The sequence below is a fragment of the Pleurodeles waltl genome, chromosome 4_1, assembly GCF_031143425.1.
Source record: "Pleurodeles waltl isolate 20211129_DDA chromosome 4_1, aPleWal1.hap1.20221129, whole genome shotgun sequence".
NCBI lineage: Eukaryota > Metazoa > Chordata > Amphibia > Caudata > Salamandridae > Pleurodeles > Pleurodeles waltl.
Window position 1 is genome coordinate 521,097,098 of NC_090442.1, and position 1,153,433 is coordinate 522,250,530.

At 44.6% G+C, this 1,153,433-nt stretch overlaps 3 protein-coding genes across 13 annotated transcripts; 2 read left to right on the forward strand and 1 right to left on the reverse strand.

Moving 5' to 3' along the window:
• The first annotated feature begins 41,041 nt into the window (after positions 1-41,041).
• On the forward strand, positions 41,042-158,649 carry PRICKLE1 (prickle planar cell polarity protein 1). Of its 3 annotated transcripts, none has more exons than XM_069228837.1 (8): positions 41,042-41,354; positions 147,313-147,491; positions 151,736-151,849; positions 152,273-152,410; positions 153,503-153,706; positions 154,132-154,318; positions 155,131-156,006; positions 156,719-158,649. In XM_069228837.1, exons 2-8 carry the CDS (start codon positions 147,360-147,362, stop codon positions 157,585-157,587), a joined length of 2,520 nt encoding a protein of 839 aa, XP_069084938.1. In that variant the 5' UTR covers positions 41,042-41,354; positions 147,313-147,359; the 3' UTR covers positions 157,588-158,649. The 3 variants fall into 3 exon arrangements, with proteins under 3 accessions (XP_069084938.1, XP_069084937.1, XP_069084936.1); XM_069228836.1 differs by lacking the exon at positions 41,042-41,354 and adding an exon at positions 136,239-136,377; XM_069228835.1 differs by lacking the exon at positions 41,042-41,354 and adding an exon at positions 136,420-136,543.
• A 103,840-nt stretch (positions 158,650-262,489) lies between these two features.
• On the reverse strand, positions 262,490-689,558 carry PPHLN1 (periphilin 1). Of its 7 annotated transcripts, XM_069228839.1 has the most exons (12): positions 689,428-689,550; positions 667,210-667,293; positions 667,026-667,123; positions 643,844-643,946; positions 588,987-589,081; positions 578,470-578,637; positions 519,710-519,771; positions 460,745-460,953; positions 382,127-382,206; positions 357,748-357,876; positions 354,156-354,296; positions 262,490-263,342 (listed from the first exon to the last, which is right to left on the reverse strand). In XM_069228839.1, the coding sequence occupies exons 4-12, from the start codon at positions 643,902-643,904 to the stop codon at positions 263,148-263,150; spliced, it is 1,140 nt and encodes a 379-aa protein (XP_069084940.1). In that variant the 5' UTR covers positions 643,905-643,946; positions 667,026-667,123; positions 667,210-667,293; positions 689,428-689,550; the 3' UTR covers positions 262,490-263,147. The 7 variants fall into 7 exon arrangements, with proteins under 7 accessions (XP_069084940.1, XP_069084939.1, XP_069084942.1 ...); XM_069228838.1 differs by lacking the exon at positions 667,210-667,293 and having other exon boundaries at positions 689,428-689,558; XM_069228841.1 differs by lacking the exon at positions 643,844-643,946.
• A 251-nt stretch (positions 689,559-689,809) lies between these two features.
• Positions 689,810-805,060, forward strand: ZCRB1 (zinc finger CCHC-type and RNA binding motif containing 1). Of its 3 annotated transcripts, none has more exons than XM_069228846.1 (9): positions 689,810-689,960; positions 704,184-704,302; positions 729,955-730,045; positions 731,110-731,138; positions 750,867-750,978; positions 751,067-751,174; positions 786,204-786,313; positions 794,929-795,004; positions 804,611-805,060. In XM_069228846.1, the coding sequence occupies exons 3-9, from the start codon at positions 729,962-729,964 to the stop codon at positions 804,740-804,742; spliced, it is 651 nt and encodes a 216-aa protein (XP_069084947.1). In that variant the 5' UTR covers positions 689,810-689,960; positions 704,184-704,302; positions 729,955-729,961; the 3' UTR covers positions 804,743-805,060. The 3 variants fall into 3 exon arrangements, with proteins under 3 accessions (XP_069084947.1, XP_069084948.1, XP_069084949.1); XM_069228847.1 differs by having other exon boundaries at positions 689,818-689,960; positions 704,184-704,314; XM_069228848.1 differs by lacking the exon at positions 704,184-704,302 and having other exon boundaries at positions 689,826-689,960; positions 804,611-804,882.
• Positions 805,061-1,153,433: the final 348,373 nt, after the last annotated feature.

Genomic DNA, 1,153,433 nt, shown 5'->3' on the forward strand with positions numbered 1-1,153,433 from the left:
AGATAAATGCACAGACAAGATTTATACAAAGAGGTTGGGACAATCAATGAGTATACATTTCACTTTGGTTCATGTTTGATACATTTGAAATTTCCATTGGATCAATCAGTAACAGGGATAGATTTAATTCATAGGGTCCTGCACGCCTATCAACGCCCCCTCATTTGAGCCTTGGACTTTCTTTCACCATTCATATAAGCATGATGCGTACTATAAATCAGTTGGGCCACCTGCAGGAAAACCTTGCTCTCCGTCCAAAAATGTTTTAGTCTCCATTTATTGTGATGGGAGAACCCTCCAAAATGACTCAGTCCCATCTTCCATGAAAACTTAAAATGATGAGACGTACTGGTTTTATCTATAGATTGTGATACAATGCCCTAAGCTGATAACTCAAGTTTAAGACCTGAAGTAACCACATTATCAGTGTAAAAAATACCAGTATTTAAAGTTAAGATGTGTGACTAATCTATAAAAAGGTAACATGGGGAATTTTTATAATATGGTCATTGTAGCCTGAGAACAGTCAAAAACTTGGGACCTCAAGTTTCCTGCAAAAATTTGTGTGCTTCAGTCACCTATGGCAGGAGTGATAGAAAACAAAACATACACAATTCCAAGTTAGTCAACACCAGTACATGGAACCCTGTAATCCTCAAAAAATATCTTAGCCATACCCTCCACCTGTATAAACATACATTTAATAAGGAATCATAAATGATTAACGTAACCCCAAATAAGGCTCTATAGATAAAGTGCATTGGTGGCATCAGTTTCCTAAATCTTGGTTGGCACTACCTGATAAGTGAAGAGTGAATAACTTGTTAGATATGCGCATACATCGATAATATGTATTAGCCAGACTATGCCCAGTGTAATGGAAATTCAACAAAGTGTGTAATCCTGCAGTGTTGTTATAAAGTGTCTCAGGTTACAATAAATGAAGACATAGGGCCTCATTACGAGTCTGGCGGTCTTCAGACCGCCAGACTCGTGGTGGCGGTCAGACCACCGCACTCCTGGGGGTTCGACCGCCACATTACGACCCTGGCGGTCAGACCATCAAAGAACCGCCACCAGCAACATGGTTTCTGATGGGTGGGCAGCGGTCAGAGTTGTGGTCAGCCACGGCAGCAATGAGTTCAGTGCCGCTGTGCTAATCACAAGTCCCTTTTCTGCCAGGCTTTTCATGGTGGGATTCTGCCCTGAAAAGGCAGTTAGAAATTAAGTGCTATGGGCCACAGGGGTCCCCTGCACTGCCCATGACCATGTCATAGGTAGTGCAGGGGTCCCCGTGCCCAGCACCCACGGAATGCACACTATCTGCTACAGCAGATAGTGCACGTTCCCAAGGTGGGGGGGCTCCCTCTGTGTGACAGCATTGGCCTCGGGTCCATGTGGAGCCGAGGCCAATGCCACTGCATGGTTTCCACTGTGCTGACCAGCAGAAACCTCAGATTTCTGAGGTTTCTGCCAGTCTGCCCAGCGAAACCCTCGTAATAGGGCCGTGGGTGAGCCTGCCAGCCTCGCAGCGGTTTCCTCCCCACAGGTTTGGCAGTCCAAGTTTCAGACCACCAGACACATAATAAGGCCAAAAGTTCCTGTACTCCATACCCCAATAATGAAACAGCCCCAGCCATCTGTGACTATAAATAGGATACTGACATCAACCCTGCCCATGCCCGGCTTCAATACCCAAATTATGGGAACACTCCACAACTAAAATTCAGATGTAGTATTGGAGGAAATTAAGAGTAGGGAACCACCCTGTAAATAAAAAATCAATTTCACCCAGTTTAATGTGATAAAAGGAGATATGTACCTCTTTGCTCACCAAGACCAGGAGTGAGCATGCCCAAAAGTTCCAAAAAGCAACATTGTTCCACCAGGGACTTTTGCATTTCAGTATCACAACTTTGATGTTAATCTCTTGTGAAGTGTTTAGTCAAACTTGAGAAAACTAAAAGAAAATAAATTCTCCCTCACTGGGAAAGTGACCCAGGACCCATAGCGCTTCTGTTGCTTAAAGTAAAACAGTGAAATCAGCACCCACCATCACACTTTGTCAAGACAGGCTGAGCGAAGATAATTTAGAAAGACCTGTAAACAAATCTGCCCTCGATAACAGTACTGCAAACATAACCCTTGCTTTTCTACATCACACAATGCACACATGAAAAGCAGGCACTCAAGTGACTGGCAGGCAAATTGAGCATTCAGACTTTGCAACCAACAGCCATTTTGAAGTAGGAAGTGTCAGGCTAATCTGCTCAACTCCCTGCCTACTGGAGGAAAACATAGATACCTAATGCAGCTGCAGTAAAACACACATTAACCACAAAAGTACAAAAAATAAGTAAAAAGTTCTCATTTACTTGCTTCTGATAGATAGCCAACTGGATTATAGGTCTACACCCAAAAAGATGAATAGTCCAAAACAACATGCTAGATGGTGCATTTGTCATTAGGAGGAGTAAGGAGTAAGGGCCTCATTATGAGTACGCCAGTCCTAAGACTGCCATACTTGCGGTGGCGGTCCGACCACCGCAATCTTGGTGGTTCAACCACCATATTACGATGCTGGTGGTCAGACCACCAAAAGATCACCAGCACGGCCAGGATCATGGATCCTGACAGGATGAAAGCGGTGCAAGTCGTGGTCAAGCACGGCGCCACCGATGTCGGCACTGCCGTGCTGATCACAACTTACCTTTCTGCCAGCCTTTTCATGGCGGGATCACCACCATGAAACGGCTAGCAGAAAGGGAGAGACAGAGCCACAGGGGTTACTGCACTGCCCATAACCAGTTTGTGGGTAATTCAGGCGCCCCCTGTCAACACACTGGGAGTGCGCACTGTCTGCCATAGTAGAGAGTGCACATTCCAAGTATGCTGCCAGCACCGACAGTGCAGCGGCACTGGCCTCAGGTTTCCCTGAGAGCCAAGGCCAATGCCACCACGCTGTCGTGCCGGTGGGGAAATCATATTATGGCAGTATAGAGGCTGCCAGCTTGGCAGTGGCCTCTTGACCTTCATACTGGCGGTCCGACTGTCTGGCCACCACAGTCCTAATCAGACCCTAAGTATCTTGCCTGGTACTTTAGTGGTGTTTTACCAAAATACAGAGTTAGCACTATTGTAGCATTTACATTGTTATAGCAAAAATAAAATTGTTTACAATATCACAGGGAAGAATCTTGGGCCATATGTACGAAAGCATTTTCCCCTAGGCTCAGAATGGGTAAAACCCTTTGATACACCTGGCTAAATGTATCTCAATGTTTGTATTTAATATCAGTGTTTAAAATGATGTAGTATATAATATAGCTGTGTGTACTATTGTTTTTTCAATATCACTGTAGTATTTAAAGTTTATATTTCTTGTATGCATTCTTTGTTTAACCTGTTAAATGTTTTAGGAGCTGGATGATGTTTTTAAAAGGATATGGGTGACGTACTGATATAACTTTTTCCTTTTTTTTTTATAAATGTTTATGTTTTGAAATTGACTTTTTCTAGCTTTATTGTTAAATTATTTAGTTATATTATTTCAGTTTTTTTTTTGTGATTTGTTAGTGTGTGAATTTAGTGTTTTTTAAGTAGTGTTTGATTTTTCATTGTTGGATGTAGGATTTATAGGGGGAAAGGGTGGGAAGTGTTCCATACTTTTCAATGCTTTAACTGTTTTTAGAGCAGTATTTTTAGATAATGTTATTTTCAATATATTTAAATGTATTAATATTTTTAATAATTTTTTGGGTGTTTATTTATATGTTTACAAAGAGTGTTCTAAAAAATAGATTAGTTTGCATTTTCATTTTAAAATATTGGATTTTTTTTAATTATGTGGCTCAATATTTTTTTTAATATTTGGTACATTTATAATGTTTGAGTCTTTTTTATTTTTTGTAAATCTAGGCTTTCTAATAAGTATATAATTACTTATTTTTTGTTTATGTAAATAACTTTAGTTGTAATGTTGATGTTATGTTTATATTGAAACATTTTAAAAAGCATGTTTTAATGCAAAATTTAATTTTACATTTTCTAAATAAATGTAATTGTTTACAAAATGTACTCAAAGTTTTTTAAGTAATTAATGTTTATTCATTTATAAATTATAATTAGATGTATTTAGATTCATAAGTACATAAATACATACATAAGGAAAGTTTTGTCACTATGTGCTATACTTTTTCAGGGATATTTTTATCTTAGACTTTTATTTGTAACAGCAGGAGTTTCACTTCTTAGTTGTTGCTTTTCTAGTTCTGGCTAAGAGTCTCTTCAGTTTGGGATGTCTGGGAGTCTGCTGTAGGAAAGTCATGAACTTTTGGTATTATATTATTTGAAACTGCTCCTGTAGGTTTGTGTGAACTAATGCTAGCTTCCCTGAGGTACATTTCTGACTTTCATTTCTATAATGTATGGGGGTGATTATACTCCTTAATGTTTTCAACAATTTTGTTTTTAATTGTAGCCCTCCATAATATGTATTTGGTTAGTATTTTGCACATTTTGAGAGGGTAGTAGTAAGAATTTTATTGTATAATTAATCAAAATCTTTACAAAAAGATATCATCCCTGATAAAGGAAAATTTATAATAATCATAAATATCTAATTAACTAGAGATAGCACCTAAATTCAGTACACTTAGGCAAAATATAGTTTTAAAACTAAAAAGATAAAAAGCAGAACAGGAGTAACAGTGCAAATCGTCAGCATATGATTGTTTTTCTAATAAAGGAAAAAAACAAGTGAAAACGGAGGAAATCAAGGGAGCAAAATTACTTACGTTAAAATAACATGTGCAAAAAATCCTTATCATGGCCACTATACAACAGTTGCTTAACTGCCCAAGGGAGACCATTAAAAAGACAAAGGGCCCGATTACAAGTGTAGCGGTCAATAGCCACCAGTGCTGCAGTCCGACTGCCACATTACAACCCTGGCAATCGGACCACCAGGGAACCGCTAGCTCCACCCGGATCTCAGATCCCGGCGCTCTGGAGGATGCTGGTGGTTATAATTCACCAGGGCAGCGCTGGGGACTGTTCTCCGTCAGTGGTTTCATGCTGGTACCACCACAATAAAAAGGCTGGTGGAGAACGGGTGCAGGATTCACCAGGAGGGCCCCTGCACTGCCCATGCACTTGGCATGGGCAGTGCACTTGGCATGGGCAGTGCAGGGGCCCCCCTGGCCAGCACCATCGCAATATTCAGTGAAGACTGCAAGGATGCTGGTGCAACCTTCAGGCTACAGAATTGCCGTTGGCTCGATTACAAGCTGGAGACAATGCTGTAGCCTGTTTCCTGCTAGGGCAGCGGGCGGAAACTCAGGCTTCCACACACAGACCTCAGAGAAAACTCTTAATAACTTCGGTGGGGAGTTTGCCATGTAGGTGGTGGCCATCCTGTTGGGAGTCTGGGGGATGGGCTTTCCCATCTGTCAAACTCGTAATAGGGCCCAAAGTATATTTCTAAAACACGAGAAATAAAATACTAAACCAGATTAATGGTAGCAATCGTCAGCATATGGTTATTATCCTAATAAAGAAAAAAACAAATGCAAGCAAGGCAGATCAAAACTATCAAAAGGGCAGTAAAAATAAGGGCTATCCAACATCTAGCAAGTCTTAATGCTATTGTTCAACGGTTTTCGCAATTGATGAGTGAACTTTCCAAATTTGGCTAAGTTAGGCAGTTCTTTCAATGTAAAGACCACGTTCCTGGCTTGGGCACAGGTTTTTATACAGTGTCTTAAAAAAAGAGCTTTCAACAAAGTGTGACATGCATTCCTCAAAGCCAGGTAGCAGCAGAGTGGATAGTCAAACGATTCGGTTTTGTAACCACATAGCCTGCAGTTGGTGATCATGGAAAGGTAGCACCATTTTGGGTTCATCTCTTTAATCTTAAGGGCTTCAACCTTGCAGCCATGATTTCTGACAAGCAGGCTTTCCCGATCGCAGACTTTAGATACGGTTGCTCATACAGCATATAGAGGTCTATGCCATAAGATGATGCCACTACCACTGGTGCGCTCTTCAATTTGCCCAAATCTGTTGTCATTGAGAGGAATCTGATCTGCTTTTTCAGAACTGCTTTGAAAGCAGTTTGTGAAATGACCAGCATATCTAAAACTGTCTGATCAATTTTCTAGAGACTGAAGTGCTGTGATTGGAAAGTGCAACAAAGGATTCTGTTTTAGACTAAAAATAGGGCAACTTACTGATTTCAGCGTATTAGGCAGTGCTTTGGCTACTCTTTAGTAATATTTTAAGAAGGCGTCCATGTGGGCCCACTTCTGGCATTCTAGACCAATTTCTAGTCTTATCAGGCAGTCTCTGATGCATTGGGGTAGCATGAACACTCTCTTAAGCTTTGACTTGAAATTGTTCCACAAGTTTAATTATCCTGCCCTGGGAAGGCTTTGTGGCCATAATTTAGCGCTGGAAGGAGAATAGCTCTGAGCACCTGTCGAATGGAAACTGAGGAGGAGCTCTCTATCATGTTGTTAAGCTGGCATACTCTTGTAGTTAACGATACAGCCTTGGCTTTGAGATGGCAGAGGTGAACTTTGGTGCTCCCGGTCACTGTAAGCGCACACCTAAGTATTTCTAACATTTGGCCCCAGTGATCTTTAGTGGTCCCATATTCCAATAATGGCTTGATCTTTTTGGCGTCTTCCAAAAGGATACTGCTGTTGTCTTCAAGATATTCACCTTCATCTTATTTACCTAGTTGTAGTTGTGGAGAGCAGATCATGATTTTTGGAGTCCAATTCTGGAGTGATCTAACTGGACAATATTGTCTGCGTACTGAAACAGTGTAATTTTAAAGTTTCCGATTTGGGGAGAATCAAATTGGCACATTTTAAGGCTAAGGACATTTCTTCTGTATACAAATTAAAAAGAAGTGGAGCAAGGACACAGCCTTGCTTCAGGCTGTTGTCCATAATGATCTTCCTATTTAATGCTGTTGCATTTTATAATTATATAGCAATTATTTACTCAACTATTTATTTTAAATAAATATATTTTTAAGTAACATTATTAATTACAACATTATTTATACTTTTTAATTTATACTCGTGCTTGATTTTGTTCTGCTGAGAAAATTGTATTTGTTAGTGTTATTTCTATTTTGTGGCATTATTTTATTTTCTCTTATTTTACATTAATTTATATGTTTGCTTTCTTTTTAAATTATGCTTGTCGACTTTGGCCTTTGGAAATGATGGAATATTGTTTTCATTTTTGTAGTAATTTTTGGTTTTGTTCTGATTCTGTTTACTATAATAAGGAAATGTAAATAGAAAGGATTACAGTATTTATTTAAGTTACAGTGTTAGGTTTGAATGTTGGTGTTGTTAAGGGTTTCATTATGAGTGTGGTGGTCCGAAGACCGCCACACTCACGTTGACAGTCGGACTGTCACACTCCAGGTAGTCTGACCACCCAGTTACACCCCTGGGGGGCGTCCCTGCTAAGGGACCACTGTCCCCACCGGTAACATGGTTCGTGATGCATGATGGTGGTCAGAGTTGTGCTCAGCCAGGGCAGTGCTGAATTCACTGCCGCCTGGCTGATTACAAATCTCTTCACTGCCAGTCTTTCCACGGTAGTCTGACCAACATGGAAAGGCTGGCCGTGAGGTTGCGCTGGGGGCCCCCCCTGCCTAGCACCATCATAATGCGCACTGTCTGCTTTGCTGGTCAGCCCCCTCTGTGCTGCAAGATAACACTCGGCTCCTTTAACGCGAGAATGCTCTATTGCAATGTTCCTGCCACACAAATTCGGCAGTCCTGTAGTGGGACTGCCAAACTCCTAATGAAGACCTAGTTATTACTAACTTAATTTATATTACCTACTTTTTTAAAGTCTTTTTCTGTTTTTTGGAGGTGGATTGTCATTTCTTCTGTCTAGAATCTGGCATTGTATCACTTTTTTGAAATGTCAGGCATAGTTATGATGATTCTGTACTTGCCTAAAATCACTGAGATTGATACAGATCAGCTCATATGCATGCAATTTGTATGAAGCACAATTTAAAATAAAAAAAATATAAAATAAAATATGAAGTACTAGAGGATAAAAGATAATAATTAGATTACATTTTTGTAATGATCTAACATGTCCAGCGCCAACAAGAAAACTAGGAATAGCCAGATAATTGTGTCCATCCCATAACATTTGAAAATAAATAGGAGCTGGGCTTACCTGACTAAAATACATTTTTTCAATAGAGAAATAAGATAATTCTAATGAAGCTAATTAAAACTTCTACAATCCATAACAAATTGCATTTTATTTTGAGTTGATAAAGAATCACAAGTATAGGGAGGCAACTCCCTGTCAGATAACCAACCTTTGGCGAAGCTCAAGGGAAGATAAACAACATTCAGTTTACATCGGGTCAATAAAAAACAATGCTTGCCTTTAACCACTAAAGACAGATATGGTTGAAAAGGTGGCACTGTTTTGACAAAGCATAAGAACTGACAGAAGATTTTGATAATAATTTCTGTTTTTTAAGTACACCCCTGAATGCCAGACGGGTATTTTGACCCACTGTAAATCTGATTTAACTATTGAAGGGGCCTTAGTAAGCTAGTCTGGATACAGGTCAAAAACTGACTTTTTGTTTAAAGTTTAAACAAGGGATTATCATGGCCCTATCCAAAGCAATCCTTGATGACCAAGTGATTGATCTCAGTATCTGGCTTAGCCAAACAGAAAGCTATAGACTCACTGGTCAAATTTAGTAGTATACTTAATGTATCCCTGAAACAGCTCATTGTGACAAATGAGAGACAGCCGTGGAGTAGGAGCAGTAGGACTACACCTCCTGGAATGGATCCTAACAGAAAACCTACTATTAGGAGACATGGACATAAATAACAAAGGCAATCATAATCATCCCTAAAGCTAGGAGAGACCAAAACCACAACAGAAAGATAAAGTCTAGGGGTTATATTTGACTCAAATCTCTCCTTCAACCCTCAAATCAAATATGGCATAGAGAAATCGTATTTCCGGTTAAATGTAAGGTGGTTGTTTCATCTCTCTGAGCTGACCATCAGGTGGAAACTACTATGGAACTGATGTTGTATAAATTACATTACTGCAAAGGTGTCAAAAATACCACTTAAAAATTAGAAAACTGCAGAAACTTCAAAATGAAGGATCCTGACTCTGCGTTAATCTGAAGATAACGTAACACATAACCATATTGCTGATATCAATCAATTAGCCATTAGTGGAGCAAAAAATCAATTTTAAGATGGTTTGCATATGAAAGAATGCATGAGCATAGATGCAGAGTACCTACAAGATCTCAAACTAAGGTGATCATATTTTTAGAATCAAAAACCAGAAGGATCATAGAACCAGGACTAGCCATTGGCACCAACAAAGAATACTGAAGGACTCCAACACAGCACCCATCAAAATAAAAAAATAACTACACCTCTACATCTCACAAAACTATTAACAATGTTACAAATAAAAAAACACACAAAAGAAAAGGATTTCAGGGGCTGTGAACTTATTTCCATTTTGAAAATCTTTAACTAGCAAAGGAAGGAAGGTTTTCTAACACCACACATGAACAACACGCACAGTTCAGTTTTATTTGCATTCTGAGGATGGTAGCCCTGGATTTATTACGATAAAACAATACAAGTACCAGAAAGCAAATGAAAAAAGGAATGGATAGGCATCAATGTGTGTTTTTACGAGGAGGCCCACTGGAGAGATGCCTATGATTGTTTTATTGGTGTTATGTGCATTTCAGAACAGAGCCCTTTTCTTAGTTGGCCTTTAGAATCCTGCAGACCTCTGAAACCCATCAGATAAGAACGCTCCCTCTCCCATGCTGTGATGAGCCTCATGTGCAGGAATGACCTTGGCAGCTATGCTATGTTATCTTGTGGTGTTATGCAGAATTGTAGAGAGCACTATCACCCAGGAGTGCAACCTGGCGTTGAGCAGGTGTGAGTCTTGCCACCCTTAGGGCCTAGTGAGACTACTTGAAAAGCCAGGTCTTCAGTGTCTTGAAGAATTCAAGAAGTTGGAATGGGGCTCTTAGGTGTAGCTGCAGGTCATTCCACGCTTTAGGAACAATGTAGGAGAAAGCTCGACCACCAGATCTCGTTTTCCGTATGTGAGAGATGTGTGCAATTAGGAGTCCACACGAACAGAGCTGTCAAGGAACATTTGTTAAAGCAGATGCAATTGTTGAGGTGTGCTGGGGTGATGTTGTGTAGTGCCTTGAAAGTATGGGTGAGAAGTTTGAATTGTGCTCATTTATGAACTAGGAGCCAGTAATGCTCCCTCAGGTCAGGTGTGATATGAGTGCGGTGTGGCAATTTGAAGGTGATTCTGGCTGCCATGTTCTTAGTGATCTGCAACCTTCTGGTGCGTTTTTCTCTGATTATGGCGTAGACGGAGTTCCCACAGTGCTGTTTGCTTGTGACTAGGGAGTGCATGATGGTTTTCTGGGTGCCAATTAGGAGCCACTTGAAAATATTCTTCAGTGTGTGGAAGCATGACGCAGTGACGACATTGACTTGGGTGATCATGTTGAGTTTGCTATCAGTGATCATCCCAAGGTTCTTGGTGGGTGCTAGTCCTAGCTCTGTTGGCCACCTGGTGCAATCCCATGGTGATATACACTTCCTGAAGATCATGATTTTGGTCTTGTCGATGTTCAGCTTAAGGAAGATGGTTTTCATCCAGTAGGCGATTTCAGTCATGCAGGCATTGAACTTGAACCAGCTACTGGAGGGAGAGAGAGAATGATTTTTGTGTTGTTGGCATAGGAGAGGACATCGATGTGCAAATGGATGATGCTGCCCAGTGGGTTCGCATTGAGCAGGGTCGGGATTCAGGAGGATCCTTGCAGAACTCCACAGATGAGGTCACAGGCGTCTGAGGAATGCAGTGCCAGGCTGACTGACTGCACCCTCCCAGTCAGGAAGGAGTACACACATTTGAATGCATGTCCTTGGATTCCGATGTTGTGTAAGTGTTGGATGGGGTGGGAGACTGTGTCAAATGCTGCAGGGATGTCTACGTGGATGGCAGACGGCATGTCTCCTCCATCCATCCTGAGCCCTGCAAATGCCATCTGTGGCATCTATAAGGGCAATTTCAGTGCTCTGGTTGTGTCTGAAACCAGACTGAACAGTATTGAGGAGATAGTGGTCAATGAGGTATTTGGTGAGGTGTTTGTTGATAATTTTCTCTTCAGACTCCAGCAACACTGGTTAAACCCTTGTTAAAACCTGCTGCACTGTGAATGCAGCAAGGCAGCACAGCAGGCAAGTCTTAAAGAAGTGAGCTTCTGTCCATGGTGTGAGGAGAGGGCGGGTGAAAACAAGAGCATGCACTACATTGTAGGTAATGCTTTCCCTCATATGATACTCTCTCAAAAAACGGGCTATGCATTTATTAAAGATAAAAGTGTCAGGATGCCGGGACAGAATGAGAAACACCAGAATTTTCCTGGAACTCTGTGCACCCTAGCCCAAATCATGTACATCCCTTCTTATGCTCCAACCTAGCACCACCAGAACGATCCTTAAAACTGAATGTAGTTTTACAAAGATGGAGACTAATTAGTCAAGGTAAAAGACAGTAGAGCGCATTACAAGTTTGCCAGTCCCAACGCGGGACTGCCAAATTCGCTGGGAGGATGCCAATACCATGGTAGTGGGGTTCCCACCCCCCCAGCCTATTGCAAGGTTTCCGCTGGCCTGACCTGGCTGACCGATGTAAACCTTGAAATAGAGCATTCCCGTCAGTCTGACCAGCCGGGAACAGTGCTACGAGATAGCACAGAGGGAGCCGTCCAGCACCCTCAGAAAAGGGTGCAAAGCAGACAGTGAGCATTCCGATGGTGCTATGTATGGCATGGGCAGCGCAGGGGGCCACCTGTGGCCCCCTGCGTTTGTTCTCCAACAGGCTTTTCATGGTGGTGAAACTGCCATGAAAAGGCTGGAGGAGAACAAGGTTGTAATCAGCAGGGCGGTGCTGAGTTAAGCGCCGCCCTTGCCGATTGCAACCAAGACTGCAGTTATCCCATCAGGATCTAGGATCCTGGCAGAGACTGTGGTCAGATGGTGGTCTGATCACCAAACTTATAACGTGGCAATTGGACTGCCACAGCCCTGGCGGTCTGATATCCATTGCGAGGCTGGCGGTCTTGTGACCGCCAGCTTTGTAACGAGGTCCAGTGCCTGGATTACACCTAGAAAGAGCTATAAGTCTACGTGCCAAACATCCTTTATAACATATCACAAAACTGGTATGGCAGGAGTTATTTCCCTGTATTTTATCAGGGATGAAAGAACACTTCTGAGCACGACAGAGCATGAAGATATTGGTCAGAAGACCCTCACTCATTCTTTTGTAGCATTCTTCATCATCAGCCAGTCTGACCCACCATGTTAGGATAATACAAACATGGTGGCCTCAACCTCATTGGGGAGGAGATCACTATTCTGGTCATCACCAGGATTCATTTAGTCTTAAAACAACCTAAATGTAGACCAAAGGATTTCGTTTATTATATAGTTCACTTAGCTGGGTTAAAAATGTAGGGATACTAGTGAGAGCTTATGTCTAGAGCATCACATCAGAGTATGATTGGCAACACGTTTCGGTCACATTTGGATCCCTAAAGGATGGGTCTCAGTCCTTCGTCAGTGCTGTCCAGGTACCACTAAAGTCAGTCATTCATGCATCTCTCAAGTGCATGCTAGGTAAGAGTAGGTCTTATCTGTCAGTCTATCATCTTCACCTAGGTATAAAAACAGTATGAGAATTGTGGTATGCAGTTGATACACGGTATTCTTACCATGTTGAATGAATGCTGAGCAGTATCAATGCTATAAACATGCTCTACTCTATGAACGTGTCAGAAAATGTAAGCACCTATAGTGATGTACATGTGATATCACAGCATGCTCAAATGTATGTATAAAAACAAAGCAGTGAATCATGCACAGTACGTCCAGTCACTTACCCAACATTATTTGGTTGTTATGCCATACAGACACACCAGGGAGGATCCTCTCCTGTACTCACACACTTGTGTGAGAGAAGAAATACCACAATCTAGGTGGAGATGAATATCGACATGCTAACTGTGACCATCTCGCTGGCTGGCCCTTGACTTGGGACAATGCACATTTAAGAAGGACACTTACTAGAATTTCTTTACAATTTTTTTCTTGAAAAGAATTGTAGCTTTTTTTCAATGAGGACAAGAATATTCCTACTAGGTGCTTTTGGCACACAAAGGTACTTCACAGGAGCATAGATGCAGGCAATATTCACCCTTCTGTGAAGTATGGTATTGTGGAAAAACACATTTCCCAGAAATCCAGTGGACCACTCTAAGAAACACTGCGGTCCACGGTATGTTTGTAAGATGATGCAGGTCCAATTGGGACTACGCGTGAGTGGATTCAGACTGCATTTCCTAGAGGTACTGGGGACTGCACTGAGTGATGATACGATCCCCCTCCGGGGCACACTAACAGCTGCCACCTTAAAGATCCGCTGGGTGCACAGACCAGCAAGGTAGAGCACTGGCAGCCGTCTTAGGTTCATAGTAGGAACATGAACCTTGACAAAGTAAGGAGGGGTTCGGGTGGTTGGGGCCTAACAACAACAACCCTCTGAGTTTCTTTATTCTGTGCATAACACAGAGTATTGGTGCACCAGGAGATGCTGTGTTTATTGTGATTGAATAATTATGGTTGGGGCCTTATAATTACAATCTTTCCTGCCATACTCTATCTGACAAAAAGCAGAGCATTGGTGCATTCAGAGATGCTATGTTCAATGTGATTATCGATTATAATATACGGTGTGTATTAGTCAGTATGATTATCATGTGTTGCTGAGTGTATGAAACATTCCCCTTTTAGGGGGAGAGGTCTGTTTAAATGGCCATGAAGATTGGCAAGCATAAAACACCCATAACTTTATTTCATTATTAATGAATGACGTTATGTCTATGGTGGAAGCACTCCCTTCTGTGGAATATTGGTTCAGCTGTAGCACAAGCGAGAACCTACACAATGATTTAGAGGACAGGGCTGAGAACCACAGTGAAATGTCCCTGCACTAACAGATGACAAGAGAGGCATGTTACACTTTACATAGGGGTCCTTCAAAACACTAAGAGTATGCAATCAATCATATAACACACACCCGTAATCAATCTTTAACATAGAAGGAGCTCAGCATAACGTAAGATGGTGACAATTAAATAGGGTGTGTGTCTCTGAAAATAAATGAACACTTACATCATACTGAGTAGTTATATAGAAGATGACATCATGGGTATGGACCAAAATAAGGTTATGTCCCAAGATGTTTTGTATACTTTGACTATGAGGGATTATAACTTATACCTTTTCTCTCACACAAGTGTGTGACTATAGGATAGGTTTCTCCCCTGAATGTCCGCGTGGCATAACACCCACATAATGTAGGATAAGTGACTAGATATACCATGCATGATTCACTGCTTTTTTTTACACATAGATTTGAGCATGCTATGCTATCATGTGTAAATCACAATAGGTGCTTGCATGTGCAATACCATTTACAGTTTCTTACATGTTGACAGAGTAGAGCATGTTTACAGCATAGATACTGTTCAACATTCATCCAAGGTTGGTGAGAATATTATGTATCAACTGCATACCACGATTCTCATACTGTTTTTATCCGTAGATGAAGATGATATACTGACAGGTAAGACCCACTCTTGCCTAGCATGCACTTGAGAGGTGCATTAATGACTGACTTGAGGGGAACCTAGACAGCTCTGATGAAGACCCAAGACACTCCCTTGAAGTATCCAAATGTGGCCAAAACATGTTGCCAATTACACTCTGATGTGATGCTCCAGACATAGGGGGTCATTCTGACCCTGGCGGTAGGCTACCGCCAGGCCAACAACCATTGATGCACCGCCAACAGGCTGGTGGTGCATCCATGGGCATTCTGACCGCGGCGGTACCGCCGCGGTCAGAAACGGAAAACCGGCAGTGTCCTGCCGGTTTCCCGCTGCCCTGGGGAATCCTCCATGGCGGCGCTGCAGGCAGCACCGCCATGGGGATTCCGACCCCCTTACCGCCAGCCTGGCTCTGGCGGTTTTGACCGCCAGAACCTGGCTGGCGGTAACGGGTGTCGCGGAGCCCCTGGGGGCCCCTGCAGAGCCCATGCCACTGGCATGGGCACTGCAGGGGCCCCCTAACAGGGCCCCACCAAGATTTTCAGTGTCTGCCAAGCAGACACTGAAAATCGCGACGGGTGCAACTGAACCCGTCGCACCCCTTCCACTCCGCCGGCTCCATTCGGAGCCGGCATCCTCATGGAAGGGGGTTTCCCGTTGGGCTGGCGGGCGGCCTTCTGGCAGTCGCCCACCAGCCCAGCGGGAAACTCAGAATTACTGCGGCGGTCTTTTGACCGCGCAGCGGTATTCTGACGGCAGTACTTTGGCAGGCGGCCTCCACCGCCCGCCAAAGTCAGAATGAGGCCCATAAGCTCTCACCATCATCCCCACATTTTTAATCCAGCCAAGTGTACGCTACAATAAAGGAAATCCTATGGTTTACAAGTAGGTTGATTTAAGACTGACTGGACCCCAGTGATGAACAGAACATAATCTTCAGATCTCCCTCTTTAGTGTTGGTATCATCCTAACACAGTGGATCGGACTGGCCAGTGATGAACCATGCCACAAAAGAGTGGGTGAGGCCTTTCCGACCAATATCTTCATTCTCTGTCATAGAACCTGTCTTGTAGCACAGATGTGTTTTTTATCCCTGATACAATACGGGGAAATAACTCCACCATACAAGTTGTGTGTTATATAAAAGACAGTGTTCAACAGAACTCTGTAGAACCTGAGCTGAGAGCACTTCCGATATTGTGGATTCCTAAAAAGAAAAGTCGTATAGCCCTCAAACAGCCCACTTTGTGAAATATCCGCATATAAACAAATCTCCAACCTAGCCTCAACAAGCAACAGAACCTCATCTGGATAAATCTTCCTGACAAGCATACTTTTGTCACCAGGGCACAGACCATATAGCTCTGTGGAGCTCCTCTGATTCACCATCAAACCTCCCGCTGAGGCTTGAAGGACATCACATGTTCCCCGAATAAAGCCATCTCAACTAATGTACACTATCAACTATTAACCATTTAAACGTTAATACTGTTAGAAGCAAATTTTCAGTAGTTTGCAGGAGTTTATGTAATATTACGTCATGAGGTAGCTCTATTAGATAAAGTAGCATCTTATTCATAATGGATTAACTTTAATTCATTTGTTAAATCGGCATGATATTCAAAAACAACTTGATCTGATATCAGGACTGATTTATAAAGGCCATTCAAGGTTTAATAGGTCCAATAGTAGTGACTCCAGCTCTCTTGTATGAAGTCATATAATGGAAAGGTGTTCTCTTTTGAGCCATATGACCTCAGAGCTTTAGTGATCATTGACATATGGGATTTTAAAATGATATGATAAATATGAGCTCATGATTACATCTTCAGGCTGGCATTACTTTATTTTTAGAAGGCTTTACAATCTAAAGTTACATAATTTGCCCAGACTCCAAATGTATCATATGTTTGGCATTATAAAGTAAGGATAATCTAACATCGGCTCAATCTTCTGTGATTCTGGGTAAATCACTTAGGGCCTGGTTACGAGTTTGGCAGTGTGAAAACCCGACTGCCAGACCCATGGTGCGGAGACCACCATCGAGGTGGTGGTCTTCCCACCAGTCCTATTACAAATTTCCCACTGGGCTGACAGGGTGACCAAGGTTTACACCCATCAGTCCAGTGGGAAAGGTGCAGCAGCATTTTTCCCAAGCTCATAATCGAGCCGGCAGCAATGCTGTTGCACGCCTGGTGCACCAGCACTTTTGAAATGCATATTGTCTGCATTGCAGACAGTGCACATTTCAAGGGTGCTGGGAAGAGGGACCCCTACACTTTCCATGGTCCCCTGTGGCCCCCTGCACTTGTTCTCTGCCAGCCTTTTCATGGTGGCTGGCGGAGGTGAAAGTTGCAATCAGCAAAGTGGCTCTGAGTTCAGCGCCACCTGGCTGATTACAATCTGGACCGCAGTCAGCCCATCCTGATCACTGATCCTGGCGGGGACGGCGGTAGATTGGCGGGTCTGCCTGCCAAACTCATATTGTGGCAGTCATACTACCACTGCAGAGGGGCGGAGCCAAGCGCTGTGGAAGATTGCGGCTCTTCCTTATAGCCGAGCAGAATGGAGACGGGGAATCGAGCCAAAAGTTACTTCTCCGACATCAAAACCTTCAGAAAAGGGGAAAATACTCCATCAGAAACGTAACGGATACTTCTAAAACTATAAGTCGCGACCCACTTGCCCTGCAACTCCTTTAGAAACGATATAGAGGAGAGTGAGCCGAATGCCGTGGAATTTGACGACGCTCCCTTAAAAAGCTGGATAAGACAGAGACAGGGAATCGAGCCAAAAGTTACTTCCATGACAGTAAAGTCTTCAAAAAAACAGAAAATACTTTATCGGAAACCTAATGGATGTTACTGGTCTTAAAGTCCATAACCCATTCACTCTGCATCTCCTTTAGAAGCGATGTAAGTGGACTAACGTAGTCGAATTTGGCGGCTCTACCTTGAGAGCCGAATGAAACGAAGACGAAGAATCGAGTCAAAAGTTACTCCAACAACAGCAAAATCCTAAAAAAAAAACCTAGAAATTACTTCATCTGTAACCTAACGGATGTTACTGGACCTGGAATCCGCAATCCTTTCGCTCCGTTTTAGAAGCGAGTAGAGCCAAACGCTGTGGAATCTGACGACGCTCCCTTAAAACTGGATAGAACGGAGAGGGGGAATCGAGCCAAAAGTTATTTCCATGAGAGCAAAATCCTCGAAAAGCTAGACAATACTTAATCGGAAACCTAATGGATGTTACTAGTCTTGGAACCCGCAATACACTCGCTCTGCACCTCCTTTAGAAGCGTTGTAAATGAACCAACGTCACAGAGTATGACGAATCTTCCTTAAAAGCCGAATGAAACAGAGATGAAGAATCGAGCCAAAAGTTATTTAAAAAATAGCAAAATCTTCAAAAAAAATAAATGGGTAAAAACTAGAAAATACTTCATCGGAAACTTAACGGATGCTACTGGATCTATAATCTGCAATCCATCCGCTCTGCATCTCCATTAGAAGCGCGTAGAGCTAAACACCGGGGAATTTGAAGACGCTCCCTTAAAATTGAATGGAACGGAGAGGGGGAATCGAACCACATGTTACTTCCATGACAGTAAAGCCTTCAAAAAGCTAGAAAATACTTCATCAGAAATCTAATGGATGTTTCTGGATCTATAATCCGCAATACACTCGCTCTGCATCTCCTTTAGAAACGGTGTAAGTGAATCAATGTCGCGGAATTCGACGACTCCCCCTAAAAAGCTGAATGAAACGGAGTTGAAGAATCAAGCCAAAAGTTATTTCTCCGACCACATAGCCTTCATAAAACTAGAAAAAAACTTCATCGGAAACCTAACAGATGCTGTTGAACTTATAATCCATGTTCCAATTGCTCTACAATTCCTGGAGAAATGACATGAAGTAACAACGGAGCTAAAAACCGTGGAGTTTTACGATTCTCCCTTTTAGACAAATAGAACGAAACTGGGTAATTGAATCAAAAACTAACTTTCTGACAACAACTAAAAAAAAAAAAAATCTACCGGACAATAATGGATAAATAATCAACGATTCATTTGCTTTGTAACCATTTTAAAAATAATGTAGATGAGAACAGAGCCAAATGCAGTGGAATTTGACTACTTTCCCCTAAAATCGAATGGAACGAAGATAGGAAAACAAACAAAAAATCTCCTATGTCAGATCCTAAAGTTATAAGACAACTGTCATATAGTGCAGCTTTGCAATCTATACCAGTAATCACTGAAACCAAACACATAATGGCTTACCCTACTGAACCACCTCTAACTGCTATGGATACTATCTTAAAAGAACTATTAGCCATAAAATCTTCCATTAGTTCTTTGGAAAATACAGTGTCTACTAATACTACGGAGGTTCAAGGCTTGAGAAACAAAGTGGTCAAGTTTCAATCTTGTATGCAATCAATGGACAATTGATTGACAGATATCGAAATCTGCATAGATAAGACACCTGATAATAGTCAAGATATTTTGTATCTTCAGCAAAAAATGACCGATTTAGAGACCGGAGTAAAAGGAATAATCTTAGAATTATAGGTCTTCCAGAGCAAATAGAGAAAGACAATATCCTAGACTTTTTGACTAATTTTCTCCCAACTCTGACGAATGTTACTTTTACAGTACCATTAGAATTTCAGAGAGCTCATGTGGAATAATCCAATCCACAAGACCTAGACATATTTTAGCTTGCTGTTTACACCATCAACAAGCCCGTCAGATTATCATGGCTGCCAAAAAACATGGTCCATATGAATATGAAACATCTCAGATAATAATCACAGCAGATTATTCAGCACCTACAAATCTCAAAAGGAAACAATTCTTAAATCTACGCAATAGATTAAAGAAAAGAGATATAAAATATGGTCTTTTAGATCCTGCTATTATGATTGTGATTTTTCAAGGGAAAACCAAAGAATATTCAGAACCACATGACTTGGAATCCTTTTTGAATGACTTAGATGACAAAGATTCTGAGATGGAGCATAAGACTTCTTCACCCTCAGCAAGTAAAGAATTCTCATCTCCTACCACTCCAGAGGACATAGATCAAGGAGAATGGGAGACTGTTCAACAACAATGGACACATGGTGGTAAATTTAAAGCATAGAAAAAATATCAACCAAGAGATAAATCTAGATCTCCTTTAAAAACTTGAATAGAGTGGAACTATTATTATTCTATCTACTCTCTATTCAATTTACTTCTCATTACAAGATCATATTTATTTATGATGTAGGATATTTCATATTGTATATTTGAAATGGCTTTATTTTCTCCCTTCTCTATTCTCCTCTTCATGACTCTTTGGTTTATATCCCCAGATAAAAGTTTAGGTGTTAAGTGTACAAAATTGTCTTATCACTTGTGTTGGACAATTTATTTGATATTTGACAATTTTAACAAGTAATACTTTCCTTTCACTAAATTAATATAAAAGTCATACTGATTTAAAAACTCATCTATAATATAATGACACATTTGAAACTTTATAACTACTATTATATTTCTTCTTTCTCTATTCCTCTTCTTTATTATTCATTTTCTTATTAATCTATTTATATTCCTTCTCTTTCTCCCTCTTTATTATTAGAAATTGGATTGATATTACTTTGTTAGTTTTCACATGCCCATTAACAAGTTAAAACCTTTAAATGTTATTTCTTTGAATGTTAATGGTTTGACACATTTTATCAAGAGAAAGAAGATAGTTAATTTTCTTGGCCAACAAAAACCAGATATAGCTTTAATACAAGAAACACATCTTAATGAATCAGAAAGTGAAAAATTGAAAAGAGACTGGGTTGATCAAGTTATACATGCTAGATTTAATAATCTATATACCTCTCAAGCTGAAAAATGTTTATTCCTAATTTGACAACGTCACTATGAAAGAGGCGAGAAAGCGGGACGTCTTTTAGCCTATCAATTACGCCAACAGGAATCATCCAGAGCGATACCTATTATTAAAAATTCTTCAAATTACTTATTTACCTTACCAACAGACATTATTACACAATTCCAAACTTATTATGAAACACTTTATACATCATTGAACTGCGAAGATACAAAGGAGGAAGATGATTTTTTCACTAATCTAAATATTCCAAGACTAACTCAAGAACAAAAATTAAGACTAGAAGGACCCATATCAACAGAAGAGATAGCAAAAGCTATTGATTGTTTAGCTACAAATAAAGCCCCTGGAGAAGACAGCTTTCCCATCGAATTTTATAACATCACAAAAGCCAAAATTATCCCATTGTTACAATCCTTCCTTAATGAAGCTTTAAAAAAGGGTCACTTTCCCCCAGAATTTCTACGAGCACGTATTACAGTAATTCTCAAACCGGATAAAGATCCACTGGAATGTTCCAGTTATGAACTCATTTCTTTAATAAACTCTGATGTTAATATTTTGCCTTAAATACTTGCGATAAGATTAAATTCAGTCATCACAACACTTATTCATCCCTTTCAAGTAGGTTTTGTTCCATCTCAATCCTCCTCAAATCATCTTCGAACAATTCTACATTTATTATGGCAACAACGTAATAAAATAGAAGAAAACTTAGATGCTGAAAAGGCTTTTGACAGAGTAGAATGGGGATATTTATTTCGAACTATGAATAGAATTTGTATTGGTTCTGACTTCATTACATTAACTAAGGGAATGTATCATCTTCCTACAGCCGCGATCACATGTAATGCTTTTACATCTCCTTATTTTAAAATTTCACGAGGTACCAGACAAGGATGTCCACTATACCCTTTGTTATTTCTTATTGCATTAGAACCCTTAGCCATAGCAATTAGACAGAATGCTAACATACAAGGTATTGCTACTTCAACAGGTGAGGTTAAAGCTTTTTACTATGCAGACGATATTTTACTTACATTATCTAACCCAAACTCCTCAGTCAAAAACCTGATTCATTTATTAAATCAATTCTCGACATTTTCTGGTTATAAGATTAATTGGTCTAAATGTGAAGCTTTGCCAATGAACAATAATACTACTCCATCCGTATTAAACGATTTCTCTTTTAAATGGAAATCATCACATCTGAAATATCTTGGGATTCTACTTAAGGCAGGGTTAAATAATATTATGATGGATAATTTGAACCCCATAGTAGATAGGCTTAAAAGAGATTTCATTAGATGGTCTCAATTGAACTATCATTATGGGGAAGAATACAGATTATTAAAATGAATACAATTACAAAATTTAATTACATCTTCGGTATGTTATCACTTCCTATTACTTCTACATTTTTCATAAATACAACATCATTGATAACTCGCTTTATTTGGGGAGGAAAAAAGCCCCGTATAAGTGGTTCAAAATTGCATTCATCTTCTTTAAAAGGAGGCCGTAGACTTCCGCACTTAGAAAACTATTGCATAGCACAACAACTATCACACTCAACTTATATGATATCCATGAACGAAAACACACCCATATGGGTGAAAGTGGAACAATTCTTACTGAAAACCACTACCCCCATGGCTATCTATTACACTAAGGGGGTCATTACAACATTGGCGGTAAAAGCCACTTACCGCCGTGCAGAAGACCGCCAATACACCGCCGCGGACGTGGAATTCCGCCACAGCTATTATGACCCACTGCTCAGAATCCGCCGAAATTCAGACACCCACACAAGTCCGCCACACCAAAGTTCAGTGATAACCCGGCGATAACAAATCCTCCACCGTCACGCCAACAGAAGCACGCCCATGCTATTACGACCCACGAATCCGCGCTCAAAATACACACACATCTCCAAAGCACCGCCACATTGGACAATTCAAAATACACACACCTGATACACATACAAACACCACTCCCACACACCCAATTCAATATAAAACACACACCCACATCACCCACAAACCCCTACGACCCAAAATTAGAGACGAAGGTGACAGAGAGAGAGCACAGCAATAGACAACCCCACCACACAGAGGCACAAAACACCATCACCCACACAACATCCACGCACAAAACACCACACACCACTACACATCACCACACTCATCACCACATACACCACCCCACACATCACCTACACCACCCCATGGCACACCAAAGACACCCCAGGTTTTCGGAGGAGGAGCTCAGGGTTATGGTGGAGGAAATCGTACGGGTAGAGCCACAGCTATTTGGATCACAGGTGCAGCACACCTCTATAGCTAGGAAGATGGAGCTATGGCGAAGAATCGTGGACAGGGTCAACGCAGTGGGACAGCACCCAAGAAATCGGGAGGACATCAGGAAGAGGTGGAACAACCTACGGGGGAAGGTGCGTTCCGTGGTCTCCAGGCACAACATCGCGGTTCAGCGGACTGGCGGCAGACCCCCACCTCCTCCCCCACAACTAACAACATGGGAGGAGCAGGTCTTGACCATTATGCATCCTGAGGGCCTCGAAGGAGTCAGTGGAGAAATGGACACTGGTAAGTCAAATCTCAACAATCATATCCCCCACCCTACCTGCATGCTATCACACACCCCCACCCTCACCCCCTCCCCTATCACTCCAACTCCTCACTAATGTACTAATAACACAAACCACCCATCCCAACACCAAGTCCTGCATGACACAACAAAGCATGGACACACCTCACTAAAGCATGCCTACTGCACATACCCATAACACCCCCGAACCATCATCACACAAGCCCCCACACAGGAATGCTTGCACTGGGGTACACGCACACCCACCCATTGCACACCATGACACACACAGATGCAATAATCATGTTTTTATACCCCTGCAGGACCACTACGTAACGTCACCAGACAGGAGGGTCCAGACATCTCTACCCCACCCACAGAAGAGGCCCACAGTGATGACAGCAGCTCTGGCCAACTGGATCCAGATGACCAGCCCGGACCATCGTGGGCCTCGGGACAGTCGGTTCCCCTCGCACAGGCACAGTCCAACACTGACCTTCCACCCTCTGGTAACACCAGCACAGCACCCACCTAGCGGGCCCATACCTCCGTCCCCAGGACACGTCAATCAGCTGTGTGTCCACCACTACAGGGAACCCAGGATAACCCACCACCCCAACAACAACAGGGACCTGGGGGCAGTGGTAGTGGGCACACGGTCCAGGGGACGGAGGCACAGGAACACAGGGGAACTGGGAGGGCTGCTGTGCGACAGGGGGCGGACAGGCCAAGGGAACCCACTCTCCACAAGGCCCTCTCCTCCATCATGGGAGCATACCACCACTCCCAGGAGACGATGGCTACGGTCCTGGCCAAGTTTCAGGAGACCCAGCGCATGCAGGAGGAACAGTATTTGGGGTTCAGGGAGGAGCTCAGAACCATCAGCTTCGCCCTGGGCTCCATCGTAGCGGTGCTGAAGGACCTACAAAATACCATGAGGGACACTGTGGCACTCCAAGGGGCCCCTGACACTAGCCTGGACGATGAACTGCCCACCACCTCCGCCGGCGCTAGTGGACAGGACGCCCCGCCACAGGACCACCACACCAGCACCCCACCCCCTGCAGATGGAGAACCACCCCGCAAGCGGTCCCTGAGCTCCAGGACCAGGACAGAGCTAGATGGCAAGACCCCCGCCAGGAAATGAGACCACCCTGATTGTCCTCCCACTGTCCCACTTTGTTACCCTGTCCAGCTTGGAACTGCCCCAGCTCCACTTCCTATGCCCATATGGGCAATACACCTGTGAGACTAATAGACTGGACTCTGCCATGGACATTCCTCCACCATCACCCATCATCATTTTGCCACCCTCTCCAATAATTACCACTTCAATAAACACCCTTGAACCACAAAGCAATCTGGAGTCAGTCTGTGATTTTGAAAATGTGTATTATTTATGACAATGACAAAAACCGTTCAAAAATGTAATGTCAACATACCTATGTTACACATCACAAGCCCATGAAGGATGCAAGCAGATGACACACGTTGGTAACCACGCCTGTGAAACCGTAATGGAAATGTATCACTCAGTTAGCAAATACTACTTCAAATTGACAGACAGGATAGAAGTGTGAAAGTAAATGTAATAGTAAAAAAATTGTTCTCACCTGTGTGTCACTGGAAATATTGCTGTATGACAGAGTCCCTGTTGTCAATGTCTTCTTCCTCTGCTTCCTCCTCATCACTGCCCACAGGCTCCACAGCTGCCACAGCACCGTCATCTGGACCATCCTCCTGCAGAAAAGGCACCTGGCGTCGCAAAGCAAGATTGTGAAGCATCGAGCAGGCGATGATCATCTGGCACACCTTCCTTGGTGAGTAGAATAGGGAACCACCTGTCATATGGAGGCACCTGAATCTGGCCTTCAGGAGGCCGAAGATGCGATCGATCACCCTCCTAGTCCGCCCGTGGGCCTCATTGTAACGTTCCTCTGCCCTGGTCCTGGGATTCCTCACTGGGGTCAATAGCCATGACAGGTTGGGGTAACCAGAGTCCCCTAATAGCCACACACGGTGCCTTTGGAGTTGACCCATCACATACGGGATGCTGCTATTCCGCAGGATGTAGGCGTCATGCACTGAGCCAGGGAACATAGCATTTACCTGCGAGATGTACTGGTCTGCCAAACATACCATCTGTACATTCATCTAATGATAACTCTTCCGGTTCCTGTACACCTGTTCACTCCTGTGGGGGGGGACCAAAGCCACATGGGTCCCATAAATGGCACCTATGATGTTAGGGATATGTCCAAGGGCATAGAAGTCACCTTTAACTGTAGCCAAATCCTCCACCTGAGGGAAAACGATGTAGCTCCTCACGTGTTTCAGTAGGGCAGACAACACTCTGGACAACACGTTGGAAAACATAGGCTGGGACATCCCTGATGCCATGGCCACTGTTGTTTGAAATGACCCACTTGCATGGAAATGGAGCACTGATAGCACCTGCACTTGAGGGGGGATTCCTGTGGGATGGCGGATTGGTGACATCAGGTCTGGCTCCAACTGGGTACACAGTTCCTGGATTGTGGCACGGTCAAACCTGTAGGTGATGATTAAATGTTGCTCCTCCATTGTTGACAGGTCCACCAGCGGTCGGTACACCGGAGGATTCCGCCATCTCCTCACATGTCCCAGCTGACGGTGCCTAGGAAGGACAACAGCAACCACAGAGTCAACCAATTCTGAGGTATGTACCCACAGCTACACAGAACACGACACTAAATACAAAATTCTTCCTGTATGTGTGTTGAGTCTAGGCCCAGGTATGTGTGACGCAGTTGTAAATGAAGCCATGTGGGCCCATGAAATGGCGGCTGCCTGACCTCTAAAGTGGGGCAATGGGATGTGAGGTAACTGCGCTGGCGTTGTACACCGTCGCGGTAGGCGGTCGCAGACCGCGGCGCAATGCTGCATTGGTTAACATTGGACCCTATGGGTCCCAGGAGCCAATGACGAAGTGCGCCGGCGGTGATGATACGCACCGCCGCGGACGTGACCGCCATTTTCTATCTGTTCAATCACTCGATACCTGATCTTCGACAGGAGAGGACCTACACTGCAAGTGCTGCTGTGACCTTGGTCTGGAAGAGACAATGGCTGGTGCGTCTGGGGAAAGGCCCCCTGCCTTCACTGCACAGGAGTTGGGGAAGCTCGTGGACGGGGTCCTCCCCCAGTACACGCTACTCTACGGTCCTCCAGACCAACAGGTAAGTACACAGGGAGCACGTTGTATGGGCTATGCCTGGGTGGAGAGGGCTGGATGTCAGTAGGAAGGGGGCAGAGTTCTGCGAGCATGAAGAAGTGTGATTGCATGTGCCACATGGCAAGGGCAGGGATGTGGGCCACTCACTTCGACGGTGCTGTTGCTAATGACTTCTCTTCTTCCCCTGTACATGTCATGTAGGTCAGCGCCCACCAGAAGAAGGATATTTGGCGTGCCATCGCCAAGGACGTCCGGACCCTGGGGGTCCACCAGAGACGGAGCACCCACTGCCGGAAAAGATGGGAGGACATTCGCCGCTGGAGCAAGAAGACGGCGGAGGCTTAGCTGGGGATGGCCTCCCAATGTGGGAGGGACGTGGGAGAGGTGCCCGTCGCACCATGACCCCCCTGATGTTCCGGATCCTGGCGGTGGCCTACCCTGACTTGGATGGGCGCATGAGGGCATCACAGCAGACACAAGGGGGAGAGTACACTCACATTCTCATGACTTTGCGCGCAGTGGAGGGGTCTGGGTGGGGGAGGAGGGCTGTGGGTTTCCCTAGACCAGGGCGAGTTCCGTAGGCTAGGCCACTCCGGAATGCAGGCCATGTGCCACTCCACCCCACCTCTTGTAGGAGGCTGGACTGGCTTGTAGTGAGTACCAAGGGGTACTTGCACCTTGCACCAGGCCCAGTTATCCCTTATTAGTGTATAGGGTGTCTAGCAGCATAGGCTGATAGATAATGGTAGCTTAGCAGAGCAGCTTAGGCTGAACTAGGAGACGTGTGAAGCTACTACAGTACCACTTAGTGTCATATGCACAATATCATAAGAAAACACAATACACAGCTATACTAAAAATAAAGGTACTTTATTTTTATGACAATATGCCAAAGTATCTTAGAGTGTACCCTCAGTGAGAGGATAGGAAATATACACAAGATATATATACACAATAGCAAAAATATGCAGTATAGTCTTAGAAAACAGTGCAAACAATGTATAGTTACAATAGGATGCAATGGGGAAACATAGGGATAGGGGCAACACACACCATATACTCCAAAAGTGGAATGTGAACCACAAATGGACCCCAAACCTATGTGACCTTGTAGAGGGTCGCTGGGACTATTAGAAAATAGTGAGAGTTAGAAAAATAACCCTCCCCAAGACCCTGAAAAGTGAGTACAAAGTGCACTAAAGTTCCCCTAAGGACAAAGAAGTCGTGTTAGAGGAATAATGCAGGAAAGACACAAACCAGCAATGCAACAACTGTGGATTTCCAATCTAGAGTACCTGTGGAACAAGGGGACCAAGTCCAAAAGTCACAAGCAAGTCGGAGATGGGCAGATGCCCAGGAAATGCCAGCTGCGGGTGCAAAGAAGCTTCTACTGGACAGAAGAAGCTGAGGTTTCTGCAGGAACGAAAGGGACTAGAGACTTCCCCTTTGGTGGACGGATCCCTCTTGCCGTGGAGAGTCGTGCAGAAGTGTTTTCCCGCCGAAAGAACGCCAACAAGCCTTGCTAGCTGTAAATCGTGCAGTTAGCGTTTTTGGACGCTGCTGTGGCCCTGGAGGGACCAGGAGGTCGCAAATTGGACCAAGAGAGAGAGGGGACGTCGAGCAAGACAAGGAGCCCTCTCTGAAGCAGGTAGCACCCGGAGAAGTGCCAGAAACAAGCACTATGAGGATGCGTGAAACGGTGCTCGCCGAAGTTGCACAAAGGAGTCCCACGTCGCCGGAGACCAACTTAGAAAGTCGTGCAATGCAGGTTAGAGTGCCGTGGACCCAGGCTTGGCTGTGCACACAGGATTTCCGCCGGAAGTGCACAGGGGCCGGAGTAGCTGCAAAAGTCGCGGTTCCCAGCAATGCAGCCCAGCGAGGTGAGGCAAGGACTTACCTCCACCAAACTTGGACTGAAGAGTCACTGGACTGTGGGGGTCACTTGGACAGAGTCGCTGGATTCGAGGGACCTCGCTCGTCGTGCTGAGAGGAGACCCAAGGGACCGGTAATGCAGCTTTTTGGTGCCTGCGGTTGCAGGGGGAAGATTCCGTCGACCCACGGGAGATTTCTTCGGAGCTTCTGATGCAGAGAGGAGGCAGGCTACCCCCACAGCATGCACAAGCAGGAAAACAGTCGAGAAGGCGGCAGGATCAGCGTTACAGAGTTGCAGTAGTCGTCTTTGCTACAATGTTGCAGGTTTGCAGGCTTCCAGCGCGGTCAGCAGTCGATTCCTTATCAGAAGGTGAAGAGAGAGATGCAGAGGAACTCGGCTGAGCTCATGCATTCGTTATCTGAAGTTTCCCCAGAGACAGAGACCCTAAATAGCCAGAAAAGAGGGTTTGGCTACCTAGGAGAGAGGATAGGCTAGCAACACCTGAAGGAGCCTATCACAAGGAGTCTCTGACGTCACCTGGTGGCACTGGCCACTCAGAGCAGTCCAGTGTGCCAGCAGCACCTCTGTTTCCAAGATGGCAGAGGTCTGGAGCACACTGGAGGAGCTCTGGACACCTCCCAGGGGAGGTGCAGGTCAGGGGAGTGGTCACTCCCCTTTCCTTTGTCCAGTTTCGCGCCAGAGCAGGGGCTAAGGGGTCCCTGAACCGGTGTAGACTGGCTTATGCAGAATTGGGCACATCTGTGCCCAACAAAGCATTTCCAGAGGCTGGGGGAGGCTACTCCTCCCCTGCCTTCACACCATTTTCCAAAGGGAGAGGGAGTCACATCCTCTCTCAGAGGAAGTTCTTTGTTCTGCCATCCTGGGCCAGGCCTGGCTGGACCCCAGGAGGGCAGATGCCTGTCTGAGGGGTTGGCAGCAGCAGCAGCTGCAGTGAAACCCCAGGAAGGGCAGTTTGGCAGTACCAGGGTCTGTGCTACAGACCACTGGGATCATGGAATTGTGCCAACAATGCCAGGATGGCCTAGAGAGGGCAATTCCATGATCTTAGACATGTTACATGGCCATATTCGGAGTTACCATTGTGAAGCTACATATAGGTAGTGACCCATATGTAGTGCACGCGTGTAATGGTGTCCCCGCACTCACAAAGTTCAGGGAATTGGCTCTGAACAATGTGGGGGCACCTTGGCTAGTGCCAGGGTGCCCTCACACTAAGTAACTTTGCACCTAACCTTTACCAGGTAAAGGTTAGACATATAGGTGACTTATAAGTTACTTAAGTGCAGTGTAAAATGGCTGTGAAATAACGTGCACGTTATTTCACTCAGGCTGCAGTGGCAGGCCTGTGTAAGAATTGTCAGAGCTCCCTATGGGTGGCAAAAGAAATGCTGCAGCCCATAGGGATCTCCTGGAACCCCAATACCCTGGGTACCTCAGTACCATATACTAGGGAATTATAAGGGTGTTCCAGTAAGCCAATGTAAATTGGTAAAAATAGTCACTAGCCTGTTAGTGACAATTTGGAAAGAAATGAGAGAGCATAACCACTGAGGTTCTGATTAGCAGAGCCTCAGTGAGACAGTTAGGCACCACACAGGGAACACATACATATAGGCCACAAACTTATGAGCACTGGGGTCCTGACTAGCAGGGTCCCAGTGACACATAACAAACATACTGAAAACATAGGGTTTTCACTATGAGCACTGGGCCCTGGCTAGCAGGATCCCAGTGAGACAGTGAAAACACCCTGAGATACACTCACAAACAGGCCAAAAGTGGGGGTAACAAGGCTAGAAAGAGGCTACTTTCTCACACCTCTGTAGAGTGCCAAGTACAGGTATACATGCCCCTGTGTCATCTATGTGGGCAGATGACACTCATAGCCATGTAGGCCATATCCCAGGAACTGCATCTGTAGAGGCCAAGAGCACGGCGTAGTGCAGTGGGCTGCTGTGTCTGTATTGTCCGCCAACGGTAGCGGTAAGCCATGCACTCAACCTGTCTTTCTTCTGTTTCCCCACCCCTTTTTGTGCTCTCCCTGTTCTTTTGTGCATCAGCATCATCAGGCGGAGGTACAGTGGCACCGGAGCACGAGAGGGCTGCATCCCACATGGCCATGGAGGGCCACACCACGGACTCAGAATACACCAGTGGGACGGAGGGCGAGGGGAGCTTCACGTCGGTCACCGGATCAGCAAACAGCGACACGGACTCGTCCTCCAATGGGAGCTCCCTTGTGGTGGCGGCACCATCTGTGCCCCCCACTTCTACAGGTACAGCCGCCAACCCCCCCCCCTACCAGCACCGCCCTCCCAGAAGCCCCTCAGCCTTCGCTCCGTGCCCGCTCATCCAGGAGGGTGGGCATCACCTTCGCCCCAGGCACCTCAGCCCCTGCCCCTGTCACCCCTGCTGCCCTCAGTGAGGAGGCCATTGACCTCCTCAGGTCACTCCCTGTTGGGCAGTCTACCATTGTGAATGCCATCCAGGGTGTAGAAAGGGAGTTGCAACACACTAATGCATTCCTGGAGGGCATTCATTCTGGTCAGGCTGCCCATCATCGAACCCTGCAATCTCTGGCCTCAGCACTGATGGCAGCCATTGTCCCTGTGTCTAGCCTCCCCCCTCCAACTTCCTCCACCCAGACCCAATCCCCTGTACCCCAGCCTATCCCAAGCACACCATCAGACCAGCCTGCACACACCTCAACACACAAGGGCAGCTCAGGCAAACATAGGCACCACACATCCCACAGGCACTCACACAAGCATCACCCACATACAGACACAGCAACATCCACTGCCTCCACTGTGTCCCCCTCCTCGTCATCTCCCTCCCAGTGTCGTCTACACTCTCACCTGCATGCACTACCACTACAGCCACCAGGACTCGCACCAGAACACCCACCACCACACCCCACTCACCTGCACTCACCACCCCCACTACCATTTACACGTCCCCTGTGTCCTCTCCCAGTGTGTCTGTGACGCCCCCTCCCAAAGTACACAAACGCGGGCACCCACACACCCAACATCCATCCACCTCACGACAGCCTCCAGAACATGCACCTGCACCAAAATCATCTAAAGTTACACCCCCTACAACCACCTCCTCTTCCTCCACTCCCAGACCCCCTCCAGCTACCCGTCCCAGTGTTCGTCATAAACCTTTCCTGAGCAACCTTGACCTCTGTCCCACCACCCCCCCCTCCAATTCATAGGTCCCGTACTAGCACCTCAGCCAAAAAAAGTCCGGTACCAGTGGTGCGTGTTAGAGGTATGTGGAGTGCACCGGGCACCAAGGCAGCCAGTGTGACACAGAGCCAACCCACTGCCAGTCCACCCCCGTAAAGCACCAGAAGTTGGACAGTGCCCAACGGGAGAGGGGGAAGACTCCTGCCGGCAAAGCCGCTCACAAGGGTCCCGAGGGGTGTGTTGAGTCAGCTGTGACTCCTCCCAAGGTGGTGAAGGGGCAGAAGAAGTCTCCAAAGTCTGGTAAGAGCAGCACGGCGGAGAAGGCCGCCATCCTCCCCGCTGGCCAGGACGCCACCGCCAGCCCCATCGTCACTGGTCCGGAGACCACTGCCAGAGTCAGTGCCCTGGAGGGCAGCACTATCGTCACTGGTCCGGAGACCACCGCCAGAGTCAGTGCCCTGGAGGGCAGCACTATCGTCACTGGTCCGGAGACCACCGCCAGCGTCAGTGCCCTGGAGGGCCCCGGCAGCCACAGCCCCACTGGGCACTGAGGGACCGTCATGCCACACACCGCTGCACAGGTCAGTGACAGCAAAGTCAAGCACCGCTGAACAGGGCAAGCACAGAACAGGGCAAAGACTGCCATGGCAAGCACCGCTGAACAGGGCAAAGACCGCCATGGCAAGCACCGCTGAACAGGGCAAGCACCGCCAACTCAAGCATCGTTAGCCCATGTGCGGCTGGGACAGTGACGGAACTGGGACCGTCACGGGGAGCGTGATGCACTCTGGGCACCAGTCCCCCTCCAGAACCAGTGGAGAACTGCATCCACTACCTGAATCCTTCACAGGATGAAGCACTCTGGGCACCAGTCCCCCTCCAGAACCAGTGGAGACTGTTATCCACTTGAGATTATGTGGCTTTGCACTCCCCAGGAACAATCAGTGGGCAACCCATCCACTGGAGAGACTTGAGAGACTGTGGCTTTGCACTCCCCAGGATGGTACAGTGGGCAACCCACCCACTGGAGAGACTTGAGAGACTGTGGCTTTGCACTCCCCAGGATAAAGCAGTGGGCAACCCACCCACTGGAGAGACTTGAGAGACTGTGGCTTTGCACTCCCCAGGATAAAGCAGTGGGCAATCCACCCACTGTAGAGACTTGAGAGACTGTGGCTTTGCACTCCCCAGGATACAGCAGTGGGCAACCCACCCACTGGAGAGACTTGAGAGACTGTGGCTTTGCACTCCCCAGGATAAAGCAGTGGGCAAACCACCCACTGGAGAGACTTGAGAGACTGTGGCTTTGCACTCCCCAGGATACAGCAGTGGGCAACCCACCCACTGGAGAGACTTGAGAGACTGTGGCTTTGCACTCCCCAGGATAAAGCAGTGGGCAAACCACCCACTGGAGAGACTTGAGAGACTGTGGCTTTGCACTCCCCAGGATACATCAATGGGCATGGAGCCCCGTCGTGGATCTGGCGTGGTGCTGTCATCCGGCTGAGGTGCCCCCATTTCCCTTCCCCCTGAGGTGCCTGTTGTATTTCTATCTGATGCCCCTGCAGTGTTCTCTCCGTTTCTGGACAGGTATCGTGTGTGGGCCTCGCCCATGCATTGTGGGCCCAGTGGTCCACGGACATTGAATTGTGCATACCTGCACTACTAATCGTGATGTATATATTTGGAGTGTGTATATATTTCTGTATATATGAGCTTACTGTTTTTTGATACATTACAATGGTTGTACTGATTTCCTTTTGTCTTTGCATTCTTACGGGGGGTTGGGGGTTGTTACTGTGATGTTTGGAAATGCATTGGTGTGTGTGTTGTAGTGTGCGAGGGTCGGGTTGGGGGTGGGGGTGTTGCGTATGTGTCCCCCTGACTTTTGCCTCCCCCCACCCCTATGTCGTAGGTGCAGTACTCACCGTTGTCTTCGGCGCCACCGTTGCTGATGTTCATAGAGGAGCAGGAAGACAAGCGCAGGGAGTATTTGTAGTTGCGGCTCCATGGTGCCCTCCTTCCTCGTGGAGTGTGTTAAGGTGAGCGTTTTCCCATTGCAAAAGCTGTTTCCGCCGTGTTTTTATCCACAGTGAATCCGCCCCAGAAAAGGTGGCGGATTGGCCTGTTGTAATACTGTGGTCGGTACATTGTCTTCCGCCTGGCTGTTGGCAGTGACCGCCGCGCTGCTTGTCTGTACCGCCGTGGCGGTCGCAGTGTTAAAGTGGCTGTCTATGTTGGCGGTTTCTGCCACGGTCATAATTCCCTTTTTTTTCCGCCGGCCTGTTTGCGGTATTACTGCAGCTTTAACACCATCCGCCAGGTTTGTAATGACCCCCTAAGTGTCCAAAATTCTCACAATTCTCCAATCCAATCATTTACTCCTCCCAAGTGGCTTGTCAAAAAGCACATAAAATTATAAACTGTAATAGTCATATACATTTAAATGCTCCAATATGGAATAACTCAGCAATTATGTACAAAGGTAAAGAAATGAATTGGTTTGTCTGGAGAAGTCATAAAATTAATAGTCTAACAGAGCTATACACACGGAATAATTCATTGAAACCATTCTCACAACTTCAAGATACGTATAAACTACTGCAATCACAATTTAATAATTATGTAGTATTAATGTCAATTCTTAATCCTATAACAAACCTGAATACAGATTCTATGATACACTCATCCATTGCCCGTTATATCTACATGTGGAAAAACTTCAAAGGTATGGTATCTGGCTTATATTCATTATTAATTGATAAATCTTTTCCAGATGATACATCTAAACATTTAAAATGATGGTGGTCTACAAGACTTAATATTACTTACTCAGACAAAGAATGGTCTAAAGTACTGGAAAATTACAATCAGGGCCTTTGTGATACTAGGCTGAAATTTAACTATTTTAAAATTCTACATCGATGGCACTGGTCACCTTCTAAATTATGCTCTGCCAAACTCAGTAATAACTCTGATTGCTGGAGATGCTACCAATCCAACTGCGATATCATACATATCTTATGGGAATGTACTGAAATACAACAATTTTGGTTACAAATATTACAATATCTGAGGAAAAATGTCCCTAATATTACATCTCAGTCATCTCGCTTAATCTTACTACATGACACTCATGGCCTAGGAAAGATCTCCTCACAGATGTTTAGATGGTTGTCTACAGCGATCGGTGTAGCAAAAATTAACATACTACGTTTTTGGAAATCAAATGCTTTGCCAACTGTCCAAACTTGGTTAAAAGACATGTTTGAGATTGCACAATTCGAAAGAATTATATATAAACTAAATGATATCCTACAACAGTTCGAACACATATGGAATACTTTTTTAAATAATTGAATTCCTCCGCCTCCTTTTCATTTTATACAAAGATCAATGGGAAAAATTATTTTTCTTAAATATACTCTCTTCAATCCCGATACTTGTTTACAATCGTTTAATCAATTATCGATCCCTGTTTATCTCATTGTTTTGATGTGTTATAGGATTGTGTAATGCAATGACGATTTGCCTAAATATTTTGTAATAATATATTTCTTGTCCATTGATACTTTTATTAGTTTCATATAGAACATATCTAATATAGAATTGTTATGGAAGGTACTTACCTGTTTGTCCTTTTTTTTGTTTTTTTTACTTTTTATAAAAAGTACACTGGATTTTCTTTTTTTTCTCTTCTCTTTTCTTTTATTTTCTCTTTTATTCTTTTCAATATACTTATTGTATAATTTTATATTGTTAAAGAACATTTTGTACTTATTTTTGTATCTATAAAAATTTAATAAAGAATTGAAACACAGACTGCCACAGCAGGGGCCGCCCAACCGCCAATGCAAGGCTGTTGGACTTCAGGCCACCAGCCTCGTAATAAGGCCCTTAATCTCCCCGTGCCTACCAAAACTGAGTGTGTCCTTGTGTAATGTATCTGGTGCTCATGAAAAGCTCTTCAATACCTTCTGGTCAAATTTGCGCTACCTAAAACTCCAAAAAAAATCTTCATTACATAGGTCAACATAGGCATCATCGACCAATAAAGACCAATACTTGGTTAACTATCTTGCTCATACACTAAGGTCATTGCAGTTCCACCACCACTGGTTTTTCGTGAATACAGAAATGAGAGCCTTTCTAAAGGCAGGGGTTTCTGTTTTGTCATCTTTATTGCAGTGTCTTGGGAAGTTGGGGTGGTGTTAATCTCCATGATGAGGAACTGGGATCTGGATAGGTTAGGCCAGTGGTCATGTACTGAAGAGGATGTTGTTTAGGAGACACAGCAGAATGCTGTCTAAAAGAACAGCTAAATATATGACAAGGGACACACTCCATCTCATTAAGTGCAAAGAGAAAGATCTGAAAGAGCCCACACTAATACTAATCTCACTATTCTAGCCTTTGAAAACATTGCCTTAATTATTAGTTTCATAATAGGCTGATATCTTCCCAAGCAGTCTAACACAAACGCATTACCACGCCTACATGTGTGAAAGGCTTAAAAGTAATCGAAGCTAGATAAATCTTTTTTTTTCAAAAATCAGCATGCTTTTCTTGGTCAGCTTCTAACTGAGCCAGCCTAATACAATGCTCTCCAATCCGGCTCAACTGTAATCTACTAATGGACAAAACATCTAAAGATAAACGCTTACATGGAAGCTTCGACTTACTATTCCTAACGCCACATCTACGTACCTTAAAGATATATATCTTGTCAAGGTGCATCTACGTGGAGTTAGCTAGAGAAAACTTACTTACCTGTCGATATTTTATTTTTGATATTGTGTCCTCAGTATTGTGTGCCATCGATATTCTGTTGTCAATATTCAGGGTGCAGACTGGCTCAGTAGAGCAAGCAGCACATATGACATAGGGATGCAAGATGAATGAATCTTAAACATGACACCCTACTCATCATGCTAATTCACAGGGAGAGAGCTAGAACAGTACCAGAACTGGCTACTCTGGTATCACCAGGTCAGCACTTCATGAGGCTGAGAACAATGTGGGATATGAATATAGGCAGAAAATTGACAAACACAGAATATGCATCAACACTAGAATACACAGCTAGGGCCTCATAAAACTCACGATTTAAGTACTTACAATTCAACTTTCTGCACAAAAATTGTTTGACCCCAAAACATATTGGCAGGATGTTTCATGGCTGAAAATCCAATTCCTCGGGTGTGATGTGAGTGAAGCAGACAGACGGCAAATGGGCTTGGACTTCGTGCAGATACGGGAATACTGGAAAAATAAAATCTCAAAGGTGGCCAAATTAACAGGCAACGTCAGTGTTTTCATGCTTGAACCATATCTCCTAATTAGGTTATCTAGGTCATAGAAAAACAAAGCCATTAGCAAGTTTTTTTACCTGACTTTTGTTTTGCCATAGGATGAATGGGTAAGTCTTGAAAATCAGCTGCAGCTTTGCAACTGTTAGTTTGATTAAAGGATCTGATAAGGTGAGGAAATTATCAAAATCTTCAACTGTAGAAAAAGCAAGCTTGCATAATATAACACATGATTATTAAACCTTTTGCCTGCAGGTCCAATAATGAACCACTGTGAACAGGGACACAAGTGGCTCTCATAAGGTTTATAATCAACTGGGTAAACAAGAGCACATGACTACTAATATCCACTCTTTTGCTTTAAATCTACACTTATAGGTTTCTGTATGCGGGGGGCACTTGCATTCAAAGGACATAATTGGGGATATAACACACACTATTTTAGCGGGAACACATATTTATCAATGTTTACCACTCAAATGTGATGATGAAAAGATCGGTCTAGTGTTACTCCACCTTTAAGGCCTATCAAACCAGATCTATGTGCAACTGTGTAATGACCACTGTGACACACCACGTTAATGTGGATTATGTTGATTATGTATTACATTTTGTTTTACTGGTTGGCAATAAGATTAGCTAGTATTGTGACAGTAGCGGAAGAAAACTTCATCAAGCAAAATGTGTGTGTGACTGTGCTGCTCTGTACCTGTGTGAAACAATCAGGATCCATTTTTTTAAAAGAACTCTCCAGTCTTTTGTTTTTGTTAATGGACTTAAGTGTAGGTTGTCAGGGTTTGCTTGTTTAAGCATGGCACACACAACACATATTTCAGCCCATGGCCTGAGACTATTTCAAGGAAAAGGTATAGTTATTTCAGGTCAGGAGTAACAGTCCTGTTAGAGAAGGATCTAGTAGGAGTCTATTAGGCATTCTTCTTCAAACCGGGATTCCATTCATAAGCAGCAGTCGCAGCCGAGAGTCTGGTGTCCTCTCAAACTATGACACCTACTGATGCAGGTTGGGTTGCGTTAGCAAGGCCCTTGTATTACTAGGATAAGACAGTTTGACCTGTCTACTGGCCTGTGAGCAGCTAAATGTTCTGTAGATGATGCATTGTTCAAATATGGACTGTCCTGCCATTCTGAACGCGGGCTTACGCTTGCATCCCTTAACGCCTATTTTTCCAGCATCACAACATCAACCTCTCTTATAGTTTGAGTGACTACCACTACATATCAGTAGGAACCCAGAGCAACTTTGTGAATGTGAGTGTGAAAGCCCATTCCAGACCATTATAAGAAACAAAAGACAGCAAGACACCGTGCAATTTGTTTTTAATACTTTGATGATATCCTCTTATTAATGTGTGCTGGCTCCCCCCCCCATATGAATGTTTATGCAGAGAGGCCAGTGGTTTGCACTCAAAAGTACATGTGCGGAGTGACGCACCATCAAATTTTGGCAATTACAGTAACTGACTCCTGTGAGGCTATGTGTTGGCTAAATTGCTGACGCACATCTCAGTTTGATTTGTTTCTTCAAGACTGACAATCTGCTAGACATCAACTACTTGGCATTTGGTCCAACTTGAAGCATGCAGTTTGTTTTTATATCTAGCTTTATTGGTCCTTATATCCTACTCAATCTAACAGCATTGGTACTTTTATCCTGCCTGGACTCTCTGTTGTATTTAATATGGTGAACCACTCCTACTTTGTCGTCTGTCTTTGCATCTCTGAAATTGGGGATAGCATTCATTAAGGGAATGACTCTTTCCTCTCAAACTTGAGTCAATTATTTAACCTCCTCCTCATCCATTTATGAGTCAATCTCTGCTCTGTGGTGTTGTGAATCCTTTTCACTATCTTCTCTTTTTTTAGCATCTGTCTCTATCCTCTAACCTTAGTAATCCATCTCTTCCATTTCCTCTTCCACTTCTGGGCGGCCAGTAGCCCAAACCTCCAGAGATGCAAGGGCATCGTTGTCTAACAATTGATTTGCTCGCTGGTGGAGATGGATCACCTCAAGTTCAGTGACGACAAGGCAGAATTTGCAGTCCTAAGCCACCAATTAGAGTTTTGGAGTTCTTCGTCCTGTAGCCACAGTCTTCCTTTTTTTCGTCCCTTTTCCTCTGCGGTAAAAAACTTAAGCTAATGTCTTGATAAGAACCTTGCCTATGCACCTCAGAAGAATGACACTGTTTACACGGGTGCCCCTCTCTTCTTCCTTCAAAGGGCAATCCTACTCTAACTGTCTGTTTCTACTATCCTAATGTAGCCGAATCCTTTGTGTCCACTCCTGGCCTTTTGGGAGAAGTTTAAGACCTCGTTGTTCACATTACATTTTTGAAACACCACAGGCCCTGTCATAATGTAAGCAATTTATTGCAATTTTCCTTCCTTTTGTTCCATGGCATCTTGTTCTTTGCGTCAAGAAAGCATCTGTGAAGGTGAAGCCTGCACTATGCAAGATTTCAAAATAAATTAAAATATGGCATGAGATGAGCACAAACCATTTTTGAAAATATGAGAATAAGCAAACTAAAATGAGCAAAATTAAAAAAGCTCCTGTTAGTGTATGCACTATGAGTGTACTCACCGTTTTCCATCTCAAAGTGAAATAACGTTCTTATTAGATTTTTTGAAAAAACAAATTGTCAATAACTGCTTTGTGTTAGGGCAGTGGTTCCCAACCTGTGGTCGGCGGACCCTGAAGGTTTTGTGACACATTCCCAGGGGGTCTGCTGGCCAGGGCCGGAAGGAAGGAAGGCACTTCCAAACATGTGCGTGTGTTTATATTCATTACTTCCTTTGTGCAACATAAACAGCATTGCAAAGTTCCTTGTACATCCAGCAGCTTTATAGCAAAAATAAAAGTGTCAAGATAACTCTAGTGATTAATGTTCCTTCTGGAAAGAGATGGAAGCTTTCTCTAGTGGCAGTTCTGACTCAAGGGTAGCGTATATGGCTAATATGCCTGCTGCAAAGAAAGTTTATTATGTAAAGAACAGTATGTTATGTGCATAGCACAGTGCCTTAATGTGTTTTTCACAGATTATTTTGTTACTGTGCAGTTCATAAGTGACAATCGTAATCTAGCATAGTGCGTTATGAACTGCCATTAAAGAGCTGTATGCAAACTGTATGGCACAAATTAGAAAGTTGTGTTTTTTTTCCCTCTTTCATTATCCTTATGCTGCTAAAAAGGTTTGCTTGCGCACAAATACATTCTTATTATTAAAGTCAATGCTATCCACTGTGTAGTGTTCTGAATCCTGAGCTTGTGTTTCTCTAGACCAAGTACTCTTTAAGTATGCCTACCACTGTGAATGACATGTGAATGACACACCTTGTAGTCCCTGATAAAGTGGTACCTTGCACTGGCGTGTGAGGTGCTATAAAACAAATGAACCACATATGAGAGGCTAAGGAGAGATGAGAGGCCCTTATGGTTTGACTTCATTTCCCCATCACATATTTGTGAAAAAGCTTTCTCTCATCTTATGTACCTAAAAAACATAAAAACAGAAATTGCTTGGGAAATGTTGAATCTGAGGTGAGGTTTCAGCTTTCCTAAATAAAACGAAACATTGAAAAGTTAGTAGCCAAGATGCAATGCCAACATTCCCATTAAAATCAATTACTTTTACATATTTTTTTCATATAAAATAATTAAATCTTTAGTAACTCGAGTATTTATTTGGTAGTTGCTTGTGTATTTTTTGCGAACTACTGTTTCAGTGTTTGAAGTATAAATAGTACAAATTCCTCGCCTTCCACTAATTATTCAGTGGGGTCCTCAGGAGTCAAAAGGTTGGGAACCACTATGTTGGGGAAACAAACTCATAAAACATTTAAACGTGTATCCCTTTGAGGACTTTCACTTTCTGCATCACTGAGCGTCAAATGCCAGATAACATTCCGCCTGCTCATTTTCCTCAATACATTGTTATCTGATTGCACAGGGCATGCACACTAGAATCACACAGGAATCACGCAAAGCACGCAGTCTGTAAAAATCTAACCGAGACCCCGAGCTCTCCCTCCCTGGACCGCCTGCAGCCCTGGAGCCAATCCCACTTTTCAGCGCCCACTCCAGGTTTTGCGAGGAGGATGGGAACGCCAGCCCTTCTCCCTAATGGGCCAATCAGCCCCGGAGAACGCACGTATCATTTTACTGCCTTGAAACTAGTCCGAAGCACAGCGGTGCGGGGGGGAGACTGAGAGGCCAGACCAGACCCTGGGTGCGTCGCTGCTGGAGGCGGCTTCTTAAATGTAGGCGGACAGGACTGCCCCAGCCCCGCTCCTCACGCCCAGCCAGAAGGCGGAAAATGTGCACATGCTCCGGGCAGCAGTGAGGGGGACCTCGAGAGGAACGGAGCCCGCGTCTGCCTGCGGGACCTTTCACGCCCGTGCCTTCAATGCGCTTTCTGTAACGGGGGTTGTGTGCTGCGTCTTTCCCTGCGCTGACTGTAAGGTAAGTGGTTGGTTTGTGTGACTGTACGTGTCTGTGTGCGCGCGCGGAAGTATATGTGTGTGTGTGTATATACACACACACATACATGTATATATAATTTGGTGATGGAGTGGGAAAGCGATCCGCTTGGTCTGCGGGTGGATGTGTTGCGGAATGCAGGGCTCCATGTGAAGAAAGTCTCCTGAGACCTAATTAGTTTAACGGGGGCCAGGAGGCGACGTGTAAATTAACCAGGGAGAGGAGGGGGTGTGGGGTCTGACTTACAGCCCTGCAGGCTCGGGTTTGACGAACTCCCAAAAGGTCAGACAACATTGCCACAACTTTGAGTTGTATCAACAGCAGCTCAGAGCAACGGAGCTGGACCGTTTGACTGTGGGTGCCGCTTTAATTCTGGCGAATCTTTCTAGGGGGCTTCCTGAACCAACTGGCACCTATCCTTTTTATTTTTGGACCCACATTTCACCAAGTGTTTTTTTAATTTGTTTTGAGGACCCGAGGGAGAGGTGGGGGTCACAAGAAGTGGGAGCGGCTCAGTTCCCTGCTGCAGTCGGGCTTTGCACATAAACATGCTTTTTAATGAGCACCTTCTGCTCGAAGCTCAGCAACAATATAATTCGCGACAGCAAGATAAATATAACTTGTTGCAGCCGCCTCCTAATTCCAGGACTGTCCAGGTCCCGCACAGAAGTTCTGCGCGGATGGTTTAGACATACGGGAATTTGCCTGTGTGAATGCCTCGAGTGGAGTTGTGGTGCTAATCTTCGACACTTGCACGGAATCCCGGCTGCGGCACCTGACCACAACTCGTGTGATTCTGGGGAAATCACAAGCCTAAGAAAATGTAAATATGCGCCATTTAATCTGTAAAGCATGTCTGTGAATGCCTTGGAACATACGCGAATATGCATGTAAATGTCTGGAACATACAATCACTGCTAACTCGTCCCGCACTTTCTTGGGTCATCGCGCTGCATTTTCTTTATGTAAATAAATGAGGCTTCAGAGCAAGGGGTGGAAGACGGGGGGTGGGTGAACTAAGAGACTGGTGAGAGTTTCAGAATGTTTGCCCCATCGGCCTCCAGATGTGTGGGCTCAGCTGTTGCCTGTCACTTGGGTGACAACTGGTCTTTCCTCGGTGAGCCTGTGCTTTCTTCATTATCCTCGTCTACGTGTCTGTGTTTCTCTTTCCCCCTATTATCCCGAGCGTGCCTGGGTCCCGTGGGAGAGGGCAGCCGTGTTTGGCCAGCCTCACACTTCCACTCTCTGCAGACTTTACTTTTGTAGCAACTGCGCCCTGAAGGCCCCGCTGGGAGGGGCTCCGCGCTGAAAGGGCCACGCGGTATTTGCATAGCCTTTCTGTCAAACAATATTCCTGCCGCCCGGTGTGCTAAGCAGTGAGCCGAGGATTGAAACGTTTAACAGCCGAGCCTCGGTTTTCGGCGTCCCTGGTGGGAGGTGCGGGGCCTGGCCCAAGCCCGGAATCTGCTGCTGAGCCCCTGCTGGGGACTGGCTGAAGGAAAACAAGGTGTGCCGTGGGACCAGAGTAGTTCTGAGAGTCACAGATTGGGCGGGTGGGGGGGAGCCGTGAAGCGAGAGGGGGGAGACTCTATGTAGGGAATGGGCAAAGTGGGCTCTGGTGCAGGGCCCCGCACCTTTCTATGGGCAGCATCATTAAGCTTTCAGGAAAGTCCCAGACAGTGGCGCAACTCAAACATGAGGGGGACACCTGCACAATATGAAAAGGGGCTCCCAGATCTCAAATATCTCATACATATTCGATTTTGCACTGAATGGGGGCACCCTGAAAGACATGGTCTCCTTAAAGGTTTGGGGGCGACAAGGAGGACTTTCAGTGATTAGACCATAGTTGCTGAGGGTGTCAATGACCTGAAAAAGATAATAAATCCAGAGTTTTTCCGGGGGGAAGGGGGTTTATGTTTGCTCGGGTCCCAAAATCCTTAAGATGTTCCTGGTTCTATGCCTTCCACAAGCACACAGAGGGTTCAGCTTCGAGGCGCTGAGTCTGCCGAGCATGGAGATACGTCCATCTTCCCTGAGCAAAACGTTTACTGCGTGGGCAGACCAAGATGTAAATACATAGAAGGTGCAAGCACAGGGAGGCGTGGGGGCCAGGATGGGGGCATACTAGTGCACCTACACCCCTCCCCTTTAAAGTAAGGGGTAGTACTCCAGAGCCCCCCGCTGCGTACTGCCTGGGCCAGGCCTGATTTATGGGATCGGTCACTGAGCCCTAGCTGGGGGTAGCTGAAAGCAAAATCCGGTGCACGAGGGCACCAGGACACTCGTGAGTGTCAGAAACACATGGGGGTGCACAAGGGGACCGGCCCTGTTTGCCCAGAGGATTTCCAGCGGTTGCGGCCGTGCGTACTCACAGTGCTTTAAATGGGCCGATACTGTCCGGTACTGAGTACCGGCACTTTTTTATTTTGAGAGGGAGAGTACCGGCACATCTCAAGAAAAACATAATACTTTTAATTGGAGAGTACCGGCACTTCTCAGAAACAAGCAGGTACTCTGGCACAGAGTACCTGCACTTCTATTTTTCCATTTAAAGCACTGGATTAAATAGAGGGTGCGGAGGCTGACTGGACGCTCCCCGTCAGCCCTGGGTACCAGGGGCACGAGAGAGGGTTGAATCTAGAATGTGTTGAGGATTACACTTGTTTCGGTTATCTGGAAGGCCGCTTGTGCCCCCTCAGTATTTCGGCTCCAGCATTGACAGCCGCCGGGGGTAAATCAATTGCTTTCTTCGCTCTAAGGCGGACGGCAATTCATTCGGCCGGTGACAGATCCAATCAGTTCTGCCAGCAAAAGCCAAGGCTGCGAGAGCGGTTTATCATGTTTTATATTCGAGGGCCCTGGAGCACCGCTGCTCTGACCCGCGGAGGGGGCTGGATTAGCGCTGCTGGGGTCGCCCGCATGAAATGCAGTGTCCTCTGAGTGGAGGGAGGAGGACAGGGTTAATAGCTCAACTATTAAAACGAGAGTCAAAGGCGATGGGGGGCATTTTTATTCAAAAATAACCGGAGGTGGGGTGAACTGAAGGAGGCGGCAGGGCTATTTGTAAAAGATGGGGGACAAGGGGTGTGTGTGATTTATGACTTTAAACGCATGAAATAGCATTGCCATTTACTCTTTCTTCTTCCATCGACCCTCGGAAAAAACGTCATTTTTTTGTTTTGTACGTTAAAAATTGTGTTTGCTTAGCATGCAGTCAGTGACACAGGAACCTTACTAGTGTGTCGGTGGTACCTCGAAAGTTTATGGATTGTACCCTCTTGTTTCTATATTTTCAATTATTCTAATAATTCCTGCCCGATTTTGGTTGGCCACGTGCGTTTTTTTTTTTTTTTGTTAAATACATTTTTACTGCCTCTGCTGCTGTAGTTGGCGTTTCACCTTCAGGCTATGTGTGTCCAGCAGCAAAAAGAGAGCATGTTGGCATGAGACCGTGCTTCCGGTCTCGGGACCACAACTCCCAGAAGACACTGACTGCTGAAGGGAAGACTCGCGACTGCAATCTTGGTGTCTTCGCGGTACGGACCAATCCGGTAACAGTGTTTAGATGACAGGGACCTGCCCTGCAATTCAACTGTAATTCCCTCCAGCGCAGCCGGCAGATGTTCAAAAACAAATGAGACGGCAGTTGGAGCCATTTTTAACCTGGGCAAACAGTCATAACCCTGTCTTTTAATTAGTTTCTAAGTCAAAACCCGAGGCTTTGTAAGAGCAATAATATCGCAGCGAGTGTCTGCATTCCACGCAGGCTGCTTATCAGGCGTCTGCCCTGGAGACTGCGAGGCCCTTTTCTCGCAGAAGGACGGAGATTGTATTGATCCCAATTAATAAAGCCTGATCCCTTTTAGTGGCCCTCAGAGCTTGTGCTTTTAAAGCCTTGGCGAGCTCGAGTCTGTTTACTGCAGGGTTATCCAGGCTACTCCTCGGTAATGTGTAACCAATAAAGGCCATTAACAATAACTAACTTCGTTCTGAGGTAACGAGGGGCGGGAGGTGGCGGGGCAGCTCCTTCCTTTGTGCATGGTTGCTTTTCCCGATGTTTGTGTGACACTGTGTGTTTACACCCCTGTTGTGCAAAGCTGCTCACCTTCTTGCTTTAATCCATCGAAGTGTCATTGGCTTTATTGCCTTGTTCGGTCGAGTATGCAGGATTTGTCTCGGGGTGGGTTGGCGATTGAAATGTTTCGTTTCCCATTTTCCGTGCATTCCAGCTCTGAGCTCGGAGTCCCCTGGGGAGCGGCCTGTGACCTCTAAGTATCACCAGACGCGGAGCAAATGCTGCAGAGCCAGGTCAGGGCAACCCACGGAAGGCCCAGCGTTCATGTAAAGCCGGAAATGCGTACGGCGCGCATATTGGGACATCACAGCTCTCATCTGAAAGGCCGAGATACATTTGTGGCTCGCGGGCCCTTCCTGCACCAAATCGTAGTAATGGGCACTGGTAACAAACATGCGCACGCGTTGGCTCTTTCAGGGTGTGTACCACAGTTCTTGTGTGTTACTATAGTATCACCCTAATTTTAAGTTTGATCCAGGATGCTTTTTTGCCCCAAACCACAGGGGCCGTTCTTTAATTTATCTAATTTACACCGTTTATTGAGATCTACTTGTAGGCTGTGCGAATGTGTGGTGTGAAGTGTTAAGCTGTTGTGACAGAATGCTGTTTTTAAACCACTTTGTGCTGCAAAAGATATTTAGCAAAATATAAAGTTCTGTCCGAATTACAGGTAGTAAATAATGACGGTGTGTGTCAAGGTCGTGTCATGAGCGCATGCTGTAAGCATGGGTGTTTTTAAATGTGTTTTCTCCTAGGGCTTGGAAAATGCTTCTGGTCCCCTGAGCTGGCGAATGTAATGTGACATTACTTAATGCAGCATCTGTGTGCAGTATGGAGGCAGTGACTATACATGGTCTTGTCTTGGCACAGTTTCCTTTGTTAAAAACCATGCCTCCCTGTGAGATTGTCACTTGTGCCATGTGTCTGGGTACTCTCTGTACATCAAAGCAGGTATTCCTTCAGGCTGACATCTGATGAGTCCAGTTGCTTTTTGTTTTCCTCACCCAAGGAGACTACCACCACTTTCGACCAACATTCTGATCCTTCCACTTGGGTTCACTTAAGATAAGTGACCATAGGTGAAAGCATTCTTTCACATAGCTGTAAGTAGGACTCGCTTTGAATCCGCCTATTCACAATAGTGTTTCCCATAGAAATGTGCAACGGAAATCAAACTTAACCCAGTGTGTGTCTTTTAGACCCAGGTTCTTGGCATGTTCTTCAATGACTCACTATCTCAGTATCAGTCTTATTTCACTCGGAGGAATAATGTTCACTTATGGATGTAGATGATTGATCCACAGTCATAATAACACTCCTGGAGAAATGTTCATTTCTGTAGCTTTTATAAATCAATTCTTCATTTTGATTTGACACATCTGGTTAGAACTACGCGACTCCATGTGATTATCTGGAATTTAGATGGGTATCAAATAAGCATTAGTTTAGGGTGTAAAGCACAAAGGTGACTACACATACCTGGATGGTGGCTGCTCCCAATAGCTCTCTCTGTTGGCACAGAAAAGTTCGCTGGTGTTATCAGCCTCTGTGCCTGGGTGGTGACACGGCAGCCTCTGGAACAGGCTGATGTCTAGTCTGGCCGAAGTTAAATGGGCTAGAGAAGCAGACATGCCTTTCACTGGACATCAGCCGTAAGCTCAGTGACAGTTGAGTCCAGCGCACTAACTCCTGGGGGCAGGGACCTGGAAACCTTATACAAGGTGCAGCGTCCTGCCAGCTTGAAAACCTTGCTGCACTTATTGTGCAGTTTTTTTTTTTTTTTTTTTTTTTTTTTCTTTTCCCCCATACAAAAAGTGTACTTCCAACACCCCCGCCCCTCCCATTTTGTAGGTATGAAGTTTTTAAGAAACTGAAAATAAATCCCGACTTCATCATGTTCTGCTCAAGTGATAAACTGACAAAAACACAGACGCCATTAGATCCTCCAGCATCTGGCTTGGGCCAGTCCGCTACCCTACTTGTGTCCTGGGTGAGTTACAGACCAGCCTTGGGGCCAGAGGGTTGGGCACAACAGGTAGCCCTTCCTTTTCTCAGTTTCCTTGTAGGTGGAGAGTGAACTTCTACGCAGTGGCCAACTGGCCTGCAGCGCCTCACCCCTGAGACGGTTCTCATTTTCCCTGATGAGGACCGCCAGAGCATAGAATGCTGGTGGTGGGTGTTTCTAGTGAGGCTGAAAAAGTAGCACACTTGGAGATGCAGCAATAGCACACTCTCATGATCCAATACCACGCTTTCATAATCCGATACTACTTGCCTGACGCAGAGCCATTATCATGATCCAATACCACGCTTCCATAATCCGATACTACTTGCGTGACGCAGAGCCATTATCATGAGCCAATACCACGCTTCCATAATCCGATACTACTTGCGTGACGCAGAGCCGTTATCATGATCCAATACCACGCTTTCATAATCCGATACTACTTGCGTGACGCAGAGCCATTATCATGATCCAATACCACGCTTCCATAATCCGATACTACTTGCGTGATGCAGAGCCATTATCATGATCCAATACCACGCTTTCATAATCCAACACTACTTGTGTGACGCAGAGCCATTATCATGATCCAATACCACCCTTTCATAATCCGACACTACTTGTGTGACGCAGAGCCATTATCATGATCCAATACCACCCTTTCATAATCCGATACTACTTGTGTGGCGCAGAGCCATTATCATGATCCAATACCACTTGGTGCAGGGCCATTAGGGCAGAGGAAGGATATGTCTTTATCCCTCAGAGTGGTGTGAAATCTTCTGTCTTGCAGAAAGCATTGGTGAGCTTCGTCCTCCAGCTGCAGATTTCTACATTGAGACTGAAACTAGCAACCAGTGTCTGTACCCTTCCTCCCCTGAAATATAGCAGTGTTTGGCGCACTGGCATGCTGCTTTTCTATCCCTGGACTGGGATACCCAAGGTGAAGCCGCTCTGTATTGGTTGAAGAGGATATCACGGGGAGGGATACTGTTCATGGGAAGACTTGTAATGTGCACAGACCACGCCTAGGACCAACAGCCCTTTTCTGCTATGCAAACACAGCTTGTACTAGTCGTGGTCCTGCTCAGATGAGCGAGAGTTAAGCCCTGTGGATGTCATTCCACCCAGAGGGGTGGAAATGCATTACTCTACATGTGAAATAACTCAAGTACTTAACTGGGACACACACCTGTATTGTATGCCTCAAATCACGTGATGCAAATAGTGCAGAATTTAAAGCCTGTCTCCCTGGCTGCACTGAGCCCTCTAATCAAACTGTTTTATAGAAATCCAAGTCTGTTCACTTTGTTCGTGTTTTTTGCTGTTAAAATGCGAGCTGTGCTTGTAAAGCAGGACTCACTTATCTTTCTTTGTTTTTTTGGTTCTTGCCTCAGTTGTACTTCCCAAGTCAAAATCTGATGTCTAGTTCTGTGAATGAACAACATTCTGTAGAGACACAGCTTTCAAACATACCCACTGCTAAGAATGTTTTTAGATTGGGCTTTGGATCCTCCCCTTTCAACCATTGGCTTTCATCGATCAGCCTCTTCCAGCTACTGGCTTGAGATTTTGTCAATCAAGTCCTGGCTCAGCCAAGTGCAGTAGTCATCTCTCACCTAATGCTATCAGCTATTTGAGTATATCGTTCCACCTCAACTTGAATGCTTGCATTGAACGTCATGAGGGACTACTTTACAACTCTAGTCTTTCCTGTCCAGTCCTGCTGGCTCCTCCTTGCGATTCTTGGTCCAATAAAATAATGCTCTGTGCTTTAGCTCATTAAACCCAGACCTATTGGGCTTCCCAATACTTGTCTCACATCTTCATGTTTTTTCTGGCGAGCTATAAGAGTATGAGATCCTGTCTGGACCTATATGAGGACATTTTTTCCTCGTCTTATTCCAACTGGTTATTTACCCCAGCACCACACTGCAATACATCATTTATCTAGGAGAACAAGAATTAATTATGTTTTGCCAGTATCTAGTAGCTGTCCAGTTCCATGTAGATGTGGCTCCGTAGAATGCCCCCAGCATCTCTTCATGTTACTTTTATATTTACTTTGAAAAAGCACAAACCTATTATAATAATAATTTTATTGGTCATCATATAACTTTGCAGACCTGTTTTTCTCTTTATTTATCTTGACTGCATACTTTAATTTGGTATTGACTTCCACATAATTTGGTCGGCATAAATCCTTTCAGCTAGAGCACTTTTCATAAATGTTCCTTGCACAATTATTTATAGCCCAATTCAAATAAATGTAGAATTTAGTTCCATTTCTTTTTACCTTACAATAAATGAATGGCCATCTTTGCTGGTATTTGACAATGTATTTAATTGCATGTTCTAGTGCTGAATGTCACCTTTTTAATCTGAACTGCACAGTGTTCTGAAGTATCAAGGTCCAGGATAGTGGAGTGGCAGGAGTCTAGTTGTCGGCAGGGCTTCTATCAGAAATGTCTTACTTGTTCTTATCTAGTCAAGCCTATTTTGAATAGATGAGTTATAAGCGTTCCCTGAAGCATAAATTGTTGGCTTCTACCCTTGTGTTCAGGTTCAGAGCCTTCCATAGCCTTGGGCCTTGAGCCTATAGTGGTCTTCCTCTGTACTTGGGTGGTGTGATGTTATGAGTCTGACCAGGGATTCTTGTTTCTTGTTTTTTGTGTAGTTTAGAAGAGGAAGAGTGGAGCTGGGTGGACCCTGGCATTTCCTCCAGTATGCTATGGGTTCCACACAGAGCATTTCACAGCTGATTGTCTCTTGAACTGGCAGCCAGTGAAGTGTAATAACTATTACATAGGACACAGACTCCATTTTCTTAAGAACCGTGTGTGGATCATGTGTCAACAGCATTATACAAGAAAGCAATAATAGCCTCCTTCACTGGTTGCATATGTAGTTTAAGCGCCATCCCAGGAGGGGAATCCTTGTTTTTGTGCACATAATGCCCTTTGCATGACCACTTTGCATTTAATGTTGAGTCAATTCACAGTGATCAGAGAGCTCTTAAGAAGAAATAGTTGAAACAACATTTTTAACAAGTTATATTTCATTGTGGTGATGTCATGGCAATCCTTCCCATCCCCCCACCCCCCCCCAGACCCCGACTCTTTAAAAAAAAAAAAATAAAAAAAAAAAAAACAATCTGTTCACTTTAGCCCTTGCCAGCACTACACGGTTTCCCAGAAACTATTTTTTCAGTTGGTCCACAGTCAAAGGAAACTTATTGAGCATGAAAAACACAGAACCATTCCTCCAAGGGTGCCTGATATTCAGTACTATGCTTTTTGTGCCGGCCTTTTGGAGTGTATTAAAATCACTTATCGCTGGCCTCTCTTGGGCTGTCCAGTGATCCCTCAAATAGATTGGCATATCTGTTTTTCCTAGTGTTATTTTCTTTGTGGATAGGAGGGGTTTTGGAAGCCCTGTAGGCGCATTCGCAATGTCAGGAGACGGCTGTCCAAGCCAAGAAACACACTGGAGTACTCTCAAGTATCTGTAAGCGAGAAAGCGGTGGTCATGTTCTTGTTGGCACGAATTCTATAGTTAAGAGTTTGGGTGAAGGGAACAGTTCTAGATGAAATAAGACTCCAACAAGGAGTTTTTAATAATGGGAATTGCCGTATCAAACTTACTAGTTTTTCTAGTATGAGACAGGACCAATAATGAGTAAAAGTGTCCTTGAGTGACAACCCCCAGAGTAAGGCATAACTGTGAGTACCTACGCCTTCTCTACGTAAACTGCTAGTCTGTCCAAATGCCCCCGCATTCCAAGGTGGGACCCCTCGCGCCACGTCTGGGCGGGCTGGAGCAACAGCGCGAGGCAAGCTCGAGAAACGCACGAGGACAGACTGACACCACACGGGCAACACGAGCCGGTGCAGTTGTTTGTTTGTGGTTATAATGAATGCCACGCTGTCCTGTCTTAGAGGGTCCCGCGAATTAGTGATTTGTGGTCCTCCACCATCCGATATGCCGTATTTGCACCATGCATCCTTCTTGGGGAGGATTGGGTCCTCCACCAACCAATATGCCGTATCTGCGCCATGTCTCCTTCCTGGGGAGGATTGGGTCGGTGGTATTTTTCCGTTGAAGGCCGTCTTCAAGATGTTTTTTGGAGAGGAGATGCAGCATTTCAAATCGCAGACAGGCCCTGGCGCACACTGCGTGCTTCCAGCCGCCATTTCCTTATCTGGGGCACGCATCCCACAGCTCACAATTAGGGGCCTCTGACTCCAGCAGCAGTTCTCTTTGAACCCGGTCCAATCGAGCAAACCATTGGCTGCGTAAAAGAGTTGCTTGCCAAAAAGCATTTCCAAGGGCATTACAAGAATCTGTCTTGTGTTCGCTTTTTTTATTTCAGTAAAGGCTGCTTGGGTCCCAGTGGTGTCTTTTTATCACTGGTGCCATGTTATTATTATTTTTATTTTTTTGCAAGTTGGTCCCCGGTTATGAATGAGCTATAGAACCCAGTCCTATCATTTTCAGGCCATGTTTCGCATCCCTCATGTGTATCGATGTAAATAACGACGCTAATGTGCCCAGGGGAACGCGCCACGACTTTAATGCCAGCTTCTCAAAACGAGTAAAAACACAACATTGGTTTGAAGTACATCTGCAGCGCGCTTTCCCTGCCTGAAAGCTGAATGTCGAATCCCATGCTGCTGGTCTTTCGTTTTCGGCCACACTGTAGAATAAACTGGTTTTAGGAAGGGCGTGCTAAACCATTTTCTTAGGTAAAACCTAAATCCAGAGAAAATTACAGCGACCGCAGTCAAAATACATCAGTCTTCAAAGAAGCAGTGTGCGGGTGAATGAGCTGCACGGGTCTCCTCCCAGTCGTAAGGCTCTGCACCTGCATGCTGCTAGGGCTGACATCTGCCCTAAAGCTTCGTGAGTAGAAGCCTCCTGCCAGATTTTGCGCACTGTACAAATAATGTATTTGTTCTGCACCTGAAAAATGACGTACAAATGCAAATCTTGAGGGGCTTGCATGCATCTGCCGCTGATCTATTTCTGTAAGTTATGCTACGCGTCTAAAAATGCCTCTTGTCTGCATAGCGCGCTTGGTGTTTCTCTGCAGCCTCGATGGAGAGGGCTCTCGGAAGAAGTGAGCCTTCAGGCAGTGATGCTGGTTTTTGCATGGCTGCACGGGTGTGCTGCTCGTTGGAGGCTGAGGTTAGTTGCTGTGGGGAATGCTGCTGGTTGTTGCGTGGCTGTGTGCGCAACGGATGCTGCTGGTTGTTGCATGATTCTGCGAGGTTGTTGCTTGGCTGTGTGCGATGGGAGCTGCTGCTGAATGTTGCACGCCTGAGGTGGATTCTCTTTGTTGTGCGAGGGTCTGGCCCGCCTGCTAGGGATTAAGGCAGCCTTGCCTCAGTGTGGTTCCACCAGCTGAGCACACCATGCCAGCACCTGCTCTCATTCCTTGCCCCTTTGGTAAGCACAAGGCTATTGCGTCTGGAGCTGCGAAACCTTTACGCAAGGCTGCGAGCCTACTCATGAGCTGCGTCACTCACGGGGATAGGGAGGGCCGGATTACAACCCAGAGTAGCATTCTGCCCAGCGTCAGGTGTCTCTACGGGCATCTGCAGTTCTTTTCATCGGACAGTGACCATCTTGTTGATCCGAGCATTCTGTTATGTTAAAAATAGGGGAAGTCAAACGTGGCAGTAGCATTTTTGTGATAAGTGTCACCCTCTGCCTTGTAAGCCCTACTGGGTATGCCCTTTGATCTGATTTAGTGTCCATTGGGTGTAGAGGCCTGGAGTTCTGTAATCCTTTTTAAGGCAGAGCTTTGAGAGATGCACAAAGTGTGGGGGGTGTCTCTAAAGAGGGCGCGTCTCTTTCAGTGAAGGGCGTGGCTGAAACAGGGAAACTGGATTTCTGTGATTCCTTACAGTGTACCATAGGACCGGTATCTTGGCCACTGATATGGATTACCTTAATGTTTTTACATGAATTGTTCAGAACACGTTTGGTGCTATGTGTCAGTAAAATTAAGGACATGAAAATGGGACCTGATCGGGACCTGTTTCATTCTCTGTTTTAATTACTACGGTTCTGAGACCCCAGGTACCTGCCTAAAGCCCAGGGTAGAGGGCAGTAGTGCAGCTGCACATTAGGGGCAAAGGACTAGGCTACCGTATCTGGCTGTGGCAGAAGACCAGGGTATTACAACTGGCCCGGAAATAGGGGGCTTCAATGGCCCTGGGGTAGAGGACTGGATTACTGCAACCGGAGTGGAGTACAGTCCAGGAGTACTTCAAGTGCCGTGGGGTAGAAGACTACGGTACTGCACCCAGCTTGAGTAGAGCTGTAGGGTGTTGCACCAAGCCTAGGGAAGAGGATGAATCGAACTGCACACAGGCTGAGGTAGAGAACTGTGGTACGCCAACCAGCCTCAGCTCTCCGCTGCCTTTTGGCTAGGCTTACACTATAGAATTACCATACACACACTTTGCAGTTGTTACATAAATGCAGCTCTATTAGGGCCAGATGTAGCAAAGGTTTTTCCCCATTCTGTGTCTATGGGAAAAAGTGTTTGTACATATGGCCCTTAGTTCCTAAAAGAGACATTGGTCACTGTAGGCACCTTAGCAATTAGACAAGTGTTTGATCATCTTTTGTAAATGCGAATCATACATGTTTCATGGAAAGAGAGTCTAATGAGTGGCAACCATCCTATTTTCAAACCTTTTCTTCGTAGTGGGCCTGTTGAAAAGTCCCTAGCCCTGCAGGCGGTAACCGGTTCCCTCCCTGAAGGGAATAACATTGGAGACCCATAACTACAAACTTGGATATGACGAAGTGTTTCAAGTCTGCGTGCCTGGAGGTGAACTGCTGCAAGTAGATGTTTATGTTGAATTATATACAAATCCTTAAGCTCCTTCTATAGAGCTGAACAGCTTGCCAGGCCACCGGCCAACAAAGTGTCCTCGAAGTCTGCCAGAGTCTCACATTCACCAGACATTCTACCACACTGTATTGGAAACAAAACTGGGCCTTCTGCTGCTAAAACAGACTTGTAAATCTAAAGCTAAATCTAAAGCTTTATCTCTGCCCTGGACCGGCCAGCCTCCCTGAGCCTCAAGCCCATATGAAAAGTGTCTGTGTCTGGGCAGAACACAAGGGTGTCCTTAGGACTCCATATGTGCGACATGAGAGGAAGATAACGGTTAGAAAGTTGTATTTACTGATTTGGACGTCCTTTGCAGAGGCCTAATCGTGCTTTCTCTGTAATCTTCTGTAGCCTGGCTGCAACAACCTCTATGCAGCCAGCAAGGATGTGGCAAGGTGCGTGTGTAACGAAGTTTAGCTGGCTTGGGCTGTTGGGTGTGGTGTGCAGTGATTGGTTGGTAGATACTCCTAGTTTCCGTCAGCAGTGACCTCACCCTGTCTGACCTCCCATCTTCCTAGAGAGTGCCAGCTCAGGAATCCTTCTGTGGATTCCTTTGTAATGTATGGCCGCAACATCTGCCTTACCCTACACGCCAGGGCCAGAAGGCTTGCGGCACTAGGTGGTCACTCTCGAGTTTGAACTACAATGCGCCTTTGAAAGGCAGAAACAGCTGCACCGCTACATGCCACTTTTATGATGCTTCTAATTACCATCTTGTGCGGGGGTGAATGTAATTCCAGAACCTCTTAATATGGCAAAAACATACGTCTGAAAATGAAGTCATTGAGATATTATTAACTCGCAATTATAAATATGTCTGAAAAGAAACCTTGCACTGTTGAACCAGAGCTAATTCAAAGGAATCAACGTAGTTTCCCATTGGTTTTGACACACAGTAGAAGCCGGCCTACAGCTGGCCTGCGCTGCAAGAAGCTGAGAGTTGAGGGAGCGGACCATTGCTTGTGACCGTTCCTTCCTGCGCTTTAGTTATGTTAGAGATTTCTATAGTGCTGCACTGCCATCAGTAGGTCTTTGCAGTGCTTTGAAGTCCAGTCTCTAGCATTGAGGATTCTGTCACAGATGGAGTCTGTTTTCTGATTGATTGCTGGTGGCTCATCAGTAGTCTGTGTGTGGCCTATAAACGTTTTTGTGTATGTTTGGTCACTTGTAGAAAATCACAGCGGAAATGATTAGTGTAACCAGGAGTCTTTCCTCCGGTATGGGGCATGGAGTAGTGTTAGGATCCACAGTAGGCCTTCACACAAGACTAGCAGTGGGGTATGTTTGTTTTAGTGTATTACGTCTTGTTTTGTGAAGGTTGGAGTGCTGTGAGGAGCCCTGTAAATTCACCTACGTGGTGCCTTTTACTTGTGTTGAATATATAATTTATGCTTACTAATGCATTCTGTTTGGCTTTGTGATGGTGTGGTTGCTTTTTATTGTGGTTGGTAATGTTATGGGCTCAGTAGTACCAGGGGTGTGGAATGTATTAAAATATCTACTTGTCCAGGGGACAGGTTGCTTCTCAAATCTACTTGTCCTGTAAAAAGATCTACTTGTCCCTTTGGTGCATGTAGTGTGGCGACAAATTATGGCAGCAATTAATAGCCTCTCTGATTATGCCAGGGCTACTAACATAGTAGGGCTTGAATACTTGGAGTTTCAATCCCTACTGTAGCAATTTCCTTATTTTGCCACCTTTCTGCAGATCTGCATACTGGGGCTGGAGGAAGCAGTAAGCAATAGTTCCAGGGCTGGAATGCCTTTGAGTCTGCAAACCTACTAACCTGCATGTTTTAAAGATTTTTACCAGCTTCTCTCTGATATTTTCCCATAACGAGAAAGGTTGGACATTTACTCCTGACAATGGCAGAATTAGAACTTCTTCCAGGGTTGGGAAGAAAGTGGCTGGAGGGAAAATGAACTTGCAAATGCTCAATAGATTTTCACATGAGCAAATCTACACATCGTATTTACCCATGCTAAAATACAGTTCACAAATATTTTATAGGGGTACGACATATACCATGGGTGCACTTTTGTGACTTTCTTTAAGAATTTGGGGCCACAAGTAAGTAGGTTCAGATTTGTGACCTGCAAATTGCGAGTCGCAAATCCGAATGTAGGATGGTGTCCTTGACACAATCTGTGATTCGCAAGGGCTTCGCAAATGCCCACATCATGAATAATCATGAGGTGGGTCGCAATTTGCAACCCCCTCACGAATGGTGGCCTGCTGGAGACAGCAGACCACCATGTCTTTGACAGCTTTTCAATAAAGCATTTTTTTTGGTTTTTTTTGTAAAGCAGCCCGTTTTCCTTAAAGGAAAACGAGATGCATAACAAAAACGAAAAATGAAACATTTTCGTTTCATTTTTTCAGAGCAGGCAGTGGTCCGCAGGACCACTGCCTCCTCTGAAAAAATGTTTACAGTGACATTCACAATGGGGAAGGGGTCCCATGGGGATCCCTTCCCTTTTGCGAAAGTGTTAGCACCCATTTGAAATGGGTGCAAACTGCAATTGGTTTGCGCCCGCGGTCACAAAACAATCCTACATTGCACTGCGAGTTGCAATTAGGAAGGGAACACCCCTTACTAATTGCGAGTCGCAAACCCGTTTTGTGGTTCGGTAACCAGGTTACTGAATCGCAAAACTGGGTTTGTGCATCGCAATGTGCTTTTTGCACGTCACAAACAGCGAAAGTCGCTGTTTGCGACATGCAAAAAGCTACCTACATGTGGGTCTTGGTCCCTAATTAGGTCTGGTGTTAACAAAGACATTTTGTTTTTATTAAACTTCTATTTCTCTCTCTTTCGGCTGGCTTTACTGTGAGTGATCGCATTCTGCTCTTCCACAAGGAGCATATTGCCACACAAAGTAGTTTTGTTCAGTGTCAGGAACTACAGTGGCAATCAGTGACGTAACAAAACTGGAGGGTGCCCCTTTGCAAAGAACATGGAGGAGCCCCCTCTCCAGACTCACTCAGGGCAGGTGCTGTTCTGACGGGGCCCCCTGGAGGGCGGCTGCGGGGCCTTTGTTATGCCGCTGGTGGCAACGTGTGCTTTAAGAGTTCAAAAACTTTTTGGGGGGGTTTTGCCAATGTTTGTTACAATGTTGATGGCCTGGTAGCTCCCACAAGAATAAAGTGTTACAAAAGCCATGTCAAAACAAGACATGCATTGATGAAACTAAAAGACTTCTAAAAATATGTCAGATCAGTTGGCTTTGTCAGTGTTTATTTTCATGCTTCCCATAATCGTGTTGAAAATGGTTACACTGATTTTCCATTAGAAATATTTTTGGGAAATACTAGCATGCATCAACACATTTTATTAAATGACACTTCATTTGCATATAATCAGAGAGCATTCTGGGAGCATTATACTTAGTCTCTTACCCTAAACTTTTCAAACATGTGTGTACACGTTTTTTTTTTTTTGTACTGGAACCAACGTCAGTAGTGAAGTGTGACCTTAAAACATTTATTTACAGCACGCACCCTAATAATGAAGTCTTTCAAATAATGAACCATAAATACAAGTTCAAACAGCATTATCTTTTGGGAACACATTACCTCAACTGCAGAGGTAATGTAAACAGGCAGCCAAAGGGTTTGTGCTGCAGGGGGTTGGGCCTACTTGTCCCAAGGACAAAGTAAACATAAAAACTTGTTGCCCTTGACCCCAAACAAGATGTCCCGGATACTGCACGTCGGTGATTTACACCCATACAGGCCCTAAAGACTTTTCAGGGACATCCTACTTTGCAGCAGCCCTGCTTGGCATATACGGTTTGTGCTTTATTTTTTTTTTTTTCCTTACTTTGAAAAAATATATAATTTCGGGACCCATGGTGGGATGCAATTGACTATGGTAGAAATACCAGACAGGAGCCCAATATAAACCCTCCCTCAAGTCTCTGCAGTCTCTTGGTGCGCCTCTTATCCGTGAGAACATCCAAAAGACCTCCACTGCCTTCTACAGGAAACCATTACCTACCTCCCTCAGTTCTCTCATCCCCTGTGAGGGAACTGAGGGACTGCAACTCCTCTGCATCAGTCTTTGCACCCTTGCTTTAGAGGGGAGGCCCCAGCAGGCAGGCTGTACAGCCTCTCAACATAAAATCCCTATCACCAGTCCCTAGCCGGGTGTGTCTAGTCCCTTATGGGAAACCCAGCCACGCAACATAATCACAGGCAGCTGGAAATGCCAGGTGGCTGTTCACTCTGCAGGTTTGCCATCTTTTTCCCAGAGAGCTGGGTGCAATTTTCAGACCATTAGCAGAATGTAGATTTTTTTTTTATGTTTAAACTGGTAGGATGGCACAGAAAAGCCACTTTAGGGCACAGCAATTTAGTTCAGCTGCACTCGTGTTGCTGTAGTGCCCACGGAATATGGTGCAATTGACCAAAGACAGATTAGTAATGAGCTCGTTGAGACTTCACAAGTGCGTGGGGATGGAGTGACGATTTGCTCGCCTTCCTGACCTTCAGCTCTTGACATGAGGGTGTGCAAGGCCTCTGCTCCAATTACTTAATCAATCTACCTTCCTGATGTTGTCCATGTTACCCAGTAATAATTTTATTAGCATTTTTTTTTCCTTTGCTGTAACTGTTCGCAGGCATTAGCGGGGTTTGAGCCTCGGTAGCCTTCAGGAATTAGCCGCAGAGCGTAATTTCACTTGAAACTATCGGACTGTTTTTTAAATGCTGTTTTATTATAGTCTGTTTTCATAGGACTGAGTTAATTGCACAGTCACGATTGGTTGTTGTGTATTTTTGTTTCTGCAAACCTGCTAAAGGGAATTACAAATGTCTAGTGCTTAAGTCTAAGTTTTCCAAATAGGCACCTTGGGTTCAGGGGTGCCAAAGTGTAGGACCTTCTTCTGTTTATATTTTCGAAAGACTCTCCAGTTGTTAATCTGAGGCTGCTGAAGAATACTTCAAAGTTACAGAAACTGTTTATTGGGTATGTAGTGCTGCTTTGGTGGGGAAAGCAGAAGGAATTGCTTAGAGCCGGTTGTTTATGAGAATAATCAGGTTAGATTGGGCACAGGAAGCATTCATTCTTCGGCCTGATGGACTTTCTGCGATCTTTCTTTGATAGTGGAGGTGTCCAGTTACCATTATCCACTGCTGGTAGATCTGGGCATCTGCAGACTTCTACCTTGCAGTCTGAAAGCTCATGTTGTCATTCATCTACACCCCTAACAGGAGGAATGTCAACAGTCTGTACTTGCCTTGCAGTGGTGTGATGAAGGTCAGTAGCTATTTCTGCGAGCATATTAAAAATCCATTTTAGTGACAAAATAGTGTGTTTGGGGGTGGATGGGGTATTTATTATCAGGGCCACTTAGATTGTGTGATGCTATGGCGTTTTTCTCATCGTCATGGAAGCCAGTGGTCTTTACAGGAAAGGAGAGGGTGAGCTGGGCTAGTTAGGCTCCTATAGCTCATTTTCTGATATTTCTTTGCATAGCAGTGTCTCGTAGGTAACATGCTTAAGAAGGTGCCAAAGGATCACAGTAGCTCACTGAGAAAACTCAGCAGTAATGCACCACAACAAGTGAGTAAACTTTGTGGCCTACGTCAGTGACATTGGGAACTCCGCCACAGGACACACTGCGATTTTGGCTCAATATGAGAGGCTATCATCTGCCTATCCCCTAACATTCTCCTCCTGTCACTGAATTAACTATCTACCTGACCCGTTTGTTAATAGAACCCAGATACCTGCAGTAGGCCCCCACCCCAACACCCGCCAAACTTAAACCGACAAAGTCTGATTGTTTTTGGCATAGGAATAATTTTACTTACAAATGTCAATTAATTAAAATCATAAAAAACATATCCTGTAAGTCAAAATTCAATCCTGTCATAAATCTCATAAATCATAATAATGACACAACCAAGGATCCTCCCACGTCCCAAACACCGTTGGACCACACAGGTGAACCGTACTTCATCTGTATCCTTGGTGGGTGGGGGTGGTTCCCAACACCTCACTGTCAGCTATCCTCGTGCTCCGGGTTCCACCCCAACACTAAGTTGCCATGGGGGTGCAACGGGGTGGCCAGGAGCGGGAGCCCTGTGCCCACACCAGCGATCTGGGCACCCTAACCCCGCAAGTTGGTGTGAACATCCGCCGGTTGATTCAGGACTGCAGGATCCTACCTTCGGTGTTATCCAGGGTACCCTGCCTTGGGTACCCCTCTGTTGCTTCGGGTGAATTTATTATCTCATCTCATGCCTAGTATTCGTCCTCACACGTTCTCCTCAATCTCATGTCTAAAGGGATAGGAGGGTGGGTAACGATGATCACTGGTCACGCCACCCACGCCGCATCCACGGAAAAGGCTGAGGCCTGATCTGAATGGATGCAACGGCGCAAGCAGTGGCCGAAAGTGTCACGCGGGCGACCGCCCTCTTAATTCTTGCTCTTCCGCTCTCTCGCCTTACGAGAGGGCGGAAGCACCTGGCCAGCAAACGTAGGACCAGCGTACAGGGCTCGGGCAACGGGTCCTAAACGCCGTGCCCACCCAATTGGGGAGGAAAGGCTGGCTACTTCCTTTGAGAAACTTGGTGACTAATTCAAAAGAGCCCAAGAATTTTAAATCTTTATATTCTGTAGTGTTTTCTTGCATTTGCGAGCACTGCTTATAAACGTTTTGGCCTCTAAAATACACCTGGGCAGAAACAGTCTACCTTAATTCACATGATCTGCATATTACGTGTTAAATCACATTATTTCTAGTATTCCTCTTTTTAAAACCGAAGCTGCTGTTGTATGTGGTCGTCACTGCTTGGCATTTCCTTGGTGTTTCTCTTTTGAGGGGCAGCTGTATTATCTTAATTCCATGCTGCTCGTAGGCACCCTCGTATGAAAGGGAATACCAGTTTGGTAGTCCAGCCTCTAAGAGTACTATCTATCAATGGGGCATTTTGTCTCAGGAAAACAAACCTCATCTGCACTAAGTGTAACTACTGCAATCCATTGGCTTATTTTAAGAGCAACCAAACTTCCCATTAGGGATGGAGGAGATCTTCAAAATGTATTTTCTTGCATCTCCATTAGTAGTGTTCTCAGGACGGTTTGATCTCCAATCCCTGCGCATAGAATGTCATGCAAGTGTCCAATTTTATGTTTGGCCAATCGCCAACTCTGTGAATGTGCTACTACAAATGAGTCACTTCAGCTACCCAACTGCAGCATAACAATTACTGTGCTCTGCTTCCACACTAATGCGGGACAATCATGCACAACATGACTAGAAGGACAACCCAACTAGAGGCACAAAACTATAACAGTTCACTAAAACAACTCTCCAACACTGCCGCATGAGCTATTTATATCACTCTTTAATCACTACACCGCCTTAACAACTGATGATACTCTACAACCACTGCATCAAGGATACAGAAGGACAACCTGTGCACCCGACTGCCAGAGTGATGCTGTGCCTGGTGTCCAGTTGCCCTCCTAGGCCTGAAATACGCTTCACAGTAGAACGGTGCCCGGTAAGAAACGACACGTATTGCATTTGTCTTGAGCCCCTTTCAAGGAGCTCTTAATACCAGCAGTAAGCCTGTTTCCAAGCACCCCTGGTTTGGGATGATGCAGAAACAGGCGCGAGATGGAGCCACTTTACCCAGGGTCACACAGTGCTGTCTAGCAGGGAGGCAATGACAAGAGGTTGTGGATCCTAGAGGCCTAGTCTCTAATTTAGCCTGTACCCCCATCAGATCCAGGAAAAGCGAATGTAGACACGCTCGGTAGAAAACTGCAGACCAAAAAAGGAAATCTCTGTGCAGGCACGCAGCATCTTGAGCGGGTGAGACAGACTTGCTCTCTGCCCACATGCATTCACTAGCACGTGATATTTATACATTTTACTTTGCACATGCGTGAGACAATGTTGTCGAACACGTATGTTGGAAAAGGCCTCGACAAAGAGCGATTGACAAGTGTTTACCGAATGCCATGCTTGCAGCTAGGTCCCACATGCTAGCTAGCCTCAGCCCAGAAGCGTCCTGGTTGGTGTGACACTGAGAGCTGGCGCGTGACGCGCCCTGTCCACGGAGGGCTGCCTCGCACCGCTACAGCGGGACATCTGCTGCAGCGCTTCGGACTTCACGTGAACAGGGGCGATCCCTCACGCGCGGTCTGGACTTCGCATTCTGAGGAGAAGTCTGCGGCATAAAGCAGACTAGAAACAACTGATTTTCGCTTAACCTTTCCCCGGTTAGAATTCCTGGTTTGCAGAAGTGAAATGTTCGTCTCGGGGGGAAACTGGGTCCAGCCCTGTCTGACTGGTCCCATAACCCCCCCCCCACCCCGCCCCCATATGCATATGTCGTAGAAATGATTCAGCTCACAGCATGTTTGTGTCTGTTTATAACATAGTGTAAGGAACCCGCCAAGAGAAGGTGGGGGAGAGGGAGGTAACTGGAGTTCTCTGGGACAAAAATATAACACAATTAGAGTTAAATAATTATTTTAATAGCAAAAGAGCAGGTTGTGCCTTTATCCGTGCGTTTGGGACACTTCGTTAGAGACATGTTTTATTTAATGAGATATGTTTTTCTTTAAATTATTTCACTGTTCTTACTGTATGATAACCATATCGTACTTGATAAAACTATACCCTACTTTACCTTACCCATGCCTTACTGAAGAACAGACTCGTGATGCAGAGCTGCAGTAGAGTATTGGGGCGCGGTGAAGTGGGGGCTCAAGTCAGCCCTCATAGTTGGGGCGGGGAGAGGCCTTGTGCAATCTAACCCTGTAGTGGGGACCTGCAAACCCCAGGATAATCTGTCCTGCGAAATGTGATATTAGAACGTTTAACTAGGCTCAAGCATGGATGAACAGATTTATTTATATAGTGCTGTAAGCCTCGAGGACACAGGTGCAGAGACCGCAGTACAGGCGAGGTCCCCAAAGGATTCGTAAAGCGGGGGAAATGAAGAGGTCACAATTCAGAAACTGAAAAAGCAAATAAGGGCTCTAAGGGACTCAGAAGAATTATCCTGTTACTAACTACTATAGGAAGAAATGATAAATGGAAAAACATTAATAAATAATGCCTTCAGGCCACAAGAGACGACATTTCATAGTGAAATAACTTTGTGTACTATTCAGAGTAAGGAAGTTAAATCCCATAAATTGAGGACTAAAGGTAAGTATTTCTTAAAGCTGGAGTGGTGATAACCTCATCAAAATGTCAGTAGGGGTGGGGGCGGTAAGTGGTTTCTTTCTCAAGAGTACAAGGTGGAGTGTAGAAGGGGTGACCTTTCATAATGCAGTCAGATAGACCTCCCGGGCCAGGGGAGGTCCCACAACGGCCTCTCTGTTGTCAGTCCGGACATGGTTGTCTACTCCAGCATACACGAGTCACGAGACACGAAGACTAGTTGACCAGTTCGGTAGTACGCATTCATCGTGGAGGTATTGTGCTGAGGGGGGAGATGTTGGAGCACTCTTGAATGCATTGCTCATCATGGCACACATTTCTTCCCATCTGACCTCAATTTAGATTTAAGGTTTCATGACTACCTTTTGTTCCCTTCTTATTTCATTAAATGAGGGAAATGCCCACAGTTAAACCTTCTACCGCCCCTTGACAATCAAAAAGGTGGCAACATGGAAATTCGGAGACCGTGTTTGTTCTGAGGTTACAAGCTCTCTAGAAATGTACCTGAAGCATTTGTATGTGCCAGTGATATCAGTATTTGGAAAGAGTTACTTATCCTCCTTTCCTCACAAGGTTTGCACATTGTCTGCCCTTCTCCAGGAGTCAGCTAAGGGGCAGAACACGGTCAGCCTGCTTTCTACCCAAATCTACTGCTAAGTTCTGGGTAATCATTGTGCTGTCACCTGCATGTGCAGGTTGTCATTTGCAAAATTGCCCCAAAACTACTTGATAAGCCATTTTGTTTCTTCAGTCACTACTTTAAGCTTGTCGCATTCCTCCAAATGCTGTGATTTTTAATTTCACCATCCCTTTCAGAGGCTCTACATGGTGAATCTCTGCAGACTCAAAGGTAAACCCGAGTGAGTGCTAAGACGTTTCAATAAGCTCTTCCCCATGGTCTCACTATACATTGGTGGATGAATGTTGACAGAATGATTAACTACACATTTAAGCTACTGCAATGACATTTGACCTCTGTAAGGGATGAAGTGTCACCCAAAAGTGCTGTGGCACTATGATGCTGTGCCCCCTTGAAAGCAAGCCCTTCCCTGTTTCTACAGTCTGCAATGGCACCTGGCAGTCTCTTGCAGCACCTAGGCCTCGTGCTCTAGGGCATCACCACTTTTTACTGATTTAAGTGTCATTGGCTTTAACAAGTTTTAAAATCTGGAATCCAGTACTTAATGGGCATGCTCGAGAAGAAGTGTTCTGTTGTTGCTATCGTGAAAAAGGTGAAATGTTCTGGTGAGTTTTTCTTAGCTCCACCTCTGTTAGAGTCTGAGTCCACATTTGCTTCACTGTGTTGTGTACAAAAGCAATGTGCCATTTAGGAATAATGGTGTGCAAGGTATGACCTCAGTACACCACACACTGCTCAATTGGTTTCTTGGTGTTCAAGCATCATTTCCTTGTTTTGATATACTAATCTTACTCCACTATAGGCCTGGTCTTCGGTGTAGCAATGGTTTTCGCCAGACATAAAGTGGGTCAAACCTTTAGCTGAACATGACCCTTGCCCTAGCTCTGGCACATCAGCTGATTATAGTATTGCTGCCACTTCTTTGGGGTTACTAATTGCCCTTTTACTTGAGAGGGTGGGTGTGCAGAGGCTTAGCTACCAATGTCAATGTTAGTAAAACTATGTTGCACCCTTAACAATAACTGAAAAAAACAAGTATGGTTGTTTTAAGCTATACAAGTTCTGGCTATGTACTTGCCATTGGCTGTAGGTGGCAATAGTGTGCACCCTGCAGGGCACTAGAAGAGGCAATACTGCACTGGAAGTAGAGTGGGCCTGCTGTAGTTTTGGATTCTGCCTGTTGGTCTCTGCTTGAGAACACAAGGAGAAGCTGACAGGTGACGGAGTTGTTACTTATGGGCGGTTATGGCTAATAAACTAATGTATGAGGTGTGGAACTCAAAAGGCAAATGAACTGGTGCTCTCAACTGCAAGGTCAGCCCATGAATGGAAGCATGGAGTCTGAATGTGTGATTCTCAGGCCTGCAGCCGTACGCACGCCCCAGGCTAACAGTGCATGTTCTGACACTTTGTTGGACACTAGTGACTTAATGTGGCTAAAGCCACCAATAAGGATCCCACCTTGCCCTCGTCACCAACAGTAGGCATGCACAACACCACCCCTAGGAGTGGAGTGCATGAAGGAGAATGAAAGATCTCGCAGACTTTGTACACTGAGGAGGCCTAGACATCCAGGGTCAAAGCCCTGTTGGTAAAACAGGAGAGAACCACTTCCCGCCTTTGTGTGGAGGTTAGAAGCAGCTGGCTGTGCCTTGCTTCATTAGTAATGTTGTGACCCTGGATGGCTTCTCCCCGTAAGTGCTGGTCCATTGGTCTTTTTTACTTCCATTGATTGGCTCTGCTCTGAAATGAACCAGTGTATTGACACTGTTGTCAGTAGTCACACTGTGTTCCCGCTGCGGGCATGCAGGTCGTCACAAAGTTTCATTGTAGCCCAAAGTGGGGTCACTCAGGGACTTTCATATCCCAAGGACAGGGACCTGCGTTCCTTACTTTGATGCTGAACAGATACTTGCTTAGCAGTCGGACAGCTGTCAATTTACACTTGATGCGCTGTGTTCTCCAGTACCCTAGGTGCTGGCCCTTCATTGACCACTGTGGCTGGATGTGCCTCGGATGACAGTGCTCTTCAGGCATTGAAGGAGCAGGGAGCGTGCTCTGGGTGGATCTTCCAAGGGCTTTCCTGGACGTGGATGGACCCGACTGCGTTCTGCCCCATGTTCACTCTTCTCGCTACCGCAGTTCCCAGTGCTTCGCATAGACACACAGGTACTCCAGAGCACTCTTCCCGACCCATCCGACAGGAGTGTTCAAAGCCCCTTACACCTGGAGAAGTTGGTGCCACATGGGGCTGACCGTGTCCTATTCAGATCACTTGTTGAGCCTGTGTTTGTGTTTGACTTTTTTCACATCAAGAGGCTGATCGCTAGAATACATTGGCATGTGGCAAGGAGCCTCAAACTGTGAGGCTAATAGCCGGTACATGGTGGTTCATAGCCAGCTGGCCTGTCACTCGAACCCGGCACCACCGATATCAGTCAGCAGTCAGTCGGCAGAGTTATTTGCAATGAGCTCTAGATTAGCAGAGCAATTTCTTAAGTGCTCAACAATGGGTAATTTTAATTGAGGCACTTGGGGATAAATGGCTTTTTGTCTCACATCACAGAGCTTCCCCGGCTCCACCCCAACGCCTTAAGTGACGCAACTTCACCCACTGGCACATGGGAAGGAATTGGCTTATTTCTGTGTTCACGGCAGGGGAAGAGTGGCACGAGAGGATTTTTACAATTAAATACAGTGGCATCCGTGTGCCCTTAGGTCGAATCTGAGACATTTTAAACTATCCATCTGTGCAGTTCAAAAAGATTGTGGAATCGGAGTACTTTGTTACCAGCTTATTTTTTTCAATTAATTATTTCATTAGCATCCTAAACAAAACTACCACATAAAGCTGGATATGGCTATTTTATGGCTGGAATGCTAGCACGGCTCTATGGCGCATGTGTGTATGCAGAACTGGTGTCAAAATTACTCGTGCTTTTATGTTTTTCTTGTTTGCTTTCTTTAACAGGAGATCTATATCTGACCGATGTGTCTCCATTCACTGTTACACTGTGTTTTCCAATGGAAATAGTTAGCACTGTCATTGACAATCACACTAGGCCATTGATGAACTCTTCTACAAAGCTGCTTGAATGTTCGAATAATGAAAGTATGCATCCTATCCTAACCCTCGGCGCGAGGTTGAGTCAGGAATGACAACGCGAATTTGGCCGTGGATGACTCCTGAGGGTATCCAGGGAGTGGGAGGTGTACCATTTGCCATCCTTGACTTGCTCCTGTACCCAGTGTACCCTCGGGCATCATGGAGGTGGCAGCAGGAAGAGGACGTAAAGCAGGATTTGCACCTTGTTTACTTCCTGTAGTTTTCGCTGCTCCTTTCCCTCCCCTTGGCACCACAACAGCGCTTTGTGGGATAATTGAGGGGCTAACCATAGGAAAAGAGGTCGGCCCTGTGATGTCACAGGGTGCGTGATGTCGCCTCGCTTCCCCCAGCCTCGCCAATTTTGGTTATATGGTATCCATGAATCAGATGGTAGAACATAACTTAAACCTGTATAGGACCAATCTAGATCAAAACGTGTGTTCTAGATGGATGCGTAGACTGGCTTCAGCCTGTGCCCCCCAAACCCCCTTTTTAATGACTAGAACGGATTCAAGGTATCGGCCTTGCTAGGCAGGTGACCCATTCCTCTCTCAGCACCCTGTAAAGCTGCAAGCATCAGTCTCTTAACTCGTGTGATCATAAGTGAGGACATGGTGACGCTGATTCACCATGGAAGACACTCGCTGCAGGTGATGCAGCAGACAAAAAAGTACCAATTTGGTTAGAAAAACGATCGTATTTGTTTTTAATTATCAGCCCGTCTTCATGGATTTTATATAATCAATATTTGTACCCAGGTGTCATCCTGGGACTTAAGGTATTTTAGACATCGATTTTCGAGATGTATTAATTTTGTGAGATGTGCATCTTTTGTTCATTTTTGTAAACGGTAATCGGCGACATCTCTAAAGCAGACGTGCAGGTGAGCACTCCTTCTCCTGTGGATCCTCCAAAGTTAGCTCGGGGGGTTAGTTTGCCGTATGTGGAGCTCTAATCCTAACTGTGGGGCATAGGAAAGAATCTTAATTGGGGGGTGACGGGGGGGGGCTTCCTTTGATGCACAACAAAGTTGTCCTAGCATAAATCTACTTCCTGCGGAACTGCTGACCTATTTCCTCGGAGGAACACGTTGTTGTGCACCAGGGTTCTACGTCCAAGGGACAACCTATGGTCATTTATGTGGATAAAAGGTGGTCGGCGATCCACGCTAGGTTCTTTGTTGCGGAGTTCTGAAAGACATGGACTTTATTGTTACGTTTCATATTTTACTTAATGAATAGACACATACTCCAGCTTGACATTACTGATTTGAGAAAGTGTGTGGCAAGACACCCTGGGAAAGAGTTCCAGGCTGATCACTGCAGCAAAAAGTGCAAGCTTCTGTCTTTTGTGCAAATTGACCATTAACTATTGGGACCGTGCTCTAACCAATGTTTGTCCCAAAGTAGATTATACATTTTTCATGGGGTTTCATGAAAACAACACCTTATTCTACTAAAGCCAACCTGAAAACTACAGATTGCAATTAGATTGTTTGTGATCAAAAACTTTAGAAAGGTATACATATAGAATGCGCGGAATACTACCGTGTATACGTATAACACGAGAGGCTGCATAGCTCACTGAACAAGAACTTTAGCGCCTAAAGGTAAACTTGCTGTACAGGGGTTACATTTCAGTGCACGCGCAGTGCAGGGAGCTGGGTGGAGGAATGTAAAAGCCACAGAAAGGGCGCTAGGCATCCATGGGTGGGTGGGTGGTTGTGGATTGTGGACCCTGGAGTAAGGCCAGAGGGAAGAGTTTCACAGACTCCTCGGCTCTGGCGTTCTTCTTCAGTGACATTCTGCATTCCCCTCAGGCTTGAGGTATCGCTGCCACGGAGGGCGACGTAGCACCCCGTGGATCCCACCTGCAGCGCCACCACGCACTGGGTCCCGTCAGGGCCTGGAATCCGCCGAGTATCGGAGGTTTTAAATCGGGCACAGCTCGCATTTGTCCGTACCCTCCGCAGGAAGGAGGAATGTCCTCAGTGGTGGTCTGCTGGCACACACAGGGAGCAGGAGGTGTGTGTTTATATGTGTGGATCGAGATATATGTATCACCGGTCTCACCAAACTTTGCATTTCCAATTGTTCCAATGTAGGCAAATTATGAAGGGCCGACCTCAAAACGTGTGAAGTACTCGTGGTTCACGTGGGTATAACACAGCACTAGAATGGCGTCCTTTTCATAACTGTACCCCAGTGGTAATTGTATTGCGTTTGTTTAGAAAAGGGATATGCGTTTGCTTTCTGATTCAGGGGTAAAGTGCAGGGAGCCCGTACTAAGGGGGTCATTAAACTGCCCCTGCTTGAGCTGCAGCTTAACCCGGCCTTCATCCACTTCTTCTCTACTCCCCCCACCGCCTCCCCTCCCCCTAACCTCCTTGAAGACGGTACATGCCTTGTACTCCGCATGGGGCTGCAATTTTTTTAAGAGGGAAGGGGGCCTGGAATTTAATTAAGTAGTTTACCAGATGAAAGATAACTTGGGGCTTTCTCCATTAATAAACGTCAAGCCTGATGTTCGGCTTTCACTCCGATGACTGCTCTGAGCAGAGCTTTCTGTCCCCTGGTCTGTGATCGATGGCTGGAGAACAGCCATAGCTTGTTACGCGCAAAGCAGGCGCTCTCTGCCCCCAAGTGGCCTTCTCTTCTCAAAGCTAACACAGAGGCGGCGAACACGACAACACTAGATGGCGCCATACCCTAAGTAGACAGCTGCGTTCTTACTTTTTAAATGCTTTCTGCTATAGAGTTTGTCACAAAAGCCCTGTAAAAACGTAACCTAACATAAAATGCTTTACATCCAGGTGTAGGAACAACCTAATGTTGCTGTCCATATCGAATAAAGCACGCTGAAATACTAATATGACCAACATTTGGTAAAATGGTGTTTGACATTTTATTACCATCGGTTTGGAGTAGTCAGGGAAAATTGACTTAGTGATCATAGGGCTAAATCACCTTTGTATTACTTATGTGTCTTTAATTTCTTTGGAGTCGAGAAAGTGCCAGCTTAAATTGTTGAAAGAGGAGTGTGGCCTGTATCGACCAGCCGACTTTTGGTGTGTAGATAACGTGGCCCAGTGGGTGGCGGTAGTGTACGCGCAAATCTCGTGTTAAAGTTTATTGGTGCAGAGGCATTCGTACAAGTGAAAACATTGTTTAATAGGCAGTCAACCCTTTGCCTTTCCTCGGTGTGAACGAGACTCTTATGTCTTGTTCCAATGAATGAAAGAGTGGGGGGAGGGGCCATGGCAAAAGAGGTGCACGTTTGAGACGGATCCGACCACCTGTGGTCAGCAAGCAAGCCACGGAAGGAGCCACTTGTACTGCCCAGAGGCCCTTCGTTGTTAAGGTTAAACGACGGAATTGCGTGATACTGAGATGCTGAACTTTGTAGGATGGTGCAGTGATGTGACGTCACACTGGTTATACATGATTACTTTGTGTGTTCCCTTGAAATTCAGTTGAAGGGACATTATGATTAAGATCTTAGACGGGAGTGAACTTTTCCCAGCTACGGGTAGCTACGGGTCTATAACTCCCATCACCCCAGGCCCTGTCCTTGGCCACAGAGATGGCTCAGATTACATCACCAACGACACCACTGTCTGAGCAAGCACACTTGCCCTACACAGAAACCGAGGATGGGTGCTGCACTTTTGTTTGTTTGTTTGTTTTTTATCCATAAACCATGCTCTGAAAAATGTTAAAGGAAGAAGTAAGGCCGCAGTACCACTGTCCACTTCTTGACGAGGAAACAGGAAACTGTATTTTACTTGCAAGTCCTAAATATCATCGTAGGCATTCAAAGCAGATGTATGGCTGAAGCACCATTATCACCATGTAGATGTTGAATCTCCAATGTGTGGCCATGAAAGGCTGGTGGAGTTCCAATTCACGTGAGGCACCTCTTCCTATACACAATGCAGCGGAAGGGCTGCACTCCCATTGACACCCAGATGCTCTGGGATGACGTAAGTGGATATAAGTGGGTGCCCTACTTCTGTTCTTAATTCATATACACGAAGGGCAGTTGTTGGCCCACATGTACGGCCTGCATGGAAATGGTAGAGGATGCTGCAGTTACACTGACAAGCAATATCTAAATCTCATTGGAGTCACTGCATGTAGGAAATAAATATTCCTCTCTTATTATATCTGTGAAATGGCATTGTTTGGGATTCTGTGGCGTCATAGGTGAGGACGAAGGTGGTCATTTCATTGGTTTGTGAGTTGAGCTTTGTACTTGGAGATTTTAGTAGTCTTTGATTCTAACCATAATTTTATTTTTAGTGCTGTTAAGGGACTTCCTTTATCTGATTTGGTTACGGACCGATCTTAGTAGACTACCTTTAGACTTTTTTATGCCTTGGGTGAGTTATGATTGACTTCATTGCCCTCTCGGCAGACCCTGCGGTTATGCAGAGTAGGCTCTGGCCCTGCACTAGTTTCCCATAATCTCAGCTCCCGGGCCTGAGTTTATTGGGTCCTGCTTTTGACTGTGTCCATAGGCTTTAGATGAAGGGCATAAACCCAGAGGGCATGACCTTTGGCCAAGCTATGCAGGCTCTGGGCAGGGGGTGTATCCTACAGTCATGTCTTGCACCCTCTCCTCTTGTCCCCATGGATTCTCTCCCCAGCGGGCAGTCTTCAGCTGTGCCCTCCAGGCTTCATGTAGTAGGTATGGCCTACATCACACCAAGTAAGAAGTGTGTGGTGGACCAACATGGACGTCATTTAGGGGTCGCAGTTGCGACCCCTGCGTTCCCCTTGCTACCCCTGGCACTGCCTTTGCGACCCCTGGCCTCCAACATGGCTAAATTATTGCCTGTAACTCAGTGGCAGCTTGTCCTTATGGATGTTGTTTGAGTCTCCAGTTGCCTTGTTTTCTGGCAACTTTTTATTACACTAATAGTAAATAATATTATATTATTCACTATTAGTGTAATACGGAATTAAGTGCAATTAGTTGAAACATGGCTTCCCCTGCAGGGAAGGTAACTAAGACGTGCTTTTAAATGTATGTTGTGTGCATTATTTTGGGTGAGAATAGGTTTATGTGAGAGAGTGTGTGTATGTGTGAGTGTGTGCGTATGTGTAAGCTTGTGTGTGAGTGAAAGTAAAGGTCAAATGGTGTGTGATGTCACTTCCGCTACCCCTAACATTTTGATCAATTGACGTTCATGCGGCCCAATCTTTACATCAGTTTATATTTAAGGTAAAAATTATCCATCCATCAGTTTTTACGACGTGTGAGAGACCAACAGTTCCTATGGAAATCTGAATTGGTACCAAGGCACAAGTGAGCACCGCGGTAGCATAAAACAAATCGGTCATCATTTCAAACAACAATGCCAACTTGAAACGTATGCAGTGAACTCCTTACTTTCCTGGCCTACAACAAACATTTGTGTTGACTAATGAAATAAGCATTGGCAAATCCAGTAGTTATTGTAGCTCTGCTTTGCTAATGCAGATTTGTTGGCTTTATCAATACCTTTTGAAATGCTGTTGAGCACGGGCAAAAAGAAACCATGGGATTCTTGCCAGTCCCACAAACAATATGCTGGTGACTAGGATGTGGCCCGAGAAATTACTTTTGTTTCAGATTAATTCAGGCATTCTTTCTGTCACTTTTTTGTATTTTTCGTCAGTGCTTAGTACATTAGCAAAAACGTGTGAAGGTCTGTATACTGGTGAGTCATAGTGCGTGCACATGTATATATAATGCAGTGGCATAACAAAATTTGAAGGGGCCCCATGTAAAGTAGGTGGAGGGGGCCCTCTACTCCCCCCCCCCCCCCCCCAAACCCAGTCGGGGGCCTGCTGCCCATGCACAGTGCTGAGGGGCCCACTGGAGCTTGCCCCCCTCCCCCAACCTCTGCACCGCGGGGGCTGCGTGGGCCTTTGATACACCACTGACATGATTCTAGAGGTGCCCCAATGTGAAGCTGTGTATACATCTGTTCGCCACTATGCATATGCGCACATGCTTGGTGAACTGGTCATCTTTTTATTTGTGTTTTTTTTTTTTTTTTTTTTTTAAACATATATACAGTTTCAAGATGCCGGATGCCAATCTTGGAGTGGTAAATTAAAAGTAAAAAATATATAAAATGTGGGCAAAGACACATTTTTAGAACTGAGTAGCATGATAGCAAATTGCATATATTTTGCACTTCATAAATGTGGCGATTTTGTGTGGTGGTCTGAAGGGGGAAGTAGCACCCTGAGGTGAGAGCAAAAAAACACATGCACTCACACAGTGCCAAAAGCAAAAAAAAAAAAAAAAAAAAGTAGTTCCCTGATTGTATGCAGTGGAAGGATACACTTATCCACTGAAAATGATGGTAAAGAGACAATGCAAGACCAAGAAAAGGTGAAGTAAAGCCATTGAATAATTATGGTAATAAGGCCGTTAAGAAAGTAATCCAATGAAAAGCAGTGGGCTGATCCAAGGCGCACTGTAACTATTGGAATTGCCCCATAAAGCTTTCTGCAAGCGAGACCTAAAAGCGACGGCTGGGAGAGCAGTCCGTGTATGTGCTGCCTTCACGAGGTACCATGCCCACTGGTTGTGGTGGTAATTGTTAGATCTGAGAGTCACAAAACGAAACCCCCACCCCGTGGTTTCCTGTTATGGAAATATGAAGGAATTTTGGATTGGAGCTCATGTTAGCGGAACCTTTGTCTTTGATCAGGAGTTCTTTTTGTTTGTGCAAAAAGAGAACTCTGCCTACTTTTGGACTTTATTGGAGTAATAGGCTGGTTATCCCTATCCCTCTTGCGATTTATGTTTACTTATAGAGGCGATGCTGTTTTTCAGTTTACTGATTTAATATAGATGCATTAGACCCCAAAGAGTGGCCGAACACCCTAGCGCAAAGTTTAAAAGGATAAGATCCTGTGCAACCTTGCAAGTGAAAGATAAGTGACATAAATACACCAGTAAACCAAGTAAGAGCCATATACATTCGGGGATGCCTTCCATATAATCCTATGGAATTTAAGATGTATACAGGAAAGTACTGCTGTTCTCTGTACATATGTCTAGTCACTGCCCAGTAAGAAAGGATACATCTTTTAAAATTAAGGTTGCCATGAAGCAACAATGTCTTGGAAGGTGACTCTCTTGGATTGCCGTGGCTGGCACACAGGGGGCATGCACAGCTGTCTCTGCGGGATTCTGTTGTTGTGCCACACACAGCCGAGGGAACATATGCTTCTTTCCCCCTGCAGTGTTCAGAGGAAGTGCTCCACACGGGCGCTACTTGGGAGTGCGCTGAAGCGCTTTTGAAGGGTGTTCCTTTTCTTTCTGGTACTGAAATATGACGTGTGAGGAAAATGTGATTTTCCTTTGCGGCATGAAACATAAGGCATTGTTTCTCTTTTGTCATTTGCCAGCAGGAAAAAAATGGCTCTGGAACGAACCCCTTACCTTAAACTAAAATAAAACAAAACAAAAAAAAACTTCAGAGAGAAGGGAGGCCTGGGAAGAGCTGGACATGTGGTGCCAGAGATGCACGAGCTGGAATGTCCCCCTGCAGCTCCCCTCCTGTTTAAAGTGATGACATTAGCAGGGCTCGACAGAACCCTGCCTGCCACCGCCTTCCACGGAGCCAGAAACTGGGAGAGGCCCCTGGGGGTGGAAATGAATGTGACTAGTGCAACAGGCCTAAAATACTAAAGTGCTTCTTCCCCACAACTGTGCCTTGTGGAGAGCCTTTGGGCCCGATGTGATTATTATATGTCTTAACCCTTTGTTTATGGGGAAATCTGTGCAAACATAAGGGGCTTTGCTGCCCTCCCCTTTCACAAAATAAGTGTGTGTGAAACACATCCACTCTCCCTTTCTCTTCTGTAGACGAAATACGAGCAGTAGTGTTAGATTTTTTTTTAATGCATAAGAGTTGTTGAGACTTGGGTTGCAGGGGAAGGAGTTTTAAGGAACTTTCAAAACGTACCAACTCACTGTTTGTTTTTCCTCGAACTGTCCTATATTATGGGTTAACACCAAGCGATTTCCTTCAGGGGCCTTGTTTGCTGGAGCCGCAGATAATGTCGTTCTGGGTCTAGGCGCTGAATGCAAACAGCCCACGCCATCCATCCCCTTAACTGTGGCGGTTGTCATCTCGCCGTCGTGATAGGCACGCAAACCATGTTGCTTTGATAAGCAGTCCCTCTCCAGTCACTCCCCTTACACACTCTGTTAAGCTCTTCAAAAGGCTGTGGCTGCTTATCCCGTCCTAATCTTGTCTGGCAGCAGAACACATGCCTGGGGGATAGGCCCAGGACGTACTGCATTGCAGCACTGTGAACTGCCCGAGAGGTCTGGGCGCTGGGCAGTTGGTTTAGGATGTGACAGATCTCCTCTTGCAGACTAGCAAACTCATTAGGAGGAAGCGATACCACCAGGCGGGTTCTGGTGACCCTGCCGGGTCCCCACGCCCGTGATGTCATCGATGCCCTCGCGCGCTTTCTGCTTCGTCACAAGTTTCCCTTCAAAACCCTGACGGGCCTCTGCCGGGTGGTAGGCCCTGGAGTGTTTTTTACAGAGAACACGTGGGCCACGCGCTCGCCATTTCTAACTTGAAAGGAAAGCCGAATCTTATCTGTCGTTAGCTCCGAAGTCCCTCCTCGCCAGTGGCGTAACAAAGGTCCCCGCGGACCGGGGGAGGGAGGGACCCCCAAGGTACTTAGGGGCGGGTATTACGCCACTGCTCCTCGCTAGCACGGGTTGCTCACAGGGGACCCAAGAGTGATTTCCCAGGGTGCTGGCACTGCGGCCCTTATGCCTTGGCTTACTCATCCAGACACCTTTGAATGGGCGAGAGAAAGGTTCTCCTAAAAGTGCACAAAACCATGCAACGGTTGCAAAAAGAGAGACATCAAAGTAACCATATCCTCGCTGGTCTGTTCAAGAGCTCCCGTTTCGTATGTTGTACATATCGGGTCCCGCTAGGTGATAATGGAAAGAGCATAAAATATGGCAGCCAGGCTCTCCATTGCTTAATGCAACATTATAGTTGTCATTTGTGCGCCTCTGTCACTTCCCCTACTTGCCTACTCTACTCTCGTTTCCATCCCTGTCTTCTGGCCAAAGTTGTCCCACAACACTGGCCTCTGTCGAAGGGGGACAGCCTGCACATCTAATTGCTGTTTACCAAACACCATTTGTCCATGGTAGTGGTATTTCAATCTAATGCAACAGTAACTAGCATACACTGAGGGCACAAAATGCCTAAAGGCCTGTTCTGGTCTTGCAGAGCTCCATAGCTTCTTGTCAACCTAGAACTCTTCTTCTACCTTCTAGTTTTGTGTCATTGCCAAGGCCTCTTCTTCACTTTGCAGTTATTTCCACCTAACTCTTTTGAGGCGTCTTTGCTGCTTGATGGTGTTTGGCAACACAATCCGCAACTTCGCCTTCTGCTCTGCACCCAGACCCGCTCTCAGACACCAGCCAGAAGACTGCGTAGAGAAGTAGTCGAGTGTATCCAAGAGCACCTATCCTTGACTTCCTTGGTGTAGAGCACCAACTGCTTTTGTGCAAACAGTGTAGAGGCCCCTAAAACAGGAAACATGAAGCAAAGAAGAAACCATCACATTATGGGGAGTGGGCCTATGCATGCCGTATAGCACGGTACTCTTAACACCCCCCTACCCTCCCACGAAAGACTGTGATTATGGCACATTTATTGGCCACAGCAAGAATTAAGCTGCACGTCCTGTAATCACACTACCCCTCTCTTCTGACCTCAAGGTGATGCCAATACTCGTATGCGTAGTCTACTAATGGGTGATCTCAGACGTTTTATTATTTGTTTCTACTCAAAGCTGAAGAGCACATCCCTGGCAGATCTGCTCAAGTGCTGCCGGCACCTGTGGAAGTTGGACCCATTCAGCCTACCTTACAGCTATCTCCTCTGCCGCCAGAGACCTAGCCTTTCACTCATGAATTCCATACCTTCCTCCTTAAGGGCAGTTTTACCAGTCATCAAGGTTAAGTTCTTTCTTTCTAGAATATCCCTGTACTCAGAACTCTTTTGTTTAAGCGTACACTCTTCTCGCGTTACTATAAGATAAGCTGCCACCACCATCCATTGGCTAGAGAAGGGTTCTCTTTATGTATCTCCCCACTCACCTCAAACGGATGTTCGTGGTACAGCCTTGTTTATTTCCAAGGATCCGAGTCCGCGTGCCACAGGTATAAGGCTATACCAATACATTACTTTGTTCTCCTTTTCAGTCAGCAGTCGATTCACTGGGACAGTGCTTCAGAGCCAAGGGGAATAAAGCCATAACATAAGTGGTCACCAGGTTTCAATCCGAATTGATTGCTAAAATCAATTGCTATGTATGCACTTTGGGAAGCAAATCCCATCAAGGGCGCTGTGCAGACAGAAGAAGGTAGCAAAAATAACCATCTTTCTAGGTCTTTTTTTGTGGCTGACTCTAATCATTAAGTTAAAACAGTGTAACGCACTGAAACCCATAGATACATCAAATCGAGTGGCTCTTGGCACAAGTAATCTGTGGAAAAGAGAGGTTTACTGCACTTTCCACAAGTTGTGTCGGAATGTACCTCTAAGGCTATTTAACATGTGGGTTTCTTTCTTTCTTCTGTGGCTAAGCTTACCGCTTCAATAAAGTGGCTATAAATCCTTGTGCATGTTTGTTGTAATTGCCATTTCTGTTACAAGCGGTACTAGGATCGACAATTGTGTATTTTTATTAGGGAGGAAAAACACTGCAGAAATGGCAGGCATACTAAGATGTCTTTTGTTGATTCTTGTTTGGTATCATGCAGGCTGAAGTGAACACACAACATTGTTTACAACACAAGAGGGCCATTGTACCCGCGATTGGTTCCTGCTACAAAGAGACCATTGATTTGCTAGACCTATCAGCATTTTATCTGCATTGCTACTGTTTTTGAAAGTTAACTGCTTCTAAATGCAAGTTCTCCCCTTGCGGCTGTGGTCATGGAAATATAATAAACCTGCAAGTGGAAAGACCTCAGAATACTTTGTTTAATTTTTTTTTTCTCAAGAGCAAATGTCTTACTCGGGCCTGGGATGCTGTTGTATCAATACACGAAAACGCCGTATCCAGTAACTATAGTTTATTTAAGTTGTAGATACACGCCAACACCTCCAAGACCTCTGTCTGCCACCCCAGTAATCTCCAACTGCCTCCCTTCCAACCCTTCATATTCTATTCCAACCCAACATTCTTTTAATCCATAACATTCTACATAACTCTATATTCCTACAAGTAAAACACATTACATAACACATCTTCCCCCCTTAGAAGAAAATCCAAAAAAATATATATAAAGATGAACAACAAAATTACAAATAAGAAACATCTAATCTACGATATAGTCCTTTAAATGCAATGGTTTCTTAATATTTCTACCCAGTTTGCTTCTATAAGTTCCATTCTTTTCATGGTGATCCAAATAGTTGTCAGAAACTTCCACTTCCTGTGTAGGATCGTCATCCACTTCCCGTGTAGGATTGTCATTCTTAACAAAGGTATCTTCTGACGCAGAATCTGCTCCCATAATGTTTGCTGCTCCAGAAGGGAAGTCATTATAAACAGTTTCTAACCACGAATAATTCTTTATAGCTTCAGTCGAAGAATTCTCATTCACGTCAGAAAAATCTTTTACTAACTTTGCACAACGACTCATATGCCATACCCGCCCATCACTTAATTTAGCAGAATTTTTGTATACTTCAAGAACCGTTTTAGGTTGCGAAAACCTTGTATCACCTTTTTTAACTTTACCTGGTAGTTTGACACGAACAACATCCCCTTTTTCCAATCTAATATCCTTAGCACCTTTCTTACAATCAACATAGGTTTTATAAAGATCTTGTGCCTTTAGAATATTTGCCTTAATTTCAGTAGGTGACCATTCCTTCAATCTAGAATTACGTAACCAACCCTGGTTATCTTTCATGAATGGAATTCTTCCTCTCATGACAGTAAAAGGAGTGTGGCCTGTTACAGTCGGGGTGGTTCTGTACATCCAAATCATTTTCTTAACACTGGTTTTCCAATCAATATTCTTATACTTAGCTAACTGCAAAGAATCTTTAATAACTCGATTAAACCTCTCGACTTCTCCATTTCCACTCGGGTGATAAACAGAAACCAACTTGTGTTCAATGCCATTTCTCTCTAAAAATTCCTTAATATCCTCACTCTTAAATTGAACACCATTATCAGTTATGATTTTCCTAGGTAATCCTTCCCTTTGGAAAAGTTCATCTAAAAATATGAGAACATTCCTCGAACTTGCACTCAAAACAATTTTAATCTCTGGCCACTTTGAGAAGTAATCTACCACTACTATAATGTACCATTGTACATTTTCCTCAATAATGGGTCCCATTATATCCAAGCCCACAACTTCCCAAGCCATCTCAGGGCAAGGTACAGGATGTAACATTGGTTTTAGGGTTACCAGATATTTGTCAGCATTCATGCATAGATCACAACTCCTAACAATCCTCTCGATATTATCATCCATACCAGGCCACCAATAGTTCTCTTTAATTTTCTTCTTAGTCTTGACTATACCTAAATGTCCCTCATGATTTATTTTAATAATGGAGTCCCTTAATTTCTCAGGTGGAACTATTCTGGTATCCCTCCAAACCTTACCATGGTCTACTGATAATTCATCACGCACCTCAAAAAAAATTCTGAGCTCAGCTGAAATCTTTTTTTTTTTCCGGCCAACCTTCATGAATATATTTCTTTAACGTGGTTAACATAGTCATTTGAGTTTGTTTCATCCCAAACCTCCGAACTAATGGCCGTCCAATCATAATTTCCCGACCAAGCAACCATGAGCTCTTCGTCATCATTCACCACTTCTTGGAGAGGTAGAGGCAATCTGCTTAAACAATCCGCCACCTTATTCTTAACTCCTGGGACATATACTAATCTGTACTTGAAGTCTAACAATCTTATGGACATCCTAGCTAATCTTGTAGTGGCCTTTATCAATCCCTCAGTAGTTAAAACTTTGATTAGGGGTTTATGGTCACACCTAATTTCAATGTCAAAACCCCAAAGAAAATTCCTGAAATGCTCTAGACCCCAAACAACAGCAAGGGTCTCTCTCTCAATAACAGAATACCTTTCCTCTGTTGGAGAAAGTGCTCTTGAAGCAAATGCTATAGTGACCTCCGCACCATTAACATCTTTCTGGCTTAACACAGCACCAATACCCCTATTAGATGCATCCGTGGTGAGAATTGAAGCCAGATCAGGATCAAATCCTGCCAACGCCTTACCCTCACAAATCTCTTGTTTAATACATTCAAAGTCTTGCTGTAAAGCACTTGTCCATGCAAATTTACACCTTTCCTTCAACAATTGTCTTAAATTAAAAGTTTTCTCTGAAAAGTTTCTAACAAACCTCGCATAAAATTCTGCTAAACCCAGAAAAGATCTTAATTCGTCCTTATTATTAGGAGCTGGGGCACCTCTAATGGCAGACAACAACTCCTTTTTGGGTCTAATCCCACTCATAATGATTTCATGACCCAAATAGTTCAAATGTTGAACTCCAAATGTACACTTTGAAAATTCAGCTGTTAGACCTTTCTCTCTTAAGATACCTAAAACGCAGTTAACTCTCTTATCATGTTGCATCCTGTTCTTTCCCCTGATTAAAATGTCATCTTGGAATACAATCACACCTTCTACATCCTTGAATAGTTTATGCATTAATTTTTGAAAAACTGCTGCAGCTGAAGCCAATCCGAAAGGCATGCGAACATAACGGAAACAACCCTGTGGAGTCATGAACGCAGTTACATTTTTACTATCCTCATGTAATCTGACCTGATGGTAAGCGGACGATAAATCAATGGAGGTGAACCACTCCATGTTCTTTGTCAAGGCAATCATTTCAGATATCCTTGGCAAAGGAAATCGCTCCACCACAATGTTGTCATTTAAGTACCTCAAGTCGATGCATAAACTAATCTTCCCATTGGCCTTACGTACTGCCACCAATGGGGAAATCCATTCAGAGGCATCCACTTCCTCAATTACACCCCTTTGTAAGAGAGACTCCAATTCCTTATTCACTTCATCTCTTATCACCCAAGGAATATTCCGAGATTTGTGAACCCTCGGTACCGCATTGACCTTCAAAACAATTCTATGCGTGAAGTCTTTAAGTGCACCAATTTTTCCAGAAAAGAGTTCTGGAAATTTGTCCCTCAAAGTGATGCTATAATCTCTGTTATCATTCACTATCTTAACTTGTTGCACACCATTCGGATCTAACACAATGTTCAAAGCTCTTTGATCTAACCAACCTAATACTGATGGGCCCTCTTTAGCAACATATAATTTACCTACAGCTTTCCTTCCCTTGAACTCAAAAACTACCTCTCTAAATCCGATCATAGGGATTGATTCACCAGTGAAACTCTCAGGAGACACATCAGATGTAATTAATGTAGGTCCAAGAACCCTTTCGAATTTATTCTTCCATAGTCTCTTGTTAATAATTGTATACGGGGAACCAGAATCAGCCACTATTAATACATGCACTCCCCCCAAAATAATCTCACAAACTGGTTTGTTTCTTGATTGCACACATAGGTGTGAAACACCAGAATTTTCAGTGTGGTTTACTTCCTCCTGATCTCCTACAACCGGGTGATCAGACTCACTGTTTATTCCTAGGACACACTCATGAGACTTACAGTCTATGCTAGAATCGGAATTGCATTCTGAATCAGACATACCGACAACAGCTGCAACCTTCCTACCTTTCCTGCATACCTTGGCAAAATGGCCCTTAATACCGCACTTAGCACATGTCTGGTCACGTGCAGGGCATTTCCTGTAAAATGCTAGATGTTCCTTACTACCACATCGAAAACACTTCCTCTCATTGGACTTTATTTCAGGTTGTTTCCTTAGTGTTTCTTGACTATTCTTTTTAAATTTAACCTTGTTAACTATTTCATTTTGTACCTCTTTTTTCTCAAGAGAAATAGCCCTTGCACATTTATTTGAAATTTCGGCTTTTTTGACTAGGGTCACCACTTCCTCCAAAGGTGACTCGCCATGCACCCACAACCTCTCTTGGATATGTGAATTGTTTACATGCATAATTACCTGATCTCTGATCAGCTCATTGTGTAACCCACCAAACCTACAGGTAAGTGCTAATTTTTTTAACTCAGAAACATAATCTTCAATAGATTCTGTTTTCTCTTGTCTTCGACTAAAGAAATTATATCTGTCAATAGCAATGCAAACAGAGGTCGAATAATATCTATCTAAGTCTTCTAAGGCATGAGCGAAAACATCAGAGTCTCCAACTTGTTGAACCTTCTTTTCCAGCGAATTGTACACTTTAAGGCCCATGGGACCCAAGCAATGTAATAAAATTTTCTTCTTTTTAACTGGAGATAAGTCTTCGTCATCAATGGTGTCTAAATAATTCAAAAAATATTCCTTCCACTCCAGCCATTTAACATGTTGATCACCTGTAGAGTTCAGAAAAGGCTGTGGAGGAGTGAGGGTAAAAGTTTGTGCAGCACTCATTTTACCCTGAGTAGTACACCAAAGATGGCCACCGAAAGAACAAAAACACCACCAGAAATGCTAGTCTTTCACCAGGAGTAGAACTTGACCTTTGAACTCTAGATAGAGAGTGCAGAGTGAAAGATTGAAGTGTTGAAGTCGGACAGCCAGAGCAGAAAGTCTCTGTATAACGTACGGCGTAAAATCAGGTAAATAAATATATCAAGTTAATGCAGTATGTATCCAGGGAATGGCAACGGTGAAGCGAGTATGGTTGATACCTTGCGCCCCTTCAAATTCCGTGTGCGCGAGTATTACGTCGATGGAGCAAACTGCGCGCGGCGCCTCGCGCTCTTCTTATCATCCGTGGGCGCGAGGGTTACATCAATGGGTGCGTGCGGCAGTCGCTGCCTCGCGCCCTTCTAAGAATCCGTCGGCACGAGTGAAACCGTTCATGCCTCGCGCCTCTCACGGCCCACCGACAAACAACAAGTAAACATCTTGGAAAAAACAATAAATTCAGGGCTAAGGTGGGCTCGCGAGGGACACCAAAAAATGAATTCAATTCTGGAAATAGGAAGCGGGAGGTGTTGGCATTACTCACTTCACGTAGCTGAAGTAAGGAGTCGAATCATCGTGATTCCTTTGCTGCGTAAGTCCTTTGCTGATAAAATACAGCTCTCGTCGCCAAAATTCTTGTTGTATTAATACATGAAAACGCCGTATCCAGTAACTATAGTTTATTTAAGTTATAGATACACGCCAACACCTCCAAGACCTCTGTCTGCCACCCCGGTAATCTCCAACTGCCTCCCTTCCAACCCTTCACATTCTATTCCAACCCAACATTCTTTTAATCCATAACATTCTACATAACTCTATATTCCTACAAGTAAAACACATTACATAACAGATGCCCTTCTAGACCTATCTGCTGGTTGCTGCATTGGCGTGGGAGCCACACTTCTAGTTCAGGAAATAGTTATGTGAATGGATAGGAGCATTTCGGAAGTAGATGGGAAAACCTCTGGTTATGTAGGAGTCCTTCATTTCCTTGTGTTTCGGTTCATCGATTCCACTATGATCCTTTAAAGCAGGTCCTCAGCCTGAACCTCGTTCTCCGCCTGGATAGAGTGCTGGACAAAAATGTGCTTTATTGCAGCCTGAGCAAACTACTATTTGGACCCACAGTTAGTGCCAAGAAGCTGTCCTCCATGGAAAGTGGGGCTTGTTGCAGATTACAGCTCTGCAGATCTACTCAATGGGCGTTCTCTCGTGGAACACACAACGCTGCCTTCCTCTCTTAATAGGGCCGCAGATGCCTAAAGATATAGGTGCCTCTGCCAATCTATGACAATATTCACAGCGGGATAAACCTGAGCAGGTGATTCTAGGGAGGGAAGCTTTGGATCCATGTTTCTGGCTCGACATGGTGACCACATCTAAAAACATGTTTTTCATTCAGTGTTCCCCCCACAAGCTTAGTAATAAAACAGTATTCACAATGTGCTGGCTTAATTTAAGATCCAACAACGCCTAAAACTTTTGAACTAGGCCTGAATGCCCACTGCTTCCAGAGATGCGGTAGCCCAAAAAAACAGATCTGTCAATGATTTGTCCTTCAGTCTTGCTTAGGAAAATGAACAGTGAACTCCTTGATCATCCCTTAGTGGGTTTTGGCTAAAGGTACAGTGGGAGAATCCGACATTGTATCATTAGCCAATGAATGAATAAGTCCATAGTAGCGCTTGGGTAGCCTAACATCCTAATCACCTGCGTGCGATTAAATATGACTTAGGGCTATTTGCACATGGACTGAAGGGCTCCTTTCGCTTACTGGGTGTTTAGGTGATGTCTCTTGTAATGCTGCCTTCGTGGGATCCTGACTTTGGTTTTCAGTGCTGATGCTTTGGGTGACGTGAAAGAAAAAGCTCTTGGAAGTGATTAGTATACGAAGAGACAAATGGTATCATCGCTGTGCACTGGGCAGACTTCACAGGGAAATACCAAAGTGGAAACATCAGATTGTATTCTTTAGTATTGAACTGTGAGTTCCCCAGTCGTTATGTTACATTATTCTTTACAACTAGCACTATAGAGGACCCTCTATGAATATGGATCTCGGCAACATAGCAGAATGCCTAAAAACCGTGGTGTCTGTTTTATCAATGGCTATTTTTCCTTCAGTCCAAGTCCCTTGTATACCTCTCTTTGGCTGCTGGAAGAGAGTCCCGGTAAGGCAGTAACCGCATCAGAGCAACATGTCTGCCACTTTGGTCTGTGTGACTCTTTCCAACAGCTGAAAGGGAGTGACAAGGGAAATACGTCCATTGATTGGAGGAATACCTCCTATGCAACAATGGATTGTGAACATTTTGCAAGCACTGTCATGGATGTATTTATGTATACCACTTCGTTTTGAAAAGATGTAAATTTTTTCTGAGGGTTATATAGTGCAAACCAGGCCCACCAGGGCAGCACATCACTTTACACAGGATTAAGAAGTACAGTGCAATCTAAGTATACCAGCCGCAAGACAAAATATAAATTTCTCTAAAGTATCCGGTTTGTACACGAATAGTATTGCCCTTAAATTGGAATTTTCCATCTAAGAGTAATCAGGATATTGGTGATGTGCTCTGATCTCCTGGAGCAGGAGACTCTGACCACAGACTTGAGGACTTCCTTCATTGGAGCCAGGTGAACTCTGGGAATGACAGTCGAGAGAGTTGCCATTGTAGAGTAACCAAAGGACTAGTGATTGGAGCACTATTTTGAAGGCATCTGCTGAGATAAGACCCTTGGGGCCAGATGCAGCAAAGATTTTTCCCCATTCTGTGTCTATGGGAAAAAGTGTTCGTACATATGGCCCTTGATTCCTCTAGAGAGTATAATTTGGTATTGCGCTGTCCCCTTTATCACCGTAAAGTAGACATGGTGATTAGGATTTTGACCAAAGTAAATCCTAAAGATTTGGCACTTTTCAAAATAAATGACCTGAAGCCGAGCAGCATTGAAGTGTCCAGTCAGCCTTGTAATGGCACTGATAGAGCAGAAGGAAATCCCTGTTTTTGGGGCTCCGTTTCGATGGCAGGCATGCTATCCACAATTGGAGGTCGCTAGGGGTCTCTTCGAGATTTCTGTCATGAAGAGCTTTAGGTATAGCTGCATGTTATCCACTTATAGATGAATATAGATGAAAGAAGATGTTGGCATTTCTCAGGAGAGAGATGCGGGTTCTAAGTGTACATTGAAATGTGTCTGTGAGGGGATGGATGGAACCTTGCAGTACTCATTGGGGAGTACCAGAGAGACTTGAGAGAGAGTTTGACAGTTAATTGCTTTGAGCAATTTGTGAGATGGGACTCCAGCCATCTAAGTACTGTTCCATCCATCCCCATTGTTTGAAGATTTTTAAAAGTGAGGTGTAATCTGCTTTGACTTAAGCCCTAGAAAATTATGTGGATAGGGAAGCAGCTGGTGTTAGCAGCTGGAAGATTGACGGATATTTATAGCATCGGTATCCTGTTTTGGTAAAGAATCTCCGCCAACTTCGCAATGAGACGGAGGAAGCTTGGGATCTCTCCGCAATCCTACATGCAGTGCACAAGAACCTCCTTTGCTTCCTTCTTAGCCCTTGCAGGTTTTGTGATCTAGATCTAGTCATAAGCGTTAAGAGAACATTGTGGTTTAACTGCCTCCCGGTTGCCAAAATCTTTGCCACTAACTTGGTGTGATTAGAATATCTTCTATTGCCAATTTTGTTGTAAAAACGAAGATTGGCATATTACTACTATCTTAAATCTCCTGATCCCAGCAATGAATATTGTTTCAGCGAAAAGTAAATGCTCGCCAGTGTTAAGCCCCGCTAAGAACTCGTCAAGCCTGAACGTTAAAATCTTAGGTAGGCTGCAAGTGCTGCCGTGGTAGGCACCTGCTCCTTAGAGCAAGTGGTGGTGCTCTCCTAAAACTTGCCCACTTCTCTGCTCACATTTCTTTTTCTCCCAGTCTTGGTGTGAATTGTCGCCAGTTTAAACATAATGGAAGAATATTGCCCTTACAGAGCACTGGCCATCGGTTGGTGTTACTTTGTTTTTTTTGGTGGGGGGAGGGGGCGTTTTCTAGATTGCTTTTTCTTTTTTGGGGGCTAGGGGGGTATGCATGGGGCGCTTTCTCTGATCACCAGTGTTTACCTTCCCTGTGCTTCCTGCTTACTCTTTCCTCAATGTGATTCCGCTCCTTGACCTCACCACACAACCTCCACCCACAACTTGGTAACCGAGTCACAGCTTTGCATGGCAGCCACTCACAATCACCTGTGGTGGTGCCAAAAGACATTAAAGTTAAGCGTGCTCAATGTTAATTATTTAATTTGTAAGTCTTTCTTTGAGCCTTTTCCAGCTCACGAACATCTTTTTTTCGGGAAGGGTGCTCATTTTTTGTCCAAAATTATGGTTTCTGAAAATGTTATGTGTAAATGTGTGCATCTAACAAATAGGGAATAAAATATTTAGACATTGTATTTTTGAGAATTCTGAAAGCAAGTGAAAGCAGCGTGTGTGCATGCAACAAACACATTTGTCAGCTCTGACATTAATATGACCCCTAGTACGGATTTTTTGTTTACGTTCTTGTATTCAAAATAATAATAAACTAAGTTGTACCTGAAATAAGAAACAGAACATTTTTCAAAAGAAGTTGAGAGAAAAGAAAGCTGTTTTTCAGTGTCGCGATTCTCTTCTGCTTACAGTTATGTTCTATCCCTCAGTCTGATTAGTTGTAAAACATGCTGAAAGTATGAAAATGAGGGCTGTACAGGTACATATTAAATAGAAAAGCAATCGTAAATCATAAATAACGTGTATAAACAACAGCTGATCAAAACAGCCCGTTTAAAATAATGAATGCTGTTGGATCTGGTTAATATATTTTTTTGTCTGACATGCTTCCTTCCACGGTCATTCTGTTATGTAGCGTATCGTGTTCGTCCCCCGGATAATTATAGAGCCTGGTTTCATCATTAAGCAGATGGTTTCTATTAATTCTGAATGAAAGTAAATGATTGCAATTAACTGGATGCCTGGGCCAAAGTTAAACCATTTATTGCTATCAGAGTGGAATTCATCTATTGGCTGTATGTAAAAATATTCACGCGGTGTGTGTCCCCGAGCGGCGCCGCGAGGACACCCCGACGACTGACGGATGATAGCAGCACTCCAACCTCGAAGGACTCGGACGACGGCCTGTAGTGGCGGTGGCCCCTTCCTCCGTATATTTCCAGTTCTCAAACCTATATTCACACTTAAAAAGAAGAAATTATGCCATGTTAATGGTATGCATGTTTAAGTGCATATTTTGTACATCCTGTGGTTTTTTTAAGATCGGTACATGGCATGCGTTGTTTCAAAACTAAGTGCGACACTGGAGTACATTCGAAAAATGCTGGCACCGCCCTCTGAGAGATCCCAAAGAGAGTTCGGTGATTGGTCTAGAGGAATCCCGAAGTGGAAAACGTGGTGGGACGCCAAGACTCGCTGTTTATCCTGCCAGGCTTCCTGCCAACAATCTGTCGTTTCGCTCTAGAAGTGAGGAGGCAAGCTCCAGGGCCTGTGATAGTCTGAGGCTGTTTCAATATTGTCTCCTGTTCTCTCACAACTATGACAAGCACCCTCCTCCCCCGCCCCAACATTTTACTGGACCTTCAGGCTTTCTCAAGCAGACAAACGAGGACTGGTTTATCAAAAATGTTTATCTTTTGGTGAGCGGATTAATATTCAGACATATAATTTATAGATGTATGTACGTTAAGGTGGTGTAGATAACGGCATGCAGTAGAGTATTTTTAATTTATATCTACTTAGCCTGTAGATGTAGTTTACATCAATATGTTCTCAATTAATGTTTTCAATTTTAAATTCAATGCGGTTTGGAATATACGTTAGCTATGAAAAGAGTAGAAAAATGGTGCTTTACGCTTACACTGCAGAAGTATTTGAATTTCTAGATCTACTTGTTTGGTTTGCTGCAAGCTTGCATGTTTGATTTAGTGACCGAATATTGCCCATCTATCTGGCTGGAAATCTCCTAAAAATGGGGGGGAAAAAATCTTTACTATGCAAAGATCAATTTTTTCACCTTTTGTACAGTTGTGGAGGAGATGCATGTGGCTGTTTCTGATCCTTCGGAAAGCTGCATTCTGCTATTTGTTTAGCCAGAGAGGAGATGGACTTACTTTTTTTTTGGTGATCCAATGGAGGATATACATTTTGCGTTTTTGATCCCACGTAGGAGATGAAACCTGCTTTTTGTAGTCCCAGAGAAGCGATGCACTCAGCTTTTTGTGCTGCTATACAGGAGGCGCATTCTGCAAAATGCGGTCCACCAGAAGCGATGCATTCAACTTTTTGTGGTCCCACTGAAGAGATGCATTCATACTTTTTCGGGGGATGGGAAGGAGTAGAGGGAGAGAGAATCTCCCACGTAGAAGATGCAACCTGTTTTTGTAGTCCCACAGACGAGATGCATTCTGCTTTTGTGGTCCCACTGAAGAGAACCATTCAGTTTTTTTGTGGTCCCACGGATGAGACGTGTTCTCATTTTTTGGTCCTATGTACAAGATGTATTCTGCCTTTTGGAGTCCCACTGAAGAGATGCTTTCATCTTTATCTGGTCTCATGGGGGGAGATGCGTTCAGTTTTTTTTGTGGTTACTCAGAGGAGATGCTTTTTTTGTGGTCCTACATAGAAGATGCGACCTCTATTTTGTAGTCCCACAGAAGAGATTAACTCGGCTTTTTGTGGTCCCACGGAGGAGTTGCATTCTGCTTGTTATGGTCCCATGGAAGGGATGCATACTTCTTTTTGTGCTTCCTTGGAGAAAATGCATGCTCTTTTGAAGTTCTTTGTTAACAGGCACTAGTGGTCATCATCTCTTCCTCGGATTTTCCTTGTTAGACATTTAGTTCCAACTTGGCATGTCTAGAGTAGTCTGTGTTCTTACTTCTTTTTGTGCTTTTACATAGACTGCATCAGATTCCTGTCGGTATCCATTTATGGAATGCCTTGATTTACAGAATTCCACACACCATTTTCCAAGATGGGTTCCAATGTCCTTGTTATGGATGTCAGAGGACTTATGTGTCTATCTCAGTCTGCTGTTGTTCAGTCACCCATTGCATGGCCATAGTAATTATAGCCAAATATGTGACTTTGACACCATATTAAGTGCATGTATAATGTTTAAACAATCTGGTTTAAACATATATATTCTGAAAATTGCGAAGTACTGTTGAGTTGGCAATGTTTTGCCTACTTGGACCTTCGTACATCATGTGAGCATGAGGATGCCACAGATATGCTCAACATATTCTCTGAGTTTAAGGAGACAATAAATATATCTGGGCAAGACTGAATTATGTGTTTTGTTGGATGGTTTTGTTGATGGTAGTTGGGTAATTGCTAGCTGTAGGACATGTTAGAACTTTATTGATGTAAAATGTGTCTGTGTGAACTGGTAGTATTTCTTGCATGATGTGTTTGGAGCATCGTGACAGGAACCTATAAGGCATACTTGAGCCCTGTTGGATGCTTTGCTTAATGATAGATATCCATGGGTATAATTATGGTGCACATTTAATGCTGACTGTGTAAATTAAGTTTGAACAATATGTAAAAAGTGAATTCATAGTTTATAACCTGTGTAAAGCAGAATAATTCACTTAACTATTAAAAAATAACTTGAATGTTACTCTGAAGGTGTTTCTGTCCAAAATTCTCCTTTGGAGGTAGATAATGGGCCCTGCAGGTGGGAGAATGACCTTTGCATCAGTGGTATATCCTAAATCCAAATTGTGATGCTTGTAGTAAAACATTTTAAATTCCAAGTGCATATCCAAGTTCATCCCTTCACACACCTGGCATACCACGGGTGGTGAAGGCCAGCATTGAAGTCCTACTCCTGGTTGTAGAAGGAAGTGTGAACCCACGTACTGAATTATGTCATTGATTGTAGCAATAATCTCAATGATAGCTATCTGCATGTTTTGAAAAGTATAGGCATTTTAGTTTAAGGTAGGGTAGTGAGAATAAGAAACACCACAAGAATCGAAATGTCTTTGCATCTCCGGGGCTGACCTAAGACCTCCTTCCCCAACCATTTTATTGCATTAAAGCATAAGATGCAAAAGTTCAAATGGCATGGAAAGGGGTTTGCTTGTGGAAAAAGATTTGATGTGCTTGGGCAACTTTACAAATCCTTCAGGGGATAAGTACATTACAAAGACATTGTTTACCATTTTTAATCAATGGAGTACAGGTGACAGTGAAGAAATGTTTTATGTTTGCTATGCTATGTTTGTTCTTTTCCATGTTTTTGCAGAAGATCGGGTGCATAGTATAAGTGTGGTTGGTTAAGAATCTGCCAAGGTTTCCCAAAATGAGCAAGGAATCACTTCGAAGTCAAAAGGGTGGCTTAAGGGTGCCAATGGATTAATTATTGTTAGTTGATGGAGAGGCCATTAGGGCTTTTGTAGTCTCTCTTCAGGGGCACAGAGTGGGGCCATATACGCCGCCACTCAGCTTCTCCAGCTAGTCTCAGGAATCAAAGTTCCAGAGGAGCACTAATAGTGTTTACCCACTTGGGGGCACCAACCTATGTTGTCCATATTTCAATGCTGACTGGTTACAATAAGAGTTTTACTTTATAGAACATGCACAAGATATGTGGCCTGGATGGTTTTCCCACCCTTGTAAGTGGGTATTTAGGATCAATGTAGTGCCCTAGGTTCTAGCTGCAATATTTTTGGAACAGTAAGGATTACAGAGATGGTTCATTCAGTCTCAGAACTGGGGAGACCAAAAGCACTCCCGTGGACACTACCTTAGAGATCACATTTTAGCTCTGTTGGGCCGAGCTCTTGTGCTCCTGGCATTGGCCTCCTTTCTCCAGACATCAGGCAGTTAAGGTTCTTTTTCTGCCACGACCCAGATCTTCCCCTAATCCAAAGGCTTGTACCTAACCTCAGGGGAAATGGTGACCAGCACAGTCCTGTTGCTGTTCAAAGCCTTCCTGTCTGCAGGATAAGCTCTGCCTGACCAGCACAATGCGCAAATCATTGACTCAAGAGCGGGGAGGCGCTGTTTTTATTGTACTTTGGGGTCAATGGACATTCCAAGCATTGTTTAAATTTTAAAATTCCAGGAAACTTCAGCTAAGTGTTTACTTTCAGCAATAATTCCCATACCTTTTGCAGGACATGGAAGGGCCAGGCATCAAATGGTCAGTTTTTGTTCCAAGGAGAGGTTGCAGAGACATAGTAAAGAGTCTCCACCGCTAGGACATGACCCACACAACCCTTAGTAACAGTGTTGCAACATCTGTACTTCATGCCTTAATCACAGCACACAGTATATAACTTAGGCGAGGGAAGGATCCCAGTTACGGATAGGGCTGTGATTTTACATTGGTGGGCTGGTTGACAACCATCAGCAGGATTAAAATTTTAAAAACCTACCCACTTGAACTCATCTGCCACCGTTTTATTGTCTCATTGAAGGTATGAAGATACAGAAGCCAACAAAGGCTGCGGATAGGAGCATAACTTGAGGGCCAGCAGAGACTCTACCTCTATTGAGAGGGATTGCGAAAACTTGAAACCTAGATTGTCAATGCCTCTGGGACGAACCACAGCACAGGAACCACATTTTGCTTCATCAGCTTCTTTGCGGCACCACGCAGCCTGGCGTCACAGCCGAGCCTCCACGGTCAGCCAGTCAGAGGCCAACAGTACCAGTCTCAGCAGTTTTGACTGTGTCAATGCAAGCAGGGCCTACGTTGTTTGGATTCTCTCCTGTATGTTGCTGCTTCTCTTCCTCCATACTTCAGTGTGTTTTTCAATCACACCGTGCCGTGATTTACACCGCCGTGCTGCTTATGGTGTGTGCGTTCCAGAGATGTTAAGCAAACGTGGCGGTTCTGCAGCGTGTATTTCATGCCCGTGACCAGAATGTCTTGAGGTCTGAGTTTATATGGGGCTGAAGTTATTAAAATGACATTAAATATAAGGGGTAATGGGACTGCTGATTATCAGTTAGTGATACGTGAAGGAAATTATTCCTATAAAATGAAGGCTGTCGCTAAAAGGAGCAAATGATTTTACAACCATCTATATGCAAGCGATCTTGGCGCATCTGGCCTTTCTTGCTTATTTTGTTGTTGACAGGAGCTCTCGCGATTCTTTACCGGATGCTATACAACTCCCCTAAAGGCAAAAACAACATTTGAAAATAATTTCTCCCCACAAATCATTTGTCTGGTTAAAATGTTACCAAGCGGTTCAAATGAGAAGGCGTGTTGGGCAGAACCAAAGGATGTGAGTTTTAACTGCTGCGATGCTCTTGTCAGAATAGAGGGCTGCATCTGGCAACTTCCTGGAATCTAATAAACCGCTAGGCCAGACCGACCTTCCTGCGGTCTGCTCCTGCAGCGAAATGGCTGCAGACTACTGTGGCTCTTTCATAGATTCCGAACTGAAAGGCTGCTGTGAAGGTTAGTCAGAAAGTCCCCATCTCGGCACACTGCCCCCGAGCTTCCGCGGCACAAGTATGGGCTTCAGGGATGCTGTTGAGTCTCCGACATAGTCCTACGAATACTGTGAACTGAATGCCTTTATTCCAGTACAGCGCCTCGAAGCACTTACCTAAACAAGAGCTGAAAACTTCGGTTACTTTTTATCCCACAGAATATTGTTTTTTGTTTTCCACCTTCCAAGAGTCGTGCGAGGCAGGTGACTGGTGGCTTTCTTTAACTGATTCATTTTTAGTTCGTAATATTCTCCTAATAAAAAAAGATTTTTACTTCTCACCCTTACATTTCTCTAAGGCAAACCAACCACATTTCTTTAAAACGTGTCGTCAGTAATACAGTGAGCAATAGAACAATGCAAAATATCTGATCTAGATATTGTAACCAATGCTAGCATGCAGTTTTTATGCACACCGTCATGGCTCCATCCTCGAGAGAAATAAACAGGAAGTTTTCCTAGGGCGAGAAGTAGAATAAATAAACTCTTTCACAAATTGGTCTATGTGGTGAAGTTGGAAAATGGGAAATGTATTTTTAAAATACTTGCTCACTCCTCTGAAATCTCAACAAAGAAGAGTAAGGTGACACGTTAATCACATGAATCCTTCAATTTCAACAAAAATAGGTGTCCCTCCACTCTAACCTCTTCTTTCCACATCTCTTTCAAAGAGCAAATGCCCTGTGTGAATCCTTCTTTGTTTCCCTTTGTGGTAGATCTTTAGACTGGAAAAGCTCATATGAAGCAGTTTAGTTTGACCCCAGCACCTACGTGGCTTCTCTAGATGCGAAGTGCATGTGTAACCAGACGTTTCAAGACTCAGAGGGCTCAATCTAGGAGGTCTGCTAATAACTCTTCAGCTTCTCTATGGGCCTTTTTACCCCTTCACGCCACTCATACTTATGCCAAGTTTGGGCACATTATCTGCATTTTAGTGAGCTCCCAGGCTTTATGTACTAGTCTTGTGTTACCCTTTCAGCTTAGCCAAAGCCTTTGCAGGCTTTAAAAATGAGCATTTGCAATGCAATGGGTCTTGCCATTGCTGAAGTTAGAGCTATTAGTGTTGTAAATTCTTAACTGGACTGTTCTTGCCATATAAATTGAAAACGAAAAGTAAAACAGTTGACATAAGCAAGCCGATTCAAAGTGCCATGGCTACCATGAGCATGAGGGCGAAGGAGAGAGACAAAAGGAAAAAATAAATTTGCTCGCAGTCAAACATATCGTCAGACGTGCAATTATCCATGTAACGGGATCGATGGCCAAGGCAGTAACCAAAATGCTCCAAGGAGGGACAAACATAAAGCACTTACCAACCTTTTTGAAAGGCAAGCCCATGAACGAGTTCTAGTGATGGGCGTGTGGTGGGCGTGGTTAAAAGCCCCCCGATAGATTACAACAGGCCAGAGCGCTTGCTCATGTGACCTAAAAAGTAAACGCAGGTTGTAAATGAGGATCTGCACTCTCTAGTGTTCTAGATTATTCTTCCCTCTTGCTATCCTACCCAAATACCATCTCAAACTTTAGACACCAAGCATTTAGTTCAAAGCCAGTCAATGGGAACTAAATAAGCCTCATTCTGTTGTATCAGCTTAGTACCACTGCCTCCTAATGTCTGATTATTATATAGGCCATTGATACTCAAAGTTCGGCCCAGGGCCCGCATGTGGCTCTCCTGACCTTTACATGAGGCCCTCTGGTGAACATAGATGCCAACAATAAAAATATGTTAACTAAAACAGGCAAGTATTTATTTAAAGGTTAATTGGTGTTAAATAAAGGAAGTAACCATTGAGTCCTGCACCGCTTAACTTTAGGAGCACCTTTATTTTTAAAGACATATTATAGCAAAAGTGTAAAAATATGATAACGTTTCTTTAAAATTGAAAACGTGTATTTAATATGCACTACCTTTTCAGTTTAGTACATCAAATTATGTCCGTGCATTGAGAAGTATTATTTTAAAAGTAATAGTTTTCAAACGTGAATTTAGAAACATTAGTTCTTCCATCCACCCTGACAAAACACCAATAGTGAGTTATAGAAGCAAGTTAGCTGTTATGTGCCCTCTTTGGGTGATCTGGGTTGCTATTACACATGAAAAACATTGTTTATTAAATCAAACACAGGAGAGGGTTTTGTGCAACGCACATACTGAAGTCATGTATTTCAAGGTCCCCATATGTGATAATGAAGAAAAGGGAAAGTGAAATTAAACAATTGTCTAGGCTCTCACAATGAAAGTGGGGAGGCCAGGATTAATCACGTTTTCTGGTTTTACATTGTGTAATTCAGCAAGTAGATGTTTATGCTTTGCTTCCATACACCCACCCTACTGCCAAGCTCTTCCTGGCCTGGCCGCACACTGCTGGCATCAATGCAGCCCTCGGTCCCATCACAGACCAAACATTTTGGCCCCTGGAAAAATATTTGCAAGTACTCATGATAGGCCCGCATGTTAACATGGAAGCTACCTCCCAAGACCATAGCTGTTCTAACTCTTCAGCCTCCCACCTCTCACTTCGTCACCTCCTTGGACGACTCCACTGTTCAACTGTCAATAGCAAATAAGTTGTTGCAAGCCACAAGTTATAGTTCCGTCAACTCTCCCTTGAGTCTGTCTTCATCATCTACTGTAAATTTCCTGATTTTGACAAATCGTGCCTCTGTCAATTGGGCTCTGCCTTTCTGTTACAAGGCAAAAGTAGAAATGACCAAAAGCATGTAGGCAAGAGGTTTGAAGCTCACATGCTGTTGGGCATCAACCACAGTTAACCCCCAACCCTCATGGCCTTTGCTTCCATATTCCCTTGTTGCCATTGTTTTCACAGCATTCTCTAGTGGGGAACTGTTTGGATTTGTTTTAAAAGCACAATATTGGTGATAGTGAGGCGGCAACTGCAGTGTACTCAAAGCTTTTCTGAGCTTTGTGGAAAACTAGTGTCTTAAATGTGTATGATTAAAATCTACTTTAAATAGTGATAATGACCAGGTCCTGTCTTGGATAAAGTGCTGCCTGATTAGAAAGTGTTAGCAGCACCTTACCCTTTAGTCAGGATTCCCAAAAATGTGATTTGATACTTACTTAAAAGTGATTAAACGGTAAGCTTCATTGATTGCCACAAAGATGATGATGGCATAGGTGGAAATGTGTGTGAATTTTTTTTAATTGCTTAGAGCAAGATTTGGCATTGTTGCTTCAATGTTCTGTTGAAAAAACACAAGCAATGGAAAGCATATTGTGGAGTGTGAATCGCGATGGAATGAATAAAATACAACCCTTATCATGCATACCATTCTCAAGCAGAAGAGCACTAATTAAAGGAAATACCTGCCAAGAAATGGCAGCTCTGCCTGTTGGAAGGGCAAAACTGGGGAGATTTGGCACCCCAAATCACATAGCACAATCTGTTGGTGCGTGAAAAAACAAGTTATGAGGTACGGAAGCACAGCATGATCCGGTTCTGAATAAATCAGGTAAAGGATACGAAGGATAGTGTTTTGCTGGAATCTCCAAGCTGTCTCTCTAGTAGATCTGTTTCTTGCCAGAGTACTGTACAAAGTGATCTAGAATGAGCGGCTACTTCGCAATGGCGAAGGAGAGTTGCCCCCCTGACTAAGCCAGCAGCTGAAAAATAAAACAATAGTTTACTATAATTTTATTTTTCAGCTGCTGGCTCAGCTAGCAGCATGTGCAGGGATGGACAGGCTGCGTCATGGGAGTGGGGAGTAGGGAGGGAGAGTCGAGTGCACTCAAGTGCACATGTGTGTTTTGCTGCCGTCTTAGGCTGACCAAACACACATGCGCACTTGGGTTTCTCCAACCTGGCTGTGTTACACAGCCAGATTGGAGAAACTGCACAGACTCTCTCTGATGCAGTGTCTGAGTGGCAGACCAAGCCACTCCGACCAATCCTGGTGCTGCTCTCATGCCAGGCCGTCCATCATTTGTGTTTGTTTTTGTCGCCTTAAGTGCACCGGTTATGCCCACACGTGGGTCCTGGGCTCACTATGCCACTGGATTCAAGGTAGCCTGGCTGATGAAGGGGACTGAAACCGGTTCCCGGATGCATGTTTCTGGTTCAGGGAGGACCAGGCCTGGCAGTTCGGGCTGGACTGATCCAATGGGGAACAGGGCCATGACTGATTTGCGTATGGCTGGGTCCAAACTGGGGTGGTATGGTGAGCAAAAGAATTGATGGATTAAACCCAGATCTGTGACTGGGGGGTGAATGTTTGATTGGTTCTGCATTCCGTCCATCATTTATGATTGTTTGCTTTTGTTGCCCTAAGTGTGCCCGGTATGCCCCGATGTGGGTCCTAGGCTCACTATGCCGCTGGATTCAAGCTAGCCTGGCTGATGAAGGGCGATACCCCGAAAATGGTCCCAGGATGCTTGTTTCCGGTCCAGGGAGGACTTGGCCTGGCAGTTCGGGCTGGACTGTTCCCATGGGGAACAGGGTGAAGACTGATTTGCATTTGGCCGGGTCCAAACTGGGGTGGCATGGTGAGCAGAAGAATTAATGTATTAAACCCAGATCTGTGACTGGGGGTGAATGTTTGATTGGTCCTGCATTCCGTCTATAATTTGTGTTTGTTTGCTCATGTTAGGTTCTGATCTAGTGAAAGGTTTGTTTTTAGAATTCATCGCAATCCTCTGTGAGGAGGATGGAAAAGTTACTTACCTTTGTCTATTTATCTGCATGAAGGGATGAGTGAGAAACTGGGCTACCAAGTGGGCAATGTGTTTTCTGAAACCCCTGCCCACAAAGGTTGTGCATTGGAATAATACAGAAAATGTACAATTATCACAGCCTTCCAATAGCACTCCAGAAATCTTTAGTGAATCCCTGAAGTACGCCCAAAATGTAGGTGCAGTCCTATTGTAGCCGTTTTCTGACTTTGAATCCTGAAGCTTTGTGAATTGGGCCCTCTGTGTTGCCGTTGGGTGGTCAGACACAGTAGTAAAGTCCCGTAGGATAAACCTACAACTGAACGAGGACATCTTGGCAGGACTTTGCCATTGCTTTGATTTGGATAATTGGTGGTTGTGCTTCAAACCGTAAACTTTCTCCATCGGTCGCTTTGGAAGGCTGCATCAGACAGGAGCCCAAGTCAGCACATTTAATGGAGCCATTAAAGAAATAGTAAATGTTATCTGTGGAACAACTCCATGACAAAACGTATGATGTATCTTGTTTCGAGGGTCCCAGGTTGTTGAATGTTTTCCTGTACTTTGGTCCTTGGGTGTTCTTTTTGCTGTAATATTTTGAGTGCTACCACCTGAGCTCCTTGACACCCCTTCCCACCTTAGGATCCCCTTACAAGAAATTAATTTTGCAGATGGATTTCTGCACAATGGAGTCATGCAACTTTAAGCCATGGAGAAGAGGCACCTTGAGTGTCACAGCAGTTGGCATGGCCAGGTGAAAGAGATTTGATTCCATGGGCATTGGCTTTTTAATTCTTTAGCGAGCAGTCTCGTAAAACGTCTTGCTGCAATGCCGCCCTCTGGTGGCTGGGATCATAAGTGGTTATCTCCTTGCCTTAGTGATGAGCCAGCCATGGTAAAACCGGCAGGTCATTTTGGACTCGGTAAATAAAACACCTCAGCAAGTGAAGTGTTTGCTAAAGGGACGTGCATTCTGCAAACCACAGGATCCATACTGGGCTTAAGACCACGCCGCCCTATATACTTTTTAGCTAACGACTGTGCCATTGGTACATAATAATTACAGCTATGCGAAATGGCAAAGTTGTAGTAGTGTGTCCTATATATTAAAACAAAAAATACAGCTCCACTTGGTTCATGCTACATGTTTGACATTTACACACATTTGTGTAAAAGTCGAATTTGACTCGACAGCAGTACAGTTTAAATTACAAACCAGGAACAGAATCTGGTGGCACAGTGGACTAACGCATCCTCTCACTTCACCCATGTTTGGCCTCGTGGTCACAACTTCAAATTCCAGTGGGTCCACTCGGCAGTTCATCCTTCTAAAGTTTATTTTATGTGGCCAGTCTTCAGATTATGGTGGCGCACGTGGTACTTACGCCTGGACTGACAAGACGCAACCGTAACTGAGAAATAACACTCAGTCAAACCAGCCATCAGACAGGCCCACAAGTAAACCTTGCCAGAGAATTAATAATGTACCAAGCCCCACTTCAGCTAGAGCAGCAGTGTGCTAAGCCAGCATGGTTGAGGTGCTAGAAACAAAGGCAGCACAAGCCTTTTTTGGCACAGTCTCAGAATCAGTAGTAGATTCGCATGTGCATCCTTACAAATGGAATGCTTTCTTTCCTATTCAGAAATGTGTGTTGTGGCTTTACTCCAACAAACCAGCATTAATAAAGCCAAAGTACACACTTGAGAATCCCTAATCACAGCTCCGTTTTGGGTCTCCCTTTGGACTGGAATAACCTTCAAGTATTGTTTTGAAGCAAAATATGAGGAAATGTTACCATGTGTATAACTACAATGATCAGAGATTTGCCTTGACAGAGAATATTGAATCGAGAATTTAGATGATCAAGCTGAGGATTAGATCCAATTGTTATGCAGCAAATTAAGTGCAAACTTTTATAAAAGGCCTTCTATACATCAAGGATGAAAAGCAAGCCTCGCTGAGCAAACGTTTTAATTTTTTTTTCTCATAAAAACAGCAATGGTTGTGATTGATTCAATAAAGCGGAGCCACCTGTAGCAACCTGTGCCGCATGGAACTTAAGTGAACTCACGGGAAAGTCAGTCGTATGAGAGTATTATTACATCTAAGGGAGTGCCAATGACATTGAGGATTTCTGTTCTCAGGACAGTCACGGTGGGCAGTTTTGTAAACTATTGTAAGGGCTCTAGGTCAATTTGCTGTGCAATGGCCGACAATATAGCTTGAAAAACAGGGTTATGTGCCAGTTTCACAGCGTGTACGCACCTGCTCTCGTTGTAATTCCGTCTCTTCTGGAGCCCACCAATATGTTTTTGTTTTGTTTGTTTGCAAAGAAGTAACAGAAAGAGAAGGTGGTCTACTAAGGATCATATACATATCTTAAAATCATTTAAGCTATCCTTTGCCCACTATGTATGCTTTGCAGCATTTTCACACATCCTTGCCCAAAAGGCTCTGTACAGTTTGAAGCACAGAAGTAAATTTGGACGAGCTTTTTCAGGTTATATTCAATTTGTCCTAGCATGGTCTTCAGAATCTTGCATTTCCTTATAAATGTAACTGTTTGTACTAATGGGGGATGGGGCGGTGTATGTGGAAGTAACCCATGCTTGCTCAGACTACATCACGGGGTGGATGGTGCATTGCGCCCTGAGCCGTGAGTCTTGGGTGGAAAGCTCTACATTGCTTTGCATTGCCTGGAATGGTTCTGCCATTTCCGCAGATGACGACAGCGGCAATGTTCTCAGCCATGATAGTTTCATAACGTAAGAGTACATTGTATATCCATCCAACCTCTGCAGAGTGGTGCAGGCAAAACCAGAGCTGTGTGCAGGTCAATTTTTAACAGGCATAAATTTGTAGTCTGGGTCCCTGAATAAACATGCTACAATTAAATGTCACAACAGGTTTATGTTTACATGTTTGTAGATTGCTTGAAGTATCAATGAGGTTTGATTCACAATATCCTGCTCTGAATAACCTGCAATGTCTTAGCAAGACCTGCCCCTTGTCCATCCTGTTTGAAGCGGTCAGCGTCCACCGAGATCATTCCTCTCCAGGAACTCCGCCACCTGCATTAAAAGGGAGGGGTCCTGCAAGTTCTACCTCTCACGGAGCCTAAACCACTGCGTGATTATTTGCACTTCATAAAATAATTTGCTTTAGCCTTGATTGATCTCTCTGAATCCACGAAAATGTCCTCACATTCTTTTTGTTGGTCCTGGTGTTCCCATTCTTTCATTGAGCGCCACACATTTTTTTGAGGCTTTTTATGATTAAAAAAAAAAAGTAATTTCTACGGTATAGTATCCATTTTATGCACTTTTTTCAGATTCCTCATGCAAAAACCTCTGCTGGTTTGCACACTGAAGGCAGCTGGGTGGTTTGAATCGGGATGTGCCCGAGCATGTCCTTCGAGCCCCCCCATTTTGCCAGATAAAGTACAACCAGAGAGTGGCCAAAGAATGAGCTACTCACAGCAGCCTTTTGAAATGATTCAGACCAGCAAGGATGCTGGGATAGTGCAGGTACTGTGCGCTTCACACAGCAAAGCACACAACCACAAGCCAGTCCGGAGATGGGCACGCGGCTGGATCAAAAAAGTTGGACGTCTGCCTGGCCAAACACAATTATTTTCATATTCCGCTTTATAGTGGTGTGCTTTGTCTCTGGGCTTGGCGACTGACAATATTTGTTTGGGTTTGGCTGAGTAACCTCAGCGATCCCATGCATCTGTATGTGTCATCCTATTAAAAGTGATTGTGTTTTTTAACTAGAGGCTGACCTATATCTCGAGATCTCGGCACGAGTTTTCATGATAACGTAATGTGTCCTATTAGTAATCCTATTTAGATCGTGGGAAGGAAAATGGCAGGAAACCTAAGATGAGTGTTTAAAAAGCTCCAGGTTGTCTATCTCTGCTTGTCAGTTTCAGTGTATGGCACATATATGTCAAAAGGTAACTGATTCCAAAGCACAGGTAAGCCCTTTAGTGAGTTAGCACTCGTGAAAGTGTTGCTTTTGCCTACATATTCAATTCAGTGTGAACAACGCCCAGTGTCGCAGTGCCAACAGATAGCTCTTTGCGTGGTGTGCTCTGCATAGTTGTATGTAATGCACAGAGTTATGCAGGATCTGGAATCTTGATCTACAGCTGTCCCACAATGTGGCTGCTAATGGTCCACCACAGTTGAAGGTCGCCCATTGCTTACCCTGTGTTAGCTTTATAATCAACCTAATTTGCTTGCATCTTATTGTATGGTCTTCCTTCCTCTTCTTGTGTTGGTCCCTCCCCGGAAGCATAGCTTCTTTACCATCCTTTTGATTGAATTACGTGTATCTTTCCATAGCTCCATTCTAGTAGTCCATAGGAGTGTACTTAAAAAAAAAAAAACCTCCTCTATGCTTTCCTCCCGCATCCCCGGTTCCTTGCTCTGTGTTGCCCTGCCTTCCCTTAAAGCTTATAATGTGCTTCTCCCACCCCTTAGAGTCAAGCTCATAACTGTTTTATTTAACAAACCCTTCTAAACCGCGTTCCTCTTTTACCCCCTGCTACTTACACCACCCTGTCCACCGTTGCCCAGCTGCCTCCTTCCTCAATGCATTATTTTTTTGTTTTTGTTCTCTTTCTATTTTGGAAGCCCTGTCAGCTGCAATTTGCTGCTGGGCCGTCCCTTCCTTTAAAAAATGCACTTTGGCACACTTGGACATCCGCTATCATAGAATGCTAACTTAAATATAATCTAAATGACTGCTGTCATGAAGCATGTGCATGCTTGGCATGCCCTATATGATGATGCTGGGGGCCACCGCAACATCGAGACACATAATAGCTTATGCAAAAATGATTGGCAAAGCCAGTAAGTCGGTGATGCCATTGAAAGCAGCAACCAACGTGTTGACTTTTAATAAATAACCATTGGCAATCAAGGCTCATTAACATGCTACAGCTTCAAGATTCAAATACAGATTGCTTAAAGCTGTTTGATGGTGCATCCTGGGCTTAAAGGGCATAGGATGTCACTTCCTGTAGATACAGCTGGAATAAACTCGTGACACGTTTACCCCTTTGATTATAGTGAAATGAGGACACAGGCCATAGTTCCAAGGTATTTTAAAAAGATAATTTAAATTACTTTGCCAATTACTGCATTACAGTTTGTAATATTTGTTGCAGTCTTTCTAGTTCTCCACAATTCATTCTGTTTTTGGTTTTTTTTGTTGTATCATTTTTATATGGTAAGTATGGTAAAAAGTGGTCTGCTTCTAACTTGCCACTGGCCCAGGAGCCTATTGCAGGGATGTCCTGTCCACCTCTAGTAATGGTTTGTGAACACCAGATTTCACTTTCCCTGCCATAAGGGCCTTCATTCTGCGGTTTCATCTTGACTCTATATACAGAGGAGGCTGCAGATGCTCCGAGATCATGCAATCAATGGATGCTGTTGTTTGTGATTTCTTTCAAAGCCAAAGGAGCTCTACCAATATGTTGGCCTACGCTTGTGATGATGTAGGGGACGATGATTAGGATAGCTGATTCATTCTGCATCTGCTAAATAAAACCTCTACCTATGTTCATGGGGACGTTTAGTTCTGCTGGGGGTTAAATTGAAGATCGGCACCATACCTGTGCCTCTGTCAACAGAGATCAAGTGTCCCTTTTGTAAATATGTTGTAACCCTGTCTGCCTCAGCAAACCCCATCCGTTAAGATATCCACTTTTTTAAGCTAGGACAGGGGACTCCAAAGTACCACTTAGAATACATGAAGGGATTACCCACGCTCCTCATGGAAATCCCATCATTAAGCGGCCAGAGTAGACTTCTTTAGTCCAGCAGCAAACAGCTAAACTTGGGTTAAGCAAACAGCACAAAAACAGAGTTAGACTCAAATCCCAGCTTTCAGACACTTATGTGAACTTCGTGAAAGCCATGTAGATTTAACCAAAGACGTTTGGGTTGTGGCAGTCCCTAAAACCACAACCCTGGGATAGCTCTCCCAAACCACAGAAAAGTGTAGGCTTTGCTGCTTGGTTGAAAACTGAAGTGGTACGTTCTGTTTGGACACAATTTGTTCTGGTGCAATGTTGTCTAACCGTAATTGCTGCTGTTGTTTTGTCTGTTAAGGACATGTGGTCCACAAACCATCAAATGTATTGATGTTATGTCTTTGTCTGTTGTTGCAGTTCTGTAACTTCTTTAGAAATGGAATGTGTGACATTCAGAATGTAACAATATTGTGACCATGGTCGTCGTTTAATTGTAGCACAGACTTCTTCATGCTGCACATCCTTCCGAATTAATTGGGTCAGGCCAGAATTTATGCAACATATCGTCGTTGTTTGACATTAGTTATTTTTGCAACGAACCCTGAGTGTTATTTTTTTACTTTGAGAACTGAAACTAACATTGACACAGTATGTACCATATTCATGGGAACTAGTGCTGTGGGAGATGGTTGGGAGTCAGCAAAGAGAAAGGCATCACCTTCACAAGTACTGAAGTCAACTTTACCTGGATTATTTCACGGAAAATGAGCAGTGTGCTGTAACCGGAGGTTCCACCTGCAAGTTGGGGCGTTCTAGAGGGCCCCGCTATGTTCCAACAATGCATCCCAACATCAAATCAGGTCCCTAGTCCACTCCAAGTGACACACCCTGTACAGCAAACCCCTTGTTAGTACAAATTCAAGTTCTTTTAAGGGGGGGAAAATATACATGATTGGATGGACGACCTTCCGCAGCGCAGCTTTCTCTCTTATTTTGCTGCCCGGTGACCATGTACATCTTTTATAGCTATATGTATACTTGCAGGCCTACTTACCAATATGTGATGCTTCCAAATGTACATAACGTACATTTATTTTACCGGAAAGCATAGTATATAGAATGTGTTGTTACAGACATTACTGGATTTTGTGTTTTTCATCATATCACCAGCTCCCTCTTCTTGAGCAGCTGCACTCCACAGTCTCTTATCATTTACTCACATTTGCCTCTTGTTAATTGTTTTTAGTTTAGAGTATTCCAACATTTGTATATTATATATGAGAGTAGGTGTTTCGATTGGTGTCTGCGGGATGGTTCCAGCCCTGGTGTCACACATGTTTCTTCCATCCCATGCACTTTGTGCCTCTGAAGACACACCTGGTAGGTTTGAAACCATGGTCACTTGGTCTAATGGTCTTGCTCTTTTCCGTTCTTTGCCTACCCCGCCCCTCCAATATCGTCACTCTTAGATATGTTAAATTGTTTCCGTAACATTCCTTCTCTTAGTATAGAGCATAGCTTAGTTGTGCACTGACTTCTTAATTCTCTATCCGTTCCCTTCTCCATACAGAAGCGGCCTGGCCTGCCTCTGCCATGCAGCTGAGGGAGTGCGCTAAGCATTAGGAATTGCCTGCATCATCTTGAACGTTTGATTTCTTTTGGTTGTCTTGTATGATCATTGGTGGTTGGCTTCAGCAGTAGCTTGCAAAGTATCTCGTGATCTTCTTTACACTTAAATATTTTGATTCTAGGTTGGCAATTTAACACACATACTTTTTGACCAAGAGCTATCACAGCTTTTGCAGCACTTACTAAATAATTATTTATCAGATGCAACTTGTTTGATATGCATTGTTGACTGGGTAAAGATGTTGTTCTGAAATATGGTACAACAATTATGCTGAATAGAACACACAAAGATCAGCTCACTTCAATGACTCCTTAATGTTACCGGCATCAGACCATCAAGACCCCCTGTTGTGTTGTGGTGTTTCACAGAATAAATATGAATTGTATTTTGAAATCTTAACAACACCTTCGACACATTTTAAATTTGAGCTCATTTTTGTGGTTTATAGAAGAAGTGACATTCTTTATTATTGATGGCACAATTTGACCCAAATAGTATTCTATGAAATGTGGTCTTTAAATTTGAAACAGTATAAAATGCCTTCTAGCTGATCTGGAAAACCTGCAATGACACACATTGCTAACTTCAAACTTTACATATCGTGCTCATTTTGAAATGTCACTTTATTGGATGAAAGTGCTTCGCAATACAATGAATGGAATAGAAACCATTAATTGTGTCCCAGAACCCAATTGTCATATTGTGTATTGATGTTATTGATGGTACACTGTGTATAAGGTAGGCATAGGGATATAGCCACAACAAAAAGGAGCCTTGTTAATCATAACTCACCTGTTTTTACAGAGTTGCTGCGTCTCGTGGACTTTTGTGGACAATGTTGTTCATGCATCTTCAAAAATTAAGTTACTGAAGTGATCCTCTATATCCCCGGTGTTACCATAAATCCTTAACTTACTTCCCTTCTAGTATGGATGCAAGAGTAGAGTCCCATGTTTTTACTTCCATTTACGTCACAACAGGTTAGCTTTATATATTTGCTTTATATATTCCGGGCGGAAAAGTGAATCGCATCCAAGGTCAAAAATGATTATTTGATCTGATGATACTGACGTTGCTGTGACGTAATCTTCAGCATCTCTGAGACCCAATCTGATTAAGTTTTAAAAATATTGTTTTGGCCGTAGGGCCGATAGGGTTTTAAAAATATTGTTTTGGCTGTAGAGCCTTTTCTCTTCTGTACCTTTTCATATTGTAAAAAAATGCATTTTCTGTGGCATTAAAGTAACTACCAGTCCTCAAGTGTCACTGCTGTACCCTTACACGGCTCGATCACAGCTAGGTATGACCCCTTTTCATGTTTGTGCAAGGCAGCCAGATGAGCGGTAACTTTGCCGTTCTTCAAGCAAAGCAACCCAAACTGAGCCACTGTGCCTCCTGCCTCACATGGGGCACTGGAACTAGAGGCGTGGCAGGTGCTGCTGCTCCCCTGCCCTGGACACGGTACCGAAAGATGATGGAAAGCATTGAGGCCTTTCAATCATTTTTTTCCACCCAGCATATGTTGTTTATTCAAATGCAGTGAGATATTAGTGGCAATTGAGGAGAGCCAAGAGAGCAGCTTTTAAGAAGACACTGCACCTTCCTTAGCCACGTAAATCTAAGTTTACATAATGTGGCTTCAAAAATATGGCATTTGGTAACAAACTTGTGTCACTCTTCTGTTCTGGCCCTGTGGAGGCATGTGAAATGCATCACTAAAAAAACTCCTTTTTAAAATTCACAAATATTAAAAATGAAACTCATTTGCGAATTTTAATTGTGGAATGAGGTGAGACGCAGGTTTTGAAGCAGGAGAAGAAAACAAGCCATTACACCTGTTGTTCTTGCTTGTGGCACGCATGGCTAAAAAACACTGTGATTTATTAGTGGTGTGTTTTAAATAACTTTTTTTACATAAAAATTGGCAATTTGTACGTATATTTCAGAATATTGTCATAATTCACCTTTACACAATATTTTCGAGAAATGTCTGACTACCATCTTGTCTGCATCCTTCCCACAAAATCTTTTGCTGATTTGCCGTAATCACTCTCTCAGGAACACCCAGATGTTTTGGAACCCTTCTAATTTGAGTGACCGATGCCTTTAGCCAACATCCCTACTCAAAACATTGTACCAGCACCACTGTGTCTCGCGTCTTTCCCGCTAATACCATGGCCCACTTATTCAGTCACGAATGAGCCCAGAGTCCAACCAATGCCATTTTGGCTCTGCATCAGACCAGTCTCCAGGCACCAGCTCCACTGCAGTCTTTTCAGACACTCAAGAGCTAAAGTTGTACATTTTGCACCCCCGCAAAATATTAAGAAAATTATATGTTCTTACTCCCAGTAGTGTTCAGTACAGCTACAGTTGTACTTTCCTTCACTTGTTTTCTGTTGTGATTATTGATCTCTGCTTAGAGTTCTGTTGTGGGGTCTGTTGTATGGACTCTAAATAAAATGCATAATTAAATAGTGTGGTGTGCCTTCTCCAACATGTTCATATTCTCCAACAGAAATTGTCATGCAGTGAGCTTTAAAGATGAGTGGGACAGGGCCCTGGCGGGCGGTGGAGTGGATTGCCTCTTTTAATCCGTACACACCGGTTCAGGACCTCCTGCTCAAGCATATGTGTGTCTGTCTGTGGTATTTTCATAGCACTAATCTAGCCGAAAAGGCAGAAGAGTACTGTACAGAGTCCACAGCAAAGTCCTAATCGAGGTGTGATGGGAGAGGTTGCTGGGTTGTGGACTGTTTCCCTGCATCGCGATGTGCCATCCTTTATGTAGCCCAAAGATCTGCTCAGAAGCATGCAGCTGCTGCAATTTAAGGTTAGCGCACTGAATACCAGACTGCAGAATCCTAAATTCACCCCAGGCGTCTTTAATCCACTACCAGACACTAACTGCCCATTTGTCCCATTCTTGCATGTTCCTGCCCTTAGTGATGGTTTTTCGGATTTTCTCTTCTTTCAACATTCTGCTTTTTGTGGCTTCCTTTTTGTTTTAGGTAAACGGTTGATATGGAAAAATAAGTGCGGTCCCAAAAATTAGTGTCCATGGCCCCTCTCCTGCAAACATTGGCTTGCACTGCAAGTCGCAGGCATACAGGTTAAAAAAAAAAAAAAAAAAGGCCTGTAGCCTTGTGTTTTTTTTTTTTTTTTTTTTTTTTCTTTCTTTTTTTGCACTTCATTTTCTACAAGGACTCCATATCCTTTCCCAGTTTCACATATCAAGTTTTGGAGAAGAGTAGTCACCTCTGTAAATGTGTTACGGACAACATATCCACACAGAAAGGTTACAGCGCTGATGTTCTTGTCTTGGTTTACTTTAGCGTTAAACTAGCGAATCCTGTTTAAAGACTGGTTTCAAAACCACATCATAGGCTCATGAAAGCCCCTCATCCATCAGCATAATCTAGAAGTGTGGCTTTATTTAACATACATTTCACTGTCTTCCAAAGTGAAGGAATGTTCCATTACAAAGCCTGGGCTTACTTTGAACTGGGGGGCTACAAAAATCATCTTAGAGAAAACAAACAAGAAAAAACTGATGTTTCAACAAAATCACACTCGCTTTATTTTCTTTTTCTTCTATGCCAGGAAATGGGTAAGTGTAAATAACAACTAGCGCATGTCCAGTTGTGCCATGACAGGAACTTGGGGCAGTAACACATAAGAAACAACAATGGTTCACTGTAGGCTTATTTTAGTTAAATACTTTAAACAAATCTTGTGAATTCAAAAGATCTCCGCAGTGTCACTCAATGGTGAGGGCTGCATTCTTCCACTGAGATGACCACGCCGCAGCAGCTCATGGGTGGACCGTGGACGGCACCAACACCATCATCTGGCCGTGAGTGAATAACTGATGGGTAGGCTACCAATTCCATGAATGTGGCTGCTGAGGTCTACCTACAAATCCAAATCATGGTGCCAGTCTTCTGGTATGGGCAGCAGAGGACACGTCCTGATAACTCCTTAACATAAACTGGCTCAAAAAAAGTGACCTCCCTTTGACCAGAAGAAGAATTGTGTTGAAATCTACCAGTGACTGTCTTGGCAGTGCTTAGTGTACCTGCTTCTGCTATTGGCCGACTTAATGCTACACTGATACCTGCACAGGTGACGCGTCCGCCCAATCAGCTGTTTCATCATCTTGCAGATAATTGAGGGGTGTGCTCCTTCCTCCACCTCTGACCCAGATACCACTTCCTGTAAGTAGACCCGGAGAGAGTTCGGCTGTTTTTACTGGGGTCACTGTAACCCGCGAGGGGAAACAAGTCCGGGCATGGCAGGAGCCAGAAGAATGGTGTGTTTGAATGTGTGATAGTGCCCCTATCTCTTGCACGGCGGATGCCCGGGCCTATTGTTATTCCAGAGTAACACCTCGCAGCTCCTGGTCAACACAGGGCTGATAAGCGCAGGTGTGACCTCCAGCCATTCTGATGCGGAGGAGGGCCTGGGTCACCAATAACTTGGAAAAAATGTCACACTTTCTGAACCCTCTTCCTGCAATGCAATACAAGCGCCGCTCCGGACCTCCATTTAACGCCAATGGTAGCTTTTGATGTCTGGAAGATGAGGCAATGCTTGAGTGCTGCAGCTTGCATTTGTGTCCCCTTGTTTCCAAATACCCGCATTTTTTTATTTACAAGATGCGTTCGTAGATTAGGACGACGGCAGTGTATGGCTTGATATGCAGACGATGTGGATAACATAGCGTGGAGTGGGTGGCTTTGCTTTGAATGTTTGCGGTGGATGTAGAGAATAAGGATATCAAGACGAGCTGCATGTCATAGTTTCACAAATCACCTGTTTACAATGTGACATAGTATGTGCCCTTTTTCACATATGGCTGATATTGCGCCTCGCCCCGTCTCTTAAGGAACAACATGTAACCAGGGAGAGCTCCTCCCTCTCATAGTCCTTTGCAGTGTGCGGTTGTGTATGTAAACTAGGTAATAGTTAATCAGCATTCGTGGCATAATGTATAGCTAGTGCTGTCCAACAGTCCTTGCGGGTGTTTGTTCCATAGTCTGTGCTGAGATGAGCGAAGCGTCCTGATTGCAAGTGGCGCGCATGCGCAGTCCCGGCAGTGAGCCAGCGTGCCTGAGATCAGGCTTTCCTTCTAGGCGCCGTATGCAGACGCAGCAGGAGTATTGTGCTGTGACACACGTCATTTTCTTTTCGGTTTTCTCTCGCACATTCCTATACTTTTCACAAGTACTAAAGTCACTGCACTAATTACAATTGTGCTTTGAAGTTTTCCGTTCGGTGTATGCTGCAGAAAATATATCATCTTCAGAAAATGATAGACTTTTCCAGTTACCAAACATGCCATCACCCACGGGTGTCTTGGACCTTTGATCACGTGTTCACTGCATAGAGTCTGCAGACGTGTTCACCTGGCGCCGACACTACAGATGAAGCTGCAGAAAGACCCGAGTGCACCTCTGCTGCCTGCTGGAATGGAGCTTTAAGAGGAATTTAAGAAATCTGATTACTATTGTTTAAAAAGATGATCGTTTATACAGGCTATGCCACAAATTGAATTGTCTTATGTCAGTTAACCAAAAACCTAGATGGAATCCTGCTCGATAGTGCCCCGGCTGTCTCTCCCGGGGCCGGCTTTGTTTGTAGATCTGTCCTCGACCCCCATAGCCGTGTGTCCCGCACATACGGCCACGCAGCCACGTGCTGGGCGCTGCAGGTGCACGTCCCGGAGGTTTGAGGGCTGGTGGTGGCAGACGTGCCGTTTCTGGGCCCCTTTATATAAAAGTATCGCAAGGTATAAAAGACCGTTGCTGTTTCACAGCTGCCGTCTGGGCCACGCAGAGAAGATTACACCTCGTGTGCCTGTAGATACTGTTTCCAGTCATCTCCTTCCAGCAATGCCAGAGAATATTTCCGAAGGATGTGTTTTGTCCTTGCTCGGTGTCATCCATGGAGACCTTGAAGCCCCCGAATATTCCAGAAGGGAAGGGGTGCGGTTTGGCCTCACTTCACATAGTAGGCGAGGACCTTGGAATTCCAAACTGAAAATCCCCCTTGGCCATTGTGAGCCTCTCTTCCGCCATTTTGTTCCTTTTCAGGCGTCCCACGCCATACCTTTATCATACAAGGAGAGCTCAGTTATTACGCTGAACTATCGAAAAATAGACAGTGGCTCCCCGCCCTTCAATCCTTCGGAGAGGTACCAGCCTGCCTGGAAACCTACGATTTCCCTTGATTGGCATCTGCATCACAGACCCTTTCTTTCTGGGGTCTGAGGCGCAGGGGCAGTGAGCGGAGGCCCACACAGCTGCGCTCACCTCACGTGGGCGCCATGTGTGGTGACGTGTGTTCTGTAAGCATTCACGGGGTGTAGGTCTACTCCAGTGGAGGAGAAGGGAGCTGTCGAAGCAGAGGTGCAGTCTCTCGCATTCCCCCAAACATGGGTCGCCGGCCCTGGAGTGCTGCACGTTTCCTATGCTTCGCTTAGAAAGAGTGGAGCTTTCTCCCGCCCCCAGTGATCAACCGATGAGTTCATCTTCCTTCTCCCTTTGATCACGGCTTTGGCCGCTCCTGGTTTTGCTTACCACATTTCTTTCTGAGAAAGAATACACTTCAAAGCGTGTTTTTATTGTGAAACATATTAAAGCAAGATTGCCTGTTTTTAATGCTCCTTCCTGCGTCAGCAGTTCAGAATCTGCGCGTGCAGCTGCTCTGCAGTGCATTGGTTTGGCTTCGTTTGCGCTTTTCCCCTTTGCACAGGCAGCACTTGGTCGTCGGATGCCCTTGGCACTCTTAGAAATGTGGCTTCTGAACTTACACACGGGAACACTGAAGTTGTCCTTTTGGCTGTGTACCGTGTTGTACTGAATGTTGCCTTTTGTAGAACACGAATGTCCTGCATAATCCGAAGCTCACTGGTTCCAGAAGGCTCCTAATGCCCTTAAGCACTGCCTTGTAGTGAGCGGTGGGTGAGCAATCCCTCCAAAAATGGAGGTACGTGTTAAGACTGAGACCCTGGTCATCCTCTGGAGACCCGAGTTATTGTAGAGTGGGCCATCCAATGCCTGCCTGCGTCTCAGCCGTTCCTAAATGAGCCTGAACTGAGAGGACATAACCACAGAAGCTTCACTCGACCTCTGTTGACTGCTCAATGAAGCTGCCATGTTTGAAGGAGGTGCTTCCCCTCTGAATTACTGGCAGAGCCCATGTATCTGACAGCAGGGCTAAACTCTCGCTTCAGACATGCAAGGAAATGCCCATAAGTGCTGTCTGCCTCCGCTAAGAAGCCAGTGGGCCAGCGGTGCATTGGAAGGTCACGCTGTCCTCTGCTACAGCTAGTGACTCAACAACGGCAGAAAGAGCCAAGCCTCTGACCGTAATTAGCAATTCACCAAGGAGGGAGGCAAAGCGATCTTTGATTTTTAAAAGGTGAGTCCCACAGAGAGGGTCAGAAAACGATGTTGGAAGATTCAAAAAGCAGGTTTAGCCCTAGCTGGAGATGTTATAAAGTCACGACAGGTGGGCATTCTCAGAGAAGCATAACCACACATTGCATGCTGCCTTCTCTGATACAGCTGCACACAATGTGTGGATCTTACACGATACAGTAATGTACTGTGCAGGTATGGTTGTATTCTAGCCAAGCAGGCCAAACATGATGTCATCCTATCAATCCCAGGACAATGTTATTGGATGATGACCTCACCATATTAGCCTTTATGGCCCCAGCTGAAAGCCTCGTGCTGTGCTGCTATGGTGCAACACCAAGCTTCCATTCATGCGTGCCGTCCGAGCCGCTGGACTTCAGCAGCCAGGAATAACACGGCCCTCTCACTTTGTTCAAGTGGTATAAATGATATAAACAGTAATTAAAATAGTTCTGTAACTGGGCTCAGCAAAGTGTCAGACCCAAGTGCTAAGGATCCAGATGTTGAGCCTTGAGCCTGCAAGGGACCAACGAATGCTGGATAGTTGGAAAGCAGAAATAGCTGTGATTTAAGCTCTGGGGATGTGTTGGGGGAAAAAACAGTAGTTCTCATCTTTGGGGCCTATTGGCTTTGCCAGTGCCTTCTGAAGATGCTGTGCAGCATGACCAAAAGATGAAAAACCAAAAAAGGGTGTGATGCCACAGTGGCTGTATGCATTTTGCTTTATGCATAACATGGGTGCCATTTTTTTTCTTAGATGTACCAATTTGAGATGAATCGATTAAATAAAAAAAAGAATAAAAAAAAAGAAAGTAGCATGAAAGGCGGTTTGCTGCCTTATCTCCCATCCCAAGAAAAAGAGACCATGGGCGTGAAGGGCAATAGAGAAGCCACTGGGACGAAGCAATGGGGAGAGGACAAGGGAAGGAAAAAAGCAGTACATGAAAGAAATATGTGTGGTGGAGGGCAAATCATATGAGCCAGAAGCAACATGCTGCATGGGGGAACGAGGGAGTGGGCTATGAGAGAAGCACACAAGAGGGCTTGCAACGCAATGGACATGAAGCACTGGGACAGGGGAAGAACGCATGTACAGTGGACAAGCTGGGACAAGTAGAGTCTTCGAATAAGAAGCAAGCAAAGAGAGTGATGATAAAACCAACCAATAGTAATCAGTGAGTGGGCTGCAAGCCAACAACAAGTTTTTTGCAACTGGGCAGCTTGCTCTGTCTGGTAGACTCTACCTAAATGGTTGCCTAAATAAGAACACAACCATGCATTTGAAAAGCCAAAAGGTCCTTATTTAATGTGCTAATGCATGCAGTGTTATCAAGTCAGACCAAGACACGTGAGAGAGGAAGGAGGAGTGGACAGGGAAGGCTATAGCTGCAAAGTCCTTCCTGCAATTCATTGTAAGCACTGGTGTGGGGACAACAGGATACGCCTGAACAGCCATCTGCATTAGGTGAAAGGAATACTGCACTGGGCTGAGGCAAAATGTGACAAACTCTCAAGCTGAAAGAGAGTGGGTAAATGTAAATTAGCACTTGTATAGCGCACTACTCACCCGTTAGGGTCTCAAGGCGCTGTACTCATACCGCTATGGAACCCCTCCTGAGCACCCCCAGGGTGAAGCCAGGCATCCAAGCGCTGTTGGGGCCGTTGTGGAGATTAAGCAAGCTATTGCCCAGAGTTGCAGAGTGGGACTCATGAATTAGATTAGGCACCGAGGCGAGAATTATCTGGTCAAGGGGAATTGAGCCCAAGACCTGCCGAAGCGGGACTTGAACCCTGGTCTTGAGCCAGATCTCTGCTTCAGGGTCTGCCGCTCTAACCATTGAGCCACACTTCTCCACTGAAGGCAGCGGACAGTTAAGAGGTGAACCAAAACCCCACTCTTATGGATGTTGTTAGCAAAAGGTTGGTTACGGAGCTACACTGAAATCCAGATCTAAAAAGGGGCATGGATGGTGGGCAATTAACCTCGCAGGAGTCCCTAACTCTTGCCTCACATCCCTGAAAACCTTCCTGAACTCAGTGGCAAGACTAATTTCAAACCCAAAGGACAGTCCATATCTCACCGGTTCTTGCATCACTAACCTAGCTAGTACTTGAGAGACAGTTCATACTGAGAGCTGCACTTGCCTCACATTGTAACGCTCCTGCATAGCTAGCAACCAAGTTACAACTACTAGGAAAAGACTGAAATTAAAAGAACAAAGAAGTATTCCCTCTAGAGATCCCAGTAAATTAAAAAAGCACTCTGCCAAACAATCTCTGGAGGTGCACCATGAATCTAACAGCACTCCTCAAAAACTCAGAAGAATGCCTCCTTACACTTCCTACAACAGAGATATAAAAGAATTCCTATTAACAGCCACTGACTCAAGCAGGGACAAAAGCTAAGAAGAAAAACTCCCCTCTAAGGGGAAGTTGATATCAAACAATCTGACTTTCTTTCAAACTATCTTAAGTGTGAGCGTGTTTTTAATGTGTCCTTTTAATGCAATGTGTAAAAAGCTGTGATACATACAATGAAACAGCCCACGCTATGTAAAACCTCAAATGAACAAACACTGGAACTTGCGATTGTATTTTGGCTTGATGTCTCTTATATCCCTTCTAAGTGGTTTTCCATGCCCAAACTTCAAGCTTATGTTAGTCAGTGGGCTAAGGAACTCAAAATCCTTTGTGCTTCACCCAACGAGGGGACCAAATTATTTTTCATTTTTATGAGCTCATCGAAAATAGGACAACTCGGCAAACCTGCGTCGGATAAACCTCATTTCTGTTCTCTGAAAGAAACTTTCAGTGCCTACCACTTGTCTGAATATGGAACTTGGTTTATCTTGCTCTGACAAACTCATAGACCACAATAAAATGCTGATTGTATTTAAAAATTCCCTTTTTCAAGTAATTAGGGACATTTAAAAATGTTTGTGAAGGCTCACGTAGAACATCTACATGCTTCAACATAACATTTTTAGGGCAATCCACAATGATGTATATAAGATCTGTATGTAGAAGATGACTTTGTATGCACCACAAAATAATTACAAGAAAGATGACTGGCCTAGCCGTGGAACTCGGTTTTAGCATTATATGCCCGCAGGAATCCTGCCAGGATGGCAACCAATTTCATGTCCATACTTGTGCACCTTTATTTATCCAACAATAGCCTGATACATGGCAAACAATGGCTGCGCTCCCACCTCTGGATTATGTCTTTCTAGGGACCAGTCTAGCCAGTCTACAAGCCTGAAAAACCGCCAAGCTCTTCTTGTTCTCTGAATAACTGATAATCCACAATTTCCAATTGTGTGTCTGCAATTTACAGGGGAGAGCCTGTAGAATGGAAAGGGGAATCTTTTTCAGAGGTGGAAGCAAAAAAAAAAACGCAAGTTAGCTTCTTGGACCAAAAGCCAGCCTGGGGAGGCGTGGCTGGATCATGAAATTGTGAGGGATCTTGGTGAGCATGAGTTGATCAGAAGAACAGAGAGGGTAAATGGATGAAACGTTGTGAATGAAGAATACCATATTTTGCTACATTTGATCTACTGAAAGTTAGTTTTTGTGGAAGGTAGTTATTGTTTTGATCATATAAAGTAATCTTATGTTTCAATGAAGTCAGAATTCTGAGCTGAAATATTTGTCAACTGTGGTGCCATAGAAATTATATGGAATTATTTGAGAAAGGCCACTTGCACCTACCTTGCCAATCTGAGTAATGCCATACGAAAAATTACAAATATTGATACTAATATCCAAAAAGTCAGTCATGTCATAAATATGCAACTTTTCTGTTCCAATGTATCACCAGATTCGGTTGTTGAATGAAATAGATCTATTCTGTGTATTAAGTGCATATGGTTAATGCATAATTTCAAATTGCGCAAACTGTTTCATAATGCCCTGTGGCCTGCAGGTTGGCTGTCAAATGTTTGAGTTAATTCTCTGTTCTTGGTCACATTGTGATGACAGCGCCATTTCAGTAGCTTTTGTACTTACCTCCTCTTGCTCAGCTGCGCCATGTCCGTCTCAACACATTGTGTCGGGGCAAGAGTTCAGAAATGCTGCTTTACCTCTACAAGAGTATACCTCCTGCTTAATATTCATGTCAGGCACTGCCACGCCAACAGCATGACGCTTGACATCCACCGCCCTTCCTTGTGTGCTGCACCACTAATGAATGGAGCGCAGTCGGACGGCGCAGGTGCTTTGCAGTCTACATGTCTGATTTTTCACCCTCACAGCAGGAAAGCACTTAGTTAAAATTAATGGAAGTGGTCCTGACCTTCGAACCCAGCATGCAAATGAGAGAGGTGATTAGCATGCAGTGCATATTTGCTGGATTGGCCTCCATCGTGTAGTATAGTCTGTGCTGGCTGCTCCAATAACTAAATACTTCTGCTTGATTTAATTAAAACTCGCTATGTTTGTAGAAGATACAACCATTCAGATTCCTACAAGTTCATTTTACCCAAAAAATGACATCAGAACTTTTTGTGCTTAGGCACAAATACATTGGTTTAAAAAAAAAAAAAATAACACTATACACACGTATATCTCAGAGAGCAAGTCTAAGTAACGGATGTGCAGGTAGTTACATGAAGATGAAACTATGGGCCCTGTTTAAAACTGATTTGTATCCGCATGAATACAAATGGCAAACTCCTCTGCCATTTTGTTTGTCTATGTGTGTGCATTTGTGTCAGAAACCTGGTGGGAGTTGCCATTCAATTCCCTTTTTTTTGGCTCTTACCAAGGATGCAGTGTTGGTTTGCATGGAAGTTGGTTTGACCAGCATTGAAACATAACCAGTTCATGGATAGCAGAAGAGGTGTTTCCAGTCAGGCAATGCTCCATCTAGCACAGTCTCCCAATCCCTATTGATTCTTGCATATGACCAGAAAAAGGGCAGAAGGGGAGCAGCATTGCCAGCTTGCGAGAATACAAGGACTGCAGGCCCATCTAGTTTACCAAGTTTCATGTTGGCAGTAACAGCTTAACGTTGACTACCTGGCCAGCTCTTACTCTGCTTGTACGTCACAGCTAAATAGATATTCGTGGCATTTAAGGACGCCCATGCTCGTATAAACTTCTCTTAACTCTGTACCCTATATATAGTTGGCTCGATCTTAAGAGTTCTGCCAGGTGCCAGCAGATTGCACTGACCAGCAGTGCTAACTATATTCAAAAACCCAACGCCCCCCTCCCCATCCTCAAACACAGCCCCTTGTGTTCATCCCACCAACAGCCATCTTGCATTCCTTTCACTAGATGGGTATTTTGACACTTGTTCGCAGATGTTAAATCCGGGGCTTTATATACAGTAGAAAGTTTATCGCAAGATCCGCTTCGCGTCCACAGCATTAACTCATCCATCCTAAATGGCTGAATTTGCGCTACGTTGAGACTTGTTCGGTGCAGGTGGGAGAAGCCCGAGTGAAAAGGCGGCGGCAGCAGGTGTGGAGTGTTGTAAAGGGCCAGCTGAACAGTCCTAAAGCCTTTGAGCAGTTCTGCTGGATTGATGATGAGACGGAGATTGTGAGGTTAATGTTTAAAGAGAACGTCCCTTTGTGGCTCTTAGCATATTGCTCTCGGTGTGTCAGCTCACCTGTATAAGCAGCCTGCGATCGGACTAGCAGGGCCTCGGTCTGCTTTTATCATTGCATACCGCCCCATTACCTTGAAAGTGCACTGAAACTTACCTGTCGTCAACTCTGGGATGATGACGGAACACAGGTGGGCGTTTTAGCACTAGAATAGCATGAGCACCTACTAGACATGGGCACCCTTGACTTGCTTAGATGTTAACTTTACTTTAACTTACTTTTCTTCAATTTTAGATTTTGCAGTGTGTGAAAATTGTGCTTGCCAGTTCAAGTATCAGTCGGAATTTTAAGGCATTGTGAAAGGCATATGGCATCAAATCCCTCTTACTGTAGTCTGTATGCATGTATACAATACTCAGAACTCAACAAAGTTGATTGTTGACTTTTACACAACTGAGGAACCACACATCTGCTGCCCAGGGCAGAATAGTGTATTTCCTGGTCAAATATAGGTGCTTTTGCATTGCGTTGCTAATTCGCTTCTTGGAGCTATGTGGCCGGATAAACATCCTCACACATCAAAGGGGGGGCCTATGTACAACCTGCAGTTCAGGTGCAAAACCTAAGGGGGCTGCATAGCCTTTCATCCTTCCAAAGAGTTACTGGGGTTGTCAAGCCTAACATGGGGTTCCTTGCCACCTGTGTACTCTGGGACAACCATTAGCTTTTTGTAACACATTTTCGGGCCAATAATTGAGTAACAGGTGACTCTAGTTTTCATAAGGCTACAGATGTATTGTTTGTTTTACGTGGGTAAAGTCATTTGCTGGTAAGAACACCGCATTTGACAAAGGTTCGGTTGTTTGATGCAGACTTGTGTTTTATTATTTTTATAAACTGGAGCAGAAGTTCTCTTTGTAGTGTTGGTGAGCATCTGCTTAAAAAAAGCTTTGTGTGCGGTGATTGACGGGAATGCCCACTCAGTAAATTCCTGTTCCAAAGACCAAGGGTATTTTGTAAAATGAAGATGCTCTCTCTTACTATAGACGACTATAGCAAAATCATGTCACATTTATAATCGTAAATACAGCTGTCAAAGAAAGATGTGACAATGTTTGTTTAGTGTTTTAAAACGTAAGGGAAATAGCTGTTGGGGGGGAGGGGGGTGTACGAAATCTTACAAATTACATTTTTTGGACAACGACCATCCCAATGTTCTTTTCTTTAAACGGAAAGTAATTGTAGAGCCTTAGCGAGCTTTATCAAGCCTTAGGTATGTTTTGATAGTAACATTGATGATGTGTAGAGTCATTGCGCTAGTGTTCGTTTCCATATGTTCTTATTGCAAGGAAGGTATAGGTTTATTTAACTACTTTTGACCGGTTTTCCCCTTAGCAGTTATCTATGGCACAACAAAACTCCTTAAAGGGCATGTTAACCTTGGATCTCTGCCCCTTTGACCACCACCGTATGTGACCCATGCATTTACCTCCCACATGTCGCTTTCCAGCCAGTGTGCAGCACTATGTGAAATATAAAATATGTCCACATTCACTCAACAGTATTTTCTCTAGACCCCCACACAATTATGCATGGCGCAGATGTTTCGCTTGACCCAAACAGGTTTTTTTTCATATCGGCTGTAAACAGTGACTTTAGTGTACGTTCCTGTGATCCATGTGCTGAAGATGTATGTACAGAAACCTAAGACTTGGAAAAAGTGTGGAAGGATCTTAGCCAAAACTCACAGCTTTACCTGCCATGTAAACAGACCTAGCAAAATGCAAGAGCTCTTTCTGGCATCCAAAGCGGCAAAAAGAAGGCCGCTTGTAATAAGATGTCTTGTGCTTCTCCGCCAGGAAGTGGACTGTCTTTGCGGCACCAGGTGACTGTAAAATATGAGAAGCCAATGGTCGCGTTGCCATTGATCTTGCTGCATGCCTGGGCTTCAGCTGGTCTTCTGGTTATGATGTACCTATATAAAAGAAACACGTCTTGGAGGGTTTCACTTGATCATCGCTACGGTGTCCAACTGGCTTGCAAGCAACCTGGCAGGGAATTTAGCAGAATTTCGAAGTTAAATGTGTTTGTATAACGCTTTGGCTCCACTTGCAAATCATAACAACGTTTTTATGTCTGGTCATTTCCTCACTGGTTTGATGAGTAAACGTTGGGACATGATACTACAGGTTATTCTGGATCCACAGGAAATAACCTTGATCAGTTGACAAGGTGAAAATGAGTTGACATTTCTGTACAACTCCCCCAGCCATGATCTACAGTAGACACCTGTGCTGTGAAGAGCCTAACATTATTCACTCTTGTGTCACTGCACTCTAGCTGCATGTCTCTCAGCTTTGCCTACGCTCTACATTTGCAGAGGATCTGTGTCTAATAAACTTGCTGGGCAAAAAAGAACCACATTGACTTCATCATAGCTATATACTGTAACTGGGACGAAAATGTATGTGTCCAGTCAAAGTGCTTCCTTCTGGGATGAGGACACCAGACGGATGCACAGAAGTTGGAAAAGATTCATATGAAAATTGTTTTATAGGAGACAAATCGGAAAGCATTATGACTGTAAGTTCTGGGAAATAGTTATGGTGTTTGGAAATTGTGTGTTGTGCACAGAGATTGTAGTACTAAGGTCTGAAAGCTGAAAGTTTGTTTCCTTAAGAGCCAACCCATGTTAAGAAACATTGCTGAGACCCATTTTTCCCACACAGTGTTGCCCCCTTTGAATGTTTCTTTGATATAAACTTCCCAGTCCTTGAGGTGCACACTAAGGGCATGTCCTCAGGACTACAGCAGCCTTGAGAATGAGTTGGGAAGGTTGGCGCCATTAGGATTTGCTTTAAAGCCTCTAGAATAGCTTTTGCAGTTTGGAAGATAACATGAAGGCAAATTGAAACACTGTGTTGATGAAGCTCTCTCAATTGGACAGAAAACTCTAGGCACTAAGTTGTAATCTTGAAAGAGTGGTTGTCCTGGAGAACTTCAGACACATTGATCAGGAAAGCCATTTTTGTTCATAAGAAGTGATCACCATGAACTTTGAAGTCCTACAAATGCTTTTTAATTTTTTTAAAATAACAAGGTTTATATAAGAGATTTCACAGCATTGAAAGGTAGGGAATTCACACGCTGTGGAATGGAGAAACCCAACATGAATTTCATAGAGTAGCGATTGAAATGCCTACGTTTTTTAATTAATCATAATTAAAGTGTAACCAACATAGAATATAGCTCCGTAGCCGCTGCCAAGGGCTTTACCGGTTGCTAAAGTCCCTGAACCAGAGATATACGCCAAAGCCGCAGGGGAGCACCTCAAACGAGGGACAGGGCCTTTAACAACTAGTTTAGCCTGAGGCAGATCTGGCTATAAGTCTATTAGAACATTCCACCCACAGAGGAACCCTCATTGGAATGTTGGAGCAGAAGGCTTATACCAGCCATTATAAGCTCGGAGCTACTCCATTTTATTCAATGAAGCTCTCAAAATTCCTATGTTCTAATTAATATTCTTATTGAACAATGGTTGGATATCTGAAATTCACCTTTAATATTTAATGCATCATTTATTGTGTTGGATGTTCACCATGTCATCAGGTATACAAGAACCACACATATACTGTTGCAAAATATGGTATTGCAAACGTAAAGGGACAGTGGAGAGGATACAAGGGTCTGTGTGGCTATGTCAGTAGTTCTCATCAGATGCTACCTACTTGTCCACTGTCAAGCCACTGCACTCACCACACTTCACTATTTCTCCACAGCAGCCATCTGTGTCTTCCCCATAGGCACCCCATATATTTCTTTCTTGCTTGTGGGGTAACCTGAAGGTAACAGTGACTTGACTTATTCAGGGATGTGCAAGATGTTCTGGGCTTAGAAAGTAGGCCATGGTGATGTGGCCAGAGTTTCTATTGGTAGGGTGAATCTAAAAGTTTTATTTTTAATATGGATAGAGAAGAATTATTTAACTACTCATTAAAATAGTCTTGGTGGAGAGGTTTCCTTGGGTACAGAGACCTTTCTTTGTGGTCTGAGCAGTGGCGGGCAGCAGCTTTAGGAGGGAGTGGGTGGGCGGGAAACACACACACTCTATTCTTTCACACACACACACATCCATTAACAACACTCATAACATTCAAACATGCACACACGCACCAAACATTCATTTTAAAAGATCACACACACACACGCTTACCTTCAGACTCAGAGGTCCCAGGAGGGTTGGGACTACTGCCTTCAAAGGCAGCAGTCCCAGCCTCGTCACAGAGTGGGATGGGTCAGTGAGACTGCTGACCCCACCCCTCTCTGTGACGAAGTGTCACTGATTGACACTTGACCTGGGCGCTTCAGGGCTTGAACCTGAAGCACCCAGGTCGAAGTCAATGGGTGACGCTTTCCTCGTCGCCCAGGAGAGGGCCTTGCAGCACTTTGCTGAGCCGAGGAGGCCACGCCCATGGGAGCTGTGGCCTCCTCAGCCCAGCAAAGTTCAGCTCAGGCAGCCAGGAGTCTGCCCAAATCACGCATGTCTGCTCCTGGCTGCCTGACTTGAACATGAAGAGTGCCTGTCAGGCTGACCTTTGTTCAGCCTGACAGACACTCTTCATGAGGGGCAAAAGTTGGGGGGGGGGGGGGGGGCTGGCCCCTCTGCCCTAAAGGACGGGCCACGCCTGGGTCTGAGGATCTTTATATGCGTAGGATGTGGCTCAAACAAAGCCCCATGGTGGGTAAAATGTAGTGGGCTACCTTGCCATGATTTTCTCGACCACAGACCACCATGTTTTGAATTGTCAGCAAACACATGATTTGATTTAATAAAATGGGTCACTGTAGTCGACTAAACCAGGCATCCTGTAGACATCCCAAATATAATCTTGAGTTTTGGGTGTTTTTATCCTTTGTCATCGCTTTACAGTTCTAGCACTATGTGGAAATGTGAGACTGCTTCTATGGATACCTGACACGCCTGTAACCTTTGGTCAAGTGGACTTCAAACTTAACATGTACACAGCTTTTATTCAACATGTATCACTGTATAATACATGTCAGCAATGTCACCACACTCACACAATTGGTTTTAGGCAACTAAATACATTAAAACAGGGGAAAGTTGTCCATGTGAACCTTAGTAGTGAATGAATAAAGAAAGGAAGTGACCCCAGTGTGTGAGCAAAGGCTGAGTTTTAGACCATGCAGAGCATGCATGGTGTCATTACAGACCAGGTGGTCTGGGCCTTCTTTAAGTGTTTTTACTTGTAAGTCAAAGGTTACCAGCATCTGGTCAATGAGGAACGCAATTAGACATCTTTAAACCCAGTTAGGGCTGTCAAATGGGAAGTAAAGCAAATGTCTGCTGTTCCTCTGCATAGCATGACCTGGGCAGGGACAGCAGGCCCAAGCACTGCTGCTCAGAAGGGAACGGTGCTTGCCCACGCCCTGATTTCCAAAGATATTATTCTGTTGTTCAAATCTGACACGGCGCCACAACAAGCAGACTTCTGCCAAGCCCATCAAATGATTCTTTGTGAAGAGATTCCTTGCTAGGTACCCTTTCATAGTTCAACAGCAATAACACAATTACAGTACGGTAGACACTAGCGACGAGGGTAGGGAACAACTGCCAAGTTCCGTATTGTGATGATCTGGACCAGTGATGCCAAAATCCCTGAATAGCAACTGTTAAAGGTGTGTTTTTTTTTTTTTTTTTTTTGTATACAATTACGTCCTGATAGGGCATTGATTCCTCTTAGCAGCAGTGTGTACTTTGGACAGTGTTGTGCAACGCGTTTCGGGTCAACATCTCCCACCTTGTTGCACTGAAATGTTTGTTTCCCACCACATACTTCTTCCCTTGGAAAATCTCCTGATGTTCATGCAACCTACGCACAGTAGTTCTTGTTGAAATGTCCAGGAGCACCGACTAAATGCAAATAGCTGCTTCTGTGATTTGGAAAGGTCACTCCATTTTATTTATTTTTTCGTCATTTTACAGCTGACTCTGCTTAAATGTTTAAGCCTCAGACCTACCCAGGTGCTACAGATGGTACCTTTTATCATGTCCACTATCTCGCCAGCCTTTTAGGAAAAAGCTAATATTTAGCAGAGATTAGGGTTGGAAGGAGCCCTTGCAATGATTGACTGTTGCTATTGGGGAGGCTAGAAGGAGGCTCGAAATTCAATGACCACAAAGACTGGCAGAGTTTGCTTTCTCATTGTAGGAAGCCATTGCCAGATAACAAATAACACACTGAGGCATTTCTGGGGTAACCCTGTGTGCCCTAAAAAGGTCTTGCATGTAAGCATTAGTGTCCATGTGCACGACATCATGATGTGCGTTCCCTTTGCATCATAGTAATCATCACTGCATTTATACAATGTGGTCCTGAGGTGATAGCACCTCATCCTCTGTGAGAATGTGGTCTTGAGGCGATAGTACCTCGTCCTTCGTGGGAACATGGTCCTTAGGCAATAGTACTTTGTCCTCTGTGGGAACATGGTCCTGAGGAGACAGTACCTCGCCCTCTGTGGGAACGTGGTCCTGAGGCGATAGTACCTCGCCCTCTGTGGGAACGTAGTCTTGAGGCAATAGTACCCTGCCCTCTGTGGAAACATAGTCTTGAGGTGATAGTACCTCACACTCTGTGGGAACATGGCCTTGAGGCAATAGTATCTTGCCATCTGTGAAAACATGGTGTTCAGACGATGGTACCTCACCCTCTGTGGGAATATGGTCTTGAAGCAATAGTACCTCACACTCTGTGGAAACATGGTCTTGAGGTGATAGTACCTAGCCCTCTGTGGGAACGTGGTCCTGAAGTGATAGTACCTCGCCCTCTTTTGGATGAAGAAGCATGCATCTGTGGTTAAGAAGGCTGTTGTTTAGTGTATCCTGTTTGTAATTGTGTGGTGCACGTAGAGTACTGCAGGGGCAGTCCGCTTACATTGTCGAGGGAGTGTAGAAGCATAGCCCAACAACTCCTGTAATGGGAATCATGCAGTGAGGCGGTGCACTTGTGATCATCCATTAGCAATGAGGCCGGTGATGCATGTGCTTGGCATTGAGAGGTAGACTCTGTGTATCGGTCTGTGTAAAGTGGTGTACGTGAGGATGAGAGGTGTGGTTCAGTCCTTGTTTATTTGTGGGATAAGGGCAGCTAAGCCAAGGAGGATCATAGGAGGTAGTCCACTACATCACATACCCTGCCGGGGTCTACCTTAGTGTTTGCAGCATTGGACAAAAACTTAAGCAACGAATGCAGAAATAACTATGGGGCCTAGCGGACAGTTGTGGCCCAATAATACATTATCCAGAACAAATGTGATAAAGCACAGTCATATATCTAATACTACAGCACAAAGGTCAAATTCCATATTGTTACCACAATAACGGGCATGAGAAAACAAAGCTAGTAACCACAAGACATAATCACTGTGAATTTACCTTGATGCAAGGTTTTAATCCATGTGTTCTGGTTAAACACGCCCTTACATGTGATAAAAGTGCATGATATAAACCACAGATGCAGATCTGTATTGAATAATGTGCTATTTATTACCATCATTATGGGAAGGGTGAGTCATTGCCCCTCCCCACTTAACAATAGTAATAAATGGTATATTCTTCATGCAATTATGCATATACTATATATGTCTTTCATTATGTGCATGTATGTAAGCCTAATATGGCTTACATCCTTCCTTCTCTATAGAAGACTGCAACTATTGCTCCACCCACAACCTTGATCTGTAATATGATGCTTGCAACGTCCTCCAGTAGACTATTACATCACAGTAAACCAGTTACCAAGTGTTGCGCATAGACGCACTTTCGAAATATAGATGTGCACATCTGAAGCATATATTTGTTTTTCGATGTGCTGTGTGGTGCAGCTCTTTTTCCCCGATGTCTGTCCGTTAGATACCAAGTACCGTGTGATCAACCTCGTTTCATGTTTCATGATGGTTCTGCCCAGGGCGAAAAAGCCAATTTGAATTACTATTATTAAAAAGCGATTATCTTGCTGTCTGTTCATTTATTGTTGCAAAGGTGAGACCTGTCTCTATGACAGGACGGGTAACGTGCGCAGAACGTGCTCAGTGACTCGTTCACTTGTCAAGCACAGAAAGCGTGCTCCCCCCTGCCATTATGTGTATCCTCTACCCGCCATCCCCCGCCCCTTCTCGCCTGGGATCGCTCTCCCACAGAAAAGAGATTATGAAATTAGTTCCAGAGTGGAGGATCACTTTGTTCCTTATGAAAAGTGATTGACTGGCCAGCACTTAGAGCTCCCCTTCAGAGGATTTCACTATACCACAGGGTTGTAATGTAGCCTGACGTGATGAGCTGTGGAGACAAAAGGAAACCATATCTAGAGGTACCACCCCCAGTAAAGCTGGTTCTCCAAATGATCGACATTCCCCATTGACCCAAGCTCGTGAATGTGCACCGTTTGGCAGCTGAATCCAGAAACCCTTTAAAAATACTTTATGATCCCTAACAACAGCGCCTACAGTGTAGGGTCCAAAGAGTGGTGCATGGTTAGGTGGCCCCCCACCCAGAAGAACTGGTTGTACATCAATGTGAAACCTACTGCGATGGTGAACCGCCCTGGTCAAGCAGGGCTTGAAATCCCCAAAATAAAGTGACCATCTGAAATAGTTTTCTTTTACAGCAGTGTTTGGTTCCATCTGGTACAGAAATAGATCTTATATCCCCCTCAGTATGTTCCAGAAAAGGGCCTTGCTGTGGCGGAGGGGGGCTGGTGGATACCCTGCTACTTACTGTAGAACCTGAGCTCCAGTCTTAGGCAAATTCCCTCGGCCACCTGTTCCTCAGTGCCCTAATGCGCTTAAATCAACAGGAAAAATCCCAGTTACAAGAGTTGTATTTAAAAGACCTGGGTTAAGTCTCCCTCCTTATTGACCAAAATGTAGGACTTTAGCTGTCCCGTTGGTGAGCATACAGACAACACAACTGTAGTTTCAGGAAGCTTGGCTGCCCTGGGCGCCTACAGCCATCAGACTGCATAGGAGCGAAGGAGGCTTGCAAGTGGTGGAAAGGACCAATGATTCTTCGGATCCCTCTCTATGAAGGTGCACAAGACGCCCAGAGATGACACATAATCCCACGTCGGCACCATCCAAAGCAAGGGTTTTGAGGTAGACTTCTGGGATGTTGTCACCTTCTTTCATTTCTTGGCAGTGTCTTCTTTTTCCCAGGAGAATATATGAAAGTATTATGGTACTTGCACTTCTGCAGCACACAATGATGTGGCCGTTTAGTCTTGTGCGCTGTGTATAATACGCTTTACCACGCAACCCTGGCTATCGGAAGTGGGGGTGCTGGTGCTTTATGGCTCTTGGATACCTGCTTGCTGGAGTCTGGACTGCATTTCTAGGTTCATGATTGAGGGTGGGTTAAGTTGGATGCTGGAAGCTTGTTTACTCACCCCTGCCACGTGTAGGTTCACATAGGACTCTACACAGTGCTCTGGAAATCAGGGGCCAGCTGCAAGTCATGTTCCCTGAAATTCCTGGTTTGTAGAGACCACTTCTTCGTTGCTGCCCTTAGATCTGTAGTCACATAGCTCCAAGGCGTGTGCGCCAGTACTGACTCCACTAAGGCACGAAGAGTCGGACTACAAGCTAGTGCTACTTGTACGAAATAAAGTCACAAGAGCGCCTTCGTGCATCCGAGGAAGACACACTGAGGCTGCTATGCATTGTTCTGCAATATTTGTAGTTCTAGAAGGGCATGGCATTGATTGGGTTAAAGCACTTGCTGAATATATGTCTGCCAACCACAAGCCTCCGCTTTGGAGCCTTGTTCGGTTATTCTTTGGCCTGGGTTTGGTGCGGTTGCTAGTTAGGCCTTTGAGAAACTGTGACTGCAGTGTTAGCGCCACAGTGTGTAATGAATGGGTTACAGCGCCTCGCATGCCGCCTCATCAGAGCAGAAACATTCCTCCCACTAAATAACACTGCACCTTCTTCGCCTCCGACACCCTCGTCAGTCGGTGGAAGTGTGCGGTGTAAACAATAAGTGCCCTTGCCACGTGACGTCCCCACCCTCCCTCGAGCAGGGGAAGCACCCACGCCTGCGTGGTCGCCATCCTTCAGTTACCTAGCCGGCGCCACAAACCGAGCTGGTGTTCGGCATCACAAAACACGTGCTTTACTACACAATATGGCGTTATTTCACCGGCTGCTTAAGGTTGAGTCTGCCCGGTCAGAATTCGAACCTATGACCGTAGGTTACACGGGGATCTCAGCTGCAGGCACGCAGCCTTCCCAGCTAACTCGGCACAAACTCCATTGGATATCGTTGGTAAGAACAGTAGGCGCGTTTGGATGCCTCCATTTCTCTCAGCCATTGGGACTCTGACCCACTGGAACTCGGGGCCTTGGGGGCGCTCTGGCCTTACTGGGGAACTGTAATTGTATTTATATAGCGTTTACTATCCCTGACGAGGCGTTGAAGCGCTTTTCGGCGAGTAGTGATGCCACCGAGAAGGCGAGGGGGATGTTGGGGTGCCCCTTGCTTCCCCAAATGCCTTTGGAGAACTCTCAGCTGCTCCCTGGTGACCCGTGTGGTAGATTTACCAATAGGCAGATGCGTTTACAGGGCTGGGAAACCTCAGCGTGTGTGAGGAAACCGCTTTCCTGACATGAGAGTAAGCGCCTCTGAAACACAACTTCAATACCCGAGAGGTCTGTTTGCATCTGGGCTCCCGGGGTTTTCCTGGTCGAACACCCTCTGCCCTGGCCCTAACAGCGGGACGTCACACTTTGAACAAAGGACATTCAGGCACAATGGAGCACCCCGGGATCAGAGGGGAGACACAGCAGCCCCCTCGGTAATCCACACTGCGGCCAGGAAGCGGTCTGGAAGGATGCCGCTTAATACACAACCCTCCGGGTCACCCTGCACCACGCGCTGGTTCTCACTGCGACATCTGCATTTACAAAGTCCACAAAACCAATAACACATGCACTATTTACCTCTTTTTTTTTTTTTAACAACATTGAGCAACGAAAAGCTTTGGATATTTCTCAAATGGGAGTCTGCACGTGGGAGTGCGGGATTTGCACAGCCCAGGGGGAGGGGATGAAAACATGTCAGCCTACGCCCTACGGGATGGAGTCTTCCGTGATAGAGGCCTGGGGCATCCAATGAATCTGAGCGGAGGGAGGCAGATTGCTTCCATCTGTTCAGACACTGGTGTGCCCGCCCATCCCTCGCACAGCTTCAGAGGCGGCACCATTGTTAGGAGTTTTGAGTGGCCACTCTTGCCCTGATGTCTGTTGGCGCTAAGATCACTGTAAGCAACTGGGACCTAAAAGAAACTAAAAACGAAATGTTTTCAGTTAATTGTGAGAACATACGTAGAATGAGCCGTCCCTAAGCTATGCAGGTAAGTCAGCGCCCAGGAAATGCCTTTGGTCCAATTCTCCAAGTGGCACTTGCAGCAGCAGAAAATCATGTTTGTTTTGAAAAATAATCCAACGCATCCTGCATACTGTTCTACAAAGCCACTGGACTAGTTCACACGTGATATATAAAAAAAAAAAGGGCTACTGGCAACGCGAGTACGCCTAGTTTCATGTGGTAATGGGTGCATATAGTAGCAAGCCTTGTAAGGTGGGGGGATACGCTACTGGGCTTAGCCAAGGGGTGGTGCACAGTCTCAAGCCCATGGTTGAAGAGAGAGAGTGGTTGAAAGGGGTACCCCCAAAGCCCATTCTAAGTATATTGTAATTAATCTAGATGTTTGACAGTTCTACTTTCAACTCAGACCTAAGCAAGCACTGGCGAAGCCAATAGTTTAGCTTGCATTTTGAGTCCTGATTACAACATTTATAAAGCCTGCTGCAGTGAAAAGAAACAGAAAGCGATTATAGTCTTTATCTGTGAAATTGAGAATTTTTAATATGTGACGATTTAGTGTGCTTGTGAGATGTAAAATAGTCCCTTCTGCATTTCCTGTAAGCACCCTAGAGGAGGTGGGCTGATATGCCACACACACAAGCTCACAGAGCAATACTGCTCAGGCCGCAGAAGGGAGTCCAATCTGTGTACATTAAAAGACACTTTTAAACTCGGTAACGATAGGTAAAGTGCATCTGCCTTGTCTAGCCACACCTAACAGGGCATTACACCAACTTTCACAGAAAAGCGACCTGTTCCGCCCCTGGGGCGGGAGTGGAGTTAAAATTATGTGATTGGGTGAGATAACCAATGTCTCTCCCTAGGGCACTAAGGACCTCCTGGGGCTGGACTGCCTTGTGAGTGTGGGATGGCCAATGCAACAACATTAACAAAATAAAAAAAACTCAAGATTTTTTGTCAGGAAATCTGCCTTTAGTGTTCAATTTCGATGCACCGGGTGTTAATCCTGTTAGTAGCGACCGGCAATACCGTGTATCTGGGACAAGTGTAAATACAAGTATCATAGGTCTGGCTGGAAGCCCTCCTGCACGAATTGGTCACTGTTTTATGCTTTGGAGCCGCCTGCTCCCGCTGAACTACCGGCGTCACCCGGCTATCCCTTTAAACGCACGTGCTTGGGACTTTTCACCTCACGGTTTATTTTACTACATTTATTTGTAGCGATGGTTTTACGCATACAAGGGAGGGGCGTAAGGTCTTTTGTTATTGACTTGTTGACTGTGGATGTAATCTGCATTCTAATCCCGGCTTCCCCACTTGTCACGAGTGTGTGAATCTGGGCAAATGACGGGCTTCCTGCACCTCAGCTTCCGTGGTCTCATAGCCGTAATCGGCGTTGAACATCGCCGAGGTGACGCAGTCAGGTGCATACCACCCAACATTACCATGCTAAAGTGCGAAAGAGGGCAGAGTGCAAGCTGGTTTAAGAAAACTGGGTTCTCAGCTGAACAAAAAATGAAAAGCATCCCACAAGTCCACCGAGGGCTGTTGCACCCCCGAAGGTGCGCGTGGTTTGTCCCAGGCCCCTGCTGAGCAGCAGTCTCCAGGCTGTCTCACCTGACGGGCACAGAGGTGAGCGCGAGGAGGAGCCAGGCCTCGAGGACTTGTCTAGGCCTGCTCTCACCCTTAACCATGGGATGCCGTCGGTGCTGACCCGTCCGGGCACCCTGGGGATAAATCCTGTATTCTTCCAAAAGCCAGTGTGAAGTGCCCGCGAAAGGCGCCCTCACTTTCCCCAGACAGTGAGGCTCACCTGATGCACTGCTAAGCCCTTTGCAAGTAATGGCATTAAGCCATGAATGACTTCGAGTCACCGAGGGAGGCAGACTGGCCTAGAGCGAAAAGGCCTCTAAGTCCTTGACCAGGCAGACCTGGTCACGTGTCAGGCGCAGGCTGACGCACGTCAGACTCTGCCCGCGAGCTTCCACCTGCAGAACAGTTCTGAATAAAAAATAAATTCATTGAAAATGCCACTGAAGTGCGCGACTATCGATGAGCCTATCGTGGAGGTCTTCAGACAGGGTCTTTAACAGTGTCGCCCCAAAAGAGGGTGGTTAAGGGTCGGTATCTAAGTCCAGCAGACATTATGTTTCTCATCAGTTATGTGACCCGCTTAGGAAACTAGGCCTTATCCCCCGGAAAGGGAGACCAGCCCAGTCCTAATGGGATGCAAGCGCGCGTTCGGCCCAGAGATACAAAGTGCATGAGTTATCTTCGGTCGTGGCTTCCCCTGGGAAGTCCTAGTGTATCTGGGATAGGAAAAGGGAAACCTGACCTAGGTGTTCACAGCTAAACTCACAGTACAGGGGAGGAAACTGCAGGCCGCCCTTTCAGACCCAACAAAAGCCCCACTCTTAGTCGAGAGGAAAGGCTACACCTTTTAAAGCTGCCTAGGAAGTCAGAGCGACAAAAATGTCACTGTTGCCTCCCATTTTGAAAGTTTATTGTCACGGATGGAATCCACTCTGGCGGCTAGCCAAGCAGGCCTAAATGAGAATTGCGGTAAATAGCGCACACTGCTCAACGTGGGACGCAATACGGCTCCGCAGCGCCTCTCACCGCCCCAATAAATACCGACTAAAACGGCGTACCTTCGTCGCCAGCTACGTGTGACTGGGACAAGCAAGCAGAGCATAGTTTCTTTAGCAAACTGTTTACCTTGGGCAACTATTTGCAGCAGCGTGTTTGTAAATTCATGATTAGAATGGGAGCCATTGTTTGGTGCGTAGGACCACCTGACGCGCATTGGAGAATTGCCCTAGCGCCAGCCTGAGACTCAAATAAGCATATTTTAAAGGACATTCAATAAGAAAAAATATATATGTGTGTGTGTGTGTGTGTGTATATATAATATATATATACGTATGCATACATACTAACGTGCAGAGGGTAATGTGCCATTTTCATGCCTAACTTGTGTTTCTAGGGGTATTTAATCAAGACCAGGAGCTGGGGTGGGGGAGGTTAAATTTCTGCAATAAGGTTAACATTTCATTGATGAGGCCTTGTGTTTATTAGCAGGACTGTTTTGTGTGTAAACTAATAGCAACATAATCTGTAAGGAGGTAAACAGTGTAATGTTTAGTTCACTCTGATGGGTATTAAACTGGAACTGGTCCTTTGCATTGTACTAGTAAATGTGGGTAATTTGCTCTAAATAGAGTGCTGCTGGGCCACATTTATTTGTTGTGTTCATCTACCAGACAGGGCAAGCTGTCTTGCAGGAAAGAAAAATCTATTGCTAGATTACTAACAGCTTATAACAGGCTTTTAGTACCCATTGCTTATCACTGGTTGGCTTTGTCAGTCTCATTTGCTTCTTATTTGATAGGTTTCGTTGTGCACTTTGCGTTTGTGCCTCATCTGAAGCCTGTCCACAACTAACCATTTGATTTGGCTGACGTGTGTCCTTTCACTGCTCCCCTTTAGGGAACTGGTGGTACAGGTATCACTAAATGTAACCATTCTTTGTGAGCTTGACATAGGCACGTATGTGGCAAGCACCATTGTGATCAATACAGCACAATAGCTTTCCACAGTTAGTTGCATTGTGCCTTTGACTGTACATATTGGCTGTGTGGTGAGGAAAAGTAGTTCCTTACTGCACACGCACCCACCACACATCTGTCGGCAGCAGAAGCAACTTCTTCTTAGCTAGCATGGTCCTAACGCTGGAGGCATGCAGTCCCATTAGCTAAACTAACCAAGCCCTCTCCTCTGTAGACAGCTGTACCCTGGTACCCTGGTCACTCTCCGTTGAGTTCTTCACACAGGTAAAGGCAGATCTTTGGTTTCCCAATGTTTGGTATTCCAAAGTTTCTCAAACTGCTGAATGGATTTGCACCCAAAAACTATCCAAGAAACTGTGCTGGATGAGGCCTTCTTTACTCAAAGCGTTGTGTAATTCCCTCCAACTGTTTCTAGTGCTTTTCAGAAAATATTCAGCCTTTTACCTATTTACTGAACAACCTAGCATTAAAGGTCATTTAGGTTATTATGCAAAAGAAAAATCTTTAAAATTGGCCAGCTATAGGCACCACCTCCACCATACACCCTCGTCCTCAAACATGCTTCTTTCCTCGGGAATTTAGCTTTGGGGGCAGCATGGTTTCACTGATTACCATGAATGGGCAATTTCAAAAGTTTTTAGATTTTAAACAAGCTACTGTTGTTTTCCCAGTTTGACAGTGCAGTAAAATAAAGTGTGTAAGTGTTTTTCTAAATTAAGAAGCAACATAACCTGCAAAAAAGTTTCACTGTCTAAACTGCTTTTTATAAAGGGGTAACTACGAAAACAGTCTGAAAACAATTACCAAGATAGCACAAGGTCACAAGAGAAATCTCTACAGAGGAGCAAGGCTTTGAAACTCCATAGCTGGAAGAGACAACTGTGTCACAGGGTTACTTCTAGGTGCTCGTGCTTCTGAGGTCCACAGCCCAGAACTGACTGTTCCTCATTAGTACATTTACTACCATCTCAGAAGTTAGTCATGCTAAAGTCATGAATAAGACACAACTACTCACAGAAAAAAAGCTTTCTTTGGGTCCGGCCAGTTGGATGTAATGCCTCACTACGTCCCATGTCCAGCAGGCTTCCGGTGACACTGTAGGGGACACGTGAGCCATAGCCAAGCATCCAAGCTACATGCCCTTCCTCCGCTGCAGACTGCAAGGGAAGTCCACGCTGCTCCGAACCACAAAGCTACCTTGCCTGTAAATATCTTTATCCAGTCTCTTCATTTATTTAAGACTACAGAATGGTGTAAAATAACCTTCTCTAGCTACTCTGGTGCACACATTGATTTACATTATAACATTGTATTGCTCATTTAGAGAGGGTTAGGGGTGTAAATAGTCATCATAAAGAGATTACCACATATTTAAAACTGATTTTGCAGATCACAAATTGGTTTTACCGCAGTACAAATAAAGGCCACTTGGCTGCAACATAACATTCACCCTTGGGTCTCTTGGTGCCAAAATATCAAAGGTTTGTTATTTAACTCGGTGGTACTCGATAACACCTTCAGAAGGATGAAAAGGACCTCCCCAATTTATCAGCCAATTCTAGGCGAGCCAGTCAAGACCAGTAGGGATTCAAACCTGTTACCATGAGGTCAACCACAGATGCCTAGACATGCACTAGTCCAGCAGCCACCACATAGGTAACCTTTTTCAATGTCAATAGTTGGATCATAATACTAAAGGAATAACGATTCCTAATAACATATCTGCAAACATACAGACCTCTATTTCTTTGCTGGAGCAATAGCACGCGTGTGGTCTAATGTGCTTACAAAACTCATACAGATGACATGTTACATCATTTGGAGTATTTGTTACGTTTAAAGAATATTAGAGTACTCCTGCACCCAAAGGTTTCTTGACGCTAAGTAAAGCAACACTCTAAAACCTGGCACCCTTCGTTTTCTGTAACAATTCGCCAACCCAGGACTAGTAAATAATGTACCCACTGGAATACCGTGTTAACAGTACCCCACTCTATAAGGGGTGGGCTGGCAGTTTTTTTTCTAATTTGAGACTACGTTACTTCGCCAGTGAAAACGTGACCCAGTGCCTTCACAACAAATGTGATCTGCGTGTTTCTAATCAAGAACAGTGGCGCATGATTTCTTCTGGTTTTAGTGTCATCATCAGTACATAGCATTTTTTTATCCGGGTGACCGAATCCACCTCTAAATGTCTATTCCCTTGAATTCCCAGAAGCATTGGGTACTGACTCTCGCAAGCTTCCTGCCTGTTCTGAAGACTGGTCAGATTGGGGCGGCTCACGTGTGACCGAAAGCCAAGGCACATACATCTTTTACAAGTCCAGTTTGAGATCAGGTGTGGAGAATGCACTTTACATATCCCTCTTGTACGTCTCTCACATGTGTATCTGTTGTGGCCCCCTCCACTGGCGAGTGTTATTTCTCCGAGTTGATTGAGAATGCAGAACATTATTGTGTAAATGTCCTTGACACGGCCCCAGACGCACAGGGAGCCTTACCTGCTCTGTTGATTTCCTGCCTGGATTGTAGACTGGGACGTGGGAGGAAGGGGCGGGGCGTGCCGGTGCGCCGGAGGCGGGCCCTTACTGGCCCGCCTAGAATTAGGTGATGAATTGGGGGAGGACCCGCATGTTAATAGCTTCCCCGGAGTGCCTGGGACGTGCTAAGTTATGCAGGCCGCGCGGTACCCACTGGCTGACATCATTGTTATGGGCGAGTGAGAGGTGATTTTAAGGGGCCGCCCGTGCATTCTCTCACAGTGTGCCGCAGAGGCGGGGAGGGGCGCTTCGCACATGCTACTGCTGGCGATGTGGACGGGGACACGGGCAGCTTGTATCCAGAGGAATCCCGGGCAGCTGATGGTGTGATGTGTGTTGAGCACAGAAGGTAAGCGTTCTGTCTGCGGTGGCTGGCACCTTCTGGGTAGGGCAGGACGCTTGGGCGCTTCTTGGAGAAATGATTAGAACTTTCCCCAGGAACGAAGCAGATATTTCTACCTCCAGCCGGGTGGCTTCCAACAGGCTACGGGGAGTTGGTAAAGTACAGCAAACTGGTGAGCACGAGGGAAAACTCATTTCATTTTCTTTCCGTAATTTCATCCCGTCGTTTCTGATGCTACTAATTGGATTCATCATATTTTTTAAGCTTTTGGATGTATTGGGGAACTCCGCTTCCAAGGTTGTTTGTTAATGTTTTAAGCTGGCTTCTAAATCTTTGAGGTAATTTGCCCCCCTGAAGGTGTGCCTACTGTGGTACTTGGTGATGCCCCGGTTGTGGCCAGAAGAGCCGAGGTTCCCGTCTGCCCGGGACCCGTTCCATGGGGATGTTGCTTGCTTGCAGCGGGGCGCCTCTTCCCCTGTCTGTGCACATGTGCGTAGGTTCAGGCAGAGGAGCTGGGGTTGTCATCGATTCCGCGCAGCCCGGTATTACGGGGGTGGGGGCGGGTGCTACCGGCTTGGAGGCTCCCGCGCAGCGTGCCAGAAGAACTTGGCGCTCTTCTGTCGATGATGGGGACACAGCCGTCCAGTGAGGGGGCCTCCACGCTGACTCCATTACAGAGAAGGTAGCTAAGTGTCCCTTAGGGCCCCGCTCCTCGGAGACGCAGCAATCCGTGATGGTTGTTCAGAGTATATTTCTGTGTGAAGAAGCAGTACGGTATCCCATGCGCGCTCTGCACAGTTTAACCCCCTGTTGGTGGTGTCGGGGCGCTATAAAGCCAGGTCAAGTCTGCTCAATGTGCCGTGCCAAAGAACGGCACGGATGCATCTTTGGTACGCGGTGGATGGATGTAGAAATGAACCTGCATAAAACATGTTGTTTTGAGTCTGTTGTAGAGCTGTCACTCTACACACAGTAAGACAGCTCAGTGGGTTGAGCGCCAGCCGTTGTCATACTTGTTTAACCTGCAGGTCCCAGATCCGAAAGCCTGCTGAGTTTGCATCTTCATTTGTACTGTAACTGTTGTGCTGTTTATTGGAAGATATACTTTGCATTTTTAACATCCACTCCTGTGTTTAGAGTATTTATAATATGCCACCTAGCATAACGTTAAGTCGTCATTGGACCTACTGCCGGGTCACTTTGGGACGTTCCGTACGCTTCCTCTGGTTGGCACATCTTGGCTGAGGGTTGTGTCATAGAGTAACCCAGCAGGGGTCTAGTAACGACTTAATATAGTTTGCTATGTGGTACTTTAAAGCGCGACATCTGACAATGTCTTGACCTCTAGGCGCTGATGTTTCATGTAATAGGGAATCCGAGACGAGGATGGGTATCCATGTTCTTGCAGCGTTGTTTAGAGTGTTACCTCGCTTTAGTCTGTATAAGATAAATATTAATTCTATCTAAGATCACGGGTCCAAGTCGCAGGCAGGAAGTAAGACAGTTGTCATCAGCAATACGACTGTATTTCAGAAAGAAGTGTGGTCAGAAATGGTTCCTAAATGCCCCTACTTTAATATTTATTCTCAAAGCTGTCAGACAGTCAAGCCAAAAGTTATTTGCCATTAACTGTTGGAAAAAGAAACGGTCTCCAAAAAGGCACAACCCAGAAGTGTCAACTTAATGGCAAGATCTGGCCAGCTTGCATTTCTTTTATCCGAGGTATTCTCTGTTGGTCCATGTACGACTCGGAACACGATAACCCGAAGGCCTAAAACTAATGACAGGTTGGCATTGCACACTATTGTCACCAACTTTCCACTGCTCCCCGTTGCTTAATCCTAAATCCGGGGTTAATTGGACGTCGGCGGCCCGGTGCTGCTGCCAGCTATGAAAGCCAGTCTGTTCCCGAGCTGGGAATGCGCAATAGTGGGCCTCTGTTCGGCCTGACACGCGAGAGGGCGTCGCACGTGATCCCCTGGGCCCAGCCAACCTGCAGCATTGGTGGGCCCCGCATGCGGCCTGTGTTGTCGGACACTGGGCCGGCCGACGTGCAGGTGGTCCCTGTAACATTAGCCCGAGCTTTGGAGTTTGCTCCCACTGTGGTTTGGCCTTGGGACAAAGGTCCTGAGAGGTTGGCTGTTGGTGGGCCTCGCTGCCTCGAGACATCTACATACAAGGCGAGGCCAGCGACAGCCAAACCCTTTCCAAGCCCTTCTGCCAAGGATAAACTACTCTGGGGCAGGCGTTGCCTCTGCATTGTTTGGGCCCATTGTTTCCACGGGACTTTTCCTTGTCTGTGCTTTTCATAAGCCTGGAAAATCGTTTCCTCTGGGACTGGAACTACTGAAACTAGTATTTCACGAATTACTGTACCGTAAGACTACTTAAGGCTGATCTATTTTCCCTCAAAAGTCTTCCTTTATCAGGCGCGTACCTTCCAGGATTCAATCAGCGCAGTGTTGTCCCACAAGCAGCGAGCTGGCCTTTAGGTACACGCCGCTGCGGCTTTTGCATTGATCGGAGGCCATCGTACCCGGGTTATGTGTGGAATTTTGTTTTTACAGCCCAGGTCTTGCGACGTCTCAAAACACGTTGGCGAGAAGTGTTTTTTCTGGAAAGCGTGTTTCAAATGAGCACTGTGGGCCTTTAACAAAGAGGTGTGCTGTTCAGGAGCCAACAGGTGACAGGGTGAAATCTGAGTGTGTGTGCTCGAGCGAGCCCCGGAATAAAGGCTAGCCACTGTTGCCTACAGGCCCAGAAATGGAAAAAGTCAACAGGGGGTTGTAAGAAATGTACCAATTTATTTAACATGTGCACTCAGTTTCATTAAGAAGTAGCAAGAGCTCCCGACAGCAGGACTTCCTTAAATTAATAGATTGCAGGATTCCCCAAATGAAGGCATTTTACTCTATTTGAGAGGATGGGGAATTTGCAGAAGGTCAGTGCCTGGAAAGTGGCAGGTCAGGCCAGACCTATATAGGAGACTGACGCTTCCGCCGTTGTACCAGCCTCCCAGGGCCCAGGCCTGCTAACCCCTCCTTCTCTACACAGCTTGCTAGGGTTTCCTTCCTGTTAAATTATCCCTTTCCATTGGCGCACCTGCCTGTGTTACACATCATAAATTGTGCCTGGAAACAATGTTCCCTTCTGCTCTAACTGCCCAAAACTCACAAGTAGCTCTGGAGAAGCGGAAAGGGCTTAGATGAAAGCTGACAGTGAACACGACAGTAGGGCAGATGTTGTCAAAAGGGCAGCATCTTACCAGGATCGTGAAGGGTGTGTGTAGCCGTGAACTGGCTGTGCAGAATGATCATCTAGCTGTAAGAGACATGAGGGTTATTGCACCTGCTGTCGTAATGCACTTTTGGTACATGGATCTGTTTGAAATATGCAAGTGAGCTCGTAGAAGCCTCAGCTTAGCCCTCATCCATGTAAGGTTGATTAAATGAGTGATGTCTGTGTGTTAGGAGCTATCTGTGAAGTCTGCAGACCCCTGAAGAAGCGATGTATATTTGTAATACTCTCAGAATGTGCAAGTGGTCCTTATTTGAAGAGCTGTCTTTATGGCTGTGATAATAGCTTCCTAGATCAGAAGTGGCTGTCATTCCAATATTTTCATTCAGCTGAGCAGTTGACAAGTGGACACTGCAAGCCCCCTGCGCGCGCACCCATGCATGCGTTTCTCTATCATTTTAGAAGGGAATCCTATTAAATACTCCCGCCAAAGTCAACGTCCGCAGACGGCTACAGTAACGAAAGTCCCAGAACTCTGAAGGGAACAATTATTGCAAAACAAACCTTATGGACATACGAATGGTAGAGGTGTGCTGCACAAATACACACAAAAATAGCATTTGAGGTTCAACTTGCCTGATTGTGATTGGCTTCCTGATTCAGCTGGGGCCCGACCAATGATAACGTGCTAAAATCGTCTCTATTTTTGCCTCCAATTCAACCTCTCCTGAAACTTCCTCTCAGCTCCCCAGCCCAGTGTAGCAATTCACGGCGTGTGCGCGTGACGTCGGTTCGTGCGGCCCACGTGCCCTGCTACCCGGACGTGTGTAAATGAGAAGTTAACCATCTGCCCTGCAGGTGAAGTTTAAAGGGCGGGCATGGATGAGGAAATTGATATAGTCATATTGACCTGCACCAGCCGGTCACGTGCGACCAGGGGATTTCCAGCTCACTAGGCTCTCGAAGATAAGTCACAACCTTGCTGAGGTGCATGTTTTTTTCACTCTGGATTTCTGCTCCCTAGAAATGGAGAGACAGCTGTGGACTATTTTCGTATGCAACCACAGCATCCTTTGGAAAGGAAGTACATCGGCGAGAGGGACCGATGTTTTCTCTTTCCGGGCCCGAGGGAATGTTATTGGCTGCTGTCTCTCTTTAGCAGAGGTGACGGAGAAAGCACTTGGGGAGTGTGGAGCGATCTTTTCCCCCCCGTATTGCCTGTTAAAAAAAATAGAAATACATCTTGAATGCGTCTCGCACCTTGAGGCAGATCTGGCAGTTGTGAAACTGCAGCTCAGAAGCGTGTTCTTCGGTTTTGTACATCTGAGAGGGGCGAGAACCCGTTCCATGTGTCCCAGCAGTTTACTTCACGTTTTGGCAGCAGTGTTGCGTAATGCCTTGATCAACATATGTCGGATGTCTAGGCGCCCTAAAAGGGATTTTTTTTTTGCGGCAAGAACCCAGCCCACCGCTCTCTGCTGCCCCTGTCATCTTTCTGGCAGCCATGGTTGAAGCAGCTGTACCAGCCAGCATGGGTTATTGGTATGGCCCCACCCTTATGTTACTGAGAAAGCCAATACTATAAACATCTTCAACTTTTGTTTTTGTTTGGAATTGGCCTGGTGGTGATTGACTTTTTAGTTTGTCTGATAAAGGTTTTTAGAATTTAAGATTGTCCGTAGTTACTTGGGGCCATATGTACGAACACTTTTTCCCATAGACACAGAATGGGTAAAAACCTTTGCTACATCTGGCCCTTAGTCCGCAGTGAACCTCCATGGCTTCTGGCGAGCAGAAAAGGCCAGTAGAAACACGACAGAGTCAAAGCAGAGACTATGTAGAGACTCGCCATCCAGACTATATAACGACACAAAATAAGATGTATGGAATACTTGTGCAAAATAACAATGAACTGGGTTGCAGCCCGAGTAATTACAAGAGACTGAGATTAATTCAAGCATTCTATCCACCACTTTTTTAATACTTCGGAGTGTCGCCCTAAGTGGTACGAGTGTGCCCAGAAATGGGTCTAGTGACACTGTTACTAGAACGAAGATCTACTTTGCTGATGAGCCCATAACTAGTGTTCCACCTTATGGAGGACATGGCCTGGCAGTTTGGGCTGGACTGTTCTTTTGGAGCAGGGTTTAGGCTAATTGCATATGCCTGGGCCAAAACTGAGGTGGCATGGTGTGGTAAATAAGGGTGGACTGGGATGAGCCCCAAGTAATTACTAGTGGCTGATATTAATTTAGACATGCACTCCATCACATTGTGTATACTTCATTGCATCCAGACTACGAGGCAGACTGAAGGGGTATTGTGGTCCCTGCTTATGTGGCAGGCAGGTCTCCAGAGCCTGAACTGGTCACCCCAACTTTTTGCTCATTAGGAAAGGGCTCTAAAATGTAATGTAGGTTAGGCTACCGAACCCATTATTGGGTTTCTAGCTCCATTCATTCATTTATAGTTTATCCCTTCTGAGTGGGCGTGGAGAAACTGGAACCTGCCACCAAAGCCTCCATTTTATTCTACTGTCGTGGTCTTATCTCGTGCAGCCAGTTAACACCTGAAGGGAGGCTCCAGCCACCAGTTTACATAATGTGATATTAAATTGATTTTTACTGCCCGATAAGTTTTGTGCAACTTTTGAAAACCCGTCTTCTATTCAATGCAGTCCTGACATTTTGGCAAGAGGGCATTTAGATTCAGACGCTAAAATAACCTTCGCTTGTAAGCTGTCGCCTGTCATAAAGCTGGGTAATGGTTAATACCGAGACTCCTAATAAACATGGCACAGAATCTTTGTTGCTCTCGAGGGCAATTGTTCTCCGAGGGCCGTGTCCTCCGAAACCAAGCGGCTCTCCCAGCCGCTCTGAAAGGAGTCCTTGTAAAGGCCAGTATGCGAGCAATCCACGCCATTGTGTTTATGTATGTAATCATTTGTATACTGTAGGGTGGGGGCTGCTTTAGTGCCCTGTTAGGTGACATGTAGCCCAGGGCTGCATTTAACCCCGAGACTTTGGACGGTTTCGAGTGCAAATGACTAGCTGGGGGTGTGACACTATTTTCTGCCTCTAAAAATCAGAGTAGAGATTCCGCAAGCCTAAATATTGTGTTCCTATTTATTCGGAGAGTTTGTGGCTTTAATCAGCTGGAAGTGTTGGTGCTGGAATCGTTGGCACAGTTTGCCCGAGTCGAATCCCAGTGAGCTGGTTCAAACGTTCATCCTTATTAGGATGCTAAAATGGGTGCCTTTCGGTTGAGCGAAGAGTACACATCTGGGAGTACGCAAGACTCCTGCATTTTTTTTTTCGCCCCCTTCCTTGCTCCTCTCACCACGTATCAGGAGTTATTGAACTACCAGTAAGTAATCTAAAGATTACCCTATTCTGTAGCAGATCTGGTCTCTTGAACGCAGAGTCGTGCCACCTTTTGAGATGCCGAGTGGAAGGGATGGGAGATTGGCCGGCACATGTGCCGTGTCTGTGCCGCTGTCGAAGTAGGCCGTCTGCGTTGTGTACCCCAGCAGGCCTGCTGATCTCCACATGAATCGAACACCGCAGTTTGAGCCATATAAACAGTGCCGCGGCCGTGCCTTCGTCGGCAGTAGCTGTTAGCATATGGCCCATAAAGGCACACTTCATGGCTGCTTTTTCCCACAGACACAACCCGGCCGTTACCCTGCCGAGTGAATGGCTCCCTTCACAGCCCCGGTCACCGCCCCCCTGTTGGAATTCCTTGGCTGCAGGTCATGTGGGCTATTTTCTTTGGTTGTTGGACCGAAGATGGCATGCAGTTACCACTCTTTTAGCATGCCGTGGCATCCCTCGATTATTTTCACATCATTGTAATTCGGCAGATCTGCATGGCTACTGTCCAGGTGCGGGATACGGAGACCGGTGCCAGTTTGAACCTTGTGGCTTTGAACGAGGGCGGCGAGAGTTAGCTCTCTTGTGCCCGACATACTACAGTGCCCTGTAAGCTCCTGTGCACGGACAGCTTTTGGACTATTCCTCAGTTAGTGCCATCCTGTGCCTTCTAGGGCTCCAGTGGGCTCTGGTCTCCTAAAGCAGACACTGAAAACATCCTGTTACCCTTCTGTGCACTGCCCAAAATGTCTCTCGTTGCTGTCACTGCTCAGTGAACACAACACCATATTACATAGGACCTGCTCCTGTCACGAGTACTGGACACTGCCCTTCTTCCAACTGAACTTCTTACCCAGTCCCTGGACTCCACAAATTATATTTTAACAGCCCTTTTTATACGAGTAACCCACTCGGTCTTTCTGGATGTTTGCCACCTAGTTCCCCCTGAGCTGGCATCAGACACCTGTAAGAGGCTCAATGTTGATCTTTTATGTACTACAGTATGCTTATGGCCGCATGACGCTTTTTTATGTCGTGATTGCAATGATTTTTTGTGCAAATATAAGTATACATTCAGACATATGACCTGATGAAAGCCAGCTCGCCTGTATTCACGTTAGTGTCAGAAGTAAAGGGACAGATCTGTGTTTGTCGTTTTCAAAAGGTCTAGTTAGCTCCGCGGATTGAGCACCTGCTGCTGAAGCCTTAGTACAACAAAGATTTGCAGGTTTAAATCACTGGCCAGTTCATCCTTAATCCTCAAGAGGTCAGTAAGACTTGGAGTGGTACACTCGTTGATTGCAGCGATTAAAGATGCAGGCCTGTGCTCAGTATTATGCTAGTTTGGCATTATGGCATCACTCACTTTTCTCTGACACAGACCATAGCATTCAGGCGGGGCATAAATTAGGGGTCATTGGCCTAACTGAGCAGCAGCTGGACGTAGGATCCCAGAAGAAACGAGCATTTGCAATGCAATGGGTCATTCGTTTGCTCAAGTTAGAGCTATTAGCATTGTAAATTCCTAACTGGACTCTTCTTGTCACACAAACAAAGTAAAATAGTTGACATAAGCGAGCCGATTCAAAGCGCCACCGCCACCGTGAGCGCCAAGGAGAGAGACAAAAGGCTAAAGAAGTTCGCTCACAGTCAAAGTTATTGCAAAAGTGCAGTTATCCATGTAACAGGATAGATGGCCAAGGCAGTAACAAAACCGCCCCAAGGAGGGACAAACGTAAAGCATTTACCAACGGAAACAAAGGATTTTTGAAAGGCAAGCCCATGAACGAATGATAGTGATGGGAGTGAGGTGGGCGTGATTAAAAGCCCAGATACATACCAATAAGGACCTAAAGAGTAAAAAAAAAAAAAAAACACCATTACATGCACTTGGTGGTGATCAGGGTATGGTTTGACTTGGTTAAATTGCCATGCTTCCCTTGATGAGGCAGGTGCAGTGGCACCGGTGCCTAGATGCCCTAGGAACTAAGGACCATGATACACTGGTGAGCTCCCTCGGTTCGCAGGATTGCTGCGCCGCCCTGTTTGTTTTGCAAAGGTGTAAGGCGCTGCAGGCCGCCATGGACGGGACCCTTTCATGTGCAGTCAATGAAGGCACCATGGCTCGCCCGGCCCTTGATTCAAGCTCCAAAGACATCAATAAGTTGCACCTGTTCGGAATGAGGGGCTGTTTAAAAAGGTCGCAACCTTCAAACAGTGCGCGAGGAAATGAGGTCAGCTTGACTTTTTGTTCGGGGTGAAGTGAAGTCAAATGCCTCTGCTGGGAGGCACGGGGGAGGGGGGTCTGCTTTCTTCTGAGCAGACCAGTACTGTAGCCCGCTCCTGTACAGGGCCACTACATACATGACGGGCTGTGCGTTCTGCCAGATTCTCAAGTGCGACACTGGACAAGAGGCGCCCTTTTACGTGTCCCCATCACATGGTGCTTTCCATGGTTTCTTTCACGGCTCCGTATACTTCCCGCCTGTGGTAAAGCAGCGTTCGTGGTCCATCTTGTGCTCTGCCTATCTGCGTCACTGTTGGTTGACGTGACCCATACAAGGACCTCATGGCTGCGGAGCCCCAACCGCCAGTGCACCCCCACCGCATGGGCTTGCACAGGATGTAACTAAGGCTTGTCTTCAGCCATCCCGTGTCGACATAGGTACCCGGCTAATGCCTCCCTGGCTTTAGGAATCCGATGTGACTTAAAGGCTTAAGTGCACGTCTAGTGCGGAGTTTCCCCGTCTCCCCTTGGACATTAGTACAGGTTGTTCTCTTAGTGGAAGGAGCAGTGGGCTACCCGCTGCGCTCAGCCTTCTACAAATGCCTGTGTCCGTGTCCTTGAGTTTGGGATGAGGAGGCAACTTTGTAACAAGTTTAGTTACGTATGTTCGACCTAAACTGTCGTGTATTGACTCTGAAAGTACGCAGCGACACCGAATTGTACTAAAGACCTCCAAAAGCAGTCCGAAAAAGCACCAAATGAACATGAACTCTCCTGATGCCTAATAAACTCCGAATCAGTTTGTTTTTCCTACTTTTTTATTCTATTCTTCTAACCCCAACCTTGAACATGCCTGTGCAGCCAACCCCCTCCCTTTTCCTCTCCCCTGAGCCTAGAAACTAGATAGCTCTGGCATGTTACACATAACGAACACATTAATGCAAATGCTGCAGTATAAAACCATTAACTGCAAATAACTGTCTACAGGTGTGTATGCTTGTGCCTCTTTGACCGCTGCTTACTTGTATGGGGTGGTCTGCTGCACAAGTATGCCCCCTTCTGCAGCCCTGGAAGCTCTTATTTGAGGTGCTCCTGAGAGGTAGGCCCATCTTCCTTGCCATTTCTTAAGAGTTCTGTTACGTTTGTGGTTACCATCACCTGGGACATCAAGTTTCAGTTATTGCTTATTACATATCTTGTTACCTGCTACTTTAGTCTGAGTGGCCCCAATGACCGTCCACAGAATGTTCTTGCATGAAAGTCCAGGTCTGCAAATCGGAGGTTACTGTGCTACAGTCATTTTGTAACCCTATTAATGTAGCTCGAAAGCCTTCATAGGAACCTCCACACAGATTCCACCTAATCGGACTCCCGAGTAAATTATCGAGACCGTGCAAGGTCTATCCCAGCAGGGAAAAACGATCTGGGAAGTGGCATACAGGGTAGCTCTGCAGCCCTGGCACTGAAAGATGTGGGCTGGTTAGATCCAGATCGGCAGGTTCCAAGATGCTCCCTGTGATGGGGAACGGACATGGAACTGCTGATGGTATATTGACACTGGCTGCGTGTAGCTGCTGTCTGTCTGTACTGCACCACAAAGGATAGAGACTATCCTTTGAGAGATATTGGCCTGTTCTGTATATAATTGTTCACTTGTTCCCCAAGAAGAACTTATGGAACGGTTCTCAAATTAAGAATGTTGGGTCACATTTGAGTTTAGAGTGCCAGTTTTTTAAATAGTTTGAAGATGAATAAAATTCGTGTTGGAACTACATTTGAACGCCTTTGTACCCTTACAACATGCATTTGATGGTTAATTGGTTGTTTAAGTCATGACAGTTGCTTGTTAAATGGACAGAATTAGAAGAATCTTAAATTGGCAGACAGTGTCTTAGGTCCTGATGTTGACGCCTTCTCTCCCTGTGAAGAATTGTACTGCCAAAGGTCCCTGATGTAAATACATAGCAAAGAGTATGCAGTAACACTGGAAGGTCAAGAGATGTATTTCTAAGAGATCATGCTGTAATACACATTTTGAGATGATCCTCATTGGCCATTTTCTAACCTTGGTCTCTGTTCTAAAGTGGATGCTTGGTGTCTTTGCAGGCTCATTGCTTGATGACCTCGGAGTGCGGGCTTTTCTGTGTCTAGCTATGCCTTTGGAAATGGAGCAGAAGATCAACAAACTTGCCTTCGGGTGTCAAAGAAGCTCAACCTCTGATGATGATTCTGGATGTGCACTGGAAGAGTACACGTGGGTTCCGCCCGGCCTACGGCCAGAGCAGGTACGTGATGCTGTCGCCGCACCATGCAGGGTACAGATAAGTGGTGTCCGCGGTCTCGCTTGAAGCCGTATTTAATAATTGTAAAAAGGTGGCAGGATGTTAATGGGCGCCCTATTAAGAACAAATCAAGGAACAAAAATGTTTTTCTCAATCTTCCAAACAGTGCACATTCAACATGAATATAAGACAATCTGCTCCCAGTGCAGTCGTGCTGAGCAAAGAGTCTATTGGTTATTCCACATCAAGGCATTTAAGCACATAGCCCCTGGGTATAATTTGAACTAGAGTAAGGTGCCTCAGGTGAAAGACTAGCACTCTGGGGTGAAGAAAGATTGGCGAAAGAGAGCACAGCGGAACATATAACACATGGCCGTGTGGGCTGTAGAGCTTTGGCACTAGGCGAAGCAAGGACTCGATTACATGTATGTATGACGTTTTCGACACAGGCATTGCTGTACCCCGCTTTTTCCCTCTGTCTCTACGGTATTTGCAAATGTGTTTCAATAGCTTTTCATGCACAGTGAACATTTGAATGTTTGCTGGTTGTGCACAGTGCCCTTGGACCCGGACACTGTGGTTGGGAATGCTCGTGTGTCAGACCAGGCCTTCCACAGGTAGCCTGTTCACTCCATACACCTACCCACAGGTTCAGCCGTAACCAGATCAGTTGGAATTAACTGCTAGCTACCACTCTGCTGAGCAGCATATGATTTCAATAATAAATGCCTGTAGTATGTGGGATCCTGTCAGTTACACCTTCAGCCATAACTGCATTTAGCAGCAGGAACCTGTTTCAGAATTGCTGAACGTTATAGTAGGATAGGACTAACTCGCCATTGACTGTATGTAGAGAGAAGAAAAATGCCCACAAAGATTAGTTGACTTCCGATTTTTTGCTGTTTGCTATATATTAAAATGAGGTACAAATGAATGATGTGTTAATCTTGAAAGCCATGTGGCACTTCCTGCCTTGAACAAGGAGTGAGCGTGGGCTGCATAGCGGCCAGTAGCTTGTAAGATGTATGTGCAGTCATTCCCACCACAGCACCCGTAGCAAGGGCTTACAAATCTTAAAATATATAAATACAGCGAAGGGACGAACTACAGATCATGCATCCTCCAGTGTCCCCCGGGGTATTTTAACTGCTTCTAAAAAAAAAACAAGAGGGATTGTCTTGCTTGATCACTGTAGATAAGAAGCATAGACGAATCTTCTTTCGGTCTCGCGAAACAAAGTTCTTTTTGAAAGATACTACTCTTCTTTGGTTAGGCATTGTTACTCACTTTTAATTTGAGGCGCTACAGAAAGTTGGTAAGAGCCTCCGAGGTCTGAATATCTGAGTAAAACAAGGGGTGATTGTCCCTGTTGTAGGAAGTTAAGCCGAAGGTTGGTGCTTGTTGGAGAACCTTCCAAAATCTGTGGTGGTTTTGTTTGGATTTGGGGTTAAAGGTGATCTGCCAGTGACTTCCTTTTGCTTGGTTCCACAATGTGGGGGCGAGAGGTTGCGCCTACAGCCTGATTGTCCATTCCCGCACCCTGCCCCAGTACAGGAAGGAGTAAAAGGTAACAAACAGCAAAAACAGCTTCTTCCTTAAAGCATCTTGAGGCCACCTGTGCCCAAAGGGGAGCACACTGTCCCTATGCACGTCTGTCCGTACCGTCAGTGGTTCAAACAATAGCCCAATAGAGGTCTGACTGTAGGCGGAAAAGGCTCAGTCCCGCCATGTGCACACAAACCCTGGGATTGGGACGTAGAAGATGATGAGCTTTACAGATACACATTTGTTAACATTGTTTGGAGATCTTGAATAGCTTATCCTGGCTTCCCATTCTACAAGTCTGTGATTCCATGCAAAACACTCCAGCTTCCTTGATTGAAAAAGAGGAATGGGGAGCCCTTAAAGTACCAAGAAATATCTAGTTGTGCCAGGCTTATCAGTCGCTATTTTACCTAAGAGCTCCTCCTTAATAAAACCACACATGCCCACCCATTCCTTGGGACTTTGGCTTCTTTTAAGTCTCATGTTCGATGAGGCATAATTTCCCTCAAACTTATATTGGCTGTTCTCCACCACTTTGACATACTCTTCCTTCTTAAACTGAGCCCAGTAAAGTTTCAATACTGCAGACACCTATTTCATGCTTGATCCGAGACCAGCTTAAGAGTTCAGTGGGTTGAAAGTCTGCTGAAATATGTTAAGCTGCTAATCACCGGTTTGACCATCTAGTTCCAGGTTTTGGTATTGCTTACATGACCCTCCTTGCCATTTCAAATTGCCTTGTAGGGACAGAACTTTGAAGGCAAAATTGGCTTTGTCTATGAGGCCTATTTGCTCATGTAATCTGGCACAATGTTGTCTATTTGGGTGAAATTATGACTTGTTACGAATGATAAGGACTCCAAATCACATGATTGCATTGATTCATCCTACTCACATTTTTACCAAGGTAGTCAACTACTTGACTCATTTAGGCAGCTTGACTCATTTCTTTTTTCAAAGATGATAAACGTACGTGGATGGACCTGCCCTCATTTCTCCCCTGATCAGAGTTTCACTTCACCAGTGGTGCCCATGGGATCTGGTGCATGCCACATTTGCAGAGCCACAGCTAATTTTGTAACAATTTATAGCTGGTGCATGTACATATGCACCTTCTGTGTATTTCTGTGTGTGGCATAAACGCAACCGTTCAGAACCTCCACCTCCTAAAAAGCATAATCTGTTCAGGTCTTCTCGTCCTTACATTAGTAGATAAAGCAGTTCGCAAGTTGCCTATTTCAGCTCCTTTTCCATGCCCAACTTTGCCTCATCAGAGCTTGTTGGCAGGTGCCATCACTGGGAGGATGTTCTTTTCATACCCTGCCTTGTAGCCATCCCATGTCACAAGGTACAACTGGCACATTTGCTTGAAAATACATTTTTCCTGGTGTTAGACAGTCGCAATGTGGTGTTCCATGTATTATCCCTCACTGGCCATGAGCCCGCATAGTCCCTCCAGGAGTGCCCTGTATCCTCGCAGGATGCAAAAACAAATTTTAAGGTTCATGTGTGAATTAGAACAGCAGGAATCGCCCACACTGCTTGCTTGCACTTAAAACGTAACCTTTTCCAAAAGCGTTACCTTGCAAGGGTTTTCAAAATCATAGGCAAATCATTTTCCGCGCTCCGCAAGCAATGTTAGGCCTGGTTGAGGCCTTCATGTGTCAGTCACCCATCCGAGGTTCCTTTGACAAACCGGTATGTGGCCGCTGCTCTTACGATGCAGAGGACAGGATCCTTTTGAAACTGAACACATACGGCATCACGTTCCCCGTTGCCGATATTCGCAGGCAGTCTCAGTAAGGAGACCTGCAGGCACATCGAGGTTGAAGTGCATATTTGTAAGAACCATTGAAATGCACTTCTAATGTTGCAGCTATCTGTGAACCTGCAGACCCGCCCCCAAAGAACCGAGATGATCGAGTCCATATGAGAACATGAAAAGTACACCTTGGTTGCCCCGGGGAGAGGGAGTTATCTTTTTTGTTTTAATTCCCAATAAAAACTTGTAGGAACTTGTTCTCTTTTCTTCAAAGTGAACTTGCATCTGGTTGAAATGTGTCCCCGGCTCCCTGCCTCCCAGAGGAGGACCAGAGCCCCGGCCTCTAGGGCAAAGCTCAGATGGAAGCAATGAAAGCTGATGCTCGGTGTGAACCTGAACAGCAGGAGCCCACGGACCGAGCACAAAACTAGCTTTAGTCTCACCAACGTGTAAAACGCGAGAGCAAATTAAATCTCTCTACAGAGGCCCTTCTGAATAGCTCCGCACGTTATGTGTGGCAATTGTGGAGGGAGACTGGCATTTCAACAGACTTGTTGACTGGGCCTGGAAAGGGGGCGGGTGGAATGGCAGCGTTAAATGTGCATAATTTATGGCACCCCCTAATTGACACTGCAAATTGCATTCCAGTAGAGCAATTCAGCATCTGCGTGTTACTTCTACCAGAGGTGCCCAGTTTTGCTGAGTTAGCTCATGGGGTTGGGCAATAAGGGAAGACAGTAAATCCTGACACAGGTCTTCTCTGGCAGCCTGAGCTCTTCTCAGTAAATCTTAGTCATGGGGGGAGGGGCGTGTGGTGTGCTAACTGTCGCGCCGGCTGTCTTTGCCCGAGTTCTTTGATTCGTTGTTCGGAGTATTTTGGGTTATTTTGTGGGTTTCTGGGTGTCTGCTGGATTATTAACCATGTCTCCTCGTAACCCAGGTACAGCTCTACTTCGCCTGCCTGCCCGAGGAGAAGGTCCCCTACGTCAACAGCCTTGGAGAGAAGAGCCGCAGCAAGCAGTTGCTGTACCAGCTCCCGCCGCACGATAATGAGGTACATCATCCGGGGGGGCCGGTGGTCGAACTCCTCGGGGGAGCCCTGTGAGGCGTGTGGGGCAGACATGGCATTTTTGTCAGTAAGTCGTAAACTGGGCTGCGCACTGTTGAATTGGCAGTGTTTGCTCGTCCGTTTTTGGCCCCGTTGTCTGGGAGGGTTTGCCTTGTTGGAGAAGCTGGAGTTGGTGCAATAAACGGATGGTACTTGCAGTGTTTTGTTCGCACCCCATTCTGGACTAGGTTTGCTTTCCTTGGCAGTAGAAATAATGTATTCTTTTGTTTGGCCAAGCATCCTAAAATGGGATTGCGCTGTACCAGGCAGACATGGGCAGATGGTGGGCACATGCGCTAGTCCTTGATACAAGAAACACTTGAGGACGGTGGGAGCGACTGAATAACTGCTGCTTTCTTCCCTTTGAAGGTGAGGTACTGCCAGTCTTTGAGCGAAGAGGAGAAGAAGGAGCTGCAGATGTTCAGCACTCAGCGCAAGAAGGAGGCGCTGGGGAGGGGTTCCATCCGACTGCTCTCCAGGGCAGCCATGCATGCCATTTGTGAGCAGGTAATTATTGCGTCACATAACAGCTAACTTCCGGTTCTGCAACAGTGCTTCCTGTAGAATGGGATGAACTATAAATCCAGAGTCCCACACTTCGTAACTAGTGCCAGCTTTTGGGGTGCACCACTATGAATGTGTTTTGAGCACCTACACAGATGCCGTTCATCATTCGTGAACCAATACAGTTATTTCTTAAGATGGCCTTCCAGGGTGGTGGTTCTAAATAGCGTGCTAATATTGTTCTGTTAGGACAGAACCAACATTATACCAGAAAATCTTTGAGTGTGGTACAAATATGTTTGTCAAATCTTATTTCTTCATACACAACAGCCATATGGAAACTCCTTGAATCCCATGATCGATTTAGTCCTCGGGCAGACTCCTTCTGCATATCCAGCCTGCCTCGAAAGTCTTTTCCCTCTGTGCAGCTAGTCAGGCTGACAAACATGATATCCGTGGTATTCTCCTAATGTCCCACTCTGCGACCCTCTGCAGGGTCTTCAGGTGTTCTGACTCACTGCCTCCATCTGGAGCTCCCGCGAGCTCCGGGATTTGGTGCTTTAGGCACAGTATGAAAAAGCCTGTTCTGAATCTTGTATTGCCCTGCCCCCTCCGACTCTCCTCCGAGAGTTCCCATCCTGGTATACCAGGGGAGAGTGGGGGTGCCCCAGGAGAGTGCCGGCCAATCCTGGCTCATTTAGCAGTAATCCTCGCTGTACCACATTATCCTTGCAGGCTGTGGTTTAGCAGTGACGTCTTAAGCAAATGCCTTACATTCATTCGCTGAACGGATGTATGAAAACCCTAAAACGTTTTCTACATAGGAAATGTGTCCAATCACGGCCAGATGGCTGTAATCATCGAACCACTTCTCGCTAATGAAAGCCAGGCTAAAGCGAGCCCTTTAAAAAGTAAATAATGCACATCAGTCATGTCCGCCTTGGTGAGGATCGGTTTATGGGTGAGCATTGTTAGAATGTTTTACGTGTGACGTTTGCATGCGGGGGTATTTTGTCTCGAGTGTAACTGGTAACATATGGGACAATCCTCGTGTAATACGAGTCCAGCTTTAATTTCATTCTTTTTCTTTTGTAGTGTGGAAAAAAGATAATCGGCGGTGAGGTGGCCGTGTTCGCGTCGCGCGCTGGGCCCGGCGTGTGCTGGCACCCTTCCTGCTTCTCGTGCGCCACTTGCAACGAGCTTCTCGTCGACCTCATCTACTTTTACCAAGATGGGAAAATCCACTGCGGCCGGCACCACGCGGAGCTGCTGAAGCCACGCTGCTCGGCGTGTGACGAGGTACAGCGCCGCCTTCAGGCGTGTCCCCAGGCCCTCCGAGTCTGAGTAGAGCAAGCCAGCAATGCCAGGGCTCTGCTTCTTCCCAAGACTGTGGCCAGAAAGTGCATGTTTCACATCTGTTCAAATTGCCAACTCTTTCATACTGTCCTCTGTGTGTAGACCACATTTTCAATTCTGCCTATGAACATTTTTATCCACCCTAAGGTGGAAAGTCGACCACTGAAATTGGTGTTGTAAAACTAGTAACCTTCCCATTGAGAACACCTGCATGTGTTTAGTTGCCTGTCAGCAGTTTTGCCTTCTAAAAGCTCATATGTTTGCCAAGTTTTGTCCAGCTGATTCACACTGTCTGGTCTGCCAAAGACACACACCCACCAAAATGGCTGTTTGTTCACACAAATCTGTGGTTTGCCTTGATTTTGCAGATCATTTTTGCAGACGAGTGCACGGAGGCTGAAGGCCGCCACTGGCACATGAAGCATTTTAGCTGCTTTGAGTGTGAGACTGTCCTCGGAGGGCAGAGATACATCATGAAGGATGGACGGCCCTTCTGCTGTGGGTGCTTCGAGTCTCTCTATGCCGAGTACTGTGAATCCTGTGGCGAACATATTGGTAAGCAAACCTAGATCCTGCTGGGGAATGGTCCCACCCTGCCTCAGGAAGAGAGCTCTGTGGACCCCCACAGTTAACGCCTGACAGAGCTCCGTCCAGTGGCACTCCTCTGTGAGAAGGAGGGGTCTGAATTCAAAGGGCCTGGTGAAATTATTCTGCAGCCCCCTCCTTATCTTGCAGGGCTCGTTGTGTAACCACTTTTTGTGTAATGTGGTTTTGGCCAATTTAGTTAAAGTTAACATGCTTTTAATTATGTCAGTGCATGCACTGCTTACCTTTTATACCGTGCTATTTATATTTGTGTTGCTTGTTGCAGTCTCTTTAGTCCTTCCATGTTTTAATACCAGTGATGTGAGTGTTTTTGGAATAATCAACTACAGGGTTCCTTAAAGTGTTGGGCGTGGACCCCAGTCAAAATGTAGTTGTTTGACTTTATAGGGATAATTAGATTAAAACCTGCAAACCTACCTGATATATTCTATGGCTAGTGCAACATTTGTTTGCGTTGACCTGCGCCATCTTAGGCTGCGAGCAAAATTTGGAAGTGCTTCTAGTCACTAAAATATATCCTTTTTTTGATAAACCTGTTTTCCTAGAAGATAGTATTGTTATATTTAGCTTCAGCCGTTGACTGAGTTGGTGCCTAGTACACACATTGTTACATCTGATGGGTCGAACCTCAATCACTCACAGTATGTGCTTGAAAAATATATGGCTCCATTTTGTATCTTGATGTGGTACTCACGTTGCATTACGTTGTGTCCTTTCCATAATTACTGAAAACATAACCTTTCAATTTTCTCCTGTTTCAGGTGTGGATCATGCTCAGATGACCTATGACGGGCAGCACTGGCATGCTACAGAGACTTGCTTTGCTTGTGCCCAGTGCAAATCATCCCTTCTGGGGTGCCCCTTTCTCCCTAAACAAGGACGGATTTACTGCTCCAAAACATGCAGTTTGGGGGAAGACATTCATGCCTCCGACTCGTCTGATTCCGCGTTCCAGTCGGCGCGGTCACGAGAGTCGAGGAGAAGTGTGCGCATGGGCAAAAGCAGCCGGTCTGCTGACCAGTGTAGACAGTCCCTCTTGCTGTCACCTGCACTGAATTACAAGTTTCCAGGTCTTTCCATTTCTGGCAATGCAGATGACACAATCTCACGTAAACTCGATGACCTGAGCCTTCAACGGCAAAGAGGAAGCTTTGACAGCGATTCTTTCTGGAAAGGAAGAGGCGAGCAAGATTCACCAGAAGATCACGAAGAATGGGCTGAGCATGAAGACTATATGACACAGCTGTTGCTAAAATTTGGTGACCAGGGTATTTTCCAACAACCCATTGAAGAACATCGATCCAATGAGCACTGGATCACTGACAACCTAGTCAAATCCAGGCTAGATATGAAAAAGACTGATAAGAACCAAGGCCTGGCAAGTAAAAAGTATGAGTCTGATATGTACTGGGCTCAGTCTCAAGATGGACTTGGTGATTCGGCTTACGGTAGCCATCCAGGCCCTGCCAGCAGCAGAAAAATTCAAGAACTGGACATTGAACGTGGAGGTGTTGGTTACAAGCATAAGGAGTCCGCGTGGTACGAGGGTTCGCTGGAATGTTTGTCTGAGGATCTAAAGCAACAAGAGCAAAGTGTCCGAGACTCCATGGACTCCCTGGCCTTGTCCAATATCACAGGTACTTGAAATTTGTTTTCTTATGCCGTCAGCAAAATATTTAGTCATTCGTTAAAATAATGCATCAAGATTGTAGGTTTGTAAAGCATTTGTGTAGACTGATAGGGTTACATCCTTAACTGAGACGCAGAAAACTTAGCTACATATTTGAGGTTTGAATAACTGTGTGCTTAAATCTACTTCCTGCCCTTGTCTGTTATCCCCAAATAGGGGGACAGTGGAAAATGTTACTGCCCAACAAATTGAATAAATGTGGAGGCAATAACAATGTTCATTATGCTTTACTGGCACAACTTACAGCGATTGTCAGAAAATGTATACAAATTATACTACCTATTGGAAAATGCGCTAGAATAGAAGGGGCGGGGTGGCTACAGAAAGTCGTAAAGGGCATTACAATTATTCTCTGCCACCTTTGCACTGCAAGCAGAATTCACAGGGTAAACACTGCCCTCCGTTAGTGCATCGGTGTGTGATGCTTACAATATACATTTTATTTTACCTAATGTATAACTTTGCTGATGAGGAAAGAGCACAGGCCTAATATTTGAATACTTGTTCGGGACTCATCATAATTGTTAACATGTCAGATTCGTTATGAACATGGTGCTTTAGAACAGTTTTCATTCTACTTTTGGTTTTAGATCCTACCATCTAACTTAAAATGAGAGTTAGAAGGCATAGTTGTGTAATTGTTCTCTCTCTCTTTTTAGGGGCTTCGGGAGATGTAGAAGGCAAGCAAAGGCCATCTCTGTATTCTTTGCAAAGTTTCCACGACATGGAGACCGAAGACTGTGAGAAAATGAGCATCATGGGAACGATGAACTCGTCCATGCTTCACAGGAGTACGGAATCTTTGAAAAGTTTAAGCTCCGAGTTATGTCAAGAAAAGCCTTTGCCAGAAGAAAAACCAATGCATGTGTCTGTCCTGAGGAGATCCAAATCCCAGACGAGACCACAGCAGGTCAAGTTTTCTGACGATGTCATTGACAATGGGAGTTCTGAGCACATTCGCCATCCTCCAATGAGTGAACGGACTCGTCGGCGCGTTTACAATATTGATGAGCGTGGCCACAGGCACAGTCACCATCACAGTCGCCACCGGAGGAGCAGGAAGTCCCGTTCTGACAATGCCCTTAACCTGGTCTCAGAGCGAAAGTCCCCTCCAAAAGAAAGACTTCGTCATTACACTCCTGATGACTATGATAGGCTTTTTCACAATAAAGCGCCTCATGAAATTCAGGCCTACATTCAGAATTCGGAGCGTTTTGGACAATATGCGCATGCCTCTTCCAGCTGTGGACTACAAAACCAGAACCAAATGGCGGGTAAATTGATGGCACTGTACGGTGAGGATGATGACTCTTGGTGTTCAACTTGCTCATCATCCTCTTCAGATTCTGAAGAGGAAGGCTACTTTCTGGGACAGCGTATTCCCCAGCCGCGGCCACAAAGATATCAGTACTACACAGACGACCTTTCTTGTCCAAAAACTGTCCACCCAATTTCTCAGATGGGCCAAAGAACCACCAAATCTAAGAAAAAGAAGGGGCACAAAGGAAAAAACTGTATAATTTCCTAGTTTTTGGAGCGCCTTTTTTATATTGACTCGTTAGACTTTGCAGCTACAATCAAAACTACAGTTTATGTATTTATGCAAGTTGCTAAGTTAATTTTGAGTGCTTTATTAGTGTAACGGATATTCCAAATGGTGTTTGCAATTTAAAATTAAGGATGTTTCCTTTTCACAGCATTTTCTATGCAGTTGGCGGTTTACTTTCTACGTGTGGTTCCCCAGTGCACTGCATTTGCGTTTAATACGCGTTTCCAACGTCTTGGCATTTTGAGTCTGAAGACAGTGCTAAAGAAACATGTCCATTAATTCAGTGTAACATAAGGTTCACAATCAACCTGAATGAACAAGAATCCCATTGATCTGATTGAAGGAAAAACAGTTCTCATTAAGGAGGGAACTTGGGCGGTTCTGAATGTTTATAGGTTTGCTTTATTGGGGGCATACACATTATTACTCATTTACAATGCATTATATAGTGCTTTAGTTTTCCCCGAAATGGCAAGTCATCTTGGAAACAAAGCAGACTCTTGTCTTCTGATACCCATTAGCCAACTTTTACAGCATAAGAGTATTTCATACCCTCCAGTTAAAAAAATGCAAATGTTTATATTTATAATGTAACATTTTAGTAGAATAAGTGTATTCATAATTTAATAGTGCAAATATTAATGTACATATTGTATAGTTCAAATTTTAAAACCTGGTATTTTTCTATCCCTGCATTGCAAGAAAGGTGCCACACTTTTAGAACGGCGTGGGAAGCGGGCTTGACAACAGCTTTACAGTGGTTGCTTGCATTTTTGTCAGGGTTTTATAGAGCTTAGTTGGAAATCTGTATTACTTTGTGATGCAAAACCTTTATCTTGTGCCTCTTGGTTTAGCTAGAAAGCCCTGCATGCATGGCCAGGCAGTGTAAATACTTGTAATTGTGCAAGTGTTATTTATGGATCAGACATTGTACACTGTATAAATGTAAAAAAAAAAAAAAAAAAAAAAAACCTGGAATATATCGGTACAGCAAACATGCAATTTCAATGGCTGTTATTTTATAAAAACCGTTCTATATTATATTCGACTGTCTTGTTTTTATTTATTTTTTTAAAGCGGGTCAGGTAAAATCGAATTGCTCTCCTAATCGGAGAGAAAGCGTACAGCTGGAGGATAAGGTTGGTACTTGCATTTGTATTCAGTCTCCTTTGTTTCACCGATATTCTTTGTCAGATTTTAAATGCACAAGTAGTGGTGAGAATATACTGTAGGGATTTTTCACCAGCTTCTTAGCACGTATACAAATAACTGAGAGGTGAACAGCAGTGCTAGTGTTAAGCTGATCGGAGGCCCCCAAATACATTCTGAGTTCCACATTTGAAATGGGGATGTTTCTTTATTCACATTTCCCAGAATGCTTAAAGCAGTCATGAATGACACCCCCATCAGTTGTCCACCGCTTAAGTTAAATGATCTGTAACTTCTCTCTCCAATTGCTTTAATACCATAGTTGGAAAATTCTCCGAGGAGTACCTACAACACACACCTTGAAACTCATTTTAATCCTCGAGGTTTGCAGCTTGGATCTGTTCTAAATTCACATGCGGTGCTCACAATGATGTTTGGGCTTGGAAGTGCATCTTGCCTATTGGAATTAAATAGTTGTGGGCGGTGGCCGTGGAGAGCGAGTCCTAATGTTGCCACCACGAAACCCTGAGTGCTTCACACGTGAGACACCAGGTTCTGCTTAAGAGCACAAGTGTTGTCGGTTAAAGACGTCTCTCCCTTGACTAGTTTCCGTTTTGGACATCAACATTGCAGTACAAGTCATGTTAGAACGTTTCCACTCAGTGGCTTTCATCCCTCTTGTTGAGAATAAACAAAATGTTGTTTTGTTTTGCCTGAAGTGATACATTTAGCACCCGTGGGTTTGGGCTCAGAAGCTCTTTTTTTGACTAAAACACCTGCGGATGCTTGAGCGGAGCTGGAAATGCCGCCCTTTACACTGGTTAGTAAACTTGCACTGTGTATGGGGTGAACGTTCGTAAATAAAGGCCAATGTGTTCCATGTGCCTTTTCCACAGGAGTATGACTACTCTGTTGGGTGCTTGTGCTTAGTTAAATACTGATGACAACCTGGAAAATACTTGGCATTAGAACTCGAAATATTTTTTTCTGAAACTTTTTGACAATAGGGTCATAAGATGTTGAGGATTTTCAAAACACTATTTTGGAAGATCAGAACCAAAACCTTACACTGACCATGTACTCCTAAAATCCCGAAATAACCAGTACCCCCACTGAAAGCCCATCGGGACACAAACAGTTGCAAAGTCGCACCATTTCATTTCAGTCTGTTACAAGCATGATTCATTATTTGCTATACCAAGAGAACAGTAGAAAAATTCCGCACCAAAAATGGTCTTACCGAAAAAGAAAAAAAATATCATGTTCGGTAACAGCAGGCTACTACACCTTTCTGAGGAAGCAAACCCACATGAAACCAAGGGAGGTGGTCACCACTACAGAGGGTCAGCTTTGTACATCATTAACACACTACACACTGAAGATGAAACACTCTAGAAACAAAACTAATCCCGCACAAGTACCAATCTGATCATACAGGAAACAGCCTTTACCACACAATGCCTTAATCACGCATGGTGGTAAGTGTGGAAGGTAAGTGTGCGTGTGTACGTATATATTCAAAGGAAAAAAACTAAGGTTCAACTCCACTCTACCATACTCTGTATTCTTATAAAAGATGTGATTTGTGATGTCATAACTATTATTTTACATACTATTATTTTAAATGATAAAAGTGAGATTATATAAAATACTGTAAGCAGCGCATAGAGAAGGCCCAAGTTATAGTTAATGTAGTGTGGCTACAGAGTCAAATGCAATGTGTATGGAGGTGTGCGAGTTATTATACTTTAAGGTGTTCTGTAAATTATAAGATAAAGTTGTGCGTCAAAAGTTTTTAGTTTTTGTGTAGGATAACTTTGGTTTGTAGTTAAAGAATGAATAAAGTTATATTAATTTAAAGGTGATGCGTAATGTATAAAATGAAAGTATAGTGTAATGTTTGTGTATTTTCTAACTGTGCTTTAACCTTTTTTTCTTTAATTTTTTTTTTTTTATGAAAATCTGTTAAATTCAGTTTACTGTCATGATGTGGATCGGAGATCAAATGGAGTGTGGTACAGCAGTGGAGCGTTTCATACAGTGTACTGTTCTAGAGTATACTGTAGTACAGTGGAGTGCTGTACAGTGGAATAACATACAGTGGAGTGGTATGTTGTGAAGTGCAGTAGAATAGAGTGGAGTGGCGTAGTGTACAGTGGAATAAATTGTTGTATGCAGTGGCATGTTGTATAGTATAGAGTGCACTAGATTGGACAGGTGTGGTGTAAAGTAAATTGTTATAAATGGGAGTGGTGTCATGTACAGTGGAATGGAAAGTTATTGAGTGGAGTACAGTGTTCTACACTGGGTTGTAGGGTGGAGTAAAGAGTTATACAGTGTAGTATAAGGGTATAGAGTTGAGTACAGTGTTTAGTGACAGTGTAGTAGTCTTGTAGAGGGGATTTACATAGAGTGGAGTAGTGTGGTACAGTGGGGTGGTGTACACTGGAGTCTTGTAGAGTGTCATAGAACTGGGTAAAGTGTGTATAATGGAGTGGACTCTGGTACAGTGTCATAGCATAGAGAGGAGTCCAGTGAAATGGCACAATATAGAGTGGAGTAGCGTGCTTTACAGTAGAGTAGCGAGGAGTCAATTACAGTGGAATGGCATAGCATACAGTGGAGTAAGGTGTTGAGTGGTATGTGTTACAGAGGAGTTGAGTGGTGTGTTAGAGTGTCGGAAAGTGTCATAGAGTGTAATAATGTCAGAGTGGATTATAGAGTTGCTGAGTGGCTTAGAGTTGGTACAGTACGGTAGTGAAGTGGAATAGACTGTCGTACAGTGGAGTGGTGCAGAGTACAGTAGGGAGCTATACCCTGGTATTGGCAGGAGTACATTGTTGAACAGTGTAGTGATATGCAGTGGAGTGGAAGGTTGTGGACTGTTGAGTGGAGTATGGTGTTGCTGAGCATAGTGGAGTGTAGCAGGGTAGACAAGTGTCATAGAATGGAGTAGCATACAGTGGAGCAGCATAGTGGCCTTATGTACATTGAAACAGCATAAAGTAGTGGCATATAGTGGATTAGTGTACAGTGGATTGGCATACAGTGGAATAGCATACACTGAAATAGCATCCAAAGGAGCAGAGTGGCAACTGCAGAGTGCCATAGACTGGAGTGGGGTAAATTGGAATGGCATACAGTGGAGTGGCAAAGAGTGTAATGGGGTAAAATTAAGTAGTATTTAGTGGAGTGGTGTACAGTGGGGTGTACTGGGATAGAGTCCAAATAGCTTAGAGCTCAGTGGCATAGAATGTGGCTGCATAAAGTGGAATAGCGTATAGTGGGGAGGACTAGGGTACATGAATGGCAATGAGTGGAATATCAGAGTGGAGGGGCGTACAGTAAAATAGCGTGGAGTGGTGTAGAATGTGGAGTGTGGTAGAGTGTAATAGCTTACATTGGAATGACGTGGAGTGCAGTGTAGTGGCATACAGTAGAATAGTGTAGAGTGGAGCAGCATGGATGGGAGTGGTGTGCAATGGAACGGCATGACTGGGATAGCATAGAGTGCAGTTGCATAGATTGGAGTGGCATCATTTTAAATGTTGTACAGTGGAGTGGCATACAATGGAATAGCCTACATTGGAGTGTGGTAGAGTGGACTGGCTTACAGTGGATTAATGTAGAGTGGAATAATGAGTTTATTGGCGTACAGTGTAGTGACGTGGAGTGGCATATAGTGGAATAGTGTAGAGTGGAGTAATCAAATAGCATAGAATGAAGTTGTGGACAGTGTTATAGTGTACAGTGGAGTGGCATAGATTGCAATAGCATACAGTAGAGTGGAGTGGCTTATAGTAGGGTGGCATATATTGGGGTGGTGGGGCATAGTGTGGAGCGTGGCAATTGAAACAGACAGCATAAAAGTGTGGAAGTATGTAGGTAATGTGGGTGGAATATACGTTATGCACTGTAATTGTTAATTTTTGGTAGTATGTATTACAAGTGTAAGTAGCATTAAAGTTATATTAAAAAAAATACTTAGTTATATATTGTGCCATGGTGTACCGTGATTTTATCTCGATATACCACAGTACCTGTGGATGAGAAAACAGTATGTGATTGGCTAACAACCATGTTTACCAAACTTAAAAGGTAGCCATGTAGTTTTTAGCAGTTGGTCTGTATTGTTGTTTCCTACCTATTGCCATTTTATTAAAGTGGCAATAGGAAGAGAAATGTATTTTATAATTTTCTGTATACTTGTACACCAGTTTAAGTAGTACTGAACATATTTATAATGTTTTTAAGTTGTGTGGTAATTTGTAGATATAAGCACGTCACATCATACACTCTTGTGTGCACATTTAAGTGTTAAAAATAGTAAATACACTGTAGTATACTAAATTTGTAAAATATACTGTAGTACAGTGTTTTTTTTGAGTTACTTTAAATACAGCAGTATTCAGAGGATGTATTCTGTACATTTCTTTTAAATATATAAAAAACTTGTAAATATTTTTCTCTACATTCTACCACTTTGATAAATTCGTAATAAGTAGGAAAAAATATTAAACCTAATACCTGTATATAAATGGGTAAAGCAGAACACAGGCAAAGTGTACCTCAAAACAACATGGCTGCCTTTAACTTTTTTAAAGGCAGTCATTAGACAATCACAAAATGGCTGGTCATAGCTATGTACTGCAGTACTTCTGTGAAAAACCGCAAACTTTAACAAAAATACTGCTGCCTGAGGAATCACAGTTTTTATGCCTTGTAACTTAGGAACGTACTTAATCTACTTACCAGTATGTAGTACCAAAAATAATCCTATACAAACCATAATCTATATTCCTGCCAAATTTCATTACATTTCGTCCAGCCGTTTTCGTGCTCTTCGCAGCACAGAAGTCTATAGATAATACATTGGTGGAAAAACCTGTTATGAGACAACTCCTACAGGCTGAACCACCGTTTTTGGGGAGATAACTGCTGTGCACTGTTCCTGCCATCTAGTGTTGGCCTCGGAGTGTTACAAGTTGATTTTCTTCGAAGAAGTCTTTTCGAGTCACGGGACCGAGTGACTCCTCCCTTTCGGCTCCATTGCGCATGGGCGTCGACTCCATCTTAGATTGTTTTCTTTCCGCCATCTGGTTCGGACGTGTTCCTCTTCACTCCGTAATTCGAATCGGAAACTTATAAAATCATCAAAATTCGTCAGTATTGTTTACGTTCGGGACCGATTTAGTATCATCACATCGGCACCGACAACAAGACCGCTTCGACGGCCCTTCGGGGCTTCCGCTCTTCACCAAGGCCTGGTTGGCCTGACCACACCCGTCGTCGAAGCCTAATGGACTGGACCCCCTTCCGTTTCTGTCACGCCAAGTATCCTTATACAGACCAGCATTGGGTCTGTAACCTGTGTTTATCGCCCGAACACAGAGAGGATACTTGTGAGGCCTGCCGAGCGTTTTGATCTAAGAAGACCTTAAGAGATCAGCGCGCAAGACTATTACAGATGGCGTCGAAGCCAACACAACATCTCGACGTCAAAGAAGAAGAGATGCGGATATCCATTCAGGGTTCGGACTCGGATGAATTCGGCGGGGATCAACCATCGACGGCTGCGCAAAAAGTGAGTACACCTGCCCCGTCCCACACCCAAGGTCAGATAAAAAAAACAAAAGGCCTCAGGGACGCCTCTGCCGGAAGGCCATGGCTCGACCCTCAGAAAAGAAGGTGACCAAGTAACATCGGTACTTAAAAAGGCCAAAACAATGCCGAAGACTTCTGACTCCGGTCGAGAAACCGGCACCGAAAAAAGTCGGAACCGAAAAAGACAATTTCCATCGGGGTTTCGGTACCGAAGAAACCGGCTTCGGAGCCTAAAAAGACTTCCTACACGGAAGAGCAAGGGATCTCTCTACAGCTCAAAGAAAAGCACAGATTCGAGCAGGGACTGGATTTGGAAGAACATGACCAAATTCAGCAAAGGCTACAAATCCAGAAAGAGACAGGGAAAATACAAACCATCCCTCCGCTCAACTTCAAAAGAAAACTAGCTTTTCATGAGACTGAGATGCAACCAAAGGCCAAGATGGTTAGAGATAAGTCACCACCTCCACAGTTCTCACCACAAGCATCCCCCTTTCAGTCACCACAGTTGTCACCAATGGCACAGTCACCCATACATACTGGGATGACTCAAGACGATGCGGACCCCTGGGATCTATACAACCGACCAGTTTCGGACAACAGTCCAGAGTGTTATCCAACAAAACCTTCACTGCCAGAGGACAGTATGTCCTACACGCAGGTACTGGGCAGAGCAGCAACATTTCACAATGTAACAATTCACTCAGAACCAGTGGAAGATGACTTCCTATTTAACACTCTGGCATCCACGCATGCATCGTACCAAAGCCTGCCAATGTTACTGGGCATGCTTAAACATGCACAACAGGTTTTTCAAGAACCAGTAAAAGGGAGAGCCATCACACCAAGGGTTGAAAAGATATATAAACCGCCCGTCAGACCCTGTGTTTATTACACAACAGCTCCCTTCGGACTCAGTGGTTGTGGGGGCTGCAAGAAAACGGGCAAATTCTCAGTCATCAGGGGATGCACCACCCCCTGACAAGGAAAGTCGTAAATTCAACGCAGCGGGGAAAAGAGTGGCATCGCAAGCAGCCAATCAGTGGCAAATTGCCAACTTACAAGCCCTACTTGCCCGCTACGACACAGCAGATTGGGATGAGATGCAAGACATCATCCAGCACCTACCAAGAGCATCAAAAACGTGCCCAACAAGTGGTTGAAGAAGGACAGGCCATATCAACCAACCAGATCCGCTCTGCACTAGACTCTGCTGATACAGCAGCGCAGACTGTGAATACAGCAGTGACAATTAGAAGGCATGCATGGCTGCGAAGTTCTGGGTTTAAACCAGAAATACAGCAAGCAGTATTGAATATGCCATTTAATCAACATCAGCTATTCGGGCAGGAAGTGGATACCGGAATAGAAAAAATGAAAAAGGACACGGACACGGCCAAACCCATGGGCGCGCTCTACTCCTCTCAATACAGGGGAACATTTAGGAAACCACAGTTTAGGGGAGGGTTTAGACAGCAACCCTCAGAACCATCCACCTCCCAGACAAAAACTACTTACCAGTCTCAGTACCAGAGAGGGGGGGTTTCGGGTTCCTACAGAGGACAGTTCCCAAGAGGAAGAGGGAAATTCCAGCCTGCTAAGCAAACACCTAGTAGCAAGCAGTGACTTAAATGTCACACTTCCCCAACACATATCACCGGTGGGGGGGAGATTAACAAAATACAACCACAATTGGACACACATTACCACGGACACGTGGGTTCTATCAATTTTCCAACATGGTTACTGCATAGAGTTCACAAGATTCCCTTCAGATGTTCCCCCCCAAGAACGCACAAAATGTCAATACAACACTTAGACCTATTACAAATAGAGGTCCAAGCACTACTAGCAAAAAAAGCCATAGAACTAGTACCTTATCACCAAAAAGGAACAGGGGTTTACTCCCTGTATTTCCTTATCCCAAAGAAAGACAAAATGTTAAGGCCTATTTTAGATCTCGGAACACTAAATCTCTTCATCAGATCATTTCCACATGGTAACACTACAGGACATAGTCCCCTTAATGAAACAAGGGGAATACATGACAACACTGGACCTGAAAGATGCGCATTTTCACATACCCATCCATCCATCTCACAGGAAATACCTCAGGTTTGTAATACAAGGCAAACCTTTCCAATTCAAAGTGTTGCAATTCGGGATAACAACGGCCCCCAGGGTATTTACAAAATGCCTAGCTGTAGTAGCAGCTCATATAAGGAGACACCACATGCACGTATTCCTGTATCTAAACGATTGGCTAATAAAAGCCAACACTCAACGACAATGTCACGTTCACACGCAATATGTAATAGATACTCTACGCAAACTAGGGTTTTCTATAAATTACCAAAAATCACATTTTACAACCATCCCAAATACAACAATACTTGTGAGCAACACTCAACACACAAAGAGCAATTGCCACTCCAAGTCCACAAAGAGTTCTATCGTTTCAAAATATAAGATCAACCATGCAGCCAAACCAACAATACACGGTCAGGTTTGTGATGAAACTACTAGGCATGATGTCCTCATGCATAGCTATTGTCCCAAACGCAAGGTTAAAAATGCGGCCCTTACAACAGTGCCTAGCAAGACAATGGACGCAGGCATAGGGCCAACTACAGGATCTAGTGTTGATAGACTGCCAAACACACTCTTCGCTTCAATGGTGGAACCCTGTAAATTTAAACAAGAGCGGCCTTTTCAAGACCCAGTGCCTCGCGCCATTATCACAACAGATGCCTCCATGATTGGGTGGGGAGCACACCTCAACAATCACAGCCTACAAGGTCAATGGGACAGTCAACAAAAACAACTTCACATAAATCACTTAGAACTGCTAGCAGTATTTCTAGCACTAAAAGCTTTTCAACCCCTTCTTGCCCACAACCACATTCTTGTCAAGACAGACAATATGACAACAATGTATTATCTAAACAAACAGGGGGACACACACTCGTCACAGCTGTGTCTCTTAGCACAAAAAATTTGGCATTGGGCAATTCACAACAACATTCACCTGATAGCACAATATATACCAGGCATTCACAATCAGTTAGCCGACAATCTCAGTCGAGATCACCAGCAAACTCATGAGTGGGAAATACATCCCCAGATTCTACAAGATCACTTCTACCGCTGGGGGACACCAAACATAGATCTGTTTGCAACAAAAGAAAACGCAAAATGCCAAAACTTCACGTCCAGATACCCACACCCTCAGTCCAAGGGCAATACTCTATGGATCAGCAGCTTTTCCCCCTTTCCCGCTCATTCCTTTTCTGGTCAACAAACTGAGTCAAAACAAACTCAAACTAATACTCATAGCACAAACGTGGGCTCGCCAACCGTGGTACACCACACTGTTGGACTTATCAGTAGTACCCCATATCAAACTACCAAACAGACCAGATCTGTTAACACAACACAAACAACAGATGAGACACCCGAATCCAGCATCGCTCATCCTAGCAATCTGGCTCCTGAAGTCTTAGAATTCGGTTATCTAAACCTTTCAAAAGAATGTATGGAGGTCATTAAACAAGCAAGAAAACCCACAAAAAGACATTGTTATGCTAATAAATGGAAAAGGTTTGTTTGCTACTGCCAGGCTAATCAAATCATGCCATTAGACGCCTCCACACAAAACATTGTAAGCTATTTACTACACCTACAAAAATCAAATCCAGCTTTTTCTTCCATTAAAATCCATCTCACTGCAATATCTGCAGATTAAACATACTAAATCGCTTTTTAGAATCCCAGTTATTAAAGCCTTTATGGAAGGCCTAAAAAGAATCATACCCCCAAGGACACCACCAGTACCTTCGTGGAATCTTAATATTGTGCTAACACGACTCATGGGTCCACCATTTGAACCCATGCATTCTTGTCAAATCCAATTTATGACTTGGAAAGTAGCCTTTCTAATAGTCATCACTTCACTTCGAAGAGTTAGCGAAATACAGGCGTTTACTATTCAAGAACCCTTTATACAAATACATAAAGATAAAGTTGTTCTCCGTACAAATCCACAATTTTTACCAAACGTCATATCACCGTTTCATCTAACCCAAACTGTTGAACTCCCAGTCTTCTTTCCACAACCAGACTCAGTAGCAGAAAGGGCATTGCACACATTAGACATAAAAAGAACGCTAATGTATTACATTGACAGATGAAAACAATTTCGTAAAACAAAACAATTGTTCGTAGATTTCCAAAAACCTCATGCAGGTAACCCTATATCCAAACAGGGCATTGCCAGATGGATAGTCAAATGCATTCAGGCCTGTTACCTTAAAGCTAAAAGAGAATTACCCATTACACCAAGGGCACACTCCACTAGAAAGAAAGGCGCCACAATGGCTTTTCTTGGTAATATACCAATGATAGAGATTTGTAAAGCAGCCACCTGGTCTACGCCCCATACATTTACTAAGCATTACTGTGTAGATGTGTTAGCAACACAACAAGCCACAGTAGGACAGGCTGTATTAAGAACATTATTTCAAACAACTTCAACACCTAAACGCTGACCACCGCTTTTGGGAGGATTACTGCTTTGTAGTCTATGCACAGCATGTGTATCTGCATCTACACATGCCATCAAACGGAAAATGTCACCCAGTTTACATCTGTTCATGGCATATTGCGCTGCAGATTCACATGCGCCCTCCCACCTCCCCGGGAGACTAGCCGTTTTAGTTGCATGTAAATTGTAAATATGTAAATAAATATTCCTTTACTACACACTATGTACATACATATCTACTCCATTGCATGGGCACCTCTAGTATCCTTACTTTACCAACTCCTACCTCACCCTTTGCGGGGAAAACAATCTAAGATGGAGTCGACGCCCATGCGCAATGGAGCCGAAAGGGAGGAGTCACTCGGTCCCGTGACTCGAAAAGACTTCTTCAGAGAAAAACAACTTGTAACACTCCGATATGACAGGGCCCATTGGGGGATGAGATGCAAGACATAATCCAGCATCTCCCCAAAGAACACCAGAAGAGGGCACAACAAGTAGTGGAAGAAGGGCAAGCCATTACAAATAATCAAATTCGATCTGCCCTAGATGCAGCAGACACCGCTGCTAGAAGTGTCAATACTGCAGTGACAATACGTAGGCACGCATGGCTCAGGTCTGCAGGTTTTAAACCCGAAATACAGCAGGCTGTGTTAAATATGCCATTCAATAAAAACAACTTTTTGGCCCAGAGGTTGACACAGCCATAGAACAATTAGGCAAAGACTCAGACATAGCAAAGGCAATGGGTGCACTATACTCTACACCATTCAGGGGATCCTTTCTGAAACCTCAGTTTCGAGGTGGATTTAGACCACTGACAACAGAGGCATCCACATCTCGGGCAAAGCCAACCTACCAACCACAATACAATTGAGGTGGTTTTAGGGTCACGTATAGAGGGCAGTACCCCATAAATAGAGGAACATTTCAGACCTCTAAGCAACCTCCACAGCACCCTAAGCAGTGACTTGTCTCATCCCCTTCCACTCCTCTCCTGTGGGGGGAAGACTACAACAGTTCCACACAAATTGGCAAAACATTACCACAGACATTTGGGTACTATCAATTATCCACAATGGCTTTTGCCTAGAATTGATACACACTCCTCCAAACATACCACCAAGGTCACACAAACTATCCACAGAACACATCAGTCTGTTACAGGAAGAAGTCCAATCTCTATTACTCAAACAAGCAATAGAATCTGTACCATAATCTCAAATAGGGACAGGAGTTTACTCACTATATTTCCTGAGTCCCAAAAAAGATGGCACCCTCAGACCAATATTAGATCGCAGGACCCTCAATCTTTACATCCTGTCAGAACATTTTCACATGGTGACTCTACAAGATGTTATCCCACTACTCCAAAAACACCATTTCATGGCAACATTAGACCTCAAAGATGAGTATTTTCATATACCCATCCATCCTACGCACAGAAAATATCTCCGGTTTGTTATTCAAGGAAAGCACTACCAGTTCAAAGTGTTACCCTTTGGAATAACAGCTCCAAGGATATTTATGAAGTACCTAGCAGTAGTCGCAGCCTACCTAAGAAGACAACATATACATGTCTTTCCATATCTAGACGATTGGCTAATAAAATCAGACAGTCATACGCAGTGCCAAAACCATACGGATTACGTAATACAAACCTAGCACACACTAGGGTTCTCAATAAATTACCAAAAGTCACATCTATAACCGGCACAAATACAACAGTATTTGGGTGCAATACTAAATACTCAAAGGCGCTAGCATGTCCAAATATGCAAAGAATACAAGTATTCCAAAATAGACAAATCAACGATACACTTTCAGATTTGTCATGAATATTTTAGGAATGATGGCATCATGTATTGCAATTGTTCCACATGCAAGATGAAACATGTGGCCCTTACAACACTGCCTTGCACAACAATGGTCACAGGCACACAGTCAACTTCAAGATCTAGGTTTGATAGACCGCCAAACATGCAAGTCCCGTCAGTGGTGGAATTCCACAAACCTAAGCAAAGGGCAACCATTTCAAGACCCTGTGCCTCAGACCATACTTACAACAGACGCATCAATGATTGGTTAGGGAGCTCATCCAAACAATCACAACATTCAAGGACAATGGGATGCCAAACACAAATAGCTACACATAAACCACTTAGAGTTGTTAGCTCTCTTCCTAGCACTCAGAGCTTTTCAGCCTCTTCTCACACTGAAGAATGTCCTTATCAAAACAGACCTGACAACCATGTATTACCTAAACAAACAAGGAGGGACACATTCGTCCCAACTCTACCTTCTAGCCCCCAAAATTTGGAAATGGGCAATCCACAACCAAATTCACCTGTTAGGACAATACATTCCAGGGATACGCAACCAATTGGCCGATATCCTCAGCAGAAATCACTAACAAACACACAAATGGGAGATTCACCCTCAGGTACTTCAAAAATACTTTCAACAATGGGGAACACCAAACATAGATCTGTTCGCCACAAGTGAAAACGCAAAATGAGAAAACTTCGCATCCAGACACCCACATCCCCTATGCAAGGGCAATGCTCTATGGATCAATTGGTCAGGGATATTTGCTTACTCTTTTCCACCCCCTCTCCCACTCATTCAGTTTCTAGTCAACAAGTTGCGTCAAACCTCACTCAACATGATACTGATAGCACCAACATGGGCCCGTCAACTGTGGTACACAACATTGTTAGACCTATCTGTAGTACCACACTCCAAACTCCCAGATCTGTTGACACAAAACAAAGGCCAAATCAGGCACCCGAATCCCAAAACACTCAATCTAGCAATTAGGCTCCTGAGGTCATAGAGTTTGGATATTTACAACTCCCATCAGAATGTATGGAGGTTATTAAGAAAGCAAGAAAACCCACTACTAGACAGTGCTGTGCAAACAAATGGAAAAGATGTGTATATTACTGTCAATCTAAACATATTGACCCTGTTACAGCATCAATACAAGATATTGTATGCTATTTACTTCATTTACAAAAATCAAATATAGCATTCTCTTCATTTAAAATTAATTTTACTGCAATTTCAGCATATTTACAAAATAGACAACACAGCTCCTTATTTAAAGTTCCTGTTATTAAAGCTTTCATGGAAGGTTTAAAACGCTTCATTCCACCCAGGACACCTCCAGTCCCCTCTTGGAATTTAAACATAGTGCTTACACGACTTATGGGCCCACCATTTGAACCCATGCACTCCTGTCAAATGCAATTTTTAACACGGAAGGTTGCCTTCCTAGTGGCAATTACGTCTTTAAGGAGAGTAAGTGAAATTCAAGCCTCCACTATTGAAGAACCGTTCTTCCAGGTACACAAGCATAAAGTTGTACTAAGAACAAATCTCAAATTTCTTCCAAAGGTCGTATCGCCTTTTCATATAAATCAAACGGTGGAACTACCAGTCTTCTTCCCACAGCCAGATTCTGTGGCAGAAAGAGCTCTACATACATTAGACATTAAAAGAGCTTTAATGTACTATATAGGCAGATCAAAACCATTCAGAAAGACTAAACACCTGTTTGTAGCCTTCCAGAAACCTCATACAGGTAACCCCATATCAAAACAAGGGTTAGCAAGATGGATTGTAAGATGCATCCAAACATGCTACGTTAAAGCTAAAAGACAACTCTTAGTTACTCCTGAAGCACATTCTACAAGGAAAAAAGGTTGGCTTTTTCAGGTAATATACCAATAGCTGAAATATGCAAAGCAGCTACCTGGTCAACACCACATACATTCACTAAACCATACTGCGTAGATGTTTTATAAAGACAACAAGCCACAGTAGGCCAAGCTGTACTCCGAACATTATTTCAAACAACTTCAACTCCTGCAGGCTGACCACCGCTATTTTTATGGGAGGAGAAACTGCTTTGTAGTCTATGCACAGCATGTGTATCTGCAGCTAAACATGCCACCAAATGTAAAATGTCACTTACCCAGTGTACTTCTGTTTGTGGCATGTTCTGCTGCAGATTCACATGCACCCTCCCACCTCCCCGGGAGCCTGTAGTCGTTTAAGTTAAAAAACATTTATATATATAAATATATAGATTTGCAGTAGCATGGACATCTTTCACCTATATACTCTATCACTCCTACCTTACCCTCTGCGGGAAAACAATCTTAACAATGGAGTCGATGCCCATGCGCAATGGAACCGAAGAGGAGGAGTCACACGATCTTGTGACTCAAAAACACTTCTTCAAAGAAAAACAACTTGTAACACTCCGAGCCCAACACTAGATGGCAGAAGTAATGCATAGCATGTGAATCTGCAGTGGAACATGCCACGAACAGATGTACACTGGGTAAGTGACATTTTCCATATATGCATACACTCTCCAAAAGACTTTCAACTAACAAAGTCTTAGTTACTTTGGTGGTCGAAACGCTTCGTGATGGTGGTTGTTTGTTCTGGTGACTTTTAAACACGAATATCAAGTCTTTTGGAGTGCTGTGTTTCCATTTGGTGGCTAATTATCTACAGGGAAATGGTCCGTACCTGACGCAGGCACTGCTGAGCGCGCTGTGAGGATTGTTTTGGCTTATGATATATATATATTTGTGTAAATATGTATAGGCCGCGTGCGGCGCTAGTTGGATTAACGTATAGTAATGAAAATTACTTTACATTATAAAAAACATAGAAATTCAGCATTTATAGTTTGGTTATTTCAAGTAACTCTAAGTCACGGCCTAAGGAAGCTATAACCCACACCCTCGCCAGCCACTGCTAATTACCCCAGAAATTACAGCACTCATGACAACTTTTAGAATGCCAAAATATCAATGAAACATTAAAAGACAAAGTATTATAAGAAAAACTGTGCTTGACAGGGGTTATAGTTACTTGAAATAACTCTAACTATAAATGCTGAATTTCTTTGGTTTTGGCCTAGTAAATTCAGAACCCAGCTATAACGTCCCTATAACCTTTGTTTTTGTTTAAGTGATGTATGCATCATTTTAGGGTTTAGGGGTGGCTAGTGGGAAAGGGTGGTAAGAGTAATTTTATGGTTTAGGAGCTGGTAGTGATAAAAGTTGGTAAGGGTAATTTTAGGGTCTAAGGGTGGGTAATGGCAAAGGGTAGTAAGGGTAATTTTAGAGTTTAATGGTGGGTGAGAAGGGTAGTTTTAAGTTTTAGGGATGGGTGGTAATTTAGGGTGGTAAAGGTTATTTTAGTTATGGGTGTGCAGTGGTAAAGGCAGGGCCACTCAAATTATGCAGCAAGAGCACACCAAATTATGCTGCAGGGTTGACTGAATTATGAGGTAAGAAAGAAAACAAATTATGCAGCATAACGCAACAATTTTTTATAGTTTTAGTTCATATTCTGTCATTTTTACACATGGTAATACTGTGCCAAGCAAAGATTTCACCTCATTAAGAACAATTTAGCAACCGTATACATAAATAAGCAACTGAGAGATATCCAATTATTATTTGAAGGACCTTCCACTATTTGCAAATGTGTCACCACGATTTAGCATCTTTTTATGCATGTGAACTAGAAACTTTTTTTTGTTAAATCTTCAGCTTATGGAGGACACGATGGATAATGTGGCAAATCCATAACTGCGAAATAAGAGACACACAGAATCTCATAATTGCAACGGCCCTGGTTAAAGGGGGGTAAGGGTAATTCAAAAGAAAGGTAAGAAAGGTTTGGGGGGTTCCCTCCCCAAAAGAAGGGAAAAAAAGTATGTTGAAAATGAATTTAAAATAATAAATATATATGGGTTTCATTTACCTTTAACTATACTAACATGGGAAAGTTGAGGTTGAAACTGCGTAGCAAAGGCATGTGTGGTTGAGGCTGCGTTGTAAAGGCATGCGTGGTAATGTTATATAACCTGAGCATACCCGTGATCCCATGAGCAATGGAGAAAAAGCACCCAGCTGATCGGTTATCTGATCACTAGTATATGCCTATAATATGGAAAAGGTCTGTTAATTTAAGTGGTGCAGTCCCCTCCCGCCACTGCCAGATAGAGCAAAAGGTTGGGGCAGTGAGAGAAATCTTAAGCTAGGTGTTCTCATGGTTTATCGTTGATGTGCTTCACGGCAACTGTCACGTGTTCAAATATATGTTAACCATCGAATTGCATGTTAATTACATGGTTTTGAACCTCTAGATGTAGAAATGCAGCTAGCCATTTGCTGCATTAACGCATGTTTTATACAAAAGGGTTCTTGCGATACGGTAGCTGCAGCCTTTTTATTTTTATTTTATAAAGGTTAGTGGGCACAGATGAGGCCAGAATCCATAGACTGAGGTTATTCCATCACACCTGCGAGACAGTGTCAGACCATTCGGCACTAGGGCTGTCAGTTGCAGCTATTCCATTGGCTTGGTACGTGAAGTGAAAATGTCAGATAAACATAAAGAAGAACCGTATAACTCTTGTTGGAAGAGATGCAATGGCTGTTCACGGAGGGGACTATTAAAAGGTACCAATGCACAAAAGTGGACAGAGGGTGTACTCTGACTGTTTTCGTTCCAAGGGGGACCACTCCTTATTTATGATATTAGATAGCAAGCCTCTGTACATTGTGAAAACAAAGTCAAAATTGCAACTCTGAGGAGTCTCATTCCCCTAATGGAACATGGCGATTTTCTTCCAATTGTCTACGTTATTGATATGCATCTCCATATTTCCTTTGTGGCAAGGGTTTCAGAATCTGTTTGAGGTAATAGGGCAGACAGGTTAAGGAGCTCCAACCATAATGGCTGAGGTCATTTACCAGTGGAGTCCCTGTGTCCTTCCTCTGTGGCTCTGCAACCAAGGGCAAGTGCAACTCTTTCACCACTCGACCCTCGGGGTGTTAAAGGCGAGCAGTCACATGCATCTCAGGAGGGAATGTGGCAAACAAGAGCCCAGAACTCAACACTCAACCCAAACACTTCAAAGCCTTATCAGGTGGAGTAATCGTTATATAAATGCAATTTAATGTAGATTTTTCTAGTAAATTATGACAGAAAGTCTTAATTTTATTAAAGACACGGAGGCGAATATTATGCATTCTTTTCTTACTTTATTTTGAACAGCAGCAGTCAAGAACTACAACTCCCAAAAGGCTTAGCAACAAGCTAGTCAATGGGAGCAAAAAAGTAGTCAAACACTGAACCAATAGGAGGTCACCACAGACCATAGAGTACACCCTTGCCTGCAAGCAACCCTCTTTTCTTGTGTGAGCAGATCAAACAGAGTCATAAAACAAAGGGAAAATCAATCCTATAATTGGCAATGTGAGAGAGACTGAGAAAAAAATCTTGAACACGGGTAACAAGCCAGGTAAAAGTTGGTGAAGAGCGAAGGTCTTGAGGAAGCTGGAAAGCGGAGCATTGAAGTCCAACGTCGGCAGGAGCGGGAATGGTGAAACTGGAATCATCCCGATGACGGTAGTAATGCTGGAGTCGCTCAGAGGGAAAGAAAAAACATGTGTTAGTAAAAATAGCGGCGGGATAATATTTGCCTCCGTGTCTTTAATAAAATTAAGACTTTCCGTCATAACTTACTTATAAAATCTACATTTTATGTCAAGACCGGAGGCTCTATTATGCAAGTTTAAAGCTTGTCAATAACCAAAGAAGTTGTAGTTTTAACAGGTTTGCAATAAAAGGTTCTAAAAACATTAGCATTAGACCAATCGGCCGACCTGAGAATGTCCTCTAAACTGGAACCCAACGAAAAGGCCTTGGAAGCCATTGCTCCCCTGGAAGAATTGGCACCAAAGGTGGTAATATCTATAACCGCTAAGGACATCACCCATTTAACCCAACGGGCTAAAGTGGCTGATGAAACTGGATTGTGAGGTTTACGAAAGGAAATTAAAAGTTGGCGAGAAGAGGGCATTCTCAGGTCACAAGTTCTTTTTTCATATTCCTTTAAACAGAGACCCACATAGAGTTTTGGTTTGTCAGGAAAAAAGGGGTAGAAGACAGAATGGAGATTGGTTTTGGTGCGTTTGGAAATGTGAAATAGGACAGCCGTAGGCATGAAATGACGGGCAGAAACATCTAACGATTTAACATCAGAGACTTGTTTAATAGAAATTAAACACAACAACATTGTTAGCTTGGCAGAAAGCATTTTTAATGAAAGACCTGAATTGTCCGGCCAATCGAGAAACAGATTCAAAACTAGAGAAACATCCCAAATCTGGGAATATTTGGAGGACAGAGATTATGGCAATTTCACTCCCTTCAAGAGGCGACAGACTAAAGGATGTTCCCCTATAGGCTTGCCATCGATATAAAGATGGTGCATAGAAATAGCAGATCTATAGTGATTTATAGTTCTATAAGACTTACCTGTGCTTGCTTGGGCCACTAAGAAATTAATAATTAAGTTTAATTCCACTGAAAAGAGATTGGCACATTTTCCCACACACCAGCCTGACCAAGCTGATCTGAAGGCTCGCCTTGTGCCAGGAGCCCAGGTGGTACTAATGAATTCTGAAGCCTCTGCCAAAATTGGAAAGGTCTGTTGGGGGACCCTGAGACCTTCCAAGCTGAAAGGGTTAACAAATTGTTGAGGATTAGATTGGGGGGGGGTCCGGATGGATCCAGAAGGAGAGACGGGAACACTGGAAGGAGAAGGGGAACATCTGTTGATAACTCAAGGAGAGGAGGAAACCAGACCTGGGACTGCCAGAAGGGAACTACAATGACCAGAGAGGCTTTTTGACGCCTGACCTGGGCAAGCACTCTGTTGATTAAAATGAAAGGAGGAAAAGCATAAAATGAGCAACCTGGACCAGTCTTGAAGAAAAGCGTCTGTGGAGATGGCTAGAGGATCGGGACGCCAGCTGAAGAAGAGTGGAAGTTGAGAATTGAGTCGAGACGTAAAGAGGTCTATGCGAAAGGGGCCCCATTTGTTCGAGAGTTTTTGAAAGACGGACGGATGCAGTTTCCAATCGCTGGTGTCTTTGAGATAACGGGAATGCCAATCTGCTGTGGAATTCAAGGAGCCTGGGAGGTATTCGGCTAGAAGGGAAAATTTGTGGGAGAGACAAAAATCCCAAAGGCTTTTGGCTAGGAGGGCAAGGGGTCTGGATCTGGTGCCTCCAAGTTGATTGATGTAACATACTGCGGATATGTTATCCATACGAAGAAGAATGGAACACTGGGCCCTGTTTTTTGTAAAGCTTTTGATCGCAAAGGAGCCTGCAAGAAGCTCTAAACAGTTTATGTGCAATTTTGACTCCTCTGCGGACCATATACCGCCAGTCGATATCGTACCACAGCGGGCGCTCCAACCAGCGAGACTCGCATCTGATTCTAATACAAGATCGGGCACAGATGGGAAGATAGATCTGCCGTTCCAGGCATCTAGATGGGATATCCACCACTGAATTTCCATCCGGGATTCCTCATCTAGAGATATGAAGTAGGAAAAGGCAAGACCTCTGCGAAGGTGAAGGATTTTTAAGCGTTGCAGAGCGCGGTAATGGAGCGGGCCTGGAAAAATGGCCTGAATTGAAAAAGAAAGAAGACCTACCACTCTTGCCAGAGACCTGAGTGAAATTAGATCCTTTTGGAGCATAAGAGTAAGTTCTTTTTTGATTGCAGAAACCTTTGAAGGGGGAACGAGGAGGGTGGCTGAGACAGAGTCTATTTAAAACCCTAAAAACTCCATTTGTTGAGAAGGGCCGACCATGGATTTTTCGTGATTTATAAGGAAACCTAGGTCGGTGAAGAGCAACTTTGTGGTGTGGAGGTGAGAAAGAAGAGAAGACATGTTCTGGTGCATGATAAGACTGTCGTCGAGGTAAATTATGAGTCTGATACCCAGAGATCTGAGATGAGCTACAACAGGTTTCAACAGTTTTGTGAAACACCAGGGTGCAGAAGAAAGGCCAAAAGGAAGGGAGGAAAACTGATAGGTTTTTGACCTCCACTGGAATTTCCTGTGAGCAGGATGGATAGGAATGGTCAGATAAGCGTCCTGAAGATCTAGTCTGACTAGACAGTCGTTTTGAAGTAGAATATCCCTGAGATGGAGTTTAGTTTCCATTTTGAAATGGCGGTACACTACAAATTGATTGAATGATTTGAGATTGATTACTGGCCTGAGTTTGTTGTTCTTTTTGTGAACAAGAAAAAGGGAACTGAAGAAACCGGAAGGATCTGGGAGAGAAGGTTGGATCATGTTTTTGTCTAAGAGCGATTGAACCTCTGAAGTAATGAGAGAGGCCATCAAACGAGAGACTTTCGGAGGGGGTGGAGGGAGGGACTGAAAAGGAGGGGAGAAGACTTTGATGTAATAACCCTGAACAGTGTTTAGAACCCAAGGGTCTGATGAGATTTACCGCCATTTTGGGAGGAAATATCGTAAACGCCCTCCCCCGGGAAGGTCAGAAAATCGGCTTACCTTGTGAATTGCTGGTTCTGGCATAACAATGTCCACGATTGCGGAAGCCTCTGGACCTTTGCGGGTAAAATTGTGGTTTGAACTCTTGACCATAGGAATTTAAGGAGTTGGAGGAGCCTCTTGTACCATGGTTTCGGTACGAGCAGCCGGTAAAGTGGTTTCTGCCTCCACCGGCCCGTGCAAAAACCCGTTGGTTGAAAACCTTTTTTTAAAGATTGTTGGGCTGTATCGAGTGACGAGAAAGTGGAAACATAACGAATGAGATCCTTGATAAAAGAGTCACCAAAGAGTTTTCCATCGGCCTGAATGCCGGGATCCACAGAGGCTAGGTTAGCCAGCTTAGGGTCCATTTTTAACAAGAGACCTTTCCTTCTCTCATGAATGATTGCTGAGTTAGCGTTTCCTAGGAGGCAGAAAGCTCTTTGAATCCAGAGCGAAAGATCTGACGGGTCAATAGGAGAATCATCTAGTCTTGCTGACTCCGCCAGATCGAAGATACGAGCCAGAGGACCCACCACATCTAAAAGTTTGTCCTGGCAAGTCGTCCAGGCCTTATCAACCCCTTTGCGGGGATCTTTACCACATTTTGTGAAGAAGGTTATCAGGGACTGATCGATGGAAGGAGTGGCAGTGATGTTAGAGGCTAGGGAAGGTCTAGAGCACTCCGATTTGAGCTTGGCACGGGTTTGCTTGTCCAAAGGGAGACGCAGACGGGATGAGATGAGGTAGAATTAGGATGGTAGATCAGGGAGGGGTCAAACATTGGAACACCCACGGAATCAACAATGCTGGAGGAAGCGTCACTGTGAGAGAGTTTGAGACGGTTAGAAGGTGGAGAGGATGTTGACAAATTGTCATCAGGATTGTTAGAATGAGACAAATCGTCCATGTCATCGTCATCAGTGTCCAAAATATTAGATACAATTATCTTTTTTGGCGCGTCAACAATATTCTTTGATTTAAATTTGCATTTGGCATGAGAAGAAGTAAGCTTTTTTGAAGTATTCCCCTCCTTCACAGGAGGCTGGGAGGAATTAAGTCCTCAGTCTGTTGTGAGGCAACCTCACTGTCCATTTGAGCGCCCTTAGCAGGTCTAGAAGTAGCCTGCTTACGCTTTCAGCCTTCCCCCGCAGAATGGGCCAGAGAATTGGACACCATGGACTTTACCGTATTTTCAAAGTTCTTAGACATTTTTTCCAGGGATGCGTGTAAAGCATGTTTTACTGACGACTGACTAAACATATTCAAATCCTGCTTGAACACCTCCTCGTCCTCATTGATTTCAGGCATGACAGGAGAACTGTCAGAATCCATAAAAGGAAAGGAAACTGGTGAGGAAAGAATTAAATTAATGTGTCTTGTGGTTGAATAAAAGGATAAATCACTGTAAATGTATTTAAATGTAAGAGAAAAACTCTTGGCTTAGTAAGGATTAACCAGAAAGAGAAAAGGCTCTTCGATGAATAAACCACTCCCCGAGGAGTGGGGCTGTGTAGTTATGCCTGGAAGACGCAAGAGGCTGCGCCCCTGAACACCTCTGGACAGACCGCAGAGGAAGCAGCACGGTCGGAACAACGCTTTGAGATGGAAAAGCCGACAGAAAAGGACGCGCACTGTCGGTAACAAACAGGAATCCACAGAGCGGTCAGAAACGCGTGAGCGAGGCGCGCTGACCAGAAACCGTGAAGAGAAGTCAATAGAACGCACAACAGTTGGCATTTGAAGAGGAGCAAAGCGCGTGAGGAAAGACGCACAGGGGGGCGGGGTGCGAGGAAACACTAAGGATTAGAGGTGACAGAAGCGAAAATCGGAAGAAATAATACCAATAAATAATTAAAAATAGACCAATACACGAATAAAATATGAACACAGACAATAAGGAATGTGAAAGAGTACTTATCTTAACTGCGGGCAGCAAGAAAAGAGGGCTGCTTGCAGTCAAGGGTGTACTCTATGGTCTGTGATGACCCCTTATTGGTCCAGTGTTTGACCACTCTTTTGCTCCCATTGGCTAGCCTGTTGCTAGGCCTTTTGGGAGTTGTAGTTCTTGACTGCTGCTGTTCAAAATAAAGTAAGAAAAGAATGCATAATAGAGCCTCCGGTCTTGACATAAAATTTCAATTGGACCAACACAATAACTTAGGGGGTCATTCTAACCCTGGCGGTCGACGACCGCCAAGGCTAAAATGACGGGAGCACCGCCAACAGGCTGGCGGTGCTCCAATGGGCATTCTGACCGCGGCGGTACAGCCGCGGTCAGAAACGGGAAACCAGCGGTGTCCCACCTGTTTCCCGCTGCCCTAGGGAATCCTCCACGGCGGCGCTGCTTGCAGTGCCGCCATGGGGATTCCGCCCCCCTTACCGCCATCCTGTTCCTGGCGGTTCTCACCGCCAGGAACAGGATGGCGGTAACGGGTGTCGTGGGGCCCCTGGGGGCCCCTGCAGTGCCCATGCCAATGGCATGGGCACTGCAGGGGCCCCCTAACATGGCCCCATAATGATTTTCAGTGTCTGCATAGCTGAAAACGGCACCCGTCGCACCCTTTCCACTCCGCCGGCTCCACTCAGAGCCAGCATCCTCGTGGGAAGGGGTTTCCCGCTGGGCGGGCGGGCGGCCTTCTGGCGGTCGCCCGCCAGCCCAGCGGGAAACTCAGAATGACCGCCGCGGTCTTTCTGGCGGTACAGCCGCGGTCAGAAACGGGAAACCGGCGGTGTCCCGCCGGTTTCCCGCTGGTTTCCCGCTGCCCTAGGGAATCCTCCACGGTGGCGCTGCTTGCAGCGCCGCCATGGGGATTCCGACCCCCTTACCGCCATCCTGTTCCGCCAGGAACAGGATGGCGGTAACGGGTGTCGTGGGGCCCCCTAACAGGGCCCCATAATGATTTTCAGTGTCTGCATAGCAGACACTGAAAATCGCGACGGGTGCAACTGCACCCGTTGCACCCTTTCCACTCCGCCGGCTCCATTCGGAGCTGGCATCCTCGTGGGAAGGGGTTTCCCGCTGGGCGGGCGGGCAGCCTTCTGGCGGTCGCCCGCCAGCCCAGCGGGAAACTCAGAATGACCGCCGCGGTCTTTTGACCGCGGGACGGTCTTCTGGCGGTTCCCGCTTGGCGGGCGGCTCCTGCCGCCCGCCAAGTTTAGAATCAGGGCCTTAATGTCCAGTGCTCATCTTTCATAGAAAAGTAAATTACTCTATCACTTAAATACTTAATAATAGTCAATCTGATGGGTATGTTATACAGGGTTGTACTAAGCTGTGTACTAACGATGTGGCACTGCATAGTCTTGTCAGTAATATTACCCTCCCTCCCATTATGATGCCACTATATCCATGCCCTGCCCTCTACGACCTGAGGCAAGGTCAGGCTGAGGGGCAGATGACTCAAAGTTCTCACTGACTCAATGAGCAACCCAGTTCAATATTTAACTTGCTGGTGGTAGTTTGAGTTGTGCAGCAGACATAGGTTGTACGCCCTCCTTCACAGCTTGACTCTTCTTTTTCACAGGGAGCCACAGTGGTAGTTTTGCTTGGGGCCAGGTTTGCAGGTATGACTTTGGGTGCAGCTGCAGCCTCTAGGCCAATAAAGGCATTTTACAAGACTCCTTTTTGTGGTTTTTTTTTGTGTTTTTTTTTTTTCTTTCCTCATTGTTAGCACTTGTTTAAACTTACAGCAGGCTGTCAGGCTTCAGAGGAATAGATGCTCTGTACAACCTTGATACAGGTCACTCTTGAACTGAATCCTGAGAACAGAATGACACTGGTCACTCTTTAGGTCACTAGCTTTCTCTGGGGTTCCGCACATAAGGAAACTGCTGGGCTTCTCTCCCTGGACGGACTCATCTTCTGCAAGGACAGGCACTCCACTACTCGTGATCAGGCAGACTTTTAGGCTCCTTAGGCAGACTCACACCTCATTTAGCAGAAAGTGCTGACTTGTAGTGGTGTCCCTCACCTATGGGAGACTGGTTGTCAAGCAAACACTACCCCTGGTTGCACAGCAGCTCTTTGAGTACTTTGTGGAATACCTCCATCTTTCACCAAGATGAATTGGGACTGGAATAAAGTGGGGTGGTTTAGTTCCCACTCTTATACACATTTTCCAGCCCGAGGATGTGGATCCACCACCTGAGGCTTCAGAATCATTTGGGTTGGTTCTATTTCAAATGTCGTTTTTAAGCTGCTCTACACACACAGCATTTGTGCTAAGTGATAGCTCTTACAGCTGGCAACAATGGAACTTGTATCCATAACCTGCACATTGTAATTGTTTTATATAGCATTTACTATCCCTGACAAGGCGTCAAAGTGCTTTTTGGCGAGTACCAAGCTACTCCAGAACCCAAAAGGATTAGTGGTGAATTAGTATAGGGAAACATAAGTACAGTATTAGTATAAGGAGGTATGAGTTCATTTGAGCGAAGGACATGAGTGTTAGTTGAATAGATTAATGGTGGAATAGAAGAGGGAAGAATCCATAAGTGTTAATAAGGATCACATAGTAGTAAGATGAGGTTTGTGATGAGTAAAGGAGAGGTGGAGGATGGAAGAGTCTGTAGAAAGGGATCGGGGAGATCATAGTAGTAAAATGGGGTTTGGGATGAGTCAAAGGAGAGATAAATGAGGGAGAATTCAGTAGGGTTGTTTGGGAGATCATAGTAGTAAACTGAGGTTTGGGGTGAGCCAGGAGGGATAGAGGAGGGAGAGTCTAGGAGGGTTAATTTTGAGATCATAGTAGTAAAACTGGTTTGGGATGAGTCAGAGGGTGGAAATAGAGGATAGATTGACGGAGGCATAAGGTGATGGTGAGGCAAAGTAAAGCTTTCAAGGGAGTAAAGTATTCCCCCCCCTCTTCTACAGTAGGACTAAAGTAGTAAATATACAGATACATGATTACATAGTAAGGGAATGTGTGTAAGGAATATAATATATTGAGATTTAAAGTTGTATCATGTAAACACAGACGTGCAAGAGTTGCAGTATTTGAATTTAATGTATTTGTGTACTTTTCTAACATTATGTTCGATGGCATGTGTGGCTGTAGATACACATGCTTGGTAGTATCCTACCATCCAGTGTTGGGACGGGAGTGTTACAAGTTGTTTTTCTTCAAATAGGTGTTTTTCAAGTCCCAGGAACAGGTGACTCCTTCCTCTTGGTGATACTACGCATGGGCATCGAGTCCTTTGTTAGTTTGTTTTCTCTCTGCCATCAGGTTTGCATGTGTAGTTCTTAGCTCCGTCTTTGACTCACTTTGGTCCAAGACTTTCCCTTCATCTTTTCTACTCGACAGTGTTGTACATTCAATCGTGTTTTCTAACTCTCACATCAACTGATCTGTTTCATTGGTTCCATTTTTCTCAGCAGTTCGGCCTTCAGGGTGGGGACCCATCGGTCCGTGAGGCCTCGATACCTTTGGCACCAGAGAGAATGTAAAACTGATGAAGCAGACACCATTTTGGTTCTGCCCTTGGTGCCATTCGAAGTACCCTTACACCAGTCGTCATCAGGTGTGTAACTTATGCCTATTGCCAGACCATCAAGAGGCTACCTGTGAGTCGTTTTGGTCATTCTGGTCCAAGAAGACTCTCTCAGACCGACAAGCTCATAGGATAGAGATGGCGCACAGATCTCCAGACGCCACCCCAGATATTTTCGGGGAAGAACATGCGCAAGAGGAGCCCCAACAGAAAGCCGTCTCCATCCAAGATTTGGATGGAGACATCCAATCCAATCCAACATTGAGAGCCAAGAACTGACTTTGGCACAAACCAGGAGTACAGTGGTTCCACCTCTTACCACAAAACCTCCAAAAAATCTCCATACCGAGGTGAAATGTTTGAAGAAAAAAGCATTTAGCCCTCAATTGCTCCCCCGCAGTCCCTATTTATATATATATATATATATATATATATATATATATATATATATATATATTTGTTTTTTTTATTATATATATTTTTTAATTTTTATTTATAATAAAAATGCCCTTTACGGGCTTCTTGACACTGCAGGGGAAGAGCTGCTTTGACAGCAGCTCCCTTCTTGCTGAAGCATTTGATGAAAGCTCTGCTGTTTGATAGTGGGACCTGCTTTACAGGTCCCGCTGTCAAACAGAAGAGTGTTTGCTGTGGCTTGGCTGCAGCCAAGCCACAGCAAGCAGCTATGTCCCGGGGGTGGGCACCCTGGGACATAGCAGGAGCAGGCCCTGGGGGGTGGTGTTTCCCAGGGCCATAAGGGGCTCCAAGAGGGGGGCCACTAGGCCCACCTCGAACAAAAATATCCCTGGGGGTGGTGTCCCCGGCGCTTGGTGGTCCCATAGGTACCCCCTTTCTTTTTTTAATCATTTGCCCTGGGGGAGTGGTCCCTGGGGCAGCAGGGGGTGGGGCCACTACCCCCCCCCCCCCCAATAAATAGCTGTTTGCCCAAGGGGTGGTGGTCCCCAGGGGGGCTCACGCCCCCGTTCCTATTTAGACATTCGCCCTGGGGAGGTGCCAGTCCCTGGGGCTTATTAAAGCTGAAGGAGGGGGGCCCTTCCACCCCGCCTCCTCTATTATGCTCCGGGGCCCTGGCCCACCTGGGGCCAAATTAAACATTTGCAATGCAATGGATCTCGCATTTTCTCCAGTTAGAGCTATTAGTGTTGTAAACTCCTAACCAGACTTTTCTTGCCACATAAACTGAAAATGAAAAGCAGAACAGTTTCTCATAAGCGAGCCGACGGCCACCATGAGTGTGAAGGAGATGCACAAAAGAAACAGAAGTTTACTCGCAGTGAAACGTATCGGCAAAAGTGTAATTATCCATGTAACTGGCAAAAGTGCAGTTATCCATGTAACAGGGTCGATGTCATGCAAAGCACTTGACTACTGCCCAGTGAGAACACACTGCGTAGGAAATAAAAATAAGAAGTAGTCAAGAAGCCATGTGGAAAACATGGAGCCTCGTATGTTTTCGTAAATAATTATCCCAAATCTATGATTGGAAGGCAGCATTCCAGTATTTAAGAGGAGCATCTTCAGGAAGGAATAGTTGCTTACCGATAATTGTAGTTCTCTTTTAGGGAAGTCTCCATTAAAGTCACAAGGATGGATTGTGGCCTACCCATGCATGGGATCACAGAGTACTTTCTAAGAGAAAATATATTTTGCCTTTGGTTAGAAAAGACATACTTCTTATTTGGTGTAAAGGAATTAAGCAGTGTTTTTTTGTACTAAAAAGGCTATATTGACTTTAAGTTTATTTTTTAAGAAAATCAAAACTACATAAAAAAATATAAAAGTCACTAGTGGATCAAAGAGACAAGAAAAGCCTCTTTTGTACAACTGTTTTAAGTAAATAAAGGGTAAGTAGGACAATGTAAGCATATAGGCTGCAGCCATTCATGAAAAACAGACACTGTGGCTTTAAGGACTCTCAATCTTCCTGTATCCAATTATGCTCTCTGATTGGCAGATGCTCTAATTCTTTTTTTTTTTAATGATGGAGGATAGTACTACTACAGAAGCTATCATCTTTCATTGTTCCACAAGGTAGGAGCGTTGATTGCTGATGATTTTAATAGAGATTCCCCTGAATGAGAACTAGGAATTCAAGTATGCAACCATTCTTTCTCCTTCAGGGGATCTCCATTGATTATCGTAAGTGCTGAATAGAATAGCAAACCCATTTCTACTAAAACGTGGTAAAAATAAAAAATGGACTACACAAACCGGTTTCTCAAAGAGGTCTCCATACTGCTCTAGAGTTCGGTTAAAGGCATGCACAAAACTCCAAGTGGCTGCCTTGCGTATATTTGGAATGCTTTGTAAGGTTCTGGAGAACTAAATGCCTGAATTTCTGTGACCCTGTATGCAGATGTTATAGTTAAAAGGAAAGCAGTTTTCCTTTATATATAAGGAATGTTTTGTGAGTTAGCTCACACTGAGGGTTCCTGAGCCTGAGCTTGTCAAGGAGATGTAGTCTGTATGACAATCTCCAGTGAGCCCTATTTGGATGTTCTGACAGGTGATGGATGTCTGTGAACCACCAGTGCTGGGACCACTCTGGTACTATTAAATCATCCTAGCCCTTGAGTATTTCAGCTTCATGATGACCATTTCGTATCCGGGTTAATCGGAGGAAAAGCATAGAGAAAATTTGCATACCTTCTGATCTAGAGGGCATTCCCTTATGTTCATGGCTGGTTAGTATGGGTGAAGGAACACACAATTTCCACACACCAAAACCTTACCTCAACAGAAGACACACAATTAGATGAATCTGATACGGTGTTAAACTTCAATTTCATGAGGCAATGTGTCCCCGAGATAAGACACCTCCCAACACATCCCAAATCAGAAATACAGTTAATTAAGTAAAAGGGCTGTCTCAGTAACTGAGTTCCAGATCAGGGGAATAGTTAATAGTTAAAGGGTTTTATTACAAAATTAAAAAATAAGGAGCTACTGAGTCAATGCCATCAAGGCTCTCGGTAAATAGTGTTGAGCAAAATCAAAAATTATTTTAAGGCCGAAGTGGGCTGTGTTAGAAATGGGGTCTCTAGTTGGCAGAGGTGTACACCCTTGTCCAAGTAGGGACCACAATCCTAGTCAGGGTAAGACAACACAATCCAAATTATCTTGTGCCCACCCTCCGGTAGCTTAGCACTGAGAAGTCAACTTAAAAGGCAATGTGTAAAGTATTTGTGCAGTACTTATACCATAACACAGGTTTGGAAAGCATAGAGCATATTTATCTGAATAAAATACTGTTGAAATGAGGAAAATCCAATGTGCACAGGCAAAGTTATGAATTTTTGAAGATTAAATCCAACTAAAGCTCCTAGCAACACAATAGCTCCAACTGGGGCTATAACCGCGTCATTGATGGAGTCGTTCTCAACAATCCAACACCACCGGTGCTGGTCGCAGAGTCACACAGACCCCCAGGTTCAGTACCTTTTGAAAACGAAGAACAAGGACGTTGCACAGAGTCGGACAGGAGAGTCACTGGAGTCGGGATGGCGTGAGTCCCTTACAGCTTCCGAGGAAAGAGGCGTTGGTTCCGTGCTGCAAAGCAGGTGAAGGTGAGGCGTCTGTTATGTCCGGATGTAGGGGGACATGATGCGGCATCGCCCGTGATGCATTGATTCCTTGTGACATGGCGGTATTGCTTGTTCTGGTCCATCAGTATGTAATGTGTCGACTTTGCAGTGTCACGATGACCCTCAGTGACGTCAGTGGAGTCGCAGCAACGCCGGACTTGCGTTGCAGGCTACGGTCGTTGCATGCAGCGAGGTTCATGGAGCGGGAGCAGGCTGCGGCATCGCTGGTGTTACTGAAGTCGTTCCAGAGTCACTGGAGTCGGGTACTAGCAAAATGCTAGTAGTTGAATTCTTTGCTGTCCCTGAGACTAAACAACAGAAGGCAAGCTCAATCCAAGCTCTTGGAGAGCACTTTTGGGGTAAGGCAGAGTCCTACCAGCACCGCCAGAGGCCAGCAGGGTAATACCAGACGCTAGACAGGGGGGATGGAACGAAGCTAGGCTGGTTAACGCAAAATATATATGGTGTTAACCAGCCTAGCATCATTTTCTGATGCACTAGCACCCAAAAATGACTCCTGTCTTACTAAAGACAGGAGTCATGCCCACCACCCCAATGGTGATGCGCAGTGGATCAGTGGGCATGGCTATTGCACCCGGTGCCATGCGGGGGTGGGCATTTAAGGACCCCCAATGGCACATAAAAAAAAAATATATATATACACTTACCATACTCACCTGGGATGGGCTCCCCCGTCCTCTAGTGTCCCTCTGGTGTGTGTAGGGGTGTTCCTGGGGGCCCATTCCATGGTATATAGCCATGGAAATGTATCCACAACTCCCCTAATGCCTGGTCTCACCCAGGTGTTAAATAATGACGCTAAGCAGGCTTAGCGCCATTATTTAGGCCCGTCTCCCATCCATGTGGCATTTTTGCATGGGGGGATAAATATTGCGATACGGGCTTAGTCATTTTTGGGACGGGAACGTCTGCTTTGCATCTCATTGCCGCAAGATGGGTTCATGCATCCAAAAAATGATGTTAACGCCAATATTTTGACGCTAGACGGGCCTAGCATCAAAATATAAATATGGAGTCAAGTTTGCACCTATTTTGTGTTAAAACAACTGCGCAAACAGAGTATAAATATGCCGCTGAGTGTCCTATGTTTGTGGTTGTTTGAGTGAAATGCGCAAGGGAGCTGTCATCCAGCACAAACCAGACGTTGCTTGGAGACAGGCTGTAAGACACAGATGGTTTTAAGTGCAGAGAAATGCTCACTTTCTAAAAGTGGCATTTCTAAGTAATATAAAATCCAACCTCACAATAAGCAGGACTTTCTATTACCATTCTGGCCATACTAAATATGACCTGGTTACCCCTTTCAGATCAGAATCTACCACTCAAAGTATATAAGGGCAGGCCTAATGTTAGTCTATGAAAGGAGCAAGCCTCACAGTAGTGGAAAACTAATTAAGGAGTTTTTTCACTACCAGGACATATAAAACACATATGTACATGTCCTGCCTTTTACCTACATAGCAACATTCCCTATGGGTTCCCCTTATGCCTTCCTTAGTACTTCAAATGCCAAGTCGAAGTGGCAGTGAAACTGCACACACAGGCCTTGCAATGGCAAGCCTGAGACATGGATATGGGGCTACTTATGTGGGTGGTACAATCAGTGCTGCAGGCCCCCTAGTAGCATTTAATTTACAGGACCTGGGAACATATAGTGCATTTTGCTAGGGACTTATAAGTAAATCAAATATGCTAATTGGGGATTAACAATGTTACCATGTTTAAGGGAGAGAGCATATGCACTTTAGTACTGGTTAGCAGTGGTAAAGTACACAGAGTCCTAAAACCAACAAAAACAGTGACAGAAATGTGGAGGGAGGAAGGCAAAAAGTTGGGGGATGACCACGATAAGGCTGTCAGGTCTAACGGGCAGCAAAATAAACTGAGTTACGGCAGCATCCCTAGTAGCAAAGGAAAGATCTCTGGCTCACCCCAAAAATTGAGGGTTTTTGAACTTTATTTGCGCATATGCTATTACCAAAACTTCAGATTCTTTATGATATGATCAAAAATGTTTCATTCACAGCAAATCAGAGCACAGTTCTTATTCAGCTTCATATTGCCTTAGCACTATTCCACTACATGAATACTGTTTCTACCCACTTCATGCCATCTGGAGATGGTGGAACAAACTAGATATTTAAACAACAGCAGTCTGTTATAAATGAATAGGGTAGAGTGAGGTACTGGTAGGACCTTGAAGTAATGTTTCAGTTGTTTGACTGGACAGAAGAAAGATTAATCAAGACCAGTATGAACAATGGCAATGGAAATAAACAAAAATGATTCTGCTTGATAGTGTACTGCAGAAACAAACAATGAAATGTGCAAGGGGAGGACATTTTGAAAAATATGGCTGCTATGCCTAAATTGAAGTCTAGTTACCAATGGTCAGGAAAACACACTTCCGTACATCATAGGAAATTATTTTAAAAGACAACAGTACTATAATCAATTTGTGCATGTGTGTGAAAACACATTTTGCACATTATCAACCTTGCACAAATATTTCTAACAGCAGTACCTGGAGATGAAGTGTGCATATTTCTGTTGTCTGAGCTTGCAAATTGATCCAACTGAGGAAAACCCAAGTCACTGAAGATGTTGTGTAGAGTGATGGTGTTTAGAAGCCACTTGTGGGTTTCAGAGAATATCCTGTTTTGTGAATTTGCTTGATCTTTCTAGGTGTCTATAGCTGAACTGCAGTGATCCTCAGTTTTCTAATTATTAGCCACTTGCAGATCAACTGTACTTCCTGTGACAGCACTCTGGATCGTATTACTCCTTGCTTGTTTAAGTAATACGTAGCTCTTACATTGTTTGTTTGACAAATAGAGTTTGTCTTGAGGTCTGGATGAAATTCCTTCAGGGCTAGATGGGCAGCCCATAGTTCCAGGACCTTGAGGTGTACAATATTTCCTTGGAAAACCATGTCCGTCGACTCTGAAGATTGCCTATGTGAGCACCCTAACTAATCAGAGAGGCATGTATCACAATCATATGAGTTGTGGCATTGTGGTATTTAGTATGTTGCTTCCTTAGTTGGTTTCTCCTTTATAGTTCTCTCATTTTCTAGGTGGAAGTATGTTCACTTGGGAATGGTTAAAATGTTTATGATGAAATGGGAAGCTGATAGTAGTTCTAGGTGGATTAAGAATTACTTTGCTGTGGCTGGAGTTTCTCCTTTATTCAATATAATAAAGAGTTATCTATGTTTTGGGCAGCATTATATGGTTCTGAACGTCAGTTCCACATTGGCACAACTGGCTCTACCCACCTGCCTGCTGGGGAAATATCAACACTTCTGCCCCGCCTAGCCCCGTGTTAATCCTGCTCATTTTACACTGTGGGCACAATGAGGCACTGTAACTATTGATATCTGCTTTTTATTTCTGCATGCCCCACAAATCTACTTGTAGTAATTTCGGCTATTTGTGCTATCTGACCCATACTTGGGTTATAAAGACTAACATTTATTTTTATTTTCTCAGCCCTGCTTTTTGTTGCTCTGTTTATTGGTGGCACTTATCACAGAATAACTGTAAGGATTTAGTTGTACTATATGATATGGCTGAGTAGCCTTATCATACAGAATACTCACAAATACCGCCTTTGGTCCAGTCAGGTATGTTTACTTACCCTTAAGTGTAATCCTGGGTAGCTGTGGCTGTGAGCAGTAAGGATTGGCAAACAAACAATGTGTAAAGCATTTAACAGCACCAAACAACTAAATAAGAAAGTCACTAGGCATGAAAGAAACAAGATACCAATTTATAGAAATATAGCTTATTTTTATGAACTTAGAAAAGACTTAATCGTAAAAATCCCCCAGCGGGTTCCGGTGATGCAGATTTTAGAAGCCATAAGTAACTTTTGAATCAACTTCAAACAAGCATTAGCCAGCAAAAAGTCTGGAAACTTTTGAAAAGTTTGAAACAGTTAGCTCGACAACTCTGGCCTGAGTTTAGAGACTAAGTTCAACAGGACAGGCATTAAAGGGGGCAGGAAAGGATATTTTGGACAGTTGCCTGGCTACCAGAGTGTTTTTAAAGCAATATCTACTACTTTACTGGATGACTACCACAGATGACAATGGCATGGTCCTGATGCTGAGGTATGCAGGCTTAAAGATGCTCATGGATGCTCTTGAAGCTGTGCAGTCCACCAGGGTGAAGTCCGGTTGAGTCTTTGGTACACAGGTGAGTGGGGGTGACTCTGTTAATGGATCTCTGGGTCCCACAAAGTCCTCTTTGCAGGGTTCTGAGGGCTGCCAACACAGTGGTCACAGTGCAAATCTTTGGTGGAGGCAGGTGTCCGCCTTGGGTGATGAATCTGGTGAAAACCAACACTGTGAGGTCCAGCAGACATGGGTGCACCTTTTGGCTATCTCTGAATCGTCCTCTGGGGTCCCCGGCATCCAGTAGAGGCAAAACATCTGTGGTGGCTACCAGAGATGCGAATTGGGCTCTTTCAGCTTTAATGTCTCCAGTGCCAGTCTGGGAGGTCATTGCTTTGGACTAGGGCAGGGGAATCAACTTTTCTCCAAGCCAGGCACGTAGAACAGAATCCAGACTCCACTAGTCAAAAGTGCAGCTGGTGCAGTAGCTCCAACATCGCAGCGTCTCTTTGTGCGCTTCAAATGGGTGCGAAAGTGGTCATCTCGTTCTCCTTCCAAATCTAACGAATAATGAGGGTCAATGTGCCAGGGGTGCCATATTTATCCCAGGAAAGTTCCACCAAGGGGATTACATGGTCTCTAGCCAATGATCTCCTCCTACCCTGTGATGATGTTCCTGTGATGTGTGACATCTCGATATCCCAGAATGTTACAATCCTGCCTCTTTCAAGGTGGCAAAACCCTTCCTCAGTGATAAGGAGCAAGCACATGCACTTTAGCACTGATTAGCAGTGAAAAAGTGCTCAGAGTCATAACGTCATCCAATCAGGGTCAGACAAATAAGGAGAAAAAAGTCAAAAAGTTTGGGGAATGACCCTGTAAAAGGGCCAGGTCCAACACCCTGGATACCATCGGCTAGGGAATTATAAGTAAGTTAGGTCTTGCCAATTGGATGTATCTAATTTGACATGCAATTTGCATAGGGTTAAAATACTTGCACTGAGGTCTGGTTAGCAGGCCTCAGTGCGCTCTCAGAGTAAAAAAACCAGCAGCATTAGTCTAAAAATGTGGGGACTAACATACAAAAAGAGACATTTCCTTACAGTAACTTTACAGGGATAATTGAATTTCTCTTCTCCCTGCTTTCCTCAATACAGTCTTTTTTGCCACTTTGGAGACCACTTACCTCAGAAAGGCCCTGAGGATTGGCTTGCACATATGAGTTACCACGAGGAAAGATTCTTGTGAGCATTCCTGCCCACCTGCTAATCAAACTTTTTGGAGCACTTTGCCATCAGAAATCACCTCATATTTTCCCAACTACCCTGAGTCTTAATATCAGCGAGAGACTCTCGTACCTACCTCTCCATTAGTCTTTTTCTCACTCTTATCCATGGTATCACTGCAGCATTCTTTGCGTTGCTCAGGGTTCTCTATGGTGTTCTCATTTCATCTCTACTGCTGCCTGATTGTGCTCATCACTCTCCACTGTGTCCTCCATTGCCCGCCAATCTGCCAGGAAACTACAGGAAAAGCAGTTCTTCTACATCTGGACCTGCCAATCTGCAGAATTACTGATGCAGAAGAAAGACTCCTTTTAGTATCAAGAAACTTCACTGTTTTATGGTGTAGTGCATTTCTCAAACAATAAGTCTTCATCTTAAAGTTTTTTTCTCTCCAAAAGGAATTTGGGTACTTAGTTGAGTACCAAGGCTTGGTTGTTGAGTATCTTTCTTTCTTTTCTCTTCTGTTTCTTCCATTAAACTTGTTGTCCCCTGGCTCAAACAGAAAAAAAGTATTCATAAATTAGTTAAAAGTTTGTGGGTCAAATTTGTCTCCAGAAAAAAAACTTCCATGCTGATTCACTGTGTAGGACTGAAGGTCAAGACATTTTTGAGAATTTACCTTACCTTAACAGTGATTGCACAAGAGTGATGCAACGGAATCCTTGAATGAATTTGAACTATCCATCAGCAACTGAGAATCATGTTCTGCCTACGGTCTCTATTATTTGGTAAAATGGAACAAAATGATGAAGAATCTGTTGAAGTCTTAGTCACCTCTTTGTGCAAATTAGCTTCTACGTGTAACTTTGGGGACAATACCCAAGCAAGAATAAGGGACCAATTCATGTTAGAATGTAAGTGTGACAAAATTAGAGAATAACTCTGGGAAAAAAATGATACTAAACGTAATAAGGTACTAGTTATAGCTAAGTGTTTTTTTCTAAGACCGTATGTCATGTATACAAGAGGTGTGTAAGGAAAAAGGCATTATCTCTTCTGTGCAATCTATTTAATCTAAAACAAAGAAACAACCTCTGATTCCTATAAAAACAAAGGTTCCTTTTTTACATGTATGAATCCAAACCACTTAGCTAACTTTAAGGATTTTCCGGCTTCAAAGCCATTTGTAAACTATGTGGTAACAAGTGTCAATTCCCAAAGTTTTACAGATCCATTGTAACAAAGGAAAGAATGTTTGAACTTAGTTCATAAGAAACAGATGTAGCACTTACAGTTGAGTTTCCAGTGTTAAATGTGATTATCTGTCTGCCATTATGCTCCAGAACAGTATTGCTGTGTCAATGATGAAGGATTCTAGAGATAGGCTTTCTCAAGGATTTGACAAAGAGTATGCTCAATATTTTCAAAAGAAAGTTAAATTTCAGTTTCCTGATGTCACCTCTATAGTTATGTAAGAAAATCCAATGACTTGATTGGATATTTTGAGGCAGAAATAGAATTTTGCAGTAATGTAGCCATGGGTAAAAACTATATTCCCGTAGAAGGTGATACCATGTTGAGTTGGCTTCACCAGAAACTCTTAAGAATCTATCTTGATCCGAATTCTGCTCCCAAAGATCAGACCAGGAAGGTTGATACTATTTCCAGTGTACTTCTTCAAGAATTGCCAGGTTTCTTTTTTAATAATGTTGGATATGTTAAAGGTTATGTACATTGTATTAGACTGAAGGATTGAGCTGAACCATTAGTTTGTAAGGTTAGAAATATACCCTTCAGCTTGCAAGATGCAGTTAAAAAAGAAATGCATCGGATGTACAGATGGAATAATTGAAACAATTGAAGTATTGCAATGGGTGGCTCCTGTTCTTGCTACCAAGAATTCAGTGACATCAGACTCTTTATAGACCTCAGACATCTCAACAAAAAGGTGATTGAGGATACATTTCTTCTACCGAACATCACAGAAACAGTGAGGATTTTAGGAGATGCTAAATACTTTATGACATTGGCTTTGACCTTGGCCTATCACGAGGCCCATCTGAGTGAAGAGTCAAAAGACCTTGCTGCATTTATTATGCCTTTTGGGGTTTTCTGCTTTAACAGGATGCCTTGCGGTCTTCGTTCAGCAGCGTCAGTATTTCAGAGACTAAATGACAGACATCTTGGGAAAAGTTTAATGCGTAAAATGTTTCCAAGATGATGTTTTGATTTTCAACAAATCCTTGGAATCATATTTGGACAAGATCAGGGACTTTTTAAGAATTTTGAGACTCAGGGTTATTACCTTATAAGGCAGTAAATGTAAATGCTGTCAACCGGTAAACACTTACTTGTGTCATGTTATTACAATTGATGATATTAAACCCAAAAGGGACCTGATCAAGACAATAACTAATTTACCTCATTCCACTAAAAAAAAAGCGGTACAAGGTAATATTTGGGGGGTGCCTGAATTCTATAGCAGGTTTATTCCCAATTTTGTTAGTCAAACATGTGGAATACATAGATCACTCAGGAAAGGGTTCCAATTTAATTGAGATGAGGATTGCCAAAAATAATTTTCGATATTACATCAAGTTTGACCTCTGCACAGAGTTTGAAGAGTCCTATCTCAGGGTTGCCTTGCATTCTAGTAACTGATGCTAGTGATAAAGGTTTAGGTTCTGTCTTGAAGCAAAGACAGAATGATGATGAAGTTGCAATACCATCTGCTTTAAAGTCATTTAAGGAGGCAGAAATTCAGTATTCCACAATAAAAAGGGTTTCGAAGTTTATTGGACCATTAAGAAGGTCAAACTATTTTTTGTCCGGTGTACGATTTGTTGTCCAAACTGATCATAAACTTCTTCAGGGTGTTTTTGGCAAAAAGTGGCTTGATTGTATCTCTTCCTGGATCTGCAAGTGGTCAGTACAGCTGCAAGATTGAATTTTGATGTGAGTTACATTCCTGGTGTTGACAATACAACAGTGGATTGCTTGTCGAGGTTGGTTACAGATTCTCAGTGGAGTGACAAAAAGAAGGATGCTTGGTGGAAAGTAGAAGATGAGGTTAAGATATGTGTGGCCAATGGTATTTGCGTATCAGAGAATGAATGGTTGGAAGGAGCAGAGAAAAATAATGCTTTAAGAGTGGACAGGGAAAATGTAAGTGGCAGAAAAAGTTATGTTACTGGGGATAACACAGTAGATTTTGAAAAAAATTGAAATGAAAACTAGGTCAGCAACCATTTCTTGTTAAGGGGAGAAAGGCTAGTTCCTGCACTAGGGGTGAGAAATCTGTTTGTGCATCTTGCTCACAAAGGTCATCAGGGTATTTTAAATACTAAAGAATGTTTGCAAAGTGTTTATTGGTAGCCTGGCATGGATATCCACGTCGAGAGAATAGTAAGAGATTGTTGTGAGTGCAGACTGAGTGATAAGACTCAGAAACTAAGATTATCTCTCATGCTATGTTGTGATACTCCTGCAGAAGTGTGGGAGGAAACAGTTTTAGATATTGTGGGATCCTTAAGTGTTGATGGTCCACAAATATTTACTGGGGTGCATGGATATGCTTTTTAGGTGGCTGAAGTAGGAGTGTTACAAGAGGTCTCTACATTGTCTGTCATGAAGTTTCTCTCTGATATGTTTTCTAGTGAGGGAAGTCCTTGATGTATTTTAACAGACAATGGGGTGCAGCTGGCCTTAAAAGTAATGGAAATTGTTAGAGGGGAACGGTACACAAATAAATATGCCTTGTAACATCCCGAGACTAAGGGATGGTGGAGACGTTCAACAGGACATTGAAAGAGGCAATACAAATTGCAAAACTTGGAGGCAATGATTGTGTCCAAATGGTGGAAGGTAGAATGGAGGAATACAGGTTTACTCCTCACATCAAAACACGTGTGAGTCCTTTTGAGTTTTTTAGGCAACACAAGCCTTATACTAAGGTGTGTCGTCCTTGAGTTAAAATGTAAAGCATGGATAACACTTGTATGAAGGAAATGGCTGAAAAGGGTAGGCTAAGGGAGTTGCTGTTGCAGAAGGAAAGGAAAAGACAAAATTACTTTTGCAAGGTTGTCTAGAATGTAAATGTAAAGTTGGAGGGCATAGTGAAAGTAAAGTTGCCAAGGGGAACAAGCAACTTCTCTCTCCTTAGTAAACTCTAGCATGTGGTCAGTGTTTAAAGATGCTATGAGATTGCATGACGGAAGAATATGAAACTTTGATAGAATTCATAATTCATAATAATTGAGAATTTTTATTATATCCTTCTGTGTGTTTTGTTGTGCTTTTATTCTCATGCATATATGATTATATCTATTTTCTTTATGTTCTGTAGGAGGTGGATATGTAGTCTTGTTTGGACGTTTCCTCCTTAGTTGCTTTCTCGTTCATAGTTCCCTAATTTTCTTTGTGGTAGTATGCTCCATTTGGAATGGAGAGAATATTTATGATGAAATGGGGAGCTATAATAGTAGTGCCGGGTGGTTCAGATAAACAGATAACGGTCTCTCCATTGAAAGATACACTTTTGCATTTAAGGTGCCCAATACTGCTCCAGGTAGTATATGGACTGCATGGGGTAATGTTGATTTTCTGAGCTTGAAACATAACACAAGATGATTCTGAATACAGATTGTCAAATGGAAATACTGAGGAGATTGTTGTGAAGTTAAAGCTCTGATCAGTCAGTCGTCTACAAACATATAGACGAAGACCTTCTGTGTCTTGAGATATGCCTTTACCACTGCCATGCACTTCAAAAACAATTGTGGTGTATGGAATGGAAGGATCTTGTGCTTTAGTCAGTCTCAGGAATTTCTGATGTTTCTTTGCAGTATTCATATGGAAATAGCCATCTCGACCATCATGGGGCATAGCCAAGCTCCTTGTTGGAATTGAGGACAGATCAGATGGAGAGCTAAGCATCCTGAACGTTTCCTTCCAGTTTTTTCTTACCCAGAGAAATGTCTGAAGAGGGGAGAGGGGTATTTCTTTAGAGGGATGCAGGATACTGTCTCCCTATCTACAACTCCGAATCACAAAAGCTACCCTACCGCCTCTTGACTGAGCAGTAGCTCAGCTTGACCCAAGTCCTTCTAGATGGGAGGGCTCAATACTACAAATGGGCAATAAGAAACCAGTCTTGAAGAAAGATCAGGAACTGTAGACAGAGTTGGAACCGGCTGAAACATATTGACAAAGAATTAGGGTGCAGGAATAGCTCCCCACCGCCCTAATATACACCCAAGTAGCAAGTTGTTAACCATACCAAAGGCATCCAAAAATAAAGCAAAACTGGGGTGTCCTTTTAGGTAGCTCTATCTTAATACAAGACCCTGTTTGAAGTCATATTCAAAGTGCTCTCTTGAACATGGTTGAGCCCACCCTGCTTTATAGTGACCAGGGTATGAGACCCTGTGATGAAGGATGGCCACATTAGGGCGTGGAACTACCTTCCTGGTGGGCTTCTGAAGAAGGATTTCTGCTGAAGTTTCTCCAGATGGTGTTGATGTGACTCTTTAGAGGGTAATGCTGGTTGAGTGATCCTGGACTGAAAGAAAAGCAATTACCCATTTGTGTTTCGTGATTTTGTTCAAGTCCTCCAGGTTCTTCGACATGTTCCCCCAACAGAAATGATAACAGAAGGAGAGGAGTAGAGGAGCCACTGCCAGCCTTTTGCTGATGGTTTACTTTCTGTTCCTGATGCTTGATGACCCCCTTTTACACTAAATTGACATTTTTGCTGCTGATAAGCCTATTTTGTTGATGCTACATTTGACATCACTGATGGACTTGAACCCTCTGACAGAGTTAGCAACATTCATAGGGCTTATAATAATGTTTCCTTTGTTACTTGCTTTTTTTTCTAGGCCTATTGGCTACAAAGCCACCATTTAAGACTGCATGTGAACCATTTCATTCCCATGTGAGCCAAACAACGTGCACCTGAGAAGGGAGGGTTCAGAATCCTTTGTTTAGCTTCCTCTTTGAGATCTGTGAGATGGAGCCATGATGAACGTCCTAGTTGTAGGCCACAATAACAGCTATCTGTGGCAAGACCTGTGGTGTCCATTTCAGTATTAATGATCTGATTGTAGACCATCATGAACTCAATTAAGGACCTCCATGAAATCTTCACATCTCTCTTAAGGCAAGGCGTTGGCAAACTATGTCCAAATATTTGCTCTCCTTGTCTGGAGGAACAATGGATGATAGCGCAGTTGCATAATTCTTTTCTTGCCTTGGAGACACTGATTGAATCAGAATAGGTCTACTGTAGGAACCAACATTTCCTGCTCTGGAGGTTTGTATTATTCTACAGCCTAGATGGTGTCGCCTTCACAGAAGCAGGAGATAGAAAATGTTCAATTTCAGGTTTGAGGAGACCTGAAACTAGTGTAAGAAAAGGCCTTGAAGTACATTGGTGAATGGCTTCAAAAATCACCAAAGGTGTGGTAGAAGTGACTTAAAGAGGAATACTAAGGGGCATATTTATACTCTGTTTGCACCGAATTAGTGTCATTTTTTTTTACTCTAATTCGGTGCAAAACTAACTCCATATTTATACTTTGGTGCTAGAACCCTCTAGCACCAAATTTATGGAGTTAAAGTCATTTTTTGAAAGTGGAGACCTACTTTGCCTTAATGAGATGCAAGGTAGGCGTTCCCGTGCAAAAAATGACTCTATGGCCTTAACGCCATATTTAGGGGCATATTTATACTCTGCGGCATATTTATACTCTGTTTGCACCGAATTAGTGTCATTTTTTTTTTTTACTCTAATTCGGTGCAAAACTAACTCCATATTTATACTTTGGTGCTAGACCCATCTAGCACCAAGGCCCTGATTTAAACTTTTTTTGCACTGCATTAACGTCATTTTATGACACAAAAGTGGCGCAAACTTACAAAATATTGCCCCTTATTTATACTTTTTGCTGCAAAACTGCACTAACTCAGTTTTGCACCAAAAAGTTTAGCACCGGCTTGCACCATTTCTGTGCACCAGCCGGGCACCATATTTATGGAATGGTGCAAGCCGGTGCAAAGGGTAGGCTAGAGTTTAAAAAAATGACTTTAGTCGGGTAGGGCTGGCAGTATAGAAGAAGAGGGTTTAGCACCAAAAAATGGCTTTAGGCAGGTTAGAGTAAAAAAAATGACTCTAACCAGATTAGCGTCATTTTATGGTGCTAAACCTACCATGCCACATGACTCCTGCCTTAGAAAAGGCAGGAGTCATGCCCACCACCCCAGTGGCCAGCACAGAGGACAGGGGTCCCCTGGGCATGGCCATTGCACCCGGTGCCATGTATCGGGGCCCATTTCAGGGCCCCCTATGGCACTTTCAAAAATAAAATGCACTTACCTCTACTTACCTGGGATGGGGTCCGCCATCCTCGCAGTCCCTCTAGTGTGGGTGGGGGTGCCCCTAGGGCCTAGGGAGGGCACCTCTGGGTTTATTCCATGGTGTTCCACCATGGAAATAGGGCCACAGGTCCCCTAACACCTGCCCTGACCCAGGTCTTAAAAAATGGGGCAAAGCAAGCTTTGCCCCATTTTTTGACCTCTCCTCCCTCCCTTGCACCATTTTTACATGGGAGTATAAATATGGTGTTAAGGCCATAGAGTCATTTTTTTGCACGGGAACACCTACCTTGCATCTCATTAAGGCAAGGTAGGTTTCCACTTCCAAAAAATGACTTTAACTCCATAAATTTGGTGCTAGACGCATCTAGCACCAAAGTATAAATATGGAGTTAGTTTTGCACTGAATTAGAGTTTTAAAAAAAATGACGCTAATTCAGTGCAAACAGAGTATAAATATGCCCCTTAGCGTCAAAAAATGATGCTAAGCTGGTCAGAATCATTTATTCTGACTCAAAACTGCCTAACGTCATTTTTTTTTAAGCTAGCCTACCCTTTGCACCGGCTTGCACCATTCCATAAATATGGTGCCCAGCTGGTGCTAAAAAATGGTGCAAGCCGGTGCAAAACTTTTTGGGGCAAAACTGCCTTAGTGCAGTTTTGCACCAAAAAGTATAAATAAGGCCCTAAGTTTATTAGTACCTCTATTCAAGACCTCTTGAAAGATGTTGTTAATGTTGGAAAATTGTAGGTTGCGGCGAATCTGTTAAGGTTGGAGAATATTGTATGTGTCTAAGCAGGCATGCACAGGGGAGATGGTGTTTCGGGTGTGAGTAGGTGTGTGTATTGGGATGCATGTGAGTGGGAGTGCATGTGTGCAAGTTTGCAAGTGAGTGGGACTGTGTAAGTGTGCGGATGGGTGTGTGTGTGAAAGTGTTCGTAATGTGGAGGGCGAGTGTGTGAATGTATGCGTGCATTGAGGGGGTGGGGGTGTGCATGAATGCGGAGGGGGTGAATGATCGCAGAGGGGGGTGCATATGTGTGAGTGCGAGTGGACGTGTGTGTATTTCAGTGTGGGTGGGGGTGTTTGTATGGATGTGTGCGGTTGGGTGGGGGGTGTTTGCAAGAGTGAGGACAGGTGGGAGTGCATAGAGGTGTGTGGATGGGTGGGGGGTGCATGGAGGTGTGTGAACATGTGGGTGGGTGGGTGTGTGTGTGTGTGTGTGTGTGTGTGTGTGTGTGTGTGTGTGTGTCGGTGACAGGAATGGAGAATTCCTGTTGCTGGGTGCGTTTCCGCCAGGGTTTTCGTGGTGGGGCAACCGGCACAAAAATCCTGTTAGTTTGCTGCCTCGTAATTTGGGTGGCAGCCTGAGGCCTGCCGCCGGCCCAGAGGAGCTCGCCGCCAGCCACGTCGGTGCGACTGCACCAGTGGGCCAGGCGGCGTTGTGGCGGTTTGACTTCGGCCAAACCCACAACTTGTAATGCGGCGGTCTTTACCGCCAGCTTTGTAATCTGGGCCTGATTCTGTTGGTTACACAACTTGATGAAACCTTTGGTATCAGAGCTGAGGGCTAGCTTTCAGGGGATGTGTTTAACTGTAATCTATATGACAAGTATGAAGACCCCCTTGAACAAGATCTTGATCATTGTTAACCTAGAGGCGGTTGTGGAGACCAGAGCTAAAAGTTAGGAGTAGGATTGAAAATATAAATGCTACTAGCCACAGACTCGTACTAACTATATCACTTGAATATGTGTAGTGTGACATCTGACTGAGTGTACTACTGTTGCTTTGGCTGATCTGTAAGCAAAAAACAATAAAGACATTTTTTTTTAAACGTTTGCTAGCTGGCAAAACCTGGAAATCTCTAATTTCCCCATCTACATAGATCTGTGAATAAAGTGTATAGGGGGGAGTGCTGCTACTGTAAAGGCAAGTCAAGATGGCCGGTAATCTCAGTCACAGGTATTCCAAAGGGTTAGTGAGGAGAGAAAATCCATGATAGGCAAAACCCTCTGGGAAGATGAAAGGCCCCTCATATTTCAAATATTTGATCTTAAAAGAAGACATTCTAGGCAAAGGTTTGTAATTCCACCAGCAGAGCAGGTAGTGGGTGCACAGGGCGTCATAAAACATAGGGGCTTACTTACAAGCCCCTTACACTGCTGTTGTGTTACTTTCTCACATATAAAAAGTGATACACCGGTGGAGCTAGGAGCTTGTAGATAAGCCCCATAATTTAAAGGAGGACAAGCTTATCTTTGCTCCATGGATCCTCGTGTAGGAACTAAGGGCCAGATGTACCAAAGGATTTTACCCATTCAGTGTCTATGGGAAAATGCTTTAGTACATATGGCCCTAAATCTTCTGCACTAGAGACTCCCTCCCCACTTGTGTTCAAAAGGCTCCCTTGAGCCAACAGGCTCACCTGGGATGCACCTGTGTGCCTGTGAAGTGATAGTGTGATCTGTGAGGACTTGGGCAGCATTTCAGCAACCCCAATGACTTTTCTCTGCTCTCTACTGATGAAGCGCTAAACCCAGAAACAAGTGTCTAGAGATAACAAAATGTTTACTTACCAGTAGGAGTAGTTTTGCAGCCTGAAGAGTTTTCTGGATTCACATGCTGTGCATTATTCCCACATCCAGTGGTTGGGTCTGGAATTGTCTCCTCTTTTTTTTTTTCTCACCCCCCCGCACCCCCCACCCCCTCTTTTGGGCTTCGTCGACCACCATTTTGTGCTTGGTCCTCCCCTGTGTGGTGTTCTTTTTTTTGGGTGTTGCATGTCAATCCACAACACTCTTCAGGCTGCAAAACTATTCTTACTGGTAAGTAACCATTTTGTTTTGCAGCATGAATCATTTTCTGGATTCACATGCTGTGCATTAAATTATGCAGCGGTTTCCCCTTCTTTGGGTTGGTTGGGGTGAAAGGATGAGCTTGCAAACAGGTGCTGTAGTACTTTTTGTTCCCCTTGAGCTTCTTTATTCATTTGGAAGTCCACACAATAATGCTTTGTAAATGTGTGTGGGGATGCCCATGTTGCTGCTGCGCAGATAGCATCTACAGGCATGTTTGCCATGAATGCTAGGGTTGTGCCACTTTTCCTTGTTGAGTGTGCTTTAGGGCGGTGAGGTAGGCGTTTGCCAGCTGATGTCGAGCATCTTTGGATTGTCTCCCAAATTCATTGTGTGATAGTTCTTTTTGTGATGGGTGACCCTTTACTGGATATGGCATATTAAACAGTTGGTTCCCCTTATGAACTGTTTGGTCAACGTGATTGCTGCCAGAAAGGCAGTTTTTAACGTGGTGAACTGGAGTTCTGCCTTGTGAATAGGTTTGAATGGTTTTGCCATCAACTGTCTCAATACTGTGCTCAAGCTCCACAATGGGGCTGGTGGCTTCCTTGGGGGGACGATTCTTTTGGATCCATTTAGGAACCTCTTTATAACAGGTGCTGTGAAGAAACCTTTACATAAACATCCCCTTGTGTAGGTCACGATTGCTGCCAAGTATACCTTGAGAGAAGAGTAATTGATTCCGCTCTCTAGTAAGTGTGTGAGATAGGTTATTACTGTTTGCTGTTTAGATATTGTCTCTAAGGTGTTCTTCTCTGTGCACCATAGTAGGTATCTTTTCCATTTTGATGCATAGCATTTTCTAGTCATTGGCATTCTAACCTCCTTTAGTATTTCTATTGTCCTATGTAGGTTCCTGAATTCTAAGTATTCAGCACCATGTTGTTAGATTGAGTGTTGCTGGTTCCGGGTGGAATACTCATCCCCTTTGCATTGTGAGCAGGTCCTGTTCCACTTTGATCTTGAACATTTGTCCCGTGGACATCTTGAGTAGGTTTGAATACCATGCTTATCTGGCATATTGTGGGGCTATTAGGATGAGATTCGTCCCTGGTTGCCTGGCCTTCTCCAGCACCCTCAGTATTAGGGGAATTGGAGGAAAGGCGTAGGCAAATCTCCATCACAAGTTGAGTAACAGGGCATTCCCCTGTGATGGGTGGTGTGGAAACCTGGAGGTGAACAATTGTAATTTTGTGTTCTCTGCTGACGCGAACAAATCGATTGTTTGTATGCCCTAAATCCTGAAGATTTGTCTAGGCTCTCTTGTTTTAGCTCCCATTCATGTGTACTGCTTTCCTGTCGGCTTAGTCTGTCTGCCTCTATGTTGGCCTTCCCCGCTAGGTGAACTGTTTGTAAGTTGATCCCTTGTGGTATAGCCCATTCTCATATTTCTTGGGTTAGTTTACTTAGGGTAAGACTTTGTGCCCCCTTGTTTGTTCAGAGAGAACATTGTTGTTGTATTGTCCATCTGGATTAGTAATTACGGTTTCCCCTGGTACTTGTGTTTGAATGGCTTTTAGGGCTAGTAACACTGTCTTCATCTCTAGATAACTGATGTGTTATAGAATCTGTCTTGCTCCACTGGCCTCAAATTTTTGAGTTGTCTGTGTGTGCACCCCATCCCTTCTGAGACGTGTCTGTTGTGATGGTCACCGATGGAGTTGTCGTCATTAAAAGGTCTCCCCTTGGTTATGTCTTTGGATGCCCACCAATGTACCTCCTTCTGTATTCTCTCTGTTACAACCACTAGATTCTCCCAACTCCCTATGGTTTGTGACTAGTTGTTGCCTAGCAATTCCTGGACTGGTCGCATGTGGAGTCCCATAAGAGTTATGAGGGGGGATGCATGATGCCATCATGCCCATTAGTTTCATGACTGTCCTCGCTGTCAGAGATTGCCCCTTCGGGTAAAGGTGAGTTTGCTCTGTTATTGCCTACACCCTCTTCTGGGTAGGGTATGCATGTGCTTTCCTTGGATCCAGTCTGGCTCTCCAGTTGCAGCTTTAGGGATGAAGTTTTGTGGTTTATGCTGAAATTCAGCTTTTGTATGGTTGTGATCACTGTTTGGGTATCCCTTTGGCATTTTTCTTTTATATGTGCTTTTATTAGCCACTCTTAGGTAGGGATACATGTGGATCCCCTTCCACCGTAGGAATGTAGTGACCGTTGCTAAGCATTTTGTAAAAACCCTTGATGCTGACTTTATTCCAAAGGATAAGACCTTGAATTGATAGCTAACGTTCTAGAGTATGAACCTGAGGTACTTTTTGTGTGCTTGATTAATCGGTATGTGCAAATAAGAGTCCTGTAAGTCTATGGTTGCCATATAGTCTACCTTTTGTAGGCGTGGGATTACCTCTTCTAAGGTTATCCTCTTGAAATGTTGTGTGCTGATGAATTTGTTTATGAACCTGAGGTCCAGGATAAGCCTTAGTGAAAGGTCTTGTTTTGGTACCAGAAAGTAGGTGAGTAGTTTCCCTTGTTCGACTCCTCTTTTGTTACTCTTTCTATTGCGTGTTTTTGCAGGAGTTCTTTTACACTTCTTTCCTCACTTGCACCAGTTCTGTTCTCTGGTATCTTTTACCCTTTGGTGGGTTTGGTGTTGGTAGGTTTGTGAGTTCTATACAGTAGCCGTGACGTACCGCATTTAAAACCCAATTGTCTGTGGTAATCTTTTCACATTCTTGTGGCTATTGTTCTATTCTGCCTCCCACCGGTGTGTGTTTGGGGTTATTTCTGAGTCACTTGGATGTTCCTCCCCCTCTGGGAGGTTGGTCCTTTGCTCTCCCTCTACCTCAAAAGGGCTGTCTTGCAGGGAGCTGCCATTGCTGGTATCCTGGTTGGTGGCCTGTTTTTTGTGTTCTCCCCTGGGGGTGTTTTTGTTTTTGTTGTTGCCCTGATGTAAAACGTCCTATTTGTGTGGTTCTTCTGAGGGTGTTTCCTTCTCTTCTGAAGTTGCCTCTGTATTGGAGGGCCCCATTACCTTTGATGTTTCACTGTTCTTCTTAATTTGTTGCAAGGACTCATCTACCTCTTGGACAAACAAAGCATCTCCATTGAAGAGCTTGTTTATGATGGAGGCCTGAAGTTCCAGCTTGAACCTGGAGATTCTGAGCCATGTGTGCCTCCTCAGGGTCGTCCTCCATACACATTTGTCTACTGGCTGTATCAGCGGCATCCAGGGCTGATTTTACACAGGTGTTTGTGATGGTTTTCCCCTCTTGGATGATTGCCTTTGCCCTTTTTCTAACCTCTTCTGGGAGCCTTTTCATTAACTTTTCGATCTCATCCCACTGCTGATGCCCATATCTTTTGAAGAGGGCGTTTGAGTTTGCTATACGCCATTGTGTTGCTGCCTCCCACTCCATCTTTCTCCCTACCATGTCCAGCCTCTTGCTTTCCTTTTCAGGAGGGGGTCCTGTGAAGGTGTGTACATTGCTCCTCCCTCTTGCCGTGGTGAAGATGACAGAGTCTGCCACTATGTTCCCCTGGATGTACTTGGGGTCCTTTGGAGAAGGTTTATATTTTCCCTCCACTCTTTTTGTCACCCCTTTTAATGCAGCAGGTTCTTTGAAGTCCTCCTTTCCCTGGTCCAGTATGTTGGGTAGCATTGGGAGATATAGATTCCCCTAGCTTCCTGGCACAAGGTTTCCAATAGGAAGCAAAAGTATCCCTTCTCTTCCTCTAATGGTACAACATATGTTTCTGCTGCGCTCTTAACTAGGTTGTTGTAGACTGTGATGTCATCGGGGACAAAGGCCTCAAGGGGTAGCTGTCGACCTTCTCTTCTGGGCTCTCTGTGTCGAGGTCATCCCACTTATCCTCGAAGCTCCTTGTTGCTTTTTCCCCCCTCAGGGTTGTAGAAATTCTTCTCTGCCTCCTCTTCATGGGGCTAGGGAGTTGCCGGCACATCAAGGGCGGTCTCTTTCCTGTCGACATCTGTGCTTGTCGAAGCATTTGGTGGGATCTTGATTTTTTTTAGGGCTTCGTCAAACTAATTTTTGCTTTGTAGGTGTGCTGCCATTTCAGCCTCTAGTCGACGCCTCTTCTTTTCCACCTCTAGTGCCTTTTCAACATACTGTATCGTTGATGGTCTCTTTTTTGGCATTGGCTGTTCTTCCTTCGATGGTTTTGGGGTTTCTTTCCCCTTGGAGGTATTGGCCCATTTCGGGGTTCATCCTTCTTTGGTATCCCTGGTCAGGGATCAGAGGACCTCTCTTGCTCGTGGCTGACACTTGATCATCATTTTCTTGGACAGCAGGGATGCCTTGTGAGAAATTTTTTCAGGGAATTTTGCCCCAATGCTTTCTACGGTCTCTAAACCTTTTCGAGCCTCTATTCGGTGACCTTTGTCTTTTTCTTCGGCACCCGTTTTTTCTCAGCGTCCCCTTCAAGAAGTTCAATGTCTGACCCTTGTGGGTGGATTCTGCTCCTCCCACCTGTTCTTCCTCCTCACTGGATAGGCCTGGGGACGCCTGGGCTTTTTGGCTCTGCATAACTGCATGTTGTTTCTCTCTCTGCTTTTGACACGCCCTAAGTGGCTTGGGTACAAAAGTGGCATAGGCATCGCAGCCCTCGTCCCTATGGTCTCTCGGCAGGCAGAGATTGCAGACTTTGTGTGGTTCACGCTGGGCAAATTTGTGGTGGCTGTTCGGGCAGAATTTAAAGGGGGTTCTTTCCATGACACCTACCTTGCTTCATTCTCCTGCCAAGTGTGAATTCCATCAGTGTCCCCTGACGGGATATGTCTGGCGGTTCCCCTTCTCTCTGTCGCTCTTCTCTTCCCTCATTTGGCAATATTTGTTCATGAAAAGTACCTTGATTTTTTCGATGTTTTCCCCAAAAACTTCAGAGCTCCTCCTTTTGCTTCCAAAGCCAACAATCCGAAGATGGATACCACGCATAGGAACTTCCAGAGCGACGTCTGACATCACACAGGGGACGGACAGAAGCAACAAATAGTGGTCGACGATGCCCAAAAGTAAAAAAAATAAAAAAATAAAAAATAAAAGAAGAGGAGACAATTCCGGACCCAACTACTAGATGGCGGAATAATGCACAGCATATGAATCCAGAAAATGATTCATGCTGCAAAACACCACTATCTACACCAACTTTGATGACGAACTACAGCAACTTTGTAGTAATTGTACTCAAAATTCCAGAATACAATTGGATGAACTATGCCCAGCGCCACAAACCCTGGTCCTCCGACCTTCCATCACTCCACTGCTTCAATACGGAGACCCTCCACGCGCTAAACACAGGATGCTCCAACGCCTGCCATTTTGCATCACCCAGAGACACCCATGGACCATTCTCCTGCCTCTACTGCCACTGTACCCTCATTTACATTGGATCCTCCCACCACACCCATCGAACACCAACTTGGAGTGCCTCAGCTGCATCCTCCTCAACATTCGCTCTCTCCACAAACACGCTGTAGAACTCTGGGACCTACTAGATTCCACCTGCTCGGACATCGCCATTCTCACTGAAATATGGACAAATGTTCGGACATCGATATCACCATCTCCAGCGACTACATACCGCTCCGCAAAGACTGGCCTTCTCGCCCAGTCGCCAACATGGCCATCGTACACAAATCCACCCACCGCCTGACAACCAACGTGGAAGAACACTCCCCCCTCGTAGAGCAACTCCATTTCCAGATCCACGCCACCCCCAAGTCTACCTTCCGCGGGACCCTCATCTACAGGCCACACGGCCCCCGCCCAGCTTCAGCAACTCCATCATCGACATAATTTCTCCCCACGCACTTGCCTCCACAAACTACTTCCTCCTTGGTGACCTCAAATACCACATCAGCAACTGCAACAACATCAACACCACTTCCCTGCCCGAGAGCCTTGCACCTATAGGACTAAAGCAACTATTCACATTGCCAACACACATCGCTGGACATACACTTGATGCCATCTTTTCCACCCTCTATGCCAGCACCACCCAGAAGAACCTGAAGAAACTACAACACATCCAAAAAGCCTCCGCCAGACTCATCCTGGACATTCCCTGCCTCAAGCGCATCACTTAAGGGACCTCCACTGGCTTCTTGTCGAGAAAAGAATCAACTCCAAACTCCTCTCCCCCGCATAAAAGGCCCTCCATGACCTAGGACCCACCTACCACAACCACTGCATCACCTTCTACTCCCCCACCAGACCTCTCCGCTCGCTCAACAGGCACTAGCCACCATACCCTTCATACGCAAGACCTCGGCTGGAGGAAGATCCTTCGTCTACCACGCAGCAAATAGCTGGAAATACCTTATCCCCTGTACCTCGGGCAGTCGCCATCATTACCTCAATTCAGGAAGGAACTTAAAACCTGGCTCTTCAACTGAAGCGCAGAGGACAAACCCCCTCAGCACCTTGAGGCTCTTAAGGGTGAGTAGTCGTGCTCTATAAATCCTGATTTGATGCTGGTATGAGAGGCAGTATGGATTAGTTACTTACCTGTAAATCCTAGTTCTCTTCCAGGGGTATCCTCATCAAAGTCATAAACATTGAATATTCCCGCCCTTGTGCGGGGACCCCGGAGCATATATATATAAAATACATACATATTATCATGTGTAAAACAGCAATGCAGGCTATAATCATAAATAGGCTAAAATGCTTTATTTCTATGCAAGTTTTTTTTTTTTTATTTTTTTTTATTTTTTATATTATATTATAAAATCACAATAGATCATAAATATCTACCTAAGCCCCAAAAACTGGACTTAGGGAAGTAAACAGCAGTAAATAGCAGAGAAAAATAGAAAAAACCACATTGAAAAACAATGAAGCATTCTTAGCCAATAGGCTGCATGCAGGTTAACACAGGAGAACCATAAAAACTTTGGCACCGTGCCTTTAAGACCCTGAGCACCTCCAGTATCCCACCATGCCTCAGGGGTGAAGGGAAGGTGACAGTTGGTTCACAGTTAGGTCAGTACTTTTTTACGGTGACAATCTGTGTAACTGATCAGAAAAATAATCTGTCCTGCACTTCTAGGAGACTTAAGTCCGGGGAGGAGGGTGGGTTGTTTATGACTTTGATGAGGATACCCCTGGAAGAGAACTAGGATTTACAGGTAAGTAACTAATCCTTCTCTTCCAGGGGATCCTCATCAATAGTCATAAACATTGAATAGATTAGCAAGCCCATCCCTAAACTCTGCGGACTGTCCGAAAGAAGTGCAGGAAAGAATACATATTCATGCAAATAGATTTCTAAGAGAGGCCTGCCCCACCTGGGCATCCGCTCTTGCATCCGAGTCTAAACAGTAATGCTTAGTAAAGGTATGCACAGACTTCCATGTAGCAGCCTTACAAATCTCGGAAATTGGTACATTGTTAAGGAGGGCAGCAGTAGCCGCTTTTCCCCTTGTGGAATGCGCTTTTGGCCTAGCCAGTAATTGCTTATTAGCCAGTTGGTAAGTGTTAACAATACAAGACACAATCCATCTTGATATAGTTCGTTTAGACGCTGCCTCTCCTGTTCTTAAATGACCATAATTCAGAAACAAATGGTTAGAATGTCTAATCGGTTTTGTTTTGTCCAAATAGAATTTTAGCACTCTTTTTAAGTCTAAAGAATGCAATGCTTTCTCAGCCGGAGTCTCCGGATTGGGAAAGAAAGTCGGTAAAGATATAGTCTGATTGATATGGAATTCTGACACCACCTTCGGAAGGAAAGATGGGTGAGTTCGCAGAACCACTCTATTATCGTGAAAAACCGTGTACGGTTCTCTACAAGACAGAGCCTGAATTTCGCTGACCCTCCTCGCTGAAGTAATGGCCACCAAAAAAGCCGTCTTCCACGTAAGGTGCTGTAAAGAGGCCTTGTGGATAGGTTCAAAGGGAGGGCCCATAAGTTTTGACAGGACTACATTCAGTTCCCATGGAGGAGAAGGTCTCCGAATGGGAGGAAAAACCTTTTTCAAGCCTTCTAAAAAATCCTTGACTACAGGTATCGTAAAGAAGGATTCCTGAGAAGGCGACTTACGATACGCTGTAATTGCAGATAAATGAACCTTAATAGAAGATACCTGCAGACCAGACTTCGCCAGATGAAGTAAATAGGATAGTATGACGTCCTCCTGAGCTCGTATGGGATTTATACCTTGTTGAGAGCACCAGATGTAAAATCTCTTCCACTTAAAAGCGTAAGAACGCCGCGTGGAAGGTCGTTTTGACTCTTTCAAGATGCTCATGCACTCCTGTGAGAGCCCTAGGTGCCCATACTGTAGGAATTCAGGAGCCATGCTGTCAAGCTCAGAGAGGGAAGGTTGGGATGTAGGATTCTGCCTTCCATCCTGCTCAGGAGATCCGGTCTGCACGGCAACCTCCTGTGAGGTCTTTCCGATAAGTTGAGTAGGTCCGTGTACCAGAATTGGCGGGGCCATTGTGGCGCTATCAGAATCATTCTGGTTCTGGATTTGTAAAATTTGTTGATTACTGCCGGTATGAGGGGAATCGGTGGAAAGGCGTAGAGAAATGTCCCTGACCAGTTGATCAACAGGGCATTCCCTTGAGATCCCGGACGGCAGAACCTGGACGCGAAGTCTGGGCATTTTTTGTTTGTTTCGTCTGCAAAGAGATCCAACTGAGGTCGACCCCATTGACCGAAGATGTCCTCGACGACTTCGTCGTGTAGCACCCAGTCGTGCGCGTCTTCCAGATGCCTGCTCAGGAAATCTGCCTCTACGTTTTGCTGACCTGGCAGGTGTACCGCTGTGATAGACATTCCCCTGGCCAGGAGCCAATGCCATATCGTTTGGGATTCTCGAGACAGAGGTAGTGATCTTGTTCCCCCCTGTTTGTTCAGGTAATACATTGTGGTTGTATTGTCTGTCTGAACTAGGATAGATTTCCCCTGAACCAATGGAGAGAAAGATTTGAGAGCCAGATGGACTGCTCTGAGTTCCAGTAGATTTATGTGATAGTTCTTTTCCTTGTCGGACCACAGACCCTGAGCTTGGAAGGAACCCAGATGAGCACCCCAACCCTGAAGAGACGCATCCGTCACCAGAGTGTCGACTGGAATTGTCTGGTGAAACGGAGAACCTATCGACAGGTGAGGTCTGTGCATCCACCATTGTAGTGATTGAAAAGCCACTGTTGGTAGTCGAACTCTGTCCTCCCAGTGACCAGTCTTTTGGCTCCAATTGTTCTCTAATGCCTCCTGAAGGGGCCTCATGCGTAGCCTGGCATTCGGGACAATGAAGATGCATGAAGCCATGGAGCCCAGAAGCGATGTCACCTGACGAGCTGTAGGTGCATCGGCTGTTAATAGATGTTGACACTTCCTGTGGATTGATAAAAATCGTTCCTCCGAAGGATACACTCTTTGGAGCTCTGTGTTTAGTATCGCTCCCAGGTAGCGGAGGTTTTTTGTTGGAATCAAGGTTGACTTGTCGTGGTTGACTTGAAGACCTAGAGACTCGAAAGTTCTTAGAACGATATCTCGATGTTTTCTCACCTGATCCGGAGATGAGGCCTTCACTAGCCAGTCGTCCAGGTAGGGATAGACGAATATTTTTTGTCTTCGAAGGTGTGCCGCTACCACTGCTACACATTTTGAAAAGACTCGGGGTGCAGACTTCAGGCCGAATGGAAGGACTCTGAATTGGTAGTGCTGTGACGCTATCTGGAAACGTAAAAATTTCCGATGTTTGGTTGCTATTGGGATGTGAAAATATGCATCCTGTAGATCGATGGAGCACATCCAGTCTCCCTGATGCAGTTGCGGGACAATCTGGTGAAGGGCTAGCATCCTGAACTTTTGTTTTCTTATGTACTTGTTCAGGAGCCGTAAGTCCAGAATTGGTCTGAAGAGGCCCTGTTGACCTTTTTTCGCCACCAGAAAGTAACGGGAGTACACCCCTTTTCCTTTTTGTGCCGGAGGAACCTTTTCTACAGCTTTCTTTTGTAGGAGTGCGAGAACTTCCTTGCGTAGCAGGCTGAGATGAGAAGGAAAACACCTTGCTGGCGGCAAGTGTGGAGGAGGTTTTTTGAAAAAGGAGAGAATAGCCATGTTCGACAATATTGAGCACCCATTTGTCTTTTGTGATTGAGTGCCACTCGCGAAGATGATGCGTAACACTTCCCCCCACCGGAGTGGTGCACAGTGCTGAGGGAAGCAATGCCTCATTGCTTTGATGGCGTCTTTGCTGTAGACTGTTGAGGTCTACTTGACCCTCTGTCTCTTGTGGGTCTACGTGCCTGAAACAGGGGACGTCCCTGTCGTTGTTGTGGCCTTTGAGACCAGTGAGGGGTTTGAACCCTCTGCTGGAATGGTCGTCTGTCATACGGCCTGTACCTCCGCCTGAAGTCTTTTTTACGTTCCAGGCCCACTGCCCTCATCGTGTCGACTTCCGTTTTCATTCGGGCCATCTCTTCATCCGCGTGGGTACCGAACAACGAACTCCCGCTGAATGGGAGGTTCAAAATGCGCTGCTGTGCTTCCTGCTTCAGACCCGTGAGCCGTAGCCAGGAAGACCTCCTAGCGCAGATTCCGTGCGCATACCCATGCGCAGCCAAATCCGCCCCGTCCGCCGCCGCGCTGATGACCTGGTTAGATACTAGGCCCCCTTCCTGCAAGATTTCCTGGAAGTCCTGTCTATCTTCCCTGGGCAACTTTTCTGTAAATCTGTGGAGTGAGTCCCACAGAGAGCGGTCATATCTGCCCAGAAGTGCTGAGGCGCTGGAGACCTTCATAGCAGATGCCGCCGTACCGCACATCTTTCTCCCCAGAGAGTCTAGGTGTCTGCTCTCCTTATCCGGGGGGACTGTGGAAGATGATGCCACAGAGTGTGTTTTTCTGGCTGCGGCTAAGATCACAGAGTCCGGTGGCGGATCCTTCCGCAGGAATAAAGGATCTTGTTCCGGAGCTTTGTATTTCTTTTGAATCCTAGCCGGGGCAGACTTGAGAGTGGCTGGAGACAGAAAAGTGTCCATAGTCGGTTGCAGCAAACCCGGTACTAGTGGCAGCAGTTTTCTCGAGACTGATCTGTGTTGTAGGGTCTCAAAGATAACTGAGGATGAGGTGGCCGGCTCTGGTACCTCAATATTTAGCTTCTGCGCTCCCCTTAGAAGAACCTCATTAAAAGTGGTGATATCATCCACCGGGGAAATCCTAGCAGGTGGAGAATCTGTGAGTGTGGGGGAGTAACGCCCCACAGACGATCCTGAAGAAGACCAAGAAGGTGATCTTCTGCGTGGTGTTCGTGACCTGGTTCTCCTTCGGGAACGGGACCTGCTCCGAGAGGCTGTAGCAGAGTGTGCAGGTCTTGTGGTCGGCTGACGAGAAGCAGAACGAGCCCGTCCTGCTCTAGCTGTAGGCGATGGCGTTCTCGGTAATGAGGCAGTAGGAGAATACATCCTCGAGTATTGTGAATCCGGGGATGCTGTGATGGGAGAAACATGCCCCGATGCTCTGGAATGGGATGATGCACTCCTTATAGAGACCACCGGTGAGGGAGCTTTGTCCGCTGGCTCCACTGCCTGTGACACCGCTGCAGGTTGTGTCGACGTCGATTGCCTCGACGTCGAAGGTTGCGCTGGCTGGTCTGCTCTCGACGTCGAATGTCCTGACGTCGGAGGTCTTGCCGTCGAGTGTCTTGACGCCGATCGCCTATCACGGGACCTGGACCTACTCGCCGTCGTGTGTCTCGACGTTGAGTGGCGAGTGGTCGACGGCGGATGTTCATGCCGTCGTGGTGTTTTTGGTGTCGTGTCCTTCGACGCCAAGGGGTGAGACGTTCTCAACGGCGAACGGGAGCGCCGGAGATGACTCGACGCCGAACGGCGGCCTGCCGTCGACGGAGATGTACCCCTGTGTCCATGCTTCGACGTTTTGTCCCTCGACGTCGGTCTGGTCGCCGTCGACGGCGATCTATGCCGGTGAGACGGTTGTGCCGATGACGTCGATGGAGAACAAACAGGTACAATCCTACCTGTCGACGTCGAACGGGCCATTCCTTCTGCTGTAGGTCTGGGAAGTGAAGAGGATGTTGACTTTTTCCTCTCCTGAAGCCCATGTAGCCTGATCTTCTCTCTGTCTTTGAGAGTCCTCCTTGACATGTTCTTACAATACTTGCAGGTGTCAGGACAGTGACTCTGTGGCAGGCAGACAATACACAGAGAGTGTGGGTCTGACTGGGCTTTCTTCTTCCCACAAGAGGGACATTTTACAAAAAGAGAAGGCATTTTTCTGTCAGAAAAAACCTTCCTAGCTCAGACAAAGATATTACTTGTCGAGTGAAAAGTGAAAAACGCTTTTTTAAAGTATTTTTCTGAGGAAAACTCAGAAAAACTGAGAGCTCAATGCTCCAGGATCCTCTCAGAAGAAGCCGGAAAAAAGAACTGACCTAACTGTGAACCAACTGTCACCTTCCCTTCACCCCTGAGGCATGGTGGGATACTGGAGGTGCTCAGGGTCTTAAAGGCACGGTGCCAAAGTTTTTATGGTTCTCCTGTGTTAACCTGCATGCAGCCTATTGGCTAAGAATGCTTCATTGTTTTTCAATGTGGTTTTTTCTATTTTTCTCTGCTATTTACTGCTGTTTACTTCCCTAAGTCCAGTTTTTGGGGCTTAGGTAGATATTTATGATCTATTGTGATTTTATAATATAATATAAAAAAAAAAAAAAAAAAACTTGCATAGAAATAAAGCATTTTAGCCTATTTATGATTATAGCCTGCATTGCTGTTTTACACATGATAATATGTATGTATTTTATATATATATGCTCCGGGGTCCCCGCACAAGGGCGGGAATATTCAATGTTTATGACTATTGATGAGGATCCCCTGGAAGAGAAGCTCCTTTCCACCGCAAACCCTGGGCTTTTAAACTAAAGCAAACAGAGATGGAGATAAGGGATAATTGTGCTTCGGGCCTCTGAAAAGGAGTATTTTTTTATGATGGCCATGACAATTATAATATCGTCGAATTGTAGGTCCCAAGCCCAATTTCTCCACCATTTTACGAAGGTAGGACCAGTCAACTCTGTAAAACATCTCTGTCTAGCGAGAGGAGCATATGAGAGTGGTTGTGGGCAGTGATGTCACCCAAGCTCAGAGCCAAGCGGGTATTATCCATGGCCTCTCCGTTTTTTATGAAGCCCAAATAAGCAGGATTTGTGACTGTCAGGCATATATTTTCAAGACGTGTAGCCAGTATCGTGATGAATATTTTGGCATCATTATTTAAAAGAGCAATTGTCTTCTGTTACCCACAAGAGTCAGGGTGTCTTTTGAGTTTAAGCATTAAGGTCTTCTCAGATTCCATCGTAGTCTGTCACTGATCCAAGAGTGAAAAGTAACTGAATACCTTACTGAGGGTTCTATAAGCATGTCTTTGAATATCTTGTTAATGGAACCATATGCAGCTGGCGTATGTTGGGGTTTCATAGAAAAATGAACAAACTAAACAGTCCAGCCTAATCTCCGTCATATAAATCATACACTCAAATTCATGTAGCTAATCTGAGAATCAACTTAGAATGGTCTCTAAACAACAACCCCTGTAAAACTATCCCAGTTTCAACATATTAGGGACATAACCATTAGCAACCTGATACCCATGACAAAAAGATCACACTCAACCCTGTGTATAAAGACCGCCACTTTCAGGATGTCATGCGTTTAACCAGTAGTGTTATCTACCACCCTATAGTCAGACAACAGGAACAAGACAGGAGCACTACAACATCCATTTCCGCCATCACACAGAAGCACATTACATCATTCGTTGACTCGTCAAGATGCATCAGTCTGTAGATGTTTATGAGCTGTCTGCAAGGGAATCAAAATCAAGCTCCATGTGTTTTTTTTCTTCACTCTTAAAGAACGATCAATGAGAGGCACTGGTTTTGAATAGTTTGCAAAGAGCAGCACACGTGAGAATACTAATGTTACTTGGCACAGGCTTTGCACTGTAATCAGCACAGCATCATGGTCCGTATAATTGAGGATTTCAGCTATAAGCAGTCTCCGAGGAGCAGCTGCCGCCGAAACCTTTAAAAAAGAATACAAAGTGAATGCTCCTCGGCTGGCACTGTGGTGCAGAGACAGGCTTCCTGGAATTCCTAGGGACAGCTGTCCCCCGTGCTGTCAGGGATGCCTATAATATGCAGGTTGTTTATCTAGGGCTCCCTTTTGTTTCTTCAACCTTTTTCTCAAAAGTCTTCAAGGTTCCTAAAAAGAGGGTAACCGTGGTCTTAAATTCACTGTCGGAATCTTGACCCTGCACCTCTGACTCTGAAGATCTTGATGTCTGAAGAAACATCACCCCCCCTCCCCCTCACTTCGCCAATCTCAGTTTCAGGTGCCACAGGGTTGTCTTGAATGATCTGTGGCATGTTTTTAGAAGATACTGTAGCGTTGCGCGTTAGGAGCTCCCGTGCGGCTACCGCAATAAACACGCTTGGAGCCAGGTGTGCGTTTACTCCGTTTATTTCTCCGTCACAGTCCCCGACTGCCTTTCCCGCTCTTCCCCTCCTCCCTTTATGCCCTCCCCCTCCCGTCACTGGTGCAGACCACCTTGCCCTCGTTCAGTAGGGGTCTCCCTCCGGACCCCCCTCTCCTACTTGCTCTCTTTGGTGTTGACCACATCCGTTGTCAACACTACATCCCTCCCCAACGGGGAAGAGATGAAGATTTTAAACATTTTATTAAATTAAAAAGGTTAGCTTAGACAGCTCAAAATCTCTAACTTTGTAAGTATGTACGATTCTGGTCATAACAGTATGAAACAGTGATCAGTCACATGCGAAGTCCGCATACCGCCGTGAAGGCCCAGGATTGTGCCGTAGTGAGTATCTCTTTGCGCCCGACCGCCCTGATGTCTGTGTTTCTTCTCTGCTTGGTTCGGACGCTTCTGCTTCAGTTGCTTGTGCTTGTCTTTGTTCTGTCGTTGGTCTGTTTCTTGGTTGTTCTTGACCTAGTCCTGGTCCATCTGGGGTGATGCTCCAATCGTTTAGTTCTATGTCTGACTCGGTTCTTGTCTCTCGGCTGGGTGTCTGCGGTGTTAGACGCTTGAAGAAAACTACGTTCCTGGTTACTTGTTCTTGGCCTCTCTGGGCTGTCACCATCGTGCCTTTTATGGTGACCACCGTCCATGGTTTAACTTCGAAAGGTAGTCGGAACTTGCTGGCTGGATGGCGGTCTTTCACTAGCACCGTGTCTCCCACTTGCAACGTTGTGTGCTTGGCTCCTCGTTTCTGGGAGGCATACTTGTTCGTGGCATTCCTCCTAGTTGTTGATTTGCTGGCTGGTTGTGTGCTTGCTGCCCAGGAGGGGTGATGTGGGATGGCATCTACTACTGTCCTGCCGAAACAGAGCCGGCTGGGCGTGACTCCTGTGGTGGCATGTGGTGTTACTCTGTACTCCCTCAGGAACACATATATTGCTCTCTCAATGTCTCTGGCTTCTGCCACGGCTATTCGGATAACTTTATTGAGTGTCCTCACGAACCTCTCTACCTCGCCGTTCGCTTGTGGCCACCGCGGGGTGATGCGTCTGTGTTTTGTGTTTGTGGATTCCAGGAACTGTGCCCACTCGCGGCTATTGAACGGGGGTCCGTTGTCTGTGCGAATTTCACTGAAGAAACCGTGAGTGGCCATGATTTTTTCTACTTTGGGAATGACTGCTTGTGCTGACGTTGATTTTACTACTTCTACCTCCGGATACCGTGAAAAGTCATCTATCATAATGAGCATGTGCGACCCGTCTGGTAGGTGGCCAAAATCGGCACTCACTCTCTGCCATGGTGCCGTTGGGTCTTGTTCAGTTATGACGGGCGCAGGGGGATCTGGGTTCCCACTGGCTTGGCAGGCCATGCACTTTTGGACTGTGTCTTCCACTAGTTTGTCTAAACCTGGAAACCAAACTTTGTTCCTGATGCGGGTTTTTGATTTGACAACCCCTTGATGTGCTTCGTGTGCCAACGATACTACTCTGTCGGTGAGGCTGGTTGGTATGACTAGACGGAGTCCCCTGAGCAGGCAGCCTTCGTTGCTTACTGACAGTTCTTGGCGCACGTTGAATAGTGCGTGCAAACAAGCTTGAGCTTGTTGCGTGCGGAATGAGTCTGGTCTTTGGAGGGCTCTCCATTCTCCTGAGCGGGTTGCCGCTATGGCCAGTTGCAGACACTCGTCTTGCTTGGTTGCTTCCACTACCTCTTGGAGCGGTATGGGTGCTGGTCGTGCTCTTTCTACTATCACCCTCACATATTCTTCTGTGTCTTTGGCTTCCTCTATTTCTTTCGGGGTGGCTGGGCGGGCGTGCCTGGATAGGAAATCCGCTGGGTTCTTCGTTCCGGGCTGATATGTGAGCGCAAAGTCATACTCTTGTAGTTGCAGGATCCACTTTTCAATTCGCGGGGGTGGTTTGGATGACGACCCTTTGAACAGTGGAAGTAGTGGTTTGTGGTCTGTCACTACTGAAAATGGCTTTCCATAAAGGTACAGGTGGAAGTGTCGGCATCCCCAGTGGATGGCGATGGCTTCCCTTTCGATTTGGGAGTACCTTTGTTCCGTGGGTGTGAGCGTGCGGCTTGCGAACGCGATGGGGGCCCATTCGCCACAGTCTTGCTGTTGTCCCAGCACTGCTCCTAGCCCTGTGGGGCTTGCGTCTACTACGAGTTGTGACTGACGTCGGGGGTCGAAGAATGCCAAAGTGGTGTCCGCTGAGAGCGCTTCTTTGGTGGCCTGGAACGCGGTCTCTTGCTCGTTCTCCCACACCCACGGGTGTGCGGATTGTGTGAGCTTTCTCAGGGGCGCTGTGATGTCGGCCAGATTTTTCATGAATCTCCCACAATATGTAACCATTCCCAAGAAACTCCTTACCCCTGTGACTGTCGTTGGTGCTGGGGCGTCTTGGATGTCTTTGACCTTCTGTGGGTCCGGTCCGACTCCTTGCTTTGAGAATCGGTATCCGAAGAAGGAGATTTCTTCTTTGAGGAACTCACACTTGTCTCTGTGGAGTGTCAACCCTTTGGTCTGAAGTCTCACGAAAACAGCTCGTAGTCGTTTCATGTGCATTTTGATGGTCGGGGCATGGACTAAAATGTCGTCACTGACGTTTAACACACCTGGGAGGCCATGTAGGACATCCTTGATTACTTGCTGGAAGATTTCCGCGGCACTGGATATGCCAAAGTTCAGTCTTTTGTAGCGCCATAGGCCGTTGTGTGTGGAAAATGTGGTGATGGGCCTCGAGTCGGGGTGCAGCATGATCTGGTGGTATCCCGATCGGAGGTCCATTTTTGAGAACCAACAGGACCCTGTCAATTCGCTCAGGATGTCATCGATTGTGGGGGTGAGGTGGCGCTCTCGTTTTATTGCGAGATTTGGTACACGCATGTCCACACAAATTCTGACCGCGTCGGGTTGTTTGGCCTTCTTTGCGACCACGATCGGGGACACCCATGGTGTTGGCCCTGTGACCCTTTCGATGATTCCTGCGTGTTCCAGCATGTGAAGCTCTTGTTCCACCTTGGGGCGGAGGTGGAAGGCAACTCGGCGGTGTCTTAGTGCTGTTAGGGTGACCGATTCGTCAATGTGGAGTCGTAGAGGGGGCTCTTTGAGGCACCCAATTCCGTCAAAAAGGGTCTGGAACTCTTTTGTGAGTTGGAGTAATGTATGTGCATGTATGCTGAAAGCAAAATGTACCAGTTCTAGGTCCTGGGCCGTTTGGCAACCCAGGAGGAACCCTGTCCCGTCTTTTGATACATATATTTTCGTAGGTTTAGTGGCGTCGTCATGGCTGACCTCGGTGGTAAATGTCCCTGCTATGTGTAGCGGTTGGCTGTGTCCGAACGCGAACACTTGGACGTTTGTGGGTCTTAGCGGTGGCCGTGGTTTGGGTAGGGTGTCGTACACATCTGAGGCCATTAGGTTTATTGATGCTCCGGTATCCACCAATGCTGGTACTTGCATGCCTTGGAGTGTAATTGTGCATGTGGGGAGACGCCGGCCTTTTATGGTGTGTATAATGTGTACCACATGCGATTCGTTGTCGGTGTCGCTCTCTGAGTCGGGGTCCCAGGTGGTGTTCACCATTTTGATTGTTGTTTTAGGGGCTGCTGGGTGCTGTTTTGGAGTTGACCTGCACACTTTCGCGAAATGATTCATCTTCCCACACGCACTGCACATTTTCCCCCACGCTGGGCAGGTCGTTGGGTGTGGCGCTAGTCCTCCGCACCATTTGCACTTCCTGCTTTTGGGTTTGTCTTTGTATGTTTCTTTTCGTCGCGTGGACTCCTTTGTCACCGCATTTGCTGTTTCCACGTTCGTTTGGGCTGTTGAGGGCTGTTCCATATGTGCTGCGCGAGCTCGTGCTAGCTCTTGTGATCGTCCTAGCGTTAGTATGTCTTTCATCGTCATATTGGGCTGTTGTAATATGCGTTCTCTGAGTTTTGATGAGGAGCAGCCTTGGATGAACTGGGCTCTGACTTCGTCATTTTCATCAGGCAGTGTGCAGGTGCTCGCTAGCTCTTTTAGTCTGGTGTAGAACACGTCCACTGACTCATCAGTAATCTGTCGAGCCTGGCGCAAAAGAAACCTTTCGTAGTCTGCGTTTGCATACGGTTCGAAATGTGCCGTGATTGCTGCCTTTAGAGTGTCGTACGTGCGAGGTGTGGCCTCGGTGACGGTCTTGAAGATTTTATGAATGTCTGCTCCCCTATATGGAGAAGGAGTGGTCTTTTCCTTTCTGCCTGTATGCCCAGAGCTTCGAAGTACCTTTCTAGGCGTTCCACCCAGACTCTCCATTTCGCTGCTTGGGTGGGGGGGGCACCTGTGACTTGAAATGGCTCTATGGGTGGTATTCCGGCCATGCTGGCTAGCGGGGTGTTGCAGGGGGTGTTATGCACTGCCTGCTTTCTCTTTTGACTTTTTCGCCAGTGTCCTTTTTGTACTGCCAGTGTGAAAGTTCAGGAATTTTTTTTTCTGTTGCCCTGTGTTAGAGATTTTGTTTTTTTTTCTCCTCGTTTCTGACTTGTTCTGTTCTCTGTTCGTTTTTCTTGCAGAGTTGCGCAGCGGGCGTTTGGGGTTTTGTTGTTGCTGGAGGGCTTCCAGGCACGTGCGCGGTGACTTATAGTGCAGAGTTGTGCAGCGGAGCGTTCGAGCGTCGCTCTGAGCGTCTCACCTGGTGTGCTGCCTGTTCACCGATTACGCTCTGGGGCCTGCAGGAGGACGTTTCTGCGGTCGGGGCATGGCTTATTGCAGGCTGTGGAACGCGCGTTCTTCCGAGCGGCAACTCGCGTCAGTGTTGGCGTCATGCAGCGCCGTGCCGACGCGTCTGTGTGACTCCAGAGGGCTCTTCGATCGCCGAAACCCAGCGGGGGAGAGGTTTCTCACGGCGGTGAGCGTTTTCTTTGTTGTTTTTTTTTTTTTCTTGACCGCCGTCTCGGAGAACGGAGATCTTGGTGTGGACCAATTTCTCCTAGGTGTCGTGGCAGGTGGGTATCGTTACTACCCTCGTCGCCAATTGTAGCGTCGCGCGTTAGGAGCTCCCGTGCGGCTACCGCAATAAACACGCTTGGAGCCAGGTGTGCGTTTACTCCGTTTATTTCTCCGTCACAGTCCCCGACTGCCTTTCCCGCTCTTCCCCTCCTCCCTTTATGCCCTCCCCCTCCCGTCACTGGTGCAGACCACCTTGCCCTCGTTCAGTAGGGGTCTCCCTCCGGACCCCCCTCTCCTACTTGCTCTCTTTGGTGTTGACCACATCCGTTGTCAACACTACAGATACTAAGGCACCATCTGATGTCCAGCTGTACTCTGCAGTGACCCCCTCCAGAGATGTAGGGGCGGCAAATATTACAAATTTAGCTAATCTGTCATGGTTCCCTTGGATAGTACGCCCCTGCTGGATAGCACTGGTAATAACACTTACCAATGGAATCTTTTCTGCGGTGCGTGCTCCCCAATATAGGGGACTGAGAGAAGGCCCCTTGGCTCTCACTGATCACATACAGCACGCTCAATCCATGGTGCATATTCACCCGGACAGGGTGTAGCTTTTGTCCAAGGCCACCAACTTGTGATATCTCCCTAGGAGTTCAGACAGCCATGAATGCAACAGATCCATTTCTGCCCACCTCGACCAACCAGATCCAAGGATTGGGTCATACGACCAGCCCCACTTCTCATCAGTTTCCTGCAGAGTCAGAGCATTGTGCAGAGGAAGTCACCGGCAGAGCATATCTACTGAACGGTACCACCACTCCCTGAAACTTCTAAAGAACAGTCCCAGCTACAGACGCACCCAGCTGCTGGAAAGCTTCAGGAGGAGGATGCACCAGCATTACAGCTGGATTTACATGGAGCCTAGTGGGAACCTAGAAAGAAGCGTCCGTCTTGCTCGATAGGCACCGCTTGTCATCTGCCGTTATTGGACGCTACAGAGTTCGGTTTGATTTTACATGATAGATAAGGTCAATAATGTTGTAAATCTGCCGAATTCTTTGAACAAGTGATATTCTTCTATGTGTATATATATATATATATGCAAGGATTAGGTTTAGTGTGCATAGATCTGTAACCATCTAATTGCTCTTATGTTGATACGAGGAGCATTTTGTAGTTTATAATGAATGGACCTGTCAAATTCAATGTTTTTGGCTTTTTTTTTTTGTGATAGTTTTACTGGTATTGCTAATGACTTGCAATAGGAACGCTGCAGTTTGAGGGATTAAGTGTATATGTTTTAATACCATAAATACAATTATTTTAAGGAAAATAAATATGCTTGTTTCATAAGGAGGACTACTTCATGGTGTTTCTGATGGTCAATAATATATTTGCGTTCTTACATTGCATGTCATAAACAGGCGTTGCAGAATCTAAGGGCAAGATTTATGGAAAAGTGGCGCAATGTGATGCTGTGCCAAAATTGTCAGCGCCGCGTCACTTGAGAAACACAGGGATGTGCTGTATTTAAGTGAAAACTGTGCACCCCTGTGTTGTCCCCTGACCTGGTGCTAAATTCAGCTGCCAACACCAATGCAGGCATCCTTGCACGATCGTGCAATGATGTCTGCGTTGAGAGGTGTGATTGTTTATGTGCGGGAAGGTGTCCCTTCCTGCACATAAACAATCAGTAATGGTGCATTGGCACTTTTGTGTGTGCTGTGTTAGCGCGTCTGACCTTAATAGGTAAACTTACAAGGGGATGCGGATAGCTCGATGAACCTTTTGACTCATAATTAAGATGTTCTTAACATAGATCCAGTACATAATCAATACACAATAATCAATAATCATTAGTAATCAATAAATCAGTAATCAATGGAGTCAGTAATTGTCACGCACCATGACCTTTCAGTCATGAATAACCACACCTTTTAGTGAAAGTTAGAATATTTATTTCCCAATATTAAAAATGCTAAGGTCATGTTGATTAATCTCAAAATCAGATTAAACATTTACAGAAATAACACTGGCTGTCCAAAACGGCGGAAGAAACGTAATCTAATCAAAGCTTGAACAACAACACATTCTAAAATTATGGTGCAAATCAATAGCAAAGTCAGCTGCGTCAATGTTATGATGTACACGAAGTTCAGCAGAGAAATTCGTCAAGCATTATTCCCTGTTAATCATAAATCATTAGTGAGAATCCCTAACTAATGCCAGATTAGCATCAGCATGCTGGGCTTCATTCAAAACAATTTAGTAACACAAATTTGGAAAAACCTCTAACTGTGGTAGAGCCACAGACAAAACAGCGCAGTTGGTACCTAGGAAGAAAAAGCAAATATACATAATAATCACAATCTGGATATACCTATCATCAGGGTGGATCAGTAAAGCAGAATCAGTATTCGTCCTCAGGACATCAGTTGATCAGCAAGGCATCAGCCTTCAGCATCAGAATTTAAAAAGGGCAGTCTTTAAGCATAAAAGTTAAGCACGTCTCTTGTCAAGAAGCATAAGAATGTAGTAACCTCTTGGTCAGGAGAAATGGGCAAAATGACTGAATGAAGGCAAGGGCAGAATGTCCATCTTCTCTTTGTGTACTCTTGTTAAGTCAAAACTGTTAAACTACCCCCCCAAATCCCTTTTCGTCAGTTAATCATATGTTCACACTCCGTCCAATAAAACTAAAATCCCAAATCTATGAATTGTAATATTACTCCGTTCACATATTGTTGATTGGTTTGTCTTGCGATGTCCTCATAATCCGGCTTGTCAGGTAACAATATTGTTGCAGCTTCTACTCTAGTCAGTATATTCATTGTTCTTGTCCTGGGAAAGTCAGGCTCACTCACATTACACATACAATGTTGCATTCGCAAGAACATCATCTCCTAGCAGTCAATTCACACGAGAAGCTTCCATTGTGAGCACATTTAAACAATACAATAGAAATTCACAGTTTAACCTTCTTGGTCATCTATTTTATTAAACGCTAAGAAATACAGCTTTTACATGAGGCCTGGCAAGTAGGCCAAGACACTCGCTAAGTTAAGGCCTACAATTAATAAAGGTAAGGCTTAATTCATAACCCTTAATATAACATATTACTGCATTAGTCTAACATATATTCAACATTTCATATTATTTAATCATTGATTAGTACATTTCGTTAACATTGGTGGACATTCTTCTTAATCACATTTTCAAATGCGTGCATTATTTTTCTACGTTATTATATTTTCCATATAAATGTATTATTCAAAATACATAAACACTCATTAATTATTTTCATTAAAACACCTGAGCTAGCAAACTCTCCTCTGATTTTTTGCATGAATCTTTTTATTGTTTATTAACAGTAACAAAACATAACATTGCAGTACTGTCATTGCTTATAACAGAATAGTTCAGTAGTTAGGCATCTTCTGGGTCATATGAGATTCATGATAGGTGGTATAGTGAATACGGACTAGTACGAAGAACTGTTGGTCTGGCTACCAGAACTTGTGAACTACATACTAAAACCAGCGGTGTCTGTGGAGACTTCAACATTGATGACTTGCGCACTAAATGGTAAACTACATGTGTACGAATATAAACCTTAAAGTATCCAGCAACTCTATTGCTTCACTAAATGACAGTAAGAATGACTATGGATTTATGTGTAAATGCAAATTCTATGGCAATGTGAAGCAAAACAATAACATACAACAACTAAGGAATTCAATGGAGTAAGGAGTCCAAAACAAGCAAGTCAACGCCCCCGTATGCAAGGAGTTCCCAGGCAAGGCTACGGGAATGTCTGCACATGAGGTGATCAACTCGTGTCTATATGTGCAGTGTCACCACCGAACCAATTCGGATCCTTGTGGTTAAGTGTAATAACTGAGCAAATCGCCAATGACACTTTCAACACATCAAGAGAAGACTATGGCTGCTGGGCTGCTGTGAGTTATTGACTTTCCGCAATGAGGTCAGTGTCTGTCTACGGAGAACGCAAAGATGTCAACAATGTTTCCCAGCCATCAGAAAGGAGATATTTGCGTAGGCCAAGTGTGTCTTCTCGCCTCAGCGCCACTCCCTCCACCTCCGCCCATGTCAAGAAGGAGTGTTTCCAGGCCAACACAGTTGGTGCTTCGGCAGCCTTCCATCTCCGGGTTATCAGCCGTTTGGCTGTTAACAGCCCAAGGTCTAGGAACCTGGCGGTGGCCTTGCAGTTCGTGCTTCTAGGAAATAGGCCTAACGCACAAGCTTCCCAAGTGTGTGACAGTGAGCACGATGTGCAAGTCGACAAACAGGCCACAACACCACCCCAGTAATTATGTAAGAGGGGGCAAGACCACATCATGTGGAGGACATCCACATTTATGTGTTTGCAACGGGGGCAGGCTGCATCAACGCGGCAGAAATATCTATTGATGATGGCCGGGGTAAGATATGCTCTATGAACAATATAGAATTGGATGAGTCAGAATCTGGAGTTGCGGGGATAGTTGTATGACTGGACAGGCCCAATCTCCACTGTGCATCTGTGAAGGGAGTGCCAGAGTCCCCCTCCCATGCAGCGCACCATGATCATGCTGTGTGTGAGTCCGAAGCGCGTCTGTGAACCATGTAATCAGATGTCTGCCCTGCCCCATAACCTGTACATATTGTATTAGCAAATGAGTTTGAGGCGCGATTGTTAGGTCCCCCCATCTGTTTGATAATGATCTCAGCAACGAGTTATAGATCAGGATCTGTCCCACCAGGAGACCCGTTTTAGCCACCAATGTAAGAAACTGAGTCAGTCTGCCATCGCTATAAAGGTCGCCTAGCGTATATAATTCCACAGCATGCAACGGCCGGAGCTCAATGGCAGACGTGACTCCACGGCCACAAGGCATACCCAGCAACGCCAAGGCCGGGGCGAACAGGATGACCCCCTTGGTGAGCTGCAGGAACCTGCGGTAACAGCGATGGGCCACAGTAAGGAGAAGCTCCTCAGGTGGCGCCGAACGTGTGAGTGGGTGGAAAAGGTGTGCTAGTCGCCCAAGTGTCCAGGGCTCGGAGGTGGTCACCGTGTCGGAGAAGTTCCGCTAGCCATCGGGACACCCACTGAAGCTGCGAGGCCAAATAGTAATGTTCCAGATTCGGCGCCGAAAGGCCACTGTGCTCCAAAGGTGAGTAGAGTTTTTTCAGTGCTACTCTGCAGCAACCCTTATTCCAGATAAATTTGAGCAGTCTGGGCTCCAGTTTCCTAAAAAAACTAACTGGGATATAATATGGGAGATTGGAGAAATAGTATAATAATCGCGGTAGCACGATCATCTTCAGGAGGGCAACCCCGCCTGCAACCGAAAGTGGCAGCGATTGCCAGAAAGTCATTTGAAAGCGGATAGATGCCACTGCCCTTCCAAGATTTCCATCGTATAGATCCTCCTTCCGATGATATATGTGGATGCCTAAATATCAGAACATCCGTGGCTGCCAAGGTACATCAACGTCAGAAACACATAACTCTGGATTCGGAATCTCCGGGTCAAAGGGGAAAAGGCATGATTTCGCCCAGTTGACACACAGGCCCGAGAGATTTGCGAAGCACTGCAGGATAATCCCAATCTCTGAAGGGATATTAGCAATGTCTCTAAAGTACAGCAGGAGGTCATCAGCATATAGTGATACGGTATGTAAACCGTCACCCAGCGCGATACTCCAGCGGAGGCCCTTGCTGCGAAGCTCCATGGCCAACAGCTCCATCGCTAGGGAGAACAGCAATGAAGAAAGGGGGCACCCCTGTCTTGAGCCTCTGTGCACTTCAACTGGGTCCGAGATGTTCCCACCCACCTTGACCTGAATCCTAGGGCAGGTATATAAAAGTATAACCATTCGCAAGAAATGTGGGCCAAGGCCAAACCGCCGTAAAGTTTCAAAAAGATACTGCCACTCCAGTGAGTCAAAGGCCTTTTCCAAGTCAAGGACCAGGCACCCCGCTCACGGCCAGTCTTGTGTAGAGTATCGCATGATACGGAATAGGTGCAGGATATTATGAGAAGTATCTCGCGCAGGTACGAATCCATTTTGACCAGTGTGAACCAGGTCAGGGACCAGGGGTGCCAAGCGTGTCACCAGAGCTTCAGCTAGAATTTTATAATCAGTATTGAGCATCGCCAGTGGTCTGTAAGAGCCAAGTTCCGATGGGTCCCTGCCTGGTATAGGAAGCGATACCAGCAGCGCCTTTCTTTGCGATACCAACAGAGATGCCCTCTGTATAGATTCCTTGTATAAACAAAGTAGATGGGGCACCAAGGTTGCAGAGAAGGTCTTGTAAAAGTCGTCCGGAAGGCCATCCGGACCGGAGGTTCTGCCTGAAGATAAAGCATGTATAATGCTCTGGATTTCAGAAAGCATCAGGGGTTCCTCCAGGTCCTCCCGTTGAGCGTCCGTTAAGCAGGGCAGGCTGATGGATGAGAAAAAAATCTTTACAGGCTTGCTGGTTCAGCGGTGCAGTAGAGCTGTAGAGTGTGCTGTAGTAATGTGTAAACTCAGAATGGATCTCCGAGGGAGTGTAAAGTACACTCCCGGTCACTGAGCGAAGCTCCACAACCGGGCCCCGGTCCTGCTCCCGCCAGGTCAGCCAGGCTAAAAGTCTGCCCGATCTGTCAGCAGAAGCATGTGTGCGCGCTGAGTGGGCTTCATAGTTTCAACAGCGTAGCCACTCCAAAAGGGATATATGCTCAACTCAGGCTGATGATAATTGCGCCATCCCTGTAGGGTTTTGAGTAGCATCCTGCTCAAGTTGCAGCAAAGTCCGTTCCACCTGTGTGAGAGCACTTTCAATAGAGCTTTGCAGATTCCACTGTGTACCCATGCAATGGCCCCTAACGAAGACCTTAAATGCATCCCACTCAATCAAACCAGAGGACGCCGTGCCTGTGTTTTGTTCGAAGTATTCGGGGATCACCCCATCCAACGATGCTCTAAATACTGCATCCTCCAGGAGCTCAAGCCAGAGCCTCCAGTTAGGAACACTTGAGGGAGAGATGTCCCATCCCAGTCGCAGGAGCTGTGGGTTGTGATCCAAATGAGTACGAGCCAAATAGTCCGTATCCAACACTGCAGGATAGAAATTAGTTGTGCATAGAAGTCTATCAAGATGAACATGTAAGTGATGCGGGCGGAGTAGTATGAGTAGACTGGCGGTAGCGTTGCGGTGGTGCCAAATGTCCATCAGGCACCAATTCTGGAGCCAGGCATTTAGTGCGCATGCAGCAACCACAGCAGGCGCCGTGGACAATGGAGGGAAGGATCGGTCCAAATCGGGATCCAGCACACTATTGAAAAGTCCCCCCCCCCTCCAATAACCAGGGGTAGCCACTCCATCTCGAAAGCTGACTGGACAAGGAGCGGAGGAAGAAGGCCTGATCCGAGTTCGGTGCATATATGGAGCCCAACACCAGAGCTCGGTATGCAAGTCGCCCCCACACCAGGGCATAGCGCCCCTGCTCGTCAACAATTTGATCCTCTGCAACAAAGGGGGTGCCCGGCCTGATCCAAACCAAAGCACCTCTGGAGTAGGAAGAGTAACCTTTCGCATACAGCTGTCTCATCCATCGCCGCTGCAAGTGAGGCACCTCAAGCTGTGTCAGATGCATTTCTTGCAAGCAAGCTATGTGTATTGAGTGTCTTTTAAGGTAGGAGTATATGGAATATCTGGGCACAGGCGTGTGTATGCTGCACACATTCCATGTAAGAGCGGAGTAGGAGTTCCTGGCGGGTCATGGTAACGATAGCGACTAAACAGCTGAGTGTCACATATATGAGAAGCTGTATTGATAACAGCGGGGCTCTGGCAAATCGGTAGGCTGGGAAGTTCCAAACTCCATTCCAAAATGAACAAAAAAATACCATTAGAGCAGAGGGACAACTGGTATCTGCCCAAACCGAGCAACCCGTAGAGTCAACAAAGCAGGTATGACCAACAAGTCTCCACTATTAGGAGAGTGGGGTAGGCCAGGTAAGTTGTGGGTGATCGTAAGGTATGGTAGGTTCCCCAGATAATATGAATGGAGGGGGGCCAATGAAGGTAATACGAGTAAACGCATGAGGGGCACAGGAGCGCAACGCATACCACAGGGGGCCACCGTCGGCGCCCAGGGATGTCCAGGACCGCTTCTTAGCGGTCAGAGTCTCCGGCGGGCCATGCAGTAAGTAGTACAGACACCATTCCTAATTATAGAAACTGCAACAATTGAGGGGAGAACAATCTCAAAAGGATATCATCCGGGAGTGATGTCAGCAGGCAGAGGTCAATATAAAGACATTAAAGCAGATCATCTGCCATCTGGGGTGTCACCCCTAGGTGCGCTGGGGATCCCACCTCGGAGAAGTGCTCGAGAGAAGATGGTTCCTCACTGTGGGACTGAAACAACCGGGGTGCATTGATAGCCGGTGCCAACTGCAGCGCGCAGCGACACTCCTGTATGACATGCTTCACCTTCCTAGGGGTGGCTGCTCGGTTTCTGCGGTTTTGTCTCTTGGGGGAGCAGCGGCCCAGTGCCATTGGTAGATCCGTCTCTAGGTCTTGTCCACTGATACGACCAGTAGATTCCAGCCACTCCCATGCTCACTCCGGCATAGTAAAAAAATGGGGCTTGTTCTGGGCTGTTATACGAAGTTTGCCTGGGAATAGGAGGGAGTACGTGAGTCCAAGGGCCCGGAGCCTACGTTTTAATGGCAGATATGAGGCGCTTTCTCTCTGCACAGCCAGCGTATAATCAGGAAACAGCATGACCTGAGCATTGTCCACTCTGATCGGAGGCGACGACCTGAGCACTCGGAGGATAATGTCTCTATCTGCATAGTGAAGAAGACGGAGCAGAAAGGGACTTGGTCCGTTTCCTGGTAGCCGCGCCCTGGTAGGGACCTTATACGCACGCTCCACCGAGAAGAAGGGCGTCAAAGATCCCTCTGGCACCAGCCCTCGAAGCCAGGATTCAGAGTAGGTGACCGCATCCAAGCCCTCCACGCCTTTCGGGAGGCCTATGACCCGAATGTTGTTCCTCCGGGTACGGCCCTCCGTGTCCTCAACACAGTATTCCAGCTCACCTATTCGTGTCAGAGCATCCTATAGCGAAGACTCCAGCCGAGACGTTGTGGGCGTCAGCTCACCAAGCCGGTCCTCGAATGTGCATGTTCTGTCCGCCAGCTTGCGGTGGTCTGCATGCAGCAAGGTAAGGTCGCTGGTCACCTTATATTGCGACCTCCAGAGATGCACGGGTCTGCTCCAAAGAAGTGCCTATGCCCTCCACCGCTGCCAACACAGCATCCAACTTGTGACTATCCCGATGCAGCGCTTCCGATGAGGGCTTAACTCCAGTCCCGGAGCGGAGGCGGCCAGTGCCCGCCATGTTTGTGGCAAGGAAATTATGTGTGATGCTGCAGGGCGTTACTGTAGGCACAAGCCAAGTCTCAGCAAACGTGGGCAGGGGGGGCCCACTTGCACGTGCCATCTGAAGGGAGGACGCAGCAGCACGTGCAGCCCCCTCCTCTGTCTCGTGGGCGCCCCAATGTAGGTCAAACCGCATACAGACCCATAGGAGGCGGGCAAGGTGACCAGGCGACGCAGCACATCTGGGCACCTCCAGGCAGAAGTAAATCATCTGTTCCCCGGTCCACGTAACAATAGTAGGTAGTCAGGAGGTCAACTAGGAGCCCCCTCCACGCAGTGCACAGCCGTCAACAGGGTCAGGTGCCTGGGTTCGGGCGACAAGCGTCGGAGCAAGACAGGCCCGATTGCGTACACCCCAAAGACAATGGGGCGCAGCAGCACGAGCAGCCCCTCTGCTCAACACTGCACCGTCTCAATGGGCATCAGCCCCAGGTGCCCGTGGCGTGCGACCATTCCAACACCCGCCGCCAGACACGGGGAGCCCAGGATATAGAGAGGTAGGGCCACGTTCTACTTAGCTGGCGTGTAGAGTCATGGTAGGCCCCAGGGCCGTCCCAGATCACCAGAGGTCCTCGGACAGCACAGACGCGCCGATGCTCCCAGGTCAGTCAGGCACCCAATCACCAGCACCACAGCCGACGCCCACTCAAGTGCAGCTGCCGCCAGGGGCCGTGCACGGCCGCGGTGTAGCCCTCCAGCCGGGTCCGCTGACCCTGTTTCCTCCAGGAAGGCCACCGCCGGCAGCCCCAAATGCGACGCAACAGCTCTAACAGAGCTTCCGGCGTCCCTCACTGCCGTAACCGGAGCCGTCGACATGCCAGAGGCTCTGCTCAGTGGAGTGCGGGGTGGGCGGCGGTCATCTGCCCCGTGTTAGAATTAGGTCGGATAAACCGGGGAAGAACCGCACAGCACAATTGGATCGCGCCCGCCATCTTGGCTCACTAGCCACGCCCCCAGCAATCCCTCCTCTGATGACTAAATATGTCACACTATTACCCACAAATTTTTGCACCAGCTAAAATTCTGACAATTCAATCCCTTCATATCTTTGTTTCCCCTTTAGATTTTCTCTGTACAATTTTTCCCTTTTCTTTTCTTCTCTCCTCTGATTATTCTTTGACCTTTTCAATGTCATTCTTTTGAATAATTTACACAATCCCCTTATCCCTAATAGACAAACCACAACAATTAATGTCCCTTGCAAGATTTATAATAAAACTCCACTCCAAATGTTGCTGAGGCAATTTCCCATTGAAGCAAACCCTTTGCCAACCTTTTCCCAAACACCTGGTTCTTTCAGTTCTTTCAAATCAGCACTTGCATTAGACAGATTAATAAGTAAGGCCCTCATTATGACATTTGCGGTAAATCCCGCTTACTGCTGCGCTGACGGCTGCCAACTTACCGACGCACTGGGGAATATCCATCCATTCACCATATTATGACACACACACACACACACCAATCTGACAGAAGACAGCCACATACATAAATCTGCCAGACCAAAGGTCAGTGATTAACTGGCGGTCCCAAAAACTACACCGTTACGCCAACAGAACAACAACCATCACATTATGACCCACGAATCACCACGGCGAACATTCAACGGCAGTAAACCATTGGCGGTACACACTGCCGCTCCCAGAATGGACACCCACATACAAAACAACAATACATTGGACAATACAAAAAACACACACCTGGCACACATACACACACCACACCCACACCACTATAAAACACACACCCACATTACTCACAACCCCTTACGTACAATTGCCACCAGGAGACTGAAAAGGAGAGCACAGAGACAACTAGACACACACACCACATACACCCATGCACCCCTCACGCACGCACGCACGCCACATCACACTCCCCACCACATTACCCAACACACATCACACAACACCCATGGCACCACAAAGGCACCGCCGTTTCACTGAGGAGGAGTTAAAGGTCATGGTGGAGGAAATTGTCAGGGTAGAGCCACAGCTCTTTGAAGCACAGGTGCAGAAAATATCTATAGCAAGGAAGATGGAGCTATGGCGGAGAATCGTGAACAGGGTCAATGCCGTGGGACAGCACCCAAAAACAAGGGACATGAGAAAGAGGTGGACTGACCTACGGGGGAAGGTACATTCCATAGCAGCAAGACACCAGCTTGCCATACAGAGGACTGGTGGTGGACCCTCACCTCCTCCCCCACAGCTCACAGCATGGGAGGAGCAGGTACTGGCAATACTGCATCCTGAGGGACTCGCCGGAGTTGGCGGAGGACTGGACACTGGTAAGTCAACTTTTAAAAAGTTTCACCCCCCCATACCTGCATGCCATCACACACCCTCACCCCCATCACTCCACCACATCCCACACACTCCACCAACACATCTCACTAATCCCAATGCCAGGCCCTGCATGCTGTACCAATGCGTGGACACCCCTCCCAGCCCTGAATGGACACTCATCACTAAAGCATGCACAGCATAGGGAAACCAACAATCCCACAATACACCAACATACACAAGCAAAAGCTGGCAGGGTAACAACAACCATAGAGGGGAAGCTACAGAAATACAAGTGTCATACACTTGAAGCATAATACATCTTTTAAATCCCCACAGGTACCCCAGCCAATGTCACTGGAGAGGAGGTGCCACCACTATCCAGTCCCCCAACAGAAGAGGCCCCCAGTGATGCAGTAACTCTGGACTTCTGGATCTGGATGACCTACCTGGCCCATCAGGTGCCACTGGACAGCTGGTCACCCAAGCCCACCCACAGACCACCACAGAGCCATCCCCATCAGGAACCAACACCACAGCACCCACTCAGCTTACCCACACCTCTGTCCCCAGGACATGTCAATCAGCAGTGTGCCCACCTGTACAGGGACCCCAGACCACACCTCGCACACAAGACAATCAGGGACTTGGGGTCAGTGGCAGTGGGCACACCATTCAGGAGACAGAGGCACAGGCCAACAGAGACACTGAGAGGACTGCTGTGTGCTGGGGGAGGACAGGAGCAGGGAACCAACTCTCTAGGAGGCACTCTCAGAGATCCTGGGAGCCTAGCAACATTCCCAGGACACGATGGGCCAGATCCTAGACAATGTGCAGGAGAACAGGTGGCTGCAGGAGGGACAGTATCAGGGGATCAGAGAGGACTTGCAGGCCATTAACAAAACCCTGATCTCCATAGCAGGGGTGCTGGCACACATGGCCAACATCATGAGGGAACAGATCAGCGGGCCACTACCACTAGCCAGTCAACTGAACAGCCCTCCAATTCCGCTGCCTCCAGTGGCCAGGAGGCTACGCCACAGGACCCACAGGCCACCAGCACCCCTCCCCCTGCAAAAGGTGAACCACCCCACAAACATTCCCTGCAAACGAGACAGAAGCCAGAGACACTTGCCAAGATCACCGCCAGGAAATGAGACTCTCCAGATTGTCCCCCTTGGGTTCCACTCAGTCACCTTGTCCACCTTGAACTGCCATTGCTCCCCTTCATATGTCCCCATGGACACTGCACCTGTGCTACAAACAGACTGGAACAATACCCTGGACTTCCATCATCATCCCATTTCATTGCACTTTTCCCTCTATATTTTAGCACAACAATGAACACCCTTGGATAAAACTCGACTACTAGTATTTCATGTTTTGCAAATTTGTATTGATTGAAACAGCTACAACCATTGCAAATAAACTGTACATAGTATGAGTATAGAATTAATGACCTGTTGCTGGCTGTTGTGATCACATCAGGACATTGTTGTCAAATCACCAACATCTGTAAAATGAATATCCATAGGTAACAGTACGTAGGGGAACGTAATGCCAGCATGCCAATGCCACACAGAATACACCAATAATCATAGAAATGTGAAGTTGCGCTGTCTTACCTGTCTGTCATTGGAAGTACTGACGTATCACCAATGTTCTGTTGTCCAGATCCTCATCCTCTGCCTCCTCATCCTCACCGTCCTCAGGGCCCACTGCTGCCACAGGGGCATCTCCAGTCCCCTCAGATGCAATGTACCGTTTCTGCAGGAGGAGGAGACTGGAGACCCTAAGCCCCTAAGGCCAGGCGGAACATAGCAGCATAGGTCCTCTGAAGAGTAATGGTTGCATGGCAAATACAGGTAACCTAGCTTGTTAGTGTTCACTTCTAGGCAGGGCTGCGTGGGTCCCAGGTGCACTGCAGTTGGCAGTGTGTGGTCCTCCTCATGCTTTGGTGACAAGCCATTTCACTGGTAGTGCAATGCATAGTATGTAGGGCTGTTCCCTGTGTGTGAGGGTGCTGTGTACTCCAACGGTGGTGTTGGTGCAGTCATTGACCCAGTATATCCTTTGTCTCTCTCCCCCCATTTCTTGTTTTGTCATCCTGTCCTTAATGTTGATTAGCATCATCTGGCGGAGGAGCAGAGGCACAGGCGACAGAGGGAGCTGCATCCCACAGGACCCAGGAGACAGAGTCCACTGATGCCGAGGAAACCAGTAGGACGGAGGGCGAGGGGAGCACCACGGCGGAGACTGGAGGGGACAAAACTGACTGATACCTCCTCCGATGGGAGCCCCCTGGTGGTGGCAGACACCACTGTGACCACCTCAGCTGCAGGTACAGCTGCCACACCCGTACCAGCACCGCCCTCCCAGCAGCCCATCAGCAAGTTGACCGTGCCTGCTCACCCAGGAGGGCGGGCATCTCCTTCGCCCCAGGAATCTCAGGCCCTGCCCCAGTGAGCCCTGCTGCCCTGAGGAGGCTATTGACCTCCTGAGATCCATCTCTGTAGGGCAATCAACCATTGTGAATGCCATCCAGGGGCTGGCATCCCAGATGCAGCAATGCAGTGCATTCCAGGAGGGCATTCACAGTGGATTGGCGGCCCAACAGAGATCGATTGAGGCTCTGGCCTCCTCTCTGATGGTAGCCATTGTCCCTGTTTCTACTGTCCCCCCCTCCAACTTCCACTTCCCCATCCCATTCTCCTCAACCTCAACCCATTCCAAGCACACGAGCATGCACACAAGACAACACACAAGAGTGGCACAGGAAAATACAAGCACCACACCATCTCACAGGCACTCACACACAGAAACACCATTCAGTTGCAGATATGACAACATCCACTGACTCCACTATCTCCCCCTCCTCCTCCTCCTCCCACCCAGTTACATCTACACTCACACCTGCATGCACTATATCAATATCCACTACCAGCATCGTCACCACACCAAGCAGAACACACACCTCACTGGCAGACACCTCCACAACATCTATGCAAGCATCCCATGTCCTCTCCTACTGTGTCTGTGCCCCCCCTTAAAGGACACAAATGCAAGCACTCAGACACCCAACAGCCATCCACCTCAGGACAGCATACAGCCCATGCACCTGCAGCCAAATCCAGCAGACATACATCGACGACCACTCTCTCATCCTCCACTCCCATAACTCCTCCCTCCTCCCGCCCAAATGGCCCTAAAAAGCTTTTCCTTTCCCAGATTGACCTCTTCCCTACCCCTACCCCCACCCTGCACATATTGGGAGGGTACCAAGGACACAGCCCAGCACCTCAGCCAAACAGTCCACTGGGACAGTGGTAGCACCACCTACTCGTGGTGGTAGGGATACCAGACCAACAACACTGAGGGGGAAGGAGGCAGCACAACCTGGGATGAAAGGGAAGTGTCCGGCACCAGCTGTGAGGAAGGGGAAGGAGCCTGCACCAGCTGTGAAGAAGGGGAAGGCGCCTGCACCAGCTGTGAAGAAGGGGAAGGAGCCTGCACCAGCTGTGAAGAAGGGGAAGGAGCCTGCACCAGCTGTGAAGAAGGGGAAAGAGCCTGCATCAGCTGTGAAGAAGAGGAAGGAGCCTGCACGAGCTATGAGGAAGTGAAAGGAGCCTGCACCACCAGGCAGAGAGAAGAGCCCATCCACCCCTGCCAGGAAGGGGAAGGGATCCCCAACCCATGACCAGTAGGACAAGCAGATGCTGTCAGGCAAACAGCCATGGATGTGCTGCCATCAGAGTGCAGGTGCTGCTAAGGAGCCTCCCCAACCACCACTAGCATGCAGCCATCACATAGTGCAGGGGCTGTCCAGGAGCCTCCCCCAACCACCACCAGCATGCAGCCATCACAGAGTGCAGGGGCTGTCCAGGAGCCTCCCCCAACTACCACCAGCATGCAGCCATCACCGCCGGCGCACGCCATGCAGTCCACCCTCGAGGGGCTACTGTGCGGGCTGCCCCCACTAGAACCAGTGGGATATTCACCCACTCGAGAGACTGTGGCCTTGCACTCCCCAGGACAAAGAGCAATGGGCATGTTGCCTCTTCAGAACCAGGGGGGTATTCACCCACTCGAGAGACTGTGACCTTACATTCACCAGGACAAAGAGCAATGGGCATGTTGCCCCCTCCAGAACCAGTGGGCTTGTTCCCACATCCGGCTGAGGTGCCCCTCCACCCCCTCCCACTAAGGTGCCTGCCTATTTGCAAACTGATGCCCCTGCAGTGTTCTATCCGGATGTGCTCAGGATTCGAGTTGGGCCTTCTACTGTGCCCTGTGGGCCCTTTGAACTTTGGACTAGGCAGTGTCCCTTTTTTATACAAGTTTACAATTCTGTTTCATGGCCAAATCGACTTATTAATTTTGATGTTGAACTGATTACAATCACTTTCATCAATTCCTGTTGTCCTTGAAGTATTCTGCAGATTTTTGGGGTCAAATTGTTTTTGTAGTGCAGCTGGTTCTGTGTGTGATGTGTGTGTGAATGGTGTGTGTTGTGTGTGTGTGTGTCACTCTGTTTTCCCTCCCACCCTCCCTTGTGTGCTAGGCGGCTGTACTCACTGTCGTCGTCTTACTCGGCGTTGGTGTTCCAGGTGGAGCATAACGTAGAAGATCATCGGGAAAACTTACAGTTCTGGTTCCATGGCGTTGTGGTCCTTCCGTGTCTCCAATGGTGAGTCCTTTCACTTTTGAGCTCTGTTTCCGGTAGGCTTTTGTTGGCATTGGTAACACCCCGGAAAAGGTGACGGTTTGCAGGGTCTTAATATGGTGGGCGGAACTTTGACTTCCACCTGGCTCTAGGGGGCTACCACCATAGTGGCTGTTTTTCCGCCCTGACAGTTGGTGTGGTACATTGGCTGTCTATCGGAGATTTCACCGCCATGGTCATAATTTGGCAGTACCTATTGCCAGCCTGTTGGCGGTATTATCGCCACTTTATCACCCACCACCATGGTCATAATGAGGGCCTGAGTCTCTTATCTCTTTACTATTACTAGGTATATATGAACAACAATGCCTAGAATGAATCATTCTACAGACTCCCCCATCCTTCGCTAAAAGAATGTCTAAAGCAAGACGATTTTGAAGAGTCATAGCTCTATCAGCAGCTAAATCAGTATCTATCAGGAGTATGGCTACTGAAAAATTTGTAAGCATATTATCCATAATAGTAGACAACTTTTGAATCTTTATTGAATTCAAAATGACTCCCACTTAAGGAATCACTGCTCCAAATATATCTCCCACTATAGCAGAAGAGGGCTCCCTCCTCTGTCTCTGATGATGTAATTGAATCACTTTCGGAAACTTTTTCAAATCCTCCATTTGATAAATCTTTGGGAAAACTATCCCTAAATAACATGTCCCATACCATCCTCCTGGAAGACGGTAATAAGCATAAAGTCCATAGATGTATTAAATCCCTGGAATAGCAGGGTTCTCTCCATTCAACATAAACGTCCATTTACTCTGAAACAAAAACACATGCCTACATTCACTCGTCCCCACAAATAGTGTCAGTGCGCAATTTAGGCCTATATATACACAAAGTTTCCCTACATGGTGTGCATCTAAAGCTAATTTCCCTTGTGTTTTAATTGCACTATAAGCATAATCATTCTTATAAGTTCTTTTCTCTAAGCCTTTTTCTAATTTCTCTTTCAATGCCTTTCTCCTATCATCTGTGTGATCTAATAGGCTTTTCTCTAAAGGTGTAAGCAAGCATGTCAAATAATTTCTATGCGCATAAGCTGTGCCAAACGTCAGTGTAGGTTCAAGGAAACCTCTAACTATCACTATGTCATTATCCTTAGCCACTCTACTCCAATACCTAATTATAAAAACAAATGAAAACACAACATCGTAGTTTGAGTAAAAGTATTGAATGTACTCCTGGTTATAAAATCTTGTTAATAACAGACCACAACTTATCCCGTAAGTTAAAGGCAGACTATGATAGGTGACTCCTTCCTCGACTGATGAAGGAATCTGTGTACACACAAAGCAATTCTTTGCGTCCATTGTCTCAACATACTCACTCAATAAGTGATAGAAAACATTAAAAGAAAGTTCTCCCTGTGCATTAGTATCCTCATGCAAATATTTCTCATCAAACCTAAACTTATCTAGTGCAGTAGTCATCTGAAAAGCAGAAGTATGGTTGGCTTCTCTCTTATCAAGAACAGACATACCCACAATCAACACCACAAACAATATCCCACACAATCGCCAAACCAATGCTCATATATTTACAGCGCCTAGCATCTCTACCTTGTTGACTAATGTTACTCATGATCTGTAAAGAATCAGAAAACAGAAGAAATTTAGAAAAACTTGCAGCAAAAATAAAAAATAGACAACTCTTCTTTCAGCAGTTCAGTTTCACATCCAGGATCCCTTGTCAAAATCGGTTAGCAGCTTTGTCAAAATCAGGTATGAAAAGTCAAATCAGGTTATCAATGTCTCTTCTGGTTAGTTTCAACAGTTTCTTTTCTCAAAAATTGTCTCTCAGATTGTTTCAACAGTTCAGTTCAGTAGCTTCCTTCACATGGCAAAATACTGACCCGGAACTTTTCTATCAAAACGAAAAGACAAACTCTTGCTGCCATTCGTTCATAGTTGCATACGCCCATTCAGGACCTGCATATCTTCGACTTGCTATTCTCTTTTTCCTTTCAATTTTCGATCACCATTCAGCTCTTCTTCACTTAGATCTTCTCTTCTTGTGGTATCTAGTTCTTCGATTGTTGGTTTAATGACCACTTCTGTCCCTTTCTCCACTTGTGACTCCGGCCACTTATCTCCTTTCGGAGGGCCCCTTTGTCAGTGTTCTCTTCAGAGTCAAATTTGAACCTTCTCCTTGTTCTGTGGTGTTTTCTCTTGACGGACCTGCAACCGGTTCAGGAGGAGTCAGATCACATTGACTTTGATCCACCTCAACTCCTTCCCCTTCTGAGTCTGGCAATTACTCTGTCTTTCAAGATCGTCTGCTTCTGGGATAGCCCTCCTCTGATTAGGCTCTCCTGCTGCCTCAGTTGAGATAGGCTCTCCGTCACCCTCCTGAAGGTCTCCTCCCACGTCTCTCACAGGAGTGACTGAACCGTCCTCAACAGGCTCAGATCCAGTCTCAGTTCCCCTTTGTTTTCCTTCTGGCCCTGAGACTTGTCTCGCTGTTGTTGGTACTCTCAACAACGCTTCTTAATGATCCAGTGGATATGCCACTTTCCTCGTATGGCTTGCATGAATCCAGTTCGGAATTCCAGCACACTTCACAGCTGTGGTAGTTGTCAAAACCACCTGATAAGGTCCCTTCCAATGAGACTCCAAACACGTCTTTCTCACATGCTTTCGGATCACAACCCAGTCCCCAGTTCTCAGGTTGTGTCCTGGATCGGTGGCAGTATGGTGGCTTCCACCTGCTGAGAAAAAGAGCGAACCACATCAGCCAGACCTTAGCAGTAATCCAACACCATATCATCTGTGATGTTGACGAGTGCATTTGCAGGCATCGCTGGCAACCTCATTGCTCTGCCCATGAGGATCTCATGCGGCGAAAATCCTGTCTTCTTGTCAGGTGTGTTTCTCATTGACATCAACACTAAAGGCAATCCATCAGGCCATTTCAAATTTGTTGACGCACACATCTTTGCAACTCTTGACTTCAATGTTCCATTCATCTGTTCCAGTAGTACTGATGCTTCAGGGCGGTAACTGCAATGCAACTTCTGCTCAATGTTCAATGCTGCACACAATAATTCAATTACTTCATTGTTGAAGTGTCTTCCCCTATCTGAAGAGATCGGAAACCCAAAACATCAGTTCCAAAGCAGTAGTTTCACTACTGTGAGACTATCATTTCTTTGTGTAGGGTAAGCTTCTATCCAGTGAGTAAAGATACAATCACCAACACATATCTCAAACCTCCACACACAGGCATCTCAATAAAATCCATTTGCATTCTGCTGAATGGACCTCCTGCTCTTCCAATGTGGCTCAAATTAACCACTGTCCCTTTCCCCACGCTTAACTGTTGGCAGATGACACATCAGTGGCAAACTGCTTCAGCAACTTGTCTAAACTTTGGGTTGAACCAATCATGTTTGAACAAACTAATCATGGCATCTCTCTCAATATGTGCTTGAGCATGATAGTACCTCACCATTTGAGACAACAGACTATTTGGCAAAACCAATGGACCCTCTTTGGAAACCCACAATTCATCTTGTCTTTGTACACATTTCATTTTGCTCCATGAACGTTTTTCCTCCCTGTCCACATTATTCTGCAACTCTTTTAATTCTTCCAAAGTGTCAATTATTTTCAATGCATAGCTTGTACAAGTTTTGTCTTCTTCAGGTAACAATTCCCACTTGTCTTTGAACGATATACAGTTCAATGTGCAAAACCTTGCAACTTGATCCGCATATCCATTTCCCAATGACACATAGTCCTGCATCTTCAGATGTGCATTGCATTTCACCACGACAATCTTTTCAGGCATTTGAATTGCATGTAACAATTCTTTAATTCTCTCACAGTTTCTTACTGGTGAACCAGAAGACGTCAGAAAACATCTCTGTGACCACAACTGACCAAAATCATGGACTATTCCAAATCCGTACTGGCTGTCCGTAGATTGTAATTTTCAGCTGAGCAGAAACATGGCACGCTCTAGTAAGGGCTACCAGTTCCGCTACCTGAGCAGAATACACTCCACGAAGCCAAGAAGCTTCCAAGGTACCAGTGATTGTGCACACCGCATATCCTGCTCTCGGTGTCCCTGTATTGTCTCTCAAACAAGACAAAGATAATTTGGTCATTTTCTTCCAATCGGGTATCTCTAATGTCAGGTCTCGGTTTTGTGCACAAATCAGTTACTTCAAGCCAATCATGCTCAACATCTTCCTCTTTTTCAATTTCAGCATTTTCACTCAGAAGTAAGGGTGCCGGGTTCAGCACTGTACATCTTTTCAGTTATACACTTGGTGACCCTAGAGTACTTGTTTCATATCTAGTCAACCTTGTACCAGTCAAATATTGGGTTTTCGTCCTTGTCAGTAGAATCTCAATAAAGTGAGGGACCATTACAGTCGGGATGTCCCATCACAATTCCTTCACACTGTGTAAGGCTTTGTCCAACTGCGGCAACTGCACGCAAACAACCCGGTAAGGCTGCTGCAACTGGGTCCAAATTAGCTGAAAAATAAGCTACTGGACGATTTACACCTCCATGGCCCTGTGTCAAGACAGACAAAGAACATGCAGAACGCTCATGACAAAACAATGTGAAAGGTTTCGTGTAGTCAGGCATACCCAACGCTGGAACCCTGCACAAACTCTCTCAATTCAGTGAACGCTTTCATTTCATCCTAGTCTATCACAATGGGATCAGTGACTTCCTTATGAGTCAGCTTCTACAATGGTCTTGAAATGACTAAAAAATTTGGAATCCTTTGGCGACAATAACCTAAAAACATCCTGACATCTCTCAGGAGTTGGGAGATTTAACTGCAATATGGTTGTAACCCTTTCTCTGGATATCTTTCTTCACCCCCCTCTCAATCTAGTGACCTAAATATTTCACTACTTTCTGACAGTACTGCAATTTAAGCGGAGACACTGTGACCATTCTTTCCTAAATGGTTCAATAGGGCAATTGTATCATACTTGCACTCGTCCCTTGTTTTGAACTCAATGAGCAAGTCATCAATGTACTGCACCAAGGTTGATTGGAAAGGCAATTCCAACGACTCCAAATTCTTTTTTAAGATCGGATTGAATATGGAAGGTGACACTGAAAACCCTTGAGGAATTCTACACCAGCAATAAACTTGATCCAGGAATTTGAAACAAAAGAGAAATTGACTATCCTCAAGAAGAGGCACAGAAAAGAATGCTTGTGACAAATCGATGACAGTGAACCACTCGGCATCACATGGAATTTGAAACATTAACACAGCTGGATTTGGCACCCTGGGACAACATTTGACCACAATCTCATTTATTTTTCTAAAATCCTGAACAATCTGAACAATCTGAACCTTCCCACAGGGCTTCTTCAAACCAGTTATTGGTGAATTACATGGGCTGCTCAATACTTCTTTCAGAACCCCTTGCTTTACAAAATCTGCAATTATCTGGGTTACTTTCATCAGGACATCTTGCGGCATGTGGTACTGTGGAAGTTGAGGGAAAACTGCATTCAGCTTCACAGTAACCTTGACTGGCTCTACTCCCTTTATCAAACCTACTTCTTTTCCTGTCAAATCCCACACCTTCTCTTTTACCGTTCCCTGCAAATCAGGATGAAGCTCTTTCACTGTGAACATAGGGAAAAACGCAATCAAAGGGTACTCCTCATTTGTAGTTTCACATTCTATCTTTGGGGCTTGTTCTTCTTCGTCATCACTATTCGTCTGAATCTCAATTCCATCGCAGACTACAAATTTATGCAATCCCTGAAAATTGCCTATCTCCACTTGAACTCGATCTGTAATCGGATTTGTCAAATACTGGTTTGCTACTCCCACAACCTGGACTGTTCTACCTGAAAGGGGCAAATTTGGAACTTCTGTACATCTCACTGTATAGCATGTAGCTCCTGTGTCAACCAAGAATAAAACCTTGTGACCCATAACCTTTCCCTTCACTAATGGTCCTCTTTGATCTACTTCTAGGGAAGTTGCAAGCACACACAGCTCCTCATCTGAACCGTCACTCGTCCATTCATCATTTATTCCATTCTCACTGTCTAACGGGAATTGGTGCACTGTGTTATTATTTCTGTAATGCCTCTGACCTGTGACCTGTTGAGAAAGCATCATCTTTTGCTGCTCCATCGGGGCTTGAGGTACTTGAATTTGCTGTCTAGGTGCCAAGGGAACCTGCTGTTGCATCGGCTGCAACTGTGACATTTGTGCACTGGGCATCTGCACCTGTTGCATGGGCTGAAGATTTTGCCATTGATTCACATTATTTTGAAAATTTGGATTAGGACCCCTTACTCTCGGTCCTCTCACATTCTGGAATTAATTGATGTCATTACTCTGCTGAACAACACCATCATTGGATACTCCAGTTTCCTATGTCCAACGGCTACGCAAATGTGACATGGCAATAGCTTCTTCATTCCCGGCACATCATTCTGAACTACTACAGTATTCAGGTCTGGACCACGATTCATATTTCCAACACGATCTCTACCTCTCACCTGAGGCTGAAACATCATGTTTTCCTGCTGCTGCGGCAACTGCTGCAAAAAATTCCATTCCACTCCTGTTTGAGCTGCTTTAATCTGCATCACCATCGCCTTCTCTTTCAACTTTTTCTGCTTCAACTCACATCACTAAAGTGTTTCCTATACTGCAACACTTCATCAATCAGCTTTGTTTGCCAGCAAATCAAATGACTCTTAATCATCTCGCTAATTTCAGGTCTCAATCCTTCCACAAATCTGAACACAAAGGGAAGCATGCCTTTCGCCTCAATTGTCTCTGTACCACTGTAATGCTTGAATGCCGGCAACAGTCTCTCATAACAAGCATGTATCGACTTCTTTGCTTCCTGAGCTGTTGTGTCAATACTTTGCCAATCAATATTCTTGGGCGAAATTCTTGATTTCAGAAACTCAATCACCTTATAGTAATATTTCATTACCTCAGGAGACGGTTTACCTGTATTCTTGTCTCTCTCTGGTTAACTTGCTGGCTAGTCTACACTCCTCTTACACTCGATCCACAGATCAGCTGGAACCACTATCTCTAGTAATGTGTTCATGCCTTCCCACAAACACTTTGCAAGTTTCACAAACCTGTCTATCTGCTGATACTGGCTTTTCTCTCAATTTTGGATAATCATTTGTAAATTACAGAATGTCACTTCTGCTCCAAGGGACATGAACAAAATTCCCCTCTAGAATCTCTCTCATTGGTAATATTTTTACTGGATCTTTATCCTGCTGCACATTTTCAGTGATCTCCAAAGAATCCCTTTTTCTCTTGTCTCTTTTCTTGACCCATCTGCCTTCCCATTTGTCTAACGCTCCCCAGGTCTGAGCACTTTGAAGTAATTCTTTAAGGTGTGCCTTCATTCCGGCAGATCTCATGTGTTCAAAATTTTCAGTCTCAAAATCTAATCTGTAACTCCTTTTCAAATGTTGCTTTTTCTCAATTTCTAGCCTGTACTTCTCTGCCAAGTCTGCCAATCTCTGATGCACATTGCTCACCTCTCTCGTAATCTTTGGGTACAAGTATCTCAGTTCTGCCTCTGTGTAGGATTCTAGCCTGTTAACCCCCATCATTCCCTTAATGAGTTCACCCGCATCCATGGTTAGCCTAGCACAATTCAAATGCTCCTCTCCTTTAGGGGCACTCGGAGGGATATTCAGCTTGTCTAACCATTTAGTTTATTGCTGAGCTGTCAAACCTTGTAAGAAAATGTTACTTGCTTGGACATGTGGCACCTGCTGTGCAACTGCATTCGGAGTTTGCGGTGTCAATAATTCCAAACTCTGACTAACGTTTGGCCCTGCCACCGTATCTGGAAGTGCAACAAATGGACGAAGATCTAACAAGGATCTTGCTCCGTCAAAATCTGTCCCACAGGAGAGACTACCTGGACATGTCCATTATGTCCTCCCCTCATTAAGTTCTGAGGCATTGTTCCCTGTTCATCTATCGTTAGCTTCTTCAGTGCAAATAATGATACCACTGGACCGACAGTAATAGGTAGCGATATAGCATCTGAGGCTGCTCTGCCTCCTATGCTCTGTGGGAGAGTAACGCCAATATTCTGATTCATCATCTGAGTCATATCTGACTGTGTCCCAGTCACTGGGGTAAATCTTGGCATTACCTGCGGCTGTACTTGGGGCAACAAAATCGGAGTCGGCTCAGTATGAACCAGTATCGGTCTCGTGGAGACCTGCTCTGTTGGCACCACTAAGTTCAAAGTTGTTTCCATAATGGGCACATCAGGATAACTTCTCTGCACCTGTTGCAGTTGCACCTGGGTTCGCACTACGGGAGTGGTAGGCACATTAAGACTACTTTGCACCGCATCCTGTGTCAGGTTAGCATTAACCTGCACCGGACTCACTGTCCCGTTTACCCGTGTCGGGCTGTAGGATCAACACTGTTCCTTGGACTACTCTCATGCACTGTATATGGTGGTGGTCAATCTCTCAATAACTGTGTAATAAACTCCTCATAGTCTGAGTCCTCCTCCACTGTTGAAGACTTTCTAGCCTCCTTACTCTTGGACGGACTTTTACTAGTTTTCCTAGTAGTTTTTTTTTCCTTTCTTCTCATTCTCCTGCGTTACTGCCGGAAACAACTTAATTCCGTGTAAGGTCTCCATTCTCCATGCTTTCTGAACACAATCCCATCTAGCCTCCGCTACAGTCTTTTCTGCCTTTCTCATCTTCCTCTCAAATTTCAGTTGCTGTAGCTGTCTGGCTACTAGCTTCCAAATTGCTAATGCCTCAAACTGTGCTGGTCTTGGAAGGGACTTCGATTCATATAGCACCAACCGTAAATGCTCCAAAACTCTCAAATTGAATGTACCATTTGTAGGAACGCTAAATTCCCATCTTTCTCTGTTAATTTGCACCATCGCTTTAGCCAAAGACATGGCGCAACACCCTTTTCTTCCATCACAATGTAAGCTGGTGTACCTTCTGGCGGTGTAGCCTCGCCTACATCAGTTGTAATATACGTATCTCCCCTTAGGGCGCTTTTTAACACTTTGAAAAACATCATCTTTTCTATCTTTTTGTTATTCAAAATCAAATCAGGAACTGACTTTTAATCCCAAGATTCCTTTCACCTACATTCTCAACTAATTGCCTCTCACGGACGGCTGCCAATCCGTGCGCAACTCCTCTCACTAACCGACCTATCCCAGTGTGGCTTCAATGTCGTCACACTCACACGTACTGCGGCTGACAAAGTTTTGCGGCTTGCCATCCTAAACTTCAATTCACACATAACTAATGCAAATATTGCAAGCACTAATCAAAAACCAAAAACAAATCTGCTGGTTTACTACAGGAAAGGTAACACAATCACTTCGGAAACCTTACAGATTTTTCACTGATGGCTCTTCCCGCACTTACAGCTACTCCTTCTTACTCGGTCTCCCAGATTCCCAAGCAATATTCGACCCACAAATTTCATTCTCAACTGATCAATGGGTCTGCCATGGTGTACATAGGACTCACCAAGTCTCAGTCAAAATTTTCTTTCACACACTTTAACTCACACACTGACTTGTCAACCGCGCCCGATCAACCTACCAAACCAGACAAATTACAACATATAACCAAGTGTCTCATACACGTTTTCAATATACTCTGGAGTCTTAGACCACGCACGGTCCGTACATCAACAACCACGTGGACAATTTTTTACCACAAAGCGCCACACACATATGAAGCTTGACGACTTCCCTACTCTCATACTGTGGAGTATGCACACTCATACTACAACTTCATTTGGAGTACGCAAACTCCCTAAAATCCTCGCAAACCTCACAATTCAATGGCGATTTGCATAAGCTGTGCAAGCGCAACCTATTTCACTCACACTATCACTAGAACGCCGGGAATATCCTCAAACAACCATTAGCAGGATCTGGGAAAGTTATTTCTGGGCTTAAGGGAACATTAATTTCTCTCCAATTATCATAATTGAAAAACAAAATCCAAATCTCAATAATAATGAGCTCTCAAAGACACCAACTCATCAAACTGCTACCACATCTGTCTATCCCGAACGTCTATGGTATACTCTTAAGGAGACTAACCATCAGTCTCTTACCATCTCTGTTAACACCTGCCACTATGTACCGGATGTCTATGACAAGCTCTTAAGGAGACGAACCCTCAGTCTGCTACCATTTCTGTTAGCACGTCTGACCTTAATAAGTAAACTTACAAGGGGGTGCAGATAGGTCGATGAACCTTTTGACTCACAGTTAAGATGTTCTTACCATAGATCCAGTACATAATCAATAATCAATACACGATAATAAATAATCATTAGTAATCAATAAATCAGTAATCAATGGAGTCATTGATTATCACGCACCATGACCTTTCAGTCATGAATAACCACACCTTTTAGCGAAAGTTAGAATATTTATTTCCCTATATTAACAATGTTAAGGTCATGTAGATTATGCTCAAAATCAGATGAAACACATACATAAATAACACTGGCTGTCCAAAACGTAATCTAATCAAAGCTTGAACAACAACACATTCTAAAGTTATGGTGCAATCAAGAGCAAAGTCAGCTGTGTCAATGTTATGATGTACATGAAGTTCAGCAGAGAAATTCGTCAAGCATTAGTCCCTGTTATCATAGGTCATTAGAGAGAATCCTTAACTAACGTCAGATTAGCATCAGCATTTTGGGCATCATGCAAAACAATTTAGTAACACAAATTTGGAAAGACCTCTAACTATGGTAAAGCCATAGACGAAACAGCTCAGTTGGTACCTAGAAAGAAAAAGCAAATATACATAATAATCACAATCTGGATATACCTATCCTCAGGGTGGATCAGCAAAGCAGAATCAGTCTTCATCCTCAGGACATCAGTCGATCAGCAAGGTATAAGGCTTCAGCATCAGAATTTAAAAAGGGCAAAGTCTTTAAGCATTAAAGTTAAGCATGTCTCTTGTCAAGACACATAGGGGGTCATTATGACCCTGGCGGTATTATGACCGACAGGGCCAAAACGATGGGAGCACCGCCAACAGGCTGGCGGTGCCTCCCTGCGTATTTGGACCACGGCGGTAGAGCCGCGGTCACACCGCCAGGGCCGGCGGTATCCCGCCATTTTAGCCCCGGCGGTGCTAATCCGCCAGGGCAGCGCTGCAAGCAGCGCTGCCCTGGGGATTATGACTCCCCTACCGCCAGCCTGTTTCTGGCGGTTTGCACCGCCAGGAAGAGGCTGGCGGTAAGGGGACTCAGGGGGCCCCTGCACTGCCCATGCACTTGGCATGGGCAGTGCAGGGGCCCCCAGGCAGAGCCCCGTTGCGCATTTCATTGCCCGAATTTCGGGCAGTGAAATGCGCGGCGGGTGCTACTGCACCCGCTGCACATCAGCATTGCCGCCGGCTCAATTACGAGCCGGCGGCAATGTTGATGTGACATTTCCGCTTGGCCAGCGGACGGTAACTCTGTTACCGTCCGCTGGCCCAGCGGAAATGTCAAAATAGGGAGCCAGCCATACCGCCAGCAATGGCGGTATTCTGGCGCCCGCAACCTCGGCGGTCTGCCATGCAGACCGCCGAGGTTGTAATGACCCCCATAAAGTAGTAACCTCCCGGCCAGGAAAAAAGGGCAAAATGACTGAATGAAGGCAAGGGCAGAATGTCTGTCTTCTCTTTGTGTACTCTTGTTAAGTCAAAACTGTTAAACTACCCCCCAAATCCCTATTGGTCAGTTAATTGTATGGTCACACTCCATCTAATAAAACTAAAATCCCAAATCTAAGAATTCTAATATTACTCCGTTCACATATCGTTGACTGGTTTGTCTTGCGATGTCCTCATCATCCGGCTTGTCAGGTAACAATATTGTTGCAGCTTCTACTCTAGTCAGTATCTACATTGTTCTTGTCCTGGGAAAGTCAGTCTCACACACATTACACATAAAAAGTTTCATTAGCAAGAACATCATCTCCTAGCAGTCGGTTCACACTAGAAGCTTCCGTTATGAGCACATTTAAACAACACAACAGAGATTCACAAATTAACCTTCTTGGTCAGCTATTTTATTAAACGCTAAGAAATACAGCTTTTACATGAGGCCTGGCACAACACACTAGCTAAGTTAAGGCCTACAATTAATAAAGCTTAATTCACAGCCCTTACTATGACATATTACTGCATTAGTCAAACATATATTCAACATTTCATACTAATTAATGATTGATTAGTACATTTCGTTAACATTGGTGGCCATTCTTTGTAATCACATTTTCAAATGCGTGCATTATCTTTCTACATTATTAATTTTTCTACATATACTTACTATTTAAAATACATAAATACTCATTAATAATTTTCATTAAAAAACCTGCACTAGCAGCTGCACAATGCAGCACACACAGAAGTGTCAAAGTGTCATTTTCAAATGATTGTTTATGTGCAGGAAGGGACACCTTCCTGCACAACCTTCCTGCACATAAACAATAATTTCTGGCATTTTGCTTCTACTATTGCAGCACGCATAAAAAAAGCAAAAAACAAGTAGGAATAAAAGTATTCCTCCTCATTGTGCCCTGCTAATGCCACCCCTGGGGGTGGCGTTAGATTTTGGCGCTGCCTCAGGTTCATGAAATTTCATAAATCTGAGGCAGCGTCAAAATGCAATGGGTGTTGCTGTGGCACGCTCACAGCAACACCCATTGCATGCTCCTTCCACGCACAGTGCTGTGTGGGAAGGGGCCGTATTTACAAGGTGACTTTAAGCCACAAGAAGTGTCTTAACGCCACCTTGTAAATAAGGCACAGTGCTTAGTGCCACAGGAGCGTCACGAAAAGTGATGCTACTGTGGTGCTAGGGGCCTATAAATACGCCCCTAAGTGCTTTAAATAACAGATGTGACAATTAATAACCAATCTAGTGGTGTAAAGCCAAAAGATTGGGGCCATTCCAGAATGTGAAGAGGGACCCAGGAGTCCCACTTATCCCACAGACATTCTTTGTCACTGGGATGATTTGGGGACCCTAAAAGGATGGACCCCCCCTGCACCTCTGGGGCTGCAGAGGCTTGCGTTACGCCGCCAGTAATGATGCTCCATTCAGCTACCTCACCTGTATGGCTTAGTTAAACTTGCCGAATTCAAATTTCTGAAATGCACACTACAGACGGCAGTACCGAGTTCAGTAAGTTTGACTTACTCCATGAACCAACAGAAAAGGCAGTGCTCTGAAAGAAACTACTCAGCACACATTCTGAACATGAAGGTCTGTCCGATTGACTTTCTATCAGCTCACACACGTGTAAGGCACCTGCATACCTGAGGAACATTTTACAAAGCGGTCACATGCAGCTCCTTGTGTTTTGAGTCCCTCCAAAGCAAAACTGAGTGCCCATGTCATACTGGTCTCCTTCTCAGACATGTTATTAGTTGATTAGCCTGGCACAAACACTGGCCTGTTGCTGAGGGTTCAATAAAGGTCTTCAGTTGGAGGTGTGGTGATCAGATCCCGATGGCTCCACAACTATACACATCACATGCTAGAGTTGTGTACGAGGATGCTGGGGATGCAGAGCTGCCCCACAGACTATCCTGTGCATTTCTGAGCTTTCTTGTGCACGAATATGCATTCTCTCTTCTATGCATGGCAGGGTTTTTGAATGAATGCAATACATGGTTTGGGGCAACAATCAATCAACCATGAACCATTTGTTCCACCCTGCAGACACGGATGATCAATCTATCACTACTACTGACTTGCAATAAGAACTAGAAAATTCTATATCTTCCAGAGATTCAAGAGAGAGGAGCAGAACACAAGAGTAGGACTGTCATAAGGTAGTGTGAAGTGTATGCTTATACATTACCCCTTTTAGAAGCTCGAGGATCTGTCAGACTTGTTGCCATAACCACCAGCACAGCGTGGCATAGACACCAGCAAGGGGACAGAGGTTGTCACATATGACGTTTGAACAGCAACTGGGAACACAAATAGACACCATTTCAGATCAGTACACACCACACTGCTATGCACAGCTCTGGCCCGGATACAATGGGTGGGGGGTGGATGTCATTCACTGATAGCATACGATTTACGTCACATTCATTTGAATCTGCGCAAACCACCAAACACATACATTTCATTACTGCAGTGATCACTAGCTTCAGCTTTCATCTCTATAAGGTAGTGGGTAGATGCTGATGCAGCATTACGGACAGAAGCCTAGGTGACTGGCTCTAAGTGAGGCGATTTTTGCATTGACATATAGGGGGTCATTCTGACCCCGGCGGTCTCCAGGGTCGGCGGGAGCACCGCCGACAGGCCGGCGGTGCCCCCAGGGCATTCTGACCGCGGCGGTTCGGCCGCGGTCAGATGCGGAAAACCGGCGGTCTCCCGCCGGTTTTCCGCTGCCCTTGTGAATCCTCCATGGCGGCGGAGCGCGCTCCGCCGCCATGGGGATTCTGACACCCCCTACCGCCATCCTGTTCCTGGCGGGTCTCCCGCCAGGAACAGGATGGCGGTAGGGGGTGCCGCGGGGCCCCTGGGGGCCCCTGCAGTGCCCATGCCAATGGCATGGGCACTGCAGGGGCCCCCGTAAGAGGGCCCCACTTTGTATTTCAGTGTCTGCTATGCAGACACTGAAATATGCGACGGGTGCCACTGCACCCGTCGCACCTTCCCACTCCGCCGGCTCAATTCTGAGCCGGCGTCCTCGTGGGAAGGATGATTTGCCCTGGGCTGGCGGGCGGCCTTTTGGCGGTCGCCCGCCAGCCCAGGGCAAATCCCAAAATACCCTCAGCGGTCTTTCGACTGCGGAGCGGTATTTGGGAGGGGGAAGTCTGGCGGGCAGCCTCCGCCGCCCGCCAGACTTAGAATGACTCCCATAGTTCTATGCCACATTGCTACTGCTGAGATTCGGGCCACAGGAACTCTAGCACATCCATCCAACTCAGAAGGAGTCATGTAACTCAGTAGCCCAGGACAAGTTATATCATAGCACAGCATTTGGACATGCTGCCTTAATCCTAGAAATTGACTCACATTTGCACTTCATGTGGGCATTGTCTACGTCATTCACTTTTTGCACATATGTACGAGGAACACAAATTACCATGAGACACAATATATGTAAATCTCTGTATTTGACATTTGCTGCACTATTTCTATACAGTGAACAAGTCTCACTTATCTTACACAAATCAGTGATTGCATAATACTTTTGTTGTCAATTCCCAAGTATAGACTCGTGTTGTAATGTAATACAATGAGGCGCATTTCTGTGCCTTTCTACTTGCAGACTTCCAGATTTGGAAACGCTATCCTTCAGGCTCTCCTTGCTGACAGCGTCCCAGCGGCGTTTGCCGTCAATGCCTATTTGCTCAATGTGGTCAGCACGGCGGGATAATGATCGAAAGTGATGCACAGATGAAGGGTGTCTGCAGTATCTTTGGTCTGGCTTCTACTTCTGGATTAATCTTACCCACTGCTGGTGATCAATGTGTGTGACGATAACTATTCTGACACAAAACCAATCCTGAAACAGCTCTATATCTATGTTGATTTTCATCCACCTTTCTATGTTTTATATTTGACGGCCATGATAACGTGGCAGAGAATCTCTAGTTTGATACAAATGCATCACTTGTGGTCCTTGTGTGGAACCTGAGACTCTCCACACAGACTTCTACGAGTGCTCTCACTTGCAAACCTTCACCAAACGTCCCACTCTGGAATGCCACTGACCAAAAATTGCTGTGTGTAAAAACTATTTTTGACATAATTTTATACAAACCTGGGTCCTGTGCACACTGTATCACTGGTAGCAAGCTACACCAGACTCATGAGTCCAAACAAGGCCAAAACTGGTCTTCGGTTATTTGTGTTCCAGTTCTGCGACCACCAGGCCTGGCATTTCAAGTGGGACTGTGCCTACTGGAGCAGGATCAAGAATGATTTGCATATGGTTGGTTGGGTCCAAACTGAGTGGCATGGTGTGTAAAATAACAATGGATTGAAATGCAGCACAAAGTAATTACAGTGGTTGAGATTAATTCAACTACTCCATCCATCACTTTTTTGTTTACTTCAGTGCGATGCCGTAGGCGGGACAGGTATGACTAGACCTGGGTCCTGTGAACACTGTTTCACTGGAACCAAGCTATACCAAACTTATGAACCTAACGAGGGTGACACCAGTCTTGGAAAGCGTGTGTTTCGGTTGAGGGAGGACCTTGCCTAGCAGTTAAAGCTGCACGTTTCCTATTGGAGCAGGGTCAAGACTGACTTGCATATATCTGTGCCCAACTTGAGTTGACAATGATGTGCAAAATAATGATGGACTGGGATACAGGTCGAGTAATTACAAGTGGCTGCGAGTACTTTAAGCATTTTATCCATCACTTTCTGTATACCTCAGAGACACACTACACCCATATCCATACTTCTTTTTATATACTTTGACATAAACATAAGAAAATTACCCCACTGCCAAAAGAAAAGTAAACTCACAATAACTGGATAAGACACACCCAGTAGACCCACCTGCAGGGATTGTATTGATTGGATATCTATTCAAAAGGTAAGGAATCTGCAACTAGAAGTCTATCAGATGAACAAGTTGCTTACCTTCAGCAAGGTCTGGTAGAGGCATATTCTAGTTGCAGACTCCTTACCTTGTGAATTGCCCCCAGGCGTCATTCTGGACCCAGAGATTTTTCTCGAGCAGTACCCCTGTGTGCCATTAGGTAGCGACAATCGGCTCTGCCTCCGTTGTCGGCGTCATCCGCACCGGATATGATGTTGCGGGTCCTATGTAGGCACCACCCCGGCACGCTGATGTCTGTTTCTTTTCATGGCTTTCCACACCAGAAGCGCAGAGCCATGAAGAACACTGAACACTGGTACATCAAAAGTAAGGCCCTGAAAGGGGAGTCCCTGTCCCTAGAAATCAGTTTGCAGAATCGGTCGGTAAGGAATCTGCAAGGTCTCCAACCTTTTCTGTAGTAAAAGTTACTTATGTTCAATGAAAATTATTCAAAGCTACAATTATCATTAGAATTTTAATACTGACCACATCAGACAAGTTTACATGTTTGTTTTAAATATACACTTTTCAGTTTTTGTAGGCTGGGCTACACATAGGAGAGTTACTTATGGGTAGCTCAAGGGCTACTAGTAGCTCACAAGCTACTCGTTGGAGGCACCTGGACTAGAATATGTCTCTACCAAATAAGGCATTACCGAAGGTAAGTAACTTGATCATCTGACAGAGACTTCTAGTTGCAGATTCCTTACCTTTTGACTAGATACCCAGGTAATACTATCCCCAGAGGTGGGTCTGCGATCGAAGTTTAAATGAAAAGGTCCTGCAGGACCGTACAGGCAAAGTATCCGTCATTACAGAGCTGACTGTCCAAGCAGTAGTGTTTGGTGAACATGTGCAAGGATGCCCACGTTGCTGCCTGACAGATGACAAGGACTGGAACTCTGCATGCTAACACAATGGTCACAGCTGTAGCTCTGGTAGAGTGGGCACGCAAATGTTCAGGTGGTTGCTTCTTGGCCAGTGCGTAGCAGATTTTAATGCAGACTACGACCCATCAGGAGATGGTGCTCTTCTGCACTTACCATCCTTTCTTCACACTCACATTACCGACAAAGAGTTGATCAACCACCCAGACCTCTTTTGTACGATCAAGGTAGAACACCAATAATTTTTTGGGGTCCAGGCGGTGAGGTCTATCCTCTTCCTTAGAAGGATGTGGGGGTGCGTAAAAAGTAGGCAAGGAGATGGATTGGCCTACATGAAAAGGCGTAACCACTTTTGACAGAAATGAAGCCCGAGTGCAAAGCACCACTTTGTCAGGATAGATGGAAAGGTAGGGTGGCTTAGATGACAAAGCCTGTAGCTCACTCACTCTGCGGGCAGATGTAATGGCCACTAAGAAGACTGTTTTCAGGGTGAGACGACTGAGGACAATTGTGGAGAGGCTCAAAAAGGGTGCCCATTAGGAATGTTAGAACCATTTTCAAATACCATTTGGACATAATGAAAGGGGATGTTGGAAACATATGAATAAGGTCTTTAAGGAACCTGGAAAGGATAGGAGACTTAAACAAAGAAGGTTGATCAGGCAACCTCAAAAACGCTGAAATAACAGATAAATAACCTTTGAGAGTGCCCATAGAGTCCTACTGGGCCAGAGAAAGGATAAACAACAGAAACTCAGAGAGAGGGCAGAAAGGGAGTCAGACTTTCACACCATGGTGTGGTATGTGCAGCATGCCACAAATTTCTTCTAACAACAGACATATATCGTTTTGGTGAAGGAACGCCTGGCTGCCAGGATAACATTACAGACTTTGGGTGGAAGGTCAACTGCTGCTACTCAATCACCATGAAAAAAGGCAGAAACTGGACAGGTTCAGGTAGAGAGCCATTCCCTGCTGCTGTGACAGAAGAGCCTCCCTAAGTGGCAGTCTGATTGGAGGCTTGATGACCATGCTCAATAGCTCGGGATACCAGACTAATCGTGCCCAGTCTGGAGCCACAAGCATGACTTGGGCCTGGTTGTTCTTGATCTTCTTGAGAACTCTGGGCAGAAGTGGTATGGGTGGAAAACAGTACAGGAGGCTTGAGTTCCACTCGAGACTAAAAGAGTTGCAGAGTGATTGCCGTCTTGGAAACGCCAATGTGCAATACTGCTGACATTGCGCATTCTCTGCAGAGGGGAATAGATCTAACCAAGGGTCTTCCCACTGCTGAAAGAGATCTTGCGCCACCTTCGGACGGAGACACCATTAGTGATCGACTAAGCATTGTTGGCTGAGTTTGTCTGCTCTGGCGTTCAGAGAGTTTGCAGATGTTGAACCACCAGGGATATGCTCTGTTGTTCCACCCATGTCCAGAGGCACAGAGCCTCCTGACAAAGTGTCCATGGCCCCACCCCGCCCTGCTTGTTACAGCACCACATGGCAGTGGTGATGTCCATGAACACCTGCACTACCTTCCCTTTGAAATAATGCTTTCAATACTAGCCTGATCGCCCGGAGCTCCAACAGGTTGATGTGGAGTCCGGGCTAAGCCAGAGACACCAGATGTCTCTGATCTCCGCTTCTCCCAGATGGCTACCCGAGCCAAGGAGTGACACATCGGTCACTACTGTCAGCTCTGGTTGGGGAAAGGAAAGGGATCTACCTCTGACCCAATCATGGTTTGTTAGCCACCACTGCAGATCTCGTGCGGCTGCCTCAGAGATCTGGACCATGTCGGAGAGATTACCCTGATGCTGCGCCCTCTGGAAGTTCAGGTCACACTGCAGAGTCCGCATATACCACCTGCCATGATTTACCAACAGGATGCAGGAGGCCATAAGGCCATGAGGCCCATCAGCCTCAGAGTGATTCTCATCGAAATCCAGGACAGTGGCTTAAACATCGGTGCCACAGCCTGAATGTCCTGGACTCGCAGCTTGAGAGGATAAACCCGAAACTGCAGTGTCTAGAACAGCTCAGATGAAAGTAAGCATCTGAGAAGGAGTCAGATGTGACTTCTCCACGTTTATAGTGAACCTCATAAAATGGTGAACACCTGAGGGGGGATGGTAGGGCCAAAGGGGAGCACAGTGAACCGAAAGTGCTTGTGGCCTACTGTGAACTGCAAGTAAATTCTGTGGGCAGAGAGGAAGGGAATATGGAAATAAGCATCCTGCAAGTCCAACACTACCGTACAGTCTCCTGGGTCCAGGGCAAATAAAGCCAGAGTGAGCATTTTGAACTTCTCCTTCTTGAAGAAGAGATTGAGGGACCGAAGATCTAGGATAGGGTGGAGGCGCTTGTCCTTTTTGGGTAATAAAAAGTAGCAGGAATAGCAACCAGGAACCTACTTCTGGAACGGGAACCCTCTCTATAGCTCCCTTGGCCAAGAGAACTGTAACTTCCTCCCAGAGAAGTGCCAAGGGATCCTTTGTCATGCGATCATAGGATGCTGCCATGGATAGAGAGAGATAGTCTCGAAGGGGAGGGAGTAGCCCCTTCAGACTATTTTCAAAACCCACCAGTCTGGCGTGATGGACTGCCAGTGGAGGAGATGATGGAGGATTCTGTCTTTGACTGGTCCCTGGTGGGAAAGAGTCAGATTAGGAAGGTTTGGAGACAGCTGAGGGGGGAGGATGGACTGGCCGACCGCTCGCTCCCTGATCCACAAGGACACTGGATTTCATGTCCCAAGCCATGCAGAGGGTGGGCAGGATTTGCGGAAGGTTGCTGGACAGGAATAGAAATGGTGGGGCACTCCTTCCATAGCCATGAAAGGGGCAAAAAGTAGACTGAGGGGGACCCCAAGGACCTGGCTGTAGCACGAGAATCCTTGAAGCGCTTGAACGCTGAGTCTGCTTTCTCTACTAAGAGACGGATGCTATCAAAGGGCATCTCCATAAGATGGGCCTGGACATCCCCTGAAAAGCCAGATATCTCCAACAAGGCATAGTACGTAAGTGCCACCGGTGATGCAACCGTTCTGCCCAATGAGTTGGTTGTGTTAAGTCAACACCGGATCATGAGCCTGGGTGCGTCTCTACCATCAGCAACTGCTTGGGAGAGTATAGCCTGGGTGTCCTCCAGGAACCAGTGGCAGCACTTGAGCAACCGTATCCCACTGGGTGTGAGAATAACAGCCCAAAAGCAATCTGCTGTTCACAGACTGCAGTGCCAGGCTGGTGGAAGAAAATACCTTCTTCTCAAATGTGTCCTGCCTCTTGGATTTCCTATCCAGGGATGCGGAAGGGAACACACCCTGGGACGTGGAGGCTTGGATAACCAAGCTCTTGGGGTGGGGTGTTGGGTGAGGAAACTCAGGTTGCCGGGAGCGGGGCGATGGCGGCGGGCAATTGTCCTGTTCACAGGAGCCCCTGTGATGGGTTTGGACCAGGTACCCAGTAGGATATCTGTAAGGGCTTCATTGAAGAATAGCAGGGGTTCAGGGGATGAAGCTCTAGGCTGAAGCACCTCTGTAAGGAGGTTAGACCTGACTGCCACCGAAGGCAGCTCAAGGTCCAGGACCTCAGCTGCTCTTCGCACCACCATAGAGTATGAAGCACCCTCCTCTGTAGCTAGGATAAGAGGAGAAAGCATGCCAGTATCTGGGAAGGTGTCCAGTCCACTGACTTCACTCAATATCTCACATCAGTCCAAAGGGTCTTGGAGTTGATATTCTAAAGGGTCCAGCGACTCCTCCCATTCCTCACCGTACCCTAGATCATAAGAAACAGGCTCAGGAGTCAACGTAGGAGGCATGGCTCCTGTCTGTGCCAGAACCAGTGTCGTACAATGCCCATCCAGCTCCATGTTGGAGTCGGCAATGAGGAAGGGAACGAGCATCAGTGTCCATGAGTGCCCCTCGGATCCAAAGCCCCTGGCGCAGAACCAGAAGGGGTCCCTTCTGACACGGGGCCCCAAATGCACTCAGCTGTGTTGGACCACCCAAACACAAGGTGCATGGCCTCATAAAACTCTTAAATGGGTACCGGTCACTCTCGGAAACTCAAAGGTGCGGAGTCAGCCCAGACACAGGCTCCGCATATGGAGGCCTGGAACGATGACGCTCCTGCTCCCTCGTCTTGTCTGCCGACAGATGGGGTGAAGTCAAAGAACGTTTTGCTTTCTTCTACTTCTTCTTGTGCCTCAGCTTACCCGATCATCCAGAGGACTTGGAGTGGGACGACGATGAAGGGGGACTCCGTGACCACTCCCAGGACCTTCTTCTCATCCGGGACCTCGACTTGCGCGAAGTCACGCTTTGGGCCACCATCAGCTTCAGGGACTGCTCCCTCAAAGCCTTTGGATGCATGTCCAAACACGCGGAGCATATCTTTGGGTCGTGGTCGCGCTCCAAACACCAAAGGCACACGAGGTGCGGCTCCGTCACAGACATCACCCGATGACAGGATCCCCAGGCTTCCGAGCTTGAACCCGGTCTTCCTAGATGACATCCTCGACACACCAGGAGTTGCACAACTCGAAAAAACGTTGACAAAAAGATGAAAAAGGCTAGTCATAAAATGACCGAGGGGTAGCTCTCCTTGGATCAGAGTTGACTGGTGTGGAAAGAAAAGAACTTATGTCAGCATGTAGGGATGGTGCAACATAGGTCCTGCAATGTCATGTGGAGAAGACGGAGCCAATCAACACTATCTATAGGCGCACAGGTGTACTGCTCTAGAAAAATCTCCAGATCCAGACTGACACATGTGGGAAATTCAAAAGGTAAGGAATTTGCAACTAGAAGTCTTTATCAGATATCAGAAGCACATGCGTTACCTGACAAATATTTGAGGATAAAACAAAAAGCTGTGGAATAACATTGTCTCCTATGTTACTAGGAAAAGCAAACAGCTCAGAGTAGGCAGTTGAGACAGACCCAATTAGCTGCTGACATAGGCACAGAGAACAGTATGAAGGGACTAAGTAACAAAAATGTCATAACCTGATCCTAAATTATGCTATTTAAATATACTTTATGATGTTTCAGGCATTGCCTGTGTACATCATGCCAGGCCAAGAAAAAATATATTTATTTTTTCCGTAAAATAAAGGATACACATAACGTTTCTTAGAAAACTTGAGTGCCAACTTTATTTGTACTTTGCACAACATTTTGAGGAAGATTTTCTAATATCACCCAACTACAACTGACACTTTTTAAGGACCCTCATAAAAAGTAGGGTAACATTTCAATCTCATGGATTTCTACAAAAGAAACCCTATATAAAGCAACTTAAAAATTAACTTAACTACTCATTTTAAAATATCTTAAATGACCTCAAAAGTTTTCCTTTTAATCTATAAAACTGCCAGCACCCACATTTTGAGGGGATAAATAGCAGTTTTGTTTACGTGCAATAAAAAAGACAGAATCCACTACAGCAAACACTGAAAATGCAAAGAAAATTCAAATCAGGTGAGATAATTCTCGATGATATGCTGTACAATTTTTCAAATTGTTAGTATTTATTTCTACATTATTTTATGCTGAAACAAATATGTAAGCGGATCAAAAATGTCTGCAAAATACAATAAAGTGACCTACAGAACAGATGGTGGAAAAGTCGTTTTCTGTTTTTTCTAGGAAAATCTGTAGAAAGTTGGGATGACTTCAGCAATTGTTTTCATTTCTTCCACACAAGGTGTTTTTTAATGGTTTAAGTTTGGTCCTGTGCCTTGGATAACTAAAAACACACTCCTTACGCTTGGTTTGAAAACCTTTCTAAAAGATTTCTGTAAAATCTTGGCTGGCAGCATCGTACTCCGCTATGAAATTTTTGAGTTCATCAATGCATCTCTCGCCAATCTCGCTCAAATTTTCCTTCAGGGCAAACTGAACAGACTTTTCAAGCGAGGGGTCTTTTTCAATCAACATCTTCACCACCATTCCAAATGTTTCACAATCCTGTCGATACACCTGCAATGGAATCAAATAAATAAATCATTGTTAAGTTAGCAGAATTGGCTGTGCATGCGGCAAGGGATCACAAGACGTCTTTATTGAATGTTCTCCTTTTTTATAACACTACAATGATAAAAAAAACTATTATTTGATCTATGTTCTCGTGCACTTATCGTCTTTACAAACAGAATTAAATGAACTCGACGTATTAGAGAATTTCCTAAGCTGGTTTTACATCCAATGATTGTGCACAACCACTGTGTAAGTGTGTGTCAGTACGGTACATCATCCATAACTTTCAATTATAGAATACCCTTGCAAATGCACTGTTTTGAAGCTCCGAAAAGCTTTGCTGTACGAAAATTCAAGATTCAAATGAGTTACATCAGATCACTCTCTAAGCACATTATGCCGATAGTGTGCTTTAATGAGGCAAATAGTACTGCAATTAACAGATTTTTAATCTTCCTAAACTTCTTGCGGTCGTCACTCAGTTTCAAATAATATTTTTCGCCAAGATAGAACACACAACTGTCCTACAGTGACGACGGAACATTTCTTGTTACATTACGGTTGTCTATTCTAGGACTTTTCATTGTGGGGATTCCACTGACACCCACTGTGACATGCAACGGAGCCAGCCCTAGCCAAGCCGTCCTGCGAGAATCAGACCATATGTGCACTCTTCCAATTTCTCTACAGGCCATCTGCTGCAATATGTATCTAAAGGCGCCTGTGATGAGTTCTTGAAGACAATGATGTGCAGAAAAAGTACAGGTAAGAAAGGAGCATTTATTAATGTCAGAACACTAAAGATAATAAGTGTCAACATCACTCAGATGTTTGCATGAGCGCTATCGGATAACTATTATACAGGGACATTCATATACTACTATAGATTTTCTTGAACATTAGACATAATACGTTTGCCAAAGGGACACAAAAATACATCACTGTTGAAAATATAATGCGCAAGAAGAACAAGCTACTCACCTTCAGTGATGTTATTTCTGACGGATACTCTAACCGCAGACTCCTCACCTTTAAAATATCCTTATGTGCCAGACTGGATCTAGAAGATTTTTCAGTATAGCTCCTGCACACCAGGTATGGCTCCACGTCGACTCTGCTGCCTCCTGGAATTGATGACTGGAGCCGCCTGTAGGTGCCACCCAAACATGCGGATGTCAGTTTCTTTATGGACATTGTCTGTGCCCTCGGACATGGAGAGCAAAAACTGATTGTTCGTGCCAGTGTGCAGATAACTAATTGGGGACTTTTCAGATAGAAAGGAGTCCATTCCACAGAAAAGAGAGGTGGGAGACCTGTGAGGAATCTGCAGCTAGATAGACTATCCACCAGAAATAACATTGCAGAAGGCAAATAACTTGTTCTTCTGGTGGATATTTATAAACACAGATTACAAAGCTTTATAATAGATACTAAGGCAGTACCTCCCTGTAGCGGGCCTGCAAAATGACTCAGACCAAAATGTCCTTCAAGAATCAACTGTCAAAATGCCCTTCAAGTCGGATCTGGCTGTCAAGGCAGTAGTGCTTCATGGATGTGTAGACTGATACACATGTTGCAGCCTGACAAATATCCAGGACGGGCACAGCGTACTAATGCAGTGGTGGCATCATTCGCCCTGGTGGAATGGGCCATCAATCTGTAGTCCATTTTTTGTCCATCGCAAAGCAAGTTTCAAATAACAGGACTATCCAGCAGGACAGTCTGTTTCTACACCGCTTTACATTTCTTTGCCATTGAGAACTCAATAAAGAGCAGAACATCCAGCTAAAGACCTTTAGTACGATCATCGTAAAAGCTGAGGGCTCTTTTAAAGTCCAAACGATAGAGTCTCTCACAGCCTCTTTTGAGGAGTAAGTCAGAGCAAAGAATGTTAGAAGAGTAAAGGTTTGTCTGACATGAAAGGAAGTTACAACGTTCGCAGGAAATGCTGCTATAGTCCTCAGCACCATTTTGTCTGGACAGAAGGTGGTCTTGTGCTGCTTTACTGGCAAAGCTGGTAGCTCACATGACAAACAGAGGTTATTGAAAAAGACCGTCTTCAGGGTCAGGAGATCTAGGGAACATCTGTGCAATAGCTCAAAAGAAGTACAAATAATGAAAGTAAAAGCCAAATTAAGATCCTACTGTGGCATCACAAAAGGTTTAGGAGGAAACATGTGGACAATACCTTTGAGAAAATGCATCACAACAGGTGATTTCAACAGGGATCGTTGGTACGGTGACCGGCCACTGGAAGTAACATACCCAACAGTTCAGCTTACAACAGCTTTGAATTGGCTTTGAGCCACACCAAGCCGCAAACATTTGATTTTGTAGAAAGACGCCTACCTGCTGGATGACATCAACTACTTCGAGAGGTAAATTGAATAGTCAACTGCTGCTGTTCAATACCCACACACAGAACTGTAGATTGAGTAGGCCTGGGTGTAAGAACCTTCCCTGCTGCTGAGGCAATGATCCTCCCAAGGCAGCAGTCTGATTGGAAGACAGATGCTTATGCCCAGCAATTCCAGCTAACATACTGTCCTGGCCCAATTCGGAGCCACTAGTATGACTTGACCTTCTTAAGAACTCTGGGTATTGTGGGTGGAACTCGGAACGCAGTCCTGGATCCGGGCCTTGACATCACAGGCCCCCTGTCTGATGCCCGTCATAGACGCTCTGTATCCCTCAACAAATGGTTGACGAACACTGGTTTTTGTGACGTGTGGCAGATATGGCAACCTCGCCACCTGCAATACACCCACACCTCTGCCGCATACCACACTCAGGCACATATAGACACGCTCCTTATGCCTGCCACCGAACTTTTCCTTTTTACCCAAGACCAGATACTTGCCTACGGCCTCTCCGATCATGCCCTGATCTTTCTGGCCACCTTAATCAGAGTTGAAAACCTATGTGGAGTATCAATGCGTGGTTCTTACAAGATGAGACCTACTCTTCTGGCCTCTGCAAAGAGATTGAACACTGCTTCTGAGATAATGAGGGAACAGTTCAACCAATATCACACTCTGGGCGACTGGCAAACCTAAACTCCTTCTACGAAGACAAGAGAAACAGACACACTTACAGTCTCTTGAGGCCTAGGCACTCCAGGTGGAGCGTAAACTGGTTGGGATGGGAGAAGAGACAACTAAACGCACCCTAGAGATGGTGAGACAGGAGATCAGAACCCACTCCTTAGAAGAGGCGAAGCAAATCTGGTGGGCATCCCAGGCTCGGATCTATGGTTGGGGAAATAAGAACAGTAAGCTCTTTTACTGGAGGGCAAACAGACCAAAGATGGGAAGGGTAATCCCTGAGATAATGGATGCATCCGGGGCGGTCTACACGCCCCCCCAGGTCATAGCATCTATATTTGCACAGTACTATGCCGTTCTATACACAGTGGTGCCCAGACCCACCACTGAACAACAGATGCCACTACTAAATGAAATAGAAATGCCCACTCCCCCTAACCCACATTAGTAAAAGTCTAGACGACCCCATAACCATAAAAGAAATCTGGGAAGCTATTACAAACCTGATGCAGCGCAAAACCACTGGCCCAGATGGGTATGCGGGAGAATACTACTCTAAATTTCAGGACATACTGCTACCTCAACTCCATGGTCTCTACAAAGAAGCTCTGGAGAGGGGCACCCTTCCTCACGACTTAGATCGGGCTACTATAGTGGTACTTCCTACGTCCCCCCCCACGCCCTGTGCAGACTATCAGCCAATATTTTTTATTAGTGAAATTAAAATCTATGCCAACATACTAACCACTCGTCTAAAGACAGTTTTACACCACCTGATTCATCCATCAGCACTAGACATTGCCTGCAAAGGCTACATGTCACTCTGGCACATAAGCTTACACTCCCCTCCCCACTGGCTCAAAAAAGCATTCGACAAAGTAGACTGGGGCTACCTGGATCTCGTTCTTAGGTAAGCGTGCCTGGGGCACCCTTTTCGACACATGATCCAACTACTATACCAAACACTGACAGCCCATGTCCTAGTGAATGGGATGCTTTCGGAGGCCTTTCCCGTCACGAGGAGTACAAGGCAGGGTTGTCCCCTATCTCGTCTTCTCTTTGCCCTAGCCATAGAACCATTCGCACAAATGATTCGCCAAGACGCCTTCCTGGAAGGTTGGTAATGGGTGGGAAGACAGGAGGACCGCATCGTGCACTATGCTGATGATGTGCTGCTTTACCGGTCGCGGTCGACGAGGAGTGGACCTAGGTGTCTTCAGCTGCTGCGCATATTTGGTGAGGCCTCTGGGTGAACCATAAGAAATCTCTCCTGGTCTTGCTTTCGGATTCCTGTGATTTCATCGACTGGCAATCGAACATTCCCATCTGGCATTGAAGCTTTACCTACCTCGGCATGAAACTGGCACTCAACCCGACTATGACGTGGGCCCTTAAACTTACCCCTCTTACCCACAGTTTGAAGGAGGAACTGGGGAAATGGCAAACACTGCTGCTGAACATCATGGGCAGAATAGCACTCTATAAAATACTAATTCTGCCCTGCTTCCTTTAAATCCATCAAAATCTCCTCCTCCAGCTCTCTCGGCACTGGTTCCAGGAGGTGGATGCAATGGCTCGCTCCTTCATATGGCATAGCGGCAGACAGCCCCTATCCTGTGAAACATGCCAGCGTGGTGTATATGATGGTGGACTAGCTATGTCCAATTTATATTTTTATTATCTAGCCACTCAGGTACTCGCAGTCAACGAATGGCTCAATGGGGGATGGGATGATCCAACCTACTGCCTGGAATTCTCTGCAATGGGTTTCTCACATCTTATGGATCTGCTCTACGGAAGTCCCATCCCCAGTACCACACCAGAAGTCACAAGCCAGGTCCTTTATGGTTGGCGCACAACTGAAAGACTGACAGGGTGGTGGGGTAGGACCACCTAGCATACCCCTTCATGGCGGGGAACATGGCTGCGGGAGGTTGCAAATCTAGACGGCTTTTCACAGTGGGACGCTATAGGCCTCACGGTGGTGGGAGATGTCTGGGAGGGCACACACATGATGTATTTTCAAAAACTACAAGAAACATATGCACTGACTCAGACACAATTCTATAAGTTTTTAAAACTGAGCATGCACTGACGGCACATATTAGCAGTGATACCCCCATACCTGAATTTAGCCCTATGGAGGCCAAAGTAAGGATGGGGGTTCTGGGAGCCAGGGGGATCTCACAGATATATAATTCCCTCCTACTGGTCCTGCTGGGAGGCCTGGGACAGCCCACTAGATGATGAGAACTGGTGGGACGCACTGATGGCGCCGCAAGTCATCGCACTCTCTGCCAGATTATGAATGGTGCAAATGTACTAGCTACATTGTGCCTATCTAACCCTAGCTAGGCTTTACTGTGCCAGGCTCCGGCTGAACCCTAAATGCAACAGATGTCCCTACTCACCGGTCGACTTTTTCCATGCAGGCTGGCCCTGCCCCAATATTCAGAGGGCATGGACACAAATCCTAAACAAACTCTCTACGCTGTTGAATCTCACCCTGGAACCCTTCCCCAAGATGGTCCTGCTGGGGGTGATGGAGGGCACTGGAGGCTCTCCAGCAATTTGAACATTTTTGGACATGGCCCAACTTACAGCGAAAAGCGACATTGCCGGGCCTGGGCGTCCAAGACACCCCCGCCCCCTCACTGCAACAATGGAGGAGAGGGATGGACTGGTGCGCCCAATTGGAGAGACCCATATATCAAGCGAGAGGCTGTTTGGGTAAATATACCAAGATCTGGGCTGCATGGCTAGGTCCTGCCTGAGCAAGAAACCATTGCTTTGTCCATGTACCAAATGGGTCTAGTAAACTGTAAATCTATATTTGAATGTGACATTGAAATATGCTCCCCTGCATGTGGCATGTTGTTGTGTATACAAATTAATAAAGTTGGTTATAAAAAAAAAAAGAACTCTGGGTGGGAGAGGTAGCAGCAGGAATGCATACAGGAGTCCTGTACTCCACTCTAGGCAGAATTCATCTCAGAGGGACAGCATTCTTGGGAGCTCCAACCCGCGAAAGCGCTGACAATACATGTTCACGCCACTGGCAAGGTGATCAAGCTAGTGCTCTACTTGTTGCCGGAAGATGCCCTGTGCCACCTATAGTTGTAGCTGCCATTCATGATTCGCTAGGTGTCGCTGGCTGAGTTAGTCTGCCCTGGTGTTTAACGCTCCCACCCTGTGGTGAATGATCAGGGAGATACCCTAATGATTCAGGCAAGTCCAGAAGAGCATGGCCTCTTGACACTGAGTGCACGACTCCACTTCTCCCTGCCAGTTGCAATACCACATAGTGGTGGTGTTGTCTATGAGGACCTGAACCAGCCTCCCCTTGATGGATGGCAGGAAGGCGTTCAAAGAAAAGTGAGTGGACTGCAAATCCAGCTGGTTGATGTGGAGGTGGGTCTTCACTGGAGACCAGAGTCCTCTGAACTCTAGCTCTCCCTGATGACTTCCCCAAACCAGCAGTGATGCATCCGTCATCACCGTCAGATATGGGTGGGGTACCAATACTGGTTTGCCACTGGTCCAACTTTGTTGAACAGCCACCACTGCTGATCTTTTGCAGTCTTCTCTGTAACCGGAATAGAGTCCGACAGCATCCCTTGGTGCTGGGCTCATTGAGACTTCAGATCCCACTGCAGAGTCCGCCTATGCTACCTGGCATAGCTGACAAGCAGAATGCATGAGGCCAGTTGGCAATGTAGCCTCAGATTCATCTTCACTGAGACCCAGGACAAAGACAAACATCAGGATCATAACCTGAATGGCTTGAACTCGTTCTGGAGGGAAGGCCCAAAAGTGCACCACATCTAGCATGACTCACATGAAAGGGAGCCTCTGCGGACGAGTCAGGTGACACTTTAGCGTGCGGAATGTGAACCCCAAGGATGTAAGGAGGTTCACTATCGTCTGGAGGTGGCCACAAGTGACTGTGGTAAGCCTGCTTTGAATAGCCAGTCATCAAGCCAGGGGAAGCCTGACACCCCCAAACTTCAAAGGTAGGCTACAACCAGCTACAACTGGCTTGTGAATAGGGAAAGACTGAGGGAGTATGCAGTAGTTCTAGTCTCTATAAAGCACTTAAGGCCAGAGTGGGCCTTCTTGCCAGAGGCAAAAGGCATATTTATGAGTGATGCTTGAACACTGCACAAAAAGCCGCTGGATCACACAAGCATGCGGTGCCAGAGCACCACACTAGTGCTGAATGCTCTGCCTAAGCAGTCTGGTGTGTCCATGCCTGACCAGATGATGTACTTTGCTTCATCCTGGCCATCTCGAATGGTACATGTCAAATTCTCACAAAATTCTTCCAGGACTGTTCAAAAGACCTCAGTGTCCAAGTCCCATTATGCATGGGAGTCCTTTCCAGGCAAACAACTGGCATTGCCTGACCGGAGGACGAGGCTAGTGAAAGAAGACATCCTCTTCCCAAACGCCTTAATTATTTTCAACTCTGGTGGAGTAGTGGGAAAAGAAGTGAGGTAACCCTGCTAGTGTAGGCCTGAACTATCAGGCTCTCAGGAATAGGGTGCTGTATTAGGAAGGTAGACAAACACAAATGGTGGATAGAAAGCAGAACCAATCAAACCTTCACCCCCAGTCACAGATCTGGGTTTAATCCATCAATTCTTTTGCTCACCATGCCACCCCAGTTTGGACCCAATCATATGCAAATCAGTCTTGACCCTGTTCCCCATGGGAACAGTCCAGCCCGAATAGGGTCAAGACTGATTTGCATATGGCTGGGTCCAAACTGGAACGGCATGGGTAGCAAAAAAACTATGGATTTAGGCTCAGACCTCTGTACTGGGGGTGAATGTTTGACATTGTTCAGCATTCCGTCCATCACTTGTTCTTTTTACATTTGTTGCCCCAAGTTGGAAGGGTATGCCCACACGTGGGTCCCTTGCTCCCCATGCCACTGGAGTCAAGCTAGCCTGGCTGATGATGGGTGATACCCTGAAACCGGTCGTGGGATGTTTGTTTCCATTCCAGGGAGGACCTGGCTTGGCAGCTCGGGCTGGACTGTTCCCGTGGGGAACAGGGTCAAGGCTGATTTGCATATGGCTGGGTCTAAACTGGAATGGCATTGGTAGCAAAAACATTGATGGATTTAGGCCCAGATCTCTGTACTGGGGGTGAATGTTTGACATTGTTCAGCATTCCATCCATCACTTGTTCTTTTTGTAATAGGAAGGTAGGCTCATCTGGAGTGGATCTGTGATAACGTGTTACCTGTATACAGATGGGAAAGAGTAGGGTTTGGTCCCAATGCCCATGAGTGTGCCGGTCAGGGACTCATTGAATGGTAGAAGGGGTGCAGATGAGAACTGTCCAGGCTGTGACACTCCTGCGAGGGCATTGGTTTATACATCAGCGGAAGGCAATTGTAGAACTAATAAATTAAAGCAAATTAAAGCAAAAAAGTACACTGTTCCACAAGGAAAACCTGGTAGAATACCAGGGGCGATCCAAATTTTTCAGGAGCAAGAACCCTCATGCATCACATTGGATGACTGGCTTCATCATTGGGAAAGCTCCTCGCCAGGCTGGTACTGCAATGCCTGACGGGCTCCCCTAAACGGGGTGCTCTTAACCAAATTGCTCGGATAGTAGCGAAATGAAAAAGATAGATAAGTGGTTATCAAGTAGGTACCCAAACCTTAGTACCCAAGCAATGGAGAGAAAAAAACAAAAAACTGGCGAGGAGCTTTCCCAATGATGAAGCCAGTCATCCAGTGTGATGCATGAGGGTTCCTGCTCCTGAAAAATTTGGATCGCCCCTGGTATTCTACCAGGTTTTCCTTGTGGAACAGTGTACTTTTTTGCTTTAATGGTTCTATTGGGAGGTTGTACACTGGACCATTAATCTCCCTGGTCCCTACTCATTTAATTTTTCAATTGTAGAACTAAGACTTCGGATCCCCCCGTCATAACAGCCATGGTGAATGAAGGAGGCTCGTCAATGGAAGTGCCAGCAGGGAGACTAGCCCCGTGTCAGGAGAAATATCCAGCCCACTGGCCTCTAGTAGATCCATATAAAAATTATCATCATATCATAGGGAGAATTCATTCCCACCCTCATCACCAAAAGATGGCTGGCTCGGGTCAGCATCAGACCTGGACAGTTGTTGGAGCATTGCCCATGCTATGCAGCATGGCTAAAGAATCATTTACATTTAAGAAAGATTATGACACATTTGCCTAAAGAATAATTTAAATTTAAAAAAGATTATGATACATCTGCCTGCATCATTTTGTAAGTGAACACACCAAGCATTTGTGCTCCTACAAAATTAGGCAGCCAATTGTTTCTTTCTTTCAATTCCTGATTCAAGTCAGGTTGGAGGGAAGCCACACGGGGACAGAAGCAACATGGGGTGCACAGAAATATTGGAGTTGAAAGCCACATGAAGGTGTGAGTGGGGGAAGCAACCACAGGGGCTTGGGTGGGGGAAACAGCACTGTGGGCGAGAAGCAGAAAAAATGAATGGGCGAGACAGAAACTTGGCGCTTGAGGAGAAAGCAAATGGGCAAGAGAGAGATGGAGTTGGGTTGAGAAGCACACAGACGAAAAAGGCAAATAGGGGGAGAAGCACCCACAGAGAGCAACACAGAGGGGAAAGAGCAGCACACTAAGGAGACAAGTGGAAAAAACATGCACTCTTGTTGCGCACTTAAAACAAAAAAGCAGCTCTCTAAAACAGAGAAGTGGAAGGACACAAGTGAACTGGACACAAGTTGGTAATGATTTCAAGTGAAGGACAGACAAATAATGGTCAAGGAAAGTCAGTGAATGAGAAGCAGGCACATGACAGTGACAGTAAAGCCAACTAATAGTAAGGAATGTGCAGGCTGCAAGCCCTTTAAATTCTTAGTAAGCCCGCAATATGTCTTCAGCAACAGACCTTCAAAAGACAGCTGGAAAAGAAGGGCCTGGACTGCACTGCATTCATGCTCATGCAAATGTTTTCGACTGCATAGCGGTGTTGATGCAAGCTCCTCTTCTTGGCATCCACCGGTTTTCTACATCCATTGTGAATAGGGCAGGGTACGGTGTTAAATGGCACGCTAGCATGCAAAGTCTCAGCTATTATTTTACATATTTGGGGGGAGGGGGAGCTACGCTTGTGTTCCTAGACCTAAACAAAAAGGCACGTGGAATTGCGTGCGCCGAACAAGTTCCACAGTAGAATTTATTCTGTGCAACATATGCTACAGGGGGTGAGTAGTACAGACGCAATACATTATTGGATAAAACCTGCATCAGGGGACTTTAAACAGTTACCACTTCTCTCTTTCCAGACTGACGCTGCATGTACTAAGAATAACGCAACAGAAATTTCGAAAGCATGATGTAACTAACAAGTAATTATTTTGCATATGGTAATACAGGGAGTGCAGAATTATTAGGCAAGTTGTATTTTTGAGGATTAATTTTATTATTGAACAACAACCATGTTCTCAATGAACCCAAAAAACTCATTAATATCAAAGCTGAATATTTTTGGAAGTAGTTTTTAGTTTGTTTTTAGTTTTAGCTATGTTAGGGGGATATCTGTGTGTGCAGGTGACTATTACTGTGCATAATTATTAGGCAACTTAACAAAAAAAAAATATATACCCATTTCAATTATTTATTATTACCAGTGAAACCAATATAACATCTCAACATTCACAAATATACATTTCTGACATTCAAAAACAAAACAAAAACAAATCAGTGACCAATATAGCCACCTTTCTTTGCAAGGACACTCAAAAGCCTGCCATCCATGGATTCTGTCAGTGTTTTGATCTGTTCACCATCAACATTGCGTGCAGCAGCAACCACAGCCTCCCAGACACTGTTCAGAGAGGTGTACTGTTTTCCCTCCTTGTAAATCTCACATTTGATGATGGACCACAGTTTCTCAATGGGGTTCAGATCAGGTGAACAAGGAGGCCATGTCATTAGATTTCCTTCTTTTATACCCTTTCTTGCCAGCCACGCTGTGGAGTACTTGGACGGGTGTGATGGAGCATTGTCCTGCATGAAAATCATGTTTTTCTTGAAGGATGCAGACTTCTTCCTGTACCACTGCTTGAAGAAGGTGTCTTCCAGGAACTGGCAGTAGGACTGGGAGTTGAGCTTGACTCCATCCTCAACCCGAAAAGGCCCCACAAGCTCATCTTTGATGATACCAGCCCAAACCAGTACTCCACCTCCATCTTGCTGGCGTCTGAGTCGGACTGGAGCTCTCTGCCCTTTACCAATCCAGCCACGGGCCCATCCATCTGGCCCATCAAGACTCACTCTCATTTCATCAGTCCATAAAACCTTAGAAAAATCAGTCTTGAGATATTTATTGGCCCAGTCTTGACGTTTCAGCTTGTGTGTCTTGTTCAGTGGTGGTCGTCTTTCAGCCTTTCTTACCTTGGCCATGTCTCTAAGTATTGCACACCTTGTGCTTTTGGGCACTCCAGTGATGTTGCAGCTCTGAAATGTGGCCAAACTGGTGGCAAGTGGCATCGTGGCAGCTGCACGCTTGACTTTTCTCAGTTCATGGGCAGTTATTTTGCGCCTTGGTTTTTCCACACGCTTCTTGCGACCCTGTTGACTATTTTGAATGAAACGCTTGATTGTTCGATGATCACGCTTCAGAAGCTTTGCAATTTTAAGAGTGCTGCATCCCTCTGCAAGATATCTCACTATTTTTGACTTTTCTGAGCCTGTCAAGTCCTTCTTTTGACCCATTTTGCCAAAGGAAAGGAAGTTGCCTAATAATTATGCACACCTGATATAGGATGTTGATGTCATTAGACCACACCCCTTCTCATTACAGAGATGCACATCACCTAATATGCTTAATTGGTAGTAGGCTTTCGAGCCTATACAGCTTGGAGTAAGACAACATGCATAAAGAGGATGATGTGGTCAAAATACTCATTTGCCTAATAATTCTGCACTCCCTGTATATACGGAAAGCGAAACATCATTAGAAGCATTAAGAGTCTGAACTTGGCGCCCATCACAGAATACCAGGGTTTCTGATTACACTTGACACCTAGTCTTTGCCGCCTCCTCCCACAACCCTACACTTCCTGGCTCTTTATCGTACTCTAGCCGATCCCTTACTCACTGACGTGCTTCCCTTTGTCACGGTTTTCCCTTCTACCTTCTTTCTCTCTTTTCTACTTTGCCTCCCTTGCTCTAGGTAAAAGTAGGATGACGAAAAATACGTTCCAGTCCCCAAAAATGAGGGCCACTGCCTAACATCTGCGACGCCAGCACACATTAAGCACTTCATCTTTCTAACCAGGCAATTTAGAGGCCAAATCAGCTTCACACCCTAGAGGACACTGCATGATTCGGGAAAAACTGATGCTTCCCTTACACTCTTGCTCCTAAGCGCTTAGAACGCAAACATTTGCCAAGTCTATTGGTCGCACCGTAAAGATCTATTGGCTTTGCCAGCGCCTTTTGGCGATGCACTAAACCATCGTCATTTCATAAGGAGGTGCATGTGCAAGCCTGTGAAATGACACAGGCTGCATTTTGTTTTATTTAGCGATCCAAGATGGACTGGTAAATATAAAAAATATATTATTTGAGTACCGCAAAAGAACGTCTTTGTGCGGTGAGGGGATGGGTGTGGGGAAGACGTGAGTTTGGGGTGCGAGGATACAAAATAAAAAGGAAGCCGGATGTGAGGAAGACAGGAATAGAAGCACTTGAGGGAGAGAGCAACACGGGAGCACAGTGAGAAGCACAAGTGAGTCAGAGCAACAGTGAGCCTGGGGTGGGTATTTGGCGGGAAGAAACATCAGGAAGAGAGAATCGAAAAATGCGTACACTCATTACTCGTTACTTAGTGTAAAAGAAAAAAAAAAAGCTATTTCCTAAAAGTGAGCAGTGGAAAGATATAAGTTGGCTAAATAAAAGAATGCTAGAGAAGCTATGCTCCAGGCAAGGACAAACATAAGAAGAGAAAGACAAGCCATCAAATAAGACAAGCACATGAGGGTGACAATAAAGGCAACAACCAATGGTAAGAAAAGTTGTTGGGAAGCCCACAAAAGGTCATTCGCAACCAGATACCTAGTGCTGTCTGGTAGGCGAGACCTAAAAAGATTCTCATTTTCGACAGTTCACTCTAAAGTTGAGTCCTCAATGCTTTTATTCGAAATCTGTCATGGAAGCTTCACAGGCCGATTTTGAGCTAGCCAGCTCATAGAAGACGTTTGTGGCAGAGAATTGTTACATCTTCATAAGACTGCTAAACTGGAGAGAGATTGAGATAGACTATCCTAAACATCTGTACAGACCAGAATTCAAAATCTAGTCTTGTGTTTGGTAAGCCATTTCCTTGAAAACACATAGTAAACATTTGACTAAAATATTGGACAGGATTTTGTGCCAGTATAAAATGAAAACTCACTTTTACTCCTTTTCCTCACAGAATACTGTGCAATATTTTCATAATTTTAAATTCATAAAACCCAGTGGGTGACAAATCATATATACACAGTAGCCCCCGTTACCTCCACGAACCTCTTTGTATCCTTAATAAGAGGTAATCCCAGCTCAGTCAGAAAACTTAAGTTTAAAACGTGCTGCAGTGCGGACATGTTCACTGTGACAGGGCTGTATAAAGAGGGCAGCATTCTCCTGGTATTTTCAGTTTGCTTTGGGGGTCAGGGAGCTTAAAAAACAGCCGGCTAATGGACATTGACGTCAGGGTATGCGATTTGGATGTCTTATTCAATTAGAGAGGGGACTGATGGAGCAACTTGATTTGGAGGCTAGTAGTTGAGTATCTTGAACTAGCCTTTCTCCTTGTAACTGCACTGATAAAGACTCAGGAAGGAAAGACCCACATCAGAATACGACTAGGAAGGTCCTCAAGGAGCTAGTGTTTAGTGTGTCTTTTTTGGTGAGCCTTTATTCTTTTTCAGGGAAAGAGAACAGCAACTGCGTGGCTTTTTCATCTCCAATACCAGTGACGCTTGTGTTCCTGGAGCTAAACAAAAAGTGACGTCGAATTGCGTGCGATGAACACGTTCCACAGTAAAATTTCTTCTGTACAACATATGCTACTGGTGGTGAAAAGGTGATGAGTAGTACAGATGTGCCCAGTACCAGTGCTATGTTATTGGAGCATGGCAAGTGTTTCGTAGTCCAATATCAGAGCTCCTCCTGATGGACAGAGTTAAGCAGCCGATTGCCATAGAAATGTTGGCAGCCACTTGATAGAGGGAAACCCCTTGACTCATCTCATGTTTTTAGTTGTTTAAAAATGGCCAGATTTAGCAAGATGGGTGCCATAAAAAAGGTACACTGCCATGGAGGGGATTAATGATGTTCTCCCAAGACTAAGGGAAAACACAGGTGTTCATAGTTTCAATGTTCCTAACAGGCACTTAACTAAAACTATTTCAACTGAGACTCCAGGGTGGCTTGCAAGTTCACCAGTATATTGTGTGCTCTTGCAAGAAACGCGTGACAATTTCCACATTTCTGCACAATATATAGAACATAACCGCTAGGCCAGTTAGATTTCTCACAATACATAGCCCATCTTTCATTAACATGTAAAGCCACACTGCTACGCCATTCAGACACAATTAGCAATTTGTGAACTAACTTACTGACATTGCTTTACATACTGGTAAACTATGTGCATGCTTGCTTGGTAGATGTAGAAGCTGTCACTTCATTCATGGCATCCTGGCATAAAAAGCACAACTGCTCACATTAGGTCTTATCCGTCCTTGCACTCAATGCAGTTTGCCTAACATCTCACATCACATCCAGCTAGTGGGGGCTGGCAGCTGGAGTGTACTGCATGTCACTGCAGCAGATTTAGCACGCACAGCAGCTTCTTCGCCACACTGCCTGCAGCCAGCTGGAAACACAGCTTCCACACAGAGGTGCACAATATGCACACATATTTTACAGCTCTGTGCTACCAGGGTCCTGTTTTTTACAACCTCTAGTGTGCCACAACTCAGCATAGGAGATGGACTGGGGTTGCAGTCCCTTAACGCTGCACCACCCCGCGCAGAAAATGTCAAATACCCAGATGACCAGACATCATTCCTTTCCTTTCTCATTAGTGGTTGCATGGATTGGACGCGGAATTACGCAATTTTGGTGAAGGGGTTCTTCATTCACAATGTCTTGAATTTTTAACTGTTAAACTCAATGGAAGTGCTAGGGCTTTTGCAACGCTAGCTAATGTGTCTTTTCAGGGTTTTATGGGCCGAAATCTGTAACTCTGCTTTGGTATATTTCCACAGTAAGGATCGGGTCAATTAAGTGGGATTTGGAGATAATATCCAGATTAATTTCGGGTTAGTGGAGGCTTGGTTGAGCTGAGGACGGTGAATACCTGGCCTCTTCCCTCTTGGTGACAACCAGTTAGACCGGGTGGGATCGCATTCCAGTAAATGAAGTTTCCTGGCTCAGGAGAGACGCACCCCTAATTAAGGACTGGGAAGAGAAAGGCTAGGGCTGTCGGTATGTTATCTTGGCATAAACCTTTGTCGCTCATAACCTTACTGTACAAGCAATAAAAGTATTTTATACTAAAAATTCTATTATGCTGACAGTACCTAATGATTTTGTACAGCACCTTAGTTTTGTAAATTCAAGACCACCTGCGATTTGAAATTTGAATATTTATTTTTAGGCACCGGGAGTCTAGAAATAAAACCACCTATGTATCCAATACATTATAGCTTCCTTTTCAAAACATTAACTGCACAGCTGTCTGCTAGCTGGGTGGCTGCTGCAGACCTGCCTCCGGGGTTATGTACTCGGAGGGCCAAACCAGGGGGGCTAGTTATATATTGAATTTGGTGAGGCATAAATACCGGGCCCGATTAGGCGAGACCTACTTCTGCTGGTGGGTTTTAAAGTATTGGAAGAGTGGACAATTATGTGGTCATTACAGAGGGTAAGATGCCAGAGTGAGACATGGTTATGGCAGTGCGGTGGCAGGTGTTTTGGTGAATCCTGCCCCAAGAATATTTGGAAAACAAAATGGAGCTATAGTGTGTATTTCACACCCGTTTGCTAACAACTCGGTGGTCCTAAAAGGACTAATGAAATGTTTAACATCTCACAATGTGCCTAGCCCTGCTTATCCTCCGTGTTGCAGTTCACCCACACCAAGAACAGCTTGAGAAAATCGTGCATTTTGACACAGTTTGAACAAGCACTGGCAAAGCCAATAGGTCTTGTCGTTTGGACCTATTAGCTTTGCAATGCAGTTCGTTGAGGGTGTGTAGCATTGGCAAAAATAATCTTTTGAAGATGCTCTGCAGCATCGGCCCAAAAAAATAGACAATTACGCAGAAGGTGCCGACATGATGATGTATGCATACGCTTAGGAAATGACGAGAATTTGGAGTGGGGAAAGCACACAAGGAAAAAAAAACTAGTTAACACATGGATCCCCAAAAGTATGGCATTGAGGCTGTGATCAGTGAAAGGGATAAACAACAGAAGAGAAAGGAAGGAAAACCATTGAATAAGAAGAAAGCAATTAAGAGTGACAATAAAACTAACTAATAGAAACAGTGGGCGGGCTCTACTCCTACTGTAAGTTCTTGGTGTAGCCCACAAAATGTCTTTCACACTCAGTTAAAAGCTGTCTGGGGTGACTGGCCAAAAGAGCAACAGGGTGGGATGTGTCCTCTTATCCTGCGCCTGGGGGGCACTGCTGGGTTGAGGAGATGATGGTTAGCTACTGCTTAGATAGGGGCCCTTTCAGGCCTGGCATAAATCAAGACAGCAACTTATATGGTGTCTGGAGCACCCTCAGACCTCAGAGCGGTTTGTTAGGCATTACTGGTGCAGCTCCATTCTGGACATGGCAGTCAAGGCAGCAGTGGAGCACAACAGACCTAGGCGGGGGAGTCAAGGACCCAAGCCACGGCCTGCAGAGATGCTTGTATGAGTCCAGGTCTAGCAGACTTTGAAGTGAATATGAGGACCATGCAGAGAGTGGGGACGCTCATCCCAATTGCCAGGTACTCAGCGCTACCCTTGAGACAGGTAGAGACAGAGACACCTCATGCTTCCCAAAGAGACAACACAGATTTCTGACCTGCTCACAGGCCTGTTGTGGATGGGTAAAGATAAACTCTGTGTAGAACATGAAGATCTACCTTTGGACTACCTTAATGTCTCTGGACTGAAGCCTGCATCAGCGATATTAAGGGTCAGAATGGGCACTATAGGTTCTGTAATAAGTAAGTGAACCGTGCAGGAGAAACGCTATTGATTGAAGGAGGCTGAGATACAGTGCTTGGACCCACAATAACAGTCTTCTAGAGTGAGGAGAGGTCTTGACCATATAACCACATCAGCAGTCACATTACACTCGTGGCACTGAGGATGGGAGATGGTCTGAATAAATATCTCCACAGCAGAATAAAAGACGCTGGATATTATTTAAACGTCTGAGTGCCCCAGTCGCACCAACCGAAGCAAAACTGGTATTAGTGGCCTGGAGAGTCCTCGCCTTGGGAGCGACGGGAGGGTGTCTGTCCCTGGAGCACAGCAGGGGGAACCAGAGGAATCTCAGTTTCATGGCTTCCATAAGGGCCCCAGGGAAAAGCAAAAAAATCCAGTCTCAGGGTTAGGCTCACAACATTGGCGATACCTACAATGGATCAGCCCAACAAGGAGGGGCTACCCCCTTTGCCTGCTAGGGAGTGCAGCCTGACAAACACGTGGAGAAGAATGCTCTGCTAATAAGAGCCTTTATCGAGTCTCCTTAATCACAGTAATATGTGATTTAGGCAAAGAACTTGGATGTGAAACAAGACCTCAATGACATTGGCAATAGTGTCTGGTCTCGAAGACAGTAGCACTGCATGCAATGAAGAGGTGGCAATGCTAATACATGAAATTCTGACCATGAAGACCAACACCTGGATCTACAAGCACATGCAGGGGAAAATTTAGAATCGCTCCCACAGACAAAACAGGAATTTGTGGGGTCCCCTCCAATACAGAGAGGTCTGATAATTGAAAGATATGTAGAGCTTCTTCCAACATGTACTTTCTGTGAGTGAAAACACTCACATTGAACTGAACAGAGTGTATAGAACTAGCCACACCAGCAACAAAGGAGCTAACACCCCAAACATTAACATAGGCATTCATAACTTCATGTTGAAATAATATATCCTCTAAGCGACTAGAGCTATAGGACCTATTATCTTTTAAGGACAAAAATATCTCGGTTGTCACTCTCCAAAAGAACATGGAATTCAAACCATTAACTGATTCCCTGAGAGAGAGAAAGACATTAAATCATGGTGGGATCATGCATTACACTTAATCTTTTGAAAGAAAGATCAACTCATTCAATAATTGCATTTAGCTTCTCAGGCACTTCACATCCAAAACCTACCAGATGCAGGTGTACAATGGAAGGTTCTACAGACCAGCCTGATATCTTCTCACAAACAGTACATGACACAGTACAAGTGAGTGTCCAGATCTAAGAAAGATTTGAGACTGGACCAGGTGTCATTGCACAGAAAAGACAAGAGAGTACCTGATAAATTGATTGATGTAGAAAGCCCACAGGATGAATAGCTGATCAGAAAGTGATATAGGGTATCAGCAACTCTGGTGGGCCTCTGTGGTCTGGCCATCATCTATGGTTGTTATTAGGAGTATGGGACTGAGAATTGGTAAGGGATGGATAAGCCACAAATGAGACAAGCAAGATGGATCTTGGTTTCTTTGTTTCAGGTTTATCCCCAATAGAACTGTTGATCCTGCAAAGACTGGGTTTGCAAAGGGAAATGTTTTGTTGGTTGGGGTTAAAGTTTGTTTGCACACCCACAGAACAAATAGTTTCAATAATCTCATCCGCTTCTTTATCACAGCATAGCCAAAAAACGAGCATGCACTTAGCATTCTTGCAGATTAAGCACCTACGAGATAATGTAAAAAAATAAATAAAGGAATACAAGCATATTGCATATTGACCACCCCCACAGTCACAGAAAAAGTAATTAGCTTTAATGTTAGAAGCCTGAATAACCAGACGAAATGCTTAGCGGTGCTCTCTATGTTACGAAGGGCCGCATGTGATGTCTGTCTCATTCAAGAGCCTTGTCTCCACTCCACAGAGTGGCATCAGCTAAAGTCATGCTGGTTTCCTAGGCAATACCAGTCATAAGGACAAGCCAAAATAGAAGAGGTTACCATACTAATTTCTAAGAGTTTTCTTGGGGAGTTTGGGGAGAAGATGACCAAGGTGAGGGGCGGGGTGCTATCCTTCTGGGAGATGGTCGGGCTTGAGTCTAATAATAAGGGGCAGGAGCCACTCCTAAAACAAAAATTTCTTACATTTTGGCCAACAAAGCAACCCTGATAGGAAAAGACTTTAACCTGGATAATGGAAAAGATTGATCCAGCCAACGATTTGGGCAATTTGGAGCCTTCACTACAAATGGGGAGGGGGAGGGTGGCCTCAAGATGTTGGCCTGGGAGACATTTGGAGGGAATATCATCCTTCCATGCTGGACTGTATATTATTCTCAGCCTCACACCAAAGATTTGCAATGCTGGACCTAGGCACACCCTTCATACAAAAACACACACGTATTGGCAAAGCCAACAGGTTTTGCATGTGCAAAAGCTACCTGACTTTGTTAATGTTTGGCGTGGCTAGTGCTGACTGAGTCATAGTTCTTTTTTGCTTAGTTTAAGCCATGTTGCACTCCAGCCCGCGTTTCTGTGCAACATCATTAAAAAACATGAACAAAGCCAAATAGCCATGCGATAGCTATTTAGCTTTTTTACTGATATTTTTTTTGCAGTGGAAGAACGGCCCAGAGGGGGCATTAAGAAACAATATATAAAGCAATCCACACAAGAAAGGTGCAGGGTAGGTGGGAGGGAGCACAAAAACGGACAGTGGGAGTGGGGTGGTAAACAAACACTAGAGAGGTACAGGGAGCAATAATGAACTTTGGGGGGTTTGGGAGAACCAACAATGTCCTGTAGGAGGAGGGAGGGGTTTTGGGAAAATCAACATGAGGGAGTAAGAGGAGAGAGGGACACAGACTGCAGAGACATGCATCCTTCGAGAGTGCATGTCCAATCATAAAAAGGTACCTGCAGAAGCCTGCGGTCAGTGGGAAGACACTGGCTGCAGACAAGAAGCTGTACTAGGTCTATGCCTCACAGCAGACAAGATGCTGAAGCCCTGGGTAGAAGCAGCAAGGAGCAGGATGCGCTGACCAATCAGAACTAAGAGATCAAGAGTGACGTGGAAGGCAACCAATGGTAAGTAATAATACATTATGTGCAAGCTCTAAGCCCCTTTTAAGATTCTTTTTTTTTCTTTTTTTTTTCTTACCAACAGATTTTTGAAGGCGAAAGCTAAAAAGCTCTCACAGATCGAAATAAAATTAATGTTTATCAGACCTCAAACAATTTTTTATTACACAGCATTTCTAGGGCTGCACAAAGTTCTTTGAGGTTTAGAGATAGAATGAATAGGAAGATACAAACAAAGTTTCAATACAACTTGTAAGCTCCTAATGTATGTCGAGCAACGACATAGGAGATGTGTCTTTGAGAGAGCCTCCAAGATGCCCTAAGATCAGCCATCATGGCAGAGTTGATTGGTATTGCTGGCCAAAATAACTAAGGTAGTAAAGAAAAAACAGAACAGCTGGTAAAAGCAGTGCAAGAGCTGGAATCGATATAGAAGAGAACAGGGGCCCCAAGAGTGTGGTGCAGCTTAAACGCCACACATGCACAATTTAAGAAACTAGATGTAGGCAGAGCCGAATATACCTATCTGTGAATTAAACACACATTTTACATCAGCGGTAATGAGTGGGAAATTGTTGACCCATAGACTAAAATAACAAAAGAAACAGTAAGTGATTTGTTAAACCTTACGAGTGGAGTGGTCAGTGGGGATGAAAAAATAGCTAAGTAATTGGTTTAATTCTAAAAGACACTTTAAACAGCACAAGAACACACCACTGCCTACATTAGGACCTACCTTGACTTGGAACACATAATCAAATTAACTCACTAACAAACCAATATCCTAGAGGGATCCAGCTCCTCGATTGTCAAACTAAAACCTAAAAAATCCCCAGGCCCAGATGGATACACATAATTTTTCTACAAAACATTCTGCCAGACTTTGGCGGCTACAATAACTTGACTCCAACTCATTTGCTGAAGCTCACATGCTCACCACAACTACGTAAGAATCCACTATAGTGGTTATTCCCAAGACTGACAAGAATGTACCACTATAGGGCTCATACAGGCCCTATCCCACCTATCAACATAGATGCCATGTTTTTCGCTGGCCTTTTGCTCTCCAAGCTAAATTTCTGTTTGCTCAGGGTAGCTGATCTCGATCAGGTGGGCTTCATCTTAAAAAGACGGTATGGAGACAATATAAATATAATACTACAAGTTTTTGACAGCATCAAAACACCTATAAAGAATGCACTATTACTAGATATCGGCGGCGAGAAGGCATTTGATAGGATACACTAGCTGTACTTAGAAGAAACTTGCAATTGCTATGGCCTCAGGCAAATATTTCACAGATGGGTCCTCTATGGAGACAGTACTCCCACAGCTAGGGTTAGAGAAAACTGTGTTCTTTCTAGCCCCTACCTAATTCAGATATATATATGTCAATGTCACCCTTTATCCTCCTTGTTACTTGTCCTTTATGTGGAGTCCAGGCTCAGAGGATGAGGGCTAACACTAATATTATAAGGATTATAACAGGACAGGAAACACACACTTTAAAGCCTATACACAGATGATGCAATCATCATGCTCACAAATCTTGTCCATTCTCTACCCATCCTGGTGAACTCTGATGAGTGTTGGGATATAAACTGAACCTGCAGAAGTCACAAATCCTCAACCTCTCCGTCTCTCAGGAGCAACAGGACAGACTATGCACTCTGTTCCCCAAAGAATGGGCCATTCAATACAAGACAAATAACTAACAACTCCTCCTCTACCCATCCACAACTATATTGAAAAAAATACAGAGGTTGATAGGTTTGCAGAGTGGAGGTGGGTAAAAAGACACACATGCATCCTAAAAAGGCCTACATACACCCATAAGAGGGTGAGCTGGGTATCCTCAACATTACACAATGCTGCTGAACAGCCTACTTGAGGTATGTGGTGAATTGGGGTAGAGACTTGGTTCTTCATAGATCAGTTGGTAGCAGGAATACACACATTCACTGTTTTCACAAGAGACACAGGACCTGCAGCTATACTCTTCTCCTTTCACTAAGAGATGCCACCTGTGTGGGTCAGGGTTGCAGAAGAGCTAACAACATTCCCATTCCTGATCACTCCCACAATGTCCAATCCTGACTTCATTCAGGATGTTACTCTAGATAATTTCCATAGTTGGCAAGACAAATGGTGTAAAAGAGTGGGCAGCTTATTCAATCTATTATTCCATTTGACCAGCAGAAGAAAGAATAGGGACAACCTTAATCGAAACATATGCAATATGCACCGATAAGATACTGGGTGACCAGCAGAGCAATGAAAACTCATGTTAGTAGGCCCCTAACAACATATATAGGCTATTGACAGAGTCGACTACATAAGAAAAAACAGTTGGCTAGAACTGGTGGGAGGGGGAACTGGGACAATCTCTTGCTGATAAATGTATGGCGAAAAGCACTGCAGTCAGTGACCCATGTCAAGGATATTCATATCTTGGTACTTTCCTCTAGCCAGACTACACAAGTGGAGCCTCTAGAGATTGGAGACATGCTGAATAGGCTGCAGTAACACAGATACCCAGCTCCATCTTCTTTGGAAATGTCCCAAGCTCACTGGATATTTGAAGAGTACACTAGAAATTGATCATATATTCAATGCACAAGTTCCCTAATTATTAACATACACACTGCTAGGTTTCCCTATAAACAAACATTTGCATTGCATTCACTAGAGGGCAGCCGATAGAGCTGGAAATATACGGGGCAAACCAGATGATCACCTCTCTTTGGGGCACCAATAAAATGAATTAACATAAAAACTGGTTGTACCGGATTTGGGAGCTTTTTGGAATGTAGAATCAATGACTCTGGACATAATGATGAGGTTTTTCTGAAGGTGTGGGTCCCTTTTGTCACTTTTGTCTCTAAGAAATGTAAAGAGTTGGCATGTCTCAAATATGTCAGCCTTCTTGACATTATGGCATAGAGTAGGTTGGAGAACTAAGAGGAGTTGTTCAGGACGACGTGGAGGTGAGATGCCAGAGATCTAGCCCAATAATGGCAGACAGACTAACAGGATCATATGCAGTTCTGACAAGCTTTATGGAAATGTGTGAATTCTGTCTACCCCGAGTGAGAGGCGGTGGGTAGCAGGAGTTCTGAAGTTTGGTTTTACTTATTACTTTGAAGTTCCCCTATAGCTTGGGTGTATGTGTTATTCGTTTCCTGTAAATCCTATAAATAAGAGTTGATCCATAATAGCTGTCTGGTAGGGGGGAAACTAAAAATCTCTAAAAAGAGGTAGGTGAGACCAACAGTTCACAAAATGCAATTTCCCTTGGCCTACTGTTTTTGATAGCATCTATCTACACTTCTACATTTTACTCCCTTTCATTTCTTATTGTACAATATTCCAATTTGATTTGCATTTATATGTTGCAACTGACAATATACTTGGAAGGAGCAAGGTGGGAAAATAAAAAGTTATACAAGTCCCACAATCTCAGGCAGCACACAATAGAGCTAGGCAGATTTTGTATTGTGGTACAGTGGTGTGCAAGCTCAGGTTTCAAGGAACTTACAAGACTTCAGACAGGTAACACCAATCTTACAGTATAAAGTCTCAGACAACAGTAACAAATATCAGATTCAAATATATATCTGAAAAGGCAATCCCTTTGTTCTCAAACATCAGATTGTCTTTTTTTGTGGCAATATCCACATCTTAACACAGCTTTTCATTTTTGAAAAAATAAACCCAGTTACCCCCAAATAAAGCTTTTCATGAAAAACACTTTGTCCTGAAGTAAGGGTTACTTACCTTCAGTAACAATATTTTTGGTGGATACATAATCTTCTTGCAGACTCATCACATTAGGAATACACTCCTAGGTGTTAGACTGGTCCAGAAAACAATTTTCCCTCACAGCAGCCGAGTCTCCGACCGCAGGACAGGATGACACTGGCATGTAATAAGTGCCAACCTGCATGCTGATGTCAGTTACCCAAACAATTTCCATGCTTTAACAAGGTGTGCAAAGAAAAATCAAGGAAGTATCAACAACAGCAATAATACCTGCACATAACAGGTTTGCATACCTGGGGATCCTATATATGACACTAGCTCATGACTGGAGGAGACAAAGTGGTATGAAATCTGCAACAAGATTATTTATCCACCAGAATTATCATAACAGAAGTTAAGTAAATTTTACTTCTGATGGATACATCTTTCTGTAGATTTCTTATCATAACTATGAGTCTCAAAACAATAGCCTATGAGATGTGGAAATCAAGGAAGTAATGCTGCACATGTCTAGCAAAGTATTCAGTACTGTGAGTTTGCGCTGTGAGGCAGCAATGTTTAGCAAACATATGCAAAAATGACTGTGGCTGCTCCACTGGAATGCTGCGAGGGCGCTAATAACCTCCAGAGGGTATTTCTTCTCCCAATGTACCGCAAATCTTAGTATGTAGGCAATGCAAAGTGGTGTGTCTGGTCACTGACTTGCCTTTGTTGGCCCTGCAAAACCCACACAGAGCTTGTCATCTACTCTGAGCTGTTTATGTAGTAAGAGAGTGCAAACTTAGAATACAGTTTATGCAACCGCCCCTATTCCTTAGTGGGATGAGGACGAGGGAAATGATATGGAAAGGTAATAGTTTGGGCCATCTGAAAGGCTGTAACCACCTGGCTGGCAGATAACTGTCCGGGTAGAAAATTGGGAAAGAGGGATGATAGAGGGAAGGGTAATAGTTTGGGCCATTTGAAATGCTGTAACCACCTATTTGGCAAATAACTGTCCGGGTAGGAAATTGGGAAAGAGGGAGGAACTGAAAGGGTCTGGAGTCCTCTGACTCTAGCAGCTGAGGAGATTGCTCTGAACAACATTGTCATCAAGTTATGAAGAGACAAAAATAGAAGCAAACGTTCTCTGTTCATGCCCCCAGGATCAGGAACTGCATCCCAATCAACATCAATAAGGCACAGACTCTCCCACAATTCAGAAAAAAGCTGGCGACATACACCTTCAAGGAGAACTACCCCTGATCTGTCAGTCTACCCACAAGCCTCCCCTAATGATTGCATCTTCTCAGGGGCTATGCTCCTTATTCAGCTCTTTGTTGCTCTTGAGCCACGTTCACGCTCAACAAATACCAACATACAACTCAAAAAAGGAACACCGGGCCTCGGATTGACAGGGGATGCCATTATAAAAGTTAACGCAATATTCAGATCCCATTTGGGAACAATGAATACACTGGGAGGAATCAGGTTAAGCAAACCTTTGTGACAACATGCCACTAAAGGCAACTTAAAAAACAAAGGATCATCAGGGAAATACATGAAAGCTGTCACGGCAATCATGTAAGCTTTGATTGGCCAACCGCAAGCTCCTGTTGTGCAAGAGACTGTGTGAAACATCAGAAAGGCATGATTTAAATGGAGCCAAGCCTTCAGACTCACAGCACTGCAGAAAATGTTTTCAAGCCCCCACTTAAATGGAGTTTATACAGGGGTTTTGGGCAGCTAAATCAAATCTGAAGCTTTGTCAGGGAAACAAAAAGATTATCTGGCACAGCTTATTTTGCATGTATGCAAGAGAAGCTTTTAGGAACTGAAGATGAGTAAGGGACCATTCTGTTGCAAGAAAAAGGTCCACCCAGCTGAGAAGAGAAAGAGGTGGATGAATTTTGAGTGCCAACAGATTCTCCTGCACCTTGCGCAGGTCCTTCAATAAAAGTGTAATTGGTGGACATGCATACAGCACGCCCTGAAAGCATCCACTGGAGAACAATTTAGTGGGAAGTGTAAGGCACCATACTGATGACTATTCCTGTTCTGGGCTGTGGTGAAGATGTCCATTGAAGGACAGCACAATCGGAAAATAACAGTCCCTTCACTTTGGAGTATGTCTGTTCTCACTTTGGTGGAATTGGACAGATGTAGCGCTAACAGAAAAACTCCCAACTACAAGATCCACTTCCACAGGTGAATCACCACCCCAACATAAGAACCATGATTTCCCACCACCCTGCCTCTTAATATACTAGACGGAGCCTGTGTTATCTGGATATACATGACCCCTGACTGTTTTCAGTGAAGCTACTTCAACTAGACACAATTTCTGAAAGACAAAGGCCGCCGTCCTCAGCCCTAACTGCAAGACCATGAACTGACAGTGCTGGGATCCCACAGTGAATCTCAGTTAATACCTTTGAACAGGGAGAACTGGAAGTTGGAAGCACGAGTTGTGGCAATGCATGGTTGTAAACATCATTCAAGCCCATCGGACCTTAGCTCAGAGATAGCTTCTTTAACTTGTGTTACTAAATGAAGAAGTTGAGAAAGTGGAGATCCAGGACGGGTTCCAAACCTCCTCCCTTCTTGAGGACCAGGAAGTAGAGAGAGTTGAGTTGTGTACCCTTTTCTGCCAGAGGCACCACCCCTATGGCTTTTGTTTAACAGGACAATGATCCCTGGATCCAGAATTGAACCCTGCAGTATGGTTGTCCAGAGGGAGGTACAAGAATGGTAGGCAATAGCCTGTGAGGATCTGCTGGATGACTCAGTGGTCTGCTGTGATAGTCTTTTAACTGGCTGAAAGTGTGAGATTGTTCCCCCAGAAGGTGGTACTGTATAGGGCAGGAGTCAAAGATGTTTTGAGGCATCGGAGGAAATAATTGAATGGATCATCTGCTGCAGATAGCGACCCTCAGATACACCCGGTAAATGAAAAGGAGCAATATGTTTGCTTAGGTGTCTGGTCCAGTTGCCTCTGTCTGGGTTCCTGAGCTCTGAAATAGCCCCTGTTTTTCTGTATTGCTGGCAAACTGCCTCGCTGGTGAGGCCAGGTCTAGCATGCAAGCCATAGCCCAGCGATTCCTGGAGCGTACCAGGAAGGAGGTGGTCTTCTCTCTGAAAAGCCTCTCACCACTGAAGGGCTTTTTCATCAGTGACCTCAACATCTCTTGAAAAGACAGCTGAGCACATCCAGGCATGACGCTGAAGTATGATCACAGTGCCCATTTTTCAGGCCACGGTATATGTGGAATCGAAGCTGCATCTCCTTTGAAGCATCAAAACCAATTCTAACCAAATCGAAAAATGGCTTCCAAAAATGAGTTTGGCCGATTCCCTTGAGGGATTGTAGGGAAGGCTTGGAAGACTTTGTCAGAGTCACCAAGCTCTTTGGTGACAGATAACAGGACAAAAATGTTGGGTTATCCAGAGCTGTCCTATGTCATCTGTTTTGTCTGTGGACTGTGGAGCCAAAGAAGGTATTTTCACATGCAGCAACAACTGGTTTCATTACTGCCTTGTTAAATGAAGACGAAGGCTTTGCAAACAAAGAAGTCGTTTGCAAGACTGCCATCAAAATGTTAGGCTTTTGTTTCTTGGAAAGCAAAGGCAATTCCAGAGTTTCTGAAGTGTTATAGGAAAATAGGAAAATACTTCCTCTGTTATGGACTAGAGAAGTAAGGCATCTCCCCTTCTGGAGGAATACCTAGATAACTGGCATTTTTTGGAAGTCAAGATCAAGGCCCGCATCAGATTAAGAAAGAAGAAGCAGATTGTTGGTCTCAGAATAAACATCTTCCATGTACCCATAACCTTTAGCAAGCATGTTTATGCCCCCAAAATTGGAACGAAATAACTTGTCTTGTTCAGCAAATTACTAGGACCTAGGAAGAGACTGTTCCTCAAAGCACATTCTGACTTTCTCTTCTGATACCCAGATAATCTACACTGAGATAATTTCTGATAACTTTGAGGACGACACATAAAGGCTCCTGAAGGACGAGGGGAGGGGCAGAGGACTGGAACTTTTTTGAAGGTGATGTGGCTCTAGCTGCGGAAGCCTGGAGTGAGGAAGCATCAGGTCAGATCCAGACCTGTGAAGCCAAAAGGAGCGGATTTGCCACTGTTATGCAGCCCAGATGGTACTTGAGCATGGCCTAGCAGAAGGCGTCAGCCTATGTGTGATCGAAAGATTGAGCTGGAAATTCTGACTGAGTCTTCTGCCGGTTTGGAATTGGCTCCAAGGATGCGGAAGAGCTTGGTATCTGGGAACATCAACATGACTATAAATGGTACCAGGATATTACTTTTTCCTCAAGGAAAAAGACCATTAGTCATTACTATGGTGCTGTTTATGTTTTGCAACTTAAGCAGCACGGCATCTCCTGACATTGCCAGAGTTTCAGCTGGGGAATAAAGTTCTGCGGAACAGTCTGACATCTGGGAGAGCATTCTTAAGGTGAGAAATCTGCAGGAAGATTTATTGATCAGAAATAGCAACTTTTCATTTTTAATAGTATGGCAAAAGTAACTATCATGATGGCAGGATCAGCAGTACACCAAAGGTGGGCAGTGAGCACCATGCCTGCCTGCAATATGTCAAGAATCGCCACCATTATGCCAGAGGCAGTGTTTTATTAAATGTGGGGACTATCTTGCCATTGCTACCCTTATTAAGCTAAGAATTAATACTATAATGAAAGCAACAACATAATAACGAGGGTGTGCAGTGGACATATCAAGCCTTGGATGCCCTTAGTATGACAAGAATGACCATTGTTAGACAAAGCCATCATTTTACCAGGGTGACATCAGCATACCATGCCTGCCTATAATGTGCTGAAAATGACAGTCATTTTGCTAGGGCCCCAATTATACCAGTGGTGGGAACCATTTTGTCACAAACACACACAAAATGGACAAAAACATCTTAATTTTACGAACAAATCTCATGGGGTGGTGCAAAATGCCATGAATGCTTACAACATGCAAATAATTACAATACCACCATTACTAAACCATGGGTGGGGCACAACCAGCTTAAGCTAAAGCCAGCATTAAATAATGGTTTGGCACACAACACCTTCATAGAGCTACACACATACATACAAACATACAACACAGCCATGAATGCAAGCACAGCAGCAGGATTCAAAACTATTTTTAAAATACTTATCTTCCGAAACCTAACACAGATGTATGCATACTACTATGGCTGTCTCTCAAGATCTTCCACTTTCCATGCCTCTTCTATCAACCTGCAGGTCCTCTGACACAGGTCTATGAATGAGTACTGACTGAAGACCTGATAAGGCTTCCACTGCAAATGACACATGGCATGCTACTGGTAATCCACAGCTGAAACAGTGCTCTGTTGGAGAGGTGCTACTGGGGTTATGCTTGTTCTATCTTATTCCACAGAGTTCTTAGAATGAATGAAAGTCACATACAACTGTATTTCTTGAAGGGGGATTTGGTTGTTGGTGTTCTGCCAGATTACTGGAAGGTGCTGGGTGATGTTATTATAGACTGACATAAGTCATGTTTCTTCTACCAAGAGTACAAGTTATCTTTACACATGACTATGTACCTGAGTGGAAGGCAGATACATTCCAGCTTTTACCACCACCTCCCCTGATACATTAATTGGCTGTATCACTCACATCCAATTCCTCTACGATGCCAGCTGTTTGGTGAAAAACTGTTGCCATTGAAAAATAGTGCACTATTATAGACTTAAAGAGGTGTGAATGGTATAAGGCAGCGAGGGTATTGCTGCTGGTGCACGCAAGGGAAGTGGGTTCTGGCTGCAAGATAAACACAGTTTAAGACTGCATCTGGTGGTGTGACAATGCTGTAGAAGGAAGTGGTGAAGATACTAGGTCATAGGATGCAAACATGAAGCCTGACATTCACTGTGTGGGATTCACGCAAACTGTAAGCTATACTGGTTACCATGACAGCCACATCAAACTAAACAGAAGAAGTGTTGCTTCTCTGAACAAAAAAGTCTAAAATAACCTCCAGTCAGAAGTGTAAGTTGTGCAGGATTAGTGTAGCATAACATATAGGTATGGGGTAGTACTGGGCTCCACTCAGTGTACATTGGCAGTGATGAACAAGTTACTAACCTTCGGTAACGATTTATCTGGTAGCAACATATTCTAGTTGTAGATTCCTTACCTTAGAATTTCCCCCAGGCGTCAGACTGGATTTGGAGATTTTTCTTAGAGCAGTACCCTTGCGTGTCGTAAGGTGGCGGTGGTCGACTCAACGGGCATTGTGGTCACTGTGATGATGTCGGGAGTCATATATAGACGACGCCTAGGAGGTGTGACACCAGTTTGTTTTCACAATTTTCCACGCCAAAGAACAGAGCCATGAAGAACACAGCTCTGGGGCACCATTTTCAAAGGCCCTGAATGGGGAATCCCTGTCCCTAGAAATCAGTTTGCAAGCAGGGAGGATGGGTGGGCCAGTAAGGAATCTGCAAATAGAATATGTCTCTATCAGATAAATCGTTACCGAAAATAAGTAACTTGTTCATCTGATAGAGACTTCTAGTTGCAGAGTCCTTATCTTAAAATAGATACCCAAGCAATGCCATCCTCTGTGGTGGCCTGCGAACCAAGATCATACTAGAAAGTCCTGCAGGACTGAACTACCAAAGTGGCCATCTATGTGGACCTGACTGTCCATCAGTAATGCTTTGTAAATGTGTGCAGGGATGCCCACGTTGCTGCCTGGAAGATATCCAGGACAGGAACTCCGCATACTAACGCAGTGGTAGCAGCAGTTGCTCTGGTGGAATGTGCGCGCAAGCCCTCAGGGGGTTGCTACTTTGCCAAGGCGTAGCACATTTTGATGAGAAGTAGTACCCATCCTGAGATGGTACACTTTTGCACCTCCTTCCCTTTCTTCGCACCCACATATCCAACAAAGAGTTGATCGTCCACCCAGAAGTCTTTAGTACGATTGAGGTAGAACGCCAACGCTCTTTTTGGATCCAGGCGGTGGAGTCTCGCCTCTTCATGAGAAGGATGTGGAAGTGCGTGAAAAGTAGGCAAAAGTGATGGACTGGCCTACATGAAAAGGCATAACTACTTTGGGAAGAAATGAGACCTTCATGATTAACACCACTGTCAGGGTGCGCAGACAAAAATGGGAGCTTTGAAGATAGAGCCTGAAACTCACTCACTGTGCGAGCAGAGATTATGGCAACAAGAAAAATAGTTTTGAAAGCAAGGAGCCGTAAGGGACAGTTGTGCAACAGCTCAAAAGGAGAACACATCAAGTAGGTAAGGACAAGACAGAGGTCCCACTGAGGCATGATAAACAGAGTGGGAGGAAACAAATGGGTGAGTCCCTTAAGGAATCTACCACCAATAGGAGACTTAAAAAGGGAAGGTTGATCAGGCGATCTAAGAAAAGCTGAGATAGCCAATAGGTACCCTTTAAGGGAGCCCAAAGCAGAGCCCTGCTAGGCTAAAGAAAGGATGAACAAGAGAACCTTAGAGAGAGGAGCAGAGAGGGGATCAACAGACTGGTTGGTACACCATGCCACAAATGTATACCAATGACACGCATATATCGTTTTGGTGGAGGGACGTCTGACTGCTAAGATAACATCACAGGCTTCGGGTGGAAGGTCAAAAGCTGTCAACTCCCGCCATTCAATCTCCATGCATGAAGGCGAAGATTGGACAGGTTCTGGTGGAGAAGCGTCCCTTGTTGCTACGACAGAAGATCCTCTTGAAGGGGCAGTCTGACTGGAGGATCTGTGTCCATGCTCAGTAGCTCTGGATACAATACTCTATGTGAACAGTCTGGAGCCACCAGGATTACTTGGGCCAGGTCGATCTTGATCTGCTTCAGAACTCTGGACAGAAGTGGTAAAGGCAGAAAGGCGTAAAGGAGGCTGGAGTTCCACTCGAGACGAAAAGCGTCGCTGAGTGAGTGCCGCCTTGGAAACTCCAACGCATAAAACTGCTGAAAAAGGCCTTGCGGTACCTTCGGATGGAGATGCCATTCATGATCAGCCATGCATAGACGGCTGAGTTCATCTGCTGTGACGTTCAGAGAGCCCGCCAGATGTTGAACCACCAGGGTAATGCCTTAATGTGCCAGCCATGTCCAGAGGCACAGAGCCTCCTGACAAAGGGTCCAGGACCCTGCTCTGCCCCGTTTGATGCAGTAGAGTTGTCCGTGAACACCTGCACCACTTTCCCTTTGAGAAAGGGAAGGAATGCTTTTAATGCAAGCCTGATCGCCCAGAGCTCCAAAAGATTGATGTGGAGTCCAGACTCCGTCAGAGACCATAGACCTCTGATCTCTGCCTCTCCCATGTGGCCGGCCCATCCCAGGAGTGACGCGTCTGTCACTACTGTCAGATCTGGTTGGGGGAAGGGAGAGGGATCTGCCATTGACCCAATCCTGATTCGAAAGCCACAACTGTAGATCTTTCGTAGTCCTTCCGAGATCTGGACCATGTCAAAGATTCCCCTGATGCTACATCCACTGGAACTTCAAGTCCCACTGCAGAGCCTGCATATGTCGTCTGGCATGTGTCACTAGCAGGATGCAGGCCATAGGGCCCACCAGCCTCAGAGTCATTCTCACCGAAACCCAGGATAGAAGCTGAAATAGCAGAATCATAGCCTGAATATCCTGGACACGCTTTTCGGGAGGATAGGCCTGAAATTTCACTGTGTCCAGAACAGCTCAGATGAAAGGGAGCATCTGAGAGGGAGTCAGGTGTGACTTCCGCACGTTTGTAGTGAATCCCAGCATGTGCAAGAGGTTTGCTGTAGTCTTAAGGTGGGAGATGACTTTCTGGGGCGTGTCCGCCTTCAACAGCCAGTGGTCGAGGTAGGGGAAGATTGAAACACCCAACCTGCACAGATGAGCTGCAACCACTGCCATCACTTTCGTGAACACCGAAGGGGCACTGGTAAGGCCAAAGAGAAGCACAGTTAATTGAAAGTGGTAACGTAGGTAACGTCTGGGGGCAGGCAAAACGGGGATATGGAAATAAGTGTCCTGCAAGTCCAACGCTACCATTCAGTGTCCTGGGTCCAAGGCAGACAGGATCTGAGCCAGGGTTAGCATTTTGAATTTCTCCTTTTTGAGGAAGAGATTGAGGGCCCAAAGGTCTAGGATAGGATGTAAGCCCTTGTCCATTTTAGGCACCAGAAAGTAGGTGGAATAACAACCATAACCTACTTCTGGCGCAGGGACCCTCTCTATGGCTCCCTTTGCCAAGAGAGCCGCTACTTCCTCATGGAGAAGTCCCAGATGATCCTCTGTTAAGTGGCCGTAGGATGGAAGCATGGCCGGAGGGGCAGTCTTGAAGGGGAGCGAGTAGCCCCTTCAGAAAATCTGCAAACTCCGTACTGATGGATTCCCAGTGGGGTAGGTGATGGGGAATCCTGCCGCCAACTGGCCTGGGATGGGATGGGAGGCCGGACTAGGAAGGCTTGGCAGCTGCAGCAGGGGTGGGGGTGGACAGGGCTGACCTCTAGTTCCCTGTCCTACGAGCCTGTGGGATTCTACGTCCCTTGCCATGCAGGCGCTGAGCAGCGTGGGTGGCACGGTGGCTGGGAAAGGGACGTGACAGGGAGCCCCTTCTGTGGTCACGAAAGGGGCGAAAAGTGGACTGTTGGGGACGAGGGGCAGTCGAAAGGCCGAGGGAGTGAGCTGTAGCCCAGGAGTTCTAGAACCTCACAAGCGCTGACTCTGCCTGGTCTCCAGAGAGATAGGTGCCATCAAAGGGCAAGTCCATAAGGGTCTGTTGAACCTCCCCTGAGAAACCAGATGTCCTCAACCAGGCGTGGCGCCACAAAGTGAACTTTGCTGTGTCTCTTCCATCAGCCACTGCTTGGGAGATGATAGCCCGGGCCTCCCCCGGTATCTGCGGAAAGACGTGGAGTTGGTAAGTTGGTCCAGTCTCTTTGATTCCCTATCCGGAAATGCGGAAGGGAATGCACCAGATGACGAGGATGCCTGGATAACAAGGCTCTCAGGAGTGGGTATTGGGACAGGAATTTAGGGTTGTTTGGGATGGGCCAATGGCGGCGAGCGATCGTCCTCTTGACAGGAGCCCCAGTGCTGGGTCTGGACCAAGTACCCAGAGAGACATCAGTGAGGGCTTCATTGAAGAGAAGGAGAGGCTCAGATGTGGAAGCCCCGGGTTGAAGCACCTCCGTCAGGAGATGAGACCCGACTTCAACAGTAGGCAGTTCGAGGCCAAGGACCTCAGTCGCCCTGCTGACCACCATAGAATATGTGGCTCCCTCCTCCGTAACCACGGTACTAAGAGAAAGCATGCCAGCATCTGGAGAAGTATCCAGACCACTGGCCTCACCCAATTCCTGTTCCCAGTCCATGTTAGGGTCGTCCTGGTATTCATAAGGGTCCAGGGACCCCTCCAATCCTTCCCCTTATCCATACCCATGTAGAAAAGGGTCTGAATCCAACCTGGGGTGAATACACACCATCAAAGAAGAGGGTGGCGTGGTCTGACGCAGCTCTGACTGAGTCGTTGGGGATTAGGATCGTGTCAATGTCGATCATGGGCACAACCGACATCGGGAGCACTGACGACTGAGCCGGCGCCAGGGAAGGTCTAGATGGTAAGAGCGGCTTCGGTACGGATCTGGTAGCGAATCCAGAGGACCCTTGGGGGCTGGGGCCAGAGCCACCAGCGCGGAACCTGAAGGGCCCCCAGCCAAACCCCCAGTGCCCGAAGGCCCCGGAGGGGGGCTGGACTGCCCAAATATGAGGCGCATGGCCTCATAGAATTCTTTTAATTGGGCAGGGGTCGCTCCGGCTCCCGGAAAGTCGGGTGCAGGCCCAGAAGTAGGCTCAGAGGACGGAGGCCTGCAGCGTTGATGCTTCTCCCATGTTGCATCAGCTAAGCGACTTGGTGAAGTTGAAGAATGCCTAGCCTTCTTCGATTCTTCTTACCTGTGTGACCGTAAGACTTGGAGGACAATGAGTGGTGGTGATTCCGGGAGTGGTCTCGAGACCTTCCTCTCAAGCGAGACCGGGAGCGAGGCCTTTGGGTGCATGGCCCGGCACTCAGAGCACGACAGGTCGTGGTCGCACTCCAGGCACCACAAACAGACCCGGTGCAGATCCGCCATCGACATCAACCGTTGAAAGGCTTGAAACCGGTCTTCGGTGATATCCTCGATGCACCAAAAAAATCACCAAAAACTCGACAAAAGTGTCGAAATCGGTCAAAAAATGACCAGGATAGCTCTCTCCGGATCAGTGTGTGGCACAGAAATAAAATAACTGACATCATTGTGCTGGAGGGCATCTATATATGACTCCCAACATCATCACGGCGACCATGATGCCCGCAGAGTCGACCGACGCCACCAGATGATGCGCAAGTGTACTGCTCGAAGAAAAATCTCCGGATCCAGTCTGACATTTGGGGGAAATTCTAAGGTAAGGAATCTGCAAGCAGAAGTCTCTATCAGATTAATTTTGTTTTGGGGCTGCACAAGGAAAGAAAGGTAAATAAACATGAAAGACTGGTCAGAGAAGATTGAATTTAATTAAATTGAATTAATTATTTATAAAGCACGACTGTCACTCACACAGGAGTATCCTGCCACTATTGTGGAGCAAGGGGGAGAAAGATCTGCTAGAGGCGAGAGGATCCCATCATAGGAGAGAACCAGCACCTCACAAAATGAGGGAATAGCAAAGTTTGTCAAGGATCCCAAAGATCCATGTACTGAGCTGCTTTTCTGAAGACAGATTTTGAGTCTATAAACCTTAAGCGACTAGGAAGAGTTCCAGGCCCCTACAACTATAAAGGATTTACCCCTCTCTGGTTTTCCATCTAAATGAGGCTGGTTTGAACAAATAGGCATGTGAGGACCTCAGCTCTACTGTTAGTGTAGTGAGTGAATCTTGCTGTAAGGAGTTTTGGTCCAATCACTTTATGGGCTCCAAAGGTCATCAAAAGACTTTTAAAGAGGACTCTCTTGTGGACTGTCAGCCAGTGCAAGGCTTTTAAAGCTGCAGAAGCAGATGATCTTATAGACAGTTTAAGAACTGCTCTGGCAGCTGCATGTTGAACAACCTGAAGTTTATGTACAGTCTATTTAGAAGAGCTGGCATAAGACAATTCCAATAGTCCAGTTTGGAAGTGATGATACAGTTTTGGTGGCTGTGAGAGGCAAAAGATCAAAGAATTTCCTCAAGAATTTTATTAGATCAAAACAAGTCCCTGCTACCACAAGGGCCTGAGGACAAAAGGACAGAAGAGTGTCAAATTGTATTCCAGGGTTCATAGCAACCTCTATTGTAGTTGGAGGAGGGGATACATCTGGCCACCATTCGTAGAGAACAAAATCATTCGACTGACCCAATAGCATAATCTTGGTTTTGTCGGTATTACATTTCAAATGGTTGGCTTGCGTTCACTGAATGATAGCCGTTAAACAATTTTTAAAGTTTAGCTCTGATCAAAGTGATGTTTTGACCAGCAATAATATCAACTGGTTGTCTTCTGCATGCAAAATGGTATATATTCCAAAGGATGTTATCAAGGAAATTAAAGGAGCCATATAGATTGAATACAGCTGGGCCCAATGAGGAGCATTGCAGAACACCAAAGGTGACTGTGGTTTCTTCCGAAGAACAGGGGCCCAGCTTGACCATCTGTCTATGATCAGTAAGGAATGATTTTAACCAGGAAAGGGCCAGATCATCAATCCCACATTCTCTGATGCGCTGGAGCAGGATATCATGGAAAATAGTATTGAATGCTGCTAAGTCCAAAACAATCAGCAGTGCATTCTTCCCTGGATCCTACATCAATTTTAGAGTGTCCGTGACTTCCAACAGAGCAGATTAAGTGGAGCGATTAAGGCAAAAACCGGATTGCTGAGGATGAAGTACATTGGCCTTTCCGGGAACACGATTAGTTGGGTGTTAACCATTTTTTAAATTATTTTCATCATAGTAGGCAGCAATGAACCTGGGCGTAGGTTGGACAAAGTTGTGGAATCTACGAGGGGCTCTTTCTTCAGAGGTTTGAACACTGCCAGCTACCATTCTGCTAGGACTTCTGCTGTAAACAGGGATTTATTCAGAATCTGATTAATCACTGGGTTAACCATGTCCACAAATTTATGAAGGACTTTGTGTTGGGCAAGGGTCTTTCTGTGTTTCAGATTTACAGGCTTACATGGTATGGGGGGACTGGCCCAAAGTGATTGTTTGGGAGGCTTGCAGGGTACCAGTTCCTATTTTAAAGGGCTCGTCCATCACCTTGTTGGTAGTTGAACAAAAAAAGGGGTAATAAAATCACTTTGGATAGCCTTTACCTTCTCCTTAAAACAAGACGAGATCTGGTTGCATAATGCTTGGGATGGCGGGATCTTTTTTCCAAATGCCCTAGGCTTAAGAAAACAATTAGGGATCTTAAAAAAAGCTTTTGATCAATTTGGGCTTCCTCAATCTGGGTAGAAAAATAGACTGTTTTGCAGACTTAATCTGCTTGTGATAAGCTTTTAGTGCTCATCTAACCTGCATCAAATCTTCTGGATTATAGGCCTTACACCATTTCCTTTCAAGTTGCTTACAAAATAGATGTTGATCTCTTAGGACCTGCCTGAACCAGGGGGCCACAGGAAGAGATTTAGACGGTTTCTTTGCTGGGGTTGCTGATGTTAATCTAGTAGCTGACTGAGATACCCACTTATTGAAAGATTCCATATTATCCACAACTCTTCTTGTAGAGTGGGGGGTCAATTTAAGTAAAGATTTTGAGAATCTAGGATCAGTTGCCAACTTACCCCACATGCCAGTGGTGGAAGCGGCCACGCAGGGGGCCAGAGAAGGAGGATTACTTTGCTCCTGATTAATTTTGAAAGGAACTAGCATATGGTCTGACCACCTTTGCTGGATAGGAACCTCTACTAGTAAATTAGTATTATCGGAGCAGATGCATTCGAGAGTGTGACTTTCCTCATGTGCGGGTACTGTAATCCATTTATGCAGACCTAAGGAGCTTAAAGAATAGGAACAATCCATTACTTCCAGGCCGTTGGATTTAAGGATCACAACACGGCGGATTCCACGCATGCAGAGACCTCACCAGGTGGTTATGAGGCTATCACACTGATTGTGGACTTATTAACTAATTTTTTCAAGTTTGATTGTATCATTGGTGAAATATATATGATGTAAAAAAGCAATATATATTTTTTTTTTTTTTAGATTATTATTTTGAATTATTATGTTACATTGTTGCATTAACATTTTTGTTGAGTTATTCTCTTAGATTATTTATTTGGTTTATTTTTTATCCTGGTTTGTGACCTGCAGCTAGGACTAGCATGTTGAATAAACCGTTATTTATATCTCAGGCAGGCAAACCTCTGTTGTCCTGCATACTGTGAAGTCAACATTTTGATTAATACCGGTTTAAAATAGGCACAGAAAGGTTAAGCCATGTGGCACGTATTTGGTCAATATGGAGTTATTGTTCTTTTTGGAGGGCTTCAGATAATAATGTAATTTGAGATGCTGCGTCCTTGCCACACTCACACTACTTGTAATGTTCCACCCCTTTTCACCACAAACTAGTGGAAGAAGTGATCAGATGTTGAGTACCCTGTGTGGATAGTAAGTAACAAACCTAAGGTGACAAGAAGACTTTGCTTTCTCCAACTGATGTTCCAAAGGAGCGTTGGGGAATTTAGTGCTGTATGCCTGTGTTAGTTGTTTCAAACTGTCAGAGGGATATTATTTCGATCTTGGCAAAATAAACATCAAACAAGATGACAACTAAGGTTCAGATGTATGAATTACTGGTCCCAGAAAAATGGTTGCAAATTGCGGCCAGTATTTCGGTGAACAGTAAATAATGGATTGCTTAGTGAAATTCAGATTTGGAGTGTCTTGTAATCAGAAATACCCATGAGTAGTAATGAGGTAAGTCGCAAATTTTGACACACGCCCATTGGTGGTCATCACCAGGACAGTGGCCCACTAGGGTTACCAGATCACCAGGTCTGTGAACACCTTTCAATAAAGTATATGTATGTGTGTGTGTGCATATATATATATATATATATATATATATATATATATATATATATATATATATATATACACACAGGGAGTGCAGAATTATTAGGCAAATGAGTATTTTGACCACATCATCCTCTTTATGCATGTTGTCTTACTCCAAGCTGTATAGGCTCGAAAGCCTACTACCAATTAAGCATATTAGGTGATGTGCATCTCTGTAATGAGAAGGGGTGTGGTCTAATGACATCAACACCCTATATCAGGTGTGCATAATTATTAGGCAACTTCCTTTCCTTTGGCAAAATGGGTCAAAAGAAGGACTTGACAGGCTCAGAAAAGTCAAAAATAGTGAGATATCTTGCAGAGGGATGCAGCACTCTTAAAATTGCAAAGCTTCTGAAGCGTGATCATCGAACAATCAAGCGTTTCATTCAAAATAGTCAACAGGGTCGCAAGAAGCGTGTGGAAAAACCAAGGCGCAAAATAACTGCCCATGAACTGAGAAAAGTCAAGCGTGCAGCTGCCACGATGCCACTTGCCACCAGTTTGGCCATATTTCAGAGCTGCAACATCACTGGAGTGCCCAAAAGCACAAGGTGTGCAATACTCAGAGACATGGCCAAGGTAAGAAAGGCTGAAAGACGACCACCACTGAACAAGACACACAAGCTGAAACGTCAAGACTGGGCCAAGAAATATCTCAAGACTGATTTTCTAAGGTTTTATGGACTGATGAAATGAGAGTGAGTCTTGATGGGCCAGATGGATGGGCCCGTGGCTGGATTGGTAAAGGGCAGAGAGCTCCAGTCCGACTCAGACGCCAGCAAGGTGGAGGTGGAGTACTGGTTTGGGCTGGTATCATCAAAGATGAGCTTGTGGGGCCTTTTCGGGTTGAGGATGGAGTCAAGCTCAACTCCCAGTCCTACTGCCAGTTCCTGGAAGACACCTTCTTCAAGCAGTGGTACAGGAAGAAGTCTGCATCCTTCAAGAAAAACATGATTTTCATGCAGGACAATGCTCCATCACACGCGTCCAAGTACTCCACAGCGTGGCTGGCAAGAAAGAGTATAAAAGAAGGAAATCTAATGACATGGCCTCCTTGTTCACCTGATCTGAACCCCATTGAGAACCTGTGGTCCATCATCAAATGTGAGATTTCCAAGGAGGGAAAACAGTACACCTCTCTGAACAGTGTCTGGGAGGCTGTGGTTGCTGCTGCACGCAATGTTGATGGTGAACAGATCAAAACACTGACAGAATCCATGGATGGCAGGCTTTTGAGTGTCCTTGCAAAGAAAGGTGGCTATATTGGTCACTAATTTGTTTTTGTTTTGTTTTTGAATGTCAGAAATGTATGTTTGTGAATGTTGAGATGTTATATTGGTTTCACTGGTAATAATAAATAATTGAAATGGGTATATATTTTTTTTTGTTAAGTTGCCTAATAATTATGCACAGTGATAGTCACCTGCACACACAGATATCCCCCTAACATAGCTAAAACTAAAAACAAACTAAAAACTACTTCCAAAAATATTCAGCTTTGATATTAATGAGTTTTTTGGGTTCATTGAGAACATGGTTGTTGTTCAATAATAAAATTAATCCTCAAAAATACAACTTGCCTAATAATTCTGCACTCCCTGTACACACGCGCACACACACACACACACAAATAGATAGAGAGATAGATAGATAGATAGATAGATAGATAGATAGATAGATAGATAGATAGATAGATAGATATGTATGTAAATATATCTATATAGCTTTTTTTTAAATAAAAAGGTTTGGGAGTGACTACTGCCTCAAACTTTTTGTTAGCATTCACAACCCTTTTGCGCATGGCATATCACCCAAACTTGAAAGTTGGGAATCTGTCAATGTTTTGCAACTGGATTTGGGTTGCAAAACCCACAAAACATTGATAGATGTCAGAACGATTCAGTATTTGTAAGGGAGTTCTACAACACACTCAACACCCCTTCCAAATATCGAATTGTTTTCAAGTCACAATCCCATTTTAGGAGTATGTAAACTTTTAGAGACTGTCTCTGACCAAAAAAATGGTTGATGTATGTGGCACTTAGTTTGTAACTGTGGTAAACGCAAGTACTGCACTAACATTTCTGAGAGATGAATTTGCAGGTCAAGGGGTACGTAAGATTGTGTTGTCACTGACACTGTTATTCAATTTGAATCAGCTGTATATTTTTTATTAAGAATTTAGTTATTGAACACAATAGAACAGGTTTGTACTTGCTGCAGGCTAATGGCTTAGATGATAGAAGGAACCTTTTGGTAAAGTCATATGTACAGAAGCAATGGACATGAGTGTTCATCAAAAGGAAGCTTTGAGGGAAACAGCTTTGACACACCATGTCACTGAACTGAGTGACTATTTTAAAGGCAAGTTAGTAGGATCCAAATGAGGTCCTTTAATGTTCAAAAGTGAAAAAAAACTCCTTGGGAAAGATGCAGGGAACTAATACTTGAACATCAGGAAAACCACAAAGTATGGTATGACAGATATAACATAACAGGAGGCAGATTGTGGAAAGTAAGGAATCTGGTATATGCTAAGAATCTAGAGTCAGTCAACAAAAGGAATCAAAGTTTTCCCAACCTTTCAAAATATGGATGATGAAAACTGTAGAGGAGCTACATTTTTAAGAGGTATTGAGTATTCTTGATTAGTAAAAGTGGTGTTACAAGACACGTGAAAGTAGAAGGACAAATGGGGAAGGTAAGACTATAACAGCTGAGAGCAGAGAGAGTGGTGGAACCATGGGAAGAGTTAGAAAGAAGCAAGGCTAATTGATTTGACTTCACATTGAGCGATAACGAATTCAATAACTTACATTTTCAACACTGCATCACAACGGCAGTATACTGTAAATGTGGGGTATTCTGCATCTTTTTCACTAATTAATTGTTCCAATGCTTTATTTTTGTTTTGTTATTTTGATATTTCAAAGTTGATTCTTTCCCCTTCTTACCTTCAGAGTTTATGTCATACTGTTTATGATATTTAATACTATTCATTAAACACACACTGGATGTTGTTTTAGAGAACATGGAGAACGGTGTTTATGTTATGAATGTTCTATCCTCTTTCATAACATTTTCAGAGAATACACATGGTTCTACAGAATGTAGTTCTGGAAGAGGAGCTTAGCTGTTGCTGTGGATTCAAGGCTGATCTTGTTTGTGTTGTTCTAGGGAGATATAAATTGCACTTGATGGGTGGTCTTCTATGCTCGATCAACGTCTGATGGGATGAGGACGGAAAGATAGCCCATCAAACAAACATGGGCAGTTTGGCTTCCCATCTCTGAGGTGTGGAGGTGTGCAGCAGATGCAAGATTGAACACCTTCAAAGCCTTAGCTTGATAAGGCGAAAGGCAGGTGGGGTGTTGTCTGAATGCCCTAAAGGACAAGACGGCTCAATGTGGTCCTTTCAAATTAAAAGATAAAACGATCTCCTTAGAATAGGGTGCACAACTCAGATCTTCGGCACTCCAAACCCAGTCAGGTTTTCAGGATATGAACAACCAAATTAAAGCTCCCTGACTAATTTTGGTGTGTGTTGCTCAAGTAAAAAACGCTGACAACGCATTTCAGTCAACTAATAAAAAAAGAGAACCTATCTGATTTTTCAAAGGTGTACAAGTTAGTAACCACAGCAGTAACACTGACTATAAAGAGAATATTAAACCAAAATTATTCCCTCCACTCCCTAAAACATATTGAAATATTAAAATGCCAATGAAAAACTATATTTCTAACCAAAATGGATAACTGTTAAAAGCAGTGCAAATAGTTTAAATCCAGACCGCCGGCAATTTTATAGCTCCATATTTATTTTAACAGAAAGTACATCTAGAAGTCATATGAGCTACATATAAAAAAATGCTTGTTTTTTCAAAAGCAAATATGTACAAAAACAAGGGCCGCCCTCAAACCAGAGGAAACCTGGGCAATCAATGTTGTCAAAACACAATTTACCTGGTATAACTTAGCTCATTCATTTATAAATTAGAAAGCTGTACTCAAAGCACTTTATGAAAGCAAACACTCGATCCAACATTCAGTGTGAGAATGTTTACTGGGAATATATGAAATCCAAAAACAAAGGACATTACACAAATATACAAGATGGCAAGACAGAAATACACAACAAGAATATATTAAAGGTGCACAGTGTCCCAGGGAGAAGACATTACGTTGAAGTGAAAGGATTACACCAATAATTGACAACCAACTTCCCTCCGTGTATCTCCAAAACACACATTTGAGTAATTTTTGTATCAGCAACTTGAAAAATCGTTGCAATCCAATTAGTGTGATAGGCTGTCGGCGAAATGCTGAATTCTTTTAAGAGACACACAGATTTCTCTTCAGGACTGTTAGTTGGGATCGGAAATACAAAGCCAAGAAGGTCAGACAGAAGTGCTGTAATTAGAATGAAGGGAACGATGGTAAACCACTGCAGGAACACAGCGATGCGCGATCCGTTATGCAAACCACGCCACAAGGTGAGAAAAATAAGATACGCTAACTACTCACTCTGTGCGGGATGTACCCGAGCGATGAGATGCACTGCAGGGGCGGAAAGCTGTGGCAAGCCCAGGCGGTCTGGTGACTGTGGACCATAGGTGCTCAGACGGCTCAGTACGGCCCACTGCCACTCCAATACTGAAGTAGACCTTTAGAAGGCACCTCCTAATTTATCAACTGCAAGACTCGACCATTCTCAATATTTCAATGCCCTTTCGAAATTACATTTGCTTGATTGTTCACTCTTCATTTTGCAACTATACTATGGATGACGGCTTCAGAGGCATTTGAAATGTATTGAGCAGGACCCCGAGGGCAGATTTAAAAAGCACATCAAGGAAAATGAGTGTGGGGTGTATGTTTGGGAGAGTGTCTCTATCTGGGATTTTTTTCCAGAAAGTAAATCACTCCTCGACATCCCACGATCCAGCCACATCTCCGGACATCTGAGAGACCTGCACTGGCTCCCCGTCAACAAGAGAATCACCTTCCGCCTCCTCACCCACGCACACAAAGCCCTACACGACCAAGGCCCGAGCTACCTCAACAGCCGAGTCAACTTCTACGCTCCCACGCGCCACCTCCGATCAGCCAACCACGCCCTCGCCGCCGTCCCCCGCATCCGAAGAGCGACTACAGGAGGAAGGTCCTTCTCCTACCTGGCCGCCAAGAACTGGAACTCCCTCCCGACCGACCTGCGCCTGACCCAAGACCACCTCTCCTTCAGGAAGAAGCTGAAGACCTGGCTATTCGAGCAGTAGCGGCACCCCCCCCCCCCCCAGCGCCTTGAGACCCTACGGGTATGTAGCGCGCTTTATAAGTGTCATTGATTGACTTCAGGATGCCTTCCGATGTAGTTCACGATTACAAGAGATTTCTTGCAAACTCCAGACAGCCATGTGCACGCACAAAGCCCACGGGTTCTGCTAGTAACAAAAAGCACTATCCTGAAAGGAAGAACTCTCGATTTGGGTTGATATGAATGCCAACAGACAGAAGTTAAGAGAGCAGAGCCTCTTTAACAAGTGTCGGGCATCATTCACACCTCAAAAAGGAAGAGACAGGAAAGAATGTCCAGGAAGGAACAACCTACCACAGACTGACTGAGAGGGATATTCAGCTGCGCGTTCCTTTCATTAACACAGGCAGTAGCAACAATGGTCACATCCTATCCCAATCACTACACGCCCTTCATAAAACACATATCGCGTAGTATTTAACCGATTCATCGGACGTAGCTGCCCTTCTGTAAGGAATTTTCTGTAATTACCACGAAGCAGCAAATCTTACATATACTTGGATATTCAGAGGCAAGTGAGTGCCATCAAATCTCTCAGGGCTCTCCCTTCAATCAATGTGATGCTCTGACAGGAGCCGGAGCCACTCATGACAACCGTGCACAATACCCACACGCCTGAAACAGTATTGTAATATATGGGCCGAACACAATGGCTCTTCATCTTCCCCCTTATTCCTTCAAGACATCTTACTCAAATCCAAAAATGTTTGTGTCATGATGTGCACTGATATTGACGCATTTCCTTTGTTTTGTTTTCTCTACTGTAAGCTGGACAACAATATTCATCAAGTTAATAGTCTTAACTTTTAGATAATGACAATATTTTCTCTATGTTATTACCACACAAAGAACAGGTGCGGTATGACCATCAGCAGTCCAGGCTTCCCGATACAGGGCGACAGGAAATGCAAAGGAAGGGACAGCACTGCAAGTGGCAGTACATAACCCACAGCACAGGCACAACGTGGGCAGGGGCGCTTGAAGTTTCCTTACGCTTAGGACAAAAACTGAGAGCAACAATAATGGAACCTTCTCAGACCAACCATCGCACCGAGAACGGAAGTGAAAAGAAACACACACACACACACACACCCTCCATCCCCGATTGCCAACTTTAATATTACCAAACTCATGCTGTAAAAAAACCGAACTTGGATACAGAGGCCTAGACCAATTATCTGCCCACAACAGGACTCCTACTGCTGATCAAACTCTTCTATCAAGCTGTTAAATAACTGCAGGCTCACCTCGCATCCACTGAGATGCTGAATGCTAGAAAATAGTCTCAAACCATGACAAACGAACTAAAACTGTCCTTTTTGTATATTATCAACTAAAATATGAGATTTGTAGATGCAGGGCACCAGGAACGAGTGGTACTTTTAGACCACTCAGGGGCGTTCAATATGGTTTATCATGTTGTTCGTTCTTTATGCCAGGCTCCACTTAAAGGCAAGAGTATTTATGGAACAGGGCTCTGCCCTCTTTAGGGTCGAGCCTGTGTCGCATGCGCTTGCGCATGCATTTCGCTTGCAAGACGCTTTAGTAGATAGAAAAGGGCTCGGAGCCCCATCCACGTCACGTCAGTGTCTTTCATTGGTTCGTGGGCTTGCCTTTCAAAATCTGCTTGCTTTCATTAGTGGAAGGCACGCATATGTCATGCCTTTTCCGGTGGTTTGCCCTCCTCCAGCACAGCAACCAAGTACTGAAAACATGCGAGGCTCGCTGTTTCCCGTCAGGTTTGAGGACTACTTTTTATATTTTTTTCGCAGCGCGATCTCGCTTTGCAGAAGTCCAGCGCTTTGCATGACATCGACCTTGTTACATAGTTAATTGCACTTTTGCTGGTTACGTAGACAAATGCACTTTTGCCGATAGGTTTCACTACGAGTGAACTGTAGCAGCGCGTTCGTTTTTTTTCATTTTTTTCTTTCTACCTGCATGCTGTCTTCAACTGTCCGTACGAGTGAACTGTAGCAGCACAATCGCGCTGTTTTTTTAAATTTCATGTGGCAATAAAAGTCAGGTTGGGAGTTTACAACCGCTAATAGCTGTAACTCTGAGAAATGCCATACCCTATTGCATTGCAAATGCTTGTTAACTTTAGTTTTCAAGGTACTGGCTATTATGGGATTAGTATGTCTCCTCTTTAACCAGTTAGGGGATGGATGCAGAGTCCCTTTGGGCACTCCACTGTCCCTGAGCTCTATAATGCACATATGCAACCTATCTCGACCAGCATAGATGGCATTCTCAACTCCATGTCTATGCAGTTGACTGCAACTCAACTCAAATGAAAGTGGAAACACTGTTTTGGCAACATTGGTCCCTTAATGCATAACAGGTGACTTCAATCATACAAAAATAAGAAGTAGTCTAGTCGTCTAGTCTACATGAGGTCCACTGTCTTTGTTGGAATGGAGTGGCTTGGAGTGGAGCGGTATTGTGTGGAGTGAACTGAAAATGGGTGGAATGGACTGACACTGTGTGGAGTAGAATGGAGTTAAGTGCTACTGAGTAGAGTGGAGAGCCATTGAATATTCAGTGGAGTGGCGCTGAAAGGACTGGAGTGAAGTGGCATTGAGTGGAATGCACCGAGTGGAGTGGCATTGTGTAGAGTAGAGTGACACTGTATGGTATGGAGAAGATTGGCTATGTGTGGCGTACAGTGGAGTGACTTAGTGTGGAGTGGCATAGTGTGGCGTGGAGTCACATTGTGTGCAGTGGTACTGTATGGTGAGGAGAGGCACTGTGAGGCAAGGAGTGGCACTGTGTGGTGTGGGATCGCATTGTGTGGCACAGAGTGGTGTGGAATGGATTTGTATGGATTAGAATTGCATTAAGTGGCTTTGTGTGGCATGGAATGAAGTAACTGTGTGGCATAGAATGGCAGTGTGAAGAGTGGAGATGCACTGCACAATGTAGAGTGGCACTGCATGAAGTGGTGTTGCGTAGGGTGGCATTGTGTGACGTGGAATGGAATGGCACTGAGTGACATGGTGTGCCAATGTGTGGCATGGTGTTGATAAGAGTGGCATTGTGTGGTATGGAAGGCTGCCTGAGTTCCCACTGCATTACCCTACAGTGATGGGGGAAGAAGCAAGATGTAGGAGAGGTGGCTGGTATGGGGAGAAGAAACAGGGAGGAGGGGCGGGTGGTAAGGGCAGAAGCAACAGGGAAGAGGGTTGGGTGGTAAGGGGAAAAGCATCAGGGAAGAGGGGTGGGTGGTAAGGGGAGAAGCAAGAGGGAAGATGTTGGAAAGTACCATCTTTCTTGGCATGTTACCCCCATTTTTTTTACTGTATGTCAGTATGTTTTTGCCTGTCTCACTGGGATCCCGCTGTTCAGGACCCCAGTGCTCATAGTTTGTGGCCTAATGTGTGTGTTGTCAGTAGTGCTTAACTGTGTCACTGAAGCTCTGCTAACCAGAACCTCAGTGCTTATGCTCTCTCTGCTTCTAAATTTGTCACTATAGGCTAGTGCCTCCATTTACCAATTCCAATTGGCACACTGGACCCCCTTTATAAGTCCCTAGTATATGGTACCTAGGTACCCAGGGCATTGGGGTTCCAGGAGATCCTTATGGGCTGCAGCATTTCTTTTGCCACCCACAAGGAGCTCAGACAAACCCTTTCACGGGACTGCCACTGCAGCCTGCATGCAATAGTGCACACACTATTTCACAGCCATTTTCACTGCACTCAAGTAACTTATAAGTCACCTATAACTAACTTTCATTTGCTGAAGGCTAGGTGCAAAGTTACTAAGTGTGAGCCAAAGTTGCTAGTGCAAGGGTGCCCTCACACTGTCCAGGGCCAAATCCCCGGACTTCGTGAGTGCGGGGACGCCATTACACGCGAGCACTACATATAGGTCAATACCTATATGTAGCTTCACAATGGTAACTCCGAATATGGCCATGTAAGGTGTCTAAGATCATGGAATTGTCCCCCCCCCATTCCAAATCTAGTATTGGGGAGCCAATTCCATGCATCCTGGGGGCTTCACCATGGACCCCCAGTACTGCCAAACCAGCTCTCTGAGGCTTGCAGTGCAGCTACAGCTGCTGCCACCTCACAGACAGGGTTCTGCCCTCCTGGGGTCTGAGCAGCCCAGTCCCAGGAAGGCAGAACAAAGCATTTCCTTTGGGAGGAGGGTGTTAAACCCTCTCCCTTTGGAAATATGTGTTAGACGGGTAGCCTCCAAGAGCCTCTGGAAATGCTTTGAAGGGCACAGATGGTGTCCTCCTTGCATAAGCCAGTCTACACCGGTTCAGGGACCCCCAAGTCCCTGCTCTGGTGTGAAACTGGACAAATGAAAGGGGAGTGACCACTACCCTGTCCGTCACCACCCCAGGGGTGGTGCCCAGAGCTCCTCCAGTGTATCCCAGACATCGGCAATCTTGCTTTCCAAGGTGTAGGGACACTCTGGAAATCTCTGAGTGGCCAGTGCCAGAAGGTGACGTCAAAGACCCCTCCTAATAGGTGCATACATGGTTAGGTAGCCAATCCCCCTCTAAGAGCTATTTAGGGTCTCTCCTGTGGGTTTCTCTTCAGATTTTGCTTGCTTGCAAATTTCCATCGGGAATCCCCTGCAACTACTGCTTCATTCTGGAACCGCTGTAACTGCAACAAAGTATACAGAAGGGCTACTTTGACTCTGTAACTTCAGCTTCAGCCAGCAACTGCAACAGTTTCCACTGTGTGCACGCTCTGGGGACTCCCTGCCTTCACCCTACACCAGAAGGACCGAAAAAATCTCCCATGGAGTGACAGAGTCACTTCCCTGCTCCAGCTGGCACCTTCTAAGATGAAGACCGGTTCTCTTGGACTCCTCTCATGGCGACAAACGTGCTTCTTGGAACACAGGTGGTGGGCCCCTTCGCCACAGACTGTCCTAAGGCCCTGCTGTCCAAATTTGGAGGAGGTAAGAGCTTGCCCTCCCTGTTTGTGATAATACCCCTGTGCACTGCGTCACCTTCACCTCCTGAGGCCTCTGTGCGCTATTTGCAAGAATCCTTCGTGCACAGCCTGGCCCAGGTGCCCAACACTCTATCCTGCGACGCTCAACTCGCTCTATTGCGGCATGGGACATTCTTTTGTAGTGCTAAACAACCGCAATTTGCACGTTCTATGTCCCCATGTCCTGGGACCTCCGTGGGTGCTGCCTGGTCATCTGTGGGTTCCCTCTAGTGTTGGGAGCCCCCCTCTGCCTCCTCAGTCAGAGCTGAGACCCCCAGGCTCCTCCTGGGTCCAGGCAGCGCCACTTTGATGCAATCCGCAACATTGCTTGAACCAAGGCTTGTTGGACGAATCCAGCGCCGAAACTCGCCTGCATCCAACATCTCCATGTGGGACATCCTTCTGAAATAATTTCACAGTTCATTTTCCTCTACTGCCTGAGTCCAGCAAGGTTGTCACATAAGTCCTCTCACTTTGAAGTTTGAGAAAGAAATGCTAACACCAAGCTCCCTTGGAAGACATAGCCTGACATTTGATCTCTGTGGTTGAATGCACAGCAACTGTGACAATATAAGAACAAGCTTTACAGGTTTGTTTACAAAAGAAGCACTTGTGGAAGAATACAAGGGGGTGTAGTGTGAAAAGATTTTGCTTCTTAGGAGAGGCGATCTGAACCTGGACCGCATTAAACAAATAAAGGCAGTAAATAGAAAGAAAGAAAATTAGAGTTACAAACCACAAAGCTGTTCTGTCTGGTAGACTTCGTCCTTAAAAAATACAATTCTGCCACATTTAAATTAAAAGGAAAACAGAAAAGGGCACATTTAAATCAATATGATGTTCTATAGTCCTGTAACACAAATAAATTGTGCTGAATATTGGTAAATCTTTACAGGAGCATCACTGATATGTCTTGGTCAGAGATACCCTAATAAGAATGTTCCTCTCCATAAAATAACTTTATATTTGCACTGATTTATTTTAGTTTGGGGACAAATCAGAAAGTACATGGCAAATAAGGCAACTCTGTAATGTTAAGGCTGCAAATCCTAAGACTCCGTAATGTTTTTGGTACCAATGATTATCTGAACGTGCATCGTACACCTCTGTCATGCCTCAATATAAAGTATGTGGTTCCTTTAGTTATTGCTTTCAAACTTTTTTCAAGAAACTGTACTTCAACTGAGTAAATTAGGGTAACAAAACAAACCTAAACACAAGAATCTATAGTTTTTATATATAAGTGTTCAGGGCTTATCACCACAAACTGCCCACTTCCTCCCATTTCTTTCCCGCACCATCCTATTTCTGCTTGTTAATTAGCAGCGCAGAAGCAGAACAGCGTCCACTCCCCTCTTTCCCGAAGCCAGTAATGTTTGGAATAATATGCTCTACTATTTCACATTAACATAAATATATCAAATAGGAATAGTCATAACACGTAAGTAGGCGAGGAAAAAAAGAAGGAGTTATAACACTTAACAGTTTATATTTTGGCATCATATCAATCTCTGTTCCTAATTTCCAGGATTGCTAAAATGTGCAAGATTTCTCCACAAACTTGTGCAGTCCTTAGCACCTATTGGGAGAAGGTCTAGGGCAATGGCCACTCTGAAACGTCAAGCTGCATGTTAGACCTGTCAGCCCTTGGTGTGGTTTCCTCTGTCTTTTTGGCTCCTGTGCTGAACTTTCGATTTGCTGGCTTTTAGGACTCTGGGCATTTTACCACTGCTGACCAGTGCTAAAGTGCCAGTGCCCTCTGTCTAAATTGGATTGCTAATTGGATTGCTAATTGGCTTATCCATGAATAGCATATTTGATTTACTAGTACGTCCCTAGTAAAGTGCACTAGAGGCGTTCTTGGCCTGTAAATCAAATGCTATAAGCGGGCCTGCACCACTGATTGTGCCACCCACTTGAGTAGCCATATAAACATGTATTAGGCCTGTCGCTGCAGTGTCTTTGTGTGCAGTTTTAAACTGCAATGTCGACCTTGCCAGGCCCAAACCTACCTTTTTAGTACATGTAAGGCACCCCTAAGATAGGTCCAAGGTAGCCCCATGGGCAGAGCGCAGTGTATTTAAAAGGTAAGACATGTACTGGTGTGTTTCACACGTCCTGATCTTGAAATACTGCCAAATTCCTCTTTTAGGATAGAGCGCGCAAAGCGCTCTGTCCCTGGTATGATCTATCTACGGGCTTTTAACCACGCCCATCAGTTTGTATGGTTTGTGGGCTTGACTTTTAAACTTTGCTTGATTTCATTAGGGAAATCCATGCACACGTCATGCCTTTTCCAGTGTCTAGCCCTCCTCGACTGCACCGCCCAACTACTGAAAACATATGAGGCCCGATGTTTTCTGGACTACTTTTTCTTTTTGTTTCGTAGGCAGCGCCATCTCGCTGGGCAGTAATAGAGCGCTTTGCCCTACATCGACCCTGTTGCATGGGTAATTGCACTTTTGCGAGTTACATGGATAATTGCACTTTTGCCGATACTTTTCACTGCAAGCAAACTTCTGTTTCCTTTTGTGTGTCTGCTTCATGCTCATGGCGGCCGTCGGCTTGCTTATGTGAAACTGTTTTACTTTTCAGTTTATATAACAAGAAAAGTCCGGTTAGCAGTTTAAAACGCTAATAGCTCTAACTCGAGCAAACGCAAGACCCATTGCATTGCAAATGCGTGTTTACTATTGCAAGGTCTATCTCTCCCATAGGTGAACCTCAGGATTGCCTTTAAATACTTTTAAGTGTAATTTCCCATTGGGAGCAGATAGATAGATCTTTTGGTAAAGTTGGTTTTTAGATTGCAAGTTTGAAAATGTCACTTTTAGAAAGTGGGCATTTTCTTGCTTAACCATGCTGTGCCTCTCCCTCTCTGCTGAATACACGTCAGGGTCAGACTGACAGTTGGGATGTTTGTGAATTCACTCTAGACAGTAACACAAAGGGAGCTGAGGTGTCTCCTGCATATCCTTATTGGTCTTCCTGGGCGACCGGCCCTGCAGCCGCAATGCCACCGCAGCGCCTCTGAAGTCCTGCAACATTGTGAGTCCCAAATGTTGTGTTACCGACCTCCGTGACACCCGTGGCCCTGTGGTGTGACTGCGACCCAAGAGGTCGTCCCATTGCTTCTTGACCCGCCAGATTCATTGACCCCGCCAGATCGTAAGGAACTGATGCCTCACCACCGACCCTGCATCACCTCCCCTGCAACCGTAAGGAACCAACGCCTCACCTCTCCTGCCTAGTAGTAAGCATCCGATGCCTCACCTCCCCGGTAGCAGTAAGAAACGGATGCCGCACCAGCTTCAGCGACACCGCACCTCCATAACTCCGTGCAACGTCTTTGTTTTCATTGTTTTAAAAGATACTGTACCTGAGGGTCAGTGCGACTCCGTGACTGGCACCGCACTCCCTCTCAAGTAGCATCAGACTGTTGGGAACAACTCAGTCAATGATGTTGTGATAGCCCCAGTTGGAGCTATTGTGTGTGGGTGATGGGTGCAGGGGGGGTGTTTGTGTGCACGCGCGTGCACACACACAAATACTAAACGCATTGCCTCTGAGATAAGCCTGACTGCTCATGCCAAGCTACTCTAGTGCGACTCCCTTATCCTGACAAAAGTGAGGGTCTCTACTTGGGCAGGATGCAAACCACTACCAATTAGAGACCCCATTACTAACACCACATGTCAATGACTGACAGTCAAAACATAAAAGTTTACCCTGCCCCGCAACCCCTTGCATGTAAACTGGTGAACACAAGTAAAATTATTGGCAATACCCTGATTTCACAGCTGACAGTCCTGTGAACACCAACTATTCCGTAACAAATTTGCAACAAAATGACAATTACCAAAATACTTGCACCAGATCACATGTCCATTTACAATAAATACATAAAGGCTGGTAGGTGGGAGAATAAATGAACAATTGACTAGGGCAGCAGTAAAAGAAACAAGCATTGGCAAAGCCAAAAGGCCTTGCCTATGCAAGAACTACTGGCTCTGGCAATGTCTTTTAGCCATGTTGGACACCAGCGTGGCTGCTGTTCAACATGGCTAAATGTTAGTAGCTCTGAGGAGAGTGGTGTGGAGGGCGTTAGAGTGGAATGGCGAAGAGTGTAGTGGCATAGAGTGTCGTGGAGTGGCATGGTTTTTCATAGGATGGAGTTGTGCAGAGTGGCACACAGTGGACTCATGTAGAGTGACGTACAGTAGAATGGCATAGATTAGAGTGGACTGGTGTAGAGCGTATTTGGTTTGAGTGTTGCAGAGTATAGTGCGTAGAGTGCAGTGGCAATGAGTACAGCAGCACAGAATTCGGCTGCGTACAATGCAGCGTCATAGAATGCAGTAGCGTAGACTAGATTGTTACACAGTACAGTGCAGTGAAAGAATGAAGTGGTGCAGAGTGGAGTAGAGTACTGTGGCCTAAAGTGCAGTGGTGCAGAGTAAAGAAGATTGACATAGAAAGTAGGGGCGTAGAGTGGTGCAAAATATAGTGCGGTAGAGAGCAGTGGCATACAGTGCAATGGAGTAGTGTGGCATAGAGTGGAATCATGCAGAGTAGAGTGGTGTAGAACGCAGTGGTGTACAGTGCATTGGAATAAAGTGCAAGGGTGCAGAGTGGTGTTGAGTAGTGTGTCAGAGTGCAGTGGCGTAAAGTGGAGTGGTGCAAAGTCGAGTACAGTGATGTAAATTGGCATAATTTAGAGTGGACTGGTGCAGAGTGCATTAGCGTGGAATTGCTGTAGAGTGCAGCAGCACAGAATTGAGCAGCGTACAATGAAGCATTGTAGAATGCAGTTGCATAGATTAAAGTGGTGAACAGTAGAGTTCAGTGGCATGGGGTGCAGTGGCATGGAGAGCATCAGAGTAGAGTGCAGCGGCATGGAAAGCAGTGGCACAGAGTGGATTGGCATTGAGTAGAGTGAATTAGAGTTGAGTGGTGCAGGGTACATTGCAACAGCATAGAGGACAGTGGTGTGCAGAGTAATGGCATAAAGTGGTGTAGAGTGCAGTAGCATAGAATGCATTGGTGCAGAGTAGATAAGAGTAGATTATAGTAGATTGGCCTAAAGTGCAGGAGCATACAGTGGAGTGGTACAGAGTAGAGTGCACTGGTGTAGCGTGTTTTGGCATAGAGTGCAATGGCAGAGTGATGAAGAGTGGAGCGGCAAAGAGTGCAGTGGTTTAGAGTGCATTTCCATAGAGTTGAGTGGTGAAGAGTAGGGAGGCGTAAAGTGAAGTGGCATAGAATGAAGTGGAGTGGAGAGGTGCAGAGTGCAGTGGCGTGGAGAGGTGCAGAGTAGAGTGCAGTAGTGTGGAGTGGTGCAGAGTATGGTGTAGAGTGGAGTTTGTATAGTATGGTAACTCACTGCCATTACAGACAACTCATTTTCTACTAAAATGACCATTAGATGTGCACAGACATACATTGTTACTAATAAAACTATACAGGGCACAAACGAGAATGTGTGAAACTGCATCACCTAGCGTACTGATTTGATCATATCAAAGTATCTGTTTCCAAAACACTTCAGAATTAACAAAAAATGTGCTGCATTTGTACTTTCGTAATCCTGATATATTTTGAAATATTTGCACTGTTCATTTAAATGTAGTTCTGTGCTAGAAAAAACCCTTTTCTACCCCTAGTATCCAGGAAGATTGTCACATAAACCCTTTCACTTTGAAGTCCGAAAAAGAAAACACCAAGCTTCCTCAGAAGGCAGACCCTGACATTTGACCTTTGCCTTTGAATGTACAGCAAATGTGACAAGAAAAGAAAAAGATTTACAGGCTTGTTTACAGAAATAAGCACTCCTGTAAGAATACAAGGAGAAGTAGTGCTAAAAGGCTTTAATCCTTGGGTGAGAAAAACTTATGCAGGACAGCCTGAATCAAATGAAGCCAGCAAATAGAACGCCAGAAAATGTTGAGTTATAGATCACAAGCCTGCTTTGCTTCGACCTAAGTAAGGAACAGCACTCACCATTATGAGTTTTTAAACTCTGCACCTCCATGAACTTAGGGCGCCTGTGGCCAGGGTGTTCTTTATTTCATAAGCCTTTGTTTCAGGGTGGTACCCACCACCGCCACACTTCCTAATCCACACTGCTCCCAATTCTAGTAGCACAATTCCTCCCTCCCCCTAGTTACCCTCAGAATCACAGTAAACTGCTTACAGTGCATTCTTATACAAACACTTAAGAAAACAAAAAGGGGTGCATGCATATGTGTATGTCTATGTGTGCATTCTTATTTACAAGTAAATTGCATTTCCTGAAGGAAAAAACTGAAAACTTGAAAAAATCAATTGTATGCATGCTACAAACAATGGATTGCTTCTTATGACTTCTATCAAAGCACTGGGAAGCATAATGCAACTATAGTTTCCAAAGTGTTTCCAGAGCGCTTCCTTGCCATCTAATTTTCCACTGATATGCAATTTCACAGAGATTGTAGGGCACACAAAAGGGTCAAAACAAACCAATGTAAGTTGAAAGGAAAATAAACATAACTAAAAGTAAGAAATCAGAAATGCAGGCTATCGAGTCACATTCTACAGTCACAAAGCATATTTAAAGTAATTACATAATCCTCTCGCATATTTATCAATCTAGGTATAATCTCAAATAGACGGACTGGATGTGGAAATATATCTCCAATGTTGCCATGAGATGCCAACAAAGAGACGCCACAGCCACAGCCACAACTCAACCTATTCTGGACCTGATGATACCAGAGTAAAAAAGGCACCAACCAGAGCTCTGGCTTCAGCTCATGGTATTTTCTCCACGCCTCATTCAAGCATGTGAAGAAGAACCAACTACAGCTACAATGTCCCGAATACCTCCACACTAGGAATGCCTTGGATGCCGAAGCCATCTGAGTCCCAAAAATAAAAATATCAATCACAGCCGCCATAATAACAACTTCCTGTATCCACTGGTACAAAGGAGATGAGTATACAGGTTTTTGAGGTCTCTTAAATAAAACTAACAATTGTGCACCCCCACCCCAGTGCTTTCAAATCAATGGTCCCTTGCATATGCCTTCACACATCACACAGCCCATAGCCCATAGCTTCTCAATGCCCTGAAAGACAGATGTAGATATACTTGCTTATCATTTTAGTCTTCCTTGTAAGATACAAGCATGTAGACTGGAAAATCACACTAGAAACATGGACAAAAACTCTTATGACATTCTTCAAAAAAGTATGGGTGTGATGCAAGAAATCATTTTGCTGCCCTAAGCCCTGTGATTAGCAAATGCACAGAGTTTGTGACCCCAAAGTGATGTTTTACAATTTACTGAGCCCCTTCTGTGATTCATAGGAGCCTTTCTAAATCACAGTAGGTGCTTTGCGACTCGCTCCGAATCACTATCAGGAGGGTGTGTGAAAGGGGCATTCCCGTCTAATTGCGAATTGCACTGACATGTATCAATTGCTGTTGCAACCCACTGACATGTTACGGACTCCTCAGATGAGATGTTAATAGATTTGCAAAGGTGAAGGTGTCCCCGTGTGACAGCTTCTCATTTGGGAATTATGTCCGGTGGCCTTGGAGGAAGACGGACGGGCATCTAGTCGTTCCCAGGGGCCTTTCCCTCCTCCACTCGATGTCTCTTCCAAATGGGAAACCTGTATTTTTTTTATTAGGCAGCACTGGTTAATTTAAGGAACACATGCTGCTTTAAAAAATAGTTTCCTGTTTGGGAAAGCAAACACAGGGATGGTGCTCTGCTGTTCCGTGCCGAGCACCATTTTTGTTTGGTGTTTGCAGTGAATCACAGAGGGTCACAAACAGTAACCTGCCTAATAATTATTTTGCTTTTATAATGCTTTTAAGACGCACTGTAAAATTAGAGAGGGGCTTCAAATAGTCAGTGTGCAGTTTGCACCAACTATGTGCAACATCTCTGTGCACCGGAGTCTTAGTTTCACTGACTGAAGATTAGCCAGTCTGATGCTTATTACAAGTGTCCAACCAAAAGCATCCAGCCCTACATGTTTTCATTCCATTTACTACATCATTCAATGCAGAAATTAGTGTGGTTTACTGTGCCATACATACATACATATGAACGTCTCGTACAACTCCTCTTGGAAAATCAAAACTATATGCATGTCCCGGAACTTGGGATTCTTTAAATAGACATTTATACCTTGAAATGTGACCCAGCACTGTCCAGACTCTCGTGAAGTCCCTCAAACCACCAACATGAGATGACTCACTGTCACCAAATTATGTAGGTTCCTCCAGCCTCTCTGAAAACCAAGATAAAAGTATTGTGCACTCTGATGACATCTTTATCACCAGGTAACCACAGTTGTGATCTCCACAATATTGTTCCCAAAAGAAACATTATCAGATCCTTAGAATACATAACAATGCACTTGGGTAATATTAAATGCTAAATAGCATTAAGGTCTCTCACCATGCCAGTGGACCCACTTCCATTGCTTCTGGATCAGGACACCTATTTCAAACATAACAAACTGCTAATCCTTAAGTTACTTGCATTATGTAGGTTCTTCAAATATCACACACCATAGAGCCACCCCGTGAGGAGATCCATCTTCACCATAATTTTCCTGTCTAATTCCACTAGTTCCTTGATGCCCGCACCCATCTTGTTAACACACCTCACTGCCAACATTGTCCATCTTTAACATTACACAGCACTGTCCCTGTTCCATGTTCTTTATCAAAAGAACCAGGTAACAGCTGCAAACAATATGCATTTACCTCTTGGTTTCTGACCACCTGATCACTATCTCACACCTTGGGCCCAATCATCTAAGTGAACATTGATTCTAACACCATCTCAGTAACCTCACAGATAATAGCCTGATCATTCCAAGTGTCAGTATCTTCCAGCCACTGGAACACCTTCTCTCGTGATGCCCGATTCAACCTCACATCGGAGTACGTCAAACCCCATCTCACAGTGTGTGTTATGTTCAGCCGGTGCAATGCTCAACAGTGCAGCTGACCTGGAAACACTGCATGAATTGTAAAAGATTCCAACTCAGTTAACCTCAACGGACAAGTTACTTACCTTCGGTAATAACTTATCTAGTAGAGATTGCTTCTAGCTGCAGATTCCTTATCTTTGAATTTTCATCAGGACCAGACTGCTGGCCACCCAACCTACGAAGTCGGTGCACCCCATACTCTCGGCCACGCAGAGGCTGGGCAGCATGTGCAGTATAGTGGCTGGACGGGAACTGGCGTGGTTTCTGTAGCCACAAAAGAGGCAAAAGGCAGAGTAATGAGCGCTTCAGCACAGAGTCTGCCTTGTTTCCAAAGAGACTGGTGCTATCGAAGGGCATGTCCATAAGAGAAGCTTGGACACCCCCTCACAAAGCCAGATGTCTTCAGCAAGGTGCAGTACCTCAGGGCCAATGTCGTAGAAACTGCTATATCTATCGATTGAGTTGTGTCCAGTCTGCAACAAATCTGGCACTTTGCTGCGACTCTCCAGTCGGCAACAGCCTGAGAGAGTACAGCCCAGGCCTCCTGTAGGACCTGTGGCAGCACTTGTGCAACTGTATCCCACAGTGTGTGGGAATAAAGGCTCAAAAGGCATGCAATGTTTACAGACTGCAATGCAAGGCTGGCGGAAGAAAACATCTTCTTCCAAAATGAATCCAACCTTTTGGATACCCTACTCGGGGCAGCGGTAGAAAACGCGCATTGGGAGGTAGTGGTCCAAGGAGGTGGACCTCTCTTGAGGCTTGAGAGGGCCACCTCCTTGGACCTCTCAAGCCTCAAGGTTGGGGAGTCAGAAAATGTAGGTCTCCAGGTGCAGGGCAATGATGGTGGGCAATAGTCCTGTTCACAGGAGACTCTGCGCTGGGTTTGGACCAGGGACCCAGAAGGACGTCAGTGAGGGCATCACTGAACAGGAGTAGGGGTTCTGAGGTGTAAGTTCCCAGTTGCAGGACCTCTATCAAGAGATTAGTCTTGACGGCCACCAAGGGCAGTTGAAGGTCCAGGACCTCAGCTGCTCTCCTCACCACCACTGCTTAAGAAGCTCCCTCCTCCATAGCCAAGATAGGGTGAGAAAGCATGCCAGTATCTGGAGATGTGATCATTCTGCTGGCTTTACCCAAGCCTCATGCCAGTCCATTTCACCTTTCTATGGCTGGTATTCTAAAGAGTCCAGTGACCCCTTCAGTAAAATAGGGCTCAGGATCCGAATGAGGAGGCAAAGCTCCTGCCAGTGCTGATGTTGGGTGACACTCATCTGGCTCTGTGTCAGAGTTCAGGGTGACAATGGGGATGGCGTCGCTCGGAGTATTAGCATTGGGACCGGCGCTGGGGAAAGTTGAGGTGGTATGACCGGCACCGGTCTGGATTTAAGACTGGATCCCTAGGAGCCCATCAGTGCAGAAGCCAGAGAGGCATAGAACCTGATTGGGCCTCCTCTGGCCCGGCAGAGCCAGACGGCGCTCCAGCAGGGTCACACTGCCCAAAAAACTCAGGGCAGGAGTGGCTTTGGCTCCTGGAAATTAAGGGAGGCGCGGGGTCGGCCCAGGCGCAGGTTTAGAAGAATGAGGCCTAGAAAGATGACCCTCCATTGTCACATTGTCCGATGGACCAGGAGAAGTCAAAAAACACTTCAACTTCTTATTTTTCTTCTTGTGCCTCGACTCACCTGCTCGCCTAAAGGACTTGGAGTGGGACGATGATGACTTAGGACTAAGTGACTGGTCCCAGGACTTTCCTCTCAATGGAGACCTCAACCTGCGCAGAGTTGCATGCATGGTCGCCATCAGCTTTAGGGACCACTCCGTCAAAGCCTTCGGATGCATGGCCAGGCACTAAGAGCACACATTTGGGTGGTGCTCCAAACACCACAAGCACACAAGGTGTGCATCCATCATGGACACCACTCCATGACAGCAATTGTAGGGCTTGAAACATGCCTTCTTGGAAGACATTCCTCGACACACCAGGAGAAATTCTCAAAAAAGAACTAGACAAAAGTCCAAAAAAGACAAGTCAAAAAGGGACTGAGGAGCAGCTCTCTTTGGATCTGTGCTGGCTGGCGCAGAAAGAAAAGAACTGACGTTGGAGCGCCTGGTTGGTGTCTATATAGGAACTGTGATATCATTTCCGCTGCAGACAATGGCGATCGCAGAACTGATCAACACTACCCACCGGCGTGCAGGAGTACTGCTCACGAAAATCTTCTGGATCTAGTCGGACGCCTGGAGAGAATTCAAAGGAAAGGAAACTTTAATACACATTCGAGTTTCTCAATGAAAATTCCCTAAATCTGATTCCCCCGACTCTGCTCTAGACATGACTGATTGACCAGAAAACCTAAAGACTCTAGAGGTCTCACTTCCTTGCTGGTGAGTTGTACCAAACCCAACTTGTCCTGCAGCATGAATAAAATGTTGTACTAATATTCTCACTACCTTTCCTGCCAATCAATCAACAACCTGCTGCCACATTTCATAAAGCAACAGTGGGATGACAAAACTCCGAAGGGAAAGACTAGAAAACCACCACATCGTCTCTGTCCATTTTTTAATGTTAATAACCTGTCCAGTTGTTTATCTCCTACAGCTTAATGACTTGGCTCATCCCTTTGTCTTTTTTGTCCATCAGAAATTTGTGGCTTATAAACCTTTGGCACATCCAGAGCAATTGTCACAATTACGCCTTTGAGAAGATCCTCTATTTGCTGATTCTCCAACAGTCTCTCCTGAATTCCGAAAGCCTCCTCCTATGGAACTCTTTCCTGCGCTTGCTGATCTATGAACTGCCTAGTCCATCACGGAATCTTCTGTAATTACCCCTTTTTTGTTTTAAAACTGGGCAAAGAAAATATTTTAATTTGACACAATTGAAGCAGCTACTGCACAATGTTCGGCTTCCTTTTCCTTTGGGCCACCGAGGAAAACAATCCTGCAGAATACTTCTATCTCTCGACAAAGCATTCGTAACTTTATGCAAATTGTGTTTCAGTAATTGCGTGGCTTTAGCCAAGGAACCAGTCTACTGTTCTCCAAATCCCTTCAAAAAACGTTTCACTTAACTGCTTTGTACATTCCGCATCAATTAAAATCAAGCAACATACTTTGAAATCTCTCGCAAAAAATAATCCTTGAGCTACTAAACCCCCCGAGTTACTAGCGAATTCAGTAAGCATCACGTCTAGCTTAAAATAACTCATTAATAAATTTAAGTTTGCACTGCTCAAAATGCAAGTGTTGTGCTCTACTCATTGATAAAACTCATTTGCATCTACATTTTGGTGCTGAAAGAAATATCGTTTGAAAGTAAAATACTTTGGTCAAATGATTGTGATAGGTGTGGGCTAACTGCAGGTGATAAGGATTTGTAAACCGATATTTAGCAGGCCACTGGAAAAAGTTTATTCAATGGTGGGAGCCAAAAGTCAGGCTATTTCACTCTTACATTTCTGCTTTTCGTACTGCCACTTACCCAGCTAGCCCTGCCTGCTGTTAAATGTTACATGGATGCCCTACCAGCCTTCAAGTGTTTTCCTGACTAGAATTTTTAGGTCGAGCGCACAAGTGCTCTGATCTTTTGTAATCCATCTGTGGGCTTTTAACTACACCCACCGCACACCCATCACTACCACTTGTTCTTGGGCTTGCCTTTCAAAAATCCTTTGTTATCACTGGTAAATGCTTTACATTTGTTCCTCCTTGGGGTGGTTTGGTTACCGCCCTGGACATCAACCCTGTTACATGGATAATTGCACATGGCGACCATGACGCTTTAAATCCGCTCACTCATGTCAACTGTTTTACTTTTCATTTTCAATTTACAACGTTAACAGCTCTAACTCGAGCAAACGCGAGACCCATTGCATTGGAAATGCTTGTTTGTTTAAGTCGCTTCCGTTCAATAGGATTTGAATCTTGTCTTTTCTCACAGCAACCCCATTTAAGCCTATGTACATTGGCCCGGTTTGACTTATTCTGAAGTGATTACTCAGCAAATAGGGTTGGTAAATTTTTCATTCCACCATCATTTACATTATTCTAGCCAGATACATTGTTTTTTTTTTATCCCTGTTCATATTTTCTACAAAATACAGTATCTTCCCTCCATCTTATCCAAGAGGTAGAACTACTGCATAGACTGGACCCAGGTATGCGGTACCCTATTACATCGATGTGCTTGACAGGACGTGGAGGATTATAAGCTCTTTGTGGGGTCACCAGAGACCAGAAAGGCAAGGCAGTGACCAAATAGACCATTTCACATTGGGTCATCCTTTGTAATAGAGTTCTGCTACGCTTTGTCAAGGAGGAACCTCCGAAGATTATTAGCGCCCATGCCCACTTGCACTATGCCAATGCCTAATTCTACAACTCTCACCTGACATCTGCAGAGTGGCACCATGGTCATCCTTGCATACGTTTTGAAAGCATCACAGCCTGACATCACAAGCACCCAGTAACCGATACCTTGCCACACTGTGCTGTGTATGATTTCCTTGGTTGGCCAACACTATTCAGGCTTCCAGAGGGTATTGTTTCAGGGGACTCATTCACAACATGAAGATTTTTCAGGAAGGATATGGTGACTGACCATATGATTTAGTGTATAATGTACTTCAAGCCTGTTCATTTTACTGCACGGTGGAAAATGCCATTGCAAGGCTCAGGATTTACTTAGTGTTAGACTTTATGCACTGCCACAAAAAGTAGATTTTCCACATACGACTGGAAAATAAATAATGATTTTATTAGAAGCACATAAGTTAATGATATTCTTCCCGTCAAATTCACTCTCTTCAGTGGCTCTGTTTGGATTGCATTTAGAGAAAATAAAAGGCGTGAGGACATAGATTCTGAAAGTAGGCGTTCGGAGTCATCTTCATTAGTTTTAGAGGAAGAATTCAACATTGGTTGTTGAACTTTTCATAGTTCCACTTTTTCTGTTTGTTCGAGCCTGGGTAAAAAAAACAGCTTCACGTTCTTTGTTCGTACAAGGTTTGAGGGATATTTCTTCTGTTTAAAAAGCTTTATTAAAGAGTTTTTCAGAAATCGGTTTTGACCTGTAACTAACCAACAATGACAGCAAACCTTTCAACATATTGGGATAAATGCATATAAATAAATAAAACATTATAAAAAATCATAACATGAAAACATGTCAATAGTAACTAAGAGATATTTTATAGAAAATAGGTATGGATAAATCATGAGAGACTGGGAGACTGGAAATGTACTGGTGTTTAATATGTCAAAAATACATTTTGCAATCATATAATAAATATTATAAGCATTATTTCTAAACACCGAAGAAACTTATTACCTATATAGCCTTTATAAAATATTAATGCTCTAAATGTCTTTCTTACACTAAAACGGGGGTGGCAAAGAAGAAGGACATGCATAATACTAGCCCCGTTTTTAATAAAATCATGATTTTCTTCTAATCAAGCTGAATACCATCAGTTTTGTTCTCAATGTGCATCGCATACGAGTTTTTCGGGTCCCACTCCACATTTTGCTGACTTGTGGCCCTCATAAGAGATCCAGAATAGAAATCCTGCACTTATTTTTTTTAAGCTTTAGCATATAAAAAGTGTAGGGTGTGGTACAGGGGGTGTTTGTGGGCATAATAATAACAAAATATACTCTCGGGATTTTAGAGACACAACAATAATTTATGGTTAAAGGAAGAGCCTCCGCCCTTTGAAATGTTATTTATAGACAACAAAAGCCATTTCCGAAGTTTGTTCCGACAAAAATGATGGTCTATTCAAAACAGGAAGGGTGCAGTTTAACCAATTCTGTGATTTTGTTGGCTGGAAGCGTATGGACATTCATCCACTGGAGATGCAAGTCATGCAAGAGCTCTGACAAACAAGGCAGGCGCTCCACGAAACAGAATGCCTCATCACCACTGGCAGACAGACGATGTCTGAAGACAGACTCTACTCACAGATGTGGTCTTGCTGACACAATAAATTACTATAAGTATTAAACGCCATGCCTGGTTTCGGTTGCACTGAGAACATTTTGGCGCCAATGAAAGTGCTCAGAAGTCGAGACCAGACCAGTGTATTTCTATTTGCAGCTTGCGCTGTAAGACTAGTATCTGACATGGGACTGTAGTTGCGCACACAGGCTACAACAATGGAAAGTGTGTAAATAGAAACCGAGTTTTGTCTGAGATGTAATCCTCTGCACTTCTCGATGACATTTTAATTAAGTATTTAGCGATGTTGAGGCTGAGCAGAAAAACATATTTGACAAGTTGTATCTCTAGTGCCATTAAAACGAAATGTTCCTTGTAAGAAGAGAAACCGTATCCTTGATGCAGCAAAAAGGAGGTTGACCACAAAGCTATCCTCGATTCTTGACCTACCGGTGTATCAGTGAACACACCAGGGTTAGGATAGAAGTGATTGAGCAAAAGTTATTAAACGCAACAGCTGAAACAAAGGTATCTCCTTGAGGGCGCGACAGCTGAAATAAAGAGCGCGTGGAATATTACACACTTTAAAGTTTTGTCACCAGTGACAAGGCTACCACACCTCTGCCTTTCAAGGGTCATAAGATATTTTCAAGGCTCATCCCAGAGCTCTTCATAAAGAAAGCCAACGACAACGTTTTAAGCAGTGAATACATTAAAAATTCACAGACATTTTGCATGAATGTATACATATCTCAGTCTTTGGCTGTATTTGCAATACCTTGTCAGGGCACTTGAAGGTCTAGCCGGCTCGTTCACCTTGACTCCAGTGTGTTTGGAGTTTGCTCAGGCTTCAGTGGCACCCTCATCTCTGATCTTGGTTATATCCATGCTTCAGTTTACGGAGCCTCATTAAAGCGCCTCTACCGCATGCTGACTTGGACTTTATTGTACTAGTACATTTTATTTATATACAGCTTTGTATTTTGTGACGGAATGTAATAGTAACTTTTGTGTGAGTGAGATTTTGATGTGTGTGTGTGTTATGTTTTGGTTTTGTGGAATAGAGCTATGTGGTACTGGTGTAGTGAGTTCATTTTTATTTTTAGGATATGAATCTAAACTACTGGTGGGGAGTGGACGTCGAAAGGGAAAGAAGGTGGTGATGTGTGGTGGTGGTGGAAACAATGTGGTATGTGAGAGGGGTTAACAGAGGTTATGAGTGTTGGTACTGCATTAGGTAGGAGGAAGATGTAGTCTGTGTGGTGGAGCGTAACATAGTGAGTGTATGGTATGGTTGTGTGTTTTCGGTAAAAGGAGGGAGGTGGTGTTGTGGTAGGACAATATGAGAGAGGGGTGGGTAAAGGGGTGATGGAGCTGGAATGAGCCATGATAGGAGTAAGAAGAGGGTACAGCTGATTTTTGTATGAAAAGGGAGGTTTTATTTGAGGTGATTAACGGTATGTGCAATGTGGGTTTGTGGTGTATTGGTGATTTGGGTTTTGATATTAGTTTAGGTCAGAGTAGTGGTTTATGTGGGATTGAAGGTGCCATTGCGTGGAAGTAGGGCTAGAAGGGTATATAGATTTGTTCTGTGGAGTTGTTTATTGCGTGGTGAGTCACGTGTGGATTGAGCTTGTTGTGAATGATTAGAGTGCATTTGTTGAGAATGAGTGTGTATGTATGCGGCTGAGGAAGGGATATGGTGGAGGTTGTACATTTCAATCTTTCTGTTACCGTCACACCCTTTCTTCTTATCTATGGTACATCCTCTCGTTCATCATCTTACTTTTTAAACAAGGCGCTTACTTTCTCTCTTCTACCTCTCCTTCACACTGCCCTACATGTTTGGACCTTTGATTCAGCCATTATTTTTCCACCTACCCATGTTTAAAGGAAACCCTCACAGCTGGACTTCAGGGCCGCAGAAGGCCTTTTCCTCACTGTATACCAGTACCACTGGACGCAGCAGTGAGTGAGAATGGTACGACAAGAATGAGGACGAAAGAAAGCCATACGTTATTGGAAAGAATACTGTATCACTGGGAAGAGTGATGCGCCAAGGGAAAGAGGGTCGCACGACTGGAAAGGGGTTTGCAACGTTTGAAATTTATTTTCTCAGTTTTATATAGCCAAGCAATCAATTGTGAGTATTTGTGCAATTACGAACCATAGGAAGCTCTACTTGACATCTCTGCCATTAATGAAAGGCAATACAACATTATGATGAGCTACAGAGAAGCGATGACGATTGTACCGCTAGGACTCCCTCTATTAAAAACAAGTACACCTAAATAATATTGTCATGCCAATTATGATTTTTTAAAACATTATTTCAACTATTTTAGTGAACAGTCTTACACAGATTATGCAAATAAAAGCAAAGAACAGGCTTCTGCTCACTCTCCTATTAGAGTGCCAGACAGACAAGCACCAACTGATTAACCATTCACCAGGTTAATCCATGGACGCCAGAACTTCCATCTTTGCCATGTCCATCGGGTAAACAAGCAGTATGAAGAGATCACAAGGCAACCTTCAGAACACTACTAGATACCTAAACAAATTATTAATGAAATAAAACAGGAGAAAGGATATTTAGCTCAGTTGCCCACACCAACATGCACGCCATGTACAAAATAATGAAATGTGCACTGCACTGTGGAAGAAACCCCAACAAAACCATTAATTTCAATAGTGAAACTCGGAGATAACAAAGGCCTTTACCAGCATATTTACATTGTGTGCAGCAGTACACTGCTTGTGTGTGTCATACAGACTTAAGACTTGGACTGGCGGCTAATGTATTTTTTCACTGTCAACAGATAAAACAAATCAGTGCATGACATGACTCAATGGACCGACCCCATGTTATACGTACATTTCTCCGCGCAGCAGTCACAACGTTTTATTTCAAGGAAACATCAAGGGGTAAGGGGCAATGTAGGGGGGCTGATAGAGGTGCAGTGAGCAGAATATAAAACCCCTATTCTGAAAGACGTGTAACAGATTGTTTAGTTAGATAATATAGGCTTCAAAAGTTCAAGCACTTTAAGGCAAGAGAAGCGGGAACATAACATTCACTCATTACCCAAACTCTTGCATAAAGACCATTTGCCTCAGCTGCTAAAAGTAGCAGATAATTCTATAAACATATCCTGAAAAGATACAATAGCCTTTATTAGCCGGCACCTGCCCCAATACTACTAGGAAAAATATGTACAAGTGTGAGTTATACTCTGAAGCTGAAGTAGGACTGGCCATACAGGGATGCAAAACATTCCACAGTGAATCCACAATGATGGAACTTCACTGACTCCCCTTGCTGGTCCACACCATCTTCAAAACCAGCAGCATTGTTTACAAACCCATCATGACCTGCACCTCTGTGCATTTTGCAGACAGGCACAACATCTCCAAAGGTTCTCAAAACACCTGCAACCAGGATACTATAATTCTTCAGACTAACATGTGTAAAAAACAGGAAAAAAGACAGAAGGCCTTTTCTATCTATGCACCCAGGATCAGGAACAACTTCCCTGTATCCATCAGGACCATCCAACACTGCTCCAATTTAGAGAAGAGTTGAAGACACGCCTCTTTTAAGAACACTAAAACACAAAGCATTAACCGTCCACAACCCAGCTTTGTCTCTTTGATTTTATTCTTGTTTTTCACCATGTACAGTGCTCTGCTGCCGTGTGGCTAGGTTTCAACTACAGAAATACTATATACATACATAGACACCATATAGATTCGTATAATAAAACATCAAGGTTATCATTACCTGATGCTAAAATAACCAAGCTCCTGCTGTAACGGGGTCTTAGTTGCAAATATTCTCACAACAACATAGTCCTGTTGCTTACTTACTGCTATCACGTCACATTACACAACTCACCTCGGACATCAAACATCTGCTGTCTTTAGAAGGCAACCATGACTCAACTGTGATATCTGTGTTATTCTGCATGTGCTTCATTATTACATCACAGCAGAGGTCTGTGGAGGTCAGCCATATTTCCTAAACAATATTCAACATTAACAACTAATAAAAAGTGTGCGCCACATGAACATGGGAACTATTGTACTTAATCAGACCAAAGGACGATCCATTACAAGAAAGTTCAAACAATTTACTCATTCATTTTGGGCAATACTAAACAAAGCAATCAGTTTGCATGTAGCGCCTGCAAAAGAACAAAAATTATGTGGAGGGTTATGCTATTGAGCAGTTAGACAAGACAACGCCACAGCTTAGAAGTATGCAGGTCTTTTAGATGAAGCTGAGATGGCTTTTCACGAGATGTCCCATAACAACAATGAGTAGCAGTAAAGTCATCCACATCATTAACTGTACATGGCAATTGGTTGTAAACCAAACATTACTCACAAAACATTTCCTTCAGATCTTTTCTTCATTCCTTGAGAAGATATTCAACCTTGGGCTTCCATTCTTTCTACATCAGCCTGTTGTTTCTTCCTAACAAGGCAGCACTAGCCACTCTGAGCAAAGTAAAAGAAGTTGTACACAACTCCTTTCCCAAATAATCCATTTGCTGACTCTCCTTATTGGGGGAGTGAAACTCCAAAATCTGCTAAATGTATCTTTCTGACGGCAGAATCAACGAGTCTGGAATAGGAGCCCAGTGTACAAAGGTTCACAGTCAGTAGCTCTATAACTATTCTTTCGTCTCATTTTACATTGCTTTAAAGTCGCTCTAAAAAGGTGTCTGAGCTTTTTTTCTGGGGATAATGTACTAATTTAAAAAATATGTTTTATGCAACAGTGTGCATTAATATAAATTAAACTTTAAATGCAAAGTGAAGCGTAAGGAAAATTTAAAAAATGCACTCTAAAATAAATGTATATATTCACTGACAAAACTAAAGGGTAAAGTTAGAATGAGGCATGAGTTAACATGAAGAAACACCCAAATCAGTGAAATACACCAATTACAGTTATGTCCAAAACTATAACTCTGCCCCCACATCATGCTCTGGCTTTCAGCCAAGACCCGGCGTCCATCGCTGCGCAAACACCCATCCCTCATACTTGTTGCTTTTTAAAAAAAAAAATTATTTTAAGACATAAATGCAGTAATATGTAAGGTCATAGTCAGTGGATGATGGGGTAAAAGTTATAGTTTTCGACTAAACAACAGCACCACTATATTCCATGATGACCTACCCCACATTCCAACTCCAAATATCATGACATCACACACAACAACTACCCACATATTACACCCTGCCCTTTTCAGAGCAATTTAAATATTCTCTTTGAAAAGACAACAACAATTTCAAACATGAAAACTGGTTTTCTGGAAGGTAAAAGAGTTACATACGAATAAAAAACAAACAGAATCAGTTACATTGCAATGAATGGTATATAAAACAGGAAAATAATGTTTATTTTACATAATCTTTCAAATGAAGAGGAACTTTCACTTGTCTAAGACACCTTCTCACATCGCCTCATGCGGAAAAAAAGAAAATTTCACTCACCGAATTCTAATCACCTTGCTCCAAAACAGCACCCTCAATTTCTCTTTCATTTCTTTGAACTTGGATTCACAGACATCATCCCATACAAACTCCGTACCCTTCCAGAGTAGGCTTCTCATACTTGCACATATGCACATGGTCTGATGTCTAGTCTCAGTAACTTGACTTTACCTTTGAACATGCTGCTACAGAATAGCTTTGACACAATAGTGATTTTTGCTCCAGAGGCAAGCAAAATCTTTGTTTTCTCACCATCAACCGATAAGTCAGTCACTGGACTGATTCTTTCACTACAACTGACCTACAATACAATCTGCCCACACCCAAAAACAGCATCGGTATCACTCTTACAAAAATCATTCTCAACCTCATATACCTTCTCTCTAGATTTTTTTGTCTTGCATACACTAGCTAAGTGTCCTTTCTTCTTAGAGAATGCACAACTTTTGTTCTCCTTTGAGATAACTTACTTTCCGTTGTTTTTTTTTATCTCTGTTGCTGACTACATGAATACTATTATCTTTGCCTCCTTCAATATTTAAGACTTCTACACATTGAACTGAATGTTCAAAATTATGTTTAGCAATTAACACAATGTCATTTAAACTCGGATCATCCTTCTGCCACACTTCTTCATGTATCTTTTCAATGTTGCAGCCCAATATAAACTGATCTCTGATTCTCTCTTCTAACAAACACACATTTACAAGAATAGGCCAATTTTCTCAAATCAATAACGTAGTCCCCTACTGTTTCCCCTTTCTTTTGATTTCTTTTCTCAATGTGATACCTTTCCAAAATGATACTAACTTTAGGAAGATAATATTTATCCAATTGTTAGACCTGCCAGCCTTAGAGTGGCCTTCTCTTAAATGTTTGCCTTTATCCTCCATTTCTTGCTGATCTCGTTTTTGTTGGTCTTACAACTCTGTGCACTTTACCATTGCTAACCAGTGCTAAATTGTGTGTGCTCTCTAATTCAAACATGAAAGAACTGGCTTACACCAAACTGCCACATTTAACTCACTTGTAAGTCCCTAGTAAAGCAGCACTACAAGTAACCAGAGCCTGTAAAGTAAATGCTACTAGTGGGTCTGTTGCACTGAATATGCCACCAACTTAAGTAGCCCTTTTAAACATGTCCCAGACCTGCTGATGAAGCCTATGTGCAGTTGTAAACTGCCATTTCAACCTGGCAAAATAAAACTTTTGCCAGGCCTAACACTTCCTTTTTAATACATATGTCTCTCCTAGGGAAGGCCAGGGTGGGGTGTATTTAAAAAGTTGGACATGTACTTTTAACTTTTACATGTCCGGATTGATTTTCACTACTGCAAGGCCTGCCTCTCCCATAGGATGACATTGGATAAATTGTTTATTAATTTGATTATGATCATCCATATAAGACTCCATGTACAGTAAGAATAGCTATAGCCAACGCGTTTCGTCCCAAAGGACTTATTCAGGGCTCGCAGGTCAGTCAAAAAAGTTCTTCTGAGCACAGTAGCATACGGTGACACAGAAGCAAGATTTAATAAACAACTAATTATGTCAAAGGAGGACGTGGTCGATGGATTATTGCTTTGATAAGATGCTGCATAAGGACATATAGACATTTAAGGGAATTTTCCCTCTTCTATAATTTGGTATAGTTGAGCTGAGTCTTATTTCGCAATTATAGCACCATTTGCTTTGGTGACAGAGGATTATGGGGTTGGTCCTTTAGACTTGTGCACCTTTTTTTTCGGATTACAGTTGTTGACATATTTCCTTATATAATTGCAGGAAGTGGTGCAGCAATTTTGCCTCGGCCCCTGAGTTTTTGTATAAGATGTTTATAAGTTGTATGACCACATAGGATGGAGCTTTCCATTTCAAAGTGTGAGCAAAATGGACCTTTTTCATGGGGTTGGTTGTTCTACAACAGCCACTGCAAGAGTAAATGGCACGCACTATAGGTCCTTCCACATACAAAGGGGCACAACATCGTTCGCAGTTCCCTCTGAGATCTGAACTCTGTCCGAGAGATTCCGCTGATACTGCACCCACTGGAACTTCAGATCCCACTGAAGAACTTGCATATGCCATCTGGCATGAGTCACCAGCAAGATGCTGGAGGCCCTGAGGCCAGGCGGCCTCAGTCATTCTCACCGAAATCCAGGATAGAGGCTGAAACATCGGTATCATAGACTATCCTGGACTCGCCGATCAGGAGGATAGGCCAGAGAACAGCTCCAATGAAAGGGACATCTAAAAAGAGTCAGGTGTGACTTTGGCACATTTATAGTGAACTCCAGCGAATGCAGGGGGTCTGTTGTAGTCTGGAGGTGAAAGGTGACAGCCTGGGGCGTAATCACCGTCAACAGCCAGTTGTCGAGATAGGAGAAAGAAACCTCTGATCTCCACAGATGAGGTGCAACCGCCACCGCCATTACTTTGGTGAACACCGAGGGGAAATGGTAAGGCCAAAGGGGAGCACAATGAATTCGAAGTGCTCGTGGTCTACCGTGAACTCCATGCAATGTGTGTGGGCAGGCAGAATGGGGATATGAAAATAAGCATCCTGCAAGTCCAATGCTATCATCCAGTCTCCTGGGTCCAGGGCAGACAAGACCTAAACCAACGTGAGCATCTTTAACTTCTCCTTCTTGAGGAAGAGACTGAGGGAACGGAGGTCTAGGATAGGGCCAAGGCCCTTGTCCTTTTTGTGGACCAGAAGGTAGCAGAATAGCAACCACAGCTTACAGGTATGGCGCTTCAGGGCCACTGTCGAAGAAACCGCTCTACCTGCTGAGTCGGTCGTATGAAGTCCACAACAAATTGTGAACTTTGCCACGTCTCTCCTCCTCCAGGGCAGCACTTGTGCAACTGTATCCCACACCGTGTGAGAATAATGACCAAAAAGGCATGCAGTGATCATGGACCACAATGCAAGGGTGGCGGAAGAAAACATCTTCTTCGAAAGTGATCTCAACCTTTTGTATTCCAGAATTCTTCCCTAATGAGTCAAACCTTTTGGATTCCCTACTCAGGAGAGCAGAAGGGAATGTGCCATGGGAGGTACAGGCTTGGACCACCAAGCTCTCACGGGTGGGTTGTTGTGTAAAGAAACTTGGGCCCCTAGGTACATGGTGATTGTGGCGGGCAATCGCCTGTTCACAGGAGTCCCTGTGCTGAATTTAGACCAGATACCCAGTAGGACGTCAATGAGGACATCATTGAACAGGAGCAGGGGTTCTGAAGTGGACACTCCTGGTTGTAGCACCTCTGTCAAGAGATTAGTCTTGATGGCCACCGAGGGCAGAAGAAGGTCAGGGATTTCAGCTGCCCTCCTCACCACAATAACATAAAAAGCTTCCTTCTCCATAATATAAAAATAACATAAAAAGCTTCCTTCTCCATAGCCAGGGTAGGGGAAGAAAGCATGGCAGTATCTGGAGATGTGTCCAGTCCGCTGGCCTCACCCAAGTCTTCAAGCCAGTCCATTTCTTCAAGTAGCTGGTATTCTAAAAGGTCCAGAGACCCCTCCCATTCATCCCAAAAGCCTAACCCACAGGAATAGGGCTCATGATCCAAACGAGGAGGAAAGGTTTCTGCCAGCGCCGGTGTTGGCGTCGGGAAATACAATTGGGATGGCGCAGCCCGTGGGCTCGGACAGTGCTGGGAGTGTCAGGACTGGCATCAAGGAAGGTCAAGGTGGTATGACCAGCGCAGGTCCGGATCCAGGATTGGATCCTTGGGAGCCTATTTGCACCTGGGCCAGAGCCGCCAGTGCAAAACCCAAAGGGGCCCCACCCGACCAAGCGGGTCCCAAAGGGTTTCCAGCAGGGTCCGGCTGCCCATACATGATGCGCACGTCGTCATAAAATTCTCAGAGTTGGGCAGGGGCCGCTCTGGCTCCCAGAAACTTGGTAGGGGTGGAGTCGGTCCAGGCACAGGTTTTTCAGAACAAGACCTAGAGGGTCAACACTCCCTCATCTTGTTGGCAGACGGGTGGGGAGAAGTCGTCAAAGAGTGCTTCAACTTCTTGGATTTCTTCTTAAGCCTTGACTTACCCGATTGTCCAGAGGACTTGGAGTGGGATGACTACGACTTCAGACTTGCGTGGAGTCACGTGCCAGGCTGCCATCAGCTTTAGGGATGCTCTCTTAAAGCCTTCGAATGCATGGCCCAGCACAGATGACGATGATGACAGACAGGGAGCTCATCGACACCACCTACCGATGCACAGGAGTACTTCTCACAAAAATCTTCCAGATCCAGCCTGACACCGGGGGAGAATTCTAAGGTAAGGAATCTGCAGCTAGAAGTCTCTATCAGATTTACCTATGTGACATGTATAACAAATTCTTCAGTCATGGATTATAGTCATGGAAATAACTGGGAGAAATCCCTGTTGGCCCCTCTGTGACGTTGAAATATGGGAGAGAAGCTTCCCACTCCTCTTAGTGAATAACACAAGCACTTCATATACCTTGAACTAAGGATTTCTGTTACTGAACATACATTCTAACCTGATAACGTTGACTAACTGTTGTGGAGTACGGATACAGATATTGCCAACTGGAAATTGCTTTTTTTGTCCATGCTGGTTTGTGCCTTCCTTTTCAAAATGATTACACACCTTAAGATAGTGTACAGCCTACAAAACACATTGTACAAAATATCAGAGGGCCTCTTTCGTTGAATGGATGTCATAACCACATATTTAATGTGGGGAGGGTGTGTGTCCAGAATAGCTCTAACAATACTCCACAGGTCCATATATGATGGAGAGATAGCCTCAACTAATACACAGAAATACTAACAAGCTGTCCAATAAATTAACATAAACCGCTGGGCTTTGCCATTTAGGATGAACAGAACTATACGAAAAACAGGCAAGCTATAGCCACTAAGAAAAACACAAATTTCTTGCATGGTGCCCCTTTGCCCTACGAAGCAGTGCCTGCCACTGAAACCTTGGTCGGAAAAAGGCACAACCATAATAAAGGATTACGTTGGTCCACAATACTAACCTCCACTGGTTCACGGATTGGATCAGATTGATTGTATTTAGGGGGTGGGACATTACTGGAATCTCAACGTTAAATGAGGTCTGGGGATATGATTGCATGATGGATTTGCTCATCTGCAGGAGAAAACCAGTATGAGTTACTGCCAAATTGTTAAATATTTACAGCTAAAACATGTCAACCTGTGTATAGAGGATGATGCAGCGGTAATGGAGTCTTTGCACTTAGCAGACAAGTTACTAAATAAGTAGAAGTATAAGGGGTTTATATTCCAAAATTACACAACACCGATAAAGAACGCAGGTGGGGATTTAGCCATACTGAACCATAGGTGGACCAGTAGGGTTGGCACTTTGGGGGACGATGAGTGACAGGAAGGTCTTGCATCTCAAAGGGGATATTAACTCATGCTAGTTTCCGACTGAAAATTCAGCACTGAATATATTACGCCTGGGATCTCATGTACAAAATGGGCAGCACAAATAGTGCCATATGCTTGCGGGATGTGGGGAGGGGGGTAACCTTTTTCATAAATTATGGGATTGCCACTTGATCAAATGCTACTGGGAAGAAATACAGAAAACTGTGGAATCCACTGTCAGATTGAACACTGAAATTAAGACAGCTATCATACTTCTAGGGGTATGGGATATGACTGACCTAGCTAGGTATCAAACATGAATGGTCAATCACTGCTCTGAAGTGGCACATAGGGATACTGCAAAAAAATGGGGCAGCCCTGCCACACATACATTAATAGAATGAAAAACAAGATTGGAAAAGGGGCCTGGACTATTGAATGGCTACTGAGTCGGTGGCCAGGGGTGTCCACAAAAGTTTAAAAGATTTGGGGTTGTTACCTGGACCATGCTGGTACTGGCTGAGCAATGTGCAGATTTCATGTTAACTGCCTACTGCTGGAATGTTGGGGCTCAGTGGTTTGTGGTATCAACAAGCAGAAAAACACCCTATGTTTAGGGTGCTCACAAGGGAAGGTGTAAATGACAACATATTACCACGTATGTACCCACTATGGGCTATAACTTTAACAATGCTGAAATTGGAATCCTTATTTTGAGTGCCAGGATTTAATCTAGCTGGAAGACCATGATATTTGTTTCTAAGCATATACATATATAATGTGATAGAGCACAATCAAATATTTTATTAAAAAATATGAATGGGTAAAGTGACATAAGTGAGGCACAGGTTACCTAAACATTGAATGATATGTACAGCAGTGATGACATCCTCAACCTTAGATAGTTTAGTGGACTGGAAGGAAAAAATGGGAACTATTGGTGTAGGGTGTTCGCTCTTTAAAAAAATAAAAAATAAAAAATAAACTTTATTTAATAGTTTTTCAGAATGATAACATAAAACAGTCGCACTGTTCAGAAACATGTAGGTATTTCAGCATTGGTTGAGAAATGGGAGACATATGTAACATCAATTAGACTCATACTTTTATTGTTTCAGAAGGCTGTGTAGCAAATGACAGGGGACATGAAAGACATATAGCCCTAATTACGAGTTTAGCGGGAGGAAAAGGCCGTCGACCAGACTCCCGCAGTCAGGAGACAGCCAGTGCAGTCTCCTTCCAGTACGCCATATTATGAGTTTCCCTCTGGCGCAGCTGGAAACGCACAACAATATTGACGCCGGCTCATAATAGAGCCGACGGCAATGCTTTTGTGCATCGGGTGCAAAGTAGACAGTGATTTGCGCGACGGGGCTGGCCAGGGGGGGCCACTACACTGCTCATGTCAGGTGCACCCCGTCTCCGCCAGCCTTTACATGGCGGTGAAACCGCCGGCGGAGAGATGGGTCGTAACCCCCAGAGCAACACTGCTTGCAGTGCTGCCCTGGCAGATTGGGACCGCTGGCACCGCCAAGACGTCGGGCGGCCGAAAAGTGGTGGTGCCTGGGTCATAATGTTGTGGTCAGACCGCCGCTTTAGCGGCGGTCAGACCACAACCGTGACTCTGGCGGTCATAATGAGGGCCACAGTATCCTACTGTGTTTCAGGGAACACCGATCAGGTATGGGCAATTAGATTGTGGAGGGTTGGAACGTGCATCCTGCGAACCTGATGTACAGGTCAGTAGATAGTCCCTCAGGGGCTGCCATATATCTTTAGATCTTGATGTGGGTGATTGTAAGGTGGCATTTACCTCACTGGTGGTGTCACAATAGATAAGACTAGTTATTCATGCCTTTAGAGTGGGCCATTTGATGTTGCCCAAGTGTAAGACTAATTTGCATTTGGCAAGCAGCAGTGCAATTGCAGTGTATCTGCGTACCAACAGGGGAATATCAGCCACATATCCCAGTAATGCCAGTAGGGGATCTGAGTCAAAGTCAATCTACATCATCAGTGAAAGGTGAGTGAATATGTCGCCCCAGTATTGTAAAATTGGACGGCAGGACCATGTCATACAGGGGAAAGTGGCATCTGGTCCACCACACTTAGGGCAATTGGGTGATCTAGTGGGGTCGAAGCACGAAGGGTTTTCAGGGGTAACCTATGCTCTGTGTAGGAATTTAAAGTGAATTAGTTTGTGGCGATGCTTCAGTGATACAAGCTTCATTTGTGCACAGCAGTATTTCCATACTTTATCAGGCAGCGGATGACCCAAGTCACATTCCCAATGCTTTTGTGTTCGTCCATCGTGTGTATGTCGTAAGTCATACAAGTTTTATAGAGTTTGTATATGATGTGTCCTCTCTCCCCATCCGATAGGACTGTCAGCAGAGTAAAACCACCTGAGGCCAGGCACAGAACGCAGCATGTATGCGTCTGAGTAAAAAGAGATCCATATGGGTTGCTGTAGCCAATCTTGGGTTGAGGAAATGTGCCAGGGTGTCACCATTAGGGAAGAAGTCACCAATCGCGGTAAGGTCATATTTTTGGAACATGCATTGGGCCACAAGCTCCATAGTAGGTGGAATCCAAAGGTTTAAAAGCAATGCGAGCAAATGGATCAAGCTTAACACCGCATGGAAGGAGTGATGATAGAGGGGTAGCATTGGCTTGGTCTTTCTCGGGTTCTTAATGGGGAACCCTGGCATCTGCCTGATACCAATGTTTAGCGAATTGGGCTTGGGCTACAAGATAGTAAGTGTGGAAATCAGTTACTCTGAGACCTCCCCTGTCCAGGGATAAAATCAATGTTTCCCATTTGACTCGCGGTCTCCTGCCAGCCTAAATCAGGCGAGTCAATTGGCTTCGGAGCTGAGCAAAGAAGGCATTGGTTAGTGGTATAGGAATATTAAGAAAGAGGTACAGGAACCGGGCAAGAACATCCATTTTGATTACGCCCACCCGTCCGGCCAGTGAGAGGGGGAGGTGTATTTAGCGCTCAATCTGGACAGTTAATTTGTTAATTTCTCAACTGCAGGACCCTAATTCAAAGGACTTGGTCCTTATCCTTATGTATAACAATAGCCAAGTATTTAGCTGAATCCTCGCACCACTTTAGCAGGTAGTCGCAAAAGGTAGTGGCGTAGTCTGCGGGAACAGCTCGGATTTTGCCCACTTAATGTGTAACCCTGAAAACCTCCCAAACTGTGTCATTTTAGTAATGAAGAGGTGAAGGGTTTGGGCTGGATGGCAGATAAATATTAATATGTCATCTGCATACATGGAGAGCAGGAGTGTGCCGTGTTTGAACCAGAGCCCGCACTGCATATGTTTGGCCTGCAAATGATGAACCAAAGAGTCCATGGCTATTATGAATTGCAAGGGTGATCGGGGACATCCCCATCAGGTCCCCTTAGCAATTGGGAATTGATCCGAGAGTACACCGTTCACCGTAAGTCGAGCTGTTGGGCAGGAGTATAGGAGCATGATGAGTGCTGTAAAGCCCTTTGGAAGGCCCAGCTTCTCCAACACCGCCTGGAGGAAGGGCCATTCCAATGAGTCGAAGCCTTCTCAGCCTCAAGGAGGGCCACAGCCGCTTAACTGTGGGAGAAATAAGGTGCAATACCGAGAAGACAGTACGCAGGTTAAGGGCCAGGGGCCTTTGGGGGACAAATCCAGTTTTTACAGGAGAAATTATTTGGTCAATTATCAGTGCAAGTCGTGTAGAAATTATCTTTGCCAGTATTTTATTATCAAAATTCAAGAGGAAGAGGGGGCAATATGATGGACATAATTTGGGGTGTTTATTAGGTTTTAGTAGGAGCGTGACTACCACCTTGCAAAAGGAAGGAGGGAGTTCTCCTTCTTCAAGGGCCTCTGTGTACATTTCTAAGGGGTGTGGAATCAGAATTTACTTGTATGTTTTGTAGAAACTGCCAGTAAAACCGTCAATGCCAGGGGCTTTGCTTCTATCCAGTGCATCTGTGGCCTGCCCAATCTCTTCAGCAGAGATCGGCTAACTCAGGAATTGACGCTGCGCAACCTCAATCCAGACCATTTCCACCCCCTAAAGGTAAGTCGTCCTATGTCATTGTTCCCCGCAAGGGTGTTGGAATACAGGCCTTTATATTATTGCATGAGCGTCGTGAGTATGTCAGCTGTAGTGTTAGCAGAAGCGATATCAATTGTGGTGAGCTCTGTGATGTAAGTGAGGGTTTGGAGGGGGCGTAGAGGATTGGCCAGTGTGCGCTCACCCTTGTCATAACAACGAGCCCTAGCGTATTTTCCTAAATAGGCAACCTTTCATTCTGCCAGGGAGTGGAACTCCTCCAGTAGTTCTGAACGCCTATTAGAGTGGTATCAGCCGCTGATGCATCAGTGGGCCTGTCCAGCTCAGTAAGTTTATCTTCCACTTGGCGGATGCTATTTCGGATGTCCCAGAAGGACTCCTGCATGCTTGGATATGCAGATCCCTTGAATGTATATTTTGAAGGCTTCCCACAGGGTGCCAGTATTCAGCTGAAAATATTCAAGTATGGCCTCCCTGAGTGCAGTGCGAAAAACTGTATCTAGCAGGGCACTGCTAGGGAAGCTCCAACGTCTCTCCAGGTGACATTGTTGAGGGATGTCCAGAGCGTACATGGTAAATAAGTGACCTTGTTGAGCCATTCAAGGGCGTTCACTGATAAAAGCCAATGATCAATACGAGTCCAGACTGCGTGTGGGGCAGAGTAGAAGGAGAAAGCGGGGGTGATGGGATGTAAGTGGCACCATGCATCTCGGAGGTGGAATGTGTCTATGATACCCTGAAGGACCTTTACAGGCTTAAGTTTACTGGAGGGGTGTGAACCAGTAGAGTTAAGCAAGGGGTTTTGTACAATGTTAAAGTCCCCCAATCAGCGTTAGAGTGGCATCGAATCTGCTCATAACCGAAGAAACATTGTGTCCGTAGATTACAACAGTTGCCAGTCATATTCAGAGGCTGATTGGAGATATCCACCCCCAACTATATAACGCCATATGAAACACAGAGTTCAACCTAGCCAATTGGAATATCAAAGCCTGCTCTTAACTCATAAAGACCTGTATCAGACACTTCATTCAATTAAACAGAATGTGTAATCTATTCCACCAGTACTGACCATATTACCACACTCGACAATGACTCTCAAACATGAAGCTGGAAGGAAGCAAGCCCTGGGTCTGAAATGTAAGTATGTTATTTGACATTTCACATTCCCAGCAACCTGTCCATCAAAGCTTTATGTCACAGAGAGCAGAAAAAGTATGATACCAGCATTCAATGCAACACGAAGAAAAGACACACATACCTGAAGCAGTATTCTAAGCAGATGTATTGATTCCATCAACAATAGATGTTTACAATGCATTTCTAACTGATAATCTTGATAATTCTTTTGTACAAATAAAACCATACTACATGCAACTCCTTATCTCGATGAACAACAACGGAAATTCAGGGACATCACACTGACCTTGAGGGAGCCCGAGTGACCATTTCATTGTGAAAACATAGGCAAAAATAAACACTATAAAAATAAACTCTCAAAAATGTAAACTGCACAAAGAATACCTTACAAAATATCCACTTATAAAACGTTACCCTTACTAATAATTTCCCTCCCAAGCCAAATACCCATCCTAGGTATTGTAGGACAGGGTTAAATTCGTGTTTTAACTCAAGTCCTTGCATGTGTAAATTAGTGTTTTAACTCAGCTCCTTGCATGTTGAACGGTATGTAACTGATGATGGATTTTGTTTTTGTTGATAGATATTTTTGTCTTCCCTTTACTTTTTAGGTGACATTGTTGAGCCTTTATTTTTGCAGTCTATGATTTTGCAGCCTATATTTTTCAGTGCTGTCACTCAAATTGCTTTTAAGTTCTTCAGCTTTTCCAAGAAGACAATAGTGATACCAAGCTCTCCAAAATACCAAGGAGATAAACAAATTGGCCTTGTCACTAACAATACAACACCGCAAGCCAAATCAGGTAAAGTCTTAAAATGCAAAAAAGAATAATCCAAAAAGCAAGCCTTCACAATCTATGTGCCAATGCTAAAAAAAAAAAAAAACATTTAGGCCCTCATTTTGGCCCTGGCGGGCCGCAGTGGCGGTCTCACCGCCGACAGGCCAGAAGTAAAGACCGCCACATTATGAGCCACATCCGGCTTGTACCACCAGGGTGGTTGGAGAGCCGGGCCGGATATTAGCATCTCCGACCTGGCCGTCCACTGAAGGCCACCGGCAGTATAATGAGTCTGCTTTCCGTCAGGGTTTCCGCGGCGGTAGCACCGTCACGAAATCCCTGGCGGAAAGGCTACCAGTAACAGGAAATTTATTTCCTGTCACTGGCACACGACTCCCCCAACCCTCACCTGCAGGCCCAATACAGCCCCACCCCCCCTTCCATACCAGCACCCCACCCCCTTCCAGCACAGCACTTCCCCCAACCCCCCGCATACACACACACGCAACACTCCCCTCCCTGCATACACACACACACCCACACGCACCCCGCATAAACTCATTCACCAACACTTACATACACACATTCACTCACACGCATTCGCTCACACGCATCCATACATGCATTGACACAAACATTCCAACACGCACTCACTTCAACAATCATACATGCATTCAAACACCCATACGCGCACGCATTCAAACACCCATACACAAATGCATGCACCCTTACATTCACACAGGCAGACAACACACACCACACACAACACCCCCGCCCTCCCCTGTCAGACGACCTACTTACCTTGTCCGGCAAGAAGGTAATCCGGCAGGCAACGGGCGCTTCCCCCGCTGGCAGCACCCCATCATCAGGACACCGCCAGGCCGTATTACAGGTTGTAATACGTCTTGTGGAGTACTTTTGGCGGGGTGGGGCCGGTGGTAGAACCACCCCTGCTCCTCTGACCGCCACCATGACTACTGTAGGATTTCAAACCAAATTGTGGCGGAAATCCTTCAGTATTTGTAATATGCTGGCAGTGTTATGGCACCCGTGGCTTCAGCAGTCTTCTGAAAAGATTGCCAAAGTCAAAATGAGGGTCATAGTGTTATATCAGGCATGATTCACTTGCAGTTCAGAAAGACACTCAATAGCCAGCTCCTCCATAAGCATCTTTATTATCCCACCTGAAAAACAATTTACCTAGCCCCTGTCCATTGCTCCTACTTGGATAAAAGACTACTGCCTCTCATGATGAAATCAGGGATCTTCACCATCACAAATATTACATGCAACCTTGAAATTGCCTGCCATTCAGTCACTGTACCACCAATCCTACCACCATGTTTGTACAGTGTACCGCTGTCCTGGTCCCTAGGTTTGTGCTGTGGGAAAACCCAATATAATGTAACACAAGACCGAATGAAGTAACTGTTTCCTTCAAATGATGGCTCACGCTGTTTTAACACCTGAACAGCATATTCAAAGCTGTTTCTCACTCACTGATAAAGAGCAAAAGAAAATGTGTCCAAAACATTGCTTTACCACGGAGATTACTGAGTTCTGACTAGACTGACACATAAGTGCAATTTGTGAAGAAAGTTATGGAGATTTTTCACAGGGAGGGTTATGAAACCAATCTGTGCAACACGGCCCCTCCTATGCACGTGTCTTCTGCTGTAACAGAGAGAAACAGAAAAAAAAACATGGGATGTCTTTGGCTGAAAATAATTAGGATTGGATAAGCACACGCCATGAAGATTCAAACATGCCCATGAACTCGAACAACTGCACCAAGACAGTGATTTCAATAGTATCTCAATTCAATTAAGCACTTGTTAAAATCGAATGTTAAATTGTAGAGGGCTGATCTAGATTATTTTGGGATATAAAATCTGTTGTTCACTAATACAGCAGAACCATGCAAACTTTCTCCATCGCAGGATATTTTACACAGACTTGCAAAATGCATTTGTAAAGTTTATAATCAGTACGGACTAGCACACAATCCAGAATGCGGTCTCCCCCAAAATTAATATTTTGAGTTAAACACATCATTTTAACAGTTTCGGATAAACAGTACCAATTAGAAATAAGGACGCTGACTGGCTTATAACATATGCATGTTATTCCGAGCAACTAAGATATGGGTTAGTATATGTGAACACAGGTGGTTGAAAGCGTCCTGTCAGCAACACTGGCTCGGACCGGTTTTTAGCAGGAATTTAGTTTGAATTAAAGCTCCACTTCAATGTTTCGATGCGAGCAGCCAGGCAAATGAAAACATATTTCTGTGGTCAGGGCCCTGCTGGTGGGCAAGCCACGTTCAGAATATGCAGGTTTGTAAGTCTGCCAAAGTAAATCAACACAGTTGGTCCGCTGCTTCACATCTGTTTTCAGAAGAGATCGACAGAATTAAAAGTTTGGTAGCAGCGACTTTATTAAACCTGCACCCTTACAATTTCAGCAACTGGCGGATAAGAATGGAATGGACAGTTGTGATACAGACTTGATGTCTAGACAAGATAAAGGTAGACTGTCAACTTTTTAAATACACTTTGTGCCCTCGACAGAATAAAAAAAGCTAAGCAAAGCTCACATGATTCTGGACCACCAGTTGTTTAGCCTGAACGTGCACAGCTCTAAAGGGTATAAGCGTCATTGCAAAGAAAAGCGCCCATATGTCACATACTCAAACCAAGAACTTTTATCACCACTGAAGAGGAAAATTCTCTATGATATCTTAGTGACTTAGTCACTTTATGTCCTTGTGGTTACTTTTAATAACATTTACAAAATGGGCATTGTGGTTCGATGAAAGCACCAAATAAACTGAATGTTAACATTATTGCATAGAACCAACACCAATGGAGCGGAGCGGACAGCAGTTGATAAAAAGGCGGTGGCTGTCATGGGTCCTTACCATCAACATTTCTGCTCTGAATGTAGTTTAAATTTCTATTCTGAAGGTAGTTTAACAAAAGAATGCATGTAAGAGTAAAGTTGTAGGAGTACTGGTATAGTTAAAAACTAAGAGGAAGCACTGGAGCACAAACATCCATTGAACAAATCCATGGAAGGCGCTACTTTCTCAGTACAGGAAGCCAAGCTTTGAAACTCGCTAAAAAGCAGGATCCAAAGCATTCAGGAGCATACACACTTCAGAAGGTAGTTGAAAACAGGGCTATATCCAAGATAACCACAGAACCTGGAAAGATCTGTGCACCTTCATGTTTAATCTACAGTTTACAGCCCACTTAACCAGCACAGTACTTTCCACATCAAGGTAAGTTATGAAGGACTGATCTATGGTTAACCATAATGTTATGTACTAAAGACAATTCATATATAACTCTTCTGTCCCACGCTTATACAAATACCATAACACTCAGCAGTCAGCTTTAGATGAATCCTCTTACAATCACATAAAACATATCTGCTGTAGGTCATAGGTCTTCCCCATCATTCAGTACTATATCAGCCAGCAAACCAGCCATCAACAACTGAACAGCCATGGAAATACTCAAGAGATCTGTCACATACTTCTGGCGAGTCAGAGGACTCTAGTTTAGTCCACTGCAGGTCCCAAATAGCTACATTTTATGACCACTTCTTAACATCTCACAATAACACTAAAATGTGGAATGATAGTAAAAAAGCCCAGCATAGCGTATCTTGCTGCCCATTAGGCAATCGCTTCACTGCCCTACAAAGGGATAATAGCCACAAAATAAATTAAGAAAAACAAAACAATGCAATATATTTACAAATAAATGAACCATTGATTCAAAATAGCAGCTCAATGGGTTAAAAATTATGAAATGCCCCAACATCTGCAAAGCTACCCAAAATTACTCATTTAGTCAACATCTACTTGCCCACCATTGAAAGAGAACTGAAACGATCTGATGGTTTAAGAACAACCCACCCATCATCCTGACATAAAGAGAGAAAGAGAGAACACAAGCTTGAGAGGTTGATAGGATTTTCGTTGGAAATTAGTATTTTGCAAGTCTATAGAAAGGTGGTGAATCTGTTACCCTTTAATTCAATGAAACCAGTCAGACAAGACGCAACTAAAGTCACAGTTAGTAAATACTAATTGTTTAGAATTCTAAATCACACGCTCGCTCGCTGAAGAAGCCACAAAAACTCTCCTATTTATTGGGATAAGGGCTGAAAAGATGGAAAACAGTTACCAAAATACACGTTTCACAAAACACTGACAGCTGATTAAGGTTACAAATTAAACTGCTAGATAAGAGTATGAATTTGCACAGCATAAAGTCAATAAAACTGGTTATGGGAACTGAAGTTTACCATTAATACACACTACAAACATCTTTACTTGATTTCCAGTGGGAAAAAAACAGAAAATAAATTTACAAATGAGCCTTAGGGCAGAACCTTGAAAAGGTTTGTTTAAAAAAAAATAACTTTTCTCTATGGTGAAACAGTTACTTAAGTGTATGGTTCCTGCAGCCTCTTTTCAGGCAAGAATGCTCTGAAAGCAGTTAGGAAATTCATCGCCAGGTACCAGGAAGATAAAATGTTTGCATTTTTTTTAGAGGGCCTTGCTGAGAATCATCAATGCACTTCCATACTCTGCGAACATCAACACCATGCTGTTTTCCAGGTAGCTTCAATCAATCAATCAATCAATCAATCATTTCTAAAGTGCAGCTAATCACCCGTAGGGTCTCCAGGCGCTTGCAGAGCTGACTATGGAAATGGGCACCAGTAGAACACGGTGGTAAATGAGGCCTAAAAAGACAAGCTGGTGAGTCTTCTACTCTTCGAATGTCACCTGACTTGTTACGTTTGATTCTTCCTCTCCAGATGCTACAAATGTGATGGAATTTTAACACTGTTCTCTGTCACAAGAATGACCTCTTGTGATACTAAATTGCTTTTTATTTTGAAAGAAGGCATTGTCATCACTTGTTGCAAGGCTCTACATTCCACTCCTCACCCTATGCACATCTGCACCATAAAATGTGGTACTAGCCCTTTGAATGTGATGGGGTGTAAAGCCCTGTTTAAGATGATTCTTCACCCCGCTATTTGTATGTTTTCCAAAACTTACCACTTCACCTACCTAGATCATGGTTTAATGCTTTAGATAGCATGGCGAGGACATTTCTGTGGCATGGGTTGCGTCCTCATATTGCATTCAAGTATTACTTGTGGGGTCCCTATGACAGGGGACTGAGAATGTACAGCCTCTACTTGTACTATTTAGCATCCCATCTCTTAGTGATCAATGAGTGGTTCAATGGAGGGTGGGCAGATCCAGCCTATAGGCTTGAACTTTCCATACTGAATTTCCCGCATCTACAGGCCACACTCTATGGGTCTTCAATGCTTGAATCCACTCCTTCGGTAACCAAAGAGGTCTTCCTGGCCTGAAGAGCAGTACTCTGACACACACAATCAGGCAACAGGCTCACTCAGCAAACCCTCATCTGGCATGGCACCCAGCGGGGGTAGGGTGGCAGGGGAAGGGGATGTGGGATTGTGGAGTTGGGTGCGGCTCCCTGTGGGTTTGGGGCCTGGGACCGAATAGGTATAACCCGATTGGGAGACATATGGTCGGGACGCAAATTTGTACCTTTCAAGACCTCCAGAGCACTTACGCCCTCACACACTGCCAATTCTACCAATATTTACAGTCGCGGCATGCTCCCAAGGCCCAGACTTTACCATCAGAACCACTACCTGAATTTAGCCCCTTAGAGGCAAAACTTCTTATGGGGAACCTGGGACGTGGGGGTATCTTCCCAATATATCGCACACTGATTATCAACACGCCCGAGAATCTGAGGCTCTGGTGGGAGGGGTGGATTGGTCCCCTGGAGAAAGAGTATTGGCGTAAAGATCTGATGGCCCCACAGTAGGCTTGCCATCTCCTCCAGACTGCGGCTAGTACAGACGTACTACCTACACACTGCCTACCTCACACACCTCTGAATGCATAAGGTTGTTGGATTTGCATATTCAGATAACTAACAGAGTTCCTATGTGTCATTGGTTAAATGTTTACTTCTTTCGCATGTATAATACCAAAACCAAGGTGCTGAGTGAATCTGACCTGAAAGAGTAGATTTACTGTATTGACTTAGCGCTTACTACCTCTGACGATTGATTCAGACAACATAATTAGTTTGCTGGGGACTATTACGACTGAGCAATGGATCTGCCATCTTGACATCATTTTTGTGTCACCCACTGTGGTACAGATGTTGACAAGTCCACTTCAAATACCTCAAATGTTAGTCTAATAGAAAGATTACCTCCTGTGTCTCCCATTGCCTTATTGGCAGGAGATGTCCCTTACATCAAATTTCTGTGTTTGCTCCCCTAGAATTAATATGGCGTACATGGCTTCCTTCAGACTTAAGCCCGCTAGAGATGCATTGCACCTATTTGTGTTATCCCACATAGATTATGCAAACAATATGCTCTTGATGCTTGGTCATAAGGAAATATGAAATTTGACTAAGATGTCTTAAGGGATACATTTGTATTGGGGGTGTGGCCTGGGCAGAAATTGACTGTGTGTCCGTGCTGAGCTCCATGTGTTGCAAAGTGCCCCTATAACAATCAAATATATTTCCTTCAACCGGAGTCGTACATTCAGAAAGCAATGCAGAAAAATAGTCTTCTGTACATTTGCTGGAGTGGCTACGTTCATCTCACTGTAACTGAAAAGATGGCGATACTTATTGAAGGAATTTTCTTTCCATTGTGAGCATACAATTGAAGTGATCTTTGCAACAAAAAAAAAAAAAAAAAAAAAAAACATGAAAAGGTGTCTGCAAATAAATGCTGTATTCCAGAATATGGCAAATGTGAGTCTAAATGCCACTGCACTAAAGTCAATAATGTGTGCAACCTGAATTTACTAGCTTTCTAGATCACGTAGCGTAGTGGTAAAAGGGACATAATATTGTTTTGCCACAAAATTAAGCGAACTCAAATTAAACCTGCATGAAAACAGAAACGGGATACTTCGAGGACTTGTTATGATCTTAATCTAAAAATAAATCAGATTAGCAACCTTCCCAGATCTTTATTTCTTCACGCCTATGTGTATCCAGTTACACCTGATCATAGGCACTCTAAACGTCTTGAACACAGTTTCAATTTCGTTGTCTAAGAAAATTAAAACTGCAGCTTAAGATATGTGATTTATGCTGTACAAAGGCATGCTTTTAGAGTGACAATAAACCGTAAAAGCTTAATTTACAGTGTGGCACCCATCCAAAAAAACAGCGAACAAGCAGCTGAACAAAAAAATTAAAAGGTCAATTTTCACTGATCCTTCTTTCCCTTCTATTTATGCGGATACTAAAAAGAAATATTAATAAAAAAATATCCTGAACTTTGAAAGCGTCCCTCTATACGTATAGCAAAGTACAGGTAATGTGATTAATGATTTACTACACTAGCAGGTCCTTGATCACGCACTCACTAACACATCAATTCCTATTTATCACCTGTTCATCTCTTTGATTTCTCCCCTATATACAGTAGATTATATAACAGCATACCATTTTCGTTCATAAAAAAGTCATGAACAGCATTGTCAAAATTGTTCAACTTCTTTTTTTCGCATTTGTAGCAATGAGTTTTACCATTTTTGTTTACAATATATATCTTTTCAACAAAGGATTTGGGATATGAAAAATGTAAATTCTTTTAGAAATATCGGTAGTCACTGATAACTGTACCTTCCATAAAATTGCAAAACAATGTATTTAATCAATTACAACTCCCATGTCTATCCCACTAAAATACACAAAATGTGAATCTTTCGATTTCTTCCCCATAAACCGAAAAATCATGCAGCCTTTCCACTTGTATTCCTATTTATAACAGCATCTATTTGCTCTTCGACATAAACGTCACTGCCATGGATGTGGATTAAACATGGGCGAAATTCAAATTATCCCAGCATAATTTTGGGGAATTTCGTTTTACTATTGTTAGAAAAAATTCTAGAAATTACACCATTACACCACTTTTTATAATTTTACGGTGCTCACCGTGAAAATTTACTGCGATAGGTGCAATCTGCAGTAATGTGTGGTAAGAGGTTAAAACAAATACTAATAGTTGATGTTCACGGTGCTCTTGTTTAAATGCATACTCACCCCAAAAAATGGTGCAATGATGCATTTTGTGCAAAAATTCTGTGCAAAATGACAGATTTGCATTTCACGAAATTACGTATAATTTTGTTATAACTTTGTTTAATTACGTACAAGCAAATTACGTGAATTTCTCACACCCTTAATCTGGATGTCAAACTGAAAGAATGACAAGTTCAGCATCCTTGAAACAGTATCTGCATTAGCCTTTGCAAAACATCAGCTGCAAAAGGCAACGGAAATGGCATGATGTGAAAATAAAACTAATTGAATATGAGGTGGTTTGAATCCCACAATCCTCCGTAAAAACATTTGGAAACTAAATTGGAATCCGTCTTCTTCTATCAATATGACCTCTCGCATAGCAAGCTTCGGCACATTCAGTCTAACCTAATGCCTTTCTAACTGCTCCACCCAAGAACCCAAGACAACCCCTCAGCCATGTAGAGCTTCCTTAGCCAAACCATGAACCTTGGCTGTATCTTCATACTGATGCTACTCTAACCCCTTTCTCCAATTCCTTCTCTCTCACCTCCTTCCTGCTTTCTCCTTTTTGGCTTTGCCCTCCTGCCCTTCTCCTCTACACAGCTCTCCTTCATGCTGTCCATCTCACTCTTGCTGTTTCTACTGAATTCCATGCTGGTTTACCCATTTTCCCTGCCATGTAATCCTTCTCCAGACTCTCCCTTGGACAGGGAGACAGCAGAACAGGAAGGTATGGTGGGCACAACTGGTAAGGAGATATGGGGTTACGTAAGGACGAGACTTAAAAAGAAGCCACAGAGGCAAGTTGCCAGCAGAGAGAGGGTGCTAGCCACAGGGAAGAGTAAGAGTCAGACACCCATCATGTTATTCAACTATTCCTATCCATCCCACGAACTGAGTTAATACATCTTGTAGAGCAAAACTGATAATAAATATACATCACTTTTACTTCTCACTTTTTCCTACAAGGGAACTGCAAAGTGCAAATGATCCACAATACAAAACACAACGTGCAATGCAGAACAATTTCCGTACTGGACTGGACTACTAGTTAATAGAATGATGTGATCACAAAAATATCAACAGTGAGTTGATTTACCGATGCAATGTGACTGCGGCATATATTCCACATGCAGAAACAATGGTTAGTCTTTTTACCTTTGGGTTTTAGTCTCAAGAACTAAATGGCTGTGGCACAAGCTTAAATAATTTATTGTTGAATTTTACAATACTGCCAGTTTTATCATTTAATGGTCAGCTAGAAATTTGAACTTCATATTAAACCGAACTTCTGATCACAGTACTTAAAACAAGCAGGCAGAAATGAATAAGTACGGTCACACTTTATCAAATACGTTTTTCAGTTTTCATTCTCACCTCTTCAATGCGTTTTGTTTTGGCAGCTATTGCTTTTGTGCGTCTGTTGAGTAAGTTTTTTTCATATAACTCTGCACCACTCCTCGTATTTAACTCACGATCTTGTGTTTGGTCTTCAAACAACATGGCAGCAGAACTAGCCTTTGAAAAGAAAATGCAATTTACATTGCATACAAATGGCAGAGCAGATGTTTCAATTGTACCGGTTCTCATCTTTTTTATGAACTTATTTTAATTTAATTCTGTGAACATTTAAACAAAGACAGACTTTTTACCTGGACTGCCTATCTTATTAAACTTTTAAAAAGTTGCCATTTTTTGAGCCAATATGCATATTATTACAACAAACATCTATCAATAGGATAGAAAAAAGAAAAACATGGAGTTTCACTCAATAATAAGCAACCCCTACACACTGGTGCTCTTACTTAACATGTGCAATCTACAAGACCGAATTAAAAAAAAGAGAGAATGTGATGGTTTCCATTAGAAAGAAAGAAAAATACTTTTCACTGCTTTTCTAGTGCCAACATCACTCGCAGAAAATAGGATTTTCCAAGAAAATGATTCCTTTCAAAGAGGACTAGGGCTATTTTCTGAACTACTGACAGAGATGGAATTCTCTCTAAGTGTAGTATTTCTTTAGATATCTTAAGAATGCAAAAGGAAGAGTCGAACGTTCCTCAAGAGATGACACCGCAACTGCAGGATGTGTGCAAGCTGGGATGTAACGACAGTGACAGCAACAACAAACCTTATCACGACAGAAGAGTGTAGACCCATGAGGGCCTGTGTTCTAGCAGAGCCGTGATGCTGCAATATTCAGCCGAGGACTATCAGCAAGTATAGGTGCTCCATAAAAGTATGAGCCTGGCAGGAGCAGTGCTCCGCAGCCAAGCAAATTCCTGTCGGCGTGGAAGTATTTCTCTGGGCTTGAGGGTGCATTATAGCGAAAGGGTGAAACCGAAGATACCAGGGACCTATTCACTTAGTGCAAATGATGATGTACACAATCTTAAGGGCAAAGAGGTATAATTCTGGTCCTGAACAGCTAAAAAGCTTCATAGAGGCCACTCCACTAGATTTCTTTCCTTCTGTCCCAAACCCTATAACCATTATACCAACTCTGTACCTCGCCCAGAAGAACTAGATCTCCCTTCACGTGACACAGGCAGGCAACGCCACTTCTGAGTGTCACCTTCAAAAATTGGGAAGCTGCCCTCCCGTCTACGTGTCACTTCACCACAATGTACTCGCCCAATAAAGTGTTAGCTGCTTTATTTTCAAGTGCTGACAAATGCACCATACTGGAACTGATTCTCCAATAATGAGCCATTTGGGTTCCTTGCCAGTGTCGTTCTCCCATCTGCATGAATGAGTCTGTGGCTCAGGCACTTTCTTCAAACGCAGGTCTCTGCACACTCCTCTCCAGCAGACCTTTGCTGCTATCTCTTGTATTCAAGTTACTGTATTCCGATAATTCTATCAATTTCATGGAATACAACATATTTAAGTGATATTGTTCTATGCTGAAAACAATGTCCAATTATGTAAGAAAGTTCCTTCTCTTAAAAATCCATTTTTTTAAACAAACTTAAGCACATGTTCACTGAGTCCTCATTAAGACATGATGGTAGATAAATCTAACCTCTTGTGAGAAACACCATGTGTAGGAAAGTACCATCTTCCTTGGCATGTTACCCCCATTTTTACCTGTATGTCAGTATGTTTTTGCCTGTCTCACTGGGATCCTGCTGGTCAGGACCCCAGTGCTCATAATTTATGGCCTAATAACAATAACGTTTCCCATTTCATACCCTCCTATCAAGTTCACTGACTCAATGGAATGGTCAATTTCTTATTGGTGACATTAGGGGTGCAAGGAATCCAAGCTTCACATTACCCAGTAAGATTAAGATGCTACAACTTGGTATCGTGGTCCCACACCTGATCGAGGTGTCATGGGAAATCTCACTTTAGTAAAACAGCAAACCAGAGTTCCCTAGGGCTGCATAGCTCACACTTTGAGGCACACCTGTGGAAGCTGTGTAGGAGTCACTCTGCAGCTGCTGAGATCAAAGGACCAGTCTTTTAAAACTGTCACTATGTCATTTAAAGAGAGGTGCATGCCCCTCCACATCCTTCCCATCATAGCATTTCTAACTAAGTAAGCAGTGCTAGAAGACGGCTCGTTGTGGTCATAGTTGATTATTATGAAGCGTGCCCCATTCCTACAGTTTCTAAGGCCTGATTATGTTGGCCTAAGCACTACAACAGAAATCCTTTGTGAACTCCATCATCTAGATGCCTGTAGAAATCAATGCTGTTTGTAGTTAGATGCTAGCGAGAGACTTCAAAAGCATTGTTCTTAACATTTTGACTTCCGTGGACCCCTAGTGAATCATTACTTGAATTTGGAGACCACAAAAGAGTTAATAGCCTGGGACCCCTGGCCTAAGCTATTTTTATGTTTTGAACCTCAAAATAGTTCACAAAAAATACAAAAACAAATACACACTATACAAATCCTGAGATATTTAAATATTTTCTTTAATTCACAAAGATAAAAAATATTTTCAAATTTACAAGTCTTCTTTTTTAATTGTATAAGCTTCATTCATTTTAATATTACTTAATTTTGTAAGACAGACACGGGCTCTTGAGTGGTCCTCGCTGATCCCCAGGGGTCATCAGACAAAAGGGTAAGAACCACTGTTTAGAAGTATACAACTGAAAGGTGGCTTCCCTGTATCAAATCAATCAGAGGTGTGTGCAATAATCCAAATAAGGTAAATATGCAGTCATCTAGACACAAGAAGAATTGCTTGTGATGAGGTCAAGGCTTTGCATTAAAGTTACTTCATAGCTAACCAGCACTATTTACAGAGCAAATTTCCTGTCCTGCTTCAAAGGGCTCAAGATGCCAACTGCAAAAAAAGAGATATTTTATTATGGGCCTTTATCCTAAAATCAAATAGCTTCAGGGTATCCAAGGCAAGGCAGCATCTAAAGTTCTGACTGGTTACATTTTTTATTCTTAGTATAGCGATAAACCCCTTCACCATGTATCCACAAATATTTTGTTTAGTGGTCTGAAGCCAGTGATTAGTCCAGATCAAAGATTTTCAGGAGAAGTGTACATCATCCCTCTGTATGTTTTGCACATATTCTAATTACACCTGCACCCCATACTACATTTTCTCATTACCTGTCCATCTCAGTGAATTGTTTATTAGAAAGCTGGATGTCGAGGCACCTCCAAGGTATTTTGGCTTAATACATGTACGTCTGATAGTCTATCATTGTGTTCTTCATTTCTAAAGCAATTAAGCTTGACAAGCTATCATCATTCTATATGTTTGTGATTGTAAAGCAGACCTGAGGCTTCAAACACATACACAGCCAGGACACCATCAGACTGGAGGACAAGAAGTGAAAAAAATAGAAAACAAGGCAAAAGGCCTTCTCCATTTATGCACCGGTCTCCATTTAAGTACCGGGAATCTGGAACAACATCCCGGTATCCATTAGGACTGCCAAGCCCTCCAATTCAGCAACAGACCAGGTATTTTGAAAAATGAACCTTTCTTACATATTTGTCTTCATTTTCTGGCAATTTGTTGTCCTCAACAACTTTCTCCAGCTTTTCAGACGCCCATTTGCTTGCAGCCTCTATGAGTTCATCATCACTTGGCCTAGATCCCTTTTCAAGGTTGGTAGCCTGAAATGAAAAACAACCAAATAAGTACTAAAAGGAAAACTAAAATACATAATCCAGGTGCTCTAAGTAGAGCAACAGAACCAATAATATAGCCAAACACAAGTACACTTTGGTCTTTATATGCTTGCTACTCCCTCTGCCTCCTCCTTTTGTTATAATTCAACTGAATATGTTTTTCTGGAGCAGACCACAAGATGTAAAACAGGAATGAATCATCTAACATTAATGTAAGAATGTCTCGCTACATACACTGATTTTTAAATGATGTGAAAATATAAAACAGGGAGGGCAGAAACATAGTTAAAAACTCAAAAAAGCAAATTGAGAAAGTCTGCGGAGAATTGTGAAACACTGGTGCTGATTGTGGTTGGGGGATGTATGACCTAAGTATTTTAAACATAGATTCAAAAAATGACAGACGACTGCTGTGAAATGTATTCAACCTGTATTAAAAATTTGCCAGTGAGCAGTTCTTCACTATATCCAAAAATGTTACGATTGTCCAAAACAAATAAAGGAAAAGGAAATGAAAAGGAGTTACACACCAACGACCCTCTTTGCACATACATTAAAAGGAGACAAAGATGTTAGCGACAATACATCTTTCCATCTTGTATAAGAAGTTGAACTGTAACCATAGATTTGTTATCATCAACTGTAATTGATTCACTGAAAAACCTTACATTAATAAATATTAGGTATAAATTACATCATGGAAAATAGAAAATTACTGAAACCACATATAGTCACCATTCACCTAGGTACAAGTCAAATCCGTGCTTCTGTTCATTAGAGTTTGGCCAAAGGGTACTTTTGATTCTGTAATGAACACTGCAATAATTTAACTAAGGTGGTTTTCATGCAAAATGCTCCCATGACTTTTGTTTTTTTTGGCTATGATGGTACTGTAAATGAGCCACAGGGATTTAGTGGAGTATTCAGTCTTAATGCTCAGCTCAGCACGGCAAACATAATTACAGTCATGGCTATTGCCTCCTGATCTTTTGTATTATCCACAGAATCACAAGAATAAAAGGGAAGGCTTAGGGGCAACTGAAGGGAAATTAGTTTCGTGGGTACTCTTCAGAGCAGAACAGATTGCATGTTTTGTTCTACAAGTAGATCCACGATTGGGAATTCCCATTTGAGGAAGATGCAGTTTGCTGTCATTTGTCATCAAAGGATCCCAATGGATGAACTGATGAACTAATGAAACCTCAAGTACTCTTTCTATTTGATTCAAGGGTATACTGTATTGCTTCTCTGTACACTACCTAGGGCACATACATATCCCTTTTCCTTAAATAACGCATGGTTATTATACTGTCTGTCAGGACCTTGTTTGTGTACTACAGGTAAGCTTTGAAGGCGAGGAGGGCAGTTTTTAATTACAGCAGATGTACGATGAAGGTCTTCCCATGGATACGGCAAAAACCATTGATGGTACTATCAAATAAGTTAGAGCCCACGTCATGGTAGACTCATCAGTCACGATCTTTGATTGCACTCACAAGAGGCTAAATGGCTCTTTCAAGAATACTGTGGTCATACCAGCAATGAAACTGACATATCAAAGAATGGGAAGTCCATATCTTGTCTGTGAGGCTGCTGAAGAACTGTCTCTACTGAAGTCTTAAATATCCACCAGAGGGACTAATCTGGAGATTGGCATGCATTCCCACAAAAATGCAAGAAACTACGGGGACTACTTGCCTTGGCACTATCAAAGATTTAGGTGTAGTTTGGTGTAATTTGTGCAAACATTTATAAAATATGCTGCACCCTTTCTGGTGGAGTGAAGGACAACTCCCTGACAAGATTAAAGACTGTGCCAAAGGAAAAACATTTTTTGCGTTAGAATCAATTTAAAATATTTATTTAAGTTTTTTTTTAAAGTGCACTATTACTCATACACAGATACCCCGGGTGATGTAGAGAACCTGATACAGAGTGTAGCTCTATAATGTGAAAAGCCATGTTTTGCAGATGCGGTTTTGCTCGGATGGGCACGGGTAAGTCGTTCCATAACGTCACTCCTCGCACCTAAGAGAATATTCTGCCTTGTTTCTTGAGCTTGAATCATTTTCCTACAAACTCCAGGTAGGTAGTGGACTTACATTTTCAGACAGGGACATATTAAAAAAATGTGTCACATAAGAATTTTGAACTTGTTGCATAGAATATTCTGTGAATTATACAAGTAGATCTAAACTGAATTATACTGCTGATGGCGAGACAATGGAAATGACTGAGGTATTCTGAGACATGGTCAATTACCTCACATTGAATAAATGCCTGACAAGTGTTCTTTAACGTCTGAAATTCTGCTATGTTTTTCTTTGGGAGGCCAAGATACACTGAGTTGCCATAGTACAACCTAGGCTGGATAAAGACATTGGAAAGCAAGACCCTGTGTGAAAATGAGAGATAACCCTGCCCAAAGTTTTAAAATGGAAAAAGTAAAATTCAGTGACTGCAATGCTTTCATTTTCTATGGATAGTAGAGTCCAGAATAATGCTTAGATTCCTGCTGGCTTAGGGCACTCACCTAGTGCTGGTAGCCATAGTGTATTGTCCCTTTAAATTGTATTGTAATAGTATTTATATAGAGCTTACTACCCCTGACGAGGCGTCAAAGCGCTTTTCGGCGAGTAGCACGCTACTCCGGAACCCAAAAGGAATTAGTGATGGATTAGTATAGGGAAATATGAGTACAGTTTTAGTATTATTATGAATTATTTTGAGGCGCGGATATGTGAGTTTGAGTTGGATTGAATGGAGTAATGGAGGGGTGGAGGAGGGAAGAATCCAGAAGTGTTAATTGGGAGTTTATGGTAATAGGATTTAGGCTTGGGATGAGTAAAGGGGGCATGTAGGAGGGAAGAGTCTGTGGAAAGGGTTTGGGAGATCATAGTAGCAGGGTGGGATAAATGAGGGAGAATTTAGTGGGGTTGTTTGGAGGATCATGGTAGTAAAGTGAGTTTTGGGTGAGTTAGATGTGGAAGAGGAGGGAAGAGCTTAGGCAGGGTTATTTAGGAGATGAAAGTAGTAGAATGGATTTGGGATGAGCCAGAGTGGGAATGGAGGATAGATTGATAGAGACATGACATATGGTGATGGGTAGACAGAGTGTGATATAAAATGAGAGCAGGGATTTATAAGTATCTAGTATAACAACTCATCTAGGCGTTATGCAATGACCTATGAACATGTTAAGCATAGAATAACATACACACACACACATATATATATATACATAGTTAAACAGGTTTAAAGAGTATGTGTGTAGTTTATTGTTATGACACAGTAGCGATACATATTTTCTAAAGAACTATATATAACTAGAATATACACATAATCAGATAAAACATATTTATCAACAGAGGCATATGCAGTCCATAGCTGTTTGAATATGGTGGTTATGAAGGAAAGAGACAACTCTTGAGTATTTTTCTGATATGTGATAAGAGATGTAGATGATGGACAGATACAGGTGAATTAGATGGAAAAAGAGCAATGAGGTACAGAGAGAGGGACACAAGAGAGAGATAAGGCAGATGGAGGGGACCAAGAGTGATAGGTAATGACATAGGCAAAGAGATTCATACAATGATGGACGAGATCATTACAGAATGGTAGAGAAAGATTAGGTTAAGTGACGTATTTTAGTTATATTGGGAGGGATGTGTGGTAGACAAAAGTGAGATGGAGACACCGGAGCGATAAAGAGAGGATGAAGATACCAACAGAAGTAGAGAGAGTGAGATGTCAAGAAAGAGGGCTACAGCAGAAGTGATAGGGAGACGTAAGGAGAGAGAAATGACACAGAAAGATAATGGGGGTCATTAAAACATTGGCGGTAAAAGCCGCTTACCGCCGTGCAGAAGACCGCCAACACACCGCCGTGGCTGCGGAAATCCGCCACAGCTATTATGACCCACATCCCGAAATCCGACAAAATTCAGACACCCACACAAGTCCGCCACACCAAAGGTCAGTGATAAAATGGAGAAAATAAAACCTCCACCGTCACGCCAACAGAAATACGCCCATGCTATCACGACCCACTAATCCAAGCAGCGGTCTTTCAACCGCGGTATTCCATTGGCGGTGCACACCGCCGCGCTCCCAACACACACACATCTCCAAAACACCACAACATTGAACAATTCGAAATACACACACCTGATACTGATACACATACACACACCACTCCCACACACTCAATACTATAAAAAACACACACCCACATCACCCACAAACCCCTACGACCGAAAAATCTGAAAGAAGGCCAGAGAGAGACACCACCATCCACAAACTAGCAGCCACAGGCACTCAACACCATCACCCACACTACTTCCACGCACAAAACACCACAGACCACTACATATCACCACTCTTATCACTACATACACCACCCCACACATCACCTACACCACCCCTGGGCACCGCAAAGACACCCCAGGTTCTTGAAGGAGGAGCTCAGGGTCATGGTGGAGGAAATCGTACGGGTAGACCCACAGCTATTTGGATCACAGGTGCAGCACACCTCCATAGCTAGGAAGATGGAGCTATGGCGAAGAATAGTCGACAGGGTCAACGCAGTGGGACAGCACCCAAGAAATCGGGACGACATCAGGAAGAGGTGGAACGACCTACGGGGAAAGATGCGTACCGTGGTCTCCAGACACAACATCGCAGTACAGCGGACTGGCGGCGGACCCCCACCTCCTCCCCCACAACTAACAACATGGGAGGAGCAGGTCTTGACTATTCTGCATCCTGAGGGCCTCGCAGGAGTCGGTGGAGGAATGGACTCTGGTAAGTCAAATCTTAACTATCATATCCCCCACCCTACCTGCATGCTATCACAGACCCCCACCCTCACCCCCTCCCCTATCACTCCAACTCCTCACATATGTACTACTAACACAAACCACCCATCCCAACACCAAGCCCTGCATGACACAACAAAGCATGGACACCCATCACTAAAGCATGCCCACTGCACAAACCCATAACACCCCCCTCAACCTTTATCACACAAGACCCCACACAGGAGTGCAAGCACTGGGGTACACGGTCACCCACTCATTGCACACCATGACACACACAGATGCAATAATCATGCTTTTACACCCCTGCAGGACCACTACCCAACGTCACCAGACAGGAGGGTCCAGACATCTCCACCCCACCCACAGAAGAGGCCCACAGTGATGACAGCAGCTCTGTCCAACTGGATCCAGATGACCAGCCCGGACCATCGTGGGCCTCGGGACAGTCGGTTCCCCTCACACAGGCACAGGCCACCACAGACCTTCCACCCTCTGGTAACACCAGCACAGCACCCACCCAGCGGGCCCATACCTCCGTACCCAGGACACGTCAATCAGCTGTGTGTCCACCACTACAGGGAACCCAGGATAACCCACCACCCCAACAACAACAGGGACCTGGGGGCAGTGGTAGTGGGCAAACGGTCCAGGGGACGGAGGCCCAGGAACACAGGGGAACTGGGAGGGCTGCTGTGCGACAGGGGGCGGACAGGCCTAGGGAACCCACTCTCCACGAGGCCCTCTCCTCCATCATGGGAGCATGCCACCACTCCCAGGAGACGATGGCAACGGTCCTGGCCAAGTTTCGGGAGACCCAGCGGCTGCAGGAGGAACAGTATTTGGGGTTCAGGGTGAAACTCAGAACCATCAGCACCGCCCTGGGCACCATCATAGGGGTGCTGAAAGAGATACTTAACACCAGGAGGGACACTGTGGCACTCCAAGGGGCCCCTGACACTAGCATGGACGAAAAACTGCCCACCACCTCGTTGGCGCTAGTGGACAGGAGGCACCGCCACAGGACCACCACACCAGCACCACACCCCCTGCAGACGGAGAACCACCCCGCAAACGGTCCCTGAGATCCAGGAACAAGACAGAGCACGATGCCAAGACCCCCGCCAAGAGTTGAGACCACCCTGATTGTCATCCTACTTTCCCACTTTGTAACCCTGTCCATATTGGAACTGCCCCAGCTCCACTTCCTATGCCCATATGGGCAATGCACCTGTGAGACTAATAGACTGGACTCTGCCATGGACATTCCTCCACCACCACCCCTCACCATTTTACAACCCCCCTCCAATATTTAGCACTGCAATAAACACCCTTGACGCACAAAACAATCTGGAGTCAGTCTGTGATTTTGAAAATGTGTATTAGCAATGACAGTGACAAAATGCGTTCTCAAATGTAATGTCAACATACCTATGTCACACATCTCAAGTCCATGAGGAATGTAAGCAGATGACACACATTGGAAACCACACCTGTGAAACCGTAATGGAAATGTACAACTCAGGTACCATATACTGGTTGAATTCGACAGACAGGATAGAGGTAGAAGTGTGAAAGTACTTGTAGTAGGGCAGGAATGTGTTCTCACCTGTGTGTCACTGGAAATATTGCTGGATAACTGAGTCCCTGTTGTCAATGTCTTCTTCCTCTGCTTCCTCCTCATCACTGTCCACAGGCTCCACAGCTGCCACAACACCGTCATCTGGACTATCCTCCTGCAGAAAAGGCACCTGTCGTCGCAAAGCCAAATTGTGAAGCATACAGCAGGCCACGATGATCTGGCACACCTTCCTTGGTGAGTAGACTAGAGAACCACCTGTCATATGGTGGCACCTGAACCTGGCCTTCAGGAGGCTGAAGGTGCGTTCGATCACCCTCCTAGTCCGGCCATGGGCCTCATTGTAGCGTTCCACTGCCCTGGTCCTGGGATTCCTCACTGGGGTCAGTAGCCATGACAGGTTGGGGTAACCAGAGTCCCCTAATAGTCACACCCGGTACCTCTGGAATTGACCCATCACATAAGGGATGCTGCTATTCCGCAGGATGTAGGCGTCATGCACAGAGCCAGGGAACATAGCATGTTCCTGGGAGATGTACTGGTCTGCCAAACCTGGGAGATGTACTGGTCTGCCAAACATACCATCTGTACATTCATGGAATGATAACTCTTCCGGTTCCTGTACACCTGTTCACTCCTGTGTGTGTGTGTGTGGGGGGGGGGAGGACCAGAGCTACATGGGTCCCATCAATGGCACCTATGATGTTGGGGATATGTCCAAGGGCATAGAAGTCACCTTTAACTGTAGGCAAGTCCTCCACCTGAGGGAAAACGATGTAGCTCCGCATGTGTTTCAGCAGGGCAGACAACACTCTGGACAACACGTTGGAAAACATAGGCTGGGACATCCCTGATGCCATGGCCACTGTTGTTTGAAATGACCCACTTGCAAGGAAATGGAGCACTGATAGCACCTCCACTTGAGGGGGGATCCCTGTGGGATGGCGGATTGCTGACATCAGGTCTGGCTCCAACTGGGTACACAGTTCCTGGATTGTGGCACGGTCAAACCTGTAGGTGATGATCAAATGTTGCTCCTCCATTGTCAACAGGTCCACCAGTGGTCGGTACACCGGAGGATTCCAAACATCTCGTCACATGTCCCAGCGGACGGTGCCTAGGAAGGACAACAGCGACCACAGAGTCAAACAACTCAGAGGTATGTACCCACAGTTTACACAGAACACCATTCATACACAGAATCTGGCCTGTATTTGTGTTGTGCGACAAGGCCTAGGTCTGTGTGACGCAGTTGTGAATCAGGCCATGTGGGCCCCTGAAATGGCGGCTGCCTGACCTCTAAAGTGGGACAATGGGATGTGAGGTAACTGCGCTGGCGTTCTACACTGTCGCGGTAGGCAGTCGGAGACCGCGGCGCAATGCTGCATTGGTTAACATTGGACCCTATGGGTCCCAGGAGCCAATGACGATGTACGCCGGCGGTGATGGTACGCACCGCTGTGGACGTGACCGCCATTTTCTAGCTGTTCAATCACTCGATACCTGATTTTCAACAGGAGAGGACCTACACTGCAAGTGCTGCTGTGACCTCGGTCTGGAAGAGACAATGGCTTGTGCGTCTGGGGAAAGGGCGCCTGCCTTCACTGCACAGGAGTTGGAGAAGCTCGTGGACGGGATCCTCCCCCAGTACACACTACTCTACGGGCTTCCAGACCAACAGGTAAGTACACAGGGAGCACGTTGTATGGGCTATGCCTGTGTGGAGAGGGCTGGTTGTAAGAAGGAAGGGGGCACAGTTCTGCGTGCATGAAGGACTGTGAATGCATGTGCCACATGGCAAGGCTAGGGATGTGGGCCACTCACTTCGACGGTGCAGTTGGTAATGACTTCTCTTCTTCCCCTGTACATTTCATGTAGGTCAGCGCCCACCAGAAGAAGGATATTTGGCGTGCCATCACCAAGGACGTCTGGACCCTGGGGGTCCACCACAGACGGAGCACCCACTGCCGGAAAAGATGGGAGGACATTCGCCGCTGGAGCAAGAAGACGGCGGAGGCTCAGGTGGGGATGGCCTCCCAACGTGGGAGGGGTGCCCGTCGAACCATGACCCCCCTGATGTTCCGGGTCCTGGCGGTGGCCTACCCTGAGTTGGATGGGCGCTTGAGGGCATCACAGCAGACACAAGGGGCTGAGTACAACATCTTTCAACGGACTTTGCGCGCAGTGAAGGTGTCTGGGTGGGGAAGGAGGGCTGTGGGTTTCCCTAGGCCAGGGCGAGTTCCGTAGGCTGGGCCCCTCCGTAATGCAGGCCATGTGGCACCCCACCCCACCTCTGTAGAGTGCCAAGTACAGGTATACATGCCCCTGGGTCATCTATGTGTGCAGATGTCGACCATAGCCATATAGGACATATCCCAGGAATTGCATCTGTAGAGCCCAACAGCGCGGCGTAGTGCAGGGGGCTTCTGTGTCTGTATTGTCCGCCAACTGTAGCGGTAAGCCATGCACTCAACCTGTCTTTCTTCTGTTCCCCCCCCCCTGTTTTTGTGGTCTCCCTGTTCTTGTGTGCATCAGCATCATCAGGCGGAGGTACAGTAGCACCGGAGCACGTGGGAGCTGCATCCCACATGGCCATGGAGGGCCACACCACGGACTCGGAATACAACAGTGGAACGGAGGGCGAGGGGAGCTTCACGGCGGTCACAGGATCTGCAACCAGCGACACGGACTCGTCCTCCGATGGGAGCTCCCTTGTGGTGGCGGCAAAATCTGTGCCCCCCACTTCTACAGGTACAGCCGCCACCCCCCCCTACCAGCACCGCCCTCCCAGCAGCCCCTCAGCCTTCGCCCCGTGCCTGCCCACCCAGGAGGGTGGGCATCACCTTTGCCCCAGGCACCTCAGCCCCTGCCCCTGTCACCTCTGCTGCCCTCAGTGAGGAGGCCATTGACCTCCTCAGGTCACTCACTGTTGGGCAGTCTACCATTTTGAATGCCATCCAGGGTGTAGAAAGGGAATTGCAACACACAAATGCATTCCTGGAGGGCATTCATTCTGGTCAGGCTGCCCTTCATTGAACCCTGCAAACTCTGGCCTCAGCACTGATGGCAGCCATTGTCCCTGTCTCTAGCCTCCCCCCTCCAACTTCCTCCACCCAGACCCAATCCCCTGTACCCCAGCCAATCCCAAGCACACCATCAGACCAGCATGCACACACGTCAACACACAAGGGAAGCTCAGGCAAACATAAGCACCACACATCCCACACATACAGACACAGCAACATCCACTGCCTCCACTGTGTCCCCCTCCTCCCTCCCAGTGTCGTCCACACTCTCACCTGCATGCACTACCACTACAGCCACTACATCCCGCACCAGCACACCCACCACCACACCACGCTCACGTGCACTCACCACCCCCACTACCATTTACACGTCCCCTGTGTCCTCTCCCAGTGTGTCTGTGATGCCCCCTCCCAAGATACACAAACGCAGGCACACACCCACCCAACAGCCATCCACCTCACGACAGCCTCCAGCGCATGCACCTTCACCCAAAGTCACCAAACGTACACCTCCTACAACCACTACCTCTTCCTCCACTCCCAAACCCTCTTCAGCTACCTGTCTCAGTGTTCCTAAGAAACCTTTCCTGACCAAGCTTGACCTGTTTCCCACCCCCCCTCCAAATCATAGGTCCCGTACTAGCACCTCAGCCAAAAAATCTCTGGTACCAGTGGGGCCTGTTGTTACAGGTATGTGGAGTGCACCGGGCACCAGGCCAGCCAGAGTGACACGGAGCCACAGCACAGCCAGTCCCCCCCTGTGAAGCACCAGAAGTTGGACAGTGCCCGGCGGGAGAGGGTGAAGACTCCAGCCAGCAAAGCCGCTCACAAGGGTCCCGGGAGGAGTGTCGACTCAGCTTTGACTCCTCCCAAGATGGGGAAGGGGCAGAAGAAATCTCCAAAGTCTTGGAGGAGCAGCACGGCGGAGAAGACCGCCATCATCCCCGCTGCACAGGAGGCCACCGCCAGCCCAATCGTCACTGGCCAGGAGGCCACCGCCAGAGTCAGTGCCCAGGAGGGCAGCCCGATCGTCACTGGCCAGGAGGCCACCGTCAGAGTCAGTGCCCAGGGCAGCCCGATCGTCACTGGCCAGGAGGCCACCGCCAGCCACAGCCCAGCTGCCCAGGAGGGCCCCGGCAGCCACAGTCCAGCTGCCCAATGAAGGACCGCCAGCCCCAGCCCAGCTGGGCAATAAAGGACCGCCATGGCAAGCTCCGCTGAACAGGGCAAGCACCGCTGAACAGGTCAGAAACTGCAAACTCAAGCACCGCTGAACAGGGCAAAGACCGCCATGGCAAGCACTGCTGAACAGGGAAAGCACCGCTGAACAGGTCAGAATCTGCAAACTCAAGCACCGCTGAACAGGGCAAAGACCGCCATGGCAAGCACCGCTGAAGAGGGCAAGCACCGCTGAACACGTCAGAAACTGCAAACTCAAGCACCGCTGAACAGGGCAAAGACCGCCATGGCAAGCACCGCTGAACAGGGCAAGCACCGCTGAACAGGGCAAAGACCGCCAACGCAAGCACCGCTAGCCCATAGGCGGCAGGGGCAGTGACGCAACTGGGACCGTCATGGGGTCCGAGTGATGCACTCTGGGCACCAGTCCCCCTCCAGAACCTGTGGAGACATGCATCCACTCTGTCTGCCCTTCATAGGATGAAGCACTCTGGGCACCAGTCCCCCTCCAGAACCAGTGGAGAACAGCATCCACTACCTCTGTCCTTCACAGGATGAAGCACTCTGGGCACCAGTCCCCCTGCAGAACCAGTGGAGAACAGCATCCACTACCTCTGTCCTTCACAGGATGAAGCACTCTGGGCACCAGTCCCCCTCCAGAACCTGTGGAAACTGTTATCCACTTGAGAGACTGTGGCTTTGCACTCCCCAGGATGGTACAGTGGGCAACCCACCCACTGTAGAGACTTGAGAGACTGTGGCATTGCACTCCCCAGGATACATCAATGGGCATGGAGCCCCCTCGTGGATCTGGCGTGGTGCACTCATCCGGCTGAGGTGCCCCCACTTCCCTTCCCCCTGAGGTGCCTGTTGTATTTATATCTGATGCCCCAGCAGTGTTCTCTCCGTTTTGATCAGGTATCTAGTGTGGGCCTCGCCCATGCATTTTGGGCCCAGTGGTCCACGGACAATGAATGGGGCATTACCTGCACTACTAATCGTGGTGTATATTTTGTTTAATGTGTATATATATATATGTATTTATTTGGTTACTGTATTTTGATATATTACAATGGTTCCACTCATTTCCTTTTGTCTTTGCATTCTTCCGGGGGGGGGTTGGGGGTTGTTACTGTAATGTTTGGATATGCATTGGTGTGTGTGTTGTAGTGGGTGGGGGTGTTGCATGTGTGTGTCCCTGTCTTTTGCCTCCATCTCCCCTATGTCGTAGGTGCAGTACTCACTGTTGTCTTCGCCGTCTGCGTTGATGATCGTCGTATAGGAGCAGGAAGACTAGTGCTGGAAGAATATGGAGTTCCGGCTCCATGGTGCCCTCCTTCCTCGTGGAGTGTGTAGAGGTGAGCGTTTTCCCTTTGAAATGGCTGTTTCCGCCGTGTTTTTATCCGCGGTGAATCCGCCCCGGAAAAGGTGGCGGATTGGTAGGTTGTGATACTGTGGGCGGTACATTGTCTCCCGCCTGTCTGTTGGCAGTGACCGCTGCGCTGTTTGTCTGTACCGCCGTGGCGGTCGGAGTGTTAAAGTGGCTGTCTTTGTTGCCGGTTTCCGCCACGGTCATAATACCCATTTTTTTTACCTCCGGCCTGTTGGCGGTCTTACCGCCTCTTTAACACCGTCCGCCAGGATTGTAATGACCACCAAAGTTTCTATTTAATTGCTACCAACTGCCAGAGAGGTTTGAGGTTGGGCAGGGCAATCATGCTTTGGGCATATATATATATTTTTTTTTTAATAAGACAACGCAGTGCAGCAACTAAAGTTGCTGCATTGTGCTGCACAGGGAGGAGAAAGAAACACTGAGCCATATTTATTCAAAAATGCCTTACTACTGCTAATTATCTTTCCCGTAGTGCAAAAACAGGCTGCACCATGGTATAGAGGTGTATACGTGTGCTGTTTAGCATAGGATTTGTACTGGAAGCATATCCTTCCAGAACAAAAACCTATCCCTAGGCAAATATGCTTGATTGTGCAGCAAATATTAAATGTGTGGATTGCGGAGCAATTGAAATATTTCTCTGTGTTGGTGCCTGCATCAAGAAGACACTAATTTTGATGCAAAGCCCGGTCTGGCTATCTTATTGGCATGGGATTTGCATAAAAAATTATGGGTGCTTGCAACAATATGCCTAAACTAGACCCAGATAACACCTTTTTTGTGCTGAGTGGAGTAAAGCTGTGCAAAACATGAACTGAGAAAATGGCACCTTTCCAGCTCAAAAGTTAGTAAGTACACTTGCAAGGACTCAAGCTGTTTTGTGCCACTTAGACCTGGCACAAACCCTTAGTAAATCTGACCCTAGTTTCTGTTAAGTGTGCTTGTCAAATTAGCAAAAGAAGCTGTTTTTTTTAGTAATGTTATTGTAGCGGAAATTTACTGTCCCTTTGTTTACACCAGGGGACAACTTGAAAGGCAGAGCCTTGAGCAATTGCCCAATTTGCCCATGCCTTAACACGTTCTGAACAATACAATGCTACAAGTGACAAAGTGAGTTGATGGTTAAACACACTGTCTGAAGTATTCCAATCCAAGGGCAAAATGGCTTAAGTTATTACTAAGAAACATACACCAGGAGTGTGAGGTCTGTGATGGATTTGATAAAGACTGATTCCCCAGAGACCTGTGGTATTCACAGTCTCATGCTTTCCTTTGGTGTTCTGAAAAATTAGGCAACATAAAGTTTCTAAATGATTAACATATTTATATATTTATCATATGGATTTTTTTTAAAGAATATATCAGTGCTTTTAAGCCTTACAGTCCTCACCTGCAATCTGTACAGCTGTTCAGTAAGCAAGATTGTTGGAAAATGGCCCTCTCTGAAGGGTCACCCCAAACCTTTTGCCTTTCTCCTCCTCTTTTTCTGACCTACGTTTTGTTGGCTTTAGGACTCTGGGCAGTTTACCACTGCTAACCAGTATTACAGTGCATGTGCTCTCTCCCTTAAACATGGCATATTTAATTTACCTATAAGTCCCTAGTAAAGTGCACTAGATCTGCCCAGTGCCCGTATATTAAATACTACTAATGGGCCTGTAGCACTGTTTGTGCCACCCCCATACGTAGCCCCCTAACCATGTCTCAGGTCTGCCATTGCTAGGTCTGTGTGTGCAGTTACACTGCCACTTCGACCCGGCATTTAAAAGAACTTGACAAGCCTTAAATTTCCCTTTTCTTGCACATACGTCACCCCTAAGGTAAACCCTAGGTAACCCACAGGGCATGGTGCTATGTAAGTAAAAGGCAGGACATGTACTTATAAGTTTAACATGTCTTGGTAGTGAAAAACTCCCAAAGTTGTTTTTCACTACTGTGAAGCATGTGCCTCTCATATGCCAGCATTAGAAATCCCCTTTTATGCTTTAAAACTGTAATTTCTGATCTGAGAGGAACAGACCTGTCATATTTGGTATGGCAGTAACAAATCCTACTTACTGGTGAAGTTGACTTTATTGTAGATGGACAACATATTTGATGTTGAAGCACACAGCTTTAAAAGTTTTTTTGCTGTCCAGTACTGTGTTGCCACATCGGCTGGTGGGAAGTCAGCGATATAGTCATTTGTTTGGTCAGACAGCCTGAATATTAATTAAGTGTTGTCTGTGTAGAATTATGGTTTAGCAATAGAAGACTGCAGCTAGTGGAAAAGAGGACACACGTATAGATTATGGGGTACAGGAGGGAACCCTGTGGAACTCCCCACTGAAGGGGTTTAGTTGGTGAGCAAAAAGCCTGTAATTGAATAATTTGGGCTCTTCCGATAACTCACAACTTCTATTCGACCAAAATTCCAAATTCTTGCAAACAAATTAAGGTATCGCCCTGTCGCCTTAGAAGCTTTTTCTTATTATTTTCCCCTGCATGGTGATTGGTGCATTGTGTTGGGTAATGGAAGCAGCAAAAGACAGTTCTCTGCCAGCCGATGGGAATGGCAGATTCAGAAATCCACAGACGGATTTGCGAATCTGCAAAAGACAAAGGGAGAAAAGCTCTTTAGTCGAATGGCGTATATTTTATGAACTGGAATAGCAAATCTTCCTTCAATTCTAAAATTCGGAGGATCGAAGGACTATATATTTGAAGATATTTATAATGAACAAGTTACTCGATTCGGTACCGCCTTTTCTGGCATAGTCTATCTAACAGCAGATTCCTCACCTTGTTAGTTTCCTCAAGTGCCAGACTAGATTCGAACACTTGAAAGCAATTCCCTTGCACGTTGATAGATGGCATCATGTGCCTCCGTCCCACCTCACATTTGACGTTGAGGCCACCTCAGTGCAGTTGATATCAATTTCTTTCTGATCTCTGTCCATGAGTCAGACACAAAACCATGGAAATCAGAGCAGTGCAGATCTTTCAAATATGACACCTTTTTAAGAGACGCATTAGGACATTGGTGGGCTGGCTGTAGCCAACCCGCCAATCTACCACTCCGACTTCCATGGCGGTAGCAGGCTGCCATTGTGCCGCTGGCAGGATTATGACTCTGCCTACCGCCATGGTTTTCGTGGCGTTCATAACGCCACGAAAACCATGGCGGTAAGCCCAATCAGTGACAAGGAATTCCTTCCCTGTCACTGCTAGGAGGCCCCCACCTCTCCATACATCCTCCCCACCCCCCACCTCTTCAGACACCTCCCCAGCCCCCCCACATCCACGCCCCCCAATCACACACACGCAGCCACACACTCATTCACACATACATACACGCATGCATTCTTCCATTCACACACACACATCCGCACACACTTCAAAACATACACGCAGACACGCATTCCTATTTCCATACATACGCGCACTCACACTTCCATACATTCACGCACGCAGTCAACACTAAACACAAATCAGCATTCACGCACACATACACACACACACCACTCCCTGCCCCCTCCCCTGTCAGAAGCCCAACTTACCTGCATCCAGGGGGTCTTCCGGGAGGGAACGGGATGGGGTACTGCTACTGCCAGCAGAACACCACCAGGCTGTATTATTTGTCATAATACGGCTGGCGGCAGACTACTGGCGTGGGGCTGCTGGTCACAGCAGCGCCACCTTACCGCCATCCGCCAGTATGGCCACAGCCGGATTTCCGCCCTTCTTGTGGCGGAAATCCGGCTGTGGTCATATTATGGCAGACAGATGGTAGCCGCGGCGAAAGTCTTTTGGTGGCCCGTTTTTACTGCAGATGTCAAAATGAGGGCCTATGTGACTTATTTTCACAGAACTAGGAGGGGGGTGGGTTGACGAGAAATCTGGTGTTAGACAAAGTCTCTACCAAAAATGGCGTTACCAAAGGAAAGGAACTTGCTATTCTGATAGAGACTTCTCACCGAAGATTCCTTATCTTGTGATTAGATACCAAACAGATACCAAAGTATTACACCTTCTCTGGTGATGTCTGTGGAATGGCGCGGACCAAAAAATCCTGCAAAGCTCCATGATGGGCACATCATGCACCAGGGAAATGGTAGCAGCCTTCGCTCTTGTGGAATGAGTGTGCATGCCTTTTCTTTGCTAGCCCAAAACTGATCTTGATGCATAGCACAATCCATCTTGAGATGGTCCTGTTTTGCATCCCTTTGCCTTTCTTACCCACAGAGAAACAGTCAAAAAGCTGACTGCTCGTTTACAGTCAAGGCGTTGAAGCCATTCTTCCTCCATGGAGGGATAAGGCGTCGCACAGAGGAAGGTAATTTATTGCGCTACAGGAATGGCTTAACCACCATGAGCAGGAATACTGCTTTCGTCCTAAGGACTAATTTATCCAGGAAAGAAAGAATGAGGGGAATGACAGTCAGACAGAATGTAGACAGAATGTACTACAGACATTACCTGGTGTTCGGTCACTCGCCTGGCCAATGTTATGGTGATGAGGATTGATGTTATGAGTCGACAAAGAGAACAACTGTGCTTGGTTCCAAAGGAAGTCCACCTCAAGCATGTAAGTACCAAATTAAGGTCCTACTGCAGTATGACAAAAGGAGAATATATGGGCCAGCTCCTTCCAAAAACACAGCACAAGTGACTTGAAGATGGTTGGCTGGTCACGTAAACATAAGTGCCAGTGCCAAACAGAACAGAACATCCAATAACTGCGCATTCAGGAGTTGTATGTTTCAGAAAGAGAACTAATCAACAAACTTCTCCTACAGTCCTGCATAAATCGATTTGGTTAATGTCTGTCTAGTTGCTAAGATGGCAGCAGAAAAAAGAGGGGGTGGGGGAGGTCCCAAGTAGCATTTTCCCCTATGCAATTTTCCATAGGAGACAGAAAGGGGGGGCTGACTTTGGTGCCATTTGACGAATCGTCACATAGCTTTCCCAAAAACAATTAATCCACCACAGCTCATTCCTGGAAATTCTTGGAGTGATCTATTTGGCAGGAGCCGAACAAAAGGGGAGGGCTGAGGGGTGTCCCAAAACGCAATTTCTCCATGCGATTTCCATATGGAAATTTTAGATAGCACTACAGCCAAAAACGCTGAATGGAATTATACCATGCCAGAAAGCTAGACCTTTACCCAGAAAGCTTGCGTTTTTCTGATTTGGTTTAAATTAATTCAGTAGTTTTTGAGAAAGTAAGATTCAAAATGTATAGGTATCTGGATGGTCAGGTACGCAAGAGTCTTGCAAGATTCCTGCAAGCACGCAACTTCAAATAATGTAGTGATCTAATTGGCCACCTGGGCCTTTTTTCCCCCATCGGCCATCTCCTGGGAGTGAGGGGCTCCTGAGAGCACTCGCTCTGATTGGCTGGCAGCAACACAAACAGAAATGTTGCAGTCGCTATGACAAGACATAGTTATAAGGTGGCAGTCTAGGGATACCCTGAAGCCCTTTATCCTGATGGAGAAATCCATGAGGAACCCACCCTGGGGTCTAATTTAAAAATATATATATATATGTTCTCCTGAGTAAGTCTTACATGAGTCCTGTGGGATCCAGAAAATAATTGTGAAAAAAGGGCAGTGCATGCCAGGGGTTTGGCTGCTTTTGGTGGTTCGGTGCAGGTACCACCAAAGACCTTGTGCAGAGAGGGAATCGGTCACCCACAGGGGTTCCGGCACAGGGCCCGGCCACATGCCAGGTCTTAGAACCAACCCCACACTGTGCATGGTCAAAGCCAAAGGGGTCGGGGAGACTTGGCATAGTTACGTATGGTAATAAAATCTTACTTAATGCTAAAATATAAAAAAATAAAAAACAAAGGTAGAAATTCACTGAAAAAAACAAAGGTTAAAGTGACGTTATAGTTAGGTACTCGCAATGCACTGCTTATGACCTCCCATATTAAATCACTCATGAAATTTTTTATGACATCACTGATAACTGCTTATGACATCTGAAATGACATCACTGATGACAACACTGTCCAATTCAGGGGTGCAAGCTATAGTTTCTTCTCCCATTCATAAAAATATTAGTTTTCTTTCCAAATGATAACTAAGACAGTCTCTAACTAGTGGGGGCTTGCACTGTGTTTTTATGCTGGTACATTTTCTGTATTAACCGCTCACATTTAAGCTACTTCGTTTCTTTTATTTTTTTGTTGTTAAAAAAACACCCAGCCTTCATCAACATCACTGGCCCCCAAACACGTGAATTTCGGTCTCTAAATCAGCTGAGTGGTTGTCCCTACGCGAAATGGTGATTCCCCTGTAGTCCGCCCATCGTTATCAAATTTTTATATATTTTGTAGGGGCAACCCTTAGCCTCATAAACGGTTGCTCTCTCCTCATACACCAGACCAGACCTTTTTTTCCCATTCATCAATCGAGGGTGGAGTGTTTTCAATGACGAGCAATATCTCTTTTAGCCACTGTAAGACCCAAGCACAGCAATGTTTTTGTATAGCGGTATTCCTCAATGTCAACAGTGATAAAATATTGTCAGTTTTGGGTCCCACGGTATAGGCCAACCCATCGCAAAGCCCAAGCAGGAAAGGATCCTGTTCCAGTAAGTATGTATCTTGTGACAATACCATAAGGTATGCATAAAGTCACCCTCCTGCGACTGGCAGCGGAGGCAGGAGGGAGTGGCAATCGCACTCACTGACCAGAGTTTATGTTGGGTAAGATACACTCTATGGAGGTATTTCAATTGTATAAAACTGAGGCGCGTTGCGATTGCTGAGTGTCTTGGGATGTCCTGGGTTCGGCCCCTAGATCTCTCTCCCAGGCCGCAAGTAACGCAGCAAAGGAGTCCGGCACAAGGTGTATCAGTGACCGATACATCTGTATAATCTTGTGGTCTCCTAACTGCCCCCAGGAGAAGATTGGCTTCCAGAGGGTTATATCTGGGGACCTCCTCCAGCTCTTTAATGTGCAGTGTCAGAGCATGTCTCAGCTGGAAATAGCTTTAAAACTGATAAGATGTAGACTGAATTCACTCTGCAGGGCTGAGTACGATTTCAGCATAATGCACTTCATTACATCTGTCAACATAGAAAAACCTATGATGTCACATTTGGTAAATACGATCAGTGCCGCCACATGATGCAGCACAGATCCAACCCACAGCAGTGTCTACTCTGTAAGCCTTTGACTCCAACTCATTACATAAAGTCAGTCTCCCATTTTTAGAGCACTACTTTAGTTGCTAGGGGAAGTGGAGCGTGTGACTTATACCATACAATAAATGTTGAAACAGGGTGCTCTGTAGAGCCCACTTTATTGAGGCATAACCTGGATCACCCTGCATGCATACCACCATTCATTAATAATTAACATGTGAGAGGGCTAGTAGTAGGATTCAATACCAGCTGCTGCAATGCCCCTTTCGTATGTAGATTTTAAACATTTGGTAAGAGCTATGCGGAGGGAACCCATGGTTCCATAGGAAACTACGAAACACCGACTGCGCTCTCCAGAAAAAATCAGTGGGACAGAGAGTACGGACAGTTTGCAGTTGTTATAGAAAACAGGGGAGCAACATCATTTTAAATATGGCCGAGCGGCCCTTAGAGGATAAGGGAAGAGTAGACCACACTTCAGCCTTCCGCACGACCAAGAGCAGCCCTGTATGCAATATGTACTCTTAAGTATTGGAAGCTGCGTGTAACCTTTTGGAGGTTGGGCGCCCAGGCAAGATTCTGGGGATGCATGGGAACCAGAAAGACTGAGGGTTTGGCCAGGTTAACGGAGAGGCCTAACATTTCACCAAAAATCTAATCGGAATGATCTAAAGCACCCTGGCATTGGAGGTCCCAGGGTCGTTCAAGAAGATCAGTGCATTGTTGGTGTATATAACACGATCCTATCCAAGATCTTTGGCCCCATTCAAACACCCTCACCTGAGCATCAATAAGAATCCATTTGGCAATGGGCTCTATGGCTACAGTGAATAACAACTGGGACAGTGGGTATCCCTGATGCGTGCCTCACCAGATGTCAAAGGGCTCAGAGACTGCAGTACTCACCCAGACCTGGGCAAACAGGCAAGTGTATAGAAGACGCACATAAGTAATAAACTTAGGCCCAAAGTTACAGCGCTGTAGAAGAGCAAAAAGGTAAGCAAAGCCTACTGAATCAAATGCCTTTTCTATATCCGCCAGTAGTATGACTGCGTACTAACAAATATGTCTGCTAAATCCAATGCATTGTGCAGTCTTCTAATGTTACACATAGTGGTGCGTCAGGTCAGGAAGCCAGCATGATCAAGCTGGATCAGTGAGGGTACCACCCTAAGTAGACGGTTGCCAAGGCCTTAACTATGATTTTAATATTGGTATTTAAGAGAGAAATAGGGCAGTAAGGAGCACCAGTCCGGGGGCTTCCCCAGCTTAAGAAATGCCACTATCTCTGCCCTACGAAAGTCAGGAGGTAACCGCCTGATTATTACTGCCTTCTTCAGGACCGCCTCCAGGAGGGTCACTGAATTTGGACATAAATAATTTATATAATTTGCCTGAAAAATTGTTGGGTCCCAGCGTTTTCCCAGAGTGCAGGTGAATCAATGCTGTTGTTAGCTCATCAGACATAAGCTCCACGTCCAACATCTCTCTCAGACGAGTCGAGTGGTAAGAACGATACAAAAGGATTATATGTGACTTACACAGGGGGTCGCGCAAGGCATATATATGTCAGCATAATAGTAGGCGAATTGCTGTGCTATAGTTCTTTTTCCGGTCACTTTCGAGCCAGAGGATTCCAAAAGATACATGACTGGGGTATGATGTTTTAGGTTAGTGCAGAGATAATGTATTAGCCGACTGTATTTATCTTCCCACTGGTAAAGAAGGGGCTGGGAAGCAAACCATATGATTTTAGCCTCATCCAGCAGCATGTGGTGCAATGAGATTGAGCATGGGATCACGCTTATGAGCATAACAAGATTCCAAAGTTTGAATTTCTAGTTCTAAGCCTCAGAGGAATTGCCATTTTCTATGTTTTTTTCTCGTCGAGTAACTAATAATTTCCCCCTGAGAGCTGGTAAGAGTTTCCCAAAAAATGTCAAGGGGTCCCACAGACTGCTGGTTCTGCGTCAGGTAGGTGTCTATTGTTTTTGAGGGATAAGCATCATATCCCGAAGCAACCAGGCATTTAATCGACATCAAAAAGACACTCTGGCATGCGCAGTGCGCAAGGCAATCATTATCTGGGAGTGGTCAGACAGTCCCTGAGGCAAGATCTGCACGTCGATCACCTTGTGCATCTCTGTTTTGGGGAGGAAAAAATTATCCAGGAGGGAGAGTGTTGTGCACCTCTGAGTGTCCCCTTCCCCTTGATGAAATCCGTGCCAGGCCTTTGACAAACCCATAGCGTCCATGGATGGTCTCAGCAGGGAGCGGTTGCGCGGTTCCTCTTTGCCTCCCCAGAGCATCACCCACTACCTCATTCCAGTCCCCTCCCAGCAGCAGGGAACCAAACAGGAGATCTCCAATGAGTCTTGTAAGCACTTCTAAAAAGGAAGTAGTAAGCAGCAGAGGGGCATAGATATTTACCAGTGTCAAGATTTTCTCATATAAATGACAAGTAATGGCGATATAACTGCCCTACGGATCGGTCCATGTCTGTTTTACTACAAAGGGGTGATGTCCCTTGATTAGTATCACTACCCTACTACCCCCCCTTGTAAACCCTGAGTGAAAGGATTGGTTGTACCCGCATCGGGCCAGAAAGGAAGCTATATTGCCCAGTAAGTGGATTTACTGAAGAAACAGGACATCAGCCTGTAGTCTCCTGGCGGCTCAGAGAACTGCGTCTCTTGTGACCTTGTCACGTAGACCAGTGACATTCCAATACACCAAATGAAACAGGTCTAGGGGGCTCTTACCTTTGCTACCTGGCATTAGTTGGGAGATTGGGTTCCATGGCTGCGTGTGAGGCCGTATCTGTTGGGTATAATGCCAGCACCAACAACAGAACCAAAAACTCAGAACAATACAAATAACCATAACCACCCTGTCCCCCCACCCTATACTCTGAGAATATGAAGTGTCTATTGTGGGTAAGACCAACCCCTGATGCCAACAGGGCATCAGTGCTACTGGGCCCTAACTCACGCCTCCCTCCAATCCAACTAAGCTCACTGCTAGCAGCATAGCTTCAAGAGTAGATACGTGTTGACGGGACTCATCCAGCACAGGGGTGGGGATAGAGGGCCTACGTTTTACTGGTGTCCCAGTCCTGTGGCCATAAAAACTGAATATAAGAAAATATTTCAACTTTCCCCAAAGGTCAGTTTTACAGCACTGCAGGGGCCAAGTGAATCTCTCACAATTCAATGCTCCCACAGCCCTGCTCGTGCTCTGGAGCATTCAAGCGGTCGCGGGCGCATGTAAGGCGAATCCAGTTGACTCTGCATTATGTGCCCCTTCCTCAGCCATGGCCAGCTCTCTACAGAATATTCGTGGCCCTTCCAGGTCAACCCTATTTCTGGTTTGCCGTGAGGAGGCCCGCTGCAGGGGAGGCTGTATGAACAGGCCGTGCGGGAGCCCCAGGTGTAGCTTCCGGGTCAGGGCCCTGTAAGCCCGCTTGATAACAAAGCAAGAGGAAAGGGAAGCTTCAGGTAATATACAACAAAGCCACTGGTCCAGGAACGCCTCATGAGAGGACCCTTCGCACTCCTTGTGGAACCTCACGAAACAAATTATTCCTTCGGGTCCTTTTTTCCGCATCCTCTACTCTTGCGGCTACGTTTCTGGCAATGGAAGAGAGCTTCGAGATCTTCTGCTGTATCTACGCCTCCACATCCTCTTCACCAGAGACCTTGACTTCTGCCTCAGGTATTCTATCTAATATTTTGCAGAGGTCTTGGTGCAGCAGTAATAACATTGGTGCCGACTGCATCCATCTCTTCCACAAGTGCCTCGCCAGACTGATTTATCGCTGCCAAAATCATGGTAGTGTCCGGGGTATCATTATGATGTCCTACTCTGTTTCCCGCCACTGTCTTGATGGGTTTTGAAGCTGTGTGGCCAAACTTGTCCAGCATGCCTTGCTTGCCTTGAGGGGGAATTTTATCCCTCACCATGGTTCCGTGTAGTATGATATGACTGTCATTCACCAAAAGACCAGATCCCAAACTGTCCAACCCGCAAGCCCCTGTGGGGATCCACGAGGCAGCACAAGCAATCAGCCATCCAGTCCAAAGGGATGCTCTGGCGAACAGGATGCAGGTTCAGTTCATGTGCAGTATGGGACTCGGGCCACCAACCCCAGGCAATGATGAAAGAGGGAGACCCCCCTCTGCGCTCAGTGTTCAGACAAGCTGCCCCAGTGAAAGCAATTAACCATTTTGGGCCAGATCCCATACAATGGCCTGCCCGGAACCACCATCTCCAGGGTGAACCCTGGGGGCGCAGGCCACAAATGGAGTCTTGAGGGAAGGGGAAACAGCATCAGGCCCAGTCTGCCAACTGAGCACTACTACAGGGGCCAGTAAACATATGCTCAGTCATGGTGCTCCAGCAACACACAGCTGTGTCTCTGGTGCACCGCCTGGAAGGTCCGACTCACCTCTGCACCTCCCGCACCTCTGCTGCACCCCCATCAGTCGTCCTTTTTGCTCCAGGGTCTTAAGACAATGGCACACACCAGGATCAAGGCAGCAGCACGGCCGCACCGTGGCCTCTGTCTAGCCTCTGCTTGTCTCACAGTTCCTCCCACCACCAGATGGCCGCTCTGGCATGGGGACAAGCCCAGTCTTTTTGCACCCCGGAAGCTGGCTCTGCCTCGTTTTCCCCTGTAGGCCTTCCTCACACTGCCAGCTCACCAGCTACTCCATGGCCTCATGGAAATACCTGCCATATCTCAGGGCTCCAGTCAGTGTTCTATGGCCATCCCTCTATTCTGTGGAGGGTATAATTTCACTCACTGGGGATGAGGAAGGATGTGGGCCTGGTGGCATGAAGCTAGTTTAACTTGCTGCTGTGATTTTTGCTGTACAAGCCACACCCCCAAGCAGCTTTGTTTCTTGTATCACTTAAGTTAATGCACAATGGAGTATTTTGCACATAAACGTTACCAACTACATCTTACAAATATTGCTGCTGAAGCTCAGAAAGAAAATATCATCAATGTTCTTATAATTTACAAATAACCATGGAAGATCAATATTTGAAAACTAAAGATAAAAGTAATTGATTTTGTATAAAATCAGGTTTTACCTTTAAAGGAGGTAATGATGTTGAACTTGTCGGGGATGCGTCTCTTGATTTTAAAGCCTGGACGCTAGACCTTTCCTTGGCTGCAAAAAAATTGAGAAATTAGATGAAAGTTATCATTGAAATTAATCAGACGCTACTAAGCATAGGCTCTCTCCAATCATAAACTCACAGGAACATACCGCTACAGTGCTTAAGTTAATATTAAAGTTACTATAACTATGTTAATAGTAAGCTACTTTCACTTTTACCATTTCCCAATTGAATATTAGCATTATTAGGCACTTCCCAATGTATGCCTAAGTAATCCTTCAAAACTGTGAATTAGTGAACCCTTCCTGTCTTAGTTGTAAGTATGTATGATCAGCATTAGTCTACATACCCCTACATACCGCGATACAGTCACCATTTATCCATCCGATTATGAATACTCTGTTTCACTCTGCTTTAGGAGCTCTAGTCCCTAGCTATTTGCTGAAATACCCAACACCAGATGCCTTATAAAGATTTTTTATGTCTCCTCCCACTGCATCTTCTCTATGTGTATAAATACAGCTAATTGTCTGAATCAACTTCCCTTATCTTCATATCAACAGGGATTTACTTCTTTCTGTGCTATCATTTTCTCATTGTCAGGTTTTTACCTTCTGATGACTAAACATCTGAAAATCTGTTGAAACTTTTGACAAATTAAGGTCAGGAATCACATGTTTAAATTAGACCTGTTAAATAACTCCTTCAACTACGATAGTGAATTGTCTTGTAGATTCACTGTATACACATGCACATCGCATTGTTATGCTCAACCTTTTTCACTGTGCGATCACAATGAGCACTTAACACATATCACCTGTTAATCACTTTATATTAAAACATGTTTCACTGAATCCGTTGCAGCTGTATATGATCACACATTAAAATTAATATTGCACGGATTGCTTAGAGGGGATGCAATTACTCCTACATTGATTGATTAATGCTGAATGTCATGAACACGGATTTGAAATACTGCCACAGAGAACCACTGTCATTATTATATATGCTACATTGCTTTTGCAACTTGTCACTGCTTATTCTGCTAAAACCAAACCAGGCAGCACAACTAAGATGGCCCATTATTTTCCATAGATGCTGTTGACTTCACTGCTTCCCAGACTCTCATATGATTTCCCCTTCTGGGTTTTGGTGTTCTTGGGAATGGACTTTGACTTTAGAAAACAGTGCTTCGCTCATATAACAAACAGCACTCAGGGCATTGGTCCTGGACTGTTTCTTCCTGAAATGGAAATGTGACAGGCAGTTCAAAGGACTTTTGAGACCACGGCATCCTTTGAGATCTTACTAGTGAGACAATGGAGGTGAGGTCTCTGTTGGATTGGGTCAGGTGAACTTTCACCGTATGGGCTCCAGGTCCTGTGTCTGCACCATAAACCTTTGCAGTTTGAAGACAGACACACTAGCCCCCCTGGGCAGGGATGGCAGCGGAAGCACTTCACATTCCCTTTTACATAAGGGGAACGGCCCCTTAGACAAGGGTCACTCCCCAGGGGGTGGGGGGAATATTATTTCAGGCTATTTCTGCCCCCCTTTGGTTTTTATTTTTTATTTTACATAAGGGGAGTGGCCCCATTGGCAAGGGTCGCTCCCCAATGGGGGCATATTAGATTAGGATATTTCTGCCCCCTCCTTGGGGGCAGATTGGCCTTTTTTAATTAGCCCAACTAGACACCAGGGATTTAAAAAAACTAATTTACATAAGGGAAGCAGCCCCTGGGGCAAGGGCTGTTCCCCATGGGGGCATATTATTTTAGGCCATTTCTGTCCCCCTTGGGGGCAGATAGGCCTATTTGTATTAGGCCCATCCGTCCCCAAAGGGGACAGAAACCACTTAGACACCAGGAATTGTTGTGTGTGTGTTTTGTTTGGTGGGGGGTGGGCCCTTGGGCAAGGGACACTCCTCATGGAAGCACATCACTCATGGCCATTTCTGCTCCCCTTGGGGACAGATGGGCCTATTTTTATTAGGCCCATCTGCCCCCAAGGGGGGCAGAAACCACTTAGGCACCAGGGATCGTTGTGTGAGTGGGTTTTGTTTGGGGGGTGGCCACTTGGGCAAGGGTCGCTCGCTCCCTATGAGGGCACATTACTGTTAGCCATTTCTGCCCTATTTTTATTAGGCCCATCTGCCCCCCGAGGGGGGCAGAAACCACTTAGGCACCAGGGATCGGTGTGTGTGTGTTTTGTTTGGGGAAACTGTCCCTTGGACAAGGGTTGTTTCCCGCAGGAGCACATTACTGATGGCCATTTCTGACCCCAAGGGGGCCAGAAAGCCCACTAGACACCTGGGATGATTTTTTTTTTAAAAATAAAAGAGGGTAGGGGTATGGCCATACCCTCACCCCAAATAAATGGGGACAAGGTAGTTCTGCCCACTAGGGGGTGGGGGGAGTAGATGGGGTAATTACCACTGCTCCTCAGGAGGGGGGGGGGGCAGAAAGCCCACTAGATGCCATGGAATAAAAACAATAGAGGGGTGGGGGCTACCAGCCACTATGGGCATGGTTATACCCCCAACCCCAACTGAAGGGGGTTAACAGTTTTTCAGCACCCCCTGCAAACTAAAGCATCTCATCCCAATGGCAAGCAAGAGGACATTTAATTCTTTTGGGTTTTGATTTTACATTTGGGCCAAGAGAGCTTGGCTAACTCCCAATATCGTCCCACTTGTAATAGTGAGCTGCTGCATTTTTTGGACTTTGGTACGCTGCCACATAGAAAAATCTACCATACAGAGACACACCTGAAAACGGAACATCTGGGTAAGTCCAGGGTGGAGTGCTTCATGTGAACTTCACACCATTTTCTTATCCACAATGTCCAGCAAACTTCCAACTTTGCTTGAAATCATGCATTTTCCCTACTTGTTTGTGATTGAACCTTCTGGAATATGCAGGAATCCAACACATTCCTACCACCCAGCATTGTCACATCTATACCCATAAAAATCTTGCCCCACTTGCCAACCTAATTTTTTTTTGTTTTTTTCAAACTGCCCTTTTGGTTCCCCCTCAATTTCGACATGTTTTTGGCCCCTTCCCTGTCACAGACACTTGGCCCACCTACACAAGAGAGGTATATTTTTTTATTGGGAGACTGATGGGAATTTAACCAAATTAGAGATTTGCAGGGGATTCTGAGTAAGAAAACACTGGGGGATCCAAGCAAGTCACACCTCCCTGGACTCCCTCGGATGTCTAGTTTTCAGAAATGTCTGGGTTTGGTAGGTTTCCCTAGGTGGCAGCCGAGTCTAGGACCAAAAACCCAGGTGCCCCCTTGCAAAAACAGGTAGTTTTGTAATTGATAATATTGATGTGTCTGTATTGTGTTTTGGACCCTTCCCTGTCGCGGACACTAGGCCTACCCACACAAGTGAGGTACCATTTTATCTGGAGATGTGGGGAAATGCTGGGTGGAAGAAAGTTTGTGGCTCCCCTCACATTCCAGAACTTTGCATTACCGAAATGTGGGGCTTACCCAGAATCCTTTGCAACAGAACCCAGTGAGAGCCCCACAAGTCATCATGGATTCCCCTGGATACCTAGTTTCCAAAAATGTATAGGTTTGCTAGGTTTCTCTGGGTGCCAGCTGGGCTAGAGGCCAAAGTCCACAGCTAGGCCGTCTGTAAAAAAACACATCCGTTTTCATTGGAAAAATGTGACGTGTCCACGTTGTGTTTTGGGGCGTTTCCTTTCACAGGCACTAGGCCTACCCATACAAGTGAAGTACCATTTTTATCAGGAGACTTGGGGGAACGCTGAGTGGAAGGAAGTTTGTGGTTTCGCTCAGATTTCAGAACTTTCCATCACTGAAATAAATGAGAGGAAAAAGTGTTTTTATTTTGCCAAATTCTGGGGTTTGCAAAAGATTCTGGGTAACAGAACCCAGTGGGAGCCCCACAAGTCACCCGATCCTGTGTTCTCCTAAGTGTCTAATTTAAAACAATTTACAGGTTTGGTAGGTTTCCCTAGAATCCGGCTGAGCTACAGCCCAAAATCCACAACTGGTCACTTACAAAAAAACACGTCCGTTTTCAATGGAAAAATGTGATGTGTTGGGGCGTTTCCTGTCACGGGCACTAGGGCTACCCACAAAAGTGAGATACCTTTTTTATCGGGAGACTTGGGGGAACACAGAATAGAAGAACAAGTGTTAATGCCAATTGTCTTTCTCTACATGTTTTCCTTCCAAGTTTAAGACAGTGTGTAAGAAAGACGTCATTTTCAGAAATGTCCTGTAATTCACATGTTAGCATGGGGACCCTCGAATTCAGAGTTGTGTAAATAACCACAGCTTCTAAACTCCTTATCTTGTGCCCATTTTGGAAATACAAAGGTTTCCTTGATACCGATTTTTCACTCTTTGTATTTTACCAAATGAATTGCTGTACACTCAGTATACAATGAAAACCTATTGGAAGGTGCAGCTCATTTATTGGCTCTGGGTACCTTGGGTTCTTGATGAATCTACACGCCATATATATCCCCACAACCAGAAGGGCCCAGCAGACGTAACAGTATATTGCTTTAGAAGAAAGCGTAGACAGAAATGGCTGTTTTTTTCAACTCAATTAAAATATTTTTTTATGCCAACTGTTACTTTTGTTAGCAAGTAAACTTACAAGGTGACGTGTATAGGTCTATGAACCTCTTGATTCGCATAGAGTATCCTAGCTATGATGTGACCAATATTCATAGTAATCAAAGCACAATATTTATAACTATGAATCAAATCGTCAATCAATAGTCAATTAAAGCACAGAACATCATACCATGACCTTTCAGCCATGAATGACCACACCTCAGTATACGTTTTAGTAATTTTATTTCCCTATTGATTACAATACTAAGCCAGGAGTTGAATTCAAACACAATTTAATTCAAATAAAAACCAGCATCAAATTGTTAGAAGACGCCAAAGACATAAACTAATCAAAGCTTGCATCAGAGTACCATTTAAAGCATTAACACAGGTCAATAAAAGAATCAAAGACAATAAGTCATTCCTGGTCATGAAGTTCAGCAAAACAGTCCATCAACCATTTATCTCTGTAATCCGTCAACGTCATGAAAGAAAACCCTCACCTAACCCAGATTAGCATCAGCATGTGGGGCTTCATGCAAAACAAATTATAAAACAAGAATTTAGGAAAATATCTAGCTAAGATCACTATTTAGACAACACAGTTGGTACCTAGAAAGGAAAGGGACAAAAATGCATTTCAGTCACATTGTCATATCTAACTATCCACGGACTGGGTCAGCAACAGAGTCATTCTTCGTCCTTAGGTCATCAGTCGATCAGCATCACATCAGGCTCTCAATCAGAGAGTATGAGCCCAATGACAGAATCTCAAATCACTTCTCTTCTCTATATCGCTTCACAAAATCGGAATAAGGTCTGAAGTCTTTTCCCTCTGTCACGTAGTTATATCAAAGTCACATAGACTATCCCCCAATTTCCAATTGGTCAATTAGTTGTACGTTATTATCTTAACCAATAGTGTCTATGTACTATATCTATGAATTCTAATATTTCACAGTTCACATGTCGTCGATTGGTCCGCTTTATGATGTTCTCATCATCCTGCTCGTCAGGTATCAAAAAGGTTGCATCTTCTTCTCCAGACAGTGTCTTCATTGTTCGAGTCCTGGGAAAGTACATCTCATGAACGTTATACATTATTAGTTACATTACTAGAGACAGCATCTCCTGTCCATCAATTCTCACAGAAGCTCCAGTTAAGCATTTTATTAAAACAATGAGCAGTTCACAGTCAGTTCATTTTCTCAGCATTTTCCATTAGACATTAAGAAATTCAGCTTTCTGCATGAGGCCTGGCAAGACTAGGCCAAGACACTTGCTAAGTTAAGGTCTACAATTATACAGAACATAGGTTAAGACTATCAATATGACATATTACTACATAAATCTAATACGTTTTCAATATTTCATGTATATTAATCACTCATTTAGATTAGTACAATTGGTAACTACTGGTGTCCATTCTCCGAGGTCACAATTTTCAAACGTCCACATTTATTTTCTATGTTATTCATTTTCCACCAAATTCATTATTCAGAACACACAAACATTCATTAATAATTTCTAATTTAGTCATTTGCATTAACACTTTCTATAGGAAAACCTTGATGGATCTACACAAATGATCCCTTGCTGAATTCAGAATTCCATCTACTTTTCATAAATGTTTAGCTGTGTGGGATCCACCATTGGTTTCACACCAATTTGTGTCACTAACTGGAAGGAGGCTGAAAGCAGAAAAAATAGTAAAAATGGGGTATGTCCCAGTAAAATGCCCAAGCTGTGTTGACAAATGTGGTTTTCTGAGTCACGTCTGCCTGTTCCCGAAAGCTGGAAAGATGGTGATTTAGCACCGCAAACCCTTTGCTGTTGCCATTTGCAGGGGAAAAAAACAGGTTCTTTTTTCTGCAGCCCTTTTTTCCAAATTTTTTCCCAATTTTTTCCCAAAATACATTTTAGCTGTATTTTGGCAAATTTCCTGGTCTCCTTCAGGGGAACCCACAAACACTGGGTACCTTTAGAATCCCTTGGACGTTGGAAAAAAAGGACGCAAATTTGGCGTGGATAGCTTATGTGGACAAAAAGTTATTAGGGCCTAAGCACGAACTACCCCAAATAGCCCCAAATAGCCAAAAAAGAGCTTGACACAGGAGTGGGAAAAGGCTTGGCAGTGACAGGGTTAATTGTTTTAGTAGTAACACGATGTCTGTGATGATCGATTCACCAGTTATATAAGGGCGCAGTGAAAAGGATTTGTGCAAGCAGGCAGAAAATTGATTGATTGTGACTAGCACGTCAGTTAGAGAAATGCAAATTAGCAATGGCAGCGCACTGAACGGATGACGTTATACGCATTCAGCAGCTACTTTAAGAGTTTGAGGTACATGTTTAGGATTGTTTGCGGTGCCCATATTTATAGATTAGGAAATAACGAATGACAGACTTGGCTCACCTCCTGATTGGAGCCTTTTTATAACAAAATACACAGTGGAAATTCAGTGTTAGGATAAGGTGATAAATCAAGTTCATAGATTAACAACTCGAAATATGGATTGAAATGCAGCACCATGTAACACCACCTTAATTTCATTCCGTAAATGGATATTAATAAAATCACTTTTAATCCAATGTAATTTGAAATGGCTGTACAACTCTAGTTACACTAAAAACAATGACAGTCTCACATTATGAACAGCCTTACAGTAGCAAAGGCAGTAAGAACCATGAATTGCTATAAAGGAGGGAAAACTTCCAACAGAGTTCTTCGACAATATGCTACATGCGCTGACAGGAAAAATGAAAACACATGCATCATGGGCGTGTTAAAAGTCAAAACAGAGCCAGGGTTGACTTGGGCCTACTTTAGCCAAGCACAGGAAAATACATTTTTGTAAAGCGCAGTGTTTTTGTTTTTAATGCAAAAAGATTACGAAGTTAAGCATACATTATTTATAAGTCAGAAATATCTTTCTCAAATCCCCACTAAGATTTATAATTCAACCATCAAACATTCCAAATTCTTTATTCATTTCATTGTCTTTATCATCTTCAGCTTCTTGCATCTCAAGTCTTCCAAGGCCTTCATTTCATCATAAACACAAGCCTTCGTGTCCTCCATTAAGACATCACATCTTTTTCTTTTATTTGCTAGCACCTTCTTTACACACCCACCATGTAAACCCCTTTTAAAACAAATTTTTGTAAGGAATTTCAGGAAGAAATGAGACCAATTATACAAAAGAAACAAATAATTAATGGAGTTAGTAGCTTACGAAATACACCCCCAAACTTAATGTCAAACCATTCACAAGCCTTTATAAAACCCTTTTCGATCTCACTAAACTACACACCAACTGCTTCCCACAACCGATGCTTTTCAACAGCCTTTGCCTCACACGATATACTAGTAAAATTAACATTGTAGTCATTATTAAGCTTACTATTATCTGGAATGAAGGTGCAACACTGCTGCCCCACTTCACAGAACAGACTCTGCCTTCTTCCGCAAGAAGAATATCTAATGCAAGGCAGTTTTGCATAAACATAGCACACAAAGCTAATAGCTCCTAGTTTATATGAGTTAATGAACTTTCAGTATTAGTTGCTAAGCGATCCACCACAGTAGACAACCCTATAATTTTCACTTCTTTCAAAGCCACACCAATAGTAGGAATAAAAGCACCAAATACATCCATCAAAACTTGTACAAAACCTTGTTTTGATGTTTTAAAATCCATATCACTCTTTTCAATCATCTCATTCACCTGATTTACACATGGAAAGATGAAAGGCAAGAAAGCAGCTTCCCACCAAATTACGTGGGAAATTAAAATAAGCAATCCTACCACAAACATAATGTATTCCCTTCAGAATTGCTTCTTTCCAAGTTAGAAACTTCTCATCAACTACATATCTCACATTATACTCACTCTTAACAACAAATTATACTAACTCATCACTCTGAGATTTGTAACGCACCAAACTCATTACTGCTTCCTTTTTCGGTTACATTTTCATTTAAGATGCACCTTCAAATACCTGAATTTCTCTTCAGCGTCTTCTTCCAATTCAATTTCTCTAATTTCTTCTGACTTCCTGATAATTGTCACCTTTCTCTCTTTATATTCTTTAATAGACCCATTGTCTACATCACAAGTGTGTAATTAATCTTACCAGATTTCTGATTAGACTGCATAACTGATCTCAAATGATTGTAAATACATTTCAAACCCTCAGTTTCAGCAAGACCTACCAAAATTAAACTGTAGTCCATAAGATAAAGTGCTAGAAACACTTGAATCAGGAAAACATTAATAAAGACACTGGAAGATGAAGAATAGGTCTAAGGAAGCTGCAGGTAAGTCACCTCCTCCGACACAGAAGTTGGAAGAAACGTGCATTATATAACAATATCCAACCCTCATAATACTTTTGTATTCGGACAATAAATAAATTATAATGTCAGCACTATGGAGGAATGAGAATAGGTGTAAGATGCCGGATCTACACCTGATAAATGTGTGACTACAGGTGAGGTCCCCCTCATAGTGACTGATGAGGTTTATCCTTGACAACTGCAGGGTGTGGCAAGAAGTACTAGGTCAAAATTAGTCAGTAGGGAACTTGTGACAGACGTGCCCTGATGAAGTCCCAAGAACCTGTCCACGGGAGCAAAATCTCTTATTCAGGTGAGTATTCTCTCTTTTGATGAGCCAAAACATGTCGGCATTAATTGACGAGGGAGTGTGGTGAATCCTTATCACTCCGAGACACCCCTCTAAGGTCGCTCCTGAGAATGGAGCAAACTATTTTTAATCCTACCCTGGGGGATCCAACTAAAAAAGGAGACATCCAAAATACGCAAAGAGGCAGTTTTATTTTACTGGTTCCTTACATTTACCAAGACATACTTTATTGTGAGCTCCCTTTTCTCAACCATATTTATTTTGGGGTTAAGGTTGAGACTACCGGGTTAGTACCATCTTAACCCGATGTGGTGGACTGGCCCTGGATAAAGCATGCCACGATTACGAGCGTGAGGTCTTTCTGTTGATAAACATTTGTCCACCTAGGGGTAATAGTGGAGAATTAGGATATAGGAGATTACGACTTTGGAAACTAAGGGTGTGAGTCATACACTTTCCCTACCTTGATGTGTGGTTTGACTTTCCTTAAATTTCGCTACAAACCTATCTCTATATGTCATCTTTGTGTTTGTTAAGCTGATATAGCTAGTAGTTAACTATTCACTCTAATTCGTAGCTGAATCATATCCAACTGGTGAAACCAAACACAACAGTAAACTAACTAGAAATATTATTAAAACTATGCAAACTTTTGAACCAATCCAACCACTAATATTTAAAGATACAAAATCGGATTTAAAAAAAAAAAAAACATTTTATTCAGTTCATAGACTAAATTCATATACGTTGAATCTAAACCCCTTGAATAACCCCTAATATAATTCACTGAGCACCTAAGGTAAAAAACAAAACCGGCTCCAACTAAGACATATTGTGTACAGAAATTCATAATTTAATAAAAAAGAAAAATCTTTCTTCTTTTTTTTTTTTAACTAGATCATGGTGGTGGTACTTCAAAAGTAAAGTGACAGTCTGTCAGATCAGAAACGTTCCCATCATCATATTATGATTATGTGATACTATTTAATAAGACCATTCAGGAGTCGTATGCTCTCTATTAGGTTCCCTCACTTTTGTTGCTCTCTTAACTGCTGGCTGTTCACTTTCACTGTAATCAGTCTTGTTCCTTTTATTAGGTTTCTTCTCTGATCACCTCTGGACTTTCTTGTACACTCTTTTTTTTTGCTTTTCACAGGCAGAGGCCATTTATCTCCTTTATGAGTGGTTCCACTTCCATGCTCACTGACGACAACAGCTGTATCTTCATCTTCAATTACCACTTGGTTCACAGTTATCTCTGGAACAGTTTGATTTTTGTCTTCCACAGCAAACACTTTTCCTTCAAGGGTTCTACAAGCCTGAATCCTCAGCTTCACTCTTTGATTCTGATTTTCTTGATGTCTGCTCTTCTGCTTGATCTTGCTGTTTTTCTTGATTCTGATCTTTATTTTCACCCTCTTATGATCCACACAGTGAAATTGAGCTTAGCACTGTGAACTAGAGGTTGCTGTCACCACTTTTTCAACTGCAGTCTTCACTCTCATCATGTGAGATGTGTGGATCCACCGAGGCAAGTCTCCATATTTCACAGCAGTGCATAGAGCGAACAACATCAGCCAGGCGTATGTTATATTCCAGTACAATGTCATCACTTACAAATACAAGTGCAGTTGATGGGTTGCAAGAAATTCTCATGGTACTCCCCAAAAAAACCTTCACAAGGAGAGAGTCCCGTTTTTTTTTTTTTACTTGCTATGTTCTTAATGCTCATTAACATAAGTGGAAGTGCCTCTGGCCGTTTCAATTATATTGAGGCACATACTTCCCCCAACTTGGATTTCAGAGTGCCATTAACTACCTCTATGATTTCTGGTGCTTCTGGTCTGTTACTACAATAGAACTCTTAATCAATGTGTAAGACTGTGAGCAACACCTTCATCACTTCACTCGAAGTGTGTACCTTTAGCTGATTTAAAAAAAGTTGCAAACCTAATCTAAGAATCAATTACCTCATTAACAGTATGGCTACTGTCATGCTATTGGCTTGCCTAGTTGGGTACGCTTCCACCCACCTGGAGAAAAGGCACAAAATCACCAGAATGTACCTAAGGTTATTGTGAACAGGAATGTCATTAAAATTAACATGAATTCTCATAAAAATACCATCCTACTTTCCTATGTGACTCAAAGACACCAGAGTTCTCTAGAGTTCCTGCATTCACTTTTTAGCAGACAACACAGCATTGACAAACACTTTCAGCTACATTTCTAAAGCATATATTATTTCAATATTTGGTAAATATCCTAACCATACCTTCCCGATCTACAGCAGTTGGACCATGAATCATTCTACGCATTGCTGATAATACCGAGTTGAGCAAGATATATTGCTTGTTGGCTGTAACCCATACCTCATTACCATTTTTTGTGGAACCTGCTTTTCTCAATTTCAATTTTCATCATCTGGTGCCTCACTTAATGCCTGGATGGTGTTTAACAAGAAACAGTTTATATTGTTGCTCTCAGTTTTACATTGCTCTTGTTCATTTTAAGCAATTATAGAAGATTTAAGAGCAAAAACGTTTGCTAATTAATCTGCATAGCAGTTTCCCGGTGTAAATATATCTGTTCAGTTTTATGGGCAGCATACTTTATCACAGAAATGTCTTTAGGGTGTTGCAATACATCTTACAAGTTTTAAATATGTCTTCCATTATGGACTGGGGTACCAGAAGGTTTCATAAACCACGACTGTTTGAAATTGTTACCCAGACTAAAAACATACTGGCTGTGAGGGTACATTTTAACACCCAATCCATCATATAAGCAGTATGCTCTTGTAAGAGCGATAAAGTTTGCTACTTGTGCTGAAATTATGTCACACAAGAATGATTTGTCTACAACATTTGATATTGCGCAGACTGCATATGCTGCTCTTAATGTACCATGATGGTCTCTCAGGCAAGAACCATCCATAAAAAGAATCTGATCAGCATATTCAAGTGGAACATTAAGTATGCCTGGTCTTGGTTTGGTGCACAATTAGGTCACATCAACGCATTTGTTATCACAGCCTTCATCCTCACTTCCTCAGTCTGCAATTTGCCAAAAGAGTAAGAGGCTTCAGGTTACTGTATTTTTTGATTGAAATGTTACCAGCAGCTACAATTCTTTAATCACGCTTGGTTAAACTGCTGTTTGTCAAAAGCGGACTTTGTTAAGAATCAATAGTATCTCAAATACATGAAGGACTAACACAAAAACTGTGTAGTCCATCAAAAGCCCTTCACTTCATTGAATTGCAAGACAAACTGCTGCTACTGCCTTTAAGCACATGGGAAGTGAAACAGCAATTGTATGTAATATGGCAGAGAAATAAGCCACTGGCCTCTTAATTATGCCATGCTTAGGTTACAACTTGACAACACATATCCTTCTGTCTTGTGACAGAACAAGGAAAAACCTCAACAGTTAAGCCTTCACTCCTGTATCTGCCTCATACAAAAATTCTAAATACTGAAAAAAGGCCAAAATATTGAAAATTAATTTCTGATTGAATAGGTAAACCACTGGAAAATGTATGGACCAATTTAAGGCAAATTGTAACAGAAGTAAGTATCTGTCTGAGATAAGAGTAAATAAAGGGCCAAGCTGTAGTGGATGGGTAGACAAGGTTCAGAGAAAAAGATATTCAGAAGATTGTATTTCACTTACCTAAAAAAGTGAGAATAATTAGTAAGAAAAAAATCAGAATACATAATGTGCACTGCAGAAGACACTGTGGGTGTGCAAACTAAATCCCTGAAAAACGTTCCCACTACCAGTGAGTTAGGAAAGAATGCAGAGGATCCAGAAATTGATTTGTCGTTCTCTGATTTTGACTAACATTATTACATTATTGAAATAAAAAAATAAGGGAATTTATGATGAGGCACAGAAAGCATCAAATGGGAAAAAAAATTATTAATGGATCTATTTGGCAATGAAATGATTCACTTCAGATTAAGCACCCACTATCTTCGGAATGGTCTCCTACTCATGTAGCGCAGTATTTAGCGCACTGGTTAAGCAGAGAAATACCTAAGGTCTAGGCTACGATCTGAATGCCCTAAACCAATATTACCTGATAGAATTGCAGAGACGCATGATTTGGAAGCAAAGATTTTAGTCTGCACGGCTAAATATGGAAGAGTGGAAGAGATCCCCAGAAAAGTCTGGAGAGGGCCTTAAGGTCTTGCCAGGACCGGCTTTTGGAAATTACTGCTCTACTAATCAAACATTTTCAGATGGCAGAAGAGGCATATATTAATGAGAAGAATGTGGATCTGGAAAAATTGCAACAGTGGGTGCAACATGTGATTTGCCTACTGGGCAATGTTAATATAGCTCTGTCGAATAAGAGAAGGAAAATCATTTTGTTGAAAATAGACCCTAAGTTAAATGGATTGTCCAATAGGGATGGAGTATCATGTACTCAAGGTTGGCTGCTAGGGAATAGCTTCATTAAAGAAATGGCTAAATAAGTGGGTGTATTTAGCTCAATAAAAAAAAAAAAAGACATTAAAAAAGAGTTTGAAGACAAACCTTTTGGAAGGGCCTGGATAACATCGAGCAGAGGTCGAAATACATGTAGACCTTTATTAGCAGTGAATTCAGAAACTATGGACTCAACCAGTATGGTTTGGGGTCCTCATGGTGATTCTACCTGCAAAGGCAACAACCTAGAGGAAGATCTTCAAGAGGTGTTAGACGTCAACAAGGGAGTTCAACAGGTAGGTGTAACACAAGACCATTCAGATATTTCAATAAAGTTGTGTGGCAAACTAGCCCACTTTTATAGGTGTGATTCAAGATCCTTGGGTTTTACAGACTGTGAGGGAATTCAGAATAGAGTCTGTGGGATCTTTCTTTTAAAGAGAGAGTATCCCAGGATATCTTTTTCAGAGGAGGAGAGGATTTTGGTAAACAAAGAAGTAGAAAATGTAGCTGCAAAAGAGCAATAAGAGAATTAAAGGATAGTTCACTAAGATGCTTAAGCATTATTTTCTAAGTAGAAAAGAAAAGGAAATGCACCCAGTAATGAATTTAAAAGAGTTGAACTAATGGCTTGTGTATCGCCATTTCAAGATGGAAAGCATCCATTTTTTGAGGGATGTGCTGAGAAAGGACGAATGGAAGGGAGCTTCCCTGTGACAGCAACTTGAGAGATGACTGTAGCCTTAGGACAGATTGAGGAGGAGGAGTTGCAACCACCTTTCTGTAAAATGCTACTCTCCTGTAACTCCAGCAACCTGTGAATCAGCCTTTAACCAAAGGAAAGTAAGCTCCTATTGATGGCAACTTTGAGCCGGCTTCAGCCTCGGTTAAGCTAAACCATTGGAAGGAAATCTTTGATGCATCTTAGTCCACACTGCCTTCGCAAAGGTGATATGATAGTGCAAGTGGGCTTGCTGGAGAAAAGGGAAAGAACAACGCAATGTGTAGAATAAGGCAAGTATCTTGCAAGCAGGTTGTTCGCAATCTCATCAGATAAAGTAATACATACCTTTTTAATCTAAATTTACATAGAGAACTTCTCCATGACATGCACAGCAGTTAAAGATATATCACATGTGTGTTACCAACTCAATAGTATTCTTTATGGTGACATACACACCATGAGGCAGGGAGAGAAAACAAATTTCAGAGCAATAAGATAAGGATTTTTGAATATACCAGTAACTCTTTGAAGAAAATACATTTTAAAGGTAGCATTAGTAAAGAGAATCAGCCTCATTAGCATGACTGTATCAACACTTGTGAACAATAAGCTTTTACTTAAATACATTATTGGACGCCAGTAAGAAAAATCAGCACCAGATTTTACGCACTGACATTATAAACTAAATGTTGTTTGGTAATTGTAATTCAGGTTATCTCAGACATAAGTGTTTGGTGCCTTCACAGTGGATTATGGCAGCAGTAAGCATAAATCAACCTCCGTCTTTTCTCAATAAAGTGGAGGAACCAGAAATACCCTTGAAAAATTTGGTAAAATTATTTGAGTCATACCTGATAGCAACAGGAGAAGAAAAATACAGTGCAATGAGAAAACAACATATACATTTTACATAATTTAGGTGTTCAAGGACGTAAAATATATGAAACCTTGCTCGATCCAGAATGAGCGGGAGGAAAAGTAGCAAAAGGAGATGGATGTTTATAATGTGACTTTTATAAAACTAGAAGCACACTTTGGAGACAAGGTAAATGTGGTTCTGGAATGACAATTTGTTTTACCAGACCAAATCAGAGGTTATCACTAATTACATTGCTTTATTAAGGGGACTATCCAAGTCGTGTGATTTCAGAAATTTCACAGACTCCTTGATATGGGATCAATTAGTTAGATGTACTAATAACCCACACATACAAGAGAAACTGTTAGCTAAGAATCCTACATTAAAAGAGGTTATAGACATTGCCAAATCAACAGAACACACAGGTATGAAGAGAAACCAGATGACAACATATGTAAAATTGTAAGGATTCCAGTAAAGCAAGAATGGGTAAGGAGGAGACCAAATGTAAATGTTTCTGCTGTGGTAGCAGCAATCAATTAGCAAACAATTGTCAATGTCAAGTCGGGAATTCAATTTGCTGGAAATGCAATAGGAGAGGACGTTTTGCTAGGATGTCTAGAGATGGAGGAGGTAACCAAATGAAGATTATGAAGAATACCGAATACCAAGAAAAAACAATTATTCCAAGTAAACAATATAGATGAAAAGTCAAGCTTAAACTATCCCAAATGTAAGTGTACTTAGATGGGAACAAAGTGATGATGTATGCAGATTCTTGTTCACCTTTCACACTAATATATTGTAAAGAATTGTTTTACCAGACCAAATCAGAGGTTATCACTAATTACATTGCTTTATTAAGGGGACTATCCAAGTTGTGTGATTTCAGAAATCTCACAGACTCCTTGATATGGGATCAATTAGTTAGATGTACTAATAACCCACACATACAAGAGAAACTGTTAGCTAAGAATCCTACATTAAAAGAGGTTATAGACATTGCCAAATCATCAGAACACACAGGTAAGAAGAGAAACCAGATGACAACATATGTAAAATTGTAAGAATTCCAGTAAAGCAAGAATGGGTAAGGAGGAGACCAAATGTAAATGTTTCTGCTGTGGTAGCAGCAATCAATTAGCAAACAATTGTCAATGTCAAGCCGGGAATTCTATTTGCTGGAAATGCAATAGGAGAGGACGTTTTGCTAGGATGTCTAGAGATGGAGGAGGTAACCAAATGAAGATTATGAAGAATACCGAACCCCAAGAAAACAATTATTCCAAGTAAACAATATAGATGAAAAGTCAAGCTTAAACTATCCCAAATGTAAGTGTACTTAGATGGGAACAAAGTGATGATGTATGCAGATTCTTGTTCACCTTTCACACTAATATATTGTAAAGATTTTGACAAAATACAGAAAAGTAACAGTTTTCTGTTAGAAATGCCTAACAGCTTACCTAGGGGGTATACCAAAGACCCAATCACTCTAGTAGGTAAGGTAAAATGTGTGCAAGCTTCAATGATAAATCTACTACTGGGAAAATATATATGGTTGAGAATGGCTCCAACCTTTTAGGTTGAACCATCAAAAAGAACTGGGGATAATACTTGATCGCAATAACAAAGAATAGGTGTTCTTTAAAGACAGGACTATTGGGGGGGGGGGGGAGGTAAAGGTACTTGTGATGAATTTCCATAGTTTTCAGAAAATCAGGCCACATACATGAGGACCAATATAAATTAGACTAAAGACTGGAGCCAAACCAGTAGTACATAAACCACGTCCTGTTCCAAACATGACACTAGAACCACTAGAGAAGAAATTAAACAAATTGTGCAGTACGTGGGTCACCCAGCCTATAAACTTCTCAGTGTGGTTGGCTCCTATAGTTATTGCATGCAAAGCAAGCGGAATGTTTCTGTGTGTTGGCCTGCGCAGTCTCAATTAGAACATCTGGATTGAAAGGCATCCACTTCCACCATGAATGAAATGTGAAGTACCATGGGAGAAACAAAATATTTTTGTGTAATTGATCTCTCAATGGCATAACAGCAAGTAGAGATACAAGTAGATTCCAGACCGCTGACAGCCTTTATAACCCCTTTGGAAGCTTTTAAGTTTTGCAGAATGTCATTTCGTCTCGTCTCTGCAGCTGCAGTCTTTTAAATGATTATGCATCAGCTACTAAATGGTAAAGAGAACACCTTATGTTTCCAACATGATATTTTGGTGTTATGGTTCATCTATTAAGTTTTGACAAAATACTGTGTAAGGTATTTTTGAGGGCTGATAAAGACTGAGCTTATTGTCAACAACAGCAAATGTCAAATAAGAGTTGATTACCTGGGTCACACAATATCAAAAGAAGGTTCTATACCAAAAATCAGTCTGCTTCAAGCTGTAAGAAAGGCTCCCCACCCCATGATTAAAGATGAGCTTTGGTCTGAATTAATACACGTCAAAATATGTCAAACATTTTGCAGACAAATGTGAACGTCTATGTGAGTTATTGAAGAAGAACAAACAATTTGTATGGGAAGAGAAACATAATAAGATAATTGCCAAACTTAAAAAAGAGATTACAACTGCACCTGCTCTGGGTACGTTTGACCCACAAAGAAAACTTTTTTAACAACCAATGCTAGCAAGAATATGGGTAACATAGGCTAGAAGGTGAGGGAAATATAATTGCCTATGCTTCGAGATGTCTAACTAAAGCAGAAAAACTATTCTGTAATAGAAAAGGAAGCTTTGGCATGTAATTGGGCGATAAAACGTTTTGAATTCTTTCTTTGGGGAATTGCATTTACTATAGGCACAGATCATAGATCCCTTACATACATGTTTTCTTTCAAGGGAACTGAACGCAGTACGCCGCATACTGCCAATAAATACTAGGACTGGAAAACTACTGCTTTAGTTTGATTTATTTTCCTAGAGAAGGAACTAAGGTTGCAGATTATCTTTCAAGAGCACCAACTGAAGAAGATGTGCAGGAGGAACAAATGGATGGTACCTTTTTGAATATATCTATACCTGCTATGACTGAGTGTGAATGGAATGAGTACATGAAAAAGGATTCCATACTGAATCAGTTGAAAAATTTAATGGCTTGCCTATGAAATCTAAGGAACTCAAAGAAGGACCAAGAGACTTCTGGGAAGCTAGACATAAGCTCAGCATCCAACATGGGAATATATGCCTTAATGAAGTGACTGTTGCCCCCGAATAGTTAAAAGAAACAAATATTGCCTGAGGTCATGAGGGTTATCTGGGCAAAAGTCTAGTTAAAAACAAACTTAGCAGTACATTGTAGGTCCCAAGAATGTACAATGAGCAAAATATAAAGGTCTGTACTAGTTGCTCTAAAAGTGACAAAATCAAAAATGTATGTCAAATGTCACTCTCTCCTGTGGAGATGCCACTTAAACCCTGGGAAAAAATGTACAAAGGACACAATAGGGCCCTTGGCAGGTGCTGGAATATGCAAATACTTTATGCCAGTCATAACAGATTTTAATTTGCATTGGATAACAACAAAAATGGTGCACCTGGCCACTACTAGGGCACTAATTGAATTTATAAAAGACGAATTTAGGAAGGAAGGCGTACCCTCCACCTTGGTTACAGATAATGGAGTCCACGTTACATCACAGGCGATGTTGAAGATTCAGCAAGTGTTAAAGCTTAACAATGAAAAAAAACAGCCATCTATCGTCCCAAGGCCAATGGCCTTGTCAAAAGAGAAAAACGTATGTTAAAGGACCACACTCAGTTAGCTATAGTACATGGTCAAGATGTTGAAAGCTCCCTTTGTGATTGTTTGTGGTCCCATCACACAGCACAAAATGTGACTACTGGAGTGTCCCTTTTTGTCTCATTTAAGGGCAGAGAACCCTGCACTAAATTAATCGCTAATTGGTTAGGAAATGGTGAGCATGTGTATGTGGATCAAAATAAAACCCATGGAAAAATACTCAGACATCAACTGAGATACAAGGATTTTTTATGATAAAAAACGTGGGACATGAGCAATGTTCCCTATAAGGCGCGCAAGCACCTTTCCTTCCCCCATCGCGCAGGCCCCTTCGGCAAGCGCGCACGTTAATAAATAAGCCTTTTAGAGCGATATACGTGCTCCCCTAAGGCAGATAATGCTCATATTTGAATCTGGATTGAAGTGAATGAAAACAGCGTTTAAATGCCGCTGGGAGTGTTTTAAACATCATTTGGCGTACTTTAGCATACAAGCGAGCAAGTGATATTTATGTTGAAAATCAATGGTTAATGACCTAGGAAATGCTTCAGAACAGTAGGAAATGTGCTGTTATCAACTTTTCCATCATTGTCATACTTCATAGTTGTTTATATGCATTATTACTTTCTCAGCTCAAAGAACGAGTTACTTACCTTCGGTAACGACTTTTCTGGTGGATACATTAGCTACCTGTGGATTCCTCACCTAATGAATACTCCCATGGCGCCAGCATTCGACGGAAATCTTCTTCCTAGCTTCTGCACGTCGACGAGGACGTCACATTGCCCACGCGACGCCGTCTGATGGAAATAAGAGGTCCTCGCCGACGCGCCAACGTCAGTACCAACATTTTTTACGTGTCTGAGAACAATAATCCCATGTAATGAAAAATAAAGGCAACATTTCATAACATCGCAAACCACACATCATTGCAAGAAGATGGCTATAGATTTAATAAAACCTTTTTTTTTTTTTTTAAACAATACATATATACACTAAATATGTATATACACAAATAAATATATATATATATACAAATATCCATATATACATAATCTACACCAGTCCTCAAAACCAAGAGGAGCACACTCAAGGATTACTTGGTAAGACCAAAAAGGCACGGGGAGGTGGGTGGGACCGTGAGGAATCCACAGGTAGCTAACGTATCCACCAGAAAAGTCGTTACCGAAGGTAAGTAACTCGTTCTTCTGATGGATACAACTACCTGTGGATTCCTCACCTAATGAATAGAGTCCCAAAGCAGTACCACGCCCGGTGGTGGGTGCCTGTATGGTCAAACCAAGAAATCCTGCAGCACTGACCGTGCAAAATGGCCGTCCCTTCTGACCTCAAAGTCCAAGCAGTAATGCTTCGCAAAAGTGTGAAGGGACGACCAAGTTGCGGCCTTGCAGATGTCGACCACAGGAACACCCCTAGCCAAGGCCGAAGTGGCCGACTTAGCCCTGGTGGAATGGGCTCTAATACCATCAGGAGGATCCTTCTTTGCTAAAGAGTAACAAATTTTAATGCAAAGAACAACCCACCTGGAGAGTGTTCTCGTGTGGACTGCCTTTCCTCTCCTCTTGCCCACGTATCCGATGAAAAGCTGATCATCCAGCCTGAAATCCTTCGTTCTGTCTATGAAGAAGCTTAACGCCCTCTTTGGGTCCAAGCGATGAAGTCTCTCTTCTTCCTTTGAAGGATGAGGCGGAGGATAGAACGTGGACAGAGTAATTGTTTGAGCCAAATGGAAGGGTGAAACAACCTTCGGAAGGAAAGCAGCTTTGGTCCTCAAAACTACCTTATCCCCATAAAAAGTTGTATAAGGGGGTTTTACCGATAAAGCCTGCAACTCACTCACTCTCCTTGCAGATGTTATGGCCACCAGGAAAACTGTTTTAATAACTAAGAACCTTAATGGACAAGAATGCATAGGCTCAAAAGGGGACCCCATAAGGAAAGTCAGGACTAAGGACAAATCCCATTGAGGCATAACGAAAGGTTTTGGAGGGTATTTATTCATAAGGCCCTTCAAGAATCTAAGTACTATAGGAGATTTAAATAACGATGGTTGGTCTGGAAGACAAATGAAGGCTGACAAGGCAGACAAGTAACCTTTAATAGTAGCCACTGCACAACCTTTCTGCGCTAAAGACAAAGCAAAAGATAAAACATCCGACAAATGAGCGCGTAAGGGATCAATCTGTCTCTCTCCACACCATAACACAAATTTAGACCACCTATTAGCGTAGATAGTTTTAGTGGAGTGTCGCCTGGCCACTAAGATAACATCCACTACATCAGGCGGGAGAGAGAAGGAACTCAGGTTGCCCCGTTCAATCTCCAGGCATGTAGGTGCAGACTCTGGAGGTTGGGGTGTAAAACCTGCCCCTGCGACTGCGAGAGGAGGTCTGCCCTGAGAGGGAGACGGAGCGGAGGGCACATTGAGAGTTGGAGAAGGTCGGAATACCACACCCTCCGTGGCCAATCCGGAGCTATTAAGATTACTTGGGCCCGGTCTTGGCGAATTTTCCTCATGGTATGGGGGGAAACGCGTAAAGCAACTGGTCGCACCAGGTTCTCTGAAACGCGTCCCCTAAAGCCCCCTGCACCGGATACTGGAGGCTGCAGAATAACGGACAGTGCGAGTTCTCCCGGGTGGCAAACAGATCTATCCGAGGAACCCCCCACAACTGGAAGATTAGACGGACTTGATCTGGATGGAGACGCCACTCGTGGTCGGCCAAGAAATGGCGACTGAGACCGTCCGCACGTACATTCAAGACTCCGGCCAGATGATTTGCTACCAAGCAAATCTGATGGTCCTTTGCCCAGGACCATAGTCGAAGAGCTTCTCTGCAGAGAAGGTACGACCCTACTCCTCCCTGCTTGTTTATATACCACATCGCGGTAGTATTGTCCGTCAGGACCTGAACCAACTGACCGCGAAGGGATGGGAGGAAGGCCTTGAGAGCCAGACGTACAGCCCGCAACTCCAACAGATTGATATGAAAAATCTGTTCCTCTGGAGACCAAAGCCCTTTGATCTCCAGATCCCCCAGATGAGCTCCCCACCCTATAGTGGAAGCATCCGTTATGACCATGGTCACTGATGGCGACTGCGTGAATGGCCTTCCTTGTGAAAGATTGTTTCCCGCAATCCACCACTTCAAGTCCGCAGCAGCATCTCTGGAGATCTTGACAGAACCTTCGAGATCTCCTTTGTGTTGAGACCACTGCCTTCGGAGGCACCACTGAAGAGCCCTCATGTGCCAGCGAGCATGCGTCACCAACAGTATGCAGGAGGCAAACAGACCGAGCAGACGAAGGACCTTGAGGACTGGAACGACCGCTCCACTTCGAAACATTGGAACCAACTCCTGAATATCTTGAATCCGCTGAGGCGGAGGAAAGGCTCGATCCAATGTTGTATCCAGTACTGCCCCTATGAACAGGAGGCGTTGAGAGGGCTCTAGGTGAGATTTGGGCCCGTTCACCGAAAAGCCCAGGTCGAACAACAACTGGGTTGACGACTGCAGATGATGCAACACAAGCTCCGGGGACATGGCTTTGATCAACCAGTCGTCCAAATAAGGGAATACTGCTATCCCCTTCCTTCTGAGCTCTGCTGCAACCACCGACATCACCTTCGTGAAGACTCGAGGTGCCGAAGTAAGACTGAACGGGAGGACCGCAAACTGATAGTGCTGCGACCCCACCACAAACCGGAGATACTTCCTGTGCGACTTGAGTATCGGGATATGAAAATAAGCATCCTGCAAGTCGACAGACACCATCCAATCTCTCTTGTTCAACGCCAACAGCACCTGAGCTAGGGTCAGCATCTTGAACTTTTCCTGTTTGAGGAACCAATTCAAAATCCTCAGGTCCAGAATTGGACGCAATCGACCATCCTTCTTGGGGATCAGGAAGTACCTTGAGTAACAACCTTGACCCTTTTCCTGCTCCGGAACCAACTCCACCGCGCCCTTTGAGAGGAGGACTTGAACCTCCTGTTCTAACTACAGGAGGTGTTCTTTTGAACAATAAGATGGGCGGGCGGGATGGGGGGCGGAAACTCCCGAAAGGGAAGGGTGTAGCCTTTTCCCACAATGCTGATAACCCAAGTGTCTGATGTAATAGCTTCCCACTTGTGAAGAAAATGCAGTAACCTTCCCCCTACAGGAGAGGAGTGAGTGGGAATTAGTGGAAGCCTAAGGCTGCTTCCCCTGCTGCACCCCTCCAGAGGACGAGGAAGAGGCAGAGTGCTGCCAAGAGGCTCCCCTGGTGCGGACCCTACCCCTCCCTCTAATTGATCTAAAGGTGAGAGAAGAGGCAGGTTGTTGGAATCTCCCCCGAAAGGAAGAGGAGGAAGAGCCACGTCCAAATCCACAAAACCTCCTAAAAAAACCTGGAGGAGGCAGAAGAAGCGGCTTGCAGTCCTAATGACTTGGCTGTGGCCCTGCTTTCTTTAAACCTTTCCAAGGCCGAATCCGCTTTGGCCCCAAAAAGTTTGTCCCCATCAAACGGGAGGTCCAACAGGGTCGACTGCACGTCCGAAGAGAACCCTGAGTTGCGAAGCCAAGCCTGTCTCCTCGCAACCACCGCCGTGCCCATCGCTCTAGCCACTGAGTCAGTTGTATCCAACCCAGATTGGATAACCTGGGTTGCAGCAGCCTGAGCATCCGACACGATATTCAAGAGTCCTTGGGGAAGCTCTGTATGCGATGATGTTATTTCGTCCATAAGAGCATAGATGTACCTCCCCAAGATACATGTAGCGTTGGTGGACTTCAACGCCATGCTACAGGACGAGAATATTTTCTTCGATTGTGAGTCCAACTTTTTGGAGTCTCTGTCCCCCGGCACTGTCGGAAAAGATCCAGGCGCAGATCTAGCAGAACAGGAAGCCTGGACCACCAAGCTCTCCGGCGTAGGGTGTCTGGACAGAAAGTCAGGGTCAGATGGTGCAGCCTGATACCTCCTGGCCACAGCCCTATTAACAGCTGAGGAAGATACCGGCTTCTTCCAAACCTCCAATACCGGATCAAGCAAAGCCTCGTTAAATGGTAAAAGAGGCTCTGCCGCAGTAGAGGCCGGATGTAGGACCTCAGTTAATAAATTCTGTTTCGCCTCCGCTACCGGCAAAGGCAGTTCGAGGAAGTTAGCTGCCTTTCTTACTACAGCATGAAAAGTGGCTGCCTCCTCAGTATACTCCCCTGGAGATGACAAGTCCCACTCAGGGGAGGTATCCAGCCCACTAGCTGTATCCGGTCCATGAAGACCCTCGCCAGAATCCTCAATTTCTCCTTCCTCCAAGACCCGTTGGTATTCCTGTTCCTCCAAGAGACGGAGAGCACGTCTCCTAGAATGTAGCCTCTCGTCAATACGCGGCGTCGACATGGCATCTGCCGAAGTCGAGGAACGACGCCGATCGCCGGATCCATCCGACGCCATGTCCGGCGTCACAGGAAGCTTTGACGCCGAGCTAGGAGCCGGATGAAGAGAGGTGCGTCTCAGTCTCAGATGGTCCTGTCGGGGTCACTGGCCGAAACCCCGAAGTCGACGGGATGGAAACCTCTGGGGCCGAAACCTCTGGAGCCACCGGAGCGGACACCGGAGCGGACACCGGCGCCGAGCCCACATTCCCCAAGAGGAGAAAGGGCATGAAGGGTGATGGCCGTAGCGGCGCCGGAGCACCCAAGGTGAAAGCCAACGGCCCCAAAGGACCAGTCGGAGCACCGCCTGGAGCCATCTGCTGGAAGATGGTAAACATCGCATTCAAAAATGCGGTATTATCGGCTCCAGGGGCAGGAGAAGCCGGATACTGGGGTGCCTGGATCGAAGGTGACCCCGACGCCAGCCTCGACGTCTGCAACGCCGGAGAGAACACCTGAGGCTGCGTCACTTCAATCACTGAAGATGTCTGCCCAGGCGAAGTCGGCGAAGCCAGAGAAGGCAACGGCATCGATGGATGTGGAGTGACTGTGGGACTGACCTCCCAAGTCTTTCGACGCCGAGCCGAAGGCGACCTCGATCGAGACCTCTCCTTGCTCGAATGGCGCTGTGAATCCCTACGGCGCCGGGAGTCTCGATGACGCCGATGAGACTTCGGCGAGGAGGACTTCCTATGATGTTTCTTCTCCTTCCTTTTTGACTTCGCCATGAAGAGCTTGGCTTCTCGCTCTTTTAGGGCTTTCGGATTCATGTGTTGACATGAATCACATGTTGCGATGTCGTGGTCGGAGCTTAAGCACCATAAGCAGTCCGAATGTGGGTCAGTAACGGACATCTTGCCCCCACACTCCCGACAGGGCTTGAAACCAGACTTCCTCTGAGACATAGTAACCTCAGAGAAAAAACACGCAGCAGAAAAACACACTGTAACTTCGAAAGCAACAGTAGCTCCCTCGAAGATAACCGTTTCGAATGCACGGAAAAAAGGGAACTGACGTCGGCGAGGACCTCTTATTGCCTGTATGACGTCAGACGGCGTCGCGTGGGCAATGTGACGTCCTCGTCGACGTGCAGAAGCTAGGAAGAAGATTTCCGTCGAATGCTGGCGCCATGGGAGTATTCATTAGGTGAGGAATCCACAGGTAGTTGTATCCTTCAGAATAAGCCTTTTAGAGTGATAGTCGTGCTCTCCTATTGCAGAAAATGCTCATATTTGAATCTGGATTGAAGTCAATGAAAACAGCGTTTAAAGGCCGCGGGCAATGTTCCTCTGTTTTCTCTAACTGGGGTGTAGGTGGCACTTAACAGGTCATGTCCTTGGGGTGTGCAACCAGGTCACAAAACTGCCTTGATGCCCTATTGCATGGAGCAATGATATCCCTTTTTTGCTTTAGTGGTATGGAGAGGCTAATGCCAAAGATCTTGGCTAGTTATGCGCTGCGCGCGCGTGAATGGTCAATTTCTTGGCGCACATATCCTTGGCTGCAGCGCACAGAGACCGCACACTGCCGCACACAGTGGAAAAAAATTAGAGGGAACATTGGACATGAGTCTAAAATTGGAAGATTGGTGACTGAGTAGAAGTTAGAAAAATGACCAAAGAGCATTCAAATCAGAGTAAATACTATCCACTGCAATAAATAACAAGAGTGTATCCCAATGTGGTAAAATTAAATGATGGACAACTTTGGAGTGTAGATAAACTCGCTAGAGTAAATGCTTAATTACTGCAAGGAATGTATGTAAATTTAAGTTTTCTTACGTGTATGTAATTGTTAACATCCACACATGTTCTTTTATCATCTTTGTCTTCAACCTAGTGTCCCTATGATCTACACCTTACAATACTTAGGGAAGAGATGGTTGTACTGATGGTAAAGCTGACAATTGGATTGCCCCCCCTCTTCCCCTCCCTTTCAAGATAAGCTGTTCAATTGAAGGAAATTTAGAATATTGGCTCAGAGGTGATCACAAATTTAGGAGAGCTGGTGACTAGTAATAAATGAGACATGTTACCGCATACATTTTCATCATTTATTTTAACAATTAGCAAGGTTTTTAGGATTACTGTCAGCCATCCAAGCTATGTTTCAGGGACCACTTTATTGTCAGTCACTGCAGAGACTGAAAATGAGAACGAAATTGGGCGTATTCACAGACATTTTTGGATCAGAAGTCTGAAATGGCGACTTCAGAACGTGAATACTTAGAATGACAGGGCAATTTTGGAAATCAGCCAGAAATATTGATAGTCAAATGCTAGCTTGGAAGGATCGGGCGCAAGATGTGGTATGTTATCTGCAGGTGGCTGATGTCAATTGTCTAGTATTGTTAGCATGTTAATTTGCAGTGTGTTTCAACTAGGGAAAGTGAAGTGATGTGTAATGCTGCACATGGAAAATAGGTCTTAAGTGAGATACGTCAACAAAATGGGGGAAGGGTCTCGGTCGAAGGGATTAGCGGATCTAGCAAAACTATTTTTGAGAACATATTTTAAGCAAAGGAATATCTGTTATAGGGAAACACATTCCCATTTTAAGTAATGGTGTGTCAGGTTGGTTTTTCAAGGAATCTCATGAATTTGTATGATTGGAAAGTAGGCAGCGATATGCTTCTAAAATTACAGGACCTTTAGGGCTCATTCGGTGTAGATCTATTTGTGAACAGACTAAAGGTCTGATTTAGATACTAGCGGGTGGGTTACTCTGTCACAACGGTGACGGATATCCCATCCACTGAAATCAAAAGTTCATAGGAAACAATAGGATTTAGATTTAGGTGGACGGGATATCCGTCACCGTTGTGACAGAGTAATCCATCCGCCAATATCTAAATCAGGCCCTAAATTCTCATCTTGCAAAGTTTTTCAGTTGGAGGCCCGATTCAGAGGCATGGAGAGTAGATGCATTCTTACAGGACTGGAGAGGGTTAGAGCCTTAGGCGTTCCCTCCCTTTCTAATTGTACTAGGGTTACTGGTGCAGGTGCAAGGAAACAATAGTTGTGATTACTCTAGTCTGGATGTCACAAGTACTGTTCCCTAAAACCAACATGGCCATCAGGCACTGAAGTTACGAAGGGCGATCTCCTCCCGCCACGCAGATGAGGCCGGCAGCGCGGAATTGAACCGAAGCCAGACCTGCCTGATGTGCCGAAAGGGCCCAAGAGCGTGTGGCGGAAGAACGGGCCCTGCGTGAGATAAGCAGCGGGGGCACCCAGAGGCCTCCCCAGCACGCCACGAGCCCCAGAGGCCCCGCGGTGGGCGTATTCCCGCGACGGATGGGGAGGCCGGGGGTCTGCTGCCACGTCATCTGTGTTGCTGAGACCCAGGCCCAGGCCTTTCATGCACGGCCCTGTGCTCCGGATGCCCAGCGGTGACAGGAGTGCGGGCGAGCATAGGGAGAAGGGCTGAGCAGTGGGATCCTGCTGGTGGCCGGCCCGATAAAGGAAGGAACCGGCAGAACCAGGCATTCCATGGTGCGGCCTGGCCGGAATAAAAAAGGACCCCCTGTTGAATCCTATTTGAGGTCCAGGTTTGGCTGGTCGGTGACGGTTCCCCTCCCATTGACACCCACACCAACCAGGACACGTGAGGAGCAAAAAAATAAGTGGTTCCAAACACTGAAGTAGTGCCCGGGGGTGACAGGGCTGTGGTGCCCAGGCTGCTATGAGCTGGAGATTGACTGCTAGAGAACACCCGTTTGGTGCGGCTCTGAACTGGGCCGTGGGCGACAGTTCGTGGTGGGACGACCATAGTAAGGGGGTCCCTATATGGGTGGACCATATCACACATCTTACACGCACACTGTCAAACCACTTCCCAGTCAGGCTTCTCTGTAAGATCCAACAGACAGTCGTGTGAGAGCGTAGATGGAGATTGCCCACCCTGGCATTACAAGACCCGCTTCTCTGCTCTGAATGACAAAAAGTGATTACAGAGTGCTTTGACCTCAATAAAAGCACAATGACCTCTTACGCCACCTTATGGGAAGCCTTTGAAGCACATACGAGTGAGGTCTGCATCGCGAAACAAGCCGGTGTCCTGTGCGACATCCGCAGCAGTCTGTCCAGGGTGGAAGGGGCATTAATGGAGCTGGATCGCACCGATGCAGTGCATCGTTTGCATACTAATAAAAGCCATCGGGCCTCCCTCATGGAAGAATTTCGGGACCTCGCCGAGCAAGGAGCCCATTACTTGGGCAAGTATGCGAGCGCCCAGTGGTATGGGGACGGGGAGCAACCAGGCTGCACCCTAGCAAACTTACTGAGTACTGAGACCCTCTAGGGCCTCCTCACACATACCTGAGCTGTACACAGTGGATGGAGCACACAACTGATACAGCAGGGATACAATTAGAGTTTCTCACCTACTACATGCAACTATATTCCTCCACCTAGAACAGTGATAACCCAGCCCTGGCACAATAACTTGACGAAATAGCTATGGTGCGGCTTACGAACGTACAGCAACATTTTCTGGCTGAACAATTCACATGTGAGGAGATAGTCCGGGCGATAGAGGCTCTGGATGGCTCAAGGGCCCCTGGGCTCGATGGGTTCACTGGTGCCTTCTACAAGGCCTATCGGAATGTGCTAGCGTCACACCTATTGGAAGTGTACACCGAGGCACTGGAAACTGGTATCCTACCGCCAACACTCAGGGAGGCGGTTATCACGCAGCTCTGCTGTCCAAGCCAAATACCAAAAAAAATGCGTCTCCTTAAGGCCCATTTTCCTACTAAATTTCGATAACAAAATCCTGGCTAAGTTACTAGCAACACGACTGTCCTTACTGCTGGACAGCGTCATATCATCACCACAATCGGGATTTATCCCACAGCAATTAACAGCTATTAATCTCTGTACATTGTTTGCTACACTTAACAGAATCTCCCCGATTCCTGCAGCAGTGGCACTTCTGGACGAAGAGAAGGCGTTTGACTCGTTGGAGTAGCCATTTTTAATGGCAACTCTTCATAAGCTTGGCATTCCTCGCAGTTTTCTTTCCCTGATTAAGCTCCTACAACTGACAGACTTAGAATTAATGACACCCTGTCCCCCGACCTTCCTTATTTCATGAGGCAAACGACAGGGAAGCCCGTTGTCTTCCCTTCTCTTTATCATTGCCATGAATCCCTTGGTAACACACCTGCAAGAAAAATACATAAGAGAGGACTTCAATTCAAAACTGGGCCACTGCTCATATCATTATATGCACACAATGTGCTGCTGTTTTTAAGGAACCCAGGAGTCAAATTAGACCCTGTTCTAGAAGAAGTAGCCTGATTCGGTACATACCCTGGGCTGCGAGTCAACTGGTCCAAAATCCGACTTATTTCCCTCTCACAGATAAGACGTCACCAAGTCAATCAACTTTCCCGCTGACATGGTGTGATGAACACATCAAGTATCTGGGAGTGTATACACATGGAGAGAAGAACCAAGTGATCAGAATCAACTATGGGCACCCTGGACAGACTGTCCACACAAGTAGAGAGATGGGTTCGCCTCCCACTGTCAATGGCAGGCCATATAGCCATTATTAAAATGGTTGTCCTCCCCTGATTTCTGTATCTATTCATGAACATTCCAATACCACTCTATAATTAATTCTTTTCGGAACTTAGGAGGCTTCTCACACGAGTAATTTGGGCAGGTAGGTGCCCTCGGATCCGGAGGGATGTCTTGACACTTCCCTATGAATAAAGCAGGCTCAGAGTTCCGCACTTCAAATTGTATCACATAGTCGTACAAGGCCATTTAGCAACACACTGGTACTACCCGGATGCCAGGCTGCAGTTTAACATACCCAAAAGAGAACTTATCTTCCCGGCTCCCTTACGCTATTTCCTCCAAGAGGGAGGCCCATTAAACCCCAATGATATACAAACAGTTTCGACCACCTGCTGGGCATGGCGTAAACTGGCCCAACTGCTCAGAGCGGACCATGTCTACTCACCAGCATTACCCCTACCAAGTCACACATGGCTCCCGATCATGGGGGAAACACTTGTCTAATGCACACTCTCCAAATTTTCCCTTCATACCTTTGGCGACTTGTACTGGGGGCATGTATTTTCAAGGATGCAAGACGTAAGGTTCACCACTGCAACTAAAATGGACCACTTTGTGCTCAGGCGCCTCTAAAGCGCCCTACGGGCACTGATTCCTACATACCACCTAGAACCGGATGACTTTAAGCCACTGACTTTGTTGATTATGAACAGTGAAGGGGACAGACTGGTATCTCGATTATATTGCACGTGCCTTACCCTATTACCAACACATGACAAGGGGGGAGGAAATAGGACGATCAATCACAGATAAAATATGGGCAGCATGCTGCTTACAAACTCGATTAATCTCTATGAACTACAGCCACAGACTCATACAGTATAAATTTCTACGACAGGTATATGTAACGTCGGCGGCTATAGCCAAGATAGACCCCACACAGTCACTAATCTGTCCTAAATGCCAGGCCCCTCAGGCAGAGTTTGCACATATGACATTGACGTGCCCCTGATTGGCGCAATACTGTCAGGATATTTTTGGCAAACTTTCTTTAATGATATAAGTTGCACTAGAACCCTGCCCCATACTTCCACTTATGAGTTACGCAGTCGGCATTCCTCAATCTCTAAGACGGTATACGGTGCTAGCCCTGCTATTAGCAAAATGCAAACTTGCCATAAACCGGTGAAATAATAAAATGTCCGCAACAGGAGCATGGCTACACAGTCTTATCTATTGCGATACTACCAGCAAGGTACATGAAGAGCTTCAACCACCCACATCACGCCCCAAAAACATATGGCAGCCCTTGCGTAACTATCTGATGTATGCAGACGTAAACCCAACATAACACGTTTACGGGATGGCCACTTGCAAGAACTGTGGTAAATAGAGGACAATGAGGTACATGTGGCACAGAACCAAGATGATGCCGACCTGTCTTCCGCACGCAAACTCCCAAAATGGTGGAATATTGTAATGCCTGTACTCACATGGAAGATTTAATGTTTGGCATAAGGGACTGTATCTTAACTTGAAGTAATGGTAGCAATCTGTGTTTTTGTCTTGCTTGTTTTACACTTTACCAACAAATTATAAATAAAATGTAAAAATACATTTTAAGGCGATGCCGATGGGCTTCCCAATACGCCTTAAGAGATTCAAGAATTTGATATTAGGACCAAAGGCAGGGTTTCACAGAATGATGCTGCAAGTTCACTTTACTCTGATGACATGAAAGATTTCAAGAGACAGTGGTAGATGCAAGTTTTTCGGCAGGACCTTTCAGATTTATATCTGAATCCTGGGTCAGGGGACTGGGAAAGTGTATATAATGGCATGACAAAAATGAGTTTGTTCCGTCATTCGATCCCTTTTCAACTGATATAGTAAATGTTATGAAGTATTTGACTTGACTTATTTGAATTAGAATTGTTGTATAGTACAGTGAATGTGGACAGATCCTCTCTTTCGGCACGCCATGCTGTGGTAAGGAAAATGAAATTTACCTTGTAAGCATCTGTTTGTTGCTTGTGGTACTGTACATGCTGTGCATACTCATGACATCTCGTGTTGGGCTCGCACGTGTGCAAACTTGTTTTTCTTCCAAGAAGACCTTGAGTCATGATGTATAGTGACTTCATCTATTACTGTTAATGTGCATGGGTATCGGCTCTATTGTTAGATTCCTTTTCCCGCACGACAGGTTAGGATGAAGATGAAAGGCATCTTCATGAACCTGAGGCTTCTAGGAAGAAGAGTGGGTGCATGTAAACCTACAGCACTACATGATACAAACAGATGCTTATAGGGTACGAAACATTTTCAATTTGTGGCATATGTAGCAGTACATACACGCTGTGCATAAACTATAAAGCACTTCTCCCCTATGCGGGCATAGCCGGAGGATGCTGCAGAGAACTGGAAGAGTGCACGGATCATAGCCAGGCCAGCGTTAGCTTGTTGGCATGCTACGACCATCAAATAGTGCTTGGTGAAATTGTGTGGAGCGGACCAGGTCGCTGCCTTGCTAAGGTCATCTTTAGGGAGGCTGCTCTAGAAAAGCAACTCCGGTCCCCTTTTTGCAGGGACAGTGGAGAATGGAAGACAGACAACAATGTCTTGGCTGTTGCAAATCAGGTCTGTATACATTTGTCAAAACACCAAGCTGTTCCCAGTTCAGAGAGAGAACAGAGCCCTTGTGTGGTTTGGGGAAAGAAACAACGAGCTACTGAGTTTTAATGAAGGGTTTTGTCCGATCTATATAATACATGAAGAGCCCTTTCTGGCACTAAATCTTGATTTGGAAAGAACACTGCGATGGTTTGATTTAGGTGGAAGGAAGAGACCATATTAATGAGAAATTTGAGGTTTGTCCTAAGGACTACTTTATCTTTGTGAACCTGGAAGAAAGGTTCTCCAGGGTTAGAGCCTGAAGTTCACTTACACGCCTAAGGGAGGTGATGGCCACTAAGAAGGCGACTTTCCCGTGAAGGAACTGCAAAGGGCACGGTGAAGTGGTTTGAAAGAAGGTCCCATAGGTCTTGTGTGAACAATGTTGAGATTCCACATAGAGGTAGGTAGTACACTGGGTAGAATTACCCTTTTAAGGCCCTCCATGAAGGCCTTAATGACTGGAACTCTTAAGACTGAAGAGTGTTCCCAGTTATGAAGGTAAGCAGCAACTGTTGTTAAATGAGGTCGGGTGGAAATATAAGCAAAGCCTAACTTCTACAAGTGAAGCAAATAACAGACTGCATCATTTGGACGGCTGCCTTGAGCGGGTCGATGCAGCTGAGGAGATAGTAGTACACAAACCATTTCCATTTGGCTTTATACAGGCTCGCGTTGTCGGTCTGAGCGCCTCCTTAAGGATGGCAGGTTGCGGTATGTTGAGATAGCCAAATTCTAGGACCTCAGGAGGCAAATAGCAAGATTCAGCTGCCTGGGGCTCAGGTGTCCGATTGTGCCTGGCTCTTTGTGAGGAGATCTGGCCAGTTGGGCAGCTTCTCTTGAGGCACCATGGAGAGGTCAAAAGGGCTGGTGAACCAGGGTTGTCTGGCCCATGTGAGAGCCACAAGGATGGGAGTGAGGGTGTTTGACAAAGTTTCTCAACCATTAATGAAAGAAACAGGAGAGGAGGAAAAGTGTAAGAAAATATCCTTGACCAGTTTATCCATAGTGCGTTGGCCATGGACAGATGGTTACTAGAGGTGAACCTTGGGCATTGTGTGTTTTCAGTAGTTGTGAAGAGGTCTTTATTGTGACACCCCAACTATGGGAATAGGACTTGTGGGTGGAGTTTCCACTAATAGGCTTACTGCTGCAAACTGATCAGTAGGTCAGCAAAGTAATCAACTCCAAGTAGGTAGTGCGCTAGTAGACTGACTCGTGATGGATTGTTCACACCAAATGCCTTGCACAAATGCAGACAACTGTGGTGAGTGCTGCTTCTGTAGGTAGAAGATGGCGCATACTGTTGGTGCAAATGAGACCCACTTTGCGTTGAATGTGACAGATGAATGCTTTGAGTGCCAAGCAGAATGGCCAGCAGCACCAGGTAGGAGATCCTGTTGATCGGGAGCACACATACCCTGAAATAGTCAACTCCTGTAAATGTGCCACCCAAGCGTCCCTTGTGAGGGACGGCCCTGCCACAGATTTTTGCTGTTCCCACACTGCAGTGAGCGATGAGTGCAGCCCCAGGTCAACACTACACCCTCCCAGTGATCCTCCACTTGACATTATGGTACAGACAGGCCCTCTTGCAACAGGTTTATATATTAACTGGCATTGGAGACTATGGCAATACAGGAGACCATCATGTCGAGGCATATACATCTAGACTGTTATTTTCTGATCTGGATGAAAAAGGAGAGCAAGAATTGGCAAGCTAGGACATGTACAGGGAAGACAAGAAGGGATGGATTTGAAGGGCCAGGGGGTGGGATTTTGTGATAATGATGGTGAACTCTAAACCGGGTAGAAGGTTTACGGTGGTGTAGGTGTGAGCCAAGCACTGTTGTTCAGATTAGCCAGTCATCCAAATAAGGAAACACTTGGAAGCTGGTCCTCCAGAGATGAGCAGCTACCTCTGTAACTCGTTTTGTGAACACCCTGGGGGCCTTGGTGAACCCAAACAGCAGCACTTTCAACTGAAAATGATGGCCTCTTATCACGAACCGGAGGAATTTGCGACATGGAAAGTGGATTGGAATGGGAAAGTAGGCATCCTTCAGGATGAGGGTGGTCATGAAGTCACCTTTCTATAGTGGAGGGATGAGATCCTGGAGCATCACCATGTGAAATTGCTCCGACAGGATGCACTTGTTCAAGCGCCTGAGATCAAGTATGGGCCTAAGAGACCCGTCCTTCTTGGGGATGAGAAATTAGAAGGAGTACATTTGCTTGACACTCTGGTGTCTGGCTCTAGGGCCCCCTTTCAAATAAGTATCTCTACTTATTTTTTGAGGAGACCCTGGTGTTCTGGAGAGAGGGTCTGTTTGCATGGTGGGATGTGTGGCAGGGTTGTGGTGAGCTCTAAGCAGTAACCCAGGCCCTATGATGAAGGGGACCCACTGATCTGAGATGATTTCCCCCCACCATGGAAGAAACCTCTGTATTTTTCCTCTGACAGATGTAGTGTGATTGGGGAGAAGTGTGAGCAAGTCAGTGTTTGGCGAGGTGGCTGCTTTAGCGGCAAAGTCTTTCCCTATACCCTGGGAGTGGTTACCCCTGTACCATGTCCTGGATTGGCCCCGTGAAGGGGTTTGCCAGCTCTACTGCCTCTGGAAGGACGTCGAGGCTTTGGAGGAGATGGACTTGGTGCTTCCATGATATTGGAAGCTGCAAAAGGAACCACAAGGAGACGACACCTGAAGTGCATTGATTTTTTCGAGCATCCGCTCAACCTGTAGTCCGAACAGGTGCTTCTCCTCGAAGGACAGGTTAAGCAGGTGCTGTAGCACTTCTGGCTTTAGGTCAGAGACACGCAACCAGAAATTGCATCAGATGGGTACACTTGAGTTGTTTCTGCATGCAGCAGTGTCCACAGCATCTAGGGCAAACAGATGATTTTCCCATCGGTGACAAGGTCATGACCTCATTTCTGTAACTGCTCTGAGAGGTTTCTGAGAAGATCCCCCATTTCATCTCAGTGGGCCTAGTTGACCCTAGAGGGCAGGCCAACTGAATAGGTGATACTTCAATGGGTGACTGACTGGTCCATGACACGTCCGGGGGGTGGAACATCACCGGCAGTGTTGACAAGCTTATGAGGTGTGTCCACTACCAAGAAGTCTCTTTGGGGAGCTGAACTTTGATGTAAAGTGGATCTCAGGGAGAATCGTTATAGTTCTCGTCAGCCCTAGGAGAGACCACCCTAGCTTTGACCAGCTCCTTGAAAGTTTCAAGGGCAGTCTTCAGCACACCCTTGAGCATGGGTAAAAATTAAAGGAAGAAGGGTGTCTGGAAGTGAGTGTCTCCACAAGAAAATCTAGGTCATCTTGGACTTTACGCCCACAGCTACACATGCCACAAACATGGTGTTTCTGTTTGTCAGAACTTAGTTGTCTGAAATATTATGCACATGGGAGTTTTAAATTCACCAGTCACAAAATATTATTCTATGTGGCATATACAGCTGGAGTTAAGCATTATGAAGAATGGAGTGAAAATGAGCACTTACATCTGAAACAAATTTCTTGGAAATTGGCTATGTTGCTTTGTTGGGTATCATTTAGAAGACCTTCAGATGGGAAAGATTTAGATGTCATAAGTAGAGCTTTTCAACCAGAGGATGTATATTTGTATATTAAAAGAAAACTCTCATGAATGATATTTCTTTGAAGACTGTCAAGAATTATATTACTATTAAAACAATGAAAGATTGTGGGCAGTTATTTGTCTGAGATGAGGACAGGAGAGGAGTGGCTTAATAGTTTATTTCGTACAGAGCTCCGCATAAACTAGTTTTGCCAGCAACGTTGACAGGATGGGTGAAGAAAGTAATGAGAGAGGCAGGTGTGAATATCAATAGATTCCGAGCGCATTCAGTGCAGGGAGTTCCTGCATCTAAAGCTTTAGTATTGGGTAAAGGTCTGCAGGATATTATGAGAGCTGCAGACTGGTCAAATATTAAAACATTGGAATGTTAAGAGTTCTATTGAAGACAATGGAGTACTTACGGCTTCTGATGGCTGGTAGAAGCCCAGAGCATCAACATTCCAATGTTTGCCTTTCACAGCTGCTGCTGTGAACAAAGGCATCAAGGAGCCTGAGGGAATTTCATCCCTCTCTGGCTTCATGAGGCCTCTATTTTACTAATCAGAACATACTGCCCTCCAGGGGCAGAATGTTCTAATAGCCTTATAGCCCACTGTAGCTGGGCTATACTGGCCATTAAAGGCCCTCATCCTTGTTAAAGGCCCTTGCCGTCGGCTCAGGCCTTTAATGGCTAGTATAGCATGCTATAAAGCTATACTAGAATATTTAGAAATTGTTATTTTTAACCTGTGGTGACTGCAATAAATAATTTGTTAGCAGGGCTTTGAACGTAATGTTGGTCTTCATTGCTTGACATAAAATGTTTATTTTCCACAGCCTAGTTGGGAGAAGTATGTATTTTATTACTGATACAGAGACTAAGATTATCCCACCACTGATAATTAACCATCCTGATTAAAATTTTGTTTGAATTACAGAATGAAGAACGCATATTGAAGGAAGAAGTCTGACAGGCAAAATAAAGCATCATCGTTTAATACCTTGAAGAGACTTTAAGTTATCAAAGTTTTCATATTGTTCTCAACATTTATAAGAGGGAAGAGAGCAGTGTGTTCTGGGGTTTTATAGTTTATCAGAACATTCTAAATTCTTTCGAATGTTGCTCCTTTGAGTGAAACAAGAAAAGAAAATTGCAAAACCTTATCCTCCTTGTCTTAACAAAATTCAGATTCTCTGCCTACCAGGCTGTGAGAAATCTACATAGTGCTTCATTAACAGGTAGCGATTATTGCCTAGCACTCCTCAGTGAACAGCCAGAAGTTTCAGGCAGCTGAACTATGCGATACAAACCACTTAATACTGGACTTTGGAAACCTTAACACTCACATAAGGTCACATGCACTGCACAACACACACAGGCTAGAAATAATGAAAAATCAAGCACACAAAAAATACAAAACATCTCGAAGTGGCAAATGGGTCCTTCAGTCAAATTGTATCCCCAAATAAAATATTTGATGCAGTTACTTTTGTGTGGTGTATACAAAAAATAGTCCAAGCTTATTTGCCTACAAAATCATACAACTCCTGGAAGCAGACCAAAAAGCAGCATCACATGCTGCCAGCATATATATTACCAATGATAGCTCAGAAGAGCATCTTTACCAGGTAGGCAAAATAATAACCATCATTAATGTCATAAAATCCAAAATAACACTTCCTAATGCTTTTTGCTTTGCATGTGAGATATCCAATGACAGAAAATGGTTATTTCCTTTTTTCCAGTAAAATAGAACTGCCTTCTACATGTTCACTCTGTAAAAGTCATGCCCTAGTGGGATTCTTGAATTTTGACTATACATATTTGCCCCATTATGCTCAGAGGGCCCAACCCTTGAACCAACTAAAATCTCCCAACTTTTCAGAGTAAGATCAGACAAAAGATCACACTAAATTATTCAACAAACTACAAGCACTGAATCGGCTAAATATATAAAAAACAGGAATAATAAACCGAATATATACTTATTAAGGTTGGCCCAATGATATCAGGCTACACCTACATTGCCTACAATGAAGAACAGAAATGTACAAACAACCATTAAAAAATAAAATCCAAAGGGAAAGATATAATTGCAGTGTCTACAAACCTCACCTTGGAAATTGCCAAAAAAGGTCACCATACCCAGTTCCAGAGCATTATATATGATACATGTACTATGGGTCGATACTCAATCAGCAGCAGACCTACAGTTAAAGTATGCTCATTTACTCCAAACTCCAGGTAAACTTCAGACAGCATGGCCTTACTTTTTATATAGACTGGTCTGCTCAGCCCCTGCTAGGTACAAAACATAAAACAGTCTGCTGTATGTGCAGTTCAAGGGAAATCTAAGAGTTCAGGATTTAAAATAACCTCGCTAGGCCCTGTGGCACGCCTAACAGGACTCCAGACATACCCTTCTATTTGATATAGCCCAATAACGGGCCCATATGATCCCTTTCTGTCTTCCCAGCTATGGAGGTATACAGGATATCTCCACAGATCCAGAAGCCAAGGGAAATTTACTGGGAGAACCATGTTTTTGTCGTGCATCAGCCTTAAAAGCTCACATCATAAGGAATATTATTAAGATCCCTGAAGCAAAGAATGAAGAACAGATCAGGTGCTAAGCAAGTTAGCAGTGATAACAGTGCTGCAAAGCTGTCTTTAAAAGGGGTACACGTTTTTATCCAGCAAGCAGAGGATGAATTTGTATGTACAAGAAAACTCCATTAACTAGGCTCACTGAAGGGATGTTCATAAGCTCCACATGCCAATCAGAATTCTGACCTTCACCTTGGCTGAATCTGTATTATCCTGACTTTCCAATGAGAGCAAGTGAGTGCACATTTCCCTTATATAACGTAAATAGAACTCATCACTGCTCATTACTGCTATAATAATAGCCTGAAGGAGGGGAAAATCTGCACAATGGTAGATTTTCTTACCTTGGCTACCCAGGCTTGGTCCATCGAGGTCTTGGACTGAGGTTTGAGGCTTTTACTGTGACTATTCTGTACTTACTGTCCAAAATTAAGCCACGTGCAAAAGAAGCTCTGAAACATAGCTTCATTTTATCTCAATTAGCAAGGATAGCCTTATTTGTCTCAATAATAAAGTCATCATCTCCTTCACAGAGACTGACATACTATCTTTTCCAGTTTCAAATGTGGGCAGCTTCTAGTGTGAAGGCCCCAACGCTCCAGTAAACCCTCCCCTCTTCCTAGTTTTTCACCACAGACATCACAAGCAAACTCTCTTGACTAGAGCATAGAGTTTGAGTTATGTGTAATTTTGGTGCTCAGGAAAAGTACTAGTGCAAAGTTCCTTGAAGCACATTTCCTTCTTCACCAGAAGCAAGTGCAGTTCCACAAGTGCTGGAGAAATTTGACGAGCACTGCAAATTTTGAGGCAGATCATCAAGGCTGCCAAAATAAGCTCCATCTACATAACCTAATCTTGAAACAACCAAGCCTAATTTAGACTGGGGCTTAAGCGAATAAATAGTTTAATAATGACAAAACTCACAGATGATAAATGCCTCTTTCAACCAAATTTTGGATTTGGACTTTCGAGAGAAAGATTATCATGAATCATGTATGTGGTATAGAAAGCGGGCCCACCTAATTTAGTGGGCAACATTGCCTTTGGCCAATATGATTCTGGTTATCCCACCATTCACAATATAAGTTTTTGCAAAATCCAACTGGATAAGTTTGATCCCCTTCCAGTAGTTCTCGTTCAACAGTTATTTTCTGAAATCCACATATATGGAGTGATCCAGTGAAATGCTGTGTCACTGGTGTAGTTATAAAAGTGCAAAAAGTCTGAGAATATTTCAGTGGTGGACACAACAAAAATCAACAGTTAGGTCTGAACTCTTTGGAACTTTATAACAGTTGGGCAGGACCACTGGAAAGAGGGAATGAAGCTCATTTGGGAATGGTGCTGGAGGAATGAAATCATCAACTTCAGTTCAGTCCACATAATCCCACATCTGTAAATGTTGATATTAGGACCTCCTGACTGAGGGTGTCAAAGGAACCAAAAAATCTAATAAAGCAAGTGCTGAATACTGTCACAGTCCACTTCGATTCATAGGCTACCCAGGATGGTAAAACTGCCCTAATAGTTAGCTGCAGCCTAAAACCTGCTTGTGTTTCTTCCATTATATCATTAGGCTAAATGCACAAGCACGATCGTCATCTTGGGGAGGCAGGTCAAAAGACAAAAATATTGACTGGTTTAAATGGCCTTCATGAGAAAACAAATACCATTCAGTTTTCTTACTGTGGGCCTATGTGCTCTGGATCTCACATGGCCCTGGGTATCTAAACTAGTGGATCAACAAATGATTGAAGATCTGGCAACTGTGATAGTGCATTGCCCAAGAAAAAGCCAGAGAAATGTCAAAGACTTCAACGTAATAATCTTGCTTTGTTTGTAACATGGAAATCCGGGCTTAGGCCACCTATCAGAACCAAGCCCACTACTTCATCAACCTGTTTGTGTTGCCTATATTGTTTTTTCCCTGACAAAAAGAGAGGGCGGGCAGCTAATCTGAAGGTTTTAGGACACACAACATTGGCATGAGGAACAGACGGAGTTAAAGTACCACAGGAACCATGAAAACCAAAACTAGACTGCCCAAAAAACTATTTTAAGGCTATTAACAGAACCCATACATGGCAGGATCATAACAAGCCTGGGACAATTACATCATTTAAAAGAACGCACCACTCCTTTGTAATGAAAGACCAGATGTGGCATTTAAAGAGGGGTAAATGGTTGTGCAACCTAATGCTTGGATTCTATCAGCAGAGCTTGATATTGAAGTGGAGCCGCCAACGTGTCCCATAAATGGCCAATAGAAATTTCAGAAACAGTGAATGTAAATATTGTAACTATTTTCTGCCCCTTTTGCTAGAGGTCAGTGTCTGCTGAGGTATGAATCCCTTATCCAGCAACTGCTCTATGTTATACTTCAAGGACTCCAGTGTAGTCGTAATATAGGGGTAGGATGCCACTCAATGCCAACTGCTTAAATTGTGGGCACAGCCCCTGTGAGGTTCAGTCATGCAAAGTATCATTAACAAAGGAAATATGCCCATATGGAGACGGGTCATGTGTTTGAGAACAGGGATTTATCACTTGAATTGGCAAGGGGGCGCCTTGGACAGTTTTCAGGAATTGCTTAACCTACCAGAACAGCCAAACTCATGTAGGAGAAATTCCTAGCTCAGCCTGAACAATCTAGACTGTGCAGTTTCTAGCCTTTAAACATAAGTACAACAAATCTATATACCATAAGCCTTACTGCTGAAGGGCTAAGGGAGAGGGAGATTGTGGTGTAGAATTCCCTGAAAATTAATGGCGTAAAAAACTGTTTATGAAATCGGGTACATGTGAGCCTGCACAATTTAAAGAGCTCAGATGGGCCATCTCATCCTCAAAGTGCCACACAAGATTTAACTAATCACACAGACTCATGCCCAATATATGGAAATGAGGGATGATTGCTACTTATTCAAAAGGTGGTCATGTTAGGGCAGTTCTGTTACACAGTGGTACCTCTACTTCCTATATGAATGGGTTCAACTGTTTAGTGCACCATCAAATACTGTTTATTGAGCCTACATTCTCTCCATCATAAAGGGAAACTTGATTACACATTTGTGGCACAATGCTAAGTATACGCCAAAAGCAGGACAGCTATGCTTTGTCTATGCTCAACTAGGTCTCAGATCTAGTTGTCACCAAGCGCAATGTGGCTTAAGATGGGGATATGATACACACTACAACTGAATGGGAAACTGGATGAAGACGTAAGGCCGGAGAACCGTCTGTTAGGATGGCATAGTACATTACTTCCACCACTCTGACAGACAATTTTCCGCCAAATTTAGAGATGTGTGCCGGTCCAGAGGTTATCTCTGTACAGTGAAAGGAACCATAATCACATCAGTTCCCTTCCATGGAACTAAAAGGTTGGTGGTATATTTGTTTCCACAGTTGAAGTTTGTAGTTGCGAAATAAAAAATCTAATGAGGCCTCACCAAAGGGAAGTTTCTTACAAAGCGTAGGGGCATTATTTTTTTTCCTTCTCTCTCCTCCAGGTTTTTCCTGGCGATGACAGACAGAAAAAAGTAAACCACATCATCCACCCTAAATACAGCAGATGGTGTAATGCCCTTACGCCAACGGGGCCTCTGTCAACAGAAAGCTTGAGGACCGCCAGTCTCTAAGTAAGTGAGGAAGAGTTTGGCAGACAGGGTAACCTGTCGCATTCCTGGCAGGGTACCTTGTCTGCCAAACACTAAATCAGGTCCTTAGGGTAATGACAAGAGATTTCGAATCCACGTTCGTTCCTGCATGACACTAATTATACTGCCATCTTGAACTGGTACTCCACCTCCGTCTTAAAGAAATAATACACTGTTTGAAAACTTATTAGAAATAATAAGCAGCTGGTTATCAGCTCTATGGCTAATGCACAAACTCTGCTTTTTCTTTTGTTCTATTGCCTTTCGGTGCTGAACGACTTCTCTGTCTTGTATTTGCTCGTTTTCCTGAAAGCCAATAATAATATTTTTTTTAAAAAGGAACCTTCTCAAAGAAAATACACTAGCAACGATTTAAAGAGGCATGAGCGTCAAGAAAATAGGGCAGATTACTGCCAAAGAAGATTGCCGAAATAAGGGGAATTGAGGAATGAGAAAAATAAAAATGATTAGTACATAAGCGTAGAAACGGTAGGTATGATTACCTACGTCATAAACCCTTAACAGAGTAAAACAAAAATTGCATCTTCAATATATGATATTTCACATCAAGCTTTCAAATGCAAGTCATGCAACCATTTTGTGCTTAAATTTTTCGTAACGCATCTCTCTTTGGATTTGCAACCGGCCACCCTCTGCTTGTGCAATGGCAAAAAAAGTTTGGAAGGTCATGAAATATCAAGAAGGTCCGAAAGTTATACTGGTGATTGATTAGGAACTCGTTTCCAACATTAACAGAATTCTTATTTTGATAAGGTCGTCAAATGGCACCCTCTTTAAACTGACCCTATTTTTTTTAATTGCTTGAGGTTTTGACACTAAGGGCCTGATTCTGACCTTGGGGGATGAGATACTCCGTCACAAATGTGACGGATATCCCGCCTGCCATTTTACACGTTCAATAGGATATAATGGAACTTGTAATACGGCGAGGATATCAGTCACGTTTGTAACAAAGTATCCCATCCGCCAAGGTCCTAATCAGGCCCCAAGTTTGAAGACTCAACAACATAAATTGTCATGCAATAGCACACTATAGATTTAACTATTGCTTGTCTATCACATGCAGGCAAGACTATAAACCAGCACAGATCTTAGACTATAAATGCTGTAGGGAAACACAATGGTCAATGCCAACGTGAGTATCAAAAGAGAGAGGGTCGTCAAGCATTATATTCAGTTTTCCCACCACCTATATCCAGGTAAGAGGAAACTGTAGTTCAGATCCCTCAAGCACTCTGGTCAATGATAACAGCTATTAAGAAGAGTGCACCATCGGGCTGAGCTTTGGAGAACCTTACATGTTATATGAATGTAGCGTGTGCAGGTGAGATGAAGCACAAATGCACGTGTGCTTTCAGCTGTGCCTAGCACTGGTTTTAATAGTGTAATAGATTAGAACTACCTTCCTGTTTCACTGCACACTACCAACGTGATATGATCCCCATAAAGGTGTGCTAGAGTTTTTACTCTTTCCAGTGGTCTAGACCTTTATTTCGCATAAGCCCTCGTACTCCCACCAACTCCAGGACTACGTAAGATGCACAATCTCAATTAGGCAGATGAATTCGTTTGCAAGCAGATTGCAATATCTTGTGAATGTTTTGTAATATTATGCCAATACCTCCCTGCAAATGAAATTTGGGAAAGAACAAGAAATGGCATCTGGAATAACTGGCAGCGAAAAATGCTGCATTACATGCACTACTACGTGTTTCACACATAAAAGCAACAACCATTCTCACTTCAAATGCTATAGTGTGATTTCTGGTGTGTTAAATCCCTAATGATAACTCCGAAGGTTCAGTTTGGCATTAGAAATAAACCCCTTTATAATCAGTTAGGCTTGCTTGGGCAGGGAAATAACTTTTGCCAATGACTACAAGAACATATGCCGGATACATTTCTTTCAGCTAAGAACTAAAATAACTCCTTAACAAGACTGCAACTGGCATTAAAGGAGACCCGAAGGGGCACTGGTTGGTAAAATCAAGGTTAACTCTACCATATAAATACTGTCTCACCTCTGTGGCAGGACTATGGGAACATTGCAATATTTTTGAGATTATCGTAAAGCGATGTGAATATACCATTATAAAACATATTTTCAGGTCGAAAAAAGTAATGAATTTTATACACGTATTTCCACACTGCTGAATTGTAAAAATAAATCATAGATATTGACTTTAATTTAAGGGAATTACATGTCTATTAAATAATGATAAATCCACGGAGTTGTTTATTTTTTGTATTCTCTATATGGTGTGTATATATAATGAAATAATATTTACATTTGTAATAGATTTTGAAAAGAACTAAATATAAATGAAATGAATAAAATGAAAGGGGGTTAAACTAAAGACCAATGGTTACCATATTCATACCTGAAAACCGCATTCCAATGCACTTACGCTATTTTAGCTGACTGAATAATTACATAATACTTTTCTCCACCGAACAACCCAGATAAAACCAGCTGCTAATGTATCCTTATATACTGTGGCACCTTGATACAGCTTGATGGTGGTGGTGTCAGAGCACTGGTATTACTGGAACATTCAGCAGAGTTTGGCCCCATCAACACTGCAACCCTCTTGACTCCGTACAATAGGCAATGAATCCTTAACCACATACAGTTCCCCTCTCATACGTCTAAAACCAAGGCCTTACAATGCTACATGCCCAAAGCGTCTTCGCAGTTTACAGCAGTTTACTTCTACATCACTCTTTTGGCACACTGATCTCTTTGTATGGCTTCTGACAACAGACCTACATCGACAGCATTCAAATGACACTTGGGGGGTCATTACAACCCTGGCGGACGGTGTTAAAGCAGCGGTAAGACCGCAAACAGGCTGGCGGTAAAAAAATTGGAATTATGACCGTGGCGGAATCCGCCAACAAAGACAGCCACTTTAACACTCCGACCGCCACGGCGGTACAGACAAACAGCTTGGCGGTCACCGACAACAGACAGGCGGAAGACAATGTACCGCCCACAGTATCACAACCTACCAATAAAATAACGGCGGAAACAGCCATTTCAAAGGAAAAACGCTCACCTCTACACACTTCACGAGGAAGGAGGACACCATGGAACCGGAACTCCAAATTTTCCCTGCGATAGTCTTCCTGCTCCTATACGACCATCATCAATGCCGGCGCGAAGACAGCGGTGAGTACTGTACCTACGACATAGGGGAGGGGGAGGCAAAAGTCAGGGACACACACACACAACGCCCCCACCCCGACCCTCACCCACTACAACACACACACCAATGCATATCCTAACATTACAGTAACAACCCCCAAGCCCCCTGGAAGAAATCAAAGACAAAAGGAAATGAGTTCAACCATTGTAATATATCAAAATACAGTAACCAAATATATACATATATATATACACAATAAACAAAATATACATCACGATTAGTAGTGCAGGTAATGCACCATTCATTGTCCGTGGACCACTGGGCCCAAATTGCATGGGCGAGGCCCACATCAGATACCTGATCAAAACGGAGAGAACACTGCCGGGGCATCAGATAGAAATACAACAGGCACCTCAGGGGGAAGGGAATGGGGGGCACCTCAGCCGGATGAGTGCACCACGCCAGATCCACGAGGGGGCTCCATGCCCATTGATGTATCCTGGGGGGTGCAAAGCCACAGTCTCTCAAGTGTCTACAGTGGGTGGGTTGCCCACTGTACCATCCTGGGGAGTGCAAAGGCACAGTCTCTCAAGTCTCTACAGTGGGTGGCTTGCCCACTGTACCATCCTGGGGAGTGCAAAGGCACAGTCTCTCAAGTCTCTACAGTGGGTGGCTTGCCCACTGTACCATCCTGGTGAGTGCAAAGCCACAGTCTCTCAAGTGGATAACAGTCTCCACTGGTTCTGGAGGGGGACTGGTGCCCAGAGTACTTCATCCTGTGAAGGACAGACGGAGTGGATGCATGTCTCCACTGGCTCTGAAGGGGGACTGGTGCCCAGAGTGCTTCATCCTGTTAAGGACAGACGGAGTGGATGCATGTCTCCACTGGTTCTGGAGGGGGACTGGTGCCCAGAGTGCATCACTATCCCCGTGATGGTCCCAGTTCCGTCACTGCCCCTGCCGCTCATGGGCTAGCGGTGCTCGAGTTGGCGGTCCTTGCCCTGTTCAGCGTTTTTTTCCCTGTTCAGCGGTGCTTGCAATGGCGGTCTTTGCCCTGTTCAGCGGTGCTTGACTTTGCAGTTTCTGACCTGTTCAGCGGTGCTTGCCATGGCGGTCTTAACCCTGTTCAGCGGTGCTTGCCCTGTTCAGCGGTGCTTGACTTTGCAGTTTCTGAGCTGTTCAGTGGTGCTTGCCATGGCGGTCTTTGCCCTGTTCAGCGGTGCTTGCCCTGTTAAGCGGTGCTTGACTTTGCAGTTTCTGACATGTTCAGCGGTGCTTGCCATGGTGGTCTTTGCCCTGTTCGGCGGTGCTTGCCCTGTTCGGCGGTGCTTGCCCTGTTCAGCGATGCTTGCCCTGTTCAGCGATGCTTGACTTTGCAGTTTCTGACATGTTCAGCAGTGCTTGCCATGGCGGTCTTTGCCCTGTTCAGCGGCGCTTGCCCTGTTAAGCGGCGCTTGCCATGGCAGTCTTTGCCTTGTTCAGTGGTGCTTGCCCTGTTCAGCGGTGCTTGACTTTGCAGTTTCTGACTTGTTCAGCGGTGCTTGCCATGGCGGTCTTTGCCCTGTTCAGCGGTGCTTGCCATGGCGGTCTTTGCCCTGTTCAGCGGTGCTTGCCCTGTTCAGCGGTGCTTGCCATGGCGGTCCTTCATTGCCCAGCTGGGCTGGGGCTGGCGGTCCTTCATTGGGCAGCTGGGCTGTGGCTAGTGGGGCCCTCCTGGGCAGCTGGGCTGTGGCTGGCGGTGGCCTCCTGGGCAGCTGGGCTGTGGCTGGCGGTGGCTTCCTGGGCACTGACTCTGGCGGTGGCCTCCTGGTCAGTGACAATGGGGCTGCCCTCCTGGGCACTGACTCTGGCGGTGGCCTCCTGGCAAGTGACGATGGGGCTGCTCTCCTGGGCACTGGGGGCTGGCGGTGGCCTCCTGGGCAGCGGGGATGATGGCGGTCTTCTCCGCCATGCTGCTCTTCCCAGACTTTGTCGATTTCTTCTGCCCCTTCCCCACCTTGGGAGGAGTCACAGCTGAGTGGACACTCCCCCCGGGACCCTTGTGTGCGGCTTTGCTGGCTGGAGCCTTCCCCCACTCCCGCCGGGCACTGTCCAACTTCTGGTGCTTCACGGGGGGGGACTGGCTGTGCTGTGGCTCCGTGTCACACTGGCTGCCCTGGTGCCCGGTGCACTCCACATACCTCTAACAGGCACCACTGGTACCGGAGATTTTTTGGCTGAGGTGCTAGTACGGGACCTATGAATTGGAGGGGTGGGGGGAGAGAGGTCAAGCTTGGTCAGGAAAAGTTTTGGGGATTGGGTCTGGGTGGAGGAAGTTGGAGGGGGGAGGCTAGACACAGGGACAATGGCTGCCATCAGTGCTGAGGCCAGAGTTTGCAGGGTTCGATGAAGGGCAGCCTGACCAGAATGAATGCCCTCCAGGAATGCATTTGTGTGTTGCAATTCCCTTTCTACACCCTGGATGGCATTCAAAATGGTAGACTGCCCAACAGTGAGGGACCTGAGGAGGTCAATGGCCTCCTCACTGAGGGCAGCAGAGGTGGCAGGGGCTGAGGTGCCTGGGGCGAAGGTGATGCCCACCCTCCTGGGTGAGCGGGCACGAGGCGAAGGCTGAGGGGCTGCTGGGGGGGCGGTGCTGGTAGGGGGGGTGGCGGCTGTACCTGTAGAAGTGGGGGGCACAGATTTTGCCGCCACCACAAGGGCGCTCCCATCGGAGGACGAGTCCGTGTCGCTGGTTGCAGATCCTGTGACCGCCGTGAAGCTCCCCTCGCCCTATGTCCCACTGGTGTATTCAGAGTCCGTGGTGTGGTCCTCCATGGCCATGTGGGATGCAGCTACCTTGTGCTCCGGTGCCACTGTACCTCCACCTGATGATGCTGATGCACACAAGAACAGGGAGACCACAAAAAGGAGGGGGGACGACCGAAGAAAGACAGGTTGAGTGCATGGCTTACCGCTACCGTTGGCGGACAATACAGACACAGCAGCCCCCTGCACTACGCCGCGCTGTTGGGCTCTACAGATGCAGTTCCTGGGATATGGCCTACATGGCTATGGTGGACATCAGCACACATAGGTGACACAGGGGCATGTATACCTGTACTTGGCACTCTACAGAGGTGGGGTGGAGTGCCACATGGCCTGCATTACGGAGGGGCCTAGCCTACGGAACTCGCCAGGGCCTAGGGAAACCCACAGCCCTCCTCCCTCACCCAGACACCTTCACTGCGCGCAAAATCCGCATAATGATGTTGTACTCACCCCCTTGTGTCTGCTGTGATGCCCTCAAGCGCCCATCCAACTCAGGGTAGGCCACCGCCAGGATCCAGAACATCAGGGGGGGTCATGGTGCGACGGGTACTCCTTCCAAGTTGGGAGGCCATCCCCAGCTGAGCCTCTGCCGTCTTCTTGCTCCAGCATCGAATGTCCTCCCATCTTGTATGGCAGTGGGTGCTACGTCTGTGGTGGACCCCCAGGGTCCGGACGTCCTTGGAGATGGCACGCCAAATATCCTCCTTCTGGTGGGCGCTGACCTACATGATATGTACAGGGGAAGAAGAGAAGTCATTACCAACTGCACCGTCAAAGTGAGTGGCCCACATCCCTACCCTTGCCATGTGGCACATGCATTCACAGTCCTTCATGCACGCAGAACTGTGCCCCCTTCCTTCTTACAACCAGCCCTCTCCACACAGGCATAGCCCATACAACATGCTCCCTGTGTATTTACCTGTTGGTCTGGAAGACCGTAGAGTAGCGTGTACTGGGGGAGGACCCCGTCCACGAGCTTCTCCAACTCCTGTGCAGTGAAGGCAGGGGCCCTTTCCCCAGATGCACAAGCCATTGTCTCTTCCAGACCGAGGTCACAGCAGCACTTGCAGTGTAGGTCCTCTCCTGTCGAAGATCAGTTATCAAGTGATTGCACAGATAGAAAATGGCGGTCACGTCCGTGGCATTGCGTATCATCACCGCCGGTGCACTTCGTCATTGGCTCCTGGGACCCATGGGGTCCAATGTTAACCAATGCAGCATTGCGCTGCGGTCTTCGGCCGCCTACCGCGACGGTGTACAACGCCAGCGCAGTTACCTCACAGATTAGAGGTCAGACAGCCGCCATTTCAGGGGCCCACATGGCTTCATTTTCAACTGCGTCACACATACCTAGGCCTAGACTCAACACACATACAGACAACTTTTTGGATTATGTTTCGTGTTCTGTGTAGACTGTGGGTACATACCTCTGAGTTGTTTGACTCTGTGGTCGCTGTTGTCCTTCCTAGGCACTGTCCGCTGGGACATGTGAGGAGATGGCGGAATCCTCCGGTGTACCGACCGCTGGTGGACCTGTTGACAATGGAGGAGCGACATGTCATCATCACCTACAGGTTTGACCGTGCCACAATCCAGGAACTGTGTACCCAGTTGGAGCCTGACCTGATGTCAGCAATCCGCCATCCCCCAGGGATCCCCAGTCAAGTGCAGGTGCTATCAGTGCTCCATTTCTTTGCAAGTGGCTCATTTCAAACAACAGTGGCCATGGCATCAGGGATGTCCCAGCCTATGTTTTCCAGCGTGTTGTCCAGAGTGTTGTCTGCCCTGCTGAAACACATTCAGAGCTACATCGTTTTCCCTCAGGTGGAGGATTTGGCTACAGTTAAAGGTGACTTCTATGCCCTTGGACATATCCCTAACATCATAGGTGCCATTGATGGGACCCAATGTAGCTCTGGTCCCCCCACCCCCACAGGAGTGAACAGATGTACAGGAACTGGAAGAGATATCATTCAATGAATGTACAGATGGTATGTTTGGCAGACCAGTACATCTCCCAGGTAAATGCTATGTTCCCTGGCACTCTGCATGACGCCTACATCCTGTGGAATAGCAGCATCCCTTATGTGATGGGTCAACTCCAGAGGCACTGGGTGTGGCAATTAGGGGACTCTGGTTACCCCAACCTGTCATGGCTACTGACCCCAGTGAGGAATCCCAGGACCAGGGCAGAGGAACGCTACAATGAGGCCCATGGGCAGACTAGGAGGGTGATCATACGGACCTTGGGCCTCCTGAAGGCCAGGTTCAGGTGCCTCCATATGACAGGTGGTTCCCTATTCTACTCACCAAGGAAGGTGTGCCAGATCATCGTGGCCTGCTGTATGCTTCACAATCTGGCTTTGCGACGACAGGTGCCTTTTCTGCAGGAGGATGGTCCAGATGACGGTGTTGTGGCAGCTGTGGAGCCTGTGGACAGTGATGAGGAGGAAGCAGAGGAAGAAGACATTGACAACAGGGACTCAGTTATCCAGCAATATTTCCGGTGACACACAGGTGAGAACACATTCCTGCCTACTACAAGTACTTTCACACTTCTACCTCTATCCTGTCTGTCGATTTCAACCAGTATATAGTAACTGAGTTGTACATTTCCATTACGGTTTCACAGTTGTGGTTACCAACGTGTGTCATCTGCTTACATTCCTCATGGACTTGAGATGTGTGACATAGGTATGTTGACATTACATTTGAGAACTGATTTTGTCACTGTTATTGCTAATACACATTTTCAAAATCACATGCTGACTCCAGATTGTTTTGTGCTTCAAGGGTGTTTACAGAAGTGCTAAATATTGGAGGGGGGTGGTAAAATGGTGAGGGGTGATGGTGGAGGAATGCCCATGGCAGAGTCCAGTCTATTAGTCTCACAGGTGCACTGCCCATATGAACATAGGAAGTGGAGCTGGGGCAGTTCCAATATGGACAGGGTTACAAAGTGGGACAGTGGGATGACAATCAGGGTGGTCTCATTTCTTGGCGGGGTCTTGGCATCGTGCTCTGTCCTGTTCCTGGATCTCAGGGACCACTTGAGGGGTGGTTCTCCGTCTGCAGGGGGTGGGGTGCTGGTGTGGTGGTCCTGTGGCGGTGCCTCCTGTCCACTAGCGCCGGCGGAGGTGGTGGGCAGTTCTTCGTCCATGCTAGTGTCAAGGGCCCCTTGGAGTGCCACGGTGTCCCTCCTGGTGTTAAGTATCTCCTTCAGCACCCATACGATGGTGCCCAGGGCGGTGCTGATGGTTCTGAGTTCCTCCCTGAAGCCCAAATACTGTTCCTCCTGGAGGCGCTGGGTCTCCTGAAACTTGTCCAGGGCCGTTGCCATCGTCTCCTGGTAGTGGTGGTATGCTCCCATGATGGAGGAGAGGGCCTCGTGGAGAGTGGGTTCCCTAGGCCTGTCCGCCCCCTGTCGCACAGCAGCCCTCCCAGTTCCCCTGTGTTTCTGTGCCTCCGTCCCCTGGACCGTGTGCCCACTGCCACTGCCCCCAGGTCCCTGTTGTTGTTGGGGTGGTGGGTTATCCTGGGTTCCCTGTAGTGGTGGACACACAGCTGATTGACGTGTCCTGGGTATGGGCCCGCTGGGTGGGTGCTGTGCTGGTGTTACCAGAGGGTGGAAGGTCTGTGGTGGCCTGTGACTGGGTGTGGGGAACCGACTGGCCCGAGGCCCACGATGGTCCGGGCTAGTCATCTGGATTCAGTTGGACAGAGCTGCTGTCATCACTGTGGGCCTCTTCTGTGGGTGGGGTAGAGATGTCTGGACCCTCCTGTCTGGTGACATTGGGTAGTGGTCCTGCAGGGGTGTAAAAGCATGATTATTGCATCTGTGTGTGTCATGGTGTGCAATGGGTGGGTGACCGTGTACCCCAGTGCTAGCATTCCTGTGTGTGGGCTTGTGTGATGATGGTTGAGTGGGGTGTTATGGGTATGTGCAGTGGGCATGCTTTAGTGATGGGTGTCCATGCTTTGTTGCGTCATGCAGGGCTTGGTGTTGGGATGGGTGGTTTGTGTTAGTAGTACATATGTGAGGAGTTGGAGTGATAGGGGAGGGGGTGAGGGTGGGGGTCTGTGATAGCATGCAGGTAGGGTGGGGGATATGATAGTTAAGATTTGACTTACCAGAGTCCATTCCTCCACCGACTCCTCCGAGGCCCTCAGGATGCATAATGGCCAAGACCTGCTCCTCCCATTTTGTTAGTTGTGGGGGAGGAGGTTGGGGTCCGGCCCCAGTCCGCTGTATCGAGATGTTGTGCCTGGAGACCACGGAACGCACCTTCCCCCGTAGGTCGTTTCACCTCTTCCTGATGTCGTCCCGATTTCTTGGGTGCTGTCCCACTGCGTTGACCCTGTCGACTATTCTTCACCATAGCTCCATCTTCCTAGCTATTGAGGTGTGCTGCACCTGTGATCCAAATAGCTGTGGCTCTACCCATACGATTTCCTCCACCATGACCCTGAGCTCTTCCTCCGAGAACCTGGGGTGTCTTTGCCGTGCCATGGGGTGGTGTAGGTGATGTGTGGGGTGATAATGAGTGTGGTGATATGTAGTGGTGTGTGGTGTTTTGTGCGTGGATGTAGTGTGGGTGAGGGTGTTGTGTGCCTCTGTGTGGTGGGGTTGTCTATGCTGTGGTGTCTCTCTGGCCTTCGTCAAACCTTTTGGTCGTAGGGGTTTGTGGGTGATGTGGGTGTGTGTTTTATATTGTATTGGGTGTGTGGGAGTGGTGTGTGTATGTGTCTCAGGTGTATGTATTTCGAATTGTCCAATGTGGCGGTGTTTTGGAGATGTGTGTGTATTTTGAGCGCGGCGGTGTGTACCGCCAATGGAATACCGCGGTTGAAAGACCACCGCGTGGATTCGTGGGTCGTGATAGCATGGGCGTGTTTCTGTTGGCGTGACGGTGGAGGTTTTGTTTTCGCCAGTTTATATTTGACCTTTGGTGTGGCGGACTTGTGTGGGTGTCTGAATTTTGGCAGATTCCGAGATGTGGGTCATAATAGCTGTGGCGGAATTCCGCAGCCGCGGCGGTGTATTGGCGGTCTTCTGCACGGCGTTAAGCAGCTTTTATTGCCAATGTTGTAATGACCCCCTTGGTTAGCAACCAGACTGCAAGAGTAACTTTAATACATGAGTTGCTAAGTGTCTACGTGATAGGAAAAAGGCGAACTGTAATGTTCAATGGCAATCACGGGTTTATTCTGCAAATGTGAAAACGCACAATCACTCCACGCACGTGAGATCGTGGAAACATGATTTTCAAAATGTTCTGTTTAAATTACATGTTTAAACAGATTTTAATATGTCCTTCATAAATACATTATCTCTTGCTTTAATCTGTAAATTATAAAATGAACAATACATAAATATTGTATTTAAGAAGCCCTTTTAAAAAGAGAACATAATAAATGTGGTTAAATAGGCAGTAGTCTCGTTAAAGAAGGTCATGCCACTGTCACTGTAAGGCACCAGGCTGATGCACCATTCCATTCCAGACTGCAATGCAGTGACAGCTGCCTGACCCCAGTACATTTCAAAGTGTCAATCTGCAGTAATATCTCAATTACTATTTCTTCATCCACTAACTAGACACTATCAGTGAGGTGGGAGGTTGGTTTATTAATTTAAAGAAGCCACCATGATGAAGAAATAAGGTTTCAAGTAAGTAATTTTCCACCCTTCGTTCTGAAATCATTATTATGCCCAAGGACAGATATTTGAATAGATTTATTATAGCTTTATTGTCTCTTGTTGAGGAAGTAGTTAAGAACAGTATGTATATCAAAACAATACCTTTCCCTTTCAGGCCTAGAGTGACTCATAAATTATGCAAAAATTAAGCACAAAACTCTGGGCAGATCCTAAGTTTAGGTGGATAGCAGCTCCACCAGCAACACTCTAAACATACTCACCTCAAGTGCCTATTTTTCTAGCAAAGAACAGACATTGGAGGTGAGCAATTTTAGAGTGTCGCATGTGTTTTAGGTGTTCTATACATTAGCTGCTCTCCACCTAAACATGGGAACTACCCACAGTTCCTGCTTCTTTTTTGCATAATTTATGCGGCACTCTGAGCATGAAAAGATATTGTTTTGACCTCTGCTGGGTGCTCCCTTGTGTCTCGACAAGGCTAACCCTCTCTGAAAAGCTATAATGATACCAAAACATGTGTCAAGAGTTGCTTTTATTCATTCAAGGTTGGCTTGGATGGTATTTTAACAATCCAAAGCTGCTATACTGTGCCTGAAGTAGTAGAAGGCTTTTAGTCATCTTACAGCTCGGCGTGGAGGACACTATATTAATCGTATGCTTAAAGACTTTGCTGTATAAACGCAAAAGACTTTGCTGCTTTCTAGCTCGGCATGGATGGCACTATGCTAATCCTATGCGGAAGAATTTTGCTAGAAAAACAGAAATTTGCTGTGAGCAATTTTAAAGTGTCGCTGGTGTTGTAGAGTGCTCTATACAGGAGCTGCTCGCCATCTAAAGGTAGGACTACTCAGAATTGTATTATTCTTTTTTACATCTTCTTTTGCACATATATACAAAGTTATATACACACATATATGTATGTGTGCATGTATATATATGTGTGTGTGTGTGTGTATATATATATATATATATATATATATATATATATATATATATGGAAAATATCACTTACCCAGTGTACATCTGTTCGTAGCACGTTGTGCTGCAGATTCACATACTGTGCATATCCCTTCCGACATCTAATGTTGGGCTCGGAGTGTTACAAGTTGTTTTTCTTCTAAGTCGTCTTTTCCGAGTCACAGGATCGAGTGACTCCTCCTCTCGGTTCCATTGTGCATGGGCATCGACTCCATTGTTATGTTTTCCCGCAGAGGGTGAATATATATATATATATGGAAAATGTCACTTACCCAGTGTACATCTATTTGTGGCATGTAGTGCTGCAGATTCACGTACTGTGCATATCCCTTCTGACATCTAGTGTTGGGGTGGAGTGTTACAAGTTGTTTTTCTTCTAAGTCGTCTTTTCCGAGTCACAGGATCGAGTGACTCCTCCTCTCGGTTCCATTGTGCATGGGCATCGACTCCATTGTTAGATTGTTTTCCCGCAGTGGGTGAAGAAAGGAGTGATAGAGTATAGAAAATAAAAGAGATGTCCATGCAAATGTAAATGTATATACATATGTACAAATGTTAGTAACTTAAACGACTACAGGCTTCCGGGGAGGAGGGAGGGTGCATGTGAATCTGCAGCACTACATGCCACGAACAGATGTACACTGGGTAAGTGATATTTTCCGTTCAATGGCATGTGTAGCTGCAGATACACATGCTATGCAAAGACTACATAGCAGTTAGTCCTCCCAAAAAGCAGTGGCTACCCTGTAGGAGTTGAAGTTGTTTGGAATAATGTCTTTAAGGCAGCTTGGCCTACAGTGGCTTGTTGCTGTGAGAATACATCAACACAGTAGCGTTTTGTAAGAGGGGTTGACCATGTAGCTACTTTGCATATGTCAACCATTGGTATGTTTCCTAAAAAAGTCATTGTTGCACCCATCTTTCTTGTAGAATGTGCTTTAGCAGTGATCAAAAGTTGTCTTTTTGCTTTGATATAACATGTTTGTATACATCTAACAATCCATCTTGCTATACCTTTTTTTGATATAGGATTGCCTGTATGTGGTTGTTGGAAAGCAATAAAAAGTTTTTTTTTCTTAAAATCCTTAGTTCTGTCTATGTAGTACATAAGAGCTCTTAAGATCTAGGGTATGAAGAGCTATTTTTGCCACAGAATCTGGCTGTGGAAAGAATACTGGCAATTCCACTGTTTGATGTGAAAAGGAGATACTACTTTTGGTAGAAATTTGGGATTTGTTCTTAGTACAACCTTATGTTTGTGCACTTGGAAAAAAGGTTCTTCAAGAGTTAATGCTTGTATTTCACTGACTCTTCTTAAGGAAGTAATAGCCACAAGGAAGGCAACCTTCCATGTTAAAAATTGAATTTGGCAAGAGTGCATGGGTTCAAAAGGTGATCCCATGAGTCTGGTAAGTACAATATTTGAATTCCATGATGGAACAGGTGGTGTTCTGGGTGGAATGATGTGTTTTAATCCTTCCACGTAGGCTTTGATAACAGGAACTCTGAATAGAGAAGTATGTTGAATAGTTTGTAAGTATACAGATATTGCAGAAAGGTGTATTTTTATGGATGAAAAAGCCAAATTTGATTACTGTAAATGATGTAAATAGCATAGAATATCTTGTATAGATGCTGTAAGTGGATCTATGGTCTTAGATTGACAATAGTAAACACATCTTTTCCACTTGTTTGCATAGCACTGTCTAGTAGTAGGTTTTTGTGCTTGTTTAATTACTTCCATACATTCAGATGTAAGATTTAAATAACCAAATTCTATGACTTCAGGAGCCAAATCGCTAGATTGAGAGCATTGGGGTTTGGATGCCTAAGATTTGACCTTTGTTTTGTGTTAACAAATCTGGTCTGTTTGGGAGTTTGGAGTGAGGTACTGCTTACAGGTCTAATAGTGTTGTGTTCCAAGGCTGGCGTGTCCATGATGGTGCTATTAGTATCATGTTTAATGATGTTTGACGCAATTTGTTGACTAGAAATGGAAGGAGTGGGAGAGGGGGAAAAGCGTAAGCAAATAGCCCTGACCAATTGATCAATAGAGCATTGTCCTTGGATAGGGGATGTGGGTTTCTAGATGCGAAGTTTTGGCATTTTGTATTTTCGCTTGTTGCGAATAGATCTATGTCTGGTGTTCCCCACCTTTGAAAGTACTTTTGAAGCACTTGAGAGTTAATCTCCCATTCGTGTGTCTGTTTGGTGATTTCTGCTGAGGAGATCTGCCAACTGATTGTCTATTCCTGGAATGTATTGTGCTAGTAGATGATTTTGATTGTGAATTGCCCCCAGGTCGCTGTTGTTGTTGGGGGGGGTTGTGAATTGCCCTTTTCCAAATTGTTTGGGCTAGAAGGGACAGCTGAGATGAATGTGTCCCTCCCTGTTTGTTGAGATAATACATGGTTGTCATGTTGTCTGTTTTTATGAGAACATTCTTCTGTCTGAGGAGAGGTTGAAATGCTTTTAGGGCACGGAACACAGCTAATAATTCTAAGTGGTTTATGTGTATCTGTTTCTGTTTGACATCCCATTGCCCTTGAATGGTCTGATTGTTTAGGTGAGCTCCCCAACCAATCATTGAAGCATCTGTTGTAATTATGGTCTGAGGCACAAGGTCTAGAAACGACCGCCCCTTCATTAAATTGCTGCGATTCCACCAATGAAGGGACATATGTGTTTGGCGGTCCATCAACATTAGATCTTGAAGTTGACAGTGTGCTTGTGACCATTGTTGTGCAAGGCACTGTTGTAAGGGCCTTGTGTTTAATCTTGCATGTGGGACTATTGCTATGAATCTTCATGATAAATCTTACAATGTATTGTTGATTTAGCTGTATGAGTGGTATTACACTTTGGAAAGCTTGTATCCTTTGTATATTTGTATATGCTAGAGCTAGTTGAGTATTTAGGATAGCACCTAGATACGGTTGAACCTGTGCTGGTTGAAGATGTGACTTATGATAGTCTATAGAAATCCCTAGTGTGTGCAGAGTTTCTATCATGTAACAAGTATGTTATTGGCATTGTGTAAGATTGCTTGATTTTACTAGCCAATCGTCTAGATATGGAAAGACACGGATGTGTTGTCTTCTTAAGTATGCCGCTACTACTACTAGACACTTTGTGAACACCCTTGGAGCTGTTGTAATGCCAAATGGCAATACTTTGAACTGGTAGTGTTTTCCTGCTATGACAAATCTGAGGTCTTTTCTGTGAGTTGGGTGGATGGGTATGTGAAAATACGCATCCCTGAGGCCTAGAGCAGTCATAAAATCTTGTTTTTGCAGTAGTGGAATAACATCTTGCAGAGTTACCATGTGAAAATGCTCTGACAAGATGTATAGATTGAGGGGCCTGAGGTCTAATATGGGCGCCATCTTTTGGGGATTTAGGAAGTATAGTGAGTATACACCTGTTCCTTGTTGGGACTGTGAAACTAATTCTATTGCTTGTTTGACCAGTAGAGATTGTACCTCTTTTTGTAACAGAACTGTATGTTCGGGGGACAACTTGTGATATCTTGGCAGAATGTTTGGAGGGGTGGTTATCAATTCCAGGCAAAAGCCATTGCGGACAATTGATAATACCCAGTTGTCTGTGGTGATATTTTGCAATGAGAGTGGAACTGCTGTAGTCTCCACCCCCCCCCCCAACAGGAGATGTGTGGAGTGCAAGGGAGGAAAGGAAGTCACTGTTTAGGTTGTGTTGATGATTGTTCAGAGGTTTGGAATTTACCTCTATTTCTAAAGTATTGACCTCTATAGGATCCTCTAAACCCACCTCGTTGATAATGGGTTTGTTGTGGTTGCTTTGTTTGGGAGGTGGAAGACTCTGAGGATTGTGGTTCAAAACCTCCTCGAAACTGTGGCCTGCGAAATGAACCCCTACATAGGGTGGTGTACAATGCGCCCATTACTTTCGCAGTATCTGAGTCCTTTTTCAGTTTTTCAATAGTCGTGTCCACTTCTGGGCCAAAGAGGTGCTTTTTAGCAAAAGGCATGTTAAGGACAGCCTGTAGAATTTCTGGTTTAAAAACAAAAGGAGCACAGCCATGTAGGTCTTCTGATTGTGATGGCAGTGTTTACGCTCCTTGCAGCTGTATCAGCAGCATCAAGGGCAGATCTTATATGATTATTACTAATGGATTGTCCCTCTTCTACTACTTGCTGTGCCCTCTTCTGGTGCTCTTTTGGGAGATGCTGTATAATATCCTGCATTTCATCCCAATAGGCCCTATCATAGTGAGCTAGAAGTGCCTGAGAATTCGCAATTCTCCACTGATTTGCTGCCTGTGTAGCAACTCTTTTTCCTGCTGCATCAAATTTTCTGCTCTCTTTATCACAAGGAGGTGCATCTCCTGAAGACTGGCTATTTGCCCTCTTTCTTGCTGCACTGACCACCACTGAATCTGGAGGGACCTGGTGAGTAATGTAATCTGGGTCAGAGGGTGCAGGCTTATACTTTCTATGGATTCTAGGTGTGATAATCCTAGCTCTTACAGGCTCGCTAAAAATTTGGTCTATGTGTTTTACCATGTCTGGTAACATTTGGGAGACATTGGTACCTGAAATCTGTAGAAGATAGTGTATTAAATAAAAAATCTTCTTCCAATGGCTCTGAATGCATGGTTACCCCATGATAAGCTGTTGCCCTGGATATGACATGGATGTATGCAGTGGTATCTTCTGGTGGAAATGGTTTTGATGGGTAAGTATCTGGGTCATTATCTGGGATGGGATCGGGATCATAAAGATCCAATGGGTCTGCTGTATCTCCCTGCGAATATTGTGAATGTGTTGGAGAAGGCATTGATGGTGGGCTGGTGTGAGGTGAGACAGATAATTGTGGAGAATGAGGAGGAGAAGTTTGAAGACGTATTGGCTTCTCCTTTTGTTTTTGCACCTTTGCTGGTGGCTGTACTGAGTCCAGTTCCTCTTAGAAAGCCAGCTTTCTTTTTATTTTTAAAGGAGGTACAGTGACAAATCTTCCTGTCTCTTTATGGATGTGTATTCTGGATTGTGTCTCATCGATAATTTGTAAAATGGGCTCAATGTCAGGAATTTCCTCAGAGGTTTTATGGCTTTCTCTCAATTTTTTTGAAAGTCCTTGTTCCTCTGTATTTGAGGATTTTTTGGCTTTGAAGTTTGTTGTTTTTTTCGGTCCCGAAAAGGTAGTGGAAGGTCTCGGCTCCAAAGCCGACTGCCAAATTTTCGACTCTAAAGAATGGGCCTTTTTACTGGAGTCCGAAATGGAGCCTTTGACAGATTTACTCGACTCCAAAGTAGACTGAGGAGTGGCCTTTTTCTGCGCCGACCCCGAAGGACGGACGCCGACAGTCTTTTTTCTGGCCGAACCATGGTTTTCTGGCAGTGGTGTACCCAAGGCCTTTAAATGTCTTTTGTGCAGGGGTGTAGGGGCAGACGTACTCCCATACTGTCCAGCTGTGATGGGTCTGTCGTCCTCGATTCCTTTTCGGAGTCTTTGTCTCGGATGGAGACTCCTGCCTGCGCCTCTTCTACAGCAACGTCGAGATGTTCACTGCTTTTCGAAGCCATTTCGAGTCTTCTAGCTCTGCGATCTCTGAGAGTCTTCTTTAAACTAAATGATCGACAGGCCTCCCAATTATTCTCTCAATGGTCTGGAGAAAGGCACAAATTACAAACCAAGTGCTGGTCTGTATAGGGGTACTTCGCGTGGCACTGAGGACAGAATCGGAATGGAGTCCGATCCATCAGGCTTTCCACGCGGTAGGCCCGAAAAGGCCAGAGTTGGGCGCACGTGCCCCGAAGGGCGAAAAAGAAGGTTCCGACAGTAGTATCGGTTCGATGCTAGATGGAAAACGTGATCGAAACAATACCGACAAATAAGAAGGTTTTCTAAGGTTTTCCGAATCGAAATCTCAGAGCCAGAGGAAACAAGTCCGAACTAGACGGCAGAAAGAAAACAATCTAACAATGGAGTCGATGCCCATGTGCAATGGAACCGAGAGGAGGAGTCACTCGATCCCGTGACTCCGAAAATACTTCTTCGAAGAAAAACAACTTGTAACACTCCGAGCCCAACACTAGATGTCGGAAGGGATATGATTCACATGCTATGTATAGCTCTTCCGACATCTAGTGTTGGGCTCGGAGTGTTACAAGTTGTTTTTCTTCGAAGAAGTCTTTTCGGAGTCACGGGATCGAGTGACTCCTCCTCTCGGTTACACTGTGCATGGGCATCGACTCCATTGTTAGATTGTTTTCCTGCAAATGTTGAAGGAAGGAGTGATAGAGTATAAGAATATAAATAGATGTCCATGCATATGTAACTTTATCTACATATGTACGAATGATAAACATTAACAACTATAGGCTTCCGGGGAGGAGGGAGGAGGAAATGTGAATCTGCAGTGACATTTTCATTCAATGGCATGTGTAGCTGCATAGACTACAAAGCAGTTAATCCTACCAAAATAAAATAGCGGTGGCTAGACTGTAGGAGTTGTAGTTGTTTGAAATAGTGTTCTTAAGGCAGCTTGGCCAACACTGGCCTGCTGCTTTGCAAATACATCTACACAATAATGTTTTGTAAATGTATGAGGAGTAGACCATGTGGCAGCTTTACATATATCAGCCATTGGTGTGTTTCCTAAGAATGCCATAGACACACCTTTCTTTCTTGTAGAATGTGCTCTAGGTGTGATCAATAGTTGTCTTTTTGCCTCAATGTAACATGTTTGTATGCATCTAACAATTCATCTTGCTAACTCCTGCTTAGAGATAGGATTGCCTTTATGTGGTTGCTGAAAAGCAACGAAAAGTTGTTTTGTTTTTCTAAAATCTTTAGTTCTATCTATATAGTACATAAGAGCTCCTTGAGATCAAGAGTATGAAGGGCTCTTTCTGCAACTGAGTCAGGCTGTGGAAAGAAGACTGACAATTCCACTGTTTGGTTGATGTGAAAAGGAGATCCTACATTTGGTAGAAATTTGGGATTTGTCCTGAGTACAACTTTATGTGTGTGTACTTGAAAAAAAGGTTCCTCAACAGTGAATGCTTGTATTTCACTAACTCTTTGTAATGAAGTAATAGCTACCAGGAAGGCAACTTTCATGTCAAAACTGAATTTGACAAGAGTGCATGGGTTCAAAAGGTGGGCCCATGAGTCTTGTAAGTATAATATTTAGATTCCAAGTAGGAACAGGAGGTATTCTAGGTGTAATAATGCGTTTTAATCCTTCCATGAAGGCTTTTATAACAGGAACTCTGAATAGAGAAGTGTGTTGAATAGTCTGTAAGTATGCTGATATTGCAGTAAAATGAATTTTAATGGATGAGAAAGCTAAATTTGATTTCTGCAAATGAAGTAGGTAGCATACAATATCTTGTATTGATACTGTAAGTGGATCAGTGTTTTTAGATTCACAGTAGTAAACAAATCTTTTCCATTTGTTAGCATTACATTGTCTAGCAGTAGGTTTACGTGGCTGCTTAAGCACTTCCATACATTCTAACAGAAGTTTTAAGTATCCAAATTCTATGACTTCAAGAGCCAAATCGCTAAATTGAAAGCACTGGGGTTTGGGTGCCTGATTTGACGTTTGTTTTGCGTTAATAAATCAGGTCTGTTTGGTAGTTTGGAATGAGGTACTACCGACAGGTCTAGGAGTGTTGTGTACCAATGTTGACATGCCCATGTTGGGGCTTTGAGTATCATGGTCAGAGATGTCTGACATAATTTGTTGACCGGAAAGGGACGGAGTGGGAGAGGGGGAAAAGCGTAAGCAAATATCCCTGACCAATTGATCCATAGTGCATTGCCCTTGGATAGGGGATGTGGGTGTCTGGGTGCAAAGTTTGGGCATTTTGCGTTTTCGCTTGTTATGAACATGTCTATTTCTGGTGTTCCCCACTTTTGAAGTACCTGAAAGTGAATCTCTCATTCGTGTGTCTGTTGGTGGTTCCTGCTTATGAAATCCGCCAGTTGATTGTGTATTCCTGGAATGTATTCTGCTAACAGATTAATATGATTGTGAATTGTCCATTTCCATATTGTCTGGGCTAGAAGGGACAGTTGAGATGAATGTGTCCCGCCTTGTTTCGTCAGGTAATACATGGTCGTCATATTGTCTGGTTTTAGGAGAACAGCCTTGAGTTTGAGAAGGGGTTGAAATGCTTTTAGGGCAAGTAACACAGCTAATAGTTCGAAATGGCTTATGTGAAATTCTTTCTCTTTGGAATCCCATTCCCCTTCAATGGTGAGGTTGTCTAGATGAGCTCCCCAACCTATTACTGATGCATCTATTGTTATTGTGGTCTGAGGCACAGGGTCTTGAAATGACCGTCCCTTCATTAGATTGCTGAGATTCCACCATTGAAGGGACGTGTGCGTTTGGCAGTCCATCAACACTAGATCTTGCAATTGACCTTGTGCCTGAGACCATTGTTGTGAGAGGCATTGTTGTAAAGGCCTCATGTTGAGTCTTGCATGTGGTACTATCGCTATGCATGATGCCATCATTCCTAGAATCTTCATGATAAATCGTACAGTGTATTGTTGATTTGGCTGTATGTGTGGTATGAGATTTTGGAAAGCTTGTATCCTTTGTGTATTTGGATATGCTAGGGATTTTTGTGTATTTAGAATAGCACCTAGGTAAGGTTGTATTTGTGCTGGCTGAAGGTGAGATTTCTGGTAATTTAGAGTGAACCCTAGTGTATGTAGGGTTTCTATTACGTACTGAGTGTGTTGTTGGCATTGTGTAAAATTGCTTGATTTTATTAGCCAATCTTCTAGATATGGAAAGACGTGAATGTGTTGCCTTCTTAAGTAGGCTGCTACTACTGCTAGACATTTTGTGAACACTCTTGGAGCTGTTGTTATGCTGAATGGCAGAAGTTTGAACTGATAATGTTTTCTTGCTATGACGAACCTGAGGTATTTTCTTTGAGCTGGATGGATGGGTTTATGGAAATACGAATCTTTGAGGTCTAAAGAAGTCATGTATTCTTGTTTCTGTAGTGGTGGAATGACGTTCTGCAGAGTTACCATGTGAAAGTGTTCTGACAGGATGTATAGATTGAGAGACCTGAGGTCTAGGATAGGCCGTAGAGTGCCATCTTATTTGGGAATGAGGAAGTATAATGAGTATACTCCTGTTCCTTGTTGAGAATGTGGGACCAATTCTATTGCTTGTTTTAATAGTAGCGATTGTACCTCCTGTTGTAATAGAACGTTGTGTTCTGGGGACAATTTGTGGTAACGTGGTGGAATGTTTAGAGGGGTGGAAATCAATTCTAGGCAATAGCCATTGCGGATAATTGATAACACCGAACGGTCTATGGTTATATTTTGCTGATGAGAGTGGAAGTGCTGTAGTCTTCCTCCCACAGGAGATGTGTGGGATGGAGAGATGGGAAATAAGTCACTGTTTGGATGGTATAGTGGCTTGTTTTGAGGTTTGGAACTTGCCTCAGTTTCTAAAATATTGGCCTCTATAAGACCCTCTAAATCCCCCTCTCTGATACTGTTGCTGCTGTTGTCCCTGCTTTGCCTGGTAGGTAGAGGCTTCGGAGGATTGTGGTTTGAATCCTCCCCTAAATTGTGGCCTGCGAAAAGAGCCTCTATACAGTGTTGTGTATAATGCTCCCATTGCTTTGGCAGTGTCTGAGTCTTTCCTCAGCTTTTCTATGGTCGTATCAACCTCAGGCCCAAATAAGTGTTTCTTATCAAAAGGCATGTTGAGTACTGCCTGTTGGATTTCTGGTTTAAAGTCAGAAGAATGTAGCCATGCATGCCTTCTTATAGTAATGGCAGTACTGACACTTCTGGCTGCTGTATCCACAGCATCGAAGGCAGACCTTAACTGATTGTTGCTTATGGCCTGTCCCTCTTCTACAATTTACTGTGCCCTCTTTGATGTTCCTTTGGGAGGTGCTGTAGGAGTTCTTGCATCTCATCCCAGTGGGCTCTATCGTATCTGGTGAGAAGTGCTTGTGAATTTGCAATTCGCCATTGGTTGGCCGCTTGTGTGGCCACTCTCTTGCCAGCAGCATCAAATTTTCTACTCTCCTTATCAGGTGGAGGAGCATCCCCTAAGGATTTGCTATTAGCCCTCTTTCTAGCCGCACTCACTACCACTGAATCTAGAGGAACTTGGTGTGTGATGTGGTCTGGGTCTGTAGGAGCAGGTTTGTACTTGACAATAAGCAGAGTAATTACTCTAGTTTTGATTGGCTCACTCAAAATTTGGTCTGCATGTTTGACCATTCCAGGCAACATGGGAAGGCACTGATATCTAGAGTGAGTGGAGGACAGAGTGTTAAACAAGAAATCCTCCTCTAGGGGCTCAGTATGCATAAGCACCCCATGATAAGCAGCTGCCCTGGAAACAACCTGCGTGTATGCAGTAGTGTCCTCTGGTGGAGAAGGCATGGAGGGGTATAAGTCAGGATCGTTATCTGGAATAAGATCCGGGTAATATACATCCCAAGGATCCACTGTATCCCCATGAGAGTACTGTGAATAAGTTGATGAAGGCAACGGTGGTGGACTAGTGTGTGGAGGTGACAAAGAAAGCTGTGGTGAATGAGGAGGAGAAGCAGGTACAGGTACTAGCTTCTCCTTTTGCTTATACATTTTTGCTGGTGGTTGAACAGATTATAATTCTTCCGGAAAAGCCAGCTTTCTTTTCGTTTTCAAAGGAGGTGCAGTAATAATTCTGCCAGTCTCTTTTTGGATGTGGATTCTGGTTTGTCTTTCATACATAACCTCCAGTATAGGCTGAATCTCAGTGTCCTCAGAAGGTCTGTAAGATTCCTGCATTGATTTCGAACTCTGAGACGGCTCGAAAGTCCTTGTTCTTCTGTATAAGAAGATTTCTTGGGTTCCGAAGTTTGGATCTTTTTCGGTCCCAAAAATGGAGTTGGTTGTTTTTCGGCTCTGAGGCAGGGCATCAAAGCTTCGACTCTGAGGAGTGAGGACGCTTACTGGAGTCCGAGCACTTTACAGATTTACTCAACTCCGAAGTCGACTGAGGAGTGGCCTTTTTAGGCGCAGAACCCGAAGGTCGGTCGACAACAGTCTTTTTTCGGGTCGAACCACGGCCTTCTGGCAGTGGTGCACCCAAGGCCTTCTGTGTTTTTTTTGTATATGGGCGTAGGGGCAGACGTACTCACGTGCTGGCCAGCAGTGATAGGCCTATCTTTTTCAAATTCGTGCTCAGAGTCAGTGTCTCGGATGGAGACCACTGTCTGCGCCTGTTCTTCTTCCATGACGTTGAGATGTTCTGTACTTTTCAAAACCATCTCTAACCTTCTGGCTCTCTGATCACACAAGGTCTTCTTGGATCAAAACGATTGACAGGCCTCACAATCCTCTTCTCGTGGTCCAGAGAAAGACACAGATTACAAACCAGGTGTTGGTCTGTATAGGGAAACTTTGCGTGGCACCAAGGGCAGAATCGAAATGGAGTCTGATCCATCAGGCTTCCACGCAGTAGGCCCGAACAGGTCAGAGTCAGGCGCACACGCCCAAAATGGCAAAGTCTATAATCCGACTGTACTATCGGTTCGAGACTAGATGGAACACAATCGAAACAATACTGACGATTAAATGAGTTTTCTAAGGTTTCCGATTCAAAATCTCGGAGCGTCAGGAAACATGTCCGAACCAGACAGTGGAAAGAAAACATTCTAACAGTGGAGTCGATGCCCATGCGCAGTGTAACCGAGAGGAGGAGTCACTCGATCCTTAGACTCCGAAAAGACTTCTTCAAAGAAAAACAACTTGTAACACTCCGAGCCCAACACTAGATGGTGGAAGAGCTATGCATAGTATGTGTATCTGCAACTACACATGCCATCGAACATATATATATATATCCACTGAAAAAACTAAGATTATAGGTTAAAGGGACATTATAGTTAGGTGAAAATGTTAGTTAAAACATACCATATTAAACTAACAAAATCGCTAAAATTCACCAGTTATAATTATCTGAATTAACTACAACTCAAGCCGTAAAGTAACTAAAGCTATGCACAGTGTTGTCATCAATCGTCATTTCAGATGTTGCACTGTTATTACTGAAAATGCCATGAGTGATTTAATATGTAAGGTAATTAGTCGTGTATAACGAGTGTGAGTTATAGGGTACGAGTTATAGTTCCTTGAGATAAAAATATCTGTGAATTTCAGTGGTGTTGTTAGTTTAAAATAACAGTTACTTTATGTATGTATGTATGTATGTATGCCATAATTTATAAAGCGCATTCCTACTCAATAGAGCATCGAAGCGCTAGGAGGAGAGAGCATAAGAGGAAATCCGCAATATAAGGACACTACCCAAAGAACAGATAAGAATTAAAGAGCAAGCAAAAGAAAGGAAAAGGGAATACCGAACACAGTCCATAAGATACCAGGGAATGATATTATCGAGGAAAGATCCATGTTTTTACCAATTTCCTAAATTTCAAATAACAGGGTTCTTGCCTGATGTTCAAAGGGAGCAGGTTCCAACTTCTGGCTGCAGCCACAGTAAAGGCTTTGCCACCCCATTTGGCTTTATAGGTTCGAGGGACCTGAATCCAATAAGCTTGAGAAGACCTCAAGTTTCTCTTAGGCACATACCAGCGAAGCCTGGTAGTAAGATAACGTGGTCCAATCCCAAGAGCTGGCTTATATGTTAAACCGAGCGATTTAAAAAGAATGCGCTGAGCCACTGGCAGCCAATGTAATTGCTTGAGGCTCTCTCTAACTGATATCCGCTGTGGGAGATTGAGAACCGCTCTGGCGGTGGAGTTCTGAACCAATTGAAGTTTATTAATCAGCGCCTTATCCAGATTGAGGAATAGAGCATTGCAATAGTCTTCCTTTGACATCACCAGTGCTAAGATAGCAGATACTCTCCATTCATGCGACAAATAAGGCAACATTTTCCTAAGCATTTTGATGGACCATAGACTAATCTTTACTGTATGGTTAACCTGCTTTTTAAAAGATAACTGATCATCAAACAGAATGCCCAAATTCCTGCTAGCAGTAGAGGGTACAGGACAAGTACCACATTCAGAGGGCCACCAATGTGAGCTCCATAGTTCCTTTACAAGCTACATAGAATTTCGGTTTTGGTAGAGTTCATTTTAAGCCAATTGGTGTTCATCCATTTACTCACTGCCAGCATACAATTGCTGAACCGATCCGCCACCTCCTCCCAAGGCTGATTAATTGGGATGATGAGCTGAGAGTAATCTGCATAGGAATATGGAATGAAACCAAAAGATCGAATTAGACTGGCCAGCGGAGCTACATACACGTTGAACAACGTGCGGCTAAGGGAAGATCCCTGAGGAATCCCACAAGGCAAATGATAAGGCGTGGATCTAAAATTGCCACAGCTAACTGTAGTCCATCTATTCGTAAGAAAGGACTCCAAGAGCTTAAGCACCCGGTCTCTAACCCCCACTTTATGAAGGCGAGACGTCAGCAAGTGAGGAGAGATAGTATCAAATGCCGCTGATAAATCTAAAAGAACTAGAATAGCCCCTTGGCCTCCATCAACCATTTTCGGAATAGCATCGGAAGATGAGATCAAAGCAGTTTCTGTGCTATGCCCTTTCCTAAAACCATGTTGGGAGATGTCAAGGACTTCCGCTTCTGCTAGGAACTCAGCCAGTTCCAAATTCAGGATTTTCTCTAAAATCTTCGCCAAATATGGGAGAAGTGCTATTGGCCGCAAATTACTCAGGTCCTGACTATCACCATCTGGCTTTTTCTTAAGGGGTACCACTATGGTTTCTTTCCATGAAGAGGGGTACATCCCAGATATTAGGACCTCTTGGTAAATGGGAGCTAACATCCGAGCCATCAAATCAGGAGCCAAGTGAAAAATAGAGGGAGGATACGGATCAAGAGGGGAACCGGACTTTATTTCAAGAGCTTTAATTGACATTTTTACCTAACTATAACTTCCCTTTAACCTTTGTTTATTTCTGTGACTTTTTTTTATTTTTTTTATGTTAAGTAACATATATTTACAATTACTGACAGTTTACTTACCTTCAGTAACGCTTTATCTGATAGAGACTGTATCCAGGCACAGATTTCTTACTTTAGAATTACCCACAGGCATCAGACTCAGAAAACCTTTAGAGCAGTACATCTGCATGCCGGTAGGTGGCACTGTTCAGTTCCGAGTCAACATCACCAACACCAGAAGTGATGTGCGCAGTGCCTATATATAAGCCACCACAGCCCACTGGCATCAGTTTCCTTTTGCAACCTTTCCACACCAGAAGCATGCACCACAAAGGCTGTGGATGTACTAGTGTGCATAGATTAAGAACCTCATAAGGGTTACCTGATAAAGATTTCTAATCGCAGATTCCTCACTTTAGAATCAATACTCAAACAATACCTCTCTGGATGTGAGTTAGACTAGGAAGAGCTGGAGGAATGAATGGGCAAAGTGCCTGTCAGGATAGACCTGACTGTCCAGGCAACAGTGTTCGGTAAACATGTGCAGAGATGCCCACACTGCACCCTGAAAGATGTCCAGGACAGGGACACCTTAAACTAACTCAGAGGATGCAGCTTTGACTCTGGTGGAAGGAGCAAACAAGCCCATCAAGGGGTTGCTTATTGGCCAATGTAATGCAGCGCATTATCCATTATGAGACACTGTGTTTCTGTACGGTCATTCCTTTCTTTGCCCCACTGAACCCAATGATAAGCTGATTGTCCACCCAGAACTCTCTGGTACAATCAATGTAGAATGACAACGCTCTTTTTTAGTCTAATTGGTGGTCTCTCCTCTACTTTGGTAGAGAGAGGGGAGCAAAGAAGGTAGGCATGGTTATGGTTTGGCCCTATAGAAGAGCAGTTTAAAGGTTACTAAGCGAAGAAAGCAACTGTGTAGGGGCAAAAGCTAAGCAAAACACAAATGAAAGACGGAATGCGGAACCAATCAAACATTCACCCCCTAGTCACAGATCAGGGTTTAATCCATCAATTCTTTTGCTCACAATGCCAACCCAGTTTGAACCTGGCCTGTCAGTTCGGGCTGGACTGTTCCCATGGGGAACAGGGTCAAGACTGATTTGCATATGGCTGGGTCCAAAATGGAATGGCATGGCAAGCAAAAAAACTGATGGATTAAACCCAGATCTGTGACTGGGGGTGAATGTTTGATTTGCTTTGCAGTCCGTCCATCATCTGTTGTTTTTGCATTCTCCAAGACCATGGGCAGCTCTTGCACAACCGAATCCCTAACTGTGTGGGTCTATCGGGCCAAAAGGCATGCAGTGTTCACTAATCACAGTGAAACATCCTTTTGCCAAAGATATCCTGCCTCTTGGATTCCCTACAGAGAGGTGTGGTAGGATTGCGGCAGGACTGGCTTTCAAGAGGAGGCGGCATGGACAACCAGGCTCTCCCACGGGGTGGGGTGCTGGGTGAGGAAAGCTGAGTTTACATGAGCGGGGTAATGGTGGCTGCCAACTGTCCTATGCACAGACACTCCTGTGCAGGGCATGGACCTGACCCCGAGCAGGACATCAGTGAGAGCTTCATTAAAAGGGAGAAGGGATTATGAAGGGGTGGGTCCCAGCTGAAGCTCCAGTGTCAAGCCATTCAGCTTGACTGCAACTAAGGGTGGCTGAAGGTCCAAGACCTCAGCCGCCCTCCTCCCCACCATAGCGAAGGAGGCCCCTTCCTCCATAGCCACACTAGGAGAAGAGACCAGGCCAGTGTGGGATGAGGTGTTCAGACAACTGGCATCCACCAGTTCCTCATACCAGTTCTCACTGGCCTCCTCAGGGGGGCTGAAGCCATAAGGATCCTCAGATTCTCCCCAGTCATACTCGTCTCCAGGCCTGTCAATGAAAGAATTCACTGGCTCCAACTTGGAAGGTTAAGTTCTGGCCAGATTCAACGCTGAGCGATGCTGCTCCGGCTCTGTATCAGAGTTGAGTATGATGATGGGGTCAACACTGTGGTGTCAACTGGTGCTGGGTGACCAGGAGCTTCAAGGGCACACCTTTAGTGTCTTGGGGTTGATAGGGTGCCAGTCCTCACAAGTCTTGCAGCTCTGGTCTGGCTCCAGGCACCAGGGTTTAAACCCCTCTGGTTTCTTGGGCAGCAGCACTCACATAGTGGGAGATAACGTCCTGAAAAATAATTTTGATAAAAAGTTGAAAAAGCTATCAGTTACAAAATGCCTGGAGGTAGTTCTCTTCAGATCTTTGCTGACTGGTGCGGAATGTAAAGAACTGATGTAAGTGTGCTGGGGTGGCAGGTATATAGGCCCCGTGCGCATCACTTCCAGCATGGACGACACTGACGGGGAGCCAAATGATACCACCTAACAGCGCACTGAGGCACTGCTCACAAAGTTTTCAGATCCCGTCTAACTTCGGGGGATAATTCATCTACTACATGCCTCTATCAAATTGTAACATCACTTTGTTGTTTTCAGTGAATCTCTCTTTTTTTTTTTTTTTTAAGTAAAGAAAGATGATCCATCACCGTGTGAGGATAGGCGCTCGGCGCCACCCACCTATGACCAGGCTCTGTGTTCAATCCCTCTCCGCTGTGCACGGCTGACTATGTCAAGTCGCAATATAAACATTAATTTCAAGCAAGACAGGCCTACTGGCTTTGTCAGAGAGTCAGAACACCAAGATATAAAAAGCAGAAGGACTACTGGCTTTATCAAGTGGTCAGCACATCAATATATATAAAGCAGTCAGATTGACGGTCAAAAGTAGGGAAATATGAGTTAACTTGAGCAGTGTCTGTTAGCTTGATTGAATAGGATAGTGGAGGGATAGAAGAGGGCAGAATCTAGAAAGTGTTATTTGGGAGATCATGGTAGTAAGGTAGGTTTGGGGTGAGTAAAAGGAGAGATGGTGGAGGTTAGAATTTAAAAAGAGTTGTTTGGGAGACCATAGTAGTAAAATGAGGTTTTGAGTGATCCAAGTAAAAAGGGATAGGAGAGGGAACAGTCTAGAATGGGAAATTGTGGAGATCACAGTAGTAAAATGAGGTTTAGGATGAGTCAGAGTGGAGGCAGGGGATATATGGAGGGAGGTATAGAGTAAGACAGAGTAGTGCATTGGATAGATTCAAAGGATTTGTTTTTTTATCTACAGTAGAAGTAAAGTAATAAATATATAGATACATAAGTACATAGAGAGGGTATACATGTATAAGAAAGAGAATATATCAAGTTATAACATAGTATTTTACAAACTAATTTAGTTGTGAATTTGTACAACTCCTATTTTTTAATTTTTTTATTTTTCTTGATATTTAAATAGGGAAGCACTTGTAGAAAAAATAGTTAGGATACTATTTACATATTGTGATAGTTAAATAAAACAGAGACCCATAAGAATGTATGCCAATAACATATGAATACATGTTACGCATGTAATTATATATATATATATATATATATATATATATATATATATATATGTATATATATATATATATATATCCATTATATATACACAATTGTTAAGCAGCCCCAAAGAGTATCTCTATATATTTTTAAACCATAATTATTATATATATTTGTGCGAAGAAATACACATATCTAGATACATACATATAATCAAATTATAAATGTTTATATACACAGGGATATTCTAAACATTAGTGTACGAGTATGTCAGATCAACTCTCTGGATTGTTAGTAAATAACAAGAGATCAGTCTTGGTAACATTAGTTTTTTTAACGTTTACAGGCACTGCATTTAGGTCCAACAGTTATGTACCATTTCACATGCATGGAATGATGGCACCACTCTGTGCAAACTTGTGTGACTACTTGCATACATTGAAATGCAAGCCAGAGGAGTAGGTGATGCCAATGCTTGTTGGAGATGGAGGCATGGTACACAATAGTGTGACTCTCTGAAAGTCAAATAGTGGACCTGTAGCTCTAAATTTGGGTGGCAAGGGTGAAGAATCTGACTGGTCAGGGAGGTTGCTGTTAAGGTAATTCAGAGAGGAGGGATCTCTTTGAAAAAAAGGCTTGTTTGGGATTAACTTTATAAAGGATCTACAAATAGAAACAGAACCGTTCTGAACTAGGGCTACCATATGTGTGGGGATTGGTCACTGTGTGTCTGGTATATAAATAATCAATGCTAGAGGGATGCAGCACTGCCATATCTCTAGGACAGGTTAAGGAAACAGGAAGTGTTATTGTGTTGCTAGTTTCACAGTTGAGTCACTGAAAGAAATCTGAACTTAATGTGAAATATAGAGTTTTTTTTAAAGGAGTCCTAGATAACTGTCAAAAGCTTGTGTCTGGTAATATGTTTATTCGACGTGCTTCGTCCCATGTGGAGATGCAGCAATGAAATGAAGTTCCACGTGATCCAACACCCTCCCTCCCTGCTGCAGAAAAATACATTTCTCACAAAGTTGTCCAATGGCGACACCAGCCTGCTGTTGTATGTTTAATAAATTCACACATTGCAAGGTTTAATATTAGTGATTATCACAAAATAGGTTCAATAAATCATCTTTTAAAAAAACATTAAACATGTCTGACTCTTTTTAAAAAAAACATTTTACACGTCACAAAGTGCAGCTATAGAACAACCCTGAAGGGGTTCCCTCCACTCCAGCTGCCGAGCATACAGCTCCAGCTCAGAGTGCTTCAAAAAAAGTATAAGCTTTCTTGAGGTCATGGATTCAATTCCCCAGGAAGACTTACTGTGTTTTTTTTTTTTATGTTGCTGGTGGACTGCTACACTTCCTGCAGCCCTCCACAACATTAAACAAAATGCTTGGTGGTGTCCCTGTCCCTTCTAGGAGCACAAAGATAGTCCAAATCTGTACCGAAAGAGCCCTCTCAGGGCATTGGGAGGCACTCTCTACTTGGAGCAGTGAATAATAAATTAGCAGCTTCTGCCACTCATTCCTCAGTTAGCACCCATATTGCAATTATTTCAAAGTGAGTGTCCTGGTGCCCACCCGTGGCACCCACAAAATGCCCATATTTGGGGGCTGCCGGCGAGCCTCATGGTCCCTGCCGCCTCCCGATATTGGTGCCGGTGGGAGCCAGTCATTATTTCATTGTGGGTGTCCCAGGACACCCACAGAATACCCGAAAGTTGGAGGCTGAGGGTTAGGGGGCCGAAGTCCTTAGCAGCAACGGTCAGCTCCCTAGCCAGCACCCATCCAGAGTGTGGGCACACACATCTCCATTGCTTTGCTCCCACCCAGGTGGGAGCAGCTTTTTTCTCTGCTCCTGCCACGTGGGAGATTAGTTGGGTTCCCTGGTCAGGAGAGTGCAGGCAGGTAATTATTAGATTTATATTTCCTGCCCAAACTGTCCTGGTTGGAGCACAAGACGGGGTCCCAAGGGATGGGGTCTTCGGGACACTGCTTCGTTCAGACCTTGGGGGATGGAGTCCCCAAGGTCGGTCTATAGCTCAGGAGGGTGGGCCCGATGGCTCTCTTCCCTCCAAAAAAACACCTGCCCTTCAGGATGAGGTTCTTGGTGGTCTCCCCGAGTCTCAGGAAGGGTGGTGGAGGTGGGGGGGGGGGGGGGAGGATAGAGAGTGCGCAAATCTCTCTCCCACAAAAATACTAGCTGGGACCAGAGGGATGGGGTGCCCCGTGCCTTACACAGGGTAGGAGACGGGGAGTTTGCATGCCCTCCTCCCACTAAAAAATGAATGAGCTCAAAGGGTTGGGGTCACTGGGGCCTTACAGAGGCTCAGAGACGCAGGTTGCACATGTCCACTTGCAACCCACCCAAAAAAAAAACTTTTCAGTGACCACCGCCCACAAACACCATTTCCTACCACCCCCCCCCCTCCACCAACCCCCCCAAATTGGCCCTGAAACCCCTGGCCCTGTCAAAGTGTTTAAAAAAAACAAAAAACAGCTCTGTTGATCCATTGCACTCCTAAAAATTCCCTAGGGGAAAAGTTTAAACTTTAATTTTTCTAAAACTACTGGACATATTTACATCAAATCATAGAAAAAAAACACCCTTTCTGGACCAAGACCCTACTTTTTTGCCAAATCCGGGGTAATTCTGTTTACGCATTTTTGTGGTATTGTTCAGTTTTCCTATGGAAAAATGCTTGGGGAAAATGTGTTTTGGGACCACCCCTTTTTCTCGGCCCCTAGAAGACAGATCACCCAAAAAGCCTTCCAGGAAGAAGCTGATATGGATTAACTTTTGTTTTGGAAAGTTTTGTGAACATTTGCCAAACGGCATCAAAGGTATAAACAAACCAGAAAATCCAATTCTACTTGAATGTGATCCTAACTATAACTACCAAGTGGCAAGCGCCACTGGGTAATAAACATCTTAGCTATGATAAAGTGCAGCAGCTGCTACATTTCTTCAACAGAAGACTCTTGAATGGTCTGTTTGTAATGGTTTGGGCATAACAAGAGACGAAGAAAAAAACTATCAACCAGGCTATGGATCATTTGAATGTTGCCAAGCCTGTACTTATTGCACATTCAAAAATGATCACACATTGAGTTCAATTCATATCAACTACAGCAGTGACGAGAAAAACTAAGATCACCTTTATCCTTGTAGTAAAGATGGAATAGATAGGGTGTATGAAAAGAAATCCATTAGTTAATTGGCTTACTAGCCACATACCAGAAAAGGAGAATCTAAAGGGACCTGAAACACACAAAAGCACAGACATTGTTACATGTACTTATTTTTAAAGGCATCTCCTAAAAATACACAACCCCTTTATGACAAAGGCCGTCAGAACGAAGAGACAGTAGATGATACACTGTCACTTAGAACATCAGAATAAATGGACATTAATTGGCACGCTGTCTCTTACAATCCATGTGAAGAATGAAGTCTTTAGAGACTGCTCGATGGGTGATATTAAATGCCTTGGTTTTAAAGGCTACTGAAAATAAACTCTGGCTCAAGGAAAATATATTTAATATAAAGACAGAATCAAAGGGGGTCTTCTAACACGTTTTAAGGAAAAATAAATAATAAATGGAGATACTGCAAGAGACTGCTGTCTTAAAGTGACAGTCAACAGCCTTTTTGTTCAAACTTTTGCCACCACCATGTTTAAAGCGTGAGAATTCAAAATTGGTTCATTCTGAGTTTCTTTTAAGACAGAAAAGGATTAAATAGGCAGGTTTAAAATTACTTTTGACAGAAAAGTTTTTCTTTGATATAAGTGTTTCAGAATTCTTTTAAGAGGGCACGAAATTCAGTGTTTATGAATATTAATGAAAATCCCATTTTGGGGAACTGGCTAAAGATGAAACCAGTGATCTCAAAATTAAGGGTTGTAGATACCTCACGTCAACCTCTGGGGCTGCAGATTTCTAACTCAGTAGGTATGTGCTTCCCTCGAGTATCACAAGACAAGATACAGGTGATCGTCCCGAACTCTTAAATTAACGAATGGTTAAATTTTTCAAACGGTTCCCTTTTTGTGCCCCTTCTTTGAAGCTTCTATGAGTTACTTTAAAAAAAAAAAAAAAAAATGAAATGTATTTTAGTTATTATTTTGTACAGAGAACTAATGCTGCCTTACAGCAGAGGCCAAAGGGAGCATTCTACTCAAGCTTGGATCGTAGGCCTGGCTTAAGAAGAAGGAAATTCAAGCCTTTTTGCTATTCTGTGAAGGCAGCCTCAACACAAAGTGGAAAACTCTATACGGGAAGATCTAAAAAAAAAAAAAATGAGGAAATGCAGCTACGTGGGTGGCAACGTAGCTACAACAATGCATTTAAAGTATTAACAGAGAGTGAGAGTTGAGGAATAAAAGGAAACAAAGCAACAGATTGATCTTTTGGTTCTAAATGACAAATTCAAATGAAGTAAAGATCATGTCAAAACGGTGGGGAGAGTAAGAGAAACGCTGGACTGAATAAGAAAAAGTGCAGCCATCACAAAAAGGGTTTGTTACCACTGCACACATCTGATGTATTTTGTTAAGTTAGGTAGGATACAAGAATTAATCTGAAGCTGGCTAAAGATAAAGGCTGAACAACGGCTACTTGGACATCGCCTCTAAAATGAACAAGTTTAAACAGCACATTCTAAAATGACAGGCCAAAACATATTACAAATTAACTGACAGCAAGACTACTCTGAAACCCAAGTCATTCTAAGCATAAAAGCTCTGAAGCAAAATTAGAATATGTTTTTCAACAGAAGATGTGATCAATGTATAGCATAGTCAGAAACAGTAAATTACATTTAAAAAAAGAGATGAAACAGATCCCATGAGCAACAGGAAAAGCAAGGGTGACAAGGCAGAGGCTGGGGCACACTAGACGTTCTTGTCTGTCCTTATCAGAAATGTTCTTAATTGTCTATGCTAGGAAAAGCCAGGAACCAGAGATCCAAAGGATTTTCATGATGATAGATACCACAAGAAACCAATTATTTGCATCCCACTTCACTACAAACACAAACTGGCTACCAGCGGCAAAGCTGTATATCAAAAAACGTAGCATCTTGTTACCAACCTGCAATAATATCTTGTCTAGAAAATCAACAACCAACATATGTCTCGCAAGTATGTACAGGAAATTATAGTTTTACTATTCTTAACCTCACATCTACTTATGTTGACAATATGTACATTTTCAAGGTAAGTAGATATGGCATGAAGAAAAAAAAACTACAGTTCCGTAAATATTTACCTTGACAATATAGTGGTAGTCGATATTTTGGATACAATATTACTGTAGGTCAATTAAAATTAAAAAAAAAAAACTTCACAGAATGATAGTGGCAGAAACTTTGGTATGTCTGTAGTTGTACAATGCAGATGAAATCTAGCTGGGCCTTTTAGTCAAGATTTGTAAAGACCAGAGATCCGCAGAGAGGTGGCTGTTTGGACGAAACCCTTGGAAAGCTATGAATAGTTGCCTGAACAAATCCTCCATCAGATATGAAGCCTTTTGTTTTGCCTGTAAAAACGTATAGCAAAAAGTACCAGTCAATTAAAGAGCTATGCAAATAAGATATAGAATAAATTTCCTTGAGGAGCCCAGTTCTAGATAAGAGTACAATTATTGTTTTGGTCTTCTTGTAGGCCGACACACTTTCTATGGATTTCAATGCCTTCTATGGGCATCGTAGGTTCTCACTGAATCCGTGTCCCTTCTAGCATGCCACCTTTGGCTGTCTTCTCTTGTTCAATAGCCACAAAAAGAACTCGGTAATTAAAATCATAGTATCCACTTAATAAATGCATTCAGTATGAGTTATATCGCTGCATTTCACTGGATTAACTGTAATAAGTAAAGGAATGGTATAAAGGTAGAACATGTGTCTTGCGAGCAGGTGAGAAATGGGCAGAGAGGGTGCACTCATCAATAGTCATCTTTTCAAAAATCAGTTTTTATTTTTGACTTAAGGCTGCCTCTTGTCAGAATTTGAAAACGAAGGGACATACTTCGAGAGTGCTGATGAGATGAATAGGATTTGCTTCGCTCTGGGGAGTAACTCCTGCTGCTCATACTGGAGCCGGACCGGCTGTGTGGGGACTCCCTCCGATTCCCTGGCGATTCTCTGAAGAAAGGAGAGTCTCTCTTATGCGGTGACCGTTCTCTCATATACGGCGGTGGATAAAAAGGTTTTCGCCTGAAACTTTCTCTGCTTTCCCTTGAATAAACACAAAGAGATTACTACATTTGGATCACAATAAATATCAGGCGTCATAACACGTCACAAAACAAATTAATTCTAGTTTTGACATGTAAATGTCAGCAGTTTCTACCACATGGAATGCCAAAATTTAAGTCCGTCTCTCACCCCACTTAAAAACAGGTATGTTAGGTGTCCTTCCCAAAGCGAGCCCCGTCTACACAAAAAAACAAAATGGAAGATCAACTTAAGGGATCGTCTTAAAAGCATTCTTATATGTATACACACTGGTGAAACTTCCTCATCCGCTGCTAGCTGCTATGTGTGTAACTTTAAATTAGTTAGTGTCCCACAACCTTACCCTGTACTCCAAACAGAAACGCTTCTAAAGTTACTTACGAAACAATGTGGTGTAGCTCAAACTGTAGATACACTGATAGTAAACGAAGTTGCCAGGAAATAAATTCTACACCAAATACAGGTTATTTCCAACAAAACTATAACAAGACTTACCAAACTGCCATTCCCTGGAAAATAGAAGGCAGTCTCTGCAGCACGATGTGGATTTGGCCATGTGACAATTTAAAAAAAATGGAGTGCATTATTAGATGGGAGATCAAATAGACGGCCCCTACTTTTTCCTGGTTGTCTCACGTAACACTGAAAGGTGCACACCATGTTGCAGACGAAGCATGGACAGACCAGTTCATGGTTCTGGCTGCAGTGTCAGTGAGATCAAGGGAAATTAGAAAGTTTATATTCTGTAGACTCGTTGCTCATTTTAAATATTCATTTTTAATTCTATGCCAGGGCTGGAGAAGAGGATTATGCTCTACTTTCTTTATTTTACCTCTAGCAGACTTCAACATTCAACAAACTACCTTTCCCAACAAGCACAGGGAAAGGAAATAAACAAGTTCAACCAATGTCCGGTGTATCCCATCATAAGACACGTCCTTCCTTCAAGCTCACTCTTTCTTTCCTGCTTCAGCAAAAGATCAGATAAGTATTGGTAATCATTTTGCTATATTGCTATTGCTCTGTTTAAACACTACTAATGGAGCGGATCTCTGCACTCATTCCATGGTGCACGACTTTGACGGGGCCGCCCGAGTCGCCAACTAGATGAGACTCTAAGGTGACTCTTGTCAGATGAGAGTGTGTTGTGCGTCTCTCTTCTCTACGGTGGGTACGCTTATTTAATGGGATTAGAGCAGTGGTTCCCAACCTGTGGGCCAGGGACCCCTGGGGGTCCGCAAAGCCTCCTCAGGGGGTCCGTGACTGCTTAGAAAATGTAATAATATTAGGTCCCAACTATCAGTAATGACTCAGTGGGGGTCCCCGGATTCCAATAATGATTCAGTGGGGGTCCCCGGGCTCCAGTATTGATAAAATGGGGGTCCACAGAAGTCAAAAGGTTAGGAACCACTGGATTAGAGAGTTCCACCACCATGGAGCCTATGTCCCTCCGTCATCCAAGAAGCCTATGTGCCCTGTGGGGCTCTGTATTTCCTCCCTCTCCTTCTCTGTTGTTTTTGGCTGCATTACTCAAATTTACTATTAGGTGCTGCAGGGGTGAGGCCAAGGCTACATAACTCCATAAATCCTTCTTATCTAAAGGGTGTGCTGCCTCTGTGCTTGACCCATCTCATGCTCTTTACGATGCCTGTATCAGCTGGGCTCAATCTAGCACCACATTAGACAGCTCAAAATTGCAGAGCACATTATATCACGCCCTTCCTCTAACACGCAGCGACTGGAATGAGGTATGTGGAGAAGGAGTTGGTGTCCCTCCTCCCACTGAATGAAGAATTATGTGAAAGAGTGGATGCCTCCATACATCAACCGGTGGCCTCTGACAGAGTCCCTTGAGAGGCGCCTTATGCAAATGGCTTATGCTTGCCCCAGACTTATTAACCTGGCAATTGACTCCCGCTAACCCCTTCCCTTCCCCCTCTCGCCCCGGGCTCCTGTCCTGTTAGAGGGCCAAGAGGCCCCACCTCCGCTGCAGTGCCGGTCCAAGCACAAATCAGATCCAGGGGTCAACCTCAGCGCTTTTGAGAGGCTCAAGAAAGCTTTCCTTTCCCTTTCTTACCCCACTGGAGGGAAGGGGAACCAACAGAATCCTCAGGATTTACACATGAGGGTGCATCCTCCCCTGCCCCTATCCCAGATGGGGACGATGATGAATTCAATGATGAAGAAGGCCCCTCCAGGCCTTGGCACCCTTCTCCGGTAGCAACCCACACAACTCCGTCTGACCCCCAAGAACCAGGAGCTACATCCTCTATGTTGGAGCCTGATGATCTGGTGCACCCTTGCTCTGCTGAGGGGTCGCTGTCAGACAAGGTAGCCAGCTATCTGGCCAACCACCAGTACAAGCCTTTTGAAAAGGAGGCCAGAGCTCACCTCTGAGCTCAATACCTGCGTCCTTCCTTGGCGGGTAAAGTGAAGTGGCCCTCACCCCGGACATAGACAGTAGAATGGCCACCTTCACAGGGAAATATGTCCATGATCCTAAGAAGGGCATAGATAGATCCTGGCGGTCCTGGCGGAATAACCTCCTCGATGTTATCAGCCCTCTCACAAAGATTTTAGAAATTGTGGACAACGCTAATATCTGGTGCCCCCATTCCTCTGGACATCCTTTCGGGATGGGACCAGTGGGCCGTCATCTTTTTAGGCAACTACACCCTATTGACGGAAATGCACCACTCTCTCCTTATCAAGGTGGACCCAAAGCTGGGGCATTTGGCTTCCTCAGAGGCAGGTGTGGTGGCGGAAGGGGACTGTCCGGTGAGCCTTTCATTTAAGAGTTGGGAAGTTTGTCTCCACATTCACCTCCCTTGACAAGGCACAGGCTTTCATGAAAAGAATTTTCCATCCAAAGATTATTGTCGGGGCTGGTCGTGGTAGAGGATGTTTGGCTGATCATGCCACCCCCCCAAGGCCCTTTCAGAGGCAAGGGATACCATTGTGGACAATGGCAGGACCAGTCCAGCTTCGGGGTTTCTTCTTCTCCAAGGGAGGACAGAAGACCTGAAGAGCCTGAAGCACCCCCAGAGGACACTTTCAGGAAAGTCAGACAGGTGAGCATTCACCCTTCTTCCCAACAAAGTGTGGTGGGGGGTCACTTGCCGCTATTTCTACACAACTAGAAGTCTCTAACTTCAGATGCTTGGGTCCTGCAGACCATACGGGGGTTCCATATTGATTTCTATGGCTCTCTGAGGCAGCACTTCCGCCCACAGATCTTTGTTTTCTCCGGAGAGCAGTGCACTTTTACAGATAAAGAGGTAGCTGAGTTGCTGCAGAATGTCAGAATTTCACAAACTTACCTCTACCCCTCCAGCTTCCAAAGCAACATTTTCTTATTGGACAAACAGGTTGGCAGCCAACCGCTGGTCATAAACATCCGAGAACTCAACAAGTGGTTTGTTTACCATCATTTCAAGATGGAGGGAATCCATCGCTTGAGGGAAATTCTGAGGCCAGATGACTGGATGGCACGACTGGATCACAAGGATTTGCACCTGACAGTCCCTATCTACGCTCCCCAACACAGGTTCTTCCAATTTTAATGGAGGGGGCAAGTGTTCGAGTTCAAGGCTCTGCCGTTTGGTCTTTCATTGGTGCCATGGTGCTCCACCAATGTGCTGAAACCGGCATTGGAGTCCCTGCATGCTCAGTGTTTTAGTCTAACTGTACACCTGGACCACCTCCTGTTGATGGATCAATGCCCCATGAGACTGGCAGAACACCTTCAGGCAACAGTACATCTGCTTGAAAGCTTGGGGTTAGTCATCAACTAAAAGAAGACTTTCCTGATCCCAGCCAAACAGACAACCTTTCTGGGCTTTGTCATTAATTCAGCAGAGAAGACCTTAAGCCTCCCTTCCCAGAAGATGGTGACGATTTGAAGAGAACTAAGGAAAACTCTAATCAAACAAGTACTTTGTGTGCTGGGCCTCTTTCCTTCTTCCATAAAAGCAGTCTTCCCAGGCCCGCTTGTGGTGCTTAGTAACTAGGTAATGTTTTGGTATTCTGGAACGCTGGGTTGGTTCCAGTGTGGAATGTGTATGCTGAAACAGACGACAGTTGTAGACTGCAAAGGTGTAATGGGTCTTCATTGAGAGTCTCTTAAATAAACATGAATATGCTTCTGAACTAACCGGAACGGCAGAATCCCTTCACTTTTACACCGCTCCATTACAGGGCCCTTCAGAGACTCAAAGCATTTCACCTGCACAGAGTCCTGAAGCATTCAGAGATAGTTTCCCTCTCAGCGGAAGTGAGGGAGGAAATACAGTGTTGGCTTTTATATATCTGGAAGCTTGGAATGGCTGGACCATCTTCGGCTCCGACACCAACATCATCCTAGAGCCGGTTGCCAGCAAATCAGGCAGGGGGCAAGATGCAGGGGCTCCTTTACAGGAAGAAAATGGTCCTCAAGCGAGCAACATCTCCATATATTTTGCCTGGAATTGATGTTGTTGTGCCCTTCTAAAGAATGAAAATGTCTCTGCAGTCCCTTATATCAACCACCTGGGAGACTCAAAGTTGAGAGTTCTAGCAGATCTAGCCAAAGAGCTATGGATGTTCTGCTTGACCAACATTGTTTCAGTCATGCTGAAATATCTCCTAGGCATTTCCAACAAAGTGGTAGACTGGTACTCGAGCAAATGGAAGGATATGAACCTGTGGATACTGGACCTGAATATCTTTGAGAAGATCGAGAACAGATGGGGACCATCTACGGTGGACCTCTTTGCATCGAGGCTGGACCATGAACTAGCATGTTTTTTCAGCTAAAAACCAGATCTGCTGGCGGCGGCAATAGATGCAATCCTCCAAGATAGGATTCAGGAGCAGAGTTATGCTTTTCCTATATGTGCAATTATCACAAGGCTGTCAGCCCATGTAAGGAGGCAGCAGGCAAGCGTGGTTCTGAACAAGCTGGTCTGGAAGGCACATGTCTGGTTCCCAGTTCTTCTGAAACTTTCTTGGGATTCTCCAATCTGCCTACCCCAATGTCCATTTCTTCGTAAGGACCCTCTCAGCAACCTGCACCAACTAATCCTGCCAGGAAAGATGCCCCTCATGGCGTGAAGGATTACAGGGAACGATGAAGAGTCCCTTGGCTTTTGCAGGAAGCTCAGCAACTACCGGCTAAAGCATAGGCAGAAGGCACTGTCAAAAGTTACAAGTCAGATTGGTTGCAATGCGTTCATTGGTGAGTGCAAAACGGTGAAGATCCCGTGGGGTCCAAAGTTGGCCAAGTCATGAATTTCCTATCTTCCCTGGCCCCTAGGGGTTTGGCCTACAGGACAGTAAATAACGTCAGGGAAGAAATACAGCCCCCCGGTGTTGCATGTAGGCTTCCAGGCAGACGGGAGAGGCACAGGCTCTGCGGTGGGGCTGGGACTTCCTTATCCCTTTGAATAAGCGCACCCACCGTGGTGCAGCGAGACGATCAACACATGCTCGTCTGACAAGAATCACCCTGGAGTGCACGCTAGCAGGCAGAGAGCCTCAACGCATTTGTGTGGCCCTGTCAAAGTCTCACATCCCAAAAGGAGGGCTGAGAGTGCTCCCGCATCAGTGTTTAAACAGCGCTATAGCAATATAGCACAATGACTACCAAATAGCAAAAAGGATATCTGGTCGGGGGACACCCTCTGGTAAGTAAGCTAATGAGAGGTATATGCCAGAACCCATGTATTCCTGCTTATGGGATGTCAACAGGGTTTTAAACTTGTTCCTGTCCTGGCAGAACAATGAGTTTTCTCTGCCCTAAGGAGCTCTTAGGAAAAGTGGCGATGTTGCTGTGCTTGGACTCCTGTTGCAGAGTTTCAGATGTTCAAGCTTTAGATGTCTCAGGTAGAGTACTTCCCCCAGAAGGGGTCAATTTTCACATATCTAGGACAAAGTGTAACTCTAGATCAGTGTCTTATCCAGCTTTTGAAGCGCCCCCAAAATTGTGTGTAGTTTGATGCCTTAAGTCTTATGGCATACAACAGAAGAGATTCGGTCTCCTGGGGAAAGGCAACGCTTGATATCGCTTAGGAAACCTTCTAAAGCAGTCTCCTCCCCCACCTTTGCTTGATGGTATGCAGGACCATGCAGGAAGCAGACATTGATGTGTCACAATTATGAGCCCACTCAGTTCGAGCTTTGTCCTCAAAGGCTTTTTTCTCTAGGTGCAAGGCTTGAAGACATAATCAATGCAGGTGATTGGTCTTTGGTCTTCAGAATCCTTGTTTTAAAGGGTTTATTTTAAACTGGTCCTGGATATGGCTTCAATGGTGGTAGACAAGCTCTGAGCGAGCATAATCTTTGCCTACATTTTCCACAGCATTAAAGATGTGTATATGCCAAATGTGCCACACATAAGGCACATTACTGGCCATGGGTTCACTAAACAACTCGATGAGTACATATTCTTTCTCTACGTCTTTTGACACTTTGCCTTCTTGTCTATGTAGGAGGAGGATGCTTTCCACTTTGTAGTCTTTACCACTACAGATTGAGGTAGGGGATTCCAAAGACAAAGGCTGAAACTTCTTTTAGAGGTCTTCACTTCTTGTGTAACAAATTTGAGACTGCTGGATAAGACAATGGATTCTTGCAGATCTCCTGAGCCCACTTGAGACCCCTGGCCTGAATGTCCACAGCAGGCTTCAGTGGTGTACCAGTTTCCATCAGCAAAGCACAACGGTCCTCATTCTGCACAGGAAAGCACTTTTATAACCTTGGGTATTACTGTCTGTTGCCAGGTCTTTTTGATTTGTAGCTGTAGGAAAGTAGTCTCTTTCTAGCTTGGTTACCCCCACTTTTTAACTGTTTGTCAGTTGACTGTGTTCACTGGGATCCTGCTAACCAGGACCCCAGTGACTGTGCTCTCTCCTCTAAATTTGGTTGCTGGTAACTTTTTCTTCCCACAATTGGCATACTGGTCCCCCCATGTAATTCCCTAGTATATGGTACCTGGGTACCAGGGCATAGGGATTCCAGGGGATCCCTATGGGCTGCAGCAGTTATTCTGCCACCCATAGGGAGCACATGCAAATGTTTCTGCAGGCCTGCCATTGCAGTCTGTGTGAAACAGGTGCATGCACCCATTTTCACTACAGGTCACTACACCAGGTAGAGGGCAGGGTGCAGGTACAAGTGTGTGACGGTACCCCTGCACTAGCAGACTGTACCCCCACAAACTCCAGATCCATTTTCCTGGACTGTGTGAGTGCAGTGATGCCATTTTACTTGTGTGCTGGACATAGGTGACTACCAATGTCCAGCCACATAATGGTAACTCTGAACCTGGGCATGTTTGGTATCAACCATGTTAGAATCATACCCCAATACTGTTGTAAGTATTGGAAGTATGATTCCATGCACTCTGGGGGCTCCTTAGAGGACCCCCAGCATTGCTACCACCAGTCTTACAGGGTTTTCTGGGCAACCCAACTGCTGCCACCTCCCAGACCGGTTTCTGCCCTTCTGCTGCTTGATCTGATCAAGCCCAGAAAGGCAGAACAAAGGATTTCCTTTGGGAGCGGGAGGCAACACCCTCTCCCTTTGGAAATAAGTGTGACTGGCTTAGGAAGGATAGCCTCCCCAAGCCACTGGTTTGCTTTGAAGAGCACATTTGATGTCCTTCATGCATAAACCAGTCCACACCAGTTCAGGGACCCCCCCCAGTCCCTGCTCTGGCACGAAACTGGGCAATGGGAAGGGGAGTGACCACTCCCCTGTCCATCACCACCCCAGGGGTAGTGGTCAGAGTTCCTCCAGAAGGTCCGTGGTTTCTGCCATCTTGTTTCCAAGGTTGGCAGGAAACTCTGGGAGCATCTGAGTGGCCAGACCAGGCAGGTGACGTCAGAGCCCCCTCCTGATAGGTGCTTACCTGATTAGGTGACCAATCCCCCTTTCAGGGCTATTTAGCGTCTCTCTCATAGGTGGGTCCTTAGGTTCACTTGCAAGATTCCAGCAGGTCTCCTCTACAACCTCCACTTTGACTTCTGGCCACTGAAACCACAACTGGATTCTCCATGAACCGACAAACACAGCTACAATGAAGAAGACTCTTCTGCAACTTTGTTTCCATGTCTCCTGCCAGCTTTGAAACATTTCCCTGGCCGTGCATCCTCAGAAGACTGCAACTCTTCAGCCTGCACAAGAAGAAGACGGAATCTCCCTTGGAGTGAAGGAGTCACTCCCCTGCAACCGCAGGCACCTACCACAAGCGATGACCGGCTGTGTGGATCTCCCCTCATTTTGAGCTGCGTGGATCTTGCATCACAGGTGGTGGGCCAGAGTAGTCCTCTTGTTCCTCCCTACCAACTGTCCAAATTTACTGGAGGTAAGCTTTTGCCTTCCCATGCAGGACAGTACCCCCGTGCACCACGTCTCCTGTAGGTGCCAAGGCTTGTTTGCATCTCCTCCAAGAGGTCTTCAGGCGACGTGGAGCTCAAACCCCCAGCACTCCATCTTGCAAAGCACAGCCTCCTCCATGGTTCTCCTGCAGCGTGGGATCCTCTTTTGTAGTGCTGCCTAGGATTCTTCTGCAACTCCCGTGTCCCCGTCCTGTGGGTGCGGCCTCTGCTTCCATTCCTCCTGGACTCCACTGTGACTCTTGGACTTGGTCCCATCTCTCCACAGGTCTTCTTTCTTCAGGAATCCTCCGCTGGTTTTCTTGCAGTCTTCTCTGGGTGTAATTATTTTTCTTCTTTTCCTCCTTTTGGGTGGTTAGGGGAAAATCCAGTGTTTTACTCCTGCATTCCTAGTCGCTGGGGGGTACTGTGTTACTTACCTTTGTGAGTTACTCATACCCCCAGCTCCCCTCTACACATTTTACTTACCTAGGTGGAGATGTCTTATTCGTATTCCATTTTTTAGTATATGGTTTGTGCTCCCCCTAGGGTCACTACGGGTTACTGCTATTTGCACTGTTTTCTAACCTTTTCTATGCCTGTTTCAGATTACTAGTGCATTTATTTAGCGTATTACTTACCTTCTAATAGTAGGTTATCCTTATAGTATTTTGTGGTGATTTGTTCTAAAAAATAAAGTACCTTTATTTTTGTACAACTGAGTCTTTCCTTTCATGTGTGTAGGTGCAGTGTGACTACAGTGGTATTGCATGAGCTTTGCATGTCTCCTAGGTAAGCCTTGGCTGCTCACCCACAACTACCTCTAGAAAGCCTGGCTTCTAGACACTGCCTACACTTCAATAATAGGGGATAGCTGGTATAGGTACCCATCAAACAACAGGCCAGCTTCCTACAGTTGCACACAATGTCTTAATAGTGTCCGGATCCCCCAATCTGGACACTAATAAGCCATGCGCAGGAGATTTGGAGAATGAGTCCAAGGAAGAATAGGCACTCCCTGGTGGCCCCGGAGTAGTTGGAAGCAGTCTCTGGAGCTGCACCAAGATAACAAGGAGCTGCAGTGGTGTTGGGGAGGCCACAAAGGGATTTGCAGGAGATGGAAGAAAAAGAGCAGACGCCGTAGCCATCAGTATTGCATTGAGAACACTCAGAAAGAAATTCAAGAACAGGATCAAGGAAACTATTAAAGCAAAACACGAATCTGAATCCAAGGTGATCAAGGCAGGGATTTGGCACTCCTCATCTTGCTGATATTGTCTGAAAGCTCAAATTAGATTCAATTGCTCACCATGGAGTCCACTTTAGCTGAGTGGGAGGATCACGCAGGGAAGAATCTAGAGGCAATTTGATATTGAGAAGAAGGAATGCTGGCACCAACAGACGCAAAAGGTCTGTAATTGCATCAGAGAACCCGGATGAACTCCACTTCCTCCAAGATTGGGCTCAGAAAGGAGGAAAGTAGAGTAATGTGTTCCTGGTAAACTCCACTGTCTCTCACTTTCTTTTTCTCCATATGCCCCTGTTTTCAGTCTTTCTCTTCCTCCTAGTTCACCCTTTCATGTTTTTCTCTTGTTTAGCTGTGGATCAAAGTCTAAAGTTCCAGTCCCTAAAAATAAGTAGTGTGAATCTCACCTTCAACTACCGGCTTAAATGAAGCACTGGTGGGGTCTATGTAAGAATTGTTTTGGAGTCATGCTTGATGGCAAGAAAGGTGTTCCTAGAATAGTGCTATAATCCTGCAGCTGTGCTGAAGGTTGGGTTAGAGGAGACAGCGAGCGAGAGAGTGATAGAAAGAGAGAGTTTTACTTATGCTGGTGCTTGCCAGCTTTAAGGGGTTTTTGGGTCTCTTTCTTCTGTGAAGAAGGGACAAATTCACCTTTTGGGGAAGAGCCAGATCTTTACTGGCATAATCAATTCTAGGTGGTCTTAAAAGGACAAATTACATACCTTCGGTAACACCTTCTCTGGTAGAGACAATATCTAATTGCAGAGTGCTTACTTTAGACTTTCCCCAGGCATCAGTCTGGATCTGGGAATTTTTCTCGAGCAGTACCCTTGCGCACCGTTGGGAGGGGGTGGTGGGCTGACAAGACCGCTGGCTCCCCGATCCACAAGGGCAATGGATCCCGCATCCCAGGCCACCTAGAGGCTGGACAGCAAAAACGGCACAGTGGCTGGACGGGAAAGGACGTGGCTGGGCGCCCTTTCCGTAGCCACGAAAGGGCCAAAAAGCAGATTGAGGGGGAAGGGGGGCGGGTACCACAAGACCCAAGAATTCGGCCATAGCACAAGATTCCTTGAAGCGCTTGAGCACAGATTCTGCTTTCTCTCCGAAGATACGGGTGCCATCAAAGAGCATGTGCATGAGATTAGCTTGGACATCCCCCAAAAAGCAAGAAGTCCTCAATCAAGCATGGCGTCTCAAGGCCACTGCCGAAGCAACTGCTCTGCCCAGTGAATCGGTCGAGTCCAGTCCACACTGGATTGTGAGCTTTGCTGCGTCTCTCCCATCAGCAACAGCTTGGGAAAATACAGCCCGGGCCTCTCTGGGAACTGTGGCAGCACTTGCACAACTGTATCCCACATCGTGCGGGAATAACTGCAAAGAAGAAAACATCTTCCTAAGTGCACCCAGCCTACTGGATTCCCTAAGCAGGGGTGCGGAACGGAACGTGCCCTTGGAAGTGAAGGCTTGGATAACCAAGCTCTCAATGGGGGGTGTTGAATTAGGAAACCTAGGTCACCCGGTGCAGGGAGATGGCGGCAGGCAATAGTCCTGTTCACAGGAGCACCTGTGCTGGGTTTGGCACCCAGAAGGACATCCATATGGGCTTCATTAAAGGGGAGCAGGGGTTCAGAGGATGAAGCCTCAGGCTGAAGCAGCTCTGTAAGGAGGTCAGTCCTTACTGCCATTGAAGGCAGCTCAAGGTCCAGGACCTCGGCTACTCTCTGAGCCACCACTGAATATGAAGCTTCCTCCTCTGTTGCCAAGGCAGGTGGAGAAAGCATGCCAGTATCTGGGAGGCTTAACCCAGGTCTGTAGACTTTGTAGTCTGGGGTTTTGGAGCTGGTATTCTAAAGGTCCAGTGACCCTCTCCTCTTCCTCACCGTAACCTAGCCCGTATTGATAAGGCTCAGGATCTGACATAGGGGGCAAGACCAATGTCGGAGTCGATGCTGTACGATGCCCTTTTGGTTCGTGTCGAAGTTGGCAATGAGAATGGGGGTCACCGCTGCCCGGGGGCATGGGTGGCTCCGGGAGAACAACGTCGGAACCGGCACTGTGGAAGGCCAAAGTGGTATGACCAGTGCAGATTTGGATCTATGAAAGGATTGCCTGGATGCCCCTCGGAACAGAGGCCGAAGCTGCTGGCAGGGAACCTGAAAGGAAAACCAGAACAGGAGGACGCTCCTTCTCCTACCTTGCAGCCACCGCCTGAAATGCCCTACCAATCCACATCAGACAAACCACTTCCCTCATCAGCTTCACGAAGGAACTGAAGACATGGCTTTTTTAAAACCACCTCACTGGTATACGCTACACCCCCTCCCCCCACCAGCGCCTTGAGACCCTAACGGGTGAGTAGCTGCGCTTTATAAGCACTGATTAATTGATTGATTGAAAGGGCCCCTTCTGACGCTGAGTGCCCAAAGGCACGCCAATGGAGTTGGACTGCCCAAAAATGAGGCAAATGGCTTCATAAAACTCCTTAAGTTGGGCAGGGGTCACTCTGGCTCCTGGAAACTCTGAGAGGTGCAGAGTCAGCCGGGCGAAGGCTCTGCAGATGGAGGCCTAGATCGATGAAGCTCCCGCTCCCTCGTCTTCTCAGCTGATGGATGAGGTAAAGTCGAAGAACTTTTTACTTTCTTCGACTTCTTCTTATGCCTTGACCTACCCGAACGTCCCTAGGACTTGGAGTGGGACAAAGAAAAGAGGGCTCTGGGACCGATCGCGAGACCTTCCTCTTGAACAAGAGAGGGACTTACGCGCCGGACCACCATGAGCTTTAGGGAGCGCTCCCTCAAAGCCTTTGGATTCCTGGCCCGGCACTCGGAGCATGACTTCGGGTAGTGGTCGTGCTCCAGACACCAAAGGCCCACAAGGTGCGGATTTGTCACGACGTCGTCCAATGGCAGGATCGGCAAGGCTTGATCCGGTTCTTACGTGAAGACAACCCTTGATGCACCAGGAGTAGAAACACTCAAAAAAGCTTCAACAAAAGTGGAAAAAAGACCAGTCAAAAAGTGACTGAGGGATAACTCTTTCTTCTGATCAGTGCTGGCTGGCGTTGAAAGAAAAGACAAGAACTGACATAGTGTGCCGGGGTGGCGCATATATAGGACCTGCGACATCATATCTGGTGGGGGCAATGACGGACACAGAGCTGATTGACACCACCTAATGGCACGCAGGGGTACTGCTCGAGAAAGATCTCCAGATCCAGACTGACACCTGGGAAAATTCTAAGGTAAGGAATCTGCAATTAGATGTCTCTATCAGATATGTAGATGCAGGATGCAGAAATAACTACCATGACATTCTGTAGCACAGAATGGTAAGAGGGATGGGGCATTAAAGAAAGGAGGCTTCTTTTCTGTTAGTACCAGAAGTATTTCTTCAACGAAGGTTGGCCCAGTGCAGTGACTTGAAGCAGGACCATCTGGCTATATTGAGCTGCTGAAGTACTTGAGGGGCTAGGTGATGTGGCCATGTACATAGGTGTATAGAAGCTGTCTGTATGCTGAATTGTGTACTTTTAATGTCTTTGGAGCAGGCAGAATGCCTCCTAAGTTGGTCCTGTTCCTGGACTACACAATCAGACTCTTTAGGGAGACTGCAGCATGAAGCATTTGTGGAAGTGAGGTTAGAGTATGTGGCTGATGTTTCCGTGCTTCATCTCATGCAACACCTTTTATTGGCATGTCATTTCTTATTACTGCACTTCAGGAGGTCTCAAAGTCGCAAAAGAGCTTTCTTGAAAGCAAATACAAGCCTCTCCAAGGCTGGAATTCAGAGCCGAAAGAAACTTGTATTGATGGGGAATTTATTAATTGGCTGGATGATGGCACTTTCCAGGTGCTAGCTGCATGACTACATGGGCTGGGGTCATGACCAACTCGGTTTTAAGAGCATTAACGGAGATATTGAATAATCTGAAAAATGTCATCCCACTTTTGACTAAGAATCCTTTAGCCCTACTGGCAGATGTGTAAAATGATTTGAGCAACTGATGTGTTGACCAGAGAATGATCTACGACTTGCCAATCTCCAACTATGTATAACAAATCTGATCTGCAGTTAATGCTTTAAGTGCGTTGTGGGGCTACACCAGATGTAAGCCCACAAGATCAGGATATCAAAGCTTTATTAGACACCACTAAATGTGTAGGGAAGAGAAATTAGAAAAATAAAGGTCCTGTTAGGAGAAGAGAACAACCCCATAGTTTACTTGTGCATCACATCACATCTAGAGGCCACAGGGGTGAAAGAGTCATCTGTAAAACAAGGTGTAGGCTGGTTAAAAGAGAAAAGGCAAGGAAACTGGACAGGACTGAGCCATTCGATATCACTGGGGCGGAACAATGCTGTTGGGCAGGTAATGGCTACAGAGACTACTAGGGGCTGTATCTTGGCCTTTCTTACAGACAAGTTTCAACACTATGCCATTTAGAAAATAACTTGTGCCCTTTTCTCCAGAGGACATAAGTAATGACCTTCCCTCACCCATTAATGCTTTGTGCACACGCAGGCCAGATACAGCCACAGTGCTTAACGAAAACTGATGACACCAGATATTGAACCTCGAAACGAAGAAATGATCAAATCACACATGCCTCATAATTTGTGCTGGCAGATTGACCAATAAAGAAATGCTGGGTTTATTTCACCCATGGTACAAAATAGAATCTTTCCTATCTGAAGAGCATCAAAGTGGGTAATTATGTAAATTACTCAAGACGTGGAGCAGGGTGCGGCAGTTTAAGATTGTTTCATGGAATACAGTAACAGTGAGCAGAAATATAGGTGGCGGTGAATGGCAATCTTTAATAGACAGTGCTGCCATATGCTGTCAACCAGAGAGAGTCTTTAATGGATATGTCTAAGCTGGGCTATTCATCTTAATAGACGCTGGTGTCAGAGGACAAATGAAGAGTGGGTTGTCTGCCATTTTGTAGGTTACTTTGGGCTACTAAGTGAAGGTGCTGGATTACGGATACATTAATGTCCTGTATTACCAAGTTAAGGAACCAGTTGGTCACTTATACAGCTGATCAGCCTGCCTAGTAGTGAAAGAGACGAAATGGTACCACTGCTCTCCACCAACACTCCCCTTTGATGAATATGAGGAAACAGGAGGGGAAGTCTACTTCTATGCAATCTGACCTGCACCTTTGTGGATGATGGCCCAGAAGATGGGAAAGCCAAGTCAGATTAAATAGATATGGTCCACACAACTGATATGGAGATCTACCATTACAAAAAAGATATAGGGGGTTATTACAACTTTGGAGGAGGTGTTAATCCGTCCCAAAAGTGACGGATATACCACCAGCCGTATTACGAGTTCCATAGGATATAATGGACTCGTAATACGGCTGGTGGTATATCCGTCACTTTACCGTCACTTTTGGGACGGATTAACACCTCCTCCAAAGTTGTAATAACCCCCATATTGTTTTTGTAAGAGTGTATGTTTGCTGGAAAGGTTTACAGCAACAATTGGTAAGTAAAAGGCTGATTCTCCATTCCAGTTACCCAAAAGGTAATGGCCAGATTACTTACTAGTAATCTTCACCATACCACGTCATCTATCTTCGCCATTACAGTCCTTACCAATGAGGATGTTAACAATCAATTGCTATAATAATGCAAGCCAGGCATATGGACAGGAAACATCTAGAGTGACATTCGTGAGATTTGTTTTTTGCAGTCACACTTCTCAAAAACAGCACACTGAGAGCTCCTTAGCAAGAGCCCATCGTGGTGCAATGTGCAGTGAATAACAGTACTAAAGAACCCTTCCATACAAACTCTCTCTTTCTCTGCCCATGAAGCAGGCATACTTCTAGAGGACCGATCTTCCATTTAACCTGGGAGTTCAACCCAATATACTGGTTCGCTATGGACAGATAACAAGTCGTACTTACTGTATGTGTATGACGGATACAGGGATTTATCCTAGCTCTTTTAAATTATTCACCCCGAAAAGATAAACTATGATTTTTACTGATGTAAATTACAATAAAATAAAATAAAAGACATTGGACCCTCATCTACACATAATGGTATGCTTCATCTTAGGGACACCTCCACAGCAAACGTCACCAAAGGCTGGCTCACCGTGAGGTTTTTTCTAGCTTGATAGGGTCGGATAGACAAAATATCAGATGGAGTTAGAGATCACTTGATGGGGAACAAAAGTTAAAATTGGAATGTGGTCGGTAATGAGGACCCACTATATCTTATTATATATGTAGTTGATATGTTTATACCCGAATAGTTGCCTAAGTCGGCCGCAGGCATTCCTCTTGACCATGAACCCAATTACATTTCTTATTTTGTGTGCAAACTGTTTACTCCAGTAACAGGTGTATTAATTTTGTTTATTTACATTTACCACATACACAGACTATACTTATTGTATTATAGGAGATAGAATAGGGACCACACAGGAGTTCAAAAGGCATGAAGTTAGGAAAGGAAAAAAAAAACTGATAGAATGGGCATTTCACTAAATAATACACATAAAGCGTTGCAACACAGCACAGTATCGTCTTAGCGCCGTTTTATAAGTAGACCAGGTGATAATGCAAAAGAGGAACCGGAATGTGGTAAAGGAAATATGGTGGCCATGTTGGAATGGGAAGCTCTTGTTTCCTGGCAGCATGGAAGTGCCCAGAGTGAAATGAGAAGTGTGGTTCACATCTTGTGTGGAGCAAGGAAAACTTGGGGGTACACACAACAACAAACTGAAGAATAAGCTGCAGCCCGCCTGCATCTTCCAAAGGCCTGCAGAGTCAAATAAGTTACCGACACATCTCCCTTATGTCATGCAGCACTGAAGGAGAAGAACCATGTTTAAGTGCTGACTGGTCGAAAGTCGAAGTTTTTCCCTACAGCCTAGAAAGAAATATTTTGTGCAGCCAGGCCTCTCTATACAAAGAGAAATAGGTCACAAGGGTGTAAAAGCTTGTCCTTGAGAGCCCACAAGGAACTCAAAGAAGATACAGTTAACCCAAGATGGAAACCATTCATCGAAAACACAAGTAATTTGAATGGATACAACTGGATACAATAGAATCATCTGCTGAGTGTGTGCAACTCACTGAGCCATCATGCATGCATAATGGACACAATAAGCCAGAGGAGGGTCTAGAACTTGATACAAGAATCCAAGTGTGGCCTCCAGATCAAACACAATGCTCCAAATGAAGCCAAACGGGTTAAGTGTCCACTGTGCAGTGTTACCACAACTGCAATTCTCTCTCTCTTTCTCATTGCACCACCAAATCACGTTGCACTTCCTTTGTCTTTGTCATATTGTTTGTTAATAAAGTCCGGGCTGCTGCTCTCTATGTTGAAAACCCGTATATGAGTAAGGGAAGCTTGCATTAGTGCCAAATATCTACCTGTTCTGCATCATCATGAAGCTTGAAAAATGTTTTTACTATAAAAAGACCAAATAACTGGCATTGTCAATGCTTGTGAAATGTTGTCAACAACATAGTCATCTACTGTTTCCTTCGTGCCTACAATTTATCTTAATTCAAATGATGCTCAATTCGAAATTCTTTTTCTTTTAGGTCCAGAAATACCATGATGTTTTAAACCAACTGCTGCAGAAAAAAATAAAAAGACAAACGGTGTCTTAGGCAATGTACAGGCATGTCTTCAATAGAACCCTTAGAACCCTAAAACACCAGCTTATGCAGAGTTTTTAATTTAAGAACACCCTAAAGCAGCCAATAAAAAGGAGTTGAAACAAACTTGACGCCCTAAAACATGCCATAAACATGAAATGTGAATGCAGCCAGTGGGAGGGAGGGTGTGGGGGTTAGCAGAGTCCGTCAAGTAAGCAGTAAGAAGGCGTGTTTATCCATGTTCCCATGTCGGGTATACATAGTCACTGGCGGCCCTGGCAGAGCAGAACCTACAACACGTGCTGCACTTGTTCAAGGAGGGGTGCATCACTTGAGACTGCTGCCTGTGACTGGCATGGCACTCATGCCTTAAGCGTGCATGTTATGTGAGAGATGAAAGCATGTACTAGACTGCAAGCTGAATATGTCCAATGGAGAATAGCAGGCCACACTTGCGGCCTCCTGAGAGAGAGGGTATCTTCGGTAGCTTCTTACATGCTGTACCTCTTCTGCAAGGAAGCCAAGCTTGCACTGCTGCTGTTCAACTTGTATGCGTCCTGTGATGGTTACAACTAGGGCTGCTGATGTCCTGCCTCCTTCTGCCCACTGAAGGAGTGAAGCTTGCACTGTGTCTGCTGAACATGTAACTGTTCTCTGAAGAAGTGTTGTAATGCGATTAACTCAACGGGCTTGCATCCAACTCGAGCTGTGGACTGCTACCTCCCATAGTGTGCTGTAGCCCGGGGATGCTCAAGGGGTTTGCAGCAGTTACAGAAATTAATATCTGAGTTCTAGAACCTAGAGGTCTTGCCTATGTCGTGCTCGTTGGAGGGATTTTGCTTAAGTTACGGCTGCTGAAATACTAGTCTTGCTCTGGGGCACTTGAAGCTGGGGTCCTCTGCTAGCACTGTATTATTTATTCCCATGGCAATTCCGGATTTGGGTGGCATAGGATCTGGTGATATTGTCTCTATTGAATTTCTGCCCTTAAAGGGCACTCAAACAGGGGAGGCCACTGTGGTGACACTAGTCTCTGTTGCCCTAGCACAGTCAATTTTGGCCAGAGAAGATATATTTTATTCTTTGGGAATTGCGATCAGCCCCTTCAAAAATCCTGGCTACCACTCATTGTTGTCCGATCCATGAAGTCCAAAAGCCCCTCACGTGCGAAGGCAACCTAAATCATGAAAGGTGCCCAGGGTATTTCGATCACACATAACAGCAAAGGCAGGACTGAAACTGGGGACAAAATGGAACTGGTTGCCCAAAGACTTATCCCATCAGCAGCCCAAATGAATTTCTCTGGAGGTGCCTTTAAAGCCAAAGTACGAATCTTTGACATTGTTCTTGGAACATCAACGGTGTTGCTCAGAAGATACAATCTGCGGACTTAATCTTGTTTCTAAATTGTTATGAAGTAACTGCTCTGCAGGAAACTTGAGCGGAGGTAAGCTGTCCTCTGCCAGGGTTTCCGGAATTCTGCAAAGCTGCCTTCAGAGAGTATAAAAGTGCTTGAGCTAAGGGTGGGTTATCCATTTATGTTGTTGTCAAATTAAAAGGATGTATCATGCCTCTTATCCTGGAGAACTGGGTAGAAGGCATTAAGATCACAATTGGAGACTGCAGCAAACTCTCTTTTTTGATAAATGTTTGACAGTCCTGGTGCAAAGGAAAAAAGGGGGAAGTTGAACCTCCTGATACAAATTTTGGGTGACATAGTTGGTGATCAGCCTTATGCTGATTGTTTGGTAACAGAGGACTTTAATACAAATTTGCTCAAAGACTCCTCTGAAGTTCTTGAGGGACCTGATCTTTGTAATTATTTGCTGGTGCCTGAACAGTCTAAGCCAAGAGGATGCCCTTGCAGTTCCTTCGGTGAACATGTGGTACTGCATTTAAACAGCATGGGATATAAAGTACTGAACGGCCGTCTACCGCAAGACATTCCCCTGAGCTGGACGAGATCTGATGGGCACACACCCTCTTTCTTGGACTACACTTTTATTGAAAAAATTGTAATATCCACTCGAGCTGAGAATGACCATCGCCCCCAGACTATTGTTATGAAATTCAGCCCTTACCATGCTGTGGCACGGGTTGTTGGTGGTGGAGCATTTATTGAGACCTTAAAGCATATAAAATGGAGCTCCACAATTAGTGGTGCAGTAATGGCTGAATGTGTTAACCATCTAGACTCTGAAGTGGCTGGCAATATGTCTTTAATTTAGTTATAGGCCAATCCTGTCTCCTCTTTATGGCTAAAATGTCATCAACCAGCTAATAATTATTTTTCAATCGCACAGTCTCCCACCTTGAGGGAGACTCAAGAGTTAACGAAAGCCTGTAATAAAGCTGCAAGGGCATCTCAAAAGAGTCCAGGCTCAAAGGTCTTACTGACCATATTTAAAGACAGAAGGCTTATAGGAAGGCCATCTATGAGGAGAAATTGAGACGTTCTGACCATTTTTGTGCAAAGCTTGTTAGTGCCAGTAAGGAGTCAAATTCAAGAAAATTTTGGTCTCTTATTAATAAATAGGAAAATGGTCAAAAGGAGTTTGGCAGAATTAACATTGGGGAGGGTGAATGGGCATCCTTCCTGGCCAGGCAGTTTTCTGCAAGCAAGCTCTAAAAAGATCTATTGGGCAAGGGGGTGCAGAGTCCCACTGTAGCACCGTCCAGATTCTCGCACTTACCCTTGGAGCTCTTGCATTTTCAATCTGAAGCTATGATGCCTTCTTCATATCAACTTCGTCGTATTATCTCCAGGCCAAAACGAGATGGGGCTCCAGGCCCCAATGGCCTTCCGCATGTGTTGTTTAAGCAGGACATAGCATTTTGGGCGCACCAGCTTACGAACCTCTTTGACTATTGTGTGAAGGCCTCCATAATTCCTGAGTCATGGGGTGGTGCTATAATTCCTCCATTACATAAAGGCAGCTCAAGGTCGGACCCAACTAACTACAGGCTAATTGCACTACTTGATAATGAGGCGAAGTATTATGCTAGTCTCCTGTTAGAAGACCTGGAAACTTGGGCTGAGCCGAAGGGATTGAGGTCAATTTGTCAAACGGGGTTTTCTGCTGAATCTGGTACATCGACCAATTTAGTAGCATTATCTGTTCTGATGAATAAGGTGGATGGATTATCACACTTTGCGCTACATTGCTGTTTTGTGGATTTTAAGGCAGCATTTGATCAGGTTCCCAGGGGCTCTCCGTAGACCAAATTACAAAACTGGGGAATATCATCTCTGGTCTTGGGGGTTATAGTTGAGTTACATACTGACACTTGGGTCCACATTAAACTTCGAGATGGGCTCTCCCTCTCAAGGAAAACTTTCACATTTTGTGGTGTTAAGCGGGGTGGGTGCTTGCTCCCCTATTTTTTTTATCTTTTTATTGCGGACCTGTCAACTCTTTTTGATACTGTTAATTGCCACCCCCCTAAAATCGGTGGTCTTCGGATCCTCTGATCTTGTAATTCGGAAATAACTGGAAGGCGCCAACGGCAATGGACAACCTTCTGTTCGCTGCATGAGGCTTCATTCTCGCCGAATTTGAGCCACGAAATTTATGGCACAATCTGCAGAAGTCAAGACGGTCCATGTGACAACCCACCAACACCAGAGAGGCTTTCTGAAGAGCGCCATAAAAGCGACCAGCTCAGCTTGGAATCCCATCTACCCCCAGCACTTGACCGGTCGCAGAGGTCAGGCAGGACAATGAAGGGGGTGGCGGATTTCCTGCCATCTCCTTGACCCATTCCGGGGTTATATTGCCTCTGTAACAGCATTTTCCATGTCACATTTTGGAGAGAATGTTTGGCAGCGATCGCGTTTTTAATGGAGCGTGTTTCCTGCATCAATGGGGCTTTGTTTCTGTCTTGCACATGGTCGTCCGAGTGTCACCGACGACTGGCGCACGCACAGCCGAGGCTGCTTCAAGGTGTCCTGACTCCTGCCTACATGCAGGACGCACCGGCACTCGCGTAAGAAACGGCCTCGTCTGTTCATCGCTGTTTACAAGCATAAGTGTGTAGAATTTTTGCCTTTGACCGAGTCGGGCTTTCATAGTAATCCTAAATTCATATTTTTAAACATAATCGTCTGCTCACAAAGTCACTTTCAACGGGTCACCTAGCGGTCTTCTGTATTTCCTTGACACCCACATATTTCTTCCAGCAGACTCGATTGGATCTGTGAAAAGGAGGCAACCGTGTCTGAGCTATCAGGTTGACCGGCTCCGTGCGTGAATAGGGCAACCATTTGCGTTCTGGGATGTACCCGTTTTGTTTCGGGGCCTCCAAGTACCAGAATGCAAAGGAAAATCCTCCCCTGAATCTGCAGCTCCTTATGGTCTTGAGGGCGTGATAGACCACTTCCATCACACCAGGGCAAGAACATGAGCTGAGAACCAAGAATGCTTTCTCAGTTGTGGACAAGATCCAGTAACACAAACACTACGAAATGGTGCAGAGCTGCGGGTGTTGCACTAGACTGCTGAACACATCCCACCCCACTAGGCCAGCTTGAGAGGAGAAATGCATGACTAGACTGTCACATCCTCACCAAGTAGTTAATCTAAACTCTATTTTTGCCTTCAGATTACTATTTCCATCTCTATAGTTTGAAGCTTGGTACTGTTTTACCTCGATAATTTCCCGGCGGAGCTATAAATCGCATCTGTAAACAAAATGCCTCTCCACATACATACAACACACACATTCATTTGCGAGGGTACGCAAAAACCGGGAAAGAACAGGCATAAAAGAACGAAAGGCCTTAGCCCATACATGCCAACAGACCCGATTCAGGCGGGCAACTCCCGATTTTTGGAGGCAAAAATTGATCAAGTTAGGCTGTCTCCTGTTTGAAACTGCCTCTGCCGCAATATAAGTTAATTGGGGGGGGGAAGGAGAATGTATACTCCCGATCATTTTCTTTAAACATCCCTTTTCTAAAATGTTCTCGTGTATGTTAGTCTTACTTTTATATCTGACCCGTCACGTTTTTTAATTCGCAAAATGTGGTCACCCCATCTCCAAGGGAGCAACGCGGGAGAAGCTGGAATGACACCCTGGTAGTAATAGGGCCTGCGATGGCTGATAAGAGCCCTGAAGAACCCGATCACGTTTCATTTATTTGCAACGTTCTCCTACATTCGAAACCGAGGGGCACTGCTCAAATATTTACAAAAGACAGACGATTGCTAACACCCCCCCACCCGCACACAAACACACACACGTTTCCTCTCGAACACTTATAGTGAAGTTATTTCGCCTGAGCTTCAAGACAAAGACTGTGCTCCCACTAACCGAGACGCACCACCTCATTTTTATTACTTTATGGATTTCTTGCCGCCTTCTGGCTAAAGGAACCAGCAATGCCATCACTGCAGTGAAGCCCTTCATAACACGCACCTGGTCGAAGTGACCGTCATTTGAACTCCGTCAAGCAGCAAACAAAGGGTGGGCTTCGGATGTCAATTGGCCCTCACAAAGTTTTACGACTTAAAGGCTGTTCATAGTGCTCCAAACCAGAGAGGTGCTGCAGGCACCATCATCAGAAGAAAGCTAACTCCTTCCACGTACAGCAGAGCTTCTGAGACCAGCCATGTAAAAAAACAAAGATCTGCCACAGCAATACCATTATAGTTCGGAAAGAGATTAGCAGGCAAGCCATTCTAACTATTTTAATTTTAAGGAAAACAAAACTACACAAACACAACACAGTCGTGTAACGTGTGAAATAGTGTTCCGACGGATTGCTTTGGTAAACAATGATAAATTACAAAGGTACACAGCGACACCAAGTGGAGGAAGGCCATTCGTTCAGAACAACCAGGCAATGTCACGAAACGGAAGACCAGTTTCCTTCCTTCTCACAAAAGCATCCAGTTTATTTAGTTTTTGTTTTTTTGTTTTTAAATCATACAAACATCTTTCAGAGGGTAAAGTATGGCAGGTTAACGGTCAATTGGAGTATGACCTGATGCTATGTGTATTAGGTTGCTAATCTCAAACAACAAATACAGTTAAGAAATAAAAGACCAATTCCACCAGCGAACATTCATGGCGACTATTTCCAGTCCAAATCCATGAAACCGAACCCACTACTTAAATGTATCGCCATGCAAATGTATTTCTATAGCGCGTACTACTCATGTGGAAAGGTCGAAGCGATTCCAAAAGTCTGGAAAAATGTAAGTAAACATAGATATCGTGATGGTGGTGGTGTGTGTGGGTGTGTGTGGGTGTGGGGCACTTAATTTTGGTACATTTTATACGAGACGTCTGCTGTCGACCTAAGCCAGGCCACCGAAGCAACATCTTCAAACAGACATGACTGAATAGCAGTTACTTTTCGTTAAAACGACCACAGCTGAACAGGGGCACTTCGATATTTGTGGCACTTTCAATTCAGCCAGTCTCTGGCGCTACCAGACCTCACACGTCATTATATTTCATCAGCTGCTTTTCGGCGTAAGTACCCCGCGGCTGATGGCGCGTGGTACACGGGCGGTCGCTTGCTACACCTACGGCCTGCTTTTTAGCTCGAACTCCACAATTTCGTTTATTTAAAGCACCTCGCTAACAGTCACGAGCTGTGCGCGCGGCGCACGGTAAACGCTGAACTTTGAGCACCCTCCAACCCCAGTCCCTTCTCTGAAGCGCTCCCCATCCCTGAAGTCAGGCGCTGGAGCAGCTGCCGACCAGCTGGATAGAGGTAGGCGCAGACCACCAGCATCTGCCATTCTACGTGTGTGCCCAACAGGATCAACGTAACGTGGGAGCCACACTAGGCGGGGTCTTACAGCGTTGCATACATTAGACGCTATGGGTGAAAGTGTTCTGACGCAAAAAGTGCTGCTTGCTTAGCTCAGGATATTTACTTTTTAAAGTATATATGGCGTTGCTAGGTTTCCCAGAGGACATGGTCGCGAACAGACCAAGCTAGCAACATTTCACAGATCTTGAAACCACCACTGAATCCTCAAACAAGTCCCATACAAAGTCCCGTGGAAGCCACGTCACGTTATTGTGCCTAAGAGGATGGGAACGCACTTCCCTGACATGCCAAGAGGATCCCATATTGGAGGGAACAAGCTGACTCTTGGAAGCAATCAGTAGACAAATGTACAACCACCTCGCACTATTGGTTCACCTTGTGGGACACTAACAAACACGACTAACATACATTAACAACCACAGAAAGACTTTTCAGTGAAAACCATGGTTGTCTGAAACAGTGTCCCCAAGAGTGTGTACACACAGGAAAAACACCTGAATTGGTTTACTCCTTCTCAATACTGTATGTGATACATGTATTCTGAAGAAGGTGTTATGACATGTTGAAAAAATAAGACTGGGACACTGTTTGCTCTACCACCGTTTATTTTAACGTATTAAAAGTATATTCTAATTTGAACTGAGAGCTCAACAAACTTTAAATACAACTGGAAAATTACTCCATGTGACTTTCTTCGAAGATACCAAGTAGTATGTATCCAAGCAAAGAGGCAGCGACACTACACTTTCCTGAAGGATGCTTGAAACTATGGCTGTCGGGTGTTTTCACTTTAGTTCTAACTAGGTGGCGCTAAGCATCATCACCAGGTAAGTAGCTGACAAGATGCCACAAGCTACTCCTATCCCTGCTGCCCACTCATGCTCCCCACCTCTCCTTCCCCTAAACTTCCTATCTGTGACTAGCTCACTTTCAGTGAGATACTAGCAATTTGTGGAACACCGCTCCAATAACAAAACACATCTAATCCGCATTCAATGTATAATCTCTTTCCATTCAGGCTGCGCCCCCATCTCCTTGGTTAACTGAAGGTGGCATAAATGCAGTAACATAGCAATATATAACATTCCACAACACACTTGTACAACGACCACTCTGTAGTTCTGGCCTTGCCCAAAGGTGGCACTATATTTATCTGAAGTGTATAAACAGAGAGCACCTATTTCTTAGCATACTTCGACCCAATAAGATTTTGAAGTATTTTTGGGTGCGAGTATGGCCGTACTTGTACTTTTCTTTAAACCGTGTTAGAATCCACAGGCAGCAAGTTACCTACCCTTAAATTTAATCCTAACAGAACACACATTTCCAAAATGTTAGGTTACCTTTATGCGGTGTTATTATGCATTCCTTTAGACAAACTATTTCTGAAAGATGTTTCCGCTTGAAAGTAGTAGAGCAAAAGCAGTGAAAAACAAACGTGCAAATGCTTCAGTTATTCCTCCTTTGAAGCAACTGCATCGCAAACAATCTATGGAAACTGGGTAAGACTTTCAGGAATTCAACTATAATGCGATACAATGGAAAGATATAGTCAGGGATGAAGCATATGCTCTTTAGTATTTTATTTTATATTATAGATATCCACTTTTCTACAGTGGTTTTCTGTGCAAATACCCAGGAATTTCGAAGCAATTACAGACGTGTTGATATACTAGTAATTTAACTGAAATACACAGTCCTTGTTTTGGAAAGATATCAGTTTTATAAAACTGATAGCTGTTATTGGCACCGCTAACAGGAAACAATTTTGTTTTGGACCCTGGAAGGGGTGGGTCTCTCTGGAAACTCTCCCACCAGGCTATGGGGTGAGGAGGTCAGGTTATTCCTACCATGCCACCCCATTTGTTTTTTATTTTTGAATTCTTTTTTTTGTAACAGTGGACTGAGTACCTGAGTCCTACAATGGTTGCTGAAAATCTTTGTTGATTTTCTGGCAGCCAATCAGATGATATGCTTTGAACTGTTGGAGCCATGTATATGCATACATTTTAAACCTTAATTTCTCAAAAACTACTGAACAGATTTACATCAAATCATGAACAGCACGTTTTCTGAATCTACATCTAGCTCCATACCAAATATGGTGCAATTCCATTCAGTTGTTTTGGCGGTATTGCTGTTCACTTTTCCAATGGGAAATTGTATGGAGAAATTAGTTTTGCCCCACCCACTCACCTTTTTCGTTGGGCCCGTCTTCATTGATCAACTCGAAGATTTACAGGAAGAGGATAAGGTGCATTAAACATTTATTTTGTAAAGCTGCATGAAGATTCGTCAAACTGCACTAAAGTTGTTATTAGCAAACCCAAAAATCTATTTCCTACGGGAACATGGTCCCCACTATAACTCTCCAGTGGCGACCACAACTGATATATTTTTTTAATATATATATATATATTTTACATACAGAAAGAGAAATAGAGAAACAGTCAAAAACTGAGTTATAGTTCTTGCTCCTGTGCCCACTGCAACTTAAATTCACCAGTTATGTTTAACAATGCATGGCTTAATTTCCAAAGCCCAACAAGTTATTCCCTTGATAGTGTGGTTTCGTTGCCATGCAGATAATACTGATGAGCACGTGGGTGGTGCAAGTTATGGCATGTTTTATGTGAGTTTCATTGTATTTTTTATGATGCACCTAATCTCCAACCTCTACTACACATGGCTCTGCGCCCAACCAAAATCGGACAGCCAACTCCTGTTGCACACTGACAAAGTAGACAGCACGGGCTGGACTTTAGTCTGGTGCACTGAACAAACCTGCTGCAAGCAGCCAAACCCAGCTGCACACAGTTCTTGACCGAGTGCAATGGGGGTTGGCGCTGCCTCCAACCGGCTATGGACATCCAAACCCGCAATGCACAAGGCCAGAGTGGTTGGTTGCTCGGTAGGCCTGCCCCCAATCCGCAATAGGACACAAAACCTTGGGTTTTCTGCAAGGCTTAGCTAACCTCTATTGTGGGCAGCTTTTGGACGTATGCAGCAGGGGTTGGCTGCAGAGCTTGGTTTTGGCCGGACACCCAACAATGACTATGCACTGTCTTTGGCTGTTAAATAAGGCAAACACGGAGCACACTTGGTGTACTTTGCAGACACATATCTGAAAGCAGGTTTGGTTTAAAGTCTGTTCTAAACAAAATAAGTGAAAAAGACCAAAAGCTGCCGTTGACAATCTATTAACCACCCGTGGATATGTAGGCATGAGCCCATGTTAAATAGTTGCAATTCTTGTACAGACAAATTCTATAATCTGTGCATGTTATTTCCAGAACTACAATAAAGTGCTCAAGTCCCTGCAGATAACTGAATAATGTAGAGGTGTCCACTTAGCGGTGGTTTATATGATACTGGTGTTTTAAGCATGGCTCGAAGGTTGTATATGATTATGTCTATCTCTGGAATGTGCGTGGTGTATTGTACTGAACTATGAAGCGCTGAGCATTAGGCTGGACATAAGATATCTCATAAAATACGTTTTGTACATCAGGAATTGCCATTTGGCCCTCACTGGGGTCGCGATCGCAAACTGGCTTAGTATATTTGGTCTTCTGTCCTCTAAAGACAAGTTTAAAGCTTTTATCCTATGATAAGTATTATATTCCTGGAACAATATATTTACCCAATATTTCTGGAATATATGTATATGAAGAGCACATAAAAATGAAATGTTACTTGTTTCTACAGTAGTAGGAGAACAATATCTCTCAGGTCATAGCTTTAAGGCACAAACCTTGCCCACTGTGACATCATTGTAAGTAACACCACCCAAAGTGGCATCACCAGAAGCACCACTCATGAAAGTGGCACTGCTGGACGTTATATGTATTACGTGGGAATGAGGAAGCCACTGGAACTTTAGAAAATTATTTGTGAAAGGTTTAGTGCACTAAAACAAAGTTCCAACAACACTAAACAAAACAACTACTCACAGACACAAATGACACCATGTCTGTCTGTCTTTCGGTTTCACTCTCAGCAGTATGTGCATCGAGCCATCAAATATTAACAATGCAACGGAAGGTGTGATGTGCAGGATGCAAACAGGTCACTGCAGCAGATGCTTAAGCAGCTGAGCATTAGTATGTTCTGGAGTCTGTAACCTGCAGGTTTCACTGTTTGTGGCATGCATTTGACTCATCACGATATAATGCCACCATTCGCATAGTGTCTGAACACGAAGATACTTCAATCACTGGATGTACTGGAAAGGCTTGAAGCACGCACATTCTCCTTAAAATGGCTCTGCTTCGCAGGTTGCACCACTAACACCACCTCCCTTCCTAATTAATACCTTAGGATATTGAGTGTCATGCTACCTTTACGCATTTCCTACACAATTCACTTGCCAGTTCCAGTAGGGCAGTATAGCCTACTTAAGAGGGGTGTACACAATTTAAAGACACATGGCAAACTAAGGGAGCTTCATTGCTGGTGTTACCGTACAACTCCATGCAGCGACAACACCTCTCTTCCTGGCTCGGGCTTACCTTTTCCATGTCATTTATTCAGCTGCAACAGTTAATGGAGACGACTAAACTAACCAAGACCACCTGTCTCGGAGTGCATGGACGAGGTAAATGGAAGTGTAGGACTGTAAATGATCTGCCCTCGTGATATGGAGTTATAGGCTGTCTCTAATCATTTTCCAAGTGCAGTGTAAACAGCACAAAAGAAAGCAGGGCTCTAAGCTGCTACTGTCAAATTCTACTGCTCATTCACCAAATGTAAACACGATATACAGGAGCCTGGGTATAAAACCTTTGTAACCTTAAAAAAAAACAAGGTATGTTTCATCAGAGAACTAGGACAAAGTGCATAATCTATTTATAGGAAAGTGGTGCTTCAGTCCATTGGTTTAATTGAAGGGCGACAAGATTACAGCTCCCAGAATGCATTTAGCTCTGTACGCACAGCGTGCAATGCAAAGTACTTTTCACATAAGTGCTAATGTCGGTGGAAAGGGTAAATAAATCTGCTTGCGTTTGCTTCGGTGCTATTTAAGAATTCTGAAACATGGTCTAAAATCATTAGGGGTGAGATGTTGTCTAATACTTGCTGCAGTTTGTATTCATTTTTGGAAATACAGATCATGACTGATTTCCCGGACACATATTAATGCAATGTATTTTACATAGTGCTTGCTGCCATAGTTTTGTAGCAGTGTGAGGGTGAGGCAGGCCGCAGAAGTCAGAAACAACAAGTACGATAATACTGTTTTTTTGTGGTGTGTAGTGCTTCTTAAAGACAGTTTGCTTTTTTGCGCAGTGGATTTTCCCTAATGTTCCTTTTCTCACTGAAGCATCCATTATCACATGTTCCCATCCCCAGTGATGTCCTTTCACAAGGATGTTTTCAGGGAGGCAGGGGAAACAAGCGACCTTTCGGTCTCTCCCTCACCCCCATAATCAGCACTGCAAAGTCAGGTGCTGCTCCAGCTGTAAAGCGACCAAGAGGCAGTTCCCAACCAGAAATGAATGCAGAGTTATCGCTTCTGTGAGACAAATATTCTTTCCAATATCTACAGTAACAGAAAAAATGGCTAAAAGCAAATCACAGAAAAAGAGCTTTCCATACAAAAGTTTCTGCCAGCACAAATATTCCGCCATTTCATTATACATGCATTTGGAAGCAGTACACCAAGCTCCAATGGTGGTGTGCTGTTATCACCATCTAATATATCAAGCTTAACTTCTATGTATATAAGCTTTTAGGACTACCTACAGAGGGGGAACCTAGCTGTGAAGCAACAAAGCACTGTAGGTTGTAGCACGGGGGCACACTTTCTTCAATGCTATGCATGTTGACGGGCCAGTCTTCACACATTGGCTACGATTCAATAAAATAATTTCTTTTTTTTTCTATGTTTTCTAATGTATACAAAAGGATACATATTTAAAAATCGAAACATATCAGCAATGAAAACAGCTTTGATATGTGTGAGGTTTCAGTGCTGGATCATGAAACGAAAACAAAGTAAAAGACAGAGAAAAGAAAATGTAATCTGTGCTGTACTTCTTTTTGCATATAACCCCATCACACCACATGGTGGCACTATAATTCCACTGAAAAGAAAACTAGTCACCTAATCTGCGAATCCTTTTAGACCGTGTTTATAGACACCTTGAAAAGTAAGGCAAACTCACTTTGATAATTTTAAATCAACATTTCAACAACAACTTGATTACGAATGACACCCCCCTTAATAGTGGCACACGCTGGGTATGAATTAATAATAACCAGGTTAAGTGATGATGACGCGCTCCACTTGAATACGTGGGTAAGGATTTTACAAATACACATAAGAAATCCCCAAACCCGTCGATATCATTAAAAGGGGCCCTATACTATAATTGCTTTGTATGTGTCTCTAGGGAGGCTGTATCGGTACGACCCATAATTTACCTCTCTAGCCCCATCGTTTGATTTTGTATAGACAGCTTTAGCTATCTGTGGTCAAAGGCCAATTACTCTTTTAAAGTCTCACCTACGGACATCGATGTCTTATCAACATATCTAGTGTATAAAATACCAGTAAATACATAGATCTTTGGGGAAGCCCACTGCTCATCACTGGTTGGTTTTCTTGTCAATCTATTTGTTAGCTTTTTACTTGGTGGCTTGCCTTCCTCTTGTGTTTGTCACCCTCTGGAGCAAAACTTCGTTACTGATGTGGCATGGGTTTCCTGATGAAGCATGCAAGTCACATTCACATCACGACTAACGGTATGACAGGCAAGAGACACGCTAACTCTTTAGAGTGTGTACATACACAAATGCAAAGAAGGCCTAGGGCGTAGAAAACTACCATTTTCAATAATAATGAACACTAAGAGTGTTTGAGATGGCCACATTACTTTAGCAGCAGACTGATAATAGTTGCACTACAAAAACAACAGAAAGACAGCAGAGATGTGTTGGACTTGGCCCTCTCTGCAGGGTCACCCCAGACATTTTGCCTTCACCACCTCCTGTTTCCTGAACCTGTTTTTGTTGGCTTTTAGGATCCCTGCACTTTACTACTGCCAGCTAGTGCTCAAGTGCCTGCACTCTCTCCTCTAAATATGGTACAATTAACTTACACCCAACTGTCACTTTTAATTTACTGGTAAGTACCTAACAGTGGTATTACATGTACCCAGGGCCTGTAAATTAAATGCTACTAGTGAGCCAGCAGCACTCATTTTGCCACCCACTAAAGTAGCCCTTTAAACATGTCTCAATCCTAACATTGCAGCCTGTGTACAGTTTTAAACAGTCATTTAGAACAACCAAAATACCCCTTTTCTTAGGCCTAAACCTTCCTTTTTAATACATACATCACCTCTGGGGTAGGCCCTAAACAGCTCCTATGGCACGGTGCATTGTATTTAAAAAGTAGTACATGTGTTTTTATGTTTTACATAACCTGGTAGTGAAAAACTCCTGAATTCTATTTCACTATTCTAAAGCCCCACTCTTGCATTGGATAACCTTGGGGTAACTTATTACATTTAGTAAGTGCTAACGTTTGATTGGGAACACGTACAAATGTTATATTGGGACTCAAAGGAGTTATCATTTAAAAATCCCTTTAATGGTAAAGTCAGATTTTAGATTACACTTTTCAAAATGCCACTTTTATAAAGTTGCTATTTTCCTGCCCTAAACTTTGAGGCCTTCCAATTGTTTTCAGCTGCCCTGTGCCTCTTAATTGCTCCCCTATCAGGAATGTGTATTGGACCCAGACAGAGAACAACAGGACCTGGGTGTTGCTAAGAGAGGGCCATCCTGCCAGAATGGGAGGGGCAGGGCTGCTTCGAGCCCAACATACATTTCAAAGGAGCTGCCTCAGTGCACTTGCAAAGAAGTGGACACCAGGAGATTGGCACCTCAGACATCTTGGAGCTTGGGCAAGGAGGAAGGAAATTCCATCATTTTCTTCCACTTCAAAGGTGGCACTAGGTATAAATACTGGATCCTCAGACTCACTGTTCAGCACGCTCCTCGACGCGCGGAAGACTACAGAAAAACTGCCTTATTCTCAAGAGGACTGCCCTGCTGCTTTAGGCCTGCCTTGTTCTCAGAAGGCTGCCCTGCTGTTTGAGGCCTGCGCCTTGTTTCTCAGTAGACTGTGCAACTGCTCTCAAAAGAGACTACCTTACTATCAAACATTGTAATAGACACGCTTGTACAACATTATCTCTACTGAGCATAATCTTATATGTCTAGTAACTGGTATGTTCAGCACAATCAGTGCTTAATTTGTGCTTGTTGTTTCCGGTGCAGTGCACCGGCACGTATTTTAGAGGGCAGATGCTTAGTCTTCTGACTCAAGCATCTGCTGCGAGCAAAAGACACATAGAGGAAAGACGGAGGAAGAGAAAAACGAAAAAGCGTCACAAAGGTAGAAAACAGAGAGCTGCTAGAGTGAGCTGATGGGGCAGGGAGTGCCTGTAAATAGATTGAAGAGGCCCGAGATGGGTTCAGGATTACGCTGCTTCAGTATTCCGTGCTCGCACATTTAAATGCAGCAGCCGCATGTCTAAGAGGAGGGCTTTGGGCACCGGCGCGTTTTTATTTACAAATTACGCACTGAGCACAATCAAAAGTTTTTGGGTATCTGATTGATGCTACACTAAAGATTAACTATTATGTCTTCTGATGTGCGACTGAAGTGTCTGTTCACCAATGATAATGGGTACTGTCTGGGGAAATGTTGTGTACCAGGAGAACTATTCATTGGTGTGTCTTCCCTGTTCATAATATAACACGTAATGACTGAATGCATGAACAGTTTAAATATATGCTGATTGAATGTGATGTATGTTAGTGAACAGATGTCCACATTCTATCAACAGTGGATGCAGCCAAAAATGTTTGTGCAATTCTGACAGGGTAATTTACTGTAATACACATATTAAAAACAATTCAATCCTAGTGGGAGCTCGTCATTCTCGTATTGGCTTCTGGAGTAAGGACAGCTGTCATATGGATAAAGGCCCAGTGCATAGTGCTGTATATAAACATACCAGGTGCTCGTGATAGCACATTCACTTTAAATACAATGGTTATTTTGTTATTGTATTACATATGTGACTATACCTCTACACTATACTACTATGGATATAGTTGACGTTTTTCAACTAACTATTCTGTTCGCCTTTCTTAAACAATTCATTAGGTGACAATATACAGTCAATAAGTACAATGCTTCCAACGGTTTTAAACTAAGTGCTGAGTGTTGACTATTATAGCTTTAAAGTGCTAAATGATTTAGGTGAACCATTTTGACCCAGAGACTGCAGGTGGCAGATATATTTTCTGAAATTACTTTATATGAATTCATAAAAGGACACTTAATTTAGCCAGCGGAATGCTTGCCTTTGAAATTCAAAATGTGTATTGATTCAAGCATTCTTAAAGCCAGTTCGCAGTTTCCCCCCGTGGGGGCCATCGGAATGCTGTCAATCCCACATTAAGTTAGCAGTCTCTCTTCTCCATTAGGGTGTTCATGAAAATTGGTGTTCTTGCAATTTGAGACTTGCTATCTATATTTCGAATAGAGCTGAGATGCTCTAGGGTTCTTTTCTTCACTTCAGAAATGGTACTTCAGTCGACATGGGCACTCGATCACATATATACTGGGTTTTGCAGTTGATGAAATATTTGATGTACACAGGTTCCATTAGATATGGTACCTAATACGATGTTTTTTGTTTGCGGTACTTGCATGCTTTACATTTTGCACACAGAAAAAATATTTTAGTTCTCAGCTCCCCTTTTGTTTCAGCTGGGAGGAAGTTATGTACCAATTCATATTTCAGAGCATTTTAGATATATCTTATCATCAGTTTATTCAGTATTACAGTTTTTATAGCATTGTCTAATTCCAAGATTGTCTGTAAAGAACATATTTTTTACTCATGCGACTTTGTGTTTCTTTGAGGTTTCCCATTAGCTGTTCATTTATTGATTTTTTGATGTGCTTTCCAGCTTACTCCTTTCAGAACGTAGTTTTGATATCCCCTTTCAGAAAAGTGTGTTAAGGCAGCTTATTTATCTGTTTCATATGTTGTACTTTCGCTGCAATTTATTTTCTTCTAATCAGTCCCCGTATGGAATGCTCCACTTTAGGTTTCTTGGGTGCACACTGTGTGCATGTAAGATGGCGTTTTCTACAGTCTCTTTCCTGTGGAGTGTGGTGACAATTCTTCCATCATGAGCAGTACTTTTCAAGTCCAGAAACATGGGCTCTTTTTTGCTGATATGGTTTGTAAATGATAAAGCAACACGTTACTTACCTAGCCACAGATTCCTTACCTTCTGAATATTCCCCAGGTGCCAGACTGGATCTGGAAACTTTTTAGCAGTACTTTTGTGTGCCGGTAGGTGGAGCCGTTCCGCTCTGCACAGACGCCGTCCTGCTCCACAAATGACATGCAGAGCCTACACAGGTGCACTTCCCTGTGCTGACATCAGTTGCTTTCAAGGCTGTCCGTGGCCCCAAACGCAGAGCCCAATAGCAAATTGGCGGTGACCAGTGAGCAGAGTCCTTAATTTGGGATCTTATTAATGGATAAAGCCCAATCAGAGAATGGGAAGAATGGGAGGGCTGGTGAGGAATCTGCAGAAATTCTTCTAGATCCAATCTGACACCTGCGGAATATTGAAAAGGTGAGGAACCTGCAAGATGTAGGCCATCGGGTCCCAGCAGCCTTAGAGTCAACCTCATTGAAATCCAGGACCGAGGCTGGTAGATCGGGATCATAACATGAATAACCTAGTCTCTCCTTTCCGAAGCAAAGGCAAGAAACCGAACCGTGTCCAAAATGACTCCCAGGGGAGTGTCTAAGAAGGACTCAGGTGGGATTTTGGCATGTTGATTGTGAACCCCAAAGATAACAGAAAGTTTGCCGTAGTCTGGAAGTGGCTGATGACTGCCTGAGGTGTGAGACCACCTTTGAGGTAGGAGATGGCTGGGACCCCTGACCTCGAAAGGTGTGCAGCCACCACCGCATCACTTTTATGAACACTTGAAGGACTCTGGTGAGAGCAAAGGGCAGCACTGTACACTAGGAATGTTCCTGCTCCACCATGAATCACAGTTAGCACCTATGAGCCTTCCAGACGGGTATATAAAAATAGTCATCCTGCAGGTACAACATCACCATCCAGTCACCAGGGGCTAGCACAAATAAGACTTGGACAAGGACAAGCATTTTAAATCTTTCCTTATTAGGGAAGAGGTTGAGGACATAGGTCTAAAACAGGACAAAGGATTTCATGCTTCTTGGGCACCAGAAAGTAGAGGGTATAACAAATAAATCCTATTTCTGGTGTGGGCACCAGTTCGATAGCCCCTTTGGCCGAAAGGGCTTGCACTTCCTGCCACAAAACAGACAGATGGTCCTTTGTCAGTCACCGGGAGGACGTTGGAAGGTGCACTTACTCACAATTTGCAGGACCCAACTGTCTGATGTTATGGCCGGTCAACTTAGTAAGAATCGTCAGATCCTGCCTCCCACCGGATGGCCATGCTCCACTAAAAGCATTCTAAAGTGATTTGGTAGGTGGGGCTGCAAAGGGGGCAGTGGACTGGGCGGCCCTTTGACCTTGGCCACGGGGTCTGTGGGCAACATGGCCTCGACCGTAAAAATGCTGACCACCTTATTGAGGTTGGACTGGCTCATGGTACCGGATGCCTCTGCTGATGCAGCAAAAGGTGCTATAGGGCTGATGTCATTAGCGAGGTGGGGCACATAAGCCCAAGGAGTAGCCCTACTCGCCTTGAAACGCTGCAGCAGGATTTGCCTTGATCCCAAACCAGGAGAGTCTCATCAAAGGGCATGGCCATGAGGGATGGCGGGACCTCACCTGAGAAACCGCTCGTACACATGCAGCCAAGTGTGGCTGAGAATGGTGACACTAGTGCCAATTGATCGCATGATGGAATCTTGATATCCAAGCCACAACAAATTGTGAACTTGGCCCCATCACAATCATCCTGTATAGCCTAGGTGAGGACAGGTCAGAGATATTCAGAACACCTGGGAGGACTTGAGCCAACAAATCTCAAATGAAGTGGGAATAGCTCGCTAGTTGGCACCTGGCATACACTTTTCTGAAAGCCAAGCTGGTGGATTTAAAGACTATCTTTCAAAATGTCTTCATCTATTTTGACTTCCTAACTGGGGTGTAGGGTAGTTGGAAATGTGTTTGGTTTTGTCTTGCTTGTAGATGCCTGCACCACCAATCTTTCAGGGTAGGAGTGCTGTGATAAAAACACTGTGTAGTCTGAGGCAAAGTAGTGGCCTCTAGCAATCTGGAGGATGACTGGGTTGTGGAGAGCAAGGTTTGGCCCACGCCCTTAACAAGGCACCCAAAAGTGCCAGCTGGAGGACTCTTGACATTGTTCTTGACCCCCAAGGCAGGGAGCTGAAGGGGAAGGACTTGGTCAAATTATACATCACCATGGCATAAAAAGTGTTCTCTTCATTGGCAGGACCAGTGGGTGAGACAAGCCTCAAATCAGGGGAGGTATCAAGGCCACCAGTGTCTTGCTGGTCATCATACCAATTCTCTTTGTAGATCGACTGTCCAATCTCATCACCTGCATCATAATCATTGTTCAAATCTGTGCCAAACTGGGAATGCAGGGCTGTGTTCACCCTTGTGGAGGTGGCAGGTCGAGTAGAGGAACAGCAACTTGACAGCAGCAGGGCACGGCCTCAGTCCAGGTCGAACCAGCACCAACTCAGAGAGTACAATAGGTGCCTTGTCTTCCAGAGTAGATGGAGTCAGCACAGGTTTTGAAGATCTGGCAACAGGCGTGGATTGTGGTGCCAGAGGTAGAGTCAGAACTGGAGTCAGAGGAGGCCCCCTGATAGGCGCGGAGGATTCAACTGGTGCCAGGGGTGAATACACAGACGGTATTCCTGATGGAGAGGCTCTCTGATCCATGGGGCCTGAAGGCGTGCCAGAAGCAGTCAATAAGGATCTGAAAAGTCAGAATATGGTTTCACAAAACTCTTAGATCTGTTTCAAAGTGTCAGATGGCCACAGAACCTCTGGTTGTACAGGAAGAAATTGCAGGATAGGCTCAGACACTGATTGACTTCAGGAGTGAGCCTGAGATGTATGGTCCTGTGACTTCTCAAGAAAATGTGAGTGAGTGGAAGGGGCAAAGTCCTGCTTATATTCCTTGTGCTTTTTCTTTGACTTACCCAACTATTTTGATCGTGATGAAGACTGACATCTGGAACAACACCTGCAACTTCTGGATCTGGAAGAGGACTGGGACATAACGTTCGACTTGGACCAGTCTCATTGTGGAGTCTTCCAGAGCTCAGCGATGTAGAGTTCCACCTGGCGGTCTCGGATGGCCTTTGGGTTCCGCAGTCACAGCAGGCCTTTGACTTGTGACGCAAACCCTGTCACCAGAGGCAAGTCTGATAAGGCTCTGACACCGACATTTGTTTGTGACAGTCCTTGCATGGTTTAAAACATGTTCTAGGTGGTGACATTTCCCTTCCACACTAAAAATCTTGGATGAGGTAGAGGACTAGAGAGACAAGACATAGCTCAGGATCGTGCCTGGTGGCGTGGAAGGAAAAGAACTGACATCAGAGAGCCTACTACGACTTTTTATATCATCTTCGAGCAGAACAGCCTTGATGTGGGCTCACATGGTGCCACCTACCAGTGCGCAGATGTACTTGTGAAAAGTTTCCAGATTCAGTGTGACAATTAGGGAAAATTCAAAAGTTGAGGAATCTGTGGGTAGTTGTCTACATTAGAATGAAAGGATTTTTACTTTTTTTGTAGATCATTCATTTGCAATTGTTTTTGATCTGGACCAGATCACATAGTAGTCATCTATATATCTGGGCCTTGCAGTACTGTTCGTGAACTCAAAGTTTTGCTTACTACAAATGTACTTTTCCTCCCACCATCTCATCATACGATTTGAACAAATGTGAGCTAGTTTGCTACCCCACTGACTTATCTGTATACGTAGTCCTAGCAAAAAAAGATGCTGTTTTCAAAACAATATTTTAGCATACTTAGGATTATTTTGTTTTGATTCACAAACCTCAAAGATTTACTTTGCAGAAAACGACCACACAAGTGAACTCCATCTTTGTGTCTAATGCTTGTTTGCAATGATGTTACATTTAGAGTGATCATGAAATATGCCATGTCACAGCATGCATTTTAAGGATACAATCAATACAGTCTCTGGTGTAGATGTCAAAGATATCACATATGGCTGCAGAAAATGATCTACTTATTCAGCGGTGTTTTCCAAAAAGCTTTCTACAGATGATACAATTGGGTGTTCCGGTTGTTTAGTAGCATTTGTATGTGTTTTTGGTATAAAGCACAAGGTAGTGATATCTGGGTGGACGTTTCTAAACTACTGGTATTCATCGAAGTCTAGGAGACCTCGGCTCTACCATTCATGTAAATTATCTTGATATGTTTTGATAAAATCATTGTAACTTCCAATGCTACACGAGTTATTGTAGTTAATATCTGCCTGCTAAATCATAGCTTCTTTAATGTATGTTTTCTGTAATAGCAGCACTATGTTTCCTCATTTGTCAGAAGTATTTATTAGCAGATTGTTATCATTCTTGTTGTTCCAGTCAGCAATTACTATTAGAATATCTTACTGATGTTCTTATCTGTCAAATCTGATCTTGCGATCATGAAAAATATCAATAGCATCTGTGTTTGTTTTCAATATATATTTAGATTTCAGCTTCAGACACTTGATTCCAATTCTACAAGACTAGCGCCTTCCATCTCTAAAGCAATAAGGGTGTTTAGAGGGTCATCATCCTCATTACCTAACCCAAACAGCGATTGTAGGGGTTGCCAATCTGAGACTTTTAGAGTAGGTTCTGGGCTCTCTTCTTTGTTAGAATGCACCATCTTGTTTGATTTCCCTGCAAACTGCTTTGTCCATTTTAGTTTTCTAATGTACTTGAAAATGTCAAACCTGTTTTTTGGATAACTGAAGTGCTTTGGCACGCGGGAGCTCAATCCCAATCTAGAACGTTTTCTCCACTTTTTGTCAACGGATGTTCAGACAAGTTGACAACAGTGTTACCTGTTTTTAAGGACCGCTAGCTAGTTCCTCTTCTTGCTTTTGTCCATTTACCCCCTTCTTTCTCTCTCGTCTCCTTTTTGTTCTTGCCTTTGTTTTGCCTGCCCCTAATTCTCTCTTCCATCTACTGTTTTTTATGACCCTGAATTCGTCTAAAATGTACCTCTTCTGCTACTTGTTTCAATACTTGAAGGCTCATTCGGACCAGAAACATGAGTCAGTGCTTGCTTCGGTGTCAATACCGGATTCGATTGCCTCTTGTTTTCTCCCTTCCCTTTTCCTAAACCAGTCTTCTTCATTCCCTTCCAGACATGAGGCCAGGCAGGCACTGTGGGCTTGTCATGCTGGTGCAGGGGCAGCTATCTGCAAAGAGAGGTGCCCCTGCCGGTAGAAGCTGGGCAGTGTGGGTTGTTGTAGTGCCTGGTCTGCTGTAGTGCCTTAAGGAGACAAGCAGACCTCTCCCACTGATATTCATGGTGGCACTGTTGAAAAGACAGTTTGCGCCAGGTGTCCGTAGTCAAGGCACTAGCTCTGCATAGACAACATCAGTCTGAGATATACAAGTTCTTATTTCCTGCAGATATAAAACATCTTCGTTCACCCCCTTCAACTGTAAGTTTTTCAGTTGCTGTTGCATGTTTCTGTTTTGATGCGCCTGGGGTGGAATGCACTACACAGAAGTCATTCAACGTGCTATGGATCAGGAGTAACTTGTGGAATCTGTTTGTTATAATAGTAGGTTGGTGGTTTCTTGGCTTCTACAAGGCCAAGGTCGGATGAAGGTCATGGATCGTGGTGTATGCACCACTCTTACTTTCCTGCGCATTCTTGAGAAATAGCAGGATTAGATGTTAGCATAAACAGATGCTAGGAGACTCTTGCTATGACGGGAGAATGAAAACACCCGTCACCTCACTCCCAACACTACTGAAGTAAGTGGCCCCATCTGCACTCATCAAGAAAGAAAAACACCATGAATAATCAAGAATGTGAGATTATTGAGGGTTTTCTGTAATCAGAAGGGACCGGCATGCTTGATTTCGTCACACAGTCCTACAGCAGGTGCAATAACTCACCAAGTACCTTAGTAGAGCAGCCAGTATACATGGTTTGATGCACTGGCTTCCTTAGTTGGCTATTCTTCAAGACACATGTGCACACGCACCAACACTTATCCATCCTCTTCATCAAGCGCATGAACCTTCTGTGCTGTTGTAGCATGCATTCAGAGGAGGTGTACGGCTTGCCATCACTACAGGTCATACACAGATGTCTGCAGAAAGTACACTAACTTTTTGAGCACAGTGTTTGAAGGGATACTGCCCTTATATTGTTCCCTCTGTACACATAGTGTAGGGGCAGCATAGAGATAATCTGAGGCAGGTGCACAATCCCACTGTACTATATTACTATTAGTGACTCGGGGAGCTGGGCAGTCAAGTCTCTTAAAAAACAGTTAAGAGTTAAAGGGGCTTGTTGGAGTCTGTTTCTCACACTGTAATGCGGATTACAGCTTTTAGATGTCCTTTGTGAGAAAGGATGTATGTTTTGTGGGCTAAGACGATAACTGTGTATGGGAGGACAAAGGGTGGGGGGTCTTCCATCTACTGCTGCTGCAAATGGGAGCACTGTTTTCGGAGCTGAAGTGACGTGACAAGAAATAATGACAAGTTCAACACACACCTCTAAACTGCATTAAGGCATGGGTTTCAATTGGAACCCATTGGGCCAGGTACTTTTCTGCCAGGTTTTCTGTCTACAGGTAAATATGGTCACCATACTATGTGCCTATAAAGGGCGAATAGTGTCTGTCATATGGGTCCCAAATCACTAGCTTAAACATTAAGGCATCCAGTATTTGTAAATAGACAATTCTCTTCACAGTGGATACTGCACATGACGTAGCCAAAAAATAACTATTTCAATAGTGACTTACTCTTTTGTTTCCCACACGCTGCACAACCAAGGGTTCATTCTGTGCTCACCTACACTTCAGCAGAACCAGGAACTCGCTCTTCACTTAGTGTTACTTTTTTTTACCCCAAGCAGGCCTCCAAAAATCTACTCACGGATTCGCTATGGTGAGTCAAATTTTATCAGGTCGAACTATTTTTAGCACCTACTGTTCGTTCTGGCGAGTGAACGTAAGCTGGAAGAAACAGGTGTTCTATTCATTCAGAAAGTGAATGAGCAATAAAGATGCTTTACATTTTTTTTTATCTTGACACATTTGTTGTCTGTTCAAGGATTGAGGTCAAATGTCAGTTTTCTTTTTATTAACTGTTTCTTATCCTGGAAAATGGTGTTTACATTTCTTTATCTTATTACAGTTAGATGTTTTTGTCAAGTGAGCTGTCTGACAATCATTGTGAAACAAAAGGCTGTAAGACGTCGGGTTTTTTCCCGAACACACAACATTTAAAAAGCTTTTAAACAAATAGTATAAGTATTTCAAAAGAAATCAGGATTTTTTTTTTTTTTTTGTAATTCAGCAGCGTGATGCAAACAAAGATTTAAATAGGAGCAAAACAAATCAGAACACTTTTCTTGGTGACGTACAAATGACAAATATCTACAGACACTCGATTTTCAAACATAATGCACTATAAAGTTTTATCAGTAATACCCCATGTCAGTGGGAAATGTTGTGGCCATTTCAATGGAAAATCTGCTGACTTGTAAATAAGTGTGCTACTGCTTCCTGCTTCAGGTATGTATTTATTAAAAGTGATAGATTTTAAACATGATTTGAAAAACATTCCTGCCTCTGTCCTGATGACAATGAAGTTAATTCACTAAGAGACAAGTCAGTGGTCATGTGTATCCTATATGTGGCTAAATTTGTACTATATATGGAGCAAACTTTTAGTCTATTAAATCAAACACAGTGTTTTTTGTACAGCAGACATGCTGACCTTACATATTTGAAGGTGCTCTTATAGGTAATAAACAAGAAAATGGCGGCTCAGTGAATTAAAATATTTGCCCAGGATCACATAATTTGAAACCAGTTTATGGGTCAAGAGCATTATAATTAGGTTGAGTATTTTATTGAAGTAATTAAACCTGCAGGTCTAGCAACATTTTTAGAATTTTTTTAAGGCCTGTCAAGCCAAAACTCTAGGCAACCAAGAACTCAGTGCTAACTCACACTGCAGCAAAATCAAAAAGTTGTTCTGCAGATACTCACACGTAACCGGGCCAAACACTCAGTCTGCATTCACTCACAGGTCTGCAGAACTAAGAACTTACTCTGTCCCCTTGTGTGGCTTCCAATTTTACAGCCCCCAACGTGTGTTGCTTCCACGCCTCGCTTTCCACCTTGCTCCAGCTCCCCTGAGTTGCTTCCACCCCACATACTTAAATGAAAAAAAACGCAGCTTTCACATGTTTTTTCCTTTTTAATTATGGATCCAAATTTGACCACTAATTACGAAAAAGGCTACATCAAAGGCTATTGTAAATTCTTTAGCCATGTTTCACTGCATCAAGGATGCTCTACAGCATCTCTAAAAACTATTGGCAAGGCAACAGGTCCCAAAGGCAGGACATACTGGGTCCAACAAAGGGCCAACAATCTTTTTCTATTGGGCTATGGATCCGCGGAGGCCATAAAAAATGTATGTCTCCCACCTTTTTAAAAATAAGCTGGGTCCGGGAGAATGAGGGGTGTGTGGGTGGGGGGCCTGGGGGACCTAGGGGTGTGGGGGGTGGGGAAGGGTAGTGGTGGGGGGAGGGTGTTGACACATTAGTTCTTCAGGTTTAGGTCTCAACTACCGAAGAATGCAAGCTTTCTGGTTGGACTTACCAAGAACTAATTGGGGCTTATAGTCCACCCACTGCTTACCAATGGTTTGCTATATTATGACTAATTTACTTGCTTCTTATTCTATGGCTTTCCTTGCCCATCTTGTATATGCCCCTCCCATGGAGCATAGCCTTTTTTACTGTCTCCTTCTTTGGCTGACTTTTATCCTTCCACTGCTCACTTTTAGGAATTTGTTTTCTTTTTGGTTAAGCACTCCATGAGAGAGCATGCGTTTTCCAACTCTCTCCTCCCTGGGCTCTGTATGGCACTCTCTCTCATATTCTACCCCACACAATTGTACTCCATGTTGCTCTCTCACTTTTGTGATTCTCCTGCAACCCTTGTTGCTCTTACCCATGTCTGCTTCTTCCCTATGTTGCTTACACCTTGTTTGCTTCTCCTCTCGCACCTATGTTGCTCTCACCCTTGTAAGCTGTTTGATCTCACACGTGCTTCTCATCTAGCTCTGTGTTCTTCTTTGCTCAATCATGTGTTTCTTCCCTGCCTTTGTGCTGCTCTCCCCCTCGTGTACTACTTCCCCCCCCCCCCACCATCTGCTCCGGTGCTCCACAACTTCTACAGTAGCTTTTTTTTTTTTAAACTTTCAAACAAAAAATCCTTAATTTTTTATTTACCCATCAAAGTGGTATCTGCCATCTTGGATCGGTAAATGAAAAAGCAAAGAGAACGGTGCCTACATCATTATGCCTCAATACGCATGCATTGTGAAGCATGTGCACATCTATGTCAACATGCATGCGCGCACCATCGAAATGATGCAGCCGCCAGCAGCAATCACCTCATCACACTTCTAATTTCCTTATTTTGTTTTTTGCCGAAGCTGCACAACATTTGGTGGCATTTTGTTATTCTGCTGCTGCCCTGCCCCACCTGTAGGTTCGCCCTCGCCCTTTTTAATTTTTTTTTAACTTACTTGAGATAACTATAACTCGTGAATTTCAGTGGTTTTGCTTGTTTAAAATGGTATGGTTGATCTGAAATATTCACCTAACAACTATGGGGGTGATTCTGATATTGGCGGGCAGCGGGAGCCGTCTGCCAAGCGGGAACCGCCAGAAGACCGTACTGCGGTCGAAAGACTGCGGCGGTCATTCTGGGTTTCCCACTGGGCTGGCGGGCGACCGCCAAAAGGCCGCCCGCCAGCCCTTCCCACAAGGACGCCGGCTCAGGATTGAGCCGGCGGAGTGGGAAGGTGCGACGGGTGCAGTGGCACCCGTCGCGTATTTCAGTGTCTGCAAAGCAGACACTGAAATACAAGGTGGGGCCCTCTTACGGGGGCCCCTGCAGTGCCCATGCCATTGGCACAGCGGCACCCCCTACCGCCATCCTGTTCCTGGCGGGAGACCCGCCAGGAACAGGATGGCGGTAGGGGGTGTCAGAATCCCCATGGCGGCGGAGCGCGCTCCGCCGCCATGGAGGATTCTCAAGGGCAGTGGAAAGTCGGCGGTACACCGCCGACTTTCCGTTTCTGGCCGCGGCTGAACCGCCGCGGTCAGAATGCCCAGCGGTGCACCGCCAGCCTGTTGGCGGTGCTACCACGGTCATTCGCCCTGGCGGTTTTTACCGCCAGGGTTAGAATGACCACCTATGTCCCTTTAACCTTTGTTTTGTTCAGTTAATAAATATATATAATTTTATTTAAGGATGAGTAATGTATTCTATATAATAACTGCTGAGATTACCATATTAATTACTTTTATTTTGATACATACGTTTTATGTGCAGGTAGCACATAAGGAAAATGTTACTTATCCAGTAGACATCTGTTCGTGGCATGTAGTGCTATAGATTCACATGCTCTGCATGCTCCTGCCATCTAGTGTTGGGCTCAGAGTGTTACAAGTTGTTTTTCTTCAAGAAGCATTTTTCGAGTCACAGGATCGTGTGACTCCTCCTTCTCAGTGATACTGAGCATGGGCATCGCGTGTTTTGTTAGACTGTTTTCCCACAGGCGGGTGAGAGAAAATATAGACGTATAGAGATAGAGATGTCCATGCAAGAGTATGTACATATGTATTAATATGGAAAATGTCACTTACCCAGTGTACATCTGTTCGTGGCATTAGTCGCTGCAGATTCACATGCTGTGCACATCCCGCCATCTGGTGTTGGGCTCGGAGTGTTACAAGTTGTTTTTCTTCGAAGAAGTCTTTTCGAGTCACGAGATCGAGGGACTCCTCCCATTTCGGCTCCATTGCGCATGGGCGTCGACTCCATCTTAGATTGTTTTCCCCGCAGAGGGTGAGGTAGGAGTTGTGTATGCTAGTAATAGTGCCCATGCAATGGAGTGAATACGTATGTACATAATGTAGTTTAAAGTAATATATTTACAAATTTACAAATGTTCAAGATCAACTTCTAAATGGCTACAGGCTCCCGGGGAGGCGGGTGGGCGCATGTGAATCTGCAGCGACTAATGCCACGAACAGATGTACACTGGGTAAGTGACATTTTCCGTTCGATGGCATGTGTAGCTGCAGATACACATGCTGTGCATAGACTAGTGAGCAGTTATTTCCCCAAAAGCGGTGGTTCAGCCTGTAGGAGTTGAAGTTGTTTGAAACAATGTTCGTAGTACTGCTTGACCTACTGTGGCTTGTTGTGCCGTTAGCACATCTACACAGTAGTGTTTGGTAAATGTATGAGGCGTAGACCATGTAGCTGCCTTACATATTTCGGTCATTGGAATATTTCCCAGAAAGGCCACTGTAGCACCTTTCTTTCTAGTTGAGTGTGCCTTTGGTGTAATAGGCAGTTCTCTTTTTGCTTTAAGATAACAGGTTTGAATGCACTTAACTATCCATCTAGCAATGCCTTGTTTAGAAATTGGATTTCCTGTATGAGGTTTTTGGAAAGCAATAAATAATTGTTTTGTTTTTCGAATTAGTTTTGTTCTGTCAATGTAGTACAGTAACGCTCTTTTGATGTCTAATGTATGTAGTGCTCTTTCAGCTACAGAATCTGGCTGTGGGAAGAACACTGGTAATTCTACTGTTTGATTTAAGTGGAACGGTGATATGACTTTTAGTAAACATTTAGGATTTGTCCGTAGAACTACTTTATGCTTGTGTATTTGAATAAATGGTTCTTGTATGGTAAATGCTTGAATCTCACTTACTCTTCTTAAAGATGTGATGGCAATTAAAAATGCAACTTTCCATGTTAAGTATTGCATTTCACAAGAGTGCATGGGCTCGAAAGGTGGACCCATGAGTCGTTTTAAGACAATGTTGAGGTTCCATGAAGGAACTGGTGGTGTTCTTGGTGGTATAATTATTTTTAGGCCTTCCATAAATGCTTTTATGACTGGTATCCTAAATAGAGAAGTTGAGTGCGTAATTTGCAGGTAAGCTGAAATTGCTGTAAGATGTATCTTAATGGAAGAAAAAGCTAGCTTTGACTTTTGCAAATGTAGTAAGTATCTTACGATGTCTTTGGCAGATGCGTGTAAGGGTTGAATTTGATTATTATAGCAGTAATAAACAAATCTTTTCCACTTATTTACATAGCAATGTCTAGTGGTAGGTTTCCTAGCTTGTTTTATGACCTCCATACATTCCTGTGTAAGGTCTAAGTGTCCGAACTCTAGGACTTCAGGAGCCAAATTGCTAGATTCAGCGATGCTGGATTTGGGTGTCTGATCTGTTGTTTGTGTTGCGTTAACAGATCTGGTCTGTTTGGTAGTTTGACATGAGGCACTACTGAGAGGTCTAGTAGTGTTGTGTACCAAGGTTGTCTTGCCCATGTTGGCGCTATTAGTATGAGTCTGAGTTTGTTTTGACTCAACTTGTTTACCAGATATGGAAGGAGTGGGAGAGGGGGAAAAGTGTAAGTAAATATCCCTGACCAACTCATCCATAACGCATTGCCCTGAGACTGATCTTGTGGGTACCTGGATGCGAAGTTTCGGCATTTTGCGTTTTCCTTTGTTGCAAATAGATCTATTTGTGGTGTTCCCCAATTCTGGAAGTAAGTGTTCAGTATTTGGGGGTGAATCTCCCATTCATGGATCTGTTGGTGATCCCGAGAGAGATTGTCTGCTAACTGATTCTGAATTCCTGGAATAAATTGTGCTATTAGGCGAATGTGGTTGTGAATCGCCCAATGCCATTCTCTGTGCCAGGAGACACAACTGTGTTGAGTGTGTCCCTCCCTGTTTGTTTAGGTAATACATCGTTGTCATGTTGTCTGTTTTGACAAGAATGTGTTTGTGGCTTATTATGGGTTGAAATGCTTTCAGCGCTAGAAATACTGCCAATAGTTCTAAGTGATTTATGTGAAACTGTTTTTGCTGAGTGTCCCATTGACCTTGGATGTTGTGTTGATTGAGGTGTGCTCCCCACCCTATCATGGAAGCATCTGTCGTTATTACATATTGTGGCACTGGGTCTTGGAAAGGCCGCCCTTGGTTTAAATTTCTACTGTTCCACCATTGAAGCGAGGTGTATGTTTGGCGGTCTACCAACACCAGATCTAGAAGATGACCCTGTGCCTGTGACCATTGTGATGCTAGGCACTGTTGTAAGGGCCGCATGTGCAACCTTGCGTTTGGGACAATGGCTATGCATGAGGACATCATGCCTAGGAGTTTCATCACCATTTTGACTTGTATTTTTTGTTTTGGATACATGGCTTGTATTACATTGTGAAAAGCCTGAACCCTTTGTGGGCTTGGAGTGGCAATCCCTTTTGCTGTGTTGATTGTCGCCCCCAGGTATTGCTGTGTTTGACACGGCAGAAGGTGTGACTTTGTGTAGTTGATTGAGAAACCTAGTTTGTGGAGGGTTTCTATGACATACTTTGTGTGTTGTGAACACCGTTCTAGCGTGTTGGTTTTGATTAACCAATCGTCTAGGTACGGGAACACATGTATTTGCTGCCTTCTGATATGTGCAGGTACGACTGCCAGGCATTTAGTAAAAACTCTTGGCGCAGTTGTTATTCCGAATGGCAACACCTTGAATTGGTAATGTACCCCTTGGAATACAAACCTTAAGTACTTTCTGTGTGAAGGATGTATCGGTATATGGAAATATGCATCCTTTAGGTCTAGTGTTGTCATGTAGTCTTGTTGTTTGAGCAGTGGGATTACGTCCTGTAATGTCACCATGTGAAAGTGATCTGATTTGATGTAGGTATTTAATGTTCTGAGATCTAATATAGGTCTCAGTGTTTTGTCCTTTTTGGGTATGAGAAAGTACAGAGAGTAAACTCCTGTTCCTTTCTGTTGGTTTGATACTAATTCTATTGCTTCTTTCAGTAGCAATGCCTGAACTTCTAGTCCTAGAAGATCTATATGTTGTTTTGACATATTGTGTGTTTTCGGTGGGACGTTTGGAGGGAATTTGAGAAATTCTATGCAATAACCATGCTGGATAATTGCCAGTACCCAAGTGTCTGTTGTTATCTCCTCCCAATGTTTGTAAAATTTGCTTAGTCTCCCCCCCACAGGTGTTATGTGTTGGGGATGTGTGACTTGGAAGTCACTGCTTGTTTTGAGGAGTTTTGGGGCTTTGGAACTTTCCTCTATTCTTTTGGAATTGTCCCCCTCTATATTGCCCCCGAAAACTTCCCCGCTGATATTGGGCCTTGCTTGTGAGGTTGTGGCCTCTGGAGGTTGACCTCGAAACCCTCCCCTAAATTGTGTTTTGCGAAATGTGCCTCTGCTCTGTGGGGAGTAGAGTGCGCCCATGGCTTTTGCCGTATCAGTATCTTTTTTGAGTTTCTCAATAGCAGTGTCGACTTCCGGCCCAAACAACTGCTGTTCATTAAAGGGCATATTCAGCACGGCTTGTTGTATTTCCGGCTTGAATCCTGACGTACGCAACCATGCATGTCTCCTTATCGTTTTTGCAGTATGTACTGTCCTTGCAGCCGTATCTGCTGCATCCATTGCTGACCGTATCTGATTATTGGAGATACTTTGTCCTTCTTCCACCACTTGTTGTGCCCTTTTCTGGAACTCTTTGGGTAAGTGTTCTATGAAATGCTGCATTTCGCCCCAATGAGCTCTATCGTATCTTGCCAAAAGTGCTTGTGAGTTGGCAATGCGCCATTGGTTTGCTGCTTGTGCTGCAACCCTTTTACCTGCAGCATCGAATTTGCGACTCTCCTTGTCTGGAGGTGGTGCGTCTCCCGAGGTATGAGAATTTGCTCTCTTGCGAGCTGCCCCTTCAACCACAGAGTCTGGTGTTAATTGCTGCGTAATATAAACAGGGTCTGTTGGCGGTGGCTTGTACTTCTTCTCCACCCTTGGAGTTATGGCTCTGCCTTTTACAGGATCCTGAAATATTTGTTTGGAATGTTTTAGCATTCCCGGGAGCATAGGTAAGCTTTGGTATTGGCTATGAGTGGAGAATAGTGTATTAAACAAAAAGTCATCCTCAATTGGTTCTGCATGCAAGGTGACGTTATGAAAAGCAGCTGCCCTTGAGACCACCTGCGTGTAGGATGTACTGTCTTCAGGTGGCGACGGCCTCGCAGGATAACAGTCTGGGCTGTTATCTGATACAGGAGCATCATAAAGGTCCCATGCGTCGGGATCATCTTGACTCATTGCAGTATGAGTCGGGGATTGCATCAGTGGTGGAGTGGCTACCGGTGATGTGTGCACTGATGGTGGTGGAGTTGTTTGTCTTGCCACCTTTGCCTGTGGCTGCTTGTCCTTTTCTTGAAAGGCAAGTCTTCTTTTCATCTTAATTGGGTGAAGAGTGCTTATCTTCCCTGTGTCCTTTTGAATGTGGAGCTTTCTTTGAGTGTAGTCTGGCTCTACTGATTCAAGTTCTTCTCCGAAGTTATGTTTTTGCATCTGGGAGGACAATCCCTGTTCCTCTATGTAGGAACCTGTTTTCGGTTCCGAGGCTGGATGTTTCGAAATCGAAACCTTTTCGGTCGCCTTTTTGGGCTCTGAGGAAACCTTTATTTTCGGCATCGTGGTGTCTCAGTGCCGACCCATTTTGGTGCCACTGTCTCGGTGCCGAATCTGCTTGGAGGCGCTGTCTCGGGCCCGAGATTGCTGTGTGGCGGTATCTCGACCGGAGTCGGATGACTTCGCCACAAGCGTGCCCTTTTTCGGTGCCGATGATCGGTCACCTGTTTTTCGGGTTAAGCCATGGCCTGTTGGCGGTGGCGTCCCCTGGGCTTTTGTTGTCTTTTCGTGAGTTTTATGTTTCGACGTCTTACTCACGGTTTTCGGCGTTTCTTCGGGATCGAGCTCGTCCGAGTCCGATTCCTGGATGGAGAAGGTTTCTTCTTCCTCCTCGAAACGCCCTTGTCCTGTCGACGCCGACACCATCTGCAGTCTTCTTGCTCTTCGGTCTCTTAATGTCTTCCTCGACCCAAACGCTCGACAGGCTTCACAGGTATCCTCCTTGTGCTCTGGAGACAGACACAAGTTACAGACCAGATCCTGATCTGTATACGGATACTTGTTATGACATTTTGGGCAGAAGCGGAATGGGGTCCGTTCCATCAGCCTTGAAGAGACACGTGGCCGGGCCGACCAGGTCCTGACGGGGGATCGAAAAAACCCTTAGGGCCACCGGAGCTCTTCCAAAGTCGGTGTCGATCTGTTGTAACTAACCCGATACCGAACGCAAACAATACTGATGATTTTTCCGAGATTCGAACTAACTTTCCGACCCAAAACACGGAGCGAAAAGAAACACGTCCGAACCCGATGGCGGGAAAAAAACAATCTAAGATGGAGTCGACGCCCATGCACAATGGAGCCGAAATGGGAGGAGTCCCTCGATCTCGTGACTCGAAAAGACTTCTTCGAAGAAAAACAACTTGTAACACTCCGAGCCCAACACCAGATGGCGGGATGTGCACAGCATGTGTATCTGCAGCTACACATGCCATCGAACATATAATTATAATGTAACTGAAATGGCCGCAGGCATCCGGGGAGGAGGGACAGCACATGTAAATCTACAGCACTATATGCCACAAATGGCTGCACATGCTCTGCATAGACTGTAAAGCAGTCCCTCCATGATAAGTAGTGGCTAGCCTCTGGGAGTGGCAGTTGCCTGGAAAATTGTTCTTAGGACAGCCTGTCCTACATTGGTTTGCTGACATGCTAATACATCTACACAATAATGCTTTGTGGAAGTATGCAGTGCAGACCAAGTAGCTGCCTTACAAATGTCAGTTAAAGGAATGTTTCCCAAATGTTTTCCTAGTGGAATGTGCTCTAGGAGTTAGTGGCAGCTGTCTTTTTGCTTTAGCATACCAAGTTTGTATGCATTTAACAATCCACCTAGCTATGCCATTTTTAGAAATTGCATTACCCTTATGCTGTACTGAAAAGGCTACAAAAAAGCTGCATTGTTTTCCTAAAGTCCTGTGAGTGCCCTTTTGACATCTAAAGTGTGTAGTGCTCTTTCTGCCACTGAATCAGGTTGCAGAAAGAAAACTGGTAATTCAATGGCTTGAATGATGTGGAATTGAGAAACTACTTTCGGTAGAAACCTTGGGTTTGTATGGAGGACCACCTTGTCTTTATGTATTTGAAAGAAAGGTTCTTCTAAAGTTAGTGCCTGGAGCTTGCTTAAACGTCTGAGTAATGTAATAGCGACTAGAAAAGCCACTTTCCAAGAAAGGAATTGAACAGGGCATAAATGAAGAGGCTCAAAAGGTGGACCTATGAGGCTAGTGAGCAATATATTCAGATTCCATGACGGGACTGGAGATATTCTAGGTGGAATTACTCATTAAAGTCCTTCCATGAATGCTTTGATAACTGGTATTCTGAACAGAGGAGTATGTTGTTTGTTTTGTAAATAGGCAGCAATGGATGAAAGATATAATTGGATTAAAGTGTAAGCTAATTTACACTGGACTGAGGTATGCTAACCCTAGCTCTGCATTGAGGATGGTTCCTAGATACGGTTGAACTTGAAGAGGCTGTAGGTGGGATTTGAGAAAGTTGATTGTGAACTCTAATTTGGGAAGAAGGTTTATTGTGGTTTTGAGTGTGGGATTGACACTGCTGTAGTGTACTGGCTTTGATGAGCCAGTCATCTAGGTAAGGGAACACATGTATTTTCTGTCTTCTGAGATGTGCTGCAGCAACTGCCAGACACTTGGTAAATACACTGGAAGTGGCTGTGACTCAAAAAGGGAGAATTTGAATTGATAATGTTTTACTGTGACCACAAATCTTAGGTATTTACGGTGTGCCGGATGAATGGTGATGTGGAAGTAGGTGTCCTTTAGGTCTAGAGCCACCATGAAGTCACCTAGTTGAAGGAGTGTAACAACATCCTGAAGAATAACCATGGGAAAGTGTTCTGGGAGAATGTCTTGGTTTAGGGGTCGGATATCTAGTATGGGTCTGGTTGAACCATCCTTTTTGGGTATGAGACAGTATAGGTAGTATACTCCTGTTCCCTGATACTGTAATGGGACAGGCTCTATGGCCCCTTTGAGGAATAGAGACTGCTCTTCTTCTTTTAAAAGGGCAAGATGTCTGTGAGATAACCTGTGTGTGTGAATGGAAATGTTTGGAGGTGTGGAAGTAAGCTCCAGACAATAACCATGTGGATAATGGAGATGACCCATTGGTCCGACATTATTTCCGTGTATTTCATGTGATAATATTGAAGGCAGCTCCTACTGGTGAGGTATGAAGTTTGGGAAGGTGAATATAGTCAGTGTTTGCCTGAGGAGGGTCAACCACGGGTGACAGTGCTCTAACCCCTGCATCTGAAATTATTGCCCCAATATGTCCCTCTGAGAGTGCCTCGAGAGGGAGAGGTTGAGGCTTGTTTGGTTTGGGAGGTGTTTAGGTGAGAGGTTGTTGATGGTCTTTAACCACCTCTGTATGTTGGGCGATGAAAAAAACCTGTGTCTAGTACTGAAAAGCCCCCATGGCCTTTGTGGTGTCTGTATCTTTCTTTAATTTCTCAAGTGTAGAGTCAACTTGAGGGCCAAAGAGATACTCCTTGCCAAAGGGCATATTAAGTACCGCATGTTGAACTTCTGGCTTGATGCCTGAACATCTAAGCCATGCATGTCTCCTCAATAAAATGCTGGTGTTTATCCCACGAGTGGCAGTATCAGCAGTATCTAATGCACATTTGATAATATTGTTTGCAAATGTTTGCCCATCTGCAACAATCTGCTTGCCATGTTTTCGATGCTCATCTAGGAGATATTGGAGGAGCTTCTCCATCTAATCCCAGAGAGCCCGGTCATAACTAGCAAGCAAGTCCTATGAATTAGCAATACGCCAATGATTTGCCGCTTGTGCAGCCACTCTTTTGCCTGCCGCATCTAGCCTCTTGCTCTCCTTTTCTGGTGGCGGAGAGTCCCCAAAAGCCTGGCTGTTAGCTCTCTTCCTGGCGGTGGTAGTCAGTATAGAATCTGGTGGGACCAGAGACCTGATGAATATTGGGTCCGAAGGTGCAGGCTTGTATTTCTTATCCACCCTGGCTGTTATAATCCTAGAGTGGACAGGCTCTTTAAAGATTTTGTCTGCGTGACAAAGCATACCTGGAAGCAGAGGCAGGAAATTAATGTCTCTGTGGGTGGTGGCGAGGGCATCAAACAAAAAATCCATCTCTTTTGGATCTTTATGGAGCTGTACATTGTGATAACTGGCTGCCCTAGCAATGACCTGTTAGTAGCTAGAAGTATCCTTTGGAGGAGAGGGCCATGCAGGATATAAATCTGGATCCATGTTTATAATGGAGTCTGGATTATAAGTCCCAAGGGTCTGTGTCTCGATGTATGTCCAAGGCCTCCTGGAACGCTTCACCTTAAAAGTAACAGAGGGGGAAGCTACAGTAGGCCCTGTCCCTTCTTGTATATATAATCAGCGCTGTTTAGAGTTTATGGTCTCCAACATCGGTTCAATAGGAGACAGTGTAGTAGAGGATTGACTAGAATCCAGTTGATCCAAAGAGATCGTGTCTTGACTTTTCTGTACCGAAGATTATGGTCATTGGACCTCTTTGGATGCCAAATCTGATTCAGAGCTGCTTCTACTCGGAGCAGATACACTTGGTGCCAAAGGTTTGGTAGTTATCATTCGTACCGAAATGGAAGAGGTCGATACCAAAGACGTGGCAGTAGTCTTCATTTTCTTCGGTGCCAACGGGTCGGGGCAGCCGAAATGTCCTTCCAATATCAACTATGGCCTAGTGGCAGTGGTGGTCCAGTAACCTCAGTAATGGCTTTTATTATAAGTCTGAGGGGCTGTGATACTGAATCGCTGCGCGGATGGTACCTCGTGGGTTTCCATGCTGGACTGAACATCAGAGTCCGAATCTTGAATGGAGACGGCCTCCTTCTGCTCAGGTTCCTTCTGCGTGTGTTCTTTCGCAAAGATGTCTGGAGTGTTGGCTGGGGATTTATGCGCCATCTTCAACCTGCACGCTCTTCAGTCCCGAAGGGTCTTCTTCAATCTGAACGATCAATACATCACAGGTAGCCTCCTGATGATCTGGTGAGAGGTACAAATTACACACCTGGTGATGGTTGGTTTGGGGGAACTTGGAGTGGCACTGAGAACAGAAATGAAATGGTGTCCGTTCCATCATCCAGCAGTTTCTTCGTGCTGCGTGGAGGTAGGCCTGAGCCCTGCCGTAAAGGGCGGTTGGTCAGTACTGGTCCTGAAGAGCTGTAAACTATGAATGCAAAGTGGAAAACGTGATTAAAATAACAATACCGTAGAATAAAGGATAGACAGGAAGAAAGTCTGGGACCGGAGCAAGTCGAAGACGGAGCAAAGAATACATGTCTGAACCCGACAGCGGAGAGAAAATCTAACAAAGGACTCGATGCCCATGCGCAGTATCACTGAGAACGAGGAGTCATCCGATCGTCTGACTCAAAAAATGCTTCTTGAAGAAAAAAAAACTTGTAACACTCTGAGCCCAACACTAGATGGCAGGACCATGCAAAACTTGTGTTTCTACAGCCGCACATGCCATCAAACATAACCTTTTATTGTAAAATACCAACAGCTCTGTGTGTCTATTATTTCAAGGGGCTGGGGTGAGTGTTAAGCTTATACATGGAAACCCTCCCTGCAGATAAGAGTTCCTTGTTGAAGACCCCACAGCTGCAATTTTTAAATGTTTCTAAATTTAGTCTCTTCCACTAACTTGGCATCTTCAGCTTCATCAATACAGCAATGGAATTCAGGGACAAATAGGCCATACTGTTCAGACAGAGAAACAAATGCATCTTCATAAAACAATAGCATGTGAAGAACAAAATGTTCATAACTGGTACTATAAGGCATAAATAATAGTTTTTGTCAAGAGGTGCACACGTATTCATATTTATTATGTGAAAAGTAATACTGAAACAGACACACTATGAATCCACTGGTTACTAATCTGGGAGAATGAAGAAGCCTCCAAGGATTGGTCATGTAGCATACAAAAACCCCACATCTTGCTTGTACAACAGTAAAAGTTAAACCACTGGCACAGTTGGGTGGACAGCAGGTACTGTGACTGGAGGCGTTCCTCAAGTGAGGAAGCAATATCTCTCACATGTCAGAGAAGGAAAATAAGAAATGTACCAGCTGTTCAGACTTTTTATATACATCTCCTGCCGCTTGAATGCATACTTCATACAACATTATGTACAAAGGCCGTACTAATAACGTAAGGGATCTGCTTTAAAACAACTGGATCTGGGCTCCTTCCCAGCCCACGCCGAACAAAAATGTTCGGCTTCCTACCCCAGGGACTCTGGATTTTCCAATTTAAAAATCCATGGTAACTATTTTTCTTTGTTAAATCTTTTTTGTATTCGAACACAATAAGAATAGCAATACAACAGCCCACTGAAACTTAGGTGCACAAGGTGGTCAGCGAACAGATATCCACACGGTACTCTGTTGATCAAATCCCGTCACATCACACAAGGGGATAGTACAGTTCAACAGAGAATCGTAATCATTTTTGCAAATCAACACATGAAATTGGAATAAAGGGGAATTACAGTAGAGTACACCAAAATGTGCGTTAATAATGTAACTGGTTGCACCTGCATTAACCATCAGTGTCTCGATCTTTGTCACTTGATGTACCCTCACTTATACACCCTCCTGCAGCGTCATCAGTTCTGCTATTCTTCGTATGGATCTCGCTGCCGGGAACCATTCAGTCACATCTCTCTTCCAGTGAGCCAGCAAAGGCACTTTCTGCCCCATCCACCAATTAGCCGAGCACTGTCTGGCCAATACCAGCGCTAATTGCAGGTATTTGTAAGACATCTTTCTCCCCGTGGGTCTCACCAAACAGCCCAGTAGACAAAACTGAGGCGTGAGGGTTCCCTGCAGTGCTGAGGTGTATGTAATTCTATTCACTACTCATACCCAAAAAGCATTCACTCAAGCATATCTCCAAGCCAGGTGCAGAAAATCCACCCCATCAACATTACAACAGGACAGAAAGAAGCTCAGTCAGGATATAAGCAGCTTAGTTTTTGTGCTATGAAGAAACCTAAAGTGGACAAGCTTAAACTAGGCACTGTTTGAAACTTTTCAGGTCAGTCAATGTGCACAACCTGGCCCAGTACTCATCCATCAATGGTTCTCCCAAATCCGCATCCCAGGCTTTCTGCGCCCGCCGAGTCCTGTGGTCACGTCCACCCCCATGGCTTTATATAATAGAAACACCAGGTGTCTCACTGTCACCACAGGTCAACATCTCCCCCAGAGTACCAGACACAGGGGGAGCCGCCAGGAAAGTCCTCCATGTCTCCCTGGCGAACTCAGCCAAGCCTGCATACTGCAAAAATGCACCCTACCCCAAACTCCATCTGGATGTCCTCAAGAGATAATGATCTCGCCTGGGTACAAGTCACTCCAGTTATCACAGCCACTACTCTCTTGCCACGCCCGATATATCATGTTGGCTTCTTTGTGACATTGAGGGCCAAATATCCATACTAGGAGCCCACTATGAAAGGAGGCCCTACGAAGCTCTACGTTTACCCAATGTTGCCACACTCGGGCTGTCTGCCTGACCACATATGGGCTATCTTTCGATACCCTGGTTCCTTCCTCTGGACCCACACATTCGCCAACAGGCATTTCTCCCAATTGTCTCCCTCCACCAGCCATCGCTCCGCATGTTGCAACACTGATAACTAAGTTAGTGATGGTGAGGAAGAGCTTATGGTTGAAGGTCCTGTGCAAGTTATGGACTGAGGAGCCAACCATAACTGAGGAATTCCAAGGAGGTTTTTGGTTTTACTTCACAGACATAACTATACTTTTAACTGTATTTTCTAAAGTGAATTTCAAAAGGTTTTCCAAAATACATGTTAATTTTTCAGAGTAGAAGAAACCATAACTTCACTGTAGAGGTCTGATTCTCTTACATGAAATACTGAGTACTTCGCTACCATTCCCAACTCAGCATGAAGTGGAATCTTCACTGACTATGCGTTGCCGTGCTTGGCAGAACCCAGCAACTGAAATCAGTAAAGATTACACAGGGCCTACAGCTGTGCACTGCAGGGGAGGGGGACAGTGAGGCCCAGCTACCAAACCCTCTGCACATGGCCATTGACACACAAACATGTCTAGCCAAGAAAACAATCAAAAACAAATCCATAACCCCACTGAGATAGTCCAACACATGAGAAGTATGGATCCTTGGCTTTGATTAATGCCAGACTCTTCATAGTGGAAAAATAAATCCATTAGGTAAGTATTGCATTTCAGTGCAACCCTTTTCTTGAGTGGCTTGTGGGTAAAAGAGTCTAATGAAAACATTTTGGTGTTTGGAATATTGTTTGTCCAGTGTGTAAAAAGATAACGTAATGAAGAAAAAAACTTGAGTCCATAGGCATTGCAAGCTGCTCAGAGAAAGCGATTAGTCTGCATGAGGCACCATCACATTAACTATTTTGTGTGTATAGCTGTGGTACTAAGATCATTTTGTAAAATTGGAAACAGATTACTTGGACAGGTCTATTTAGGGAAAAAGCATGTTTATGTTTTCATAAGAAAACATGGCTTTCTTCCTCCAAGTGTGAGCGTTTCATTGCAACTAACAGAGTATTTATAAACCCTATAATGGAATGTGTTTCATCAGCATTTTCTGAAACAGGTACCATTTTGATTGGAGTTGATCTGAATCTCACTACATTATGTTGTTGCACTTTGTGTGCCTTGTTCAGATGAGGGTATTGCTTAGATTGTCATCTTAGGGAGTCAGAGAGCCATCTCCAGGCTACGATATTCTGTTCTTGCCTATCTGTAACAGCTGACAGAGTTCTTTGAGTGGTCCCAACAAACTATTGAGACACTTTCGGGGCCATAACTCACTTCTTGTACTTATTATGTTCTCTTGGTTGTCTGGTCCACAATGGAATGGGAGTAATGTTATCCACTGATGATTTCTGGGGTGCATGCTCACTGTGAAGAGGCTGGGAGGTCCCAGCTTCTCCGTTGCTTTGTCTCCTCGTTAGTCACTATGCAGGCAATTGATGGGTGATACAGTAGTAAAACCATGAGGTAAAGTAGGACCAAAGTACACATGCCACAGTTCTCAAGGCATGAAGCTTTGATTCAATTAATTGAAAGCCTTTTCTACATCAAGCATGTCTAACACTTAAGGGCCTGTACTAAGACCTCATGCAAGCAATATAGACATACTAGAAATAAATCCTGATTTGCTAATCCCTTCCAAAATTGAATTCAAATAACTCAACCAGTCAGATGGCCAAGATGTCACAAAAGAATGGTACATAAACTTTGTAAAGGATGTGTGTAAGCATTGTAAAAAAGTGATTTAAGGTTGTGTTTTTACCTGTATTCAGGATGCCGGCTCACATGATGTTCATCCCTATGCCATCTGTACCCCGGATCTTCCTAAAACACAGAAAACAACTTTGAGATAATGTCACATATCGTTTGTTTACAGAAATACTGAATTAATCTTATGAAAGACAATAGTAATATTAAGAGGTTAAGTCAAACATAATGCGCACTGTGACTCTTGTACTTCTCTTCTACTAATCTTAAAACGTTCAGTTCTTAGAAAGATTAGCAGAGATTTTTTCACAACAAAATATTTAGTTTTTTAAGGAAGGTTGGAATGTAGGAGGATGGCCTAATTTGCAGTGGGTACCTATGGTACTCACACCTTATACCAGGTCTAGTTACCCCTTATTAGTGAAATGCAGGCACTCTCTAGAAGCCAGGCTCTCTAGGGGTAGCTGTAGCTGAGCAGCGAAGGCTTATCTAGGAGACATGCACAGCTCATGCACTACCACCGTAGTCACACAGTACTCACACACATGAAAGAAAATATTCAGTGTTACAAAAATAAAGGTACTTTATTTTGGCGACACAAATGCCAAAAATACCATATAGACTATACTTCCTTAGGAGGTAAGTAAAACACAAATGATATACACAAGTATGCAGAAATAGGCATAAAAACAGTTAGAAAACAGTGCAAGTAATGAAAATTACAACCGTTAGAAAGTGGGCCTGGGGGAACACATACCAAATACTAAAAGTGGAATGCGAATGTCGGTTTCCCACTAAGGCAAGTGTAGTGTGTAGAAGGGCGCTGGGAGTATTAGAAAACACCAAACGTAAGTATTAGAACGCACCCCAGAGCCCAGGAAAGCAGGAGTAAATCACAGTAACTTTCCTAGAACACACAAGAACGCGAGAAAGAAGATATTGCAGGAATCAGAAGAGACTGCAAGACACCAGAAGACCTGGGGAAGAAGGTGACTAAGTCCAAGAAGCAAAGAAGACTCCAGGGAGGACAGGAGCCCCTGCTAACTCGGATGAAGGTGCAAAAGAAGAATCACCTGTGAGGAACAACAGTCCGTACTGCACCCAAGAAGACGGATGCGGGTTCTTGGTTGGTGCAGATGATGTCCCACGCCGGATGGAAGATTGCAGTCTGGTTTGCATCACTGGATTCTGCCAACAAGCCTTAGTAAACACAAAGCTTGCAGTTAGTGGAAAATGGCGCTGCCCGGTACCAGGAGGGACTTGGTGGACTCTACCCAGGAAGGGGAGTCAGAAGGGACTCTCAGTAACTCAGAGAGCCCACAGAAGACCAGGCAGCGCGCACAGGAGTTCCGCAGCACGGGGACAAAGAAGATGCAAAAGGAGACCCACGCAGCACTACAACAAAGGATCCCATGCTGCCAGAGAACCACTCAGGAAGATGTACGTCGCAGGATAGAGTACTGGGGACCAGAGCTGCACTGTGCACAAAGAACTTCATAGAAGGATGCCAACAAACCTGGCAACTGCAAAACACACAGTGCACAGGGGTACTGTTTTGCGTCAGGAGGCACACTCTTACCTCCACCAAAGTTGGACAGTAGGACGTCAGGACCATCAGGACCACTTCAGTCCACCACCCGTGAAGCAGAATCCATGCAGCTCGTCAGGAGAGGGGACCCATGCCACCGGTCGTCGATGCTGAGAGGTGCCTGCTGAAGCAGGGGAGTGACTCCTACACTACAAGGGAGATTCCTTCGTTCTTCTGGTGCAGGCTGAAGACAGGCTGTCCTCTGGAGATGCACAACTGGGAAACAGTTGCAGGTGCTGGCAGAAGCTGAAGATACAATGTTGCAGAAGTCATCTTTGCTTCTTTGTTGCAGTCTGTAGAGTTCCTGGATGGTCCAGATGCAGTTTCTTCGGTGAGAAGGTGAAGTAAAGGATGCAGAGGATTCCTGCTGGAGTCTTGCAATCCGAATATGAAGAACCACACAAGAGAGAGACCCTAAATAGCCCTGAAAGGGAATTGGTCAGCTAAACAAGTAAGCATCTATCAGGGGAGGTCTCTGACATCACCTGCTGGCACTGGCCACTCAGATGCTCCCAAAGTTCCCTGCCAACTTGGAATCCAAGATGGCAAAACCCTAGGACCCTCTGATGGAGCTCTGAGCACCACCCCTGGGGTGGGGATGGACAGGGAAGTGGTCACTCCCCTTTCCTTTGTCCAGCTTCGCAGCAGAGCAGGCACTGTGGGTCCCTGGACCAGTGTAGACTGGGTTATGCAAGGAGGGCACCAAATGTGCCCTTCAAAGCATTTCCAGAAGCTTGGGGAGGTTACCCCTCCCAAGCCTGTAACACTTATTTCCAAAGAGAGAGGGTGTAACACCCCTCTCCCAAAGGAAATCCTTTGTTCTGCCTTTCTGAGCTTGAGCTGCTCAAGCAACAGGAGGGCAGAAACCTGTCTGAGAGGTGGCAGCAGCTGGGGCTGCCTGGAAAACCTCAGAAGGCTGGCATGGCAATACTGGGGATCCTCTAAGGTGCCCCTAAAGTGCATGGAATCATACAACCAATGCTTGCAAAGGCACTGGGGTATGATTCCAACATGTTTGATGCCAAGCTTGCCTATGTTCGGAGTTACCACTATGTAGCTGGAGATAGGTAGTGACGTATGTCCAGTACATGCATAAAATGGCATCCCTGCACTCACAAAGATGGGGAAAATGGTCCTGGGGTCACCTCTGCTAGTGCAGGGGTGCCCTCACACACAGGTGTCGCAAAAGAAATGCTGCAGCCCATAGGGATCCCCTGGAAACCCAATGACCTGGGTACCTAGGTACCACATACTAGAGACTTATAAGGGGCACCAGTATGCAAATTGTGGGTGAAATACCGGGTCACCAGTTTGGAATAACCATAATTTAAGGGAGAGAGCATAATGACTGGGGTCCTGATTAGCAGGATCCCAGTAGAAACAGTCAAACACACTAACAAACAGGTCAAAGGTGGGGGGTAACCAAGCTAGAAAGAGGCTACTTTCCTACAGGTTGTGCCTGTGCTTTACCACTGGTATGGGTGATAAGGCTTCCTATCAATCAAATCTTTACTCTCAGCCTTTGCCTCCAGGGCACCAGCCGAGGGGGTGATAGATGTTCATCGGGATTAACTGGACCTTTAGAACTGCTACAACAAGAGTCACTATGGTGAGCACTTCAGACTAACTGCTGCATTCTTTCTATCTTATGCCATTGTCATAGAGGAATATCAATCACCTGAAAGAACATTGCTAAAAATATTCTTTAAAGGGTTAGGGGTAAAAGTGAAAATCTCATTTGGTGCGAACAGTTGCATTTGGGACAACTGAAAGCCTTTTCCTGCCTTCTTTGACTTAGGACAAATTAAAAACACATTTTTGCTTAGCTATTTTAATGCATAATCATGTCTGAAGTCCCATATGACTGCAGAGAGTTATTCCATGGTTATGAATCTGTGAGTACAACATGCTGGGTACTTGATGGCTACTTCAGGGATACATTCCAGACCGCTTGCATGGATGTTCTAGAGATATCCCCAACATGATCTGTCCTAACCGTCTTACAAGCAAGAACGCTTGCATTAATGTTGAAAATTTGCTCTCATTACCCAGTAGTACTGTGTGGTAATTTAAGCCTTCATGAAGGCAACATCCGGTGGACAACCCAATCCCAGCCACTTTGATTAAATGCAAGTTATTGCTTCATGTTTTCTCCTAATAAATACTGTTCTTTTTCAGGATATTCTTCCAAATTCTTAAAAGTGTACCAAATGTTTAATTATTGAAAAAGCTTGTACTAGTGAGCAAGACACTTTTGTCCATTACAGTTATGTTTCTGGGGGAGCTTGTTCAAAAGTGGACAGCAAATTAAATCAGATAGTTTAATGTTAATCCAGTGCTCCATGTAGTAGGATGGGGGAGCTACGGTTGCATGTCAGCATTTGCTACCCCATATTTGGGCAGCCTTCCACATGCTGGACAATAAAGAAATAATTTCCATCTTGACCACACTTTTCAGGAGTAGATTGTATTTTTCTATTTTGTTAATCTCTGCATGTCCAGTTGGTGTCCTGCAGAGTAGGCTCCATTTCCACTCCTGCCTTGCACCCACCCTTGAACATCTTAAGATCTGCTTTTTAATCTCCTGTTTGGCTTAGGGTTCCCTGGATGATATAACACGTTTCAGATTAAAGTGTTCTCCTCTACAGGATTTCTATAATAAGAGATATTACCTTCATACAATGCACACCAGACTGCTTCCAGTATCTTATATTGAACCCAGAATAATCTATTACGCCTAGTGACTAGGAACATCCCCATAGCAAAATCGGCTAAGGTTAACAATAAGATACTTTTTCTTGTTGGACTCTTTACTCTAGCTTACAAAAACTGTCTTTTCTGTTGAATCAATTCCAGAGAGATGTAGGAAGAATATGTTTGCACAAAAACAATAAGAGTGTAATTGTTAGTTATATTGCATATAAATAATGGTTGTTGGACTTTTTTGCTAATGCAGGGTCATCCCCAATCTTTTTGCCTCCTGCCTCCTATTTGTTCTGACCTGTTGCTGTTGGCTTTTGAACACTGAGCACTTTACCACTGCTAACCAGTGCTAAAGTGCATATGCTCTCTGTGTAAAATGTGTATGTAATTGGCTTATCCATGATTGGCATATTTGGTTTACTAGTAAGTCCCTAGTAAAGTGCACTAGAGGTGCCAGGGCCTGTAAATCAAATGCTACTAGTGGGCCTGCATCACTGGTTGTGCCATGCACATAAGCAGCTCTGTAATCATGTCTCAGACCTGCCACTGCAGTTTCTGTGTGTGCAGTTTTAACTGTAAATTCGACTTGGTAAGTGTACCGACTTGCCAGGCCCAAAACTTCCCTTTTCATACATGTAAAACACCCCTAAGGTAGGCCCTAGGTAGCCCCAAGGGCAGGGTGCAGTGTATGGTTAAGGTAGGACATATAGTAATGTGTTTTACATGTCCTGACAGTGAAATATTGCTAAATTCGTTTTTCACTGTTGCAAGGCCTGTCCCTCTCATAGGCTAAAAAGGGGGCTACCGTAAAATCTGATTAAAGTGTAGATTCCCTTTGGGAGCGGATGGACATGTGGAGTTTGGGGTCTCTGAGCTCACAATTTAAAAATACATCTTTTTAGTAAAGTTGATTTTGAGATTGTGTGTTTGAAAATTCCACTTTTAGAAAGTGAGCATTTTCTTGCTTATACCATTTCTGTGACTCTGCCTGTTTGTGGATTCCCTGTCTGGGTCAGTTTGACAGTTGGGCTGGTTGCACCTCACACTAGACAGTGACACAAAAGGAGCTGGGGTGTAGTCTGCATTTCCTGATGAGCCATCTGTGCTAGGAGGGAGGGGAGGAGTGGTCACTTAAACCTGAAAGGGATGTGCCAGTCCTCACACAATGCACTCTCCGACCCCCTGGTGAGTGTCTGGGGCCTGGCCTGGGCAAGGCAGGATTTCACATTCAAAAGAGACTTTACTTTGAAGTAGGCCTACTTCAAAGGAGAAATTGGGTATGAGAAGGGCACCCAAAACCACAGACTTTAGATCACTTCTGGACATCAAGAGGAACCTCTGCCTGGAGAAGAGCTGAAGAGCTGAGGAGAATTGCTGCCCTGCCTGTGACTGTGCTTTGTGGAGCTATCCTGCAGTTGCTGCTTCTGCCAGAGTAAGAGGGCAAAGACTGGACTTTGTGTGCCTTCCATCTTGTGAAGAAATCTCCAAAGGCTTGATTTAGAGCTTGCCTCCTGTTGTTTGAAGTCTCAGGGACAGCAAAGACTTCTCTCTGCCAGCACCTGGAGTCTCTGGAGATACTCCAGTCCCTGGGCCCTTGAAAGGAAAGCTGTTGGAAATCCAAGGAAATCGACTTCGGACCGACGCCGCTGGTGAATCCGGTGATGCCACCTGCAACCGACTCCGTGATCTTTGCTAGAACGTGACGACCTTCGCAGGCCCAACGAGGCTGCAGCCCCGCTGAAGTCTGCGACTCCGTGGAAGTCGCTGCACCACGTCATTACCGACGCATCGACTTGTTTTCACTCTTCACCAAAGGTACAGTACTTGGGGGTCTACGCGACTCCATGTCCGGCATCGCTGGTGTGGGCCTGTTGGGAACGACTCCGTCACAACACCGTGTTGACACCTCATCGAAGCATTTTGTGTTTCTAAGCGCTATTTTTGAGTTTAATCTTTAAAAATTCATAACTTGACTTGTAGTGTCGGATTTTGGTCGTTTTGGTCTTGTTTTGTTGAGATAAATATTTCCTATTGTTCTGAACTGGTGTTGTGTCATTTTGTAGTGTTTTCATTAAGTTACTGTGTGTGTTGGTACAAATACTTTACACCTAGCACTCTGAAGTTAAGCCTACTGCTCTGCCAAGCTACCAAGGGGGTAAGTAGGGGTTAGCTGAGGGTGATTCCCTTTTACCCTGACTAGAGTGAGGGTCCTTGCTTGAACAGGGGGTACCCTGACTGTCAACCAAAGACCCCATTTCTAATAATGGTTTTCTGTCGACTATAGATGAAACACCTCAGCATAATGGAATACAGTGTGCAGAAAATTGTTCTCTGAGAGAAAAAAGGCAAATTAATATTGTATAACTCACTATTGGTTCAAATCATAGTGTAGCAACATGTGTATATACAAACAAACACACCCAGGGGGATTGGAAAAATAGGTGAAGAACCCAGGCAATCCAGCTCCAAAACAGAAATGCTACTTTAATTAACATGTATGAAGAAGCCGCTACTTTCTTATTGTTGTATTAGTTTTTAATTTTGAAATTATAAATACATTCATTTAAAAAATATGAATTTATGGTACAAAGAAACAAAACTGACATGCTAGAGCCTAGGAAGCAATATCAAATTCCTTGGACTTTATGGAACACAAATAATATTTTAGATATGCTGCAAACAGATGCCTTGCAAACTGCCATTGTTTTCCTTTCTAATGCTGCAGCCTAAGCAATCTAGTAGTATTGCTCTCTCAAATTGCACTCTTGTGGCATAGTGTTCAATCTCAGCTTTTTACACCTTAGGAGAGTACTTCCATAAGCCCACTCACCCTGGTCACCAGCTTGCCATGGAAGTCAATGAGCTTCTAGTTTAGTTACCTGCCAGGGAGATTGTAACACTCTTTCAAGACGTAGCACTTTGATCACTTAAACCTCTGCCAGAGGAACTGTGCACTTGACCATTGTGGGGGATGCTCCCTTGTGGGCCTTATGTATGCTGTCAGAGCCCTAGAGCGTTCATGCACCGACAGTCCAATTAAGGCATCTGGAGGCAGTTCAAGTGTTATAAGATTCCTGATATTATAACATGCAATATTTTCCACAGCTTGCATTTCCACAAACTTTAGTCTATTCTCAGTCAGCCTGCCAATGCTGTCCCTCTATCAACTCTCTTAATGTCAAGATTATCCCCCTCTGGATGGAAAAGGTTCAACATTGATGACCTCCTATTACAGCCATATGTCACTGCAGTAGCCTCTCTCAAAATCGAAGAGTTATTGCTATTCAGGAGCTGAAGAAGAATGGACCCTTTGAGGAGCCTTCCATGAGGCATCAGAAAGGTCAACAGAATGGAAAAGGTACATGCATAGCCATAAGATGGATCTTCATAGGCGTGAACATGGAGAAACATGGAAAAACAGCGACATAGAAAGGGGCTATAGCGCCACACTGCATCGATGGATCATTATATTTTTCCATCACTGACAATTTTATGAAGAAGAAAAAAGACCCTCCTCCTCGTCACAATAAACAAAAAAACAAAGAGAGAAACCCAGTGTCAAACTAAGGCGTTTTCACCCGAAAAAGTATCCAGCCTTCCAAAGGACTCTGCATGAATTTGAAGGAAAACACTAGCAAAGAACAAAACTACCAAATGAGTAATGTTCTAGGATATTTCTCATATAGCCGAAAAAACAACTTCGGCGCTCTCACCATACAGGATGCTGTGTCAGAGGAGGCCCATGGGTATGAAAGCCTACAGAATTTTCCTTTATATTTTGAAGAAACGTATTTTAAAACAACAAAAATAAGGCGTTTACTCTCTTCATTCATATATGTAAAATACAGCAAATATTCATTAAATCAAAGAAACAAAGGTAAGCTGGTATATATACACATATATGTCTATCATCAGAATTTTGAACTCTTCAGCTTACCAACAACATTCAAGTGTTTCCGAGCCAAAGATCCTTCTATTAATCATCATATCATTTCGTATTTTAAAGGTCGATATGAAAATAAACGGTCTGTGACTAGTAAACCTTCATACATTTGTTTTAAAAGACAAAAAATATTAAGCAAATGTTGCCCATGCAATGGCACTGGGAGGCATCTTGTTTTTTGTTTTATTGGAAAGAATAGTGTTTTAAAAGTGAACAGCAATCAGTTCCAATCGCGGGACTGTAAAGTGAATTTTAACGAAGATCGCTTGATAAAAACTTGCTATCCTTTTACCTTAACCTCGATTCTGAAGCTAAACAGGGGAACCTTCCAAAAAGAGACATGAATGCATTTTTTTTGGCTTTAATAGTAATGGAATCCGCTGCACATGTCATCAGTGTCAAGTACATCGCATAAATAACTAACAATTTTATCTAAATCACCATTAAACTGTACAAGTTAATTAACATCTGCATGAATGTATTACTTTTTAAAACACATCATCAACACAAGGATACAAGCCTTGCTCATGCTGTGCTTCATTACTAACAGAGCAATAACTATATGACAAGTCTAATTTACTCCACCCAAGACACTAAGATCCTCTTCCCAATTTCAGCTGGTTGTTCCAACATTCAAGAAAACCAGAGATGGAGAAATGATGATGTTGGTGATGACAGTGAACGTCTGGAACAGCATGCCCATCGCATTCGCTCCCAATCTAACCCAACACAGTTTAGGGAATATCTAAAATTTAGATTTTAGTATTTCAGTCAGCATAGCTATCTTTCTCTTCTCTTTGTGGCCTGCAGTGATTCTGCGCGCTGGGACTGCTCTTCCTGAGGTACCACACTGGCATCAATAAAAAGGCAGGTGATACATTAATGGCAACGCCACAAAGCAAAACATTTCACAGCACCTTAAATGTTTTCGCTTTCACTTTAACAGGCAATTGGTATGCAGTTTAAGTGAACTACAACTCAGGATGAGGGCCGGTAGCCCAAGTCAAGCAGTAGAGATACAAAATTCATTAAACAGTTCCAGCAGTATACAATCCGGCACAACTGGAATCTCGAGTTGACTAGAACATCCTACGGTTTCGTTAGAATTATTCCCAAAACATAAGTCATGCATTTGTAGTCTAACTATTTAGATCATTGTTCGTTTGAAGGCATAAAAAATGAGGTCACAGGAAGTCATCTGAGCCTGTGATAGGCACAACATAAAGCACTGCGGTTACAAGAGAAGATAGTATCCCTGGAGAACACAGTGGCTTAATTTGTTTGTTTTGAAAATAATAAATAATAGGCATGTCTGTAGTAATATCATAATACATAGAGTCCTGCAAGATAAGTATAAAAGCCTGTCTCTAATTTCCAAACAATACATGGGATTCTGCAATCCCTGTATACAACCTCGTCTCTAATTTCTTTGTAATCGGTGACTTGCGACTCACCCAGTCATCGATTATAAAAACTAAATTGTAATAACTTATTACAGTTGAGTTCTGAGGTCACAGTGACTGCTGCCAGAAGCACAGAGGAAAGGCAGTTCATGTCATGAAGGAAAATTAAAGCAGCTGTTGAAAGAACGAACATCGAAATGCTGTTTTTCTCTTCTTCTGCTCTGTTTTTCTAGCTATACAGTGACAAGAAGGATATATTTATGACAACTTGTTTATTTTTTTCCATTCCTTGGTAATTAAAGACAAGTTAGAAAATGTCTGTATGTTTCAACAGCAGATTTTGTTTAATAAACTAACTTTTATTACAATGCTCCTGATATCTTTTGCAACAAATATTTAACAACTTTGTAATGAGTATAACATGCTATTATAGATTCTATTTTTACTCTTCAAGTTTGCAAACATGCGGTCTCTTAGCACAAAGGAGTTAGGTGGTTTGTAGGAAAGGTGATGGTATGACATTCAGGGGCAGCTCCTTCGCAAAGGCGAAGGAGCGTCGCCCCCCTTGCTAAGACAGGAGCTGAAAAATAAAACAATATTTCTTTATTGTTTTATCTTGCAGCTGCTGGCTCAGCAAGCAACATGTGAAGGGAGGGTCTGGGCCACAGGAGAGGGGAAGGGGAGAAGAGAGTGCACCTAAGTGTGCATGTGTGTTTGGCCAGCCGTCTTAGGCCGGCCAAACACACATGCACACAGGTTTATCCAACTCGTCTGTGTTGGAACAGCCTGTTTGGAGAAACTGCACAGCCGACTGACACTCGGACCAATCCTGATACTGCCTTCATGCTAGGTTTAGCATGAAAGCAGCCGCAGGATTGCTGGGGAGCCTATGCTGGTGTCCCATTGAATGCTAGGACACCAGAAGAAAAGCAGAGGAGGAGGGTGACAGGAGCTGGCGGCGGCAGGAGTTGGCGGCGACAGGAAGAGGTAAGCTTTTTTAAATTATTGTTTTATTCACCTCCATTCTTCCCCTCACCCTCCTCTTGAGTTTTGCAGCAGCTACAGCTGATGACAATGTATTATAAGGAATAAAGTATCCCCTACCGTACACCTGTTCACGATTAGGATATTGTATGTCACCTCAGAGTTCTGTAATCTTATAAAGGGACTTGGTTTAAGGCACTTAACGTCATGGTATTCCTCAGTGACTTGCACTATCCTTATGTATGGCAGAGGGTACTTTATCCTATATATTAAAGGTGGACTTGTGACTTCTTTAGCCACCTTTAATAAACAATATTTTGTCTCAAATGCAATAACTCATTACAGTTCAGATGCAACATCACAGTGCCTGCTGACTGAGTCAGCAGCCAGGGTGGAAGGCAGGGCACAGAGCATGATTAAAACTGCAGTTAAAACAACAAAAATAAAACCTGGCATTTCCTTCTGCTCGGTTTTTCTAGATGCAAAAAGAAAACATGATGGACGGAATGTTGAAAAAAATCAAACATTCACCCCCCAGTCACAGATCTGGGTTTAGTCCAAAGTTTTTTTGCTCGTCATGCCGTTCCAAGTTTGACCCAGTCATATGCAAATCAGTCTTGACCCTGCACTCCATGGGAGTAGTCCGGCCCCAACTGCCAGGCGAGGTCCTCCCTGGTTGGGAAACAAGCATCTTGGGACCGGTTTCAGGGTATCACCCCTCATCAGCCAGGCTAGCTTCAATCCAAGGGCATAGCGAGCACGGGACCCACATCTGGGCATACCCTTACCACTTATGGCGACAAATGCAAAAAGAAGAGATGAAATATTTACCCCAAGTCACAGACCTAGGTTCAATACGTTGTTTTTTTTGCTCACCATGCCATTCCAGTTTGGATCCAGCCATATGCAAATCAGTCTTGATCCTGCTCTCCACGGTAACAGTCCTGCCCGAACTGCCAGTCCATATCCTCCTGGGACCAGAAACAAGTATCCTGGAACCAGTTTCAGGGTATCACCCCTCATCAGCCAAGCTAGCTTGAATACCGTGGCATAGTGCACACGGGAGCACGAGGCCTGGAAAATGCTTTGTACATCTGGCCCTAAATTCTTTCCTCCAGGTCAACAAACGGCAGCTTGGCAAGGCATGGTTGAGTCAGTAAAATATTTATATTTTGTATGTGCCTTTACCATAAGCCAAAGTTGGTTACACCAAGAAACCAAGACTGCTGAAGGGAAGACCACCAAAAACACAGAACCTGGGATTTTAAGCTTGAATTTTAAAGATATTTTTTGTCAGGCACAAATGCAGACCATTGCTACAGTTCCACATAGAGCTCCTGTTAGAGTATGGGGTCTCTAGTTGGCAGGGGGTTCCAACCTGCCCAAGAAGAGACCCTCACTTTAATCAGGGTAACACAAGCAAAAATAAATCTTTTCGAAGATGTAATCCTAGCAAAGCCCTTAGAAACACAATAGCTCCAACTTGGGCTATCACGAAATCTTTACGGAGTTATTTCCAACAGTCCAACACCACTTGTGAGGGAGTATGGGCGGTCACGGAGTCACATGGGCCCCAGGTTCAGCATCTTGGAAAACGAGAAACAAAGATGTTGCACGGAGTCGGGGAGGCGCAGCTGGAGCAGGTACGGCATTGGTTCCTTACTGCTACACAGGGGTGGTGAGGCATCAGATCCTTATGGTTGCAGGGGAGGTGATGCGGCGTCGGAGGAGAGGCATTGATTCCTTATGACAACGCAGGGTCAATGGATCCAGCAGGTTAAGAAGCAAGGAGCCGGCTACGCTGTGTTGCAATCACACCACGGGGCCACTGGTGCGGAGACGGAGTCAGGTTTCATGGATGTCAGTGACATGGCACTTGGGACTCACGCTGTAAAGAAACTTTGGAGGTTCTGCAGCGGCATCGGGCCTGGGGTGTCGGACGCAGTTATTGCACTCAGTGGGGACCACAGCTCCGGTGCAGGCAGAGGCACAGAGTGAGACAGTGGCGCCGGTTCCTAAGTCGCTCTGGAGTCGATTTGCATGTTTCTTTTTGATTACACCAGACCTCACTCCCAAGGGCCAAGGAACTGGATTTGGCACCACTTGAAAAGTCAGGACTAACAGCAAGAGGGATCAGATGCTGGCAGATGAAGTCTTTGATGTCCCTGAGACTTCTTACCAGGAGGCAAGCTCATTCCAATCCCTTGGAGAAACTTTGGAAGCAGGATGTAGAAAGCAAACTCCAGTCTTTTTACTCCTAGGACAGAAGCAGCAGGCCAGCACAACAAAACAACAGGCAGGGTCGGCATCCAGCTGTTCTTCCTGGCAGAATGTATTCAGTCCAGAAGTATTAGGGTCAGAGGTCCAGTACTTATACCCATTTCTTTCTCCGAAATAGGCAAACTTCAAAGAGAAGTCTTTGTAATGCACAAGATCCCGTCTTTCCCTGGCCTGGCCCCGGACACACTCCAGGGGGTTTGAGGCTACTTTCTGTGAGGACAAGTGCAAGTGTCAGCTCCTCCCACTACTCTAGTTCGGGAAGCCATTAGGATATGCAGGGCTCAGCTCAGTTCCCTTTGTGTGACTGTCTAGAGTGAATACACAAACAGCCCAACTGTCATCCTGACCCAGATGTGTATTCAGTAGACGGACAGAGGCACACCATTTTTCAAACTTACAATTCAAAAACCAACTTCACCAAAAGATGTATTTTTTATTTTATTTCAAAGACCCCAAATCCCATATCCCTATCTGCTCCCAATGGGAACTTACACTTAAAAGATATTCCAAGGCAATCTCAATGTTACCCCATGGGAGAGAGAGGCCTTGCAATGGTGAAAAACAAGTTACTTACCTTCAGTAAAAAATTATCTGGTGGAGACATATTCTATTTGCAGACTCCAGATCCAGAGTTACAACTGGGGGAAATTCTAAGGTAAGGAATCCGCAACTAGAAGTATCTATTGGATAACCAAATTTAGCAGTATATCACTATCAGGAAATGTAAAACACCCCAGTACATCTCCTACCTTTTAAATATGCTGCACCCTGCCCATGGGGCTGCCTTGGGTCTAACTTAGAAATGCCTTACATGTATTAAAGGGAAGGTTTGGGCCTGGAAAGTGGGTACATTTGCCAGGTCAAAATGGCTGTTTAAAACAGCACACACAGACATCTCAATAGCAGGCCTGAGACCAGTTCGCAGGGCTACTCATGGGTGGCACAATCAGTGCTGCAGGCCCACTAGTAGCATTCGATATACAGGCCAGAGGCACACACCACGCACTGTACTAGGGACTTATTAGTAAATGGAATATGCCAGTCATGGAAAAAACAAAATCCCCAATATATTTTAGACAGAAAACAAACACACTTTAGCACTGGTTAGCAGAGGTAAAGAGCTCAGAATCCTAAAGCCATCAAAAACAGGTCAGACAAAATAGGAGGAAGAAGGCAAAACATTTGGTGATAACATTGCAAAAAGGGCCACGTCCAATAGCTCATAATCAATCTAATGATGCTGTGACTCAATGATTGAGGCATTAACTGTAAAAACATCTTTATATGAGAGACACCGCATCCAAAGACTGAAGACGTAAGCAGAGATTTTCATTTAGAAATACACCTAAGTCATTTTTCTTATAAAGTAATACACACTTTCGCTTTTTAAGTTATTTAACTAGTGTTTTAATTTATTTAACTAATGGGAACTGATCAAAGGAATAGGTTACTTACCCGGTAAGCATCTGTTCTTAGTTTGTAGTGTTGTAGGTTGCATACTCATGCCATCTAGTGTACGGCTCAAAAATTTTAAGTTATTTATCTTCGAAGACCTTCTGAGTCACAAGGCATGCTGCAACTCCCCCCTTAGTAAGGAATGTACATGGACAATAACTGCATTGTTAGATTGTTTTTCACACAGCGGGTGAGTGTAAATATGGAGCGGTTGGTAGTGAGAAAGTGGTGTCCATGTCAATGGTGTTTAAAGATAAATTACATAATTATTGTTACAAGTATGTGTAAACTAGACTCTGACCATCAATAACAAGGGTGAACACATGAGAATTTACAGCACTACAAGCTACAAACAGATGCTTACAGGTTAAGTAACATAATCTATGAATACCATGTGTGGCTGCAGATACACATGGTCTGCATAGGCTGTAGAGCAGCACTACCCTAAGCAGTGGCTAGTAAGTAGATAATGCAGATGTCTGAAACAGAATTCTTAATACTGTTTGGCCAACTCTAGTCTGTTGAGAGACAAAAATATACACACAGTAATGTTTTATAAAAGGTGTGTAGAGTTGACCATGTAGGCGCTTTGCAGTTCTCAGCTATGGAAACATTCCCTGGAAATGCCATGGTTGCCCCTTTCTTCCCAATAGTAATTGTTGGGGAGTGGGGAGTTCCTGTTTACCTTTAAGGTAACATATCAGGATAAATTTAACAATCCATCTAGCACTGCCACTTTTTGATATTGGGTGCCTTTAAAAAGGTTTAGCAAAGGCTACAAAAAGCTGCTGAGTTTTGCGAAAAGGCTTAGTTCTGTTATTGTAGTACATTAAGAAATTTTTAATATCTAGGGTGTGACAAGCCCTCTCGGCTACAGTGTGTGGAAGAGGAAAAAAGACAGGTAGATCAATTTTTGATTAAGGTGGAAGGAATTGTGGATCACTGCTGAGGACAACCCTAGCCTGATGGGTTAGCATAAATGGCTCCTGCAAAGTGAGGATTTGCAACTCACTTATGCGCCTTCAAGAACTGTTGGCTAGCTACTTTCCAGGAAAAAAACTGCAAATGACAGGAATGTAGGGGCTCAAATGGGGGACCCATGACCCTAGTGAGTATTATATTGAGGTTCCATAGAGGGATAGGAGGCAGTCTAGGTGGAATCACTATTAAGATCCTCAATAAAAGCTTTAACAATAGGAATTTTAAAAAGAGAAAAATGTTCTTTAGTTTGTATATCTGCAGGGTGGGGAGGATGGGAGGATCGGTAAGGAATCTGCAGCTAGACAGAGTCTCTACCAGAAAAGGTGTTACCGAAGGTAAGTAACTTGTTCATCTGATAAAAGCTTCTAGATACCTGTGATCCACTAGACATCTTCAGTTGAGTTTGTCTGCTCTGGCATTCAGAGAACCAGCCAGATGCTGTACACCAGGGAAATGTCCTGATGTTTCAGCTATGTCCAGATGTGCAGCGCCCCTTCCCCCACCCTACCCTGTTTGTCATGACCCCACCCTACACTGTTTGCTGGAGTACCATATGGCAGTGGTGTTGTCCTTGAGCACCTGCACCAACCTTCCCTTGATCGAATGAAGAAAGGCTTTTAATGCCAAGCAAATTGCCCAAAACTCCATAAACAGGTATGTGTGAAACTCTGACTCAGCCAGAGACAAGAGTCCTCTGATAGCCACGTCTTACACATGGCCACCCCAGCCCAGAAGTGACATATATATATATATATCACCTCAGTCATCTCTGTTTGGGGAAGGAAGAGGGGTCTGACATTGAACCAGTTGTGGTTTATTGGCCACCACTGCAGGTCTTCCGCAGTTTGAGATGTGAACCATGTCGGATATATTAACCTGATGCTGCACACACTGGGCCTTCAGGTCCCACTGCAGAACCCACATATGCCGGCGGGCATGTCTCACCAGCAGGAATCAGGAGGCCATGAAGCCCAACAACCTCGGAATCAGTCAGAAGAAAAAACATCCTTATCATAGCCTGACTATCCTAAACTCACCACTCGAGAAAATAGGCTTGAAACTGCACTGTGTCCAAAACAGCTTGGATGAAAGAGAGCATCTGAGAGGAAGTCAAGTGTGACTCTATCATGCTGAAGGTGGGTGACTACTGCCTGGGGCAAGCACGCCTTCAAAAAACAGATGTTGAGGAAGAGAAAAACTGAAATCCCGACCTCTGCAGATGAGCTGCGACCACAGCTATCACCTTGGTGAACGAACACCTGAGGGGCGCTGGTAAGACCGAAAGGTAGCATAGCAAACTGAAAGTGCTCGTGGCCCACCTCGAACCGCAGACAGCATCTAAGGGTCGGCAGGACGGGGATGTGGAAATAAGCACCCTGCAGGTCCAACTCTACCATCCAGTGTCCTGGATCTATAGCACAAAAACCTGAGCAAGCGTTGGCATTTTGAATTTCTCCTTAACCCCTTCGCTGCCAGGCCTTTTCCCCCTCCTGTGCCAGGCCTTTTTTTGCCTATTTGGGGCAGTTCGCGCTTAGGCCCTCATAACTTTTTGTCCACATAAGCTAACCTAGCCAAATTTGCGTCCTTTTTTTCCAACATCCTAGGGATTCTAGAGGTACCCAGACTTTGTGGGTTCCCCTGAAGGAGGCCAATAAATTGGCCAAAATACAGTGAAAATTTAGTTTTTTTCAAAAAAATTTGAAAAAGTGGCTGCAGAAGAAGGCTTGTGGTTTTTCCCCTGAAAATGGCATCAACAAAGGGTTTGCGGTGCTAAACTCAGCAGCTTCCCAGCTTTCAGGAACAGGCAGACTTGAATCAGAAAACCCAATTTTTCAACACAATTTCGGCATTTTACTGGGGCATACCCCATTTGTGCAATTTTTTGTGCTTTCAGCCTCCTTCCAGTCAGTGACAGGAATGGTCATGAAACCAATGCTGGATCCCAGAAACCTAAACATTTCTGAAAAGTAGACAAAATTCTGAATTCAGCAAGGGGTCATTTGTGTAGATCCTACAAGGGTTTCCTACAGAAAATAACAGCTGAAAAAGAAAAATATTGAAATTGAGGTGAAAAAAACATCAATTTTTCTCTACGTTTTACTCTGTAACTTTTCCCTGCAATGTCAGATTATCGAAAGCAATATACCGTTACGTCTGCTGGACTCCTCTGGTTGCGGGGATATATAGGGTTTGTAGGTTCATCAAGAACCCGAGGAACCCAGAGCCAATAAATGAGCTGCACCCTGCAGTGCGTTTTCATTCTATACCGGGTATACAGCAATTCATTTGCTGAAATATAAGGAGTAAAAAATTGCTATCAAGAAAACCTTTGCATTTCCAAAAAGGGCACAAGATAAGGTGTTGAGGAGCAGTGGTTATTTGCACATCTCTGAATTCCGGGGTGACCATAGTAGCACGTGAATTACAGGGAATTTCTCAAATAGATGTCTTTTTTACACACACTCCTATATTTGGAAGGAAAAAATGTAGAGAAAGACAAGGGGCAATAGTACTTGTTTTGCTAATCTATGTTCCCCCAAGTCTCCCGATAAAAATGGTACCTCACTTGTGTGGGTAGGCCTAGCACCCGCGACAGGATATGCCCCAAAACACAACGTGGACACATCACAGAAAACAGAGCTGTTTTTAGCAAAGTGACTACCTGTAGATTTTGGCCTCTAGCTCAGCCGCCACCTAGGGAAACCTACCAAACCTGTGCATTTCTGAAAACTAGAGACCTAGGGGAATCCAAGGAGGGGTGACTTGTGTGGCTCGGACCAGGTTCTGTTACCCAGAATCCTTTGCAAACCTCAAAATTTGGCTAAAAAAACACATGTTCCTCACATTTCTGTGGCAGAAAGTTCTGGAATCTGAGAGGAGCCACAAATTTCCTTCCACCCAGCGTTCCCCCACGTCTCCCGATAAAAATGATACCTCACTTGTGTGGGTAGGCCTAGCGCCCGCGACAGGATATGCCCCAAAACACAACGTGGACATATCACAGAAAACAGAGCTGTTTTTAGCAAAGTGACTACCTGTAGATTTTGGCCTCTAGCTCAGCCGCCACCTAGGGAAACCTACCAAACCTGTGCATTTCTGAAAACTAGAGACCTAGGGGAATCCAAGGAGGGGTGACTTGCGGGGCTCGGACCAGGTTCTGTTACCCAGAATCCTTTGCAAACCTCAAAATTTGGCTAAAAAAACACATGTTCCTCACATTTCTGTGGCAGAAAGTTCTGGAATCTGAGAGGAGCCACAAATTTCCTTCCACCCAGCGTTCCCCCACATCTCCCGATAAAAATGATACCTCACTTGTGTGGGTAGGCCTAGCGCCCGCGACAGGATATGCCCCAAAACACAACGTGGACATATCACAGAAAACAGAGCTGTTTTTAGCAAAGTGACTACCTGTAGATTTTGGCCTCTAGCTCAGCCGCCACCTAGGGAAACCTACCAAACCTGTGCATTTCTGAAAACTAGAGACCTAGGGGAATCCAAGGAGGGGTGACTTGCGGGGCTCGGACCAGGTTCTGTTACTCAGAATCCTTTGCAAACCTCAAAATTTGGCTAAAAAAAACACATGTTCCTCACATTTCTGTGGCAGAAAGTTCTGGAATCTGAGAGGAGCCACAAATTTCCTTCCACCCAGCGTTCCCCCACGTCTCCCGATAAAAATGATACCTCACTTGTGTGGGTAGGCCTAGCGCCCGCGACAGGATATGCCCCAAAACACAACGTGGACATATCACAGAAAACAGAGCTGTTTTTAGCAAAGTGACTACCTGTAGATTTTGGCCTCTAGCTCAGCCGCCACCTAGGGAAACCTACCAAACCTGTGCATTTCTGAAAACTAGAGACCTAGGGGAATCCAAGGAGGGGTGACTTGCGGGGCTCGGACCAGGTTCTGTTACCCAGAATCCTTTGCAAACCTCAAAATTTGGCTAAAAAAACACATGTTCCTCACATTTCTGTGGCAGAAAGTTCTGGAATCTGAGAGGAGCCACAAATTTCCTTCCACCCAGCGTTCCCCCACGTCTCCCGATAAAAATGATACCTCACTTGTGTGGGTAGGCCTAGCGCCCGCGACAGGATATGCCCCAAAACACAACGTGGACATATCACAGAAAACAGAGCTGTTTTTAGCAAAGTGACTACCTGTAGATTTTGGCCTCTAGCTCAGCCGCCACCTAGGGAAACCTACCAAACCTGTGCATTTCTGAAAACTAGAGACCTAGGGGAATCCAAGGAGGGGTGACTTGCGGGGCTCGGACCAGGTTCTGTTACCCAGAATCCTTTGCAAATCTCAAAATTTGGCTAAAAAAACACATGTTCCTCACATTTCTGTGGCAGAAAGTTCTGGAATCTGAGAGGAGCCACAAATTTCCTTCCACCCAGCGTTCCCCCACGTCTCCCGATAAAAATGATACCTCACTTGTGTGGGTAGGCCTAGCGCCCGCGACAGGATATGCCCCAAAACACAACGTGGACATATCACAGAAAACAGAGCTGTTTTTAGCAAAGTGACTACCTGTAGATTTTGGCCTCTAGCTCAGCCGCCACCTAGGGAAACCTACCAAACCTGTGCATTTCTGAAAACTAGAGACCTAGGGGAATCCAAGGAGGGGTGACTTGCGGGGCTCGGACCAGGTTCTGTTACCCAGAATCCTTTGCAAACCTCAAAATTTGGCTAAAAAAACACATGTTCCTCACATTTCTGTGGCAGAAAGTTCTGGAATCTGAGAGGAGCCACAAATTTCCTTCCACCCAGCGTTCCCCCACATCTCCCGATAAAAATGATACCTCACTTGTGTGGGTAGGCCTAGCGCCCGCGACAGGATATGCCCCAAAACACAACGTGGACATATCACAGAAAACAGAGCTGTTTTTAGCAAAGTGACTACCTGTAGATTTTGGCCTCTAGCTCAGCCGCCACCTAGGGAAACCTACCAAACCTGTGCATTTCTGAAAACTAGAGACCTAGGGGAATCCAAGGAGGGGTGACTTGCGGGGCTCGGACCAGGTTCTGTTACTCAGAATCCTTTGCAAACCTCAAAATTTGGCTAAAAAAAACACATGTTCCTCACATTTCTGTGGCAGAAAGTTCTGGAATCTGAGAGGAGCCACAAATTTCCTTCCACCCAGCGTTCCCCCACGTCTCCCGATAAAAATGATACCTCACTTGTGTGGGTAGGCCTAGCGCCCGCGACAGGATATGCCCCAAAACACAACGTGGACATATCACAGAAAACAGAGCTGTTTTTAGCAAAGTGACTACCTGTAGATTTTGGCCTCTAGCTCAGCCGCCACCTAGGGAAACCTACCAAACCTGTGCATTTCTGAAAACTAGAGACCTAGGGGAATCCAAGGAGGGGTGACTTGCGGGGCTCGGACCAGGTTCTGTTACCCAGAATCCTTTGCAAACCTCAAAATTTGGCTAAAAAAACACATGTTCCTCACATTTCTGTGGCAGAAAGTTCTGGAATCTGAGAGGAGCCACAAATTTCCTTCCACCCAGCGTTCCCCCACGTCTCCCGATAAAAATGATACCTCACTTGTGTGGGTAGGCCTAGCGCCCGCGACAGGATATGCCCCAAAACACAACGTGGACATATCACAGAAAACAGAGCTGTTTTTAGCAAAGTGACTACCTGTAGATTTTGGCCTCTAGCTCAGCCGCCACCTAGGGAAACCTACCAAACCTGTGCATTTCTGAAAACTAGAGACCTAGGGGAATCCAAGGAGGGGTGACTTGCGGGGCACGGACCAGGTTCTGTTACCCAGAATCCTTTGCAAATCTCAAAATTTGGCTAAAAAAACACATGTTCCTCACATTTCTGTGGCAGAAAGTTCTGGAATCTGAGAGGAGCCACAAATTTCCTTCCACCCAGCGTTCCCCCACGTCTCCCGATAAAAATGATACCTCACTTGTGTGGGTAGGCCTAGCGCCCGCGACAGGATATGCCCCAAAACACAACGTGGACATATCACAGAAAACAGAGCTGTTTTTAGCAAAGTGACTACCTGTAGATTTTGGCCTCTAGCTCAGCCGCCACCTAGGGAAACCTACCAAACCTGTGCATTTCTGAAAACTAGAGACCTAGGGGAATCCAAGGAGGGGTGACTTGCGGGGCTCGGACCAGGTTCTGTTACCCAGAATCCTTTGCAAATCTCAAAATTTGGCTAAAAAAAACACATGTTCCTCACATTTCTGTGGCAGAAAGTTCTGGAATCTGAGAGGAGCCACAAATTTCCTTCCACCCAGCGTTCCCCCACGTCTCCCGATAAAAATGATACCTCACTTGTGTGGGTAGGCCTAGCGCCCGCGACAGGATATGCCCAAAACACAACGTGGACATATCACAGAAAACAGAGCTGTTTTTAGCAAAGTGACTACCTGTAGATTTTGGCCTCTAGCTCAGCCGCCACCTAGGGAAACCTACCAAACCTGTGCATTTCTGAAAACTAGAGACCTAGGGGAATCCAAGGAGGGGTGACTTTCGGGGCTCGGACCAGGTTCTGTTACCCAGAATCCTTTGCAAACCTCAAAATTTGGCTAAAAAAACACATGTCCCTCACATTTCTGTGACAGAAAGTTCTGGAATCTGAGAGGAGCTACAAATTTCCTTCCACCCAGCGTTCCCCCAAGTCTCCCGATAAAAATGATACCTCACTTGCGTGGGTAGGCCTAGCGCCGGCGACAGGAAACACCCCAAAGCGCAACGTGGACACATCCTAAATTTTGGAAAAAAACAGAGGTGTTTTTTGCGAAGTGCCTACCTGTAGATTTTGGCCTCTAGCTCAGCCGGCACCTCGGGAAACCTACCAAACCTGTGCATTTCTGAAAACTAGAGACCTAGGGGAATCCAAGGAGGGGTGACTTGCGGGGCTCGGACCAGGTTCTGTTACCCAGAATCCTTTGCAAACCTCAAAATTTGGCTAAAACTACACATGTTACTCACATTTCTGTGGCAGAAAGTTCTGGAATCTGAGAGGAGCCACAAATTTCCTTCTACCCAGCGTTCCCCCAAGTCTCCCGATAAAAATGATACCTCACTTGTGTGGGTAGGACTAGCGCCCACGAAAGGAAAGGGCCCAAAACACAACGTGGACACATCAATTTTTTTTATAAAAAGCAGTGCCTACCTGTGGATTTTGGCCTGTAGCTCAGCCGACACCTGAGGAAACCTAGCAAACCAGTGCATTTTTGAAAACTAGAAACCCAGGGGAATCAAAGATGGCGTGACTTGCGGGGCTCTGACCAGGTTATGTTACCCAGAATCCTTTGCAAACATCAAAATTTGGCCCAAAAAACACTTTTTCCTCTCATTTCGGTGACAGAAAGTTCTGGAATCTGAGAGGAGCCACAAATTTCCTTCCACCCAGCGTTCCCCTAAGTCTCTCGATAAAAATGGTACATCACTTCTGTGGGTAGGCCTAGCGCCCACAAAAGGAAATGGCCCAAAACACAACGTGGACACAACATATTTTTTCACAGAAAACAGAGGTGTTTTTTGCAAGGTGCCTACCTGTGGTGTTTGGCCTGTAGCTCAGCCGGCCTGGGGGGGGGGGGGGGGGGGGGGGGGGGGGGGGGGGGGGCAGAAATGCCCTAAAAAAAATTTGCCCCCCCCAACCCCCACCGGGAGCGACCCTTGCCTACGGGGTCGCTCCCCCTGCGTGACATTGGCACCAAAAAACAAATCCCCGGTGCCTAGTGGTTTATGCCCCCTTGGGGGCAGGTTGACCTAAACTCAGCCAATCTGCCCCCAAGGGGGGCAGAAATGGCCTAAATACAATTTGTCCCCCAGGGGAGCGACTTTTGCCTGATGGGTCGCTCCCCATCTGTAAAAAAAAAAAAAAACAAAGAAAAAAAAAACAGATCGCCCTGGTGCCTAGAGTGTTCTAATAATAGTAGGCCGATCTGTCCCCCGGGGGGGCAGAAATGGCCTAAAATAAATTTGCCCCCCCAACCCCCCCCCCCCACCCCGGGAGCGACCCTTGCCTACGGGGTCGCTCCCCCTGCGTGACATTGGTGCCAAAAAACAAATCCCCGGTGCCTAGTGGTTTCTGCCCCCTTGGGGGCAGATTGACCTCAAATTGGCCAATCTGCCCCCAGGGGGGCAGAAATGGTCTAAATACAATTTGCCCCCCCAGGGGAGCGACCCTTGCCTGATGGGTCGCTCCCCATCTCTAAAAAAAGAAACAACAAAAAAAAAAACACACAAAAAAAAAATTGCCCTGGCGCCTAGAGTGTTCTGCCCCCCCCCCCCCCCGGGGGGCAGTTCGGCCTAATAATAGGCCGATCTGTCCCCCGGGGGGGCAGAAATGGCCTAAAATAAATTTGCCCCCCCAACCCCCACCCCCCCCCCCGGGAGCGACCCTTGCCTACGGGGTCGCTCCCCCTGCGTGACATTGGTGCCAAAAAACAAATCCCCGGTGCCTAGTGGTTTCTGCCCCCTTGGGGGCAGATTGACCTAAAATTGGCCAATCTGCCCCCAGGGGAGCAGAAATGGTCTAAATACAATTTGCCCCCCCAGGGGAGCGACCCTTGCCTGATGGGTCGCTCCCCATCTCTAAAAAAAGAAACAAAAAAAAAAAAAAAAAACACACAAAAAAAATTGCCCTGGCGCCTAGAGTGTTCTGCCCCCCCCCCCCCGGGGGCAGTTCGGCCTAATAATAGGCCGATCTGTCCCCCGGGGGGGCAGAAATGGCCTAAAATAAATTTGTCCCCCCAACCCCCACCCCCCCCCCCCGGGAGCGACCCTTGCCTACGGGGTCGCTCCCCTGCGTGACATTGGCGCCAAAAAACAAATCCCCGGTGCCTAGTGGTTTCTGCCCCCTTGGGGGCAGATTGACCTAAAATTGGCCAATCTGCCCCCAGGGGAGCAGAAATGGTCTAAATACAATTTGCCCCCCCAGGGGAGCGACCCTTGCCTGATGGGTCGCTCCCCATCTCTAAAAAAAGAAACAACAAAAAAAAAACACACAAAAAAAAAAAAGCCCTGGCGCCTAGAGTGTTCTGCCCCCCCCGGGGGCAGTTCGGCCTAATAATAGGCCGATCTGTCCCCCGGGGGGGCAGAAATGGCCTAAAATAAATTTGCCCCCCCAACCCCCACCCCCCCCCCCGGGAGCGACCCTTGCCTACGGGGTCGCTCCCCCTGCGTGACATTGGCGCCAAAAAACAAATCCCCGGTGCCTAGTGGTTTCTGCCCCCTTGGGGGCAGATTGACCTAAAATCGGCCAATCTGCCCCCAGGGGGGCAGAAATGGTCTAAATACAATTTGCCCCACAGGGGAGCGACCCTTGCCTGATGGGTCGCTCCCCATCTCTAAAAAAAAAAAAAGAACAAAAAAAAAAAACACACAAAAAAATTTGCCCTGGCGCCTAGAGGTTTCTTCCCCCCCTGGGGGCAGAAATGGCCTAAAATAAATTCCCCTCCCCCCCAGGGAGCGACCCTTGCCTAAGTGGTCGCTCCCTTTGCGTGAAATTCACGCAAAGAAAAAACTCCCTGGTGTCTAGTGGTTTCTACCCCCCTTGGGGGCAGATTGGCCTCATCAAAATAGGCCAATCTGCCCCCAAGGGGGGCAGAAATGGCCAAAATATAATTTCCCCCCAAGGGGAACGACCCTTGCCTAAGGGGTCGCTCCCCACCTCAATAAAAAAAATGAAAAAAAAAAATGAAAAAAAAAAAAATGGTCCCTGGTGCCTAGAGGTTTCTGCCCCCCCTGGGAGCGACCCTTGCCCAAGGGGTCGCTCCCTTTTGTCAATTTCTAAGAATTTTGTCAATTTCTGGTGTCTAGTGGGGTTTCAAAAGCCGGATTGCAAGCAATCCGGCTTTTGAAACCCTCGGAGGGACTTCAAAGGGAAGGAAATACTTTTCCTTCCCTTTGAAGCCCCTCCGGGCCTCCCAAGTGATTGAAAAAGAAATGCTTTTGCATTTCTTTTTCAATCGCGCTGGAAGCAGAGCTTCCAGCGCGACGAGGGAGGCCCCTGTGACACATCAGCGCGCGCGCGCGCGCTGACGTCACGGGGGGGGGTGGAGGGGGTCGGGGGTGGAAGGGGAAGGTCTTCCCCTTCCATCCCCGACTTGGGGGGGGAAGGGGGGTGCACGGGGGGCGCGCTAGCGCGCCCCCAAGTTCCCCTGTGCCATGGACGAGATGATCTCGTCCAAGGCACAGGGGAACTGTAGCCTTGGACGAGATCATCTCGTCCAAGGCACAGAAGAGGTTAAAGAAGTTGACATGGTGCAGATCTAGGACAGGATGAAGTCCTCGTTAGAAATGGGGTCTCTAGTTGGCAGTCGGTTTGCACCCTGTCCAAGTAGGGACCCTCACTCTAGTTAGGATAAGGAGATACCCGCTCAGATAACCCCTGCTCACCCCCTTGGTAGCTTGGCACGAGCAGTCAGGCTTATCTCAGAAGCAATGGGTAAAGCATTTGCAAATAACACACAGTAATAAGTGAAAACACTACAAAAGGACACCACACCAGTTTTAGAAAAATAGTCAGTATTTATCTATATAAAACTAGACAATAAGATAAGAATCCAACAAAGATAAATATGAATTATGCAAGATTTACTCAAAACTACAGTTCCTTGAAGTCGATAGCTCCACCTAGGGCTATCACGGCGTCGTGATCAACAAAACCAACAGTTCAGGCCGGCCGTGGCATTGCAGGCCATCTAGGGTGTTGGAAAGACACGCAAACAGTACCTTGGATTTGCAGGGCGTCGTGATCCTCGCAATGAGCTCCGGAGGGCGGCGGCGTCACTGACGTCGCAGTGTCGGGTCCGGAGTCAGTGCAGGAGTCGTCGGGCCCTTGAGGTCACCCGTGTTGCAGATCAAACTCCAGGCTGATGAAGTCAGGTGCGCCGGCGTGGATGGCGTCGGGGCTGCGGTGCGAAGTGGGACGATGCGACGTGCAGTGCCCACAGGTCACAGTGCAGGCAGCGGCTCGGTGACGGCGTCCAGCACCGTCGGTGAGACCAGGGCTGTAGTGTGACGCGGGGTGTTCCGACGTGCGGTGTCCACAGGTCACGTGCAGGCAGCGTCGTCGTCATTGCTGAATCGCTGTCATTGGTAGGCCCAAGCCAGCAATGCAGGACGGGACGGTGCTTCGTGACCTTCACGAGCGGTGTCCACAGGCCATGGTGCAGGCAGGATGCCTGGGGACGACACGGGAGTCGATGGTGCTGGCGTCGGTGGACCGGGGCTGCGGTGCGGGATGGGACGGTGCTTCATGTACCTCACGGGCGGTGTCCACAGGCCACGGTGCAGGCAGTGGCGCCGGTGTGAGCAGCAGCGGCGTCATCGGGAATGCCCAGGCTGCCGTGTGAGCAGGCGATGCCAGAGTGCGGGGCCCACTGGTCGCGGTGCAAGCAGCGGCTCAGTGAAGTTGTCCGATGATGGCGTCGGGGAGACCAGGGTTGCGGTGCGAAGCGGGGCAATGCGATTCCGTGTGGCGTCAGCAGGTCACGGTGCAGGCCAGCGGCGTCGTTGCCGTCGTCGCAGTGGTTTCTCCTCTTGAACAGCACAACACACACGGTTCTCAGTGAGACATCCAACTAGAGGCAAGCTCTACTCCAAGCCCTTGGAGAATTTTCTCAAGCAGGACACACAGCAAAGTTCACCCTTTGCACTCTTTTCAGGCAGAAGCAGCAACTGCAGGCCAGTTCAGCAAAGCAACACAGCAAAGGGACAGTACTCCTCCTTCAGCTCTTCAGCTCTTCTCCTGCTCTTCTCCTGGGCAGAGGTTCCTCTTGATTCCAGAAAGATTCTAAAAGTCTGGGGTTTTGGGTCTTCTTTTTCTTATACCCAGTTCTGCCTTTGAAGTTGGCAAACTTCAAAGCAAAGTCTCAAGTGTTTGCAAGATCCTTCCTTGTCCAAGCCAGGCCCCAGACGCACACTAGGGGGTCGGAGACTGCATTGTGTGAGGGCAGGCACAGTCCTTTCAGGTGTGAACGACCACTCCTCCCTCCTCTCTAGCTCAGATGGCTCATCAGGATATGCAGGCTACACCCGCCCCCTTTTGTGTCACTGTCTAGAGGAGAGGTGTGAACAGCCCAACTGTCAAACTGACCCAGACAGACAATCCACAAACAGGCTGTCAACATCTGGGCAGTGCACGCTCTAAGGGCGACTGGAATGCAAAAACTCAGCACTCTCAAGATAACGTAATCTATGCATTGTGCTGATATGCTGTTGTTTAACCTTTTGCATTGCAGAGTTTAATCCTGTAGACTTATGTTCAAGATGCTTTAAAATACTGTTCATTTGCAATGTATTGCTGCAGGCTTTCAGAGTGTGTCAGGGTGTGGTCCCTTTCCAGGGCCTTCTAGAAACTTTCCCTGCAGCATGCCTGGGTGTGGTTTGTGGGCTGGGCCAAGACTCTATATAAGGGAGCCAGCCAAGCTCCACGTGCTCACTATTCAGAGGTCCCGGTGCAGAGTAGCAGCAACTTCCTGAGCTCCTGTTCCGGAGGCCTACTTTGATCTTCCAGGCCTCGCCCTTTCACTTTGCTCGGTGATTCTTGATCAGGGCGGTAAGACGGAGGTCGGGCTGGGCCCCCGATCCCGTTCTCGAAAGATTTCGAGTTCTTGGGCCTAATTAGCATGATAAATCTATTTTGCTCTTGTGCGTGTGAAAGTGCGGTTGATGTTTAATGACATTTACATGCTGGCATTCGAATCGGCAAGACGCGCGATTCTTTACTCGAGTACAAATCTAGATATTCATTGCACGCAACCATTCTATGGCAATTACAAGGTTGCATTTGAATCGGCAAGACGCGCGATTCTATACTCGAGTACAAATCTTGATATTCATTGCGCGCAACCATTCTATGGCATTTACAAGGTTGCATTCGAATCGGCAAGACACGCAATTCGTTTCCTGTGCTTAATTCATGTTACTCGTTGTACGCTACCATTTCTTGGCATTCACATGGTGGCCTTCGAATCGGCAAGACGCGCAATTCATTTCTTGTGTCTAATTCATGATATTCATTGTGCGTTACCATTTCATGGCATTCATATGGTGGTATGCGAATCGGCAAGGCGCGCGATTCATTTCTTGTGCTTAATCCATGCTATTCATTGTGCGCTACCATTTTACGGCATTTACACGGTGGCATTCGAATCGGCAAGACGCACGATTCATTTCTTGTGCTTAATTCAGGTAATTCATTGTGCACAACTATTTCATGGCATTTACAAACTCTTGTGGAAATCCGCTATGTGCGCAACTCATGTTCTTGCATTCTAAGAATCTAAAGTGCTAGAATTCTGGATGTTATATTCTATGTGCGTGTAAGGTCTTTAGTACAATTCCTATTGTTTTCCAAGGAATGTTTGGATGGCCTTTATCCTCATGTAATGAGGCTGTGTTTGTTCTGGGATATTGTTCTGGAAGGTTCTTATATTCCTAGAACAGTATGTTTCAATTCATTAAAATTCCATATGAAACATTGTACTAACCATTTTTTATTATTTTCCAGGTATCTAGATTTAGTGAGGCCTAATTAGAGTCTAGTTCTAGGCCATTCATGTTTCCTTAATCTAGGTAAGGTATCATTTCATGTTCCGAGTATCAAAGAACTCTAGATTTAACAGAGTGTTATTTCACGTTCCAGAGTATCACTGAACTCTAGACACAACAGTGTTATTTCATGTTCAGAGTGTCATAGAACTCTGGACTCAATAGAGTGTTATTTCATGTTCCAATTATCATTGAACCCTAGATTCAACAGAGAGTTTTTAAGAATCTAAATGTGGTTTTGAATCTGATGTGTTATTTAATCTTTTGCTTCCCACAGGTCTCCTTCCCCGCTGTTCCCTTCCTAATCCCCTTTTCCTCACTTGGACTCTCTTAGACTCTGTGACATTTTAATCAGAGTATTCGAGCTGTCTTGTGGTGGACGTATTGGGAACGTGCGCCGACCCCGAGGATCTGGAGACTCTGACACAGGCAGAGTCACAGAATGGTACAAGCAAGAAAATGCCTACTTTCTAAAAGTGGTATTTTCAAACAGACAATTTAAAAACCAACTTCACTAAAATATGTATTTTTAAATTGTGAGTTCAGAGATCCTAAACTCCACTTTTTTATCTGCTCTCAAAGGATATTTTAAAGGCAGCCCCCATGTTAACCTATGAGAGGGATAGGCCTTGCACAGTGAAAACCGAATTTGGCAGTATTGCACGGTTAGGACATATAAAACACACTAGTATATGTCCTACCTTAAACATACACTGCACCCTGCCCATAGGGCTACATAGGGCCTAACTTTGGAGTGCCTTACATGTAGTAAAAGGGAAGGTTGAGGACTGGCAAGTGAGTATACTTGCCAAGTCAAATTGGCAATTTAAAACTGCACACACAGACACTGCAATGGCAGGTCTGAGTCATTCTTACAGGGCTACTAATGTTGGTGACACAACCAGTGCTGCAGGCCCACTAGTAGCATTTGATTTACAGGCCCTGGGCACCTCCAGTGCACTTTACTAGTAAATCAAATATGCCAATAATGGATAAACCAATCAACAGTACAATTTCTATAGGGAGCACTTGCACTTTAGCACAGATTAGCAGGGGTAAAGTGCGCAGAGACAATAAACCAGCAAAAACAGACCTCAAAAAATAGGAGGAAGAAGGCAAAAAAAAAGTTTGGGGATTACCCTGCAAAAAGGGCCATTTCCAACAGTCCTCCATAATTCTTTGGGACCAGAAAGTAGCAGGGTAACAACCACACACTACTTCTGATGCAGGCATCCTACCTCTGGCTCCTATGGACAAGACAGCCTTCACTTCTTAACAGAGCAGGGAGAGATGGTCCTCTGTAAGCCGATTATAAGTGGGTGGCATAAGTGGAGGGAGTGTCACAAAGGGGAGGGAGTAGCCCCTTTGGACTATCTGTAGTACTGAATGGTCTGATGTTACTGACCACCAGTGGGGGAGGTGATGGTGTAGCCTGCCTCCCATTGGGTGCCCTTGATGGTCTGAAGGCAGATAAACAGGTTTGGAAGCAGTGGCTGCTGGAGAGGTGGTGGACTGACCCTACTGCTACGCTGGCTGCCTGTCCCACATGGTCTCTGGGAACCGTGCTCTCATATACGAAAAGGCTGGGAAACCCTGGCCATGGTGGCTTGGAGGGTATGGGCGCAGTTTAGCCGTGGTTGGAGATCCCTTCCGTAGCCACAAAGAGGCAAAAGGCAGATTGGGGTTGACGAGGGCCCATAGACAAGCCCAAGGACCTGGCCATAACCAGAGTTGAATCCACCTTATCTCCAAAGAGGCAAGACTCATCAAGGGACATGTCCATGAAGGAAGCCAGGACATCCCCAGAGAAATCAGATGCTCTCAGCCAAGCGTGGCGCCATAAGGCCACCGATTATGAAATTGCTCTACCTAGCATGTCATGTCCACAGACGACAGAACTTTGCTGCATATCTTTAGTCGGCAACAGCGTGAGTGAGTAAAGCCTGGGCCTCCTCTGGGACCATAGGCAGCACTTCTGCAACCGATCCCATAGTTTATGGGAATAACAGCCAAATAGGCATGCAGTATTCACAGACTGCTGGAAGAGAACATTCTCTTACCTGGCATCCAGTCTCTTGGATTCGTAAATGCAGGATTAGGAGGTTTGGATCATGAAGCTCTCTGAGGCGGGGTGGTGGGTAAGGAAACTGAGAACTCTAAGAGCGGGGCGATGCTGGTGGGCAGTCATCCATTCACAGGAGCCCCAGTGCAGGGCTTGGACCATAGGCAGCACTTGTGCAACCAATCCCATAGTTTATGGGAATAACGGCCAAATAGGCATACAGTATTCACAGACTGCTGGAAGAGAAGAACGAGTTACTTACCTTCGGTAACGACTTTTCTGGTGGATACACTAGCTACCTGTGGATTCCTCACCTATTGAATACTCCCCTGCACCAGCATGCAACGGAAATCTTCTTCCTAGCTTCTGCACGTCGACGAGGACGTCACAATTGCCCACGCGACGCCGTCTGATGTCATACAGGCAATAAGAGGTCCTCACCGACGTGCCGACGTCAGTACCAACATTTTTTATGTGCCTGAGACTAATAGGGCATTGAGACAAATAATCAAATAACAATATTTAATAATATCGAAGATAAACAGATCATTCCAAAAATTCAAGATCTCTTATTTTAAATAAATAAACAAATACATTAATAAATATATACAGTATATGCACAAGCCCTCAAATACCAAGAGGAGCAAACCCAAGAATAACTTGGTTAGACCAGACAGGCAACGGGGAGGCGGGTGGGACCGTGAGGAATCCACAGGTAGCTAGTGTATCCACCAGAAAAGTAATTACCGAAGGTAAGTAACTCGTTCTTCTGATGGATACAACTACCTGTGGATTCCTCACCTATTGAATAGAGTCCCAAAGCAGTACCGCACTCGGTGGAGGGTGCCTGAATGGTCAAACCAAGAAATCCTGCAGCACTGACCGTGCAAAATGGCCATCCCTCCTAACCTCAGAATCCAAGCAGTAATGCTTCGCAAAAGTATGAAGGGATGACCAAGTTGCGGCCTTGCAGATGTCGACCACAGGAACAACCCTAGCCAAGGCCGAAAAGGCCGACTTAGCTCTGGTGGAATGAGCTCTTATACCATCAGGGGGTTCCTTCTTTGCTAGAGAATAACACAGTTTAATGCAAAGAATGACCCACCTGGAGAGTGTTCTCTTGTGGACTGCCCTTCCTCTCCTCTTTCCCACGTACCCAATGAAGAGTTGATCCTCCAACCTGAAATCCTTCGTTCTGTTCACATAGAAGCTTAGCGCTCTCCTTGGGTCTAAGTGGTGTAGTCTTTCTCCTTCTTTTGAAGGATCAGGCGGAGGATAAAACGAGGAAAGAGTAATCGTTTGGGCCATATGAAAGGGTGAAACAATCTTCGGTAGGAAAGCAGCCTTGGTCCTCAACACCACCTTATCCCCATAAAAAGATGCGTAAGGAGGTTTAACAGATAGAGCCTGCAGCTCACTAACTCTTCTTGCGGAAGTAATTGACACAAGGAAAACAGTCTTTAGAACTAACAACCTTAAAGGGCAAGAATGCATAGGCTCAAACAGTGAACCCATAAGAAAAGTCAAGACTAGGTTTAGATCCCACTGAGGCATAATGAAAGGGGTGGGAGGAAATTTGTTAATGAGACCTTTTAAAAATCTCAGTACTATAGGGGATTTGAATAGAGAAGTTTGGTCCGGAAGACATCGAAAGGCTGACAGAGCAGATTAATATCCCTTAACTGTAGCCACTGCACAACCCCTCTGTGCCAGAGACAGTGCAAAAGATAAGATATCTGATAAGTGAGCACGTAAGGGGTCAATTTGCCTCTCTCCACACCAATTCACAAATTTAGCCCACCTATTAGCGTAGATAGATTTAGTGGAGTGCCGCCTGGCCGATAAGATAACATCCACCACGTCAGGCAGGAGAGAAAAGGAACTCAGGTTGCCCCGTTCAATCTCCAGGCATGAAGGTGAAGGCTCTGGAGGTGGGGGTGTAAAACCTGTCCCTGCGACTGCGAGAGGAGGTCTGCTCTGAGAGGGAGACGGAGCTGGGGGCATAGTGAGAGTTGGAGAAGGTCCATGTACCATACCCTCCTTGGCCAATCCGGAGCTATTAAGATGCCTTGGGCCCGGTCTTGGCGTATTTTGCTCAAAACTCAAGGAATCAAGGGTATGGGGGGAAGCGTAAAGCAACTGGTCGCACCAGGTCATCTGAAACGCGTCCCCCAACACTCCTTGTACCGGATACTGGAGGCTGCAGAATAACGGGCAGTGCGAGTTCTCCCGAGTGGCAAACAGATCTATCCGAGGAAACCCCCACATCTAGAAGATTAGACGGACATGATCCGGGTGGAGACACCACTCGTGATCGGTCGAGAAATGGCGACTGAGACTGTCCGCACGCACAGGACTCAAGCCAGATGATTTGCTACCAAGCAAATCTGATGGTCCCTTTGCCTGCAGAGAAGGTACGACCCTACTCCTCCCTGCTTGTTTATATACCACATCGCTGTAGTATTGTCCGTCAGGACCTGAACCGACTGACCGCGAAGGGATGGGAGGAAGGCCTTGAGTGCAAGACGTACAGCCCGCAACTCCAACAGATTTATATGAAACATCTGTTCTACTGGAGACCAAAGACCTTTGATCTCCAGGTCCCCCAGATGAGCTCCCCACCCTCGAGTGGAAGCATCCGTTATTACTGTGGCCACAGGCGGAGCTTGCGAGAACAGCCTTCCTCGGGAAAGATTGCCGTCCGCAATCCACCATTTTAAATCCGTGGCAGCATCTCTGGAGATCTTCACCGAACCTTCAAGATCTTCTTTGTGTTGAGACCACTGCTTTCGGAGGCACCACTGAAGAGCCCTCATGTGCCAGCGAGAGTGAGTGACCAGCAGTATGCAAGAAGCAAACAGACCGAGCAGGCGCAGGACCTTGAGGACCGGAATGACCGCTCCACTTCGAAACATTGGAACCAACGCCTGAATGTCCTGAATCCGCTGAGGCGGAGGAAAGGCACGATTCAATGTTGTGTCCAGAACTGCCCCTATAAACAGGAGGCGCTGAGAGGGCTCTAGGTGAGATTTGGGCACATTCACTGAAAAACCCAGGTAGAACAACAGCTGGGTTGTCGACTGAAGGTGATGCAACACGAGCTCCGGAGACTTGGCTTTGATCAACCAGTTGTCCAGGTAAGGGAATACTGCTACGCCCTTCCTCCTGAGCTCTGCCGCAACCACCGACATCACCTTTGTGAAGACTCTGGTGCTGAAGTAAGACCAAATGGAAGGACCGCAAACTGATAGTGCTGCGACCCCACTACAAACCGGAGATACTTCCTGTGCGACTTGAGTATCGGGATATGAAAGTAAGCATCCTGTAAGTCGACAGACACCATCCAGTCTCCATCGTTCAGCGCCAAAAGCACCTGAGCTAGGGTCAGCATCTTGAACTTCTCCTGTTTGAGGAACCAATTCAAGATCCTCAGGTCCAGGATTGGCCTCAAACGACCATCCTTCTTGGGGATCAGGAAGTATCTTGAGTAACAACCCTGACCCCTCTCCTGCTCTGGAACCAACTCCACTGCACCTTTTGAAAGGAGGACTTGAACCTCCTGTTCTAGTAACAGGAGATGCTCTTCTGAACAGTAGGATGGGCGGGATGGGGGTAGGAAACTCCCGAAAGGGAAGGGCATAGCCTTTCCCCACAATGCTGATGACCCAGGAGTCTGCTGCTTCCCATGCTGCACCCCTCCAGAGGAAGAGGCAGAGTGCTGCTGGGCGGCTCCTCTGGTCCGGACCCTACCCCTCCCTCTGTAAGATCTATAGGAGAGAGCAGAGGTGGGTTGTTGCTGGAATCTCCCTCGAAAGGAGGAGTAGGAACCATGACCAAATCCTCGAAACCTCCTAAAAAGTCTGGAGGAAACAGAAGAGGAGGCTTCAAGCCTAAAGACTTTGCAGTGGCTCTACTCTCCTTGAATCTCTCTAGAGCGGAGTCCGCCTTGGAGCCGAAAAGTTTATCGCCATCGAAAGGAAGGTCCAAGAGGGTTGACTGTACATCAGAAGAGAAACCAGAGCTACGAAGCCAGGCCTGCCTCCTTGTAGCAACAGCAGTACCCATAGCCCTGGCTACAGAGTCAGTCGTATCCAGTCCAGATTGAATAACCTGGGTTGCCGCTGCTTGAGCATCAGAAACTAAGCTCATAACCTCTTGGGGCACCTCAGTATGAGATGACTTTATTTCGTCCATCAGGGCGTAAATGTATCTTCCTAAAATACAGGTAGCATTAGTGGATTTTAAAGCCATGCTACATGATGAAAAAGCCTTTTTTGATGAAGTGTCCATTTTCTTAGAGTCTCTATCTGAGGGCACAGCTGGAAATGATCCTGGGGCAGACCGGGCTGAACATGAAGCCTGAACCACTAGGCTTTCAGGAGTTGGGTGCCTGGAGAGGAAGCCTGGGTCAGCAGGAGCCACTCGATATCTTCGAGCCACAGATCTGTTCACAGCCGAAGAGGACACCGGCTTCTTCCAAATTTCCATGATCGGATCCAACAAAGCCTCATTAAAAGGCAGAAGTGGCTCTGCAGTTGTTGAGGCAGGATGCAACACTTCCGTTAAAATGTTCGGCTTGGGCTCAGACACCGGCAAAGGGGGGTCTAAAAAGTCAGCTGCTTGCCTAATGACTGAATGAAATGTTGCAGCCTCCTCCGTATACTCTCCAGGTGATGACAAGTCCCATTCTGGAGAGGTGTCCAGACCACTAGCCGTGTCTAAGCCATGAAGATCTTCTCGAGATTCCTCAATCTCTCCTTCCTCTAATGTCTGTCTCCGATATTCTTGTTTCTCAAGGAGGCGAAGAGCAAGCCTCCTCGAATGTAACCTTTCATCTATCCTCAGCGTCGACATGGCTCCAGCAGACGTCGAAGCCTGACTCCGCTCTTCGGATCCATCAGAAGTCGGATCCATCGGTGCCATGGATTTCTTCGGCACCTAACGAGGAGAAGGGCGGACAGAAGACTGTTCTGGCACCGGAACCACAGGTCTACTTGGCGTCACTGGCTGAGATGCTGACGCCACAGGCGCCGGCGCCGAGCCCACATTTCCCATGGGAAGAAAGGGCATAAAAGGTGCCGGTCGTAACGGAGCCGGAGCACCCATGTTGAAGGCCAAAGGGCCCGAAGGACCAGCCGGTCCACCACCTGGAGCCATCTGCTAAAAGATGGAGAACATTGCATTCAAGAATGCGGAACTATCGGCTCCAGGGGCCGGGAAAGCCGGATACTGAGGAGCCTGGGTTGGAGGCGACATCGACGCCGGTCCCGACATCTGCAAAGCTGGAGAAAACTCTTGACGCCGAGGAACCTCGAACACAGAAGGAGGATTCACAGGCGACGTCGGCGAAGTCGGGGATGTCGGTGATGCTAACGGCATCTGCGTTGGGGAGAGATGGTGGGACTCACTTCCCAAGTCTTCCGGCGTCGAGTCGAAGGTGACCTCGATCGCGATCTCTCCCTGCTCAACCGGCGTCGAGATTCTCGACGACGCCAGGAGTCCCGATGACGCCGATGTGACTTCGGTGAAGATGACTTGCGATGATGTCTTTTCTCCTTTTTCTTCGATTTTGCCAAAAAGAGCTTTGCTGCACGCTCCTTTAAGGCCTTTGGATTCATTCGTTGGCAAGAGTCACATTTGCCAACATTGTGGTCGGAACTAAGACACTACAAACAGTCAGAATGTGGGTCCGTAACCGACATTTTGCCACCGCACTCGTTGCAGGGCTTGAATCCAGATTTTCTTTGCAACATTTTAACCTGTCACAAAGAGAAAACAGCAAAAATAACTGTAACCACGTTGAGTAGTAACAGTAGCTCCCTCGAAGAATAACCGTCGTTCGAATGGCACGGAAAAAAGGGAACTGACGTCGGCGAGGACCTCTTATTGCCTGTATGACGTCAGACGGCGTCGCGTGGGCAATTTAGACGTCCTCGTTGACGTGCAGAAGCTAGGAAGAAGATTTCCGTCGAATGCTGGCGCAGGGGAGTATTCAATAGGTGAGGAATCCACAGGTAGTTGTATCCATCAGAACATTCTTTGTGAAGTGCTTCTGCCTTTATCTCCAGTGAAATGTATGTAGAATGACAGAGGTGTTAACCTCCCTGGCTGCCGTATCTGTGGCATCTAATGAGCACCGCATGGTAGCACTGGAAATAATTTTACCTTCTGAGACAATTTCCTCCCCTCTTTCTGAACTGTTCAGCAATATGCTTCAAGAGGCATTTCATCTCCTCCCACTGTGCTCTATCATACTTAAAGGGGGGTGGTCTACGGAGTTGGCTCCTACTGCCATTTGTTTTTATACCTACAGCATATATTTTTGTGCTCTCCTTATTCAGTGGAGGAACATTTCCAGTGGCTTGCGCAGAGGCCTGTTTAGAAGCAGCATGCACCACAAGGTAATCCGGAGAGACATGACCTCTAATGTATATAGGGTCTTAGTGAGAAGGCTTGTATTTTTTCAATTCTAAGGATGAACACCTCAGCCCTAACTGAATCTTTGAAGATGTCTGGTGCTGGTTTGAACACCCCTTTTAGCATTGGGAGGACCTGCATGGACCAATCAGACCTAGATATACAGTTTCAACAAGTCTTCTTCCCCTGGAACTGTATACATTTCTACCTTATGACAGAGTACAGCCCTCTGAGTGAACGTGCGGAAGGTAAGTGTGTCATTATAGGGAAAGCCCCTGAGTAGGACATGATCCAAGTCTGTACCCCGGAGGGTGGGGGTCTACATTATAATCCTTACAAGGGTCATCTCCTGGATGAGGGTAGAAGGATGCCTTGTAGTCCTAAGGAGGGGTGTAGGGACTGGAGCGGAGTGGGTCAGAATAGGAATGTGGAGACCTCGGTGGAAAGTGAGAGGAAGATGATGTGGGAATCATTTCCCATGGAGAGGGGGGTAGAGATACCAGTGAAGGAAGGCTAGTGGCAGCATCCTTGAAACGCTTAGGTTGTGAAGCAGTGTTTAAAGGAATGTTTATTCAGGCTCTTTCTCAAAAGTGAGCATTCTCATCTTGGGGATGGGCTCTGAGACCTTAGAGCTCTTAGAAGAGATTCTGACTGCCTGTAAATGAATGTGGATGCTGTAATAAACCTCTTCCCGCAGTCCCTTGAGGATTGGCTTTGGGGGGCGGGGGTCCTCAGAAACAATGGACAGCGGTGTTTTCCCAGCCAATGGAATTTTTTGTGCCAATTGTGTTTTGGAAGGAGGCTTTTTATACAGACTTCGAAGTTGAGGCTTTATTCAGCTCCAAACCAGGTGTCTGCACCAAGGGGTCTTTCAGCCTCAATGGCTGCTTGGACTGGTTGGACCAAAGGGGATTGATGCCTTAGTTTGAGTCTCTCTTTGTGTCCAAAGACTTACCTTAGGACCGACCAGAGCCCATGTGATGGGGACACCTGAAGATGGCAAAGTCTTGTGAGATGGGCTAGGTGTCTGTCCCTTTAGAGGGGTGGTGCTCTGCCTCTGTGTTTTATTGTTTGGTCTTTGTGTGAAGGTTGATCGATACGACCCATGGTGCAGATTTGGCCCGAGGTCCTTTGGAGGAAGTGGAAGGGGCCTCTTTGTCTCAGAATTCCTCCGGTTCTGACTCATCAGAGGGAATTGTCTGAGGGCTGGACTGAAGTGCTGAAATGCCCTGCAATTCAGCACCTTCTTGCTCCTCCTCCTCAATTCCGAGGGGGGTCACTTTCTGTGAAGATATTAGACATGGTGTCAGATTGTCGCTACACGTTCAGGTGTTCTAGGTGGTGATCCCTTTGTTGTCTGAGGGCCTTTTTGCAGCGTAACATCCGACAGAAGGTCCACTCCTGTCTCTGATCTGGGAAGAGGAACAGGTTGGAGAATTGTGGGCCCATTGGTCCAGGGGTATTTGAAGTGACGCTGAGGGCACTTTTTAAAGGGCATCCATTCCATCACCCTTCGTAGCTCTGAGTCTTGGGAGTTGCAGGAAGCACGAAGACTGAGCCCCAATGGGGGTTGGCAAAGCGCTGGCAATGAAAACCTCTCAGCGATGGGAATCAACCTTCCTACCATAGTTGCCCAAAGCAAGTACAACAAAATGTCAAATCCAGTAGCCTCAGTACACATCTGATATCCCATGGCGGAGAAAAGCAATCTAACAATTGGTGCCTGTGCACTTTTCCTCCTAAGGCGGTGGAGGAATCACTGCATACATTGTGACTCGAAAGGGCTTCTTCGAAGAAAAATAGCTTGTAATGTCTGAGGCCAACACTAGACGGCAGGATTCTGCAGAGCATGTGTATCTACAGCCACACATGCTACTAACAAGAAGGTTCTGTACCTGCAACAACAATTCATGGGTATGTAGATTAAGTTCACAAAGAAAGAATATTTATTTCTATGTGCAGGATCTTTGCTCCTAAGTGATCAGAGAATTCTTACCTCCAACTAACAAGGGAACTGGCTCATTTTGACTATCTATATCTGGCCCCTTTTAGTATGTGCAAAATGCAAAGAACAAGCATCTCTAATTATTAAAAACAGCCTATCCGAGGAAAGGTTTTCTGAGCCAAAGGATTACTAGATATAGGCTTTGACAGTGAACAGTAGGTACTAGGCTCATGGCATCTTCAGTCATGCCACAAGCTCAAACCAAATGTCTGTTGGGCAGCATGCAGCAGTGATTTCTCAGTCAAACCTAGCGTCATTCCTCAGATCACTGTACCATCTAGGATTTGTTTTTGTCAAAATGTTTAGGTCTTGCATACAGGCAGGTTTCAGCTGTCTGTTGTCAAAAGACAAACTGTGGACAATACTAACATTTACAATGGGCTTTAGGTTGGCCCGCTGAATATCACTTGTTTAGGTTTCTTATCAATCTCATTTGCTTGCTTCTTATTTGATGGCTTTTTTTTCATTTTCTTGTGTTTGTCCATCCACAGGAGCATAGCTTAGTTGCCATGCTTTTGATTGGATGGCTTGCATTCTTCTAATGATTACGTTTAGGGGAAAAAAAATAAAAAATCCTTGTAGCACTCCATAGGAGCACATTTGTTTTCTTGCTCTCTCTCCTCTTGCCTGTACCCACCTTCACATGCTTGTGGGCCTGCAAGTTGGTCTTCCAACCCCCTCCCCAACCAGGTCATCTGCTGTTTCCCCAATCCTCATGTCTTATTTTTTTATTTTAATAGATCTTTTGTTCTATGGTGACATTTACTTGCTCCCCTACACCTTCTCCCTTACCCATCAGGATTTTTTTTCTTCTTCTAATATTCACTCCCTCACTGATTTTTCATTGGTCTCCCACCGCTCCCCACTTCACACCCACTTTCCACTGTCTTCGCACCACCCCATTCGACAGCCCTTCTTTATGCTCCATGCTGGCCTCCATTAATGGCTTTGCCAGTGCAGAATGCTTTAATAATGCATCACCATTAACAAATTCAACAGCGATGCCCAGCCTTTCTTAAAATAAAGAAAACTTTTGTTGTCTAGACTTTCAAGATGGCTGTCACTTTGCGTCATGCAAAGTGATGACAGAGTAGCAGCTAATGGCCAAGTACATAGAACACTGTCTTCCATACTTTCTACAGTCCCATGATAGCTGCCACATTTTGTCCTGTAGGATGACAACATCACATTGTATGTTGCAATGTGGCGCACATCTTGGGTGTATTCAACATGTACACAGAAGGTATTTATTATCATTGTTGAGAGTCAGGAGGTGCCATGACTCATAAGCAGCAAAAGGCTGGAATGGCTCATAATCCCCTCACACTCACAATGAAAGTCATCATGAACAAGTTACTGACCTTTGGTAATAATTTCCGGTGGAAAGTCTGTCTAACCATGGATTGCTCACCTGGTGAATTCCCCCAGGCTCCAGTCTGGATCTAAAAGATTTTCTGCAATACCTTCTGTGCACCATTAGGTGGGGCCAGCAGACCGGTGCAGCTTTGCAGCTCATGCTGAACTGACAACATGAAGTCAATATAGGTGCTACCCCATCATGCTGATAACAGTTTTGAAAGGTAACTTCCACCAGCTCAGAAGCAGAAGAACAGACAAATCAATAAAAAAAAAGTGGTGAATCTAAACTTGGACCTTAAAATCAGAATGGTAGAATCAGTTCAAAGACAATGATGATCTTTCTTGGCCACGGCCTCGCACATCTTGATACAGAAGATTTTTTTTTTTTTTTTTTAAAGATCTGATTCTGGACTGCCTTTGCCTTCTTAGCAACGGTGATTCAAGAAAGAGTTGATCTTGCACTAAAGCCTCTGTTCGGATCCAAACTGATTATGCCTCGCCTCTTCCTTACAGGAATGTGGCAAACAGAAGAAAACAGGAAGCATGGTGGATTATCCCACATAGATGGGCAACACCACTTTAGGTAGAAAGGATACCTAAGTCGTGAGGTCCAACTTGTCAGGGAAGAAAGTGGTATAACGCAGCTGCATGGACTGTGCCTGCAACTTAGTGATGTGCCATGCAGAAGTGATTGCATTAAGAAAAACAGTCTTAAGTGTCAGCAACCTGTGCATGGGTTAAAGGGCATGCTCGGGAGCACCCTTGGACACGTGCCCTCATCATATCTTCCACCTGGCCAGCGCCACTATAGAACCAGAGCTCTGCCGAACTATCAGTTGATCCTTCGAAACCCCCAGCTTCCCATCAGACTGGAAGCATGCCGATATTAACCCACTGCTCACAAGACCCACTGCCAACCCAAGAGAGCTGAAAAGCTACAGAACCATCTCTCTGCTCCCTTTCCCAGCCAAGGTAACAGAGAAGGCCGTCAACCAGCAACTCACAGAATTCCTCGAGACACACCAAATCCTAGACCCATCCCAATCCGGATTCAGAAGCAACCACAGCACTGAAACCGCATTCCTACCAGTCACTGACAACATATGCATCATACTAGACCACAGAGGCATGGCCTCACTCATCCTCCTCGACCTCTCTACTGCGTTTGACAGTCTCCCATGCCACACTCTGCACCAGACTACATGACGCCGACATCAGAGATTGGATCTGGTCCTTCAACACTGGAAGAAAACAGAGTGTCAGACTAACACCGTTCATGTCAGAACCCAAAGACACATGCTGCGAGTGCCACAAGGATCTTCACACAGCCCAGCACTTTTCAACATCTACATGGCCCGCTTGCCAAAACCATCAAAGAACATGGGCTAAACATAGTCTCCTATGCAGACAATACCTAACTGATACTCTCCCTGTCAATGAGCTCTGCACAGGGCAAGAGAAATTTCCACAACGGGATGAGAGCAGTTGCCACCTGGATAGAACAGGGTCTAAAAACCAAAAGGTCACCCTACTTAAATAAAACTAGCCATTTGATGGTTGTATATCATATTAAGTGCACCTAGAGCCCATACATATGCTAAATCATTTTCTTTTTACTTTATTTACACTCAAATCAGTATATAGCAAAAGATTTTTCACAAATCCAAATGACTCTCATTGGTATACAAGCTTTCATATTTAGTACAATAAGATATCAATTTGCTATATAGTACAACAAAATATCACTCTACTCCAACTTGTACTCTAGTACCCCCCTAATCTAATTGTATCACACTTCCCAATAAAAAAACACTCACCTCTCATTTATACTCAAATAACTATATACACTCAATCACTCAACAATGCACTCATATCACAACAATCCCCAACTACTTCAATACAATACAAATTTATAGCAATTCATCAATAAAATCCAACATGCACAGAATCATATGCTATGTTTATTCATAGTCCTTTTCATCATTTATTTGATTTGTTGAGTCTTATTATATAGGTCACATGATTTTGACACTAATCCATGTTTGTAGAAAGCTGAAGAGCCGACACGCGTTTCAGTGTCTCTCCTTCTAGGAAACTACCTTCATCAGAGCGTATCCATCCTTCAACACAAAAAAGTGGGGGGGATTTATTTACTGGTTCGCCAATTTGCTACATGGGAGGGTATAAAGCCTCTCTCTAGAAACAAAAAGCACAGGGCTCATCACAACCAGCTGAGGAGATACCAATTGATGTCACAGGTAGTTGAACACCACCACCACCGGTGTACGTGCACAACTGTGCAAACCATACATCTCCAAAAAAAAAGGATGAGTGAATGAATCAATAACTAGCACCCAGTGTAAATAAGTGGCCCTATTGCGCCCCAATTATGATCAACGTATGAAACAATTGATCCAAATGTAATACTAATGGGCAAAGGATAGTCAGTAATCCGATAATTTGTCTATAGATCATACAGTGACCTACTGGGGGACCTTATACTGCAGAGGAAATCACTTCTTGAGTTCCTAATCAGGGTAGAGACAGTCCCATAGATATTACTCTGAAGGAAACAAAACACAAAAGGTTGGAATAAGGTATCCTGTATTTATTTGTTATGTGCCTTAAGATTCCTCTAGTCACCATTAATGGTATGAATATGGAATAGAAACCTGACAGGGGGTTACGCCCTCTCAACCAGGAGGACCTCTTATGATGTTATTTCCCCTGGTAGGGCTACTCTATATTGTTCTCAGGGGCCCTCTTTGTATTCACTGCCACCTGGATGGAAGCCGGCTGCCTCAAACTCAACTCGGACAAGGCATAGATCCTCGTAATCGGCTCCACCCTTTCCGCCTGGAATGACTCCTGGTGGCCCACAGTACCGAGAAACACCACCACGGACCACGCAGGCAACCTGGGCATCATCCTGGACTTCTCTCTCTATCCATGACCCGCCAAGTCAAAGCCGTCTCATCATCATGCTTCCACACCCTCCCACTCCTGAGAAAGATTTTCAAGTGGATTCCCTCCAACACAAAGAAGACAGTCATCCACGCACTCGTCACTAGCAAACTGGACAACGGAAACACACTCTATGCTGGCATCACAAAGAAACTTCAATCAAGACTACAAAGAATCCAGATTGCAGCAGCCAGCCTCATCCTGGACATCCCCCGACACAGCCACATCTCTTCCCACTTCAGAGACCTACACTGGCTCCCAGTCAACAAGCACATCACATACAAACTCCTGATCCACGCCTACAAGGCACTGCACAACACAGGTCCGACATACCTCAACCGGCATCTCGCCTTCTACATACCCAACAGACATCTCCATTATTCCCAGCTCGCCCTTGCAGCCGTCCCCTAGACCCAGAATAGGACAGCAAGAGGAATATCTTTCTCCTACCTAGCAGCCTGGACATGGAACTCGCTACCTCTCAAGGACAGGCAGACAGCATCACTGAAGCAGTTCAAGAAGGACCTCAAGACCTGGCTCTTCGGTTGAGCAGCAGGCCCACAAACAGCACCTTGAGACCCTATGAGTGATTAGCCATGCTTTACAAATCTCTGATTGATTGATTGACTGCTTAACAAGAACATAAGAACCAAACTGCTGTCCCACTAAGACATAAAAATAGGCAAAGGAAGAAACATATGTAAGCCCAAAAATGTATCACAACTACTGACTTAAATTAAAAAGGACTAGCTGATCAGGCACATGCAGAAAGATCGTAAGGGCCAACAGGCAAACTTTAACAGTACCCACAGTAAAGCCTTGCAGGCCAAGCATAGAACAAATAGTATTTAAGAAAGCTTAGCTTGATGTGGATCAACGTAATGGTCCTTGCACCAGATAACAAACTTTGCTCAGCATTAAGAATAGGTCAACAACCTGGTAAAAAGGCTACATGCATCCAAAGGTGAATCTACCACTTTCACAGGTAGGTCAAAACCCTCAGATGGTTCGGCTCAATCTCGCTCATGGAAGTGTTGGTTGTGGAGGTTCAGATGAAGAACCTGGTATGTGTTGCTGGGACAAGCGGAGAACAGATGCACAGACTTAGCAGTTCAGAGTACCAGACCTTCTGATTCCAGTCCAGGGTTATCAGATTGAGATGAGTTTGATCCCTTCTGACCTTCTTCAGAATTTGGGGAAGCATTGGCACAAATATAAATGCTGAAAGGAAGACAGATCATGCCTCTTAAGGAGCCAGATGACATGCAGTTCGGTTGATCAAAGGCTTCTGAACTCCACCACATACAAGGGGCTCTCTAAAGCCCAAAGATGCATCTCTTAATCCTGTGAGCTCTGGATGGGGAGGGGAAAACCTTTTGCCACACATCAACTTGGCATCCTTAATCCACCACTGGAGGGGTCAGGCTGTTTCAATCGAAATACAGATGCTGTCCAAGAGATTTTTGCCCACTGAAGGCAGGGTTTCACTGGACAACTTGTATTGCCAATAGGCACCAGCAGGATGGATGAGGCAAGAAGACCAGAAGCCTCAGATATGTCTGGACCAGAGGAACCAGATTGAAACATCAGGATCATATCCAGAATGTCCTAGACCTTCTACTGAGGAGGAACAACTTCTTCCACCGGGATGGCCAAATGGGGAGTCCACTTCAGTCTCAGGAAAGTGGCAAATTCACTAGCACCATGTAGGTCCAAACACAGGCTGGCATCAGTGTAGTGAGGGGGAAGCACATTTTCTGCTTCCTCCTTATCATCTATTCATAAGCAACATACCGAAGGCCCTGTAGAGCATCAGACTCAGAGCCAAAAATAGGTTCAAACTGTCTTTAAAACACGTTGTGTGAGAGTCTTCCCAAACTATGAGCTGGACCTTGGTAATTTGATGACATCAGCCCAGATCTAGCTAAACTCTGCTGTGCATCCAAAACTGTTTTTTGTCAGACAGTAGCCTTCATTGAAGGTATGGAGACATAGCCTGACACTGCTGGGAGCCATATAATGACCTAACACAGTCAGTTGATGCTGGGCTGCGCCCTGTCACCAAATGTCTGACTAGAGGCCACAGAGGATCTATGGGTCTGAACACACTAAAGAGGGACCCAGAGTCATCTGAAAAAGTTGGAGCATTGCCTCAACCTGCAGCGGAGTTGATGACAGCCTAGGGAGTTTGGGGCTTTTCACCCTCAAACACAGAATGGGACTGAAATTCGGACAATGGTGGTGGAATACCAGACCTCTCCCAGGAGCACAAGGGGCAGAAAGGGGTAGACTAAACTTAAGGTTTTTTTTTACCTTCAGTGAGACTTGCATTTCAACTTTGTCTTGAACTAACTTGAGGACAGAGATCTGGACTGGGAACAAGACTTGGATGGGGGAATGTGCCCAGGAGTTCGAACATGACCACCTTCACTTCTCGTATTTGGCGACGTACAGCTTTTCTTTGCACCCTGTGATCGCTCTCAGGTGCATCAAGAAGCAGTTGTTGAAGGAATCAGTAATGCTGGAAAACTAAGCACAAAAGGCAGCTGTTCTGTGGATCCGTGACAGACATCTGCTTCCTGACGCGACAGTACTGTGTAAAGCCAGCAGTCTACGGAGCAAACAATTTCCTTAGCACATTGGGTTTGAAAGTGCTTTGGAATTTGGTAACACTGGTAAAAAGTTAAGAAACGGAGCTCTGGTTCTACATCAAGAGAGTGGAAAAAAGGAACTGAAATTAACATGCAAGGGTGATACCTATATACCGCTCTGTATGGTAATTTCCAGAGGTTGAACAAAGCTACCACCGAGTCTCATGGCACCTACTGATGTGCAGGAGCTAATGCAGAAACGTTTCAAGAACCTGGCACCTGTGGAATTCAAAAAGGTGAGGAATCTGTGGTTCAGACATATCCATCAGAATAAGATACTACTCTCTCAGAATCTTAATATATGGTTTATCCAATGCCTGTTTGTTCACGTTTTGAGTTATTAACAAAGGTATTTAACTAGAAGGCAAGGGGTTAAATCCATGCACTGAGAGAAAAACCACACTGAATAGGTCTTGTGGCTATTAACAGGGTTGCCTTCAGCTGCCAAATCATTACAACATGCATCCTGTGAGAGAGAAAACTGAGTTTTCACATGTCAGATAACTACACTGTTGTAATAATTTTTGTTGACTTTTGCACAGACGTAATAAGTGCATGAATGTGCAAATATAGGTGTGCACCCTAATTGAGAAATATTTATTTTCAAGCAAGGCATACATACATATATTTATCTATTTATTTATTTATCCCTTAAACACATTTAAATTGAAGTTACTGTTATGAAATAAAACTGAAAAAAATGAATTTCAAGATTTAAGTTAAATGCACAACCCATAACTCGTACTTTCGCCTTAAAAGCCCTCACACATGATTTGACAGATAGCATCACAAATTACGTTTATGTCATCACTAGTTACATTACATAGCACCTTACCTCACTATGGATACAGTATCAATTCGCTTTTTGGGAGTATTGTTATTTAGTGATCTTAGGATGTTTATTATTGTTATTTAATGCTATAAATATTCTGAGGTCATAAGCAGTGCATTTGATGGCATTCAGAGTGATAGCACACTATAGCAGGGAGTGAGTGGTTAGCAAAGGTTTCTTCACAAGTGATCAAAGTGCTGTTATTAGGCACAGTGCCTACCAGTGGGAAAGAGAAGGATGTGTAAGAGAAAGGTACGTACAGTATAATAGTTAATAGCTGGCTGTTATACTTTGCTCTTCAGGCCGTGTTACATTTCATGATTGTATTATGAAAGAGGTAATTGAAAAAATGTAGTGTTCTACATTGATGGTCTGTGTTAAACATGATCCAGTTGGGGAAAGAACTGGGTTAAAACATAGCTACATAGTACCAACTTAGTCAGACTCAGTGGCGTGGTGCGTGCCTGTACACCAAAACACAGAGGTAATCCAAGAAAGCCTAGCACTCCACACAGCAACATATTCAAGGAATGGTTTATGTTAAATGAGTAAAATGATACCAAATGAGCAAGTTGCGAGGATATGCGATGTGGGTGTGCATTTAATCACATGCCCATTTTAGATTTGTTTTGGTTTTATTTCATAACTTCACTTTAACAGCATTCTTTTAAGGTATCTTCTTAAAAATGTTAAACACATTAAGGTGTTATGAGCAGATTACCGACAAGTCTATGAACAAGCCAGCACAGAATCCCCAGTGGGTGATTAACCCAATTCCTGCTGAATACGGCCTTTGACTCCAATGTCCACAGTGCTCGCTGTGCAAGATCTTTGCTATGCATATTGGCATTGTTTCTCTAATAGATTCAACTGTAAGGATTAAAAAAAACTCTCAACTGAATAATTCCAAAAAAGCTGGTGACCTACTGACAAATTTATAGACCCAAATTTGGATCTGTAAATCAAATCAATGCAGCACATGTAGAAAGAGTAAAAAACTAAGAGAACTAAACATTTTTTTTGTTTAATTTCAGCCTTGTCGGGTGGACTCCCCAGGTCCTCTCTGGGAAAGAGTACCAAGTGCCCCTCCCCATTATCTTATATTTGGCCCTGGGATTGGGCTACCTGGGGTCTTTTGAGGCTTGAGGATGGAAGGCTATGCAGCCCCCCTCCCATAAAAATTAATGTAAGCCTGGGGTGGGCTCCCCGGGGCCCCTTGTGGTTCAGGGAGAGGGACCATGCACCCACTCTCCCCATATAAACAGTTTTCAGTCTTGGGGGGGGATCCCCGGGGCCTTTGGAGACTCGGATAGGTGTGGGGCATGCAGCACCCCTCCCCTATAAGAAATAAGCCCCAAGATATGATCCCCTGCGCATTAGGGATGCAGCCTGGCTAAATGCAGCCTGGCTACCATTTTCTTTTCCCCAATCCCACAAGAGTCTCATGGAATCTGCATTTTTTGCCTTTTTTTCTTTTTTGGCCCGAGAGGGAGTGGCGGGTCCTACTGCCACCCCTCCCTCCAACCCATGGGGCCTAAGGGGTCAGGGTATCTCTACCCTGCCCTCATGTAGCTATATTTCTTTTTTTTACAACTTTAGGACAGAGGACTAAGTCCCAGAGTCCTGTAATGGTTGCCACAAACACATTCCTCTAGTTGCTAGCAGCCAGTTAGAGTACTGGCTCACGCAGGAGTAAGATGGCCCAAGGGAAATAAAGCTCCCGGGGCCATTCTGAATGCTCTATTTTTAAACTGGCGCTCCTGCAAGAGTCTCTGACACTCTCGCGAGCCCAACTGCCAACATATATACGATTATATTTGACCCTTAATTTCTCAAAAATTACTGAAATGATTTACATTAAAGCACAAAAGCACAATCTGCGCCCCAAGATCTAGCTTTCTGCAAAATTTGTTGTAATTCCATTAAGGTTTTTTTTGCTGTAGTCCGTCTTAAAGAAGTCTACGGAAAATGCATGGGGATTTTGCGTTTTGGGACCCTCCTTTTTTCCTCGGTGTAGGAAGTTGGCTCTGTATATACTATTTCAAAGTAAGAAATAGTGTGCACAGAGTCCAAGGGTTCCCCTTAGAGGAAAGATAGTGGCAAAAAGAGATAATTCTAATGCTCTATTTTGTGGTAGTGTGGTCGAGCAGTAGGCTTATCAGAGGGTAGTGTTAAGCATTTATTGTACACACACAGGCAATAAATGAGGAACACACACTCAAAGACTTAACTCCAGGCTAATAAGTTTTTATATAGAAAAATATATAGTTTATTTTAAGAACCACAGGTTCAAGATTTACAAACAATACTTTAAATGAAAGGTATTTCACTCGGGTATCTTAGGAACTTTGAATCATCACAATAGCATGTACAGTTTTGGCAAAAATGGCAATAAGCTATTTTGAAAATGGACACAGTGCAAAAATCAACAGTTCCAGGGGGAGGTAAGTAAGGTAAGTAAATGTTAGTTTCACAGGTAAGTAAAACACTTACAGGGTTCAAAGTTAGGTCCAATGTAGCCCACCGTTGGGGGTTCAAGGCAACCCCAAAGTTACCACACCAGCAGCTCAGGGACGGTCAGGTGCAGAGGTCAAAGTGGTGCCCAAAACACATAGGCTTCAATGGAAATAGGGGTGCCCCGGTTCCAGTCTGCCAGCAGGTAAGTACCCGTGACTTCAGAGGGCCGACCAGGGGGGTTTTGTAGGGCACCGGGGGGGACACAAGCAGGCACAGAAAGTACACCCTCAGCAGCACTGGGGCGGCCGGGTGCAGAAAGCAAACAGGCATCGGATTTTCCATAGGATTCAATGAGAAGACCCGGGGGTCTCTTCAACGATGCAGGCAGGCACATGGGGGGCTCCTCGGGGTAGCCACCACCTGGGCTAGGCAGAGGGTTGCTCCTGCACTGGAGTTCGGTTCCTTCAGGTCTTTGGGGCTGCGGGTGCAGTGTGGTTTCCAGGCGTCAGGTTCCTTGAAGCAGGCAGTCGCGGTCAGGGGGAGCCTCTGGATTTCCTCTGCAGGCGTCGCTGTAGAGGCTAAGGGGGGTCAACTCTGGCTACTCACGGGCTCGCAGTCGTAGGGGAATCCTCCCTGTAGTGTTAGTTTTCCACAGGTCGAGCCGGGGGTGTCGGTGCAGAGTGGAAAGTCTCACTCTTCCGGCGGGAAACGTGTGGTCTTTAAAAGTTGCTTCTTTGTTGCAAAGTTGCAGGTTTGTTGAACAGGGCAGCTGTCCTCTGGAGCTTCTTGGTCCTTTTAGATGCAGGGTAGTCCTCTGAGGCTTCAGAGGTCACTGGACCCTGGGGGATGCGTCGCTGTTGCAGTTTTTCTTGAAGTGGGGAGACAGGCCGGTAGGGCTGGGGCCAAAGCAGTTGGTGTCTCCGTCTTCTCTGCAGGGCTTCAGGTCAGCAGTCCTTCTTCGTCTTCAGGTTGCAGGAATCTAGTTTCCTAGGTTCTGGGAAGCCCCTAAATACTTAATTTAGGGGTGTGTTTAGGTCTGGGAGGGCAGTAGCCAATGGCTACTGTCCTTGAGGGTGGCTCCACCCTCTTTGTGCCTCCTACCTGAGGGGAGGGGGGCACATCCCTATCCCCATTGGGGGAATCCTCCAAAATCAAGATGGAGGATTTCTAAAGGCAGGGATCACCTCCGCTCAGGACACCTTAGGGCTGTCCTAACTGGTGGGTGACTCCTCCTTGTTTTTCTCATTATCTCCCCTGGACTTGCCGCCAAAAGTGGGGGCTGTGTCCAGGGGGAGGGCATCTCCACTAGCTGGAGTGCCCTGGGGCATTGTAACACGAAGCCTGAGCCTTTGAGGCTCACTGCTAGGTGTTACAGTTCCTGCAGGGGGGAGGTGTGAAGCACCTCCATCCAGAGCAGGCTTTTGTTTCTGTCCTCAGAGAGCACAAAGGCCCTCACCACATGGGGTCAGAAACCCGTGTCTCAGCAGCAGGCTGGCACAGACCAGTCAGTCTTGCACTGAACAACTGGGTAAAATACAGGGGGCATCTCTAAGATGCCCTCTGTGTGCATTTTTTAATATATCCAACACTGGCATCAGTGTGGGTTTATTATTCTGAGAAGTTTGATACCAAACTTCCCAGTATTCAGTGTAGCCATCATGGAGCTGTGGAGTTAGTTTTTGACAAACTCCCAGACCATATACTTAATATGGCCACAACTGTACTTACAATGTCTAAGAATAGACTTGGGCACTGTAGGGGCATATTGCTCATGCAGATATGCCCTCACCTGTGGTATAGTGCACCCTGCCTTAGGGCTGCAAGGCCTGCTAGAGGGGTGACTTACCCATGCCACAGGCAGTATTTTGTGTACATGGCATCCTGAGGGGGATGCCATGTCGACTTTGCCTTTTTCTCCCCACCAACACACACAATCTGCAATGGCAGTGTGCATGTGTTAGGTGAGGGGTCCCTTAGGGTGGCACAACATATGTTGCAGCCCTTAGGGGCCTTCCCTGGTACCTTTTACAAGGGACTTATCTGTGTGCCAGGGGTGTGCCAACTGTGGGAACAATGGACATTTTAGGTGAAAGAACACTGGTGCTGGGGCCTGGTTAGCAGGGACCCAGCACACTTCTCAGTCAAGTCCGTATCGGGCAAAAAGTGGGGGGTAACTGCAACAGGGAGCCATTTCCTTACACTCGGCCTCTGCTTGATGGATCACCCTGAAACATGCCATGCACAAACTAGTCAAAAAGTAGCACCTTTTAGGAAGATTCGTGGTGGAGATTAGTCAGACAGTGCCAACGTTAACAGCAACACAAAAAACGTTTTTCCTATGGAGAAGAGCGATCCTAACTATATAGGAGAGACTCAACAAGTAGTCTCACATGGGATATTCTTGAATATGGTGGCTTATGGGCGATACTGCAGATAATAGATATGCAAAATTCGTCATGATACACTTGGAAATTAAAAGGTTTAATAGCATATGCCCCGATTGCGTGGGTATGTATGAGGTCGTCCTTGTCGAAACACTGTTACATTTAGGCCTTAGTCAGATTCACTGATGATTTCATCTGCTTTATGAGATAGTACGTATTTTCAGAGAACAGCACAAGATCTCCGCCATTATGTGATTTCATTTTGTTCCATATGTTAGTCCTTTTTTAGTATTTATGGAAAGGGCTGCATGTTCACTTTATATATGCTGGGGAAACAAGGGTTTTCACCTGTGATCAAGGTGCCAGGAGTGCCGAAAAGCATAAGGTGTTGATTCTACAGGGAGTGCAGAATTATTAGGCAAATGAGTATTTTGACCACATCATCCTCTTTATGCATGTTGTCTTACTCCAAGCTGTATAGGCTCGAAAGCCTACTACCAATTAAGCATATTAGGTGATGTGCATCTCTGTAATGAGAAGGGGTGTGGTCTAATGACATCAACACCCTATATCAGGTGTGCATAATTATTAGGCAACTTCCTTTCCTTTGGCAAAATGGGTCAAAAGAAGGACTTGACAGGCTCAGAAAAGTCAAAAATAGTGAGATATCATGCAGAGGGATGCAGCACTCTTAAAATTGCAAAGCTTCTGAAGCGTGATCATCGAACAATCAAGCGTTTCATTCAAAATAGTCAACAGGGTCGCAAGAAGCGTGTAGAAAAACCAAGGCACAAAATAACTGCCCATGAACTGAGAAAAGTCAAGCGTGCAGCTGCCACGATGCCACTTGCCACCAGTTTGGCCATATTTCAGAGCTGCAACATCACTGGAGTGCCCAAAAGCACAAGGTGTGCAATACTCAGAGACATGGCCAAGGTAAGAAAGGCTGAAAGACGACCACCACTGAACAAGACACACAAGCTGAAACGTCAAGACTGGGCCAAGAAATATCTCAAGACTGATTTTTCTAAGGTTTTATGGACTGATGAAATTAGAGTGAGTCTTGATGGGCCAGATGGATGGGCCTGTGGCTGGATTGGTAAAGGGCAGAGAGCTCCAGTCCGACTCAGACGCCAGCAAGGTGGAGGTGGAGTACTGGTTTGGGCTGGTATCATCAAAGATGAGCTTGTGGGGCCTTTTCGGGTTGAGGATGGAGTCAAGCTCAACTCCCAGTCCTACTGCCAGTTCCTGGAAGACACCTTCTTCAAGCAGTGGTACAGGAAGAAGTCTGCATCCTTCAAGAAAAACATGATTTTCATGCAGGACAATGCTCCATCACACGCGTCCAAGTACTCCACAGCGTGGCTGGCAAGAAAGGGTATAAAAGAAGGAAATCTAATGACATGGCCTCCTTGTTCACCTGATCTGAACCCCATTGAGAACCTGTGGTCCATCATCAAATGTGAGATTTACAAGGAGGGAAAACAGTACACCTCTCTGAACAGTGTCTGGGAGGCTGTGGTTGCTGCTGCACGCAATGTTGATGGTGAACAGATCAAAACACTGACAGAATCCATGGATGGCAGGCTTTTGAGTGTCCTTGCAAAGAAAGGTGGCTATATTGGTCACTGATTTGTTTTTGTTTTGTTTTTGAATGTCAGAAATGTATATTTGTGAATGTTGAGATGTTATATTGGTTTCACTGGTAATAATAAATAATTGAAATGGGTATATATTTTTTTTTGTTAAGTTGCCTAATAATTATGCACAGTAATAGTCACCTGCACACACAGATATCCCCCTAACATAGCTAAAACTAAAAACAAACTAAAAACTACTTCCAAAAATATTCAGCTTTGATATTAATGAGTTTTTTGGGTTCATTGAGAACATGGTTGTTGTTCAATAATAAAATTAATCCTCAAAAATACAACTTGCCTAATAATTCTGCACTCCCTGTATACCCGTTTGTATGATGGGGATTCATCAAGGAATGAACTACATGATCTGCAAACACTGCTGGACTGCGCATGATCCTTCTGCAGTTGGCGTTGGAGGAGTGGTCTCACATTTTCGGGCTGCCTCACCGGCACGCACACCACAGGTGCTCGGGCAGGATGCCCCTGAGAATACTGAAATATATATATATCTTGAAAAAAACAAAAGGTCACAGGGACGCTAGGGTTAGAAAGTAGAATAAAAATAAATAAAAAAAATCTTACAAATTCACTAAAAAAACAAATGTTGGAGGGAAGTTATAGATAGGTTTAGGTTTTACACGCACAAAACCGTAGAAATTCAACAGTTATACTTGTATCAAGAAACTATACATCGTGCACCAAGGTAACTATAGTTTCCGCCCCCGCCATGCACAGTTTTCTCATCAATACTTTTACTGCGAATGTTGCAGTGATATCATAAATGATGTTATCGAAAATAGTATTACTGATGCAATATCTGTGGTAAAGTAGCAGTGCACTGCAAGGCGTGAGTTATAGTTACTTTAGGGCACAGGTTACAGTATGCGTCCCACTGCTGCCACCCCACCCCATGCATCATCCCCACACCGTGCATGGCCTTTGGTGAGGGGTGCGACCAGGCCCTGCTGTCAATCCCCCGTAGGCATCCAACTCCGCACCGCACAGGGCCTTCGGCCAAACAGACAGGGCTTCTAGCTCTCTTTGAGCATTTGCATTCTCATAATAGTTAAAAGTGAGACCATCATGCTCTGTCTCAACAGCAGATGACAACAAAAAAAACACTAGTCACCGTCATTATATAAGATATTGCGCTTCAAAGAGCAACGATGGAGACACCTTCATCAAGTATTTCAGATGACTTTTGAAGTTGGAACTTCGGAAAGAATACAAGTGCTTTGCCTTGGCCAAGCGCAAGAAGTTTCACTGATTTGTACTTTACAGAAGTGGATCTTCAACTTGGGCAATTGCTTGTTTGTATTTGTATGTGCCTCCCATTGAGTTCGGTGAAATGAGCATCGGTGCCAGAATGCATCCTGACCTGCTTATTTATCCAAGAGTAGGCTGCAGTTTTGCGAGAAATGTCTACCCAACTGGAGTACTTTCTACTTTCTACTGGCTAATTACTAAGTACTACCTCATTGGGTAAATGTATAGTGCATCTCCTACACTACAGCTATGTAAAGGACCATGAGGTAATGTCTCCAGTGACCCTGCGTGTCTGTAATTTTGGCAATGTGATTGTTCCTCGAGCGTCTTCATACAGAAGTCAGCAGTAACATGAATCCTCGTGTAGAGAAGACAACAAGACTACAAAGAGTGGAATCTCCACCAAACAAGGGTACTTCCTCTTAATTATATGTTGTAAGTGCTTTTTTGTTTGGTGGAGATGTGCTCCTATTCCTCTGCATCAAGAATGCATCTCCAAACTCGATGGGAAATGCACTGAGGGACCCTTTTGGTAAGCTGTCCATCATCCGGAAAAAATGCGAGAAGTTGTATATCACTAACATATATGTGACCGGGCCAACTTAATATGGGGTGGGGGGCACGCAGCCCCACTACCTGAGCCTTTAAAAGGCCCTAGGGAACTCATCCCCAGGGTCATGACTTAAAAAAAAAAAAAAAAAACAGGGAGGGAGCATTTAATGGCCCGGGGAAATTCTAGCCCCACCACACCCGGGTCAGCTTACTTGCTGTACAGCAGGGCGGCAGCCAAACACCAGGACACAGCAGTTTCTTTGCCCACGCTGGCGCGGCCAGGGAAATTGTGTTTGCTCCTAGAGAGTGGGAGCAAACAAAAAGGCTCCTGCCAGCTGGAAGCAGACTTGGATTGTGTTTCCCTGAATGCACTGATACAAGCATGAAAAAAAGAACAAGATATTGCTCCCGTACAATGGGAGGAGCCAATGTTGGCCCCCCCACAGACCCCAAGGTGTTGTTAGGGGCTGCCCCGGCTGGGCACCGGGGCACCCATCTATGTTAAAACCAGGCCACAGGGGATGGGGTTCCTAGGGCCATAATAGTCTTGTGGGGTGCCCCCCCCCCCCCTTTAAATTACAAAAAACGGCTCTAGGGGATGGGGTCCCCAGGGCCTAATGAAGCACGGGGGGCACGAGGCCCTCCTCCCCTTAAAACAATAATAGAACAAATACAACTCTGGGGGATGGGGTGACCAGGGATAATAAGGCTGAGAGAAAGGGGTCAAGTGGCCCCCTCCCCTTTTATTTAAATGTTGACCCAAGAGATAGAGTCCCTGGAGCCTAATCAGGGCTTTTTAGGGATTTTTAATTTATATGGGGCACTGGATTTTGAGAGCCTTTTTGGGGCTCAGGAAGGGGGGGGCATGCACCCCCCTCCCCTTTTCTCTTGTATTTGGCCCCATGGGGCCTATAAGGGCTCGGGGGGGACTGTACATCCCCGTTGCCTTAGATGATTTTGGCATTGGGATGGTGTCCCTGGGCTCCAAGGAGGCTTAGGGGGCACCACCTCCTCCCCTTTTTGCATTGCATTTGGCCCCAGGGGATCATTGATAGACAGGCCCTATGGACCACAGGCAGTGCACATCGTGGGGTTGGCTGCCTCAGGATGCCAAACCCCACTGTGCACACCAAAAGGCCATGCGCAGAGTGGGGTCGGCTAAGCTTACAATTTTTTTTGTAATGAAGGAAGCTTTTTGCCTGGTCACATCCATTATCCAAATACACACACATTTCATGTAATGCTCAATGGCAAAGGTGCCTCTGCATAACTGACTTTAATCAAAGGTGGGGAGTGCACACAATCAATTTAAATGCATTTACCATTGCAGTATAAAATCTAGATCCGCTGTGCAGAGATGATGTCCTGATAAATGCTGTCAGACATATCATTTAATTATATCTACTCCTACTTCTCCCCAAGTCCCATGGTTCATTAAACAGCCACTCTTTGCTTTATATTTTGAGTATATTTATGTTTCTTTTCTTAAAAAATTAATGTAATGCTGGTAAATGTTTTTTCAAATTTAGTAAATTTCAAATATACAAAAAAAGGAACCATTTTTTAAAAAGGTCTCATTTATTTTTAAACAATTTGGTGGCCCAATACAGGTCCATAGAAAAGGAGTGGTAAACAAGATGCTGTTGGCTGCAAAACGTCTGAAAACCACTTGTTGCATTATGTATGACATTTTCCATGTAGTTCCTTTGAAGAAATGCCGGGAAATCTACCCGTGATTATCCACACTAGTAAAGGTTCCATGCTCGTCCTCTACTACGACTACAAAAATGAAACATTGATTTTTCGGTGTTCCATTTCCAATGAAGGTGAAGAAAGCTTATTTTCAAGCATGTGGTTTAATCTTTTTAAAGCGTATTGCACAAAGTTTTTGCCTAACAAGTTGTCTGTGGCCAATAAAAAGTGGAGTCACTTAACGAAGTGTCACTAACTGTAATGAAAATGTTCTTTCTTTGTAGAAATCATTGCTGAGTGCTAGCTTGGCATAGCACTGAGCAGATATGAGTACATACTGGAGCCTTTGTGTTGGTTTCTGTGCTCTTGCACAATGATGGAGGCCACAATTCAAGTGACTCCTGAAAGAATGGAAGTGGTGACGAAGATGTCATGGTACCAGAATACTGTCTGCCATAAACCTCTAGTTTAATCATCATTTACAAAATATATTATACCATGACACCCATTAGGACGACAATTTTGTAAAGAATATTTAGGGTATAATATTTTGAATCAGTCAATGTTTTTGTGCAGGATATTGTGACGTACAACCGATGAACCAATGCTGCAGAGGTGCTGGACCTGCAGCAGCTGTTCATGGTGTCAGCTCCACCGAAAGAATAATACCGCACAACTCCTGGACATAGTTACACTTCATGTTGTGTGCAAACATTGAACATTTACAGGTGGCAAATGCTGCTTGCAATGTATCTGGTGATGTGTTAAAGTGCTGGGACGTGTCTAAATACCATTTGGGCATGACAATTATACTGTAACATGTAATCGCAGCATTGGCATGTGTAAAGATAGTCCAATGCTCAAAAACATTTGGAAAAATCTGGCGCTGTGTGTGCAAATGGATTTTTATTTATAATGGTGTGTGCCTTGTGTGTATTTCGTGTGTGTGCAGATACGCATGTGTGTCTGTGTTTAGTGACATGTTCACAAACAAACAATGGTCCCACGAACTTTGCTGGAAACACCTGCATTGTGCACATATTCATAATTGACTATGGCCTGGTGTTCAGCCATTCTGACTTCCTGTAAGCATGTTTGAGTGTGTGTGTCTTGTGTGTGTTCAATAACGATTGTGTACAAACAAGTCCCAGTGATTTTGTGTATATGTTGTATTTAGTGAGTATCTTTTCCATGAAGTGTTTCCAAACACAAGTATTCGTGCACAGCTGTTTTGCGCAAAATAGTTCCATATGCTCCACTGTAGTGGTGTCTGTATGTAAGAGTTGATTTGTAAAGGTGGCAGGATATGGGCGTTTGTGGGTCTATGTATCTCTGTATCTCTTTCTAGTGAAATGTTCACTAACAATGAAAATGCTGCCAAGTAATCTGCTGCAAACTGAAGCTGCATGAGTAACCCTGTTGTATCTATTCATGGTCTGTTAAGGCAGCATCTTTGAGAAACAGTGTGGCAGCAGGCTCTTGTGGGTTCACACAGAAAAAGGTGGCTTTAGCTTTGGTCACAAGCTTGAGAAATTTCCCCAGTCCCACTAATTGGATGTTGCACATCTAAATATTTCGAAAGAACACAGACTCAGCTAAAGCAGCATCTAAGTTAGGGCTACATTGCAGGTCCAAAAAAATAAAATTGTGAAAGTTACATACCCCTCTATACGACGGGGCACTTCTTCGCTCATGCCCAAATCTGTGCCCTTCATCATAATCTCTGTAGTCTGAGTGGCCATAGTCATCATATCTACGGCCATTTCCTTCATCGCATCTGTCTATTGGGCTCTTCTTGCGCACAATGTTAACTACTCTGCGACAATCATCCTAAACAAATAATGACATGCGACCCACATTAACGCACAACTTAAATAAAAAATAAAGCACATCTAAACATTGTCATCACAGGAAGCTTTTGAAATTCAAGCACACTTGAGAAATTGATCAACTTTATCATTGTGGTGTGTGCCCTGGGAGTGGCAACTTTTTCAATATACATTTATCAGAAATCTAATTTGCTGTACATTACCCAACACAGCTCACAATGATGCAGTATAAAGTGAGTATACTTGTACAATGCATGTGTAGTGTCCATGCTGCAATGCAAACACAAATGTGGGTACTTGTGTAAATTGAATACCATTGGAAGATTTTAAAAGACACTGCTAACAAAGGTCTGTGATTTCTTTACTGAGTTAGAAAGAGAGTAATTAGGACACCACCTAACACTATTCTCTGAAGTGCCAGATGTGAAGGTTTATTTAAATGACAGACAACACCAACTAGAAGATAAACTAACCCCAACCACTTGTGTCACAAACAGCACGAAATGTCAGTTGCCAGTATCCTGTCTGACCCACTCCTGTTGCCAGGCAGGATACTTTAGAATTATCCACATTACATGGTGCACACCCCTAGATTCACATAAAGAACCATTTTACAAAGGTAAACAACTGAGATTATTCAACAGACTTAGGGCCTGATTACAACTTTGGAGGACGGTGTTAAACCGTCCCAAAAGTGGCGGATATACCACCTACCGTATTACGAGTCCATTATATCCTATGGAACTCGTAATACGGTAGGTGGTATATCCGTCACTTTTGGGACGGTTTAACACCGTCCTCCAAAGTTGTAATCAGGCCCTTAGTGTGTTTAATATGATATTCCATATCCCTCACACAAAACCTATCTGTGTGAGCTCAAATGCCTATCTGATTATCAGAATCCTCAGTCTGCCCTTTCTAACTCGGCCCAGAAGTGGAAGCATCCCGGTTGCTCATGCCCTGGCAGGAGGATGAGTAGAGGCAAGTCCATAAACCTTATGTGGGTTTACAACCAATGGATTCAAATGAAGATTTTTCCACCGCTGGTTGTGTACATTTCTTTACTGTTTCTTACTTCTACCTTACAAGTTGTACGAGCATAGATTCATTCGGGGCAAGAATAAAATCAAGTGTAAACGAGGAGGTAGCTTTAACAGCTCGATGTTTTCCCTCTGCAAACATACACCCTTTAAACACGCACACCAACCCCTAGAGAGGAACCCCTCACAACTTCTTCCAAGCTCCAAGAGCCACCTAATCAAGAGGGTACAAGCCCACACCTTAACCACATGTGGAATCAGTGTGAGGAGGCAACCTGCGATGAAACATGCCAGCCTTGGGCAAACGGATGTCTTCATACTTTAATACAACGGGACCCACGCATTTCAGATATTTGTTTTTGATACTTAACAGCTTCATTATGTCAGTTATTATTTAAATACGTTTTAGAAACTACACACAACTTAAATAAACGTTACAGTTCATCCATGACAACATTCCACTACCTAAACCTTGTCCCAAAACAGTCACTGTTATGATCAAGCACTACTCCAACTAGGTTCCGGAGCTCTCCAGGCAAATCAAGTTACCTACCTGGAAACACAGTCCTCCTCCTCGAAGATGTTATATATATATATATATATATATATATATATATTTATTACAAAATTATGCTATCCATTGGTCGGTCAGAAAAGTGCATTTTCACTGAGGGTGTCAAAAACCGTCTAAGTAAGAAATAGGGAACTAACCTGTGGAAAAACTCCAGCCTTTTTTACGTTTGCACCTCTAGCACTTGGATCCCTGTTGTGGAGGCTCACCAACTAATACACTGGGTATAACAATTTTGAAATGTTTTCTCTAGTTTCTACCTTCTAAAATAAGGGAAGAGGCTTTGGGCCGCTTTGACATATGTTGGGTGAGTGAAGAAGAGTTGTCTAAGCTTGGGACCTGCGCACAGGCAGCACGGTGCCAGATAAGCCCGAGATTAAAACTAATATGAGTCATTTGGGGACCAAAAGGGAATGCACAATCCCATTCTGGGTACAATGTGGCATGTGTAGTGGTTGTGTAAATTGTATTTTACTGTACCTCTACATTTGCTTATGATACAAAGGTCAGAGACACTGCCTTGTAAGTAAAATTTAAATATGAGACTGATTTGAACGTAACTTAATTCCTTCAAAAATACTTTCATACTTTGCAATATTTCACAAAGTCGGCATTAAAAATATTTGTGCTTTGAGCCATCTGGCTGAGACAGTCAATTACTCTGCTGCCCCTGCTGGCAGATCAAACACTGAAGATAATAGGCCTATTAAAGGGGGATGAAGGATCCTCCTACTAGAGTAGTGGAGAGAGTATACAATATCAATAGTGGTTAGCTGCAGCTCCCTGTATATTGTTTGTAGTATGTTCCCACGTGTGACAAAGGGCAGACAAGCCCATTGCTCCAGTTAGCACATGAGATTCATTTACAGTCTTGAGGGAAGGAACCAGGCCATAGCAGGGAGAGCCTTAACTGCCATCTTGAAACCTTTTCAGAGAGCAGCACAGGGTGGGACAGGCTGTGGAGAGGTACCTGTGAATGACCCTGAGGTATTGGGGGGGGAGGGGGGGAGAGATGTGGCACCACCAGGTTGGAAGGGTGCCTCACCAATCATAGGAAACTTTACCTTCAGTTTTTAGTCATGGCACAGTCTCAGAGCTGATAAAGAGCCCCTGAAACCATAAGAAGGACAAGCCTGGCCTGCTATACCCCGGTCAGGAGACCCCTGGTTTGTACAGTGGGCTTTTGTGGATCGTTATCAGGACTGGCTGCAATAAATTCTCCGACTCCCTCACAAGCCTTGTAGAGGAATGATTTGCTAGCAACCCTTACAGAGAGGATCTCCTGGACTTCTCTGAAATGGTTCTGTTGTGGGTGGAAGGCGTGAGTGTGTGGGGAAGTCAGGCAAGGAGGGTAGTCTGCCGTAGAGAATTTTAGGTGGCTGCTGCCATCATGACTTGCCAAAGGTGTTTGGTCCACTCCCATCCACCACTGTTCTTGGGTATTAATGCCAACCCATTCTAGCCATTGCTCACAGCATTGCCTCTTATGGCGTCGTCCACACTGGCGTAACAGGAGTCATGCTGGCCAGGATTGTGGTTGCCACGTGTGCTGCCACGTTGCCCCCATTACCTGCACAGCCAAACCTGTCACCATGCAAGCAACCCAAAAGCTGCAACAGTATGCCCCATCTCAGTGGCAGATCGAGGATTTACCACAGTAAAAAGCCACATCCAAGGAGTAGCCAGGAACTTGCCTCTCCCTGGTGATAAGAGGAAGTGCCTCTGCTTGAGCTCTACTCACTACTTGAGATCATGGATCTCCAGCAGAGACAATTTTCAAGTCAAATGCCAAGCTCATCTTCTCGGAAGACTATTTTGCTTGTGGCACACCTTGGAAAGTCTTCTGCAGTGTCACTTCAAAGTATTTCCTGACATCCATGCAATTTTTGAAAGAATTTCCTTGCATCCCTGGAACTATTTAACTTCTTCCATCGCTGTCTTCAGAGGCTTCAGGTTAGTGATTAGCTAGCGAGGTTTAGATGTCTTTGTTAGTACTGTGAAACTACAGATGGAATACTGAAATTCTCCTTGGCCCTGGGTACTAGAACTCTGCTTTACCTTTCTAAGTAGTACTGTAACTACTGTCTCCTGGACTTTCGCAGAATTATCTACTAATCCTGAGTGAACCTTTGTTTCTGTTTGGTGCCTTAAGTTGTGCAGCTTTAACACCAGAACAGGATCTGTCCCAAAATTATTCATTTGGATCTAGCAAGTTAAAAGGTACTGTGACACTGATATGCTGAGCGTTTACTGCAAGGCACTTTTAGCTAGAATTATTTTTGGCATTGTTTTCAGTTTCTGTAGAATGTTATCATTAACACGAAATCAATGTAAAAGACAAAACACCTGCATGCAATTGAAACTGATGTGAATACAGTGAATAGTAATCTTGTGTTCTGTTTTTAGTACAAAAAAGCAGTCACCCATGAGAGACTGCAGAACACCTGAGGGAGCCTACATCTGACTAAAAGGGCTGTGTGGCAAGAACCCAAGGACGCCTCCTGTATGTCTTTTCTCAGAACCCTATTCACCTTTGCTCCCTCTTCACTATCAGTATCGACACCATCTTGGACATGTTCAGCACTGCAGACGGGGAAAAGGGCTGGTGGGGTCCACACTGTTCCTGCAACAACATTTAGATGTACAGGTGATTTGAAATTCGACTGACTGCTTACAGAAATGCCCCAACCCAGGACACCACACCAGGGCTGGAGATGAGGATAGCCTCGACAGCTGAGCTTACGCTAAGGAGGAGAAAGCGGCAGTGGCAGAGGCTGTGGAAAGCAGAGTCTTATAACTTGAGCACACCACCATGAGCAATACAGCCCAAAAAACCTTGTTAAAAACAGGGTAGTGGGGCTAGCCGTTTATATGCTCTAAAAAGGGTGTCTTGTATGCACAATCCGTGGACTCTCCCTTAGGAACTTGGTTTGAGTTGCTCCCCTCCCAGACCATCCCCCACTGCCTGGGGACCGAGGTGCCAACACTTGCAATTGAAGATGAAAAAAAAAATCACTCTCCACCACTACTGAAGTCACCACTTGTTCCAATCAGGCAGTGGACCCAGAGCATTAGGGCACTGATCACGCTCTCTTCCCACTGACCACGTGTAAGACAATGGAGAACAGGGAGAGCAGGAGAAACCAATCTCCCCTGCAGCTCCCAACAGCTATGTCCTGGGTGGCAAGGAAAGAGGTGTGACAATGTAGTTCTTGGACCCAAGAATGATCCATAAAAGGAGGCATGCAGGTGGCCAGGAGCATCTGCGTTATGACAGCCATTAGGCTGTGCCATAGCAATGCAAGCAAGAATTCCTCAAAGCCACTTGAAAGGAAGTGCCACACTCCGTACAATCCTGGGAGGTTAAACCTTTGCATATTTCCAGCAGGTGTATGCCCTATAATTCCCCTTAGTTGTGCGTAAATTAAAGTGCCTTTCCTTAAAAAAAAAAAACAGACCAGAGTATGATAGACTGGTACTTTGTACATTTCTAAGCTCTTAATTTCTAGCACAAAGCACCCCTCAAATGGAAACCTGGACTGCCACGCCTCACTACCCTGAGAGTCAAGTACTAAAAGTGACTTGATCTTCTGTTTGAGGGTCTGAGGTAAGGTGGTTTATAGATACCACAAGTGAAAGTCCCATACACCTAGGGCTAGTAACTTGCTACTCCCAGGATGACATGGAACCGGATTTCTCATAGCGTGTGTACCACTAGGTCAATTATAAGAATATGTCCAGTGTTCTACAATACCCAAAGCATCTGTGTCATCTGACATACGGCCAAGTAAAATTATTCGAAATGCTTCACCTTAAGGATTGGGATAGTTGGCCAGCTGTGAGACTACAGAGCTCCAAAACTGCTGGCATATGTAAGTATTTATTTTCAGTTGCAACACAGGTTTTATAGACTCATGAACTTTGTACAGTGGAGCTAGTATTATTTATGCTGGAGGCATGTTTAGGGTGCAAGCAGTGTGAAATACTTTTTTCAATATATACTACCTTTCATTATGTAATCACTACTGTAGTGGTCTCATACGTGATTCAGCACTAAGCACTAGAGGAAAGACAGACTCCATTATCCAAAGTAACATTGTCACCTTCCTCATAGTCGCAGATTGTGACACTTGATACAGAGGAATGTTTTTGTCGATATTCTCTTCTCAGTTGTACAGAACAGTTACTTAAATCCATTAAGCTCTTTCCACTGGATACTCTATCTGCCCTCAGATTCCTCACCTTTAGAATATCCGCAGGCACCAGAATCGATCTGGAAGATTTTTCAACATAGCCCCTGTGTGCCAATAGGCGGCACTGTGCAGCTTTGCATCAACTCCACTCTGGAAGTGGCGTCTGGTGCCGTAAATTGAAAAACACCACGGTGCAGTTATGTCAATTTCTTTCTCTGCCTCATCCGTGCCCTTGGATGGGGATGCCAACAGTAAGTGTGAAGATCTCTAAACCAGGACCTTTTTAGAAGGAAAAAAGTCCATTCCACAGAACGCGGAGGCTATCAAGGGAATAGTGCTTTGTTATGGTTTGCAATGATGGCCATGTTGCAGTCTGACAGATATGCAGGACAGGCCTCCACGAGCTAATGTGGTGGTAGTAGCCTTGGCACTGGTGGCAATGGGCCTTCAACCCTTCAGAAGCTGCTGCTTTGCAAAGTAGATTTTAATACAGCAGACTTTCACCTGAACCACTTTGTCTTTCTTTGCCTCAGAGAACATCACAAACAGCTGGTCGACACACCAATTTTATTTGGTAAAATAAATATAAAAACCGAGCATCCTTTTGGGATCTAGCTGATGGAGTCTCTGCTCCTCCTTCGAGGGGTGAAGTTGGGCAAAGAACACTGGAAAAGTAATAGACTGGCCACATGAAAATAGGTCACAACCTTCAGAAGAAAAACAGCTTTGGTCCTCAGCACAGCATGTTCAGAAAGAAGGAGGTGTAAGGAGGCTGAACTGCCAGAGCTTGAAGCTCACTCACACGATGATCTGATGTTATCGCAACAAGGAAAATCATCTCCAGGATCAGCAGACGTAGGAGGACAGCTGTGTTCAAAAGGGAGTACACAGCATTAAAGTAAGGACCAAGTTAAGGTCCCAAAGTGGTACCACAAAATGTTTAGGAAGCGGGGAACAAGTGGACCAGCCCTTTGATAAACACATCAGAAAAGGTGAGTTGAACAAGGATGGTTGCTCAGGGAAATGCAGCAAGGCAAACAAATAACCTTTAACAGTGCCCACTGCAAGTCCTTGCTGGGCAAAAGACAGAACGAACAGTAATGCTATAGCAGTTGGGCTTGTAATGGGTCTATATTATGGGTGCTACAGAAGCCTCAAACTTGTCCTAGCAACCTGCATAAATGGATATACTTGAAGGAAGCCTGCCCACCAGGATGACATCCACTACTTTGGGAGGTAGGCCAAATGTAACAAACTGCCATCACTGAGTCTCCATACATGGTGTAGATTGCACCGGCCTGGGTGCAAGACCCTGCCCTGCTGCAGAGGCAGCAGATCCAGCTGAAGGAGAAGCCTTATCAGATGACAGATGCCAATACCCAGACGTTCTGGATAGCACAATCTACAGGCCTAATCTGGAGCTACTAGGATTACTTGGGCCCAGTCATTTGTGATCTCTTTCAGAACTCGGTGAAGGAGATTTGGAGGCAGGAAGGGAGGAGTCCCAAGCTCCACTCTAATTGGAATGAGCCTCTGAGGGAGCAGCTTCTTGGGAACTCCAAGATGGAAAAGAGTTGACACTGCGCATTTTCGGCAGTGGCGAAGAAATCGAGCCAGGGCTTTCCCTAAGGTGGAAGACATACTGCAACACTTCTGGAATGCAGTACCCATGTGCGATTCACAAGCCATTGTGGCTGGAACCTTCCGTCCTGTCATTTAAAGAATCCCCTCAGGTGGTGTAGAGTAAGGGAGGTGCCCTGATGATTCAGCCAAGTCCAGAGGCGCAGGGATTTTGGCACAGAGTCTAGGACTCCACTTTGTCCTGCTTGTTGCAGTACCACTTGCCAGTGGTGTTATCCAGGATGACCTGCACCATCCTTCCCTGGCTGAAGGACAGGAAGGCTTTCAACAGCAAGCGAATGGCCAGGCCCACCAGCACGTTGATGTGAAGATATTCCTTCACCGGAGACCAGAGTCCTTTGATTTCCACATCTCGGAGATGACCTTCTCAACCCAGTAGATGCATCCGTCAGCACCATTAGCTCTGGATGAGGTGCAGAGCGAGGCTTGCCTCAGGTCCAATTGTGGTCGAGCAGCCACCACTGCAGATCATTTGTGGTCTCCTCTGAAACCCAGAGGGTTCCTTTGGAGCTAGGCCAACTGAGACTTCAGATCCCACTGCACAGCCCATATATGCCACCTGGCATGATCGACTAGAAGGATGCAGAAGGCCAAAAGCCCCAAAAAAAACTCAGAGCTATTTTCACTGAGAGCCAGGACTGTGGCTGAAACACTGGGATCATAGCTTAAACGTGCTGGACTCACTGTTCCGGAGGAAAGGCTCGAAAATGTGCTCAATCCAGAATGGCTATGTTTAAGGACAGCATCTGCGAAGGAATCAGATGTGACTTTGGCACATTTATTACGAATTCCAAAGACGTAAGTAGGTTCACAGTTGTCTGGAGGTAGTCTATGACTGGCTGTGGCGAGCTTGCCTTCAGCAGCCAGTCAATGATGTAGGGGAAGACTGAACTCCCACCTCAGAAAGTACACTGCAACCACTGCCATCACTTTCATGAACACCAGAGGGGCACTGGTGAGGCCAAAAGGGTGTACGGCAAACTGAAAATGCTTGCGGTCCACCCTGAACTGCAGGTACAGTCTGTAGGGAACATGAAATAAATATCATGCAGGTCCAACACCATCATTCTGTCTTCTAGATCAAGGGCACAGAGAGCCTGTGCCAATGTGAGCATCTTGATTTTGTTTTTCTGCAGGAGGAAGTTCAGGGGCAAAAAATATAAAATAAGGCAAAGTCCTCTGCCCTTCTTCACCACTAGGGAATAGCAGGAGTAACACAGAGTTCCAAGACCAGGAATCTTGCCAATAGGTTCCTTTCTCGAAAAAAGCCTCAACATCCTGGAGCAAAATGGACAAATGGCCCTCTGGTGGCAGGACAGAAAGGAATGGGTAGGGGTAGTCACTTAGGCTTATCTGCAGGTCTCAGCTGTCAAACGTTATTGATGATCACCTGTAGAGTAAATGGGTGATTTTTGCCTTACATGGAGTGGTCACATGCTGCTATAGGTAAACTAAAGTGGCATGGAACCTGCTGCTGGTGGGTCTGGGGGCCAGGATGCTTAATGTCCCTGTTAGGCTGGCCTAAGCATTGCCTGCTAGATGCCCTTTCACAACCTCAAAACTTGATGTTGACAGAAAGCAAAGACCCTAGTGGAGAAAAAGTACATTGGATGTGGCTGCTCGCATGCAGGTGTAGAAAGGCAAAGGGGGTGTGCAGTTGCTCTGCTTTCTTTAAAGTGCTCGAGGGCATAGTCATCCTTCTAGCCAAATAGGTGAGACCCGATGAAAGGCATATTCATAAGTGATGCTTGAAGATCACCAGAAAAGTCTATGGATCTCATCTATGCATTTCATAGGGGCTCCATGAAAATAGCAACTGCTTCAACGGAGCAGTCGGTCATATCCAGTCCTGGTCATAGGACATATTTGGTCGCATCCTGGCCATCCTGAATTGTCTCTTCTAAACTGCCTCTCTGAACTCCTTTGAGACTGCCTAAAAGTTTAGGCACCGAGTCCCATAGTGGATGAGAGTAACACTGCAGCACACAGCTGGCAATGATATATTTTGTTCAATTTTAGTATACAATTCATGACTGGGATGAATTTGGTTTGATTTATGGAATGTAAACAGTGTATACATATGTTCTTTACTGTTAAGCCCCCCAGGTGTTTTAGGCTGGTTTATGCTTCAGAATAATTGAAAATGAAAACAAGAAACCATATAAAGAGCACAGCAGTACAGCTGGTGCTGTACGACTCTTAAGAAATAAATGCTGCAAAACCAAAGTTACAAGTTACTAACTTTTTTTCCTCTGGCTTTGGTGTTTTATCACACACTGAAACACCTGGACAAATCAAATAAATTAGTTGTCTAGAGAAGGTAGCAAAGGATGAGCCTTTATAAGATTTTACATTTTGCGGCATTGTTATTCCATTATTTCTGCATGTCCTATTTCGTTAGCACAGTTCAATGGTTTTCAGGCTGCTGCTTTCGAACACTTTCTCATCTGCGTCTAGCTGGTAAGCTTTGGTTTTGGAGGTCCGTGAACATGGTATCCTGAAGGCAGTAGAAAACACCAAAATACGTCCTTTGAAAACATATAATCTTACCAGGGGTGAAGCTTCCACTTGTGCAGCAGTGCTATGGCAACGAGGACCAAAGGTCTGAGAGGCCCACTGAAACCTGATTATTAGAATATTTTCTCATTCAAACCAGAGATCCCATTTCTTTCCTTGAACTAGGGCCCATGACACACTGACACAGTGCAGTTTGTTACGGATCATTGTGCAATCAAAAAATTAAATAGAAAACAGAGGAGATTCAAATATATGGCATAAGTGGATTAAACTCAAGGTAACCCAAGAACGAACTTCGGAGAATAAGGCTCTCACATGTAATCAAATACTATGCATGCTCAAATGAAAAGGAGTTCACCACACGACGATAACTTAGATAAATACTTACGTCAGGGTGCATCCCTCGAGGTGGCATACGCTGTCTAGGAATATGTTCGTATTCATGCCGGTCCTCCGGCCACATTTCATCCCTCCTAAAGGCCACTGAAATACAATTATAGCAAAAGAGCAGTTAAGTCAACAACTGAACCATCAAGGACCACAAATCGACGTGCAATGCTAAATGCAAAGTAAAGAGGACGTCTTTTCATTTTATTTAAGTTTTCTGTTAAAATCCTGTGGTGTTTTGGTTAAGCAAACAGCGATACATATTGGCAGGGCTCTATTCTACTTAAACAATCTGCCTAAAAGCAAGAAGAGCTTTTCATTAAAAAAAAAAAAAGAACACTTTTCAAAAAATGAAAAAGATACTGGCAGTTGTTGGGCTCAGTATTTTATCAGAAAATAATAAGAAAACACTCGATTTTCCAAAATTAGGTAACTCTCCTGCCAAGAAAGAAGAATGTGGGAAAATCATTGAAGCACCTGCTGTGCATTCTTCTAAAACACAACGCTGATAACTGTAAGTGCCCCAATGCCATATCACTAATTGTTATTTTTCTGTTCAGTTACACTTCAACGTAAGTCATGATGGCTACGTCACTGTCGTACCATAAATTATGTAGGCAGGGCAGAAGGGGCAGGGAAGAAAAGGTGATGGGGTGAGAGACTGGAAAAGAAAGGAGAACAAGTTTTTGTACAGCGGACAGTCCCGCTGTATAAAACTTGAAAGCGCCATGAGCACGACTGAAAAATAAAACAAACAATGACAAGTAACTAATGACGATTAACTACCAGTTACCTGTCATTGTTTGTTTTGTTTTTCAGTTGCGTTCATGGCTGACAAGTAAAACCAGTTACTTGTCATTGTTTATTTTGTGTTTCAGTCGCGCTCATGGTGCTTTCAAGTTTTATACAGTGGTAACTCGATCAGCAGTCCTGCTTGAAAGCACCATAGAGGCAGGTAACAAAAAACAGTCCGTCCAAACAACAGAAAAACAATCCAGGCGTAATTAAACTGTATTTGGCCGGTGCTCCTCAGCCAAGAACAGGAAGTGGTGTATCGGCTGAAAACCCCCGAAGGAAGCAGCAAAACAAGAGCAACACTGCCTTCAACCTATAGTAAGCGGCAGGCAGCGGCAGGAGGCAGCAAAGTCCTTTACTCATTCCAACAAGTCTTGCACACAAGGCATGCGCGCTGTCTAGGGTCGACCTAATGAGAGAGGTGGGGAGTTTATCAAGTCAACCCTCTCTCTACAGTGACTCAAAGCACAATTTATGGTCTAGCGCAAATTAGAGAATGTCTCCTCATTCGAAGGGTAGGGTGATGACTGAAGCAGGCAATGGAACAAGGATCAGCTAATCATCGACGGAAAACTTTAAGAAGAACAAATATACTATTTCAGATATCCTATAGGTACCTTTAATAACAGCAACACCTGAAAACAGAAGAAAGATGTCAGGAACGTGGAATCAAGAGACTAGTAAAGGAGATGTGCCTTCCATCCTCTGGAATTAGTCAATACTGCCTGAAGATAGGGTTAGGTGATAACAACAGTGTGGCTCAATGTGGAGAAGTGTGGCTCAATGGTTAGAGCGGCAGACCCGGAAGCAGAGATCTGGTTCAAGACCGGGGTTCAAGTCCCGCTTCGGCAGGTTTTGGGCTCAATTCCCTTTGACCAGATAATTCTCGCCTCGGTGCCTAATCTAATTCATGGGTCCCACTCTGCAACTCTGGGCAATAGCTTGCTTAATCTCCACAACGGCCCCAACAGCGCTTGGATGCCTGGCTTCACCCTGGGGGTGCCCAGGAGTGGGCACCTCACAGGGAAAAGCCAGGAGGGGTTCCATAGCGGTATGATTACAGCGCCTTGAGACCCTAACGGGTGAGTAGTGCGCTATACAAGTGCAAATTTACATTTACATTTAAGTAAATTAGGGCCAGATGAACCAAAGTACTGGTCACAAAATACTGGCTGCAATTTTCAACCAGTGTCGTATTCTTCAAACCGGCCTATGTACTAATAGGTCGGTTCACAAAATGCCGAATCATGGTGGGTTGCAATTCGACCAAACTCATGAATATTAATGAGGTAGGTCACCAACTGCAACCCACTGTGATTCACAGCCATCACAGGGATGGTGGCCTTCGGAGGTCAGCAGACTGCCATGTTTGTGACTGCTCTTAAATAAAGCAATTATATTTTTAAATGCAGCCTGTTTTCAATAAAGGAAAACTGGATGTGTTAAAAAAAAAAAAAAAAATCAAAGTTTAAGTCACTTTTTTTAAAGGGAGATAGTGTCCAATGAACCACTGCCTATTCTTAAAAAATGTTTTGTCAACTTTCATAAAGGGGAAGAGGTCGCTTAGTGACCTTTTTCCTGTTTGTGAATGGATTACCACTACATTTGTGTAAAGGGTAAATTAGTAATGTTTTCCAACTGGATTTCGATTACAAAACTTTAATGCAGCCATTCTGAATAGATATTTGGAAGGGATGCTCTAAGCATGCCCCTTCCAAATACAGATTCAGTATTCAGCTGCAAACCCAAACTGTGATTTGGTAACATGTTACAGAATCACAGATTGGGTTTGTTACAAACCAAAAGGCCTTTTTGCGGTTGCATATGGCCCAATTTTGCGACCAGGAACATTTGCAAATGCAAAATGCCTTCATACATCTGGCCCCTACGGCCCACTTAGTGAATGACATGCCTTACCCTCACACTTGTTTAGCCTTCACTTTGGTGTCCAGAAGCTGGGAGTAAGCCACAATGCAAAGTAAAGGGACTTTGTGTGGCACAAATACAGGCATTACCATGGTGATCGGTTATACATGCCATACACACACCCTAACATTCTGTGGTACAATGATAAATGTGAAAACATACTTCCTGCCATATGTTAAAAGGAGGTTGCAAATCGCTGAGGAGTTCCATGACCATACAGAGGAAAGAAGCAGAAGGCAGAATTCAGTTATAAGGTCAAAAAATGCCAATGTGAAATGCAATATCCTTCTAATGTACGCAGAGGGCATTTTATTCCTATTATACATGGTCACACCGTTACTCCTCCCACAAACTACTTACAATCTTCTGTATTTTTCTCCTTCATAAGAAACGGATAATATTGTTGCAGACACGGTGAATAAAAGTGCATCCCTGGGGCTTTATTATGATTTTGGAGAGGGGGCCGCGTGGACTCCCATCCATGGGCTACAATGAGTCCCGGGAGCCACTACCTCCCCAGGTGCTTAGTTTACTCAAGTGCTGCTAATTACCCCAGATATTACATCACTCATGACATCTTCTACAACATCAATGATAATATCAATGTAACATTTGCAGTAAAATAATTGAGACGATAACTTTACATGGTGGGGTCACAAGTTATAGTTACCTTAGGGCACAAGTTCTAGTTACTTGAAACAACTAACTATAACTGCTGAATATACAGGGTTTTGTACATTTGAAATGTGAGCCTAACTACAACAGCCCCTTAACCTTTTGTTTTTTTTCAGTGAAGATAGATGGATAGACGGATACATAGATAGATAGATAGATAGATAGATAGATAGATAGATAGATAGATAGATAGATAGATAGATAGATAGATAGATAGATAGATAGATAGATAGATAGACATAACATGAGGGTTTCACGCGTGGCAGTTACGAGTTGATGTTGTTACACAGAAGAGCCATTTGTCTCTCTGTGCAAAGTTAAGTATTAGAGGTTGTTACTTGTCAAGAAAATCGAAATACCTTCACTACAATATTCTTAAGCTAGAGAACAGTTTTACTCGCATATGAGGGAGCTTCGCGCCTCTCAGTTGTCTTTGGAGGAGGTGCTTAGGATTAATCGTTCAAGGAAAGGCATTTGCTCTTATTCTTTTCTGGCACCCATTGCCTGGAACAAACTACTTTCTGACCTGCAGCTTGAAAAGTTTGAACTGACATTTAAGAAAAAGTTGAAGACTTGGCTTTTTGATCTGGCTTAATTCACTCCTTATAGTCTCAGCGCTGGGGCACTTTTCCGGGCATCTGTTACGCCCTATGAATTCATGTTTGTTTGTTCATGTTTGTTGTTGTAGATTGACTACACTCTGGGGAGGTCCATGCAAGCACTGCTGAATCCAACAGGGAGATCGACAGAGTGAGGAGCGGTTGTCGGCAGTGACTGACAGCCATGAAGATTTGAGTAAAAGGATAATTGGAGTTTGCCTGTACTCACAGGATCAAAAGGCTGCTTGTGGTGAGGCGGACGGAGAGCAGGTTGCCTGCTAATGGTTACTAGGTGCTATATGCAGCTCAGAGCAGCAGGACGTACAGAAAGGCATCTCTGTGGAGGAGGCAGTTGGGCTTTCCAAAGCTGATTAGCCGCCAATATTTTGAATGTTGCACTCCACTGATGTCGACAAGGGGGAAACTGTGGAACGTGAAATGCGCTGCGCGATAAGGGGCACGAACATATGATCACGCTTGCGTGACTGATGTGCATCAATTTTGGAGGCAAAGTAAATATGCACTGCTTGAAGAGTTTTTGCAGCGATCACTTTGCAGTTAAATTTCAGACTCCTTATCGGGCCAGGAATCTGTGCTTTTGGATAAGGAGCCTTAGCAACCTATAAACTGTTTTGGATAAGTGAAAATTTGGCGCAATGGTTCCATTATAAAGAGCTGGGTACTGTGTTTTTATTTTTTTTTAAATGTTTTGAAATGTGACACTTCCACTATAAGGTACTGTGGAGTGATTTTTATCAGGAGCACTGTTAGTAGTAGAATACAAGGTGACTGTGGTTACTGATATTGAAGACTGTTTTTCTTTGTCTCATAATATTACTATTTAATTCGTGTTATTGTTTCTACTGCATGGGTTTTGTGAAAGTATGTGCGCTGCACAGATATTTTCCCTCACACATCCTATTCCATTTTTGCCTGTTCCTGGGGAACCACAAATGAAGTGGCAGGAATGGAAAGAGTATTCTTGTAACTATATACAAACTGTTGACAAGTAGAACTTAACACCTGACAAAAGGAAAGGAGTATTACCGCTTTCTTTGTGGCCATATGGTGAAAGGTAGTACAATGAACTGGTCAAGAAGAACAGAAGTGCCCTAGTTTACATGAATGCTTTGAGTGACTTGGAGACTTATTATTCACCAACCATTTGCATTGCGATTGACAGTTACAAATTTGATGATTAAAAACAGGAATAGGGAGGAACTATTGATGACTTTGTGTCTGTTTTAGATGAGGAGTACTACAGAAGGAATTGATTTGTATCCAAATCATAAACACATACTAATTACAAATCAGTTCAAGAGAGATTATGGGCAAGTGGGAAGGAAGCTTTGAGGGATGTGTTGGCAGTTGTGAGGTAATCGTAGAGTCAATCAGGTGTGTGAAGGCAGCGTTTGAGGGAACTAAGGAGAATGGTGAGAATGATAAAAAGAATGCAACATCTGTGAAGAAATGTTATGAGGGAAAAAATGTAGTTCTAAACCGTGTATGGTGAGGTAAAACAAAACAGTATCAGCTGTTTAAGATGTAAAAGTCATGACCATTTAGCGAACAGTAAAACATGTTCAGGGAGGGACAAGAAGAGATCAGGATGTGGACTGATGGGGCATTTTGCTAGAGTTAAGTGTGTTTTTGATTTACAAAAGGAGTTTACAACAGATGAACAAACTTCTGGTACTTATGACTGTTTTGCTGTAGATGGCGAGTGATAACATTTTGGATATTTTTACTAATCCTAGAAGCAAAACTACATGTAAAAGTATTGTGGCCGGTGTCCTGGTCAATTTTGTTACAGAATCGGGGTCACCATATACTATAATTGATAAAGATATTATATTGTATTGTAATAGTACTTATATAGTGCTTATTACCCCTGAAGAGGTGTCAATGTGTTTTTTTCGGCGAGTAGCACGCTACTCCAGAATCCAAGAGGAATTCGGTGTGGATTAGTATAGGGAAATAAAAGTACAGTTTTAGTATTCTTATGACTTAATTTGAGCAGAGGATATGTGAGGTTGTTAGTTGGATTGACTAGAGTAATGGAGGGATAGAGGAGGAAAAATCCAGAAGTGTTAACTGGGAGTTAATAGTAATAGGAGGAGGCTTTGGATGAGTAAAGGAGAGATGGAGGAGGGAAGAGTCTGTGGAAAGGGTTAGGGAGATCATAGTAGCAGGAGGGGTTTTGGATGAGTCAAAGGTGAGATAAATGAGGGAGAAGTTAGTGGGCTGTTTGGGAGATCACAGTAGTAAACTGAGGTTTGGGTGAGCTAGATGTGGAAGAGGAGGGAAGAGCATAGGCAGGGTTATTTTGGAGATTAAAGTAGTAGAATGCGTTTGGGATGAGTCAGAGTGGGGCTACAATGATAGAGACATGACATATGGGGATGGGTAGACAAAGTAAAGCTTGCAAGAGAGTACATCTATATATTTTTTATTTATAATTATATACTTATAGACACACATTTTGTAATCGCTATACTGATTTTTCATTAATTTGTTTATTGATTATTATTATTTTTTACTTTGATTTACTTATTTATAATTTGAATTTTATTTATAGGTTTTATTTTATTTATTTTTATTAAATTGTTTCGCTAGTATAGTAGGACACGAGAAATAAATAGATATGTAAATACATAGTAAGGGAGTATATGTTCAAGGAATATAATAATGGGTATAATGATATGAGAAGAAAAGTAATATTGTATAAACACAGACTTTCAAGATTTGTAATATTTGAAGTTAATTAATAAGTGTACTTTTCTAACATTTATTTATCTTTCCTTCATTTTTGAATAGGGAAATGCTTATGATAACCCAAAATGTGATCAGTTGAAAAAAAAAGCAGGGATACATAAGTATCTAATATAACAACTCATCTAGGAGCTAAGTATAAAATAACATATACATATGTATATAAATATATACACACACACACACACACACACACATATATGCATGTGTATGTCGATACACACACACACACACACACACACACAGATATATGTATGTAACCGTGAGTAAATATACATTTGTTAAACAGGTTTAAACAGTATGTGTGTAATTTACTGTTATGACGTAGTAGCGATACATATTTCCTAAAGAACTATACATATCTAGAATATATAATCAGATTAAAAATATTTATCAACACAGGTATATCCAGTGCACTGCTGTTTGAATATGGTGGTTACGAAAGAAAGAGCCAACTCCTGAGTAGTCATCTTAGGGCAAGATAGTTATACGTGGATTTTATATTTGGGGGTAATGAATTCCATAGTTTGGCTGCTTGAACGGAGAAGGATGTACCACCTATAGTCTTTTTCTTGTATAGTGGTGTTCTAAGGCGGGGTGCCAATCTTGAGCAGAGGTTTCTTTGCTGAATGTATTTGATTAGTTTGTTTCTGACCAAAAGCGGTCCTGTTCCATGTATAGCTTTGTGGGTGATACAAAGCAGCTTGAAGGTGGATCTTCTGGCAACGGGTAAACAGTGTAGTGCTCTAAAGGCAGGGGAGATGTGGGCTGGTGGCTTTACATGTAATAGTAGCCTGGCAGCGTAGTTCTGAATACTTTGTTGTTTTTTCATAACAGATAGAGATGATCCATGGTAGAGGCCATGGGCATAATCCAATTTGGATAGTACAAGACAGATAGTAGCCTGCACCTTGTGTGGAAATCCAAGGTGGGAGAAGATGCATTGCAGGGTCTTCAAAGTGATGAAGTTTGTTTGTGCTAATATGTCCACTTGGGCATTCATTGTTAACTTGGAGTCCATGGTAATTCCAAGGTTTTTAACTTCCTAGGATAATTGAGGAGGTGGCCTGAGATCGTCAGGCCAGGCGCACAGATGGTCATAATTTTTCCAGTCACCACATGTGAGTATTTCCGTTTTGGAAGCATTTAGTTTGAGATGGCTCCAAGTCATCCACTGATCAATGGCTCTGAGGAAACTGAAGATTTGTGAGTTTTCAATGTCTTTGGGGCATTCCAATTTAAGTAGTATTTGTGTGTCATCTGCATAGTTGTAGCATGTGAGTTGAAAAGCATTGATCAGGTCTGGTAATTATATCATGTAGATGTTGAAAAGCAAAGGTGAGATGATTGGTCCGTGGGGGACCTCTGTTTTTGTGAGGTAGGGTTTGGACAAGAAGGGGAGAGAATAGATAATGTTAGTTCTGTTTTGAAGGTAGGAGGTAATCCAGACGAGAGCAGTCCTTTCTATGCCGGCTTTGTGGAGTCTTTAAATTAGGGTGTCATGGTCAACCATATCAAAAGGTAGCTGATAGGTCCAAGAGAAGTAGTGCAGCAACTCCATTGTGGTCAACTGTGTTTTTAAGATCATTCCAGATTGCTATGGGTGCCGATTCAGTGGCTCTTCCTGGGCGGAATCCAGTGTGGTAGACTTAAAGTATGGAATTGTCTTCATTGAATTGTGACATCTGGGCGAATGCTGCTATTTCTATCAGTTTGCCCAGGAAAGGTCCATTTGTGATTGGTCTGTAGTTGTTGGGGTCCTGCGGGTCTAGGTTTGTTTTCTTTAATAACGGACAAATGTATGCCTTTTTCAGATCTTCTGGAAAAGTTCCTGTAGTTAAAGAGTTGTTGATGATTCTTCTTACAGGTGTGGCAGCAGAAGTAGATAAAATAATGTTCTTGAAGATGTGTGGTAGACAAGGGTCAGAAGGGCAACTGGAAGGCCTGCTTGCTTTGACCAAATCCATAAATTTATCTTGTGATATTTGTTTGAAGGACTGTAGAGGCTGGGTTGGTTTATTCTGAGAGGGGATTTTAGGAAAGGAGTTGGTGCCGATGGTTTTCTTCTGTTTTAAACAGGAGTCCAATGTGTCTGTCTTGGTTGTGTAATGAGTTGCCAGTTTGTTTGTGAAATCTTGAGTAGTGGGATTACTTCCTTCTGTGCATTTAGGTTTTCGAAATTCATTGAGAATGTTATCAAATTCTTTGGTTGCAGATTTAGCATTTAGAATTCTGTCTGAGTAGTACATTTTTTTAGCTTTTTTGATTTATGATTTGTATATTCTGTTAAGTTTGTGTAGCTGCAGTTTATCTTGAATGTTGTTTGTTTTGAGCCAGGTCCGTTGCAACCTTCGGATTTGTTGCTTTATCTTTTTAAGTTCTGTGTTTTTCCAAGGTGTTGGTTTTCTTTTGTCCTGTTTAGTTTTTCTGAGTGGTATTAGGATATCAAAACCTTCCTATAGCCACTCAAAGTTTTGGACCAGAATTAATTGTATCTAGATCTGTGTTGGCTGTTACTTGTGTTTCTAAATCATCAAAACTGAGTTTGCTCCATGGTCGATAGGTGCATGCATGTAAGTAGTTGTGGGGTGTGTTGATTTGTGGTGTTTAATGTCGGAAAGTTGTCAAAAGGTGGTCTGCCCATGTGGTTGGCGTGATGGTAACTAGTTCAGGTTTAGCAAAACTGACATCTAGGTTATGTCCAGCTATGTGTGTACAGTCTGATGTAGGTTCAGTGCGACCAGGCCACTGGTGATAGCTTTTGGATGGGGCATATTGGGTTTGTCAAACCAAATATTTAGGTCCCCAAGAAAGCACAGATGTGAGTATAATGTAATAAAGTTTGAGACTGTATCTAGAAAAGCGTCTGGGAATGTTGAGTTGTTAGGTGGAGGTCTGTAAGGAGGAGAAGGTTACAGGAGGAAGTTGGAGTAGGGTGGCATCTGGTGAGAAGGGCTTCACAATCTTGTAAGGAATTATTGTCTGATTTACTCAGATTTACTGTTTGTTTGAATATAATAGCTAGTCCACCTCCTCTCTTGCCTATATGGTTTTGTGTGATGGTTTGATAGCCCAGAGGAATAGCTTCATGCAACACTGGGGCCACGTCATCTCCCGACCATGATTCTGTTATGAATAGTAAGTCAGGTTGTGTGTCATGAGCAGGTCATAAATGTGGTGCTTGTTTTTGGAAAGTGATCGAGCATTTACGAGCAGGCAGTTTACAAAAAGTGTGTTAGTGGCGGTGTTGTTTTGTTTAGGAGAAGGGTGAGCAGTATATTTCGAGCTTGTAGCAGGTGTGTTGTTAGTTGTGATATCTGTGTGCGAGTCACAATAGTCCTGGTTTTCAATATAGTGTTCCTTTTCCAGCAGGCTTAGGAGGCATTTTGTTGGGTCTGTGGGTGTCGGTGGTGGACTTGGTGGCTGAGAGAGACATGAAGAGTGTACATCATTTTGTAGGGTAGTCTTATTATGTAATAGACAAGGGGATGCTAAGTTGTTAAGAGTGGCATGTTGTTTATTTTGTTTGTGTCTGTTTAGTGTGGAAAGAGTATGGGTTACGGGTGATGGTGGAGCATGTGGATCATAATGTAAGGCTCTAAATTGTGCAATGGATGAGAGGCGGTGAATGAATGTTGCTGTGTTGGGGTGCTTGTAGTATATGTTTGTGAAGAGTGAGAATGTAGGGGTAAAGATTGGTCAGGATTTGTATTCTTTGCATAGTCATGAGGGTGGGAGTGGGTGTGACGGAAAGTATAATGAAACTGTGTGTTATTTTGATGTGCTGATGTGTGTGGTCTGTATTGTTTTTGTGGAATAGTGAGATGGGATATTGATGTAGTGGTTTTCTGTGAAGGAAGTGTATGTGAGTTAGTGCTAGTGAGTGGTATTAGAGTATTACAGGGGGTGTTGATGTGTTTTGGAGAAGAGTGTATGAGGTGTGTAAAAGGGGTTGGATGGATGTGTGTCAGGGGTGTTTGTATTAGATGTGATGACTGGAAGAGGTAATATGTGTGGTGGAGTGGAGTGTGAGGATTGTATGGTTGTGTGTAATTAGTGAAGAGAGGAGAAGGCTATTTGTAGATGGTGTTTTGGAAGGCTTGGTTTAGGTATTGTCATGATAAAAGGGGGCCTGGCTGGAGCAAATAGAGTATAGTGCTGTTGGTTTGTATGAACAGGGAGTGTGTATTTGGATGGCTGAAGGTAATGTATAATGTGGTTTTGTGTTGTGTGGGGGATGGCAGGTTGTGTTAGTGGGAATGAACACAGTAGTGTTTCTTGTGAGAATGAAGGTGTTTTACTGTTGTAGTTGTGGTGGATGTGTGTATAGTTGTGGTATATGGGGTTTTGTGTTGGTTGATGAGACACTGCAATATGTAGGAGGTCAGTTTGTGATGCAAGAGTTGGAGGTCTTTGCTAATAATGTGTCTGCATGTTGATGGATGTGTAGGGAGTAAGGTTCTTTCTGGTCAAAGGAGATTTGGGCAGCATTTCTGGCCCTATGCCCGACCAGGCCCAAGCAGGCAACTGCCCTTGTCCTCTCCACCCTTAGCCTCGACGCCTGGGCTGAGACGCCTGAGCCCTAGGCTTAAGTAGCCCTATAGGCCAATAGAATCCTAGTCCTAACCCTAAACAATCAAATTTGTAACCTTAAACCCATGACCAATGGGAAACCCATCCCTATTCACCAATCATACTCCTAATCCTGACAACCAATCACAACCTCAACCCTAAAACAAAAAACCAATAGGGATCTCAACCCTAGTACCAATCGCAAACCCAGCCCTAATCCCTAAGACAACAGAAAGACCAACCCCAACAACCTATCACAACACCATATGCAACAACCAATAAAAACCTACGTAAGGGGCAAGTTAACTGAAGCCCCAGCCCCTGTGGGAAGGGAGGATGGAGATGCTGTTCTATTCAGAATCTCCTTGGATAAAGACAGGCTGAATCCACACTTCCAAGCTAGCAGAGTCTACTTTCCAGGTAATGGAGAGATTGCAAAAAACACTGACATACTGCTTGTTGTCTACTCAGAAATTTTGCTTTTTCAAGACAAAAACAGGTGATGCAGACAGTTTATAAACACAATTTAAATCACAGAATCAGATTAAGCAGTCTCCTAAACACACTCTGGTTAGCCACAGAGGTGTACGTAGCCTTTCTACTTAAAAAATAAGGGGGGGGGGCTTTATGCAGTTTTTTTCCACAAACTAGGAGGGAAATTTCAAACAATTACGGCTAAAAAACAGCACTTTAAAAAGGCCAAGCTGCCTGAAACACAAGAGAGTCTACAGTAAATAGGCACGGGTAGCAGTGGAAAACACGTTTAAACAAATATTAAGATTTCCCATAAAAGTCTGTGGCTCCTTACCGAGATCTCCTAGGAATCCTTGATCACTGGGCTATATTAGGAAGCAGGGAAAAAGCTGGGCTCACAAAATGGAAGATATGTGGAGAGAGAAGTTTGAGTGTGGAATTGGAAATGAGTTGAACATTTCTTATATTCATCCTGGAAAGTTTACAGGGGAGCCCATAACAATAGTGGGTTTTACAGAAGTGCCTTTCAAATTAAAAGGGAGGTATGCAGAAGGAAGGCTGTATGTGGTATGGACCATGTGTGTTGGAATGGATTGATCAACGTAGTTTTGAATCCACATAGTGAAGAACAGGTATTTTTGTTGGACGACTATGAAAATACTGGAAAAAACTGTTTCCAGAAGTTTTTTCGTGTAAAACCGGAATGTTGAAGGGATTCAAAAATACAATTGTTTTAAAACAAAATGCTGATCCAGTCATTAGCAATGTTAGGAATGTGCCATTTATGGTCAGGGAGGAAATGGAGAGAGATTAAAAAAAAGAGAATGCTGGGGTGACTGAATGGATAGAATCCTCTGAGTGGGTGTCTCTTGTAGTAGTGTCCAACAGATCCATTGGAAAAATAAGTCTATTTATTGATTTGAGAGGTGTGAACAAGAGAATTCAAGTGGAAAAGTATCCTTTGGCAAATTTCATTGAACTTCTTTCTAAAACAAGTGGAATGAAGTGGTTTTCAACAGTTGACCTTTTGTTGGCTTTTTAACAGGATCCTTTACAGAGAAAAAGCCAAAATTACCATAATTTATAACTCCTTTTGGAAGTTTCCAGTTTGCAAGAATATCGTTTGGATTTGCCTCAGCTACGTCAGTTTTTCAAAGAGTAATGGAGAAAATTCTGAATGGCATAGCTGAGGTTCCTTATTTTCAAGATGATATAGGAACAGATAGAAAAGAACATGAGGAGAGGCTGCAGAGTGTGTTGACAGAGAGAGGGTCGAAAAGAGAAAACACAAAGTGCAAATTTTGAATGGAATATGTGATGTTACTGGGGCATGTTATCGGTCCTGATGGAATCTCTCCTAAGAAAGCGTTGTTGGAGGTGGTTCAGATTGCTGCAGACCCAAGGAATAAGGATGAAGTATGCTCATGTTTGGGGTTAGTGGAGTACTATTCACCATTCATAAGAAACTTTGCGAAAAACAAAGTATGTGTTGAGACTGTTACTTAAAGGAAGAAAAAAGTTTATGTGGGGTGATGAGGGCATTGGAGCGTTTCAAAAGATAAAGAATAACATTTTCCAAACTGCTCCCAATCAAGATTTTGTCCCCGAGGCCTAAAGTGTGATAACTACAGATCCAAGCAACAAAGGTTTAGGACAGTTCTAATACAAATAGATAAATAAGAGAAAGAGAGTGTATGATTTGGTTTGCGTCTCTTACCATAACTTGGTTATCGAAAGAGAGACGTTAGCTTTCATGTGGGGTATGGAACATTTTCCAACCTTTGTTTAGGGTATGGAGTTTGAGGTAAGAACTGATCATTAGCCATTGGTAAAGCTGCTTACAACAGATGGGCTCTTAAAGGCATCAGTTAGAATCACTTGTTTGTCTATGAGCTTGCAAACTTTTAATTATCATATGAAATATGTACCAAGTATACAAAACAAGGTAGCTGACTGTTTGAGAAGTTTACCACTGCCCATGAAGGAGCTTCCTTGGAATGAATAGGTGATCTTTAATTTGCTTTTGTGGATTTAGAAGGACTGAAATCAGCGGACAAGAATGAGTGGTTGGAGGCATAGGAACATGATATTAAACAACAGAATGTGAAGCTTCTTATAAAGGATAGTTGGAAGGAAAAGAAGAAGAACTCTCCAGAATCTAGACTATGATTGAGGAAGTAATAAATGAGTTGTGCTTGAATACAGACTTTGTTATGAGGGAAGAATGTATTGTACTTCCCCAAGTTTTGAAGAAGAAAATAATGGCTCTTTGTCATGAAGGGCATTCGGAATTGCGAAACCCAGAGGAGGGCAAAAACTTTATACTGGTGGCCTGGAATGGATTTGGATATAAAAAAGGGAATTCGGGAATTCTGCATAGTGTGTCAATTTGGGAAAAAGTTAAACTTTGAGACCCTCTTTGATGCCTATTGAGTGCTCAAAGATGGCCTACTAAATGGTTGCTGTGGACCTTATGGGCCCTATCTAGGCTATGATAGGGGAGACTAAATATGTGATAGTTCTGATCAACTACTTCAGTAAATAGGCAAAGTTGGATATAGTGCTGTAGTGAATCTTAGTTCGCTTTAATGGGATAACAGGAGTTAGCTTAGCCTTTGGCTTGCAGACTTGTGCCCCCGTCACCTAGTGACTTTTAACTTACTTAGCTTGCTCTGTCTTAGCCCATTTAATTATTTATTTCTTCTAAGATGGCTGCCTTGTTTATAGTTAGGCCACTTGTTATGGGTAACATTATCAGTGTCACCGCGCCAAGGCGTCAAGATCAAGCACCAAAGACAAACAAACAGTAGGTTTTCACACTTAGGGATTTTCCCTCGCTATACTCTCGAGGAATTGCTTATATTAATTGCCATCCCAAGCATGTCTTTTATCTATTGTTTAGGAACACACCTACGTCAGGGGACCTTGTAGATCTGTATAAATACATCACACTTTAGACAGATAATCAGAGAGATTCCGACCAGAGGGCATTGCCACCATCGCTGATACAGATGCTGCAGTCGTCTTGACGCTGACTCAGTCTTCGTGTCCCTGCGGAGTCTGAGATAGAGACCTCATTCCAAGGTAACAAGGGTTGGGGGCTCCTCTCATGGACATGGCATTGGCAGATTAGGTTTAACAAACCCAGCTCTCCTTTAGGTAGGAGGTTAGGCCTTTTTCCACATTAGGGTATTAGGGCATATTACATCTCATATCTTTTCTATGAATTGCAAGATGGTGGGGGTCTTTGTAATAATGACTCTCGTCTTCACAATACTGTTCCTTGCTTTATTCATTATCCTAATCACTGCAGCCCAGGCAACTTATCGCAAATTGCAGTTATGTTAAATAAAAACTATTGTAACTTTAATGCATCTGTGTCATTGCTCGTGTTTATATGAGACATAATATATCTGTGAGAAAAGGGTAATCTCCGTTTAACCACGACACTCCCTGAGATATCTTATTTTCGAGTCCATGCGTAAACGGCTGCCATAAATCACCTTTTACTATTGTGTTTCTGGTGAGGTGCTGCTAGTGAGCCGGTAAGGTTGGGATAACAGTTGTGACTTGTTGTAGGAAAGACGCAGTCACCTACAAACAAAAGTACTGTCATCCTTAAACCAGCAGTCTTGCTCAGAGCAAGAGTTCAAACTGCGACATGGCGCCCCCAACAATGGTGTTTAGGCACTAATTTACGGATACCCTATCACTGTCTCACAGACAACAGGTACCTTAAGTACCATTTTATGGAGACGTCCGTGGTCTTTGGGAGAATCCTCCTCAGCTGAAAAGGTAACAACTGATTAAGCTGTAGGTTGTTCGAGCTCAAACTCATAAAAGGAATATACTTCCCATTTCTGGTGTTCCGTTTCTCTAAACAAATATGGCTGATACCATAGACATTCCTGAAAATGCTAGACATGCACTAACAACATTTATTAACGCATGGCCTTACAGAAGAGGGCGGGGATGTTACTCTGATAATAGAAGCTACTGAAGCATACCAAACAGAAACATTTTACTGTTAGGTCAACTTTCCTGAGGTTGACCACAAAACGAAGACATTCCACACGTATGAAGTTGCAAATGTACCTTTACGGTACCAAGCATACCAGTATCATGAAATATCGCTCACCTACCAGGTGCATCAGAACTGGTTTGAAGGCGTCCTACCACATGTACTACGAAGAGTGAGGTTAGGTCCCTTAAGTAATGATGGACCTACATGGCCTATATTCGCCATATACACACCTCACCCAGGCATACAGAATATGCCGACAGCAGATTTACGAGTTTTATATAATGAATTAGTGGCATTGTATAGACGATTAGTACAGTTCGTAATGCGAACATTGAACACAACACCAGCGCGTCCAGCACCGCCAGTAGCTGGTGGTTTTCATTTGGCTACTGGGATTAATCCACAAACAGTACTGAAAATGTCACTTACCCAGTGTACATCTGTTCGTGGCATCAGTCGCAGTAGATTCGCATGTTTTGCAATAGCTCGCCATCTGGTGTTGGGCCGGAGTGTTACAAGTTGTTTTTCTTCGAAGAAGTCTTTCGAGTCACGGGACCGAGTGACTCCTCCTTTTGTCTCCATTGCGCATGGGCGTCGACTCCATCTTCGATTGTTTTTCCCCGCAGAGGGTGAGGTAGGAGTTGAATTGTAGTAATAGTGCCCATGCAATGGAGTGACTAAGTATGCACCTATTTAAGGTTGAGATGATACATATATAAATAGTTGAAGGTAACTTCCAAACTGCTACAGGCTCCCGGGGAGGCGGGTGGGCACATGCGAATCTACTGCGACTGATGCCACGAACAGATGTACACTGGGTAAGTGACATTTTCAGTTCGATGGCATCTGTCGCTGTAGATACGCATGTTTTGCATAGACTAGTAAGCAGTTATCTCCCCAAAAGCGGTGGATCAGCCTGTAGGAGTGGAAGTAGTGTGAAATAATGTTCTTAATACGGCTTGACCTACTGTGGCTTGTTGTGCGGATAACACGTCTACACAGTAGTGCTTGGTGAATGTGTGAGGCGTGGACCATGTGGCTGCCTTACATATTTCTTGCATTGGGATGTTTCCTAGAAAGGCCATGGTAGCACCTTTCTTTCTGGTTGAGTGTGCCCTTGGTGTAATGGGCAGCTGTCGTTTAGCTTTAAGGTAGCAGATTTGGATGCATTTAACTATCCATCTGGCTATACCTTGTTTTGATATTGGGTTTCCTGCATGAGGTTTTTGAAATGCAATAAATAGTTGTTTAGTCTTTCTGATGTTTTTTGTTCTGTCAATGTAATACATCAATGCTCTTTTGACATCTAATGTATGTAGTGCCCTTTCAGCTACGGTATCTGGCTGTGGAAAGAACACTGGAAGTTCCACTGTTTGATTTAGATGGATTGGTCCTTAGGACGACCTTATTCTTGTGTAGTTGTATAAAAGGTTCCTGTATTGTAAACGCCTGAATCTCGCTTACTCTTCTTAGGGAAGTAATGGCGATGAGAAATGCCACCTTCCAGGTTAGGAACTGTATTTCGCAGGAGTGCATGGGTTCAAAAGGTGGACCCATAAGTCTAGTTAGGACAACATTTAGGTTCCATGAAGGAACAGGTGGTGTTCTTGGTGGTATAATTCTCCTAAGGCCCTCCATGAATGCTTTAATGACTGGTATCTTATATAGGGAAGTTGAATAGGTAGTCTGCAGGTATGCAGATATTGCTGCAAGGTGTATTTTAATGGAAGAGAAAGCCAGGTTAGATTTTTGTAAGTGAAGCAAGTAACCCACTACATGTTCTGGAGTTGTGTGTAATGGTTGTATTTGATTAATATGGCAGTAGCAAATAAACCTCTTCCATTTACTTGCATAGCAGTGCCTGGTGGATGGCCTTCTGGCTTGTTTTATGACTTCCATACATTCTTGGGTAAGTTGTAAGTGCCCGAATTCTAGGATTTCAGGAGCCAGATTGCTAGATTCAGCGATGCTGGATCTGGGTGTCTGATCTTTTGGTTGTGCTGTGTCAACAGATCTGGCCTGTTGGGCAATTTGATGCAGGGTACTACTAATAGGTCTAGCAGCGTTGTGTACCAGGGTTGCCTTGCCCAAGTTGGTGCTATTAATATGAGTTTGAGTTTGTTTTGACTGAGTTTGTTTACCAGGTAAGGAAGGAGAGGGAGAGGAGGAAAAGCGTAAGCAAATATCCCTGACCAGTTCATCCATAGGGCATTGCCTTGGGACTGTTTGTGTGGGTATCTGGATGCAAAGTTTTGGCATTTTGCGTTCTCCTTTGTCGCAAACAAGTCTATCTGAGGTGTTCCCCAGAGTTTGAAATAAGTGTTCAGAATTTGGGGGTGAATTTCCCATTTGTGGACCTGTTGGTGATCTCGAGAGAGATGGTCTGCGAGTTGATTTTGGATCCCTGGTATAAATTGTGCTATTAGGCGAATTTGGTTGTGAATTGCCCAACGCCAAATCTTTTGTGCTAGCAGGCTTAACTGCGTGGAGTGCGTCCCCCCTTGCTTGTTTAGATAATACATTGTTGTCATGTTGTCTGTTTTGACGAGAATGTATTTGTGAACTATTATTGGTTGGAAAGCTTTTAGTGCTTGAAAAACTGCTAGAAGTTCTAGGTGATTTATATGCAGTTTTGTTTGATGTACGTTCCATTGTCCTTGTATGCTGTGTTGATCGAGGTGTGCTCCCCACCCTGTCATGGAAGCATCTGTTGTTATTACGTATTGTGGCACTGGGTCTTGGAAAGGCCGCCCTTTGTTTAAATTTATGTTGTTCCACCACAGAAGCGAGAGGTAAGTTTGGCGGTCTATTAACACCAGATCTAGAAGGTGACCCTGTGCTTGTGACCATTGTGATGCTAGGCACTGTTGTAAGGGCCTCATGTGCAGTCTTGCGTTTGGGACAATGGCTATGCATGAAGACATCATGCCTAGGAGTTGTAGTACCATCTTTGCTTGTATCCTTTGTGTTGGATACATGCGTTGTATGATGGTGTTGAAATTTTGAATTCTTTGGGGACTTGGAGTGGCTACTCCTTTTGATGTGTCTATTATGGCTCCCAGGTATTGTTGTACCTTGCGCGGCAGAATTTTGGATTTTGTGAAATTGACGGTGAACCCTAGTTTGAAGAGGGTTTGTATGATATGATTTGTGTGATTTGAGCACTCTATTAACGAATGGGCCTTGATTAGCCAGTCGTCTAGATATGGGAACACATGTATTTGCTGCCTTCTTATGTGTGCTGCGACTACCGCTAGACATTTGGTAAAGACTCTTGGTGCGGTTGTTAATCCGAAAGGCAGTACCTTGAATTGGTAATGTATTCCCTTGAATACAAACCTTAGGTATTTCCTGTGCGATGGGTGTATTGGTATATGGAAATAAGCATCCTTGAGGTCTAAAGTTGCCATGTAGTCGTGTAGTTTTAGCAATGGCAATACTTCTTGTAGTGTGACCATGTGAAAGTGGTCTGATTTGATGAAAGTGTTCACTACTCTGAGGTCTAGGATTGGTCTCAGCGTTTTGTCCTTCTTTGGTATCAGAAAGTACAGTGAGTAAACTCCTGTGTTTATTTGTGTGTTTGGCACTAATTCGATTGCATTCTTTTACAATAGTGCCTGCACTTCTATCTCCAGGAGATTGGAATGGTGTGTTGTCAAATTTTGTGCTTTTGGTGGTATGTTTGGAGGGAATTGTAGAAATTCTATGCAATAACCATGTTGGATAATTGCTAGAACCCAAGTGTCTGTAGTGATTTCCTCCCATGCTTTGTAATAATGACTTATTCTTCCCCCCACTGGTGTTGTGTGGAGGGGGTGAGTGACATGTGAGTCACTGTTTAGTAGTAGGGGTTTTGGGACTCTGAAATCTTCCTCTATTCCTAGGGAATTGCCCTCCTCTATATTGTCCCCGAAAACCTCCTCTATACTGTCCCTGGTAACTGGACGGTGTTGCTTGTGAGGTGCTGGCTTGTGTGCTCTGACCCCGAAACCCCCCTCGAAAGGGTGTTTTACGGAATGTGCTGTAATTGCCTCTGCTCTGCGGGGAGTAGAGTGCGCCCATGGCTTTGGCAGTGTCCGTATCTTTTTTGAGTTTCTCAATCGCTGTGTCCACTTCTGGACCGAACAGTTCTTTTTCGTTAAAAGGCATATTGAGAACTGCTTGTTGAATCTCTGGTTTAAATCCAGACGTTCGGAGCCATGCATGCCTTCTGATAGTTACAGATGTATTAATTGTCCGTGCAGCTGTATCTGCAGCGTCCATGGAGGAGCGGATCTGGTTGTTGGAAATGGTCTGTCCCTCCTCAACCACTTGTTTTGCCCTATTTTGTAAGTCCTTGGGCAGATGTTCAATGAGATGTTGCATCTCGTCCCAGTGGGCTCTGTCATAGCGCGCAAGTAGTGCCTGGGAGTTCGCGATGCGCCACTGGTTTGCAGCTTGTGCTGCGACTCTCTTACCAGCTGCATCGAACTTGCGGCTTTCTTTATCTGGGGGTGGTGCATCTCCAGATGTGTGGGAGTTGGCCCTTTTCCTAGCTGCTCCTACAACGACAGAGTCTGGTGGCAGCTGTGTAGTGATGAAAACCGGGTCTGTAGGAGGCGCCATATACTTTTTTTCCACCCTTGGTGTGATAGCCCTACTTTTGACCGGCTCCTTAAAGATTTCTTTTGCGTGCCGGAGCATACCAGGGAGCATAGGCAGGCTTTGGTATGAGCTGTGGGTGGAGGAGAGTGTGTTGAATAAAAAATCATCCTCGACCTGTTCTGAGTGGAGGCTTACGTTGTGAAATTGTGCTGCTCTAGCCACCACTTGAGAATACGCGGTGCTGTCCTCTGGTGGAGATGGCTTCGTAGGGTATGCCTCCGGACTGTTATCTGACACTGGGGCGTCGTATAGGTCCCATGCGTCTTGATCTTGGTCACCCTGGCTTATGGTAGTGTGAGCTGGGGAGTGTGATGGAGTTTGTGCTGGTGAGACGTTAATCACGGGCGGAGGAGAGGGTGGTGGGGTAACTCTTTTCACCACTTTTGGTTGTGGTGTCTGTTCAGTTTGGAACTCCAACCTTCTCTTTCTTCTAATGGGGGGAAGGGTGCTTATTTTTCCTGTCCCCTGCTGTATGAAAATACGCTTTTGCGTATGGTCCACATCAGTTGATTGTAGCTCCTCCTCAAACCTATGCTTTTGCATTTGGGAGGTTAGCGAGTGCTCTTCTGTATAAGAGCCTGAAGCTGGGTCGCTTGCAGTTTGTTTCGGCACCGAAACCCTGTCTGCGTGTTTTTTCGGCTCCGAGGTGACTTTTTTCTTTTTCGGGGCCGAAACCTCTCGGCGTCGATCTTCTTCGGTGCCGCTGTCTCGGCGTCGAGCCGTGTCCACACCGGCATCTCGGTATCGAGGCTTGTCTCCAGCACTTTCTCGGTCCCGAGAAGGCTGCGTGCCGGTGTCTCGACCGGAGTCGGACGATCTCGGCACTGTTTGGGCCTTTTTCGGTGCCGACGGTCGGTCACCGAATTTATGGGTGGAGCCATGGCCTGATGGCAGTGGCGTCCCCTGGGCCTTGTAAATCTTCCTCTGTGTGGTTTTCGACGTCTTACTCACGGTTTGTGTATCGTCGAATCCTTCGGAGTCCGATTCTTGGATCGAGAAGGTACCTTCCTCTTCTTGTTCCTCGAACTCTCGGTGGGCTGTCGGCGCGGACGCCATCTGAAGTCTTCTGGCTCGACGGTCTCGGAGTGTTTTTCGGGACCGGAACGCACGACAGGCCTCGCAGGTGTCTTCACTGTGCTCAGGTGACAGGCACAGGTTACAGACCAAGTGTTGGTCTGTATAGGGGTATTTATTGTGGCATTTGGGGCAGAAACGGAACGGGGTCCGTTCCATCGGCGTTCTTCAGCACGCGGTCGGGCCGACCAGGCCCCGACGGGGGATCGAAAAACTACCCCGAAGGGCACCGGAGCTCTTCGATCTTCGATGCGGTGTTGAATCTAACTACGCTGATCCCGAACGCAACAATACCGACGAAAATCTTCCGAAATTAGCTATCTTTCCGTTCCGAAACTCGGAGCGACAGGAACACGTCCGAACCCGATGGCAGAAAAAAAACAATCGAAGATGGAGTCGACGCCCATGCGCAATGGAGACAAAAGGAGGAGTCACTCGGTCCCGTGACTCGAAAGACTTCTTCGAAGAAAAACAACTTGTAACACTCCGGCCCAACACCAGATGGCGAGCTATTGCAAAACATGCGTATCTACAGCGACAGATGCCATCGAACATACTATTATGGGTAAAGTGCCCACGGAACAGGAAAAAATACCGTTCTGGATTGCCCAGAAAACGAATCAGCTGGAAGCTGTGTTTCCCCATACGGGACCACAGGAAAAACATAGATTGCTCACTATGTGCTTGCCTTTTGGGATGGTTCCCTCGGTGGATGATTGTGCCACATGGGGTACAGTCTTCGCTGCCATATATACTACCACACACGGTACCCCAACACTTGCCAATTTACTGGAAGTGTTAAAACAAATACAAAATGAGCATGGGGCTGCACCAGCCCTGGATTTGGGGATGAAACTGATGCGTAACTTTGATGCCGTGTCATCAATTATACTAAGTAATATTAAAGGGGAAGAGGTAGCACTGGCAATTCGCCAGCATCTCCGGGAAACTCCAAACCAGGAACAAGAGAGACAGCTACCGAAAATCATTTCCGATACCTATACTGGTATAGGACGGGATAGTTTGGGAGCCAAACCTAAAAAAATTGAATTACAAGGTACCGCCCATAAAGAGGGTACAAAGCAGGCACAAGAGGGCTCTAAGAAGCGCTGGAACAAGCAAAAAGATTTCAAAGAAAGAAGAAATAAGAGAGGTGATTCTCCACACCCGGAGAACTCAGAAAGGAGATATAATCTAAGAAATAGGGAGAACATTAAAACTCCAGACAGATATACTGATTCACGTCCCTCTCGTTCCTTTCAGGACGCACCAGATAGACATAGCGAGAAAGGGGGCCGTCAAGATCGAAGTCCGGAATACGTGAAAGATAAGAGAGACTCACAACAGTCTACCTTCAAAAAAGAAGAAAAGACTCCTCAGCAAAAGCCACAGTTTAAAAAGAAGAAGGTGGCAGCACTGACAGTTAAAAATGGCAGTAATATTGAGAACACTGTTGAGGAACAAGAGGGGGGCAGTGACTCTGTTAGACAGCGCTGCAGAGGTCACGATATGTCGCCAGAGTCTGAAAGATCATCTGGATGCGACAGCAACTAGCGATTACATCGCAGTTGAAACAGCGGATGGCTGCGTTCTTCCCCCCAACAGGGTTTATGACTTGAAAATTCAGATAGAAGGAGACGTGGAGCGCACTATTAGTGTGATATTTTGGGATGAACTTACTAGTGATATCCTATTGGCTGAAAGAGACTGGCCACCTGAACACGTCCGCAAGCTCCCGCATGGGAAAGATGTCATTTTGCCTTCTTTCTCTGATCTTGTTCCGGAAGCGGCAAAAGAAGCGTATGCTGCTGAATGGGCTTTAGCACAGGCACCTGCACCATACCGCAATCATGTAGGTTGGGACAAGGAGTCTCCTTGTCTTATTATTCCCGTTAGGTCTACACCCCAACCGCAGCCATAATACCCTGCTAAACATGAAGCTAAAGCTCTGGTAAAGAAGATCCTATCACAACTTGAGTACCAGGGAGTAATTGAGCCCTGTACATCTGCAATGAATAATCCGTTATTCCCCGTTGCAAACGCAGATCATTCATATAGAATAGTAGTTGATTATAGACACTTAAATAGTCATACACGCACGTATGCTACACAAAATTCACACAGCACAGCACTGATAAACAATATAGTGCGTAAAAAAATATAAAACAACATTAGACATATCTAATGGGTTCTTCTGCCAGAATTTATCTCATGAAAGTCGGGACCTAAGTGCATTTTCATTTGGCTCTCAGAAACGCTTTTGCCGTTTACCTCAAGGCTAAAAAATAGCCCAGGCCTGTTTTCAGCCCGTGTAACATCAATATTACATGATATTGATTCCGAGGCATTGTCCTATGTGGATGAGATATAGCTCACAGACGACGTCCTCGACATTCATCTTGCGAGGGTCGATCGGATCCTTTTAGGGTTTGCAGACCTCGGTTATAAATTTAATTTTAAGAAAAGCAAGATAGCCTTTCTTAGTGTGTTATTCCTGGGATATGAGCTATCAAGCGAAGGGAAGAGCCTGGCCCCGCACTTTCTAGAGAAATGTGCTCAACTACAGCCTCTGAACACACTTAAGAAATTGCAGTCATTACTGGGTTTCTTCAATTTTGGCAGAACATACATTCCAGATTATGCTGAACGCATCAAGCCACTGTATGACCTAGTTCAGCCCAAATCTTCTAGCAGACACTGGACAATTGAACACAAGCACATCCTTAGAGTCATGCAACAGGACATGTTAGAAGCTAAACACTTACACACATGTGACAATAAAAAGAATTTGGTCATCAGAATAATTGCTGGTGCCATTGGATTTACTTACTTCACCTTTAATGAGGATGACAGGGTACCCATAGCATATAAATCACATTTATACTCAAATGCTGAACAACGTTTTGCACCTACAGAAAAGATTCTGACGGCAGTTGAGATGGCCGTCATAAAAGAGAGGCCACTTGCCCAGGGGAAACGTATTATTGTTGTCTCCCCGGTGCCGGCCTTAGCGGCTGTCACCAAAGCAAGCGTTCCTAACGCAAAAGCATTACATCCGTGTTGGATTCAATGGGCAACGTCTCTGACCGCCACTGATGTCGATTATAAATTCGATCCAAGACTTCAAACACAAGAATTTCTCCAGTATGAACAGGAGTACCCCGCTCCTCTAAATATCTTGCCACTAGACAGCTACCGTACTATCATATATACTGACGGTTCAGCACAAACGGCTGTAGGTACTAAACATCAATACTCGGCAGCTTGCACAGCTGTGAGCAGAGTGATGGAAGATGGAGTTTTCCACCCTCACAATACCTACACACAGACCTTAGGGGACTGCACGGCACAGTTGGCTGAGCTTAAAGCTCTTATTCTAGCGCTCGAAAATACTGAGACAGGAAGCCAGACTTTGATAGTCTGTGACTCCTATTACTGCGTCCAGTCATACAATGAATATCTCAATCATTGGAAACTGAACGGGTTTAGAGATTCAAAAGGGAACACCATTAAACACAAAACATTGTGGGGGAGGGTGGTTGATCTTAAGGATAAGCTACCGTGTGTCCATGCAGTCCATACATTAGGACACCAACGTGTAGGAGTACATATTGCCGGTAATACATTGGCTGATGAAGCGGCCAAAGCATCAGTAGCTACGGCTTCTGTGGCTGCAGTGACTCGTTCTCGGACGAGATTGGATAATGAAATATTGATTGCCGTTAAAGCTTCGGCTGAAGGCAAGCCCCTTCCGAAAGGATACCCTACAAACTATACTTACCATATCAGTGCACAGAATGTTGCTTATACAACGATTCCTGGGGTTGGAGATCGAGTGATCCCCAATGAAGACCAGAGATTAGATCTGATTACAGCAGCGCATGAGGCTGTCGCTTCTGCACATGCTGGTATACAGACCACGATAACAATTCTACAGCAACGCTACTGGTGGCCTGGTCTATGCAGACGAACAAAACAGTATGTCCTTTGCTGTGACATTTGCCAGCAGATCAAGGGCTCTAATGTCAAACGCCCACCGCAGACATCCCTCTTAGTGTCCAACAAGCCACTTCAGCGTGTGTACCTAGACCACTGTGGTCCCTTACAGCCTGATGGTGCGTACAAATACATTTTAGTGGCTGTGGATTCCTGTTCTAGATTCCTGTGGGTATGGCCACAGCGGTCGGCTGACGCCCGGACTGTTATAAAAGATTTGCTGATCTTTATCGGTACATATGCGGTTGCAGCATTCCATTCGGACCAGGGCCCTGCATTTGCCTCTAAGGCATTCAGGGACACCATGGGGACGATGGGTGTTGAACTCCATTACTCCTCACCCTACCATCCCGAGGGAAATTTGGTCGTGGAAAGGCGGAATCGTGATCTAAAGCAGTCCTTAACAGCTCGAGTATTAGGTTCAGGCCGCAGTTGGTTACACCACCTATATGGGGTCCAGAGAGCACTGAATAATCTGCCAAGACGGTCCTTGGGGGGACGTTCTCCATATGAGGTTCTCTTTGGGATACCTATGTATGTCCCAGATCTTGATGCCCCTGGTATCGTGGCAGCAGAAACACCATTTGACATAAAAGAACGTCTCACTGTTTTACAGGAGCTTCAACAATTTTGTGATGATAAATCATCTGCAAGTGCTGCCACTTTAGGAATAAGGGATTTGGTGAAAACTTTAACTGGCTGGATTCCTAAAGTTGGGGATCTGGTTCGTAAGAAGATCACTGTGAAGAAGGAGTTCGGTCCATCATACAGCGCACCGGTACCGGTCTTCGGAGTAAAAGGCACCAGGACTGTCATCTTACCACCACTGTCTGGTTCTAAGACGAACAGATTCATCTCCATTGATGACATCAAATTACACCATGTGGCCGATCCTTCAAAGTAGACCAGGAGGTCCCTTGGGTGGTTCCCGATCCCCTCTCACTACCCAACAGGACATCCATCTACATAGTAGGATGAACATCGCTACTACAGACTATGCAACAATGTCGACTGCTGTTCCAGACACTTCCTTGACCATGGGGAGGGTGGAAAATTAACTCTTGTTGGTTCCAGTTACATCTTCAGTGACCACCCCGGTTCAAGATTTAGCTGTATTTTACACGAACACTTCAAAGACTGATGACGTTGTCTACCAAGAGCCTCCACGTGCGGTGGATCAGAATACACCGGCTCCTGTGTTTGCAGAGACTACCTCTGGCTATTTCATTGACATTGATGATTTTTCTTCGGATTCATCCTCTACAGTGATTGACGATATTTCAAAAAGTAGTAAGCTGTATCGATGGCTTAAAAAGAACTATTTAATATACCAATGGAACTACTTGTGGTTCTGTTTGACATTTATTGCATTATTTTTATGAATTGGTTTTGTGATTGTTTTCTTTTTACTGATAAATGGTCACTATATTACTGATCGCTCCTCAGTGGAGCCTGTTGATGGAGTTTTAACACCACATCATTCTTCACATAAGGTCCGAAGGGATTTGTCCCCTGTAAATATTACGGCAATACCGATTATTGATGGGATTGTGTGGGACAAAGTTCCATTAGATATATACGGGCCTACAGAAATTATTCAAATACCATACGTGTTCAAAATTTCAATGACTGATGTAGTTACACCTGATGTTGTCTCTGATGATTGGGATGTCCAAACAGTTGATTCCATGCTAACTGAAATGAAGGATTATTCAGCTTTTGAAAGTGATGATGTATATGATTATACAATGAATTATGGGGAAATGTTCTGCTATAACAATTGGGGACATCACTACCTACACCGTGCCACTAGATACAGGCCAGTATTGAACTACACACAGTGGGAACACTGTTCTACACCACTGGTGGGGAGTCCAAAGTATTATAGCGATAAATTTACATACTTTTCTGGGCATGATACAAGAAAAGCAGAGTCATATTATTTTAAAATACCTCCGGCACAAATTAGGAAAATTTTGCTAACAGATACAAAACTGATTTATTCAGATCCGTTTGTTTCCCGGCTCTCAGTTGAGGGTTACGAATACTCGAAGAGCACTATTGACTTGAAAAGTGTATGGGGGACGCAAGATTGGCAAATACAGAGTAGGGAGGCTTTGTTTCGAGCATGCCTGATTCCTGTGCAAATGATTTTCTTAAATGACACTATTGAACAGACATCCTGTCTGGGGTTAGCAAAAATTAAAGATTAAAGAGTATCCCTACTCCGGCAAGGTTTAAAGATTGGCAACACTTCCTTAATATCACAGAGGAAAGGCTAGAGGCAATGGTTAAGGCTGGTTCCTATAACTCTTTACTTTCCAGTCCCGGCGGGTGGTTGGTATAGCCCACAGACACTAATGAGTTTCACCCTGCTTCAAGTAGAGAAATTAGATAAGTTGCCCTTCACGGTAACTGAGAGTCCTTCAACTATCAGGCTCTTACATGGCATTATTAATTTACCAATTTCGACCCTTCGTTTCTCGAGCTGCCTGAAACATCTTGCAGTGGGACGATATGAGCAACTAGGAGATAGCTTTATTAAGGAAGAGTGGGAGTTGCCCTTTGACTATAGATGTCTGAACGGCGAAAAGGAGGTCTTTCTTAGCGGAAGAGAATGTGAGACTGCTGTTCGTCATTCTATGATATGCAAACAGGTTTCTCTTCACGGTCTTTGCAATGCGGGGGTCGCGAATTTGGCCTGTTTTCTGAAGGGTACTCCCGTCCCCTTGATTCGTCCGGTGTTCCATGTACTTTCCAATGGAAGTTATGTTGTACTGAATGATCAAAGTTGTTGCGGCATGTGACCCGGAATTGCCTACGCAATCTCGGTCTCGAAGGTCGTTACGTGTTGTGGGCATGTTTTGTTTCCCCCCACATGAGAAAATTAAAGTATCTGACATGTGGCCCCACATAGATACTATTAATGTGAACTATGACAAGCTGAGCAGGCTAAAGGCGCTATTGTTTCAAAAACAGGTCGCCTTGACATCCGCAAAGGAGACGTATGCTCTCCAGATTGCGAGATCATCAGCCAAGATACAATTCCTTTTAATTACCGATTTCCCCAAACACTTTGGAGAACTGGTATCCAGAATATTCAATGCTTCAAGCACCACTGGGATTGTTCATTTCTTTAAGGCTGTCGGGTCTGGTTTCATGTCCATCTTCCAGACTGTCTTCAGAGTCATCCCATCAGCCATCTATTCTCTCTTTTCAAGTGTGTTTGGTGGCTTTCCGATTATTTTGACTTTAATTGGCGGACTACTACTGCTATTTCTTCTGATTCGCAGTGGTTGTTTCTTTCCAGCAATGCAGAGCAATGGAGCCGCTCCCACCAACTCCACTGTGCCGTGAGCGCATGGTTCGGATCTTCTGTGCACCTTTGCTGGTGGAACTGGAGCATGACTGGTCATTGTCATTCCGGCCCCTTCTCTGGTGCATACAACCAGTCTTCCGCTGCATATGGTGTCTCTTTGAACATCTGCCTATGGTCTGTCTTGCTGTTGCACCGACATCTCCTGTGGACCACGAACTGCTGATGTTCCCGATGAGGGTTCATACACGGTCATGCCCCTTGAGACTGAGGTTGCTCCGCGAGGCCACCTATGAGCCTTCCGTTTTGAGATCTACCATGGATGAGGACACTGCAACGGATAACGATACACCAGGAAATACAGCTCACTTCTGCTCTGTGGATCTGTTTGTCTACCCAGTACTCGACTTAACATCGGACGATGTTGACTCATTTTTTTAGGTCCTTGGTTGGTGACTTCGATGACCCTCTTCAAGATCATGCGTATAGCAAATAATTTGATGAATTGACTTACCATTCCCAATTCCAAATTATACATTTAAATTGACATTTGCTTTGCACGCTGTGCTTGTCGTAGTTGACATTAACATCTCTGTATGTATTTTAAACAGAATATATTGTTTTTTTTTTAACAGATTTGTAAAAAATTTTTTTGCTTTTAGCTTTTAGTTCAGAAGCAAGTTTTAACATTTGGATTGCTGTGCCTTCGTCATACCTGTTATGGCAATGGGGAGGGTGTAGTGAATCCTAGTTCGTTTTAATGGGATAACAGGAGTTAGCTTAGCCTTTGGCTTGCAGACTCGTGCCCCCGTCACCTAGTGACTTTTAACCTACTTAGTTTGCTCTGTCTTAGCCCATTTAATTATTTATTTCTTCTAAGATGGCTGCCTTGTTTATAGTTAGGCCACTTGTTATGGGTAACATTATCAGTGTCACCGCGCCAAGATCAAGCACCAAAGACAAACAAACAGTAGGTGTTCACACTTAGGGATTTTCCCTCTCTATACTCTCGAGTGATTGTTTATATTAATTGCCGTCCCAAGCATGTCTGTTATCTATTGTTTGAGAACACACCTACGTCAGGGGACCTTGTAGATCTGTATAAATACATCACACTTTAGACAGATAATCAGAGGGATTCCGACCAGAGGGCATCGCCACCATCGCTGATACCGATGCTGCAGTCGTCTTGACGCTGACCCAGTCTTCGTGTCCCTGCGGAGTCTGAGATAGAGACCTCATTCCAAGGTAACGAGGGTTGGGGGCTCCTCTCATGGACATGGCATTGGCAGATTAGATTTAACAAACCCAGCTCTCCTTTAGGTAGGAGGTTAGGCCTTTTTCACATTAGGGTATTATGGCATATTACATCTCATATATCTTTTCTATGTATTGCAAGATGGTGGGGGTCTTTGTAATAATGACTCTCGTCTTCACAATACTGTTCCTTGCTTTATTCATTATCCTAATCATTGCAGCCCATGCAACTTATCGCAAATTGTAGTTATGTTAAATAAAAACTATTGTAACTTTACTGCATCTGTGTCATTTCCTGTGTTTGTATGAGACATAATATATCTGTGAGAAAAGGGTAATCTCCGTTTAACCACAACACTCCCTGAGAGATCTTATTTTCAAGTCCATGCGTAAACGGCTGCCATAAATCACCTTTTACTATTGTGTTTCTGGTGAGGTGCTGCTAGTGAGCCGGAAAGGTTGGGATAACAGTTGCGACTTGTTGTAGGAAAGACGCAGTCACCTACAAACAAAAGTACTGTCATCCTTAAACCAGCAGTCTTGCTCAGAGCAAGAGTCCAAACTACGACAGTGCCAAAGACTGATGCGGATTCTGTGGTGAGCTTTTTGGACTGTGTTTTTGAGAGAAGGTTTACCTAATACAATCGAGTGATAATGGCTCACAAATTAGGGTTGTGACGGTTAAGGAATTCCTTAAAAGGAATGGTGTAATCCATTTGAATGCATGTTTATCATCCACTGGGAATAGTGCAGTTGGACATTTTAATTGTGTGATTAAAGATACAATTCAATTGTTAATGTAAAGGTTAAGTGAATTTATAAAGCACACAAGACACGGGGGTGTCTAGGCGCTGAGCTGCTAACCAGAACAAGACAGCCTCATTAGCGGTTGAAAAGCCATGTCTTTAAAACCTTCTAAAAAGTCATAAGATTGGGTAGCTCCTTGATTTCAATAGGTAACGAATTCCATTCCCTGGGAGCCAACGAATGAAAACTCCTACTGCCACAGGATACTTTCTTTATTCTGGGGGGACACAGATACTTAGACATGGCTGACCGAAGTGTTCTAGATGGAACATAACGTTCCAGACATTCCTTCATAAAAGATGAAGCCATACCATGTAGAGTTTTGAAGGTAATGCATAATACTTTTAATGTGATCCTTTTCTTGATTGGGAGCCAGTGTAATTTTCTGAATGCCATAGATGCGGATTGGAATTTGGGAATTTTTAAAAGAAGCTGTGTCACCACGTTTTGCACTTCCAGTAATTTATTTAGTAGTTGTTGCTGTAGGCCAACATAGAGGCTGTTGCAATAATCTAACTTAGAAAGAATGAGGGAAGTAACTGCCAGCATTTGTAGTTCTAGAGGAATATAAAGGGAGGATTTTCTTGATCGTTTTCAGCCCATAAAAAGCTGAAGAAATAACTGCCTTTATTTGGTCCGAGAAAGTCAAACAGTCATCCAGGAAAATATCCTGTTTGAAAGCTTTGTTCACCGAGGCTGGGAGTGTGCCAAACTCTTTGGGCCACCAGCTTGGTGACCAAAAAGCAAAATGGGAACCGAATAACCAAACTTTGGTTTTATCCAAGTTTAGTTTTAAACAGTTGTGGTCCACACAGCTGCTAACTACTAACATGCAGTTGTGAAATTTGGGCCTAATGCTACAATCGTTCTTGGTCAATGAGACAACAATCTGCGTGTCGTCAGCACAGGAAGTCAAAGAGAAACCTAGCGAATGAATGAGGTCGGGCAAGGGGGTGACAGACATTAAAAATGTTGGGGTATCGGGGTGATCCTTGAGGCACCCCACATGGCAGCTGAAAGGGATGAGAGACAAAATCATCCAGGGCTATTGATTGTTCGTGGTTGGATAAAAATGATCTTAGAAAGTTCAATGACATGCCATCTATCCCAACCTGCGGAAGGCGGTTGAGAAGCAGCTAATTACTCATGGTATCTAAGGCCACGGATAGATCAAGTAGTATGAGCGCTGCATTGCCACCACTATAAATGGTCACTCTTATTTATTCTGTAGCTTTAATCAGTGCGGTTTCTGTATTATGCCCTGGTCTGAATCCAAACTGAGTGTCATCCAACAGGTTATGATTATCTAAATACTTCATAATTTTCTCCACAATCTTAGAAGGCAGTGGTAATCTAGAGTTAGGGCTATAGCTATTTGGGTCTAAGAAGTTAAGATTGTTGTTGGTTTTTTTTAGAAGGGGAAGGAGTGAGGCCCTCTTCCATAGAACAGGGTAATGGCCTCCTTTAAACATTAGAGTAAAGAGTTCTCTAAAACGCACCATGATGGGATGCAGGACAAGGCTGATCACCTGTAGGGGGGCAGGGGTCTTGCAGAGAGCCTGATTAGGCCAGTTTGACGTGGTCTGCTATCTCCTCAACTGGGCAGAACATGATTCATCCTTGTTAGCTGGAGACCTATGAGCAGGGAAACTGTTTTGGTCTGATGCTACAGCTGGCCTTTCCCTATAACTCATAGAGATGGACTTCGAGCAAGGGAAAATAATGTGATCTGAAACATAAGCTGGTCTTTCCATTCCTGAGGTAGAGGTGTAATTAGTAAATCTATTGCAGATTAGTTCTACCTTATTTCGTAATGCGCTTGCCAGGGAGTTAGAGAAAGCTTGAGTCTTACCTGTTATCTTATAATTTGGTGGAGTAGAGAGTTTAACAACTGTGTTAAACAATTCCTTAGTAGAGTCTTTTGAGGATTTAATTTTATATGTAAACTAGCAGGACAATCATGATTTTATACTCCACTATCAGCTTTCTATATTTTATTTTTTCTATCTCGTTAACATATCCTCCACAGCCTTTCTTGTTTTTTGTATTTCTGTTTGAATTTCCTCAATTCATCGGTAAACCATATGGCAGAGATTTTGTCTTTCCGTGGTCTGATAGCCTGATAAGAGCTAGGGTGTCAATGGCACCCGAGATCTACTGCGAGAAATTTGATGAGGAAGTATCTATATCTCCAGATAGGCACTTGGGGAGTTGCTGCAAGGATTGAATTGAGGTCTTCGGCATAGATTTTATGCCACTCTCTGGTGGGCTAGGTCTGAGCAGTCTCTTGTTGCCTGGCTTAGCAAGCTAAAATTGATGTTAAACCACAGAGCCTTATGATCAGTCCGGGTTAGGAGTAAAGCCTCAATACCTGTCAATGAGTCTTGATTTGTTAAGATTCGATTAAGGATGGATGGACTCACCATTGTGTGTGTAGACTTTGTTACTAGCTGTGAAAAGCCAAGATCAGCCAGGTCAAGAGTAAGTGCTGTGGTATCGTTGTCCTGGTGTGCATCTAAATGAAAGTTAAAATCACCAAGGACTGTGGAATGTTTCTCAATGCTATGCGATTCAAGAAGATTGCTAATATTGTGGTGCCAACTGGCAGTTGAGAATAGTAAGATGTAAGAAATTGAAATCAGAAGGATGTTATGGACTCAAGCAGGGTTTACTCTGTGTTAATGTGGCTCAGGGAACCTTTTACGAAGGTCAATCTGTGATGGATGGACAGTGTGAGGAAAGTTAAGTTGTCTCCAGAGATATACAAAATATGAGTGGGGGCACCCCGGGGGTTTGATTAGTCAAAAACCTTGAGCTCTAAAAAAGGAACATCATGTGCCGGCCAGGTCATCATGTCTCCTGCATGCGAGGAAATGACAATTTCTTCTATAAGTATGCTGGCTTAAGAAATGTGTGTGGTGTTTCATGATGTCAGACAAGTATTTCACACTTCAAGCGTTCAGTTGTTTCTAAGCCCAATTCTGTCACTTTTGTGAATTCAGCAACTTTTCTCAGGTGAGCTCCAATCAGAGTCCTTTCTAAGGACACAGAGTCTACTTTATTTTCCAGCACCGTCTGTGAGAAGTTGACATTTCCAAAGAACTTCTTCACACAGGCCCTACTGGCAGTCCCATTGTTTTCCATAAAGCTTCCATACTCACCATTGTGTACCGAGAGATCCTTCTCATAATAGTCTTCAAGCTGCGCTTTATCAGGCGACACAGTAGGCTGTTTCCCTCCAGGTTACATTTAAATTTGGAGTCACTAATCATGGTACCAGATATATCGTAAAGATATCAGAGATCACTACCCTGGCATCACTACCAGTATGGCACAGCAAAAATTGGGGAAACAAGCAGCCCACAAAGTTAGGGTGTGTAATCTTTACTACATATAGACCAGGTATCCCGGAGCTGTAACAGCATGCAGTGTTTTAAGAACACAGGTGGTAGCATAGCCAGCACTAGGGCAGAATAGCTGAGTCCCCCACTGCTTATTTTTAGTTTTTGGCATGTTCCATTGTTCCTGTTGAGGGCCTGCTAGAAACCTGCCACCTTTGTACATTATCCCTATAGCAATCTGGCTCTAGTCCAGGATCCCTGTCTTTCTAACCAAGCAAGGCCTAAATGGTCCACTGACCAGACCTGTGAACTCCCTCCCACCAGAGTTGTACATCAGCTCCGAGCATGGCTACTTCAGATCACGGTGCAGGAGCTCCCAGTAAGGGCCTGCACCTAGTCCAGTGCTGCTCAGTCTGCTCTTTGGACCCTCTCCAGCAAACATCCCGGAAACAGCCAGAAGTCCCTCAGTGCATCTCACTCCTAAGTTTGTACCCTGTCATCAGCTCACTGTGCCTGCTCACCATTCAAGATGGCGCCATTCTGATCCTCATTGCTGGTAAAGAGAACATCTGCTTCTGAGCCACTAAGAGCTTTCCAAGTTATCTTCAATTTAAATCCACTGACCGATATGCATGGGACTCACCCGCTCTGCAGGCCTAAATCTTAATAATGGGCATAGTGTTGGTCAGGACACAGGATGCTGTAGGATCCATGGAGCCTTAAAGCTCATGTTATTCACAATAAATCTAATGTGCGTCCAGTGCAGCTTTGTTTTATATAAAACAAGAATTTTATTATCATTAAGGTTTTGTGCTTTTATGGCATTAACATTTTGAATGTGAACGCTTACTTGCCTTTATCCTCACAGTCATTGATCAAGGCATACAATGTTAAGGCTGAATCACACTCTAAAGCCAACTCTAAGGTATTTTTAGTTAGTTCAAGCTCTTGGATCATTACTTCATGCAGCTGCAAGTGGAGCACTTGTTAACTAGTAGAAAGGTGTGGTAGAAGCTGCAGTCCAGTGAAGGCGAGAAAGTGTGCAGCAGCTGGGACAGTTAGACTAGCCCGTCTGCTGGGGATTACTGCTTGGAATGAAGAGCACTTTAGCAGCAACTGCAGGGGTGCGACACGTGGGCATAAGCCATGGAAGAACAAATTGTGAAGATGAGATTGTGTCAACCATATGGGCTCTCATGGAAATCAGCAGGTCTTCCCGTAGTTATTGCCCAAGGAAGAAGCAGTATTAATGCAGGGTGTAGTACACAGGCTCACACAGATGTTAGTCTCAGAACAAGCAGTGACTATGTAGGGTAAACCATACAAACAATTAAGGGTTTGGTCCTACAAAACCTGGGTGGGGGAGAGATCAAATATGAACTAACCACAGAACAGAGTCCCCCACTGGCTACTAATTTATTTTTTTATCATAAACATACACAAAACAGCACACTGTGTGTAGCATTAGATTTATATCAAATTCATATACTTCAATAATAGTAGCAATATGCACAAAATAACCTCATGGTACAGAACATATTTTGAAACCAATTGTAAATGGAGTATACAGTATTGTAACAATCCTGTGGGCATTGCTTTGCAGACAGACATAAAAACATAAGCAAAAAAATAAACAGAAAAGGTCAAAAAAGATTAGTAAACTTTTATCCAGAACCATAAATTGGAAGGTATCAAAAGCTACCCTTCAGAGGTAATGTTAGGGATAGCTTATAACAATTAATAAATATACCAAACGTTTGCTGTGACGAGGTTAACAGGTAAAATGGGGTCCAATTTCCTTCATGCATTTATCCATTAATTCCCACAAGGCCTTAGTTTATGGCTCTTTTTAAAAGGATTGGGAAATGGCTTCTCCACCTCTTTCATGCCAAAAATCGCTAATGCGTTTCGACCTCTACAGAATCGGGATCAGCTTTAAATGAGGTCATCATCAGGGCATAGTTCATAGATATCTTCAGGACATAGTGAATGAAAAAAATGCATGTATGTAGACAACAATGTAACCCTAAGAAGGATTCAAAATGTACATCATCCTCACATCAACAATCTGGAAACACCATGGTGACTCAAATAAAAACTATGAGAGCTTGACTCAGTGAAGTTTAAATGTCAGAACAGGACCAGAACGGAGTAAGCATTTGTTAGAGTGTCCATAATCGGAGGTGAGGGGTGAGTGCTGACATACTCTGTGCAATCTTGCTATTTAAAAAAACAGGTAAGGACTACAAATATAAAATGGCCCATGGCAATGGCCAATATCCAAGTGATAAGTGTTATTGTTAATAAAAAATAAACACTAATGCAGCTGGACTCATTACAGGAAAGGCCTGCGAAACACCAAGTGCTTGTGTCAAACAAATGGTGGATTGAAAAGCTTACTGCAGAAGCCCCATCCTTATTTTGTGGTTGTAATCCTTAAAAGGAGCACAAAAAAAAAAAATATGTAAACAATGAGCGCCCATATAAACTACGTAGAACAAGGGAAAGTCTGAGAATTCAATACCTGACATAGCAACTGTGCCTTTCTGTACCGGTTTTGGAATGGGGAATGAGTGCTTCGGGTGTCTTTCATAGTGGGCAAGTTTGCAAGTCAGCCTTCGGCTTCTTGCATACAGTGCTAACAAGTCGCCTGCCATACTGTACTTGACCATGTTGACGTCAAGAACATCCACCGATTAAGTAGGCATGGCATTGTGTTGTTGATGAGTAATGTAGATTCTCTGGGTTGAGGGATTTCAAACTTTACATTAATCAACACAATTGTCCGTGTAGTTACTGTTGCAGGTTGCCTTCTAAGGTAGCCTCTATTTACAAAAACAATATCCAGTGGGTATTCCACCCATATGATTTTGAAGTGAAGTAGTTGTTGCCAAATTTTTTATGTAGATCTGCCTTTAAGCATTAGACAGGGAATATTCTGCGTTCATGGAGTAAAAGAGGAATTGATTTATATTACCAGATTAGTGCCACACATATTGTCTAGGCCTGTAAAGGCAGGTCATGCAAAACAGCTCTGTTCCAATCTCTCCTGATTTATAACTGGAAATGAAGTGCAGAGGGATGGTGGTGCTCATATGTTTTTGCAGTTACCAGCTCCTGGATGGTGTGACAAATTGTGATGTTATCAATGGGCGCTAGTCTTTAGGATTAGCATCAGGGACGTAGTAGCGGGTTAGAAAGAAATACAAAGTGCGCAAGGGGCATGAGAATTTATGAACTGGAGATGTTACACATTACCTATTTCAGACATTTCATTCAGGCTTGTTTGTGCTGTTCTCAATTTCATAATCATGAACGGACATATCTTTGCTTGTTTTTACCTTCCTTAACACTGTCCATTTAAGGCAGTGGTCTTCAAACTGGGGGGCAGGCCCCCCTATGGGAGCCTCAAGTGATCCCAGGGGGGCGCCAGTATCTGGCCAAAATAAGCATTACACAGATAACAGTGTTTTGTTTTAAGCAGAAACATGTTATTGCATTTTTAGAAAGGCAAGAGTACTCAACTGTAATGTTTAAATACATCTAGACTTATTTAAATGCTGCCATCTTTAGAAAATAATTGCGAAAAATCCTGAGGGGGTCCCAAAGATCTTTATTTTTCAACTGGGGGGGCGCGGCATGAAAAGGTTTGGAGACCACTGATTTAAGGTCTATTATGATATGTTTGAGATCCATAAAGTGTTGAACCCGTGGAGCGGACATGTTCTGGCACCTAACTCTCAATTTATGTTACTGATTCTATGGAGCACTTCCTGGCTGGCTTGGCCAATGTACGCCTTTTTACATGGGCAAAGGATGCAATAGATGATGTTCTTTGATCTACAATTTGTGAATTCATTATGTTTAATTAATATGTTACTATATTTGAATTCGCTCCCATCGATCGTAGATTCACATGCCAGGGAGTTCCCACATCATCTCGGGCCAGTGATGGGAGGTAACCCTAGTAGATTTCGTAGACTGAGCGGAGGTGTTTTCCTTTCAATACTGGAGTGGACCAGTCTGTACCTAAGGTACCAGTTCCTTTTCAGGGCAAAATGTGTTATTTCCTTGAAGAAATCCAAGGCTGAAACAATTCGTCAATGGTTTCAGATTACTTTTTTCCACTTCAGATGTGTTAGAGTTGAAAGTGGTAACGCATACTAAGAGGTACAATGTGCATTCCTTAATGGGCTTCATTAATGCTTCTCTCGGTGTATACCACACCTGTTTCATGGTTCTCGTAAGTAGCTTGTAGGGATAATTCTGGGCTTAGTTTAGTGATAAGTTGTTGTGCATTGGTGAAATAATAATCTTTTTTTAGTTACTCCTGATTCTTAGGAATTGGCTATGCAGTAGATTGTCCTGAAAGCTTCTCTGGAGGTGGCTGGAATAATGGAGGAAAATATTTGTCGGTGGAATTAGTGTATAGTGTAGCGCAAATCTCACCCTGCTCATGTCTGATAGTTAGGTCCAAAAATGATTTCCTCTCTAATCCAGTGGGATGTAAATTTTATATCCACTACCCTGCTGTTTAACTACTCTACAAATTTGGTCAAGCCCATTTTCAGTTCAATTCCAAATCAAAAAGATGTAATCTATAAACCGCTTCAATGTCATTTATAAGGGTTTGCTCCATATTTCCATTTTTCCTCATATTTGCCCATGAACATGATGGCCATTTCTGGAGCAAAGGGGCATCCCATTGTGGTCCCCCTGATTTGCAGGTAGAAGTTCTTGTCAAAATAAAAAAATAAAAAAGGTTCCCTTTAATGCATACTTGAGCTACATCAAGAAAAAAACCTGGATGGTACTTCATGGGTGTGCGGCCTCATCTCCAAGAAGGATTCCACTGCTTCTAATCCTGCTTCTAGTGGGATATTAGTATCTAGACTTGTAATGTCTGGGGTCACAAAGAGGTCTTGACCTGGATCAAATGTGACCAGTGTTCATTTATTTAGCACGTCTTGTGAACCAGTGGTTTTAAAAACACATCCACATTTTTCGCCAGAGGTTCTTGTACTGAATTTACCCCCGAGATAATGGGTCTACCTGGGAGATTTAGTGGGTCCTTATGAATCTTTTGTAGTGTGTATTTTACTGGTGTCCTGGGATGTTTGTTTAAGAGGAATGTTTTTTTCTTTTTCTGTTAGCCATTCGCCTTCTAGAGCTTTTTCTTCTAGATTCTGTATCTCATCTCTTGTTGAAGACGTAGGGGCCTCCTGGGTTTGACAGTCATGGGATTGCTTTTGAATTTGTTGAAGCACTCCTTGTTCGTTGTAGGAACGGTCCATAATGATAATGGCTCCACCTTTATCTGCTGGCTTGTTGATAATTTCTTCATTGTTTTGTAGTCTGTTAAGTGCTGTCACCTCTTCACATGTATAGGTGTATTTAATATATTTCCTCAAGGATTCAAGTTTATCAAGTTCTCTAAGGACTTACTTTTCAAACATGATGAGTTCTAAAGGCATGTTATTCGTTGGAGGGAAAAAAGGCATATGTTTTTTTTTCTCTGTGTTTCTTTCAAGGCCCATAACCATAAAATAAGAATGGGGTCCCCACAGTAAGCGTAGTCTTCCAGCATTTGTTTGACGCAAGCACTTGGTATTCCGCAGGCCTTTCCTGTAATGAGTCAACTTGTATGAGATTTTTTCTATTACCAATAACACGTCTCTTGTATACTGGCCATTGCCACGGGCCATTTTACATTTGTAGTACTTTCATATTTTTAAAGAAGCAAGATTGCACGGACTATAAGTCAGCACTTACTCCCCTGATTATGGACACAAAAACAAATATTTGCTCCATTCTAGTCCTGTCCTGACAATGAGCTTCATGCATTCAAGCTGCTATATTTTGTTTTTGAGTTACCATGGTGTTTCCAGATTGTTGATGTGAAGATAAATGTACATGTTAAATTCTTTTTTGTGATTACATTGTTGTCTATGTATACACACACATTTTTTCATTCAGTATGTCCAGATGACATCTATGAACTATTCCCTACTGATGACCTCCTTTAAAGTTGATCCAAATCCTGCAGAGGTCCAAACGTGTCAGCAATTTTTGGCAGGAAAGAGGCAGAGAGGCCCTTTCCCAATACTTTATTAGGAGGGATAAACTAAGGCTTTGTGGTAAGTAATGAACAAAAGCATGAAGAAAATTGGCCCCTATTTTACTGGTTGCCCTCTTCACAGCAACCTTTTGCGATATTTATGGACTATTATAATACGCTAACCTTAACATTAGCCCTAAAGGACAGCTTTTGATAACTTCCAATTTATGGTACTGAATTAAATTGTAGCAATCTTTGTTCACTATATACCGTTTACTATTGGTTTGAAAATATGTTCTGTACCATGAGGTTATTTTGTGTATATACATTTACTAGTATTGAAGTATATGAATCAGATATGAATCTAATGCTACACACAGGATTCATGTGCTGTTTTGTATATGCTTTTGATAAAAAGGGATTTAATAGCCAGTGGGGGTCTCTGTTCTGTGGTTTATGCAGGGTGAATTCATAAGGGCCTCACACAGACATCAGTGTTACTTGGTTCAGTTAAAATACAACAGCAACAGAGGGAAGCAGTATAGATTTGTGGTCTGCTCACAGAGGAGGAATCTATTTGTGCTGGGCAGCAGCTGCAGGCTCCACGTTCGGTAGGCTTGCTATTTTAGATTTCCTAAAAGCAAGATTTGTACTCCAATTTAACAGGCTTGGTTTTCCAGACAGAAACAGGGCAATCCCCCTTCTCTGTTTTAGCGGCTACAGCAAACATTCCCTTTTCAGTCCTAAGACATTAAAGGCGAACTGCCTCTGGTTCTTACATTTTACTACACAGGTATGCAGACCTCATTATAATACAAGTTAAATCTTCGATATCCCGAGGGTGGCGGCTTATATACAATGGCTGGGCAGGTGGCCCAACACAAACGGCCCCGTAAAATTCAAAGTCAGCCTCAAACTTTTAAGACAACCATTCATGTCTGTGTGCATTTTTCTTTAGTGTGCTCTATTCTAACCAGTTTCAGGTGAAACTGTCATTCTCAATGTGTGTATTGGTTCCTGACAACTTCTTTCCTGAAGCACAAAACACTTTCAATATTGCATTTTTTAAACAACATGTTAATGTTTTACTACAAAACATGCATCCTTATTCAGGTAAACTTTGATACTCATTAGATGCATGTTAAAAGTGTTGTCTCTAATTGGCAGTCAGTTTACAGCCTGTCCAAGTAGGGACCCTCACTCTAGTCAGGGTAAGGGAGATACCCAGCTCAGATAGCACCTGCTCACCCACTTGGTAGCTTGGCACAAGCAGTCAGGCTTATCTCAGAAGCAATGAGTAAAGCATTTGATAACACACAGCAATACAGTAAAAACACTACAAAGGGGCACAATACCAGTTTTAGAAAAATAGCCAATATTTATCTGTGTAAAACGAGACCAAATGAGAAAAATCCAACATACAGTAATAAAGACATTAATTTTTTAAGAATTAACTTAAAAATACAGTTGAAGGCAATAGCTCTGTCTGGGACTATCACGGCGCTGTGAACAACAAATCCAACAGTTCAGGCCAACCACGGGGTCGCAGGCCAGCTACGGTGTCGGGAAGATCTGCAAACAGTACCTTGGAAATGTAGGGCGTTGCTGTCCTTGTAATGACAACCAAAGTGCGGCGCCACTGACGTCGGCAGGCTTCAGATCTGGAGGTCGGTGCAGACGTCGGTGGGCGCTTGACGTCACACGCATTGCAGATCGAACTCCGGGCTGATGACGAAGTCAGGAACGCTGGCGTTGACGCCATCGGTGCTGCGGTGGGATGATGCGATGTGCAGTACCACAGGTCACAGTGCAGGCAGCGGCACAGTGACGGCGTCCTGCAGCGTCAGTGAGACCAGGGCTGTGGTGTGAAGTGGGGCAGTGTGACATGCGGTGTCTCCAGGTTGCGATGCAGGCAGCAGCGTCGTTGTTGGCGAAGCACTGTCGTTGGTAGGCCCAAGGCAGTGGTACGACATGGGGCGGGCTCTATGCGGCACCCATGGGTCAAGGTTCAGGTATGGACGTCTGTTGACGAGTCTGGATTCAATGGCGCAGGCATCGGTGGACCGGGGTGTTGCCAGGTCACGGTGCTGGCAGCTGCGTCATTGACGGCGTCATGGTGGTTTTTCTTCTGTTGCAGCACAAAACACTCAGTTCCCAGTGTAGGCAGATGAACCTGAAGTCTTTGATATCCCTGAGACTTCCAACAGGAGGCAAGCTCTACTTCAAGCCCTTGGAGAAACTGCACAAGCAGGATACACAGCAACGTCCAATCTTGGTCCTCTTTAAGGCAGAAGCAGCGACTGCAGCCCAAACCAGCAAAGCACACACATCAAAGAGGCAGTACTCCTCCTCCAGCTCTTCAGCTCCTCCTTGGCAGAGGTATCTTCTGATCTAGAAGTGTTCCAAATGTTTGGGTTTTTGGGTCTGCTACTTATACTCTTTTCTGCCTTTGAAGTAGGCAAACTTCAAAGGAAAGTCTCTGTTTTTCACAGGATCCTGCCTTGCCCAGGCCCGGCCCCAAACACACTCCAGGGGGCTGGAGACTGTACTGTGTGAGGTCAGGTGCAGGTGTCAGCTCCTCCCTCCACACTCTAACCTAGAAAGACTCATCAGGATATGCAGGACACACCTCAGCTTCCTTTATGTCACTGTCCAGAGGTAATTCACAAACAGCTCAACTGTCAATCTGTTCCAAACGTGAATTCCACAGGCAGGCAGAGGCACAGAATGGTTAAGCAAGAAAATGCCCACTTTCTAAAAGTGGGATTTTCAAACAGACAATCTAAAAACCAATTCTACCAAAAGATGTATTTTTAAATTGGGAGTTCAGAGACTCCAGACTCCATAACTGTAGCTGCTCCCAATGGGAAACTGCACTTAAAAGATATTTAGAGGCAGTCGCCATGGTAACTTATGGGAGAGATAGACCTTGCAATAGTGAAAAACGAATGTGGCAGTATTTCACTATCAGGAGATGTGAAACACACTAGTACATGTCCTACCTTTTAAATACAGTGCATCCCGTCCACGGGGCTACCTAGAGCCTACCGTAAGGGTGACATACATGTAGTAAAAGTAAAGGCTTGGGCTTGGCAAGTGGGTACACTTGCCAGGTCAAATAGGCAGTTTAAAACGCAACACACAGACACAGCAGTGGCAGGTCTGAGACACATTTACAGGGCTACACATGTGGGTGGCACAGTCGGTGCTGCAGGCCCACTAGTAGCATTTGATTTACAGGCCCTGAGCCTGCATAGTGCACTTTCCTAGGGATTTAGTAGTAAATCAAATATGCCAATTATGGATAAACCAATCTACAATACAATTTACACAGGGAGCACTTGCACTTTAGCACTGATCTGCAGTGGTAAAGTGTGCAGAGACAATAAACCATCAAAAACAGATCTGAAAAAAATAGGAGGAAGAAGGCAAAACATTTGGGGATAACACCGTAAAAAGGGCCATTTCCAACAATGCATATTGCTGGCTTGTTCATTTCCGTCAGTTTGTTTTTATTGATATTGTAACAAAACTTGTAACAATAAACAGTGGCTCGCACAATGTTCCATCTCTCTTCCTGTCCTTTCATTTTGCTTGCTACCATCTCTCCCTATTCCCATGTGCTGCTCAGCTTTCCTGGAACTCAATTCATAATGACTCCAAGACCCAAGGTGGACAAACATGGCAGACCCGACCTAACATGCTTAATAGCAATCTAGCAACATCTTGGCAGACAGAATGTTCAGCACTCTCAGCATTTTCAGGCATGTCAATTCTTCAAAGATTGTGGTTGGAAAACAGAGTATCAGAACCCACAGTCCCTCGGTCTTCCACTTTGTCAACCCCTCCCCCCCCAACACCACCCAGCCGTATGTGTGGTTTCTTCCCCATTCCCATTATATCGCAAATTCAGTGATTAAAGTCAACAGGTCCCAGGGCTCTGGAAGAACCCCACTTGCTTAGAATCACCTACTAAAGAGTCTAATAGGAGGTCCACAAGTTTTTGGGAGTCAGCATCCTTGCCTCAACCACACCACCATTACCATCCAGCTGACCATGACTGTCACTGTGGCAGAGACAGCACCTTGATCCTGGATGATTATGCAATATCCAACAGTACCTCATGCCAAATGTTGTATACCTATGGGTTGTACCAACAAAGTGGGACATGGTGCTCCTCTCCTCAGAACACTTACAACAAAGCTTAATTACTATTCAAAGCAGGCTGCCTGGCTGGAGTAAGGTGCCCTCTACACAGCATTTCCTGTAGTGATTCTTATCCTTGAACAAGACCAATGAACCAAGACGTTCTCAGCACCTCTCTCCATTAATTGACCTCAGGTTCAAGGCCCAGTTCTATCTCACAGATTTCCTGGAAATGCCACATCTCCCTTTTAAGCAACTCAAACAACCTTTTTAAATAAACAAGCAAGATGAACTAGGAATCGTAAGTTCTTGCTACCCATAACTTCAAATGTAGTCAGGACCTTGGTTGCCCCTCCCTTACCTTCCTTTGAAAACCAAAACTTCACTTCCTCCACCAATCCATAATCCAATTTCGTCAGATCAAATGTTTGGTTCTATCCTTTTCAGAACAGGTTGCCCTCCTTAAACACCATCTCTATTTTCAATTCTGAAAAGTTATTCTGTCTTATTTGAGCTGAAAGTGCACATAGTGAGTGGAGATGGAAGCTAGTGAGCCCTCTATTTGCTCCCACATCTTTATCTACTCACAGAGGAGCACTATGAAAAAGGAGAAGTGTACAACAAACTCACCCGTTATGATGTATAGATTCAGGGTACTTGATATAGCAGGACTCTGGCTAAGATATGATCAAAAGTGCACCTTGGACCATTCCATTAAATAATGCAGTTAGAAAGCCTGGTAGAAAGTTATAAAGTTTTAGATCTTGATTCCCTCCTTTCTTAACAACAGTATGTTCTGCCTAAAAATACTCTGGGCATCTTCCCTCCCCCAATGAAACTGCAGCACACCTGCTAAATCAGGTCAAGAATATGCTTGCTGGTACAGATGGGTAGAGCCTGTTACAGAAACACGATTCAAGGTAACACCGAAACCTTAATTGTCACTACCATAACTACTGATAGGGGTTAACCCATCTCTGCAGGTTGGAGACTACAAAGCCTGCGTCATCAGCACCAGTCGCCCCAAGGTTCAGCTCCTGAAGAAGTGCCAGGAGCGGTTTCACTGGTCTTCTTACAGACATACAGATCATAAGGTCACCTGCCTCCCTCACTCTGACCTGCACAATATCCATATTGTCTCTGATATTCTGTGCCTTAGGTTACAAGTAAAGATCCAACAGAAGCAGCAAAAGGAGACATATCTCACATGTGCCTCTCAGGATGATGATTACTACTGAATTCAGCCCCTTTAAGCCTTAATTCTTTTCAGGGACTCTTTGCTATAATCATATTGTTGAATTTGCACGCAAACTTTAACGCAGGCTTCTCCAACAAGTAGCTTATGAGCTGCCTGTAAGTAGCTTTCCTGTTTGCAGCCCAGCCGACTAAATTAGAAGCTTTTGCTTGGTTGAATTAATATATGTATATCAAAATTGAAAAGTGTATTCACGGTGAAAATGAGTGTATTTTCAGAACTCATAAGCTGATGTTTTGAGAAAAATGGTTTACTTTGTAAAATGTTTTAAGCTGTTATTCGAGTTATAAATTATTTGGCGACGGGGAGTCCTATTACTCATATTTTTACCTTGGTGCCACGGGCATTACAGCTATGGCTGTTAAGTATATCCAATGAGGAGGCATCCCAAATTGACAAAGCTTTTTTACATTACTGATTGCAACCTTGTCTGGGACAGTGAGATGATCACTACAGGTTAGCTTGCATGGGGGTGGCCACTAATCTAATCTTGTCTGACATGCTCACTATTACAGCTGTAGTGAACAGTAACTCAGGATGATATTCATTGAACATAAGCATACTTTGCCCTTTCTTTTGTTAGCATTTGTTTATGTGAAGAATTCTTATGTTGTCTCCAACTTGACATTTCAGTATGAACCCCGCCTGATGTGGATACATCAAATGTGGCAAGAGAGCATCCATTCCCAAGTCAAAATTCTGGTGTAGATATTTATGCTGGTGTACAATATGGAGATGGGCTTATAGGACACACAGTCTACCAGGTCCTTACAGAGTTTAGTGGGATGGGACCTATAGGGCACATAGTCCAGCAGATGTTTTCTGGGTGTAGTGGGATGGAGATGTCTGCTTCAAAACACTGATGGGATAACAGCTGGAGAGTCAGAAAAGCCACAGAAAATAACAGTCAGGAGAAGAGGGAAAATGGATTACAAGGGGCCAGCACAAATCACTATAGGCCTCAATTAAAACCAGGGGAGCAGCCCACTGTCCTGCAAGGTCAGCAGAAGCTATTGCCTCATTCTCCTAGTGGAGGACAGCACACCAAATTAGAGACCCCCATCTGCCTGGTAAAGATCCCTGTAAATTCAGTGGAGCTTTGGAACCGCCACTGAAGGCAGTGATCCTTTACCAAGCAGGAGTCATGTTAGATGCTTTCATTAGTCAAATTACTGGAAAAACAAACTCCAAAAAAGGGAGTTTGCTTCTGCACAACAATGGCTTGAACGTACTGGGAATTTTCTTCCTAGGAGTGGGAGTCGTTGGTCAATTTCCTTACCTGAGGATGCCATATTTCAAATGATGGTCCCAAGACGGGAAAATGAGTGATGATCATGCTGCCCTAGATAGTGTGGGACAATAGCTACTACGATCCAGTGGTCCTGTGATGGTTGGACCAATGGGTGAAGGATTTTCACTGGAAGAGCCAACTAAGGCTTCCCATAATAAACCCGGAGGTTCACCCACCTCTAACTGGGGAAGGGAAATCTGTGAATAGTGCATCTGCCATTTTATGAGTCATGCACATATACTTAAATGGCATAAACATTCTTACAACTCACACATTCTCATACTTTGTAATCACATTTATTTCTCTGGCAATCAGAATTGTTATAACGTCGAAGATGTTTTGTACAATAAAGCTCCCCGATTCTGTTGCGGACACATTTAAATACATTAGGGCACATGTCTGCTGCATTAATTGATGATATTTTCATCTCATCTTGGTTTTCTCCCCCAACTCCACTGGCTGCCTAGTGTTCTCCAGATTAGTGCCACAAAGCAAACTGTTTCAGTTGAGAACTTCTCTAAACCTCAAGGCCACTGCTTATTCTGGTGGTTTACATTGAAAATCACATAGGTACATTAGTCAATACCTACACTACTTCAAAGGAAAAGTGTGCAGAAGTGCTATCTAGTTCACATTCACTATGTGCTAACTCATTCGCCATGTGCAGGTTACTGATATAGGTAAGGGGTAATCAGAAGTTAGTCACAGATCATTTTCTATGTTATCTTGTCAGGACTTTTTCTATTCCTCTGGAATGCTTTATGAATAGCACTTGCCAGGTTTTATGTTGTATTGAATATCACACCATCAGTCTGAGGCCAAGTACCACCACTAGCTCCCCTCAAATTAGGTTTGCATCCACCTTTAACAGGTCTCACCAAGGTAATGCTGTATAAAACCCCAATAATGCCCACTCCTTTGTCCATGCTACCTGAATAATGTAGCTCTTCTCCAAGTTGCTGGATGCCAGATCCACAATCACCATGATCATTAATTAGCCATGATCACTCTAGAATCCAATCGCTGAACGCCAGACTAGCTTAGTCTGACTCTCACTGCAAAAAACCCACCAGCCAAAGGGTGTGGTTCTACTTGCTGAGAATGAATCTTCGAAGGAGTATGGAGCTACTCCTCTCTTCAATCAGATACCTCCATAAGAGACTTGAACCCGGCCTGTCCTGGGAACTGCATTCACTAAACTTAAACATCCTTCTAAATCCACTGACCTAACTGAAACATCTAGGAAACCCAGATTACCACTCCAACTTTTAACATTCCCCCACACCTTTTGTTCTGACCAACTGTTTCATAAGAGTAAAAACTGCAAGTTTTAAAACAACTCACTCCGTGGGGTGAAGCAAAACGATGGGGGCCCCCTGCAGAATGGGATGAGGGGGCCCCTAAGTCTCCTATATATCACAAATATCCACTGACCTTCAGCTAACTGGGGCTTCTCTGGAGCTTTGGGGTCCCCATACAACATAGCGACTGCAGGGGCCTGTGTTAAGCCCCCTAACTCTCTATCCACCACATTGAGAAGGAAGACTGTCTTCTTACCTATCTTGACACTCTGCTAGAAGAAAGTTACTTCTGCTTAAAATACACGCACAGAGCAGAAGGCTCAGTGAAGAAGTCCTCGCTAATAACATCTGCTGTGGCCTGCAGGTCACCAGTTCAAATCTCAGAAACGACAAGTCAGCCTTTTATCCTTGCATGGTCAGTAAGTTGATTACTGTTAATTTGAGTACAAGAACATGTGTTTTTTATAGCAATTAAAACTGGCAGAACTGTGGTACGAAGTTCACTTAGCTGATATCCCTGTTCAGACTTGACATTCCTATAAATCTCAAACACAAGGCAGCACACGCTTGTTGTTAAACTGACAACTGCCAAATCTAGCTACAACTATATGCTACCATTATAAAAGAAGGAGCGTGAAACAAGCCATGCCATCTTTGCAGCATCTGGCAAGTGTTTTCACTCACATAAACCATTTATGAGTGCTTTATCTGAGTGGGTAATCAGGCCTCGTTGTCTCATAATTGGTCCTATGCACATTAGTGTACGGCACCACCTATGACTACTCTATCTGGTGGTGAAATCTGTCTCAAATCAGAAGCCTCCTTCAAAATTTACAATAATCCTCCAACACTTTTTCTGAATCTAGAAGACGTCTTTCATCATAGGTGAAATGAACTAATGGGTTGATGACCAAGTCGACCAACCGAACCTACTCATTGTGACAGAGGCTCTGTGACCGGGTTTCCCCTGCACATACTGTTAGAAGGGCATGCAATCCTGTGTAACTATTCTGCTTCATTATTTACAAAAACAATAAAAGAACTGAACTAAACCAAAAGGAGGGCACACAGCCCTCAAAAAGGGGCATAACAAGGGACAGGAATTTCAGTGGGCAAATACTGCATACAACTATACTGCATAGGTAAGTAATTTCCCTTTCTGGGGGAAAAGGGTTCCACAGTCTAGGCAATAAAGATATGAGGTAGGACTCAGAGTCAGCCCTTACCTCAATGTACTAAGTTGAGAAAGTCCTCGCTAGATTTAGGCACAATAGCTTAACTGCTGCCTGTGAGAAGAGGCAGCACTGGAAATGGCAAGGAGGCGCAAGTGCCCCCATGGGCACAGATTCAATAGGACTGTGTAGCAGTGATTAGCAGTGGAACTGGAAGCTAGAAATGGAGTTTCTAGTTGGCAGTGATTTACAAACTGGCCAAGTAGGGACACTCACTCTAGTCAGGGTAGGGAGTCACACAGCTAAGATAACCCCTGCTCACCCTGTGGTAGCTTGATACGAGCAGTCTGGCTTATCTCAGAGGAAATGTGTAAAGTATTTGTACACACACACATAGTACCACAGTGAAAACACCACAAAAGTACTCCACACTAGTTTAGAAAAATATCCAATATTTACCGGAGTAAAAAAAAAAGAAAAAGGACAAAAATCCGACATAGACAAGTCAAGATATGTTTTTTCAAAGATTAAATGTAGTATAGCACTTGGAAACACAATAGTTCCAACTGGGGCTATCAAGACAGATTGACGGAGCCACTTTCAACAGTCTGGCACCACCCATGAGGCCACAAAGTCATACAGACCCCAGTTACAGTACCTTGGAAAAGGATGCGAAAACAAGGACGTTGCACGTAGTTGGGGAGGTGAGGTGTTGCTTGAGCCAGTATGGCATTGGTTCCTTACTGCCACCAGGGAGGTGTGGCATTGGTTGCTATTTGCTAGGCAGGGGAGGCGAGGCATCAGTTCCTTACTGTTGCAGGGCAGAGGTTGAGGCGTTGGCGAGGAGACGCTGGTTCCTTACGAAAAGGTGGGGTCAATTAATCTAGCAGGTCAAGAAGCAAGGCATCAACATCACTACGGCAGCATCAGGCCTGCATTGTAGGTAGCAGTCGTTACACTCAGAGGGACCACGGCGCCAGTGTAGCCAACAGTGCAAAGTTAGAGAGCGGTGCCGGTTCCAAAGTCGTTCTGCAAGTCACTGAATTTGGCACCACTTGAAAAGTTAGGAGTCTCAGCAAGAGAGCGGAGGCGCTGGCAGGTGAAGTCTTTGATGTCCCCGAGACTTCTTAACAGGAGGCAAGCTCAGTCCAAGCCCTTGGAGAGCCATTGGAAACAGGATGTAGAATGCCAAGTACAGTCCTTTCACTCCCAGGACAGAAGCAGCAGGTCAGCACAGCAAAGCAAAGCAAGAGGCAGAATGGCAGTCCCTACAGCATCAAGCTCTTCTTCCTAGCAGAATTTCCTCAGTCTAGAAGGATTCTAAATATGTTGTATGAGAGGTCCAGTACTTATACCCATTTCTGTCTTTGAAGTAGGCAAACTTCAAAGAAGTCTTTGTAGAGCACAAGACCCTGCCTTTCCCTGCCCTGGTCGCAGATACACACCAGGGGGTTGGAGACCGTTTTGTGTGAGAACAGGCACTGCCCTATTCAGGTTTAAGTATCAGCTCCTCCCACCACTCTAGCTCAGGATGGCCCGTTAGCCTGGTGACGCGCTATCAGGATATGCAGGGCACACCTCAGCTCCCTTTGTGTGACGGTCTAGAGTGAATGCACAAACAGCCCAACTGTCATCCTGACTCAAACGTGTATTCAGCAGACCAGCAGAGGCACCAAATGGTTAAGCAAGAATATGCCCACTTTCTAAAAGTGGCATTTTCAAACACACAATTTAAAAACCACATTCACTAGAAGATGTATTTTTAAATTGTGAGTTCAGAGACCCCCAACCTCCATATCTCTTTCTGCTCCCAATGGGAAATTACTCTTCAAAGATATTTCAAGGCAATCCCCATGTTAAACTATGGGAGGGCTAGGCCTTACTATAGTGAAAACCAAATTTGGCAGTATTTCACTATTAGGACAAGTAAAACACGCGAGTACATGTCCTACCTTTTAAATACACTGCACCATGCCCATGGGGCTACCTTGGGCCTACCTTAAAGGTCCCTTACACATACTAAAAGGGAGGGTTTGGGCACTTGCCAGGTTGACATGGCAATTGAAAGCTGCACACACAGACACTGTAATGGCAAGTCTGAGGCATGCTTACAGGTCTACTCATGTGGGTGGCACAATCGGTGTTGCACGCACACTAGTAGCATTTGATTTACAGGCCCTGGGCACACATGGTGCACTATGCTAGGGACCTACTAGTAAATCAAATATGCCAATCAAGGATGACCAATCATAATCACAAGTTACACAGCAAGCACTTGAACTTTAGCACTGATCAGCAGTAGGCAGGTGCCCAGAGTACCAAAACCAAGAAAAACTAAATCCAGCACACAGTCAAAAATACAGGAGACAGAGGCCAAAAGACAGGGGGGAAACTACGTCAAGGATGCCAGGTCTAACACGTGTTACACAACCCCTCCCTACCTCCCATCCACCCAGCTGAGAGTGGGGAAAACTACCCAACCTCAAGGGAGTTCTCATCACTAAGTCAGAAGAATCTAGACAGACCATTAGCGTGTTCTGTACCAGGGCGGTGTTCCACCCTAAGTCCATTCTCTGTAGGGAGATGGACACCTCAACAGTGCTGGTTTCTCACCCCTCACCTGTGTCAACCATCTAGGTCCTGTGGTCTGTCTGAACCAGGAAGCGAGTCCTAAACAAGTAGGGTCTTAGCGTCTTCAGTGCCCAGCCCACAGCAAAAGTTTCCCTCTCAACTGCACTCCACCTCTGTTCCCTGAGGAGTAACTTCCTGCTAATGAAGGCTATAGGCTGGTCCAGGCCCTCTACGTTTAGCTGTGCTAGAACTGCCCCCACACCATGCTCTGAAGTGTTGTTCTGCACAACAAATTTCTTAGAGAAGTCAGGTGCCTTCAGCATGGGTGCCATTCACATGGCTGCCTTCAGGGCATCAAAAGCAGTCTGAAAAGCTTTATTGGCTGCTTCTTGGAAGTCTGCACTGTCAAGGGGGCAACAATAGTGCCATAGTCCTTTACAAATCTCCTGTAATAACCTGTGAGACATAAATAGGCTCTCACCTCACCTGTCTGGGTCTTGGGGGTTCCCAAGCCAGATGGTGTCAATCATGGGTTGCAGGGGTGCCACCTGGCCGCTCCCCACCTAGTGACCCAAGTATACCACTGACCACTGCCCTTTCTGACACTTACTGGCCTTAATAGTGAGGTCTGCCTTCTGCTGGGTCTTCAACACTTCCCAGAGATGATGCAAGTGATCCCCCCAGCTGGAGCTGAACACTGCAATGTCATCCAGGTAGGTGGCGCTGAGATCCTCCAGCCCAGCCAAGACTTGGTTGACCAACCTCTGAAAGGTGGCAGTGGCGTTTTTCAACCCAAAGGGCATGACCCGGAATAGGTAGGTCCCTCTGGCATTGAAAATGTGGACCTCTCTTTGGCCCTATCGGTCAAGGAAATCTGCCAGTACCCAGATCCCCTTACCCATGTACGCGACAACTGGCAATAAGATGTTTTTTCATTGAAGAATGGAGAGCGGCAAGGGGCCAAAATGTCAACCAGATATCCGACTGTATCAGCTAAGCTTAGATGGATTTAATTCAAATTCCGGGTAGGGAAAAAGATCAGTGCAAGGGGTGTGAAATTTAACAAAATATCTACTTGTCCATGGGACAGGCTGCTTCATAAGTCTACTTGTCTTTGTAAAAAAAATCTCCTTGTCCCTTTGGTGCTATTTAGTGCAGTGACAACATTTTGCAGCAATCTCATTATGTAATATGTGATAATAGTCTCTCTGACTATGCTAGGGCTATTACTATAGTAGGGATTGAATACTAGCAATTTCAAGCCCTTCTATAGCAATTTCCTTCTTTTGCCACCTTTCCGTCGATCTAGATACTGGGAGCTGGAGGAAGCAGTCAGCAATATTTCAAGGGCTGGAATGCCTTTGAGTCTGTGCAAACCTACTAACTTGCATGTTTTAATGATTTTCACCAGGTCTTCTCTAATATATTCCCATACTGAGAAAGGTTGGAAGTTTACTCTTGAAGCAGCATACTTACATACAAAATAGTTTTGTTCAGTGCCAGGAACTATTGTGGCAACGTGTGCATTTTGAGGCCAACATTTTTTTTCTGCTTTTGCCAATGTTTGTTACAATGGCAAGGGCCTTGCAGCTCCCACAATAAAGTGTTGCAAAAGCCATGTCAAAACAAGACATACATTGACAAAACCAAAAGACTGATCACCAAAGGCGGATCAGTTGGTTTTCCCAGTGTTTGTTTATTTTCATGTCCCCACATTCTTGTTGAAAATGTTTATACTGATTTTCCATTATGAATCTCTGAATATTTTTTTGAAAATACTAGAATGCATCCACACATTTTACTAAATGATGCTTCAAAGAATTAGTACCTAACATTTCACAATAATGTTGCAAAACCTTTTTTCTTACTTGCATTTTTTTTCTGAACATTTTATTTTGAAAGCAAAGAATCATCAATTTTGCTTACAAGCTTACAACCTGTATTAGAAGCACCTCATATTCTCACATACCAGCAATATACTCAAGAATGATCTTTTTGCTGCAGAAAAAGCGAACACACAAGAGTTACCAGGCTGCACTGAATTTGCTTCAAACATTCTTTTGACCATGGGGAAGGTAAACTCATAGTACAGTCCTACCAAGAGTGGATTGCCTTTGTTCAATTTACTTTGATCACCTATTTACCCTGAAGCATTTAAAAAGTGGCACAGAGCATCTCTAAGACTGTAAATAACTGTTTTAATTATAAAATGGCTATAGGACCAGAAGATATATCAACATACATAGAAAGCGATAAACGGAAAAAAGCATTGATGTTTTCAGGAATCCAAACCATGTTTTTTTTTTACAAATCTGCGCCAAATGGATGGTAATATGGGCTATAAGCAAGTTGAGAATCCGTATGCTGACAGCACACTAACATACCTACCTCTCTGCTAATTGCAAACTTATCTTCTATTTCAAACACATCAGTAATTCTACAGCTTCTTTTAAGCACAATTAGAATTTAGGCCTTTATTCAGTTTAGATTCAGAATATTGTGAATTTCTGGTTTGTCCATCAAACAACAGTGTGCATATAAAATGTTACACCACACAATCAAGTATATTGTGTTATAGTTATTCACACCAAGTATTTTAATGTTCAAAAAGTCAAGATGGAAACTAGAAACAGGTGATTCATAAGACTGAGAAACAAAGTTAAGTGTAGACGGTGACCCTGTTTCTTTTGCTAAAATGAAAAATGTCATTAAATTAAATGTATACGTGATATATAAGTCTGTTTACTCTGTACAGCAAGTCAAGAAATGCAAAAATGGTAACTGCTGCAAACCTTGTACGAGATGCATAGCATAGTCGTTCCCTTCCTCAAACAGCTCTCTCTCCAACTCCATTATCTCTTTTCCTTCAGCTTTTTCTTCTTGATCCCTGCACTCCTGAGAGTTACACATTTGGAAGATGGAATTACATCATCTTACCCAGTGAGCAAAACTTTACAACAATTAATAGATAAACTTATCCAGCACAGTGGTTCTCAAGTACTTTGGGCCTGTTGCAAAAACAGGAATGAGTACATTCCTTGCATTCATAATATGCAAATATAGGGACAACTAATTTACTCGGGCTGGTTTCTCATTTTGTTCCGGTCACTATTTTGCAACAACGGAATTTGTTTTGTTTTTCTTCTTTCAATGATATCCTGACTTTTAATGACAACTCACATCTTCTTTTACCCCCATAGGTTGGACCCACTGGCTGAGAAACACTGATCTAGATTTCTACAGCGTTAAAATTAAGCCTTCTCAACAAGAGCTTTCTCTCTCTCTCTCTCTCTCTCTCTCTCTCTCTCTCTCAGAGCGGGACAAATTAGTTAAATGTATGAGCTATGTTTATTTTGGGACAGATCACACTAACTGACAGCAAATAAAACAGATATGGAAAACCAATTAATGGAGGGACCTTGAAAACGTGGTAATACATGATCACAGCCATAAGAATTAAACTCTGCAGATGTGGCATTTTCTGCATAATTGTGTATTTTTCACACTTGCCACATAATCTGTCTTTTTGTGCATGTTTTAACAAAAAAAACGTTTGCTTCTAGCTCAAACAGACCAAACGTTACTAAGTAAGATTCCACACGTTGTAGTGCAGTGGCTGATTACTATCAGTCTAACATCTAAATACAGCAACGAGGTGATATCTCTGTCCAGAGTATTAGCATGTGTAACAAGCACTTGGCAAAGCCAACAGATCTTGACTAAGCAAGAGATATTGAGTTTGCCAATGTCTTTTAGCCATGGTGTACACCAGCAAGGCAGTTGTTCAGAATGGCTAAAATGTACAGGTGCAGAGGAGAGTTGAGTAGAGTGTCGTAGAGTGGAATGACGAATAGTGTAGTAGAGCACTGTAGAGTCGAGAGGGGAAGAATGTCAAGTATTGGAGTGGCATAGTGTGGAGTCATGTAGCGTGGCATACACTGGAGTGGTATAGAGTAGAATGAACTGGTGTAGAGTTCACTGACCTCACATATCACATAATTCTAGTAGCTCTGCAGGCGATACAATGCATTCGTTCTTTGTCCAACCTGAAGGGTTTAAACTAAAGTCAAACAAAGAGCAATGCCAATCAAATATGCAGTATGTCTTTCAGAACTGCTTAAGACAGAAGCCCTACATAGAACATGTTAAATATTGTACAGAAGCGTAGAATGTTGTTCACACAATAAACCTCATTTTAAACTTACTACAAAATGTTAATTGTTTTCAGTCCCCCCTCCTCAGAGTCACTCCTGCCACCATACAGTTGCTTTAAAACCTTTTTCTGTCTGTGTTGCATAATACTTTTGAATGCATAGTTTTGCAGAAGACTTCACAGTTTCCAAGCACCCTCATTTCCCAGCTCTACACTATATGTCGCCAATCACAAATTACTCAGGAGTGTACAAATGAGCTCTGCATACTGCATGTACAGTTGTGGTAGTTATCTTGTGAGGGGCAAATGCTAACAAGAAGCCGAATGACGATCGCTACATGTTGGAAAATGGGTTATTGGTAAGGGCAGGTAAGTACCTTTACTTAGCAATAGGCCACTAACCTCCACTTAAGTCCAGTCAGGTCTCAGTAAACTAAACCTAGCTCAACCTTTGGTAGTTTGGCGACGAGCGACAAGGCTTAACTTAGGAGACAAAGTGTAAGGCATTCAAATATCTCAAAGCAGTAATTAGGTAAAACACAGGAAACAGTTTAAAAATCCAAAATCATTTTATAAAAATAGATTATATTTTTATCTTTAAAAGTACACCAACACAAATAAAATCAGATAAGGGGAACGGGAGATATGATTTTTTAAAGAATTAATGCTTTCTAGCGCATAGAAGATACTAACCCTCAAAGGGTTAAAAAAGATCACACTGGAAAATAACAAAGTCCAGAGTTCAGGCCACCCACGAGGTAACACTGTCGCACTTACTTTCAGAAGTGTTGATTCAGAAAAGTGGTCCACAGCTCCAGCCAAGGGTTCTGAGGCTCTGGTGTGCCTCTTGGGGTCTGGGACTACAACTCCCACAATGCACCTCTTCAACCTATGAAGTTGCTCCAAACGTCTGCAAACTTCTGGATCGTCTTCCAGAGGTCCTTTTTGTGTTCTTGAAGTGTCCACAACTTGATCCAAGGTTCCAGAAGCTCTGAGTTGGTCCTTGGGAGTTGGGACTACAATTACCAGAATGCACCTGGTCAGAATCCTCAAATGGCCACTGGACGCTGGTCAGCTGGGCTCTGCTTGCAGGACTTGATGCAGGGGACTCTGGGCAGCTCCTCTGTACCTGTAGCAAACAGGGAGTCCCTTCTTGAAGCAGTAGAAGACAGGTAAACTCCTTTTAGTGGTGAAGCCCAAGTGTGCAGCGGGTGCAGTCCTCCAAAGTGCAGTGTCCAGGTGCAGCTCAGTGGTCCAGCAGGGCAGTCCTTCTCCTGTAGTTCTTCCTTGTTGGAATCTGATAGGGATCTGAGGCGTGGGTGCAGGTCTGCCAGTTTTATCCCTGCTCCTGGCTGAAAAACAAGGGGGTCCTGGTTCTCCAATCAGGTGCAGGGTCCTTTCCGCTGTGATGACCACTTCCTGGGAAGTGTGGCAAAAATCAATCCCAGGGAGCAATATTACTCAAAAATCCATCCTGGCTGAAAGTGATTTTTGGAGGTTACATCTGGCTGAGCCCACCCACTGGTGTGGCTAAAAATCCTAAACACACCCCTCTCCTGCCCTCTCCTATTCTAATCAAGGGGGCACCTAATTGTCTGGGTTAGCAGGATGTGAGAGTGTTGAGGGGTGGCTCCAAATGTCCTTCTCTGCCTTTGCAGACCAGTTTGGCAGCCCTCCTACTTCCTGCTTCAACATCTGCTGAGGGAAGACCTCCTCCCCCAGGCACATCTCTTTGTGTGGAGCCAGGCCACTTCACACCTCATCAAGGCAGCCTGGCCAGGCTGCCAGAGGCTGGCCAATCAGAGCACAGCAGCAAAAACACTGAACGGCTGAAGTTGGCAACTTTTCAGGTAAAGTTTAAAACTCTTTCCCTGAACAAGTTATATTAAATCCAACAACTGGAAGTTGTGGGACTTATTATAACAATAAATTTGATACCAAACTTCTGGTATCTGTTACTTAAGGGGACTTTAAAAATTAAAATGTAGTGTGCCCATTCTAGCCTATGGAGGCCATTCACTGCAATGAGGGAAAAAACGAATTTGGCTGTTTTACCTCACCAGGGCTTATAAAACTATTTTTATAAGGTCCCTGCTTATAGTTACATGGCACCCAGGGCACACCTTAGGGGAGGGGTGACATATGTAAAAATAAGGTAGTTTAAGACTTTGGAACTACTTTTAATTCTAAAGTCGAATTTGCATATGACATTAATTTAAAAGCAGCCAGCAAGGCAGGCCTGCCTTTAAAATGACACTGGGCACCTCAGCAGTGCACCTATGGGTGCACTACCTATGCTGGGGTCCCTAAACCTGCTACATAAACCTAAGCTGGTCCCAGGCTTTTCATAGATGAGCTAGTTAAAACAGATGACTGGCAGCACAGGTATGGAATTCATATCACGTGACACCCAGGAAATATTGTTTAGGGCAATGACAAGTCTTAAGGTTTATTTTGTCTTCTGTACAAGTAGACTCAAGCCCTTGTAACACACAGCCTGTGGCCACTTGCTAAAAGTGACACAGTACTGCTTTATGAAAAAGGACTGCCGCTGTTAACACAAGATATGGATCCCTGTAACTTATTCAAAACTGAATATATGGTTCATGTTAGAAATGGGGTCTCTGATCGGCAGTCAGTGTGCACTCTGTCCAAGCAGGGACCCTCACTCGTCAGGGTAGGGAGGTACACACCTAGGATAACCCCTGATCACCCCCTTGGTAGCTTGGCACAAGCAGTAAGCTTATCTCAAAGGCAATGTGTAAAGTAGTTGTACAATCACACACATTAAAAGCATCAAAAAAGCACTCAATACCAGTTTAGGATAATAGACAATATTTATTGTTTAGTCAAACAAGACCAAAATGACAAAAACTCAACATACATAAGCAAAGATATGAATTTTTAAAGTAATAAGTGTCTTAATCCACAGAAGTCAATGGATGCGTTCTTTTAGCACAAAGTACCTGTTATGTGTAAAAAATAAAGCCACAAGGGCAACAATGTGTCAGAGAAGAAAGCGATGCGTCGACTCCTTACTCACAAGTAAGGCTGTGAGTCAGTTCTTTACCCACACCGGAGATCGTGCGTCAAATCTTTACTCGCATGGGAGGCAGTGCATCGACTCTGGGTGCGCAGCCCTGGGTCTGTGCGGTCTTGTTTGCAGATTTTGATTCCCAGGATCCGTGCATGGAAATTTCCAGCGCTGTGCAAAGAGTCTGCATTGAAAATAGATGCTGTGTCATTTCGCCAGCCATGAGACAGGCACTGCATCAAATTTTCAGCTGCGGGACATGCGGTGTATCGATTTTTCTGACGCACACACATCAGTGCATGGATTTTTCCCTGCAGGTTACCAGTTTCTACTTCTAAGGGCCCAGGGACTGGGTTTGGCACCACTTAGCAAGTCAGGACTCCCGGCAGAAGAGCCCAGGCACTGGGAGATGATGTCTTTGATGTCCCTGAGGCTTCCAAACAGGGGGCAAGCTCAGTCCAAGCCCTTGGAGACACCTCACAAGCAGGATTTCAGAAAGCTAAGTGTAGTTCTTTCCCTCTTCAGGCAGAAGCAGCAGGCCAGCACAGCAAAGCAACAGGCAGAGAGGCAGGTCCTCCTCAAGCAACAAGCTTGACAGAGGCTCCCCTAGATCCAGAAGTAATCGAAAGTCTGGGGTTTTGGGTCCAGTACTAATACTCCTTTCTGCCTTTGAAACAGGCAAACTTCAGAGGAAAATCACTGTTGTTCACAATACACCAGTACATGTCCTACCTTTTAAATATGATGCATCCTGCCAAGGGGGCTACCTAGGGCCTATCTTAGCAGTGACTTACCTGTAGTTAAAGGGAAGATTTGGGACTGGCAAGTGGATACACTTGCCAGGTCAAATTGGCAGAGCAAAACTGTACAAACAGACACTGCAGTGGCAGGTCTGAAACATGTTTACAGGGCTACTCGTGTGTGGCACAATCAGTGCTGCAGGCCAACCAGTAGCATTTGATTTACAGGCCCTGGGCACCCATGGTACACTTTACTAGGGACTTACCAGTAAATCAAATGTGCCAATCATGGAAAACCAATTACCAATATCCTTTAGATAGAGAGCACTTGCACTTTAGCACTGGTTAGCAGAGTATCAAAATCAGCAAAAACAAATTACAGCACAGGGTCCAAAAAACAGGGAGTCAAAAGCAAGAGATATAAAACTCTGTATACGCTTGCAAAATGTAACAATTTGAAGCTATTTATAACGCTCACAGAATGACAATTTATTAAATAAAGATACCTGCAGGAGGATGGAAACAAACTTGGTGATTTTATTTTGAAAGCAAGCAATGATCCATAAAATTTGCAAACAAATGGCAGGGTGCTGACAGTCTTATTGCTAAACCATCATGCACTCTGCTTGCTTTCAAAATAAAATGTGCTGAAAAAATATTTGGAACTTATAGACAGTTTTGCTCCAATTTTGTAAAATTTTGTAATCAACTAAAGGGTTGAGGTGCTAAGTTTGCCCTCTTCCCAACTTGCAGGAACAAGCAGTGTTGTTCTTTTGTAGTTTTCTAAATGGTAGTCAATATTTTTGCAGTTTCGACATCCTGGCAGTTTGTGGGGGAAAGAGGTCTTAAACTCAAGAGTAAACCCAGAACGCTGTACATTTCTGAAAATGTGACCACATTCATAATCCAGCAGAGGGGTCATTGATGTAGATCCCTCATGGGTTTCCCAAAAAATATACCATTACATTGGTCTGACTTCTGATTGCAGGAATATTTAGCGTTTGTTGGTTGTAAAAAAAAAAAAAAAAAAAACAATACCCAGAGCTTATAATGATCTTTTCATTATGGACCGACTATGCATCAATTTATATCTTCCGTATGAAAAATGGGTGTGAAGAAAAGCTACATATTCTTTACATGTGCCACGAATAGTTGTTATGCTTTGTTGGGCACCAGTTGGATCACTAGTAAGGATTTTTGGTCATGGGCAAGCATAGACAATGCGCATGCGCCATTACAAAAGTCTTTCTTGTGGACTGCAGTCTTGCTTAGAACAGGAGGGGCACCCGAAGCACTCCCCTCAATTGGTGGGAGGCTACTGCCTTCACCCAGACGTAAGTAGCATGATTGCGATGGTGGCAGCACACCATGTTTCAAGTAATTATGATCAGTATAATGAATAGGCCTTTTTATCTGTGTCACAGGAGTGAGGTCCAATAATATTCTGATGCAATACGCTTAACGCTCCCTTGGCTTACATTAGGGTGAATGTAGCTCAGTACAGTGTGCTGTGTACAAGTATATGGATACCTTTGAGTAGCGCCATATTTGAAAGACGGCATATGTCTGAACACACTGGGATGGAAGTGTACCTGCAAGTGGTCCCAAACATGGAAGGCACCGTGTGTCTGGGTGAGCCTGTGAAGTGGTGAAGTATATGAAAACTTCTGGATTTCATTTTGGGAGACCAAGGCCCTGTTGGAGAAGCATGTGGAGGAGCCCCCAGACAGATTTGTGGATTACTACATTCATGAGAGCTATGTGGGGCACACCCTGGAGAAATAAAGAGCCAGACTCTTGAGTAAACTTAATATGAGCTCTTTGATTCTGAATGAAGACACTGGTCAAAGGTGCATGGATATAACTCAGGGAGGAGATAAGGCATTTAAGAGAATCATAAAGAGTAGGATGAATGGTCTTTGTAACCTTTTAATAAACATATCAGGAAAGCTGCCATTCCAATGTGATCCTCTAGTCATTCACATGGCCTGTGTTTATAGGCTTGGAGACACTCCTGCTGAGACAGACTGCTTTCTGGAGGAAGGATAATACAGTGGTCACTTCAAACTGGGCAACTCCCATAGCAAAAACTTCAAAGAACTCTGTATACGCATTGCCTTGATCTTAGCCAGGTTTATTTCCATTCCATTTTTGTGACTGTATAATTCGAAGGAGTCTATCAGTGTTTTAAGGCTCACTTTGGTTTTACTAATTAGGATCAAGTTGTTAGAGTAAAGCAGGCTAGATAGCTGGTATGCGCAAATCCATGTTTTAAACCTGTGTGCGTTTTGAAATTCTTTGAAAGTCAAATCCCATTTCCAATTTTAATTCTTACACAAGTGTTGGTGTACAGCAGTTGAGGCAGTTTCAGTAGCAATAGTGGTATTGTCCAACTAGCTAGCTTTGGCCATAATGTCTTGCGTTTCACATTGTCAAACGCAGCTTTGGAATCCACAAAACAAAGACAAAGTTGTGTGTTTCCCCAAACACACATAACCAGGTAAAACTCTAAGATCTTCATTAAGGTGCCTACCCCTTGGCTTAAACCGGTTTGGTTTAATGGAATTATTTTTTTTGTCTTGTGCCAAGCTTGACAGATCTTACAGCAATAGTGAAGCAAAATATTTGGCTTCATTGTCAAGCAAGGAGATCAGTCTGTAGTTCTGTGGTGATGTCACCAACGCTTTCAATGAATCTGTTAAGGCATGATTTTGAAGGACAACATTATAAATCTTAGTCAGTTGTGTTGCCTAAAACTCTGGATTTATTTTGTAATTTTTTTGTGTTAAGCCACTGAGACCAGGTGCCCCATCTCAGTGGCCTCCCTTAATGATTTTTAAGAGCCTGCTCCCTGAGCAGTAGTTTATACTTGCAGCCTGATAACAATCCTGCTCTGGACCTTTATGTGTGTATTTCATAGACTTTTTGTGGCTTTGCATTTTGGCAGCCCTGCCCTCATGTCGATGCAGGGATCTTGCTCCAACTTGTGTGTACCGAAGTGTTGCCCTGGGAAGTTTAGCCACTGGTCCTCTGGAATGTTAGTTATTTATACTGTGGAGGGACTGGCCTATGTGGTTGATTGTCTGCCCAAATTTGTTTTAAAGTTTGCATTTTTGCTTCTATAAAGCAGCTTTGACAGAAGGTGTGCTCGTTGCTTAACCTTTCCTCTCAGATTAATTTCCTGTATTTCAGCCTTCATACCTAGTAGTGTAGGTAAAAGCCTCCCAGTTTTCTAATAGCATGTGCTTTTTGTCTTGGCAATCTTGTACCAATGTTTATGCTGCTTCTTCTATTGGGACAATCAAATTCTTGGTCCATCATAATCGTTTTTAATCAACTGTATATATGTGGAACCGGCCTGTAGACCTGCTGTATCAATAACAGCTGTGTCAATCTGTTGTTCAATTCTCTGGGAGTGATGGTCACTTTTGCATATTTGCAGGATCACAAATGTTGTTATGGCTTTGTAAAGGGGCAGGGATGTCATCTATTATTGAAGTTGTTGTTGTATGCATTGCCCCCTGAGCCAAGTGGGGGTTAGCTGCTGGAAAAATGATATTCAGTATTTAAAAAAAAATTGTTATGGCTTTGTAGAGGGGTAAGGATGTTATTGTGTCATCTATTATTGAAGTTGTTGTTGTACGCATTGGTACGGAGGCAAGTGGGGGTTGGCTGCTGGAAATCTGCTATTCAGTATTTTGAGACTCAATTGAGCTACCTCTAATGTGAAACATCCCCTTATTTTATCTGTTCACATTGACTTATGATACCCATGTGCTCTGACATTCCACATGTGATCTTAAATTAACTGTAAGTAATCTTCCAGAGGTAACAAAGGAGTTTCATATTAAAATCTTTGGCAATTATGAAGTCTATCAAACCTGGATGTTTTACTAAACCAGCTATTATTCTTATTAGTTTCTTTGTTAGGTTTTGTTTAATGTTCCGGTTTGGGTGTATTTATACATTTATCAGAGCAGGAACAGCTTTGTCTACCAGGTTCCAATGCTCCATTAAGACTACAAGGATTCCAGGATCTTGAAGAGGTCTGGCTGCAGATTTAGCCTTGATGGACGTGAACTGCCGAACCCCCTTTAAGGAGTCCTTTCATTAATGTTTTTAAGACTGGGTTTGTAAATTCCATAAATCTTGGTATTCCTATTGGTGCTACTGACCATGTATTTTGGAGCTTGATGATATGATTTTCCATAAGATAATTTATAACCTCTGTGTTATGCAAATTATTTGATAGGCCTCCAATGTTCCATAAGCATATTGATAGCTGAGTTTGTGTGTTTCCGTGGTGGGTCCGTACTGTTGCCTTGTTTCAATTGTAGGGTTTTGTTTCCAGAGCTGAAGGTAGCCATGCCCAATCCAGATTGTTTTTATTTTTAAGTAAATCATTTGTCCCCTGTTGCCTTTGATTCTTTACGGATATTGTGTTTCCCATTGCCTTCCAAATAATATCAAGTAGACTGGTCTCTGCTGAGTGCGCATTGGTTTTTCTTTGGGTTCTGGCCTGCTTGCCAGCAGATAGCCTTGTGTCTCGTACTGGCCACTTTTTATGCCCCATGATTTAAATTTTGATTCCACTGCTAGAGTCTCCCTTGCCATTGTTGGCGTGGCCCATATTACCAGAGTCGCACAGTGTTTTTCGCCTCCTTGTGGGGGCTGGAACTGAATTGATTCAATATTGCTTGAGGTTATGTGCATTGATATTTCCTGTGATTGTAGTAGCCTCAAGATGTTCCCTCAGGTTTAAATGTCATGTCCTCCCCTCAACTGGTATTACGGGATTAACAGGGTCCTCTTAGTGGACCCCCAAACCTGTCTGCTTTGTCTCCCATCAGCCGCTTAGCATGCATTATTGGGCTATTTATAGACCAATGTAGCTTTATAGATGTGGTATTGTGACTGTCATCCTTGATGCAGTGTGGAGTTGTCCTATGTTGGTCCTTGGCTCTAAAACCTGTATGACAACTTCATTTGTCTGTAATGTTCGCTGTTGACCATATTACCTTTTTGATGTATTTGCTCTTGTCTGGTAACACCTGTTCTTTCTTCAGTTTTATCTGTGAGTCCCGCCATCAGGTCTGCTCCTACTTCTTGGGGTTCTTCATTCGATTTCCCCTGTGAAATGTCCTGTCATGGTGTAATTTTTATTTCTTCTACACTTTTGCTGTTTAATCCAGGCATTTTACAGATCTAAATGTTGGGAACACCTTCAATGACCTGATGATTAATCATTGTGCCATTTACTTTTTTGCATCTTGCTTTTCTTTATCGCTCCCACTGCCTCTTGATAGGGCTCTTTATGTTGATCTTTGGTACGGTATTAGAATTCGGCCTGAAACATCCTGCAAAGTATTTTTATTGACACCGTCTTCATTTTGGACTGCGAAGAAATGGACCTCTGCTTTTGGACACCCAGAGTTTGGGCCCTAATTATCGTCAACCAGTTGATGGATCTTATTTGGTTCCTGAATTTCAACCACCCAATTTCTGCTGTGTGAGAAAACAAGGCTGATTGCAGAGGCCCCCTAACTTTTTGCCCCCATTTTCCACTTTTTGTTGGTGTTTTCCTCACTCTGAGGGTGCCCTGGGTACTGCTAACCAGTCCCAGGGCCCGTGCTCTGTGTAAAATCAATATGCAAATTAGTCTAATTATAATTGGCTAAGTTAACCTACCTATAAGTCCCTAGAATATGGTAGAGCATGTAGGTTTAGGGACCACAACATAGGTAGTGCACCCATAGGTGCACTGCTGAGGTGCCCAGTGTCATTTTAAAGGCAGGCCTGCCTTGCTGGCTGCTTTTAAATTAAAGTTATATGCAAATTCGACTTTGGAATTAAAAGTAGTTCCCAAGTCTTAAACTACCTTATTTTTACATATAAGTCACCCCCTAAGGTGTGCCCTATGTGCCACTAGGGCTGGGTGCCATGTGAGGGGTGTGTTTATGATTTTTAGCCACACCAGTGGGTGGGCTCAGACAGATATAATCTCCAAAAATCAGATTCAGCCATGATAGATTTTTGAAGAATATTGCCTCCTGGGATAGATTTTTGCCACACTTCCCAGGAAGTGGTCATCACAGGGGGAAGGACCCTGCACCTGATGGGAGAACCAGAACCCCCCTGCTTTTCACCCAGGAGCAAGGATAAAACTGGCAGACCTGCACCCACACCTCAGATCCCCATCAGATTCCAACAAGGAAGAACCAAAGGAGAAGAAGGACTGCCCTGCTGGACCCCTGGCCTGCACCTGGAACCTGCACTCAGAAGGACTGCACCAGCTGCACACTTGGGCTTCACCACAAGAAGGACTTTGCCTGGCTTCAACTGGTTCAAGGAGGGACTCCCTGTTTGCTACAGGTGAAAAATTGCTAACCCGAGCCCCCTGCATCAACCCTGACCCGGCCTGATTTGCTGGTTCGTCCCGGTAAAGAAAATCTCAGAAAAAGAGACTAAGTATGAAGGTAAAAAGTTGACCGGGACCACCCAGCCAGCTTACCTGAGGAGGGCTCCAGGGACGTCGGATCAAGATCCAGGTTTACCCCAGTCGAAGGATTTTCACCTCGAAAAAACAACTAAGTCCGAAGGCAAAAATCTCCACTGAGGATTCCCGTGACGCGTATCTGGAAAAAGGCTCCAGGAGGTCGGACTGGACTGGCAGGTTCGCCACGCTGAAGAAAATCTTCGAAAAAGAGACTAAATGTGAAGGTAAACTTTTAACCGAGGCCTCCCGCGGCCTGTAGCCGAGCACGGCTTCATCGCGGTCGGCCTTAAACTTTGACTTTGCCCCGGTCGAGGTGCAACCAGATGACCCGATTGACGCTTTTTGTATCTAGGCGCTAAAAAAACAATAATTCTTATCTCCGGTTCCCCTTATCCGATTTTATTCGTTTTGGTGTCATTTTAAAGATAAAAATATAATCTATGTTTATGAATTGGTTTTGGATTTTTAAACTGTTTTCTGTGTTTTATTTAAATACTGTTTTGTGATATTTGAATGCTTTACACTCTGTTTCCTAAGTTAAGCCTTGTCGCTCGTTACAAAGCTACCAAGGGTTGAGCTTGGTTTAATTTACTGAGACCTAACTGGACCTAAGTGGAGGTTAGTGGCCTGTTGCTAAGTGTAGGTACCTACCTGCCCTTACCAATAGCCCATTTTCCCAACATGCTGTTTTTCTAAGCTCCAGTTGGCAATGAAGGAGAGAACTTGGCATGGGCAGTGCAGGGGCCCTCATACACAGCCCCATTGTGCATTTCACTGCCCGAATTACAGGCAGTGAAATGCGCAACAGGTGCTGTTGCACCCGACGCACCACAACATTGCCGCCGGCTCAATTACGAGCCAGCGTCAATGTTGTGGTGAGTGTTCCGCTGGGCCAAAGGGCAAAAACGCTGTTTTCACCCGCTGGCCCAGCGGAACACTCTTAATATGGCGGGCAAAATACCTCCACTACTGGCGGTCTTTTGCCTGCATCGGCTTCGGTGGTCCTGTTAAGGGACCGCCAAAGTCGTAATAAGGCCCTTAGAGTCATTGGTGATGGAAGTCTTGTTTTCTCATCTTTCTTTTGTGGCTGTGAAGTAAATGATAAATCCATGTCTGTATCTATATTAAGATTTGGTGTAGGTTCTGGTGTATGTTCTGGCTGCTTTTTGAGCATTTGCAGCAGTGTTAGTGTTGGCTCTGATTTGTCGGTTTCTCTGTGTTCTTCCTTACTTCCTTCTACTGTCTATTCCATTTGAATAGACTTAGTTTAGGTGTTGCCCTTGTTTTTCCTGACCTCATTTTAACTGAATGGTTTTTTTCTTGGTTTGCGCTGATTATGCTGCCGGGCAGGGGTTTAATTTCTGATTAACTACTTTTTAGTTTGACGTTCAGTGCTATGCTTTTAACATATATAATTTGTTATTTCCCTGACTTAGCTGGTACCACTTAACTGCCACTTGTTTGCCAGCCTTCTCAATGTTTGTTTCTTTGTTTCCTTAATCCTCCTGTCCAAACCCGCCCAGTCATGTCTTCTTTACACCCTCTCCTCCTCTACCACTCCTTACTTGTTTTTGGTTGTTTTTGATTGTTCAACCCTGCCTGAATACACCGGGGGGTGCATGGGCTTGTCGTTTGGTGTCTCTCAGCAGAGTCAGTTTCCTCTTGTTCCACCTTGGCCCTTTGGCTAGGGAGACCAGGTCTGCTTGCCCACTGTGGCAACACTGTGCGCAGGGGCCACAGGCACCTTAAGGTCTTGCACTCTTGGCCTTTCCTTATTGCTCAACCATGCCACCCCACTACTGATGCATATTTCATCAAGGAGACCTGTGTCGGCGGTGGGGTGGGGGTGTCAGAGGCACCTGATTGCTAGTGCCGTAGGAGTGCTGGTGTAGTGGGCACAAGCAGAGGGTGCAGGTGGGTCAAGTATGAGGAGATAGCCCCCAGCTCCTACTACAAAAGGGATAGCAATTGCTGGATCACACATCATCCCAGCACAGCAACAATAGCGCTACCCTACTCCTGCCATTGCTCCACTCCACTACATTCCCCTCCTTACAGTCTGGCCTCTGACCCCCCAGACACTCGGGGTTGTGGCAGTCACACATTAGCAGCTACTTGTTCACAGAGTCCAAGATTATGTAGCATCTGCTACCAGACTGAGAAAGACCTAGCGTGTGACAGGGGGAGTGTCATGGAATTCTTCTGGTTCAATCGCAACATTTCAACGTATACCTACCATCAGGCAGCGGACGCGTGCTCAGACACTCTGAACCACTACTTCAGTGAGAGCGGGTGAGAGTGAACACTTGGCGCCAGGCTTTGGTGGGAACTTGCTCTGACAGACGCACTACGGTGTAGAGACACTTTGAATTTGTTGAAGCCATTGTGGAACTTCTAAGAGTTGAACTCACAAGCGGGGCCTAGCTTGGATGTCACCTCATATAAATGGGAAATAAGAACTGTCCTTAGATTGGGCAGTGAGGACAGAGAGCTGACCTGGGTAACGCTATCTGATCTGCCATATAAAAACTGTGTATATTATTTGTGGGGAGCCATACTGTATATCGTGTTTATACAAACACTACTTTTTACATAAAAAGCAAGTATTTGACTGGACAATCAATTTTTAGAGTTGCTGGATGAGCGTGTGAGTGTGTATTCACCCTACACCTACCTCTTCCCTGAGAAGCCTTGGACTGTTCGACCCTGAGCTATGACTGAGAATCAAGTGCTGAAGGCGTACTTGATTCAGCTGCTCAGAGCCCGTAGTAGATCAGGCCCTGGGACATCAAGGGGGGGGCCTTCCTGCTTGCCCTGTTGCCCCCTGAATGTTGTTGTGACAACATTCGGAAGCCATAAACAAAGAGGAAATCAATTTATAATAAATGCGTTAGTATTCTGTGTTCCCTTATGTGGGATCGTTTTAGCAAGAAAAATAAGGGCATACAGAATAGTAAAACACTTGTTATCTATTGATTTCCTCTGATTATGGCTTCTAAAAGTAAGTCACTGTGGTGCAAAGAACACATTTTACAAACTCGCCCATAAATCACATGATATTACGGTTTACCCCAAATTCAGAGTTGTCACAACCTTGTTCAAAGGGCCACACGACAAGCAGGAACCACTGTGTCCAACCGTAGTGGTTGATGCCTTTTACCAGGGCATTCCTGGGTGGCGTGGTCTGTGATCCAACTACTTTTTCTTACCCAGAATGCCCTACAAATGTCCCTGAAAAAACATCCCTGCAAACATCAGGCTTTAGCTAAAATCCCAAAAACTTCTCCAATTTCTAAGAGGGAAAATACTGGAGTCTGTGGAGAGTGACAAAAGACCTATCACCAGTGTGTTCTTACACTTGAGTGGGACGTGGGGTCTTGCATCTAGAGCAGCTGACTTTGTTACCTGGGACCCAGGTTCGAATTCTAGCCTCTTCGCTTGACTCCACATCGTGTGTTTCTGAGCAAATAACAATCTCTCTATGTCTAAAAATGTGAAAGGCACTGCATGAATTGTATCTAGGTACTCCCCACATAATGTACTCAATCTTGCAGAATGCCACCCACTTCTCAAGTACTGTACAGCGCTCCGTGGCTTCCCAGCTAGATTTGCACTATATAAATATCAAAACCTGCATACTTTTCCAGATAAAAACAGGAAATGACTTGTGTAGGTCGGTCTCTCACCTGCAACAGGGACCAGTCAAAACAGCGATCAAACTGCATTAAAAAAATGAGAAACTGTGATGTTGTATGCAGTGAGGGGCGGGTCAGTGAGCGTGGGGGGCGGGGTCAAAGGTGGGGCTAAAAAAAACAAAATATTCTTTGTGTTTTTCTGGTCTTTCATCATCAGGTAGCGACATATAAAATAACGAACAGCTTAAATGAAAAATACAATTTTAAATGTTATTACTCAGTAGAAAATGAACTATAGTACATTATGAAACCTCTATTAGTTCATGCACTGCAGAGGTATGTGTATAACCAGGAAGCTTCAGAATTAAATCTTGGTTGGTGCAGAGGAGAGTAGTGACTGGCATATTTTTTGTGCCACGAGGTCACAGCCTGTAACAGAAAGCACTGTGAATATGTAAGTCATTATTTCAATCTTGCATTACACACAGTATGATAGACTGCTACAAAAGGGGAAGAAAGATTTAAGATAAAATGGTGCTCTCAGCAGACCCCACCAAGACGAAGACCATCTTCCACAACTGGATGAAGAACGTTTCCGCCTGAATGAAGGACAATTGCCTAAAGCTCAATATGGTTAAAGCTGAGGTTCTGCTCTTCGGCAGACACTCAACCCTCTGGAACTACTCTTGATGACCAGCAGAGCTCAGCCCCCATCACCACACCAAAAGATCACGCCTGCAACCTCTGCATCATTCTCAACAGCGAACTCTCCATGAAACGACAGGTCAAAGCCATTTCCAAAGCCTGCTTTTAGACGCTCTGCATGTAACGCAAGATCTTTATTTGGCTCCCCATCAGCACCAGGAAGACAGTGACGCAGGCCCTCATCACCAGCTGAATAGACTACTGCAACGCACTCTAGCAGGCACCGCCACCACAGTCATACAAAGAGTCCAGACGATCCAGAATGCAGCTCTCTAGACTGATCCTCAACCTGCCCAAGAGAACCCACATTACCCAGCACCTGAAGGGCCGCCAATGGCTCCCGATTCAGAAAAGACGCCGCTTCTGGCCCATGTCTACAAAGCCCTGTATAACCAAGGACCTGCCTACCTGAACCACCACCTTCCCCTTTACCAACTGACCAGGAGTATCCGCTCAGCACACATTGCCCTTGCAAAGATACCACGTATACACCGCTGCCACGCTTCAGGACGCTCCTTCTACCACCTCGCCACCAAAGCCTGGAACACCCTCCACCTTTGCACCCTCACTGACCTACATTAGAAAGGGACTGAAAACATGGCTTTTCAAATAAACTCCTGCAGCAAGCACCTGGATATCGGGTGACAAGCCACACTATACAAATAACACCTGAGTGATTTGATCAATTAAAGCCCGTACTGCTCCCAAGCATCCTTTACATTTGCAGATTTACTAGTGACGCACATTTGACTTTCTTTCAGGCAAGCAGGCAGAAAGGCTTGTTTAGCTGTCTGCCCGACTTCAGTTTCACAGCCCAGGAGACTCACTGAATGACTCTTCAGCTGAAGCATTTAAACTACTGGAATTAACCATCCTGGAAGGGTTGTCTTTTTAGAAAGCGGGAAACGTTTTTTCATAAATCAAAAACATATGGGCATGTTGTATCCCTCTGATATTGCTCACTTCGACCTCAGCATTTAGAGCAAGTATATATTCTGAACTCTTCTATAAGGAGAACTATGGCAAAATTAAAGTTGCTATCATTTTCAGAGCCCTGCCAAGGTGAGAAACCAGTATGAAGAGACCTCATTCATAAGCAGCGCAGATACAGAGCCTGTGAATATTTGAATGTTTGAGTATGGCATACAAAGAAATGTATTATAATCAGAACCATGCAAGAATCCAAACTATGACCAAATATGATATGCAGTATAATCAAAGAGGCTATTTTCAGAGATCTGACATGATAACGCTGCCTTAATTTGTCACCTCATGGCATGGAGCCAAATGGCACAAGTTTATTTTCAGCAGACTAGTAGCTGTCTGAACCATCTTGTCTCTTGGACAAGTATATATTTTATAAAATACCACATACCTTGGTTAGACTATTATTTAAACCAAAGTGCAAAATGTCACTATAACTGTGACGTTGTAGACTATTCACTTCACACCTTACCACCCTTTGCCCTCAGAACAATGTCTTGCAGAACCATTTGTATTACAAAGGCTGAAAGAGCTTCTGCAGCCATCATTGTGACCTGGATTACAATAATAATCTCTAGAGGAACCAATTTAAGGCCGTGATGAAACTTTTATGTTGTCTTTAGGTAACAACTACTTGGCACAGTCATTAAGAACTGCCCTCAGACAATCATCAAGAAATCCCACTTGATCTGAAGGAGCCCGGTTACTCTCAATTCCCTCAGGCCAAAGCACCTCAGTCATTTTATACATAAATAAGGATACAAACATTCACATTCCAAATATTTTAAACTGCATGTGACAAGTTTATAGACACCTTCATAACATATTCACACTTTGCACCAGAAAAGCAAAAACCTAACACCAATAAGATCTGTAGCAAGCAATAAAAGTATGTATTTTATGTACACTGTGGCTAGGTTAGGAAACAAAATGAACACTTACAACTACACCAATCATTTCACTAGTTGAAAAATACATCTGTCTGCCTGCTCCTAAATGAAGAGACGTAAACCTCTTTCAAAATATCTATCCACATACACCCATTATTCTAATAGATCTGTAGGAAAGAAGCTGGATTGCCAGGCATTCTTGTTCCCAAAATATTCTCCAAATGTAATCCCTTTCTTGTTTAAAAGATATTTACAACACAGTTACTTGCAGAAAACAAGTCATCATTCCTTCCTTCAATTGTCATCAGTTAATTCAAGCCCATAAAATGGTGGCCCTGCATAGGGTTCAACAAAAAAAATACAATAATAATTGTATTATGGCATTGAAAATTAGAAAAAAAAGATATTTAAAGTATTTTCATTTTGAAAGTGTGTACTATTAAATAATAATGTATTGTTAATATACTTTTATTTTATTGTGACAATAATGTAACAAAACGGGTCATCAAAACATGTTGTACAATATATTTTCTGCCTAGTCGTATACCCCCTTCGTAATAGGGAATTATTTATATACAGAATGTCTATATTCTTATTCTTTTAACACCTCTCTTGCTTGCAAATCTGCTTCCAAACAGGAAACTGTTTCTAAAGAAAGCCCTTTTGATGAAGGTTTGCAGCTAGTGCATTGCAAGTGTATATCCCAGTATGAACAACCATCTAGTTTCCCGAATTCAGAGCATTAGTCACATACTATTTTCTTGTTGCAAAACTGCAGAGATGCTGCTAATAAGCTTCATCAAGAGTCTGGAAGCACTGCAACATTACTTGATATGTCTTCAAGAATTAATGATTTAAACTATTCAAGAGAAATCAAGTTTACAGCAAAAGCCAGTGTGCATCATATTGCTTTGCTGTATCTGCTTCCTGTAAATTGGCACCAAACTGATTAGACACAAACACTCTTATCTTGGCATCATGGTGACACAATCCAAATACGGAGTCAAAAAAACTCATCATTTAGAGACCATGGGAATTTCAAGGAGTTGCACATGGCAAGAGTGTGACAGATCAACTGGAAGCAGTCAGGATCCCTGCATCAAACCTTGCTTCCATTCCCTCAAATAGACCACAACATTGTCCACACACTAACCAATCCCACGCACTCACAGACACTCAGGACAAAATCATACCAATACACATCACGGAAACTGTGGGGGGGCAGAGCACTAAAAATTATGGCTTCATGAAACATCCATGAACTCTACAGCCCTTGTCTACACTCAGCCCATTCACCTCAAACAATATTTTACTCACAGACAACAAAACAGCACTCTTGCATCTACCTACAAGGACATCAAAATGCATGAGAAAATTAGAAGACTCAATAGCACCACTCCCCCATGGGGGAACCATCAACTAGCAGATAGTACTGCTAAGTGGCACAGCCAACAGAAGAAGAGGGCTTCTAAGTGGCAAATATTGTGCTGCATAATTAAAAATGAATACACACACACACACAAGATGTAGAATAATCTCTACAGCCATGGAACATAAGTCTCTTGTGCCGCATACTACTCTTAATAGACTAATTCAATCCCTTAACAGTTCTTGGACAGAAGGAGAAAGAGGGATAAAACAGGTTAACATCGGACACACAAGAGCTTCTCTGCAAGTCATGTAACATTCCTCATCAAGTCTTGTGCTATGGGCAGATGTTTCAAAGCTCACTGCTTCTAACTTAGGGCCTGATTTAGATATTGGCAGATGGCTTACTCCGTCACAACGGTGAAGGATATCTTGTCCTTCGAAATCTAAATTTCATAGGACATAATGGGATTTATATTTCGGCTGACGTGATATCTGCCATTGTTGTGACAGAGTAATCCGTCCACAATCTAAATCAGGCCCTTAGTTGTGTTTGAAGATGCACATTGACACAAAGGAAGAACAGATGTCAAACTAAATGAAACACAAAATAATAGTAATTAATGGATGCCAATGAATTTAACGCATTCTTTTACCTCATAGGTTTCTGGATCTCACCTCCTCTGGTTAGGAGACAATGGGAAAAGTTATTGCAATGCCATTGCTAAAACATTTCTGCAAACTCTGAAACAAGCGACTACCTTCTTTAGTAGGTGGACATTGAAAATGGGTGCTTTATCTTTCTTTAGAGGCAGAAAGTATAGCAGATAAATCATGTAATGAACCACCAACAACAGTATAGTAAGAGAAGTCACTCACAACAGAAGCAGACACCACTACGAAAGAACAGTAGAGTTCATCCACAGAGGAACAAATAAAGTTCTAAACTCTACTCCAAAACAACGACTGTGAGATTCTTTGCAAAGAAGAATGCAACACTCACAGGATTTATGAACAAGTCCAGCAAAGGTTAAAACGAACATAACAAACATCATATAAAGTTTTCGTTGCAAACTCCTGAGGATGCAGATGATTTGGGCTTCATTTTTATACAGCCAAAAAGTACAAAATAAATGTTCACCTCAAAATTCTGAAACATTGTGTTGACCCTGTCTAGTTTGAAACTATATGACCTGCTCATTATGCACCTATATTGGTAGCGGATATTCTAGTCAATGATTTGGCGTATTAGCTGAAAAACTCCAGTAAAATATTTCTGGGAAGGTTTTGCTGTTCCTCAAATGGCATCCAATAGCTCAATAAGAAGCTGATGGAGAAGCCTCTTCATACCTGCACATGTAGTACATCCCTTATAAACAATGGCTTCCTATTTTTCATGAAGCAGAAGTCACGTCAATGCACAAAACAGATCCAAGAGAGGATAAAATGAAAGTGAACGGCATGAGCTAAGGAGATCTCCACACCAACGAAACATGCTAATCTCTTCTTTAAAAGGCATGCAGACACAGGAGTTGTAAAGGTGCTGGGAACCTGTCCAAGTTATACAGACCTGTTCTAATTAAGCACTAGTTCCCTTTGAGTATGATGTTCCATGATGACAAGAGGCCCTAGGTGGTAACTTGGGCAGCACCAGAGGAGCCATATTTCTGAATAGGACAGTCATTTATTAACAATATCAAAGAAAAAGTGTCAAAATAGTCATTTGTTTCCTTCAATACTTGATATTTCCCCAATTAAGTTTGAATCTATGACTAAACTAGGTGAAATACACAGATTAGGGATTTGTAAGACTGGTGTTTATTGTTGAACATAATCAATGGCATTACGCCATAGCCCCTTATGAGCCAATGCAGTTCTGACTTCTCCAACTGCACATTCAGGAACTAAAACTTTGTCCCTATATCCTTCAAGACTGTCTCAGCCTTTTTCATTTTACAAAAGAGCTTAAATGAAATCTCTTTAAAGGGCACTGCATCACAACATAGTAAAATGCCTACTCTCCAACCCTGAGCCCAGCCCCATCACTTAGATTCACATTCTGATTGCATCGCTGCCATCAACCCTGCACAGAGCTCTGCTTCCTTTATTCATGCTTTGTAAAGACCACATACATTGATACAAAGATTTGTTCTCTGTAAGGAGAAGAGACCTAGGTTTTTTTTAACTAACACTTGACTCAGCAGTTGAATTTTCCTACATATTAATATGCCAGCATTTCTCGAAGCAGCACTAGTAGACCAGATCAGTTTTACTGTATTGCTGACACTCTTACTATCGCTTCCTCAGAGGGGCATTAACAAAGCCTAAGCTTACCCAACTCGACCACAGAGTATTCAATTCTGTTTAATTACCCCTCCCCAAACGACATAAAGCATTGTAAGATACGTTGCTTTTAACAGAGCAATTAAGTGTTATCAGTTGGAGATGGTGATTTCTCTGCCCTGATCAAAATGCCAAAACCACAACAATGGCAGAGATATGAATGTGTAATCTGAAATTACAGTAACAGATTTAGGGCACCTTTACCAAGCTTGTTCCTGCTTTGTAACACAGAAGAGTTCTTAAAAGGGAGAACAAAATTATAAAATCCAATGTGACAAATAATCTGTACTTAATTTGTTCAGGGTTTATAGCATTTTGTCAGTGGCAGCTCCTATACTCGTTATTAGAGTACTAAAATAAAGACTGACTAAAGGAAAGCAAAACACCAGATCAGTAGCAACTTCCCTTACCAGCTCAAGTCCCTGCGTTGACAGGTCATGAAGAGGCATGAATTTATTTTCAAGAATAACAGCTTGTAAGAAATATAATATGATAATCCTCCCATGAGTCTCCTAAACTTTCTTGAAGGGTCTTGAAAAAACCTGAAACTCCAGGAGAGGAATACAGCATACACAGCTCACATTTCAGGAAACATAGAATATCATGATCCCAACAAAAAAAAAAACACTCAATCAGCTAAATATAGCAACGATTTTTCAAGACCTGCTGTGTTCCAGCAATGAAGGATCACTGTGACCTAGTGGGAACTGCGAGACTGACATCGTATTTGGGTCAGTGAACTAATACAGAAGGAACAGAAGTTGCTTACGAGCTCCAGTTAAGCTTCATGTTCAGAGGACCACTGCCAAATCACACTGAAAGAGTCGTTTTTCAAAATTATAAATGTATTTTTTTGAAGTGGCTGCTTTAAAAAAAAGTTATGACAAGCAATCATGGGGATGGCAGTCTGCTGATCTGTGCAGCCCACCATCCCTGTGCTTGAAGCCAACTGTAATGGACCATAAATTGCAAGCTGCATAATTAATTTTCATTAGGCGGGTTGTCTGCGACCCACACCAATTCAGTATTTTGTGAACCAAAATAGTAGTGAATAGGTTGAATCTCAAAGTCAGATTCCACTAGCAAAAAGTTGAGGCACAGTTTTTGAAAATGGAACATCTATCCGCTAGTTCTAAATTTCCCCGTAGATTGACTGAGACAAGGTTGATGGCTGGTACTTTACGCAACCAGACATAGAATAACTTGACCAGCTATAGGATGTAGATTTCCTTTTAGGTCCTTGATTACTAATTGCAAAGTTTCATGAAAAGTGCTTAATGTAACTAGTACAGAACTGAAATTATAGATATTTATATTAAATTTACTTTGTCTCTAGCCCATTCAACAAAAGTATTAATATTGTCAAGTTATGTATCTATGGCAGCTATGTAGGACACCAAATTTTGTAGAAGATGAACTGTCAAATCTAGTTTATTAGATTGTACAGCATATGCTTTAAAATACAAGGTTCAAAGTGGGGGCTGACAAACTGATTTTTAATGACTGATTATCAATTATTAGCACAATGATTACCTTAATAATATGTGGCAAATGTCCAGAGCTAGACAGAGATTGTAAAAAAAAAAAATGTAACAAGCTAAAAGCAATACACTCTCAAATACCTACTGGTTTCTGAGTTTGCGGACGGCAAGAAGTGTTACAATGGATTCAGCTCTTCAGCAGAAAGGCTTCAGTGATGGTAAATGACAAACCCAGCCCAGTACCTGTGAAGCAGAAGTATAAATCCATTAAATCAAAAATACACACTGAGACTAAGGACAACGGATCACTCTTTAGACTCATTCTTTACCTGTCAACTAAGGTATACATGATGTTGATCACTCTTTCTTTGAAAGCTACCACATGTGTTGTCTTTGGATGTGTCACACAAGAGCTGGAGAACAAAGAACATAGATTTAACTCCATTCAATAAAAAGGAGCAATATATACTCTGTAGTTAAGGTTGAGTTGACAAGTTCACATTAAATGCATGTTTGAATTATTCGTAACTTTTGGACAATTAACCAAATTTGCGTTGAAGTAGCAAAGATCTGGTTCTGCTAAATTGGGTTCTTTGCTCCAATAATAGAGTGAGTGAAGACTGTGTGGCTAATGTCAATGGGGTTGGGTCATTTTAGGCAAAGAAGGGGGTTAGACTAAGGAACAATTGTACATGCAAGATTTGGCCAACAAGCCATTTCATTATAAAAACACACAATTTAAAGTAATGATGCAGAAATGTTATTCAGCTGTATTCACAAAATATACTGTATTCAATTTTTTGACGCTACCAACTGTTGTAACAGAAGATAAATCAGAAAGGAAATTCCAGAGGTTTCTTTTATACCTAAACAAAGCACTGAGCAGCAAGTTTAATATTGCATCTTAGGCTATTTATGAATTTAAATTTCCAAAACTGATCTTTGCAAACAGTAGTGAGGAGTGACTGTCTCCGTGGGTGAGCATACGTCATGGGGTGAGTGAAAACAATAGATTAAAACACTTTTTTCACACAAAATCTAAATAAAAATTAAAAATTGTATAATACACATCCATATTCCTAACCAAAGTTATCACACCAGTACTTTGATGTGTAATTAAGTGACACAAAGGGGTTGGGTGGGTGTGAGGGCTGGGAATAGTGAATGAAAGAAAAGGAAAGGGGTGTGGAAATTACAGCAATTCTCTGCCTGGTGTATCCTCCTATTAGCATGTAGCTCTCTTAGTACAACTCCCAAGAATTTGATATGGTGAGGACGAGGAGCCTCTCTCAGTAATGTCTTAATGATACATTACATTTACATTGTGTAGATTTCGTCTCTATTTGTCTTAATTTCAACCGCTTTCATGAGCTACACCTTGCTTTTTCAAATGTATTACTTCTCATTGGTATTACTTTGAATTTTTTACTTTTTGTCTTTATGTCTTTTTGTAACAGTTCAGGTTCTTCCCACATTCATATCCATTTTCTTTCACATTTTTGACATTTTAAAAACCCCATCCCTTTTGTCTCTATTTTAGTCTTTCACCTCCCTTACACCAATTTTAACTCTTCTATCCCAATTTCTTTTCCCCTGTTTACTATTTTCCTGATCCCTTCGTATCCTATTTTTGTGCAACTATAATTTTTGGGTCGGAAGGATAAACATTTTTATTTCTTTTTTTTTGGAAGACTTCAGAAGTTTGAAGGTGAGAATTAATACTTTTGAAGTTCTGTAGTAATACAATTTCTTCCTGACTTAATACATTTTTCTGTTACTTCTTAATGTATACTTTTTCCATTACCAAAGCGGGCTATTTATTGTGGCTCCAGTTTACTTTTATGCAGGCAATAGTCAAAACCTTCTTCAGTCTTGAGTTTTTGGAGCGGCTGAACCCAAGAAATACACAAGCAAGATTTGTATCTCTGTAAATATTAGACTGTCAATTTGTCAACCGATAACCAGAAACCTGAATAGAGCTTTCTTTTTTCTCCAAATCTGATTTTTATTTTAAAAAGTATTATCAACTACAGCTGAAACCCCAGTTATGCTAGATCACCACATTCTTAGCTCATCTAATACTACTCCACTCAGAATATCTCAACTTTCGCAAGGCAACCACTCTTCAGATTTCACAGGAAACTTGAAGAATGAACACTGTCAAGGACTGCTGCAATTACAGCACCAAAGTGCTACTGTCAATCAAAAGGTGCAAGACCTGACACTAAATGAAGTGTGCACTGTACTCCTAAAAGAGAAACACAACCAAGATCCTGTAAAATATGAACTCAACAAACACGAAATGAAATTCTTTGGGTTTTAATTATAAATAAGTGAATTAAACCAGATCCTGAGAAAATCAAGACATGTGGAAGGATGTCTATAACAGTGGACCTATCAGGCAGGAGATCATTCCTGGGCATTGCCAGTTATTTTCTAGACAAAGGGAGTTTTAATTATAAATACAACAGTGAGGAAGCCACAAAAGAGGGCAAAGCATTAAATGAGTTCAATAAAGTGTCTACAGAACATTTGGCCAACTTTGAAATGAAACTGGGAAGAAGCTCATGCAACAGCAAAAGCAGAACAAGAGTCAGCAAAATTAGCAATACCATATACTGTTGTGTGAGATAGAAATATAACATCACTTTCACAATAGATCATCAGACCCTAAAGGCTATCTAAGGAAATTACAGGACAAAGATGCCTTACTGGTTTAATTGTTGGGGATTAAGAATACTAATTTAAAATAGTATGAGAGGCATCGAAAGAAACCAGCTCTGAAGACTATGGCCCTCGTTACGACTTTGGCAGTCTTCCATGAAGACTGCCAAAGCAGCGGGCGCCAGGAGACCGCCAGTACCGGCAGTCTCCCGCCCACCATATTAAGGGTACTGCCGGAGTTCTGCCACACTTTTGGTGGAAATCTGGCAGTAGTCGTGCTGGCAGGCGGAGGCTTTCTGGCGCTTCCCCCACCGGCCTCACCCTGCCAGTACAACACCGCCCACTATATCATGGGCCATAATACGGCCTGGTGGTGCTCTGCTGGCGGGGCGTTGCCGACGGTGGAAGCGCCACTTCCTGTTCCCTGCCAGACGACCTTCTCTCCGGAGTAGGTAAGGTTATCATCCGACAGGGGAGGAGGGTGGTAGGGTGATGGGTGCTGTGTGTGCTTGTGTGAGTGTGTGGTGTCTGTGTGTCTGCATGAATGTGTGTATGCGTGGTTGTATGCGTGTCTGAATGCAAGTGTGTATGCATGTTTGGATGAGCAGGAGTATGCATGTTTGAATGCATGTATGAATGTTGCTGTGAATGTGTGAGTGGATGCGTGTATGTGTGGTGCATGTGGGTGTCTGTGGTCGTGTATGCAGGGAGGGGGGTGGTGGGCACTATAGCTGAAGAGGGAGTAGGGGGGATATAGTGCTTGCTGGGGGAAGGTGGGGAGCTGTCTACCGGTGACAGGAAAGAATTCCTGGTCACCGGTAGCCTTTCCACCAGGGTTTTCGTGGTGGTGCTACCGCCACGGAAACCATGGTGGAAAGCTGGCTCCTAATACCGCTGGCGGTCTTTTGTGGACTGCTGTGTTGGAGATGATCATCTCAGGTCTGGTGGTTCCGACCGCCATGCGAGATGACTGGAGATGTGGAGGGTGGCAGTGCTGCCAGGCTGTGGGTGGTGGGACCGCCACATTTACTCTGGTGGTCAAAAGACCACCAAGGTCAAAATGACCACCTACATATAAAGGCACACACTGCATTACACCATTTTTGGGTCATCTACAGCTGCGGTATACCTAACTATGTAGCATAACATTCAACCCTGAAGAAAGCGTTTATGGAGCTCCTTAGGAAAAAGGACAACGAGAGAGACCATTCTGAAGGAAGTGAATAAAATAATGAAAAAGAAACAGAAATAGAGGCACAACAAAGGCAGCAAAAAGTACCCAGATCCGGTTGAGGTAGAAGAACAGAAAAGATTAAATATAAAAAAGGTGGGACACCATCTGTCAAACCGAAAACCCAACACCAAGAAATGATTCGCAGTACACGAGTCAGGAAGTGTACCCATACAAAAAAAAAATCAAACAAAACAGTGTTCCTGCAGACAGATAGCAAAATCAATGCTTTAAAGATATGTCATATTTGCAAATGTCTCAGCAAACTGTCACAGCTTGAACCCCCTCCAAAGGCCCTCTCTGGAAATACTTTGTGGCAAATTTTGTTTGGCAACTAGATTCTGGATGCTACTTTTATCCTTGAAGGGTGTTCTCGAGTCCTACGGATTACAAAAAGATAGTCGAAAGGTATATTGACAGTGTTACCTCTCTCAGATGTTCACATCATGGGGCATTATGAATGTTCTAAAGACAAGATTTCTACTAACCAACCAACACTGTGCCAGGTCCTGAGAAACATCAGGAATACCCTGTACAGGTTCAAAAGGTTAGTGTATTTAAGACCTGATCTTTAGACGTCTGGTACAAATACAACTCCTGGGGATGTACCGAAAAAGGCCACAACGCAACTGTTATGACAGATTTTACAGCGCAGGAAAAACTAAGGAAACTGCAAGCAAGAAGGAGAAGTGCCACTGTTCACAACATTTTAACAAGACATTGGGTCCTTGACTGCCAGAAGCAATCGGGAAAGCAAATATCAGTCTGGGAAGTATCTTGCACTGTAAGAATTAGAGATAAAATGGAATTTGCTGTGCCACTGCACAGTGTTCATTGACAAGGAAGTCATTCCACAATCTGAGGTTTTACAACTCTACCAAACACCAAGATGAACTGTTCTTCCTCAGTACTCACTACGAAACATATTCTGAGAGCACAGGGTCTGAGCTGGCACAAGAACTAGTAAAAGGCACTAGTGACTCAAACAGACATGGCTGCATTCTTGGCAAGAAGACATGTTTCACAACTGTTTCTACCTTGGGTTGATGGGTCTCCTTCCATTTGGTTATTTGACTGGTGATAAACAGCATTTTGTTGAGAAATCTCAAAAAGCTGAAGCAGTACTTTTAAGCCACAGGGAATTTCCAGGGACATGATTTTGTTAGCTGTTCGTTTAATTTTTGTCCCGAAGTTAGCTGGCGACAGGCAAAAGATGACCATGGATTCACTGGAATCTTCACCTTTTCAGCACTGATCATTTGCTACAAAACCTGCTTACAAAGTTCTGTAGTCATACCGAATGTGGTGTGCAAGGAACAAGGGAGTTGTATAAGTCAATTGGGAATATATATATTCCATATTAAGTATTATGTTTGGGGGAGCAGATTCCTCACAATATCCCAGAATATTCTCTGTTTCATAATGGGTGGTAGCACTTTTTAGGTTTCACGTGCAAAGCACTTGCAAAACCTCTTGTAACCTAAAAAAAAGAAATCTTAAAAGGGACTTACAGCATGCCCATTAGCTACCATTTCTTGGCTTGCTGGTCACTCTTATCGGTCATTGTGAATCATTTCCTGAGGTGTTTCTGATTTCTCTTCCTCTGTCCTCGTCTGTTTGTCTTTTCTGTGGAGCATGGACCAAATACCCAAATATCTACTCGCCCACTTGCTGCGAGTCATATTTTAGCAGCTCAAGCTATTTTAGGACCTAAGTTGACAAAAAAAAAGGTGTTCTGTTCAGTCAGAAAGTAAAGGAGCGATAAAGAGGCCTTTAAATCTTGTTCTTGTTACATTTGCTCTAAGTTCAGAGACAGAGTTTGTCTTTTTTTAAATTTTGACTGCATTCTGACTTATAAAATTTCCATCTGCAGGTTATGAGACATTTAGCTACTATGAACCCCAAGACCAAAAAGCAGGAAGTAAGCCTATGTTTCTTGCTCCGAGGATAAAATCCTAGTAGGTATATTTCCCATTTAAGCAAATCTGGGCATTCAGTGCAGGCAGTTAAGCTTGATGTGATACCAGACAAATATGTACGCAAATGGGGGCAGGACCAAAGCATATGTAGCAAATCAGCATCTACCTGATTGCAATGGGGGCCGGCTGTATCTTCTTTATCCTAAAATCTATTGATGTTAGTAGGCGTAAGATAAGCAGTATGAACTATATAAACTGAATAAGTTTAAAATCAGGCATTGCGCAGCATGTATTTTGGCCCTTCTAATAAGGCAGCCCCCTCCTTCTCAGTGCAAGGACGCGTTAATTCCACCTCCCAGCACTGCCAGGGAGGGAGGAGCTATGGCACAGTATGAGAGCAGAGTGAAATCAAGAACCAGTGTATGAGGCAACTGCCCTTACCCATCACGTGTAGGAATCGGACCGGGAGAGGCAGTTCTGTGGTCATGTCTCCTCAGTGGTGTCTAAGTGTGGAGAGTAATGAATTTTGAAGCAAAACTTGACTGGGGGTGGGGGGGGACTAGGGCCGCAAGGTAGTATTGCTCAAAGTGAGGAGCAGCTAGACCTCCCGTGTCTGTGGGCAAATAGAGTTTCATCAGGCTACCCTGCATCTCGACTTATTCCAAATGAATTCTCGGATCTGTTGATTAAGAGCACAGAAAAATGCAACAGGAATGTAGATGTGCAGATTGGTAAAGAATTACAAAAGGCGAAGTAAGACCACCATCTTCAATAAAGCCACTCTCTCCACCAACGCCAGCGTGCATCAAAATGCCATTTAGGCTAGCAGAGATGTTACTGAACAAGTGATATTGCCTTCAAACAGATCAGTCATTGATTTGTATACCCGAACCCTCAAATATTGGAATGTGTGTCACAGCCATTCCAGTTGTGTCCCATCTAGAATGAAGCATGGATCGGGGAGATCAGGAAGAAAGGGGAATAGATAAGACTATGTCCGGTTTACACGCAATCCGGAAATGGTGGCAAAGTGGGCTAGTAGTGAAGCAATCGTGGTAGAAATCTTGTGCGTGTCCTTGTTATATAATAACATGTCATCTGCATATAGAGATTACATGTATTCCATCACCCAATGGGATACCCCATTGTGCCCCATCAAGATGCACTGACAGCACTAGTGCTTCAATCGCCAGTGAAAACAGCAGGAGTGACCACGGGCAGCCCTGTCTCGTCCCTCTGTGTAGGCCTATGGTATCCGATAGAAGGGGCTCCGTTCTGACCCTAATTAGACCCTAAATAAATAGAAGGGGCCCCGTTCTGACCCTAATTAGAGGACCAGTGTATAAGAGTATAAGAGTTTTACTAGTCGGAGGAAACAGTGGCATATGCTATATCGGGATAGCACAGCAAAAAGACGCCTCCACTCCAATGAATCAAAGGCCTTTTTAAGAATTAAGACCAAACAACCAGCCCAGGGCCATGTTTGGTAAGCATAAGGCATAACTCTTTTTTTAAAAAAAAAGAAAAAGAAAAAACAAAATGCACAAATTCAGGAAGGTGTTATGTGTGGGGACAAACCCGTTTTGGTCTGTATGAACCAGAGATTGGACCAGTGGTGCCAGTCTATCCGCAAGTATCTTTGCCAGGACCTTACAATCAGTGTTGAGTAATGCTAACAGTCTGTAGGAACTAACAAGCACAGTGTCTTTAATGGGTCTAGGTAAAGAGATGGCTGTTGCCTCTCTCTGCGAGGCAGATAGAGTGCAGATAGAAAAGTCCTCATTGTACATTGCCAACAAGTGTGGAGCCAAGTGAGATGCATTAGCTTTGTGTAGCTCCACCATTAAACCTTCAGGTCTTGGGGATCTGCCAGTACCCAAAGCTTTGATTGCATCTTTAATTTCTACCAACATAACAGGGCAATCTAGTACTGCTTGCTGGTCCATGGTACTGTGTGGCAGTGTCAGAGTAGCAAGCGTGAATCGCAGGCGCTTGAGTTCGCAATCGTTGATGACTGGTACACCAGGGTATAGTGGCACGTAAGCTCGCTGTGTTTAGTGCGCTGGGGGTAAAGGAGTGAACCCGTTGCAGAACGTTCTGTTGCTATAGGCCTTTGAGGATGTTCCTGGCGAATAAGTCACACCAAAAGTCATCCGGCTTTGTCCCCTGTGGCATTTGTGCAGGCTGAGTGTGCAATATAGTTTAGACATCGCGTGTTTGCTCCATTCGTTTGCCAGCCCCTCTACAACACTGGGGTTTCTAGCCATCTGCGTTTTCAGGTCCAGCAATGTGTGCTCTAATCTGGATATGTCTCTGTTAATGAGGGGGTATCATGGGTCACCACTAAAAACATTTTAATCCTAAACAGAAGAACATGAATACCAAAAGAGCAGAGGGACAACCTATCTCCACCCAAAACAATTAATAAAACCACCTCAGCAAGAGTCAATCAGTCCTAGGACTCATGGGAGAAGGCTAGGCAGCCAATGAGGGAGCACCTCGCATTGTCTATAAGTCACTTTTAGGACACCATACAAATGGCAGATCTTGAACTATCAGTCCGCCAATGTATTGGTGAGGGCAGGAAAGATTACCACCATCTGGCCAGGTGTCGGCCCCACTCCGTTGATCCCTGCCCCTGCAAGAGAAGGAAACAGATGAATTTTACACTGCAAGAGAGGAACATATCAGTGCATGTTCCCACAGACATACCTGGAATAGGAGGCTGAGGTAGCTAGTCACTCTAGTCTTCAGATAAGTTCATCAGATATTTACGGCGTGACTTCAGGTAGCTTTGATGAGTCCGCCTTAGAGGGCTGCATGGTTGAAGGGCCATCAATGCTGATGGATTTGTCAGTTTTGTCCTCTAATTCCGAGCCTCTGTCTTGCTTCCGGATTGCCACAGCATTCTGTGAAGCCTGTTGTCTTTCATGTTTGACTTTCTCCAGGTGGATGCAGCCCCCATCTGAGCAGAGTATCATGGTCTTATCATTTGTCGTGTCTTCTCAGAACTGTCCCCTCTTCTGTCGCTGTGTTTGGGTCGCACAGTACAGTCAGCAGCAGAGTGTCCCATCGCCTACAGCCAGTCCCATGCATCTTCAAGGCATGTTGAAGAAGTGCGTCTTACCCTCTGCCGCAATCCACTCACACTGAAAACAGGAGAGCATATCAGATGTCTAGCTCGCAGAATCAACGCTCGACTGCAAGTCCTTACTTAGCTCCTTAGCTGCATTGTTTGTGCACCATTACAGTGTAGTCCGGGAAAAGCAGTACCTTTGCATTGTCCACCACAATCTCCTGCAGTTGGCGTGCCTCATACAAAACAGCATCCCTGTCTCTGTTGTGTAATAAGCGAAATAAGAATGGTCTAGGGTTAGCACCTGGTGGTGGCCTGCATGCTGGAACTCGGTAGGCATGGTCCACTGAGAAAAATGTTGAAAAACTGCCTTGAGGCAGCAGCCACTTTAACCACTGCTCTATACATGCAACGTAATCTGATCCTTCCACTCCCTCCGGTAGTCCCACTACGCGTATATATTGTTATGGGGTATGCGTCATTCCCCATTCTCCACATGGCACTCCAGTACCTCCACTCACTCCGCCATCAGGTGCATGGATGAGCCAATGTAGATAGTTTTCAGTTGAAGCTCTGCAATGGTCAGTTCTGCGGTATGGACTCTGACTGCCAGTTTGCAGTGATATGCATGCAGGAGTGTCAGGTCTGTCATTACTGCATCTATTTTACTTTCCAGCGATGTACGTGTGGTCTCCAGTGCGGTACCAATCTTCTTCTCCGCTGCAAGAACAGAATCCAGTTTGTCGCTGATGGAGAGCGGGGGAGCTGATTCACCCAAAGGACCGACACCACCCGGCCGTCTGTCATGATCAGTGGAAGGTCTCGAGGAGGCACCCTGTTGTGTCGCTTGTGGATGCCCCATGGCACAGTACCCCGGCAGATCAGTCTGATACAGCACAGCGCCATCACCTGGGGCTCTCCTGTCTTTTCCAAGCAGTGTGAGAGACACAGCAATTCGATCAGTGCTAATTCTCCAAGAGCGCATCAGTAATAATTGCTCACATGCTCCATACCAGGAGTAATGAAATACATACTGACACAGATTATAGGACAATTGTCAATGAACTCCACGGTCCCAATGCAGCAGTCGTCAGGACTCTCACTGAGGAGAGTGCCCACTTGCCAACACCATTCAATTCCTTAGGCGCAGTAGCATGAGCAGCCCTGTGCATGTTACATGTAGGGGAATGCATCAGTTAAGAGAATACTCCTGTTGGAGAGAGCCCTCTTGCCCGCCCCACCTCAGCCCCCAGGCACAGCAGCAAGTGCATCCCTGACCATGAGCGCTGGAACAGTTTGTCTAGTGGCCTGGCAGGTGCTCAGCTGAAGATGGTCACCCTCCACATTTACTCCAGGTCACTCCCAGGAATAAGATACGCTTTCCTTTCAGCGATCCTTGACGCGCTGCTCCTGTTATCTGCACCCAAAGAGCGCAACAGTCGTCAGTGACCACAGTTCTCGTCACTACTTGATGGTTTCTGGGGTGTGAGATGCCGAGTGGGCCCACTTACTTGTGCCATTTAGAGTACTGCGACGTAGTAGCACAGGCAGCCCTGGCTGTACATATGCCAGCGGATCATGTGAATCAAGTCAGATTATATAATAAAGGATGGCTATAGCAGGAGCAATAACTACTACCCACTGAGCTAATTTCTTTGTTGTTCAGGGTGGAAGCATTAATAGTTGTCTTGAACAGTGCATGGTGGTACAGGTAATTAGGAGCAGTGTCAAGAAAGTGATCCCTCATTAGGTCCAAGCTGAGGAGCAGGGGACGTCACCGTGTCAGCTTCTAGCAGGTATCAGGCCTAAAGGAGCAGCGCATCTTCTCAGTGATACCCCATACGTGTTACATCTGCACTCGGAGTCAGGAGCGGGCAGCGACAGCACGTCAGACGGGGGGGGGGGGCCCACGGTACGGTATCTCTCTGCAGTTGTGAGCAGTAAAGAAGGGACCATAGGGGGTAATCCAATATCTTTTCCCCAGAGCTCAGGTCCGGTAAGTTCCTCCTGCATGCGGCTCTTCCTGGTGGCGTACAGGTTGTCACAACCGGCCAACGGGATCCCACAGCCACAGCTCCCTTCCAAAAACCAGGGTTCGTGCTCCGCTAGTAGGCCACACTTCGGCCGTCCAAGTTTAGGCAGCGAGGCAAGCTTTGCTTCACAGGGGCACCGTGGCACAGAGCCTCGCGTCCCAGCAGCTCAGTGATATGACCAGGGGCTCACTTTCTTATTCGCTATAGCTTGGCATCTCCTGTCAAATACTGCAATACAGAGGCTGCAGGCCTGTCCTCAGGCCACATCAACCATGGGCATCAATACCGTCACTGCTATCCTCCCAGTTGCAATTTTGTATGGCAGCAGTGCGGGGGACGTGGGGATGGAGAGACTCCTGTCCTTAGATGACGAGCTCCCGTCAGGAGAATGTCGGATAAGCAGGCTGAAGTGTGGAGCTTGTCTAGACATGTCTGCCATGATGGCTGCACAAGCCACACATCCCAGGATCGGTGCTATTTATGGGGGAGGCCCCAAGGGATGACCCGTTGCACAGCTATAAATTCTGATTTTGGCCACCTGACCTATGGTGCATCTGGCTTGCTAGGTTTAAGATGACGTTATAACAAGATTGAACCAGACACTACAAAGGTCCCTCAATAACACCCCTGCAGTTTGCTTGCTTGGCCTCTTTCTCAGCCAGGCCCCCAGAAAGTGGGAAATAGATTTGTAGATCTGGCCCGGGCCAAATGGAGAATAGCCTTGGTATGGAAGTCACTCATGGGCCCTAGACTTGAGACGTGGACGAAAGAGATCACATAATGGGCACGAGCAGAGGAAAGGGCGCTACAGCAGGAAGAGGGGCAAGGAGTCAGACAGCGGTCCATCGTGCCTCTGTGGACAGAGGTAGTGGATGATTGGGAATCCGAGGGATCGGAGGGTGTCTCCATAGAAGAAGTGGACAGTGGGTCAGGGGTAGATGCAAGGCACACATATGGAGAAGAACCAGACACCCCTCCTCCTCCCCCCACCACATCAATGAGTGACTGTCAAACCCGGGAGACCCGTGGGTGGGACAGGCTGAGGTGAGCTGTCCCCGGTATGTTGTGATGTTAGTACCCTGAGAGTGGTGTAGCAATGTTTCTCTACCCCATTCAGCTGGGGCTCTCCCCTGCGCCTCCCCATGCCACGGACGAGGACCCCTTCATACACTACCCTGCTTCATACTTCATCTTTCACCCCCAGGGACTGTCAGCACATAAGGACATCATTAGTCTTTCAGTTGACTGTAATCAAGATTTTAATTTTTTACTTTGTTAGGTGGCATTAACTCATCCTGTAGATGTGCTTACACCCATGACCCTTTATTACCACACAAGTGCACTGGTTTACAAAGAGTGCTAAAATAGTACACTCAAGAAAGAGATGCTTCTGAAAATCTTTAGGCTATGTGACGGCTGCAATCCCACTGGTGTGTCAAACTAATGTCAGTGTAAACTATACAACTATGATCTCTGAAATGGCAATGAATAAGTGTTAAAAAATAATACAACTTTGATTATTCTTAGAGCTTCATCGTTTCAGGCAATACAAGTTTCTAAAAGCAGGAGCACTTCTCAAGTTTTAAATGTGTCTCCACCACAAGCATTCCTTCCCTCGCAAGAAGAACCTGTTATAAAATGGCAAGAATGGAAGAACTATTTTTTTAAATTACATTTAAACATTTGAAGAGGTCTTGAAATATGGGGGGAAAAAAAGATGATCTTGCACTCCATGGTTCCTGTGGGTAGGATATATGGTGAAGTGGAGGAAAATCAAAGACCTGCTGGACATGGAGATGAGTTTATGAATGCAACAGATAACTTGGACATATAATATTTACCTGTTCTATGCATAGCTAAGAAGGTAAGGGAAGTCTGGGGAAACATATAACTATGTATCAGCCTTAAACAAATTAGCCATTACATGTTGTTCTGGATCCTGCAAGATTAATTTACAAGAGATCAAATTATTACTTATTTTAATAACCCGATTATTCAAGCTAGCCTGTGGATGAACAGTGTGTCAGCTTTGAAAGAAGAGATGGCCACATTACACAAAGCTGAAACAATTGAGAGATGTGTCAAGGCAGTGCAGGACAGTAGTGGTGCAGGCAGTAAGGAAGCAATTGATAAGGTAAGACCAGGAAAGGAATGTAAACAAAAACAATACAAAAATATGGGACAGAACAGATATACGATATGAGGAAGCTGTTGTGACGTGAAACAAGAACAATGGAGGAGACTGGCGAAGCAAAAGAGACACATGCAGCAAGTGTTACAGCTCTGGTAGCGCAGACCACCTTATATACAGTAGGAAATGCCCAGCTATACACCTAAAGTGTTCAGGGTGTGATGCTATATGATATTTTGAAAGGGTGTGTAGAAAATGATGTATCCGAATAACTACACAGCAGTTCTTCAGAAAGTGATGTGATTTATTAAAGGATTGTGATTGTGTTGATGCTGAGGGGAGAGTTTTGGAGGAAGATGGTGTGTTAACAAAAAAAATATTCTGTGACATGATAATGGAGGGGAGTCAAGTTAAACATTCTAGCTGACTCAGGGTCACAGTATACTATAATTAACATGGAAGTGTTTAAGGAAAAGTGTGCTGAGACTCTAGGGGACAAATTAGAGTCATTTTCTATCAGACCAGAAGGTCTCAAAGGAGAACCCGCTGACATACTTAGGGACAGGCTATTGATATTTAAAATTAAGAGCAGAGTAGAAGAAAGATAATAACACACTATACAATGCAGAAAAAGGACCATTTGTTCCTAAATTTGAGGGGGTTGTGGGAGGGAGGAAATCAGGGAACACCTCACATCATACTTGATCCCAACAGTCTTGAACAAGTGTTACAGAAAGTGATGTTACTGATCAGAGAGTAATGATATAGTTTCTAAGGTATTTTATTGCGGCATTGGGAGATTTAATGGTTTTTCACCCAAGGCTGGGTTTATACAGGATACAGGGTCATGCATACACAAGGTCAGAAGCATTTGAATGGCAGTTACAGAGGAGATCGCCCAAGAGGTGCACAAATTACAGGAGGCTTGAATTATACAATCTCTAGAGTAATCAGATTGGATAGTCCCTCTGTATGTGGCAAGATGGGCTAAAGGGAAAGCAAGACTCTGTGTGGATCGAAGTCGCCTTAGTTAGAATATATTGATTGGTACATTTCCCTTGTTGAAGTCAAGGAGTTGTCTAGAACAAGGGGTATTCATTGGTTCACCCCAGTCAATCAGTGAGTAGCATATCCTCCGGTGCCTTACACCCAAAGATTAGAGAGCCGGCAGTATTGCAAGAATTAATACACAAAATATTTAAAGAGAGCGCTGGAAGTTACGTTTTTTCAATATGCTATCATTGTATCCTTATTATGAGAAGAACCAAAGCAGCGCATGTTATGCGATTGATGACTTTTTGAAAATCTTGGAAAACAAAAGGTTGACATCTGAGTGATAATTTGCAGTACACAATGGCCCTCATTCTGACCTTGGCGGTCTTTTCGCAAGATCGCCGAGTTACCGCCGCGGTGAAGACCGCCGACCGCGGCGGTGTGCCGCTGTGCGCATTCTGACCGCTGGGAGCGTTCCGCCGGAAAACCGCCAGCAGCCAGACTGGCGGTCGGCGGGAAAGTGGAGACTGGTCAACCTCCACCGCCACGCCAGCAGAACACCGCCCACAGAATTACGACCCACATTTCTGTGTGGCGGTCTTCTGTTGGCGGTCTTCTGTTGGCGGTCACGTCCCTATGGCTCCCGTCGCCTCCCGGAGGACCAACGCACAAGGTAAGTTGATCGTCCGTGAGGGGAGGGGGTGGGGGGGTGTTGTGTGATGTGGGCGTGCATGGGGGTGTGCGTGTGAGTGTGTAGAGGGGGTGTGTGAGTGCGTGTATGCGGGCGGGGGGTGGTGCTGTGTCTATGGGTAATGTGTGCTGTTCGGCAGGTGCGCATGTCGGCATGTATGTGTGCGGGTATGTGTCCCCGTTGTGTATGTGTGTGTAGGGGGTGTGTATATGTGCATGTTGGGGGTGTGTGCATGTCGGGGTACATGTATGTGCATGTCGGGGTGGGGGTGGGGAGGGGGTTCGTACCACCTCTGGGGGGTGGCAGGGGGGTGGAGGGTGTGGGGGGAGGACTCGGGTGGGTAGTGGGGGGTGGGGGAGACCCCTATCAGTGCCAGGGAAGGAATTCCCTGGCCCCGATAGTGCTTACCGCCATGGTTCGCACGGCGGTTCCCGCCCGCAAGAAACCGCGGCGGTAGGCAGGGTCATAATACCCTTGGCGGTCTTGGGACGACCGCCGGGCCGGAGTGCGCAAACTCCAGCCCCGCGGTCATGACCGCCGTGGCGGTCGGAGTGGAGAAGTAGCGGTCGGTCGCGGCGGGGACCGCCGCGGTCAGAATGCCATTTTTAATACCGCCGGTCTGTTCGCGGTCCGACCGCCGTCTCTCCGCCGACCGCCAGGGTCAGAATGAGGGCCTATGTGACTTACTTGGGGAGTGAGGTTGGATGTTAAGGAATTAAGTCAAACAAAAGAATTAAAAGAAGCAACCAAGAGGGCGCCGCATCCAAAAGTAAAGATGTGACAGCCTGTTTGGCCTCAGCAGAATTTTATTAAAAATGTATATAAAAATGTGCATGCAAACACCAAAAGCATTAGACAATTCATGAAAAACAAGGTCAAATCTGTATGGTCTCAAGAATGTCAGAAGAATTTCTGTACTATAAAAGATGTTTGTAGAAAAGTGTTTGCCACAATGATTTGACCTTCTGGCAGAAAGAACTGTAATTGTAGATGCAAGTTGGAAAAGGTTTGGAGCTGTGCTCACTTTAATAAGAGACAGGAGATGTGATTGAATTCAGTTTGTGTTCCTAAACCCCAACTGAGGAGCACTGTTCTGTATTTGAAAGGGAGAAGTTGGAGTGTGTGCATGAGGGTTGTATTACTACTACCAATTTATCAGGGGAATACCAACGCTGTGAGTGATCACAAACCCCTCACGAGGACACTCACTGCTGATGGAACGCTCAATGCATTGCCACATATTGCACTACTGTCCATGTCTTTACAAAGTTTGCAGTATGTGCCCAGGGTTAAAAACTAGATGACCGATGTTCTTTTTAATAGAAAGGTGCTTCTTGTAAAAGTGCTAAATAAATGAGATTATGAAACACAAATTTAAAGGCAATTCAATGTGAGGAGTGGACGTTGGGATACCAAAAAAATGTAAAGCTTGGGATACAAAGAAAATGTCAAGCTCAAAGAAATGCTTAAAGGAAGGCTGACTAGGAAAGAAATGTGAAAGGGTGTGAGTACATTTTGAAGATAAGGAATGAGCTGGCTGTGAAAGGTGAAGATAAACTGTCAATCTAAGGTGGAGGGATTACGCCTCTGGATAGTCTTAAAGGTAAAATGTTGATGTTTGTCATAAGGGACACTTAGGGGGTTAAAACTAAGACTTAAGGTATTGTTTTGGTCATCAGCAACTATATGTGAAGATAGAGAGGAAAGTAAGGAATTGTGTGAATTGTGTTAATTTGGGAAAGACTCTGAAAACATTCACACCTCAGTTATGTACTATGACTTGCCAGAGTACGTTGCGGGAAAAAGCAAGGGACTGATGTAATGGAACCCGTGCTGGAAAACAACATTTATTGGAAATACCTCATTCTTTTAACAGATCACTTTTCAAAGTGGGAGGAGTTGGAAGAGGTAACCAAGGTGGACGTTACATGTTTTGTTTTTTTAACAGGTTGACAGAGTGCGTGCTCAAAAGTATCGGGAGCGAAAATGGTTCACAATGTAAAGCAGAATGACTGGAAAAATTGTTAAAGAGGAATGGCATCACACACAATAACAAGCCAGAGTACCATCCACTTTAGTAATGATAGAATCGAAAGGTTCAACAGACAGAGTAGTTAAGGGCATCTTACTGTTGGCAAAGAGCAATAACTTGAATTAGGAAGTTGGATTGTGGAAAATGGTGTGGACATACACTGACTGAGGTTACAGGATTCAGTCCCTTTAGAGATAATGCCAGGTAGGACAATTTAGGGTGTTGTAAGATGGCACAGTAATTTTATAAAGCTTATGATAATGAAAAGCATGTTATGAAACTAGGCACGCTGAAAGTAGTGTAGTGGGATGAAGTTAAGAAACATGCTAAGGTTAGACAAGAATCGGCAAGGCCAATATGTTTCACATTTATAAAGTGAGTGATAAGCTATTGGCTTTGCAAATGCTTGTTTCTAAAACACTTAAAAAATAAAAGTAACAAAAAAAAATTCAAAACACTTTCACTATGCAACACTTCAGAATAATTCTGTGATTAATGTTCCTTGGGTTCACTTGAGATCAGTTTTTCAGCTCCGAACTTTTCTTGGTTGTGGTGTGAAGCAGCGTTTTGGGGAACTACTCCTGGCGAGATGGCAGTTAAAGGAAACATACATATATCAGCTCTGTAAAATCACAGATTCACAAATGGGAAGTATCTGTGGGGACAACTTTAAAAAGTGTGCTAAAGATGGGCGAGAGCCCACGCCACTTTGAAATCCTTCCTACAGAATAGACAAGCACTGGCAAAGCCATTAGGTCTCGCCTACGCAAGTGTGTGGCTGCTGTTCAGCATGGCTAAAAGTTAGTGGTGTAGAGGAGAGTGGCATGGAGTGCCAGAGTGGAATGGCAAAGAGTGGATTATTGTTGTAGAGTGTAGTGGCAGAGAGTGTTGTGTACTGAAGTGTAGTGTGGAGTCGTATAGAGTGGCATACACTGGAGTGCAGGGCTCAAAAAATCCACTCGACCACTCGCATTGGCAAGTCTTATTTGATCAGGTCGAGCTATTTTTTAATACTTACTCGTACTTTCTGGCAAGTTGACACTGAACAGGTGTTCTGTTCAGTTGAAAAGTGAATGGGCAATAAAAGATGCCTTTAAAACTTCTTCTTATACCACATTTGCTCTGTGTTCACAGACAGAGGACAAAAGTCAGTTTTTCTTACAATTAATTTTCCTTCTGACTGCAGAGCTCCAGGACTTTGTAAGGTGAACTGTGTGACCTACTGCCCACGACACCCGTTCCCGCCATTCTGTTTCTGGCAGTGAAAACCGCCAGAAACAGGCTGGCGGGAAGGGGGTCGGAATCCCCATGGCGGCGCTGCTTGCAGCGCCGCCATGGAGGATTCTCCCAGCCGGGGGTAATCCGGCAGGAAACCGCTGGACCCGGCTGGGCGACGGGAATGCCATATGAAGCACCGCCAGCCTGTTGGCGGTGCTTCCGGCGACCGCCAGGGTTGGAATGAGGGCCTAAGTCAACTGAGCACACATTTCAAAATATATTTCAGTAGTTGCGAAAACCCTTTTCTATATTTCTGTGTGATGAAAACATATTTTAACAGGATGAAAACAAATCAGAATACTTTACATGGTGATGTGCAAAGGATACGTTTTCTGAAACCCAATTTTCACAGATTGTTAATACACTATATAGTTTTATCAGTAAAGCTGCAAGTAAGTGGAGAGGTTTTTGGGCATTTCTTGGAAAGCTACTGTGTGTAGATGACAATATGTTACCACATCATGGTTTAGTAATATATTTATTAAAATTGAGTGGTTAAACAAACTGAGAAACACTCCTGCCCTGGTGGCAATGTTGTTAGTAAACTAAAACAAGTCCTAGGTTATGTGGGCTAGGTTCTTGTGATGCATGCAGCAAACGTGAGTCTACTTAATCAAACAAAAGAGGTTTTATTGTACTGTGGAAATGTTGAGCTCACATATTTTAAGGTAAATCATATGTGAGAATTAAGAAAAAGGGGATTCTGTAAACTATTTGCCAAGGATCACAAAATTTGAGATCCGTTTACGGGTCAAGTACATTTCAGTTGGGTCGAGTACATTATTTAAGTTACTCGACCTGCAGGTCTAGTAACATTTTTATGATCTTTCGAGTCCTGGAGTGGCATAGAGTACGGTGGACTGGTGTAGAGTGCATTGACCTAGAGTGTTACAGAGTATAGTGGCGTAGAGTGCAGTGCCATTGAATTCAGCAGCATACCATGCAGCGACGTAGACTAGAGTGGTGCATAGTAGAGTGCAGTGGTGCAGAGTGGAGTGGCAAAAAGTAGAGTGGCGCAGGGTACAGTGGCGTAGAGTGAAGTGGAGTTTAGCTGAGTGATACAGAGGGCAAGGACGCAGAGTAGAGTTGAGTAGCAAAGAGTGCTAAGGCGTATTGTGCACAGTAGAGTTGAGTGGCATACACTGCAGTGCCATAGAGTGGTGCAGAGGGAAGTACCACAGAGTGGTGCAGATTAAAGTATAGAGCCATAGAGTGCATTGGATTAGAGTGCTGTGGGGTAGAGTGGAATAGGGCAAAGTAAAGTGGTGTAGAGTGTAGTGTTGCAGAGTAAAGTGTCAGAATGCAGTGATGTACAGTGCAGTAGAGTGATGCAGAGTACAGTAATGCAGAGTAGTGTGCAGTGAAGTACAGTGCAGTGACAGAGTGCAGCTGTGTAGAGTGCAATGGTTAAGAGTTGAGTGACATACAGTGCAGTAGCATAGAGTGGAGTGGCGCAGAGTGGAGTAGTGCAGGGTAGAAGGCAGTTGTGTAAAGTGGCATAGAGTGTAAAGGCATAAAATGGTATAGAGTGTAGTGCATAGAGTGCAGTGGTGCAATGTACATTGGTGTACAGTGGATTGGGGTAGAGTGCTGGTATAGAGTTCAGTGTTACAGAGTAAAGTGCATTGGTGTAGAGTGTATTGACATAGAGTGTAGGGGCTTAGAGTGGAGTGGCGTAGAGGTGAGCTGTGCAGAGTAGACTGTTGTGGCCTAGACTGAAGTGGTGTAATGTGCAGAGGCAAAGAGTGCAGTGGTGTGGAGTACAGTGGCAAAGAGTGCATTGGCATACAGTAGAGTTTTACGGGGTAGAGAGGTGTAGCTTGAAGTGGCGTAGAGTGTAGTACAATAGAATGGAGCGGTGCAGACTGCAGGGGTGTGGAATAGTGTAAAGTGGAGTTGAGTGGCATAGAGTGGTGAGGTACCACACAACCATTACAGACAACACATTTTCAATTGAAATGACCATTTCGTTTGCACAGAGATAGTTTTACTACTAAAACAATACAGTACAAAAATGTATGGAAACTGCATTGCCTAGTGTAATGATTTCTTTTGATTATATTAACGTACTTTTTTCCAGCACATTAAAGAAATAACAAAAAATTTGTTCTTAATTCTGGTATATTCTGAAATACTCACACAGTTAATTTAAATGTTGTGCGCTAGAAAAAAACTCTTTCGTACACCCCAGGTTACAGAAAGGAGGCTCTCGGAAGGATACTGTAAATAAGGTTTGGGCAAGGGAAGGTACGAACTCAAGCTGGACAGCCTAAAACTAAACCAGCAAAATGGAAAGCAAGAAAATGTGAATTACATGCCGCAAAGCCAATGGCAAGAGCAAGGGGCAGAATGTATTTCTAGGTCAGCTTTCTGAATGTCCCCAAGATGTCTTTAGCAAACCAGACAGCTGCGCTATCTGGTAGGCTGCAGCCTAAGAAATAGCATCTATGTTTAGAAGGGTGCTGAATATGGAAAAGATTTGTGTAATTATGCCCTAGTAAGTGATGGTACACTGTGGCACATGAGCTAGTTGTCTTATTTGCAAGTGTGAAGTGAGGAAAGAGGTGAAAAAGCAATAAAATCTGAATCTTGAGAATGAGAAGGAAGTTATGGAAAATGTATGTAAAAGAAATGAAGATTGCACGGAAGGGAAAAGTCAGGTTGTGAAACTCTCTAGCCTGTTCCGGGTAAGGTTAACTGTGGCAGCTGAGGATTTCAGTCCAACAGTACGAGCTAAAGATTCTAACAATAAAAAGGGGCAAGATATCAGTAGGATCAATACACAGAAACAAAAACAAATTACGTCTGTTATTATTGGGTATCTTGACAGTTTTAGTAGGCAGGTGGATTCACTTAGAATTACACTTTTTTTATTTTATAGTCCATTTCCAAACAATTATATTATTGACACTGCCTTGGATACATTGTACGGAAAGGAATGTGTGTGGTGCTTGTCTGAATATTGGCATCAATGTTAAGATGTTCATTACACTGTATGTTTCCATGCTGGTGTTTTAGGTTCTGGATGAAAATGTGTTGTGTTCCAAACTGTTCAGCAGGAAGTGTGCCAGTGAAGCAGCAGCATCTACTCTTAGGGTTGAAAAAAAAAATCATTTGTTTATCAAGAACGTAGATCCTGAGGACACCTATATTACAATCTCAATCTAATCTCACTCACCAAGGACCCCGCCACCGCTAAAATCAATCTCCACAACGGACTGCATGCCATCACCAACCTGATGGAGATAAGCCGCCTCAAACTGAACTCGGATAAGACCGAGATCCTCATCCTCGGCTCCAACCGCTCAGCATGGGACAACTCCTGGTGGCCAGCCACCCTAGGAACCGCACCAACTCCCATGCACGCAAACTTGGCTTCATACTAGGCTCATTGCTCACCATGACCCAGCAAGTCAACGCGGTTTCATCCTCATGTTTCAACACACTCCACATGCTTCGCAAGACCTTCAGATGGATCCCCATCGAAACCAGAATGGTCACCCACACCCTCGTCAGCAGCAGACTGAACTACGGCAACGGACTCTATGCAGGAACAACGGCCAAGCTCCAGAGGAAACTTCAACGTATTCCGAACGCCTCGCACGCCTCATGCTCAACATCCCACGCCACAAACACATCTCAGCCCACCACAGAGACCTACACTGGCTCCCCGTCAACAAGAGGATCACCTTCAAACTCCTCATCCACGCTCACAAGGCCCTCCACGACACATGCCCTGCCTACCTCAACGAGTGTCTCAACTTCCACGCACCAACCCGTCAGCTCCGCTCTGCCAACCTCGACACCCCCCCCCCATCCATGGTACCACAAATGGCGGCAGATCCTTCTCCCACCTCGCCACCAAAACCTGGAACTCCCTCCCCATCAACCTACGTCTGACCCAGGACCTCCTGACCTTCAGGAACGACACAAGACCTGGCTATTTGAGCAGTAGCAACGCCCCCCCTCGCCCCCCCCCCCCCCCAGCGCCTTGATACTCTAACGAGTGAGTAGCGCGCTTAACAAGTGATTGATTGATGGATTGATTGATTAATCTAGCAAAAAATAACAGCAGCAGCTCTGGAGCAATGGAATCCTCTTAATTAGCATGGCGGGGTGGTCTAGATACAATCAAAATAAATAATCTGTTGAGGACTGTGCCTTGTATTCTAATTAATAGTTTTCAGAGGAGTTGTCACCCATTTTGGTCATTTTTTTTCCAAAGAGACGCTATGTCGATGCGCTCAGGTAAATAGATTTTAGAGCTAGAATGTGGTAGAAATACGTAGTTACGTTTGTATTTAATTTGGGGTGTGCAGCAGCACATAGGCCTGCGAGAAATGTGGAAACTAAGTTGGGAGTAGCAGTGTACAGCTAAGGACTTTGGAGAGAATTCCTGAAGCCTTCACAGGGGAAAGGGCAGTAGATCTGAATACGCTGCTGTCGGTTTTCTCTACCGACGCGAGACCGAGGAGCCATCTTATAAAATAGAACCTTACCTGGTCTTCGAGGCCAAACTAAGGCAGCTGGGGGTTCTACAGCTCCAGCTAACACTGTGGAAACCACTTACAGGTTCTGATCCGGAAGTGTTTTTATGACTCCGCCTTATTATGACAGGACCAGCGCGTTATTATGACTTCAACACAAAATAGTTCCTATGGCGACTAGTATCCCTTTCCTACACATGCGTAGTACAGAAGACACGCTATGTCACATTGTTTGTTATCCTGGAACACTGGGGCAACGTGCTACAATTATATGCATGGAAAAGGAAAGAACGAGCATGCGCAGACGTACGAATTACATCACGTGGTCAGGCAATGTATTATTAGTCGTGCACACACCGTTTTTTTCTGGAAGGTTTCCGGGTCACATTAAGTGGGTGTTTTGCCTGTCCCTTTTCGGTTGGTTGTAGTAGGAAACACTGTAGTGGTTTTCAGGGATCAAGATAAACATTTGTGAGATAACAAGAAACTGCAAACGTCGTACACTACTCGGAGGGAAACGTGCACGTCCAGGAGCCGGAAAACAGGTAAAGCGACCCGTGACAAACGAAAGTTGTGCGAGCTTAACAGTCATAGACAGGAAAAGATAAGTATTGTAGGTCATGTTTTCTTTTGTTCTCGTCATCTGCTTTTAGTGTGTCCTAATCCAAAGGTCTGCCCGTCGCATTCAGTGAAGGAAGAAACGTGGGGGTGTAGTTGATAAAAGGCTTTATTTCACTTTAGAGGATATACACAAAGGATATGCACGAGAAATAACAAAGGGCTGAAGATCAATTGTTGTGCAGCGAGGAACTCCAAGCGAGAGTGACTCCCTGGACAACAGTAAGAATCCTTGGGAAAGAAGAGTGCAATGCATATTACTACTAACTATTTAAAGAAACCTAACCTCTCAGTACAACATCCATCTTCCCACAAAAACAGAAAGGAAAGCAAAACTCAATACAATAAGTTATCATTGAACTTGACCGGTGTGGAGTCTGTGACGTGCATGAGCCGGACTCCTCGACATCATCAAATGGATCACCTCGAATTGAACTCAGACAAAACAGAGATCATCATCTTCGGCCCCAACAAGGCAGCATGGAACAACTCTTGGTGGCCCACCACCCTTGGACTACCCCCAACACCCACCCCCGACGCACACAACGTTGGCATCATACTGGACTTGTCTCTCTCCATGACCCAGCAAATCAACGCCATATCATCCTCCTGCTACAACACCCTTTGCATGCTACACAAAACTTTCAAATGGATTCCTTTAGAAACAAGAAGAACAGTCACCCTCGCACTCATAAGCAGCAGACTGCACTACGGCAACGCCCTTTACGCAGGGACCACAGCCAAGCTTCAAAGAAAACTCCAGCGAAATCAGAATGCAGCCGCACTTCTCATCCTCAGCCTCCCCCGCCATGAACACATATCCACCCACCTCAGATCCCTACACTGGCTGCCCATCAACAAAAGGTTCATTTTCAAAATCCTTGTCCACGCTTACAAATCCCTCCACGACACTGGACCGGCCTACCGCAATGAACGAGTCAACTTCCACATACCAACTCTACAGCTCCGCCGACCTCGCCCTCGCTACAGTCCCCCACATCCAACGCACCACCTCAGGTGGCAGATCCTTCTCCCACCTCGCCGCCAAGACCTGGAACTCCCTCCCCACCACCCTAAGCCAGACCCAGGACCTCCTAACCTTCAGAAAGCACCTAAAACATGGCTTTTTCGAGCAGTAACCGGCCACCCCCAGCGCCTTGAGACCCTACCGGGTGAGTAGTGCGCTTAAGAAATTTATTTGATTGATTGAGCCACAGGAGGACCATAGTGTGAAGCAGACAACCAAGTACTGTGATGCTATCCGCGGAGTGGCCCCGAGCGACCATTCACCCAACCTTTGTATTTTAGAGGCTGGTTGGCACTCTGCATCCCTTCCAACTTTTATTACAACAAAAAGATTCAAAAGCTTTTATTGGTAAACAGCATACATAGTCTGTCAGTCTGTGACGTGGCGCCGGATTGGGCCGAAGTCCTGTCGGCTGCTAGCATCTCATTCACCAGTTGTTGAGGCGGCCGTGTCTGCTGTTCAGGCGCCGGTGTCTATGCACGGGGGAGCTATTGCACTCAGGGGTTCTTCTGCCTTTGAAGTTGTCCCAACATTCTCTTTACCCCAGTGTCCTGTTTGAGACTGGATGTCACCGCCTCTCCCCATGTCATCTCGCCCACCGCTTCATTGTTGTCACTTTGTTCCCCAGCAGAGAAACAACTCACTTGAAGCAGGAGACATTTCAGGTTTCTGTGGAATGCCCTCGCTGGACCATTATTTCTGTAATATTTACCACCTTCCACAATTCCTTCTGGAACGGAGTGCGAAATCACTTTATCTCCTACCACCTGATAAGGGATCACTGCTCTTCGGGGTTAACTTGGGCTTGACTCGCCCAGTCATTCATGGATTTCTGCTTCTCCTGTGCTGCTTTCATGTCTAGGGTGACTAGGCTCTTGTTGGGTTTGGCAGGGATGACATCTCTGGTGGGCCTTCGCAGCAGTAGATTCATCGGGACAGTGTTTGTGGTGCTATGCAGTGTTTGCCAGTACACTCTCAGGAATCTTTGTTGCCTTTGGGCATGCATAAAGTGCTTCATTTCCTTGTTGGCTTGTGGCCATTGCGGAGTCACTTTGCAATGTCTGATGTTGACAGACTTTAAGTACGTTTGAAAGGCCTGCCCTTACAACGGAGACCCATTATCAGTGTGGATCTCCTCCACGAGTCCTGGCAATGCAAGCACCTTTTCCATGGCAGGTTTCACTTTGGAGAACGCTGTATATAATGCTAGCTCCTCTATGGGATACTTGGTGAGGCTGTCAGTGATCACAGCCATGAGTCGCCCATCTGGGAAAGTTCCAAAATCCATGCTGATGCAGGACCATAGTGTTAAACACTGCTCTTCTGTGATTATCGGATTTGGACGGTAGTCCTCCACTGGTTATCACGCAGGGATGGCAGCCTCAAACTTTGTCATCCACCTACATATCCAAGCTGGAGAACCCTACTTTGTCCCTCAGCCTCACCATGGTGTGGACCTTGGAGGTCCTGGTGGGCCAGATCAACAATATGGGCCCATAGACTAAGGGGTATTATGATTTACCCTCCCAGAGAAGAAGGCCTTCATGGCTGGCACTTCTGACCCTCCTGAGTTGGCCCATTGTCGTCTATTCAGAGGCTGTTAACGACTTCGCACCATCCAGGAAATTGCACCACTGTTTCTTGAGAAGCGCCCCTTTAGCTTTTGACAGGCTTGTATCAGACTTTCTCGCTTCCTTTATCTCCGCTATGCACAGTGCCCGGGGGCATGCGCCATGTACTACCATCTTTACACATTCCTCAACTCCTTCGTCCTCTTTGCCTTCACCAGGGACAAAGAATATGGCATACCTGTGGATGTTGCACCAGGTAGTCAGCCAGGTTGTTCACTCCGGGACGATATACTACGCTGAATGGTGTCTTTTGCACAGCCCACCTTTTGATGTGGGGAGAAGCATGCTAGGATGTTCCAGAAAACTGTGGGACCAAAGGCTTGTGGTCTCTTATGACTCGTAACCGCTGTCCACAGAGGTACAGGTGAAAATGGCAGCAGGCCGACCTGATTGCCAGCGCTTCGCACTCAATTTGTGCATACCTCAGTATGTGCTCTAATCACACACATGATTGGGGCTCACAACTCCTTGTTCTTCTCCTGCATGGGGATGGCTTCCAGCTGTACGAGGCTCACTTCCAACACCAGCTTTGTCTGGGGTCGTGGATAAGTATGCCATGGTGGTATCCAACTGTAGCACCTCTTTCACCTGTTGGGATGCCATGTCGGTGCGGGGATCCCACACCATGGAATGTCATTCTTCTTTTAACGCCCTCAGTGGTTCCGACAGGGTGGCCAACTTCAGGATGAACCAGCCACAGTACGTGACCATTCCGAGTAAACTCGCCTTACCTTCGAGGGGCTTCCTGGGTTGACTACGACCTCTTGGCTATTCTCTGCAACCGCTACCAGCTGTGCCCCACGGCCCGGCACCTCGCCGTCTACTTGCTGGACCTTTTCATGGATCACTATGATGTGGCAATCAAACAGCTGTACGTCATTGCGCTCTCCTGCTTGCTCCTCACAAGTAAGTGTCTTGCACCTTACACAGGATCATCTACTTAAGATAGCTTGTAAATAGTTGTTTGGAACTAGTGCTCTTGTGAGTAGTGGGCTCTGTCTGTCACATTATAATTGGGTTGTGTCGAGGCACTTTATGCAAAAGACGTGGTCAGAGCACGTGTCCCACCCACCACATAAATGCCATTCCCTAGATGCAGTGTCAGTTATTGTAAACTATGGATTAGCTACAGACCTTAGCCACGTTTTCAGTGCACAGTTAAAGGGGGTCACTTAGTTGAACTGGAAAATGGGCAATCTCCTATGCATGCCCTGGGCACTCATGCTTGCACAGGGAAAACGATACCCTCTTCTGTGCGCTCTGGCAAAGATGTGCGCAATCCTCTATGAACACTGGCATTGGGGTGCCCCTCCTATGTGTGCCCTGGAAAAGTGTGGGAAAGGGGTTACTCATACTTGCAAGAATGACATTTTCCTTCTAGTATAGACACACTGTACTGCATGCACTGAGAACCGTGGTATTCTCATGTATGCGCTTCAAAAGGGGGCGCACTCTTGCATGTACTCGACAAAGGTTGACACTCATACTTGCGCTGGAAAAGGGGTACTCACACATGCACTGGAAAAGGGGGTACTGTCATGCGTCTACCGGATAAAAGGGTTGCCTTCTTAAGACATGTGGTCTTAGCTTGTCTCCGTGCAGTGAACTCCTACTGGAAGGACCGTGTAGCTGTAGTACGTGGAGTGTGGCTACCGTGAGACTTGGGCGATGCATGGAATGGTGGGGCCTGTGTGCTGAGTGAACCCTAGGAGGTTTCTTTTTTTTAAGTTGTAGCACAAGTCTCTGGGTCTTTGTACATCTAGCTGAGGCCTATGGATTCCGTGCAGACGCACTGTCATTGCTTGGGAAGTCGAAGCACACAAAGGTTGTTTCCCAAATTCAGTGTCCTTGACTTGTGCACACAGTCACGAGACACAACCCCCCAGTTGTCGGTACATAGACTGCTCCTGAAGGGTTCCTGCCGTATGCCCTTCGGCTGCCCTTATGGAGATCAGGTTCGGATCCCTTTCGAGGTCACGGGGTCAGTCTGTCGCTGCAGGACAGGAGCTGCGCACTTTGCTTCCAGTGAACTGCCTCGGCTGCCTTCATTAGCTCGGAGCCCTGCCCTGGGAGCGATAGCCTCAGTTCTTTGTGCTCGTGGGAGACCCTGGCACCGGGAGAGCCCATTGTTCTGGAAGGGCTGCATTTAAAGGCCTCTGCCATATGTTACAGGGCGGCAGAGGGCAAGCGAGAGACCTCCAAACATCCATGTCTGTCCCCAACTACGTGTCTTTATTACAGCAAATTAAAAGCACAACATCTAATGTTCATGTTTAAAATAATATTTCATCATTTTTTTTTTTTTTTTTGGGTTGTTATACTAGATATCTATGAATTTCTGCTCTCTTTTTATCACACTTATCTACTCATCACTCTTATGTCATGTCTCTATCAAACTATCCTCCATTCTCACTCGGACTCATCCCAAATCCCTTCGACCACTTTCATCTCCTAAATATCTCTGCCTAAGCTCTTCCCTCCACCTCCACATCTAACTCACCAAACCTCACTCTACCTCTGTGACCTCCCACACAACCCTACTAAATTTTCCTGCATTCATCTCACCCTGCTACTATGCTCCCCCTAACACTTCCACATCCTCTTTCCCCTCCGCTCCCCTTTTATTCAACTCAAGCCTTTGGATTGAGTAAATGAAGGATAAACTCCCAATTAACACTTCTGGATTTCTTTCCTCCTCCACCCCTCCATTACTCCAGTCAATCTAACTAACAAACTCTCATATCCGCAACTCAAATTAACTCATAATAATACTAAAACTGTACTCCTTATTAAATTATACTAATCCATCACTAATTCTTGTTGGGTACCGGAGTAGCGTGCTACTCATCGAAAAGCGCTTCGACGCCTCGTCAGCGGTAGTAAGCGCTATATAAATACGATTACAATTACAATTACTTATAGCTTCCACCTTATTTGGGTCTACCTGCAGACCTTTCCTGGAAAAAATATATCAGAAAAACTATGAATTTTCGTAGAAGGAGCGATTCTCCTTGTGGAGGGTAAGCCTACAGTCTGCTAACTGTTTTAGGGTTGCTCTGAGCCGCACATTGTGCTCTTGAAGATTGTGAGAGAAGAATATGATGGTGTCACTAATGTTTAGTATCCCACCTGCCCAGAGACGGTCTTATATATAGTGTTATGAAACACCTCCTCTGCTGATGATATTCCACAGTTCAGTCTCTTGTACCTTCTGAGTCCTGTGTGGGTCAAAAAAGTAGTTATGTAGCAGATGGATGGGATCAAGCTCCAGTAGGTGATATCCAGCATTGAGGTCCAATTTGAAAACCACTGAGCATAGTTGAGGTCTGCCATGATGTTATCAACTGGGCTAATATGCCTCTTCCTTTGGATGGCATTGTTTGGGGGCACATATCTCTGCACACTCTGATGGCTCATGTAGCCGCTTGGGCTTAGGGGCTATCACAAGAGGGGAACCCTAGTGAATGGGCCCCAGGACCTTCTCAATTACTCCCTGCAGTGCCAGGTTCTACAGTTCTTTTCCACTAGTGGCCGCAGGTGGAACGGGACCATTTGGTGTTGAAGTGGCGTGGGCCTCACTATCTCACTGATGTGCAGCAGCTGGAGAAACTCCTGTATGTTGATCACTGCATGGGATTTCTTTCAAAGAAAACGATGTGGCACCCTAGGAAAGCGCTGGTGTCACCGTTTGTTATGTGGAGCCGGACCCTTGTCAATTTACCTTCACTCACCACCACAACGTCCACAACCCCTCTCAACGGCAATGGTTCGGTGCCACCATAGGTATATATTTTTGCCTTTATTGGAGCAAGTTTGTGGCATAGCGTGATCTTGCTGAACTGGGTGGAGTCCATGACCTTGATGGAGGCACCTTTGTCAATTAGTGCCCTCACAGTGGTTTCCCCAGTGTCTACGGTGCACATCGGCGGTAGTCGCTTACGGTTGCCCTCCCTGCCAGCGAAGGAGATGGTGAACACTTCATCGTTGTCATCATCATCGGGGTGTGCTCTTGGATCGGCCTTTATCGATGACCTCCCTGCATCTTCTTCCTCAAGTGACCGCTGTTGCAGGGTCGCTCTCTCCTTTCCGTCCCACACTTGAGCTTTGCCCACTGCTCCAACACACTTTGTTAAAATTATTAAATGTGCCCATACTCTGAACACACTTTTCCTTGAGCTGGGCAGACGTTTGATGTGCAGTGTGTCAGGCCGCAGTTGCAGCATCCACCTTTAGGCAGCTCAGGCACATTGGAGGCACGGGGCTGAGCAGGCTGCCTCTGGATGGCATCTACTCTGCTCACCTTTCACCTTTACCATGCATCCAGCCCAGCCAGGGCTGCCCCTCTCGCCAACCACCTCTATGACCACTCGACTGTCTGCCAGCTCATGCGACTATGCCAGGACCAATATTTTAACTGTTGCTGGTGCGGTTTGAGGTTCCTTAGCCCGGCTGATCTGCGGCTCTGAATCAGCTGGACTCTGATCTCATCGGGCTGGTTGATACCCGTACAAATGCTCACCAGCTTCCTAAGCCACGCATAGGAGACATTCATAAACTCATCATCAGCTTGACAGGTCTGGTGAGGTCTGCTGGGTGTCGAAGTAATGGTTCAGGGCTTTCACTGCGGCATCAAAATCAGCATTCCCCCCTCACATTTTGGGAAGATGCTTAAACAGGCTTTACAGCTTGGCACCCCCGAAGTGAAGCAAATGGTGATCTTGTTACTGCTCCATCTGTTTTGCAGGTGGCGCAAAAGTATTGTGCAGGTACCTGACCCACGTGGGTCCACCAGCTGGCTGAATGCAGCATCACCAAATGTGAGGAGTGCACGTAGTGCTCAGAAGCCATCTGGGCAGGGGTTCACTGCTGTTCAGACATGGAGTGTGTTTCCTGAACTGCAAGTCACTCCCCTCACAGCATGTCTGGATCAGCATAGGGAGACAGATCTTTGTGCGAAAGGTAGGCGCCCCTTCTAAGTTGCCCTCAGTTTGTGTGGGGCAATCAACTGTAGCTTCCATCTGGGGGTATGTAGGGTGCAGCCACTAAGTATCTGCGTGGTCCCCTGTTTGGTTGACAGATTAAACACACTTGATCCTGGTACTTATCGTTTATAAAGGACTCCACTATGATGCCTTCTGCCCTCTCACCTTTTCTATGTACCTCAGTCATACAGATTCCCTTAATTAAGACTTTGTGGATAATTATGTTTCTTTCCACGACTCACCAGCAACTGCCCACTGTCCATTTGCCCACAAGTCTCCTCATCAATCTCCTTGCACCTTCATCAAGGCTATTGCCGGACCCACTGCAGACAGGGTGCGGTGCACTGGTCTTCCAGCAGGTGGCACCGCTCACTAGCACAGCGCTGGGCCCTTCACACATGGGCCACGCGCACCTCCAGGGAGCGGCCTCTGTGGTTCTTCTCCTTCAGGCAGAGGGAGGGGCTATCTTCACCCTGGCGATGTGGATCAGCCTCCCAGGTGGAGGCGCAGGCGTGCATGTTTGGGGAGAGACGGCACACAATCTCACTTCAGCACATGAAATGGCCAGCCAAGCTGAGAGTGAGGCAGACGATTGCTGTCCCTCAAGATTCGTGCTGCCCACATTTCCATGCGACGTGTGCATTGGGCAGCGATAGTGACACGCACAGGCCATCAATGTCCTTGTCGCCATTGTGGAGTCTGCAACGTGCAGACTCCTGTATGGGCCGCAGCAACAGGACAATAAAGTGATGCAGACAACCAGTAACTGTGATGCTATCCGTGGAGTGGCCCCAAATGGCCACTCTGCCCTTTATTTATACATGTGAACTAGATAGGCTATGCTGCTGAAGGGTTATAGCTGGGCAGTACACATGTGGCAGCAACAATTCTGGTGACATGACTCCTGTCACAAAGTGCGGACAACATCCTGAGTTGAAATGCCCTGAGCAAGGCAGGCCTAGAAACATCTACTCACCCACTTTCTTAGTCGAGCCAAATTTTTTCAGCGTGATCAATTTTAGGTCCTTACTGGCCTGTTCTGGCGATAGAACCTGAGCTGGCGAAGAACAGGTATAATGTGCTTTCAGAAATTGAATGAGCAATAAACCCTCCTTTAAATCTTGTATTTTTCTTCTTATGTTTGCTGTGCGATGAAAGGCAGCAGTCAAAAGTCAACTTATGTCTTTTAAAAATAACTGGTCATTTTACCCTGGAGATTGCTTTTTAATTTTTTTTCTCTGACTGCAAAATTAGTATTTTGTAAGCTTAACTATCTGACAATCATGCTAGGGTACAGTGAGTGTAGAAAGAAATGCTGTAGGATGTCAGCTTTTTTCTAGCATACAGCATTTTAAATAGATTATGAATGAGCAATACAAATATTTCAGACTACATCAATACTTAAGAAAGCATATTTTTTGTAATTCTAAAGTGATGGAAACAACCATTTTAATAGTATCAAAACAAATCAGAACACTTTACTTATTGACGTGCAAATGATAAGTATTTACACATTAATGTCCGTGTGCTATATAGTTTTATCAATAAAACTGCATGTTACTGGGATCATTTGTGGCCATATCCATGGAACACATGCTGACTGTAAATTGCAGTGCACGGTCACATCATGCTTTAGTGATATATTTATTAAAATTGAGAGTTTTTAAACGTTAACTGAAAGACATTCCTGCCTCCAGTCCTATTGACAATGCTATTATTGCACTAAAAGGCAAGTAAGGGGTCATGTCTACCCTGTATGTGGGGTAGAGTCTTATCATAAATGGAGCAAAAACTATGCCTATTAAATCAAATGTTTTTTTTTTTTTATACAGCAGACAGGCTGGACTTATATATTTGAAGGTGCTCTCCTATGTAACAGTGAAGAAAAAGGCGACTCACTGAAATAAAATATTTGCGTAGCATCACATTGTTTGAGACCAGTTTATGGATAAAGAGCTTTACAGTTCTGTTGAGTAGATTATTCATGTCACTAGACCTGCAGGTTTGGTAAAAGTTTTATGATTTTTCAAGGCCTGCAAGGATTGGAAAGTTTGCCTTTTAATGCTCAGGTCCAGAAGTGGATAGGAATGAAGACAACCCCTTTGGCAAGCCATGACAGTACAGCCTCCACCCTCCCAAAAAATGCTGCCAGTCGGTCCGAGGTTTGCCTCTATGACAAGAGTTGACCTGTAAACCAAAAATGGAGCACTGGCCAGTGAAATCCCATGACGTATACTTGTGGTTTTACCCTTTCCAATCTACTAAGTAAAACAATCGTCCTCTGATACTCCAGCAATCCAAAATTACTTTCACCTTATATTCCACATGACCAAGTGTGCTGGGGGAAGAGGTGGATCAAGTCTACTACGCTGACGAAAAACAGGCATCAGTAGCTAAAGATGCACATATGGCGCATCAAAACTTTGCTACAAACGGAGGCCCTTAATCAGCAATAATAGCAGCAGGAATCCTTTGTAGCCATGCAGTGTGTTAAATTAAAATATCTGCTTGTTCCTTGGCACTGTGCATCATACAAAGGGGAAAACAATGTGCAATTTTGGTCAATAGAACCACTATGACCAGGATTGTGGTCTGGCCAGGAACCGGAGGCAAATTAGTTAGAAAGTCCATGCTGATATTATGCCAAGGAGAAGGCTGTACTGGTAAAGGCTGTAGTAGTCCAGTGGGACAAGAATGCATACCTTCATTATGAGCACAGATCGTGCAGTTCTGGACAAATGTCCATTCTTAATCTGGTTTTCCCATTAAAGCCAACGTTGACTGAATAAAAGAGTTTTACTCTCTCCTGGATGTTCTGCCATGGGCTTGGAATGACACCAATAAAGTGTCCGTTGGTACAAGTCTGGGGTAAGTGGATACAAGGCCCCTTTTTAAAATCCAGACATCACTCAATGGGATCTATATGAATAGAAGTAGAGCAATCCTCATCAAGAAGTTTGTCAAAGGCTGATGCACCTATCAAGGACCCTTCCTGGAGGACGGCCAAGGGAGAGCTGCTCTGCAATTCACCTGAGCCCCAAGCCTTGATTTGATAAAGAAGCCTCCTCTTCTTTTTTTTTTTTTGTTCCTGGTCAACATGTTATGACTTAGTCAAACTCATTGAAAGACAACACATAGGGCAATTGTCTGGAACACAGTGCTCCTACTGAGCATAGAACTTTCAGGTTTTTGTGGTCCTATAGGTCAGTGTATGGCGGGCTCCTGAGACATAATGCTTCCATTTTTGCAGAGCGGTCTTAATAGCTAATAGTTCCTTTGCCATGAAGGTAAATTTCTCTTCGGTGGGGAGCAACTTTTTGGAGGAAAACTCCACAGGATGAAGTTTTCCAGCCTTGGGTGTCATTAGGATTAAACTCTACTAATCTCAAATTGAGAAGGCTCAGCTTCCACCACATATGCTATTGCAGAGTTGGGGTGTCTGACAGCAGTTGCTCAGGTGAAACCCTTTTGCAACTTTCGGAAGGTAGTTCCCTCTTCTGGGGTCCAAGAAAAACGAACACACCATTCCGAAGGAGGTACTTTACTAGAAGTTAGCAATAAACCACATGAAGAAATTTGCAGATCAGAGGAAGCTTTGAACTTACTTGAAGTTCTGTAATTATGCAGTTCAAAGGATCTATGAAATCTGTTTTTTGCTGCATAAGCACTATTAAGCAACCCAGTTGGTAATACAATAAATTTCTATGAATCCAACACTTTGTTTTTATTTGTGCTTTTTCACCGTTTTAAGCTACAGATAAGAGTATTCCCTTAAACAATTTTTAAGGGTAAAAAGAATCCTAAACTATAACTTAATGCAAATGTGAGATGACATGCTTAAAAATTGGATTCTAACAACATGGACATAACAATAGTTTTGTCGAAGTTATGGTGGATGTGAAATGCTCTGAAAGCAACATGATGTTTGTTTGCATATTTTAGTGTTTATTTCATATACAGTGTCACATAAAAGCTAAAAACTCAGACACTATTAGTAGATGATCCAATGGTGTATATATGTTGATCATGAAACATAAAGAAGTCTCTTTTGAGTCATCCGTTCTATGCCTCAATACATATTTTGCTTGATCCGAATAAAGTTGTTTATTTGCTTTCCCAATAATGTTGAAGAAGTTGTCCTTTAGAGTTATCTTTGAAAGAGCAGGGAATTTATTGTCTGCAGCAGTCCTGGATTCGTATAGAAAGAAAAGGCATCCTCATCAGGAACTCCGTCTGGGTCGTATTTGACCATACCTTTTGTACTGTGTAGCACAATAATCCTGTGTACCATCAGCAGATTGCCTTAGGGTCATGCCTACCTCTCTGTTCTCCCCTTTTCACCTGCCTTATATACAGGAAACGGAGAGGAGCCCTACCTGCCCTTAGGGAAGTCATACCTTGATTGACATACTGGAAATGTGCCAAACCTCTCAGAATGGGAGCTTTTCTCTGATTGGAAGAAACAGGGGCAGAAGAGTTTCTGGCCCTACTCCCTTTATAAGGAGTTTCTCCCTATCTCTTTCTTCTGTGTTATGGCATACCTTGCCGTCCTTGAAATCACTTCAACTCCACCAATTATGGATGGTTGCCAAGGTTCTCCAACATCAAGCAAATACATCTGCTGTACTTGCCATGGAGCCCATTCCGAAGGACCTGGCTGGAAAAATCCACACAAGCCAGTACCTGCAATGCTGATTGGCAGCAGTAGTAAAGAAAATGGTAATTCTGCTTTTGTTAAGTTACACATGCTCTACAGGACTTTATTTGCAATTTGCAGTGAAAAATCTTTGTGCCATGAAATCTGCTTCACCTCAGGATTGCTTTACCTGAAATCTCAGTTTTGTATGTGTGATCAGATGTATTTGTTTTTCGGTGCTCAACATACAGTAATAAAGTAAATAGCATTATTCTAAAATGATAGGAATTCTAAATCATGACCCTGAATTGAAAAACAGTTGAATGAACTTTCCTTGGTGGCTTATAAGTACAGGCAAACTATTAAATAATTTATTTCAAATGCATGTTAAATTCTCTGCATGAAAGATATGCATATGATAAAGAATCTAAAAATGAGGTCTTTCCATAGCTAAAGTGTAAAAACCTGAATTGTGTTAAAAAAAGAGAAGTACTACACCAGCATAAGGAGACAAAATCCCAGTTACTAATTCTATTTATGAGTTTGTGCTCTATGTACTTAAGTGCCCTTCTGACTACAATTACTTACATGGATTGTAATGTAATTGAAGTACATGGACCAGGAACAGTAAATGAAAGGTTACCAATAGCCCAATGCTTCTGAGTTTTGTTAGCTTTCTTTAAGGAAATTTCAGATTCTTTTATCAATACCAAGTAAAAAATTATGCTCTTGCCTTTTGTTCTTGATAGCATCAAAAGAGAACGTTTAGCTGCCTTATCCAGAAACCCAGGGAAAGACACTACATAACACATGACAAGAAACAACCAATGTTGCCCATGTATTCAGTTTAGGAAACTACACAAGAGCAAATGCGCCCCATTCTTTTCTCTTTGACCAGACTGAAATGCAAACTCTCCCAACTGCAGATCTCAAGCTTCAGCCTTTTTTCATCTCCTTCATCTCAACCCAAAACATACCTACTCATCAGCTTTGAAACTTTGTGTTTCTCCTTAATCATATAACATCCCAAATTCTGGGTTGAGAAGGAAAATAGAAGCTTATAAATGTTGAGTGTACCGATCTGTTAGCTGCACAAAATTATCTTCCAGTCTGGACCCCAGCAAATAGACCTTGGAAGCATGGGCTGAGTAGGCTCCAGAATTAAAGATATCCAAACCCCCTTGAAGCCCTAACCAAACTTCTCCATCTGGTCAAAGTGGAAGAATACCTGGGCAGAGAGCTTCCTAATCAAAATTAACAACTGGTCTTTTGACCCAGATCCTGTCGCCTTTGTAATTTTCCTCATAGGTTCTAAGTGAACCAAACAACACATAGGTTAGAATGAACTGGAAAAGCAGTATTCTATTCCATCCACATATTGGATTTATTCCCTTAGAGATGTTGAAAACAATCCCACACGGACATCATTCAAGTCTAGGATCCACACATCTTAAACCATCTTACAAGATCCAGCATAAAAACATCATCAATTTAACAGAAAATGGCATATCCAGTACCTGCTTAAGCACCCCATCAGATTTGACATAAATGTGAGAGTAGGCTTGGAGAGTCACAGGAAAGAGCCAGATAAAATGAAAATTGTGCACATGTGTTCGCCACAGTAGCATTACTAAAATCATCTCCCCACAACTAGCTGTGCATGTGCACCGTCAATCTGCAAATTAAAAGTGAGGATGTACAAATGCAAGGTTTTCTTGAGGAATTCCTTATATGTTTTATCAAGTCTTAAAAAAAAAAAAAAGTGATGTTGAAAAGTTTTTAAGACTAGGGTTCAAGAAATCTTTAACCACGATAAACGCAGTCTAACTTTTGATTCTTGCTACTAATAATTAATTTTCCATTCCTAACAACAGCACAATGTGAACAACAAAGAAACGCCTGCGCTTCTCAACCAGAAGAGTAGATGGTAGCAGAGGAATACATAATATCTTCTGAAAGTTGCAGCTGGGGCTGAAATTTCACGATTGTTGAGGTATTTTAATAGGTTTGTTTCACTTAATTACTTGGCAAAAGAAAAAAGTTGAACGTTAGAAGCTCCATGGATATTTGTGATAAGAGGGTGGATAAGATACAGTACTATGCCACAGAGGAGAGGGATTCAATTTAACTTGTACTAAAGTGTTACACAGCTTGTTCTTTTCACAGAACAGTAATTGGAAACTTAATTGTGGATACATCCATCTCGTGTATGTATTTGTTTTTCCACCTACGGATTTTATCAGGAAATTTATGAAAAAAAGCCAAGAAGCGTAGTGTGTCTATATCTAATGCACATACTTGTACATACTGCCCCTCCATCAACCATGACTCTCCAGCCATCTCTTTCCTGGGCTCTTCTTCCAGTCTGACTCCAGGTTTAACCCATCTCTTTGCAGTCAGCCTCAGAACCTTGTCGCCAAGTGTGTCTTGGCCTACCTCTTTTCCTTTTCCCTTGAGGATTCTAGGCCAGGGCTTGTCTGGTGGTGTTTGATGCAGACTTATCCAGCCCCATCATCTGTTCATGATTTCTTCATAAGCAGTGAGTTGGGAAGTCTGCTGTTATAGGTCGTTGTTGCTAGTGGTGTTTGGCCGGCTAATTTGGAGGATTTTCCTCGGACAGCTGTTAATGAAAGTCTGGACTTGGTTGGTAGTGGTCACTGTTGTTTTCCAAGTTTCTGCCCCATACAGAAGGACTGATTTTACATTGTTGTTAAAAAGTCTGATCTTGGGTTGCAGCTTTAGGTCCTCGGAGCACATAATGTTAGCTAAAATTCACCTATCACTTTAGTGTTTTGGCTAACAAGTTCTAATTTCTCTAGCTATTATAATTTTATAAAAGGGATTATGCCCAAATATCTAATATACCCTTTGATAACTTGAAAGGAATGCATGGAGTGTCATCCCAGATTAATTTGGAATCTATCCATCTACGAGTATTTTAATGATCCTAGAATTGCTTCCTTTTGGAAAATTTCCCTATCTGAAAGGTCGCCGCAAAATGTTTGCCTTCCTCCTCCTCTTTTTCTGACCTCGTTTCTGTTTGTTAGCTTTATGACTCTGGCCACTTTACCGCTGCTAATCAGTGCTTAAAGTGCATGTGCGCTCTCCTGAAAACATGGTAAAATTGGCTCATACCCAATTGGCATATTTAATTTACTTGTAAGTCCCTAGTAAAGTGCAGTACATGTGCTCAGAGCCTGTAAATTAAACGCTACTGGTGGGTCTGCAGCACTGATTGTGTCACCTACATAAGTAGCCCCATAACCATGTCGCAGTTTATTGCCACTTGCATTTAACACTAATTGCCAAGCCTTAAACTCCCCTTTTATAACATATTAGTCACCACTTAGGTAGGCCCTAGGTAGCCCATAGGGCAGGGTGCTGTGCTATGTAAGTAAAAGGCAGGACATCTACTTGTAAGTAATGTTTAAATGTATTTATAATGAAAAACTCAGTTTTTCACTTTTGTGAAAGCTGTTCCTTTCATGGGCCAGCATTGGAAATTCCCTTATATACTTTTAAGTGGTAATTTCTGATCTGAAAAGAGTGGTATTGTCATGTTTGGTTTGGCTGGAATGGCAGTGAGAAATTCTGCTTACTGGTGAAGTTGGATTTAACATTACTATTTTAGAAATACCACTTTTAGAAAGTAGGCATTTCTCTGCACTTACTGCTCTCTGTGCCTTACAGCTTGTCTCCAATCCACGTCTGGTCTGGTGTGGTCTGGTCTGTGCTGGTTGACAGCTCCCCTTGTGCATGTCACCCAGATAGCCATAAACAAAAGACTCTCCACTGCATCTACATACAAATTGGTCCTTTGTGGGCACAAAGGGTGGAAGGGCTTTCTCACTTCAAAGGCTAGTGGCCTGATTCCTCCCCACCCCTCCCCCCCCCCCCCCACACACACACCTCCTTCTCCCACCCCTCCAGATAGGACTGGGCTGAAAGGGAACTGTTGCACTTCAAAACCACTTTTGAAGTCTCCCCTACTTCAATGGCACATTTGGGTGTATATATACTGGGTCTGTGACCCACTAAGGACTGCAGTACTGCTCAAAGGACTCAACTGGAGTGGTTTTCTGGGAGGACTGCTCTTCTTCTTGTTGCCCTGCTGCCTCCTGCTCCCTGACTCTGTTGGAATGACTTTGCCTTCCCACCACAAGTGATTTCCAAGAGATTGTCATCTGCCTCCTGTTAAGAAGTCTCAGGGCCGTGAAAGACTTCACCTAAAAGAGAAAATCCATGCCTCAGCACGCCGTGACGGGAAAATTGACGCAATGACTGTTTTGCAGCTCAAAAATCGGCACAACGCCGGCAGAATCAACGCAGCACATCTTTCGCGGATGAAAAATCGACAGAGCAACTGCAGAATCAATGCTGTGCCTGTTTCATGGCGGTTCCATCATCACAGTGCATCTGGATTTTCCACGCATCGTTTCTGGAAGTCAATTTGTCATCAACCTCGCACCGCAGTAAGGAACCAGGGCTGCATGTCCATAAATCAACATATCGCCTTTCCTGTGAGGAAAGAATCACTGCATCACCTCTACTGCCAGTAAGGAACCGATGCATCATCCTGCCTGCATGGAAAGCATCCGCGCATAACCCCCCCTGTGCAGTAAGGAACTGACGCATTGCTTTGCTTCTCCAACGCCTCACCTCCCCTGTGGCCTTCATCATCTTTGTTTTTGATGCATTCCAGGTACTTTGTGCTAAAGAGATAGATCCATTGATTCCTATGGATTCAGACTTAATTCTCAAAAAAGTGATATCTTGACCTGTGTATATTGGACCTTTGTTGTTTTGGTCTTGTTTTATTCATATATATATTAACTGTTTTTCTAAACTGGTGTGGAGTACTGTTTTTGGTGTTTTCACTGTGTTACTGTATAAGTTATTGCACAAATACTTTACATATTGCCTTCTAAGTTAAGCCTACCTGCTCTGCACCAAGCTACCAGAGGGTGAGCACACAATAATTTAGGTTCTGTTGTGACTTACTGTGACTGGAATTGTGGTCCCTACTTGGACAGGGTGCATACCTCTGCCAACTAGAGACCACATGTCTAACACTTCCATTGACAGTACTCCCTCTCAGTAAAAGCTCCTTACTGTTTCTCATGTCTCGCTCAGGTACATCCACAGAAATCTACACACTGTGGCCATTCTCTCGTACGTAGCCTTTACCATGCTGTCACCTTTGACCTAGCCACTACTGCCTTAAATATCATAGCAAGATGCAGGGGTGCCCAGTCCCTATTTTATCGCCCACTTCTGTACCACTGTCTGCTGCCTGTTTAGTGGAATACATGGAATACTAGATGGGTGCTACACTAATGGCACACAGGGAAGCAGCACTATTGCAGGAAACATATTAGAAGTGTGTAAAGGATTTGGCACAAAGGTCCCATGGTTCTCCAGCTTTTCCAGGTAGGCCTATTAAGCTTCCATAAGACTTGCAAAAAAAAAAAGGATTTTAGAAATGATCAGTCCTCACGCCTAAGTACTCTTCAGGTATATGAGTATGTTCTTCTACAGTACTAACAGAAGATCTCATCCCTCAGATCGCTTTCTACCTGCATATGCAACATATCTTCCTAACTATAATCTGACCTATTCAGTGCATCGTGTCGTGTTCCAAAGGCCCTGATCAGCACACACTTCCTGCTCTCTCTGCCAATTCTATTCCCACCTCTTATCATTTTCTAAATAGGTTTTGATTGAAAAGGCATCTGCCACTGTGGTCACCATCAAGGCCTCCCATCTTGCCATTGACCTAGCTTACTCCTAAATGAATGAATGAATGAGAATTAGCCTACCGTTCAGCCAACACTCAATAGTCCAAGCAATTACTTTGTCTTAAACTCCTATTTGGAGATCATGGTAATCTGAACTACCTGTAAACCACCTTCAACACCTCTTTATCCTGCTATCCATATGCAGCATCGCCCTGATTTGAGACTGTTTCTAAAAGTGGTGTTACAGCATTAAAACCTTTGATGCCCTATGCTTAACCTTGACCATGTCGTCGTCACTGTTAAATACAGCCACAAGTAAATTGGTCGGACAACTTCCACATCACCGTAAGCACCGTAACATAATGACTATTTATTAACCAGACATTAGTCCATAAAGCCCTTGTACCCAAAAGGCCAGCCTATCGAAATTGCAATATTATGTCTGCTGTTTCTAGCCAACAATCCCACTTAATAACAAAATCATTCCTTTGAAAATGTTAAGATGATGAATACATTATCAAGCAATAATGATACACCAAAGCAAGAAGCATTTGCATCTCCTTTTATGAAAGATGAGGTTTGGCTCAAGACGCAAACATCCAAAACACATGTAACACTTAAGACAACTGGCCATCAACAACAACTAAAACTCACCTCTTTGTGTATAACAGAGCTAATTAAAACCCATTAAGAGAGCTCTTCCAGATTTTAAACTTTATGCAGTCACCACGAAGAACACAGCATCTGCTATAACTAGCTGGTGCACTGACATTGAAAGTATATTTTAAGGTCTCTTCACCCAGGCAGTACCTCCTCTTGGTGCTCCAGACACCTACACACCAAAGACAGACAATAGTCTCATGCAGACCTAAGCCTTCTTAATAAAACTTTCTAGAAATAACACATTCTCAAGTCAGCAAATATCTCCAGCCAAAATTCCAAGATGTAATGTAAACTGAACTGCTCATCCCACCTGGATGGTTACTGCCTGATATAGTGAGTTAAAAAGTTCAATCACTCACTCAATCATATAATGACATACTAGTTTTCTATCCATGACTGCAAGATAACAATGTCTCTGCTGGTACTACTGCTTGAAATAAATCCACCCGTCTTATTTTCTATATTGACAGACTAGCACAAATATTTTACATCGTCAGTCCTACAAAAGATAGAGATGTTTCTTATTAAGATACATATCATCAAAAAAGCAGTCACATATGGATACAGGTAGCCCTCCTTGGCATTTCTGACATCTTGTTTCAAAATATAAATAGAGTACCAGTCCTTCTCAGTTTTGTCTGCTTTGAAGACAGTTCACCACATAAAATGTAAGTAAAATAACAGCGATTTACTAGCTGCTTGCGAACACCTCCCAGTCTTCCACAGACTGATTCAAAGCTTCCAGTGCGACCATTCTCAACTGGGATTTTTACATCAGCCTGCTTTTTTCCCCAAAGTGCTCGCCTCCCACTTCCCCTATTTAACAGCTATATTAAGCCACTGAATGGCACCCTGAAACATCACAGAATAAATCTTCACTGCTGCACCGACAACTCACAGCATAATAGCCGGCTCACTTGAACATGTGTCACAGATATGCAGTGTTCTGCCTTCTTCAGCTATTAAGGCACGTATAGTTCCACACATCTCGATTTCAATATGTCCATTTGGACACCTACTCATTGCTACAAGCCTCAGCTGCAGTCACACCTCTCATATTTTTACCAGATATCATTATTTAAGGTCACCTGTGGTAGTGGATAACGTGAAGAAAAACCTAAGTGGCAATTGACTACTCTATAAACATACAGTCATCAACCAGGCATGTAAATGCCAGTATATATATTTGGTCACTTATATGCAGCAGTTTTGAGATGTGAACAGGTTTATTCGTCTGATAACCACTTAAGTAGCCAATCCAGTAACTGGCACAACATTTCTGCATTTTTCTATTCATAGACCAGCAGTGAAAATGAATCAATCATCTACCAAAAGCCAAAACTTAATGATCAGATTTCCACTCTAGCGCTAGGCATATCCACATCTCAGCATAGTGCTATAGAACATCAAAGACAGGCTAACCAGGGAGAGAAAAAAATAACTTCCATTACCAACATCATCCTGCAATCTCACTCTTGGAACCCCTTTAATTCATTCACTTCTTTAAATCCACATCAAAGTGGGCATCCACCAACACTTAGCACTAGCCTCCTAGAACCATCTCCCGTTCAACTCCAAAATCATTCACTGCACTAATCTTCATGAGTCTCGAAAAGACTGATGTGTTCTCCCTTCCTCTGCAGATGCTGAACTCATACACGCGTAATTCTGACTCCAGAGAGCTTGGTTGTCTTATGGATGATTTGAGTGCATAAAACATTGCAGTAGTATTGAAAATAGTGGGTTGATTGATTCTTTTGCCCTCAAGATATTTTTAAGAGGTTTATCTTCTACTTGAAATGTGGGCACGCTTAGTTCCTCTGCTTTTATGCCACTATCCTTCCTCAAAGTAAGGGAAAGTTTCCACGGTTGCACCCAGCTTCACATAAATGCAATTACTTGGTCCATTAGGGGATCATTTCAGTCTTCTTCATAATTTGAACATTTGTACTCTGTTTGGATTGTACCATTACATTTGTTACTATGGGCCTGATTACAACTTTGGAGGAGGTGTTAATCCGTCCCAAATGTGACGGATATACCACCAGCCGTATTACGAGTTCCATAGGATATAATGGACTCGTAATACGGCTGGTGGTATATCCGTCACTTTTGGGACGGATTAACACCTTCCTCCAAAGTTGTAATCAGGCCCAAAGTCATTACTTTGCTGCTAATTTGATTTTGTACTGTTTCAGCCTTCTTTGGTCCCAAAATTGTTTATAACTTTTAGTAACATACATGCTGCTCAGAATACTCTCCATAGTGTGCTACACATGGTAGAATTGGATAACATAACATGTTCTACTAAACCACATTTGTTCATGTAAAGATGTTTGTGCAGTTATCTTACCACCTCACCTACATCAGCTTCATCGGGATTTTGGCAGGCAGGAGAAGAGCACAGTAATAGCTCCCCTTTTTTCTTTAGGGCATTCTGGAGGTCAAGTAGGGGAGGGGGTTGGGGAAGATCAGTCTTGCACTACACAACCTCAGAGGCACAGCAGCGACCTGGTTTGTTAGTGAGTCTGATGCCATGCTCTCACTCTCACTCATTACGCCATGTCTGGTGAGCTAGCTGGCTAGGGCACACCTGCTGTAGCAAAGCAGGTGCAGAGGATGTTAAAACATCCTGGATAGGCCCGGATGGATCCTGAAGGTAAAGGGTGGAGAACCCACCATGTGCTAATTAAGGGCTTCTTTGTGAAACTCTGCATTGCTCCACACACCCCATTAGCAGGATAGTGCAGCCTTGTGGCCTCCTGACAGTTTCAATGGCAGCAGTGTGATTTAAGTTATGGAGCAAAGAGCCATTAGGCAGGGTTATCCTGTTGAGTGCACACTGCCAATTCTGCCTGATATATTCATCTGTTAAAGACTGCTCCTCCATGAAGGTTACTTCATGATGATTTGCCCTGGAAGAATAATATAAAGGTGATTCAATGTTGTGTGGATGACTTTCATACAGACACAGGAGAAGCGTTCCCTGCATGTGCAGAATTGTTAGTCAGGATTGTCTCTGGCCTCTAAAATATATCAACGAATACTCCTGATTCCTCATGCAGATTTTTGGGCTTTGCTATTTCTTCAGATTGTTATGTCTTCAGATTGTGGTGAAGTTGTGGTAAAATATCTGTGTCCGGATGGGGGTTCTCCAGGGACTACAGAGTATGCAACAAAGCCCACCTGGTGTTTTCCCTGCTAATGTGACAGGTGAGGATAATGCTAAGCAGAGGAAACTGAAGTTTGGCTATTAGTGGCTCAGTAGGACAACTAACTTCACGCGTGCAGACCAGGACTCTGCACTGAATCAGACAACCCAGGCAAAGGATGGGTGTTGCACACAGTCATACATGGGAGAAAGGGGAGTCTCATATCCATTAACACAGATGGAACACTTCTCATGTACCATTTACAAGTGCAGTTTGCTAAACAGTCTAGCAGGTTTGAATGCCATATATATTATGTGGAGGATATGCCTGCTATGCATAATGAAGAATTCCTCCATATGGTAATAGCTCTGAAGGTGATTAGAGTGAAGGCTAAGGATCTCAAGATGTGCTCCTAATTCAGTAATATCAGAATTGTAGGTGAGGCTGCGTCAACACCCATGGCTAAGTGGGAGATATTCATAAAGGTGCTATTTACTGATGTCCTGGGACAATGTCATTTTTCAGATCTCTTCATGGTGGAGAGAGCTGTTTGTACTTTAAATCCCATATCAACTCTGGGTGCATCACAGAGGTACGTCGTTGCTTGTCTTTTGAGTTGCTGAAACTGGAATACCAAATGAAAGTTTGCTTATGAAAACAGAGACTTGTCAATTCAAGGTGTTACTGTTACAATTTATCCTGATTTTACTGCTGCAGGACAAGGGGCAAGCAGAGCTTTTATTGATGTTGAAAATAACTTTCACTCTGCCACCTACACTTAGATCCTCAGGAAGCCATAAAATACTGCATTACACATCTGGAAGAGTAAATACAGCACAAAGCTGGTTGTACCTGTGGAAGATCATCAAGATGTAACTCGTACATATGACACTGATAAAAGGACTCATAATCTTCATGTTATTTGATGCCACATCCTCTAAAGTTCATACTTGAGTTGTTTGATTGATTGATTGATTCCTATCCAAGGGCTGATGTCATTTATGGTCTGTTCCATAATCTGTTACTGTATTATTGTGCAGTTCCAATGCCATATGCAGATGGGAGGCTCCAGTTTTGCTACTACATGTGTAACAACATTTAGCACAATATTCTGAGCGCACTGTTTTTATCTGGTTCAAATTCACTGGGCATTTGGGGCGCAATGTAGAGGGGGATAGTGAAAGATGTTGGGGGTTCACTGTTGACTCAGTAATTCCGTTGTGAATGACATTGTTCATCTGACACCTGTCTTTATTCTTTTCATGGAGGCAGGTCATCTCTTTTTATCTATGGGGAATATTATAGGTATGAAGTACTATGCATATGTGTGTGTGTGTGTGGATTTATATATATATATATATATATATATATATATATATATATATATATATATATTTATATATATATATATATATATATATGGATATATATATATATATATATATATATATATATATGGATATATATATATATATATATATATATGGATATATATATATATATATATATATATATGGATAGATATAAAATAAATTATAAATCGCCGCACTCCAGTTGCTTGAAACGCGGTAAGCTCGTGGTGGGGTGGCGAACCCCAAATATCCCAACCGGCACGTTGTCGGCTCACTGTGCGTGTCAAGAGTAGCAGGCACGGAACCATGGCTCTAGTTTTTCCGAGCGTTTATTGTATCCAAATGACAGAAAAATCTCAACACGTTTTGGAGCAGAAGCTCCTTGATCACGAGTATAACTGATAAGAATACATTTTGAGTCCGTTAACCATTCTTATTGTCATTCGACCTAAAGTATAACAAAAATAATAGAAGGACTAAAACAAAATATGTACTTGTCTGCCATGGAAGCATGTCGGCCATTTTGAAATATCACTACTCTATACCAATGTTATCAGAGTCACAACTCCTTATTGTATACCTTTGTGCAATCGATGCAAAAACATGATGATTCATGAATTATTAATCCCATTGTTACACTTTGTAAATTTTTTAGATTCTTTCAATTTTTGCAAATTTTTTCAATTTCTTCAATATTTACAATTATTTACCAACCGTCACCACATCTTATTATCTAATCATATTAAATTAACGTGTAACATAATAATTATCCCTTTTTCCATCTCATTATTGCACAATATTAATCAACCGCAAAATAATCATAACTATACCATAAAAATATACAAAACATAAATTAACTTATTGATACTTAGCGTTTCATTCCACTTGATAACACCTTCCAGAAGACAAAAAGGATTCAGATATAATAGCTCTTCTGCATGTATCCACTCAAATATATATGGTTGTGCACCCTACAAAATAATAAACCATACAGTGTACATTAACGTCATACTTACTTAATATGTAATCCATTTCTACCTATATTGCATTCTGAAAGAGGTGGGCAGAGGATACCTGATTGCCACTGTACATTACATTTAAACTCCTACTACCAATTACAAATTTTTGTGCATTTTTTGTGTTTTTTCCATTTTTTCAACCCAAAAGCACTGAAAGCTCTTCATCCATGTTCAATCCTATCGGTTGTAGAGTCCTATATTTTACAATCAATATAGATTCCTACCTGCGCAGTTCTTGTTCTCTATTCCCTCCTCTCATGCACATAGGAATAGTATCCAACACACAGAATTTTAACAGATTCGTATTTTTTGGTGGAAACTTGCACAATGTCTTGCTACTGGATGCTGTTTATCCTCATTCTTAACTGCTCTAAAATGTTCCAATATTCGTTTTTTTGCTTTATGAATTGTACTGCCAATGTAAAATTTGTTGCATGGACAGTACAGTGCATAGATGCTATATTCAGTATTGCAAGTTAAGTGTTTATTTATTACAAAAGGTTTCTTTTCTTGAGACAATTGTATTTCACGACAGCTATTTACTACATTTGCAGGATTTACATGAGCCTCATGTGAAGTAACCCTGTACAGGTGTTTGTTTGACTCCTCTCTATTGACTGCACCCAACTTACACATAGTTGATCTTTAAAGGAGGGACCTCTCCTAAAAGTTATTTGTGGTTTATCCTTAACAAAATGTCTTACCTGTTCGTCCATTCTTAATACATCCCAATATTTATTCAAACACCGTCTCACTTCCCAGGGTTGATTATGAAAACCTGTGAAAAATCGAACTGGTTGTTGTATATTAGTGCTTGTTTCCTGCTGAGGGATTAATGCATTGTCTCGATTAATTGTTAATACCTTTTTGCAAGCACTATCAATAGTTTTGTTAGAGTAACCTCTTTTCAGAAACCTACTTCTCATAGTTTCCATCTCACGAAGAAAGTCCCTATCTTCACTGCAATTTCTTTTTGCTCTAAGCAACTCTCCATATGGAATACTCTCTATAAGCTTCCTGGGATGACAACTTTTTGCGTGTAATAAACTATTGCCTGATGTCTTTTTGCAAAACAATGAACTTACCAATTTAGAACCTTGAACTTGCAATTTTAAATCTAGCAAACTCTATCTCTGATGCATGAGTATGGGATGTAAATCTTAAATTTAACTGATTGTCATTCACCAATTTAGTAAATGCCAGGGCTTGCATTTCTCTGCCCTAGCATAGCAGGGAGCGAAACAGGTTCCCATTGCTGTCCCTTGTGTTTGTCTATAGATCTTCTTATCAAATATAAAGAAATTGTTGGTAAGACACACATGCATCATATACAATAGCATTTTCATGTGTTGTAGGTAAGATAATGATCTAGCTCTCTAAAAATGTTTGCTAGCTTTAATACCAAGATCATGTGGACTAGAAGTGTATAAGCTCTCTACATCCAAACATAATATTAAGTAATGATTTTCCCAAATTATTCTATCAATTCTCATCAAAAAATCACTTGTACCCCTAATATATGATGGTAAAGACTGTACAAATGGACGAAGAAAACAAACCACATATTTAGAAGTGTTCTCAAGGCCACTGCCTTGAGATGAGACAATCTGTCTCCCTGGTGGATTAATTGGGTCTTTGTGTAATTTTGGTAGTAAGTAGAGTACGGGCAGTTTTGGATGATCACACCTCAAAAAGAAATATTCATCATTTTTAATTAATGCCTCCTCTTTCCAAGCGCTTAGTTTTTCTAAATATTCCTTATGCGCTTTCACAAATTTCTGTCTCGTTGTTACCTCATATTGACTGATATTATTTAATTGCCTTAATCCTTCCTGTAAATATGTTTCTAAGGGCTAAATTACCACATTGCCACCTTTAGCAGATTGTTTTATGACAAAGTCTTGCTTACTTTTTAACTCTTTGATAGCTTGTAATTGATCCTTCTTTAGATTCATATATGTGGATTGTTTCTTCTTGTCTATTCTATGGAATTCATGTATCATACATTTTTCAAACACATCAATAGATCCCTGTATCACTTGGGGACGAAAAGTTGATTTTGGTTTAGAAATAACTTTTCTTTCACACCGTAAGTCTGTTCTCAGGCCTTCAGTACCAAGATTCAAGATAGGGTTATCAGCCCACACCTACTGTCTCCTACTAGCTTTTGTTATACTTTAGGTCGAATGACAATAAGAATGGTTAATGGACTCAAAATGTATTCTTATCAGTTATACTCGTGATCAAGGAGCTTCTGCTCCGAAACGCGTTGAGATTTTTCTATTATTTGGATACAATAAACGCTTGAAAAACTAGAGCTGTGGTTCCGTGCCTGCTACTCTTGACACTCACAGTGAGCAGACAACGTGCCGATTGGGATATATAATTTATATATATATATATATGTACATATATTTATGGTGTATGCTTTATATATGGGTTCAGATCATAAGCAGTAGCATGATAGCATGGATTATCTGTGACCTAATAATCCAAAACATGCCAGGCTAATGCTGCCTTACCTTGGCAGAGAGGACATTGAAATGATTCAGGAAACCCATTTATGCACATGTAACCAATGATGATTCACTTCTAGATGCGAAATGCATAGGTTTAATGCTTCCTTTAGTAGTTAGGCGAATGGATTGGCCATATTATTACACATTTTGGAGACTTTCATAGTATAGCATGAATACTGTGACCCAGAGAGTTTTTTTTTTATAGTACTCCTGATGTTTCTACACACTATTACAATGATACATATATTTCGCCCGAATTACAGCTCCTCAGGTTTTTTAAAAATAATGTACTGTATAGCTGCAGGGGGTGGATGTGGGCAGTATTACTCGGGCGGTGTCATAAACCTCATGCTTGAAGCAAAGTTGGACGGTTGGAATGTGACTGATAGACCCTTGAGCAACGCAGGGATGGCCATGGCAAGCATTATAGATTTGTTGGATCTGGTGGATGGCTGCAGAGTGAGAGTGGGCCCCAAGAGAGCATATTTATTCTACTCTTAGGGCTGTTATCTGATATCCAGTTTAGGATATTAGCTGCCATCACAGTCGGTGATTCCATGGGCCTCTAATATAGCATATCTATCTAGAACTTTGTCAGTTCACTCCTCATGTCTGCTAGATATTAAGATTCCTCATGGATATTCTCTTAGTAGATTCTGGAGGATCCCAGAACAGCTGTGAATAGATTCAGTATTTCAAATTGAGGTTGATTGTAGTTGAGGCTTACGCAGCACACTGTTTCCCCCACAAAAGGGGTATCCTGATGCTTATAAATAACTTTACTAGGGAAGGGCGTACAAAGTAATAGAAATAGATGTGTTTTCAGCATCTTGTGAACGTTCGATAATTTATTGCCACACGAAGATTAGGAGGCAAAGCATTTCAGGCCATTGCTGTCACCACAGAAAGAAATTGCTACCCTGTCTGGTGAGCTTATAATTGCATTTGTGTTTACAACTCTGCTATGGTCTGGAAGGCCTTTCAGGTATACATTCCCTGACACATTTATTGCAGGCGGTCAGGCTTGAACTAATCTCAGCCACTTGATGCAGCATTCTAGTCCATCATTGTTCACCCCCAATGCCAGTTACCAGTGGCTGAAACTAATTATATCCTTTCACAGTCACCTATTTTTAAGTTCATATATTCCATGTCAAGACAAGCCATAAAAGCAGCTAACCCATTGTTTCCTATTGGCCCCAAGGAGTCATTGTGCTAACTGCATTTGTTCAGGTACCACACTGGGGACACTGGGTATTGCATGTGCATGCTAAAACTGTAGCTCTCAGAGGTATCGTTAGTCTTCCACCTATGTATTTAGTACATTCATTACTGACAAATGTGTTGTAGGCAAACTGTCTTGTATCTATAAATAGTAAGCATAAACTCTTGCATTTTAAATGTCTGCATCAATTTTACTTTACCCAAGTGTTTTTATGTAAATTAGATCTGAAATACAGCCTAGTATGTTTGTAGGTTGAGATGTACCTGTATATTACATGAGGGCTCAGGAGATGATGGATCGTGTTCAGACAGTGGGCATCACACAAAAACATATTACGCACATTTAGGCACAAGGAGATTGTGAGTCTAGCACCAAGGCCGTGCCTCAAACCGGAGTCTCCAGGTTCCAAGCACGGCTGCTTGAGCAACTAGGCCTCATCTCCACCCAACATGACATGCATGCAGATATCCAACTACAGATTGCCTTGATGTGGGGGTTTATTAGAGCTGTGCCTAGAATGTGAGCTCCTCTTTCTTCTGATGTTGGCCCTTCTGGGCTATGTTTAGAATATCCCAAAAAGTTAGGCTACTGGCTGCTCTTCCATTACTTCTAGTTAAAAGATGAGTAGCTATATCATGGTAACTGGGCTCCACTCCTTGGATAGAAGACTGAATCAAGCATAAGGCAATTTGTGCTGAACAAATCTAGAAATATATGCTTCATCCTGTGGCATCCCGTCCTAGGAACAGTTAGAGACCTCTAAGAACGTATTTGGCTACTATTGGGCAGAAGTGGGTGGTGGAGGCCAGTCAAACTGTATTGCGGTATTGTTCATTGCAGCATTGGAAGCAAATGCCCCTGTAGTTAACATATAATAGGTAAATGTGATACATGCATTGGTTTCTGGAAATCGTTTATTCTGGGTTGATTACTGAGGTGAATGTGAAGTATCCCCTGAGTATTAATGCTCCTTGTCTTCCTAATTACTCTCATGACTTGTCTGCTATTAACATGCTATCTATAAGAATCCTGTCAACTTCATTGTGTTTTCCTTTTAAAACATTGTCATAGTACTTAATTATTTTATAACAATAAATAAAGCAACAAAAAGATCTTTGTGATTCCTTCTTGCATACTTTGTCCCAAAATTATTTTTGTATGGCAAATTCCGCCATTAAGCTTCATTCCAGGGGCGGGGGGGTCAAGATGGCAGCCATGGCGGACTCTTGAAATCGCGCTCCGCTCCTGACCCCCACAACTATCATGACCGGCGCTTCCGCTGCACCAGCCATGCACTGAAAAACGGTGGCGGAGGCGGTCTAGTGGTGCTGGAAGCCAGTGGCTTCGTGTGGTGCTTGAGGCGGTATCCGAGCCCGCCGGACCGTGTGAGGCCTTCCCCGGGAGCTGAGGCCTGCAAGTTGGACGCCGTGAACTCGGGCCTGGCGTGCCAGCGAGCTGCACCGCTCTACCAGCGGAACGGCGCTGCAGGAGGATCGGCCCTGTGGAGTGAGGCTGCGACTGGCTGGGTGTAAGTGGACCGCTGAATGCTGCCCTACACGCGTGGCGAGGAAAGGAGGACGCGCGCGATTGGAAGAGAGCCCTGTGGGGCGCAATGATCACCGTAAGCTTCTTGAAAACAGTCCGCTTGTGGACCCGATTGCCCCCTACCCCCCATTGTCCACCCGCCTACCACTCGTCCCCTGGGCTGCGCCCTGCGGTGCTACTGTGAGTTTCCCAGCGGAGGTATATCCTTGGGCTAAGGGAGACCAGGAGGAGCGGCGACAGTGGCACACAAGGGAGTGGGGGCTCATGGATGGAGGACACGCGCTGCTGGGGGGGTTCGGAGGCAGTGGAGACGGGCAATAGGGTGGCATAGCTGCAGGAAGGCCTAGAACTGTCACATTTAAATGGGGCGGACTCCCCTCTGGCAATGAATAAGGAGAATTGAACGTTGCACGGAGGCAAACCACAGGGTACTGCATAATGACGCAGACGCACTGAACAAGCCTGTGTCTGCTTGTTGCTTGCCTGAGTGTTGACAATACATGGAACCGGTGTAGACTTAAAGCAGTTGGCAACCCGGTCCAGAAGGTGGTGAACTGCTTGGTGGCGGTGAATCGAGCGGCCCTTCTGTCACGGTGTTGGAAGGAGGAACATACAGGGCGCAGATAGCCTACAGTACAGGTCCAACACCTGTACAGGCAGAATGATGGGGAAATCCAAGACACCCAAGCCACAGGAACGATCTAGTCACACTACTCTTTCTGAGGCACCATCTGAGGTACTGAGTCTACGCTCTCTGGAGAGCACTCTGCAGTCACACTCTGGTCAATTTGAGAAGATCTTTCAGGCTATCATGGACACAAAATTGTCTCTGGAAAATAGAATCAGCACGGTCTCTCAAGATCTTAACCTGCTCAGAGTGGACCACCGCAGTCTGGTGGAGAGGGTTGGAGTGACAGAAGCCACCCTAAGCGCTCTGAATCCTGTGGTATCAGACCATCAGAAGCAAATACAGCGATTGGATGTGGAAGTGAAAGCCTTACAGAGGCGTGCAGAAGATGCTGAAAGTAGGTCTCAACGGAACAATGTTCTTTCCGGAGAGAGTGGAGGGGCACAGCAGGGAACTGTTTCTAGAGCAATGGCTTATTAAAGAGGTGTTGAGTGGTGCGGCGCCAAAGTTCTTCTCTGTGGAAAAGGCACATAGAATCCCGGGTAAGCAGCCGGCTCCGGGACTACCACCCCGCCCACTAATAGCACGTTTCCTCAATTTCAGAGATCAGGATGCGATTCTACAGCACTTCCGTAACAAAGGCCCGATACGTTACGAAGGGGCCTCCATAACGTCCTACCCGTACTTCACGGCAGAGGTGCAACTCCAGCGCTACTCCTATGTTAAAATTAAACAACGCCTTCATGAACACAATCTCAAATATGCCCTGATGTTCCCCGCCAGGCTCTGGGTGATAGCTGAGAATCGCACTCATGTCTTTGCCACACCAGCCGACACCTGGACGTGGATGCATGCCAAGGGTATAGCCCAGTCGACAGAGGAAGAAGGGGGAAATGGAGAATGGCTATCCTCATCGGTCCGCAGAAGACCCAAGAGGAGATCAAAGGCGCAACCCACGAAGACACAGGCAGTTGCAGAGAGAGCGAGGGTGCTGAGGGACACGACACTGCACACCCATAATTCCTTCGCCGTGTTGCGCTCCACTGTCCGGGAGCCAACGGATTCGGACTCTGGCAGATCCGATTCGACCATTACAGACGTGCTGAAGGGACCGGAGATTACACCCAGGACTGCAGATGAGTTATGATACTTGAACAGTAACTCCCCCAACTGGCGGAGTTTGGCAATGGGATTTTGAAAGTCCTTGTGGTGTCAGAAAATGAACCTAGGATCATATGGACAAGTGACTCGAGGATAGGAAAAACACTAGGCCGACCTTTTGGATGGAGTCTCTAACAACGTGATGGTTCTGCCCACAGGTACTGGCGGAGGCCTCCTTGTTGACCCACAGGAGGGAGAGGATCCTTATCGTTATGTGGCTGGGGCTATTGGAAGCGCCCTCACGAACATCTTCTAATCTACAGTGGGTGCCTTAGATATAGGCCTCCAGTGATAGCCGCCACGTTCCCCCAGATGGTATCCAAATGGACACATTATTATTGTTGGTGGTGCCCAGAGAGGTACATGCGCACCACCGTTGTTGTTGGGGAAGGTGGGTGCTGATGGGGCGTGTGGGGTTTTGTTTAACATGTTTAAACGGGTCACGGTGCAGGTTTCCACAATTACTTTATAAACACCTTTTCCAGGGTTACAGATACATACCCCCGCTAGGGGTCGATCACGAGGAGAAGCGAACACACGCAAATGGCTTACCAGGTTGTAGGCCCAAACATACCACATACTATGCAGGAATATAGAATCATAACATGGAATGTGCGTGGAATGGCTGCGCTGGGTAAGAAGCATCGCATATACACTTATCTCAAGCACCAGGGGTTACACTTTGCCATATTGCAGGAAACACACTTTCTGAGTAGTGATCTGCAGGCTATACAGAAACGCTGGCAAGGACAGGTTTATGGCACATCTTTTTCGGCGAGAGGAGTACTTATGTGGATAGCGCCTGGAGTACCATACGTACCGCATACAAATAAGGTAGACGAAGGGGGCAGATACATAGTTTTGGAAGGGCAGCTTGATGGTAGACCATTAACTATAGTAGGGGTTTACGCCCCCAATAGCGCGCTCAGCTAATTCCTCCAAATACTGACCCCTGCCTTATTAGCGGGCCCTGGGGTCCCTGCCATATGGGGTGGGGACTCTAACTGTGTTCCAGATGTACTGATAGACCGTTCGATATTATCCTTACAGGGCGCAGCGAGCAAGCGCAACTCTAATCTGTTGGCGGCTTGGCCCGATGACTTGGGAGTATATGATATGTGGCGCATGAATCACCCGACACATAGAGAGTACTTCTTCTTTTCTGCGATACACAAAATAGACACTAGAATAGACCTGCTATGGGGAACCCCAAACGTGTGCTCCTTAATTAAAGAGTCTGAGTATCTAGCACAGACCTTGTCTGATCACTCCCCATTGCTGCTGACTGTGAAATGGGGCAGAAAGCATTCCACAATACTAACCTGGCGTTTACAGCGAGAGGCGCTGCTAGACCGTCCATTCAGAGAGGAATTAAATACCTGTGTTAAACAGTATTGGGATTTAAATAGTGGCTCCACTGACTCGAGGGCTACGAAATGGGATGCACATAAAGTTGTGGTGAGGGGAAATTGTCTTTCGGCCTCCTGGGGAGCGCGCCGCTCGCTGCACGTTGAGGGTGTCACTCTGGAAAAGGATATGCGGGTGTTGGAAATAGCAGTCGCACAAAATAGGGCATTGATCGAATCCCTTCGCAATAAGCGAGTGCTTTATGAGGAGGCGGATCAACATCTCCGACGTCATGATTATAATTATCATCTTATGCGATTGCAAGCAGATGGTGACCACTTGGGGAAACTGTTGGCATGGCTACTGCGAAAGGATCAGCAACACACACCGATTGGGGCTATACACCTGAACGACGGAACTATGGTCACCTCGCAGGAGGCAATTAACAATGCCTTCAAGAACTATTATATGACATTATACCGCGGGCAAACGAGCTGCGATGCTAGGCAATTGGAGGCCTTCCTGGGTGAGGCCCCTCTTCCACAGTTATCGGCAACAAATATGGCAACGTTGGATGAACCCCTCCAAATAGAGGAAATAGGAGTAGCCATAACATAAATAGTCTGCAATAAGACACCGGGGGTGGACGGTTTGCCAATAGAGTACTATGCCATGTATGCACAACACCTGTCGCAGCGACTGTTGTCGGTTTTTTGAGGAGGCATGTGTCAGTGGGAAACTCCCACGGTCACGCAGAGAGGCGCTGGTGGTGGTGCTCCCCAAACCCGGTCGTGATCCCACGGACGTGAGATCCTACAGGCCGTTATCTCTTCTTAACTTAGATTGCAAAATTTGGGGCAATGTGTTGGCAAACAGACTCGCCCCGTGATACACACTCTGATACACGAAGATCAAAATGGTTTTATACCACGGCGCAATACGTTCTTGAATATCCGCAGACTATTGGGCATCATTGGAGATACTCCCACAGATGCATATGGTAATGTAGCAATGTCTTTGGATATAGAGAAGGCGTTTGACACACTAGGCTGGGACTTTTTGTTTGCCACCCTACACTGCATGGGGTTTGGCCATGGTTTTGTACGATGGGTGCAGACACTATATGCTGGCCCTACGGCTAGGGTTAAAACGGGAGGAGTAATATCAGACAGCTTCCCCATTGATAGGGGGACCAGACAGGGGTGCCCTCTATCACCTTTGTTGTTTGTCATTGCAATGGAGCCGATTGCGGCTCGGTTGCACACACTGGCCGAGCAGTGGGGGATTTACCAGATGGGGATGCACCATATAATCTCCTTACATGCGGATGATGCGTCGATTTGCCTGGAGAGGGGTGGGGCCACATTGCCCGTGGTGATGTCTCTGCTAGACGAGTATGGAGATGTTTCGGGACTGAGAGTTAAGTGGTCTAAGTCCTGCTTATTCCCTCTGGTTGACCTGCCTATAGCGGTAAGGGAGGAGCTTCCTGCGGGAAGGTTGAAGTGTTGTTTTGACCTATTTGAATATTTGGGAGTGCAGATTTACCAGAGACCTGACGACCTGAGAGATGGCAATTTGGGCCGCGCGCTATGCTGTATGAAGGGCTCGCTCCGGTTCTTGTGTTTGCTTCCCCTCTCCCCCATGGGAAGGGTGGCAATAGAAAATATGCTGGTGCTCCCGCGACTCCTTTATTACTTTGCTGCATTGCCATTAGTTCTGCCTAGAAGCTTTTTCCGCGAGCTGAACAGGCTACTGCTATGACTTATATGGGGAAACGGTAGATCCCGAGTGGCGCTTACTAATCTGCAGCGGCCGTTGCGCGAAGGGGGGTTGGGTTCCCCAAATTTTGAACATTAGTATGCTGCAGCACAGCTACAATGGATATTACACTGGATACGTAGACCTGAATCCTCAGTGGCAGCATGGATACACACACAGCTACAGAGCGTCCCCGTGTACACCTGGCTAACAGACCGCACAGTGAAACATAACACCGACAATTGCTTGTTGAGAGCAGCACATGTCTGTTGGAAACGATATGTATAGAAAGGAGGAACTAGTCCCCCATACTCACCCCTCATTCCGCTGGATCAGATACCAGGAGGCATGCAATTGCTAAAGACACACCCCCTAACATTATGGGCGGAGGCAGGGATAGAGACAGGTGGGAACCGAACAATTTATACCATCTCACACATTACACTTTCTGCTCTCTGATGATGGCCTATCAAAAGTGATTACAAATTTGTATAAAGCTCTAATGGATATAGAAGGTAACGGACTTGAGGTAGCGAGACAGAGATGCAATACAGTTCTCCCCGCGCCTTTGACCCCGAGACATGGCTGGTGACCCTCCAACAAGTGCAGCGAGTATCACGAAACCCTAGGTTTCAATATACCCAGTTTAATTTTGTGCACCAAACGTATCTGTCCCCGTCCCGTATTCACCGCATGTACCCTACAGCTAGTCCGGCATGCCCCCGTTGTGGGACACACACAGCTCACTTCTATCACATGGTGTGGGATTGTGGGCCCCTTCAGAAAGTTTGGCACAAGGTAGTGGCAGTAGTCACTGACATCACGAAGCATGTGTTCTTACTGGAACCGAAATCTTGTTTACTGGGGATTAGAACCAGAATTAAACAGGACACATATATTCATAGGTTTGCCGACCTGGCATTTATTATGTACAAAAGATTGATTGCTATGAATTGGAAGGCACCAAGAGCACCGGAAATGCATAAGTGGCGAGTCATGACACTGCGGTGGGCACGTGCGGAACTGCGAGTGTTACGAGATGGAGGGCAGGCACACACAGGTTATGACGTTTGGGATACGCTTGTTGCACAGTTGGAAATCACAAATTATGAACGCCCGCCATGAACAGGGAGGTATAGCAGTAATGTCCGTTGTAAAATGTTAACAAAGCTGTTTTTATCTAACTACTTGAGCCCCAGTTTGTAACCAGCAGTGAATCAGAGCAAATAGATGGTACTGCCTGACTGCGATATGGAGAGAACAGTAACCCACTTGATAAAAAAAAAAAAAAAGATACCAGATGCTCCTTGAGTATGCAGGGGCAAAACAAAATATTGGGATGTACTGTATAACTACCTTTTGAATAAGTCGCTTATTACTCCTTGATAGATATATCTGTGTTATACAATAGAAAACAAATGCTTTACTGGCCCTTGGATAATGGAATGCATGGACCCAGTTTTCGGTTCTTGATCTTTGATTTTTGAATCATGTTATTTGAATTTGTAACTGAATATATGTGTTTGAAATAATAAAACAGATATATATAGAAAAAAAAAAGCTTCATTCCAAGGTCTTTCTTTATGTCTGCATGAAATGACATTGTTACTAAGTTGACAAACTTGTTTGACAGACTTCTTCATTGAACATTACCTTTTAAAGACTGTTTCTTCAGAGACTATCAGGACTGTGTGGGTGACAAGTTTAAAACAGCCTATGTGTACAGGCTAATGTTTGACATCATTGTTATTGCACGCAAAAAAACTCCAAAATAACAGGTGTTGATACTTTTTACTAAACTGACCAAAATTTATTACAGATTGCAGAGATTGCACTGTAAGGATTTCATCCTTAGCATTTCACTACCACAGTCCTGGACAGGGTACTCAGGCACGTATGATCTCTGGGAGGCCCTGCTCTCGACCATTCTGTGGCCCTGATCTGGGTAGCAGGCTTGCTTTCAGCATTCTTAGTCTTGGCTATTTTTGCTCCTGCGCGTCATGGGTAGCCAGCAAGGAATTCTGAGATGACTTCCTCTGTGCTTGCTGGCTTCTCAGTAACGCCACACACAGGGAGAATTCTAGCACCTGCATCAATAAAAAAAAAATGTAATGTGCCAAGTACTAAGAAAATAGCATTCTATCCTGATTAAGTATTATATATTTAGTATGATATATGTATATATAATTTCATTGTTTACTGTATTCTTTTCCCAGTTGAAAATGGCCATACTGCTTCTTGAAGATTTTCACATCCTCAGTGGTGCTATAAGAGGGATTCGTGGAATCTACTCCTTCTCCAGTTCTTGCCTAGTTTTCTCCTTGCTCTACCCCTTGGTGCTTGGCCTGGAGAGTTCAAAGGTTTTTCTGGTCTCCAGGTTTTTTTACCTTCCTGCTGGAAATCATTTTCTGAAGCAATTCTAAGCCCCTGGCTTCTTCCTGGTGTCTGGGTTTGTTTCTGGAGATAGTAGCCCATTTCTAAGCACCAGGAAGACCTGCTGTTGTAATGTACTGTGCATAACATTTGACAGTACAGTACAACTTCTTCAGAGTTTCTTTCCTTGGAGAAGCAAGGACTGCAAAAGCAAAGCATTTTGATTTGCCTAGTAAGAGTAATCAGAACATGGATGTTTTGAATATGCAACATTTCTTTATAAGAAGGTAGAACCAAAAGCACATCTTTCATTTCTTTACAGGGTAGTGAGGATTGCAGAACAGTAACTTATTTCTAACTTAGATCTTCCTCAAGTTTAGTAGAAGTCTCTTTTTGCAACCTTGAATTGAGGTATTGTGTGAAGCCAAACCTAAAAAAATACTTTACATATCTTAATGGCAGTGTATACACCCTGATTTATTAAGGGATACAGGAACATCTATCTACAAATTGACTTCCACATAATAGCATACTAATGAATATACAGTATGATGTTAAATGACCAGCATGCTAAATTATTGACTGTTTTATTCACAAAGAGGCTTTAATTAAGTTGTTTGAAATCCAAGTTCATGGGAACACTAAAACATCTTAATGAGCAAGCCCACTGGACATAAATCCTCATGAATAGACAGATTTATCTTTCCTTTAAGTCACATTTCAGATCTACTAGATTAAAAGTTAATGCAACATAGTATTAACTGTTTGGGTTTACCCAGCAGTTTGGTCTTGCCTGTTTATATGGAGCGGGACTAATGACTAATTTTGATTTGCAAGTGAGAAGTCTCCTTTGGTTGTGTCACAGACAAGCCAAAATGATGCTAGTGTATAGGTCCCAATAGATCAGATTAATTCAGTTCCATCCATCAGTTCTGTGTGATTTTCCATAATTAGTGCATGTTGCCTAGACATAGGTCCCTTTTTCACTTGCCATGGGACTAAAGCTTTACCTCTTTGATCAGGCTCAAAGTTATGATCACCTGCCTGGGACTGCTTGTTTTTCTGTTCAGAAAGTAGGTGGCCTGGTAGTTTGAATTGGACTTGTTGTAGGGCTCTTACCATTGGGGTAAAACTGTTAAGTTTAAATGTAAATTAGCACTTGTATAGCGCACTACTCACCCGTTAGGGTCTCAAGGCGCTGTACTCATACCGCTATGGAACCCCTCCTGGCTTTTCCCTGTGAGGCGCCCACTCCTGAGCACCCCCAGGGTGAAGCCAGGCATCCAAGCGCTGTTGGGGCCGTTGTGGAGATTAAGCAAGCTATTGCCCAGAGTTGCAGAGTGGGACCCATGAATTAGATTAGGCACCGAGGCGAGAATTATCTGGTCAAGGGGAATTGAGCCCAAGACCTGCCGAAGCGGGACTTGAACCCTGGTCTTGAGCCAGATCTCTGCTTCAGGGTCTGCCGCTCTAACCATTGAACCACACTTCTCCACTAGGATGGCAGCACCACCGCATGTGGGTGACTGAGTCCCACACCGACTGGAAGCTATCGGCCTGACTTTATCAGCTAGCTAGCATCACCTCCCCCAAACCTAGAAAGTAAAGGTTATTTGTGGCAGCCTAGAAACATGACATTCTGACCCCTCAGGGAAGTTGTGGTTGAACAGATCATACCCCTTTCTCTCACTTGCACAAAGTTTTACGCATGCAAAGGTAGACAAAGAGATGCAGGGTATGTTTTAATGTAATTATTGAAGCAACTGCATTCTATGACTAAAAGAAAAGCATAAGCTGCAATTATTAGGAAGTTGAAACATAATACAGTGATGATTGTAACCATTAGAGTAAAACATTTAAACAGTCTAAATATCCTGACATAATAATGAGCTCAAATAATTCCTACCTACACCCTAATGTCTTACAGGAGAGCATAGCAGTGTTAACCCTTCTGCCTGTCCCGGTCTATAAAAGGAACCCCGACCCCATCCCTAAAAGGCGGGCAAGGGTCTGCCTGTTGTCTGCCGGCATTCCTCCCGGTTGGCTGGAAGGACAAGTTCAGGATCAGCAGAGATGTCAATAGATGGATGTACATTCCCAAACGGCCATGGCTGGAATGCCCTCTACCATACTTTGGCCCATGCGGTGTTTATATAACAAACAAGTTGTGTTCTAGAACAGGCCTGACATCATGATAAGCCTAGGGCTTGAGGTTTACCTCCATAACTCTTGGAGTGGCAATACTTAGTAAATTATTGTGTATAAACATGACAGCCTTGACCAGGGCACATAGTGAAATGTTGTGCAAAAAAACTGAGAGCACGAACAACAACGCTTTCACAGAAAGACAACTGATTAGAATATAAAAACAACCATGCTGAAAAGCAAGCTGCAATAAAATATAATAAAATTAATAAAACTGTGTATTTCGGTAAAAGGATAGAGGCTACTGGGCTAAGGCTAAAATAAGGGCGTCTAAATTAGGTGCTAAGAGGAACCCAAAACAGACTGTTCCTATTGAAGCAGCCTGAGGCTGATTTGCACATGGTTTGTCGCGTTCTGTAATGGGATAGGCCAGCTAACCAGTCGTGGCATGGAAGGAGTCCGGAGTAATTACTAGTGATTCAGATTATTTCAGTTATTTTCATACATAACCATTTTGCTTGCCATTAAAGGTGGCATTCTAGAATGTATACCCTCTTTATTCTCAAATGTACCTTTCCAAGAATCCTTAATTGTTCCTACTGTGGCACCTGCCTTGTTTATTTCTGTATGGATCTCTGTCTCTGGATGTAGGAAGCCAAGAAGCATGATATATGAGGAGTAGTTATCTGAGTAGTCATGTCTATATTGTAAGCCTCATTCAGATGATCAGCATGGTCAACTCTCTTCCTTACCTTTTGGGGACTTCTTGAAAGTAAGAAATAGCACAAATATCCAATATATATGTATGTTGTTCAAATGCAAAGGTATATTTGGTTCAGTGTCATTTTCTGTTTTGGTCCAACATTGCAGGTTAGTGTAAATGTTAATTTGAATAAATTAGCAGACTGAGAGTAGCCAGTTTCATTTATGAAGGGGATTGTAAACACTATTGTATTGTGTTTTGTCATTCCAATGCATGTTTTGTGATCTTTAACATATGTTTGGAAATTCATTTCACAGCTGCAAAATGAGTGGGGGCCTAGCACCTAGTAAGAGTACTGCCTATGTATCCAATCTGCCCTTCTCACTGACCAACAATGATTTACACAGAGTAAGTACAGATATTAATGTATTAACTCTTGGGACAATCTCCCACATGCCTTTTTTTGTTTCTTGTGACCAGGCCCCAAGCACAATATTGCCTTACACCTGTGCAATACCCAAAGATTCGTTTTTTTTTTTTAAATAGTTGACAGTGGGGGAGAGCTATGGGGGTATTGCATAACTGCACTCTATTGATCATAGGTTCACATCTGATTGTGTGACCAGCTCCTTAGATGAATCTTTGAGTGCTTGTCAATTCTCTGATGAAGTTTAAGTAGCCTGTGTCACACTAAAGGTGATGGAAGAATGCTTTCAATAAGTCTAACCACTGGCAACCGCTCCGGGTAGCATTGCAACCCATTGTTCTATTGTCCACCATGCCACTTCAGATAAGACACAGCCATATTCAAATTAGTCTTGACCCTGCTCCAATAGGAACAGACCAACCCAAACTGCCAAGCCAGATCCTCTCCAAATCAGAACACAAGCAACCGAAGACCAGTTTTGCCTTGATTGGAGCTCTTCATTCTGGTGTATCTTGGTTCCAGTAGCACAGTGAGCAAGGCACCTACGTCTGGGCATACCCTTGGGGCAGTACATCAAACACACAAAAGGTGATGGAAGGATGCTTGCAAAAGCCTAAAGATTGGCAACCAATCAGGCAGCATTCCGAACCATTGTTCTTATACCCACCATGCAACCTCAAATTGGACCCATCCATATTTAGATCTGTCTTGACCCTGGGATGTTGCCAGTGGTTGAGAGTAATTTGAGCATTCCATCTTAATTCTTCTGATGTGTCATTAGTCCCTCATCACTTGTCCTTCTGCTGCTATTTTACAAGGCCTAAATCATGCCTAGTGGGTCCCTGGCATCTATTTCTCTTGTAAACTAAAAGACAGAGAATTGTTTTCTGACAAGGACAGCATCATGTATATTATATATTGCAACATTTGCAAAACTCAGACTGGAAATTTCTCAGGATATATGTGTCCCATAAATACTATTGTACCCCATGATGATCACAATACTATATTGTTAAAGAGGCTTTTTATGTGTTATTTGTTTCAGATTTTTTCCAAATATGGGAAAGTTGTCAAGTAAGTAAGCATGCCACTAACAAGCACCCTTTCTTATCCAAGTAATTCTCCCTGTAATAGACATGCCCCTTTATTCATCTTTCCCCATCTAATCATTTGTTTCTGTTGTGCACAGACCTTTTATTTGTCCTAATGTTTCATAATATTTTTTTTGTTTGAACAAAATCGTTATTTGCATTCTAACATCAGATATACACATTTTATACAATGAGAGGTGAACACACATTTAACATTACGGTGGCAATCCACAAAGGTAAAGTTGGTTGTGAATGTAATTTTATGAATTCATTTATCATTTTTACTCCCTCCAAGAATCCACACATGGATTTCTGGCAGGCTTATATGTATTTACAGGTGCAGGTTTTTCTGCCATGAGTGCGAAGAATTCTTCATTCGTTAATCCCACGTACGGAGTGGGAAATGGGCATTCCACTGTGTGGGTTGTCTTGGAGGTTCGGAAACACCTACAAATATGCACCTTTCAGACCACCTTCCACCCTAGAATCGGTTGAATATTTACTCTATCAAAGGTCTGGTGTAACTCCCCTTTCAGGACGGGAAGAGGAATGAATCACCCCCACATTTGGCATTAGTGTAGGAATTAGACGTTCTCCTCAAAGAAGAAGGTTTTCACTGCGTAGGTGAAAAAAACATTAGAATTATTGTTTGAACAGGGGACTTGGTTCCACTTGTGGAGACTTTCCCACGGTGGTGAAATCTATGGAAGGTAGGGCACTTAGGAATAGATACCTGATATTCCCATAATTATTCCAGGAAACCTGTGTCTAGAGCAGCATTCCAGGAGTACTTCTGGGAATGTTTGTGAATTCCATAAAGCAGTAAACCTGCACCCATACATGGACATAAGTTTGAGGGGGGCAGATTTCATAGTTTGTTGTCACTTGTACCCCACTTTCCTGTTCCAGAGCATTTCAGACACTTTACAATAAAGATTGTGTTTGGGTTCAATACTGTTTTTTTGTTTTTTTTATGTATGTGGAGGCTGTTCTGTCATGTCTGTTACTTGTTAAAGGGTGATCTATATTCATTATTCTTTTTCTTATTATTATTATTTTATTTATGCTTTTAAACACTTTCACATACAGTAAAGGCAAAAAAGCAATTGCATCCAATCACAATATAATTGACAATTATCACAGAGCCAGACAATCCCAATGTAGTCCAGACAGTTCTAACAGGAGCCCTCCACATTACTGTTAATATCCATATCCAAGCCATCACGCACGCCCTCTGGTTCACCTGTTTCTTTACCAATTAAATATTGTTTGTAGATGTCCCAATACTTCGCTGGTTTATTAGTTGGTGGAAGTAGCTCGCAATAAACATCTGTTTGCGTGCCACAAGACACCATATATCTGTTCCATTCTTCCGCTGTCGGCACCGGACTGCGATCCTAACGCATGGCAATTCGATGCTTGGCTGGCAGCAGGCCAATAGCCACCAACCTTCTGATTGGTTTTGGTAAGTCTCTATTCCAATCCAGAAGCGCCAAAATCGGTTCACAACTGATTCGCTGTCCACATATCGCCTCCAGCTCCCTGAAAACCGACCCCCAGAATCGCTGCACCCCGGCAAAGGCCCAAGACATATGGAGAAAACCTGCGTGGTCTTCACTACACCTGGGACAAGTCGCATTAGTGCACAAGCCATATCTATAGAGTCTTACTCTATTTAAATATTTAAAATGGATCAGACGATGTCGACCATTCAAGGAGACAGTGCGAGTCAAAGAACAGCAATAACGCCACTGATCATTAGTGAGCTGCACCACCAAATCTCTCTGTCATTCAATTCGTGCTTTGCTCAATTCATTGAGACGTGTCTTCTGCATGTGCGCATATAAACATGATACTAGTCTCCGTGGTTGGTCATTCACTAGTACCATGGACAAGGACAGCATATCTGGAGGCTCCCTCATATCCTCCCCCAAGTGAGCTGCCATAGCGTGTCTCACCCTGCAATATTGATATTGGAGCAGTGCAGCCGGCCCAGCAATCCGTTCTTCTATCATTTCCCATGGTCTCATAACACCGTCCTCAAACAGATCGCCCATAGTGGTGATATCTAGGGTGCCCATAGCCTGTATTAGACTCTTATCCCCCCACAACTCAAACCAAGCACACCACCCCAAGGGCATATGCGGAGAGTATAGTAGAGCTAATCCCTGCCTATGTAGTAAGCCACGCCAAGCACGTGCAACAGAGTTCAGAGACGCTAGCTCGCCACAACGTCTGTCTGGAGTATGGAATATCCTACTCTGCAACGGTACCTGGGATGCCATCTATATTCATTATTATTGTGGTCCCCTTCCCTTCCTCTGGTCCCTTAAGTGGCCACAGAGCCTGTGACTCCTTGTGAGTCACTGTCACATGAAGACCCTTGTTGCGGGCCACATTTGCGCCTGTGTCTTAGGTTACGTAGAGATGGATTTTTTGCGTATTTCTAGGGAACCAAGAGTTTGAATTTCCAGAATGTTTCTGAGAAGTGAACAGAAGGGTTGGTCTGGATATGAGAAGCCCCTGCTGCCTTTTGACTTGAGTTTTACCCATTGGTTTTAAGGAGGAGTATATTTTTGCGCCTCTCTTGCCATCGAGGCTGGTAGATGGAAGCTCTTGGAGTTAGATAGAGTGGAATCAAAAGCATGAATGATTTCGATGGGAAGATGGCCTAATTTGAAAGAAATGCAGTCTCTGATCAGAAGTCATTGTAGGGATCAACAGGGCTGAGTAATGGGTTTCTTCTGTCTAACCCATTAGGCAAATCATCAGCAACATATTTGGCTGTTTGGAGAACCTGGGGTTTTACACAGGAATGTGCATAAAGAGTAAGTTCCTGTAGTCCATTCTGCTATTAACATTTGTTCCCACCGCCAGATCTGTATTTGAACATAATAAAAGCAGTAAAATGTTTCAAAATATGGGGTTGGTGGAAACAGCTGCAGACGACATCATCCATGGTATTAAATTAAGACCTGTCTCAAATGTATAGCCTAGATTTTATACCTTATCAAACAACAGGAATTGTTGTTTGGTGATAAGAGGCGGGATTAAGGTTAGCACTGTCATGCGTCCCTTGTTCCAAAGTTTGAGTTCAGTCTTGGTGCTGTACAGTTACAGGTTGACCACTGAATCATATCTTTAAAAAAGACCACATTTCATGTCAAACTGGTGGCAGACTCATTGTTGTTTGATGTTTATCTAGCCTTCACTGCTGTCTGTGGTCCTCACAGCACATAAACCTCATTAACCAATAGTGTGATGTTTCCACTCCCGCCCAGATGGTTGGTTGCTCCAAGGAAAGCTGGTGGTATAAGGAATGGCAATTACAAAGCCCCATAAACCATAGACCCTATGCATACACACACACCAATAGATGCTAGAAAGAATGATTCAAGTGGCTATGCACTGGAGATGCAAGCAAACCTGCAAATTAGACATAGGCCAAGATTACCCTCACTGTTTATCCATTCCAAGAATTCATCTGCCTAAGGACATTCATTGGTGCTCAAAACAAAATTCCAGACCCTGAAAGCAACAATAAAACGGAAGATCCTGTAAATGCTATGGGACTAGGTTATGACCCTCCTTCGCCCCTAAATGAGTCTTCGACCTTAAATGGGAAACTTTACAACTGGTTTCCTTTTGCACTTTATACTGTGTTCTTCATGTGTCTCAAATAAACTTGCAGGGAAGTGGGGAGTCCATGCATGTTTTGATGCCTGTTCCTGTTTTGTTCTGTTTTCACCTCTTGTGCTCTGTATCTTTGTACTTAAACTCCTCAGGGTGTCTGTTCTTCAAAGGCTAAACCAAAGAAACAACAGTGGTGTCTTTATTCTTCTGAACTTAATAAGAAGCTCTATATACTATTGCACTAACATTTATTCTATCCCTCATCGTTTTGCTTGGCTTTACTTCTCTCCCCATTTTGAGATTTGTGTTTGTCTCCTTTTCTCCACCTCAGGGGAGTACACATTCTAGTTCAAGCTACCTAACAGTACATTAAAGCAAAGAGCTGTGTATTCAATTGGAACCCAGGAAAAATCAGAGCTACAAGCCCAGCTAGCGAGTCCAAATCCTTTGTGTAACCTTTTGCTCAGTCCATTGTGAAATAAATTGTGAATTAACCCATGTAAAGTAAAAAGAATTATTTAAGCAATGAGGCTGCTATGAAAGCATAAGTCAATTGTCACATATCTAGAAAAATGCTATATCAAATCAAGACAACTCCTATATGTAGTCAAAACTAACAATGAAGAATGATGAGTATGTGCTGCTCCTATGTCCAGTTCTCTCTCCTTTTTACTATTGCCTTAGAAATGACAAGTAATTAAGCCTTATAAGTTATTATAATTTAAGTAGTAAAATACAAGCAGGTCTATATTTACAGACCACCATTTATAAATCTTTCATCTCTCATTACTCCTGTGCCCCTCCATCTTGCTTTCAATTTTTTCCACTAACCAGTTAAGAGTTTTAAACTCCTTTTGAGTTATTTAGTTTGTTGCTCGATCTGCAGTTTCATGCCACCTGTTGTTTGCTTAAGCATACTGTCTCTTGTGTGCTTTACGTCAGGGTCCCTGTTTGTGAACTTCTATGATTAGAAAGTTATATTTCCAAAATAATCATTACTTTTCTCCCCTCATCTTTACAGCTGGTTGTAATGTGTAACAGTAGAACTCACACTGTTTACCATGCATGGCAGGCAGTTTTCCTTACTTGATTTGCATTGGACTTGCAAAACCTGCAGTGGTAAATGTCAACTATGAGATTGTCAGTGTTGTGCTGAAATTGCTCCTAACCTCACCCAGGGTTATCTGCTAGTGTCTTTTCAGTGATGACTTTACCACTGATTGCCAAGCAACAGGCTTGGATATGAGTTATACAGTTGTGTGGCTGCTACTTAAGACCTCCCCCATGCATTGTAAAAGTGCTGCACTTAGCTGAAATAAGTCTGCTCAAAACCATTGTAGGGGGGAATGGCATCATTGATCTGGTATTGAACAATATTTGTATTCATGATCCAGCACCATGGTACCTGGATGATAATTTTCACTTTCATAACAAAATGTTTTCAAGTTAACTGTAGAGCTACAGGTTCCATCCAAGATCTTCAAAAAGGCTGCTCAGAGCATTGACCAATCTATTCACAGATCCCCTGGTACTCATCATGTATATGGCAGCTCAGAGGGTAGGTTTGGCTCACTCAGGAGTCCCATTCTACATTCATTCTTGCATTACCATTGTTTGGCTGCACAATGATTTCCCCTCACTTTAGAATAAATCAACCATGCAAAGGTGCATTTTTTATTGTTTATAAGAAAATGTTCCCATTGGTGAATGGAGTCACATGTCTCTGACCTTGTTTAAGAATAAAAGGATTAGGCCATAAAAACTGAACACTACTGTGGGGCATTAGGCAAACTGGGCCAACTTTGTAGTGTAAAAAAATGTATAAACCTAGCCAGGGTGAAAAAATATGTGCAGAACTGCTCCCCTTCAGCTAAACTCATTTGACCTGTTTAAATAAAAATGGTCTACACTCTCCTACAAAGCCCCATATCAGACACACCACAGGAAGGATCCAACTCCACAGAGAGGGAACTGCTACTGTAAAATAACATTTCAGTAGAGCCAGGATCCCCCTAATTCATTTGACTTCAGAAAACCTACAGGTGAATGCGGCTTTACATGTACCCAGGGAGTGTTTCTTTTATGCATCTAAATGCTAAAAAAGGCTTTAAAGATCATATGCTTCCTGACAGGCACCCATTGTGTCTATCAAGATATTACTGGCAGCACCAGTAGTTCTCCTCTATGCCAGCCACTAAATGCTGTGCATTCTGATGTTAAATTAGCAAGTATGCTGGGCATTGGAGATAAAAAGTTTTCCTATAATCTAGTTTAGAATTGACAAGGGCTTCCACAGTCACAATGTGCGGATGAGATTGGATGAAAAGAATGACGTGCCTCAATCTGTGAAGCCTACAGAAGAACCCTTTTACTACAACTTTAGTCTGGAAGTTCATATTGAATGTTGGTGCCAACCTACTCTAAAGTATTTTGCTATGACTTCATAGGCAGTCTCATTGCCAAAGATGGTAGGTTGAGATGGCTAGTGTGACTTTCAGACATTCTAAGAGGGCCTCCATCTTGCCTCTTAGCACATGGGATAAGTACATTGGCAAATTTCCTCACCACCTAGTTGCAGAAACAACTTTGGCACAAGTGGGACAAAGGTCAAGTAACAGTTGCATGACATATATGACATGTACTTAAATATAAAAATAAACAGGGGGCATGGCCTGGCAAGATGGCTGACAGGACATAGTTGAGCCAGCTCCCGTCCCACCCAGCTTAATCCTGCGAAATCCAGCTATGTTGCCCACATAATCAGACAGCAGAAAAGTGTATCCTGTACTGCAACCTCCTGCAATTGAGGGGGACGGGGAGTGATTGAGGGCAACGGTGACGGAGTTGTTACCGGCAGGCGGTCAACCGTAGGCCGCAACCTCAAGGCATGGCAAGGCCGGTACCGATGATTGCAGCAGAAAGATCCAGTGCATGGCAGCGGTAAGTGCTCTCTCATTATAGGTGATGGAACAAAGACGGGGCAGCTGAGAGTTAGATCGGACCTGCTCCAGAGTACCCCCATGGTTGACCCACTGTAGCGAGTGAAGCAGCTGTAGACCGCAACAAGGAGAAAAGTGCAGCGGCACACCGGGGCACTGTGGCAACTGGATCTTGCTTTTGTTTGCTGGGGGCAGCTCACAGAGACCTCAGAACTGGGGGAGCTGAGGTTGGACCTGGGATGGCCCACAGGAGAATTCAGATTACCCTACTTGACAAGACATTGCAGCATTTGCAGTGGGCAGTGTTACAGAATAACAAGCCCAGAGTACCCTTCATGCCCTGATCTCTGCTGAAGGCGGATTCAGTGCAGTGCAGAGCGCCCTGGAGATGAGAACGTGAGTTCAGCTGTCGGCCGCGTGGGGCCACCTCCTCGAGGAGCGGTCGGAGTGCAGCGGGCCTGGAGCGTCTAAGGTTCAATACAGGTAGGGTCTTTGGGTGGCTAGAGCGGGTGTGCTCGGGGGTCGGGCCTGTATGGCTGACACTGTTGGACTCAGGAGACTTTAGGGCAGATGGGGATTCTGAACTGTACCGGGATCCCACTCAGAGGCATGTGAAAGCAGACCGGCAAGTAGCATGGGGCTATAAGTCCTCATGGATTGAGTAACTTGTCCTGATGGCTAGACCTTTCATGTGGGGCCTTTCAAACAGCTGCAGCTGTAGTGGGAACGCCTTTGGATTACCTTGGCATTCTCCTGAGACTGTTGGTGCTTACTGCAGCACTTGATCGCTGGGGGGGTTGTCCTTTGTCTGCCTGGAATAGAGGATTAGTAGTAATCATCTTCCCCTGAGACAAACTGTGCACAATGAGGAAGGACAATTACACTACGCCTAGGCAGCCTTCCCAGCAGGTTACTCAGGAGTGGATTGCAGAGTCCAGAAGTACTTCCCCAGAGGGGAAGGCAGCAATACAGGGTTCTCCCACAGCATTGCAGCAAAAGATCAAGACTGTCGTTGTTGATGCTAATGTGCTTAGAGCTGACCTGAGAAAAGTGGCTGACAAAGTGATGGAGGCAGAGGGTAACATTGAAAGTCTGCAGGGGTATGTGTCACAGTTTAAGCAGCAAATGGCCAAGATGACGTTCGTGAACCTTGAGTTGGAGCTGAGAGTGGAGGAGGTGGAAAGGCGAGCATGAAGCAGTAACATTCGTGTCCTGTGTTTCCCAGAGAGGCGACGGGGCATCAATGGAGGAGTTCTCAGAGAGCTGGATACGACGAAACCTGCGGGCTAGGGGACTCTGAGTTCTTTGTAGTTGAGCGGGCACACATGACTCTGGTCCCTCCACCCACACCTGGTGCCCCCGAAAGCGATTATAGCTAAAATTCCAACCTACTGGGACTGGGACTGTTTTTTGCAAGCTTCCAGAGAACAAGATGTTTCAGTATTGGAGAACAATAGGAAAGCAATCTATCCAGACCACACCAGGAGGGTTCAGGAACAATGAAAGTCCTTTTTGCCTTTCAAACGAGAGCTCAGGGCAATGCAATTGAATTATATGCTTGTGTATCCCTCAAAATTGGAAGTCATCTCTCAACATTTCTTTGAACATCTTGATGAGGTTTGGGACTGGTTGGAGCTGTAGGACGGAGCCTCACTGGGGAACCGGAGAGGACGTGGCAATGAGGTCCCTGCAGCAGGAACTGGACGGGGCCCAGGAGTGGGCAGGCTCGTTGAGGTCGAAGGGTGGCAGAGTACCAGGCCACTGCTAAAGTGGCAATTCAGGATGATGGCTTCTTGCAGTTAATGGCAGTAGGGGGCACACAAGCGTCTCCTGTGACAGACGCCCTCCTGTCACAGCTGGGCCTTTCGGGCGAAGGCCTGAGGCTTATAACAGACACGATCCCTGAAACATTGATGCCTGAACCAGAGAACTCTTAGATATCGTCAGATTGCGGCACCTGGTGTGGTCGCTGGGCTGTCTGCCCATTTACCTGATGTTCATGTGGTATTTTCCTGATTGGTGACTGGGGGTGGGAGTGATAGGGGCATAGCTCATTGCCCATTTGGGTGTACACCCTTGGATGTTTTTTTGATACGCAGAGATCACTGTGTGTTTGCCTTCTCTTTCTTTAACCTCCCTTTTTAATTGCATTCTGTTCCCTAATTTCCCTCTCCCCCTTTTCTCGGGGGGGAGGGGAACGGAGGGGAGTAATGGCTGGGCTGGGTGGCTTGCGGCACGGTGTTGTGACCTGTCCCTGTTGGACAGGGGAAGGATGACAGTGTTGGTCCTGGCACTTATATTTGGTGGATGCATATAAACCTTAGTTCTTCTTCTACTAGTTGTGGGAGGGGGCTTGTTCATGGTTGTTTCTTTTTTTGTTTGTTGTACTTAGTTATAGGTGTGCTGGATGGTTGTTTGTTGCTGATACTAGGGGTGTTACGGGTCAGGGATTGATGAACCAGAGCGACATTTCAATCCTGAACACTTATGCACCCAAGACGGATGACCTGGATTTCTTTATGGCATGCAAGAGTTGGTTAGCCAGGATGTGGCAGTGACGCTGCTATGGATGAGTGATTTTTAATTGCATTCTGAATGGGGATCTGGGCTGACATCCACCCCGTCGGGACATGAAGCCCTGCATGACTGCTGTGTTGAGACTGGTGATGCATAAATTGGGACTAGTCGATGTGTGGAGGTTGCATTTTCCGCAGTCAAGTTTACACACTGCCGCTCACTTACGCATGATACATATAGCAGGTTAGATCGGGTGTTGGCTGGACTCACACGAGATGACAGAGCAAAAGTGTCATACCTGGCTAGATTTTTATCAGCTCATATCCAGTTAGTTGTGACATGAGTTGGGAGTCCGTGCCAGAGCGGAGAGCACACAGGAGGTTTCTGGTGGATGTACTCGCAGATGCAGAGGGTATGGAGTCACTGACGCTAAAACTGCCAGAATATATGGCTCATGATTGGGGAGTGCATCCACTAGGATATATGAGTGGGAGGATATGAAGGCAGTGATGGAGGGAGAGTGTGTGGGCTTGACATGCTGGGTGAGGAGGCAGCTGGGGATGAAGTTCAGAGAGAGAGGGGCTGAACTTGCGGAATTACAGACCGGGAATCTGGTAAGCGTGGAAGGTTGGAGGGAGGAAGCGGCCATGCACTGCCACATAGTGGATAGTTCGGACACGCTTGACAGGTTCACACTGACGCAGTATCGGCAGCGCCTGCATAGGGAGGGTGACAAGTCGGGAAGGCTCCTGGCCTGGATCTTGGTTAGGGAGGCAGCCTTGGTGGCGGTGGATATTGAACAGGCATTTGTTGTGACATTTGATACAGTTGATTAGGCGTACCTCTTGGAAGTTATGCAGGTGTTCCAGTTTGCACCTGGCTCCGGTTACTTCATACAAGCCAAAGTACAGGGGTCAGGGTGGGGACTTACCGATCGGGAGGTGGGACAGGGCACCCGGTACTGCAAAATTACCACCTATATCCACTCTCAATCTAGCAAGTCACAAGGAGATGGGCCATGTATGCCCAACTCTGAGTCATACTGTCTCAGAAGTCCTGTCTCCACAGCAGTGCGAGAGCATCTGACAAAGGCAGAGAACCACTGTGTTGGAACCAGACACATCCGTCTGTTTAGTCATGGAGATGGGTGTCATGATGTCACTTTATACAAACAAGCCAATCCAAGATGGTGATGTGCTATTGCATTTGTACTTTCCATTTCTTCAGTAATCTTCTGTTGTGCTTTCTTTCCATAATACTTGTGTTATATACAAGCCAGGCCTGATTGTGTTCCAACATGCAGCACTAACTCTTTGGAGTGTTTGTTAGAGACCGGTGTAGAGCCTATAAAACTAATATGCTGTATGGCAGTGCTAACAGTGTGTGCGAGACCACTGTATTATTTTCAGACATTATTTTCAGAGCTGTAAGGTGGCATTAGTCAACCTAATATATCAGTGAAACGAAAATGCTTCGCTCTATGAAAGCTGCAGGGCTATGTGCAGTGATTAGAGTTATTGTGCCAGGCTTCCTCATCCAAATCAGACTCTTGAGGAATTGGAAATGGATTCAATTACTTGCCTTCTGTATGCTTCTTTGACAGAGGCGTTGCTGGTGTTCCAGAACAATGATATGAGAAACTGCACTGGGGTCCCTCTTCCTCTCTCCATAGAAATTTAGACAGGCATGTGAGCATTTTAGGGGGACAAACACAAGGATTGATGGCCAAGGGGGTACATACGGAAATGTTGAAATCTGACTGCAGACTTTAGAAGGTCTGCAGGCATACTTACACAGATGGTATATCATAATTTGGGAGTTCTAATAAGATTCCAGCCAATATAACAATGTAGTTATTAGGCAAGCACTAGACAGATGGAATAGGGAATGCAGGACGTGATGAAAATGTCTGTGATTTTTCCAATATTCATTATGTTTTATATTATTACTGCTGTGATCACCATAAAAATATCATCATCCTGATGCACATGGTTTGTGGTATGATGAAAACTGTATGTTGTAAAATACCTACAGCTGTGTGTGTTTACTGTTTCTAAGGGCCAGGGTGGGGATCTGTGTCTATGAACAATACTATCCCTGTAGATTATAATTTCTCTGACAGGGCTGTCTGACTCCTAACATGCTTCACCTGAATGAGCATAACTCGTAGCGAGGAATAAAAAATACCTACTGGTTCTCCTTTTTCTCCAAAGAGGTTACACTATTTATTCTTCTGGTGCTTCGGAGACCTACCCAGGTGTGCTTACTCCACATACCACCCCAGTGCCTCCAAGATGTGGGATTGATGACTCCTTCATTCCCTTTGCCTAACCTATCTGAAGGAAAGAACTGCATGGAACTCTGCATCACAACTCAGTTGTAGTTTTTTCTGCAGATTTATTGCACCTTTGTCTGAATTATTTATCTCTTTTTATATTCCTGCCAGTCTTCAGGATCGCTGGTCTGTTATGGGGTACCTCATTTGTAGACCAACCTTCTGGATTTCCCTGGACCTTTCAGCTCTTTACAGGGCTGTTTTGTGTCTAGTGTTCCCTGCTACTTCCACACTTATCGTCCTGCCTGGAGGCGTTTAATCTTATGTTTCGTTCTCCTTGTGACCCTTTTACAGAAACACCTCTTTTTACACTCAATATTTTTGTGTGGACAGGCAACGTGGCTACAGAAAGGAGTCCCCCTTACCTCAGACAAGTAAAATCAAGAACTATGGAGTGTCCGTTTGTTGTTCTTCCAGTAGACGTGAGAAATATTAGGTTTATAGCTCTATGTGGATTTCAAACCATTGGCTCACGCTATAAACCAGGGTTTTTTAGGACTGGCATTCACATTTGTTCCAGGTGAAAAAATATGTAGAGTGTTGATGTCAGGTGACCTGTGCTAATGAGCAGCTCTTTTTAGTAGAATAGTTGGTATCTTCCTTTCCAAATTCTAGCTGGTGAAGGAGGAGAAGCTTGTGCCATGGAAGCAGTTGAGTGTGAGTTCTGTGCTCTGGACATGGGGACATGGCAACAATAAACCACTCACCCTTATGCAAAAACAAGCTACAAATTTGTGCTTCCTTCTGCTGTCCTAGACTCCATGCACCACCCTTAGGTGCCTTCTGGCCCTTCTGGTAAGTCATTTAGGCCAGGTCCTTGCACTCATTTCTGTGATTAAAGCAGTGACAGCAGAAAAAGAGTGTTATTCCACACTTTCTTCTGAAAATATATGCTAAGCCCCACACATTAGGTCTCCGCGTGACATTCACACCACAATGCAATAATCTAACTCTGGTCATGTTCTGAGTAGAAGAGAGTAAAATAGGAAGGCCATGTGCATGGCACATTAAGAGGTTTACATTTGAGAAACAATGCCCAATACTTGATGAGGGCAGGAAGTATCTGTGGCTCATGATGAGAGCGCAGCTCTTGTGCCTCCTAGTTCAACATGAGCTCTACCTAGTAATGTTTACAAAGTTGCTTTGACTGATGACTAAACTTTGCCTTAAGGGAATGTGATGCTATTCAACCCTTATTTCAGAGTAGGAATGTTCGTCATTTTAAATTCAGTCAGGTCCCCTGCAAAAAAGTAAATTTTTTAAGGGAGTTTCCAGACAAGTCTTTGAACACTGCCTTTCTTCCTAATAGACCTTAGTTCACTTTGCAAAACTAACTTTAACAACTGCTTGATGCTCAAAAACCCTTTGCACAAATAGTTCCCAACAAACATGTAGCTAAATCTGACAGACTGAGTATGGATTGCGAGAAATAGTGTTATCAATTGAGGGATGAGAGCCCCTCTTAAATAATGAACAGAATCGTTATCAGGGTGAACCACAAAAATCACTAAATAAACCTGTACTTAATCTGGTAGCTTGGCATCAAAGCTGTCAGTCGTAACTTAGAGGCAATGTGTAAAGTATTAATGCAGCACTTGAGTAGAAATAAAGTGAAAACAGAAGAACAATCCTCTAACTCTGTCCCACTCTACTAAAGATTTCACATCTTACCTTTAGTCAAAAACCACTGGTGTCAGGAACACATTCTGCACCATCTTTACTGCCATCTCCACTTATACTTACTCAGAATCGCCTCTCCTCTCCCCACTTTGCCCTACTCACATCAACACCTTCTCCCCTTGCCTCCTATTAAACTGCTCCCAATTCTCCAATCAGAAATATTGTCCTGGTGTTACTTTGGGGTCGAGGAACATCACAGCAGACTGAAGCCGGTCACAGGGATCTCTGGGGAGAGAGAACTTTGTAGCCTCAGGACATTGAGTGCTAATGCCCCTTCCTGAAATTATCTACTGAAATTCTACCTTCAGATCACTTTCCCCGTAGCTGCCTCCTCTCGTTACCCCCCCCCCTTTTTTCCCTCACTGTACTTACTGGATGCTGCAGTCTCCCACCTCACCCCTCCATTGGAGATGCGCTGCGACCCTAGTGCACAACAGCCAAGCCGTTGCAGCACGGGTTTCCCTCCCCCCAAAGAGTCAGCCCAGGCTCACTTACGTCCTTGGCCTGCTGCAAGGCATGCTCATGTATGAGTAGACACAGCAGTGGTGCAAGAGCCACTGTAGGTTTGAAACTGTTCTCCCTTTCGTCTCGTTTGAGTGGGGAACAACAGGTGCACTGGACTACTGTTACTATCTGTGACCAAACTAAGGAACAGGTACAGAGCATTTTGCGCATTGCAGCGAGAAACCTGGAGAGCTTGTCTAGCTGTTCATGGGTGGAGAGATTGCAACTAGGCAGAGGCCCCGAATGTGATGTAGCCTCTATGCCCTCAGCCCCTATAAAGGCGATCGATCTCTTCATTTAAAGAAGCGTCACATAACAGATGACACATTCTCAGGTCCGCAAGGTCAAAGGAAGCCAGTAGTTGGGTTAATGGAAATAATGGGAGGTCTATTACAACTGCAGTTCCAGTAGCCAAAGCTTCCAAGAAGGGTGCTTATATCAAGCCATGGGACAAAGAAACTAATGCATAAGAAGCTAGGCTAACGTACACCCAAAGAAGATTCTCTCCCTCCTTGAACTCTTTCTTTAAGATTATGGAGAAGCAGGTTACATAAGTCAGACACTACCCTTACAGAGAAAGCATGGATCCGCCCACTATATACCAGGTGTGCCAACTGGGAGTGATGGTGGAGCAATTTGGGAGGTATCAGGTTCATCACCTCAAGCTCCCTCTGTGGCACTAGTGGACCTATCAAACAGATACCCGGTTTTGTCTGAGCTTCCATCTTCAGATTTTGCTGCCCCATTTGAAACCATCTAGACAGTCATCCGAGAGGGCCTCCCCAGGAATTGTTGCGCATACAGGGTCTTCTGAAACCGAAATCCCCTTGATAGCAGACCTTCTATTGTCCCTCAAATCATACATTATGCAGAGATTTGAGATATAGGAGCAAAACCAGAAAGAGATGCAAGGGGTATGCATGCACTGTGAGACAAACTGGATGAGTTAGCTCAGCGTACCGACTTCGTAGAGGAAAGAATGGCCCAAGTGGGATACTGGGAGGGGGGGGGGGGAGATTTGGAATCATAACAGTTGGGTCCACAATATCCTGCACAAACCCACTCAAAATCTCCTATACCCTATAAATCCTACAGATTTGAACAGAATTCAAGCTAGGTGGAATGCCAATAGTTTGCAGCATTTTGAATATGGAGAGAATATTGGAGCGCTCCTAGTGAGAAAGAGCATGGCCGACCTAATTAGGAACTATATTGATAAGCTGGTGGGAGACGGATCAGGAGGGGTTCTGAATCGAAATGAGGAAATAAAAGTAGTTATCTTAGCTAAGAGACTATCCTCATTTATCTGTATAGTCAGTAACCTGGATCAAAAAGGATTTGTAGCAGGCAGATATTTAAATTTGTTAACACACCTCCTCATTGGCACTGTTGGCCTGGCGGAGACACACAATGCCCCTCTCACAATAGTAACCATAGATGCTTCAAAACGCGACCAGGTCTTCTGGACATACCTCTGGGTGGCGTTGAAGTGCTTCAGAGTCAGCAACAACTTGATTAGGACAATACAGATGCTATATAGGACCCCAACAGCCTTGGTTCTGATTAATGGTGAACTTACCCACCCTTTTAAGATCCAATGGGGCTTGAGGCAAGGGTGTCCACTCTTACCATTATTTTTTTACCTTTACATAGATCTGTTAGATCTGCTTCAATTGGTATATGCTCACTTATGAGTATGCACATTTTTCAGTTAAGATCGCTCTCTATGTAGATGATTTAATCTGATGCAATACAAATCCAAAACACTCCATATCCAGGTTTGAGCAGCATGCAGTGGCGTTTGGGGAACTTTTATGATATGTCATGAACAGAGGGAAAACAGAGTTAATGGTTTATCCAAGGATAGATTCTGTTCCCAATTTAAAAGATCAGATCAGATACTCAAGGGTCTTAGTAACTCAAAATCTAGATGAGCTCATGGGGACCAATATGGTCAAACTTAGCAAGGAGATAACAAGACTGTTAAGGAGATGGGTAAACCTTCCCCATACCATATCTGGCAGAGTAAATGTGATCAAAATCATGATCCTCCCAAAATTGGCTTTTCTTTATAATTCAGTCCTGCTGACATTTCTATCTAATCAGATTAAGATGTTGCAAGGGAGGGTCTCTAGCTTTATATGGTCAGCAAGGATCTCCTGGAAAAAAATTGGAGAAAATTAAATCAGGGAGGCCTTTCTCTTCCAGACTTCAAGCTTTACTTCTACGCTTCAGTTGAAGAACTTCAGGCATCTAGCCAGACCACCAGAGCAGTCGCAGCTGGGCCATTTGTTTTTCACTACGCTGACCCGCCTGACTTCTGATAAGCTCTCTCTATGTTTGAAGATCCAAACTTTTTTCAAGCAAGTAAGACTAAAAGTACCCTTGGCAGCTCTGGAGGTTTGGGTATGTGCAAGAAAGGCCCTAAGGGTTAACTATTACACAGATTTGGCTCCAATTTGGTACTCCCCTGGGACCCAAGAGTGGTTGACAGATAAACTTAGCTACCCACTTAATAACAGAAATTTCAGCACCTGGGGGGACTTGAGGAGCGGGGACGTCCTTATCGAGTGGAATACATAGTGATCACAGTCAGGGGACAAAAGCTCTGTGTTGAAGCTATGCTCCTTCTGGTGTGGCCAAGGTTTAGCTAACATCGACCCCTGGGAACGTGAACTTCTATCACAGGAGGATAGGCAGATCAAAAAGGAAGTATTTCTCTAGTAGTGGGACTTAGCAGCAGCAGCGGATAAGAAGAATGCAGACCTGCATCGTATTTGGGAGAAAGACCTGCCACAGCTGGCTGTCAATGAACTCTGGCAAGTATATTTTAGTCTTCTCTATAAAATTGTCAAGACTGCACCATTGAATCAAAACCATCTCTTTACTCTCCGAGGGTTTATTGGACGCCCCAGAGGCGGGCCAAGTTTCCCCTAGAAACTTCAAGAGGTGTGGTACGATGCGAGAAGATGATGTACATGTTTGTATATTGTCTCAGGATAGACCGCTACTGGGCTAAAGTCAGTGGGCATCTGAAGGAAATCTTAGGTCGCAAAGTCAAGGATAGCTACTCCTTGATAATGTTTGGAACAGACACAGCCCGGAATACCTTGATTAAGCACCAAAGGAGCCTGCTGTTCTTCCTGATTGTACTTGCCAGAAGAGAAATTTGTAGGAATGGATGTCACCTGTTCCGCCATCTGATTTAGACTGGATAAAGTCAGCAAGGCAGGTTGAGCCAACTTGATCTAGCTCATCAAAATGCGGTGCCGAAAAGCTGTGGTCGCCCTTTGTGACCTGGCAAGAAAATCATATCAGTCCAGTGATTACACCATTTTATTGATGAGTTAAAGCAGGACCGTATTGTGTATAACACTATTCAGCATGGTTAGTAGTCACCACTCTTAGCTGGGTAACCATGGACAGGCATTGACTGAGGAATGAAGACAACACCAAAAAAGAAAATTTGCCCTACGCAACATAGGACCTTTTCAGCACTCAAATCCAGAAGTTATTGGCCCTTGTGTCTAGAAGCCAGATAAGCCTGGCCTTTCTTCAACTGCTCACTTATATTAAGCTTGTACGTAGAATGCTATACACCTGTGGTAGTCCTTCATCTGCTAAAATGACAGCCAGCCATTTCTCCCTATCCACCTACTACCCAGGATCAAAAATGTTTTTTCCAAAAGTCTTTAGTACTAGTTCATCAGTCTCCCCATTGTGTAGCTTTCCTCCTTTACCGTACTCAATCAGCAACAACCTGCCGTTATTAACTCTTGAGAGACTACTTTTCTGCACATAACTTCCTTATCTCTGCCCAATGTAATCCATTTCCACCTGTTCTCATCTCCCTTGCTCTGTTTGACGCGTTTAGCAAATAAACAACAATGCAGACCTTCCTTGGCTTGTTTTTAATGTCAGGTCTAAACAGTTAATATAGTAAAGAGCCAAGTGTCAGTTTCTTCTTAAAACTAAAATAGGTGGAAAGGCGTTTTAGCTTTAAAGGAAGGAAGTTACAGGCTTTTGGAACCAGATAAGAAATGGCACTGCCTCCCCGATGGAAATGTTGATCTTGGGTACTTTTAATAGAAGGACCGTGGAGGAGCAGATGTGGCGAGAAGTTGCATTGCTTGAGAACATACCCTGAATTAATGGGGGCCACTGTTCTGTAAAACTTTAAAACCAATTTAAATATTTCTTAGACTGTATACATGCACAGGTTGATTGAAAGCTAATGTAAAGCTTAAACGGTGGCTGGAAATGGTGGTGGTAGGGGAGCTGACGCAGTAGATTAAGAAGCAAGCAGGCTTCCTCATTCCGCAAACAGCTTGGAGTTGGTGGTGATATACACTGAGAGACTCAGATCCTACGACTGCTTGAATAACAGGGCAATGCCACTCTGTGAATATAAGGAAGGATTTTCCTCAATACTTTAACATAGAAAAATCAAGTTATTAGACTACAATTTCAAGCCACCAGTTGGGCGTCCCAACTGAGTGCCATGACCTCTGTTTTGTCTGAACAAACTAAACTTCTATGGTGAGTATCCTGTGCTGAAAGTGCTATTTGTGCATAGAAACGCTATCACAGAACGTTTCAAATTTTTTCTTATGTACAAGCTGAGTGTTTATTCACTTGACTGCAATCCGTCTTCTAGTAGCAAAGAATGTTGAATAGACAATCCCAAAAGATTCATTCAACCAGTTCCCCACGCCCCTAAGTGCATTGCGCTGATAGACTTTTACTTTTTAATTTCTTGCTGGGTATGAATGCATTGATGTTTTCACACACCCCCATACCATTAAAATGGCCACAAAGGAAAGACTAACTTTTACCCACAATCATGAGGATTACATTGCTATGTGTGATTCTTCTGTGGGAGAAGGAACTGCTCACACACCTGCTTGAAGCCTGAGCATGTTTATTAAGCAAAAGTCAGCAAAGTGCGATACCTCAATGCAAAGTGTAAAGTATTTCCTTCATATAAATGAGCATCCATTGCTAACCCTTTTCTTAAGCTTTTTATAAACTTCTACGTAGTAGCATCGAATTAAATGCACATAACTGAAACGCTGATATTGTTGCTCATGCTCCGCTTTGGTGGGCGAAGAATGTGAAAGACTTTTAAAAAAGAAATACAAGGAAAATGACTTCCAGACACTGAGCTTGCCAATTAAAAATCCTTGTTGAGTGCAGCCAACCATGAGAGCAAGGCTAAATATGTCTGAAGCGAAGCAGCTATGGTTTAACAAAGACAAACAAGGTAGCAATGACTAAAACACTATGACATTGCCCATGTTTGCAAATTTGTATGTTTTCTCTCCTCTACTTATGGAAGTAGCAATCTGTCATTTACTTTTCCCTTAAAATCTTCATTGACCTTAGTGTCACCACCTGCTTCGACAAGAGCTCATATTGGAACCTCCCAATTGAATTTAACACATACGTTCTCATCTCATATTTTGATAAAAATAAAACCCTTCATTCAGGTAAATACTGTTTCAATCACATTTAAAAGCTGAAACTATTATTCCTTTATTAAGGTTTGTACTTTCATGGATTTTCAAGCCTCGTCTGCTAAATGTCTGACTCCTTACCTGCCTGGCTGTCTTTCAATTCTTAAATATCCTTTGCGTTCTAATAGTTGGCATTTTGGCAAGGGTCTTGCTATCTGCATAAAAAAGCTTTGCAGGCTATAAATCGGGAACTTGTCGCTTATTGTAATTTTTTTTTGTGTACTCGACTAGAGCTTTTGTATTTATTCGAAATCAGGAGAAACAGCGGAGTGCAACAGAGTCCACTTTCCTTCTGGGTCCTATCTCTTAAAGTGGTCTTGGCTTAACTGTAACCTAATTGCAGTTGCATTACCTATTGTTTGATTTTACCTTGATGGTATGAACCTGCTCACAGAGCGTTTATTTTGATGCTTTTGATACACACTTGATTCGTTTTGTTCACTTATATTAGTAATTTTTACAATTGTATTATACCATACCCGGCGTCCATTCCATAAAGAGGACTGATAGGAAACCCCTCTATCGCTAGATGTGCAGCATTGCCCAATTGATTAGCTATACATATCCTATTTCTTTTTGTTTTTCAGGGTTACTGTACTGAAGGACAGACAAACCAGAAGAAGTAAGGGTGTCGCTTTTGTCTTATTTTTGGACAAAGAATCTGCACAAAACTGTGTTCGAACACTCAATAACAAGGAAGTAAGTTACTGTGTAATGTGCTACATTCAGATGCATCCTTCCTGGACTGCTTTAAAGTATGGATGAATAATTTGGTGCGTTGTTGCAGTTATTTGGCAGAGTTTTAAAAGCAAGCATTGCTGTGGACAATGGAAGAGCGGCAGAGTTTATCCGGAGGCGCGACTATTACGACAAGACCAAATGTTATGAATGTGGGGTGAGCACATTTTCCAACTAGTTGGCTCTTATTATACCTGATTCATAAATTGAGGTCGGGCACCACCTGATCTTCTATGATTTTGTTTCGTTATTGGCCTTCAATATATTGTTGTCTCTTTTAAATTTGTTACTTTACTTTTTTTATTGTTACTGTGTGTAGGGCTTTATAGAACATCAAGGCTGACTTGCAAAATGATCTTCATCCCTTTCATGTGTGATCGGCTTAGTTTATTCTGCTGCTTTGATACCATGGAATAATTTACTGTTCTTCTGAGTGAAGCTTATGTGATCTCTTCACACTATAGAAATAAGATCTTTATGGCATCTTCAGTTGATCAAATAGAATATTTTGTGCCCAATTTATACTTGTGCAGCCTTTGAAAATCTACTGTTCAACCAAACTAGTACTCTGCAAACAGAAAATTCATATAAACAAGACTATACTCAGAGAATTTTTAATGTAATTATGATAATTTTACATACTTTGGTATTGATATGAAGTGGATAACAGTACTATAGAAAAGGTGACGGGTACTTCAAAAAGAGAAATATACCGATTCACCACAGTTGTGCAACATGGTGTTGTAACCTTTTCCTTGCATGGAAACTCAGTACCACTTCTAGTATATTATTATCCACAACTTGTAGCCACCTCTCAGAGTAAATTAGGTTGTGAAAAACATATTCAATGTTACAGTTTTCTGGCCGACCTCTTAAGGAACTGCTGCGTTATGTAAAGTTTACTATGAACAAAAGTTGACATGCACAGCAAAAAAAAAAGGTTTTAGAGCTCAATAATAACCTAAGTTGAAGAAACAAGGACTGTTACATAAGCCAGGTTTTCTGAGCTTCTCACCATTCAGGACTTTGGTTATACACCTGAGGTTAATTTTCTTCTCTTCTCTTCTATCATTTGGTACAGTGACATTTCATTTATGCAGAGCCTGTCTTGGATCTTTGAATCTGTGATCTTGCATAAGGACTATCTGCTAATCTTTTTATTTTAAATAACAAATTGGCTGTTCTTACTATACATATTCCTTATCTTTCTTGTAGCACAAGACATTTTCTTTAGTTATCACCTGGCAACTTACATATGCTGGCCTTTTGAACGTCCTGCATTTGTCCATTAGATCTGTTCCTTTCAGGTTTTCATGGTCTTATTGTGACGGTACCAGATCACTTTGGATTAGGGCTGTGCAGTATATGACTAAGTCTCTTTGGATGTATTACAGACCTTCATCTACACAGTGTTTCTCATAGTTTTCCATATTCAAATGGATGCATCTTGAGATGAATTTATAGCCAGGGTTCTTTTATGCTACACTGATTCGGACTTGTCTACTTCGTGCATGCACACATGTCCATACCGTCAATCTATGCTGCATATGTTTGTGGGCCCTTTACTTCCCACTTTGGTTTCTAAAATACTCAACCAGATTATAGAATATTTTGAGGGGCAGTAGCTTGGATGATGTCATCGGTGATGTTATTTAATACGCCATGAATGATGTGAATGATGTGTGAGATTAATGTGTGCATGATGAGGTGCACAAGTTATAGTTAGCTCCCTCATGCCTTCCGAGGACAGCTTTCTACCCTTCCCACCGTCCATCCTCCCCACGATTCTCTGTCTGCAAGCCCCTGCCCCCTTCCACCTTCTCTATGGTTCATCAAGCCAGAAATGCCCCTCCAACCTGCCCTGCTTGCTGTCTCTTCCTTCCATTCTGCGTGTGCATTCCCCTACCCAGACCCTCTTAGGCCTGTTGTGCTCCCACTGCCCTCAGTTGCAGCACCTGCCCTGCCTCCATTCTCATAGAAGTGCCCCTACCCCCTCACTCATTTGTCCTTTGTGCTGGCACTGCCCTCACTTGCTGCCCTTGACCCTCCCCCACCCTCAATCCTCTATGTGCATGCCACTGCTCCCTCCCTAGTCCCTTGCTGCCACTGCCCCTGTGCTACCATTTCCCTTATTGCTGCCCCTGTCCTCCTCCCTGTTCACCATGCCCTTGCCCCCGCCCTCCCCTCCATGGTCCATTGAGCTGCCAGTGCCCTCCACTGCTGTCTTTGCTCCCTCCTCCCGTTTCTCTATGTGAGTGCCCCTGCCCCCTCAGTCTGTGATCTGTTGTGCTGCAACTGCCTTCCGTTGCTGCCCCTGCTGCTATCCCCTGTTCTCTGTGTGCATGCGCCTGCCCACTCCCTCATTGGTCTGTTCTCCTGCACCATCCCTGTGCTTTTCAGCCAGAGCCTTATCACATAACTAGCCCTTGATGATTACCATCCTAAATAGTGCATCAAAATAGAAGAAAGACATAGTATTGCCACTTGTGAGAGTAAACCTGTCGGCAGTATTGTATTGTATAATGTATCAGGTTATTCATATCCTAGTAACCGTCAATGTAAAAGTACATAGCCTGTTATCAGTTTACATCCTGGGTCAAAAGACAAAGAAAATAGGAAAGTGCAAGTGCTGTTTGCATCAGAGAATAACACCAAGCCTCAAAATACATGAACCTAGTTGATCACACATATGAAAAGTACAAAGCCACAGAGCAGGTGAATGTCTACATTCAGAAAGTGAAATTCACTGTCAAAAGAAAAATGGAAAATGAGTTCAAATGGCATCTAACTTACATAAAGTAACAGGGTATCAACATCACAAGTCTAGCGACATACATCAGTGTATTCTAACAAATAAACACAATGTTGAATGTATACCTCTATGTTGCACTGATTGACCTGGGAGAGACAATATTGCCCAAGTGGGCTAATGTGAATATAACAGACAATCATAAATGATCCCGCACACTTCCAGCATCTTACAGCATTGAACAAGATATCAGAATTACATGGCTTAGTACATATGCACCCAAAATTAAAAAATTCTATAGTGCCCGAGTGGGCTATATGAAATAAATGCGATCTAGCTCACAGTCTCCCGGACATATACTCATGTCAGGGAGTATGTAGAACCCACAAAGAACTAGCAGGATATCCAAATATGGCAAATCCTCCTGGGTGAAAGAATACTATAGCCTTCCTGCATTTTCCCCTCCCCTTTACACATACAATGAATTGTTAATCTGAAACGTGCAGCACAGTCCAAAGCCCCTAACTTATGTAAGATAAAACTAAAAGACACAGAATCATATCTTTTCAGGGACCCCTATAAGGGAGACAAAAGTGTAGGGGCCTCCTGCCCGGTTGGGCACCACCACATCTCAAACTGAGATTCCCTTCCTTTCCTCCTAAAATAAAAGAAAAAAGAAAAACTTGTTAAACGGAAGAAACCAAAAATAACAAACGAGCACAGTCAAAACCTATAGGACTAGACAAACTGAAATGGCAGTCAAAGGTAAAATGAATCTAAATTAAAGGAAAGATTAGGTCTTGAGTAAATAAATGCTGAGCCCCTCTTCTGTGTTCTACCCATTTGGAATTTTAGTATCCAAATGGAGACTCTTCTTCCTCAATTTCAGCAAAGTAAGACAGCATATTCCAGTCATGAAAATGTTGTGCAGCAGGGCGCGTGGCCAGCAAGATGATGGCCCAGAGGTAGCACTGCACAGCTCCATCTTGGACCCAATGATCCTGCAGTAGTCTGCTGCCGGGTGGGGGGGTAACAGCTAACCTTGAATTCAATACAGCTGTTTCGAGCGCTGATGGGGACATGTGTTGCGGGGGAGTCTGACCCACCCGCTCTGGGATTTACAGCTGTTACTTAAGCTGCAAACTAGGCGAGGCTGCTCTGTTATCTGCAGCATGGCAGCCTTGATATGGCAATAGGCCGAACACTCGGCTATTGATGTGGCAATAGGCCGAACACTAACGTGAACCTCCCCTGTCCGCCTGCGGAGTGCCATGGGACAGTGTTGGGTGTCATCACTAGATTGGGACCGGTTATCTGCTGCTCCCCGCTGAACAATGCCCTGAAGAGGGCTGTCAGGGGGAGGAGTGTGGCGCATGTCCCAACCCCAGATATGCTGCTTTAAGTGGAGGCCACCTGGGACACAGGGTGTCCCTGCCTCACCTCCCCCTAGAATTACGTGAAAACGGTGTGGAAGGACAGCGGCTTGGATGTATGTGGTCGGGAGCCAAGGCAAAGAGCTGCAGATTGAAGAAAGCGGACTCCCGGATGCAAGCCGTCCACATTGTATAATTGAGGGGCGACCAAAGCCTCCTACATCCAGCCTACTGGACCGGAGCCCGGTGAGTGGACAAGCAAGGAGAGCCATACCTGTTGTGGTGCTTGAGGCAGCCGATGCGGGAGGGCAAGCAGCTGCTGCTGCTGCATCGGATATATCCTTGCAGCCCATTTTGTGAACATGGGGGCTGGTCCTGCATGCCACAAACCTTTTACTGCTGTGGAGTGTCAGGGCATTGACCAGTGCAGGACCGGGGGCTTTGGGAGGGACACAGGTCTAGGCACAGTGCACAGACCAGTACCCACTTGGTGTAGACCAGTGGAGGACTATATGTGGGGAGGTGATGGAAGGCATAACATCAGGGGTTGTAGCTACAAGCCCGCACATGAGACTACTTACATTGAATTGGCAATACACTGGGAGACCTGCTTACATCCCTCACCCTGTTTTCAGAGTCCTGCTCCGGGGGTTGTGCTAGAGGTTGCCATGGACTGGTGAGTTCGGAGACACCTGCCCTTGCCCACCTAGGGCCCTGTACGGCAAGTTGTGACTTGATGTAGTGCAGGTCCCTCAGCTCCTGTTAACAAGAGGATTTGCACAACAAAGAGCTTGTTCCAACTTTCTTTTTCCGTCCTTCCCTATCCGGTGCGGCTCCGCACTGCGTAGTACCCTAGTTCAGTGGAGGAGTGTTACCACAGCATCCTGACATACTGCAGGATGGCAAAGGATAAAGAGCAGAAACCAACTTGTTAATGGAAAATCAGTAGGTACACAGAGGCAGTGGATCCGGAATTGGTGAACCTGGGGACTCTTGATGCTGGTGGGGTCCGGTAGGGCCCAGTGGGGCGACTCGTTATGGGCCAGTGGATCTGGTACACGTGGCACGTAATTGTGATTGGTGAAGTAGGCCCTTCCCATCTTGTGTGTTTGGTAAGCCTGGTGTGTGTGTAGTGTAACGTATAGAATTGTTTATAGAGTTTACGATAATTTTGTAGTGAGTGTTGGTGGGGGCGACAGACATCTCTTTCTAAGATTACGTGTAGTTATGGAGGAAGTGTTGGTGAAAGGTGCTTGCAATGCTTGGTGGGAGGTGGGAAGTGGGGACTGAGTGGTGTCTACTGGGGTTTGTTGTTTTTCTGTGAAATGGTTAGTTTGGAACAACACTCTCAGTATGGTAGTGTGCAGTCTTGGTAAGAAGCCTATATTGAGATTTAGACATAATGGAGGTTATGACACCAGGGGAAACCTTGAGTGATACACACTTCTATGTTATGTACTGGAATGTAAATGGTCTGGGTAGCAAGGTTAGGAGGGGTTCGTGACTCACTATAATCGTAGACTCCGCCATGATGTGGTGTTATTACAAGAAACACACCTGAGATGGTCTCACTGCCCTTTTCTGGTTAGGAATGCCTATACCACCTTGGCACATGCAGGCCTTAACTCTGGATTCAGATTCTGATACCTAAGACCTCTACTTTTCAGATCACTCAGAAGTGGATTGATCCCAGTGGCCCATATGTTGGGGTCCAAGGGATATGGGGAAGAACCAATATTACTATAGTGCAGTTATGCGCACCCTCGATTACAAGCGGCCACTTTTTACAAGGTGGCAACCATTTTTATAGAAGCCTTCTCCTTGATACATATCATAGATGGGGACTTCAACAATGTTTTAGTCCTTGCCATGGATAATTTTAGGTCGGTGGCTGCTCAAGTTCACAATACCCCATTGACGCGATTTGCAACTGTAATGGGACTCTCTGACCACGCAATAATCCAAATGTGAGAGGATACTGTTATTTCTCCAGGGTGCATGGGGTCATTTCCTTATTTAAATATGTCTTCGCACCTATGGTGGAAGTTGGAGAAGTGACCAGGGCAGAGTACCTGGTAAGACCATTCCCCATTTAGGGTGTCATAGGTCAGAAGAAGCGAACGGGGACCGAGGGATGGAAGTTAAATGCCTGGGACCTGACTGATGCAGAGGTTGTTGCATGTGACCTACAAATTGACATGCAATTATACTTTGCCGAAAGTGTGGGCTCGGTCGAGTCTGCCCTGGTGCTTTGGGAGGCTTGTAAAGCAGTTCTCTGGGTCCTCCCACAAAATAGCAGGAAATGTAGGGGATCGAGAAACTGCAGGATAGGCTGTGCGCACTTGAGGCCACCTATCAGAGCGTCCGACCCTGCATCTGCTCTGACAGCTAGCTGTGTTACAAACAAAGTAGAGGGAGTTGGCTCAGGGAAAGGTTCGGAAGTAGCAGTTGGTTTCTCACCATCATCTCTACAATGCTGGTGATAAGGTGGGTATACTCCTGACATGGCTTAGTAAGAGGGAGGCAGAGGAGTGCTGGATGGGGTCCATCATAACAGACACTGCTTGACGGATATCCAAATAACCCAAGAATTTTCCCGGTATTATGAGGAGTTCTGTGCAAAAACGTGCTGCTGGATGCTGGATGGATCCGGATCTTTCTTGGTGTGATAGATATCCAGGTTCTCTCAGCTGAAAACTGCATGCATCTTGAGGGAGATGTGGACCTTGCTGAGGGCCAGGCAGCCATTTCCAGGCTCAAACCTGGAAAGACCCCTAGGCCCAATGGCCTTCCAGCAAAATTCTTCAAACAGTATGCAGGCATTTTGAACTGCATTTGCTGAACATGTTTTGGGATGCAAGAGATAAGAGGGCGCAGCCATCAGACCTCCAATGTGCAACTGTAAGGCAATCTGTAGGGACGCCAAACCTAGGACTTGCTGTGATTCATATCGCTCAATTTCATTTCTGAATGTGGAGGCTAAAGTGTTGGCCACAATCTTGGCAACTGGACTGATTAGGCTCATAACCCCACTAATTTAAGGGGATCAATCGTGCTTTATGCCAGGTAGATCCATCCTGCTTAACCTGCAACGACTCCACAGATGGCTAGCGGGGGTTAGAGATTGGGCATCACTGCACGTCTTTCTCTCACTAGATGCAGAGAAGGTTTTTCATGCCATTCATTGGGCTTACCTACAGCAGATGCTGGAAAAGTTTGGATTTGGACTGTAATTCCAACATTGGGGGGTTGCGGGGGTCACTACAGTTTGGATTTGGACTGAAATTCTGTCAGTGGGTGGCACTACTCTACCAAGTCCCGATAACTGCAGTGCATGTGAATGGGGTCCTCTCAAGGACATTCCTGATTGAACGAGGGACACACCAGGGATGCCTACTGTTGCCTCTCCTCTTTGCGCTCCCACTAGAAACACTATTGTGCATGATCCGTGCACACTCAGCCATCCGGTGTTTTCGCTTTTCGAAGTTTAACCCACACGAGGAAAACATTTCTCTGTATGCAGATTATATACTACTCTACATTATGAAACCTCAGGATATGCTTCTTGTATTCTTTGAGACAAACAGTTTGGCAGCTATTGGAGCTACAAAATAAAAGTTGGTGCTTTATGATCCCTATGGTCACCTGGATACCGCTGCCCTCCCGGGTAGACTACAGGTGGAATATGTGAGCTTTAAATATCTACGTATCTAGGTTGCACCTGGTAGAGACTCATGCCTGGCTGAGAACCTTGAAAAGGTTTTTGCAGCATTTCACAATGATGTTGAGCATTTGCATCAGCCCCCCTTGACGATCCTGGGGAGAGCTGCCCTCTTTAAGATGATCACTCTCCCCAACCTGCTATATTGCCTCCAAAATACCTATTATACGATTCCGGAAGAGATGTTCAATAAAATAGACAGAGCCGTGTGGCTGCTCTTATGGGATGGGGCATACAGTAAGGTGCTCTGCAAACACTTAAGTTGAATTCTTAAAACAGTCAGATTTCTGAGCCTGCTTTAGGGATGCACATCTGATACCTATCAATGATTGGTTGTTCGCAACACAGGATCACCCCACTTATGTGCTTGAGAGGGCCCGGTTCCTGCCATGCTCCCCCTTACATTTTATATATGAGGGTTTTAGCCCGGGTACGTTGTTGCCAGTGACAGAGGGTGACTCGGGAATGTGTGGCGGTGGGATTCCAGCATGTTAGGTTGAAAATAGAGAGTTACTAAGGAAATGATGAAAGAACTCTGAAAGCTGCGTGGATTTGGTCAGTGGGACCTCATTGGCATCTCAAAGTTGAGAAATGTGCTGGAAAATGAGACTCTCATGCCTGTCACCTCATTGCTGCAAGGCTATGACTTACACCCTAATCAATATTTGAAGCTCGCTCAGTTCCGTCATGCCTGGATGGCTGATGAACTGGACATGGTTGACATTGCAGACTATGTCCTGCTTGAAGGAAGATAAATTGTGGAGGAACTAGGCAGTAAGGCTGAATCCTACATCTACAAAACCATCAACAACAATATTTTTGATAATCAAGGTACACTGTGAGAGAAGGGGAGGTGGACACTGGGGAAATTGATGACACTGATTGGGTGCATCTCCTGGAGGAGGCAATCAAATCGTATTGTATAAAGTGCTCCACTTCATCTATTATGATCCCTCTAGAATACATAGAATGGGGAGAGCAGCGTCCCTGGAATGTTTAAGATGTAGGGAGGCGGGGGGACTTCCTACACATGCTTAGGGGTTGCCATATCATTCGGACTTACAGGTTAGACATTCTTCAGGAGCTCCAGGCTATCCTGAAGGTAGAGGTCTCTCTTGACTCAAAAAACGTTTTGGCTGTTTCCAAGGAAATTGATGTCCAGAGGGCACAACTGTTGTTAAACTTATGTTTGGTCATTGCGAGAAAAGATATGGCAAGATACTGGAGTGAGTGGAAAGATTGTATGGATATGTACGTGGCAGCGGAGAGAGTTACTTATAAGAGCGCATGCTGTTCCCAAAAATGTTAAAAAATATGGGTGCTCTGGATACACTATTGCAATCTGATATATGAGGAAGCCGTCAAACTGGATCTGCGTGGAGATGATGCCGGGACAGGAGTGCTTGGTTAGGGATGATTCCTGAGTTGAGAGGCATGTGGGAGTAGTTTAGTCCTGCCGCAAAGGGATGCCTTGTGTTTAGGGACATGACAGGTTGGTGGCTGTGAAGACTCATCTCCGCCTACCCCCTTCCTCCTCTCTCTTATCCTCTGTTGGTGGCTGTGGGAGGCTCATCTCCCTTTACCCCCTCCCTCATCCTCTACAAATCTGGTTCCCTTCCCTTTATTGTGTCTCTGATATGTTGCTGTGGACTTGGCATGCTGAGGTCATCCTTAAATGCACGTTACGAAAATTGGTATGGATGCTCCATGTTACTTCTTCTTTTTTTTTTTTTTTTGATTGCTTTAAAAATTACTAAAAATATTATTATTTTTTAAAAGAAAAAGTTGTGCAGCAAAATGTCTTGCTATAGGGTAATGTTGGTCCCCTTTGTTGATGGCATGTGTGTGTTCTAATATGTGTTTTTCACCGGGTGGATTGTGCTGCCTATATACCATTTCTTACAGGGGCCTTCTAACGTGTAAATTACATTCTATGTGTTACGTGTAAGGAACTGTTTTATTTCTCTGTTACTTGTGCCAAAAGGCACCTTGTTGGATTTTCCACTAGGACATTTCGCTGCAGGCCTTATAGTTTTTACAAGGATGTAAACCCTTAAGTTCTTGTTCTCTTGAGTCTCTGGTAGTAATGTCACTTTTTACAAGGAAGTCCCTCAGCTTCCCCCCCATCTCTATGCAAAATTAAGTTTGTATGGTATCAGCTGATCTAAAGTAGACTCCACATTCAGTATTCCCCAGTGTTTCTTGATTATGTTTGAAATCCTCTTCCTGGCATTATTAAACATGGTGACCAGTCAAGTGGTGGGGTTATTCTCTGGGGTGGTTGTGGGAGGATCTTTGAACAAAATACTCTCACCTGTGAGTTTTCTCACTCGTTTTGTGACTCTGTTTAGGACCCACATAGGATAACACCTCTTTAAATCTCTCATCTCTTTTGTTCTTCCTTTTGTATGTGAAGGCACCACTGCAATTGTGTTTAGCTCTCATGAATTCCCCAGAGAGAATGTTCCGTTTCATAGTATCCAGATGGCTACTGAGGGCATGTAGGATGGTGTTACCTGGTGTGGCCTTTCTGTGTATGGAAGTAGTGAGGGGACTCATTCATGACCTCTGCTATGGTATCTATAAATGTTATTGTCTCATTGCTTATGTTCATGGTAAAATCTAGGTTATAGTTGTCCCTTTTTAATTTTGAGACAAACATTCCTACCAGTACTCTGTGTCTTATCAAATGATGTCAACTATATGGCGTAACCAGAAGATGGCTCGATCCATGTCCTCAGATGTCTGATCTGCAATGGCCACCTGCTCCTCCCACCAGCCCATTAAAAGGTTTGCAAAGCTAGGAGCAAAGCGGATGCCCATTGCAGTCTGGGTCTTTTGCCTGTACAGCTGCCCATTGAACAGAAAGATATTGTTCTCTAGGCGAACCCGTATCATTTCTAGGAGCATATTTGTATGTGAAAAAATATGTATGGGGCGTGCTATCAGAAAATGCTTCCATGCCTCAATGCCTAGCTCATGGTCGATACTCGTACAAAGGGAGCAGACATGTAGAGTCATCAATAGATAATCATTAGCCCATTTTATTCCCTCTACTCTCCTAAGGAAATCTTCGGTGTCTTGTAGATATGAGGGAAGAGTGGTGACAAAGTCCGTCAAAAAATAATCTATATATCTAGATAATTTTTCTAGTAAGCTCCCTTGTGAGGAGACAATGGCTCTACCTTGGGGGGGGGGGGGATTAGAAGAATGTTTATAGATCTTGGGAAGAAGGTTAAAGACAAGAATGACAGGGTAATTGGATTTAAGTTAGAGGAATTCCATTAATTCAAGTATCTTTTCCATCCAAGTGTCCAGATGTGCCCATGTCTTGAGAACAATGTTGTTATATTGTTCCCTGCTGACTTTCTCATAACATGTTATCAGAAAATTGTCTATGAGCTTCCTTTGTGTACATTGTAAGATCCATAATAACAACATTGCCCCCCCTTATCTGCTTGGCGTATAACAATACCAGTCTCTTTTGCTAAACTATGTACAGCCTACATTTAGTTGAAAAATAAGTTCCACTGATGTGTGTCCTTGTGGTTTCTAAAAGTCTTCAGGTCACTGATGCACTGACCAAAGTCTCTGGAATACCCTTCTTAGTCCAAAGAAGACATTTATTATTTCATTTTTCAAGGTTCCTAAAAGGAGATTAGCTTGTTGAAAGCACACCTTTAAAAATGGTCACAGCAATGGAATTAAAACATACACAAATGATTGTCCACTGCAATATAAACAGCAAATCTATTTATCGATATTATAATGCAAAGTAAATAATGAATTAAAAAGTATGCATCACCATGAGAAAAGGGCAAAACTCCTTCATCTCTCTCCTATCAGCATCAAATCGACAGATCCCAGAATCGATCGAGGAGAGAGAGATCAATTATCCTCACAGGAAGGATGACACACTCCAGCGTCTTGGATGCGCCTGATGTCTGCTCTGTCCACGGTCCATCTGGTCTCGGCCTCTTATACTTTAAACAAACAAGAGAGGAAAATTCCAGACTTCCCTCTTCCTGCAGAAGTTTAGTTATTCAAAAAATGCTGATTGCTTTCGGCTAACTTTGAAAATAACACGTCGGGATGTGGCCACAATCCCAAGGTGCCAACCCAAAACAAGGCCGTTCCCTGCCGTCTGAGTACATTCTTATCGACTAAAGCCCTTGGTGGGAAAAAGTACAAAAACAAGACAGAATGCACATTGTACAACATGGAAAATCACGTGCAGCTTTTAACATGGCAGTGGAGCTAAGGCTAAGCTAAATACAAAATGGAGTTTGTAACTGGTGACCACTAATGGGACGGTGGACAGCTAAGCCAGGTGCGGAGTAGTGCAACAGGAAGTCAGTGGTCAAAACACACATATAACTAGAGTCATGGAACACGTCAATCACATCAAATGAGAGTTGGAGTATGAAGACAGATTTGGGGGAAAGCTGCTAGAGGCAGCACAATCAGATACAATGCTCTTGTCATCAAGGAAAGTTTTGCGATCAATACTGAGACTATCATGTGCGCCAGGGTGTTCCAATTCATGCAAGGTAATCAGTGTGTCCACATCACCAACAGTTAGATTTGTACATTGTAACATTCTTGATTTGGATGTAGTTCCCATGGAAAGTTAAAATAAGTTTAAATGCTCGTGGCGCGGTTGACTGTCTTTGCGATGCTTGCTGCAAGGCCGTTGCCAACCTCCCTTTGCACAGCGGGAGGTTGGCTTTACATAAGGTAATAAAATATTACTTAACATTTTAAAAAACCTTAGAAATTCACTTAAGAAAAATTCAGTGTCATTTGATGTCATAAATGATGTCATAGAGCATGCCATGAGTGATATAATAAATTACATTATAAGCAGTACATGGTGGGCATAATTTACTGTTAGCGCGGCTAATTATGGTGAATTTTGATTTTTTTTTTTTTTTAGTTTTAGTTCAGAAAGTTAATGCTGTCACCGACATATTCACATAACCATAATGTTAGATTAACCTTTTTTTTTTCTGTGAAAAGAAATGTGTGTGTGTGTGTGTGTATACATACATACATACATATATATATTTACAGAAAAAAAACAAAGGTTACAGGGACGTTATAATTTTGCTCACATTTCACACATACATAACCTTTAAAATTCAGCAGTTATAGTCACATCAGCTAACTATAACTTGCGCTCTCAATGCTTTACTTATGACCTCATATATTACACCACTCATGACATGCCCAGTGACATCACTGTTGACATCACAATTCTTGCCAGATATTTTTTATTTTTGGTGGGAACTCCATTTACTAGGATAATGAGTGGTTAATGTACATCTTTTTCAACATCCAGAGTATCATTTTTTTTAATCTAGAGGTAAATTCAAAACTCTTCTCTTAAGTCCTTTTTTATAGTTCTGTTGCTGGTAGTTTCCCTGTTTTTGGCTCCATTTGAACGATTGCTTGAAAAGGATGGTCCGTTTTGTATAAAAATTGATTCATACACATTTAATTCATTAAGTTTATGTGGCATTGGGACCAATTGTAATATATTATGGATTGATCTAGCTGGCATTGTATTATCTTCTAATTTGTCATAACAATACTTACATATTGTTTGCTTTGTGGCTAAATCAAAGCATTCTTCTACAAATAGATATGCACCAAATTCCTGCCACTTATACTTGTTATCTTTTTCAGTTTTAGAAAATACAACTACATTACGAGTTAGTTTTTTATGATTGTGGTGACAAGAAATACAGACATACATGTATAAGTGGCAGTTTGTCTCTAAATGACTGAGTGTGGCTTTATACTTTAGTAATTATCTATGTGATTAACAGTATAGTTTAGAGACAGAACATATAACTTGACATGGCAAGTTCATGTTTAAGGCATTAAAACTTAAAATGTCATTTTTCTATGCACAACAACCTCCTCTATTGCTTACATACACCCTATCTGAGTGTTTCTTTTTCTACAGCGAAAACACAGTTTAAGGCTTCCTAAGTAGGTTTTAATGAAATTAACAGTGAATCTTCACACTTAGACTTTCAAGTAGTACACTTCAGTCATGTCTCTGTCCAAGTGAAACTGAAACAATCTCTGGGCTTTCTAAATACATATCTGACTCTCTATGAGTTCAACATTGCAATTATAAATATCCATGTCAGAGTAGGCATACACATTTAACTTTTTAAACCTCAACACATAATTTTTACTTATTTAATGACTACAATGCATTCTGCATCAACATAGCTCAGGGTTTAGTTTAGTATAATGAAAGAAAACAAAAACACCAAGAATTTTTGTAATTCCAACTAAATTCTTTATTTATTAAATGGCTCCTATAATTTCTTTACATGAATCACAAACCTACTATTTATTTGCGGTATGGCATTTCTTTCAATAAGCTGCTCAGTTTCATTCACCTAATATTCATTCATTCCTTTATCAATACTTTGTTAAATAAACTGCATTTCACTCAACATACCTGATAAGTGTGCTTGTTGGAGTGTATGTTTGTCTTTCAGAATCAGTTGGAATTTCTTCTCACTGAAAAATGTACAAAATCCAACCACAAGAATGGTAATCCACTCTAACAGAAGGGAACCATTAATGGCAACCTTTTCAACTTTGCTTTCAAGGTTACTGAATCAGAAAACCAATCACTATCTCCCTTTTATGTTAAAGTTATGTTCTAACACTTATGACTGGCATCTATAGTTAACCCTTTCCAACAATCCACAAAAGATAGCCCAGTTCGGTAGGAGTTTTCGCCGGATCTGCAGATTCACCCCAGCTCTCAGCGCGGCCCCCCTGTCCCCTGTGTATCTCTGCGTGTGGATCTGTGGATCCACGGGAAAGTACAAAATAGATTTTTCCAATATGTTAAAAAAAAGAAAACATATGCATGCCTTTTTTGACAAAAAGATATATCCACACAGAATAATCATTTTAACGTACTATTGCCACTACATTTGCAACAATAAACTCAGTCTAGTCTTTTTCCATTTCCTTTCCCCTCATGCTCTTGTAGCAGTGCTACTATGGTAACACGGTCTGCAACATATTGCTGCAGCAGGTCACAAGTTCATAACAGTTTCTGAGTAGAGCATGCTTACTTTTAAACCAACTTCAGCAGGTGTGGTTGACGCTTTCACACAATAAACATATCACAGGTGCGAATACTATTTTCTAATTTGTCTCAACTAATCCAACATTTACTTACTGTTGATATAACCTCACTACCTAGCTCCATCTACAACAGCCAATCAAATGTGTTGTTTTAGATTCTACCTTCTATCCTCCATTTTAACTGAATTTCATTTAAAATCTGCCTCATTCAGTTGCTGTGTGCTACTCCAGATTCCCTTCAAAATGCGTGGATTGCAGGACACAGCTTTGTGTTTTGCGCCAGAGCGAGTGCAAAAAAGTGGTATTGACAGGGACCTAGGTATATGTAAAGTGGATGTAACTTGGGTTGGTCAGTGAGGATTAAAGTAGCATACATTGCTCCACTTGGTTGAATCTATTAAGGATTGCCAACATCCAGACCTTATGAGATTGTGCACTGTCGTGGCACTGACCTAGGCGCAATTATAGGGGTTTTATTTGGAAATCCTAATGACGGATACCTTTGGAAAATTAATTGCACTTTCCCCACACATTGCCTTTGTTTTTTCTAACATTTGCCAAAGACAGAAGTGGACATGGTAAACTGAATTCTGTACGCAAATAGACAAATCCAGGAAACATGTTAAACTGTTTCTGCATTCCTTAGCGACCAATACATGGGCTCTATATACCACAACCACTTACGATTTGATATGGATGGTAAATACATATGATGGAGTTCACCTTACAGACAAAAGCGACAGAGTATTCTAGCATCCTTTTTTCGGGCCGCTTGACGCATCACCCCGAAACTTTCAAGGCAGCAGCTAAACTGACCAAAGTATACGTTTTAAAATTTTTGTGAAGATTTGTCAAGCAGCGCCAAAGTTATTGGCAAATCAAAAAATTCTCCGTCTATGGAAACTAGGTCCCAACTATAACTACCTAGTGGCGACCACCACTATAAATATTCAGCATATCTACCTCCTTCCTTTATAGTATCGCACATTAGTGAGATGTTTACTCTGGGTTCCCAGTATATAACAATATAACATATAACAATACATTGTCTTCCTACGCTTAGACCACAAGGTTCATATTCACTATTTCCACTCCTGTATGTGCATGCCTGTCCTAGTCTTCTCCTCAGAGGTTTGCGGGCAAGAGAAAATGTCTGCGGGGACAGAAAGCCTGGTACTTTTCATCATCACCTAAGGTACAGAACTTGTGCTGTTTCACCACCATTATTTAGCTATAAAGCCTATCCTATAAATGAGTCCTATACCCTAAATGGACATAGGTCATCATTCCAACTCCTTTTGTCAAAAGCTCTAAAACGGCATGTGTTTCTACTCTGGCTGCTGCACGAGTGTTCAGAATTGTCTTCATTTGCTCCTGGATAAGGAATACCATTCTAATATCTGATGTATTTCTACCTTCAGTAAATCCTGCATGTTTCTCATCTATTAATGTTTTTATGATTTTATACATTCTTCCCGCCACAATGGTTTGTAGGGATTTGTTGTCAACATTAATCATTAATATAGAGATCAATTGGAATTGCTGGCTTTTTTTTATTTTAGTAAATTTATTCACACCCATAACGGTGTGCAAATTTTAATAGGGGCAATCTTATTATGACACATCAGATAATAACAACCATCAGATAATCCACATATGTATACACTAGTGGACTTGTGTTGTTTTGTTCACGAAAAGCAGTGTTAAACCATTCCTTTTCTGAACGCATAACCCGAGACAGCTATCCACCTTTCTTCAAAGAAAACCCCCCTGAATTATGCTGTCACCAAGCATAGATTTGTTTTTGTCTGTGGCAACTTGTCCCCTCTGTCTTGTATAGATCCCCTGAGCGGGTCTTGTGTATCTCTAGTTCTGGTTGCTATAGCTTCCAGATTAGGAGACATTTCAGGGTTCACAGTGCACAATGCTACGCTACACAGCCATCTCTTGATTTGTGGAGTTGTACCTTTCATCCACCCACCGCTACCTGACGTTTTGCTAGTAGTTACTGTAAAGCTGCTGTCCTCCTTCCCGGGCTGGGAACATCTGCTATATACCCTAGTAGAGACACCACTGGGGAGCACACAACATCACGGACCACAGTCTTTGATATTATAGGAGTATGTTTTCTCCTAAAGCTTTGAATTTGAGGGCAGTTCTGTGCAAAATGAATAAAATCAGCCTGCAGGGTCCACTGAATCACACTTTAACACATCCTTCCTGTGCTTAGGGAATACCACATTTATGGCTTCTCTCTTTGAACCCGGTAGTTGCTGATAGTTGCTGAGTTACATATGCCTCATTAAAAATTTTCAGTAATGGTGCTCCCAGCAGGTACATTTAACACTTGTGAAAATCAGTAGGCAGTCTATCTTCTCCTAATATCTTACCTGTTTCCAACTATTTAATAGCCCACCTTTTATAATCCTCATCTATGGGTTTATTTAACATTTACTGTTTCATTGCCTCTAAACGAGCGTTGTTTCCTGACCTACTTCTGGAGCCCCTTCTACTTATATGTGTTTCCTGTAATTGACTTTCTTATTTATTAACATTTGTTCCCCTATTTGCACTGATAGCTGTGATCTTTGTGTTATACTAAACAAAGGGGGGTCTATCCTTCTTGAAGCTTCAGTAAACGTATTTAGAGACCCAACCCAGAGGGGAAAAACTTCCACAGAAAAAGTTTTTTTGTTAGAAAAACCCTCACCCACCAGGGTTACCCATTGGTGGCATTCTTCATCATTGGGTTTCTTCCAGTTCTGCTGCAGAACGAGGCGTGCTGCGACCGACGGAATACATGGGAGCACTATTGGTATCAGGATAGAAGTGGTGGGGTCTTGGTAAATTAAAGATACCCCGCCTCTGGATGATATTACTATTTTAATATGTCTCACAGGGGTGGTATGATTAAAAAGGGGTGTCAGGAGGGTGGGTATATTATGTACCTGTTCTCCTTAGTGGTGTACATGTTTCGGCGTTCACCCCGAAACTCCTCTTCAGGGCCAAAGTGATCCTACAGGGATCGCAGTCCTGTTTCGGGCCACGGCGAGGTGAGGAGTAGGTTTTAAGGCGGGAGTGTCGCTTTGAGGAAGTATGTACCCTAGACCACCGGCAGTGATTAGAACGCGCTAGTTGAGCTTGACCTTCACCGCATTTTCATTGTGTATATTTTACAGCGTGGCAGTATTAGCACCCCCCCTCCCAGAGGACCTATTATGCAATTAGCATAAACACTGCTAACAGTAGGTCACGCATGCACCACGTGTCTTTTCCTAGAGGTGGCTGAAGTGGTTTGTAATGTTTCCTATATGTAGTACGTCTTGTATTCGTTTTTATGTATGAACTGATGCCATTTGGCTGGGTGATGGTGACAACTCATCCACATCCCTGAGGGATGCATTTACGTTTACTATTTTCTCTTTTCTTCCCCAGATTTGCCCAGTAGAGCATTGACACTGATGGGTAGTATTTTTTTTTTTTTATTTAATTGGTATATTCAGTCATAAATTCTTTTATTTGGCTCAAGCCTTAAAAGTATAAAAACAATGGGTTGTACAAAATTCATTATAAAAAATTCTGTCCCATGAACAATTAATTATACAAAGTTCATTAAAAAGCTTCTTATTACATTATGCAATCACATACAACGTTCTTAATTAATTCTAATTCTTATCAACCAACACTATTTACATAATTCATTAAATTATTCTACCCTTAAAAAAACATGTCCACCAAGTAGTCCCACATGTGATTCTAATAAGACAAATCCTTACAGTTTCATAAAGTGCCATTTTCAATATGAAGAGCTCTATATTTTACTTCACGCCTCACTTTTCTATGTTACCATCAGCCAATATAATTTTAAATAATCAATTTACAGCAATTTAATCTCTTCATTCACCTTTACTGCCTATGTTACACCAAGCCCTATAAGTCCTGTTAAAACCCCTCTTAATCCATTTAAAAATTGGCCTAGCGCACAAGTTACATTCAGAAACCTCATGTCGACTAGTAACTTGAGCGCTTGATCCCGATTAATAATATTATACTCCTTAAAAATTGATCTTAAAAACTTCTTACGCACTTCTAAAAGCCAATGAGAATCCAAAAGTAGATGTTGCATGCTGCATTTCTGTAGTAGACCACAAGTACAAAGGCCCTGGGTGTTCTTGAGAAATGCTTTTACTTTGGGATCCCTATAACCTGGGTTTAACCCAATTCTGAGCTGTAACACTGAGTCCCTTAATCTTGGGTTAGGTAGAGCCTCTATATAGGGGACATTTTCCGGATTCCTCCATCCACCCACCATAGCCTGAGTGAGATTTTACACTCCAGGTACTTCAGATCTATTTCTCTTGCCCTTTCCTTCACCATTGTTCGTAGGTTCTGTTTCGGAATGTGTTCTCCACACCACTGGTTACCGGTTAAGCCTAAGAGGACGCAAATCTTTTCTAACCGTCCTCTCACTTGTAACGCCCAATATAACTTGCTTGTTATTATTTCTTTTTTACACAGTGTCGCAATCTTACAAATCCCCTCATCTCTTATGCTTAGCCAAAACTTCAGCGCAGCTTGCAGTTCCTGGTAAGTCCATGCCGTCATTTGACATTCTGCTCTTATAGCTTGTAGCACACTTAAAGGAGGCAGCGATAACATTTGCTTTACGTAGATGCCTTCTTCTGTCTCCCAATTTAATTTCCCCCAAAATGTAAAAACTTCTACCCCATATTAAAACTGGGGACGTACCATAGCATTAAAAGCAGAGATAACCGGCTGGAGGGAAGGTCCCCCATATTTACTGCTAAATTGTCTCAGTCCCCAAACCGATGAGTGTGCTTTATTTTTTAGGGCTTCAATATGATCTTTCCATCTCAAATCTGTCTCGTACCACATGGCTAAATATTTATATTTTTTTACCTTCTCTATTTTTTCTCCTCGTAGAAGGTAAGTAAATGCACTCTTTTCTTTCCTTATTGACATTCTTTTAATTTTACCCATATTTACTACCATTTTTTTCCTTTGGCAAGAGGAATAAAACACCTCCAATTTCCTTTGTAGTCCTAGCTGCTTCATATCCATAATCACTAGATCATCAGCATATAATAAACAGGAAACATGCACTCCATCCATTTTTGGGCATAAGCCATTAGCCTCCTTCAGCAGCCCTGGCAAGCCTGGCAGAAATAATGTAAATAATATTGGGGCCAACACACAACCTTGGCGAAGTCCATTTTTTATAGGGGTCTTTTTTGAGAGTGAACCACTTGTATCTAAAATCACTTGGGCCCAGTTTTGTGTATGCAGACCCTGAAGGAGAAATAATAAAGCCGAACTGATCCCTAACTGTCTTAGCATGTCCCACAATAGTTTTCTGTCTGCCAAATCAAATGCAGCACGAAATTCAACAAAACAGCAAAACAGGCTTCCTCGCATTTCAATTGATTTGTTTGCTAATGACCACATACTAAAGCAGTGGTCAATTGTTGAGTGCCCTTTTTTAAACCCACCTTGTTCTATTGGTATCAGTTCATTTTCCTCTGCCCATTCTTTAGTCAATCCCAGCAGTATCTTTGTTAATACCTTTTCTCCTACATCTAATAGGCTTATCAGACTCTAATTTTTTGGTTGTGTAGGGTCCTCCTTTTTGTGGATCGGTCTTATCATAGCACCCTTCCAATTCTCTGGGAAACACCTGTAATCAAGAATTTTATAAAATGTAGTATGAAAAAATGTAACCCACCAATCAATGTTTTTTTATTATTATTGCTGGTAGATTGTCTGGGCCTGCCGCTTTGGTTAGTTTAAGTGCTACAGTAGTTTCTTTTATCTTTTGTGGGAGAAAAGCTAATCTCATGTCCTCACCAATCTTCCTAATAGCTCCATATTCTTCCTCAGCTTCAGAACCTTTATATACAGTAGACAAATATTTATACCAATCCTCTTCTCCAATCAGACACCTCATAGTTCCTTACATTTTCCCCTCCCGTACTAACTGCCAAAAGCCCCTGATATTCCGTGTGCTTATCACCTCAATCATTGTATCACAATTCTTCTTAATATATGCCCATTTCCTATGTCTTATAATTAGTTTATAACTTTGTTTTGCCTGGCAAAGCTTCTCTTCTATAACCACAGAAGGTCTTTTCTTATATTCCCTTTCTAATCTTCGCATCTTTCGATTTTTGCACCTGCACTCCCAATTAAACCAACTATTGCTATTATTAATCTTATATGCTTCTCCATTCATCTTTCCCTCTTGCAATATTTTTACCTTAGTTTTCAAGCAGTCAACCATTAGCGCAATACCCCTATTATAACCTTTGAACATATCTTTTGGATCTTCTTCCATTCTAAAATTAGGATAGTTTACTGTATGTTAATTAAATGCTTTCAAACTACTTTCTGTAAGTCTGGTGTTATCCTGCGAGGGTACTCATCCTGCACTATCAGCGTCTTTTCTCTTTCTTTTTGATTTTTATCGGCTGGCTGAATTGTTAAACGGAGTGGCCAATGGGCGCTACCCTCTATATACTCATCTTCGAAGTCCAACACCTCCCCAAAAAAACAGGTATTTATAAAAGCATAGTCAATGGGGCATGCCTGATTGCCTGAAGGTCTGTTTTGCAGGGTGATCCGTATTCATACGTCTGTTTAAACATACCTAGTGAACCTAAGATTCTTACTAAGGACAAATCGTGGGCAGAACATTCTACATTAGAAAAAATGCTATTTGGGATTTGTGCAGCTACCAGTAGCTCCTTGTACAATTTATCACTACTTTTGGGGTCAAGTTTGTGATTAAAATGTCCCAGCATTAGAGTCACATATCCTGCTTTACCAAAACATAGTAATTCCAGATCATCCTCAAACATCCCTCGCTGGATGTCATAATCATGCATATTCCCCGTTTTGTATATGCACATTAATTATCATAAGCTGTTTCTAACCTCCTATTGTATTCTAAAGATCTACATGGCCTGCAAATAACCAGTGACATTTGTTTTTTATTTCTGTGAACTTGTTCGCTATTCTAGTTGAGGCTCAAGTTATTAGGCCCCCGGACGGGCGGCCTAACCCTTGCTGTGTTGCTCCTCTAAAGAGCCTCATAAAACCGTCTACTGGTTCAGGTTCCTCGTACAGCCAAGTTTCCTGGAAACATAATATATCATACTTTTCTAATTCTCCTTTAAATAGATCTTGTTTTAAATGTTTTTTATAACCTCCCAAATTCCAGGAAAAAATCAAATGGCTGTGCGCAGGGCTTAATTCCTAATCCACATCATTCAATTCTCCCCACTGTAATTATCAAGGGTCTCAGAACGATTCCTCCACTGTGATTCATTATACTCAGTAACTATGGTTACGCTTAGGCTGCCCTTATTTCCATCCACACACCTTCTTTGATTTTTATTACACGACAAATTACACTGCACTTGATTTGGGTGCAGGCCTGCATGGCACCTGAGGGCTCTACGTTTTGTTCCTCAACCTCTAACTCACTTTGTTGCACTAATCTTATACCCTCCTTTATTAGCTCTGCCTCTGCTTGCAATACCAATCGTCTGATACATTCAGAGTAGAAGAGTACTTTGGTCACCTCTTCCCCCTCCGAGTTTAGTATAAATCCTATTTGCTTTAAATCTTCTGACTCAATCTCACATAAGCTTGGACACAGAGCCATAAATTCCAAAAGGCGTGTACGATTCAAGGGTTTTAACTTCCTTTGCCGTTTACTTCCAATCTCTCTTCCCCCAGGCTCCAAATATATCCACCTACATTTACTTCCACTGGGGCTATCCCACTCCCTCTTTTTCCCTGGGTCGTTAGGTGCAAAACAAAACCCCGCTCTTCACTGGGCAAACTGGTTAATCTAATTCTCTGCTTCCCCTACTTCTTACTAATCTCTTAGTGTTGTTCTCTCCCTCTAGCCCACCGCTTACCCCTCTTTCTTCCCTTTCTCCAATTGCCACTCATTGGTTACCCTTCTTTCTTTCTCCTCGCTGACAATCTTCTCCATAGGATACACTAGGAACTTTTTGTGACATGGCCCCTTGCTCTGGGGCTACTACTTCCCACCCTTGGCCTTGGTCAGTCCTTAAGATGTTAGCCTGGACTGCCTCCGCTATCTCTTCCTCACTCGCTACTGATGTTTTACTCCTAACGTTTCCTAACTTACTTTGCTTCCTACATTGGAGTTTATTGTGGGGTCTATGGGATCCATATCCCCTTCTCCCCCATCTGCGATTCCTCTTTATCACCAGCATTGGTTGTTTGGAAACATAAACTGAAGGTTGACTTGTTGTCTGTATTAAGGTTGTTTCCCCTCCTTCTCTGTTTTGTTCGAGGGTATCTGTATCTGTTTCTTGATAATTTTTTCCCAGTACAGGTCGTACTAGTGCTGGCATACTACAATCAATATATTTCAGCTCCTCTGATATCCCTTGTAATTGGTGTCTATGTACCTTCCCTAAACTATTATTTGTTGTCAGCACTTCTAAAATTGCCTGCAGTCTTTTGCATTAGAAATATTACATCTAGTAGTGACTCAGCAGGTACGGCAGTAGTATCCAAGGCAAATGCAGATTGTCTACCCCGAAGGGAAGACGGCAAAAGTGTGTCCGGATCTATACCCTCTGCGGCACTCCCTCCCAACCGCACTCCTTTCCGAATCCGATGGGATTCTTTCCTCCGATCTTATACTGTCCCTTACTTGAGGTGGGGGCAAGGGGATGAAGATTGTCTAGGCTCCAGCAAACCCTTACACCCACTACCCCCCTCTGACTCCATCCCCCCAGAACAAGTCTTCCATCTCTAGTAAGTCTGAAGTCAGGGACTCAATTGGTATATATCACCATACCACAGTAAATAGTAAAAGTACTTCTACTAGTGTAAGGCGCACAAGGAGTGATACTAGGGAGATCACTTTGGTCCTGAAGAGGAGTTTCGGGGTAAACTCCGAAACATGTAACCCACTAAGGTGGACAGGTACATAATATACCCACCCTCCTACACCCTTTTTAATCATACCATCCCTGTGAGACATATTAAACTAGTAATATCATTTAGAGGGGGGGTATTTTTAACTTACCAAGACCCCACCCCTCCCATCTTTTTCTAGCATCCGCATCGCTGATACCAATAGCGCTCCCGCGTATTCCGTCGGTCGCAGCACGCCTCATTCTGCAGAAGAACTGGAAGAAACCCAATGATGAAGCATGCCACCAAGGGGTAACCCTGGTGGGAGAGGGTTTTTCTAACAAAAAAAACATTTTTTCTGTCTACATTTTTCCCCTCTGGGTTGGGTCTCTAAATACGCTTACTGAAGCTTCAAGGAGGATAGACCCTCCCCTTTAGCCCTCCTTCTGCCCCCTTTGTTTAGCATATTTGGGCAGCGCGCAGCTGCAGGAGTTTTTTCTCTAGAGACCTCTTCACACTTACACGTTTAGGAATAGGAACATAAATGGCAGAAATCACAGGGCTCACTTTCTCAATCGAGGAGGTTGAAAGGATCCTAACATCATCAACCCCGCTTGGCGATACACCCACATCTGGGACCACAGGCGATAGCAAAGATTGGGATGAATTTAACACCCTCAAATGAAATTGGGTGAAGGCCACGAGCCATGGTATCATGATGACTGAATATTTAAGGGCAAGTGCAGCACCACATGGCCTAATAGTGAGGAGCGAACCCTTCATTTTTCAAAATGACAAGGCCTTCAAAAAGGATTGGTCACTTCTGTCATGGCAATGCACTCGAGATTGGCTGATTTTGATAAAAAAAACAGCTGCGCGTCTCGCAGAGGAGCTTAAAGATGAAATCCTCACTATTGAGGTTTGCCTGAAAGCATCTATGTCAACAGTGGCTCGCAAGAAACTCTTAGAGGAGCTCAATCAATCCATTAACGAGTATGATGTATATTTACAACAGACAATATACCAAAAACTCAAGAAAAGGTGTACCCTTACATCAGAGAGGATTACATCTCCTCAAGGAGGAACCCAGGGTACAACACTGACTCTGACTCATCCGACTCAGGTTCCAATAATTCTGACACCAATACAAAATCATTCTTTTCAAAAAAGGGCTGTAATAGGAGAGCAAGGAGAACAGGTTTCAGCTCTGGGAGGGGGGTGGTCTATGTACCCCATCTACCCCCCACATGTAATGCAAGGCCCTTTTATACCGGGCCCCTTTCCACAAGGTCCCATGCCACCTCACGGGTATCCCCTTCCTTTCGAACAGTGGGTCCCCCAGGGAGACCACCAGCCACAATACCGGCCTTTTTTAGGGATGGGCCTGGGACGTCTGAGGGGCAGGACCAAGAAGCAGTCAGAAGTCCATTGGTCATAGGATGCAGAGCAGGGGAGGTGCTGACCCGCAGCATGACCATGGAAACCTCACATGGTCAGGACACTCAGGCGGGCCCAAGCAACCACAAAGCCTAATTGTCAATCTAAGTAGCCTGACACTTACCCCTGCACAAACTAGTGTCCTGGAGAAAGGTTTAGGCTTTGTCCCTACTGCCCTGCTAGACAAATTCAAGCTGTGTATGGAGGTCAACAAATTTTTAAGGAAGGTCAAACTGAGATCCTACTTCGGAGATCGCTCATCAAGTGAAGGCCCCAATGTGGGTGACACTGGTCTATGCAACAAATCCTCCTTTATACCACCTAGCACTCTTATTCCAATAGAGATCTTGACATTCGAACAAGCAGTTATGAAGGATATCAATGACATCGATCCATCCCACCTCTCTGAAGGTATTTCATAATACCACTAGGGAAGAAAAAAAAGCGCTTTAAGACGTGGCCAACAATATAAGCATAGTTATTAAGCCAGCAGACAAAGGAGGCGCCCTGGTCATTCAGACTTCGGACAACTACAGAAATGAATGCTTAAGACTGCTGGGTGACGCACGGAATTATGAGAAACTACAGGAAGATCCCACGGGTTTTCTGCAAAAAAATATTAGCAGTATGGTTGAGCAAGCACTGGCACACAACTGGATTTCACAGAAAGAGGGCCTGATAAACAAGAACCCAGTGACCCCATATTTTTACACTATACCCAAAATCCACAAAAACCTGGAATCACCTCTAGGGAGACCCATTGTGTCCGGTATAAACTCAGTCTTGGAGCCTTTGTCCCATTTCGCCAATGCTTTCCTAAGGCCTGTAGTCTAAAACACGGACACTTATCTGAAGGATACAAAAGATGTCCTATGCCTCCTTAAAGACAGGCTGTTCGACCCCCACTAACGAGACACTTTTGGGTTTAGATGTAGAGAGCCTATACACCAGTCTTCCCCACTGTGACACTCTACGTATCATAGAAGAGGTAATTTTCGATATACACTGGGAATATCAAACGCCATGCAACCTGTTTCTAGAGTGCTGTTTCTGGGCACTAACCAAAAATTTCTTTGGTTTTGAAGACACCCCGACCTACAGAAACATGGCACCAGCATGGGAAGCACCTTTGCTCCAAGTCTAGCAGGTCTTTACATTCACCATCTGGAGAAGGAAATAATTCTTAAAGCCACTAACCCAAATAGGGAAAATATTACTCTATGAAAGAGATACATTGATGACATCCTAGTCATTTGGAAAGGGGAGGAAACACAGATGGCCCCTTTCTTGGTGTGGCTAAATGCACAGGATCAGTTCCTGAAATTCATTCTAACAAAGAGCAAAGCACAGGTGGTTTTCCTTGACCTAAACATCATAGCAATGAATGGCACTCTCAAAACCACTACCCATGGGAAACCAACAGCCAAGAACTGTTTGCTACTATTTGACAGCGCACACCCTCGCCATCTGAGAAAGAACCTCCCCTTTGGCCAGTTTCTCAGACTCAGGAGAAGTTGTTCCTAGGTGTCTGATTATAAGTAGAAAGCTCAGAACCTAGCATCCAAATTGGTGGCTAGGAACTACCCCCCCAAAATAATCAGCCGTGTTATGAAACGAGCACGCAACAACAGGGAGGTCCTTTTGGACAACACCCCGTGAAAGAGAAAGAAGGCACATATGCATCACCACATTTAATGTAGCCTCTAATATGGTACATAAGATTATCAATAAACATTGGCGCATTCTGAACAGCAGCCGCTTGAACCTTCCAAAACTCATGTTTTCTCATAGACGTGGCAAAAGCATAAGGGACATACTGGTGCACACCCAAACACGTCAACCCAAGAGAGGGCTGAACACCACCAACCTCCTACCACCACCCACAGGACATTATCCATGCGGTACCTGTAGTGTATGCCATTTGACACGTGCGACCAAGAAGGTCACTTTCAACAACGACTCCACATGGGAAATTAGGGGTTTTACCAACTGTAACACCCAAGGAGTAGTTTATATGATTACATGCCGATGCCACCTACACTACATTGGAATGACTACCCGCAAAGCAAAGATCCGCATAGGGGAACATCGTAGCAACTTAAGGTGTGGCCGCACTACGACAAAAATGTCCTCCTATTTCATCAATAACGCTGACACAGTAGATGAATACCAGTGGGTCATCCTCGAACATCACAAGGAGGTTAAGTCTGGGTCCTTCCTTCTTGAAAGGGAACAACGCTGGGTTTTCAAATTACGCACTCATCAACTAGGTCTCAACGAAAACATCCCATGGGGACAACTAGTACAACATTCATTACTATTTACCCCCCTTGAGCATGACACCTAGAGGTCCAACACCATATGTGGGCTTAACTTTTGTGGATTCCTCAATTACCATCAAGCCCATTTTTTCCTGCCTTAACAAATGACAATTTTTTCTGTTATTTGCGTCAACCTCCGTCTCTCTCCTTCTCCTTTTTTCCCCCTTTTCCCCTCCTGTTTTTCCACTTTTTTCCTTTACTTCCTCCTGTCCCTCTTTCTCTCTTTTTATTTGGATTGCTTATTTTTTATATTTTTTATATTTTTTTTATATATTTTTTTATATACTTTTAATTTTCCCTCTTCAATCTCCTTTTTCTTTTCCATTAGACCCCTCCCTCTTTCCTGCCTCCCTTCCCCCTCTTTTTTCCTCCTTTTCTTCGTTCCTTTTTTACCCCTCTTTATTTTTTATTTATTATATTTTTTTCAATATTTAGTATATATTGTCAACTTATTTTCTTTTATTTCTTTTCTTGCCTTTTAGTTACTATATTATATTTTTTCTTGTCTTTTTTCTTTCTTTTTCCGTATACCCCTCTCCCCCCTATTTCCCCTGTTCTTTTTCCCCTGTTCTTTTTCCCCCAGTTTTTCACACTCGCACCCCCTCACCCCCCCCACTACCCCTCTCTCTTTCCCCCTCTCCTCCCTGTGACTTTTCTCTGTGTGTCGCCTTCTTTTTTAAAGATACAGTCATCTGGAGGGGCATCCCCTATTCAGGACCCTTTTAGCCCTTCACCGGGCCACCGACGACTGCCATCTTTGGAAGGTTGTCAGTCTAGTGTTCTCATGCTCTGACAAGCCTGGTCATGTGAGCACTTCTCCATTACTTAAACCGGATCCCTACAGGGACCACGGTCTTATTTCGGGCCACGACGAGGTGAGGAGTAGGTTTTAAGGCGGGAGTGTCGCTTTGAGGAAGTAAGTACTCTGTATGCCCTAGACCACCGGCAGTGATTAGAACACGCTAGTTGAGCTTGACCTTCACCGCATTTTTATTTGTGTATATTTTACAGTGTGTGACTATTAGCACACACTCCTCCCGGAGGACCTATGATGCAATTAGCATAAACACTGAAAGTAGGTCGCGCATGCACCACATGTGTTTTCCTAGAGGTGCCTCGCGTGTTTTGTAGTCTTTCTTATATGTAGTACGCCTTGTATTCGTTTTTATGTATGAACTACTGATGCCATTTGGCTGGGTGATGGTGACAACTCCACCAAACCCCTGAGAGATGCATTTACGTCTACTATTTTCTCCTTTCTTCCACAGATTTGCCCAGCAGAGCCTTGACACTGATGGGTAGTATTTATTTAATTTAATTTAATTGGCATATATCACCTTACCAAAGTAAATAGTAAAAGTAATTCTACTAGTGTAAGGCGCACAAGGGGTGATACTAGGGAGATCAGTATGGTCCTGAAGAGGATTTTAGGGGTGAACTCCAAAACATGTAGACCACTAAGGAGGACAGGTACATAATATACCCACCCTTCTGACACCCCTTTTTAATCATACCACCCCTGTGAGACATATTAAACTAGCAAGATCATCCAGCGGGGAGGTATTTTCAATTTACCAAGACCCCACTACTCCTATCCTTTTCTAGCATCTGCAACGCTGATACCAATAGTGCTCCCACGTATTCCGTTGGTCACAGCACGCCTCGTTCTGCAGCAGAACGGGAAGAAACCCAATGATGAAGCATGCCACCAAGGGGTAAGGGTTTTTCTAACAAAAAAGGTTTTTTCTGTGGAAGTTTTTCCCCTCTGGGTTGGGTCTCTAAATAAGTTTATCTTTGTGTTACTCCTGTTTACAATCCAAGTAGGAAGTCTCCAAGTTTTGTATCTGCCCACATGTTGTGGTGGTGTATATAGTTGCCTATGAGAGGTTTAGTTAGTCTTTCTGTAGCCTCTAGTAATTCTAATCAGGGGTGTGGAATTTAATAAAATAGATGCTTGTCCAGGGGACAGGTTGATTCTTAATTCTACTTGTCCTGTAAAAAAAATCTACTTGTCCCTTTGGTGCCATGTAGTTCGAAGACAAATTATGGAAGCAATCTCATTATGTAAGAGCTCTGATAATAGGCTCTCTGATTATGCCAGGGCGTCTACCATAGTAGGGCTTGAATACTTGCAATTTCATTCCCTACTATAGCAATTTCCTTATTTTGCCACCTTTCCGCAGATCTACCTACTGGGGGTGGGGGAAACATTAAGCAATAGTTCCAGGGCTGGGATGCCATTGAGTCTGCAAACTTGCTAATTTGTATGTTTTATGGATTTTCTCCAGCTTTTCTCTAATCCTTTCCCTTAAGGAGAAAGGCTGGAAATTTACTCCTGACAATGACAGAAGAAGAAGTGCTGGAGGGAAAGTGAACTTGTAAACGCTCAATAGATTTTTTGCACGAGCAAATCTACACATGCATATTTGCTCCAGCTAAAATATAGTTACCAAGGGCCAGATGTATCATCACGGCCCTTTGCGATTCGGTAATAGCGATTTTTAAGAAATCGCTATTACCGACTCGCAAAGTGCCATGTATCACATTTGCGATTCGGTAATAGCGATTTCTTAAAAAGCGCAAATGCTATTACTGAATCGCAAATTGCGATACCGGCCCCATTCGCAGCTATGGGCCTGTTGGCCCATAGCTGCGAATTTTTTGCATTTCCAAAATTGCGATTTCTGAACCAGAAATCACAATTTTGGAAATGCAAATCCCCAGGCTGCTGGGGGGCCTATGGCCCCCTCTGCTGCACCCCAAAAATGTTTTGGGGGACATGTATGGTGCACACATGCCAAAAGGTCATGTGTGCTTTACATGTTCAATTTAAAAATGCATTTTAAATGCATTTTTAAATTTTGCACCAGGTTACCTGGTTGCAGTCCATGGTATTTTGCATGTGCAAAATACCATTCTGCGAAAAATCGCAATTTGTGATTTTTTGCAGCATCGCCTTGCGCAGGTCGCAACGCAAGGTCGCAACGCAAGAAATCGCTATTTTACCGATTTCTGCTTTGTGGTCTGCGAATGCCTTTCATGGATTGCAGACCACTGTTTTGCACTCGCAAACGGGCGAATTTACCGTTTCGCACCGTTTGCGAGTGCAAAACATTTTCATACATCTGGCTCCAAATGTTTTGTAGAAGTACGATTTCCTGATCTACTTCTGTAAGTTCTTGTGAATTCATGAAACCCACTAATTCAAATACATATACCATGGGTGATCTTTTGTGACTTTCTTCAAGAATTGGGTCCCTAATAAGGTCTGGCATTAACAAGGACATTTTGTTTTTTATCAAACTTCTGTTTCTTCATCTATCTATAGGGTGGCTTTCCTGTGAGTGATCACATTCGGCTTTTCCACAAGGAGCATAATGGCACACAAAGTAGTTTTATTCAGTGCCAGGAACTACTGTGGAAATCAGACGCATAACAAAACTGGGGGTGGCCTCCCTGCAAAGAACCTGGAAGGACCCCCCCCCCCCCCCCCCCAGACTCCCTCAGCGCAGGTGCAGTGCTGAGTGGGCCCCCTGGAGAGGGGGGGCCTGTGGGGCCCTTGTTATGCCACTGGTGGCAATGTGCGCTTTTTGAGACCAAAAAACTTGTTTTTGCTTTTTGCTAATGTTTGTTACAATGGTGAGGGCCTGGCAGCTCTCACTACAATAAAGGGTTACAAAAACCATGTTAAAACAAGACACGCATTGACAAAACAAAAAAAACTCACAAAAAATGTTGGATCAGTTGGCTTTGCCAGTGCTTGTTTATTTTCATGCGTCCCATAATCTTGTTGAAAATGATTACACTGATTTTCCATTAGGAATATTTTTTGGATATACTAGCATGCATCAACACATTTTACTAAATGACACTTCAAAGAAACGGCATCTAAAATTTCATAGTAGAGAAACTTTTTTCCTACTTGCATTTTTTTCTGAACATTTTATTTTGAAAGCAAAGACTCATCATTCTTACTTACAAGCTTCTGCAAACATTTGCACATAATCAGAGAGCATTCTGGGAGCATTATACTTCATATTGTGAAAAGTTTTAAACATGTATGTACACTTTTTTTTTTAACTTTAACCACTGTCAGTAGTGGAGTGTGACCATAAAATGTTTTACATCGCTCACCCTAATAATGAAGGCTTTTCATTAATGAACCATAAATACAAGTTCAAACAGCATTAAGATATGGACATATTACCTCAAATTCAGATAGTTCCATTTGCTGTAAACTGGCAGCCAAAGGGTTTGTGCTACAGGGGGTTGGGCCTACTTGTCTCAAGGATAAAATAAGCATGAAAACTTGTTGCCCTTGACCCCAAACAATATGTCCCGGGCGTCGGGCGATAGGAATTCCACATCCCTGCTAATGAACTTTGTTTTAATTTGTCTTATTTGTCTATGCTCACAGACAATCTGCAATCTAGATCCCCTGTTTCTTTGTCAATTTTTTGTCACGTTTTGTAGAGCACTGGAGAAAGTCAGGAACTCACCAAGAGTAATGTCCCAACATGATACCCTCTGAGGTTTTCAAACAGTTGTCCAGTATATGAACACCCTTATTGTTTTTCCTATATTCGGAATTTCAGCTTCCAAAAAATGCCCTCCATCATGGTTGAACAGCATAATAGTACCCCTCTACAAAAAAAGGCGCTAGAAATTGTCCTGAATGTTAGAATGTTACAGAGCAATAAGCCTCCTGGATATAGACTTAAAATGATATGCCAGTCCAATTCTGAAAGCAATGGAAAAATGGACCAAAGACATACTGAATCCAATTGTAGGTGCCATTAGAAAAGGACTATCAACTATTGATCAAGTGCTCGTTTTTCTACACATTGTACACAAAATAGCACATCCAAACAAATGTCACATTCTGTAACGTTTCTAGACTTCACTTCAGCGTTTTATCTGGTACCAAGGAGAAAACTGTGGCAAAATCTAGAAAATCTAAGAATTGATGCAGCACTAATGTCTATTGTTAGAATGCTCTGTATTGAAGCCAACCTTAAAGGAAAAGTGAGTTTCCCATTTGCAACGTCTGAGGTGTCAAGCTGGGATGCTTTCTAGCAAAATTGCTATTCTCTTTGTATACAACTGATGTTCACAGAGAAGTCCTGGCTGCTACACAAGATGTTCCAGCTATTGGAGACATCCAAATACCAGCACTGCTATAAGCAGATTAATCCATTCTGATTGTTAGAACCTCAAAAGGATTTCAGGCACAGCTATGCATAATAGAAAACTACTGCACTGTAAATGGTCTCAAGATGGATAACAGGAAATTAAAGACTATGATCTATAGGCAACAAAAGAGACCCACCTGGAGGTTTTCTCTTGGGGACAAAGGGTGCTAAGTGGGAGTAAGTGCATCTTTTGCATACTTGGACATAACTTTGGCCAATAACTTGAGGAAGAACAAAGCAATCCAGAAATATGAAGCGTCAAGAAATGCTATCATTAGTTTGAGCTGCACACGTGGCCGTAGGTTCTTTTCCCAGATCACCAGAGTCGTACAACCAAAGTGAGAAGTCAAATACACATTGGGCTGAACTCTAGGACTTAGACAAAAGTGCAAGAAAAATACCCTGCGTTGAGAGAAATCTCTAGAAAAGGCTACTCTGTCTGCCAAAAGACTAATGTTGAATACAGTTCCATATTCAAACAATGCAGATTGGCTGCAATAAGATATGCACACAAACTAGTGGACGGGGCTTAGAAAGAGCACAAGGGAATGAGGTCTCAATCTAAGTCCAACCATCTATGGAAAATGGAAGCTGAACTGTTGGGATTAGGTTTTAGTACCTTGGAGACAAACCCAAGCATAGTACCATGAACAAGTATATACGCTGCAGTTAGAAGACATTTGTGGCCTGGCACCATGAGGTGAAAAAGCAAGCCCTAGAAAAACACTTCAGACAAAACCAAATTGGTGTGTTTGACGCCTTCAAATATATCCAGCCCTATCTGACGAATTGCACAAATTCACGAGAAAGATCCAGTTTACCCAGTCCGGAAGTGGACAACTACCAATTGGAACTGTGCTCAAAAAGAGGAAACTAATAGGATCAGAAACCTACATATGCAAGCAGAAAGAAGACCCGCCTCACTTAATTCTGTATTGTCCAGTATACCACACAATATGGCGGTCCTTTGATAAATAGGCAATTGGGTCAGAGCAAAGTATCCTTTTTCTACTGCAATAATTTTGTAACCAGAATTGGGGGGATAGCCTGATAATCATCAGTTTGCAAACAACAGAGAAACTTTTTGCAGGCAGAGTGGAATACAGCGGGGAAATTAAGAGTCAAATAAGATGCGTTGTTACCCAATCCATGAAGTGAGAGACTCTGCTATGAAGCACTTTATTTGCCCAGGAGTATGGAATTATTTTATGAACTCATTAAGTCCATCTTCTGGTTCAGTTGTTTTATAGTTTTTATTGCATGTGTTAATTGTAATGTCCGATGTGCAAAAGGTCGGAGACTGAAAACTTGAAAAGTTCAAACTCATTTCACTGTTGCAGACAGACCTTATCGTCCTCCAAATGTGGTATTTTTACATCTATCCCAAATAGTTACCTTAAACGCTTAACAAATGATTCCTTTTGAAGAGACTGAGTTTTCATTTGTCAAGAAGATATCAAAAATAGCCTTCAGCATACTCTAGTTTATGTGAATGGTCTGTCCAATAATGCTCTAGTGTAACCTCCAAGTGGGGACTGGGGGCCCTCCTATGCGGGAGTCCTCTCATTCTTAAAGGAATGTGATTGGATATTGAGCTATTAAGGATTCAGGTTCCTGAAATCAGTCAACTTCAGCTGTTTCCATTTGTATTAGTGCAAAGTCAGTACAAGAGTATGACTTGGGTGGAGGGGCGTCAAGAGGGTCTGGGGGAAGTAAAATGAACAATCCTTGTGTTCAATATTAGTATACATTTAAAGTTGTCAGTCCAGATTATTTGACAGTCAAAATAGGAAGTTCATATCTCCATTTGTGTGAAGCATTAAATGACTGACTGCACCACCAGTGCTATTTATAGCATGATTAATGTCTGTTTAAATATTACCAGCTGTGGTTATTCCATTTTCATCTTTGTTCTTCCGTTTCATTAGTTATAGCCAAAAATATACAGGGGTTTGGCGGGCTACACAAAGTTTTAATGAGAACCAATACAAATTTAGGGTGTTAGGGTTTGCCGTGTGGATTACTCCATCACAAATGTGACAAATATCTCTTCGACCATATTACAGGCTCCTTAGAATATAATGCATGTAATAAGGTGAACAGGATTGCGACCACATTTATTACGGAGTACCTGCCCCCAAACTCTAACTCGGGTACTTAATACAGAACTAGCAAGGAATTTACCTCAATTCATTTAGCCACAGATGCACACTATAAACTTGACATGCAAAAGAACCTAAGACGCAAATATAGATAAACAAAATTGTTCTGTGATTGAAAGCAGGATATTGTGCACATGATTGTGATGGCTCTCAACCAGTTTTTGTTTCACCTTTTGGTCCTTTAAAGGATACTGGTCACTTGAGTTATGCCTGTCCCAAAAATATGCTGGGAGAGCGTGAACCTCCAAAAAAGAAAGAAAAAAAGAAAAAGAAAATTATGGAAGCTGAAGAGGAAATGTAAGTATTTTTCATTGTATGCATTTTGTACTTTTTTGTGGGTATCAAAGGATCCTAGTGTATTTTGTTTGCAGAAAAGTAAAGGAAATATTCTTTAAGTGTAGAGTAGCAATGTACCTACAAAATTAGAAATTAAGAGAACAATTGCCTTTTTGTATTTAAAGCATGGGGTCTGTGTGGAAGATTTGAACCTCATTACCTAAGCAGTTAATAATGATGGTGGGGCTGCATGACACTTGTAACACACAATGGCCCTCATTCTGACCCTGGTGGATACAATCCGCCAGGGCCAACGGGCGCGGGAGCACCGCCGACAGGCCGTCGGTGCCCCTAAGGGCATTCTTAGCGCCGCGGTCAGACAGGGAAAAGTGGCGGTCTCCCGCCAGTTTCCCGCTGCCCTGGGGAATCCTCCATGGCGGCGCAGCATGCTGCGCCGCCATGGGGATTCCGACCCCCTTCCCGCCGGCCTGGCTCTGGCGGTTCTTACCGCCAGAACCTGGCCGGCGGGAACGGGCGTCTTGGGGCCCCTGGGGGCCCCTGCAGTGCCCATGGCATGGGCACTGCAGGGGCCCCCTAACAGGGCCCAACTAGGCTTTTCAGTGTCTGCGATGCAGACACTGAAAAGCGCGACGGGTGCTGCTGCACCCGTCGCACGCCTTCCACTCCGCCGGCTCGATTCCGAGCCGGCTTCCTTGTGGAAGGCGCTTTCCCGCTGGGCCGGCGGGCGATCTGAATCAGATCGCCCGCCGGCCCAGCGGGAAAGTCAGAATACCCCTCGCGGTCTATTGACCGCGGGGCGGTATTCAGGCGGCTTCCGACGGGCGGGCGGCAACCGCCGCCCGCCTAGGTCGGAATGACCACCAATGTCTTCTTTTGGCATATTGTTAGCCTCTTATTGTTGAAGATTGTATTATAGGAAGTAATTGACTTGTGTACATTAGTTAAATGGGCGCAGTGGTGTTATGACCTATTCTTTAAAGAGTGAAATGGTGCAGTACTGCAGAACCAGTTGAATATGGGTCTGATTCCATGTTTTAGAAAAGAGGTGGAGGTGAACCGTAATGCGACTGAATGATAAACTAAAAAGGTCCATCAAGGTCACTCCTTAGAATGCAAGATGCGATTGAATCTTACAATAGTATCAAATAGTTTTTACTCACCTGCAAAATGAAAAAACTAACAGTGTGCTTTTGAAATTTAACTGCAGAGCATTAATAGGAAACTTACACTTCTGAATTACATTTTGTTTAATACATAACATCACTTGCTTAAGGAATTTCACTTGTTTTGCTTTGGTGGATGACACAGATTTGTTAATTACTATCACCGAGCTACCACGGATCCACCTTCCTTTCCTCTGCAATATAGAACAAAACTTCATGAATATACATAACTAATGTAACCATTACCACTACAATTATGACTTTCATTTAGTTTTAATCCGTATGTTCACTTTATGTAGGGAATTCCACTTGTTTTTGTTTTTTTGCTAGATCACACAGATATATTAAGTACGACCACCAAGCTATCAAAGAGCTCCCTCCATTTTTTCTGTAATGTAGAGCCACGCTTCGTGAAAATATGGATCTCTAATATAACCTTTACCTTGACAATGATGATTTACATTTTCTTGAAATAGACAGGTCAACAACATGAAATAGGTGCGATCATGCGTTAAGGCTTCAATGTCTGTTGCTACGTATCTTAGTTCCTTCCCTTACCCGTAGCTCACTCAGAAAAGATCTTCTTTTGTCTCACTTCCTAGGTATTGTCCATAATTTTGAACTGTTTCCCTAACTTTTGCAGTACAACGCTCCTTCCTCCCCTGCAACCTTAGTGCTCTAGAAGTGCAGGTGCATGTTTACATATATAAACATACATACCTACACACATTGATTGTTCTTTTCCTCAACTTACCTTTCCAATTACGACTTTGGTCCAAAGCCTGTTCTAACTCCCTATATTCTACATTGCTGTCAGAACATACCCATTGAGCATTTTGTCTCACCATATTCCTTTCATATCTACATTAGAATTCCTTTAGTCCCTTTGTAGTCTTAACAATTTTCCTGTGGCACGTACATTCGTATACGTTAAACAACTAAAGGAAAACAGGGACAAGTGAAGAGTTAACTCAGTCCCCTAAATGCAAGCACAACAACCAAAAAGGAGGCAACTTCAAATATTGACTAAAAAGACTTGCTGAATGGAGAACGGAACAACTGTTCTTTTTCTTTTTCTTTTGGTCTACTAAAAAACAGGAGTTCTGTCCTCCTTTATAGTGAGGCTTTTCTGCCAGTGTTTGAGATTATCTCCTTTGTGGTTTTCATGTTTATATGTCCTCAACATTTTATTTTACTTTGACTTTTAACATACTAAAGTGAGTAAAATGATTGCTTTTCATGAAAATCTTATATTGTGTTCCTCACCACTGTGTTTAGTGGGTAGGCTATACAAAACACTGCAATTCCTTTGGCAGTCTTTGATCTTTCAAGTAACAGCTCTCAAGCAATTCAGGCATCTCCATTTTGCCTAAATTAAACAGGAATTGGCAAAGCATATTTGACCTACTGGCTTTAACAATCTTCTTTAACCATGTTATACAGCATTTCGGCTGCTGTGCTGCATGGCTGTTACAGAAAAAATAGTGTGAGGATGCATCCACTGCATCATTTTCTAGGCACATGCATACGTTCAACACACGTGGTCACGCCTATAAAGTGACATGGATTTTTTTTCTATTTACTGGTTTGAGATGGACTGATAAAAAATAAACAAGGGAGTGAAGCAGGCAGCAAAAAGTGCTTGAAAACAAAAAAAAACAAAAAAGGAAGAGTTTTTACATCTTGGATAAGGTTAGTACTACACAGGCTAGACTCGACAAGGCAGCAGACAGTTATACTGAATGTTTCAAAAGTGAAGACGTCCTTCACTAGTGGCTGGCATACATATCCCCTGTTCTAATTGGGCATTGGTGAGTTATACCATAAGTAGACACTGTCTTTTTTACGGCGACCTGGATGAATGCTTCCTCCAACCCGCTGATCAACCTTGCAATTCCCATTGGGTACAAAATGGTGAGACTGGAAGGCATTTCTGCAAGGGGAGGTGGTATAGCCATTGTTTTAAAAGACGTGTATTCTTGTTCCTACGGTTTCATCAATTTGTGACGCTAAGAGCCTTGAGTTCTGCATACTATTAAATGCACAACAATCAGTAGGGGGGACTTCTGATTTATAGACCACCTAGTACTACTAGTCCTTTTTTTAGTCACTTAATGAAGTGGTTTCTCAGGTCGCACTACGGTATTCTCATTGTGATATTCTGGATGATCTCAATCTACATTTGGACAGTGCTATGGACTGTGCTAAGTCCACACTTCAGGATATAATGTCCCATTTGGGGTTTTCCAGCGGGTTGCTAAGCCCACTCATGATGGTGGACATACATTAGACCTGGTTTTTCTAATTTTGACTTGAGTATGTCTCACCCTCTTCTGTTGGCATGGACCGATCATAGTTTGATCCAGTTTAACTGGTCTACCGTTCACTTGGGCCCTCTGACTGGCTGCAGAAAGACCTTCCAGTTTCGCCCTTTCTCCAAAATTGCAGGTGATAATTTGCAGACAGCTTTGGAAAGTTCCATTCCGTGGCTTATGGGCTCCATAGACTCTGATATGTCAGATTATGATCAGGCGGTACGCTCCTCGATTGAAAACCTTGCTCCTCTTTCTACTTGTGTATCCAGTAGGAAAAAGCTTTTAAACCCATGGTTCTCCTATGCTCTTGAAAATTAGAATAAGATGTGTAAAAAGGCAGAACGGGCATGGAGGAAAAACTATTGCCCACAAACCAAAGTACTTTATGAAGGAGCTTTGAAAAAATATGACACTGTAAGTCTGACAAAGAAGCAGTGTTATGACGTATAGCTAAAGCAGCTAATGAATCTAAGGAAATCTTTAAGATAGTGAAAGATTTCTTGGATCCTATGGCCATCCTGAGATGCAGAGTTGCTTTGGTGGACTGGTGTGAGCAACTCACACAATTCTTTCATTGTGGATATACAAAATAGCCCTGCTTCCGGTGCTAATCTGGACAGAACTGTGTGCAGCTTATTCCAGATAGATATCAACACTTCATCCTCTGGCTGCCTTTTGGAGTTTAGCTCCATCTCCATGAAAGATTCCAAGAGGGCTATCTTAAATCAGGCTGTCCACTGGACCGGACCCTTGTCCTCCCTCTGTTTTGGCCCTAGTTGTGTATATTAATCCCATTCTCAATGTGATATTGAATAAATCTGCGATTCAGCTATGGTGCCTTCCTGTTGGAAGAGAGCTAAATTTGTGAGCTGAGTGAAGATCCTAATGCACCAAGTAATTATAGGCCAATCTCTCTCCTCCCTGCACCTTCTAAGCTGGCTGAAACATTTGTCAACTCCCAGCTTTCGGGCTTGAGGCTTATGGGTTTCCTTGTCCCAGCCAATCGGAATTTGGACCTAGACACAGTAAAGAGACTGCGTTGGTGGAGGTCTCCGATCTGATCAGAAGTACCATCGATGCAGGGGGTAAGGCAGTTCTGATACTGTTAGACAGTTCTCTCACTTCCTTGAGATTGGCATTAAAGACAAGGCATGGGAATGGTTGAAGTCGTTTCTGGAGGATAGAAGGCAGGAGGTTTGGTTACCTCCTTACTTGTTTTTCAGTCGAATGGTGTCAGTTGGTGTTCCTCAGGGCTCACCACTTAGCCCTCCTATGTTTAACATCTGTATGCCCCCGTTGGCTAAGCTAGTGGAACCCTGCAGAGCTAAGATTGTCTCCTATGCTGATGACACCCAGTTTTTCTTTGCGTTCAGCAAAAAGGGAGGGCTATTAACTCTGATGCGATTCAACCATGTCTCTATGCTGTTTTTCAGTGGGTGGTGGTCAACCTCCTGAAGTGTAACACTGAGAAGACTGATGTGCTCAGTTTTGGACAGTGTCACTTTAGATCTGGATGTCCACTGGCCTTGGGTGGTACCAGCTCCTGACACCCATGCCATTGCTGTAAAAAATATAGGAGTTGAATTTGATAAGAAGATGTCCTTTCACAACCACCTTATTTCACTCGTTGGGGTCTGTCTTGGCATCCTGCAGATGGCTAAGAAATATTTGTATCTTCTATCCCCTTCCACTAAGATCACTGTAATATTGGATTTGGTGATGTCCAGATTGGACTGTGCCAATGTTATATACGCAGTGCTGCCTAAGAATCTGCTTAATAGACTTCATATTGTTCAGAACGTAGCAGCCCGACCAGTTCTTGGTCATCCAAGACGAGAAAATATTTCTACGCATCTGTATAATTTGCATTGGCTTCCTATTAAAAAATACTTTTTTTCAAATTGGCACTTCTAATACATAGAGCCCACTTTCGACGTGGTCCTGTTTATTTATCGGCCAGAATCTCTTTTTACAAACCTGAGAGACCTTTACGATCTGCTGGCAACTATCCATCTAAGATTCCTAGGATTTATTGGACTACGTCAGGCAGCGGTTCTTTTTCTTCTGTTGCCCTAGAGGTTGGAATATGTTACCCCCTGACTTGCACCAAACGAAGATAGAGGCTGTCTTTAAGAAAAAACTTAAGACCTGGCTTTTTCGCCTTAAATTGTTTGGTATCCGAGCTGGCCCATTACTATCACTATCTACGTAGGAATGTAATTATTGACTGAACCTCATAACAGCTGGAAGTTTGCACCCACCGATCCTGTCAAGTGGCAGCCTCAAGTTCCAAATTAATCTCTCTGTTGCTGTCCAAAGGGACCAGTGCTCCTGGAAGAATTTTGTGCAGATTTGGGCGGTTTACAATCTAGTCTGCAGTTATGTAAGAGTAAATGTTACCCTGTATTCCAATCCCTGCTTCAGCAGATGGCCGCTGACACTGTGAGAGTCCTGGTACTCTCACAGTGGTGAAGTATCCTTTGGGCAAGCTTAGAGCAACTTTCTTGACAAGTGGACCTGCTGCACTGCTAATGAGTCTCCATGGGATGATTCCATTCACGGGTTCGTATACAGGTGCATTTATTCGACACATATGTACAGAAGAGTGTTCTACGAAAGAGATGGGTGTAGAAAATGTTTCATGCTAAGAAGATACTGCACCCTCACTGCGCTTATTACATTTCTTTTTCTGTATGATGGTTTACGTACACATACTCAAGTTTTTACAAGGAAAGATGCACAGTTGAAAATGGGAAGAATGCCCCAAACTCTGAGCAAAATTAGTATGATGGTCATTCTGGTGTTGGTGTCCTAACTTTGTACTTTTATGTACAAATTCTTAAGAGATCCCAAGAAACCAATCAATCAACAGAAACTGGCTCGCGACCCAGGACATGTTATTAGTAAAGCTCTTGGATATGGTGAAAGAAGCTAAGATACCCAGTGAAATGTATTTCCAAACTGGTTATAAAACCAAGAGTATTTATATGAAACATTTTTAAACCTGTCCTTCAGTAGTCATTGCTGTAACATGCACAGCACACGCTTAGAGCCACATTCCCCGATAATTCAATTAACAGGTTTGGCAATTGCGAAGGCATGCTGTTCAGTCTGTTTTCATGAATCACCATCCCGTTCACATTAGTGTTTACCAGTTAATAATTGGTGAAGAGCGATTTTGAAACAGCAGAAGGATCCGATCCCATGACTATATAATGACAAAGGAGAACCAGGAAAATTTTGCCCTTAAACGAATAGAATAAATGTTGTAAACTCTTGGAAAAACTCTACATGCATCTTAATCGTCCTTCTTTAAACAGGTGCTAGAGACTGTTATGGAAGGCTTTAAAAGGCAAGTTACAGATTTGTAAATGAAGACATACAAAGTGTACCGTAAGACACTCCACATTTAAATTGATGTGGGCTGCGTAGCTGCCCATTGTTAATGCAGGGTGCACAGGAGCATACTACCACATGATTACCACTGGATGGTTTTGTTCATGCCCACCGTCTGCTGCACTTTGTTGATGCTCTCTGTTTTGTGGTGGTCACAGTGCTGCCCATGGGCTCCTGGTTGTTGGTGAAGATACTGATGTTGCTGTAATGTATAAGACACATTTACTTTATTTGTACTTTAAAACATGCTTTTTACCAGCAGCAGACTACTCTGCTGGAAATCATTGTAGAGATTTATTTGACAGTGGTTCATAGCTTGCTTCCAGAGACAGCGATACATGAGCCTTCTTAGTAAAACACTAGGGGCTAGATGTACGACCGCAGGTTTTGTGACACACAATTTGCGACTTATGTGCGAGTCACAAAACCAAATGCACAACAGTGTAACTCACACTGTTCGCGATTCCCAATGGGGCCGCAAATGACCTACCTCATCAATATTCATGAGGTAGGTCGCAATTTGCAACCCTATTGGGAATGGCTGCACTCACAGGGATGGTGGCCTGCTGGGGACAGGAGACCACCCTGCCTGTGACTGCTTTTTATAGAAGTTTTTTGTAATTTTTTTAATGCAGTCTGTTTTCCTCAAAGGATGCATTTCAAAAAGAAAAATGAAACGTTTCAGTTTCATTTTCTCAGAGCAGGCAGTGGTCTGTGGGACCACTGCCTGCTCTGAAAAAATATTTTTGTATCCCTTCACATGAGGAAGGGGTCCTGTGGGGACCCCTTCCCATTTGCGAATACCTTACCACCAATTTCAAATTGGTGGTAACTGTGATTGTTTTGGGACCGCAACTGCAGTCAAAAAACAATCAAACATCTCTCTGCAACTTGCTATTTGTCTTGCAGATCTATTTTGCGATTCTGTAAATAGATTACCAAATCGCAAAATAGGGTTTTTACATAGCAAATGCTTTTTTTTTGTCACAAACAGCCCATTTCTGTGAATCAGGGCATTTGCAAGAAGAAAAAAGCTACGTACATCTGGCCTCAAATGCCTGCTTTTCAAGTTTTACATGAAGCACCGCTCCATTAGGGCGACTACTAAAACTACAGAAAATTGTGAATATCTTATACTCCTGTGCAAATTGTATTCTGTGCCATTTGAAAGTGTGATCATCCTGCGATATATGCACACAATTAATGCCCTGAGTAGTTGTGTATGGTCAATGCGTTATTCCTCCTCCCCCAGTGTAGCAAGTGTGGCTGGGATGGTGCCCTTCTCTAAACAGCTCCATGGATATTAGTGAATAGAAAGTAAGCAAATGTGAATAACAAAAGGCAGAGCAAATGGTAAGCAATAGGCAGAATCCATTTCTAGGTAAGCTTTTGGCATATTTCCAATATGTCCTTGCAACCACACTGCTGCGCTGTCTGATAGGCTTCTATTAAAAATGTACCAGGAAAAATGTTGCATTGCTGAGCTGTTTGACCAGCTGCATTAGTGGTGTTCTAAAATTCTGTTCTTTCACATAATGTTACTTAGACACAGTAACGTTCCACGTCCTACAACAAATTATGTGACATGTGGTCAGTTCCTTTCTGTTATTTCTGATATACTGTGGGCCATGTATTTATCTGATTCACAAATTAAACGTTAAACATTTGCAATAAATTATATTTATGCAAGCCCGTTACATGATCAATAAGGTGCTGAACCTGGACATTTTCTATGTTTTAGTGTGCAAGATGAAGAAAGTGAAGATGAAGGTGAAGACCCTGCTCTGGATAGCCTCAGCCAAGCCATCGCTTTCCAGGTGCCATACTGAAGATATATTCATTTAATTTTGCTACATCTCAGTTGTATTTTTTTCATTTCAGAATGTGGGACGTTTGGACAATGTTCCCAATGACACACTTAATTACACACTTGTGGGCAAGCATAGTTCAGAGGATTACAGCCTGTATCACACAAGTAGTATTTTTGTGTTAAGAATTAAACGTAATTGTCGAAATTAGGAACCAAACTACAAAGTTCTGCTCAAATATTGATCTGTTGTCACAACTGTATTGCTTTTGTGCTAATAGCAGTAACCAAATAAAACGAGAGAACAGTAGATGCGTATTAAAACAAGCACTTGCAATGCAACAGGTATCGCCTTTACTCGAGTTGAAGCTATTGGCATTGTAAATGCATCAATCAATCATCTTTATAGAGCGCAACTACTCACCTGTAAGGGTCTCAAGGCCAGTCCTCTGTGCTTCGGTCGAAGAGCCCGGTCTTAAGATCCTTCCTGAATTTAGGCAACAATGGTGGCTGCCTAAGGTGAAGAAGCAAGGTGTTCCAGCTCTTTGCCGTGAGGTAGGTGAAGGGTCTTCCTCCAGCCTATGTCTTCCGTATGCGCAGTACTGTGGCTAGTGCTTGTTGATCGGAGAGGTCTGGCAGAGGGAGTAGAAGGCGATGCAGTGCCTGAGGTAGGTGGGACCTAAGTCGTGGAGTGCCTTGTAAGTGTGGATGAGGAGTTTGAAGTTGATCCTCTTAAACGACAGGGAGCCAGTGGAGGTCTCTTAAGTGTCTGATGATGTGTTCACGGTAGGGGACGTCCAGGATGAGTCTGGGGGAGACATTTTGGATGTTTTGTAGTTTCTTCAAGTTCTTCTTGGTGGTGCCGGCGTAGAGGGCGACACAATAGTCAAGACTGCTGGTGACCAAGGTGTGGGTTACTGCTTTGCGGCACTCATTTGGGATCCATTTGAAGATGTTCTGGAGAAGTCGAAATGTGTGAAAACAGAAGGAGGTGACTGAGTTGACTTGACATGTCATGGTGAGCAATGAAGCCAAGGTTGCGTGCATGGTTTGTTGAGGTGTGGGGGTGCCAAGGGAAGCAGGCCACCAGGAGTCGTCCCAGGCTGATGTGGAGGATCCCAGGATGAGGATCTCTGTCTTTTCTGAGTTGAGCTTGAGGCAGCTGTCCTTCATCCAGGCGGTGACGGCTTCCATCCCATTGTGGAAATTCTTCTTGGCAGTTGTGACGTTTTCGGTCAGTGAGATGATCAGTTGGGTGTCATCGGCATAGGAGACGATGTTCAGTCCGTGGTTCCTGACAATGGATGCAAGCGGGCCTTGTAGATGTTAGAGAACGTAGTGCTCCGGGAGGAGCCATGTGGAACTCCATAGTTGCTCTCTGTAGGTTCTGACCGGTAAGACGGGAGTCTGACTCTCTGTGTTCTGCCGGTCAGGAAGAAGCATATCCATTGTAAGGCCTTTCTGCAGGTGCCAGCTGCCTGGAGTCTGAAGCAGAGGATGTGATGTGAGACCTTGTTGAAGGAGGCTGATAGGTCCAGTAGGATGAGGGCTACTGTTTGGCCCTGGTCGAGGAGCAAGCATGTGTCATCTGTGGCCCAAGGTGGGCCGTCTCCATTCTGTGGTTGCTCCTGAAACCTGGTTGGGAGATGTCCAGGATGTTGTTGTCCTCGATGTGTTTGCAGAGCTATGCATTGATGGCCTTGTCAATGACCTTGGCCAGAAAAGGCAGCAGACATCTTCAGGGGGTCAGCCGTGGATTTCTTCAGGACTGGGCAGATCTCAGCGTGCTTTCAGTCCTCAGAGAAAGTAGGTGTCTCCTTGGAACAGTTGAGAGTGTGGCAGAGCTCAAGTGCAATGGAGGTGTTGGCTTATTTGAAAATGTGGTGAGGGCACGGGTCAGTAGGGACTCTATAGTGGATGCCGCTCATGATGGAGCAGGTCTCGTCCGTGGTGAGGGTGGTCCAGCAGTGCAGGATCTATGAAGGTTCAGTGTGCGGAGCTGGAGGGTTGTTGGTGCGTTCGTAGGGTCTTGGGGTTCGAAGCTATCGTAGATGTATTTGATTTTCCGGTGGAAGAAGGTGGCTAGTTTGTTGCAGAGGTCCTGAAATGGGGGGATGTTTGCAGTTTCCTATTAGGGTTTGGCAAACTCCTTGACCATGGCGAATATCTCTTTGATATTGTGTGAGGTGGCGCTGATGTGGTCCTGCAGGGTGGCTTTCCTGGTGGACCTGATGAGGTGGTGGTGGGTGTGTGGTGGTGGTGGTGCATACGGAAGACCTCGGCTGGTGGGAAATTCTTTGCCTACCTCACAGCAAAGAGCTGGAACACCCTGCCCCTGCTCCTCATGCAGTGACCATCACTACCCCAATTCAGGAAGGACCTTACAACCTGGCTCTTCAAGTGGAGTGTGGGGTAGAACCAGCCGGTTGTGTTTTGCTGAGGCCTTTCAGAGTGGTACTAGGATGTTGGCGCATTCGGAGATCTATTGGTAGAGGTTCCGTGCTGAGATGTTTATGTCTGTGAGGGGAGGAGGAGACTTGCTGAGGGTATTTGTGAGCTGTCCCTCGGTGATCTGGTTCCATTTCCTGCTAGGGGAGCTGAGAGTGCGGGGTGGATGGTTGGTGTGGTGATGGAGATATGAATGCAGTGGTGATCGGTCCAGTGTAGCTTGAAGGTGTTGTGGACGGCGATGTTGTTGCTGGCAGAAAAGATGGGGTTTGGTGTGTGTCCAGCAATATGTTTTGGCAAGGTGACTCGTTGTTTAAGACCTATTGTGGCAAGGTTTTCGAGCAGGTAGGCGGTATTGATGTTGTTGCAGTTGTTGATGTAGTAGTTGAGGTCACCGAGGAGAAGGTAGCTTGTAGAGGCATGTGTGTGGGGAGATACTATGTTGACGATGGAGTCGCTAAAGGCTGGCGGGGGCCGGGAGGCCTGTAGTTGTGGGTGCCGCGGAAGATGGACTTGGGGGTGACTTAAGTCTAGAAATGGAGGTGCTCTGTGAGGTGGAAGTGTTGTTCTTTGTTGGTGTCAGGTGGAGGGTGGATTTGTGTATGATGGCCAGGCCACCGCCTGGTCGAGAGGGCTGGTCTTTGCGGAGCAGTTTTTTAGTCGCTGGGGATGGCAGTGTCCGGTGCTGATGCTGGGTTCATCCATGTTTTGGGGAGAAAGTTGAAGTCCGGGTGGGAGAAGTCTAGCAGGTCCCAGAATTCTATGGCATGCTTGTGGAGGGAGCGTATGTTGAGGAGGATGCATAACTGGCCTTTTTTGCCACATTAGTTGGTCAGCCTTGCCACATATTTTGGTCCTTTATGCCACATAATTCCAGTGGCCCTGCATATAACTAAAGGGCTAGTAGGGCTCCTGGAATTTTTTTTTAATCGAGGCCCTTCAAACACAAATTACTCATAGGTGAAAAACATATTTACGTGGCAGTTTGTACGGGCGGCATTGCACATGGGGCAATGACAAATTGTAATCTAAGAATGTGTGCTTACTGGATCACTTTCCCTTTACTGCAGTCTGGAAAGTCGAACAAAATGCCCATGGTTCTTCACACGCTTGAGGAGAGCCACCTCACATAATATTAATGACAAATGTAAAGCATTTAACAATGATATCAAGTGATTTTTTAAAGGCAAACCCACAAACTAATGAAAGTGGTGGGCGTGGTTCAAAGCTCACAATACATACAACAGGACAAAGCGCTTGTGCGCACGAACTAAAAACAGGCGTATTTTTGAGACTATAAAATTGTCCAATTATCTTTTGCCTCTCAATTGATGGCTTCTGCAGTGACATAAAAGATAGCATCATTCCATTTTCTTAGCACTCCAATATTGTTCAGGACACTGGTGCTTCCAGCTTTGTCCCATGAGACAGGAAAGCAGCTTGTGTGAGGGGGATGCCTGGGTGCCTGGCTTTGGCAATCTTTAGCCATGTGAAACAGCACTCCAGCTGCTGTGCAGCATGGTTATTACAGAAAAAATAGTGTGATGATGCATCCGTCACATCATTTTCTAGGCACGTGTGTATGTTCAACACAAATGCTCACTCCTACAAAGTGATGCTGATTTTTTTTCTTTCTATTTACCAGTCTGAGATGGATCGATAAATAAAAAATAAACAAAGGAGCGCAGGAGCATGCATGCGCTCAGTAGAATTTGATTGAGTCTCAACCTGGCATCGGTTTTGTGGGTGAAATTACGTTCTCCTTAGTGGAGTCTCTGGAGGTGTAAGCTGAGACTACATTCGCACCCATTAGACCAGTAATTGGTGAAAGTGAGAGACTGTAATAAATCTAGTAATCCAGTAATCCTATTTCCGAAGTAAGCAGGAATATTATGTTGGTTATAAACAACTATTGTCTCATTTGTATTGTTCACACGCCTCGTGGTTACATTACGGTGGAGAGGGGCTGCATTTGTTCTAACACAGGGTGGATTTGGCAAATACTGTTTTTGCCAGTACCATGCCAGATCATGGTAAGTTGGCTGCAAAAAAGCCCTTTCATTATTTTTAGGTCGAGCGTAAGAGTTCGACCTCGTGTATACTTTTAGTTTACTTCTTATGGCTTAAAGCAATTTCATTTGTTGGTTGCAGTGTCCTTTAAAAATTCTTGCTCGCTAGTGGTCAGTGCTGCCTTTTTCCCCTTCCTTTTCTTGTTTTAGAGCAGTGACCAACTACTGTATTATTCCACTTTGGTTTCTGTATCTGTTGCTGTGACGGTCTACTTTGACACTTCTTTGGTGATTCCTTTCACTGTGGGTGTTTTAGGCTGATAGCTACCTGTGATTTATTGCAACATTCCGTTCCTCCCACCTCCTCCCATGTTCCGGGCATTTGTTTTTGCTTTATTCCAGTGCTGTCGTCACCTCTGGCTCCTAAAGTAAGCTTATTATACAAAAGAAACATTTTTGCTGTCCTGCTGTCGCTATCGTGCTAATTCTGAACATTGCTGCCACTTAAGGGAGAGTCAGCATGTTTCCTGATTCATTGCATTCGGATACCAGTAGTCCTGGATTTATAAGGGGATAAGCATAACTACAAAGACCAGAATGCACAGAAGAACTAAACTGGATAAACTGGGCACACTGTACATGACCGAACACAACTGCTTTGCATCACTTTAATTTAAGTAAGAAATGTACTCATCTCCAAAAGGCTATTAATCTTTTTCTGCAGTCTTATTGGAAAGAAATAGATTAGGAGCTGAATAAGGGAGGATAAAGTTTTTTATGAGAGAAACATGAAATTATTTGGACCCAAGCAGAAGTTAGCGATTGCTAATAAAAGTTTTTTTTTATTTGAACTGACATAGTGATTGATATAAATCCCTTCACTTTTGATTACTTTACAAGAACCAATCACGAGGGAATGATAGTCTCACAGAAAGGCACCTACTCCTCTTGAAAGCCTAGGAGATAACTACCCTTGCATTGTATTTCTGTCCTATCTTGATTTGTGAGGCTATCTAACATGTATGTTTCAATCCTGGTATTTGATTCCCAATCTTGGCATCTGGTGGGCAGGTGTGTTGCACCTAGTTTCGAAGATGATACAGGCCTAGACAGTAATGGGTGTATCCTTAGCACTGGGGTGAAATTGTCAAACTTCTTCAAACCTAGCAGTGTGTAGAATACCTTTGTCATGCCAGAGTAGTGTCTGGAGACCATTGTGTAGAGCATTGGTTCCATCCAGGTGTGAGCGGACCATGGATTCTACTGTTCCTCTGTAATCAACATGGGGAAAAAAGGTTTAACTTTTTGCAAGGGAGTGCCTGTTTACTATGCTGTCTTGGTTTTCCTGGCAATGTATAGTTTGAATATGAGGTCTGTTGTGAGGGTGAATCTAATGGCTTTCATATTTTCAGAAAGCTGGGGTGGGGGTGAAGGGGTCTGGGTTAATGTCAAAGAGTAAGACTTAAACCTGTGGTTGCTTGCAGCTGTTGCAGTCAGTCAGTCTTTATTAGGTGAGCATTAGGTAAGTACTTGACATCCAATTCTAGATTAGTAACTGGCAGTATTTGAGTTGCTGTATGTATCTACATACATGGACTCAAATCCTGCCTAGTTGACTATACTTTGAGATGAAGTTGAGTGTTTGTTGAAGTTTTGAATCATTTATGCCAGTGAGTATGGGGTTTCGTGTAGAGATTAAAGATGGTGGGGAGGAATACTCGGGGTACCAAATAAACTGGGGCAAGTCCCCGGACTTTCCATTGGCAGGGAATATCTCCTGAATTGCTTCGGGACTGCTCCACACCGATCACTTGAGATGCATTTGTGTATCTGAGTATCTACATTACCAGAGACCCGGAACACTCTTGCGAGTGAACCTTCTCCCACAATTGGGCTGACTGCATAGGGATGTGGACCAATGGGGAGCGCTGCCTTTTATAAAATCATGACATTCCCGCAACTGCTATATGTTCTCAGAACACTCCCTACAAAGTTTCCCCAGATGTGTTTAGGCAAGTCGACCAGGAAATCAGACTGCTACTGTGGAATGGAGATAGTTCCTGCATATCGCTGCGTAAGCTACAATGGGGAGTGTGCGAGGGGGGCCTGGCTGTCCCTGACATTCTCAGTTATTATTGGGTGGTGCAGCTGGTGAACATCAACGATTGAGCATTTGCAGACCATGCAGAGCTGGCATTTCGTGTCGACAGAGACACAGTGGGGAGCAGAGGCAATAAAGCTGCACTATATAAGCTGTCTGGCAAGGGGGCCCTACCGTCCCACACCGGGACAGTTGTGCGGGTGTGGAGTGAAGCGACACAATACTTGGGATGGGAGGGAACACGGACATCCCGGACCCTTTGTGGAACAGCGACCTCCTGTTGGAGCTCAGAGCGGATTCAAGAAATGTGCGCTGCTGGGTATTGAACATCTGGGAGCTCTATGGATAGGGGAGGCGTTTGTGACATTTGACAACCTCCGTCAAGAATATGAGATGGTGGAGACCAAGCACTACATGTATCTGCAACTTGGACATGCCCTGTGTCGCCGCATAGTGGAGGGTGACCAACTACTGGAGGCAGTTCTACCAAAAGACCGCCTCCTCTTGGCCCCGCTTGAGAGCAAGGCTGTATCCATGATTTACAGGAAATTGATGAATGTTTCACCTGACCCACTGACTGCCCTGTGCGAGGCTTGGGAGGGAGACGTGGATGTATGGGAGGACTATGATTGGGTGGAGGTTATTCAAAGCTTCAGGGAGGTGGTAATACGGGCCCACTTCAGGTTGATCCAGCTAGTTATACACCATAGGGCATATTATTCTAGGTTACTACTGTACAAGATGGGCTGCGGAGACACACCGCTTTGTCTGAAGCAATGTGGGCAAGTGGGCACCTTCTTTCATGTTTTGTGGTGATGTCTGGAGATACAGCTCTTTTGGGAAGGGGTGCTATGGGTTGTGACTCAGGTGCTTGGGCAGGTGGTCTCCTTGGATGCTAAGCTACTCCTCTTAAATATTTCTGGTGAGGAGGTCTGGCCAAGATATCAAAGGATCTGGCTCACAACGGTAGCAATTGTGGCCAAGTGAAACATAGTGCTTGCCTGGGGAGCGAGGTCTCCTCCCAGAGTGGAAGACTGACTTAGACTGGTGTCAGAGGGCCGATCGAGTGGTCTAGTTAGAGGATTCCCCCCAAAATGGGACAAAGTGTGGGGCAATTGGTTTGCCTACTCTGGGGATGAATGAGAGGGGAATGAGAGGAAGGGGGATGAAAGAGATGTAGCACTGCGACACCTAATAGACCGACCAGTGTTACTACTAGGTCAAGAGATGTTTAACATTTGCTATGCCAATGATTTCGTTGTTGACCGATCCTTCTGCATGTCTGAGGTGAACTGTACCAATTGTTGCAAATTGTTTATTCTGAGCAATAATTGTTGCATGCTTTCCAATAAAAAGATACAAAAAAAAAAGATGATGACCGGAAGGAGGACGAAATCCTGGGGTACTCTACAAGAGGCAGAGACTTTTTGGGCACTTATGGTTACTATTTCTATATTGGTGACGCAGGAGGTGAAACATTGCGTGATTTTTTCAGAGACGCCTATGCTTGTTAAACACTGATTTTCGACTGTGTTGAAGACTACATAGAGGTCGAGCAGGATCAAAAGGCAGGATTTCATCCGTCAATGAAGCAGGCGTTATCAGCTTCTTGAATAGTTGCTGTCTCCCTGTTGCAGCGTGATCTGAACCCAGACTGGTTAATTATGTAAAATGCTTTTGCTAATCCGCTCCTGCAGGTAGAGGATGCTTTTCAGTGAGGTCTCCTATGGTGATTACATCGAAATGTGAGGTTGCACTCACCGATGTGGGGTGATAGTAAATGGTTTTGATGGTATTTGTTCGAAACTGGTATTTGAGAATTAAATTATGCTTTTTTCAGAAAATACTAATAAGATGTTAGAGATTTTTTTTTATTGAAAGGAAAACCTTGTATTTAGGAATAGATTGTGTTTTTTATTTATTTTAACAAGTGGTATTTCCTCACAAAAGAACTACACGCCGGATGTACAAAATTATTTTGCGGTCGCAAAATGCGAAAATCACCTTTTGCAGCCGCAAAATGGCCTTATAGGATGTACCATCCCTATTTTGCGAGTCATTGTCCTGTTACAGATTCCCAAACTAGGGATTGTGACTCGCTATTAGGATGGGGCGTGCCAAGGGTGTCCCTCCCTAATAGCGACTCGCAGGCCCAAGTACGATTATTTTGTGACTGTGAATGCGGTCACAAAACAATTGCAGGTACCACTAATTTCAAATTGTTGGTAACCCATTCGCAAACAGGAAGGGGCCCCCAAGGGACCCCTTCCCCTTTGTGAATGGGGGTGCCAAAAAACATTCCGAGCAGGCCGTTGACCCACAGACCACTGCCTGATCTGAAAAAATGAAACTGAAACGTTTCATTTTTATTTTTGATAATTTCAAAACAAAAACTGCTTTATTTAACAAGCTGTCACAGACACAGTGGTCTGCTGACCCCAGTAGGCCACCATCCCTGTGAGTGTGGCTATTCCCAAATGGGTCGCAATTTATGGCCTGCCTCATGAGTATTAATGAGGCAGGTGCCTTGCCACCCATTTGGGAATCGCTGTGTCTCAGACACTGTTGTACGTTTTGCTTTGCGACTCACAATTTGTGATTCGCAAAAGAATCACAAATTGCGAGTTGTGAAAAAATGGTCGTACATTTGGCCCTACATTCCCAAAATATATTCAAAGCCCGTATTTTAGATGATAATTCATGCACATTTTGTTGCTGATATTATGACATTTCCTTGGCAATAGCATTAATTTATTTGCGGCTATGACAGTTATTATATGACTCATACAAAGAGGCATTTCATGAGATGTATTGATATCTTTGTATGACATTATCGTAACCAAAAATAATTGCGGCCTCACATATGAGCCTGGGTATTTAACTTGTTTTCATATGACTTTGGTTTGGATAATTTTGCGGTCTTTTGCTATTTGGAATAAATATCAAAGACGTAGTCCTGCGAAATCATATAATCTTTAAATCATATCCTTTAGTTATAGTTGAAATTGGTGTTATTAGGTATAACAATTAACATTCTTCCTATTTTCTTGCATTGCAGCAAGCTCGAATTGACGATGAGAGGCGAAGAGCGAAGCAAATAGCTGGGGAATCTTCAACTTCTGATGATTCAAAGCGACCACGAATAAAGAAAAGTGCATACTTCAGCGATGAAGAAGAACTTAGTGACTAAATTAGATTCTTTACATCTTCGAGCCACATGGCAATTGAACAATGTGATGGCAGAGTTGCTTGAGAGACTTGCAATACATTATATCATCATATTTCCTCGAAGGTGGATTTTGGCAGAAAATACAGATGAAAAAACAACGGAGTAGACAAATGCTTATCGTCCCATTTTGTAATTTTAACTTAAACACGTTCTTGTGGCTTTTAATGAAGAAACTCTGCACCTCTCCAAGGTAAATTGGCAAAGCAGCCTGGTAAACCACAAACTGGAATGTGTTACAAATAGATATAAGTTTTATAATAAAGTAAAAGCGCTCCTTGACAGGTGACCGTCTAGTTCATTATTTTCTTATCTATATAACTGTTCTGTATTCAAACAAGCGGAGGATAACGTGATATTAAGTGAAGGAAGTGTGAACTGTTTTTGTGCAGCAATGTTCTATTTCAGCAGCAACGATGTTTTCAAGATCACATAATAATACAACTGGACAGCTAGACAGTGGCGTAGCGTCGGGGGTGCAGGGGGGGGCCGGCCACACCGGGCGCAACATCTGGGGGGGCGCGCTCGCGAGTGCTAAAATCCACGGGTTAGGGGGCGCAAATTACTTGCCTTGCCCCGGGTGCTGACAACCCACGCTACGCGACTGCAGCTAGAATGCACATTATAGAACCCAAAATCCTATTTTTTTTAGCTCAATTTTAGATCTCTGTTTTGGACCTTAAGTCTTCAGTGTACATTGATGTATCCATTACTTTTTCATTAATTTGTTTGAAGCTTTCTTTTGAGCTTTCATCCTCAGGAGGAGGATTTTTCAGTAATAAATTATCTGTTGATGACCACGTGTTTCTTTGCATCTAAACGTCATTTGTTTCACTTAGTGTAGTCAATTTTCTTTGGCTTAAATTTCCTAAGGTACAATACTACTTCCCTAGATTTTGTCAAATCAGATAATCTGATAATGAGGGTAAGATGGCTTCTGGCAGGAATGTGAAATAATGTGTGAATTGCACACTAAGATATAAAGAACAAAAATATATTCATGCATTTTTTTAAATGGTAACACAATCATTCTACAGCTTATTCGCTGCCTTTCCAAGTTCCTCCCCAGTTTAGTGTCCTTGCCACTGTCTGTCTTTCCCTCTTGACTGCGAGGTGATATGCCGCACTAGGATGAAATGTCAACTCTGAAGTCTGGAAGCTCTGTTGCCGCCTCAGAGCCACTGAGTTTACTTCAATGACATTTCTTTTTTCCCTTCAAACCACTTTGTGCAGGTTCTGCTAGCAACACCCCATAAGCAGAGCCAGCACTGGGGTCACACAGGAGAACAACCTGCTTATTGTAATTTTCAAAGCATTTTTTGGGCCACTTCAAGCAGAGAAATTGGGCGACATGAATCTCTGTCTATTTTTAAGATCCGCTCAATTCATAATGCAAGAAGTTGCCTACTTGATATAATTGAATATCTTAAACAACTGGCTCAACTTTGCAATGGAATACTTAACCACGATCATTATTTGGTCCTGCTGTTCCGTTTTTTTCTTCTTAGAGATGTATTTTATTTTGAGGATGTGTAAAATACAAATATGATTTTGAGAAGCAGGATGGATGTTTTATAGTCATTTTTTTCAAGAGTGCATTTCACATGTAAACATTTTCCTATAGACTTCCAGCAAAGTGTAACATAAGATGCAAATGTTTCAAACAGTAAATTGTTTTTACACCAAATTAACTGCCCACCAGCTATAGATTGTTCACTATGAACTGAGGGATAAGGCTTCATGACTGACATATAGGTTATACATGAATGGAGGTGGGCACAAGGGATGAGTTTTGGTATGTACAATAGATGGCTGAATAACATGTTTTAACTCCTGATTAGGAAGGGGCCAACTCGTAAGTGAGATGGAGGATAGAGTTTTAGATTTGATAGTTATGGGTGAAGTGAATGATTTCAATAATGCCATAAATGAAAAGGTGCCTCCCAGAGATAATAAGCTCACACGGAAGCTAGACCTGATTCCCTGTTGTTCTGTTGCTTTAGATTGCAAAAATCAAATGGTAGTTAATATAGGTATATCCTAATCCAGCGTAAGCGATGATCAGGGATGGACTGAGAACCCAAAGCATCCCTGACATCTTTGTCAGACGAGGCCTGGGGGCCTTGGGTTGGGGGTTGCAAGTGCAAAGCACTGCTGCTTTTGTTTCTGGGGGCCGGTATTGTAGCACCTCTGCAAAACCGTCCCTCACCTTTCCACCCTCCTGGGACAACACCCAATGCCCACTACAGACGTCCGGCCCTGGAGATGGTTGATATTCCTTTTCCCCAGTCTTAAGTCAAGCAGAAACGTGGAGTAACACCTTAACGGGGTCATGGTAGATTTGCTGTGATCTGACAGGAGAAAGTTCCCGAATGTATGTAAGACAGTACTGTGTACTGTGGTTTCAAAATTGTTGTGAGTTTGGTGAGGGTGATCTCTAAATAGCACATTTCTTCCAGTGAATAATAAAAAAACTGAGATTATAGCTTTTGTCACTAAGTTGAGATTCCATCTCCTTTCACTTCATGCCTCTGAGATCCTGAACTGCTAGGCCACTCTTTACAAAGATGTAAATAAAATGGCATTTTCTGATGCCAGTGTCCCTTCGAATGAAACAGTGTGGCAAAAATCCAGCTTACATCTGCAGACACTGTACTTTAGCCATGCCAATTCTGTCACTGATAGTTGTACGTTGATGAAAAAGATTTGTCCTGGAATCATTTCATCATATTAGCGCTTTTGATGGTCGATCCCTATATTCCGACCCATATTTATAGTACTCCAGATAGCCAACCGTACACAGGATTTTTTTGCCGAGCCAGATTGTTGCCTTTGCCCTCATGAGACCCATAGACACACACACACAGGGGTTCATTACGAGTCTGGTGGTCGTCGGACCTCCGCCAATGTGGTTGTCCAGGAGCCACATTATGGCCACGGCAGTCGTGCAACGGTCAGACCGCCAGGATCAGAGATCCCGGAGGTCTGGCAGGTGCGGCAGTCCTAATCCACCAGGGCAGCGCCGCAAGCAGCTCTGCCCTGGGGATTACAACCTTGTTCTCTGCAAGCAATTTCATGGCGGTAACACCACCATGGAAAGGCTGGCGGAGAACAGGGGGCCCCGGGGGTGGTCCTGCACTGCCCATGCACTTGGCATGGCCAGTGCAGGGGTCTCCCTGGCCAGCACCCTCGCAATGTTCACTGTCTGCTCTGCCACTGTCCACCGGCTCGATTGCGAGCTGGAGACAATGCTGTAGAGTGTTTCCCGCTAGGTCAACTCAGCAACTCAGGTTTCTGCCCGCTGACCTAGTGGGAAACTCTTAATGGCCCAGGCGAGGAGGTAGCCACTATTGCGGCAACCTTCCTGTTAGAAGTTCGGCGGATGGCCTAAACCATCTGCCGAACTCATAATGATGCCCACAGTGTTGAAACGTTGACATGTTTTATCATAACACTGAATCTAATATTCACATTGATTATGCATACTAGGAGGATCCAGTTCAACTCACTTTCATATTGACTGAATTCATCTTAGTTCTGTTGTCTGGCACTGTACTACATTTTACACCTTTTCACTGTGCACCACCTCATCTACACTACTACACTGATGATGTGTTATATGTAATTTAGGAGTTAAATGCATTAAATTGTATAATGGCAAGTGCTTGAACACCTACATATTTTTGTGTGTTATACATTATCAACCATAACTGGTAGAATTAAGTTTAATTTACATCTAAATGTTAATAAAGCTTTGTGAAGCATTGTTTCTATTCTGTGTCACATAAACCAGATTCCTCATTGGCACGTGCCTCATCCCTATCATTTGTATTGTGCTACATACCAAGCACAAAACCCTAGTGGTGAGAGCTGTTTGGAACTCAAGTCCTAACTACTGCAACAGCCTCTATGCAGGACTGCCAGGGCTCATTACATAAACAGCAGCAGACAGATTGATCGCAGGCCTTGGAAGGAGATGCCATATCTCAGGCCTGTAGATGTCTTCATTAGCTTCCTGTGAGAGACTGGATCTGGCTCAAATTAAGCTGCTGGATTTACAAATCCATAAATAGTCATTGGCGTTCCTGCTAAAGGACTAAGAAGCAACGACAAAAAGCTGCTATGCGTGCCTCTGGTCTAACTCAAATCAAAAGGGGACACAGCCTTTTTGTTCTTGACCCCCTTTCTCTGGCTCTCTTATCCCCAGGGCAGACTTTAGGGCGGTGCAGCCACAATAGGTGCTGTTCTGGAGGGGACACTAACCTCGGAGGTAGCACTGTGTTTAACAACTGCTTACAATTTAAAAGGTCAGATGAATAGTTCCTTGTGCATCCAGCTTTCAGCCAGCATTAAAAATGTCAAGGTAACTCTTGCGAATAATGTTCCTACTAGAGAGAGATCAGAGTTTTGTCTATTGGCATTTTTAACTCGCCATAAAGTAGCGCAGAAGGGTAATATGCATGCTGGCTGAGTGGATTCGTAAAGCTAGACTCTACCAGCGCTTTAAAACAAATGAAATTTATGTGAGAGAGGGGCTATGAAGAGATGAGCACTTTCCCCAGGTAGTAGTGAGGGAATCCGAGGAGAAGGTCTTGAGGGAGGGGGTGCCAAAAAAGATTGTGCACTGGGTGCCACCCGCTCTAAAGCCGGCCCTGCCTATCCCAGACCTTATACAATGCACCCAACCTACCTTTAGAAACATGCTGAAAGGTTACGTCTTTTAAGATAATATTTAATGGCCAGGGCCAAGCGACTGTTCTGGTCGTGAGCATTGTATAAATGCTATGAACCTTACGAAATCGATTCAGTTGAAACAAGGTAGTTATGTTTATTTGGCAGTGTGTCTTTTCACAAGACCTCCATATAATCTATAAAGCATTTTAAGCATTTGAAATTTGTTTAGAGTCGAAGTTGAAGTTTGTAATTCTATCTTGCATTTGTCTTCTCTCTGCCTATTAGTGATACCAGTTAATTGTGCAGTCTTCTCTTTCATTGTTTATACAAGTATTTCCTACAACTTTGTCTGTACTCTCTCTTATGTGTCACTCCATTTGGTACTAGATCTTAGCAGCTAACTTCAAAGTCTATTTCACATTATGACTTAAATATTTGATTGCAAAAAACATGTAAAATTGTATCATTAAGAACCTTCGGGTGCAATGCATCTATACAATCTATACAGTGTGTGCTTTTTTTTTAGGACATCTAGCATCTGGAACAAAAGTTTATTAATATCATGGCTTTGTTGTGTAAATTGTCTTACCATTGTAATTTTGGGCTATTGCTTATTCATTCATGGCTTTGCTCATCCACCATTTATACCTATATTAAAAAAACTCTGCAGGGCGTCTTTTTGCATAGATGCACCCTTAAATGTTGGACACTGTAAAACGTTCAGTTAAATTTTAATTTCTAAATATGGATGATCTACTTTACCTTGAATAATATACATACGATTTGCACACTTTATACTAAAGCATTCCTATTTTCTGTTTTTCTAAAGTGTTGCTGAGTTTTCACTCCTTTTTATGCTAGTGTTGGTTCCCTCTAATTGTTGTTTGTGGATCTTTATCTGGTTGAAGAATATTCTTATACAACTGTTGCAGTTATTCTTTTAAAATGCTTTTCATGAGGTATTTTTCTTTATATTTTAGCAATAGTTTTTCTGTTGACTTATGGTCTTTGGACAACCATTTTTAGACTATCTCCTAATCTTTATGTACATTTATTTGTTCTGTCAAAGATTTCTGATGTCATTCATTTCAATGAATCGACTTTGTTTTGGGTGTCCCTTTATTGTTTCTAGGTGCAAATGTGCAAAAGCAGATTGTTTTCTTTGGTGGTGTATACAAAAATATTTTTGTACTGCAATATGTTTGTTTTGAACACTATAAAAACGACTATATCTTTATCTATAGATCTCTCTCACTCTCCGCACCCTGTAGAGGATTTTAACCTATGGCTTTAACTGTGTTTTGTTTGTTACTCAGGTGTCCTCATCTAACCATATATGGGCTATTACCATTCAAGCCAATTTACATATTTAGATTGTTGTTCAGTTTAGATTTTGCCCACTTGGGCAGTAATGTTTTTTTGTACACAAATATTTTGTAAGGGTATGTGATTCAAACCTTTGGTGTGAGAATATTTGAGAGTGTGTGTATCTGGGGTGAGAGCGTCTGTCTGGGTGTGAGAGTGCATACATCAGTGTTTAGTGAGTGCATCAGTGAATGCGCGAGTCTGAGTGGATGCATGAGGGTGTCAGTTGGTCTGTGAGTGGGTGTGTGAGTAGGTGCGTAACTGAGTGCATCTGTGAGTGTGTGCATAAAGGTCTGACTGGGTCTGTGAGTGCGTGCACGAGTTGGTGAGTGGGTGTGTGAGTATCTGAGTGGGTCTTTGGGTGCGTATGTGCCTGAGTGGGTGTGGGAGTGAGAGAAAGAGAGAGAGAGAGAAAGAGTGAGAGGGGGAGAGAACGTTTTTTAGGCTTTCTTATGATACACTTAGAATGAGATATTTCTGCATAAAAGAAAAATGTATTTCCTATTGCTTCAGCACCCAAAGAGCTTTAAGCAGCAGCTCCATGATTGCTGAAACAAACCTTTCATCTCTGTCCCCTGTACACATACCTGCGTGCAGGGGACAGAGATAAGAGCTGTTTTCACCAGAGTGTTTGCTGTGACTTGGCTGCAGCTTCAAAACTGCAGCCAAGCCACAGCAAACAGCTATGTCCTGGGGTAGACACCCTGGGACATAGCAGGAGCCGGCCCTGGTGGGGGGTGGTCCCCAGGGCCATTGTGGCTCCTTGAGGGGGGGTGGGCCACGTGCCCCCCCCAACTTATAAGAAGCCCTGGGGAGGTGGTGGCTGAGGCTAATGGGATCTGAAACTGACCCCTTTACATTATTTAGTATTTTCCCCAGGAAGGTGGTGTTCCCTGTAGCTGTTGTGGGGGGTGCTGAACAGAATCTAGCTTTGTGCCAAATTTGGTGTAATTCCGTTCAGTGGTTCGGGCTGTAGGCATGTCTAAAGGTCCTATGGAAAAATGAAAGGGGAATACGTGTATTGGGATCCCCCCTTTTGCTCTGCCCCTGCTTGACGGATCACCCAAAGCTTTCGAGGCACAAACTGAACTGACCAAAGTATAAGTTCGCCAAGTGGTGCTGAAGTTATAGGCAAAATAAAAAAAACACTCGGTCTATGGAAATTAGGTCCTAATTATAACTACCTAGTTGGGAGCTTGTCCAGCCATTCCTTCACAAAGGTTATAAACTTTATGTGGACAATTGCTATACAGGAGTAGAGCTGTTCAGTGAGCTGTACAAAGCAAGCACTGTCACCTGTAGTACAGTTTGTTGTCCCTTCAAAGGATTCCCACTGGAGCTTGTTTCTAAGAAACTCTGAAATCCCAGAACACTGCGTTTTATTTCAGCTGCTCGCAGTAAATTCCTCGAATAGGCCTGATGTGTACTTGCTCACTATGGGAGCACTTTCACTGTCACGGTTTGGGGTCAGATGGCCGAAGTTCACAAGCCCACCTGCATACTTGATAATAAGTACAGAACCGGAGTGGATAAGATCAACCAGGTTCTTCCGCCATACACTGTGATTCATAAAACTTGCACTTAGTACAAGAAACCATTTTCTCACCTGATCCAGATGGCAACATACAAAGTGCATGTTGTTTATCGTCAGACAAGCACAGGAAAACTTAAATCTTTCCTTGACTCAATTGTCTGTCATTGAAAGACTTAGTGCTACAGAGCAGCAGTCTCCACTTCATATGTGCTGGAGGATGTGACAAAGTTGCAGGAGCAACAGTTTGCTGATCGCATTCCTGAAACACCTAAAAAGGATCAACCATATCATTGTTGTAAGTCTGCTCCAAACAGGGAAAGAGGCAGGAGAGTCGTGTTTACTGTCCCCAATTCCCATCTCAGCCAGCCCTGTGTTTTCCTATTTGCTTTATGTTGTATTATACAAAACTAAAGTTCTGGGAAATTGACTGAGGTGGAGCTGCTGTAAGATAAGCCTTTTAATGGCTGTGTATGGGTTCCTACCTTCCATGGGCCACTACTTTGCTAGGCAAACATCCGCAGAATTTTAGTTTGAGGAAATTATGGACTTCCTTATGGCCGGCTCGACATCTTTATCTGCCATTATAACATGGTAGATGTTCTGTTCACGATTAAGAATTCATTATAGTCCCTACACTGCACAAAATTGTGGACAGAAAATATGCCACATTGTCACGGAGTGCTCTGTGTGGCAAAATGTTTAAGGACTAGATTTTTTGAAGTGATTTTTACACAAGGACCACCCTGATTGCTCATGAGAATCAGAGTCAGTGTCCCATGGGATTTATTCATCAACATTTCTATGCAAGCTATTGTATCTTGTACCCTTTTTCAATAACTTTGGGTATGATACAAGTTAGTAACTGGGTTTTCACACTGTCAAAGCAAAAGTAGAAGTGTCGGTAAATAAGTCACACAGGACATTTGTTTGGCTTATTACTTTAGGGAACTTAGGCAGTATTTGCCAGCATTTTTGCCTTAATTTCAATGGAAGATCTGCTCATACACTTCGAGGAATGAGGCCCCAGCAGGCATACTCAGACACACCAGCTTGCATCCACAAACTGGAAGGAGTTGGATTTAGCACAGTGAGTGCGCTGATGCTGCATGAAAGACATGTTTTCTTGAGCGTCAAGTAGCTAGGGAAGGAATGCATTTGTGGAGGTTCCCTTGGCAATAACACAACATTATTCAGGACCCTGATGAGGACAGATACATTAACAGGTAGGAAAAGCTTACAGTAAGTGGGCTTTCACAGGGCTATTGCATAGGTAGAAGACAGATGGTATAGGTAATACAGATACACGTGTCATCACTTCATCACCTATGGATTCAAACCCATTGGTGCTGCACTCACCCCAATACTGAATTAGTATGGCACATATGGGTAAATGCTTGACCTGCTTGCCATGTTCATCCTCCATCAGAACTTAGTAGATGTTCAGTTTGCTGTATGATAAGTGCATTACATCCACAGTGCTGCACATAACGGTGGATGGGACATATGCTATGTTCTCACAAACTACTGTATGTCAAAAACTACAGTTCTTAATAGTTTATATCTTTAGGGAACTTCATCAGTATTCCCCAGCATGTTTACCTTCCTCTCAAAGGTTGATATGCTCACTCAGTTTGAAGAATGACACCTCAGAGGCATACTCTGAAATCCCCAACTTGCATCCACAAACCGGAAGGAGTTTTATTTACCATAGCGAGTGCACTAAAGACGCATGTAGGTCATGTCTTCCTGAGCCTCATGTAGCTGTCATGTTAGCCATTAGGAAAGGTTCACAAGGCATGCATTCGGTAATGTTCAGAAAGAAGGAGGCGGTTACTTGATGGTGGTAAAGGGTAGTCAATCTGATTCCATCCTGTGGAGTATGAATGTAATGGGCACTTGCATGTTGGCAGGATTTTGATGTGAGTGCTCTGTTTAATTGGGCCTGCAGCTGGCAGTATTAAAGTTGTGTGTGTTACATGTGTGAAGGAACCATAAAGTGGTAGGAGCCTTGCCGTGGCTTCATGGCTCTCTATCAGAAGTCTTGTTTTCAATATTCAGATTCTTTGATAAGTATTTGTGCAATGAAGCCATCATTTCTGATGGTGCTAAAACCAACCACTGTAAGTGGTGGAGTAATGTTAAAAAAAAAAATTGTACCAGGTTTATATCTGTGACGGTTAGCTAGCTCGTATTAAGAACTCTTTTTTTTTTTCTCTTTATGGGTAGCTGTGGATTTTGGGCCCTAGGAAAACCTGCACATTTTTAAAAACTAGACATCCAGGGTTGCATGAGTTGCGTGGCCCCCACCAGGTAATATTACCCAGAAGCCCTTGGAAATGTCAAACTTTGTTAAGAAAACATACACTTTCATCACAATTCTGGGACGGAAAGGCATGGAATCTGCTTGGAGACACAGTTTTCCTACCACCTCACACATCTCTCGATAAGAATGGTACCCCACTTGTTTGGATGGCTCACAAGATAAGGACACAAAAGGCCCTAAATTGCTATGTTGAGAGATGAGCAATAGGGGTAGATGCGGTATTTAGGGCCATGCTGTGGCGCCACCCAGGCAAGCCTATCAACCACGGACATTTTTTAAAACTAGACAGCCAATGGAGTCCGGGTTGTGTGCCTTGCATGGATCCCACATTGCTGTACAAACCTCAGACTCTGACTGAAATCACACATTTACCTTCGATTTCTGTGATGGAAAATTCCAAAATCCACAGGCATCCACAAAATTCCTACCACTCTGCATTGCCCCACTTGTGCTGATAAAAATTCTGCCTCACTTGTGTGGCTTGACCTAGGGCCCACTAGAGGAACAGATCAAACCAAGGTCACCAGGAGCCTGCGCCAGGGGACTCCCATTGACCTTGGTTTGATCCGTATCTGTCACGGGCACTAGGCCTACCTACACAAGTAAGGTGCCATTTTATTGGGAGACTTGAGGGGAATGCCGGGTGGAAGGAAGTTTGTGGCTTCCCACAGATTCCAGAACTTTCCATCACAGAAATGTGAGGAAAATGTGTCTTTTTATTCAAAGAGTGAGGTTTGCAAGGGATTCTGCATAAGAAAACGTGGTGAGAGCCATGCAAGTCTGCCCACGCTGAATACCGCTAGGTGTCTATTTTTTAAAAATGCACAGGTTGGCTAGGTTTCCCTGGGTGCCGGCAAAGCTAGAGTCCAAAATCTAGAGCTAGTCACATTGTAAAAAAAAAAAAAAAAATGATCTGTTTTCAGTGGAAAAATGTGAAGTGTCCATGTTGTGTTTTGGTCTGTTTTCTGTGGCAGCCACTATGCCTACCCACACAAGTGAGGTACCATTTTTATCGGGAGACTTTGGGAAATGCTGGCTGGATGGAAGTCTGTGGCTTCTCACAGATTCCAGAACTTTCCATCACAGAAATTAGGAAAATGTGTCTTTTTAGTCAAGTGAGGTTTGCAAGGGATTCTGAGTAAGAAACAGTGGTGAGAGTTATGCAAGTCAACCAACTCTGAATACCCCTAGGTGTCTAGTTTTTAAAAATGCACAGGTTGGCTAGGTTTCCCTAGATGCCAGCTAAGCTAGGGTCCAAAATTTGGAGCTATCCACATTTGAAGAAAAGGGTCAGTTTTCAGTGGAAAACTGCAGTGCCTCCATGTTGCGTTTTGGGCCATTTGCTGTTGCAGGCACCAAGCTTACCCACGCAAGTGAGGTACCATTTATATCAGAAGACGAGTGTGAGCATAGAATAGTACAACATTGGTTACTATCTATTGGATTTCACTGCACAAAGCCAGTTTATAAAAAGAATGACGTTTTACGCTCTAATTCACAAATTCAGAGATGTACAAATAAGCACTGCTTCTAAACTCCATATCTTGTGCCCATTTCAGAAATACATAGGTTTCCTTGATGCCCATTTTTTACTCTATTTCGCTATATGAATTGGTCTATACTCAGTACTCCATAAAAAACATTGTACGGTACAGCTCAGTTGTTGGCTCTGGGTACCTTGGGTTCTTGAACAGCCTACATCCCCTTAGCAAGAAGGGTTTAGCAAACGTAATGGTATATTGTTTTTGTAAATTGCCTACCGTGACAAAAAGTTACAGATGAAAATGTTGTCACAAATGCCCTTTTTTCCTACTCATTTTCAATAGTGTAAATAGTTTATTTCAACAGTTACTTTCCTTGGGAAAACCTTGAGGGATCTACACATATGACCTGTTGCTGAATTCTGAATTGTGTCTACTTTTCAGAAATATGTATGTTTTCAGAAATCTATAGCTTTTCTAGATCAGCCCATGGGTTTCTCACTGGTTTCCACCACAAACTGGATAGGTTGATAGCACAAAAAATAGGGAACCTAGGCTACCTCTGAGAAAAATGACAAAACTGTGGTTCCAAATTATGTTTTTTGATTCAGCTCTGCATGTTCCTGAAAGCTGGGAAGATTGTGACTTTAGTACAGCAAACTGTTTGTGGATGCCATTTTTAGGAAAAGACCCAGACACTTTTATCTGGAGCAAAATTTTATTAATGTTGCCCATTTTCTCAGTCCCCTCCAGGAGAATCCACAAACACTGGGTACCTTTACCCAGTATGTTCTTTAATTTTTTTTTTTTTAAAAGACCCAATTTTGTCATGGATACATATCTGGAAAAACAATTATGGAGCCCTAAGCGCAAACTACCCCAAATAGCCAAAAAAGGGCTCAGCCCTGGGGTGGGGGAGAAGAAGTTAAGGGGTAAAATAACAACTTTTTTCTTTTTTGACACCAAACTGTACAAACAAACCCAGGGCACCTGATTTGCCTCAGCTTTGTGAATTTGTTTATGGACTGGTGGGAGGAGCAGGTGGCCCGTAACCTGTATGGATTTGAGGACAATGTAGTGCTCTGGGTTATATTCAGTGATGACATGTTTGTAATTTGGAAGGACGATGAAATCTCTGCAGATAAATTCATTCAGGATTTGAATGTTAGCAATTGTATTTTGCACATTACTGGTCAGGTAAGCAAAGTTACTATTGAGTTTTTAGATGTACAAGTAACTGTGACACACGAAAATGTAGAAACTAGATTATTTTGCTGGAAAAGGTCTTCTTCATTCTACCAGTGCACATCCTGCTAATTTGATTTACAGCATTCCTTATGGCTAGCTTCTGCATGTAAGAAGGAATTGTGGTACAGTGTAAGCCTTTGAAGCGGAAAAGAAAATAATGTAACTCGGATTTAGAGAAAGAGAATACTTTTGGAAAGCAGTGGAGCAGGCTAACAAAAGAGTTTGCCAAGTTTCTAGAAATAATCTTTTACACCTGGGTGAGAATACTAGGGATAACCAGGATGAGAACGTAAGGTTCATTACAATATTTTCTAATTAGTCACGTATGTCACGACTCCATCTTGTGCCCTATGTGTGATTTTTTTTTTTTTACTCACCAAGCTCATGTCACACTTCCCTTGTGGCGCCCTCCTGCTCTGAGTACTCCAAGTCATGCTTCCCCTGTGGCGCCTTCCAGTCGCGAGCACTCCATGAATTCCCTCCCAGGAAGCCTAGACCATTGACCCTCCTGTTCTGCTGCTATGCAAGTTTAGCCTACTTTGCACCTGCAGATATCACGTCTATTTAGGATAGTTCCACTTCCACTGTGAGCTAATGAATTGTACCATCATGCACTTGTGGTTCCGCTGTACTTGTTTCTTGTAGCCAATTACCATTTGCACCTGCCAACTGCAAGGCCTCATATCAGTTGTAGCTAACATTTGATATTCCCCAGGTTCATTAGAGTATTCTACGCTTACACTCTTTGTTTCTACTATAAATACCCCTCTGAACCTGCATCAGTGCTTGGCCTCGTTCCAGTCCTGTTCATGCATCATCCCTGCACTCACCTCCTGAGTTGCCCGGAACTTTAGCGCTCTAGTCTTCCAAGCCTTCCTGACATCCCCTTGAAACTGGATTCTGCGACCCTTCCAGAGTCTTCCTTTTTGAACTACAATTCAGCCTTCTTTTGAGCTGCTTGCACTGAGTCTCATGTTGTCTTCGGATTCCAGTTCAAGTACCAGACATGGTTAAGTATTTTCCCCTCAGGTTAGTGCGCACTAATCCATAGATTAGCAAATTCGTTCAATTCAAAGGCTGATTCCTATGAAGTCATGAGCATGTTTTCAGACATTGGACATTGTTTGAGTAATAACCCCCATGAGGCCCAGCGCTATGGACTCTTTCATTGCAGTGCTATGAACTTTATTGTACCTGCATTGAAAGTTTGCCACTGTGTTTCTTGACAAGCTGTATCTAGTATTTTGGGAGAAACATCTAAAGCTTAAAGTTGATATTCAAGTTTGATTCTGAACCCTGCATATTCCGAGGGCCAGACAATCTCCAGTTTATTCCTGAAGTGGTTTCTCCTCTTTCTCATGCAACATTTATGTTGAAGTCTGTCAATGTACACATTGTGCAAACAATTGATGGATCTTTCTGCGTTGGGAACCTGCCTCTTCTTATTTTCAGTGTACGTCACTTGCATTGAGAATAACAAGGTTCAGGGAGACCTGATCCTTTTAGGCTGTGGACGAGACAGTAGAGTAGTTCCTTCAGTGACACAAGTTAATCTTTTCTTGTTTTATCCCATCCTTCGTTCCCTTGTGGGGGCAGTTTTTGTAACCAGATAGTTATTATTTGTTTCACTAAGCTGCCCCAGCTGGTATTGGAGGTCCAGCATCGTCCCCACAGTTGGAACCAGGTGAGTGTGTGACAACATACATTAAGGAAGATTTTTTTAATGTATTGGCGTGGTGTCAGATCCCAAGCTTACTTTTAGAAGTCATTCATTGAGAGATAGTCTCAGTCATACTATGATTACCAAGATAGATATGAACAGAAGTTTGCATATACAAGGGTTTTTTTCTGCTGCAGGAATGGAAGGCATGTAAGCATATCTTTGATATGTCAAGATAAACTATTCCTAACATCTCAAGACAATTTGTGATCAGAAATTCTTTAACTTGTAATCCTGATTATTGCATTTATTGCTTGATTTGTCCCTGTTGCAAATTATACATACGGAGTACCATTCATGAACTGAAAAATTTAGTTTTAAAACATCATGGGGCTATACATCATAAGGATAAGCATTACATGTAGCAAGGCATATTGCATAGTTTCATTTTTAGAATTGTGACTTACTCCGGTTCAGAGTAATAGACTCTGTTGAGTCGGTCATCAGAAAAAGTAAATTAAGCAATTTGGAGGCAAATTTTTGCCTTTGATACTTTAGTACCAAGAGGTTTAAACTCTGAGGAAGAAATGGCAGTGCATCTGGGTGATTTAATAACTGTAAATTAATTTTAGGTTATTGCTTCCTTATCCTCTAATTTCTTGAGTATAGAGGATTTTAACCCATTGTTTTAACAGTGTTTTTTTGTTCTTTTTTTTTTTTACTCAGGTGTCCTCGTCCAACCAGATATGGGTGATTACCATTCAAGCCAATTTACATATTTAGATTTAGGTTCAGTTTAGATTTTCACCCACTTGGGCAGTATTTTTTTTTTTTTAACACAAACAATTTTGTAAGGGGATGCGATGGAGACCTTTGACTAATCATTGCAAATATTGTTTCCTGTTGTATGACATATAAGTGAGAATCATCTAGAAAGTAAACTATCTTGTATTGTATAAATTATTTGCTTACTGAAGTTGTATTGCCATTATGTTAATTTGATTTGTGCATTCTAGTGTGATTTAGCATTTACGTGTTACATTATATTTATTCATTGTGGACTACTTGTCACTTGCTGGAACTTTTGAATTACTACAATTTTGAGTATGTATTTGCTTCCTTTTATGGCTGTCCCAGCCACAAGACAATAGAGTCATTGTCAGTATTGACTTTTGTGCTTCATGGTTTGATTGAGACATAAGTCAAAGAAGGCAAGCTGTTTGAAAATAACAGAATGTACATTTGTCATACTATCAGGAAATCTGATACTCTATGTAATATAATGCTTGGAATGGTTTATATATAGTAAAATTGCATGGATGGTGTCATTTGTGGCATAAAGCATCATTAATGGGATTAAATCTGTTTTGGAACACCCCCGTCTGACAGTTCAAAATGGTGGTTCCTTTTCCAGAGAAGGTGGGACTTTTTCTTGTAACCATGTACATTTTCACTGTTTATGTTGTTTTATTACTTATTGTGGGTGTTTTGCTGTACTCCTGGACCCACGAAAAAGGCTAAAGGTGAAATGCGTTGGGAGGAGCAGTTTTGAAACAATAAAAGATTGCAATTACCAAGAGCGTCTGGATGTTTATATGGATTAAGAGAAACTGGTGTACATTTTCCCAGTGTCAATGTTCACCACTGGGTATTTATAGTAAGAACCACTTTCCCATAGGAAAAGCATTTTTTGGTTGTCCTATAACTTTGGCGCTGTTTGATGAATCTTCACAAAATATTCTAAAAAAATAAAAAGTTTAGTGAAAAGTTGTCGGGTGATTCCTCAAGCGGGGTCAGAGAGATAGGAGAGGTCCCAAAATGCATTTTTCCCCCTTTCCTTTTTCTGTAGGAAAATTAGATGCAGGTATAGCCAAATTGGCTGAGCAGAATTACACCCCATTTGGCAGGAAGCACAATTTTGGTCCTGAAAGCATGCGGTTTGTGATTTGGTGTAATTCTGTTCAGTAGTTTTCATGAAATTTAGTAAAAAACTAGATATTTCATACCATGGAGGATCCACAGAGCCAACAGATCTCAACATAATATCTGATTCGCTGCCACAACATCAACAGAGATGTGATGGCAGCCAACTTAGGACTCGGAGACTGAGCACCCTGTCCCAGAAAAAAATTTAAAACAAGCATTGGCAAAGCCAATAGGTCTTGGCAACCCCTGAGGTATTGGCATTAGCGGTGTCAATGTCTTATAGCCATGTTTAGTCCTAGTCCCTCTAACAGTTAACCTTTGGACTATGTTTCAAGCTGCTCAAAAACTGGAAGGATATGGAACAGCAAGTGCTTAAGTCACTTAAAAATTAATTGTATAAATAGATAAAAGATAGATAGATGAAAGATAGATATATCGATAAAAGAAAGATAAAAGACAGATGGTTTGATAGATAGAAAATTGATAGATAAAAGATACATGGATAAAAGACTGACAGATAAGACAGAGATAAAAGATTGCTAGATAGATAAAAGTGAGGTAGATAGAAAAGATAGATCGATAGATCAAATATAGATAGATAAATAAATATATAAAAGCTAGATAGATAAACAGATAGATAAAAGAGAGATAAAGATAGATAAAAGAGATAATTAGATACTTAAAAGACAGGGAGATAGATATGAGATAGAGAGATAGATAAAAGCCAGAGATGTATAGATAGATAAGAGTCAGATAAAGCAAGTCCTGTTGTTCTGGGACGAAACTCGTTGACTGTGTTCGACGTCCCATGTTTGATGATAGGCAAGAAATAAAGAATCAACATTTTTATCTCATCTGTTGTATATTTCCTAATGATTGTTGTGGGAATGCATCTCCCTCGTGTGATGGTTCTGTTTTATTGGTTTTGTGTTACTTTTGTTTAGTTTTATTTTGTTGAATTGAAATTACATCTCATAGCTTCATGAAACCAACACAGACTGTAATAATAATTAAATCCTGTTTCGACCGCTGGCATTAATAAGAGCATGCTTAGTCCTGGACACTGAATCATGGTTCAGCATGGCTAACAGTTAGTGGTGTGGAAGAGAGTTGTGTGGAGTGTCATAGAGTGTAATAGTGAAGAGTGGAGTAGAAGAGAGTGTTGTGTATTAGATTAGCATAGTGTGGAGTCACATAGAGTGACATACAGTGGAGTCGCAAAAAGTAAAGTTCACTGGTGTAGAGGGCATTGGCATAGTGTTGCAGAGTACAGTGGCATTGAGTGCAGCGGCATATAATTCAGCAGTGTACAATGCAGCGTCATAAAATGCAGTGGCTTAGTTAAGAGCAGTGCATAGTAGAGTGCTGTGGTGCAGATTGGCATAGTGTGAAATGCAGTGCTTAATTTGTAAAAAAAAAAAAGAGATGCCGGTGCTCAAAGCCTTCCTCTTAAACACGAGGCTGCTGTAATTAAATCTGCCAGCACTGAATACTGAGGCACCGTAATCCTGAAGCCATCTTGGGCCTCTTCAATCCAGTTATGGCCACCCCTACCCTTTCAGCTCATCCTGCAACCTCCTACTTTCTCCCTCTATGACACTTTTAAGTTTTTCCTTCTTCCGTCTTTCCCATATGTGTCTTTTGCTCGCAGCAAATGCTTGAGGCATAAGAATAAGCCCCGGCCCTCACAAATAAGTGCCGGTGCTCAGCACCGGAAACAACAAGCACAAATTAAGCACTGGTGCAATGGCACAGAGTGGCATAGAGTGGTGAGTGGTGAAGAGTGGAATGGCATGAAGTTGAGTGATGCAGAGGGAAGTGGTGCAGAGGAGAGTCGAGTGGCATAGAGTGTAGTGGTGTAGAGTACAATAGCGTACACAGGAGCAGAGCATAGTGCCATAAAGTACAGTAGCATAGAGTAGAGTGCTGCAAAGTTCAGTGCCCTAGAGTGGGGTGATGCAGAGTAGAGTGGCTTAGAGTGCAATGGCATAGCATACAGTAGTGTAGAGTAGAACAGCATAGGGTTTAGTGGTGAAGAGTGCAATATTGCAGAGTAGAGTGTTAGAGTGGAGTAATGAAGAGTTGAGTGATCTAGAGAGGAGTGGCATAAAGTACAGTGATGCAGAGTAGAGTGCAGTGACATAGAGTGCAGTAGTTTAGAGTAGAGTGGCATAGAGTGGAGTGACGCAGTGTGGAATAGATTGGAGTGGCATAGAGTAGATTGTTTCAGAGTACAGTGAAGTGACAGAGTGGAAAGGTGCAGTTGCGTAGAGTGGGATAGAATGTAATGGCGTAAAGTGGTGTAGTGTGCAGTGGCATAGGTTGCAGTGGTGCAGAATATATTATAGTGCCATACAGGGGATTGACAGAGTGCAGGGGCATAGATTTGAGTGTTACAGAGTAATGTGCATTTGCGCAGAGTGCAGTGTTGCAGAGTGGTGTAGAGTGGCATTGAGTAGAGTAGATTGGTGTGGCCTCGACTTTAGTGGTGTACAGTGCAGTGGCAAAAAGTACATTGGCACTGATTATAGTGGTATAGAGTATAGAGGCGTAGCTTGAAGTGGCATAGGGTGCAGTAGTATAGAGTGGAGTGGTATAGAGTGGAGTGGCGTGGATTGGAGCTTGCATGGTGTGGTAGCACACTGCCATTACAGCCAACACATTTTCAATTAAAAGGACCATTACATTTGCACAGACATTCAGTTTAATAAAACTATACAGTGCACCGATGATAATGTGTGGAAATGGCATCACCTAGTGTAATGATGTGTTTTGATCATATCAAAGTATTTGTTTCCAACACACTTCAGAAGTAACAATACATGTGCTTCAATTGTGTTCCTAATTCTGACATTTTCTTGAAGTACTTAGACAGTTCATATAAATGTTGTCATGTGCGAGAAAAAACTTGTTCCTACGCCCAATAGCCAGCAAGATTGTCACATAAATCCTCTCACTTTGAAGTCAGAGAAAGAATTTAAACACTAAAAGGAAGCCAATGTTTGATATTTGGCCTCGGTCCTGGAATGCACAGCAAGTGCAATAAGTAAAGAACAAGATTTACAAGCCTTTTGACAGAAAGGGAGTACTCAGAAGGATACTGTGAATAACGTTTTGGCAACGGAAGGTACGGCAGCCTAAAACAAATAAAGCCAGCAAATCAAAAGTCAGAAAATGTGAGTTACAAACCACAAAGCCAGTGGCACGCAGATGGCAGAATCCATTCCTAGGTCAGCTCTCTGAATATCCCCAATCTGTCTTTAGTGGTAGGCTGCAACCTAAAAAGAGGTTAATTCCCAAAAGCTACCAGCAATAGCTCAAAGGAATACCAGAGCAGCAAAGCAAATGTGAAAAACCAAGCATGGAAGGACGCAGAGACAAAGATAGTCAAATTAGGATATCTGTCAATATAATTTATCCTGACTGCCAACACACATTAGTAATTCGTTTTATTATTAAACTTCTAACAATCTGTACACCTCTCAGTACAGCATGGGCCTTCACTCAGTGTAGAGGCATGCACCTTTCAAGACTGCTTGACATACACTTAATGCATGCTCTAAAGGACCTACCAGGCAGTAAAAGAGCAGCCTCTATGTACACTTTATGAAAAGACCTGTGTTTTACTGTGCTACCTGTGATTGAACATTAGCCAGTGGCATATGTGAAAGCGATAATATGAAAAGCCGGAAAAGGCCATGTTAAGCGCCAGCTTGGAGAAGGTGGTGAAAAAACAGACCACAACACAATACATGTCATTTGTGTCACACTACTTGTTCCTTGACTCCATGTGCTTCCACAATAAGGTCAAAAGTTACCTGGGCATGGCACCTATATCTCAGCCGACCCAGGCTTGAGGTATTGCATACAGTTGGCATTGCACACCCTGCCTCCTATAGGCAGGCCACAGTTTACAGACATCAGCTAGAACTGTCAAGTTACCAAGTTCCATGCGTGACTAGCGCGCCCAGTCCAGGTTTTTTCTACTGCATGATGGGATTTGTATTCCTGTTTAATCTATTACAAAACGAGAACTACATAAAAATAATGCATAAAAATAAATCTCCCGATCTGGAAGAGCTACCCACACTGGGTAAATTGGAAGCTCTGAACAGGGGTGTCCAATTTGTTGTCGGTGGTGGGGGAACAGAGGTTGCGAGAAAGGGGTGCATACCTCATTTCCAGATTACCAGCAACAGTGAATTTACATGTACCTGATCTAAATGGACAGAAATCATGATATGGTCATGGTTTAGTGTGAGAACCTGGCATGGATTGCAGCCTTGTTAAACTAGGCTGGGCACTTTTGACAAACAACATCATGAATAAACCGTGTTATTAGTGAGTGACATTAGCATAGGGCACTGGATAGTGCCCTATGCACACCTTGGGCAATCACTGGCGTTTGTGAAAAAATAGGTCATCCTCGGCGCATAAGAACCACAGTTGTGTGCCTTTAAGAAGAGAGCATTACATTAATTCACGTGAATGTCAGGCCACCAGCCAACCTCACCTCAGCAATTTTGGCAGTGATCTCACGTACACCATTAGAGACCTGGCACCAGTCAGTGGCCTTATAGCCCTACGTGGGTGACGTGTAGATCATGCATTTGTCACAGCCTAGCATGACATTGTGTAACCGCTCACTGCTCTCATCATACGTGAAACCAAATGGGCACAACATACTGATGCACATGCACCACTCCCACTGGCTCACGCTGTAAGCACCCTGGGTCCTAACGCAGCCCCCTGCAGCCCACGAAGCACAGAGTCCCCACACTTTAGCTCCCGGGCCCCATTCAGTATAACGCCTATGGATTTCTGTGTGTTCTAGGTGTCTGGGGGGCCTTCATCGTTTTCTACAGGAGGGGTTTTGGGGAGGGAACATTTCGGATTACGTCAATGAACGCTGCCCGCAAGTAGCCATGGTGATGTTTTATGGAACATTGTGACATATTAACCTCTGCAAAATTAAGAAGTAATCTTTCTTAACCCGGCCTTCTGGTGACACAGAGCTACATTACGAATACCCCCCTTATGCACACAACAGTATTCACAACTCTCTTGGCTTTACAGGTCTACATCTGAGAATATGTGTGATGGTTAGTTCAAAAGTTTCTTAAAATATCATTCAAAATTTAACCATCGCGTTTGTATGATTTTCGGGCCCTTCCTAAAAGTATAAACTAATTGGTTGTGCCATGCCGTCTCAAACCTAGGCATATTTAGCTGGGGACTGAATCAGCGTTTCCATGGAGAACACAAATGACACTGGCACAGGGCACAGTGTTCCCATGGACATCATGGATGCCAGTGATGGGTTTCCATTGATAGCGAGGGTTCCGTTGCCATTTAGCACTCATGCAGCACATCAGAAAACAGCAACTCGTCACAGGCCTTTTTCTTGTGCGTGTGTGCTGTGAGACCCTAAATATATCAGGAAATTGCTACACAAATGCTGATAACAACATGACATAACACATGCACAAGTTGGTATACTGTAGATTACACAAAATGTGTAAAAAGATAGTCTTCCTAACTTGTCATTAGCCATATAACTCCTAGAAGTTATCAAAAATAACTGTTGTTCCTTATCTTTGAACCAAATGTAATCATTTTGGAATAAATACCTTCTCCTTGGTGAAAGAAAGAAAAGGCAACATTTGCCATGCTTATGGGGCTAGCATAAAAGTGATAGCATCACCCTGTGGCTTATGTTTCCAGGTTTCAGCCTTCCTTGAGCACACTGCCAATAAACAGTGTCACTTTTAAAGGAACGGAGACAAAAAACACCTTTTACATGGATATAGCCCATTTTTGTATTTGCTTTCAAATTGGTTTCGTACAAAAAGTACCCATACAATTGCAAAAAAGAGCTCAAAATAGTAGTTGGTGGGAGAAAGGCAAGACCGTATGAGTTAATTTGGTCTTCTTTCCCTTTGCGTACTTGTTCAGAGGTTTGACAGCCAAATGCACTCCTCTCACCCAACTCAGAGCAGTGCCCTGTTCTTGCTGGCAAGTAAAATCCCCAAAATACGTTCTGCGCACTTTGAGCTCTATGAAGCTTAGGGGATAGGGGACAGGCTGCATCTATGCCCTGACCTCTGACTATGTGGCCCCTCCTACCCACAAACTAACACTAGAGAGATGAAACATTAATTCCGTCATGGAGGAAACAATGCTGGCCTGTCACACTGAGAGTATCTTCTAAACTCCCTGTATGGAGGGGGAGAGGGACCTTGCAAATTTCCTCCTCAGATAGAGGGCACGAACAGCGCGAGCACCCGGTTTCATTCACAAGATCCTTTTTTTCTTGCATTTAACGTAATACTTCTTTACATCAGTTACCACCATGTTGACTGTAAATGTAGAATTCTACTAACCCACCTTGAAGATGAACCAAATAAAAAAAAACAGTAAGAAAATAACTATTCCAGCGGACAGCACAGCCGAACGTGGAAGCGAGTTTGAGGTAATGTGATGAGCTGCTTAAAGAAAACAATACTGTGCCATGTGAGGAGTGGCAACTTTCCTTAAAATGAAAACTGCACACATTTTAAAAGATGCACAAGTAGAGACCGACGAGACAACAAAAAACAGACCCCTGTCTTTGAATGCACAACAGATGTGACAAGATAATAATGAGATTTAAAGCCCTGTTTACAGTAAAGCTTGGTGAACCACGAGTGCTCCAAATTAAAGAAAACAATAGTCCCTGAACAGATGTTAGAATGGTCACCAGTGCGTTTATACAATACTTAGTCCCTGATCCCAAGGGTGGCTAAACACACCAAAAGGCATGGCATAAAAAATGCCTGCCATGGACAAATGAGGAGAAGGAATGGGAGAGCGACAATGGAACCAGCAAATGGGAAGCCTATGGGCAGGCTGAAGCCCACAAAGTATATACAAAACGTCTTGGAGAGAGAGCTGTGCTGTCTAGCTGAGACTTTAAAAGATATAACGAGCCAAGGTAGTGATTTCCTTTCCCCACCAGGCCTGGTGGCCTGGGGTCTCTGAGGAAAAGGGGCCAAAAACAGCTATTTTTTTCATCTGTACAGTAGATTCATGGCTCCGATTAAAAACAAAAACAAAAATCCCCCCAAAATTCTGGTGTCCTGCGTTTTATTAAAATAACCCCCGGGGAGCAGCGCAGTATTATGTTAAGGGGGGGCATGGCCCCCTCACCAAGACTTTGTGAGGCCATGGGGATACCATCCCCCGGGCCACATAAAATTAAGAGAGGGAGTGTGGTCCCCCTCCAGGAACCCATTCCCCTGGGTGATAAATTATATTTAAGGGGAGGGGGTGCATGGCCCCGCTCCCTGAGACTCTGTGAGCCCCAGGAATCCAATCCCCTGGGTCCAATAAATCATATTTAAAGGGAGAATGTGTGTGCCTCCCCCAAGGCTTTGTGAGGCCCTGGAGACCCCTTCCCCTGGGGATGCAAAGAATGGAATGGCGAGGTGGACACACAGCCTCCCTTCCAGTGCCTCTTGGAGGCCCCTGGAACCCTATTCCATAATGTTGAGACATTACAAAAAAAGGGAAGGGGGCACGCAGCCCCCACCACCACTGAGCCTTCCACAGGCCTGGGGACCCTATCACTTGGGGTCAAATAATGTAAGAAGCAGAGGGGATGTTTGAGGAGGGCAACCTTCCTTGAGCCAATGATCAGCCCCAGGGACCCTCTCTCCTGGAGCCAGATCTTAGCAGTTACACTGTTCTTTTCTGCCCGGGAGAGTGCAAGCATACCCTGTCCGCACTCTCCTGGGCAGAAAATAAACTTTGCTTCTGCCCAGAAAGCAACAACAGGATGGTGCCAGCTCCCACCTGCACATAGTATGGTGCTGGCCAGGCAACCAGCTTTGTCCGTGGGGTCCCTGGGGCTTCCCTGGAAGCTCACAAAAAAGCAAGGCCAGTGGTTGCCCTGGATGGGCACCAGGGCACCAATCAAAACCTGAAGTAGCCAGCTCCCACAAGGGGAACCAGCTGGGATTGCAAGGGCCCTGGTGTTTCCCTGTGGCTTCCTAAAAACAGTGGAGCTCTGAGTTCTCAGGGTGAGCAGTATGCCACCCACTTTACAAAAAAATGACAGCTCCCACCAGCACCATCATGGGTGCCAGCTGGAGCCACAGGGCCCTGGGGCTCGCCCTGTGACTTGTAAGGGCAGTTAAAGATGTGGATATCCCAGGTGGGCACCAGGACACCGAAAATGTAATTTAAAAAAAGAAGAAGAAAAATGAGCTACAGAAGCCACTCATTTATTATTCACTCCTCTGGCAAGGAGCACCCCTTAATGCCATAGGGCATTTTTATTTGTATTTATTTTTTGCTGGTGGTGTCTCTAGAATGGGCAGGAGCACCACCAAACGTTTTTTTTTTAATGTTTGATGTTTGTGGGTGCAGCAGGGGGTGCAGCAGTGCTCCAGCAACATTACAAACAAACCACAGTAAGTCTCCTGGGTCATTGAATCCAGGACCCCAGTAGAGCTTACCACATGTTTTTTAAAGCACAGCTGCAACTGTATGGCCTTCAGCTGGAGTGCAGAGACCTCTAATGATTGGTTTATAGATGCACTTTGTTGCCTGAAAGTAAATTAAAAACACTTAACCCATGGTAATGTTTTTTAAGGGGCTTTATTGAAATAATTTTGTTACAGTCACTATTATTAGGCTTTGCAATGTGTGAATTAATAACATGTACATTTGATTATGGTTATTAGTGAATTTTGTATCAAAGGTAATACTCCTACTTTTTATATGTTAATGTGCTGATAAAGCCAATAGCCCTGTCACTATCATTGTGTTTTTTCTTAAACTTTGGAAAAGCCTGTTGGTTAGCCTTACTTAAAATAGCACCTTTTATATTGTTACATGATAAGGCCAGTCATGTGTGGGGGTGATTCAGCAACAGTGAGGGATTGGACATAGGGCCTTGCCACAGGCCCTGCAGCAAACCCATGCCATGTGTGGGGTGGGGTTGGCTGCATTGAAGGGTTGGACAAAGGGTCTGGCAACAGGCCCTGTGTCCGACCCCATTCTGTACTCGGCCAAAGGCTGTGCGCAGCATGGGGTTTACATTAAGTATGGTAATAAAATACGCGCCTTGGGGGTTCACATTACATATGGTAATAAAATATTACTTGATGTTAAAAAAAAAAACTAGAAATTAACTGAAAAAATAAAGGTTAAAGTGACATTATAGTTAGCTGTGTTAATGTTATCTTAATCAAAAAAGCCTTAGAAATTCACTGGATTTTTTTTTTTAATGACGTCATAGGTGAAAATGTCAGTACTAACATATTGTTTTAAACAAGCAAAACCATTCAAATTCACCAGGTACAGTTATCTAAAGTAACTATAACTCATGCTCTAAAGTAACTGTAACTCATGCCATGCACAGTGCTGTCATCAGTGATGTCATTTCAGAAGTTGCTGTGATGTTATCTATGATGTCATAGAACATGTCATGAGTGATGTAATATGTGAGGAAATTAGCAGTACATGGAACTCACCTCTTTCTGAATGTATGTACCTTCTGATGTATCTGATGGGTTTAACCAACTTGATGCCTTTTGAAGTACTAAGATTCAAAGGGCCTGATTTAGAACTAGGCAGAGGGGTAACTCTGTCCCATTGGTGACAGATATCCTGTCCATCGAAATCTCACATCCCATTGGATGTATTGGGATTTAGATTTCAGCGGACGGGACATCCGTTACCATTGTGACGGAGCAGTTGTGACGGAGTAACCTGTCTGCCAAGTTCCAAATCAGGCCCAAGGTCCAGTACCCTGGGCCTCCTTCAATTGCTCCAGTTATCTTAGGTTTAAAAACAACCCTCATTTCATGTCATGCATGTACAGTAAATTCTTGTTCCCCTAAATGATTAATTATGCTTCTATCGATTTATTTATTTTCCTTCCTCCCTGTCACAAATGGCCATGCCGAACAACAAGGGGGGCCGTGGTATCTCTATCTGGTGGCCCGCCCTATTGGCCTGAGTTATATTATACTTTCCCTATTTTGACTCGGGCGTCGGGGCTTCGTAAAATATTGAATCCATTATTTTAATGCTGAGCCCCATCTTTAATTATACCGTGCATAAGAACTCCCCATCAATAGCATGTAATGCTTTTTCCATGTGAATCGACGCCACTGCTGCACTTGAAAGGTCAGCTGGAGTTGCGTCTAAGCACATTGACCGAATGTCGGGAGTTCCCTCTCCCAGGGATGAACGCATTTTGATACCCCTGTACTAAATGCGGAAGAACTCTCAGAAGTTTATTTAATAAGATTCCTCCCGTATTTTAAAGCCCTATTGAAGCTTTGATAGCAATGAATATGATGCGCTAGCCAAAGTGTCTCGGAATTGCTTCGGCCGCACAATATTTTTTGCTTTGCGGTTTTTGTGGGAAGTCCTCCCTTCTCGCAGACAGCTAAATAGATGTCTGTCATTTGGCCAATTGCTTTTGGAACGTCTTGTAGCACTCTAGGGACATGCTATGGCTTCCGAACGATTAGCCTGTAGCTAGTTCAAAGTGGTTTTGTCATTTCCTCTAATGTGAGCAGTGTTTCGAGGTCCACGGCTTGCTGTGGAGTTACACTTCTCTGGGCAGCATCTTGTACATGTGTCTTCCTACCCCCTGGGAGCGAGTACACTTGTTCCGAGTACGAGGGAAACGCCTTATTTAAATCTTGCTGTGCGTGTACTAGGTGACCGACTATTTTCAGTCGGTAGTTGAAGGTGGGGCCGCCACACTCATTTTTAGGGAAAAGCATTCATTTTTCCACTTCATAGTTTGACCCAGGGCGGGAGGGTAAAAAAAAGAACAAAAGGACGTGACCAAAAAGAAAGCAAGGATGAAGAAAAAGTAAACAAATTTGTCAAATTGGTAGGTGTCTTGGTGGTGGATGAAAGAGGCATGAGGTGGAATAATGTCTATGCAGCGCTGGTACTCTAGTACAGGCAGTGGGCACCAGGACTTATTCCTTTTCAAATTAAGCACTGTAGGTGACCTTCTGGAAGACAAATTGTGATGATGACTGTCTGGTGGAAGTTTGAACGTTCAATCTGCCCAGTAGTCGCCCATCTTGTCTCCTTCCTAAAGATGTAAGGTATTTTTTCTAGTCAAAGATCCCTAGCCTTTTCTTCAGTTCTGTATCTTGTGGCCTTTTACATGTCAGTCTGTGTCTTTTGGGGATGGAATCTGGGTCCGGTCTTTCTAAGGTTTCCATGACTACTTACAGCCTCTGTAGGTGATCATTTGACACTCCTCGGACCCAAAGAGATTTCTTAATGCAAACTCTTCGCATGTAAATTTTGAACCTTTCCCATTCTGTCTGCAGATCTCCAATGGATCCTGGGTTTATGCAAAAAAATAAAAAGAGTAATCTCCTCCACACTCACGCAGCTGTTTGCTGCATCCCACTAATGTGAAGGCTGTAGTAGCCAAGTGACGATCCTTGCAGGGGTTATGGCTCACTGCAATGTCAGTATTAGTGGGATGTGATCCGAGAGTGTCTTAGCTATGTGTGCCTCCTTAGCTTCCAGCCCTCTGTGTCATGAAGTGAAAATCACACCTATATTTGCATGTAATGTGTGTAGTAATGAGAAATATGACCATTCTTTTGAAGTAGGGAGGCTGCTCTACACATGCTGGACAAGCTGCAGTCTGTTGTCCACTAGGCCAGTTTCTCTGTTAGCTGTTTTGTGGATGCTGCACATGATGTGAGTGAGATCTGTCCGTGTTCTCATCCATAACAATTGAAATTATCTCCCAATATAAGTGGATCCTTAGAACAATACACCATCAATGAGATTTTCTCTAGGTGGTTAATTTATTTGGTGTATATGGCATAAAGTGGCCTGATCCACATCAGAAACACAATAGAATAGGCTGAGTATGTTGCATAATAGAGTTGCCCCCCTCCATCGGCCATGTAATTTTTCTCCTTCAGACTGTTCTCTCGCATTCAACATCATAAATGTGTACGTTCCTGTACGTGCCCTATGCAATTTGTGATTGCTAGGAGGTCTACTAGGGACAGTGCCCCCATCTCGCTCTTCGATTGTCTACTAGTCTCCAAGACACCTATTTACCTCCATGTGCCTATTGTTAACGCTGAATTTTACTAATAAATATTCACGTATTCTGAGTGTTGGATTTGCATTGAAAATGTATTAACTTAGAGAAAAATAATGCACGCATTTGAAGGTGCGCCCACTTGAGTGGCCACCAATGTTCACAACGTGTACTTATTAATATAAAATGTTGAGCTTATGTTTGCTTAATGTAGTAATATGTCATATTAAGGGTTAAGCATTATGTCTTAGCTTTATTTATCGTAGGCCTTAACTTAGCAAGGTCTTCGGCCTAGTTGCACGGCCTCATGTCAAGCTGCATTTCTTAGGCAACTTAATAAATGGCTGCTTAGAGAATTAAATTGTGATTTTCCACTATGCTGACCAAGTGCTTGTAGCTGAAAGTCCTTCTTATGAGAACTGCTTGCTAGAAGATGATGTACTTGCTAGGATACAATGTTTAATGTAGTATGTTTAATACTGACCTTCCTAGGAGAAGACAATGGGTGCACTGACTGGAGTATAAGCTGCAACAGTATTGATACCTGACAAGCCAAGCGATGAGAACAGGAGGAGAGGAGCCAGTCATCGACATGTGAACCATATGCTAGTAAACGTGTAGATTTGGGGTTTTGTTGTAATTGGACTATATGCAAACATGCAATTCGTTGACCAATAAGGACATGGGAAGTAGTTTTAGGAAATCTAACTTAGCCGGACTGCACCAAGAAGAGAGAGACCACTTTTCTATTATTCTTTTCTGAATTGCATGAAGAGACTTTGGTTTTCTCAACTTTAATGCTGATTCCTGATGCCTTGCTGACCAGACTGATGTCCTATTGACATAGACTGTCACAGCTTGCTGAACCATATTGAGGGCAGGTATAGTGACAATGTTACTGATTGTTATGTCTATTTGCTTTTGTTTCTAGGTACCAATCGCTACTTCTGATAGAGCCATAGTTAGATGTTTTTCCAAATATGTGTTGACTAAATTGTTTTGCATGAAGTCTAAACATGTTATTGTAGCCTGATGTTAGTTAGGGTTACTGACTCTTATTGATTATTGATGTCATTGATTGTTATTGCTATTGATATATTGGTACGGGATTACAAGGTGGGAACTACTCGAAGCACAGTCAAAAGGTCCATTGGCCTATATGCTTCTTCCTTGTAAGTTTACTTAATGCGGTCTGACGCACTAACAGAGATGGTAGCAGAGGTTTTCTCCTTAAGAGCCATCATAAAGGCCCGGTACATGGTTTGTCTCCTTAAAAGACCATCATACAGTCCAGATACAGGTAGTAGAGTATTTTGTCTCTGAGATTGTAAGCAAGAAATAACAGGTGTCCCCAGAGATGGTAGTGGGGTAAAGGTTAGCCTCCTACAAAGTAATTCATAGATTGGGTAAGATTTGGTGAAATTTTGGATTTTTCAGATTCTATGATACAAAGTGGAAAGAAAATGTACCCCTAGGTACTTAAAATGACTTTCTCAGAATCTTGGAGCTTTCCAATGATTGTTTGAGGATGTTCTCTGCGTTCTAGTGATTGTGTAGATCAATTAGGTTTTGCGCTTGCCCAGCTAATGCAAATCAAGGTGAATTGTGATGTTTGTGAGTGTTTAGGGAGCTTGCGTACTCCAAATGAAGTTGTAGAAGGAGTGTGCGTACTCCTAAGTGTGAGAGTAGGAAAGTCATCGAACCTAACATTTGTTTGGGGCTTTGTGCTAAAAACAATTGTCCACATGGTTGTTGGTAAATGGACCCTGTGTGGCCTAAGACTCCGGAGTATATTGAAGAGTATGAGACACTTGTTTTTTTGTTGTAATTTGTCTGGTTTAATAGGTCGATCAGGAGTGGTCGACAAGTCAGAGTGTGAATCAAAGTGTGTCAAAGAATTTTCAACTGAGATCTGGTGACTCCTATGTGCAAAAGGACAGACCCAATGATCAGGTGGGAGTGAAGTTTGTGGGTCAAATTTTGCTTGCTAATCAGGGAATCTGAGAAAGAAGGAGTAGCTGCTAGACACTGTCAGTGAAAAATCCGTAAAGTGTCTGAAGCGATTGTGTTACCTTACCTGTAGTAAAGGGACAAATTTGGGTTTGATTTTGTTTAGTGCTCACAATAAATTGCATTGGTTTAGTGTGAATCTGAGTTGGGAGGACAAGCCGCAAGACTTTGTCAGCCACAGTACGTGTGAGTGTGACATCATTGGAGCCACGCTGCGATAGGTTGGTTTGTGAGAAGGGTCGCACATGGATTGGCAGACAACCGTGAAGCGCAATTGGTTAAGAAGGTGGGTGAAGAGAATTCTGGGATTAAAAGTCACTTCCTGATTTGATTTAGAATAATATTAAGGTCTCAGAAATGAACATTTTCAAAGCTTTAAAGAGTGCTTTAAGGGGAGATACGTACACCACAACGAGTATAGGGGATATTGCTCCTCCAGAAGGTACACCAGCTTACATTGTAATAGAAGAAAAGTGCGCTGCGCCATGTCTTTGGCTGAAACAATGGTGCGAAGTGACAGAAAATGATGGGAGTTTATCATTTCCTGCCCACAGAACATTTACTTTGAGGAGTTTAGAGAATCAGAGGAGGGTGCTGTATGATCTGAAACCCTCCCCAAGACAAGGCATTACCCATCTGGGACTTAGTAGCCAGACACCAACAGAAATTTGAGAGGAGGATGAGAAAGGCAGAGAAGACACTAGCGGAGGCTAGATGGGACAGTGATCAGTGATTTTGGAGAACCGAGACTTTACAGGGGATTAAATTGTTTGCAGCTATTACACAGGACAGTGAAAGAGAAGGAATAAAAGCTACCAGAAAGACAAACTGAAGCCCTTCCAGAGTGGGAAGGCTAGGAGATCTTTGACATTTCAGGAAGAGTCAGACAATAATGAGTTTATTTTGCAGTTATTGAGAAATCGTCCTCCATATGCAGCAGAAGAGAGTGGTCCGAGCACTAGTTGAAATCCTTCAGCTCTGATACAGGTTAACGTGAGAACAAGTCCAGTGGCGGTTAATCCTAGCATGACACAGAGCCCAATGCAGAACAGTCTTAATGTACCTACTACTCCAGTAGCACAAAATCAAGTGCCACAGTCAAATGTCCTGAGGATTTACCCTGATGTGCCCATTGTAGAAACTGCCACAAACTTAATAGTGTCTACAGGACAGGTTTTCAGACAGAACCAACTCCACTTTTACTGCCTTAAGTGCAGTCACATGCAATGCCAAATTACACTTCAATAATAGAGACAAAGTCAGATATGCCTGCACTGATGAGTCAGAATATGGGAATTATGCACCCACAGAACCTGAGCATTAGACCAAGCCCAGATGCAGTATCTGTACCTGTCACCATTGGTCCAATTGTACCTTTGTTTGCACAAGAGAATACCAGTGCAAGTGGACAGGGAGTTCTGAGTCAGAATGCAGTAAGGGGAGGACCTAATGAGAATATCCGAGTAGTCTCTCCTGTGGGACAGACTTTTGCCAGATCAAGATCATTGATAGACCTTAGACCATTCGGAGTTCCTCCGGATACTGTCATAGGGTCGAACTTTAGTCAGAGCCTTAAATTATTGACACCGCAGTCTCCAAGTACAGTTGTGCAACCAATGCCACATGCCTAGGCCAACAACATTTCGCTGCAAGGTTTGACTGGCCAACAGTTGACTGAATGGTTAGACAAGCTGAATACCCTGCAGAGTGCTCCCAGGGGAGAGGATTACATGAACTACACAAGACTAGGAATGGAAGCGGCTGAGCTCATTGAAGGAACTATGGGCATGAACAGACTAGAGTCCTACACAGAAGTAGAATTGAGATATCTGTGCCCGAAAATTATCAAGGAAGTGAGCAATGTACATCAAAGTTTAGCAGACCTGGCAGAAAAGTACGGCATAGAAAACAGAGCACTGGAAAAGGAGTTACAGGTTAGATTTAGACACAAAAGACTTTGAACACATGAGATCTGCAACAATGAAGGCACACCTTAGGTAGTTACTCCAAAGTGTCCAGACATGGGGAGCATTAGACAAATGAGAAGGCAGATGGGTAAAGAAAAGAAAAGAGATAAGAGAAAAAAGGATTCTGCAGATCTGACTACAAATGTGCACCAAAGTAAGGATCCGGTGAAAATGTTACCAATGAGAGAGATTCCAGGTGGGAATTTAATCCATGTCCCATGGAATAGAGGTGACTTTCTGTCGTTTACTTTTGACTATCCTAGGTTGAGAGAGAAACCAGTAGAATGGTATAAGCAGACAGACGGGTTCGGGAAACTTGCAAAATGCCTGTGGGAGGACTTGAACACTCTATTAGAGATAGTAATTCCAGCTGATTTATGGATGGAATGCAAGAGGAGTATAGATTGGCCGCCAAAAGAACCAGAGAGAGATCAGGCTACAGGTGCGCCATCTCCTGAGGTAATGAAATATTATTACAAAGTGAATTTTTTTTTTAAAACGAGAATTTCGCCCAAAAACATTGACTGGCAGAGAATAGGCAGGACAGCTCAGGAAGCAAAGGAGTCAATACATGCATATTACAAGAGATTGTTGCAGGCGTTTAAGCATTACAATGGTACAGAGACAACTGAGCGAAAAGACATGATTCATTTTGTGTTTAGATTTGTGGCAGGATTGAGACCTGCAGTTAGCAGGATGATTAAGAGTCATTTGATTAGCTGGCAAGCAAAGCCAGTTGATGAGGTGTTGTAGTGTGTAAAGTATGTAGGGACAAGATTGAATTGAAGCAGAGAAAGCTGAAGGAAAAGGCAATGGTGATGCAGATTAAAGCGGCACAAACAGGGATGCAGGGAAATTGTTCACAGCAGCAGTAGGGACATTTTCCACAGCAGCAGCAGGGAAATACGGTGTTTCAAAATCAGATGAGAGGTAGAGGTCGCAGAGGACTTGGCAATGGAAATCGTGGTCCCAATTTGGGTACTGTAGTGGTTCAGAATTATGTACAAGGAATGAAGAGATTGTTGCCTTGTCACACTTGCGGAGCGGTCGGACATTGGAAGCAGAAGTGTCCGATGATAGTACAGGAAGGTATTGTTCAGCAAACAGGTGACATCAATTTGTTCCAAAACATGAGAGGACCGAGAATGAGAGGTCATAATCCAATTTTTTATAACAATGTGAGTCAGATGCAAAATTTCCAACCCATGCAGCAGGTGCAAATGCCACGTGTACAGATGACACAGTTGCAGCCAATGCAACAGCAGGTTCAAATGGTACTCAGATAGCAAATTAAAATTCTGTCAAGCCCCAATGGCACAGCAACAGGTGATGCTTCCTCAACAGGTCACGGGTCAGAAGTTTAACCAATTCCTGTTATACAGTGAGACTGGAATAAATGATGATTGGGTGAGCGAGAGTTTGGATGAAGAGGAATGTGTGTTTGCAGCTTTGTTCAAAGTAGATCAGAAAGGCCCATATGTGAAGGGAAAGGTCATGGGTCACAGAGTTCCATTTTTGGTTGACACAGGAGCTACATGCTCTACAGTAAAAACTTCAGAAATTCCAAATTTACCCCTTTCAGGAAACACAGTCCAGATTGTAGGAGTAGCGAATCAGTATTTGACCAGTCCAATTACAGAATCAGTTCAGGTTAAAATTGGCAACTTTCAAGGATTGCACAAATTCGTAGTCTGTGACTCAAGTCTGGTATCCCTACTGGGGAGAGACTTGCTGTGTAAAACCAGATGCTCGATTACTTGGTCAAATGACGAAATCGAGATACAGATAAATAGTGCTGATCAGAATGACCCAGCTCTAGAAACAGCGTGTGAAACTATAAGTGACTAGTACTACCTGACTGATTTCTTTCCAGTATTCACAGTGAAGGAGCTTCCTCCTGATTTACAGGGAACAGTTAAAGAAAGAGTGCGGGATTTGACAGGGAAAGAGATTGGTCTGATAAAGGAAGTTGAGCCAGTTAAAGTTTCTGTAAAGCTGAATGCAATTTTTCCTCAGATTTCCCGGTATCATATGCCACAGAATATCCTTATGAAGGTTGCTAACATAATCGCAGAATTTGTAAATCAAGGGGTCTTGAAAAAAGGGTTGAGTAGCCCATGTAATTGACCGATAATTGGATTGAAAAATGCCCTGTGGGAAAGTTCGAATTTCCAGTATTTGAGAAAAATAAATGACATTGTGACCAAATGTTGCCCCACGGTGTCAAATCCAGCTGTGATTATGTTTCAGATTCCATGTGATGCTGAATGGTTCAGTGTCACAGACTTGTCACATGCCTTCTTTTCTGTGCCTCTTCATGAGGATAATCAATTTCTCTTTTGTTTAAAATTTTTGGACCAAGTTCACTGTTGGTGTAGATATCCTCAAGGGTTTTCAGAGTCACCTTCCATATTTAATCAGATCTTGAAAAAGGATTTGGAGTCATTGGTATTGCCTTTCCAGTTGACATTGGTACAGTACATTGACTATTTGCGGATTGCATCCAAAAAGATGGAAGCATGCAAGTATGACAAGATTGCCTTGCTGAACCATTTGGAATAGAATGGTCATAAAGTGTCTCCACTTAAATTGCAATACTGTCAGAAAGAGGTGAAATATTTGGGTCACCAGATTGAGAAGGAATCAAGGAAAATATCCAGAAAAAGGGCCACAGCCATATTGCAGATGAGTCCTCAGCCACACAGAGATATAAGGATATTTTTAAGAATAGTAGGCTACTGTCGTCAATGTAGTCCCAATTTTTCAGTCATTTTCAAAACCATTTCAGAAGCTGACCCACAAGGGAGTCACCGATCCCCTAGTATTAGACCAGGCTTGCATGAAAGCGTTTTTCTGATTTGAGAGAGAGTCTGTGCAAAGCCCCGGCTTTGGGTATGCCTGACTACACAAAGTCTTTCACATTGTTTTGTCATGAGCGTGATGCATGTTCTTTGTCTGCCTGGACGCAGGTCCATGGAGGTGTAAACCGCCCAGTAGCATATTCTTCAGCTACTTTGGACCCAGTTGCAGCAGCTTTACCAGGCTGTCTGCGTGCAGTTGCAGCGGTTGGACAGAGCATTACACAGTGTGAAGGCATTGTGATGGGACATAATTTGGTTACTATGGTCCCTCATGCCATTGAGATCCTACTTACAAAAACGAAAACCCAGTACCTGACTGGTGCCAGATTGACTCGCTATGAGACGAGTATTTTAGGGTCACCTAATGTGTCATTGAAAAGATGTAGAGTGCTTAACCCGGAAACCTTACTTCCGAATGAAAATGTTGAAATTGAAAACTTGGAAGACATTGAGCATGATTGTCTTGAAGTACCTGATCTGTGCACAAAACCAAGACCTGACATTAGAGACAGCCGATTGGAAGAAAATTACCAAATTATCTTTGCTGATGATTCCTGTCTAAGAGAAAATACAGGAGTACTGAGAGCAGGATTATGCTGTGTGCACAATTTCTGGTATACTGGAAGCTTCTTGGCTTCGAGGAGTATATTCTGCACAAGTAGCGGAAGTAGTAAGCCTTGCTAGAGCGTGCCATGTTTCTGCTCAGCTAAAAGTTACCATTTATACGGATAACCAGTATGGATTTGGAATAGTCCATGACTTTGGCCAGTTGTGGTCACAGAGAGGTTTCATGACCTCTTCGGGTTCACCAGTAAGAAATGGTGAGAGAATTAAAGAATTGTTGGAAGCTATCCAAATGCCTGAAAAGATTGTTGTGGTGAAATGTAGTGCACATCTGAAATCGGAAGATTTTGTGTCAATGGTAAATGGATATGCGGATCAAGTCACAAGCTTTTGCGCATTGAACTGTATATCATTCAAAGATAAGTGAAAATTGTTACCTGAAGAAGATGAAACATGTCCAAGTTTTGCATTGCATGTAATAGATACATTGGAAAAACTGAGAACATTGCAGAATAATGTAGACAGGGAGGAAAAACGATCATGGAGCAAAATGAAATGTGTACAGCGACAGGATGAATTGTGGGTTTCAGAAGAGGGTCAATTGGTTTTACCGAACAGTTTGTTGACTCAAATGGCTAGGTATTATCATGGTCAAGCACATGTTGGGAGGGATGCCATGATTCGCCTTTTTAAACAAAAATGGTTCAACCCAAGGTTTAGACAAGTTGCTGAAGCAGTTTGCCATTGCTGCGTCATTTGTCAACAAATGAACGCAGGAAAAGGGACCGTGGTCAATTTGAGCCACATTGGAAGAGCAAGAGGTCCATTCCGAAGAATGCAAATGGATTTTATTGAGGTGCCTGTGTGTGGAGGTTTGATATTGTGTTGGTGATTGTCTGCATCTTTAGTCATTGGACTGAAGCACACCCTACACCAAGAAATGACAGCCTCACAGTAGCAAAACTACTGCCTAGGGAACTGATACCACGTTTTTGGTTTGTGATCTCCTTAGAATCAGATAGGGGAAGTCACTTCAATAATGAAGTAATTAATTACTATGTGCAGCCTTAAACATTGAGAAGAATTTGCATTGTAGTTACTGCCCTGAAGCCTCAGAAGTAGTGGAGCAGATGAATGGTACCTTCAAATCAAGAATGGCGAAAATGTGTGCGTCCACAAATCTGAAATGGCCTGACGCACTGCTTTCAGTTTTGATGACAATGAGAAACACACCCAACAGGAAGACAGGATTGTCACTGCATGAGATCCTCATGGGTAGAGCAATGAGGTTGCCAGCGGTTCCTGCAAATGCTCTTGTGAACATAACAGATGATATGGTGTTGGACTACTGCAAAGGTCTGGCTGATATGGTTCTCTCTTTCTCTCAGCCAGTGGAAGCCACCACACTGCCACCGATCCAAGAGTCCTAGATCAAGGACGCACCCTGAAGGCTAGTGACTGGGTGGTGGTCCGGAAACACGTGAGGAGGACGTGTTTGGAACCTCGGTGGAAAGGCCCTTTCCAGGTAGTTCTAATCACTACCACAGCTGTGAAGTGTGCTGGAGTTCCGAACTGGATACACTCCAGTTACACGAAAAAAGTGGCATGTCCTTTGGACAATGAAGAGGCGTTGTTGAGAATACCAACAATGACCAGACAAGCCTCAGAGCCAGAAAGGGAAGAAAGAGGAACTGAGACCCGATCTGAGCACCTTGAGAACTCCTGTGAGAGTCGAAGGAGAAGACCTCCAGGAGAGGGACAGTGAGCCAATCTCAATTGAGACAGCAGGAGAGTCTAGTCAGAGGAGGGCTCTCCCCAAAGTAGATGATTTTGAGAGACAAACAGAGCAAATGCCAGACCCTGAGGGGAAAGGAGTTGAGGCGGATCAAAGCCAACGTGGTCTGGCTCCTCCTCAACCAGTTGCAGGTCTGTCAAGAGAAAATCCTGCTGAGCAAGATGTTGTTCAACACTGAAAAGAGCATTGACCAAAGGTCTACTGAAAGGAGGTAAGTGGCCGGAGTCACAAGCAAAGAGAAAGGAATCAATTGCTGTGACAACAATGGAGGAAAAAGTAGATACGACAAGGAGAGAAGATCTGAGTGAAAGAGAATTGAATGGAGATCGAAAGTTGAAAAGAAAGAGAATAGCAAGTCGAAGGTACACAGGTTCTGAATGGGCGTATGCATCAACTAGTGAATGGCAAAGAGAATTTTTGTCTTTTTGTTTTGATCAAAACATTCCAGGTCAATATTTTGGCACTTCAAGGAAGCTAACAAACTGAACTGTTGAGACACAATTGAGAAAAAGTACAAAGAAAAGAGACTGTTGAAAGTAACCAGAAAATACTTTTTGAAACCTAATTTACAAAGATAACCTGATTTGATAAGCTGCTAAACCGATTTTTGACAAAGGATCCTGGAAGTGAGACTGAAAGCTGCAAATAACTGCTGGAAGAATACTGGAGATTTTAGTTTTTGGTTTTTGCTGCATAGTCACAACATTTTCTCTTCTTCTTTCTGATTCTTTACCGAACATGAGTAACATTAGCCAGCAGGGTAGGAAGAATAGGTGCTGAAAATACATGAGTATTGGTTTGGAAATTGTGTGTGTGATATTGTGTGTGATATTGATTGTGGGTATGACTGTTCTTGACAAGAGTAAAGCCAACCATACTTCAGCTTTAGAGACAACTACTGCATTAACAGTGAAAGAGAAGTTTAGGTCAGATGAGAAGTATTTGCACGTAGATAACGCACAAGGGGAACTTTCTTCTAATGTCTTCTATCGCTTATTGAGTGAGTATGTTGAGACGATGGATGCGAAGAATTGTTATTTGTGTATGCAGATTCCTTCATCAGTTGAAGAAGGAGTTACCTATCATAGTTTGTCCCTTACGTATGGGATAAGTTGTGTTACTAACAAGATTCTATAATCAGGAGTACATCCAATATTTCTATTCCAACCACGACGTAGTGTTTTCGTTTGTCCCCATAATTAGATACCTGAGTAGAGTAGCTAAAGAAAATGCCATAGTATTAGTGAGAGGTTTCTTTGAGCCTACATTAACTTTTGGTTCAGCTTATGCACACAGAAACAACCTGACATGCTTGCTCACACCAAAAGAAAATAGCTTTTTAGATTACACAGATGACAGGAGAAAGACATCAAAGGAGAAGTTAGAAAAGGGTTTAGAGAAAAGGACTTTTAGAAATGATTATGCTTTTAGTGAAATAAAAACACAAGGGAAATTATCTTTAGATGCGCAACACGTCGGAAAGCTTTGTGTATATAGACCTAAATCTTGCATTGACACTTTATTTGTGGGAACGAGTGAATGTAGACATGTGTTTTTGTTTCAGAGTAAATGGACATTTATGTTGAATGGACAGGATCTAGCGATTCCTGCTATAGATTTCATTGGTGGACCTAAAGTTTATTACCATCTTCCAAGAGGATGGTATGGTACATGTTATTTGGGAATAGTTTTCCCAAAGATATTCCAACTTGATGGCTTAAAAAGATTTCTAAAAATGACTGAATTACATCACACCAGGAAAAGAGAGAGTCTCCTTATGGTATAGTGGGAGATATATTTGGAGCAATGATTCCTTCAGCAGTAGTTGTTTTGAATTTGATAAAGATTCGAAAGTTGTCTACTATTGTAGATAACATGTTGACACATTTTTCAGTAGCCATGATCCTGATAGATACAGAATTGGCTGCTGAAAGAGCTATGACTCTTCACAACTGCCTTGCGTTAGACATTCTTTTAGCAAAAGATGGTGGAGTTTGTAAAATGCTTAATTCTAGGCATTGCTGTTCGTACATTCCTGATAATAGTAAAGAAATTAGAGGCTTAGGGCCAGATGTACAAAAAAAGCAATTTGCGACTTGCAAATTGCGAGTCCCTGCGACTCGCAATTTGCAAGTCGCAAATTGCTATGCAGTACGGTGTCTGAGACACCGACTGCAACTCGCAATGGGGTTGCAATGACCCACCTCATGAATACTCATGAGGTGGGTCGCAAATTGCGGCCCCATTGCGAGTATAGGCACTCGCTAACATGGAGGCCTGCTGACGTCAGCAGGCCTCCATGTTAGCGACCTGCCTTTTAAATAAAGCATTTTTTTTTTTTTGAAGTGCAGCCCGTTTTCCTCACAGGAAAACGAGATGCATTTCAAAAAAATCCGAAACCTTTAGTTTCGGATTTTTCAGGGCAGGGAGTGGTCCCTTGGACCACTCCCTGCCCTGAAAAATTAATATGGGGTCCAGTCACAAAGGGGAAGGGGTCCCATGGGGACCCCTTCCCGTTTGCGAGTGGGTTACCATCCACTTCAAGTGGATGGTAACTGCGACTCCATTTGCGACCGCGTACGCGGTCGCAAATGGAGTTGCATACCACTCCGACTCGCAAATAGGAAGGGAACACCTCTTCCTATTTGCGAGTCGCAAATGCATATTGCGAGTCGGTAACGACTCGCAATATGCATTTGTGCATTGCAAACCCACGTTTGCGAATCGCAAACGGCGATTTTCGCCGTTTGCGATTCGCAAAAGGGTTGCTACATCTGGCCCCTACTTCCTAATCTGACTAATGAAAGCGCTGATTTGAAAGAATTGAAAAAAACAGGTGTTTGGGAGAAAGTTGGCAAAGGATTTGTTTCAGTGGGAAATTGGCTCAGCAACATTGGGAAAGGGATACTATTGAAAATAATACAAGGGTTATTGATTATTGTTACTAGCATAATTGGAGCATGGTAATTGGAGCATGGGGAATATGTAAATTGTGTAGGAGGATCAAATTGAAGAAAATGAAAAATAATTAGAGAAGGGAAGAAATTAAAAGAGAAAATTTGTTTAAGGAAATTTTGGAGAGGGAACGAAGATTTGAAGGGATAGAGATGACAGAATTTTAGGCTGGAGGCCATGAGGGAACAGGGTCAAGACTGATTTGCATATGGCTGGGTCTAAACTGGGGTGGCATGGTGAGCAAAAGAACAATAGATTAAACCCAGATCTGTGACTGGGGGTGAGTGTTTGCATTGTTCAGCACTCCGTCCATCATCCTTTTGTGTTGCTAGAATTTTAGGCTGAAGCAAGAGAAAATTTGTGTGGGAAGATTTAGTGTGATGACACATTTAGGCCTTCATTATGACCCCGGCGGTGGGCGTAAAACTTGCGGTAACACCGCCAACAGGCTGGCTGTGCGGACCGCCGTAATGTGACCCCGGCGGTGAACTGCGAGTAATACATCCAGTTCACCCCCTGTACCGCCAATGTGTTGCGACCGTCAGGACAGCGGCGGTAACACCGTTGCGAAAAGCCTGGAAGTCCCCTTTATCGCCTCCCATGCACACATACAAAACCACTAACACACATACATGTCCCCACACCCCTAACAGCATTCCCCCCACACACATTTACACAGAAACACACACATTAATTATTTGTCGTCATGGACCACATTCACGCACCCAGCTAACACAGTTACACACACAGACACCCCAAACAAACAGGGCACACACAGGGATACCCGCACACACCCATTGAAGACATTTACCCTACCTTCCACAGGGGTCGGACATCACCCCTGCAGGGATCCCTATGTTGATAATAGACCGTTTTGCTGACCGCCGATTTTCAACCATCGTTGGCCCTGGTGGTTTTTGTAAACTGCCTGATTACTGGCGGTGTGTGTTTTTGGGGTCATAATATGGCGGTATGGTTACCGCCGGCACCAATGGTCATTCAGCGGGCATTACCACCAGAGTCGTAATGAAGGCCTTAGTCATCAGAGGAGGGATTGTTAACGCTGAATGTTACTAATGAATATTCACATATTCTGAGTGTTGGATTTGCATAGAAAATGTATTAACTTGAAGAAAAATCCATCAATGTTCAAGAAGTGTACTTATTAATGGCTTATTATTATAAAATGTTGAGCTTATGTTTGATTAATGTAGTAATATTTCATATTAAGGATTATGCATTATTTGTTAGCTTTATTTATCGTAGGGCTTATCTTAGCGAGGTCTTGGGTCTAGTTGCACGGCCTCATGTCAAGCTGCATTTCTTAGGTGACTTAATAAATGGCTGCTTACGGAATTAAATTGTGATTTTCCACTATGCTGACCAAGTGCTTGTAGCTGAAAGTCCTTCTCATGAGAACTGCTTGCTAGAAGATGATGTACTAGGTAGGATACAATGTTTAATGTAGTATGTGTAAGACTAACCTTCCCAGGAGAAGACAATGGATGCACTGACTGGAGTATAGGCTGCAACAATATTGATACCTGGCACGCCAAGCGATGGGAACAGGAGGAGAGGAGCCAATTATTGACATGTGAACCATATGGTAGTAAAAGTGTAGATTTGCGGTTTTGTTTTTGTTGGACTAAATGCAAACATGCGATTCATTGACCAATAAGGACATGGGAAGTAGTTTTAGGAAATCTTACTTAGACGGACTGCACTAAGAGGAGAGAGCCCACTATTCTATTAAACCTTTCCGAATTGGATGAAGACTTTGGCTTTCTCAACTTTAATGCTGATTCCTGATGCCTTGGTGACCCGATTGATATCCAATTGACGTAGACTCCAGGGGTAGGCTCCGTACTGTCTTGTCCCATTAGAGTTTCAGTGTTGTATGTGGATGACCAGTGCGCCATCCTCTGATGGCGTCAGGAAAATTATATCTGTATATTGAAATCAAGTAGCTGATATCTCGGGGTTGAGTGTCTCAGCCAAAGTTCTTTAACTATGTTGCGCGTTTCCCTTCAGCCAACCCATCTCACAGCTATTGGGACTCCACCCATGTGCTTTCAGGATTCTTTGTGTGTATAACCTACCATCTGGTCTCATGCGGGGCTCCTGGTATGGCAAGATTGCATGTCTGAGTTTAGGGTATCCAATTCAGGAGTATACAACGCTGGCATTAGATGGGGATGATTGTCCATTTCCTTTTCTTCGGTGTCATCTGGTGACATGCTTGATCCATTTGCTGTTGTGTCTGTGCTGCTATTCTCGGGCCTAGTCCTAGCGCTGTGTCCGTGGCCACTGCTTCTTTGGCGCTGCTACTAACTGGTCTGCTGACAGTTTGTGTGTTGATTTGTGTCCTTTCGTCTGGTGCTGCGGTGTGTGTTCGTGTTGGTCAGGTCTTCAGTATGTCGCTTCCCTTTGCATAGCCTATTCCCATGCATCATTAGGGTCCGTGAAAAAGATCACACCCCCTACCTACAACTATTTTCAGTTTTTCTGGGGAAAAATGCATGTGACTAAAGTTCAATTTATTAGGGTTTGCTTTGACTGTGCGGAAAGAATTGTGTCGTTGTAGGACAGCTTCTGTGTAATCCAAGAATAACAGGATTTTAATATTGGCCACTTCAGACTGGCCGTTCACAGGGCTTTCTGTAGCACTGTGCTGCAGTTTTTATAATGCACATGTTTTGCAAACACTGCTCTCTAAGGAGCCCCTAGTTTTGTGGGATGGGGCTACTTTGTGCTGTCTTTCTACTGCAGAGCAGTTGGCCACTTTGTTGTGGTTACCTCAGTGGTGTCCCAGGACTCAAGGAATGCTTCTATGCTCTTTCCTTCCTTCCCCTTTGGTAGGCCCACCAATCCTGCGTTGTTGCAACAAGTGCGACCTTCTGCTTGGTCGCCCCAGTATTGAAGGAGGCATGCACTCTAGCATATTCGCCACATGTAATTTCATTCAGCAATCTCTGTCACTATTTCAGGAATGTTGGCTTCATTTTGTGTGCATCTTTCTGCCAGTATTCTCTGGTCTGCAGCCCGCACGCAGCAGGCCCAGGCCAGTCACCACTGAGCCATTTTGATCTTGAGAATGTTTTTGTATTATCTATGGTCTGCTGCATCGAGTCTAGTTTACCCTCACTGTCTTTTGTTGGTGAAGTCCCTCTCTGTGCCTGTAGGCCTTGTATAATTTATTTGGGTTGGTAATTCGGAGTGGTTCAATGTTTGCTAGCATTAAAAATGTTAAGGTTTCCCCATGGATGTCAATTCACTGAAAGGCCAGGGGTACCAGAAGTGAAGTCACATGCCCTTTGACCTCCACTTTCACTCACACACCCATAATTATACGTACACACAAATTCACACATACATACACTCTCACATAAAGCATTTTTAATTCCCTCAGCTGCCATCTGCATATTCCAACTACCTGTGCTCCATTTGAATTACCCTGATATTGAACAATATATCACTATTTACTATTAGTGTAGTAAAAGTTTGACAGAAAACAAAAAGAGTGGAGTCCCAATTAACGCCCATAAGCACGAGCTGCCACTGTGCTCTTGGCACTGAATTTGCCAACTCCGAGGCCAGAGGTTGAAAAGGTAGTGCCGGGGGTCACAGTTGCGACCCCTGGCTACCCCTACATGACGTCCATGGGTTTCCCCATTTTCACCTGGTGTGTCAGGGGGGTCACTGAGGCCTTTTCCAGGGTCTAGCTTCTGGTACCAGGGGCAGCGTTGCTGGGTTGTGCTCCCTTGGACGTCTTATTTATGGTGCGTTATGTACCCTTTACAAAGGAAGACAAATGGCACATGTTGATGCTTCCCAGTGGAGGACTTGTTTCCAGTGGTGTTTGCTGTTCCTCTAAGGGCAGCTGCCTACATAACAGGTACCTTTTACTCACTGTTCCTTAGATGACCCGGCTGGGATATATTTTAGGGCCTGGTGTGAAACAGAGGAGTAAGTCCTCTTGGACTGATTGGCCCATGTCAAGACTAAGGTCACCTTGGACCTGAAATCTGCAGGAGTGAAGATATTCCCCAAAGCACCTCCTGGGAGCAACCCCCAACACCCAAAACAGGAGCAGGTGTTCATGGATTATGCTCAAAGGTAACAGGGGGTAGGAAAAGGAGTGGAGAGGAAAAGGAGACAAAAGCTCCATGATTGGCACATCAGTGGACCTGTATCTCAGTCTGACAACCCAGTCTCCCCATCCATGTAACTCCTATACAATTACAGAGAACACAGTCAACATCTTGATTGAAATACAGGCATCAAATGTATAGGTGTAAGTCTTTTTCCTTCACTCTCCACTTGGAAATCCCTCACCTATTAAATGAGAGTGCATTACCTGGAAGTCTTTTATCCATTCAAGAGGACATGGGTAAAACAGTTAGGAAACTCTAAATAATTCTGTCATGTCAACCCCTATCAAATATAGAGGATAAACACATGCTTGTTAATTATCAATGTCTCTCATAAGTTGAGTAGTAATTTTGTACAAGTTTGTTAGAGCTGCAGGCTTAGTGCACTCACCTGTCTGATGGTGATACTGTTGTGTTTTCCCTTTGTCATAGACATTGCCCAAGATCCAAAGAAAAAGTGCTGCTGACAAGATTCCACAAAGGCAGCTCAAGGAATGGACCCAGCCAGATGGGTGTTATAGCTAGATTGACATTTTACCCATACAAAACCATAGAAATTCAGCAGTTATAGTTATACTTATAGTTATACTTATGTTAAGAAACTATAACTCATAGTTTCCAGTTACTTTCTGGGACAAGTTATAGTTTCTTCAGATAAGTATAATTATAACTGCTGAATTTCTATGGTTTTGTATGGGTAAAACATCGATCTAACTATAATGTCCCTGTAACCTTTGCTTTTCTCAGTGAAGTTTTATTTTTTTTAAATGTAAAGTAATATCTAATTATCGCACGTTAATACAACCACCACCGTGCACGGACTTTGGCTGTGCGTGGTGGGGGTTAGCCTCAGGGCCGGCGGTCAACCCCCCGCATGAATCCAAAACCACACCGCACATGACCTTTGGCTTTAATCTTGGTTATAATCTCACCCTTAGTAGGGGTTGAAATGCCTTCATTCGCTGGTTTGTCTCAATATTTACACAGGTGAAATGTTCCACACTCGGCTCCCAGCAGCGTCCGCTTCCGAACATTTTGGATGTGTAAATTTTGAGACAAACCAGCGAATGAAGGTATTACTAAGGGTGAGATTATAACCTCTTGCATCCTTGCACTTGGAGGCCTACTTTGGGCAAGATGAATAATACTTACGAGTGGCTCGAGTTGGACTGCCTGACCCCATGAGGAAGGAGGTTTCTGAAACGTGTTGAGGTTTGTTAATTATGAGAACATTCAACTGGGTTTGTTTCTTGTGTTCATTAAAATGAGGACTGAAATGTGGAGTGCATCTCTGTTTGGGACACAATGTTTGATATATATATATACATATATATATATACATATGTATATATATCACATCGCAAGGGTTGCATCCAGCCAAGAAGGTGTCTTCACAAGGGAACTGTCGTTTGTTGAATTCACAAGTGAGGATAAGCTTGATTGAGCACAGGTAAGAACCTCCAAGTATGTAGAGTGAGACAAAAACTACAAGGATGTGGGAGCACGGCCAACAGAGGGAAGAAGAGACTCTCCCAATCTGTAGGTATGTAAGGGTATTGGAGGTGGAGAGCGGGCCGACAAGGAAATAAAGGATTCTTAAAATGGTTCAGGGAGGTCAGGAAAACAGTATGCTGGGAGCGGGCAAAAACGGGAACTAGCAATCATCCAGTAAATGGTGTGAGGATTCTCTTTACAGCAAGATAAGAAACTAAGTGCAGCTTCTAATTCAGATGTGAATTTTCACTGTGTCAAGTCCGAGATGGCAGCCAGTTCAAGTGTGAGCTCACAATCTCGCGAGACTCACGTGTGAATTTGGTACTCATATGGAAGGACTACTCAGTTCTTCCTTCAGGATTACGTTCTGGCCCGTTCACCATACATGTTCAGTTTGGGCGAGTCCTACCAGCCCACTCCATTTTAACATGGACTAGCTTTGTGGTATTAGGGGGAAGTGGGAGGGAGAGGCGTAGTGTCTGCTTCTTTGTACATTGTTTGGGCACTTTAATGTACCCTATAGCTTATGTCCTTCATGTATAGGGCTATAATGTATTTGCTGACATCTTTGGAGGGTAGAAGAGCTTCAATGTTATTGCCTGCTTTTAGTTTGTATTACATTCATGGTAACCTGAACCACCTGGGTCTATTTTCATACATCTGAATCTTCACACAGTTTGTTTGGTCTGGGCCGCTTTGTGTCCTCTGTGTGTTGTCCTTGCCTTCCACCCTGCACTGCCAAACTCTGATAACTTCTGAATCCTGCATTCGTTTCCATGCAGCGGGACCCACTCTCACTGCTGATAGTACCTCCTGTGCCGTTGTGCAGGTTTTTCCATGGGAGTTGTATCCGCCTGCTTACGGAATCCCAGGCAAAGTGGGCACCCAACCCTCAGTCTCAATGATAATTATGTAGATGTTCATTACAACTGCTTCTGCAAGTGTCATGGTCTAGCCTTAAACACCTTCTCCAATCTATGATGTCAAATACAATTTAACCAAAACCAGATCCGTTAGGCTGGTCCAATCCTTTCACCTGCAGCTACCCAGCTCCTTTGATGGTTATACCTAAAGAAACTAATGCTTATTTGATGCACAATAAGCAAACATTTTGTAGGACATGATTAACACAATACATACTGTGATGCATAACAGTTCATACGTTCCAAGGCAAAGGAACTAATAAACTGTATACTCGTTCTGTGTAAAAGTTAGCTCTAAGTATTCAAAAGTTATCATACAATACGGGTTAGTGCTGTAACTCACGCTTTTGTTTTCCATAACATTGTCCTCTTTTAGTTTCAGTGAATCATGGGTGATGTAACTACGTAACTGGCCGCCATGGCGGGCTGCCTATAAATACTGCCATGCCCTGATGCCCTGTTTGGATTTCCTATTCCCTTGAAGGGGCCCAGCGAGTATTCCAGACTCCCTCTGAATCCAGTGACTATTTCCTGTGGCAGCGGTAGGTCGCATTGGACTTCAAAAGCAGGTGGGAGATCCCCACTTGTGTTTTTTATAGAACACTTTCATGTGTAAAGCTTCCACTCTCGTGTTGCCTTTATTGTGGCAAGAAAGGCCAGAAGACAGACAGAAGAGATTTGGGACAACAGCTTCAGGTGAAACTACCAAGAAACAGGAAATTAGTTAACTTGGGGAACAAGCAAGAGAATTCCTCTAGTGTGATCCTGTCATCTCCTGAAAAATCCATTGCCAACACTCTGCAACTATCTGTACCTCATCTGTCTCTTTATATGTCATTCATGTTTGAAAAAAGAACAAAAAGAGTACTTATGATGATGGACTTTGGGGCTACAGGTAATTTTAGTGATGCTGCCTTTTGTACATGTTTGCCCATACAGCCTAAGGAAAGACAGATTTCGTCAGAGCTGTTGACGGAATGTTGCTAACCTCAGGGCCAATAACACATGCCACAAGGACAATCATTATGACCTGTCAACCCCAATAACTGAGTCATACAGAAACCATTAGATTTGATGTTATAGACTCACCTCAATTTGGAGTCATATTGGGAATGCCCTGGTTAACAGAGCATAACCTAACCATAGATTGGGATAAAAGAACTATCTCTTTTGAATCTGAAAAAAGTAAGCAAGAGTGTTTAGACCAGAAACACACTGATCAAGAAACTCCTTCCCATTTTATAGCATATGGAACTGAAGCAATAGTTACCCAGGTTACAAATTAACACATTATTGCTACAGTTACTGAGCAATTTACACTGTTACACCCAGTATATGAAGCCTATCTCCATGTGTTTAGCGAAAACAAAGAAGAAACATTACCACCTCATCGTACCTATAATTGCGAGATTGACTTGGTGCCTGGGGCAAAGATCCCCTGTGATAGAATATATGCTTTAACAAAGTGTGAAAACTATCATTTGAGAGAGTATTTGGACAAATATTTAAAGAATGGTTTCATTCGTCCCTCAAAATCTCCAGCTTCATCACCCCTCTTTTTTGTCACCAAGAGTAATGGAGAATTGCGCTCTTGCATTGATTACTGAGCACTGAATGCTATCACAGTAAACAAATCGATATCCTTTGCCACTTATTCCTGTTCTCCTTGACCAAACCAGAGTGGCACAATTTATACTAAACTTGATCTAAGAGGAGCTTACCATCTCGTGTGCATTCGTTCTGGCAATGAGTGGAAGATGGCATTTAGAACTCATTATGGGTTCTTCAAATACTGTGTAATGCTGTTTGGTCTATGCAATACCCAAGCTGCATTCCAATTTTTTGTAAATGATATGTTCCATGAATATCTGGACAGATTTGTCATCGTATATATCGTTGAAATAGTTATATATTCCACCTCACAAACTGAACATGAGATGCATGTGAAAGTAATTTTAGGTGCCTTAAGGCATCATGGACTGTAATGTAAATTGTCTAAATGAGAATTCTACAGCAATGCAGTTGAGTTTTTGGGATTCATTCTCTCACCTTGTGAAATAACTATGGCAGACGGGAAGGTACAAGCAATCCAGGAATGGCCAGAACCAATATCAGTCAAAGGCATCATATAGGCATTTCATTGACCAATTCTCAACTAAGGCAGCTCCTGTAACATGACTACTTTAAAAAGGGGTTCAGTTTCAATGGAATTGAGTTACTATCAAAGCATTCCAGGCATTGAAATAAGCCTTCATCTCCGCACCAGTGCTTAAACATCCTGATGTTACTCAACCATTTATTGTGGAGGCTCATGCCTCAGACACAGAAACGGGAACAATTCTTTCACAAAAAGATCCAACCACTAATCAGTTACATCCTGTGGCTTACCTTCCCAAAAAGATGACACCTTCAGAATGCAATTACACGGTGGCAGAGAAAGAATTGCTGGCCATTTGTTTGACTTTCAAAGAATGGCACCATTATTAGGTGCACAATTCCCAATTACTGTTTATACAGACCATCGCAATTTCCAATTTCTAAGATGTGCCTGTGCCTTGATTCCTTGTCAATAGTGATGGATATTGTTTTTTGCCAAATTCAATTTTACTATAACGTTCCGGCCAGGACTTGCCAGCAGTAAAGCCAATATGTTACCTTGAAACATGGAAGATACAAAGTCACCAGTAAAAATTAACCCACCTATGATACCAGAGAAACAAACAGTTGGAGCCACCATGTCCAGTGACTTTTTAGAGCAAATCAGAAAACATATGCCATTGCATAAAGTAATAGCCTGGGAACAAAGAGACAGGAACAGTCCATCTTAGCAGAATTACCTTTCCAAGACACTATTTTATATGTACCTACTAAGAAATTACATCAGGTTTTAAAGTGGTGCCACAAGCCGCCATTAGAAGGCCATCCTGGTCGTACAAAAACCCTGGACTTAGTAAGTCGAAACTTTTGGTGGCCTAATTAGAGGAAAAATGTAATAACATTTGTACAAAAGTGTGAGGTATGTATATGACCAAAACTGGTCAATCACAATAAAAGGACAGCTACTACTGTTACCAACCCCCAAACCATATTTGGGAAGATAGTTTGATTGATTTCATGACAGATTTACCAAAGGATCAGGGTAAGGCCACCAAACTGGTCATTGTTGATTGGCTATCTATAATGGCTATTTTCATGGCATGCCCAGGCTTACCAAAGGCATCAGGACTAGTGGATTACTCTTCCAAAATGTAGTACGCCTACACAGTCTACCTCAAGCTATCACCTCTGATCATTGTTCACAGTTCACCTCACGACTTTGGAAAGCTTGGTGTGCTGCTCTTAACATTCGTAGCAATCTATCCACTAGCTTTCACCCTGAATCCAACGGCCAAACTGAACGTAGGAACCAGGTTTTTAAACAATATATATGTTGCTATTTGTTAAAAAGTCATGGCTCATGGGTTCATATTCTATGGGAGGCAGACTTTGCATTTAACAATCATAATCATGCTTCAACCAACATGTCCTCATTCTACGCCAATCATGTTTTCCACCCTCCATCCTTGTCCTTGATTACACCACAGATGGATTCTAAGTTCCCACAACTAACCCCAAGATTACAAAGACTGAAAAAACTCATATAACAATTACATATTAATGTAAGCAAGGCCAAGGCTGACTATAAACGCTTTGCAGACAGGAAACGAGTACTTGGTCCTGGCTATCAACCAGGTGACAAAGTCTGGTTATCCACCAAAAACTTGAAGTTCAAGCAGTGATACAAATTTCACCCATGATTCATTGGACCTTTCAAAGTCTTTGCAAGAATCAATCTAGTACGTTTCAAATTAAAACTACACAAGACAATGTCTGTGCACCCAGTGTTTTATACCTCACTACTGAAACCAGCTAAATTAAAGGTACAACCACAACCACCTCCTATCCTTCCAGGAGACCATGAGGAATGCAAAGTTCGGGCCATTCTTGATAGTAAGAAAAGAAAAGGAAAGACATGGTACTTAGTGTCCTGGAAGGGTTATGGCCCAGCAGAAAATACCTGGGAACCAAAGAATGCCATACATGCTCTGTGCTTACCTTGCAAATTTCACAGATTTTACCCCACAGTTCCAGTTTTAGATCAGTAACACTGTTTTTGAAGGAGAGGACTGTATTGGTCTAGCCTTAAATACCTACCCCAATCTATGATGTCAAATACAATTTAACGAAAACCAGGTACGTTAGACTGGTACAATCCTTTTACCTGCAGCTACCAAGCTCCTTTGATGATAATACCTTCAGAAACTAATGCTTATTTGATGCACAATAAACAAACATTCTTTAGGGCACATTTAAAAGACAATACATACTGTGACGCCTAACAGTTCACACATTCCAAGGCAAAGGAACTAATAAACTGAATACCTGTTCAATGTAAAAGTAAGCACTAAGTATTCAAAAGTTATCATACTATGCACATTAGTGCAGGACATTGCGCTTTCGTTTTCCCTAACATTGTCCTCTTTTAGTTTCAGTGATTCATGGGTGCCGTAACTATGTAATTGCAAAAAGAAGAGATGATGGACGGAATGTTGAACAATGCAAACATTCACCCCCAGTCACAAAGATCTGGGTTTAATCCATTGTTTTTTTGCTCACCACGCCACCCCAGTCTGAACACAGCCATGGGAACAGTCCAGCCCGAACTGCCAAGCCAGGTCCTCCCTGGACCGGAAACAAGCATCTTAGGACTGGTTTTAGGGCATCACCCTTCATCAGCTAGGCTAGCTTGAATCCAGTGGCGCAGTGAGCACGGGACCCACGTCTCGGCATACCCTTCCCACTTGGGGCAACAAATGCAAAAAGAACAGATGATGGACGGAATGCAGAACTCAAACATTCATCCCCAGTCACAGATTTGGGTTTAATTTTTCAGTTTTTTGCTCACCACGCCATTCCAGTTTGGACCCAGCCATATGCAAATCATTGACCCTGTTCCCCATGGGAACAGTCCAGCCCGAACTGCCAAACCAGGTCCACCCTGGACCAGAAACAAGCATCCTGGGACCGGTTTCGGGGTATCACCCCTCTTCAGCCAGGCTAGCTTGAATCTGGTGGCATAGTGAGCACGGGACCCATGTCTGGGCATACCCTTCCCACTTGGGGTGACAAATGCAAAAAGAACAGTTGATGGACGGAATGCAGAACAAATCAAACATTCACCCCCAGTCACAGATCTGGGTTTAATCCATCAGATTTTTTGCTCACCCTGCCATTCCAGTTTGGACCCAGCCATATGCAAATCAGTCTTGACCCTGTTCCCAATGGGAACAGTCCAGCTCGAACAGCCAGACCAGGTCCTCCCTGGACCAGAAACAAGCATCCTGGGACTGGTTTCAGGGTATCACCCCGAAAATCACTTTAATACACTTTAAAACATAACACTACTCACAAAAAACAAACAAAAAACGCGCTCAAAGTCTCTGGTGCAAAACCACAGTCCTGCAGGAAACAATACCCCCTCTGCTTCTCCTCCAACTCCTCTCACTCTTTCTCAATATTAGGGTTACTCTTGTATGGGTCTAAGACACAAGTGCAGCTGCTTCTCAAAAGTATACCAAAAAAGTGATGAATGGAATGCTTGAGTTAGTCTCAGTCATTGGTAATTACTTGAGGCTGCGTCCAAGAACATTGTTATTTTGAACACCATGCCACCTCAGTTTGGACCCAGCCATATGCTAATCAATCTGGGCCATGCTCCAGTAGAAACAGTCCAGCCCAAACTGCCATGCCAGGTCCTCCTCGAACTGGACCACAAGCAACCCAAGACTGGTTTCGCCCTTATTAGGGCTCATCAGTCGGGTATAGCTTGGTTCCAGAGGCACAGGGTGCACAGGTCCCACATCTGGCCATTCCCATATCACTTAGGACAATGCACTGAAGTACAGAAAAAGTGACAGATGGAATGCTCCCTTTCTCAGGCAAAGTTGTGCACTCAGTCTAATGTCTGTCACCAAATGTGAGTCTCTGCTGCAGACCTTGCCAGGCCACCGTGTACTTCACTCCATGTCCTCCTCCCTGTGCAGGGCAGACATTCTGCTCTCATTCCTGGAGAAGATGCTAGGCCTCATGACAAGTCTGGAGGCAGCAGGAGGCAGAGTGTCTGTCTTTAAAACCCCCAACCCTGTTCCAGGCACATGGTTAGTGATCTGGAGGAGTGGAACTGTGGGCTTGATTGACCTGCTCAAGGGTCCAGGCATTGATGCAGTCCAATTTTGTTCTTGGGTCCAATTACCAACAGTTGGGCCACTTACAGGCACTTCACAAGTCAGCTGCAGCAATGTATTCTATCAGGTGCACTTCCTGTCAGCACCTTGGGCAGCCGGACAGGCATTCAGGCTGAGAGTGGACAAGTGCTTTGAAGCAGCAGCTTCAATTGCAGCAGTATAATCCACTCTTGCATGCATTGGGCAAGTGCCATGAGCTTGGCAAAAGTAAATTATTCAGCAGCGAAGGCTGCTTGGCCACATTTGGCAAGTGCCATGGGCTGGGACAACAGGGCTTCATTTGGGCATACTTTGGGAAAGTCCCATGGACCATCAACAGGCAGACTTCCTCAAGGTGTTCCACTTGGACACATTTTGGCAATACTACAAATACTCCATCTCAGCTTGGGTGGCAGGCTCCAAGCCAAGAGCATACCAGTAATACTCTCTGGTAGAGAGATCCTCATCTCCAGGAGCAACTACTCTTGTCCATGCTGGCAGTCATCTCTTCCTGCAGTGCAGGGTGGCTTTCTCCATCCCTCTTGTCTCACGTAGATAAATTCCAGGTGTTCCAGGACAGGGCAACAGTCCTTCCTACAGATCAGATGCCAGGGGTTGTTCTCTTACCTCTGGGAAGCTGGATGTCAGACAGACACCAGCCAGCTCCGCTTGTGCATTACTCTAGGACAGCACTCCTTCCTTGATCAGAGAGAACTTGGAACTGGAGCAACAAGTAGGTCAACAGCTCCCTTTTTTATATAGGTACATGTAATGTGTATTCTCAGCTAGCATTTTCAAAATCACTTTGGGTCAGTTCCCCTCTCCTCTGTTCTCCTCAGGCTAACTTTCAGGCACGGCCTTTGTCTAGAGTGATGCTTCTCAAAGTACGGTCGTCTCCAAGCTGGAACACCCACAACACAGGCACAAAGAGGTGTGAGCTTTTCAGCACCTGGCTATAAACAGACACACTGGCACTAATCAGGAAGAGATACAAAAGGTTGTCCTATTCTAAACGACCATTCACGCTCTGAACAGTGGACACTGCAGTCCCATCCTACACCAAATGACTGTACACAGGAAATCCAATCAGCAGCTATCTGAAGCAAAAGGACTGTATTGAATAACTAAGGTGAAGCCTGTCCCGTCTTTCTGCTTTCTTTGTCCAAGTCCCCTCCTCCAGTCTCAGGAATGTCAGCTATTCAATTCTATATGGGAGAGCTGACTGCCATCTTGTCCCCATGAATTGGCCAAAGGTTTCCAAACTGGAACTCACAGGCCTCCTTCACTCTCATTCACTCAGACACACATAATGTATGTGTCATAAAGATTATACATGTACCTGTAGGAACACATTCTTGGGTGTTAATAGTGGAACTTTACACAAGTGGGCCAGTAGGTCACCACTCCTGAGACACAGGTAAAAAGTTCTGGTCACGACTATATGATCACTTATACTATTAATTCTACTGACTACTGACTTAATGTCACTAAAGAGAGCAAGTCTTGGTGCACCCCTCCAGGTCCAGAACAGGCCCTCAACCACACTTAAATCAAGGGGCAGGCTTAGTCCTTCCCGCACCTGCTAAATTCGCATGAATCTCAGGGCAAAAATCCAAAATAGATGCTTGCAGTCTGGGTAGGGAATAGGACGGTACACCATGCATATGTCACGATCATAGACGCATTAACACCACTGCCAGATTAGGCTCTAGAAGAGGACAGGAAGGCACGTTTTGTCAAAAAAGTATCACTGAAAGAAACAGGCAGAAATGGCAGAATGATATAATGCAAGTTAAAAGAGGAGGTTTTGCAGCACTAAAACATGTTCACAGCAGCATACAGATTGTGGCACAGGGCAAAGATAGAACTATCAATATGGTTTCACACCTTAACTTGGTCTCCATTCATTCAAATGAACAAAGGAAGAGTAGGAGTCATCACACTCTATCGGCAGAGCTTTCTGAAAAGGAAACCTCTGCATTATCTTCCAAAGAGACATTATACATAGTTGGACACTTCAGGAACTTCCAAATATTTAGGCAGCTTGAGACCAACATTTGTTGCTTCCCAGACACACAAGTTGCCAAACCTCTGGTTGCAATTTGTGCTGTTTATTTGCCCTTGAGTGTTTAAAACATTTGATTTTGTTTAATTGCTTCCATTATTTGATGAGAGATATATGTGACATAAACTCTAGAAAAAGCTAAACTCTAAGGCAAGCGGCAGACATTTCTTTTCTGCTTAATTTCTTTTTTGACGCATAGTTTGTCCAAGAGTTAACTATTCATTTAAAACTGTAAGTTTGGTTTTTTCCTGCTGCCAATACGGTTATACTAGATTTATGTATAAACATGTCTCACTCGTGATTTTATTAAAATGAAAGATATACTCCCTTCGGGGTGATCTTTTCCATTCATTTGTCTATCTTGGTGGTGTCTGCTGCCCCCGTCCCTTAGATGTCCTAACAATGCCGCCAAACCTCTTTCCTAACTGATTAGTCACGATATTAAAATCCTCTTAAGAAACTGCTGCTGAAACTTGGATCCACAGTTCTTGGAAGTCGATAAGAACTCACTTGTACCACTGTACCCTCTCGGCCTCCGTGTTGGGATCAGGTCATCGTCATTGGGGTGGGAGGAAGGGGCACTGAGGACCCGCAAGCCCGTTCCTCTGTTAAGCCCCCTCAAATGACCCAAGCAGCTTGCAAAGTTTCTTAAGAAAGTATGTTTGTTTAAACGAGCTGTATTCACGTTTGAATGATGCAATGTACACCCCAAAAATACAACACCTGTTCTTCACTAATGATTCTGCATTTGTTATCTTTTCACTAAACAGTAAAAACTTAAAATAATAAACAAAAAGGCTGTTTTTTGTAATTAACACGTTTTATTTTTAATTGCCCTTTTTCGCTGTTTTTATTTTCACCCCAAAACATATCTATAATAGAGAAACCGCTTCCCCTATGCCACCCTAGTGTTGGGAGTGTTCCAGGCCCATCCCCACCTTCAAAATTAATATTCTTCTTCCATTAACATGAGTAAATCCATAACGCAAATAGACTGGAAAAACGTTTGCAAATATTCAAAAACTTTTGAGGTCAAAACATTCCAGGTCATCACAGCTCTAAAAAGGCAATGCTTTGCCCCTGTTGTAGAAATTATTCATGCACAATATTGTGCCATCTTTATTCTGCATCAGTGAATGGATTTCCCAGTTCAAGATCTGTGAATACCCTGCACACGTAAATCAGGCCTTTTGTTCATGTACTTTGAATGTACATACACCAACAACTTTGCAGATTGGGCCCATGTAGTGTCTAAAAATGTACTAGTATAAAACGCTCACGGATAACTGAACATTTGTTATTTTTAAATAGTGTCAGACAATCCAAAGATGGTTTATGTCTTATTTCTCGGACTCCCACCCCCCTCTGCTTAGGTTCCAGAATAGGTATGATAACACTGATGGCCAGAGGGGGACGCTAACTGCAGTATTGCTATTATATTTTCAGGGGAAAGTACCAGCATTCCTCAGCTGGACTAGTATAATGAGTAATCAATTAGCATAAAAATATCTTTACTAACCTTTTTTAGTTTTCCACTATAAATGACCAATAAGAGACTCCACGGTCTGGGTGGAGTTCTCCATATGGAAAATATAGGGAATATTAACAAAGTTTAATAAACATCATAATGCATGAATACAAATATTTTTATGTTAAATATTATTGTAAAGTAATCAGGAATTTATTTAAAATTTAAAATGAAGAAAAAAGGAAAAAGATGCTGCAGCGCAAAATTTTATTTTGAATTAAATATTTCATTTAAATATATTAAATTATAAATAAATATATTAAATGAACATTATTTTTCTGAAGTTTAAATTCAAAATAAATTCCCACATAAAGTAAAACATTTAAGTATTTTATTATGCATTAATGATTATTAAAAGTGACGTATAGAATTAATTAACATCAGCTTAACTGTATTTTAATAAAAAATAATGTTAGATGTATTTATCAATTCAAAAAGGTTGTAAAAATAATGTATAATTAAATAATATATTGAGTTATATATAAATATATAAAATGAACATTATTTTTAAAATAAAGTAAAATATGTAAGTATTTTATTAGGTATTAATGATTATTAAATGGGATGTATAGAATTAATTAACGTCAGTTTAATTGTATTTTATTAAAAATTAATGTTAGCTTAATTTATAAATTCAAGAAGGTTGAAAAAAAAATTATAAGTATATAATAGAAATTTTTATTTATACATATAGTTTTGACCATTAAAATATATTTATTTATATTTTAAACTATTTTATATAATTTAATATAACATTATTCCCTATTGAGTTTTATTTTAAGCCCCTGTCTCCATTATTTTCTATGGGAGGTTGTTGAGGTATCTGTGGTCGGCCATGTTTGATGCTGATCTTACTACTGTTTCTTTTTCGGAGTATAACTAACACTCATAAATTTGGCTCCACCCCCCTTTTTCAGGGAATGAGGACGTATTAAGTCTTCACTTTTGAGTAACTTTACACTCAAATTTTGTGAATAGCCAAAATAAGTAATATAAGAAAAGTGTAAGAGTAAATTACACTTTCAAATTTCTCACAAGTGTAAGTTACCTTTGTAAATAGCCTCAATTGAGTCATGCTGTTCTTAAGCCAGCAACTTTCATGACTTTTCCAATTCCCAATATATAAATAGCTGTCCCTACCCAAACTCTACCAGCTTTCTATACAAATGTCTAGTCAGGAAATCTCCAGAGTCCCATATGAAATTGTCCTTTGATAAGCCTTTTGAGATGTGTGCAAGTCCTTCACAAGTCGGTACGACTTATATTTGATTCATTTCGCCAAAGAGCTGCTACATAGGACTAACCATCTTTTAAGAATATTTGAATATCTGGATAACTCTTTGAGGGGCAACTCACTGACCGAATATTGTGGGAGCTGTCACCAGGGCATCTGAGGCTAAAAGCAATAGCATTATAATTGGCTTATCCAGACTCCACATACCCCCAACTATCCCTTTGTGGTTCGTATATCTTATAAACCTAGATCTATGAATGCACATTACTGTCCTTTTTTAATCGTAACTATTGGCTTTTTGGAAATTCTGTTTTTTGTTTTTAGAAATAAAAATCTGATTTATGTCTATAACATAAATTGCTGTTATGAGGTTCTTTGTGAAAGATTAACTGAATGCTTCATAAGTAGTGAACAATTATAGCAGCCATCCTGAGACGAATAACAACCTTACTGGAAGATGTAAATACTACCTTGTTAAAAGTATGCCATCCCCCTTTAAGAAGTCTCCATTCAATTGCACAGTGAACCTGTGTGTTTCTTCCATTAAAGGTAGAGCAGTACTGCAGCTAAGTGCCAAAGTAATAGACTCTCCAGTTGAAAGTGTGTCTCCTCTGCTAAGAAATGTCATCACCAACCATTAAATATTAACTCTGCAAAACTCTGGTGTAATTGTTATAGTAAGGCATAGCATTCCTGCTAAGAAGAGCTTCTATCTCATCACTTGGTACAGTAAATTTATATTAATACTCTATGGGTACTTGGATATAAGAGAGATGTCTGTATGTGCATAACACAGTTCATTCACGTCTGTTACCTTAGTTCCAGCGTACACGGGTATATAATTTTGTTTGATAAAGATGGTTTGAAAGTGACTACGATGGACACAAAGCATTATTTTCTAATATGCATTTCATATTTCGGTGTTCCCAAAGAAGTGCTTAATTTGTGCCGGTGGTTTCCGATGCGGGGCACTGGCACTTATTCTTCTGCCTCAAACATTTCCTGCGACAAAAAGACACATATGGGAAAGACGGAAGAAGAGCGTGTCGTAGTTTGGACTCTTGCTCTGAGCAAGACTGCTGGTTTAAGGATGACAGTACTTTTGTTTGTAGGCGACTGCGTCTTTCCTACAACAAGTCGCAACTGTTGTCCCAACCTTACCGGCTCACTAGCAGCACCTCACCAGAAACACAATAATAAAAGGTGATTTATGGCAGCCGTTTACGCATGGACTCGAAAATAAGATATCTCATGGAGTGTCGTGGTTAAACGGAGATTACCCTTTTCTCACAGATATATTATGTTTCATACAACCATAGGCAATGACACAGATGCAGTAAAGTTATAATAGCTTTTTTATTTAACATAACTGCAATTTGCGATAAGTTGCATGGACTGCAATGATTAGGATAATAAATAAAGCAAGTAACAGTATTGTGAAGACGAGAGTCATTGTTACGAAGACCCCCACCATTTTGCAATACATAGAAAAGATATATGAGATGTAAGATCCCCTAATACCCTAATGTTAAAAGGCCTAACCTCCTAACTAAAGGAGAGCTGGGTTTGTTAAACCTAATCTGCCAATGCCATGTCCATGAGAGGAGCCCCCAACCCTCGTTACCTTGGAATGAGGTCTCTATCTCAGACTCCGCAGGGACACGAAGACTGGGTCAGCGTCAAGACGACTGCAGCATCAGTATCAGCGATGGTGGTGATGCCCTCTGGTCGGAATCCCTCTGATTATCTGTCTAAAGTGTGATGTATTTATACAGATCTACAAGGTCCCCTGACGTAGGTGTATTCCTAAACAATAGATAACAGGCATGCTTGGGACGGCAATTAATATCAACAATCCCTCGAAAGTATAGAGAGGGACAATCCCTAAGTTTGAACACCTACTGTTTGTTTGTCTTTGGTGCTTGATCTTGATGCCTTGGCGCGGTGACACTGATAATGTAACTCATAACAAGTGGCCTAACTATAAACAAGGTAGCCATCTTAAAAGAAATAAATAATTACATGGGCTAAAACAGAGCAAGCTAAGTAGGTTAAAAGTCACTAGGTGACGGGGCACGAGTCTACAAGCCAGAGGCGAAGCTAACTCCTGTTATCTCATTAAAACAAACTAGGATTCACTACAAGCGAAACGAAAAAGCGTCATAAAGGAAGAAAACAGAAAGCTGCAAGAGTGAGTTGAAGAGGCAGGGAGTGGCTACAAATGAATTGAAGAGGCTCGAGATGGCTTCAGCATTATGCTGCCTCAGTATTCCGTGCTCGCACATTTAATTGCAGCAGCTGTTAGTTTCAGAGAAGGGATTTGGGCACCGTCACGTTTTTATTGACAAATTAAGCACTGCCCCAAAGTAAGTGCCTCTCCGGATTAATGAGGTGCTGTTGAGTTGAATCTACGTTTATACTGAGTACTTCTGTGACATAAATTGGGACTTCAGAGTTGGATCCGTGTCCACACTGATCACTTCTGCTGGATAAATAGGCGAGTCTTCATAAAGTCTGTCCCTGCCACCTGAACCATCATTTAGCAACTTTGTTTTTGAAAGCTATTTTTATTATTACATTTTTTCCAGAATACACAGATCTGCGTTATTCAGGCATTTAATATTGTTTGCGTTCCTTATGTCTATGCTTTAGAATCGTATGTCAAAGAGAAAAACATAGCATAATATTAAACTTTAACCCCATGCCAGAGATAAGGGCGATGAGCATTCCTTGGGTGATACAGTCCTGTCCTGGGGGCCTGAGATGGTTTACCAGTCATCATTGCATTGTAAGCCTTCCTTACTGCATTCTCTTCATTACCCATGTTGTAATAAATGACATCAGATTCTGTCCATGTGGTTAAACGACACCCCCTCACAGAGGACGTTCATCCGGTGGAACCTTGATGCATTGGTTAGCCCATGCCACAATTCTAAATCGTCCAAGAGGTTAGGGTCAGTTCGAAACAGTTTCATCCCAGTACCCTAAGCTGTACACGATTCAGCAACATCTTTTACCACACCTGCACTACTAGGACCCTGTAACGCAGCCAGTGGATTGCCGGCCCTCTTCTAGCTGATAGTAATGTCAAGTCTATGGCCTCTTTCTTGACTGGACGCTTCGTGCTATTCCCAGTTGAAAGACCTGAGGATTACTCTGCAATTTAATTTGTATCCTGTATTTATGTATGCTTGCCAACTGTTCCCAACAGCTCGGGCTGTGAGCACACATCCATGTGAGATGTTGGTATGTCGCTCCGTTTTGAGCACATTTGGGACACGAGGTGACTGTGTCCTATCTCACCTATGAAGTATCGCCGGTGGAATGCGAGTGAGGTGCAGTGAGTTGGATTGTATCATTCAGAACCTATTGTTACTGGATGCGGTTTTAATGAGCGTTAGCGCTTCTTCCCATTGTGTGTCTCAGAAGAGCTCATTACAGTCTGCTTCGTATTTTTCTTTGTGTGCAGTGGGGTACAGTGGTGCTTGCATGGATTGCCTGATAAATACGTGCAATCACCTCTCTGCTCTTATCTGTTTGTGATATTAGTGTCGGTGCTGCCGAGATCCATTGCTCTGTACCATTTATGCTCCATATGTTTATATGCTACCTGGGAAACTCAAAAGTAATATAGGAATTGTCTCGCTCCTTGCTCGAATAGGGCTTTTACCTGGTCCCATGAGATCATCTGTTGGTAGTCATAAAGGTCTCTCGCTTCTTGGTACCCTCTCAATCAATCAGATATTTGTAAAGCGCGACTTATCACCCAGGGGGTCTCAAGGCCTCTCATCTTCCACAATCACATATTGAGCTCTCCATCTATGCGGTGAAATTCAGTTACCTTAGGGGCAATGAATGGGAATAGGGCAATCTGTGCCCACAGCGGGTTCCAAACAGACGTCAGGCATAGAGTGACAACTGCAGTATTCTCTCACTCGGAATGGTTTATGTCAGTTCAACCTGCGTTCTCGCTCCCCTCAATGGTGTTCTGTGTATGGTGCTGTCTGCATTATACCATCCTGCCGTAGATTTGAGTTGTGAGGCCTGATAATACGCTTCCAGGTCTGGAACCCGAAGCCCGCGCTGCTCATATGTGCATTGCAGTGTCTCCATCCTGTCTCTGCTTCTTTTCTTCCCCAATACAAGCTGATCACTGTCAATTTGAGCTTTTTAAGTATGTTGTGAGGGGTCGGGAACGTGCTGCACTGGAACAAATATAGGCATCTGGGGAGCACGAGCATTTTTATTACAGCTGTTCTATCCACTACGAACAGGGGTAATGAGACTCAATAGTCTATCTTGCCAAGTATATCAGCTAGGAGCTTAGTGCAATCCATCTGTCCTGGTTGCTGGTCACCTGGATTCACAGCTATCGAAAGAAATTCAGCTCTCATAGTATCTCCATTAGCGGAAGAAGCTCTCTTGTTGCACAGGTCAGGCCCTTATCGGATACATCAGTAGTTTCTGTATGTTAACTTTTAAGCCCGACTGCTGTCCAAACTGATTCAGCTCCTCAAAAAAAATGTTCAGGGATATCCCTGAGTTTGTCAAGTAGAGCAGTAGATCGTCGGCTTAAAATGACACTACATGTCTACTGTCCTAATTTCAGATTTCCAAGTTCCACAATGCTTTGTGCAATCTACACACTAGGGGTTGGATAGCAAGAGCGAACAGCAAGGTGGACAATGGACATCTTTGCTGTGTCCCCCTCTGCAGTTCCCATTTTTCTGAGATCATCATGTGTGCAGACTCCAGTCAATGGTTTAGCGTATGGCAGCAATACCATTTTGATGTATTGTGACTCAAAATGAATTCCTCCAGGGGTTGTGAATAAATAGCGCCATGCACAGTGTCAAATGCTTTTTCTGTGCCCAGAGATACCACTGCCATTTCTTGTTCAGCATGTTCGACTACCCTGAGTACACTTGTCAAACATCAAATATCTGAGGTAGTTCCACTGCCCAGTACAGACCAGTCAGGTCAGCATTAACCAGTGTTCTTATCACTACCTTCAAGCTGATGTCCAGAATCTTGCCCAGTATTTTATTATCTGTGTTGAGCATGGCCAACAGGTGGTAGGATTTACAGTCATAGGGGTTGCAACCTGGCTTTAGTAGTACTATAATTATGGCCTCACTCATGGTCGTGGGTAGTTCCCAGACTCCAAGGCCTCTGGTGCACTGGGAGCAGTTTTTCTGCTAGTATGTCTCCATACGCCTGGTAGCATTCTACCGGTAGACTATAAGGACCAGGCAGTTTTGCCCTCTTTAGTTCCTTTATCGCCACCTTTATCTCTTGTACTGTCATGGGTTCCATTAGTAATGTTCTGTGTTTGGGTGTGAGTTTGGGTAGGTGCATCACTTGCAGCACTGGGAACGAACAAGCGGTCTCGCATAGAGGTATTTATAATACCCTAGGAATACACCATTGATCTTGTCTGTGGTGTGCACCATCTCCCATTTCCATTCCTCACTGCTGTGATGATCACTGGTGCCCTATCGCTCCGGAGATGCCATGCATGTGCATTTAGCAACTTTAGTGAAAAACAAAGTGCATAATTGTTGAATTCCCACCCCCCCCGCCTCCTTACGGCTACAGCTGAACTTAACATCCTTTGTTGCATACGAAAAGGCAACATAGCTAAACATGTCCTTAGCAGCATCTTTGTTGCTTCACGTACCTGTAGTTAGAAAATGAGAAATACATGATTATCCTGCCTTACTGGATGCATGATACCAGCTATTTTTCCTTTGACCTTAATTTGTGCTTACCTTTAAAATAAAGACTTTACCATTACAAATGTACAAATCCACTTCCTCTCGAGCAGATTATCTTCTCATCTCTCATAACACTGCACTCCGAAACCAGGATTGTTTATTACAATGGGGTTTACTACCTTCAAAGCCCCTTTACCAATACTTGTCTCTTGTTCTAATTTAAATCAATTACCTGAACTCTAGAGCAAAGCACTCGCCAGCAACACCTACAAAGACGATCAGCAGGATGCTGATGATATTGAAAAGAATATTTGGGGAGAGCGTTACATAACATAAAGGGGACCATTGCGAGGGAAAGAAAGACTGAGAAGTAAGGAGAAGCCTTGAAGAAGAGGTTCTAGAAAAAGGAGAGGGCTGGTGAGGGAACCATGAAAATAGAGTAACAAAGAGGAGAAATAAAAAGCAGAATGATCAATCAATCAAATTTCTTAAGCGTGCTACTCACCTGTTAGGGTCTCAAGGCGCTGGGGGTAGGGGAGGAGAGGCTACTGCTCGTAGAGCCAGGTTTTGAGGCGCTTTCTGAAAGTTAGGAGGTCCTGGTCTTGCGTAGGTTGGTGGGGAGGGAGTTCCAGGTTTCGGCGGCGAGGTAGGAGAAGGATCTGCCGCAGGAGGTGGTGCGTTGGATGCAGGGGACTGTTGCGAGGGCGAGGTCGGTGGAGCAGAGCTGGCGGGTCGGGATGTGAACGTTGATTCGTTCGTTGAGGTAGGCCTGTCCGGTGTTGTGGAGGGCTTTGTGAGAGTGGATTAGGATTTTGAAGGTGATCCTTTTGTTGATGGGCAGCCAGTGTAGGGATCTGAGGTGGGCAGAGATGTGCTCCTGGCGTGGGAGGTTGAGGATGAGACGTGCGGTGGCGTTCTGGATGCACTGGAGTTTTCTCTGAAGCTTGGCTGTTGTCCCTGCGTAGAGGGCGTTGCCGTAGTCCAGTCTGCTGCTGACGAGGGCGTGGGTGACCGTTCTTCTGGTTTCTATTGGAATCCACTTGAAGGTCTTGCGTAGCATGCGGAGGGTGTTGAATTGATAGAGGTTGTGGGAGAAAGACAGGGAGAGAAATAAATGAGAGTAAATGGCACAATCAAGAGAGAACAGAAAAGAGATGGAGGGGGAAAAAGATGCAGAGGAAAAAGAGGTAGTTAGGCAAAGGGCAAGAGAGGGAGATGAGACCGAGTTGTGAGATAGAGTGAGAAGAGAAAGAAAGGGAGAACCCAGGAGAAAGGGCGATAGGAGATTTTAGGTTGGATTTATAGATTATCCTGTTTGACCAGTCCTCCTGGCCCCGTGGGCTTTCAAATGCACAATTTTATACTTATTTTTTTTCAAATGCTCCTATTCAATGACTCAAACATTACCGGTCAAAGTGGCATCCAAAGACTTGTAACAGTCTGCCCAATGTTACTTTTCCCACATTTCTTTTTGACAGATCTCTTATTAGTGCCATTCCATCCCAACCCCACTCTCATTATTTTACTATACACTGTCAGTGAAGAGTGGTTACTTTTTCTTTCAATAAACGCCAGTCATGTTCAGAAGTTCTGGTCACTGGCTATTACTGCATGCATATTTAGAAATGTGAGTTCTAATATGGAGGTGATTTGCGTTTCTATTGTACACTTAAAGTTGGTTGCTTCATGTCCCTGGAGACTAACTTTTATTTGTGCCTCTAGTAATGCCAACCAACCCCCCTGCAAGAAGATATTCTTCGTGTCTAGTACACACAGGCTCCTATACTTCCTACAGTAACCACTTAGTAAAGTGAATGCTGATCAAGGAAATATTAGCCACCTAGACGGTGCCGTGATGGAGAGTCTGTGCAAGGAACCTGGTAAATATCGATAATGTTTGACATTTGACTCAGCAGTCATATGAGAGTCACCACACAAGCAGTACCATAGAGCAAGGTCATTACAAAGCATGATCTTAGATGCAAATTGTTAATGTACCACTTACGTGCACAGCCTATGGGGTAGGCCTGCTGCCTGGCGAGCTACAGCTCCTGTGACTGGAATTAGAACTAATGTTCTCAGCATATGGCCCGTCCAAAGCTCCCCCGGTCATCTCCCTTGGTCCTCTACCTTGCTGGTGGCTGACTGAGGAAAGTCTCATTATGTACAGCATCTTCAGTTCAACCTGCCTGTAACTATGACGGTTGCATGCCAATGTCTGTGCCTATTTCCTATCCAGTTTTTACTGGTGCTTTTAATCAAATGTAATTGAAGTATCCAACAGTTACAACACCTTTACATTTTCACCATTGCTGCAAGAAGTTTGACATGTTTCAAGAATGCGCAAAGCGGTGTCAGCCGACTTTGCAGCTTTCCACACCCTATCTTTAAATCTCATCTGGTGTGTGGATTGTATTATTGAATGAGCTTTAAGACATGCTCTTTTTTTATTAAAAAAAAAGAAAAACTATTCCTTCAAATAGAGCAACACTGGCAATGAAAAATACTCAAAAGGACCTTGCATACTGTACTATTTTTCCTACAAATATCCGTAAGAATGCACCCAAGCACACATCTTTAATGTTGTGTCATTAGTGGGGCCCATGCTCCCCCTTAAAATATACTTCTGACTGCGGACCTGGTTGGAGTTCCGTGATAACAAGAAGGGATCCTCCATATCCCTCTTCATCTGGTGCTCTAGCGACCTAGTTGAACCTCCCCTGTACTGGGTTGCCGACAACATCTTTGTGTTGACAGACACACAAAGTTGCTTCTCCGCTAAAACCTGCATCCACGTTACATGGAAGTTGACGAGAATTCACCAGTGTAAATATGAACATTCAGTGCCTGTGCGGGAGTTGCCTGGTTTCATTCCTGCCCCCTTCAAATGTAGCATCCAAGCTGCCCAATTGAGCCCCTCCCCTTCCAGAACTTGGTACCACACACAAATAATATATTTGCTATCAAGCCATCCCTGGAGGAACTGGGACAAGGAGAGTTCACCCTTGAAGCAAACACAGTTGCTCCAGCAGTGTGCATGCATTGAATCACCAAATGTCTTTAATGACATCAGGCACAGATACTCAAATTAATTGATTTCATATTTCCACAACGATGGTACACATGTTTGTGGAACAACTGGCATTTAATGCAAACAAATCTAAAGAAGGTTTAACGAAACATGGAAAATGTAATGATAAGGTATTTTGGGGGTCATTCTAACCCTGGCGGTCCAAGACCGCCAGGGCTAAAATGACGGGGGCACCGCCAACAGGCTGGCGGTGCCCCGCTGGGCATTTTGACCGCGGCGGTTCGGCCGCGGTCAGAAGTGGAAAACCGGCGGTCTCCCGCCGGTTTTCCGCTGCCCAAATGAATCCTCCATGGCGGCGCAGCAAGCTGCGCCGCCATGGAGGATTCTGACACCCCATACCGCCATCCTGTTCCTGGCGGTTCTCCCGCCAGGAACAGGATGGCGGTATGGGGTGTCGCGGGGCCCCTGGGGGCCCCTGCAGTGCCCATGCCAATGGCATGGGCACTGCAGGGGCCCCCGTAAGAGGGCCCCAAAAAGAATTTCAGTGTCTGCTTTGCAGACACTGAAATTCGCGACGGGTGCAACTGCACCCGTCGCACCTTCCCACTCCGCCGGCTCAATTCTGAGCCGGCGTCCTTGTGGGAAGGTAGTTTTACACTGGGCTGGTGGGCGGCCTTTTGGCGGTCGCCCGCCAGCCCAGTGTAAAACACAGAATAGCCGCAGCAGTCTTCCGACCGCAGTGCGGTATTCTGGAGGGGGGAAGTCTGGCGGGTGGCCTCCGCCGCCCGCCAGACTTAGAATCACCCCCTTTGTCTCCTTAAACAAAAAAATAAGATTGAAGATCTTGCACCTCAAGAAATGTGGGAAAGTCAACTTTTCAGAACAGATGGAGAAAAATCAACATAATGTTCCAGTACTCAATCCCATGGATGAAGATTTCAACCCCCAAATGATAAAAGCAAGTGCCTTGTACCCACCAAGATTAAACAGGAAAAATGTTTATAGAACAAACTGCTTCCAGACATCAAATGCTGGACTCTCCAGGAAAATTATTTTTTGAACACAGGATTGGAATGGGGTGGATTGGAATGGGGTGGATTGGAATGGGGTGTACTGGATGGGGTGGAGTGGATTGGAGTGGGATGGATTGAAATGGAATGGAGTGGATTGAAGTGAGGCAGATTGGATTGGGGTGTGGAGGGTTCGATTGGATTGGGGTATGGTAAGGTGGATTAGAGTGAGGTGGCATGCACTGAGGTGAGGTGGACTGGATTGGATTGGTATGGTATGGGGTGAGATGGATTGAGAGGGGTGAATTGGATAGGAGTGGGGTGGACTCGAGTGAGGTGGACTGGAGTGGGGTGAAGAGGAATGGATTGAGTGGGGTAGATTGGATTGGAGTTGTGTGGATTGGATTGAATGAGGTGGATTGGAATGGGGTGAGGTGAAATGGATTAAGGTGGAGTGGATTGGACTGGAGTGGGGTGGATTGGGTTGGAGTGCGGTGGATTGGACTGGATTGGGATGCAGTGGATATGAATGGGGTGGATTACATTGGTGTGGAGTGTGGTGGATCAGAGTTCTGTGAAGTGGGGTAGATTGGATTGGAGTAGGGGGGATTAAGATGGTGTGTGGTGGATTGGATTGGACTAGGGTGGATTGAGATGGATTGGATTTGAGTGGGATGACTGGGGTGAGGTGGGTGGATGAGAGTAGGTGGATTGTGTTAGAATGGACTGGGGTGGGCTGGTTTGGAGTACGGTGGGTTGTATTTAAATGGGTTGGATTGGAGTGGGTTGGGGTGGGTTGAACTGGAGTGGGGTGGGTTTGACTGGAGTGGGTTGGATTGTGGCAAATTGGAGTGGGGTGGATTGGATTGGGGTAGATTGGATTGGATTTCATTGGGTGGGTTGGATTGTTGTGGATTGGGGTGAATTGGGATGGAGTGTGGTGAATTGGGATGGAGTGGGGTGGATTGGATTGGGTTGCTGTGGACTGGATTGGAACGGGGCAGTTTGGAGTGGGGAGGACTGGAGTAGAGCAGATTGTTTTGGATTGGAGTGGGGGAGATTTTCTTTGATTGGAGTAGGACAGTTCGTTTTGGAATGGAGTGGGGTAAATTGCAGTGGGGCAGATTGTTTTGGATTGGAGTGCACAGATTGTTTTGGACTGGAGTGGGGCAAACTGTTTTGGATTGGGGTGGGGCAGATTGAAATGGGCAGATTGTTTTGGTTGGCAGTGGGGCAGATTGGAGTGGAGCAGATTGTTTTTTATTGTAGCGGGTGCAGATTAGCCTGGGACAGATTGTTTTAGATTAGAGTGGAGCAGACTGGAGTGGGGCGGATTATATTGGATTGGAGTGAATGCGATTGTTTTGGATTGGAATGGGGCAGATTGTGTGGATTGGAGTGGAGCACATTGTTTTGGATTGGAGTGGGACAGACTGATTTATATTGGAGTGGAGCAGATTGTTTTGGACTGGAGTGGGGCTGATTGTTTTGGATTGGAGTGGGGCACATTGCTTTGGATTGGAAGGGGCAGAATGTTTAGGATTGGAGTGGAGGCTGATTGTTTTGGACTGGAATGGATCAGATTGGAGTGGTACAGATTGCTTTAGATTGCAGTGGCAGATTGTTTTGGATTGGTGTGGGCCAGGTTGGAGTGGAGCAGATTGATTTGGGTTTGTATTGGGACAGATTGGAGTGGGGCAGATTGTTTTGGAATGTAGTGGGGAATACTTTTTTAGGGTGGAGTAGGGAAGATTGTTTTGGATTGGAGTGGGATAGGTTGAGGTGGTGCAGATTGTTTTGAACTGGAGTGGGGTAGATTGTTTTGGATTGAAGTGGTGCAGGTTAGAGTGGGGCACATTGATTTGGACTGGAGTGGGCAGATTGCTTTGAATTGGAGTGGGGCAGATTGGATTGGAGCAAATTATTTTGGTTTGTAAAGGGACAGATTGGAGTGGGGTAGATTGTTTTGGATTGTAAAGGGACAGATTGTTTTGGATTGGAGTGTGGCAGATTGTTTTGGATAGGAGTGGGGCAGATTGTTTTGGATTGGAGTGGGGCAGATTCAAGTGAGGTGGACTGGATTGGAGGGGGATGGATTGCAGTGGGAAGGGTTAGATTGGAGTGGGGGAAGTTGAGTTTTAGATGAGAGTGGGGTACATTGTTTTGGATTGGAATGGGTCAGATTGTTTTGGATTGGAGTGGGGCAGATTGGAGTGGGACATATTGCTTTGGATTAGAGTGGGGCAGGTGGAGTTGGGCAGATTGTTTTGAATTGGAATGGGACAGATTGTTTTGAATTAGGGTGGGGCAGATTGGTGTGAACTGGAGTGGAGCAGATTGTTTTGGATTGCTGTATTGGAGGGAGGTAGATTGTTTTGGATTGAAGGGGTGCATATTGGAGTGGGTGGGTTGGGAGTATTGGAGTATGGTGTATTGGGATGGAGTGAGGTGTACTGGATTGGAGTGTGGTAGATTGGACTGGAGTGTGGCTGATTGGCGTGGGCAGATTGTTTTGGACTGGAGTAGGGTAGATTGTTTTGCATTGGAGTGGGGCAGATTGTTTTGGATTGGAGTGAGGTAGATTGGGGAGGGGCAGATTTGTTTTGGATTGTAGTGTGGCAGATTGCTTTTGATTGGAGTGGGGCATATTGTTTTGGATTGATTTATTGTGGTGGGGCAGTTTTTTGGATTGAAGTGGGGCAGATTGGAGGGGGTGGGTTGGGCGGATTGGAGTGCCGTGGACTGGAGTGCATTGGGGTAGGTGGTTTGATTGGCATGGGGAGGGTTGGATTAGAGTGGGGTGATATGGTGTACTTGATGAATACATGGTTAAGTATAATGTTGGGAATTTCAGATAAGAAAGAAACAATGTTGCTTTGCAATATTTAGAACAAGATACTAGTCATCTTTTGAGAACTGCGTCCACAAGCAAAAACAAAACATGAGTGCAAAGTGAGACAAAAGGACTTGGCAAGATAAAAAAAAGTTAACTATAGAAAATACAACTTTGTAATTTTGTTTGTCTGCTGGACATGTTTTTTCTAGCCATGCGCCTCTTGTTTTCAAATCACTAAAAGAAAAAATAGTACTTCAATCATGTCGTAAAAAGCAAACAGTACTGATTATGTTGAATCAAACAGTACTTGGTCCCTGCTCTACAGACGGGAATCAAAATGATGATATGGCCTCCGTTGACAAATTACTAGGCTGTAAGGATGAGTGCCACACAAGCCAACAAATGGTAAGCCTCAGTGACAAATTATGAGGCTGTAAAGAAGAGTGCCACCAAACCAACAAATGGTAAGCCACTGGCAGGCTCCAAGCCCTTTTCTAACTACAACAGAGTCTCACTAGATACGCATGGGCTAGCGCATGCTATCACAGGCTTGACCCTAAAAAGGAAGTACATTGAATATGGCATAGCATCACAATATAAACTCAACAGTATCAGAACATGCAACATCAAACAAATACATCCCAACTGTAATTAGGGTAAGCCTTCCAACAAGCCCAAAAGAGATGAGACTTTAAAGGGCAATGAGCAACACAATTTCTGAATCAGTGGAAGGCACTCCATTAATATTTTGGTGTGAATGAAGTACCTCTCGAGCAGCTGCAGGTCAAAAGAAAATGAACATTTTCCTATCAGGCTGAATGCAGTTCCCTTTTTAGGTCTGAGTTTACAGCACAGCTGTCACCAGACCTTATGTTATCAAAAAAATAAATTTCAGGAATACTACAGAGTGGGAGTGTGGCTCTGTTCAGATGATGATTTATCTGAGAACAGCTCTTGATTTGTCAAAAGCTATGTGCTTCCACAGAAAGAGTGCTAGCCCTCCATTAGTCACTATTAGTGTAATAAAAATAGAGCACACTTAGCTGGAATGGGACCGTTAGTGGCAGCTGTATTTAGTAAAAAATGGTTTTACATGTATATTGCGTGTATGTTTGCGGGTGAGAGTGTCTTTATGTTAGAGAATGTGTATACGTGTAAGCATGTGTACCTGTGTGTGTGAGCATAGGTTTTGTCCTGGAAAAAAGTGTGTTTTAAGGCCTTTTCTCACTTTGGAAGTGTGCTACACAATGCAACACACACACAGAGTTGGAAAAACAAGGACATACTAGAAAATGTACCCTCGTTACACCTGTCTCGAGGAGGAGCAAGAGTTTGGCGCTAATTCGTGTCTCAAATGTTTGTAGATTGGGAGTGGCGTCAAAACCCATAGTTGAGTGTATGAGTACACCCATGCACCACCCATGAACATCCCTTTGATGCAAACAAACACAAAGCAGCACATAGTGGAACTTTGAATTATTTTGGTTACTATCGTTGAATAGTAAATTCCACCTTAACGCTTTTTGCCAGGCAAAGCATCAGTAAGCCTGGGCCTGAATGTCGGTAAGTATGAGTGAGTGAGAATGAGTGAGATTAAGAGTGAATGCATGTGAGTTACTAAGAATAAATAAGAATGAGTATAATAGATTGTAAGAAAATAGGAGTGAGTGTGAAGAGAGAATGAGTGTGAGTGAGAAAAAATGTGACGTGATGCTTGTGAGTTTGTTGGTGACCCTGGTACACTGAAGATAATTATTCTCTTATAGAGAAACCCAGGGCAAAATACTGGTGCTGGCATACTTGTAATTGTAATTGTATTGTAATCGTATTTATATAGCGCTTACTACCCCTGACGAGGCGTCGAAGTGCTTTTCGGTGAGTAGCACGCTACTCTGGAACCCAACAAGAATTAGTGATGGATTAGTATCGGGAAATAATGAGTACAGTTTTAGTATTATTATGAGTTAATTTGAGCCGCGGATTTGAGAGTTTGTTAGTTAGATTGACTGGCGTAATGGAGGGGTGGAGGAGGAAAGAAATCCAGAAGTGTTAATTGGGAGTATATCCTTAATTTACTCAACCCAAAGGCTTGGGATGAGTAAAGGGGGATGGAGGAGGGAAGAGTATGTGGAAGGGTTAGGGAGAGCATAGTAGCAGGGTGAGATAAATGCGGGAGAATTTAGTAGGGTTGTCTTGGAGGTCACGGTAGTAGAGTGAGGTTTGGTGAGTTAGATGTGGAAGCGGAGGGAAGAGCTTAGGCAGAGTTATTTAGGAGATGAAAGTAGTAGAAAGGATTTGGGATGCGTGAGAGTGAGAATGGAGGATAGTTTTATAGAGACATGACATATGATGATGGGTAGATAAGTGTGATAAGATGAGAGCAGGAATTCATAGATATCTAGTATAACAACCCACCCAGGAGCCATGCAATGACCCACGAACATGCCAAGCACAGAAACAACATATACACATACATACATATATATATATATATATATATATATATATATATATATATATATATATATATATATACATACACACACACACATGAATACACACACACATATGCACATACAATACATAATTAGGACCATGGGTAAGATATACATAGTCAAACAGGTTTAAAGAGTGTGTGTGTATTTTATTGTTATGTATTTGTAGCGATACATATTTTCTAAAGAAACTATACATAACTAGAAATATACACATAATCAGAAAAAATATTTATCAACATAGGCATATGCAGTTCATAGTTGTTTGAATATGGTGGTTATGAAGGAAAGAGCCAACTCTTGAGTAGTTTTCTGAAGACAAGAAAGTTATCTGTGGCTCTTATAGTTGGGGGTAATGAATTCCATAGTTTGGCTGCTTGAACAGAGAAGGATGTACCACCGATAGTCGTTTTCTTGTATGGTGGTGTTCTAAGGCGGGGTGCCAATCTTGAGCAGAGGTTTCTTTGTTGGATGTATTTGGTTATTGCGTTTCTGATAAAAACCGGTCCTGTTCCATGTATATCTTTGTGGGTGATACAAAGCAGCTTAAAAGTGCATCTTCTGGTAACGGGCTCTCAAGGCAGGGGAGATGTGGGCTTGCGGCTTTACATGTAATAGTAGCCTGGCTGCGGAATTCTGGATACGTTGTAGTTTTTTCATAACAGATAGAGATGATCCATGGTAGAGGCCATTGGCATAATCCAGTTTGGATAGTACAAGCGAGATAGTAGCTTGCACCTTGTGTGGAAATCCGAGGTGGGGGAAGATGCGTCGTAAAGCCTTCAAGGTGATGAAGCTTGTTCGTGCTAATTTGTCCACTTGGGCATTCATAGTTAACTTGGAATCCATGGTGATTCCTAGGTTTTTAACTTCCTTGGATAATTGAGGATGTGGTCTGAGATCGTCAGGCCAGACGCACAGAGGGTCATACATTTTCCAGTCACCCATATGAGTATTTCTGTTTTGGAGGTATTTAGTTTGAGATGGCTCCAGGTCATCCACTGATCATCAGCTCTGAGGCAACTGAAGATTTGTGATTTTTCAATGTTTTTGGGGCATTCTAATTTAAGTAGTATTTATGTGTCATCTGCATAGTTGTAGCATCTGAGATGGAAATCATTGATCAGTTCTGGTAAAGATATCATGTAGATGTTGAAAAGCAAAGGTGAGATGATTGACCCTTTGGGGACCCCTGCTTTTGTGAGGTAGGATTCGGACGAGATGGGGGGCGAGTGGATGATATTCGATCTTTTTTGAAGATAGGAAGTAATCCAGTCGAGAGCAATCCCTTGTATGCCGGCTTTGTGGAGTCTTTGAATTAGGGTGTCATGGTCAACCGTATCAAAGGCAGCTGAGAGGTCCAAGAGAAGTAGTGCAGCAACTCCATTTCGGTCAACTGGGTTTTTAAGATCATCCCAGATTGCTATGAGTGCCGATTCAGTGCTTCTTCCTGGGCGGAATCCAGTTTGGAAGTCTGAAAGTATAGAATTGTCTTCAATGAATTGTGACATCTGGGCGAATGCTGCTCTTTCTATCAATTTGCCCAGGAAAGGTCCATTTGTGATTGGTCTGTAGTTGTTGGGGTCTTGCAGGTCTAGGTTTGTTTTCTTTAATAAAGGTTGTATGTATGCCTTTTTCAGGTCTACAGGAAAAGTTCCTGAAGTTAAAGAGTTGTTGATGATTCTTCTTACAGGTGTGGCAGCAGAAGTAGATAGAAGAATGTTCTTGAAGATTTGTGGTGGGCAAGGGTCAGAAGGGCAACCAGAAGGTCTGCTTGCTTTGACCAAATCCATAAATTCATCCTGGGATATTTGTTTGAAGGACTGTAGAGGTTGGGTTGGTTTATTTTTAGAGGGTATTTTAGGAAAGGGGTTGGTGCTGATGTTTTTCTACTGTTTTAAATAGGACTCCAATGTGTCTGCCTTGGTTGTGTAGTGAGTTGCCAATTTGATTGTGAAATCTTGTGTAGTGGGATGACTTCCTTCCATGCATGTAGGTTTTCGAAATTAATTGAGAATTTTATCAAATTCCTTGGTTGTAGATTGAGCATTTTGAATTCTGTCTGAGTAGTACCTTTTTTTAGCTTTTTTGATTGATGATTTGTATATCCTGATAAGTTTGTGTAGCTGCAGTTTGTCTTGACTGTTGTTTGGTTTGAGCCAGGCCTGCTGCAACTTTCTGATTTGTTGCTTTATCTTTTTAAGTTCTGTGTTTCTCCAAGATGTTGGTTTTCTTTTGTTATGTTAAGTTTTTCTGAGTGGTATTAGGATATCAAAAGCTTCCTGTAGCCACTCATAATGTTTTGGCATAGAATTAATAGTATCTAGATCTGTGTTGGCTGTTAGTTGTGTTTCTAAGTCATCCAAATTGAGTTTGCTCCATGGTCGATAGGTGTATGTATGTAAGTAGTTGTGGGGTATGTTGATTTGTGGAGTTTTATGTCGGAAAGTTATCAAATGGTGGTCTGACCAAGTGATTGGCGTGATGCTATGAATAGTAACTAGTTCAGGCTTAGCAAAAATGGCATCTAGGATGTGACCAGCGATGTGTGTGGGATTGTGTACGATCTGATGTAGGTACAATGCGACTAAGCCAGTGGTGAAAGGTTTTGGATGGGGCATATTGGGTTTGTCAAACCAAATGTTTAGATCCCCAAGAATGCAAAGGTTGGAGTATAGTGTAATAAGGTTTGAGACTGTGTCTAGAAAAGCATCTGGGAATGTGGAGTTGTTAGGTGGAGGTCTGTAAAGGAGGAGAAAGTTACAGGAGGAAGTTGGAGTAGGGTGGCATCTGGTAAGGAGGGCTTCACAACCTTGTGTGGAGATGTTTTCTGTTTTACTGAGGTTGAATGCCTGTTTGAATATATTAGCTAGTCCACCTCCTCTCTTGCCTATACAGTTTTGTGTGATGGTTTGATAGCCTGGAGGAACGGCTTCGTGCAACACTGGGTCCATGTCATCTCCCAACCAGGATTCAGTTAGGAATAGTAAGTCAGGTTGTGTGTCTGTGAGCAGGTCGTAGGTGTGGTGCTTGTTTTTTGAGAGTGATCGAGCATTTATGAGCTGGCAGTTTAGAAAAGGTGTGCTAGTGGTAGTGTTGTTTTGTTTAGGAGAAGGGTAAGTAGTATAATGTGAGCTTGAAGCAGGAGTGTTGCTAGTTGTGATAACTGTTTGAGGCTCACAATAGTCTTGCTTTTCAATATAGTGTTCCTCTTCCAGCAGGTTAAGGAGGCATTTTGTTGGGTCTGTGTGTGTGGGTGGTGGACTTGCAGTAGTTCTTGACATGGCAGACACCTGTTATAAAATACTGGCATTGTAATTCTGGGATTCATTATTGGCATAAAGGTCGCCAATGGTAAAATACTGATACTGACATACTAGCGGTCATTCAGGGTATATAGAGCAACTGTGGACAAATACTGCCATACTGTGGAAATTCTTGTCATGTGGTCACCTGTGGCAAAATGCTGGTACCAGCACAATGGAAGTAATTCTTGGCATAAAGGCGGACAACCTAGAATGTGGGAGGATAACGACCATGACAAATTCTGGCCCTGACATACTGAGGTCATATTTGACATAAGGGCCACCTGTGCTATTTTTACATCATAAATTGCAAAATTCTGGTACTTGTATATTTGTTGTCAATTTATATAAGGGGGTAGCCATGGAATTTGGGGGCACCCATGACAAAATGCCAGCCCTGGCAAAATACAGGTCATTTTGACAGATGTGGCACCAATACCACATTTTGAAAAAAATGAGGTCAACTCCTGGGGAATGTCAGGTTTCCTTGGGTTGACACATCTTGAAAGGGTTTGAATATTTAATGAGTACCCTTTCAGCACCTAGCAAATGTATGTGAAACTTATGCTTTAAAATGCACTATTTCACCCCTTCTTTTCATACTTTTCTTGGTGAGAAAGAGGTCACCTAGAAGAGATCTAGCTTATGTGCTTTGTTTGCTTATTACAAGTCACAACAAGTCTTATGTCCCAGAACTTTCAAAAATCAAGTCAGAAGCATAATAAAGGTGGGATCTAAAGTAGACTTTAATTCTGTATTATGCTGTTATACTAATCATGTAGTTATTATGGAACTTTAGTGATGTCAGTTATTGTGATGTTAGCGTCATGTGGCATGCCAATGAATCCAATGAAAAAGCTACACACTAGATTTTTTTTTTAATGAAAAGTTACGATGATGTCATTAAGCTTTACTTATTATTGTGAAATAAAGTCAGTGGGCCTTATTTATTGTGAAAAGGATGTGTTAAAGTCAGTAGGCATTTAAGAGTGGATTGTGATAACTCTATTAAAATCCGCAGAGGTATTTTAGATGGACTCTCAAAGTTTATTGTAGTAGGCAAGGGTTTTAGTGTTGGTTACCCCCTTGGACAGGGATAGAAGATTTGCAGTGTAATAATCCTTATTGGACCATTTTAAGAGGACTGTAAATGGTTTTGACAACTGCAAAGTGATTCATATTTTACTTTTATTATGTTGCACCTAATAGTTACCTTGTGAAAAAGCTACTCAATGCAGTAGGTCTGAGTTGTTTATGATATGATGAATAGCCAATGATCTATGCTGGTGGCCTGATGGTTTCATTAGGAAACGTTATGCCACATTCTATAGTTCTGATCTGTTTTTATAAAAGTTACAGCAAAGGCAACCCCCCTCATCTATTTATTATGAAAGACATATGTTAAAGCCAATAAGCCTTTAAGGGTGGATTTTTATTGTACCGTGTTAAACCTGCAGGCATGTGTTTTGATGAAATCTCACAGACTACCTTTGTAGGCAATATTTTTTATGTTGATAAACCCCTTTGACAAACCCTATATTTCTTATAAGTATACTGGAACTTAAATGAGGAGAAGGAAAGAAATCAGATCAGAAACATACTGTCACTTACAGGGCAATAGAGGCAGTGCAATAAAGCCAACAGCTGAATCACTCCACTTGCATCCATGATAACATTCAGCAGGGAGGGATGGGTTGGTCATTTCAAACATTGGCTCTATTGCCCCATGAGTGGTGGAACTTTTCTGATCAAATCCACATCCACCAGAAAATGAGTGTGCTTCGGTGAAGAACAGTCCTCCAGTTTTCAAAATGTTCCTCTATCTTTTTATTTTTATTATTTTAAAGCATACAACAGCTCCTACGACAGCGCTAACAGGCTGCTTGCTTTCTATTCACCTCATCTGCAGTGCGCGCTTCCCACGAGTCCACAGCCTCTACCACATGCCAGTGTTGTGGGGTGGTATTGTATATAATTTCACTGTTTTATCATTCTAAAATGGTCAGTACATTGGTTCTAAATGTTGTGGGCATGCTGGAACTTCAAAACAACGAAACACAAAGTGCAATACCATTGCAAGATATCCCCCTGCTGCTATGTTTAATTATGTTTGTTACTGCAAGCATTTGTCTGCTAGGCGACAGTATGTTTTTTATCTACTTTTTGGCTTTTAATTTATCTTGCATATTTTATGTGAGTTTACTGTGGCTGTAGAAGTGGAGCAATGCAATAATGAGTTAATAAGTCGATGAAAGGACCGATAAGTGACAGAACACATCTATTACTGAATGCATAAACCATTAGTGACTGAAGAAGCACTGAGGAAGCACTTTCATTTGAACGCCAGGTATACTGGCGTTGCCAATGCTTGTGATAGTTTGTTGTCACAGCATGCTTTAAGTCATTAAAGATATTAGCAAAATGCCCTGAATACAAATCTCCCATCCTCATGACCTGCAAACAGAGGAATGCCAAGGAATCTAACTTTGGAGGTTCTCACAACATTAAAAAAAAAAAAAGTACTTTATCCACAATATTGACAAAGTATTGAACACCAAAGTCCCCGTGTTCCTCAGAGTCATCAGTGACATTTCAATCAAATGCCATTAGGCCAGTGTCAATTGTCAAAATTTGTTCTTTCATTGCCTCCATTCATATTCCAGTTAAATAGCTTTTGTCTTCATACACAGTGAGACTTTCTTGAACTTTCTCATATGCACCGTTGACATCACTTCACTAAGCATCATGTCAGCCTCATGTATAGTAGTGTATTCAATCTAAAATCAAGCTCTCCTTAGACTTTAGTGAAAACAAATTATTTTCTACTTCTAGATCTTCTGCTTACTGCCTTTGGATTGCATGTTAAAGTCAATCGAATAATGGTGCCCAGAATCAATGTGAACTTTTCAGTGAGAAGTGAGAATCAACTCTAAATCACTTCTGTAGACAATTTGCCTCAGTGGTGGGCCTACTAGCTTCCACGAGCAGTGGCTTAGCAAGGTTGCCATGGGCGCTAATGCAAAGCAATGAAAATGTCCCCCACCCCCATGTTTGGTAGTAAAAAACAGCTACAGTTGGGGCTTAACTCCAGTATTTCTCCAATGGAAATTCACTGCATTGGACTCTTAGGTACAAGGAAACAAATTACTTATTATTAAAAAAGTGAACAATATAGTAATGTTTTTAAACACTGAAAACCAAACAAGTGAAATAGTAAACCTAACCAAATGGTATACTTGAGGTAGCCCAAGATAGCAAATATCTTGGGTTATTATTTAAGACCTCCTTCGCTTGGATACCCCATGCATTAAAGCACTTCAGTATTATCAATCAGCATGGGTCTTTTGAGCTTTTTCTTTCATCCTGGTAAACTGGATATGGAAGTACTAGAAATAATATATAAAATCGAATGTCTAGAACTGCTGTTGAATGTACTAGACTGTCTTCAAACATTTGCATTACCTAACTTATTTAGAGTTGAAGACAAGCTTGTAAGGCCTGCTTATCTGTACATCCCAGACTATTGATTGAGGCACTAAGGCTACAACTGGATTCATCCTTCCTATCCATCCTTAAACCTAAAGCATATTATCAGACAATAGTTCAACTTGCAAACTATGCCTACAACCACTGCAAGTGCAAAAAAGTCCCAGGACGCTAATTTCCAGTCCAGGGAGGACCTGGCATTGCAATTCGGGCTGGAGTGTTCCCATGGAAAACAGGGTCAAGACTGATTTGCATATCGCTGGGTCCAAACTGGGGTGCGTGGTGAGCAAAAGAACTGATGGATTAAACCCAGATCTATGGGGGCGGGGTGAATGTTTGTGATTTGTTCCCCACTCCATCCATCATTTGTGTTTGTTTGCTTTACAACCACAGCAAGGCACTGGGTATGTGAGGTGCTCCAGACTGATTACAGTAATATTATTTTATCAGTATTAAAGAATGTTGAGATCACCAAACAGAAGGCTAGTGCTTGTACTACCATATAGAAACTGAAAAAATAATGCCTCCTCAGAAACATTGCATATAGGATTACAAAAATTACCTTAAGAGATGATCTTCTCTGCCAATCTGCAAAACAATATCTCTGGAAAGAATGACATTTTTTATAAAAGCTATTGTGGACCTGGAGGTACACAAGTTTATTTATATTTAATAATTTGTGCAATTCCATTAAAAAACTAATGTACTCATTACATAACATCATATTACTAATGTACTAATTGCACAAAAGCGCTTTCTAGAAGGATAGTTATAAAAATCATTTAGGAACATCTCAGGAAGCTTCACATCACCTGAACTTCTGTGACACAGAAAATATCTGTTAACTGTTACATGTTTTTAATATCATTTTTACGTATAATTCAGGAGATTTTGAAAAATGTATAAATTGGTGTATTTACTTTGCTTCTGTCGAAGCAGTGTATCTTAATGAATAATCATTGAAGTGCGCTTCAAGCTTTAACATCCACAAAATTAATTCCACTAGTATTTATGACTTCAAATATTCTTGACCCATACCAGAAAATCCACGACTAAGCCAGTTAGTACCAATTTACCTAATCGGTCAACATATTGTACAGTATGTACGGCATTGCAAAGATCCTTGTATACCAGGCCAACATACTTGTAATTTTCTGAACGTTTGAGGTCCCATTATGTCAGTTTGACTTTTTTTGTAGACCCATAGTGGTTTCTGTTTAACGCATTACCTTCTTCATAGGACTCAATTATATTTTGATTGTATTTCATTAAATTTTAAATTCAGCTATATTGGACTTGAATTACGTAAGAGTTGCTTTTCTTACCATCTTGGGACTATAGTTATTTTTGTGTTTGCATTTGAATAGAGCACATTCTGCCACTGGCAGGGCATAATTGGGCTTTTGGCATTAGGGTGATTTCCATATGGTTCCAAGGGTACTATTGGAGTCTGGACTTAATCCGTTTTGTTATGAAGTGCTACAGATATTTTGTTCTGACCATATTCTGGGCTAGATGCTTACCTCTTTTGATCAATGTAAATATACTATACCATTTTTTAATGCAAGTTTTTTCATTCCGTGTTATGTATTTGTAACAACTTCTATTTATTCCACACATTCAAGCATTTGCCTTCTCCCTCATATATTCAACTTGCTTCTGTGTTCCTATGATTTAACTTACTGGTAGTGATTTCTTTGTTAAGTTTGAACTGTACTGTAAACACCATAGGCATTTGCTTTGTTACATGTAAGAATGCATGCCTTGCCACTTGTTAGACCTGGCCCTTTTTGCAGAGTTATCCCCAAACTTTTTGCCTTCTTCCTCCTATTTTCTCTGACATGTTTTTGTTGGCTTTGGGACTCTGGGCACTTTATCACTGCTAACCAGTGCTAAAGTGCATATGTTCTCTGCCTGAAATATATTGGTGATTGGTTTACCCATGATTGGATTATTTAATTAACTAGTAAGTCCCTAGTATAGTGCACCTGGCTTGTGAATCAAATGCTACCAGTGGGCCTGCAACAGGGATTGTGACACCCACATTAGTAGCCCTACAAACATGTCTCAGACCTGCCACTGCAGTGTCTGTGTGTGCAGTTTTAAACTGCCATTTCGACCTGGCAAGTGTACCCACTTGCCAGGCCCAAACCTTCCCTTTTACTACATTTTAGGCCCAAGGCAACCCCATAGGCAAGGCACAGTGTATTCAAAGAGTAGGACATGTATTGATATTCTTTACATGTCCTGATAGCAGTCATTGCTGGCAATAGGGCAAAGTGGCAGGGTGGAAGGAGGGGGGCCTTGGGGTGGAGGGCAAAACAAAAGCAACAAAAAAAAAACATATCTTTACCCCGCCGCACCTCCGCTCTTCTGGTCTCCGCTGTACTGAAGACAGGCACAGGCTCCCAGCCTGCCCTGCGGCCAATCCTAATGCTCCTCTCATGCTGCTGGCAGCAAGTAACGAGCGTCAGGATTGGCCTGAACGCCCTTGCTGTGCACTCCAAGGCAGACTGGGAGCCTGTACATGCTCTCTCCAACCTGGCAACACAGTGCTGGGTTGGAGAGAGCTCAATGTGCATGTGTGTTTGGGTGTCCTGAGATGGCCGTATGAAAAAACATGCACACTGAGGGGAGTGCACACCACTCCCCTCCTAGTTTGTCATCCCCCTGGCCCCACCCCTTTAAAAATGAAACGATAATAAACATTAATTGCTGTGAATCAACGCATCGCGGGCGTAGCTTGAGAAGCCAATACGGAGCTCCGACGCACCACTGAGTTATCCTGTTAAAATCTACTGCCTGGTGAGTCATCTAGCACATCTGTCAGCATGCATGGTAAGCTGACAAGTTGTACTGTAACACAGAGTCTCTAATGCGCCCAACTATGCCTTATGGACTGCACGCCGCCCTGAGAGACCGAAATGCGAGATGGCCTGCTGACCTGCAACCTGACTGGTGGGGAGTGCGCTGCTGCCTTGCGGCCGGGTGGCCATAACAGATCCAGGTGGCCGGCACCTGTGGCAACTGCTGGTAAGCGTGGGGAGCCTGTGGGATGGCAGGGGCGGCCTCGTCAGGGGAGGGTTGTGGATATGACTGTGGCATTGCTGGAGATGTTTGGCCGAGATGGGTCGCGGCCTGCAGATGTGATTGTAAAGCCGCGTGAGGCCTGCAGAGTGACTGCCTCTTGGTTTGAGGCCCATAACCCAACTGTGAATTGCCACGTTTGCAATAGTGTGCCCAATTTCTGAACAATCTGATTCATTCAAGGTTGTCCTTCAATTTTGTATATGATATTGTATCTGCCAATTGTCGATTTCTTTCATTAAGATAGTCAAATCTGTTAAGAATTACTATGTTACCAGCCGTATCTGCTTCCTTGATGACCAACATCCGACTGTCACATAGATTTTTCAAAGCCAATTTTTCCTTTTGAGTTATATTATGTGATATATGCGACTTGCCCTTTCTGATCTTTTTTTTCTAATCCATTTGGTCCTCTTTGACTAATTTGCCATGACATTATCAACGGGCAAAACGGATGTAAAATTGGATTTGGGTTTAAATCCACTGTTAAGAGTTAAGTCTTGTCTAATTCTTAGATCTTCTAACAGCTGTCAAAATCATTGTTATCCATATTGTATAAGGAGAGTGAGATCTGAATATCCTCAATGTCTTTTATAGTATATTCACTAGGTAGTGACTCCATTGAGTCTGTATATTGTTTATGACTCTTTTCCCCAAAAATGTTTTTGAGTTTTAGTTGTCGCAAAAATTTAACAGATTTATGTGAACTTTTGTCATAGTACAGTGGCTTGAGAAACAAAATCCTAACCCTTTGCCTAATACATTTATTTGTTCTTCTGTTAATACACAATCAGATAAGTTAACAATAGAAATGTTGTCATCTTGGATACTGCTACCAGTTGCATTACCATCCTAAAGACATATTGTTTTCAGTTGTTTTGAATTCTGGTCTTGGCAGCCCTGGTTTATACTCCTGTGGCTGCTGTTCCCCCGATGCCCCTTTTTCCTTTTTACCCTATGTGTTCTTTTTGTTGTTTCGGCGGGACCTGTTCGGAAAAGTTTCTTTTGTTTCCCAACCAGTATCTTTTGACCTCTCATAAAAAACCTGAGGAAGCAATTTGATGAGTATTTAAGACTACACTTGCATTATCACTTGATTGATCATCTGTGTTCCTATGGGTTGACATAATCTAACATATGATTTTTATCACTTTAGACCTTCCCCCGGTATCTGTTAACAAAGGAACACTAACCTTAGCTATGACGTTAGACTATCGTTTTTCACATTTAGTAATGGAGTAGCCATCAACTTGCACCTAGGTCTTGAATGTAACACATATATGGAATAAGCGACTCAGAGGGGACCAATAGTTTACACTATTTGGTTGTTTAACCCCTTAGCTGCTGGGCCGGTCCCCCCCCCCAGTGCTGAGCCCTTTTTTGGCTATTTGGGATAGTTCACGCTTAGGCCTTCATAACTTTTTGTCCACATAAGCTATCCATGCCAAATTTGCGTCCTTTTTTTCCAACATCCTAGGGATTCTAATGGTACCCAGAGTTTGTGGTTTCCCCTGGAGGAGACCAAGAAATTAGCCAAAATACAGTGAAAATTTAGTTTTTTCCAAAAAAATTGGAAAAAAGGGCTGCCAAAGAAGGCTTGTGGTTTTTTCCCTGAAAATGGCATCAACAAAGGGTTTCTGGTGCTAAAATTACCATCTTCCCACCTTTCAGGAACGGGCAGACTTGAATCAGAAAACCACATTCTTCAACACAAATTTGGCATTTTACTGGGACATACCCCATTTTTACTATTTTTGGTGCTTTCAGCCTCCTTCCAGTTAGTGACAGGAATGGGTGTGAAACCAATGCTGGATCCCGGATAGCTAAACATTTCTGAGAAGTAGACAAAATTCTGAATTCAGCAAGGGGTCATTTGTGTAGATCCTACAAGGTTTTCCTACAGAAAATAACAGCTGAAATAAAAAAATATTGAAATTGAGCTGAAAACAACAGCCATTTTTCTTTATGTTTTACTCTGTAACTTTTTCCTGCGATGTCAGATTTTTGAAAGCAATATACCATTATGTCTGCTGGACTCTTCTGATTGCGGGGATATATAGGGCTTGTAGGTTCATCAAGAACCCTAGGTACCCAGAGCCAATAAATGAGCTGCACCCTGCAGTTGGTTTTCATTCTATACTGGGAATACAGCAATTCATTTGCTGAAATATGAAGAGTGAAAAATAGGTATCAAGAAAATCTTTGCATTTCCAAAATGGGCTCAAGATAAGGTTTTGAGGAGCAGTGGTTATTTGCACATCTCTGAATTCCAGGGTGCCCACAATAGCATGTGAATTGCAGGGCATTTTTCAAATAGACGTCTTTTTTACACACTCTCTTATATGTGGAAGGAAAAAATGTAGAGAAAGATAAGGGGCAATAACACTTGTTTTGCTATTCTATGTTCCCCCAAGTCTCCCGATAAAAATGATACCTCACTTGTGTGGGTAGGCCTAGCGCCCGCGACAGGAAATGCCCCAAAACACAACGTGGACACATCCCATTTTTTGACAGAAAACAGAGCTGTTTTTTGCAAGTGCCTACCTGTAGATTTTGGCCTCTTGCTCAGCAGGCACCTAGGGAATCCTACCAAACCTGTGCATTTTTGAAAACTAGAGACCTAGAGGAATCCAAGATGGGGTGACTTGTGGGGCTCCGACCAGGTTCTGTTACCCAGAATCCTTTGCAAACCTCAAAATGTGGCTAAAAAAACAAGTTTTCCTCACATTTCGGTGACAGAAAGTTCTGGAATCTGAGAGGAGCCACAAATTTCCTTCCACCCAGCATTCCCCCAAGTCTCCCGATAAAAATGATACCTCATTTGGGTGTGTAGGCCTAGCACCCGCGGCAGGAAATGCCCCAAAACACAACGTGGACACATCCCATTTTTTTACAGAAAACAGAGCTGTTTTTTGCAAAGTGCCTACCTGTAGATTTTGGCATCTAGCTCAGCCGGCACCCAGGGAAACCTACCAAACCTGTGCATTTTTTAAAACTAGAGACCTAGGGGAATCCAAGATGGGGTGACTTGTGGGGCTCTGACCAGGTTCTGTTACCCAGAATCCTTGGCAAACCTCAAAATGTGGCTAAAAAAACAAGTTTTCCTCACATTTCGGTGACAGAAAGTTCTGGAATCTGAGAGGAGCCACATATTTCCTTCCACCCAGCGTTCCCCCAAGTCTCCCAATCAAAATGATACCTCACTTGTGTGGGTAGGCGCCCGCGACAGGAAATGCCCCAAAACACAACGTGGACACATCCAATTTTTTGACAGAAAACAGAGCTGTTTTTTGCAAAGTGCCTACCTGTAGATTTTGGCCTCTAGCTCAGCAGGCACCTAGGGAAACCTACCAAACCTGTGCATTTTTTAAAACTGGAGACCTAGGGGAATCCAAGATGGGGTGACTTGTGGGGCTCTGACCAGGTTCTGTTACCCAGAATCCTTGGCAAACCTCAAAATGTGGCTAAAAAAACAAGTTTTCCTCACATTTCGGTGACAGAAAGTTCTGGAATCTGAGAGGAGCCACATATTTACTTCCACCCAGCGTTCCCCCAAGTCTCCCAAACAAAATGATACCTCACTTGTGTGGGTAGGCGCCCGCGACAGGAAATGCCCCAAAACACAACGTGGACACATCCAATTTTTTGACAGAAAACAGAGCTGTTTTTTGCAAAGTGCCTACCTGTAGATTTTGGCCTCTAGCTCAGCAGGCACCTAGGGAAACCTACCAAACCTGTGCATTTTTGAAAACTAGAGATCTAGGGGAATCCAAGATAGGGTGACTTGTGGGGCTCTGACCAGGTTCTGTTACCCAGAATCCTTTGCAAACCTCAAAAGGTGGCTAAAAAAACAAGTTTTCCTCACATTTCTGTGACAGAAAGTTCTGGAATCTGAGCGGAGCCACAAATTTCCTCCCACCCAGCGTTCCCCCAAGTCTCCCGATACAAATGATACCTCACTTGTGTGGGTAGGCCTAGCGCCCGCGACAGGAAATGCCCCAAAACACAATGTGGACACATCCCATTTTTTGACAGAAAACAGAGCTGTTTTTTGCAAAGTGCCTATCTGTAGATTTTGGCCTCTAGCTCAGCCGGCACCTAGGGAAACCTACCAAACCTGTTCATTTTTGAAAACTAGGTTCTGTTACCCAGAATCCTTTGCAAACATATAAATTTGGCGAAAAAAACACTTTTTCCTCTCATTTCGGTGACAGAAAGTTCTGGAATCTGAGAGGAGCCACAAATTTCCTTCCACCCAGCGTTCCCCCAAGTCTCCCGATAAAAATGGTACCTCACTTGTGTGGGTAGGCCTGGTGCCCGCGACAGGAATAGATCACACAACGGTCAATGTTGGTCCTTACATGGTGCAGCTGTTGACCCTGGGGTGATCCATTCCTGACGCAGGCACTAGGTGTAGGCACTCAAGTGGGGTAGTGTTTTTATCAGGACAGGTGAGAAATCAATGGGTGGTAGGAATTTTGTGGATCCCAGCATATTCCTGTAGTTTGTGTGACAGAAATGGGAGAACAATAGAGTTTTTATTCAACATTTCAGCTTTGCAGGGTATTCTGGGTAAGAAAACTTTGGGGAATCCACACAAGTCACACCTCTGTGGACTCCCCGGAATGTCTAGTTTCCAGAAATGTTTGGGTTTAGTGTGTTTCTCTATATGGCCGCCGAACCCAGGACCAAAAACACAGGTGCCTGCCTTACAACACCAGTTTGTTTTGCGATAGATAATTTTGATGTCTCCACAATACGATTTGGGCGGTGGAATTTGGGGCTGAACTAAATTGGGGAGCTCCCAAGAGAGCACTCTCTCTCTCTTCTTGCCACCGCATTCACCTGCTCTCTGGGTTGGGCTAACCCACTATTACCCAGTTGCACAGACTGCTTGCGAAGGGACAGCAGGACTGTCTTCATCACCTCCCTCATAATTTACTGGAAGAGGTGTTATGGAATGGGACTCCTCCGACTGAAAAATCACTCCCAGTGTTTGCGCCATTGTCCTATCCCTCAGATGCTGTCTCAGTATCTGATGTCTCAGTCTCTGATCCTATGTCAGAGCTGTCCTCTATAACCCAAGTGACGGCAGCAGTCATCCATCAAGATGCCATCTCTGCTATTGGCTAAACTGTTGCTCTAAAACACTAGCCTACGTAGACAGTCACAAAATCGATGGTGTGTGTGAGATACGTGCAACAGTAGAGGCCACCTTACCTGCGCTTCTTCCCTCAATCAGCACCTTCTTTCAAGACACTCAAAAAACACCTTGTCACATACCATTCGTCACAGTCGTTAGCACCTCCTGCGCCCAGTCCAACAATCATTATTGGTGCTCCCACTCCCTCCTCCTCGGATTCCCTCATTACCACCCAGCAAAAGTGCCCTTCATCTCTCCATAGCCGCCCTCCACCCCGCACATACATTTCATTTGTATTATAGCGCAGGTAATGGCTGACTTTACCAATGTACTCAGCTATTTACATAAAATACAGATTTGCTCTTTGCAGTAGGCATATAAACCTTCTGCGCTTCTTTACGGCACTAAAACTGCCACTAGACAAGTCTGACCCTTTTGTAGCAGAAACATAATCACAATACTTACTTTTTTATTGCTGCCTAAAAGCTACAGTTGAAGTATGTGCATTGCTTTGAAGACGCAAGCTGCAACTGCAAGACAACTGGTGGCAAATCTATATATATATATATATAAATATATATCACTTTTATATGTGGGTCTGGTTTTCCTGGGGGCCGATCGCAGCCCCCAGGGAAACCACACACATATTGACAAAAGTGATAAATATATATATATATAGATCTATCTCTATATATCTATCTATCTACATAGATATATCTATAGATAAAATGGCCCCCAGGGAAACCCTACAACAACTAAAAAAAATATTGCCCCCACAGGGGGTCGCCCTGCCCACAGGCGGCCCCTGTCCAATTATTTTTCTTTAAAAAACAAAAAAAAAAAAAATAGCCCCAGGGGGCACCTACCTTTTTTTTCTTTAAAAATATGCCACCGGGGGGGCGGCCCATTTTCCGAGGGGGCTGACCCCCCCAAGTGAAATCCCTGGTGTCTAGTGGTGTTTCCTACCCCCCGATCGCAGCTGTGCTGCGATCGGGGGCCCGGAAACACTTTCAGGAAGGCCTCGTAAGAAAGGGGAGAGTCTCCCCTTTCTTACGAGGCCTTAATGAAAGTGTTTCCTGGCCCCCGAGCGCTGACGTCACAAAGTGGTGGGTGGGGGGCGGGGGGAGACACGGAAGAGCTTCCGTGTCTCCCAGGGAACAAAAAAAATAAAATAAATCCTCGGGTGCGACGCACTCGAGGATTTATTAACCCCCTCCCTGGTGTCGGCCACTGGTTGTGACCCGCACCAGGGAGGTAGTGTAGGCGTCGGCCAGTTGCCGACGCCTGCACTTAAGAGGTTAACAAGTTGTATGTATTTTAATACTGTGATGTGGTATTTGGGTAGCATTTTTTCTATTTTTGTTTTTAAAGTATGGGGATGTTTTGTGTGGGTGTTTTTAACATGTATTTGAATATGGTGACATGTGTATGTTGTACATAAAAAACGTGTACACTCCATATACGTTTATTTTACATCCCCGATGAAGTTCATGTATGGTGAACGAAACGTGTTGGCTGGTTCCATATGGTATATTGAAGTAAATAAAAGGTACTTGGATGACTTTACATTTTTTTTAATTTCGTTTGTGCCCCTCCAGCTATAATATATGGACATCGGACCCGTTTGCTCGCACCTTTGGATCAGCAGGTGCTTTGGTTGGGACTACGACATAAAGAGACATATGGGACAAGGGGAAGGTGCGTTTGCCTTTGGCTTGCTGTTCCGGTTGGATGACTTGGCCTATCCCAAAAAGAATCTCCCTAGCACTGCACCAGTTAGTACTGGTATAGCCAGTCACCAGGTGGGATCAGCAGTGTGCCCAGAGCTAATCAGGGTTCACACTAAAGCTACTTTAGTCTCTGAAGGTGGGGTAGATGTTGCCACTCTTGTTGTCTGGCCCCCTAACATGAATAAATGCAGGCAGCAACTCTTGATTAATGGGACAAAAGTAGAAGCTGTGACGGATACAGGTGCCAGTGTCACCATGGTGACAGAAAAACTGTTTTCCCCAGGACAGTATTTGGCTGGACAAACTTACACAGTCACCAATGCTGGCAATGTAACTAAGGTCCATCCAATGGCTATCCTCACCTCAGAATGGGGAGGGGTTACTGGCCTGAAACAGATAGTGGTCTCTTATGTAATCCCTGTAGACTGTCTGCTAGGGAATGATCTGAAGTCGTCAGCTTGGGCTGAGGTTGAACTCACAACCCATGCAGCCATGCTGGGAATCCCTGAGATGGTGTGTGTGAAAACTAGAGCACGAAGCTGAGCACAGGGTGAAAAACAAGTGTTGGAGCCTGGAATAATGGCCCAACCTTCCAAGAGGAAGGGCAATACGACTGGGGGACCAGCTTCTTAAAAGCAACAAACCCAAGACTCCTCTTGTCAGGAAGAAGTCTCAACCTCTGAGGGAACTGAGTCCATGGAGCTGGATCCTTATCAGGTACAGCTCTTGGGCCCAGGGGGGACCTCAAGGTACCAGCTGTGCCAGGGACAGAAAACCTGTCCCACTCTTGCAGGCCTGAGACAGTAAGCAGCTGCAAAGGAAAAGGGAGATGTCAGTGGCTCTCAAGGGTCTATTAGGAGGAGGGACTCCTATACACTGAGGCCAGAGACCCCAAACCTGGTGCAACCAGGAGAGCGGTAGTGCCTCAGCAGTTTAGAGAGTTTCTCCTCACTCTAGCCCATGACATCCCCCTAGCTGGCCATCTGTGACGGAAAAAAACAAAGAATAGGCTTGTCAGCCATTTCTACTGGCCAAGTATGTCCCAAAATGTGAAAGAGTTTTGTAACTCATGTGTTACCTGCCAAGCCAGTGGAAAGGCAGGTGGCCACCCAAAGGCCCTCCTCATTCTACTACCTGTGGTGGGGGTTCCCTTTAAAAGGCTTGGTGTGGACATTGTGGGTCCACTTGAACCACCCACAGCCTTAGGAAATCAGTACATACTGGTAGTAGTGGACCATGCTACCAGATATCCTGAAGCAATTGCCCTTAGGTCTACTACAGCTCCTGCATTAGCCAAAGCCCTTATTGGTATCTTTACCAGGGTAGAGGTTCTTAAGGAGGTGGTTTTTGACAGAGGTACAAACTGCATTTCACCTTCTCTAAAACACATGTGGAATGAGTGTGGGGTGACTTAAAGTTCACCACACCATACCATCCACAAACCAATGGACTTGTTGAAAGGTTCAACAAGACATTGAAGGTCATGATCATGGTGTTCCCTGAAAAACTCAAAAGGAGATGGGATGTCCTCCTACCATACTTGATTTTCACCTACAGAGAGGTACCTCAGAAGGGAGTAGGGTTTTCCCCCTTTGAACTTCTGTTTCGCCACCCTGTTAGGGGACCACTTGCACTTGTGAAGGAGGGTTGGGAAAGACCTCTCCACAAGCCTAAGCAAAATGTAGTGGACTATGTGCTTGGCCTCTGCTCAAGGGTGGCTGAGTACATGGAAAAGGCATCCAAAAAACTTGAGGCCAGCCAACAGCTCCAAAAGCAGTGGTATGTCCAAAAGGCTGCACTGGTGAAGTTCAAACCAGGGCAGAAGGTATGGGTTCTGAAGCCTGTGGCTCTCAGGGCACTCCAGGACAGATGGAGTGGCCCTCACCCTATCCTAGAGAAAAAGAGTGAGGTCACCTACTGGGTAGACCTGGGCACTAGCAGGACACCCAAGAGGGTGATCCATGTGAACCTCCCTAAACTGTACTGTGACAGGGCTGATGCAACAATGCTTATGGTTCCTGATGACGATCAGGAAGCAAAGGGTGAACCTCTCCCTGACCGCCTTTCTCATGACCCTAAGGATGGGGTCAGTCAATGGAGTTGTCTACTCAGACACCCTCACTGCCTAACAGCAGGATGACTGCTGGCAAGTCCTACAGCAGTTTGCTGGGCTCTTCTTCTTGACCCCTGGACAGACCCACCTGTGTACCCATGATGTGGACACAGGAAACAGTTTACCTGTCAAGACGAATATCTATCGACAGTCTGACCATGTCAACGAGAGCATCAAAGTGGAAGTCCACAAGATGCTGGATTTAGGGGTTATTGAACCCTCTGCCAGTCCCTGGGCTAGCCCAGTGGTCTTAGCCCCCAAACCTCATTCCAAGAATGGAAAGAGAGGCATGAGGTTTTGTGTTAGGTACCAACTCTGTCACCAAGACAGATGCAGACCCTATACCAAGAGCAGATGAGTTGATAGACAAACTAGGTGCAGCCAAGTTCCTCAGTACCTTTGACTTAACTGCGGGGTACTGGAAAATCAGAATGGCACCTGGAGCAAAAGAAAAGACTGCATTCCCGACACACACCTGTAGGGCATTATCAGTTCACTGTTATGCCCTTTGGTTTAAAGAATGCCCCTGCCACCTTCCAACAGCTGGTAAATCAAGTCCTTGCAGGCTTGAAGTCCTTCTGTGCAGCATATCTTGATGATATTGCTGTATTTAGCTCCTCCTGGCAGGATCACCTGGCCCACCTGGAGAAGGTTTTGCAGGCTCTGCAATCAGCAGGCCTCACTATCAAAGCATATAAGTACCAGATAGGACGGGGCAGGACTATACTTGAGCCACCTTTTAGGTGGAGGCCAAGTGCAACCCTGACAGCCCAAGATCCAGACAATTTTGGACTGGGAAGTTCTGAAAACCGAGACTCTAGTCAGGACATTCCTTGGCTTGACTGGTTACTATAGGAGGTTTATGAAGGGGTATGGATCCATTGTGACCCCCTCACTGAACTGACTTCAAAGAAAATGCCCAAAAAGGTAAACTGGACTCTTGACTGTCAAAAGGCCTCTGACACTCTGAAGGAGGCAATGTTCTCAGCGCCAGTTCTCAAAGCTTCAGACTACTCTAAGCAGTTCGATGTGCAGACAGATGCCTCTGGACATGGGATAGGACCAGACCTGTTTCAGAACAATGAGGATAGCCATGACCAGCCTGCTGCTTTTGTTAGCAGGAGGTTACTCCCAGGGAGCAGCGTTGGAGTTCTATTGAGAGGGAGGCCTTTGCTGTGGTTTGGTCCCTGAAAAAGTTGAGACTATACTTGTTTTGTACTCACTTTATTATTCAAACTGACCACAGTCCTCTCAGATGGCTGATGCACATAAAAGGTGAGAACACTAAACTTTTGAGGTGGTCCATCTAGTGGTCCATCTACCTACAGGAAATTGACTTTGCAGTGGAACACAGACCAGGTACTGCCCATGCCAATGCAGATGGCCTTTCCAGGTTTTTCCACTTAGACAATGAAGACTCTCTTGGGAAAGGTTAGTCTCACCCACTTTAGTTTGGGAGGGGGTTGTGTAGGAAAGTGCCTCTTTTGGCATGGTTACCCTCCCACTTTTTCCCTGATATTGATGCTTACTTGACTGAGAGTGTGCTAACATCTTGCTAACCAGGTCCCAGCACCAGTGTTCTTTCCCTAAAACTGTAGTATTGTTTTCACTATTGGCATACCCCTGGCACACCACAGATAAGATCCTTATAAAAGGTACCAGTGGTACCGAGGGCCCTGTGACTAGGAAGGGTCCATAAGGGCTGCAGCATGTACTGTGCCACCCTAAGGTACCTCTCACCAAACACATACACACTGCCATTGCAGCTTGTGTGTGCTGTGCGGAGAAAAAGGTCAAGTCGACATGTCATCCCTCTCAGAGTGCCATGCCCACCAACTACTGCCTGTGGCACAGGTAAGTCACCCCTCTAGCAGGCCTTACAGCCCTAAGGCAGGGTGCATTATACCAGAGGTGAGGGCTCAGCTGAATAAGAAATATGCCCCTATAGCATCTGAGTCCATTCTTAGACATTGTAAGTACAGTGTGGCCATATTAAGTACATGGGCTGGGAGTTTGTCATCACAAACTCCACAGCTCTATGATGGCTTCACTGAAGAGTGGGAAGATCGGTATCAAACCTCTCAGCACAATAAACCCACACTGATGCCAGTGTTGGATGTATTGTACAATGCACCAGGAGGGCATCTTAGAGATGCCCCCTGTATTTTAACCAACCCTTTAGTGTAAGGCTGACCAGTCTGTCACTAAAAGACAGGTATCTGACCTTCTGGGGTGAGAGCCTTTGTGCTCTCTGAGACCAGAAACAAAGCCTAGTCTGGGTGGAGGTGCTTCACACCTCTCCACTGCAGGAACTGTAACACTTGGCGATGAGCCTCAGAGGCTCAGGTCTCCTGTGACAGTGCCCCAAGGGCACTCCAGCTAGTGCAGATGTCTGCCCCCCTCCCCCCCCCGGACAAAGCCCCACTTTTGGCGGCAAGTCTGGCAAGAAAATTAGGTAAAACAGGGAGGCATGTCCCCTCCAGCTAGGGCCACCCCTAAGGTGTCCAGAGCTGAAGTGATCCCGTCCCTGCAGAATCCTCCATCTTGGTTTGGAGGACAGGGGCTGATAGGGTTAGGAGTGTGCCCCCTCCCCAAAGGGAGAGGGCATAGAAAGGGTGTTGCCACCCTCAGGAACAGTAGCCATTGCCCTCTGACCCCTGTAACGTCCCTAAATCTATGATTCAAGGGCTCCCCTGAACCTAGCTCACCAGCTTCCTGGCAACCTCAAGACAAGAAGAAAGAAGATGGACTGCTAAGCCAACCCCCCAGCAGTGAAGACTCCATATGACAACTGACTTAGCCCCAGCCCTACCGGCCAGTTTGCAGCCTCAAGGACTCTGCTACCAAAAGGTGATGCATCCAGCAGGACAAATAACCTCTCCAAACTCCCAGAAGACTGCTTGCCCACCAGAGAACCAAGAACTCCAAGGGACAGCGGCCCTGTCCAAAGAAATCCAAAGTCCAAAGATGCCCTGGATCGGCTAGTCCAGGTGGCCCACCAGCCCAGGGCAGGTCCCAAAGCGACTCTGCCCTTGTCTCCACCCTGGGTTGACCCCTCCTAGCCAGCACGACGACTCCTGCAGCCTAAATACAGATGATCACCCCTGATCACGAGAGAACCGGACAAAGATTCCCCACACCTAAAGGTACCCCTGCACCCGCAGTCCCTTTGGCCTTGGGGTATCCGACCACCAGTCCAGTAGCATTCAGCAGGTGGCCCTCCTCATTTTCCAGCCTGTGGTTTCCTGGAACAGACCTCCTGGATCCAGCCTGCAGCATCTTTGTGACTCCCGGGGTCCCCTATTGAAAAGCATTGGAAGCTTGACACAGTGTATGCACTCTGCATCCGGCCGCCCCCTTGCCGCTGAGGGTGTGTGTTTGGTGCTGACCTTTGGCCCCCCGGTGCTCATCAAAACCCTCCATAGAATACCATTTTAAATCCAACACCAACTTTGACCTCTGCACCCGGCCAGACCTATGTTGCTGGTGGTGTATGTTTGGGGTCATCTTGAACCTTGACCAGTGGACATCCTAACCCCTGGAGACTGGAACTGTAAGTCGAGAACTTACCGTAAAACTGCACTAACACTTTTTCACCCCTAGGACTGTGTTGAAAATTGCAATGCCAACTTTTTAAAGTGAAAAGTGTTACTTGCCCGTAAACCGATTTCTTTGCCATATCTAAACCGAGTGCTGTTTTTTTACTAGCAGTAATACGTTTATTGCGTGATTACTTAAAATCATTGCACATACAAACATTTTTTTTAAAATACATACAAGCATCAAAACTCCAATCTGCCTATGTATAACACACTATGGCCCTCATTAGGACCCTGGCAGACGGTGTTATTTTGCACCACTCGGTCCGCCAGGGGGGTAACAGCTGCTGGGCTGGAGACTTCGGGATTCTGACCCCGCCTACCGCCATGGTTTCCGTGGCTTTTTTACCACACCAAAAACCATGATGGTAGGCACTGTCAGTGCCAGGGAATTCCTTCCCTGGCATTGATAGTGGTCTCCCCCGCCCCCTTTCCCCTCTCCAGAGTCCTCCCTCCTCCTCCCCCTCCCAACCCCGCCAACATACACAACACAGACATACACACGGATACACACACACAAACCCACATTCACCCACGCATGCATACATTCATACACACACACATCAACACACACTGACATAAATCCTAGCACACACGTTTTCACACAACATACCCTACATGCGCACTCACACCCATACCTGCACACACGCATTCCACATGCCTCACACCCGCATGCACGCATACAAAAACAATCACACACACCCCCACACACACAATACCCCCTACCCTCTTCCCCTGTTGGAGAACTCGACTTACCTGCTTGTAGGTGGTCCTCTAGCAGGAGACGGGACGCAGTGCTTCTGCCAGCAGCAGCGTCCACCAGCGGAACACTGCCAGGCCGTATCATGTGTCATGATACAGTCGGCGGCGTTCTACTGGCGTGGCGCTGCTGCTGGCAGCAGCGCCACCTTACCGCCGTCCACCGCCATGACCGTAGCCGGAATTCCGCCAGCCTTCTGGGGAATTCCGACTACGGCCATAATATGGTGGACGGTAGGTAGCCACGGCTATGGTCTTTTGGAGGCCGTCGCCGTGGCAGTAGGCGGGATTTACTGCCAATGTTCTAATGAGGGCCTATATTGCACAGATAGAACTAAATAACATCACCATAATTCACCATTTGTCTATGTGCCAACAGTCAAGAACGCCCTATCTTGATGCAGCTAACTTTTGAACATACTGCAATGTTAGCAAAGTGCCAGAAATCAGCTACCTCCTATAGGATATAAACCTCTTGACAATCCCACCAACACGAAATGTTAAAACAGGGTGTGTTGTCAAGCACTGTCATAGAACCTAAAATCAATAAAAGAGTAAAAGTGCAGATGCATAAACAGTTCTTTCCATCATTCAAGTCATTCACCTGGGATAGGCCAATAAAGTGCTTAAGTAATACATGCTATCTTTCAAATAATTTCCCTAATTTAAGAAGGTATTATAACTCTGTCAGACACTATCTCATTATAGATGGACATAGTGCAAATGCATAAAAAGTTATTTTCCACCATTCAAGACATCCGCCCGGGATAGGCCAATAAAGTGCATAAATAATGTATGCTATCTTTCAGGTCATTTCCCTAAATTAAGGAGGTACCATAATTCTATCAGGCACTATCTTATTGCACATTGGCATAGGAGTCGAAATAGATTAAAATAAAAGTACATACCATCATAAGATTGTCCTCCTAAAATATGCAGGTAAACTGCATAAGTAGTCAAAAAATAGGTTAGAATAAAAGTACATACCATTGTAAGATCGTCCTCGTAAAATAAACAGGTAGAGTGCATAAGTATTACATATTGTCATTCATTCATTACAGGTCATCTACTTGACCTGCATTCATGTATATTGTTTACAACAAAAGCGTTAGAATACAGTAAACAGTACCGTCCTAGACAAAATAGAGAGTTAGCGTGGAGTGAGCAGCCATTTTAATATTGAGGTTCCTTTTCGGGCCAAGCTGCCCCTACCAGTTGCTAACTTTTGCTGACCACGTGCATCCTGTAGAGCCCTGCCGCTCTGGTGAAAAAATCCCCAAAGCAGGCCAGCTCCATGGGGACCTCCGCTGTAAATATGTATTTTAGAGCCTCTTTACATTTTCTCAGGTCATATTTAAAAAATAAGGGTTTTAGTAGTCAGCATCTTTCTGAGGCCAAGCCCGAACAGCAGCATACAAGATGGATTATTGATTCAGTATATTTACACAGTGCATTTTTGCAGATAGCCATGTGGAGACTTCCAATGACGTTTGTAGTCCCAAGAAGGGAGAGTTAGGAGTGGCATCCACAAAATACTCTGAAAGCTTGACCGCCCAATGCTGCTTTCAAATATGGTTGGCCTCTTATGGTTGCATGTGACTCCACTAGACCCTCAGCGCCATTAATGTTCCTGATGCTAGCAATATCACTTTCCCTTGAGGCCCGCACCCCATGCTCCTTCAGCTCCTTTTTTAGCAGAGCCATTGTTATAAAAGGGTCTGTTGCATAGGAAGGGGCCAAGTTAAAAAGTTCCTCTACACTTCTAAGATAGATAGCCCAGTTACTGAAATTATCTGTAAATATTACCCCCTCAGACCATCAGTGTTGGCCCTGAAAACGCGATGATAAAACTTAATTACATACATTTTGTATTCCATATCCATCCTTACTAGGTCTGATTCCAGGCGTATCCCTGCATGCCTAGTGGATCCAGGAATCTGAAATATCTTCTTATAGGCTTTCACCTGGCAGTTCTCAAGCAATGAGGTAAGCCTGTCGGTATATGCAAAATGCCCATAGGAAATTGTTGGTAGTAGTTTTACCTTAATGACTCTCCTAATTGCCTCTGAGGTCGGAGATTTAAGCTGATGGTAAAGTTAGGATAGAACATAGGTAATTTTCTCTGCTTTTGCTGCCAGTGCTGTTGCCTGATATGAGATCTTCTCCGAGTTTGATATCCAAGCTCTGAGGTAGTGTTGCTTAGTTTCCATCTCTATTTTTAGCAGGCCAAGGTTCCAGTCTATTTGATGTTTTTTAGCTTTGTGAGTAAAAATCAAAACTTTTGTTTTAGCCGCATTTGCCTGTAATGCATTTTTTTCATTATAACATTTTCATATATCCATGCCCCTTTTCAACCCTATCCGAGTCTGAGCAAGCAGGACCACATCGTCGAGCACAGTCTGACCCAGTTTCCAGAGGAATGTATTTCCTTTGAGCAACTCTGCACCCAGATCAGCTGTATAAAGATTGACAAGAGTGGGGGCAATGACACAGTATTGCTTTAAACCTCTATTAGTATAGATTTTCTTTGTTGCGTGTGTTTGAGATATCTTAATTCGCACCCATGTGCCAGAGTAAAGCACAGTTATAGATCCCAGCAGCTTTCTGGGTATCCCCCAAGCGTCTAGTTTCTTCCAGAGAATATGGCGCTTAACACCATCAAAAGCCGCACTATGATGAATGAAACAGGCAAACAGTGGCTGAGATGGAGACTTCTGTGCTTTCTGACCCAGGTATGAGAGGGCAAGTATGTTGTCTAATGTAGAAGAGTAGGACCTAAACACGGTCTGGTACATGGGTATAATATTGTTTTCAGTGATCCAATTTTCAAGCTCTTGTAGGAACACTTTTGCAAAGGCCTTGCCATCCACATCCAATAGTGTTCTCAACCTTTAATTTTTGGGTTGGGTAATATCCCCATTTTTGTATATTGGGTACAATATTGACCCTTTCCAGGCCTCCGGGACTACAGAAAAATGTAGACAGTCATTAAACAAAATAGTCAAAGGCTCCACCCAAAAATCATGGTCGTCTTTAAAGACGCTCCCTGGAAGGCCGTTTGGTCCTGGAACCCCTGCATGACGAATACTGCCAAGTATAACTTGCAGTGACTTGGCAGTGACATTTAACGACCTGTTGTCAAGGCTGTCTAATACATGTTGAAGCCCCGTGGTGCCATGAGCATCTACATATTCTGGATCCACATAAAGTTTTCCCCCATGGCTTTCCCAATCACAAGCAGAAACCACACTATCGTTGCTGGCAGATGTATGTAGCAGAGTGTTGATATAGTGTCATAATTCTCTGCTTTTCCTTGGTAACATCAATGCATGTATTTGTTTCCATTCTTCTGTGTCCTTGATCTTCAATTTCCAAATTATTTTCTTATGCTCTTTCCTTGTCTGCCTTCTGAGGGCTTCCGCAGCAGGGGTTTTATTTTTCCTGTACTGTGATTCTGCCTGCTTGCATGCCTTTTTACTATGTTGATATTCCCAGGATGCTAAGAATTTATCAGCTTCTCTTCTTTTGGCCCCTGATTGCCCGTGCTGTTTGGAGCTATTAAGTGCATCATAGAGTTTATTAATCATTATTCCCAGCTGGTCGGTCACCCGACTTGCCCCAGTTTCGAGCATTGGGGGGTCATAGGCCTGTTTCCAGAGTTCATGCTTAGCAGAACAAGCCATGCCCCATTTAATCTCTTTAATCAAAGGACATAGGCTGGACAATAGTTGCTTCCCAGTAGCCTTGTAAGACTGATGCCTCACAACTTCAAGATCAATTTCTATTGCCACTGGATTATGATTGCTTTCTGGTCTTTTCTTGGTAAGAGTGTGCCAGTGACAATTTCATTGTGATTAGTCGTTCTCAACTCAAATTCTTTAAAGAAAGTTTCTAAGGCCATTCTTACAGAGTTTACTGGGAGCCCAACCTCCTGGCCCAGGTTACGAAGATTAAAATCTCCTGCAATCACATATTCATTATTTGGGTGTTCATATTAGAATTCTTTCAATAAAGATAAGATTGATTTGACCTTTGCCTGTGTTTTTTTCCCAGCCGGGATAGATATACAAATTTATAATTGATACGGTGTTGGTTTATTGATACAGGCCAGACCATGTATGGTTATCACATGAATATCCTTTGTTGATTTCTCCCAGGCCTCCACCTTGATGTCTAGATCTAATTTAACATATGTTGCTAGTTCTCCCATATGTCTTCCAAACAGATTTTTCTTTTGTGCGGGATTCTGAGTTGTTATGAAGCCAGAGATGGGTAATGGCTCCACCGACCAAGTTTCCTGTAAGCATAAAATAACAGCATTATTCACAAAATCCCCAATACTGGGACTAGCAATAAGGGAGGTCAGGCCGGCCACATTCCAACTCGCTAACTTGATCACACTTTTTAGGTAATAGGGGGTGAATCTTCACGGCTAAAGATGCATTTTTCCTTTTGTGGTCAAAGCTGCACGAAGCCAGTCCTAGTCCCGCTGACCTTCGTCGCTGAGATTGCTTCTTGCACCTGTGTGTTGTATACCTCATACATTCCTTGTCACCTGTATAGTAATTCTTTTATCTACCATCAGAGATTTTATCGCAGGAGTTCCTCTCAGGATACTAGATGGTTTGTTATCTGGATGCAATGGTTGTTTCCCCATTGACAAAACACAGGGGTATTGTTCTATTTTTGGTTTGCTGATTTTTATGCCCCAGCTTATCAGCAAACCCTGGGTTTCAAATATTCTTTCTGCGATGCTCTGATCAGTCCAGTGTGGATTCTCTCTGACTAATCCACGCATAGGTGTTAAAGTTTACTGAGGAGAGGTGCACTGTAGTAAGGTTCGAAAGCGATGGCATATTATGCAACAAACCCAGTATATTTGACCTATTCAGGATGTCCCAAGGCCCGTGATGCATATAGCAGAGTAAATATTTTTGCAGGCAGTTCGGTGTTCTTTTGGAAATTTGTAATGTTTATACTTAATTTCCCATGGTGTTCCTGCGCATACACAGACCTATATGTGGCAGTGGATTCCCGAGTATTTGTATAGTCAGGCGGGCGATGGATTAGCTCTGTGCTCAGAGCATGCGCCTGATCTGCCAGTATTCCCTTCTTAAGAATTGCTTCTTACAGGAGGCCCTGTTCCTGATAGTCACATATTTGTTCATGCTGCATCAATGTAGGGGGATTTGCAAGAGTCATCTCCTGTATACCTTGAGATTGTACCATCAGTGAGTTAATATTACATACGGCTATTGTTACTTCCTGTATGAGTCCCCAATTAGGGGAGGCCTGCATCGTACACTCCCCATTACGTCTTTTCTGGTTGTGTGGCCCTTCGTTGTTTATAGAGATGTTGTTTTGGAGAGCCCCCACTGAGCTCATCATCCCCACATTTCCCAGCTGCTGTATTGAGGATTTCCTCTTAGAGGTGCCACCCCACATTTGCCCTTCATCCCCCACAGCTTCAGGATGCGACCCCTGACCAGGTGCCATCTCCAGCTCTCCAGCCTGCAATGGTACTAGCTTTTTCATTAAAGTTGAGCCACCAATTTGCTTTTCACATCTGTTGGCCTTGGGCCACGCCATAAGAGCATAGGAAAGCGCCTGATCAGTATCTGCTGTAGGCCCAGATGTCTGAACATTGTAGCCACTTTCCATTTTATTGACAATAGGAAGTTTGTGACCCCCAATACTGGCCAATTCATCCACAGTTGTAACTACAGCATGTGATCGTGGGTAAGGAATGGGTACCGAGAGTAGGGAAGGTTTCTGCTGGAAAATTGGATAGGTTTCGAGATTCCCAGGGGTATCACCGGGAGCATTTGTAACTTTCCCATTGCGGCTCAATCTGTTCTTTCTTTTGGTAATTTTAAGTGATTTCTTCAACTTTTTCTTCTGTCATCTTGTAATATGTGTCTGTTGGTTATTTCCAACAATAGACCCGCTTAGCGGCTTGATAACAGCTTCTGGCACCATTTATGCCATCCTGGACAGCGCAAACTCCTGGAAAAGTTGACAGCCTTGTTGTGTGGTAGTTGATGGCGTGTTGCTTGATTCAGTACCCTTATCTCCCTCATTCTCATCTGCTAAAGTAGATATTCCCCCTTTTTCTACTGATTCTGTGAGCATTAAGTCCTGCTGCTTTCTTTCAGGCGTCCAGCAGCTCAGCTTCTTGCCTACTTCATGGGCAGTTTTACAGTGATTAATGAGTCTTGTTAGCATATCAGGCAGGGTCGCCATCTTATTTATTATTTAATCATTACAGCTTCCCCCCACCATATTGCCTTCATTCCATCTGTTTTCCCAACTATCTAGCTTTCCGATTAGTGAGTTCAGTTTTCTGTCCAAAGTAAGTACACTTTGAACCAACGTGTTATCTCCAGATGGATCTCCATTTTATGCGACTGCCAGGTAAGGGCTTTAACTGCAGATAAAAGGGAGGCAGTTATGGTGTTTATGATACAGTCTGATCTATCCTCTTCCTCCATCTCCTTACAATGTGAATATTCCTTTGCTGTCTCTGCGCCGGAGGCCTTCCTCTTCTCCGCTTCTCAACCATGGTCTTCCATAATTGACTCTCGTAATGACCAGCATCCATGTGCGGTAGTGGTGACCATGTCCTGAGGGCCTTCCATTACACCTTGCAGAGAGGTAGAGCAAGACTAGCTATTACCAAGGGTCTCTTGCTCATAGAATTCCTCTAACTGAGACTGCGCTATCTGATGGATCTCTGCTTCTATTAGCAATTTTTTCTTACTTAAGAGTTTAGCATGTCCATCAGTCGACGGCCGAGGTATTGCCATTAGAGAAGAAATTCCATTTGCCTCTGAACCGCTGTCTATTCCCATTGGATTTATATCTAGGCCAGGTCTGTTATAATGACAGTTATGGTGAATGCTGCTGCTTTTTTCTAAGACTGTGTCTGCCAATTCTATCAATTATCCAATTATTGAAGCATCCAGGCTGGAGCCTGTAGCAGAGATAGCAGATCCTTGCACTTTCTCAGTTTGTATTGGAAAAGTTGGTTCTAAGTTCTAAGATCGGGGTCAAAGGAGTAAACTGTGTATCTTGATTGCTCAATAGTTTAATATCCTCTCCCACCCCAACCCTCGCTCTTGTAAAGTAATTATGTATAAAGGCTTTTCTGGTGTTCAGAGCCTTTCTCTTGGGACCTGACCTATACTCCCTCTGTGTCTTAAGCCCATATGTTAGCGGCTGGTCTTCCCCCAACTCCAACTCCATAATGTCTCCGTTGTCACTATGGGGTTTTATGGGTTCTGAAGATCCACCCAAGACCAACACATGTCTATCATCTTGTAGACACCAATCATCATCCTTAATTTCCTGCACAGCTCCTGTATTGAACATGGTGGACAACCTCAGTCTTTTATCGGTACACTTCGCTCTTAATATTGGACTGCTGCTTTACTACTATAGATTGCCCCTTCGCTTCCCTGCATGTGGAATAAATTCTAGGAGCCATTCCCAATTGCCCCTAAATATCTTAAGATTTCTTTGTACATTCTGTTTTTTCTGTACCCTTTGTGTCTCCGGTACCAACCTAGGGGATTTCAAACCTATTATTGATCTTAATGCAGATGAGTGAACTGCCGTTGTTTTTCTCGCCGAAGGCCTCAACTACTGCTCTGTGCCAGCCACCTTACCCCAGGATCCAGGAACCATATACATGACCCCAGGCCGGCGGCCCACTTGTGTTAACGCTGGTACTTGCGTCAGCGTTTTTCAAAAATGTTTTTTGCGTAGCTTTTTAAAAAGAAAGGTGTAAGTTTAAACTTGTAATGGCATGCTGGTCAAGTGTTATGCAAATTATGGAAAACTGTATGGCTTTCAGTTTGCTTCAGGCTATGGTTGTTTTACTTTCAGGGAAATAAACAGTGAAAACCGGCTCAGCAGACCATAAAACAGGCACACAAACAGCCAAAAAATCGGTCCAGACACAGCCATCACTTCTTGATTGACCTATAGTCCAGTCCTACCCTGAAGAGCAGCCCAGGGCTTTCAAAACCAGCCTCCAGGGGCTCCAATTCACTGGGGAAATGCCGAGTGCAATAAAAGGCCAGTCTGGCCCTGCATAGAATTTGCATATGACTGGTCCCTGTCTAGCGTGTCAGGTGAGCAATGTGTGGGTCATGAGGAAATGTTTCCACAAGTTTCTGGGTGACAGTTCGAATTTTTGATGACTAATGTCATATGGAGTGCACCAGAGTAGACTCTGCCAATCTGTGTTGTTTCTTTCTATGCTGTGAAGGCCCCGCTGGCTTATCAGAGTGCTCGGCTCGGTGGTTACTTGATTTACAAATGGAGGATAAGAACTGGTCGCATGAAGACGTCTGGCAATACAGTGGGAGTGAATGCAGTGACTGTATAACTGCAATCTTATAATGTAATTTAAAGAACTGACTGTTTTATGTATAATTCAGAAGTAGGCGCACCTTGAGCCCTGGTTTGGTGCAGAAGAGGTGACACAGTTTACATTCAGTTTCTTGGCACGCTCACAGCGGGGGCTCCCGTGAAGATCTGGCCAGCTGGCACATGTGACTGCAGTTTAACACATGTCAAGCAAAGTCAAGCAAAATGTGTAAATAAGAACAAACAACGTTAAACTACACATTTTCAGTTGAACTGTGCTGGAAAAAATGAATGCTGAATTTACTGGGGAAATTGTCATCTGGCACATTTTGAAGCTCACGTGAAGAGCATGTTTTCCAAGCGAGAACAGATGGCCGAACACCTAAGAGGCTCCTCAGACGTTCTGCTCGTCTTTTGTTGATGTCAGGGAAAGTCGTGCTTGGCCATCACACACCAAGCAGCTCGCGGCGCATCTCCAATTATAATTCCATTTTCCACGTTTGACGATAAGTTGTCACATGCATTCTGGGCCCTCTACTGCTCCGGAAAGTAAAAGGAAAAGCTTTTTCGAAAACTGCTGAAACCATGAGAAATGAAAACCCGACAGGCTTGCAAAACGAATATTGCTTTTCTACATATTAGGCACAAGATGGGTATCTTAGAAGCCCATAGATGGAGGCAGGTTAGCTTGTGATAAAACTGGTTTTAATGAATGGCTCTGGTTTATTTTAGATGGCGGCATCTGCTCCTGCGCTCTGTCGTGCTGCAGCACAGGTTGCGTAAAATTTGTCTTGTCTCAGATTTCCCACTCACCAGACTGCAAGATCTTGCGTTCAGCTTGTCCTTAGAAGAGAAAACAGCAATGCAGCATTATAAACGTTACTGTTGTATGTGGCTTCGTTAGGAAGGCTTGAGAGTGAGCAAGGGGTCAGATTCCCGTTATTCACTGGAGTGATGTCACAATAATGGTCACCCAAGTGGTTACCAATGTTGTGACTTCACTCGAGGAAGCACTTTCTCCTGATGCTTTGGGCGAGTGTCCAGAGACTCGAGCGAGGGTGGTAGGGAGGTGATTGGTGATTTCACACATCACTTCTTGCACTTCTCCCATGTAGACCTGAGGCAGATAAGATAACAAGAGCAGTGCTGAGCTTGACCGAATTGCTCCCTCCCCCTGTCAGCACAGATCTCTACAGACAGGCAATAAGAGGGCAAATAAGGCCGTGTGGTGCCAGCTCTCCACTCTGCGTGAGAGCAGGGAGCACACTTTGGGCTGGGAAGAGTTTTTGGAAGGAGGCCTTGTTAATTTTTAGGTCTTGGCTGTAAACAGTGCGCATGTGTTGTCTCGAAACGAGACACGAAGTATCTACTTCGTGGGAGTACAGCCTGCCCATAGGCTTCCCATTTGCTGGCATCATCGTCGCTACATTTTTTGTTATCTCCATTTGTCAATAGCATGCATTTATCATGCCCCTCCCTGTGTTTACTGCTCGCTGAGAGCAAGGACCAAGTACACTATTCCTCTTTTTCTGACCATTTTAGGAACTTCTTTTTTCTTGGTTAACACGCCCTCCTCAGTAATGCTGCTGTTTTAATGCCTCTGAACTCCGTTTTATTTTCTGTTATTATCCTGTCCCACTTTTCATGTGCTCCATCTATCACTGGTTGCACATGGGGAAGAACGGTGGCAACGGGTCACGTCAGCACCGTGGTTTCACATGCAAATGTGTTACACAATTCCAACAACTTTGTGTTAGTGACGTGTGCCATTTTTTGTTTATAATCCCATACCATTAGTCTGCATAAGCATGTTTGCTCTCCGTTGCATGGATGGGTACTTACTTCCATTCCTCTTGTTTGCACACTCTTCCCCTTGTATATGTGGGCATTCCCGATGCACTGGGTTCTGCCTGTTTCTGTTTGTGCTGCAACATCCCTTTCGCCATCTCTCTAATTAGGCCCTTCTATTGCAGAGACAATTGGCTACGCCAATGCTTGTTATTTTCATTTTGGGTGCCTGGGAGTGGAGGATGGAAGGAGGCCACAGTTTGTTGGGAAGCTGATCCCTAATCGGATGGCCCTGTCAGGACAGAAGCAAGCAGAGGAACCTGGCCTGGCCGTCATCATGGGGAAATGGGGAAACAGTCCTTTGACCTGAAATGTGACTCTAGAAAGGAGGACAAATAGGCACCAGGAGCTACCGTGTCGATGACAGCCACAATGACAAGGAAAGACAATTTAAACGTTCAGTCTCTATTCTTACATATACAGATATGCCTTGCCAGTATTGACGGTAAAATCGAATCCCTCACCTCAAGGACGGACCAGACGAAGGAGCACCAGGAAATGCAAGGAACTCATTCTGAAATGACGGAAAAACTAAGAATTGCCCTTGAAGATGAAGCCTAATGCAGAAAAGAAAACCTGGATAAGGCTAAAAATGAACACTATAAGCAGCTTGCAACAAAATAACCTTCGTATTCCGGAGTCAACTGCTACTTGAAAAATGGAGGAATTTGTGAAAACCCTGCTCACAGACATCTTTGACAGATATTCGTACTCCCCCCTGTTTCTTGCACTGTGCCCTCCTTCTTGGGCCCTACTTGCCCCATTATAGCACACATCCTTAACTACAGAGGATCCAGTTCACAAATGGCATTATCTAGTACACTTAGTAGTACTACAATAGTACTACTAAAGTTCTTAAAAATGCTATTTACAAACCTAAAAATGTAAATCTAGCTGTACTATGGGCTGATCATCACACAAGTATATTTACTACTTAAGAATGGCTGAGAAAAGGAGCAAACTAACTGCCAAATTAAAGGGGTTTAGAGAGGAGGAAGGAGGGCAAAGGAGGAGTTTGAGGAGGGACTGGCATCTACCCACAAAAGAGTAATCCCATTGCTATTTAGAAACTGCACTTCTAAAGTTACTACAGCCAAAAATGACCTAAAACAGTAGTATGGTTTGCAGCTGGTGTAAATCCAGCACTGCACATGGCTAGCCACTGGCACTGCAACACCCTCCCTTAGAAAATAATGGAGGTAGCAATTTAAATTGAGCCCCAAAAGGAAATAATGTTAAGACAAATTAAATTAAACAAATATAAATAATTGTAATTTAGTGGTAAAAGTATCTAATAATGAAACATATGTATTATGTTATTTAAAAAAAATCATAACTTTGTTTAATATAAGAATTAATGTAGCATTATTTTTTACTAAAATATAATTTAATTACTTTGAATGAATTATGTACATCACTTTCATTAATTATTAATACATAATAAATATATATTTTATACTTTAGGTAGCATTTTTTATGAAAACGTCAGAAACACAATTTCAACCTAAAGTAATTCATTCAAATAATTGTATTTTAAATTTAAATTAAGTTAATAATATTGTAACTTTTTAAAATGTTGTTCTGCATTTAGAATAAAGATACAATATAATGAACATTAATTTTTAACATAAAAATATGTTCACAATTTTTTTTCTAGTTTAATAAACTTGTGTAATTTTCCCAGTACTTTACCATAGGGAGATCTTCTCCCCGCTGTGGTCCTCTCCCATGCAAGGAAGAAAAGTGAACTTGCATACAGAGCTGCCTCTATTTTAGTTTACCCGGGCTGGCTTCACTTTTGCCAAGATGCAAGGTGGGTGATTCCCCACAGTTAAAAACATCTTCGGAAGGTGGAGACTCAATGGACACTTGATCTAGAATTGCATTATTGTGTAACAGTAGTTAATGCTTTCTGCTAACTCTGTAGCACCTCACCAATTTGAAGGGAGATAATGGAAATGGCCCTATATATGAATCAGCTAAATGGAGAACCACCTTTGCTTACTCACGTTCATTTTGTTAAAAACTATTTGTAATCAAATGTTGGATCTAATGCTACATTTCTGGGTTTAGAGGCATCCAATGGACCATGACTCATGCTCACAACTCAGTTAAGATAATTGTTAACTGTTCTTCTTGGGCACCCCACCAGGCAGCGAGAAACAAGTGGGAAGAAGGCCTAGAATGGTCACTCATAGCACTTTAACAGTAGCAAATTCATCCACAGATTTGTACCCCCCCCCCAAGAATATGAAGATGTGTGGCCTGGGGAACAACAGTAGGTGCAGGTGTTGTAGGGCCCCTGACACAGATTTCCTACACCTAGCCTGGTCTGCTCTGTGGGTGCCAAGTTTTGGCAGACAGTCTTTGAAGATATGCCAAGAATGATCAAACAGCCATTCCACTCCCCTTATGGCACTGTTGAGATAGATAAGAGATACACCAGCTGGGGTTCAACAATACACAGCCCTCTCACTGATCCTGGCTTAAAAACAAGTAGAAATGTGCTGAGGGTAAGTCCAAGTCTGTCAGCCATGGACTGGCTGCAGGATCTGACACCCTGTAATGGTATATTACATATCCATGTCTTTACTATCCCGCAAACAGCATGGTCAAGAGCCATATGGGCACATTTATGTTCTTTTTGATGGACTGGGATGCAAGATATTACCCACAAGCCCAAGTGAAATGGTTACAAATACTATTTCTGACAGCCAGAAGGGTGCAGCTGGAAATTTGAATATTCACGCTCACTCGACAATCTGCACCGTATCTACGTAAAGGGTATGCATTAATGATCTGTGAGTAATGTTGAGTTTTTATAATTATAAAATCTGCTAAATAATTTCTAGAATTCTTGCATTTTGAATAGGCTGGGTGGAAAGCATGCACAAAACAAAGTTGTTGCTGGATTTGCTCTTAAAGATACCATTACTGATTCTGCAAAAGCGTACATACATGCTGTAAGCTCTGATTATTAAAGCAAGTACCTGATATACGTGAAGATAGGTTTCAAAGTGCACACTGGCTTTTTGTGACCTGTCTCTGATTTTGCGATGTGACCTATATTCTAATAAAGTCACATCCGAGAGTCCTCAGTCACAGAGGGTTGTAGAAAGATCTTCCTAATGAATATTCATCAGGCAGATCACTGTATGCGCCTCCCACCCCATAATCGGCTTTGTACACAGGGATTTTTTTGTAAATATGTTTATCAAGTTTTCACGCATCCAATTGTGCACAAATTACATCAGCATTGAAATAGTATTACACACCATGCCCAAGCGGGGTTATATTCGCAGCCGTGCACATCAATTATAATTATATACAAGTCTCCTTAACCTGCTGAGTCTACATAGGTCTTTAAAAAAAAAAAAAAATGTAAAACTTTTTTGTTTGTCCTCATTCACCTTAGACTCCAGGCCACCTCCATTCCTTAACCTTTCACGCCCTCTTGAATATGGAGGTAACCTATGCCAAAGGAGTTCAATTCTCTCTCACTCAGCCTTCTCCCCAAAAGCTGAAGTGGAGGGGTGTTGTGACTGTAGAGAAGCAGGTGTGTAATCATTTGACTTCAACTTTTCGTCCAGCTCCAGCCCCTATAAACACCCTTGAATACTCTGCCACTCCATTAAGGGAGCCCACAATTTCTCCTTTTTCTTTCTTGATTCTTCCATTTCCATATTCAATTTAGGCACATGAAAGAGAGCTTTCAGCCATTCCTTAAGCAAGGGGGGAAGCTGACACTCATTTATGACAAATTTCTCTTCTCGCCAGAATAATCGAATAAAAGAGCAGATTATTCCCTTCTCTGCTTCCCAATTCAAATTCTTGTGAATGCCCGAATATAATCAGGGGAGACTTACCCTAATTTCCCACCTCAATATACTCGAAATAATTTTGCACCCTTCTATCCAAAAATAATGGACCCCTGGGTAATCCATAAACATATAAATATCTGTTGCATTCTTCATTCCACATTTACCACACTCCACCATTCCTCCCTTCTTCATTCTAGAGAGCTTGTCTGGAGATATATAACCCTGTGTATAGAAAAGAGATGTTTTTTTCCTTAAAAGGGCAGGCTTAACTATACTAAATAGGGTATGCATTGACACTCTCCACCAGTCTTGCACCCGATCCCGGTGCATATGATCACCCCAAAGGGCTTCGGCCAATGTAAAGTCACCATCCAGTGCCTCTTGAATTTCCAGGTACCAGGGTGATATTTTCTTAGGACTATCTGATTCGATTATCTTCCAAGGTGTTCACTAATCCCATCTCTACTCGAATACTTCAAGACCAGCCATCCAAAGGAATATACTTCAGTCTGGAAAGGGTCCCTCCTGTTCTTTCTCATAGCTCTTCCTATGAAAGTAGGGACCCTTCCCTAAAACCCCCACCCCAATACTCTATACCGGCCTTTCTAATAGGCGTAGCTAGCACGTCCTTCAGGCATTCTGGCGTACCCAGCGAGTCCCAAATGCATGCTCTTTGAGAGTAATAAGGGATCTTCGCTGCTGATTTGAACTGAGACCAACTTCTGGCGAGGTCCTGCAATACCTTCGATTTCACCTTCTTGAAAAACTTTGATCTCCAAATTTATATAAAAATGCTTTGATGTCCCTTTCATGGTATCTACCATTGCTTTAAACATACCCCCTATTGCTGTAGAGTCTGGCTAGGTGAAAAACATCACTGAATATCTAAGTTGAAATGCCTAAGTATGGTACTGTAAGTCCGGCAAAGCTAAGCCACCCTTTTCTCTTCTCCATCACAACTTTTTCCACACAAAAGAGTTTATAGCTTGCTGAGTTTTACCTAAGTATTCCTTGCTCATTTGTAATGGAATGGCATTGTGTAAAATATTCAACTTGCGAAGAATCACCATCTTAACCAAATTAAACCTTCCCAGGAGCGTCAAAGGGAGGAGTACCCAACCTTGCATTAATTTGCTACATACTACCAACAGCTTTTTTTGATTCGTCAATGCAAGTTGCTCAATACCCTGTGTGATATGAATGCCAAGATATCTCATCCTTTTCTTTTCATGCCCTAGTTCCTTCTTCTGATTCCAGGAGATTATCTTCAACTTCTCAACGTTCACATGGTAACTGGATAATTTACCAAAATTCTCTGCTAACTCCAAAAGTATGGGAAAAGCCGTAGTTTGGTCTATCGTATATACCAGAAGATCATCCGCATATAAGGCTGTCTTCCTTTCCCACTTCTTATACCTAAAAGGGGTAATTCTGACGTCCCGCCTTATCTTCCTGGCAAGGGGCTCCATATACAATTCTAACAGCAAAGGAGATAAGGGACAGCCCTGCCTGGTGCCTCTAGCAATCTTAAAGGACTTTGTGAGATTCCCATTTACCAATACCCTGGCCGAGGGAACACAATAAATAGCCCTGCAAAAGTTTTCTCCCAGGTTACAGAGTCTCAGAATTGTATTTAAATATTCTCTATTTACTCTATCAAAAGCCATTAACACCTCCATGGCTATAATAGCCAGATGGGCTTCTTGAAAAATAGCCAAATCTATGGCCCCAATCAAGTTTAACAAGAGTTCATGTAAATATCTGCCTCTAATAAAAACCTTTCTGGTCCGGATGTATCAGACCGTCCATCATTCCACTTAATCTATCTGCCTGTATTTTAGCGAAAATCTCATAGTCGCGATTTAATAATGAAATAGGCCTGTATAATTCACATTTCACAGGACTTTTACCAGGCTTCAGGATCAATGAGATAATAGCCTCATTCCATCAGGCCGGAATATGTACTCCATTCCCGACAATCCCTTCAAGCAATTCTGACATAACTGGTATGATTGACTCCCCCAAAATCTTATAGAGCTCAATCAGAATTGCGTCAGGTCTTGCTGCTTTCCCTCCCTTACTTCCCTTGGAGAAATTGGTTTATTCAATTTTACCTGTTCCTCTTGTGTGAGACTCGGGAAAATGTCTTGTCCTAGCCAAGTGCCCACCTCCTATTACCCCACCTCTGACTCTTCTGTATACAGTTGTATATAAAAATTCTAAAAGGCATTCTCTGGATCCTCACTGTATGTAGTTCTTCCCCCAGCCTATTTAGCTCAATCTCATTTATATGATTCTGCACTTGGGATGTCTTGCTCTTCAAGGCCAGCAGCTTCCCCACACTTTTGTCATACTCAAAGTGAGCCAATTTACTCGCTTCCCACCTTCTGATCACCGTGGCTTGTAATATGTCCTCTAACTGCTGCCTCAAGTCACTCAAACGGTTGGTCAAACCTTTTCAGTCCCCTCTATGATCTTTGTTAATTGATTCTCACAGTTTAACATTTCTTGTTCTATGTGGCCTATTTTGTCCTGATACTGTCTGTTGGACCTGGCTTTTTGACAGGGTCATCCCCAAACTTTTTGCCTCCTTCCTCCTATTTTTTCTGACCTGTTGTTGTTGGCTTTTGACCTCTGGGCACTTTACCACTGCTAACCAGTGCTAAAGTGCATATGCTCTCTGTGTAAATTGTACTATTGATTGGTTTATCCATGATTGGCTAGTTAATTTACTTATAAGTCCCTAGTAGAGTGCACTTTATGTGCCTAGAGCCTATAGATTAAATGCTACTAGTGGGCCTGCAGCACTGGTTGTGCCACCCACTTCAGTAGCCCCTTAACCTTGTCTCAGGCCTGCCATTGCAAGGCCTGTGTGTGCAGTTTCACTGTCACTTCGACTTGGCATTTAAAAGTACTTGCCAAGCCTAGAATTCCCCTTTTTCTACATATAAGTCACCCCTAATGGTTGCCCTAGGTAACCCCTAGAGCAGGGTGCTGTGTGGGTAAAAGGCAGGACATTTACCTGTGTAGTTATAGGTCCTGGTAGTGTAAAACTCCTAAATTCGTTTTTACACTACTGTGAGGCCTGCTCCCTCCATAGGCTAACATTGGGGCTGCCCTCATACACTGTTGAAGTGGCAGCTGCTGATATGAAAGGAGCAGGAAGGTCATATTTGTCTGGCCAGAATGGTAATATAAAATCCTGCTGACTGGCGAAGTCGGATTTAATATTACTATTCTTGAAATGCCAGTTTTAGAAAGTCAGCATTTCTTTGCACTTAAATCTTTCTGTGCCCTTCAACCCACGTCTGGCTAGGTTTAGTTGACAGCTCCTTGTGCATTCGCTCAGACACACCCCAAACACAGGGTACTCAGCCTCACTTGCATACATCTGCATTTTGAATGGGTCTTCCTGGGCTGGGAGGGTGGAGGGCCTGCCCTCACACAAAGGACTGCCACACCCCCTACTGGGACTCTGGCAGACAGGATTGAACTGAAAGGGGGCTTGGTGCATTTCTTAGACACTCTTTGAAGTCACCCCCACTTCAAAGGCACAACTTAGTATAAAACAGGGCCTCTGCCCTACCTCATGAGACACGTGCTGGAGAAGAAACCTGAACCAGAAACTACATCCTGCCAAGAAGAACTGCCTGGCTGCTCAAAGGACTCACCTGTTTGCTTTTCTACAAAGGACTGCTGCCTTGCTGAACTCTTGTCTGGCTGTAAAAGTGCTCTCCAAGGGCTTGGATAGAGCTTGCCTCCTGTTCCCTGAAGTCCCAGGACCAAAAAGACTTCTCTTTTTCACTTGGATGCTTTGTGCGCCGAAATTTTCGGCGGCAGCTTGTTCTGCGGCGAGAAAAACGTCGCACACTGACACTGATCGAGGCAACGCCTTCGGGACGACCGGAACTTCGACGCACGGCCTCGCAAGGACAACGCCGCCCGACTTCCAGAGGAGAAATCGACGCGACGCCTGGTGTGAGAGCGAAACTTCGACGCACAGCCCCGCGGAACGACACGCAGCCGGAAAACAAGCAGGAGAATCCACGCACAGACCAGGGATATCTGGTAATCCCCGCGACCCATAGAAAGAGACTGTCTGCGCGCCGGAAAACGACGCACAACTTCCCCGCGTAAAAAATAACGGCGCAAGTCCGTGTGTGCTGGGGAGAAATCGACGCACACACTATTTTTCCACGTATCTCTTCTCCTGCGGCCCTTTGCGGAGATTTTCCACTCCAAACCAGGTACTTTGTGCTTGAAAGAGACTTTGTTTGGTTTTTAAAGACTCAAGACACTTTATATCACTTTTCAGTGATATCTTTACAAATTCATATTGCATCTTTGATCGTTTCGACCTGCAAATACCCAGATAAATATTATATATTTTTCTAAACACTGTGTGGTGTATTTTTGTGGTGTTATACTATGGTATTGTATGATTTATTGCACAAATGCTTTACACATTGCCTTCTAAGTTAAGCCTGACTGCTCGTGCCAAGCTACCAGAGGGTGGGCACAGGCTAATTTTGGATTGTGTGTGACTTACCCTGACTAGAGTGAGGGTTCTTGCTTGGACAGAGGGTAACCTGACTGCCAACCAAAAACCCCATTTCTAACATTGGTGGCAGTGGTGGGATAGGACTTGTGTTTGTGCAGTGACATTCAGTAGCTAAGTATTTCACTACCTACCCAGAGTTGAAGGTCATCTTGATTTTTCATCTTTTTGCTTTTGGTTCTCTGATGTCCTCCTGGATATACTATTGATATTTTGGACTTTGGATTTTGGTTTTTGCCTGTGATACCTTATCAGATTGAGAATGGTTATCTACCGTGTGTCATACTTTGTGCCTACTGACCACCTCACTAAGGCTGACCTAAGGAGGCTTTGCAAAAAATGGGGCCTTCCTGTATCAAGGAGATCTACTAAGATGGAACTGCTAGATACCTACATAGTCTGAGGGGAAGAAAGATGGGCAGAGAGAGAGGCAGCAAGAAACCAAATGACTAAGTACCCCTCAGATGAGGAGGAGGACTGCTCACATGAAGAGGAAGACTACTCAGATGAGGAAGGAGAACCAGAGAGAGATGAATGGCTCCTAGCTCAAAAGCGGCAGGAGCAACAGTTAGAGGAGTATCTTGAAAGGGTTGAGGCAAAAAGACTCTTAGCCCTGGAAAAAGAAAGGATTGCAGCTCAAGAGCTGAGCTGTGAAGAGCTGAAACTGGAGGCCAGAAGGGCTGAGTCCAGTTCAGATGGTGGCAGCAAAAATCTTGCATCCAGTACTGCTGAAGAAGGGCACAAGCCCAGAGATGTGGTGCCCAACTTGAAGAAGGGAGTTGACACACCCCAGGTGGTTCAAGGGTATGAGGTAGTTCCCGTTATGCACAGGGTCCCTGAGAAGGATTGGGGAACTGGCACAGGGAGTCATATTCCTACTGGGGGGAGGGACACTTTACTGGCTCTAGCAGAGAGCGACAGAGAAAAGAGTTCCCCCCTGGTGGACGTCCTGGATATAGAGTGTAGAGACATCCCAGAAGAGTATGGGTTGAGCGTCAGGGACAGTCAGATACTGTCCCACCAGTCTCAGGAGGGTGAGGTAGAGTGCTTTTCCAAGGCTGAGTTACTGGATGGTTGGGTGCAGGGTACTGTGGTTCATACATGTGAAGGGCAGAGTGATGTAATTTCTGGAGAGCATATGTCTAGTCCTTATTTTCCAGAGCTACGCCAACACAAGGTGTTCTCTGACCCCAGGGAGCTTACAATGGAGGCAGACTTCTGGGTGAGTACCAGAGAGTCTGAAGAGGCATTTGGGGGTGCTCCTGAAGGGAGTGGTCTAGGTGTTTCCTAACCAAGTGAGGTGGGAGAGGATTGTAGTGTCCCAGGTAGGTCTCAGGTCCTAGAGGGTTCCATGAGCGAACACCAGGAGGGAAGACTAGCCTGTACCGTAGGGCCACCTGTTGAGGGAAGCCCCGCAGTGTCAGAAGAACTTGGGGGGATGACTGTAGCCAGCATCCCAACAGTTCTGGTGTCTGGCAGTACCACTCCTAGTGAGGGGGTGCAGAAGTCCAGACGTAGGGTTGAGAGGGGGTTGCGGACCCCAGTGGAGGACCTGGAGAGTCAGGGGTCAGCTCTGAGAGCAGAGCCCCCCAGGAATGACCCAGGTGAAACCGTTTCTGGTTTGGGGGAGACCCAGACTCTGCCGGATGGGCAGAGGTCAGGAGACCTACGCCAACCAGACTCTTGTGTGGCCCTTGGGGACGGTGTGTCCCTTGTGGCGGGTGAGAGTGCCCCCCAGGAAGTCCTGACATGCCAGGCAATGGTTCAACCTCAGGGTGGTGACTCTGGGTTGGATAGCCAGGTTCAGGGGTTAAACTCTGACCTGGTGGGGGGTAGGTGTGCCCCCCAGAAAGTCCTGGCGTGCCAGGCAATGGTTCAACCTCAGGGTGGTGACTCTGGGTTGGATAGCCAGGTTCAGGGGTTAGACTCTGACCTGGTGGGGGGTAGGTGTGCCCCCCAGAAAGTCCTGGCGTGCCAGGCCATAGTTCAACCTCAGGGTGGTGACTCTGGGTTGGATAGCCAGGTTCAGGGGTTAAACTCTGACCTGGTGGGGGGTAGGTGTGCCTCCCAGAAAGTCCTGGCGTGCCAGGCAATGGTCCAACCTCAGGGTGGTGACTCTGGGTTGGATAGCCAGGATCAGGGGTTAAACTCTGACCTGGTGGGGGGTAGGTGTGCCCCCCAGAAAGTCCTGGCGTGCCAGGCAATTGTCCAACCTCAGGGTGGTGACTCTGGGTTGGATAGCCAGGTTCAGAGGTTAAACTCTGACCTGGTGGGAGGTAGGTGTGTCTCCCAGGAAGTCCTGGCGTGCCAGGCAATTGTCCAACCTCAGGGTGTTGAATCTGGGTTGGATGGCCAGGTTCAGAGGTTAAACTCTGACCTGGTGTGGGGTAGGTGTGCCTCCCAAAGAGTCCTGGTGTGCCAGGCAATTGCCCAACCTCAGGGTGGTGACCCTGGGTTGGATAACCGGGTTCAGAGGTCAAACTCTGACCCGGTGGGGGGTAGGTGTGCCCCCCCAGAAAGTCCTGGTATGCCAGGCAATGGTTCAACCTCAGGGTGGTGACTCTGGGTTGGCTAACCAGGCTCAGAGGTTAAACTCTGACTCAGTGGGGGGTAGGTGTGCCCCCCAGGAAGTCCTGGCATGCCAGGCAATTGATCAACCTCAGGGTGGTGACTCTGGTTTGGATGACCAGGTTCAGAGGTTAAACTCTGACCTGGTGGGGGGTCAGTGTGCCCCCCAGGAAGTCCTGGCGTACCAGGCAATTGTTCAACCACAGGGTGGTGATTCTGGGTTGGATGGCCAGGATCAGGAATTAAACTCTGACCTGGTGGGGGGAAGGTGTGCCCCCCAGAAAGTCCTGGTGTGCCAGGCAATTGCCCAACCTCATGGTGGTGACCCTGGGTTGGAGAACCCGGTTCAGAGGTTAAACTCTGACCCGGTGGGGGGTAGGTGTGCCCCCCAGGAAGTCCTGGCGTGCCAGGCAATTGTTCAACCTCAGGGTGGTGACTCTGGGTTGGATGGTCAGGTGCAGAGGTTAAACTCTGACCTGGTGGGGGGTAGGTGTGCCCCCCAGAAAGTCCTGGTTTGCCAGGCAGTGATCCAGTCTGAGGGTACAGACCCTGGGCTGGAAGGCCAGGTTCAGGGTGTCCCCCCGGACCTGGAGGGAGGGGCTACTGATAACAGTGCCCCTACCATGTTGTCTTCTGAGGAGGCCACTCCTAGTTGGAGGGCGCTGGACCCCAGAAGGGAGGGCAGGGGGAGGGAAGCCTCACCCCGGGCCCTATTCCAACCTGAAGGTACAGACCCCAGGTTGGAGGGCCAGTTGCAAGTTAACAGCCCTGCACTGGTGGAGGAATGGTACAGGGCGACTTCTATAAGCACCCTGACCATGTTGGACTCTGGGGGTACCGCTCCAGGAGGGAGGGTACAGAGCCCCAGAGGGGAGGACCAGGTTCAGGCTGTCATCCCTGACCTGGTGGAAGGGAGAGTGGTTAAAGGGTGCCCAGCACCTGGGGCTACCGCCCCCCACTCTCCACAGCCACAGTGGTGGGAGAGCTTTGAGAGGCCTGGGGCCTGGCTCTCATCCCTGGCAGCTGTCAGTAACCACTGTGGCTTGCTGTCCGGGTGGACAGAGTTATCCCTGGGGAGAGGACAAGTGTCACACCCCGGGGGTAGAGTGGGCAACACCACTGTGTTGGTCCTGGTGCTACTATCCTGCTCCTGGGATACATATGTGAGCAAAGTAAGGTTAGGTGCTGCACAGATGGGATCCGCAGGTAAGGAGAAAGGTTCCCCATGGGTTGGCTTAGTGGGCCCTGAGAGTATGGCCAGAGGGATCCAATTGGAGTCAGGAAGGCGAAGAACTGGAGCATGCCCCTGCTGTTGTGGGCCTGGGTCTTTGTTCTGTCGCCTCAAACAGGGAAGTACATCAGGATAGTGATTGTTCTCCCCTGGCTTTAGGCTGGTAGGGGGTCATGTTGGACCTGGCTTTTTGACAGGGTCATCCCCAAACTTTTTGCCTCCTTCCACCTATTTTTTCTGACCTGTTGTTGGCTTTTGACCTCTGGGCACTTTACCACTGCTAACCAGTGCTAAAGTGCATATGCTCTCTGTGTAAATTGTACTATTGATTGGTTTATCAGTGATTGGCTATTTAATTTACTTATAAGTCCCTAGTAGAGTGCACTATACTACATAAAAGTCACCCCTAATGGTTGCCCTAGGTAACCCCTAAAGCAGGGTGCTGTGTGGGTAAAAGGCAGGACATATACCTGTGTAGTTATATGTCCTGGTAGTGTAAAACTCCTAAATTTGTTTTTACACTACTGTGAGGCCTGCTCCCTTCATAGGCTAACATTGGGGCTGCCCTCATACACTGTTGAATTGGCAGCTGCTGATCTGAAAGGAGCAGGAAGGTCATATTTAGTATGGCCAGAATGGTAATATAAAATCCTGCTGACTGGCGAAGTCGGATTTAATATTACTATTCTAGAAATGCCAGTTTTAGAAAGTGAGCATTTCTTTGCACTTAAATCTTTCGGTGCCCTTCAATCCACGTCTGGCTAGGTTTAGTTGACAACTCCTTGTGCATTCACTCAGACACACCCCAAACACAGGGTACTCAGCCTCACTTGCATACATCTGCATTTTGAATGGGTCTTCCTGGGCTGGGAGGGTGGGGGGCCTGCCCTCACACAAAGGACTGCCACACACCCTACTGGGATTCTGGCAGACAGGATTGAACTGAAAGGGGGCTTGGTGCATTTCTTAGACACTCTTTGAAGTCACCCCCACTTCAAAGGCACAACTTAGTATAAAACAGGGCCTCTGCCCTACCTCATGAGACACTTGCTGGAGAAGAAACCTGAACCAGAAACTACATCCTGCCAAGAAGAACTGCCCGGCTGCTCAAAGGACTCACCTGTCTGCTTTTCTACAAAGGACTGCTGCCTTGCCGTTGGCCTGCTGCCTTGCTGAACTCTTGTCTGGCTGTAAATGTGCTCTCCAAGAGCTTGGATAGAGCTTGCCTCCTGTTCCCTGAAGTCTCAGGACCAAAAAGACTTCTCTTTTTCACTTGGACGCTTCGTGCGCTGAAATTTTCGACGCACAGCTTGTTCCGCGGTGAGAAAAACGGCACATACCGACGCGACGCCTTCGGGACGACCGGAACTTCGACTCACGGCCTCGCAAGGACAACGCCGCCCGACTTCCAGAGGAGAAATCGACGCGACGCCTGCCGTGAGAGCAAAACTTCGACACACAGCCCCGCGGAACGACGCGCAGCCGGAAAACAAGCTGGAGAATCCACGCACAGACCCGGGACATCTGGTAATCCCCACGACCCATAGAAAGAGACTGTCCGCGCGCCGGAATTGACGCACGACTTCCCCGCGTGAAAAATAACGACGCAAGTCCGTGTGTGCTGGGGAGAAATAGACGCACACACAATTTTTCCACGTATCTCTTCTTCTGCAGCCCTTTGCGGAGATTTTCCACTCCAAACCAGGTACTTTGTGCTTGAAAGAGGCTTTGGTTGCTTTTTAAACACTTAAGACACTTTATATCACTTTTCAGTGATATCTTTACAAAGTCATATTGCATCTTTGATCGTTTTGACCTGCAAATACCCAGATAAATATTATATATTTTTCTAAACACTGTGTGGTGTATTTTTGTGGTGTTATACTATGGTATTGTATGATTTATTGCACAAATGCTTTACACATTGCCTTCTAAGTTAAGCCTGACTGCTCGTGCCAAGCTACCAGAGGGTGGGCACAGGCTAATTTTGGATTGTGCGTGACTTACCCTGACTAGAGTGAGGGTTCTTGCTGGACAGAGGGTAACCTGACTGCCAACCAAAAACCCCATTTCTAACACTGTCTATTTCTATAACTCGCCAGGCTCCAGATTTTCCCATTGATAACCGCTTTAAAAGTATCCCATACCACCAACATCGGAGCCAACCCCAGATTTACCTTAAAAAACTCCTCTGTCTTGGCACGTAATTGAGCAACAACCTCATTACCTAGCAGTAACGTACGATCTAATGTGCATCTCCTACTTCCTGTATCCTGGGCTAAGTTCATTCTTAAGACTACCGCTGTATGATCCGATAAATGGGCTGGCAAGTAGACAATGTCCTCGACTACAGCACACAGCTTCCAGACTACTAAGGAATAATCTATCCTCAGCCTGGCTTTCAGCCTCCAAAAGTCACACAACCCAAATTCCCTTATCATCTCTCTTAAGCATTGCAGAGACTTTGGCGTACCCACAGATCTACACTCAGCCAATTTATCTAATTTGTAATCTAGAACCACGTTGAAGTCCCCTGCCATTATAATTTGATCCGGGAAATCCAATAACTGAGAAAACATCCTTCTGAGAGGCTCCGTATCATCACAATCAGGGCCATAAAACCCCACCAATGTAACCTTCCTGCCACTTATCTGTAATTTAACAATAGTCCATCTTCCTGCTGCGTCTGACTTAATCTCCAATATCACAGAGTTAGCGTGCTTTTTAAGCAAAATAGCTACTCCCTTCCTATTAAAATTGTGCTTGGTACACACACACTCTTGAACCCAATTCTGTGTCTTAAATAACTTCATGCATTCAGCCTTGGTTAAGTGGGTTTCTTGAAGAATCAATATCTGTTCTGGGGAATCTCTCAGATACTGCAAAATCATGTCACATCTCCCTCTAGTTCTCAAACCATTAACGTTCCATGACATAATCTGAATTGTAGTATTCTTCACCACCTGGCACCCCTCAGAGTTATCCATCTCCTTCAGGTTAGATAAACTTAATTGCGGTGAATGAGGATTTTTTGTCTCTAATGGCCCCCTGTGCTCCCCACCCAAAGTCTCCCCTTTTCCCCACCCTCGAGATCCCCCTAGCCTGTTGATCCCCCTTCCTACCCCCAGAGAACCCCCCCTGCATTATGGACTGATATTAGTCCATTTTTAAAGCGAGCCCTGGGTGCCACAGGCGTTTCCTATCCCCACAGCAACTGATACTTGCTTTTCTCTCCCCTCATGCTCTTAATATCCTCCAATAACTCATCTGCAGCTATGGAATCTCTTAAGTTATACATCCTATTATTATGCATAACTCAGAGTTTGGCTGGAAACTTTTGCTGCGCTACCGTGCTTAGCTTTTTTAGTTCATCCATGTGCCTCCCCAACTCCCACTTCTTCGCTATGGTCACCCGAGAGATGTCCGACCTAATCTCAAACGTGAAATTTTCTCCTTGAATAGAATTTAATTTTAACGCCTTTGCTAATATTTTCTCTTTTAGCACATAAGTATGAAAGTTTATTAAGATTTCCAGGGGTTTTGTACCGTTAGGGGTTTTCCTAAAGGGATCTCTATGGATCCTCTGAATATCACCAGCAATCACATCCTCACTTTTGTCCAATGAAACAGCTGACTTGATAAGGGCCACTGTGAAAGATTTAAGGTCTGTTCCTTCCGCTCTTTCTGGCACATTTAAGATTCTCAAATTATTTCTCATTGTGCTATTCTCCAGCTGTTACAGCTTATTTTGTAAATCCTGCTTGTTGCCTTTCAGTACTTGAATTTCTTCTTTACATGCCTTCAGCTACTCCTTTATAGCTCCAACAGACTCTTTAAGGGCCTGGGTTCTCACTGCTGGGAGATCAAACTTCTTTTCTAATACCTCACAAGCTTCTGTTATTTCTCCTTGGTTCAATTTGGAGGTCACAAAGCCCCTTTTAATGTCATTAGAGAGGGCACATATCAATGATTCCAGTTGGAGGTTAAGTACTGAACTAGAGTGGTCTGAATTATTAGATAGTTCTGTTCCTGGATCATGGGCTAGTAGACTGGGCGCTACTTGAACGGGTTCTCTTAGGGAGGGATCCACCTCACTATTTGGCTGAGTGGGGGCAGCCCTCCCCGCACCTCGGAACTGCCTGCTTTACCCTGAGGGTGCTGCAGGCTACTCCCTGATTCACTCGCCCCCAAAACTTCCTCATCCTCCATGTTGTATACAGTGAGGTCTCTTTCTTTTAGCCCTTTGTCCATTCCTTCAGGTCTCACATTAAAGTAAGACCTCAGTGAGGGGGTAATTTTGGGGTCCAATTTAGTACCGGGGCTTCTTTTCAGTTTTTTTCCTGGCATTATTAGTTTTACTCACATTATCCACTTCCCTCCTAGCCAGTGATTTACTTCCTGAGCTCCTATTATTTTCCACCAAGTCCCCCTTGGTCCACTCAACTCTGGCCTCCAGACCCCCATCAAAATACCCTCCTACCTTGACCGGTCGCTCTTCTTCCTCCACTCTGACGGAGTGTGCCACAATCCCCCCTCCTTGGTGCCTCACTGTAGTGTTGATGACTTCTGCCTTCCTCCTTGCCCCCTCCACTTCATCCGCCATTCTCTCCGCCGTTCTCCCCAGCGTGCCACCACGCGCTCTTGTTCTGACTCTGCCCCTGTTTCCCTGAAGGGAAACCTGTGCCGTCGCTCTCCATGATTTTTGCAGCTTGGTGCCAGCCCGTAACTCCGGGACCCTTCGGACCCCCAGGCAGCGCCCCTACCCACTGCGAAAGGCACCACCACATTGGAGGATATTGCCACCTTCCTCAGCGCCTGTGAGCCCAGGTAACCGCTCTAGTGCGCTGTTACTCACTTGCAGACGCCATGTTCTCCCAACTCCTGTTCAGGTGTGAGTTGCTACGTAGGTCTTGAAGGCATAAACTGTCACATATCGCACCATTTTCATACACGGGGATGGTGGCCTGCAAGGAACTGCAGACTGCCATCTCTATGTCCTGGTAACGCTCAATTTTACTAATGAATATTTGTAGGAGGCTGGCCTTGCTTATAGTGGGCACCTGATGGTACTTACACCTTGTGCCAGGTCCAGTTGTCCCTTATTAGTAGATTAGTAGTATTCTAGCAGCTTAGGCTGATAGAGGTAGCTATAGCAGAGCAGCTTAGGCTGAACTAGGAGACATGTAAAGCTCCTACTATACCACTTATATCATATAGCATCATAAGAAACACCATACTCAGAGTTACTAAAAATAAAGGTACTTTATTTTAGTGACAATGTGCCAAAAATATTGCAGAGGATATACTTCCTTAGGAGGTAAGTAAAATACACAAAATATACACACAAACCAAAATCAGGTAAGTAAACAATTAGAAAAGTAGTGCAAACACTGTAGAATACAATAGGATGCAATAGGCCTAGGGGCAACACTCAACTATATACTAAGAAAGTGGAATGCGAACCACTTAGGGACCCCTGGCCTAGTGTAGTGTGTAGAGGGTTGCTGGGTGTCCAAGATACCCCAATTCCAGAGACCCTGAAAAGTAGGGGTAAAGTGATACTACTTTCCCAGAAACACACTAAAGTCGTGATAGGAGATTCTCCAAAGACCACAACAGACTGCAAAGCACTGAAGACGGGTTCCTGGACCTGAGGACCTGTAAAGGAAGGGGACCAAGTCCAAGAGTCACGAAAGTGTCCAGCGGGGGCAGGAGCCCACTAAACCCGGATGAAGGTGCAAAACGGCTGCCGCCAGATGGAAGAAGCTGAAGAGTCTGCAACAAAAGGTGCTAGGAACTTCTCCTTTGTGCAGCAGATGTCCCACAGAATGCTAGATGACGCAGCATTGTTTCGTTGGAGAAAGACTGCAAACAAGCCTTGCTAGCTTCAAAGGTTGTGGTTGAAGAAAAAGGGTGCTGCCCGGGCCCAGGAAGGACCAGGAGGTTGCCACTTGGAAGAGGAGACAGAGGGGGCCCTCAGCAATACAGAGATCCCACGCACAAGAAAGCAGCCCCCGCAGAAGGACTTGAACACAGGTTCAAGAAAACTGAGCAGGGCAGTCATCTGAACACTACAAAAAAGGGTCCCACGAAGCCGGTGGTCAACTCAGCGAGTTGAGCAATGCAGGATGGGGTGCTTGGGACCTGGGCTAGGATGTGCATGAAGGATTCCTTTTAAAGGTGCACAGAAGCCCTAGCAGCTGCAGTTCACGCAGAACACAGGATTACTGTCTGGAGAGGGGAGGCAAGGACTTACCTCCTCCAAATTTGGACAGTTGGACCACTGGACAGTCAGGGTCACTTAGGTCTACCACCTGTGTTCCAGGGGCCACGCTTGTCAGGATGAGAGGGGTCCCAGAGTGCCAGTGATGCTGAAGTTTGGTGCCTGCTGGAGCAGGGGGAAGATTCAGTCGACCCATGGGAGATTTCTTCTTGGCTTCCAGTGCAGGGTGAAGGCAGACAGCCCCCAGAGCATGCACCACCAGGAAACTGTCGAGAAAGCCGGCAGGATTAGGCGCTACAATGTCGCTGGTAGCGTTCATGCTACTTTGTTGCAGTTTTGCAGCTGTCCTGGAACAGTCAGCAGTCGATCCTTGGCAGAAGTCGAAGAGGGAGATGCAGAGGAACTCTGGTGAATTCTTGCACATCGTTATCTGAGGAAAAGCCCACAGGATACACCCTAAATAGCCCTCCGAGGAGGATTGGCCACCTAGTGAGGTAAGCACCTATCAGGAGTGGTCTCTGACGTCACCTGCTAGCACTGGCCACTCAAGGGCCTCCATTGTGCCCTCACACCTCTGGATTTAAGATGGCAGAGGTCTGGGGCACACTGGAGGAGCTCTGGGCACCACCCCTTGGGTGGTGATGGACAAGGGAGTGGTCACTCCCCTTTCCTTTGTCCAGTTTCGCGCCAGAGCAGGGGCTGGGGGTTCCCTGAACCGGTGTAGACTGGGTTATGCAAGGAGGGCACCATCGGTGCCCTTCAAAGCATTTCCAGAGGCTGTGAGAGGCTACTCCTCCCCAGCCCTTAACACCTATTTCTGAAGTGAGAGGGTGTAACACCCTCTCTCAGAGGAAATTCTTTCTTCTGGGCTGCCCAGACCCCAGGAGGGAAGAACCCTGTCTGTGGGGTGGCAGCAGCGGTAGCTGCAGGGAAAACCCCAGAGAGCTGGTTTGGCAGTACCCGGGGTCCATGGTGGAGCCCTGGGGATGTATGGGATTGGCACCCCAATACCAGATTTGACGGGGGACAATTCCATGATCTTAGGCATGTCACATGGCCACATTTGGAGTTACCATTGTGAAGCTACATATAGGTATTGACCTATATATAGTGCATGCATGTAATGGTGTCCCCGCGCTCCCAAAGTCTTGGGAAATTGCCCTGAACTATTTGGGGGCACCTTTGCTAGTGCAAGGGTGCCCTCACACTTAGTAACTTTACACCTAACCTTCAGCAAGTGAAGGTTAAACATATAGGTGACTTATAAATTATTTAAGTGAAGTGAAAATGGCTGTGAAATACTATGTGTATTCAGCATTCCGTCCATCACTTGTTGTTTTTGCTTTGTCGCCCTAAGTAGGAAGGGTATGCCCAGACGTGTGTCCCGTGCTTCCCATGCCACTGGATTCAAGCTAGCCTGGCTAATGAGGGGTGAAACCCCGTAACCGGTCCCAGGATGCTTGTTTCCAGTCCAGGGAAGACCTGACCTAGCAGATCGGGCTGGACTGTTCCCATGGGGAACAGGGTCAAGACTGATTTGCATATGGCTGGGTCCAAACTGGAATGGCATGGGCAGCAAACAAACGATGGATTTAGGCCCAGATCATTGTACTGGGGGTGAATGTTTGACAATGTTCAGCATTCCGTCCAACACTTGTTGTTTTTGCTTTGTCGCCCTAAGTGGGAAGGGTATGCCCAGACGTGGGTCCTGTGCTTCCCATGCCACTGGATTCAAGCTAGCCTGGCTGATGAGGGGTGAAACCCCGAAACCGGTCCCAGGATGCTTGTTTCCAGTCCAGGGAAGACCTGGCCTAGCAGTTCGGGCTGGACTGTTCCCATGGGGAACAGGGTCAAGACTGATTTGCATATGGCTGGGTCCAAACTGGAATGGCATGGGCAGCAAAAAAACGATGGATTTAGGCCCAGATCATTGTACTGGGGGTGAATGTTTGACAATGTTCAGCATTCCGTCCATCACTTGTTGTTTTTGCTTTGTCGCCCTAAGTGGGAAGGGTATGCCCAGACGTGGGTCCCGTGCTTCCCATGCCACTGGATTCAAGCTAGCCTGGCTGATGAGGGGTGAAACCCCGAAACCGGTCCCAGGATGCTTGTTTCCAGTCCAGGTAAGACCTGGCCTAGCAGTTCGGGCTGGACTGTTCCCATGGGGAACAGGGTCAAGACTGATTTGCATATGGCTGGGTCCAAACTGGAATGGCATGGGCAGCAAATAAACGATGGATTTAGGCCCAGATCATTGTACTGGGGGTGAATGTTTGACAATGTTCAGCATTCCGTCCATCACTTGTTGTTTTTGCTTTGTCGCCCTAAGTGGGAAGAGTATGCCCAGACGTGGGTCCCGTGCTTCCCATGCCACTGGATTCAAGCTAGCCTGGCTGATGAGGGGTGAAACCCCGAAACCGGTCCCAGGATGCTTGTTTCCAGTCCAGGGAAGACCTGGCCTAGCAGATCGGGCTGGACTGTTCCCATGGGGAACAGGGTCAAGACTGATTTGAATAAGGCTGGGTCCAAACTGGAATGGCATGGGCAGCAAAAAAACGATGGATTTAGGCCCAGATCATTGTACTGGGGGTGAATGTTTGACAATGTTCAGCATTCCGTCCATCACTTGTTGTTTTTGCTTTGTCGCCCTAAGTGGGAAGGGTATGCCCAGACTTGGGTCCCGTGCTTCCCATGCCACTGGATTCAAGCTAGCCTGGCTGATGAGGGGTGAAACCCCGAAACCAGTCCCAGGATGCTTGTTTCCAGTCCAGGGAAGACCTGGCCTAGCAGTTCAGGCTGGACTGTTCCCATGGGGAACAGGGTCAAGACTGATTTGCATATGGCTGGGTCCAAACTGGAATGGCATGGGCAGCAAAAAAACGATGGATTTAGGCCCAGATCATTGTACTGGGGGTGAATGTTTGACAATGTTCAGCATTCCGTCCATCACTTGTTGTTTTTGCTTTGTCGCCCTAAGTGGGAAGGGTATGCCCAGACGTGGATCCCGTGCTTCCCATGCCACTGGATTCAAGCTAGCCTGGCTGATGAGGGGTGAAACCCTGAAACCGGTCCCAGGATGCTTGTTTCCAGTCCAGGGAAGACCTGGCCTAGCAGTTCGGGCTGGACTGTTCCCATAGGGAACAGGGTCAAGACTGATTTGCATATGGCTGGGTCCAAACTGGAATGGCATGGGCAGAAAAAAAACAATGGATTTAGGCCCAGATCATTGTACTGGGGGTGAATGTTTGACAATGTTCAGCATTCCGTCCATCACTTGTTGTTTTTGCTTTGTCGCCCTAAGTGGGAAGGGTATGCCCAGACGTGGGTCCCGTGCTTCCCATGCCACTGGATTCAAGCTAGCCTGGCTGATGAGGGGTGAAACCCCGACACCGGTCCCAGGATGCTTGTTTCCAGTCCAGGGAGGGCCTGGCCTAGCAGTTCGGGCTGGACTGTTCCCATGGGGAACAGGGTCAAGACTGATTTGCATATGGCTGGGTCCAAACTGGAATGGCATGGGCAGCAAAAAAACGATGGATTTAGGCCCAGATCATTGTACTGGGGGTGAATGTTTGACAATGTTCAGCATTCCGTCCATCACTTGTTGTTTTCACTCTTGTTCTGAACCATTTGTCTGCCTTCTTTCCCAATTCTTGGAGAGAGGTCAGATCTGAGTCTACCAAGTACTGATGTAACAGGTCAGACACACAATTATTCAAAATATACTCTCTCAGGATAAGATTATATAGGCTTTCATAGTCAGTCACCTTACTGCCATGTAACCATCCCTCCAAGGCCTTCAATGAACAGTCTACAAAGTCTATCCAGTGTTGAGAGGACTCTTTTAGGGGATCTCTGAACTTTATCATGTATTGTTCAGTGGTTAAGCCAAATCCATCTAAGAGTGCACATTTCAAAACCTTTGTAGTTGTTGGCATCACATTCTCTAACAGCAAGGAGCCTATCCCTACCCTTACCAGTGTAAGATAGCAACAAGATAGCAGCCCACTGCCTTTGAGGGACCAACTGTACTATACAGGCCCTCTCAAGTGCAGCAAACCACTTGTTTATGTCATCCCCCTCCTTGTAAGGAGGGACAATCTTATGGAGGTTTCTTGTATCTTGTTCTCTTACAGGATTACTTTCAAGAACACTGCTGCTGCCACCATGGGAAACTAACCCCAACTTCTGTCTTTCCCTCTCTACATCTAGAGATTCTCTGTCTAAGGCCAAATGCTGCTGTCTCAGCTTCAGTCTGGCCTCTTCCAACCTCAGCTTTCTGAGTTCCTGTCTAAGGTGTTATCCTCAGGGTGGGAGGCTTGGGAATTCTGGGACATAGAGGTGATGTGGGAATTGGCAGAAGTGGTCCTGTCTCTAACTGGCTGAACCATAGTTAACTGGCCTTTTGAAGTGAAAGGTGCCCTAGTAGTGTGTGACCCCCCCCTTCCACTACCAGTTTCACTAGCTGGCCTGTTAGCTGACAGGTCTTTGGAGGAACCCTCCCCAGAGTCCTCAGGGCCCTCCCCTGATTCTTCCTGGGTACCCTCCTCCTCTTCCTCCTGATCCTGGGATGGGCCAGGCTGGTTCTGGACACTTTCTAGGAGAAGGCTAAGGAGAAGGTCTTTGGTAGGGTTCTTACCAATACTTAAACGTCTTTCAATGCAGAGACTCCTCAAACATTTAAAGTTTAAACTGCCATAAGCTGCCTGGACAACTTTGGGAGTGGCCTCTACTACAGACATAGTTGCAAGAAAGAGTTTAGGATAGAGAGAAAAAAGTTTAGAAACTTTTAAAGAAAAGAGAAAAACTTTTTCAAACTTTTCAAAACTTTTTTGAAACTTTGTAGAACAATTTTAGAAAGAGAGTTAGACTGATTAGGGTAACTGTGTATATTTTTAAGTATTTGGAATATGTTTTTCTTATGAAAAGCACCAATGACAAAGTGGTAAAGCAGTTACAAGTACTTATCCCACCGCTGCCACCAATGTAGGAGGCTGGCCTGGCTTATACTGGGTACCTGATGGTACTTACACCTTGTGCCAGGTCCAGTTATCCCCTAATAGTAGATTAGTAGTGTTCTAGCAGCCTAGGCTGAAAGAGGTAGCTATAGCAGAGAAGCTTAGGCTGAACTAGGAGACATGCAAAGCTCCTACTATACCACTTATATCATATAGCACTATATCATAAGAAACACCATACTCAGAGTTACTAAAAATAAAGGTACTTTATGTTAGTGATAATGTGCCAAAAATATCTCAGAGGATATACTCCCTTAGGAGGTAAGTAAAATACACAAAATATACACAAAAAAACAAAAATCAGGAAAATTAACAGTTAGAAAAGTAGTGCAAACACTGTAGAATACAATAGGATGCACTAGGCCTAGGGGAAACACAAACCATATAATAAGAAAGTGGAATGCGAACCACTTACGGACCCCTGGCCTAGTATAGTGTGTAGAGGGTCACTGGGAGTGCAAGAAAACACTAAGGGTGTCCAAGATACCCCACCCCAAGACCCTGAAAAGTAGGGGTAAAGTGATACTACTTTCCCAGAAACACACTAAAGTTGTGATAGGAGATTCTGCAAAGACCACAACAGACTGCAAAGCACTGAAGACGGATTCCTGGACCTAAGGACCTGTAAAGGAAGGGGACCAAGTCCAAGAGTCACAAAAGTGTCCAGGGGGCAGGATCCCACTAAACCCCCGATGAAGGTGCAAAATGGCTGTCTCCGGATTTAAGAAACTGAAGATTCGGCAACAACGAAAGGTGCTAGGAACTTCTCCTTTGTGCAGAAGATGTCCCACGTAGTGCTGGAGGATGCAGCATGGTTTGTTTGGAAAAAGACCACAAACAAGCCTTGCTAGCTGCAAAGGTCACAGTTGAAGAAAAAGGGTGCTGCCTGGGCCCAGGAAGGACCAGGAGGTTGCCACTTGACAGAGGGGGCCCTCAGCAACACAAAGAGCCCACGCACAATAAGGCAGCCCCCACAGAAGGACTTGAACACAGGTTCAAGAAAACTGAGCATGGTGGTCGTCTCAACACTACAGAAGAGGGTTCCACGAAGCCGGTGGTCAACTCAGCGAGTTGAGCAATGGAGGATGGAGTAATGGGGACCTGGGCTAGGCTGGTCATGAAGGATTTTTTGCAAAGGTGCACAGAAGCCCTAGAGGCTGCAGTTAACACAGAACACAGGATTACTGTCTGGAAAGGGGAGGCAAGGCCTTACCTCCTCCATATTTGGACATTTGGGCCACTGGACAGCCTGGGTCACTTGGGACCACCACCTGTGTTCCAGGGGCCATGCTCGTCAGGATGAGAGGGGTCCCAGAGTATTGGTGCCAATGAAGGTTGGTGCCTGCTGGAGCAGGGGGAAGATTCCGTCGACCCACAGGAGATTTCTTCTTGGCTTCCAGTGCAGGGTGAAGGCAGACAGCCCCCAGAGCATGCACCACCAGGAAACAGTTGAGAAAGCTGGCAGGATTAGGCGCCTCAATGTCGCTGGTAGTCCTCTTGCTACTTTGTTGCAGTTTTGGATGTGTCCTGGAGTAGTCAGCGGTCGATCCTTGGCAGAAGTCAAAGCGGGAGATGCAGGGGAACTCTGGTGAATTCTTGCACATCGTCATCTGAGTAAAAGCACACAGGAGAGACCCTAAATAGCCCTCCGAGGAGGATTGGCCACCTAGTCAGGTAAGCACCTATCAGGAGGTGTCTCTGACGTCACCTGCTGACACTGGCCACTCTGAGGCCTACATTGTGCTCTCACACCTCTGGATTCAAGATGGCAGAGGTCTGGGACACACTGGAGGAGCTCTGGGCACCACCCCTGGGTCCCCTTTCCTTTGTCCAGTTTCGTGCCAGTGCAGGGACTGGGGGTTCCCTGAATTGGTGTAGACTGGCTTATGCAAGGAGGGCACCATCTGTGCCCTTCAAAGCATTTCCAGAGGCTGGAAGAGGCTACTCCTCCCCAGCCCTTACCAACTATTTCCAAAGGGTGAGGGTGTAACACCCTCTCTCCGAAGAAATCCTTTGTTCTGCCTTCCTGGGACTGGGCTTCCCAGACCCCAGGAGGGCAGAACCCTGTCTGTGGGGTGGCAGCAGCGGTAGCTGCAGAGAAAACCTCAGAGAGCTGGTTTGGCAGTACCCGGGGTCCATGGTGGAGCCCCGGGGATGCAGGGGATTGGCACCCCAATACCAGATTTGGCATGGGGGGACAATTCCATGATCTTAGACATGTCACATGGCCATATTCGGAGTTACCATTGTGAAGCTACATGTAGGTATTGACCTATATGTAGTGCACACGTGTAATGGTGTCCCCGCACTCAAAAAGTCCGGGGACTATGTGGGGGCACCTTTGCTAGTGCAAGGGTGCCCTCCTACTTAGTAACTTTGCACCTAACCTTCAACAAGTGAAGGTTAGACATATAGGTGACTTATAAGTTGCTTAAGTGCAGTGAAAATGGCTGTGAAATAACGTGTGCGTTATTTCACTCAGGCTGCAGTGGCAGTCCTGTGTAAGATTTGTCTGAGCTCCCTATGGGTGGCAAAAGAAATGCTGCAGCCCATAGGGATCTCCTGGAACCCCAATAACCTGGGTACCTAGATACCATAGACTAGGGAATTATAAGGGTGTTTCAGTGTGCCAATTAGAATTGGTGAAAATGGTCACTAGTCTATAGTGACAATTTTAAAGGCAGAGAGAGCATAAGCACTGAGGTTCTGGTTAGCAGAGCCTCAGTGACACAGTTAGTCACTACACAGATACACACATTCAGGCCACAACCTATGAGCACTGGGGTCCTGGCTAGCAGGATCCCAGTGAGACAGGCAAAAACAAACTTACATACATGTGAAAAATGGGGGTAACGTGCCAGGCAAGATGGCACTTTTCTACAATATCCATGTATTCTGAGTGTTGAATCTGCATAGAAAATGAGTTAACGTAGAAAAATAATAAACGCATTTGAAATTGCGCCTACTTGAGTGGCCTGCAATGTTCACAAAGTGTACTTATTAACAGCTTATTAATGTAAAATGTTGAGTTTATGTTTGGATTAATGTAGTAGTATGCCATATTAAGGGTTATGTATTTTGTATAAGCTTTATTAATCGTAGGCCTTAACTTTAGCGAGGTCTTGGGCCTAGTTGCACGGCCTCATGTCAAGCTGCATTTCTTAGGCGACTTATGAAATGGCTGCTTAGAGAATTAAATTGTGATTTTCCACTGTACTGACCAAATGCTCATAGCTGAAATTCTTTCTCATGAGAACTGCTTGCTAGAATATGCTGTATTGGCTAGGGATACAATATATAGCGTAGTGTGTGAAAGAATGACCTTCCCAGGGGAAGACAATGGATGCACAGACTGGAGTATAAGCCGCTTCAATATTGATACCTGACAATCCAAACGATGGGAACAGGAGAAGAGGAGCCAATCATCAACATGTGAACCGTGTACAAGTAAATTCATAGATTTGTGGTTCTATTTTCATTGGACTAAATGCAAACATGCGATTCCTTAACCAATAGCAATGTGGGAAGTGATTTTAGGAAATCTAACTTAGCCAGACTGCACCGAGAGAAGATACAACATTATCTCTATTCTTTCGAACTGTCCAGAGACACCACTCGCCATTTGACCCTTATTTTCTTGAGCGTCCTGAGAGATGTCCTTAACTTTCCGTAGCTTTGTTGCCTGGAAGAGACATTTCGGAATGTCTATTCTTGAGATATTTCTATTCTGAACTTTAATGCTGAATTCCGATGCCTTGCTGACCGAACTGATGTCCAATTGACGAAGAATGTCACAAATTGCTGAACCATATTGAGGTAAGGTATAAGACGATGTTACTGATTGTTTTATCTATTTGCTTTTGTCCCTAAGTACCAACCCTATTTTTCATAGAGCCATAGTTAGATGTTTTCCAAATTTGTGTTGACTAAATTGTTTTGCATGAGGTCCAAACATGCTATTCTAATCTGAAGTTTAGTTAGGGTACTCATTGATAATGATTGCTACATGTAATAACAGTTGATGTTTTTTCTTTGCTGAATCTAAATGTATGTTATTTCGTTTGCGCAGTCATTCTTGCTATTAATTTGTACTGTAACCTTAGAACGCGTAGTGCTCCAAGATTTGATTAGATTGCAATTCTTTAGGCGTTTTGGGCACTGAGTATTGTTTCTGTATGCTTACCATTTGATTTTGAGACTAAGGCACTGATTATGAGTGTACACACTCGCAATGGCAGTTGGACTGCCGCAGAGAGGGCGGTCCGACCACCCTATTATGACCGTGGCAGATGGTTGCCGCCTGTCGATAACCTGGAGGTCTCGGCGGTCGCAGTCCACCAGGGCAGAGCTGCAAGCAGCGCTACCCTGGGGATCACGAGCCCCCTTTCTGCCAGCTTTTGCATGGCAGTCCCACCCCCATGCAAAGGCAGGCGGAAAGGGGGTATCGGGGGCCCCATGGGGGCCCCTGCACTGCCCAGGCACTTGGCATTGCAGGGCCCCCATAGACAGCCCCGTCGCACATTTCACTGACCAAATTACAGGCAGTGAAATGCGCGACCAGTGCTGTCGCACCCGACGCACCACAACATTGCTGCGGCTCGATTACGAGCCGGCATCAATGTTGTGGTTAGTTTTCTGATGGCCCAGCAGAAAAACTCCTAATAGGGCGGGCAAAAGGCCTCCATTACTGATGGTCTTTTGCCTGCAGCAGCTTCGGCGGTCCTGTGACTGGACCGCCGAAGTCATAATGAGGCCCATAGTTACGTGACATTAGCATTGTTAATATAGGGAAATAAACGTTCTTACTTTTACATAAAGGTTGTGGTTATACATGGCCTCGAGGTCATGGTGTGTGGAAATTACTGACTCCTAGTGATTATTGATGTCACTGATTGTTACTGCTATTGATTTGTATTGGTGCAGGGTTACATGGTGGAAACTACTTGAAGCGCAGTCAAAAGGTCCATTGACCTACAACGAGTCCCCTCATAAGTTAACTTAATAAGGTCTGGCGCGCTAACAGTCCCATGTCCTTGATATGAACCGGTGTTGCTGTTTAAAAAAAAAAGTTTCCTGTTTCAGAAATACATCAGCAGAAGAGGCAGTTACCCCCGGACTACTTCCTGATCTCCCTCCTTGAAATTGCTGACAGAATTCACAAAGATAAAGGTGTCCTAATGGGTCACCTTCCCCTCAGGGTATCAGTTACCACCTCCTTTCAGGAGTCGGTAATTTATCATTGGTTTGCAAGCACAATTGCGCTTGCAAATCATTGATGCTTGTGCCATTGCGGCATGCAATTCGGAGGGGACGCCCCTTTAGACTGCAAATCCCATGTTGCGAGCTGGAACAGCTTTTCTGACTTGCAAAATGGGGACAGTGTTCGAAAACGGGTTGCACTCTCTAATTTTGCAAATCGCAGTTTTCAATCGTAAAATTGAGTTGTACATTTGGCCCCAAGTTCTGCTTTGCCTGCAAGAGCTTAGAGATTTAAGTGCATTTTCTGACTCAGACAGCCATCCTGTTTTTGTTGTGCATGTACATCGATACATCTCCGTCGCGCGCCACGGCATACTTTTATTGTACACACGAGTCAGTCTAACATATGGGGCCGTATTTATACTTTTTGTCGCACAACTGCGCCAACACAGTTGTGCGTCAAAAAATTTAACGCCGGCTAACGCCATTCCAAAGCGCAATGCGGGCGCCTTATTTATGGAATGACGTTAGCCGGCGGAGCTGCCTGGTGTGCGTCAAAAAAAATGACACAACAGGCAGCGCCGGCGTAGGGGAAAATGGAGCTTGGGCGCTAAAAAATGGGGCAAGTCAGGCTGAGGCAAAATTTTCGCCTCAACCCGATTAGCGCCATTTCTTTTTACTCCCAACCCCCATTGAAATGACTCCTGTCTTAGCAAAGACAGGAGTCATGCCCCCTTGCCCAATGGCCATGCCCAGGGGACTTATGTCCCCTGGGCATGGTCATTGGGCATAGTGGCATGTAGGGGGGCACAAATCAGGCCCCCCTATGCCACCCAAAAAAAATAAAAAATACTTACCTGAACTTACCTTAAGTTCCCTGGGATGGGTCCCTTCATCCTTGAGCGTCCTCCTGGGGTGGGCAAGGGTGGCAGGGGGTGTCCCTGGGGGCATGGGAGGGCACCTCTGGGCCCCTTCCGAGCCCACAGGTCCCTTAACGCCTGCCCTGACCAGGCGTTTAAAAATGACGCTAAAGCGGCTGGACGTCATTTTTTTTTACCCGCCCACTCCCGGCCGCCCGGGAGTGTAAATACGGCGCACATGCCTCGGAGTCATTTTTTAGACGGGAACGCCTACCTTGCATATCATTAACGCAAGGAAGGTGTCCACGCTAAAAAATGACGCAAACTCCAAGATCTTTGGCGCTAGACGGGTCTAACGCCAAAGTATAAATATGGAGTTAGTTTTGCGTCGGATTTGCGTAAAAAAAAACGACGCAAATCTGGCGCAAACAGAGTATAAATATGCCCCATGGTCTTTTCATGACTATGGCACCTGGTCAGAAGCGGCCTCACTGCATAAGCCATACATAGGCGGGCGCCTTATGGACGTTCAGTGGTGCGCTGTCTGCCAATGGCACACCTGAAAACAACCCTGTAATAATGCAACACGCATGTTATATATTTCAGGATTTCACACCACATTAGCCTCCCCTTCCACTAAAACTGTAACGAAGACATAGATGTGCTGGTAAGTAGTTCTCTCATTCGGAGGTGTGCTTTATTGGGCTCTGGTTCTTTATTACCGCTTTAATGTGTGACTACAGTTTTCTCTCAGGAGATTCAAATGCCTGATTATTTACTGTATGTACTTTACAGGCTTTTAGATAATGTGCGGTGAAAAGGTGATGATAGCTTCGAATATCTGTCTGAATAATGAATAGTCAGACCCTAAGGCTGTACCAACGAGTAAATTATTGTGTCAGTTAAACGAGGAATGTGTCGTCAACACATGCATTTAATTGTTGTACACGTCCTATGAATTAACCATTGCATTGGTTTATTTTTTTCTAGAAGTGCGTTTCCCAAACTAACTTGCAGTATCTCAGTCATTTGAAGTAGCCAACATCCTTTTCGGTATTACTGGCGATCTACTAATGCTTTGTGCAGCAAACTCAACGCAAAGTGGGATGCTGGGATTTACTATCCAATGCAAATCAGGGTTTTCATTGGATACTTTCCCGAAGTAACCCAAAGTTGAGCAATGCGCTGCTTTGCTTTGCATTACTTTGCAACAAGGATGTGTTCAATGGGAGGTACACGGGCGTTCCCATGCAACCACTCATGTGTTTTGACACAAATCCCTGTGTACAAACATCTGTAGACAGAGATTTGTGCCAAAATCTTACCCCTCCTCAAGGCAGGTGTAACAAGGGGAAGATGTTTTAATTCCTCCTTGTGTTTCCTAATCCTGAGTGCATGCTTTATTGTACAGCACACATACAAAGCAGGAAAACATAGGGGGTGATTCTCACCCTGGAGGGTGGCGGAGGCCGCCCGCCAGAGTTCCCCCCTCCAAAATACTGCTCCGCGGTCGAAAGACCGCTGAGGGTATTTTGGGTTTTGCACTGGGCTGGCGGGCGACCGCCAAAAGGCCGCCCGCCAGCCCAGTGCAAAACACCCTTCCCACGAGGACGCCGGCTCAGAATTGAGCCGGCGGAGTGGGAAGGTGCGACGGGTGCAGTGGCACCCGTCGCGTATTTCAGTGTCTGCAAAGCAGACACTGAAATACAAAGTGGGGCCCTCTTACGGGGGCCCCTGCAGTGCCCATGCCTTTGGCCTTCATGCCTTTGGCCTTCATGTCTTTGGCATGGGCACTGCAGGGGCCCCCAGGGGCCCCACGACACCCCATACCGCCATCCTGTTCCTGGCGGGTGAACCGCCAGGAACAGGATGGCGGTATGGGGTGTCAGAATCCTCCATGGCGGCGCAGCGAGCTGCGCCGCCATGGAGGATTCATTTGGGCAGCGGAAAACCGGCGGGAGACCGCCGGTTTTCCGCATCTGACCGCGGCCAAACCGCCACGGTCAGAATGCCCTGCGGGGCACCGCCAGCCTGTTGGCGGTGCTCCCGCCAACCCTGGCCCCGGCGGTCCATGACCGCCGGGGTCAGAATGACCCCCATAGTTTTTGTACCAAAAGGGGACTCTTCCAGTGCAAACACTATTCATTACAGAAAGCACATACCATGAAACTGGCGAAAGGGTGCATGCATTGGAACATGGCAGCCTAAAGTGCGCCAGCGCAGGAGGAGCTGAAAACAGTACCATATCTTTAGAGATGTGGTGCTGTTATGCTCTCCCGCTTTCAAGCAATGCAGTACTGCAACTTTAGTTGCTGCGCTGCTCTGCATGAATTTTTCGTAAATATGGGCTCCCCCATTTAGCCTCTTCTTGAAGGAAAAAGCAAACGTTAGATGCTTCTTTCCTACTGATTCTCACTAAACAGGGCTTTACTCTAGGGCAGTGGTTCCCAACCTGTGGTCCGGGGACCCCTGGGAGTCCGCAAAGCCTTCTCAGGGGGTCCGTGACTGCTTAGAAAATTAAAAAATATTAACAAATATTGACAAATTAGGTCCCCAGCTTCCAGTAATAACTCGGGGGGGGGGGGTCCCCGGATTCCAATGATGATTCAGTGGGGGTCCCTGGGTTCCATTAATGTTAAAATGGGGGTCCACATAAATCAAAAGGTTGGGAACCACTGCTCTAGGGAAACACAGTGAAGGAGAAAAATGCAACTATGAATGTAATGACTATACTGGCAACCATTACTCTACTTCACAACCTCAATAAAGTGAATTAATGTCAAGTAGAATCCAGAAGTGTACATATGTTTTATGGGTGAGCGCAAAGTGCTCCATCCATAACGTAATCTCTCTTTGCGCTTCAAACCACACCCAGGTCACGTCAGTCTCTTTCATTGGTTCCTGGGCTTGCTCTTTAAAATCTGCTTGCTTTCATTTGGGAAAGGCATGCATACGTCATGCCTTTTCCGGTGCTTAGCCTGCCTACACAGCACCGGTAAACTACTAGAAACATACGAGGCTCGATGTTTTGAGCCTGGTTTCTGGACTACTTTATCTGTTAATTTTCCCCGCAGCACGATCGCGCTGGGGTTTACATAGCGTGATCGCGCTGTGTTTTTTTTCTTTTAATTTGTGTGGCAAGAAAAGTTAGGCTAGGAGTTTACAACACAAATAGCTCCAACTCGAGCAAATTCGAGCCCCGTTGCATTGAAAATGCTTGTTGTAACATGCCTGTAGTCTAGCAGAGTTCCCGATTATTGGCCTCTGCATAACTTGTGTAGTTTCCAGTTTTTCTGCACCTATGCACTTAACATTGTTTTCTTTTACGAGTATTTCTTTGCAACAGAAATTAGTGAGCATTTTGTATGCAAAAGCATACCTTGCTTAGGTTTTCTCATGAGTACTCCGAAAACAACCTCACGCTGGCAAATCACAACCATTTTCCATTCAATTGAAATCTTGCATTGTTTTTTCTCCTGTGAATTCTGAAATTGAATTGCACCAGTAATCTACACATTTTTCTACCTGAAAGGATACTTCGAATATATTTGCGTCACAACTGACTGGTCGGTAGATACTTGTGAGGCAAAGCTACGGGATCATTATACTTACAAATACTGCAACACTTATGCAGAACCTTGCAACCACACGTTTGCGCTTATACAGACCGACTACGAGTGACTCATTAACCTGTCATCAAATTAAAGCCTTTAAATCCCTCCCCGATGCTACATGCAGGACCACTGGAATTATCTAGCAGGTAAAGACCAAATTATGCAGCAGTGTTTACTAGCTAATGCAGCAAGAAAGGGTAAATTATGTGACATAATGCAGCACATTTTGAGATAGTATTACTTTTTATGTTGTCATTTTTACATATATTGACACTGTCTGGTAAAAGGTTTCACCTAATTGGTACCAGTTTACGTGGCAAATACAACTAATCCATAATTATGCGGAAAGTGCAGCAGCCCCAGAATCGCATAATTCCAGTGGCTACACAACTACAAACTACAGTACATTAGTTAAACAACCAGTGGAATTTTGATGAGTAATGTAACAGTTAATGGAATTAAAAAAAACATGTAAACACCACAGATAAACATTGTGGAGAATCTGATTGATCATCATGGAACATATTTGTCAGGTGAATACTTGGTAACAGACCCTTTTTGGTGTCGCCTTTGATAGCACAAGCACAGCCTCTTGCAAGACATATGGTTTTCGAACAGTGGGCTTCGAGGCTGCCAACTGCTTACCATTGGTTGGCTTCATTGTCACTCTCATTTGCTTGCTTCTTATTGGTTAGCAACCATAGGCTTCCTTTCTCTTTTTGTGTTTGTCTCTCCTCTGGAGCACGGATACATTACTCTATTCCTTCCACTGCTCATTTTTTTAGGAGGTACTTTTTTATGTGTTAAAGCACTCGACTAGCGTGCATTATTTCAGCTGTCTCCCTTGTGCACTCCCCACCCACTCTGTTTCCCTCCCACTCACGACTCTCCCCTGTTCATTGTGTTTCCTCTACCCACTCTCCCTTCGTTTTGACCTCCCATCTGCAGTCCTTCTGTTGCCCTAAATTCCTCTTGCTAAAGCAGAAAATCCTAACTATTTAGTCATAACAGACCAGATAGCGGATTTCATACTGTAGGCCAATGAACCAAACCAAATCTGCTTTAAAGAAAACATCATAAGGAATACGCCATAGACAATATAAATTAAGCATATAATAATCAATTAGTACGTCAATAACCACACCAGTTTATTAAGAAATTAAAGATTTATTTCCCCATTTTAACAATGCTAAAGTCACGAAAATCATTCTCAAACTCAAATTATACATATATAGAAACAACAATGGCTGATTTAGTCGGTGCATGGATCCAAGTTTAATCAATGCAAATAAACACAATATATCAATGGTTATTACACAAAACCATAGTAATAGAATCTGAGCTAGAGAAATTGAATACATTGAGGGTAATCAATAACGATTCAGGAATATGAGAATAACACTTCTCTACCCACTAATTAGTATCAACATGTTGGACTCCATGTAAAAGAATTTAGTAACATGAATTTAGAAAACATCTTGCTAAGACACCATCAAAATAGCAGCAGTAACATGATATTAGCAGTTTGTACCTGAAAAACAAAAGACAGATAACAATACACATTTCATACATTTACCCAATCACTAAGGAATTCAGCAACAACGTCTACTTCATCAGGGGGACAGCAACATCAGACATCAGGATTGGAACAGGAACAAGGTAAGAGATATGGTTTAGAATTTGGACTATAAGATTACTAAACCATCAAAGTATAAGAAAACTCATAACGTAATAAACACCAGCATTGTCAGTAGGCTAACTGGCAAAGTACGAAATGTCAAAGTGATAGATCATAAGAAGTAGGATCTCTAGAACTCAGGATACACAAAAATCCCAAAGAAGAATCTGCCAATAATGAACCCCGAATCAATGGTGACTAAACATTAAATCAAACTTGTTAAACACACTGATTGGTCTGGGGAATTATGGTGAGAAAATGATGTCCAATCAGAACACTAACAAATATCAAAATTATATAAAATGTTTGCTCTCAGCTTTTCTATTTGCTGTTATTTCATTGACGAAACTCAAACAAATACATAAGTAACTTCTACATCTTCTTCTTCCATTGCATCTGTAGACTCTTTGTTCTGTGACTCCAACTACATTGTCACCAGATAGTGCTTACAAAATATGGAAACATTTTTCATCACACCATTCTCCCCTCGAGGAAAAGAACATAGGTTAGAAACATAACTACAAGCTAAATATACAAATACAATGAATGAAGTCAGTTAAGACACGGAAATACAGTTAGGAAACAGAACACACTAGAAACATTTTATACAGATAACATTGCACAGTGGCCTTGCATCTGCTTCTGTTTCAGTCCAGCAGAGGCCACTAAATACACGTTGAATTCTGACATTTATTTTAGCAAAGAAGAAAAGAGAGAATAATTTCATCAGTTTAAGTTAGCATGAAAAACAAAATATAGATCTTGCATTTGATGGTGGCCATTAAGTCAATCACAATTCTTGAGTTAGCATCAAAATGAATACATAATGATTAATATATCAAAATATAAGTAAGAGTACATATGTGAAAAATAAAACCTAAAATTCATGCTCTTACAATCCCTCCTCTGATGACTATATATGTCATCACACAAAAACCCCAAATAAATGTATTTATTTCAAAATTCAGAATTTAGTCTCATTCACATTTTTATTAAATGTTTTTTTTCTCAAATATCCCCCATAAAATTTTTCCATCTGAACATCTACCCTCCTCTGATTCTTTTCAAATTTTCTTCTTTTGATTATTTGAAACAATTTATATATCCCCCAAATTCCAATTAGGCAAAACACAGACATTGAAATCCATTTCACTAATTTTAAGATAATTCCTTCTCCTAGGTTGCCAATCCAGTTTCCCCCTGAAGCAATTCTCTTGCCAGACTTTTTGCAAATAGCAGTTTCAGTTCATTCTTTTAATTCTGTTTTGTCTTTTGTTAAAATGTTAATTAAACCTCTAACTAACTTAGTATTGTTCGGTATGTACGAACAACAGTGACGCGGACCAAGTAATTTACCCACTCCGCCCTCTTTCGCTAAGAGAATGTCTAACGCAAGGCGGTTCTGAAGAGTCATAGCTCTTGTCGCAGTCAATTCAGTATCCAGGAGTAAAGTAGCTCCTGAGTGATCCGTTAACATGTTATCCACAACTGTAGACAACTTCTGTATTTTTATTGAATTCAGAACAACTCCCACTGAAGGAATTACTGCTCCAAATATGTCTCCCTCCCACAATGCTAGAAGTTGATTCCCGCTTGTGGCTCGTTTGAATCCCCAAAACATTAGGAAACTTACTTAAGTCTTCCAGTTGGTACATTTTTTAAAAGACTAATCCCACATACCATGTGTCATGCCATCCTCTAGGAAGACAGTAATAAGCATTTTTCCCACAAATATAGTAGACTCCAGGCACTGGTGGATCCTGAAACAATCACAGCGGGGGGCAGTAAGGGAGGTTCGGAGGAAAAAGAGAGGCACTCCTGGTCCCGTGTGTAGGTCTCCCGAGTATAGGTAAATCAACAATAATGTACCCACGGTTCCAAAACATAGAAAGGGTTCTCTTGAAAAAACGGTATGCCAGAAAAAGCAATTTGCTTAGAGCAAGAGCCCTCACTCACCAGCCGGTGACATGCTTCATCATTGGGCCATGCTCCTCGTCAGGCCGGCACTGCAATGCCTGACGGGCCCCTCAAGGGGGCTCTTTGCCGGAGATCTTTTAAAAGATGGTATTAGCCGGTCAAAATATGAAAAAAGGATTGGTATAAAGAGATGTGTAAAAATGTCTAAAGGAAAAAACTGATAATTTATTCAGATGTTAATGCCTCTGACATGATTAAAAACACTGAATAGGGATATGGCAAAATAATGTTTACAATCCCTCAACAAAGAAACATACAGTTCGTAAATCTTGTTGAAAATGGTACGAAGTGGGGTAACACAGAGTTCTTGTGTCACTCAATCAAATACAGGAGGTCAACATGTTTCTCGCTACTCATAGTCAAAAATGATCTTGTGCGATTCTTCAGGACCTAATACGTACCTAATCCTTATTGAAAAAAGCTCTAGGATAAGAATAATTTGCGTTCCCTATTTGGGAAAACAAAAGCCTGGAATACAGAAAGAGAACCATAATCAAAAAGGATTACTTTTTGAACATTGACAGTGAGGCATCATGTAGAATATTATCCTCAAACAGTTAAACATTACCCTCATGGTGAGTCCCAACAAAGTGCCAAGTGATAAGTAAACCATAGTGAAAGATCGGAAACGAAAGCTGTTGTTAGACAACCAATGCTTACCCTCCAAAGTCTAATAATAGGGCCTCATCGGGGCAACATCAGGCTTCTCAAACCACTACGGCCTATAACATATAGAGAGCGGAAGCCTAAGTTAACGATTATCATATAGTCAGAAACTGTGGCAGATATGGTGTAGAGCGACCAAATCTTAAAAAGGTAAGGAAAACACTGATTCTTTAAGGATGGGGAATACAGTGATACCATAGCCAGATGTCACTAGCACATTACTTATAAAACAAAAACAAAAACAAGAGCCCAAGTTCTATTTTGCTTTAGTAAGAAAAATAAATAAATGTAGGTACAAACATATATTCTGTGTCTCATTAAATACATCTGTACCTTAATGAGTAATGTAAAACCTCTTAAAATACAGGTTTTGCGATTGCAAGCCAGCTGCTTGTCAGCCCATGCACACCCCCTTTAACATGGTGGATGGGCTAGGACGGTAGCGCGCATATAGAGACAGCAGGTGCTATATAAGACTGCGGCCTGTATATACAAAACTTGCCTACATGTAATGCATCTAAGATCAGCTTCCCTCGTTTAGAAATGTCAGTATATGCATGATCAGTTCCAGGACTTCTCAAAACTAATCCATTATCTATCTTAGCTTTAATTGCTCTTCTCCTATCTTCTGTGTTACCTAGAAACTTCTTTTCTACAAGTGTAAGTAAACAGGTGAGATTATTACTGTGCATGAACGCCGTCCTAAAGGTTAATGTAGGTTCAAAGAAACCCTTTAGTATTTCTGTGTTGTGATCCCTAGCTATCTTACTAAGATCTTCAATAATAGGCACAAAAGAAAACACAATATCTAAATTTGAATAAACATATTGAATATATTCTTGGTTATAGAACCGTGTTAGTAAAAGACTACAGCTTATGGCATAAGTAAGTGGTAAACTATTATAGGAAAATCCCTCCTCAACAGAGGCTGGCATCTGCGTACAGACATAACAATCTTTCACATCCATTACATCAACATACTCATGCAATAAGCGATAGAAGACATTAGAAGAAAGTTATTTCTCTTTGTGTAGGTATTTCTCATCTATTTTAAACCTATCCATCTCTGAAAGATCAGTAGTTGATTTTAAAAGAGTAAGAGTTGTAGGTGTAATTATGGTATGGTTGGCTCCATTCGATTAAAAGACAATCACACTCACTATCAATAACAAACATACTATTGCACAAGCCATTGCCAAACCAATACCTATACATTTGCAACAACTATTCTTAGTGTGTTGATTACTAAAGTTTCCCATGGTCTGCAAAGAACCAAAAAGTAAAAGCAAAAACAATTATGGCTATGCAGCAAAAATCAAAAACAAAAACAAAAGACAAAAATTTTCAAACATTTAAAAAATCTTCAACTTGCAATCTTCAATCTCCAAATTCAATCCCTCTTAATTTTTGTTCTTTTTTTTTAAAGTTCACAGCTTCCTTCACACAGGACCCTTTTGTCAAAGTTCAGCAGAAATTGTCAAAATCAGTTTAGAAGCTTGGCAAATTAGGTTATTAAAGTATTTTTCAGGTACTTATTTCAACAAAGTCTTTTCACTTTCGCTTAGCAAATTAGACTTTTCCCAAGAAATGTTCATCAGTTTTCTTCACATACCAAAATATAAACACGGACTGTCTCTATCAAAACAAAAAATAAAAAAAATGTTCTTGCCATTCATTTGTAGTTGCATATGCCATTTCAGGACCAGAATATCTCTTGTTGGCAACTCCTTTCCTTTTCAATCTACGACCACCATAAGCCTCTCCTTCACTTAGATCTTCTTCTCCATTTAACTCATTTTCTTCCCGAATTGGTGGTACTATGTTAATCTTCCCTGCTTCTGAGCTTTTCTCTGGTGTTTTATAACCTTTTAGTGGCTTTTTCATCAGTACTCTTTTCAAAATCGAACTCTTCTCCTTTGACGTTCCCGCAACTGGTTCAGGAGGAGTCAAACCCTTTTGGCTTAGATCTGTCTCAACTCCTTTGCCATTGGGGTTAGTCACTTGTTCAGTCTCGTTTGTCAGACCATCTGCTTCTGAGGACACCCTCCTCTGAGCAGGTCTTCTCTCTTGATCACCTTGAACCGGTTCTTTTACTGTTTCATTTGAGGATGGTTCACCATCGTCTTCCAGGATACCCTTCACTTTGTCTGACACAGGAGTGGGTAATTTGACTGGAGCTATTCCAGGTGCAGCCTCCAGCTCTTCTCTTTCTTTTTCTTGACTTGGAATACGCTTATGTGCAGATAATCTCAACAGCTCTTCTTCTTGCTCTGTTGGATTGTTCACTTTACGAGTGTGCCTTGCATGTATCCAGTTCGCAAGTCCTGCACCCTTCACAGCTGTACTCGTTATTAATATCACCTGGTAGGGTCCTTTCCATCTTGTCTCCAAGCACGACTTCCTCAAGTGCTTATGAATTATGACCCAATCACCACCTTTCAAGTTGTGTCCTTGACCTTGAGACAATTGAGGTGTGGTAGCTTCCACCTGATGAGAGAAAGATTGTACCACATCAGCTAGACCCTTGCAGTAGTCTAACACTATATCATCTGTAATGTTCACAAGTGCATTTGTAGGTACTGCTGGTAATCTTATAGCTCTACCCATTAGGATTTCATGGGGGAGACAGGCCTGCATTCTTGTCAGGAGTGTTTCTCATTGGCATTAGAACCAACAGTAAAGAATCTGTCCATTTCAAATTCGTTGACACACACATTTTCGACAATCTCAATTTTAGAGTGCCATTCATCTGTTCTACAAGTCCTGATGCTTCTGGGTGATAACTACAATGGAGTTTCTGCTCAATGTTTAAAGCTGAACATAGTAATTTAGTCACTTCATTGCTGAAGTGGCTTCCCCTATCTGATTCCAAAGAGACCGGGAAACCAAAACGTGGTATTAACTCTCTAAGCAGTAACTTCGCTACTGTAAGGCTATCATTTCTCCTTGTGGGATAAGCCTCAATCCAGTGAGTGAAAATGCACACACTCACCAACACGTACTTCAAACCAGCACACGCAGGCTTCTCAATAAAATCCATTTGCATTCTGCTAAATGGTCCTCCTGCCATGCCAATGTGTCCCATATTGACCCCCGTCCCTTTGGCAACATTCATTTGCTGACAAATAGTACATCTATGGCAAGTTGCTTCGGCAACCTGTCAAAATTTTGGATTGAACCAATGCTGCTTGAAAGTGCGGAATATCGCATCTCTCTCTATGTGAGCTTGTCCATGGTAGTATCTAGCCATTTGTGTCAGTAGACTGTTTTGCAGAACTACTTTCCCTTCTCCTGTCATCCAGATATCATCATCCCTTTGAATACATTTTAACTTTACCCGTTCTTTGCGTTCCTCTTTAGGGACATTGTCTTGAATAGCTTTTAGCTCTTGCAAGGTATCAACAATTTGCATAGTAAAATTAGCATAGACTTCATCATTTTCAGGTAACAATTCCCAATTTCCTTTGAAGGATATGCCATTCAAGACAGAAAACTTTGTGACTTGATCTGCATATGCATTTCCCAATGACACGTAATCTTGTGATCTCTGATGTGCACTGCATTTCACCACAGCAACTTTCGCAGGTATTTTAATAGCTTGTAGCAACTCGTGAATTCTCTCAGCATTCCTTATTGGTGAACCAGAAGAAGTTAGGAAACCTCTCTGTGACCAAATCTGGCCAAAGTCATGCACAATGCCGAATCCATATTGACTATCAGTGTAAATTGTCACTTTCATCTGATTCAAAATATGGCAGGCTCTAGTAAGAGATACCAGTTCTGCTACTTGTGCAGAAAACACTCCTCGAAGCCATGAAGCTTCCAGTATGCCAGTGATGGTACATACTGCATATCCTGCTCTCAATGTGCCCACATTATCTCTCAGGCAGGAACCATCAACAAAAATAATTTGATCATTCTCTTCCAGGCAGGTATCTCTAATATCTGCGCTGGGTTTTGTGCATAATTCTGAAATTTTCAAACAATCATTTTATGTGTCATCCAATCTGACGGAACCAATGTTTTCAATCTGGAGCAAGGTTGCTGGGTTAAGCACTGTCCATCTCTTAATTGAAATATTTGGAGACCCCAAAATAGCTGTGTCATATCTTGTCAGTCTTGAACTGGTGAGGTACTGTGTTTTGGAACATGTAAGTAAAATCTCTATTGAGTGAGGGACCAGTATAGTAAGGGGATAACCCATTACTATACTCTTACTCTAAGCAATACTCTGCTTAACTGCTGCAAAGGACCGCAAACAACCAGGTAAAGCTGCTGCAACTGGATCCAAAGTAGCTGAAAAATATGCTACTGGGTGATTGACACTACCATGGGTCTGAGTCAAAACAGACAAGGAACATGCATCACGTTCATGAAAAAACAACAAGAAACTCTCAGTGTAGTCAGGCATACCTAAAGCTGGAGCTTGACACAAACTCTCCTTCAGATCAGAAAATGCTTTCATACAAGCTGCATCCAATATTATAGGATCGGAAACATCTTTATGAGTCAGCTTCTGTAATGGCTTTGAAAGAACTTAAACATTTGGGATCCACTGACAACAGTAACCAACCATTCCTAGAAACATCCTCCCATGTTTTTGTGTACTTGGTACTTTCATCTGCAAAATTGTAGCTTCCCTCTCTCTCGAAATTCTCCTCGTTCCTTTCTCAATCAGATGACCCCAATATTTCACCTATTTTTGACAATACTGCAATTTAGCAGGGGACACCTTATGTCCATTGCCTCCCAGGAAATTCAACAAAGCAATTGTATCATATTTGCACCCTTCTTTTGTCTTTGATGCAATCAACAAATCATCAATGTATTGCACTAATGTCGATTGGTATAGCTTCACCAATGACTCCAAATAATTTTTCATGATCTGGTTAAAAATGGATGATGATTCAGAAAACCCTTGTGGAATTCTACACCAACAGTAGACTTTGCTCAAAAATTCAAAACAAAATAGATATCTGCTGTCCTCATGAAGAGGCACCGAAAAGAATGCTTGACACAAATATAACATAGTAAACTATTCAGCATTGCATTAGATCTGAAACATAATCACAGCTGGATTTGGCACAACTGGACAACATTTAATCACAATGTCATTTATTTTCCTCAAATCCTGCACAAGAGACATTTTCCCTCATGGTTTCCGTAAACCCATTATAGGTGAACTGCATGGGCTAACCAACACATCTTTCAGAATTCCTTTCTCCCACAAACTGCTCTATCAAAGGTTTTACACCTTTGATTGCTTCAATCATCATTGAATACTGTTGAGTCTGAGGGAAAGCTACATTTGGCTTCAATGCTACTCTACTCCTTTAATCAGCCCAATGTCCTTTCCTGAAAGATCCCAAACTTTAAACTTAACAGTCTTCTGAAAATCAATAGGAAGATCCTTCACTTCAAAAACTGGAAAGAAACTAATCAAAGGAGTTTCTTCAATATTTGGCTCATCAAAACTAATCAAAGGAAATTCCTCAGACACCGAGTCATTGCTGACAGAAAATGTTGGGTCTTCTTCATCATCACTCTTTGTCTGAATTTCAATTTCCTCATCTGAACAGGTAATTGAAAATCTTGTTTTGCACAATAAATCTCTCCCCAGTAGTGACACCTACAATTACATTTTTTAACCAAAACTGGCTCTGTAATGGGGTTCATCAAATATTGATTTGCAACACCCACAATTTGAATTGTCTTTCCTGATAGAGGCAAATCTGGAACCTCAGAAGATCTTACTGTTGAGCGTGTAGCTCCTGTATCAACCAGAAAAGAAACTTTGTGACCATGCACTTTTCCCTCAACATAAGGACCCTTCCGATCCACTTCTAATGAAGCAGCCATCATACACTCCTCCTCATCTGAACTATCCAACAGCCATACATCATTTATTCCAATATCACTATGGAAGGGAAATTGTTGAACTGTAGTAGTACTTTTACTTTAATTTATTTCCTAACCTGTGACCACACGAGACAACTTCATCTGTTGCTGATCCATATGACTCTTTGGTATTTGTAATTGTCTAGGCATTTGAATTTGTTGTCAAGGCACCATCTGCAATTGTGGCTGCATCTGCTGTAACTGAGGTATTTGTACTTGTTGTACCTGCGGCTGTACACTTGGACATGCTGCATGGGCTATAAAGGTTGAAAACCCTGCATCCGATTTATACTGTTCTGGAAATGTTAAATTTGACCTCTCATCTTTGGTCCTCATATTCTGAAAAGCATTGACGCCATTTATTTGTTGAACAACACCTCCTTGATTCAACATTGGGCACTGTCTTTTCCAATGCCCTATTCCTCCACAAACATGACAAGGTAACACTATTTTTCCCTATGGCTGTCCTTGCATTATCACAGAATTCAACTCTACACTTTGGTTAACAACCGGAAGTGTCATTCCACCACGACCTCTACCTCTGTCTCCATTCTGAAACATCCCCTGATTCTGGAACATACCATTTCTCTGCTGCTGTTGGGGCTGAAAACTCCCCTGAATCCCTGCCTGTGCAGCTTTGATGTGCATCACCATCGCTTTCTCTTTCAACTTTTTCTGTTTCAATTCAGTCTCATCACTACTGTATTTCGCATACTGCAACACCTCATTAATCGGCTTTGCTTGCCAGCAAATCAAATGATTCTTAATCATCTGGCTAATTTCTGGTCTCAATCCTTCAACAAACCTGCACACAAAATAAATAATGTATTTCGGCTCGATTGTTTCTGTACCACTGTAATGTTTAAATGCTATTAACAACATCTCACATTATGCATGAATTGATTCTTTCACCTCTTGAGCTGTACTATCTATGCATTGCCAAATCAATGTTTTTTGGTGAAATTCTCATTTTCAGGAATTCAGTGACCTTGTATTAATACTTAATTACTTCCGGAGATAGTGCACCTGTTTTCAGATCTCTTTGCGGCTCACTTGTTGGCCAATCTACACTCCTCTTGCACTCAATCCACAAATCTGCTGGAACAACAATCTCTAAAAGAGTGTTCAAATCTTCGCACTGGCATTTTGCAAGTTTCACAAACCTATGCGTCTGCTGGTACCATTCCACTGGTTTCTCCCTCAACCTTGGGTAGTCATTTGTAAATGACAAAATATCACTTCTGCTCCAAGGGGCATGGACAAACTTCCCTCCTGGAATCTATCTCATTGGTAAAACCTTTACTGGCTCTTTAATTTGTGATATATCTATAGGAGCAGTATCTGAACTCTTCCTCGATCTTTCTCTTTTCTTGACACATTTGCCTTCCTTGTTTTCTAAGGCTCTCCAAATTTGTACTCTCTCAAGTAGTTCTCTAAGATGCATTTTCATCCCTGCAGACCTCGTGTGTTTACAATCTTCAGCTTGAAGATTTAATCTATAATTTCTCTTCAGGCATTTTGTTTTCGTAAGATCTATCTCATATTTGTCTGCTAATTCTTGTAATAGCTGATGTGCTTCAACTGCTTCCTCAGTAATTAATGGACACAAATATCTCACCTGTGCTTCAGTATGGGAATCAAGTCTGTTTATCCCCATTGTCCCTTCCAGAAGCTCACCTGCTTCCATTGACAATCTCATTTTATTTATGTACACCTTTTCCTTGTACTGACTCTCAGGAATACTTTTAGACTGAATCTCTGAATAGTTTGAAGTGCCAACCACCTTGGTAATTGCTGTGCAGTCAGATTTTGTAATGAAATATTACCAGGTTGTACTCTCTGTAACTATTGTTGCATTGGGCTCACACGTTGAGTCGTTAAAATGTTTAACTCAGAACCATTACCTAATCCAGGAGTTAAATCTAATAATGACCTTGATCTATTTAGAGTCTGTCTTATAGGTGACATTAACCTAATGTTCTCATTCTGATTTTGAAGTCCTTGCTTCTCTGTGCTCTTTTTACCCTCAGCATATGAAGGCACAAGTGGCCCAAATGTAATTGGTACTGAAATTGCATCTGGGACCCTGGTTTCTACATTCTGAGAATTCTCTACTCCTGCATTCTGCATTCGAGGCAATAACACCGGAGTGGGCTCTGTCTGAATCAATCTCAGCTCTTGTAAATTCTGTCCCAAAGATACTACTAAATTAGTTGTATTGTTCACAGTCAGTACATCTGGATAAATCCCAGGTAGTCTCTGGCAGCTGTCTTTTGTCTGTTGACTCATTGAAGCTACTCTTCATCGGTATTTACACTAAAGGACTAGTCTGAATTAAACTCCGATTCACGTAAGGATTAACCTACACAGAACTCTCAGTTGTGTTATGGTTACTCTGTACTGGACTCTGTGTCACTGCAGCTGGTATCGGTGCAGTAGTATTTGTACTTGTAGTACTTGAATCACAAAAGGTGGCAGACGATTTCTCAAAATCTGCGTAATAAACTCATCTTTTGTCTGATTCCTCATCATTAATCGGAAACCTTTTAGGCACTTTTGATGTCTGCTCTTCAACTGCTGAAGAAGAACTCTTTTTAGATTTCGTTGAAACCTTCTCACTGTCTTCAGTCATTGCAGGAAACAATCTAACACCTTGTAAGGTATCGAGTCTCTACTGTCTCTGCTCACTGTCCCATATGGCTTCCGCTAGTGATTTTTCTGCTCTTCTCATTTTCCTCTCAAATTTCAATCATTGTTGCAGTCTAGCTACTAGCTCCCAAATCACAAAAGCTTCAAATTGAGCTGGTCTTGGTGGAGGTCTTAGACCATACATCACATATCTCAAATTCTCCAAAATTCTCAAATTCAATGTACCATTTTCAGGAAACGCTAAACAACCTTCCTTCTTTGTACTCTTAACCAAATGTTTAATGCTCCGGTACCTTTCTCTTAAATTACGATATATGCCGGAGAACCTTCTGGCGGACAAATTTCTCCTTGCCTAGCTGGTATATACTCATATCCTCTACAGGCACTTTGTAAAGTTTTGAAAAACTTCTTTCACAAATTTATTTCCAAAAATCAGTAATCAGGAAGTGACTACAATCCCACAATCCTCTTCATCTCCTTTCTTGACCAATTGTGCTTCACGGTCATCCACCAATCCGTGCACAACCCTTCTCACTAACCAACCTATCCCAGCACAGCACAAAAAATGACATCACACTTACACACAGCGGCTGATAAAGTCTTGCGGCTTGTCCTCCTAAACTCAAAAACACTTGAAACTAATGCAAAATTAATTTAGAGCACTTCTTCAAAAACAATATTAAAGCAAATGTGTCTATTTACTATAGGTAGGGTAGTAAAATCGCTTTAGGAACCTTTATAAATATCACTGTTGGCTTAGGTTCTTGCAGCTATTCTTCTTTCTCAGTTCTCCAGATTCGCAAGCAAAATTCGACCAGCAAATTTCACTCTCAACTAATCAATGGATACTGTCCTGGTGCACATAGATCTCGCCAAATCTTAGTCGAAAATTCCAAATATTCAATTTAACTCGCAAACATGACTTACCAACCACGCCCGATTGGTCTATTGAATGGACAAATTACAACAAAAATCAAGTGTCACCATACACTTTTAACATACTACGGAGTCTAAGACCTACAATGTAAGGTCCGTCTTACCAACAACCACGTGGACAATTTTCTCGAGCATCAAGGGCCACACACATATGAAGTTTGCCGACTTCCCTTCTCTCACACTTTGCAGTACCCCAACTCTTTCTCTAACATTATCTTTTTCTTCTGGAGTACGCCAACTCCTTAAAATCTCACAAACAACTCAATCAACTGCAAGTTAGCTAAAGCTGTGCAAGCGCATAGTCTATCTCCACTCAATCTAACAACAGGACAATGAGAACATTCCCTATCAACCTAAGAAAACTCCAAGAACAGGGGAAAGTCACTCTCGGAATTTAGCAGTTCATTTTCTCAAATTTGAACAACATCTTCAAATCAATATTCAAAATTACACTAATAAAATTTCACTACCTATTACGCAATTGTGATGTCATTTAAAGAGATACTAATTGAACTCTGCTACCTAAGCTGCTAAAGCAGAAAATCCTAACTATTTAGTCATAAGAGACCAGATAGCGGATTTCATACTCAAGGCCGATGAACCGAACCGAATCTGCTTTAAAGAAAACATCATAAGGAATACGCCATAGACAATATAAATTAAGCATATAATAATCAATTAGTACGTCAATAACCACACCATTTTATTAAGAAGTTAAAGATTTATTTCCCTATGTCAACAATGCTAAAGTCACGAAACTCATTCTCAAACTCAAATGATACATATATAGAAATAAGAATAGGTGATTTAGTTGGCGCATGAATCTAAGTTTAATCAGTGCAAATAAACACAATGGCCCTCATTACAACCCTGGTGGTAGGTGATAAAGTGGCGGTAATACTGCCAACAGGCTGGCGGTAAAGAAAATGGGATCACGACCACGGCGGAAACCGCCAACACAGACAGCCACTTTAGCACACCGACCACCACGGTGGTAGCAACAAACACTGCGGCGGTCACCGCCAACAGACAAGCAGAAATCAATGTACCGCCCACCCCATTACAACCCGCCAATCTGCCAGCTTTTCTGGGGCTGTACCAACGCCATCAAAAGCACAGCGGAAACAGTGTTTGGAAGGGAAACCACTCACCTCTCGACACTCAACGAAGAACTAGGACGCAATGGAGCCCGAGTTACAGGTCCTGCCCATGCTGGTCTACCTCCTCATACACCAGGAATATCAAAGGCGGCGGCGACGACCACAGTGAGTACTGCACCTAGCACACAGGGGAGGGGGGAGGAAAAAGAGAGTGACACACACACGCAACATGCAACACCCCCACCCCCATCCTCACCCACAACACCATACACACAAACACATGCAGCAACAGTACATTTACACCCCACTACCCCCTGAAAGAACACAAGGACAAAAGGAATAGTGTCCAATCAGTGATGTATTAGGAATAGGCAGATATACGTAACAAATATAAAAACAGTATTTACAAATATTTACAATATGTACAGAAGGCCGTACATTGTCCTTTGCAAATGTCCGTGGGCCACAGGGCCAAAAACATGGGCCAAGCCCACACTTGACTCCTGCCTCAATACGGAGAGAACACTGCAGGTGCATCAGGTCGTAAACACACAGGCACCTCAGGGCGATTGTGAAGGGGGGGCACCTCAGCCGGAAGAGGGAATAACGCCACTGCTCCAGGAGGGGGCTCCAAGCCCACAGCAATGTCCTGGGGAGTGCAAAGCCACAGTCTCTCAAGTCTCTCAAGCGGGTGGGATGCCCACTGCTTGGTCCTGGGGAGTGCAAAGCCACAATCTCTCAAGTCTCTCAAGTGGGTGGTTTGCCCACTGCTTGGTCCTGGGGAGTGCAAAGCCACAGTCTCTCAAGTGGGTGGCTTCTCCACTGGTTCTGGAGGGGGCTTTGTGCCCAGAGTGCTTCATCCTGCCAAGGATAGGGTGAGTGGATACATATCTCCACTGGTTCTGGAGGGGGCTTTGTGCCCAGTGTGCTTCATCTGCCAAGGATAGGGTGAGTGGATGCATATCGTCACTGGTTCTGGAGGGGGCTTTGTGCCCAGTGATGCAGCACTTGGGGTGTGGCAGTTCACATTCCCTCACCTGGGTGTCTGAGGCACGAGATTTGCAGGGACCAGGTAGCATGATACTCCATGGAGGCAGGGCCAGACTCCATCCTGTGGCGACTAAGGCTGCAAACTGTTGGTAGTGCTGGTGCTGGAGGGGGTGTTGCCAGTGGTGGTGGGAGGCTCCAGCCCATCTCCTGCAGCCTGGGACGGATGTACACTGGGGCTGCTGCTGCAAGTAGTGGTCCTACTGTCAGCAGTGCAGGTGGCAGTGCTTGCGGCAGGGATGCTGGCGGTGCTGCCCGTGGTGCAAGTGCCGGTGCTGCCAGTGGTGGAGGGAGGCACCAGCCCGTCTCCTGCAGCCTCAGACGGCTTGCCACTGGGGATGCTGCTGCTGACAGTAGTGGTGGCAGCGGCGGTGCAGGTGGCAGTGATTGCGGCGGGGATGCTAGCAGTGCTCGCTGCGGTACAGGTGGCGGGGCTGTCGGTTCTGATGGTGGCCACCAGGCCCTCACCTGGGGCCTCCGATGTCTGAAGTGCCTTGGCTTTTCTGCTCCTTCCTCACCTTGGCAGATGTTGCTGGGACCTTGGCTCTGGCAGCTGGAGTTTTGGAGGAGGCCTTGCTGGGTGGGTCTTGTTCCTTGCCCTTGCTGCATGCTGTCCCCTTCTTCACCTTGGCAGGTGGCGGAATTGTATGGTACTTTGCAGGGGTCGTGGCACACTGGCTGGCCTGACGTGTGCCCCTTTGATCCTCTGGGAGTTGCAGGTACCGCAGTGGATGCCGACTTGGTGGCCGAGGTGCTGGCCTGGGTTCCGGACACCCTGGTCCGAGGGGAAGGACGGGGGGAGGGGTAGGCAACAGGTCAATGTTTGCCAGGACAAGTTTTTTAGACACACTGGGATGGGAAGATGGAGAGGGTTTGGGAGTGGAGGAAGAGGGAGTGGTTGTAGGAGGTGTCTGTCTGCTGAGTTTGGGTGAAGGTGCATGGGCTGGATGCTGTTGTGAGGTGGATGGCTGTTGGGTGGGTGGGTGCTTGCGTTTGTGTAATTTGGGAGGAGGGGTCACAGACACAATTGGAGAGGACATGGGGGCGTGTGCATGGTTGTGGGGGTGGTGACTGCTCGTGAGGGGTGTGTTGTGATGGGGTGCTGGTGATAGAGGTAGTGGATGAAGATGTAGTGCATGGAGTTGTGAGTGTAGACGCTACTGGGAGGGAGGTGGATGAAGAGGAGGAGGGGGGCACAGTGGAGGCAGTGGATGTTGGTGTGTTTGCATGGGTATGGTGCTTGTGTGAGTGCCTGTGAGATGAAGTGTGGTGTTTATGTTTGCCTGAGCCACTTTGGTGTGGTGATTTGGGTGAATGCTGGTCTGAATGTGTGCTTAGGATAGGCTGGGGTTGAGGGGATTGGGTCTGGGCAGAGGAAGTTGGACGGGGGAGGCTAGACACAGGGACAAGGGCTGCCATTAGTGCTGAGGCCAGAGCCTGAAATGCTCTCTGTTGGGCTGCCACCCCAGAGTAAATGCCTCCAGGGATGCATTTGTTTGTTGCAATTGGATGGCATTCAGTATGGTTGACTGCCCTACAGTGAGGGATCTCAGGAGGTCAATAGCCTTCTCACCGAGGGCAGCAGGGCTGACTGGGGCAGGGCCAGAGGTGCCTGGGGCAAAGGAGATGCCCAGCCTCCTGGGTGAGCGGGCACGGGAAACACGCAGAGGGGCTGCTGGGAGGGTGGTGCTGGTAGGGGGGTGGCGACTGTACCTGTTGTTGGGGTGGGCACAGAGGTGTCTGCCACCGCCAGGGAGCTTCCATTGGAGGAAGAGTCGCTGTCTGTGGTCTCCCCTCCTATCCCCGTCGTGGTGCTCCCCTGGCCCTTCATCCCACTGGTGCCCTCACCCTCGATGGATTCCGCCTCCAGGCCCATGTGGGATGCAGCTCTCTCCATCGCCGGTGCCTCTGCTCCTCAGCCAGATGATGCTAATGCACACAAGGACAAGGTGACAAAACAAAAAGGGAGCAGAAGAAACAGAGGAAACACTTGGTCAATACCAGCAACACCACTACCGTTGGCGTACACAGCACACAGGGAGCAGCCCTATGCACTAGGCCATGCCCAACCATGTACTAAGACAGTCATCAGCCCATGGGGTACAATGCCTAACACCATCATCTGCACACCAGAAACCCACAGGACCCTGCCCAGTAGTAGATGCCCACTGACACTATTGGGGTAGGAGTGCTCCAGAGCCTGCCCAACAAGGGACCTACCCTGCCATGTTGGCCCTGGTTTAGGGGCACCCACAGCCCACATACCCCACCTAGGTACCTCCTAACGTGTGCAAAGTCAGGTTTCAGATTCTGTACTCACCCCCTCGTGGCTGCTATGATGTTTTCAAGCGCCCATCCAACTCCGGATAGGCCACCGCCAGGATGCGGAACATCAGCAGCATAGGTCCTCCCAACTCTTGCGGCAGCGGGTGCTCCGCCTGTCAAACACCCCCAAGGTCCGCACCTCCTTGGCGATGGCACACCAAATACATTTTTTCTGGTGGGTGCTGACCTGGAGGGAAAAGACAGCAGAAAAGGGAATTAGTCACCCGTCCGGACCGTCAGACTCATTGCCCACCAGATCCCACCCATCCCCTGACACACATACATTGACCACCTTACATGCTGCACTCTGGCCAGGACGCCTCTGCCACCCCCTACATGTGGCTTACACACACAGCAATCCCTACATTCATGGCCCACGCATCATGCTCACAGTGTACTCACCTGTTTGTCTGGAGGACGGTAGAGTAACGTGTACTGGGGTAGGACCCCATCCACCAGTTTCTCCAACTCCTCCGCAGTAAAGGCAGGGGCCCTTTCCCCAGACACATGAGCCATGGTCGGTTCCAGACACAGGTCACAGCAGCACTTGCAGTGTAGGTCCTCTCCTGTTGAAGGTCAGGTAGCAAGTGAGTGATTAGATAGAAAATGGCGGTGACGTCTGTGGCGGTGCGTACCGTCACCGCAGGCATATATCGCCATTGGCTCCTGGAACCCATAGGGCCCAATGATAACCAATGCGATTTTGCGCAGTGGTCATCGACCGCCTACCGCAATGATGCACAATGCGAGCGCAATTACCTCATTTCCAGTTGTCCCTCCTCACAGGTCAGGCAGCCACCATTTTAGGGGAGCACAGGGCATGGCACCTAACTACGTCACAGCAGACATTGGCATATCAACTGACTCTCGAGTTCACATACTGTTTCTGTAAAGTAAACAAATCATCATTAGTGCAATAGATGTGTGAATATGACCCTCTGCTCACCGTTCTCTTCCATAGGCTTGAACCTCTGAGGCAGAATATGAGATGGCGGCATCCTCCGGTGTACAGACCCCTGGTGGACCTTGCGACAATGGAGGACAGACACATTATCATTACCTACAGACTTGATCATGCCACAATCCAAGAACTGTGTGCCCAATTGGAGCCAGACCTGATGTCAGCTATCCGCCAGCCCACAGGAATCCCCCCTCTAGTTTAGGTCCAGTCAGTGCTCCATTTTCTGGCAAGTGGTTCCTTCCAAACAACAGTGGCCATGGCATCAGGGATGTCTCAGCCAATGTTCTCTAACGTGTTGACCAGAGTGTTGTTTGCCCTGCTGAAACACATGCGGTGCTACATCGTGTTCCCCCAGGTGGAGGATTTGGCCACAGTGAAGGCTGACTGTTATGCCCTGGGACATATCCCCAACATCATTGGTGCCATTGATGGTACACATGTGGCATTTGTCCTCCCCCTGAAGAAATGAACAGGTTTACAGGAATAGAAAAAACGAACACTCTATGAATGTGCAGATGGTGTGTTTGGCGGACCAGTACATCGCCCATGTGACAGCCAAATATCCTGGCTCTGTGCATGACACCTTTACATTTCAGTTATCTGTTGGACATTGTACAAGGCAGCCTCTTTCCCCATGTCTATGGCCACTGACTGTACCCTTTGGAATCTCTATTTTCAGATCTCTGTGCCCCACTCTGGCTCCTGCTATGTGTACTGCTGCCCACCAAAGGTCATCCTAAAGTATATTTCACTGTACATTTGAGTTGCAATGCTTTGATAATGTTGTACTAATACATTTGTGAATCATTTGACAGACTCCAGATTGGTATTTGTTCCAAGAGTGTTTATTTAGGTGCTCATAAGTAGAGGGGGATGTGCCAGGGGCTGGGCTGATGGTGGAGGAAAGTCCAGGGTAGAGTCCAGTCTCTTGGTATCACAGGTGCATTGTCCAATGGGGCATAGGAAGGGGAGTAATGGCAGTTCAAGGTGGACAGGGTGACAGAGTGGGACAGAACGGTGACAATCAGGCAAATCCTATTTCCTGGGGTCTTGGCAATGTTCTCTGGCTTCTGCCTGGATCGCAGGGACCGTTTGCGGGGTGGTTCTCCTTCTGCAGGGGGTGGGGTGCTGGTGGCCTGTTGGTCCTGTGTCGGGCCTCCTGTCCACTAGCACCGGCGGAGGTGGAAGGCTGTTCCTCAGTTTGGCTAGTGTCAAACGCCCGTTGTTGTGCCACAGCCTCCCTCATGGCCTTATCCATGTCAGCCAGCACCCCTGCAATGGTGACCAGGATGGTGTATATTTTTGTTAGGTCATCTCTGATCCCCAGGTACTGTCCCTTCCTGCAGCCGCTGGGTCTCCTGCAACTTGGCCAGCATATGGCCCATCATCTCCTGGGAATGATGGTATGCTCCCAGGATGTTGGAGAGTGCCTTGTGGAGAGTGGGTTCACTGGGCCTGTCCTTCTCCTGTCGCACAGCAGTCCTCCCAGCTTCCCTGCTGTCCTGTGCCTCTGTCCCCTGAACCGTGTGCCCACTGCTACTGACCCCAGGTCCCTGATCGTCCTGTGTTTGTGGGGTTGCCTGGGGTCCCTGTAGTGGTGGACACACTGCTGATTGACGTGTCCTGGGGACAGTGGCATGGGCCCGCTGGGTGGGTGCTAGTGTTTCCTTAGGGGGAGGCTCTGTGGTGGGTTGGGACTGTGGCAGGGGAACTGACTGTCCAGAGGTTCCGGATGGGCCAGGTTGGTCATCCTGATCCAGGCGTGCAGAACTGCTGTCGTCACTGTGGGCCTCTTCGGGGGGGGACTGGATGTGGCTGGCACCTCCTCTCCGGTGACGTGGAGTATGGGTCCTGTGGGGATGCAAATGCATTGTTAATGTGTCTGCATTTGCCATATTGTGCATGGGTGTGTTTCCTTGTATGATTGCAATTTACATGTCAGCTTGGTCTTGTGTGAGTGGTGATTTTGTGGGCTGGGTGAGTCTCTCTACTAGGCATGCTGTGGTGATGTGTGTCCATGAAGGGCTTGGTATTGGGATGGGTGAGTTGTGTTAGTGGGGTATATGTGAGGTGGTGGAGTGATGGGGGTGAGGGTAGGGGTAGGAGTTTGTGATGGCATGCAGGTAGGGTAGGGGGGATAAAGTAGTTAAGATTTGACTTACCAGAATCCAGTCCTCCTGCTACTCCTGCGGGGCCCTCTGGATGCATGATCGCCAAGACTTGCTCCTCCCATGTTGTTAGTTGTGGGGGAGGAGGTGGGGGTTCACCGCCAGTCCTCTGTACTGCTACCTGGTGTCTTGCTACCACGGAACGCACCTTCCCCCGTAGGTCGTTCCACTTCTTCCTGATGTCATCCCTGCTTCTTGTGTGCTTTCCCACGGCGTTGACCCAGTCCACGATTCTCCGCCATAGCTCCATCTTCCTTGCAATGGACATCTGCTGCACCTGTGATCTGAAGAGCTGTGGCTCTACCCGGATGATTACCTCCACCATGACCCTTAGTTCCTCCTCAGAAAACCTGGCGTGTCTTTGGGTTGCCATGGATGTGGTGCGAGTGATATGTGTGAGGATGTGTGGGGTGATGTGTGGGGTGATGTGTTGGGGTGTATGCTGTGATGTGCCTGAATGGTGTATGGGTGATGGTGTTCTGTGCCTCTGATTTAGTGGATGCTCTTGGCTTGTCTCTCTCTGCTTGATATCTATTTTTTCGCTGTAAGGGGTTGTGGGTAATGTGGGTGTGTGTTTTATATTGGAGTGGGTGTGTGGGTGTGGTGTGTGTATGTGTGTCAGGTGTGTGTAGTCTGAAATGTCCAATGTGGTGCAGTTTTGTAAGTGTGTGTGTATTTTGAGCACAGCGGTGTGTACCGCCAATGGTTTACCGCATTTGAAACACCACCGCAGTGATTTGTGGGTCGTGATACTGTGGGCGTATTCCTGTTGGCGTAACGGTGTGGGTTTTGCTGTCACCGGTTTATCACTGATCTTTGGGCTGGCGGACTTGTCTGGATGTCTGTATAGTGGCGGATTTCTCAGTGTGGGTCATAATACCCGTGGCGGAATACCGCTGCTGGCACGGTATGTTGGTGGCCGTCAGCACGGTGGTAGGCGGCATTTACCGCCACGGTTGTAATGAGGGCCAATATCTCAATGGTTATTGCACAACACCATAGCAATAGAATCTGAGCTAGAGAAATTGAATACATTTATGGAAATCAATAACCATTCAGGAATATGAGAATAACACCTCTCTAACCACTAATTAGCATCAACATGTTTGACTTCATGTAAAAGAATTTAGTAACATGAATTTAAAAACATCTAGCTAAGGCACTATCAAAAATAGCAGTAGTAATATGATATTAGCAGTTTGTACCTGAAAAACAAAAGACAAATAACAATACGCATTTCATACATTTACCTAATCACTAAGGAATTCAGCAACAATGTCTACTTCATCAGGGGGACAGCAACATCAGACATCAAGATCGGAACAGGAACAAGGTACGGGGTATGCTTTAGAATTTGGACTATAAGATTACTAAACCATCAAAGTATAAGAAAACTCATAAACTAATAAACATCAGCATTGTCAGTAGACTAACTGGCAGAGTGCGAAATGTCAAAGTGACAGATCATAAGAAGTAGGATCTCTAGAACTCAGGATACATGAACATCCCAAAGAAGAATCTGCCAATGATGAACCCCGAATCAATGGTGACTAAACATTAAATTTAACTTGCTAAACACACTTATTGGTCTGGGGAAATATGGTGAGAAAATGATGTCGAATCAGAACACTAAAAAATATCAAAATTATATAAAATGTTAGCTCTAAGCTTTTCTAGATGCTGTTATTCCATTGACGAAACTCAAATGAACACATTAGTAACTTCTACATCTTCTTCTTCCGTTGCATCTGTAGACTCTTTGTTCTATGACTCCAACTACGTTGTCACCGGAGAGTGATTACAAAATATGAAAACATTTTTCATCACGCCATTCTCTCCTCGAGGCAAAGAACATAGGTTAGAAACATAACTACAAGCAAAATATACGAATACAATGAATGAAGTCAGTTAAGCTACAGAAATACAGTTAGAAAACAGAACACACATTTTATACAGATAATATTGCTCAGTGACCTTGCATCTGCTTCTGCTTCAGTCCAGCAGAGGCCACTAAATACACATTTAATTCTGACATTTACTTTAGCAAAGAAGATAAGACGGAATAATTTAATCAGCTTAAGTTAGCATGAAAAACAAAATATAGGCCTTACATTTAATGGTGGCCATTAAGTCGATCACAATTCTTGAGTTAGCATAAAAATTAATACATAATGATTAATATATCGAAATAGAAGTATGATTATATATGTGGAAAATAAAACATACAATGCACGCTCTTACGCTCTTACCCACTCTTTCTCCATTTTGTGTGTTGCCCACACCACCTACCATCCCTCCATTGTCCGTGTTACCCACCGCATCCACACTTTCCCTGACACTTTCCCTGCTGTCTGTGTTGTACCCTCACCTGCTTTGTTGTCTCCTCTCCATTTTCCGACCTACACCTGCCACCTGTCCTCCCTCTGTTGTCCATGTCACCTCTGCCACCTGCCCTACATCCATTGTCTGTGTTGCCTTCACTGCCCCTGCCATACCAAGAAACACTACGATACTCATAGCGCTGGAAGCATCATCACATTTATTCCCCCAAACGCTCATTGTTTGTGTTAGCTTCCACTCCCACATGACCTCCCTCCATGTTAGCTCTCAGCCAGCACTCTCTCCCACTAACAAAAAAAAAAAAACCTTGACAGCTGCAGTGCTGGCTGCATCATAGCACTTTTTTATTAAACTTTCAGCCATATTGCACAGCTGCTGTGCTGCTGTACAAGGTTAAAAACATGCCTAGCGTCAATACCTCGCTTAGATGAAACCTATTAGCTTTGCCAGTGTTTGTTATTACAACTGTGCCATCCCAGACACATACGAATTTACAGAATATATATGCAGTGAAACCAGGAAAGGCAGAGTAAGCAATATAGAATATCATCTGGGTGTTACTACCTTTATATTCTGCAGGAAATGGGGACCTGGCAATAAAAAACATAGCAAAGGTCACGATTTTGACACAAAAGGTCCATACTCCTAAGACTCCATGCACTTATAACTCTATAGGATATTTCGGGGAAATACATTTTTTATTACAATTTGAAATGTCTTGATAAATAAGTAAGTTCAACTCTGGTAAAAGGAATTGCATATGCCAAAAAGTATTTCTCCGCAGACTTAGATAAAGCTTTGACACCAAAGTCTAGTAGTATTCTCCTACCTGAGGCAGAGTAGTGCAAATGTAATATTTTACAGACACATTTTGAACCCATTAAGTCTTGTTTATCAATTAATTGTCCACAGAAAACTGCTGCCCTAAATGATTTTGGTTGTTGGTGTAGTAAGAGGTTCTCATTTAGCTCCTCTCCATAAATTGATAGAAAGTGTTATAGACAACCACTGTAAAACAATGAGTTGTTACAGAGGAAAATGTGTTTGCTACCTTAACCTCTGGAGAATTGTCCTATGATATGATGACCCAAACTAATTTGAACATTGATCTAGAGAAAATTATTATTATAGTTTTAGAGATCTCTGTTCTCAGAATGTTTTTTATTATACCCTTGTAATTGTTGACGCACATTTGAATTACTTCTAGAGTAGCAGTTCATCACATCATTGCAATTCAATTAGTGTATTGTGTTGCTGACAAAGTTTCAAACTCTTTTTGAAATATGGAGTTCTCTTCAGGACTGTAAAAATAAGGAACCTGGGAAAAGAATAGTATTTTTTTACTAGACACTCCAGGTATTCAAAAGGTGAATCATGTTGACTGTCCAGGCTTTTACTGGTTTAAGGGCAGCCCTTGTTGAATGTACCTACTTAAGTGCTGTGTAGAGAATTGCAAGGGCGTAAGGTACCCTCCTTACAGAGTGAGTTATTACGTTGTGTATTTCTACGGTCGGTACTACCAACCTCTCTTAATTATATCCCTCAATACATTTTGTCTTCTGCTCAGAGTATGTTGGACAGAGAGGCCCTGACTTATACAGAAGAAGACATAACAAAAGTAATTAGTGGTGTCTCTCTTCTGCCAAATCAGAGTACGGCGAGGAAAGATCCCAAATGGGTGACTTTAGATAAAATAGAGAAATGCAAAAAAAAGCATAATAGACCTGAATTACATGCATAAATGCTCAAACGGTATTTAAAAGCTGGAATTAATCCTGTTGGCCTGCAAGTCCATAATATCCCAGGTATTTTCAGAGAGGATAAAAAATGTAGAGGTAGATTTACCCACATTGCCACCACTTGCTCTAGGCACTTGGAGCACAGCAAGATAGAGTTGGAAGAAATAGCTGAACTAAAGAAGCTTTATTTGCAACATACCCTGTCTCTAAGGTTAAAACAGCACTAAAAAACTAAAGAAAAACATTGAGGATTTCAATACATTTGAAATCAAAATGAAAGCTGATAAAGCTCAGAGTGATATTGAGAACTATAGTAAAGAGAAAACATACCCTTACTTCACTGAGCCTTTCTATTTCCAGCCCCAGACATACAATAAATGTCAGACTTGGAGGAGGTTTGAAAATAATAAAACAGTGCCCTTCTCAGAATCATCTAGGGATTCTGACACCTCCAACCCACATGAGGGCTCAAGTGCAGACACACACTCCTCAGGACAGAATTTGTTTGCCAGGGGAAAGAGACGCAAGAGATGCAATGAAAGGGTCCAGTTCCAGTACCCAGGTGACAGACAAACCAAGGCGAAGTATTGCAGCTGAGGCAAAGAAGGACACTAAAACTACCCCCTTTCTTTAATATTTCAACATATGATCTATCTGAGGTAGAAATCCTCGGCAGAGGACTCTCTTATGTAGTAACGGAAAAAACGGACTCCTTCCAACTTTAAACAGATATTCAAAGTTTCCCTGTAAAGTATGACTCAAAGTTTTCTTTTCCATGAATGAAACCCCATTAGCATCCTCTAATACGAACCTTATGCCTCCTTCTACTTTTATTCTTTCTAATGATTCCATGCCACCTGACGTTTTTGCTTTTTAGATTAGAGTTTTGAATGATCTATCCCTGATGAGGAGAGAAGGTACTTCACCCCATGCAATATCAATCTTGAAGAAAGGAAAGCCATGAATACCCTGAAAAACAATGCAGGTATTGTAATTAAATTCACTGTGGTTTTGTGATCTAAGACCGGGCCTACTATGATAAAGAAGTCCTCTGGCAACAGAACATTGAGGAACATTAGACCAAATTGAGACACAATCTTTTACTTGAGATTACAGAATCTATCCTTAAATTGACTACAGCAGCTAGGAAAGAGGGCTTCCTTATATCGTACAAATTTGAGTACCTTCACAAAAAAAGGATCCTGCTTCTTTAGGCACTCCCCAAAATTCATAAAGATGTGCATATTCCCCCTGGGAGACCTATAGTTTCTGGCTTGGAGTCTGTCCTTGAACCCATAGGAGAATACATAAACCATTTAATCAAGGACCTTGTCTCTTTGATCCCCACTTCTGTCTGTGTCATCACTCACATGATCAATCTCATAGAGTTTGGAGTTTGATCTCCTTAAAGATTTCTTGGTGACTCTAGACATAGAGGCCTTACACACCAATATTCTCCAGATAGAAAGCATGACAATTGTGCACTAGGTCTTGGACGCTAGACTGCATTCTCTACAAGCCCTGGCACACTTTATTATGCAACTTCTGGACATTGCCTTAGCCACAAATGAGTTCTCAATTCATAGGGAGTATTACCAGCACTGCAGGGGCACTTCAATGCAAGCCAATTTTGCTCCCAAAGTGACAAACCTTTTTGTGGACTATTTTGTAAGTCAATTTGTCCTTAATACTAACAATCCTTTTAGGCCACATATACATTGTTGCAAGAGGTATATTGATGATATTTTTATGATCTGGGAGGGTATGAAGATGTTTCTGCAGGAATCCACAGAGTAGCTCAATACTGCCCAGCCTAACATATGGTTCACTATGTGGAGGGAGGGGTAGAAATAAAGCTTAGCAGGCTTTTCCAGTTTGTTTGCTTTTAAATATTACACCGAGTCAGATACAACAATCCTGGTTATCAAAAGACTGGTAAACTTGGAAACACAACAAGAAGTCATCTTTCCATCAGGTAAGGCCACACACTCTGAATAGATTCTTTTTGTTTGGTATCTCCCTCTTCAATACTCTCCTCTCTTCCTTTCTAGGTCTGGGTGGATGGTGCCACTGGCACACCTCGTAAAACAGAAAAATGCGCAGTGTTTAGGTCATTATATGCTGAGTATTTCTAGAAGCAGGGTTATAATCCCTATCTCCCAACCTTTGAATTTCTCTCAACTTCACTCCTAGTTTGTCTTATAAGACTTCTCCCCCGCCTTATGGGTTCCGTTTCCTATATCACCCACTATTTTGGAATTCCCAACACTTGGTTCCCTTTTACCCTCACAGGGGCGAATAGCCTTGTATGTGTGAGCAGAAAAAGAAAAAAATAAGAACCAACCAAAGAAAAGAAAAAAACCTGCACTTTCACTGAGGTGGGGTATAGCATATGGAGAGTACCAGGATAAGTAGGATAGCGTCATCATTACCACACCCTCTTTAGTATGAACCTGGCTCCCCAGTCACTCACCGGGCAGCCGCAATTTTCTAGAGTTGAGGTTGCCATGTGAGCATTGGTCGGCAGCAAACACTAGTGTTCAGATCAGGCGTCTTCTTCCTCCTCTCCTCCTCGCACCCTGACAGCTTTGTGTCTAGTTGGCAGTTGGACCCGTTGGACCCGTTGGACCCGTTGGACCCGTGGTATCTCTGTAGTCCACACCTTCTGATGGATTGCTGCTTAGTGTACCCTGCTTGTGCACCTTGTGTCTCTCTCTCTCTCTGTTTCTAGTTGTGCTTTCTCTGTACTCTGCTTTTCTCCTGCCACTTCTTGCTTCCAGGTCCCATCTCTGAGTCTCTTTGTGGCCTTTTCTAAATTTGGCTCGACCCTTCTCCTCCTCCTGTGTGTGGTAGTCCATTATTAGTATTGGCTTCTTTGTCCGTCTCCACTCTTTCCCCTCCATTCTTCCTAACCCTTGTGCCTTTTCTATTTCTAGGTTTCTCTGACCGTCTGAAGTACCCTCCATGGGCTCTTCATTCGCGCTGTAAGGTAGCTGGGTGTATCATCCCTCAGCCTCCTCACGCACCAGCAACTCCAATACAGAAATTAACCTCTTCCGTGATTTCATTATTAAACATCAGAAAGACACACTATATACAGGGCTTCATAGAACCCTCCTGAAAGAAATACTCTCCTGCTGGATCTGGCCCTTTTTGCAGGGTTACCCCCAACATTTGTGCCTTCTTTCACCTATTCTGTCCCACCTTGTTTTGTTGGCTTTAGTACTCTGGGCACTTTACCACTGCTAATCAGTGCTAAACTGCAGATGCTCTCTGTCTAAAATGTATTTGTGATTGGTTTATCCAAGATTGGCATATTTGATTTTCTAGTAAGTCCCTAGTATGGTGTATGTGTGCCCAAGGCCTCTAAATCAAATGCTACTAGTGAGCCTACACCACTGATTGTGCCACCCACATGAGTAGCGCTGTAAACATGTCACAGTGTCTGTGTGGGCAGATTTAAACTGCCAATTCGACGTGGCAAGTACACACACTTGCCAGGCCCAAACCTTCCCTTTTACTACATGTAAGTCACCCCTGAGGCAGGCCCAAGGTAGCCCTATGGGCACGGTACAGTGTAATTAAAAGGTAGGACATGTACTGGTGTGTTTGTGTATTCACTCTAGACAGGCACACAAAGGGAGCTGAGGTGTGCCCTGAATATCCTGATGGCCCATCACCAGGCTGATGGGTTTTTCTGAGCTAGAGTGGTGGGAGGGGATGGCACCTAAATAGGGCTGTGCCTATCCTCACACAAAGCAGTCTCCAACCCCCTGGAGTGTATCTGGGGCCAAGGCAGGGAAAGGCAGGGTCTTGTGCAATACAAAGACTTCTCTTTGAAATGTGCTATTTCAAAGACAGAAGTGGGTATGAGTACTGGCCATCTGGCACCACAGAGTTAGAATCCTTCTGAACTGAGAACATTCTGCCAGGAAGAAGTGCTGGATGCTGTAGGAGGGTCTGCCACTCTGCCTGTTGCTTTGCTGTGCTGGCCTGCTGCTTGCTACCTTGTCATGGGAGTGAAAGAACTGGATGTAGCTTTCTACATCCTGCTTCCAAAGGTTCTCCACGGACTTGGACTGAGCTTGCCTCCTGTTAAGAAGTCGCAGGGTCATCAAAGACTTCATATGCCAGCACCTGGGATCTCTTACTGAGGATCCTGACTTGCCAAGTCGTGCCAAGTCCAGTTCCCGGGCCCTTGGGAGTGAGATCTTGTGCAACCAAGACAAAACCAAGCCCATATATTCCAGAGGGACTTTGGAACTGGCTCCGCTGCCTACACTGGAGCCTTGGGCCCTGCTGAGTGCAAAGACCTCGCCCAATGCTGCCCAATGCCGCAGGCATGACGCCGCTGCAGCGCCTCCAAGGTCCTGCCACAGAGTGAATCCTGAGTGCTGTGTCCCCGATGACCGGGGCACCCAACTTCAGCTCTGCAGCATCTGTGGCCCAGTGGTGTGATCGCGACGTTGCGAAGTTGACACCTTTCATTTTGACCTGCTGAATTCATTGACCCCGCCGGATCGTTAAAGAACTGACACCTCACCACCAATGCCGCATCATCTCCCCTGCAACAGTAAGAAACTGACCCCTCACCTCCCCTGCCTTGCAATAAGGAATCAACGCCTCACCTCCCTGGTAGCAATAAGGAACCGATGTTGCACCAGCTCCAATAATGCCTCACCTCCTTGACTCCATGCAACGTCTTTGTTTCCTCATCATTTTCAAAGGTAATGTACCTGGGATTCATGCAACTCTGTGACGGGTCCGCACTCCCTCGCGAGTGGCGACGGACTGTTAGGAATGACTCAGTCTTTGACGTTGTGATAGCCCCAGTTGGCGTTATTAGGTTTCTAAGCACTTTACTGAAATTTAATCTTTAATAATTTGTATCTTTGCTTGTGTATGTTTGATTTTTGTCATTTTGGTCTTGTTTTACTCAGATAAATATTGACTATTTTTCTAAACTGGTGTGGAGTACTTTTGCTGATTTTTCACTGTGTTACTCTGTGTGTGTACAAATACTTTACACAAAGCCTCTGAGATAAGTCTGACTGCTTGTGCCAAGCTACCATGGGGGTGAGCAGGGGTTATCTTACTTGTGTGGCTCCCATACCCTGCCTAGAGTGATGGTCCCTACTTGGACAGAGTGCAAGCCACTGCAAACTAGAGACCACATTTCTAACACTCCTGTTATACTAACACTTTTCAATTAGAGCCTGTAAAGACGGTCCACCCTGAGGCCAATTTCTGACACTCAGGCGTAATTGTAGTAAGATAATAGTCTATTTTCATGAAGCCAATATTCTAATAATTAAGCCACTAGAAAGGGGTTATCCTTGGCGACTTATTAAGAAAGCAATGAAACAAGCCTGATTCTCCCCAAGGGAGGCACTCCTGCAACAAACAATAAAATAAAAAATGATCTGAATAAGATTGTGATACAACCTTTTCACCTCACAAAAACCAGGTGGTAAAAACTATGAAAAAACAAACGCCTCTCTTGATCAGAAGAGGCAAAAATTTAAATGATCTCCTGGTTCAGCAAGCCACGAAACAACTCCTGAGAAAAGGTATCTTAGAGGCCATTTGGGGCCTAACATCAGTACTGTGCCACTTTCAATGTACAAATTGCATTGCGTCTACATTCACTGTGAATACAAAGAATTTGTGCATGGCACCTTACAGTGGGAATTGAAGTTCTATTCAAACTGTAATTCTTCAAATGTGGTCCACTGTATGTGATGTTTCTGTGATTTGATTTCCATAGAACAAACCACTCAGCAAGTCAAGAAACGCATTGAACAATACAGAAACACAAGGAAATGCAAAGCTGCCAACGCCTCCCTTATAACACATTTTTTGGAACACAATCTTAGTAGGGACGACGTAAAATGGCCAGTCATCAAACAAGCTATGTTACCCAAGAGGGGAGGCAACACTTGCTCTATTCTCTGTTATATCTGACAGCCTTAGGGTGATCTTCCCCAAACATTTTGCCTGTTTGCCTCACATTTTTGCTGATTTCTTTTCGTTAGCCATAGGATTGTGAGCATTTTACCAATGCTGACCAGTGCTAAAGGGCACATGTTCTATCCCCGAAACATGGTTTGATTAGTACATCCACAACTAGCATATTTAATTTAATTATAAGTCTCTAGTAAAGTGCACTACATGTGCCTAAGGCCTGTAAATTAAATGCTACTAGTAGGACTGCAAAAAGAACAGATGATGGACGGATTGCTGAACAATGCAAACATTCATCCCCAGTCACAAAGATCTGGGTTTAATCCATTGTTTTTTTGCTCACCACGCCACCCCAGGTTAGACCCAGCCATATGCAAATCAGTCTTGATCCTGTTCCTCTTTAGGGAATAGTCCAGCCCGAACTGCCAAGCCAGGTCCTCCCTGGACCGGAAACAAGCATCCTTCGAACTGTTTCAGGGTATCATTTTTCATCAGCTAGGCTAGCTTGAATCCAGTGACGCAGTGAGCACAGGACTCATGTCTGGGCATAACCTTCCCACTTGGGAAGACAAATGCAAAAAGAACAGATGATGGACGGAATGCTGAACAATGCAAACATTCACCCCCAGTCACAAAGATCTGGGTTTAATCGTTCTTTTTTTGCCCACCACACAACCCCAGGTTAGACCCAGCCATATGCAAATCAGCCTTGATCCTGTTCCTCAAGGGAATAGTCCAGCCCGAACTGCCAAGCCAGGTACTCCCTGGACCGGAAACAAGCATCCTAGTGTCAACACCAGAGCAGTACGCGATCTATTGGCGACAAAAATGCAAAAACCCAGCACTCTCAAAACAAAGTAATTTATGCATTGTGCTGATATGTTGTGGTTTAACCTTTTGCATTGCAGTGTTCAATCCTGAAAACTTATTTTTAATATGCTTACAAATACTGTTCCTTTGCAATGTATTGCTACAGGTTTTCAGAGTGTGTTAGGGTGTGGCCCCTTTCCAGGGCCTTCCAGAGACTTTTCCTGCAACATGCCTGGGCGTGGTTCGGCTGGGCCAAGACTCTATAAAAGAGAGCCAGCCCAACTCCCAGTGCTCACTATTCAGAGGTCCCGGTGCAGAGCAGCAGCTTCTTCCTGAGCTCCTGTCACAGCGACCTATTTGGATCTTCCAGTCTTCTGCCCTAATCCTTCATTGGTGATCATTGTTCCAGGCAGTAAGACGGTGGTTGGACTGTCTCAACACCGTTATTTAGAATTTTCATATTCTTGGTTTAAATTCTTAAATGAGTAACAGATGACTTGCGCGCTACCATTTCTTGACATTTATATGGTAGTTTACAAATAGGCAAGACACGCGATTTATTTCATAAAGGTTTGACTTTGTTATTCATTGCGCTCTATCATTTCTTGACATTTACATGGTGGCTTAAGAATCGGCAAAACGCGCAATTCGTTTTATGGTGTTTAAACATTGTTGTCCATTGCGCACTATTATTTCTTGACATTTACATGATGTTTTACGAATTGGCAAGACGCACAACTCGTTTCATGAGCATTTAACTTTGTTGTTCATTGCGCGCTACCATTTCTTGACATTTTACATGGTGGCTTAAGAATCAGAAAAAGAAGCGCGATTCGTTTCATTGTACTTTGATCTTGTTATTTATTGTGAGCTGTTATTCCTTGACATTTACTTCATGTTTTACAAATCGGCAAGACGCTCGATTCGATTAATGATGATTTGACTTTGATATTCATTGCGTGCTACCATTTCTTGGTATTTTACATGGTAACACTCGAATTGGCAAGACGCACGATTCTCTCCTCGAGTTAAATTCATGTTGTTTATTGTATGCTACTATTCTAAGATATTTATTATGTAATATTAGAGTTGACAAGTTATGTGATTTGTTTCCTGAATCCATATTGTGTTATTCATGGTGCACAATCCTTTTATGTTGTTTACTATATATATATATATATATATATCTGCAATATGCGCAATTTGTGTTGAAACATTTTAAGAGTACATAGAAGGCCAGAGTTTCTAGATGCAATATTGTATGGTCCTAGTATACATTCTCAAAACAGGATTTATATGACTGGTTTAAAATTTAGTCAGAATGTTTTTTCTGATTCTCATGTAAAGAAAAGTACTTGAATAAGAACGTTTTCATTTAATTCATCTTGATTCCCCTACAGGTATCCGGTCATCTTGAAACTTAGTCATTTTAAACTTAACTCTTAGATTGTTCATGTTTTCAGAGTGACTAGGCTTAGAATCATAGTCTAGTATTGATTTCAGGAGATATAATTTTCATATTGTGTGTTCTAACCTTTTTCTTACTACAGGTCTCCTTCCCAGCTGTTCCCTTCCTAATCCCCTCTTCCCCTCTTGAACTCTCTCAGTCTCTGTGATTTATCTATCAGAGTCTTGGAGCTGTTCAGTGGTGGACGTGTTGGGAACGTGCACAGACCCCGAGGATCTGGTGACTCTGACAGAATAGTGAGCCCACTAATTATTATCCTCCTGGCTTGTGTATGTTCTCAGCATGGCCACGCTAGACGAGTTAGTCAAGGCTATCACCCAGCTCCAAGCAGAGGTGGTATCATCCAAAGAATTGACAACTAGCTTAGCAGAGAGAGTGTCAGTTGCAAGATAAAGTAGAGAAGAAGGAACAAAGTCCCACAGGTGTGTCTTGGCCAGGTACTTCTTCTCAGACTTCTGGAAGTAATCCGATTTCCCTAAATGTTCCTTCTGCAATTCCTTTAGCTCCCCCAGAACGTTTCTCAGGTGACCCTTTGAAAGCGCAATCTTTCCTGGTTCAAGTGGAACTACACTTCACCTGCAGACCAAATACTTTTCCCGATGCCTAGTCCAAAGTAGCTTTCTTGTTATCATATCTGTCTGGGGATGCAGCTACTTGGGCAATTCCTCTTGTGCGTAAAAATAGTCCCTTGTTGTATAACTGGAGACATTTTGTTTGTGAATTTGAGAGAGTTTTTGATCGGAGAACTGTAACACAGTCAGCAGGTCGTGAATTATTAGATTTACGCCAAGGAAATCAAGATCTAGTGTCGTATTTAGCCAACTTTAACCGGCTGATTGCAGAGACATCCTGGCCTGAAGAAAAACAAGCGGTCTTGTTTTACAAGGTACTCAAGGAGGAATTAAAATATATCTTAGCGCAAATCGATCCACAACCTACAGACTGTCAAGAATTAATAAATCTTGTCTTGAGGCTTGATCATTGTTTAGCAGAACGTAAAGGAACGCGCAAAAAGATTGAAAAATATTCATGGCGCGTTCATGATAACAGAGACTCAATCAATCAATCAATCAATCATAGTATTTATAGAGCGCGCTATGTACCCGTTAGGGTTTCGAGGCGCTGAGGTGGGGGGGTGGAGAGGCTGTTTAGCGGTCGAAGAGCCAGGTCTTGAGGAGCCTTCTGAATGTGAGGAGGTCCTGGGTCTGGCGTAGCGGAGTGGGGAGAGAGTTCCAGGTTTTGGCGGCGAGGAAAGAGAAGGATCTGCCGCCGGAGGTCTTGCGCTGGATTCGGGGTACGATGGCTAGGGCGAGGTTGGCGGATCGGAGTTGGCGTGTTGGGGTGTAGAAGTTGAGTCTGGTGTTGAGGTAGGAGGGTCCGGTGTTGTGAAGCGCTTGTGAGCGTGGGTAAGGAGTTTAAAAGTGATCCTCTTGTCTACCGGGAGCCAGTGGAGTTCCCTCAGGTGTGGGGAGATGTGGCATCGGCGGGGTATGTCGAGGATCAGTCGGGCGGAGGCATTTTGGATCCGTTGGAGTCGTTTGATGTCTTTGGTAGGGATGCCTGTGTAGAGTGCGTTGCCGTAGTCAAGTCTGCTGCTGACGAGGGCCTGGGTCACCGTCTTTCTGGTTTCTGTTGGAATCCACTTGAAGATTCTGCGGAGCATACGAAGGGTGTTGAAGCAGGAGGAGGAGACGGCGCTGACCTGTTTGGACATGGTGAGGGCGGAGTCCAGGATGAAGCCGAGGTTTCTTGCGTGGTTGGCAGGGGTGGGCGGGGGACCAAGGGCGGAGGGCCACCAAGAGTCGTTCCAAGCCGAGGGAGTGCGCCCGAGGATGAGGACTTCCGTCTTGTCGGAGTTGAGCTTCAGGCGGCTGATGTTCATCCAGTTGGCGATGGATTTAAGTCCCTCGTGGAGGTTGGTTTTGGCGGTGAGTGGGTCATTGGTCAGGGAGAGGACGAGCTGGGTGTCGTCGGCGTAGGAGATGATGTTGAGATGATGTTGGCGGGCCAGTTTGGCGAGGGGGGCCATGTAGACGTTGAACAACGTAGGGCTGAGGGAGGATCCTTGGGGGACGCCGCAGATGAGGTTGGTGGCTTTGGAGCGGAACGGGGAGAGGCGGACTCTCTGAGTTCTGTCGGAGAGGAATGATGAGATCCAGTGGAGGGCTTTGTCTTGGATCCCAGCTTCCTGGAGGCGGGTCAGTAGGGTGCGGTGGCAGACTGTGTCAAAGGCGGCGGATAGGTCGAGGAGGATGAGGGCTGAGGTTTCGCCCTTGTCCATTTGAAGTCTGATGTCATCTGTGGCGGCGAGGAGAGCAGTCTCAGTGCTGTGGTTTCATCTGAATCCGGATTGTGAGGGGTCCAGGATTGAGTTGTCTTCGAGGAAGTGGGTGAGCTGAGAGTTGGCGATCTTCTCGATGACTTTGGCTGGAAAAGGGAGGAGAGAGATCGGTCGGAAGTTTTTGAGGTCGTTGGGGTCAGCCTTGGGTTTCTTGAGAAGGGGTTGGATTTCTGCGTGTTTCCAGCTGTCCGGGAAGGTGGCGGAGGAGAAGGAGAGGTTGATGATCTTGCAGAGTTCGGGGGCGATGGTGGCGTTTGCTGAGTTGAAAACATGATGAGGGCAGGGGTCCGTAGGGGAGCCTGAGTGGATGGTGTTCATGGTTGTTATGGTTTCTGCATCGTCCACGTGGGTCCAGGCGGTGAGGCGGCAGTCGTGGGAGGAGACGCCGGGGGTGGAGTCTGGCAGTGGGCTGGAGTTGAAGCTGTCGTGGATGGTAACGATTTTCTGGTGGAAGAAAGTGGAGAGGTCGTCGCAGAGTTTCTGGGAGGGCGGGATGTCGTTGGAGTTGGCTTTAGGATTTGAGAGTTCCTTCACGATCCCGAAGAGTTCTTTGCAGTCGTGGGCGTTGTTGTTGATGCGTTCGGTGAAATGGGTGCGCTTGGCGACGCGGATCCGTTGGTGGTGTTCACGGTTGGCGTTTTTGAGGGTGGCGAGGTTGTCGGGTGTGCGCTCTTGGATCCATTTCTTTTTGAGCTTCTGGCAGATGCTTTTGGAGGTTGTAAGGTCATCTGTGAACCAGGCTGGTTTTTTCTTTCCTTGGATGGCGGTGTGTTTCTTTAGGGGGGCGAGGGTGTTAGCGCAGTCGAGGATCCATTGATGGAGGTTGATGGCGGCTGTGTTCGGGTTGGTTGCGTCGGGTGGAGGGTTGTTGGTGAGGGTGCTGGCCAGTTGGTCCTGGGTGATTTTGCCCCAGCGGCGGTGGGGAGGTGGCTGGATGCGGTGATGTTCTGTGATTTTCTTGTAGGTGAAGTGGACGCAGTGGTGGTCGGTCCAGTGGAGTTCGGAGGTGTGGCTGAAAGCGATGTGGTTGCTTGAGGTGAAGAGGGGGTCCAGGGTGTGTCCGGCGATGTGGGTGGGAGTGTTGACTAGTTGGCGGAGTCCGAGGTTGAGGAGGTTGGAGGTCAGTGAAGTAGTGTTGACGTCGGAAGTATTTTCTAGGTGGTAGTTGAGATCTCCCAGGAGGATGTAATCAGTGGATGCTAGGGCGTGGGAGCTTGCGAGGTCTGCGATGGTGTCGTTGAAGGGGGCTCTTGGTCCTGGAGGGCGGTAGATCAGGGTTCCTCTGAGGGTTGTTTTGGGGTCCGTGTGGATCTGGAAATGGAGGTGTTCGGCTGTTTTGAGGGTGTCGTCCGAGTGGGTGTGGATTTTGAGGGTGGCTTTGTGAACGATGGCTATTCCGCCGCCGATCCCGTTGGTCCGGTCTCTTCTGGTGATTTTGTATCCGTCCGGGATGGCGATGGCGATGTCCGGAGCAGAGGAGTCGTTCCACCAGGTTTCGGTCAGGAAGGCCACGTCAGGTGTAGTGGTGTCGAGCAGGTCCCAGAGCTCGATGGCGTGTTTTCGTGCGGAGCGGGTGTTGATGAGGATGCAGTTCAGGTGATTGGGGTTGAAAGTTTTTGTAGTTGGATTCGTCGTTCTGGTGCAGGAGAAGTTGCAGGTGCGACAGGAGAAAGGTCCTTTAGTGAGCTTCGGGGATGCCCGGAAGCATTCAGTGGAGGGCCCGGGGTTGAGGGCGCGGAGCTCTTCGGCCGAGAAGTGGGCGCGGGAGGCGCGAGGACCAGGGGGGGTGGCGCTGGGCGCGGTCCAGGCGCGGACGGGCGCAGACGGGCTTGCACCTGGCGCGCCTCCGGCGTGCCAGCGGCGCGCCCGCTGCGCGGACGCGCAGCGCCAGCCATTAAGAAGGGAGGGGGGAGGGGGGAGGGAGGAGCAGCTGGGAGGCGGGAGGGAGCGGCAAATGGGGGCGCGAGGGGGGCGGGGCCGCAGGGAAGCAGCGGCTGGGTTCGAGGAGCGCACAAGGGGCGAAAGGCACAGAAATCGGGCAAAAACAGTCACAAATGCAGGAAAAAACACAATATGGACACAATACTGGCACTAAATACGATCGGGGAGACAGCAATCAGGGGGGCACAATGGGGCAAAAAGCGCCGGCGGCGAGGCGCAGAAAAGCGGAAAAAAGCTGAAAAACAAACTTACGGGACGGCGGAAGCGGCACTCGGGTCAAGTGAGCCCACTAGCCACCAGGGATGAGGCGCAGGAGGATGCCTGCGGGTGGAGGAGGGCCTCGAACACGCAAACGGCAGCGTGGTCGTGGGGCAGAGGCAGAAGGCAGCAGGTTGGTGCTGCGCTCGTGAGGGGCGAGTTCAGGACCTGAACCAGGTCCGGATTCGCTCACTGGCGACGCGCAGCGCCAGCCATTAAGAAGGGAGGGGGGAGGGAGGAGCAGCTGGGAGGCGGGAGGCGGGAGGGAGCGGCAAATGGGGGCGCGAGGGGGGCGGGGCCGCAGGGAAGCAGCGGCTGGGGTCGAGGAGCGCACAAGGGGCGAAAGGCACAGAAATCGGGCAAAAACAGTCACAAATGCAGGAAAAAACACAATATGGACACAATACTGGCACTAAATACGATTGGGGAGACAGCAATCAGGGGGGCACAATGGGGCAAAAAGCGCCGGCGGCGAGGCGCAGAAAAGCGGAAAAAAGCTGAAAAACAAACTTACGGGACGGCGGAAGCGGCACTCGGGTCAAGTGAGCCCACTAGCCACCAGGGATGAGGCGCAGGAGGATGCCTGCGGGTGGAGGAGGGCCTCGAACACGCAAACGGCAGCGTGGTCGTGGGGCAGAGGCAGAAGGCAGCAGGTTGGTGCTGCGGTCGTGAGGGGCGAGTTCAGGACCTGAACCAGGTCCGGATTCGCTCACTGGCGACGCGCAGCGCCAGCCATTAAGAAGGGAGGGGGGAGGGAGGAGCAGCTGGGAGGCGGGAGGCGGGAGGGAGCGGCAAATGGGGGCGCGAGGGGGGCGGGGCCGCAGGGAAGCAGCGGCTGGGGTCGAGGAGCGCACAAGGGGCGAAAGGCACAGAAATCGGGCAAAAACAGTCACAAATGCAGGAAAAAACACAATATGGACACAATACTGGCACTAAATACGATCGGGGAGACAGCAATCAGGGGGGCACAATGGGGTAAAAAGCGCCGGCGGCGAGGCGCAGAAAAGCGGAAAAAAGCTGAAAAACAAACTTACGGGACGGCGGAAGCGGCACTCGGGTCAAGTGAGCCCACTAGCCACCAGGGATGAGGCGCAGGAGGATGCCTGCGGGTGGAGGAGGGCCTCGAACACGCAGACGGCAGCGTGGTCGTGGGGCAGAGGCAGAAGGCAGCAGGTTGGTGCTGCGGTCGTGAGGGGCGAGTTCAGGACCTGAACCAGGTCCGAATTCGCTCACTGGCGACGCGCAGCGCCAGCCATTAAGAAGGGAGGGGGGAGGGAGGAGCAGCTGGGAGGCGGGAGGGAGCGGCAAATGGGGGCGCGAGGGGGGCGGGGCCGCAGGGAAGCAGCGGCTGGGGTCGAGGAGCGCACAAGGGGCGAAAGGCACAGAAATCGGGCAAAAACAGTCACAAATGCAGGAAAAAACACAATATGGACACAATACTGGCACTAAATACGATCGGGGAGACAGCAATCAGGGGGGCACAATGGGGCAAAAAGCGCCGGCGGCGAGGTGCAGAAAAGCGGAAAAAAGCTGAAAAACAAACTTACGGGACGGCGGAAGCGGCACTCGGGTCAAGTGAGCCCACTAGCCACCAGGGATGAGGCGCAGGAGGATGCCTGCGGGTGGAGGAGGGCCTCGAACACGCAGACGGCAGCGTGGTCGTGGGGCAGAGGCAGAAGGCAGCAGGTTGGTGCTGCGGTCGTGAGGGGCGAGTTCAGGACCTGAACCAGGTCCGAATTCGCTCACTGGCGACGCGCAGCGCCAGCCATTAAGAAGGGAGGGGGGAGGGAGGAGCAGCTGGGAGGCGGGAGGCGGGAGGGAGCGGCAAATGGGGGCGCGAGGGGGGCGGGCCGCAGGGAAGCAGCGGCTGGGGTCGAGGAGCGCACAAGGGGCGAAAGGCACAGAAATCGGGCAAAAACAGTCACAAATGCAGGAAAAAACACAATATGGACACAATACTGGCACTAAATACGATCGGGGAGACAGCAATCAGGGGGGCACAATGGGGCAAAAAGCGCCGGCGGCGAGGCGCAGAAAAGCGGAAAAAAGCTGAAAAACAAACTTACGGGACGGCGGAAGCGGCACTCGGGTCAAGTGAGCCCACTAGCCACCAGGGATGAGGCGCAGGAGGATGCCTGCGGGTGGAGGAGGGCCTCGAACACGCAAACGGCAGCGTGGTCGTGGGGCAGAGGCAGAAGGCAGCAGGTTGGTGCTGCGGTCGTGAGGGGCGAGTTCAGGACCTGAACCAGGTCCGGATTCGCTCACTGGCGACGCGCAGCGCCAGCCATTAAGAAGGGAGGGGGGAGGGAGGAGCAGCTGGGAGGCGGGAGGCGGGAGGGAGCGGCAAATGGGGGCGCGAGGGGGGCGGGGCCGCAGGGAAGCAGCGGCTGGGGTCGAGGAGCGCACAAGGGGCGAAAGGCACAGAAATCGGGCAAAAACAGTCACAAATGCAGGAAAAAACACAATATGGACACAATACTGGCACTAAATACGATCGGGGAGACAGCAATCAGGGGGGCACAATGGGGCAAAAAGCGCCGGCGGCGAGGCGCAGAAAAGCGGAAAAAAGCTGAAAAACAAACTTACGGGACGGCGGAAGCGGCACTCGGGTCAAGTGAGCCCACTAGCCACCAGGGATGAGGCGCAGGAGGATGCCTGCGGGTGGAGGAGGGCCTCGAACACGCAGACGGCAGCGTGGTCGTGGGGCAGAGGGAGAAGGCAGCAGGTTGGTGCTGCGGTCGTGAGGGGCGAGTTCAGGACCTGAACCAGGTCCGAATTCGCTCACTGGCGACGCGCAGCGCCAGCCATTAAGAAGGGAGGGGGGAGGGAGGAGCAGCTGGGAGGCGGGAGGCGGGAGGGAGCGGCAAATGGGGGCGCGAGGGGGGCGGGGCCGCAGGGAAGCAGCGGCTGGGGTCGAGGAGCGCACAAGGGGCGAAAGGCACAGAAATCGGGCAAAAACAGTCACAAATGCAGGAAAAAACACAATATGGACACAATACTGGCACTAAATACGATCGGGGAGACAGCAATCAGGGGGGCACAATGGGGCAAAAAGCGCCGGCGGCGAGGCGCAGAAAAGCGGAAAAAAGCTGAAAAACAAACTTACGGGACGGCGGAAGCGGCACTCGGGTCAAGTGAGCCCACTAGCCACCAGGGATGAGGAGCAGGAGGATGCCTGCGGGTGGAGGAGGGCCTCGAACACGCAGACGGCAGCGTGGTCGTGGGGCAGAGGCAGAAGGCAGCAGGTTGGTGCTGCGGTCGTGAGGGGCGAGTTCAGGACCTGAACCAGGACTCAAGGACTCAAGAACTCCGAAAGAAAGAACGCCGAAACCGATGGAAATTGGAACCATCAGAAGACCTTTGACCAAAGATGAAAAGGACCTCCGCAGAAAAAATGGACAATGTCTTTATTGTGGCCGAAAAGTTCATTTTGCCAAAGATTGTCCGAATCAAACCAAAGAACAAGCAAGGTCCAGTTCAGAAGGTCGCAGCCAATACACCAGTCGAGTTGGAAAACTAAAACACCCGAGATGCAGAGAAGGGTTGCTCTTGGGTGTCACCTTGGACCCTTCACAATCTAGACATCTTAAACTGGAAATAGGAGTTCAGGTCAAGAAAAAGATCTATTTCAAAAAAGCTCTAGTCGATTCTGGGGCTACTGGGAATTTTGTTGATGTCCAATTGGTTTGTGCATGGGGGATCCCATGTATTGAAAAGAAGACCCCAGAAATCATCCAGGCAGTCAATGGAAAACTCTTGACTGGAGATCCGGTAACTCTTCAGACTATCCCCTTGTCGATGATTTGTGAAAATAAGATTCAAAGAAAGAAACATAAAGAGAAAATCATCTTTGACGTGATCCATGCTCCCCAATATGGGATTATCCTCGGCTTGCCATGGTTAACTCATCACAATCCGGAGATCAATTGGGCAGAACGAAAAATCGTGTTCTCATCTGCGCTATGTAATGAACAATGTCTCCAAAAGATTCAAGTACCAAAAGTTTGCAACTCTAACACAGCTACTGCCGCGGAGAAAGAAATTCAGCTGCACAAACAGTATTTATCTTATAAAGATGTATTTGATGATAAAGGAGCAGAGACTCTACCTCCTCATAGATCTTATGACTGTCAAATTGATCTAGCCCCAGGTGCGATACTTCCCAACTGTCGTGTATATGCCCTGTCAGAACATGAAAATCAACATTTACGAAAATACCTAGATCAATTTTTGGAGAATGGCTTCATTCGCCCCTCTAAGTCTCCTGCAGCTTCGCCTTTGTTTTTTGTTCCAAAAGCGAATGGAGAACTTCGAACTTGCATCGACTATAGGGGTTTGAACAAAGTCACCATCAAGAATAAATATCCTTTGCCCCTAATTCCGGTTTTATTGGAACAAGTAAAGAAAGCAAAAATCTACACGAAGCTTGACCTTCGAGGTGCTTATCATTTGGTCAGAATGAGAGAGGGTGACGAATGGAAAACAGCGTTCAAGACAAGATATGGCCTTTTTGAATACACCGTCATGCCTTTTGGTCTGTGTAATGCTCCAGCAGCATTTCAATTTTTATTGAATAACGTTCTTAGAGAGTACCTCGACATATTTGCCATAGTCTACATCGATGACATTTTGATCTACTCAGACAATGAAAACGAACATGTCCAACATGTCAAGAAATTTCTTGCAGCCCTTCAAAAACACCATTCATATTGCAAACTAACCAAGTGTGAGTTTCATGTTACCACAGGTGAGTTTTTAGGGGTTATTCTTACCCCTCAAGGTATGGTGACGGCAGAAAAGAAAGTAAAAGCTGTATTTGATTGGCCCACCCCAAAGACTGTTCGTGATGTGCAATGTTTCCTGGGGTTTGCAAATTTTTACTGGAAGTTCATAAATCATTTCTCCCAGACAGTGGCTCCAATCACTAAGCTACTAAAAAAGAAAGAAAAGTTTGTATGGTCCCCAGAAGCTGATCAAGCCTTCTCGACTTTGAAGGAAGCTTTCTCCACTGCCCCAGTCTTGACTCATCCTGATGCAAATCAGCCTTTCATAGTGGAAGCTGACGCTTCAGATGTAGCAATAGGAGCCGTCTTATCACAACGAAATAAAGACACTGGTCAACTTCATCCTGTAGCTTATATGTCTCGGAAGTTGAACGAAGCCGAACAGAACTATGTCATTGCTGAAAAAGAGCTTCTGGCGATTCGTGACGCCTTTAAAGAATGGAGACATCATTTGTTGGGTGCAAAATACACTGTTACAGTATATACTGATCATCGTAATCTTCAATTCAAGAGTTCCGCCAGACTTTTGACCCCTCGGCAATTACGCTGGATGCTTTTTTTTGCCGAATTTGATTTTGTAGTAACCTTCTGGCCTGGTAAAGATAATTAAAAGGCTGACGCCTTGTCCAGTCAAGAGTCTACCACGTTGCCTGCATTTCAAGCCTCCAGAGCTATCATTGCTCCTGACAAGGTTCTATGTATCATAAAAACTGAAGATTTCTTTGAAGAAATTTGCAACTCTTTCACTGTTGAAAAATGGCAAACATGGGCCCAAGCAGATCCCAAAAGGTCAATCAAGCAAGGTTTACCCTTTCATGATGCTCGTTTGTTCGTACCCACTATCAAACTTCGCAAGATAGTGTTTAATTGGTTGCATGTTATACCAACGGCAGGTCACCCAGGTACTCCTAAAACTCTTGAACTGATCCAACGCTATTTTTGGTGGCCTACCCTAACAAAAGATGTAAAAGCAATGGTAAACAACTGTGAAGTTTGTGCTCGCATTAAAACAAGTCATTCAAAACCAAAAGGGTTGTTACATCCACTTCCAACCCCAAGTCGTCCATGGGAGCACATTTCTTTAGACTTCATTACTGGTCTGCCAGTGGTTCAACAGCATTCAGTAATTCTGGTGGTAGTAGATAGTCTTACGAAATATGGACATTTCACCGCCTTTAAAAAATTGCCCACTTCTAGTGAATTGGCAACTATTTTACTGAACAGAGTGGTTCGTTATCATGGACTGCCAAAGGTTATCCTCTCCGATCGGGGGTCACAATTTTCCTCCAATTTCTGGAAGACATGGTGTAAAACACTCCAAGTGACATCTACGCTATCTACTAGTCACCATACTCAAACAGATGGTCAAACGGAGGGACTAAATCAGACTTTGAAACAATACCTACGTGCTTACACTGAAAAGGCACTTCATTCTTGGACATCTATGCTCTGGTTAGCTGAGTTAGCTTACAATAACTCATTCCACACTTCTATTGGCGTTACACCCTTTTTTGGTTTATTTGGCTATCATTCTGACACCTTGCCCATCACAATTCCTCAAGAAAGTTCTCTTACTCCAGCTGTGTCAGAAACCATTCAGCATTTACATCAAACCCAGAAACTGATTCAACAGCATTTAGAAAAAGCCAAACAAAAATATAAAAGGCATTATGACAAGAAACATTGTGAGGGACCTCAATATCAACCAGGTGACAAAGTGTGGCTTTCCACAAAACATATAGACTTCAAGAAGAAGCACATGTTTAACCCTACATTCATAGGTCCTTATACTGTCCTTCAGCAAATCAATCCTGTGACATATAAACTACAATTGCCCAGATCCTTACGGATTCATCCAGTGTTCCACACTTCCCTCTTGAAAAAGGCAGTCCAAAAAGTCCACCCTCATCCAGCTCCCGTTCTAGTACAAGGGGAAGAAGAATACGAAGTCAAGAAAGTGTTGGATTCTAAACTGAGAGGGCGTAATCTATGGTACTTAATCTCATGGAAAGGTTATGGTCCTGAAAGTAACTCATGGGTTTCCGCATCTGATGATCATGCTCCAGTACTTGTGAGACGCTTTCATCGTCTTAATCCAAGAAAACCAGGCCCTAGAGCGCGTCTGGGAGAGGGGAGTACTGTCAACACCAGAGCAGTACGTGCTCTATTGGCGACAAAAATGCAAAAACCCAGCACTCTCAAAACAAAGTAATTTATGCATTGTGCTGATATGTTGTGGTTTAACCTTTTGCATTGTAGAGTTCAATCCTGAAAACTTATTTTCAATATGCTTGCAAATACTGTTCCTTTGCAATGTATTGCTGCAGGTTTTCAGAGTGTGTTAGGGTGTGGCCCCTTTCCAGGGCCTTTCAGAGACTTTCCCTGCAACATGCCTGGGCGTGGTTCTGGGCTGGGCCAAGACTCTATAAAAGAGAGCCAGCCCAACTCCCAGTGCTCACTATTCAGAGGTCCCAGTGCAGAGCAGCAGCTTCTTCCTGAGCTCCTGTCCCGTGGCCTATTTGGATCTTCCAGTCTTCTGCCCTAATCCTTCATTGGTGATCATTGTTCCAGGCAGTAAGACGGTGGTTGGACTGTCCCGACACCGTTATTTAGAATTTTCATATTCTTGGTTTACATTCTTAAATGAGTAACAGATTACTTGCGCGCTACCATTTCTTGACATTTATATGGTAGTTTACAAATAGGCAAGACGCGCAATTTATTTCATAAAGGTTTGACTTTGTTATTCATTGCACGCTATCATTTCTTGACATTTACATGGTGGCTTAAGAATCGGCAAAAAAAGCGCAATTTGTTTCATTGTACTTTGATCTTGTTATTTATTGTGAGCTGTTATTCCTTGACATTTACATCGTGTTTTACGAATCGGCAAGACGCTCGATTCGATTAATGATGATTTGACTTTGATATTCATTGCGTGCTACCTTTTCTTGGTATTTTACGTGGTAACACTCGAATTGGCAAGACGCACGATTCTCTCCTCGAGTTTAATTCATGTTGTTTATTGTATGCTACTATTCTAAGATATTTATTATGTAATATTAGAGTTGACAAGTTATGTGATTTGTTTCCTGAATCCATATTGTGTTATTCATGGTGCACAATCCTTTCATGGTGTTTACTATATATATATATATATATATCTGCAATATGCGCAATTTGTGTTGAAACATTTTAAGAGTACATAGAAGGCCAGAGTTTCTAGATGCAATATTGTATGGTCCTAGTATACATTCTCAAAACAGGATTTATATGACTGGTTTAAAATTTAGTCAGAATGTTTTTTCTGATTCTCATGTAAAGAAAAGTACTTGAATAAGAACGTTTTCATTTAATTCATCTTGATTCCCCTACAGGTATCCGGTCATCTTGAAACTTAGTCATTTTAAACTTAACTCTTAGATTGTTCATGTTTTCAGAGTGACTAGGCTTAGAATCATAGTCTAGTATTGATTTCAGGAGATATAATTTTCATATTGTGTGTTCTAACCTTTTTCTTACTACAGGTCTCCTTCCCAGCTGTTCCCTTCCTAATCCCCTCTTTCCCTCTTGAACTCTCTCAGTCTCTGTGATTTATCTATCAGAGTCTTGGAGCTGTTCAGTGGTGGACGTGTTGGGAACGTGCACAGACCCTGAGGATCTGGTGACTCTGACACCTAGGACCGGTTTTAGGGTATCATCCTTCATCAGCTAGACTAGCTTGAATCTAGTGGTGCAGTGAGCACGGGACCCACGTCTGGGCATACCCTTCCCCTTGGGGTGACAAATGCAAAAAGAACAGATGATGGACGGAATGCTGAACTACTTGTGCCACCAACTCAAGTAGTCCTTAAACATGTCTCAGGCCAGCCATTGTAGATCCTGTGTGTGCAGTGCATGTTGACTTGGAATTTTAAACCTCTTGCCAGGCCTTAAATTCCCCCTTTATTACATACCAGTCTGTAGTGGCTTTGATATCAGCAGATACCGCTGCGCGTGCCAGTCAGCTGTTCCACGGCATTGCACACGCAGCGGATGTGCTCACACGCAGCCGTCCTTCATTGTTCGGGGTTCCTTTCCACGTTGTTAGCGCGAGGAACACCGAACATTCGGAGGAAGGCAACGGCCGGCCGCGCTGTCGATCTGCGACGCTGAAGGCTGTCTCTGATGCGCGCTGGGGTGATTTCACTGGAAGAAAGTTATCTTCAAATAAACTCTCTGAAACCTCAACAACCGTGCGTCTGGATATTTTGTTCCCAGCTTACTTTAAGTGGCGACGAGCTGTGGAACTGAATCATCCCAGGCTGTTACTTCGAGGCCCACTCATGCTTGCACCTTTTCTCGACCTCCTGGACAGCTGTAATTACGGTGAGGGTGTCTCATCTCCCATGAACCTCCAGTCAGAAGGTTTGTCTACAGGAAGTCCCCATTCCTATGGAAGCGTAGCGGCCATCTTTAAACGGCAATTTTAACCAAGGTTTCTAGTGTTTTTCAAGCGGAAATTTGTAGTGGAGTTGGTAAATTTAGGAAAAACCATTCATTGTGCTTTTTTTGGTCCCAAGTGACTTTATTTCCTCAAAAAACAGTCATGCAGTCAGTCAACCCTCCGCCACCATTCTTGGAAACTCCTGCTGACCCAGCTATACCTTGGAAGCAATGGTATGATGCTTTTGAAACGTATATGGGTGTTATTGGAGCGTCAAGGTTCAGACCTGAAAGAAAAAAATGTTTATTGCTGCATTCATTAGGTTTCGAGGGAAGGTCGGTGTTTAAACATTTACCAGATATTCAAGTGGAAGAAGGCGAGGAACTCGATGAATTTGATGAAGCTCTTAAGAAATTGGCCACCAGATTTGATGCTCCACCAAGTTTGGTTATAGCAAGACATAAGTTTTTTAGGAGGGAACAAAAAAGTGGAGAAGATGTCAATACCTACATTTCTAACTAAGGTGAGCGCGTGTGCCAGTGTTTTCCATTTTCTTTTTCAATTTTTTTATCTTTCACTACGGAGTGACACATTTGTACTGGTGCTTTTTAGGCATGATTTTACTGCTTCTGGCACCTATTTTAGCCTTCTAATTAACATAATTTTTAACGCACATAATTCTTAATATTTTATGGCAGTCTGAAACCTCACCCCGTCTTACCCGTTTTGCTGCTGTTACAAGCACCTTCCATTTTCTGCACCAGCGCTTTGCGGAGAGGTTGAGGGGGGCTGCTTTACTCAATTTTTATTAAATTTTTTAGCCGGGGGTCCATCTTTGCTGGTGAACCTTGCAGGAAGTTTGGGCCTGTTAGAGCCCACTTCCTGTCTACCGGCAGGGTCGCTTCCTGCTGGGTAGCGGTCCAGTTGTCTCTCTGGGGGATATAATGGGAGCAGCAACACCGCTGCGCCGACTAAGGTGAGCGCTTGTGCTCGTGTTTTCCATTTTCTTTTTCCATTTTTTTATCTTTCACTACGGAGTGACACATTTGTACTGGTGCTTTTTAGGCGTGATTTTACTGCTTCTAGCACCTATTTTAGCCTTCTAATTAACATAATTTTTAACGTGCATAATTCTTAATATTTTATGGCAGTCTGAAACCTCACCCCGTCTTAACCGTTTTGCTGCTGTTACAAGCGCCTTCCATTTTCTGCACTAGCGCTTTGCGTAGGGGTTGTGGGGGGCTGCTTTACTCAATTTTTATTCAATTTTTTAGCCGAGGGTCCATCTTTGCTGGTGAACCTTGCAGGAAGTTTGGGCCTGTTAGAGCCCACTTCCTGTCTACCGGCAGGGTCGCTTCCTGCTGGGTAGCGGTCCAGTTGTTTCTCTGGGGGATATAATGGGAGCAGCAACACTGCCGCGCAGCGGACGTCGCTGCGCAGCAGACGCACGCAGCGGACGCGCCACTGGCGTGCCGAAGGCGCACCAAAGGCAAACCCGTTTGTGCCCGTCCGCGCCAGGATGGGCCAGAGGGCCAGGAACCTTACATCCTCTCCTAAAGAAGGCCTGCTCGCCTATCCAGACATTCGTAGTTAGGCAGGTAGTCCTTGCCTTCATACGCTTATGCCGGGTCACTCTGCCCCCTGTAAATGTGCACGCTGTGAATGGTCCCCGTCGAGACCTCTAACAGTGGAGGAGCACAGAGTTTTGAGGGCAGCTGGGAGTAAGTTGGATTATGCAAATTGTAGGGGTACAGGGGGCTTTAGGGAAATGGGTTCTTTTGCTCTTATCAACGCCAGATCCCTTCCCAAGCATAAATTCGAAATCAGGGAACTTATTTCCACCCTTAACATGGACTGCCTTTTCATAATGGAAACTTGGGCTAGGCCTGACTCGGACCCTGACTTTATCGAGGCTTCCCCCGCAGGATACTCGTATTATAGGACAGACAGGACAACGGGCAGAGGAGGGGGACTGGCCATTATCTGTAGGTCGGACCTCACTTGCACTTGGACTCTTAAGAGCACTACTTCAGATGTATGTGAAACGATGGTTTTTAAACTTTTTTACGGCAATTTCGTAATTTCTGAAGGCCTTTTAACCTACCGTCCTCCTGGTCCCCTCCCTAAGTTCCTTTTGGAATGCACAGATTTGCTGGAACCTCTTGTTATGGCCCCTAAAGAGGTCATACTAGGAGATTTCAACATTCATTTTGATGACAGTAGTAACCCGTTGGTTACTGAATTCCTTAATCTCATGACCTCTTTAGACTGGGTTTTAAAGGAAGGTCCGGCTACTCATATAGCTGGTCATACCCTCGACGGGATCTTTACCCATCCTGAGGAAGAATTAAAGCTTATTACAGCCCCACTAAATTGGACGGACCATTCGCTTTTGACTTTTAAGTTCACTGAGAAACAGTCTTTTTTTACACACACACCCCTGAATAAACTATTAAGACAATAGAAAACCATCAAAGCCAAATCCCTGGAAACGGCACTAAAACTCAGCTGGAAGGATCCTAAGATGTCTGTTTTACCGCCACTGGCTCACTTTAACCAGGGAATTACTCTTGCAATTGACTCATTAGCCCCTCTGAAGGTTTATGCACCACGTATGGGTAAAAAAACAGCCAACCTTGGTTTTCCCAGTACCTTAAAGCACTCCAGAGGAAATATAGACAGCAGGAGTGTCGCTGGAGACTCAATTCTGGTGCCAGCGAGAAATTTCATTTAAAATTAGCCTTAAATAACTATAAGGAGGCTTGTTTCAGAGCTAAAGCAGACTACTTCACGCTAAAAATTAGGAAAGCTGCCAATTCTTCTAGAGAGTTATTTAGAGTTATTAATGCCCTTACCACCCCCCTCTCCTCCACCTCACCTAGAGCCACGTCTAATAATGGTAGTTTACTCTCAAAGTTCAACATGCCATCCCAAGACATAATCTGCAAGCTGCTTCAGGAATGTAAATCTGGTTCTCCGTTAGATCCCTGCCCTCCGGCTATCTTGCAACTGGTCCCGGAGTTGGTGGCAACTGCGCTGGTCCCCATATTTCAGGAGGTCCTCACTTCCAGCATTTACCCTTCTGCTTGGAAAGAAACCATTATTATTCCCCTAAAGAAGAAGGAAAAGGGGAAACCTGATGATTTAACCAATCTTCGCCCCATAGCCTTGCTCCCTTTTCTAGCCAAAATGTTTGAAAAATACATTAATAGAGAATTGGTCAGTTTTTTGTCAGACTCAGAGGGGCTCGATCTTTCTCAACATGGATTCCGGAAGTCTCATAGTACAGAATCTGCCCTCATCTCCTCTTCAGACACTATTCGTAGGCTGGTTGATGAGGGACAGGGTGTCTTCTTGGTCCTGTTGAACCTATCAGCAGCATTTGACACCATTGCTCCCACATTATGCTCGAACGCCTACATCAGGTAGGCATTAGGGATCTAGCCCTGAAGCTTATTGAATCCTTTCTTTCCAACAGGTGGTCTACGGTAAGCTGTGGAGATTTTAGATCCCCCGCTTACCTTTTGCCCTGTGGGGTTCCTCAGGGTTCGTCGCTCAGCCCCACTTTATTTAATATCTATGTGGCTCCTCTGGCAGAACTAATACGCTCTTTTGGCTTCATCCCTACCTCATCCGCGGATGACACGCAACTCATCATCTCTATTAACAAAGACGTGGAGGTAGTTGCAGCGTGTTTTAATGCTTTTATGCTGGCGGTAAGCAGCTGGATGAAGGCTAACTGGCTAAAATTGAACTGCTATAAGACCGAGGTTCTTTGCTTTGGGATAAGTAGGGCACTGTGGACCCCTAACTGGTGGCCTAAAGAGTGTGGCACCCTGCCTCTACCTGGTTCCACGTCAAGGAATCTAGGATTTCTTTTTGATGATCATCTATCTTTTCAACCTCAGGTCAACCAGACCATTAAATCCTGTATGTGGATTTTGAGGAAATTGAAGAACATCTTCCCCTACATTTTAAAAGAATGGAGAATTACTGCTACCCTGGCCCTGGTCCTGTCCAGATTGGATTATGGCAATTCTCTCTTGCTCAATATGGACAAAGGATCACTAAACAAAAATGCAGATGATGCAGAACATAGCTGCCAGACTAATATTGAACTTGCCACAATCAGCCTCCGCTACGGAGAGCCTTAGGAATCTATATTGGCTTCCTACAGCCCAACGGATCTCTTTTAAGGCACTCTGCATCGTACATAAATCCACTCACGGGATTGGTCCCAAGTACTTGACTACCAATTTACAGTGGCACCGACCTACACGCCTGCTGCGCTCTGCCAGCACCTTTCAAATTCTAGTCCCCTGCACCAAGAAGGTGAAGTGGGGGGACAAAGCTTTTACTATCGCTGCCCCCAGGATCTGGAATTCTCTCCTGTTGAATCTCAGGAAAGAGCACAATTACCTTATTTTCAGGAAACGGGTTAAGGCCTGGCTGTTTTCCTCGATAGCCGGTACCTTTCTCTTTACAGATAGTGCACTGCCTCACCTTAGTTAGCGCTTCGATGCCCCCGGGCCGAAATGCGCTTTATAATTACACCATACATACATACATACATTTCTGCTTTGAGGAAACTTGCGTCAGAGTGTCGTTTTGACACATTTACTGATCAGTTAATACGTGACCAATTCATATGTCACTGTGCGGATAAATCGATCAAGCAAAAGTTGTTGTCCTTAGGAGATCCATCTTTGTCAGATTCCATCAGAATCGCTAAAAGCATTGAAACTGCAATTATATCTGCTAAAGAGTTGGAACGTGCACAGGCGGAACAAGTGAATGTAGTTCAGAGACCTGACGACAGACGCAAGATGAATGTTTTTTTGCACAACAAAGGGGAGGCGGCCAAATCCAATAGTTTTTTCAAGCAGACTAACATTTGTTTTAGGTGTGGCTATCCACCACATATAAAAGGAGGAAAGATCTGTCCAGCAAGGAATGTACAGTGCAGATTATGGCCCTCATTCTGACCTTGGCGGTCTTTTCGCAAGACCGCTGAGTTACCGCTGCGGTGAAGACCGGGGACCGCGGCGGTGTGCCGCTGTGCGCATTCTGACCGCTGGGAGCGTTCCGCCGGAAAACCGCCAGCAGCCACACTGGCGGTCGGCGGGAAAGTGGAGACTGGTCAACCTCCACCGCCACGCCAGCAGAACACCGCCCACAGAATTACGACCCACATTTCTGTGTGGCGGTCTTCTGTTGGCGGTCACGTCCCTATGGCTCCCGTCGCCTCCCGGAGGACCAACGCACAAGGTAAGTTGATCGTCCGTGAGGGGAGGGGGTGGGGGGGTGTTGTGTGATGTGGGCGTGCATGGGGGTGTGCGTGTGAGTGTGTAGAGGGGGTGTGTGAGTGCGTGTATGCGGGCGGGGGGTGCTGCTGTGTCTATGGGTAATGTGTGCTGTTCGGCAGGTGCGCATGTCGGCATGTATGTGTGCGGGTATGTGTCCCCGTTGTGTATGTGTGTGTAGGGGGTGTGTATATGTGCATGTTGGGGGTGTGTGCATGTCGGGGTACATGTATGTGCATGTCGGGGTGGGGGTGGGGAGGGGGTTCGTACCACCTCTGGGGGGTGGCAGGGGGGTGGAGGGTGTGGGGGGAGGACTCGGGTGGGTAGTGGGGGGTGGGGGAGACCCCTATCAGTGCCAGGGAAGGAATTCCCTGGCCCCGATAGTGCTTACCGCCATGGTTCGCACGGCGGTTCCCGCCCGCAAGAAACCGCGGCGGTAGGCAGGGTCATAATACCCTTGGCGGTCTTGGGACGACCGCCGGGCCGGAGTGCGCAAACTCCAGCCCCGCGGTCATGACCGCCGTGGCGGTCGGAGTGGAGAAGTAGCGGTCGGTCGCGGCGGGGACCGCCGCGGTCAGAATGCCATTTTTAATACCGCCGGTCTGTTCGCGGTCCGACCGCCGTCTCTCCGCCGACCGCCAGGGTCAGAATGAGGGCCTATGTGGCAAAACAGGTCATTTCGCAAAAGTGTGTCAAAGTAACAAAAGTGGTAACACTAAGGTTAATGCTGTCATGGACAGTGATGACAGGATGGTTGAGTTGATGAGTGAAATGCAAGAAATGATTCTGGCTGTGGGAGACCTTGACATAATAACTGGTAATCCTGAGGACTGCATTGATCCGTACATTTTAATTCAAGTAGGTGACAAACATTTGAAGTTGTTGGCTGATTCGGGTGCCAGAATCACTATGATTACTCAGGAGTTTTCGAACAAAATTGGGGCACACGAAAATTGAACCCACCAGCTAGGACTCCGATTTCATATGAGGGAAGGAGGATTGATTTAGTTGGTTTCTTTGAAGACGTTTTGGTTTTCAAGGGACAACGCATTTTTGGGAAGGTCTATGTGGCTGTAAAAGGATTGAACATTTTAGGATGGTTTCACCAAGGGTTGTTTGCAATGGTCTTGCGTCCAGGTACGGGTGATCAGGTGACAGTTATAAGAGATTCCTCCGATATGGAGAATTTTCTTAATGAGTTTCCCAGGGTTTTTTCGGGTGAATTAGGTAAGATAAGAGGCTTTACACACAAAATTAAGGTCAAGGACAATGCCATTCCTACTAAACATAAATTGAGAGGGGTGCCATTTAGTGTCAGAGATGAGTTGGAAAAAGAATTGGAAAGTTTACGAAAGAAGGGAATCATTGAACCTATTGATTATTCGTTATGGTTATCTCCGTTGGTGGTGGCAAAGAAAAAAATGGGGAACTGAGAGTATGTGTCGACTTGAGGGCACTCAACAGAGAGATCTGGGTGGACTCCCATCCACTGCCAAAGATTGGTGAGATGCTCTCTTGTATTAATGGAGCAATTTTTTTTACTAAACTTGATTTGGCCACTGCTTATCACCAAGTAGAATTGACACATGATTCTCGGCACTTCACTGCTTTCGTTTCCCCGTGGGGAACGTATCAATATTGTCGTATGCCGTTTGGACTGGCGTCAGCGGCGTCAGTATTCCAGAGAATAATGTCTACACTTCTTATAGGCATTGATAAAGTGTGTATTTTTCAGGATGACGTGTTGATTAATGCTTCTGATCGATATAAACATGATGCGATTCTGAAGCAAGTCTTGAGTAAGTTTGATGGTGCTGGTGTCGTATTGAAAAGAGAAAAATGTCAGTTCCTCCAAACGTCTGTAGAATATCTGGGGGCACATCATCACAGCAGAAGGTGTTTATCCCAGACCAGGTCTTGTAGAAGAGATAGTAAGAGCACCTGCACCTCAGGACAAAGTTGGTGTCAAATCATTTTTGGGTCTTTGTGAGTTTTATTCCAGGTTTATTGAAAGTTTTGCTACCCTAGTCAGACCCATTTCTAATCTGCTGAAAACTAAAACAGAGTTTGTGTGGAATGCTGAGTGTGCGGAGGCGTTTGACACTATTAAGCAGAGGTTGAGTAGTGCCAATGTATTACAATCTTATGACCATAACTTGAAGTGTTGTTTTACTGTCTATGCCAGCAAGTTCGGTCTTGGAGCTGTTTTGACGCAAATCAATGAAAAACAGGAGTATACCATTGGGTTCGCGCCAAGAGTGCTCAGACCTAATAAAGTACATTATTCTGTAATTGAAAAAGAATTATTAGCATGTTGGTGGGGTATAGAGAAATTTAAGTCATATCTATGGGGAAGACATTTTTTTCTCCAGACAGACCATAAGCCATTAGTCTCCATTTTAAATGGTACCAATGTTAAAAGTAGCACACCAAGAATTGCAAGATTTACGGCCAGGTTGTTACAATTAGATTTTTCTGTGGTACACATCTCTGGGGGAAAGAATGTAAGAGCAGATTACCTCTCTAGGTATCCTGTTTCCGAAGACATTGGAGAGGAAATGGACATTCAGGATGAAAACTGCTTCATTGCTTCTGTCGAATTAGAACGTACTGGGTCGTTTTCCGAAATGCAGTGGAAAGAAGCGGCTACAAGTGATCCTGTACTCTCTAAAGTTTTGACGTACGTTGAGAATAGGTGGGCGCATTAAAAAAGTTTGAATCAGAGTGCTCAACCTTTTTTCAAAGTGTCTGACGAACTGTCAATTAAAGATGGTGTACTGTTGAGAATTGATAAAATTGTGCCTCCTGATGTTATAAGATCCATGATTCTGGAAAAAGCACATGAAGGTCATTTGGGTGCTACTCTTACTAAAAAGAGGGTGAGAGAATACTATTGGTGGCCGCAAATGGAAAGAGATATTGAAACATTAGTCAAATCATGTCACATTTGTTCAACTAGTGATAAGGCCCTCAAAACGTCAACTCCTCCGAAAAAGGCCAATAGAATGTCCGGCAGGTCCTTGGGAAAAGATAGGTATCGATTTGTTAGGACCCTTCAATTTGCTTCTACCTAAATTACGGTATGCTTATGTTGTAATTGATTACTTTTCCAAGTGGCCTCATGTGAAGTTCGTGAGTCATGCAGATTCCACATCAGTTGTATCGTGTCTAAAAGATGTATTTTTGGAGGAAGGGTTTTCCAAGGAACTTGTGTCTGATAATGGGGTCCAGTTTGTATCTAGTGAAGTTGAAAATTTTCTGAGTGAGTGTGCCATCAAACATTTGAGGAGTTCTCTCTATCAACCGCAAACAAATGGTTTGGTTGAACACTTTAATAGAGTGGTTGGTGAGTGTATCCAGTGGGCGTTAGCTAATGGGTGTGTGGTTGATGCCGCTGTAAAGAGTATGCTCTGGTGCTACAGAACAACACCCCACACTAGCACGGGGGTATCTCCGTTTGAGGCACTTAGAGGGAGGAAACCTGCCACTCTATTTAGACCAGCTTGGTTGTCCAAGTTTTTAAAGCATTCTACGTGTAAGGAATACATTTACGCAAAGGTTCGTTTGAGTATTAAAAATACTCAAGAGAAACAAAAAACATATTATGACAAGTAAAGAGGTGTGAAGGATTTGCAATTCACTGTTGGTGATTGGGTGCGGGTCAAATTGCAGTGTTTGTCAAGAAAGGTGATTCTAAGTTTTCTGAACCATTCAAGGTTGACAAAGTTTGCGGTAATGCTGTGTGTGTTGATGGACGTAACTGGTGGAATATGGGGAAAGTTGTAAAGGTTGAACCAAAGGATGTGTTGTTGCCACCTCACGACAAGGATGAACACTCTTCAAAAGCGAAGAAATTCTTGAGTGTACAAAAATCAGGTGGGGTTAAGTCCTCGAGTTCAAAGGGGGTGGATTCATGCTCGAATCTTGTGCCTCTCAGGAAAAGTGATAGAGTGCACAATTTACCTATAAGGTATCGTTAAGTGGGAATTGCTTATGTTGGGTTTTAGGTGGAACGTTTTATTTTGTAAAACACAGCATGTATAGTTACCTGAGGTTGGTGTTTTCACCAGAGTTCTCATTGTGCACCTGAACAAAAGGTCAGGTGCATTGTTCATTGTTAAGGAGTAAATCTCCAATTTTTTTTGTTTTCTTTTGTTTTTGTTTCTTTTAAGTGTTAAAAGAGAAAACTAAATGTAGTGGCTTTGATGTCAGCAGATACCGCTGCGCGTGCCGATCAGCTGTTCCACGTCATCACACGCGAAGCGGAGATGCTCACACACGGCCATCCTTTGTTGTTCGGGGTTCCTTTCTGCGTTGTTAGCGCGAGGAACACCGAACATTCGGAGGAAGGCAATGGCCGGCCACGCTGTCGATCTGCGACGCTGAAGGCCGTCTCTGATGCGCGCTGGGGTGCTTTCAGTGGAAGAAACTTATCTTCAAATAAACTCTCTGAAACCTCAACAACCGTGCGTCTGGATATTTTGTTCCTTACTTTACTGTCCCCACGTTGGCAGGCCCTAGGTAGCCCATAGGGCAGGGTGCTATGTAATTAAACGTCAAGACATATACCTTCAAGTTTTACATGTCATGGTAGTGAAACATTCTCAAATTTGTTTTTCACTATTCAGAGGCCTACTCCTCTCAAAGGTAAACATTGGGGATTCCTTATTGCATTTAATAAGCTGCAATTCCTAATTAAGAAGGTGTAGATATGTCATGTTCAGTACATATGGAATTGTAATAAGAAATCCTCTTAAAAAGTAAAATCAGGTTTATTGCTGAATGACAGCTGAACTTTGTGCATTCCTCCAGACAGCCACACAGAAAGGGAGCTTAGGTGTGACTGATGGGTCATCAACATCCTGATGGCTCATCCTGGGGTAGGATGGGTGGAAGGAGCTGACACTTAACACCTGAATAGGAAGTATCCTGATTCAACACAATGGTCTGCACAATCCCCTGTAGGGAGTCTACAGCCAGGGCACTGTGCACTTTAAATGCCCCTCTTTGAAGTCACCCCCACTTCAATAGCACAACTGGGTATACATACTGGACCTCTGACCTTCCAAAATCAGTATACTACTGAACCTGTGAAGAACTCTGCCAGGAAAGACTGCTGTCTGCTACAAGGACTGCCACTCTGGACTGCTGATCTGGAATAACTGCTTTTTTGCTGTGCTGCATGCTGCCTTCTGCCCTGCTGAGGAAGGACTGGACCCATCCCACTTGAACCCAGAGTGATTCAAAGGGCTTGCTGGCTTTCCTTCAATTTACAAACAGCACCTGGAATTTGCTTCCTGTAAGTCTTGTTCTGCCAAATGGTGCCAACCCAGTGCAGTGCCCTTGGAGTAAGTATAAAGTGCTGCAACTGCCAGAAACGACGTATCTTCATCGGAACCGGCGCATCTTTGCCATTGAGTGGAAAAACCTGGCGCATCACATTGGGAACCACTGCAGTGCCACATTTGCATGCAGAAATCTGGTGCAACACCTCAACTGCATGAGGATCATTGACACATCTCGTGGTGTGACGAGGATTAAGGTCCTTTAGCTTAGCAGGCCCGGCGTGGGTCCTATAGCCAGCCTGCGCTCCATCGCAGGCAGCCTGAAGTCCTCATATTGTCCCGGTTCAGTGCAACCAGATACCCCAATAGGCATTTATTGCTTCTAAGTGCTATTTTCACATTCATTGTTTAAATAATCATATCTCAACTTCTACTTATTGGATTTTTGTTGTTTTGGTATTGTTTTATTTATAGAAACATAAATCTATTTTTCTAACTTGGTGTGTAGTCTTTTTGTGGTGTTTTCACTGTGTAACTGTTTGAAGTGTTGCACAAACACTCTACACACTGTCTCTTAAGTTAACCCTGACTGCTCTGTGCCAAGCTACCGAGGGTGAGAACAGGTTAATTTATGGTGTGCATCTGACTTACCCTGACTAGGACTGTGGTTCCTGCTTGGACAGGGTACATACCTCTGCCAACCGCAAGCCGAATTTCTAACATTCTCCAATGCCTGGAGTGCCAATGGACTTACCTCTATGGAAGAAGGGAGAAATTATGCAACCTTATGTTACTAATGGATAGTTCAACACTAGGGGAAAATTGCCTTCTTTTTGTTGCCACTCCTTTAGAAGTACCTACCAGTTCTGGACCCTTCTTCCTAAGGCCCTGAATGAAAGTTGTATGTCACTATGCAACTCATTCTACATGTGTACACTGTTTGGAAAAATACCCTTCATGTATTCTACTAAGTGCCATTCTCTACTCTTTCTAAGTCTTTTTTCAAAGTATTGTTTCTAATTTCTCTCTTCCTAAATTTAATGCTCAGTTGGAATAATGATTGCAATCAGAAACTTTTCGGGAATAGACTTTCCTGCTGTCTGTGCTCACAATGAATAATTATATTAATTGCAATTGAACGTTTTCGGGAACAAACTACCCTGTTTTCCTGGTTCCTCCACAGTTTCACCCCATTCTACCCCCCTCTGCTTCCCCTCCGTTCTGAAACTTTGTTTACATTTCACCCAAGAACCCTTCTGTGTCCCAAGTCTCACTTAAAAACGCAACCAAATCTGACTGCTTCCCTTCTCGCGGAACACGCTAGAGAATTTCTGACAGTGACAGTCATCTGCACTGCTAATACCACACCCTAGACCGCCCTGGCTGGCTGCAGCCACGATTCTTCGCGTCTCACATAGGGGTATATTTATACTCTGTTTGCACCGAATTAGTGTCATTTTTTTTTTACTCTAATTCGGTGCAAAACTAACTCCATATTTATACTTTGGTGCTAGACCCCTCTAGCACCAAATTTATGGAGTTAAAGTCATTTTTTGAAAGTGGAGACCTACTTTGCCTTAATGAGATGCAAGGTAGGCGTTCCCGTGCAAAAAATGACTCTATGGCCTTAATGCCATATTTAAGGGCATATTTATACTCTGCGGCATATTTATACTCTGTTTGCACCGAATTAGTGTCATTTTTTTTTACTCTAATTCGGTGCAAAACTAACTCCATATTTATACTTTGGTGCTAGACCCATCTAGCACCAAGGCCCTGATTTAAACTTTTTTTGCACCGCATTAACGTCATTTTATGACACAAAAGTGGTGCAAACTTACAAAATATTGGCCCTTATTTATACTTTTTGTTGCAAAACTGCACTAACTCAGTTTTGCACCAAAAAGTTTAGCACCGGCTTGCACCATTTCTGTGCACCAGCCGGGCACCATATTTATGGAATGGTGCAAGCCGGTGCACAGGGTAGGCTAGAGTTTGAAAAAATGACTTTAGTCGGTGGGGCTGGCAGTATAGAAGAAGAGGGTTTAGCACCAAAAAATGGCTTTAGGCAGGTTAGAGTAAAAAAAAATGACTCTAACCAGATTAGCGTCATTTTATGGTGCTAAACCTACCATGCCACATGACTCCTGTCTTAGAAAGGCAGAAGTCATGCCCACCACCCCAGTGGCCAGCTCAGAGGACAGGGGTCCCCTGGGCATGGCCATTGCACCCGGTGCCATGTATGGGGGCCCATTTCAGGGCCCCCTATGGCACTTTCAAAAATAAAATGCACTTACCTGTACTTACCTGGGATGGGGTCCCCATCCTCGCAGTCCCTCTATTGTGGGTGGGGGTGCCCCTAGGGCCTAGGGAGGGCACCTCTGGGCTTATTCCATGGTGTTCCACCATGGAAATAGGGCCACAGGTCCCCTAACACCTGCCATGACCCAGGTCTTAAAAAATGGGGCAAAGTAAGCTTTGCCCCATTTTTTGACTGCTCCTCCCTCCCTTGCACCATTTTTACATGGGAGTATAAATATGGTATTAAGGCCATAGAGTCATTTTTTTGCACGGGAACGCCTACCTTGCATCTCATTAAGGCAAGGTAGGTTTCCACTTCCAAAAAATGACTTTAACTCCAAAAATTTGGTGCTAGACGGGTCTAGCACCAAAGTATAAATATGGAGTTAGTTTTGCACTGAATTTGAGTTAAAAAAAAATGACGCTAATTCAGTGCAAACAGAGTATAAATATGCCCCTTAGCGTCAAAAAATGATGCTAATCTGGTCAGAATCATTTATTTTGACTCAAAACTGCCTAATGTTATTTTTTTTCAAGCTAGCCTACCCTTTGCACCGGCTTGCACCATTCCATAAATATGGTGCCCAGCTGGTGCTAAAAAATGGTGCAAGCCGGTGCAAAACTTTTTGGGGCAAAATTGCCTCAGTGCAGTTTTGCACCAAAAAGTATAAATAAGGCCCATAGTACGCTTCTTGAGGCGCTGTTCATGTACTGAACAATTGCTGAACTTCCGTGGCTGGCTTTCCGAATCTGTATTTCATGAAGCAAATTGTTTACGCCCTTCCCTCATTCGGTTGGTGAGTCTGATTTTAAAAAATGACCCCATGTACACATATTGCTTATATTGACTTTAGCATTAATGTACCTGTGATTTACCACTCTTTAGGCACCATCCATGACCGAGTGAATAATTTATTTAGGGCCGTATTTATACTCTGGTTGCGCCGAATTTGCGTCGTTTTTTTCGACGCAAATTCGACGCTAAACTAACGCCAACTAACGCCATATTTATACTATGGCGTTAGACGCTTCGGGCGCCAAAGTGCCCGGAGTGGGCGTCATTTTTTAGCGTGAACCCCTTCCTTGCGTTAATGATATGCAAGGGAGGCGTTCCCGTCTTAAAAAATGACTCCCAGGCCTTTACGTGGTATTTATACTCCCGGGCAAAAATGACGCCCGGGAGTGGGCGTGGCCAAAAACGGCGCTTTTGCGCCGCTTTTTAACGCCTGGGTCAGGCATGGCGTTAAGGGACAAGTGGGCTCAAAATGAGCCCAGAGGTGCCCTCCCCTGCCCCAGGGACCCCCCCTGCCACCCTTGCCCACCCCAGGAGGACACCCAAGGACGGAGGGACCCATCCCATGTACATTAAGGTAAGTCCAGGTAAGTTTTTTTTTTTTTTTTTTTGTGGCATAGGGGGGCCTGATTTGTGCCCCCCTACATGCCACTATGCCCAATGACCATGCCCAGGGGACAGAAGTCCCCTGGGCATGGCCATTGGGCAAGGGGGCATGACTCCTATCTTTACAATGATAGGAGTCATGTTGATGGGGGATGGGCGTCGAAAAAAAATGGCGCAAGTCGGGTTACGACGATTTTTTCGACGTAACCTGACTTGCCCCATTTTAAGACGCCCATACGCCATTTTCCCCCTACGCCGGCGCTGTCTGGTGTACGTGGTTTTTTTCCACGCACACCAGGCAGCGCCGGTCTGATTGCGCCGTCTAACGCCATTCCATAAATACGGCGCCCGCATGGCGCTTCAGAATGGCGTTAGACGGCGCAAAATTTTTTGACGCTAAACTGCGTTAGCGCAGTTTAGCGTCAAAAAGTATAAATATGGGCCTTCATTTCCTAACTTTGTGGGGCCTTCTAGGACGCATGGTGAACATACATTCATGCTCACCACTTTTAATTTAGCTGGGTACAGCTAGTTATTCCTTGTAAGGGCTAATGCACTCTTTAGGGACCGACTGCCCCTTGTAATTCAGATACCTGTCAATCCCTTCACATATACTTTGTTTGAATACCTGGAGTGTCTAGTAAACTATTCTTCTCCCTGGTCCTTTATATCGTACAGACCTAAGAGACGCCCATATTTCAGTCCGAAACGTCATGGAAAACACAACACACTAATTGAATTGCAATGAACTGATGAATTGCTACTACAGAATTCGTTCAAATACATGTTTTGGAAATTGATCTCTTTTAGCGGTGTGATGTTTTTTTTCTTCAATGTTATTTCCTCTTACTGGAACACTGTGAACTTTAATCTGCTTGTTTATTGTTCATTGATTTATTTGTCTTTGTATAAGTATGTCACTCTTTCCTAGGGAGCTAATATAGCCTCAGTAAAATGCCATCATAAACGTTAGGCGAAGTTTCTTTTTAATTTAATGAGTGTTTTACGTACAACTTTGCGGATTCACAAATGTATGCATTAAGGAATACCAGGTAAACCACTTTATATTGTCCATGTTGATTGCCTGGGTTCTCATTGGTATAAGGGCAGCCCTTGTTATATGTACACACTTTATAATCTAGGCATTACTTTGAAATCAATACAAAGAAAACTAGTGTCAAACTTCCGCTAGATCTGTTGAGAGGTCCCAGCTGTCACCAAATTTCTCTGGAGGAATCAGGCACTCATCTACCACAGAATGAAGCTGCGGAAAATTGGGCAATTAGTTGTGTGGTCTGCACAAGTAATAAGTCTGCAATTCTCCTTACTGGTAACCGAGCACCCCATTGTACCACTTGGCTTTCTCAGGGTAGCGAAGCAGAGCAGTCGAAGGCCTACTCAGGGGAGGTGGTGTTTGCTAGTAATCACCATTCACTGGCACGCCACAATAATACTTAAGAAATGATTGTCTAGTCAGTGAATTTTCTTTATAAGAAGGAAAATTACATGCATTATACACACTACTAAATACTATACATTAATTTACAAGTATGTACTTGGGCAGATGGGAAAACCGTAGGTGATGACCCATAGTCACCTTTAAAAAAATACACCCCCAAAGGGTCAAACAAACATGTAAGGTAAGTATATTGGCTTGGTCAAAGGTTCAAAATCAACAAACCACATGTTAGAGATATCATTTTGTGAATAAATGCAATAATCCATAATAACCATGTGTAAATGGACTTACTAATGTAAAAGCATGTGCGCTTTGATCAGTATTTACTGTCAACATTATTATGGCAATAAAGAATTTCAACATGAACCAAACATTTGTGCAAGTGCTTTCCATCTACTTTCCACCTATGAAAATGTAATCATAAAAACAGCCCTTGGAGACATCTCATTCTGATCACATAACATGTAATTAAAGACAGCCCTTACATGACACTGCATAACATATACCTTATTTATTCTGTTCATTTCACAGCAAATGCACTCATAGAACAAACATAGAGAGTGCTGCACTCTCAGCTGTAGAGTAGAAGCTCCAGCCTTGGGAGTGCTTTGAAAACATTAAGCACAATTCCACAGGGGTCCTGTTTTTTTTAACCCCGCAGACGTAGGGTCAGTAACTTTAAAAATAACTTCGGGTGGGCTTCTGCAACTCTTACAGTTCCCCTCAACACTTCCTAGGTTTGCTGGTGGTGGACCTGTCCTCCTGAGGCCCCACAAGAAGTAAACAAACATATAGATGAGCCTCTCCCTCCTCAGGCATTATAGGGCGCTCTTCTGAGAAATCAGTGAAAATTATAGTACTGGGTCTCCAGCTGTGCTTGGAGCCTGTGCCTCTGAGGAAACAGTGAATATTATAGTATCAAGCCTCCTGCTGTGCCAAGAGCCTGTGAAACTTTTCATTTTGTTGTTTCTTTTTTTGGGGGGGAGTGCCCAATTACCCCTGGGCACCCCATGCCTCCATAATATTGAGGGCAGCTGAGGGAGCCCACCTCTCGAAGCCCCACCAGCTCCCATATGGCTCACACCTAAGTGTGCAGCCGCAGGAGCTGGCAGCTTCTCTCTCCCTGTGATCCTTGTGCTTGTGGTGACTGCCTGCTCCTCCCAGACAAGGGAGTGGGACAGGCACACTATCACTGGGGGGTAGGGGCTCCGACGCGCTCCCCCTGCCTTGCTGCCACCAAGGAGTCCCAGCCCCCTTCTTTGAAGATACAGCTCGAGGGGATGAGGTCCTCAGGCGAAGGGAGAGGCTTGGGAGGGGGTCCCATGCACTCCACTTCCCTGGAGAATTTAAAAAGAATTGAATAAAAATGTCATGCTCCAGCACCTTGACCCTGGCCCACCAAGGGGGTAATTATTGGAAATGGCGATGGAACCCAACACGCTCTGCTTGGCGAGAAATGTCAAAGGTTACCAATATTAAAAATGCCATAACTAAGGCCACGTTGGGTCAGTTCTGATGATCTTGGGCTCATTTCACTCCTGGTGGCGAGATCTAGCAGCAGGCTTCCTCACCTCCAAAGCAGTGTAACCCATGAAGAGCTGATGCTCCTGGCTTCCTGTGCCAGCCTTCCTCGTGGTCTTTGTCTCTGGGCACCTAAGTCCAGGGTTTTTTCCCAACTGGTCCTAAGGTGGCATAAGGAGTCCAGCCTCACTGGCCTTTGGGGTGACCCACTGGTTCTGGGGGTTCCAGAAGCCAGCCACCCCTGGCCAATCCGAGGGTGCCACATTATTTCTCCAACCCAATCCCAACCATCCTGCACAGCAAGTTGGGTCAGTTCAAAATAGCATCATCCAGGGGTCATTAGTCCTCTGGAGGCCTCAGCTCAGTTCCTCGCTGACATTACTACCAGGGCCTTCCTCACTAAATCTTCAAAGGGGAGTCCCCTCCTGTGTTTGCTCAATAGGTCTGGGCTCCTCATGGAGAACCTCGCCACACTCCGACTTAAGCAAGTGGTAAACCTCCCCATGTAGTCAGCAGGTCACACTCTGCCATCTGCAGGCAGGTCGCTCCCCGCTCCGCCTTCCGTGCCACCTCCATCCCGTTTCTTCGCTGTTGGTTTCCCCGCCGCTGCGTCCCCTGCATCCCCTCCCACCTCCCCCCTCCTTCTCACCGTTTCCTCGCTGCTGGTTTCCCCGCCGCTCCGTCCCCTGCGGCCCCTCCCGCCTCCCCCCTCCTTCTCACCGTTTCCTCGCTGCTGGTTTCCCCACCGATGCGTCCCCTGCGCCCACTCCCACCTCCCCCTCCTTCTCACCATTTCCTCGCTGCTGGTTTCCCTGCCGCTGCGCCCCCTGCGGCCCCTCCCGCCTCCCCCCTCCTTCTCACCGCTTCATTGCTAATTTTCCCTGCCGCTGCGTCCCCTGCGGCCCCACCCCCCAGCCCTCTCATTCGACAGGCCCTCCAGCCTCCCAGCTGCCACTCCCACCCTCCCCTCCTCTTATGGCAGACGCGGCGCGGTTGCAGGGAGCAACCTTTGACCCTGCTTCTGCAGGCAGGTCGCTCCCCGCTCCGCCTTCCGCGCCACCTCCATCCTGTTTCCTTGCTGCTGTTTTCCCCGCCTTTGTGTCCCCTTCGGCCCCTCCCACCTTCCCCCTCCTTCTCACCATTTCCTTGCTGTTGGTTTCCCCGCGCTGCATCCCCTGCGGCCCCTCCCGCCTCCCCCTCCTTCTCACCGTTTCCTCGCTGCTGGTTTCCCCACCGCTGTGTCCCCTGCGTCCCCTCCCGCCTCCCCCCTCCTTCTCGCTGTTGGTTTCCCTGCCGCTGCATCCCCTGCAGCCCCTCCCACCTCCCCCCTCCTTCTCACCGTTTCCTCGCTGCTGGTTTCCCCGCTGCTGCATCCCCTGCGTCCCCTCCCTCCTCCCCCCTCCTTCTCACCGCTTCTTTGCTAATTTTCCCTGCCGCTGCGTTCCCTGCGGTCCCACCCCCCAGCCCTCTCATTTGACAGGCCCTCCCAGCTGCCACTCCCACCCTCCCTTCCTCTTATGGCAGCCGCGGTGCGCCCGCCGGCACGCCAAAGGCACATCAAAGGCAAGCCCGTCTGCACCCGTCCGCGCCTGGACTGTGCCCAGCGCCAGAACCCCTGGCCCCCTGGCCCTCTCAGATACACCTACTCCCCCCTCACCCTCCACTCTCTCAACCCAGGCCCCCACCCCACATGCACCACATCTAGCCCCACACACACTCATGGCCCCTTCACCTGCCACACCTGCCACTTCTCCTGCTCGTCATCCCTCACACCACACACCAACCATAGCGACCCCACCTTCAACAAACACCCCAACTCAAGACTCACCCACCCTGCCCCCAACAACCAACCCCGCAGCACACCAGCCCACAACCAGAACACACCCCGCAACAACACCCTCACGCACCACACCAACGCCACCCACCACAACCACCTTAACTGCCTGCTCCTCAACATCCTCTCCCTTCACCAACATGCCATAGAAGTCTTGGACCTCATCACATCACACTCACCTGACATCGCCTTCCTCACGGAAACCTGGAAAAACCCCTCCTCAGAACCCGACATAGCCATAGCCACCCCCAAGGGATACAAACTCCAACACAAAGACCGCCTCAACAGGCCAAGCGGTGGCATCACCATCCTACACAGAGACATCATCAAAGTCACCACCAGCTCCCAAGACACTATCGACAACACTGAACACATCCACTTCCTCATCCACATTAACAACAACTCCACACTCAGAAGTACACTAATCTACAGACCACCCGGACCACGCCACGCCTTCTGCGACACCATCGCGACAGCATCTGCTCGCATGCCCTCACCTCCACAGACTACATCATCCTCAGTGATTTCAACTTTCACTTAGAAAACCCACAAGACCACAACACTACCTCCCTCATAGACAACCTCACCAACCTCAGACTCAAACAACTGGTCACCGCACCCACCCACTCAGCAGGACACACGCTCAACGCAATATTCACCTCAAGCCAACACATAGCCTACACCCATACCACCGAACTCCTCTGGAATGACCACCGCTGCATCCACTTCTCCTTCACCAAACCCCCCACACACTACAATCAACACACCACACCCTACCGCATGTGGGACAAGATCCCCACAGAACGACTAAACTCCCAACTGGCCCATAACTCCCCCTACACCAACGACCCCAACACAGGAGCACACAACCTCTCCAAATGGATCACTACCTGCGCAGACACACTAGCCCCCCTCAGAAAACACATCGCCACCCGCAACATCAAGAACGCCCCATGGTTCACCCCTGAACTCCAAGACTCCAAGCGCAAATGCCGCCAAGCTGAGAAAATATGGAGACTAGAACCTTCCACAACCAACTTCTCCACCCTCAAAAACCACCATTCGCACCCATCACCAACTCATACGCACCGCCAAAAGAGATCACTACAAGACACGCCTTGACAACAACTCTCAAAACAGCAAAGAACCCTTCACCATCATCAAAGAACTTACCAAACCCAAAGCCAGCAAAATAGACCCCACACACACACACACAGCCCCTATGTGACGCCCTTTCCAACCACTTTCTCCACAAAATCCTGGACATCCACAACAGCTTCATACCACACACACCCACCACACTCACCCCTCACTCACCCAACCCTACCCCTACTCAGGACCCCCCCACCACACTCTTCACATGGACCTCCACCACACACGAAGAAATCGAAAAAACCATGAAGTCCACCCACTCCGGTTCCCCCTCTGACCCCTGTCCACACCGCATCTACAACAAAGCTAGCCCAACCATCGCCCTCATACTCTACAACATAATCAACTCCTCTTTCGACTCCTACCCAGACCCCTGGAAGCACGCGGAAATCACTGCTCTCCTAAAAAAAAAAACAAGCCGACCCAGAGATCCTCTCCAACTACCGCCCCATCTCCCTCCTCCCTTTCCCCACCAAGGTTGCAGAGAAATAAGTCAACACCCACCTATTCCACTTCCTCGAAGCAAACAACACTCATGACTCCTCACAATCTGGGCTCCGCAAGAACCACAGCACAGAAACCGCCCTAATCGCATGCACTGACGATATCAGGACCAAAGTCGACCAAGGCGAGACCATCGCACTCATCCTCCTAGACCTCTCCGCAGCCTTTGACACCGTCTGCCACCACACACTCCGCACACGCCTCCACAACATAGGAGTTCACCACAAAGCCTTAGACTGGCTCACCTCCTTCCTCACCGACCGGACCCAGAGAGTCCGCCTTCCGCCCTTCCAGTCCAACACTACCAAGATTACCTGCGGAGTCCCCCAAGGGTCCTCCCTCAGCCCCACACTCTTCAACATCTACATGATTCCCCTAGCCAACATCCTCCGAGCACACAGAATCACTATCCTCTCCTATGCAGATGACACCCAACTCATCCTCTCCCTCACCCGCAACCCCACCACTGCCAAAACCAACCTACACGCCACTCTCCTCGACACCGCCAACTGGATGACCACTAACCACCTCAAGCTCAACTCAAACAAAACCAAGATCATCATCCTCGGCCCCAACAAAACCACGTGGGACGACTCCTGGTGGCCCACCGCCCTAGGCCCCGCACCCACCCCCGCAAACCACGCACGCAACCTCGCCATCATCCTCGACCCCTCCCTCTCCATGACACAGCAAATCAATGCTCTAACCTCCTCCTGCTTCCACACACTCCGCACTCTAAAAAAATCTTTCAAATGGATTCCCCCAGAAACCAGAAAGACAGTCACCCACGCACTCATCAGCAGCAGACTGGACTACAGTAATGCCCTCTACGCCGGCACCACACTCAAACTCAAACACAAACTCCAGAGAATCCAGAACACAGCCGCACGCCTCGTCCTTGGCCTCCCCCGCCACGAACGAATCTCACCACACCTCAAATCCCTTCACTGGCTCTCCATAGACAAGAGAATCACATTCAAGATCCTCATCCACACACACAAATCCCTCCACAACACCGGCCCAACCTACCTCAATGAAAGACTTAACTGCCACACTCCCACACGCAACCTTCGATCAGCCAACCTCGCCCTAGCCACAGTCCCCCGCATCCAACGCACCACCACAGGAGGCAGGTCTTTCTCCTACCTCGCCCCCAAAACCTGGAACTCCCTCCCCACCGACCTTCGCAAAACCAAAGACCTACTGGTCTTCAGAAGGAACCTCAAGACATGGTTGTTCGATCAGTGACCCTCCCTGCCCCCCGTCTCCCCTCCACCAGCGCCTTGAGACCCTCATGGGTGAGTAGCGCGCTCTACACAATTTTTGATTGATTGACTCTCAACCCTGCCTTTTCTGCCAGAAACCACATCTCCTTCTCACACACCTTCATTGGATTGATCACCACTGAATCCAATTCTCCTTCACTAAGATGGTCGAACTGCACCAAGCCTACCGCCCCTCACGCAGGAACTTGACCAAGGTCACAGAAGCTCAGCTCGCCACCATGCTCCACACTTCCCCCCACCAGACTCCGCGGACACACACCGCGGACTTCAATACCTCAACCCACATCCTCCATCAATGGATTGCCAACTGTGCCAACACCCTAGACCTCCTAAGGAAATCCACTGGCAATCATTACCACAGGAGACCCAGCTGGTTTTCTCCCAACCTTCAGGAATCCAAGAGCACATGCAGCCGACTCAAGAGAAGGCGGAGAAGCAGTAAGAGAGCTACAGACCACAAGGCCTTCAAAGATGCCATCACATTCCACCACCAGCTCATCAGTATCAACCAGGAAATCAGCCAGTTTAGCGAGGCTCAACACCAGCGCACACATCAGCAAGGAACTTTTCACCATAGTCAAGGAATTCACAAATCGCGACATGGACACCACAGACATCCCTCCCTCCCAAGACCTCTGCGACATCCTTGCCTCCTTCTTCCACTGGAAAATCTAGGACACCTATGAATAATTCACAAGCAGAGGACCACCCTCCCTGCCCACCAGCACCACAGACACTTATCATTAACTGATCTTGGAGCACTGGACCTCCCTCACCCCTGAGGACAACCTGAAGCTCATGAATATCACTCACTCTGGGGCACCCTCAGGCCCCCACCACATATTTAATCGAGCAAGTGTCATCATTGCTCCCGATCAATGCTGCACCATCAATTGCTCCATCAAAACCCCTACCTTCCCGGATGCCTGGAAACATGCAGAGGTAAAGCCTCTCCTGAAGAAACCTTCTGCAGTCCCTACAATGCTGAAAAACTACAGACCCATCTCGCTCCTTCCTTTTCCAGCCAAGGTCAATGAAAAAGCGATCAACGCTCAGCTCACCAAGTTCATCGAAGCCAACCACATCCTCGACCCCTCCCAATCCAGGAGCAGCCACAGCACCAAAACCACACTCCTAGAAGCCACAGATGACATCCACTCCCTACTGGACCACAGAGAAGACAGCTGCCCCATCCTCCTTGACCTCTCCACTGCCTTTGACACCGTCTCCCACACTACCCTGTACAGCAGACTACACAACAGCGGCATCCATGGCAACACCCTGGAATGCTCTGCTCCTTCCTCACCGGCTGAACTCAGAGTGTCAAGCTCCCACTTTTCACCTCAAAGCCGATAGAAACCAGTTGCAGAGTTCCCCAGGGTTCCTCCCTGAGACCCACCCTCTTTAACATCTTTAACATTTAACGCTTACAGGGATCGTCAGACACCACAGGCTCAATATCGTCTCATATGCCAACGACACACAACTCATTCATTCCCTCACCAACGAACCATAACTGCCAAAAAGAACTTTCACAACGGAATGAGGGCTATTGCCGACTGGATGAGGGACAGCTGCCTCAAGCTCAACTATGACAAGACCGAGATCCTCATCCTGGGGCCTGCCACTTCCGCCTGGGATGACTCCTGGTGGCCTAGAGCCTCTGAACTGCCCCAGCTCTGACCGACCACACCCCAAGCCCGGCATCGTCCTTGACACATCATTGTCCATGGCCCACCAAGTCAACGCCGTCTCCTCTTCATGCTTCCACACCCTTTGCCTGCTCTGAAAGATCTTCAAGTTTATCCCTCTTGACACAATGAGAACAGTCACCCAGGCACTTGTCGGCAGCAAGCTCGACTACGGCAATACACTCTATGCCAGAATCAACAAGAAACTCTAAGCAAGACTCCAGAGAATTCAGAACGCCTCAGCCAGACTGATCCTGGACATCCCCCGCCACATCTCCGCCCACCTGAGAGACCTACACTGGCTCCCCGTCAACAAAAGCATCACCTTCAAACTCCTGACACATGCATACAAGGCCCTCCACAACATCGGGCCTGCCTACCTCAACCACCGCCTCTCCTTCTACACCTCCTCCTGGCAACTGCAATTGACCCTCGCTACCATCCCCAGGATCTGGAAGAACACGGCTGGAGGAAGATCCTTCTCCTACCTCGCCGCACAGACGTGGAACACAATGCCTCTCCACCTCAGGCAGTCCCCATCGCTGGCTCAGTTTAGGAAGGACCTCAAGACCTGGATCATCGACTGACCCGCTTCCCCTGCTAGCGCCTTGAGACCCAATGAGTGATACGTTGTGCTCTATAAATGTTGCTGATTGATTGATTGGTTGATTGATTCAGTGGGCTTGGGCAAGCCTATTCCATGTACAGTGTGACAACTGATTGTTTGATGTCGATTCTTCTGCCCCAATCCTTTTCTCCGTAGTAGCTGAGTGAAGCACTGTTAATCGCTCCTTTTGTGTGGAGAGGCCTTTGTTCCAGCTGCTGGAGAGAGATGTAATTGATCTGGCAGAGAAGGGTGACAAAAAGCCTGGGTAAAGATTCTGAGCTGAACAAGAGAAATATGACAATTCTGGATGACCCATCGATTGTACAGATATCTTTGTGGAACTTGCAGATTTGATTTTCTTGCACCCCATTTTGATACATCACTGGTCTCCATAGGCCAAAGGGAAGCGAAACTGCCCTTTAAAGCCATGTTCCCCCTATGTGTGTAATAAAGTTTCATTATAGACAAAACAGGTGAACCAACTAAACTAAAGAGGAGATCCACTACATCTACAAATGATTGCTAGGTATAGAAACCTGTGTGTAATGTAGTTAAGTATGTTCTACCAGTCATGACCTGGAAGTGGATTTGCTAATTTGGACGTTCCCACCTCCCTGGTGGTTAGCAGTTTAGCTTTCACATGCTATTGCCCAGAATTCCAGAGTTTCCAATCTCTTTCTTGCCTGAGTCAGGAGATTAGGAAACTAACATCATGGGGCACATACTTATAACTTAACCAGTTTCTTCTGTGTCTTTGGACTGGACCTCCCCAAATAGACCCACATGAACCCCACCGCAAGACCTCCACTGGCTACCGATCCAGAAGAGATGCCAGTTCATGATCCTCATACAAATCTCTACACATTGAAGGACCATCCTACACCAACCATTCGACTGAACTTCCATCTGCCCACAATACACCTGTGCTCCGCCTCACTCACCCTCGCACACACCCCACATCTGTTGCAGCCACAGCGGGGGCCACTCATTTTACTGCATCACTGCCAAGAAATCGAATGACCTACCTTTCCACCTTCGAACAGCACCCTCTCTGGTGGACTAGAGAATGAAACTCATGACTCAGCTTTTCGATGGAGACATGGCAGCATCACCGCCCAGATACCCCTAGGGGTGGCAGTGCTGTATTATACAAATGCTGATTGATTGACTGACTGAAATCCTAAACCCTAAAAGTGAATACATTTGTAATCAAAGGAAGAACTATTACCGTGGGGTGTGTTTATTATATTTGCTGGTTGACTACTTACAAATCTCCCATTGAGGGCCTTAACTTTCAATATATTTAAAGTCCAGAAATGTTCTTATTAGAAAGGCCCATCTATGTAATAGATAACTTTCTGCTGAATACTATAGAAAGCATCTCCTTCCAGAAACATATCCTTACCTTTGTTACAAAAAAAAACTAGAATGGAAATCACACTTGATGATAATCAAAGCAATAGAATGACTAGGACTTATTGCCAAGCTTTTTCAGTGCCCTATCTTGCTTATGTCCACAATATATCATTAATGGAATAAGTAGCTATTCACTAACCCAAACTTTTCCTTACATACAGATTAAATGAGAAAATGTATTCTAACAAGAAGTCCAGGGTAGTTGTAATGACAAACTCCTGGCAGTTTAGGCTTGCTGCTACAAATACACTAACACCTCCCTCGGCCTTCCCTTGGTATCTTTTTTAGCTGTTTTGTTTTATATGCAACAAATTGAAAACAGAAAGGAATCTGTATTACATATGTGTTCCACGTTTCCTGAAAAACAAATGATCATATATGGTTTAAAAACTCACCATTAACTCCACCTGCTTCATAGTTCCTACAAAAGCCCCCTATGTTAGACAAAAGTAGATAAAAAATATTTGAATTGATAAGTGAATATTTTAATACATTGTCTGCTTACATTGATTTGTTCAATCAAAAAAGGCTAGTGCCCCTGGGGATTTGTTTTTGGGTATAAGTAATCTAGGGCCATATGTATGAAAACTGGGGTCTGCGAATCTCCCATTGAGGGCCTTAACTTTCAATATATTTAAAGTCCAGAAATGTTCTTATTAGAAAGGCCCATCTATGTAATAGATAACTTTCTGTTGAATACTATAGAAAGCATCTCCTTCCAGAAACATATCCTTACCTTTGTTACAAAATAAAACTAGAATGGAAATCACACTTGATGATAATCAAAGCAATAGAATGACTAGGACTTATTGCCAAGCTTTTTCAGTGCCCTATCTTGCTTATGTACACAATATACCATTAATGGAATAAGTAGCTATTCGCTAACCCAAGCTTTTCCTTACATACAGATTAAATGAGAAAATGTATTCTAACAAGAAGTTAGGCTTGCTGCTACAAATACACTAACACCTCCCTCGGCTTTTCCTTGGTATCTTTTTTAGCTGTTTTGTTTTATATGCAACAAATTGAAAACAGAAAGGAATCTGTATTACATATGTGTTCCACGTTTCCTGAAAAACAAATGATCATATATGGTTTAAAAACTCACCATTAACTCCACCTGCTTCATAGTTCCTACAAAAGCCCCCTATGTTAGACAAAAGTAGATAAAAAATATTTGAATTGATAAGTGAATATTCTAATACATTGTCTGCTTACATTGATTTGTTCAATCAAAAAAGGCTAGTGCCCCTGGGGATTTGTTTTTGGGTATAAGTAATCTAGGGCCATATGTATGAAAACTGGGGTCTGCGAATCTCCCATTGAGGGCCTTAACTTTCAATATATTTAAAGTCCAGAAATGTTCTTATTAGAAAGGCCCATCTATGTAATAGATAACTTTCTGCTGAATACTATAGAAAGCATCTCCTTCCAGAAACATATCCTTACCTTTGTTACAAAAAAAAACTAGAATGGAAATCACACTTGATGATAATCAAAGCAATAGAATGACTAGGACTTATTGCCAAGCTTTTTCAGTGCCCTATCTTGCTTATGTACACAATATACCATTAATGGAATAAGTAGCTATTCACTAACCCAAGCTTTTCCTTACATACAGATTAAATCAGAAAATGTATTCTAACAAGAAGTCCAGGGTAGTTGTAATGACAAACTCCTGGCAGTTTAGGCTTGCTGCTACAAATACGCTAACACCTCCCTTGGCCTTCCCTTGGTATCTTTTTTAGCTGTTTTGTTTTATATGCAACAAATTGAAAACAGAAAGGAATCTGTATTACATATGTGTTCCACGTTTCCTGAAAAACAAATGATCATATATGGTTTAAAAACTCACCATTAACTCCACCTGCTTCATAGTTCCTACAAAAGCCCCCTATGTTAGACAAAAGTAGATAAAAAATATTTGAATTGATAAGTGAATATTCTAATACATTGTCTGCTTACATTGATTTGTTCAATCAAAAAAGGCTAGTGCCCCTGGAGATTTGTTTTTGGGTATAAGTAATCTAGGGCCATATGTATGAAAACTGGGGTCTGCGAATCGCAAATAGCGATTTTTAAGAAATCGCTATTTCCGAGTCGCAATTGGCCATTTAACAAAATTACGAATCGGAATTAGCGATTTCTTAAAAATCGCTATTTGTGGTTTGCGAGGCCCATTTACCGAATCGCAATTTGCATTCTCACAATTTGCGGTTTTTTTGCGATTTGGTAAAAAATCGCAAATTGCGAGAAAGTTCGAGAATGCACACCTGGAGGAGCCTGATGACATCACCAGCAGGAAATGAGTCATCACAGGCAGTTTCAGGTGCCACACCCAAACCAGCATCCTGAGAGAGAGCAGCCCAGCCACACAGAGCAGCACTCAGCAGGAGCAGAAACACCTGAGCCAGGATGGAGACCCCAGGAACATCACAAGAGAAGCAGGAGAGGAAGCGCAAGCTCAAGTTTAGTGAACAGGAGCTGGAGGTACTGACTGAAGAGGTTGTGAGGTGCCATGACCACCTGTTTGGGAAGTCTTCACTCCAGGTTCCTGAGAGCGAAAAAAGAAGGTTATGGCTGGACATCCAGGGAAAAATCTGCGCCATTGGAGTGGCACAGCGCTCCATAGAGGAGATTAAGAAAAGGTGGTACGACCTGCGCTCCCGGGCAAAGGAGATGGTGGCAAGGAGACTTGCGGAGGCCAGGGACACAGGTGGTGGACCACCAACCGAACCACCATCCACACCACCAGAGGACCTGGTGGAATCCACACTCCTCCCTGAAGCTGTGACAGGGGTCACAGATATTGACACCTCCGGTCAACCGAGCACCAGCCAAGGTAAGTGCAATGTTGTTTGTGAACCCAGTATGTGTATGCACAAAAGCCCCTTAGGAATTAGCATGTAATGTTAAGTAGTGTGTGAAGTAGTCCAGTCCACATCTTAGAAGCAGCACAACAATGCATTATGGGAGTTGCGGTCCACAAACTAGTACAGACAGTAGCATAACAATGTAATGACGCACAGTGACACCCAAGGTAACACAACACACACAACACCATGTAGAGCAGTACCTGTACCTTTATTGCCATTTTCACACAGATAATGTAACATACAGAACTGACATGCTGCATATTGTTGTTGCAGGTGGGCCAGGCCCAGCAGCCACACACAGTCCATGTGTAGGGGAGACGGACACCCAGCAGCCCTCTGACACCAACACCAGTGGGTCCCTCCACATCTCCACTGTGCGCCGCAGGCCCAGGGCACTACCACTGCCAGACTTCAGCGGCGACTCGGATGTGCAGCAGGAAGGGCCAAGCACACCGTCTGCACCAGACAGGCGCAGCCAGATACTGCAGGGCAGGGGTCAGCCAGCACAACGCAGGAGTGCCACAGTGTCCCAGCAGCAACCTCATGAGGCAGGTGAGGGTCCGTCCTTGTTCGGGGGCCTTGAGGCTGCTATGTTGCAGCAACAGCGCCTGCAAAACAAGCGCATACTTAGTGTGGATTGGAACCTGCGAGTCCACAATAGACACATGATGGGCCTGCATCGGTAACTGGACGCACTGAACAGCAACATCACACAGCTGCTTGAGGGACAGGTGCAGGCTTCTGAGGACACTAGGGACCTTACTAGTGCAGTGCGTGACCTCTGCCAGGATCTGAGCCATGAAAGGGTTAGCCGGCGCAGACAGGAACACCGATTCAGGACAATGTTTGGCAGCTACTGCAGGTCCTCCAACAGAATGGCGAACTCCACAGCACTCATCGCCCGTCGCGCTGTGGCGGCACAAGTGGAGGCTGCACATACCAGCAGGGACGTGGTCCAGGGCCTTGTGCACATCACTAATGTGATTGAACATGTCATGGGACAGAGATCTGCCACTCCCAGTGAGGTAGCCTTGGGGGACACTGAGGACAGTTCTAGCCTCAGTAGTGTGGCCGTACCTGCAGCAGACACCAGACGGCGCAGTGCCAGACGCAGCACTGCCACTGAAGGTGACATTCAAGGTGCCAGTGAGTTAACTGGGCACCCGAGTGGTGTGCGTGGGAGGAGAAAGTGACTCTTGCCGCAATTACACTGGTGTTGCCACTATGACGTAATAGTGTGTAACTCAGTTCTTTTGTTAATTTTAGTTTTTTCCATCACCTGTTTACTTTATTTATCACTCATTCATTACCTGCCGTAAGGTAATACATTTCTATCACTACAGGTACAGTTGTCAGTGGATTTTTGTCATTCATACTCACGTCTGAACTGGTTGTGTGTGATGTCGGAACGCCTTTGCCTTCCCTCTGCTGCACTGGTCCTGTCTGCTGGCTGTAGAGGTGGTATGGGATCATCATCCTCATCTGATTCAGTGTCACTGATTTCTATAGGAATGCCCCTGGTTGTAGCTATATTGTGCAAGATTGCACAAGTAGCCACTATTCTACATGTGGTTTCTGGACTGTACTGTAGTGCCCCTCCACTTTTGTGGAGGCAACGGAAGCGACTCTTCAGCAGGCCAAATGTGTGCTCCACAACGTTGCAGCTTGCCCTGTGTGCTGCATTGTATCTCCGTTCTGCTGGTGTTGCGGGATTGAGGTAGGGCGTCATCATGTAGGTGCGCACTGTGTAGGCACTGTCTCCTGGAAGGGACAGAAGGTGTGATGAGTAACTCTGCCATCTGACATGGGTTTGTCATCTATGCGCCAGTGTACAGAGGGACATTACCTAGTAGATATCCTTCACCAAACTCCCCAGCTAGCAGTCTTGTGTGAATGCCGCTGTGGCGAAAGATGTAAGAATCATGTGTGCTCCCTGGGTACCTGGCCACGAGATCAGTTATGATATAGGAGGCATTGCATATCACCTGTATATTCATGGAATGTTGGTATTTATGGTTTCGGTACACATACTCTGTGACTGAAGGTGGACATATTGCCACATGTGTGCCATCTATGGCACCTAGGACGTGGGGGAACTGTGCTATCTGGTAGAAATCAATTTTTGTCTGCTGTATTTCCTGTGGGGTTTGGGGGAATCTGATGTACTGTTGGAGTTTGCTTAGCATGGCGTTGATAAATGCATTGAAAAATCTAGAGAGGGTACTCTGTGACCCCCCCCAGCCGCTGCTATGACCCCTTGATAGCTCCCTGAGGCGAGTAGGTGTAGGGAGCATAATACCTGCACATGGGTGGGTATGCTGTGAGTCCTTAGTGTTCTGCGCTGCAGTATGGGTTGTAGCTCAGCTATCAGATCAAGTATCATGGCTGAGTTCAACCTATATCTCTCAAATATTTCCTCCTCTGTCAGGTCAAATAGTGTAATGCGCACTCTGAAAATGCGCTCCTGTCTCCTCCTCCCTCTCCTCAAACCTGCCAAGATCCTCATCCTCCTCGCCATGACGTAGAGTGCAGCCATTGTGGAAAAGAGTCTGAGGCATTCTGGGCCTCTTTATATAGGTTGCACCTGGTTACCACCTGGTTTCACTTAGTAGTATTTTGCATGTGCAAAATGCCATTCTGCGAAAAATCGCTAATTGCAATTTTTTGATGCATCTATTTGCGATTTGGATTTTGCGAATCGCATTTTGCGCCTCGCAATTTCCTACTGGAAATACCAAATCGCAAAATGAGACTCGCAAAGCCAGGTCGCAACGCAAAAAATCGCAAATTTTGCGTTTTCTTATTTTTGGTCTGCGAATGCCTTTCATGCATCGCAGACCACGTTTTTGCACTTGCAAATGGCCGATTTTTGCGATTCGCACCGTTTGCGAGTGCACAAACTTTTCATACATCTGGCCCATTAACTCTATAGTTTGTAATTTTCTCTATAAAAAGGAAAAAACACTACTGGGCAACAACTAGAGAACATACATTTATTACATGATATTTTAAATTTCAAAGAGCATTTTTGAATGTTCAAGAAAGCAAGTAAAAAACAGGCTGCACATAAAAAATACATCTGTATGCATATAATGTGCATATTTAAAGCATCAATCGACCAACTGTGGCCCTCCTCATAGAGTGAAAGTACTCTAGTTGCTTTAGATAAGTCCAGCCGATGATGGAGGAGTCACTGTTTCAGTTCTGTTAGTCAATCAAAAGGACTGTCCTCAGGACTAATGTGTTAGCACAAAACTGTTTCTTGACTGTCTGCTGAAATAATACACATACATAACCTTAAAGTGAAACATACATAATGCCCCATCATGTATAACAGGTTCAAGAATACATAATTTAATCTCGTCACTTATTATCCACATCAGACTACATATGTCACTAGTTCCTTCAGTTGATGGGGCTGGCTATACACAATGCAAGAGTTTATTGAGATTATTTTGCCCATTGCATTAGTGCCATCAATCTCATGGATAGCAGTGCACTTTATAATTTTAATTGTAACAATATTAATGTAAACTGTGAATAAATCAGTCGACCTCCTTCTAATGATGATTATGATGTTTGCTGATCAGGTGTGAGAATGCATTTATCTGAATTCTAGATTCAACTGGAGTGATGAACTGTTTAGCTGTTCTCCATATCAGTTGGACACTGGATATCAGCACTCTACCTCAATATCCTGCTGGGCGCTGTCATCTACTTGGGTTGTAGTGGACATCTAACAACAGGTTATCCACTTATCTGAGGCAAAACAGCCTTCCCTTTGGAGGGAACCACAGTGATTTCTTGTGAAGATTTACATTTGACTGTAGTCATAATAATTGTACTGGATCTCACCTCAGGTACCTCTGCTTATTTTACTAGTGTTAGTTGTAAACTCTATTTACTCACAGCCTACGTTTTTTCAGTAGATCGATTATTCCTACTTCCCAAAATGAAACCGAGCTGCTCATCCCTTGTGGAAAAATTGTTTCCTGTACTAGTAGGATTTAACTGATGCCACTGTTAGTTTGTTTGAAAATGGGTTCGTTAGGTGACTCTATACAAAGTGAATCCTGATCTGGTGAACACAGATAGACGGCCGGTTCCTAATTATGGGCCAAAATATTGGTAGCTGGTTGCAAGTTAGCTGCTTTTACATTCAATGTATTTACAATCATAGGTGGTAATAATGCCATTTGATCTACAGTATTATCCAATTTAGATGGTACGAATTACTGCTTGATACAATCTTCTAAGAATTTAGAACTTTTTACTGACTAGTCACATTTATGTTGAATTTTTCAAGTTGTAGGTCCAGTTTCATTGCATGCTTAGTCACGGTATTTAAAATTAAAATTCAAGCATTAGAGATAGATACCATGGCAGTTAGAACTGAGAAAGAAGAAGGCTCATTTGGATGGTTTATTGTACCTTCAATATGAACATTATTATGATTTAACTGTTCTACTTCCTGTCTGAAGTTTGTTCTATTCCAGTTCCCAGTGTCTAACACTGTTGTGTCATCTGTGAACAGCTGTGGTAGTCTGGATGAAATCTGATCTATTACCCCTGGCTCTTCACTACCGTAGATTGGGGTGCTACCTAGGAAGCTTGACTCTAAACTACACAGCCCAACAGGACAAGATGACTGTAGTCCGGATAGAGGTATTCCCCGTCCTCTTCTCCACAAAGAATTGATTCAACACTAATATTGTTTCTCTCAAGGACTAAAGGATCAGTAGGAGCAGATACCTGCTAGATGGTGATTGGTGGGGCCAAGACGCCTGTTATTCTGCGTTAACAGTGTTATCGTGAGGTTTAAGCAAATATGAGTCTATCTTTTGCTGTTCAAAAGATATTCTTATTATTTAACCAAATGTCGAACACTACAGTGTGAGGGAAGTTCAGCCTGTCAGCATCAGTAACTGTTTATAAATACAAAGAATCATGAATCAAAAAGTATGACTAGTGTTGGGTTTGTGTAGCTCGCGCCCTCCACCGCGTGCGGTGTGCAGGGGAACGGAGGGAATGTGGAGGCAGTGGAACGGGAAATGTTGATGGCGGTCTGAGGGTTTGGACAGTTGGGTTGGAGAGACTGGTGAGGGAGGAAACAGGAGATGAAGCTGTTGGTCGTCATTGGCATAGAAATAAATACACCTTTTCTTACCTCGTGTACGACGTCTTCGTGACTCTTCAACTAGCCTATTAGTTATAACAAAACACAATCCCAGAGTGTACACAATAACATGAAATATAATCAAGTAAAGAAAAAAAATCGGGTAGTCTCATGACCTCACTGCCATCTTATTGGCCTAAATGAACTTTGCCCACTGCGACTCACCTCGTCATGTTGCTTCAAATAAAAGATGCATTTCAAAAGTGTGCTTCCAAATCAGACCACATCAGAAGAATAACACTTCTCCACATAGCCTGCAGGTAGCGCAACTTTATTAGAAGTGTTATGCCGGGAGTCTTTCCATTGAGACACGGGAAGGGGCACTAGGGGCCTGATGTACAATGCCATTTTGTGGTTGCAAAAAAATCGCCATTTGCGACCGCAAAATTACCTTGTACAATGTACTATCCCTATTTTGCGAGCTGGTATCCAGCTACCAACTCGCAAAATAGGGATTGCTGCTTGCAATTAAGAAGGGGCGTCCCTTCTTAATTGCGACTTGCAGGGCGATGTATGATTGTTTTGTGACCTTGAATGAGATCAAAAAACAATTGCAGTTAACACCAATTTCAAATTGGTGTTAACCCATTCACAAACAGAACACCTTCCCCTTTGTGAATGGTTGCGAATATGTTTTTTTAGAGAAGGCAGTGGTCTCACAGACCACTGCCTACTCTGAGAAAATGAAAATAAAACTTTTCATTTTTGAAATGCGTCCAGTTTTTCTTGAAGGAAAATGGGTTGCATTTCATTAAAAAACTGCTTTATTGAAAAACAGTCACAGATGTGGTCTTCTGACCCCAGCAGGCTACCATCACTGTGAGTGCGGCCATTCCCAAATGGGTCACAAATTGCAACCTGCCTCATAAATATTCATGAGGCAGGTCCTTTGCGACCATTTGGGAATTGCAAATAGTGTGATTAACACTGTTGTACATTTTGTTTTGCGACTCACAATTTTGCGATTCGTAAACGGATAGCAAACTATGAGTTGCAAAACAAAAGGTCGCACATCTGGCCTTTGGTGACAGTGGGTTTGCAGCAGTCAGATCAGTCAAGTAACCAAAATTCACTTTCGTCAATAGCAATACAACCAAATAAAAAAAATTGCAGTGAGGTGCATCAGCATAGTCAGTGAAAAGAATCCACCATCCACTTTTAAAGGGCTACTTCAAAATCAGTTCACATTGGCAACGTATCTAAGTGCCTAGCCCCTCTGGGCACAGCCTCCAGGCAAAGTACGGTGCAAGGAGTCCCTTAAAGAAGAAAGGCTTCTGAGTGCACAGTGGACTTACAGCAATCACATAAGTCAAACAACCAGAATTCCCTTTGGTGAATAGAAATATGTGCAATTAAAATATGCGACTACAAGTCCCAGAGGCAAAGTCCTCTATATTAGTCAACAGCATCCAAAAATACTCCCACCTGCAAGCGTCAATCCGATGTGCTTTGGGTTGACTTGATGAAGTTGGTTTTTCCTGTGTTGAAAGTGGTAAAAGCCCCGTCAGAATTCTCTGGAATGGCTGACCCCAAACTTAAAATTGACTCCTGCAGCACACTTCCCCTTTGAAATTGTCTCCTGAGCAAAACATGACTGTGTTTTGGTCTCATGATGGGGCTTCTGTACTACAAAGTCTCTGCCCTGTTAAGCCTCAGTTCAAATCCTCCAGGAGCCCTCAGTGGGATGGGTTGGTTGAGCTAGGTCTGATTAGTTGTTCACCCTTCTCCCATTGAAAGCAATATCTCATATACAGGACCTACCAGAGTGAGATTAGCTATTGCCATTTTTAAGTATGTTTAGTGCTTCTTTAATAATTAATAGTCTCAACATTTTAGGACAAACCTACCAAACAGCGCAAGCTGGCTGGTTGCAAAAGACCTATTGGGGGCTTCCCAATAAAGTACAGGGGCTTGCAGCTCACCCATTGCTTACTATTGGCCAGATTTATTGTCACTCTCATCGCAGTTTATCCATCTTGCTTTGCCATCTTTCTCATTGGCAAACTTCTGTCCTTCCGCTGCTCACTTTTAAGGAACTACTTTTTTCTTTTTGCTTAAGCACTCTATGAAATTATACGTGTTTTCCCACTCTTGGTTGCTTCTCTACCTGACAAATACCCTCCCCAGCACTGTGTTGCTGTCTCCCTTATGTTGCAAGCTCACTTATTCTTCTTCCCCATCAAACTCCCTGTTTCCCATACGCTCCATATCGCTTTCTCAGTGGTGCTCTTCTCTCCCAACCCTGTGCTGCTCTCTTGTGTGTTTCTTTTCTCCTCCCGCCTGCCCACTCCTCATCCCCTCTAATCGCTTATCTGCTGCGACCACACCCATCCTCTGCTGCTCGCTTCTGCCTTAAATAAAACACTAGTACTTTTGATTTTGTTAAATTACCAATCCATCGCACATCGATACAATATTTCTAAAAAAGGGTGACAATGTCATTTTGTAGCTGGAATATCATCATACATATGTGAGCCTTGAAATTGACAAAGTCTCCGTGGCCATGTCATCGCATCTTTTTTACTGCTTTTTTTGGGTTATTCTGCACATCACCTTTCCTACGGTTAGAACATCGCCAAAAGGCATTGGGAAAGCCAATACGTCCCAAAAGTGAGAACTGTACAACATCGCTAAACAGCATTAGCAAAGCCAATAGTTCCCAAAAGCGAGAACTATTGGCTTTGCCAAAGCACGCACACACACACACACACACACACACACCAGCCCCCTCTCTCCTCTCCCTCCTCCTCACCCCAACAAAGACGGTATATCTTATTTATTATGCCGCCCAAAGCCAAATCGCCAAGATAATTTATCTCCGAGAATGGATATCACCGAGGATTAATTAGTAGCAAAATATAGCTGTTCATTCCTGCTTGTCCCGAGCTCATTCAATGCTTATAAATGTGTTTTTTTCACTCCTGAATTGATGGTTTGTTCATTCCAGTGACAGTTAATAAGAAGCTGTAAAGGAGCGTGTAATTATGAGCAGTGCGTAAAACCAATGTGAAAGAGCGGCAGCAACATTTTTAAGACGCTGACGGGCGAACCCCTCGCAGCTGCATGGCACAGATTGCGTGGGTGTTTTCTGTGAACTCAAAAACGTAGCAAATGATAATATGCCCGCTGAGGAACAGGCTGGCAGTAGAAGCAAGAAAGCTAAATTCAATCACAACCGACTAAGTTCTTTCTTCGGAACTTAACTACTCAGAATGTATATAACTCTGTTCGTGTACCACTCTAAATAATGAACATTTAAATATTCATTCAATTCAGGACCTTTGATTATTCTTTCATCTAATCATTGGGTTGGTCAGTTAATTTCCTTGAATGGACTATCCTGAGATAGCACAGTGTCTGCATTCTGGAGATGATCTACCCCTGTTTCAGCACACTGCTTTTAATAAATATGCATCTTCCAGCCTCATAATATTAGCACATAGTCTAATCAACAGCTTCTTAGCCCATAAATAGTGTTAGAAATGGGCCTCTAGTTGGCAGGGGTTAACACCCTGTCCAAGTAGGGACAACCTCTCTAGTCAGGGTAAAGGAGTCACACAGCTAAAATAACCCCTGCTCACCCCCTTGGCAGCTTAGCTCAAGCAGTTAGGCTTATCTCAGAGGCAATATGCAAAGTATTTGGAGACACACACTCAGTAACACAGTGAAACACCACAAAAGAACTCCACAACTATTTAAAAAAATTGCCAATATTTATCTGAGTAAACAAGACCTAAATGATAAAAATCCAACACACACAAGTCAAAACATCTCTTTTTAAAAGTTTAAGCAAGTCTTAATCCATAGCAATAAATGGATGTATCTCTTTAGCACAAAGTACCCAGAATGTGTCAAAAACAAAGGTGATGCTGGACACAGGGGAGGTGCTGGAAAAGCAAAGCAATGTGTCAGTTCCTTACTGTGCAGGGGAGGTGATGCATTGGTTCTTTCCTTGCAGGTGAGACGATGCATCAGTTCCTTATTGGCAGGGTAAGTGATGCATTGATTCTTTCCTCACAGGGAAGGCGATGTGTTGACTTCCGGACACGCAGCCTTGGTTCCTTACTGCGGTGTGGAGTTGATGAAAAATTGGTGCCCTGGGATGATACGTAGAAAATCCGTATGCGCTCTGTTGATGGGACAGCAGTGAAATAGGTGCTGCATCGATTCTGCAGCTGTGAGACATGGGCTGCGTCGATTTTTTAGCCGTGAGACTGCAGCTGCATCGATTCTTCCAGAGCATTGATGCGTGGATTTTCTCCTTCAGATCAACAGCTTGCACTTCCAAGGGCCAAGGGACTAGAGTTGATACCACTTGGCACATTCTGACTCTCATCAGAAGAGCCTAGGCACTGACAAATGAAGTCTTTGATGTCCCTGAGACTTCCTAACAGAAGGCAAGCTCAGTCCAAGCTCTTGGAGAACCTCTGGAAGCAGGATGTTGAAAGCCAAATCCAGTCCTTTCACTCCCACGACAGAAGCAGCAGGCCTGCACAACAACGCAACAGGCAGAGTGGCAGTCCCTCCTACATCATCCAGCTCTTCTTCCTGGCAGAATTTCCTCACTTCAGAAGGATTCTAACTATGTGGTGTCAGAGGTCGAGCACCTATACCCATTTTTGTCTTTGAAGTAAGCAAACGTCAAATAGAAGTCTTTGTAGTGCACAAGACCCTGCCTTTCCCTGCCCTGCCCCAAGACACACTCCATCTGCTCCAGGGTGTTGGAAGCTGCTTTGTGTAAGGATAGGCATAGCCCTATTCAGGTGCAAAAGTCAGCTCCTCCGACCACTTTAGCTCAGGAAGACCCTTCAGCCAGGTGATGGGCATTAGGATATGCAGGGCACACCTCAGCTCCCTTTGTGTGACTGTCTAGAGTGAATGCACAAACAGCCAAACTGTCACCCTGGCCCATACGTGTATTCAGCAGACAGGCAGAGGCACAGAATGGTTAAGCATGAACATGCCCACTTTCTAAAAGTGGCATTTTCAAGCTTACAGTTCATAAATCAACTTCACCAAAAGATGTATTTTTAAATTGTGAATTCAGAGACCCCAAGCTCCATATCTCTTAATGGCAAATCACACTTAAAAGATATTTCAAAGCTATCACTGTGTTACCCTATGGGATATTTGGGCCTTGCAATAGTGAAACACAAATTTAGCAATATTTCACTATGAGGACATGTAAAACACACCAGTATATGCCCTACCTTTTAAATACACCGCATCCTGCCTATGGGGCTGCCTAGGGCCTACTTTAGAGGTGACTTACATGGGGTAAAAGGGAAGGTTTGGGCATGGTAAGTGGGTGCACTTTTCAAATCGAAATGGCAGTTTAAAACTGCACAAGCAGACACTGCAGTGGCAGATCTGAGGCATGTTTGCAGGGCTACACATGCAGGTGACACAATCAGTGCTGCAGGCCCACTAGTAGCATTTGATTTACAGGCCCTGGGCACGCAAGGTGCACTTCACTAGGGATTTACTAGTAAATCAGATATGACAGTCACGGATAAACCAATCACCAATACAATTTAGATAGGGAGCACTTACACATTAACACTGGTCAGCAGTGGTAAAGTGCCCAGAGTCCTAAAGCCAGCAAAAAACGAAATTCAGCACAGGATCAAAAATGGGAGATCAGAAGCAGAAAGACAGGGGAAACCATGGCAAAAACAAACAGGTCTAACAAATAGCCAAAGGCAGAGGCATGTTGAATGGTTTGTTAACGATAACGTTTTAAATATAGCTTGGCAACTTTAGCTATCTGCTACAGCCTTTGTCACTACTCTTGTAAAAAACACACACAGAACTGCTTTAGAGGAGTAAACAAGTTTCCCCTCATGCTGTTGGCTGTTTGGTACATCATTTCATCTCCTAAGAAAGCAGAATGACATACCATCTGAAACACATAAAGAATCATCATATTTTATGTCACAGTCACTACTTTTTGCACAAAGGCATCATAATAAATCATTTTTAGGTTAAGCCTTCCATGCAACGCAACCAGTCTGGTTGCAAAAGACCTATTATAGGCTTACAGAGAACTTACAGGGTCCTACAGCCCAGCCAATGCTTACCACTAGTTGGCTATATTGTCCCTATTATTTGCTTCTTCCTTATTTGATGGCTTTCCTCGTCCCAGATTGTCCATCGTGTGTTTGTCCCTCCCCTGGAGCACAGCTTTTTTACCATCTCTCCGACTGACTAGCTTCTATCCTTCCCCTGCTTTTAGGAAACTATGTGGCATGCTTATAAGCCCCTTGCTCTGCTGTTGCGTCACTATTTGTGACTCAGCGGCAGTGGAAACCTTCAACTCATATCAATGAGGCCACACAAAACCACTTGTCCTCATAGATATGGAGTTGGCAAGGCAGCACAAATCGCTGCATTGCCTTTCTCTGTGCAAGGGAGGCATTCCATGGATGTTGTTGTGGATGTTCCCACACAACACCCATGGATTTAAACGCATCTCCATATTTACAAGAGCTTGTAAACCTGGGGATTCTCCAAAACCATACTCCTCTGCAGGGGAGGTGCAACGAGGAGGAATATCTTTCTTTCTCCTCGTTTTTAACCTTGTCTTTGTGTGCTGCATTGTGAAGCACACATGGCAAGAGGAAAAAGCCTCCCATTATTGTTCTTGAACAGGAAGGTGCCCCTTTCTACACAAGAACAATCCTGCCTACAACACAGACACTCTTGCACCAAGGTGCAATGGTGCCTGCATTGGCGTTAGGCTGTGTGGCGCGAGCACAGTGGGAAAGGACAAGAATGCACCTCATTGCTTAAATACGAATCATTCCTGCCCTTTCCCTCTGGTGCGGGCAAGCACAGCAACCTGACTTGCTGCACTGCCCTGTGCAAGAAGCCCATAAATATGGGCCTACATTTATCCTTTAGCTTGCACACTTCATGAGAGTGCAAGAGTGAATGTATTTTCCAGCTTGTATGCTCTTCCCCCCACCTCTAAGTACCTTCCCCACTGCACTCCAAGTTGCTGTCCCCCTTGGGTGGTCAAGCTGTAGTGTGCTTCTCCCCCACGAAACTCCCTGCCTCCTCTGTACTCCAAGATGCTTATTCACTCCCTTGTTTCTTCCCTAGCCACCTCACGTGTGTTACCTCACGTGTGTTGCTTTTCTCCTTTTTAACCCATTCCCTGTTGCTTCCTGCCCCCATGACTCCTCCATTGCCCACCATCTTTTCTTTGAAAAATATTTTATTTTTGTACTTCTTTTTTGGGGAGTGGATGGACCAGACAATAAATCGGTGATGGACATTGCCCTAAAAAATGTGCCTTCGCACTACTTTTTCTATTTCTTTATTTACCGATCCATCTTGGATCAGTAAATTAAAATACAATGGAGCTATTATCATTTTGTAGGCATGCATTTGTACTTGTCATAACATGAGTAATAGATTTTCTTTTTGCAGATCAAGATGACCCTGCAAGATCAACAAGAAAATATGCTATCTTGCGGGAGACTGGATGGTCATCTTAGGGCAGGAGCTGTCTATTTATTTCATCATCTGCCGACCACTTTCTTCACATATATCCCATTCAGTGCTTTTTCTGCTCCTTTGCCAAGCCACTATTTTCTATTTGGAGCATCTAATGGTATCCCTTGTGGTCCACATTTGAAAAGTGAATGAGTCTTCATCAGCACAATAGAACCAAACTTATTGGCTTTGTTGAAGCATGAGCTACTCATATAAGGGCAAGGACCAGCAGGGTAGCTTGGTCAGTAAGACTATGGGGTGTAAACTTCAGGAGTGCAGATTGTTAGGGGTACTTAAAACACAGTATTTTGAAAACAAACCAACATTTTTAAGGCCTTCAAAACAGAGTTGACAGAGTGTGTGTGTCTTTCTCAGAGTGGGCATGTAAAACTCCCAGGTGAAATCCGACAGACACCTCACCATAGCTGACTGAAAGCATCTGTACCCAAATATTTACCAAAGAATACATTTTACTAGGGTGTTGTAACACCCTAAACACCCCGCGCCCGAAGCTACACCACTGGCAATGACAAAACTACCCCTAGATTGACCATACCAAAGTTGCAAAAGTGCCCAAAACATTTAGTAATATTCTTGAAATGGCCACTGTCTGTGAATACTGTATATAGCTTTTATTACTTAAGTCTTTGCATATGTTCTTAGCTTTGCCACTACTTGTTGCCAATGTCTAATAGAATTTGAAAAAGGCAAAAACACTTGTTGCAACACTAAAGCACATCAACAAAAAAAGCACCTCAATGCAACTCCAGCATGATGACGTATGCATGCACACACATCATCATCCATTTAAGCATTTATGTCATGATAGAGCAGTCATTTTGTCTTTAAACTTTGATTTTGTAGTCCATGAAGAATTACTCCCATTTTGAAATCGTAAGTTAAAAAAAGTAAATGGTGGGCAAAAGTTCATTCAGAGATAGGAATGACCCAGGGGAAAATTGCAGTTGCAGGAGATCCTAAAAAGTAAAAAAATAGTACTGGAGGGGTGCACCAGCAGTGGAGAAACCATGATGGGAAGTATTTTAAAAAAGTAAGACAGGAAAAGGTGGGGAATGTCAGGAATCAATGGTATGCTAGTAGTAAGATGAGATGGATGCCTGCAGCCAGTCCTATTCCTCTAAAGAGCCAAAAATATACAAATACTTTATAGCACGAACAAGTATTACATTTCAGATCCAGGAAAAAAAGGGAAAAAAGGAGTGGCTTAAAAGTGAAAAAGGAGTAGCAAAGAGAGAAACACTGCAACATCCCTAGAGGCAATAGCACTATATAGTAGAAGGATATCAAACATAGATAAGATTAAGATCACTTTAAGAGGACATGATTACATACTGAAGCTTATAAACATTCAAAACTGTAGGTTACTGGGACTCTTGATCCACAGTGAGAGCTGGACCTGACTCAAGGCAGTACTGGAATGCAGGCAAAGAGGAATGGCAAGAAAGTAAGTCTTTAAACAGGCAGCAGCAATTGAGGATAACAGGAAGGAACCTGAAAAGGAATGACAAAATATCAAAGTGTGCTCTCGGAAGAAAGGTCGATAAGGAACTGGTCAAATGCAAGAAATCCAACAAGAAGCACACTTACTAGGTGACTTGCTACTGCCAGTGTTTGTTCTTTCTTAATTGGCCTGCAAGTTGTAACTAGGAAGTTCCTGTATAGGTCACCAGTCATCATCGTAGTTTGGGAAGACTAGGACAGAGCAAACAGAAAGTCTCCATTTTGGTCTGGGATGAACGCCACATCAACACCATTGCTGGGAACCTGGACATCCTAGATGTTATGCTCTTGCTATTCAGCTCCTGTGACCTTTCTGACCGAGATACCAGGATCTCCTTGCAACTCAGTAACAAGGACAACCTGAAGGTCAACCTGATTGGAAGGTAATCATAGGTGAATGGAAAGTACCAATTGACATAGTACAGATGAACACAGGTAGCAGGTTTCCAAGATTGATCATGGGATCCATACACCTTCCAATCAATTAGGTATTGAAGTTGACCTCTCACTCAACTGGAGTCAAGGATAGTACAAACGTCACACTTGAGATCTTGATCTTGGACCTCCAGAGGAGTCAAGAAGAATTACAAACAGGTGAAGTTGAATGTGGTTTCAGAAGGGACACATGAAATACTGTATGGATATGCCACTGAGTGGGTAAGAGAAGACGAACAGTCACTGAAGTGATAACTTTTGAGATGAAGAAAGGACCTACAAATCAAGGTTTAAATGATATTTAAGTAATCACAAAATTTGAGTAGAGAGGGTCAGAGAATCTCCGTCTTACATCTAGGAACAGGCATCTACATGTTTTTTGGTACAGGGCCTCCTTTTTTTCAAAGGATAATAGGCGGCCTGTGAATGTCCCTTAAAGTGTGTACAAAGGCATTGATTGATGGAATAGAACTGGCAGGAATGTCTAGAGGAATCATACAGATGTTGACACCATAGGTTACTAAAATAGAGACATGTTGAGATAGCTATACCATGATTTGTTATGTACACATCCCATCAATAGAATCTAACAAACCCAGTCATCTTGATGGTATTTTACAAAACATTGCAGATACTGTTTAATAATTTGGCATAGTATTGAAGGATGGTAACTGATGGGTTTATATGGCTGTACTCTGTACAATGTCATTAGGGTTCCACAAACGTTTGAGGAAAATTAAGGTTCTTGATCTGAGCATATGTTGGTTGGCAAGCCATATAAGCATACTGTTTCTTTCATAATACATGGTACTAATAACTGTGATGAAAGTACGTTTTGTCAAGGAATAAAGTGTCTCAGTTTCATGAATAGTTCCACCAACACCCACAGTACAGTACATGATTCTGTAGAAGACCAACAATCCAATCCATAGGCATTGTGTGCCAAGGATGTGGGAGAGACTGTAGCATTCTTAAAGGTTTTTTTATTGGAATTCTTGGATTCTGTTCACACTGTGCAAGAAGAAATATGTGTCCATCATCAAATACATTTTTGGCTAACAAAGGAAGTCAGGGGGAAGATCCCCTGTGTTTCTTATTCCTAGATGGATACAAGTGGTGAATCATGGTACCACTATATTCATTGTTGCTTAGGTCTGTTCTTGCCATGTACAGTGTGGTATGATGGTACAATAACCTCATCTCATGTGTCTGTGGCTGATCTCTTCCTGTGTCCATTAATTGTTTAATGAATAGACTAAATTGCTTATGTTTATGCACAACATTTTCAAGAGTGGTATTAACCTGATGCGGATTGCGAGAAAATCAAGACTGCTTGGGTGTCTTTACTGACTTCAAAATAAATAATAAAAGCCTTCCTATAGCAATTCTTTGGTCTGTAGCTGAGGTGAAAATAAAATCAGGTAAAGAAAAGTATTCATCTGGTACGTCTGTGGTTTTCACATTTCATCTACTTTAGGAACCCTTTGTACTTGTGGTGACTCCAGACTACGATTTTGTGCTTTGCACCTTCTAAATAATTTTGCCAATGTTTAAATGAATCCTTGATGGATAACAGGTCATGGTCATAAATGGTATTAAGCTGTTCACATGTGCATAAAATATTCAATAAAGGCAACATGGTGTAAAGCTCTGTGTCTGGAGACAGAGAACAGCACCAGTTGCTGGGACTTAAGGTAAAAGGTAATTACAAGTTGGGATGTCACAGAACTGGAGTGTTAAGATATATAAAACCTTGTTCTTGCACAGGTCCCCATATGAAATGGACTACTTTCTGTGTAAGTTGTAAACTTGATGTTATCAATGCTAGCGCACCTGGTCCTTAGTAAGTAAACGTAGAAGGGGACGCGTATAGGCCGATGAACCTTTTGATTCGCATGGAGTATCCTAGTTATGTAGTAACCAATGTTCATCAATAATCAATATACAAATCAATATCCGCTAGGAAAAACATTAATCATCAGTAAATAGCGTCAGCATTTCATGAATAACCACAACTCAATATAAGTTTTAACAATTTTATTTCCCTATTAGTTACAATACTAAATCATGAGTTTAATTCAAATGTTATTCAATCAACTCAAGATTAATTCATTAGTGACCACCAATAACATAATCTTATCAGAACTTCAGAAAACATACGTTCTATTGCTTCAGCATAAGCCAACAAAGATGAATATGTCAACATTAATAGCAGAGCTCAGCAAAACAATTCCTCAATCATTTGTCACTGTCAGCGTCACCCATAGGGACCTTACCTAACCCAGATTAGCATTAGCATGTGGGACTTCATGCAAAAACAATTTGGAACATGAATATGGAAAAACATCTAGCTAAGTGAAATACTATTTAGACAGCACAGTTGGTACCTAGATAGAAAGGCACAAATGTTAATCAGTTACATTGTCGTAGATACCTATCCACGGAATGGATCAGCAACAAAGCCAGCCTTCATTTTCAGGTCATCAATCGATCAGCAACGCATCAGGCTCTTAAGAGCATGAGCCCAATGACAAAGTCTCACCTCAATTTCGGCAAAGGTCTCTCCCCGATCATCTGTCTCTAACATTTCTCCCTCAATTCTAAAATTCCTCCCCCTTGTCATGGCATTATATCAAAGTCACCCAAACAATCCCCCAATTCCTAATTGGTCAGTTGATCACCAGTTATTTCCCTAACCAATAACTTTAATTTTACAAATCTATGAATTCTAATATTATGCCGTTCTCAGGTTGTCGATTGATTCACTGTACGATGTTGTCATCATCCGGCTCATCAGGTTTCAAAAATGTTGCATCTTCTTCTCTAGTCAGTGTCTCTATTGTTCGAGTCCTGGGAAAGTACATCTTGTCTGCTCTACACAGCACTTGTTGCAAATTTGATTCCCTCATCTCCTGTTCATCGGTTTATTGCAGAAAATTCTAGCTAAGCAGACTGTGATAGGCTGTTGCGAACATCAACAGACCCGCCCGATGTTGTGACCCAGACTGACCCTGCTGCTCCCGACCCGGAAGAGGAAGGTCCGTCGATCAATCCCCTACGACATCCGGGAGCCGAAGGGCAGAGCCAGCAGCTTTGTGCCCTTTCGGGCGAAAATCCGGAGACAGCCACAGAGAGGAGCAGAAGCGTCGAGGGAAGCCACCCGGAGAGCCCCAAAAATGCCGCAGAGAAGACGACGACCGGGAGCACACCAGAACGGAGCCGAGGAGCCATCTCTACCGCAGAAGGAGCAGGACACCGCCATGGAGATCCGCAGAGCAGCACCAGTGGCGTGGGAGGCGCCCCGCAAGAATTCCGGCCACGTTTCAGGAAAAGCGTGGCCTTTCCAGGTGTGAGGGAAAGGAAGGGGTGGACGGGAGGGGTCTATACAACCTATAGTATTTGGTTGCTTTATGTTTGCTTTCAGGGATTTGTTTTTAGATAATACGAAGTGAAGGAGTGCGGGGGCGGGGACAACAAAGAAAAGGGGCACTAAACGTGGTTTGGGGTATGGGGGGTGGAACGGTACCAACTCAAAGAAGAAGAAGGGAGGAAATAAGACCCCAGGAACAGAGACAGACATAGAAAGGTACACCAGAGGCGAGCAGGGGTAATAAGAAAAGCGAAAGGAGAAAACAAAAAAAAACAGGAAATCAGGAAGACCCTTGAAGGGAAAAAGGAGCAACCAGGATACAGGAGACAGAGAAAAGGGACCCAAAAGAAGAGAGAGAAATCGCCAACCGCATAAAGAAAGGATAGAGAAAGACAAAGAGGAGACAGAAAGGGAAAAGGGGAAGGAAAGACAGGAAAGATGAAGAAAAGATCAAACCTGTACTTAGGACAGCCTACTTACCGATTCTTTATCTTGTGTTTTCCCACATGTGCCTCCTGGGAGCCCTGGAAGAAGAAGACAAGAAGAGGAAAGCCTGAAACAAAACATCCTAAATATAGGACACATAACACTACAGGACTCTTATCTTGCACGCAAAATAAAACTGACCTGAACAGTTGACCACTGACTAGGTGTCCTCATTGCATCGTCCGGTCACAAGTGGTGTCAGAAGTGAGATAAGGAACACGTCAACATGGAGGAAAAGCCCACACTCGCGGACATGATAGCTCAGTTGGCCGAGGGTCAGCGGCACCTACAGTTGGTTTGGGAACAACAGCTGAAAGAGGGCAAGGAGGAGCGGGGGCCCTACAGACAGCCCTAAAAAGCCAGGCCACCATCATGGCTAATAACCAACTGGTCCATGAGAATGCCTTGGGAAAACTAACGGATACCATTGCACACACCAAGGTACATCCAAACGTTCCGAGTAGCGTGCTCCAAAAGTATCAGGAACAGGAGGACCCGACTCATTTTTTACAAATTTTGAGCGAGTGGCAAGCACCACCAATTGGCCCATGGATAAATGGGGACAGTACATTGCCCCTCTCCTGACTGGCCATCTGCAAGCAGCATACCAGGCGGTAAACCCCAAAAGGATTAAACCCTACAATGAAATAAAAAAAAGCAATCTTGGAACGTATTGGGTTTGGACCAGGAAAGTTACAGGGTCAAGTTCAGTTAGACAAAATGGATAGCCCAGGAAAATCCACGTACCTTATACCATAGGGTACACCATGCAGGGGGAAAAGGGTTACACCCCACCAAGACCACAAAGGAGGACATGTTCAATGCCATCATACTCGAGCAATACTTGGAAGCCCTCCCAGCAAGTACCCGTAATTGGGTCAGACAGCATCCTGACGTAACCAACCACACAGCCATAGACCTTTCTTCCATCGAGCTCCGGACTTTCGAGGAGCCCAGTCTAAACCAACAGCACCCACCGCTTCTCGGTTGGGTCCCGTAAAACCAGTCCATCCACGGGCCCTGGTTCCTCATGGTTCAGAACGATCAACCCCTACGCACACCTCATCCCTCGAAAAACCATAACTGGGCCCCAATGTTTTCACTGTTCCGAATGGGGACATATCACCCGCTACTGCCCTTAAAGAAGGAAAACGATGAACTGATGGAGATAGGAATGATGAAGGGATGAGTGTTATGGTCTGGCACCAAGAAAACGAAATACACTATAACCGTGGGTCTTAACTGCAAAGAAACATCAGCTTTGATAGACTCAGGGTGCAGCCAAAGTGTGGTAAAACAGGATCTTGTGAAACCAGAACAATGGAACCCTCACACCCAAGTCCTGATTATCTGCGTCCATGGAGACCAACGGCCGTATCCTGTAGCAGCGGTCTCTCTTAATTGGAGAGGAGCAGAAGAGCAGATCTCAGTGGGAGTGATCCCTACCCTGGGTGAAGACATGATTATTGGCACGGATTACGAGGACTTTGTTCCATTGTTAACGAAAGCCAGCCAGGAATATCTAACGAATACATGGTGGGAACACGCACCATATGGTACGGCGGAAGTAGAAGAGAACCCCATTAGACCGAAACGTAGTAGGAAACAAAAGCGGGAACAACAGCAGTCTTACCACACCAGCCCTACCCCAGCTTCCCTCCGACCAGCCATTCATCCCTCGACAGTGTTAACAGCAGCAGGTAGTTTCCGACAAGCACAACGGGAAGACCCCACCTTGAAAAACGCATGGCAACGTGCCTTAGCCCCGGATGAGGCATCGGTAGGTCCCACATTCTCCATAGCTAATAACTTATTGTATAGATCCTGTCCTAACACTCCTAGAAGATCCCCTCAACTAGTGGTACCCCAAACCCATAGACAGCAGGTCCTCCACTTGGCACATGGGGATAACGGGGAGGGATATATGGAAAGAGATAAAACCGAGGCAGCTAATCTACAATGGTTTTATTGGCCAGGCGTATACAGGGACATCAGGAAATGCTGTCAAGAGTGCCCTAAATGGCAACTCATCAATCCATCACCCCATGGAGTGGCTCCCCTACATCCCTTACCCATTATAGATACACCCTTCTCCCGAGTGGGTTTAGATATTGTGGGATCCTTGACCCCGTTGGTTAAGGGACATCAATATATCCTGGTACTAGTCGATTATGCGACCCGATATCCCGAAACTAGCCCCATCTCCAGTATGCATACCAAAATGATATCCCAGGCCATGACTGAATTCTTCTCCCGAGTCGGATTTCCAAAGAAATACTTACGGACCAGGGAACTCCTTTCATGTCCCGGCTTATGGCCGAAATATGTAATTCCCTGGGGGTCCAACAGATACGAACCTCTGTGTACCATCCACAAATGGATGGTTTAGTTGAGCGATACAATAACACCATTAAAACACTGCTGCGAAAGGTCATCACTGAGTCCGGTAGAGATTGGGAAAAGAAGTTACCATTAGTTCTCTATGCCATCCGCACTCATGTCCAGTCCTCCACTGGACATGGTCCCTTTAAGTTACTCTTTGGCCGACAACCCGCACTCTTCTAGAAATGTTAGCTGAACATTGGGAGGAATCAGAGGAGCAGGTTAAAGATATCCTCACATACACTAAAGACCTGAGAGCGAACCTACATACCGTGTGGGAAGAAGCCCACAATGCATTAAGAGAAGCCCAAACCAAAAAAAAAACATACTATGATCATAATAGCACTCCCCAAAGTCTAAGGGTGGGGGAGAAGGTGCTTGTGTTATTACCCACCAGTGAAAACAAATTGCTCGCACGGTGGCAAGGTCAATATAAGGAAGTAGAACAGGTCAATCCCACCATCTATAAGCTTGAGATACCCCCGGGAACCGGCAGAGAACAAATATACCATATTAACCTTCTTAAGAGATGGTATAAAACAACTGACAACCACCCTACCCTGTACATAGCCAGAGAACCCCGAACAAGACATACCCATATATCCAGTCCCTGACACCCCAGCAACGGAAACCCCCCTACCTCAGTTAAATGCCTCCCTCACTCAGACCCAACTAAAACAGCTCAAAAACCTAGTAGGCACGAGTCTCGATGTGTTCTCCAAAATACATGGTTGGACTCCGTTGATACACCACCTTATTCGCACCACTAAAGATGCAGTATCCCGCCAACGACCATACAGAATACCTGAGGCTAAAAGACAGATAGTGGAACAAGAGGTGGAAGCCATGTTAAAAGCAGGTATAATCGAACCCTCTGCCAGTCCATGGTGTTCCCCGGTAGTTTAAGTACCTGTTGGACTTTTTAGTTTATGCAGGGTCATCCCCAATCTTTTTGCCTCCTATGTTTTCTGACCTGTTGCTGTTGGTTTTTGAACTCTGAGCACTTTACCACTGCTAACCAGTGCTAAAGTGCATATGCTCTCTGTGTAAATTGTATGGTTGATTGGTTTATCCATGATTGGCATATTTGATTTGCTAGTAAGTCCCTAGTAAGGTGCACTAGAGGTGCCAGGGCCTGTAAATCAAATGCTACTAGTGGGCCTGCAGCACTGGTTGTGCCACCCACATAAGTAGCTCTGTAATCATGTCTCAGACCTGCCATTGCAGTGTCTGTGTGTGCAGTTTTAACTGTAAATTTGACTTGGCAAGTGTACCCACTTGCCAGGCCTAAACCTTCCCTTTTCTTACATATCAGACACCCCTAATGTAGGCCCTAGGTAGCCCCAAGGGCAGGGTGCAGTGTATGATTAAGGCAGGACATATGGGGGGTCATTCCGACCCTGGCGGTCATAGACCGCCAGGGCCGGGGACCGCGGATGCACCGCCAACAGGCTGGCGGTGCATCCAGGCCAATTGTGACCGCGGCGGTAAAGCCGCGGTCAGAAAAGGGAAACCGGCGGTTTCCCGCCGGTTTTCCCCTGGCCTGAAGAATCCTCCATGGCGGCGCTGCAGGCAGCGCCGCCATGGGGATTCCGACCCCCTTCCCGCCAGCCTGGTTCTGGCGGTTTTGACCGCCAGAACCTGGCTGGCGGGAACGTGTGTTGTGGGGCCCCTGCGGTGCCCATGCCAATGGCATGGGCACTGCAGGGGCCCCCTAACAGGGCCCCACAAAGATTTTCAGTGTCTGCATAGCAGACACTGAAAATCGCGACGGGTGCAACTGCACCCGTCGCACCCTTTCCACTCCGTCGGCTCCATTCGGAGCCGGCATCCTCGTGGAAGGGGGTTTCCCGCTGGGCGGGCGGGCGGCCTTCTGGCGGTCGCCCGCCAGCCCAGCGGGAAACTCAGAATGACCGCCGCGATCTGTTTACCGCGGTACGGTCTTCTGGCGGTTCCCGCTTGGCGGGCGGCTCCCACCGCCCGCCAAGATTAGAATCACCCCCATAGTAATGGGGTTCATATGTCCTGACAGTGAAATATTGCTAAAAAAAAAAAATCACTGTTGCAAGGCCTGATCTCTCATAGATTAACATGGGGGCTACCTTTAAATCTGATTAAAGTGTAGATTCCCTTTGGGAGCGGATGGATATGTGGAGTTTGGGGTCTCTGAGCTCACAATTTAAAAATACATCTTTTAGTGAAGTTGATTTTAAGATTGTGCGTTTGAAAATGCCACTTTTAGAAAGTGAGCATTTTCTTACTTATACCATTTCTGTGACTCTGCCTGTTTGTGGATTCCCTGTCTAGGTCAGTTTGACAGTTGGGCTGGTTGCACCTCACACTAGACAGTGACACAAAGGGAGCTGGGGTGTAATCTGCATTTCCTGATGAGCCATCTGTGCTAGGAGGGAGGGGAAGAGTGGTCACTTACACCTGAAAAGGTTGTGCCTGTCCTCACACAATGCAGTCTCCGACCTCCTGGTGAGTGTCTGGGGCCTGGCCTGGGCAAGGCAGGATTTCACACTCAAAAGAGACTTTACTTTGAAGTAGACCTACTTCAAAGGAGAAATTGGGTATAAGAAGGGCACCCACAACCACAGACTTTAGAAACACTTCAGGAACCAAGAGGAACCTCTGTCTGGAGAAGAGCTGAATAGCTGAGGAAGAAGAGCTGCCCTGCCTGTGACTGTGCTTTGTGGAGCTATCCTGCAGTTGCTGCTTCTGCCAGAGTAAGAGGGCAAAGACTGGACTTTGTGAGCCTTCCATCATGAGAAGAAATCTCCAAGGGCTTGCTCTAGAGCTTGCCTCCTGTTGTTTGAAGTCTCAGGGACAGCAAAGACTTCCCTCTGCCAGCACCTGGAATCTCTAGAGATACTCCTACTCTGCCCTGTGGTGCCCATCCAGTTCCTGGGACCCTGAAAGGAGAAGCTGGCAGCATAAAGACAAGAAAATCCACGCACAGAGCGCCGTGCAGGGAAAAGATTGATGCAACTCCAATCTGCGGCTGCAAAAAGCGACGCGACGCCGGCTCTGCCGCTGAGAAACGACGCTCACAGGAAACGCAACAGTAAATCGACGCACGGAGCAGGAGAAACGACGTGCAGCATCGTTGACGGAGGCTAAGAGATCACAACCTGCGCTGTGGGGTTTTCGGATCATCGTGCGGCTGGATTTCCGACTCACGTACCGCCATGCGTGGAAAAGCAACGCAAGGCCTGCCCGGACCCAAGAGTGCTGACTGGATTGACGCATCACTCTCCTGCGGAAAGAAGAAACGACGCGCCCGACCCGGCGGAGGGAGAAACGACACACAGTCCCCTCGTAAGTGGAATCCATGCCTCGCCAGGCCTTTTTGACGCACACTCGCCCGTGCGGGGTTATTTTTGCCACACACTCACCTGTGCGGGGTTATTTTTGACTCGCACCAGGTACATTTTCACGCTAGCAGCGCTGGTGTGTGTTTAAAACTACTTAAAGACTCTTTTTGCATTTTTATTGATAACTTGACTTGTGTATGGTGGATTTTTGTCGTTTTGGTCTTGTTATGTTTAGATACATATTTCCTATTTTTCTAAACTGGTGTTGTGTCATTTTGTAGTGTTTTCATTGAGTTACTGTGTGTGTTCGTACACATACTTTACACCGAGCACTCTGAAATTAAGCCTACTGCTCTGCCAATCTACCAAGGGGGTAAGCAGGAGTTAGTTGAGGGTGATTCTCTTTTACCCTGACTAGAGTGAGGGTCCTTGCTTGAACAGGGGGTAACCTGACTGTCAACCAAAGACCCCATTTTTAACAGTACCAAAACCAGATGGAAACACCAGATTCTGCATTGACTTTAGACAAGTCAACGCATTGTCACATTTTGATTCAAATCCAATGCCACGGATCGATGAACTCTTAGACCACTTAAGCCAAGCTCAATATATGTCCACCCTGGATCTGACCAAAGGCTACTGGCAGATTCCTCTTAGATCCCAAGACAAGGAAAAGACCGCATTTCCCACTCCTTCCGGTCTCTATCAATTTCCGGTTCTACCGTTCGGCCTTCATGGGGCTCCTTCTACCTTCCACAGGTATGCAGCAGCGTATCTGGACGATATAGTGGTCTATAGTGCCAGTTGGGAAGAGCATCTCGAGCACTTACGTCAAATAATACAGGCTCTCAGGGAAGCCAACCTAACTGCAAACCCGGAGAAATGTAAGCTAGGTCACACCGTCATCAGATATCTGGGCTACGTACTAGGGGAAGGGCGGGTGCGACCTCAAATAGAGAAAATTCAAGCCACTACACAAATACCCCTTCCACGTACAAAAAAAGATGTTTGCGCCTTCTTGGAAATGGTGGGTTACTACCGCTGGTTCATACCCCGCTTTTCCACCATAGCAGGACCCCTTACAGATTTACTAAGGAAAACAAGTCCAAACCGTATAGCCACCCTTTCTGAGGCCGAACGGAAGAGTTTCGAAGCTCTGAAACGCCTCTTGACTTCTGACCCAGTCCTCTGTTGCCCGGACTTTACCAAACCTTTTGTGGTTCAGACTGATGCCTCGGATGTGGGACTGGGGTCAGTATTGTCACAGTCGGATAGGGATGGGGCTTTCCATCCCATAGTATACATCAATCGCAAATTGTTACCCAGGGAGAAAAATTACCCTACCCTTGAGAAGGAGTGTTTGGCAATCAAATGGGCTGTGGAATCACTATGTTACTATTTGGCAGGGAGACCATTCATGCTACTTACAGACCATGCTCCTTTGACCTGGCTTGCTCAACATAAGGATACTAATGCTCGGGTACTCAGATGGTTCCTCTCACTACAGCCTTTTTCCTTCCAGGTTCGTCATTCCCCTGGGTCCTGCATGGCCAATGCCGATTACCTATCTTGCTATCCGGATGCGGAGTGGCTCTATCAGCCACTCGCTAGGGGGAGTGTCTGTGACAGGCTGTTGCGAACAGCAACAGACCTGCCCGATGTTGTGGCCCAGACTGACCGTGCCGCTCCCGACCCGGAAGGGGAAGGTCTGTCGACCAATCCCCTATGACATCCGGGAGCCGAAGGACAGAGCCAGCAACTTCGCGCCCTTTTGGGCGTAAATCCGGAGACAGCCAGAGAGAGCAGGAGATGCGTTGAGGGATGCCACCCGGTGAGCCACAAAAATGCTGCGGAGAACACGACGACCGGGAGCACACCAGAACGGAGCCAAGGAGCCATCTCTACCACAGGAGGAGCAGGACAACACCACAGAGATCCACAGAGCAGCGCCGGCGGAACGGGAGGCGCCTGCGAGCTTTTCTCGAAGCGTGGCCTTTCCAGGTGTGTGGCAACCCTGAGTGAGGGAAAGGAAGGGGTGGACGGGAGGGGGCTATACAACCTATAGTATTTGGTTGTTTTATGTTTGCTTTCAGGGATATGTTTTGAGATAATACGAAGTGAAGGGGTGTGGTGGCAGGACAACACAGAAAAGGGGCACTAAACGTGGTATGGGGTTGTGGGGAACGGTACCAACTCAAAGAAGAAGAAGGGAGGAAATAAGACCTCAGTAACAGAGACAGACATAGAAAGGTACACCAGAGGCGAGCAGTGGTAATAAGAAAAGCGAAAGGAGAAAACAAAAAAAACACTGGAAAGCAGAAAGACCCTAGAAGGGAAAAAGGAGCAACGAGGATACAGGAGACAGAGAAAAGGGACCCAAAAGAAGAGAGAGAAATCGCCAACCGCATAAAGAAAGGATAGAGAAAGACAAAGAGGAGACAGAAGGGAAAAGGGGAAGGAAATACAGGAAGGATGAAGAAAAGATAAAACCTGTACTTAGGACAGCCTACTTACCGGTTATTTATCTTGTGTTTTCCCACATGTGCCTCCTGGGAGCCCTGGAAGAAGAAGACAAGAAGAGGAAAGCCTGAAACAAAACATCATAAATATAGGACACATAACACTACGGGACTCTTATCTTGCACGAAAAATAAAACTTACCTGAACAGTTGACCACTGACTATGTGTCCTCATTGCGTCGTCCGGCCACACAGACTTTATTAACATAAGCAGTTCAGCACCTTAGCTTCTCTACATTGCATGATTAGTCTGGTTCTGCATGAGGCCTGGCAAAACTAGGCCACAACTTCGGCTAAGTTAACTCTACAATATAATGTAAAACATATGTTATACATCTCAATATGACATATTACTACATTATTGTTACGCATTTTCAACATTTTACAGATTTTTGTCATTTTTAGCATCATTTGTGAATCCTGGTGGACACTCTTCGTGGGCACGTTTTCAAATGTGCACATTAATTTTTCTATGTTTAATTATTTCTATCACTTTCTTGTTAATCAAAATGCATAAACACTCATTAATATTTTTAATTAAAACATCTGCTTCAGCAATCCCTCCTCCGATGACTAAATATGTCATCACACTACCTTTACCATCATCGTTTTCATAATTCAATCTCCTCAGTGTTTTGTCTTCTTCTCAAATCTTCTCTGTAGATTCTTTCCCTGTTTCGTTCTTCCCTCCTCTGATTATTTTGAGACCTTTTCAATTTAATCTTTTGACACAATTTACATGAACCCCATAATCCTAATATACAAGCAATCACAATTAATATTCCCTGTATGATTGTTAATAATACCCCATTCCAAATGTTACTAAGCCAATTTCCACTGAAGCAAATCCCTTATCAACCTTTTCCCAAACTCCTGGTTCCTTCAATTATTTTAAATTCTTACTTGAGTTAGTCAGGTTAGTGAGTATGGGGGTCATTACAACCTCAGCGGTCTTTTCACAAGACCGCTGAGGGACCACCGTGCTGAAGACCGCCAGTGGTGGCGGTTTTCCGCTCGGCGTATTATGACTGTTGGCAGCTCTACGTTGTTTTTCCGACGGAGAGCCGCCAACAGCCATAGTGACGGGCGGCGGGGAAGTGGAGGTTGCTCCACCTCCACCGCCACGCCAACAGAACACCGCCCAGCAAATCACATCCTGTGATTCGCCGCAGCGGTGTTCTGTTGGCGGTGTGGTGTCGGTGGAGCTGCCCCCATGGCTCCCGTCCCCTCCCGGAGGATCGCCGGAACAGGTAAGTCGATCGTCCGTTAGGGGAGAGGGGTGTTGTGTGTTGTGTGGGTGCATGGGGTGTGCGTGGGTGTATGTGGAGGGGGGGTGTGAGTGCGTGTATGCTTGCGGGGTGTTGTGTCATTGGGAATGAGTGCGTGTATGTCTGTAGGTATGTCTGTATGGATGTGCACGTGTATGTTTGAATGTGGGTGTGCGTGTCTGTGTGTGTGGATGTTGGCATGTATGTCTGTGTGTGTGCCTGGATGTGTGTTGGTGGTGCCTGCGTGCGTGTCGGGTGTGTATGTGTAAGGTAATGTCGAGGGTGGGGGTGGGGAGGGGGGTTCTGCCACCTTTGGGGGGTGGCAGGAGTGGTGGGAGGTGTAGGGGAGGGAGTCGGGGTAGGGGAGGCCCCTATCAGTGCCAGGGAAGGAATTCCCTGGCACTGATAGTGCTTACCGCCATGGATTTCATGGCGGTTCCTATCGATGGAAATCCACGGCGGTAAGCCGGGTCGAAATACCGGCGGCGGTATTGTCACGGCCGCCGGGCTGGAGACCCAGGTCTCCAGCCCAGCGGTCGTCTCAGCCCTGGCGGGCGGAACGGAGAAGCGGCGGATGACCATGGCGGTAACTGCCATGGTCATAATCCACAAAAAAAGACCGCCAGCCTGTTGGCGGTCTTACCGCCACTTTAACACCGTCCGCCAGGGCTGTAATGACCCCCTATGTCTCTTATCTCCTTACTATTGTTAGGGATATATGAGCAGCAATGCCTAGAGTTAATCATTTTACAGACTCCGCCGTCCTTCACTAGAAGGATGTCTAAAGCAAGGCGATTTTGAAGCGTCACAGCTCTATCTGCAGCTAATTCAGTATCTGTCAGGAGTATTGCACCTGTAAAATTTGTCAGCATGTTATCCACAATAGTAGACAACTTTCGTATCTTGATCGAATTCAGGATGACTCCCAGTGAAGGAATCACTGCACCAAAGATATCTTCCACAACTGCAGAAGAGGTTTCCCTCCTCTGTTGCTTATGATGTAATTCTGTAAATTTCGGAAACTTCTTTAAGTCATCTATCTGATAAATTTTTGGGAAAACTATCCCCATATAACATGTCCCATACCAACCTCTTGGAAGACGGTAATAAGCAGTAAGTCCACAAATATAATAGATACCAGGAATCACAGGGTTCTGACCATTCAACATAAAGGTCCACTTACTCTGAAACAAAAACGCATGCCTACATTCACTCGTTCCCAGAAATAAAATGTCAGTGCGTGATTTTGGCCTATATATACAAAGCTTCCCTATGTGTAAAGCATCTAATGTAATTTCCCTTGTGTTTTAATTGCAGTGTAAGCATAATCATTCTTATAATTCCTTTTCTCTAAACCTTTTTCTAATGCTTTCCTCCTATCATCAGTATGCCCTATGTGTCACGAACTACTCGTTGTCTATGTCTGTGGCCCACTGGAAATGCGACGAGGTCTTGGTTCCTATAGGTTCTGCCTTGACCCAAGTAGGGGCTATCCTTTCTGGTAGCCACTGTGCTGCTGACGGAGGGAACACCAAAGGCAGCCTGTGCCCTCCAGAAGGAGTCCCAGATGGAAAAAACCCAAAAAGGGAAAAAAAACTCTAAGCAGGAACTCCTGGAACAAAAACAAAAAGTAAAAAGTAAATCTGAACAAAAGACAAAATGACAATGAAAAAAGCTGGAACAGGCTAAGGAAAAAATATAACTGATGCAGAAGAAACAGAAGCTAAGATCACCACCCAAAGGAAGTGTTACAGCATAAGGAGAACAGGAATCACACGCTTTATATAGCCAAAGAACAGGAAGTGACCAACAGGAAGTAAAAGACACCATATTGGGTTGGGAATATAACATAGAAACCTATAGAAAAGTCACCATGTTAAAAAAAAGGTTCCAAAGGTATGCCGGGAGAAGGAAGGCATGCTGGGAAGGAGAAAGGATCATGGCAACTAAAGAAGGGCATAAATACAGGGAGAAACAGGGAAAGCAGAAAAGAAGAAAGAAAAAGGAAGCATAAGGTAAGTGGGGGTGAGTTAGTGTGTGGAGGGAGGCAAGAACCAGCAGGAGCGCGCTGTGCCCGTAACTCGTCGAGGCCCCATGCCCAATTTGGTGCCTCGACTAAAATATGTAATGGCAGGGGTGCCGCATGTCCTGCTGGCGCGGGTTGCGGCCGTGTCCCGAGCCGAATGTTCAGCTCGTGCTGCGGTTTGAGGCGCAACATTATGAAGCTCTTCTCTAAAGGTGTAAGCAAGCATGTGAGATTATATCTGTGCACGTATGCGGTTCCAAATGTTAGTGTAGGCTCAAAGAATCCTCTAACTAATATTATATCATGATTTTTAGATAATCTACTCATATACCTAATGATAGGAACAAACGAAAACACTACATCGTAATTAGAGTAAAAATATTGTATATATTCTTGATTATAGAACCTTGTTAGTAGCAAACTAGAGCTTATTCCGTAGGTTAGCGGAAGACTGTGGTACGTAACTCCTTCCTCTACTGACGAAGGAATTTGCGTACACATAAGTCAATCCCTTGCATCCATTGTCTCAACATACTCAACAAGCGATAGAAAACATTAGCATTAGTATAATCATGCAAATACTTCTCATCTAACTTAAACCTCTCCAAAAGCCGTTAGTGTAGTAGTCTCAGGAGCAGAAGTATGAGTGGCTCCTTTCACATCAAGAACTGACATTCCCACAATCACCACTATAAACAAGATCCCACACATAATTGCCAATCCAACACTCAAATATCTGCATCGCCTAAAATTTCTACCTTGATTATTTAGCTCAGCCATGATCTGTAAAGAGTCAGAAAGCAGAAGTTACTCTTATATAAAGTGCAGTAAAAATAAAAAATAAAGAACATTTCTTCTCTCACAGTTCAGTCTTACATTCAGGAACACTTTTCCTTTGTCGAAATCGATTAGCAGCTTGTCACATCCAGTTTTCAATGTCACATCAGGTTGTCAATGTCTATTTCAGTTTATTTTCAACAGTCTCTTTAAATCTTTTCAGACTGATTCAACAATTCAGCTTCTTGTCCACCTTCAGGTTACATCAAAATCCTGCTCAGAACCTCTCTATCAAAACAAAAGGACATAAACTTGTGTTGCCATTCATTTGTAGTTGCATACGCCCATTTAGTGCCTGCGTAACGCCGACTTGCTATTCTCTTTCTTCTCAACTTTAGATCAGCACTTAGTTCTCCTTCACTCAATTCTTCTTTTCTCGTAGTATCTATTTCTTCCTCTATTGTTTCATTTATGATCAATTCCTTTCTCTTCCCTATCTGCGACTCAGGCCAATCATCTCCTTTTCTTGAACGTTCTGTCAATATTCTTCTCAGGATTAGACTCTTCTCTTTCTCCTTCTCTATGGTGTTTTCTCTTGATAGACCTGCAACAGGCTCAGGAAGAGTTGGATCACTTTGACTTTGATCCGTCTCAACTCTTTCCCCTCTTGGTCTGGCACTTGCATTGTCTGCTTCACAGCACCGTCTGCTTCTGGGAGAACCCCTGCTGTGCTGGGCTTTCCTGTTGTATCAGTTGAGATTGATTCTTCTGCACCCTCCTGTAATTCTTCACCTTAGTCTCTTACAGGGGTAATAGAACCATCTTCCACAAGCTCTTTTTCAAGTTCAGACTCTCTTGGTTCCTTTTCTGGTTCAGGTGCGGTAACCTGTTTCACTGTTGTTGGTACTATCAACAATACTTCTTTATGATGCTGTGGACATACCACTTTCTTCGTATGACTTGCGTGGATCCAGTTCGGGAGTCCTGCACACTTCACAGCTGTCGTAGTTGTTAGGACCACCTGGTAAGGCCTTCTCCAAAGTGGCTCTAAACACGTCTTGCAAACATGTTTTCGGACAACGACCCAGTCACCAGCTCTCAGATTGTGCCCTGGATCGTGGATGTGTGGCAGGGTGTTGGCCTGCACCTGCTGAGAGAAAGAGCGAACCACATCAGCCAGATCCTTGCAGTAGTCCAACACCATATCATCTGTAATATTTACAAGTGCATTGGCTGGAACTGCTGGTAATCTCATTGCTCTGCCCATGAGGATCTCATGAAGCAACAGCCCTGTCTTCCTGTCAGGTGTATTCCTCATCAACATCAACACCAACACCAAAGGCAATGCATCTGGCCATTTCAGATTCGTAGCTGCACACATCTTTGCAATTCTTGATTTCAAGGTACCATTCATCTGTTCCACTAGTCTTGACGCTCCAGGGCGATAACTACAAAGCAACTTTTGCTCATTGTTTAGTCCTGCACATAAGAGTTTTATCACCTCATTCTTGAAGTGAGTTCCTCTATCTGATTCTGAAGAGATCGGAAACCCGAAACGTGGTATCAAATCCCTATGTAACAACTTTGCTACTGTAAGACTGTCATTCCTTCTTGTAGAGTATGCTTCAATCCAGTGACTAAAAATGCATACAATCACCAACACGTACTTCAAACCTCCACATGCAGGCATCTCAATAAAATCCAATTGCATTCTGCTGAATTGACCTCCTGCCCTTACAACGTGGCTCACATTCACCACTGTCCCTTTTCCCACATTTAGTTGCTGCCAGATTATACAACAATGACATACTGCCTCCGCTGTCAGCCTAAACTTGGGATTTAACCATTCAATCTTGAACAAACGAACCATGGCCATGGTAATACCTGGCCATCTGTGACAATAAACTATTTGGCAGGACCATCTGACCCTCCTCAGAAACCCAGATCTCATCAGGTATTTGAACACATTTTAATTTGGACCAAAGTTGTTTCTCTTCTTTGTCAACATTACTTTGCAATGTTTTCAATTCTTCCAATGTACCGATCACTTTCAATGTAAAACTTGTACATGTGTTATCTTCCTCTGACATCAATTCCCACTTGTCTTTGAACGATATACAGTTCAATGCGCAAAACCTTGCGACTTGAGCCACATATCCATTTCCTAGTGAGATGTAGTCCTGTGTCTTTTGATGTGCACTGCATTTCACCACAGCAGTTTCTTCAGGCAACTGCATTGCATACAGCAATTCTTTTTTTCTGTCGCCATTTCTTACTGGTGAACCAGTAGAGGTCAAGAAACCTCTTTGCGACCACAATTGACCAAAATCATGAACAATTCCAAATCCATACTGACTATCTATATAGATAGTGCCTCTTAGTCTAGCAGATGCATGGCATGCTCTAGTAAGAGCTACCAATTCTGATACTTGTACAGAATACACCTCGAAGCCAAGAAGCTTCTAATGTACCTGTAATCGTGCACACAGCATATCCTGCTCTCAATGTTCCTGTACCATCTCTGAAACATGAGCCATCAACAAAGACAATTTGGTCATTTTCTTCTAATTGTGTATCTCTGATATCTAGTCTTGGTTTTGTGCGTAACTCAATTACCCCGAGACAATCATGCTCAATGTCTTCTTTTTTTATTTCAACAGTATCACTTGGAAGTAATGTTGCTGGGCTCAGCACTGTACATCTTTTCAATGTTACATTTGGAGCACCTAGAATGCTCATCTCATACCTTGTCACACTGGCAGCAGTCAAGTACTGTGTTTTTGTCCTTGTCAGTAAAATCTCAACAGAGTGAGGTACCATTACCGTTAGAGGGTATCCCATCACTACTCCCTCACATTGAGCAAGGCTTTGACTAACTGCAGCAACTGCATGCAAACAACCTGGTAAGGATGCTACGACTGGGTCCAAGGTAGCTGAGAAATAGACTACTGGACATTAAGCACCTCCATGGACCTGTGTCAAGACAGACAAAGAACAAGCATCACGTTCTTGACAAAACAATATGAACGGTTTTGTGTAATCAGGCATTCCTAATGCTGGAGCTCTGCAGAAACTCTCTCTCAACTCAGTAAATGCTTTCATCTGATCCTGGTCTAGTGTAATGGGATCTGTAACCTCCTTATGTGTCAGCTGCTGCAATGGTTTGGCAATCTCAGCAAAATTTGGAATCCACTGACGACAATAGCCTACCATTCCCAGAAACATTCTAACATCTCTCTGTGAAGTTGGGGGACTTCTCTGCAATATCATTGTAATCCTTTCTCTGGAAATTCTCCTTGACCCTTTCTCAATTTGGTGACCCAGGTATTTCACAGATTTCTGATAGTACTGCAATTTCAAAGGTGACACTTTGGGCCTCATTCTGAGGCTGGCGGGCGGCGGTAGCGGGCCGCCTGGCGGGAACCGCCAAATGGCCGCTCCGCGGTCAAAAGACCGCGGAGGCCACTCTGGTTTTCCCGCTGGGCTGGCGGGCGACCGCCAGAAGGCCACCCGCCAGCCCAGCGGGAAACCCCTTCCCACGAGGAAGCCGGCTCCGAATGGAGCCGGCGGAGTGGGAAGGTGCGACGGGTGCAGTTGCACCCGTCGCAAATTTCTGTGTCTGCACAGCAGACACTGAAATTCTTTGTGGGGCCCTCTTTCGGGGGCCCCACGACACCCCATACCGCCATCCTGTTCCTGGCGGGCGAACCGCCAGGAACAGGATGGCAGTATGGGGTGTCGGAATCCCCATGGCGGCAATTCCGTCAGGCAGCGGAAAACCGGTGGGAGACCGCCGGTTTTCCTCTTCTGACCGCGGCCAAACCGCCGCGGTCAGAATGCCCTGCGGGGCACCGCCAGCCTGTTGGCGGTGCTCCCGCCGACCCCGGCCACGGCGGTCCTTGACCGCCGGGGTCGGAATGACCCCCTTTATGTCCAAATTTTCCAAAATGATTCTACAGGGCAATCGAGTCGCACTTACACTCGTCCCTCGTTTTGAACGCTATAAATAAATCATCAATGTCCTGTACTACAGTCGACTGATACAGTAACTCCAGTGAATCCAGATTCTTTTTCAAAATCTGATTAAACAGAGACAGTGGCTCCGTCTACCCTTCAGGAAGCCTGTACCAACTGTAGACTCTGTCTAGGAATTTGAAACTAAAGAGAAACTGACTAGCCTCATGAAGAGGCACAGAAAAGAAAGCTTGTGACAGATCAACCACTCACTGTGAACCACTCTGCATCGCATGGAATCTGAAACAATATTACTGCTGGGTTCGGCACTACAGGATAACACCTGACCACCATGTCATTCACTTTTCGCGAGTCTTGCACAATGCGCACTTTCCCACAAGGCTTCTTTAAGCCCATTATTGGTGAATTACATGGACTGCTCAACACTTCTTTCAAAACCCCTTGTTTCAGAAAATCTCCAATTATTTGCGCTATTTTCATCAGAACATCTTGTGTCATGTTATACTGTGGAAGCTGAAGGAACACTACATTCGGTTTCAAAGTGACCTTAATCGGTTCCACTCCCTTGATCAGACCCACTTCTTTACCCGACAGGTCCCACACATTATCCTGTACTGTTCCCTACAAGTCTGCATGCAATTTTTTCACAGTGAACATTGGGAAAAACTCAATCAACGGGTATTCTTCATTAATGGTTTTGTTCACAGTTTCAGGAGTTTGTTCTTCCTCATCATCGCTAATTGTCTGGATCGCTATTCCAGCAGTTGAACATTAATCAAACATCTGGTCTTGCACAATAAGTCCCTTCCCAGTAGGGATACTGGACTCAAGTCACAGGCTACAAACTTATGGAGTCCCTGGAAGTTGCCAATGTCAACCTGTACTGGTACTGTGATTGGATTTATCAACTGTCTATTTGCTACCACCACAACCTAAACTGTTCTGCCTGAAAGAGGTAAGTTTGGAACTTCTGCATTTGTCACTGTAGAGTGTGTAGCTCCTGTGTCTACTAGGAATGAGACCCTATGACCCATCACCTTTCCTTTTATGAAGGGCCCTTGTTGATCTACTTCTGAGGCTGCAAGCATACATGGCTCCTCATCCGAAATATTACTCATCCATTCATCGTTTATTTCATTCTCACTATGGAATGGGAATTGGTGCACTGTGTCACTACTTCTGCCTTGCCTCTGACCTGTGTGACCTGCTGCGTAAGCATCATCTGTTGCTGTTCCATCGGGGCTTGAGGTATCTGCATTTGCTGTCTAGGTACCATAGGAACCTGCTGCTGCATTGGTTGTAACTGTGTCAATTGTGCACAAGGCATTTGCACCTGCTGCATGGTTTGAAAATTCTGCACTTGATTCATGTTATTCTGGAAATTCGGATTAAGTCCTCTCATTCTAGGGACTTTCACAGTTTGAAATGTATTGACATCACCACTTTGCTGAACAACACCATCCTGCACCATCAACTGACACTCCCGCTTCCAGTGTCCCACGTTTCCGCAAAGATGACACAATAACATCTTTTTTATCCCTTGCACATCATTCTGGACCACTACAGTACTCAAATCCCGACTGCTATTCATATTGACTTCACGACCCCTACCTCTCATATGAGGTTGGAACATAACAGTTCCCTGCTGCTGCAGTATCTGTTGCACTAAAGCTCCCTGCACTCCTGTTTGAGCTGCCTGAATTTGCATCACCATTGCCTTCTCCTTCAACTTTTTCTGCTTCAACTCAATCTCGTCAGTACAGCATTTTGCATACTGCAAAACCTCATCAATCGGTTTCGCTTGCCAACAAATCAAATGACTCTTAATCATCTGACCTACTTCAGGTCTCAATCCTTCCACAAACCTGAACACAAAGTGAAACATATCTTTTGGCTCGATCGCTCCTTTACCACTGTACTCCTTGAACAGCAATCTCTCATAGTAGGTATGTATCGACTCCTTTACTTCCTGCACTGTCCTGTCAATTCTCTGCCAATCAATATTTTTAGGAGAAATTCTCGTCTTCAGGAACTCAATCACCTTATAATAATGTTTCATCACTTCAGGTGATGGTGCACCTGTAACTCTATCTCTTTCTCGTTCACTCGTCAGCCAATCCACTGCCCTCTTGCATTCAACCCACAAATCAGCTGGAACCACTATCTCCAACAGAGTATTCAATTCTTCCCACAGACATTTCGGTTTCTCTCTCAGTTTTGAATAATAATTTGTGAATGACAAAATATCACTCCTGTGCCAGGGAGTATGAACAAATTGCCCTCCTGGAATTTCCCTCATTGGTAAATTTTTTACTGGATCTCTTTCATCCTGAACACTTTCAGACCCTACTTGTGAATCTTGTTTCCGCTTATTCTTCTTTTTTGCCCATCTGCCTTCCCACTTTTCTAATGCTCCCCAAGTCTGAGCACTCTGCAATAACTCTTTGAGATGCACTTTCATCCCTGCCGATGTCATGTGTTCAAAATCTTTTGCTTCAAAGTCTAGTCTGTAACTCCTTTTCAAGTAGTGCTTTGTCTTCTCAATCTCTATGTCATGTTTATCTGCCAGATCTGCCAATTTCTGATGTATCTTGCCCACTTCTTTCATAATTCTCAGACACAAATATCTCAGCTCTTCTTCTGTATATGATTCAAACCTATTCACTCCCATCGATCCCTCGACTAGTTCATTTATTTCCGTATCTATTCTTACACGATCAATCTGCTCTTCACCCTTGGATGTATTTCGAGGGGTATTCAGAATGTCTAACCACTCATTTAACTGCTGTGCTGTCAATCCCTGCAATGAAATATTACTTGCATTCGGCAGTGGCACCTGTTGTACCACTGCACCTGGAGCCTGCGGCGTCAAAAGCTTCAAGCTCTGACTTACACTCGGGCCATTTACGGCATCTAGAAGAGCAACAAGTGGACTAAGATCCATTAGTGGCCTAGATCCATCAAAGGTCTGCCCCATAGATGATATTACATGCACGTGATCTTTCACCCCCCTCCTCACGAGGCTCTGTGACATTTCACCCTGTTCTGCAATCGGCTTCTTTTGCACAAATAATGGTAACGCTGGGCCAACAGTAATTGGCAACGATATTGCATCTGGTGCCGCTCTGACACCCGCATTTTGTGGAAGGGCTACTCCCATACTCTGATTCATCACTGGTGCGCCATCTGATTGTGTCCCTGTCATTGGTGTGAACTTTGGAAAACCCTGTGTCTGTGCCTGAGGGAACAACATTGGAGTCGGCTCAGTCTGAACTAGCATCAGCCTCGGAACCACTTGCTCCATAGGAACCACTAAGTTCCAAGTTGTCTCAAGAATTGGTACCTCTGGATAAATTCTCTTTACAGGTGGTTGGTGCATCTCCCCTTGGATCATCAAAGTAGTCACTGTATTAGGAGAACTCTGCGCTACCCCTTGTACCTGTCCATTTTCTGTTTGCACTGGTCCCACTGACCCCGACACTTGAGCTGGGGCAGTTGGAGCAGAACTAGTACTTGGACACGCCTCATGCACTGCATATGGTGGAGGTCAGTCTCTCAACACCTGAGTAATAAGATCTTCAACATGTGAATCTTCTTCTTTAACATTAAGGCCCTCATTACAACCCTGGCGGTCGGTGTTAAGGGGGTGGTAGTACCGCCAACAGGCCGGCGGTAAAAATAAATGGGATCAAGACCAAGCCGGAAACCGCCAACACAGACAGCCACTTTAACACTCCGACCGCCACGGCGGTAGCAACAAACACTGCGGCGGTCACCACCAACAGACAGGCGGAAGACAATGTACCATCCACACTATTAAAAGGCACCAATTTGCCAGCTTTTCCGGGGTGGTACCAACACCATCAAAAGCACGGCGGAAACTGAACAACGAAGGGGAACCACTCACCTCTCGACATTCCATGAAGAACCAGGACGCCATGGAGCTTGAATTGCAGATCCTACCCATGTTGGTGTATCTACTAATACACCACGAAGTAGAAAGAAGGCGGCGGCAATGAAGGTGAGTACTGCACCTAGCACACAGGGGAGGGGAGGAGGGAAAAGAGAGTGGCACACACACGCGTCACGCAACACCCCTACCCCCACCCTCACCCACAACAACATACACACACACATATCAAACAACATCACAGATACACCCCTTCACCCCCTGGAAGAACGCAAGGACAAAACGAAATGAGTTTAACTAGTGTTAGACTGGAACAATCAGATAGATCAAGAGAAAAGCAAATAATCAGGATACACAAATATTTACATCAAGTACACAAGTCCGTACACTGTCCCTTGTAAATGTATGTGGACCAGTGGTCCCAAAAAGCATGAGCGAAGCCCCCAAATGACACCTGCCTCAAAACGGAGAGAACACTGCAGGGGCATCAGGTAAACGGGCACCTCAGGGGGAAGGGGAGGGGGTGCACCTCAGCCGGATGATGGTACGACGCCACTGTTCCTCGAGGGGGCTCCATGCCCACTGCTTGGTCCTGGGGAGTGCAAAGCCACAGTCTTTCAAGTCTCTCAAGTGTGTGGGTTGCCCACTGCTTGGTCCTGGGGAGTGCAAAGCCACAGTCTCTTAAGTGGGTGGTTTGCCCACAGCTTGGTCCTGGGGAGTGCAAAGCCATAGTCTCTCAAGTGGGTGGTTTCCCCACTGCTTGGTCATGAGGAGTGCAAAGCCACAGTCTCTCAAGTCTCTCAAGTGGGTGGTTTGCCCAGTGCTTGGTCCTGGGGAGTGCAAAGCCACAGTCTCTCAAGTCTCTCAAGTGGGTGGGTGGCCCACATGCTCTGGAGGGGGCTTTGTGCCCAGTCTGCTTCATCCTGCCAAGGATTGGGTGAGTGGATGCATTTCTCCACTGGTTCTGGAGGGGGCTTTGTGCCCAGTCTGCTTCATCCTGCCAAGGATTAGGTGAGTGGATGCATTTCTCCACTGGTTCTGGAGGGGGCTTTGTGCCCAGTGATGCTGCATCTGGGGTGCAGCAGTTGACATCCTCTCACCTGGGTGTCATAGCCACGCGATGTACCTGCAACAGGTACCATGATACTCCATGGAGGCAGAGCCACACTCCATCCTGCAGCGTCTTAGGCTGGCAATTGCTGGTTCATATCAGTGCTGGAGGTGGTGCCTCAAGAGGCGTGTCCAGGGTCCAGGACGTTACCTGCAGACTCGGACGGCTGCCCACTGGGATGGTGCTGACGTCCAACAGAGTGGTATTGGCTGTGCATGTGGGGGTGCTGATGGTGGTGCAGGTGGCGGTGGCTGCAGCGGAGATGCTGCCAGTGCTGACCGTGGTGCAAGTGTCTGTTGTGGTGGAGGGAGACACCATACCGTTTCCGGCAGCTTGGATGGCTGATCCTTGGGGAGGATGCTGCAGCCTGACATTGTGGCACCAGCGGGGCAGGTGGCGGTGCAGGTGGCGGTTGGAGTGGCAGTGGTGACTATGGTGCAGGTCGCTGCCATCCCTGATGATATGGTGGTCACCAGCCCCTCACCAGGAGGCATCGTGCCCTGCGGTGACTTGACCTTTGGCTTGTGGCCCTTCCCCACCTTGGCAGTCGCTGCAGGGACCTTCGCACTGTCCTCTCTGTTTTTGGGCGAGGCCTTCCTGGGTGGGTGGTGTGACTTTCCCCTGCTGGAAGCTGGTCCCTTTTTGACCTTTGCAGGTGGCGGAATAGGGTGGTCCTTCATATCTGTCGGTGACACACTGGCCGCTCTGACGGGTGCCCCCTTCGATCGTACCGGACTTGCAGGGACCACAGCTGATGCCGATTTGATGGCTGAGGTGCTGGGCTGGGAACTAGACATCCTGGCCCTTAGGGGAAGGACGGAGGGAGGTGTAGGGAAGAGGTTAATGTTAGCTAGGAAAAGTTTTTTAGACACACTGGGACGGGAAGATGGAGGGGGTGTGGGAGTGGAGGAAGAGGTAATGGTTGTAGGACGTGTACGTCTGCTGAGTTTGGGTGAAGGTGCATGGGCTGCAGGCTGTTGTGAGGTGGATGGCTGTTGAGTGGGTGTGTGCCTGCGTTTGTGTACTTTGGGAGGAGGGCTCACAGACACACTGGGAGGGGACACAGGATGTGTGAATGGTAGTGGGGGTGGTGATTGCACGTGAGTGGTGTGTTGTGATGGGCGTGCTGGTGATGGAGGCAGTGGCTGATGATGTAGTGCATGCAGGTGTGAGTGGAGACGAGACTGGGTGGGAAGTGGAGGACGAGGGGACACAGTGGAGGAAGTGGATGTTGGTATGTGTGCATGGGTATGGTGCTTTTGTGAGTGCCTGTGGGATGTGTGGTGCTTATGTTTTCCTGAGCCACTTTTGTGTGTTGATGTGTGTGCATGCCGGTCTGATGGTGTGCTTGGGATAGGCTGAGGTTGAGGGGATTAGGGCTGGGTAATGGAAGTTGGAGGGGGGAGGCTGGACACAGGGACAATGGCTGCCATCACTGCTGAGGCCAGAGCCTGAAATGCTCTCTGTTGGTCCGCCACCCAGGAATGAATGCCCTCCATTTATGTATTTGTATGTTGCAAATGCCTCTCAGCACCCTGGATGGCATTTAGAATGGTTGACTGCCCAACAGTGAGGGATCTCAGGAGGTCAATAGCCTCCTCACTGAGGGCAGCAGGGCTGACTGGGGCAGGGCCTGAGGTGCCTGGGGCGAAGGAGATGCCCACCCTCCTAGGTGAGCGGGCACGGGAGACTCGCTGACGGGCTACTGGGAGGGCGGTGCTGGTAGGGGGGGTGGCGGTTGTACCTGTTGATGGGGTGGGCACAGAGGTGTCCGCCACTGCCAGGGAGCTTCCATCAGAGGAGGAGTCGCTGTCGCTGGTATCCCCTCTTGTCCCTGTTGTGGAGCTCCCCTCGCCCTCCGTCCCACTGGGGCCTTCACCCTCCCTGGATTCACCCTCCTGGGCGATGAGGGATGCAGCTCCCTCCGTCGCCGGTGCCTCTGCTCCTCCGCTAGATGATGCTAATGCACACAAGGACAGGGTGACAAAACAAGAAGGGGGGGGGGAAGACAGAGAACACACATGGTCAATGCCAGCAGCACCACTACAGTTGGCGGACACAACACACAGGGAGCAGCTCTATGCACCAGGCCATGCACTACCAGTTAGTAGGAAAGTCACCAGCCCATGGGGTACAATGCCTAAAGCTATTAGCTGCACACCTGAAACTCACAGGAGCCTGCCCAGTAGTAGATGCCCACTAACACTATTGGGGTTGGAGTGCTTCAGAGCCTGCCCAACAAGGGACCTACACTGCCATGTTCGTCCTGGCCTAGGGGCACCCACAGCCCACATCCCCCACCAAGATACTTCCTAAACCATGCAGAGTCAGCTTTATGACACTGTACTCACCCCCTTGTGGCTGCTCTGATGCCCTCAAGCACCCATCCAACTCCGGATAGGCCACTGCCAGGATGCGGAACTTCAGGGGGGTAATAGTGCGACAGGCACCCCTTCCACGTTGGGAGGCCAGCCCCAGCTGTGCCTCCGCCGTCTTCTTGCTCCAGCGGCGCAGGTCCTCCCATCTCTTGCAACAGTGGGTGCTCCGTCTATGATAGACCCCCAAGGTCCGCACTTCCTTGGTGATGGCACGCCAAATACCCTTCTTCTGGTGGGCGCTGACCTAGAGGAAAGGTACAGGAGGAAAGGAAATTACTCACCCCTCCGGACTCATTGCCCACCAGTTCCCAGCCATGCCCTGACGCACATACACTGACCATCCTCACATGCAGCCCTCAGCCCCCCCAACATGTATCTTCCATCCACACCACTCCAAACAGGCATTGCCCCCGCATCATGCTCACAGTGTACTCACCTGTTTGTCTGGAGGACCGTAGAGTAGTGTGTACTGAGGGAGGACCCCATCCACCAGTTTGTCCAACTCCTCCACGGTGAAAGCAGGGGCCCTTTCCCCAGACACTCGAGCCATTGTCGCTTCCAGACTGAAGTCACAGCAGCACTTGCAGTGTAGGCCCTCTCCTGTACGTACATCGCCATTGGCTCCTGGAACCATAGGGCCCAAAGATAACCAATGCTGACTCTTTGACCGCCTACCGCGACGCAGCACAACGCCAGCGCAGTTACCTCATTTCCCCTTGTCCCTCCTCACAAGTCAGGCAGCCGCCATTTCAGGGGGGCACATGCCATGGCACATAACTGCATCACAGCACATTTTGGCACATATACGGACTAACTATGTCACACACGGATTTACTAACATTACTACAGATACACTTGTGCAACCTATGTGGTAAATGACCCTCTGCTCACCGTTCTCCTCCATAGGCCACAACCGCTGGGGCAGATGAACAGATGGCAGCATCCTCCGGTATACAGACCCCTGGTGGACCTGTCGACAATGGAAGACAGACACATCGTAATCACCTACAGACTTGATCGTGCCACAATCCAAGACCTGTGTGCCCAATTGGAGACAGACCTGATGTCATCTATCCACCATCCCACAGGAATACCCCCTCTAGTGCAGGTCCTGCCAGTGCTCCATTTCCTGGCAAGTGGCTCCTTTCAAGCAACAGTGGCCATGGCATCAGGGATGTCTCAGCCAATGTTTTCTAACGTGTTGACCAGAGTGTTGTCTGCCCTGCTGAAGCACATGCACAGCTACATCGTGTTTCCCCAGGTGGAGGATTTGTCCACAGTGAAGGCTGACTTTTGTGCCCTGGGACATATCCCCAACATCATAGGTGCCATTGATGGTACACATGTGGCGTTTGTCCCCCCCGCAGAAATGAACAAGTGTACAGAAATAGAAAAAGCTACCATTCGATGAATGTGCAGATGGCGTGTTTGGTGGACCAGTACATCTCTCATGTGAATGCCAAGTATCCTGGCTCTGTGCATGACGCCTACATTTTGAGGAATAGCAGTATCCCTTATGTGATGGGCCAACTCAGGAGGCACCGGGTGTGGCTAATAGTTGAGCCCAAGACCCCCACACAGTATGAGTAGGTGGCTGGGTATGGGGTTGTCCCTAAGGGTTAGTGTGTGTCTAACAGGTATCCCTCGACATTTGCAGGTGACTCTGGTTAACCCAACCTCTCATGGCTACTGACTCCAGTGAGGAATGCCAGGACAAGGGCAGAGGACCGCTACAATGAGGCACATAGGCAAACTAGGCATTTTATTGAGAGGACGTTCTGTCTCCTGAAGGCCAGAATCCGGTGCCTCCATCTAACTGGTGGCTCCCTACACTACTCACCAAAGAAGGTGTGCCAGATAATCGTGGCATGCTGCATGTTGCACAACCTGGTATTGCGACGCCAGGTGCCTTTTCTGCAGGAGGATGAGCCTGGTGATGGTCTTGTGGCAGCGGTGGAGCCTGTGGACAGCGAGGAAGAGGAGGCAGAGGAAGAAGATATTGACAACCGAACGAATATCATCATGCAGTACTTCCAGTGACACACAGGTAAGAGACTGTAACTCCTCCTCACATTTCAGAATACTGTAGGACATTGTATAAGTCAGCCTCTTAACCTCTGTCTATGGACACTGACTGTTCACTTTGGATTTCCATTTTTCAGATCTGGGTACCCCATTGTGCCTTCTGCTATATGTGCCTTCTGCTATATGTGCTGCTGCCCAACAACTGTCATACATTGGTATGAGGAAATGAACATTTACATTGCTATTTGTTACTAATGTTGTCATTATACATTTGTGAAAGATCCGACTGACTCCAGATTGGATTGTGCTTAAAGGGTGTTTATTTAGGGGCTAATGAGTATTGGGGTATGTGCAAGGGGCTTTGGTGATGGTGGAGGAAGGTCCATAGTAGAGTCCAGTCTCTTGGTATCACAGGTGCATTGTCCAATGGGGCATAGGAAGGGGAGGACTGGCAGTTCAGTTTGGACATGATGACATAGTGGGACAGAAGGGTGACAATCAGGAGAGTCTTATTTCCTGGCGGGGTCTTGGCAATGTTCTCTGTCTTCTGCCTGGATCGCTATTGTCAGGGGCCCTTTGTTGTGCCACTGCCTCCTTCATGTGCTTGCCTATGTCAGCCAGCACCCCTGCTATGGTGACCAAGATGGTGTATATGTTGGTGAGGTCTGCCCTGATCCCCATGTATTGTCCCTCCTGCAGCCGCTGGGTCTCCTGAAACTTGACCAGTACCGTGCCCATGGTCTCCTGGGAATGGTGGTATGCTCCTATGATGTTGGTCAGTGCCTCATGGAGGGTCGGTTCCCTGGGCCTGTCCTCTCCCTGTCGCACAGCAGTCCTCCCAGCTTCCCTGTTGTCCTGTGCCTCTGTCCCCTCAACCGTGTGCCCACTGCCACTGACCCCAGGTCCCTGATCTTCCTGTGTTTGTGGGGTTGCCTGGGGTCCCTGTAGTGGTGGACACACTGCTGATAGACGTGTCCTGGGGACAGTGGCATGGGCCCGCTGGGTGGGTGCTGTGCTGGTGTTTCCTGAGGGGGGAGGTTGTATGGTGGTTTGGGACTATGGCAGGGGAACCGACTGTCCAGAGGTCCCAGATGGGCCAGGCTGATCATCGTGATCCAGGTGTGCAGAGCTTCTGTCATCACTGCAGGCTTCTTCTGTGGGGGGACTGGATATGACTGGCACCTCCTGTCCAGTGACGTTGAGTAGGGGTCCTGTTGGGATGTAAATGCATTGTTATTGTATCTGTGTGTGCCATCTTGTGCAATGGGTGTGTTTCTCTGTATTAATGTGCTTGCACTATCGCCTTGGCCCTTGTGTGAGTGGTGATTTTGTGGCCTGGGTGAGTCTCTCTATTGGGCATGCTTTGGTGATGGGTGTCCATGCATGTCTGTGATGGGTGTCCGTGCATTGTTGTTGCATGCAGGGCTTGGTTGTGGGAGTGGTGGGTTGTGATGGTGGGGTGTGTGGGAGGTGTTGGAGTCATGGGAGTGAGGGTGAGGGTGGGAGTATGTGATGGCATGCATGTAAAGTGGGGGGGGAGACAGTAGTAAAGATTTGACTTACCAGAATCCAGTCCTCTTGCTACTCCTGCGAGGCCCTCAGGATGCATTATCGCCAAGACTTGCTCCTCCCATGTTGTTAGTTGTGGGGGAGGTGGTGGGGGTCCACCACCGGTCCTCTGTATGTCTACCTGGTGTCTTGATACCACGGAACGCACCTTCCCCCGTAGGTCATTCCACCTCTTCCTGATGTCATCCCTTGTTCTTGGATGCTGTCCCACTGCGTTGACCCTGTCCACAATTCTCCGCCACAGCTCCATCTTCCTGGCAATGGAGGTCTGCTGCACCTGTGATCCGAATAGCTGTGGCTCTACCCGGATGATTTCCTCTACCATGACCCTGAGCTCCTCCTCAGAAAACCTGGGGTGTCTTTGAGGTGCCATGATGTGGTGTGAGTGATGTGTGAGGTGATGTGTGATGTGATGTGTGGGGTGATGTGTTGGGGTGTGTAGTGCGAGGTGTGTGGATGGTGTATGTGTGATGGTGTTCTGTGCCTCTGCATGATGGTGTGGTCTTTGCTTTTCTCTCTCTGCTTCTTCAAAATTGTTGCACGTAAGGGGTTGTGGGTAATGTGGGTGTGTGTTTTAAAGTGGTGTGAGTGTGTGGGTGTGGTGTGTTTCCGGTGTGTGTATTTTGAATTGTCCAATGTGGTTGTGTTTTGTAAGTGTGTGTGTATTTTGAGCGTGGCAGTGTGTGCCGCCAATGGTTTACCGCGGTTGAAAGACCGCGTGTTGATTCATGGGTCGTGATACTGTGGGCGTATTCCTGTTGACGTGACGGTGTGGGTTTTGCTATTGGCAGTTTATCACTGACCTTTGGTGTGGTGGACTTGTGTGTGTGTCTGTATAGTGGCGGATTTTTCAGTGTGGGTCATAATACCCGTAGCGGATTTCCGCCACGGTCACGGTATGTTGGCGGCCGTCGGCACGGCAGTAAGCGGGATTTACCGCCAGGGTTGTAATGAGGACCTAAGTCTTTTTCTTTCTCTTACCCCCTGACAAACTGTTATCACTTCTTCCCCTTCTGACTCATCTTCCTCTGTGATAGCAGGAAACAACTTAACACCCTGCATTGTCACCGTTCTGCACTTCTTCAGTTCCCAATCCCGTCTCGCCTCTGCTAAAGACTTCTCTACCTTCCTTATTCTCCTCTGGAATTTCATTTCTTGTTGCTGCCTTGCTATGAGCTCCCAAACCTCTAATGCCTCAAACTGTGCCGGTCTCGGAAGTGGCTTTGTCTCATACAGTGTCATTTGCAACTGATCCAAAATTCTCAAATGAAACGTTCCATGCTCAAGAAACGCCAAAGCTCCCTGTTTTTCTGTTAATTTGCACCACTGCTTTAACCAAAGACATGGTGCGACACCTCGCTCCTCCATCACAATAAATGCCGGAGAATTTTCCGGTGGGGTAGGCTCCCCCACTGTCGCCGTAATGTATGTATCACCCTTCATGGCACTCCTAACCACTTTAAAAAACGTCCTGATTTTTCTATCTTTTGTGTATTCAATTCAATAAGGAAATGACTTTTACTCCCAAGATTGCATTCACACGATTTCGCAACCAATTGCCTCTTATGGACGGCTGCCAATCCACTTGCGACTCTTCTTACTAACCAACCTATCCCAGCGCGGCTCACTCTGACGTCACACTCACACACTGCCGCTGACAAAGTCTTGCGGCTTGCCCTCCTGATCTTCAACTCACCCGGAACTAATGCAAAAATAATTGCGAGCACTAACCAAAAACCAATAACAAAAACAAACCTGCTGGTTTACTACACGGAGGTATGCAATCGCTTTAGAGACCTTACGGATTTTCACTGATGGCCCTTTCGCTCATGCAGCTATTCCTCTTTCTCAGTCTCCCACATTCGCAAGCAAAATTTGACTCGCGAATTTCACTCTCAACTGATTAATGAGTCTGTCCTGGTGCACATAGGACTTGCCAAATTTCAGTCAAAAAGTTCTCTTACTTACTTAACTTACACACTGACTGTTGACCACACCCGATCAACCTACTAAACCAAACAGATTACAACATATAACCAAGTGTCTCCTACACTTGTCAATATACTCCGGAGTCTTAGACCACACAGGGTCCGTACATCACCAACAACCACGTGGACAATTTTTGAGCACAAAGCGCCACACACATATGAACTTCGACGACTTCCCATACTGTGGAGTACGCACACTCCTACTGAACCTCAACTGGGGTACGCAGACTCCCTATTTTCCCTCACATACATCACAATTCACCTGCGATCTGCATAAGCCTTTGCAAGCGCCATCTACCACTTTCACACTATTACTAGAACGCCGAGCACATACCCAGCTCTACTAGCGGGATCCAGGATCTGGGAAAGTCATTTCTGGGCTTAAGGGGACATCATGCTTGCTACAATTGCCATCACGAAAAATAAAATCCAAATCACAATAATAATGAACAACTAACCCTAACTCAAACTACCACCATAGCCATCGGGTACCACATAACCAGTTCTCCAAGGAAACAAACCATCAAGCTGCTACCAAAAACTGCTAGCGTCTGGTCCTTAGTAAGTAAACTTACAGGGGGACGCGTATAGGCCGATGAACCTTTAGATTTGCATGAAGTATCCTAGTTATGTAGTAACCAATGTTCATCAATAATCGATATGCAAATCAATATCCACTATGAAAATCATTAATCATCAGTAAATAGTGTCAGCATTTGATGAATAACCACAACTCAATATACGTTTTAACAAATGTATTTCCCTATTAGTTACAATACTAATTCATGAGGTTAATTCAGACTTTATTCAATCAACTCAAGATTCAATGCCGGGAGAACATGGCAGCCGGTGATTCTCAGCAGTCTTGCTGAGCGGCTGCGGCGCTAATGGCAGGCTGCGCGGGATGTTGTGAAGAGGGAATAGTGGTGCGGTAGGCACCGTAAAGGCACCGTAGAAGGGGAAGCGACCCCCTCCCCCTCGATCTTACCTTTCCTGCTGTGTACGCCGTGTATGCCGCTTCAAGCTTGCGGCCGCGTTTCAGCCCGACAAGTGACACTGTCTGAGACGCAAGAGTCAGACGAGGAGGCGGCGGCGAGAGCAAGCAGCGGACATTGGAGAAGGGTGGCCCTGGAGGTGAGAAGGGTCAGGACCCTCACATCCAGGGTCGCGTTGAGAGGCGCAACAAGGGGGAATTCAGGCAGAGGTAGCACCGGCTGGGATTTGCTGCAGGAGGATCAAATGAGTCTGAAGGCAGTAAGTGCAGAGCTGAAAAGAGGTGAGACTTTCCCCCCTTGTTTGTTTTTCGGAGAAGACCACTTCAGGAGATAAGTTGGGTATATTTTCCCAAGAGGAGGAAATGGGGAGTGCTATTTTGGAAACTCCTAACCCAGACAATTTGGAGGGGCGGCCCTGTGTCTTTAAAGCTGGGGGTAGGAAAAGAAGGTCCCCCTGGGCAAGAGAACAGCGCTGTTTGCCAGCAAAAAAGGAGAGAGAACCTCCCCAAAGTGGTGACAAGCAAGACAGGAAGGAGACAATCCCCAAGCCAGATAGTGACACGGGGAGAAGGAAAAAAACAGCCCCCGTGTGCCAACTGAAGGTTACCCCCTCTTTAAGATTGTACTTTAAAGCACAAAATTCGGCTGGAGTTTTAACTATCCCCTTAACAAATGTACATCCCTGTAGGGGGTCAAGTGGTGAGATGGAAGTTGCAGTCGAATGACAGAGTGACATAGTCTTAGCCCCACTGACATCCCAATGTTCTATGTTCACGAGAGGGGGAAGACTCAACTGAACCTGTTATAGGACCAATGGCTGAGGATCGCGGCATTGCACAGGCTTCAAATTTCTTGGTAAAGGAATCGGTAATCTTTCGGATAGCCTTGGTGGAACAGACTCTGAACCTTTGGCTCTGGTGGAGCATATGGGATCTCAGAATTCGCTTTCAGGAATGAATAAGGTGTCTAAGGTGCAGGCTCTACAGATGAGCGCATTAGAATCTCTGCTACATTCCCTAACCAAAGAAGGCAAGCAAGGCTTCCTGGTGTCGCAGACTAATCAGAAGGAGATCTAGGAGGTCCGTGAAGGTTTAGCTAATAAATTAGATTTGTTGGCTCAAAGAACACAGGCCCTGGAAGCTCAAGTGGAACAGTTAAAAGATACTGAGGCAAAGAATACGCAGGAAATAGAGGCATTGAAAAGTAAGAACAAGGTAGGTTTTGAGAAATTAGAACCATTAGAAAATAGTGCCAGAAGGAATAACATTAAGTTAATGAGTGTCCCGGAAGGGAAGGAAGGTGAAGACATCAAGGCTTTTGTGGTGGATCTTTTGATTCAAAGTGGTGCCTGATAAGGGACAAAGGAGGCACTAAGTAACGATATACAGTGTGTACATCAAGATCCTTTTCGGAAAACCATGAACAGAGCCAAATCTAGGCAGATTCTGGTGAATTTTCTCTTCTACACGGTTAAAGAAAAGATCTTATCAAAAGCTTTAAAATTGGATACTCTAAAACAATGCTCCTTTGAGGTCAGATTGGACGTTTCTTGTATTACCTCGAATAGGGAGTGGGAATTGGGTAAAAAGATGGAAGATTTCAGAGCACTGGGAGCTACACTTCAACTGAAATTTCCCGCAACCCTGAGAGTTATGCGGAATAATAAAATGTATAACTTAAGAGATCGTGGGGAAGTGGATATTCTTCTGGAGACGTTTAGGGGCACATAGTTAGTGTAATGGATCCTCTGCTCAGTTTCTTGCTTTTCTCTCTTTTCTTTTGTGAAACCCGCCAGCGCCTAATAGCCAGTAAGAAGAAGGGTTGGGTTCTCCAGGGTGGGGGGGTTATGGAGTTTAGTGGGGGGCAGGGGAAGTATTTGGGGAAGAGGGGTTGGGTTAAGGATGGGGGAGAAAAAAAGAAAAAAATGTGTACCTCACTACTTAGGGGCTCGATGGGTTGTTAATAATCTTAAGGATCCTCCTAAGAATATTAAAGACACAGAGAATGATATAAGAAATGGCTAGTAACAGGGTGCAATGTCTTTCCTGGAATGTGAATGGTCTTTGGGTTAAGCCTAGGAGGGATTATATTTTTCAGTACATAACATAATCTCCAGCTCTGATTATAATGTTGCAGGAGTCACATTTAGCAGGCTTAGAGGCCGCAAAATTTTTACATTTCAGAGGTGGGTGAAATATATGGTTTGTTCAGACAATACGTCTCCTTCTAGGGGAGTTTTGATTTTGATTAAGAGTCGGTTGAATGCTCAAGTTTTACGTCAGAAAGTAGATGTGAGGGGGAGGTGGATTGTAGAAGATATTAAAATTAATGAAAATATTTATATGTTTGCCTGTTATTATGGTCCTAGTCTGGATGATACTGGCCCTCTACAAGAGTTATGTGTTGAACTGCTAGATGCTCGAGATCCAATTATAATGTCTAGGGACTTCAATGTGGTGTTAAATGATTTTTTGGATAAATCAACCGGGAATAGATCATTGGGGCATCAACAGTCGCAGATATAAATCAAGGCTATTATGAAACAATTTTCATTAATGGATATATGGAGAGAAACTCATGGTCGAGTTTGTGGTTTTACTTTTCATAATAAGAAATATAAGCATCATTCAAGGATAGATTATTTTTTTAGTGGAAAGGTCACTTAAAAAGTTTGTTCTTGACATTGAGCATATTTCTGCGCATCTATCTAACTATGCAGCAGTGATATTAACACTGAAATGTGCCCCAGAATGTCACGCTAGAAGATGGACACTGGACAGAGCACTCTTAAATGATCCTAAGGTGGTGAACCGACTGGGGTTGGAAACTAAATCTTATTTTGAGTTGAATATGAATTTGGCGCCTCTTCATGTGGTATGGGTCTCTTATAAGGCTTTTATTAGGCTTTGATTAGTATCTCTGAGCGAAAAAAATAGGGATTACAATGAGGAAATACAGTACCTCTAACATAACATAGCCCATTGAGAACAAGAATTGGTAGAATTACAGAGGGTGGGAAAGAATGAGGAGTCTATTTTATCTGACTTGATATATAAACGAGCCTCCTTAGCAGCTATAATTGAAGCTAGAATGAAGCGAAGGCGGGAAGCAAGTAGATTAGCACATCTTGAGTATGGCGATAACGCAGGGAAACTGCTGGTGTGGAAGGTAAAGTCAGATTCGGTAAGGAATGAGATAAGAGAAATAAAATGCACTGCCTCTATTTCTGAGAGAGACTGCAGAGATTCAAAGAACATTTGTAAGCTTTTTTGAGTCTGTCTATACTGAAGCTTTACCTGCTATACTGGTGGATATATACCATGGGTTAGAAGATTTACAAATGAAGAAACTGAGTGATACTGATAAAATATCGCTGGAGGAGGAAATTTGAGTAGGAGAGATCGCTCAGGTTATTTCTAAAGGTAAAAAGGGGAAGTCGGCAGGACTGGATGGCTTACCACTCAAATTTTATGCAAATATACAAGAAGTAGTGACTCCGATTCTATTAAGTCTTTTTAATAGTATACTTAAAGGTGAGAGCCCCTTACCAAAATCTTGAGAGGAAGCAGTGATTACCCTTATTCTGAAACCAGGGAAATATCCTTTACTATGTGAATCTTATAGGCCCATTTCCTTGTTAAATAATGATTATAATTTATATGCCAATATTCTGGCTAACAGGCTGAGTTTGGTGATTGGGGGATTGATTAAAGATGATCAGAAAGGTTTTTTAAGGGGTAGATATATGTATGAGTTGTACCATGATTTGATCTGAGCAATCGATTTAGCGAACATTCATAATTTACTGTTGGCAGTGATAACGTTGGATGCACTAAAGCTTCTGATAGAGTGAATTGGGATTTCCTAACTTTTATTCTAAAACATCTTAATGTTTGGGAGAATTTTCTTGGGGCTGTGAAGAACATCTATAGAACCCCTACAGCTAGATTAGTACTAAATGGTGATCTGACTGTACCGTTTCGTATTACAAGGGGAACTAGACAGGGGTGCCCCCTATCCCCATTATTATTTAATTTGTATATTAAACCATTGGCTCTCATGATTAAGAGGGACCATTTGATTAAACCTTTCGCTTATATGGGTTGAGAGAAGAAAATTTCCTTATACGCAGATGATATTATGATTTACACAGAAAATTTGTCTCTTGCATTGGAGAGGCTTGAATTGCTAACAGCAGAATTTGGCCAAATCTCGGGTTACGCAGTAAATATGGCTAAAACAGAAATCATGACTTGGAATATGAGTGAAGATCACGGATTAATAAAAAATGAATTGAAATATTTGGGGGTCAAGATCTGTAGTAATCTGGAGGATATTCCAGTAGAGAATTTAAAAAATATGACACGAGAGATAAACAAACTATTGTTGAGTTGGTCGCATCTACCGTTAACATTATATGGTAGAGTGAATTTGATAAAAATGTTTATTCTCCCCAAGCTTACTTTTCTCTTCAATATGATTCCATTATCTTTTAACAAGAAAGGGATTAAAAAAACTCCAGGCAAAATTAGACAGTTTTATTTGGGCTTCTAAGGGGATTAGGATAGCTAGGAAGAAGCTTCAAAGAAAATACGATAAAGGAGGAATCACGTTGCCTAACATCCAGTTATACGCTTGGGCCTTTCAGTTAAAGAATGCTAAGAGTTTATTGTCAGGGAACGGGTTGAGTTTACTAAAGAGAACTATGTTAAAGTGTGAGGGAGAAGATGGACTAAAATGTATGTATAAATTTGGTCATCCTAAATTTTGCAAAAAAGTTAGACTGAAAGTGTTACAAGCCACCGACTGGTTATGGGCACAGATAAGGAAAATTACAGGCTTATCTTATTATAGTGTTTATGCCCCCATTTGGGACTCCCCGGGTACACCAGAATGTCTTAAGGACTCTCTTTCTCGACCTCTGAAGGAGCCGAGTATAGTGGAATGGGGTCAGTTATTTTACGAAGGTAAATTAAAATCTTGGGAGGAATTTTTGTTAACAACACGGGGTTCATTATCCAGATTTAAGTATCTCCAATCACAAAGCTCGGTACACTCCCTGCAAGAAGTGAGTACTTATACAAACGAGTTAGAGGAGTTACTGATTAATGGTCCATCCAGTAGGAAAGAAATAGCTGCTTAGTATGGTCTATTTTTAAATATTCTGGAGCAGGACCAGGATTTTCCTGGCTCTCTATGGGCCGATCTGATTCAGAGGAAAGAGATTATCAGTTTAGGGTCAACCTCGTGGCAGCTTCTTTATAAGGTAGTGAAACCTGCCTCATTGAGGAAGAACCACCTTTTTGTTTTACATAGGGTTTATTATACCCCTAGGAAGATAGCTAAATTTAGTTCTAAAGGGAACCCTGCTTGTAGGAAATGCGGCCTTGTGGAGGGTGACGATGTTCATATGTTTGTGCTTTGCCCCCAGATCTTGAGTTTCTGGGTAGAGGTCTTTGAAATTATAAAGAAAGTACTTCATGTACAGGTAGAGTGCTCTCCAGAATTAGTTTTATTTGGCTGGTCCCCCAAGATAGGTTATCTGATTGGCAGTAAGAGGAGTTTACTGTTCTATCGTATTTTGTTGGGTATAAGGGAGATCTGTAGACAATGGTTATCCTCAACACCTCCGTCTCAGCTTTAATGGTTGTCAATTGTAACAGAAATATGTAAACTAGATCTCAGCCGTTCCTGGGCAAAAGGTGTCATGAATTTATGGAAACCTTGGATGAATTGGGTGGACCAAGGGGCTTGTGTTATAACAAGAAGTAAATAGGCAAGAGGCTGCCCGATGATTAAGACACACAAGATGGAGACATTTTGGTGAAAGGGGTGCACAGATAGATATGTCTCCTATCCTCTTTGGCTTCCTACTATGAATCCTCTGTACTTTCCAGGCTAAATACTGGAATGAGGGCCTTGTTTTCAGAATGGAAGTTCAGAAAAATATGAGGACACACAAAAAAAAAATTAACTCAAGATTAATTCATTAGTGACCACCAATATCATAATCTAATCAGAACTTGAGAAAACATACGTTCTAATGCTTCAGCATAAACCAACAAAGATGAATATGTCAACATTTATAGCAGAATTCAGCAAAACAGTTCGTCAATCATTTGTCCCTGTCAGCGTCGCCGATAGGGACTTTACCTAATCCAGATTAGCATTAGCATGTGGGACTTCATGCAAAAGCAATTTGGAACATGAATTTGGAAAAACATCTAGCTCAGTGAAATACTATTTAGACAGCGCAGCTGGTACCTAGAAAGAGAGGCACAAAAGTTAATCAGTTACATTGTCATAGCTACCTAGCCACAAAATGGATCTGCAACAAAGTCAGTCTTTGTCTTCAGGCCATCAATCAATCAGCAACGCATCAAGCTCTCAAGAGCATGAGCCCAATGACAAAGTCTCACCTCAATTTCGGCAAAGGTCTCTCCCCGATCATCTGCCTCTAACGTTTCTCCCTCAATTCTAAAATTCCTCCCCCTTGTCATGACATTATATCAAAGTCATCCAAACCAAAACCCAAATTCCTAAGTGGTCAGTTGATCACCAGTTATTTCCCTAACCAATAACTTTAATTTGACAAATCTATGAATTCTAATATTACGCCGTTCTCAGGTTGGTTCACTGTACGATGTCCTCATACTCCGGCTCATCAGGTATCGAAAATGTTACAGCTTGTTCTCCAGTCAGTGTCTCTATTGTTCGAGTCCTGGGAAAGTATATCTTGTCTGCTCTACGCAGTACTTGTTGCAAATATGATTCTCTCATCTCCTGTTCGTCGGTTTATTGCAGAAAATTCTAGCTAAGCAAACTTTATTATCAGGAGCAGTTCAGGGTCAGTTCAGCACGTTAGCTTCTCTACATTGCATGATTATTCTGATTCTGCATGAGGCCTAGCAAAACTAGGCCACAACTTCGACTAAGTTAACTCTACAATATAATGTAAGAAATACATTATACATCTCAATTTGACATATTAGTACATTATTATCACGCATTTTCAACATTTCACATATTTTTTGTCATTTTTAGTATAATGTGTGAATGCTGGTGGCCACTCTTCGTGGGCACATTTTAAAATGTGCACATTAATTTCTCTATGTTTAATTATTTCTATCATTTTCTTGTTAATCAAAATCCATAAACATTCATTAATATTTTTAATTAAAACATCTGCTTCCACATCAATGATGAAAAGGCTGGAATTAATTGATGGTAAAAATTGGTGAATCCTAAAAAATGACGGAGATCTATAACTGTCTTTGGTACTGGCCACTGGAGTACTACTTGTACCTTATCTTTATCCATTTATATTCGAGAGGCTGCCATGATATAACTTAAATGAATATAACTGAGGATGACTCAAATGTACATTTTGATAACTTGACGTACAATTTATGAAGTCTTCAATGTTGCAGTGTTTCTTTCACATATTCTCAATGTTCTTATAAAGTGTCCAAAAACATCAGGACTTCATTGAGGCAGACTACCACAAATTGATCTAGCAGGTCTTGTAACATTTTGTTAATGAGATATGAAAAGGCTGTGGGCCATTGCCTAAGCCTAAAGGCATCATCTAATTCTCATAATACGCATATTTGGTATTAAATGCAGTCTTCTATTCATCTCCACTCTAGTTTGTGCAGGACTGTTTGCTCCATATAGCTCCAACTTTGTGAACCATTGAGAAGTGCATAGTTGACCTAGCAACAGAGATTAGTGGCAAAAGATATAGATTGTGGAAAGTGATGGAAGGACGCAGTGCTCTATGAGATTTTGGGACAAAGAAGATGGATGACCTAGCAAAGTGATGAAGAATGCTAAATAAATAATTTCCTGAGATTTTCAGCAATTTATTTCTGTAGATCAGTTTCTGCTCTGTGTGTGAGAGCATGAACACAACCATGTGATGTTTTTAGTCCTGGTATGAATTTGATAGTACTATTGTAGGATCAATGAGTTGGTGGCCGATCTTCCCCATTTTCACAAAATACATTTGCAAATTCTTGGTATCCTAAAAGAATATCTATTGACTCTTATCTTTTTTCCACACAACATACAAGCAGGAAAACATATGTTATGGGATAAAAGTAAAAGAGAAAGATGTTGTTTCTTGAGCCCAGTCAATCTGCAGATTATGCTTCCTTACCGAGGGCCTTCCAGGATGATAGAGAATGAATGGCTTTCTGTGACATCAAACCTGATGAAATCTAGCTTTCTGATCAGAGATCAAGCAGATCAATGGGCTGTTTTGTTACGTCTCCAGATGTTCATGGTGTTCTGTCCACAGCTCTGTTTAGTTCTGCTGCTAGCTTATTTATCAAAGGATTTACATGTTTCTTCACGAAGCCATAGTCTACAAAGAAGCCTGAAACACCGGAATCTATTAGACAGACACAGTGAGGGATCCTGTCTGTCATGATAACACCAATTGCAAATAGAAACATGCATTGTTTTTAGCAGGGGTACTTGGATTAGAGCTCAGGATGCCCTGCTTTTAAAGGTTGAGCAACACAGTTGCTGAACAAGATTTCACAAAATGACCTCCTTGCCAACAGTACATTTACAATTGATCCCGCCTTTCCCTTTTTTTCTATAGAAGATTTTGTACGTACAAGGCTGATTTGCATAGATTCTATATCTGATGCCCCTGTGAAGGATGGAATATGTGGTAAATGATATGCATGTACAGGCCTACGTTGTCCTTTCTTATGGCCACCTACTTCCTGTTGTATCTAGAGGGCCAAGTCTGTAAAAGCTGATGTCTTGGTTGGTTGATTTACGCCATAAGGCCTGCATCCTTTAAGTCTTCCCGTAGGCCAAGATAAAAGGCCACAGATAAAGATTTTTCTGTCCAACCTGCCTCAGCTACAAGCCTCTGAAAGTGTGCAATAATGGTCACTGACTTTTGTAATCCTCGTTTAGGAGCTAAATCCACATATGGGCATCATAAGTAGTTAGTCGCCTTTCTAATATGGCCTGGAACTCAGCCAAAAAATTAACAAAGTGAAATAAACAAGGTTCTGTTTAAGTATTAAAGGTGCCACCCATGTCAATACATGAATCCTTATACAGGTATAATAGAGCAAACAAATGTTTAGCTATACCATTATTAAACTGATGTTCATGATGTGTAATGGGGACTGTGCCAGAAATTCATAGAATAAATTTGATTCTCCAGGAAATATAGCAGAAGTTACCATAGTTGAATTTGTAGCAGACACTGGGGAAACTGTAGGTACAGTGTTAGTGTTGTAGAAGGTAGTACTTGCTATACCAAATTAATTATGCACAGGTACACCAGGTAAGGATGTTCATTGATTGATTGACAGATTTGTAAAGTTCTTGAATGCCAGAGGACGTCTTAGCACTGCTGCTGATACCAAAGAAATACAGGAGAAAGGAGGCCACACTACTGACGGAAAAGCAGAGTTGTAAGAAGCTTCCTGAAAGACACTAGGTTTGAACAGTTCTTTAAGTTCAGAGGGAGCTGGATCCATAGTCCTGCTGTCCTAAAAAAGAAGCTCCTGCCACCCCAGGATACCCACTTAGCCCTAGATAACGCTAAGTGCTTGGCTTCCAAAGATCTGAGCAATCGGACTGGGTACACCACACAAATCTACTCTGAAGATAGCCCGGACTGATGTTATACAGTGCCTTAAAGAAAATAGAGAGAACCTTGAACAATATCCTCTTAGCCATGGGGAGCTAATGCAGCTTTACCAAGGCCTGAGACATTAATTGATGTATTGGAGTATGTAACAGAAGCTGAGCTGAAGTGTTCTATAACATCTGAAGTTTATTAAGAAGTCTTTTTTGAATGTCGATAAATAGGGCATTACAATAATTCAATTTGGATCAGGTAACCACCATTTTTTGAAGGTCCAAGGGAATGAAAGGACATATTTTCAAAGTGAAGAATATAGAGGATGCTAGAGAATTAACCTGATCTTCAAATGGAAGCGTGGCATCAAAGTCAATCCCCAAATTCTTCACTCTCTGACCTGATGAAGGAAAAGGCCCCAATTCCTGAGGCCACCAATTTTGTAACCAAAGAACCTCCGTTTTACCAGAATTATTCTTTAAGCAGTTTTCCTTCATCCAGATGTCTATTTGGGACATGCAAGAGCTGACTCTTGAGGCCGTATCCTCTAGATTAGAAGGTACTGATACAACTATTTAGGTATCATCAGCATATGACACTACCGAAAAACCAAATGATTTGATCGGTCTCATCAAGGGGGTAACATAAAAATTGAAAAGCGTGAGGCTCAACGATGAGCCCAGTGGCACTCCGCATGGCAGACAAAATTGATCAGAGATAAAGTGTCCCATAGTCACCTGTTGTACTCTATCTGTAAGAAAAGATTTTATCAAGCTAAGAGCAAGACAGTCGATTCCCAGCTCAGTGAGCCGATTGATCAAGATGGTGTAATTGACCATATCAAAGGCCGCTAAGAGGTCACGTAATATTAATGCAGCCTTGCCACCCTATTATAGGATTGGCCTCAACGCCTCAGATGCAGCAGTCAGTGCTGACTCTGTGCTGTGTGACCTTCTAAAACCATTTTGGGTACAATCCAGCAGATTGTTAGTGTCTGTAAAAGCCAAAAATTCAGTATTTAAAGCTTTCTCCAGAAGCTTTGCTGGAAAAGGATACCTGGATATTGGCCTATAGTTACAGGATATTTGTGGATCCATGTTTTTTTTTTTTTTTTAGAACGGTAAAATGGAGGCCTTTTTCCAGTCATGCAGAAAATAGCCCAAATTAATGATGTCATTAAAAATCAATGTTAGTTGCCTGCTTCAAATATCTGGAACAAGGTGTGTGATTTTTGGTGGACAGGGATTCAAAGGTGATCCGATTTAGCTGATTTCAATAAACTACAAACCTTCTCAAAACTAGGCAGTGAAAACTTATTAAAGACAGCAGATGAATGTTAGAAACCGCTGCCTAACAGGGATTTGTATAGGGACTGACAGTTACAAAAGTATTAAAAACATCCTCTACTTTTGTCTGAATATAAATTAGCTAGCGTATTACAAAACGATTGACTAGAATTTTTATGACTAAGTGCAGGTAGTTTTGTCAAACTTTTCATAGTACTGAAAAGTTCTTTTGGAGAGTTATTAGCTTGCTTTATTTGTAAAGTATTTAGATTTTTCCTCTATGTTGAGCTTTTTATATTTCACAATAGAAAATTTGTAGATCTCTCTGTCTTAGGGATCATACTTAGACCTCCACACTCGCTCTTTCATTCTGCATTCTTGTTTCTGGGCTTTCAAATTCTCCCTAAACCAAGGTGCTGATGGAGATTTCCTGCAATTAGAAAATGCTTTATCTGGGGCTAGAGTGTTAAAAAACCTTCCTACCCTTGTACCGTAGTAATGTATGGTTGTATCAAGTTATGTCCTCAGCTTGATTTGAATTCTGGCAGTGATTCTGATAGAGCTGTATGCAGGGCAACTGGATTCATAGTCTGCCAAGCCCTGCTCTTAGTACTCAGAAGGTTAGATACCCTACTAGATGAGTGTTGAGATTAGCTAATAATAAACGTCACTGATTTGTGGTCTGACCACAGTAATGGTAAGAGACCAGTTACTTGAGATATTTATTGCTGGAAAAGATACCGTCCAGAGTGGGTCCTGCCAAATGTGTGGGATGTTTAACAAGTTGATGGAGTCCTAGATTTGTCATTGTATCGGACACAAAATGGTGTCTTTATCAGCATTATTTTCTGGAAGGTAATTAAAATCCCCCGAATCGTACAATCTGCTAAATTGACACTTGTTTCCAGTAACAGGCTGAGATTTTATGTAAATGAAGCCCTAGGGCCCGGTGGACGATAGATCAGTAAGCATCTGAAAGCATAGTGATTGGTGAGTTCTAATTGAAAACTGAGAGATTCACAGCATGCATTATTAACATCCGGACAACAGTGGATGGGGATATTGTCGCGAGTTACAATAGTGAGTTCCCCTCCCTTTTTGTTAGATCTATCCGCTCTTATAATTGTATAGCCAATTGGAAAGGCCTGTCCAGTTTTGGTAATAAAAACTATGTCGGGCTTATGTGTCCCTAAAAATTCAACAAAGTCGAGTTTGTGTTTAATTAAAGGCATAGCATTCAACAAGACACTTTTAACAACTTTGCTACAAGTAGTTCTAGGTAATAAAGTAGGATTTACACTTTGTACATTCTGAGTTGTTGTATGTAGAGTCAAATGGCCATTGGAGCAGTAAGTCAAATCCCATCTGGGATGCGGTCCTAGGATGGTACAAGCTGAAATCCTGCCTCCCAGGTTAACAGCCATAACCTCATCCCTGGGATACTGTAAGATGAGGGTTTCCCTTTGGTGTGCCTTTGGTGCCCCACGCCGCACCCGCTGCATGTGACCACTGACCGGTCACGTCAGCCTGCACATTTACAGCACACAAACATAGTGCCGCAACTCATAAAACGGCGGTCTTGTTCTAACAGGCGGGTAACATCCAAAGTTTAAGTATTCAAGAACAGTTCAAGCATAAACAGTTAAAAGACTTAAAAATACTTTACTATCGGTTTAGGCAAAGCACAATCCAGCATCACAACAGCAACACCTCAATTCTACCTTTCTCATGTAGCAGCGCAGTGCAGTCGCATCAGCCTGCCCATTTATAGCACCGCCCAAAAAGACTAGTGCAGTAACTGATAAAATGGCGGTCCCGTTCTAACAGGCGGGTACCATTTAAAGTGCAAGTATTCAAGAATAGTTAAAACATAAACAGTTAAAAGATTTTACTATTGGTTTAGGCAAAGCACAATCAAGCATCACAGCCACAACTCAATTTCCCTCTTCTCACATAGCAGCGCTGCTCAGTCACGTCAGCCTGCACATTTACAGCACCTTCCACAAAGACTAGTGCAGCAACTGATAGAATGGCAGTCCCATTCTAACAAGTGGGCACCATCTAAAGTGCAAGTATTCAAGAACAGTTGAAACATAAACAGTTAAAAGACTTTAAAAGGTTTTGCTAATAATCTAGGCAAAGCACAATCAAGCAGCAGCAACACCTCAATTCTCTCTTTCTCATGTAGCAGCACAACTTGGATGTGGATTTGTACTGTAGGTGGTATAACCTCTTCAACAAAATAGTTTTCACCTTCAGCAATTTTCATATCTTTCTGTTCCAGTGAGCTGAAATGATCAGCTGAAGGATCTATTAGGGGCCCACAAACTGTCAAGAACCGATGGTATAATAATAATACTATGGTAGATGCCAAAGATCATTTCCCTGCCTTTGATAAGCCAAACAAATACAAGTACTTTGTATGATGACTAAGTACTATAATTTAGAACCATAGGAAAAAAGGAAGAAGGAATAGGAAAGGGAGAAGCACTGCAACACCCCAGAAACACTACAGCCATCTACTAAAAAATAGAAACATAGATATGATTAACATCACTTTTAAATGGATTGAATACAGATAGGGGCACATAACAGTTGACATGAATTTAAACTCATCACTATAGATTACAGGGGTTCTTAACCCACAGCAAGAGCCAGACTGTACTTCAGGCACCACTGTCAGAAAGCCAAAGAGGAACAGCAAGAAAGTCTTTACATAGGTAGCTGGAATTGAGGATAAACAGGAAGGAACTCAAAAAGGAATAGTAAAAAATACAAAGGGCCTCATTACGACTTTAGCGGTCCTTTTACAGGACCGCTGAAGCCCCTGCAAGCAAAAGACCGACAGCACTGGAGGTCTTTTGCCCACCATATTAGGAGTTTTCCACTGGGCCAGCGGGCAGAAACAGTGTTTCGGGCAGTGAAATATGCGATGGGGCTGTGCATTTGGGCTGCTGCACTGCCCATGCCATGTGCATGGGCAGTACAGGGGCCCCAGGGGCCCCCCGATGCCCCCATTCCGCCAGCCTTTCTATGGCGGTGTTAACCACCATAGAAAGGCTGGCGGATGGGGACTCGTAATCCCCAGGGTAGCGGTGCTTGCAGCGCTGCCCTGGCAGATCAGAACATCCAGGACCGCCGGGACTGCCAGGCTGGTGGCAGCCTGGCGATGTTGGAGGTTGGACCGTGGCGGCTCTGTCACAGTCATAACGGGGTGGTCGGACTGCCCTGTCTGCGGTGGTCGAACCGCCATCGCAAGGCTGGTGGTCTTAAGACCACCAGCTTCGTAATGAGGCCCAAAGTGTGCTTTCAGAAGCAATTCCAGTGACGGATTCGACAAATGCAAGAAGCCCAAGAAGGCACACAGTTGCCTGGCAGCTTGTTGCTGCAAGTGCTTTTTCTTTTGTACCCAGGCTGACAGTTATTACTCGGAATTTCCTGTACAGGTAACCAGTGAATGGTTACCATCTTTATTTGGATACCCTATGTCCCAGCACATAGTAAAGTTACCAATTTGTTCTGGGGCGAATGACATATCAGTGCTGCCACCGAGAAAATGTACACCACAGATTGCATGTTCTTTGATTCCTGTGACTTGGCCTTTCTGACCATGATACCAGGATCTCCATGCAACTCTGTAAGACTGATTCTTGACCGGAGAATTAAAGAATGAGCTTGGAGTGGTAATCAGCAAACAAGGGAGAGCGAGTCGAAAAGAGAGCAACAAAACACATGCACTCTCATGGAGTCCTGAAAACAAAAAACAAAGTATTTCCCTAATTCCACACAGTGAAGGATACAAGCGATCCAATCAAACCAATGGTAAACACGCTATGCTCCAAAGAAGGAAGGAAGATGAAGAGAATTCACTGAATAGGAAGCAAACAAATTAGTTGACAGGAAAATCAACCAATGTTAAGCAAAGGGCTGACTAACAGCCCAGTGTAAGAACTAGCATATAAGCTCTGTAGGCGAAATATAAAAAAGTGACAGACGTTCACAGCAAGAAGTGGACATTCATTTCTTCATACTTTTTAATCAGCAGCAAAGAATAATTATACAGTACAAAGAAAGAAATGTATTTTGAGCAACTTACATACTTCCCAAATCACCAGGTGCTCATTATCACACCCATTATTCAGGTGGCATCAACACCATAAATGTACACAGCATCCCTTCTACTTAATGAATCGTTTTTGACTTTTCATATGGTGCATTTTACATTGTTTTGTTTTAGGTAAAGTTTTATTAGAAACATATTGTATGTATGGTTGTATAAAATCCCCTTTTCTTTTGTGTGACAAAATGATATGCCCTCTTAAGACCACTGTTATGACAACTCTCGGTAACGTCACTAGGCAATCACTTCATTGTCACGCAGTCTGGGCTGCAAATCAGTGCTCTTGTGCAATTATTCTTGGCAGCGTCCAATAGTCTCGGAGACTTCTTTGGAGCGGGTGTTGAGTTCATACATATGAAGGCGAGGGAACACTTGCTGGTGCAATAATGGCTGTTAGATTTTTTGTCAGCTGGTCGCCTAGTCTGACTAGATTTACTTTCCCTATTCAGAGCCTTCTTCCACGTGCCAAATTAACTCATTTTGAAAGGCATTAGAAATCCTTTATTTCGGCCACTAGGACCATAAAAAGTACAAATGCGAACAAAAAAATACATAATAATAATTAAAACAATACATTTCAGCACTGGAAAAGTCGTGGTTCAAATAAATGTGCAACAAGGCAATACAATAAAACTTTAAAAATGTCGACTTACACATAAAAATGACATTTAAAAATATAAGGAGGGACAAGAAATAGTGCTACTGTTCAAAATATAAATGCAGAGGTATAGCACAAAGATCAGCCTAATACAAAAAGGGAAAAGCGTCTTTCGATGGAGTGTCCACATAGCATCCAAGAACTTGGCTGCTGGAATCGCATGATTGTGACTACGAACAACCCAATTGAGCAGCTCCATCTAGGACCCGTAGCATTGAGTTCCCACCTCCATCATTCAATGAAAACCAATGTTATACATGTCATATAGACCAAATACAACAGGCACCAAGAATCAGGGTTCGTATCAGTCCTCCACCCTCGTCCTTATGCACCATACCTTGAATAGATAACTAGAGACAGCAAAAACTTTAAATTGGTCAGTGTTCATCCTCAGACCTCTTAATGCCTCAGAACAACTAGTAAGTCCAACATTGAGAGAGAAAGAGATTATCTGAACAGATCTATGCCTCCTATAGATTGGACACAAGAAGAGGACACGTGCCTCTGTTTCATACCCCTGACCATATGATGGGCACAGACTATCCATCGACAATTGTCCCTTCAGATTCCACTTACTTGTGAAGGAACCAATTGGAAGGGTGCCATGCCTAAACTGGAGGGATAGCTTTCTCCCAGGGGCGGTTGAATTGTATCAAGGCAGCTTTCCAAACAATAGGATTCCTTGAAACACACGAATTGTGAGGTCAAGTTGCCTTGGAAATTCACCGTAAAAAAGTTAGAAAGTTTGTGGTCCCTGTAATATTTGGTGAGTTCCACTCGTGGAATGACGTCTCTCCCGGCTTATCCCACAAATGGCGCTTACCCATCTTTTCAAAAGTAATCTTGACGTATCTCAGTCAAGGTTATCTATTCTCCCTGGCAATCTCTAGAACTTCCCCAAGGTCAGAGCTATATGAATTTAACTCCGGAGTTGCCCATATTCTCCGCCAAAAGAGTAAAGGCCTAAGTCTGATATCCTCTTCTAGAGGTTTCAATCCCAGATCCAAGCGAAGATGCAGCAATGGGGTACTGGCTGGGAGCTCAACAACTGTCTCAAAAACCTATTCTCAATACTCATGAACTCAGCCAGAGGCTTATGTCCCTATAGCTCAGCTCCATATACGGCCACACCTACGGCTTGCCATTTATAAATCTCCATTATGGGGCTAACTGGCTTGGACAGTGACTCCCTGTGCATCTTCGTGAGCCCATCCACAAACTGGCCCAACCTCAATCTTTGTCTTTCCATGTGAAAAAGCCAGTCAATGTGCTTGCTGAGGGTAGGCCCTAGGTATTCAAAGGTTTGAGACCCTGTCTTGTGTAAACCCATTCAAGTTGGGATAAGAGCGTGTGGTCTTTATGGGGTTCAAAATCATACATTTTGTCAAGCTCCCATTAATTTCTAATGTCCTTTCTCTACAAAAAGAGTTGAAGTTATTGAGTGCCCGCTGAGTTCTCATAGGGGACTTTGAGATTAAAAGGGTATCATCAGCGAACATAAGAGCTGGTACCTCAGCGTTTGCTAACTTAGGGCCATCATTCTGTATGTCTGACAGACAGTTGACTAACCCGTTAACATACAAAGCAAGTAATGAAGGTGCCAGCACACAACCCTGTTGAACCCATTTGGAAACGGGGAATGAGTCTGGGAGCGCTCCTAGTTGGCCATAGCGAACCTGTGCAAAGTTCCCTTCATGGAGTCTTTGTATAGTGAGGCACAGATAAGGGGAGGCCCTTATGCTTGCCATAACATGCCAGAGCCTCTCCCTAGAGACGAAATCAAAAGCGGAGCATAGACCAACAAAAATCAAATACAGACTGCCTCCCTCCAGAACAACGTACTTCCAGTACAATAGCTGTAACCTAAAAATGTGGTCAATAGTCGAAGTAATGGGTGCGAAAAACCTGCTTGAAGTGGGCTAAGAACATCCAGTCATGCAATCTCTCTAGAACCACTCTAGAATTTTATTTTTGTTGGACATCAATGGAATTTCATACATAAATGAAAAGGGTGACCATCAAGTGGTTCTCTGTGTATATGCCTTGTGCATTGTAGGATGTGTTTGCATTTTCTAAATTATATGACACCTTTTACTACTGTGCAAATGGTGACATATACTGTGTCTGTGTTAAGGTGTATTTTAAACAAAAAAGAGCTTTTAATAAAAAAAAAAAGTTGCCACCTTTCAGATATAGTATAGGTCAACATTTGGCACAAAGGAAATTTGGACTGCTGGGTAGTGAGATGTACACAGGAAATGGTAAGAAAAAGTCAACTAGCCTTTTTGAAGACTAAGTTAAAGAGAGATGCCAAAAGTGATAAGGTACTAAGCAATCTTGTTTCTATGAAAAAAGATAGCAATCAGGGAATGGTTTCAAATTATGTGGTTCGTTATTGTCTCTATTTCCTCTATTAGTTAAGATATGATTTCATGCTGATTGAGTCCATTGATGTTTTGCTGAGGTCATCATAATCACAGTTCGTTGTTCAGTTCCTTGTTGGATGTTCCACCTTGGTCCTCCCAAACAACAACGGAATAAGTTCTAAACAAGGCTCCAGGTACACTGGGTTGTTGTGGGTGTGCCTATCATTCAATGAACTTTACTGGGTCATCTTGATCCTGATGTAGCCAAAGAACTGAGATAATTCTCTTGCTGTTATGAATGTGTCTTGTTAATCACATTGTTTTAATGCTGTATAGGAGGAACATTTTTACTGGCAACATGTGTTTTTGCTTTAGGAATATTGTACACAGAACAGACCATCTTGTCCTCAGAGTTAGATTTTTTTATTGTAAAGGTGAAATGGTTTGCAATATTTTGAATGTCTTGATGAAGTCTAATATCAAAAGACAGATCAGCAGAATCAAAGTTGTCAATGTTTCTTTGTCTGTTTGATAAATCTCACGATTCATCAGCTTACGTGATTTCTTTTAAATAGATCATTTTGGAGTCTGACTCTAACCTAAAGGTGATATGTTAGTGAATGATTGTTACTGTAGGGTGAGAGGTGTTTGTTGGATTAAATTGATGTAGAGGGAAATATATGTATGTACCTTTGGGATATTATGTTGTTCAATTTTTTAATTGACGGTTATTTATTGATAGATTTGTAAACTTATCCCTTTATATGTAAAGAAAAGTTATACAATAAAAATGTTTGTCATACTCATTAATTATTGATAGTTCACATAAGCTTTCTTGCCATTTCTTGATATAAAAAGACATGTCTGAATGACACAAAAGAGTACTTTGCAGCAAATGAGTTAGTTGAGCCAGAAACCAAGGGGCATATTTACAAATCATGTGGGCCACTGGTGCAACACTTTTTGTGATGCACTGGGGTGCATAGTGCAGACTCATTTCTACAAGGCCACGCAAATCCACTTTGTGTGGCTTTAATGGCCTTGTAGACATGGTTTAAGGCAACGCTGCGCAAGTTGCTGCGTTGCCTTACATTGCGTCAAGGAAGCATACCATGGGTGTTGCTGCGGGTGTTGCCAAGCAAAACCCATGGGTTTTGACACATTCCAAAATTTACAAGAACTTGTAAACCTATGAATGCACCAAAACTGTACGCCTCCCCAGTGCAGATGCAACGAGGAGAAATATCTTTATTTCTCCTTGTTGTTTCCTCTTTTTATACGTGCTGCATGGGAAGAGGAAAATGCAGCTCTGCATTATTTTTGTGTTGGAAGGTGTCCCTCCCTGCACAATAACAATCCTGCTGACAACGCAGACACCCTGCTTTGGCGCTAGGCAGCAGTTTGTGTGCCAGTGCAGGGGGAAAGGTTGGAAATGCACCATATCTTGCATATACAGTGCATTTCTGCCCTTTCCCTGTGACGCAGGGCAGCGCAGCAAGGCTTGTAAATATGCCTCCTAATTTATTGTAAGGTGAAGGTTTTGTAAGTATTCCTCGTAAAGTTATATGATAGATGTAATTGTGAAACAATGGATTGGTGGTTGTAATCCATAGCACAAAACTTTCTAAAAAAGGCTATAGCTGCAGAAAACTTAGTAGACCCCAATATTTTGACAGAAGTGTTTGCTATATTGGTGGTAGTAATAGAGCCTTTGTAGCAGATTGCAGGAAAGACAATTCTGATATGTCTAGATCCTAAACATTTGGAATTTACTTTCTAAGAACCAGGTGATGAGGCAGAGACTACGCGTTTTGCCTACTCATCAAAGTATGTTAAGACTCCTTTGCTAAAGCCCAAGCTTCATTACAGAGAACTTTCTGACGGAGGGTTTTTGGCAGGGCTAGGAAATGTAAAGTCACTTGCCTGTTCACTGATTAAAATGATTGCCTACACCACTGAACCTTCATCTGCAGGGTCAAAAAAATGACTTATTTCATTCAGAGCAGTTTTCCACTCAGAAAAACAGAAACTGGAGATCACAATCCCTCAGGAGCACCCAATAACCTCACTATTAAAGAAGTATTATTCACTTCTTTCCAGGAAACAGTCGGTGAAACCTTGCCTTGCTATGTATTACTCACAAGCCTTGTGTTTTTTAAATGGTGCAGAGGCTTCACATTCACCTGTGCAGAGGGTTACTGCAAACATGTTCCCAAAGTCATCTTGATATTCCCCAGGAGACACAAGTTTGACTTGAAAAGAAATTAAAAATCTGTGTGAAGAAGGGTGGTAATTCAGACTCCTATGTCAACCCAGGTTTTGTAATCAACTTATTCATAGACTAAAAGCAATATAAAAAGTTGCACACAGTGATAAATTAAATGGTTTCAATCAACAAGTGACTTACATAATGTCAGCATTAAGGAAATACACATATTATAGGGCACCCTTCTGTAAGATTGTTTCAGTTAGATTTGAAAGATATCTTGTTGTCCCCATTCATGTTCCTCATCAGGATTATTTCAATTTGTGTCGGACAAGATGTAACGGTTTACTTTCCCCATTCAATCTGTCATTGGTACTGGGGTGTTTCATGAAGCTGGGGAGACCTGTACTTGGTCATAAAGGCCAGGGGTATTCATCAGATTAAGAAGCATATTTACAAGCCCTTGCGCCACACTAGTGTCATTTTGTTTAACGCTAATTTGGTGTTAAGGAGGCAATTTCCCTGCACCATATTTACAAAATGGCACAATGCATGCATTACACCACTTTGTAAATGCTTGCGCCAGGCATAATGTATGCAAGGGGGGATTCCGGCGCAGGAAAGCCTGAGAAATGGTGCAGTGAAATTTACATTTCACTGCCTCATTTTTTCCATCATTTCTAACGCCTGCTTGACGCACCCATTATATGCAATGGCCTTCCTGTACTTTGCTGTACTAGTGTCAAAAGTTTTTACGCTGCCGTAGCAAAGTACCACAGTAGCATCAAAAAGATGACACAATTGTGCTAACGACTGCCATTGTGTTCCCTATTGTAAATACGGCGCAACCATGGTGTCATTAGATGCCTGTAGGGAAGCACAAGGACAGTGGCGCATCACGTATGAGGCGCCACTTTCTTGTAAATATGCCCCATATATCTAAACAACATTCTTATGTCTCAGTTGTAGTAATCTAACAAGAGAACGCCGACATCACCATAAATCCTAATATTCTAGATTTATTCATAAACTGGTAATAATAGTTTCTTCCCTTCATGAAATGCAGAATTGTGGGTGTTTCTGATCGAATGTATGCCTGCTTGTCTTTAGTGTCCTTCGATTACAATATGTAGCATACAGGAGACAATAGAAGATCTTAAGGCGCAGAATGTTCTAGAGGACAGTGGTATGCATACTAGGTCTGTTTTCAGCATCCATTTGAGCTTTCTTTTTAGGCCATTGTGTTAATGGGGTCTTGAGAGATTTGTTAGCTTACATATTTGTTTATGTCTGCCTCGTGCGTCATCATTCATCAAGCCGCAGAAGCAGGAGATGCATCTAAATCACATGCAGATTTATAATGGGACAGCCATTTTCTTTGCAGATCAGACCTCATTATAGAATGTGATATCAGTTGGCAAGGTTACGGTGCTTGTTGCTTATGAAAATCTCCTGTACGGTCAACTGTCCTGATGCTCTAGCAGGGTCTTTTGGCCTCAATTGTTTTTAAATTGATCAAATGTATTGCTGTATTGTTGCAGGACTACAGCAGTCAAATATAAAAACAAATTGGGAGATGCAAGATCAAAGAAACTAGCATAATAAGTAAGTAACATCTTGCACTTACACTCAACAGGAATGTTACCTTTCTGTCAGAAACCCTTCTGGGCATGAACGATGTAGTGGCAACTGGAATTTGAAACACCGAAGGTTTTCCAACTACCAGATATTAGATAAAGGGAATTCCTACCTGTAATTTCACTAGATCTGGGGTCCATTAGAAATTGATCTTTTTGTCACACAAATGAAAACTCATCTTCCAAATTCTTTGAGTCGGAGGTCGAAATGGCGCTTGATGCATTCCTACAGAACTGGACAAGCTGAAAGCATATGCGTCCAACATTTTTGCTATGAATCTGAGACTGATTTATCTAGTGAGGAACTGTGGATGCAGTGACTGAGAGAAAAAACCTTGTTAAAATAGATATGTCTTTATCGAGTGTCTGAACCTGAAGGAGAATGGTCTCAGCTCAAAGGTTGTAGGGTCATAACTTTGAAAACGTTGGGGCTCCTACCCTTGATTTATGCACTTTAAACGCTAGCCAGTTAGGTAAGGCAACTGGTATATCCAGTGGAGAGATTTACTAGGCATGTTTAGCTACACCTCAGGGGAAATCTGCCATGAATGTAGAACTTCAAACTGGGTAAGTAAACCAAGGGATACCACATATACCCACATGCACAGGTGTAATCATACGCTTTGATGGGCCTTGCTTCTGAGGTTGGCTGATTAGACTAATAAAGCACCCTCAGGCTCATTATACATGTTTCTCCGTCTGTAACAGTCCTTTCCAGGCTTGCAAACTGCAGCCTAAATGGTAAACCGATGAAGGATAATTTTCTGGATCAATAGAGGTACTCTGGAGGTCCAATTTTTCATACCGTAGCTGCAACTTGTGGATTGTCTTGAACATTGCTAACTAGATATTCATATTTATTTATTTTTTGTTGCAAGAGTGTGATCTGGTTTCAGGAGGTTATGGCTTCAGATATTTCATGGAACGAGAAAGAAACAAAGGTGTTGCCGACTGCTACACGATTGAATGGCGCGGAATTGGTTGAAGTGCATCAAACTCCTAAAAATATTGGCAATATTCTGGCTATTTAAAAATACCTTTATTTATACTGTATGTTTATTAGTTGTTGCTGTTTGAGAAATGTAATGAAGACCCTTGCAAAATCTCTACCTTCATTAGGCTTGAGCCAGCGACTGCATGTGCTTGTTTGTGAGACACTATTGTGTTCGGTAAATGACTTGCAGTCTGCCCATTGCTTACAGTTTGTTGGCTTTTGTTTCACTCTTCTTTGTTGACTCCTAATTGGCCAGCGCAGGCCATGCGTCACTTTTGTTTGTCTCTGTGGAGCAGGGGCGTAGCACAGATTGGTCAATCTTAATGGGTGCCCGCCACTGCTCCTAACGTGATAGAGGAGCTATTTCTTCTAAACACCCCATTCTCTCCCCTGCATTCCCTGTCTCTTTTTTTTTTTACTAGTCTATACCTTCTATCGCTTTTTTAAACCTATTGCACAGCAGCACGAGCTGATGGGGAACATAGCTTTACATAACAGGGGGGGGGGGAGCACTATGACGCGGTCAACGTTGGCCATGCCATAGCGCTTTTTTTTTTTTAACATTAAGCTGTGTTGCTTATTTTTCTTTCATCGTGTCCCGGCACACACAATGGGACAGTCTCAATGTGTACCTGGTGAGGGCTTCACCGTCGCTTGATTATATCAAGGCATCATTCTCATTGAAGTCAATTGCAAGTTTATGGTTGCTTGACAGGCCCTGAGCTGGCTCGCTCACCCACACACAGTGAGTGGGGCAGGAGCCGAGGATTGTGAGGAGGGAAGAGGCGAGCCTTCGTACTTCTAGTGCTCAGACATACCTGCCAGACGCTGCAAAGGCATGCGATCAAGGGTTTGGACTATAATGGATGGTGTCTGCTCCACTCCGATGTATAAAAAATTTCAACATTTTCTAATGGGTGTTTGCAAAGCACAGCTTTTGTCTTTTGGCCGCTTGGCACTGTATGTAGATGTTATTTAAAGTATATAATAGGTTCGCATTGGGTCATGTCCGGCGGGAGTACTTTGTTCAGTATGCTTTTATTTTGACCATCCGATGTTATGCCAAAATAGCTCATTGAAGTGCCAGTACTTTATAGACTGTTTGTATCAAACATAAGGTGCTGTACAAAAATATTAAGGTGCTGTGCGTGTGAGTGTATTTTGGACAGCAGACCACAGTTATATTAATGGTCTGTTACATATTAACATGTTTGTATATATTTTACGACACCTTTTGCAATTTGGGGTCTAGGACAATAACAGGATTGGAACAGTGTCGGGTGTTTTTGATCTTTTCCCGACAACCAAAGGGGGCAGGTTCCAAATGTATCAACCCAGCTGCATTCTGGTAGTTGTAGTCATTTTTCTATTATAAATCACAGGATGAAACTCATAAATATGGGTTGGTGAGCAATGTACATTTGTTATGGTAAAGACTGAGCTCTCTGGTTTGACCTGAATGGAAGGATCCCACTTTTCAACAGAACGCAAGTCGGTGGAACAGGGCGCTCAAGTTGTTCCATGTATGTTTGATGTTCCCAGAGGGTGATCGTTGCTTTTACACCTCAGTTGCTGTAGGCCTGGATTTAAGATGGAAAAAGGACCCCTGCAAGGCTATCGATGCAAGGTGATATGGGCATCGGTCACCTCACAATAGAGGAATGTCAGATCGCCAGATATAAATCACTTGCCTGAGGATCACACAATTTGTAAATGGGGATTATGGGATGAAAACGCTGACTTCCTGTTTACACATTAACTAATGATAAAACTAGATCCTATTTTGTCCATGTACACAGTCTAGAGAGGGAAGATATGTTCAAAAACGATTTAATTCTGGAAGGTCCCATAATGTGCAGAGTCCGGATGCATCACCAGGGTTGCAATCTGGTCACAGCGTGGAAACTCTAGAGATGGTTACATTGGTGCTTTGGCTCCATGGCAAAACCATCTACCCCTCACCCACACAGTAACTTAGTAGGAAATTGCTGAGAATGCTGAAACGGTTGTGGTGTAAACTGAACCCGCTTTCCTCACACTTGTGCCATGTATATATTATATATGTGTTTGAAACCCTCAGGAAAGCTTCAAATGTTCATTGGCTCAGGCAGGAAAGGCAATTTTCAGTTCAAAAAGAGACTTATTTTTGCTGGACAGTCACCCTTTTTAATGTAGATTTTCCTAGTATATTATGACTGAAAGTCTTAATTTTATTAAAGACACGGAGGCGAGTATTATGCTTCTCTAACTTGCTTTAATTCCAATAGCAGCAGTCAAGAACTACAACTCCCAAAAGGCTTGAAACACATAAAGCCAATGGGAGAGAAAAACGTAATCATTAAAGCACCAATCAGAACAGCAGGAGGTATGTAATCACTAAGCTTGACTGCGACCAGCCCTCTTTCTTGATGGGAGAAGGTTAGTGAGTACGAGAAAATAACGGGAATATAGCTAAAATTATCGCAACTGCTAAAGTCAATGAACAAATATCCTGAATCAGGTCCAGACAGAAACGAAGTGAAGGAGACATCCGGCAGGAAGTAGAGACACTGCAGCGGTAAGGATCCGATTGTCCAGTAGAGACGTATGTGTCCGACAGAACCATCCTCCGATCAGGTAGAAGATTGAGCTGGAGTGGAGGTTGCTGCAAGGGAGGGAAAACAATACAAAATCAGAAATATCTCCTTGTTGAGGTGGGATAATACTCGCCTCCGTGTCTTTAATAAAATTAAGGCTCTCCGTCATAATATACTAGGAAAATCTACATTTTATGTCAAGAACGGAGGCTCATATTATTCTGTTTTAAAGCATATTAATCACTACTGACATAGCAGTATGAACTGGTTTACAATGAAATGTCCTGAAAACATTGTCATTGGACCAGTCAGACGATCTCAGAATGTCCTCTAACGTAGACCCAACCCAGAAAGCCTTGGAAGCCATGGCCCCTCTAGCTGAATGAACCCCAAAAACGGAGGTATCTATACCTGCTAAGGACATCAACCAACGAACCCATCTGGCTAGAGTCGCTGAAGACACCGGATTATGAGGTTTCCGGAAAGAAATGAGTAGTTGGGGAAAAAAGGATGTTCTGAGATCAGCTGTACGTTCTTCATAACATTTGAGACATTGTCCCACACACAACTTAGGTTGATCCGGGAAATACGGATAAAAAACTGTACGTAAGTTAGTCTTGGTACGTTTGTTAATGGAGAACATTACCCCTGTGGGGGCAAACTGCTGAGAAGCAACATCCCGCGCCCTAACATCCGATAAACGCTTAATGGAAACTAAGCAAAGTAACATGGTAAGTTTTGCTGAAAGCATTTTTAAAGACAAATCAGAATTATCTTGCCAAGACAAAAACAAATTCAAAACCACATTGACATCCCATAACTTTGAATATTTAGGCAGTGGGGGAATGGAAAGTTTTACTCCCTTTAACAGACGACAAAGTAGAGGGTGTTCACCCACAGGTTTTCCGTTGACATAGGCGTGATGCATAGAAACAGCTGACCTATACAATTTAATGGTCCTATAGAACTTACCTGCACTAGCTTGCGCAGCTAGAAAGTTAATTACATAATTTATATCTGTTGAAATTGGATCGAGGTCCCTTCACAGACACCAGCTTGACAAAAGAGACCAAGCGGAAGAGTACGCTTTCCTGGTGCCGGGAGCCCAGGCTTTATTGATGAAGCCAGTAGCTTCTTCCGAAATTGGGATGGTAGATGGGGAAGGCCTGACACCTTCCAGCCTGAAAGGATGAGTGTTTTGTTGAGTACCAGGGGGTGAGGATTTCCTAAGGAATCCAGCAGAAGGGAAGGAAAAAGAGGAAGAAAGATGGGAAAATCGATTGCCAATTCTAAGAGAGGGGGAAACCAGATTTGAGACTGCCAAAATGGTACAACCAGGACCACAGTTGCCTTCTGCCGCCTGACTTGGGCCAGAACTCTAGTGATCATTATCAATGGAGGAAAAGCATAATTGACCATCTGTGACCAATCCTGAAGAAAAGCATCGGGGGCCAATGCTGAAGGATCCGGGCGCCAACTGAAAAAGAGGGGTAATTGGCCATTGAGGTGAGAGGCAAAGAGGTCTATGCCGAAGGGGCCCCATTTGTGGAGATAGACTGGAAAACTGAGGGATGAAGTTTCCAATCGCTGTAATCCCTGAGGAAGTGGGAATGCCAATCCGCCGTTTGATTGAGGAATCCCGGGAGGTACTCCGCAGTTAGAGATATCTTGTTGCGCAGACAATATTCCCAAAGGCTTTTTGCCAGGTCTGCTAACAGCTTTGATCTGGTTCCTCCTAGATTGTTTATGTAACGGACAGCCGAAACATTGTCCATCCGGAGGAGGATGGTACACCGCACCCTGTCTTTTGCCAGGCTCTTGATTGCAAAGGAGCCCGCAAGCATCTCTAAATAATTGATGTGCAATTTGGACTCCCTTAACGACCATGTACTGCCAGTTGAGATTAGACCACAATGGGCACCCCAACCCATCAGACTTGCATCGGACTCTGACACAAGATCTGGGGCTGATGGAAAGATAGCTCTGCCGTTCCAGGCATCTAAATGGTCTATCCACTTTTGGAGTTCTAGGCGGGATTCTTGATCTAGAATGATCAGTTCCTAATAGGCAAGACCTTTCCTGAGATTACAAATTTTTTGTCTTTGGAGTGTTCGATAATGCAATGGGCCGAGAAATATGGCCTGAATTGAAGAGGACAAGAGGCCCACAATCCTGGCCAGAGATCTCAGCGAAATCTGCGATTTGCGAAGAGTTCGTAAAATCTCTGATTTGATGGAATGCACTTTCTGTTGAGGAAGATGGACAGTGGAAGAAGAAGAATCTATTTAGAATCCCAGGAACTCTATCCTTTGAGAAGGAATAGTGCTTGACTTTTCTTTGTTGACTAGAAAACCCAACTGGTAAAGAAGGGAACAAGTTACTTGTAAATGGGATTGAAAAGTATCGAGGTTCTGATGTAAGATAAGGATATCGTCCAGATAAATCAGAAGCCTGATGCCTAAAGACCTGAGATGCGCTGTTATCGGTTTCATCAGCTTTGTGAAGCACCAGGGTGCTGACGACAGGCCGAACGGAAGGGAAGAAAACTGATAAGTTTGACCAAGCCATTGCAATTCAAGATATTTGCGGTGACTTGAATGAATGGGAACTGAAAAGTACGCATCCTAAAGATCTAAACGCACCATAAAATCTAAGGGGAGAAGAATATCCCTCAAATGAAGAATTGTTTCCATTTTGAAATGCCGATACACGACAAACTGATTGAACTTCTTCAGATTTATGACTGGTCTGAACTTTTTGTTCTTCTTTTGAACCAAAAAGAGCGAACTGAGAAACCCGGAGGGATCTGGAGACGATATTTGAATGGCCTGCTTTGAAAGGAGAGAACGTACTTCTTCTGACACAAGAAGAGACATCTCTGTTGAGAAACTTAGAGGTGGAGGAAGATAACCCTGGTGAGGTTCTGAATAAAACTCTATTTGGTAACCCTGAACAGTATTTAGAACCCATGAATTGGTAGTAAAGGAGTGCCATTTTTTAATGAAAAAACTGAGCTGGCCCTCTATTGGAGGAGGGCCAGAGGTAGGGCTTACCTTGAGTGTTGCTGGATCTGAAACTGCGTTGTCCACGACCCCTGTACCCTCTGCCTCTTTGGGGGTAAAACTGGGGCTTGTAAGGTTGATATCCGTAGTTAGAGTAAGAGGAGCCTCTGGATCCCTGAGGATGAACGGACCGGCCGGTAAAGCGGCCCCGGCCTGTACCGGCCCTGGCGAAAACCCGCTGGTTGAACACTTTTTTAATGTTCTGCTGCGCCTTATCGATGGAGGAAAATGTTGAAACAAACTTTCCCAGATCCTTAATAAAGGAATCTCCAAAGAGACGACCTTCAGCTTTTACCCCAGGATCCATGGAGGCCAGATTGGATAATTTAGGATCCAGTTTGAGTAATAATCCTTTACTTCTCCCATGGGTAATGGCAGCGTTGGCATTACCCAATAGACAAAATGCCCTTTGAGTCCACAGAGAAAGCTCGGAAGGATCAATGTCGGCATTGTCCATTTTTGCTGACTCTGCCAGATCAAGAATACGGGCCAGAGGCCCCACCAAATCAAGGAGTTTATCCTGGCAGTTTGTCCAGGCTTTGTCCACCCCTTTAAGGGGGTCTTTGCCAAATTTTGAGAAAAAAGTTAACAAGAGTTGGTCAATAACTGGGGTTGTAGTAATGCTGGAGAAAAGGGAAGGTCTGGGACACTCTGATTTCAATTTGTCTCTCGTCTGTTTGTCCAGGGGAAGCCTTAACCTGGAAGCAATATACTGACCCATGTGCGCCGCAGGGGTCCATTCTGTGGAATTAGGATGGTGGAGGAAGGAAGGATCAAACATGTGGTTACCCTCTGAATCCAAAAATGTTTTCCTGAAAAGGGATCAGTAACCTCCAACTTAGGCTTTTTCGGGGGGGAAGCCTGTGATAGCACGCCCCAGAAGTCTGAATCATCATCCAGATCATCCATATCACCGACATCATCATCGGTATCCGATATGTGCAATATCACAACCTGTTTTGGCACTGAAATAGTATTTTTTGTCTTAGACTTACGTTTCCCATAAGCATTCTTAGAATTCCCCTCCTGGGAAGGAGGCCTGGGAGGAATTTCATCCTCCGTCATGGTTGAAGAAACTTCACCAGTCAGAAAAGCGCCACCTGATGGTTTTTGCACAGACAAATCCTTGTGTTTTCTTTTTCTGCTATCCCCCGCAGACTGGGCCATAAAGAATTTGTAAACCATATTTTGAACAGAATTCTCAATGTTCTTGGACATTTTATTCATTGTGGCTGAAACAGCCTTAGCCACAGCCTCATTAATAAAGGCTCCAATTTCGTTATTGTCCGACAAATTAGAAAAATAATCTTGAATCTCCATCCTATTAAATTGCAGTAACCAGTAAATAAAGTTTGTAAAAAATTGAGCAAACCCGAGTTGAAAGGGTTAATCTAAAGCCAGGGATTGCACGGCCTGTAAGCACGCCCCCAGAGGCGTGGCTGAGCGTCAGAACAGCCCTGGAAACAAAGAATTGAAGTGTCCGTATCCTGGAAGGATTGTAGTGAAGCGTGGTACACAAAAGAAGGAGCGGTACACAAAGGAGGTGAGAAACGCTTGAATAAAGCGCACAGAACTCCGAACAGCAGGGGCAGAGTAAACGGAAGCGGCTCAAGCAGAGTGCGACCATTTAGAATCAGACGCGTGCGAGCGCGGTAACCAGATGGGCGATAAGAAAGCCCTGAACTAAACGCGTGGAAGCACGAAGAAAATTAAAAACGAATACAAGCTTGTAAACATATAAAAAAAAAGCAAGCGCAGCAGTAATACTATACAACAAAACCAATTAAACACAATAAATAACGCTTAAAGGAAGGATGAGAAAAGACGTCCCTTATCTTGACTGCGAGCAGCAAGAAATAGGGCTGGTCGCAGTCAATCTTAGTGATTACAAACCTCCTGCTGTTCTGATTGGTGCTTTAATGGTTACGTTTTTCTCTCCAATTGGCTTTATATGTTTCAAGCCTTTTGGGAGTTGTAGTTCTTGACTGCTGCTATTGGAATTAAAGCAAGTTAGAGAAGCATAATATGAGCCTCCGTTCTTGACATAAAATATACAAGCATGCATGAAAAAGGCAGAGCTCATTATTACATTGTTTCAACAGTATTTCTGCAAAATGTGCTTTCATTATCAGTTCACAATTCTTCTACTTTAATCCCATTCCATTTGGTTTTATTTTAAGGTTTTTACAGTTCGAGTTCTCGCACTGACTTGGTTTAGTTGTACCATGTCTGCCTCATTATTAGTGCCATGTTATGGTCAGTTGTAGATTTCGAACAACCTCGTTTTGTCAGCATTGCTGAGATTCCGCGATATGTGCAGTGTGTGCACGTTTATAGATGCTGAGTATTGTGTAGTGCCTTTTGTCCCCACAAGGTCACCTCAAAGGACTAGGAGAAGTAGAGGAAAGGTAAGCAAGCATTGTCAGCGCTAATAGGTCTCACCTATACACGATTTATTGGCTTAGTCAATATTTTTTAACCATGTTGCATAGCAGGGCGGCCACTCTGCAACATGGCTGAAAGTAACAAAATAAAATAAAAGGGCTATGACGTGGCATGTGTTGACTGCTTCATACCACTTTTATTATTTTATTTTTTTACTTTCAGCTGTGTTGCACAGCTGCCGTGCAACACGATTAAAAAAAAAAAAAAAAATTGACAAACCCGATAGATCGTTTATAGGCGAGACAATTGGCGTTGCCAAGGCTTTTTTTAATGTAATCGAGATATTACGTCATACCAAACTATGAAAAATAGCGAGTCAAACTTCTCACTGCGTAATCATTTCTGGTCTGAAATTACAGCCGGGATATCAGTTTTGGACACGAGTGTACAATGTTGGTCAGCGAGGACCACGTCCACACAATATTTTTGGTAATATCCACATGAGGTCAATGTAAATACAATTAATCGAAATAGGAATGGTGCTCATTATAAAAATGCGGAACTAATCCTCACTGCCTCCCGACCCTTGGGAAACGTAACAAACAGATTCAGAAATGTTTCCGAAATGGAAGCAAGCAGAAAAATATACCTGCCCAGACTTGTGACCGAAGTACAATAACACTTCGAGAAGGCACGTAAAGACAACATTTTGTAAAACATATAATTGATACTAGTGCTAATTTAATGTGATTAACATCTAAATAGGCATTCCACGTGTCCTGTGAAAAAAATGACAACCTGGCCATGTAACCATTGAGTCTTATGTGCGTTAAAGCTCACACAGCGCCCCTTCCTTGCAGACCTGACACCCAGTTAACGCAGTCGGCTTCAGCTCACGAGCATAAAATTGTTACTCCGCCTGAGCTAATATACGTTTGATATATTCTGCCCGTCTCCATTTGCATTTGAATTAATCCAACATGTAGCTGCAAAGCTTCCTGTCTTTATGTACCTTTCATTCCCATAATCCTTTGAGTGGACGTGAGCTGTAGTTCACTTCGGAAGCAGTGGGTGCTGTCTCACAACTCATTTGTCTCTGTCATCGTCCAAGAGAGAGTAAATTAATTGAATGCTCAATGCCAGATGGCCACGGTTAGCAGTCCAACGAGAACAAAAAGGGTCTCAGAAATCTGTTGAACACTTTCCTTCGCCGCAGCTAATGTGATCAGAATTATAATGCTTGCCGTACCACGGTGGTTTTCTTTTAAAAGAGCTGGTGGTTATTGATATAAAGTGATGCTATAGTTAGAGGTTGAAATGAGATGAAAAATAAAGTTTAAAAAGTATTGGGACATGCATACTGTGACACTCTTTGTTGGTGTAAAAGGTCATTTATTTTAGGACAGGGTTTAAAACACAACATCATTTAACATTTTAACTGTATATCGTCCTTTTAAACCAGACCTTAACTTTTATAACATCCTTTTGCCTTCCTTCTCTCTTCAGATAGCTCCCTTCAATTCTCCTACCGTATACGCTCCCCTATTCCTCCCATGCCTTCCTTGCTTTAAACCTACCCTCCCCCCGCTCTGATCCTTCACCTCCTTGTTTTTCCCCCTGGAAGGGTGGACAAGCCCGCATCTGGCTCTCCACCCTCCCCCATCTCCTGCTACCTACCAAATCACCTGCCCTAAATGACTGCTAACGAACCCTACCTACCTACTCTCCTTGACCTAAATATCAACCTCCCCACTTTCCTTCCTATGCAGGGTGGGTGGGTGGTCAAAACTTTCCCCTAACTAACTAGTCGGTGCGGAGAAAGAGGCCGACCCCACCCTCCACCCCCTTTTTATATCCTAACTCCCTCCCTCCCCTACTTACCTGTCCTCCAATAGGGCGCCTCCGCGCCACTTCCTCCCGTCCCGAACGCACCCGCGGAGAGACTAGACCGGGTCTCTCTCTCTCTGCGGGCCCCTCCATCGGGACATACATACAGTGACACTCTTTGTTGGTGTAAAAGGTAATTTATTTTAGGACAGGGTTTAAAACACAACATCATTTAACATTTTAACTGTATATCGTCCTTTTAAACCAGACCTTAACTTTTATAACATCCTTTTGCCTTCCTTCTCTCTTCAGATAGCTCCCTTCAATTCTCCTACCGTATACGCTCCCCTATTCCTCCCATGCCTTCCTTGCTTTAAACCTACCCTCCCCCGCTCTGATCCTTCACCTCCTTGTTTTTCCCCCTGGAAGGGTGGACAAGCCCGCATCTGGCTCTCCACCCTCCCCCATCTCCTGCCATCCAGCGAAACCCATGAGGCATTTTGCTGCCCCACCCCAAGGAAAAACTAACCTTTTTCCGTTGCAAACGTGTCTTAACATATTCTCTCCTTTCCCCTTCTTTTTTTATTTTTTTTATTTATTTTAATCTCCGATCCACAAATTTACTCCCCATACACTTTCTATCATCAGCCTTAGCTCCGTTAGATAGTACGCATTCCCTATCTGCGACAAATGAACCCCGTCATCTCGAAACAAAACCTTTTCCTGCTCCTTTGTGTCCCCGTGCCTTAACACCTTGATCCCATGAGTCCAGCAAAAAACTCTCATGGCTCTGTTCAGCTTTTTCCGAGCCCGCTCAATGGCTCCGTGATTGAGTGCCCCTCTCCATGCCCTTCTTGGCACGAATTCCGTCCATACCAGTCATGTCCCGCATAGTTTTTGTTTCAACAATTCCAAATCTCTCTGCACGAGTTGTATCAAAGTGAGCCCCGATAGCTTCACTAAATCATTTTCCCCAAGATGAATCAATAAAAGGTCTGGGCATCCCCACTGCGGCAAGTTACCAGTGATAAACGGGAGCAGGCTCCCCCACCTCATACCACTCTTGCCCCACCAACGCACTTCATGGTGTCTGCTGGGCAGTCCCAATGATCTGCCGTAGATTTGCTTCTCCGCAAATTTTGCTGCCCAATGAACGAACGAATGGCCGACCAACCATGTCGTCATCTTGTCCGACTGCGGCCCAGCCACGCATCCTGCAAGGAAAAAACATTGTAAAAACTGTACTGGTGGGCTAAACCACCCCCACCAACTTTGCTCTCCTCAGGACCTAACATACCGCTCACAGCACCTAGACTTCCATCTCCCTATGGACTTGATCTTTGCCCAGTCCCATCCCAAATGCGCTGCAGCAGTCGCTGCCCCTATCCTGAATGAATGCGTTCCATAATCCCCTGCGCGCCGCCCTATCCTTCCAAGTGCCATTCTCATAACTTGCAACAGCTGATAACTCGTCAGCTTATTCCCTGATGCATGCATAAAAACCCCTGAGTCGCCTGCCCCCCGCCACCTGGCCTTAAAACTGACCCATTCTGTTACTGGACAAGCCACTTCAACACCGCCTTTTTCCAGCCATATCCACTTGCCCTTGCCCAGCTGATCCGTTTTTGAACGTCTGAGCCATATCCCCAACCTGTCCCTATACATGCACACCTCCTTCCTCATTACCCCAATTCCTTTCCCCACCCCCAGCAGTTCGGACACTCGAAAAGCTCCAAAAAACATCCATAGCATACACAAACGAAATAAACACACCTCATACTCATCTGTACAACAAACTGGTACCACCTGCACAATCTCCAACAATATTTCAAACGTAATGGGTTCTCTTGCTGGTTTATCCCCACTGGCCCTAACCCTGCTCCAGCCCTTCAACATTTTACCCAGTAAATCACTGTTCGCTGCGTCATACCCGAAAAAGAGTTTCCCGTAGAAAGAAACACCTGCCAGTTTTCCCCCAATTGTCGCTGGAGATAAACCCTCCCTGATCAGAAAAAGCACGAAACATCTGACCCGCGCTTCAAGCATTCGCCGGCCTTGCGCCCAAAAATTGCCCCCAAAATGCTCAAAAGATTGAAACTCCAACCATGCAAGTCTGTAATTTCGTCTCGTAGATACCGCTAATGACATCTCCACCAGTCCTGTGATCATCATGCCCCCCATTCCCAAATGTCTGCCGGGACCACAGTCTTGTTCCGTTCTGCTCCAGGTGCCAATTCGCGAAAACGCCGCCACTGTGAACGAGATAGGGAATCTGCAATCTCGTTGTGAACCCCCGGTATATGCGCAGCTTTGAAAATAACATTCAAGGATAAGCATAGAAGCATGAACTGCCGCCACAAACGCAAAACTCTAAGGTCCCTTGCTCTCTGCCTGTTGACCAAATCTACCACCGCCATATTGTCTACCTGAAAGATCACTGTCCTGTTGGCTAACTCCTGCCCCCATACTGCCAGTGCCACTAATAAGGGAAAAAACTCAGAAACGCAATGCTTCTCCCCTGTTGCAACCAAGGACCCGGCCATGTTTCCGCGCACCACCTCCCATCCCAGTATACACCAAAACACGATGCTCCCGCCGCATCAGAAATAATTTGACCCTGCCAAACAGTGTCCGCCTCACCAAAAGACATTGGTACCCCATTGAAATTTTCAAAAAGATCTCCCATATTCTCATGTCCTCTCGTAATGTCAAGGAAACTCGTATCCTGTGGTGTGGAAGTACTGCACCTGACATGGACAAAACCCAGCCGCCTACAGAAAGTCCGACCTCCTCTTACTACCCTACACGCGAAATTGAGATAACCTAAAAGCTTCTGATCCGTTCGCAAATCTATTTTACGCAAAGTGCGCACTTCTGCTAAGAACTCCAATATCTCCCCCACTTTTGCCGCTGGCAATCTGGCAACCAATTCTCTTGCGTCCAGCTTGATACCCAAAAAGGTCAAGGTCGTCATTGGCCCTTCTGTTTTTTCCGGAGCCAGGGGTACTCCTGCTTGTTGCGCTAACCTCTGAAACATGTTCAGCGCCCTCCCACACGCCCCAGATGCAGCTGTCCCTACAAATAAGAAATCGTCCAGGTAATGAGTCACCCACCTATGTCCACTAGTTCTCACAAAAACCCACTGTAGGAAAGTGCTGAAAGTCTCAAAAAGCGCGCATGAGATCGCACAACCCATGGGCAGAACCCTATCTACATAAATTTTGCCGTCCAGCTGCATGCCCAAAAGTTCAAAATTTGCTGGATGAATAGGAAGCAATCTAAAAGCCGATTGAATATCGCATTTTGCCATTTCCGCCATCCTCCCGCACCTTAAAACTAACTTTATTGCATCATCGACTGATGCGTAAATTACCTTGGAGTCTTCTTGAGCAATGAAATCATTAACTGACACTCCTTCAGGCCATGACAAATGGTGAATCAAGCGAAACTCTCCTTGCGCCTTTTTGGGTACTACCCCCAAAGGGGATATCATCAGAGAATTACTAGGCCACTCGGAAAAAAGGGCCTGCTATTCTGCCTAAACCCACCTCCTTTGCTAGTTTGTCACGCACTATCTGGGGCCGTTCTTTGGCTGACCGCAAGTTGTCGGCCCATCTCCTTTCCCTGGGACCTTGGTAACCTATTCTGAACCCTTCTCGAAAACCCCATTCCAGTAAACGCGCTTTGTCCGTGTTTGGGTAAATGCGCAACCGAGGCAAAAGAAATTCCAGTCTAACTGGTGTAGGACCCTTTTGGTGCAGGAGCGCTATGCTTTCATCTTCCTCTTCCTCTTGAAGCTCTCCACTGTTCTGCTGGGCTGGACAATGAGAAACATTGAATGACTGGGTGACGGCCCACGCACTTGGAGCAGTCATGTTTAAACCTGCATTGTGCTCTGGAACAAAAACCTTTGTTGAAGTTCCAGCAGGCCCCCGAAGTTGCCCCTGTAGTTTTTGTGGCGGCGCCTGCCCCTCCCAGGGCGGGGCGGGCCTGAAAGGGCTTATATGTCACTGGCAGCCCACTTGCTGTATGAGTGGACGCCGCTGCCTGCGCCGATGCTATCCATTGCATCCATAGCTCTGGATCTACATCCCCCCCAAGGTTTCTCCGGATTAACGCTCACCCGGGCCCTGAATTCCTCGTCATAACTGAGCCATGCGAAACCCCCGAAATGCATTTGTACATCCAAAACAGACCCGTCACCTACCCCAATGGACCTACTTGTGTTAGCCTCCTTCGCTGTCTCTCCACCCTCGCCCCACACTGACCACCATCTCTTACCTCCGACATTCTCTCCCAAATTCCTTGGCACTCTCTTCAGGCTTCTGCCACGCTGCATGGCTTGCCGCCCCCCTGTGGGGCCTTCCGTTGGGATCATATCCTGTAACACAGAAAACGAAGAAAAGGTTGCGCCGCTCTTGCGCCCTCGGGCTCCTCCTTTTTTGACAGCGCTCATTTCCAAATCCCGAATTTCCCCATCTTCCCATTCATCCCCTTCTTCTTCATAATCCAGTTCTAAATCCTCTTCTCCTCCCCATTGGCCCCTATGTTGGGCCGCAGCTCTTGCCTTGGTTGATGTTGTCTCGGTCGCCTTCGTGCCCGCATGGCGCACACCATTGGGACGGTATCCGTGATCCCCCGGAGTGGAGAAGGCCGCCGCAGACCCCTCCAATGCTTCGTACCAACGCGTTTGGGCTGTGTTGCGCCCAGTTGGCGTGGCCCTTCTCTTGCCAACCTCCGTCGTTGGCCTTGGTCTACTTTTACCCCTGTGACCGTATGCGTCGCCGGGTTTCCCCACGCCAACTTGCCCTTCGGCTGCACCAGCCTCTTGTCTCTGTTCTTCTTCTGGCTGTGGGACCCACACCAAGGTTCCACTTCCCGGCCACGGCTGCTGCGCACCTATACTTTCCCTGACCTCTCTGGCCCTTTTGGCCGCTTCGCTGCGAGTGGTCACCTCCTCCCTGTCCTTACACAACTGTGCCCACCTGGCTTCCGTCTCCAGGGCGACCCTGCGCTGTTCCCTTATTCTGGCCTCCAAATCCCAGGTCTCTGCCTGGTCCCAATTCCCCTGCATGTGTGGGGCTGGTTCCTCTCTGGCCCCTACCTCATGTACTGACTTTGTTTTCCCACCTCTGGCCTGCCGGGGCGCCGCCTTGTCTCTCCCCGCCTCCCCTCTGGATCTCCCCGGGTACTTGCCTCTCTTCTTTACTGGGGCCCCAAAACCCCCGGGGCTGGGTCCCTCTCCTTTGTGATATGACAAATCTAGTGGGGCCAAAACCCCGCTAGGCCCCGGCAGGGGCTGCTCATTCGCCCCGTCCTGCACTATGTGTCCTCCCTCCGCGGCCGGTTGCCCCACAGGGACTGTGGGGTCGGCTCCTATTGGCGTGTTGCCTACTTCTGTTGTTCCCTGTCCTTCATCTAGTGCCCCAGGGGCTCCTCCGCTGAACATCAGCGGGCTGTGTGCACTGTGAAATTCCTGTTGCGTTTCTGAGCCCTGTCCCGGGGCCACCGGCCCGTCCTCCCTGTCCCCATCTGCGTCCTGTGACTCGCATGCCGCAACTGCCGCCGCGATCCGGCCCGATGCTGCCCTTGTCAGGGGCGACATGCCCCCCCAAGCCTGCTCTAGCATTCCTGGTCTGAGTAAATCCGCGCGGCCTGCCTCACCTAGCACGCGGGGCACAGCCCTCACCGCCTCTGCGTCATGGCTAGCTGCCATGGTCTCCCTTGTTTTTTATGTGGGTGGATGTATCTATCTTTTACTGTAATACTTTATCTTGTAATCCCTGAGTGTGCTGTATTTTTTTTTTTTGTGTGCCCCCAGCCGGTGTCCCTCTATAAATCAACAAAAACTGTGGGCCTTCTCAAAGGTTGTGTTCCGGCCTGCTAAGGGTCCCCCTAGGGGCCGAATTTCTTGAGCCTCAAAAACCTGGGCCCTGCCTCTTTATCAGTATGTTCTTTTTTTTTTTTTTTTTTTATACTTAGGCCCGCAGGCCTACACTCCTTCTCCCCCCGTATTATTGCAATGCCTATATATTTGTATTTTTTATTATATATATATATATCTTTTTTTTTTTTTTTTGAGCCTCGGGTGCTTGTCCTGCGGTGAACTAGGCCCGCGTGCCCCCGGCCACCAAAAACGCTCCCTTGGACGCAGCCCCTGCGCGCACAACTGAGAAAACGGACCAAAACGGCACTCGAAATCGGCACGCAAAAAATGCGGCCCGCGAAACGCGGCCTTCATGCGGCCCCGCGCGTCCCGGGGGGCCCGCTAGCGATTGTGCCGAATTGCAGCCTCCCCGCCTGCCTGTTCACGCAGCCCCCGTCTCCCGGCTGTGCCGCTCGAACCGATTACACCTCATCCAAAATCACCGCTCCCGGCCCCCAAGTGGCCCCGCCTAAGCCCTCCTTACCTCAGGCCTTAAGAAAAGGCATTCAACACCTGCCTCAAAACTTTCCCCTAACTAACTAGTTGGCGCGGAGAAAGAGGCCGACCCCACCCTCCACCCCCTTTTTATATCCTAACTAACTCCCTCCCCTACATACCTGTCCTCCAATAGGGTGCCTCCGCGCCACTTCCTCCCGTCCCGAACGCACCCGCGGAGAGACTAGACCGGGTCTCTCTCTCCGTGGGCCCCTCCAAATACACACTGAACTTTACCAGTTTTTCCCCAATTGAGTCTTTATTGATTTTTACAGGATAGTGACATGTAGAGCAAACGCAGTTATACACAACGCACATATAACACAGCTTCACCGCGAGTGTCATACATATGGTTAGTAACAGTTTTTTCATGACACCGACTGTCGTGTTCTGCATTGAGTGCCCAGCTACGCGTCGGGGCTGACGTGCGCATGAAGAAAGCATAGAGGCACCATATGCGAAACCGATATAAGAAAACTTTGTGGAAACGATCAAGCATAATTCCCTCAAAGTCTGTTCCATTCCACCGATCTGCCTCACAGCTATTCGAGAGCTTCAAAGTACGCATATCACTTTGGCAGGTTCAAGTCTGCTGGCCAAAGTGACATGTGCTCTTTGGAGCGTACAGTCAATACACTGCTCCAGTCAAAGACACCCCCCCATTTCTCCTTGCTCGGAAGCAGGCTGGTGGATGTGGCACTCCATGGTGAAAAGAAATGGCAATGGAATCGTTTCATCTATCACCCCCATAATATATTCCTTGGGTGGGTGTAAGTGGCAATCTCTAGCCGTCATCCCACATAATCAAAATATTAAACCCAGGTGGCACTCCCAGGTCAATGCATGAACTAGCTGCAGACCACTTAGTAACTATGGGCTAGACGTACGACCAAAACAAAAAGTTTTGCAATTTACTAATTGCAAACCTCTGCAATCGCAAATAGGAAATCTAAATTCTTTAGTACATACAATTTGAGCCCACAAATTGTGTCGTTATCCAGTCACTACCTCACTGTCCTCACAGGAAGCATCATTGTAGGATGACAAATCCTTCTAACCAGCCCCAAACAGCACCCATGTGTGAGGCCACAACACCACTATGTTCTAGGGCATGGGAGAAGTCGGATCCATGAAGTACATCATGCTGTTGGTTCTGAAGCCAACACACAGTTGTTTGGAGGGCTTGAGGTGTCCATGATCCAAATTTAACACCTGCAACAGAAGCAGATGAAAATCGTGACCAGGAAGATGCGGAACATGCAGCAATGCATATCATTTGGATCTGATAACACCGGGACACAATTGGCAACCATGAACACCAATGTGGTCAGTCTCACCACCGCCATACAGAAATTATGCCAGCACATGGGTGCTGACCGTGCCTACCAAACGTGTCGTGATTGCAGCGCTGTGGCTAGAATGAACAGTCTAACCATTCTCATTTTTCCTTTTGCCAATGTCACTTCCACCTTATCAAGGAGAACAGTTACATTGTAGGTGGAAATGGGTCTCTTTAATGGTGACATTGTCAGGGGCCTAGGGCATATCACGTCTGCAATTGAAGTGCTACACAATGCACAGATAGCAGGTGGTGATGGAGATGCCTCTCAAGATAGTGACAACATCTCAAGTGTTAGCTGTGTCACTGCCAGTGATGCCAGTGCCCTGCACCGCCGGAGCAGCCATACTCCTGCTGGAGGACAAGCAGGTGCTGACCATGGTGGACATATCCTCAGAAAGCTGTGATATTGTTATGTCATATTGACAGGGTTGTAGTTATTTTGGTGATGTGACGAACATTTGTTTGTACTTTACTGACCAGTTGGTTATCATACAATTTATAACTTAATCTATGGACATAGTAGCCTGACATCAAAGGTTGCTTTACTTTGCTGCATCAACTCTGCTTTCATCATTTCATTGAGTGTAGTGTTACATAGAACTTACCTTGAAAGGTAATTTGTTGCAATGTTGTCCCGTCAGTGTCTCCCCTCCACTGCTATATTCTGATCTCCAGGCTGCAGAAAAGGCAGTCTGGATCCTCATCTTCAGAATCCATGTCCACCAAAGTGTTGGGTAGTCTGCACATGGCACATGTTGCCACAATTTTGCAGGCTGCCCCAGGAGCATACTGTGTTGCACTTCCACTCTTGTGAAGGCACCAAAATGTGGATTTCGGCATGTTAAATGTTTGTTCAATCACAACTCTGGTGCGTCGAGGAGCAATGTTGTTAACATCTTTTGTATTGGTCTGCTGGGGCTAGGTATGGGGTCAGTATCCAAGGCCTTAATGCATATACACTGTCACCTGGAACAAAAAATATAAGTGTGAGCATGACAGAACCTAAGATTTGATGGTCACATTCATATGTGTTATGTTGCAGCATCACATTACCAAATAAATAGCCATCCTCAAACTCCCCTCTTTCAAGGCATTGGTGTATTCCACTGTGCCTGAATATGTATGCATCAAAGGTGCTTCCTGGGTATTTTGTTACTAAGTTTGTGATTACATTAGGTGCTTTACATAAAGGGAATCTGTATTTTTCCTATTCCAAAACAGGTATTCGATACGGGCTGGAGGACAAATAGGAACACGTGTTCCATCTACACACCCTAAGACATGGGGGAATTTGGCCACCCTGTAAAAGTTTAACTTTGTATTTTGAATTTCCTCTGCATTCCTGGAATGGCATATGTCCCTGTTGAAATTTAGGAGCATGCCATGTAGGACCTTCTGCAAAAACGCGACAGTACACTTTGTGACACCCCACCAGCAACAGCAGTCATGCCCTGGTAGCTGCCCGAGGCCAAAAGGTGCAGTGAGCACAATACCTGCACATGTGTAGGGGTGGAAGTGCTGTGCAGGGTACTGCTTTAAAGATGTGGTCTCAGTAATTCAATCAAATCTAATATCCCTGCACTGCTTAGTCTGTATTTTTCAAAGATTTCCTCCTCTGTCTGTTGGAAAATGGTACGCCTGGTTCTAAAGATTCTCTCCTGTCTCCTCCTCCTCTGCCGTGCTCCCATTAGTCGCTTTCTCCTCCATTTACATAGAGAGCATTCATTATGGAAACACCTGATGCATTCTGGGCCAGCTTTTATAGTTTGCACACAATTACTACCTGAAAGGAATCAGTGCAAAATCGCATGTGCAAACAGGCGTTTTTGCAACGTCGCTAATTGCGACAGTCTGAAACATAAGGTTTGCAAGTCACAAATACTGATTCTGTATTTGCGACTAAAAAAATGGCGATTCACAAATCGGTCTTATTGCTATTTTTGATCAGTGAATGGCATTCGTACATACCGAAATGCCACTTTTTCAGTTGCTAACCTATTTGCAAGTCGCAAATCGTTCATACATCTGGACCTATGAACCACCCCAGGGAAGCCAATGATCAGCGGCCTTTAGAGTTCTAGATGCGGTTTAAGCTTGCCCCCACTATGACCCCATTTGGATCATGTCTCAGGCCAGAGAAAGCACCTCTCCATGCAGGCTCCTCTGCTTCCACAGTTACTTCAAAGCGTTGACCACATGGTTGGTAAAAGGATATAATGTCACTGTGTCATTTAACAAGTTCGGATGACATCGAAGTGAGGGCTGGTCCAGTTCAATGTCCTCCGTAGCAATAGCCATTTCCCTCCCTGGTGAGTCTGTAGTAAACCTGAGCGACACCAAGTCCCGCTGCTCCACTTCTGTCACTGCCATGGTTGGTTTTGTTGCCGTCGGTTCCCTAAGAGGATCTTCCCCTTGCGCCTCTATGATGTTGTCTTTGGGATATTTGCATCTCCCATTAATTTTCCAGTGGTGGATCGGTCACCAAGTGGGTCACCTCCTTGGTTTCCAGCCACTTCAATGCAGCAGCGGGTGTTGTGGAGAAGAGTGCTTTCTCACGGTGTAGCACATGTAGTTTGGCTGGGAACATAAGTGAGTACCCGAGTCCCAGCGGGTGAAGTTTCTTTTTGACTGCTTTGAACAAGCCTCAGCACCTCAGTACCTCCGTCGTATAGCCTGTGAATATTAACACTGTCCTGTTCGCAACTCGCCATGTGCCCTTGCTCATCGCGACCTGCAGTATGTGGTCTCTAGTCCTATAATTAAACAGTCAGACTACATCTGGCCTGGGTGGGGCCCCCAGGTGGGGAGCTGTGTTTGGGACTCGGTAGGTTCTTTCCATAGAGAAGATGGAGCACATTCCTTTCAACACAGATTTCAGTAGCCAGTCTTCAAGGAAGAATTCCATGCTGGGCCCCCTTCAGAAGGCCTATATTGTACACATTATGTACATTATGTACAGTGCTCAACTGGCACGTTGCGTCCTCTGATTTCGCACAAATGAGGGGTACCTCACTCTGCAGAGCCTCAATGTGCGATTGCATTTCAGTCTCTGAGGGGTGCCTTGTGGCCAGTGATGACTCCACTCTGTCATTTATTTTTGTCTGGTTTGCCCTCAGGAGTTGCATTTCAATGGCCAGAGTGTCGATTTTAGGCTTCAGTGAAGACATCACATCCTTGATACCTGCAAGAGTTCGGCAAACCTCTCTGTTTACCCTATGTTACTTGGTCCTTGGCAGCTTCCATAAACACCTGAACGGGGCTTGTGGCAGAGGGATGTGGGCCACCCCCTGTATAGTTGCCCCCTCTTGGGTTTGTGGCAGAGGGATGGGGGCCACCCCCTGTATTGTTGCCCCCTCTTGGGTTGCATTGCTCTACCATGCTGAAAGGACCGCTGTGAAGGGACATAAATCACCAGTGGTTCCCCGGCAGGCATGGTGTCTGTAGGCACTGAGGCAGTCTAACTATCTTGCAGACCCCACCCTCTTCTGGACGGGGGTGGTTTCTGAGGGGCCCAGTTCCACAGGGGGTGGAGTGGTCTGTCCTTCTGCCCTTCGATCTGTGGTTCTCAGCGATGAACGGCGGTTATAGCCCTCCCCTCCTATTGTCTGTGAAATGCATCCACCAGGCATCCTGCATTATATCAGGACACACCCTTGCTGGGCTGTGTGGGGGCTGGTACTCTCCCCCTTGAAACCCGGGCATCGAGCAGCGCCGGTTGGACCGAGAGGAGAGCCACGTGTACTGCAGCAGCCTATGCAGGCTGCAGCTGCTGGCTCTGGTTCTTCAGAAGTTGTCTCCCATGGTGAGAGACGAAGCCTCCTTCAATATCAGCCACTGGACCACACTGCCACGGAAGCTGAGATGTGTACCCCTCCTATTGGAGGAGGGGTGGTGGCGAGGCCAGAAAGATCTTGGAACTACGGGGTGAATGAGCCACCACAACCGCTGCCACATGTGCAGGTTTCCCCAGGATGCAAGTACAGTATGAGAGCGGTTGCTGTGGAGCTCTTTGCTCCGCAGCAATCTCAGCCGCCATCTTGGCGATGCCCCACTGAAATTTACCAGTTATAATTTGCTGAGCTATTTCTGACCCCTGCCATGCACTGCTTATGACCTCATATATTACATCACTGATGACATGTTAAATTACATCACTGATGACACCTACAACATCATTGATGACATCACTGATAAAACCATAGACATATGCAGCATTATGTTTATACATGTGAGTCCATTACATTGAACTAGCGTGAGCCTTAGAGGCAAGTGTGATGGTGCATGATAAAAGTTATGTGGTGCACCATTTACAAATCACTAAATTTTGGGGTGCAACTGTTGCTTCATGTTAAACAAAGTAAAAGCTGAGTGCCCTGGTGTGAGTGCAGAGAAATGTTGGAAAGTAGGTTGTGGCTTAAAGACAAAGGCTGTTCAAAAGAATCTGTTGGAGCGGGGAAAACTTCTGTTGACAATAAATTATCCACCTTTGGATATCTGGGCATGTGCCCATGGTAAATAGTTGTAATACAGTACTACATACAAATTCTTTGTAGTGTAGATGTTTATGAGGTGTGGATGTTTATTTCCAGAACTTTGCTGAAGATCTTGAGGTATTGCACATTATTGAATAATGTAGAATGTGGCTGTGTCCCACTTAAAGGTGTTGTATCTTACATTGGTGTTGTAAGCATGGCTGTAAGGTTACATGCCATTGTGCCCAACAGAGCAATATGTATAGCGCATTTTATTAAACTACACATAGTTGACATGCGGTCTGGCAAAAGGTGCCTTTCAAGTGGCAAATGTATGTCTACCAAACGTCTGCCTTAAAATTGCAGGTCATGTGAAGTCTTTAAGAGGCTAATCCCAGAAAGGTAAATTAAAAAATGACTACAGGTGTATAGTGTTGAATTACATCAAGTCCAAAACCCTATACAATGGACTCACAATTATTAATGTCATCAGTGAGGTCATTATTGATGCCATTTGAGATGTGTCAGTGATGTTGTCAATTATGTCATTTAATATGTGATGAGTGTTGCAATATGTGAGGTTATACAAAGTGCATAGTTGGGGAGCAGGTTATAGTTAGGTCATGAACGTTTTTAAACATTAGTTTTTATCTCATTTCAACATCTAACTGTAAAGTCACTTAAATCTTTGTTTCTTTCAGTGAATGTTTTTTTTAACATAAGCTAAAATCGTATTACCATACCTAATTATAACTCCACTTTAAACTTTGGTTTTGAGTGGGTTTTTTTTTACATAAGGTAGTAGCATATTACCATACCTAACTATAATGCCAATATAACTTTTTTTTTTTTTTTGTGAATTTCTGTTTCTTTTTTTAAGTAATACAGTTATAGTTAGGATCACTTTCCCTTTTTGGTTTGTTAATAACATTGGCACCATTTAACAAATCTTCACAAAACTTTCCAGAAAAGTGTCTCATCCACCTAGCTGGTTCCTGGAAAGTTTTGGGGAGATCTGTCAAGCATGGGACCAACAAATGGGGTTCCAAAATGCTTTTTCCGTGCAATTTTCCATAGGAAAACTGAACATCGATACCGCAAAATGAATGAAAAGAATTACACCAAATTTGGCAGAAAACTAGATCTTGGCTCAGAAAGGGTCTTTTTTTTGCGATTTGGTGTTGAAAATGGCCCTTTTTGTAGGGTTATCCCAAACTTGTTGCCTTCTTCCTCCTATTTCAGGTCTGTTTTTGCTGGTTTGTTGTCTCTTCACATCTTACCACTGCTAATCAGTGCTAAAGTGCAGGTACTTCCTAGGTAAACTGTACTGTTGATTGGTTTATCCATGACTGGCATATTTGTTTTTTCTGGTAAGTCCCTAGTAAGTGCACTGGAGGTGCCCAGGGCCTGTAAATCAAATGCTACTAGTGGGGCTGCAGCACTGGTTGTGCCACCCACATTAGTAGCCCTGTAAACATGGCTCAGACCTGTCACTGCATTGTTTGTGTGTGCAGTTTTAAACTGCCAATTCGATTTGGCAAGTGTTTATCACTTGCCAGGCCTAAACCTTCCCTTTTACTACATGCCAGGCACCCCTAAGGTAAGCCCTATGTAACCCCAGGGGCAGGGTGCAGTGTATGTTTAAGGTAGGATATATACTGGTGTGTTTTATATATCCTAACAGTGAAATACTGCCAAATCCACCATAGAGCTACCAGGTTTGAAAAAGGAGTCTTTAAAGGTCCTTGCCAAGCCACCCTTAAATTGCACCAGTGTAAGCTTTTGCCTATCAATCTGTAAGGACGAATCCATGCATTCCCCAAATAATAGCCCTAAGTATTCAAAAGCCTTCACCCTCTCCAAAAAAAAACTTCAGCTTCAGGCCTGGACGAGTGATTGGAGTAGGATTAAGAACCATGTACTTGGTCTTGCTCATATTGATCTCCAATCCCCTATGTCTACAAAAATCATTGAAACAGTCAAGAGTCCTCTGAAGGCCCATCGGTGTCCTGGACAAAAGGAGGGTGTCATCTGCGAACATTAGTGCGGTAATCTTGTCTGAAGCAAGCATTAGTGCATCATTGGTAACATTGTTAAGTGAATCTATATGATTATTAACATACAATAACATAATGTGGGGACCAAGACACAGCCCTGCCTCACACCCTTCCTCACAGGGAATGGATCTGTGAGATTCCCTAACTTACCAAATCAAACTTGTGCAAAGTTCTCCTCATGGAGTCTCTGGATGATGTTAATAAGAAGTCCAGGAACCCCCATGTCTGCGAGAACCTGCCACAGGGATTCTCTGGGGACCAAATTAAAGGCTACCCGTAAATCGACGAATATTAAATAGAGGCCAGAGCCCTCCAGGACTACTGTCTTCCAAGATAGAATCTGAAGGCGAAATACTTGATCTATGTTAGAAGTAGACTGCCTAAAGCACGCATGTAGGGGTACTAAGGACATTACTATTGTCCATCCATCCTTGCAATATTTTTGCTTGAGAAGAGGAGGTTCCTCTGGCCAATTTACCTTTTTGAGGGGGGGACACACATGGCCGTTTATAGGACCACATCCACTGGGGCTAAAGCATTTTTCTTAAATGGGGGGGGAGGGGCATGCATGCCCCCTCCCCAAGCCTTTCTGTGGCCCCAAAGAGCACACCCTCAGGGCCTGATGGAAGCAGTGTCCCATTGACCCATCACCTGTCACACTGCTTTTTCCTACCCAGGAGAGTGCAGGTAGAAAATATATATTTAATTCATTGCCCACACTCTTCCAAGCAGTGACCCAACTTTGCTTCCGCCCGGGTGGGAGAAAAGAAATAAGCTGCTCCTGCTCAGTGGGAGCAAAGTAATACAGCCAGCTCCTCCCTTGGGCTCCCCAGCATGACTCCCAATAATTTGTTATGTTGTGGGTGCCCCATGTAAGCCACCGATCTATTATTCAATACTCTAGCAAGGAGCACCCCATAATGCCTTGCGAGGACTATTGAGTTTAAATTTTGTGATCCAGGGTACTATTTAGCATTTTGTAATGTTGTGGATGGCTTCAGGGAGCACAGAAGCCCGTCACCAACATTAAAAAAGCACAGATTAAGTCTCTCCTGGGTCACTGTATCCATGACCCCAGTAAATTGTAGCAATTGTAGCAAATGTTTTGAAGCTCTGTGAGCTGGAGTTATATGCTCTAAAGCTGGAGTACAGGGAACCTTTGTGATTGGTTCTGTGGCTCCGGTTTATAGTCTTAAAAATGTTTACAAAATCTCAAAGACATATTAATGTTTTTGAAACATCCTTTAATTAAAATATTGATAACTATTTTTAAAAATTGCAATGCGTGAATTTATGGAACATACATTTAATTATAGTTAATGGTGACTTTTTGGTAAAGCTAATGGGCCTGCTTTATATATGGTGATGTAATGACACTTTGATAAAGCCAATATGATACTTTTTATAATTTGTCATTGTGACCCTTTTACTTAAAATGACACCCTTTATATTGTTACATAGCACTATGAGTGCCTGGGGCCTTGCTGCCTGTGGGGGCTGGATGTAGAGCCTGCCCACAATAATAATAACTCATACCTACACCATGCACTGCTTATTACCTCATACATCATGTCACTCATGACATATTCTATCACATTATTTATAACATCATTACATCTGTGACATAATTGATGACAACACTGTGCATGGTGGGTGCACAAGTTATAGGTACTTTAGGGCATGGGTTATAGGGCCAGATGTAGCAAAGGATTTGCGCCTCGCAAACGGCGATTTTCGCCATTTGCGAGGCGCAAATGCCTCTTTGCTATGCAGAAATGCATATTGCGAGTCGGGACCGACTCGCAATATGCATTTCAGAATCGCAAATAGGGAGGGGTGTTCCCTTCCTATTTGCGATTCTGAGTGGTATGCAATACCATTTGCGACCGCATATGCGGTCGCAAATGGTGTCGCAGTTATCATCCACTTCAAGTGGATGGTAACCCACTCGCAAATTGGAAGGGGTCCCCATGGGACCCCTTCCACTTTGTGAATGGACCCACAAATATTTTTTCAGGGTAGGTAGTGGTCCAAGGGACCACTACCTACCCTGAAAAAAAAACGAAACTAAAGGTTTCGTTTTTTTTTAAGTGCAGCTCGTTTTCCTTTAAGGAAAACGGGCTACACTTAAAAAAAAAAAAACTGCTTTATTGAAAGCAGTCACGAACATGGAGGTCTGCTGACGACAGCAGGCCTCCATGTTTGCGAGTGCCTAGACTCGGTATGGGGCCGCAATTTGCGACCCACCTCATTAATATTAATGAGGTGGGTCTTTGCGACCCCATACCGACTCGCAGAAGGTGTCTGAGACACCTTTCTGCATAACATTTTGCGAGTTGCAAATTGCGAGTCGCTAGTACTCGCAATTTGCAAGTCGCAAAATGTTATTTTGCTACATCTGGCCCATACTTACTAGACACAGCTACAGCCAACCGACTGAACAGAATTACACCAAATGTGGCAGACGTTTAGAGCTTTATCTAGAAAGCATGCTTTCTGTGATTTGATGTAAATCTGTTCAGTAGTTTTTAAGAAAGTGAGGTTTAAAAATGTATCCCTCTCTCTCTCTCTGTCTATATATATATATATATATGTATATATATATAGAGAGAGAGATCTGGAGGCTCTGCAGCTCCAACAGATTAAAAGATAAGATCTGATTGACTGCCACAACATGAACATGATTGTTGCTACCATTTTAGGTCTTTAGAACTCAATCCCCTTTCCTGAAAAAAAGATGTAAAAAACATATAGTGAGTAGGGTAGGAATACTCTGATCCCCTAGGCCTAGTTGGGGTGGGGGGAAAGGGTGAAGGGGAGGGTGGTGGAAGAGTGAACACTCTGAGGCTGAAAATGTCTTTTCTAGCAGTACTGTGCATCTGTGGAGGATCCGTAGATCACTATAAAACTAAGAAAATAAAATGGCGGACTCCTGCCCTTTTCTATCATAAGCCCTGTCCCGTGGGGTCAGCTAGAGCCTTGGAGGCGGTGCAAGCATATTTTTCGGGAGGGCCTCCCTCCCCAATCAAGGGGGTACGCCAGTTTTGAAGGCCCTGGTGACCCAGGCCTCGGGGCCTAACCATTTTGTAATTTAGGAGAGAAACATAGGGCCCCCGGCCTTAGTAATGCAGTGGCTCTCTGGACCCCATCCTCTGAGGCCTAATGACAGCAATGTCCTGGAGAACCCATCCCCGGGACATATTTGTTTCCTGCCTGCAAGAGCATGAGCAGGGAGAACTTCAAATCCCTTCCTGTGCTCTTGTGGGTAGGGAATATAGGACTGATCCTGACAATTGGGAGCAGAAACCAAAGCTGTTCCTTCTGGGCAGGATCTAATCATTGGAGCTGGGTCCCACTGCACTAGGATGGGTGCAGTCAGAGCAGCTGTTGGGACCACAGGCCCATACATTTAGATACATTGTGGGTGCCCTGGGGCACCCTTACCATGCAATGGTAATTACCTAAAATATTGCGCCACTCATGACGTTCTATGACATCACTGATAAGATCAATGTAACATCTGAAATTACATCATTGATGACAACACTATGCATGGGTGGGAGTTATATTTACTTTGAGGCATGAGTATAGTTATTTGAGATAACTATAACTGGTGCATTCCAGTGGTTTTGTTAGTTTAAATCATGTTTTAACTGACACTTTCACCTAATTACCATGTCCTTTTAACCTTTGTTGTTGATATATATATATATATATTTATATATATATATATATATATATATATATATATATATATATATATATATATATATATCCATATTCATGTTTTCTCATTTAACTTATCCACATTTAATATTTGTTCTGTGGAAAAAAATAAAGTTGCAATTTTTACTTTCCAAGATTATTTCTATAAAAAAGCATACGTCCGTTTCGACTACTGTTTGGATTTAAACCCATAGTAATGTATTGCATTGTAAATGCAATGCAATGTATTGTATTACAATATTTTTTAAATAGAAAGTATGAAGCCTATTGAATTTCTATTACATTTAAACTTGACTTTATCCAGGTGCTGCAAATGTTAGTGCTTGTGTGAAAGAATGCTGTAAACTCAAGTCCTCCACAATAGTACAAGGTTTCTCACCATGCCCACCGGCATGGATAATCTCATGAGGAGAAGAATCTAGTTAAACTAATCATGTTCCAGACTTTTGATCCATCCAGGCCCTGATAAATTCTCAAGCAGCCATATTCATAAAGATTACATTTTTAACACTAATAGCACACAATGATGATAATGAAATGGAGGGGGTTGTTAACTGACTGAAGGATGAGATGCAACCCGCTTGAAACGACTGCACAATCAGAACACCTGTACACGCCCCATGTTAACAGCCTCCACATCCATTAGCTAAGAGGGATTTTTAACTGCATTATATGAATGCATATAGTGAAAACAATTGTCTTCTGTATTTATGTACAAACACATATGAAGGCAGAAAGTGAAAATCTTAATTATGGATGACCGTAAGAAATTGGGGTATTAGTTGAGGGGGTGAGTACCCACCGCAAACAATAACCACAATTCTTGTCAAGGTGAACTATTAAAGTCACTAAATTAACCTGAGCTCCATCTCCTGGAGCTGGCAGGCTTCACTTAGAGGCAATGTGTAAAGTATTTATTCATTACTCAAACAGAAAAAGCATCAAAACACAGCACAAGAAAAATCACAAACCGATTTAGAAAAATAGTGTTTATTTTAACAACACCAAAATGACAAAAATCCAATAAGTATGAATATGACATTTTAAAGTCTGAATTTAAAAAATAGTGGCAAAAAGCATTATGCACCAATTGGGGTCATTTGGTTGCTTCTGACCGGGACAGGGTACATTTTCAGGCCAACTGCAATGGAGCGTAGGTCAAACAGAAGAACCAGGTTCACCCCAGTTAAAAAGTTACCTTCACAATTAGAAACGTTTATGGAGCAAAAAGTATTCAGCGGGGCATGTCAGAAGGCTGCAACCGAAGCTGGGCTCTACGATGACAGGGAGCCAAAGTCTGAAGTCTTGTGAAGTCATTGAAAAAAACAGGAAAGTTCTGAATTGGAAAAGTTCATGGTTTCACACCCAAACCGCCCTCAGCATCGATCATATACAGGCGGTGGCTTGGTCCCGTGAAGCATTCTTCATACAGAATCTTTTCTGAAGCTTAGGTTTCATCACCAGGGAAAGGCTGTAGGCTGTGGCCGACGAGAGGTTGATGTCGTCGGATGACAATCAATGGCAGTGCTGCGGAATCAGATTTGCTGCTGTAGAGAAGAATGTAGCAGGACTTGTGGCAAAGTCAATCCAATGGCGATGCAACCTTGGCAGATTGGCTTGGCAGGATGGTCCAGGTCTGAAGCCAGTTCTCAGGGCAAAATGTTTCTAAGTTCCAGGTTTTAGGAAACTTTAGAAGGAGTACACTTTGACACTAGCCAAGGGTCCAGGACATGGGGCAGCTCTTGGAATCATGACTCACTTTAGCAGAGGTCAGCAGCATTGTCCAGGACAGGTCCAGTAGTAACTGGTCAGCTGGGAAAGCAGGAAAAAGCCCCTTGAAGCTTGTTAAGTCCCCGTAGCCCAGGCAGGAGGTCAACTTTATGACCCTTGGAGTCCACTTCTCTGTCCAACTACAAGAGAGGCAGCAGGTCCAGTCTTCAGGGCTCTTCTGAGGTCACAGACAGCAGGTTCAACCCTCTTCTGTTCTTCCATAGGTCCAGAAGTGATCTGACGTGGGTAATGTGGGTGCCACTTTCATGCCCAGTGCCAGCCTGTGGGTGAGGTAAACTCCTGGCCACTACCTAGGTGATGGGGTAAAAGTTCCCAGAGGGGACCCTACCTGCTTTTGCAGCACGTCCTATGTGTTTACTGTTAACAATTCCACAGTGCCCTCTCTGCCCAAATCCAACAAGTCAGACCCTGTCTTCCCCTATGCAGAGCACTTGTGCCCACCCTCAAGACGTGGCAAGGTAAATGAGCAACCCCTCCTCTGTGATCACTCAAAACATGTTCTAGGAGCAGTTCCCCTCCCACAGCCCTGGGGCGTGACTGACTAGGTGAACAACAGAAGGGGAGACCCATGTGTTAGTTGCATCTGTCTGTGGCAGGGTAGCCCCATTTGAAGTTAATTATGTCCCTGGGCACAACCCGGAAAAGTCAGCCTGCCAGAGAAATAGAACACCTATCCACACCCAAGGCCTCTGTCTGTGCTCTGGGAGCAAGTTCACACATCATCAGAGGAGCTATTGTCAAAACTGAAGATGAACACTGAAGCACTAACTTGACGTATCCAGCTCTGCATGATCAATGCACAATGAGAGCCCTACTCCAACTCTCAGTGGCCAACAAGTCAAGGCTCACAACCGGAGGCCACCCGAGGGAATGGGACAAAATAACAACCTGACCACCCACTGTTCTAGCGTAGTCTACACCTGAATCACCCTCTCAATATCTTCCTTTCATGGTTTAAGGAGATTCCACCTTGTGCAACTCTGTAGAAGCACGCACGCACGCACACACTCACACACACACACACACGTATATATAAATATTTATTCAGTTCTTATACATCATATCATAAAATCACTAGTGTCACATTTACCCTTGGTATCATTAACACCTGACTGATAAACTTTGACTCCTACTGACAGACGTATTTCTACAACTGTGAGGTCTGGCTGGCATTTTCTCACTAAATCACCAGACTCTCACTATTTGCCCAATAACAGTTGAAATTTATTTTAAGAGTTCTGCTTTTAGTTTCCAAACTAATTAGAATAGATCAATGCTTCTTTCAGTTTCCCAAAGTGAGTAATTGCAAATCTTGAAAGTCTTTTCTTTCTCCTAGACACACTGTTTCTATGTCTTTTTTGTTCTCGTAGGTGCAGCTTCCCAATAGCTCTGAGATGCTATGACTCATCAAATTTTAGAATGTCTGTACTCCTGGGTATGCATGATCTACATCGGGATGGTCAGTAAATACCTTAACTTGTTTGTTTCTTCTACTCTCATACAGATGGTGATCTCTGCTGATGACCACGAGCTCGATCGTTGAAGCTCTGGATGACTGGACCAGAAGGATGCCAACAGGTAAATCTCCCAGATCTCTCTGGATTCATTGATTTGCTAGTGAGGGTCGGGTTCAGATGGTAGTGTATTTATATCCTTCTTAGTCCAAGATGGCCGCTGAGATTTCAAACTCTCATGGGGACTGTTCTGCAAGTTTCTAGCAGGGTCTGGAAGCAACTAGCAGGTAATGGAGGATTTTTTTTTAATGCACATGTAAGCGCACTTCTTCCTGGATGCTTTTGCCACAATTGTAGACTGGCATCATGCTTAACATGTTACTTTCCCTGACCTCGCTGGCTAGGTTTAGGGTACAATGCAGCTGTGACATGATACATAATCAATTATATCGCTGGGTCCCTGCATGTTACATGCTTGTTGTGCCTGGGGATATGACCATGTGTTTCCATATTCACATCCAGTATGTCCACCCATGTTCACAATAAGGGCTTTGTCATGCTTATCATGAGTGTAGCAGTCTGGACAGCCATCAATGTGGTGGTATGACTGCCACATAGCAACCCTGGTGGTTGGACCACTAGGGAACCACCAGCTCCACCAGGATCTTGGATCCTGGCAATCTGGTGGTTTTGGAGATCTTAATCTGCAAGGACCTTGTTCTCTGCCAGCAGTTTCATGGCAGTAGCATCGCCATGAAACGATCGGCAGAGAACAGATGCAGGGGGCCACAGGTGGAGCCCCACTGGCCAGCACTATCGCAATATTCATTGTCTGCATTGCACCCTGCAGGCGACAGCATTGCCGCCGAATCGATTTCGAGCAGGAGACAATGCTGTAGCCTATTCCCGCTAGGCCAGCGGGCGGAAACTTAGGTTTCTGCCCGCCGACCCAGCAGGAAATCCATAACAGCTACAGCGGGCAGGTGGCCACATAGGTGGCGGCCACCCTGTTGGGAGTTTGGCGGAGTGAGTTTTCCATCTGCAAAACTCATAATGGGGCCCAAAGTGTTTTCCTTTTTTGATTTTTTTCAGGGCTAGCTGGGATGTTGTTTTCTGAGTGACCATGACAGCTATTGAGCTCCTGGTACCTCATGCAAATGGGTTTCTATAGGCTTTGGGCAGGCAGCAGATAACGTTTCTGAAAGTACCTGTTCAAAGGTTCAATTAATTAGTCTTGTAATAAATATTTTAATAAGTCCAAATAGGAACTCTATAGTTGTTTCCTAAATGGAGATAGCAACTATCACATTTAACATTGTATCTTTGTATCCAATGCTTTCTTATGAAACAGCTACCCCTCACTGTGCAGAGAGTCCAAGCAACCACACCTTGGTTTACAGAGGTAAAAATTAGACCACCTAAGGCTCTAATTTTATTGTAGCTCGGTCAAGCAGTTAGGCCAATCTTGGAGAAGTGCAAAGTATTTGTTGTACTCACAGTATCAATAAATATGGACACACAGTCACATGAATAACTCTAGATTCATTTACAAAAAATACTTTAGATTTTTATAAATCTTTTAAGACCAAGGTCATCAAAATCGGGTAAGAACTTCTTAAGTTCTGATTTTCTAAAGTTTAGAAAATGTATTGCTTTTGTGGGTAATACACATCATAGGAGTCAATAGGAGAAATCTTTAAAAATGCATATAAAATCAGGCAATGTGATTACCAGTGTCTCTTTTTGCTTTTTGGTCATCAAGAATTCCTGTGGACCAGCCAGAAATGTTCCAGCGGTTCCCGTTTTTGCGGGATCAGCTACTGAAAAGTCTGAGTTGGTGCAGGACCACTGCAGGAACCACTTGGAAAAGCAATGCACAGGTGAACTACAAGGTGAGTCCGTTGGGTTTCCTTGGAGTGTAGAGGTCACAAGGGGTGGGGGGCCCTTAGAGCACAGCTGGTTCTCTGGCGCAGGGCCCAGGAAGGTCAGGTGCAGAGCAGAGAGGTGAGCCAAGAGCTCTTCACAAAGGTGCCCTTGGAAGCAGGAAGCAGGTCACTTTGAGGGTGGATTGCAGGTCAGCAGGGCCACTCTGGGGGGTGATTCCTATGTGTCCTGAAGTCCCTTGAGTGAGGCTTGCTCCTGGTCCTTTAGGAGTCTGGAGTGGACTTTTCTTCTTGGTGTCCGATGGTGGGGGTCCAGTACCACTGACTATTGCACAGTGCAGCCACTGGAGAATGCAGTGCCACCAAACTTGGCACACTTGCAGGGTTTGTCCTTCGGGTCCATTGGGTGAAATTTGGTCCAGTTCTAGGTCCATTGTCATGGTCAGCGGGCAGTCAGTGAACGGGACTTCACTGATCTTTTGCTTCTTTGTTGTAGGGAGTGATGCCTTCACTCTGGAGGGAGATCTCTGGCACCTTTCAGAAGGGTGGGGGTTTTGTAGAGTCTATTTGATGTCCATGCAATCCCTCAGCGAGTCCTGGGTTCAGGAGGCAGGGTTTGGCACCCTTTTCTTTGTGCAGCAGGAATGCAGTTCTCAAGCCTTGGGTCTTCTTTGTTGCTAGCCTTATTGTGTCCTGGAATCTGATCTGCAGGTCTAGGGTTCCCACTAAATACTGCATTTAGTGGGAGTTTAGGGGAGTAACTACTAGTGACCAATGGGTCATCAACCTTAGGGTAGCTATATCTACTATGTGACCACTTCCTGTGGGCAGAGGTCACTTCCCTGTCCCTGATAGGCTATTTTCCTACTCTGCAAGATGAAGGAAAATGATATGGAGGGGTCACTCGCATGCAACAACTTAGGGGCGTTGAGCTGGGGGTTGCTACTCCTCCTGCCTATCTTGCACTTTCCCGCTGTTGCTCCCTCCAAAAGTGAGGGTTTGAAACAGGGGCGGCTATCTGATGCTAACAGCAGAGCTGGGGGTCGAGTTTAAAGGGCAGCAAGCCCTTTTAAGCTTGCAGGCAGGGCAGTGCACATTCCTTGGGGAGAAGGTGCAGCACCTCTGCCCAGGAAGGGCTTTGTTTTCTGAACACAGGGAGCTAGGGCTTTCAGTCCACGGTTGCAGAATCTTGCCTAGTGGTGGCAGGCAGGTTGTGACCAGACAGCAACCATGCCATGCCATACCTTTTGCAGGGGTCAACTCTAAAGTGCCCTCTGGGTACATTTTGCCATAAATCCAACAGTAGCACCAGTTTGGATTTATTGTTCTGAGTTGTTGATAACAAACAATCCAGGGTTCAAAGTGGCCATCATGTAGCTGTGAAACTTGTATTACACATGCATGGAAAATCGCTGCTCTGTTTACTTACTATGTCCCAGCTTTGGCAAGGACACAGTAGGAGAATATTGCTCATGCATCTATGCCCAAACATGCAGTGTAGTGCACCCCGCCTTAGGTCTGAAAGGCCTGCAGAGGGGGATTTAATTATTTTGAATGCAGTGTGTAACGGACAGGTCACACAGGCTGCCTGTCATGTCAGTTTTGCATTTTAGGATTGCACTAGAACACTCAGCCTGCAATAGCAGTGCTGGGTACACTTGGATGCATCCTCCCTGAGGGTGGCACAATCTGTGTTGCTGCCCTCTGAAGCCTACCCTTAGTACCCCATGCCCTGGGTACCTAACAAACATTTACTAGGGTCTTTTTAACTGTAAGGACATGTTTAACATTAAACCTTTATATGTCCTACTTTCAAATACCATGCACTCTGCCTTATGGGCATGTACGGCCAACTTAGGGGTGGCTTATTAATATTTTAAAAAAGAGGATGTATGCTGGTCAACAGGTGTTATTCTGACAAGGTGAATTTGCAGTTTAAACCTGCACAACCACATTCTTGGTGGCAGGTGTTTTATTCCTTATGTATGCATATCTTAAGATCTGTGGTGGCTCAAGTGAAATAAGTAGATCAGGGATTGTTATTGACCTTGAATATCTCTGGTAACACACTCTTAAGAGAGGCTGATTTAGCTTGCAATGACTGATAATATTTCATAATATGCCCGCATAACTTCCCTTGCTGAATTATAATTCCAGAACAGTGTGAAGGTGAAGAAACATCCTCAGAACTCACCCAAATCCCTGCTTAAGAGGCAAGTTTCCAATTTTCACAACAGCTTGTAAGATTCTGTAGGTTGAGTTGGAAAATTACTGATCAAGTGTCCTTTTAGGCCACATCAAAGGTAAAGACTCAGTTTCCTCCTTCTGGATCTTTCTTCTTCTGTTTAAGCACCACAAGTGAGGCCACCTGCATGGGTCCTTCATTGGATTCTTGAGGTTTTACTGCAGGCTTAAACTGAGGCGTACAAGTAGGTCTATTTCCTATTTGTTTCTTACACTAAATATGCTGCTTCTGAATTTGGTGATCTGAATTTAGTGAGATATTTAAAAAGTAAGCTGAATGAGATCATACAACCTTTCAGATCTGGACACACAAACCTATCTCCTCTTTCAATTCTTCCCCCAGTCCTTTGTGAAGCAAAATAAATAAGGCCGAATCTTGACACTCAACTTCCCCGGCCAGAGCTTTAAACTTGGAAATATAAGTTAGGAAAAACAACGTTACCTTGATTTATTTCTAGAATTTCTTCTTGTCCTGATGACCAAAACTTTAAATAAATGTAGTAAAAAGTTCTAAAAGGTTATCCAGGCGTGGACTGACTTGAGGAATCTAGGACATTACCTAGGCTAAGGTGTTTTGGGTAATATTGCTAACAATAAATCTGACCTTTGGCCAATCACTAGCATGCACATGTGACTTGAAGGTAAAATTAATTTGACAATTATCAAGAAACCCCTTCAAGTTACATGGGCTTCCATCAAATTTCCGTTCCGCCAGACCCGCTAAAGGTGGATCAAGAGTACCTTGCTGTAGACCTGCCCCTGACTGAAAAAGGGCAGCATTTTAATTAGTCAAATTCTGGACTTATAAAGCTAAATTATTCACTGTAGCCAAAAGTCCTTGACTTGCCCCATTTTCACAACCCTTTGGTGTCACACCCTGTCAAGGGCAGGTCTCTTAGGTAACTTCTGAAGCCTCTTCTTGAGGTGTAGAAAGGGAAATTTTCTGAATCATAATCAGGTGCCTGATCAGTCGTAGGTAGTCAAGAGATGTAAAAAGAAGTGAAGCTTACTGGAAGAACAGAAACTGGATGAAGGGAGATAAAAAACCTTCCACCAAGCCGGGCCAATCAACAGGGCGAGCAGAGGAATGAAGCATGAAGAAAGTAGCAGGATTCATAGGAAAACCAGTGAATCCAAGGAGTGAGCAACAGACAAACAGGAATAATCGTGATGTTAGTTGGAACTGGTCCGGTCTCCTTTTGTAGCCGAACACAGGAAGGAAACTTGTGGAAAGAGATGAAAAGCTGGCATCTTACAATTCAATTGAGTAATTCAAAAACAAAATACTTGTAAGTGGAGACTTTGAACAAAGGAAGAAAATCTAGCATGGACTACCACACTATTACGCACCAACCTTCCATGCCTGCAGGGTTACAAAGACACTGCATGCAACCCTAAGAGCAAAGGAATGGCACCGCCAATGGCATGAGGAATACCAAACTCTTCCCCCTGGTGAGCGGAAGCTAACATATGAACTGTTTAGGCATAAGTATACATCTCAGAGAAGACAATATTTTTTGATACATTTCAGAGTGAGAAACAATATTCCAGCAGCATGTGAGAACAGGCGCCGGACATATATCCATATGAACATCACATATCATTAAAAAAATAGCACACACACACAGCATAAGAACACACACATACAGCAATATAAAGACACATGGCCTATGGAACCTGTTAGAAAATTGCCTATTCTGCAGATTCTCTCCAGATTTGTTTTCCTTTTTGATTAACCTTTTTTTTCCGCTGGTTGTAGAACTCTGTGCACTTTACTTCTGCTAACCAGAGGTAAAGTCCCCCTGTTTCCCCCTTTCCAACATGATGAAATTGATAATCCACTAATTTGCATACTTGACTTACCTAGAAGTCCCTAGTATATGGTACAAAGTGTACCCAGGGCCTGTAAGTTAAATGTCAGTTGTTGACTACAAACGCCCATTGTGCCATCCATTCCATTAATGATGCAAACATTACTGCAGGCCCACCATGTGTGGACTAGCTGTTGCAGTTTTAAAACTACAAAATCAACCTGTCAAAAAACCCCTTTTGACAGGTCTAAACCTTAATTTTGAAATACCTTTAAGTCACCACTATGTAGGCCTTATGGCCCATAAGGCAGAGTGCATGGTATTTAAAAGTAGGACATGTAACAATTTAATGTTAAACATGTGCTTACTGTGAAAAAGCACCACAAAGCTATTTTCACGGACGCAAAGCTGGATGCTCCAAAGGAACATGATTACATTTAATAATGCTAATTTCGGTTTGGCCGCACCTAGAAACATACTTTAGAGACTTTTGTTAATAGTTATTCAAAATCAAATTTGATGGTAAATTTGAATTTTGTATTATAGCCATTAAAGTAAATGGAAAATGTAATTTTGTATCATAACTATTAAAGAAAATACATTTGGGCTGGGCCCATGAATTTGATTTTATCTTCGAAAATGTCTACTCTGTCACAAGCAGATGTAGCTAACACCCAGACTGTCCCCCTTCTATTGTCCCTCCAGCCAGGCAGGTTCCATCCTCCAGTGGGTCTCTTTTTGATATCTGTGTCAAATTCTGCTGGAGTGTCAAAACCTGCTTGACAGGCCTACTGGGTTTTTACATATGACACATGAGGCACACTTCCAAGGATGGTGACCGGGTGTCAAAACAATTCTTTTGTATCCACTGTCTGGTTGCTGGAAAACTCTGTTTTATTCTACCACAGGTCTATCTCTGAGTTTCTTGGGGTACAGACTACCTCAAACTGGATTTTGGTGTTGGATGTGGGTGGTCAATAGAATTACCATGGTACAAGAAAGTTGCCATTTTGAAATGCCCAAAGTGGTTTGGGTTAGCTTTTGGAACACTAAACCCATTGGTTAGGGCACTCTCGGGGGTCATTCTCACCCAATAGTTTGTGCCAGAAAGACTCCTAGACTTGTGGAATATCAGAAGAGGAGTGAACCTGCTGTCTGGGACCTGAGAGGAGCATATAAGACTAGACCTGCTGTTCTTTTTGTACCAAGGACAAAGATGTGGACTTCAAAGGTCATAAGGTTGTCTTCCCGTTAGAGCTACAGGAACAAAACAAGCTACATCAGGCCTTTCCTGCAATTGCACAGCTGATCAGTGGCAACTGGATCTATACTGGACTCTGCCTGACACCCTATGAATTTCTCTCTATGCCTTCCCTGAGGTCTTGGGTGCTTTAGAAGTGTCCTCCCTTAGTGGACTGGGACTTAAAAGACTGAGGGCCTGATTTAGACGTCAGTGGAGGGAATGCTCCGTCACAAACGTGACGAATATCCCATTTGCCATATTACGATACCCAGAGGATAAAATAGGATCGTAATACGGCGGATGGGATATCCTTCACGTTTGTGGCAGAGTATTCCCCTTCGCCGACTTATAAGTCAGGGCCTAAGTCAGAAGGTAAAATATTTTGCCTAGGACAAACTTGGTCAGTGTACTTAACCTACTGTCCATAGCAGTCAGCATCAAATTGTGTTTAGGTCATTTACTTATGCGACCATTGGCTATGATTGGTACTTTCTGCTTCTTGGCAATATTTTACTCCTTATTATTTCCAGTCCCCTCATTGGATATTTATAATGTAATTTTTTTATTTTATTTTACAGTTAACCATAAAAGGCAGCATCTTGAGCACAATACCAACATAAAATATAATACCAATATAATACAAGCCCACAGCACAGCCACCGCTCCGGAGCTGCAGACCACATAGAGACAGGGTGAGTCCCATTCAACCCCTTTGTACATTACACATGTCTGCCTCCTCTCCCATGTGGGTCCGCCATCCAACCATGTCCTGTCCAGGCACAGCTCTAATTGCATCCCCCTGTATTCCACCCAGTCCTTCCAGATTTTAAGGTGTTTCTGGGGGCAGCCCAGTGATAAGTAAATTGGATGTTCAAGGCCCATATTATAGTGCATACCCTTGGCTCAGAGTTCCAACTGGGGGACCTCCATCACCTTCCATGCCCTCGCTATATCCCTGTTTGCAATAATGAGGCCCAGCCAAAGACGTGCCTTCTGATATCATGTCCCACCCCGCAGAACAGTTGTGATGTAATTAAGAATAAGTTTAGGGTCATGCAGAATGACCCATCCCAGCAGCCTCTCAAGACTCCCCAGCATCCCCCCAGAAGTAAGTCAACCCTGAACAATGCCAAAACATTTGAGGTAGATCTCCCCTCGGGTCATTGCACAGCACGCAGTTAGCGGTAGGAATCAGGCCCATGCAATGGAGTCGGTACCTGGTAAGGCATACACTGTGAAGTAGTTTCAATAGAATCAGTCTAAACTGGACGGCTATCACTTCTTCTCTAGGGGCTTCAACAGCCTCCCTCCAATTGTCATCCTCCAGACTACCCAGCTCCTCCTCCCATGCTCGACCCACCCTTCATCGGGTCTGGCACATTACCCCACATTGTTTTATACGTTTCTGTCAATTTATGATCCTTGAGGCTGGTGAGGAGTATTTTGGCCTCCATCAAAGAAAATGTAGGGATGTCTTTCTCTGCTTGCATAATGGGAAGAAGAGTGTGACACAACTGTAGGTACCTAAAGAACTGAGTCTCGGCTTGGGACGCTTTAGGCATCTTAGCGCTGGGCAATATGCTTCAGAACGGAATGCTTAAGTCCTTTCAAAACCTACAAGAGGAATTTGTATGTTAAATTTCTCTTGTAGGTTTAGACTTAAGTGTCTTAAGGGTCTTTGGGTTGTCAGGTGTTGTCTGGGTGTATGGTAGGTGTGGTGGATATGTCACTGGGTGTTTGGTGGTGTCTGTGGAGTGTGGGTGGGTGGGAGTCTGTAAAGTAGAAATGGTGGCTGTTGTGGTATCTGCGGGGGAGAATTGAGTGCTTGTGAGTCAGTGTGTCTTGCGGTGCCTTTGTCTATGTGAGCTGCTTATGTGTGCTGAGGTGGGTGTGTACGGATGTCACTATGTGCTTGGAACAGGTAGGGGAATAGAGATTTAGGATTGGGAAGAGGGTGGGGGAGGATTGTGAGGGTTAATGGTTGCTGTCAGTGTAGGCCAGACATGTCACTATTGATGCCTTCCAGGTATGCATTTGTCTGCTTCAGTTGGCTGCCCAACATCTGGATGGCATTCACATTGGCAGACTGCCCCACAGAGATACTCCTCAAGAGGTCAAAAGCCTCCTCACTCAGGGCAGCAGGGGGTAACAGGGTCTGGGGGTGAGGTGCCTGGGACAAAGGAGACACTCACCCAGGGGTGTGGCCATCTGGGCGGGGAGCAACAGGGAGGTTAGTGATAGAACTGGGGGTGGTGGACAAGGATGGTACAGGAGCATATCCTGATGGGCCCCCCAGCACTAGGGAGTGGCCACTGGAGGTAGAGTCTGAAGATGACGAGCTTGATCCTGTGTCCTCTGTGGCACCCTCCTCATCCTTCGGGCCCTCTGTGTCAGTGCAAAAGAGAAATAGGGTCACTACATCTTCCTGATCACACTTGAACAACAGCGGTGATTAGAAAATATTATCATGACGTAAAGTAAGCCACAGCAACAAACTCCATCAAAGTGGCTCCTACATGTACCACACCATGGGCCTCATTACGACCTTGGTGGCACACGGTAAGCTGGCAGTAACAACGCCAACAGGCTGGCGGTGTTCTGCCAGCTATTATGACCGTGGCGCTACAGCCACGGCCATACCGCCGGCCCTTCCACTAGACCGCCAGGAGAAAATCCCTCATGCATCTGAGGGTATGACACAAACATATGTCAGTGTTTTGGCACAGGCACTGTGTCCTACAATGACAAAACATCTACAGCTACATGGAGGCCATACAAAATAATATTTAGCCAATGTGAAGGGGAGCTACATGGTCGTTGCCAAGGACTACATATTTTCTGACCAAATGATGACACACATGATGCATCAGGCCCACCACAGGACACAAGACAAGCCCAGTGGACACTTTAAAACTTTTATTCAAACACTGTGCAAGCCGCCTTGGCACAGGTCTACTACAACCAAACTCTGTGGCACCATTTGGACACATGGCGTGTGATTGGCCTTGGTAGCTGTGTTGTTGGGTCCAATAACACACAGTGGCAGTGTTTAAACTCAGATACTCTGGGTAATGAATGTTGGTGTGGTACATGAACAAGACAGTGGCAAAAGCTGAGCTGTGAGCATGCATGGCATTGTAAGTTAGTGGCAGTTTTTGTGTAGTACCTTTCTAGACTTCCCTCCCCCAGGTAGTCCTGTCAAGCCCTCAGGATGCAGGATGGCCAAGACCATTTCCTCCCAGGAAAAGAGTCTTAACAGGGTACTGGGAGGGCCACCACCAGTCTTTTTGGCCTCCAGCTGCTGCCTGGAGACCAGGGAATGGACCTTGCCTTTGAGGTCGTTCCACCTCTTCCTAATGTCTTTCTTTGTGCGCAGGGTTGTGCCTACTGCACTTACTCTACTGAGAGGAATTTGCTGTACTTGGGCTCCAAACAATTGTGGCTCTACTCTTATGGTTTCATTCACCATGACTCTCAACACATTTTCGTAAAAATTTAGATTTTTGGAATGGTGAACAAAATAAAAAGTGGGTGATAGGGACTTACTTATAACAGGGGAAGTGCAGTTGGCAGTGAAGGTGCAAAAGTGCGTGCAGTGTGTTCTATGGGATGATGGGAAAAGGAGTGCCTAATCCATGAAAAAATCTAAAAGTGGTGGTTGTGGTTATTTGGCTACCTATGGAAATACAAAGGACTGTGGTCTGCGAAGGGGTGTGTTTTATAGTGTGATTTGTAGGAGTGTTCACTGGAGCAATGTGTGTCAGCTGTGTTGTTTTTTAATTCATCCAATGTGTATTTGTCTGTTACTTTGTGGGACGCGTACCGCAGTGGTCGACCGCCATTGGCTAACCACTACGAGGAAACTGCCATGGCGACTTTGTGTTTGTAATAGGCTCAGTGGTTTGCTGTGGCGCTGGAGGTCGGACCGCCTAGATACAGTCTGCTGTGCCGCTGGCGGCCTGCCTTTTTTGCTTGGAGGGCGGCGCTCCTGCCTGTTTGCATCATAATATGGAAGTCTGGAGACCGCCAGTGCAGCAGTCGGTTTGGGACCGCCAACATGGCGGTCTGGCGATCCAAACGCCAAAGTCGTAATCGGGCCCTTAGTAATGTTTTAGAAGCCACCATAAACCTATTTATACATACACCCATATGTACATGAAAAGAGCAGTATTTAGATGGTCTAATACACACATGTATCTTGTGGTGAAATATACAATTGTTTCTTCTTATATTAATGTATCTGTACTCTGGTCCTCGCCATGCACTGCTAATCACCTCACATATTATATCTCTCACGGCATGTTCTATAACACCATTGATAGCATCACTGGAACACTGTGCATGGCGGGGACGCAGGTTATAGTTATTTTAGAGCAGTGGTTTTTAACATTTTGATTTCTGTGAACCCCCACTAAATCATTACTGGAACGCGCTAAAGACTTGAGAGGGACTACATATCCCAAGCTGCTTTGAGGCCCCAGAAGGCGGCCATTTTCACGAGCACCTGCACCCACTTGACACCAACGAGCGCTATAAAGAGCGCGGGGGCACTTAGCGGCGTGGGGCGTGCTAAAGACTTGAGAGGGACTACATATCCCAAGCTGCTTTGAGGCCCCAGGAGGTGGCCATTTTCACGAGCACCTGCACCCATTTGACACCAACGAGCGCTATAAAGCGTGTGGTGGCACTCCGCTGTGCGGGACTCAAGCGGGCTGCGTCCGGGCCAAGGGCGGGCCCATCCCTGCCCGTTGGAGCCCGGAAGAGGCTGGCCTGGGCCACCCCCTAACATTGACCTTTCAAGTAGGCATCACTGACCCTCGCTTTATATATTAATACTGTGCCACCCTGCAGGTTGCATTGTTATATTAATACTTTACAGAATATTTTATCACCAACCACAGTCCCAGATGGGTAAAAGGAAAGCAATAGAGGCTGGGGCAGGGGCAGCACAAAAAACTTAGTGGAAAAGGCACAAGCATGCAGCTAGTAACTGCGTTATGGATAGAATTGACACTCTTCTTGGTGAGTGCGAAGGAATTTAAACCGCCTCTCAGGAAAATTACTCTAACGGAATTGGGGGAGAGTGCTTCCCAACCAAGAGGAAGCCAGGCCCAAAGAAAATTGCTGAGATATTTGTAAAACGTGGACAACAGAACACAGCTACTATAGGGCATGGAGAGGGCAGCAATGTCATCACCCACCCATCTTCAGTGAATGAGCCACTACTGGGCTCTAATGACTCCATCTAGTGCAGCAACCGTTTTAGCCCTTTAATTAATGCCCCATACCCACATGATGACCCCTACCCAGGTACCAGGGTGGGCGGGCTAGTAGCCGCAAACACACACCTAACTCACATAAACACACAACCCATTCAATGCAAACAAGAACTAAAAAGGGAGGTATCAGAACTCAAGCTTATGGTTAACACCTTAACTGCAATAGTAAAGCAGCTAATTCCTCCAGATGTCACGGCCACTATGAACTACACCCAAAGCCCAATTACAACCCTATCAGGCATCTCGATGAAGTTGCCCAAATAACCAGCACCCAGTTGTGATGGCCTCCTCTCAGCCGGCGCTAAGACCAAGAACTTCTACCAGTCTCTTTCGCACAACAGCTTAGGCGCAGGAAATGCATTAGATGACTATCACATAGGTGGTCATTACAACCCTGGCGGACGGTGTTAAAGCTGCGGTAATACCGCAAATAGGCCGGCGGACAAAAAAATGGAATTACGACCCTGGCGGAAACCGCCAACAAAGACAGCCACTTTAACACATCGCCCGCCAGGGCGGTACAGACAAACAGCGCGGCGGTCACCGCCAACAGACAGGCGGAAGACAATGTACCGCCCACACTATCACAACACACCAATCCGCCACCTTTTCCGGGGCGGATTCACCGTGGATAAAAACACGGCGGAAACAGCTTTTGCAATGGGAAAACGCTCACCTCAACACATCCCACGAGGAACGAGGACTCCATGGACCCGGAACTACAAATCTTACCTGCCCTTGCATTCCTGCTCATCTACGACCAACAGCGACGTAGGCGCAGAACATACCGGTGAGTACTGCACCTACGACACGGGGAGGGGGAGGCAAAAGTTACGGGGACACCCACCAAACACCCCCACCCTCGCATATTACAACATACACACCAATGCTGTCACAAAAATCACAGTAACAACCCACAACCCCCCCGGAAGAATGCAATGACAAAGCGAATAGCGCCCAAACTTTGTATTTAGCCAATATACAACTTATTAAAAAATATACGGATATATATCACCAAATCTGTCAAAAATAAATATACAAAACAAGAAGTAGTGCAGATATGTACACAACATTGTCCGTGCACCAACAGTCCAAAAATGCATGGGCGATGCCCACAATAGATACCTGACCAAAATCCGAGAGAACACTGCCGGGGCATCAGATAGAAACACTACAGGCACCTCAGGGGGAAGGGAAGGGGGGGCACCTCAGCCACATGAATGCAAAGCCAGATCCACGACGGGGCTCCATGCCCATTGATGTATCCTGGGGAGTGCAAAGCCACAGTCTCTCAAGTCACTACAGTGGGTGGTTTGCCCACTGTGCCATCCTGGGGAGTGCAAAGCCACAGTCTCTCAAGTCTCTACAGTGGGTGGGTTGCCCACTGTGCCATCCTGGGGAGTGCAAAGCCACAGTCTCTCAAGTCACTACAGTGGGTGGTTTGTTCACTGTGCCATCCTGGGGAGTGCAAAGCCACAGTCTCTCAAGTGTCTACAGTGGGTGGGTTGCCCACTGTGCCATACTGGGGAGTGCAAAGCCACAGTCTCTCAAGTCACTACAGTGGGTGTTTTGCCCACTGTGCCATCCTGGGGAGTGCAAAGCCACAGTCTCTCAGGTAGATGCAGGTCTCCACTGGTTCTGGAGGGGGACTGGTGCCCAGACTGGATGAGTCTCCCCGTGAAAGTACCTGTCCTGTCACTGTCCCAGCTGCACATGGGAGAACGATGCCTGATGTGCCAGACTATTCATACCCACACGGTCTTTGCCCTGTTCAGCGGTCTTCACCATGGCGGTCTTGGCCTTGTTCAGCGGTGCTTTGCCATGGCTGCCTATGGACTGTTCAGCGGTGCTTTGCCATGGCGGTCTTTGCCCTGTTCAGCGGTCTTCACCATGGCGGTCTTGGCCTTGTTCAGCGGTGCTTTGCCATGGCTGCCTATGGACTGTTCAGCGGTGCTTTGCCATGGCTGCCTATGGACTGTTCAGCGGTGCTTTGCCATGGCGGTCTTTGCCCTGTTCAGCGGTCTTCACCATGGCCGTCTTGGCCTTGTTCAGCGGTGCTTTGCCATGGCAGCCTATGGACTGTTCAGCTGTCCTTTGCCATGGCTGCCTATGGACTGTTCAGCGGTGCTTTGCCATGGCGGTCTTTGCCCTGTTCAGCGGTCTTCACCATGGCGGTCTTGGCCTTGTTCAGCGGTGCTTTGCCATGGCTGCCTATGGACTGTTCAGCGGTAGCCTAAGATGGCGGTTCAGATACTGACATTGGTGTGTGGCATGACGTTCCATCATTGCCCAGCGGGGCTGTGAGATTCTGGACCCTCCTGGGCTGTGACTCCGGCGGTTGCGGTGGTCTCCTGACCAGTAACGATACTTGAGCCCTCCTGGGCTATGACTCTGGCGGTGGTCTCCTGACCAGTAACGATACTTGAGCCCTCCTTGGCTCTGACTCTGGCGGTGGTCTCCTGACCAGTAACGATACTTGAGCCCTCCTGGGCTCTGACTCTGGCGGTGGTCTCCTGACCAGTAACGATACTTGAGCCCTCCTGGGCTATGACTCTGGCGGTGGTCTCCTGACCAGTAACGAGGGTGCTGGCGGTTGTGTCTGGACCGCCGGAAATGATGGCGTACTTCTCCGCCGTGACACTCACAACAGGTTGGGGAGACTTCCTCAGGACCTTCCTCACCTTCTTTTGAGTTACAGATGACTCACCAATCGCCTTGGATCCCATTTCACTGTTTGTACCACCAGGAGTCTTGACACGGTCTCGTCGTCCAATCTCCAATTTCGGAGCCTTCACAGGGGGTGGGCTGACAGTGCCTTGGCTCCGGGTCCTACTGCCTGCCCTGGTGGACGGGGCACTCCAAAAACCTGGAACACGCACCACTGGGACTGGAGGCATTTTGGCTGAGGCGCTACGACAGGACTGATGAATTGGAGGGGGGGGGGGTGGGGGCAAAAAGGTCAATTTGACATAGGGACAGTTTCTGACGTACACTGGGATGGATAGTTGGAGGGGCTCTGGGAGTGGAGGAAGAGGAGGTGGTTGTAGGAGGTGTCACTTTAGGTGTTTTGGGTGCAGGTACTGGAGGCTGTCGTGAGGTGGATGGATGTTGGGTGAGTGATTGCCGGCGTTTGTGTACTTTGGGAGGGGGCGTCACAGACACACTGGGAGAGGACACAGGGGACGTGTATATGGCAGTGGAGGTGGTGACTGCAGGTGAGCGGCTTGTGGTGCTGGGTGTCCTGGTGCGAGTCCTAGTGCCTGTAGATGTGGTGCATGCAGATGTGTGTGTAGACGAGACTGGGAGGGAGGAGGGAGAAGAGGAGGAGGGGGACACAGTGGAGACAGTGGATGTTGCTGTGTCTGTATGGGTCTGATGCTTGTGTGAGTGCTTGTGGTGAGTGTGGTGCCTATGTTTGCTTGAGCTACTTTTGGGTGTTGACTTGTGTGCATGCTGGTCTGTAGGTGTGCTTGGGATGGCCTGGGGTACAGGGGATTGGGTCTTGGTGGAGGAAGTTGGAGGGGGGAGGCTGGACACAGGGACAATGGCTGCCATCAGTGCTGAGGCCAGAGATTGCAGGGTTCGCTGAAGGACAGCCTGACCAGAATGAATGCCTTCCAGGAATGCATTACCGTGTTTCAACTCTCGTTCTACACCCTGGATGGCATTCACAATGGTAGACTGCCCAACAGTGAGTGACCTGAGGAGGTCAATGGCCTCCTCACTGAGGGCAGCAGGGGTGACAGGGGCAGGGGCTGAGGTGCCTGGGGCGAAGGTGATGCCCACCCTCCTGGGTGAACGGGCATGGGGCGAACGCTGAGGGGCTGCTGGGAGGGCGGTGCTGGTAGGGGAGGTGGCGGCTGTACCTGTAGAAGTGGGGCGCACAGATGGTGCCGCCACCACAGGGGAGCTCCCATCGGGGTACGAGTCCGTATCGCTGTTTGGTGATCCTGTGGCCGACGTGAAGCTCCCCTCGCCCTCCGTCCCACTGGTGAAATCAGAGTCTGTGGTGTGGCCCTCCATGGCCATGTGGGATGCAGCTCCCTCGTGCTCCGGTGCCACTGTACCTCCGCCTGATGATGCTGATGTACAGAAGGACAGGGAGAGCAGGAAAAGGGTGGAGACAGAAGAAAGAGAGTTTTAGTGCATGGCATACCGCTACCGTTGGCGGACAAGACAAACGCAGCAGCCCCCTGCATTACGCCGTGCTCCTGCCCTCTGCACATGCAATTCCTGGGAAATGGCCTACATGGCAATGGTAGACATCTGCCCACATGGATGGCAAAGGGGCAACTATACATCAATTTGCCTTTTTTTGGAGCTGGGGTAGAGTGCCACATGGCCTACATAACGGAGGGGCCTTGCCTACCTAACTCGCCCTGGCCTAGGGACACCCACAGCCAACCACCCCCACCCAGACAGCTCCACAGCACGCAAAGTCCATTGCATGAGGTTGAACTCACCCCCTTGTGTCTGCTGTGATGTCCTTAAGCGCCCATCCAACTCCGGGTAGGCCACCGCCAGGATCCGGAACATCAGGAGGGTCATGGTGCGATGGGCACCCCTCCCACGTTGGGAGGCCATCCCCAGCTGAGCCTCCGCCGTCTTCTTGCTGCAGCGGCGAATGTCCTCCCATCTCTTACGGCAGTGGGTGCCCCGTCTCTGGTGGGCCCCCAGTGTCCGGACCTCCTTGGCGATGGCATACCAAATGTCCCTCTTCTGGTGGGCGCTGACCTACATGACATGCACAAGGAAAGAGGAACAGTCATTACCTACTGCACCGTCGTTGTAATTGGCCCCCTCCCAACTCTATCCCTGTGGCCCACTCATCCCCATGCATGACTGTTCTATGTACTCTGCCCCCTTCCCTCATCCACCCAGCCCTCTCCACCCAGGCCTGGCCCATACAACGTGCTCCCTGTGTACTAACCTGCTGGTCTGGAGGACCGTAGAGTAGCGTGTACTGGGGGAGGACCCCATTCACAAGTTTCTCCAACTCCTGTGCAGTGAAGGCAGGGGCCCTTTCCCCAGACGCAGCAGCCATCGTCGCTTCCAGACCGAGGTCACAGCAGCACTAGCAGTGTAGGTCCTCTCCTGTCGAAGGTCAGGTATCTATTGATTGAACAGATAGAAAATGGTGGAGACATCCGCGGCGGTGCGCATCATCACCGCCAGCGCACCTGTTCATTGGCTCCTGGGACCCATAGGGTCCAATGTTAACCAATGTAGCATTGTGCCGCGCTCTACGACCGCCTACCGCGACGGTGTGCAACGCCAGCGCAGTTACCCCACAATTCCATTGTCCCATTTTAGAGGTCAGGCAGCTGCAATTTCAGGGTCCCACATGGCTTAATTTACTACTGCGTCACACATACCGAGGCCTACACTCAAAACCTTTCCCGGATGGGTTATTTGTCTGGTGTAGTCTTGTGTATGACTATGGGTACATACCTGGAGGAATGCTGACAGTTTTTTCGCTGTTGTCCTTCTCAGGCACAGTCAGTTGGGACATATTGGAAGATGGCGGAACCCGCCGGTGTACCGACCGCTGGTGGACCTGTTGACAATGGAAGAGCGACATGTCATTGTGACCTACCGGTTTGACCGTGCCACAATCCGGGAACTATGTACCCAGTTGGAGTCTGACCTGATGTCACCAATCCGCCATCCGACTGGAATACCCCCTGACGTGCAGGTATTGTCAGTGCTCCCTTTCTTAGCAAGTGGGTCTTTTCAGACAACAGTGGCCATGGCATCAGGGATGTTCCAGCCTATGTTTTCCAACGTCTTGTCCAGAGTGTTGTCTGCCCTGCTGAAACACGTAAGGAGATACATCATTTTCCCTGGGGTGGCGGATTTGCCTACAGTGAAAGGTGACTTCTATGCCCTTGGACATATCCCCAACATCATAGGTGCCATTGATGGGACCCATGTGGCTCTGGTCCCCCCCGCAGGAATGAACAGGTGTACAGGAACCAGAAGAGTTCGATGAATGTCCAGATGGTCTGTTTGGCAGACCTGTACATCTCGCAGGTAAATGCAATGTTCCCTGGCTCAGTGCATGACGCCTACATCCTGCGGAATAGCAGCATCCCTGATATGATGGGAGAACTCCAGAGGCACCGTGTATGGCTATTGGGGGACTCTGGTTACCCCAACCTGTCCTGGCTACTGACCCCAGTGAGGAATCCCAGGACCAGGGCAGAGGAACGCTACAATGAGGCCCATGGGCGGACTAGGAGGGTAATCGAGCGGACCTTCGGCCTCCTGAAGGCCAGGTTCAGGTGCCTCCATATGACAGGTGGGTCCCTATTGTACTCACCGAAGAAGGTGTGCGACATCATCATCGCCTGCTCCATAACTTGGCATTGCGACGCCAGGTGCCTTTTCTGCAGGAGGATGATCCAGATGACGGTGTTGTTGCAGCGGGGGAGCCTGGGGAGCCTGTGGACAGTGATGAGGATGAAGCTGATGAAGATGAAAACGACAACAGAGAGTCAGTCATACAGCAATATTTTCAATGAGACACAGGGGAGTACAATTTCATGTTTCACATTATATTACATTTCACACGTCTACCTCTATCCTGTACCTACATTTCACTCCCTATTTGGTAACTGAGTTGTCCCCTTCCATTTCAGTTTCACTAATGTGTTGACCTACGTGTCAACAGCTTGCACCCTTGAAAGGCTTGTGATGTGTGATATAGGTATGTTGACCTTCCAATGGCTAACCTTTTTTAACACTGTAATTGACAATACAAAGTTCACAATCATTGACTGACTCCAATATTATTGAGGTTTCAAGGGTGTCTATTGAAGTGCATAAAAATGTAGGGGGGTTGTGAAATGGGGAGATGTCATGGTGGAATAATGTCCATGGCAGAGTCCAGTCTATTGGTCTCACAGGTACATTGCACATCTGGCCATTGGAAGTGGAGCTGGGGCAGTTCCAATCTGGACAGGGTAACAAAGTGGGACAGTGGGGGGACAATCAAGGTAGTCTTATTTCCTGGCGGGGTCTTGCCATCTTGCTGTGTCCTGTTCCTGGATCTCAGGGCCCGCTTGCGTGGTGGTTGTCCGTCTGCAGGGGGTGGGGAGCTGGTGTGGTGGTCCTGTGGCCGGGCCTCCTGTCCACTAGCGCCGGCGGAGGTGGTGGGCAGTTCATCGTCCTGGCTGGTGTCAGGGGCCCCTTGGAGTGCCACGGTGTCCCTCAAAGTCTTTTGAATGTCCGTCAGCACCCCTACGATGGTGCCCAGGGCGGAGCCGATGGTCCTGAGCTCCTCCCTGAACTCCAAATACTGCTCCTCCTGCAGGCGCAGGGTCTCCTGCAACTTGTCCAGGACCGTTGCCATCGTCTCCTGGGAGTGGTGGTATGCTCCCATGATGGAGGATAGGGCCTCGTGGAGAGTGGGTTCCCTTGGCCTGTCCTCCCTCTGTCGCACATCAGCCCTCCCAGTTCCCCTGTGTTCCTGTGCCTCCATCCCCTGGACCGTGTGCCCACTACCACTGCCCCCAGGTCCCTTTTGTTGTTGGGGTGGTGGGTTAGCCTGGGTGCCCTGTAGTGGTGGACACACCGCTGATTGACCTGTCCTGGGTAGGGAGGTATGGGCCCGCTGGGTGGGTGCTGTGCTGGTGTTACCAGAGGGAGGAAGTTCGGTGTTGGGCTGTGGCTGGGCAAGGGGAACCGACTGTCCTGAGGCCCACGATGGTCCGGGCTGGTCATCAAGATCCAGTAGGGCAGAGCTGCTGTCGTCACTGTGGGCCTCTTCTGGGGGTGGAGTGGTGTTGTCTGGACCCTCTGGTGTAGTGACGTTCCTTTGAGTTCCTGCGGGGGTATAAGTACATGATTATTGCATGTGTGTGTTTCATGGTGTGCAATGGTTGGGTGTGCGTGTACCCCAGTGCAGGCATTCCTGTGTGGGGGCTTGTGTGCTGATGGTTGGGGGGTGTTCTGGGTCTGTGCAGTGGGCATGCTTTAGTGATGGGTATCCATGCTTAGTTGTGTCATGCAGGTCTTGGGGTTGGGATGGGTGGTTGGTGTTATGGGTAGATTAGTGAGGAGTTAGGGTGATAGGGGAGGGTGTGAGGGTTGGGGTGTGTGATAGCATGCAGGTAGGGTGGGGGATATGATAGTGAAGATTACCAGTGTCCGTTCCTCCGACGACTCCTCCGAGGCCCTCAGGATGCAAAATGGACAAGACTTGCTCCTCCCATGTAGTTAGTTGTGGGGGAGTAGGTGGGGGTCCGCCGCCAGTCCGCTGTACTGCGATGTGGTGCCTGGATACCATTGAACGCACCTTCCCCCGTAGGTCGTTCCACCTCTTCCTGATGTCCTCCCTATTTCTTGGGTGCTGTCCCACAGCGTTGACCCTATTGACTATTCTTTGCCATAGCTCCATCTTCCTGGCTATGGATGTGTACTGTACCTGTGCGCCAAATAGCTGTGGCTCTACCCTGATGATTTCCTCCACCATGACCCTGAGCTCCTCCTCAGAGAAGCGGGGGTGTCTTTGGCGTGACATTGGGTGGTGTGTGTGATGTGTGGGGTGGTGTATGTGTTGATGAGTGTGGTGGCTGTAGTGGTATGTGGTGTTTTGTGCGTGGATGTTGTGTGGGTGATGGTGTAGTGTGCCTCTGTGTGATGGTGTTATCTATTCTGTGCTGTCTCTCTCTGGCCTTCGTCTCTAATTTGTGGTCGTAGGGGTTTGTGGGTGATGTGAGTGTGTGTTTTATATTGTATTGGATGTGTGGGAGTGTGTTTGTATGTGTATCAGGTGTGTGTATTTTGAATTGTCCTATGTGGCGGTGTTTTGGAGAGGTGTGTGTATTTTGAGCGCGGCGGTGTGTACCGCCAATGGAATACCGCAGTTGAAAGACCGCCGCATGGATTTGTGGGTCGTAATAGCATGGGCGTGTTTCTGTTGGCGTGGAGGTGGAGGATTTGTTTCCGCATATTTATCGCTGACCTTTGGTGTGGCGGACTTGTGTGGGTGTCTGAATTTCGGCAGATTCCGTGATGTGTGTCATAATAGCTGTGGCGGTCTCCCACCGCCGCCGCGGTGTATTGGCGGTCTTCGGCCCGGCGGTAAGCGCCTTTTACCGCCAATGTTGTAATGAGGGCCATAATCCCCAAACTCATGAGCGACGCTGCCCCAAAATACCCTGCTCAGTCTGCCATTGATCGGCTTCAATCATGAAATTTAGTTCTAATGGTCAATGTCCCCAACTTAAACTCACCTACACAAAGGGAAGGGACAGACTCTATCAGAAACAAGGCAATTCACTGGATCTGCCACATAAGAGGCTGTCGCTCTGTAATACGTGAGGATATAATTAATGTAGCAAGAAGGCCTGACCTGGGGACACATTTTGACATCTTAAAACTGACACTTAGGGTCAGGACCATGGTGGACAATTTGGTGGCCCTAGATGCAAGAACAAGTCCTCCAGGACACTCGCGCATCCAGTTCAAATACCCTAGGCCACCCGAGTACTACGGGGTTTGCCCCAGCCACTGCCTAGCAAACAATTTATCTGCCCTTAGTGAGAACGACTGACTTAAAGCTCCATCTGGAATCTATGCTGAAATACCGTGCAACTCACATATATCAACTGTCTCTGGGTCGGCTGCAGTCTCCAACACTGTCATTGCAAGTACTCATGTTCCCCCTCATGACATATCCCTCCAGACCTCTGATAACTTACTGTGCAAACACGACAACATTGCATCTCTCACCTTGCAGGAATATTATCCACCAAATCAAGAACCGATAGCTAAGCGTGTAAGCACCTCCCCCATCAGGGCCAGGCCAACTCTACCAGAGGAACTCCCCACTTGCCCCAGGTCTCACTGGGCAACAGTGGTATTGATCCCTCTCCTCCCACTCAACTTCACCTGCCAAACCAACCCCTGGTAGCCAATCCTGTAAATACTAGGCCATTGGACAGAACAGCTCCTCCACTCACCGGGGTATGACTTGTCTCATAGAACGTGGCAGGTTTGAAATCTATCCTCCCTCTTCCATCCTTCACCTCTTTTATCGAAGTACACAACATATGCCTTCTTCAGGAGACACGGTCAATTGATCCACATTTCCGAACAGGCTATTCAAATTTCTGTATCCCTGCCTTGCCCAGCACCAGGGGCAGGCCTTCTGGGGGCTTGACCACCTGGGTTAGAACATCACTTAACTGTCGTATATCACAGTTATCCACTGATTCCTCTGACCTGTTAGGTCTTCGCCTATCATCCGGGCCTGACACAGTTGTGAACTTTTTTAACATCTACACTCAAGTGGTCGGGGGAGACAAGTCTCCAAAAAACCCTTTGTGTCCTGGCAGCCTTTCTGCAAAACTGTCCCTGCCATCATAAAACCATTGTGGCAGGTGACCTTAATGTCACATTCGAACCTCTAGACTGGACCCTAGTCATCGACATGACAATCATTGAGAGAACTGAAAGTGACCACTATCCTCTCTCTGTCCATATGCTAGCTCTGGGTAGCTATCCACCCATGATTAGAGGGCATTAGTCTGGTTAACAAGGTTGTGGCTCGGCCCGCACTCATTAATGCAGCTAATAACACCTTAATGACTGCATTAATGGACCTAGAGGAGGGCCCCGCAATCCCCAATGAGGAAATAAGTTTAACCCACACCTCATGCTTCAGGGACCTCGCGGCCCACTTTTCAGTATCCACACCCCATGATGGCAAGAGACCTAAGGGTAGGCATCGCTGGTTTAATAAAATGTGCCGGTCCTCAAACAAGCATTTAATTCAAGCCATCAAATCCAAGGATGCCAACGCCATCCGCTTAGCTAGGAAATCCTACAAGCTAGCCATACGCAAAGCCAAGCGTGACCAAGATGATAAGTGGAGGACACCACTTAGCGACGCTGCGTGCAAGAGGAATTGTAGTCTGTTTTGGTCCCTGGCAGAGCAAGGCCCAGAAAGCAGTGGATTGAATATAACAACTAACATCGCCCCAAAAGACTGGGTAGACCATTTCCGTGGGCTGTACTCCTACGATCACGATAACCCCATCTCTGATCACATGGACCCTTGCTTAAACATTACTTCAGCACCCACCACTCAACTGCCTCAGCTGTTCTCCCAAAAAGACATAGGCCCTCATTACAACCCTGAGGTAAACCCCGCTTTCCGCCGTGCTGAAGACCGCCAACTTACAGTTGCGGCGGCGGAAATCCGCTACAGGTATTACGACCCACAGCTCGGAATCCGCCAAAATACAGACACCCACACAAGTCCGCCACCCCAAAGGTCAGTGATAAACTGGCGATAACAAAACCCACACCGTCACGCCAACAAGAATACGCACACACTATCATGACTCACGAATCAACGAGGCGGTCTTTTAACCGCGGTAATCCACTGGCGGTACACACCGCCGCGCTCAAAATACACACACATTTACAAAACACAACTACATTGGACAATTCGAAATACACACACCTGATACACATACACACACCACACCCACAACACTATAAAACACACACCCACAAATCCTTACAACCAAAAATTTCGAAGAAGGCCAGAGAGAGATATTAGCTAACACAACACCAGCATCCACAGACACACAACACCATCATTTTTACAACATTCACGTACCTCAAACAACACACACCAACACATCCCCCACATATCACAACAGACAGCACCTCACACATCACCCACACCACATCATGGCACCTCAAAGACACTCCAGGTTTTCAGAGGAGGAGCTCAGGGTCATGGTGGAGGAAATCATCCAGGTAGAGCCACAGCTATTCGGATCACAGGTGCAGCAGACATCCATTGCAAGGAAGATGGAGCTATGGCGGAGAATCGTCGACAGGGTCAACGCAGTGGGACAGCATCCAAGAACACAGGATGACATCAGGAAGAGGTGGAATGACCTATGGGGGAAGGTACGTTCCGTGGTATCAAGACACCAGACTGCTGTACAGAGGACTGGCGGTGGACCCCTACCTCCTCCCCCACAACTAACAACATGGGAGGAGCAAGTCTTGGCAATAATGCATCCTGAGGGCCTCGCATGAGTAGCAGGAGGACTGGACTCTGGTAAGTCATATCTTAACTACTTCATCCCCCCACCCCACCTGCATGCCATCACATACTCCCACTCTTACCCTCACCCCATCACACCATCAGCTCCATATGTCCCACTATCACAACCCACAAATCTCAATACCAAGGCCCTGCATGCAACAACTATGCATGGACCACCATCACCCATGCATGTCCACTACAGAAACCCACACAGACCCCAAACCAACTATCACAAAAGGGCTAACACAATGACGCAAGCACAGGAGTAGAGGGTACCTCACCCAATGCACAAGATGGCACACACAGATACTAAAACTATACATTTACACCCCAACAGGACCCATACCCAACGTCACCGGACAGGAGGTGCCAGACATATTCAGTCCCCCCACAGAAGAGGCCCACAGTGATGACAGCAGCTCTGCACGCATGGATCAAGATGACCAGCCCGGCCCATCAGGGACCTCAGGACAGACAGTTCCCCTGACACAGTCCCAAACCACCACAGAGCCTCCCCCCTCAGGAAACACCGCCACACACCCACCCAGCGGGCAAATCCCTCTGTTCCCAGGACACATCAATCAGCAGTGTGTCCACCACTACAGGGACCACAGGCAAACCCACTAACCCAAGACAATCTGGGACCTGGGGTCAGTGGCAGTGGGCACACGGTTCAGGGGACAGAGGCACAGGATAACAGGGAAGCTGGGAGGACAGCTGTGCGATGGGGGGGGACAGGGCCAGGGAAACGACACTCCACGAGGCACTCTCCAACATCATGGAAGCTTACCACCATTCCCAGGAGACCATGGGCACGGTACTGCCCAAGTTTCAGGAGACCCAGCGGCTGCAGGAGGAACACTACCTGGGGATCAGAGAGGACTTGAAGTCCATTAAAACCACCCTGGTCACCATTGCAGGGGTGCTGGCAGACCTTGTCAACACCATGAGGGACACAGTGGGACACAAACGGGCTCCTGACACTAGCCTGGACGATGAACAGCCTTCTACCTCCGCCAGCGCTAGTGGACAGGAGGCACCCCCACAGGACCAAAAGGCCACCAGCACCCCACCCCCTGCAGAAGGAGAACCACCCCACAAACAGTCCCTGAGATCCAGGAACAAGACATAGAACATTGCCAAGACCCCCGCCAGGAAATAAGACCCTCCTGAATGTCACCCTTCTGTCTCTCTTTGCCACCCTGTCCACCTTGAAGTGCTATTGCTACCCTTCCTATGCCCCATTGGACAATACACCTGTGAGACCAAGAGACTGGACTCTGCCATGGACATTCCTCCACCATCACCCCAGCCCATTTCACACCCCCTCCAGTTATTTGCACAGAAATAAACACCCTTGAATCACAAATCAATCTGAAGTCAGTCTGTGCTTTCACAAATGTGTAATTGCAAAATCTCTGGAATATAGCAATGTCAATGTACTTGTTCACATACCAATGTTACACAGCTGTAGGCCAGGAGTAAGCATAGCATAGGGCACAAATTGGATCTGTGAAATGGAAAGCCAAAGTGACAAGTCAGGGTCCATACACAGAGGTAAAAAGGCAGACTTATGCTAGGTCCTACAATAGTATGACATGTGGGAAGCAGTTCCATCTTCTTACCTGTGTCTCACTGGAAGTATTGCATGATGATGTTGTTTCGGTTTTCTACATCTTCTTCTTCTGCCTCCTCTTCTTCACTGTCCACAGGCTCCACAGCTGCCACAAGACCAGCATCAGGCCCATCCTCCTGCAGAAAAGGCACCTGCTGTCGCAAAGCCAGGCTGTGCAACATACAGCAGGCCACGATCACGACCTTCTTCGATGAGTAGTATAGGGAGACACCTGTCAGATGGAGGCACCGGAATCTGGCCTTCAGGAGGCCGAAGGTGCGCTCTATTATTCTCCTAGTTTGCCCATGTGCCTCATTGTAGCGTTCCTCTGCCCTTGTCCTGGGATTCCTCACTGGGGTTAGTAGCCATGACAGGTTGGGGTAACCAGAGTCACCTGCAAATATCGAGGAACAACTGTTAGACATACTCCAAACATTAGGGAATCTCCCATACCCAGACAGCAAATTAAACTGTGTGGGGACTTTAGGCTCACCTATTAGCCACACACTGTGCCTCTGAAGTTGGCCCATCACATAAGGGATGCTGCTATTCCTTAAAATGTAAGCTTCATGCACTGAGCCAGGATACTTGGCATTCACATGGGAGATGTACTGGTCTGCCAAACACACCATCTGCACATTCATAGAATGGTAGCTTTTCCGGTTTCTGTACACCTGTTCATTCCTGTGGGGGGTGGGGGGAGGACAAATGCCACATGTGTACCATCAATGGCACCAATCAATTATGTTTGGGATATGTCCCAGGGCATAAAAGTCACCTTTCACAGTGGGCAAATCCTCCACTGGAGGGAAAACAATGTAGCTGCGCATGTGTTTCAGCAGGGCAGACAGCGCTCTGGACAACACGCTAGAGAACATTGGCTGGAACATCCCTGATGCCATGGCCACTGTTGTTTGAAAAGACCCACTGGCCAGGAAATGGAGTACAGACAGGACCTGCACTAGAGGGGGTATTCCTGTGGGATGGTGGATAGCTGATATCAGGTTTGGCTCCAACTGGGCACACTGTTCCTGGATTGTTGCACGATCAAGTCTGTAAGTGATAATTATGTGTCTCTCTTCCATTGTCGACAGGTCCACCAGGGTTCTGTACACCGGAGGATGCCACCATCTCATCACCTGCCCCACCGGACATGCTCTATGGAGGAGAATGGTGAGCAGAGGGTCATACAACACTTAGGTATCACAATGCCGTTTAGCAAACACATAACAATTTCTCAATGTGCCTTTGTCTGTCCGTATTCCTGGCCTAAATAGGTGTGACGCAGTTATTTGGCCTGCCATGTGGCCCCCTGAAATGGCGGCTGCCTGACCTGTAAGGTGGGACAAGGGGAAATGAGGTAACTGCGCTGGTGTTTGGCACCGTTGCGGTAGGCGGTTGAAGACCGCGGTGCAATTCAGCATTGGTTAACATTGGGCCCTACGGGTTCCAGGAGCGAATGACGATGTACGCCGGCGGTGACGGTACGCACCGCTGCGGACTTGACCGCCATTTTATATCTGTTCACTCACTTGATACCTGACCTTCAACAGGAGAGGACCTACACTGCAAGTGCTGCTGTGACCTGTGTCTGGAAGCGACAATGGCTACAGTGTCTGGGGAAAGAGCTCCTGCCTTCACTTCGTCGGAGTGGGAGAAACTAGTGGATGGGGTCCTCCCCCAGTACACGCAACTGTACGGACCTCCAGACAAACAGGTGAGTACACTGTGAGCATGGTGGATGGCACATAATTGTATGGAGTGCCGTGGATGGAAGCAGGAGGGGAGGGGGACAGGCCAGCATGTGAGGATAGTGGGTGTGTATGTATGTCTGGGCCAGGGTGGGAGGTTTTTAGGCAATGCGTGAGAAGAACAGTACAGGATAGAAACATCCATTCTTACTTCACTTTTCCTCTAGGTCAGCGCCCACCAGAGGAAGGGGATTTGGCGTGCCATCGCCAAGGAAGTGCGGACCCTGGGGGTCTACCATAGCCGGAGCACCCACTGCCGGAAAAGATGGGAGGACCTGCGCCGCTGGACCAAGAAGACGGCGGAGGCCCAGCTGGGGATGGCCTCCCAACGTGGAAGGGGTGCCTGTCGCACCATGACCCCCCTGATGTACTGGATCCTGGCGGTGGCATATCCGGAGTTGGATGGGTGCTTGAGGGCATCACAGCAGCCACAAGGGGATGAGTACACTCTCATTCAGCTGACTGCGCGCTTGACGAGGTGTCTGGAAGGGGGTGGTGGCCTGTGGGTTCCCCTAGGCAAGGGCATACGCGCAAAGGTAGATCCATTGTTTTGCAGCCTCATTCCCAGTCCAACCCCAAAGGTGGTATTTGTCCTCTAAACCTAGTCAGGCTCCCATGGGTGCCAGCTGTGCATGAAATGGGACTAGGCAGAGTCCCCCTTGGGCATGTGCTTGTCCCCTGCACTGTTAGTGCATGGCTTAGTGCATAGGGCTGCTCCCTGTGTGTTGTGTCCGCCAACGGTAGTGGTGTTGCATGCACTGACCATGTGTATCTTCTGCCTTCCCCCACCCTTTTGTTTTGTCACCCTGTTCTTGCGTGCATTAGCATTATCTGGCGGAGGAATAGTGGCACCGGAGCAGGAGGGAGCTTCATCCCACATGGCCCTGGAGGGTGAAGTAACAGAGTCTGAAGGCACCAGTGGGACGGAGGGCGAGGGGAGCTCCACGACCGGGACAGGAGCATACACCAGCGACTCCTCCTCTGATGGGAGCTCCCTTGCGGTGGCAGGCACCTCTGTGCCCACCGCATCAACAGGTACAGCCGCCACCCCCCCTACCAGCACCGCCCTCCCAGCCGCCCCTCAGCGTGTGTCCCATGCCCGCTCACCAAGGAGGGTGGGCATCTCCTTCGCCCCAGGCACCTCAGGCCCTGCCCCAGTCAGCCCTGCTTCCCTCAGTGAGGAGGCTATTGACCTCTTGAGATCCCTCACTTTTGGGAAATCTACCATTTTGAATGCCATCCGGGGCGTTGAGAGGCATTTGCAGCAAACAAATGCATACCTGGAGGGCATTAATTCTGGGCAGGCGGCCCAACAGAGAGCATTTCAGGCTCTGGCCTCAGCACTGATGGCAGCCATTGTCCCTGTGTCCAGCCTCCCCACTCCAACTTCCTCCACCCAGACCCAATCCCCTGTACCTCTGCCTATCCCAAGCACACCATCAGACCAGCATGCACACTCATCAACACACAAGAGTGGACATGGCAAACATAAGCACCACACATCCCACAGGCACTCACACAAGCACCATACCCATGCAGACACAGTAACATCCACTGCCTCCACTGTGTCCCCCTCCTCAACGTCCCCCTCCTCCCTCCCAGTCTCGTCTCCACTCACACCTGCATGCACTACATCCTCAGCCACTACCTCCATCACCAGCACGCCCATCACCACACACCGCTCACGTGCACTCACCACCCCCACTACCATTCACACATCCCCTGTGTCCTCTCCCAGTGTGTCTGTGAACCGTCCTCCCAAAGTACACAAACGCAGGCACACACCCACCCAACAGCCATCCACCTCACAACAGCCTCCGGCCCAAGCACCTTCACCCAAATTCAGCAAACGTACACCTCCTACAACCACTACCTCTTCCTCCACTCCCAAACCCCCTCCATCTTCCCGTCCCAGTGTGTCTAAGAAACTTTTCCTGGCTAACACTGACCTCTTCCCTACACCTCCCCCCCTGTCCTTCCCCTAGGGCCAGACTGTCCAAGTCCCAGCCCAGCACCTCAGCCACTAAATCCCCAAGCACAGTGGTCACAGCAACTCTGGTCTCATCGCCGCCGCCACCCATCAGGGCTGCCAGTGTGCCACCTAACGAGGCCAAGGAGCTGGCCATTCCGCCACCTGCCAAGGTGAGGAAGGTGCCCACATGCCGGAGGGAGAAGCCGCAACTACCAGC

Bases quoted from the DNA above. Each gene is read 5' to 3' on its own strand.
- PRICKLE1 (XM_069228835.1), top strand. From the start codon at position 136,447: ATGATTAGAACTTTCCCCAGGAACGAAGCAGATATTTCTACCTCCAGC. The intron at 136,544-147,312 runs GTGAGCACGAGG...GTGTCTTTGCAG, and splicing joins TGGTAAAGTACAGCAAACTG to GCTCATTGCTTGATGACCTC. The intron at 154,319-155,130 runs GTAAGCAAACCT...CTCCTGTTTCAG, and splicing joins ATCCTGTGGCGAACATATTG to GTGTGGATCATGCTCAGATG.
- PPHLN1 (XM_069228838.1), bottom strand. From the start codon at position 643,904: ATGGAGTTGGAGAGAGAGCTGTTTGAGGAAGGGAACGACTATGCTATG. The intron at 578,638-588,986 runs GTAAGTATTTAT...TTATTTGTTTAG, and splicing joins CTCGAGGGATGCACCCTGAC to GATGATTGTCGCAGAGTAGT. The intron at 519,772-578,469 runs GTATGTAACTTT...TCTGTGTTTTAG, and splicing joins GTGCCCCGTCGTATAGAGGG to GAAGATCCGGGGTACAGATG.
- ZCRB1 (XM_069228846.1), top strand. From the start codon at position 729,962: ATGAGTGGGGGCCTAGCACCTAGTAAGAGTACTGCCTATGTATCCAAT. The intron at 731,139-750,866 runs GTAAGTAAGCAT...TTTGTTTTTCAG, and splicing joins AAATATGGGAAAGTTGTCAA to GGTTACTGTACTGAAGGACA. The intron at 786,314-794,928 runs GTAAGTATTTTT...TCTATGTTTTAG, and splicing joins ATGGAAGCTGAAGAGGAAAT to TGTGCAAGATGAAGAAAGTG.